General features: G+C 33.6%; 20 protein-coding genes and 3 long non-coding RNA genes across 24 annotated transcripts; 11 read left to right on the top strand and 12 right to left on the bottom strand.

Annotated features, from left to right (window-relative positions):
• Nucleotides 1-26,305: 26,305 nt before the first annotated feature.
• LOC114334178 (CDP-diacylglycerol--glycerol-3-phosphate 3-phosphatidyltransferase, mitochondrial) lies at nt 26,306-77,151 on the top strand. Its single transcript, XM_028284211.2, has 4 exons — nt 26,306-27,235; nt 51,624-51,826; nt 56,618-56,784; nt 76,819-77,151. The coding sequence occupies exons 1-4, from the start codon at nt 26,413-26,415 to the stop codon at nt 77,060-77,062; spliced, it is 1,437 nt and encodes a 478-aa protein (XP_028140012.1). The 5' UTR covers nt 26,306-26,412; the 3' UTR covers nt 77,063-77,151.
• A 12,528-nt stretch (nt 77,152-89,679) lies between these two features.
• Nucleotides 89,680-541,016, bottom strand: LOC114334179 (protein rhomboid-like). The gene is made up of 9 exons (XM_050648374.1): nt 540,859-541,016; nt 510,049-510,164; nt 493,603-493,748; nt 439,090-439,278; nt 131,407-131,519; nt 119,203-119,320; nt 99,988-100,130; nt 96,618-96,886; nt 89,680-92,846 (listed from the first exon to the last, which is right to left on the bottom strand). Exons 2-9 carry the CDS (start codon nt 510,140-510,142, stop codon nt 92,548-92,550), a joined length of 1,371 nt encoding a protein of 456 aa, XP_050504331.1. The 5' UTR covers nt 510,143-510,164; nt 540,859-541,016; the 3' UTR covers nt 89,680-92,547.
• Nucleotides 333,696-336,824, top strand: LOC126883128 (uncharacterized). The gene is made up of 2 exons (XM_050648375.1): nt 333,696-335,085; nt 336,137-336,824. The coding sequence occupies exons 1-2, from the start codon at nt 335,032-335,034 to the stop codon at nt 336,749-336,751; spliced, it is 669 nt and encodes a 222-aa protein (XP_050504332.1). The 5' UTR covers nt 333,696-335,031; the 3' UTR covers nt 336,752-336,824.
• Nucleotides 336,810-337,678, bottom strand: LOC126883130 (uncharacterized). Its single transcript, XM_050648377.1, has 2 exons — nt 337,366-337,678; nt 336,810-337,242 (listed from the first exon to the last, which is right to left on the bottom strand). The coding sequence occupies exons 1-2, from the start codon at nt 337,434-337,436 to the stop codon at nt 336,837-336,839; spliced, it is 477 nt and encodes a 158-aa protein (XP_050504334.1). The 5' UTR covers nt 337,437-337,678; the 3' UTR covers nt 336,810-336,836.
• On the top strand, nt 440,031-440,976 carry LOC114334180 (uncharacterized). The gene is made up of 2 exons (XM_028284214.2): nt 440,031-440,478; nt 440,541-440,976. The coding sequence occupies exons 1-2, from the start codon at nt 440,218-440,220 to the stop codon at nt 440,715-440,717; spliced, it is 438 nt and encodes a 145-aa protein (XP_028140015.2). The 5' UTR covers nt 440,031-440,217; the 3' UTR covers nt 440,718-440,976.
• LOC126883132 (uncharacterized) lies at nt 459,348-460,053 on the top strand. The gene is made up of 2 exons (XR_007697511.1): nt 459,348-459,704; nt 459,829-460,053. It is a non-coding gene; the product is annotated as an uncharacterized LOC126883132 (long non-coding RNA).
• On the bottom strand, nt 467,368-468,261 carry LOC126883131 (uncharacterized). Its single transcript, XR_007697510.1, has 2 exons — nt 467,867-468,261; nt 467,368-467,810 (listed from the first exon to the last, which is right to left on the bottom strand). It is a non-coding gene; the product is annotated as an uncharacterized LOC126883131 (long non-coding RNA).
• LOC126883129 (THAP domain-containing protein 1-like) lies at nt 468,826-471,473 on the top strand. Its single transcript, XM_050648376.1, has 2 exons — nt 468,826-469,723; nt 469,974-471,473. The coding sequence occupies exons 1-2, from the start codon at nt 469,432-469,434 to the stop codon at nt 470,297-470,299; spliced, it is 618 nt and encodes a 205-aa protein (XP_050504333.1). The 5' UTR covers nt 468,826-469,431; the 3' UTR covers nt 470,300-471,473.
• Nucleotides 541,017-544,734: 3,718 nt separating the features above from the next.
• LOC126883127 (uncharacterized) lies at nt 544,735-547,645 on the top strand. Its single transcript, XM_050648372.1, has 2 exons — nt 544,735-544,812; nt 544,865-547,645. The coding sequence occupies exon 2, from the start codon at nt 545,525-545,527 to the stop codon at nt 546,170-546,172; it is 648 nt and encodes a 215-aa protein (XP_050504329.1). The 5' UTR covers nt 544,735-544,812; nt 544,865-545,524; the 3' UTR covers nt 546,173-547,645.
• Nucleotides 547,646-563,839: 16,194 nt separating this feature from the next.
• Nucleotides 563,840-580,674, bottom strand: LOC126883125 (conserved oligomeric Golgi complex subunit 8). The gene is made up of 2 exons (XM_050648370.1): nt 579,899-580,674; nt 563,840-564,900 (listed from the first exon to the last, which is right to left on the bottom strand). Exons 1-2 carry the CDS (start codon nt 580,551-580,553, stop codon nt 563,858-563,860), a joined length of 1,698 nt encoding a protein of 565 aa, XP_050504327.1. The 5' UTR covers nt 580,554-580,674; the 3' UTR covers nt 563,840-563,857.
• Nucleotides 580,675-581,874: 1,200 nt separating this feature from the next.
• LOC126883126 (40S ribosomal protein S9) lies at nt 581,875-591,769 on the top strand. Of its 2 annotated transcripts, none has more exons than XR_007697509.1 (4): nt 581,875-582,008; nt 582,202-582,436; nt 582,525-582,834; nt 591,539-591,769. XR_007697509.1 is itself a non-coding variant. In XM_050648371.1 (4 exons), the coding sequence occupies exons 2-4, from the start codon at nt 582,214-582,216 to the stop codon at nt 591,711-591,713; spliced, it is 585 nt and encodes a 194-aa protein (XP_050504328.1). In that variant the 5' UTR covers nt 581,876-582,008; nt 582,202-582,213; the 3' UTR covers nt 591,714-591,769. The 2 variants fall into 2 exon arrangements, 1 of the variants encoding a protein (XP_050504328.1); XM_050648371.1 differs by having other exon boundaries at nt 581,876-582,008; nt 582,525-582,711.
• Nucleotides 591,770-651,120: 59,351 nt separating this feature from the next.
• LOC126883644 (probable serine/threonine-protein kinase cdc7) lies at nt 651,121-652,278 on the bottom strand. The gene is made up of 2 exons (XM_050649299.1): nt 651,508-652,278; nt 651,121-651,459 (listed from the first exon to the last, which is right to left on the bottom strand). The coding sequence occupies exons 1-2, from the start codon at nt 652,276-652,278 to the stop codon at nt 651,121-651,123; spliced, it is 1,110 nt and encodes a 369-aa protein (XP_050505256.1).
• Nucleotides 652,279-665,376: 13,098 nt separating this feature from the next.
• LOC126883643 (activity-regulated cytoskeleton associated protein 2-like) lies at nt 665,377-666,102 on the bottom strand. The gene has a single exon (XM_050649298.1). The coding sequence runs from the start codon at nt 666,100-666,102 to the stop codon at nt 665,377-665,379; it is 726 nt and encodes a 241-aa protein (XP_050505255.1).
• Nucleotides 666,103-681,862: 15,760 nt separating this feature from the next.
• On the top strand, nt 681,863-683,279 carry LOC114324815 (uncharacterized). The gene is made up of 3 exons (XR_003651605.2): nt 681,863-682,073; nt 682,173-682,423; nt 682,769-683,279. It is a non-coding gene; the product is annotated as an uncharacterized LOC114324815 (long non-coding RNA).
• Nucleotides 683,280-685,494: 2,215 nt separating this feature from the next.
• LOC126883124 (gastrula zinc finger protein XlCGF52.1-like) lies at nt 685,495-756,696 on the top strand. Its single transcript, XM_050648369.1, has 6 exons — nt 685,495-685,670; nt 686,814-687,081; nt 733,972-734,142; nt 735,866-736,052; nt 753,706-753,989; nt 756,403-756,696. Exons 1-6 carry the CDS (start codon nt 685,545-685,547, stop codon nt 756,627-756,629), a joined length of 1,263 nt encoding a protein of 420 aa, XP_050504326.1. The 5' UTR covers nt 685,495-685,544; the 3' UTR covers nt 756,630-756,696.
• LOC126883123 (periodic tryptophan protein 1 homolog) lies at nt 720,984-729,389 on the bottom strand. The gene is made up of 4 exons (XM_050648368.1): nt 728,937-729,389; nt 726,919-727,254; nt 725,314-725,508; nt 720,984-721,530 (listed from the first exon to the last, which is right to left on the bottom strand). The coding sequence occupies exons 1-4, from the start codon at nt 729,253-729,255 to the stop codon at nt 721,013-721,015; spliced, it is 1,368 nt and encodes a 455-aa protein (XP_050504325.1). The 5' UTR covers nt 729,256-729,389; the 3' UTR covers nt 720,984-721,012.
• Nucleotides 756,697-782,359: 25,663 nt separating the features above from the next.
• LOC126883641 (myb-like protein Z) lies at nt 782,360-783,211 on the top strand. Its single transcript, XM_050649297.1, has one exon. It carries the CDS (start codon nt 782,360-782,362, stop codon nt 783,209-783,211), a length of 852 nt encoding a protein of 283 aa, XP_050505254.1.
• Nucleotides 783,212-822,543: 39,332 nt separating this feature from the next.
• LOC126883121 (exosome RNA helicase MTR4) lies at nt 822,544-902,012 on the bottom strand. The gene is made up of 15 exons (XM_050648365.1): nt 901,818-902,012; nt 901,637-901,744; nt 900,361-900,603; nt 879,367-879,541; nt 876,698-877,012; nt 876,395-876,641; nt 872,498-872,790; nt 868,378-868,441; nt 868,113-868,325; nt 861,860-862,032; nt 861,540-861,734; nt 856,948-857,189; nt 852,176-852,412; nt 844,128-844,290; nt 822,544-822,899 (listed from the first exon to the last, which is right to left on the bottom strand). Exons 1-15 carry the CDS (start codon nt 901,883-901,885, stop codon nt 822,579-822,581), a joined length of 3,057 nt encoding a protein of 1,018 aa, XP_050504322.1. The 5' UTR covers nt 901,886-902,012; the 3' UTR covers nt 822,544-822,578.
• Nucleotides 885,403-894,387, top strand: LOC126883122 (uncharacterized). Its single transcript, XM_050648366.1, has 2 exons — nt 885,403-888,138; nt 893,145-894,387. The coding sequence occupies exon 1, from the start codon at nt 886,057-886,059 to the stop codon at nt 886,972-886,974; it is 918 nt and encodes a 305-aa protein (XP_050504323.1). The 5' UTR covers nt 885,403-886,056; the 3' UTR covers nt 886,975-888,138; nt 893,145-894,387.
• A 12,790-nt stretch (nt 902,013-914,802) lies between the features above and the next one.
• Nucleotides 914,803-930,888, bottom strand: LOC126883640 (uncharacterized; the record flags this gene model as incomplete). The annotated part of the gene is made up of 2 exons (XM_050649296.1): nt 914,803-915,046; nt 930,790-930,888. Coding segments are annotated over 2 exons (279 nt in total), but the record flags the coding sequence as incomplete, so codon positions are not given.
• Nucleotides 930,889-942,987: 12,099 nt separating this feature from the next.
• LOC126883120 (uncharacterized) lies at nt 942,988-954,165 on the bottom strand. Its single transcript, XM_050648364.1, has 2 exons — nt 953,892-954,165; nt 942,988-943,227 (listed from the first exon to the last, which is right to left on the bottom strand). The coding sequence occupies exons 1-2, from the start codon at nt 954,075-954,077 to the stop codon at nt 943,048-943,050; spliced, it is 366 nt and encodes a 121-aa protein (XP_050504321.1). The 5' UTR covers nt 954,078-954,165; the 3' UTR covers nt 942,988-943,047.
• Nucleotides 954,166-967,028: 12,863 nt separating this feature from the next.
• LOC126883639 (uncharacterized) lies at nt 967,029-967,721 on the bottom strand. Its single transcript, XM_050649295.1, has one exon. It carries the CDS (start codon nt 967,719-967,721, stop codon nt 967,029-967,031), a length of 693 nt encoding a protein of 230 aa, XP_050505252.1.
• A 1,272-nt stretch (nt 967,722-968,993) lies between these two features.
• Nucleotides 968,994-998,988, bottom strand: LOC126883119 (probable salivary secreted peptide). Its single transcript, XM_050648363.1, has 3 exons — nt 998,956-998,988; nt 988,148-988,323; nt 968,994-969,237 (listed from the first exon to the last, which is right to left on the bottom strand). Exons 1-3 carry the CDS (start codon nt 998,971-998,973, stop codon nt 969,201-969,203), a joined length of 231 nt encoding a protein of 76 aa, XP_050504320.1. The 5' UTR covers nt 998,974-998,988; the 3' UTR covers nt 968,994-969,200.
• Nucleotides 998,989-1,015,600: the final 16,612 nt, after the last annotated feature.

Here is a 1,015,600-nt window from a genome sequence, read left to right as displayed (position 1 = left end):
TATTTATGTCTTTTATGTACTTAGTTTGGTTGGTGTTTCATTGGAAGTTTCAAAAATTGTATAAAATATAATTCTCTTTATTTTTGTTTATGTACAATTATGTCGTAAAGTTATATAATGAGACAATTCAATAATTATGCTTCCCCTCCGCTTCCACTATTTTCCCCCTTAACTCAGAGAATATTGATCGCATAAAAAAATTGTGGAAAAGAAATTGTAGGAAATTGCGTTTCCAACAATTTTAGTTCCTACCGTTCTTGTCGAGAAGTTGAAAATGGCGGAGATATTAAGCAACAACGGTTCTCCTTTAAAATCAATATGGCGGCTAATGCAACCGCGGAATTCAGTCGAGATTTAAAATTTACACTACTATTGATCTCCCCTAAAGGATAGAATTATAAAATTTGGGGCAGCTGGGAAACAAGATTCAATTCAGTAATTATGCTCCCCCCACCACTTTTTACAATTTTCCCACTTAACTCGGAAAATATCAACGGCATGAAAAAAATTGTTAAAAAGAAATTGTAGGAAATCATATTTGGAACAATTTTAGTTGAAAATGGCGTAGATATTGAACAAAAACAATTGCTACAAAATCAAGCAGGTCTTACGCTCGCGCCATTGTCGCATCCGTACTACCTTAAACATTAACTTTAGCAAAAAATGAAAGAGATTAAAATTGTGTAGAATTTAATTCTCTCTATTTTTGTATGGGGACATTTTTGTCGTAGAACTAATAATAAACCAGATAATTCAATAATTATGCTCTAACTGTTACTATTTTCCGCCATAACTCGGAAAATATCGATGGCACGAAAAATTGTAGGAATAGAAATGATATAAAATCACATTTTCAACAATTTTGGTTGTTATACTTCTTATCGAAAAGTTGAAAATGGCGGAGATATTGAGCAAAAGCGGTTCTCGTTTAAAATCAAGATGGCGGCTAAATCAACGGCGTAATTCAGTCGAGATTTTAAATTTACACTACTATTAACCCACCCTAAAGATTAGAAAAATAAAATTTGGGACAGCTCCTAATGCAAGGTTAGGCCTGTTATTCGTCTAACCCGACTGGACTAAAAGATCTGCCCAAAATAAGATTTTATTTGCTCTATTATGATGTTACTAAAACTTTTTTGATGTTCAATTGTTTAATAATAATCATCGATGTAATAATAATATAGGACATTCCAAGACTTTGACGTTTATGAAACCGCTGGGAGTCAAACTGTCAAACATTATATTTGTTTATATGTGTACCACATTGTTTCTTAAGTTTTCTACCGTTAACAGGTTTTTAGTTGTATTTTCCGAACATTTTGTTGTAAATTTTGTGTGGTTTTTAGTTGTAGAAGTACTTGAAGTACTACTACAAGTACCTACTTTTGCTAGTACAAGCAAAATATTGTAACAACAGATTGTACAAAAGTACAAGCAAAAGATTGACAAAATAAATAATATAGGTCCACTTTCCCTCAAGGGGTCTGAGTTAACCTACGGTTGAGACAGTTTTCCAAGCGTAAGTGACATGGACATGGTTAGTTATTTAGAATTTTTATAGGATGTTTTATAGCATTTAACCATTGTTTTTTCTCTCAGATAATAACTTATTTAGTTGTTTTATGCTTAAAATGTAGCACTGACGGTAACCGATAAAACTGAACTTTATCATGATTACTTCGCATTCCACACTTCAAAACACAGCAGAAATAAGCCATATTATTTGTTTAAATTAATTTCTCCGGTGAAAATGTTAAATTAATCCTTGTACAAAACAAAATTACAAAGAAACGCAACTAAAAATGATCTAAAACGCATTAAGAACTGATAGAATAACATTTATGTTTGCCTCCCAGCCGCCATGTTGATTTAATTTTGACAGCATGTTGGAATGCCCTATTGTGTTTTTACTTATACGAGTGTATTTTTAAATCATAATTAGATAAGACATATTTTTGGTAATATATTTTTTTAGTTAATCTTGGTTTGTGTTTTAGAATAATTGTATAAAAATGGTTCTTTCGTGCATTGGATTGAATTGTACTACAAGAAATTTCAATAGAGAACATGTATTGCCATGAGTATTAAGTATTAATTTAAACTATGCGTACTATATTCAATAATATAAAATAAAATGACATTCTCTCTCTCTCTCTCTCTCTCTCTCTCTCTCTCTCTCTCTCTCTCTCTCTCTCTCTCTCTTCTCTCTCTCTCTCTCTCTCTACGACCTGTAGCTTCTATGTGGAGCAAAGGGCTCTTTGCGCGTTTCTTAGCCGGTATAGATGATACTAGGTCAACGCACGAAATGACATCCTATCACCCACTAAAAGATGAGGCCGTAGCGCAGTGAATATGTTACTGCCATAAGAAGCTAGAGGATTAAGAAGAAATAACATATTGTTTGAAGATAATGAAATAGAAACTGACATAGATCTGCTTCCAGAAGAATTGAACATTGTGGCGGTAGGAGAGAAGAAATCTAAATTAAAGGATTGAATCCTTTTTTATATCCGTGGATTTATTATTAGGAAAACTGTTCCCAAACTGAAGTGTTTAGATTGTATTCAATGATAATTGATTGTATTAGATTGTATTCAGTCGTATTGTCGTTTTGTTTGTATACGTAATTTTCATTACCATATTTTATTATAATATTTAACCCCCAAAATATTTGTTTATAAAAGTAACTACTTCGCTTATATATTGATAAAAGGCAACCACGTTTAAAAATAGCTCCTGACATCCGAGTACCAAGACCGAGTACCTTAATAAAATAGCGACCGCTTAATAAAATAACATAACCGAAATCTTACTATGTATCTATATTTATCTATCAGCCTTGCAACATCCAATATTGGACATAGGCTTCCCCTTCGCTCCTCCATGTTTCTCTATCCTGAGCCATGTGCATCCATTTTGAGCCGGCTTGGTATTTTAGGTCATTTACCCATCTCATGCTGTGGTCTCCCTCTCTTTCGTTTGTATGTCCATGGTCTCTACTCTGTAATAATTTTATTCCATCTTTCGTCTTTTTGTCTAATAGTATGACCGGCGAATTTCCATTTTAGTTTAGCTGTTTGGCGAGTAACATCCTTAACTTTTGTGATATTTAATTCTTACCCAGGAATTCCTTTTTTTATCTGACAGTCTTATGTTGATTATTTGTCTTTCCATTGCTCTTTGTGTTTTCGCAATTCTGTCCATATTCGCTTTTGTGAATGTCCATGTTTGACATTCATATGTGAGGACCTGAGGAATACATTGGTCGTAGAGTTTCGTTTTTAGATATTGAGGATATTTTTTATTCTTCAATATGAAGCTGAGCTTACCAAACGAGGCCCACGCTAACTTCGTTCGTGTCTTTATTTCTGCCGTTTGGTTGTCTCTATTCAATTTTACTATTTGTCCCAAGTATATGTATTCATTCACTTCTTCTATTTGGTTTTGTTTAACTAAGATTCTTAACTCATCTTCTTGATTTGTTATCATCACTTTTGTTTTGTTGTAATTCATATTTAATCCAACTTTACTGGCTGGCTTCTTGGTCTATTTGTTGTATCATTATTTGTAGTTGTTCCTTGTCTGTAAAGATAAGGACGATATCGTCAGCGTATCTTAGATGATTTCATGATTTAAGTATTGGCCGTTAATGATGATTCCATATTTTTCCCATTGTAATCTCTTGAAAATATCTTTTAGTGCTTGGTTGAAGAGTTTCGGTGAAATCGTATCTCCGTGTCTAACGCCCCTTTTGTTAGGTTTTCTTTAATGTTTTATATTCAATCAAGTTTAATTTTCAAATTCTTGCCCCCTTATTTCCGCCGAAAAATAGCGTCCTCTAGCCGGCTTCAATTATGTCTTATACGTTCATAGAGAGTTCGACCTCTAGGTTATTTAATATAGTTGTTTCATTTTATCTTTGTCCAAACGTCATGATTCATTTTCAGACAAGTTAAATCAAAACATTTAATGGGATGGGTACGAACTTTCGGCTTTAATGCTATTCAAATGGGATTCATTTTTTTCGAATCCTGAGAAAACTAATAAGTATTTTTGAAAAATTTAAACGTATTTAAATTAAAACTTCTATAATGTTTATTTTAATAAGTTACAGGGGTGAAAAACTAAGAGAAAATTTAGTGTGATTTTTAATTTCAAATATCTCATTCAAAAGAAACTTTTTATTCATTCTAATGGACTTTCGGCCCTCGGTAATAAAGTAATCTTTCATTCTGCGTTTAAATTTTTCAAAAATACTTATTAGTTTTCTCGGGATTCGAAAAAAAATGATTACATTTAAAATACATTGAAAATTTTGACAAGCGTCAAAATTTTGCATTTTGTTCCTTTCCCCTTAAGTGAAACGACGTCGATGAGTAATATCATTGATACGTACTGTCGCTGGAATAATTAGGAAATAGCTATTATCCCGGTGGACTTCTTTTATAAAGTTATTCTATTGAAGTGTTTAATCTGTTTTCACTATTGAGGAGATTGATGGACTCAACATTAAACAGCTTGAACATCGTACCGACTATTACTAGTATAAAGATAAATATAGAACAGTAATACCGGGTGTCCACTTATATTTTCCCCCATTTTAACTCCCTATAACTTCTAAACGGCTCAAGAGATAAATATGCGGTTTTCACTGAAATGTTTTATTTTAGTAAAAGTTTTGTCTGAATGGATTGAATTTTTTTTATCGCTTTCAAATACGAAAAAAAAATGGTGGATTTTGAAAAAAACGTTGTTGACTTTTTTTTAATAAAACACCCAGTATATTTTTTGTAAAATGAAAGAAAGGTCATTCACCTATCCAGCGATATAAAGTTTTTCAAAATCGGTTGTCAAATCACTGAGTAATTAATTTTTAAAATGACGGGTGCAACGTGGATATCACATACCTAAATAACATAACTGAGCAAAATGATATTATTATGTTATGTAATTTCCACATTGCATCTCTCATTTGAAAAATTAATTGCTCAGTCATTTGGCAACCGATTTTAAAAAAATTTATATTGCTAGATAGGTAAATGACCGTTTTTCAAGATACAAAAAAATATACTGGGTGTTTTAATAAAAAAAGTCAACAACGTTTTTTTTTCAAAAATCCGCCATTTTTTATTTAAAAGCAATATAAAAAATGGTCACTTACCTAAAAACTTGAAAAAACGGTCATTTATCTATCCAGCGATATAAAATTTTTTAAAATCGGTTGTTAAATGACTGAGCAATTAATTTTTAAAATGAGAGATGCAATGTGGAAATCACATAACTTGGTTAGTTACATATGTTATTTAGGTATGTGATATCCACGTTGCACCTCTCATTTTAAAAATTAATTACTCAGTGATTTGACAACCGATTTTGAAAAACTTTATATCGCTAGATAGGTGAATGACCTTTCTTTCAATTTACAAAAAAATATACTGGGTGTTCCATTAAAAAAAACTCAACAACGTTTTTTTCAAAAAGCCGCCATATTTTATTTCGTATTTGAAAGCGATATAAAAATTCAATCCATTCAGACAAAACTTTTACTAAAATAAAACATGTCAGTGAAAACCGCATATTTTTATCTTGAGCCGTTTAGAAGTTATAGGCAGTTAAAATGGGGGAAAATATAAGTGGACACCCGGTATATAAATTTTAAAAAAAGTTAAACATTAATCTCAAAAATAAACAGATAAGTTTCCCTTTGACAGAACTATAGCCACACTCAAGTAGTATTCGCGAGCTCAAGCGAGGGTGCTGCCGCTTATTTGGAACTAGAGGAAATGGGATCAAAATATAAACCAATCATTCGTTAACCTATGTATGGACGTCGTTTGAAAGCTTGTCGGATGTGTTCATTTAATAAATAATTTATTTATATTAATTAATTACATCAATAACAATATTAATTATAGAAAAATACGATATCCCAATTACATCGGCCATTTTCATGCAACTGCACTGCCACCTATAGTCGATTGAGTTCGCGAATAATGACAATTTGTAGGTTAAAAAATATTACTTGTCACATTTGCGTAAAAAAGTAAATAGGTACTTACCATAGAGGTATATATTAACATAGAGTGAGCCTACTTTCCGCGCTTCCTGACGACAAGATCTCATGGACTGGTTTGCGGCATCTCTTTCTAACACATTGTATCGAGAATCTGTGATGACATTCAGTGTAAGTATAGGCACGGAAGGGGAGGACAACTGTAGCAGCTTTACTATGCGTAAGAGTGAAACAGCACTAATCCAAATAAAAAAGATGGTGTCGTCACTTCGCTCTGAATGACACTCTCTCTATGCTAATATATAACTCTATGGTACTTACCGGAAGTAATCACAATAGGGCTTTTCATCGACTGTCATTTGTTTCGAGCTTCTGTCATGTGTCACATAATATTAATATATCTACGCCATACGTATTTGGTTTGTATCATTGGTATATATCAATTTTGTAAAAATAAAGTTGTTTATCAACATATTCGAATTTTGTTAATTATTTGTTAATACAATGGATGTTAAGTTATTAATTAATTTAATAAAAATATATCATAGAGTCATTTCAATATTTCAGATAAATATGAGTTGTTTATTAGCCTAATTCGGGGTTATATACACATATTATACGATAGGTAAATCCAATAAACATTTTAAAGACCAGGAAATGAAACAAAATAGTTGGAAATCCCACGGCATGCGGGACCAAGGAGCATATCTTCGTTTATTTCCTAATCCATGTAACACACAAAACAGATAAATATTATAATAAATAGTACTATAAGTATAAATAAATAAACACAAAGTTTGTTTATTACTGTTCGCATAATTTATAGGCTATGTTGTTGAATTAGAATTAAGTCATTGTTTACTCTTTCTACTCATGCGCAAAAATTCTTCTACGTCGATCTATAAATTGACATAATATTTTCTTACGTTTCCAGTCAGTAGTTAGTTTTTTTTTAGTAAGTAGTAAGTAGTATTTTTAGTAAAAAAAACAATAAATGCTGTATAAAAGGTATATTTAAAAAAACCCTCAAAAGGGCCACATCAATTCACATAACTAGTTTTCGACTGGTTTACCAGTCATCATCAGTGCTTACCTAAAATGAATATAACCTGATAAAAAGGGCAAAGATGTTGAAATTTTGACTAGGGTTAAAAAATTTTTAGGTTATACTCACGTGCAATGTACATGTTAGCCACCAAAATGCTATTTTACAAAAATATGTGGGTCAAAGCCCATTTCAAGTAGTCCGTTAAGGAAACATAAGTATAAAAAGCTACCTTAAGCCTTGATGTTTAAAATATAATTTAATTTGCCCTAGGTAACATCTGAAATTTGGGTGTGACTTGTTCACAAGTGAACAAGTCACACCCAAATTTCAGATGTTACCTAGGGCAAATTAAATTATATTTTAAACATCAAGGCTTAAGGTAGCTTTTTATACTTATGTTTCCTTAACGGACTACTTGAAATGGGCTTTGACCCACATATTTTTGTAAAATAGCATTTTGGTGGCTAACATGTACATTGCACGTGAGTATAACCTAAAAATTTTTTAACCCTAGTCAAAATTTCAACATCTTTGCCCTTTTTATCAGGTTATATTCATTTTAGGTAAGCACTGATGATGACTGGTAAACCAGTCGAAAACTAGTTATGTGAATTGATGTGGCCCTTTTGAGGGTTTTTTTAAATATACCTTTTATACAGCATTTATTGTTTTTGTATCACATGGTATACAGCCAACTACAGGAAAACTTTTTTCCTTGTGGATTTTTATTTTTAGTAAGTTCGGTGCCGACCACCGAACTAGCAACACGCGTGCGAGCGAAGCGGAGCAGCAGAAGAGAAGAGAAGCCAACGAGAAGTGGGGATAGTTCGGCTGTGGACTTTTCAGTCCTGCCTTGAATGTAAGCAAGGCAGCAGTTGAGCGTTTTCACTCTCCGAGGCGTGAAAACGACGAGCCAACGGTGGAAGAAGTTGTACGGCTAGCAGGAATTTTCATTCCAATCACGAATGTAAGCGTGATAGCGAAGTCGTGCACTTCAAAGCCTTAGGCGAGAAGGAGATGCAAAGGCCGATCGGCTGGATGTGGTGAAACTGAGGGAATTTGATTTTATTGGATTCTCTGAGACGCCACAGCTAGAGATCGGCTAGCGGAAAAAGAATTAGCGGGCTCGACGTGAGCCCGCTACGGGATATCTACTGTGCCTCCGTAAGGGATGGGTGCAATTTAAAACATTGTACCTCGACACTGCAAGGTGTAGTTTTCTAGGATCCTACATCGTGCAGCCCCGGCCCCTAGGTCAGTAGATTGAGAAACGCAAGAGGAACCCGTACCTAGTTCTGTCTGGGTACGTGATCTACCGCGCTTGGTGCAGGGAGCCAACCCTGAAGTCGGGCCAGTCGGCAGAAAAAAAGGCTTCGTCAATATTAGGACCGTTCGCCCCCAACCCCAGACGATTGATCGAGCTAGGTCTCGATCACGGCCCCGATCCATGGCGCAATCCCCGCCAATCTATGAGGACTCACGCAAAGTGGGCCCAAACCTGTTTCAGGGATTAAGCTCCGACACAGACGACTGCTCATCCGTGGATCAAAATGGTTTCAAAAAACCTAGGAGCGAGAGGAAAAAGGAGAAATCCAAAAAGAAGAAAGAGCAGAATACGAAGAGCGACGTAGAAGCGAAGAAGGATGGGGAAAATCCAAAAGCAGAGCCCATGGACGACGAAGCAGAGCAGGCAGTCAGAGGCACCACCAAAAGAGAGTGAAGCAAACGAAGACAAGAAAGAGAAGTTATTAAAGACGAATGAACAAGAAGAGATGAGAAAGATGCTAGAGGCGATGACTGCAGAGAGAGACCAACAAAGAGCCGAAAACGAGAGACTGAGGATCGTAATCCATGAACAAAAAGAAGACATGAAGAAAATGTCAGCCCGATTGGATAATCTGCTAGCAGAACAAATAGCAACGAGAAAACTCATAGAGAAGTCCCAACAGAATTTCCAACAGATGCCAGTCTCTGAAGTCGAAAAATCGCAGCCACCCCCTGAAGCTAAAAAGTCACCCGCAGAGGAAAGACTTAAAAAAATTCGAGAAGATTTCCCAAAATTGAAGACTCCAATCTCAAAAGACGAGACGACGGCATGGGAACTCCAAGCTGACAACGCCATGAGAGCTGCTTCACCCCCAGCAGAAGAATCTTTCAATCTGCCCCGAGGGAAAGCCCCACCAATCCATCCATCTACGAGCACGGGTGGAGATACGCCTGCCGCACGGCATCCCAATGATTCAGAGTCGGACCGAATGGTGACGAATCAAGAAGAAGAAGCTGCCGCGTTACCTGAACAACAGGTAACCCGTCAACGAAAGCCGCCTGTAATTAAATTACAGAGCGTGAGCGACACAGGGGCTATCCTCAGTATAGCCCAGAAACAAAACGTGATCACGATAAACAAGATCTCCAGAAGCGGAAGGGAAACCCTCATCCAGGCGAAAAGCCCGGAAGATTATCGTAAGATGACCCACATTATCGAGAATTATGCAAAGAATATGACCCTAAAAGATCCCAAGAAGAGACTACAATGGATAGCCTTCCCATTCGAGGAAGAAGTAAAGCCTAAAATGGTAATAAGAGGGCTACCAACGAACACCAAAGAGGAAGACATCAAGAATGACATGGCAGAACAATATAACATTGACTGCCAAGCAGCCAAAAACATGTCAACAAGAGCCGGCCCAAGAAGACAGCTACCTATGTTCGTCATTACTCTGGATCAGGGGGACGGCGAGGCGCATAACCAACCTGTGCCACATGAAGGTCGTGGTAGAGGATCTTCGAAAAGCGACAGGACTAACGCAGTGTTTCAACTGCCAGGTCTACCACCACGCCCAGAACGCGTGCCACAAGGATCCCAAGTGTGTCAAATGCGGTGAGGATCACCCCACTAAGATGTGCAAACGGGGCAGAGAAGTCTAAGCTACATGTGCCAACTGTAAAGGCAGCCATCCAGCCAGCTACAGAGGATGCCCTAGATGCCCTACATGGGGAAGACCCCCACCAAGGAGGCCACAACAACAACCACAAGCACAAGCAAGACGACCACAAGCTACCGGCACCACCTACGCCCAGGCCACGCAGAATAAACAACACCAAGCAGCGATCCCTGATGAAGACTACATAGTCAGAATAGTGACTAGGGTAGTCAAAGAAGTTATACTAGGCACCAGGGAGACACAGAAGTAATGCTGACAGATAGGGGATATTTGAGGATAGGCTCCTGGAATCCGGGCGGTATATCAACAAACCAAAGCATCATGGATGAAATCGCCAATAGATATGAGATGGACATCGTAGCAATCCAGGAGACCAAGCTAACAAACAACTTCAACCTAAAGTTTCCTGGGTACGATGTATATAGGAACGACCTCACTAGAAGATCAGGAGGAACGGCCATCCTAGTTAAGAAGGGAATCACTCACACCAGATTCACGACTCCACCACTAGTTAACATGGAGGCAACAACAGTAGAAGTGAAAATGAGGCAAGGCGCAGTCAGAATAACATCAGCCTACGTAAGCCGCAACACCCATTAATGGACGATGACCTAGATGCGTTCCTTAACATCGCTGAAACATCCATCATAATAGGAGACCTGAATGCAAGATCCCCCAACTGGAACGATAGAGCTACGAACAGAAATGGAAGACTACTAAATAGCTACATAGAAAATAACGAAGATACAGTGGCAATGGGCCCAGAAGAACCAACACACTTCCCAGGAAATGGACTTCCCACCCATATCGACATAGTTGTGGCCAAAAACCTAGGACTACAATCAGAACTAATCACGCTGGATGAAGGATCAACAGACCACAACCCCATTCTACTAGAAATAGGAACATGGGAAGAGACAAACCCACCGAAAAGAACAAAAAAGAAAACAAAGTGGACGAACTATAAAAGATTAGTGAGTGAAAGAATAAATATAGTGCCAGTTATAAATAAACCTGAAGAAATAGAAGTAAAAGTCCTAGAGCTCGAAAACATCATCCAAGAGGCAATCAGAAACAGCACAACAGAGGAAGAAGTCGAGATCCGTACGGGAAGGTTCAAAGACATACCACAAGAAACTCAAGAGTTGATAAGGGAAAAAAATAGAGCGAAACAAATATCCAGAAGAACAAGAAATCGAGTAGACAAAACCTGGGCAAATACATTAAACAGAGAGGTTAAAACGGCCCTACAACTCCACCGTAGCAAAAAATGGGACAACTTCGTACAAGAGATGGAAGAACTAGACTCAAACATGAAAAACGTTTGGAAGCTCCAAAAAATGTTGAGAAGCGACAGAAAACCCATCCCCCCATTACATGGAAGATATGGCATGGTATACACCATAGAGGAAAAACTAGAGGCGATGAGGTCTACACTCGAAAGAGAATGCGACCTAAACTTCCATCAAGACGAAGACGACGACTTCCTGGAAGAAGTCGAACAACAAGAAGAAGGACCAGAAGACCCAGAGGACATCATTCCACCAACATCACCGGAAGAAATCATCAACGTTCACATCAGAAACAAATCACCTAGAAAAGCGCCTGGTCCAGACGAAATAACAAATAGAGCTCTAAAGTATTTGCCCAGAAAAGCTATAGTGTACTTCACAAACATAGTGAACGCGATATTAAGATATAAGATATTCCCGAACAGATGGAAAGTGGCCCATGTCATTATGATCCCAAAACCTGGTAAGAACCACACATTCCCGCAGAACTACAGGCCAATCAGCTTACTTCCAGCGATCAGCAAGATAGTGGAAAGAATCATTCTTAGCAGACTGCAAGCGGAAACAAATAGATTAAACATTATCCCAGAAGCTCAATTCGGATTCAGAGCAGAGCACTCCAGCGAGCTACAAGTACTCAGACTAACCGAGTACATAGCAGCTGGATTCAACGACAAGCAGTACACTGGAGCAGCGTTCCTGGACGTAAGCAAAGCGTTCGACAGAGTATGGCATAAGGGGCTTTTATACAAAATGCGGGGTTACGGGTACAGCGGAGCGATGACGAGGCTAATCTCATCGTACTTGGGCGGCCGGAGTTTCAGGGTTCGGATAGGACAAGTCCTGTCCGAGCTCGGGAACCCGGAGGCTGGAGTACCCCAGGGAGCGGTCCTGTCACCTCTGCTGTACACGATATACACCGCTGATGTACCTAGAACACCGGGTACCCTTATGAGCCTCTACGCCGACGACACAGCGATAGCGGCCAAACATAGAAACGTAGATATAGCAGTGACCAACCTGCAAACAGCGCTACAAGAAATAAAGGAATGGAGTATAAAATGGAAGATAGCCATCAACTCGGAAAAGACACAAGCGGTTCTATACAAGAAAGGAAGACAACAGCCAGAGGAACAGCTGACGGTACAGAACAGCCCCATCGAGTGGAAAAACGAAGCTAAATACCTAGGAGTCATCATGGACAAAGGACTAACCTTCCAAAAACACGTAGAAGCCACAGTCCAGAAGGCCAACATAGCGAAAGCAACACTAAGAGGACTTACAGGCAGAAAAAGCAAATTAAGACTAAAAACAAGGTTAAGATTGATAAACAGCAGTATACTACCGGTATTAACATACGCATCTCTCGCATGGGGACAAGTATGTAACACCCACAAAAAGAAGATTCAAGCGGTCCACAACAGCAGCTTGAGGGAAGCCGCCAGAGTCCCAAGATACGTAGCAGAAAGATTCCTGTTCAGAGAACTCCAACAGGTGAGAGTCACCGAAATCATGACAGACAAGGCAAGGGTCAAATTCGCGGAACTGGAGCACCACCCAAGTCACATACTGCGAGAGATGCTAAGGTATGATGAGTTCCACCGATGGAAGCACAAAAGACCGAAACAGCAAATAGTGGAATAAAGTGAACAAAAGTGAAAAGTGATAGTAGTCAGTTCGTAGCTCGAAAACAAGTGCCGAAGATAGCGTTACACACGAAGATCCAACACCACGATCACCCTCAACGTAAGACAATTATAGAAAATTATAGAAGGGCGCAAGCCCCCAAAAAAATATATATAAAAAATAAAAAGGCGTAAGCCCCCAAAAAAATATAATAAAACAAAAAAACACATAAAAAACTCGAGCAACAAGTCATTGGGCAGAGCCCAATAGGGCTCAGCACAATGACTTGGGGCCCAAGCAAGCAATTTTTAGTACCGCGGTTAAGTAAGTAAAACGATAAAGGCATAGAGCGCATCCCGCTGAGCCTAAGATTTTTGCATTCGATTAGGGTACCACATGGAATCTTATTACCCAGGATTCCATTGTGAAGAGCATTTGGCTACGATAGTTGTGCCCTCATCGCGCATCAGCGTGCTATGGGGGGGGGGGAAGGGATGGCCTGGGGCATTGGAGCGAGGTGGTGTGATCCCTGTTTACACTCGGGTCAAAATACCTCGCCCCAATGAATTGTTACACCCGAATGTACTCTTTCGAGAGGGTGGACATTCCCAGAGGTCGGGTTGAATCAAATTGCTTGCTTGCGTGCTACGTTTCCAGTCCGTTTCTTACGTCTCCGTTGCGTCTACGTCTACGCTACGTCAAACTATAAATCCAACTAAAGACTAAAAGTTAAATAATTTGAAAAACCAAATAAACAATAAATTCAAATAAACTTATAAACAGAACAAATGCGCTACTGTCACTCTCATTGAAATTCATAGTAAACAAGGTATTGTTTACCTTTGTTTAAGTTATTGTGGTTTCTATGGACAAGCGGCTTAATTTTGCGATACTAGTTTTTGTGAGTTAAGAAGGGACCTAGTATAAAAAGTAATTTGTGAATAATTTCATGCATAGGAAAAGATAAAGTGGAAGAACTATAAAATGGGCTGTCCAAAGAATTTTCAGCATATGTCTCCAGTAAATCATTCGAGCGCTTCTATGTTCCTTTTGTTGATTTCGGCTAAGTATAGGGCTTTTCATCGATTGTCATTTGTTTCGATCTTCTGTCACATGTTGTATAATCTGTGTATAATTACCAGAAAACGGCAGTTCTCGCCAGTGGCGCACACCTACACCCCCCTACACGCGACACTATATTATACAGGGTGAGTCATGAGGAACTGTACATACTCCTACCTCGTATAGAGGCTCCTATGGGGAATAACAAATGACCATTAAAAAGTGTCTGCTCCCCTTGTTTAATAATATACAGGGCGAGTTTCGCATTTTGACAGAAATTTATATTCGTCATAATTTTTGAACGGTCAGATCGATGTGTCTCTTATTTTGGTCAAACGTTACACTATTACCACCCAATCAACTGATTTATTCAAACTAAAAAAAAATCAGGTCCGGCTTTAAAAAAGTAGTTCGTTTGGGTCTTAGAAAAAATTTCACCCTGTATACGCTTTTTGAAAACTCTAATATGAATTTTACAAATTAGACAAATAGTCAATTAAAATGGCATATTTATTTTTTTCCCCACACGATTACTTAATTTTTTATAAAAAAATCAAATTTGACTATGAGTTAAAAGTTTGGTAAAGTGAACCATAGGTTTAAAAAAAATTATTTTTATTGCAAAAATTAATTTTTTTTAAACAAATATTTAATTTGTGCTACCACTCAATCAACTGATTTATTCAAACTAGAAAAAATCAGGCCCGGACTTAAAAAATATTTCGTTTTGGTCTTAAAAAAAATTTCACCCTGTATACGCTTTTTGAAAACTCTAATCTGAATTTTACAAATTAGACAAATAGTTAATTAAAATGGCATATTTATTTTTTTCCCCACATGATTACTTAACTTTTTATAAAAAAATCAATTTTGACTATGAATAATAATTAAAAGTTTGGTAAAGTGAACCATAGATTTAAAAAAAAATTACTTTTATTACAAAAATTAATTTTTTTTAAACAAATATTTAATTTATGTTACAACCCAATCAACTGATTTATTCAAACTAGAAAAGAATCAGGCCCGGATTTAAAAAATTATTTCGTTTTGGTCTTAGAAAAAATTTCACCCTGTACAGGCGCAGATTTAGAAATTCATAATAGGGGGGTCAGACGTACCGCAAATATTTTATTGTCCAGATTTAGCCATACGACTCACACTTGCTCTAAGGATAAAATTCAGTTATCTCAGATACCTACGGTATCAAAAGAATTGAGCTCTGGTTGACAGAAAAAAATAATAAATAATAAAAAAAATACTTATAGACTAAATACAATAGGGGGTCCATGGACCCGTTGACCCCCCTCTGTATCCGCGCCTGACCCTGTATACGCTTTTTGAAAACTCTAATATGAATTTTACAAATTAGACAAATAGGCAATTAAAATGGCATATTTATTTTTCCCCACACGATTACTTAACTTTTTATTAAAAAATCAAATTTGTCAAAATCGGAATTTTAACCTAAAAATGAAAAAAAAAAGATGAAATCACGGTTTAACTCGCTACAACGTGCCATTAAAAAAATTTTTTCTGAAGTTTTTACAGCACATATCTCTTACCATTGTGAAGACTATGACAATTGTTGTAGACTTTTAATCTTCTTCTCGTAAACGTTATGAATTTTTAAAAATAAAAGGTGCAGATTCGTGAATTGCAAAGTTAAATCGCAAAAATTAAGTGAAAATTTTTAAAATTGATCTATTTGATCACGTCTATGTTAAACTATAGAGTCCAAAGAGAAGTGTTATGGGGAGTTTTAGATCTAGACGTGTTATAAAAAAATGGTGAAACTTTTAATTTTAAGAAAAACGTTTAATTTTTTTTATTTTTATGGTAAAATTGCGATTTTGACAAATTTGATTTTTTAATAAAAAATTAAGTAATCGTGTGGGGAAAAAAATAAATATGGCATTTTAATTGCCTATTTGTCTAATTTGTAAAATTAATATTAGAGTTTTCAAAAAGCGTATACAGGGTGAAATTTTTTCTAAGACCCAAACGAACTAATTTTTTAAAGCCGGACCTGATTTTTTTCCAGTTTGAATAAATCAGTTGATTGGGTGGTAACATATATCAAATATTTGTTTAAAAAAATTAATTTTTGTAATAAAAGTTAATTTTTTTTAAATCTATGGTTCACTTTACCAAATTTTTAATTCATAGTCAAATTTGATTTTTTTATAAAAAATTAAGTAATCGTGTGGGGAAAAAATAAATATGTCATTTTAATTGCCTATTTGTCTAATTTGTAAAATTAATATTAGAGTTTTCAAAAAGCTTATACAGGGTGAAATTTTTTCTAAGACCCAAACGAACTAATTTTTTAAAGCCGGACCTGATTTTTTTCTAGTTTGATTAAATCAGTTGATTAGATGGTAATAGTGTAACGATTGACCAAAATAAGAGACACTTCGATCTGACCGTTCAAAAATGATGACGAATATAAATTTCTGTCAAAATGCGAAACTCGCCCTGTATATTATTAAACAATGGGAGCAGACACTTTTAATGGTCATTTGTTATTCCCCATAGGGGCCTCTATACGAGGTAGGAGTATGTACAGTTCCTCATGACTCACCCTGTATACACGAAATTTTCGATTTTCTAAATCTGACTGAATTGAAAATTGGACCAACTCCCATCTTAAAGTTCAGGAAATGACTCACCCATTCATATGTCAACCATCCATTTTGGTCCAAGGGTGTGGATTTTACGGCCCTTCCTATTTAGGGTCTGTTTGTCGTTCTCGTCCCCAAAACTCCCAAAAATATCTACTCGTAATTTTGAAAATCGGTTATAGTCTAGTAAAATAAAATTACACTACATGTAAATCAAAATGTAAATTCGTACAGGTTAAAACAAATTTTATATCAAAGTTTAGGTGGGTACAAAAGATATTTTCAAGAAAGTATCCAAATCATACAAGGGGATCATTGTTTAAATAATTAAAAAGGGGTCATTTTTGCAAATAAATTACTTTTTTAACTGCTCAGGTCATTCAGTTACCAATGAAGCTCTATAGAATTTTTTTCTGCAAAGTTGAATGGTAAATCTTTCACATAAGACTTACTAAATTAAATTTGATCCCCTATTTATTTAAATAATTATATATTAATCTTTAAAAACGAATTTGCAAAAAATTATTTTTAGAATTTTAAATAAGAACTATAAAATATCTTATTTTACAGAAGAAGTTGCGCTACATTATCAGTATTAATTAAAAAAAAATTGGTCCAAAAATATTTAATCTTTTTTGAGATATTGAATTTATTTATTAAATGTTACTATATTTTCAATTGCAAAAATGCGGTTGTTGCCAAAGAAATATTCATCTGTATTAGATCCCACTATTTTTATTTTTATGTATATTTTCGATAAATGTATTGATAAATTCAAATTTCAGTTAAACTTCCCCCAAAAATGGTATTTGAAAATTATTCAAATTTGTTTATAATTTGTTTTTTTTTAATAACGTCGCGGGGATTAAATATTTTGAAATGCCGTTTCGATAATTGGATTCCTGGGAATTTTTCACTAATTAACAAATTTTTTTGTCTTTGTTTCTTCTTCTTTTGTTTTCTTGGGGTTATATGACTACGGGCCCTTTTAGGGTTAAGTTTCATTAAGAATATCGAATCTCTAAGTTGTAGATTCTAGACCTAAAAATATTAAGACTGGTCTAAAATCACTTAAATAAAATGTGGCTACTTACTGAGTTACAAGGCGTTTTATTTAAAAATTGAAAAATTATTTTTACCAAGTACTTTCAAACTATTTGACGTATCCTTATCATTCTTGGCAGAAAGTGTGGCTACTATACAGTCTACTAAATTGTGATAAATAAAAGTTTCTAGCTACTACCAGAGGCGTACGACAGGGGATAGTGAATACCCTTCCCAAATTCTACGTCACTGTGGAATTACTATTTTAGCAAAATTTTTCGATTCTCCAATACTTTCTATGTAAATAATATACGGTTTATTGGTAACGCTTAAGTCATTAGTTTTCGAGATATTGGACGTTAAAATGAAACGGCATAGTTATATTGATTCATTCATTCATTCATTTTAAACTTCCAATATCTCGCAAACTGATGAATTTATTGATACCAATAAAGTTATTTACATACAAAGTATTGGAGAATCGAAAAATTTCGCTAAAATAGTAATTCACTCAGTGGCGTACAATTTGGGAAGGGTCAATCATTCACTATCCCCTGTCGTACGCCTCTGACAGTAGCTAGAAACGTTTATTAATCACAATTTTGTAGGGTGTATAATAGCCACACTTTCTGTCAAGTATGATAAGTATACGTCAAATAGTTTTAAAGTACAGTGGAACCTCGATAACCCGGATTAATCGGGACCGCGGCCGATCCGGGTTATCGAAAATCCGGGTTAGCCGGAGAATATAGTAAAAATTAATAAATAACCTCCATTATAATTACAAAAACATGAAACACATATGCACAGTACACATCTAAATTACGTATAGTTGTATAGAGTGTAGAGTTTTGTTCATTTCTTGGTAAAAAACTCAGTCATACTGTAGAGATGTACCGACCCATAATATGGTAGGTCTGGATCCCGCGTACGAAAAAAAAGTTGATAAATAGCAAGCTGAAAATTTGTTATTAGCTTAAGGGTGTCTAGTCGGACAAACATTAATATATGGGAACACTGGAACAGGGGAAGTTTTAACTGTGGAACAGGCTAAAAATTTGGAACGGTCAGACCACGAAAACGGCACATGTATTTTGTCCGACAGAACAGACTTAAACTCTCCGAACAGAGATTAAACTCTCATGCAAAAATCAGACTGCTATTTATCACCAAATTGGCGTTTTAATGAGTGGAACATGTAGAATATGTCAAATGACAGGAATTATGACAGGTGATAAATAGCAGTCTGATTTTTGCATGAGAGTTTAATCTCTGTTCGGAGAGTTTATGTCTGTTCTGTCGGACAAAACAAATGTGCCATTTTCGTGTTCTGACCGTTCCAGATTTTTTACCTGTTCCACAATTAAAACTGCCCCTGTTCCAGTGTTCTCATATATCAAAGTTTATCCGACTAGACACCCTTAAGCTATTAACAAATTTTTAGCTTGCTATTAATCAACTTTTTTTTCATACGCGGGATCCAGATCTATGGTATCATAATATCATATTATGATGCTGCAATAAATTTATTTTAAAGATTCGCCTTTATCAATCCTACCTAATGTTTCTAGTTTCTTTTCCATTGTCACAACATTTTTACGTTTTGTTAACATTACAGTTTTGTTACCATTACGTAGACAAAAATCAGGCAAACACAATCTGAAGCACGATTACAGAACGGAAGTGATTAAAACAATGTTGTTATTTAAGAACAGACTAAGGCCATTGTTTTAAAAAAGAATTTTTAAATAGTCACGTCTATTTTAAACAATGCTAAGACAGTTTGACATAAATAACGGAAAAGGAATACAGATAGGTGCCTGTTCTTTCCGATAAGCTGAGACGGTCGCTCTGCCTGCCGCCGTGTGCATGAATCATTTTTACTGTTGTACATACTTATATGTGTTCAAATTACACAAATACACATTATCTCTCAAATATTATTTGACCTACATACATTTTTATTTGATAAAATTGTTAAATTGTTTATTTGTTAAATTTTTGTCTGATGAAAATCGGTCCGGGTTAGCCGGACTTCCGGGTTATCGGGGGCCGACTTATCGGGGTTCCACTGTACTTGGTAACAATAATTTTTAAATTTTTAAATAAAACACCATGTAACTCAGTAAGTAGCCACATTTTATTTAGGAGATTTTAGTTAAATCTTAATATTTTTAGGTCTAGGATCTACAATTCAGAGATTCGACATTCTTAATGAAATTTAACCCTAAAAGGGCCCGTAGAAATATAACTCCAAGAAAAAAAGAAGAAGAAAAAACTACAAAAAAATTTGTTAATTAGTAAAAAATTCCCAGGAACCCAATTATCGAAACGGCATTTCAAAATACTTAATCCCCGCGACGTTATTAAAAAAACAAATTATAAATAAATTTGAATAATTTTCAAATGCCGTTTTAGAGAGGAGTTTAACTGAAATTTGAATTTATCAATAGATTTTTCGAAAATATACATAAAAATAAAAATAATGAGATTTTACGCAAGTGAATATTTCTTTGGCAACAACCGCGTTTTTGCAATTGAAAATATAGTAACATTTAATAAACAAATTCAATATCTCAATAAATATTAAATATTTTTCGACCATTTTTTTTACTTAATACTGGTACTATAGCGCAACTTCTCCTGTAAAATAATATATTTTATAGTGCTTATTTAAAACGCTAAAAATAATTTTTTGCAAATTTGTTTTTAAAGTTTTGTATACAATTATTTAAATAAATAGGGGGTCAAATTTAATTTAGTAAGTCTTATGTGAAAGACTTACCCTTCAACTTTGCAGAAAAAATCATATAGACCTTCATTAATAATTGAATGACCTCAGCAGTTAAAAAAGTAATTTTTTTTGCAAAAATGACCCCTTTTTAATTATTTAAACAATGATCCCCTTGTATGATTTGGATACTTTCTTGAAAATTTTTTGTACCCACCCAAACTTTGATATAAAATTTTTTTCAACCTGTACGAATTTACATTTTAACTTTTTTTTATTTTATTAGGCTATTATACCATTCAGTAGTTACCGAGCTCAGAAATATGACTCAATTTATATTTAAAAAAGGGAAAATGTTTGTGGATATGTATGTATGTATGTATGTGTGTGGAAAAGTTAAACCGATCTAAATTTTTTTTCTATGTTTGAAGAGGGAGTCAGGGCCGATTCAGAACCGGTGTAGTTTGTGACTTTTGACCACCCATAAGCCAGCTATAGAACTTGGTAGGTACAAAAAACGGCATATTTTTTGGGGGTATAACGCCCGGTTTCATAATGAACTTAAAGTGAACATTAACTAAAGTTCACTTTAACGTTGACATTTATCCATATGAATTGCATTGATAAAGGTACCAACTTAAAATTTAAAGTCCACATTAACTGATTATGAAACCGGGCATAAATCTTCGGATCAAGAAGAGACAGGAGAACCTCAAATACACCAAATCAATAGTGTTGAGTTAAGCTTTCAAATGGTGTGTAAGCCGTCAGGATCAGACATATACTCGGCTCAGTGTAGCCGAAAAACTGAAAAACTAAACTTTGAAAATTTTGGTTTTTCGACAATTACTCAAAATTTCAACCTACGAATTGCGCCAATAACTGAGCATTTGTAGAAGGACTCCAGATAAATCTAACGGTGTATACCTCATATTCGGGAAAATTCGAATGTTTAAGTAATAGGCTTCATAAGTATGATCAAATCTATTATCTATGGGAAAAACGGTTTTTCAAGCTCAATAATTCCTGTAATAGCTTCAGTTATCTTACTTGAGCATCGATGCATCAGATATTACTTGTCAATATGTTTCAAACTCATGTTTAGAGATCAAAATCGGTTAAGCCGTTTAGAAGTTATTAAGCTACAAAAGTATAATCCAATTAACGATTATTCCGCTGTAGTTGCAGTGGTTACGACGCTAAATTTGATCTGGCAACGGGCAATCCTAGTTTATTTACCGGCCATCCCAATATCTTTTTTAATCTATTTCGAATAGAAAAAAACATCTAGTGTACATTCGATGGACACTAGATCATTTGGGAGGTAATGCGACAAAGGCGACCATTTATAAAACTTAACGTGTAATCGAGAAACATTGCATTCAACTTCATACATTTAATTTATAAATATCTTTGAAAAACTCCTGATACAAGAATAAAAAAACCGCTAAACGCCGTAAACATGAGTGGCGCATACAATATTCCAGCTACAAATGATCTGATATGAATATTACGTGGCGCGAAAATGTATTTTCATTTTGATGCAAAACAAAATTCTAGTTTTAATTTAAAATATTTTTCCATAATATTTGCTAAATTTGAAATAAACGCGCCACAAGAGAGTTTCAAAATTCAAACTGTATCAAAGTTACTCTTGTGTGGCACGTTTACTTCAAATTTAGCAAATAGTATGGAAAAATCTTTTAAATTAAAACTAGAATTTTGTTTTGCATCAAAATGAAAATACATTTTCGCGCCACGTAATATTCATATCAGATCTTTTGTAGCTGGAATATTGTATGCGCCACTCATTTTTACGGCGTTTAGCGGTTTTCAACGAAAACTTTTCGTTTATAAATTTGCAAAAGTCTGTGTGTTATTGCGTTGCCGCTCCTGCAATACATAGAGCAGGTGTATCGATGGATTCTTATGTAGTTTTGCCTTCTGAATCCAAATCTGAAAACGGCATTTCGATATATCTAACCGTCTTCGAGATAATCGACCTCAAAGTCTAAAATGTGACGTCACAATCCGGTTATCTCCTACAGACGCACTAAACATCAGCTCAAATGGTTGATTAGGAAGTAGGCTACTTTTTTTTAAATCTCGATTTGCCAAGCATAGGTTATTTACATTTGAGTTTGACACTTCGTGAATGTCAAACTAAATTTTAAATTAAGTATTAATAAAACATCAATGACATTTGATAGTGAATTTAATTATTATATAAAATAAATAAGATGTTCAAAAATACAATTTGAGCATAAATATTTTAAAAGCAATAATTTATTAACAGTTTTAAAAAGGTTTATACCAGTATAAATACGGCCTCCCCTTTATGATAAATGGACTGTTCCATTTGCTATAAAATTAAAATATTATGTATACCTAGTCGTTCCCTAAACTCGACACAACTGGATAGTGATTGTAGAAGGTAATTTTTGGTTTTTTGAGAATTTTGCCGAAATTGGCAAAATTACTAATTATTTAGTAATAATTATTAACTATTTAGAACTTATTTTTTTGTCGAATTGGCAAAATTATTGACTAAAATCACTAGCCAGTATTGTGTCTGTGTACATCCTTCTAATGGAAAAAAATATTTGAAGATTTTTCTCAAATTATGGATACCAAGAACATTTTCATTTATAACTCTTTTATTTTTAATTTGACAAATAAAAATTATTCTTCATAAAAAGCTCTTCTTGTTCTAAGATTTATGATGCAACCGTGTCCCAAAAGTAGGGGAACGGTCGAATATTTCGCGAACTAAACATCGGATGGAAAACTGAAAAATACGTGTTCAATCATTTTCAAAAATCTATCCAATGACACCAAACACCAACTCCCACTACACCCCCTGGAGGTGGGGTGGGGGGTAACTTTAAAATCTTAAATAGAAACCCCTAGTTTTTCTTGCAGATTTGCATTCGTTACGTAAAAGTAAGCAACTTTTATGCAAGACATTTTTTCAAACTGTGGATAGATGGCGCTATAATTGGGAAAAACGATTTATCCTGATACCATAGGTAAATTATAGAAACGGTCTAATATCTCGAGAAATACACTTCCAAATAAGAAACCAAAAAACAGGTTTTTAATATTTTTCGAAAACCTATCGATAAACACTAAACATGACCCTCCAACCCACCCCCTGGAGGTGGGGTGGGGGGTAACTTTAAAATCTTAAATAGCAACCCCCACTTTTTATTGCAGATTCGAATTCGTCATGAAAAATTAAGCAATATTTATTCGAAACATTGTTTAAAAATGCTGATAGATGGCGCTAATAAATTGTATTTTTCCAATTAAAGCGCCATCTACATATCAACAATTCTAAAAAATGTTTCGAAAAAATGTTGCTTAGTTTATCATGACAAATCCGAATCTGTAATAAAAAGTGGGGGTTGCTATTTAATATTTTAAAGTTACCCCCCACCCCACCTCCAGGGGTGTAGTGGAGGTTGGTGTTTGGTGTCATTGGATAGATTTTTGAAAATGATTGAACACGTATTTTTCAGTTTTTCGATCCGATGTTCAGTTCGCGAAATATTCGACCGTTCCACTACTTTTGGGACACCTTGTATAAAATGTTATTAATTTTATACGAGGTATATAAAAAATATGAATTTCCATCAAGAGTAAACTATCTTTATAGTTCATATTATTTAAATTAGAATGATATAATTGCACATTAAAACATAATTATTAATTCTAAACTACTTTTCATAATAGAAATTTTCCATATTATGAATTAAAATACGTAAATATACAAAGTTTTCGTTATGACAATGCTCGCATTTTCAGCTTGTTTATTCTTGTATTAATATACACGAATTATACGACATATGACAGAAGCTTGAAACAAATGACTGTGAATGAAAAGCCCTATAGGCTGGCCCGAAAAAGGTGGAGTCACAATCAGAACTTTGATGTAGGGGGATGAATAAACTTTAGGCGATTCGCCTAAAATACAGAAGGAAGAAGAAGTAGGAATTATTAGGAAGCATTCAATTTAATTGGTTAGTCGTTCTTATAGGTGAATTTGTATTGATAACGAAATTATTTCAATTTACCTTGAAAAGACATCAAAAAACAACCTAATTAGACAAGTCCGTGCAATAAAAATAACGCGGGTTGAAACTTAAACCGTTTGCTTAGACTGACATATAGATAACTTATTCTTTACCAACCTACCACTATTTTCAACGAAAACATTTCGTTTATAAATTCGCAAAAGTGTGTGTGTTATTGCGTTGCCGCTCCTGCAATACTCAGATCAGATTTATCGATGGATTCTTATGTAGTTTTTTCTTCTGAATCCAAATCTGAAAACGGCATTTCGATATTTCTAACCGTCTTCGAGATAATCGACCTCAAAGTCTAAAATGTGACGTCACAATCGTTTTATTTTCTTCCGACACACTACACGTCCAGCTGAAATCGTTGCTATTAAGTAGGCTAGTTTTTTAATCTCGATTTGTTAAGCAAAGCATAGGTTATTTACATTTGAGTTTGACACTTCGTGAATGTCAAACTAAATTTTAAATTAAGTATTAATAAAACATCAATGACATTTGATAGTGAATTTAATTATTACATAAAATAAATAAAATGTTCAAAAATACAATTTGAGTATATTTTAAAAGCAATAATTTGTTAACAGCTTTAAAAAGGTTTATATGAGTATACGGCCTCCCCTTTATGATAAATGGACTGTTCCATTTGCTATGAAATTAAAATATAGTCGGTTCGCTAAACTCGACACAACTGGCTAGTGATTTTAGTAGGTATTTTTTGTTTCTTGCGAATTTTGCCAAAATTGGCAAAATTACTAATTATTTAGTAATTATTAACTAATTAGTAATCATTTTTTGCCCAATTGGCAAAATTATTGACTAAAATCACTAGCCAGTTGTGTCTGAGTTTAGCGAAACGACAGTATATGAAATAATATTGTTTGGTATAAAAAGTTATGGTCTGATATGTGCAATTACATCCTTCTAATGGAAAAAAATATTTGAAGATTCTTCTCAAATTATGGATACCAACAACATTTTCATTTATAACTCTTTTATTTTTAATTTGACGAAGAAAAGTTATTCTTCATAAAAAGCTCTTCATGTTCTAAGATTTATGATGCAACCATCATATATAAAATTTTATTAATTTTATACGAGGTATATAAAAAATATGAATGTCGATCAAGAGTAAACTACCTTTATAGTTCATAACATTTAAATTCGGAGGGACCGCTGACGTTCGGATACAATAGGGCTATTCATCGATTGTCATTTGTTTCGAGCTTCTGTCATGTGTCACATAATATTAATATATCTACGCCATACGTCTTTGGTTTGTATCATTGTTATATGCCAATAACGTATGACGTAGATATATTAATATTATGTGACACATGACAGAAGCTCGAAACAAATGACTGTGAATGAAAAGCCCTATTAGCGTCTCCTTGCAAAGACAATGACGTCGACTTTGCAAAGTAACAAGACACTTACTCAACACACACACTACACATTACACCTGAGTTAGTGATAAGTTATACAATTACGTGGCTAAAGGTTCTAGTTCCAAACCAAGGCCAGAATCAGAGAAAAAAAGCATTTAAATTAGAATGATATAATTGCACATTAAAACATAATTATTAATTCTAAACTACTTTTCATAATAGCAATTTTCCATATTATGAATTAAAATACGTAAATACACAAAGTTTTCGTTATGATAATGCTCGCATTTTCAGCTTGTTTAAGTGTAAAATCAACAAGATACTTTTTATAATCATTAATGTGCTTTTTCGATGAGTCGTTATTTTTATTATTTGTAGCCCATCTCTTTATTTACGATATTAACCGATAACCCCGCCATCTGTTACAACATTACGAATTACGAAACTACGTATACTTCTTTCTTGTAAGTAAACAGAGATTCTGTTAAGGAACAAAATGAGGTTATGTTTTGGTGTTATTATTATTTTATTATTATTTTATTAATAACTTTAAAAAGAAAATGATTAGACGTGTATTTGGTGTCATAGAAACCACATTAACCTCTGAGCAAGCCTCGTATCCGAAATGTTTCTTCAAATCGGAGAATGCTTCATTTGGATGGCTCCCCACAGCTGCACCATGTTTTCCTATAAACGCTAAAAACATCAAAATATTAACAGAACCAAAGGAATTTTATGATACGCTTTTAAGCAATTGCTGCAATGCTAAAGAACGAATAACTTTAGCTAGTCTTTATTTAGGATATGGAACCTTAGAAAAGAAGTTGCTTGAATCCATAAGAAGTAATGGGAACTACAAGAATAACAGCTTAAATATTAATATATTGTTAGATTATACTAGAGGTAGTAGAGGGGTAGCGAATTCTAGAACAATGTTGCTTCCTTTATTGCAAGAAAATAGTAAAAATTTAAGAGTGTCGTTATATCACACACCTGAACTTCGAGGAGTATTAAAACAGTATATACCTGACAGATACAATGAACTGTTAGGGCTACAACATATGAAACTATACATATTCGACAACACGCTTATTATTAGTGGAGCAAACTTATCTAATGATTATTTCACTAATCGCCAAGATAGGTATGTTGTTATTAAAGATAAAAGCCTTAGTGACTTTTACTGCAGTTTGGTAAACAAAGTTCAAGATTTTAGCCTTAATATAGACCAACATGACAAGGCTGGTTTATCCAAAAATTGGGAAATGCTGCCTTATGAGAGTAGTAAAGCTCAATTTGTTCAAAAGGCTTCACGTAAGATAAAAAATTTCATTCTGGATTCTATGAATCAACAACAACAGTATTGTGCACAAGAACAAAATGGTAAGTATTTAATAATTAAAGATTATTCTTTTTCTTTATTTGGGTTTATATGACTGTGGACACTAAATCCATTCTCCAAAAGATTATTCTTATTAGCAATCTTTACTGGAATCAAACATCCTCTATCCATACAGAGACAGGAAAAACCTATGATATCAAAATCAAATGTGGGGTTTGATACTAAGGGAACTCGTAGTATATTATACTTTTGCTGTTCAACCTAATACTCTGAAAAAATCTTTCAAGAAGCAGTAGAGGATGTTGAAGCCAGAATTAAAATGTGGAGTGTATCAATAACATCAGATATGGGGACTACATGTTGGAATTCGTGGATAGTAAGTTATGAAGCCCTCCAGGAATTAATGGATAGGATCAAAGAAATGGACTTTCACTAAACGTTAAGGGCATTGGCCCAAACTGTTGCCTGTCAAAATGTTCAATGTGATTTAAACATATTATTTTTTTTTCGAATCCTGAGAAAACTAATAAGTATTTTTGAAAAATTTAAATGCAGAATGAAAGACTACATTATTACGGGTAGAAAATTCCTTAGAATAAACAAAAAGTTTCTTTTGAATGAGATATTTAAAATTAAAATCACACTAAATTTTCTCTTTTTTTTACCCCTGTGACTTATTGAAACAAACATTATTTTTCAAAAATACTTATTAGTTTTCTCAGAATTCGAAAAAAATGAATACATTATTTAAAACACATTAAACATTTTGACAGGCAACATTTTGCGCCTATGCCCTTAAGAAAACAAAATGCATGATGATCTCTAAGAAGGAACAGCAATTTGGATGAATCAGTGTGAATGGTGAACTAATTATTTCCCACTTCACAGATTGTCTCTCGAGACAACAGAGAGAAGTCCTTTGTATGCGTGTGTTAAATTTTATAATAGTCTACCATCTGACATTCAATGGGAAACAAACTATAAAGCTTTTAAAAGAATGGTTTTTCAACACCTGGTTAACATTGAGCCCTATACTGTGGTGGAGTACCTGGCCTATCAGCCTTGATCAGCATATTATGTAATTTGTACTGTTTATATATTTTAATCTGTGATGTTAATATGTTTTTTAATATGTGATTAATAATGTGATGTTATTTGCTCAAATATGTTTAAAAATTAATGCAGATAAAAATTTACTCTACTCTACTCTAATTAGAGACCGACCGATTAATCAGTTTTAGCCACCTTCGGCCAATATTTAAATCTTTGTCCAAAATTCGAAGGTGAAATAATTAAACGATGAAATATAAAACGAGTTTGCCGCCGAATCCACATGCAGTTGTAATTCCCTTAAAACCTCGAGATACTAGGCTAGATTAAGATGTTTGATTTTAAATATCAACTACCAGATCCAGCAATCAGAAATTTCATATGGTCCTTTTCATGGGCATTCTTCAGTGCGTCACAAATGATAGAAAAAAAGGTAAGTCCGTGATAATATACATTTATAACATTTATTCTAACATGACATTTTTGTTAAATCTGACAGTTGTCACATTTTATTTGCAATTTGGCATAAAAACAAATCAATTGTGTTTATTGCATTTATAAAATGGTATTTTCTTTGATTTGTATAGTCTTATAAATTGTACAGATTATATTCGTAGATATATTATATATTCGTAAATAATTTTTTTCGGTTATAGCCCCATCTATCAACAACTAGAATAAATGTTATAAATGTCTGTAATCACAGACGTGCCTTTTTTTCTATCAGTCACATACAATTTAATTCGTTAGAAAGAAATCGAAAAACTGTGACGCACTGAAAGATGCCTATGAGAAAAAGAATACTTCTTATTTTAGTGTTTCTTTAATGTTATTTATTTTTGGAATTGCTTTTATTTCCAAAGAATATGTAAATGCTTGACTTTTTTTATCTTATAATTTTATATTTTTTGTTTATCACATATCAGTTATAAAAATATAAGGCACATGATTTAAATTTTTATCATTTAATATATTTTTAGCCACCTTCAGCTTCGGTCGAACTTCGGCATCAGCTTTGGCAAAAAAAAAACACATTCAGTCAGTCTCTAGAACTAATAGAAACAGTAAATACATAGTAGTAGGGTAGTAGTAGTAATCTTTATTTCGAAAATGGTACATACATATATACAAAGAAATACACATATACGCAGAGCGAAATACACGTCAAAAAAGAAAAAAATTACAGAAATCCTGGTACATATTTGAATTCATAAAATCTATTACCTTATATGGTTCTATTTTCAATAGTATCTAATGACACTCTAATGTCATGGGGCAATTTATTGAAGAATCTCATACAAGAATATTTGGTATCTTTTTCTGTCACAGTCAATCTGTGAATGGGGTAGATATACTTAGTCTCCCTATTGTTATAACAGTGTATAGGTAGATTCATTTCAAATAGATGTTTATTTCTGAAGAGGAATAGTAGGCATTCCTCAATATACAGGGTGTTTCATTAAGAATTGTCCATATAGTAACTGGAGAAACCTTAGCACAAAATATGAAGTTTTAACCTAAAACACTTAATAAAATATTTTTGCTTACCGAGATACAGAGTGTTTTATTACACATGTATTCTAAAATGATGTTAGCCCATTGTTTTAACACCTTCCAATATTTTTTATTCAAACTTGACAATGAGTTTACACGCGTTAGAATATGTTAATTAGTGTTAAAAAGTAGTTTTCCACTGTTACCAGAGGCGTGCTGTAGGGATATATACTTCCTTTTCGCCCCTTTTCCCCCCTCACAATCTACGTCATTGTCGTAATAAGCATTTTAGCATGTTTTTTTGATTCTTCGTTACTTTCTACGTAAATATCATCCCTTTGTCTCAATGCGATAGAGTAAGTAGTTTTCAAGTTATTTGCATTTAAATGTAATGGATTCAACAAGATTATGTATTTTAAACAACATTCAATTTGATTATGTGTTTAAAATACATAATCTTATTGAATCCATTATCTTGAACACAAATAACTTGAAAACTACTTACTCTATCGCAAGGAGACACAAGGACGATATTAAGGTAAAAAGTAACAAAGAATCAAAAAAACATGCTGAAATGATTATTACGACAGTGGCGTAGATTGTTAGAGGACAAAGGGGGGAAATGAAGTATATATCCCTACAGCACGCTTCTGGTAACAGCGAAAAACTATCTTTTAACACTAGTTAAAGTATCCTAACATACGTAAACTCTGTCAAGTTTGAACAAAAAATATGGGATGGTGTTAAAACAATGGGCTAAAGTAATTTTAAAATATTTGTAATAAAACACTGTATCTTGGTAACGAGGAATATTTTATTTAAGTGTTTTGGGTTAAATCTTCGTATTTTGTGCTAAGGTTTCTCCAGTTACTATATGAACAATTCTTAATGAGACACGGAACATCCTGTATATTGCAGGTACTGTTAACATATTGTTAGTTTTGAAGATTCCTCTACAAGATGCTCAAAATCTCATTTTTTAATAATTCTGAGCGCTCGTTTCTAACATAAAAATATTTTATTAACAGGAAACAGTAGCGATCAACAGGTAGCCAAAACGCGTTCCAAGATTGCGGCTGTAATTTTGAATATTTTTTCGAGATATTTGGCACACGTATTCGTAATATAATAAAGAATGGCGGTACAGAGCCCAATTTGAAAATATATTAATATGTGGAAATTACTCTGTAATTAAATACAATATTAAAAAAACGAGCCTGTACCGCCATTAAGAAAAACAAAAAAATACACTTTCTTCAAATAAACTTTTTTATCCGATGCATAGATTTTGTGTCATTTTGGAACTACTAAAATTTTTTATTTCATTAGTAGTTCCAAAATGACACAAAATCTAGGCATCGGATAAAAAAGTTTATTTGAAGAAAGTGTATTTTTTTGTTCTTCTTAATAGCGGTACAGGCTCGTTTTTTCAATATTGTATTTAATTACAGAGTAATTTCCACATATTAATATATTTTCAAATTGGGCTCTGTACCGCCATTCTTTATTATATTACGAATACGTGTGCCAAATATCTCGAAAAAATATTCAAAATTACAGCCGCAATCTTGGAACGCGTTTGGGCTACCTGTTGATCGCTACTGTATCACCCCATAACGCACCAAAGATTCAAAGTTTGAAAAATAAACGTTGATTATACCGTCTCTATACTATTTTACAGAATTGAGTCATATAAAGTAATTCGTTAGATATACGCTGTCAATATTTTCGCTTACAAAATTTTATATACTTCACTATCAATACCTTATTTCATCAATTATTTAATTGATAGAATAAAAAATTATTATGAATTGATCAAATAATACAAATGAAGAATCAAAATTAGAATAGAATAGAAATATGCTTTATTGTCACTGAAAATTTTACTATTTTATGGACAAAGCTTACATATAGTCAAAAAATATCAGTAACAAATAACAAATACAATTTACTAGAATTACTCCGGTCAACTTACGCATCCGAGGCTACAAAAATTACCATCAAGCTGAAAATTGGCAGGATTGTTCAAAATACCATCATAAATGAAATCTAAAAAGTCCTCATAAATCCGACCGGTGCTAAAAATTTTACGCGGGGTCAAAGGTCACCAAATATGGTTTTTAGCGATTTTAAACGAAACGGTAAGATTTATCGTAAAATTAGTTCCAACAAAAAATGTAGATTAGATAATTATCTATAAAAAATGTCTTATTACTTTTTTCCTGAGAGCCACCGTTTTTGAGATATAACGATTCAAAAAGTGGTAATCGTCATAATACGCGCACACGTTTCCACACCACCTTTGAGGTAGTGTACTTAGCGCGTTTTTTAACGTGGTTTTCCCAGTAGGCCTATTCCACGGATCTGTTATGATTCTGCTTAATTTAAAGCTATTTAATAATTGATATTGGCAAGGGTTAAAAATGATAAAAGTTATTAAATTATCTAGGTTTGATCTTTTATTTTTTTAAATCAGTCGTTCCAAAAAATGTGTCAGCGACTCTGGGATTTCATTGTTTAAATCTTCAAACATGCGACCTGGTGGAGGGTAGTTAGAATTATCGAACACTGCGGATTGAATGTCTTCACGAATGATTGCCACAGCAGCTTCTACAATTCTGAATCGTTCTTCTTTTTTTATTTATGTTTTTTTCGTAATAAGCTTGATTCAAAATATCATGATGATTGTCTACTAGGCATATGAATGTTGACGTTCCACGTTCCCGATTTTTCAGTGATAATAATTTTATTACCGTACTTCATTCTTAATCGTAACTTTAGCGTCCTGTAATCTACAGTTGTAGTTTGGCAAATATTGTTCAATTCATTCAAAGTGAACTGACAGTCATCGCTATTTTCAATGTACGTGAATATTTCCTCCATTGCCAGATTCGTACTTTCATCTTGAGGACGACTGATTTTCACTTCAGTGTTCGGTTTCAAGAAGAAGACAAAGCAATCACTATAATACTTAGCTTCAGCAGCAACTAAATCGTATTCGAATTCAACTCGAGCAAGGACAGCTTTGGCCATAGGATCAGAACGAGTCCGAGCTGTTCCCAGAATGGAATCTTTAAATGTAAGGGTACTTACTTGTTTAATCATACGTCGAGAATCCAATGACTTTTTTTTTCATGCTCTTCATTACATTCCTGTCCGCAAAATAAGCATTGTTTTTTAGAACAAAAAGCTGGTTCACTAAAGGCCGCACATCAAAGAAACATGAAACGTAAATTACGTTTCATGGAAATAAAACACTGCTAAACAAATATACGTCCGGCCATTTCTAAAACTCTTCGAAAATAAAAATGTGTCATGAGCATGAATCACACTCGTTTCATTGGTAGGCGGACTTTGAGATTTGTTTAGCAGTGTTTTATTTTCATGAAACATGTTTTACGTTTCATGTTTTTCGTTTCATGTTTCTTTGGTGTGCGGCTTGCCTTACACGTGCTCTAGTAAGAGGAGGACTTTTGGTCGATGTACTGGCTTCTTGTTTTTCATAATGTCTTTTAATAGCTGCAGCAATAGAACACTTTCGAGTATAACTTTTACGACACTCCACATGTATGGTCACAGATTTCTGCTCTTTAAGAAATTCTAAAAATTCATCAGCTCTTTCAGTACTTGCATTGATTAATGTTTTATACCACGTTCAACGGTAACAATTTCACCTTCAGTTAAAATTTTAGCGCAAATAAAACAATATTCTGACATTTTTGCTATAACAATGAAAATAACACGAAATAGGTTAAAAATATAGGTTTAACACGTATTTTCACTCCGGAGTAGTACTCAAGACTAATTAGTACCTCGAGGGTGTCATCTACCTGAAGGATTTCGCCACCCAGGAAGATTACGGTGTAATTTGCATAAGTATTTATTAGTACTTAGCAATAAACATTTTGCCTAGAAAGCTGTGTTTCATTATTATGTTCAAACCCTTCTAAGAAAATAATTGGTAGGGTGATTAGATTAGCCGACGAATGTGTTTATTCCGACAAAACCCATATTTACAAATTGAACTAAGGCGCATAAATAAAAAGAATTATTATAAGTTAATACTTTGTCATATCAATTTACTATTTTTGTTGGGATTAAGCCGTAAAATTCAAATAAATCTTATTATTTTCGCGTTACATTCACTTTGTAAAGATTTTTTTGTTGGCACTGTAATATAATACAGCTTATACATTGCATCCCTCGGTAGACCGCAAGCTGTACAGTAGAAACATTATCATATTTATAATCTTATATTATTATGTGTAATATAAGTTGACCGTTAGAATATTATGTTTACTTGTATTACAGCTTCAGTGATGTATATACCTGGTGTACTAATACATACATAATATTGTAGCGTGATTAGTGTAATTACTTCTAATTACAATAAAACTAGCGGTTCGTAATTTATATACGACTTTATTTATATAAGTTACAGACGAATTTATCTTATACACTAAACTTATTCACAAAATATGCCCGTATTTATACCCAGTTGTTATTCTGGAACAATCGACTCCCATCTCGAGCTATCGGCTTGTTCCGCCTACGTGACGTACCTTCCAGAATTCTCCGGCGAGGCCTAGCACATCCGATTACGTCATTCTCGAGGTGTTTACTGTTATACGGGGATCGGCCAAGATTTCTCTTCCGCTACACTGCTCCCCTCTTAAGATCTGAGCGTCTCGATCAGCAACTCTAAATGAAGGCCCAGGATGGCGGAATCTACACGACTCTCCAGCTCTGCATACACCCTTCAAGAAGAAATAACAGTCTACTGTCTTTGAAGGGTACGACATCTTCGGGTTCATGCAACACACAGTGATTTGTACACCAGTTCCTCTGAAGACCACTTCAAGCATGCTTCTCACAATCTTCCAATCCAGATTTTCTACTGCATGGCCTATTTTTGGTAAAGCCAAATTTTTGATGTCATAATTACACACGATTTTCTTCAAATTAGTTAGAGCACGCCATATGTTCTCGTAGCTTGGCGTGTCCGTATAAGACTTTCTGGTCACCATATACAGCAAAGATCGAGGACCATCTTCCAATCGCAGTACTCTTCCAATTTTAGGCTGCTGATTTCTTAACTCGTCCAGGCGGCCGAACTTTCTATTGAATACGGACGATATTCCTTTAGTCATCTCGAGGTCTTGGGCAACACAGTGGGCCAGAGAGACGTTTTCTGGAACACCAAACAGATCTTGCTGAACTTCTGTGGTCACGCCGAATCTAGCACTCTTTCTCGCTGCGTAATTTGACATAAATTGATTAAAACTTGGCTGTGCGACATCTTTCATCTCCTGTTGGAGGACTCGTGCTTCTTCTGTTTCATTTGAGCCAGCATATGGTGCAAGACGATTTATGTGAATAACTTTTGGTTTACCGTTTGGCAACTTCTTAATTCTATATATTACGTCATTTATTTTCTTCTTAACTTCATACGGACCTTCCCATTGTCTTTGCAGTTTAGGACACAAGCCTCGACGACGTTGCGGATTATAAAGCCAGACAAGATCACCTACTTCGAAGCTTTCATTCTTGCATCGAGAATCATATTGATCTTTCATTCTGTCACTGGCTATCTGGATGTGTTGTGGGGCAAGTTCATGAATGTTGTTCATTCGTAATTTCAGGCGGTCAACGTAGTCTTCGCCTGCAACATGTTCCTCGGAAGGTCCGCAGCCAAACTCTAGGTCGCAGGGCAACCGAACTTCACGACCCAACATCAGGCAGGTTGGTGTTTGACCTGTAGTTTCATTTACGGCCGAGCGGTAGGCCATCAGGAATAAATGAATGTGTTGGTCCCAATCTCGCTGATGTTCAGATACAACTTTGGACAAGTGTTTACCCATCGTTCGGTTCATCCTCTCGACCATCCCATCTGATTGAGGATGCAGGGGTGTTGTTCTGGTCTTATTGGCACCAATCAATTTACAAACGTTTTGGAAAAGAGCTGACTCAAAGTTTCGCCCTTGGTCGGAGTGGATCTCCAAGGGAACACCAAATCGGCTAAAGAATTCTTTAACAAGTACCTCTGCAACGGTAGCAGCTTCTTGATTTGGTAATGCATAGGCCTCAGTCCATTTTGTAAAATAATCCATGGCTACCAGGATGTATTTATTTCCAGCATCGGTTTCTGGAAATGGACCTGCAATGTCGATAGCTACTCTTTCCATAGGACTTCCAACATTGTACTGTCTCATGGGTGCTCTCTTTTTACCAACCGGACCATTACCGGATGCACACGGTTCACATTTTCGGCACCATCTTCTTACATCATCTTTACAGTTCACCCAATAGAACCGTTCTCGAACCTTTTGCAGAGTCTTCGTAATACCAAAGTGTCCACCTGATGTACCGTCATGCAACTGACGCAATACTTCTGACACTTTACTTTTAGGTACAATTAACTGAAGCTTAGATTCTGTACCATCATCGTTCTCAAAGGTTCTGTACAGAAGATCATCTTTTAGTACCAGGCAATTCCATTGGCTCCAGTAGGCCTTGACTTCTGGACTACATGCACTAATGTTCTGCCAACTAGGTCTCTCACCTTGCCGCATCCAATCCAATACTCTTTTTATACATGGATCATCTTCTTGGGCGTCTTGTAACTGTTGGGGCTGCCATTGCTCATTAATTCCGGTGGTTCGTCTCACGGGGCAAAATCGTTCCTCTAATTTGGCACAGTGATTACAATTCGCACTGCATGGTCGTCTCGAAAGGGCATCAGCATTTGAGTGAACTCTTCCGGCCCTGTGTTCTATCTCGTAATCATATTCTTGTAATCGTTCTAACCATCTTGCCATCTGGCCCTCTGGATTACGGAATTGTATGAGCCATTTTAGAGCAGCGTGATCGGTGCGAAGAAGGAACTTTCTGCCATACAAGTATTTATGGAAATGTTCGCAAGCCTTCACTACACCCAGCAGTTCTCTTCTGGTAACGCAATAGTTTCTTTCCGGTTTCGACAGGACTTTGCTGAAATAAGCGATGACTTTTTCCTGTCCGTCCTGGATTTGGGAGAGAACAGCTCCTATAGCACTGTTGCTAGCATCGGTATCCAAAACAAATTTTCCTGCCTGTCCCGGGTAGCTTAATATCGGTGCACTGATCAGAGCCATTTGTAGTTGTTCGAAAGCTTTTTGGCACTCTTCACTCCATGTATATTCTTTGCCCTCCTCCGTCAACTTTGTTAGGGGCTTGGAGATATTGGCAAATCCTTTGACAAATCGTCGGTAATATGTACATAGGCCAAGGAAACTTCTAATTTCATGTTTATCTTTTGGTACTGGCCAATCTTTAATTGCTTCAATCTTTTCAGGATCAGCTGTTACACCATTACTCGATACAATATGTCCCAAATACTTAACTTCTCGTCGAAACATGTGACATTTCTTCGGACTTAACTTCAAGTTCGCTGCCCTCAATCGTTGAAAGACTTCTATTAGATTCTTGGCATGTTCATCAAAGGACCTTCCAACCACAATTACATCATCCAAGTAAACCAGGCATGTTTTCCATGTTAGACCTCTTAAAACTGCCTCCATTAATCTTTCAAATGTGGCAGGGGCATTACATAAACCAAACGGCATAGCCGTAAACTGCCAAAGCCCTGATCCTATCGAAAATGCGGTTTTCTCCCGATCGGCTGGCTCCATGTCTACTTGCCAATATCCACTTTTTAAATCGAGTGTGGAAAACCAACGAGAACCGGAGAGAGTATCCAATGTATCGTCTATTCTGGGCAAAGGATAACTATCTTTTTTTGTTACCGCATTGAGCTGGCGGTAGTCGATACAAAAACGCGTTGAACCATCTTTCTTCTTTACCAGAACTACTGGTGATGTCCATGGACTGTTCGATGGTTCAATTACCCCTTGTTTGTCCATGTCCTTGATAATCTCTTCGGCTTCATCTCTTTTCGCAAATGGAAGTCGTCTAGGCCGTTGTCTGATTGGCTGAGCGTCTCCGGTATTTATTTTATGCGTTACTATGCTTGTTTTGCCCTTATCCTTCTTATCAATAGCAAAAACATCTTGATACTCTATCAGCATAGACCTTACTTTTTCCGTTCGTTCATAGTCAAGGTCTTGGCATCTTTCAATGATCATCTCGACAAGGTCTTTTGGATATTTTGACTTTGATGATTTCTCATTGGTATTCATAGAGCAAATTGAAGCCACGGGAACACACTGTCCGATCAAAGCTCCTCTACTTAACTTAATAGCAGTTTCCCTTAAATTCATAACTCTTACAGGGATGACATCTCGAACTTTTACCAAAGTTTTCGCCGTTAGGAACTCGACATTTTCTACATCTTCGACCATCCTTAAACTTCCCTCTCGGCAGTGTCCATCAAGCATGGTCATCAGAATTTTCTCACTATTACCGGGTATGGTTACGTCGCATGTAGTTAGTAAGCGGATGACATCTTCTTTGTCGTCGTGAAAGGGCAACTCTTCACCGTTGATCCTGAGAACTCCATTTTGAACATCCAATATTGCCCCCACTTTTCGTAGTACGTCCATCCCCAATATGAACTCGTCGGAGATCTCGGCAATTAATACTTGATGTTCAACTGTGGTCTGGCCAATGGATACTGACATATTAGCCTCGCCATATGTATTAATTAGCTCACCAGTCGCTGTTCTAAGCTTTACTGTTGCAGGTGATAATTTATTATGGTCTCGTACTACATCTGGACGTGCGATAGTTCTCGTTGCACCTGTATCCACCAAAAATGATCTACATCTATTACTGATACGACCTTCGATGTATAAGTTGTGGATTCCACCGGAGGACGTAAGGTTGACAGTTACTATGGGGGCTCTAGTTCTCGAGGTCGGCAGTTGCCCCTTGGTGTCGACCCGCTCTAGTTTTCCGACGGCTGTACGATCTTCTTACAATTACGACGAATGTGGCCTACGTCTCCACAATTCCAACATCTAGGCTCGCGTCTCTTTGGCATCTGATTACTTAATACTCTCCGTATCATTTCCTCCAGACGTTCATCGTTGTGTTCGTCACTTTCTTCAGTGGTTCTTACTCTATGGCCTCGTGAAGTTTGACTAGCCGTTTCGTGTTCCAATGCAATAGCAAGTGCTTCATCTAAAACTTTCGGTCTTGCTAGTCGTAAAGCTTTCTGTAGTTCATTATCTTTCAGCCCATTGACGAAGGTATCTACTGCAATTTCTTCTAAAACGCTGTCTGGCACCTCTGGATAAGCCAACCGCACCACACGAGCCACATCTGCTTCAAATTCTTGCAGATTCTCACTTGCTCGTTGACTTCTACTTCGCAGTTGTGCTTTGTATACTTGTTGTAGATGGGCATCTCCATAGCGTTTTTCTAGACGAGTGAACAAGGTCTGGTAACAATTTTCTTGACCCTTGGGAATTGACCTTAATATATCTGCAGCATCACCTCGTAAAGCAGCAGTCAAGGAAACAGCCTTTTCTTGTTCGGTCCAATGATTGGCGGTCGCAATAGCTTCAAACTGTCTAAGATATATGGACCAAGAGGACTTTCCATCAAATGGTGGTAATTTGAATCTCATATTATGCGACGTTTCGTCTCTCGGTAGTTCATCTTTCACTAAAGGATCTAACGCTGCTGCATTAACTGATGGTTGTACTTTTGTATCGGTTATCCTGCTCTCTAGCTGTTTGATCTTTTCTTCTACGGTCTCTACACTTTTCTGCATCTTATCGAATGTTCTAGAAACTTCTTCAAATTTCTCATTGTTCTGTTTACAAACTTCTTCTAGTTTTTCGTTGTTTTGCCTACAGACCTCTTTAATTATTTGAGAAGTCTCATCGAATCTTTTAGCAACATTTTCGAATTTCTCGTCGCTTTTTCTACTAACTTCTTCAAGTTTCTCGTTGTTCTGTCTAGAAGTTTCATCGATCTTTTGAGAAACACTTTCAAATTTCTCGTTGCTTATCTTAGAAGTATCATCAATCGTTTCAGAAACAGTTTTTAATTTCGATAAGATTGCTTGTTCTGCTGACTGGAAGTGGAACGTCTCTGGATCATCTCCGTTCTTCGTTAGGACTTCCTCGAGTCGTTCTTGTAGGACTATCTTGAGCCCACTGCTGTCCAGATCCCGTTCCTCTAGCTGTTCACGGAGCTGTTTTACTGTAAGTTCTCGTAGCAACATCTTTGGTCGGCACACACGTACTTTCCAAAATGTCTTTTAAAAGTCTTTCCGAATACCGAACAATCAACGCACTTTAACTATTCCCGACGAATAAAGTCCAAAAGTCTTTTAAAGTCTTTCCGAATACCGAACAATTAACGCACTCCGGTTATTCCCGACGAATAAAGTTCAAAAGTCTTTTAAAGTCTCTCTGTAATTCACTTATTTATATCGCACTAAGTTTACCGAACACCGACACCAACTGTAGCGTGATTAGTGTAATTACTTCTAATTACAATAAAACTAGCGGTTCGTAATTTATATACGACTTTATTTATATAAGTTACAGACGAATTTATCTTATACACTAAACTTATTCACAAAATATGCCCGTATTTATACCCAGTTGTTATTCTGGAACAATCGACTCCCATCTCGAGCTATCGGCTTGTTCCGCCTACGTGACGTACCTTCCAGAATTCTCCGGCGAGGCCTAGCACATCCGATTACGTCATTCTCGAGGTGTTTACTGTTATACGGGGATCGGCCAAGATTTCTCTTCCGCTACAATATATTAGGACGATTAGAAGTCTTTCAACTCTTTGAATCGTTCTATCTCAAAAACAGTGGCTCTGAGGAAAAAAACTATTAAGATATTTTTTATAGATAATTATCTAACCTACATTTTTTGTTAGATCTAATTTTACGATAAAACTTACCGTTTCGCTGAAAATCGCTAAAAACCATATTTGGTGACCTTTGGCCCCGCGTAAATTTTTTAGCACGGGTCGGATTTATGAGGACTTTTTAGATTTCATTTATGATGGTATTTTGAACAATCCTGCCAATTTTCAGCTTGATGGTAATTATTGTAGCCTCACTCCTATTTTTGAGTCTAAAGGCTGATTCTCATTAGACGTGCAAGGAACCGGCAAGGCACATGCTCGGCAAAGATTGTTTCGAAAAGAACGTCGCATGCCTGGCACGCATAGTGTGAATTACATCCCGTGTAGTGCATAAGATTTTATGTAAAATGTATCTTGCCGAGTCGATGCCTTGCCCATGCCGAGCACTTGCCTTGCGTTATAATGAGAATCAGCCTTAACTAGACCGGTCTAAATTAGATAAATCGTCAATATCAGTATATAGTATAGTATAGTTGATCCAAAAGATGGCATAACCCAGACATCCAAAGTGAAAGTTATCCTCCAACAGCAAATTGTTCTACATGGTCCACACAATGTCCAGAAAAAAGTCACACCATTTTGAGCGTCGGGTTTGGGGAGGAGAGGGGGGAGAAATCGGTAAATTCGTAGTTTTTTAAGTTTTTCGCCAATATTTCTAAAACTATGTGGTTTAGCATGAACAACCCCCTATACAAAAATTGTTCTACATTAAATTTGAAATAAAAAAGGCCCTATGCATAATCTTTCTAAAATGAATGGTTCCAAAGTTACGGAGGTAGTATAGTATAACTGGTCCAAAAAAAGGCCTAACCCAAACATCCAAAGTAAAAGTTTTTCTCCAACACCAAAATATTCTATATGGTCCACATACTGTTCACTAAAAAGTTAGACCATTTTGAGCGTCCGGTTTGGGAGGGAGATAGGAGAGAAGCCGGTAAATTAGTAGTTTTTTTACGTTTTTCGTCAATATTTCTAAAACTATGCTTTAGCGTAAAAAACGTTATATACAAGAATGTTCTACATGAAATTTAAAACAAAAAATGTTCTATACATAATTGTTATAAAATCAACGGTTCCAGAGTTACGGAGGGTGAAAAGTCGAGGTTTTCGATACTTTTTATATTTTTTGGGCAATATTTATGATATAACTATACCAAAAACCCAGACATCCAAAGTGAAAGTTATCCTCCAACACCAAATTGTTCTATATGGTCCACATAATGTTCAGAAAAAAGTCACACCATTTTGAGCGTCGGGTTTGGGGGGGAGAGGGGGGAGAAATCGGTAAATATAAAAAGTATCAAAAACCTCCACATTTCACCCTGCATAACTCTGGAACCGTTGATTTTATAACAATTATGTATCGAACCTTTTTTGTTTTAAATTTTATGTAGAACATTTTTCTATAGAACATTCCTTATGCTAAAGCATAGTTTTAGGAATATTGACGAAAAACTTAAAAAAAACTACTAATTTACCGACTTCTCCCCCCATCTCCCCCCCCAAACCGGACGCTCAAAATGGTGTAACTTTTTACTGAACAATATGTGGACCATATAGAACAATTTGGTGTTGAAGGAAAACTTTTACTTTGGATGTCTGGGTTAGGCCTTTTTTTGGACCAATTATACTATACTACCTCCGTAACTTTGGAACCGTTCATTTTAGAAGGGTTATGCATAGGGCCTTTTTTATTTCAAATTTAACGTAGAACAATTTTGTGTAGAAGGTTGTTCATGCTAAACCGCTTAGTTTTAGAAATATTGACGAAAAACGTAAAAAACTACGAATTTGCAGATTTCTCCCCCCTCTCCCCCCCAAACCCGACGCTCAAAATGGTGTTACTTTTTTCTGAACATTATGTGGACCATATAGAACAATTTGGTGTTGGAGGGTAACTTTCACTTTGGATGTCTGGGTTTGGGTCTAATTATACCATACTAATATACGAGTACTAAAGTAAAGCAAAAACAAAATATTGCAAAATTTATATAAATTGCAAATTCAACATCAACAAATAAAATCAACATTAGGAACTAATAAGTTCCTTCTCTTCTTTGAGTGCCTCTCCTATCGGAGATTGGATATCATTAGGGCGATTCTAATTTTATTTACTGCTGTTTTGAACAATTCGTTAGTGGTACAGCCAAACCACTCTCTCAAATTTTTCATCCAGGACATTCTTCTACGGCCTTGATTTCTTCGTCCTTGGATTTTTCCTTGCATTATATTTTGTAGGAATGTGTACTTTTGTCCCCTCATCAGGTGGCCTAAGTATTCAAGTTTTCTCTTTTTTATATTCAGTAGAACTTCTGGCTCGTTATTTATTCTGCGTATTACTTCTTCATTTGTAATTTTATCCACCCAACTTATTCTTAGTATACGGCGGTAGCACCACATCTCAAAGCTTTCAAGATTTTTCATATTCCTCTGTTTAAGAGTCCATGACTCAACACCGTAGAGCAAAGTACTGAATACTTAGCATTTTAACATTTAGTTCGTAGATGAATACTAATATCACGATTACAAAATAATTTTTTCATTTTTATAAAAGTAGACCTGGCAATTTCAATACGTCTTTTTATCTCGTGATTTTGGTCACCTGTTTCATTGATAAGGGTTCCCAAGTATTTGTATTCGTTTACTTTTTCAAGTTGGGTACCGTTTATTGTGATACTAGTGTCATTTATTGGATTCTTACTGAAGGTCATATATTTGGTTTTTTTGACGTTCATCCCAGTGGCGGCTCGTGACATCTGCTATAGGGTGTGCTGCATGAACCACGGCCAATATAAAATAATAGAAATAGAATAACATACGAAAACAAAAAGAATAAAATTAGCTTTAATACTAATTAATAGTAACTAATAACGACATGCTATAAAAATCTGATTAACTTACATTTATTGCATTTTTCTAAATTGGAAATTAATACGCCGGTCCTTTTTTGTCGCAAACTTTTCGATTACTTTATCGTTAAAGTTCGGTATTGAAGCGATGAACTTTTTTTCTATCGAGAGTGTGGAAAGGGCTGTTAATCTGTCTTCGCGCATTGAATTTCTTAAAAATGTTTTGATCCGTTTTAAAGTTGAAAAACTACGTTCAGCTTCTGCTGTGGTCACAGGCGTAGTCACCAGAATTTGTATCAACTTTTTGGTTTCTGTTAATGTGTCCTCTAAATTATTAGAAATTATAAATTTTAGTAAAGGCACTGCACCTTTTAATGTTCTACACTCGATATTGGAATACAAAACTGACAGTTCTGTTCGCAAACGGTTTTTATCAAAGAAGTTATAAGCTGTACAAGTTAAATCCAATTCATTTTCAGGAAACTTATTATTATATTTTTCGAAATGTTCTGAAGATAAAAGTGTTGCGGCAACTAGATGATTTGTATATGCAAACCGTTCTTTTGCATTGTTTATAATAACATCACAAACTTCTAGACAGGCAATACGGTGATCCTGTTGGCTGTTATTTGGGCGTTTCCTTTTTTGGACACTAGGCGCCGCATTTAAATTTGAAGCTTGATGTATGATAGGGTCTATTTTATTTCGGACATTGTTAATACTTTGCTCAAAAACATGTATAGCTTTCTGTGCTTCGGTTGGGTCCATGTTCTTTTTTTGAAGATTATTGTACAAAACGTCAACATGTGGCATAATATAATGAAAAACAGTCAGCCAGAAAGTAAAATTTTGATCTTCCAGAATACGTCTAAGTCCTCTTGCTTCCTTGGAAGTAATAGCATTTGACTCTTCTTCTAGTTGCTCCATACACTCAATAATAAAGTCTCTATATTCGTAAACGACATTTACTGTACGAATATTGAAATTCCAGCGTGTAGGGATTGAACGAGGAATATTTTTTCCAACTATTTGATTTAAGACAGCTATTCTTTGAGGTGAATGACTAAAAAATCCAGGTATATCATGTAAATCTCCAAAAAATACGCGTACTTGGGAATTAATAGAACATGCTCTTGACATTATTAGATTCAATTGATGGGCGTAACAGTGCACAAAATGAGCAGTTTCATATTTTCTCTTAATTATTGTTTGCACTCCGCCATGTATCCCACTCATAACAGCTGCTCCGTCATAACTTTGTGCAATGAGCTTATTTTTGTTATTCTTTAATATTGGGTCTAAAACATTCAAAATTGTGTTAGCTAAGGTTTCAGCATCATGTTTTTCTGGAAGCAAAAAAGTCCAAAACCTTTCAACTGGAGCACCGTTTTTTACATAACGAAAAACAATGACCATTTGAAATTTCATAGAAACATCCGTTGTCTCATCAGCTATCACTGCTAAAAATGGGGCTTCATTGATTTCGTTTAAAATCTCCTCAGCGTATACTTCTAGCATGCAATCCAAAATATCATTTTGTATTGTTTTTGAGGTACCTTTGAAAATTGTCGCATTTGTAAGGTGTTCACTAAGTGTTTTATCAAGTTCAGCAGAAAAATTCACTAAACCACGAAAAATTCCAGGGTTATCTGATGTTTCAGATTCATCGTGTCCTCGTAAGGCGAGCTCAAAAGCCCCACAGAATTTTATACAGTCAATTATTTTTGACAAAACATACCTGTTTTTCGTCACCTCTTCATTGTGTTTTTGTATATTTATCCAATAAGCAGAGTCAAGTTGGGCCTGCATATTAAGTTTCCCAAATAATGCAAATCGCATTTCATTGTTCATATGAGTTTGCGTGTTTTCATGCTTCTTTATTTTTTCACTTAAATGCACTAGATCCCGCACTCCTGTCTCGCGCCACAATTTTTCCTCTTTATCTGCGCCGAATAATGCACACGGAAAACAGAAAAAAGCATTTTTTTCGGAACATCCACAAATCCACTGATTTCGTAGATACATGTCTTTATTAAATTTACGCGTATATGTTTTTCCACGGCTTTTACCGGACACTTCAATATTAAGATCAGGCATAGGACGGCCACGTTCTTTTATAATCAACTGTTGTTGATAGTGAAGTTTTTGAAATTTATTTACACCTAATTTAAATTGAAACTCCATTGTTTTAAACACGCTCGAACAAAACAAATTAAACAAAATTGTAACCTAAGAATTTCTAAACACGGCACAGATGCAACGGTCACGAATAACTGTCGTGAATTGCAGCTCGCAAACACATTTCCGAGGCCGTTAATCAGCCGATTGCCGAAGCACATCGGCTAAGATCGCCGTTTGCCTAATAAATGCATTTTACCGCTGCCAGTGTTTCGGTTGTTATCGACGCGGCTTCACTGGAGCAACAAATACGTAAAAAGATTGCTTCACTGGAGCACCAAATACGTAAAAAAATTATACGGTTTCACTAGAGGAGTAAATACGTAAAAAAAATAATATTAATCATCGTTGTTGGTGAATTATTATTAACAGTTGATGTTTAATATGATAATATGGCAGATTTGAAATAAAACTATATTAATTATTCTTTAATAATTAAGATTTGCTATGGTTGTTTGGTAGTTCTGCAGCTCAGCAGCACATAAAGAAAAGCCGCCACTGGTTCATCCTTATGCCGTAGTTATTACATATCTCATTCATACTTTCAACTAGATGTTGTAGATCTTGCGCTGTTCTTGCCATTATCACAGTATCGTCAGCATATCGAATGTTATTGATAACTTCTCCATTGACTATTATCCCTTCGTTTGCATATGAGAGAGCTTCTTGGCATATTTGTTCGCTGTAGATATTAAACAAGAGCGGTGACAATATACAACCCTGTCGTACCTCTCTATGTATTTCTATTTCGTCCGATGTTTGGTCTTCTATTTTTATATTAGCTCGCTGATTCCAGTACAGATTTAATATTATTTGTATGTCTCTGGTGTCAATGTTCTTACTATCCAGGATTTCTTTGAGTTTACTGTGACGAAATTTGTCAAAGGCCTTTTCAAAGTCTATAAAGCAGGCGTGTACCTCTTGGTTAACATCTAGGCATCTCTGTGTTAGAACGTTCAAGGCAAAGAGAGCATCCCTTGTACCTAATCCTTTTCTGAATCCCATCTGTGTATCGTTAATATCGATGTCTAGTTTTTGATAGATTCGGTTGTGGATGACTCTAGAAATATTTTAAGCAGGTGACTCATCAAGGAGATTGTTCGATGATCTGAACATTGCATTGCCTTAGTTTTCTTTGGTATGGTGACAAACGTAGACAGCAACCATTCTTGCGGTATTATACCAGTACTGTATATTGTATTGAATATATGCAATATTATGGTTACGGATTTATCATTCAAAAGCTTCAGCAGTTCTGTAGGGATTTCATCAGGTCCGTTTGCTTTTCCATTTTTAGCGTTTCTTATTGCGTATTCTACTTCTTCTTTCAATATGTCTGGCCCAGTTGCATTGATTATCTGAGTTAAGTTGTTTCTATCGTCTTCAAATAATTCATTCAGGTATTATGTCCATCTTTTTATTTTATTCTCTAGATCTACAATAAGATTTCCATCTTTGTCTTTAAGTTTACCTATTTGGCATTTCTTTATGCTTCCTGTTATCTCTTTTACTTTTTTGTGCATATTGAACGCATCGTAGTTTTTCTCATAGGTTTCCATTTCTTCACACTGTTCTTTAATCCACGCCTCTTTGGCTTCTTTTATTCTCTTTTTTATGTGTTTGTTTATTTCTTTGTATTTGTCTAGGTAATTCTTCATCTTTCTTCTTTGTTTCATCAAGTCTAGTATGTCCTGTGTCATCCACCCCTTGTTCTTTGTTGTCGTTTTTGTCAGATGTTTCTTTCCTGCTGTTTGTATAGCTGTATTTATGTACTTTAATTTTTGGTTAACGTTATCTGTATCGTTAATTTGTTGTTGCACTGAACTGAGGTTTTCATTTATTTCTTCTCCTGTTTCTTGTCGTATATTTTTGTTTCTAAGTTTATCTAAATCTAGTGTCTTTCTGTGTGGTCTGCTAATCTTTTTTGGTCTCGCCTCTATCACAGTAACTACCGGGTTATGATCTGAGCCTATATCAGCTCCTGGGTACGTCTTAGTACATTTAACAGCATTACGATACCTCCTTGCTATCAGAATGTAGTCTATTTGATTTCTCGCTATTTTTTCTTTGGTATGTTGTGGAGATGTCCATGTATATAATCGCCGAGGAGGTAATTTGAAAAGGGTGTTTGTTATTACGAAGTCTTCGCTCTGGCAAAATTGAATCAATCGATTTCCTCTGTCGTTTCTGTTTCCAAGTCCATAGTTTCCTGCATGTTCTCCTACCTTACCTTGACCGACCTTGGCATTAAGATCGCCCATTATTATGTTAATGTGTTGCTTTTTTATTGCTTTCAGCATTTCTTCTAAGTCGTTGTAGAATTGTTCTATTTCATCGTCATCTTTATCTGCTGTTGGTGCATAGACTTGAATAAGATTTATTAAGTTATGTCTTTCTTTAATTTGTATTAATATTAAGCGTTCTGAGTAAGGAGTACAGGTAATCAGAGAATTTTTCCATTTCTTTGAAATGATGATTCCAACTCCGTACCGATGGGTGATGTCGATTCCGGAGTAACAAAATACGCCATCATTTCGTGTTGAACATTTCCCAGATCCTGGCCATTGTGTATCGCTGATTCCTAAAACATCGATGTTTAGTCTATTCTAACTAATAAGTTTGAGCTGCTGCATATGAAATCCAATTTTCTTAGTTATTTATTAAGAAATTCTTCTATTGAATAATATGTTCTTATATAGTAGTATGAGTATGGTATAACTAGACCCAAACCCAGACATCCAAAGTGAAAGTTATCCTCCAACACCAAATTGTTCTATATGGTCCACATACCTAATGTTCAGAAAAAAGTCACACCATTTTGAGCGTCGGGTTTGGGGGGAGAGTGGGGAGAAATCGGTAAATTCGTAGTTTTAAGTTTTTCGTCAATATTTCTAAAACTATGCGGTTTAGCATGAATAACCTTCTATACAAAAATGTTCTACATTAAATTTGAAATAAAAAAGGTCCTATGCATAATCCTTCTAAAATGAACGGTTCAAAAGTTACGGAGGTAGTATAGTATAATTGGTCCAAAAAAAGGCCTAACCCAGACATCCAAAGTAAAAGTTTTCCTTCAACACCAAATTGTTCTATATGGTCAGCATATTGTTCAGTAAAAAGTTACACCATTTTGAGCGTCCGGTTTGGGGTGGAGATGGGGGAAAAGTCGGTAAATTAGTAGTTTTTTTACGTTTTTCATCAATATTTCTAAAACTATGCTTTAGCAAAAACAATGTTCTATACAAAAATGTTCTACGTGAAATTTAAAACAAAAAAGGTCCTATACATAATTGTTATAAAATCAACGGTTCCAGAGTTACGGAGGGTAAAAAGTAGAGGTTTTCGATACTTTTTATATTCTTTGGGCAATTTATAGAAATTTTCTTTAATAGGATTTAGTCCTGTCGCCAGGGGGGGTACAACGGCCTCCTTAATTCAGATGGACTTACCCAAGTTTTTTTTTTATATATTTTGACCCGTAGAATACGAATTTTTTGGGTAACAGTTGATCCGGATGTCGATAAGATTGTTATAGACAAAGAACTTGAGGAATTACATAGCAGCGATTTCTCGCAAAACAAAACATCTTTTTGTATTTTTTGGGTCATTTTAAGCAAAAAATATTCCTACAAGTTTTTTCGTCGAATGCATAGTTTTCGAGATAACCGCGGTTGAACTTTCAAAAAATCGAAAAATTGCAATTTTTGAACCCGAATAACTTTTGATTAAAAAATAAAGTAGTAATTCTGCTTACCGCATTTGAAAGTTTAAGTCAAATTATATCGGTTTTGATTATTTGAATTGCTAAAAATTAATTTTTTTATTGTTAAACAAATCTATAAACACATAGTGTTTCCCGTACCTAATACATGCGTTTTAACGCATGCTACGTAGAAATTGCCTCGCTTGCACTTGTATCTACTCTACCTACTCGTTCGATTTTAAATGAGAAATCATTGAAAACATCACTCACATACTAGGTGTTTATAACTGTGTTTAACAATAAAATAATAAATTTTTAGCAATGCAAATAATCAAAACCGATATAATTTGACTTAAATTTTCAAATGCGGTAAGCAGAATTGCTACTTTATTTTTTAATCGAAAGTTATTCGGGTTCAAAAATTACAATTTTTCGATTTTTTGAAAGTTCAACCGCGGTTATCTCGAAAACTATGCATTTTACGAAAAAACTTGTAGGAATATTTTTTGCTTAAAATGACCCAAAAAATACAAAAAGATATTTCGTTTTGCGAGAAATCGCTGTTATGTAATTCCTCAAGTTCTTTGTCTATAACAATCTTATCGACATCCGGATCAACTGTTACCCAAAAAATTCGTATTCTGCGGGTCAAAATATATAAAAAAACTTGGGTAAGTCCATCTGAATTAAGGAGGCCGTTGTAACCCCCCCCCCCCTGGCGACAGGACTAATTGTGTTTTGTAAATAAAATTTGCTATTTCAGTGGCCGATGATATGTTAGTGATAAGCCCTTGAAGAAACGTCAACCTCATCACCCAAGATCATCATCAATTGCCCAGATAATATAAAAAGTATCGAAAACCTCCACTTTTCACCCTCCGTAACTCTGGAACCGTTGATTTTATAACAATTATGCCGTGCAAGTTCGGCAAAGCGACCTCTATTTCTACGCTCTGTACTTTTCTTCGCACTTTTAATTATATTGGCCAATTATATTAGTCCTGGTTGCTGGACTATTGTCAAGGTCATAGTCCAAAAAAATAATAAGAAGAAAAAATAAGATGCAGGTTATGTTATGCAAACGTAAATAATTGTATGTAGTAAATAAAATTAGTTATTAAAATGCAGTACTGCAAGCAAAATACAATTAATTAAATTTACCTTTATATAATAATTGCATATCATATCAATATTGTGGAGCAATATATAATTTTTCTGCTTCAATGACAGAAGGTATGAAATATACGTCAATTTGACAATTTCAATTGACAATATGAATTATTTAAGATAGTTGCAATATTTCTCCGCGACTCGCGCACGGTCGTTTCTCGTTTCCCTTCCAAGTACTTGCACACCGCGAATAGGACCTTTTTTGTTTTAAATTTTATGTAGAACGTTTTTGTATAGAACATTGTTTACGTTGTTTACGCTTAAACATAGTTTTAGAAATATTGACGAAAAACGTAAAAAAAACTGATTTACCGACTTCTCCCCCATCTCCCCCCCCATCTCCCCCCCCCCCCCCAAACCGGACGCTCAAAATGGTGTAACTTTTTACTGAACAATATATGTGGACCATATAGAACAATTTGGTGTTGAAGGAAAACTTTTACTTTGGATGTCTGGGTTAGGCCTTTTTTTGGACCAATTATACTATACATACTACGTCCGTAACTTTTGAACCGTTCATTTTAGAAGGATTATGCATAGGACCTTTTTTATTTCAAATTTAATGTAGAACATTTTTGTATAAAAATTTGTTCATGCTAAACCGCATAGTTTTAGAAATATTGACGAAAAACCTAAAAAACTACGAATTCACCGATTTCTCCACCCCAAACCCGACGCTCAAAATGGTGTGACTTTTTTCTGAACATTATGTGGACCATATAGAACAATTTGGTGTTGGAGGATAACTTTCACTTTGGATGTCTGGGTTATGCCACTATTTGGATCAATTATATCATACTAATAGATAAGCTTTTGTCATTTTATGGAATTTTGGGAGATGTGTTGCAGATTTAAGTTGTAATTGGAGATGATTGTATAGTTTTTTGCTGAATATAATATATAATTACTGCTTCATAGTAAGTACCATAACTATGGATTCAGCTGGGCATGTGGTTTTGACAGAGAAATGAGGGTGTAAACGTTTAGTCTACCTTTCTTCTGTTTCTCACCTCTATAAACGATCCCGCCCACAATCTACCAGGACTGAACAACTGTGCATTCGAGTCACATAGTGTATCAATGCTCAAGTTTACTTCTTAGTATTTTAGTTCACTATGTATGGTACATGTGTATATTTTTTGCTTTCAGACACATGGATATTCCCTTTAGTACAGATGGGACAACTCAATGTGAATCATGACGCTCCAATTACTAATAGAATATTAGCAGATTCTCCTCCAAGAAGCACATTACGAATTGCCACTGGTTATTTTAATCTTACCAAAGAGTATATGAACACTTTAATAGATAGTTGCCAAGCCAATTGTGAGATCCTAATGGCACATCCAGAGGTAAGTAAATTTCGCTGTAGTATTTAAAGGATTGGAATTTTATCAGCCCATAGAACAGGCGGGTTTTAAAAAAGGCTAAGGAACAAACGATCACCTACTGGTAATAAAAACCCTTATAGAAAAATGTACTGAACATAATAAACCACTAGCTTTAATATTTGTGGACTATGAAAAGGCCTTTGACACCATAAATCAACAAGAAATGTTGGAAGCATTGACAGAATGCCGAATTGACTATCGGTAATTATACACATATACCAAAACGCAACAGCCAGTGTTAGAGTGGGTGATTGTCAAACCCAGAAATTTTCGATACAACGTGGAGTACGTCAGGGCGATACCATATCGCCGAAACTGTTCACTACGCTTTTGGAATATATAATATACACATGTTATTATATTGGAATATATAATATAATTATGTAAAAGGGCAAAACTGACCGACAAGGGCATAAACATAAACGGAGGAAAGCTTAGCCATCTGATGTTTGCAGATGATATTGTACTAATAGCTAATAGCTGATAGGATCTTCTTTAAGTGCCATCTCCGCGGCGGAGGTCGGCAATCATCATAGCTATTCGTATTTTAGAGACGGCTGCTCTGAAAAGTTCATTTGATGTACATCCGTACCACTCTCTCAGGTTGCGCAGCCACGATATTCTGCGTCTACCTATGCTTCTATTTCCTTGAATCTTTCCCTGCATAATCAATTGGAGCAAGCTGTATCTCTCTCCACGTGTAATATGTCCGAGATATTTCAATTTTCTTGTTTTGATGGTATTTAGGATTTCTATTTCTTTATTCATCTTTCTCATCGTTATAGGGCCGGCGTAGCTAAGTGGTAGTGTGCTTGGCTCGCGTGCCGGTGGTCCTGGTTCAAATCCTACCGCCGGCAAGAACAACTAGACATTTTTAAAATGTTTATAGGCCCCAGGTCGACTCAGCCTGAATAAAATGAGTACCTTGGGTAAAACCAGGGGTAATAATAGGCGGTTGAAGCGTAGCACTGGCTCTGTTACCTTCCTTGTATACCGTAGGTCCTAGATATAGCAGACTACCCTGCTATACTCCCAAAGCCACAGCGGTATAAAACGGGAGACTATTATTATTATCTTTCTCAGAACCTCTTTGTTTGTTACGTGTTCTGTCCACGATATTTTCAAAATTCTTCTGTACACCCACAGCTCGAATGATTCTAGTTTTTTCATTGATGCAGCATTCAAGGTCCAAGCTTCCATTCCATAAAACAAAGTCGAGAAAACGTAGCACCTAGCCAACCTAACTCTTAGCACCAACTTCAAATCTCTTGTGCAGAGCACTTTTCTCATTTTGTTAAAATTTGCTCTAGCCTTTTCTATTCTGATTTTTATTTCCTGTAAGTAATCTCCTGTGGAGTTGATCATTGTTCCAAGGTATGCATATTGGTCGACTCGTTCGATATGGATCCGTTTATGAAGAGATTTTCGTTATTTCTTTGAGTTTTCGATATTCTCATAAACTTTGTCTTCTTGACATTCATTGTTAGCCTGTATTCTTGTCCATGTCCAAGCTCTGCTATTCTGGTCACCAGCCTCTGAAGATCGCCAATATTTTCAGCTAAGATGACAGTGTCATCCGCATATCTAATGTTGTTAACCCGCGAGTAGTCGCGCGGTGAGATAGAATTTAAATTTTTATCCTTTTTCGCGATAACTTGATGAAAAATTTTGCAATTTTGAAAAAATTTCGTAAGTGCCTCGAGGAAGGGTGTAGTAATGCGTAGGAATTTTTTTTCTTCTTCTTCTTTTTGTGGAATTTATGGCTTTGGGGAGAGCCAATTAGCTTTAACCCGCGAGTAGTCGCGCCGTTAGATATAATCTCACATTTCATCCTTTTTCGTAATACAGTAAAACCTGTCAGTAACGGCCACTAAAAATGAAAGAACTATTGGCCGATATAGAAAGGTGGCCGCTATTGCCAGTTTTTGTAGTCTACATATAATTGGTTTGGGAAATTTTTAAACTGGCCGTTAGGACAGGTGGCCGACGTTGGCAGGTGGCCGTTAACACAGGTTTTTTTAATAAAATTGTTGGAAATATATATTTTCAATATAAAAAGTAGATAAAAATAGTACAAAATAAAAATTTGTTTTAAATTCGTATTTTGAGATAGAATCTCACACGCGACTATCGACGTTACAGAAGTGAGCGCGACTACTCCCGGGTTAATGGGAACTCCATTTACCTTTATTCCATCTGTTTCACCCTCAAGACCTTTTTTCAAGATCTCTTCCGAGTAGGCATTAAAAAGAATTAGCGACAACACGCATCCCTGTCTCATTCCACGTCTGATTTCAATTTCCTCTGACAGCTGGTCGTTAACACGTACTTTAGCTCGTTGCTTATAGTATAAATTCGATATAATCCTGAGGTCATTGTAGTCCAGCTTCTTTGATTCCAGGGCATGCATTAATTGTTCATGTCGTACTTTGTCGAATGCTTTATTATAGTCAATAAAACACGCATATATATCTTGATTGACGTCCAGGCGTCCAGCTGATGAGGCTAAAAAACTTTTAAATAAGCTCTACCTTTCCTCGCTAGAAGGGGGATTCTCATGAGATTCGCATAGGAAAAGATAACCAAACCGTTGAGCTTCTCCGTCGTATAAGACTGATTTGGGCAACCTTCGGCAAGCTGAACCATATTTTCAAATCGTCTGACATATCAAGATCATCATCATCATCCAACCAATTTACGTCCTCTGCTGGATATAGGCCTCCCTCAATTGTTTCGACACTTCACGGTTTTGTGCTGATTGTTGCCAGTGTTGACTTACGGAGCGGAAACGTTGACCATGACAAGGAGAACAGTGCAAAAGATCCGTGTGTCTCAAAGGGCAATGGAGCGTGCTATGTTGGGCGTTTCACTACGAGACAAGATCCCAAACCGCCAGCTACGACAAAGATCAGGAGTGGCTGAAGCAGTAGAGAAAATAGCAACACTGAAATGGAACTGGGCAAGTAACGTGGCTCGAATGACAGATAACAGATGGACACAGCGGATACTGAAATGGAGACCAAGAGGTGATGCCTTCTGAAGTAGAGGTCGTCCACTAACACATTGGACTATTGATATAAAACGTTGTCATAGGAATTGGATGCAAGAGGCACAAGATCAAAATAGATGGAAAATTATGGGGTCGACCAAAAATCGCAACTGTCATCAACACGCCTAACTTCACGCGCAACTTGGATACGAGAATTATTTTATTACACCTTCAATTTACCGTGTACGTCTCGTAAACTATTACCGATAAGGTAGAGTTGTCGCTATTTTGGGCCGTGCCGTAAATTATGCGGTAGATCTATGTCCAGCAGTGGACAAGCGAAGATTGAATGATGCTTTAAAGGCTTGTTTGCCAATGCTCGCTGTACAATTGTACAGAAATATTTTAAATCGCGAAGGTTTCTCAGGTAGCACATCAAGGAGAGGACACTTAGCACTTCAGTTGAATGAATTGGTGCAAAGAGTACACATCCATTTAAAATGAATTGTGCACGAAATCAGTAGTTTTGGGACCTTGCCGGATAAAATGGTCAAATAGTTGTTTATTTAAAATACATTTAATATTTTATTAATAAACATGAATATTATAAGTGCAGTTAAATAACACTAAGGCCCGTATTCATAGTCGGTACTCAAGTCAGCGTCGATGCTTGAACCGATACTTGAAGTCCGACCTTGAACAAATTTGTATACAAATTTTTTCAAGGTCGACCTTAAGCATCGACTCTGACTTGAGTCTCGACTATGAATACGGGGCTAAGTGCACAATCCAGTAAAATTATACACAATGTTTTAAAATTTACGCAGGAGGAAACAGTAGGAAAGACTGTACAGGTAACAAATAAAAAAAACCGGAAAACCTTTGAAGCCCGATTGCTCTGACAACGTCGCGTAACCAAAGTTTTTGACTCTGAACTTCGCGGCTTGAGATATTTCTTTCGACTAAAGGCTGATTCTCACTAGCATGCAAGGTAAGTGCTCGGCATGGGCAATGCATCGGCTCGGCAAGATACATTTTACATAAAATCTTATGGACTTCACGGGATGTAATTCACACTATGCGTGCCAGGCACCGGCAAGCGACGGGCTTTGCATGCGACGTTCTTTTCGAAACAATCTCTGCCGAGCATGTGCCTTGCCGTTGCCGGTCCGGTTCCTTGCACGTCTAATGAGAATCGGGCTTTATTCGCTGTGAGCCGATGAGTAGAGGGGATTTGACAGTTTTCGCCAGCGCTGTTAGTGGCAGTTTTGTACATTGAATTTGAACAATTTTACAAGAAAAGTATAAGATTCAAACCGCGAGAGAGCGCTACCGACGAAACTCACAGCCAATAAAAACAGAGGTAACCTCTAAATTTCACATTAACTTCTTTTTTTCTCAATGGCCTCTTGCGTAAGCAGTTATCCAGTCGCACGAACTTATATATTAAATATTATAATTATTATAATGAATAAAATAAAAAAACATAATTACTTTTACTATTAATTCTGTGTATTCGTTCAGTAATCAGATTACAATATTTCAGTTCATAATTTGTGTTTTTCTAGATAAATATCTATTTTCTCGTTTTGTATATTTCACATACTCCAATTTTATCAGAAAAGTACAAGTTTCAAACCGCGATAGAGCGCTACCGTCGAAACTCACAGCCAATACACAATTACTAGCGATAACATGTTGCGGGCCATTGTGTATTGGGGCTTTTAAGAAAGAAAGCAAAACAGGTACCTATTTATTTTTAGGCAAACGGATTTTTAGGTGCGAAAGGCCTAGCAGGCGGTATTCCTTACGCCTATTCGCAAATAGCTAGGAAGTTTAGGCAATTATATGAAGAAAGAAAGCAGCAGCACAGATTTAAGTTGTACGAATACCTGAGAGAAGATTGGACCTATCATGCCAAAGGTTTATGGTAAGATATCATTTAAAAATTAAAAAACATGTACTTTGTATTATGATTAAATTATTTATATATATATATATATATATATATATATATATATATATATATATATGGGTGATTCCATTTCAAATCACTCAATTTTGGATAAAAAAACTTTTGGATCTCTGATTTGTCTGAAAATTGGTATATAGCATCTGTGGAATGTAGAAATAAAACATTTAAGGTCGAATTGTCTTCTTATTCTGCTTCTTCTTTTTTTAAATGTTATTTTATGCGATTTTACAGTGATTTGGTATTTATTTAAACAAATTTGCATTTTCTATCGTAAAGTATCAATGGAAAACATGATATTTTAATAGAAGGGACTCAAAAATGTCATTATTATGACATTATAACAAGTTATTTTGATTCAAAACAACTTTTTGATCAAATTTTCTAGTGTAGAAAACGTTAAAATACCGTTTTTTTACATTTACCTCCATTCCCAACATACATCATAATCGATTTGGCTAAAATTTGCCCACAGATAGGCAAAACATAGGACATAAGTTAAGGATTTGAATTATATTACAATACCAAAAAAGTTACATGCAATATCATAGTCAAAAATATAGGCGGCTACTCAGGGCCGGACTGGCTCATGAAAAAGGCGCCAACCCAAATTTTAAAAAAGGCGCCAACCTAATATCTAAACAAAGGCGCCAGACCCCCCTCCCAAAATTTTACATCAAACTTTTTATGCAAAGTAAATCAATATTACTCGTGAATTTTTTTAAGTTTAATTTTAATTTAACTCCATGAAGCAATTTACTATTTTTATTGGGAATAGTAAATTATATTAAGATGCCACAAAAATATAGCTTCAGTTTCCCAGTATCCCTTTTAGTCCAGAGACATTGGAGTGAGTCATCAGTGGTGGTGCAGCTCAAACAAACTATGAATGAATGAAATGATATGAAACATCATCAACTACAGCAACATCAGTAGTGAAGGGAAAAAAAGGCAAGTACTTAGCAAAGAGGAAAAGAAGAAGGAGGAAACTATAATCTTCGGAAGAAAAGGGTCTTCGGTTAGAAGATATCCGGTCAGGGGTAGGGACCTGACCAAAACGGATATTCCAGGGGAGGCAACCTTGCAAAGGAGCTCCTCACTTGGGGAAAAAGATCTAGAGAGAAGGAGGAGAACTCCGACATAAGACTATGGTAAGAGCAATGGAGAACCGAGAGTTACAAATAATTTAGTGAAACTAATGTCTGACCATACAAACACGAAGGTCGAGATCAAGAATGATGTATAAACCTTAAGAGTGTCACCGAAGACATGGAGAGCACTTTCAGACAAGTCACCCTCGGCAGCATTGAGAAACGAGATAAAAAGTGGAGAAAACCGACGAGGAAGGAAGGACTAAGGAGACGGCAAGCGTGTCCGCACCGATGGACTTCGAAAGTTCTTCCCCGAAAAACTTGAGTGAAAGAGAAATAGAAATGATCGCAACGGTCCCGAACTCAGGTGAAAGAGGCTTTGAAAAAATAAACGACATTATAAAGTCCAATGGGAAGAAAATATCTATATGCGGTCGCCAAACCGGGAAGAGGGAATAAATCTGCAGGCGACTTAGTAGTGGTCATGGAACAAGGACTTTCCGGTGAGGGTAAAAGGTACCACGACCTGATAAGGGAAAAACCGGTAGTATTTGCAGGAGATACATATAGCCCAGGAGAGGTGAAGTACCTTTAACTTAATACTATGACCACAATTACAAGAAAGGGTCAGGAGGAAGAGAACAGGGGAAATCGTCAGACTATTTTCAAGGTTCCTGTAGAGAAATGGATGACAAGGATAAGAGACTACTGGCAATTCTTTTGAAATTGAGGGAAGACATGGAGACAGTGGAGATCAGAGTAATTATATTATCATAGCTCCCCATTACTTTTAATAATGGGGGGCATGATAATAAAAGTAGGAACATCAGGCAAATCCTGAAAGTAATCTTCATGGGTATGCACAACCACCTCTCACTGAGAAGTACGAACGCGGGGACGCAGAAGTTGATTGTGAAGGGAGGTGGAAAATCCTACGCCGAGTTGCTAATCAAGGGTAGCGTAGACACAAGGAAGGAGAGGATTAGCGTCAGAAGCGCTAAGAAGACTAGGGGCGGGGACCTCAACCTCGAAGTGGCAGAAAAAGAACAAGCCGAGCACCTGAAGAAGACTATCGTGGCCCGCACGTATGGAAACACAGTAGAAGATGTCCGAAGCTATCAAGACCAGGTGAAAATATTTGATATAGACGGAGATGTCACAAAGGAAGAAATCCTGAAGATGGTTCGGAGGTATACCGGCAGCAGGAAGCCTAACGACGTCAAACTCGTCTCTGTGAGAAAATGGAGAAGGCAATACAACCGTTACAGTCGGAATTGCAATAGTAAAAGCGACTGCAAGTGAAAAAACAAATCGGACTCCTGTTACCGATAAGGCAAGGGGGCACTAGACACGAGATTAAAGTAGTGAGGCGACTTTCTGCCTTACGTGTAAAGTCCGGTCACAGAGCCGACAGTTTACAGTTCTCGGAGTATAAAAAACTGATCCTGGAAAAGCGGGGCCTTAAGAGAGACCCTGCCACAAGGGACGAAAAAGGGTGGATGAAAGCACCTAGGACCAGAAATCAGACAAAAACCATCTAATACGAAGTTTCTTCAAATAAATGTGGGAAGGGCGAGGACCGCTCACGATGTTGCAGAAACACTTGCATGATGAGAAAGTTGTGACGTGATTATCTTTCAGGAGTCTAATGTAAAGTTGGTCTCTCGACAAAGAATCATTAAACACAAGAGATCTGATGGGAAAAGGAAAAACCTATCAGAATGGATCCACGCCACAGGGATTACTTTGCTAAATGACGGTAAAGCACCTACGTTTGTGAGAGATAATAATGAATCATTTCTGAACATCTCAACGTCACTTCTAAACAGGGTCATAAGTCATAAGCTAGACTGTTTTGGAAGAAGAATCGCTCAGCTTACATAAATATGTGAGTTTTGAAATAACGAGCAAAAGGAAGAAACAGGAAGATAGAGATATTGATCCAAAGAGACTTTTAAATGAGGAGGTTTTTATGGATGCTTTTGGCTTGATTGGTCCGAGATGCGAGGATGTAAGTAAGTTGATCGAGGGTCTAAGTGCGACATCACAGTTGGCTTATGTGAAGTCAAATGGGAGGTATGAAAGGAAACAACCATACAGGTGGAATGAGCGGCATGAATATCTGAGGACAAATTGTATTAGAGTAATAAGGGTACAACAAAGTTCAACTCGTATCAGGTATCAGATTAGCTTTAAATGTAGCAGATTAGATAAAGAAAGCCTGATATGAGTTGAACGAAATGAATTTTGTTGTACCCACTGGCCTTATTATGTAGCACTCTAGGGCGCAACAATCTTATACGTATAATGTAGAAGTAAAAATTGTCTTCGAGGGCGCCGCTCGTTGCATCTAAGCTATTTATTAAAATAGAATCAACGGGGATTGATATCTACGAAAGGCGCCTGAATCGAAAAAATGTTCTTCGAGGGCGGCGCGCATCGCATCTAAGCTATTTGATTATCTGATACCTGATACATGTTGACAAGTTGTATTTTGTTCAATGTCTGGCTTCATTATTTAGAATTCTGGGGCACAACAATCCAGTATGTAAACCGTAGTTATGGAGCACAGAAAAATACACCTGTATAATTTAGGCCAATTGTGGGATGTAACATGTAACACTCTTTATATCAGATATCAGATAATCAAATAGCTTAGGTGCGAGGCGCAGTGCCCTCGAAAACCATTTTTTACAATTTGGGCGCTTTTCGTAGGTATAAATATCCGCTATTTCTATTATATTAGAAACAGCGGAAATTGATACCTATACAGGGTGATCAACTTCTGTGACAAAGTCCAATATATCTGTTATTATACAATATATGAAAAAACGTTGTTAATAAAAGTTATAGACACCTTTAATGTACACATTTTAAAATTAGTGAGAAATATACAGGGTCCTCCATAACACGGTGGCAAACCAAAGTTATGTTTTTTTAAATGAAACACCCTGTATTTTATTCAAAATCTGGTTTCTTTACATTTTTCTAATTCTAGAAATATAGCACTTGTCTAGGATTATACTGAGTGTTTTAAAGTTACGAGCACTTTTATTAAAAAATCATACTGATTTGATCGCCCTGTATGTTTCTAACGGTGTAATATAAACTTATTTTTTTAATGCTTTTGACTGTCAATATTAAAGTAGTTTTGCAACAATGTACAATTTTTTTATAACTACACAAATTGTATACAGGGTAAGTCAAAATTTAAATACAAGATTTTCTTCATAATTTTAAATGGAACACCCTGTATTTTATATTATTATCGAAAAGTTCTATCACTATACTTACATATCTTTTGAATATTCCCTATACCTAAAGTTATTAGTTTTTGAGATATTTTAGTTTTATTGTTGATAGCAACATGTATTACTTAGTTATTAATAACAATACTTTAATTTATCAAAATTTATTAAAAAAACTAAATTAAATAAAAAAAAATGTTCATCGTACCTCTTATGTTATAAAATGTGTTCAAAATGACCTCCCATAACGTCTACACAAGCCTGGAGACGAGTTTAAAAAGACCTACAGATGTTTGTAAGCATTTGTTGTGTGACACTTTGAAAGGCGTTTTGAATCCTTACTCTCATATCATCAACTATTGTTGGAGGTGCCCTATAGACTACGTCTTTAATATAACCCCAAAAAAAGAAGTCACCTTCGTTTAATTCTGGTGATCTGGGTGGCCAGTGAACTGGCCCATCTCTTCCTATCCATCTTTCAGGAAATAGATCATCGTTGAGAAGTGCGTTGTGGTGAGTAGGGGCTCATATGTTGGCGGATGTTTAATGGTACATTTTCAAGTAGAATAGGTAAATGATTCACTAGAAAATTTAAATAAACCTCACCATTTACCGATTCCTCATAGAGAGAAGAACCTATAACGTAATTGCCTCTGATTCCACCCCAAACATTTAAGGACCATCTTGTTTGACTATGTGTCTGAGCACAGTACGGATTGGTTGTGGAATAATAATGAAAATTGTGTCTGTTTACACTACCATTTTTGTGGAATGTTGCCTCGTCCCCCCAAAAAAAAGGACAAACTCAAAAAAATCTCAGTATAACTATTTGTTTTTGTGACCATTGACAAAATTGTACTCTTTTGTATATGATATGGGTGCATGTTGTTTTTCTTGACTATGTTCTGGATAGATCCATAACTTATATCTTGCTCTCTTGTAATATTTTGAATACTTGTATGAGGATTTTCTGTAACAGGCAGTAAAACATTTAATTAATTTTCATTCGCAATAATGAATTTTGTTTTTTTCTTTGCTTCATAAACAGAGCCAGTACGATTAAACCTGTCTAATAAGTTGTCAAATGCTATCTTATTTGGTTGCTGATGCTATGGACACCATTCCTTATAAATTCTTGTGGCAACTAATGAGTTTTTGAAACACTCCTAAAAACCCTATCATGTCTGTCATTTCTTCACGACTAAAATTCATTGTTGGGTAACAATTATAACAATATGGCAAACAATTATAATCAATAACAAAAGTAAAAACGTACAGATATTTAAAATCTTACATCTGACAGTTCTTGTGTCAATTATTTCAAAGCCACCTTAAACAAAAACTTCCAGCAATTTATAGTTTCCATTTCTTCGCGGAAAATTAATATCATTTTGTTAGTAAATATAAAATTGTCGTTATTGTATATAATTTACCATAAAATTGGAGAAAAAATGAAATGCAGTCTAATTTTAATTATCATTACCAAAGTCATTGGAGGTTTCTCATATTATGGGTAATTAATTTACTGTAATAAACGTATCTATGAGTTATCGACAATAAAACTAAAATATCTCGAAAACTAATAACTTTAGGTATAGGGAATATTTAAAAGATATGCAAGTATAATGAAAGAACTTTTCGATGGTAATATAAAATACAGGGTGTTCCATTTAAAAATATGAAGAAAATCTTTTATTTGCATTTTGACTTACCCTGTATACAATTTGTGTAGTGATAAAAAAATTGCACGTTGTTGCAAAACTACTTTAATATGGACAGTCAACAGCAGCAAAAAAATAAGTTTATATTATACTGTTAGAGTCATACAGGGCGATCAAATCAGTATGATTTTTTGATAAAAGTGCTCATAACTTTGAAACACTCAGTATAACCCTAGACAAGTGCTATATCTTTTTAATCAGAAAAATGTAGAGAAACCAGATTTTGAATAAAATACAGGATGTTCCATTTAAAAAAACATAACTTTAGTTTGGCACCGTGTTATGGAGGACCCTGTATATTTCTTACTAATTTTAAAATGTGTACATTAAAGGTATCTATAACTTTCATTAACAACTTTTTTTAATATATTTTATAATAACAGATATATTGGACTTTGTCACAGAAGTTGATCACCCTGTATGTCTTCGAGGGCATCGATAAAAATTTTCTTCGAGGGCGCCGCTCATTACATCTAAGCTATTTATTAAAATAGAATCAGCGGAGATTGATACCTACCAAAGGCGCCTGAATCGACAAAATTGTCTTCGAGGGCGCCTCGTTTAAGATTTTTATTATGATGGAAACAGCGGAAATTGATATCTACGAAAGGCGCCCGAATCGTAAAAATTGTCTTCGAGGGCGCCGCTCGTTGCATCCAAGCTATTTATTATAAAAAAAAACAGCGGATATTGATACCTACAAAAGGTGCCCGAATCGTAAAAATCGTCTTCGAGGGCGCCGCGTATAAGGTATTTATTATAATACACACAGCGGAAATTACCTACGAAAGGCGCCGGAATGGTAAAAATTGTCTTCGAGGGCGCCGCTAGTTGCATCCAAGCTATTATAAAAGATACAGCGGATATTGATACATATGAAAGGCGCCCGAATCGTAAAAATGGTCTTCGAGGGCGCCGTCCGTCGTAGTTAAGCTATTTGATTATCTGATTCCTGATACAAGTTGTCTTTTGTTGTACCGACTGGCTTCATTATGTAGGATTCTGATTACTGAGGCATGTAAAAACATTTTTTTAGGGGAATGGTAGCTGTATCATCTTTGTGTAAAGGTTAAAAAAAAATTTTTTTCCAGTTTAATTTTTTTTATGGATAGATAGGTACTAACGAAGGCAAAAGGCGCACCGGCCCCAGGGCCGGTGGGCCGGCGGGCCAGTCCGGGCCTGCGGCTACTGTAAGTACAATTAACTCGGAAAATATCGACGTCACGACAAAAATTGTTAAAAAAATTTGTAATAATTGTAAATACGATTTATTTGGAAAAATTTCAGTTCCTACCATTTTTGTCGAAAAGTTAAAAATGGCGGAGATATTGAGCAAAAACGGTTCTCCTTTAAAATAAAGATGGCGGCTAACGTAACGGAGGAATTCATTCGCGATTTTAAATTTAGGCTACTATTGACCCCCCTAAAGATTAGAAAAATAAAACTTTGGGCAGCTCGGCATGTAAGGTCAAATGCTATCCCGACTGGACTAATATACCTTTCAGTCTGATATTATTGCATGTAACTTTTTTGGTATAAATTCAAAAATATTAAAATATGATAAAAAGTAGATTAAAAATGCTAATGCTAATTTAATTGCTAATTAACATGCTAATTTAAGAAATACTTTTATAAAATAGAAGTTAACCTTTTATTTGTTTTATATTAGGTCCAAATATTTAATAATTTATATTAGAATACTGGATTATAATGAAATATTGCCAAAATTCAGCAAAATTGTGAATTTTCTATGTTGTCCTTTGCTATATCGACTGTAAGCGGCAGCGCAGTTGTATAAAAACGGCGGATGTAATTGGGATAACGTATTTTGATGTATGTAATTAACACGTTGGCGGACAGAACGTCTATAGACGTCTAATTTCCATTGGTGTAACGTGACATGACGTCTATAGACGACATTTTTAAAATAACGAGTTGTGACCAAAAATCGCTGTCAGAAAATGTCACATTACATCTACAGATACATATGTCCATGGTCATCGTTCACATGTTTACAAAAATGTTAAAACTCATTGTTTTCATAAACTATAAACGGTAAACGAAATTCAGTAATTTTCCTATTCTACTTTTCAAAATATGTACGTCACAGCACTTGCTTATACATTTGACGCACTGTCCGTCAACGTGTTAATATTGTTATTAATGTAATTAATTAATATAAATAAATCATTCAATAAATTAACACACCCGACAAGCCGACAAGCATTCAACCGACGTTGATACAAAGGTTAACGAATGATTTGTTTACATTTTTATCCCAATTCCTGTAGTTCCAAATAAACGGCAGCACTCTCGCTTGAGTTTGCGAATTGTTTACGAAATATGACAGAGGCTGTGCGAGATTGCCAATTTTTGTTGTAGGTTTCTCTACATGTACCGATGCATAATATGTATTTACGTTTTTGGGGAATATGATACAGTTTTAAAAAGGGGTGACCGAACGTTTGGGAAAACCTCATGTTGTAGCTTTACTTTTTTTAATTTCTGGTATTATTTTAAGTATTAAAATTAGTTTAGTATTTAATAAAAATACAATTAAACGGTTTAAAATATATTTATTTCCTTGAAGTCATAATAATAGAAGTATAACTTCTTACGTGCGTACAAACTAGTGCCGTTATCCATCTGGGCGTGATGATGATTTATTTAAATGAGAATAGGGGTCGTGAGCTAACTCATTTGAAAGATCATTCAATTCTCTATTCAGTAATAAAACATCAAAGTATTTATGCAGGGCGATAAAAAATATTTAATTTTCAAACTATGTACCCATGTAATTTGTTTATTACAAAATACAGTTTGCTGATAGAAAACGGAAACAAATGTTTATTTGACTAATTTGTTTTTGGCTTGAATTAAATGTTTAAATTGTCTCCCTTAAAAGTAATGAGTACTTTGTAACGAATATATACTTTTTCAACATCTCTAATTCTTCGCAGTGGCAGTTCTAGCCTGGGGCAGGGGGGGCACGCGCCCCCCCCCCCCAGTTTTTACAGGATTTTTGTACTATAATCTTTGTTAAAAAGGCACGTTATTTTGTTTATTCACCGGTTGTGTTCCCTTGTCTCCCCAGTTTTTTTGGTCTAGAACCTCCACTGATTCTTCGTCTCCCACATTTCGCTTTCCTCGAATAACTTGCCTTGCATAATAAGTTGTAATAATGAGTATTGTTACCCACTCATCACATGTCCTAAGTACTCAATTTTTTGTGTTTTGATAGTTAATATTATTTCCGCTTCATTTCCTATCCTTCTAGTTACTTCCACGTTTGACATTCTTTGAATCCATGAAATAGGATTCTTCTGTAACACCAAAAGTCAAAGGCAGCCAACTTATTCAGATGCACTTGTTTTAGTGCCCATGCTTCCAAGTCATAAAAAAAGTAGAGGACACGTAACACCGAAGCATGCTTAGGCGTAGTTCTAACGTTATATCCCGACAACAAAGAAACTTTTTAAGTTTCTGCTGATTTAGTCATTATCATGAATTTAATTTTCTTCAAATTCATCTTCAGTTCATATTTATTACAGCATTCAGTAAGGTGTTGCATTACATTCTGTAAATCATTGTTGTTATCTGCCATTATTACCGTATCGTCTGCAAAACGTAAGTTATTTAAAACTTCTCCATTGATAGATATGCCTTTTATTTAATTTGAGAGTGATTCTTGGAATACGTCTTCACTGTAGACATTGAAGAGTAGTGGGGACAGCACGCAATCCTGGCGGACTCCTCTCTGTATTTTGATATCTCGAGTGTTTGATATCTTACCTTGGCAGTTTGATTCCACAAGCTTTTTATGTTGAACCTTATCAAATGCTTTTTCAAAATCTACAAAACATTGTTTACTGCTATCTGCTTAATGATATTCGATTCTAAGCAAATAGCAGTAAAAAATGGGTATGGTACGTTTAGCACCCGTGTTGAGCGACCCCCCCCCCTCCATCACTTGCAAAAATTAAAAAACAAATAGCGCTGATTTATGAGCTATTTATGAGCTTTCATATTCCGCAAATTAAAAATTTTGAGCTCGTTACCCAGGGCAGGAATTTAATATTTTAAGGGGCTCAGTCAGCCCTCCCCCCCCCCCCACTACTTAAAAATAGGAATATTGAATCGATCTTTGCGGCAGAATTACGAGCTATTTATGAGCTCTCGAAGTGACAGTTTCGATTTTTGAGCTCATCCCCTTTACCCCCAAACAACCCTTTAAATTGATTTAACTTAAGAGAAAGATGCTGGGAAAAATTAAAATACATCGTATCGCGGATATAATTCGTATAGCTTATATATTCTAACAATAAACCTTTAAATCACGCGCAATCCGATTATTGAGCTACAACCCCTTCGCAAGAAAACCACCCCATCTTCCCGGCTTAAGAGAGAGAGTTGTACTTAAAATTATTTAAATGCATTGTCTGGCGACTACATATCGTTTAATAATTTATGAGCACCCAAAATACGCGCATTTAGATCATCAAATTGTAATTTCTTTTATATAGTGCAGTCACTGAAGGTAAAAATCAACTATTACCTTCAATTTCGGTGAACCTTCATCAATTTTCACGAAAATTGGTGAGTGGTTAGAGGATACCTCAAGAAATAAAGGTGACATGGTGCCACCTTGCGCTTTTACCCCGAGAGTGGATACCACCCCTTCTCGGGGGTGAAAATTATTTTATTAAAAATAACTTCACAAATCGATCGAAAGACAAATTATAAGCAAAATTTGTTATATAAAGTTATTAAAATAAATCAATACTTTTGAGTTACCTATTAAAGAAAAGGCAAAAAGGCGTGGCAATTGAGGCGAACAGTTGCGGCGCCTTCGCCTTCAGCTTTTAGTTTACCTTTCCAACTTCCCTACGGCTACTCCAAATCACCCTAATCTCAGTCGCCAAGCTCCAAAACCAAGCCGCCGGGAGCGGCGGTGGGGTCCCGCGCATTGGCCGCATCTGTCAGTGCGCGGGCCCCCGCCCTCGCCCCCGACACACTTTTTCGAGTCTTTCTCGACGCACTATCTAGGAGTAGCCGACATGCCTCACCCAACCCAACTTCACCCCCACCCCCCACCCCCCATACCCCACAGGAAGCTCGTAGCTCGGAAATTGTCGGCGGGGCACTGGTGGGATCACTGACGCCAAATAAGGGACTCCGACAAATACCAGTAGAAGAGAAGACCAGCCCAACTGCATATCAGCATGCATCACCGACTAGTCCTTACCCTCAGGGGGGATGAATGGCGAATTCTCGGCGCCACAAAACGGGGACCTTTTGGCTATGGAATGGTAACCCAGACAGAAGAGTCCAGATGGAGAAAATCAGCTTTAAAAAAATCCGCAATCTAAGCTGGAAGATATCGCGGCGAAGGATGAATGGCCATGCGTAGTTGGTCGAGAGCGATTCCTGCGAGGAACCAGGCGACACCTCACAGTAATTAGCCTTACTCCGGCATGCGGGGCTCTGGTGGAGTGGACTGCAATTCCCTAGCTACTCGTGGGAACAATATGGACAAAAATATGGAAACCAATATTCACGAACAACCCGTAGTAGAAAGCCCCGAAGGCACTACTACGCAGATAGCGAAACCGACCACAAGGAAGGCAGTCAGAGTCACCTCCTTAGAGGAGGTGGATCTGATGACAGACGAGGAGGTCATTCAGGCCAGGCTGGCTGGGGCCTCCAAGAAGAAGGTAAAAGATCTGGTGGGAAAAGGCCAGGATTACATTGAAGCCAAACGCTCGGTGATCAAGGCCAATTTTACCAAGGTCTTTGGACGACAGGAGGGCAGTGCCGCTAAGTCTAAAGAGAAGGCGGAGCAAAAGCTGGAAATGGAAATGGCTACGCAAAAGCCTACAAAGAAACGGCAAAGGTCGGACCACAGCACGCCGCCAGCGGAAGTCAAAAAGAGGCCGAGAAAGTCAGAAATGACTTTTACACAAGCCCTTTGCTCGGCAAAGGTGGCGGTAGTATGTGATGGCTTCCCCGAAGTCAAGATGGAACCCACAAAGCTTAAGGCAGTGCAAACATCCATCTTGGAGGCTTTGGAGAGAACGCCAGAAGGAGGGCCGCAAATCAGGCTGCTAAAGAGCACGTTCAAACCCGGTTACCTGGTAATGACGTGCGCGGATAGTGCAAGCGCACAATGGCTCATCGACACTGCTCCCGCTCTAAAGCCTTGGGAAGGTGCAAACCTCCAGGCTAAGGACGAGAGTGAAGTCGAGAGGCCGTGTTCTTGCACTGTCTACATCCCAGACGAGGACGGAAAGAGGTTGGAGGCGGAAAGTGTGCTGACTCGATTAAGGGTCAGCAACCGAAAGCTCAACACTCTTTTATGGACCGTTTTGGGCAAAACACCTGCAGGAAAAGGGCAGGTATGGGTCCTCTCAATGGACAAAGAGTCCTTTGAGGAACTCAAAAAACTTCAAATGTGTCCTTACTTTGGCATAGGAAGAATTAAATTTCGTGTCAAGGATGATGGGCACATTGAGAAGGTTGCAGAGGCCGGACCAAGGGGGTTGCAAGGCGTAACTGCCACAACCTCGGCAGTTAAGTCTAAGCAAAAAAGAAAAGAAGTCAAACCTTCAGAGGCGCAAAGCTCTAAAGTAGCGTCAAAGAAGGTTAAGACTTCGAGCAAAAGCAAGGCTCCCCCTAAGGATGATAAGTCAAGGGAAGGAGCAAAAGAAGGAAAAATCCCGGAAGAAGTCCGCACCGACTTGCAGGGGAGTGCTACAGACCCGCCCAGAAGGCTAGAAGCCACTGAGCGTGTGGTCTCTCCCATGGAAGGGGTAGAGGACACGGGAAAACCCGAAAGATAGCCTTCAATTTAGAGGAAGGCAGAATAAAGATCCTGCAGGTCAACCTACATCATGCCAAATCTGCGTCGGCGGTTTTGTGCAGAAGGTTTGATATGGAAGGCCTGGACTTGGCCCTACTGCAGGAACCATGGCTCCACGGAGGGAGAGTTGCAGGCTTAAAGCCGCAACAAGGTAAGTTACTATACGATGCGAAAGGAGAGACACCTCGAGCATGCATTGTATATGGCAACGAAGTAAACTGTACACTGATTCCGGATCTTTGCTGCGGAGACTTTGTTACAGGTATTCTAACCGCTTCCACCGAGGAAGGTAGTAAAAGATGGTTGGTCTGTTCTGCCTACTTCGCTGGAGAGAAGGTCTTCCGCCCAGGCATAGTAGAGGACGTTATAACCTACAGTCGAAGGGAGAACCTTCATCTAATACTGGGATGTGATGCCAATGCCCACCATCTGGCATGGGGGAGTACGAACATCAATAGTCGAGGTGAGTCTTTACTACAGTTCATCTTAAGCATGGGTTTAGAAATAGCCAATATAGGAAATAAACCTACCTTCGTTACGGCCACGCGCAGAGAAGTCTTAGATGTAACACTTTGCAGTGAAAAAACGTATGATACTATAAAGAATTGGCATGTGTCAGAGGAACCTTCATGTTCCGATCATAGGCACATTCGATTCGATTTAGCTACTTCGATTCGAATGGTGGCAAGATTCAGGAACCCGAGAGAGACGGATTGGGAAGGCTATAGAGGCTCACTCGAGAAGTCTCTCGAGGGAGGAATCGGCACCATAAGAGATAGGGAAGATCTCGAGCTGGCAATTGAAACGGTGAGCGGAGCTGTTCTGGCCTCTTACCAGGAGAATTGTCCAGAGAGAGAAAAGAAAGGAAAGAAAAACACACCCTGGTGGAATGAACACTTACAAAAGCTTAGGGCAGATGTAAGAAGGCTATTCAATAAAGCCAAATTCAACCAGGAGTGGTCCATATATAGAGAAAAACTGACGCAATACAATAAGGAGATCCGAAAAGCCAAAAGAGACTCGTGGCGAAAGTTCTGCGAGGAAGTCGAACAGGCTCCCGCATGCTCCAGAATCCACAAGGTCCTGGCTAAGGATGGTATTGTGAATCAGGTCGGCCTCTTGAAGAAAGAGGACGAAACGTATGTGGAAACCCTGGAGGAAAGCTTAATAATGCTCACCAAGGCACATTTCCCCGGCTCATCTATTGACAATAATCCTCCGGTAGAGCTAGCTTATCCCAGAAGGCCTACTAAGGCGGACTGGAAATTAGCTACCGACATCACGAGACCGGAAAAAGTCAGGTGGGCGATCAATAAATTCCAGCCATATAAATCACCTGGAATGGACGGGATCTATCCAGCCTTCCTACAGAAGGGACAGGATGTGATTATCCCGCATCTAACAAAGATCTTTAAAGCTAGTTTGGCATGGAGATATATTCCAACTGCATGGCGAAGGGTGAAAGTCACATATATCCCCAAGGTTGGTAGGGTAATGGACCAGACCCCCAAGTCATACAGACCAATAAGTCTATCCTCTTTCCTAGCAAAAACGCTGGAAAGATTGATAGACAGGTATATTAGGGACGATGTGCTGATGGAAAAACCACTTAGCGATCGTCAATATGCATACCAGCCAGGAAAGTCAACTGACTTGGCACTGGATGATCTTAACAGACTGCTCTCAAAGTCGCTAGATGACACAGAGATAGCGGTGGCGACGTTTCTGGACGTGGAGGGAGCATTTAATAACGTCTCCTTCGAGTCTGTAACGGAAGCGCTTAAAAGGAGAGGAGTTCCTGCCTTCATATGCGAGTGGACAAAGACGACCTTAGCAAATAGGATCATGGTGTCCTCGTTAGGTGAAGCCACCATTGAAGCGAAGGCAGTAAGCGGCTGCCCACAAGGAGGAGTTCTATCCCCATTACTGTGGGCAACGCTTATGGACGACCTACTTAACACGCTGTCCAGGGAGGGTTTTTACTGTCTGGGATATGCGGACGACTTGGTAATTGTAGTTCGAGGACGCTTTACCAAAGTAATTTCAGAGAGACTTCAAGTCGCTCTGAGGATGGTGGACAGCTGGTGTGAGAAAGAAGGCCTGAAGGTTAACCCTCAAAAAACATCCGTTGTTCCCTTCACCAGGAAAAGAGCACTGCAAGGCTTACAGCCACTAGCGCTCAAGGGAGTAGAAATCCCATTCACAAGTCAGGCCAAGTACTTAGGTGTAATATTCGACCAGAGGCTGACATGGAATGCACACATTCAAAAAGTCACACAGAAGGCCATTATGGCCCTGAACAGATGTAGACGAATGTGTGGCAAGAATTGGGGGTTAAATCCTAAAATGAACCTCTGGCTATACACAAGGGTTATAAGGCCCATGCTAACTTACGGTTCAGTGGCGTGGTGGAACAAAACGCAACAGTCCGGGGCGATTCGATTGCTCAGTAGCACACAAAGACTTGCATGCTTGAGTGTTACGGGAGCCATGAGAACAGTCCCAACGGACGCGCTAGAAGTTATACTAAACCTACCACCTCTACATATATACATACAGAGTGAAGCCAGATCAACAGTACATCGGTTGATCCAGGGCCAAGCTCCAATAAGTATGATGCAGGGAACTGATAACTTAAGGCTATACCAGGACATAAAGGCAGACCCCGTTCTAGGAATGCCTGTAGACCGAATGGTTACGAGGTATAGCTTTAACAAAAATTTTCAAGTCACAATACCAAAAAGAGAGGACTGGGAAGCTGGTCCGCCGATAACGGCAAACTCAATATGGTATACGGACGGCTCCAAAACCGATATAGGTACAGGGGCTGGAATATATGGCTTAAAACCAAGGACGGAAGTCCGGGTATGTCTAGGGACATATGCGACCGTATTTCAAGCCGAAGTAGCTGCTATACAAAGGTGCGCTATGGAACTAATCAGTCGGAATCTAGATAACGACTCCATCGTTATCTATTCGGATAGTCAAGCGGCTCTGAAGGCTCTCAGTTCGGTACAGGTCGATTCATGGCTGGTATGGAACTGTTTGAGTGTCCTCTCTCAGGTGGGAAGTCGAAACAGATTGACACTTGCCTGGGTGCCGGGACATAAGGGTTATCGTGGCAACGAGAAGGCCGATGAGTTGGCCCGAGAAGGCGCATCTACGCCACTGGTTGGTCCGGAACCCGTCTTTGGAATCGCAAATACGATAAAAAGAGCAGCTATACAAAAATGGGCGCAACAGAGGTCTCTTGAATGGTGGAACAACTCCCCAGGACAGAGGCAGGCCAAACAGTTCATCAAAGGACATTCGGCTAAATTTACAACAGACTTACTTTCGCGCAGTCGAAGCACTGTCAGAATGATAGTGGGTCTGCTGACTGGACACTGTAGACTCAATAGACACTTGAGTCTCATAGGCCTGACAGAAGAGGACACCTGTCGGTTCTGTCTGGAAGAAGAGGAAACCGCTCTACACGTTCTGTGTCATTGCGAAGGTCTCGCACGAGTGCGGTTTCTAGAACTCGGTGAGGAAAAACCGGAAGCACCAGGCTACATGAAAAGGCCACTATCAAGGCTGTTAAGTCTCATTAAGAGGACTAAGCTAGATGAAGTGCTTTAAAAGAAAGGGGAAACACAATAGATCTACTAAGGTCGCAGTGTATCAGGCTCTATTGGCCGCCCCATTTTCTACATTCTTCTTCTACCTATTAAAGATCAAAGATTTTAATTTTTTGTAAAAAAATGCCTGTTTTAAAGCGGTTTTTCGTAAATCACTCAAAAACTGTAAGATTTTTACGAAAAAACATTGAATAAACTCCTTACTTGAAAAGCCTTTTAATATTAATAATTCAAAGTGAGTTACACATTATAGGCAATTAAATGTATATTTTTTATGTAAGCGAGTACTCAAATCTAAGTAGGTATTCAAGCTCAAATAACAGGGAAACCAATATATATTATAAAATGTACTTAATGTACCTACATTTGTCAAAGTACTCAGACGTACCTAACAAATAAGCTACGAAAGAAGTTGACAGCATCAAAATTAAGTACCCAAGTGAACATGAAAATAATAGGAACCTTTCGAATTTTTTAGGAAAAAGTGAAAAATAAAACGTTCGTCATTTCCACAAAAAATAAAATCTTTAGTAATCCCTATAAGACTTTCTTTACTTTAGCATAAGTAATAGACCTTAAACATTTTGACCGATTAAGAATGCATATTTTTAAAAGTAGTCCTGTCGCCAGGGGGGGTACAACGGCCTCGTTAATTCAGATGGACTTACCCAAATTTTTTTTATGTATTTTGACCCGTAGAACACGAATTTTTTGGGTAACAGTTGATCCGGATGTCGATAAGATTGTTATAGACCAAGAACTTGAGGAATCAAATAACAGCGATTTTTGGCAAAACAAAACAATATTTTGTATTTTTTGGGTCATTTTAAGCAAAAAATATTTCTACAAGTTTTTTAGTAGGATGCACAGTTTTCGAGATAAACGCGGTTGAACTTTCAAAAAATCGAAAAACTGCAATTTTTAAACCCGAATAACTTTTGATTAAAAAATAAAATAGCAATTCTGCTTAGCGCCTTTGAAAGTTCAAGTCAAATTATGTCGGTTTTGATTATTTGCATTGCTAAAAATTTATTGTGTTATTGCTAAACAAAGCTACAAACAACTAGTGCGTGAGTGATGTTTCTATGATTTCTCATTTAAAATCGAACGAGTAGGTAGAATAGGTACTAGTGCAATCAAGACTATTTCTACGTTACATGCGTTAAAACGCATGTAAAAGCACGGGAAACCCTACGTGTTTATAGCTTTGTTAAACAATAAAAAAATAAATTTTTACCAATGCAAATAATCAAAACCGATATAATTTGACTTAAACTTTCAAATGCGGTAAGCAGACTTGCTATTTTATTTTTTAATCAAAAGTTATTCGGGTTCAAAAATTGCAATTTTTCGATTTTTTTAAAGTTCAACCGCGTTTATCTCGAAAACTGTGCATCCTACGAAAAAACTTGTAGAAATATTTTTTACTTAAAATGGCCCAAAAAATACAAAATATTGTTTTGTTTTGCCAAAAATCGCTGTTATTTGATTCCTCAAGTTCTTGGTCTATAACAATCTTATCGACATCCGGATCAACTGTTACCCAAAAAATTCGTGTTCTACGGGTCAAAATACATAAAAAAAACTTGAGTAAGTCCATCTGAATTAACGAGGCCGTTGTACCCCCCCTGGCGACAGGACTAAAGATATAAAAATCAAAATTTTTCAAATTTTCGTAAATTATTTTCTTTTGATAATAACTCCAACAATATTCGATACACGTAAAAATGATAGAGAACGAAATTTGAGTTTTTTTATTGTCTTGTGTTTTTATTTCTGTATGAAACAAAATTTATCAAGATAGAAACTTTAAGCCTAAATTTTACTGCGAAAACAATGTAACTGGAGCCCTTTAACCTATTATCCAAAAAAAAAAGTATGTATTTGAAAGACTACATGTAATACAGTTTTATATCTCTTCAAAGTACCTTTCAAATAGTTGGATGTGCCTGATATCACAAAAATTAACAGAGTTGTTCCAAAAAAAAACAACATTTTTTGGAAAAATTTTTGGAGTATAAGTTTTGATGCTATCAACTTCTTCTGGAGCTCATTTGATAGTTATTTCTAAGTACTTTGTGAAAACTTTTTTGGGAAAACTTACAGTTTTTGAGTTATTTATGAAAAATCGCTTTAAAACATGCATTTTTTTACGAAATTTAAAATATTTGATCTTTAATAACTCAAAAAGTATTGATTTATTTTAATAACTTTATATAACAAATTTTGCTTATATTTTGTCCTTCGATCGATTTTTGAAGTTATTTTTAATAAAATAATTTTCACCCCCGAGAAGGGGTGGTATCCACCCTCAGGGTAAAAGCGCAAGGTGGCACCATGTCACCTTTATTTCTTGAGGTATCACCGAAATTAAAGGAAATGGTTGATTTTTACCTTCAGTGACTGCACTATACAAAAGAAATTGCAATTCATTGATCTAAATGCCCGTATTTTGGGGGCTCATAAATTATTAAACGATATGTAGTCGCCAGATAATGAATTTAAATCATTTTAAGTACAACTCTCTCTTAAGTCGGGAAGATGGGGTGGTTTTCTTGCGAAGGGGTTGTAGCTCAATAATCGAAATGCGCGAATTTAAAAGTTTATTCTTATAATATATAAGCTATACGAATTATATCCGCGATACGATGTATTTTAATTTTTCCCAGCATCTTTCTCTTAAGTTAAATCATTAAAGGGTTGTTTGGGGGGTGAAGGGGATGAGCTCAAAAATCGAAACTGTCACTTCGAGAGCTCATAAATAGCTCGTAATTCAATATCCCTATTTTTAAGCAGTGGGGGGGGCTGACTCAGCCCCCCGCTAAAATAATAAATTCCTGCCCAGGGTAACGAGCTCAAAATTTTTAATTTGTGGAATATGAGAGCTCATAAATAGCTCATAAATCAGCGCTATTTGTTTTTTAATTTTTGCAAGTGGGGGGGCGGCTGCTCAACACGGGTACGTTTAGCAGTAAATGGTTGACTTCAATGGTCAATACTTGTACTGGTACTTCAACAGTATAAAAGGCCCGGTTTCAGATAAAATTTAAATATGTTTGAATGTTTGTTTTTCTATAATCTTAGCAATTAAAATATATTTAATTTATTTTAAAACTCATTTGAAAACATTAATTTCGGGTATATAAGGCAAAGCAAAATATTTTACATTCGTTTTTTTGTTTTTGTCGTCGTAATTATTGTAAATTTTGTGGATTCTTTGCTTTATTATAGGAGTACCGTCTAGTCAGTGTTAATTGTCAAAAGACCAACTCTGGCTACCTCGGTTGCTTATAGCTCCGGGTGGGTCTTAACAATGGGCCAGGTCGGATTTTAATAATATTTACTACCGCACTAATTGAAGTCAACCATTTACTGCTAAACAAACCATACAACGTAATCTCACAGCGCTCGAAGGGGTTATTGTATTATATTATAGAGTGTATTTTTCGACAGGTACTATCCACCAGATAAGAACGTCCCATCCATGACTCTGATCGGCTCGCCGAATTTTGGAGAGCGATCAGTGAAACGAGACTTAGAAACCCAAGTGGCCATCGTTACTGAAAATCCAGAGCTGGCTAAAAGCCTGGACAATGAATGTAGAAGACTCTACAAACTAGGAGTAGAAGCAGAAACCGATAGGAAAGTTCCTGTTTGGGTCAATACGTTTGTAGTTTTCTTTAGAAGTTATTTTTAATATATTTTTGTTTATTTATAGTATTGTTATGTTTTAAATATAATTTATTGATGTTTTATTTATAAAGTACATGGATTTTATCAACTAAATGGTTGTTCTTTCTTTTATTGTTCTGTGAGGTCAGAGATTAAGCAAAACAAGACGTGGTTCAACCAACTTTATTTAACTCAAAAACTCACTTAATTACAAAGATCATAGTTACTTAAGAGGCAACATCAGCGTGCGGAAAACGCGTTCCAAGATTGCAGCTAAGCTAATAATTATTATTAGCTTGGCTATTCGTTTTGCATTGCATTGGAATCTAGGAGGAAGAGGACTAATGGATATAGGTGAGCAATTAGATAAACAAATTGCTAATTTAAGAACTTATTTTCAGATGCAAGCTGAGACATCTAATCTACATCGCGCTATTTGCGCAGTAGATGTGCGCAGTAGATGACACAACACCGATCAAACTGAAGGAACCAGAAATGCGCATAAACCACCTCACTAAAGACGAAAAAATGCGCACCTGGATGGGTAAACCTCTGCACGGGCGACATCCCAATGAGATCAGCCAAGACTATGTCGACAATACAGCGTCGAACTATTGGTTGACATCAGGAAAGATGTTCCCTGAAACGGAGGGTTCATTACTGGCCATTCAGGATCAGGTTATACCAACCCGAAATTACCTGAAATATATCGTCAAAGACCCTCAAGTTCAAAACGACAGATGCCGATATGGATGTCAAGCCCAAGAAACCATCCAACATCTTACAGGGGGCAGCCAGGCATTTGTTGCAACTGAATACAAGGAACGGCATGACGCAGTTGGAAAAATCCTTCATCAAGAGATAGCTGGGACTTCTCCAAACGGACCATTTCCCATATTATCAATACGTCCCTGAGAGTATGCTTGAGGATGGCAACTACAAGCTATACTGGGACCGCACTGTGCTCACAGACCAAACAGTGGCACATAATAGACCAGATCTCCTGCTAGTTAATAAATTAACAATACAAAAAACACTAATTGATGTGGCGCTACCTAACAACAATAATCTACGTAGTAAATTTACTGAAAAGATCGCCAAGTACAGAGATCTGGAAATTCAAATACGAAGACAACGGAGAATGCAAAGTACCCAGACGATACCTATTATTATGTCTACTACTGGAGTCATTCCGAAGAACCTCCTCGAAAGCATAATAAGGCTGGGTCTAAATGAACATCTTTACAAGACCATGCAGAAAGCTGTACTACTCGCAACGGCCAGATGTGTACGAAAATTTTTGGGAGATGCACCTGCATACCAAGTCACCTAGGGCTCGATAACACGGAAAGAGTCCCAACAGAGCTCAATCCTTTTGATACCGTAGGTATCTGGGATGAGTCAATTTTCCCCTTAGAGGGAGCGTGAGCCATATGGCTAAGTCTGGATAATAATACTATTTGGCACAATATAGTAAAGAATGGCGCTACAGAGCCCAATTTGAGAAATATGTTAGTATGTGAAAATTAGTCCTGTCGCCAGGGGGGGTACAACGGCCTCCTTTATTCAGATGGACTTACCCAAGTTTTTTTCATGTATTTTGACCCGTAGAATACGAATTTTTTGGGTAACAGTTGATCCGGATGTCGATAAGATTGTTATTGACCAAGACCTTGAGGAATTACATAACAGCGATTTCTCGCCAAACAAAACATTTTTTTGTATTTTTTGGGTCATTCTAAGCAAAAAATGTTCTAACAAGTTTTCTCGTAGGATGCACAGTTTTCGAGATAAACGCGGTTGAACTTTCAAAAAATCAAAAAACTGCAATTTTTAAACCCGAATAACTTTTGATTAAAAAATAAAATAGCAATTCTGCTTACCGCCTTTGAAAGTTCAAGTCAAATTATATCGGTTTTGATTATTTACACTGCTAAAAATTTATTTTGTTATTGTTAAACAAAGCTACAAACACCTAGTGCGTGAGTGATGTTTTCAATGATTTCTCATTTAAAATCGAACGAGTAGGTAGAATAGGTACTAGTGCAATCCAGGCTATTTCTACGTAGCATGCGTTAAAACGCATGTAAAGGCACGGGAAACCCTATGTGTTTATAGCTTTGTTAAACAATAAAAAAATAAATTTTTAGCAATGCAAATAATCAAAACCGATATAATTTGACTTAAACTTTCAGATGCGGTAAGCAGACTTGCTATTTTATTTTTTAATCAAAAGTTATTCGGGTTCAAAAATTGCAATTTTTCGATTTTTTGAAAGTTCAACTGCGGTTATCTCGAAACCTAGGCATCCTACGAAAAAAATTGTAGAAACATGTTTTGCTTAGAATGACCCAAAAAATACCAAAAAATGTTTTGTTTTGCGAGAGATCGCGGTTATGTAATTCCTCAAGTTCTTGGTCAATAACAATCTTATCGACATCCGGATCAACTGTTACCCAAAATATTCGTATTCTACGGTTCAAAATACATGAAAAAAACTTGGGTAAGTCCATCTGAATAAAGGAGGCCGTTGTACCCCCCCTGGCGACAGGACTAAAATTAGTCGATAATTAAATAAAATATTACAAAAACGAGTCTTAACTCCATTATGAAGAACAAAAAAATACACTTTGTTCAAATAAACTGTTTTTAAACATGCTTAGATTTTGTGTCACATTGGAATTACTAAAAATCGATTATATCTATACGCTCTGAGCTTCGCTGGTGTCGCTCCTAGCGGTTACTAATTCAATTTTCACCGGTAATTTTTAAATTTATTATTTAATTGTTGTTGCTTAATGTTTACATTGTGACGTAATGTTTACATGTCTTCATTGTGACAATGTTTCATTTTGACGTTCTATTGATAAAATATGAATTTCTTACTTCGAATACTTTCACAATTATCGTGTAGATGGCGCTAAGATTGTTAGATTAATTTATAATTACATATTACGGAACATTAAAAAAACTTAAATTCAGTATTTAAAACGTAAGTATATTTAAGTTAAAAATATATACCACAGCTTTGACCCACTAATATTTTTTATAATTAATGTTTTTAATTTTAAATTAATCACTTTGACATTTATGTCAAATTTCCGGTAAAGGTTTACAGACTTGTCACTACTAGCACTCGAGAATTTGTAAATATCCCCTCTACGTACGAGCTCACAGCGTATAACAAGAAATCGAACTTGACTGACTTGGCAACATTTAGCACTCCTATGAGTATAATAATTATTGTTATTGTGTGCCTTCGTTTTTGAACGGTTTTTTATAGTATAGTATAGTGATAGTGCATAGAGATTACAAGAATAAACAAGGTATACTGAGCAAAATAGCGTTACGCCTGGTTGCACAGAGCGGCCCATACCCTACCTAGTCTATTCTTATTATGTCTATGGTATAGTGTCACTGTCGTACTCCAGACGCACTGTTGAAAGTTCGCAGAAAAAATAAATAATAAGTTCGAAAAAAATAAATATTGATGACTCTTACTTATACAGTACATATACTTATACAGTACGCGCCACGCTAATAGACACACGTATACTATTTTCTGGGCTTGTGCTAATCATAGACATATTAACCATAGACCAGGCTAGGTATATGCTGCCCAATGCATCGGGGTGTAACGCCAGTATCAAGTACGGTGGTCATCTTTGTCTGTCGTACGAGTGTAAGCGTATCTACGAAGAGGTGGGAGTAATGGAACGCTGGAACAGCGTCAGCGGCCATCATATGCTAGAGAGAGAAAGCTACCCGCCGGCCGGTAGAGAGATAGATAGACCACCGACCCGAACTGCTCCGCGTTACGCTCTATTTTTCGTACCTTGCCTAATCTATGTATTATTACATCTATGGTGCTAATCCGGTCCGTTATTGTTTTTCCATACAAAAAATACATTAATTAATACTATTGTTACTCTATTAATTATTACTATTATATACTATATAAATTTTGTTCAGACTATAAATCTACCTCTATATTTTAAACGTTCTTATACAATCTTATTCTTGTACATTATACCATTGATTGAAATTATACAAGAAATAAACAAATAAAGTATGGCAACACTGCAGATGCCAAATAAATGAAGGTTATTAGATCCATTCCTGAACTGGTCTGAATTCGTAATTCCTAGGGACCTCCGTAATCGTACTTCCTGGGGACCGGACGTCTGGATTTGTAATTTCTGGGCACGTCCGATTGAGGTCCCCGTACATTAGGACTTAAGTGGGACCTGAAACGGACGTCCTGTGCTATCTGGCAATCGCTGTTTTTGAATATTGTTTATTACAATTTGTTTAAATGTACCTAAACTTGAGGATATTATGGTGTTTGAATGGTGTGCAGAAAATGGTCCAGATCTGTTAATAGTTTTTGCGAAATTGAATTTGTTTATAAATTTTTTTTAAAAACGAGCTAATTTCTGAGGCTGGTCCAGTTATTTTGGCTGAATGGATCTCAATAATCCGGAGCTTATTTCCTTTGTTAAGATGTTTACTAATAGCCTACGAAAAAAAGTAAAAAAAATACATTTATGTACACAAAATGCTTTGTTAATAAGTAGCACTTTTTAAGCTTATAAACAATTACAATAACTCCTTAGATATTAGATCAAATTAAATGGCAATAAAAAATACGGAAAGTTGGTTAAAATACACAACTTTCAAAAAAATAATAAAGGTTCTACGACCCTTGGGGGCTGAGATGGCCCCTTTTTTAATCACTGTTACGTTAATTCACATTAAGAGCTGAAATTAACCAATCTTTTATAAGAAAAGTTTTTAACAAAATTTTTAGCAAGAAAAAATATTACAAATTGTTTAAACAGGAGTGTTATAAACAAAGAGTATTTTGCGTTCCGACTAGAGTAAAAAATAGTGAGCGTAGCCGAATGAGAATGAATTCGCGCGCTACTACACTAACAGCCGGTATAGATGAAATTTGCTAATCATTTTAGGCACGATAAAAGTCTATAACTTATGTAAATAGTAGAACCTAAAAGAAAACGTATGAACACCTGTGCCGTCACTTTTTATTGGCACATGCGTCGACAGTGGCGCATCAAACTTTCCACTTATGGACGGAATAAATAAAAGGGATTCTTCCTCACTAACGGAATTCAATTTTTTCATTTTTTGAAGTTCCATGTGATTAACAAATAAGACTCAGCGTAATTTTAACCCCCACCTCCTTCTCCCTTTCCTCACCATCAAAAACTGCATTTTTCGTTTTTATTTTTTTTTAGGTGGGATGCAATCAATTTTAAAATTTCAAATAATTCACGCATAATTGAGGCTTTTACAAAATATGTCTATTGTTATGTACCCGTAAGTGTACATAACCTCAAAAAAATGTTTTTTCGGAAAAAAGCGTATAACTTTTTTGGTGGATGGCTTGTGTATTTTATCAAATACTATATTTCTAATTTTTATCAGATTTCTCCGTAAGGTTCGCCACCTTCAAAAATCCGAAAAACTGTTTTTAGGGGGTTTTACGAAAATTGAAGTAACGTGAGTCCCTTAAAATATTTAAAAATGGGAGAAACACGTTCAAACCACCGAAAACTCCCTAAACAAACAATTTTTTTTTATTTTTGAGTGTGGCGAACCTTACGGAAAAATCTGAAAAAAAAATTAGAATTTTTTTGTTTGATAAAACACATAAGATTAAAAAAATAAATCCTTTCAAAAAATTTTTTGAGGTTATGAACACTTAACCTACGAATTCATAAAAAATAGACATGTTTTGTAAAAGCTTCAAATACGCGTGGGAATTTTTTGAAATTTAAAAATTGATTGCCTGCGATCTAAAAAAAAGAAAAGCGAAGTTTTTTTGGTGGGGGAAGGGGGTGGTGGGTTAAAATTACGTTGAGTCTTATTTGTTAATCACATAGGACTTAAAAAAATAAAAAAAAAATTAAAAAATGAATAACCATTTTCAATTTCATTCATTTTTTATTTACATTTACTCTATGTGGAGTATGAAGGGAACCAGTCTCGTTGGAACTTTACCGCGCTGAGCAGATGGGACGTGAATTGTAAATTGTAGAATTCCCTCATCTTCCTTAGTCTCAGCATCCGTATGGCTTGCAAATTGTAGAAGCCTCGGAGGTGTTACCAGAGAAGGTTCCCATTGTTTTCATTCTGGTGGGATATGCTATATGCCATTAGAGTGAAAACTTAGTCTTTTTTTTAAAAAAAAATTAATTCTCTTAAAGCAGCTTTACATCAAGGCTATGCAAGTCCGTCTTGCATGGCATATCTCTTGTCTAGCCTGACCTTTTTGCATTTTGCAGAGCTATTTCTGTGCAATTTTTGATACGACTTTCATTATTGCCAACAAAAGAAATATACCAAAACATTAACGTTATATATTTCACTTGGAAATTTTAGTCCAACATTAAATATATTCAAGTATAAATCACAAATTATTATTACTTTCAATAAATAACATTTAAATTTACACAATAAGGTTAAGTTTTATTGTAAATGTAAATTTTGTTATATTGGCAACATGAAATTTGACAACTTGCATCATAATGGCTTGAAAAATAGAACATGTTTTAATTTTTCATCTAGCACAGGAATTGCATGGAAATAGCGCGTGGGCATGCGCAGTTGCATGATTTGTCTTGCATGGCTCTTGCCTAGTATGAAAATAGCTTACTGTAAAATTGTCTTTAGTGAGGGACCTTATCTTTTACTTTATTTATCCCATAAGTGGAAAGATTATATGCGCCACTGTCGACGCATGTGCCACTAAAAAGTGACGCACAGTGTTCATACGTTTTCTTTTAGGTTCTACTATTTAAGTTATATACTCTTATCGTGCCTAAAATGATTAGCAAATTTCACCTCGCTGTGTGCAAGTACTTGGAGGGGATACGAGAAACGATCGTGCGCGTATAGCGGACAAATCGTGCAACTTTCTTAACTTATATTTTTTAAATAATTCATATTGTTAATTGAAATTGTCAAATTGACGTATATTTTATACCTGTCATTAAAGAAAATGGGATTTCGCAAATGATGTGTAATAAATTGTAAAAATTATATGTTGCTCCACAATATTGATATTATATGCAATTATTAATAGTAGATTATACCACGAGTCAATAATGATGGCTATTATTCCCGAGGAATATTTACGAACCGAGCCGCGTTAGCGGCGAGGGAGTAACATTCCGAGGGAATGAGAGCCATTATTGCGAGTAGTATACTCTACTTTATCTACGACAAATTAATTAATTTAAAATTTTTAATGAACAACTTTATTTGTTAAATTTTCGCAAATTATTTGTTAGATTTCGCGTTGTTTCGAACACGCCATTCGTTGAAGGTTGCGTACGTTTTATTATAAATGGATTTCGATGTTTCAGGTATTAAGGTAGATGCTGTTGCTGTAGCTAGTTCTACAATTTCTGGTGGTGTACAATTAAAAGATTCTTCATTTTCGTCCATCTCAACACAAACTGTCAAATATACTATTCGTTTGACAGTGACACTTTTTGAGGTTGATTATTTTGTTTCCGTGGTGAATTTTGTGATTGTTGTGCCAGAGGGATTAATAGCTATTAATCCCTAAGGGATTATTATATGGCATTATATTGCAAACACCACAAGTATAATACATATATTATGTATCAGTCGTAGATAAAGTGAATTTAATCAATGGTATCTTGCTTGTAGTACAATGTTTACCTTTTAATAGCATAACCTCGATCTTACTTTTTCTTCCAATTCTTTTTTGAGCTATGTTCTTGACAATTATCCAGTAACCAGGACTAATATAATTGGCCAATATAATTAAAAGTGCTAAAAATGTTACTGAGCTATGAAACCAGGTGTCGCTCTTCTGAACTTGCACGGTCCCAATACCGGTTTTTAGTGTAGTAGCGCGCGAATTCATTCTCATTCGGCTACACCCACTATTTTTTACTCTAGTCGGAACGAAAAATACTCTTTGTTTATAACACTCCTGTTTAAACAATTTGTAATATTTTTTCTTGCGCAAGAAAAATCTTGTAAGACATTATTACAAATCATTACAAACTTTGACTTTTCTTATAAAAGATTAGTTAGTTTCAGCTCTTAATGTTGTTGATTAACGAAACAGTGATTTGAAAAAAGGGGGTCCATCTCAGCCCCAATAATCGTAGTACCTTTATTTTTTTTAAAGTTGTGTATTCGAACCAGCTTTCCGTAGTTTTTATTTTCATTTAATTTGATTTAATTTCTACGGAGTTATTGTAATTATTGTTTATAAGCTTTAAAAGTGCTATTTATTAACAAATAATTTGGTGTACATAAGTGTAATTTTTTTTACTTTTTTTTTCATAGGCTATTAGTATACATCTTAACGAAGGAAACAAGCCCCGGATTATTGAGATCCATTCAGCCAAATTAACTGGACCAGCTTCAGAAATTAGCTCGTTTTTCCAAAAAAATTATAAACAAATTCAATTTCGCAAAAACTATGTAACATATCTGGACCATTTTTGCACACCATTCAAACACCATAATACTCACAAGTTTAGGTACATTTAAACAAATTTTAATAAACAATAAAATTGTTAAGGTGATACAGTAGCGATCAACAGGTAGCCAAAACGCGTTCCAAGATTGGGGCTGTAATTTTTAATTTTTTTTCGAGATATTTGGCACACGTATTCGTAATATAATAAAGAATGGCGGTACAGAGCCCAATTTAAAAAATATATTAATATGTGGAAATTACTCTGTAATTAAATACAATATTAAAAAAAACGAGCCTGTACCGCCATTAAGAAGAACAAAAAAATACACTTTCTTCAAATAAACTTTTTTATCCGATTCCTAGATTTTGTGTCATTTTGGAACTACTAATGAAATAAAAAATTTTAGTAGTTCCAAAATGACATAAAATCTAGGCATCGGATAAAAAAGTTTATTTGAAGAAAGTGTATTTTTTTGTTCTTCTTAATGGCGGTACGGGCTCTTTTTTTTATATTGTATTTAATTATAGAGTGATTTCCACATATTAATATATTTTTCAAATTGGGATCTGTACCGCCATTCTTTATTATATTACGATTACGTGTGCCAAATATCTCGAAAAAATGTTCAAAATTACAGCCGCAATTTTGGAACGCGTTTTCGCTACCTGTTGATCGCTACTGGAGGTAACAATATTCAAAAACAGCGATTTTGTCGTCCGTTCTGCGATAACTTTTTTGTTTATTAACCGATTTTCATTTAGCGTATCTCATTCGATGTATCTTTTTTCCTGAAAAAGCTACCTGTGGACGTCAAATCTCTAAAGAAACAAGTTTTTAAGTTATGAGCAAAAAACTAAGTTTGACGTTTTGATTGTTTATTTAAAAATTGTTCCACTAAAAAATTGATGAATCCCGAGTCTTTTTGTAATATCTCCTAGTACACATTTCAACTGTCACCTCTTCCTTTCAGTTATGTCGAAAAAAGGCTTATTTTTTACTAACTTGATTGATCTAATGTCTGTCTTTTCCAAAATGTGATTTGCATTCATGCAGCATAGCGACGGTTAAACTGCAAAACCTCGTAAGTCAGTTTTATGTAACTTTAGAGGAGAGACAAAAAACATTTTTCCACCTACCTCTACCGAAAGTATACTTTTCCGGACCTGATTGTAGGGAGCAAAGTTGTACTTTTCCTCCCTAGGGAGGGAAAGTAAAAGTGACGTCATGGTATTTCATTCATGAAATATAACTTATTGACGCCCTATACAATAGCTATTTTCTATTACGTAAGTATCTATACATTTTAACGTTTATTTAAAAACACTCTGTATTTTGCAGAATGGTAAAAACAGTAAATTGTTATTTTGATTTAACAATGTTTACATTAATAATTTGACTTATATTTGACAGTTGACAGTTATATTGTACCTACTTGTTAGTTTTAGTTCTAATAAATTTTGTTGGTTAGTTACATAAATAAAGTAAAAATGAAAAAATGACTTGTTATTTGAGGAAGGTGGAAAAACCATATGTCTAACATGGGAGTAAAGTGCCTTTTCCTCCCTTGAATGATTACGAATGAAACTTCATTCTCGAGAGGAAAAGTAGCACTTTCCTCCCTTGTTATACAAATAGCTATTGGCTTCTTTATGTAAGATTCAATTTATTCGTTTTGTGTGTGTAGGGTTTTTTTAGGTAACGATTCCATTACCATTAAGTACAATTCAGTAATATTGTTTTTTGTCAAAGAGCGACTTACGAGGTTTTGTCTCATAAAAATGCAACTTACGAGGTTTTTTAACTTAAAATCTTATTTGAGGTTTTTATAGATGTCGCTAGTACCAATAAATTTAAATATTGACTTGCAAGCTTTTGTAGTTTAAAAGATATGTAAAAGTATAAACCAACAAAGTATAAAAGTAATAATGGACCAAAAATCGACTTACGAGGTTTCGCAGTTTAACCGTCAATAGACTATTATAGTAGTAGAGGAGGAAAGTATGCTAAATCTGCAGTTACTCGAGCATTATGGAAACCTATTGGGTTGTGAAGAGTAGGTACTAAAACCAAAAAAAGTTAAGATTTTCATAAAGTGGGGGACTTTCCATTTCCAGCAATCTATAATCCAAAAAAATGTCTCGAATAAAAGTGACTTATTTTTACGTAAGGAATCCAAATCTGCAATAAAAAAATGGGGCTCCTTTTTAAGTAGGAGATTTTAAAGTAACCCCCCACCTCACCTCCGTCGGGGGTTGTGTTTGGTGCCATTCAATATTGAATACCTGTATTTTTAAGTTTTTCGATTTGATGTTCCTTTTAAATGATGTTAAATTTACCCCCACCCCTCTCTGTGGCGGGTCGTGCTTGGTATCATTCGATAGACTTTTGAAAAATATTTTAGTTTTTCGATCTGACGTTCATTTCGCAAAATATTCTCTTTTTTTTAACTTTGTGACTCACCCATTTCCTTACGCCCCGCTCAAATCGTCAGATTTTTTAAATATACACTGTTTTGCATGTACAGTGGACATCCAATTTTTGCTTATGTAGTCAATACAACTAATGTACGGACCCTGACGGTTAATGGAGAGACGAATAATCGAGGTTCCACTGTACTTAATTTACCTTATCTTAATCTGATCATTTAGAGTTTTTCTAAGGATAGATGTTTTTTCGGACCCCCTTAACCAACTCCCCTGTATCAAGAGCCAATATAATATGGTAGAGGTACATTTACAGGGTTAATAACATGTGATAATCTGACGCGCTCGAGTAACTGCAAAAATTCTGCTTGGGCTCCCCTACCATATAGCAATAGAGGTATGTGCAGTACTGGTAGTCTAACAATCAGTTATTGTCTTGCCTTATATTATGCAAGTATTAATCATAGACATAATAAGAATAGAAAAGGTCTGAGCAAAATAGCGTAACGCACGGGCAGCAGTCGATCGGTGGTCTATCTATCTCTTTTTACCGAGCGATCCAGCGCATGTGACAGACAGATGGCTATAGTATAGATAGACCACTCAAAGGGAATATTGACCAATGACGTCCTTGTTTACACCTCGATGCACAGAGCGGCCCATACCTTACCTTGTCTATCCTTAGTATGTCTATGGTATTAATACAGGACATGCATTAGTGGTTGCATAACTATCAGTTCAATGGTTTAGTATAAAACACCTAACCATACAGAAGCGAAACTCGGGCCGGAAAGGGTAACATAAATTTCATGCTCATGAGTCACGTAATTGGTGCAACCTCACTTTTGCGACTGACAGTGACAGTTGTTTATAGTTAAATTTTATAATGTTTTATTTTATAGTTTATTTATTTTTATCGCTTGTTCACAATGGACGTAACCATAAGATGAACGTAAGCCGTTATCATTTCGTAAACCGTAATTTCTACATAATTTTATGCAGCGGTCACAATAGACTTAAATTTTACGTAAAGACAACCTGTCTTTACGTAAAATTTAAGTCTATTGTGAACGCTGCATAAAATTATGTACAAATTACGGCTACGTTCATCTTATGATTACGTCCATTGTGAACAAGCGCTTATAGTTAAATTTTATATTTCTTATTTAATTAATAACTACTTGTCAAAAATATCACATCATTTGGAATGGTCTATTCCTTAGAACAGGGGTTCTCAATCTGTGGTACCACTGGTGGTACATTTCATTAGGTGCGGTGGTACACAAAACGCGAAACCACAGCCAAAATCCAGCATATTTGTAGTTAATTAAATTACCTACCTCCATAGATACTTCAGTTAGGTGGTACCAAAAATAATTATAAGCATTTTGGTGGTACATGGCTCTAAAAACATTGAAAACCACTGCCTTAGAACATCAAGTTCTATTCTGTAACTGGTGCACAAGGTCAAATATTTCGGTCACCACAAAATCAATGGAAACGACAGTAAGATTCGCTTCTGTGTAATTAGTTATTCTGTGGTATAAAAAAAAATTTTTCTTTTGGTTTCTAAACTTCATTTTAGCACTTTTAGCTTTAGCAGACGATGGGAACTACGATACTAATGATGAAATTAATGATAAAGATACAGATTAAAACCAGGTATACCAACTGTGGCGATATTTCCTGTAATGCCAACTTTAAATAAGGATAAATAAATAAAAACCGTGTTAAATTTTAAATAGTTTTAATTCTTTCTGCTTTTTTACAAAACAGTTGCTTAAGCACAACAGCAACGGTGTTAAAAAACAAAAATCGAACATCTGAAGACATTTGAACAGTTATCAAAACTATGTCTAATAACACTGTTTCTACCTGAGTATAAAAATACAATATTTTCTTTGTGATAGTGGTATTCTACCTTAGTAAGGCATTTTTTGTAGTTTCGAGTGTGTGTGTATGTGTATATATTATGTAACTAGCACTTTCTTTGGTAAGCTTTGCTTATTATTTTAAATTATGACTAGTTATTGTATCACTGAGAACAGTGGTTTAACTTACACGACGTTTGGGATAATCGCTGAAACAAAGGATTTAAACTATTTAAGTCCAAAATTGGTACAGTCAATGAGTTGGAATGCACTGATATGTTCTGGAATGTGTTTTTAACCACTCTCCCTGTTTGTCCTATATAATCTTTGCTATTAATTTATTTTTCAGACTATTATTATTTAACGTATGGTAAAATGAACTTTAGCAAACTTTATTTTAGCGATCATCCCATTCAACAACTGGTGCAAGTAAAAATTACTTTGATCCAAACTTTGGAGGTGTGTGGTTACACCGTAATCTCTGTAGCATCACCTAATAAAGAACAGTCTTCAGTTAATTGTTTTCGTACAAGTACCCACCTCCAGTTTGGAATCATTATTGTGAACTTATTCTAAATAATTCAATAGAAGTTACTGTTGAATATTTTTTGTGTCTCAAATACATACTATATAAAATGATACAAAGGACGGCGAGAATGATGAGACATGCGACAATGTTGAGATACTGAGAATTATGTTGCAGATAATTATAATGATAAGGTTTGATAATAATAATAAAAGATGATAAATGTGATAATAATGATGATGATGACAGAAGACAATTAGGATAACAATAGGACTGCTAAAGATTATGAGAATTGACGAGATAACGAGCATAAAATTGATGAAAATGATGATATTTATCTTCAATATGATGATAATGATGTTGTAGATGACTGGATTGCTTTTAAGATGACAGAAATGTTGAGAATGATGTAGAAGTTAGTGATATAGACCACAAGAATGTTCTGAAGTGGCAAGTATCACTCTCAAAACGATGTTGAAGATTATTAAAATAATGTTAAAGGTTTTATAATAATATAAAAGATAATATAGGTAAAAATACTGATAATATAAGACAATTGGGATAACAGTAGGGCTACTGTAGATCATGAAAATTGACGAGAATAAAGTTTAAGATGATGAAAATGATGATCTTCCTCATGATCATGATAATAACGATACCGAAGATGATTGGACTGCTTTTAAGATAATAGAAATATTGAGAATGATGTAGAAGTTGATGATACAGACCACAAAAATGTTATGAGGTGAGAGTATCTCTCAAAATGATGTTGAAAATAAGTAATATTAATAATTATAATATTGGCAACAATAATTAAGATGACGAGGGTAATAATTAATAAATATGATGAACACCGTATTGAACATAAGGCAAAGGACAAGAATAAAGTTTAAGCTGAAGACATTGATTTTCAAAAATGTGATAATAATGTTGAAGATAACTGGACTGCTTTTAAGATGACAAAAATATTGAGAATGATGTAGCAGTTAAAGATATAGACTATAAAAAAGTTCTGATGTGACAGTATCACTCTAAGGATGATGAAAATTGTGTTAATAATGTTGAAGATAATTAAAATGATGTTGATAATTATAATATTGGCAATAATGATGATTTAGATGACGAGAATCATTAACAAACATGATAAACATCATAATGAAGATGACAAAGGATAAATTAGGAAACAAAGAGGTCTGAAGATGATCAGAATCATGATGAAAATAACATTACAACTATGACTTTAAATGTAATACAAAATGACGTTAGAAATTATAGTAATGACATTTTAGAAAATGAGTATGATAATTATAATGATGATGATAATAAGCATGATGAAAATCATACTTATATCTGATCATAATATCATAAAGAAAAAATCTTCTCTCTATTTAGGAGAATATAAGGAACTAAGCGTTTCACATATTGTATATACAATGTTACCAACTGTTAAAGAGCAGTACCTATATTGTATATTTTATTCGCTACGGCTACATCATGCTTTACTAGGCCAGCTTGAGTAGCAGCTGTACAAAATTACCTAAAGTGCTCGTCAAGGTCAACAGTAACTTCTATTTCCTATACTATATTCTACAAAACTTTTATCCAACTCAGTCTTTGGTTTGATATTAGAAATAAATAAAATATATACATAAATATAGTGTACAAAACATACTCATTCACGAATTTTTTAACAAACTTTTAAATATAAGAAACCTATCTATTAGGTGAGGATGATGAGAGTAGACGGAAAAATCAGTACAAAAAAAATCTGCGTGCAACATGGAGACTTGCACCAAAATGGATATCGAACACTATCCAAGTATTAAATGGATTTTCACAAATAGATTCATGTATTATCTATGAAATCACATTTGTTAGAATACTTCCTTCCAAAAGAATCTTTACAAAAATAGTTTTTGGTTTCATACTTTATATATTTATATATTTATGAATAATATATAATATAGTAGACATATAATGAGAAATTGGAAAGATTCTTGTAAAGGAAGTTTACATTGAACACAAAACGTTATCGACTGAGATTTTTAAGTCTGTTCATTTATTTTCTTCAATCGATTTGTACCACTTAACGTACCACCCTCAGAAAATCTTCAATAAATACTATAATATAAATCTACATAAAAAATCTTATAAATAAATGAACAGCCTCTGGAAACTAGTAAGAACTAGACAAACAACAGTTATACCCCCCATCGACTAAACATTACATAGTGGCTGTTGACGCCGTCTCCTAGATTTTCTCCGCCATCTTCCGTTCTGTTCATGACGTTGAAGAGAACGGCGAAGATGGTGCAGGCGGCGTACACGCCTAGAGCTACCCACCACAGAAGCTGCTCGTGCAACTTCTGCTCGAAGTTCTTCAGCACTAGAAGACCTATCGTCAGGCCGGCTAAAGCTCCGGTGAGATGGGCTACGTAGGAAACTGGCAGGCCCACGGCATCGTACCTGGAGTAGATGGCGTAGCCGACATCACAAGAAGCTGAAAACAAAAACCAGGTTTTAAAAATGTGTCGAAGTTCAGTAACTAAAAATTAAGTGGTAACAAAAAAAATACTGAAAAATATTCTCTACTAAAAAAGATTCAACAATTTAATCATCATCATCACTGACGTTACAACTTTTCATGAGTCTTTGCCGCGTTTACGATTGCCTTCCATGTTTGTCGGTCCTGTGCCACTATTTCCCATTGTCTCACTCCCACTTTCTCCAGATCCTCTCTAAATGCAGCTTTCCATTTTTCTAGGTCGTCCTATAAACCTCCCATCTGATTTTTCCCAAAACACATTGTTTATAAGGCAATTGTCGTTACTGCGAATCACATGTCCTACCCATCTTAGTGTACTGGCCTTTATATATCTCATAAATTCTCCTTTCCGTAGAGATACTCTAAAAGCTGGTTGTTGGTTCTGCGTCTCCATTAGTTATGCGTCTCCATATATCACTCGAAGGATTTTACGTTCCCACACCAGCAATTTATTTTCTTCTCTTTTTGTTAGGGTCCATGTTTCGCTTCCATACGCGACTGCTGGTCATATTATGGTCTTATACATATATCTGAATTTTTGCACCTCGTGAGAGAAGATTTGATTTCATTAGATGTTGCATTGCAAAGAAAGATCGGTTTCCCATCATTATTCGTGTTTCAACTTCTCGTTCTACTTTGTTGTAATTGATATTTAAATTCTTTAATTACCAAACTTCCAAAAACTTGGGGGGTGGAAACTTCCAAACACCAATCAAAAGTAATAAATAAGATAAACTTCTTCTTCTTCTTCTTCTTTTTATATAGACATTAATCTGTCTGTTTTTCAATGTGCCTCCAGTAAGTTGTCATTCCATCTTTTTCGTGGTCTTCCCACTGATCGTCTTCCTATTGGGGAACCGTCTCTCGCCGTCCTTACTTCTCTATTTGTTGTCATTCGGCTTATGTGGTTGTTCCATTCTACTCTTCTGCTTTTCACCCAGTTATTAATGTTGTCCACCTTGCATCTCCTTCGTATATCTGCACTTCTATCTCTATCCCACATCGTCTTACCATCGATTTTTCGCAATGTTTTCATCTCTGCTGTTTCTAGCATTCTTTTTGTCCTTTCTGTATCGGGTCGTGTTTCTGCCGCGTATGTCATTATTGGTCTGATGACTGTTTTGTAAATTCTGCCTTTCACTTCTTTTTCGATGTTTTTATTCCTCCATATTGTTTCATTCAGGCAACCTGCGGCTCTGTTTGCTTTATTCACCTGATCTTCCACTTCTGTTTCGAGCTTTCCGTAGCTGCATAGTGTGATGCCTAGATATTTAAACTCCATGACTTGTTCTATTATTTGACCCTCCAGCTCTAATTTATACCTTATTAGATCTGCTGTTATAACCATGCATTTAGTCTTTTTTGGGGAAATTAACATGTTAAATTTTCTAGCGGTTATATTAAATTCGTGCAGCATACGTTGTAAATCATCTTCACTTTGAGAGATTAGTATTGCGTCGTCTGCATAGCAGATTATTTTAAGTTGTTTTTCTCCCATTTGGTATCCTTTTTTTGTTCTTACTTTTTTTATTATTTCGTCCATGATCAGGTTGAACAACAGAGGACTCAGGGAATCTCCCTGTCTTATCCCGTTGCCAGCTTCAATAAGATAAACTTAACTACATAAAAGACATAAATAATAACTTATGCAATAAGTTTCCTCTTAGTTTTCTTAACTAGCATGTTTATTGGGTTGAATTTGTCTGTCTGCAGTTTAACTTTCATATCAGCCAACATATTTTTATATTTCAACAACTTTTTTCTTTTGGACCTTGTTGGCTGTCATCATGTTTACAAGTTCCTGAAACCTATCTCTACCGGCTGCTGCGCGAAATAATTCTTCTACCGTGGAACCACACCATTGTCTAATATCGTTCTAATATTACGCAACCATGAAAGTTTCTTTCGACCAATCCATCTCTTTCCCTCCACTTTTCCTTGCGAAGTAGATGGTATTTAGGCTCTCTAATTATATGGCCGAAGTATTCTGTTTTTAGTTAAATCCGGCACTGATATTTAATGTATTCTTTGTAACTTGATGGCAAGTGATGCTGTATTAAAAGTTATCATTACATTCAATCTTCGCTTATATACTGCTGGACAATTCCTACGGCAACATTTTAGATCATCAGTCCAACGTGTTGGTGGACTACTTCTACTTCGGTAGTCATCATCTCTTGGTCTCCATTTCAGTATCCGCTTTGTCCATCTGTTAGACCAACTCTGTCTTACTCGTCCAAATTAGTCTTGCACGATGGAGAAGCTCAACGGTTTGGTTATCTTTTCCTATGCGAATCTCGTGACCTATGTATTTATTGGCCATTACCTGGTCTATGGGTTTTGTTCTTAGGCATAAATCTTCGCTGACTACAACATTTGTCATTTGTCATCATCGGCATTTTAGATATATTTATTTTCAATCACCTTCTAGCGAGGAAGGGTAGAGCTGATTTAAAAATTCTTTGTCCCCATCTATCCTATCAGTGATTAGCACAATATCATCTGCAAACCTCTGCAAACATTTCTCCGTTTATATTTATGCTCTTGTGGGTCAGTTTTACCCTTTTACATATATATTCCAAAAGCGTAGTAAGCAGTTTCGGTGATATGGTGTCAATGTACTTCACGTTGTCTCGGGAATTTCTGAGTTTGACGATTAACCACTCAGTTGCGTTTTGGTATAGGTATGTGTTTAATTATATTTATATACCGATAGTCAAGTCGATAAACTAACACAGTAGCACAGTACTCAGTAGGTACTGTGACATGATTGGTCTCCGGATAAATGCAGAGAAGACAAAAATCTTAAAAAACGATAACCCGCAAATTAATAAAATAAAAATAAAAGACAAAGAAATTGAAGAAGTAGAGAAAGACACTTATTTGGGATCAATCATGGAAAGAAAAGGAGGATGCATGAAAGACATACAAGCAAGAATAACGAAGGCACAATAATTCGCCTTCAATGCGTTAAATAAAATCTGGCAAATAAGTGAAATATCAGTGTCAACAAAAATCAATATATTCAATACTTGTGTAAAAAGCATATTACTCTACGGAGCAGAAACTTGGAAGCACGACGAAAGCATAACAAAGAGGCTGCAGAAGTTTGTAAATAGGTCCTTAAGAAAGATCCTAAAAATTTACTGGCCTAATAAAATAACGAATGAAGAACTATGGAAACGAACGAAACAAACCAGTATAATAACAACAATTAGACAGAAGAAATGGAAATGGATCGGCCATACGTTAAGGAAAGATCTTAGTAACATCACAAGACAAGCACTCGAATATCAACCTGAGGGGACGACCAGATAATACCTGGAAGAAAACAGTAACCAGAGAACACAACAGAATCGGCTTAAGTTGGGGGAAGTGAAAAACAAAGCAAGAAACAGAGGAGAATGGAAGGAACTGGTACGCAGATTAACCTAACCAGAGAATAAATACAAGAAGATGCGCTGAGCTGGCCACCAGCCTTCTTACACCATCAGCCAAGAAACGCAGATGCGCCCAATACTCCACTAGGAGTGATGGTCCAAGAGAGAGAGAGAGAGAGAGAGAGAGAGAGTCAATTTGGCATTCTGTCAAGGCTTCCAACATTTTTTGTTGATTTATAGAGTCTGAGAGCCTTTTCATATTCCACAAATATTAAAGCTAGTTATTAGAAGTAATTTAAGTAAATTCAAACGTCGAGTGAAATATCGAAAAACAGTAGGTACTTACCAATGGCAAAAATTCCAAATAGCCTCAAGATCCCACACTGCATATTATTGTAATTGAGCAATACATTAGCTAAATGGGCGGCTAGTAGCGCATAGACGCCGCCCGAGGCCCCCACTAGATAGACATCGTTATCGAAAACTGATGTCCCTAGCGAACCTGCCGCCACTCCGGACATATAGATTAACGCTACCCTTCCCGAACCGTGGACCATCTCCAAGGGGAGGCCCACCAACAATTGAACTACTAGGTTGAAGCTTAGATGGAGCCATCTGGAATAGAAGAATCAATATTTTAATAGAGAATAATGTTGTTTTTTTTTTGTGAATTCTTAGTTTTATATTCTTTAAATGTTTTATTAACAACATAGGTACTATAGGAAACGAATCCATATGCTAAATTATATAATCAATAATATATTGCAACCACTATTCCCCTTGAAACCCTCAAAATGTTAAACCCAGCAATGGACAAGCAAAATTGGTTATATAAAGGAAGAAGAAGAAGAAGATCCACCATCATTATCCACTAGACGCCGTAATATTCTGATTTTATAGATTCCTGTAACTTCTTTGACCTTTTTATGAATATTTGTTCCAATATTTCAATTTCTTCACATTGTTGAGTCATCCATTTATTTTTGGTTTTTCTAATGTTCCATCTTTCATCCTCCTTTCACTTTCCATCACGTCCAGTATTTCTTCATCCAGTTTCTTTTTCGTTCTTTTTGTCTCAAATACTTGCTTTTATTCCCCGATTCATGTGGATGATAATAATATATAAAAAATAGAATTATGATGATTGATTCTAAGACAAGTTTAATAATGACTACAGAATGGATGTAACAACGTTTTTGAAATTTTTGATATACGCTCTGAGCTTCGCTGGTGTCGCTCCTAGCGGATGACTAATTCAACTTTCACCGGTAATTTTTAAATTTATTATTTAATTGTTATCGCTTAATATTTACAACGCAAAAAATTAATTAAATTGTAATCGATTTTTTTAAGATTTTGCTAATCATTTTGACGTTCTATTGATGAAATATTAATTTCTTACTTCGGATACTTTCACAATTATCGTGTAGATGGCGCCAAGATTAATAGATTAATTTATAATTACATATTACGGAACATTAAAAAACTTAAATTCAGTATTTAAAGTATATTTAAGGTAAAAATATATACCACAGCTTTGATAAACTAATATTTTTTATAATTAATGTTTTTAATTTTAATTTTAAATTAATCACTTTGACATTTATGTCAAATTTCCAGTAAACGTTTACAGACTTGTCACTACTAGCGCTCGCAAATTTTTAAATATCGCCTCTACGTACGAGCTCACAGCGTATAAACCTTCAAAAAATTGACTGTTATAATATTGGCTTTGGTTTTGTTCGAATGACAACTTATACTTAAGTATGTACTACATATTCATATTAAGAAATTTGAGAATAGCCCCGGTATAATTTATATACAGTAGGAAAAATGAAAGAATACTCATGAACGAACATATAAAACACGTTGTATTTTCCTGTCACCGTGTCACACAAAAAATTGGCCAGCGCAAGTACATGTAATAATTATTGTTGCATGTACTTGCACTGGACAATTTTCTTTGTGACACGGTGACAGGAAAATACAGCTTGTTTTATATGTTCGTTCATGGGTATTCTTTCATTTTTCCGACTGTAGGTATAGTAGTGGAAGTACGTAGACTGTCCCAATTTTTTAATGATCTTGACTAATTTTACACAGTTTTATAAAATTTCTTATGGAGGGCAATTGCCGGTGTTGTAAATTGCATCAATGACTTACATCCTGTTTTATAACGACTTCCTTTTTTACATTCTGAAGTTAAATTTCTTTTATTAAATAAAATCGTCTTAGATTAATCAGATTAAATAAAACGACATTGTAAAAGACGACACAAGGTGATTGTTAAAATGGTCGCTTATAAATAATAAGTTGGAACGATAATAATATACGAGGAGAGATCATTACATTTTTTGAAGCGAAGCTTTTATACAGGCGCTGTATTACTTTTCTCTCTATAGTAAAATGCTGAGACGAGCATTTATAATAAAAAATTTATAATAACTTGACATATATCGCCGGTCGGGAATAAGAATGACGTAACTGCAAATTTTGTCAATTCCTGTTTATTGCGTAAATAACTTCTAAAATACAGTGTAAAGATGATACAAAAGCGACAGAACTTCAACTATATGATGAGCCACTACAGGGTAGTTGCGTCGTTATTAAAATTCCATTTTAGACTTTGTTTCAAATGAATAATGACGTAAATGCAAATAGGGTTGAAGATAGGGGGACTAAATTAAGATAATGAAATTCGGACCAATAGGGATGAAAATAAAAGCTATCGCTGTGAGAATAAACGGCATACTAAATATTCAAAAATAGTTTTTTTGTATATAAAAATTTTAAAATCAAGAATGACGCAACTGTAGATAGGGTTGAAAATGGGGGGATACAATTAAGATAATGAAATTCGAACCAATAGAGATGAAACTAAAAGCCATCATTGTAAGAAGAAACGCCATGCTGATGCTCCAAACGGTTACTCTTTATTTAATCACTATTTTAAATATTTAAAAAATTTTAGATGAAGAATGACGTAACTGTAAAAAGGTTTAAAATGGGGGATTAAATTAAGATAACGAAATTCGAACCAATAATGATAAAAATAAAAGCCATAATGGACGATTAATAAACGTGGACGAGAAATTTGGCTTTTTGCAGTTACGTCATTCTTATTTCGTACCGGCGATATGATAACTTGAATGAAAAAAATTTTGTAAATATTGTTAATTTTTGCCTAAAAAATGCTAAAAAAATAAATAAATAAACTTTATAAATCGATGATTGTAAAAAAATAATGTGAATATAGCAAACAGGGCTACAGGATGCCTTAAATGAAACATAATATTATTATGGAGAAATAAAAATATCGGGAAAGAAAGGTGGAGTACTGGTATCAAGAACTGGGTAAGAAACAGAAGAGTAGTATGGGAGGATTGTATAAGTCAAATGATAACAAATATTATTACTTAAATTAATGATTTGTCAAATAATGCAATGAAAAAATTACTGACTTAACCTGTTAAACTAAATGTTTATCACTTGGTGCTGATGAGTGATGAATGGTATATAACAGGAATCAAATCGTAGATAAATTAGGATGAATACCTATATGAATTATGCATTGGTTAGTTGACCAGATTTCTATAGTTAAAATGCAGATACAGTTGTTAAGGAGAAAAAAATTAGAGCAAAACCAGCAAAAGAAAATTACTGCATCAAATAACAAATAATCGAAAAAGTTAAATAATATTTAGTTAGTTACTTACCCAGCATGTAATAACATGTACAACAGGAACCTCCATATTTCGATTCGTTTATCTGGTCTATATATAAATATTGAGTCTACTAGTACTGGCCCACTTGGATTGAGTTCTCCTGTGGTAATGTAGTAATATAAATAGAACCCCAACTGTAACAAAAAGGATCAATATTAAAATAACATAAAAACCATTCATCTGAAAGAATAAAACTATGTACAGCTCCCGGAACGAACCATGGCTAGTGTGACCAACTAGCCCGAAAAATCCGGGACATGGCCCGAATTACGAAGTCGTGTCCCGGCGTCCCGGACAAGGCTTCCCGGCCATCCGAATTTTCAACGTTTTCATAAAATTCTATTTTGAAATTTTGAATACGATATTTTTCTGAGAAATTGGTGGGACGAAAAAAAGTTGACAATTTTTAGAGTGTGATACTAATACCACATTCAAAACGCATGCATTTTATATCGTGGTATTATAGTTCTACGAAAACTCAAACTGCGGACTTTTTTCTTTTCTGTATTTTAAATGTCGTCCTGAAAAGACAATTCAAACACAGTATAAATTTATGTATAGGTGTACACATGAATCAGCTGTCCGAGGCATGCCGCATGCAACGATGTAATGATGGCTGATAAATGTTTTTTTTTTCGGGTTTTGGAAAATGGACCGTTTTTCACTGAAAAGTCCCGAATTTCAGGTTTTTTTTCAGCCTTATCCCGAATTCGACTGAATTGGAGTTGGTCACACTAACCATGGCCGATGACAAACGCTGTCGTCGCTCGTACACCCACCTAAACTTTATGCAGACAGGATTTCTCTCACCGGCCATGGTTCGGTACGGGAGCTATCAAATATTAGAAATTATTCAACAGATTCATATATAAAGTACCTACACCTACACAATATCTAGTGATGAATCGATTGCGCATGAGATTGCAATGCTAAGAGGGTTACTAGAAAGAACAAGAAAATACGTGGCTATCTTCACGTCTATTTACCTTTTTTTACGTTGCACGTGGAGAATCGGCGTTCAATTCTCCGCCGGAGAGAATTTTTTTGTTTTTTTTTAATTCATGAACTTTTTACATTTTAAGCTAGGAAGATAGCTTAGACCAGGGGTTCTCAATCTGTTGTACATGTACCACTGGTGGTACATATCATTATTTGGGGTGGTACACAAAACACAAAAGCACAGCCAAAATTCAGCATATTTATAGTTAGTTAGATTACCTAGCTCGACAGATATTTAGTCTAGGGCGCATCTGTTTTGAGACGGACGTTGAGAGGTGACTCAATTTTTTTGCAGAAATTGCTTGAAAATAACTCAAATAATATTTGAGTTATCCTCCCACTCAAAATGGTCCGGAACATTGTTTAAATAATCAAAATGTCAAAATATGAAGGAAAAATTCGATTTTTTTATTGGTTTTTTGATTATCTAACTTAACTTTAAAACTACATATTCATTTCTGAGAACAGTTGTACTGACATAAAAGTTGCGTAAGAAGAAGACGCATCTCCTGGTTAAACAATTTGAGAGCTTGGTTTAATGGCACTTCTGCTGATCTCTTTAGAGCAGCGGTATCGAAAGTGCGAATTGCCGTGATGGTTGCCAACCTTCTTAGAGGAGATGGTACATGAAGAAGAAGACCTTTCATTTGCAATTTGGAAAATTAAAATCGATTAATTACCACGGCGTCAGGAAATTTTTTAAATAAACATTAATTTTTTTTGCTACGCGCAGGACAGCGGTGTTCGATTCACACAAGTTGATTTCCACCAAAATTTCTTCCAATCTTTATCTAATATATTATTTTCTTACTCTATATTTTGTTGTATTTTAATATTTTAATTCCACAAAAATCAAACTAATTTCATTATTGTTCGTGAAATATTGTTTAAACAATTGCATATGTTTAAAAATAATAAACTTGTATTCTCAAGTTAAAATATATGAACAAAGAAAGTTTTTGCTAAAAAAGTGTTATTTCAAAGGATAGAGTATGTGTTTTTATTTTGCAATAAACAAATTTATTATTTATATCGAAATGTAATAAAAATTGAAATGTATCAATCATTATCAAAGGTCATTGGAATGCCCAATCAGAGCAAACTATCCGCTGTGCTGCGCGTAGCACCAATAATTAATTTTTTTTTTTAAAGAATTCCTGACGCCGTGGTAGTTAATCGATTTTAATTTTGTAAATTGCAAATGAGAGGTACAGTACACTTCTATACGCAAAATTTCAACTTGCTATCTGCTTTATTTTCAGTCCTGCAACATTTTGAAAAAATGATTTTTTTTGCTAAAGCTGGATTGCAAAATCTTAATGAAATTTACAGTATTGTTTTACTGTATCATATAGTTTTTCTGGGTGAAATATGAAGGTCCTAAGTGTAGCATAAATGTTTGAAAAACGTAAAACGCGAATACTTGTTTTTGTATGGTTTTTTCGCAATAATTGCTATTTTGCAACAAGGGTGACTATTTTTTAAATTTTTAACCAATTCTATATTGTAGGAAATTTAATTACGCAACTTTTATGCCAATACAACTTTTCTAGGAAAGGAATACTTTTAAAGTTATAATAAAAAAACGAAGAAAAAAATCGAATTTGTCCTTCATTTTTTGACATTTCAATTATTTAAACAATGTTCCGGACCTTTTTGAGAGGGAGGATAACTCAAATACTATAATTTGAGTTATTTTCAAGCAATTTCTGCAAAAAAATTTGAGTCACCTCTCAACTTCCAAATGTACTAATATTTTTACAGATGCGCCCTAGTCTAATTTCGATTAGATGGTACCAAGAACAATTTTAAAAGGATTTGGTGGTACATGGCTCAAAAACATTGAAAACCACTGGCTTAGACTAAGGAATATTATAATATGTTCATACGCCTCAAAAAAAATTGGAAAAGGACACTACTGGACGAAAGGAAAGAAATGGAAAAATGCTGGCTTGAAATCAAAGCACTAGTCAGAAATAGAGTCCGCTGGAGCCATTTCGTGGAAGCCCTATATTGACGCAAAATAGGGGATATTATACATCCCTGCGAAACTCCAGAAATCAAAGTTTTTTGAATTTTTTCGAAACCAGATTTATAAATATAAAATATATATAAAATATATATAAAATATAATATAAAAACTCTTATATTAGTGGTATTATTTATGTACAGTTCTTTTAATAAATATATGAGACGTTCTGGCGTAGGTACCCATTTCCCTAAGTATATGGCACATTTCATCTCATTTTAACTTATCGAAGGCCTTAGAGTAATCAACAAAGCACAAAAATGTTTCTATATTCAACTCTCGAGAATTTTCTTTAAGTGTACGAATATTAAGAATGTGTTCTTTTGTTCCTCTACTTGAGCCGAATCCGCATTGTTCTTGGGTATTTGTAGTAATACTTTGCTCGCATGGATGTTAATGTTAGTGAACTTAATGCTATGAACCTTTTTTATATAAATATGGGAATAAAAGTGAGCTTTATTACCACAGTCATTGGGCCACTTTCCGGTATTTTATATTTTATTACAGGTTCTAAAACGTGTTAGTAGGAAATAGTGAAAGAGACTTAGAACAAAAACTGGAACAGTGGAGACAAGCTCTGGAGGAAAAAGGTTTAAAACTTAGTAGGACAAAGACAGAGTATTTGCAATGTTCATTTAAAGATGGAGTTACTACAAATAACATGGTATCTTTTGATGGTGAACTGATTGTAAAAAGCAATAGTTTTAAGTACCTGGGATCGGTATTACAGAGTAATGGAGAAATAGATGGAGATGCATGCAGTAGAATTAGGGCTGGATGGATGAAGTGGAAGGAAGCGAATGGTGTACTGTGTGACAGGAAAATTCCAATGAAGTTGAAGGGAAAATTCTATAAAACAGCCATAAGACCGGCTATGATGTACGGAACTGAATGTTGGGCAGTGAAAGAGAAAGAGGAGCAATGTGGCGGAAATCAGAATGCTTAGATGGATGAGTGGAGTGACAAAAAAAGATAAAATTAAAAATGAGTATATTAGGGGAAGTCTAGGTGTGGCACCAATTGATGCCAAAACGAGAGAGCATAGGTTGAGATGGTTTGGTCATGTTCAACGTCAAGGTGCTAATCACCCAATACGAAGAATTTCTGAAGTGCAGATTCCTGTAAGGAGTAGGAGAGGAAGACCAAAGAAGACGTGGGGGGAGACGATTAGGCAGGACATGTTGGTAAAGGGGATTAATATTGATATGACTCAAGATAGAATTGTATGGAGAAATGCAATTAGGGAAGCCGAACCCGCATAGGGATAAGGCAAAGAGAATGATGATGATGATTACAGGTTCTAAGCATTAGGTACTTCAACCCCTATGGGCCGTCCATTAATCACGTGATGTTTTTTTTGCATTTTTAACCCTTCTTCCCCTTGGTGATACATTCTGAGGTTTAACACCCTCTATATCACGTGTTTTGTGACATTTCGTGATTTTTTCTAGACCCCTCCCCCCCTTACGAGCCTCACGTGATTAATGGACGGCTCCTTGCTTCCCCTCAGCCTATATTCCATCTTCTTCTTCTTCATATTCTACGCCTCCATATTCCGTTTTCACAGACCGCTCCGAATATCTTGCGTACTTGATTCGTCTGTTTTAGTTAGGGTCCATGCCTCGATCCATATGTGAGAACGGGAACTATTAGTGCTCTATTATAGTATTATACGAGTTTTTTGAGACAGACGTTTGTTAGCGAAGTACTTTGATAGACCTTGATAACACCTATTTGCAATTATGATCCGCCTTTTTATTTCCCCTGTCCCCTGATGTGATATTATTGTATTTAACAGATGTCCCTAGATATATGAGTTTTGCCTTCTGCTTTTCTGAATTTTAGCTTTTTTATGGTAGCCTCAATTTCGCATTTTAGTATATTATATGTGGTTCTTTTGAATGAAGAGAAATGTACCAATTTTCAATTTTTATAACCTCAATAGCAGACGAAGTGACGACACAATACATCGTACCCTTAAAATTTTTTCTGCCTTTACCAATGACTATGGATTCCATTCCACTCATTTCACCTTGAAGGTGTTCTTAAATATCCTCTATTTAAGTTTATTTCTGTCAATGATCACCAGAAACAAAGAGCATCTGCAAGGAAGCAATCAATTTCCTTCAAACCGGTGTTTTGAAACGTTTTCTACAAAATACGAAAACATGTGTTGGATGGGGCACGCGTGCTTTTTGTAAGTGGGGAATTTCAAATGGAATTAAAGTTGAATTAGGAACGCATACGTACAGGGTAATACGAAAGATACGTGATAGTCCGAGCAAAGAACACACAATTTTCCGAAAACCTTAAAAAAAATAAAAGAAGGATGAAAATTATTTGGGAATAGGTAGGTACTTGAAATTGTCTATTATTATATATGTAAGAAAAAGTTTACACTTCTACATCCCCTCCATTTTCCAAAAATTGGAAAATACGTAGTTATTTTCCTAACAAGTGCAGAAAGTATTCTTTTCCGCACGCGACTGCAGTTTGCCGAACGACGCGAAGCGGGAGTTCGGCAAGCAGTCGAGTGCGGAAAAGAGACTTTCTGCAAGAGTTAGGAACAATATTTTTTCTAAGAGTCTTTAAAAAATTACCAAATCTTAATCAATTAATTTAATTAATATGATTATTTCATTCATAGGAGATTCTGACCAATAGAAAGCTACAGAAATCTGAATTAAATCGATAATTTTTGATAATCTCCCGTCGTTAAGTATATTACGTCAGATGCCCTTCGTTGCTACGAAAAAATACATTCAGTGACATTAATGACAATTAATGTTTTAAAAATTATAAAAGTGATGACTTTCAATCGTCAAATATTTATAAAAACTGTGTGTTTAATGGTACTTACATAAATAAATTACAATAAAATTTTGGTTTTGAACAGTTTTATTCATGAAATAATCGCAACAAATTGCACTCGACCTCTGAAATTAATATAGAATTTCAGAGCTATTGTGCAATTACTACTGAAAATACATACACAAATTAATTCTTTGACAAGGTTGTCAAAACCAAACTTTCAATATAATTAGTTAGCATGACGACGATCTTGGTTTCCATGACGATGATTCAAAACGACTGTTATTGTCTACCGATTTGACTTTCGAATATTATGTCAAAATAATTTTATTTCATCGAATTTTCGCGTTAATTTCATTAAAACAGGAACACAATAAGATATATTTGAAATAAATTAGTAAATAATATCTAAATATTAGTTTATTGCATGTATTATAATTACTTTAAGGCCATATTACCATATCTAAATTACCACGCGTGCGGAAAAGTAAAAACCGCGTGCGGAAAAGTAACACGCGTGCGGAAAAGTGAAACTTTCTAAACTAAAATGCGTGCGCGAAAGCAGACATTTTTGCACGCTCGTAGAAAAAATATTTTATCTACTCTATGTCATATTATATGTAAGTTTTTAGTTTGTGAAAACTGTCATTATAGATAGCAGTGCGTGAAGTGTTTAAAGTGTGCGTGAAGTAAAAATGTATTTTAAATGGGACTTACTTTTTCGCACGGTTTGTAGCACACTTTCATATAATCAAATATCTTTAACTTTCGCGTCATGATGATGACATAATGAGCAATAAATTACGACAAAAGTTTTGACAGTTTTGTGGTTTGAAAGAAGTTAGAATTTTTAAATGTCAAAGTTCTAAAAATTGTAGAATATAAATGAATTCAAGTGACGAAGAGTTACAGTTTTTTTATTTGTTTATGGTGGAGTAGATAAAATATTGTATGAAACTGTGCGTGAAGTACTTTTTGCGAACTTACGCGATATATAGCACTCGCCCCGCTGTCGCTCGTGCTCTAAATATCGCGTGCGTTCGCAAACAGCATACTTCACGAACTGTTTCATAAATAACTATTCTCGGGTGTGAAAAAATATACATTCAAAATAAGTCCGCAATTGGATAAAATGACTAAAGAGTTTTTTTCTAAATCAATACTTTTCGAGTTATGTACTTGCGAGTGAGTATGTTCATTTTTAACAAAAAAAAACATGTTTTTGGACGGTTTTTCGCAAATAACTCAAAAACTTAAGTATTTTATCGAAAAAAATATTCCTAGCAAAAATATAGCTTATAAGTAAGTGAAAAAAGTGGTGTATGCATGAAGACTGCAGACCCAGTACAAACAGAGTTGTAGCTAATGAAAAGTAGGTTCTTATTCGTCAAATTTCAAATCAAATATTTCAACGTGAAATAACCAAAAAACGGAGCACTTTTCGGGGAAAACTCATTATAACTTTTTTAAAGTGTTTAAAAAAGGTTTCATTCTGTTTTTCAAAAAAAACTTAAAAGGAAGTGAGTTACGCTCAAAATATTGTTGGTCCCTTTTATTCTTTGGTAAAGAAATCGCGAAAATTACCCCCTAATCAGCATCCTAAATAAAATTAATCGGTACCGCTTCACAAGTTACTTTACTTATGTATTTTTTATAGACTGTATAAGTTCATTGGTTCAATGTGCACATTTAAAAAAAATGGTTTTAAAATCAACACTTTTTTTATTTTGAAAAAATTCATTTTTTTTCAAAATAACTTAAAAATTATTAGTAACACCAAAAAAATCAAAGAGTATTTAAAAAGTTTGCTTTTCTGAATATTTTGGATTTTTTGTTTGCTTGTTAGACAAAAGTTGGTTATGCTATGGTTGTTCAAAATTGGCATAACCTCGTGATTAGTTATTCGTTCAAGCCATTTTAATTTTATTTTAATAAAGCCTTTTCAAAAATAAGCACTTTGAACCGATGAAACTTACAGGTTATATAAAAAGAATAAATAAGAAGTAACTTGTGAAGCGGTAACGATTAAATTTATTTGGGGTGCTAATTAGGTGGAGATTTCGCGATCCTTTTTACCAAAAAATAAAAGGGGTCAACAATATTTTGAGCGTAACTCACTTACTTTTAATGTTAGAAGTTATTTTAAAAATCAAAAATAAACCTTTTTTAAGCACTTTAAAAAAGTTGTAACGAGTTTTCCCCGAAAAGTGCTCCGTTTTTTGGTTATTTTGCGTTGAAATATTCGATTTGGAATTTGACGAAGAAGAACCTACTTTTCATTAGTTACAAATTTGCTTCTACTTGGTCGGTAGACTTTATGCATGCACCATTTTTTCCACTTTTTTATAAGCTATATTTTTACTAAGAATATTTTTTCGAAATTTTTAAATAAAATTTATATCGACTCGACGGTAAAAATTCGATGTCTTTTGATCAGACTGTCCTATCGACAAAAATTAAAATGCATTTTTATGCGAAGAGAGCAGCATTCATATGCAATTTTTGCATTTTGTCGCAAATGCAGTTAGATTTTATAAAGCTGTTAAATAAATAAACGTTGTGAGATTTTTACTATTCTTTACGATTCTTATGAGATCAATAAAATTTATCACTGCCACTGACCGGTCGCTGTAGAATTTTCATTGTTAGAGCCTAATCTTCAAAACTTATAACATGAAATTCCACGAAACAACATAAAATGGATAACTGCAGAGGGCAATAGAAATATGACGAAAAATGGAAACCAGTGAAAGTACAGAAATAAAAAAAAATATTGGACTTATTACTAATTTGAGTTTATACATCAGAAAATGAAGAAATATCAGAAATGTGGAGCTTAAAAAGTGGAATAAAAATTTTCAATGAAATTATGAGCCGTAACAGTTTTACAAGTACACTTCGTGTTCGATTTGATAATGACGTAGTTAAAAACAGGTCAAATGATAAATTAAAACTTATAAAAGAATGCTTTGAATTGTGGACTTTACAAGATGCCTATAATAATATGTATTCCCAATTCCCAACTGGTCTATGGGCATGGCATGATGAACAACTCGTTCCATGTCCTTTTCCCGTGAAATCCATGCTTTTGGCACTTTGTTTGATCTAAATATGGTACCTACTTATTTTAGAATTGTTCATTAAATTTATAATTATTAAAATGTATTGCATGAATGCACAAACTTGAATTTTCAACTTTATCGCAGGAAAAATGTTGAAAAATAGTTATTATTGTAAGTAAACAATGTTTTAAAATTATTTTTTATAAACTTATTTTCTGTATACATATTAATTTTCGATATTGTCAAAAATATAGATAATATGCTTGTGCAAGGAGCACATTTTTTACTCACTTCCTACACAATATATTGGAAAAAAATCGATTTTCATTTTGTAACTTCAAAGGGCTGTAACTTTTTTATGTGCACATTTGTACTAAGGTAAGTTAGGTTCAATCGAACTATTTTTGGTTCCAGAATATGTGATTTAATTTATGACCTGAATTTTTGTTACACCCTGTATAGTTATTGATATTATATAGTTACATATTAATTATTTTTCACAGTATTGGTTTTAGAATTAAATATGTTTTATTTTATATCAAATGCTTTAGATAAGTTTATTTGACAAAAAATTAGTTTATTTATTCGTTCATTTAACCCACTAGTCACTAGTCCAATGGATCCGGATGGTAAGTAATGGACGTATTTTTTTCGGTAGATGAAAGTTTAAGTTGATTTTTTATTCCCAGTTCACACAGTGCGCCTGCGCACAGCAAATTGTTCAAAACTAGAACAATAAGCTGTTCAATTCCTAGAATGACTCTATTCCAAGGAAAACTATTCTTTCTTTTATCTCCGTTTTCTTTTATTGTACACATAATTTATTTTCGTAGTTAATCAAATATCAGAGGCGTAGCTACCGACGTATCAATTATACGGGGTCCCCGACATTCAGGGGCCCCAGAGCGGCATGTCGAAACAAAACTCCATTCAAAAAATTGAACAACATATTATACAATCATTATTTCACTACTAAAACGCTTTGAAACAGTGTATATTATTTGGGTATCGGCATTTTCGTGTAATGGATTATATTATCTATATAATATAAACTATGTACAGATACCTATCTATTTTCTGCCTTTCGCCGTTCTATAACAACAGAGCTTATTGTTTTCAAGCTACTTTTTATTGTCTATTCACCGTTGGCTGTGTGTGAGGCATTGTATAATGTATTATACCAAAGTGTAATATTTGTAATCGCTTTACCTTTGAATATTTGAAACACTGTATTTTTTGCGCATATTTTCGTGTAATCTGTTCTTTATCTATAAATTGTATTTAGGTATATCTATTTGCCGGTTGCTCGCTGTTAAAGAACAGAGCTTCTTTGTTTACGCTCATTTTCAATGTCCATTCACCCTTGGCTTGAAAAATTGAATTTGTTTTCAAACAATGAGTCTCAACAATTCAAAAATCTATTTTTCGACTTTGGTGTATTAGAGTTTATTAGGTTTATTATTATTATCTATATTTGGGTGTGATACGCAGAACTTATTATTTTATAATATATTAGTTCCTAAGGTTGTATTATGCAATTTGAAATTTATTTAAATTTTGCAATATACAGGGTCTTTCATTAATAATTGGAAATACTTTAACTGTAGATTCCTGGGCTCAAAATATTAAGATTTAATCCAAATCACCTAGTCCGAAAAAATGCTTCCTAAAGGAGCTAGAGCTCTTTGAAGAAGGCGTCTTGTAATTAGTTTTTTTAAATATCCCCAGAACGCTTTTATTTAGAGAAATGAAAACTGGTATGCCTATTTATTTTCCAGCGATAAATCGATTCCATAAATTGCGAATTTCTAGTACCGGTCATGGGCGTCCGTTTTGGGTAGGGCAACGGTTATTGTAACTTTTAAGCCTTTTTGACACTGGATTATTAAATAATTGTGAGGTATTCTAGTAATAAAAGCTAATACTCTTATTTTAGGTCGGTAGGATACACCGTTTTCTAGAAAGGTCGATTTGAAAATTTTGTGTTTTTTAATTTGAGAAAAATTTAAAAAAAAACTGTGTAAACAAAAAACGAAAACTGGTACATGAATCGATTTTATCAATTGCGAATTTCTAGTACCGGTCACATGCGTCCGTTTCGGGTAGGTCAACGGTTATTTTACCGCATTACTTTTTTTGTCTTTAATTTTAAAACATTTTTGACACTAGATTATTAAATTATGACATATTCTGGTACTAAAAGTTAGTCTTGCTTTAAGTCGGTAAAATACACTGTTTTGTTTTAATTGTTTTCCAATTTTAATTCAAAAAACGAAAAATTTTCAAATCGATTTTTCTAGAAAACGGTGTATGCTACCGACTTAAAGTAAGACTAACTTTTAGTACTAGAATACCTCACAGTTTATTAATCCAGTGTCAAAAATGCTTAAAAGTTGAAGACAAAAAAGTAATGCGATAAAATAACCGTTGCCTTACCCAAAGGGGACGCATATGACTGATACTAAAAATTCGCAAATGATGAAATCGATGTATCTCTGGAAGATAAACAGACGTATCAGTTTTCGTTTTTCTAAATAGAGGTGTTCTAGAGGTATTTAAAAAAAAACTAATTAAAAGACACCATCTTTTTGTTTTATTTCTTTATCTTTTATTTTGTAATAATATTGAGGATTTATGTAATTTCAGTAAACTGTATTTGTTATTGTTTTTTTCCTACTCTTTGTAAACTTTGTCCATAAACTTGTAAAATTTTCAGTGACAATAAAGCATATTTGTATTCTATTCTATACAAGCATTTTTGTTCTTTTGTTGAACATTTTTTTAGCGCTATACCATATCAGTGGTGGAAAAGGGTCCCGCGACAAACTTTGATATGGAGCCCCTGTGGGGCTAGCTACGCTACTGTCAAATATGATCGTATTCCGCTTCCACCCTTAGGTGTACCGCCTATGTATGGCACGTGTGTTTTGTCTGGCTGCCGATTCGAAAAAGAAAGATATTTCCTTATTCCAAAAATAAATGAACATATTTTTCGACACATTTACCCTAATTTAATGGGAAACAGCACCGGGGGAGAGAAATGATGTCGCTTCGCATCTGACGCAGGTTTCCAAATTAAAGTGATGTAGGTAACGAAAATTGCTTAGACGTTTTTTACCCCTCGGGTTATTAATGTTGCTGCTATCGATAGCCCCTGTCAAATTATAAGCCTTAAGCAGGTATATAGATAGGAACTTCTAATAGTGTGGTCACAAAAAATATGGAGGTGTTTTTTTAGTAGTTTGCGCAAATTGGTGGCCGTCAGTAGTTTGCCGGGGTCTAACGGTATATTAGTAATATAGAGATTTAAGAAGTGGGTAGTTGTTTGGAATAATTCATTAAATACGGAAATAACTCTATTGAATTATATGATTAAATATACTAATGAGTTTTTAGTGTGAAATTGGTCGATATTTCCATTATGGTAGAGAATATTCAAAAAAGTTATTTAGAAAAAATGTAAGGCAATCTTAGGCAATGATATTTAGGCTATTGATTATGTATTTTAGAAACAACGTTAATAGGGTTTTATTATTTCATATAGTCAATGGACCTCTAAATATGAAAAAACCGTGGAGTGCTACCTTTTAAAGGGGTGCGTTTTTGAGAAAGGGGTGAATTAGTCCCTAGGCACAGGGCGAATTAGGGTGAGTTCTATGCACTTTTGGTATAAACACGTCTACAGGAAAATTGTTCCAGGTTAAATTTACTATCGAAACATCACATTTTAAAGTCAAAAATATTTTTTTTACAAAAATATATTCAAAAGAAAAGCAAGAAAAAAATCACGAAAGATAGCAATTTTGTTGTTTCCCATAACTTTTTTTCACGGGGATATAGGTGTAGGCATTGCTTCACGAAAAAAAAACTTCCATCCTTCCTCTTTAAAATGATGTTTGGTAGAAGTCTCGATGATTTACAGTTTCCAAAATATGATTTTTCAAAGTTCGCCACTCACAGTGATTTTGGCCCATTTTCCTTGTTACTTCTCAAACATTTGTCTGTAACTTTTTTCTACGTAGCTTTAGGCATATGCAATGTCACATTATATAGGAAGAAAAGTCAATTACCTTTAAAATAGTCTATTGTCCCACTAAGTTGGAACCATATGGAAAACTTCTTTATTATTAACTTTTTGAAAAAAAATTTTCTTTATAAAATGATCTGCATAGTGTAAAACCAATCATCAGATATAAAATTTTATCAATAGTGTACGAGGTATTTTAAAAAATATGAATTTCGCTCAACAGTAAAGTACCTTTATATTTCACAATATCCAAAAGTGTTATTAAGAAAAGTTATTTGGAATTAAAAATTATGTTATAATATGCAATTATATTCTCCTAATTGAAAAAAAATTAAAAAAAATAAAATAAATTTAAAATTTTTCTCAACTGACGGATACTCTTGGATATCCTACGAATTACTTGTTTAAAAACAGTCCTAGAATTTTTTGCGATACACCATTTTAAAGGAAAGAAGAAAATAAGCTTTTTTTCATTCCACAATGTATATACCAAATGTAGGTACAAGAAAACAGTCATAATGAGAAATTTAAAAAATAATCATTAAAATTATCAAAAATTACTAAAAGTATAAAACCACGAAAAAGCATAACTTGCTTAAAACAGCCGTACAACCTTATACAGTAGACCATTTTAAAGGTAATTGACTTCTCTCTTTCTACTTAATGTACCATTGTATATACCTAGAAATGCGTAAAAAAAAGTTACAGAATAATGTTTGCGAAATAATGGGGAAAATGGTCCAAAAATGCTGTGACCGGCGAACTTTGGTAAATCCTATTTCGGAAACCATAAATCCCAGAGACTTTTATTAAACTTAATTTTAAAGAGGAAGGATGGAAGTTATTTTTCGCTGAAGCAATGCCTATACCTATATCCCTGTGGAAAAAAGTTATGAGGCAAAAAACAAAATTGCTTTATTTCGTGTTTTTTTATTGATTGTCTTTTGAACATATTTTTGTAAAAAAAATATTTTTGACTTTAAAATAAGATATTTCGATAGCAAATTTAACTTAGAACAATTTTCCTGTAGACGTGTTTGTATCAAAATTGCATAGAACTTACCCTAATTCACCCTGTGCCTAGAGACTAATAATTCACCCCTTTCTCAAAAAGGCACGCCTTTAAATGGTAGCACTCCGCGGTTTTTTCAAATATAGAAGAGATCCATTGACCATATGAAGCAATAAAATCCCGTTAACGTTGTAGTTCCATTTAGCTCTCTTATTTTGAACATAATCAATAGCCTAATTCTCCAGGCTTGGATAATGTGTCCAATTCTACAGGGTTATTAATAACTACGTGAAAACGCAAACATACACTTTTTAAAAAGGACATTCTGAATATTTTTTTCATATTCCTCTCACAATCCCTGTTCATTCCGATGCGATGGCCATTACTTGTCGAGGCATTAAGCTCTAAATTTTATAAATGTTTGGTGTGGTATTGTCGGGGATTATGTGATCGGACCACATATTTTGAAGGCCGAGTGAATGGTACTATGTATATATCTGGATTTCCTAAATAATCATTTGTCATTAACATTCTTCTTCTTTTTTGGGCATCTTAACCCTGTATTGGACTTTGTCTGTCTGGCTATGTCCTTCCATTCAGATCTCTCTTGTGCCCTTCTTCTCCATTGTTTTATGTTCATGGCTTTCAGGTCGTCTTCCACGTCATCCAACCATCTCGTTCTGAGCCTTTCGTTTTTCGCCTTCCTGTCGGCTTCCATTGTATCATTTGTCATTACTAGTGCAAAATGTTCCACTTAATTTTCGACAAGAATGTGGTTTTTACACGAAGGTGCTCTAGTTCAGCACACTGATCTTATTCACAATGATATAAATATGTAGTAACTTTTCCGCAAGGTGGATAGTGAGAAAGGACCTACTGTTTGGCCACTGTGATCACTGGAATTGTCAAGAACTGATTTTTTCATATGGGGTTATACAAAAACCTTGTGTACCAGAAGCCTCCAACAACGACATATTTGATATGAAAAATATAATAAAAGAAGATTGACTTACAAATGTATGTGACTCGGTCATTTGAATATAGGTTGCAAGCCTGCATAGACGTTGAAGAAAGGAAACAACAAAATAACACAAGCAATACCAAGAAGGGACTCAAAGATGACAACAATACCATATATAAATGGCTTACCAGAAAAAATTAAAAGGATATAGAACAAGTACAACATCACAACAACATTCAAAACAACCAACAAACAGATCTATCCTGTCCAAATCTAAACCCAACAACACACAAGAAAGATAAAAAAAATGCATCTATAAAATACCCTGTGAATGCAACAATTTCTACCAGGGAAAAATTACAAAACCACTAAGTGTCAGGATAAACCAGCATGATGCATGAAACATATATAGATATCATGAACAGACTTCGAGAAATCCCAGAAATGCAAACATGTTTAATAAAGGAGAAATCCCAATAATGGACGAAATAATAGAAGCAATACGTAAAGGTCATGGTTACAGAATGGGGAACAAAGAAATCCAAATATTATGTTATGCAGGCGACGCCGCAAGGGTGAAGCAACGGAGTTGGAACAAGCAGATATATTATAATTGGGTCAACAGAAAGCGAAAAAGTTAACGCACAACTTAGAGGAGCCTATAGTTTTCTAACTTCGCTTGTGGTGAAGCAACGGAGTTTGAACAAGCAGATATATTATAATTTTGTCACCGGAAAGCGAAAAAGGTAACGCACAACTTGGAAGAGCCTATAGTTTTCTAACTTCGCTTGTGGTGAAGCAACGGAGTTTGAACAAGCAGATATATTATAATTGTGTCATCGGAAAGAGAAAAAGGTAACGCACAACTTGGAAGAGCCTATAGTTCTCTAACTTCACTTGTGGTGAAGCAACTGAGTTGGAACAAGCAAATATATTATAATTGGGTCACCGGAAAGCGAAAAAGATAACGCACAACTTGGAAAAAGCTATAGTTTTCTAACTTCGTTTCTGGTGAAGCAACGCAGTTTAAACAAGCAGATATATTGTAATTGTGTCAGCGGGAAGCAAGAAAGGTAACGCACAACTTGGAAGAGCCTATAGTTTTCTAACTTCGCTTCTGATGAAGCAACGGAGTTGCAACAAGCAGATATATTATAATTGTGTCACCGGGAAGCAAAAAAGGTAACGCACAACTTGGAAGAACCTATAGTTTTCTAACTTCGTTTCTGGTGAAGCAATGGAGTTGGAACAAGCAGATATATTATAATTATTGTGTCACCAGAAAGCGAAAAAGGTAACGCACAACTTGGAAGAACCTATAGTTCTCTAACTTTGTTTCTAGTGAAGCGACGCAGTTGGAACAAGCAGACATATTATAATTGTGTCACCGGAAAGCGAAGAAGGTAGTCCCTGAAATGTTCAGGACTATATATCCCAGGATGTATCAACGAATGGACACTAAATAGAAGAAAAAAGAATGGAACAACCACATAGCAGAATAGAGAGACACGTGTGGTCAAAATAGCAAGAAAATCACCAATCGATAGAAGTATCGGTCGAACAAGCAAAAAATGGAGTCACAATATTCCGCAGAGGTTATTAATCCGCCGATGAACCAGCGGAATTGCTTAAGAAGATATTGGATGAAGAAAATATTTTAATTCCTTGGCAACAGCCGCCCAAAATATTGCCGTCTTTAAATGTATTATCACTGTATTTTTTATTTTCAAAATTAAAAAGTCATGTCAGACAAGTTCTATAAATTTTTTATTGTCCAAATTTTTCTCACCATGTATTCCCCTTATCCATAACCGCTTTGTATTCCCCCATTCCATACTCTACCCGACAAGTCACACCTTGTCGTAGAAAAAAATACGTGACTGAACCGCGAGGTAATAGCAATATTCACATTATCCATAGGGTATCCGAGACGTCGCCGAAAAATACGTGGCCGATATTGAACGCAAAGCTTCGGGAATGGTAGGTAAACGTAACGGAAAGTGGGCATATACTATATGATTTGTATTTAATATTTTATGGAAACGGAATGCCATGCGTATTGAAAGTAAATGGGAGGTATAGTGAGAATCGACCCTTAATCGCCGAGGCAGAAGACGATCTCCAAAGATTAACACACATCTTTAATACAACAGCCAAGAAATACAATATGATAATATAAGCAAAGAAAACCAAATGTCATCATCATCATCATCATCATGGTGCTACAGCCCTTAGAGGGCCTCGACCTTCTCAAGCGTTCTACGCCATTCTGTTCTGTCCCTTGCCTGCACTTTCCAGTTGCCGACTCCGATCTTCTCGGCATCTTGTGTTACCCCGTCCATCCACCTCAACTTTGGTCTACCCCGTCTTCTCATTCCCACAGGTTGAGCTGTTAGAATCCTTTTTATCATGTTCGATTCAGGGGCTCGGGCTACATGTCCTGCCCACTGCAGGCGATTTCGCTTAATTATAGTGATAATATCTTTTCCATCAAACGTTTTCTTGTAGAAAACCAAATGTATGACATCTAAATACCCACTATGATGTAAAATCGAAATTGATGGGAAAGTAATAAAGCACGAAGCAAGGTTTAGATATCTGGGAATAGATATAACCAGTTACGTAGATGTTGAAGAGGAAGTACGACAACAAAGCTTAAAAGCAAGTTAAGCGGCGGGATCTCTTAATGACACAATCTGGAAGAACAAACACCTACTAAAACAATACACAAAAGCAAGAATCTATAAAGCAGCAATTAGACCTATATTGACATACACGGCGGAGACAAGACCTGACACATCTAAAACGAGACGACTAGAAACAACAGAGATGAAAATACTTCGATGAATATCAGGGAAAAGTCTGTTGGATAGGGAGAGAGGCGAAAACATAAGATCATGCAATGTAGAAGACATTAATGGATAGGTGACAAAACGGCAACAGGAGTGGAACAAACACATTAGTAGAATGTCAGAGGCTTAGGATAGTACGAATAGCACGAGATAAGTCACCAAATGGACGGAGAAGTATTGGCAGACCAAGAAAAAGATGGAGCGATAATTTAAACAATTTAGGAGGCTAATATTGAAGAAGAAATAGGCTTTAAAGCCTACATACAAAAAGGGAGAAGAAGAAGAATAAGCAAACATGTCTCGGACAATGAATACAAAGTACAAGGAAAAGATACATTAATAATCATGAAAGAGATAGACATGAAAAAGAGAAAAGTCAAAGAATGAGCCCTCATCCTACTAAATGAAGAAAAATAAGTAGCAAATCCATCGGCAGAATGTAGTAGGCTTTGGTTATCAATACTAAAACAAGAAGTCAATAGCAAGAACATACCAACAATAGCGAAGTAACACATCATCTACAATTTTATGCACAATACATATCCAACACACAATACACAAACACAAAATGTTACAAAATCAAAATTACGATACAACACAAACATATATAACAAAAAAACACATACAACAGTCAGAATTTGCTACTCCTGGGGTCAACCACCACCTTCAAATTATTTTCAACCACACGCATGCTGTTTCCTACAAGATCGAGGCCAAGTGTATCAATAATATTGTTCTTTTTTTTTGAGAATGATTTTCGGAGTGGAAGTCGAAACGTCAAATAATATTTATTTAAAATGTAATTTTCATTATATTCAATAATTGTGGCTAGACCCATGTAAACTTATTTTTATTAACTGATACAGTGTACACTATAATCGATTGTTATCCGGAATTTCAGATTTAAAAAACTTATTTTCACATTCGAAGTTTATTTTGATTTTCGTTTTTATTTTGTTGAGGTTATTTACCTCTTTAATCTAACAAATAACTTTTTCCGGACGGTATTTATAAAATATAATGGTCAATTATTTATAAACGCCAGGAACGTATCTAGATCAGTTTGAATATTTCGGGATATTTATTATTTCTCTATAGTTTTTATGCTTACAGTATATTTATATATCAACGGCATAGTTATAGCAGAAGTTCTCATTATATGTATAGACAAAAGTGTAGACGAAATCAGTAAAAATCGTTTGGTAATCTTTAAATTTTGTCTTTTGTGTAATATGTCAAGTAAATGTACAAAAAAATCCCAAAGAAGCTTCTAACAAATGCCTTAAAGAAACACAAACGAACTATAGCACAGGGGAAAAGGAGCAAAAACATTTGCAAAATCTGTTTCTGTAGATCAACCCCGATGCAACAGGTTCCCATATAATCTACACAGTGACGATATCTTTAAAATAAAATTATAACAATAATTATTACAATAAATCTACGTACTCACCTCGGCTAAGGTAACGGTTAGTATAAAAATAGGAGGAGGACAACACGTGTAGTGGTCGGCATAGTATTTTCTATCTCTGTCATCAGTCAAAAACTCATTCGCCACTATGGTAACCATCCTGAAAAAAATATATTATAATTATATTTAAAATCTAGTTCAAATCTAAATGAAAAGCAGCTAGAGGCAGAAACCCGTAGAAGAAAATATGTGACAAAAAATATTTTAAATAGAGTCTATAATATAATATGTTACGGACAATAACGTGAATCCGGTCAACAACGTTATTAACCGGTCAATATCGACAATGGCCAGTTGAATTAGTCATTGTCGACAATGGTTGGATATTAACGTTATTGTCCATAGAAACTTGATAACATTTCTATCAATGTCCGGCCAATGTCAACAATGCCCGTTGTTGATCGGTCAATGTTAAAATTTTGACTAAAAGCTAGGTTATGTTTATTGTTTGTTTCACTTCTGTTCTCGTGCTGAAATGACGTACTCGTAGTATATTTATGTAAAAAGTGTTACAGCATGCCATGGTTCACTATCTTGTCAATATAAAAATGCTTAGCCTCCAAAAAAATGTATAATTTTATTATTTATCCACATTGGCCATTTGCTTCTGGCCACTGTCGTTATTGACCGGTTATTGATGAAAACTTTTACAACATTGGCCAATAGCTAATGATATTGTCGTTAAAGGCCGGGCATTGTCGCTAATAACCAAGGAAAATGGACATTTACGGCAATGCCAATGTCTTTAACGTCAATGTCCAATTTACATCATTGTCCGTAACATAGCATAGGCTTACCACTACACTGTTGAGTTGACACCAACAATGGTAGGGAAAAGCCAGGCACATCTTCCCCTCTGATGGGCATATCTCAGGTCTGCCGCAGCGTCGGTTTTTGGTCTTCTTCGTTTTTTTTTTGCTCAGATGGCTGCCAATCCACGATGAGGGGCTGCTTCCAAGAACGGGGATGTCGTTCTCTGTACATGTCTGTACCAAATAAGCTGTTTTTGCAGTATTTCTTTATATGAACGTGGTTGTTCTGCCCATGATATGTCTAATTCTTTCTTTCATTTGTTACGTGCATCATTCTGGATATATCTTCTGCTGATCAGCGCCAAAAATCCATTTCCATAACAAAGAGTTTTTGTTCTCTTCATTTTTGCCCCCAAATGGATATATTCGGAACATGACGAAATTATATCTCCATCTTCTACGTTTAGTTCATCGTTCTCAACTCCTCCTACGCACATGTATTTCGTTTTTGTTCAGTTAACATGTAGACCCTGACCCTATCGCTCGTATTCTTGTATTAATCGCTTTGTCATGAATAATTGCAGATCCTCCTGGTCCTATGCGATGACTACTTGATTGACGCGTCCGCGTCATGAAGCATATTATATGCGGGTTGTGTCGTCATTTAATGGTATACCCATTACAGAGCATGATCTCCTCCATTTCTTCAGTGTCTCATTCTGATAGATTTTGAATAGTGTTGGAGATAAGACTGCAGACCTTCCCTAGTCTCTTATTTACCCTAAAATTCTCGAAGAACTGGTTGTAAATCTTTATTCTTGAGTAAATCTTTATTCTTGATCGAAGATTGTACTAGAATCTTTCTATCGTTCTAATCGTTCTAAACCAACTGAGAGGACAAGAATTTTATATTAAGGTTTATTCCCTAGCTGATCTGATGTACTTAATGTTGGTCAGTTAAAAGAGAGAATAACAAAGAATTGTCGAAGTTGATGCGTCTTTTGGTCTTCAGTCTGTGATACGGTTGCTCTAATCGTAGTGTAGAGTTAAAAAAAAATTTATGTGAAGATGATAGAGATGAGAGAGTTATATGCGCAGAATTGGAGAACATCTTCAATTCTGTAAATTTGGACAACACTATAAACGTTTCCGAAAAATGATCACGGCGTTTCATCATTTATTTCAGTGTAGGAATTCACCTATCACACCTACGAAGCGTTTAGCCTTGAAGTTTCAATTTGTGATTTGTAAAAAAAATAAATAAAGAACAAAATGAAGACACGCGGACGGAAATAGAATAACGGGCATTCTAAGTGAGAGCATAATGCTCGATACATTCAAGTCCAGACTTGTTTTCGTATACAAATAAAAGGAGAGTTGGTGAAAAGCCACCGACGGGAGCGTTCTCGCCAGAATTTAGAATATAAATAGGCCGGTACTTTTTTAAATAAACAAATCAATAAACGAGTCAATGAAATTTTCCAGTACACAAAATCGATTTATAAATAAACTGCGGCTCGGTCTCGGTGCATAGTGAGAAAGTAAAAAACAATAGAAGACGGTAATAGATTACCAGTAAGAAATTTTAGGAAGACAACACTTTTGTTGACAAAATAATATAACAATAATGAAAAGTAAGATGATACCGCCCACTTCGATGTATATTTATATAAAGAGTTATCTATAGCTAGCGCAGTTTCCTTCCGTCAACCAGGACTTCGATTTTTACGATCTTCTCAGTCTCCGTCTTCCAATCCTTTCTTTGACATGGCTTCGTCGACTTCATTTTTCCATGATTTTCTCGGTCGTCCTCTCCTTCTTGTTTCTCTTGGGTTCCATTCTGTCACCTTGTTTATCCATATATTTTCTGCAGAGATATTTTTTCCACTTTCATTCTTCTCCTTATCTCTTCATTTGGTATTCTGTTTCTTCTGGTCAGACTACAGCATCTTCTCCAGTATTCCATTTCGGTCGCCAGAATGCTCCTTTGTTTTTTTTGTTTATTATCCAAATTCCTGTTGCATATGACATGATCTTAGTAGTACTGTTGCTAGTACACTATGGAGTTGTCTTATACAAGATCTTGTTTGTCCCAATCTATTTTTTATCTCTTCTTCTGTTTTTCCGTTTTTCGACATTATAAAATTCAAATACTTAAAATTCTTCGTTCCTTTTATTTCTACGTGTTCTTCTAGTTCTTAATTTTTTACGTCTTATTCCGATACTGCTAAGTATTCCGTTTTCTTCATATTTATTTCCAGACCCACCTTTCTGTATTCCTCTTTTAGTTTTCTTACCATATAACTGATATCTTCCTTATCACCATCAGAGCATTCCTGAGCCATCACCACTTGGTCGTCTGCGAAACACAATGTATAGAGATAATCGTTCCTTATGGGCATTCCCACACCTCTATATTTTGACTTGTCAGTTTGACCTAAGTTGTTAGTGCTTGTTCTAAAAATATTTTAAAAGTAGAGTTGGTGACGTTTGGCATCCCTGTAACTTTTGTTGTTTTAAAGTTAAGAAACAAATGACATAAGTGATGACAAGAACAAATAGGTATGTACTTGCAAAGTTCGACGAAGAGTTCAAATATCGACTTAGGGTCACGTTGGATGAAAACCTAGCACTAAAGCGGGGCACTCACGGTACTGCGGTGCCGTTCGACAAAATCAACTGCAGCAGACAGGCCAGTCTCTGTGGTAAAATCGTTACGATTTTGTTGGATGCACGATCACATCGTGAGTGGCTTAAAACGGCCTACACACGTAAGGATTTATTTATCGTACTGCATGTAGTAGAACATTAGTCCAAACTGCTGGAGTAACGATAAATCGTGACGTGCTTAGGCATATTGGATGCTTCGCAGTACACAGTAGTTAAATCGTTCGCAGTACAGACCTTCTTAGTCCAGGGCGGATCTGTTTTGAGATGGACGTTGAGAGGCGACTCTCAATTTTTTTGCAGAAATGGCTTGGAATTAACCTATATAATAATAATTGAGTTATCCTCCCACTCAAAAAGGTCCGGAACATTGTTTAAATAATCAAAATGTCAAAATGAAGGAAAAATTCGATTTTTTCTTCGTTTTTGATTATAACTTTAAAAGTATTCAGTTCCGAGAAAAGTTGCACAAAAATAAAAGTTGCGTAATTAAATTTCCTACAATATAAGATCGGTTAAATTTTTTTAAAATTGTTACCCTTGTTGCAAAATAGCAATAATTGCGAAAAAAACATAAAAACACGAGTATTTGCATTTTACGTTTTTCAACCATTTCTACTAACACTTAGGACCTTCATATTTCACCAAAACTTTATGATATGATAAAATAATACTGTAAATTTAGTAAGATCGGTTCAATAGGTTTTGCAAAATAAATTTTGCAATCCAGCTTTCGCAAAAAAATATTTTTTAAATATATATTTTAAAAAGTATTTTTTCAAAATGTTGCAGGGCTGAAAATAAAACAGATAGCAAGTTCATTTCTTTTTACAAATAGAAGAATACTGTACCTTTCATTTGCAATTTGCAAAATCAAAATCGGTTAACTACCACGGCGTCAGGAATTTTTTTAAATAAACATTAATTTTTGGTGCTACGCGCAGGACAGCGGTGTTCGATTCACACAAGTTGATTTCCACCAAAATTTCTTCCAATCTTTATCTAATATATTATTTTCTTACTCTATATTTTGTTGTATGTTCATATTTTAATTCCACAAAAATCAAACTAATTTGATTATTGTTTGTGAAAAATTGTTAAACAATTGCATATGTTTAAAAATAATACACTTTTATTTTCTAAGTTAAAATATATGAACAAGTTTTTGCTAAAAAAAGTGTTATTTCAAAGGACAGAGTAAGTGTTTTTATTTTGCAATAAACAAATTTATTTATTTATTTCGAAATGTACTAAATATTAAAATTTATTAATCATTATCAAAAGTCATTGGAATGCCCAATCAGAGCGAACGTATCCGCTGTCCTGCGCGTAGCACCAAAAATTGACGTTTATTTAAAAAAATTCCTGACGCCGTGGTAGTTAACCGATTTTAATTTTGCAAATTGCGAATGAAAGGTACAGTATTCTTTTATAATTAAAAAAAAATCAACTTGCTGTCTGCTTTCTTTTCAGTGCTGCAACATTTTGAAAAAATGAATATTTTTTGCGAAAGCTGGATTGCAAAATTTATTTTGCAAAATCTATTAATCCGATCTTAATGAAATTTACAGTATTGTTTTATCATATCATAAAGTTTTTCTGGGTGAAATATAAAGGTCCTAAGTGTAGCATAAATGGTTGAAAAACGTAAAATGCGAATACTTGTTTTTGTTATGGTTTTTTCGAAATTATTGCTATTTTGCAACAAGGGTGACAATTTTTAAAATTTTCAGTTAATCCTGTAAGGTAGGAAATTTAATTACGCAACTTTTATGTCGGTGCAACTTTTCTCGAAAATGAATACTTTTAAAGTTATAATCAAATAAACAAGAAAAAATCGAATTTTTCCTTCATTTTTTGACATTTTGATTATTTAAACAATGTTCCGGACCTTTTTGAGTGGGAGGATAACTCAAATATTATTATATGAATTATTTTCAAGCAATTTATGGAAAAAATGAGTCACCTCTCAACATCCAAATGTACTAATATTTTTACAGATGCGCCCTGGTCTATCTATAAAATATCCTATCAGCTTTTGTGTTTGAACTACATACTGCTGGAACGCAAGTTGGAACGTGTGTGGGGTAGCGAATACTGGAGTTACGATTTTTTTAAGTCTTCTACTTTTGTTGTTCATTAAAAGGCATAATAATATTGTTATTTAATCGTGAATCGAGTCGAAGGGCTCTTTTTCTTCAAGTTCTTTCAACAGCCTCATGTAGGAATATTTGTTTCTGTCCAACAACCACTGTTTACACACACCATTTTTTCTTTTTGGCTGGTTTCCATCATCTTCTTCAATCAATAAAATCGCAACTATAAAGGCTGGAGCTTTTCTTATGCGATTTCAATTCGACCTGCTGCAGCACGATACATTGCATTCTTGCATTGTGTGTAGACAATATTGCAGTACTGCAAGCAGTACGATTTTTGATACGACCTAAGGTTCAATAAGCAGTACGATAAATCCTTACGTGTGTAGGCCGTTAAGTCCAATTGCTTAGTCCTAACTCTTAATAATATACCTAAGTTGATCCTGGTTCGTAACAGGAAAATTTTCGTTCCAAATTTCAAATGGATTTTTTGATCCTTTAGTGTATTAAGGCCTTTCATCTCCTTTAAAAATGGACCGATGACAAAAAAATTTATCATACTTATTTAAATGTAGATATAAATCACCGATCAACTATTCAACGTAAAAGATATGTATATGACTAATAAAGATTGGTCAATATTGACACAATTTACGAGTTTTAGAAACTGTATTAATAATCTAGATCCGTTTTGTCTGACGTAAAAACTGATATAGTTTTGCGAGATTATACTTGTTTAGGAATAACTTACTGTACGCGAAAAGTTATTACATACTCTGCAACAATAAATTGTAAAATTCTGAAAATTTACTTCTTTTTGGTTTCAGACAGTTTTTTAAGAAGTGACAGTCATTGGAAACATAAGCTATATTTAAAAAGAAAATTCTTATATTTAGGCCAGCAAAAATGTGAAAACAATTATTTTCATAAATATGAGTTATTTCGTAACCCTCATGTATCTGCTCCTGCTGCCTGCTGTATCTCTCCCGAAGATCTGACTTATCGAAGATCAAATCTGTTAATACATAGTAGTTTTCAGATCGTCTTTCACGTCATCCTACCATCTTGTTCTTGGTCTTTCTTTCTGTCTTCTTCCTGTATCCTGTCGGCTTCCATTGTATGATTTTCTTTGTTGCAAGATGTGATCTTTGTCTTCTTGTTCTTGAATTGCTTATGTCCTATAAGAGCATCGGATGAAAATTTATTCAACAAGTTAATTAGGAGATACCGCGAATTAAAATCGATGGCAGATTTTTAAAATCGGATTTAAAATTGAAATCAAAAGTGTCGAAAAGTATATATGTTACAGTTCAAGTTGATTATCCAGTTGGAGTTGACTTTTCCTAGTTCGAGTCGACTCAAACGGCTGGTTTTAGTAAAAGTTGATTATAAATATAAAATGAAGATTTTTATTCAACATTTACTAGTAAAAGTAGACTCCCAACTAGTTAAAGTATACTCTTCCCAATGCCATTTAGTAAAAGCTGATTCACACAAACAACCGATTCTAGAAATTAAATGTTACATCATGTTCAAATCGTGCTATTTATAGTCCAGGCTGTATCGTCGCCCCCGTTAGGTAAATTATTCCAGTTCGATTTTTTTGCACAAACTTACTCAAAAAGAGGTCCTTATAACGAATCCACAGGGTGTCAGGTGGTACCGTAATCGAAAAATTGTTTAAACAATTTTTTTAAACAAGTTCACAAAAAAAATGCAATTCGGACATTTTTTTTACATCATTAATTTGGGTCATTCGGAGCAAAAGAGGTCTTTTGTGATTTTTCTGTAAAATTTATTGTTCTCGAGTTATACGCGATTTAAAATTTGAAAAATGCGAAAAATTACCATTTTCAAGGCTTAATAACTCAGTTAAAAATTATTATATGAAAGTCATAAAGTCACCAAATCAAACTTTAACGACCCCCCTACAAGGTACTGAAGAAATATTTGTCATTATTGTATTACTAAGCTGTTATTTTTAATTATTAACAATGAGCGCTCGGACGGCTCGGAGCATATTGAGGCGACTGTCAATGTGAGTGCGACTGAGATGCACCATTGGACGGTCGGAATGGAGGATCGTACTCGCACTCACATTGACGGCCGCCTCAATACGCTTTTAGCGCTCATTGTTGATAATTAAAAATAACAGCTTAGTAATAAAATAATGACAAAAATTTCTTCAGGATCTTGTAGGGGGGGGGGGGGACTTTAAACTTTGATTAGGTGACTTTCTGACTTTCATAATAATAGTTTTTAATCGAGTTATTAAGACTTAAAAATGGTCATTTCGCATTTTTCAAATTTTAAATCGCGTATAACTCGAAAATTATCAATTTTAGAGAAAAATCACAAGAGACCTTTTTTGCTCCGAATGACCAAAATAATCTAAAATAATTTGTCCGGAGTGAAATACTTAGTTATTTATAAAACAGTTCGTGAAGTATGCTTTTTCGCACGCACGTGATGTTTAGAGCACGAGCGGGCCGAGTGCTATACATCGCCTAAGTGCGCAAAAAGTACTTCACGCACAGTTTCATACAATATTTTATCTACCAAAAAACAAATAAAAGAACTGCAACTCTTCGTCACTGGAATAGATTCCTATTTTACAATTTTTTAGAACTTTGACATTTAAAAATTCAAACTTCTGTCAAACCACACAACTGTCAAAACTTTTTTTGTAATTTATTGCTCACATGTCATCACCATGACAAGGCGAAAGTTAAGGATATTTGATTATATGAAAGTGTGCTAAAAAACAGTGCGAAAAATAAATCCCATTTAAAATACATTATTACTTCAGGTACACTTTAAACCCTTCATGTACTGCTATCTATATTTACAATTTTCACACAATAAAAACTTATTAATGTGAGGTAGAGTAGATAAGAATTATTTTTGTGAATTTGGTTAACAAAAATTGGTTAAACAATTTTTCGACCGCGGTACCGCCTGAGACTGTGTATTTGTTATAAGGATGTATTTGTTTGAGTAAGTTTGTGCAAAAAAATCGAATCAGAATAATTTACCTAACGGGGGCGACGTTACAGCCTGGACTAATAAGTAGTTAACGTAGTTAATAATAACGGTCAAAACAAAGAGACGCACACTCATCAAAAATGCACGTGAGATTATACTCGTATAAATTGTATAATCTACTTTAACTAACAAGAGTTAGGAAGAGTCAACTTCAACTAGTAAAAGTTGATTTAAATTTTTCAAATCAACTTTTACTCCTCGTTTCAGTTGGAGTTGACTCGAACCTCGAACTAGGAAAAGTCGACTCTAACTGAGAATCAACTTGAACTGTAACATATTATGTATATGTTACAGTTCAAGTTGATTATCCAGTTGGAGTTGACTCCAACTAGTTGGAGTCAACTCTAACGGCTGGTTTCAGTAAAAGTTGATTATAAATATAAAATGAAGATTTATATTCAACATTTACTAGTAAAAGTAGACTCCAACTAGGAAAAGTATACTCTTCCCAATGCCATTTAGTAAAAGTTGATTCTGATTCACACAAACAGCCGATTCTAGAAATTAAATGTTACTGAATATGTTCAAATTAGTCTAGGCTGTATCGTCGCCCCCGTTAGGTAAATTACTCCGATTCGAATTTTTTGCACAAACTTACTAAAAAAGAGGTCCTTATAACAAATCTACTGGGTGCCAGGCAGTACCTTGATCGATAAATTGTTTAAACAATTTTTTTAGACAAATTCACAAAAATAATTTTTTCACTTCGAGTAATTTTTTAGTTTATTTGGGTTTTTCTGAGCAAAAAAAGGCATTTTGTGATTTTTCATCTATTTCAGGCATTTCTAAAATTGATTGTTGTCGAGTTATACGCGATTTAAAATTTGAAAAATACGAAAATAGCCATTTTCAAGGCTTAATAACTCGGTTAAAATCCATTATTATGAAAGTCAGAAAGTGACCAAATCAAAGTTTATAGCCCCATCTACAAGATCCAGCAGAAATTTTTTGTCACTATTTTATTACTAAGCTTTATCTATAATTATTAACAATGAGCGCTAAGTGCGTATTAGGCGGCCGTCAATGGTGAGTGCTAAAGAGATGCACCATTCCGGCCGTCCAATGGTGAATCTCACTCGCACTCACATTGACGGCCGACTCAATACACGCTTAGCGCTTATTGTTGATAATTAAACATAATATCTTATTAATGAAATAATGACAAAAATTTCTTCAGGATCTTATAGAGGTAGCTTTAATCTTTGATTTTTTTTAGTTTCTGACTTCACTAAAATCATTCATTATTGTACTCATTTGCCCTCATTTTCGGCAGTAAAGTAACACTTTGTTGTATTGAAAGAAGAATGTTACTTTACCTGCCGCGATTATTAATCAAATTAACCGAGATTGAATGTAAGTGGTCAATGGCAGCAATCGATTATTTATTTCAGTGAAATTAAAATTTATTTACTTTAATTATTAAAAATATTGAACAAAATTTATCTTATTATTAATAAAATTTATGTCAAAAAGTAAAATTCTGTAGTGTTTCGCAATTATATTCATACAAAATAGATTGTTACTTCAGACACACTTTAAACCCTTCATGTACTGCTAAATCTATATATCTTATATCTATATTTACAATTTTCACACAATAAAACCTTTACATCAGCGGTTCTCAATCTTTTTGAGTCATGTACCATCTAAAGTTTCTTTTATTATATTTCTATATTTTTAGATTGTATAATCAAGACTTACTATGTACTACTATTTTAAGTTTTTGTGTGTTTTGTGTACCACCGCAAATAATGATATGTACCACCGGTGGTAGATGTACCACAGATTGAGAACCGCTGCTTTACATAATATGAGATAGAGTACTAGATAAAAATTATTTTTGTGAATTTGGTTAACAAAAATTGGTTAAACAATTTTTCGACCGCGGTACCGCGTGACACCCTGGGTATTTGTTATAAGGATTGTTATACGGATGTATTTCTTTGAGTAAGTTTGTGCAAAAAATCGAATCAGAATAATTTACCTAACGGGGGCGACGTTACAGACTATACTAATAAGTAGTTGAAACGGTCAAAACAAAGAAACGCACACATATCAAAAATGCACTTGAGATTCTCGTATAATCAACATTTACTGAATCGATCCAGGAAGAGTCAACTCCAACTAGTAAAAGTTGATTTAAATTTTTAAAATCAACTTTTACTGCTCGTTTTAGTTGGAATTGACTCCAACTAGTTGGAGTCAACTCTAACTGAGAATCAACTTGAACTGTAACTGGGTGGAACATGTGGTAGGACAGGACAACAAAAGATAGGCGAGAAACATTTTACATTTACATACGAGAATACAGTCGTAGTAGAGGAGGCCCACAAAAAAGGTGGCTAGATGACATCAAAGCAAAAGTGGGATAACTTGACATCACACAGCACAAAACAGAGAAGAGTGGGAGCCCTTATACAGAAATGGGTGCAACCAGGCTGAACAAGAAAAAACGATATAATCATCAACAGTTATTCCATCCATCGTCCTTAGATGTGTCCATCCGTTTCTGTTCGTTGTTTTTTGCATCCATTCGTAACCAGCCGTTCGCTTGATGTTATCAGTCCATCTGGTTTGAGGTATGCGGTATGCCTCTAGTTCTCTTATTTGACGGCTCCTGGGAAGGGTCGCCAACCAAAATGATCTTCTACCGACAGTTCTTCACTTGGGTTTCATTTGTTACATTATTCTGTTTAAGAAATTATGAGTTATTTAGTAATTTAGTCATTTAGTAATTCTGTTAGTAAATCATAACTAACAACTTATCTCTTCAAACAATTTGGAAAAAAACATGTTTTAATAATATGGCCAATTTTCTGGTACCTATGTATGTAGAACAGGGTTTCTCAATCTGTGGTACATGTACCACTGGTGGTACATATCATTATTTGGGGTGGTACACAAAACACAAAAACACAGCCAAAATCCAGCATATTTGCAATAAGATTACTAAGCTCCATAGGTATTTCAGTTAGGTGGTACCAAGAATAATTTTAAAATAGTTTGGTGGTACATGACTCAAAAACATTGAAAACTACTGATGTAGAAGATAAAATATTATCACATCGGGCGCAAACCTTACGGAGATTTACATTGAAAAATCTTCTTTACGAGCCATCTCCGCGACGAAGGTTGGCAATCATCATTGGTATTCTTACTTTTGACACTAAAGCCCGAAAGAGTTCAGTTGAGCTGCATCCAAGCCATTCTCTGAGATCTCTCAGCCAGGACATTTTTCTCCTACCTATGTTGTGTCTTCCTAGAATCTTTCCCTGCATTGAAAAATGCCATGGTCCAAAATAGCAAATTGGTCGAAAACTCGTACAATTCGGAATAACGAGACGTCAAATCAAAGGGGAGGGGATAATAAATATGTTGAGACAAAAACAAAGATGGAGGCATTGACAAACGGGCACTATATGGCATCTTCGATATTATTGGGCCGATTGCTATGTTTGAGGCGTTAAATGAAAGGGTAGGTGATATCAAATACGTAGAGACAAAAAACAAACACAATGACATTGCCAAAAGGGCACTATAGCGTATTTTCGTTGTTATTGATATAAAATATATCGATTCTAATAAAAATTGACGATAAACAGTGTCGTACAAATATGTTTAATTACCTGCGGAACAATGGCGGCTCCACTAGTAGCAGATGGAAGTCGTTTTCTGACGAAACTTCGCGATCTCGATGATGAACGGCACATTTAAAGCTTCTCGAGCGCTTTCCGGTCATCTGCAACAAATATTAACATCAATATTACGTCTCATTTGAATAACAACTATAAGTCATTCTATTGAATATTTAAAGTCGTAAAACGAAGAAAATACTATTTTGGTACTATTTGGTGGGGTGCTTAAAAGCTAATTATGTTCGTACTACTAAATTTGGGATAAATTGGTATTTAATTATATTTCACGCGAAAAATAGAGAGTAAGTACTATTAATAAGTAGGTACTGCAATTAATAAAATATAGTAGTGAAGTGAAAATGAAATGTCTAAGTCTAAATTAATATGCGTCTATACGTCTTCTTTGTTAATAAAATTTTAAAATAATTTTGTTGTTGGAACTTTTGATAGATGGAAGGCTTCAGTGGCGAAATATTTTTTTAGGGGAGTCTTATGATTTTTATATGGGGCACGCTAGTAATATATTTTTGACATTTTTCGTTTACATTTTCAATTTTGCTTTTAGTTGATATGACATACTATATGTAGAGCACAACTTCAGGATGCGTTCACTACGGAGACCAAAGGATGGTATCCTAGCCTAGAGCATGGTATCGTGCTGTTCATATTCGTGAATTCTCACATTTAAAATAATGCATTTATTTTACATAGCGATCGATAATAAATAGTTTCGATCGCCAGGTAAAATAAATACATTATTTTAAATGCGAGAATTCACGAATATGAAGAGTACGATACCATGGTCTAGCTAGAGTCTAGGCTAAGATACCATCCTTTGGTCTCCGTAGTGAACGCACCTTTTTAGGGTATAAGGAAAAAACAAGGGATGGTACAAAGGCATGACGCCCCAGTGCCAGAGACTAACAAGTCTTGTCAGATTTTAGAAAGAAGAGTCCCCGTTTTGTTGTACGAATTTCTATGGTATTATCATTTGTCTGTATACTTCTCATTTTGGAGAGTATTATAAAAATCTTTCAGTTTGCTTATATTTGGAGAGTAAACTGTTATATTTTGTCGTACATCAAAATCTATTAAAAAATACAGTTCGACAAGCAAAGAAAATAAGTATGTAATTACTTATCACCGAGATGCAATTTGTAAAGATGCCCATGTAACCGTCGAAAAGAAAAAAAAGAAGAAGAGTGGGGAATGCGAGGATCGCAAGGCGTCGCGTCGTCGCTCGGTCCATATTTAATTAGTCGTCTGTCGGCCGATCGTACCTATAACTTTAAATCTGTGGGGATTTAATTTAGTTAGGTTAGGAAGAAGAAGAAGGCGTGCATCTTAATCATGCCGCATTCCGATCTAATCGAAATAAATTATGAGCCAAGTGGTGGGCCTTTCAGTGGACCTGATGGGCCGCCAAGTAGTTAGCTGCTGCTGCTGCTTCTTCTCTTCGCCTTCGAGACCCTCCAGACCGCTCGCCGAGTACTATCTCTCTCGCTGTTTATAGTTCGAGAGCTATCATATCTCACTAGGTAAGAAGACAAAATAAAGTAAAATAGAAATTTATCATTGTGACAACAAATTTATGAAGACGTACAGCTGATTTTGCTTTGTTCTTTTTAGAACAATCGTAAGTAAAAAAATCATTTTTTTCCTAAAATAAAAAGTTTCGTAAACATTTTAAAGAAAAATTGTTCAAATAAAAGTTGTAGGTATATCTTCAAAAGTTCTTTAATTTGCCAGTTTCTAAATTAAAATACATAAACATTATACAGTGCTAGTCAAAAGTCCGTTCCCCCCTCCTATTTTTTTAACGGTTATACTTATAAAAAAATTACAGGATCCTTTGTAAAAGGTATATTTAAAAGACCCCAATAAGGGTTACATCACAAAACAAAACGTTTTCGGATTAACAAGTAATCCATCATTTTTAAAAAAATTTATTAAGAACACTGGAACTGAATTTTTGAATGCGATCTTTAATTAAATTTATAATATAACTACTAACATAATATATTTGTTATGCGTTATGTATTGTTAATTTTTAATATTTGTTATGCGTTTTGTATTGTTAATGTTTAATATTTGAATAATGTAATCCCTGAGCACAACCTCTGGTTCTTCAGGGAAATTCTTCTTTTAGTTTATTTACTATTTATTTTTATGTGAAAATATTTAACTTAAAATTAATTTGTAATTATGTTATAGTATTGAATTATTCTATTATAATATTGTTATATATGAGAGCATAAGGAGAAGTAAATAAACATTATTATTATTATTATTATTATCATCAGTGTTAAGCCCTAAAATGATAGGTATTCTTTTTCTCATGATCATCTTTCAGTGCGTCACAGTTTTTCGATTTCTTTCTAAAGCATTAAATTGTATGTGACAGAAAAAAAGGCACGTCGGTGATTACATTTCGTCGGTGACATTTTTATAACATTTGTTCTAGTTATTCTAGTTGTCGATAGATGGAGCCATAATAAAAAAATAATTTTTTTTTAATTAGATAATAATATTACAAATATAATCTGTATAATTTATAAGACTATACAAATCAAAGAAAATACCATTTTATAAATGCAAGAAACACATTTAATTTGTTTTTATTCCAAATTGAAAATAAAATGTGACAACTGTCAGATTTAACTAAAATGTCATGTTAAAATAAATGTCATATAGTATTTTTACTACAAAAACGTTATTACGTAGGTCAAAATTTTTGACGTAAGAGAACTGTCAAAACATTAGAATGTGACTTTTCATTATTGCTATGTTTATTATAAATACGGCAATAATGAAAAGTCACATTCTAATGTTTTGACAGTTCTCTTACGTCAAAAATTTTGACCTACGTAATAACGTTTTTGTAGTAAAAATACTATATATGTGTATTATCACGGACTTACCCTTTTTCCTATCATTTGTTACGCACTGAAAAATGATCATGAAAAGGACAATATAACCTAATTAATAAAAGACAATGTTGTAAAAGTTGACTAAGGTTAAGAACAGTGACGTAACGAATGTCATTTTTTGAACATTCGCGAATACGAATGCGAATATCTGCTACCGACATTCGCGAATGCGGATGCGAATACGAATATTCAGTTTTTTTTTAATTTGTTTCTATTTTTGTAATGTTTCCTAAATTTATAATGAAAAGTTAATTGATATTTAGTGTAACTCAATCTGAATCTTAAGCTTTATTACATAATACCAAATAATAAAAAAAGTGAAGGCTGATAATGTGATTATACAAGGTTAAGATCTATTGCCCTTCATTTGTCTAAAGTTGAACGTAGGCCTCCCCCTTATTTTTCCACTCTTCTCGGTTCAGTGCTAATGCTGTCCATCTGGTCCCTGCATATCTTTTTAAGTCATTCGACCATCTCGTCTGTGGTCTGCCCCTTCCTCTTTTGTAGTCCCAATGTCTCCAGTGAGTTATCGCTTCATTCCATCTTCCGTCTCTTTGTCTGCTGTTGTGTCCTGCATATTTCCATTTGAGATTAGCTGCATGTTTGAGGTTAAGTTACCTTTTCTTAATAAATAAAGATGAGAAGTGAATAGATTTTGATTTTATTAAAATATTATCTTAAAATTATTTTTTTTTCTGGTTTTCATATTCGCAAAACATTCGCACAAATTTCGCGAATGCGGATGCGAATGCGAATATGCAAAAACATACGAATATTCGCGAATGCGAATACGAATATTCGTTACATCACTAGTTAAGAATTGACAGAGGCCATACTTATTACTTACAATAGCATGCATGCGTGAGCCACCAAAAGGTTATGGGTAAAAACCCTTTAAAAGTTGCAAGATCTTAAATGATACTACATATTATGAATAAAATCGATGGATGTTGCAAATATTCCTGGATATTACCCAGGGCAACACAGGACTCTAACCCACGTGGATGTGATGTGAAAGGAATGAATCTCACATATTGAGAATAGGGCTTTTCATCGATTGCCATTTGTTTTGAGCTTCTGTCATGTGTCACATAATATTAATATATCTACGTAATACGTCTTTGGTTTGTATTATTGTATATACCAATAACGTATGTCGTAGATATATTAATATTATGTGACACATGAGAGAAGCTCGAAACAAATGACTGTGAATGAAAGCCCTATTGAGTGTCAACTGAACTAAAGGTGAAAGAACTTTAGAAGTATGTCAGAGACAGACTGTCAATGCGACGTTATGAACTGTTTTGTTACTTCAGCCAACGAATTTAAAGTTTATGTTGATGTTGAAAATAAAACATTATCAAATGTCCATATATTGGTGTTACAAATATTCGATCCTAAATATAAAAATTGTGAAATACGTGATGATTAAATATATGAATATGACAAAACGATAAATAGGTACTAGGAGTTATGCAGTCAGCAATACATTGGATATTACAAATGTGAAAATAGACTTAGAATTATTAAAAAGGCCTTTTACGTAATATGTACTTCTAAGATATCAGAATTTGTTTAATGTGTACATAAATGTACAATTCTAAGTTATTGATGAATGTGTGAGTGTTTTGATGACTGATTATATGGTTATACTTATAATGGTGAAATTTGGAAGGAGGAAATAAACAGACGGAGGTTTCTTAACTAGTCATAACAGGTGACGTAATAGTGACAGATGACGTTACAGCGCCACTGTGACAGATAATTTAAAATGAGACCTTATGGCAAGTGATACCTCGTTTGAAAGGTATGGAAAATACCTATTCAATAATACTAATTTTATTTGAGCTTAAAACCATATTGATGATTTAATTAAATAAATACTAAAATTGTACTTTCGCATTTAATTAATGAATATTCAAAGGTCCGCCTCTGGTTAGTTGGCAAAAAGTTGACGTTTTTCAATTTTCTAATTGTCAATTTTTTTGACAAATAACCAGAGGCGTACGTTTGAATATTTATTAATTACATATATGCAAAACTACAATTTTAATATACCTATTACATCATACGAATTTTATTTTGATGAATAAATCATTTTTATTGATCATTTTGATGAAGAAACTAAATAGATACCTACTAAAATTATAGTTACGCATTTAATTAATAATAATTCAAACGTCCGCCTATGGTTACTTGTCAAAAAAGTTGAAGTTTCTCTAGTTGTTTTTACGTCAAAGTCAACTTTTCTGAGAAGTAACCATAGGCGGACGTTTGGATTTTTATTAATTAAATGCGAAACTACAATTTTATATTTATTTAATTTATTCATCAAAATGAGCTTAAACAAAATTAGTATGAATAAATAGGTATTTTCAATACCTTTCAAATGAGGTATTACTTGCCATAAGGTCCCATTTAAAATTATCTGTTACAGTAGCGCTGTAACGTCATCTGTCACTATTACGTCACCTGTTATGACTAGTTAAGAAGTTTACGTCCGTTTATTTCCTCCCTCCAAATTTCACTATTATAAGTATAACCGTTCAAAAGATACGAGGGGGGAACGAACTTTTGATTAGCACTGTATAATATGTAAAACACAAGCAAGTATTATAACTTCTCTACCCTCGTCCTGTAAATTGGTTCGGTTACTTCTACTTTAAGAAACGAAATAAACTTGATTGCAATAATTATCGTCCAATCAACCTAGTTCTTATGGTCAGCAATGTCATGGAATCCATTATTTCGGAAGCTATTCCTGAGTCTCTCCTTCAAGAAAAATGTCAGCCTTCACCAATAGCATGGTGAAAACTACCACAAACTTACATCATTGTGCAAACGTTTTGTCGTCATATTTACACAATCGACATCCTGTTGGTGTAGTCTACATAGACTTCTCCAAAGCTTTAGATCGTGTTCCCAAACGTCGATTACTAAATTGTATCACTTTGGTATCCGCGGAAAGTTAAACATTTGGATGTTGAATGGGTTGCATGTGAGAGTTCATTTTGAATGAAGCAAAAAAAAATGATTGAGAGTACGTCTGTTTTTTACTTCATTTTAAACATTTGGATTCAAATTTTTTCTATCCGACAGATACTTCCGGTTTGGTGTTGGGGAAGCATATCCACTAGATAAAGCAGTCAAGAGTGGAGTCCCACAACGATCAGTACTTGGACCACTACTCTTTTATAACGTTTCCATTTATGCTAGTGATACAAAATTATTATATGTGAATCCAATTATTAACCCACATGTTTTTCAACACGATTTTTTACACGAAGGTTTAAACCTTTTTCTGTAAGGTTTTATCTCCACTGTTACAGGGTTTGCTCTAAATGCTTTTCACTATTTCCTACTAACACTGCATTACACACCAAGAAATGTTACTGAGAAATCACTTAAGGAAAACGCAGGTAAAAGGAAATAAATACATTAAATTAATATGAACCTATTTGGAAACATAAAGAGCAAGGAAATAAATATGTTATCTATATAGTGATATAATTTATACCAGAACAAGGTAATTCATAACTACATATATAACATTCAGTTACTTCCTGTTTTTAATTAAGAGGCAATGACATCTAATAATGAATTAGGAATTCATTAGGTATATCCAGCGGGTAGATTTTTGGCAAGTCAAGGCTACAAAAACAATGAACTATGATTAGCAACATTTTATGAAACATAATTTTAGCCTTCAAAGATATTTTATGTACTTTTTACAAAGTTTTATTTTACAATAACTGCAATATGTACATAAGTAAAACATAAACACAACAAAAATGAGATCTTAAGAGGAAACAGTAGCGATCAACAGATAGCAAAAACGCGTTCCAAGATTGCGGCTGTAATTTTGAATATTTTTTCGAGATATTTGGCACACGTATTCGTAATATAATAAAGAATGGCGGTACAGAGCCTAATTTGAAAAATATATTAATATGTGGAAATTACTCTGTAATTAAATACAATATTAAAAAAACGCGCCTGTACGGCCATTAAGAAGAACAAAAAAAATACACTTTCTTCAAATAAACTTTTTTATCCGATGCCTAGATTTTGTGTCATTTTGGAACTACTAAAATTTTTTATTTCATTAGTAGTTCCAAAATGACACAAAATCTAGGCATCGGATAAAAAAGTTTATTTGAAGAAAGTGTATTTTTTGTTCTTCTTAATGGCGGTATAGGCTCGTTTTTGTAAGTTTGCATTTAATTACAGAGTAATTTCCACATATTAATATATTTTTCAAATTGGGCTCTGTACCGCCATTCTTTATTATATTACGAATACGTGTGCCAAATATCTCGAAATATTCAAAATTACAGCCGCAATCTTGGAACGCGTTTTCGCTACCTGTTGATCGCTACTGTTTCCTCTTAAACAGAGCTTTTTTAGTGAGTTGCTATGCTACAATCTTCGCATATCCTTGTTCTCTTTAGAGATTTTAGTCTCGTGCCCATTATACTTTCCTCATGCTTTACGATTCTATGCCAAACGTGTAATTTTTTTTGAAAATCTCTTGCTTTTTGTTCCCAATTTTTTTATTCTGTTCAAACTTCTTGCTGTTCCGTAATATTTTAGCATCTACCACTTTTCTCCAGAAGAAATAAAAATGAGAATCGGACAAGCTAGAGCTAGAGAACATTTAACAAGATGAGAAAAGTATTATGCAGTAGAAACCTTAGTTTGCAACTCAAAATAAGAATATTACGTTCATATAGGTATGTTTTCGGTGCTGCTGTATGGGGTGGAGGCATGGACCTTAAAGAAAGAAATAAGCGATCGACTTGAAGCATTCGAGATATGGAGTTACCGAATTATATTAAAAATAAGTTGGGTAGAGAGAATAACAAATGTTAGAAAGATGAAAAAGGAAAAGGAAATCATGAATACGATTATGATAAGAAAGTTACAGTATCTCGACCACGTTATGAGAGGGGATAAATATGTGTTGCTACAAACTATAATGCAGGAAAATACAGGGAAAACGAAGTATTGGAAGAAGACGCATCTCCTGGCACAACAATCTTAGAAAGTGGTATAATTTCAGTCCTTAGAGGAGACGGTACCTAACGAAGAAGAAGGAGACTTTCTTCGGTAACTTAGATCAGTCCTTACGGTATGAAACCCTGATTAAAACAAGCATTTATTATGAAGGATACAGGGGTGGGTAAACTGACTCCATAGATTCTGTACGTTGTTTAAGAAAGTAGGTTCATCATCATCATTCTCTTTGCCTTATCCCTATGCGGGGTCGGCTTCCCTAATTGCATTTCTCCACACAATTCTATCTTGGGCCATATCAATGTTAATCCCCTTTACCAACATGTCCTGCCTTATCGTCTCCCCCCAGGTCTTCTTTGGTCTTCCTCTCCTACTCCTTCCAGGAATCTGCACTTCAGCTATTCTTCGTATTGGGTGGTTAACGTCTCGACGTTGAACATGACCAAACCATCTTAACCTATGCTCTCTCATTTTGGCATCAATTGGTGCCACACCTAGACTTCCCCTAATATACTCATTTCTAATTTTATCCTTCTTTGTCACTCCACTCATCCATCTAAGCATTCTCATTTCCGCCACATGCATTCGCTGTTCCTCTTTCTTTTTCACTGCCCAACATTCAGTTCCGTACATCATAGCTGGTCTTATGGCTGTTTTATAGAATTTTCCCTTCAGCTTCATTGGAATTTTTCTGTCACACAACACACCACTCGCTTCTTTCCACTTCATCCATCCAGCCCTAATTCTACTGCATGCATCTCCATCTATTTCTCCATTACTCTGTAATACCGATCCTAGGTACTTAAAACTATTGCTTTTTACAATCATTTCACCATCCAAAGATACCATTTTATTTGTAGTAGCTCCATCTTTAAATGAACATTCCAAATACTCTGTTTTTGTCCTACTAAGTTTTAAACCTTTTTCCTCCAGAGCTTGTCTCCACTGTTCCAGTTTTTGTTCTAAGTCTCTTTCACTATTTCCTACTAACACATCATCAGCATACATTAAGCACCATGGAATGTTACCCTGTATTTTCGCTGTTATCTGGTCCAAAACTAATGAGAATAAATACGGACTAAGCACAGAACCTTGATGCAATCCTACTTTCACATGAAATTTATCAGTCTCTCCCACACCTGTCCTAACACTAGTCGTTACTCCCTCATACATATCCCTCACAATCTTTACATATTCACCAGGGACTCCTTTCTTATTGAGTGCCCACCACAGAATCTCTCGAGGAACTCTATCATATGCTTTCTCAAGATCAATGAATACCATATGAGCGTTTGTTTCTTTACTCCTGTATTTTTCCATCAACTGCCTTATAGTGAAAATTGCATCTGTTGTTGATCTACCCTGCATAAAGCCAAATTGATTCTCGGATATTTCGGTCTCTTCACGTATCCGTCTATCAATTACTCTTTCCCATATTTTCATGGTGTGGCTAAGCAGTTTTATAGCCCTGTAGTTTGTACATTGTTGTATATCTCCCTTGTTTTTGTAAACAGGTACCAGTATACTGCTTCTCCATTCGTCTGGCATTTGTCCAACTTCCATAATTCTATTAAATAGACCTGCTAGCCACCTTGTTCCTGTCTCTCCCAATGCTCTCCATACTTCCCCAGGAATATCATCTGGTCCTACCGCTTTTCCTTTCTTTATTTTTTGAAGCGCTTGAGCCACTTCCTCATTGGTTATTTTGGTGACCATTGCTGCTACTGTCTCCGTTGACTCTACAGGCTGTCTGTCAAATTCTTCATTTAATAAGCTGTCAAAGTACTTTCTCCATCTCTTTTTGACATCCCTTTCGTGAACTAGTATTTTATTATTTTCATCTCGGATACATCTAATCTGATTAAAATCTTTTGCTTTCTTTGCTCTCTGTTTGGCTATTTTATATATCTTCGTTTCGCCTTCCCTGGTATCAAGTTGATCGTATAGGTTTGAATACGCTTCTGCTTTAGCTTTTGCTACTGCTACTTTCGCTTCCTTTTTGGCGACCATATAGTTTTGAAGATCTATGTCCGATCTGGTTTCTTGCCACTTTTTATATAATTTTCTCTTTTCTTTTATTTTTCCTTGTACTTCATTTGACCACCACCAAGTCTCTTTATCTTCAAACTTCTTTCCTGACGTTTTCCCAAGTATTTCAATAGCCGTCTCTCTAATAATATTGGCCATTTTTCTCCAAATTGTGTTAGGGCTTCCTTTCATGTTCCAACATATTTTTTCTACTATTCTTTCCCTGAATAGACCTTCCTTCTCATCTTTTAGCATCCACCACTTGATTTTTTGTGGTCCTCTCCGATATTTTTGTTTAGTTTCGCTTTTTACTTCGATGTCCAGAACAAGCAGCTTATGTTGTTGGCTTACTGTCTCACTAACTATTACCTTGCAGTCCTTGCATTCACGTATGTCTTCTTTCCTTATCATGAAGTAGTCTATTTGGGATTGATGTTGTCCACTTTTGTAGGTAATAAGTTGAGTTTCTCTCTTTTTAAAGAATGTGTTAACAATCGCCATATCCAATGTTTAAGAAAGTAGGTTAGTTCGTCTAATCCAGGTGATGAATTACTGCGCAGTTTCCATATATGATGTTTAATTGCATCTGGTGTGAAAGAGATATTATCAAGAGTTGTAAGGAGGCGTGGACACATTATTTGAGGAATGGTATCGTTAGGCTCATCTGGAAAAACTTAAGACAAAAATAACGATAAACATTCCGAAGATTCATTAGCAAAAGCTTTGGCGAACATAAAGACCCGTCGGCTTTTTGAAGTAATGGTAAGGAGACTTTAGAAGATAAACATGTGGGAATGTACCGATAAATTTTTTACTGTTATCACTCGCAATGATAGTGAAAATCCTCGAAGGTACCAGTGAGTTTATATGTTCGCCAAAGCTTTTGCTTATGTCGAATTAAGCGGGTAGTTGAGAGGTTAATCCAAGGTTTTAATCAATTTCTGTATAGTTGCCGTTTGGTTGTTTGATCAGAAATAGTTGTAATGGCAGTGTGTAGAAAAGAGTCCCACATTGATGATGGATCTGAATGATAATAAAAAATAGTTTGTCAGTATATCTGGGATAAAACAGAATTAATATTAAAGAAATCATTAGTGGCATACGTTACGAAATTATTTTTGCAACGCGGTGTTAAACTAAAATACAGGTCAGAAATATAAGTTTTTAAACAAGTTTTGGGAATTAATAGGTTTGTTCGTAGAACGATCAGCAACGGTTGCCAACCATCAGACGCATGCGCGTTCGTAGTCTACGAACGCTAACTACTGCTAACTGCGCATCGCTAACTGTTAACTGCGCATGCGTCTGATGGTTGGCAACGGTTTCTGATCGTTGGTTGATAATTCCTCAAGGTTGTCAATAAGCTCCTGAGTAAATACTGTATCGGGAAGTCGATATACGCAAACTATAGTAAATGTAAAAGAGTTATTGATAAGAAGTGGATAATTTCTATATCTGTTAAGTCTATTGTTTTATTACTGACGGAAAAAGTATTAGTCATTACATTTGCTAAATAGATAAATACTCCTGCCCTTTGACCAGTACCTCTGTCTCTAGGGTATCTATGAAATTATGTTTACAATAGCATCGTCATCGAGGATAGAAGAATTAGAATACTTTCTTGTTAGGAGAATAATATGAGGTTTTGAAAGCTTAACAGTACATACTTACAAATTAATTAAATTTGAAAAAAAAACAAGCTTAGATTCTTATACATAAGAAACCAATCCGTAAATTTTGTTGCAAGAGAATTACGAACGAAATGTCATTATCTTTGGAGAAACATTTTGTTTCCCTTAGTTATTTGTAAAAAAATTGTACATAGAGATATTCAGCGAGCTCTCGGACTATCGCTCTAAGGTGGTAATCAACTTTGGCGACCAGCGTCGGCACTTTTCTGACGAAAGAAGGAATCGGTCAAACTCGAAGAATCCTATAATTTCCGCCACCCGCAGCTAATGTATCTCAAAATAATTATTGATGAAAGTTGTTAACGAGAGGCAAACACTTTTCCGAAAAAAAAATCACGGGCGTCTGAATGATTGAGGTGGTGACCGACAGCGTTTGGGGGTGGGTTTGTTATTGACAGGCCTGTGTGGTTCCCGCTGATGTATTAACCGACAAAAATAAATACATATCTCTGAAGATAGAGAGCTTGATTTAGAATGGATTTTGGTGAAGATTTGACCGATTTTTATTGTTGGTGGTCTTGACACTTACTTGGACTTCATTAAGAGTGTTGGCTTTTTGTTTATTTTCTTTGGGTTTGTGGATTTTATTTCGGTGAAAAAGACATTAGAAGACAATAGTTGTTGGCGATACATTTATAAGACAATACTACTCACACTAATATTTCTTACTTCAACAAGACACGTACGAGCTTCAGGAGCGGTGTAAAGGCGATTTCTCAACACGTTGCTGACAATAATTAGTACTGTTTCACATTACATAATATAAGAATTTTGAACGTGCAAGGGATTTCTCGTGCCGTAGTTTTGTCGCACTTGTCCTTTTCACACCAAGGGCGGATCCAGGGAGGGGGCCATGGGAGCCATGGCCCCCTCCGAGAATTTAGAATAATATAAATTTAAATATTTGCACTTCAAATGTTTTTAATTCCAAACACATATATGTACCAAACAGGGGATAAATACGTTTTCTGGACTAGAATTGAAAAAAAGAAGTAAAGGAGAAGCTTCAAGAATGACTTTTGGGTTTTTTATAAATTAAAATGTTGATAATTTTACAGAGTGCCAATTGTTAGAACGATCTTGACAGCCATCAAAATCGTATAAATTTCCATATTCTATACACACAAAGAATAAAAAAAGAAGTGAAGCGTTACTTGGGTCACTAGCACTTAGAACAAAGGAGTTGGTTGGTATTTTCGCACAGTCAAAAGAAATTGTTTTACAAATATTGCGTTTCATTTTTCTAATGAAAATATGTTCACAATAACGAGATGACAGCCCAAAGCCTTGTCACGAAACCTTTAACATCTTTCGCCAAACTCATGAGCACAGACGGAGTCATATAAACCCATGAAAAAACATCATACCACAAGGAGTGCGTTCAGGTTGAGCTGGATTTTCTAAAAAGTTATTGCAACCCACAAAAGTCAGTCATTAACCAGATAGACTCTCAGAGGTCTAAACAGAAACAAAAAATAAAGAAAGACTACGACCAATAGTAGGGTCTATAGTGTTCTTAGGTCGCCAAAATATTCCTCTAAGAGACCATCGTGATGATGGTCTTATGCTTCTGCACGACGATGCTGGACCTAGGAATGAGGGGAATTGCTGTGGTACTAAGGCAAAACCCGATATGTCAAAAATTATCGATTTTTCGTTTTTAATGCCAATATGTACATTGAGCGATGAAGAATGTGGTGACAAAACCCTACATGGCTAAACGCATCCATGTAACCAGTAGATAATAAAATTGTTTCCGATATGTCCACTATTACAACAACACCGCGAACTTTTAAACTCATCTGCTGCAAAATCACGTTTTTTGACATATCGGGTTTTGGCTTAGCACCACAGTGTTAAGGTTTAAAATCGCATCAGGAGATAAGATTCTTAAATAACACCTATCCATAGCATCTTCCTGCGCAACATGCATTAGTATCAGCAGTCAAAATCAATTAATAACATGTTGTGGTGAAGAAATAATTGAATAAATAATACTTGACGAAACGACTGACGTATCCCACGTGGAACAGCTTTCTCTAAATTTGGGATGCATACACAATAACAACATTCGTGAAGACTTTGTCAAATTCATTGACGCTTATGAGAACCTAAAAATAATTAGTGAAAATCAAGAAAGAGGGAAAGAACAAGGCCTGGCAGGAGAAGCATTGGAAAAAATAGTATTAAACTTGTTTAAAGAACTGCACTTGGATCCAAAGAAATGTGTAGAAATCGGTACTATGGCAGGAATGGTGAGTTTTAAGGCACTTCTCAAAGTGTGTGAAAAGTGACTTAAAACTCACCATTGTAACCCTAATTTTTAAAAATTACCCCCCATACTGCTGGTACTCTTCCCCAAAAAAAGTTTATGGCCCCTCCCGAAAATCGGTCCTGAATCCTCCCTTGTTTCACACAATAAGAATTGAGTCGCACGAAGATATTTTGCTGTGTTGTTTGGTATATTATTTTTATTTACACTGTGTGGCTGATGTAGGTACATGATACGATGTCGGATATGTATCATTACGATGTATCATTACAAATGGGTATTTTTTGACCATACTTTTGTCCTAATGTACTGTAATGCGTATTTAATTAATTTGCAATTTCTATTTTGTCAATTATTATTTCTTATGTTTTTAATTAAAAGCCTTAATTTGTTTTTATAATCGTTGTTCTACTAAGTTATTTGTGGGGTCTTAGATTAGCTCATCTAATTAGCTCATACAAACGATGTAATAAACTATTCTAAATGGGAAATAAGCCACAATTGAAAATTTAACTAAAAAAAATGATTTTATTAATATTTCGACATCCGATTTGGGAGTCGAAACGTTAATAAAATAATTTTTTTTAGTTAAATTGTGGCTTATTTTCCATTTAGACTAGTTAAATTTCACAAGGAAACAGCTTCAGAACAACATTATGATCTATGTTTTTCATGTACACAATTTAAAAGACACCCGTGTTGAGCTGGCCCCCCCCCACTTGCAAAAATCAAAAAACAAATAGCCCTGATTTATGAGCTATTTATGAGCTCTCATATTCCGCAAACTAAAAATTTTGAGCTCGTTCCACTGAGCAGGAATTTGATACCTTAGTGGGGGGGGCTGAGTCAGCCCCCCCCACTACTTAAAAATAGGAATATTGAATCGGTGTTGGCGGCAGAATTACGAGCTATTTATGAGCTCTTGAAATTATATAGTTTCGATTTTTGAGCTCATCCCCTTCACCCCCAAACAACCCTTTAATTGATTTAACTTAAGAGAAAAATGCTGAGAAAACTTAAAATATATCGTATTGCGGATATAATTTCTATAGCTTATATACTCTAAGAATAAACTATTAAATCACATGCATTTCGATTATTGAGCTACAACCCCTTCGCAAGAAAACCACCCTATCTTTCCGGCTTAAGAGAAAGTTGTACTTAAAATGCATTAAACTATTATTTGGCGACTACATATCAATGAATAATTTATAAGCTTCCAAATTACGCGCATCAGTAAATTGCAATTTATTGTGTATAGTGCAGTCACTGAAGGTAAAAATCAACGATTATCTTCAATTTCGGTGAACCTTCATCGATTTTCACAAAAATTGGTCAGTGGTTAGAGGATACGTCAAGAAACAAAGGTGACATGGTAACACATTGCGCCTTTACCCTGAGGGTGGATACCGCCCCTTCTCGTGGGTGAAAATTATTTTATTAAAAATAACTGCACAAATCAATAAAAGAACAAATTAAAAGCAAAATTTATTATATAAAGTTAATAAAATAAGTCAATACTTTTTAAGTTATTAAAAATAAAAGATTTTAATTATTCGTGAAAAAAAAATGCATGTTATGAAGCGGTTTTTCGTAAATCACTGAAAAACTGTAAGTTTTTACAAAAAAGATAGTAGTTTAATTCGTATAGCTTATATTCTAAGAATAAACTCTTAAATCACGCGCCTTTCGATTATAGAGCTACAACCCCTTCGCAAGAAAACCATCCCATATTCCCGGCTTAAGAGAGAGTTGTACTTAAAATAATTTAAATTAATTATTTGGCGACTACATCTCATTTAATAATTTATGAGCTTGCAAAATTACGCATCTCAATTATTGAATTGCCATTTTCTTTCTATAGTGCAGTCACTGAAGGTAAAAATCAACTATGACCTTCGATTTCGGTAAATCTTTATTCATTTTCACGATTAACAATAACAACTTGGGGTTTTAACCTGGGGTATATGTCACCCCTTCTCGGGGGTGAAAATTACTTTATTAAAAATAACCCCACAAATCGAGAGAGGGACAAATTGTAAGCAAAATTTGTTATATAATGCGATTAAAATAAATCAATACTTTTTGAGTTATTAAAGATCAAATATTTAAATTTTTGTGAAAGAAATTGCATGCTTTAAAGCGATTTTTCATAAATAACTCAAAAACTGTAAGTTTTTACAAAAAAGTGTTCATCACTAAAATTGAAGCTAATAAAAAATATAATAAATTGCTTACTTGAAAAACCCTTTAATGTTAATTTAAAGTAAGTTATTGGTAATTAAATGTATATTTTTTTTGCGACTGTTCAAATCTAATGATTCAAGCTTAAATAACGCGAAAGAGATGCATTTTATAACACTTAGGTACTAAATACTTGTCAAAGTACTTAGAAGTACCTATCAAAAATTAGCTCCAGAAAAAGTTGATAACATCAAAATCCGGTCACCAATTTTCGTGAAAATTAATGGAGATTTACCGAAATCGAAGGTCATAGTTGATTTTTACCTTCAGTGACTGCACTATAGAAAGAAAATGGCAATTCAATAATTGAGATGCCTATATTTTGCGAGCTCATAAGTTATTAAACGATATCTAGTCGCCAAATAATTTATTTAAATTATTTTAAGTACAACTCTCTCTTAAGCGGGAATATGGGATGGTTTTCTTGCAAAGGGGTTGTAGTTCAATAATCAAAAGGCGCGTGATTTAAGAGTTTATTCTTAGAATATAAGCTAAATGAATAAAACTACTATTAACTTTTTTGTAAAAACTTACAGTTTTTCAGTGATTTACGAAAAACCGCTTCAAAACATTTTTGATCTTTAATAATTTAAAAAGTATTGACTTATTTTAATAACTTTATATGATAAATTTTGCTTATAATTTGTTCTTTTATAGATTTGTGCAGTTATTTTTTATAAAATAATTTTCACCCCCGAGAAGGGGCGGTGTCCACCCTCAGGGTAAGGGTGCAAGGTCGTACCATGTCACCTTTGTTTCTTGAGGTATCCTCTAACCACTGACCAATTTTCGTGAAAATCGATGAAGGTTCACCGAAATTGAAGGTAATCGTTGATTTTTACTTTCAGTGACTGCACTATATAAAATAAATTGCAATTTACTGATTTAAATGCGCGTAATTTGGAAGCTTATAAATTATTAAATGATATGTCGTCGCCAAATAATTAATTTAATGCATTTTAAGTACAACTTTCTCTTAAGCCGGGAAGATAGGGTGGTTTTCTTGCGAAAGGGCTGTAGCTCAATAATCGAAATGCACGTGATTTAATAGTTTATTCTTAGAGTATATAAGCTATAGAAATTATATCCGCAATACGATATATTTTAAGTTTTCTCAGCATTTTTCTCTTAAGTTAAATCAATTAAAGGGTTGTTTGGGGGTGAAGGGGATGAGCTCAAAAATCGAAACTATATAATTTCAAGAGCTCATAAATAGCTCGTAATTCTGCCGCAAACACCGATTCAATATTCCTATTTTTAAGTAGTGGGGGGGGCTGACTCAGCCCCCCCCCCACTAAGGTATCAAATTCCTGCTCAGTGGAACGAGCTCAAAATTTTTAGTTTGCGGAATATGAGAGCTCATAAATAGCTCATAAATCAGGGCTATTTGTTTTTTGATTTTTGCAAGTGGGGGGGGCCAGCTCAACACGGGTTTAAAAGACTCTCTGTCATCCATTCATTTTTAAATGTTGTTCCCCTCGTTTTAAATGTTGTTTTTAGATACTTTCACACAAAACCTGACCGCCGCCCTACTCCAGTTTTCACCGAGTTGTTTACTCTATAAAACTAAATATAATTTCGTAGAATAAAAAGTATATTTTATATGGAGCGAAATCAAATTATAGCGTTGTGTTTACTTTATCGTCGAAGAAAGAGAAATAAGAGGAACCGAATTCATTGTGTCCATCCTATTAACGCAAAATGATACGATTTATATATTTTTATATTCACACATATTGATGGAACACCCTCTATACTCAACGTTAATTGCAACTATGTAAAATAAAGTTTATTATAATATACTTAGCAGTTTTAATTACTGTTGTAATCAGTAACATATAATTAATTTTGCTGCACTTATAAAATGTGTTTTTTTCTTTATCACCTAATTCGTCAAATTAATTAATTCAAATTAATTCGTGCACTGTTAAGTGCACGGCATACCCCATTCCAAGCATTTCTCGTCAAGTTTCTATCTTTACATATTTCTATTGTTTTGTCCCAATGAACAGGTCTCGCTTCAATTAATGTTATTAATATTTTACTATCAATCTGAGACATCATAATATAAAATATATGCACCTACTTGCAAAAATAAAATTATAGAAAATGGAAAATGTCCAACAGAATTTAAAGACGCAATTATCAAACCTGTATATAAATCAGGAAATAAGGATTTAAGCCAAAATTACCGCCCAATTTCACTAATCTCAAGCCTTGCAAAAATTATGGAAAAAGCGATTAAAACTCGGATGCTAAAATTTTTAGACCTACATAAAATCATATCTAATAATCAATTTGGCTTTGTTGAAGGCAGAGGTACAGATGATGCAATTGCTTCACTAATGGGTTGCATTTATGATTCAGTTGATAGAGGTAAGCCCACATTATGTGTATTTTTAGACTTGGCTAAAGCTTTCGACACAGTAAGCCATAAGCAACTCTTGGAAACTTTGGCTGATGTAGGTTTCAGAGGCAACCTATTAAGATTTTTTGAAAGTTATCTAGATAATAGGGTACAAAGGGTAAAAATAAATGAAAGTATGAGTGAGAGAAATGTGGTGAAGTACGGTGTTCCGCAAGGAACGATTCTTGGTCCATTGTTGTTTATAATTTATGTTAATAATTTATTGTCAATGAAATTAAAAGGTAAAATTATTAGTTATGCAGATGACACAGCTGTACTGTATACTGCAGATAATTGGGAGAATCTAAAATTATTGGCTGAAGAAGATTTAAAAAATTGTTTTGATTGGTTTGCACACAAACAACTAACTGTTAACTTCACAAAAACTTTCTTTTTGCCTTTTGGATCTTACAAAACAAGTCTGCCTAACTACGAAACACTAATAATATCCAATGAAGGATATAAGGATCAACATATTCTGTCTGCTCATTCTGTAAAGTATTTGGGAATTACAATTGATAGTCATTTAAAATGGAACCTACATATTGCGAATGTGACTAAAAACCTTCGAAGTTTACTCTATAAATTTAAATACTTAAGCAATATTTTAGAACAGCGCCTTTTAAAAACTATGTACTTTACCTTAGTAGAATCTAGATTATGCTATGGGATTCTTGGGTGGGGCGGGGCGTATGACAATCATTTGGAACAACTAAATGTCGTCCAAAGAAAAATTTTAAAATCAATTTATCGCAAGCCCAAGCTTTACTCCACTGATTTATTATACAAGGAAACTAATATTTTTGATATTAGGCAGCTTTATTTTAAAGCGGTTACTGTATATCAATATAAAAATAAACAAACACTACAGTTTCCCTTGCATGAATACTCCACCAGAAACAGGAATAAAGCGATAGCCCCTAAAAGTGAAAAATCAATTGGACAGCGTTGTTTCACTTACCTAGGACCTAGGTCCTTTAACGTTTTACCCATAAATGTTCAGAATGTCAAGAACATAAAACAATTTAAAAATAAATTAAAGAAATATATTATAGACACGCCTCTTTCAGTAATACATGAATTAATTGAAGTTAGAAAATAAAACAAGTGTTTGAATATTGGACTCATAGTTGTTGTACTTAATTGTGTTTTTTTCTTCTCATTTGTTGCTGTTATTTTTTGATAAATACATCGTAGGGATGCTGTATTTTTAAATTTTTTCCAGATTTTGAAATATAATTATTTTCTTTAATTATTTAATTATTCAAAAAACAATGTAATGCTCTTTGCTTTTTCTTTGTTCTCTTATTATTAAGTAATAGATATTATATTATTGTATTGCCTGTGAAAAGACAGTGTGTACCTACTCAGGATATTTTTGTTACATAATGAACCAAATTGACCACTGCACAAGCATTCTGCTTCAAGTGGTATTTTTGTGTTTATTTATAGGGAATTATAGTGATTTTAATGTATTACCATTGTATGTATTGTATCTTTTCTCTGAATAAACATTATTTATTATATATTATTTATTATTTATTTATTACTTTAAACAGCCACAAAGTATAAATGAAAATAATGTACCAAACAACCAAAGAAACTACCTTCGTGCGACTGAATGACAGTATCATATGAAAGGATGCATTAAGTCCCCTATGCTACTGGGTGCGTAAAGACGGTATGTTGTTGTAAGCGACGGACGACCTAAACACGGCAACTTCACCGAACGTTCCAACACCGTCTAGTGAGAAAGGCTCCATATGATCGATCACATGCGCCACCATTGGAATGTCGTCGTGCGTTCTAACCCTCGCCCGTTTAAATTCTTATAATGTGAAACAGCACTTAAGCGTTCATCTCGAATTGCAGTGCAGGCCGGCACGCAGTCCCGATCTTAACCTAATTGAACACTTTTGGGACAACGTCAAAAAACGGATAAGAGCAAGAGTAACAGCCCCTACATCCATCGGATAGCTCAAGACGGCTGCAGTAGAGAAGTGGCACAATAGGCCCCAATCGGATATCCAGGATATCATGAATGGATTGCCGACCCGGTCCCAATAAGTCCTAAGGGTCAGAAGCGGCAATCTCCTTCGAAAATTTTTAATTGATGTTTGCTAACCATCTCTTGATACACGACTTTTTTCAATAATTTTATTGTTTTCTTTCCTTCAAGGGTAGTTTTCACCGTATTTTTCATAAAATGTGGTCCAAGATTGACAAACTCTGCAAATTGAAAGAAATGTAAAGTGGGCGGTTAATTGTGCCGATGAGTGTTTTTCAGAATATAGAAGAAGATAGAGAGCTCGATTTAGAATATATTTTGGTGGAGAAGACCTATTTTTATTGTTGGTGGTCTTGACACTTAAGTATTTGGATTTCATTAACAGTGTTATCGTTTTTTTTGTTTTCTTTTGGGGTTGTGGAGTTTATTTCGGTGAAAAAGACGCCAAGACAAAAAAGAATTGGCGAGAAATGGTATGTGGAAGATCCGAGATGTACATGTTAAAAAGACAAGAACTAAGTCCATTAGTTAGTTTTATTTTTTTACTTATTTTATTATGTACCAACAAAAACTTGGAATCTTCTGTTACGCAACCTCCGGTCTCAGGTTGATTAATTGAGCTCTTGTTTTATAAGGAATGATTTGAATATTTGAAAGTACTTGTATATTATGTGTCCTTCTCTGCATGTTGTGTCATAAGCTGTCTGTAAGGACAGAAGGTTTTGAAGCAATTCTGAAAGCTAGTTTCGATATAAGTCGTTAGTCCGTTTGGATATAAAATCGCCTTGCTCCGCAAATAATTTCTAACATTTTGTTAGCGATTCCGTTATAAATAAGTTTTTTCAAGCGTTTATAAATGAATCAATCTTTAAAGAAGCATTACTATCTGAAAGTGAAGGAATAACGGAAGAACTATTAACAATATAAGAAATGCAGATGACACTATGATTATGGCAAGTCTGCTGAACAACTGCAACTACTACTAAATAAAACAGGCAGTTTCTGTGAAAAATATAAAAATATAGACGAAAACTGAATATAAAAAAGACTAAATGTATGATAATAACAAAAGAAACAAATGTACAAACAAATATACATTTGGGAGATATGCAAATAGAAAGGGTAGATAAATATAAATACCTGGGAATCTGGATTTCAGAAAATAATGATCAAACAGAAATATGGATCACGATATAAATAGCAAGAAAGGCGTTTGTAAAAATGAAAAAAAAAAACTTTAGATTAGAACTGAGAGCAGGGCCCCCGCTACCATATGTGCAAAGTGTGCAATGCACATGGGCGCCATCCTTTAGGGGCGCCAAAACCCAGGGTCAAAAATTGAAAAATAATTTGCAAAAAAAATAAAAATTAATTTTAAAACAAAAGTTGAGAAATTAAATAGGATTAGATATAAATACACACAAAACATATTTAAATTAAGTGACAGCGATATTTTAAAACGTTGTTTTGTTCTTGAAGAATGACTGACAGATAAGGATAATAAGGATAGGTATAAACTCCAATGATTTGTTTAATGCAATTAAAAAGTTATTATCATTACCTGATGATACTGACCCCTTATGTATTTTACAATATATATTTGAAAACAACTTAATCTTCAACCTTCCAAACGTAGAAAGCATTTCACTAAGAATTCTTTTGACATTACCTGTATCTTTAGATGCTGACGAGAGATATTTTTCAAAGTTAAAAATCATTTGGACAATGCTTTAAGAACGATTGCCTGGGCTAACAATATTAGCAATTGAACAAGAAATTTTTGATGGTATAAACGTTAAGAGATGTAATTGACGAATTTGCAACAGCAAAGTCTAAGAAGATATTATCGCTACTACAATAGCTATTTTTTTATTTTTCTATTGTACCTATAGCCCAGTAAATGGACGTGAAATACGGCGATACCGTGTAATTTTCACGAATTGCACGAAAATTTGGATATAGGTTCTACCCTTACCCTCCACTTCAAAGTTGGACTTTGTCGTTAGTTGCTTTTGCTTGGGAGGTGAATAAAACCCCTTCTCGGTGGTGAAAAAATATAGGTTTAAAAGTTATTTGGTGAGTTATTTGCGAGTAAAAATGTTTATTTCTCAACAAAAAAACATGTTTTTAGACGGTTTTTCGTAAATAACTCAAAAACTAAGTATTTTATAGAAACATATTGTTATCAAAAATGTAGCTTATAAAAAAAACGAAAAGAATGGTGTATTCGTGAAGTCTATAGACCTAGTGAAAGCAAAATTGGAGCCGATGAGAAAAACTTTCTTATTCGTCAAATTCCAAATCGAATATTTCAACGTGAAATAACCAAAAAAATGAAGCACTTTCGAGAAAAACTCATTATGACTTCTAAACTTGTTTTTTGCTTTATTTCAAGCACCTATTGACCTACCTTCTAAAAAATAAATAAACATGAACTAAAATGCCTAAGGAGCGCCAAAATCCTTTTTTGCACACACGCGCCATCAACCCTTACGGGAGCCCTGACTGAGAGTAACAGCTCTGAGATGTTACGTGTTTCGATACTGCAATATGGACTTGAAAGCTGGACATTATTTTAAGTAAGAACACATAAATAAACTGCAGTCGTTTAAAATGTGGTGTTTTAAAGGAGTGCTTAAAATAGCATGGACACAGATCAAAAAGAACACGGAAGTATTGCGAGAAATGAGCAAAGAATAGGAAATAATAAACACAATAAAAATAAGAAAGTTATAAGGAAACACATCAGAAAAGTTAACTTAGCAATTTCCCCAAAAAAAGACACAATGTATGGTTAAAACAACAAATCTACAAAGATGAAAATTGAAGCTAGGGGGTCAGCAGATAGATAATAGAGCATGTGATGGAATTTAAATATCTAGACATCACATTAGGGTCTAGGACGTTTCATCGCCGCCGTTTCGATGCCGCCGTTTCGATGCCGCCAGTTCGATGCCGATGCCGGCCGATTCATCGCCAGTCAATTAATCGCTATCTGATATATTTCCGAATTTTCGACAGTTACAATTATTAGTTATTTTTAGTATTAATAAGGAATTCTAGGAAATGCGAGATATGACGGCGATGAAATGGACTGGCGATGAACCGGCGGCATCGAAACGTCCCATTCCGTCACATTATTAGGCCAGGGTAATAAGACAAAAATAACCCTGTTGTGACACTTCAGCAACCAGAGTACTGAAGCGTTGTATCGACAGGTAATACCTATAGGAACAAATTGTAACTATTTCCTGCGTAGGATCTGGCGGCCATTTTTATTTATAAAAAATTAACTGTCAAAAAATGGCATTTTCCCCTTTTTCTTCAAATCAACGGAAAACAGTGAAACTTATGATTTTTTTAGTACAAATATCTTCGAGATTATGTAAAAAGCTTTAAAATGACGTATTACAAAGTTTGATATACTCATTTATTGTTAATATAATTGCGAAAAAAGGTCGCAATTGCAAAAAAAATATTTTCGCAATAACTGTTGTAAAAATTAGTGTACAGCTCTTTCATTTGACACCTGTGGAATGGTTCTAACGTCATTTTTTTCTGACTTATGTTATTGCAAAAAAAAATGCTCTCTGAGATAAACAATTTGAATAAAATTTAAACAATTGAATGAATCGCTTTGAAATTTTTATCACATATTAAGCACCAAAGAACCCTTATTTGACAAACATTTCAAAGCTGTACAGTAATTTTAACAACAGTTATTGCGAAAATAATTTTTTTTGCAATTTCGACCTTTTTTCGCAATTATATTAACAATAATGAGTATATCAAACTTTGTAATACGCCATTTTAAAGCTTTTTCCATAATCTCGAAGATATTTGTCCTAAAAAACCATGAGTTTCTCTGTTTTCCATTGATTTGAAAAAAAAAAGTGAAAAATGTCATTTTTTTGACACTTAATTGTTTATAAATAAAAATGGCCGCCAGATCCTACGCAGGAAATAGTTACAATTTGCTCTTATATGTATTACCTGTCGAAAAAACGCTTCAGTACCCTGGACTATATCTAGCTATGGAAAACTCGAAACATAAGTGAACAGTGAACATCAAGTGAATAGAGCAATCAGCCGCAGGATACCTGTATGGAGAAATAAAAATATCGGGAAAGATCAAATATGAAAGAAATGAAAGACATAATTTACAAAACAGTCATTAGACCAATAATAACATAAGCGGAAACACGACCTGATACAGAGAGGACAAGACAAAAAGAATGTTAGAAATATCAGCGATGAAAACCCTTAGAAAAATCGATGGCAAGATTCTATGGGACAGAGCTAGACGTACAGAGATAAACGACGAAGATGCAAGGTGGAGAACATTAAGGACTGGGTAAGAAACATAAAAGCAGAGAATGGAACGACGATATAAGCCAAATGACAATTATTATAGAGTAGTAAAGATGGTGAGAGACGATTATCCAATAAGAAGACGATCACTGGAAAGACCACGAAAATGATGGAATGAAAACTTACTTGGGGCACATTGAAAAACAGACAGTCATGTCTACACAAAAAGAAGAAGTTTTTAGCTAAAATCAATAGTTTTTCAAATTAAAGAGGAATTGTAAAGAAAACGGAGTGTTCAGTCCTTTAAAAAGGGTAGCAAAAAAGAAGTAGTGGACTGTAAGCTGGATGATGTCCTATAAAAATACCGCTATTACCAATAACTTTGGTATGGACCATTCCACGAACATACGCCTGTTTTGGATTACTTCGACAACGAATATTTTACTGTGCAACATAAGAAGTACGAAAGTAAATGGCGCTAATAATTATTCCAATAAACAACAATGTAATTTGCAATTGAAGGGTGAAGAAAAAAAACAGGGAATGTCACACTTTATAAGAAATTGAGATAGTGACACTATCTAACAGATATTTTATGTATTTATTATTTACAGTAGACTAGTAGATAATAACTTGGACCCTCCGATAAATATGCCTATTTAAAATAGTACTGCGAAGGATAAAAACTGGAAATGTCCACGCGTAAAAGGTAAAAACAAGGAGAGTCCACTTGAACAGAAACAAATTAGCTACGTTGTTATTTAGAGTTTAATCGTTTAGTTTCCTTTGTTTATGTTTGTTAGAAACATCTTCATAACGTGCCTGTCCGTTCCGAACGTTGACGATCATTCTGGCGATGATGACTTTGTTGCTATACGAAATAGTTGTGTTGAGATTGAGATCTTTCTATACCTCAGGTCTCAGAGGTTCTCAGAGATCTCAGGTTAGCAAGGCAGGATATTCTTCGCCCTGGGGCCCTTTTTCCTTCAATGTTACCTTGTAAACTGCATTGGAGTAGCTCGTATCTGCCTTGATTTCTCATTATATGTCCCAAGTACTGCAGCTTACTGATCTTCACGATGTTGACCAAATCTGCAGTTGTGTTCATCATCAGTAGCCGTAGTATTTCTTCATTGGTGACTTTGTCTGTGCATGGTATCTTCAGGATTCTTCTGTATAACCATAGCTCCAAAGCCTGAAGTGTTGAACACGGCCAATGAAGTTAGAGTTAAGCGTAAAGGGGTTTCCCAAGAAATTAATGTGTGTTTTAAAGCATTCATGTCATCACATGGCGTAACTAAGGGCAAAATTGAACACCTACAAAAAAATTTAAAAGCTGCAGGAACTTCTGGATAAGACAAACGTGGTAAGCATAGTTCCCAGCATAAAAAGTTGCATCCAGAATCGCGTGAAGCAATATATTATAACCACAAAGTTTTTTAAAATTAGATTATCCCATTACAGTTTACACGAATCTAAGAAAAAGTATTTACCAGAGAGTTTGAATATTATAAAAATCTTCAACTTGTTTAAAGAAAAACATCCGACCAATAAAGTTTCTTACGTTACATATCGGCAAATTTTTAACACAAAATTTAATTTGTCCTTTGGTTACCCAAGATCAGACAAATGTTCAGCATGTGATGAATTCCAGGCGAAATTAAAATCATTAAAATTATGACAAGGTTGCTACAGAGATCCGTAAATTAACAATTCAAAATGAGTTACACAAACGTAAGGCACAGACATTCTATAATTTTAAAAAGGCTGCTGGCAAAAAGTCAAAAAAATCAGGCGACCATTGCATTAGACTACCAAAAAATATTGCATTGCCCTTTGTTATAATTTTTATTGCAACTTTTGTTGCCATAATTTTGTTTTCAGCCTTTCTATCAGCTGGTGCAACTAATGTTTGTAAGGTAAAGTAATATTGTAATGTAAAATACAACGTGACATTTGGACAGTCCTTGTTTTTTTCAGTTTTTATTTGTAGTTAGGTACTTTTTTAATTTTTTTATCTCTGTTCTTTGAAAATTTGATTAAATTGTGTTTGTGTATTAAATACAATGTATTTTAAGTTTACTAAATAAAAATAAATACTATTTCTTCAGTGCAATGGTTTAAAAATATGTAGTCACAAACATTAAATTTCCCATTTTCTCAAAACAAAGATAACATGACATTCCTTGTTTTTCCCTTAACCCTTCAATTTACTTTCGTTCTTCTTATTTTGCACAGTAAAATATTCGTTGTCGAAGTAATCCAAAACAGGCGTATGTTCGTGGAATAGGGTATACCTGAGTTAAAAACCAAAAACCTCAGTTAATATACTATTAATCTGATGCAAAGATTCATCATAGGAGGTTCAATGAAGTATTTGAGTAAAGAAATAATTGTGGAGGGTATTATTGGATTGTAGTGCCCTCTTAATAATTCACATAATAATATTAACTCTACTTACTGGTATTATCACAAAAGTAAACATGTTGAAAATATGACATTCAAAAGTAGCTGAATGGTATAATTTAGTCTAGTGTCTAGTCTATACTTTTATGACAAAATCTCACGCTCTCAAAAGTATTTTTTAAAGAGTCAAGTGGTTTATTTAATGTGAATTTGTAGACTAAACAACAAAGTACCGACAAAAGTATCAAATAGACTTAGTGAGAAATTATTATTTGAATGTCAACATCAATTAAAAAACAAGAAAAATGAGAAGTAACCGCATTTATAGCAAAACAGAATCGCACGAAATTTATCGTAATCAGGCGCCACAAAACAATAAAGATAACGAAAACAAGCTGCCTAAAGAATTTCTAATAAGTTAATTAAGATATCGTTATCGTTTGACATTTGAAGAGGAAGCGACGCAGCTTTGATTGAAGCAAACGATCCTCAAAGCTCTCAGCAGAATGCGAAATCAATTACGACGGTGTGGCCCCGATAAACGAGTTTTGAAGAATTTTTCGCTGCGCGTACTTAATAAAGATAATAATTGGACATGCGATGGGTTTCTGCTTAAATATACGTGTTTCCAGTTCCAGTCCGGCACCTGGCACTTTGATGATTAAAACTAAACGCTAGTGAGGCATCTGTACGGATCTCGGATCTTCTCTACCTAAGCGGCAGGGCCGGGTGCTACTAAAACAAAGGCACGTGCCTCAAATAGGAATTACTTACCGTGAAAGGGATAGGTACATAAAGAGCTCTTTTATGTTCTAACGCGGTCGTATCATGTTCCCTTGTCCCTTGTCTGAATTAACACTTACCGTTTGGTGTGGACATTGGTGACATTTGCATTTTAAAAATTATAATATGACTTGAATATGAATGTCACGTTAGGGTACACTCACATCTTTGGAAACTAAGGACCACGTAATGTTGTAGCTTTTGGATGGACAGAAAGTATTTTACTTTCAGTATTTAAGTATTATAGTACAGTTACAAAATAAAAATGTAGTAAAAGTAGTTAAGAAGTAAAAATTAACAGTCGTCATTCAACAACTAAAACATGTTTTCGAGAGTGGTCTATAATCATTATCTTTGACATGAATGAGGCATTTGGTCGCCTTCTTCTTCTTCTTGTAGTGCCTATCCGTTTCGAATGTTGGCGACCATCATGGCAATCTGTACTTTGCATACTGCTGCTCTGGAAAGGTTTGTAGTTGTGTTGAACCGCGTACGTACTACGTAGATTGTTCAGCCAGGAAATCCTTCGCCTTCCTGGTAATCGTTTTCCTTCTACTTTTCCCTGTAAAATTAGTTGCAGCAGTCCATATCTCTCGCTGTTCCTCATGATGTGACCGAATTATTCGATTTTGGCTCTTTTTATTGTGATTAATAGTTATTTCTCTTTTTGTTTTCACACAGACTGGGACGTCTGTAGACCGTAATTAAGGCCATGAGAGCCAGAGGTTCTACTAGTACTACAGACCGTAATTAAGGCCTTATGGGCCGGCTACACACAACGTCTTGCGTGTGCAGTCCAAAACTGTGCAGGCATGACGGAACAAAAAGACGGTGGACAACCGTACGTTGTCCACACGTGCAGACTACGTAAAAACTGGTCTGTGCAAACTTCAGTCTTTCGAGAACTCAACACGATGAGCAGCACGGAAGAGGCTTTTTTAATGGAAGCGTTATTGTATTGTTTTGCATTGTTTATTAATAAATTTATTGTTTATTCATTATTGTATTGTATTGTTTATTATATTGTTTATTGTATTGTATTGTTTATTAATAAAAAAGCAACAAAAAAAAAACAAGCAACGACGCTGTAGAAGTAAGTGGAGTAAAAAGTGGCCCCTTCGGAGAATTTCTTAATTAACTACTGTTTGACGTGTCGATTTGCACTCTGGAAATCGTCTGCAGAAAAAATTAAAAGGAAATTAGGTTTGAAAATTCTACGAAAATTTCACATATTTAATTTTCTTTTAATTTTTCTGAGGACGATTTCCAGAGTGGAAATCGAAACGTCAAACAGTAGTTAATTAAGAAATGTAATTTTCATTACACCTACAATTATTATGGCTCAATCCCATACAAACATAATACCATTGTATAACTAATAACTAGACAGTTAAACAATGATAATACTACATTAAACATGCTACAAGAAAACAGTTTCAGTATATTATATTTATAAGTATATACACTTTTTCCAATGGTGGTATACCAATATTGGAAAAAATAATAGTTAATCTTTAACCCTGGAAGCTCACATTTGGGTGTGAGATACCCATCGCGACACTTAACTGCATGTAGCTTGCGCAGCTGCATTTCAATGGTAATGCTGCTTTATGTAAATTCAGTCTCTAGTCTGCCAAGGACGGGTGTGTAGTTGCGGTCTCATTTGAGCAATACATATTTCCAATCACGATTTATTGAATACAGGCTAGAGTATGTAGCAACCGTGTGTGAGGTTTGCGATGCGATCAACTGGGCGTTCAAGTTAATGGCCTAACAACACAACATCCCACAAATTTAGTAAAGCAAACTAGGTGTTATTTCTGCAAAGGCAAAGATGGAATAGCAAAGCTTGCATGTTCGGCTTGCTATAAAGCATAATGCATGGAGCATAGAGCCACACTGTCTTATGAATGTAGTCACTAAAATGAGTGAAACTGAAATACCTGGCTAAGAATGAATATGAGTTCTATAATCGAAAGGTATTATATTTTAATTAGAAAGACCATTTTGTTGTTAAATTAAATTAAAATATTTTGAATTATGTTTCCGGTTTTTTAGAAAATGTTTGTTAATTATTTTTAGGTAATTTTAATATTTTTTTCTTTTGTGTTACTACAATTAATAAGAGAGAGAAAATAAAATGATTGATTTAATTATTCTTATGTATTCAATAGTGATTAGGAGTATCTGGAAATCATAAAATATTTACTTTTTCTTTATTTCTTCACAAAAAATCATTGGGTATCTGATACCCATGTGTGCGGTTTATTTAAAAAAAAATAGGTGTGATCTTCCAGGGTTAAAAAACAGTAAAAAAATTATATGATTTTAAAGAATTCCCTATTTTAAAATCAATTAAAAATAAAAAAAATTACGTATTAAATAAAAGCGTATGCTTCATTTTTCTTATTCCTGTCGGAATATTCTCTACTCTTCACCTTCCATAATGCCGGCAAAGGTTTGTATAAGTCTATAAATTCAGTTAAGAATTGTTTTGAAACACTTCTTACGCCGCTCATTTCGTCTGGTCTTGGTCTATCCACCTCGAAAACTTTTGCGGAACTGAAGACTGAAGAACGGACTGAGACTGAACTGCCGGCCGCACGTTCAAGTAAAACTGTAGAACCTAAAACTGCACAGGTAAAATCTTCAGCATGTCGACAAGAGTACAGTCCGCGCTTAGAGGTCTGCGCGCGATACAGTCTTGCCGTCTATACACACGCTCTTACCTGCACAAACGAGTCTCTTCAGGCATGCTCTCAGGCAAGACGTTGTGTGTAGGCGGCCTATAACTGATTTGAACATTACTTTACATAATTAAAGAAAATGATCAGAAGCTAACAATGTCCGATTGTTTTAGTAATTGTATGTTGACCAAGAATCATGATTGGTCAATATACAACTACTAAAACAATCGAACATTGATAGCTTCTGATCATTTTCTTTGATTATGTAAAGTAATAAGAATAGGAAGACTAAGATGGGCAGGACATCTAGCAAGATCACAGCAGAACAACCCTCCTACCTAGAAGAATCCTTATGTCACAACCTGTGGGAAGTAGAAATAGGGGTAGGTAAAAAATCAGATGGAAGGATGGTGTGGATGAGAATGGGAGAAAAATAGGCGCAGCAAACTGGCAACGGTTGGCAATGGATATGACTGACTGGCGTAATAGACTTGGGAAGGTCGAGGCTCTTTCATAGTGCTGTAGCACCATTGATGATGATGATGTAAAATAATGTTCAAATCAGTTAGGCCACTCTGGCTTTCATGGCCTCAATTATGCTACAACTACAGCAAGTAACTAATTCAGAGAGTCGGTTTAAAGAGGCGAATCTCGTCCTCAATGAGCTAATAGAAATCGAGAAGTCGCCCATAGAACTTGTGGAAAGATATTATTTGTATTTGAGGACAAGGGCGCCCATATAAAAATTTTTAGGGGGGGGCCAAACGTGAAGATGTTGCACATTACATTTTGTATATTTCGGATGATAATATATACAGTAGACGCTCTCTATAACGAACACGGATATAACGAGGTTTCGCTTAGAACGAGGTACATTAGGTGTCCCATGAAATTCCTATTGAACTATAACGCTCTATAACGAGGCATATTTGGTTATAACAAGGAAAATTTAAATCGAAGAATACTTGTTTTTACCTGTTTTTAGCGTTGTAATGGTCATAAATAAATAAATGCCACAACTACCTGTACATAGAAATGCCCAACATATTATGTCTTATTATCGAGGCCAGTGCCGTAATAAACTCGGCCACCTGTAATAAACATCTGCCTGTTTATCGACCGATATTGAATACTACAGGAAATTTACAATATATGGCGGCGAAGTCTCATATTGTTCACTGTTCAGGTTGACCATCGACATCTAATAAACTACGTAAGAGGCATCAAAACATTTCAATATTATTATTGTTTGATATAACGAGATCCGCTTATAACGAGATAATTAATCCACCATTTCAGTTCTCGTTATAGAGGGAGTCTACTGTAGTTTAAACCACCTAAAAAACCTAGTTTGAACCCTGTTGTGAGAAATTATTCATACATTTAAACACTAGACCAAGTTTTTAAATGGAAATGTCATGGGTACCTCAAAAGTTGCACCTCTCTTTAAAAGCCTTTGAAAAGAATACAATGCTTGCAAAGCCTTCCCTTCAACTTTGGCGAGCAGACTAACCATGAGTATGTGTCGAACCAAGTTTTTACTTTAAAATCTTAAAAAAGAGCCCCCTTTATTTTTGCAGATTTAGAATCCTTATGAAAAATAAGGCACACATATTCCAAACATTTTTAGAATCGTTGATAGATGGCGCAAATAAATCGCATTTTCCGAATATAGCGCCATCCGTCAACAATTTTAAAAAAGTTCGAATAAATGTTACTTATTTTTTGAGGAGGAAACTCAATCTGCAAGAAAAAACGGGGGTTCCTATTTAAGATTTTAAAGTTAACTCTCACCCCACCTCCAGAGTGTGGAATGAAAAATCCTGTTTGGTGTCATTCTATAGATTTTTGAAAAATATTAAACACGTGTTTTTTAGTTTTTATTTGGAAGTATATTTCTCGAGATATTAGACCGTTTCTATAATTTTGCTATGGTATCACGATATACCGTTCTTTCCGATTATAGCGCTATGTATCCACAATTCTCAAAATGGCTCGAATAAAATTTGCTTATTTTTACAAGGAAAATCCAAATCTGCAACAAAAATTAGGGGTTCCATTTAAGATTTTAAAGTTACCCCCGCTCCACACCCAGGGGTTGAAGTGGTGGACTTGTTTAGTGTCATCGCATAGATTTTTGAAAATTATTGAACACGTATTTTTCAGTTTTTCGATCCGATGTTCATTTCGCGAATTATTCGACCTTTCCGCTACTTTTGGGACACCCTGTATATAACACTCATTCATCATGAAATATCACCTGTTTTTCATTTAAATAAAATTGTTCTGTTCATCATAATGCACACTTTAAAAATAATCTACTTACTAAAAAAATACTTATGCAAACTAAAATTTGACTATGTTCAATAAATTTAAAAAATTATTTTTCAGTATGAATTTATTTCGAAATATAAAATATAATTAGTACTTTATACCAGTTCTCAAAGATTATCGGTCAGAGATCTGATTTCTTGCTGATATGGTTTTTTTGCAGTATTATAAATGATTCATTTAATTGATAATTTTGGGTGTCGATTACAGTGTATATATGTTTCCCACGCCTCTAATCTCTTTCAATGTTTTCGTTAATAGCATACCGTGATCGTGGGAAATGTGTATTATGCACGTTCTATATTCTATATAGACCACTGTCGCAGACACAAAGATTTTCTTAAACTATTAATAACTACCCAATATGTGAATTTCTTTTATTAATAAATATGTTGTTTCCAATTTATCTCTCAAAATTATCCAATAATTTTTTGACAAAAATACGTTTATGTAATATAAATTTAATTTTTGTTCTTTCCCGAAAAGCTAGGGGGTGGGCCACGGCCCCCCCTGCCCGTGTGTATGGGCGCCTATGTTTGAGGAGTCAATTTAGCTTGGGCTGCACTCGGGAAAATGAGAGACGTGTCAAAATATCCAAAAAACAAAGGTCCCACTAATTTTACAAAGGAAAGCTGTAACCAGCGTGCTCTTCTACAAGTCCTCACTTCCTCACATACGGAACAGAAACCTTCTCTCACAAAAACATCAGCGAGAAAATTGAGAACACAACGTAAAATAATGGGGAGATCAAGGCTTGGAATAAACTTGAGAAATAGACTAAGAAACGAGGAAGTTCGTAGACGAACCGGAGTTGAAGACATTATCGAACTTATAACAAGGCAAAAATGGAAATGGGCTGGACATATTGCAATAATGAAAGATGACAGGTGGAAAAAATTGCATGAGCTAAGACCACGGGCAAGGTGTTCATAATTTAGTAAAATATCGTATAAAAGTTGATAATTTTGATGAGAACGTTTCTAATTTAGTTAAAATCGTGCAACACTTTATTTTTCAGGTTTTATTTTAACTTGTGTTTTTTAAATGTGTTTTAAATTAAAATTGTAGTTAATTCTCATTAAAAATAGCACAAACGTGAAAATGTCAGAAGAAAATGATTTCAGAGCTTTTATAATCTTCCGCAAAGCTTTATTAAGCCGGTCCTGTATCTTATAGCGATCGCCTACCTACTGCTGGCAAACGCGTGCTGCCGACAAAACATCCCAAAGGCACTAACCCTGCGATTATATATTTTCCTTTTATTTTTAAAAGATCACATAACGTGCCCGAAATAATCAAGGGAGAATTTGTACCTTGAACATGTTTTTTTTATCGGTGGTTCACGCATGCACACCTCAATAAGCCCGACGGAGCTTTTTTACTCGCAAGCAAATTTTGTTTTTTGTTGACTTGAATTATATTTTGGAGGTATACAAGTGAAAAAAACCTCGTCTGGCGTCAGTGGAATTGACTCAAAAAGAAAAAGAATTAACATATAATGAAAGTGAGGGTATCACTTATAGGTACACGATGCTAAAAATTTGTGATTTTTGGTGAAATCAAGAATCAAACGTTGAAAAGATAAAGATTGAAAAAAACAACACCACGACAAAAACATAATTGAATGATTCAGAGATCTTTATATAGATAGCAGCATCTATATTGATACTTCGTATGAATAATTCTTTTTTCTTCCTACGTCTATCATCATTATTTTGGACTTTATCTCTATACTTCTGTCATTATATTACTCAATATATCAATATATCAAGTTTCTATCTTGAGTGATACCATTATCATGTCCTGCGTCAGCGTATAAAACAAAGTCTTGTTTGGCTTTCTTTTCCTACTGCTTCCAGTAACTTTCCTGGACATTTTTGTCTTTTGTCGCACTTTCATGATCCTTTTAAAAACCTGTAGGGAAATCATCTGCTTTAACTTTTAAATAAGTGATTTTAGAACACACTAAATTTTCACCTAAATTTACCGTAAAGAATACAATAAGTAGAACTAGTTAACGAAATACAACATCTTCAATTACCCAATAACTCCAAATAAATTTCGTTTGAGTAAAAAATATTTTTCCTAGAATTCTTCCTACAGAAACTTTTGTTCTAGTAAAAAAAATCATAATACAATATTACAAATTCTGTCATTAAATCTGAAATTTACATCTTGAAATTTAATAATCAAATATATACAAATAACATCGCAAGACTTATAGTGCGTAATCCACTAAGCCCATTGCTATTATGAAATATTTTTAGGGATCATCTAGAAACAAAGATTTCAAAACATACCGTATTCAAACAGTCTCTATAGGTATTGGTGGAAATACGTGAACGATATACTGGTATGCTTTACAGGAACTAACAGACAACTTGACCAATTCTTATCTACTTATCTTACATTAATTCACTCCATAGTCATATTGAATTTACAATAGAAACAAAACAAAATCAATCCATCAATTTTGTAGATTTAAAAGTACCAGACTTGAAAACAAAAATGAGTTCTCCGTACACAAGTATTCATCATCCCATTCTACACAACATAAATTGGCAGCCCACAGTAGCATGTTACATAGATTAACAGAAATTTCTATGTCAAAAAATAACTTCGATAAAGAATTGAATAAATAACAGTAAACAGTGGGTACAAAGAACAAATAAACAAAATTTTAAACCGAAAACTGCCTAACAAAATTAGTATCAATAAAAAAAGCCAAACACATAAAGAGAAAGGAATAGCACCAGCTTTCAGAACAAACAATAACTTAGCTTAACTTTGTTCTGAAGCTATTTTCTTGTGGCATTTTTATAATCAAGTATATTCAAATGGGAAATAAGCCACAATTTTACCTAAAAATGATTTTATTAACGTTTCGACGCCCAAGTCGAACTTTTTATTAACTTAATAAAAACATTAATAAGAATAAGAGCCAAAAGAAAAAGCATTTATACAGTGGTGTATAATACATGTGGCCCAAAAACTTACATCGGTCAAACTAGTAGAATCTTTAACAAACGTATAGCAGAACACAAACGGGCTTTCAGTATTAGAAAAACAGATTCTACATACTTACTGCATCTTCTAGGTCATAATCATTCTTTTAATTACCAATTTCAAATTCTACATATTCAAAGTGAAGGCTTTCAGCTATCTTTATTAGAATCTATGGAAATTAATAGATTAAAAAATACAGATATACCTAATTCTGAATGAGCCAAGAAGAAATTCATGAGTTTTGGGGAAATCAACTTTCCACACCAGCTGCTTTTAACAACAATGCTGGCTGGATAGAAGATACGACGCACAACTGTCACCACTACGTTACTGTTAACTACGAACCACTCACGACTGAAGAGGTCTCAAATGTCATCAAAGAGCTTCATAACTGGAAATCTCCTGGACCAGACGGAGTTCAGAACTTCTGGCTTAAAAAGTTTTGGAGTATTCATGAGTGCTTATCAACATTAATTAGTCATGTTATTTCTAATTAGCAGGAAATACCATCATTTCTAACTCAGGGAACCACTTATTTAATACCAAAGGATCAAAATAACACCCAAGATCCAGCCAAGTACCGCCTAATTTCTTGTCTTCCGACTTTGTATAAATTGGTCACATCCTGTGTAACCCGACGTATCTACCAACACTGTGCTCTAAACAATATCATAGAGCCTCAACAGAAAGGATGTGCTAAGGGTTCCATGGGTTGCAAAGAGCAACTTATCATCGATTCAGTCATTTCTAACTAGGCATTCACCAAAAAAAGGAACCTCTTTACTGCCTTTACTGCCTTTATTGGCTACAAAAAGGCCTTTGATTCAGTGCCGCATGAATGGCTTATAGATATATTGAGAATATACAAAGTCGATGATAACATAGTGACCTTTTTAAGGCATATAATGACCGATTGGAAGACTAAAATTCACCTCCAAATACCTGGTGAAAACAATATCGAAACGGAAAATATCGCAATCAACCGGGGTCTGTTTCAAGGAGACTCATTGAGTCCATTGTGGTTCTGTTTAACTTTAAACCCCCTTTCTCAGCTATTAAACTCCACTGACTCAGGTTTTAGCATTAAAAACAATAATACTGTAGTAGCGAAGCTCAATCATCTGTTGTATATGGATGATTTGAAATTAATGGCTTCCACTCGAGAACACCTACAACAGATGCTAAAAACTGTAGAAATATTCTCTAATGATATTAGTATGCAGTTCGGCCTAGACAAGTGCCGTGTTTTGAATATAGTCAGAGGAAAGGTACAGCCCGGTGGATTCGATATGCAAAATGGCCAGAACATCGAGGCCATGGGCGAAAACGATATGTACAAATATCTTGGAGTAAAGCAGGCGCGGAAAATTGACCATAAGCAAATGAAAACTGAGATAACTACTGAGTTTATACGAAGGGTAAAACAGCTGCTTCGTTCACAGCTTAATAGTAAAGAATTGTTTAAGTCACTAAACACCTACGCTTGTCCGCGCTAAGCTATTCATTTGGTATTGTTAAGTGGACAAAAACGGATATAGAAAATCTTCAGCGAAAAGTACACACCTCACAAAAGCACAAAAACACCACCCTAAAAGTGCATTAGAACGAACGACATTACAGCGGTATTTAGGAGGAAGAGGACTTATGGATATAGGTGAGCAATTAGATAAACGAATTGCTAATTTAAGAACTTATTTTCAGAGGCAAGCTGAAACATCTACTCTACACCGCGCTATCTGCGCAGTAGATTACACAACACCGATCAAACTGAGGGAACCAGAAATGTGCATAAACCACCTCACTAAGGACGAAAAAATGCGCAACTGGATGGGCAAACCTCTGCACGAACGACATCCCAATGAGGTCAGCCAGACTATGTCGACAATACAGCGTCGAACTATTGGTTGACATCAGGAAAGATGTTCCCTGAAACGGAGGGTTCATTACTGGCCATTCAGGATCAGGTTATACCAACCAGAAATTACCTGAAATATATCGTCAAAGACCCTCAGGTTCAAAACGACAGATGCCGATATGGATGTCAAGCCCAAGAAACCATCCAACATCTTACAGGAGGCTGCTAGGCATTTGCTGCAACTGAATAGAAGGAACGGCATGACGCAGTGGGAAAAATCCTTCATCAAGAGATAGCGATACAGCTGGGACTTTTTCAAACGGACCATCTCCCATATTATCAATACGTCCCTGAGAGTATGCTTGAGGATGGCAACTACAAGCTATACTGGGACCGCACTGTGCTCATAGACCAAACAGTGGCACATAATAGACTAGATCTCGTACTAGTTAATAAATTAACAAGACAAACAACACTAATTGATGTGGCGATATCTAACAACAATAATCTACGTAGTAAATTTACTGAAAAGATCGCCAAGTACAGAGGTCTGGAAATTCAAATACGAAGACAATGGAGAATGCAAAGTGTCCGGACGATACCGTCGATACCTATTATCATGTCTACTACTGGAGTCATTCCGAAGAACCTCCTCGAAAGCATAAAAAAGCTGGGTGTAAATGAACATCTTTACAAGACCATGCAGAAAGCTGTACTATTCGCAACGGCCAGATGTGTACGAAAATTTTTGGGAGATACACCTGCATACCAAGTCACATAGGGATCGATAACACGGAAAGAGTCCTACCAGAGCTCAATCCTTTTGATACCGTAGGTATCTGGGATGAGTCAATTTTCCCCTTAGAGGGAGTGTGAGCCGTATGGCTAAATCTGGATTCTGAATGACCAAATTGAGAAAAACAACACTCTCCTCCACACATTACTCAGTTAAAGGCTATACGCGTAGATGCGTAGTAAAAATACATGACTTGAGAAATGCACTCTGCCGAAACAGCTGTAGTGATAATAAATTTTGAGGAAGTGTTCAAACCACAAGTTTTCAGTGTTTTGTTGCTGAAATTTTCTTTGTCTGTTACCCTGCAGTCCATACATATTACGTATTTCTTCTTTTCTTGCCATGTAAATCTATTTGAGAATGATTTTGTCCACTTTTGTATCCCGCTTTTTGCCTTCGTTTATTATGTAGCCAAAAATACATATTATTATGTGATTCTTCTAAGAAACCCTTTTATCTGTCTTTTCATGACGTTTTATAGCTAATTCTTTTTACGTTTATGTCAGTTAGTAACATCTGATTCCAATATTGTGAAAGCCGAAACTTATCAGAGCACGACAGAAAGAATAGTGGATATTAGACACAAATATATACATATAATAATATAGCTGAATTTAATTGATAATTTGCGAACACTTTTTCATTCGCAATTTCCTTTTTCTATAAAATAGGACTGTGACCTTCTGAAAATGTAGTTCAAGTCTGCCTTTTCTATTCTGGCGCCACTATGAGAGATCGATATCGGCGCTAGTGCCACCATGAGCCGTATACATCCTCACTGACTGCTCCAAAAATAGAGTTAGTCCATAATTCAAGTTTTTCTAATCATGAAAGTTTGCAGAAGAAAATATATAGTCATTGTGCAAATACACGCACTGTCTACGAATAATTACATATTAGAAACAGTATAAAGAAAATTATTTACTCTTTGCAAAAATTTTAAGTTTGTGTAGTATTATTGGTGTTTGTAATATTTGCTGGCTATTTATATTATGTAAAAAGTATCTACTCAAATAAAAGTGATAAACACTTGTTATTGAAAATTGGATTTTTCAAAAGTGTTATTGAAAAAAAAATACTTCGACAATTCTATAAATTATTGTAAAAAGTCATCTTAAGTGATCCCGTACATGCTCAATTGGTTTCAGCTTTGGAGATTTTGCTGGCCAATGGAGAACAACACCTTGTTCTTCAGTTATAAAATTACTAATCGTCCGGGATGCATGAGAACAAGGAAAGCAGTAGAAGAAATTTTGGCCAAGAGTTCCTGCAAATGAAATCACAACAGGTTCAAGAATATCTATTCACTAAACAGAGTCTGTAATGGGACTTTTAAACTAAAATAAAACAAACTGTATGTGAACTGATAGGATCATGGTCTTCGGAAGGCAAGATCCGGCAGAGGAGGACATACAATATCGGACTATGGGAATCGAGAAGGAATAACCTTCTCAATGGAACAATGCAGTCATTACGCAAGAAAGGAGATATAACAATCTAAAAAACTACCATCCTATCAGTTTCCTGTTACACCTATGTATATAACCTTTTCACAAAAATTATCAAAAAAAGGAGGTTAAATTTTCTAAGACTTCTATCAGCCCAGAGAACAAGCACTAACGACCACTTACCAGTGATAACGAACCTGATTGAGGAGTCTGCCAAATATAACAAACGATTGGCACTGATATTCGTGGCCTACGAGAAATAATTTGATACTATAAACCAGCAAAAAATTAAGTTAAGGCATTGATATAATGCCGAAAAGACCATCGCTACACTAAAATAATCAACTAATAAGCAAATAAAGACGAATCTGGTGCTCAATCGTTATTGCTGTTGATGGAAAAGTTATTGAGCAGACTGCATCGTATAACTACTTAAGACAAGACATTCGGTTGGACAGAGTGACAAAGATAATCAGACATGTAAGCTCGTACATCGCATAGTATTAGGCTAAGGCTCCACGGACGACAAATTTACGCTAGCATTAGCCGTAAAACGAACTTAAGGTTCCGCGGAACGGAATAGGAATAGCCGAACTGTACCGACTACAGGACTTGTGCGTAGTCAGTCGGTTCAGTTCGGTTATTCCTATTCCGTTCCGCGGAACCTTAAGTTCGTTTTACGGCTACTGCTAGCGTAAATTTGTCGCCCGTGGAGCCTTAGCCTTAGCCTGGACAGCGTTTGGTAAATTAACATAAATAGGACCTACCCATATGCCTCAAAAGGGAAATCTTTGACCAGTATGTATACCTGTACTCACTTATGGAGCGGAAATATCAACACTCTCAAAAACGTGAGTGACTTAGAGCGCCAGATGTTGGGTGTCTCTCTGAGAGATCGAATCCCAAACGAAGAAATACGTCGTAGATCAAAAACAACAGAGCTATCGAAATAATCCCGTCGCTAAAATGGAATTGGACAGGACACGTCGCCAAATTATCAAAACACCGATGGACAAAACGTATTGTCGAATGGAGACCAAGCCAAGAAGCACTAGGGAGCAAAGGATGCCTACCAACCAGATGTCTTGACGACTTGTTAACAGTAACTGAATGCAAGCTGCACAATACAGATGGAAAGAGCTGAAGAAGGACTATGTCCAGCAATAAACGCCTACAGGTTGATGATAATGATGAATCACGGAATCTCAGTTAACCATCTGAGATTTGCAGACGCTACTGTGCTCATTAGCTAGAACACTTCAAGAACTGCAGGCTTATAACTTACATAAATTAAAAAGACATGTACTAAATTATGCAGGTATAGGCCAGGATAATAAGACAAAAATATACCCTGTTCGTGACACTTCAACAGCCAGGGCACTGAAGCGTTTTTTCGACAGGTAATACCTATAAGAACAAATTATAACATTTCCTGCGTAGGATCTGGCGGCCATTTTTACTTATAAACAATTTAATGTCAAAAAACGGCCTTGTTCCCTTTTTTTTTCACTTATGGTTTTTCACTCAATTTATGGTTTTTTTAGTACAGACATCTTCGAGAGAATGGAAAAAGCTTTAAAATGGCGTATTACAAAGTTTAATACACTCATTTATTGTTAATATAAATGCCAAAAAAGGTCGAAATTTCAAAAAAATTAATTTCGCAATAATAGTTCTGTCACCAGGGGGGTACAACAGCCTCCTTAATTCAGATGGACTTACCCAAGTTTTTTTATGTATTTTGACCCGTAGAACACGAATTTTTTGGGTAACAGTTGATCCGGATGTCGATAAGATTTTTATAAACAGAGGAATTACAGGGAGAACTTGAGGAATTACATAACAGCGATTTTTCGCAAAACAAAACATTTTTTTGTATTTTTTGGGTGACTCTCAGCAAAATATGGTCTTACAAGTTTATTCGTAGGATGCATAGTTTTCGAGATAAACGTGGTTGAACTTTCAAAAAATCGAACAAGTGCAATTTTTGAACCCTAATAACTTTTGACTAAAAAATAAAATAGCAATTCTGCTTACTGCATTTGAAAGCTCAAGTCAAATTCTATCGGTTTTGATTATTTCCATTGCTAAAAATTAAGTTTTTATTTATTAAGCAAAGCCATAAACACATAGTATTTCCCGTGCCCAATGCATGCGTTTTAATGTACGTAATCTACGTAGAAATTGTCTGTATGCGCGCCTACTCGTTCGATTTCAAATGAGAAATGCATGGAAAACATCATTCAATCACTATGTGTTTATAGCTTTGTTTAACAATAAAAAAATTAAGTTTTAGCAATGAAAGTAATCAAAACCGATAGAATTTGTCTTGAACTTTTAAATGCGGTAAGCAGAATTGCTATTTTATTTTTCAATCAAAAGTTATTCGGGTTCAAAAATTGCAATTTTTCAATTTTTTGAAAGTTCAACCGCGTTTATGTCGAAAACTATGCATCCTACGAAAAAACTTAGAATGACCCAAAAAATACAAAAAATGGTTGTTTTGCGAAAAATCGCTGTTATGTGATTCCTCAAGTTCTTTGTTTATAACAATCTTATCCACATCCGGATCGACTGTTACCCAAAAAATTCGTGTTCTACGGGTCAAAATACATAAAAAACTTGGGTAAGTCCGTCTGAATTAAGGAGGCCGTTGTACCCCCCCTGGCGACAGGACTAGAACTATCGTAAAAATAAGTATAGAGCTTTGAAATTTTTGTCAAATGAGGGTTCCTTAGTGCTTAAAATGTGACAAAAATTTCTAAGCGATTCATTCAAATATTTAAATTTTATTCAAATTGTTTATCCCAGAGAGCTTTTTTTGCAATAACATAAGCCAGAAAAAAATTATGTTAGAACCATTCTACAGGTGTCAAGTGATAGAGCAAAAACTAAACTTTCAAATTGGTTTAAAAAAAGTGAATCAAAAATGCATATATTAGTAATAAATAACTATGAAAAATTATCGTCAATTTTTCTTTTTGTGAATCCTTTAAACTTTTTGAATAACTTTTTTCAAAAAAATCTATTTTTTACCGTTTTTTGGGTGCATAACTACCAAGTACTGTTATTTATATGATAATTGATGAAAAATTGTAATAAATATATTGTTATGATCTGCTTCTTATTAATTTTATATTAATTATTATTTATTTGATTAATTATTTAATTGTCGCAAATCATACATAAAAATCAATAAAAAATCTCATGGTGCCTTTTTATAATATCACAAAAAGTCTAAATTATCTTACGTTATACTTATTTTCTCTCGTGGGCTTAGTATCTCTTAGTTGATCCTAATCGGGATAAAATAGGAAAAAGAAATAAAGCAAAATATAAAATAAACATACAGAATTGTCTTTTACTTATCAAAATCAATACTCTAAAAATCTATCAAATCTAAAACCTGTGGACACAGATGTCCGAATGAAATTTTTACCACTTATAATTTATTCTAGTTAAAAAAAAAACAATTTATCGGTTTGTTCCCGATGACTTTGGTAAAACAAACTAAACAAAACAAATTTATGTATTCACCAGATTACCTATATTTCCTATTTACTTTTTGAAATATTGGAATTTTAATTCATATGCTTTTTATTCAAAATTTTAGTTTCCGAACATAAAAATATCTTTCACATAAATTGACTGACCTTTTTCTTCACTCACTCTGATGTCTTCTCGTGACCCAAAACAGCTCTCCCTCGTTGACTATGTTAAAGGCTACTCATTAAAGCCCTCTCCGTTCTCCAGCTTCAAAACTATCAGCATACCAGCACCAATTCTCCAACGAGCCAAAGCCTCTTTTGACCAATACTCGATTCACACAAACTCCAAAAATTCTCTGCTCTCCTTCTCACAATAATACAGAACCAAAGAGGTATTTCGTCTCAATTTGATCTGTCTCTCGTTCCACTTTTCAGCACTATTCTCCACTATCAAACAACCACTGGTACTTGCTAACTACTTATCCACGAAAACGTCGAACTGCTCCTCAGTGATGCCAATAACATACTGCCTTCTTTTTCCAATTCACTCAACATTCAAACCACTTTTCCCCTTCCAAATTGCCAAAAACCAGAAACATTTCTCTTTTCCATTCGACAAACAAACAGTCATTTTCAAAATTATTCCGACCATCCTAATTACTTTCGGGGAACCCTACAACATTTACTCGGGTTGAAACAAAGATATTAAAATTCCAAACTTTCTTTTAAACCATTTTTCTAGAAAATGATAATTACCTCTACCTGTAGATTCTATAGTTCCCGTAATAAACAAACTTTTTCCATTTTAAAACTAAATACATCGTCCTTTTCACTTTAATTATTCACAAAAGTCTTTAATGGTTCATCGGAAAGCTCATTAAAAGAGAAATCTACTTACATCCAAACTAAATTCTAATAAATATTTACAGATCAATATACAGGGTGTATCAAATTTATGTGCCCGCGTTATTTAAAAAAAATTAATTTAATTTTCATTTTGCCTTTGATTGATAAATTGAAAACACAATAATATATAATTTATTACATAAAAAATATAAAGCTTATAAGGAAAGATTTAACATACTTTTGCGTAATTATTTATTACTAATAAATGCATTTTTTATTAACTTTTTTTAAACCAATTTGAAAGTTTAGCTTATGCTCTTTCATTTGACACCTGTAGAATGGTTCTAACATTACATTTTTCTGACTTATGTTATTGCAAAATAAAGCTCTCTGGGATAAACAATTTGAATAAAATTTAAACAATTTAATGAATCGCTTTGAAATTTTTGTCTCATATTAAGAACCAAAGAACCCTCATTTGACAAATATTTCAAAGCTATATACTAATTTTTACAATAGTTATTGCGAAATTTATTTTTTTTTGAAATTTCGACCTTTTTTCGCAATTATATTAACAATAAATGAGTGTATTAAACTTTGTAATACGCCATTTTAAAGCTTTTTCCATCCTCTCGAAGATGTTTGTACTAAGAAAACCATAAGTCTTACCGTTTTCCATTAATTAGCAAAAAAAGGAAAAATACCGTTTTTAGCACTAAATTGTTTATAAATAAAAATGGCAGCCAGATCCTACGCAGGAAATAGTTACAATCTGTTCTTATAGGTATTAGCTATCGAAAAAACGCTTCAGTACCCTGGCTGTTGAAGTGTCATGGAAAAAACCTTATTACCCTGGACTAGTAATGAAGCTTCATTAAACGATTAAACCTTATTACCCTGGACTAGTAATGAAGCTTCATTAAACGATTAAACGCTTTCAAGTAGTATTTAACAATATTAAAGCCTCACGAATCCGATTGGTCTTCTTTTCTTAGTCGATAGTTTTTTTTTCAATTAAAAAATTCGATTTAAAAAATGATATACTTAACAAATCACGTGTTATTCGATTTGATCCACATAGCAATTATGTAATTGTCGGAATCCAAGCGAAGTCATAAGCCGAGGTGTAAATTGTTCTAATATAATTATATCGTTGAAATAGCGACTGGTCTGCTTTATTGGGTCTGCTGCGCTGTGTTTGTTCTAACGTTAACATAATATTGTCGCGTTTATTGTGACAATAAATCATTGAATAAGGTGAACGTGGTTTCAATTAAAAAAGGTATTAGGTTGCAGCGGACTGTCTAATGGGAATGAATCAAAGAATGTCTTTGTATTAGGTCAATGCTAAGTATTATTATGGATACAAGCTGTTTACGAATAATTTCTTTAGATTATCATTTCAAAATAAGCAGTCTGATTCTTTGGATCCGCAAGTTATACCTATAGACCGGAATACATAATACACTGCGGTGCAAAAAAATCGATCCACTAAAAATTTGGTCATTTTTGATGTTTTGAATTTCCTAAATCTGTTGTCAGATTTAAGTGATTTTTTATCACGTTATAGCCTTATCCATTCACAATATCGACGTAATAATATTGTTGCTAAACAGTTAAACTGTCATTGTATACCGGGTGTACGAATCAACCTGTGTTTTTTTCTCAAAGTTCGCATCACCTTGAGGAATATTCTAGCATTCATAAAAAATACTGAAATTAAAACCCAACTATGCCTCAGGTTTTCTTAATTTGACATTTTCGATTTATTCACTTATGTTGAATAATAAAAAAGTTAGGTACTTTAACAACTGGCCATGTTCGTCATCAGTACAGGGTGTTTCTAAATAAGTGCGACAAACTTTAAGGGATGATTTTACATGACGACACCCCCATCGAACAAGGTTGTAACTCATTTTTAGCGATTTTACAGGAGAGGCAAAAAACGAAAATATGAATTTTTAAAAATTTGTAGCGAAATTATTAGACTCTTTTACACTAATGTGATATGATATTTATAACATAATAAGGGATTACTGTGAGGTGTATGTTTTGTAATTTTATTAACTATTGAAAATCTTGAGTTTGAGTGAGATACAACCTTGAGATTAAACATGAGTATTCGTAGAAAAAGGTTGTAACTCGCCTAACAACCATTTTACACTCTCCGTGTTAATTATTTTCCCCGTTTAACTATTAAAAGGTTGTATGTTTTGAGTTATTTGCAATATAGCTAGGAGAAGATTAGTTTTTATGGTATATTTAAACAAAATATCAACTGACAGTTTACACAATTTTAATTGGAAATTATAAATTTTACAATAACATCAATATTCTATCACTATAAAAAAAATGGTATAAAATATCTCAGATTTTTCGCATTCTTATTGCGTATCTGTAAATATTTAATTTTAAACCATTTTACTTTATTACTTTACTCTTTTACTATTAATATCTACTTCAAAATTAACATGTGTGTCCTTAAATAGATTAAATTTTAGAATCTGCTTCTGATTTATTTCAGTTACGGATTTAGGCTTGCCTGATGCTTTGGCATATTGTATCATGGTTATCCCTAGGTGTGGAGCATATACGACTTAATATTTTTCGGTTTTTCTATAAGGGCATACATTGAATCACCCTCGTTTTGTATATGTGCTATTTCAAAAAATACATGTGTAATGCTAATATTAAACTTTTTCACTACATAGAAGTACGTCGCAAACACTATTCTATACTTATTTTGTCCACCGAAACTATCAAAAAGGAAAAAAAGTCCGTAGATCCTTTTTTTCTTTTATTTCGATAAATTGACTTATGAGATGCATCATATGTTTGAATACTTTATAAATTAAACATACGTGCAACAAAGTTGTAACTCATTTAAAAACCTTGTTAATTGTCAACTATAAAGTAAGTAAATATTTAACATAGGGAGTATCCAGTGTTACTGCCTTTTTCACGCTAGAATGGCACACGTAAGTTAAAATACAACTTTTTTCAATGGAGTATTAGCCAAACTATTGAGAATTAAACTATGTCGTTTATATTAACGTGTGCGCAATTTTTTGCTGAATTCGCCTGTTGAAATCTGAAAAAAGATGTAACTTGAGTTACAACCTTGTTCGATGGGAGTGTCGATGAGAAAATAATGACAATTTGTTTTATAAGCATATGTCCGTAAACGCTTCGTTTCCGAAATACGGGATGTTCCATTTTTTTTACAAACTGACGATTTATTTATTGCTTTAAAACCAGTTGAGATATGCAGATCAAATTCGGTGGGTTTTAAAATGTAGTTATTGCACATTTTTTGACATACAATTAAGAATTTTATATTCACCATTGGCGTGCGTACGGGTAATATTATCGGTCATAATACCCGTTTGCGCGCCACTGGTGAATATTAAATTCCTAATTGTTTGTCAAAAAATGTGCAATAAGTACGTCTTAAAACCCACCAAATTTGATTTGCACATCTCAACTGGTTTTAAAGCAATAAGTAAATCACCAGTTTGTAAAAAAAAATTGACCATCCCGTATCTTGGAAACGAAGCGTTTGCGGACATATGATTATAAAGCAAATTTTCATTATTTTCTCATGTACAATAACCCCTTAAAGTTTTGTGCAAATATTTTAGAAACACCCTGTACTGATGACGAAGATGGACAGTTGTTAAAGTACCTAACTTTTTTATTATCCAACATAAGCGAATGAATCGAAAGACAAAATGTTAAGAAAACCTGGGGCTACAGTTGGGTTTTAATTTCAGTATTTTATAAATGCCAGAATAGTCCACAGGGTGATGCGAACTTTGAGAAAAAAACACAGTTTGATTCGTACACCCGGTATACAATGATAGTTTGACTGTCTAGCAACAATATTATTACAGAGATATTGTCAATGAATAAGGCTATAACGTGGTAAAAAATCACTTAAATCGGACAACAGGTTTATGAAATTCGAAACATAAAAAATTACCAAATTTTTAGTGGATCGATTTTTTTGCACCGCAGTGTATATATACAAAATGCATTTTTTGCATATCTGGCATATTTTGCACAAATTTCATATTAGTTCAAGAAAAAATGTATGATGTCAATATTTTCGAACTTTTCTCGAAATTGGTCATTTGAATTCACCGAGTAATAAAACCTGTTTCTTTGAATCATTTTGTTCTTCTCCTTCATACTTCATACTATGCCATCTCCTCTAGAAGGTCGGCAACCATCATGGCAATTCGAACTTTCGATACCGCTGCTCTAAACAGATCAGTAGAAGTGCAGTTAAACCAAGCTCTCAAATTGTTTATCCAGGAGGTCTTCTTCCACGAATTCTTCTACCCTGTATTATTCCTTGTATTATTAATTGCAACAAGTTATAACGCTCGCCCCTCATGACATGCCCCAGATATTATAGTTGTCTAACATTAATTGTATTTAAAATCATTTTGTGCATACCTGCTATTGTAATAGAATAAAAGGTTTAAAGTAAACTAGTAAACAATTAACAACCCTAATATACATACTAGTCATCCTAACAAGAACAAATGAACATCTCCAAAAAATATTCCAAAAGTTCGAAGCGGAAGCAAAAAGGTATGGATTAAGAATCAACCAAGGAAAAACACAATACATGGTAATGAAAGGAGATATAAATAAAGAGGATAACTATATAAAAATGAAAGGAGAAGGAGATGAATATTAATTTAAAGAAGTATCAGAATTCGAATAGGCTGGGAGTGACTGTAACCAATACTGGAAGGGAAGAAAAAGAAATAGATAAAAGAATATTGAAAGGAAGTCGAGTTGTGGGTGCCTTAAACACGATATTAAAAGCAAAAAATCAATAAACGCGAAAATCAGAATGTACGAAACGAAAATACGGCCCACAGTGTTGTATGCGAGCGAAACATGGGTAATGAATCAACAAGAGGAGAAGAAGATACAGATATGGGAAAGGAAGGTCCTGAGAAAGATTTTTGGAGGTATACAGATAGCGGAGAAAACCTGGAGGAGACGAACAAATGAAGAAGTAATGAGGATGTATGGGAGACCAAAAATAACGACAAAAATACGAGCCCAAAGAGTTAGATGGCTGGGACATATTACTCGAATGCCAGAAAGTAGAAACGTCAAACGAATATTGAATGACAGAGCATTGGGAAAAAGGAGACGAGGTCGCCCAAGGAAGAGATGGTTAGAGGCTGCAGAGAGGGATTTAGAAGAAATCGGGGTGAAGGACTGGAGGGGACCGAAAAGAATGGAGAAATATTATCCAGAATTTAGAAGCTGTAGGCCTATAAGGCCTGTTAGCGCTGTTATATATATAATATACATACAAAATGAAACATGATAAAGATGGACTCGAGAAAAAAATTCTTCAAAAAGCGTTAAAAAGGCCTATTTTTGGGCCTTTAAAGGCTCACAGAAGCGGCTCGGCTCAAGGAAATCTTAAAAAAAATTCCGAGGGTCATTTTTATTGTAGTACAACAACATACTAAAATTTGGGGAAAATCGGTAGACCTCCCCACAAAAGTATAGAAAAAGTAAAAATATTACTCATTTGCATATTTGCTCTGTTTTCTGTTGCATAATAATATATTCCGGTCTCTAATAATAAAGATAATGATATGTACTATCAATCCGAACAGGATGGCATAGCTATTTTGGTGTGTATGTGCCTATTGACATGTTTCTATTTCTTCTTCTTATGCAATCCACTAATGGATGTTCGCGATCACGTTTGACCATTTTTCTCTATCCCTTGCAGTATGTATTAGGTCTCCTATGTTTCTTAGCCCTGTCGATTGTTTGACATTGCAGAGCCATGGTATTTTCTTCCTGCCCACTCCCCTTCTTCCTTCGATCTTTTCTTCAATTAATGTTTGCAGAAACTGGTATCTTTCGTTTCTAATTAGGTGCCCCAGGTATGTCGTTTTTCTCTGTTTAATTGTGCATAGCAGTTGTCGGTCTGTACCAATTCTTCTCAGGATTTCTTCATTTGATATTTGTGCGGTCCAGGGAACTTTAAGGATTCGTCGATAAATCCACATCTCAAATGCCTCTAGCTTATTCTTTGTGTGTTTATTTTTATAGTCCATCCTTCCATGACATATAGGAGCACAGACCATATATGGCATTTCGTGAATCTTAGTCTTAGGTTCAGGTCAAAGTCAGAGTTCGTAAACACGTTTCTGAATTTCATGAATGCATTTCTGGCCCTTTCTATCCGACATCCAGTCTTCACATAGCCAGGTTCCCAGGTACTTACTTAATTTTCTTACGCGTTTCTATTTCTCTTTGTTTATATTGTCGTCTAAATTTAATTTACTTTTATAGATTATCGTAATTTTTTAGCAAACATAGTGTTCGTAAGTTTTTATGCAATATTCTATATTTTACCATGAAACTGGAATGAAATTACACGAAAATTACTTAGTAATGGCCGATATTAAATCAACCGCACAAGTTTCGTCACCGTACAATATTAATTTTCCCATAAACTGCTCGTATTATTTAATGCACCAGCTTGTTTAAATAGTTATGCTAGCAGGTACAAGAAAGTAGGTCCTGGGAACTTTATAGCGAACGAAAACATTGAGGTTAACAATTGTTGTACGGTAAATCAAAGTGATACTAGAACAAATCGCCATCGTTTGTTTCTCTTTTAATATTAAATACCTTCATAATTTCTTGTTTAACTTGGTACTTGATAATGTATTTATTTCCCACAGGCAGGTTTCTGTCGACGAGATATGGGCACCTAACCAGTTTGTATATATTTTTTAATACAATCTTTCAAAGTATGTATTATTATTTGTTACATGAATGCAGTACCATTATTTAATTTACACTTTCACTTTCAAATTGGTTCCAGGGTGTGTTTAAATTTTAGTTGTGTATATATACATTTTAGTAGTATACTATGATACCAGCTGTACTCGTTAATATAGCTAGCCTATAGTATTAATAGCTAGACTCGTTAATATTCAGCTCAGTGGAGTGCTATTGTCCGCGGTGTGGAATTTCATAAACAAGGGATCTACCTGTTTTATTAAATACTCCCTTGTTTACGTAATTTCACACCTCTAACAATAGCACCCCGCTGAGCTGAATATTAACGAGTCTCTTAGATAGCTGGTACTACTATAAACTAGGCTTCAAGTGTTCATCAGATGTGTTCATATTTAGTTACCACGAACATCACTAATAAATGACAAGAGGAATAAACAGTGAGGGGCAACATTATGGAATAAATTTATTTTTTCGAGAATAAGCGACTTTGGGGCAAATCCTGAAAGAGCTCATGAACAGGATAATTTAAAGAACGATTTAATTACAACAAAACCACCACAAAACGATTTAAAATCTAATTTAGAAAGACAAATAGCTGAGTTAGGAAGAAAAATTGGTACCCAATCTTCAGTATCTAATATATTTTAAAACCACCCACATTCGATGGTCAACCTGATTGGAAAACTTATCGTTTTCAATTCGGAGCTACAGCTAGAGCAAATGGCTGGACTGAGAAAAAAGTGGGAAGTCTTGCAATTTTTTTCAAGTCTTGCAAGATGCATCCATTTATATATCTCTACTTCAAGCAGCATCTAAAGTAGATTTTCCAAAGTCAGCTGAAAGTTCGATATCAAAAACATAAAGAAAGATTGCAAGAATTTGAAGCCGATATTAAAAGATTGTTGCATTTGGAGTAACCTCAGGCACCTAAAGGATGTTGAAGTTGAACAATCTCTCCGATTACGTCACCAAAGTCTAAATGAAGCACTAATCTCGGTAGTGTAGTCGCAACATAAGGGCTCTCGTGGGAAATTCTAGCTCGCCGTGATTTGATGATGGTATTATGGGATTTTTGGGTCGCTGAATCCAATGGAAGTGGTCTGGAAGCCCAAATATTGCCCGTTTAATTGTTATTAACAAATTATGGTAAAATTAGGTATTTTCAGGTATTATTAGAAACCCTGTAAAGAAATTCATAGTGTTAAGGTCTTCTCTGGTGTATTCTTGGTCGCTGAATCGAATGCGACTAGTCGCGATTATTAAAAATATGTTCTTATTTTGTTAATAACAAAATAATTGTTTATTCGCCGAAAAAGCTCGAAATAATGCGCCATCTACAGCAAGTTTATAGTCTTTTTCATAGCATTTTTATACGCTTAATCGATTGCCACTAGTCGTGATAGCTTAAACCAATTTCCGACTTTGTTATCAATAAATTATTGCGAAACTAACTGTTTATAGTACACATTCGATCTGGAATAAGTACATACAAATGCCAAACATTGGTGAAGGAAGAGAATACAAGAGTTCCAAAATGCTTTAATCAAATTACAGATTCTAAGCCAGTGTCAGATTGAAGAAAAACATAATGTAACCGAAGAAGTAGGTAGTATCCAGATAACCACAGTTAAACAGGAAGAAGATAATGACTTCCCTAGAAAGCCTCAAAAAGAGTCAAAAGAAAGATAATGACTTAAACAGTCATACGACAATGGCTTAAAAATGGAGTAAGACCTATTTAGCAGGAAATAACCAAATATAGCGGAGCTATAAAATCGTACTGGGCTCAATGGGAATTTTTGTATTTTTCCTATGGTCTATTAAGTATATTGAAAGTGAAAAGTCCCTATTAGTCCAGAAAGCCACTGCGCATCCGCTAGGAAAAATATTCTAATTCGGATTTTTTGCACAATCTTACTAAAAAAGGACCCCTTTTAACAAATTTGCATGTTGCTAGGATCAAAAGTTGGTCAAAAATTGTTTAAACGTTTTTGTTTGCTTTTTTACTAAAATTATTTTTTTTTGCATGGAACAAAATTTTTTTAGGTTTTTTGGATCATTTCAAACAGAAAAGGTCTTTAGTGACTTTTCTCTAAAGTTGATAGTTTTTGACATATAAGCGATTAAAAATTTAAAAATTGCGAAATCGGCCATTTTTAACCCTGAAAAACTATATGAAAAACTGAAAATTTGAATGTTGCCAAGGTAGGTAGATATTCTTTAAACATCGATTGATGAAATCCCGAAGAGTTTTGTGCAATACAATATTCAAAACTCCTTTGTTTTTTAACTGATAATAAGCGTGCGCGACACTATTTTCCACCGTTGCATGTGAATGCAGTATGGTGCAAATGAAAGGAATAAATTCATTATTTCGTAAACCGGCGACTTTAAGGAAAAATCCCGAAAAAGGTCGATTTTTATTTTTAAGTTATGATATTGTTACATATATGGTATACTAGTGACGTAATCCATCTGGGCGTGATGACGTAATCGATGATTTTTTTAAATGAGAATAGGGGTCGAGTGCTAGCTCATTTGAAAGGTTCTTCAATTATCTATTCAGTAATATAAACATTTACATAATTATTTATAGAGGGTGTCCAATAGTTTAATTTTTTTGTCAATTTGCCAAATTATTTAATTTAATAAAAATTTTTTGGACACCCTGTATAAATAATTATCTACATGTTTATATTACTGAATAGAGAATTTAAGAACCTTTCAAATGAGCCAGCACACGACCCGTATTCTCATTAAAAAAATCATCGATTACGTCATCACGCCCAGATAGATAACGTCACTAGTATACTATATATGCCATAATATCATAACTTAAAAATAAAAACCGACCTGTTTTGGGATTTTTCCTTAAAGTCGCCGGTTTACGAAATAACGAATTTATTCCTTTCATTTGCACCATACTGTATGTATACACATGCAACGGTGGAAAATAGTGTCGCGCACGCTTGATTGGCAATTAAAAAACAAAGGGGTTCTTGATATTGTATTGAAAAAATCTCTTCGGGATTTCATCAATCGATGTTTAAAGAATATGTACCTACCTTGGCAACATTCAAATTTACAGTTTTTCACATAGTTTTTGAGGGTTAAAAATGGCCGATTTCGCAATCTTTCAATTTCTAATCGCTTATATGTCAAAAACTATCAACTTTAGAGAAAAGTCACTAAAAACCTTCTTTAGTTCTTTGCAAAAAAAAAATAGTTTTAGGAAAAAAACAAAAAAAAAACGTTTAAAAAATATTTGACCAACTTTTGGTCCTGGCAACATGCAAATTTGTTAAAAGCGGTCCTTTTTGAGTAAGATTGTGCAAAAAATTTGAATTAGAATATTTTTCCTAGCGGATGCGCAGTGGCTTTCTGGACTAGATGGAATACGTACAGTGCAACAATTGATACTGCCAAAATCATAGATCAAAGTAAAGTGTGTTATAAAAATATAGCAGCCTTTCTGTAGGATATTTTGGAGTCAAAAGAACACTTGTCAGTACGACTTGTCAGTACACTTCCTAATACGATTTATATAACGGGAGAAAAGCAATATTAGGGTGAACAAGTTACTTTACTTCACTGACCAGATTACGGTTGTCCATTAAGGACTTAATCCATCTAAATTATTCTTTCTGGCAAATCTCAAAATGTTACACTTCCGAGGATTTATAGTAAACCTTGCATTTGAAGTCCATATGAAACAGTGGTCTCTATCGGAATTCTTAGTATAATATTATACTAAAGAGAATTAGCAATGTTTCTTAATGAAGTCCAGAATGAAGTAATTATTTTGATATTAATTTTTTGGTATTATACAGCCGGAGCTGTCATCATACTGCCAGAGATAGGACCTGTAGGTATCAGTCAGAGATAACATATGTATATAACCATACAGTTGTCTGTGTATTTGCTGTAGTTCCGTAGTATACAGTGAATTTGCAAAGTGTGTATGCAGAGTAATAAAATGTAGATATAGAAGTTTTTGTAGAAGATTACGAATATAAAAATAAAACTTACTGTTTTGTAAGGCCAAAAACAAATGCATTCTATATATCTAGGTTTCTCTATGACAGAAGAGGTTAACAAACATGAATTCCATTATCGTTTCTTCGGTTTGTAGAAGAACAATACGGTGAGCAGCTTAATGCGTTTTGCGGAAATGCCGCCGAAAACAATGGGAAGAGAAAGAAATGACGTTAGCTAGTAATTACTTAACAAAAAACTGCGTTCTGGAACAATGCCTCAAAATAATTATCAGCGCTGTGAAAGTATAAGATGAAAATGCGGGTATATCGAACAATGGTGTCTGAAATGTTTTTTTCTACAGGTGGTTCTAGTTAATACTTCTTTCACAGGTGTTCACGATTAACAAATTACTGTGATTTTTGAAGTTATACTTCTTTAGGCGCAATTGGGAAAAATGTTGGGATTGGGGGTGAATGTAAATGCCACCGAATTCATCACAAATATTTATCTCTACGCGCAGATAAATGACAGCGGATACGTTATACGTTTGCTCTGATTGGGTATTAATTCCAATGACCTGTCAAAAATGATTCTATATGGCGGCTGTGGATAAACAAATGTGTAGTTGTTAATTGTTAAGCTGGTGTTTTAGTTTTTATTGTTGTGAGAACAGAGACAGGAGTAACTTTATAGTTGTAGTGACTTTTTAAAAGCATCAGGTACTTAACTGTAAATGTTTTCGTATTGTAATAAAAAATGATATACCTATCTATTTAAAAAATGTAAAATGTAAAATGTAGTAGTGCTTCGATGTACACAATTTCATTTCCAACAAAAATTTCTACCAATCTTCATCTAATATATTGTTTTCTTACTCTACATTTTGTTGTATTTTAATATTTTAATTCCACAAAAATTAAACTAATTTAAATAATTCATATATGACCGACTGCTTGAGAAAACCTCATGTTATAGCCTTACTTTTTTTTTTAATTTTTGGTATTATTTTAGGTACCTAAATATTAAAATTAGTTTAATGTTTTATGTAGTAATAAAATTTGTTTTATGTAGTAATGTAGTAGTAAAAAGAAATACAATTAAACTGTTTAAAATATATTTATTTAATTAAAATCTTAATAGTAGAAGTATAACTTCTTACGTGAGTACAAAGTAAACACACTCTTTTTTTATTTATGATAAAAGTCTGATGGTAACAGTGTTTTTTGAACTCTTTTATCAATGGTATATTAAAGACTGCACTGCTACATGATGAACATGGTAAAGTAATATTTGAAGTAGACGATAAACTTTAGAAGAGGATTAATTCATCTCCGGATATATGACTAACTGCGATGTACTCCTAATAACACGCTCTGAGGTAATACAAGCCATACAATTATCAAAAAATGGCAAACCGACAGGCTCTGATGAAATTACAAGTGAAATATAGTATATTATAATATATAGTATATATTATATAGGGTGTCCCAAAAGTAGTGGAACGGTCGAATATTTCGCGAACTAAACATCGGATCGAAAAACTGAAAAATACGTTTTCAATCATTTTCAAAAATCTATCCAATGACACCAAACACCAACCCCCACTACACCCCCTGTAGGTGGGGTGGGGGGTAACTTTAAAATCTCAAATGGAAACCCCTAGTTTTTCTTGCAGATTTGGATTCGTTACGTAAAAGTAAGCAACTTTTATTCAAGACATTTTTTCGAACTGTGGATAGATGGCGTTATAATTGGGAAAAACGATTTATCCTGATACCATAGGTAAATTATAGAAACGGTCTAATATCTCGAGAAATACACTTCCAAATGAGAAACCAAAAAACAGGTTTTTAATATTTTTCGAAAACCTATCGATAAACACCAAAAATGACCCTCCAACCCACCCCCTGGAGACGGGGTGGGGGGTAAATTTAAAATATTAAGTAGCAACCCCCACTTTTTATTGCAGATTCGAATTCGTCATGAAAAATTAAGCAACATTTATTCGAAACATTTTTTAAAATTGCTGATAGATGGCGCTAATAAATCGTATTTTTCCAATTAAAGCGCCATCTATCAACAATTCTAAAAAATGTTTCGAATAAATGTTGCTTAATTTTTCATGACGAATCCGAATCTGTAATAAAAAGTGAAGGTTGCTATTTAAGATTTTAAAGTTACCCTCCACCCCACCTCCAGGGGGTGGGTTGGAGGGTCATGTTTAGTGTTATTCGATAGGTTTTCGAAAAGTATTAAAAACCTTTTTTTGGTTTCTCATTTGGAAGTTTATTTCTCGAGATATTAGACCGTTTCTATAATTTACCTATGGTATCAGCATAAATCGTTTTTCTCAATTATAGCGCCATCTTCACAGTTCGAAAAAATGTCTTGAATAAAAGTTGCTTACTTTTACGTAACGAATCCAAATCTGCAAGAAAAACTAGGGGTTTCCATTTGAGATTTTAAAGTTACCCTCCACCCCACCTCCAGGGGGTGTAGTGGGGATTGGTGTTTGGTGTCATTGGATAGATTTTTGAAAATTATTGAACACGTATTTTTAAGTTTTTCGAGCCGATGTTTAGTTCGCGAAATATTCGACCGTTCCACTACTTTTGGGACACCCTGTATAATAAGCTTGTAAATTGCAGCAATGTTTTAGAGGCTATAACTTTGTTTTTCATTAGGTTCCATTTATACCAGCGGACACCTACCTAACGGTTAGTGCAATTCATTTTTATAGCTCTACCTAAGAAGACAATAGCAAAAACCTGTACTGATTATAGAACCATCAGTTTGTTAAGTCATTTATTGAAAATTTATCTATACGCCAGGGCAGATAAATAAAAATGAGCGATTTCAGGGTAAAAATCAATACAGGTATTTGAAGGTGCTAAATCGTAGGGGGGACATAGTTAATTAAAAATACATACAGAGGTACTCGCAAATCAACCTCAGTTTTTTATAAACAAAGGCTAAAGTCAGAAAATATGGTTTTTTGCCTGTAGCATTTTTTGTATCATGTTTACAGCAAAAGTTGTATTATGAAAGTTGTGTATCATGAAAAAAACAATTAATTTTAATTTTGATTAGTTAAAATTGATAAATAATTAACCGAGATAATTGCAAAAAACCACATTTTTTGCACTATTTTGTAAATGTTAATAACTTTTACTAAATATGACCTAAGGAACATATTGTACCTTAATTATGAGGATATTATGTGCCCTTACTAGAGTGCAAAGTATCAAGAAGATCGTTTTGTTAGTTTACGAGTTACGTTATTTGTTTATCCAAAACATTGAATGTTTAAACATCTATTGTTGCCCAAGGGGTATTTTCAGAGCTTTTTAGCCAAGTGGAATGAGTTTCTAAAGACTCAAACTACTAAGAAATTAAAAAAAAAATGATACATTTATTATTTAAATGCTCTTAAACAAGTCGTTTAATAAATAGCGAGTTTTTTCCTTATAAACATTTAGAATAACTTTGTTATTTTTCACGACAAATAATTATAATTAGTTGTATCAGAAAAGTGGTAAAAAACACACATTAAAAACTAAAAATAAACTTTCTATGACCAATAATACCCAACTTATACTTTTTTTTTTGAAAAATCATATCTGTATTGTTTATAAATATTAAGAGTCGAAATTTGCAAAAAATCATAATAGACATCTATATTTTACATTGCAATTAATAACTACAGTATATCTTGTATTTAAAATGAGTAATAACCCTTTAAAATGAAGGTACTCGAGCTGACTTAACTGGGACCGTGTGATGGGGGAAGGATCTCTGAGTCCGCTTTCGCGCTTCGAGATTTTGGTATTGAAAGTTCAAATTGGAGCACTTGAAAATTTTTACAATAACTCCGCTTCCAGAGAACGTAGAGCCTTCATTTTTTTTAAATTGGGGTAACTGGACGAAATAATAACGACTAGCTAATTTCCATTCACCGGAAAAATCGGGAAATTCTGGAAAATGGACTTTTTTATTCAACATTCATTTACAACGTTAACACTAATATATTTCAATAAATATTTTCATATAAATTTGTAAATAAATAATAAATGTACAGTATATATATCTTTATATATATATACAGGGTGGTTCATCGTATTTGCCTCGGTCTCTGTACGGAAAACGACTTGATATTTAAAAAAATATTCTTGACAGCAATTTACAGGGCAATTAACACTACAATCTAAAACTAATGAAAATTATACAGGGTGCTTCAAAAAAGAGGGGTATATTAAAGTTATATTTTCTCTTATGGAACACCCTACTCGTGAGCCATTTTTGAATTTTCCTTAAAAAAATAAGCTATATTTTTATAAGGGTTTCCTACACGTAAGTACATGGTGTTTTGATTTATTTCAATTTTTATAAGAATGTAGGGTTTAAGAAAAAAAAATTAATATCTACGAATCTAAGAATCCGTGACAAATTTTTTCTTGGATCTTTATAATAGACTATTCAGCATATTGGAACAGATATTTATTGTAATAATATTTATAATTATTTAATCGTACATTTTTAGATCTAAAAATTAATTAAAAACAAAAACATTCAACAAAACTGAAAACATAAACAAAAACATACCTCATTATAGGGTCAAAACTAGTTTTAATGTGTATCTACAAAAACACATATTAAGTATGTGTTTTTGTGTTTTGTGTTTCTCCACAATACACCAGGGTAGAAAAATAAATATGAGCGATTTCAGGGTAAAAATCAATACAGGTATTTGAAGGTGCTAAATCGTAGGGGGATATAGTTTATTAATAATACATACAGAGGTACTCGTAAATCGACCTCATTTTTTTATAAACAAAGACCAAAGTCAGAAAATATTAGTTTAGCATAGTTTACAAAATCTCAAGAAGATCTGTTTGTTAGTTTACAAGTTATATTAAATGTTTATCCCAGACATCGAATATTTAAACAATCATTGTTGCCCAAGGAGTGTTTTCAGAGCTTTTTGGCAAAGTGCAATGACTACTTAAAAACTCAAAGTACTAAGTTAAAAAAAATAATATATTTATTTTTTAAATGTTGTTAAACAAGTCGATAAAAAAATGGTAAGTTTTTTCCTTATAAACAATTAGAATATCTTTGTCATTTTTTCTGATAAATAATTATAATTGGATGTGTCAAAAAGCTGGTAAAAAAATGTACATTAAAATGAAAAAAAACTTTCTAGGACCTATAATAGCCAAGTTATACTTTTTTTTTGAAAAATCACATCTCTATTGTTTATAAATATTAAGAGTTGAAATTTTTAGAGCATGGTAATAAATATCTATATTTTATGACAATTGATAAGTACCAAATATCTTCTATTTAAAACGAGTAATAACCCTGTAAAATCAAGTTACTCACGCTTACTGAGCTGGGACCGTGTGATATGGAAGAATGTCGGAGTTCAGTTTCTCTAGTCGAGATTTTGCTATAGAAAGTTCAATTTGGAGCGCTTGAAAAATTTTATAATATCTCAGCTTCCAGAGAACGTAGAGCCTTCAATTTTTTTTTAAATTGGGGTAACTCGACGAAAGAATAACAACTAGCTAATTTTCATTGGCCGAAAAAATCGGAAAATTCTGGAAAATGTATTTTTTATTCAACATTCATTTACAACGTTAGCACTAATACATTTTGATAAATATTTTCATAAAAAATTATAAATTTGTGAATAAATATTAAAATATAATTATAGTATGTATACAGGGTTGTTCATTTTATTCGCCTCGGTGTCTGTACGGAAAACGAATTGATTAAAAAAAAAATTCTTCATAGAAATATACAGGGCCATTAACACTACAATTTAAAAATAATATGAATTATACAGGGTGCTTTAAAAAAGAGTGGTATATCAAAGACATATTTTCTATGGAACACCCTACACCTGATGAAATTTTTGAATTTGCCATTAAACAATAAGCTAGACTATACCTAAATGCAGGGTGTTTTGATTTATTTCAATTTAAAAAAAAAATGTAATGTTTTAGAAAAAAAAATAAACAGGTATTTACAAATCTAAAAATCGGTGACAAATTTTTTTTGGACCTTCATAATAGACTGTTTAGCATATTTAAGCAGATTTTTATTGTAACAAAATTTATAATTACATGATCGTACAATTTCAGGTTTAAAAATTAATTGAAAACAAAAACGTTCTCAAATTGAAAAAAAAAATGTATAGATTATAATTATTGATCTTCGTTAATTCTACACAGTTTTTGTACAGGTTCATCAATTTCTTCCACATTATCCATAATTTCTTAAAATAAATCAATTGTACCGAGCTTTGTATAAATTGCAAATATGATACTGATGAAAAAAGATGCTACAACCTCTTGACAGTAATTATAGATGACAAAAGTGAAGTTGAAGAAGATTTGTTTAAAAAAATTAGGGATAATGTTTAAGAAATTAATAAATCTGTACATAAACTGTGTATAATTAACGAAGATCAATAATTATAATCTATACATATACATTTTTTCTTAATTTGAGAATGTTTTTGTTTCCAATTAGTTTTTAAATCTTAAAATGTACGATCAATGGCCGGTTTCACCAACGACGAATAGTAGTTTATTTTATGATTAAAGTTATTCGACCAATAAACTGACATATCTCCATTTTACTAACGTCAAATAAGACTTATTTTATTTATTTATCAAAAAAATACTTACTCTTTGACTAAATTGGCAAGTTAATCTGACTGTAAATATTTAGAAGAAAGTAAATTCGCCAGTTTCACTTTAAATTATTAAAATTATATTGAAACAAAATATAAACTTAAACATCTAATACATTTTATTGGACGAATAGCATTCATTGATTTATTTGTTGTTGGTGAAATTGGACCTAAGTAATTATAAATTTTGTTACAATAAACATCTGTTTAAATATGCGAAATAGTCTATTATGAAGATCCAAGAAATAATTGTCAACGATTCTTAGATTCGTAAATATTTATTTTTTTCTAAAATTTTACATTTTTCTAAAAATTTAAATGAATTAAAACACCCTGTACTTAGGTATAGTCTAGCTAGCAGCTGGCATATTGTTTCAATTTGAGCAATTCAAAAATTTCATCAGGTGTAGGGTGTTCCATAAAAAATATATCTTTGACATACCACTCTTTTTTGAAGCACCCTGTATAATTCATATTATTTTTAGATTGTAGTGTTAATGGCTTTGTATATTTCTATGAAGAATTTTTTTTAAATCAAGTCGTTTTCCGTGCAAACACTGAGGCGAATAAAATGAACAACCCTGTATATAAATAAATATATAGGTACATACCATAATTATATTTTAATATTTATTCACAAATTTATAATATTTTATGAAAATGTTTATCAAAATATATTACTGTTAACGTTGTAAATAGAATGTTGAATAAAAAAATCCATTTTCCAGAATTTTCCGATTTTTCCGGTCAATGAAAATTAGCTAGTTGTTATTCTTTCGTCGAGTTACCCCAATTTAAAAAAAAATTGAAGGCTCTACGTTCTCTGGAAGCTGAGATATTATAAAATTTTTCAAGCGCTCCAAATTGAACTTTCTATAGCAAAATCTCGACTAGAGAAACTGAACTCCGACATTCTTCCATATCACACGGTCCCAGCTCAGTAAGCGTGAGTAACTTGATTTTACAGGGTTATTACTCGTTTTAAATAGAAGATATTTGGTACTTATCAATTGTCATATAAAATATAGATATTTATTACCATGCTGTAAAAATTTCAACTCTTAATATTTATAAACAATAGAGATGTGATTTTTCAAAAAAAAAAGTATAACTTGGCTATTATTGGTCCTAGAAAGTTATTTTTTTCATTTTAATGTGCATTTTTTTACCAGATTTTTGACACAATCAATTATAATTATTTATCAGAAAAAATGGCAAAGATATTCTAATTGTTTATTAAGAAAAAACTTACCATTTTTTTATCGACTTGTTTAACAACATTTAAAAAACAAATATATTATTTTTTTTAATTTTCTTATTACTTTGAGTCTTTAAGTAGTCATTGCACTTTGCCAAAAAGCTCTGAAAACACTCCTTGGGCAACAATGATTGTTTAAACATTCGATGTCTGGGATAAACATTTAACATAACTTGTAAACTAACAAACAGATCTTCTTGAGATTTTGTAAACTAATAAAGGCACTTAATTACCTTATGATCAAGGTACAATAAGTTCCTTACAACCTATTTAGTAAAAGTTATTAACATTTCCAAAATAGTGCAAAAAACGTGGTTTTTTGCAATTATCTCGGTTAATTCTTGATGGATTTTAACTTGTAAAAATTTAAATTAATCGTTTTTTTGTGATACACAACTTTCATAATACAACTTTTGCTGTAAATATGATACTAAAAATGCTATAGGCAAAAAACAATATTTTCTGACTTTGGCATTTTTTTATAAAAAAATGAGGTCGATTTACGAGTACCTCTGTATGTATTTTTAATTAACTATATACTCCCTACGATTTAGCACCTTCAAATACCTGTATTGATTTTTTTCCCGTTTTTATTTTTCTACCCTGGTCTACTATACCTAATACATACATGGCTGCATCATCATAATCTATAATAAATGCGAGGAATACCTAAGTGACACACATTATGGTTTCCGTAACGGGTTTGGAACAAAAGATGCATTGTTTGGGACGAACGTACATGCTCAAAGATGTCGTGACATATCTGTAGAGATGTATTCTTGTTTATTGGCTTCCAAAAGGCATTTGGTCGTGTTAAGCACTCTATATTGATCGAAATTCTAAGAGATGTTGGCTTGGATGACACGAGTCGTTCGCATAATTGCAAATTTGTATTGGAATCAAACAACATCAGTTTTAGTAGACTATTTGAAATCACAGGCTCTTAATATTAAAACAGGAGTACGGCAGCGATGCATTTTGTCGCCCCTATTTTTCAACGTTTACTCCGAAAGAATTTTCAGAATCAGAAATGTACTTTCTGAAAAAATAGAGAAATAGAAAAATACAGAACATTCAAAATAATTTGAATGGACAGAGAAACAAAATCCAAGGTGTGAAGAACGAAGAAGAAGAAAAAAAGAAATAAATACAATTTGAAATAAATGGGTCATGTGATGAGAGGGGATAAGCATTTGTTGTTGAACATGATAATACAAGGCAACAAGGCAAAATAAATACAAGGAAAAGATGCTTATCCTCCGAGTATGTTGGCAATTGAGCATTGATCAATATAACTGTATTAACAACTAAACTAAACAATAATTCTTGTTGAGCATCTATATCTTCCACTCAAAACACATTAAAAGAAATAAAGATAATTTTCTCACGATTAAAAATTACAGTAAAACCTCGATATAACGGACTAATTGAGGGGAAAGCCGAAAGTCCGTTATATAAAAATAGGTTTAAAATAAATCAAAAAACTTTTTTTTTAAATATGTGCAATGTATTTAAGTAGGTAGGTATAGATAAAAAATACAAAACACAAATAAAATTGTATTTAATTGTCTTACTCCTGAAGTGACGTTGCTGTTTGATATCGACGCGCTTACTTTCGGTGATCCTGTTTGAAACAGGAATCAAGTTTTGTTTGCACTTTTGAAGTTTGCTGTTTTTTTATAATCAACTCTCTAAAATTATGCTACCCTCTTGTATTCCCTGCGTTATCTTTATAATGCAATACAACATTACTTCATCTTAAAATTTTCAGCATTATATTTATTTGGTTGCCAAAATTACTTCCTGATCCATAAGTTGAATAAGCGATGTTGTATTTTTTAATGATCATCTCCTAAACGTAGAATATTTTCAGAGGGATGAGCAGGAGCGTTGTCTAAAATCAATAAACATTTCACCTTTTCCGGCGGTATTCCCAGATTCTTCTCTTAAAATGTTCTCACTGTAGGTACAAATTCTTAAAAAAACCCAATTTTTGATCCTGTCCTTGCTAATTTTCCTTCCAGAATTTGATTTTTTTTATTTTTTTACATTCATTTTTTTTATTTTTTTACATTCATTTTTTTAGATTTAAGGGATTTTTTGTCAGTTATATCCGAAGTCCGTTAAATAGAGGTCCGTTCTATCGAGGTTTTACTGTACTAGCATCGGGCACAAGAAATGCAAAGAATAGGAGATAAAACAGCGCAGTGCAATTAAACCAAGAATATCACAATTTTCACAATTACTGGAAACTAAACAAAACATTTGCCTCTTCTACCACAGTGACCACGCCAATGACAGTTAAATAACTGTTATAGTATTCATGAATTATTAAATAGGTTATTTATTTATTAAGGTTCAAAATAAGGAACACTTTATTTTATTTGATGAAATTCTCACAGAAGAGTTGATGAGTTTATTTTACGTAAGCTCAAGTACAAATATAAATAATGAATTTAGGAAGTCTTTAATTCTTTCGACATTGAAACTGATACACACTTAAAATATCTCTCTATTTTATTATCTGTTTACGAGTGCACTTTCAAATCTTTTAGTTTCGGATTCCTGATATTATCTAACAAAATAAAGAACAAAAAAAGTAATTTAGGAATTTTCAGGGAACAATACTGGTATTCATATCTGACAAGTTAACACAGCTCTATAAACAAAAAAGGCTTATTTGGATCTAGGTTCTACTTACCCTCCACTTCAAAGTTGAACTTCTCGGGCCTCGGAGGTGAAAAATCGGGCATTTAAAATAAGTCCGGAAACGGATAAACTGACTAATTCTAAGCAACTTTCGTTCTATAGTTTTTTAAGTAAGTCAATATTGTTCGAGTCATTTCGTCATTTGCGATTTAAAATGTTTAATTCCCGACAAAAAAAAAACAAGTTTCCAGTCGGTTTTTCGCAAATAATTCAAAAAGTAAATATTTTATCGAAAAAAATATTGTTAGCAAAAATGTAGCTTGTAAAAAAACGAAAGAAATGGTATATTAGCGAAGTCTATAAACCTAGTAAAAGCAAAGTTGTAGGCTCATGAAAAGTACGTTATTATTCGTCAAATTCCAAATCGAATATTTCAACGTGAAATAACCAAAACAACTAAGCAATTTTCGGGAAACACTTCTTAAAAGTGTTTAAGAAAAGCTTTATTTTTAGTTTTTATAAAAGTTTCTAGCATCAAAACAAAACGAGTTACGCACAAAATAAAATCGTGAAAGTCATCAAAATACGATCTGTACGTTTGACCGGTTCAAAGTGCTTATTTTTGAAAAAAAATGTGGTTTTATAGTACAAAAAACTTTTTTCTAAAAATTTTGGAAAAATGTCCTTTTTTCAAAATAACTCAAAAAGTATTAGTGATACAGTGATACAAGGAATCTCAAAGAGTACAAAAATTGATGTTTTGCTTTTAAAAATATGCTAGTTTTATTTTGTTTTTCTGTAAGAGAAAAATTGGTTAAAATATGGCCGTTTAAAGTTTGCATACTTCGTGATTAGTGACTCGTTCAAGCCCTTTCAACTATAACACTTTCAAAAATAAGCACTTTAAACCGGTGAAATTTACAGATCATATAAAAAATACATAATTAAAGTAAATTTTTTGTAAAGCGATAACGATTAATTTCATTTGGGGTGCTAAATAAAGGGAGATTTTCACGATCTTTTTTTACGAAAAAAAAAAATGTGGCCAACTTTATTTTGAGCCTTACTCGCTTAATATTAACGCTAGAAACTTTTATAAAAATAAAGTTTTTTAAACACTTTAAAAAGTTTTAACAGGTTGATTGCCGAAAGAGAAAACGGCCTCCTTCGGTAACGCCGGCTACTCCGTAAGTCTTACTTCGATTATGACAGTGTGATCTATACACCGATCGGCATCATCGAAGTAGGCGAGCACCGGCACACTCCGATCGTAGTAGTCGGCAATCAACTTGTTTTAATGGGTTTGTCCCGAAAAGTGCTTCATTTTTTGGTTATTTCACGTTGAAATATTCGAATTGGAATTTGACGAATAAGAACTTTTTATCATGAGCTACAACTTTGCTTTTGTTGGGTCTATTTTTTATTATTTGATCCATGATCAGGTTGAACAATAGAGAACTATGAGTTACTTACAATTTCTAAACCCGTTTCCATTCAATAAATGTATTATTGGTGTTTAATTCATAGCTATATAATAGTTAGCCTCTGCGAAAAAACCCCTAATCAATGAAGTTCATTCGTTGAAATCATTACGTTGGCTTAAATAGATAGTTTTACGTTTGAAATTATGACTCCACAAACCATATTGTTTTTACCTAACGCCAACATTAAAGTGTAGACGAAATTATGTTGGGGTGGTCAGTGAGCGTAACAGCTCTCTTGTGTCTGCATGCGATCTGTGTTTCTTTTTTAACACGCTCAGAGAGAATTCATTCTACAGTTCGTTAAGGTTAATTATTTTTTAAGTTTTTTCTATAAGTACAATACAAATATATAGAAAAAATGGTGAATTTCGCAATTAGAAATATTATTCTTTTTTTTTCAGGAACTAGTACTAGTGCGCTCCGGTGGTCAGCTCAGAGAAGGATCACAGATAAGTTTGCTCCATCCTCCATCGACATATTGTATTTCTCATAAAATGTCTTACGAGAGATAACAAGAGAAGAAAAGAAAACTTCTAAGGAGGAAATCATTGTGTAAACAGCTGATATAGACAAAGCGTATCTACTCTTTCTTAGACTTACATGTGAGAACGTTTAACATATTTTATATATCTATCTATAAGCGAGGTTCCTACAGCCTCTGCCGCTTCTCGCATTTCGACCGCCATCTTTTTCTGTCCATCCATTCGTCTTCTTTGATGGCTCGATCTCTCATGATGTGCCGTACATTTTCTTCCCAGGCAACTGAAGGCATTTCCCTTTTTCTTCTTTGTTGTGGTATGTAATTTAAAGTTTTCTTTGGCCATCTATCTTCATTCGTTTCACCTGACGATACCACGCTAGTTGTCTCGTTTCAATTCTATCTATACTGGAATATACAGTATTGTCCTCCTTCTGATATCTTCATTCCTTGATGTGATCTTTTTTGGATATACCACACGCTCTCCTTAGATAATCCATTTCTACTACTTCTATTCTTTTTCGATCTTTCTTCGTGATCTGCCAAACTTCTGCCCCATAAGTCATAATAGGCTCTACCAAGGTACGATATATTGTCAATTTCGTTTTTTGTCTTATATCTTTAGACCATAGTAGAGAGTTTAGAATGTTTACCTCTTTTTTGCCCTGCTGGCGTTCTGTTTTCGATGTCTCTTTTGGTAGTGCCTTCTTTAGATTTCCTGTATTTCTTCTCAGTAGGTACTCTCATCTGCCGTAGTATTTCCTGTAATTCTACTCAGTAGGTACGCTCATCTGCCGTTTCCAGTAGTCTTTGTGTTGTGACTGTATCGGGTCTTGTTTCTGATGCATAATAATATGTCATTATTGGTCATACACTGGCTTTATAAATTCTCGACTTCATATCAGTGTTAATATGTCACTTTCGCCATACAGTGCTAAGAAATAAAGAAGAAAACTTAAATCCAACATTGGTTACAACAACTTTCAAGCAGTACAGCGTTTACTCTACGTAGATGATATTGTATTGGTAGCGATAGCGAACAATAAAAATAAAATGCAAAGAATGGTGAATTTGTGGACTGAAGAAATATGAAATGGAGTGAATATAAATAAATAAAAAACGATGATAGTTTTAATCAAAACGAAGACCAGAACAATATGGAGATTAAATGTAATGAAACAATATTAGAAAAAATAACAACGTACTAATATCTGGACAGCATTGTGACTGATGATGGCAAAATAGGCGCGGAAATAACAAATAGAGGAAATAAGTCTACACGATTAGGTACTATTACACAATTAATACAACAATACTAAGACACAAAGATGTAAAAATGGAATTCAAAAGAAAAATTCTCAATACGATAACAGTGCCATAGTGCCAATAATAACATACGCAAGCGAAAACTGGACAATTCGAAAAAAAACATGAATCAAAAATCAACGCAATCGAAATGAAACATTTGAGAAAAATTTGTGGAAAACAAAATGCGACAGGATAAGAAATGAAGATCTCTGCGGTGATATCACGAATTAGATAAAAGGGAGAATTCAGAAAACAGATGTTGGTATGTATAGCCTCCACAACACTATTAAATCTCAGAGCCGAACACGAACATCAAAATTAGGATATATAAAACAGTAATTAGACCGGTGCTCATGTATGGGTGTGAGACGTGGACGCTGACAAACGCAATGGAAAGAAGACTCAGATGTTTTGAGAGAAAAATCCCGAGAAGGATTTTTGGTACCTAGCCCGACCCGACTACTAACCAGTGCCGAATAAACACAAATGCCGAGGTCAAATAAATGTATAGAGCTAAAGACGTAATTCAGGAGATTAAATCCCAATGTCTAAGATAGACTGGACATGTCCATAGATTCCCTAATAAGGGAGTCATGGACATCCTATCCAAGGGCTTCTCGCCAGGGAGCCCACACCAAACAAGTTGATACTGCGTTGAATGAAACATGCAGGATAGTGGCGGGGTGCATGAAACCAACGCCACTCTCAAATCTATATAAAGCAGCGGGTTTTGCAGAACCCTCAACACGCAGAGGCGTTGCAGAGCGCATAGAGAAAATTCAACAGAGCGCGGACGAGCGGTATGCCCTATACAAAGCTCGAACACCACGAAAGCGACTAAAATCCAGGAAAAGCTTCCTTGCAAGAGTGCAGGATGAACCGCCTGAGTATTTTCCTCTTCCCCACGTTCAATGGACCGGTCAGTCTCTAGACTTTAAAACGTGGAAAACTATGAATAGGATAAGAACGGGGGCCGCTCCAGTAAAATCAAACATGGTAAAATGAGGGAAAATAGCCCAAGATGATGTGGACTGTGACTGTGTCTCACAAACAGAACATGCAAATGAAAGGTTAATGATAGAGCAAACCCAAATAGAAAAAGTTAAGACATACAAATATCTGGGAACCTGGGTTGGTGAGAAAAATGACCAAAGCAAAGAAATTAACGTCCGAATTGAAACCGCAAGGCAAGCATTTATAAAAATGAAGACACTGCTTACAAACAAAGACCTTCAGTTGCCTCTCAGATTGAGGGCTCTAAGATGCTACTCGTAGATATTTTTTATATTGCTGTACGGAATGGAAGCTTGGACATCGAAGAGACAACACATAAGAAGAATAGAAGCGTTCGAAATGTGGTGTTACAGAAGAATATTGAAAATTCAGTTTGTTCAAAGGATTACCAATGTTGAAGTGATACGACGTTTAAATAAGGAGTTAGAAATTATGAAAAGTATAAAAACTAGAAAACTGGAATATTTGGGTCACATTGCCAGAGGAGAAAAATATGAGTTGCTGAGAATTATTATGCAAGGAAGGATCCAACGAAAGAAGCATAGGAAGAAGACGCATCTCCTGGCTGAGAAATCTTAGAGAATGGTTTAACTGTAGTTCATTACAACTGTTCAGAGCAGCAGCCAACAAAGTGACCATAGCCATTATGATATCCAACCTCCGATAGGAGAGGGAACTTTAAGAAGAAGAATAAAGATGGAATCGACGTAGCAGGATACTGGGCTGAACTTCTATAAATGACATGTCCCGGCACGATAAAGTAAAGTAAGTATTGACAAATCAAGTCATTATTTGTTAAATTTTATAAATTTTAAGTCCGCAAGGTTAAGATGTAATAGTCTGGGCTGATTATCGGAGAATAGGCCATTTTTGGGAAAAGTTAATTACCAGCAATTTTATTGCTGGAATCGAATCTTATGATTGTATATATTAATAATATAGGTATGCAAAGTCCGCAGATAGTGTGCTAGTTTTTTTATAAACAAAATGGCGCCCGAAAATCGGGTTTTTTCAATTTTTGCTCTATAACTCCAAAGATTTCAATTTTACACCAAAAACACTCAAATAAAAATTCACCGCAATTAAATTCTGCATAGAAACGTGTTTTTTCTGATTTACTTCGACAAAAACTCTCCCCGGAAAAAGCGGGTTTTTCCAACAAAATCTATAATTTTCAACTAAACTTTCAGATAAGTAATTGTTAATCAATAATTAAATAACTTGGTAGTGTAAAAGCCCTTTTTGTATAGATTATAATTCCAGAAGCCGATGGAAATTGAAGGAAAAGTTTAGCAACAATTGAATTGTTAATTATAAATTTACGGTCGCTATAATAACGACAATAATTATGATGCATAAGAATAATTATGATTTTTTCATAAAAAGATACTATACCTATCTAATGTACTTTTACAGAATTGAAATTGGAGTGTTTAAGCGGCCTCAGGAATATTTTAAAATTATAAAGAATTTTTTGCCTTATAAACAAATAGAATATCTCGGGAAATGTTAAACTAAATTAAATTGTAAAAACGGTATTCGAAACAGAGTGGCAGGACGCTTCTTTTAAAAGAAAAAACGTTTAATTATGATCCTGGGATCCTGAGGTAAAACCGGTCAAAGTTGACCGGAATTTACGGCAAATATATAAACAATAGGATCATAATTTTTAAACCATCACCTTTTTATTTTTGTCCTCTTTCTCCACACCAATTTTCATATCCTTAAAATACTCATAACATATATTATTATAATAAAAACTATCGATAATAGGTACGTGTGAAAATTGCCAAAAATAGCAAAATTCCAATCAAAAATTAGGTTGGAGAAAATGTAACCTTCAAAGTTCAAAATCGGTATACGTTAAAAAAACGCATTTTCTCGGCTTCCCATGGAGCAATTTCCTTCATTCTTTTTTTGCTCCCAAGTATCTCGAGTAGAGCCATCGAACTAACGCATTATTAAATGTCAGACTTGTTTTTGTTTTGTTATAATAAATAATTTATTTATTATAACACAAAATTTTAATTTGTTTAAATAAAAATTGTTTAAACAATTATACAGCTTTCAAATGAGAATATTTATGTTTTTAACTTTAAAAGGTACACTTGTAGTAAGTTTATCTAAAAAAGCCTACAACTGGAAAAAATATGTAGTTTTCTGTTCTTATAAATAAATTAATCTATTATAACAAAACAAAAGCAAGTTTGACATTTAATAATGAGTCAGTTCGATGGCTCTACTCGAGTTATTAGGGAACAAAAAAAGAATGAAGGAAATTGTTCCATGGGAAGCTGAGAAAATGCATTTTTTTAACGTATACCGATTTTGAACTTTGATGGTTACATTTTCTCCAACCTAATTTTTGATTGGAATTTTGCTATTTTTGGCAATTTTCACACGTATTATCGATAGTTTTTATTATAATAATATATGTTATGAGTATTTTAAAGATATGAAAATTGGTGTGGAGAAAGAGGACAAAAATAAACAGGTGATGGTTTAAAAATTATGATCGTATTGTTTATATATTTGCCGTAAATTCCGGTCAAATTTCACCGGTTGTATCTCAGGAACCACTCGTCGTAATTAAACGTTTTATCTTTTAAAAGAAGCGTCCTGCTGCTGTGTTTCGAATACCGTTTTCACTAGTTAATTTAGTTTAATATTTCCTGCGATATTCTATTTGTTTATAAGCCAAAAAATTGTTTATAATTTTAAAATATTCCTGAGGACCCTTAGATAGTCCAATTTCAATTCTGTAAAGTACATTAGATAGGCATAGTGTCTTTTTATGAAAAAATCATAGTTATTCTTATGCATCATAATTATTGTCGTTATTATAGCGACTGTAAATTTTTAATTAACAATTCAATTATTGCTAAACTGTTCATTCAATTTTCATCGGCTTCTGGAATTATAATCTACACAAAAAGGGCTTTTACATTACCAAGTTATTTAATTATTGATTAACAATTACTTATCTAAAATTTTACTTGAAAATTAAAGATTTTGTTGGAGAAACCCGCTTTTTCCGGGGAAAGTTTTCGTAGAAGTGAATCGGGAAAAACACGTCTCTATGCAGAATTTAATTGCGGTGAATTTTTATTTGAGTGTTTTTGGTGTAAAGTTAACATTTTTGGAGTTATAGAGCAAAAATTGAAAAAACACGATTTTCGGGCGCCATTTTGTTTATAAAAAAAAGTAGCACACTATCTGCGGACTTTGCATACCTATATTATTAATACATACAATAATAAGATTCGATTCCAGCAATAAAATTGCTGGTAAATAACTTTTCCTTGTATTTTGCTAATTAGCCCAGAGTATAAGTTAGGTTACGTTTTGCACTAAAAAAACTCTAACTCTATTCGATCTCGTTCTCGTGGCCGTCCTGTTGTCCTCGCGTAAGGATTTTTAGGGATCGCCGCGTCGGTCTGGTTCCGTAGGAGGACTTACCCGACCCGTAGACTTATTTTAATATTTATTATATATAGGTATAGAGACTTGAGAGTTTACAATTCTGTCTGAGATCTGGAAAGCGGCACCGTGGGTCGCGCGCGTGGGACGGGGCAACAAGGCCCACGCCGGTCCTAGCCCCCGTCCCCGATCTACTCTTAGTTATTTTCTAATAGGTACGAAGCTAGACGTTTCTACGTTTTTTTATATTTCTATGACATTTTAATTAATTTATCAATCAGAGATAAACTGTGTAGGTTTGTGATCGTGACATCTCCTTATTGTAAGTTTATCTTGTCAAATGCAAAATGACAATTAACTTTAGGGTAAAAATAACATTTCTGAAACTGTTTTCCTGTGGCATGTCTAAGTTGAATATTGTGTTTATATGGGATTAGCCACAGTTAGGTTGTAATGACGATTACAGTTTTACTTAAAAATATTTGAAGTTTCAATTTCCATTCTGGAAATCGTTTTCTTCTTCTTCCTTCTTGTATGTAGGCTTTAAAGCCTGTTTCTTCTTCAATAATAGCCTCCTAAATTGTTTAAATTATCGCACCATCTTTTTCTTGGTCTGCCAATACTTCTTCATCCATTTGGTGACTTATCTCTTGCTATTCATACTATCTTATCCTTTGCCATTCTACTAATGTGTTCGTTCCACTATTGTTTCCGTTTTGTCACCCATTCATTTATGTCTTCTACATTGCATGATCTTCTTATGTTTTCGCTTCGCTCCCTATCCAACAGACTTTTCCCTGATAATAATAAAGCAGGAATTATTATTTTCCCATCAATTTCGATTTAACATCGTAGTGGGTATTTAGATCTTGTCATACATTTGGTTATTTCTGCTGATATTATCATATTGTATTTCTTAGCTGTTGTATTGAATATGTGTGTTAATCTTTGGAGATTGTCTTCTGTCTCGGCGATTAATGCGGCGTCGTCTGCATAACATAATACTTGGATTTCTTTGTTCCCCATTCTGTAACAATGACCTTTACGTACTGCTTCTATTATTTCGTCCATTATTCTATTAAAGAGCAGTGGGCTTAACGAGACACCTTGTCTGACTCCGCTATGTACTGGTATAAACTGTGTCAGTTTTCCATTTATCTTTGCCTGTATTCGATTATGGAAGTAGATGCTTTTGATGGTTTGTATAATATTGATTGGTATGTTTCTTCTATAGAGTAAGTGTAAGACTTCTTCGACTTGGATGCGATCGAAATCCTTTGTAAGGTCTATAAAACATATATATGCTGGTTTATTGTACTCGATGGCCTTTTCTGTGATTTGTCTCAGTACAAATACGGCGTCTACGCAGGATCTTCCGGATCGGAATCCTTGTTGTTCATCTGATAAAGTTGTTAGTTTATTGATTTTATTGGTTAGGACTTTTTTGGTTATCTTAAGTGCGGTGTTGAGAAAGAAAGAAATCAATAAACTTTTAGTATGAGAACGCAAAATCCTGCAAATTATATATGGTCCTTGCAAGGACAGTATGACAAATGAATGGAGGGGCAGATGAATTAGAGACTCTCTTCGGACAGGGAAACATCGTGAGATACATAAAAGCCAATAGACTAAGATGGGCAGGCCACGTGGTACGGAGTGATGACGACAGACTGATTAGCAATGTGTTTTGGGAAAGACCAGACGGTAGAAAAGAGGCAGGTCGGCCTAGAAAAAGGTGAAAAGATGCAGTCAGAGAAGACCTGGAGAAGATGGAAGTGAGACCATGGGGAATAGTAGCACTAGCATAGGACCGGAACCAATGGAAGACAATAATAAACGCGGCAAATACTCACGAAGAGTTGTAAAAGCCAAAGATGATGATAATGATGAATTCATATTGTCATCAGAATCTTGGTTCCAATTCTTCTTCTTTTGGTGCCTGTTTGTTTCGAATATTGACGATCATTCTGGCTATAATTATTTTATTAACTGAGGCTTTAAAGAGATTAGTTGTTGTGGAGAACCGTTTACTCAGGTTCTTTAACCATGATATTCTTCTTCTCCCAATTCGCCTTTCGAATACTTTGCCTTGAAGGATTACCTTCACTAATCTGTATTTGTAAGCTAGAGGCATTTGAGATTTGAGATGTGGATTTATCGACGAATCCTTAAAGTTCCCTGGACCGCACTAATAACAAATGAAGAAATACTGAGAAGAATTGGTACAGAAAAAACGGCATAACATGCGGCACCTAATTAGAAACGAAAGATACCAGTTTCTGCAAACCTTAAGTGAAGGAAAGATCGAAGGAAGAAGAGGAGTGGGCAAGAAGAAAATGTCATGGCTCCGTAATGTCAAACAATGGACAGGACTAAGAAACATAGGAGACCTAATACATACTGCAAGGGATAGAGAAAAATGGTCAAACGTGATAGCGAACATCCATTAGTGGATTACATAAGAAGGAGAAGAATCTGTATTTAGTGCCGATTCCCAATATGTGTCCGAGATATTCTAACTTTCTCCTTTTAATGGTATACATCAGACATCACCTCTCTTTCTTTCCCCAATCTTCGTATTACGGTGTCGTTGGTTATCTTGTCCGTCCGTGATGGTTGGTTCCAATAGTAGAAGTTTTATATTTTCGGGTATAAGACTCGGGTGTGTTGTTTCGTTGGTTGGCTCCTCGACTATCGGCGACACAGTCAGTGAGAGGTTCCCACGATTGCTGCCGCCGCGCCGCGAGCCGCGAGACTTGTCTCTCTAATTTTATTTGCACCACAACTTGAGGTTAATGTCATTACACGCGTCTAAACTACAAGTCCGACGACCGACTACCGACGCAGCCAAATCAATGCATTTCCGCAATTTTTTTCAATTTCGGCAACTGCGAACATAATAGACTCATTTAAAACGAATTAACGAACGGGACAATTACTGAACGACACTTTTTTGTACTCATTTACAATAAACATGTGTTGGAGATGGATCACAATATTGAGGAAAGGTTCATATTTTAGGCATTACATTATACGAGGTGTAGTCAAAAACTGGATGACTTTAAAAAAATGTTTCTCTACAATAAATATTTTATTTTTGAAATAGGTTTATGAAATACATTATAAATTAGCAATTCGATAAAACACAGCACCTGCCCGAAATTGCTATTTTTACCAAGGATATTTCAAAAGTACCTTTACGAAAATTGAAGAGCTTATTTCCAAAATGACTTTTCATGAAATGGTGAGACTCGGAAATCATAGATTTTTATTAAAAAAAAAGTAATTATGATATAACTTGACGAAGAGGTCTAATGTTTTTTAATCCCTTCTCCTTAATACTTCCTCATTTCTGACTCTATCCTTCTAAGATATTCTAAGCATTCGGCGCAGGCACATTTCAAACTTTAAGTTGAATTTAACCGTTAACGTACATGCCTCTATTCCGTACAAGAGAACAGGCCAAACGTAACACTTTAGCATCTTGTATCTCAAGTTAAAATCCAACTTCCGATCGGTCAGTTTACGAAGTTTCAAAAAAGTATATTTCTACGGCCGTGCTAAAAGAGCCACTTTCACGCACGCATTTCGTTTCCGAAAGTTGCACTTTCCCGCACGCACGGCGTGCGTGAAAGTAAATTTTCCCGCACGCCGTGCGGGAAAGTAAAATACCTTGTAATATGCATTATAATATATTAAAATACATGCAATAAACTAATATTTAGATATTATTTACTAATTTATTTCAAATTTATCTTATTGTGTTCATGTTTTAATGAAATTAGCGCGATTATTTCATTCATAGGAGATTCTGACCAATAGAAAGCTACAGAAATGCAAATTAAGGTGATAATTTTTGATAATATCCCGTCGTCAAGTATATTACGTCAGATGCCCTTCGTTGCTACGAAAAAATACATTCAGTGACATTAATGACAATTAATGTTTTTTTTTTCTCTGATTCTGGCCTTGGTTTAGAACAAGAACCTTTAGCCACGTAATTGTATAACTTATCACTAACTCAGGTGTAATGTGTAGTGTGTGTGTTGAGTAAGTGTCTTGTTAAATTAATGTTTTAAAAGTTATAAAAGTGATGACTTTCAACCGTAAAATATTTTATATCAACTGCGTTTTTAACAGTACTAATTTGTACTTACATAAATAAATTACAATAAAATTTTGGTTCTGAACAGTTTTATTCATGAAATAATAGCAACAAATTGCACTCGATCTCTAAAATGAATTTTAGAATGAAATTTTATAGCTCTTGTGCAATTACTACTGATAATTCGATGAAATAAAATTATTTTGACATAATATTTAAAAGTCAGATCAGTAGACAATTACAATGGTTTTGAATCGTCGTCATGGAAACCAATATCGTTGTCGTGGTAACCCATTATATTGAAAGTTTGGTTTTGACAACCTTGTCAAATAATTAATTTGTGTATTTTCACTTCTAAATATAAATTGATATAACTCTATTTTTGTGGCTTTTTTCCAAACGTACGGTTCTAAAAAAATATTGTTCCTAACTCATGCGGAAAGTGTCTTCCCCGCACTCGACTGCTTGCCCGAACTCCGCTATCGCGTCGTTCGGGTCAACGGCAGTCCCGTGCGTGAAAGTATCACTTTCCGCACTAGTTAGGAAAATAACTATTCTGGCTTGTTCTACTCTAGGTACTTTTTATTTCAGTCTCAGAATCTGCTAAACTACCTTTTAGCAGACAACTTCTTCTTCTTGTAGTTCCTTCTCCTATCGGAGGTTGGCTATCATCACAGCTATCCGTACCTTATTGGCGGCTGCTCTGAAAAGATCTACTGAGCTGCAACTATATCACTCTCTTAAGTTTCTCAGCCAGGAAATTCTTCTTCTACCTATGGATCTTTTCCCCTTAATTTTGCCCTGCATTGTAAGCCTTAATATCTTATATTTCGCACCTCTAGTACTGTGGCCCAACCCAAGTATGTAAAGTGTCTGACCTGCATGATTTTTTCTCTAGCTATATCAGTGTGAGCCAAAGAAAACAGCCCACCTCGATATTTGGCAGTATTTATTGGATTTTAAGGAAATGACGAAACAGGTCGATTTTTGATATAAGGGGGACACATTTTTACGGTATATACATCTGTCATTTGTCAACCCCCTCCCTTCCACTTCCCCCACCCCTTATTTTTAAATGGGGAATGTTTATTTACCGAATAAACATTTTTCTCTGTTTTCTGTCAGCAGTAGAATGTATTTTGAGTTAAATAAATTACATACATTCTCAAATTTGTGTCAATTAATTTAATTCAAAATAATTTTTCTTGGATAACATGTATAAATAATTATGTCAATGTTAATATTACTGAATTAATAATTGAATAACCTTTCAAATGAGCTAGCACACTACCCCTATTCCCTATTTAAAAACAATAGGTAGGGGAAGTGGAAGGGAGGCGGTTGACAAATGACAGATGTATGTACCGTAAAAATGTGGCCCTTTAGATAAAAATCGACCTGTTTCTTCATTTCCTTAAAATCTAATAAATACTGCCAAATATCGAGGTGGACTGTTTTCTTTGGCCCACTCTGTATTATATCTTTGTATTTGGATAATTATTTCTACCTATAATGATTGATTTTGTCTCACAAGAGTTAGATCATTTAAAAAATTGAAAATCTTTTTTTTTAATCTACGCATTTTAAGCTGGTTAAAATTTTAGGGCACGTTGTTGATACAGAATTATAATTAAAGCCGTCTAATAAGATTAATTTTCATGTTTGTGAAAAATTCATTAATTAAATTTCTTCTTTTTTATGCGATAATCGTTTTATTTTTTAATAACTCGTTGACTCTTTATCTGACCTCATTTTAAGGGCGTAGGCGCAAAATTTCGCACCAATGTGTTTTAAATGCATACAATGTTTTCGAATCCTGAGAAAACTATTATGTATTTTTGAAAAATTTAAACGCAGAATGAAAGATTGCATTATTACCGAGGGCCGAAAGTCCCTGCAAACTTCTATAATGTTTATTTTAATAAGTAACAGGGGTGAGAAAAAGAGAAAATTTAGTGTGATTTTTAATTTCAAATATCTCATTCAAAAGAAACTTTTTAGATATTCTAAGAGGCTTTCGGCCCTCGGTAATAATGTAATCTTTCATTCTGCGTTTAAATTTTTCAAAAATACTTAGTTTTCTCAGCATTCGAAAAAAAATGAATGCATTTAAAACACATTGGCGCAAAATTTTGCGCCTGTGCCCTTAAGGCTCTCATTAGGTATTTTTAAAAGCATTGTGAGCATTTTTTAAAACCTTTTCTTTTTATGTTATGTTATTTTGAAAGGCTTTTTTATCCGTATGACTTTTTGATTAAAATGTATTCTTTTCGAGTTGTAAACATGCATTTTTTAGATAGTAAATCAACAATTTCAAGCTTGAATAACATGGAAAATATTAACTTCCCGATAAAACTAAAACATTTTTTGTTATAAATTGAATTCTCTGTCGATTTCCGGAGTTATTTAAAGATTAAATATTTTCACCGATCATCGAAGCGGTTCTTTAAAATCCAGGGAAAAACCGTGAAAGAATGAACTATCTAGTATCTAATCATATGCTGTAACTGATGACGTACGGACAAACTCTATTGCAGCTATTGTTTTACCTAAATAGAAAGAGAACGAATGATTGACGAATTAATATTCAATTAATGAACGCAACCCCTTTTTAATGAATGACCGATTGCACAACGCCAAATGTATACCAAGGATGACTTCAAATAAAGAACGGAAAAAGAAAAATGTATGCAAGGATGGCTATTGCATTCGTAAGTGAAACTTGAGTTTATCGAGAAGGATCTACCACGAAATACTAATTAGGTACTTAATTACAGTGTTACCAAATGTTTCACAATCGTACGCCAAAATTTGATATCATAATTGGATTATGAAAACGGGTCAATGTAATTCCAGTCATATTAGTCCTATATTTGTAGCATCTATTAGAGCGTTGTATTGAGGAAGTTGCGATATTCTTTTTATTGTTTACTCACAATAATGTGGGTATTCCTGTACTTAAAGTGTTATTTAACAGTGCATTTGAAGACTGTATATTATACTTTGTGTTTTACATGTACCTGATGGTTGTGATAAGTGACCTCATTCGCCGGTTAGGGCAATACAATCTCAAAAAAATAACATTATTTCTAGAAAGTCTAACCTTTTTTAGACATACATATTGTGATCAACTCCAGTTCAGTCGAATCCGGGACAAGGCTGAAAAGAAACACCTGAAATCCGGGACTTTTCTATGAAAATGGGGCCATTTTTTTTCAGAAGACGGTAATTAAAATACGGAAACGAAAAAAAGTCAGCCGTTTTAGTTTTCATAGAGCTATAATACCACGATATAAAATGCATGCGTTTTGGTTGCGGTATTAGTATTTCAATCAACGGTATTACACTCTACAGATAGATTGTCGACTTTTTTTCGTCCCACTAATTTAATTTGATATTCTTAGAAGAATAACGTATTCAAAATTTCAAAAAAGAATTTTACCAAAACGTTGAAAATTCGGATGGCCCGGAAGCCTTGTCCGGGACACGACTTCGTAAGTCGGGCCATGTCCCGGATTTTTCGGACTAGTTGGTCACACTAGGCATACATGATAAAAATGACGCATATTAAGATAAACGATTTTCGATCTCTCATTAAACTATTATTTAAGAAATAAAACGGCGAAGGAAACAAAAGAAATGCTGGCTGTATATGGTAGGTACTCATGCTTCTTCAGATTAACTTGGTCAAATTTTTGTTTGGTGAATTTCGTAATGACCGTATATCTACATTGGATGAACCACGTACTGGACGGCCCACCGCGACCGATGCAGTTATATCGAAAAATGTGAAGAAAGTCCACGAAATGGTTCTAGCTTTCTAGCTAGTGCGTGAATTGGCAGAGGCCACAAGAATTAGCAAAGAGCGCACTAGTCATAATTTGAATCAAGTTTTGAATACGAAAAAATGATCCTGCTGATGTGTGCCGCGTTTGCTGATCATTGACCAAAGACATTATCGTGTGACTGCTTCTCAGCAGTGTTTGGACCTTATAAAGCGCAATCCGTCGGACTTCTAGCATCGATTGATAACCGTTGATGAAACCTGGATCCATTACTACACACCTAAAAAAAGGAACGCACGGCAGTGGACTGAACTCTTCTGGACTGAAGACTATCTTGAAAAAAGTAAAACTACCAATAGCCAATATTATTGTGTATTATTGGACAAACTGAAGCAGGGACTCAGTAAAAAACGGCCCCATATGCTGTTGTTTCTCTAAGACAATGCACCGACCCATAAAAGCGTTGTGACAATGGAAACAATCATGAGTTGGGCTTCTAATTGCTTTCTCATCCAGCTTGTTCTCCTGATTTGGTCCCTTCCGATTATTATGCAAACACCTATTTTGCACAGCTTCCAGAATCGTATTATTCGGACAGCATAAAGAAATTGGAAAATCGCTAGAATCATTGTATTGAGCTAAAAGGAGACTATATCGAATAAAATAAAAGAATTGTCTGAAAAACATGTTTTTCATTTCAAAGGAGGTTACTTATGAGACTATCTAGCATTATCTGGTTTGGAATGAAAAGGGAAACCAGAAAATTGGTTGAAACACATGCAGAGCGTATTTTAAAAAACAACACATTAATAGGTATTGTATCAAATCCAAAAAAACAACGTCCGAAAAACGGTAGCGATTATAGAATGATAAGCCTTATGAGCCACACTTTGAAAATCTGTCTACGTATCATCGACAGTAGAATCAGAGATAAATGTGAAGAAGACCAGGATGAAACACAATTTGGCTTCAGAAATGGACTGGGAACCCGGGACGCACTCTTTGCACTAAATGTGTTATTGCAGAAATGCCGAGATCAAAGGAAATACGTCTTTGCTGTATTTATTGACTATTAGAAGGCCTTTGATCGAGTACAAAATCACAAATTAATTAAAATATTAAAGGATAAAGGAGTTGATAGTCAAGATGTACGAATCATAGAAAAATTATACTGGCGTCAAACAGCGACAGCTTGCATAAATGGAAAATCAACAGAAATATGCAAAATACAAAGAGGTGTCAGACAGGGTTGTATACTGTCCCCACTGTTATTCAATTTATATTCAGATAGAATATTTAAGGAAGCGCTGCATAATTTGGAATGGGGTGTGAAAGTTAATGGAAATCTGATAAATACAATCAGATATGCAGACGATACAGTTGTTTTAAGTGATGATATGAATGGATTACAACACCTTTTAAATGCCATTGACACAGTGGGAAGAGAGTTTGGCCTAAATATAAACTGTTCAAAAATAAAATACATGGTATTTAGCCGTTTGACCCATCAAGATTCACGGTTAATATTATGTTGATAGTCATATTATAATTCAAAAAGTATTTAAATATCTTGGTTGCCATATTACTGAACAACTAGATCCAGATAAAGAGATAAAATGTAGAATCGAGATAGCCCGCACGACATTTTTAAAAATGAGGTCATTCTTCTGTAATGATAACTTGCAACTTCCTACTTCGAAAGCGCATGATTAAATGCTACATTTGGGCAGTCCTCTTGTATGGTGTCGAAGCATGGACATTAAAAATATCCACCATTAACCGTTTGGAGGCCTTTGAAATGTGGCTGCACAGATGTATACTGAAAATACCATGGACGGCTATGCTGACAAATGTGGAATTCCTTAAGAGAGCAAATGCTACCCGCGAGCTGCTTGATAACGTCAAATATAGAAAGATGGCCTATTTTGGACACGTAGTAAGGGAAGACTTAAAAATTATACTGGCGTCAAACAGCGACAGCTTGCATAAATGGAAAATCAACAGAAATATGCAAAATACAAAGAGAGGTGTCAGACAGGGTTGTATACTGTCCCCACTGTTATTCAATTTATATTCAGATAGAATATTTAAGGAAGCGCTGCATAATTTGGAATGGGGTGTGAAAGTTAATGGAAATCTGATAAATACAATCAGATATGCAGACGATACAGTTGTTTTAAGTGATGATATGAATGGATTACAACACCTTTTAAATGCCATTGACACAGTGGGAAGAGAGTTTGGCCTAAATATAAACTGTTCAAAAATAAAATACATGGTATTTAGCCGTTTGACCCATCAAGATTCACGGTTAATATTATGTTGATAGTCATATTATAATTCAAAAAGTATTTAAATATCTTGGTTGCCATATTACTGAACAACTAGATCCAGATAAAGAGATAAAATGTAGAATCGAGATAGCCCGCACGACATTTTTAAAAATGAGGTCATTCTTCTGTAATGATAACTTGCAACTTCCTACTTCGAAAGCGCATGATTAAATGCTACATTTGGGCAGTCCTCTTGTATGGTGTCGAAGCATGGACATTAAAAATATCCACCATTAACCGTTTGGAGGCCTTTGAAATGTGGCTGCACAGATGTATACTGAAAATACCATGGACGGCTATGCTGACAAATGTGGAATTCCTTAAGAGAGCAAATGCTACCCGCGAGCTGCTTGATAACGTCAAATATAGAAAGATGGCCTATTTTGGACACGTAGTAAGGGAAGACCGGTATAATATTCTTCAACTTATTATGATGGGTAAAATCGAAGGACACAGAGGAATTGGTAGAAAGCAGGCCTCTTGGTTGAAGAATATCCGGGAGTAGACAGGAATAAAGAAAGCAGAACACCTATTTAGAATAGCTCGAGACAGAGACAGTTTCGCCATGTTAATCGCCAACGTCAAGGGGACTTGATAGGGCACGTTAAGAAGAAGATCAAATCTTGAGCAGTACCATAATTGGACAGAAGAATCACGAAAGCCAGTTATAAATATCATATAGAATTAAAGCAATATTTTTCTAGTACACAATCTTATTACTGTTTCTGGATTATTCTCCTATAATACCAAACTTAACAACACCATATTAGTACTCAATATCTTTACAAGTCTAATACACGAGTACCTAGCCACTTTAACGACTTATATAGACTTATTGATCACAAACCGGACATACCGTTTCACTTTCCGTAAAATGCCTCGGGTTCAAACAGTCTGACAGTTATTCAATGAGATCTGCTTAATAAACGGCATAGCACACTCAATGAACGATGTGATTAGATCTGTTACAAAACAAAGTCATTTGCATCATGGGAGGATTGAAAAAAACGTGAACCGGAGTTGGAGGTAGTGACCGGATATACTAGAAATAGTTTGTATTGTTACAACACCAGACAAGATTATAAAAATAAGTCAAGGGTATCTAGAGTATATAAATATAATATAGGGTGAGTTTTTAGTGCGATTTTGGTTGATAATTCGATTTGGGTACAGGATATCTGTATGTTAAACAATTATTTTTGTTAATTAACAAGACTGATATGTCTATTCATACACACTTTGACAACTGAATGAATGGAAAAAACTATTTGAAGTGATTCCTGATAGTGATAAAATTTTAATTTCCTAGCTTAGCGCTTTCGGCTTACAAAGCCATCTTAAGAGCTATGGTCAAAGGTAAAGTACCACTAAAAAGAGGGATCACATTTTTTGAATTGAAAGAAATTTGTTATGCAGTTTTAAAACTTGGTCGAAAGTTGAAATTTTTATATGTAAAAATTGTAAAACACTTAAAAAACATCTCGAACGGCATCTAGAAACATCTATAAAGTCCCATGTGCCGTTCTACATGGTTTTTAAGTTTTTTACGTATAAAAATTTCAACCCCCGACCAAGATTTAAAACTGCATATTTTTTAATTCAAAAATGGGATCTTTCTTTTTAGTGATACTTTACCTCTGACCATAGCTCTGTATATGGCTTTGTAAGCAGAAATTAAAATTTTACACACTTAAAAAATACTTTTCGTTTCCCATAATAACAGTTGAATGTTTTTCAATGAATAACGACATTTGTTATATAAGCCAATGGTCATTGGATAAATGAAAATTAGCTCTGTTCTTATAATAGAAGCTAATATTCTTGACTATGAGCTCTGTGTTCAAGAGCCATGACATCACTCTAAAAACAAAAATAAGGCTCCTTAAATGTTACGTGTACTCAGTGCTTTTATACGGAGTAGAAACGTGGACATTGAAGGCGGAAACTCTATTGAAACTTCAAGCTTTTGAGCTATGGGTGTACAGAAGGATCCTGAAGATACCATGGACAGACAAAGTCACCAATGAAGAAGTACTACGGAGGATGAACACAACCGCAGATTTAGTCAACATCGTGAAGGGCCGTATGCTGCAGTACTTGGGGCATATAATGAGAAATCAAGGCAGATACGAGCTACTCCAGTGCATTTTACAAGGTAAAATTGAAGGAAAAAGGGCCCCAGGACGAAGAAGAATATCCTGGCTTGCTAACCTGAGGGCATGGTATAGAAAGACCTCAACACAACTATTCCGTATAGCAACTAACAAAGTCATCATAGCCAGAATGATCGCCAACGTTCGGAACGGACAGGCACCCTAAGAAGAAGATATCAGTTGAATGTTTTTCAATGAATAACGACATTTGTTATACCTACAAGCCAATGGTCATTGGACAAATGAAAATTAGCTCTGTTCTTATACACACTGTTTCAATATACACTGTTTCAAATTAATATTCAAAAGTAAAGCGATTACAAAAATTGCAATTTGGCATTATACAGTGTCTCACACACAACATACAATAATATCAATAAATCTAAATAGTATGAATGTACAATGCATTTAAACAATATAAAAAAAATTGAAAAAACTAGTCAATTCTACAGAGTGATTAATAACTACGTGGTAGAGCAAACATACAGCCTGTATATTTTCTCATATAGGTATAGATTCCTCTCAGGATGTCTTTTCTTACAATAGGCCTTTTCATCGACTCTCGTTTGTTTCGAGCTTCCGTCATATGTTGTATAATATGTGTATAATATTCATATATACAGATTATACAATATATGACAGAAGCTCGAAACAATTGAGAGTCGATGAAAAGCCCTATTATACAGGGTGTCCCGAAAAGATTAGTCATAAATTATGCCACAGATTCTGGGGTTAAAAATAGGTTGATTGAACCTCATTTACCTAATACAATAGTGCACACAAAAAAAGTTACAGCCCTTTGAAGTTACAAAATGAAAATCGATTTTTTCTTCATATATCGAAAACTCTTAGAGATTTTTTATTGAAAATGGACATGTGGCATTCTTATGGCAGCAATATCTTAAAAAAAATTAATCAAAGTGAAATTTGTGCACCCCATAAAAATTTTATGGGGGTTTTGTTCCTTTAAATCCCCCCAAACTTTTGTGTACGTTGCAATTAAATTATTATTGTGACACCATTAGTTAAACACAATGTTTTTAAAACTTTTTTGCTCTTGTCACTTGTTAAAAAAAGACTAAGAGGCAAAAAGTTTTAAAAACACTGTGTTTAACTAATGGTTCCACAATAATAGTTTAATTGGAACGTACACAAACATTTGGGGGGTTTAAAGGAACAAAACCCCCATAACATTTTTATGTAAATATATTAAAAATGAAGCCGCATCTCTGTAAAAACTGGCTTATCGAAAAAATATTAAGAGGCAAAAAAGTTTTAAAAACGTTGTGCTTAACTAATGGTACCACAATAATGAATTAATTGGGACGTACACAAAAGGTTGGGGGGTTAAAGGGAACAAAACCCCCATAAAATTTTGATGGGGTGGTCAAACTTCACTATAATTTTGTTTTAAGATGTTCCTGCCATAAGAATGATACATGTTTATTTTCAATAAAAAAATCTGTAATAGTTTTCGATATATTGAAAAAAATCGATTTTCATTTTGTAACTTCAAAGGGCTGTAACTTTTTTTATGAGTACATTTGTACTAAGGTAAGTTAGGTTCAATCGAACTATTTTTGACCCCAGAATGTGTGTTATAATTTATGACCAATCTTTTCGGGATACCCTGTATAGGAAGTTTTACACTACTATAGAAGGTATTTAATGAGTTATCAGTATTTTTATGTCGTTATCGCTATGAAATAAGCGCGAGAAGCCCTATATATCAAGAAATCATTGACAAGAAATCATTGACGAATATTCGTATACAGGGTGAACTACACATGTGATTGAACAGGTAACGGGAGTAAAATACCTTGGAATTACATTGTCAAGTTACGAAGACCTGGACAAAGAAGTGAGAAATCAAATAGAAAAAGCAAATAGACTGGCAGGATGCCTTAATAACACTATATGGCGAAACCGACATATTAACACTGAGATGAAGTCAAGAATTTATAAAGCCAGTGTAAGACCAATAATGACATAAATATGCATCTGACCCGATACAGCTACAACACAAAGAGTACTGGAAACGGCAGAGATGAAAGTACCGAGAAGAATTACAAGAAATACGCCGAGAGATCGAAAGAGGAGTGAAGACATTAGAAGACAATGTAACGTACAGTGTATAAACGAATGGACACTAAATAGAAAAAAGGGATGGAATAACCACATAACCAGAATGGGGGAGACATGTGTAGTCAAAATAGCAAGAAATCACCAATCGGTAGAAAAAGTATCGGCCGACTGCGCAAAAGATGGAGTGACAAACTTCCATGGAGGTATCAATCAATATTTCCCATTTTCATAAAGCATTCGCCATTTTAAGAAAATTTCCCTACACATACGTAAAAAAACCCTAGATCAAACAAAAAATTTTAACCTTCATCACAGTCATTCACTCAAAGTTTTATAAATACTTGTTCCTGAATTCCTCCAATTTATTCTGTATTTGAATGACTCTGTTCTGTCACTTACTTAATTTTCAAAACTAATTTCATGAACAGTAGAATAAACAACAAAGAGTTCATTCTATTATATTGTATGTTAGATATAACTACTATTTGTATTTTTGTGCGGCTGATTCTTGTCCAAACTTCTCTTAACATTGATGTTGTGGTTTTTTATAATGGTTAATTTTGATAATGAGGGTACATAATTGTGCCGGTACCTATTTGAAGGATAAGATAATTATTTGTTATTCGTGATTAAATATAGGTACTGTATTTTTTATGTTCTTCAATAACAAACTTTATGTATCGGCGGCATGTTTAAAGGGAGTAAGGATTAGTAGTAAATCCATCTTATTATTGCGAACTGAACCTCCATTCCATTGAACTAATATGGTCTCAAATGAAGAAATATTTATCGTACATAAGTAATAATATAGGTACAGTGAGGACGTTTGAGTTTGCATAAATTAATTATCTCGAGAATGAGCCAATTTGAAGAGAAATCCTCTGACAGATCGATTTTTAAAGGTAAGGTAAAGTTTTCAATCCTAATAGCAACATTAATAATATTGAAAAATATTAAAAATATTACTAAAAGATTTTTAAATGAAAACCTTTTTGGTCCATTTCCCTGGTAACACCCCCATGGCTTCTAAAATTTGCATGCTTCTAAGATTAACGGTTAAACCTAGGATTACCCGGGTAAAGTGCGTAGTATTTATGATTTTTCTCATGAGCATCTTTCAGTGCGTCACAGTTTTTCGATTTCATTCTAACGCATTAAATTGTATGTGACAGAAAAAAACGCACGTCGGTGACTACATTTCATCGGTGACATTTATAACATTTATTCTAGTTGTCAATAGATGGCGCTATAATCGAAAAAAATTATTTACGAATTATATAATATATCTACGAATATAATCTGTACAATTTATAAAACCATACAAATCAAAGAAAATACCATTTTATAAATGCAATATACTCAATTGATTTGTTCAATCACTTATTTTGTATATCACTTTTGCTTAATCACTTATTTTGTATTTGCTATCTTTTTCTATAACAAACGTTTCTTATTTATGGAAAAAGACAGCAAATACAAAGTAAGTGATTGATGTGATCGTTCATGGGTATTCTTTCATTTTTCCGACTGTACCTACGTATACAGTGATGAGCGTGCTAATAGCCGGCAAAATAGCGCAAAAGATGGAAAACGTATTAAGTTGTGAGATAAAAAGAAATGAAACTAGTCGAGCTGCTAAATTTAGCGATATTAAGATATAACATTATATTGATTGTTTTCCACCTTTACACGTATCAGAGGAGTATGTCAACTAAAACTGTCACTTTTTATCTCACAACTTAATACGTTTTCCATCTTTTTTCCATAGCGCAAAAGATGGAAAACATAATACATTGCAAAACAAAAAGAGATGAAACTAGTGGAGGTGGATCATTAAGTTATAAATGTATAAATTAACATTACATTACATAGTTTTCCACCTTTAGACGTCTGTGACAGGAGTATTTTATGAAATTCTACTGTCACAGTGACAGTTGTCATACTCCTCTGATACGTCTAAAAAAGGTGGGAATCTATTTAATTTAGTGTTAATTTATACGTGTATAACGATCATTTCCATCTCCACTAGTTTCATCTCTTTTTGCTTTTTGTTTCGCAATGTATTAATATGTTTTCCATCTTTTGAGCTATTTTGCCGGTTATTAGCGCGCTCATCACTGTATTCCCATGCCATGATGTTTCTAAATATGTAGCATATTTAAAAATTGTAAATTAAAACAATATTGTGTGTGTGTGAAAATGTAAAAAACCGGCGACAGCCTCACTGGGTGTGTCTTTGTGTACGTATTCCGTTACTGATTGGAAAAAAGGTGTGTGAAAATCCGTAGATAATGAACTAAGTCTAAGTAGGTAAATACGACCTGGGACACTTAGTCTCAAAAGCTATTAAATAGGTAGGATAACAGAACAATCAACTTTATAACTATAAATATCACTAAAAGTTCTGTTTTCGAAACGTTTTATTGTTTTAGAAATGAGTAATTGTGGATTTAAGCAGGTAATGAGGTAAATGACATTTTTGATTGTCTCTTTTCACGCCGATTGTAATACGGTGTTATAAAGAAATATTTTCTCACGGTGTCGACACAGGACTGGACTCTGAAACGCACAGGAGTAATTGTTAAATGAAAATGTGATAAACCAGACCTGAAAAAATATTACTCAACAACACTTCTTAATTACTGCTCGTTATTACTAAATAGACCAGGGCATTTAGCACTAAAAAAACCGGAATAAATCGATTTTAAATACAGCACCTGGAGGAAATCACCAAATGGTAGAAGAAGTAAAGAGGTATCGGCGGACCGTGCAAGAGATGGAGTCACACTCTTCCATAGAGCCAAGAAACCGCATATGAACAAGCAAAATTGCTTAAGTAGGTATATAAAGAACGTCGAAGAATATGACTCAAAATATCACTGAGAAACACTGCTGTCCATTTAGTGACCACTTTCCTAGTGGTATTGGGCAAGGCAGAACAAAACATAGTGGAAATATGCGTTAATAAGATACATAGAATTACCACAAAATCATTATTTTCAGCTACAGATAAAATAAAGTCCCAATGCAAATAGAATATTGGAACATTCTAGAATTTCACATACATTATAGATGCTAACCTGATAAGATGGGCAGGTCATGTGGTAAGATCAGAGGAAGACAGAGTGTTAAAGACAGTGTTTTTGAGAGACCAGACGATAGAAGATCAGTAGGTCGTTCCAGAAAACGATGGAATGATGATGTTGAAGCCGATTTATATAGGATTGGGGTACAACAAAGACTCAGCCCGAGTTGTAAAGCCAGTCAAGAAGAAGAAAAAAGGCAGACACTCAATTTAAATGAGAACTGGAACTGGGAACACTTTGTGGAAATCCATATTCATTTGTAAGAACTTCAAGAATTAGACTTGCAGCTTGTTCCGTCTTATTTCTAGCGATTTTCTTCTGGGTCTATAGTGGAGTCACTGAAGGTTTTCACCTCCGATTTCGTTGAACCTTCATCGATTTTCATGAAAATTGGTGAGTAATTAGAAGATACTTCAAGTAACAAAGGTGACATGATGCCAACTTGAGCTTTTACCCTGGGGGTGGATGCCACCCCTTCTCGGGGGTGAAATTTTTTTATTAAAAATAATACCAGAAATCGATAGAGGGGCAACTTCTAAGCAAAATTTGTTATATAAAGTTATTAACATAAATCAATACTTTTTGAGTTATTAAATATCAAAGATTTTATTTTTCTTAAAAAAAATGCATGTTTTAAAGCTGTTTTTCACGTACCTATTAATCAAAAACTATAAGCTTATGTAAAAAAGCTATTATTACCAAAATTAAATATAATAAAAAATTTAATACACTTCCCACTTAAAAAACTAAACTAATGTGATTTCAAAGTGAGTTATGGGTAATTGAATGTATATTTTTTTCGACGAGTACTCAAATCTAAGTATTCAAGCTTACATAACGGGAAACGATGCATTTTATAGAATATACTTGTTAAAAACTTGTCAAAGTACTTTGGAATACCTATCAAATGAGCTCCAGTAGAAGTTAATAGCATCAAAAAATAGCAAGTTATGATGAAAATAGGAGAACCCTTTCGATTTTTTTAAGAAATACTGAAAAATAAAACATACGCCATTTCCACAAAAATTAAAATTTGTAGTAATCCTCACAAGAATTTCTTTAGGTTAACATAGTTAATGATTTCAACAATTTTGACCGGTTTAGAATGCACATTTTTGAAAAAAAAAAGATATAATTTAAAAAAATCAGAATTGTTAAAATTATCGTGCTTTTCATTTCTTTTGATAATACATAACTCCAAAAATACTCAATATACGTAAAAAATGATATATAACTAAATTTTAGTTTTTTCAGTTCCAAATAGTTTACCCATTTTACTATTTCCGCAGAATAAAAAATAACCGAGAAAGAAACGCTTAAAATTTCAATTTTGCTGCGAGAACCATGTAACCGGGGCCATTTAACCTTTTATTTTTAAAAAAGTAAGAGGTTTATAACACTAATTTTGACGTTTTTTAATAGCTCTTGGAATCATCTTTTAATTAGATTTTAGGTGAAATTGATATCTTAAAAATTAACGGAGTTATTTACAAAAAAACAATAACAGTTTTTGGAAACATTTTTAAAAGATACATTTTGAAACATTTTTGGTGCATAAATTTTAATGCTATCAACTTGTTCGAGGGCTTATTTAATAGATATTTCTATGAACTTTGACAAATGTTTAATAAATTTATGTTATAAAATGCATCATCTTCCCGGTATTTAAGCTTGAATACTTAGATTTGGGTACTCGGCGAGAGAAATATACATTCAATTACCTTTTACATCAGTTCAATTACACTTTTAGTTAACATTGAAAGGTTTTTCTAGTAAGGAGTTTATTTGATTTTTTATGAGCCTCAATTTTGATAATAATAACTTTTTTGTAAAAACTTATAGTTTTTGAGTTATTTATGAAAAATCGGTTAAAAACATGCATTTTTCTCACGAAAAATTAAAATCTTTGATCTTTAATAACTCAAAAAGTTTTGATTTATTTTAATAACCTTATATAATAAATTTTGCTTAGGTATAATTTGTCCCTCTATCGAATTGTGGAGTTATTTTTAATAAAATAATTTTCACCCCCGAGGAGGTGTGGCATCCACCCCCAGGGTAAAAGCGCAAGTTGGCACCATGTCACCTTTGTTCCTTGAGATATCCTCTAACCACTCACCAATTTTCATGGAAATCGATGGAGGTTCAACGAAATCGGAGGTAATAGCTCATATCCACCTTCAGTGACTGCACTACTACACATGTCTCTTCTTCCTCGTGGACTGTAGTTAGCGACTTGTTTGACTAATATGTCTTCGTTCATTCTTTTTATTTATATTGTCGTTCATAGAGAAGATGTTCAAATGGGATATAGAAATCCGCACTTGAATTGAAAAGGCCAAAAACTGTTCTTCGCAATTGTACATCTTTAGCCTTATAAATGTGGTGTTAAGTATCGCACGAAGATGCGTATCTAGCGGAGTCTTCGAATTACACGATTGTGTGTTTTGTCAATCATTGATAAAGACCAAAAGCTACTTTGGACAATTAAATGTACAAAAATTGCATATTTTGGTGAAACATCTGCAAAACATCGCAGAATATAATACCTACCATTTTGATTTGATTGAAAATTTGAGAATAAGTAGTGGATAGTTCAAGGATCAAAATCTATATGATGCCGAAAGGTGCTTTTACCATGGGGTCGGTTGCCACCCCATCTTAGGGGTGGAAATTTTTTATTATATTTTGACAGCAAAAGTTGATAAAAACATTCATTCTAAGCAAAAAATGTTCTATACATTTTTTTGATAAAATTAATACTTTTCGATTTATTCGCTATCGAAAGTGTTAGTTTTATATAGAAAAAATCAATGTTTCTCGATATATACTCATTTACCATTCACTCAATTTTTGCCGTAGAAAAAATTTTTCAAACCAAGTTCTTGGGAATTAAATAACCTACAATTTCATATCCAAAACATTTTTTCGTAGGTATATCTGATGCTAATCTTTCTATTTTGAAGAAAATGGCATTTTTTACCAAACTACAAAAAGTCGTTATTCGCTTTTAACTCTAGTTTTTTAAAAAATTCTAATTAAAAAATTCTAATTCTAAGCCAGTCAAACTTTTAAAATCTATTAATAATATATAAATAAAGAAGAATTAATAAGGCCAATGACTAAAAGCAAAGCTAACTTACATCATTATGCTTCCAATTGGATTTCTTTTTTTTTTTTGAAAAAAATATATTGATTTTTTAACCGTAACCTTTTTCATTTTCATCATAGAAAGTTTGTTAAAAATAATTTTGTAGGTTTTTACAAGATCTATAAGACTATTAATACCAAATACTTTTAAAATCCTCAGTCGCAAAAAGTGGTGACTTTGAAAGGGTTGGTAAAGGTGATTTTTGCATGTTATTACAAGTTTTAATTGTCAATAGCTCACTCAATTTTTACCCTAGAGAAAATTTTTGCAAGCCAGTTTCCTGGGAATTAAATAAGCTACAATTTTATATTTAAATATTTTTTGTATCTCTGATGATAATCATTGTATTCTGAAGAAAAGGGAATTTTTTACCTAACTTCAAAAATTCGATATTTGCTTTTGACTCCATTTTTTTAAAAACTAATCATTCTAAACCAGTTAAACTTCTAGAACCTATTAATCATACATAAGTAAAGAAGACGAAATAAGGTCAATGACTAATTTTAATCAGGGTGGTGATTAGGGGTTTGCTTTCGATCACTTTTTCGCTGAAAATATAGGGTCTGACATTCTTTTCATTATAAGCCACCTAATTTTTGAGCTAAAGACTTTTTTTTTATTTCTGAAGATAGATATTTTTAAATACTTCAAATTAGTTTAAACAAGTGATCCTCGAAAAATGCATAGTTTTCCCGTCTTTTGACTTTGAAACTACAATATTTATTTAGCATTTGCCGAAGAAGACATAACATACAAGAAAGTACCTATAGCTTGATTACTATTGGTCTTAAAGAAAATTTAAAAAAACGTTTTTGTTGATTTTTTCAAAAGGTACATTTTTGTTAAGTAAAGTTGTTTTGATAAAACAAAAACTTTTGATAGCGAATAAATAGAAAACTATTAATTTTATCAAAAAAATGTATAGAACATTTTTTGCTTAGAATGAATGTTTTTACCAACTTTTGCGGTCAAAATATAATAAAAAATTTTCACCCTAGACATGGGGTGGCAACCACCCCCATGGTAAAAGCGACTTTTGGCATCATATAGATTTTGATCCTTGGACTATCCACTACTTATTCTCAAATTTTCAAGCAAATCGATCCATTCTGTAAAAATTGCGAGGTTTTGTCATATTTTAAGCTTCATTACTTGGACTATACCATACCCTAACTGGACTGCAGAACGACGGGTAACTTCCAATGCCTATATGTTAAAAGAAAAACTACTAAATCACAATAAATGACTTTCAGTCACACCAAAAACAACCACAAGCGAAGAAGTTACTATACTATACTATAAATATTATTAAATACAGGAAGTTCAAAAAACACTTTTCAAAAGCTGCCGGTAAAGATGGGATGTTAAATAAGCTTCTAAAATATTGTGGAGTAGCAATAGCGGGAATACGGGAATATTAACAAGTTAAGTACCTATAAAACACAATAAAATACCGGAGAGATGGAGAACTAGCAAAATAATCCTACCATGTAAAATCTGTTCTAGGACGAAGTGACACACAAGTTTTAGCAGCTTTTGCTTTTACATATTCCAAAAAATCAACTCCAACAACAAAATTTATTTGTATAAACATTGTTCTGTTAGACCTGGATCCCGCGTACCAAAAAAAAGTTGATTAATAGCAAGCTGAAAATTTGTTAATAGTTTAACGGTGTCTAGTCGGACAAACTTTGATGTATGGGAACACTGGAACAGGGGAAGTTTTAATTGTGGAACAGGTTAAAAATTTGGAACGTCAGACTACGAAAACGTTCCATGTATTTTGTCGGACAGAACTTCAAATTGATTTGTTACCATTTAATTAAGCTCTCATGCAAAAATCCGACTTTGGTTTATCACCAACTGGGCATATTAATGAGTGAAACACGAAGAACATGTCAAATGACAGGAATCATGTTGGTTAGTAATAGCAGTCTGATTTTTGCATGAGAGTTTAATGAAAGGGTAAAAAATCAATTGGATGTTTTGTCCGACAAAATACATGGGACGTTTTCGTAATCTGACGTTCCAAATTTTTAAACTGTTCCACAATTAAAACTTCCCCTGTTCCAGTGTTCCCGTACATCAAAGTTTGTCCGACTAAGACACCGTTAAGCTATTAACAAATTTTCAGCTTGCTATTAATCAACTTTTTTTTGGTACGCGGGATCCAGGCCTAGTTCTACATCGCGTCCTTCATACAGGAAAAAACTTGTCGAAGCTGATGAACTGTGTTTTCCAAGCAATCAAAATATATTTTCAATATAAGTTAGATTCTTCGCTCAATAAAAAAGTTATCTCTATTTTAAAATTCTGTACAAATTTACTAACGCCCCGCTGCACATTATTCATCCCCAAATCACATTATTCAAAAAGGGTGCAGCCCAAAATCCCTATATTCAACAAAATGAGCTTAAAGTACCGCAACAATCCAAATTTCGTTAAATCCTGTGTACAGTCTCACCCCAATTAAACCAAAATTTTCCAGCTGGTTAGCAGACGCACAAACGTCAAAATAGGTAATTGTCAAAGTGAATACCTTAAAATTAGCCAGCTATTTCTATTGACAATTCTGCACAGGTTCTTTGTAGTTAAGCCGAATCTTTGGAAGAATGTAGATCGTACCTACACTCGAATAGTTTGATAATAGAAGAAAATAAACCAGGTAAAACCACACACAAGTTTTATAAAGACATGTAGATTGGGTCAATACAGCATGACAGGTAGTCAGAAGCAATTTTCTACGATTAAATATTACTCTAGTTAACAGATAAATTATTTCGATTAATTACATATTGATTAAAATGTATCAACCCTATTACAACTTTTTGCACAAGTGTTTAACCTATTTAATAAAATATTTTCAAACATATTTGATAAAATGTCAATAAATCACTTACCCATTTTTGACGTTTAAATCAATTTGAGGTTAACACAAGAGAGTAACTAGCACCTAAAAAATGTAAACACGAATCGCAGACACTTCAAATCGCTGAACAGTTTCAACCACACCGACCAAAGCAAACATACAAGAATAACTGAGACGAACTGAGTCACTGAGCCGGAGAATACAACTACACGACAGCGTTGTCGATAGCTCTATAAATACGAGTAACTTCCCTTTTCCGTTTATGCAATTTGCGAAATATCACGTAATATGAGTTAATAGGACAGAAAGAGTTGAATGGATTAAAATAATTTTTTGTCGAAAATTACATTATTGCCTATATCATCATCATCAATGGTGCTACAGCCCTATAAAAGAGCCTCGACCTTACCAAGTCTATTACGCCAGTCAGTTCTATCCATTGGCAACTGTTGCGAGTTTGTTGCGCCTATTTTTCTAGCATCCTCATCTACACCATCCTTCCATCTGAGTTTTGGCCCACCCCTATTTCTACTTCTCACAGGTTGTGACATAAGCATTCTTATAGGAGAGTTTTATGCTGTGATCTTGCTAAATGTCCTGTCCATCGTAGTTTTCCTATTTTATAAGAGATACTACTTACGTCTTTAACACCAAATATGTGTTTATACCTGTGGTATACCTCGTAGTTGTACCTCTTCCTCCAAACACCATTTTCACAGATGCCACAGAATATTCCTCTCAGGATCCTTCGTTCAAATATAAGCAGAAGATTTTTATCTGCCTTGGGGATGGTCCATGTCTCCGATCCATATGTCAACACTGGCTGAATAAGGACTTTGTATATGGTTATGCGTTTTTTGGCGTAAGTTTCTGCTTCTCGTATGTCTACTCAGGTCAAAATAGCATTTGTTTACTGCTACTATCACTGCTACTACTTTTTGCGTAAAATGAACAATTCTCTCAAAAACCACGCTTGAAGCCATCGGCGATTTTGAATGTCAGTTACGCGCGCGAATCAATTGTTTAATAAATAAAATTTGTATCAACTTGTCGGTAAAAATTCGATATATTTTGATCAGACTCTGATTCAGAGTGTCTTATCGACAAAAATAAAAATGCGTTTTAAAGGTAAATAGTGCAACTTTGGTATGCAATGTTTTCATTTTGTTGCAAATGAAGTCAGTTTCTATAAAGCTGTTAAATAAATAAATAATGTACGATTTTTGCCATTTTTACGATTTTCATGAGATTATTAAAATTTATCAATTCCACTGACCGGTCACTGAAGAATATTCACTTTTAGAATCTAATCTCAAAAGCCTATATGAAATTTGGATTTTGATTTTTAGCAACAAATATGAAGCATTTGAAACATACCTAACAAACGTTGAATTTAAACTTTCACATTACAAACGATCTTATGTCACGTAAAATGCTTCCACAAAGATGGCTGTTTTGTATTTGATGATACAAAGTGTTTTATTTCTGCTTATGTTGGTTTTGATACTGATAAATAATGATACCTAAACTGCTGGAACTGATATCAGTCCATGTGGTGAGACCGCTCCCGTCTGAAAAACATTTCTAATTCGGTTTCTCTGCTGATTCATATTCAAAAATGTCTCCTTTAAACAAATCTGAAGGGTGCCGGACGGAATTTTTGCTCAGAAATTGTTTAAACAATTTTTTTAAACAAATACATAAGATTACCTTTTATTGCCCTGTAGCGTATATTTGTAGGTTTTTGGGTCATTATAAACAAGAAAGGTATTTTGTGATTTTTCTCAAAAATTGACAGTTTTCGAGTTATAGGCGATTTAAAATCTAAAAAATTCGAAAATATGCATTTTCGAGGCTTAAAAACTCATATTTAGATTAGTATTTTTAAGGGTGCCAATAACTTGGATTGAAGTTTAAACATTCCTTTTCAGGATTCCGAAGAGTGATCGGGTCTAACTTCAATTTTGACCGTAGTTTTTAATTGTTAATTATGCGTGTCCATCCGGTTTTCTCCTATTTTCCTCCGAAAAATATTTTTTCTAGATTCTTTGGGATATTCTAAATAAAATAAGTTTCTTAACATTTTTCTCAAAAGTTGATAGTTTTAAAGTTATAAGCGATTTAAAATCCGAAAAATGACAAAAAAACTAGTAACTTTTGAGAAAAATGTCAAAAAACTTATTTTATTTAAAGTGTTCCAAAGAATCTAGAAAAAATATTTTTCGGAGGAAAATAAGAGATTTTTGAAAATAGTGCGCGCCGCACAGGCAAAAACCGGATGGACACCCATAATTAACAATTAAAAAACTACGGTCTAAATTGAAGTTAGACCCGATCACTCTTCGGAATCTTGAAAAGGAATATTTAAACTTTAATCCTAGTTATTGTCACCCTTAAAAATACTAATTTAAATATAAGTTTTTAAGCCACGAAAATGGGTATTTTCGCATTTTTTAGATTTTAAATCGCCTATAACTCGAAAACTGTTAATTTTTGAGAAAAATCACAAGATACCTTTCTTATTTATAATGACCCAAAAAATATAAAAATATATGCTCCAGAGCAAAAAAACGCGATCTTATGTATTTGTTTAAAAAAATTGTTTAAACAATTTCTGCCCAAAAATTCCGTCCGGCACCCTTCAGATTTGTTTAAAGGGCACATTTTTAAATATGAATCCGCAGATAAACCGAATTAGAAATGTTTTTCAGACGGGAGCGGTCTCACCACATGGAGTATAATATAATTGGTTTTATTTAATGAGTACACTGTTTATACGTACTAACTGTTCGTCCATGAAATCTGTCAGATTTGGTCTTGTCATGCGCGCTGCCACAGTTAGAAGTGATACCAGCGCATTCTGCTAACAATTCTGTTATCTAAATTTATTTGTGCAACAACGGCATTGACTGGAATTTGTAGCTGAAGTTGTGTACTTTTAACAAACGTGCTTGTTATTGTTGTTTATTTGGGTTTATATGCCTGCGGAAACAAACGTACTTGTGCAATCGAAAAGGAGCAGTTTTAAACCTTTTATTTGAAGTATTAGGCCGATGCGAGAATTGTAACCCGCCGGCAGTACTTGAGCGGAGTGCATGGTTACCAGTCAAAGGTATCCCTTAAATTTCTAAGACTCGATTGCATAAAGCAACTATGTATATGCAATTAATAGTAGAAACATTCATCTCCCATTTCCCCTTTCGAACTTCTCAAAATATGGTCAGAATCGAAAGTTACATATATATTTCTGTGAAAAATGACGAAATCTTTAGATTTGGCCTTATATGTACTTCAAATAAATCGTTTAAAACTGCTTCTTTTTGATTGCACAAGTACGTTTTTCGACACTACTCAACTATCTATAAATTCCATTCCAACTTTATAAATGTCATCAGAATGCCATCTTGGTGGAACCATCCAAAGCTGGGGAAAACTCAAAGATAATTAACGCAGCAACATAATCACTTGGAGAGAGGAAAGTATCAAAAAAGAAAACCCCATGGTTTAGAGAGGAAGAACAGATAAAATGTGAAGAAAAGAGAAATCCTTTTTACAATACAGAACAAAACAAACACAACGGAAATACCACCACTATAAACGAATCTGAAACGAAACGAATACTTTAATCAGACAAATATAAAGGGAACACTGGCAAAGCTTCTCAAAACAAATGGAAAGTATCAATAAAATACAAGTGGCGACGAGAGCAATGGAATGAAACAATATGGAGAAATAAAAATATCGGAAAAGAAATAAAGGCAGAATTTTCAAAACAGTTATCAGACCAATAATGGCATACGCGACAGAAACACGACCTGGGGCCTGATTCTAATTCATTTCGACAGTCGCAATTTCATTTCGACACCGCCATGACAGCCGGAGAGTATAGCGATTCTTGGGGATATTAACCTTATCATGTTGAGACTGCTCAGAATTTGGGTTGGCGCTTCGGTTTCTTGGATTTTGTTGATAGTCTGGGAAAATTATCGAAAAAATACCATTTTTGGGAAAAATTATTTACCAGCTATTTTATTGCTAAAATCGAATCTTAAGATTGCATATATTAGTAATATGGGGTATGACAAGTCCGCAGAAAGTGTGTTATTTTATTTATAAACAAATTAGCACTCCTAAATCTTCTTTTTTTTTCAATTAGTGGTCTGTAACTCCTATAATTTTTCCTTTGAGCCAAAAACACTCAAATAAAAATTCACCGTAATTTAGTTCTGCACAAAGTTATTTTTTTTCCGATTTCCTTCAACAAAAATTTTACTCAGAAAATCCGAGTTTTCCCAAAAAATCTGCCATTTTCAATTAAAATTTTAGAGAAGTACCTAATTATTTATCAATAATTAAATAATTGAAGACATGAAAGATTTATTATAGTAGATTATACAGAGGGGCTAAATTATGGAATAAATTCATTTCTTTAAAAAGGACGATTTTGGAGCAAAATCCCGAAAGAGGTCGATTTTTATTTTTAAATTACAATTTTTTGGCATATATTTCATACTAGTGACGTCATCCATCTGAGCGTGATGACGTAATCGATAATTTTGTTAATGGGAATAGGGGTCGTGTGGTAGGTCATTTGAAAGGGCGTTTAATTCTCTATTCAGTAATATAAACATTAATATCATTAGGTATTTATACAGGGTTGCCAAAAAAAATTTTGAATTAAATTAATTGGCCCAAAAAGAAGAATGTATGTAATTTATTTAACTCAAAATACATTGTACTGCTGTCAGAAAATAGAAAAAAAGGTTTATTTCACAAATAAACATTTCTTTTCGCTTAAATTAAATCACAAACAGCCTCCCTCCTACCTATTGGCAGTTTGAACTTTTAATTTAAGCTAAAAGCAATGTTTATTTGCAAAATAAACATTTTTTTCTATTTTCTGACAGCAATAGAATGTATTTTGAGTTAAATAAATTACATGCATTCTTCTTCTTGCGTCAATTAATTTAATTCAAAATTTTTTTTGGCCTCCCTGTATAAATAATGATATTAATGTTTATAATACTGAATAGAGCATTGAACGCCTTTGTAAATGAGCTACAACACGAACCCATATTCCTATTTAAAAAAATAATTACGTCATCACGCTCGGATGGATGACGTCACTAGTTTGAAATATATGCCAAGAAATTTAATTTAAAAATAAAAATCGACCTGTTTCGGGATTTTTCTCTAAAATCGTCCATTTTAGAGAAAATGAATTTATTCCATAATTTAGCCCCTCTCTGTATATCAGGAGACCGGCGACAATCTAACCAATAGTTTAGCAATAATTAAAATGTTAATTAAAAAATTTCGGTCGAAATAATAACCAGAAAGATTATGATACACCAGAATAACTATGATTTTCATATAAAAAAGCACTATACCTATTCAACGTACCTTACAGGATTGAAATTGGACCATTTGAGCGGTCTCAGGAATGTTATAAAGAAACAATTTTTTGGCTTATAAACAAATAGAACCCCTCAGAAAATATTAGATTAAATTAAATTAAGTTAACGCTGTTGAAAAGAGCACGGCTTCTGTGTCCTTTTCGAAGAAAAACAAATTGAATTGCGAGGAGTGATTCCAGGTATAACCGGTCAAATTTGACCGGCATTTGCGACAGAGTTATAAACAACAGGATTTTAATCTTTGAACCATTAGATACCTTTTAATTCCGGTCCTCTTTGTACATACAAATTTTCATATCTTCAAGACACTCATAACAAAAAAGATTTATGTCACTGTCACCAAATTATTTAATTATTGATAAATAATTACTTCCCTCAAATTTTAGTTGAAAATTAAAGATTTTGTTTGGAAAACCCGAATTTTCCGAAGAAAATTTCCGTCGAAGGAAATTGGAATAAATTATCAATGTGCAGAATTAAATTACTGTCAATTTTTATGTGAGTGTTTTGGTTTAAAGTTAAAATTTTCGGAGTTATAGAGCAATAATAAAAAAAAGATTTCGGAGTGCTAATTTGTTTATAAACAAAATAGCACACTTTCTGTGGACTTTGCACAGCTATATTACTAATATAGGAAATCTTAAGATTTGATTTCAGCATGTCCAGCAATAAAATAGCTGGTAATTAATTTTCCTTGTTTTTTACTAATTTTCCCAGATTATTACCTCACATCTTTCATTGAGTTGATGATTCATGTTGTGGACATTCTCAATTATTATATTTCTAATTTAATACTATTCTATCTAATTCCTCAAAACAAGCAAATTTCAATTAAACCCAGCTATATTATAATACCTTTTGATTTAGTTTTCCTTGCAAGAAATAAACAAAACACATCTAAACTAAACCTAACCTCGCTTTTGGCCATTCATTCATCTCCGTGTCAAATAATTTCGACAGTCGCCATATTGAAAGCGACTTGTTTTTGGTCGAAATTTGATTTAGAATCAGGGCCCTGATACAGAGAGGATAAAAAGAATGCTAGAAATAGCAAAGATGAAAATCCTTCGGAAAATCGATTGTAAGACACTATGGGACAGAGCTAGAAGCGCAGATATGCAAGGTGGAGAACATTGATAACTGGGTAAGAAACAGAAGAGTAGAATGGAACGATCACCTAAGCCGAATGAGAACAAATAGAGTAATAAGGACAGCGAGGGACGGTTCCCCAATATGAAGATGATCAGTGGGAAGACCACGAAAACGATGGAACTACAACTTACTGGACGGACATTGAAAAACCAGACTGAGTCATGTCTACACAAAGCTAATAAAACAACTTATTCGCTTTTTTTTTTTCTTTTTGCAAATTCTTGCAAAGAATTAAAACCCGTAGATGAAACTTGGCAACGTCGCTTTTATAAGCGCCGGTCGCCGGTAAGCCAAATGGTTTGGATTATCGGATTCCGCATGGTCACAGAACGTGCATTTATCCCCCACCATCGCTATAGTTTGCTAGAGAGCGTAAATTCGTATACAGCGGTAATCTCAATTGAGACTATAATCACATTTTACGTACTTTGGGAGCCTTTGCCGCTCGCATAGAATGCGGCGCTGCACAATTGGGCCAATAGTAAGACTGACAAATTGCATAGTGGGAAGGAGGGCGGGACAATCGTTTGATTTGTCCTGGAGAATATCTTTTTGCTTAATCTTTTAAGTAATTTTACCTTAATAATCATATAATGCACCATATTTTTCATTAATTAACTAACAATAATTTCACCATGAAAATAAGAACAGGTCCGTTAGGAAAATAATAATTTTGGTTTAGAACAAGAACAACATTCATGCACGGTTTATTAAACTGGAAATTACAGTTTTTTATTATTAAAAAAAAAGAATGGATAGGTATTTCGTGGTAATTAGAAATTTCTAACCTAGATAGAAGATCATCATCGTATCCCGAAATAACCAAAGTACGTGCCTCCTAGCGGCGGGATACGGGCAACAATACATTGGCTTATAGGGCAGTCCTTACAGTAGGGATCCTGGCCTATACAGAAAAATGCAGGCGGGTGTGGGGTAATACTGCACTTTGGTTGCATTGGTGGTGTATTGGCTAAACGTGCAGGGCAGGGTATGGTGCTGATAGAAAAGGCATTCAGGCATCAAATATCCAAAAATCTTTTCAGGCCATAATAATGAAAAGACCTTCTCCAAACGCAGTAAAAACTTATACTGAAATGATGGCATCTCCTGAGGTAAAATGTTCCGGAAGTAAAATGAGCCTCCGTTCGGATCTCCGGGTGAGGACTATCTCAGGGGGAACACCATTGCAGGTTAGAAAAATCAGGATAGGGTCTTGGAATCTTGGTAGTCTTACAGGTAAGAGTCTGGAGTTAGTGGATGCGCTCAAACGAAGAAGAGTTCAAATTGCTTGTATTCAAGAAACTAGGTGGAAAGGACAAAAGGCGAAAGAACTAGGTGAAGGATACAAATTGTGGTATGTAGGGAGTAGTAACACTAGAAATGGAGTTGGTATAATTGCTGATAGTGAAATGAAAGGTAACGTAGTAGAAGTTGTAAGAACGAGTGATAGAATGATGTCAGTGAAATTTGTAATTGATAAAGAGGTATTGAATGTTGTTTGTGTGTATGCTCCCCAAACAGGTCTAGGTGAGAATGAAAGAAGAGCTTTCTATGATCAATTAGGAGACGTACTGAGTGATATTCCAGCAGAGGAGAAAGTTATAATAGGAGGTGATTTCAATGCACATGTGGGCCAAACCAAGACAGGATATGAAACAATACATGGGGGATTAGGCTTTGGAACTAGAAATGAAGCTGGAGATGACATGCTTGAATTAGCAACAGCATTGGATATGGCGATTGTTAACACATTCTTTAAAAAGAGAGAAACTCAACTTATTACCTACAAAAGTGGACAACATCAATCCCAAATAGACTACTTCATGATAAGGAAAGAAGACATACGTGAATGCAAGGACTGCAAGGTAATAGTGAGTGAGACAGTAAGCCAACAACATAAGCTGCTTGTTCTGGACATCGAAGTAAAAAGCGAAACTAAACAAAAATATCGGAGAGGACCACAAAAAATCAAATGGTGGCTGCTGAAAGATGAGAAAGAAGGTCTATTCAGGAGAAGAATAGTAGAAAAAATATGTTGGAACATGAAAGGAAGCCCTAATACAATTTGGAGAAAAATGGCCAGTAGTATTAGAGAGACTGCTATTGAAATACTTGGGAAAACGTCAGGAAAAAAGTTTGAGGATAAAGAGACTTGGTGGTGGTCAAACGAAGTACAAGGAAAAATAAAAGAGAAGAGAAAATTATATAAAAAAGTGGCAAGAAACCAGATCCGACACAGATCTTCAAAACTATATGGTGGCGAAAAAGGAAGCGAAAGTAGCAGTAGCAAAAGCCAAAGCAGAAGCGTATTCAAACCTATATGATCAACTTGATACCAGGGAAGGCGAAACGAAGATATATAAAATAGCCAAACAGAGAGCAAGGAAAGCAAAAGATTTTAATCAGATTAGATGTATCCGAGATGAAAATAATAAAATACTAGTTCGCGAAAGGGAAGTCAAAAAGAGATGGAGAAAGTACTTTGACAGCTTATTAAATGAAGAATTTGACAGACAGCCTGTAGAGTCAACGGAGACAGTAGCAGCAATGGTCACCAAAATAACCAACGAGGAAGTGGCTCAAGCGCTTCAAAAAATAAAGAAAGGAAAAGCGGTAGGACCAGATGATATTCCTGGGGAAGTATGGAGAGCATTGGGAGAGACAGGAACAAGGTGGCTAGCAGGTCTATTTAATAGAATTATGGAAGTCGGACAAATGCCAGACGAATGGAGAAGCAGTATACTGGTACCTGTTTACAAAAACAAGGGAGATATACAACAATGTACAAACTACAGGGCTATAAAACTGCTTAGCCACACCATGAAAATATGGGAAAGAGTAATTGACAGACGGATACGTGAAGAGACCGAAATATCCGAGAATCAATTTGGCTTTATGCAGGGTAGATCAACAACAGATGCAATTTTCATTATAAGGCAGTTGATGGAAAAATACAGGAGTAAAGAAACAAACGCTCATATGGTATTCATTGATCTTGAGAAAGCATATGATAGAGTTCCTCGAGAGATTCTGTGGTGGGCACTCAATAAGAAAGGAGTCCCTGGTGAATATGTAAAGATTGTGAGGGATATGTATGAGGGAGTAACGACTAGTGTTAGGACAGGTGTGGGAGAGACTGATAAATTTCATGTGAAAGTAGGATTGCACCAAGGCTCTGTGCTTAGTCCGTATTTATTCTCATTAGTTTTGGACCAGATAACAGCGAAACTACAGGGTAACATTCCATGGTGCTTAATGTATGCTGATGATGTCGTGTTAGTAGGAAATAGTGAAAGAGACTTAGAACAAAAACTGGAACAGTGGAGACAAGCTCTGGAGGAAAAAGGTTTAAAACTTAGTAGGACAAAAACAGAGTATTTGGAATGTTCATTTAAAGATGGAGCTACTACAAATAAAATGGTATCTTTGGATGGTGAAATGATTGTGAAAAGCAATAGTTTTAAGTACCTAGGATCGGTATTACAGAGTAATGGAGAAATAGATGGAGATGCATGCAGTAGAATTAGGGCTGGATGGATGAAGTGGAAAGAAGCGAGTGGTGTGTTGTGTGACAGAAAAATTCCAATGAAGCTGAAGGGAAAGTTCTATAAAACAGCCATAAGACCGGCTATGATGTACGGAACTGAATGTTGGGCAGTGAAAAAGAAAGAGGAACAACGAATGCATGTGGCGGAAATGAGAATGCTTAGATGGATGAGTGGAGTGACAAAGAAGGATAAAATTAGAAATGAGTATATTAGGGGAAGTCTAGGTGTGGCACCAATTGATGCCAAAATGAGAGAGCATAGGTTAAGGTGGTTCGGTCATGTTCAACGTCGAGACGTTAATCACCCAATACGAAGAATAGCTGAAGTGCAGATTCCTGGAAGGAGTAGGAGAGGAAGACCAAAGAAGACCTGGGGGGAGGCGATAAGGCAGGACATGTTGGTAAAGGGGATTAACATTGATATGACCCAAGACAGAATTGTGTGGAGAAATGCAATTAGGGAAGCCGACCCCGCATAGGGATAAGGCAAAGAGAATGATGATGATGATAGAAGATCATCATCATGGCATCTACACTCCCTCACTCTCAGCTGAGTGATTGCCTCCCTCTTTGGGCTCTTCCAGTGCCGCATTAACCATTAGGCAAAGTAGGCAATTGCCTAGGGGCCTCGGCCTCAAAGAGGGCCTCGCAGGGCCCAAAACGAAAAAATAATAATTAGAATTAAATAATCATAATTATGTTGAAAAATTCAAATATCGCGCAATACCATGAAGGTGATGGTGGACGTATAAAACTACATTACAATGCATACTTTTGTTCACATAGAAAGTCTATGTTGTAAGAATAAATCGTTAATGAATGTCCTTTGGTAGAAGGAAAGTACTACGGATGAAAATAAGAAAAAACGATTCGAGAATGGAGCGGAAAAATGCAAGAAAAAGTAGGAGAAAGAAAAGATCCTTAACCCTCCGTTAGGCGCGGCGCGTGGTCTACAGTCGTAGTCTCCTTTAAGTGGTCGCCAATTGCATAAAACTGCACATACGCCCCCATCCCGCTTAGTAGCTGTCACTAATACTTCCAACTTACTCTTCAGTTTGCTAAACGCCGCCGATCTGTTTGCATTATTTTTTTACCATTATTCAAAGAGCACTGGTCTACAACCGTAGACCACGCGACTAAGCGCGTTCCAGTTTTTAGTTGTATATATAAAGCTAATATGTAGCCTGCTGTGTATATAAAGCTAATAACAAAAATGAAAATGTTTCAAGAAGCGACTTCATTGAAAACTTGGGAACTTGAAAGCATGGGAACTAATCAAACAGCAAATTGAATATGGATCAAATATGCCTTCCCTGCTAGAGAACTTAGACGACGAGCTCGCGTACTGCTCGGAGTTCAAGAAGTCGTACCCGCTTCCTCTAATATTCCAACAAATTACGTGGGACGAAGTTGTATTTGTGCATGAATTTGCAATATGTCAACAAGAAGGGCATGCCAAAGATGTGACACATTTGCATTTAAGGATCATTTTGGGGATATTTGCACTTAATGTTTGACGGACTAAAATTGTGCCACTTTGACCATTTAATATGGTCCAAGAGCTGTGAGACATTTTTGAGTAGGTATTTTAGGCAACCTGAAAATTTTTCAGGTGACTCTTCCATGATAGCCTAATACAAAAATGCCGGTCTGGCTGGAGGGTAGCGGTTATTTTCCCCAAAAATCCCCCCAAAGTTAAAAAAAGGGTAAAAATTGTTATTACAAAAAATATCATTGACGTGACTTCAAAGTAAATTTAAATATTCAAATATAAAGAAAATAAACAGGCCATGCGATTTGAGGGCGATTTTAACTCTGCAAGATACTTGCATGGGCGCCTAAGCATTATTTTCAGGGGATGCATCTGAACTTCAGAAGATTTCATCTGAATCTGTACATACTATTAACGAGTATAAAATATACAACTATACATGCAAAGCTATGCACATTCCTTCCGGACAGGGAAGTACAATTATTATTTTGACAGGGTATTTTTTAATATCAAAAATAAATATTCTAAAAAAGACAGAATTTTGTTTTGGTGAAATTTTCCAACTGTCATGTGATCAAACAAATTACGCGTACATATAAGTGAAAAGCGCTATAGGTAAGCAGCAGTGTGAGAAAGAGCGTATACCGATAGCTGTTTGCGTTCTCTGTTGTACCTGAGCGAGTCCGTTCGCTCTAGAAAAATCACGTGACCTGGCGATCCCATGTTGTTGTGCCTCGAAACGTTAGAGTAATTATTATATATTATAGTTTTTTAAGTAACTTTTTCTTAATTAAAGGAAAATAATACGTACTATACAATAGATTTTGCAAATATGATAGAAAAAGACAGATTTATTATTATAAATATATAGGTAGAAAAATATAAAAGTATAAACTAAATTAATTCTGTGTCCGAATCTTGTACTTCTTCTTCAAACTCCTCATCTGAGCTTAAATATTCACTGTCTTCTTCGTCAGACTCCCCTCGAGACTCAGATTCCTCTTCTACATGATCTGTAAATAGTTGTAATATGTATTTAGAATTAATTAAAAATTAATTAGCGATAATTTAATTGAATTACTACGTATTCTCTGTCCTTTTATACGGAGTCGAAGCCTGGACAATCACGGGCGCATCTGAAGAAAGACTTGCCATTGTTGAGATGTGCTGTTATTGAATAATGTAAAAAATATCATGAACACAACACGTAACAAACACGGAAACATTAAGAAAGATGAAAAGGCAAAAGAAATACTCAACACTATAAAGGAAAGAAAAATGAGCCAAAATAAATAGTCATTCTCTTCTTCTTCGTCAGACTCCCCTCGAGACTCAGATTCCTCTTCTACCTGATCTGTAAATAGTTGTAAATATTTATTTAGAATTAATTAAAAATTAATGTATAACTAATACTTAATACTTTTCCTTATATTATAAATTACATCACGTTTTTTATTTCTTAGTATATGACCAAAGTAGCTCATTTTTCTTTCCTTCATGGTGTTGAGTATTTTTTTGACTTTTTATCTTTATTAATATTTCCGTGTTTGTTACGTGTTGCGTCCATGATATTTTTTACATTATTCGATAACACATGTCAATGAATCTCAACAATGGCAACTCAATGAATTAATCACTAATTAATTTTTAATTATTTCTAAATACATATTACAACTATTTACAGATCATGTAGAAGAGGAATCTGAATCTCAAGGGGAGTCTGACGAAGAAGAAGACAGTGAATATTTAAGCTCAGATGAGGAGTTTGAAGAAGAAGTACAAGATTCGGACACATAATCAATTTAGTTTATACTTTTATACTTTTCTACCTATATCTTTATAATAATAAATCTGTCTTTTTCTATCATAGTTGCAAAATCTATTGTATAGTACGTATTATTTTCCTTTAATTAAGAAAAAGTTACTTAAAAAACTATAATATATAATAATTACTCTGACGTTTCGAGGCACAACAACATGGGATCGCCAGGTCACGTGATTTTTCTCGAGCGAACGGACTCGCTCAGGTACAACAGAGGACGCAAACAGCTATCGGTATACGCTCTTTCTCACACTCCTGTTTACCTATAGCGCTTTTCATTTATATGCACGCGTAATTTGTTCGATCACATGACAGTTGGAAAATTTCACAAAAAAAACCTGTCTTTTTAGAATATTTATTTTTAATATTAAAAAATACCCTGTCAAAATAATAATTGTACTTCCCTGTCCTGAAGGAATGTACATAGCTTTGCATGTATAGTTGTATATTTTATACTCGTTAATAGTATGTACAGATTCAGATGAAATCTTCTGAAGTTAAGATGCATCCCCTTAAAATAATCCTGGGGTGCCCATGCAAGTATCAAAGGCAAATCGCCTGGCCTGTTTATTTTCTTTATATTTGAATATTTAAATTTACTTTTAAGTCACGTCAATGATATTTTTTGTAATAACAATTTTTACCCTTTTTTTAACTTTGGGGGGATTTTTGGGGAAAATAACCGCTACCCTCCAGCCAGACCGGCATTTTGGTATTAGGCTATCATGGAAGAGTTACCTGAAAAATTTTCAGGTTGCCTAAAATACCTACTCAAAAATGTCTCACAGCTCTTATACTAATAGTTTTGTTCTTTTTTTACTTTTTAGTTCTATTCTTTATTATTTATCCCTATTGGTCATTCTATAAGTTCAAAGATAAAAAATATTTTGTGTTTTTTACTAAATTGAGCTTATTTTTGTGACAATTTTCATTTACTTGCGAATAAAGACCCAAAAAATCATGAATTGGTTTTTAATTTTACCACTGTCAAAATGAAAAAAGCCAAGGAACAAAACATATCTAATATCAAAGTGCGAACATAATTAAACATGTTATCAACCGCTAATTTGTTAATTTTGCCGAAATCCGGTATTATACGACAAAAAACTATTGGTCTACGATCGTAGACCACGCGCCACAGCAATAACGACGCGCCTAACGTAGGGTTAAGAAAGATCTAAAACAGAACCAAAACTTATTTAAACTCAGACTCAGTTTCACACGGAAATCCATAGCTAGTGAACTGCAACCAATGAAAATGCATGTGATGAAATAGAAATAACTGAGGGAAATATAGCTTCCGTAAAAACGACATAGGTATAACGACAGTTCTATTCCAGTTCAAGAAGTTAAAGAACCAGGAACCGAAACTAAGTTAGAAATTGAAGTTAAAGATGAATTGGGTCCTAAATTCGGAAAACGACGGAAACGAAGAAGTACGGAAATTTTGGATTGTAAAAGGTCTTTGGGATGTAAAAACTGATGGAAATTTTTCAGCATCAAAAAGAAATTTTGAAGGTACTTATTACAAGATTTTTCGGTCTCAAAAGTAAAAATCGCTCTGATGATTGCCAACCCTCGAAGCGGAGACGGCACCTAGAGAAGAAGAAACAAGATTTTTACACAATCTTTGTTTTTTTCGAAAACATATCAGTGGAACGAAAATTAAAAGAGATTATCTAACGTATTCTCTTTCAAATGGAATATCGTATTTTAGGTTTGTTCAGTCCGTGGTGCGTACAACTTTTTTTCATCCTCTACACACCGTTGGAAAGTTATGATCAAATGCTTAAATAAAACCATCTCAAATAAGCCATCTCATTTGCCACAATGTGCTCGTAGTCCTTAAAAGAACAAGCAGCACAAGATGGACTGCAAGGGCACATGCAACAAGACCTTTGTCTAGACGCTTTCAAATCTGGTCTTCATACTCTTGCTGAAGACAATAAACAGAAAGCTGAATCAGTTCACGAGGCTAACTGTTTGTTGAAAGAAATGTCAAAAAGAGAAACATTCATAATAAATGAGTTTTGGGTAACAATTTTAGAACGTATCAACGCTGTTGTTAAATCATTACAAAGAGAAGAGATTGAACTGCAAACTTCAGTTCAGCTTCTAACTTCACTTTTGGAGTTCTTAAAATCACAAAGAGATAATTTTGATTACTACGAGCGGAAGACCTGCGATCTGCAATACTCTGAATTCTGAATATTCCGACGCGAGCAAACCAAAGCGAGCAAAAAAACTACATTTTGAGGATGCAATGAAGTTTTTCTACAGGGTGGACAAAAGTTAAAGGTTGAAACTTATCTACCAATGTTCGATAAATTAATTACTTAGCTAAGTCGTCGATTTACAGTGTACGGGTCAGTGAACTCAGTATTTTGGTCTTTTGTGTGTTTTTCCAAAATTGAGTGATGCTCAATAAAGGAATGTGCCTCAAAACTACATGAAAACTATGCTGATGATATTGAATCTGAACTTGAAGATGAACTAGAACAGTTCAAATCTTTATAGCCCACCTTCAAGACTTGCAGGGAAAACAATGTATTTCTGTTTCACAATCATTTTGGGTTATTTCGCAACACGCGAACGGACATTTTCAAAAATGAAAATTATTAAAAACGGAGAAAGCCTAGGTTTCTTAAGGGGCCTCATAGCTTGGGTTGCCTAGGGTAGGAGCCTCAATATTTTTAATCCAGGACTGGCTCTTCCGATTCGTTTGTCGCAGGGAGTCAGTCCCAGTCCGCATTAACATATTGCTTTTCGGTCTTCCTCATAGTTTGCCTGATACTGGTTTCCATTTAGTGATTTTCTTGATAACTGCTTCTGGATTTCTACTTTGTATATGTATGTCTCATCCATCTCATCTGAGTTTCTGTGATAAATCTGACGATATCTTCGCCTGTCAAAAGTTCTGTTACTTCGTAGTTCATCAGTTTTCTAAATTCATTATTAAATAAGTTTAGTGGGCCTGCTATCATCAGAATGATTTTTCTCTCTAGGATCCTCAATCTTTCTTCATCTTTCTATGTCACGCACATTAGGTACTTCAGCACCATATGTGATTAGGTACAGGTAGGTACTGGCAGTGGCGGCTCGTCAGAGAAGGCAAGGGAGGCTCAGCCTCCCCATAAATTTTTTACACACTCTACACTGTTTTGTTTATCATGAATCGCGAAAACAATAAGCACTCTCACTATTATACAACGTGTAAATTCCATATTATCGCTAATTATCCATACGTACGGAGCATTAGCATTAGAACGTATGATCGCGTCTCAGTTTTATTAAATATTATTGTAGGCAGGACTGCAGGACCCTGGGTTATCCCGAGATGCATGAACGGAGCCGAGAAGCCCAGCAGTCTTCGTTGCTAATGCTCCGTGCAGCGCAGCAGGCGTTTAAGGAGACCCGGTCTCCTAAAGGGTCGTTTAAACACAGCGATAAATCAAACAACTTATCAAGGTCAATCGAGTTGTTGCAACTTATCATTGTGTGTAAACGGTGCATCGCACAACTTATCAAAGTTGGAGTTGGGTTGAAGGTGGTATCGCATTGAATCGCAGCGTCTAAACAGCGTTTCAACTTGTCATCACAACTAGTTGCTGTGACTTATCGTTGTGTTTAAACTTTTAACAGTGGCATCTACGGCGCCATCACACGCTGCCCGGAGATATACCAAGGGAGGCAGAGTAGCTTCTCGGCTCCGTTGCGTGGTTGCGTGCGTGACAACGAATTTTAGGGTCCTGACTAAAAATAATGAAAAATCTAAAAGTGCGAATTTTTTTATGAAATTTGGTATGTGTGGTTATAATAATATTTGGAACAACTTGATCAAATAACTTTTTCCGATATCTCTAACGCAAAGCAAAATATCGGTAATTTATCGTGTTTTTGAATTTGCAGTAGGCCGCGTTTAGAATTAAAAAAATTCAGTTGAGTATCTTAAAAAATTTGAAGCTTCATTATGTATAGACTGCAAAACTTCAAATCTGTATTTATTTTGATATGCATAGGTATCTATTTACAAATAGATAGAATTGTTAACAAATAAACGACACAAACTTTGGTATTAAACTTTTACAATTAGACTAACTATTTTTAAAATGATATGATATCATGAAATTATGAATTAGGATGATATTATGAAATGTAAATAAAAAATGGTCAAAAAATGGAGCCTTAAATTACATTTTTTGGCGCATTTTTTTGCTAGTGCAAATTTGTCTAGATATTTTACAGTTAGGTATAGCCTCCCCTATTGTAAAAATTACGAGCCGGCACTGGGTACTGGTCTAATAGGGCTTTTCATCGATTGTCATTTGTTTCGAGCTTCTGTCATATGTCACATAATGTTAATATATCTACGTCATACGTCTTCGGTTTGTATCATGGTGGATACCAATAACGTATGACGTAGATATATTAATTTTATGTGACACATGACAGAAGCTCGAAACAAATGACTGTGAATGAAAAACCCTATTGCTGCTCTGTAAATTTTCAGTTTAGTATTCTGAGTAAGCTTCTTATCGTTGAGGAAGTTGTTGTATTTCCCGTAGGTTCTGTTTCCTGCCAGGCGTGTGACAGTCACACCTTCTCGAGGGTGAAAAAACGCGCGTTTAAAATAAGTCCGGAAATGGATAAATTGAATAATTCTAAGCAGCTTTCGTTCTATAGAGTTTTTTACATAATTCACTTCTTTTTGAGTTATTTGCGATTGAAAATGTTTATTTTTCGACAACAAAAGACACGTTTTCAAGTAACTCAAAAACTATGTTTTTTATCGAAAAAAATATTCTTACCAAAAATGTAGGATAGAAAAAAACGAAAAAGTTTGTGTATTCGTTAAGTAAGACCCAGCAAAAGCAAAGTTGTGCTCATGAAAAATACGATTTTATTCGTCAAATTCCACATCAAATATTTCAACGGGAAATAATTAAAAAATGAAGCACTCTTCGGGAAAAATCCATTAAAACTTTTTTAAAGTGTTCAAAAAATCTTTATGTTTATTTTTCATAACAGTTTCTACCAAAAACTAAACGAGTTACGCTCAAAATAAAGTTGGCCTATTTTTTTTTTGTAAAAAAAGTCGTGAAAATCTCGCTCTGTTTAGCACCCCAAATAAAATTAATCGTTACCTCTTTACAAATAATATACTTTACTTATGTATTTTTTATATGATCTGTAAGTTTCACCGGTTAATGCTTATTTTTGAAAGGGTCATAGTTGAATGAGTCACTAATCGCGACACGAACGAGTGTATGCAAACTTTGAACAGCCATATCTTAACAAATTTTTGTCTTACATCTTACAGAAAAGCAAAATAAAACTATCATATTTATAAAAGCGAAACCTACATTGTTTTAATCTTTAGGATTATTCGTATCACTAATACTTTTTAAGTTATTTTGAAAAAACAGCGTTTTTCTAAAATTTTTAGAAACATATTTTTTTACTTTAAAACCAAATTTTTTCAAAAATAAGCACTTGTAAAAGCACTTGTTAATAAGCACTTGTTTTTCAAAAATAAGCACATATTATAAAGTAAAAGCGTTAATTGATAAATATAGGGGATATATAAATCTGTATTATATTTATCAATCAACGGTAAAAGGTGAAGCGGTAACGATTAATTTTATTTAGGGTGCTAAATGGGGAGAGATTTTCACAATTTTTTTAACTAACAAAAAGGGGCCAACTTTATTTTGAGCGTAACTCGTTTAGTTTTTTAGCTAGAAACTTTTGTAAAAAATAAAAATAAAGCTTTTTAAACACTTTTTTTTATAAAATTTCAATAAGTTTTTCCCGAAAATTGCTTAATTTTTTGGTTATTTCACGTTGAAATTATCGATTTGGAATTTGATTAATAAGAATGTATTTTTCATGAGCTATAACTTTGCTTTTACTGGGTTTATATACTTCATTAATACATTATTTTTTTCATTTTTTTATAAGCTTCAGTTTTGCTGGAAATATTTTTTTGACTAAAATATTTACTTTTTGATTTATTTGTAAAAAACCGCCTTAAAAGGTTGTTTTTTTGTCGAAAAATAAACGTTTTTAATCGCAAATAACTGGAAAAGTATTGAATTATGTAAAGAACTCTATAGAACGAAAGCTGCTTAGAATTAGTCAATTTATACATTTCCGGACTTATTTTAAACACGCGTTTTTTCACCCCCGAGAAAGGGTGACTTTTATCCCCTAAGTAAAAGCAACCAACGGCACAAGTTCAATTTTGAAGTGGAGAGTAAGTAAGTGGAGGACATCGCACACATCTTATGGAAAATATAATGTCACTCAAATTCAATAAAATTTATACGATTAGATTCGTTTTAATATAACGATCAATTCTTATCATTGCGCCAACTCTTAATTATGATTAATTACGGCGCAAATTGCAATTAAAGTTTATCGAAATCACATTTTTGGAGTCCATAAAATGTTAGTTTACAATCATTATTGCTCTGAGTGCTATTCATAACAGCTTAAATCCCGCTTGGCCTAAGCGGATTAGTGAAACTAATAGAAAGAGTACCGAAAATCTGGGTATTTTAAAATATTTTTTCTCTCTCTAACTTATGTACCTACCCATTTGATTTCAGATTTATTAATATCAATTTCTGCTCTTATATTTGAAAATAGAGAGTTGGCGCAATGATAAGATTTGATCGTTAATTTAAAACGAATCTATTGGTATAAATTTTATTGAATTTGAGTGACATTATATTTTTCATAAGATTTTTTTTTTTTTTGTAAGCATTTATTAGCAATCAGAATTACATATTGTAACAAAATAATTATTGACCTACCCTCGTATACCAGCTCCCGTCTCCGGACAGACAGAACACTATCGATGTTTCGAGATACGCCGATGCAGCGACGATGACGTGCAAGCGGTCACATGGACATAGCTGGAGATATATAGATATTTCTGGAATATCTGTATCGCATATATAAATAGGACATATTTGTAAATAGAGTTTAGTGTATAAGATAAATTCGTCTGTAACTTATATAAATAAAGTCGTATATAAATTACGAACCGCTAGTTTTATTGTAATTAGAAGTAATTACACTGATAACCGCTACAGTTGGTTTTAACGGTGTGGAGTGTAAATAAATGAAAAGTGAAAAAAAAAGACTTTTGAACTTTATTCGTCGGAAATAATCGGAGTGCGTTAATTGTTCGGTATTCGGAAAGACTTTTGAACTTTATTCGTCGGGAATAATTGAAGTGCGTTGATTGTTCGGTATTCGGAAAGACTTAGACATTTTGAAAAGTACGTGTGTGCCGACCAAAGATGTTGCTACAAGAACTGACCATAAAACAGCTCCGTGAACAATTAGAAGAGTACGAATTAGACAGCAGTGGGTGCAAGATAGTCCTACAAGCACGACTCAAGGATGTCCTCACGAAGAACGGAGATGACCCAGAGACGTTCCACTTCCAGTCAGCAGAACAAGTAATCTTATCGAAATTAAAAACTGTTTCTGAAACGATCGATGAAACTAGTAGACAGAACAACGAGAAACTTGAAGAAGTTAGTAGACAGAACAACGAGAAATTTGAAAGTGTTTCTCAAAAGATCGATGAAACTTCTAGAAAAAGCGACGATAAATTCGAAAATGTTGCTAAAAGATTTGACGAGACTTCTCAAGTAATTAAAGAAGTTTGTAGACAGAGCAACGAGAAATTTGAAAGTGTTTCTCAAGTAATTAAAGACGTTTGTAGACAGAACGACGAGAAATTTGAAGAGGTTTCTAGAACATTCGATAAGATACAGAAAAGCGTAGACGACAGTAAAGAAATGTTAGAAGATAAGATCAAACAACTAGAGACTATGGTAACCAATACGAAAGTGCTACCTTCAGTTAATGCAGTAGTTTTGGCCGTAGAAGAGAAGATCAAAGAATTAGAGAGCATGATAACCGATACAAAAGTGCAACCGTCAGTTCATGCAGTAGCTTTAGATCCTGTAGTGAAAGATGAACTACCGAGAGAAGAAATGTCGCATAATATGAGATTCAAATTACCACCATTTGATGGAAAGTCCTCTTGGTCCATATATCTTAGACAGTTTGAAGCTATTGCGACCGCCAATCATTGGACCGAACAAGAAAAGGCTGTTTCCTTGACTGCTGCTTTACGAGGTGATGCTGCAGATATATTAAGGTCAATTCCCAAGGGTCAAGAAAATTGTTACCAGACCTTGTTCACTCGTCTAGAAAAACGCTATGGAGATGCCCATCTACAACAAGTATACAAAGTACAACTGCGAAGTAGAAGTCAACGAGCAAGTGAGAATCTGCAAGAATTTGAAGCAGATGTGGCTCGTGTGGTGCGGTTGGCTTATCCAGAGGTGCCAGACAGCGTTTTAGAAGAAATTGCAGTAGATACCTTCGTCAATGGGCTGAAAGATAATGAACTACAGAAAGCTTTACGACTAGCAAGACCGAAAGTTTTAGATGAAGCACTTGCTATTGCATTGGAACACGAAACGGCTAGTCAAACTTCACGAGGCCATAGAGTAAGAACCATTGAAGAAAGTGACGAACACAACGATGAACGTCTGGAGGAAATGATACGGAGAGTATTAAGTAATCAGATGCCAAAGAGACGCGAGCCTAGATGTTGGAATTGTGGAGACGTAGGCCACATTCGTCGTAATTGTAAGAAGATCGTACAGCCGTCGGAAAACTAGAGCGGGTCGACACCAAGGGGCAACTGCCGACCTCGAGAACTAGAGCCCCCATAGTAACTGTCAACCTTACGTCCTCCGGTGAAATCCACAACTTATACATCGAAGGTCGTATCAGTAATAGATGTAGATCATTTTTGGTGGATACAGGTGCAACGAGAACTATCGCACGTCCAGATGTAGTACGAGACCATAATAAATTATCACCTGCAACAGTAAAGCTTAGAACAGCGACTGGTGAGCTAATTAATACATATGGCGAGGCTAATATGTCAGTATCCATTGGCCAGACCACAGTTGAACATCAAGTATTAATTGCCGAGATCTCCGACGAGTTCATATTGGGGATGGACGTACTACGAAAAGTGGGGGCAATATTGGATGTTCAAAATGGAGTTCTCAGGATCAACGGTGAAGAGTTGCCCTTTCACGACGACAAAGAAGATGTCATCCGCTTACTAACTACATGCGACGTAACCATACCCGGTAATAGTGAGAAAATTCTGATGACCATGCTTGATGGACACTGCCGAGAGGGAAGTTTAAGGATGGTCGAAGATGTAGAAAATGTCGAGTTCCTAACGGCGAAAACTTTAGTAAAAGTTCGAGATGTCATCCCTGTAAGAGTTATGAATTTAAGGGAAACTGCTATTAAGTTAAGTAGAGGAGCTTTGATCGGACAGTGTGTTCCCGTGGCTTCAATTTGCTCTATGAATACCAATGAGAAATCATCAAAGTCAAAGTATCCAAAAGACCTTGTCGAGATGATCATTGAAAGATGCCAAGACCTTGACTATGAACGAACGGAAAAAGTAAGGTCTATGCTGATAGAGTATCAAGATGTTTTTGCTATTGATAAGAAGGATAAGGGCAAAACAAGCATAGTAACGCATAAAATAAATACCGGAGACGCTCAGCCAATCAGACAACGGCCTAGACGACTTCCATTTGCGAAAAGAGATGAAGCCGAAGAGATTATCAAGGATATGGACAAACAAGGGGTAATTGAACCATCGAACAGTCCATGGACATCACCAGTAGTTCTGGTAAAGAAGAAAGATGGTTCAACGCGTTTTTGTATCGACTACCGCCAGCTCAATGCGGTAACAAAAAAAGATAGTTATCCTTTGCCCAGAATAGACGATACATTGGATACTCTCTCCGGTTCTCGTTGGTTTTCCACACTCGATTTAAAAAGTGGATATTGGCAAGTAGACATGGAGCCAGCCGATCGGGAGAAAACCGCATTTTCGATAGGATCAGGGCTTTGGCAGTTTACGGCTATGCCGTTTGGTTTATGTAATGCCCCTGCCACATTTGAAAGATTAATGGAGGCAGTTTTAAGAGGTCTAACATGGAAAACATGCCTGGTTTACTTGGATGATGTAATTGTGGTTGGAAGGTCCTTTGATGAACATGCCAAGAATCTAATAGAAGTCTTTCAACGATTGAGGGCAGCGAACTTGAAGTTAAGTCCGAAGAAATGTCACATGTTTCGACGAGAAGTTAAGTATTTGGGACATATTGTATCGAGTAATGGTGTAACAGCTGATCCCGAAAAGATTGAAGCAATTAAAGATTGGCCAGTACCAAAAGATAAACATGAAATTAGAAGTTTCCTTGGCCTATGTACATATTACCGACGATTTGTCAAAGGATTTGCCAATATCTCCAAGCCCCTAACAAAGTTGACGGAGGAGGGCAAAGAATATACATGGAGTGAAGAGTGCCAAAAAGCTTTCGAACAACTACAAATGGCTCTGATCAGTGCACCGATATTAAGCTACCCGGGACAGGCAGGAAAATTTGTTTTGGATACCGATGCTAGCAACAGTGCTATAGGAGCTGTTCTCTCCCAAATCCAGGACGGACAGGAAAAAGTCATCGCTTATTTCAGCAAAGTCCTGTCGAAACCGGAAAGAAACTATTGCGTTACCAGAAGAGAACTGCTGGGTGTAGTGAAGGCTTGCGAACATTTCCATAAATACTTGTATGGCAGAAAGTTCCTTCTTCGCACCGATCACGCTGCTCTAAAATGGCTCATACAATTCCGTAATCCAGAGGGCCAGATGGCAAGATGGTTAGAACGATTACAAGAATATGATTACGAGATAGAACACAGGGCCGGAAGAGTTCACTCAAATGCTGATGCCCTTTCGAGACGACCATGCAGTGCGAATTGTAATCACTGTGCCAAATTAGAGGAACGATTTTGCCCCGTGAGACGAACCACCGTAATTAATGAGCAATGGCAGCCCCAACAGTTACAAGAAGCCCAAGAAGACGATCCATGTATAAAAAGAGTATTGGATTGGATGCGTCGAGGTGAGAGACCTAGTTGGCAAAACATTAGTGCATGTAGTCCGGAAGTCAAGGCCTACTGGAGCCAATGGAATTGCCTGATACTAAAAGATGATCTTCTGTACAGAACCTTTGAGAACGATGATGGTACAGAATCTAAGCTTCAGTTGATTGTACCTAAAAGTAAAGTGTCAGAAGTATTGCGTCAGTTGCATGACGGTACATCAGGTGGACACTTTGGTATTACGAAGACTCTGCAAAAGGTTCGAGAACGGTTCTATTGGGTGAACTGTAAAGATGATGTAAGAAGATGGTGCCGAAAATGTGAACTGTGTGCATCCGGTAATGGTCCGGTTGGTAAAAAGAGAGCACCCATGAGACAGTACAATGTTGGAAGTCCTATGGAAAGAGTAGCTATCGACATTGCAGGTCCATTTCCAGAAACCGATGCTGGAAATAAATACATCCTGGTAGCCATGGATTATTTTACAAAATGGACTGAGGCCTATGCATTACCAAATCAAGAAGCTGCTACCGTTGCAGAGGTACTTGTTAAAGAATTCTTTAGCCGATTTGGTGTTCCCTTGGAGATCCACTCCGACCAAGGGCGAAACTTTGAGTCAGCTCTTTTCCAAAACGTTTGTAAATTGATTGGTGCCAATAAGACCAGAACAACACCCCTGCATCCTCAATCAGATGGGATGGTCGAGAGGATGAACCGAACGATGGGTAAACACTTGTCCAAAGTTGTATCTGAACATCAGCGAGATTGGGACCAACACATTCATTTATTCCTGATGGCCTACCGCTCGGCCGTAAATGAAACTACAGGTCAAACACCAACCTGCCTGATGTTGGGTCGTGAAGTTCGGTTGCCCTGCGACCTAGAGTTTGGCTGCGGACCTTCCGAGGAACATGTTGCAGGCGAAGACTACGTTGACCGCCTGAAATTACGAATGAACAACATTCATGAACTTGCCCGACAACACATTCAGATAGCCAGTGACAGAATGAAAGATCAATATGATTCTCGATGCAAGAATGAAAGCTTCGAAGTAGGTGATCTTGTCTGGCTTTATAATCCGCAACGTCGTCGAGGCTTGTGTCCTAAACTGCAAAGACAATGGGAAGGTCCGTATGAAGTTAAGAAGAAAATAAATGACGTAATATATAGAATTAAGAAGTTGCCAAACGGTAAACCAAAAGTTATCCACATAAATCGTCTTGCACCATATGCTGGCTCAAATGAAACAGAAGAAGCACGAGTCCTCCAACAGGAGATGAAAGATGTCGCACAGCCAAGTTTTAATCAATTTATGTCAAATTACGCAGAAAGAAAGAGTGCTAGATTCGGCGTGACCACAGAAGTTCAGCAAGATCTGTTTGGTGTTCCAGAAAACGTCTCTCTAGCCCACTGTGTTGCACAAGACCTCGAGATGACTAAAGGAATCTCGTCCGTATTCAATAGAAAGTTCGGCCGCCTGGACGAGTTAAGGAATCAACAACCTAAAATTGGAAGAGTATTGCGATTGGAAGATGGTCCTCGATCTTTGCTGTATATAGTGACCAGGAAGTCTTATACGGACACGCCAAGCTACGAGAACATATGGCGTGCTCTAACTAATTTGAAGAAAATGGTCTGTAATTATGACATCAAAGATTTGGCTTTACCAAAAATTGGCCATGCAGTAGAAAATCTGGATTGGAAGATTGTGAGAAGCATGCTGGAAGTGATCTTCAGAGAAACTGGCGTACGGATTACTGTGTGTTGCATGAACCCGAAGATGTCATACCCTTCAAAGACAGTAGACTGTTACTTCTTTTCTAGGGGTGTATGCAGAGCCGGAGAATCCTGTAGATTCCGCCATCCTGGGCCATCTAGAGTTGCTGATCGGGACGCTCAGGTCTTAAGAGGGGAGCAGTGTAACAAAATAATTATTGACCTACCCTCGTATACCAGCTCCCGTCTCCGGACAGACAGAACACTATCGATGTTTCGAGATACGCCGATGCAGCGACGATGACGTGCAAGCGGTCACATGGACATAGCTGGAGATATATAGATATTTCTGGAATATCTGTATCGCATATATAAATAGGACATATTTGTAAATAGAGTTTAGTGTATAAGATAAATTCGTCTGTAACTTATATAAATAAAGTCGTATATAAATTACGAACCGCTAGTTTTATTGTAATTAGAAGTAATTACACTAATCACGCTACAATATTCTTTAAGCTAATTTGATAACAAGTACAATAACATATATCAATTTATTATTGTACACTAAAATGGCGTTATGAGGTACATCACCCAGCGGTTTCACCTCAGTTTCAGCGAAGATCTATGGGCCATAATCTTCGCAATCTTCTGTTGTTTAGTGGCTGCAGTAATGGTAATATTAATCGGTTGGGGTGGTCTTCCAATTTCTCGTGATGTCTGTTGGCTCTTTCTTGAATTACTGTGCTGACTAACGGGATGTTTAGGTCTGTATGAAGGGTTTGGTTGGAAACGTACCACGGGGCATTTGCGATGGTGCGTAGAATTTTTGATTGAGTTCTTTGGATAATTTTTGTGTTTGATTTGCTGGCACAACTCCATAGTTCTATACCGTACGTCCATATAGGTTTGATGACTGTTTTATAAATCAGCAGTTTGTTCTCAATTGAGAGTCGAGATTTTCTACCTATAAGCCAATTTATTTCTTTCACTCTCAACTCAATTGGTTTCTTCTTCTTTAAAATGTATTTTTTCCAGTTTAATTTAGAATCAAGATGAAGCCCAGGTATTTGACGATGTTCTGTTGTGGTATGTTGACTTGATTAAGGCTAATATTTGGGCATTGGTCTTTCCTTAGTGTGAAAGTTATATGTGTTGACTTAGTTTCGTTAGCTTTTATCTTCCATTTCTTTAACCACTGTCCAATTTGGTCTAGGTGTTCTTGAAGTTTTAATACTGCAGCTCTTGGATCCTCTTCAGTTGCAAATATTGCTGTGTCATCAGCGAAAGTTCCAATGGTGGTTTGTGGAGAGGTTGGTAAATCGGATGTGTACAGTACATAAAGAAGTGGATGTGTGCGATGAATTTATAATTTATAATTATGAATTTCATAAGATGTGTGCGATGTCCTTTTCCTGCAATTCGGAGTTGACCCTGAAAATTACACTCCAAAACGGTCATTTACTAGGCTATAAATCTATTGTTTATAGTTTATATTTATATGAGCTGTAAGTTTCATCGTATCAAAATGCTTATTTTTGAATGGCTGTAGTTGAAAGGACTTGAACGAGTCAGCGAGTCACTAATCACGAGTGTGCAAATTTCGAACAGTCATATCTTAACCAATTTTTGTCTTACATAAAAACAAAAACTCCACAATATTCAGAAAAACAAAACTTACATTTTTTTACTGTTTGAGATTTTTGGTATCACTTATAATTTTTAAAAAAACATTTTTTCAAAATTAAAAAAAAATTACTTTAAAACCAAATTTTTTCAAAAATACTTACAGATCATATAGGAAAAGTAAATAAAACATAAGTAAAGCAACTTGTGAAGCGACAACGATTAATTTCATTTAAGATACTAATTAGGGGATGCCTTTCCCGATTTTTTTTTACCAAAAAGTGACAACTTTTTTTTGAGCGTAACTTGCATACTTTTGACGCTAGAAACATACTTAAAAAAAACAGAAAGCCTTTTTTAAACACTTTAAAAAAGTTTTAATGAATGCTACCCAAGAAGTGCTTCATTTTTTGATTATTTCACGTTGAAATACTCGATTTGGAATTTGACGAATATTAACCTATTTTTCATTTGCTACAACTCTGCTTCTACTGGGTCTAGAGACCTCATATATACATCACTTTTTTCAATTTTTAAACTATCTTATAAGCTATATTTTTGCAAGAATGTTTTTTTCGATAAAATACTTATGTCCAGTTGCATCAACAAATAAAGAGAATCGTTAAAATTTCTGTTTTTAATTTGACAGTTTTTTGACAATTATATTTTAAAATAAACGGACAATCCAAATAAATCGTTTATTTGTTGGTGCAACTGGACATTACTTTTTGAGTTTTTTTTTGAAAAATTAACATATTCACTCGCCAACAACTCGAAAAGTATTGACTTGGTGAAAAACCTATAGAACAAAAGTTGCTGAGAATTAGTCATTTTAGCGACTTCCGGACTTATTTTGAACGTATATTATTTCACCCCCGAGAAGAGGTGAAACTCACCCCCAGGGCAAACGCACATATGGGCACAATAACACTTTTTTTCTTTGATATGTTAGCTATGTGTTGGCCAAATTTCATATCAATCCAAGCGGTTCTTTAACACTTGGAGCAAAAACCGTGAGTAAATGGTACTTGTATGATCATCTTAGTTGATTCCAGTTTTTTTAATCGGTCCATCCAGTGCTATGATAAAAAGTGTTGTAGACAGGTTGTCACCTTGTCGAACTCCTACTAGCATATTGATAGTTTCTGTATAGATATGCCTAGTCTGTTATAGCTTCTGCTAAAGAGTTGTCCATTGTCATTTTCGCTAATCTAATCAGTTTTGCTGGTATATTAATGTTTTTCATTTCTAGATGTAGTTGGTGTCTATTTACAGAGTCGAACGCTTGTTGGAAGTCTATAAATAGTAGGTGTAAATTCATGTCATGTTCGTAGCACTTTCCAATCAGTTGTGTTAGTACAGTGGTCGGCAAGAGCATTAGAAACGAAGATATCGCCAAAAAAGCGAAAAAACACATTTTCATTTTTTGGGGGGTTATGGACGGGGTTTGAACATTTTTTTGGTCGAATACTTTTTGATGTAGAACATGGTGGTTCTTTTATTTTTGGAATATCGCTGGGAGCATTCATTTCATGGGTAATAAAAGTTTGCTGAACAAGCAGATTTGGCTCCCAATATTTAAATTGTTGTAATATTCATATTTGGCTCTTTGGCTAAAACGTTTGCCGACCACGGTGTTAGTAGGTGAATGGTGTCTACCTATAGCCGATTTTCCTTTTCTAAAGTCTTGTTGGTATTGTCCTAGTGTATTTTCGGTTTATTTATCTATTCTGTTTCTCAAGATGGTTGTCAGTATTTTGTAGGTATGTGGTGTTCCGTAGCATGATTCCTCTATAGTTACTGGTATCCGGTATCCCTTACCCTTGGGACTCTTTTTTTATTTATCGTTATTATATGACAATTTTTCGACTACATTGGAATATTTTCTGAGTTCCGCATATTATATGTTTTATTAGTTAATGAATCCGGTGCATCAGTTCTTCTCCACCATTTTTTATTAATTCATTGTTAATTTCATCCGATCCTGCTGCTTTTCCTGATTTCAACATTTTCATTATTTCAATAAATTTCTTATATTAGATATGTTAATTATCTAGATATTCCTTAATATTACTGAATTGTTTGATTGTGTAGAAGTTAGATAAATATTATTCCAAGTTTCCTATACGAATTTTAAGTCTTAGTGTTGTTTTATTGTTGTTACTTGTTACATTGTTTTTTAGCATATTCGTAAAGTTTTTTGATTTCGTTGTTATTTGCTTCTATTTCTTCCATTTAAAAAACCTACCAATAGAAAGGTCAAAGTGGGAAGATACAAATTTGAAGAAGTAAGTAAATATAATTACCTAGGAGTCATGCTGTCAAATAATGGAACAAGAGAAAACGAAATAAAAGAGAAAGCATTGGCAATAAATAGAGCATTCCGAGCCAACAAAAAAATGATAAAAAGTTAAATATTAATGTATGGAGCAGAAGTAATGACAATGACCAAGACAGACGAAGAAAATTTGAGAAGAACTGAGAGAAAAATAATTTGCGGGCAATATTAGGACCAATAAAAACAGCAGAAGGTGAATGCAGGAGTCGAAGAAATAACGAAATAAATGAGGAATTGAAGGGGCAAGATATAGTCAGGAGAATAAAGAGACAAAGATTGAGATGGCTTGGGCATGTATGGAGAGCAGGGGAAGATAAACATAGTAACAAAGTGGTCTCCGGCCGGAAGGAGACGAAGAAGAAGACCGAGGTCCAAATGGCTGGAAGAGGTGAAGCGAGATCTAGAGGACATGGGAATTAGAAATGCAGAAGAAAGAGCAAGAGACAGAAGGAGCTGGAACCGGATATGTAATGCAGTTTAAGAAAAAGAAGAATGGAGGACTGATCCACCTCGAAAACATGGATCTAGAGAGCCTGTAAAGGCGGCGCTACCCCCACGGGGGTGTTTTAGCCACTATATTATTTCTTCCATTTGTTAGTTAATCCATTCTGATTTTTTGTTTTTATATAGTTTAGCGGCTTTCCGTTTTTTCTGTTTGTACTCATTTAGTTTTTCATCTGTTGTGATTTTTATCCATGTCAAACATGCTTGTTTCTTCTCTATGTTTTTGGCTTTACATTCTTCTTCAAACCATTTTTTTGATTCACTCTTTTGCCTTTGTCCTATTGTTTCCTCTGCTATCTCTATTACGCTTGTTTTGATGTTGTCTCAGAGTCTCAGTCAGTTTCCATATCTTCAGTTTCGACCGTTTGTAGTTTCTTTGTTATGTCTTCCGCGTATTTATTGTTTACTTTTTCTGTTTTTAGCTTGTCAAAATTCCATTTTTATTCTTATTTCGTCGAGCTTGCATTTTTACTATTTTTATTTTTAATTTTCCTATTACTAGTATGTGGTCTACATCAGCGTTTGCTCTCCTGTATGATCTGAGATCTTTTGATAGTCTTAGCCATTTCTTGACATATATACATGATCTATCTCAGGGATGGGCAAAGTGTGGCCCGCGGGCCGCATGCGGCCTCTTAGACATTTTTTTGCGGCCCTCGGAAAAAGTGAATTATTTTCATTTAAAGATTTTTTTTTAATTATTGCTAATATTAATAATTATATAGATAATGCAGCTATTAATTAACACTTTCGCAGCGAGTGATATTTCCGCAAATTTTTCCGTAATTAACCCGTAACTACCTAGTAAGTGTAACAATTGACGGAGCACCAAATTTAAGAGGAGCAAATATTGTAATGTTTAGAAAACTTAAAGATTACGTTTATGAACAATTTCCAGAACATGATTTATTACTTTTTCATTGCATAATCCATCAACAGGTATTGTTCAAAAATGTTTTGCAAGTAGACAACGTCATTTCAATTACAACTAATATTGTTAATTTTATTCGTTCAATAGGATTAAAACATCGTGCATTCATAGCATATTTGGAAGAGTTAGAGACAAAACATACTGATGTTTTATAGATACCACAGACATATTAAGTATAGAAAAGGCTCTTAAAAGATGCTGTGAGTTAGGGGAGGAAATTATTATATTTTCAGATATGAAAAAATGCGACAAATTTGCTAAATTTATAAGTTTTAAACGCAAAATGAAATTTTTAAAATGAAACAAACTATTCAAAACTATTCATTGATCATATAAAAAAGACAGAATTAGTTCAATAATTTCCCTCATATCAATAATGTACCAGAAAATAAGTTTATCGCCAACCGTCACTAAAGTCATTTATTATTGTACTAATTTGCCCTCATTTGCGGTAGTAAAGTAACACTTTATTGTACTGAAAGAAGAATTTTACTTTACCTGCCGCGATTAATCGAGATTCGATGTAAGTGGTCGATGGCAGTAATCAATTATGTATTTGAGTTAAGTTGCAATTTATATACTTTAATTAGTAAAAATATTGTACAAAATTTACGACATTGTTAATTAAATTTATGTCAAAAAGTGAAATTCCGTAGTATTTTGTAATTATATTCCTACGAAATAAATAAAATTTTTACCGATTTAGTAAATTATTCAATATCGATGACTATCGATTAAAAATCGAAACCGGCCATCATGCAAAAGTCATCTGTCATTACTGTCATGCAATTTTTATTACGTCTAAAATTTAAAAACGTTCTTAAATTGTAAATTGTAAGTAAGTGTTAAAACCAATATCAAATTGTTAGCGATAAAAATTTGTATGCACCACGTCAGTAAAGACTCTTCATCGAACTAGTCTGTTATTGTTAACTTTACTGACTTGGTACATAAAAAACTATTAAAATTTATAAAGAAAAGCTTTGTAATTTGCTGACAGAATTTGAAAATCGTTTCAAAGATTTTGAAGATATATAATTTTCCTTATCACTTCTAGGAAATCATTTTTTGGTTCAAATTGATTCCGTACCAGTCTACATTGAACTAGAAATTATAGATTAATTTGTATATTTTTGCAATAACGGGTACCGCCACGACACCCTTTTCGTGTTATTTTGTTGTGAATCGATATTAGCAGTCGTATTTGTTTTAGTTCATTCAGATAGTCATTTATAAGTTCTCTGATGATAGCTGACGAGCTTGAAACCGGGCACTAAGGGTATTTATGACACTCTCTGATTGAATTGAAATATAAGACGTTTCTAGCTTTCGTTTTACAACAAAACTATTATTTTTGAAAGTACATAACTTCAAGGCTACTGTCTAAAAATTTCAGTTTGACCGGAGTAAAATTACCGGAGATGCTTTCCGTTATTCCGTAAATACCGGAAATTACTGCATTGTTTATATCCCCACCTTCGACTAGCTTTGCAGCAGCTTGAGCGTTGTGAGAAACATTCAACAGTCGTTCCTTTCTCATTTGTAAATTATTCCGCGGTTCAAAAACATTTTCCGGTGTGCATCACTTTACGATTTGACAGACACAAAAGTTCCAGTTTTTCTCAAAACTGCTTTCCACACTAAAACCAAAACAACTAAAAATCTAGCTGAAAAGCTACTTGACAGATCCACCTGAAATTTATCACATATTTTCTTTAGACGTTTCGTGAGGTAAAGCTGTCGAGATATTTTTTGTTTTATGCGTATTTTTTGTTTAACAATACTAAATATGTTGATTTGCACACCTTTTTACAAAAAAAAATTGTTATGTTGGCTTCTGAGTGATATCAAAAACTTAAAAATCGTCATAAAAAAACACCAATAATAATTTTCTGTGTATAAAATTCACAAAAATATGCTTAAAATGTTGATTTCAAACCATAACCCCCCCTAAACAAAATTAATAAAAAGTTGAAAATTCGAACATGTTCAGGTAACAAAAATTGCGGCCCTCGGTAATAGACCAAAAACATTTTGTGGCCCTTACTAAAAAAAGTTTGCCCACCCCTGATCTATCTGGTTACCTTCTCTTCGGTCTGGAAATAGCCATATTATTTTACGTTGCCTTTTATGCCAGAATTGTGTACTGTACTGGTAAAGTAAGTGTGTTTGCCGCTGAAGCTAAGTTGCATAGTTTTGTTACATTATCATTCGTTTCTTCGTGAATTGTTTCTTTCCCTGCAACCCTATTATTCTTCTCTTTTTCAACCTTAGTTTCCTGTTAGCATCAGAATGTCGTCTCTGGATATGTTTTCACAAGCCTCTTCTAGTTGCTCGTAGAGGTTTAACTTGTCTTCATGACTTGCCTCTTCTGTTATATAGAGCATAAACGTGTATTAGTGACATATTGGCTTGTGTGTTCTTTGATTTTGATGTATGTAATTCTTCCACTAATGAATTGCACTGAAATCCAAGATTCTGCTTCATAGTTTTTTACTGACCATAGTTTTTAATCTTTCTAGTGTTGAGGTTTCTTTGCGTCATTTCCAAACTTCTCATTCAATAATAATTGTCAGTTTGGCAAAGCCTATTTTTCCTTTTTTTCCATTTTGTCTTTCTTAGTATGCTCTCTATCTAATACTTTTTGCATTTTCCATATTTGGCACATATACAGGGTGTCTCGAAAATATTGGTCATAAATTATACCACAGATTTTGGGGTCAAAAATAGGTTGATTGAACCGCACTTACCTATGTACAATAGTGCAGACAAAAAAAGTTACAGCCCTTTGAAGTTACAAACTGGAAATCGATTTATTTTTCATATATCGAAAACTCTTAGAGATTTTTTTATTGAAAATGGACATGTGGCATTTTTATAGTAGCAACATCTTAAAAAAAATTAAAGTGAAATTTGTACACCCCATAAAATGTTATGGGGGTTTTGTTCCCTTAAATCCCCCCAAAATTTTGTGTACGTTTCAATTAAATTATTAAAATAAAATAGAAATATGCTTTATTGTCATGAAAAATTGTACAATTTTATCGACAAAGCTTATAAAAAGTCAAGAAAACAAAACAGTAACAATCCAATTTACTAAAATTACATAAATCGTCAATATATTTATAGACCTGGATCCCGCGTAAGAAATAAAAGTTGATTAATAGCAAGCTGAAAATTTGTTAATAGCTTAACGGTGTCTAGTCGGACAAACTTTGATGCACGGGAACACTGGAACAGGGGAAGTTTTAACTGTGGAGCATGATAAACGTGTCGTCCTCACAAGTTTATGATTGTGAAAAATAACAAGTTGTTTTTAAGTTTATTCGATAGCCAACGTTATATAATATATGAGAAAATGTTTGTCCGACAAAAATGTTGGGCATTTTAACGAGTCCGACACGTAGAACATGTCACATCACCGGAATTATGTTGGTGATGAATAGCAGTCTGATTTTTGGATGAGAGTTTAATGAAAGGTTAAAAAAGCAATTGGAAGTTATGTCCGACAAAATTAATGGGAAGTTTTCGTAGTCGGACATTCTAAACAGGTAAGATATACACAAAAATGCTGGTGATAAATAGCTTTCCGACAAAGATGAAATTTAATTAAGTAAATTATTCCTTACCAAGAATGACTGTTGTCGGAAAAAAATAAGGGGTAGATTTTGTAGTCAGACAATTTAAAAAAATAATTTTTGAAATTTCAATAAGGGGTGATCATTCTATGTCAAAAGTACCTGCAGTCAATTACAATCGATATCTTTCGATTTATCTCAACATCATTTAGATACCTCACTGTAATACATTTATAGTAGATCAGGCAAAGTATATTATGGATTGAATGGTCTAGCTATCTTTGTCTGCCACATGCGCGGGATCGCTTGGTTAAAAGAGATAGATAGACCACCTATCGACGTTTTGCACTGTATTCCCTGTCTACCCTTATGTCTATGAATACATTTCCATTTAAGAAAACTGTCACTTTTGACAATAATTCATAATAAATTGCAATCGTAACTTCAAATTTAAACTAATCGATTTATTTTGGCAGCAAATTATTTCTAGCCATGTGACATATTACATTAATATATTTCATTTGTAGAAAGTTGAGAAAAATTACGTTATACAATTTTAATAATAATTTATTTAGGTACCCTTTTTCAATCAAGCAAAGCATTACAGCACGAAGAATGATATTCAATAGAATTTTCACAATTATCTGGCAACTGAACCTCATTGAATTGATGACCAAGCATTTTACGAACTTTGTAAAATGTTCGAAAATTACTCAAAAATGTTCCGTTGAATGGTTTCACTTTTGATTTGGCGACTTAAAATTTAAACTGTTGACATTCAAAAATAGACACAAAAACACTCCATAGTTAATATAAATTTTAATTTCCAACACACGTGGCAAACAGAAACTCAGAGACCATGTACTTTCAAATACTACTTTGTATAGCACAAAGTGTCACACTGACAAATGCAGCCTTCTATTATAATACATACTTCTAAGCAAAATGTGTCATATTTACGTATATTCTTATAAGCACCGGAGTTTTACACTCTTCACATTTTTCAATGTCGTTTACAGGGTTAAGATTTAAGTATGGAAAAAAGTGTATACAACGTTTTTTGTAGGAAATTTTCCGTACTTTCTGATGCGCCTAATTAGAAAACCCTAAGAGATTGCTTTCACATGTTCTTTGACATTTTTTATTATCATTTTGAGAATATCTAGAACAAACTCCACCCAAAAAAATAATTGTTTTGCTATATATACATGCATTGATACTTACCTCACTGTTTTTGGAGTGTGCATGTATATATATGCACATGAAAATATGTGAATATAAATAATAATATACAGCTAAAATAACTTTATCAATATGTGACTAAGTCATTCTGAAAAAATGTTTTTTATTTATTTCCTTCGATTTGCCCAAACTTTTTGTCCGACATATAACTTTTTGCGTTACAAAATATAATTTTTACATAAACAAATCAAAACTAGCTTGCTATTTATCACCAACATTTTTGTCTATATCTTACATGTTTAGAATGTCCGACTAGGAAAATTTCCCATTAATTTTGTCCGACAGAACTTCCAATTGCTTTTTTAACCTTTCATTAAACTCTCATGCAAAAATCAGACTGCTATTCATCACCAACATAATTCCTGTGATGTGACATGTTCTACGTGTCGGACTCGTTAAAATGCCCAACCTTTTTGTCGGACAAACATTTTTTCATATATTATATAACGTTGGCTATTGAATAAAAACAACTTGCTATTTTTCACCATCATAAACTTGTCAGGACGACACGTTTATCATGGTCCACCGTTAAAACTTCCCCTGTTCCAGTATTCCCATGCATCAATGTTTGTCCGACTAGACACCGTTAATCTATTAACAAATTTTCAGCTTGCTATTAATCAACTTTTTTTTCTTACGCGGGATCCAGGTCTATTACAATAATAACAATAATAATGAAGTTAAACAGAAGTAATCAATTGCAAAATTTAAGTAAATTGCAAATGCATAGTCTACCTAGTAATTAATAAGTTTAAAAGTTAAGCTGCTGCATATGACACCCAAATATAGACAAAAAAATGATAATAAAAATACTACTTGTGCAAAGGGTACTGTAATTTCTTAGTTATTGATTAAGAATAGATATTTGTATAACAAGGGAGGAAAGTGCTACTTTTCCTCCCGACGCGTAGCGGAGGGCAGTAATCATTCAAGGGAGGAAAAGGCACTTTACTCCCATGTTATACATATGGCTTTTCCACCTTCCTCAATTAACAAGTCATTTTTTCATTTTTACTTAATTTGTTTATGTAACTAACCAACAAAATTTATTAAAACTAAAACTAACAAGTAGGTAGAATATAACTGTCAACTGTCAAATATAAGTCAAATTATTAATGTAAACATTGTTAAATCAAAATAACAATTTACTGTTTTTTACCATTCTGCAAAATACAGAGTGTTTTATAAATAAACGTTAAAATGTATAGATACTTGCGTAAAAATGTAAGATATTGTACAGGGCGTCAATAAGTTATATTTCATGAATGAAATACCATGACGTCACTTTTACTTTTCCTCCCTAGGGAGGAAAAATATTTTCCTCCCTAGGGAGGAAAAGTACAACTTTGCTCCCTACAATCTGGTCCGGAAAAGTATACTTTCGGTAGAGGTAGGTGGAAAAATCTTTTACTGAATAATATGGTCTTTCAGATAGGTAGGCTTTTGTCAGTTTACGGAATTTGGGGAAAGATGCTGCAGATTTAAGTTGTAGAGGGAGATGGTTGTAAAGTTTTTTTGCGGAATATAATATAGATTTCTTATTATATATAATAATATAGATTATTGTTGCACTATTAGGTAAACACAATATTTTTAAAACTTTTTTGCCTCTTAGTACTTTTTCGAGAAGCCAGTGTTTATCGAGATATTTTGAATATTTGTCGAATCCACCACATATTTGTATATGGTTAAGTACGATTATTCGCGGTGTGCAAGTACTTGGAAGGGAATTGAGAAACGATCGTGCGCGAATAGCGGAGAAATATTGCAACTTTCTTAAATAATTCATATTGTCAATTGAAATTGTCAAATTGACGTACATTTCATATCTACTGTCATTGAAGAAGAAAAATTATATGTTGCTCCACAATATTGATACGATATGCAATTATTATATAGAGAGGATCTAAATTATGGAATAAATTCATTTTCTCTACAATGGACGACTTCAGAGAAAAATCCCGAAACAGGTCGATTTGTATTTTCAAATTATAATTTGTTGGCATATATTTCATACTAGTGACGTCATCCATCTGAGCGTGGTGACGTAATCGATGATTTTTTTTAATGGGAATAGGGGTCGTGTGGCACCTCATTTGAAAGGGTGTTCAATTCTTTATACAGTAATATAAACATTATTATCATTATTTATACAGCCTGGCCAAAATAATAATTTTTGAATTAAATTAATTGTCGAAAAAAGAAGAATGCATGCAATTTATTTAACTCAAAATACATTCTATCGCCGTCAGAAAATAGAAAAAAAATGTTTATTTGGCAAATAAACATTGCTTTTCGCTTAAATTAAATGTTCAAACTGCCAAGAGGTAGGTGGGAGGCTGTTTGTGATTTAATTTAAGCGAAAAGAAATGTTTATTTGTGAAATAAACATTTTTTTCTATTTACTGACAGCCGTACAATGTATTTTGAGTTAAATAAATTACATACATTCTTCTTTTTGCGTCAATTAATTTAATTCAAAAATTATTTTTTGGTCACCCTGTATAAATAATGATATTATCGTTTATATAACTGTATAGAGAATTGAACACCCTTTCAAATGAGGTGCCACACGACACCTATTCCTATTAAAAAAAATTATTGATTACGTCATCACGCTCAGATGGATAGCGTCACTAGTATGAAATATATGCCAAACAATTGTAATTTAAAAATAGAAATCGACCTGTTTCAGGATTTTTCTCAAAAGTCGTCCATTTTAGAGAAAATTAATTTATTTCATAATTTAGATCCTCTCTGTATAAAGGTAAATTTAATTAATTGTATTTTGCTTGCAGTACTGCATTTTAATAATAGTCTGGGCTGATTATCGGAGAATAGGCCATTTTTGGGAAAAGCTATTTACCGGCAATTTTATTGCTGGAATCGAATTATAAGATCCTATATATTAATAATATAGGTATGCAAAGTCCTCAGATAGTGTGCTACTTTTTTATAAAAAAAATGGCGCCCGAAAATCGTGTTTTTTTCAATTATTGCTCTATAACTCCGAAGATTTTAACTTTACAACAAAAGCACTCAAATAAAAATTCACCGTGATTAAATTCTGCATAGAGACGTGTTTTTTCCGATCTGCTCCGACGAAAATTTTCCTCGGAAAATGCGGGTTTTCCCAACAAAATCTTTAATTTTCAAATAAAGTTTTAGATACGTAATTATTTACCAATAATTAAATAATTTGGTGACTTAAAAGCCTTCTTGGTTTAGATTATAGTTCCAGAAGCTGGTGAAAATTAAACGAATATTTTAGCAACAATTCAATTGTTAATTAATAATTTACGGTCGCAATAATAACCAAAATAATTATGATACACTAATCAAACTTTGAAATCTTATAAAGATGAGATGCCTATTTAACATTTTGTCAACAAAATATAAATTTTTTATTTTTTTGCATAATCTTTAAATGTTAAACAAAAAATAGTTATAAACAAATTAACGTTTCTCAGAAAGTTTTTATTATATTTTAATTTTAAAAAATAGCTAAAATGCGTATTTTAAATATCTTGAAAATGAATGCTTTAAAACTTTTTTGCAACCATTTGCAAAAAAGTTATGAAATAGCAAAGTAAACATACGATTACTACGGTGTTTATATATTTTTTTAATTCTTTCAAAGCGTAGAAGTGAGTTAAAAGTACAAGCTAATTATTTTTAAAAAATATTGATTATCAGTTTAATGGTTATATTTTAATTAAAGATTATAAATATATTTTTTTGTAATTTACACGCGCGAAAGTAGAATAATACAGTACCGTAGCTACCCGCCCACATACACAACTCGCGCGAGTTTAAGCGTGTCAGTCGCGTCGAGTGAACATTTTATCTCCGGCTCTGTATCAAGCCTACTTTCGCGCTAAAAATTACAAAAAAAAGTATTTTTAATCTTTGATTAAAATATAACCATTGCACTAATTTTTGACATTCTTTGTGAGTAATTAGATTGTACCATAGACTCACTTTTAAGCTTTGAAACAATTAAAACAAATTATAAACAATGGAGAAATCGTATATTTATTTTGCTGTTTCATAACTTTTTTGCAAATGGTTGGAAAAAATTTTTAAAGCATTCATTTTCAAGACCTATGAAATACGCATTTTAAGTATTTTTTAAAATTAGAATATAATAAACAATTTCTAAGAAATGTTAATTTGTTTATAAAATTTTTTTTAAACATTTAAAGATTATGCAAAAAAATGAAAAATTTATATTTTGTCGACAAAATATTAAATAGGCATCACACCTTTATAATCTTTCTAAGTTTGATCAATGTCTCATGATTATTTTGGTTGTTATACGACTGTAAATTGTTAATTAACAATTGAATTGTTGCTAAAATATTCGTTTCATTTTCACCGGCTTCTGAATTTATAATCTATACCAAGAAAGCTTTTATTTCACCAAACTATATAATTATTGATAAATAATTACTGGCCCAAAAAATTTATTTGAAAATTCGAGATTTTGTTGGGAAAACCCACATTTTCCGAGAAAAATTTTCGTCGGAGCAAATCGGGAAAAACATGCCTCTATGTAGAATTAAATTGGGGTGAATTTTTATTTGAGTGTTTTTGGTGTAAAGTTAAAATCTTCGGAGTTATAGAGCAATAATTGAAAAAAATACGATTTGTCGGCGCCATTTTGTTTATAAAGAAAGTAGCACACTATCTGTGGACTTTGCATACCTATATTAATAATATATAGGATCTTATAATTCTTTCTAATCTTTAAAACTAAATCTTCTGTAACCATTGTTCAGTTATCACCCCACTTTGTTTATAAAATATTCATAGTTTCCAGAAAACCAACATTTCTATACTAATAACCAGAAACGTTTTTCCAAACATCCCGTATATGACTAGTTATTGAGTAAAATGTATTTCAAGAATCAATGAAAAGTAAACATAGGATTGGGCCGACTGACTGGAATTCCACAGATTCATCTCGGTCTTTTATAATCATAATGTATTTATCGTCATACCGTTGTACTCGTTTTCAAAACGTGTCAAATTGTATTCCCTTCTAGAGCTGGACTAAATCGTTACTTTTAATCATTCCATTATTTGGTATTGATTCTTCGATCGGAATCGAAACCACTAATTCGTTGTTTGTTCTAAAATACGCATTAAAAAGTAATTAATGGACACCATTTTGCAGTTATTTTGATAAATGGCGGTTTCTTCTTCTTCATGTGCTTCTTCCTTTAAAGACATTGACGATCATATGCAGAGCCGGATTTAAGGCAGTGGGGGCCCCTGGGCAGAATTAGTGTGGGGCCCTACCTCCTACCACTATAAAATTGTTGTTATAACTATGGTATACAACAACTACAGGGTTTTCCCTTTTAAAAATTAAAAAAAATTTAATCTACATACTTTCATATATCGTCCTATTAGAGGTAAAACTCTCTAGCTACACTTTTCAGAAAGTGGAGAAAAATCGATTTAAAGGTACAAATTCACCTGACTTGAATATTGGAATTTTTTTAATGCAACTTTAAAGAATAAATAAAAACAGATATTTTAAGCCATATTTCGTTACAGGAACTGTGATACAATTAATATTAGATTAATTTTTGTACTTAATGAGTTTTTCCATGAACACAATTATTGGATATTGATATCCTACTAGAGGTAAAATTCACTAACTACACTTTGTACTTGATGAGTTTTTCCTTGGACACAATTATTAAATATCGATAAGTTAATGAATTTGTCTCCATAAAATTTCGCTGACTCACAACAACGAACTATCAAAAATAACAATCTATTACATATTACAAAAATGAACAATAAGATTCGTTCTTCGAAAATAAATGCAATTCTTTCGGCATTTATGATAGCCACAAAAGTCTCCTGCTTAATCGCAAAATAGATTATGTTATTTAATGCATTGTTTGAAAGATCACTAAGTACCGATTCGGCATTCCAGATTGCAAGGAAAAATTCACTAAGTGCAATAATAAGTTTTAATGAGTTTTACCCTGAAAGCGAAATTCACAATATTGCACTCCATATTGGAAGGAAAAATTCACTAAGTGCAATAATACGTTTTAATGAGTTTTACCCTGAAACCGAAATTCACAATAATTCACTTAGTGAATTGTACCATAAATTATCAGTAGTAATTAGTGCACAAGAGCTCTAAAATTATTGAATTTTTCCCGAGTGACACTTTGACAGTTTTAATTTCACGAGCCGAAGGCGAGTGAAATTATGTCTAAAGTGTCACGAGGGCAAAAATTCTATATTAATTTTAGAGATCGAGTGCAGTTTGTTGCGATTATTTCATGAATAATACTGTTCAAAACCAAAATTTTATTGTAATTTATTTATGTAAGTACAAATTAGTATAATTAAACAAACAGTTGTTATAAATATTAATTTGACGGTTGAAAGTCATCACTTTTATAATTTTTAAAACATAAATTGTCATTAATGTCACTGAATGTATTTTTTCGTAGCAACGAAGGGCATCTGACGTAATATACTTGACGACGGAAAATTATCAAAAATTATCGATTTAATTTGGGTTTCTGTACTTTCTATTGGTCAGAATCTCCTATGAATGAAATAATCTCAGCAATTAGAAGGGTTAGAGCCCCAGGTGACTTCCCCAGAGTTCCCGTATTGAGTTCAAATTGATGGAAATGTCAAAATCTCCAAAAGTGCACTTTATGAGTGAGTTTTACCTCTAATAGGACGATATATTTTTAAATAATAAAAAATACAAGAATTGTATCTTGTGACAGTAAAATATTAAAAATAAACATAATAATATGTGTGGTTCAAGTCCGGCACTTTTCGAGATTTTTTAATTAAAAATTTTTTAATTATGTCGGGCATGTCTAGTTGCAAAGACATCGTGTTCAATGCTCGTTATAGAGAGAAGATTCAAACGCTCCTAGCCCATGATAAACGGAAGTCGATTTCTAATTGACTTAAATTTTGAGATGATCTCTCTCCAATGCAATTAGTTAGCATCAAAACTAAAATATGGTGTATTCCACGAATATACGTCTGTTTTGGATTATCGCGACAACGAATATTTTAGCGTGCAACATAAGAAGTACGAAAGTATTTTGCTCTAATAATTACTCTAATAAACAACAATATAATTTGCAATTTACTTTCGTTCTTCATATTTTGCACAGTAAAATATTCGTTGTCGCGATAATCCAAAACAGACGTATATTCGTGGAATGGGGTTATATAAACGAAGTGTCACCTCAACGTTTGGAAACGCATCTTTCACATTTTTTTCTTTTAGCAGTCGGTACATTTGAAAATCTTTACTTATATTTGATGAGCCGATTTCCTCTTTACATGAATTGAAAATTTTTACAAATTACCAGTTCGACACCTTGGTTTTCATCTAAATCATTGCTGTAAATGTCGGTAAGCTTCAGTGAGTGAGTTTCAACTTCATTGGGAGTTAAATTTTCCAAATGATGTAAAAACCCAAAATTGAAATGCAGAAAGATTTATATGCAGAAAGCCTCTGACTTAAAGAGGAACTGAACTGATCTATAATAGTAACATTTTGAGTCTTAAATTTCTCCCATGTTGTCATAGTCTCTAGAAATGTTTCATAATTCAGTGGAGTCAGTGGAATATTCCTTAAAAGAATATAAATTGATGAAGTGATCTAAGTGCCGCCACTTCTGAATTAAGATTAATATTTGGATCTTGGAGAATACCACTTGTGCTGTTTGTCCTCTCTGAGATTTCAAAATATTGCAAATATTCCTGTTTCCAGTAAACACATTCGATTATGTAAACCAGTTGCATCGCTACGAGTTTTAAATTGTTGCTCATCGTCTTCTGAAATTTTGGATAATGCTTCTTTAATTTGATTATAACCTTTAACTAGTGCTTTTGTTGCATCACTTCTAGATGACCATATAGTCATTTACTTTTAGGAAAAATAATATTTCTGCCACGATCGGCGTTGCTGTCTCTTCTTTTGCTGTCTTTTAAAAGACGCTACTTTTAAACATTCGATTAACAAGTTGTATCTATAAGTAGAGGAAGTGAAAATACATATAGCGTTGATTGATAAATACTGACCCCCTATATTTATCAGTCAACGCATATAGTTCATATAGTTCTTCTAAGAAATCGAGGAATGCTGTGGCAGGAGGATAACACTAAGCTGCAGCTTCTGCAAATAAATTTAGAGGGTGGGCGGCACACGGAATCCACAACGCATAGATATTATGTTCTCTAATTTTAGCCTGAACAAAATTGTATTTTCTACTCATAATTGACGCGTTATCGTAGGACTCTCCTTTGCAGTTTTTCAACTCAATATCATGTGTTTGCAAGAATGTCATTAGAGAATTAAATATATCTTCTGCTTTATATTTGACAAAAATATGAGAAACCTTTCAACAGGAGTGAAACCTTCCATGTAACGAAATATCACAGTTAATTGATTGACAAAAATTATTCTATGTGAATAATATGCTGTTTTTCTACGTTTGGAGCTTTGTGGGGCCCCGGGCAGCTGCCCAGCCTGCCCCCCTTAAATCCGGCCCTGATCATATGGCCCATTTTACTCTGCAGCGGTTCTGAAGAGTTCTATTGTTGTTTTAAATACTACACTGTTTTAAATTTTTCAACTATGACGTGCGTAGTCTCCCCGGTCCTCTTGTTCTTTCCACGTTATCTTGTACAACCAATCGCATCAACTCATATTTTTCATTTCTTAGTATGTGACCAGAGTAGCTCATTTTTCTTTCTTTCATAGTGTTAAGTATTTCTTTTTCTTTCTTTTTATCTTTCTTAATGTTTCCGTGTTTGTTACGTGTTGTGTCTATCACTGGCAAGTCTTTTTTCAGTTGCTTTCGTAATTGTCCAGACTTTAACTCCATATAAAAGGACACATGTCATAATTCGTAACATCTCAATACTCTAGTTCAAATTTCTATTCCGTTTTCCATTGCATAATACTATTTTCATCTTATTGGAAGCGCTTCTGGCATTTCAATGCGTCGTTTTATTTCAAGGCTGCGGCCCCATTGTTCATTAAGCTCACATCCCAAATAATTGTATCTGTGTACTTTCTCTAAGGCTTTTCCTTTAACGTAGATTAATGACAGTTTAAGTTAATATTTGAGAAAAGATGAAAGATCCAAATGCAAAATTTATTAAAATAATAAATAATAAATTAAATCTGAACCTTTCGTGGAACTACTTTCTGAAAACATTCTAAATCTCTGAGTTTTACAATTTATAAGACAAGAGACGACGAATAAAGAAGATCAAAAGGACTCTACAATATGCAGTCACATTTCGCTTCATCCGTCTAGGAAAATATCTAAAATAGTTCAGAGAAATAAGGAAAAAAAATATCCTGTTGGTGACACAGCCCCCTCCAGGCCAAAACCAAATTTTTTTAGTAGTATGGACATCTATATTAATAACCTTTATGTTTCCTGCAGTCGATTTTGATGATATACATAGTTATAAACAAATGAAGATCAAAAACAATAAATTTTCGCTTTTTTCGTCTATAAACAAAAAGTTAAGCATTTTAAACAAATTTGAGAGTAAAAAACTCATAAATCGTCTAAAAAATTTCAATACGGCGTTCGCTGAATATGTCTATTTTTATTGGTTGCTTAGAAAATTGCAAAACAAATCATAAATTTTGAGTTTTTATAAATATTCATAACTTATGTTAAAATTAAGTTAGAACCTTCTTATTACACGAATTGCTGAGATTTCTGGTGCTTAAAATATATTTTAAATTTCAAAGCAATGAGTCAAATAGTTTAAAAGTTATTTAATTTGTTTATCCCAAATTAATATTTTTTGCAACGCTGTAAGTCAGAAAATGGTGAAGTTACACTAATACTTTGGATAGTTTATGAAAGAAGAAAATTTATACTATTAATTTAATTAAAAAAAATGACAAAGAATAATTCTAAATACTGCAAAATTATTTTGACAAAACATGTGAAATAAAAAAAGGGGGGATAACTTCGTCCCTAATTGTCCCACGACAATTGTTTTTCTTTCTAAATCTGTATAAAAATTCAGTCTTTCCAAATATGAAAAAATAATTTTTTTACGGGTAACGGTTAAAAAGTTATTCTAATTGTTTATAAGTAAGCAAAAAATCGACGTGTTTTTGCAAAATAATTTTACACTGTTTAAAATTACTTTCTGTATTTTTTTTTAATTAAGTCAATAGTATAAATGTTCTTCTTCCATAAACTGTCAGAAGTCTTACTGTAACCTCGTACTTTTCTGACTCACAGTGTTGCAAAAAATGAATTTGGGATAAACAAATTAAATAACTTTTAAACTATTTGACCAATTGCTTTGAAATTTAAAATATAATTTAAGCACCAGAAGTCTCAGAAATTTGTGTCATAAGAAGGTTTTAATTTTTGCATGAGTTTGCAAGTTATGAATATTTATAAAAACTCAAAATTTATGATTTATTTTGCAATTTTCTAAGCAACCAATAAGGATAGACATATTCAGCGAACGCCATATTAAAATTTTTTAAACGATTTATGAGTTTCTTACTGTCAAATTTGTTTAAAATGCTTAACTTTTTGGTTATAGACGAAAAAAGCGAAAATTTACCGTTTTTTGATCTTCACTTGTTTATGTATATCATCAAAATTGGCTGCAGGAAATATAAAGGTTATTAATATAGATGTCCATACTACTCAAAAAATTTGGTTTCGGCCTGGAGGGGGATGTGTCACGAGAAAAATCTTATTTCTCTGGACTAAAAGTTAGTTCCTAGTACTCAAAAATCTGAGTAAAGATAAAAGTGAACTTAGGATGTTACCAGAAAGTAGTTCCATGAAAGGTTCAGATTTAAATTATTATTTATTAATGTTGTTCTGAAGCTATTTCTTTGTGGCATTTTTATAATTAAGTATTTTCTATGGCCTATGGGAAATAAGCCACAATTTTACTAAAAAATTAATTTATTAACGTTTCGAAGCCCAAATCGGGTTTCGTTGTCAAAATACAAAATACTATTAAAATAAACAAAAATGTTGTTGCTAAGTAAAAAAAATTCTTCTAATAATTTATTTAATCTGACTCATTTATATTGGCAATTGAGACGTATATTATACATTTTAAAGTAGAAGATTTTATATTTTATACATTTAACGCAACTCATAAATATTGGCGATATCATTTTAAAGTCTTCTACTTTAAAATGTATAATATACAGTATTTCTCATGATCATCTTTCAGTGCGTCACAGTTTTTCGATTTCTTTCTAACGCATTAAATTGTATGTGACAGAAAAAAAGGCACGTCGGTGATTACATTTCGTCGGTGACATTTTTATAACATTTATTCTAGTTATTCTAGTTGTCGATAGATGGCGCCATAATAAAAAATAATTTTTTTTAATTAGATAATAATATTACAAATATAATCTGTATAATTTATAAGACTATACAAATCAAAGAAAATACCATTTTATAAATGCAAGAAACACTTTTGATTTGTTTTTATTCCAAATTGAAAATAAAATGTGACAACTGTCAGATTTAACTAAAATGTCATGTTAGAATAAATGTGATAAATGTGTATTATCACGGACTTACCCTTTTTCCTATCATTTGTTACGCACTGAAAAATTATCATGAGAAATACTTTACGTCTCAATTGCCAATATAAATGAGTCAGATTAAATAAATTATTAGAAGAATTTTTTTTACTTAGCAACAACATTTTTGTTTATTTTAATAGTATTTTGTATTTTGACAACGAAACCCGATTTGGGCTTCGAAACGTTATTATTTATTATTTTAATAAATTTTTTCATTTGGCTCTTTCATCTTTTCTTTAAGAGATGTCGCTACAGCGTCCTAAACGTTCTTCTTCTTCTTTTTATATAGACATTACTCTTGTCTGTTTTTTTCAATGTGCCTCCAGTAAGTTGTCATTCCATCTTTTTCGTGGTCTTCCCACTGATCGTCTTCCTATTGGGGAACCGTCTCTCGCCGTCCTTACTACTCTATTTGTTGTCATTCGGCTTATGTGGTCGTTCCATTCTACTCTTCTGCTTTTCACCCAGTTATTAATGTTGTCCACCTTGCATCTCCTTCGTATATCTGCACTTCTAGCTCTATCCCACAGCGTCTTACCATCGATTTTTCGCAATGTTTTCATCTCTGCTTTTTCTAGCATTCTTTTTGTCCTTTCTGTATCAGATCGTGTTTCTGCCGCGTATGTCATTATTGGTCTGATGACTGTTTTGTAAATTCTGATTTTCACTTCTTTTCCGATATTTTTATTTCTCCATATTGTTTCATTCAGGCAACCTGCGACTCTGTTTGCTTTATGCAAAGCCTTGCGGCTCTGTCCTAAAAGTTGATTATAAATATTATTTTTATAATTCTGCTTATATACAGTTTGGTTTCTCTTCGATTCAGAGGTGTTCAGGTAGCCCCACTGAAGAAGTCTAGAGACAGAAACAGCATCTAGGGATGCTGAACTGCCTCTGAAACGAAAGGAAACAAAAACTGTCTTTCATAAATATTTGAAAACATTAGCGATTCACCGGACTTAAGCTGCAAACCTTAAAACGCTATACTGAGTCTTTAACATTAATTAATAAAGAATTAGATGATACAAGCTAAACACGAAGACATCTGGAGACCAACGAAATGAAGATCTTAAGAAGGATTGCTGGAAAAGGACTACAGGATAGGGTAAGAAGTGAGGAAATCTGACGCATATGTGGGGTAGACAATAAAAATACCTGGGTAAAGAACAGAAAAGAAGAGTGGAATGAGCACATAAGCAGCATGTCTGAATCAAGGATAGTAAGAATAGCCAGGGACAAGTCACCGTTAGGCAGGAGAAGTATAGGACGCCCAAGGAAAAGATGGAATGACAATTTAGGGGCAGAATGAAAGTCACCGTTGAAGAAAAACAAGCAGTACTGCCTATAAAAAGAAGAAGAAGAATTAGATGATCGATTAATATAGAATTAGATGGCTCCTCTAATAGTCATGTTGAAACTATTCCTCCCAAATTATTGTGACTCTCTCAACGCTAGTCAAATCAATACAGGAATCTCAAAATAAGCTGTGATCAAATCGCCGGTCCGGAATAAGAATGACGTAACTGCAAAAAGTCAAATTTCTCAGGAGAGCAAAAAAACCGATTTTTAAATATTGAAAATATGGATTAAATGAGGAGTAATCGTTCAGGAGCATCGGTATGGGGTTTATTCTTACAGGCTTTTATTTTTATCCCTATTGGTTCGAATTTCATTATCTTAATTTAATCCCCCCATTTCAACCCTTTTTACAGTTGCGTCATTCTTCATCTAAATATTTTTAAATATTTAAAATAGTGATTAAATAAAGAGTAACCGTCTGGAGCATCGGTATGGCGATTCTTCTTGCAATGATGGCTTTTAGTTTCATCCCTATTGGTTCGAATTTTATTATCTTAATTTAATCGCCCCATTTTCAACCCTATCTACAGTTGCATCATTCTTGATCTTAAAAATTTTCTGTACAAAACCCATTTTTAAATATTTAGTATGCCGTTTATTCTTACAGCGATGTCATTTATTTTTATCCCTATTGGTCCGAATTTCATTATCTTAATTTAGTCCTCCAATTTTCAACCCTGTTCGCAGTTGCCTCATTATTCATCTGAAACAAGGTCTAAAATGGTGCGTATTTCAATAACGACGCAACTACCCTGTAGTGGCTCAGCACATAGTTACAGTTCTGTCGCTTTTGTATCATCTGTACACAGTATTTTAGAAGTTAAATACGCAATAAATAGGAATTGACAAAATTTGCAGTTACATCATTCTTATTCCCGACAGGCAAAATAAAAAAAAAAAGAAAAATGAAACAAAATCTATAGTCCATTCTTTCACGGTTTTTGCTCTAAATTTTAAAGAACCGCTTGGATTGACATGAAATTTGGCATGCGTATAGCTTACATGTCAAAGAAAAAAAGTGATATTGTGCCGATGTGTGTTTTTGCCCTGGGGGTGACTTTCACCCCCTCTTGGTGGTGAAAAAATATATGTCCAAAATAAGTCCGGAAATGGGTAAAGTAACTAATTTTAAGTAACTTTTGTTCTATAGAGCTTTTTCGCCAAGTCAACACTTTCCGAGTTATTTGCTAGTGAATATGTTCATTTTTCAACAAAATAACCACATTTTTAGACGGTTTTTCGCAAATAACTTAAAAAGTAAGTATTTTGTCGAAAAAAAGGTTCTTAGCAAAAATATAACCTATAAAAAAGTAAAAAAAATGGTGTACGCGTTAGGTCTCTGGATCTCGTAGAACTAGAGTTATAGCCAATGAAAAATAGATTCATATTCACCAAATTTCAAAAAGAATATTTCGACGTGAAATATCGAAAAAATTAAGCACTTTTGGGGGAAAACTCATTATAACTTTTTTAAAGTGTTTAAAAAAAGTTTAATTTGTGTTTTTACAAAAAGTATCTAGCGTTAAAAAGCAAGTTACGCTCAAAATAAAGTTGGTCCCTTTTATTTTTGCAAAAAAAAATCGGGAAGACCAACCCCTAATTAGCAACTTAAATGAAATTAATCATTACCGCTCCACAAATTATTTTACTTATGTTGTGTTTATATGATGTGTAAGTCTCATCGATTCAAAGTGATTATTTTTGAAAAAATTTGGTTTCGAAATAAAATTTTGAAAAATTTTAATTTTGAAAAATATGCTTTTTTTCAAAATAACTTAAAAATTGTTAGAGATACCAAAAATCTCGAAAAACAAAAAAAGTCAGATTTGCTTTTCTAAATATCATGCATTTTTTGTTTTTCTGTTAGACAAAATTGATTAAGATTTGGTGTTTCTAAATTTGCATACATTCGTGATCAGTGACTCGTTCAACCCATTTTAACTACACCCCTTTCAATAGTAAGGACTTTGAACCGATGAAACTTACAGATCATATAAACAATATATACACCAGTCAAGAAACTTGTGAAGTCGTAACGATTAAGTTCATTTAAGATACTAATTAAGGGGTGATTTTCTCGATTTTTTTACCAAAACCAAAAGGGACTAACTTTATTTTGAGCGTAACTTGTTTAATTTTAATGCTAGAAATTTTTTTTATAAAACAAAAATAAAGGTTTTTTTAAACACTTTAAATAAGTTGTAATGAGTTTTCCCCGAAATGTGCTTCATTTTTGGTTATTTCACGTTAAAGTATTCCATTTGGAATTTGACGAATATGAACCATTTTTCATTAGCTATAACTCTGCTTCTGCTAGGTGTAGAGACGTGATATATACACCATTTTTTTAAATTATTTACAGGCTATATTTTTTCTAAGAATGTTTTTTCGACAAAATACTTACTATTTGAGTTATCTGCGAAAAACCGTCTAAAAGCGTGGTTATTTTGTTGAAAAAATGAACATATTCACTGCCAAATAACTCGAAAAGTATTGACTTAGTGGAAAAACTCTATAGAACAAAAGTTACTTAAAATTAGCCAGTTTATCCATTTCCTGACTTTCTGTGGACGAATATTTTTTCACCCCCAAGAGGGGGTGAAAACCACCCCCAGGGCAAAAGCACATATCGGCACAATATCACTTTTTTTCTTTGACTTGTCAGCTATGTGTATTCCAAATTTCATGTCAATCCAGCGGTTCTTTAAAATTTAGAGATTTTGCAATATTTTACCGTTAAAGAACGGACTACTAATACTAATAGAGAACAGAAACCGAAATGAAACAAATAGCCCAGTAAATGAACGGGAAATTCGGCGAAACCGTGTAATTTTCAGCGGCAACTCCGAATTGCATGAAAATTTGGATTTAGGTTCTACTTACCCTCCACTTCAAAGTTGAAATTGTGCCGTTGGTTGCTTTTACTTGGGGGGTGACAGTCACCCCTTCTCGGGGGTGAAAAAACATAAGTTCAATATAAGACCGGAAATGGATAAATTTACTGATTTTAAGCAACTTTTGTTCTATATAGTTTTTTACTTAAGTCAATACTTCTTGAGTTATTTGCCATTGAAAATGTTGATTATTCGACAAAAAAACTACGTTTTCAGACGGTTTTTCGCAAATAACTCAAAAAATGAATATTTTATCGAAAAAAATATTCTTAGCAAAAGCGTAGCTTATAAAAAACCCAAAAAAATGGTGTATCAGTAAAGTCTACCAATCAAATAAAAACAAAGTTGTAGCTCATGAAAAATACATTCTTATTCGTCTAATTCCAAATCGAATATTTCAAGGTGAAATCACCGAAAAATTAAGCACTTTTCAGGAAACACCTATTTAAACTTTTTTAAAGTGTTTATAATGGTAGGGGAGCAAAGTATGCTAAATGTGCAGTCACTCGAGCGCTTTGGGGACCTATTGGGTTGTGATTATTAGGTCCTAAAACCAAAAAAATTTAAGTAAAATTTTCCATTTTAGCGGGCGCTTGCCATTTTTTAATTTAATTTTCCATTTCCATTAATCGTTTTTTCCGAATATAGCGCCATCTATCCATAATTTGAAAAAATGTTTCAAATAAAAGTTGCTTATTTTTATGCAGAGAATTCAAATCTGCAATAAAAAATGGGGGCTCCCATTTAAGATTTTAAAGTAACCCCCCACCCCACCTCCGTGGGGGGTCGCGTTTGATACCATTCGATATATTTTTCAAAAATATTAAATAAGTGTATTTTGCAGTTTTTCGATCTGATGTTTATTTTACTAAATATCGCGGGATTTGTATTTAAAATTTAAAATTTACCCCCCACCCCTCTCTGCGAGGGGTCGTGTTTGGTATCTATCGATAGATTTTTGAAAAATATTGAACGTGTAGTTTTAAGTTTTTCGATCTGACTTTCATTTCGCGAAATATTCGCCTTTTCCTTGTGAAACTTTGTGACTCACCAATTCCCTTACGCCTCGCTCAAATCGTCAGATTTTTTAAATATACACTGTTTTGCATGTACTTAACTTACCTTATCTTAATCTGACAATTTCGAGTATTTTTAAGGATAGATTTTTTTTTCGGGCCCCCCTAAACGAACTCCCCTGTGTTAAGAGCCAATATATGGCAGAGGTACATCTGCAGGGTACCACGTTTCTCCCCATATGATAATCTGACGCGCTCGAGTAACTGCAAAAATCCCCGCTTGGGCTCCCCTACCAAATTAACAAAAGTTTTAGCATTAAAAATAAGCGAATCGCTCAAAATAAAGTTGGCCCTCTTTTTTTTTGTAAAAAATCATGAAAATCTCGCCGTGTTTAGCTCTCCAAATGAAATTAATCGCTACTGCTTTGTAAAAAATTTACTTACCTTTCTATTTTTTATATGATCTGTCAGTCTCACCGGTTTAAAGTGTTTATTTTTGAAAGGGTTATAATTGAGAAAGCTTGAATGGGTCACTAATCACGAGTGTATGTATGCAAATTTTGAACAGCCATATCTTAACCAATTTTTGTCTTACGGAAAAACAAAATGAAACTAGGATATTTATAATAGCAAAACCTACATTTTTTTACTCTTTAAGATTTTTCTTATCACTAATACTTTTTAAGTTATTTTGAAAAAATTAATTTTTCAAAAATTTTTAGAAAATTTTTTTTTTCTATAAAATCAAATGTTTTCAAAAATAAGCACTTCAAACCAATAAAACTTACAGATCATATAAACAATATACATACAGTTAAAATAGATGGTAAAGCCAAATGATTAATTTCATTTAGGGTGCTAAATAGAGGGAGGTTTTCACGATTTTTTTTTTACAAAAAAAAGGGGCCAACTTTTTTTTTAGTGTAACTCGTTTATTTTTGATGCTGTAAACTTTTGTAAAAAACAAATAATAAGATTTTTTTCGATACTTTAAAAATGTTGATATGGTTTTCCCGAAAAACGCTTCTTTCTTCGGTGATTTCGCGTTGAATTATTCGATTTGGAATTAGACGAATAAGAACGTATTTTTCATGAGCTACAACTTTGCTTTTGCTCAATTTGTAGACTTTACTGGTACACCATTTTTTTCGTTTTTTTATAGGCTACACTTTTACTAAATATATTTTTTTCGATAAAATATTTACTTTTTGAGTTATTTGGGAAAAACGGTCTAAAAACGTAGTTTTTTTGTCGAAAAATCAACATTTTAAATCGCGAATAACTCGAAAAGTATTGACTTACGTAAAAAACTTTATAGAACAAAAGGTGCTTAAAATAAGTTAATTTATCCATTTCCGGCCTTATTTTAAACACGCGTTTTTCACCCACCGAGAAGGGGTAAATGTCACTCCCCAAGTAAAAGCAATTAACGGCACAAATTCAGCTTTGAAGTGGAGGGTAAGTAGAACCTAAATCCAAATTTTCATGCAATTCGGAGTTTCCCCTGGAAATTACACTCCAAAACGGTCATTTGTTGGGCTAAAAGGAAATATATTTGAACAAAATGGGACGACTTACCAAGGAACTATCAAAAATCATAAAACGAAACTTATAGTCCAGTCGTCAGATCAACAAGCTGAATTTTGTTGAAAACTGATACAAAAAAAGTTTGCCACTGGGGCTTCCCACTAAAATCCCCTTATTAGAGGGTAAAGGAGAAAATACCGATTTACCAAAAACCTTTAGAAAAAAAAATGTTTCAAATAAGAAATGTAGCTGAAATAATTTTGAACAAAAATATTTATAAGCACTTTTTGTCTAGAATGAACCTTTCTCTCAGAAACAACGCTTGAAACGACCGGCAATTTTCAATATCAGTTAAGCGCGAAATCAATATTTGTATCAATTCGACTTTAAAAATTCCATATCTTTTGATCAGAGTGTCCTATCGACAAAAACCAAAATGTGTTCTAACAGTGAAGAGTACATACTTCGTAGGCAATTTTTGCATTATGCCGTAAATGAAGCCAGTTTTTATAAAGCTGTTAAACGTTGTGCGATTTTTGCCATTTTTTACGATTCTCATGAGATCAATAAAATTTATCGCTTCCATTGACCATTGACCGACCGCTGTGGAATTTCCATTTCTAGAACCTATTCTTCAAAACCTATAACGAGTTCCATTATCAATTAGCCCTTACCACATGTGAAAAAAGATACCTCACTCACTTCGTCTGGAAGGCTCGTGAAAACGACATATCTATATTTCTAAGCTAAATTGCTTTATACAGTGCGGTGGAATAAGTGTTGCCCCCCCTGTTAACTTGTTTATTTTAAGAATATAAGCAAAACGCTCGGACAGGTCGATTTTTAAACTAACCATAGTATATTATAGCATCAACGTTTCGAACTTTACGCGATACCTCTTCAGGTGACAGCCATAACTTTGATTTTTTTAATTGGGAAAGTACATCATGTGACACCTCATTTAAAAGCTCTTAAAATACTGAGTTCAAAAATTTATAATACTTTAATCCTGTTTGAGAGCGTAGGCGAAAAATTTCGGTCGAATTCTTTCTAAATGCAATCATTTTTTTCGAATTCTGAAAAAACCAATAAATAGAAAAATTTATACGCAGAATGAAATATTACAGTATTCTCGATGGTCCAAAGTCCCTGAGAACTCCTATAATATTTATTTTAATAAGTCACAGTGGTGGAAAAAAGAGAAAATTTAGTGTGATTTTTAATTTCAAATATATCATTCAAAAGAAACTTTTTGTTTATTCTAAGGGACTGTCAGCCCTCGGTAATAATCTAATCTTTCAATCTGCATTTAAATTTTTCAAAAATACTTATTAGTTTTCTCAGAATTCGAAAAAAATAAATGCGTTTAAAAAGAGTTCGACCGAAATTTTGGCCCTGCAATCTCAAAAAGGATTAAAGTATTATACATTTTTGAAATCAGTATTTTAAAAGCTGTTAAATGAGGTGTCGCATGATGTACTTTACCATTTAAAAAAATCAAACTTATGCCTGTCACCTGAAGAGGAATCGCGTAAAGTTCGAAACGTTGATGCTATAATATACTATGGTTAGTTTAAAAATCGACCTGTCCGAGCGTTTTGCTTATATTCTTAAAATAAACAAGTTAACAGGGGGGGCAACACTTATTCCACCGCACTGTATAACATACAGCATTTCGTAATGTATGTTATTGTAATATTATGTTTTTATCTAATTGTTAGTTAATTCTGTAGTTTGTTCCTGATAAAGACAAAGATGAAAAAATAAATATTCATGGAAATATCGACTTCAACAGAAATAAATAATGTAGTTTTAATCTAAGCCACAGACCGCAATCCCGATAAATTTAACACTACAGTCCGTCCAATATAGATACCGTTGCACGTCATTATCTACGTCAGTGATCTAAGTTGACATTGTTGCCCAATTACAAAAAATTCTTGAATTCATTTTAAATCAAATATATCACAGAATTATTGCGAAAGTGTGCATACAACGAAACAAATTAATATTCAATGTAAATAAATAAAAACGTTAGAAATAGAAAACAAGAATTAAGTTATAATCTTATACGTTAAAGTAAATAATAAAAACATTAAATATAATAAAACAAATACTTATAGTAAAGAATAAAAACAAATCTGAAGTGTCAATACCGCAACTGTCAAATAAATGTCACCAATTTATGCCAAAATGTCACCTTTGTTCCAACGCAGCGCAGTTGGGCAGATTGCAATTGCGCGCAGCGGTCTGAAAGGAGGTAGACCTAACCCTTCGGTCCAAACCTAACTTTCGGGTATTAGAGTGAAGGGTCGTTTAAACACAGCGATAAATCAAACAACTTATCAAGGTCAATCGAGTTGTTGCAACTTATCATTGTGTGTAAACGGTGCATCTCACAACTTATCAAAGTTGGAGTTGGGTTGAAGGTGGTATCGCATTGAATCGCAGCGTCTAAACAGCGTTTCAACTTGTCATCACAACTAGTTGCTGTGACTTATCGTTGTGTTTAAACGACGCTTCAAGCGTCGTTTAAACACAACGATAAGTCACAGCAACTAGTTGTGATGACAAGTTGAAACGCTGTTTAGACGCTGCGATTCAATGCGATACCACCTTCAACCCAACTCCAACTTTGATAAGTTGTGAGATGCACCGTTTACACACAATGATAAGTTGCAACAACTCGATTGACCTTGATAAGTTGTTTGATTTATCGCTGTGTTTAAACGACCGCAGGAGGTATTTGACCGCTGCGCGCAATCACGACCCATCCGCGCAGTTAGATTGCAATTCGAACAAGTGTGCTTTAGCTTTACAAAAACGCTTTATAGTCTAAGAGCTACTGAACCCTCCGACTAACGGTCGTCCTGTAAGGCTAGAAATTTGTCTAGTGCTGAACCATGACCTTGCAGGCATCAGTGGTGCACGTGTATCTACCAGGTGAATCGAAAAGTGCATAGTTTAGGGGTAAAATAAACTTTCTCCTGTAAGGTTTAAATAATTTAAGTATGTGTTTGAGTAAGTCATTTAGAAGAAATGTGTACAATGACTGGCGATTCAAAAGAGCATAAGACCTTGCCAGGCGAGGGAAAAGATTAGGGGTTTTTCCTAAAATTATTTTTTTTGCATCGAACAAATTTTTTTTAGGTTTTTTGAATCATTCCAAACAGAAAAGGTCTTTAGAGTGATTTTTCTCTTAAGTTAATAGTTTTTGTTATATAAGCGATTGAAAATTTTGAAAATTGCGAAATCGACCATTTTTAACCCTAAATCGGACATTTGTCTAAAAATTTCAAAGTTGTCAAGGTAGGTAGATATTCTTTAAACATTTATTGATGAAATCCCAAAGAGTTTTTTGCAATACAATATCGGAAACCCCTTTGTTTTTTAATTGATAACCAAGCGGGCGCGACACTGTAGTATAAGTGAGGACGTTTGAGTTGGCATAAATTCATTATCTCGAGAATGGGCAAATTTCAAAAGAAATCCTTAGACAGGTCGATTTTTATTTTTAAATTAGGACTTTTTGGCATATATATAATACTAGTGACGTCATCGATCTGAGCGTGATGACGTAATCGATGATTTTTTTAAATGAGAGTAGGAGTTGTGTGATAGCTCATTTGAAAGGTTATTCTCTATTCACTAATATAAACATTAATATAATTATTTATACAGGGTGTACAAAAAATTTTTTTTTACTAAATTAACTTTAATTAAATTTGAAAAATAGAAGAAACATTTTTTGTGTACACCCTGTATAAATAATTATGTTAATGTTTATGCCCATTCTCGAGATAATGAATTTATGCCAACTCAAACGTCCTCACTTATACTACAGTGTCGCATCCGCTTGATTAGCAATTAAAAACCAAAGGGGTTTCCGATATTGCATTGCAAAAAACTCTTTGGGATTTCATCAATCAATGTTTAAAGAATATCTGCCTACCTTGGTAACTTTGAAATTTTTAGATAAATATCCGATTTAGGGTTAAAAATGGCCGATTTCGCAATTTTCAAAATTTTCAATCGCTTATATAAGAAAAACTATTAACTTAAGATAAAAATCACTAAAGACCTTTTCTGTTTGGAATGATTCAAAAAACCTAAAAAAAAATTGTTCGATGCAAAAAAAATAATTTTAGGAAAAACCCCTAATCTTTCCCCTCGCCTGGCAAGGTCTTATGCTCTTCAGAATCGCCTGTCATTGTACACATTTCTTCTAAATGACTTAAACACATACTTAAATTTAAACCTTAGAGGAGAAAGTTTATTTTGTCCCTAAACTATGCACTTTTCGATTCACCTGCTAGATACACGTATGCACGTGCACCACTGATGCCTGCCAGGTTATGGTTTTTAGCCTTGGTGTGCTATGAATTATCACTAGACAAATTTCTAGCCTTACAGGACGACCGTTAGTCGGAGGGTTCACTAGCTCTTAGGTCTTAGACTATTATATTTCACTTATGTATACAAATTAAATGAAACAAGTTAGGGTATGTTTCTTTATTAATATTAATGGAAATGTTTCAATATTATTTCTACGCGTATATAATAGGTTTGTTCTAGCATCAGTTTCAAACGGTTTGAAACCATCAGCGAATAGTGGACCAGCGCAGCGCGAGTAGATGGGATAGCACTGGCGACTGTATTATGTTCTCTCACTGACCAACTGTTTGCTGACGGTTTCTGACTAGTTTGACTGTTTGATAGAACAAACCTAATAAAATATGTCTAGTGGCTGTAATTCCAGTGTACTCAGCTAAACGATTCTAAAAAGGAACACACCTACGACTTACATATTTCGTGTTGGTATTATGTGACGTCACGTGCTATGATGCAGATGACGTGCAACGGTATCTAAATTGTACGGACTGTATTTTATAATGTTATACAACATACTTGCACGGTCGATAAACACATATAACTTCGAATCGAGTTTCATATTATATATGTACTATCTGAAATTAGAACTGTTGCATCTTGAAAGGTAATATATAAATTTTAAGGTGACAAACCGAATCTCATTTTCAATTCTCTTCGCACCATCGTTATTTTTGGGACAGTTCATTGATGAATGCCTTACCTCTACCGTACCTATTATTGTGAAAACGTGTCAAATCTTACTCAACGAGATTAACAAATTTAAAGAAGCCGAAATTCCATAAATAGTAGAAAAAGAAATAGGTCCCGTCATTTTACCTGTCACGAACTGGGTAGTTTACAAATAAAGGGTGGCCCCTTTAAAAGGACTTGGGAATTTCTCACGCCTCAAAGTAGTTTTTAAGCTCGTGCTCTTGTGACATCTTAAAGGATTAAAAACATCACAGGAATTAATTAGAAAGGTACCGACCGAACTTTGACAGATTTATAGTAGTAGATAAGGGTATTATGGCCGTAATATTGGCCCAATAATATAGGTGTCAAGATGTTAAAGATGTGGGTACCTGTGAAAATATTTAAATTTTATTACTCGGACAAAAAAGTCCTAGAATTCCTTTCTTATTAGAAAAATATTATTTTTATTTTCGTATTTCTTCTTCTCAAGGTGCCGTGGATTTCTGCGTAGGCTTTCACCGTACATTGTCTTGTCAGGTGAGATGTTAGATACATAGTTAGAATTAAATTATTCTGTTTTTAGCAGCATTGTGAAGCATTTCATAACTGTGGATTCCTGTCCATTGATAAACATTATGCAGTCATGACATCTTTTTACGTACTAGACTAGACCCTTCTTACCCTCTATCTTATTTCCTTCGAGTAGTAGTTGCTGAAAAGTGTATCGTTCTCCTCGTAATATGTGTCCTAAATATGCACATTCTTACTTTCTTCTTACTTTTTACATAATCAAAAAGTTCTCTATTCTGGAAGTCCGATCTTCTTAATACTTTTTTATTTCTGACTCTGTCCTTCAAAAACCACATTTCAAAAACTTCAAGTTTGTTCTATAACGTCCATGCTTCCAATCCTTACAAGAGAATAGACCAAACGTAATCTTTTAGTCTCTTGTAACTAGCCTCTCTAGCTACATATTATATCTTTGCGTTTGGGTAATCATTTCTACCTATAATCATTGTTTTTGTCTTCTTGATATTTATTTTCAAACCCAAAGCTTTACTTGCAAGAGTTAGATCATTTGAAAAATATTGAACATATTCGGTATTATCTGCCACTACCATTGTGTCATCGGCATACCTAATGTTAATAAAAATAAATATGCCGTTTACTTTAATATCCTTGTTAAAATCTGCCACTGCTTCTGCGAAGACTTTTTCTACATACAATATTGGAGAAAGTATACAACCTTACCTTACTCCCTTTTTTATCGAGAAATGTTCCATTTCGTTGAAATTGGGAGGACGTATTGATGCTGTCTGGTTCCAATATAGATTGGCGATAACTCGTATACCCTTGGCATCTTATAATATCTAATCCGAACTCTTGTACTGGGTGTCCCAATAAGAATGGCTCTCGGCCATATCTCAGGAACCGTTTATAGTACAGCTTTGAAAAAAAAATATTTATAACAAAAGTTGCCTCGGGAAAACCCTGGAAATTATTTTCATAATTGTAGGTCCACCGCTAGAGGGCGTAATTGAATATCAAAAATTAAAAAATCACAATTTTACAAAATTTACCTAATGAAAGGGCACTGGAAATCCGATCATCGTATTCTTCATAAAATTCTGCGCATATTTGATTTCACAAGTTTAGGTCTACCTTTGCAAATAAGAGGTGGGGGTGAGTGGGAACCTTCTTATGAAAAAATGGCTGTAAGTCCGGTTCTGCTAAATCGAATTTTGCATACTTGGTCTTGTTGAAAACAGCCCTTTTTCGTCAATGTTAAGTGTCTTATTTTCGAAATAGCCTAATAAGTAATATGCCAGCTAGGAGGCGTTATTTAATTATTTTCAGAAATCTAGTTTTCTTTGGAAAATATTAAGTACAAGTATGCATTTTTAATCCTGTATTACAAATTTAGACCAAATTAGCAACAGAAAACCGAAAACCGCATGTCGATACCTTTTTTCTATCTCGAGATATCTTAAGAAATGTGTTAATTCTAAACATAACTGTTACTGTCACCGGTAAACGAAGTTAAGGAAAAGTAGTGTGCTATGGAAAAAACAAATAAACATTTTCCAGATGTAAACGTATATAATTAATTAAAACAACAATAAGATAAACAACACTATAAAAATAACAAATAAATAAAAGCAACTACTTAGTTAGTGACGGCCTAAATGTTCAAATTGTTGAACATCATTTTCGATGCAAGCAGTTACTCTTTATAGTAATAGCAAGAGTATATTGAACAGCAACAGATTTAACTATTTTAGACTTTTATTTATGGGGACGGATTAAAGACCTTGTTTTTGCCGCTAGACCCACTGCTCGAGAAAACATGATCTAGAGTTCTAAAGAATACGAAACGCCGTTCAAAGCATTGCAAGTGCAGAAATTGAGACTGCTGTTCAAGTGTTCAATCTACTCATGAAAGTGTAAATGATGGCATCGAAAATGATGGGCAACAATTTGAACATTTAGGTCGTCACTAAGTAAGTAGATACTTTTATTTATTTGTTATATTTTATAGTGTTGTTTGCCTTATTGTTGTTTTAATATTAATTATATACGTTAACATCTGGCAAATGTTTCTTTGTTTTTTCCATAGCACACTACTTTTTCTAAACTTCGTTTAACGGTGGCATTCACAGTTGTTTAAAATTTACACGTTTCTTAAGATATCTCGAGATAGAAAAAGGTATCGACATGCGGTTTTCGGTATTATGTTGCTAATTTGGTCTAATAATGTAATATAGGATTAAAAATGCATACTTGTATTTAATATTCTCCAAAGAAAACTAGATTTCCGAAAATAAATCAATAACGCCTACTAGCTGGCATATTACTTATTAGGCTATTTCGAAAATAAAACTCTTACATTAACGCAAAAGAGCTGTTTTCAACAAGACCAAGTATGCAAAAATCGATTAAGCAGAACCGGACTTACAGCCATTTTTTCATAAGAAGGTTCCCACTCACCCCCCACCTCTTATTTGCAAAGGTAGACTTAAACTGGTGAAATCAAATATGCGCAGAATTGTATGAAGAATACGATGATCGGATTTCCAGTGCCCTTTCATTAGGTAAATTTTGTAAAATTTTGATTTTTCAATTTTTTATATTCAATTACGTCCTCTAGCGATGGACTTACAATTATGAAAATAATTTCCAGGGTTTTCCCGAGGCAACTTTTGTTACAAATATTTTTTTCTCAAAGCTGTACTATAAACGGTTCCTGAGATATGGCCGAGAGCCATTCTTATTGGGACACCCGGTACATATTTTATCGTTAGTTCGTGTAGGTATTCGTTATCGAAGGCTTTCTCATAATCGATAAAACAGAGAAAAACAATCTTTTCTTTGATTTAAATGATTCTGTATTAATGTTTGCATATTTACTAAACATCGCCTCTCTCGTGCCAAGTTCATTTTTGAAACCAATCTGACTCCAGCCACTGACCTCTTCACATTTTTTAAAATAATCTTGTTTGTAATATGTATTCTCAAGAAATATTTTAAAAAGTGGCTCATTACGCTTATTAGCCGGTAATCCTTGCAGAATTTTGCCCGTGGTGTTTTGGGTATGGCGATAAATGTAGTGCAAAGCCAATCTTTTGGAACCTGGGACCTGTTTCATAAAAGTGACAAGTTTACAAGTTACAAGTTGACAAGTTTACAAGTTACAAGTGTTGGCTGACAAGTATTTAAAAATTTTGTTTCATAAAATAATTGTGGACTCTACGTCAACAAATTTTTTGGATAATAGGGAACTTGCATAAAATTTTAAATTAGAAAAAAATGTTATAAATCAGAACAGAACATAATTAAACATATATGTATATCAAAGAAAAATAAGTTCGTTGTTGTTTTTTTTTTGGTCCCTAAAGACGATTCTAAATTCAAATTATAGCAGCCAGCCCAACACGCGTCGTGACGTCATATGATTATAATGTTTAGACTCCGCACCATTAATTCATTATGTTTGATATTCATTTACTTGTTGTAATCATTTTATGGTGTATTTCAGTTTTATAAATCTTTGGATAGTTGCTGTGAACTATATGTTTTATAATATTTGAGTATTTTTGTTAAGAAATAAGGAATCGTGCAGTGGAGAAGCTGGACAATGCCAGAAAAACAGACACAGGAGGAGGCGCGATTGCCAAAAAACGGAGATAAAGTCGTTTTCATGAGCATTTTTCATTGAGTCACAAATTATAGAAAAAAAGGTAAATCCGTGATAATACACATTTATAACATTTATTCTAACATGACATTTTAGTTAAATCTGACAGTTGTCACATTTTATTTGCAGTTTGGCATAAAAACAAATCAATTGTGTTTATTGCATTTATAAAATGGTATTTTCTTTGATTTGTATAGTCTTATAAATTGTACAGATTATATTCGTAGATATATTATATAATTCGTAAATAATTTTTTTTCGATTATAGCGCCATCTATCGACAACTAGAATAAATGTTATAAATGTCTTTAATCACAGACGTTCCTATTTTTCTGTCACATACAATTTAATGCGTTAGAAACACTCAACGAAAAAGGTACGTAATATCAATAAAAATGTTAATTCAGACAACAAACGCAATACTTAAAATTTGTCCGATTCTTGGTTTTATTGGAACAACAAAGCGATGTTCATCAATTCATTATTTTCGTTAGTTGAGCCAATGTATTACGTTTATTGAATGGATGAACATTCATTATGTATACCATAATGTCACTTTATTGGTATTACGAACTATGTTCACTGAGTCAACGAACACTATCTATTGAAACAACAACGTCGTTAATAATTGACCGACGAAGACCATTCGTTGTGTCAATAACAGTGTTATTTCTCCTGACGTATTTCGTTTATTTCTACAATTATTTCCGTTTATTGTTACAATTAATTCCGTCCATTCCCACAATAAATACGGTTTTTCTTACAAGCAATTCTATTCAATCTTACAATCAGTTTCGTTCATTCGTACTATGAACGATATTAATAATTACTGAATGCATTAGCCCAATGTATGATATTAATTGATTAATAATAATTTTTTAAATTCCCCTTTTTTGTCCTTAACCTAATGGACTTTACACTGTGTGATTTCTCATATGATTTCACTTATACAGTGCACTGGAATAAGTGTTACACTCCCCCCATCCCCTTATTAACTTATTTACTTTTAGCACATAAGCAAAACGCTCGGGCAGGTCGATTTTTAAAATAATCAAAGTATATTATAACATCAAGTTTCGAACTTTACACAATCCCTCTTCAGGTGACAGGCGCAACTTTGATTTTTTTAAATGAGAAAGTACGTCATGTGACAGCTCATTTAAAAGTGTTTGAAATAGTGATTCCAAAAATGTATAACACTTTAATCCTTTTTGAGAGCGCAGGTGCCAAATTTCGATCGAATTATTTTTAAACGCATTCATTTTTTTTGGAATCCTGAGAAAACTAATAAGTATTTTTGAAAAATTTAAACGCAGAATAAAAGATTACATTATTACCGAGGGCAAAAAGTTCCTTAGAATAAACAAAAAGTTTCTTTTGAATGGTGTATTTGAAATTAAAAATCATACTAAATTTTCTCTATTTCAACCCTGTGACTTATTAAAATAATCATTATAGAAGTTCTCAGGGACTTCAGACCCTCGATAATACTGTAATATTTTATTCTGCGTTTAAATTTTCAAAAATACTAATTAGTTTTCTCACGATAAGAGACACACGAAAACTTCCTTCTACTACGGACTACACTTGGAAACGAAATGAAATTATTATTCGGCACTTCGGTAGAGGTAACATTGATAATAATAATAACAGCATTGTTTAACAAATAATTCTTTCTTAAACAATGGTAACACAGAGAAGCTAGGGGTATCACGATAAGGAAAAGCCGTTACATTTCAAATGGTCAAGCAAAACATTTATTGTCTCAACAACTACGATTATTGTCACAATGACCGCATTGATTGTGGGTATTAAACGCAGTAGTAGATTGATTAATGCATTCGTTGTCACAACAATCAGCTTACATCTATACAATAATCATATATTAGTCTATATTAACAACATTTGTACATTGTTTTAATGAAATCTGTACGTTGTCACGATAAACCAAGGTAATTACTTGTCATGTACGAAATCAAGAGAGTGAGTTGCTGCCACAATTAACATTATTTATACGAAACTAAGTTATTGGCTGATTAAATTGAGTGTTATTGATTAATGTACTCTAGTTATTTTCACAATTATTATTCAATCATTGTGACAATAACCAAATACATTCGTCAATGTCTAAAAGTTCGTTGAAACAACAAAGTAAATTGTTGTTACAACGAAATACTATTCAATAATCACTGTTAATCAATATTACGAACTAAATTTTTTTGAGTGAAGAAATCGAAAAACTGTGACGCACTGAAAGATGCTCATGAGAAAAAGAATAGATCTGTTAGTGTACGAGATTTTGGGAAAAGATTCAGCTGTTTTAAATGAAATTAAAGAAACAGCGGCAGAAATGAAACCAATTCCAAAATTTTTGATAATGTATCCACCAACAGCCCGGATCGAAACGAAAATCTACACATAATTTTTAACAATGGAGCTTCAACCGCCAATAGTCCGGAGCCAATAACTGTGATAAAAATAATGGAGGTTCATCCTCATCCACATTAATCATGTCCAATACAAGAAAAAGAGAGTATCTAGTAAAGAAGATGACAACAAGAGTATTTTAGAAGATTTAAGGGGAAAAAAATTAAAGCTACAAGTTAAAAAAATTAAAGCTATTTCTAAGACTTTTTTCTCATTTAAAAAATTATTTGCAGGTTACGTATTTAGAAAAGCAAACTCACAAAACCGCATTAGAAATTTTTGCTCTAGAAAAAGAGCACGGACTTGAAACATCCACATTTACACAAAAATTTTATTAAAAAAACGTGCCTCTTGTTGAATATTCAAGCGAAGAAGAATTTTAGTTATGTTTTTTTATACGTTTGATAGTAAATAAAATTTAGTACTTCTATAGTATTAACTTTTATTGAAACAATTAGATTAATTTCATAACATTTCTTTGATTATTTCATTCATCTGGAGATTCTGACCAATAGAAAGCTACAGAAATAAAAATTAAAGTGATTATTTTTTAACGATTTTAACTTCCAATCGTAGAGTAAGGTTTTTGATCGCGTGTTTAATTCTGTCCAATCAGATTATTGTTACATTGGTAATTTTCTACTGTAGAAAATTACAGTGAGAATTTTTTTAAGTATATTTCGGATCTTTATTTTGGTAAGATTATTTCATGAATAAAACTGTATTTAGAAATAAATTAACTAATATTTTATTAATATCTTCATCTAAATATTTGCTAAATTGTGCTTTTCACTTAGACAAGTTGAAAAATGTGTGTCACATTAATTGGGATCAATGTCACTGCACTGACTGTGAATTAAATATAAAGACTTGAATTTTATATACAGGGTGATTCATTAATAATTGTCCATATAGTAACTGGATAAATCTTAGCACAAAATACAAAGATTTAACCTAAAACACTTAAATAAAATGTGGTTCCTTACTGAGTTACAGGGTGTTTTATCTAAAAATTTAAAAACTATTTTTGCTCAGCATTTTAAAACTTTGCGACGTATTCTTTTTATACTTGGCAGGAAGTATAGGTACTGTAAAAGCTACTAAATTATGTTAAACAAACGTTTCTGGCTATTACCAGAGGCGTACGACGGGGGAAAGTGGATGGTTGACCCTTTCCAAATTCTACGCCACTGGCGAAATTGCTATTTAGGTTCAATTTTTGGATTCTCCAATACTTTCTATGAAAATAATATACTCTACATTCGTAAAGATAAAGTCATTCGTTTTTGAGATCTTTGAAGTTAAAAATGAAACGACACGGTTATTTTGATAAATGTATTGTGTCGCTTCATTTTTAATTTCAAATATCTAGAAAACTAATCATTTTATCGTTACGAATGAAGAGTATATTATTTACACAAAAAGTATTGCAAAATCAAAAAATTACCCTAAAATAGAAATTTCGTCAGTGGCGTAGAATTTGGGAAGGGTCAACCAGCCACTATCCCCTGTCGTACGCCTCTGGTAGTAGCTAGAAACGTTTATTTATCTTAAATTAGTAGGGTGTACAGTACCTACACTTACTGCCAAGTATGATAAGGATATGCCAAATAGTTTTAAAGTACTGAGTACATACAAATAATTTTTAAATTTTAATCATATGAATCATATCATAAATTAATCAAAATAACTATGCCGTTTCATATTTAACTTCAAATATATCGAAAACTAATGACTTTATCGTTACCAATGAAAAGTATATTATTTACGAAGAAAGTATTGGAAAATCTAAAAATGGCACTAAAATAGTAATTCCTCCAGTGGCGTCGAATTTGAGAAGGGTCAACCATTCAACATCCCCTGTCGTACGCCTCTGGTAGTAGCTGGGAACGTTTGTTTATCATAATTTAGTAGGGTGTCTAGTAGTCGCACTTTTTGCCAAGTATGAAAAGAATACGTTGAATAGTTTTAAAATGCTGAGCAAAAATAGTTTTTAAATTTTTAGATAAAACACCTTAGTAAGGAACCACATTTTAGTGAAGTGTTTTAGGTTAAATCTTCGTATTTTGTGCTAAGGTTTCTCCAGTTACTATATGGACAATTATTAATGAAACACCCTGTATAAGTAGTAAAAAATAATCTTACGAATATCACACGACAGTAAGAATAAATAAGAAAATAATGCTTCACTTCTTCTCAAATTTGTTGTCATGGGCAACAGCCACTCGAGCCCTGTGGGCTCTCGTGTCTATTGCCAGACAACAAATTTTCGAAAAACTGTCACATTATTGTCAATTTATTCTCACTTTCCTGTGATATTATACCCGATAATTTTTGATTATTTAATTTATAGGAGATTCTGACCAATAGAAAGCTACAGAAATAAAAATTAAACTGATTATTTCATTCATAGGAGATTCTGACCAATAGAAAGCTAAAGAAATCTAAATTAGACTGATAATTTTTGATAATTTCCCGTCGTCAAGTAACGTCAGATGCCCTTCGTTGATATGAAAAAATACATTCAGTGACATTAATGACAATTAATGTTTTAAAAATTATAAAAGTGATGACTTTCAACCGTAAAATATTTTTTCTACAACCGTGTTAAAAATGCAATTTTTAGCACTCCATACGAGAGTTAAAAATGCTACTTTAAGGCACTAGTGCTTTAAAATATTTTTAAGGCACTGCAGTTCGTATTGACCGTATAGGCAATTTTGATGTAATGTCAAAAAAATATAAAAATGGAATGTCAGAAGTAAAAGTTTTTGTAGATATTGTCCTGTAATTACGTTTGTAGAAAAATATTATATGATATGCGTGTTAAAAAGTACATTTTTAAGGCAATCATGTGAATTGCAGAACTCGCTATCGCTCATTCTGCAAACTTTCACATGCGTGCCTTAAACGTGTACTTTTAACACTTACATCATAAATAACTATATAACAACTGTGTGTTTAATTGTACTAATTTGTACTTACATAAATAAATTACAATAAAATTTTGGTTTTGAACAGTTTTATTCATGAAATAATCGCAACAAATTGCACTCGATCTCTAAAATTAATATAGAAATTTTGCCCTCGTGACACTTTGACATAATTTGACATAAATCAAAACTGTCAAAGTGTCACTCGGGAAAAATTCAATAATTTTAGAGCTCTTGTGCAATTACTACTAATAATTTTTAATAATATCCCGTCGTCAAGTATATTACGTCAGATGCCCTTCGTTGCTACGAAAAAATACATTCAGTGACATTAATGACAATTAATGTTTTAAAAATTATAAAAGTGATGACTTTCAACCGTCAAATATTTATAACAACTGTGTGTTTAATTGTACTAATTTGTGCTTACATAAATAAAATACAATAAAATTTTGGTTTTGAACAGTTTTATTAATGAAATAATCGCAGCAGATTGCACTCGATCTCTAAAATTATTATCGAATTTTTGCCCTCGTGACACTTTGACATAATTTCACTCCCCTTCGGGTCATGAAATTAAAACTGTCAAAGTGTCACTCGGGAAAAATTCGATAATTTTAGAGCTCTTGTGCAATTACTACTAAACATTTAATCGAAAATGATTTATAATTTGGATTAATCGTCCTTCATTAAATATTGGTCCATTATACGGTTGGACAATATTCTTATCCTTTCTAATTTCAAAATTTGGTAGCCAGTTTTGATCGTCAAAACTTCTGGAAATATTGCAGAGATCAACACAGCATTTATGTAGTACCTAATTCTTGATGCAAATAATCGGTGTACACGTAAATAATTTATGGAAAAAATTTTTTTTTTCGGGATTCCGAAGCTTTGTTCAATAAATCGGCGAGTTTGCTTATGTCGTTGAACAAAGACTACATCTGCCGAATCGGCGAATCTCTTAAAATTGGAGGAAATTAACCAGTCTCTAAGCGGGTACGCACTGTCACCCAAAATGATAAATCACTATCATCCAAAAGGAATTATTGGTCTCCATCCTAAAAATAGTTCATGGGAATTTATTGCATATACAGATTTTTTTCGACATTAATAAGTAACTTGTTCAAATTTTTGAAATATTTGAGCATTTCGAAGAACTCTTGAATCATGATGGACACTTCCGGGCCAGTTGGAGTTAACATAATAAAACATGATGTAGTCAGAGCCACAAATTCCCATAGAGTGATTTCCATTCCTATTCAATTCAAATAGAGTGATTTCCATTCCTATCAACAAAGGTTTCTTCATTATGTGTGGATGATCTATCTTTATTAAGGTTCCATCTACGCAGCCTACAACCATAGCATTCCGGCAATTTCGTTGAAACGATGAACAATGTTTATAATATTTTGAGGAAAACGTACTAACCTTGGAAATAATATATCATGTATGGTATTCAATTCACTACAGCTTTTACACATCTGCAAATAGTGATAAGCGAGACTGGCCTTGGTCTTGCGGTCTTGGTCTTGGTCAAGCTTGCAAGAACAAGACCAAGACCAAGACCGAACCTTGCAAGACCACGCAAGACCAAGACCAACCTGCAAGACTCTTGCACTTTTTTGAGAAAAATTGGTTTTTATTATTTAACTTTATTTTTTTAGTTCAATAATATATACTGACATTGTAAGAAACCTTAAACAATATCGAATTTTTAAAATACATAATATTTTGGTTATATTTTTACGTCGTTTTGAAGTCAAACGGTTTGCATTTTCTCAACTTTCAAAGTGTCCAGAAGGCAAGTTTTCAAACGGCGACAGTTCAAGGACAATTGAAATTACTTGTAAGACAAAAAAATGTAATTATAGATAGGGTAATCCATTAAAAAAAATGCAATTAAAAACGGTTCTTATGTACCTACCAGTAGTTTTCGCTTTTTTGTCTAATAAAAATACTGACACTTATTTCAATCCTTTTCGCATAATCGAGGAAAAATGTAGGTCGTTAAATTTAAAATTAATACAAAAAATATCATAATAGATTTTGAAAAGGGCCACAATGCTGTGAAAGCATTGTGGCCTGAATAAAAAATAACTGGTTGTCGATTGTAATGTGTCAAGCTTGGTATCGCAAAATCCAAAGCTTAGGTTCAGTTTCTGAATATAATGACAAAAATTCCGATACTGGGAAATTTTTAAAATTATTTTTTGGATTAATTTTTTACAATCAACGAAAGTTGGAAGTTGAATTATTTGTGAAAATCCCGGATGACAAACGCGTAAAGAATTTTACTGATTTCATAGTTGAAAACTATTTGGAAGAATCTAGGTTTTCCCCAGAAAGGGCCAGTACTACAAATAGTATGTGCCGCACTTGAAATGCATGCGCATCATTTCAGTGTGTTTTAAATTCTAGTTTTTACTACCCACATCCGAATATTTTCAACTTTTTAAATGTCAATGTGTATTCAATCCAAAAATATGTGAAAATAAAAAGTGCGAATAACTCGTGTTACGAGAGCAATGTAGTTTAAATAAAATTAAAGAACTGCAAGATAACAAATTACAGAATTAAGCGTTTATAACTCCCCATTAGGTTTAGTTATTATGTTATAGTATTAGGTCTATAAATAGGTATGGTAAATATGTAAGTATTTACTAAAAAGTATGTTTTAGTTAGTTTATAAAAAAAGTTAATTATATTAAATAATTATTAAATAGAGTAAAAAACAATTGATTTTTGTGTTCTCTTAAAAAAATTTAATTTATGTTCTTAAATTTGACCCTCGTAGGATAAATACTACAGTGTTCGAGTGAAAGGAGCAGATCATTATCTGTTAACAACTATAAACCGTTTATCCCTTTTCGTAAAATCCGTGAATTGAAGGTCCCCGACCATTTGTGGCACCTTTAAGAAGCTCTTTTTCTTTAACATTTTATTAAAATACAGGGGCAATAAACAGTAATCCAGACTCAAGACGTGGTCTGAAGGCAGGCGGCAGGTATCGACAGCATGCAAAACACAACGTGACACAACCGAAGGCCGGCAATTGCAACAAGGGTTGTAAATGCAGGTTTTTCCTACTGATAAACATTACCATTATAAAAATATACTCTAATCTCTTTATATAGAGAGAAATAATTAGGTCATTAGGTGAATGTATAATGTTAAAGTTGGTATCCGTTTGAAACTACATTCTACATTCTGTTAAAATTTTAAAGCAAAAAATATAGTTTCATTCTTCACATCTTTATTTATTTCAATGTACATTTTATTCGAAATTGTTTGGTTCAAATTATTACTACCAAAAAAGCAAGACCAGCAAGACTCTTGCAGCAAGACCAAGACCAAGAACAAGACCGGCTAGTGCAAGACCAAGACCAAGACCATGACTGCCTTTTAGCTGCAAGACCAAGACCAAGACCAAGACCAAGCTTGCAAGAACAAGACCAAGACCAAGACTAGCCTGGTCTTGGTCTTGTTCTTGTTTTGCTCATCACTATCTGCAAACAATGGCTTTGGATATGCCATCCATGTCTCCTATTCCATGGTATTGTCCACGATTTCCAAACCAATGCATGGCAATTTGTAATTGTTGCGAAGAAGACAAGGCACAATTTCTGTTCGTTGGATGCATTAAGCGGGGACCAATTGCTGTTATTATTTCCTCCATTTTTATAGAATTCATTCGAAATCTTTCATTGAACTCCACCAATGCATTAAAATTAAAATTAAAATTTACTCTTTTGACGAAATATACGTCTTCGTCGTCGATGCTGTACTAACGCGTTGACTTCGTCCTCACTGTCGCTGGACCACATTTTTTATGAGAAAATTGGACGGTGACAGGATATTAAGTTCCTGTCACTTTACACTAATAAATTCTAGGAAAAAGTGACAACTTTTCATTGATTTATTTTTTATGAAACAGAACCTTACCCACAATAATTGTAAAACAAACTTGTAAGAATAAGACTTATTACTTGTCACTGATAATCTACTTTTGTCACTTTATGAAACACAAACTTGTCACAAGTCTTGTTTGGCACTTGTCCGACAGGAATTGTCACTTTTATGAAACAGGCCCTAGGAGAAAATGACAACTTTTCATTGATTTATTTTTTATGAAACAAAAACCTACTTACAAATAATATTGTAAACAAACCTACTGTAAAACAAACTTGTATATTATTTATTTATTTATTTATCGTATGGCAATTACAACACATTTAGAAACAAACTTGTAAAAATAGGCTATTGGTGGACACATTATCAAAATATTTTGCAATTGGTTCCATAGTTCCATTTCTGCCGGTGTTTCTTGAATTCCATTCAAAACCAGTGAACCTTTTCCCAAAATCTCATACACTAACAGATCTATCTCCGTTTTTTTTGGCAATCGAACCTCTTTCTGTGACTGTTTTTCTGGCATTTTCCAGCTTCTCCACTGCACGCTTCGGTAAATTTTGCCAAAGTTCATCACGGCAATAGGAATATTGCTTGGTTTCATTGATGAGACCCATTGCAAGTGATATTTTTCTTACTTTACCCCAATGTTCACTTTTCAACGTCTTTATTAAAGTGGGACTGAATTTTCCAAATAAAATATCTTTCCTCGCTCTAATCTCAGGCAATAACTCTACATTTTCTAACTCGCGAGACATGACGTTTTGATATAGTTTTGACGTGAGTTTGATGTTAAATAATTATTACACTTGGCGAAAACAAATGTCAAAAATATTTTTTGACTAGTATCAACAATCATTTTATGAAACAAAATTTTTAAATACTTATCAGCCAACACGTGTAACTTGTAAGCTTGTAACTTGTAAACTTGTCACTTTTATGAAACAGGCCCCAGGTTTTTTTTTCTGAAATGCCTTTTAATTAGAGCAGTTTTTTTGTGCTCTATCATATAATGATTCGATAATTCCTTTTTTGATAATTACGTTGTAATAAATTGGTGTGGGTTGGTTTTCTGTAAACATTGCTTGCATTTCTTGTATCCTCTTTTGTGAGTAGCAACTTCCATAAAAGGAAGTGAATTGTTGTTTCCTTTTTGCATGGTGAATTTGATTGATGCCAAATGGAGTAGGTACACATCATCTACATATCTTCACCATACTATGGGTTGTTTGTCTTGTTTGTGTAAAATATTTTGTTCGAAATCCTTCATGAATATATCTGTTAATAATGGAGATAAGGTTGAGCTCATGGCTAATTAGAAATTTTGCTTATAGAGAAGTGTTTGTGCAAAGTGTTAGTAGCTCCATGCTCCACGATAGCAGATACATTTAGTTTGTTTTTTGTTGTAAATATCGTCCGCCTCTAATTTAACTCTTATTATTTTTTCTTCAATGGCACATTGGTGAAAAGGCTGGTGATATCAAAACTAACAAGCATATTGTTGTAATTATTGTAATGTATTTCTGCTAGTTTTTGCAGGAATTTTTGAGATTTAACGTATGTTGTATTGTGTGCTAGAGGTTGTGTTATGCCTAGGAGGAACTTAGACAGTCTGCTAGAAGAATCCATGCTGCTTCAAATTGGTCTGAGGAGTACCTACATTTTCTTTGTGTATTTCCGCATGTATTGGTGTACTACTGTAAGTGTGGTGTTAATGTTCTTCTTTGGTAGTCTTTCAGGTGTTTCTGATGAATATCCGGATATGATATTGGCCTAGGGATGAAACTGAATCGAAATTGCGAACCGGCATGGAGTGTTCAGAGATTCTGTTTTTGATTCTTCAGTTAGTTTGGCCTATGTAAGATCGTGCACAGCCTGCACCAAGAATTTTATAAAATCCGTGTTGTTCATGGGGGACGTTTGGGTTGGCTTTGACGACCCAGCCGAACAGAATATAATAATAAAATAAATGATTTCGGAATGGTTACATTCCCTAATGGTCATAGAAGAATAATTTCTTCGTAAATAGTTTTCTATATTTGTTTTTGTTTGTTTCTGATAAGACTAACTTTATGAGAATTTTAGTATTTTTTCTTTGCGTCTATGTGAGAAGATTCTTAACCTTAAAAAATAAAATAAAGATGTAGGTACTTAAGAAGTTGTTGCAGACATTCAGTCGCTTAATATTCATAGCTCACCGCGCGTAAGGAGTGCTTGTGCTTCACCATTGACTTTCTGTATTTTTAGAAATGGATCAAAGTGGCTTTAGGTAACCGAATTCATTCAAGCGGAGTATTTTTGTTTTACCGAGCTGAGCTGAATGGTTAGTATTCCCGACGCGTTGCTTAAACAAAGCGCATTCTTTATAATCAATTCCATCTAGTTTACGCGTATTGAATGTTTAAAATTTCGAATAAAACGGACCTGCAGTGAGTAGATCAGTTCTTTGAAGTGTCTATTCAAAAATAAACAATGAATACCAGAGATCTTACCATAAATATTTAAATTCATAATGACGATTTGAGGAAAGTATAATATAATACAGTGGACTCCCTCTATAGCGAGAACTGAAATGGAAATGGCAGACTAATTACCTCGTTATAAGCCGATCTCGTTATGTCAGACAACAATAATATTCTGCATACATATGAATATGTTGTAAAATATGTCTTAAATCGAATAAGCATAGGAATCAAGACTAATTGTACTTTATTAAATCTATCATTATAAAGTTACAACCGTTACTACAAGCTATTCATATCTGTCGTCAATGAAGTCTATGTCAAGTCAAGGTAACGTCGAGTGGCTAACAGCATTCTGGTGACAGCCATGCGGACTTGTCACTGTCATGGCTATCACTATTCAGCACTCCAGCCACCTTAACAGTACGCAGTTATGCATAACATATTACATCTCCCCCTTTTTACAAATTTAGTTTTAAAGGAGGTTTAACAACTCTACCTGATTTAGTTCTGCAAATATCAGATTGCTCAGTTACATTATTTTGTATGTCAAGAGAGGTAGGTGATTCAGCCCTTGTCAGCTGTGTTGAGGTTGAAGGTCCTTGATCTAAACCTGCATCCTCAGTATCTGTAAGTGTTACAGCTGGCTGTGACTCAAATTTATTCAGAGATTCTCCTATATCTACTCTATTGCGACGGACAATATTATCATGCTCATCTCTCAAGATATAAGATCTTGGGGCTTCATTCTGTGATAATATTTGTGCTGGTTCCCACCTCTTTTGACATCGATTGTATATCACCACATCTGTGTCAGGTTCCAAAGACTTTAAATCCTTAACACCCTGGTTATAGTCCTTCACATATATTTCTCCTTTTACTCAATTTTTCGTTTACATTTAGACAAACTGCTGGTTTTAGCATCTCTTTAACAACCGGCAACTTAGTTCTACAGTGTCTACTCATTAAAAGCTGTGAAGGAGTGTAACCAATATGCTTAAGGGGTGCATTCCTATACTGTAAGAGTGCTGATTCAATGTCAGAACTGTCATCAACGGACTTCTTAACAATACTCTTGGCAATGGCTACACCTTTCTCAGCCAGTCCATTTGATCGCGGATAATTGGGGCTTCTAAACTTAATTTGAAAATTCCATTCGCTGGCAAAATTTTTAAATTGAAAGCTATTAAACGGAACATTATCACAACATACATAGACTGGTGAGCCATGTGTAGCAAACATTGACCTTAAAACTTGAATGACAGAACTGACATATTTGTCGCTTATTGGGTGAAGCTCTATCCAGTTTGAAAAAGAATCATAAGATACTAGATAACTTGTACCATAACATGTAAAAATGTCAATGCCAATTCTTTCGCATGGATTTTCTGGTAAAGGGTATGGACATAACACATAACGTTTCCCTTTGCTGCTTTGGTCTAAATTTTTCACAAGTTTTACATTTCTTTATATAAGCCTCTATATCACAGCTCATTCCTGGCCAGTAAAAAATTTGCCTGGCTCTAGCTTTTGACTTCTCAATGCCAATATGACCTTCATGCACCAGCCCTAACATTTCAGATCTCAAGCTTTTGGGAGTAACAATCTTGTTGCCATAAAATAACAAGTCGTCACAGACACATAAGTTGTCTCGGAGTTTAAAAAACTTATTAACTGTCTGTGGAACATCACGCTGGTGTTCTGGCCATCCCTGTATGCATAAGTTTATGACAGTCTGCAACTGTTCATCTTTTTGGGTTTCTCTTATAAATTCTGATTTTCTAGCATCAGACATAGCTACATTATTTACTACCGCATGAACTACAAACTGAAATTCAGCATCTGATTTCAGACCACATTCTTGTAAAAATGCCCGTGACAATGTATCAGCAATGTACAGATACTTTCCAGGTTTGTATATTACATTTAAGTCATAATTTAACAACCGTATACGCATTCTTTGTAAGCTTGGAGATATTGAGCATAAATCTTTACGAACTATTGATTCTAGGGGTTTGTGATCACAACTAACAAGCACTTTGTGACCATACACAAAATAGTGGAATTTTTGAAATGCAAACACTATTCCTAACATTTCTTTCTCAATTTGAGCATATTTCTGCTCAATTGTACTTAGGCTCCTTGACGCAAATGCTACTGGATGACCATCTTGCAGCAAACAGGCACCTAGGCCATCTTTACTGGCATCAGTTTCAATTTCTATCTCCTCAGATGGGTCAAAAAATGTTAAACCTGGTGATGCTGTCAGCAAATGTTTTAATTGAGACAAAGATTTAACATGAATATCATTCCAGTGCCAAGGCACATCTATTTTTGTTAGTTCTCTTAATGGGGCTGTGACTTTTGACATGTTAGGTACGAATTTGCCCAAAAACTTTGCCATTCCCAATAGTCTCATCATATCAGATTTATTATCTGGTGTTGGCATTTCTAGAATAGGTTTTACATATGCTTTATTTAATTCAACACCTTGTTTGGAATAAATCTGACCTAAAAACTTAACACTGTTTAACTTAAATTAAATTTTTCTTTATTGAATCTAAGATTGTGCCTTACGGCCCTTTCCAGTACAAGGTGAAGGTTTTGGTCATGTTCTGCTTCATTAGCACCTGTAATAATCAAATCGTCAAAATACAGACCAACACCCTCAAGGTCACCAAATATTTCATAATTTTTTCTTTGAAAGACTTCTGGAGCCGAGCAAATTCCAAAAGGTAAACGACAAAATTGATATCTACCAAAGGGAGTGCCAAATGTACAATAATCTGCACTCTGATCATCAATTTTAATTTGAAAGTACCCATCTTTCATATCCAGAACTGAAAAATACTCTTTGTTACATAATTTTACAGCAATTTCATCTGCTGTTGGTATCAAAAAGTATTCTCTTTTAATAGCTTTATTTAGGTACTTAGGGTCTAAGCACAATCTTAAATCCTTGTTTTTCTTTTCAACAATTACTAGAGGGTTCAACCATGCCGTAGGTTTATCTACTTTTCTAATAATGCACTGATTTTCTAGTTGTTTTAATTTTTCTTTTAATTTCTTATGTAAAGCTTGAGGAACCCTACGAACTGGTTGAACATGAGGAACTGCATTTTCTTTCAATGAAATGTGATAATCATTAGGAGACTGACCAAGTCCTTCAAAAACTGTGGGAAATGCTTCTACAACATTAGCCAAAGTGTTAAATTTCACATCTATACTTCCAACTCGGTTAATGAGATTGAGACTAATACAAGCATCCATCCGCAACAAGGGTACTTGGTTCTGAACATCAACAACAAAAAATTTAATATCTGAAGATGCAGTCCCTACCTTGCAATGCATTTTAATCTCTCCCACAGGTTTTATTCTAAAATCATCATTTCCATAAGATATTATTGTAACATTGGTTTTATTTAATTTTTTTATGCCAAGATTTTTTATATAATCAAGTGGCAAAACATTTACTTCTGCACCAGTATCTAACTTAAATTCTACTATACAATTGTTTACCTGAATTTTTTGTTTCCAGACATTCTGAGAGCTTCCAGATTTCAATAAACCCACAGTTTTGATAAAACCGACATATAGCTCACTACCTTCACTTTCACTATCACTCACTTGGTTTCTTACTTCATGTACTCCCTTTCTGCTCACTAGCTTTCTCTGCTCCATGTTTGTGTTCTTCTTGCTGCACACTCCAGCAAAATGGTTCCTACCCTGGCAATGGGCACACGTTTTATCATATGCAGGACACTTTCTTCCTCGATGCTTAAACCCACAATATCTGCATACTTTTTGTGGAATAACTCTCTCTGATCTACCTGCATCCACTGTTGATTCGGATGTAAAGGCTTGTGCTTGAATTTTACTGCTTTCACTTAATCTGCATGTTATAATAGCCTTTTGCAATGTGAGTTTCGATTCTCTTAAAAGACTTTCGTGTGTTTGCTTGTCTTTTATTCCAATAACAATTCGGTCTCTAACCATGTCGTCCTGATCTTTATATTCTGTCATTTTCACTGCTTTTTTAACTCAGTCACAAAACTATCAAAATTTTGTCCTTCTTTTTGGGCAATGCTGTTGAACTTAAACCGTTCATAAATAATATTCGACTTATGAGCGCAGTACTCTTCAAATTGATCCCAGACCGGTTGCAACTTTTTTTCGTCACCTTCACTAAATGTAAAAGTGTTAAACCAATTCTAATCCATCATCTCCAAGTAAACTCAAGAATGTTGCAAGTTTCTTTTTCTCAGGCTTATCTTCCAACTCGGTGGCATCCATATATAGTTAAAAGGGCCTAGCCGGGTAAGATGATGAAAAGTGCCCCCAACTCGATTCGAATTGCATATAGGTCAACGTTTAGCACATATAGAGAAACTCACTTTCTGAAATTTTTAGCCCCCTAGGTGGTCACCTGACCCACCTAGAGCCTAATTACGCTTTTTATGTTTTTATTTTTTTTATCTCAGCCGCATCGAGAGCTAGTGAAAAACTTTAAATAAAAAAGTTGTAAGTGTCAAAAAGTTCTGTCCGAAAAAACATTTTTTAAAATTTTTGGCGGGATATTCAAATTTTAGGACGATTTTAAAATTTTAAATAAGTATAAAAAAATAACTAAGACATTCGTTCTCACGAAAAAAATTTTTAACGTGTATTTTTGCATAATATTTCACCCTGAATTTTTTCAGATTTTTAAAATTGGTGAAACGTACTTTTAAAAATAAAAAACCGCATTTTTTCACTTTTTTTTCGCTTTTTGATAGTTTTATACAGGGTGTTTAAAAAAGGTCACACAGTCACTAGTACAGATAAAGAACTAAAAATTAATTGGGGTTTGCCTAATAAAAAATTTTTGTAATGTCATCCATTTTCAAGATACAGGGCGTTGAAGAAATCAAAATTTTACACATTTTTCACGATTTTGCCTAAACTACTGGCAACATTGAAATAAAATGTGGCAGGTTTTAAGAGGTAGTTATTGTTCATTTTTTCACATACCATTAAGAATTTTATATTCATCTTTGGCGCACATACGGGCAATGGTCTGAACTTTTTAAAGAAAAAAAGATAGTACGCCACTGTCATATTTCAAATTAACAATCATTTTTGAATTCCTCGTTCAATTTGTGACAAAAAATCTATGTTTCGATTTTTTCATACGACGCGCCATTTTTATGCAAGAAATAAAATATTTTAATCCTTACAAAGTATTTGAATTTCTATGTAAGTTTCTATTCATCTACTACACATTATACTCATATGTACTTAGTACATAGAAAAACTTAATTCCAATACTTTGGAAGCGTTAAGATATTTTATTGTTTGCATGAAAACGGCGCGTCGTATGAAAAAAAGGGTAGAAAGATTTTTTGTGTGAAATTGGACGAGGAATTCAAAAATTATTATTATTTTGAAATATGTCAGTGGCGTACTATCTTTTTTTTCTTTAAAAAGTTCAGACCATTACCCGTATGCGCGCCAATGATGAATATAAAATTCTTAATTGTATGTCAAAAAATGAACAATAAATACCTCTTAAAACCTGCCAAATTGTATTACAATGTTGCCAGTGGTTTCAGCAAAATCGTAAAAAATGTGTAAAATTCTGTGTTCTTCAACGCCCTGTATCCTGAAAATGGATGACATTACAAGAATTTTTTATTAGACAAACCCCAATTATTTTTCAGTTTTTTACCTATCCTAGTGACGGTGTTGCCGTTTTTTAAACACCCTGTATAAAATTGTATCAAAAAGCGAAAAAAGCGAAAAGATGCGGTTTTTTAGTTTTAAAAGTACGTTTCACCAATTTTAAAAATCTGAAAAATTCAGGGTGAAACATTATGCAAAAATAACGTTATAAATTTTTTTCGTGAGATCGAATATCTTAGTTATTTTTTTATATTTAAAATTATAAATCGTCCTAAAATTTTAATTTCTTGCCAAAAAATAAAAGAAAAATTTTTTTCGGACGGAACTTTTTTCAACTTACAACTTTTTTATTTAAAGTTTTTTGCTAGCTCGCGATGCAGCTGAGATAAAAAATAAAAACATAAAAAGGCTAATTAGACTCTAGGTGGGTCACGTGACCACCTAGGGGGCTAAAAATTTCAGAAAGTGAGTTTATCTATATGTACTAAACGTTGACCTATATGCAATTCGAATCGAGTTGGGGGCACTTTTCATCATCTTACCCGGCTAGGCCCTTTTTGAGAGAACCTTCTCCAGTTTGCCGCCAAATTTCCATCATCTAGCACAAGGGGTTCTGGAGGTTTAAATTGATTTTCCATTTTTCTACACACAAATCACTACTAGAGATTAAACCTCGGCCCGACCTGACACCATGTAAAATATGTCTTAAATCGAATAAGCATAGGAATCAAAACTAATAGTACTTTATTAAATCTATCATTATAAAGTTACAACCGTTACTACAAGCTATTCATACATCTGTCGTCAATGAAGTCTCTGTCAAGGTCGAGCGGCTAACAGCATCCTGGTGACAGCCATGCTGACTTGTCACTGTCATGGCTATCACTATTCAGCACTCCAGCCACCATAACAGTACGCAGTTATGCGTAACATATTACATATGTATTTTTCTAAAACATTAACTTCCTGTATTGAAGCCATTCCGAGCAATATAAGATGCTAAATATTGTTTGAATGGCGTTTTTGAAAAAGAGTCGGAGGATAAACATGTTGAGAAGCTGACAGGCGCTGGAGTTTATTACATTACTGACCTCGATAAGCACATAGATTTTAGTCATTTCTGTATACAGGAAGCTGGGGTATTTATAGCCATCTTTTTCTTCTTCTTTTGGCATCATAACCCTGAATGGGTCTTTGCCTGTCTGGCTATGTCCTTCCATTCAGATTTTTCTTGTGTCCGTCTTCTCCATTGTCTTATGTTGATGGTTTCCAGGTCGTCCTCCACTTCATCCAACCATCTCGTTCTGGGCTTTCCTTTTTTTCGCCTTCCTATCGGCTTCCATTGTAATATTTTCTTTGTTGTTTTTGCATCGTCTTGTCTCTGCACATGTTCCAGCCGTGACAGTCTTTGACTCTTCACAAATCGTACAACCTTCATCATCATCAATCATAGCCTTAATTTAATTCATTAATCTCGTTGTTTTTCTTGATTCTCCATGTGCCGTCTTCCTCTTGCACCGGGCCGTATACTTTTCTCAGTATTTTTCTCTCGAATGTCCTCAGTTGGGCTTCATCCCTTTTCGTCATTACCCAGGTTTCACAACCATAGGTTACTACAGGTCTAATTAATGTTCTGTAGATAGTCATTTTGGTTCCGTTGTCTAATAATTTCGATGTCATCAATCTTTTATTAGCATAGTATGTACGATTCTCGCTGGAAATACGTAGATACATTAATTTTGCTACTTACGAGAGTCTTCTGATTGATTTCTCTGCCCAGATATGTGAAGACATCCACACGTTCAATATTTTTTGCTTCGTTAATTTTAAGCCCCCTTTTCCGTGCTTCAGAATCAATTTATTTGAACGCTTTCATTAGTCGTGGCTTGTTTCTACTAATGATAGCTACATCGTCTGTATATGCAGTAATTTGCACTGTCTTAGGGTTTATAAATATGGCCGGTTATATTGGTTTTTCTGTTGACTGCCTCAAGAACTAGGTTGAGCAACGTGGTTGATAGAGTTTCCCTGTCTCACTCCCATGTTGATGTCAAACAGAAGGGGCAGTTCTCCACAGGAGATATTTATTATTTATAGCCATCACCGCGCCAAAAACAGGTAAAGAAACATGTTCTTCGATCCCATTTTTCCTCGTTATAACCAAAGCCACGTTATTGAGGGTTTATAGTTCAATAGGAATTTTGTGGGACACCTAATGCACCTCGTAATGCCCGTGTTCGTAGAGAGAGTATACTGTATACATAGAAGTACTTAATCAAGAAAAATAAATGAATGACAGGCGACATCGACATCTTGAAATTGATTGAACAACGTCGACTTACAAAATCTTCTTCTTCTTGATGTGCCTATCCGTGATGAATGTTAGCGAACATCATGGCAATCTATCTTATCTGCAGCAACGCGAAAAACTTATACAGATGTTGTGTTAAACCACGTTCTAACACTCAAAAAAATTTAGTTCGTAATATTGATTAACAGTGATTATTGAATAGTATTTCGTTGTAACAACAATTTAATTTTTTGTTTCAACGAACTTTTAGACATTGACGAATGTATTTGGTTATTGTCACAATGATTGAATAATAATTGTGAAAATAACTAGAGTACATTAATCAATAACACTGAATTTATTCAGCCAATAACTTAGTTTCGTATATTTAATAAATAATGTTAATTCTGGCAGCAACTCACTTTCTTGATTTCGTAGATGACAAGCAATTACCTTGGTTTATCGTGACAACGTACAGATTTCATTAAAACAATTTACAAATGTTGTTAATATACAGTGAGCACGTAAAGGTTGGAATAAATTCATTTTCTCGAGAATGGACCATTTTGAAAAAAAATCCCGAAACAGGTCAATTTTTATTTTTAAATTGCGACTTTTTGACATATGTGTCATACTAGTGACGTCAACCATCTGGGCGTGATGACGTCATCTATAATTTTTTTAAATGAGAATAGGGGTCGTGTGATAGCTTATTTGAAAGGTAATTTAATTCTCTATTCAGTAATATAAACATTAATATAATTATTTATACAGCGTGTCCAAAAAAAATTTTTTAAATTAAATTTATTGACATAAAAAGAAGAATGTGTGTAATTTATTTAACTCAAAATACATTTTACTGCTATCAGAAAACAGGAAATAAAGTTTATTTAACAAATAAATATCGTTTTAGCATTTTAGCCGCCCACTCGCCTTCCTCTTTTTGAACATTTAATTTTTTTACATTTTTGAACATTTGATTTAAGGGAAAAGCAATGATTATTTTTCAAATAAACATTTTTTTCTGTGTTCTAAGAACCTTAAAATGTATTTCGGACTAAATAAAAATTACATGCATTCTTCTTTTTATGTCAATAAAATTAATTTAAAAAAATTTTTTTAGACACCCTGTGTAAATAGTTATGTAAATGTTTATATTATTGAATAGAGAATTAAATTACCTTTCAAATGAACTATCACACGACCCCTATTCCTATTTAAAAAAATCATCGATGACGTCATCACGCCCAGATGGTTGACGTCACTAGTATGACATATATGCCAAAAAGTCGTAATTTAAAAATAAAAATTGACCTGTTTCAGGATTTTTTCCCCAAATCGTCCATTCTCGAGAAAATGAATTTATTCCAACCTTTACGTGCTCACTGTAGAGTAATATATGATTATTGTATAAAGTTTCCAATCTCCTAAAATTTTGACAAACGCTAGGCCCATACCGGTTTCTTAATGTTGTTCTGAAGCTATTTTCTTGTGGCATTTTTATAATCAAGTATATTCAAATGGGAAATAAGCCACAATTTTACCTAAAAATGATTTTATTAACGTTTCGACGCCCAAGTCGGGTGTCGTTGTCAAAATACAAAATAATACTAAATAAATAAAAATGTTGTTGCTTAGTAAAAAATTCTTCTAATAATTTATTTAATCTGACTCATTTATATCGGCAATTCAGACACGTAGTATACATTTTAAAGTAGACGACTTTAAAATGATATTGCCAATATTGATGAGTTGCGTTCCTGGGACGACTTTACTAAAAGATTATTGTATAGATGTAAACTGATTGTTGTACAACGAATGCATTAATCAATCTACTACTGCTTTTAATAACCACAATCAATGCCTTCATGGTGACAATGAATGTAATTGTTGAGACAAGAAATGTTTTGCTTGACCTTCTGAAATGTAACGGCTTTTCCTTATCGTGATACCCCTAGCTTCTCTGTGTTACCATTGTTTAAAAAAGAATTCTTTGTTAAACAATGCTGTTACCTCTGCCGAAGTGCCGAATAATAATTTCATTTCGTTTCCAAGTTTAGTCCGTAGTAGAAGGAAGTTTTCGTGTATCTATTATCGTGAAATTTCGGTCGAATTCTTTTTAAATTTTGTTCGAATTCTGAGAAAACTAATTAGTATTTTTGAAAATTTAAACGCAGAATAAAATATTACAGTACTATCGAGGGTCTGAAGTCCCTGAGAACTTATATAATGATTGTTTAATTAAGTTACAGGGATGAAAAAGAAAAAAATTTAGTATGATTTTTAATTTCAAATATACCATTCAAAAGACATTTTTTGTTTATTCTAAGCAACTTTCAGCCCTCGGTAATAATGTAATATTTTATTCTGCGTTTAAAATTTTCAAAAATACTTATTAGTTTTCTCAGGATTCCAAAAAAAATGAATGCGTTTAAAAAGAATTCGATCAAAATTTTGCACCTGCGCTCTCAAAAAGGATTAAAGTGGTATACATTTTTGGAATCACTATTTCAAACGCTTCTAAATGGGCTGTTACATGATGTACTTTCCCATTAAAAAAAATCAAAGTTATGCCTATCACCTGAAGAGGGATCGTGTAAAGTTCGAAACATTGAAGTTATAATATACTTTGATTATTTTAAAAATCGACCTGTCCGAGCGTTTTGCTTATGTACTAAAAATAAATAAGTTAATAAGAGGGGTGGGGGGTGTAACACTTATTCCAGCGCATTGTATAAGTCATATCATAATATGATTTCTCACATTATGCGAAATTACACAGTGTAAAGTCCATTAGGGTTAGGACAAAAAAGGGGGATTTAAAAAATTATTATTAATCAATATCATACATTGGGCTAATGCATTCAGTAATTATTAATATAAAATACGTTCATAGTAGGAATGAACGAAACTGATTGTAAGAATGAATAGAATTGCTTGTAAGAATAATCGTATTTATTGTGGGAATAAACAGAATTAATTGTAAGAATAAACGGAAATAATTGTAGAAATAAACGAAATACGTTAGGAGAAATAACACTGTTATTGACACAACGAATAGTCTTCGTCGGTCAATTAACAACGTTGTTGTTTCAATGAATAGTGTTCGTTGACTCAATGAACAGAGTTCGTAATATCAATAAAGTGATATTATGGTATACATAATGAATGTTCATCCATTCAGTAAACGTAATACATTGACTCAACTAACGAAAATAATGAATTGATGAACATCGCTTTGTTGTTCCAATAAAACCAAGAATTGGACAAATTTTAAGTATTGCGTTTGTTGTCTGAATTAACATTTTTATTGATATTACGTACCTTTTTCGTTGAGTGAAGGTTCTTTATCCAGGATGTTCTTCTTCTTTCTGGACCTCGCTTTCCAAATATTTTTCCTTACAGGATGGCTCGTAGGCTCTGTATTCATTTGTCCGAAATATTCGAGATTTGATGGTGATCAATACCTCTCGGTTCTGCGTTATTCTTCTGAGGATCTCCTCATTTGTGACTCGGTCAGTCCACGGGATTTTAAGTATCCTCCGATAGACACATCTCAAATGCTTCTAATCTTCTGCAAATATCTTCGTTCAAGGTCCACGATTCAACATCATAAAAAGGACAGAGAAGACGTAGCATCGCAGGATTCTTATTTTTATAACAAGAGAGAGATTGTGGCTCTTGAAGAAGGCCTCCTGCCGGTTGAAGGTGGATCTAGCTTTTTCGATGGAGCTCTTATCTCCTGGTTGTAGGTCCATTCTTCATTTATTATGGTGCCGAGGTAGTTGTAGTGCATTAAATCTTTATACTGGAGTTTGGCTAACATATAGTTGACCTTCTCATATCTTTTTCTTGCGAATTAGAGAAAGGCGACACGAGCGATAATTTACGGCGCCATAAGAGCAGTAAACCTGACGAGGCATTGGTTGACTAACTCCTATTTCATCTACAACAATGCCTCGTCAGGCTTACTGCTCTTACGGGGCCGTAAATTATTGCCCATGTGACCTTTCGCTTTTAATGAAATTTGTCTTCTTTACGTTTATATTTGCTCATAGTTGTCCACATTTATCAAAGATACTTTCTGAAAGTTATTTGTAGACACAACTAGTGATTCCCTTCATTTTTTGTGTTTTGTTGTTTATTTTTCTACTTCTTCGTCTGTTTCTCTATAATTTTTATAATCTTCTTCTTCGTTTTTTGAGTGAAATAATTTTTCCCGTCTTAAATAAGATGTACATAGAGATCCACGTATACGATGGATCTTTCTCTATCGGAAGTGTATACTTCCAGACTGACTTATTTTTTATCTTGTAATCGTGGTGTAATTTACGATTAATCTTTTCACGGTTTTCTCCCTTTATAACTACGGTTAAATAGTGGCAAAGTAAGTCAAGCAAATACCACTCTATATAATTCCAGCCAGCACCTGCTCACTTCCACCAAAGACAAAACGTGTACTAACACACCGGTGCAATGTCTCGAATCGATCGAAACAATGCGGACAATACAAGGCCCTGTAATTTCCTTACCAAAAGTTAAATATCGTCAACGGAGCCACGGAGCGGCAAGCGGCAAGCAAACGAAAGCGTTTCCGCCACGAGCCAACGTCGAGTTCCGTTATCAGAGTATCTAGTACCTACGCCATTGGCACTGGCTTCAATCCGAATGGAAAACAGAAAACACCTGCTTTAGGGGAACAATTTTCGGTTTAATAAATTATTCAGGTGCAACCAACAAACAACTAAGATTGCGTTTGGCTTAGTACAATAGATTATTATATACTTAGAGCAATTATTTTGCTTCTGATGGTTATACAGTGTGTCCACAGATGGGGTGCCCAAGAGGAAAAACTTTTTTGAAGTTATTCTTCTTTAGGCGCCATTGTGAGTAAAATTTTTCACAAATCTACGCGCATGCGCACACAGACAGTATGTAGTTCATTTCTAATTTTTCAAGATAGTATCTGTATCAGCGCAAATAAGTCATTAAAAGAATATATTAGTGTTTTTAGTAAATGTATTATTTATTATAATTTTTGTGTCTTTGAATTTCTCGTCTTCTGTAGTAAGATAATAAAATATGTAGGTATAACATTTTTATCACGATACCACTCAATCTATTTGTCACCGTGTTGTGTAATTAGATCCGAAACTTACGTGTCAGTCACAGGAGACCCGGTGGTCTAGTTGTTGAGCGTTCGGTCAGAGATCGAAAGGTCCCAGGTTCCAATCCTGGACGATCCATTTTTTTATTTTTGGTTGTTTTAATAAAAAATTTTTTAAAGTGGTAGATAAGAAAGTTAGTTTAATATTTAAATAGAATACAATTACTTCGTTAAAATTATATAATAGAAGAATAACTTCTTACGTGCGTACAAAGTACACACACATTCTTTTTATTTTCAATTTTAGCGAAAAATGTCATTCTTCATAAAAAGTTTTGCTTGTTTTAAAACGCCGCAAAACGAAATAAAATTCAAGATTTTCAAAACCTGCTTAATTTTGTTGCCAATTTTATGTAAATCCCTATAAATTTTTGCACTAAGTTCGAAATCATAACAATACTCTAGTGTTGCCAAGCTACAATGTAGGATAGTAATTGTCAACTCCGATAAATAAAGCGAATTGTCATTTTTTTCGACAATTTTGTGTCGTGAAGTGTCATTCTTGATCAATATTTTGCTTAACATTGTCGAAAAAAAAAAAAAATAACAATTCGCAAATTATTTATCGGAGTTGTCAGTTACTAAGCTACATTGTAGCTTAGCAACACTAGATTATTATTATGACTTCGAACTTGTGCAAAAATTTATAGAGATTTACATAAAATTGGCTACAAAATTAAGCAGGTTTTGAAAAACTTGAATTTTATTTCGGTTTATGGGGTTTTAGAACAAGCAAAATTTTTTATCAGAAATGACATTTTTCGCTAAAATTGAAAATAAAAAAGTTTTTCCTCTTGAGCACCCCATCCGTGGACACACTGTATTTATAGCTACTGCTATAAACGTTTATGAGCTTTAAAATTATAGATATATTAGGAATTGTCATTGATAACACACGACAATGAAACACTCTGTTTTAAAGTAAACAGTTGGATTTCATTAGTATATTAATATTGTTCTTTTATCTCTACCGTGATAATTTGCTCATAAACTCAGTGGCGGCTCGTGATTTTTACAATAGGGGAGGCTATACCTAACTGTAAAATATCTAGACAAATTTGCACTAGCAAAAAAAAAATCTAATTTAAGGCCCCATTTTTTTGACCATTTTTTATTTACATTTTATAATATCATCATAATTCACAATTTCATAATATCATATCATTTTAAAAATAGTTAGTCTAATTGTAAAAGTCTATTACCAAGTTTGTGTCGTTTATTTGTTAACAATTATATCTCTGTAAGTAGATATACATATCAAAATAAATACAGATTTGAAGTTTTGCAGTCTATTCAGGTTGAAGGTTCACATTTTTTAAGATACTCAACTGAATTTTTTTAAAAAATAAAAAATAAAAAATGAATAACCATTTTCAATTTCGTTGCAAAACGAAAATACAGCCGAACCATATTCCAGTCCAATCAGAGAGTGCTGCAAGCACCTCTACGGTTTCGAAACTTATTAGTCTCTCATCAGGAGGCACATATGCTGCTCTCCCTGATCCAACCAAAACAAACCCCAGCGTGCAGTCCTGAATTGCAACGAACGAAATGGCATAGATGCCCTAGCGGCAACTGCTAGCAAAAGACTAAGTTTTCACTCTAATGGCATATAACATATCCCACCAGAATGAAAACAATGGGAAATATGGTTCGGCTGTATTTTCGTTTTGCAACGAAATTGAAAATGGTTATTCATTTTTTATTTACATTTACTCTGTGTGGAGTATGAAGGGAACCAGTCTCGTTGGAACTTTACCGCGCTGAGCAGATGTGACGTGAATTGTAAATTGTGGAATTCCCTCATCTTCCTTAGTCTCAGCATCCGTATGGCTTGCAAATTGTAGAAGCCTCGGAGGTGTAACCAGAGAAGGTTCCCATTGTTTTCATTCTGGTGGGATATGTTATATGCCATTAGAGTGAAAACTTAGTCTTTTGCTAGCAGTTGCCGCTAGGGCATCTATGCCATTTCGTTCGTTGCAATTCAGGACTGCACGCTGGGGTTTGTTTTGGTTGGATCAGGGAGAGCAGCATATGTGCCTCCTGATGAGAGACTAATAAGTTTCGAAACCGGTAGAGGTGCTTGCAGCACTCTCTGATTGGACTGGAATATGGTTCGGCTGTATTTTCGTTTTGCAACGAAATTGAAAATGGTTATTCATTTTTTATTTACATTTACTCTGTGTGGAGTATGAAGGGAACCAGTCTCGTTGGAACTTTACCGCGCTGAGCAGATGTGACGTGAATTGTAAATTGTGGAATTCCCTCATCTTCCTTAGTCTCAGCATCCGTATGGCTTGCAAATTGTAGAAGCCTCGGAGGTGTAACCAGAGAAGGTTCCCATTGTTTTCATTCTGGTGGGATATGTTATATGCCATTAGAGTGAAAACTTAGTCTTTTGCTAGCAGTTGCCGCTAGGGCATCTATGCCATTTCGTTCGTTGCAATTCAGGACTGCACGCTGGGGTTTGTTTTGGTTGGATCAGGGAGAGCAGCATATGTGCCTCCTGATGAGAGACTAATAAGTTTCGAAACCGGTAGAGGTGCTTGCAGCACTCTCTGATTGGACTGGAATATGGTTCGGCTGTATTTTCGTTTTGCAACGAAATTGAAAATGGTTATTCATTTTTTATTTACATTTACTCTGTGTGGAGTATGAAGGGAACCAGTCTCGTTGGAACTTTACCGCGCTGAGCAGATGTGACGTGAATTGTAAATTGTGGAATTCCCTCATCTTCCTTAGTCTCAGCATCCGTATGGCTTGCAAATTGTAGAAGCCTCGGAGGTGTAACCAGAGAAGGTTCCCATTGTTTTCATTCTGGTGGGATATGTTATATGCCATTAGAGTGAAAACTTAGTCTTTTGAATTTTTTTAATTCTAAAAGCGGCCTACTGCGAATCCAAAAACACGGTAAATTACGATATTTTGCTTTGCATTACAGATATCGGAAAAAGTTATTTGAACAAGTTGTTCCAAATATTATTCTAATCCCACATACCGAATTTCATCACAAAATTCGCACTTTTAGTTTTTTCATTATTTGTAGTCAGGATCCTAAAATCGCAGAGAAGGCTGCTGGCCGATTAGCCGCCCTTGCCCAATCTCCGGGCAGCGTGTGCGTTAAGCGATAATGCAACTCAAGGCTAAGGCTACGGCTCCACGGACGACAAATTTACACTAGCAGTAGCAGTAGCCGTAAAACAAACTTAAGGTTTCGCGGAACGGAATAGGAATAGCCGAACTGTACCGACTACAGGATTGTGCATAATTTTTTTTAATTGTAAAAATACATTTTGTATTTAAAACTGCTTCGCAAAATATTATCTCTAATGCTGGGGCTACAGTAACGTTGACGTCTAACGTCCATTATCGTATTAATTAACACACCAAAAATAATGGAATAAACTGCGCGTTAAAGTGACTGGCCACACTTATTTTAGCGCGTAGTCAGCAGAAAACGCGTTTTTAAGCCAATAATTACAAGATGGAAGTCGAAGCTGCTTACGCTGTTATATTTTATGAGTGCTAATTATTATTTTATGAATTTATTATTTTATAAACGGATCAAGCAAAAACTTCTTTTTCAAATCTTCTACCGTCGCTGGAAAAGATAATGATTGCACAATTCGACGCCAAGCGTCACCGTGAACACCACGATTTTTATGTGATTTTTGTCGGGGATCCCATAAACAAGTTTCTGTTTCAAACACTGTTAAAAATTCAATTATTTTCTCATTACTCCACTCCATTTTCGTAGAAGAGTATGTACCTATTTCACAAAACAAATTACTCTGCTGCGCTGCAAGCTAGAACTTGTGGAAACAGTGCAAGTGTAGCCACAACAACGCGATAAGTAACGGAGTAACTCCTTCGACGTGTCGAAAGAAACCGCCACCCGATCTATCGCCTAACGTTTAACGGCATTAATAATAGCAATAACAAATTCGCGCGCTAAGTCGTGGCTACAGGCTACACCTCTCTTCAATGTCAAATAACGCGTTAATTAACGGCATTAGACGTTACTGTGGCCCCAGCATTTAGCTCTAACCGTTAATAGAAGATGGAATATTTACTTTAAAGCAGGGCCCCCGCAAGGCTGATTGGCGCCCGCGTGCGGGACATATTTTAACGCCCTTTAAATCTACTATACAGGATGTTGTCTCATGTTGTTATTCGATTTTTATTTGTTTCCGAGATACGGGGTGCTAAAACTTTTCTTACAAACTGACGATTTATTTATTGCTCTAAAACCGGTTGAGGTGTGCAAATAAAATTTGGTGGGTTTTAAGACATAGTTGGTGCACATGTTTTGACACACAATTAAGAATTTTATATTCACCATTGGAGCGCGTACGGGTAATAGTCTAAAATTTTTGAAACAAAAAAAATAGTAACCCACCGAGATATTTCAAATTAAAAATTATTTTTGAATTCCCTGTTCAATTTCTGACAAACAATATATCTTCATGTTTGTTCATACGACGCTTCGTTTTCATGCAAAAAATAAAATATCTTAACGCTTACAAAGTAAATTTCTACACATTCATATAGAAACTTCGTCGAATACTTTGTAAGCGTTAAGATGTTTTATTATTTTTTACATGAAAACAAAGCGTCGCATGAAAAAAAGTCAAGATAGATTTTTTGTCACAAATTGAACGAGGAATTCAAGAAATATTTTTAATTTGAAATATTTCAGTGGCCTACCATTTTTATCTTTAAAAAATTTCGGACTATTACCCGTACGCGCGCCAATGGTGAATATAAAATTCTTAATTGTATGTCAAAACATGCACAATAACTACGTCTTAAAACCAACCAAATTTCATTTGCACACCTCAACCGGTTTTAGAGCAATAAATAAATCGTCAGTTTGTAAGAAAAATTTTAGCACCCCGTATCTCGGAAACAAATAAAAATCGAATAACAACATGAGACAACACCCTGTATAGTAGATTTAAAGGGCGTTAAAATATGTCCCGCACGCGGGCGCCAATCAGCCTTGCGGGGGCCCTGCTTTAAAGTAAATATTCCATCTTCTATTAACGGTTAGAGCTAAATGCTGGGGCCACAGTAACGTCTAATGCCGTTAATTAACGCGTTATTTGACATTGAAGAGAGGTGTAGCCTGTAGCCACGACTTAGCGCGCGAATTTGTTATTGCTATTATTAATGCCGTTAAACATTAGGCGATAGATCGGGTGGCGGTTTCTTTCGACACGTCGAAGGAGTTACTCCGTTACTTATCGCGTTGTTGTGGCTACACTTGTATCTCGGAAACAAATGAAAATCTAATAAAAACATATGAGTTATTTTTGATTATTTTTATGTATACTATACAGTCTTAAAGTTTGGTGCGTTCCTCCCCACTGACCCTGTATAAAACTAATAAATATTTTTGAAAAATTTAAACCCAGAATGAAAGACTACATTATTACTGAGGCCGAAAGTCCCTGAAAACTTCTATAATGTTTATTTTAATAAGTTACAGGGGTGAAAATAAAAGAGAAAATTTGGTGTGAGTTTTAATAATTGCAAATATTTAATTCAAAAGAAACTTTTTATTTATTTTAAGGGACTGTCGGCCCTCGGCAATAGCGTTCTCTTTCATTCTGCGTTTAAATTTTTAAAAAATACTTATTAGTTTTCTCAGGATTCGAAAAAAATGAATACATTTAAAACACATTGAAATTTTTGACAGGCGACATTTTGCGCCTTTCCGCTTAAATTTTTTGCAACATTAACGAAGCACCCTGCATATTAAATTAAAAATATACATTTAAGTAAATAAACAATATTTTGTCATTTCAAAGTTTTCAAACAAATTTTATACATGGTGTCTACATAACTAGGAACCATATGGGAAACTGTTTTATTATTAATTTTACTTAGAGAATAAGTTATTCTTCATAAAAGGTTCTGCATTGTCTTCAACTCAGAATGCAACGATCAAATATCAAATTTTATGAATCTTATACGAGGTATGTCAAAAAATATGAATTTCGGTCAAGAGCAAAGTACGTTTAGTTTCGACAATATTGAAAAGTTATTATGAAAAGTTGTTCAGCATTAAGAACTATGCAATTACATCCTTCTAATTGAAATATATTGTGATATATGGTAGGGGAGCCCAAGCGGGGATTTTTGCAGTTACTCGAGCGCGTCAGATTATCATATGGGGAGAAACCTGGTACCCTGCAGATGTACCTCTACCATATATTTGCTCTTAACACAGGGGAGCTCGTTAAGGGGGGCCCGAAAAAAAATCTATCCTTAAAAAAACTCGAAATTATCAGATTAAGATAAGGTAAGTTAAGTACATGCAAAAGAGTGTATATTTCAAAAATCTGACGATTTGAGCCGGGCGTAAGGAAATGGGCGAGTCCCAAAGTTTCACAAGAAAAAAGCGAATATTTCGCGAAATGAATGACAGATCAAAAAACTAAAAAATAAGTGCTCAATATTTTTTAAAAATCTATCGAATGATACCAAACAGGACTTCCCACGGAGAGGGGTGGGGGGTAAATTTAATATTTTAAATACGAATCCCGCGATATTTCGCGAAATGAACATCAGATCGAAAAACTGTAAAATACACTTATTTAATATTTTTAAAAAATCTATCGAATGGCACCAAACACGACCCCCCACGGAAGTGGGGTGGGGGGTTACTTTAAAATCTTAAATAGGAGCCCCCATTTTTTATTGCAGATTTGGATTCCTTACGAAAAAATAAGTAACTTTTATTCGAAATATTTTTTCGAATTATGCATAGATGGCGTTATAATCGGAAAAAACGATTGTTGGAAATGGAAAATTAAATTAAAAAATGGTAAGCGCCCACTAAAATGGAAAATGTTACTTAACTTTTTTTGGTTTTAGGACCTACTCTTCACAACCCAATAGGTCTCCAAAGCGCTCGAGTGACTGCACATTTAGCATACTTTGCTCCCCTACCAATAGAAAGGCACTTTACTTTTGATCAAAACTCATATTTTTTTACATATATCTCATATAAAATAGAAAAAAATTTGATAGGATTTGATGGTTGCATCTTAGATTTTAGACCATGCAAAGCTTTTTAGAAAGAACTTTTTATCGTACATTAATTATTGTACCGGGTGTCCCAATAAGAATGGCTCTCGGCTATATCTCAGGAACCGTTTATAGTAGAGCTTTGAAATAAAAATTTTTATAACAAAAGTTGCCTCAGGAAAAGCCTGGAAATTATTTTCATAATTGTGGGACTACCGCTAGAGGGCGTAATTGAATATCAAAAATTAAAAAATCTAAATTTTACAAAATTTTCCTAATGAAGGGGCACTGGAAATCCGATCGTCGTATTCTTCATAAAATTCTACGCATATTTGATTTGACAAGTTTAGGTCTACCTTTGGAAATAAGAGGTGGGGGTGAGTGGGAACCTTGTTATGAAAAACTGGCTGTGAGTCCGGTTCTGCTTAATCAAATTTTGCAAACTTGGTCTTGTTGAAGATAGATCTTTTTCATCAATGTAAAAGTTATGATTTCGAACCAACTTACTGAGTAATATCCCAGCTAGAAGGCGTTATTTAATTTTTTTCAGAAATCTAGTGTTCCTTGGAAAATATTAAATACAAACATGCATTTTTAATACCATATTACAAAATTAGACAAAATTAGCAACAGGATAGCGAAAACCGCATGTTAATACCTTTTTTCTATCTCGAGATATCTTACAAAACGTGTAAATTTAAAAACATAACTGTTACTGTCACCGGTAAACAAAATAATTCATTAAAAGTAGTGTGCTATGGAAACAACAAAGAAACATTTTCCAGCTGTCAACGTATATTAGGTCTTTTCAACCAGTGGCGTAGCTAGAATGGGTGACACCCGGGGCGGTAATGGATGGTGTCACCCCAAATACTAAAAATAAAGATTGTTAAAATCGACGAAAATTCGATAAACGTATGTTTTGAATAATGAAAAAATTAAGAATTATAGTTAATGAAATTGTAGTAAAGAGTCTTGAAAAATGTTTCTGTCCGCTATCCGAGGCTTGGTAATCGGTTCTATGAGCATTGGCTATAACGATAACGAGGATAACCTACAGCGAATGGCACAAACTTTCAATACAGTGGCGAAGAACTACAATATGAAAATATCGACAGCTAAGACAACCTCCCTGGTAGTGTCAAGGGAATCTATAAGATGCAAATTAGTAATTAACGACGAACTAATTGAACAAGTCTCGAGATTCCAATATCTGGGAGTCGAAATATGTAGTTATGGAGATGTTAAAGAGAGCGTCCGAAAGCAAGCAAATAAAGCCAATTACGTGTCAGGATGTCTAAGGGATGTCATCTGGAGAAACAAAGATATTAGGCTGGAAGGGAAAGTACGCATACATATACAAATCATGTGTAAGACCGACCATGACGTACGCGATAGAAACAAGATGTGACACAGCAGAGAACGTTGAGGTCAATAACTGGGAAAACACTGAGAGACAGAATACCGAACGACAGAATAAGAGATCTCTGTAACATACAAGATATATTACGTAGTACGATGGGGAAGACATTCAAATATTTTTTTTCTAGCTTTACTAGCGGCAAAATCTGAAATCACGTTTTCTGTAAATATTATTTATGTTTTGTGTTGCTTCATGTTCGATAGTAAGTTAATAAACCGAGGTTATTTAGCCTTGTTGGTGCCATTGTTGCTCGCTTCTTGATTAATTTTAGCTTACTAAAACTTCTCTAATATGAAACAACCGATACACAAATGGTCATAAACAATTTTAATGCGACCATTAAGTTTGAGAGGGATTCCATGAAATCCCATTCCACAATGAATTTTATAAAGTCTACAGCTAACCATTTTGAGGCTGTAATATTGGCCGCTTGTCTTCTGAGCCTTGGTATTTATAGCAGGAGGTCTGCTTCTGATACTTCTTCATGGTAAAAGTCACAAAATGTTGAAAAAGCTAAATTCAACTGTTCGTGAAAAGCAAAGCAAGACACAAGATCAAAGTCCATGAATGGAAATTGAACATTGAATAGGTCAAAACATTCTAGCATATCCTTTTGAAGTTAGGCTCCAAATGTGACTCCTGTATCGGTAGTTAACTCACGATCCATTCCTTGTTTACGTCGAATTAGTTTTTCGTGGGAATGTCGTCGTCCTCATATGTTTTCGTGGCAAAATCTATTACTTTATAAAGACGAAGTGCCCCTATTCTGGTCGCTGATTGATCAAAGGTTATGTCTTTACTTTGCAATTCAATCTGACAAAAGTGTATTTCTCTTAGTACATTATTCCAAAAGAAATGATGACATAATTTCTCATTTGAAGCAAAAACACAATCAAAATGTTCTGTCAATACTTTAACTGCAGCATAGTGAGCACTCCAACGCGTTGTGGAAAGTTGTTTAACAGATTCTTTGCTGTGTTTAATAAGCACTTCCCAGGAGCTCGTGGAAGCGGAAAAAGAAATTAAAAATTGCCTCTACGGTTCCGAAAAATGTTACCCTAGATGAATTTTGTGCAAAAGAGTGCTGGCAGCATAAATTAATTAAATGATCAATACATCCAACGAAAATAGCGTTTTTTTTTTGCTTTAATAATAGTTTGTAGTCCCCCATGTACCTACGCCGCTCATAATAGCTGCGTTATCGTATCTCTGTGAATGGCACTTCATAATATCTAAACCATCAATTTCAAGCTTCTTGAGAATTTCGTTACTTAGATCAACTGCTTTTTTCCTTTTAACGTAAAAAATCCAAGAAATGCCTATTTGACCTCGACTTTTCTCGATTTCGTGTGTTCATAAAATAATATCCAATTGTATTTTCATTGTAAAGTGAGTAAACTTACAAATTAACGATTCGTTCTTTTGTGATCGGGTCTCTTGGGTGTCACCCCCGAAAGGGTGACACCCGGGGCGGAGCGCCCCCTCCGCCCCACCCTAGCTACGCCACTGTTTTCAACGCTTCTCATTTGTTTCGAGCCTCGTTCATATCTCGTATATTAATATTATACACGGAGTATACGGCATATGACAGAGGCTCGAAACAAATGAGAAGCGTTGAAAAGCCCTATTACAAAGAAATAAAAACAACTATTTAGTGATGACATAAACGTTCAAATTTTTGCCCATCATTTTCGTTGCAAACATTTACTCTTTCAAGAGTAGATTGAACAGCAGTCTCAATTTCTGCTCTCGATATGCTTTGAATGGCGTTTAGTATTCTCTGGATAATGTATTTTAGAGTAGTGTATGATGGGCAACAATTTGAATATTTAGGTCGTCACTAAGTAGTTCTTTTTGTTCTGTGTTATATTTAATTTTAATAGTATTGTTTCTCTTTATATTGTTGTTTTAATTAATTATATTTTTATACGTTGACATCTGGAAAATGTTATTTTGTTTTTTTTCACAGCACACTACTTTTCATTAACTTAGTTTACCGGTGATAGTATCAGTTATGTATAAAATTTACACGTTTCTCGAGATATCTTGAGATAGAAAAAAGGTATCGACATGCGGTTTTCGCTATTCTATTGCTAATTTAATCTAATTTTATAAAGTATGATTAAAAATGCATACTTGTATTTAATATTTCCAAAGAAAACTAGATTTCTCAAAAAAATTAAATAACGCCTCCCAGCTGGCTTATTACTTATTAGGATGGTTCAAAATTATCACGCTTACATTGAAGAAAAAAATCTGTCTTCAACAAGACCCAGTTTTCAAAATTTGATTTAGCAGAACCGGACTTACATCCATTTTTTCATAACAAGGTTCCCACTCACCCCCACCTCTTATTTGCAAAGGTAGAGTTAAACTTGTTAAATCAAGTATGCGCAGAATTTGATGAAGAATACAATAATCGGATTTCCAGTGTCCCTTCATTAGGAAAATTTTGTAAAATTTAGATTTTTTTATTTTTTATATTCAATTACGCTCTCTAGCGGTGGACCCACAATTATGAAAATAATTTCCAGGCTTTTCCTGAGGCAACTTTTGTTATAAAAATTTTTATTTCAAAGCTCTACTGTAAACGGTTCCTGAGATATAGCCGAGAGCCATTATTATTGGGACACCCGGTACTTTTCAATAACGCCCTTTTCATTTATTAGAAATAATGTGATAAGTCTTTTATTATTAATAATTAGCCCTTGGCTATGTCACTAAATAATGTGATAACTCTTTTATTATTTAAATACATAATCATAATTCATAGAGTACCTATACAGTGCTAGTCAAAAGTCCGTACCCCCCCTCGTATCTTTTGAACGGTTATACCTATAATAGTGAAATTTGGAGGGAGGAAATAAACGGACGTAAGCTTCTTAACTAGTCATGACAGGTGACGTAATAGTGACAGATGACGTTACAGAGCCACTGTGACCGATAATTTTAAATGGGACTTTATGGCAAGTGATATCTCGTTTGAAATGTATTGAAAATACCTATTCAGTCATACTAATTTTGTTTGAGTTTAAGCTAATTTTGATGTACAAATGAAATAAATATAAAATTGTAGTTTCGCATTTAATTAATAAAAATTCAAAATTCCGCCTATGATTACTTGTCAAACAGGTTGACGTTGACGTAAAAACTACTAGACAATTAAAAAACGTCAACTTTTTTGACAAAAAATCCATAGGCGGACATTTGAATTTTTATTAATTAAATTCGAACCTACAATATTATATTTATTTAAAATAAAAATGTGTACCATTTTTATTCGGTTGCAATGCGAAGGCAAACCAATCTTACTTTTTAATTAGAATACGGAGTGCAGTCCAGTTCCTTTAACCGCGATTTTCTGCTCTTATTGGAGCTTCATCAGAAGGAACGTAGGCACTGTTCTCCATACTCCAACTAAATTGCATCGAGAGGTTTTCCCACACATCGCAACCAAAGTGATGATAATAGGTGGCAAGCGCCATCTGGCAATTGAAAGACGAAGCAAGTTTTCAATCCTAATAGTAAATTAATAATATTGAAAAATATTAAAAATCACTAAAACATTTTTAAATTGAAAACTTATTGGTACATTTTCATGGTAACACCTCCAAGACTTCTATAATTTGCAAGTCATATGGATGCTGCAGTGAAGACGAAAGGGAAGGAATTCTACACCTTGCAATTCACATCCCCGTCTGCAGCCGGCAAAGTTCCAACTGAAATTTTTCTTTTATTTTATTTTTCGTATTACTCCGTAGAGTAACCAGGTGCATTTTTCAGTTGGAACTTTGCCGGCTGCAGACGGGAGATGTGAATTGCAAGGTGTAGAATTCCTTCCCTTTCGTCTTCACTGCAGCATCCATATGACTTGCAAATTATAGAAGTCTTGGAGGTGTTACCATGAAAATGTACCAATAAGTTTTCAATTTAAAAATCTTTTAGTGATTTTTAATATTTTTCAATATTATTAATTTACTATTAGGATTGAAAACTTGCTTCGTCTTTCAATTGCCAGATGGCGCTTGCCACCTATTATCATCACTTTGGTTGCGATGTGTGGGAAAACCTCTCGATGCAATTTAGTTGGAGTATGGAGAACAGTGCCTACGTTCCTTCTGATGAAGCTCCAATAAGAGCAGAAAATCGCGGTTAAAGGAACTGGACTGCACTCCGTATTCTAATTAAAAAGTAAGATTGGTTTGCCTTCGCATTGCAACCGAATAAAAATGGTACACATTTTTATTTTATTTTTCGTATTACTCCGTAGAGTAACCAGGTGCATTTTTCAGTTGGAACTTTGCCGGCTGCAGACGGGGGATGTGAATTGCAAGGTGTAGAATTCCTTCCCTTTCGTCTTCACTGCAGCATCCATATGACTTGCAAATTATAGAAGTCTTGGAGGTGTTACCATGAAAATGTACCAATAAGTTTTCAATTTAAAAATCTTTTAGTGATTTTTAATATTTTTCAATATTATTAATTTACTATTAGGATTGAAAACTTGCTTCGTCTATATTTATTTAATTTATTCACCAAAATCAAAATCAACTTAAACCCAAAAAAATTAGTATGACTGAATAGGTATTTTAAATACCGTTCAAACGAGGTATCACTTGCCATAAGGTCCCATTTAAAATTATCGGTCACAGTGGCTCTGTAACGTCACCTGTCACTATTAAGTCACTTGTCATAACTAGTTAAGAAGCTTACGTCCGTTTATTTCCTCCCTCCAAATTTCACTATTATAGATGTAACCGTTCAAAAGATACGAGGGGGGTACGGACTTTTGACTAGCACTGTAGGTATGTTTACTTAAGGATAATTATCATAAATTCGATTAAAAGTTTCACTTTATACCAGTAAAACTGCTTGATCCAGCAAGTTGTGTTTTTGTTGGAGTAAAACCGTTAAGTTGCGTTTTAATGCCGGTTTTCCACTGAACGGACAAAACAAAAACAAAACACAAACTCGTGTCGAATAAAACAAAACTGCAACTTTTTGGAAACTTTTTGAAGACTGGCGTGTTTTGCGACAGTTGCAGTTTTGTTTATCGTGTCCCGTTCGGTAGCGGTAAACATCAAAAGGTTTCGACATGTTTTGAAACTGTAGCCTGTTTTAGTCTGTTTAGTGGAAACAGTCGTGTTTTGTTCTCTTGTTTTTATACTTGTAGCCAACAAGGTTAATAATATAATAATAATATAATATTAATATAACCAGCCAGGTTATCAATATTTGTTGAATTGAACCAAATTGTAGGTAAGTAAATAATGTATTTTTTTATATAAATACTATTTACATAAAATAAATGTATATGAATACAGCTGATGTTTCTTATCAAAGAAATAAAGGTAAAATGAATATTTACTTCATCTTATCAGAACCATCCTATAGATTATTGTAACAAGTTAATTTTATTTTATAGCAAAATTAGTTTTAAGTGAAATCTATTTACCATTTATGTAGCCTGTTGTTTTTGTAAGATATTTTTATAAATTATAAATTGTTTTGATCTCATGTACAAAATGTTCAAAAAAGCAAGATGGGTAAATATTGAATTTTGTACATGATATAGTGACCCATATGATCAGATGTAAACAAACTTTTTCCTTTTTTTAGATAGTAATTAATTGAATAGTTCGTTAATAATATTACCATGGTTATTAAATAAATAATATACATTATTCATTGGTTATTTCAGATCATGTCTGAAGGTGGTAAAAAGGAGTGGACTACTGAAGAAATTTGTACCCTCATAGATGCCTTGAGGGAACATAGAAATTTGTGGTACCCAAGGGATGCCAACTATAAAAATAGGATTGCAAAAGTGGATTCACATAAACAAATTGCCCAATTGTTTGACACCAATTACCTGGAAATAGCCATCATCATCATTCTCTTTGCCTTATCCCTATGCGGGGTCGGCTTCCCTAATTGCATTTCTCCACACAATTCTATCTTGGGTCATATCAATGTTAATACCCTTTAACAAAAAGTCCTGCCTTATCGCCTCCCCCCAGGTCTTCTTTGGTCTTCCTCTCCTACTCCTTCCAGGAATCTGCACTTCAGCTATTCTTCGTATTGGGTGATTAACGTCTCGACGTTGAACATGACCAAACCATCTTAACCTATGCTCTCTCATTTTGGCATCAATTGGTGCCACACCTAGACTTCCCCTAATATACTCATTTCTAATTTTATCCTTCTTTGTCACTCCACTCATCCATCTAAGCATTCTCATTTCCGCCACATGCATTCGTTGTTCCTCTTTCTTTTTCACTGCCCAACATTCAGTTCCGTACATCATAGCCGGTCTTATGGCTGTTTTATAGAATTTTCCCTTCAGCTTCATTGGAATTTTTCTGTCACACAACACACCACTCGCTTCTTTCCACTTCATCCATCCAGCCCTAATTCTACTGCATGCATCTCCATCTATTTCTCCATTACTCTGTAATACCGATCCTAGGTACTTAAAACTATTGCTTTTCACAATCATTTCACCATCCAAAGATACCATTTTATTTGTAGTAGCTCCATCTTTAAATGAACATTCCAAATACTCTGTTTTTGTCCTACTAAGTTTTAAACCTTTTTCCTCCAGAGCTTGTCTCCACTGTTCCAGTTTTTGTTCTAAGTCTCTTTCACTATTTCCTACTAACACGACATCATCAGCATACATTAAGCACCATGGAATGTTACCCTGTAGTTTCGCTGTTATCTGGTCCATAACTAATGAGAATAAATACGGACTAAGCACAGAGCCTTGGTGCAATCCTACTTTCACATGAAATTTATCAGTCTCTCCCACACCTGTCCTAACACTAGTTGTTGCTTCCTCATACATATCCCTCACAATCTTTACATATTCACCAGGGACTCCTTTCTTATTGAGTGCCCACCACAGAATCTCTCGAGGAACTCTATCATATGCTTTCTCAAGATCAATGAATACCATATGAGCGTTTGTTTCTTTACTCCTGTATTTTTCCATCAACTGCCTTATAATGAAAATTGCATCTGTTGTTGATCTACCCTGCATAAAGCCAAATTGATTCTCGGATATTTCGGTCTCTTCACGTATCCGTCTGTCAATTACTCTTTCCCATATTTTCATGGTGTGGCTAAGCAGTTTTATAGCCCTGTAGTTTGTACATTGTTGTATATCTCCCTTGTTTTTGTAAACAGGTACCAGTATACTGCTTCTCCATTCGTCTGGCATTTGTCCGACTTCCATAATTCTATTAAATAGACCTGCTAGCCACCTTGTTCCTGTCTCTCCCAATGCTCTCCATACTTCTCCAGGAATATCATCTGGTCCTACCGCTTTTCCTTTCTTTATTTTTTGAAGCGCTTGAGCCACTTCCTCGTTGGTTATTTTGGTGACCATTGCTGCTACTGTCTCCGTTGACTCTACAGGCTGTCTGTCAAATTCTTCATTTAATAAGCTGTCGAAGTACTTTCTCCATCTCTTTTTGACATCCCTTTCGTGAACTAGTATTTTATTATTTTCATCTCGGATACATCTAATCTGATTAAAATCTTTTGTTTTCTTTGCTCTCTGTTTGGCGATTTTATATATCTTCGTTTCGCCTTCCCTGGTATCAAGTTGATCGTATAGGTTTGAATACGCTTCTGCTTTGGCTTTTGCTACTGCTACTTTCGCTTCCTTTTTCGCCACCATATAGTTTTGAAGAACTGTGTCGGATCTGGTTTCTTGCCACTTTTTATATAATTTTCTCTTCTCTTTTATTTTTCCTTGTACTTCGTTTGACCACCACCAAGTCTCTTTATCCTCAAACTTTTTTCCAGACGTTTTCCCAAGTATTTCAATAGCAGTCTCTCTAATACTACTGGCCATTTTTCTCCAAATTGTATTAGGGCTTCCTTTCATGTTCCAACATATTTTTTCTACTATTCTTCTCCTGAATAGACCTTCTTTCTCATCTTTCAGCAGCCACCACTTGATTTTTTTGTGGTCCTCTCCGATATTTTGGTTTAGTTTCGCTTTTTACTTCGATGTCCAGAACAAGCAGCTTATGTTGTTGGCTTACTGTCTCACTAACTATTACCTTGCAGTCCTTGCATTCACGTATGTCTTCTTTCCTTATCATGAAGTAGTCTATTTGGGATTGATGTTGTCCACTTTTGTAGGTAATAAGTTGAGTTTCTCTCTTTTTAAAGAATGTGTTAACAATCGCCATATCCAATGCTGTTGCTAATTCTAGCATGTCATCTCCAGCTTCATTTCTAGTTCCAAAGCCTAATCCCCCATGTATTGTTTCATATCCTATCTTGGCTTGGCCCACATGTGCATTGAAATCACCTCCTATTATAACTTTCTCCTCTGCTGGAATATCACTCAGTACGTCTCCTAATTGGTCGTAGAAAGCTCTTCTTTCATTCTCACCCAGACCTGTTTGAGGAGCATACACACACACAACATTCAATACCTCTTTATCAATTACAAATTTCACTGACATCATTCTATCACTCGTTCTTACAACTTCTACTACGTTATCTTTCATTTCACTATCAGCAATTATACCAACTCCATTTCTAGTGTTACTACTCCCTACATACCACAATTTATATCCATCACCTAGTTCTTTCGCCCTTTGTCCATTCCACCTAGTTTCTTGAATACAAGCAATTTGAACTCTTCTTCGTTTGAGCGCATCCACTAACTCCAGACTCTTACCTGTAAGACTCCCAAGATTCCAAGACCCTATCCTGATTTTTCTAACCTGCAATGGTGTTCCCCCTGAGATAGTCCTCACCCGGAGATCCGAATGGAGGCTCATTTTACTTCCGGAACATTTTACCTCAGGAGATGCCATCATTTCAGTATAAGTTTTTATTGCGTTTGGAGAAGGTCTTTTCATTATTATGGCCTGAAAAGATTTTGTTTGGATAAAAAGCCAGAAAAATAAAAAACATAACGTCACAATACCTACGTGAAAGAAGAAACTATAAAAAAATAAAAAAATCTGGCGCGGGTCAGAATTTTATACCCAGGTGGTTTGGTTATAACGCAATCAGTTTTATGCATGATAAAAATAAACCAAGAAAAGGCGTTCAAATCGGTGGAGAATATGAGGTAAGCTTTTTGTTTATTGTTTACTTACATTTTAAGGGATTTAGGTATTCACAAAAAAAAAGAAAATAAATAAATAATTACAAATTGCTAACATAATCCCCTTTATTTACGCATATTTTAATTGCCAGGGTACTTGTCCTTGGTCTGAAATAAAATATTCACAATATTCATTTCTTATATTTTGTGCTTCTTGCAAATATTTCCTAGCCACAGGTTTTAGAGGTAACATTGATGCAGTTGGTTGTGATTCATTCCTCCACGATCCATTTCTAATAGTTCCCGAATCTATATCTTCTACGTCAAATGACCCCGGTGGTGTATAAGTATTTTTTGATTCGGTATTTCGGCGCAGGTAATTATGTAATAAAACACAAGTTTGCACAATTTTTTCTACTTTTGGTGGTTCTAGTAGTATAGGTTTTCTGAAAATACGGAACACAGAGGCCAATATACCAAACACATTTTCGACCACTCTTCTTGCTCGGCTCAGACGGTAGTTAAATATGCGTTGCATAGATCCGCGATCCTGGTGTCCGGAGAACGGTTTCAACATATTTGGTGATAAGGGAAAAGCATCGTCGGCTACAAAAACATACGGTACACGTTTCTCTCTTTCTGGAAGGGATGCGTTTTCGGGTAAGTTAAGCATTTCTTTGCTCAAAGATTTGGCAAAGCCGGTATTTTTAAAAACTCCCCCATCTGATATACGCCCTTGGCAACCAATGTACACGTAGGTGAAATTGTAGTTTGCATCGACTACAGCAAAGAGAACTATGCTAAATGTGCCTTTATAATTAAAAAATTCACTTCCACTATATTTGGGTGATTGCATGACAACGTGCTTCCCATCCATGCTTCCCACGCACATTGGGAAGTTCCATCTAGTGTTATAATCATTCGCCAACTTTTGCCACTGTGCTGAGTTGGTAGTTGGTGGGCACCTAAAATAAAAAGAATAATTTGTTTATAATTTTGGCATTAACATAACGAACATAATTTGAGCAATGTTTATACAGATTAGCATAAAATTATACAAGTTTTTTGTTTTCAGGAAAGTGAATCTTCAGATGACGACCCTCAAACGGAGACCCAAAATTCTGTTGACATCCATGACCTCGAGGATGAACCTGAAAGATCTAAAGTTGAAAACTCTGCTACACCATTGGAAACTGACAAGTTTTGTATGCAAAATGCTTCAACCTCAAATGCACCTGAAAATGAGTTTACATCAAAAAACCAACCCAAAAAGAAAACCAATAGAAATGTGGAGAAAGACAATGAAAGTGAAAGCACACAAGTATTTAATATGATGAAATCAGTATATGAAAAAAAAGAGCGTGATGAATATGACGTATTTGGAGAGATGGTAGCTAATAATATTAGAAGCTTAAAAACTGAATACTCAAGGATTACTGTGCAACAGCAGATTACAAATATATTGTTTGATGCTCGCAGGTCCCACCTTCCACAAAGCAGTTGCACCCCAATGCCTTCACCTTCCACACCGTCATGGGCTGTCATATCTGACAATTCATCAGCAAGTGCAATGTCAGGACAGAAAGTTCAAGTAATTACTTTAAGCGAGACAAATGATTTCAACCCAATACAAGGAGAGACAAGTATTTTAAAAGAAGCTTTTTCATCACTTTTTCAGGACATTAATTAAAAAAATATGTATTAAAAGTAAGTTAAAATGTATTAATTTCGTTTTTCTTCTTAATAATCAGAAATAAATAAAATATATAGTATTTTTAATTGCTTACCTTTATGTAATCATTAAGAACTTCATTTAGGGCATCACACACTTCTGGTATAATTCGTGATATGGAGGGAACAGATATTTTACATAAGTACATTAAGCTTTGATAACTGTCCCCACTTGCAAGGAACCTCAGTGTTACTGCTAATCGATCTTTAATAGAAATTGAATCTCTGAAGTTTGTATTTAACTTGGCAATTTTTCCTCCAATTAATGTAATTAGTTCTTCAAAATCAGAGGAAGACATTCTCACAAAATTATGAAAAGATGAGCGCAGTTCCCCATGCAACCCAAAGTCATCATTTTGGATGTCGTTCATCAATTGTGCAGCACCATCGTTCACTCTTCTAGATAAAAGTGATCGAACCCAATATCTGTGTTTGCGTTTTCTTCTTCTCCTAAAAAACAATACTGTTTTATCATTTATGAATTATATTTACTAAAAAATATATATGTACCGTTTAAAGTGATTATTTGGCTAGTAAACAGCTAGTACACCGAACATAATTATATTTACTTACTTTTTTTCCAATGACTTCAATATTAACCATCCACAACTAAGAATAAAAAAATCTTCTTGAGAAAAAAACATTGTTTTAATTAAAGAAAAACTGCTTTGACTTCCTCGCGACAACAAATGTTGTTGTCGACACGAGTTTGTGTTTTGTTTTTGTTTTCCGGTGGAAAAGGACCGAAAACAAAAACAAAACTCGAACAAAATGAAGTCCGCTAAATGGAAACAAGAGTTTTGGGATTGTTTCAGTTTTGTTTTTGTTTTTTTTCGTTCAAAAAGTTTCTGTTTGTGTTTCTAAAAACTGTCTCTCTGGTGGAAAACCGGCATTATGGGTGTTAATTTATGTTTCTACTCGTCAAGTAGTGTGATTTAATGTTTGTTTCACTATTTTGACTGTCGCTTTAGTTTACAACATAAAATCGATTGGATGGTATGCCAAGCGTAATTCAATCTACTTCAAAGAAAAAAAATTAGGAAGGAACAGCAAAATGTAATATATGTAAGTAATAATAATATCGTATGGCATTTTTGCCGGGGAGATCCTTTTGGATAGTTCCAGCGCCAATTACATCTTTAACCCTGTTTCAAGTAACTAGTGTCGATGTACACTAGCCCAGGAGGACCGACGGCTTAACGTACTCTCCGAGGCACGGTGAGACGGCTCGTGTCATTATTGGAAATGAAAATGGTTTGTCTTTGGCAGGGATCGAACCCACGTACACTGGCGTATGAGGCCAGCGATTATGCCCAGGCCCGCCGTAAGCGGGCGTGCAAGGCGTGCACCGCACAAGGGCGCCATGTCCTGGGGGGCGCCAAATCAGAAATCAAACAAATATGTATAACAATTAACGACAGAGAGCAAAATTACCACTTTTCCTTTTACATCAAATCTTGTATATTTCTTTTATATACTAAATATAGAGTCAGAGGAATTACTAACTGGAAATATAATCCCTTATTTACAAAAGTCTGTCGATGTAAGTTATTAGTCCGATTTCATTCCAGCTGAATATGCACGTTTGAACATATGTATTCAGAACCAGCGATATAAACAAAAGAGCAAGCACTTAACTTTATCTTAATGTATACCTACTCATATTTGTTTAGGTAATAAATTTCGAGAACTTTGGGAATATTATATTTCATTTACTATGAAACACTTTTTTATCGCTTTATTAATTGATGCTGAGCTTGTCTTTTTGTCCCTAAACTGTTTTTCTGTTAGGTCATTCATTTTCATTATTTGAGTGGCTTCGTGATTACTATTACTTCCACCAAGTAAGCATTAAGTTAATGTATTACGATTACGATACGAATACGGAATGAGAGTGTAAATTATAAATTTCTTAAAAAGACAAAATTCTTTGTGATTGTGAATTGAGTGATTGTGTTAAAGCAGCTGAAGCTTCATTCATCGATCAAAGATCAAACTGAAGGATCTTACAGTGGTCAGTGGTAAGGTAAGTGTTTTATAAAATCACTAATGTAGTTTTAAAATTTTTTATTAGGTCAAAAATGTAATACTTTACACCCCTCAATTACATTAACCGAAATAAAATCCATTTTGATAAAGCAAATTATTCGCGAAGTTAAAACTAAAGCAAATTTATTAAATTTTAAAGCTGTTTTTCTTTTTATCGTTTAAATCGTTTTGATCAAAAACATTTTTTAATTATAAAATTATTGAGTTATTTTATTTTTCAAATTTTAATTATAAAAAAATTGGCACTTTTTTCAATGTACATATTTTCAAGACAAGCAAACATTTAAATAATTTTATAACAATTTGTACTATTTAAGAATATAATATTAGACAAGGCGAAAACGGCGGGTTCGAAGGGAAAAATATTCCCATGAGATTTTTTTGCATAATCACATTCGTGAGACATCCCAGAATAAGGTTCAAGAAGTCGCCCATGTGAAAAGTGGGCCAATTTTTTTTAACAATTTTTTTTTTATCAAATTGCAAGAATCAATATTTTTGGCCTGAACAATTTTTTCTTTAATTTTTTGGACCATTCTGGACAAAAAAGTCTCTTATAATTTTTTCTCTAAAGTTGATCGTTTTCGACTTATAAGCAATTTAAAATTGAAAAAAAACGAAAAATGGCGATTTTCAAGGCTTAATAACTCGCTTAAAAGTTATTATTATGAAAGTCAATATATGACTAAATCAAAGTTTAAAGCCCCCCCCCCCCCCCTACAAGATCCTGAAGAAATTTTTGTCATTATTTTATTACTAAGCTGTTATTTTTAAGAAATAATAATAAGCGCCAGGCACGTGTGCGGGGCTGTAAATGCTGAGTGCGAGAGAGAAGCCATTCCAGCAGTCCAATTGTGCATCTTACTCGCACTCACATTTACAGCAGCGTCAATACGATCTAACCACTCATTGTTATTAATTAAAAATAACAGCTTATAGTAAATTAATGACACAGATTTCTTCAGGATCATGTAGCGGCGACTTTAAACTTTGATTTAGTCACTTTCTGACTTTCAAAATAATAATTTTTGACCGAGTTATTAAGTCTTAAAAATGGCCATTTTCGCGTTTTTCAAATTTTAACTTGCTTATAACTCGAAAAAGATCAACTTTAGAGAAAAATTATAAGAGACCTTTTTTGGCCAGAATGGTCCAAAAAACCTAAAAAAAAATTAGTCCGGGCCAAAAATATTGATTTTTTGCAATTTGATTAAAAAAAATTGTTAAAAAAAAATTGGCCCACTTTTCTCGTGGGCGACTTGTTGAACCTTATTCTGGGACGTCTCACGAATGTGATTATGCAAAAATATCTCATGGGAATATTTTTCCCAACGAACCCGCCGTTTCCGCCTTGTCTAATAGTCCAGACAAATAAGATTTTTCTCGTGACACATCCCCTTCCAGGCCGAAACCAAATTTTTTGAGTAGTATGGACATCAACATTATTAACCTATATGTTTCCTGCAGCTGATTTTGATGATATACATAGTTATAAACAAATGAAGATCAAAAAACGCTAAATTCTCGCTTTTTCGTCTATTACCAAAAATTTAAGCACTTTAAACAAATTTGAGAGTAAGAAACTCATAAATCGTATAAAAAACTTCAATATGGCGTTCGCTGAATATGTCTATCCTTATTGGTTGCTTAGAAAATTGCAAAATAAATCATAAATTTTCAGTTTTTATAAATATTCATAATTTATGTAAAAATTAACTTAGAACCATCTTATTACACGGAATGCTGATACTTCTTGTCTCTTGTTATTTAAAGTTATTTAATTTGTTTTTCCCAAATTCATTTTTTTGCAACACTACAAGTCAGAAAATTATGAGGCTACAATAATACTTCGGATAGTTTATGAAAGAAGAACATTTACCTATACTATTACCTTGATTTAAAATAAATGACAAAATAATTTTAAACAGTGTTAAATTATTTTGCAAAAACATGTCGATTTTTTGCTTACTTATAAACAATTAGAATAACTTTTTAACCGCTACCCGTAGAAAAATTATTTTTTCATATTTAGAAAGACTGAATTTTTATACACATTTAGAAAGAAAAACAACTGTCTTAGGACAATTAGGGACAAAGTTAGCCCCCCCATTTTTTTAATTTACATGTTTTTGCAAAATAATTTTGGCATATTTATAAATATTTTTTGTATCTTTTTTTAATTAAATTAATACTGTAAATTTTCTTCTTTCATAAACTATCCAAAGTATAACTGTAATTTCATTATTTTCTGACTTCAGTGTTGCAAAAAAAAATAATTTGGGATAAACAAATTAAATAACTTTTAAACTATTTGACCAATTGCTTTGAAATTTAGGGTATAAATTAAGCACCATAAGTCTCAGCATTCGGTGTAATAAGAAGGTTCTAAGTTAATTTTTTACATAAGTTATGAATATTTATAAAAACTCAAAATTTATGATTTATTTTGCAATTTTCTAAGCAACCAATAGGTAAGGATAGACATATTAAGCGAACGCCATATTGAACTTTTTTATACGGTTTATGAGTTTCTTACTCTCAAACTCGTCCAAAATGCCTATTTTTTTAGTAATAGACGAAAAAAGCGAAAATTTACCGTTTTTTGATCTTCATTTGTTTATAACTATGTATATCATCAAAATCGGCTGCAGGAAACATATAGGTTATTATTATACATGTCAATACTACTCAAAAAATTTAGTTTCGGCCTGGAGGGGGTTGTGTCACCAACAGGATATTTTTTTCCTTATTTCTCTGAACTAATATTATGGTCCATTTACTCGGTTTTTGCTCCAAATTTTGAAGAACCACTGGGATTGACATGAAATTTGGCATATTGGCATACACATAGCTAACATGTGATATTGTGCCGATGCGTGATTTTTTTTCTGAAAGTGAGTTTCACGGTTTCACACCTTCTAGAGGGTGAAAAAACATACCTTCAAAATAAGTCCGTAATTGGATAAAATGGACAATTCTAAAGAACTTTTGTTTTATGGGCTTTTTTTACAAAACAATACTCTTCGAGTTATTTGCGAGTGAATATGCTCATGTTTCAACAAACAAAAATGCGTTTCTATTCAACAGTTCATGGTAAATAACTCAAAAAGTAAGTATATTATCCAAAAAAATATTCTTAGCAAAAATAAAGCTTATAAAAAACTTAAAAAAATGGTGTACCTATATATGAAGCCTGTAGTGTAGACCTACCAGAAGCAGAGTTGTTGTAGCTAATGAAAAGTAATATCTTATTCGTCAAATTTGTCAAAAAATAAACCACAACTCATTGAAATATTTAATTTGAAATTTGACTGATAACAACCTACTTTTCATTAGCTGTAACTCTGCTTCTACTGGGTCTACAGACTCAGTATATACACCATTTTTTTTCACATTTTTCTAAGCTATATTTTTGGTATGAATATTTTTTCGAAAAAATAATTACTTTTTGAGTTATTTGTGTAAATCCGTCGAAGAACATGTTTTTCTTGTTGAAAAATGAACATTCACTCGCAAATAACTGGAAAAGCTTTTACTTAGAACAAAAGTTGCTTAGAATTAATCAGTTTACCCAATGGCGGACTTATTTTGAACTGATGTTTTTTCACCTCCGAGAAGGGCTGAAAACCCACCTCCAGGGCAAAAGCAACATCGGCACTATATCCCTTTTTTCTTTGACATATTAGCATTGTTAGCTATGTGTGTACCAAATTTCATGTCAATTCAAGCGGCTCTTTAAAACCCACAGCAAAAAGCATAATATGTATGTATGTAAGAAAACTAAGGGTCTTTGTGAAAGTCCAGTCCATATAGTTATAGTTGAAGAGGGGGCGGCATAATTGGAATTGCACGCGGGCGATCAAACTGTTAGCGGCGGCTCTGATTATGCCGTTACTCCACGGCCGCTCACATATATGTAAGTATTTTTGACGGAGTAAGTTTAACATTTCAGGACGGAAATAATTATTTTTTCAGTAATAACACAATATTTGAGTTTTGAGATTTCTCTAGCTGTTCATGAAATAATTAAAATTGTATATAAAAAAATGATTATCTCATTTAAAATAAATATTTCTTATTTATCAAACCTTCGGTTTGGCGCCCCTTTGAGGTTACGCTCGCGTGCGCCGCACGCGTTGCACGCCCGGTTACGGGGGCCCTGCTTTAAAGACTCTTAAACATATCGATCGCATCTCGACCTTGGCGAGATGAATGGTGAGCAGTGCGCCGAGAGTCCTGGTAAGCAACGTGTCGAGATGACTGGCGAGCAGAAAGTTTTCACTATATCCTTGCGCTTATGTCTTAATTTTTCTGGGATTTCAAGATGCTCTAGCTGTCTCGCTCTTCCATTATTTTTGTCCGATTAATTTTATTAAAAGCGCTTTTGAAATCTATAAACTGTGAATACTAAGAGCATTTCTCTGTATATAGATTTATATTGTTACACTTCTTTTTAAATCAACTTACTCAATTCAAACCAACACAATATTAAAATACTTTAACAACTTTAACAAATTGACAACTATAATCTTCAAATACTGGAATACAACTGTTCTAAAATGTCAAACACATAATATACCATATTATTTTTATATAGATTTTCTGACGTTCTGGACGTCACCAGACATTTCTGGGTTATTGCATAACATCTAGAACATTCTCGTACGTGACTAGTCCCCGTCAAGGGACTTTTTCTATGTAGGATCAATCTACGGAACTGCCGTAACACTGCTCCCTCCTTTATAGTTATTCGCTTCGGATAACTGGTCTATCATGGTCTGGTTGAAGCCAACGGGGTGGATCAGTTCCATGATATGGGGCTACTCTCTCGATATGAACTACCTTGGGTTTACTTCTAGCTGAAAACTGGATGCGGTAGACTAGATCGTTTATTTTCTTCAAGCCGGTGTACGGGCCTTCCCAGTTTCGTTGAAGTTTCGGACAAAGTCCTTTCCTGCGTGTGGGATTGTAGAACCATACTGGGTCACCTCTTTCGAAAATTGTCCCAGTAGCATTCATATCGAGCCTGGACTTAGCTTGATCACTTTGGAGCTTCAAACTTTTACGAGCAAATTCAGTACACTTTTTCCAATGTTTCTATTAAGTTTTCAAGGTATGTCAGAAATGAAGGTCCTTCTTCTTAGGGAAGCAATCTTGGGGAAGCTTCATTTCTCTTCCAGTGATGGAATATTCTTCAATGGAGAATAACCGGTTCCTTCATGTTCGGAACTTCTGTAGGTTAACAGGAATTAAAGTTTTCCAATCTTTTTGATTATCAGCAACAAACATTGAAAGGTGTTGACAAATAGTTATATTATGTCTTTCGATCATTCCGTCTGATTGTGGATGGAGAGGTATAGTTCGAGTTTTCTTAATACCCAAGATTTTCATTAATTCTTGCCATAATTCTGATCCAAATTCCCTGATTTCGTCCCTGATCATAATGCAACTCTAAAGGAACTCCATGTCTTGATACGACATGTGTTATGAATGCTTCTGGTACAGTACTCGCTTCTTGATTAGGAAGGGGTGCAGTTTCAGGCCATTTTGAAAAATAGTCCATTGCGACCATTAAGTACTTGTTCCCTCTCTCTGTCATCGGAAGTGGACCGAGAATATCTACTGCAAGTCGCTCAAAAGGCTCTCCGGAAAGATATTGTGCCACCTTACGACTTCTTGTTCTAGGGCCTTTTCTACCGTTACATAAACCGCATTTCTTACACCAATCTTCTACATCTCGGCGACAATTTATCCAGTAAAATCTGTCTCGAACTCTGGTCAGTGTTCTTTTTACTCCAAAGTGTCCTCCAGACAGGCTGCTATGAAGTTCTTGCAACACACTTTTAATGTGTGATTTTGGCAGTATCACTTGTTGAACTGTACGTATACTTGGAATCAAGTTATTTTAGAAAATCTTAATCTTAATCCTATTACAAAGTCATTTGTATTTGAATGATGTGGTTAAGTTTAGGCACAGGTATCAATTAATAAATTTTAATCTATTGTCCTTTAATTATTATACCTGCTGTTCAGTATGTTAAATCTCAAAACTGAAGGACACCATTCAAATACAAAGGACTTTGTAATAGGATTAAGATTAAGGTTTACTAAAATAACCTGATGTCAAGTATACCCCATAGGGACTTTCCCACTTCCGATATAATAGACCATTCGAAAGATATAGACATCCCCATTGAGCCCAGTACGCTTTTACAGTTCTAGTATATTTGGATATTTCCTGCCAAATAGGTCTTACTTCATTTTTAAACCAATTTCGTATAACTCTTAAGTCGTTATCTTTCTTCTGGCTCTTTTTAATGTTTTCCAATTAAGTTTTCCTGTTTAACTGTGGTCATCCGGAGACTTATTTCTTCGGTCAGATTATCTTTTTCTTCTATCTGACACTGGCTTTGAAACTTTGAACCTGTTTGAAGCATCTTGGGATTCTTGTAATTGTTTATTTAACACATTCTTCTCTTTAATCAATTTCTGACATTTGTATTCCAGATTTGACTGTGTAGTGTTTGCATTATTCGAGTTACCTTACACTCCTCTTGCAAAATTGACACCTGTTCTCTTAACTTTTCTATTTCATTTTTACTAACCGCTAGTTGTTCCTTAAAATGGGCAACCTCAGATTCCACAGTATCTCTTTCCTTTCTGTGGTCAGTTGTAAGAAATCGATTTCTTAGAGACCATATACCATTATTTCTAGTAGGACGTTGTGACAGGCTTCTGGATGTCGATCTAGGCGACTTTCTGACCTCATTGCTTGATTCTTCTTTCATTGCCTGGGATCGACTTCTGCAATTATTTTGTCAATGTCCCATTCTTCCGCAGTTAAAACGTCTTCTGTTGTGATTTTAAGATTTTGGTTGAATATTTTGCAGTAAGCTTAATATCTGGGATAAAATTAGTTGTTCATTATATGTGGTAGTGACTTGCTCATTTTCTGTAAATTCTATTTCTTTTAACTTTGGGAGTGATCTGGGAATACTTTTCCCCCTTCGTACTCCTGAGATGAGATTGGTGCTTCGTCTAGCGTTTGGTGGTGTTTTAATCTGAGAGCTATTTGCATTTCAATATCCTGTAGCCGAGTGTAGCCCATTTACGAATGATCCCAATTTGTTCTAGAAAATCTTTAGGTGCCTGAGGATATGAAAAATGCAATAATCTCTTAATTTCCGCTTCAAATTCTTGAAGCCTTTCGTTATATTTTTGATATCTAACTTTCAGTTGACTTTGGAAAACCTGCTTTAGATGCTGCTAGCTATATCTTGTCTCTAAAGCTTGTACGAGCGACATATAACTAACTACATCCTGGGGAAGAAATTGTAAAATGGTTGCTGCTTGTCCTCGAAGTGACACTACCAAGGAAGCTGCCATTTCTTTCTCAGTCCATCCATTTGCTCTGGCTGCAGCTTCAAATTGGAAACAATAAGTTTCCCACGCTGTTAGGTCATCGAACGTGGGTCGTTTTAAAAATTTCTTCTTCTTCTTCTTCTTCTTTTATATAGGCAGTACTGCCTGTTTTTCTTCAACGGTGCCTTTCATTCTGCCCCTAAGTTGTCATTCCATCTTTTCCTTGGGCGTCCTATACTTCTCCTGCCTAACGGTGACTTGTCCGTGACTTGTCCCTGGCTATTCTTACTATCCTTGATTCAGACATCCTGCTTATGTGCTCATTCCACTCTTCTTTTCTGTTCTTTACCGAGGTATTTATATTGTCTACCCCACATATGCGTCTGATTTCCTCACTTCTTACCCTATCCTGTAGTCCTTTTCCAGCAATCCTTCTTAAGATCTTCATTTCGGTGGTTTCCAGATGTCTTCGTGTTTTGCTTGTATCTGGTTTTGTTTCGGCCGTGTAAGTCATAACTGGCCTAATAAGTGACTTATATATTCTAGCCTTTGTTTCCAATCTTAGGTGTTTGTTTTTCCAAATTGTGTCGTTTAGGCATCCGGCCGTTCTACTGGCTTTAATTATTTGGTCTTTTACCTCTTCTTCGATATTGTTGTCGGCTGATAGATTAATTCCCAGATTTTGAAAGTCATTACTTGTATAATTTGATTGTCTAACTCCAATTTGCATCTTATTGGTTCTTTGGCAATTACTAAGCTTTTTGTTTTTTGGGCTGATATTTTCATATTCATTTATTTTGCGTTAATGTTGAACTCGTGCAATAATCTTTGTAGGTCGTCTTCGCACTCTGCAACTAACACGGTGTCATCAGCGTAACAGAGTATTTTATCTCTCTATTGCCCATTTTTTACCCTCTTTTTTTCTTCACTTGTTTTATTATTACATCCAATATTATGTTAAACAGTAGAGGGCTTAGTGAATGTCCTTGCCTGATTCCTGTGTTTGTTTCTATGGGTTCTGTTATTATTCCATTGACTTTCATTTCTATTTTATTTCTTACATATATGTTTTCTATCAGTTTTATGATATCCAGTGGTAAATTTTTCTCATATAGTAGGTGTATCACATCTTTTACTTGGATTGTATTAAACGCTTTCTCTAGGTCTATGAAACAGAAAACGGCTGGTTTGTTATATTCTAATGATTTCTCCGCTATTTGCCTTATCACAAAAACTGCATCGTTACATGATCTTCCACTTCTAAATCCTTGTTGTTCATCCGATATATTTATGCACGCCATTATTTTCTCCATAAGTATTTTTGTTGTGAGTTTCAGTATAGTGCTCAGTAAATTTATCCCTCTATATACTATAGTTACTGGGGTCTGCCCTATCACCTTTCTTAAATAACGCTACCATTTGAGTGGTTCTCCATTCTTCTGGAATTCTTCCTGTATTTATTATTTTACTTATAAGGATATTCAGTTCGTTGTGAAGTCTATCTCCTCCGTATTTTAAAAGTTCATTAGCTATTCCATCTTTCCCAGGAGCTTTTCGATATTTCATCTTTTTTAAGGCGTTCTTTATATCTTCCTCTTTAATTTCTGTTTTCTCATCCGATTCTAATCCTGGTGTTTCCAGTTCTTTGTGATTAGCTATTTGATAGAGGTTTTTTAGGTAAGTTGTCCATGTATTTGTATCAATATGTTTTACTTCTATCAATTACTTCATCTCTGCTCTGTGACCTCTTATAATTTTTCACATTTCCTTTTGCATCCCATAAAAGTCGTGCTCCATCTCTTTTGAAAATGCTTCAAAATGTCCTGTTTTCTTCCTTCTTACTATTGAGTTCCAAAACTTTTTACCTTAGCATTGGAAAATGTATTCAAACAGCTTGACTGGGAGGAAAAAGGTCTAAACATTGATGGTGTACATTTGAGTGATTTGAGGTTTGCGGACGACATAGTATTATTCAGTACAGATATCAAGGAACTGGAGCAAATGATGACGGAACTAAACCAGCAGTCAAATAAAATAGGTCTCAAAATAAATCTTCAGAAAACAAAAATAATGAGTAATGTACAAACGAATCTTGTTATTGACAACGTCAATCTTGAAAATGTAGACCACTATATATATATATATATATATATATATATATATATATATATATATATATATATATATATATATATATATATATATATTTAAAAACATGAGATGTAGATCCTTGAAACACACTCAGTGATCAAAGGATCCAAGGTTAATGGTTTGACGACCACTCGTACGAAATCAAACAGATGAAATAGAGAATGTGGAAAAATCCCCTTACGAACAATTCACACATCCACCATTTCGGGTTGGGAAAATTTTTTTCGAATAGAATCAAAGATCCAAACACCAGTTCTTAGAAATGTGTTTCGCCCTCTTCAACCTCTCTGGGCTTATCAATAAAGATGAGAGGTTGAATATCTTTAGACACATTCCAATCAAAAAACAACATTCGAGACCTAGACATAGAAGGTGCGTAAATCTACGGTAAGTCCGACAATGACAGTCTCAAGTTTTAATTCCCTAATTACTTAAAGTAAGTAAAATCTATGTTTAAAAACATGAGATGTAGATCCTTGAAACACACTCAGTGATCAAAGGATCCAAGGTTAATGGTTTGACGACCACTCTGTCATTGTCGGACTTGCCGTAGATTTACGCACCTTCTATGTCTAGGTCTCGAATGTTGTTTTTTGATTGGAATGTGTCTAAAGATATTCAACCTCTCATCTTTATTGATAAGCCCAGAGAGGTTGAAGAGGGCGAAACACATTTCTAAGAACTGGTGTTTGGATCTTTGATTCTATTCGAAAAAATTTTCCCAACCCGAAATGGTGGATGTGTGAATTGTTCGTAAGGGGATTTTTCCACATTCTCTATTTCATCTGTTTGATATATATATATATATATATATATATATATATATATATATATATATATATATATATATATATATATATATATATCTTGGACATACCAATAAAATCGGCAAAGAAAACCAAATAGCCGAAATAAAAAGACGCATGCAATTGTCTTGGGTAGCTTTCGGCAAGTTAAGCTTTATCTTGAAGAATAGAGATATACCAATGTGTCTAAAACGTAGAGTTTATGACAAATGTATCTTGCCTGTAACTACATATGGACTGGAGACCATGGCCTTTACAAAGAAAACCTTAGAGCAGCTCAGTACAACTCAAAGAGCGATGGAGAGGGCCATGCTAGGGATTAGTTTGAGAGACAAAATTCGAAATATCGACATTCGTGAAAGAACAAAGATTACTGATGTCGCGGAACGTATAGCAAGGCTCAAGTGGCAATGGGTCGGACATGTTGCCCGATATAATCCCGAAAAATGGACACAGAGACTAACAAACTGGAGACCAAGAGAGAACAGGCGGTTAGTAGGCAGACCGCAGAAGAGGTGGGCAGATGATATCAAACAAGTCGCGGGCAAGCAGTGGATGAGAATTGCCAAGAGTAGAAATCGATGGAAGCAAATGGAAGAGGCCTATGTCCAGCAGTGGACGAACACAGGCTGAAGAAGAAGACTATTGAGTTTAATTCATTTCGTACTCTTTTATATTTTTCATATGTTTGTCTCGTTCTTTTGGACTTGTATTCTAGGTAGATTTTCTTTTTTTCTTGGCATTTTATTTTTATTTCTTCACAGAACCATGGAGTTCTCCTTTTCTCTAGTATATGTTTACTTATCTTACGTTCTCCAAGTGCTTCCGTTGCTGCCATTTTGATATTATTTCTGATCTTCTTCCAACTTTTTTCTATGTCTTCATCCGGTGTAATGCAGTTTTCATTCAGTACTTTTTGCAGTCTTCTCTGGTATAGATCTCGTGTTTTAAAAATTTACTAGTTCTAATTCGGCCTTGCACAAGAAATGAAACATAATGAGATAAAGAAGCTTGGGAACTAATTTTTCTTTCTAACTCAACTATTTGTCTTTCTAAATTGGATTTTAAATCGTTTTGTTGTTGCTTTAAATCGTTTTGTTGCTGTTCTATTTTATTGTCTAAATAATTTTGTTTTTCTTCTAATGTGTCTATTCTAGAATTAATTTGACTTACCTCCATACTCCAAAGTAAAGTTTTCATTAAGTCGAGATAAAATACTTATGATTTCTACCTCTACTTTTCTACGCCTCTCCTCCTTTTCTTGTCTAAGCTTTATTTTCCTTTTTCTCTTTTTACCTACGTTTCTCTTCATTTTCTTTCTCTTGCCTACGTTTCCCTTCATTTTCTTTCTTTTCTTGCCTACGCTCTCTTCATTTTCTTTCTCTTCTTGTCTACGTTTCTCTTCATTTTCTTTCTCTTCTTGCCTACGTTTCTCTTTCAACTCTTCCATTTTTAAAAACCATGCTGGAGGTCCGGATGTATCCATTTCCTTCTCAAATTTTGTAGATCTTGTATTGACCATAAACAATTATTTAATGTCTTCAAATCCCACCGCTGTTGCCAATGTTACACTTCTTATTAAATCAAGTTTATTCAAACCAACACAATACACAATATTACAATAGTTTAACAACTTTGACAAAATACCCTCTGTGGCGCAGTGGTAAGAGCGCCTACCTTTGAAACGAAAGGTCGGGAGTTCGAATCCTACCAGGGTCAGAAATTTTTCATTTATTATAAATTAATAAATGAAAAATAGTTTCTGTCCTTGTGGGATCGGTACTCACCGGAGGGACCGCAGACGTTCGGAAACAATTAGCGTCTCTTTGCAAAGACAATGACGTCGACTTTGCAAAGTAACAAGACACTTACTCAACACACACACTACACATTACTCCCCTGACTTAGTGATAAGTTATACAATTACGTGGCTAAAGGTTCTAGTTCTAAACCAAAGCCAGAATCAGAGAAAAAAAAACTTTGACAAACTGACAACTATAATCTTCAAATACTGGAATACAACTGTTCTTAAAATGTCAAATACATATGTTTATATAGATTTTCTGACGTTCTGGACGTCACCAGACATTTCTGGGTTATTCTTCTTCTTCTTCTTCTTCAGTTTATTGGCCTCCACCTACTTGGGTATTTGGCCAGCTCATCGTCGCGGAATATGGGAAAAATCCCTTAATTCACTTACAATTTGGAGTTAGTATGTTAGTACATTGTACAATTTGCTTCTTCTTCTTCTTCTTCTTCTTTAGTTAACTGGCAATTTTGGTTGGTGTGGGACAAACATGACAAGATAAAAAAATTTCTGGGTTATTACATGACATCTAGAACATTCTCATACGTGACGACTTCTTCTGTCACGTCAAGGTACTTTTTCTATGTAGGATCAATCTACGGAACTGTCGTAACAATATCTACAGTAAATTCTATTATTAGTTATTTTAAATACTGCCCTACTATAGATCTAAATATTTCCGAGAGAAACGGTTCCCACAGAGTAAAATAAATTCGTGAAATACGACCACAAATATTTCAATTGGTGTCACTAAAACACCGACTCCCAATGTATTTTCGTAGCCACAAAGGTTATATAAAGGTATTAATCCGTATGGGGAGTAGTCGTTGAAACTGATGGTGATGGTTTTTGTTGGGCTTGGTCAAAGGAACACACACACGGCCGCCCACTCACAATTTTATATATTCATTGTCTCTCTGATTGTGTTTTGTGAGTCATATAGAGTCTCGGCCTCGACATCGACCAAGACCCTGATTCGTGAGAAAAACATCTCAAGTCAACGGTCTGGGGTGCTATTTTCGAACCTGCTTTCGACACCTAGTACGAGAAAAGTGCATTTTATTAGTTGTACATAGTGAAATATTGAGTAACTGACAACATTTTCAAAATAAAGCAATACGACCGTGATTTCTTAAATATACGGGGGTCCACAAAATCTTTTTTCGTTCGTAAATAATTTTAATCAATTTTTCAGTCAAAAATTATTATTGATAGTATACTTTATAATAAAGCTCATTTGCCTTTTACATGGACCTATAAACACAGATGGCTGTGTTTATACGTCCATGGCCTTTTACAATATATTTCACGAATTTGCGTCTATTAGTTATTATAAGTTATTACCAAATTCTCCCAATATTTGAAGCACTAACAAAGACCAACAAAAATACGGTTTTAAGATCGTAGGCGCAAAATTGGGGCCCAATGCTTTTTAAATGCATTCATTTTTTTCGAATCCTGAAAAAACTAATACGTATTTTTGAAAAATTTAAACGCACAATGAAAGATTATATTATTGCCAAGGGACGAAAATCCCTTGAATAATACATGAATAGACAAAAGAATAAACAAAAAGTTTCTTTTGAATGAGATATTTGGCATTAAAAATCACAATCAATTTTCTCTTCTTTTTCACCCCTGTAACTTATTGAAATAAACATTATAGAAGTTTTCAGGAGACTTTCGGCCCTCGATAATAATGTAATCTTTCATTCTGCGTTTAAAATTTTCAAAAATACTTATTAGTTTTCTCAGGATTCGAAAAAAATGAATGCATTTAAAAAGCATTGGCCCGAAGCTTTGCACCTACGCTCTTAACGGATAATGTATTTTACAGTATTTATTTAGAGAAATATACAATTACCTATTATTCCAAAAATATAAGAAAGTTTGAAATTTTGTTGTTTCTACATTGTAATGATAAGTATTTACTGATAAAATAATAATGACACTCAAAATTTTTCTTAATGAGAAAATAAATAGCTATTTGTATAACAAGGGAGGAAAGTGCTACTTTTCCTCCCGAGAATGAAGTTTACTGCCCGACGCGTAGCGGAGGGCAGTAATCATTCAAGGGAGGAAAAGGCACTTTACTCCCATGTTATACATATGGTTTTTCCACCTTCCTCAAATAACAAGTCATTTTTTCATTTTTATTTAATTTATTTATGTAACTAACCAACAAAATTTATTAGAACTAAAATTAACAAATAGGTACAATATAACTGTCAACTGTCAAATATAAGTCAAATTATTAATGTAAACATTGTTAAATCAGAATATCAATTTACTGTTTTTTACCATTCTACAAAATACAGAGTGTTTTTAAATAAACGTTAAAATGTATAGATACTTACGTAATAGAAAATAGATATTGTACAGGGCGTCAATAAGTTATATTTCATGAATGAAATACCATGACGTCACTTTTACTTTTCCTCCCTAGGGAGGAAAAATATTTTCCTCCCTAGGGAGGAAAAGTACAACTTTGCTCCCTACAATCAGGTCCGGAAAAGTATACTTTCGGTAGAGGTAGGTGGAAAAATATATTACCTTACAGTGTAATCAAGAATTACATCCATACTCATAGTCACTGTCGTCGGAAACTTCATCTGGATTGTAAATGATACTACGTTAAACCCCTGTTGAGCTGCCCCCCACTTGCAAAAATTAAAAACCAAATAGCCCTGATTTATGAGCTATTTATGAGCTTTCGATTTTTGAGTAAGTAATATAGTTTCGATTTTTGAGCTCATCCCCTTTACTCCCAAACAACCCTTTAATTGATTCAACTTAAGAGAAAAATGCTGAGAAAAATTAAAATATATCGTATTGCGGATATAATTCGTACATATAACCTATACACTTTAAGAATAAACTCTTAAATCACGCGCATTTTGATTATTGAGCTACAACCGCTTCGCACGAAAACCACCCCATCTTCCCGGCTTCAGAGAGAATTGTACTTAAAATGAAATAAATTGACTATTTGACGACTAATAAGTAATTTATGAGCTTGCAAAATACGCGCATTTAGTTCATTGAATTGCAATTTCTTTTGTATATTATGTACTAAGGTATAAATCAACTATTACCTTCGATTTCGGTGAACCTCCATCGATTTTCACGAAAATTGGTGAGTGGTTAGAGGATACCTCAAGAAATAAAAGTAACATGGTGCCACCTTGCGCGTTTACCCTGAGGGTGGATACCACCCCTTCTCGGGGTTGAAAATTATTTTATTAAAAATATTTATATATATCCCGTTCACAGCGTAATACGCCTTTGGGTTCCCGTTCGCCAAGCGTGTCTATTCTGCCAGTCTTCTTCAGATAGATTTCTTGCTGACATTGCTTTTGAGATTCCTTGGATCCATGTTGTTGGTGGTCGTCCTCGTTTTCTTTTCTCTGGTGGTACCCATTCTAATATCTTTTTGGGTAGTCTTTCTTCCCCCATACGTCTAACATGTCCGTGCCATATTAGTTGTTGTTTTTCGATGTGTTCTATAATTGATCTTTGTACTTTCATTTGTTTCCTGATATCAAAAATCCATTTCAACTGCCAATAGGTTACCTTTAAGTTTTTGTGATAACTGCCACACTTCTGAGCCATAGACGATTGTTTTAATATGGTATTATATATTCTTTTTTTCGTTTCCGGTCTTATATTTTTTTGCCATAATACTGAATTCAACGCACCTATAACTTGTTTTCCTTTGGTTATTCTGTATTTTATGGCTTCATCACTTCTTCCTGTCTTTGTCAGTTTTACCCCCAAATATGTACATTGGTCACATTTCTGAATAGTTTCATCTTCTAAGTCGAGGACATCTGCAGTATTTTCTCCTCCTACGCAAAGATATTGTGTTTTTTGGACATTTATTTCGAAGCCCCATTTTTTGTACTCTTCCATTAGTTTTCTAGTAATATACTCCAGGTCTTCTTTGTCTTGGGCAATAACTACCTGGTCATCTGCATAGTGCAATGTATACAACGTTTCATCCCCAATAGATAGCCCCATCCCTCTACACTTCTTCCAGTGCCTCAGTGCTTCATCGATATATATGTTGAACAGTATGGGAGATAAACAACAACCTTGCTTCAGTCCTTTTGTTACTTGAAAACCATTAGATACCTCTTTTCCTATTTTAACTTTTGCTATTGGTGAGTATATATTTATTAAAAATAACTCAACAAATCGATAGAGGGACAAATTCTAAGCAAAATTTGTTATATAAAGTTATTAAAATAAATCAATACTTTTTAAGTTATTAAAAATAAAATATTTTAATTTTCGTGAAAAAAGTGCATGTAAAGGGGTTTTTCATAAATAACAACTATAAGTCTTTACAAAAAAGTTTTCATTACCAAAATTGAAGCTAATAAAAAATAGACTAAACTACTTGAAAAATCTTTAAATATTAATGTGTGTTAAATGAATGTATTTTTTTTTCGGCTGGTAGGTACCGAAAATCACAATTCACATAATATAAGTATTCAAGCTTAAATAACGGAAAACGATGCATTCTATAACATATACTTACTTGGCACTACTATACTACTAAATACTTGTCAAAGAACTTAGAAATACCTATCAAATGAGCTCCAGAAGATGTTGATAACATAGTATTTGCTTCAGAAATGTTTCCAAGAAAATGATATTTTTTTTAGAATATTCATTAAAGTTTATACGTTTTATACGAATTATATCCGCAATACGATATATTTTAATTTTTCTCAGCATTTTTCTCTTACGTTGAATCAATTAAAGAGTTGTTTGGGGGGTGAAGGGGATGAGCTCAATTTTGCTGAAGGGTAATTATGCCGAAAAGATCGATTCAATATCCCCATGTTAAGCCCCCCCATAAAATATTAAATTCCTGCCCCGTGTAACGAGCTCAAAATTTTTAATTTGCTGAATATGTAAGCTCGCAAATAACTCATAAATCAACGCTATTTGTTATTTAATGTTTGCAAGTGGGGGGGGGGGGGCAGCTCAACAAATGGTCTACGTTAATTGCTTCGATGCGATTTTCACGCATCCACTATTCTTCTATTTACTTTTCACACTTCCGCATACTTTTTACCCAAATTGCAGAAATAGCAGCATTCCATGATTCTTGCCATGTTTCAAAAACTGCTGCGTCATTGTTACCGTTACGTCCAATATAATATAGTTATCGTAGTAAGGTCTGCATATTCCTCAAATATGTTCAGTGGGATTTAATTCACAATGGTAAGGGGGCAGTCTTAAAACAGTATGTCCAAAATTATGTATAATCTTGTCTACTATAAATATTTTTGATTTTTCATTCCTTTTGGCTAACTGCAATAATTTTGGCTTGAAAAAGTCCTGGGAAAATAAAATATTTTTATTCGTTAACCTTTCTTTTATTTTATGTACTTTCCAGGAATTTGTTGGTTGCTTATTTAAAATTACCGAATGATTTGGAAATAATTTTTCTTTTAACCATTTCACAAACCTCTCCGTATATTAACATGAAACATAAAACATATCAATAAAACCATGTTTTCCACCCGCATGTAATATATTTATACCCCTTTCCCTTAGTGTCGGTGTATTTTATGGATTTTATAGAATACTCTTGTGCTGCCAAATCCGTTTTATTTTACCTTTAGCAAAAATTCCGCGTTCCAGCTAAATAAACAAATCAAGCGTTATCAAAAAAATCAAATTTTTTAAAATTTATTATAGTTTCTTGAAAACTCAATTCCTTTGCGAACGACACTAGCTCAGGGAGCGTTTAAGTATTACGTAACGCAATTTTTGAAGCTTTTTGACCCCCCCCCCCTACATAACGCACTGTAATAGGCGTTTAACTATTGCGTAACGCAATTTTTGAAGATTTTGACCCCCCCCCCCCCAATCTGCGTTACGTAATACTTGCTAGAGTATTAATAGAGTAGTAATATGTAATATCACAGAATAGCCCAACCAACCAAGTTGGTTAGGGTATTCTGTGGTAATATCATTATTAAGTTATCCCATTTTTACCTGTCGCGACTAAAACAAAAAAACTGCCATTTTTGGTCCTAATTATTAATATATATTATTAGTCCAAGTAATGAAACTTAAAATAGGACAAAACCTCGCAATTTTTACAGAATGGATCGATTTGTTTGAAAATTTGAGAATAAATAGTGGATAGTCCAAGGATCAAAATCTATATGATGCCGAAAGGCGCTTTTACCATGGGGGTGGTTGCCCCCCATCTCGGGGGTGGAAATTTTTTATTATATTTTGACCGCAAAAGTTGGTAAAAACATTAATTCTAAGCAAAAAACGTTCTATTCATTTTTTTGATAAAATATAGTTTTCGATTTATTCGCTATCGAAAGTGTTAGTTAATAAGTTTTCTGCTAATAACTCCAAAAGTTTTCGTTTTATCAAAACAACTGTACTTAATAAAAATGTACCTTTAAAAAAAATAAACAAAACCGTCTTCTTTAATTTTCTTTGAGACCAATAGTAATCGAGCTATACTTTATTATATGTTAGCTCTTCTTCGTCAAATGCTAAATATTGTAGTTTCAAAGTCAAAAGACGGGAAAACTATGCATTTTTCGAGGGTAATTTGTTCAAACTAATTTAAAGATTTTAACAATATCTATCTCCAGAAATAAAAAAAAGTCTCTAGCTCAAAAATTAAGTGACTTATAATGAAAATAATGTCAGTCCCTATTTTTTTCAGCGAAAAAGTGATCGGAAGCAAGCTCCTAATCACCACCCTAATTAAAATGAGTCATTAACCTTATTTGGTCGTCTTTATTTATGAATTATTAATAGGTTTTACAAGTTTGACCGACTTGGAATGATTAGTTTTTAAAAAAATTGAGTTAAAAGCGAATGACGAATTTTTGTAGTTTGGAAAAAAATGGCCTTATCGGTCCCTCATTCACACAAGGCTTTTCTATTGTCTTCCACCTTGAACCTAAACCCAATCTGTTTGAAAGATACTTACTTACTTATGTCTACAGAAATAAGTTTAATCTTTTTCCGTGTTTTATATTCAACTATTTTTAATGGGAATTAGCCTTAATTTTACCAAAAAATGATTTTATTAACGTTTCGAAGTCCAAATCGGGTTTCGTTGTCAAAATACAAAATACTACTAAAATAAACAAAAATGTTGTTGCTAAGTAAAAAAATTCTTCTAATAATTTATTTAATCTGACTCATTTATATTGGCAATTCAGACGTATATTATACATTTTAAAGTAGAAGACTTATGATGATATCGCCAATATTTATGAGTTGCGTTCCTGGGACAACTTTACTAAAAGATAGTTCATTCGATTACATGAAATCAATCCCAACTCAAGAATATCCGTCACAAAAAATCATAGCATGTGATCTGTCTTTAAAAAGACCACCAAATGCAACGATGACAGTAAAATTCTCGCGTTAGAGATTCCATAGTAAATCACGAGGGAAAACCAGGAAAAACCCTCGTGATACTATCCCGACATGGTAAGTATTTGGTTTTACATTTAATTTACTTTCAAAAATGTAATACCAAATTCTGACTTTAATATGTTTAAATTATAAATAATATTAATAATACATAGATATACAATAAGTAATACTAAAATATAAAATTTGTGCTAACTCCATATGTTATTGACTTAATAATCGTGGTATTTTCTTTCTATTGACTTCCTCTTTCAGTATGGGTAACCACATCCTACTGCATTCTACCGAGGAATTTGCGACACAATTGGTTTCATTTAGCATAATTAGAGCCGCTTCTTTGATTTATCTCTTTTTACTATCTGATTCTTTTAGGACTATACTTGAATCTCTCCACTGAACTCTATGTTCATTATCCCATGCGTGTTGACATATTTGAGATTTATCAAATTCTCTATTTTTAATATAAGACTGACGTTCACTTATTCTAACGTTTAATGGTCTTGATGTTTCACCTAAATAAAATTGTTCGCATTCACAAGGTATTTTATAAATGCAATTCTTTGTTCTTTCTTGTTCGTTGTTAGGTTTAGTTTTAGATAGAATAGATCTCAATGTGTTTATTGTTTTGAATGTTGTTGAAATGTTGAATTTATTTCCAATTGTTTTAAGTTTCTCGGATTGTCCTTTTATATATGGTATTGATATTTTCCTCATATTATTTCTTGTGAATGTTGTAGGATCCCGTTCTAAGTTGTTCTGTTCCATTCGATCCAATCTTGACAATTCCTTGTTTATAAACGATAAAGGATAATCATTTTTTAATAAAACAGATGTTAACAATTGTTTTTCTTCTAAAAACGAATTTTCGTTAGAACAAGTAATTTTGGCTCTATCATCTTCTTCTTCTTTAAGTACCGTGCCCAAATTTTTAGGCGTGGGTAGCTTCCATAACAATTTGCCGATATCGTTCTCGATCTTGTGCGGCATGTAACAATTGATCTGCTGATAAGCCAGTCCATTGACGAAGGTTTCGGAGCCATGAATATTTCTTTCGACCAATTCCTCTTTTTCCGTCGATCTTTCCATTGAGTATTAACTGCAGCATTCTGTATCTGCTACCTCTCATTATATGCCCCAGATATTCAAGTTTTCTCTTTTTTATCATCTTCATTAAGTCACCTTCGCCTTGACCTACTCTGTTTAAGACTTCTCTGTTTGAAATGCGTTGAACCCAAGATATTCTGAGCATTGTACGATACGACCACATCTCAAAGGCTTAGTACCACTAGTAATACAGGATACACATAACATTTTAGGAACTTGATTCTTAGTTGTAAGTTCAGCTGAGAGTTGCTCAGAATAGATCTAAGTTTCATAAATGCTCCTCTTGCAATTTCCATACGAGTTTTAATTTCTTCATCCAGATTTAGTGTCTCGTTTATCCAACATCCTAGCTATTTAAAATGGTTAAAACTTTTGTTATTGATTCATCACTGACAATTAGTTGCATAGGGCCGACGTCTTGTTTACTAACCACAAGTAACTTTGTCTTTGTTGCATTTATGTTAAGTCCGTTATTGGAGCATTCTCTAGTGACTCGATCAATAAGGAATTGAAGATCTTCGATATTTTCAGCCATGATCGCGGTGTCGTCTGAATATCTGATGTTGTTAATAGTTTCTCCCCCGATTCGAACTCCACATTGTCCTTCCAAGGCTTCATTAAAAATTATTTCTGAGTATACGTTAAACAAAGTTGGGGATAACACACAACCCTGTCTGACACCTCTTTGAATGCAAATTTTGTCTGTTTCTTTGCCGTCTACCAGAATAGAAGCTTCTTGATTCCAATATAGATGTTGTAAAAGTCTCAGATCTTTATCATCTATTTCATTTCTAGATATTCAAACAACCTATCATGTTGAACTCTATCAAACGCCTTCTCAAAATCTATAAAGCAGACGTAAATTGGTTTCTGTACTTCCCATGATCGTTGAAGTAATGTTAACATTGAGAACAAAGCTTCCCTTGTTCCCAATCCTTCTCTGAAACCGAATTGTTTGTTTCCCATTGTCTCTTCACATTTCTGCTTGATTCTATTAAGAATTATCGTAAGAAGTAGCTTGAGAGAGTGGCTCATGAGACTAATTAGTCTAAAGTCTTTACATGATGGTGTATTAGGTTTTTTTGGGAGTGGAATAAATGTAGACTCTAACCATATCTGTGGCATCATTCCAGTCTCGTATATATAGTTATAAATGTTTGTTAGTTGTGAGACATTGTCGTCATCCAGAAGTTTGAGCCAGTCTGATGGTATTTGGTCAGGGCCTGGGGATTTCCCATTTTTGCTCTGTTTGATGGCTTTCTCTACTTCCGCTTTTAAAATACTATAGGACCAGTATTCGTATACTTTGTGGTGTTAAGTGGTGGCCTCGTATCCAGGAAGAGCTCTTTTATATAGTTAGTCCATTCTTCCTTTTTTTCATCCAAGTCGGGAATTATGTTACCTTTGGAGTTTCTCATAAAGTGAGGAGTTCTTTTTCTGTGAGTGTAGGTAATTTCTTTAAGCTTTTTATGTATATTAAACTCGTCATGTTTTCTTTGTAGTTCTTCCATTTCACGACATCTTTGTTCCATCCAGTCCTCTTTTGCTCGCTTAACCTCGTATCTTATTTGTCGATATATCTCTCTATACCGAATCTCGTCTTTGTTTTTCCAATTTCTTCTTTGTTGAATAAGGTCTAGTATTTTGTTGGTCATCCAATCCTTTTTCTTTATTGGGTCTTTTTCTGGTTTCAAAACTTCGTTTGCTATGGTGACCATGGCGGAATTAATGATATATATATTTTGACCGATATTTTCTTGTTCAGATCTTTCTAACTGTTTTTTAATCTCACGATTTATCTTATTTCCGAACTTATCTGCTATTACGGCTCTATAATATAAGGATTTAATGATTCCCTTTTTAACGTTGATGTTGTGATTTGATTTGTAATTGAGATATAGTCGGTTCGCTAAACTCAGACGCAACTTGCTAGATATTTTAGTCGATAATTTTTTTGTTTTTTGCCAATTTTGCAAAAATTGGCAAAATTACTAACTATTTAGTGATTATTAACTATTTAGTAATTATTTTTTGCCAATTTTACTAAAATTGGGAAAATTACCGATTAAAATATCTAGAAAGTTGCATCTGAGTTTAGCGAACAGACTATATCTGTTGGTGTGTGTTGGTTTTCTATACACTTAAGTCTCATATCCAGTATCCTTCTTTGAGACTAAAACATCGAGGAAAGGTAAAGTGTTATTGTATTCCTTTTCAATTGTAAATTTTATTGTCTCTTCTTGATCGTTTATAATATTCAGGAATATATCCAACAATTCTGATCTATGAGGCCATATTGAAAACACATCATCTACATATCTCCACCATACTGTGGGTTTTAAATTTTGTTTAGCAATGATATTATTTTCGAAATCCTCCATAAATATATTAGCCAATAATGGAGATAAAGAAGAGCCCATTGCTAGACCAAAATTTTGTTTATAGAATTCATTATTTAGTTGAAAATAGGTATTATTGGTACATAATGTCAATAACTCAATTATAGCTGATACATTTAGTCTTGTCCTAGTTGTCAATGTATTATCATTTTATAATTTCGTTTTAATTATGTTTAAAAAGTTTTATCTAATGCTACATTTGTAAATAAACTCATTTAGGAACGCAACTCATAAATATTGGCGATATCATTTTAAAGTCTTCTACTTTAAAATGTATAATATACTTCTGAATTGCCAATATAAATGAGTCAGATTAAATAAATTATTAGAAGAATTTTTTTACTTAGCAACAACATTTTTGTTTATTTTAGTAGTATTTTGTATTTTGACAACGAAACCCGATTTGGGCTTCGAAACGTTAATAAAATCATTTTTTTGGTAAAATTGTGGCTAATTCCCATTAAAAATAGTTGATTATAAAAATGCCAAAAGTGTTTTATATTATACCTAATAGTCTAAGATCCGAATATAGGTCGATATGTACCCATCTGCTTGCCGGATGCAACATTTTTTTATTAAATTTCATACATAGATAAATAATTCTAGCAGGGGTTGCCTATAAAAATCGTGTCATAGCTACCCTTAAGGGGGGGCGCAATAAGTACAATTCATAGACTATTCAAGAAAAAATTCAAGGAAAAATAAGCAAGCAAGAATAAGGTGGAAAATTGTTGAGGTGACACCTCAAAATATAATGAATTTTGCGGTGGACATCAGAACTCATCATTGGATCATAGTAAACAAAAAATTCAAAAAGATTTTATTAACTTATGAGTTTTTCCGGGTAACGCTATCCACTTTTATTAGTTTTATCGACTTTTGACTTTTTGATATCACTCAGAAGTCAAAACAACGATTTATTTTGCAAAAAAGGGTGTAAATCAACATATTTATTATTGTTATTATTGTTAAACAAGAAATAAGCATAAAATATCTCGACGTTAGCGTTACCTCAAGGAATGTCTAAAGAAAATATATACAAAATTCGAGGTGGGTCGGTCAAGTAGTTTTTGAGTTACAATGTCTACAGCCTTTGAAAAAAACAGTTTTGAGAAAAACGCGTTTAAAGTATTGCCAAGTTCTATTTTCAATTTATTTTTTGACTGTCAAATCGTAGATGGATGCACAGCGGAATATGTTTTTTCTCTCGGAGTAATTGACAAAAGAAAATGAGAACAGCGGTTGACCGTTTCTCACTCATTGACATATTAAGCCTAGACTCGGCATACTCACCAAAAAAGCGAAACGCGGAAACAGCATGGAAACAGTCGATCGGTGGTCTATCTATCTCTTTTAACCGAACGAGCCCGCGCATGTGACTGACAAGGATGGCTAGACCACTCAATCCTATGTCGACGTTACACCCCGATGCATTGAGTGGCATATCCCTAGCCAAGTCTATTCTCTTACATGTCTCTATTCTCACTACGCTCAAGCACGCTGGCGCTCACTTGCTGCAAAGCGAGTCGAAGGTAGGGAGGTAGGGAGATAGTGTTGAATATCCCTACCTTTGACTCGCTTTGCAGCAGGTTCGCGCCAGCACGCTTGAACGTAGTGAACAACGGTCAACAGCTGTTCTCATTTTTTTTTGTAAATTACTCCGCTGTTCAAAATGATATTCCGGTGTGCATCATTTTACGATTTGACAGACAAAAATGAAATTGAAAATAAAAGTTGACAATACTTTAAATGCTTTTTACCTCAAAACTGCTTTTTGCTAAAAGGCTGTAGACATTGTAACTCAAAAACTACTTGACCGACCCACCTGGAATTTAATATATATTTTTTTAGATATCCCTTGAGGTAACGCTTTCTAGATATTATTGTTTTATGCTTATTTATTATTTATCAAAAATAAATATGTTGATTTTCACCCTTTTTAGCAAAAACAAATTCGTTGTTTTGACTTCTGAGTGATATCAAAAAGTCAAAAGTCGATAAAACTAAAAGCGTTACCTGGAAAAACTCATAAGTTAATAAAATCTTTTTGAGTTTTTTGTTTACTATGATCCAATGATGAGTTCTGATGTCCACCGCAAAATTCATTATATTTTGAGGTGCCACTTCAAAAATTTGACACCGTTGGCTTATTTTTCCTTTAATTTTTTCTTGAATAATCTATGAATGGTACTTAATATGCCTATTTAATTTAAAAATAAAGTAATCCTACCATACTGTCAAAAAAATGTGCTTGAAATATTGATTTTAACCCCTACGGCCCCCCTTAAGGATATCTATGACACGATTTTGATAGGCAACCCATGCTAGAAATATTTGTCTATGTATGAAATTTAATAAAAACAATGTTTCACCCGGCAAGCAGATGGGTACAGATCGACTATATTCGGATCCCGTACGCCCGTACTATAAGGTCTCCAATTTCAAACTTACAATTATTACATATATTCAAACTTAATTTCTAATAAAACGTAACAGTTTTGCAACAATATTTTACACCAAATTAACAAACATTTCTTCTATGAGCAAAGTTTTCCAACACCCCGTAGATTATAAAATATGATCAACGGGCACACCTAACCTAACCGATATATAACATTTACATATTTTAACAAAAGCTGATAAAAGATAGATAGAATGAAAGGATGGGTTGGCTACAGGGGTTATTCTTATCTACATTATCAACTGTTGAGAAAAACAGTTATTAACAACCCCCGAAAAATAAAAATATAGCTATAATGTAAAAATTATAATCGCGCCACCCGCCAAACAGAAAAAAGTATAATATATAGGTAGGATTTTTTATTGTTTTAAATTTTATTCAAAAGTGGTTTAGACATTTTAACCCTTAACCTTATTAGACAGGGGGATTTGCGAATCGAGAATCAAAACTATTGTTGACTTTTGCTGCGGATCTAGATGCAATTGCTCAGTCTACAAGAGACGTGAGAGAAGTGTTTTCACAAATCGAGCAGAAAACAGATAGTCTGGGTCTTCGAATAAATGAAGCGAAGACGAAATGTATGCTAGTAACCAAAAATTCAAGACCAAGAGTTAGGCAGAACGTAGCTATTAATCACCACAACTTCGACGTAGTACCGAAAAGGGGTTTAGAACATAAGGTCTTAACAAGGATAGCTTCGGGGAATAAAGCATTGTACTCCCTTGATAGAAATAGACCTTGGAAAAATAGAAAAAGCCTCGATAGAAATAGACCTTGGGAAAGAGAGATACCGCATGACCAAAAAGAAGTCCACAATTACCTGGACCGAGCCTAACAATATAAATTCATTTGAAGAACGTATCAACAGCATTCTCGAAAGCGATAGGAACACAGACCTAAATGTTAACACCCTTAATGACATTATAATAGAAGCTATAAAAGAGAGCCAGAAGATACACTGCCAAAAGACATCACACAACAAAATAATAAGCCCCCAATCACAAGCATTAATGGAGGAGCGCAGAAGAATGCAAAGTAATAGAAATAAAGTACACCATGAACTTAGAGAGATAAGTAAAAGAATACAAAAATCTATTAGGACGGACAACCGAAAATATAAAAACGAACAAACTCAACAATTGAAGATAACAAGGGCCTCAAAGTTCTAAGAAGACAATTAACAAATGGCAAAAAAGAAATAACGAAATTAAAGGATAGAGATGGAAATATCATCACCAACAAAGATGAATTATTAAGGGTAGTAGAAGACTTTTATACAGAACTATACAACAGCCGACAAAATCATGATGAGCCACTAGAAGATTCAGGAAAAAGATTAGTCAACCAAGGATCGGAATTGATGCCTGATATATCAACAGATGAAATCAGGAACGCATTGACAAAAATGAAAAGAAATAAAGCTCCGGGAGAAGACAATATCGTTATAGAAGTCGTAAAGATTGGAGGAGACAGACTTTTAAACAACATAAAGGAACTATTCAACTTATGTCTGCACTAAAGTGAAACACCTACAAGATGGCACAGTGCACTTACCATCTTATTACACAAAAAGGGCGATCCAACAGACCTCGAGAATTACCGGCCCATAAGCATATTAGACCACCTCTACAAGTTATTCACAAGAATAATAACAAATAGACTGGAAACAAAATTAGATTTTTACCAGCCTAGAGAACAGGCAGGTTTTAGGAAAAAGCTTTGGCACTAACGACCACCTACACTGCATAAAATGAATTTATTATAGATAAATCTATCGAATACAACCGACCATTGGTCCAGGCTTTCGTAGACTTTCGCAAAGCATTCGATACGATAGAAATTAACAGCATAATGAGAGCGTTGGAGGAAAGTCGTATAGATTATCGGTACTCCAAACTGATAGCGAACATATACAACAATGCAACCATGACCGTCCGATTACACAAAGATACCAAATCTATAAAAATCAAAAGAGGAATTAGACAGGGAGACACGTCATCTCCCAAACTCTTTACTGCAGTACTTGAACATGCTTTCTAACAATTGGAGTGGGACGCCCAAGGAATAAATGTCGACGGCGAAAGGCTCTCCCTCCTACGATTAGCAGACGACATATTTCTTATAACAGACAACTTAGAAGGGATTAGAACTATGCTTTATGAGTTAGATGCCGCCTGTAATAATGTTGGTTTAACCATAAAATTTGGAAAGACACAATACATGACAAACCTGGTACCAAGCAAAAATCCAAAAGTCGACGTCAACGAAATAGCTTTGGTCCATAAATATAAATACTTAGGGCATGAAATCCAAATTGCCAGGGACAATCAAACTGCCGAATTACATAGAAGGATCACCTTAACATGGGCCGCATATGGAGCTCTATCAGACATCTTCAAGAGCAACTTACCAAATTATTTGAAAAAGAAGACTTTTGACCAATGTGTGCTTCCAGTCATGACTTACGGCGCCGAAACATTATCATTAACCCAGGCCACAGCAACCAAACTTAGAGTGGCCCAAAGAAGAATGGAACGGTCACTACTTGGACTGACTCTCACAGACAGGGTCAGAAACGAAGAAATCAAAGAAGAAGGACAGGCGTCGCAGATGTCATCCATAGAGCGAGTAGCATGGCTGAAGTGAAATTGGGCGGGCCATGTAGCCAGAATGAAGGACGGAAGGTGGACCCAAAAAATTACAGTGTGGAGACAAAGAGAAGACAAAAGAAGTAGAGATAGACCACCTACACGATGGACAGACGACGTCAAAAGGATTGCTGGGAATTGGTTACAAGAAGTCCAAGATCGACAAAACTGGAAAAAATTAGGGGAGGCCTATGTTCAACTTTGGATACAGAAGGCTGGATGATGATGATGAATCAGCTGTAATAACTCGTACTTATCATTTCTAAGTATGTGCCCCAAATATGCTCCAAATATTATACTCCCTATTATCATCATTAAGATCTAAGCTGCTAAAAGGACAATCTAAATTAAGAGTGTACATGTCAATAGTTATTTGACCAGTTGTTACACGTGGAAGTGAAACATGGACTGTACATCAGCGGGAAATAAATAAGCAGCTGGTATTTGAAAGGAAGGTTCTCAAAATGATATTTGGCCCTCAAAGAGATGAAATTGGCAGGAGAGTGGAGAAGACGCCGTAATGCTGAACTGGTGACTGTGTATGGTACTGCAAATATCGTCAGACATATAAAAGCTAACCGGATAAGATGGGCAGGTCATGTGGTAAGATCAGAGGAAGACAGAGTGTTAAAAACAGTGTTTTTTGAGAGACCAGACGGTAGAAGATCAGTAGGTCATCCCAGAAAAAGTAGAAAGGATGATGTTAAAGCCGATTTATCTAGAATTGGGGTACAACAATGGGAAACGGAAGCATAAGATCGTAGAAAATGGAGGGCCATAATGGATGCGGCGAATACTCACTTAAGTTGTAAAGCCAATCAAAAGCAAGAAGAAGACCCTTATTGATACTAGAGCTTAGGTAACAGAGCACTGATTTCCTTCTTTCTTCTATCTATCTATCTATCTAATCAGCCCTAAAGATCCATCCTTGGATATAGGCCTCCTCTTCCTTCTTCCATGCCTCTCTATCTTGGGCAATTTGCATCCATTTTGACCCAGTGTGCTTCTTCAGGTCATCTGACCATAACATTTGTGGCCTTCCCCTTTTTCGTTTGTGGTTCCATGGTCTCCAATGTATAATCGTCTTAGTCCATCTTTCATTTTTCTGCCGTAGGGTGTGTCCGGCAAACTTCCATTTAAGCTTTGCTACTTGGCTTGAGACATCTTTCACTTTTGTTTTGTTACGGATCCATTCGTTTCTTTTCCTGTCTGATAGCTTAATGTTCAGCATTTGTCTTTCCATGGATCTTTCTGTCTTTGTTATTTTTTCCATATTTGCTTTTGTAAATGTCCATGTCTGAGAGCCATATATTAGAACAGGGACTATACGTTGATTGAAGACTCTTGTTTTTAGATATTGCGGGTATTTTCTGTTCTTTAGAATATAAAACAGTTTTCCGAATGATGCCCAGACCAATCTTATTCTTCTCTATATTTCTTCGGTCTGATTTTCTTTATTTAATCTAGTGATTTGTCCTAGATATATATACTCTTTTACTTGTTCTATTCTTGTTTGTGCCACTGTAATTATAAGTTCTTCTTGTTGATTGGTCATGGTTTTTTAATGTTGTTCTGAAGCTATTTCCTTGTGGCATTTTTTATGATTAATTATTTATATGGGAAATAAGCCACAATTAAAATGAAAAAAATAATTTTATTATTAAAAATATATTTATAATAAAATTATTTTTTTCATTTTAATTGTGGCTTATTTCCCATATAAATAATTAGTCATGGTTTTTGTTTTACTGTAATTCATCTTCAGTCCTATCTTTGTCGATTCTCTATCTAGTTCTTCCATCATTCTTTGTAGTTCGTCACTTCTTTCTGTTATTAATACAATATCATCAGCATATCGTAAGTGATTCAGATATTGCCCGTTTATGTTTATACCCAAACCATCCCAGTGTAGTTGTTTGAACACATCTTCTAGCGCTTGGTTGAATAGCTTGGGCGAGATGGTATCTCCTTGTCTCACTCCTCGGTTTATTTTAATAAGCTCCGTTTGTTTCATTAGTTTAATAGTTGTTGTTGCCTTATTATATATATTTGTAATTAAGTCGGTATATTTGTAATCTATGGGAATTCTTTACTGCCCAGTGTTCCACACTATCAAATGCTTTTTCGAAGTCAATAAATGCCATGTATAGTGGGATTTGATATTCGTTAGCTTTTTCGATTAATATCTTCATCGTTAAAAGGTGTTCACTTGTACTGAAGTTTTTTCTAAATCCGGCTTGTTCTCTTGCCTGGTATCCATCTAATTTAGTTGTTAATATGTTTGTTAATATCTTGGTTAATAGTTTGTACATCACATTTAGTGAAGTTATGGGTCTGTAATTCTTTAGATCCTTTTTATCTCCTTTCTTAAATAGTAACAGTGTTACTGCTTCGTTCCAAGTGTTGGGTATTTGTTTTGTCATTAAAAATTTTCACAAGGAAAAAGTTTTCCTGTAGTTGGCTGTATACCATGTGATACAAAAAATAATAAATCCTGTATAAAAGGTATATTTAAAAAACCCTCAAAAGGGCCACATCAAATTCACATAACTAGTTTTCGACTGGTTTACCAGTCATCATCAGTGCTTACCTAAAATGAATATAACCTGATAAAAAAGGCAAAGATGTTGAAATTTTGACTAGGGTTAAAAAAATATTAGGTTATACTCACGTGCAATGTACATGCTTAACCACCAAGATAGTATTTGTGTAATTACCTTTTATGTTTAATAACCTTCTTTGTGTAATACTATCTTGGTGGTTAAGCATGTACATTGCACGTGAGTATAACCTAATATTTTTTTAACCCTAGTCAAAATTACAACATCTTTGCCTTTTTTATCAGGTTATATTCATTTTAGGTAAGCACTGATGATGACTGGTAAACCAGTCGAAAACTAGTTATGTGAATTTGATGTGGCCCTTTTGAGGGTTTTTTAAATATACCTTTTATACAGGATTTATTGTTTTTTTTTAATTAAAATTTTATTCATAAGTATGTATGTACAAAACGTCTCTAGTTGTTTTGCCACCATTTTTTTAGCATTTCTACAGTTATCCCGTCTTTTCCTGGCGATTTATTATTCTTCATCTCCTTGAGTGATCTTTTTATCTCATTCTTACTGATTTCTGGTTGTAAGTCGGAATTGACATTTTTTATTTTTATTTGTAGTTGCTTAAGGATTTCTTGTGTTGGTTTTTGTTGTGTATTGTACAGGTTTTTATAATATTCTTGTGTTATCTGTATAATTTCTTCTATATTATTGGTCTCTATGCCTTCTTTGTTCTTTATACTATTAATCTGTATGCTTCCAAGCTGTGGTTTTAAGCATAGGCGTAACCAGGGGGGGTTTTGGGGGTTGTAACCCCCCCATTGGCATGTACTTTGAGCTCTATACGCTTAACACCATAGCCCTCAGAGACCTTCCAGTAGTTGTAACCCCCCCCTTTCAGGTAGTTGTAACCCCCCCCCTTAGGATCATCCTGGTTACGCCTATGGTTTTAAGCACTTCATATTTTTATTTTGTTCAATGGTTTTTTCTATTTTTTCTTCCTGTACTCTCCTTTGACTTTCCTTAATGTTCCTTCTGATAGCTTTGTTTACCTCTTTGTAATCTGCTTTGTTTCTCTTATCTTGGTCTATTAATGTTTTTCTTTTGCTCATGGGGTTTTTTGTTTCCTGGGAAATATAGTTTTCCTTTTTATCCTCGTTTGTGCTACCTCTTTTCCCGCTTTTGCTAATGTATCGGGTATCGGTTAATAGCTGATTTATTTCATCGATATTTTTGTTTTCCAAATCTCTAGTGACCGGTATGCTTTCCCTTATTTTTTGTTTATATTCCTCTTTTGCTTTCTTAAGTTTTCCCATATCTAGTTTAGATCTATTTTCTAATAATGTTTTTTTCTAATAATGTGTAAAGTTTTAATGTCAAACAACCCTCTTCTTTCTTCTACTTCTTATTCTTTATTCTAGAGATTAGCCATTTGTTGTCTGCTCCGATATCAAATTTTAAGCTTCATATTTTCAAGGAAAGTCCTAATAGTCCAGGCTGTATCGTCGCCCCCGTTAGGTAAATGATTCCGATTCGACTTTTTTTCACAAACTTACTCAAAAAGACGCCCTTTCCAAAAGGGTGCCAGGCGGTACCGTGGTCGAAAAATTGTTTAAACAATTTTCTTTTAAACAAATTCACAAAAATAATTTTTTCACTTCGGAAAGTGACCAAATCAAAGTTTAAAGTCCCCCCTACAAGATCCTGAAGAAATTATGTCATCATTGTATTACTAAGCGGTTATTTTTAATTATTAACAATGAGCGCTGTGCGCGTATTAGGCGGCCGTCAATGGTGAGTGCGAAAGATATTCACCATTCCGGTCGTCCAATGGTGAATCTCACTCGCAATCACATTGACGGCCTCCTCAATACGCTCTTAGCGCTCATTATTAATAATTAAAATAACAGCTTAGTAATAAAATAATAACAAAAACTTCTTCAGGATCTTGAAGGAGGGATTTTAAACTTTGATTTGGTCACTTCCTGACTTTCATAATAATAATTTTTAACCGAGATATTAAACCTTGAAAATGGCAATTTCGCGGTTTTCAAATTTTAAATCGCGTATAACTCGACAACAATTAATTTTAGAGAAAAATCACAAGAGACCTTTTTTGCTCAGACTGACCCAACTGATCTAAAAAAAAGAAGGTGTGTGTACTTTGTACGCACGTAAGAAGTTATACTTCTATTATATGATTTCAACGAAATCAATACACTTTAAACAGTTTATTTATATTTTATTTAAATATTAAACTAATTTTAATACTTACTACTTTCCAAAAATTTTTATTAAAACTATACCAAAAATTAAAATAATAAAAGAATAAAACACACGCCAACACATTGAAAAATGAAACAAAGAAATGATTTCTGAACAATAATTGTTGAGAAAATTTTTAACTAAATACGTATTTTCTGAAAAAAAATATAATAAATATACCTACAATCATAAAATGTATAAAAAAAAAATAAAAATTTGCATTGGGAATTGAACCTGCGTCTATCAGGTTGTTAGATTATTTTGAACTCACCCCACGCAGAATTTAACTAGCGAGACATGTGAATGAACTGGGAAGATATAGTAATTAAACGTTTTAAAATTTTTTTGACAGTTGCTTATTCTCTTAGTTTAATCAAATAAGTTTGTTTCTTGTGGAATTAAAATACGACAAAATATCAAATTATGTAAATCAAAGCATTAATACCTACTAGCTAGGTAGGTACATTTTCCAAATAGGTACGTAATTTGTAATTTTTTATTACAATACTGAAACATTTACAATATGGTACGTACCTGTTGCTTTTAAAAACTATTTAAAAATTCAGTACAATTATAAACTTCTTCAACAAACAATTATAAGCTTCTTGCTTTTTGTCTCTGTCCTCACAACAATAAAAACTAATATACACAACATTTGTTTATCCATAATCTCCATATTATTGAACAATTTTGACAGATGATTTTAACACCCAATCAGATCCCGTATAACGTTTGAGCGACTAATACCATACGTGACCATACTGTCGGTGGGCGCATGCGCTCGGCAAAATAAAAATTCACCCTCGTGCCTAAAGAAGTATAACTTCAAAATTATTTTTGTGAATTTGTTTAAAAAAAATTGTTTAAACAATTTTTCGACCACGGTACCGCCTGGCCCCCTGTGGATTTGTTACAAGGATCTCTCTTTTTGAGTAAGTTTGTGCAAATCAATCGAATCTGAATAATTTACCTAACGGGGGCGACGATACAGCCTGGACTATAAGCCATATTATACCTTTCGGTTTATTTCTTTAGTTAGTTCATTTTCTATTAAACTCCGCCTTAGCCTGCCTTAAGTCCGGTTAAGAAAGGAGGAGGGTTAGCTTTCCTACACCTGAAAACATTGGAATAATCAGCTAATAGCTTAGTGATATCACGATATCTGCATCTGGTTGACGACTAAGAAGAAGATCTCTAATGAAGCGTCTAAAAGCTAAGGGGTATAAGTGCAATTTTGGTCAAGTTGGAGATAATTACAGTAATAGATAGTCAATACCCATTTTAATGTTGTGGACAAAGGATACAAGTGAATTTAAAAACCAGTAGTGACATCTATTAGTGGAGTCAATGAAGGTGGATATGAGTTATTACCTCAGATTTCGTTGAACCTCCATCGATTTTCATAAAAATTGGTGAGTGGTTAAAGGATACCTCAAGGAACAAAGGTGACATAGTGCCAACTTGCGCTTTTTGCATTTTAGGGGTGAAATACACCCCTTTTTTAAAAATTATTTTTTAGATTTCTGAAAGTGCAGTCACTGTAAGTTTTCACTTCCTATTTCATTGAACCTTCATCGATTTTCATGAAAATCGGTAAGTAGTTAGAGGATACCTCAAGCAATAAAAGTAATATAGCATCAACTTGCGCTTTTGCATTTTAGGGGTGCAATACACCCCTACTTTTTAAATTATAAAAAATGCAGATTTCCGCATTATGGCGCAAGTAATCTTTAATTAAGAAAAATAAATATTTGTTTTATAATTATGTGCATGAATTACATTTTTTTTTAATTTGTCAAACCTTATAGTAACCAAAAATCCGAAAATTAACAAGTCGAAAATCACGAAAACCTTATTCTTCTATATTTCTGAAAGTGTAGTCACTGAATGTTTTCACCCACGATTTCTTAGAACCTTCATCGATTTTCATGAAAATTGTTGATTAGTTAGAGGATACCTCAAAAAACAAAAGTGATATGGCACCAAGTTGCGCTTTCTGCATTTTAGGGGTGAAATCCACCTTTTTTTTAATGATAAAAATGCAGATTTCAGCATTCTGGCTCAAGCAATCTCGTTTAATTAAGTAAAATCAATATTTTTTTTACATTTATGTGCATGATTTATAATTTTTATTAATTTTTCAAACCTTATAGCAACCAAAAATCAGAAAATTAGCAAATCGACAATCACGAAAAAAATTATTCTTTTATATTTCCAAAAAGGCAGTCACTGAAGGTTTTCACCCCTGATTTCGTTGAACCTCCATCAATTTTCATGAAAATTGATAAGTAGTTAGAGGATACCTCAAGAAACAAAAATGATGTGGTACCAACTTGCGCTTTTATCCTGGGGGTGTTACCCCTTCTCATGGGTGAACACTATTTTATTAAAAATAACCCCATAATTAGATAGAGGAGTAAATTCTAAGCAAACTTTCTTTTATCAAGTTTATAAATTTTTTATTTAAATAATATTTCATAATTTCATAAAATATTATTGGTACAGTAAAACCTGCCAATAACGGCCACTAAAAATAGAAAACAATTGACCGTTATAGAAATGTGGCCGCTAATGCTAGGTTTCCTTTTCCACAAATAGATAAAATATAATTGAAAATTTATTTATTTTAGTAATTAAAGCAAATCTAATTAAATATAATTCTACAAACAAACGGAACATACTAAAACTAAATTCAATTTACTACAAAATAAAACAATATCTATACGAAAAAACAACTACAAGAAAAACAGAATTTTTGTTTGTTTTACTTTTTTTAGATAAACGAAACATACTAAAACTAATTTAATATAGGTAATACATAATATAAAACAACATACTATAGCTACTACGAAAAATACGCTTATCACTAAAGTATCGCCGTGCTTTCATACTATATTCAACAAAACCAACTTGGTACGGCCTTTAATTAGATATCGCAAATCATTTTGGCTGATTTTGTCTGCATATATATTATGTTTGAAGAATCCCTTTTTTTTGTGAGACTGGATATAGGACATTTCTCAAGTATGAATTCACATTCATGGTATATCGTTGCTATACAGGGATAATAATCTGTGCAATGTTATGGTACAGGCTACGTTAAATATGAAGTAAATGTGGAAGATATACACTGGTTATTCATTTCAATTTAATTTGATTGTTCTTTAATTGTTTACAATATTTAAAATAATTAAAGACATAAAGTTGGGGATTTCAAAAATAAATTCAGTTCTCACTGGCAGGGTGGGAAATAATAAAGTGCCATACAATAGCATTTCATTATAATGCTCATTACAGGCATTACAGGCTGCTCCGTTTGAGAAAACTCATACTCTCAAACTTTGAGAAAACACTCATTCAGTTTCGACCACCCCTGTATTAGCTAAAATTAAACGTTTTGCTAGATTAATAATTTTTAACAATAATAGACTATATTAAAAATCACTTGAACATAAATTGATTTTCTGATGTCAAATCACTACAATTATACAGGGGGTGAATATTGCTATGAAATTTGAAAAAAAAACGTAATTATCTTTTAAACTACTTCGTATAACATCACAAAACCTGATATTTTAAGAAATAAAACATAGAGGAGAATCCAAAAATGTAAAAATATACAGGGTGTTCCATTAAACAAAAGATAATTTTGTTTCACCCTGTCAATATGGGTGACCCTGTATATTTGGAAATGTATTTAAATTCTGATATTATCTATGCCCCAATCTCACCTAAATAAACTTTTTTCGTATCTCCTACAACAAACGACTAATTGGACTTCCCACAACCTGTATACATACAAAATCTCCGCTATAAAATTTTTTCAAAGAAAATGTTATTTGTTTTTTTAAAATAACTCAGTTAATTTTTGAAATATGAGATTTATCCAAAAACTATTACAGAGCTAAGTAAACGGTCTATAACACTGTATTAAACATAATTTTCTAAATCATTTATTTTTTTTAAATACAAGGTGAAATGGCCCCGGTTACATGGTTCTCGCAGTAAAATTTTGGTTTTAAATGTTTCTATCTCGGTTATTTTTTGTCTTAAAAAAACATTAAAAAAAGAAAAAGCTTAAATAAAGTTGAAACTAAAATTTTGTTCTCTACCATTTGTTAAGTATATCGAGTATTTTTGGAGTTATTATCAAAAGAAAATGAAATTCACGAAAATTTGAAAAATCCTAATTTTTTTAATCGTATTTTTTTTTCAAAAATATGCATTCTAAACCGGTCAAAATTGTTGAAGTTATTACTCATGTTAAAATAAATAAAGTTTTAAATGGGTTACTATAAATTTTAATTTTTGTGGAAATGACGTATGTTTCATCCCTAAAAAATCTGAAAGGGTCCTCTTATTTCCATCATAACTTGCTTAATTTTGATGCTATCGACTTCTTATATAGCTTTTTGATAGTTACCTTTAAGTACTTTATTAAAATGTTTAGTATCTATATTTAACAAAGTGCATCGTTTTCCTGTTATTTAAGCTTGAATACTAAGATTTGAGTACTCGCGGAAAAAAAATATACATTCAATTGCATATAACTCACTTTGTATATGTAATAAAGGATTTTTCGAATAAGGAGCTTATTTATTTTTATCTTTATTATCTTCGATTTTGGTAATAACAACTTTTTTAAAGAAACTTATGGATTTTGAGCTATTTATGAAAAACTGCTTTAAAACATGGATTTTTTTCAGGAAAAATCAAAACTTTTGATCTTTAATAACTCAAAAACTATTGATTTATTGGAATAACTTTATATAACAAATTTTACTTATAATTTGTCCCTCTATCGATTAGTGGTATTATTTTTAATAAAATAATTTCCACCCCCGAGAAGGGGTGGCATCCCCCCCCCCCCCAGGGTAAAAGCGCAAGTTGGCACCATGTCACCTTTGATTCTTGAGGTATCCTCTACATACTTACCAATTTTCATGAAAATCGATGGAGGTTCAACGAAATCGGAGGTGAAAACCTTCATTGACTCCACTATATGGATATTACACTTATATCCTGAAAATAGTTTGTTTATCATTTGGCAGCCATTGGATATGAGTACGCTTATATCCCTTGGCCTCCAAGCAAGTGTTAGTTATATCGTTTGGCAGCCAACTCGTTAATACTTGTTAGTAATTTTCTAAATTTGTCATTGGTAAATTTTTCGTGCGTATTGAGCTAATCGTTCGTCGCAAGAATTTGCGTCGCAAGCATTTGCGTCGCAAATTTTTACCAGTGAGGACGCGGTGCTCAAATCATTTGATCTTCGTTCGAAAACGATAACCGATGGAGCGTGTGCGTTGTGTGCGTCAAAAATTCTTGCGTCTGATTTATGCGACAAACACGTCCACATTAGCCCAATTTACTTCGATCACGCAAATATTTGCGACGAACAGCTGGTACGCACGAAAAATTTACCAATGCGGACGCAGCATTAGACCTGGCTGGAAATTACTGTACAACCAAGCACACTTGTTCATAACCAATGTTAAGAGTAAACAAACATAAATAACAAAAATCTTACGTTGATTCATAATGTAATATATAAAGATCATCCTGATACATTGTTTTTCAAGAACAGTGTAGGAACTGAATCTCTTTTCGAAAATTTGGGCATGAAACCGAATCGTCGGAGAAAGCTTCAAATATTACAAAATAATCTACCACGTGAAACTAGAAAGCCATTATTAAAACAGGCAACATATGGTAATCTTATGGAATTAGTGTAGTTTGTGCCTCCCATCCATCACAACTTCCACAGAAATTTGCCTTACCAACAACGGGAAAGACAACAAATCCCAGGTCAAGGTACTCAGGATAATATTCAGGAAGAACCCGACGAATCAGATAACTGCTATGAAAGCGATGATGACTAGTTACGTGTATTTCTAGTGTGTTCCCTACTTTTTACATTATATATGGCAATTGTTCACTTTTTTTACAAAAATTCGGTGTTTAGTTAATTAAATTGTATTTAAAAGAATGAAGGTACAAGTACAGTCCAAGTATTTAATTGAAAGACAATGGGTATAATTGCTGTTTCTTATTCTAAAATATCTTATAAAATGCTAAGTTTTTTTTTCAATCTGATATAAATATACTATTACATTAAAGTTTTTAAAGTTAAAAAGACCAGCCAATCACTAACTATTTTGAAAAACAAGCGGTAGAATTTAGGAAAGGTGTTAAACTTCAAACTTGATTTTCTCAAAAGTACCAAAAATACACTTGTATCCCTTGGCTTCTACACGCTTTAGATACTGGCCATCTTCCTCCAAATTGAATTCTTTTCATGTTCCAGCACATTTTTTTTTTACTATTTTTACCTCGCTTAGACCTTTTTTCTCAGCTTTTAACATCCACCACTTGATTTTTATAGTCTTTTTGGACATGTAGATTTAGTATTATGCATTGTCACGGTTCGTCATCTAGGTTCCGTCGGGTTCCGAGGCTTTATATCGGTTCTTTGAGCCTTGTTTTCTTTTACAATGGGTAGGATGCTAACCTGGCCCACGGCACAAAAACAAATATGGAGATTCATAAGAAACTAACGGAAAGAAATGGTAGAATTGAAGGAATACAATAACATACTAGCAAACGAATGGGAAAGATACTTGACGGAACTGCTTAAGGAAAAGGAAAATAATAATCAACACAATAACATACCTGAATTAAGACACGAAATAGAAATCAGTTTCAGGAAGTAGAGATAGCCATAAACTTATTCAAAAATAGAAAGTCACCATGACCAGACGGAATAACCAACGAGCTTCTAAAATACGGAGGAGAAAGTATAACCCTAGCGATGACAAAACTTACACACAAAAATTAATATTGCACTGCAAGATACCAGACGCATGGAGAAACAGCATAATGATACCAATGTTCAAGAAAGGAGACAAAGAAGACCCAAACAATTATAGAGGTATAAATCTACTGAACACCCACTTAAGCTAACCACAAAAGTCCTAACCAACAAAATCAATAAACTAACAACTTTATCAGATGAACAACAAGGATTCAGATCCGGAAGATCCTGCGTAGACACCGTATTTGTACTGAGACAAATCACAGAAAAGGCCATCGAGTACAATAAACCAGCATATCTATGTTTTATAGATCTGACAAAGACTTTCGATCGCATCCAAGTCGAAGACGTCTTACACTTACTCTATAGAAGAAACATACCAATCAATATTATACAAACCATCGAAAATATCTACTTCCATAATCGAATACAGGCAAAGATAAATGGAAAACTAACACAGTTTATACCAGTACAAAGCGGAGTCAGACAAGGTGACTCGTTAAGCCCACTTCTCTTTAATATAATAATGGACAAAATAATAGAAGCAGTACGTAAAGGTCATGGTTACAGAATGGGGAACAAAGAAATCCAAATATTATGTTATGCAGACGACGACGCAGCCGCAATAATCACCGACACAGAAGACGATCTCCAAAGATTAACACACGTATTCAATACAACAGCTAAGAAATACAATATGATAATATCAGCAGAAAAAACCAAATGTATGACAATATCTAAATACACACTACGATGTAAAATCGAAATTGATGGGAAAATAATAAAGCAGGAAGCAAGGTTTAGATATCTGGGAATAGATATAACCAGTTACGCAGATGTTGAAGAGGAAGTACGACAACAGAGCTTAAAAGCAAGTAAAGCGGCGGGATCTGTTAATGACACAATCTGGAAGAACAAACACCTAAGACAAGACACAAAAGCAAGAATCTATAAAGCAGCAATTACACCTATATTGACATACACGGCGAAGACAAGACATGACACATCTAAAACGAGACGACTACTAGAAACAACAGAGATGAAAATACTTCGACGAATATCAGCGAAAAGTCTGTTGGATAGGGAGAGAAGCGAAAATATAAGAAGATCATGCAATGTAGAAGACATAAATGGATGGGTAACAAAACGGAAACAGGAGTGGAACGAACACATTAGTAGAATGGCAAGAAGTATTGGCAGACCAAGAAAAAGATGGTGCGATAATTTAAACAATTTAGGAGGCTAATAATGAAGAAGAAACAGGCTTTAAAGCCTACATACAAGAAGGAAGAAGAAGAAGAAGCATTGTCACGGTATAATATAGGAATACTAATAATATATAAGTAATTCATTCGAAATCTCGAAAACCTTTTCATACAATAAAATCGTTTCCCATGTAGGTATATGTCCTGACAATACGTTTCGGATCTTTCAAGTTAAGCAGACAATACTGGTCGTGGTACCTAATTATATGTAAAAGATGAGAAGAAGAGTGTCAGTCAGTCGACAAAATGAGTTAAGACATTAATTTGAAAAGCTCTAGGGACGAGGGACGGCAATTTGGATTCCTTTAAAGCCGACGAAGACGATGGTGTAGGTGGTCTGTTTGTAAAGTTCGATTCGAGTCGGTCTGTAGCCGTTTTTTTGTGTTTCTATTCACTTTCGTGAGATGTGGATATTTTTAAAATACACAATTAACGCCACGACCACGGTGGCATGAAGTTGTTAGCCAAGAAGCAAATAATGTGACTTTAACGGACGATATTTAAGATGAATTTGCGGAATTTTTCTTTGATTGATCAACCAAGCATAAGAAAAGCATTTTATTTACGGGATGTCCCCGTTATGAAATATAATTATGACGATTATTGCAATAGAATAGAATAGAATGGAAATATGCTTTATTGTCATGAAAAATTTAACAATTTTATAGACAAAGCAAGTATCATAAATAAAAACAATAAATAGAATTTACTAAAATTATACAAATCGTCAATATAAATAAAACATAATAAAGTGAAATAAAAATCAGTAACAATCTATTGCAAAATTTAAAAAAATTTGCAAATTGCGTAATCTACCTTAAGAAATTAATAAGTTATGCTGCTGCATATGACACTCAAATATAGATTAAGATTCTACTTATACATAAGAATACTGTAATTTCTTAGTTATTGGTTAAGAAACTCTGCTATTGAATAATATGGTCTTTCAGATAAATAGGCTTTTGTCCTTTTAGGGAACTTGAGGAAAGATGTTGCAGATTTAAGTTATAGAGGTAGATGGTTGTATAGTTTTTTTGCAGAATATAATATGTAAAATCAATGGGAAAGTCCCCGTAGCTGGCTGTATACCATAGTTAAAAAACCATACTGAAGTAAAAACTTCTTTTGTATATTGGTATAAAAAGTTTTATTAAAAAACATAAAAGTCCTCCAAAAGGATTTGCAAAACGTTTTCAATCTGAATCAGATCATCCTCAGTGCGTTCTGCTTCACAAAAGAAACTAGCAACTTATTTAGAAAGGTTACATCGATATAAATTGTTTACATAACAATTAAGTGATATTTGTAGCGACTCCAAGTCGATGTTACAAGATGAAATGTGCTAGGAGTGCTCAAAGGGCAACATGGTTCCCTGCTCGTTAAGAACTCGTGGTTCTTGCCAGTTCAATGGACTTGGACAATGGAGTTGGTCTGTGTCCATTGAACTGGCAAGAACCACGAGTTCTTAACGAGCAGGGAACCATGTTGCCCTTTGAGCACTCCTAGCACATTTCATCTTGTAACATCGACTTGGAGTCGCTACAAATATCACTTAATTGTTATGTAAACCATTTATATCGATGTAACCTTTCTAAATAAGTTGCTAGTTTCTTTTGTGAAGCAGAACGCACTGAGGATGATCTGATTCAGATTGAAAACGTTTTGCAAATCCTTTTGGAGGACTTTTATGTTTTTTAATAAAACTTTTTATACCAATATACAAAAGAAGTTTTTACTTCAGTATGGTTTAATATAATATGTATTTCTTTACTAACTCACTGGACGGGATCGGTAAGTAGTTGTCAAAGGTAGAATTTCTGGTGGAATAGTCATGTCTAGGTCTTGCTGGAAAGACATGTAGATGTTTACGAATTAAGCAGACAGTTTCTAAAATATATAAAGAAGGTAGTGTTAGAATCCTGTGATCTTTGAAGTAGCTTCTGCAATGTGTTGTTCTTCTGAGGCCAAACAGATATATTATGTATGCTTTTTTTTGTAATTTAAAAATAACATCGGATTAGGCAGCTGTACCAGAACCCCAAAAAGGCAGACCATATCGAAGATGGGACTCGAACAATGAAAAGTATGTTATTTTGGAAGAGGCTAAATTCATTTCCTTCGAAACAGATCTTATTGCAAAGCAAGCTGAGGATAGTTTCTTGCTTAACACATCGATATGAAGGGACCATTTAAGGTTGCTATCTAAAAAAATACCAAGAAACTTTACAGAATCAACGATACTGATCTGGCTGTTATGAAAAGGTAAGGATTGAAGAGTTCCTTTATAGGATAATGCTACTATTTTATCTACGTTAAAAGAGAGTAAATTAGAATCGGACCAGGATTTTATTGTGAGTAGATCAGAAGTTATAGTAGCATGCAGAGTTGCGATATTTGAGTTGCTCCAAGTGATACTGGTATCGTCAGTAAAAAGAAAAACTTTTCCATCGATTTTTAAACTAGTGATGTTATTAATAAGATACGGAAAAGTAAAGGACAAAATACTGAACCTTGTGGTACCTCACATACAACATTTTTGAGACTAGAGTCTGTATCATTTGCTCTAACCAGTTGTTTCCTATTATCCAAGTAAGATTAAAACCAGTTCAACGAAATTCCTCGAATTCCCAATCATACCTAACAACAAAAATATATACAGTATGTAGCAGTCAAATGGAATAAATTATATTACTAATAATTGGGGGCAGGTTCAATAAAACCATTAAAAGATGCGTTTTTTTTCTACAAAAACTTTTTGTATAGTGTGTCATGTAATAGTAGCCTCTATATCAACTTTTTGATTGTTTTACAACATTAAACTACGAAAACCTTGAATTATCCATGTCTGTCTTATTCTTTAAGTACCGTCTCTCAATCGGAGCTGGATATCATCATCACTACCCTAACTTTATCTACTGCTGCTCTGAAGACTTCTAGGAAACTGCATTTAAACCAGTTCCTTAGTCCCCTAAATTTTTCAACCATGACACTCCTTCCTCCTATACTCCTTCCTCCACTTATCTTTCCCTGTATTATCAGTCTCAGCATTTTATAATGATCTCCCCTCATTACGTGTTCCAGATATTGTAACTTTTATATTTTTATTGTGTTTATTGTTGCGTATTCTTTGCCATTTCCCGCTATACTTTCGTGTTCGTTTTCTTCTGTGTCCATGCTATTCTAAGCATCCTTCTGTAACAACATATTTCGAATTCGAATGACTGTAGCTTTGCTGTAGCTTATTTATGTGTTCTTGCTTCAATATCCAGCTTTCAAGAAAATACGTACAGTCCTTGGCCATATTATTATGACCACCTATGAATTTTTACAAAAATCAACTATTCCACTAAGTACGTTTTGTTTAAAATATGATATTTAAATTTAATTTTGTTATGCAATGTTAATGTTATTCATTAACTATAATATATTTATTAATAAACAGCAATAAAATATTTGAAAATATTACATATTTATATTTTTTTAATATTTTGTTCAACTTCTGACCTTAATCAGATGGAAAATATTTGGGAGCTTTTAAAACGAGAAGTTTCCGATGAAAAGGTCACTAGCGAAATTGTTTTGATTAAAGAACTAGTATATCGTTGAAACCACAATGACAAATTGAAGTAAAAAAAATTAACTGCATTCAAAATATGGCAAGACGGGTACTAGCGGTAATCAAAGTTAGAGGGGGCTCAGCAAAATATTTAAAAAAATACAAATATGTGATATTTTCACATGGTTTATTGCTGTTAATTATTAAATGTATTATGTTTAATAATTAACACCAATAAAACATTTAAAAATATCATATATTTTTATTTTTTCAATATTTTGCTGAGCCCCCTCTACCTTTGATTACCGCTAGTTTCCGTTTTATCATACTTTGAATGCATTTAATTTTTTTTGCTTTAATTTGTCATTGTGGTTTCAACGATATATTAGTCCTTTAATCAAAACAATTTCGTTGGTGACCTTTTCATCAGAAATTTCTCGTTTTAAAAGTTCTCAAATATTTTCCGCCTGATAAAGGTCAGAAGTTGAACAAAATATTAAAAAAATATAAATATGTAATATTTTCAAATATTGCTGTTTATTATTAAATATTATTATAGTTAATGCATAACATTAACATTGCATAACAAAATTAAATTTAAAAATCATATTTTAAACAAAACGTACCTAGTGGAATAGTTGATTTTTGTAAAAATTCATAGGTAGTCATAATAATATGGTCAGGGACTGTATATAGCATCTCAGAGCTCTTACTCTCAGTTCTAATCTAAGGTCTTCATTGCAGATAATTGATTTCATTTTTACAAACGCATTTCTTCCTATTTCTATCCTGGCCCTTATTTCTATTGTTTGATCATTATTTTCTGATATCCAGATTTATCAACCCTTTCTTTCGGTACATTTCCCAAATACAGTATACGGCAAAATAAACAGTACTGAAATGATAATTGACATGTTTATGATTATTTATATATCTATAATACATGATATAGCCTTGCAAACCTCATTCACGACGACGCACGTTCCCGATAAAACAGATGTTAAAGATGCTCTCTGGTCAGTGGCGGATCTACGGGGAGTGAAAATGAGGAAATTTTCATCCGAACAAGGTACAAAATTAAAGAAAAAAATTGTTCAAACATAAAAATATAACAGCTCACATGAAACCGAAACCACAGAAAGACAAATTCAACCCAATAAACACTCCAGTTAGGAAAATTAAGGGAACTTTATAGCCTATAAGTTATTATTTATGTCTTTTATGTAATCTGAGTTTATCTTTTTTATGTGTTTTGGTTGGTTTTTCGTTGGAAGTTTCCCCCTAAGACAAATTTCCTTTCCCAAGGCAAATATCTAGATCCGCCACTGCCTCTGGCACGAAAAAAATCTTTAATTCTAGTCCTCAATTCCGAAATGGCAGACGGCGACCCCTTCAGCATTACCATGTGTACGTCATTGACGTCATTGACAGACTAAACGTAGTTCAATGTAGACCTATTCACATAAAAATCTCTTAATTTAATGCAGTAGAGCATCATGTTGCTGGTAGTAATCCGTTGGCATCCAATTTAGGCCAAATTATTTTACAAATTTCACTATGTAGTTAGAACATACACCAGTGTTTGGCAATGTGGCTATTTAGCAAGGACAGAGAGTTCACTGATGATGGACTGATAAGTCCGAAAACGTTATGAACGTAATCCTTTTGGATTTTTAAAATTTTTATTAAATATACCAACTACACTAGGGAGTTTTACTTCATGTTAATTTTATTTAGGTGACAGTAAATTTCTCGTGTTAGTGATTCCGTAGTAAATTACGAGGAAAAAACCTCATGATACTGTCGCGACATTGTAAGTAATTGGTCTTACATTCAGTTTACTCTCAAAACTAACACCAAACTTCGATTTTATATTATGTATGTTATTTTAAATTATAAATAATACTAATAATACATAGATATATAAATAATACTAAAATATAAATTATGTACTATCCTCCATATGTTATTGACTTACTAATTGTGGTATTTTCTTTCTATTGACTTCCTATTTTAGTATGGGTAACCACATCCTACTGCATTCTACCGAGGAATTTGCGACACAATTGGTTTCATTTAGCATAAGGGAGCGTTCAAGTATTACGTAACGCGATTTTTGAAGATTTTTGACCCCTTCCCCCCTACGTAACGCACTCTAATGGGCGTTTAACTATTGCGTAACGCAATTTTTGAAGATTTTTGACCCCCCCCCCCACCTGCATTACGTAATACTTGAACGGTCCCTAATTAGAGCCGCTTCTTTGATTTTTCTCTTTTTACTATCTGTTTTTTTCAGGACTATACTTGAATCTTTCCACTGAACTCTATATTTGTTCATTGTCCCATGCGTGTTGACATATTTGAGATCTATCAAATTCTCTATTTTTAATATAAGACTGATGTTCACTAACGTTTAATGGTCTTGATGTTTCACCTAAATAAAACTGTTCGCATTCACAAAGTATTTTATAAATACAATTCTTTGTTCTTATTAATAATTTTAATTTAATAATTTTTTAATATTTTTTTACTAAGCAACAACATTTTTGTTTAATTTAGTAATATTTTGTCTTTTGATAAGGAATTTTTACGCAATTTTTAAAGATTTTGGACCCCCCCCCCCCCCCAACCTGCGTTACGTAAAACTTGAACGGCCCCTTGGCTGTTTCCATCAATTCCGCTTTGCTCCTACATAGTCAATATTACCAGGTCGTCGGCAAATGCTAAACATTGGTGCTTCTTATGATATAATATAAGACTTGTTCTATTAATATTTGCTTTCTGTAGAACCTTTTTTTAATATTATGCTAAACATTAAAGATGATAATGGATCACCTTGCCGTACTCCTTCTGTGAAATTAAAGCTTTCTGTTAAACTATCGCCTATCTTAACTTTATTCGCTGTTCTCTGTAGAGTTAATTTTATCATCGTAAAAGGTTTTGGACAAACACCCATAACTTGCAATGCTGTGAATAGTTCTTTTCTTCTGACTCGATCGAAAACCTGTTTAAAATCAATGAAAAGAACCATCGTGGGTTTATTGTATTCATGGCTTTCGGCTTGTATTTCTTTCAGCGTGAAAATTTGATCTACCTACGGTGCTTCTACCTTTCCTGAACCCACATTGATATGGTAGGGGAGCAAAGTATGCTAAATGTGCAGTTACTCGAGCGCTTTGGGGACCTATTGGGCTGTGATTATTAGGTCCTAAAACCAAAAAAAATTAAGTAAAATTTTCCACTTTAGCCATTTTTTAATTTAATTTTCCATTTCCAACAATCGTTTTTTCCGATTATAGCGCCATCTATCCATAATTAGACAAAATTTTCTCGAATAAAAGTTGCTTATTTTTATACACCGTCCAGAAATTTGTTGGTTGCATATTTAAAATTTCCGAATGGTATGGTGCATTATCCAGAACTATAACAGATGATTAGGGGCCGTTCAAGTATTACGTAACGCAGGTTGGGGGAAGGGAGGTCAAAAAACTTCAAAAATTGCGTTACGTACTACTTGAACGCCCCATTATGCTGCGTTACAAAGGGGGGAGCGGGGGGTCAAAAATCTTAAAAAATCGCGTTAGGTAATACTTAAACATGCGGTGAATTACTGCGGTAAACCACTGGTGAATTACCAATTGTGGACTGCCGGTATTACTTCCTGAGATCAAAGCGCCGACAGAAGACTGATTTTACTGTGGAACCTCTATATACTGTGGCCATGCCATACATATTAAAAATAGATTAACAGCAACGACTGATAATAGCATAGGAGAATATTGGTAGGGGAGCCCAAGAGGGTATTTTTGCAGTTACTCGAGCGCGTCAGATTATCATTTGGGGAGAAACGTGGTACCCTGCAAGTGTACCTCTACCATATATTAGCTCTTAACACAGGGGAGTTCGTTCAGGGGGGCCCGAAAAAAAAATCTATCCTTAAAAATACTCGAAATTGTCAGATTAAGATAAGGTAAGTTAAGTACATGCAAAAGAGTGTATATTTCAAAAATCTGACGATTTGAGAAGGGCGTACGGAAATGGGCGAGTCAAAAAGTTTCACAAAAAACAACGAATATTTCGCGAAATGAACGTCAGATCGAAAAACTAAAAACTACATGTTCAATATTTTTCAAAAATCTATCGAAAGATACCAAACATGACCCCCACGGAGAGGGGTGGGGGTAAATTTAAAATTTTAAATACAAATGCCGCGATATTTCGCAAAATAAACATCAGATCGAAAAACTGCAAAATACACTTATTCAAATTCAATATTTTTGAAAAATCTATCGAATGGTATAAAACACGACCCCCCCACGGAGGTGGGGTGGGGAGTTACTTTAAAATCTTAAATGGGAGCCCCCATTTTTATTGCAGATTTGCATTCTTTGCATAAAAATAAGCAACTTTTATTCGAGAAAATTTTGTCTAATTATGGATAGATGGCGCTATAATCGGAAAAAACGATTGTTGGAAATGGAAAATTAAATTAAAAAATGGGAAGTCCCCACTAAAGTGGAAAATTTTACTTAATTTTTTTGGTTTTAGGACCTAATAATCACAGCCCATTAGGTCCCCAAAGCGCTCGAGTGACTGCACATTTAGCATACTTTGCTCCCCTACCATATCAGTCTGAGTTCAGGAAAGGTAGAAGCACCGTAGGTAGATCAAATTTTCACGCTGAGAGAAATACAAGCCGAAAGCCATGAATACAATAAACCCACGATGGTTCTTTTCATTGATTTTAAACAGGTTTTCGATCGAGTCAGAAGAAAAGAACTATTCACAGCATTGCAAGTTATGGGTGTTTGTCCAAAACCTTTTACGATGATAAAATTAACTCTACAGAGAACAGCGAATAAAGTTAAGATAGGCGATAATTTAACAGAAAGCTTTAATTTCACAGAAGGAGTACGGCAAGGTGATCCATTATCATCTTTAATGTTTAGTATAATATTAAAAAAAGGTTCTACAGAAAGCAAATATTAATAGAACAAGTCTTATAGTATATCATAAGAAGCACCAATGTTTAGCATTTGCCGACGACCTGGTAATATTGACTATGTAGGAGCAAAGCGGCATTGATGGAAACAGCCAAGGGGCCGTTCAAGTTTTACTTAACGCAGGTTGGGGGGGGGGTCAAAAATCTTTAAAAATTGCGTTACGCAATAGTGACACGCCCATTAGAGTGCGTTACGTAGGGGGGGAGGGGTCAAAAATCTTCAAACGTCGCGTTAGGGAGCGTTCAAGTATTACGTAACGCGGTTTTTGAAGATATTTGACCCCCCTTCCCCCTGCGTAACGCACCTTAATGGGGCGTTCACTTAGTACGTAACGCAATTTTTGAAGATTTTTACCCCCTCCCCCACCTGCGTTACGTAATACTTGAACGGTCCCTTAGGTAATACTTGAACGCTCCCCAAGAAGCTCGAGGAGAAAGCGGTGACCAAAGGATTACATATCAACGAAGAAAAAACAAAATATATGGAATGGTCAAACAAACAATTTACTCAAGTTCAATACATAACGATGAAAACAATAAAGTGAATCCAATTTAAATTCGAAGAAGTGGAAAGGTTTGAATACTTGGGAAATATTTTCACAAGAGACTCTAATATCCAAGAAGAAATACGTAGAAAAATTATGTCAGGTAACCGTGCCATATATGCTCTCAACAGGCTGTTGAGTAGCAAAAATATATCCCGAGGAGCAAAGTTAAGAAACTACAAAACCGTAATAAGGCCAATCGTAACTTATGCATCTCAGACATTGACTATAATATCAACAAAACAGCAAGAAATGCTATTATAGTTTGGGAGCGAAAATTGTTGTGCAAAGTCTTTGGTGGGAGAACGTAAACGGTCAATGGATGCGAAGAACGAACAAGGAGATATCAGAGCTTTATCAAGAACCTAATATACTAGCAGTAACAAGAGCTCAAAGAATTAGATGGCTGGGTCACGTCCAGAGAATAAGTTCAGCGATAGTCCCAAAAATGATAATATCTAGTCCGTTGGCAGGAAGAAGGAGAAGGGGAAGACCGAAGTCAAGATGGAGCAATGAGGTCAAAGAAGACATGACTTAACATAACCAACTGAAAAAAAAGCTAACGATAAACGAGAATGGAAGAGAATAGTACACCAAGCTATGGGTCTGCTAGGCCTGTAGTGCTCATATATTATTATTACATAAAATAAAAGAACAGTTAATGAATAACAATATTCCATTTCATAATATCATGGATTCTTTCAAACTGGAATTACTATATGTACTAAATTTACAATCAAGATGCGGTAGAAATAAACAAACCAATACACGTTAAATGCTACTAGGAGCACTCCCGAATCATAATTTACAATGTATAAACTTTGGAAATCATGATTTGGGATTTACAATGTATATGCATTGTAAATTATGATTCGGAAGTGCTTCTGGTAGCATTTAACGTGTCTTGGTTTGTTTATTTCTACTGCATCTTGATTACGAATTTAGTATAGTTAGCCAAAAGGAATAAAAAACCAAACATATTTTTAGTAGACGAGATTATTCGCGGTGTGCAAGTACTTGGAAGGGAGACGAGAAACTTTTGTGCGCGAATAACGGAGAAATATTGCAACTTTCTTAAATAATTCATATTGTCAATTGAAACTATCAAATTGACGTACATTTCATACCTACTGTCGTTGAAGAAGAAAAATTATATATTGCTCCACAATATTGATATGATATGCAATTATTATATAAAGGTAAATTTAATTAATTGTATTTTGCTTGCAGTACTGCATTTTAATAACTAATTTTATTTACTACATACAATTGTTTACGTTTTAATAACATAACCTGAATCTTATTTTTTCTTCTTATTATTTTTTTGGACTATGGCCTTGACAATTATCCAGTAACCAGGACTAATATAATTGGCCAATATAATTAAAAGTGCGAATAAAGTTGCAGAGCGTAGAAACCAGGTGTCGCTTTGCCGAACTTGCACGGTCCCAATACATAATTTTGGATATAATGTATTAAGGCTACCACTACAATTGAGAAACAATAGAATTTGTAATTTTCTTCTATTTTTGTACTAATAATTATATATTTCTCTCTTAATGAATCTAAAATTCATTATCAGTAGTAATAACCCAAGGACATTGATAATTGTTCGAAAAAATTTTATAACAGATTTCGAAAGCTTGTTGCTTGGAAACAGACCGACGCCGTAGGCGGAGGTCTGTTGCCTGTAAGCAACAAGCTTGAGAAAGTTGTTAAAAAATGTTTGAGCATTTATCAATGTTCGAGGGTTATTCGGATAGAAAATTTTTTGCTGGTTATGAAAAAAAAATACAGAGCAGAAACAATTTATTTAAATGTGCAATTAACAAAGGAACAATTAGAAAAATTTAATGAAGATCCAGACATGTTAGTTAATTTCATAATTTCATTAATATTCTCATCAGTATTACAACCAAATCGTGACATTTTGAAATATTGAATATTTGAAATGTCAAAATCGAAATGAAACGAAATGTAGGTATCCATAGCTACACGATTGAGTGAAAACAGCCCATGGGATCTGTTTTCAGTATAATGTTGGTTTTATTGGTTGTATTCAATCAGATGACCACAAATTAATTGATTTCATTGGATTTCTAATTGAGCAAAAAATTTTCAGTTAAACTGTATTTTTTCATGTCTTCGACACTGCTTCAAATGTATTAAAAATTTGCTATTTATTTATTTCAACACAGCGGACCATTTAAGTCAAAGCGTTCATCCCTTATCCAAAATAGTCACAAATTCTTGAAATATACTATAATATGTTCTGTTTAATCTTATACTTTCTTTAAAGTTTCTCCATCCAGCTTCCAGTGAATAATTATTGTAGTAGGTACCTATTCTACGGAATTTATCGGAACTCTCTAACCATCGTATTCAAATACTAATTCAGAATTTCAGATTGTAATAGAATATGCTCATTCGTCATTTATATCGTCGACAGCTTTCGTATTGCTTTTTATTGCCATTTTTTTCTTCTTTTACAATTTGAACAATATTAAATTGCTTTATTACTCCCAGACTGATAAACTAAGTAATATATTATATTCCTTAAGGTAAACAAACAAACAACAGGTGTAGAATTGCTCCATATACGATACGAAACAAAGTGCTGGTTACTGGCTGTTCGACAATATGGTTCATATCGCGTCGGGGGTGTAAAGATGAAACAGGGCACGCGTTCTAAGAGGCAGATGGCATCTGACAATGCACCGGGCAATATCAAATATCCTCTGCTTGCCGAAACACCTGGATTACCCGTCTGCACTTTTCTGCTTTCCTACCGCACGCCCATGCATGGGCGTCAATATTGTAAGGATTTTAGGGGGTGGATAAGAACATTTGTATAGAAACTTGCTGACAGATTGCTTTAGCGTTGCAAATAGGAAAGATATTGTTATGTACGGGGGGTGGTAATAATACGAAAACCGTAATTTGTCATTTAAAATGGCTCTATTGTGTTTACAATAATTTAGACGAGCGGCTAGATGACACACGATACCGATTCAGCAAGAAAGACATTATAGTTCTGAAACTGTTTCCTTGTGGCATGTGGCATGTCCAATTTAACCCTTAACTACTGACGTGGATGTTGCAGGACGATGTCTCTCATGCCGTATGTCATACCGTTGCATATTCTCCTTTGTTTTCAATATTAATTTGTCTTATATCACTGTATTTGTTTTTTAACATCAACTACTGAATCCTTCACACCGCTGTAGAATAAAATACTGCTCCAAATAAAATAAACTTTATTTTTTTAATAAAATTACAAAATTACAAAAAAACTTGAGTATCGGTACCTAAAAAATAGTAAAATATTGTTGACAGCAGTTAGATAGAACAGGGAGCGTTCAAGTATTTACGTAACGCAGCTTGGGGGGAGGGGGTCTTGTAAAATGTTACGGCGGAATAAAAATTATAACATTTATTTATGTAACGTTAAAATTTATGTAACAAAGTTATTTTATCGACTTTCCGGTACTTTTCGCAACATAATTGAAGAGGTGGATTCCAAAAGGTCTTAAGTCAAAAAAGTAAATTTTTCAGGAATGAATTTTTTCTATATTTAAGAATACAATTAAATGTTACTTTGGAATAGAATTAGTCATCAAGACAATTTAAAGTAAGATTTGAACACAAAATCATGGCTTTTAAGAAGTTAAACATATGTTTTTTTTTTCAAAACGACCTTAAGTCAGTGACTTAAGCACTTTTGGAAAATTCATGTGGGAGACAACTGCATAGAACAAGGCATGACTAATGACTAAAGCACTTTTGGAAAACATTACTGATTTGTAATCTGTATACTGTATAGTATACTTGACTTAGGCTGTTATGGCATGAATTGTTTTTCTAATGTTAGAAATGATGCTCTAGAATCAGATACAACTAAAACCTCAAAATTGAAAAAAATTACTTAAGCCCTTTTGGAATCCACCTCTTCAATTGTTCCATTTACATAGGTTCAAATGGCCACTTGTGTGTTACGTAACGTTTAGCTAGAGGGAAGGGGTACAGAAAAACGTTACGGTGCGTTACATAGGGGGAGGGGGGGTCAAAAATCTTTAAAAATTGCCTTACGTAATACTTGAACGCCTCCACAACAGAATGAACTTGCTGCCATACTAATAACGAAAGAATACACTGACCTACTTTTAAGTAGAGAAACGTAAACACTGACATGCGGTACGTGATACCGCAAGATAACTTTACGTCAACGTAGCTAGAAGACTAAACCATACTAAAAACTACAGAAGTTGGGAGCAGGTACAATTACAATTACACACCTGTTGAAGGTACACCGATGGTGTTCTAGAAATCTTTTATAAAACACGTTTTACAACAAAATATCTTTCCGGTGCGGTATGGCATAGCGCATGTCAGTGGTTAAGGGTTAAGTATTATGTTTATATGGGATCGAGCCACAATTATTGGTGTAATGAAAATTACATTTCTTAATTAACTACTGTTTAAAGCCCGATCAGGGAACACAAAATTTTACGAAAACCTCCAAAAAAATAAAGGAAGGATGAAAATTTGGGAATAGGTAGTTGAAATTGTCTATTTAAGAAAAAGTTTACAATTCTACATCCCCTCCATTTTACAAAAATTGGGAAATACGGGTTGAAAAATATTTTCTCGGGAGTGAAAAAATATACGTTCAAAATAGGCCGGGAATTGGATAAAATGACTAATTCTAAGGAACTTTTGTTCTATAGAGTTTTTTTTACTAAATGAATACTTTTCGAGTTATTTGCGAGTGAATATGTTCATTTTTAACAAAAATAGTTATTTTCCTAACAAGTGCAGAAAGTAATTCTTTTCCGCACGCGACGCGCGACGCGAAGCGGGAGTTCGGCAAGCAGTCGAGTGCGGAAAAGAGACTTTCTGCAAGAGTTAGGAACAATATTTTTTCTAAGAGCCTTTAAAAAATTACCAAATCTTAATCAATTAATTTAATTAGGTAATATGAAAATAAATACACAAATTAATTCTTTGACAAGGTTGTCAAAACCAAACTTTCAATATAATTAGTTAGCATGACAACGATCTTGGTTTCCATGACGATGATTCAAAACGACTGTTATTGTCTATTGATTTGATTTTCGAATATTATGTCAAAATAATTTTATTTCATCGAATTGTCGCGTTAATTTCATTAAAACAGGAACACAATAAGATATATTTGAAATAAATTAGTAAATAATATCTAAATATTAGTTTATTGCATGTATTATAATTACTTTAAGGCAATATTAACATATTTAAATTAACACGCGTGCGGAAAAGTAACACGCGTGCGGAAAAGTGAAACTTTCTAAACTAAAATGCGTGCGCGAAAGTAGACATTTTTGCACGCTCGTAGAAAAAAACATGTTTTTGGACGGTTTTTCGCAGATAACTTAAAAAGTAAGTACTCTAGCGAAAAAAATATTCTTAGTGAAAATATAGCTTATTAAAAATTGAAAACAATGGTGTACGCGTAAGGTCTGCAGACCCAGCAGAATCAGAGTTGTAGCTAATGAAAAGTAGGTTCTTCTTCGTCAAATTCCAAATCGAATATTTCAATGTGAAATAACCAAAAAACAGAGCACTTTTCGGGGAAAATTAATTTCAACTTTTTTAAAGTGTTTAAAAAACGGTTTATTTTTGTTTTAAAAAAACTTCTAATGTTAAAAATAAGTGAGTTACGCTCAAAATATTGTTGGTCCCTTTTATTTTTTGGTACAGAAATCGCGAAAATCACCCCCTAATTAGCTTCCTAAATAAAATTAATCGTTACAGCTTCACAAGTTACTTTACTTATGTATTATTTATATTATCTATAAGTTTCATTGGTTCAAAGTGCTCATTTTTGAAAAAAATTGGGTTTAAAATAAAACATTTTTTTTATTTTGAAAAAATGGAATTGTTCATGGAATTAACTTAAAAATTATTAGTAATACCAAAAATCTTAAAGAGTAATAAAATGTACGTTTTGCTTTTCTGAATATTTTTCCTTTTTTGTTTTTTTTGTTAGACAAAAATTGGTTATGCTATGGCTGTTCAAAATTTGCTTAAACTCGTGATTAGTTACTCGTTCAAGCAATTTTAATTACAGCTTTTTCAAAAATAAACACTTTGAACCGATGAAACTTACAGATCATATAAATATTACATACGCAAAGTAACTTGTGAAGTGGTAATGATAAAATTTATTTGTGATGCTAATTAGGGAGTGATTTTCGCGATTTTTTTACCAAAAAATAAAAGGGACCAACAATATTTTGAGCGTAACTCACTTACTTTTAATGTTACAAGTTTTTTTTAAACAAAAATAAACCTTTTTTTAAACACTTTAAAAAAGTTAAAATGAATTTTCCCCGAAAAGTGCTCCGTTTTTGAAATATTCGATTTGGAATTTGATGAAGAAGAACCTACTTTTATTAGCTACAACTCTGCTTCTACTGGGTATACAGACCTCTAAGCATACACCATTTTGTTCAGTTTTTTATAAGCTATATTTTTGCTAAGAATATTTTTTTCGCTGAAATACCTATTTTTTGACCGAAAAACCGTCCAAAAACATGTTTTTTTCTGTTAAAAATGAACATGTTCACTTGCAAATAACTCGAAAAGTATTGATTTAGGGAAAAAACTCTATAGAACAAAAGTTACTTAGAATTAGTCATTTTATCGAATTCCGGACTTACTTTGAATGTATATTTTTCACCTTCGAGAGGGCGGTATTCCCCCCATTTTTGAAAAATGGAGGGGATGTAGAATTGTAAACTTTTTCTTATATAATAATAGACAATTTCAACTACCTATTCCCAAATTTTCATCCTTCCTTTATTTTTTTGGGGTCAGATTGTTCTTTGATCGGGCTAAAAGTTTCGATTTTCACTCCGGAAATCGTTCTAAAAAAGAATTATTTTGAAAAATTCTGGTAAGATTTTATAACCTATTCTTTTTAGGTTATGTATTTCTTTTCAAGGCAAGGATGCTGTATCTCGCCAACATTATTCAAAATATACCTCGAAGCAGCATTCAACAAATGGAAGAAAAAATGTACGAATATGGGCATACCACTAACGGACTCCACTCCCCAAGTGGGGTTTAGAAGTGAATATGGAAAAAACTGAGTAGATGAGTATCGGAGAAGATCAACGTAGCCTCCTAGTAGAGGAAAATCAAGAAATACAATTATGTGAAGACTACAAATACCTGGGAGTAAAGATCACTCAGGACGGAAAATTAGATGCAGCCATAAGGAACGAAATATACAGGGAAGGAAAGGCATATCCTTTACTGAACAGTGTACTGTGTGATAAAAACATCTCTAAGAAAAATAAAAGAAGAATATACAACACTATAATAAAAAGCATTACAACATATGGATGCGAAGTTTGGCCCCTAAAAGACAGAACAGAGAAAATGCTTAGGGCAACAGAAATGGACTTCTAGCGCCGTTCAGCGGGAATATCTAGACGCGACAGAATAACAAACGAGAGAGTCCGAGAAATCATGGGGGTTACACATACTATTGTTGACCATAGCAGGAGGAAACAGCTCAGCTGGTACGGACACGTATTAAGGAGAATGTCGGAGAATAGAATACCAAGACAGATTCTCGAATGGCAACCAAGAGGTAGGCGCAGACCAGGAAGGCCTAGCCTAGAAGAAGTTGGAGAGAAGGAGTTGATAGAGAAATCATTGACAGAGAACTAGAGGACGATCTATACAATGACAGAACGAGATGGAGATTGGAAATCGGAAGACATCGAAGAACGTTGTGAACCGACATTATATATTATATTTCTTTTCAAACAATAAAACATTTGGCCTAGATCTTCTGGACCATAGTAACGGGTGGTTGAAAAAAAAATGTTTAAAATGATGTTATTGCCCTAGGGGTATTAAAGTCTGTCTGTTATTTTGTGTTAATTTGTTTGTGTAATCTGTAACGTAGATCGTAGATGTGTTTGTTGAAAATTAAATTAATTTTGTCCATGGATGTGTTGTGTGTTGCATATGTATTGTGTATAGTGTATGAGATTTTCGGTTATTTGTTCTTCTGAGATGCATTTTCATTGGAGCAGGTGTAAACACAATAAAAATAAAAAATAAGAAAATAGGAAAGTTACAATATCTGGGACACGTAATGAGTGGGCGGTATGAACTGCTAAGACTGATAATACAGGGAAAGATAACAGGAGGAAGGAGTATAGGAAGAAATAGAGTGTCCTGGTTGAAGAATTTAAGGGACTGGTTTAAATGCAGTTGTATAGAACTCTTCCGAGTAGCAGTAGATACAGTACAGGTAGTGATGATATCCAACCTCCGATTTGGAGACAACAACACACAAGAAAGATCTAAAAACTGCATCGATAAAATATCCTGTGAATGCAACAGTTTCTACGTGGGAGAAACTGCAAGACCAGTGAATAGGGTAAATGAACATGAAACAGGTACATCAAGACAGAGACTTCGTGAAATCCCAGATATGCAAACATGCCTGGGACAAGGAACACAGATAATACATAAGTACAATAAGACATACAATGGAAAGATGCATCAATAATCATGAAATAAACCGACATGAAAAACAGAAAAGTTAAAGAAGCAGCCCACATTCTACTTAACGAAGAACAAAGTGCAGCAAACCCATCAGTAGAGTGCAGTAGGCTTTGGTTACCAATATTAAAATAATAACAACAACAAGAACATACCAACAATGGCGGAATAAAAAAAGTCCCCCCCCTGCCCATGGGTATGGGCGCCTATGATGATACCTACTGATTTCACAAACAAATAACACAAAATCACACACACAAAAAACAGTCAGAATTTGATATCCCTAGTGTAATGACATCAACCCTTAAACAATGTTTCCGCCACATAATGTAGGTATGTTTATTTAATGTTGTTCTAAAGCTATTTTCTTGTGGCATTTTTACAATTTTAACTATTTATAATGGGATAATATATATAATGTTTATTTAAAGACATACATAACCTAATAAATCTAGGTTATACAATCTTTCTAGGTTCTTTTGAGAACGATTTCCGGAGTAAAAATCGAAACGTCAAACATTAATTAATAAATAAAAATGTAATTTTCATTGTACCAATAATAAATTGTGGGTTGTGGGTTAATACCATATAAAAATAATACTTAATAGTTTCAGAACTTTGTTAAAATGTCAGATATTCCAATGCAAGTCAATTAAGATAAAAGTTTGGTAGGAAATCCTAAATTACCTTATAGGTCAATTATTATCATTACTTTTGTTTTTAAAATCTCTCAAAGTGAAGACGATTTACAACGTATGCTGCACTAATTTAATATAACCGCCAGAAAATGTAATATGCTAATTTCCCCAAAAAAGACAAAATGCATGGTTATAACAGCAGATCCAATAAGATGTAAATTGGAGCTGGAGGGTCAGATAATAGAACAAGTGATAGAGTTTAAATATCTAGGCATCACACTGTCTAGCTACGGAAAAACAGAAGTGTAAGATCAAGTGAATAGAGCAAACAGAGCCGCAGGTTGCCTGAATGACACAATATGGAGAAATAAAAATATTGGAAAAGAAATGAAAGGCAGAATTTACAAAACAGTCATCAGACCAATAATGACATACGCGACAGAAACACAGAAGACAGGCACGTAGCCAAGGGAGGGGTCCATGGGGTCCGGACCCCTCCCAAAACTACCTCGGCTTTGCTACCAAGGCAGCAAGTTTATCCCCAAGTTATTATTAAAATTTTTGAAAAAGTGAACGTAATTATTATTATTTTTTACTAGGATTATTTCTGTTTTTATTCAGTGTACGGATCAACTTACATCCAATTTAAAAATCAGATTTAGCAAAAACGAAAATATTCTATCAGCATTTTAAATTCTTTTGCCTGCATTTGCCTCTACAGAAAAAGCAAAATTACTAGAAAATTTGGCTGCCTATTACTCCGGAAAAACAGAAGTGGAAGATCAAGTGAATAGAGCGAACAGAGCCGCCGGTTAACTGAATGACACAATATGGAGAAATAAAAATATTGGAAAAGAAATAAAAGGCAGAATTTACAAAACAGTCATCAGACCAATAATGACATACGCGACAGAAACACAGAGAAGATACAGAGAGGTCAAAAAGATTGCTTGAAACAGCGGAGATGAAACCCTTCGAAAAATCGATGGTAAGACTCTATGGGACAGAGCTAGAAGTACAGATATACGACGGAGATGCAAGGTGGATAACATTAATAACTGGGTAAGAAACAGAAGAATAGAATGGAATGACCACATAAGCCGAATGACAACAAATAGGGTAGTAAGGACAGCGAGAGACGGTTCCCCAATAGGAAGACGATCAGTGGGAAGACAACGAAAAAGATGGAACAACTTACTGGAGGCACATTGATTGATAAAACAGACAGAGTCATGTCTATACAAAAAGAAGAAGAAGTTTTTAAAATGATAGCTTAAAAATAAATAACATTTCGTCAATGAAAAAGAATCAAGAAAAAAAAAATTAAATTTCACAGATTACTTCAATATTATGATCTTTCTCGATGACATGATATATTATGTATGTATGTAGGTATATCCTGCATTAACATTTATTTATTCAGAATAAATACACCCTTCGAGGCTATTTCTTACTTCAGATATTTTTATTACGACCGCGGTCATAAAACAACGGTATTTATTACTAAATTGATGAATCATGAATAAAAATCACCCCTCTACCAACATTACAATTTGAATATGATCGTGTATAGAAATACCAAAGAAGTATGATCGAGGACGTGTGCTGTAATTTAATAGCCCGTTTCCTCTAGTGCGGTATGAAACAAGGAAATATTTCCGGCCGAAGTTCTTTTGGTAGGATTCATTGTTGCCTGGATTTGGGTTTTAAGGTATCAGTGGCGGATAAAAAAAGGAAAAAGAACATTTAAGTTATGTTTATATGGGATTTAGCCACTAGCCACAATTATTGATGTAATAATCAATCGTTCTCAAAAAGAAAAAAGAAAATTATTCTGAACTATAGGGTATTCCAAGACTTTTACGTTTATCACACCGCTGGGATGCTGTTTGTTTTGTGAAACACTGTACCTGTGAAACATTTATGTTTGCCTCCCGGCTGCCATATTGATTTACTTTTGACAGTATGTTGGAATGCCCTATTCTGGGAAGATTTCATGACAGGTTGTGTAGGTATATCTTTTCAAACAAATAAAATATTGGTCATGATCTCATGGACTACCTGTGGTTGAAAAAAATTGTTTGAACGTGATGTTATTGCCCTAAGAGTATTGTTTGACCCACGATTAGTTTACCGTGCGTATATGTTGCTATAAAATATTACTTTGGCAAATTAAAATAATATGCGACGACACTTTTCGATAGAACTCTTTATTAATTGCTATACGTGTTTACAGGTCTAAGTTTTGCTCGCTACTGAATACTACTAAAATTACAAAACGGCTCTCAACCAGAAATCCCCTGGTAGTGGGGAAAACAAAAAATGTCTATATCTGTCTTACAAAATTTCACTTTGGAAAAAACGTAATTAACTAAAATCGTCATCACTGTCCTTCTCAGAAGCTGACAATATCGCTTCACTCGCATAACTTTCCAAATACCTACTTTCTAAAGAGGATTATGATAAATGTTACCCAGAAATATGGGTAAGAATGAATGTATTTTAATTTTTTAAGAGATTTCTGGAAAATAATTTACCCAAACTTTAAGAATGGTCTGATATGAATTTAAGTCGTAAAATAAAATCGAAAAAACTAAAATTAACTAAACTATAAGGAGACGGAACTTGCCGGCCGCCTTGAACTAATAAAGTTCAAATGAGGTTGTCGGTTGACGTTGATAATCTAGCTGATCGGAAGTGGACACAATTTCTTCACGCAGCGTTTGTACTCTCCAGTTTTGGTTTTCAAAGTTACCACTCTGACAATGCCGTCCTCTCCAGGGTGCACCGAAGTGATGCGTCCAACGGCCCATTGCAACGGTGGCAAATTGTCTTCAAGAATTAACACCAAAGCATCCACCATTATTCCATTTTCAGTAGCATTAACGTTATTGCTGCTGATCAATTGATGAAGATATTCTTTATACCATCGTTTCCAGAAGTGCTGCTTCAATTGCTGGGCATTCTGCCACGCTGATAATTTATTCGATGACATATCCAAAGAGTCAGTCTCAGGATAGCTTGTCATAGGACCAATTAAAAATTGTCCAGGGTAAGGGGAAGAAGGTCATTTGGGTTAGACGACATAGGAGAAATAGGACGAGAATTTAATATTGCCTCTATTTCAATAAGATAGGTTTCTAATTGCTCGTATGTTAACAAAGTATCCCCTACACAGGGCCTATTTTACCACTAGGCTCGTGAGGCACCTGCCTCGGGCCCGCATTTTAATGGGGCCCGGAAATATCACCAAATTTTAATTTTTTAAATATAAATTTTATTTATTGTTAATATAAATTTAAATTTCTGTTGCAACTACAGTGCGTCCATAAAGTAACGCATAAATTCATTATTTCGTAAACCGGCGACTTTAAAGAAAAATCCCAAAACAAGTCGATTTTTATTTTTAATTTCTGATTTTTTGGCATATATATCATAGTAATGACGTCATCCATCTGGGCGTGATGACGTAATCGATGATTTTTTAAATGAGAATAGGGGTCATGTTATAGCTCATTTGAAAGGGGAATTCAATTCTCTATTCACTAATGTAAACGTTAACATAATTATTTATACAGGGTGTCCAAAAAAATATTTTTTTAATTAAAATAATTTAGACAAAAAGAAGAATGTATGTAATTTATTTAATTCAATATGCGTTTTCCCGCTGTCAGTAAGCAGAAAAAAATTATTTGACAAATAAACATTGATTTCCGCTTGAACGAAATGTTCAAACTGGCAAGAGGCAGGAGGGTGGCGGCTTTAACATTGAATTTAAGCGAAAAACAATAATTATTTGTCAAATAAATATTTTTTTCCTGTTTTCTGACAACATTAAAACGTATTTTGAATTAGATAAATTACATACAGTCTTCTTTTTGTTTCAATTATTTAAAATTAAAAAAATGTTTTTTTGAACACCTTGTATAAATAATTGTGTTAATGTTTATATTAGGGAATAGAGAATTGAATACCCTTTCAAATGAGCTAGCACATGACCCCTATTCTCATTTAAAAAAATCAACTATTACGTCATCACGCCCAGATGGATGACGTCACTAGTATGATGTATATGCCAAAAAATCGGAAATTAAAAATAAAAATCGACCTGTTTCGGGATTTTTCTTTAAAGTTGCCGGTTTACGAAATAATGAATGTATGCGTTACTTTATAGACGCACTGTATATTTCTATGAAATAACTAATACATTTAAAAAGTTATTATTATTGTTATTAAATTATATTTAGGACCCCGAAAATTGTGTAGTGCCTCGAAGCCTTTGAAGTTAAAATAGGCTCTGCCCCTATAGTGCGAATTAAATGATTATTGAAGGACTTAACCGCGGCTTCCCAAATTCCTCCAAAGTGGGGAGATTTGGGCGGAATAAAATGCCAAGCGAACCTTCCAACATCCGAATATCTTTTAATGGCATTTTGATAATCTGACGAGTTAAATAATTCGTGCAGCTCGCGACTTGCCCCCACGAAATTGGTAGCGTTATCGGAATATATTTCTGCATATTTTCCTCGTCTAGAACAAAAACGGCGAAAGCTGGCTAAAAAGGCTTCGGTAGTCAAGTCGCTTACTAGTTCTAAATGAACGGCTCGGGTAGACATGCATACATACACGACGACGTATACCTTTAATCGTCTACGATTGCGGAACCTTTTCTCCTTGATAAACAAAGGACCGCAACAATCAACTCCAGTTTTAAGAAAAGGTCGAGAAGGAGTTACCCGGTATTCGGGAAGGATACCCATTTTATCCCATTTTATGATTAGCCAGACGAGGTTTTACGCGAATGTACTTAAATGTTATTCGATTTCAATTTTTATACACAAATATTTTTTGTACAGTATTTTTGCCGCCCTCACTCAACGAAAAAGGTACGTAATATCAATAAAAATGTTAATTCCGACAACGAACGCAATCCTTAAAATTTGTCAAATTCTTGGTTTTATTGGGACAACAAAACGATGTTCATCAATTCATTATTTTCATTCGTTGAGCCAATGTATTACGTTTATTGAATGGATGAACATTCATTATGTATACCATAATATCACTTTATTGGTATTACGAACTCTGTTCACTGAGTCAACGAACACTATTTATTGATATTACGAACTCTGTTCACTGAGTCAACGAACACTATTTATTGAAACAACAACGTCGTTAATTGACCGACGAAGACTATTCGTTGTGTCAATAACAGTGTTATTTCTCCTAACGGATTTCGTTTATTTCTACAATTATTTCCGTTTATTGTTACAATTAATTCCGTTCATTCCTACTATGAACGTATTTTATATTAATAATTACTGAATGCAATAGCCCAATGTATGATATTAATTGATTAATAATAATTTTTTAAATCCCCCTTTTTTGTCCTTAACCTAAAGGACTTTACACTGTGTGATTGTTCATATGATTTCACTTATACAGTGTACTGGAATAAGTGTTACACTCCCCCACCCCCTTATTAACTTATTTATTTTTAGCACATAAGCAAAACGCTCGGACAAGTCGATTTTTAAAATAATCAAAGTATATTGTAACATCAATGTTTCGAACTTTACACGATCCCTCTTCAGGTGACAGGCGCGGCGTAACTTTGATTTTTTTAATGGGAAAGTACGTCATGTGACAGCTTATTTAAAAGCGTTTGAAATAGTGATTCCAAAAATGTATAACACTTTAATCCTTTTTGAGAGTGCAGGTGCAAAATTTCGATCGAATTCTTTTTAAGTGCATTCATTTTTTTTTGGAATTCTGAGAAAACTAGTAAGTATTTTTGAAAAATTTAAACGCGGAATAAAATATTACATTATTACCGAGGACAGAAAGTTCCTTAAAATAAACAAAAAGTTTCTGTTGAATGGTATGCCTAATTGAAATTAAAAATTATACTAAATTTTCTCTTTTTCACCCCTGTGACTTATTAAAATAATCATTATAGAGGTTCTCAGGGACTTCAGACCCTCGATAATACTGAAATATTTTATTTTGCTTTTAAATTTTCAAAAATAATAATTAGTTTTCTCAGGATTTGAAAAAAATGAATACATTTAAAAAGAATTCGACCGAAATTTCACGATAATAGACACACAAAAACTTCCTTCTACGACGGACTACACTTGAAAACGAAATGCAATTATTATTCGGCACTTCGGTGACACAGAGAAGCTAGAGGTATCACGATAAGGAAAAGCCGTTAACTTTCAAATGGTCAAGCAAAACATTTGTTGTCTCAACAACTACGATTATTGTCACAATAAACGCATTGATTGTGGGAATTAAGTGCAGTAGTAGATTGATTAATGCATTCGTTGTCACAACAATCAATTTACATCTATTCAATAATCATATATTACTCTATATTAACAACATTTGTACATTGGTTTAATGAAATCTGTACGTTGTCACAATAAACCAAGGTAATTGCTTGTCATCTACGAAATCAGGAACGTGAGTTGCTGCCAGAATTAACAGTATTTATTAAATATACGAAACTAAGTTATTGGCTGAATAAATTGAGTGTTATTGATTAATGTACTCTAGTTATTCTCACAATTATTATTCAATCATTGTGACAATAACCAAATACATTCGTCAATGTCTAAAAGTTCGTTGAAACAACAAATTAAATTGTTGTTACAACGAAATACTATTCACTAACCACTGTTAATCAATATTACGAACTAAATTTTTTTGAGTGCTCTCATAATTTTCCGCCCTAGGCAATTGCCTATATTGCCTAATGGATAAAGCAGCCCTGAATAGGCTTATAGTTATGCTTGTGAAAAGTCCAAAATATGTAAAGTATATTTCACAAAATTGTGATTGTTTTGATGATTGATTGCGACTGATACCTCAACCTGATACTCCTGAAATGTGGAAAATAAAAGTGTGTCGATGTGTGAAAAGTTAATAGAAGAATGTTGGATGCATGAAAATCGCATTGGAGCAATTAACCCAGTCACCATTTACAATCCAAATGAAGATTTGTGACAGTGACTATGAGTATGGATCTAATTCTTGAATTATACTGTGAAACAATATAAGAACACAATAATAAAAGGCAACAAACCGTTTGTAGGCTAAATGTTTATTACTTATGAATAAATATTTTTTTCTTCAAACGTCAAATAATGATGACATTACTTATCTAACTTGATCCTGTCAAAGTTTGATGTCTCCGCCGGCAGCAGTTTTTTTTCCCATTTCTTTACGGCGGAGGGAAAAATGTTGTCATGGCAACAATATGAAACATGTCACAAAGCAACAATACAAATGTCATTAACAACAATTAAACATCATTTTTATTTATAGTAATATTAAAAGTACAATTAGTTAATGAGGCATTTTCAAAATTGAAACCGTGCAAAAATGTTCCCGACTCTTGATACGCATTGGTAATTGTTGATGATACTGATGGTCGAGCACAACTTTCAGCAATCATTCCCGATGTTGGCGAATCATGAGGGTTTAAAATTTTTTGAGCATTATCGTTCTTATTTCTTATTGAATCCTCTATATATCCTTCGGCAACCGTGCTTGATTTCCAGCCCCCATGTCGTTTGAGGCATTCTAGATTTCCGCCTCCATCAATTAAAAGTGTTGCTGAAGTTCGTCGTAAAGAGTGACCCGTGTATGCGCTTGCATCGTTTAAATTTAAATAACTAGCTACTTTTTGGGCTACTGCGCTGGTCGAATGTATTCCCATGACGCTTCGGTAACACTTTCCATTTTGGTACTTGATAAAAAATCGGTTTTCTGTGAAATTTTCAGGCCGCAGTGATGCATACTTTTTATACAGTTTAATGTAGTTTTGACCAATTATCGTAAAAGATCTAATTTGTCGTGTTTTACTGTCTGGGATTTTGATAATTATTACATTTTCTTTATCCTCAATGTCCACAGTCTTCATTTTTACCATTTCGTCGCATCGACAGGCGCCGTTAACCCCAATTAACAAAACAATCTGAAATATTTTTATAATTTAGTAGAGTATACTACATGCTTTGCAACATAATTTTTTTTACCTTCAATCCTAAATACAACTTATCTGGCGCTTCAAACAAACATTTATCAAACTCGTCTTTAGTGAAAACTTTAGACTTCTTTGCAGTATATCCTTCGATTGTCTTTTTCAGAAAGGCACGTAACTTTAAAAATTTGCTTATATCCACATTTTTTCTAATAACTAACTCGGATTTTATCATAGAGTATCGTGACCACATTGTAGAAGATTTCCATTTATTCTCATTTTCCATTATATTAAAATATGCCAGTAAAACGTCTTCGGTAACTTGCCGTACTCCTCTTGTATCGCACCACTCTTGGAAGTGCTTGTACGCTAACCGATACTTTATTCCGGACTTGGAGGGCCCCAAACGTGCTACTGCATCATTAGCCGCGGACTCAATTTCGTTTAGGTTTTCCATTTTCGCACTAAATTTGCGCTTGCGGTTGCAACAACAATAAGCTGTCTTTAATAATTGCAAACAACTGTCAAACAACTGTAACCAGGGAGACGCAAATCCCACCGACGACTTAATTATTTTAATTTCTAACATCTAGACGACTTTGATAGTTGTCACAGTTAATTTCGAGTAAAAATAGCATATGAATTGTACTATTTATGGTTGAAAATTGCTACGTTTGAAGAAAAAATAGTATACTTTATTCGGCAAAGAAGCGACTTTTCTTGAGTTGCCCTCTATTACGCGCCTCACTTCGTTCGGCGCGTAATATCGGGCTCGTCAAGAAAAGTCATGCTTCTCCGCCTCATAAAGTAATATACTATTTTCTACAAGAGTTCTCTTGCATTTTATTATTTTGCGCAAATCCTTCAGGAAGTTTCATATTGCGATCGGTACATCGCACACTATAATAGAGCTATATGCACAGGTAGACCGCATCCTCGGGGTAGATCGCATACAATAGCAGCACATAATTTTTAATTTCTAGACTAGTTCTTATTTACCTTAACACTGTACACTTTATGTTTTGTTTTCTTCTTAACTCGAACATTTCCATCGACTTTTTCTAAGGGTAAGAACAAAAGTCCATTAGCCATCGTCGAGTACAATGGTGATTTCGTTTAAAAAAATTTTAAGAGCTGTTCTGACAGCGACAATTGTTGAATTAAAATACCTACAAGCGGTATACATAATGCCTCCGCAGCGAACAATCGGCATAGTAATTTCACTTCCGACGGAAGTACGCATGTGTTTTATTCATTTGTGCACTTTGTCTTAGAGAGTTCCTGTTGTCTAAACAGCCAACGCAAAATATTCCACCACAACAACAAAACAGATACGAGAACTACCTGGACGAAATTCACGCATCCCAACTTTTTTTACCTTCGTAATTATTTAATATGTCTTTTAATTTTGCTTTAAAACAAAATTAATTCCAAAACACCAATTTGGTTTTCGTAGCAAACATGGAACAATAGAACAAACACACCGTATAGTCAAACACATCAGTAATGATCTAGAATCAAGAAAACAAGAGGTACTACTGTAGTGCAGCTTTCCTAGACATCAGACAAGCGATCGAAGAAGTGTGGCATACAGGACTACTCCATAAGCTAAATAAAAATCTTCCAAATCAATACTATTTAATTATAAAGTCGTAACTAACAGATCGCTTTTTATTAGTGAAACAACAAAATGCTCGCTCAGAACAACTGTTTAAAATAGAATCCGATGTCCCACAAGGTAGTGTACTCGGTCCCTTATTATACCTGTTATTTATTGCTGACCTACCCACAACCTACACCTACAACTAGACTAACAACAGTCGCATCAATCGCAGATGACACAGGTATTATCGTATCTCACATAGACCCCCAAATAAAATAGAAAAATGGTTAAAAAAATGAAAGCTAAAAGCTAATGAAACAAAATCGACCCACATTACATTTACCATGCGAAGAGTATACATACATAAGTCCACCAGTATTGGGACCATGCATGTTCGGCAATGCGACAACTGGTTTCTACGGTCAGCAACATTATTCGCACTTTTAATTATATTGGCCAATTATATTAGTCCAGGTTACTGGATAATTGTCAAGGCCATAGTCCAAAAAAATAATAAGAAGAAAAAATAAAATTCAGGTTATGTTATTAAAACGTAAACAATTGTATGTAGTAAATAAAATTAGTTATTAAAATGCAGTACTGCAAGCAAAATACAATTAATTAAATTTACCTTTATATAATAATTGCACATCATATCAATATTGTGGAGCAATATATAATTTTACTTCTTCATTGACAGTAGATATGAAATATACGTCAATTTAACAATTTCAATTGACAATGACTTATTTAAGAAAGTTACAATATTTCTCCGCTATTCTCGCACGATCGTTTCTCGTATGGGAGGCTTAGCCTCCCCATAAATTTTTTACACACGCTACACTGTTTTGTTTATCTTGAATCGGGAAAAACAACAAGCACTCTCACTATTATACAAACTTGTAAATTCCATATTATCACTAAATATCCATACGCACGGAGCATTAGCGTTAGAACGCATGATTGCGTCTCAGTTTTTTTTATTATTATTGTAGGCAGGACCCTGGGTTACCCCGAGATGCATGAAAGGAGCCGAGAAGCCGGCCAGCCTCCGTTGCTAATGCTCCGCGCAGCGCAGCAGGCGTTTAAGGAGACCCGGTCTCCTAACAGTGGCATCTACGGTGCTATCACGCGCTGACCGGAGATTTACCAACGGAGGCTAACTAGCTTCTCGGCTCCGTTGCCGTTGCGTGCATCTCGGAACAACGAATTTTAGGGTACTGACTAAAAATAATGTAAAAACTAAAAGTGCGAATTTTGTTATAAAATTTGGTATTTGGGGTTAGAATAATATTTGGAACAACTTGTTCAAATAACTTTTTCCGATATTTGTAACGCAAAGCGAAATATCGGTAATTTTTCATGTTTTTGGATTCGCTGTAGGCCGCGTTTAGAATTAAATGTAATAATGTAATAATTAAAAAATGTGAACCTTCAACCTGTATGGACTGCAAAACTTCAAATCTGTATTTATTTTGATATGCATATCTACTTACAAAGATGGAATTGTTGAACAAATAAACGACACAAATTTTGGTATTAAACTTTTACAATTAGACTAATTATTTTTAAAATGATACGATATTATGAAATTATGAATTATGATGATATAATGAAATGTAAATAGAAAATGGTCAAAAAATGGGGAATTAAATTACATTTTTTAGGTAATTAGGTCCCAGTGGATTTCGTTCATAGTTCATTTCGATTAGCATAGACACAGGAGCACCTGGTGCCTAAGACAGGTTATCTTCTGGAGTTTCGAAGGATTCAAATGGAGGAATCAAATGGATTACTCTTAGATTTTTAACTGCAGAAGATAACCTGTCTTAGGCACCAGGTGCTCCTGTGTCTGTGCTGATCACATATTCGTGTTCAGCAACCCCACAAACCTATAACTAATCCGTTTGCATTAATGTAGTATCAAAGACCCTCGAAACTCCAGGAGCGCCTTTTATTGACCTTGGAAACCAGGTGCTCCGGGAGTCGGTTCTGGTGGCATATTCGTGTTTAGCGACCTCAAAAAACCCTCCAGTAATTCATTTGCATCAATTAACTGCCGAAAGCTGGGGCTCAGCCGAAGTCGGTCTTGACGGTCCAGTTAGCTGGGGCTCAGTCGATCGACAAGTTTAGTGGATTTGCGATTTGCGGTCGCTGGTTCGAGCCTCAGCTAGGTCATGAAATTTATAAAAGGCCAACGCCGTAGTATAAAACTCAATAGAGTCTACGGCTTGGTCTGGAATAAACTGGCGTCTGATCGGCCTATGGAGGAGCGGTACGGGAAGGGATAAGGGCTTCCGGCTTGGTGATACTCCTCCATAGATCCCTACCGAAGGGCGTTGACGCCTAAGAACGGTGTATACAGAACTGCCGAAAACCATCGAAACTCTAGAAGATGACGTCCCTTGCAGTGGTCTTGGCCACCACGTCCTCCGGAGGTGAATTCTGATGGCATATTCGTCATTTAGCGATCCCAAAAACCCATAAGTAGTCTGTTTATATCAATTTAATGCCGAAAACCCTCGAAACTCTAGAAGATGACGTCCGTTGAAGGTCAAGGTCAAAGTAAAGGTCGCCATTGGATGGCCAGGAAAAAATCCTAGACTACCAGTACTTTTCCTTGATCCAAACTTCTACATGTTGTCAGATAACCAGTAACTCAGGGAATTGGAATACCCAGTAAATCTTATAATTTTCCGAGTTTGTGCCTCTATATCTTGAAAATCCTTCATACGATTGAGTTGTGTCCATGAGAACTTTTTATCAGGATGCTTTAAAGAGTATTTTCCCAAAGTATAAACGAAATCCACTGGGACCTAATTTCCATAAGGTTTGTGCGGGGTATTTGTCTAGATATTTTAGAGTTAGGTATAGCCTCGCCTATTGTAAAAATCACGAGCTGCCACTGCTCGTATCCCCTCCAAGTACTTGCACACCCATAGAGTTATATATTAGCATAGAGAGAGTGTCATTCAGAGCGAAGTGACGACACCATCTTTTTTATTTGGATTAGTGCTGTTTCACTCTTACGCATAGTAAAGCTGCTACAGTTGTCCTCCTCTTCCGTGCGTATATTCACACTGAATGTCATCATAGATTTTCGATACAATGTGTTAGAAAGAGATGCAGCAAACCAGTCCATGAGATCTTGTCGTCAGGAAGCGCGGAAGGTAGGCTCCCTCTATGTCAATATATACCTCTATGTGAACACCGCGAATACATAAACAACAAACAATTGTACAAGTAGATACAATCAAATATCTGGACATACATACATCTAGAGAAAAGGCTAACATGGAGGAAACACATCTTCACCAAAAGAAAGCAACTTGGACTCAAACTTCAACAAATGTACTCGATCTTGGGTAAACATTCAAGACTGTCAATTGAAAATAAATTAGTGGTATAAAAAGCCATAATTAAACCCATATACAGGGTGTAACGAAAATACAGGTCATAAATTTAATCACATATTCTGGGACCAAAAATAGTTGGATTTAACCTAACTTACCTTAGTAAAAATATGCATATAAAAAAGTTACAAGCCTTTGAAGTTACAAAATGAAAATCGATTTTTTCCAATATATCGAAAACTATTAAAGATTTTTTATTGAAAATGGACATATGGCATTCTTATGACAGTAGCATCTTAAGAAAAAATTATAGTGAACTTTGGACACCCTATAAAATTTTTATGGGGGTTTAGTTCCTTTAAACCCCCCAAACTTTTGTGTACGTTCCAATTAAATTATTATTGTAGTACCATTACTTAAACACAATATTTTTAAAACTTTTTTGGCTCTTAGTACTTTTGCTAAAAGTCAGTTTTTATTGAGATATTTTGAATATTTGTCAAATCCACCACATATTTGTATATGGTTAAGTATGATTATGAATCATAGGCTTACCATAATTACGAAGAGCCAAACCGGGACGCAGAAGATGAAGAGGCTCATTTTCGTTTTGCTTTTCGTTTAGTTTGTGTAAAAAATGTGAATATATTTTTTATGAGAAAAAGAGATAAAGTACAATACAAACAACACTAAAAATTTGACCAGTTATATTATTTATTTATTTATTTTTATAAAATTATATTTGCCATAAAATTCAGTACATGACATGTTCAAGTTGAGTTTGCACGTAAACAAGGCATATTCTTCCTCCCGATCGTCAGACCACATTTTTTTCATCCGTGAAAAAATTCTCTCCAGTGGCGCTGAAGTACCGGGTAGACACATAGCAAACTCCATAATTTTTTTAATTCAGCACCTCAATACGCTACTTGTGAAAATGGGTGAATAGCTGGACCCATTTCTCGGAATAACTAGTTTCATTAGAATTTTGGAAGAAGCCTTTTACCACAGTATAAAGAGGGGCAGTAGAACCACTCTCCGAAAAATTGGCAGGAAAATCTGTAGTCGCGCATGGCGACCGCGCAATGTTGGCAGTCGCTTTTGCCCCACTCTCGCATTGCTAGTCGTATAGAAACGTACGGGTTTTAACAGGGAAAACCCGCATCCACCACTGGTGAATTATCAAGTGCGTACTGCCGGTATTACTTCTTGAGATCAAAGTGCCGACAGAGAAGTGGTTTTACTGTCCCTTTTTATACTGTGCCTTTTACCATTAACACCTCATCAAATAACTCATCAATCTTTATTTGGGTTTTCGATTGAGGTTTTTGCATTTTATTTATATTTTTTGCTGCTTTTTCGATGTCACTCCAGTTAAGCTCATTTTTCAAGCAGAACTACTCAAAATCTTCGGCTCCGCCGAAGATCTTTTCCCACAATTCTAAATAAGAAATGCAGCGCTCATAGAAAGCGTGAACGTCACTAATGAAGTTTTCGACATTTATCAACATTTATCGACATTTCAACATTATCATTCAATTTATTTAAGAGTTGTTTAGCTGCTTGTGGAAGAAATTTGTTTTTCATCCTGTTTTGAAGATTGTTTTTTAACTTTTGTGAACTCCATACCTACATCTGTCACAGTTGAGTTAGTCTTTTCCATAGACTAAACGGTTTTGTTGAATACATTTAACTGTCCGAGCACAAACCAAAAGTAAAGTGCTCCCAGTTCTGTTGTGAAGAAATTTAGCAATGCGAGAGGGCAGTTTACTTGAGCAAGAAAATAAGATTTCAAGCATTAGTGTAGCGGCAGTATCCTTTCCACAGCTGGTAATAAAGACAGCAATCTTGTATTTCCATGTTTCACTAATTTTTTGAACTCGATGACAGCTGTCTCACAAAACTCTTTTAAGTTTGTAACGCGTACTATACGGTATATATACAAAAATATTTGTATATTTTTACAATGATTGCTTGTATTTCGACAGGAAGACCATTAACTGCATGTTGAATTATTTTGTAAACGATGTGTGCGCTGGAACAAATGCCTTTTATGGTAACGCCGATAACTTCCTTGAACCTGGAATAGACGTTGTTGTTGTCTCGCCAGTTTTCCCTCCGAAATTCGTATTACAGTTATCACCACAGAAAGCTGCCATCTTGTTTTCTATTTAGTGTTTTTTTATTATCGACATTATGTGATTTGCCAAGATTTCAGACGTTTCTCCGGCGACAAATTAAAAATCGAGTAACTTGACAGACAGATATTCTGTCTCAGGTACCAAGTACCTAACAACTTTAGTACCTAACATTATTAAGGTCAAGGTTAAACGTTTCAATTTTCGTAAGTTTTAAGATTGTGTTTATATCATTTTAAGAAGTACTTTTATAAAAATACTGTGCAGTTTGTATTGTTCGGATTCTATATTATCTTTTCCGATAATAAGAACGACGAAAAATCTGTGGATTGAAGATATATTTGAAGATTTCGTTTTGAGGTTAGGATGGATAACAACATGTGTAGTGCTTGCTCCCTTGATTTGGGCAATGATGAAAAGCAGATTATTGCCTGCGACAGCTGTAGATCTAAATTACATCTGGCTGAAAAATGCTCTGGTTTATCTACATCTGAGACAAGAGCAGTGGTTCTTCAGAAGCGACTTCTAATGTACTTTTGTAGTGACTGTCGAGATGCTTTTAAAAATGTGCCCATTTTTGTGAGGAGGTTTATGATGCTGGAAGAAGAAATAACCAGCTTAAAGAATAAAATTAATCAGCTGGAAAATAATAGTTCTCAGACTTCTGCCAACTCAATCTATTATGAGGTTCAGCAGCGCATTGAACGAGCTAACAACCTAATAATCTATAAGATGCCTGAATGTAATTCTAATATCCTGTCAGAACGTATTAATCATGATAAAGGTAAGGTTAATGAGATTTTTCGTTTACTCGGTATACAACAACTAGAGTCCAGCATTGAGCATGTAGTTCGCATTGGCAAATCATCAGATTCTAATCGAATTAGACCAGTCAAGGTAGTATGTAACTCTAATACTGTGAAACTAGCCCTTAAATCAGGCAATAAACTTAGGGGGTCAATCTACAGCATCTCTAGAGATCAAACCAGAATGGAAATAGATGCTTACAAGGCAGCAAAAAGAGAACTGGAAGAAAGAAAATCTGCTGGTGAAGTAAATCTGGGCATTATATATCAAAATGGGGCCCCAGTAGTTAAAGAAACTAAGCAAAAAAACTAGTTTCATCCCCATTAGCAGTATTTTATCAAAATGTTGGTGGCCTGCGAACCAAATTATTTGATGTGATAAAGAGTATTTCATGTTGTTCGTATGACATTATAATATTTGCTGAAAGTAACCTTAATGATAATATAACCGATTGTGAGATTACATGTGTTGGCTTTAATATCTACAGATTTGACAGATCTTTAAGGACGAGTCCCAAACAAAGCGGTGGTGGTGTTCTGGTTTTTGTGAGCAAGAAGATACAATCTCAACGTATCTCTATTAATGAAGACAGAGTTGAGCAAATCTATATCCTATGCCAATATAAAACAACAAGGTTTGTGGTGGGTGGAGTATACATTCCTCCACAATCTTCACGAGATACTTACAGTTTGCATTGTCAATCTATAGAAGATATTACCATACGTTACACTTCACTTAACATATACATATTTGGTGATTACAACCTACCCAATGCAACTTGGCTGAATGACGAGTATGGATTAATGGTTCAGTGTCCTGGAGGGGATCCTGCAATAGATGTTGCTCAAGAGTTAGGGTTTTTAAAATTCTTTCAACACATTAATGTTCCTAATAATCGCAATGTATTTTTAGATTTGGTTTTTTCAAATGTTAGGGAATTAAATGTCTTGAAAGCAAAATATCCTTTGGTAGACCCTAGCCAACACCATGTGGGTTATGAGTGTTTTTTAAACTTAGATTTAACTGATTCAAAAAATTTAAAATATGATGAATTTTTTTATGATTTTGTAAATGGAAACTACGCTGAACTCAATAACTTCCTTGCATCCATAGATTGGCAGAACTGTCTGGTTGAGGGTGTTGATAATTCTGTGGGTTTGTTCTATGATGTTCTGTTGACGGGGATAGCACTGTTTGTACCATTAAAAAGATTCAGAACATCTACCTTCCCTAAATGGTTTTCCCACGAACTCAGGAATTTAACGCAGGAGAAAAAACGTGCCCACTCTATGTACATGAGAAGTCAGTCTGATGCTGAATATGTTAGGTTTTCTCGCCTTAGGGCTGAGTGTAAGCGTTTGTCTGATACATGCTTTAGTGGCTATATGGGTGGAGTAGACATTAGCTTAAAAAATAACCCTAAATCATTTTGGAAGTTCATTAATGACAAGCGATCTACTCATAGCTTACCGAGCTCTTTATTTTATTTAGACCAATCAGCATCTAACGGTCAAGATATAGCAAATTTATTTAAGAAGTTCTTTCAAACTGTTTACTTGCCTAATAATGGTCAGCTCCGGGTGCCCTGCTACCCTGAGGGTAGCAATGTAAGTACATGTATTAGACCTGCTGCGATATCCATAATTGAAATTTTTGACAGTATAAGTGATCTTCCCAATAAGCTGTCAGCTGGTCCTGATGGTGTGCCTAATTATCTTTTGAAAAAGTGTGTCTGTACTCTAGTCATACCTTTGCATTTACTGTTTAACAGGTCTTTAGCGACATCTATGTTTCCGGCTGCTTGGAAGGAGAGCTACGTTATACCTGTATATAAAAATGGGCAAAAGGATAACATTGAAAATTATCGCAGCATATGCATTCAGTCTGCAATACCCAAGCTTTTTGACAGCCTGGTGGCCAAGCAGCTTTCTTGGTTGTGTAACGGATTAATTTCCGATTCGCAGCATGGCTTTCGCATAAAAAGGTCTGCTGCGACGAACTTGGTCGAGTATCAGTCTGACTTATTGTGTCAAATGGAGGATCGTAAACAGATAGATGCCATATACACGGATTTTTCGAAAGCGTTTGATCGTGTTGATCACCAGATACTCTTGGAAAAGCTGGTGTCTGTGGGTTTTGATGTTAACTTTGTCGAGTGGATTAAGAACTCCTCATCGGGGCGTACTCAACGAGTGAAGATTGGTAGCTATTTATCTGACATTATTACAGTAAGCTCCGGAGTTGCTCAGGGTGGCCATACTTCTCCGCTTCTATTTATCATCTTTGTTAATGATATAAATAATTGCTTTTTGAATAGTAAATGCTTAATGCTAGCTGATGATCTGAAATTCTGGAGACCAGTGGATGGTTTGTTGGACCAGGCGTTGTTGCAGGAGGATCTTGATAGACTGCAGGAGTGGTGTGTTCGAAACAAACTTTTCTTGAATGCCAGGAAATGCTGTTTTATAAGCTTCTTTCGGAAAGTCAGTAGAATTGAAACAGATTACATCATTAATAATCAGCCACTTGAATATGTATCTTCCGTTAGGGATTTGGGTGTTGTTTTGGATGAGAAGCTTTCTTTTGTGGAGCATATAAATGCTGTATCTGTGAAGGCAGCTAAACTTTTGGGATTTGTTACAAGAAATTGCAAATTCTTCTCTATTGAATCTACTAGGCTTGTTTACTGTAGCTTAGTAAGGTCCCTCTTGGAGTACAGTTCTGTGGTTTGGTCACCCTATTTCCAGACTCATATTGATACTATCGAGAGAATACAACATAGATTCTTGAGATCATGTGCTTACTATACACAAACTATAATTGTCAATCACGATTATTCTTTTCTTGAACAACAGTTGTCCCTACCTCCACTTAAGGTACGCCGTGACATAGCAGGTGCTGTTTTCATTTTTAGGATCATAAATGGACTTATAGATTCTCCCAATCTTTTAAGTCAGATTAATTTTAATGTTCCTTATCAAGCTCTCCGTTACCATAATATGTTTAAAATACCTTTCCATAGAACATTGTATGGCGTTCACAACCCACTTGATAGGTATATGGGATTGTTAAATAATTACGAACTTGATTTATTTAATATAACTCTAAATCAATTAAAAAGATCTCTTGCTCTGTGATGTTATTTTTATACTCTTAAGTGTTATGTTTGTATGTTGTATATTTTTTTGTAGTCAATATTTATGTTATATATTAATTTTTGTGACATATGAAATTTTTCAGTGTTTTTATACTTTTCTAATTCTCTATTTTTTAGATTAATTAAGTCATATTTAACACATTGAATTTATTATTACCTTTTGGAAATGTATTAATATTTAACTGTAATTTTTCTGTTAATGGGGTTATCCCGTATAATAAATAAATAAATAAATAAATAAATAAATAAATAAATAAATAAATAAATAAACTTTTGGTGCCTGTAAATTGAACATCATGTATGTTTGATGTATCTGTTGAAATGCCCGAAAATTTGCATTCTTTTAGCTCGTTGTGTAGTTCATCTCTTGCCATCGGTGCGAGGTTCAAACACTCCCGTGATGATCGCTTAGCACTTGGTGCGTGTAGACCCCAATTTGGGCTCAAACAGCTTCGATATTTATTTTGAGGAGCAATCAGATGTCTTAAATTTATGTATTATTGTGGATGCAAAAGTAGCTATAGTATTGCTATATGGAATGCAAAAGTAGCTTCTTTAGCAGCAATGGAAAGTTCATTTTCTACGGGTTCAGCATTTTTGAAAAACGATGTTATGGTAGATGAGTTTGCAATGGTACTTGCGCTGGACTTGTGTTTTGAGCACTTTAGACGATCCTTGATCAATGGCTTGGGTGTCGGTGTTGTTCAAGTTTGACCGGGACACTAATGCAAACCGGCCGGGACGCCGGGACAGGGATCTCAAACCGGGACCGTCCCGGTCAAACCGGGACGTATGGTAAGCCTAATTATGAAGACTTGGTAATAATATGAAAATTTATGTATGGTTTACATTTTTAGATATATTTTGAACCGTATTAAAAAAGAAGCCATATCTCGATAAAAGTTGCCTTCTCGAAAAAATACAAAGAGGCAAAAAAGTTTAAAAAACACTTTGTTTAACTAATGGTATCGCAGTAATAGTTTAACTGGAGCGTACACAAACATTTGGGGGGTTTAAAAGAACAAAACCCCCATAAAATTTTTATGTAAACATATTAAAAAAGAAGCCGCAACTCGATAAAAACTGCCTTATCGGAAAAATACTAAGAGCCAAAAAAGTTTTAAAAATATTGGATTTAACTAATGGTATCACAATAATAATTTAATTGGAACGTACAGAAAAGTTTGGGGGGGTTTAAGGGAACAAAACCCCCATAAAATTTTTATGGGGAGCACAAATTTCACTATAATTTTTATTTAAGATGCTCCTGCCATATGAATGCCACATATCCATTTTCAATAAAAAATCTCTAATAGTTTTCGATATATTCGAAAAAATCGATTTTCATTTTGTAACTTCAAACGGCTATAACTTTTTTTATGTGCATATTTGTACTAAGATAAGTTAGGTTCATTCGAACTATTTTTGGTCCCAGAATATGTGATTTAATTTATGACCTGTATTTTTGTTACACCCTGTATATGGCCTACAGATATGGGGTTCAGCCAGCAACTCTAACGTGGAAATCATACACATTTTCAAAATAAGGCATTGGGAACTATAGTCCTGCCGCCAGTGGAGGTACAACGGTCTCCTTAATTCAGATGGACTTACCCAAGTTTTTTCATGTATTTTGACCCGTAGAAAACGAATTTTTTGGGTAACAGTCGATCCGGATGTCGATAAGATTGTTATAAACAAAGAACTTGAGGAATCACATAACAGCGATTTTTCGCAAAACAAAACATTTTTTTGTATTTTTTTGGTCATTCTAAGCAAAAAATGTTTTTACAAGTTTTTTCGTAGGATGCATAGTTTTCGACATAAACGCGGTTGAACTTTCAAAAAATCGAAAAGTTGCAATTTTTGAACCCGAATAACTTTTGATTTAAAAATAAAATAGCAATTCTGCTTACCGCATTTGAAAGTTCAAGTCAAATTCTATCGGTTTTGATTACTTTCATTGCTAAAAATTAATTTTTTTATTGTTAAACAAAGATATAAACACATAGTGATTGAATGATGTTTTCAATGCATTTCCCATTGAAGTCGAACGAGTAGGCGCGCATACAGATAGTGATGAGCAAAACAAGAACAAGACCAAGACCAGGCTAGTCTTGGTCTTGGTCTTGTTCTTGCAAGCTTGGTCTTGGTCTTGGTCTTGCAGCTAAAAGGCAGTCTTGGTCTTGGTCTTGGTCTTGCACTAGCCAATCTTGTTCTTGGTCTTGGTGTTGCTGCAAGAGTCTTGCTGGTCTTGCTTTTTTGGTAGTAATAATTTGAACCAAACAATTTCGAATAAAATGTACATTGAAATAAATAAAGATGTGAAGAATGAAACTATATTTTTTGCTTTAAAATTTTAACAGAATGTAGAATGTAGTTTCAAACGGATACCAATTTTAACATTATACATTCACCTAATGACCTAATTATTTCCCCCTATATAAAGAGATTAGAGTATATTTTTATAATAGTAATGTTTATCAGTAGGAAAAACCTGCATTTACAACCCTTGTTGCAATTGCCGGCCTTCGGTTGTGTCACGTTGTGTTTTGCGTGCTGTCGATACCTGCCACCTGCCTTCAGACCACGTCTTGAGTCTGGATTATTGTGTATTGCCCCTGTATTTTAATAAAATGTTAAAGAAAAAGAGCTTCTTAAAGGTGCCACAAATGGTCGGGGACCATCAATTTACAGAGTTTATTTAACAGTTTATAGTTGTTAACAGATAATGATCTGCTCCTTTCACTCGAACACTGTAGTATTTATCCTACGAGGGTCAAATTTAAGAACATAAATTAAATTTTTTTAAGAGAACACAAAAATCACATATTTTTTACTCTATTTAATCATTATTTAATATAATTAACTTTTTTTATAAACTAACTAAAACATACTTTTTAGTAAATACGTACATATTTACCATACCTATTTATAGACCTAATACTATAACATAATAACTAAACCTAATGGGGAGTTATAAACGCTTAATTCTGTAATTTGTTATCTTGCAGTTCTTTAATTTTATTTAAACTACATTGCTCTCGTAACACGAGTTATTCGCACTTTTTATTTTCACATATTTTTGGATTGAATACCCATTATGACATTTAAAAAGTTGAAAATATTCGGATGTGGGTAGTAAAAACTAGAATTTAAAACACACTGAAATGATGCGCATGCATTTCAAGTGCGGCACATACTATTTGTACTACTGGCCCTTTCTGGGGAAAACCTAGATTCTTCCAAATAGTTTTCAACTATGAAATCAGTAAAATTCTTTACGCGTTTGCCATCCGGGATTTTCACAAATAATTCAACTTCCAACTTTCGTTGATTGTAAAAAATTAATCCAAAAAATAATTTTAAAAATTTCCCAGTATCGGAATTTTTGTCATTATATTCAGAAACTGAACCTAAGCTTTGGATTTTGCGATACCAAGCTTGACACATTACAATCGACAACCAATTATTTTTTATTCAGGCCACAATGCTTTTACAGCATTGTGAATCCCGAATCCCTTTTCAAAATCTATTATGATATTTTTTGTATTCATTTTAAATTTAACGACCTACATTTTTCCTCGATTATGCGAAAAGAATTGAAATAAGTGTCAGTATTTTTATTAGACAAAAAAGCGAAAACTACTAGTACATAAAAACCGTTTTTAATTGCATTTTTTTAAATGGATTACCCTATCTATAATTACATTTTTTTGTCTTACAAGTAATTTCAATTGTCCTTGAACTGTCGCCGTTTGAAAACTTGCCTTCTGGACACTTTGAAGGTTGAGAAAATGCAAACCGTTTGACTTAATCAAAACGACTTAAAAATATAACCAAAATATTATGTATTTTATAAATTCGATATTGTTTAAGGTTTCTTACAATGTCAGTATATATTATTGAACTAAAAAAATAAAGTTAAATAATAAAAACCAATTTTTCTCAAAAAAGTGCAAGAGTCTTGCAAGTTGGTCTTGTTCTTGCGTGGTCTTGCAAGGTTCGGTCTTGGTCTTGGTCTTGTTCATGCAAGCTTGGTCTTGGTCTTGGTCTTGCAACCAAAAGGCGGTCTTGGTCTAGCAAGACCAAGACCAAGACCGCAAGACCAAGACCAGTCTCGCTCATCACTGCATACAGACCATTTCTACGTAGATTACGTACATTAAAACACATGCATTGCGCACGGGAAACACTATGTGTTTATGGCTTTGTTTAACAAATAAAAACTTATTTTTTAGCAATGCAAATAATCAAAACCGATATAATTTGACTTGAACTTTCAAATGCGGTAAGCAGAATTGCTATTTTATTTTTTAATCAAAAGTTATTCGGGTTCAAAAATTGCACTTTTTCGATTTTTTGAAAGTTCAACCGCGTTTTTCTCTAAAACTATGGATCCTACGAAAAAACTTGTAAAACCATTTTTTGCTGAGAATCGCCCAAAAAATACAAAAAAATGTTTTGTTTTGCGAAAAATCGCTGTTATGTAATTCCTCAAGTTCTTTGTTTATAACAAACTTATTGACATCCGGATCAACTGTTACCCAAAAAATTCGTGTTTTACGGGTCAAAATACATAAAAAAACTTGGGTAAGTCCATCTGAATTAAGGAGGCCGTTGTACCCCCCCTGGCGACAGGACTACTATAATAACGCTCCATGGTATGTCCCCGACGAAATAATAAAGAGAGACCTGAAAGTTCCCAGCATCAAAGAAGAGATCAGCAAAGACAGTAAAAAGTATGAAGACAGACTAAAGCTTAGTACAAATGCAGGCGGTTACGCCGCGATTTAACAGTTTAAACGCTGGAAAACTCGCGGTTGCATGTATGTATACGATATTGAGCGGTTGTATTTGTTTCTATGTTAACTTGAACAGCGACGATTGGGTTTTTCAGGTAAAACCGCGATGTCGACGTTGGCAAACCGCCCACATATGGACAAGCCCTTAGTGCGCATACAAATGATTTCGCAAGTGAATTGTTAAACACGGAGGGTGAAGTTCGTAGATTGAAAAGTTATAAACCAACTGACCTATTAAGTAGATTTTAGAAAAATTATAGGTATTATAAATGTTAATTTATTTTATTAGTAGTACTATCTATACATTAATTGGTAATTTAGAAAGGAAAGTTTTCATTGGTATTCTTACCTACATGTCATAACTTAAGAAAGGCATAACTTTAACTAATTGTTCCTAACGGTACAGATTGTTAAATAAAATGGAGTAATAAAAAATTTAATATGTCAATTATAATTTCAGTAATTACTTTAATATTCATATAAAGTAACTGCTTCGCATGTCGTCACATCGAGTATGTATATTACTGCATACAAGATAAAAAGCAAGTAGATTATAGTAAGCTATTCAAAACAAGTAAAATAAAACAGAAAATAGCATACATTCATTTAATTCTAAATCATTAATACCTACACATTTATACTCCGTCTAATTTACTTACCGTTGCACGTCATCCGCGTCATAGCCCGGGACGTCACATGATACCAACACGAAATATTTAGGCGGTAGGTGTGTTCTTTTTTAGAATCATTTTGCCGAATAAATTGGAATTACAGCCACTAGACATATTTTATTATATACGCGTAGAAATAATATTTGAAGATTTCTATTAATGTTAACTTAAAGAAATACACAATAATATGTTTCATTTAATTTGTATAAATTGATTATAAAGCGTTTTTATGAATCACATTTGTTCGGACTTCGGAACGCACTGTAACTGTAATCGAACGAAGGTGGTGATATTTTGGATAAATTGGTAACATTTATTTGACAGTTGCAGTGATGACACTTCATATTTGTTTTTATTCTTTACTATAAGTATTTGTTTTATTATATTTATTGTTTTTATTATTTACTTTAACGTAAGATTATAACTTAATTCTTCTTTTCTATTTCTAAAGCTTATATTTATTTACATTGAATATTAATTTGTTTTGTTTTATAATCCACTTCCGCAAAAATTATGTGATATATTTGATTTAAGTGAATTCAAGAATTTTTTGTAATTGGGCAACAATGTCAACTTAGATCTCTGATGTAGATAATGACGTGCAACGGTAAGTATATTAGACGGACTGTAAATATGGCGTAACAAACGAGACAAAAACTATTTATTTCTAGTTGACTATTTCACTAGACTATTTTTGACTGATAAAACGTCATATCAACGCCACGTTTCCTACTGACAAAACTGCTTCCTGTCCGTGATTTCTCAGCGACAAAATTATGACGGATCCGTCACGAAGGTGTTTGGTAATTCTATTGTTGTCAGTTTGACAAACGTCATTGAGGCGTAATCAATTTTGGACAGATATAAATAATGAATCCAGACGAAAAATCAATTTGGATGCCATGATTTCAGGCGAAGAAATAAAAAAATTGGTTTCGGAATGTGTTCCGTTGAACATGCAAAGGTCCAGAAGCTCTATTTGGACCCAATTTTCGGAGTTTCTACGGGCGAGAAATTTTACGCTTGAAAGATGTACTACCATAACGGAACTAGCAAAAATTCTCGAGGATTATGCCTTTCACATGAAAAAAGGTAATGGCGAAGACTATAAAGAGTCGTCTGTAAAGTCAATGAGGAATACGAGTACTAAAGCAAAAACGGTACAAGAAAAATATTTTAAGGAGTACGGCATAAAAATCGACCCTTGTTTCAGTTTTAGGATTGTAAAGTTTTAGGATTGTAAAGATTTGAAAGAAAACTTAATCAAATGGAAACCATACATTGCTTATTTAACAGATTTGTTTACTAAATTTAACACTTTGACTCCTATGTGTATCATACATAATACACAACAGGTACTCTCCCAGAGCATAGGTGTATGAATATGATACACAAGAGTCAAGAGTAGAACTTATTAATGAAGTTAACTTGCAGTTACAAGGCAACCATCCAAATTTAGTGGTACAAAATGTGTACTGCTGCACACTGAAGTTATTTTTTTTTGTGGTGTGTATTGAGAGTACCGAGTACCATTGCTACAGAAAGAGTCAATAATGAAATAGAATTTACCATCCGTTGTAGCTGATTATTGTTTGTAATCAATTTATTGAAACGAAGCACATTGAGCGAATGAGCGCACTAATAACCGGCAAAATAACGCAAAAGATGGAAAACATATTAAGTTGTGAGATAAAAAGAGATGAACCTAGTGGAGGTGTTAAATTTAGCGATAGTAACTTATAGATTGACATTATATTGATTGTTTCCCACCTTTAGACGTACCGGACGAATTTGAGAAATGCCACTGTCACAGTGACAGTTTTAATTGATATACTACTCTGATACGTCTAAAGGTGGGAAACAATCAATATTATTATTATTATTATTATTAACATTCAATAAGAATAGAGGATTAGAATCCTATTATACTCTAAAAGCTAAACAAATTTTGGTACTTAGCTGTTTTACACTTAAATACGCTGATTTACATATAATTAAATTAAAAATACAATCAATTATTATCGAGTCTATTCTTAAAACTATTTGTACTAGGAGCCATAGCGACATAAGCCGGTAATGAATTCCAAGCATAAACAACCCTATTTGATAAAAAGTTTAACCTGATGTTGGTTCTGCAGAGTTCTCTTCTTAGCTTTCTGGGATGGCCTCTTAACCGCTCATCTGTATTTATTGTAAAGAAATTTCTGAGTGAAGAAGTTTCGTAATGAAATGAATTGAATGTTGTAATTAAGTCGCCTCTAAGTCTTCGGGCGGATAATGGAACTAAATCCATGATCCTTAAACGATCTTCATATGAGGGACGCACCAATGAATACGGGATCCGTGTTACTCGTCGCTGTACATTTTCCAGCATATTTACATCACGCTGAAGAACCGGACACCACACTGAATTAGCAAATTCTAATATAGGTCTCACATAAGTTTTATACAATTTTGCTAAGGTTCGACTGTCACAGGACGAAAAAACTTTACTAATAAGATATACCATGCGATTGGCTTTATTACACTGTTGCAACGTTTGAGGAGTCCAGGACAATTGTGAGTCTATTAACACGCCGAGATCAGAGTGACAATCGGTCTTTTTTAAAACGGTGCCGTTAATAAAATAATTTAACCGAGGGTTATTCTTGCCGAGATGAAGAACGACACATTTTTCTATATTAAGCGGTAGCAACCAGTCAGTACACCATCGAGAAATGCTGTCCAAGTCTTTTTGCAAACACTGAGAGTTTATTTTAGGATTGTTGTACAGCTTTGTGTCATCCGCATAAACCGAAAACTTTGATGAAATGATGTATTTTAGCTCCGATGTAAATATATTAAACAGTAGTGGCCCTAAAACAGATCCTTGGGGGACTCCACTTATCACGTCATATAGGGGGCTACTTGAAGACTGTATTCTTACTGAAAATTTTCTTTCACTTAAGAAGGCTGAAATCCAGTTTAACAGTTGCCCGCGAATTCCAATCCTGTTTAATTTTTTCAAAAGCCTTTCCCTTGGAACTTTATCGAAAGCCTTGCTAAAATCTAAGTAGATAATATCAATATCCTGTCCCATATCTACTTCGGCAGTCCAGTCATTTAGGCAACATAACAAGTTGGTAACAACCGATCTTCCACTGGTAAAGCCATGTTGTTCGTTCGGGATTATTTGATGCTGGTTCAAAAATATGTGTAAATTATCCACAATAATTGATTCCATAACTTTGGATATAACTGGAGTGAGACTAACAGGCCTATAATTTTTGGGGTCGAGTTTATCTCCTTTCTTAAAGATTGGTTTCACCCGTGCTTCTTTCCAAATAAGTGGCAGAGTAGCAGAGTGGAATGATTGTTCCATAAGCAAATGGAGTGGATATTTAAGAGCATTTGCACATGATTTCAAGAAAGTAGGAGAAAGATTATCTGGTCCTGGAGATTTGTTGGTGTCAAGTTCTTTAAGTTTTTTAAAAATATCATCAGGAGAAAATTCTACTGAGGTAATAGAACTATGATTTACGGGTTCATAATGTAAGTCTGGGAGCGGGCCATCAGGTTCTAAAGTAAAAGATCCGTAAAAGCTCCTAGCAAAAGTTGTAGCCACTTTCAAATCATCATTTGTAATATCACCTGAGTCTGTTTTTAATTGAGGAACAGAAACTTTTGTGTTTATGGAAGTTCTAATATACTTATAAAACTTCTTTGGATTATTGCTGTCTATAATATTTTTTTCATAGTTTCTCCTAGCATTGCAAATTTTTGTTTTCAATAGATTGGCAACTTTCCTATGCGTAACAAAATCATTCTCCAAACGTGATCTTTGATACTTTTGCCAAAGAGCTTTCTTTCTCTTAATCAGTCTTTGAATATCCCAATTAATCCAGGGTTTAGAAGGAAATGTAGTTATAAGTCTTGAGCTTGTATTCTTTTTTATGATGTTGCTACATTGTTCATGAAAAATATTCCAGTTTTCCTGTACATTTGGTAACGACAGGGCGGAAGCCCAGTCAACCAGTGACACATCATGATTAATACCTCTATAATCAATAAAATATCTTGATGAGTATAGTTTTTTTGGATCAGTAACAAGAATTAACTGCATTTGGAACTGAAGAATTGCATGATCGGATTTAGCAAAAGGGGGATAGTATTCTAGATTGTTTATTAAATCATTATCAGAAGTAATAATTAAATCCAAGATGGAGGGTTGCTGCCCAGAACGGAAACGAGTTGGTTCAGTAACGATTTGTTGGAGATGTGAATCTTGTACAAAATCAAGAAGAAGTCTAGATGAAGCATTTTGAGGTACAGGATGTGGCCATTTTAAATCTCTATGATTGAAGTCACCGGCAATAATTAGGTTTTTGTAAGTTGAAGCTAGAACGGATAAAAAATTAATAAGTTGAACATAATTATTATAAGCAGTATCAGGCGGTCTGTAAACACAGCAAATCGTAAAAGATAAGTGTTTATTATGAAAGAGAAGACATATTGCCTCGAAGCCAGGAATATTGGAAGGTAAAACAGTTACTGTAAATTGAGAAAAAACAGAATCTAACACATAAATGCATACTCCACCTCCAGTCGAAAGCCGGTCGTTGCGGAATATAGTATAACCTTGTACATCTATGATAGAATTAGGTATATGTGGTTTAAGCCAGGATTCTGTTATAAGCATAATAGCAGGCTTCTCTAAATCCATATAAGGAACAAATTCATTGAGTTTTGCCATTAAAGAATCAATATTAGTATAAGATATAGAGAAATTAAGAAAATTTGACTGTTTCAGTTTTTTGATGGTACAATAGAGGGGGTTCCTCTGATGAACTTTATAGTAATATCAGTCTCGCCTTTAGCCTTTCGATCATTTAGCTCCTTTCTCAACTGATCCAAATACTCCATTTGCTTAGGTGTTTTATCATCTCTAATAATAAATTTATCAAAACGGGTTCCCGTTAATGAGTTCTTGCGTTTAAGAATATCCTTTGCAATTGATGCATTGTTAAATGAAAGTTTCATTAATTTTGGTCTATTGGGTGAAGGTTTGCCAATTCTGGTTATGCTAACAGGAATATGTGGGGTTGAATTCCCACACACTACCCCCAAAATATCGGATGCTAATTCTTCATCATGCTTTTTACGTTGATCGATACTGCCTGTACTTTCTGGAGCACCAACAATAATTATATTCTGAGCTCGCACCATCCTCTCAGTTGCCTCCGAAACAACTTCTTCAAAAGTTTGTGGTGACATCTTTTGGTTTGTAATTTGTGTGCTTAGATCATCAAACTTTTTATTTAATTCTGACATTTTAGTTTCAAACTCATTTTTAAAGCCTTCAAAAAAAGATTTTAATTGATCAAGATTACCAATATTTCCTGAACAATTATTACAAAGAATCTTAACGCTTCGTGATTTATTTCTAGTCATTCTAACATCTTCGGCGGATTGCATTCCAACACACTTCAAATGAACAGTAGATCCAGTGTTGCCAATCAGCGGATAATTATCCGATTTGCGTACCTTTTTGAGAGTTGTCGTACCTTCTGCGTACCTTTAAATAAATCGGATATTTGCGGATATTTTTCAGTGTATCTACTATCATCGACTAAAACTTTCTCATCCATATATTCCCAGCACCAACAACACATTAATTTTGTTTGCTTCCACCAAAATTTTTATAAATAGCCTATACTGGATGAATGTTAGTGACATCCGATACTTTTCATCTTTTGACAAAAGGGACATGTGCCGATTCTTTTGTTTAGAATTTAAATGCACAAGTGCATCCACTTAAGGCGTACTAATCCAATTCAAATTTCAAAATCTGTCTGCCCTCGGATGTTATTTATGAGTTTTTCGATTTTAGTCTGTAAACTTATGAAAGCTAATTCACGCACGATTTAGTTTTATTTTCATTGTATGTAGTGCAGTGCTTAAGTAAACGTCTCGTCTGTTGAAATAAGTTTTGGTTTGTGAAAATACTTTTTTATAATGGATAAATGGTTAATAAAAAGTGTTAAGGTGGGTAAAAAAGTTTACTAACGTGTGGATATTGAAATATAATAATGAATTTGTTTTAGACCAAATCAAATAATGAAAAAAATATTGCTGAAAAGCAGCCGTCAACTTCATGTCATGCTTCTGAACAACAGGTAATTAGTAAAATAATTAAGACTTCACTATATAATATACGGATGTTTTATTACTAATTGGACATGTTTTAACTATATTATAATGATGAGCTTATACAGTGCGAAAGGCACTTATGGAATAAAATTATTTGTGTCCTTGTTTTAAAGAATTATAAAAAGCGCTGGGACCCGTCGATTTTAATATATAAATGTGCACTTTTTAAATATAAATTTAAATCTACAGGGTGATTGACGCAAGCCTGGCAGAGCCCATATGTTTTATTTTTATTGGAACACCCTATATATTTTTATATTTTTAAAAGCTGCTTAACAACCAATTTTAACGAAATATAATTAACAATAATACAGGGTGAAATTTTGAAATTAGAAAGTATGGAAAATACTTATGGAATAAAATTGTTTGTGTACTTATTTTAGAAAATTATTAAAAAATGCTGTGGCCCGTTAACTTTTAAATTCAAATGGGCGCTTTATAAACATAGATTTAAACATACAGGGTGCGTCACGAAAGTCTAGTATAGTCCATGATCTTTAGTTTTAATGAATCATTCAGTATATTTTTGTGTAATTAGAAGCTACATAGTAACATCAACTCAAAAAAGTGTATTATGTAGGTTCTATTTTGAATAATACAAGGTGAATTTTGCAATTTTTTAAAAAGTTCGGCAAGACATTAAATACAAAACCCAATATATATTAGTAGTTTCTAAATAAAGTAGTTTCTAAGAACATCAAATTTCTAAAAAATACAGGGTGTTTCACTAAAATGGACAAGATAATGGATTATGCTAGACTTGCGTGAATCACCCTGTATATTCAAATTTATATTTAAACAGTGCATATTTAAATTTTAAAGTTGGGGTAGGTATCCTAGGGTATTTATAATTTTTTTAAATAAGGACACAAACTACATTATTTCATAAGTGGTTCCATACATTATAATTTCAAAAATATCACCCTGTATTATTAATAATCATCATACATTATATAATTCATTGAAATCAGGTTGCTAAGCAGTTTTTAAAAATATACAGGATGTTCCATTGAAAATAAAGTTTATGGACTATGCTAGGCTTGCGTGAATCACCTTGTACATTTAAATTTGTGTTTAAAAAGCGCACAATTACATCTAAAAATCGACTGGTCTCGGCGATTTTAAAAATTTTTCTAAAAAGGGCAAAAATAATTTTATTCCATAAGTGCCTTCCTCCCTATATATTTAACTCAACTAAATAAAAGTACGACAGTCAATATAGATCGAAAACTTACGTTGTTTCGGAAAAAATCAAAAAACTTATATTTTTCTAAAATATATGTTAATTTTTGTTAATTTAAGTTAACTAATTGTTTAAAAACGACAAAAGCTGTTTTGTAGAAACGATTTTAACAATATCGGTGAATTAATATTTCTACCTTGATCAAAAATGTTTTTATTTTGTTTTTAATTATGCTGAATCCGATTCTGACGCAACAAATGGAAGATTAAAAAAGCTCAATATAACAAAATATAACAATCAACCATCATAATATATCAAATTGTATCAATGTTATACGAGATATGTTAAAAAATATGAATTTCGCTCAAAAGTAAAGTAGGTACTTTTCTAGTTCACAATATTTCAAGCAGAATGATATAATTATTGTATATTAAAACATAGTTCTTATTTAAGAACAACTAAAAATTATAGCATTATAACAATTTTCGATATTGTGAAATATTAAGGTACTTTATTCTTGAACAAAATTCATATTTTTGACGTACCTTGTAGAAAATTGATAATATTGGAAATCTGATGGTTGCATCTTAGATTTTATACCTTACAGAGTATTGTATGAAGAATAACATTTTTTCATAAAATTGATAACAAAAAAGTTTCCGATAGGTTCCAATCCAAGTTACGCAGACAGAGGTACTGTATCAGAGCTAAAAATTTTTTTTTGACATTTATTATATTTACGCTTGTGATTAAATGTATTTTGGGTAAAAACGTTCTGATGACTTTGTATAAACATTTTTTTAACTGATATTTTTCGGTGGTTTCATTACATTTTTTATCTTTCTTAATTTTCTCAAAAAGAAGTTGTTTATTTTATTTTTAAAGTAAAATAATTTAGTGCATTTTAAAAATTACATTGGATAAGCTTTAAAAAACACCTATAAAATTGTAATATATCCGTTTACACTTAGTAATATCCCAGTGGTATTTATTCTGTAAAACTACAAAGTATTCCAAATTACATTTCTTAAGACGTCGTAATGTTTCATTTAGTACGATGTTTGAAAAGTATGTTGTGCAAATTTAAGAGTTTTATAGGTAAAATCGTAATAGTACCATATATTTCTAAATCAATTTTTAAACAAAACTCTTGTAAGTCCCACTTTCCGCCCACATTGTACTTATGCCAATGTTTGTGAGAGGGATGACTTAGCGTTATAAATAAAAAGTTATAGAAGCTGTAGATTTAATTTTCGAAAAATCTTTATATAAGTTTTTTTTGTGTAAAATTTTCTAATTTTTCAATGGTCAAGTCAGTTTTTTCCAAAATTTATATTTTCGTAGGTATTTAAAAAACAACTAATTTCGCAGGTAATTTGTTTAATGAAAAATTAAGCACCCACTTTTGAAATAGAACTTTTTAATATGTTGTTTATTATACATTTCTTAATGAATCTATAAAAAGTTCTATCTTGTCTAATTTTTTCCGTAAGTAAAAACTCCTATGACTCCACTAACGGTGGAGTTTATCGGAAAAATAAAGTGGGACACATTTTTTAAGGTAAAATTAGATATTTATGTAGTTTCAGAATTTTCTATTGTTGACTGGGTCCGGGGTAGTATTAACCATATAAGTGTTGATTAAATTTAATTAAAATTAAATAAATCTGAATAAAATTAAACAAAATTAAATAAAATCAAATAAAAAATATATAATTAAAGAAAATTAAATAAAATCATTAAAATTAAATAAAATTTACATAGAATTATATAAAATGAAGTAAAATTAAATAAATTTCAATAAAATTAAATATTAAAATCAATTTTAAATGTTAAATCTTCATAATGTATTAAGCTAAGGATTATTTAGTTAAAATATGTCCAATTGTCCAATTATTGATCAAACACCCAGTATATCGAGAAATTATTTTAGCCTGAATCTAGTAATCAGCAAAATGTTACTGAAGAGCAGCCATCTACTTCTCATACTCCTAAGGGAGGAGTAATTATTAGTCAAAATGTTGACGTTGGCCGTGTTAGTAAAAAGATTAACACTTCTCAGAGTAATATTATTGTTGACACTAATGATGCCGAGCCCAATGATGCCGAGCCCAATGATGCCGAGTCCGCACCAATTGTTGACAAATTTCTATTGAGTTTGAAAAGGAAAGCTGATTTTGTAGATACACCTTCAAAAAGAATATGCAAGTTTATTCCAGCGTGGCTAACCGATAACGAGTTTCGCGGGTGGCTTAATAAATCAAATAAGCCAGATGATAAACACGGCAATGAATACGCATTTTGTAAAGTTTGTAAATCAAATTTGGTGGCTCATAAGGCTGTGTTACTTAGACATATGAGAACGGAAAAACACAAAGAGAATTTTAGTGCGGTATCCAGTAATATAAAAATAAAGGACATGTGTGTAAAACAAACCTGTGAAAATAATTTAGTTAAAAGAGCAGAACTAAAATTATGTAGTCTTTTGGCTACAAAGGACTTACCGTTCTTATTAATGGACACTGTATGTCCACTACTTAAAGATATTTTTCCAGATTCTAAGATAGCTCAACAATTAACCGTTAAAAGGACTAAAGCAACTCAAATAGTCGTTGAATGTTTGGGTGACAATTTTCTGAAAGAATTATATGAAAAGTTAAGAGTACCTGGAATGTTTTTTTCATTGATTATGGATGAAACTACAGATATATCGGTAAAAAAACAGTGTGCATTTACTGCAATATTTTTTGATGAAAATTCCAACTCATTACAAACAACATTTTTTGACATTTTAGAAAATACTGGGGGCACTGCAGTTGAATTATATTCAACTTTAAAAGACATAATATTTTCCAAAGGTATTCCTATATCTAATTTTGTTGGATTTTCGTCGGACACACCTAATGTAATGGTAGGGCCACACAATTCAGTTTTTTCCCATCTAAAACAAGAATTTCCTGATATAGTTTGTGTTAAATGCTCTTGTCACATGGCACATTTAGCAACTTCAAAGGCATGCTTGAAACTTCCCAAGCACATTGAGGACTTACTAAGAAATATAGGAAGCCATTTCAATAGAAGTGCTTGTCGAAGAGCCAAATTTCGGGAATTTCAGGAATTTTTTAAGGTTGACATTCACAAAATTCTATCACCTGCTAAGACCAGGTGGCTTTCACTAAAAGCAGTTGTGGACAGGGTTCTAGAGCAGTACGAACCATTACGTGCATATTTCAAGGAGAGTGTTTCTGAAGATCCTTCACATGTAACGGAAACTATGTTGGAAACTCTTAATCACCCTCTTACTGAAGTGTATTTAAAGTTTATGTCTTATGTTCTAGAGCTCATGACGGATTTCAATATTTTATTCCAATCCGAAAAACCACTTTTATATAGGGTTAAGCCCGAAACTGAAAATTTATTGAAGATTTTATGTTCCAATTATATGAATATTGTTCATATAAAAAAATGTGCAGAAATCCTGAGAATTGTTCACGACAATCCAGACAATTTTCTTCCATTAGAGCAAATTTATATAGGAATTTCTGCTTTCGACAGTTTGCAACATTTGCGATCGGATAAAGACACAAATTTAGAACAAGCAGACTTTGATAATTTTTTTAAATCAATATTATCCTTTTATATTGAACTAGTTGCTAATATCAAAGATCGGTTTAAATTTGAGGACCCGGTTTTTACTACCTTAGAGCTGTTAGATCCGAAGGTGGCCCAATCATTCCAAACAAAATCTTTAAAAAACATATTAGATAGGTTTCCAGTTCTAAATAACTTTGTCAATGCACAATCTTTGGATAACGAGTGGAGAAAACATGCACTCTTAGATTTTGATAGTTTAGACATTAATTCCAATACCGAGTGTGATATATACTGGTCTCAGATTTTTAAATTAAAAAATGAAGCCAACATATCTTTGTTTCCAAATTTAAAAAAAGTATTTTCATTGTTATTCGTTCTACCATTTTCAAACGCTGCGGTAGAAAGGGTTTTTAGTAATTTATTCAATATAAAAACAGATAAGAGAAATCTTTTAGATACATCTACAATTAGGGCTTTATTGGCGACAAAAGATGGTATCGGTAATACAGGCTGTGTAAAATTTACACCTTCAAAAAAAATGTTAGGATGTAACATATGGCAAAATAGTAAATGAGAATTTTGTACTTTATTAAATTATGTTTTTTGTATGTGTTGGATTACGTACTTACATGTTTAGGTTTTTAATGTTTTAATGTCCCACTGGCATATTATTTGATAAATAATGAAATGATTTAAAAGTCAGTTAAATATGATATATTTCTGTTATTAGTTAGTAACAACCAAAAAAGTTAAGTTTTCCATAAAGTGGGGGACTTTTTATTTTTTACTTTAATTTTCCATTTCCAACAATTGTTTTTTCCGATTATAGTGCTAGCTGACAACTCTGCCATGTAAGGTCATACCTACAAATTTTCCAACCAATATGGTTGATGTCATGTAATGCCAGGGGTTAATCTGGAAATATTTTTAACATCCTTTAAAATCGCATAATATAATGTAACCTTAACTGTTTAAAAACAACTCAAGGGTTTTTACCCGTATATTTTTGTGGCTTAAAGCATGTTAATCTGTGAATACACTGATGATGGAATATTGATTCCGAAAACGTTTTGTTGTGATATACCCCTTTTTAGGGATTTTAAATATACCTCTGATTTTTTAATCAACTTAAATTCCCCAAACCTAAACTAATTACCTACACAGAAATCAGTTAAAAAATTAATGCACTGCCTTAATTGTAGTTATAGTAGTTATATATATATTTTTAAACAATTTTGAATAAAAATTCTAGGAGAGTTGGTCACGGATTTCCACCATACTTCATTCGACGTATCTTGATGAGATTGCTAAATCCTTATTGGTTAATTGATGTTTATTAAGAATAAAATTGTAAAATAAAACAATTAATAATTTAATAAATAATAAATAATTTAATTTCTATTCGATAGATAATTAAGAATAATATCACCTGTCTTACAGGTTATATATGTGTCTACACTTTAACCACAGATGTACACAAAATATATGTATAACGTTACTCAGAATAAGGTAATCATTTGTAGAATACCAAATGTAAAGTTCAAAAGATTTTCCAGATTTCTCGGACATGAGATGTAGTTAAATCGGTTCTTTTTTTGTAAAGTTCTATCAAATCTAATATCTTAAACAAAACCATTTCATCAAAACATGTTATACCTAATTATATTTATGATTTTTTTGAGGAATGTAATGGTATGTACTATGCATAAAAGAACTTTCCGGCACAGAAACGTCACTTTTCTGCACACTACTGTCAGTTATTCTGTGAGAAAATGTTAAGTTTGTTTACATAAAATTGTGCAGAAAAATGCATTTGGAATATTGGTTGTAGAAAAATCTACTTACTTGAAACTAGTAATATCTAGATATCTACTAATTAACTCAAAAATCCTTCAAATTTTTTGCCTATAACAATTATATAGTCGGGCATTAACGTTGAACGCACCACGTGTATTATGGATAATAACTTTGATACCTTAATAACTACAAGACTGTCAAATACATTTCTATTGTTTTAGTTGTAATAAATCTTTAGTTGTTAAAAGAGCGTAAGCGCAAAATTTCGGACCAATAATCTTTAAACGTATTCATTTTTTTAGAATCCTGAGAAAACTAATAAGTATTTTTGAAAAATTTGAACGCAGAATTAAAGATTACATTATTACCGAGGGCTTAGAGTCCCTTAGAATAAACAAAATGTTTCTTTTGAATGAGATATTTGAAATTAAAAATCACACTCAATATTCTCTTTTCCTTTTACCCATGTAACATATTAGAATAAAAATTATAGAAGTCTTCAGGGACTTTAGGCCCTCGGTAATAATGTAATCTTTCATTCTGCGTTTAAATTTTTAAATAATACTTATTAGCTTTCTCAGGACTCGAAAAAAATAATGCATTTTAAAAGCATTGACCAGAAATTTTGCGCCTATGCTATTAATGTAGCTGTAGTTTATTTTGTATTGATTTATTTATTATTTATTTTTCCAGTACCTAGTTTTAGGTAGTTATTACGTTTTAATAAAATAATATTTAAAAGTGTTTTTTTTTAATTAAATAATTATAATAAATTAATATAACGATCCAAATAATGAAATATTTAGATTTATTTATTAATTTAGAATTTAACACTTACGATAATGCAAAGTACGAATAATATAATAATAGTAAGTAAATAATATTTACATACATGAATTAGGTAATAATCAGCTAGGATACGAGATTTTCATCTATAAACGAAAATTTTTAAACGGTGAAATAGAGAATTCAGTAGATTAAAGGGCCGGTTGTTCGAACGCTAATCAGAAATGGAATCAACTGATCATTATCAAATATTTAATTACTGTCAATGTCAACTTTGATTGGGTTGCTGAAAACATAATTGATTACAATTATGAGATTAATTGATTAATCAATCAATTATGTTAATAATTGTTACGTTAATTGATAATTAATAATTAATTAATATATTAATTATGTTAATTATCATAATGATAACTGATTGGCGTACGAACAACGGATTTTTTTATTTGATGGTTGTTAAGGCTACTAAAAGAATAACATTGGCAACATTGATTTTAATAACAGAATAATTTTTGACCTTGTGTACCTTTTCGTGACAAATCGGATGTTTTTCGAGCGATCATCGGATAATCTAGAGAAATGCGATTGGCAACACTGAGTAGATCGACATCCGTCACACATTGTTGTTGGCGTAGACCCTAAAGCTGATCGACAATTCTGGCAATCACTCATATTTAAAGCTGTTTGACCTTGGTAACGATAAACAATTATTGACTAACCTGTTTTATACGGCAGAACAGCTTCCAGATATCTTCTAATTACTCGCTTAATTTATGTTGCACAGTTTTTAATTTTTCACTAATATTACCACTATAATTAGACGATTAAATTGATGCCAATTAAACAATACAAAAATAACTATTTCCTTGCAAAAATAGCAAATAACTACGAGCGATTTTAAAAACGTTCTACACAGTACCGTGTTTGGTTATAATGTCAATTTATATGTTACTATCGCTAAATTTAACAACTCTACTAGTTTTATTTCTTTTTATTTCACAATTTGATATGTTTTCCATTTTTTGCGCTATTTTGCCGGTTATTAGCACGCTCATCACTGTATACTGGCGTTGTATTACTTTTCCTCTATAGTAAAATGCTGAGGCGATCGTCACGAAATTAGCGTCACGAAATAGTTGAAAAAGTCCATTTACGCGACGAGGGGAGTCCTTTATACAACATGTAACATTTTTCAGTTTTATTGAAATTTCTAACAACGATATTAACTAGCAGCAGCGGTTCTATGTACTTTCGAATGTATAAAAAAATGTTAAAATAAAATAAACTTTGTAAATCAATGATTGTAAAAAAATTCTACATTAAGAAAAATAATTTAACATTTAAAAATACAGAAAACAAAGTATGATGCTTCGCGCTGGTCTATAGTACCACTTTTTTAGTACTAACCAGCGTTTAAGTTTTTGTCCTAAAGTATGTACTTTCTAAAGCTTTTATTTTCAGTAGTAATATACAGATGGATCCAAATTCGCAGAGTCTACTGGATTCGCCTTTTACCATTCAAATGAAAATATACCCAAAAAATTTAAACTTTCAAATCAAAGGTCTATTATTTATACTGTTGAGCTCATCGCAATTCTTCAAGCTTTGAGGTATATTAATATCAGCAAAATATTAATAGCAAAAGTTCGGTAGACACAATAGTACAAACTAAATTTTCAAGCTCTTCATCAGTAGTGATTATAAAAAAATTTAGAAACGGTCCAGTTACTTACGATTAAAAGTAAACAAATTTCTTTGGTTTGAATTAAGGCTCATTATGGAGTTAACGGAAATGAAATAGTGGATAGACTTGCAAAGGATGCTACTACTACAGGGGAAACGATAGAAGAACCATTAATGCCAGTCACTGATCTATTACAATGGTTTAAGAAGAAACAAATGGAGCAATGGCAACAGGAATATGACACCTCTCTTATGAGGTTTCATGATTTCATGATTTTCATGATATCCAACCAAAAATTTATAGAAAACCGTGGTTTAACGATATTACAAATCGGCACTTCATTAAAACCTTAAATAGAGCAAGAAACAAACATGGTTTATATCCAGGCCACAAAAATAAACTAGGGTTGGCCACTTCTCAAAACTGCACTTGCGGGGAGTTGGGTACATTAGAGCATGTGATTTTCGATTGCGCAAACTTCCAGATGCTGAATCAACAGTTATACAAGAATCTACAAACAGTAGGAGTTACTCTCCCCACCAATTTAAATTCCATTCTATGTATACGTAATATAAATTTCTATAAAATTGTTTATGACCACTTAAAAAATATGAAAATTGATATTTAAAAAAAAATAAAAAAGAATCCATTTTTTTTTAAATATAAGAAAAAACCAAAAAATAATAATAAAAAATAAAGAAAAAAAAAGAAACAAATATTAAAAAACAATAAAAAAAGAAAGAAAAAACACAAACAAAAAAAATAACAAAGAAAGCCTAAACCTCTGAGGTATTGAATCGGGTTTAGGTCTTAGCGCTGGAAAAAATATATGTATAATATTTTAATATGCATTAGTGGTTTAATATAAGTATTTAGTAGGTAATAGTCTTTAATATAAGTATGTATTTTTAATGTAATGTATGTAATATGTATGTATATGCATTTATTAAAATATAATGTATCTCAGTTAAAATTATCAAATTGCGTCTATGAAAAAGATAATTAAAAAAAATTTGAGCTGGCCAATTGGATCAAGCCAAGATCATACATCTAAACACACACAAGTCATATAAATATGTTTTTCATTTTTAAAATGTGATAGTTGTCAAGTACTCACCACATTCACGAATTCTTGAAAAGTGATGGCATGCGTACTGGACGTCCTGAATTTTTCCAGAAGGATCTGTCTTTTCCCGGCATTAACTCGCTGACAGAACTCAGTATGTGACATCGCGTTCAAAAAGTCTGACCATGGAATCTCGCCAAAACCTTCCGGATCGTATTTGTCGAAAAATTGCCTCCATTGCTAGAACAAAGGCAATTTATAATATAAGAAGAAGAAGACGAAAACTCTCAGATACAAAGTTTACTGCAATAAAACAATTAAAAATAATTCAAATAAAATAATAAACAATATTTTAAAGCTAAGACTTTTCGTTAAAAGAAACTGCTTTCTGGTTACATCCTGAATCTACGGCTAGTGATGTAAAAAAACGTGTTTTTTTTTAATTCTAAAAAAACGAAAAAAAAAACAATAAAAAACGTGTTTTTTTTGTTTTTAATTGTTTTTTATTAGTTTCTCAACGTAATATTAACAATATCAATATTAGGAGTTGTTTGTAAGCCTAAAAATCACCCAATATTTCAATATTATATCCAAAACATCTAGAAACTCAGTGTTTGACGTTCCTTTTTAAAAAATATTGAAACATTAAACCCTTACTGCCTTTATCTATTATTTTTTTACGTCGTTGCTTTTGGGGAATCACCGAAATTTAGCAGGACGCTCGTATTCGTTGGCGCTGAGAAAACCAGGGAATTACCGATTAGCTTTTGCAGGTGTTCTGTTGTTATTTTGTGATTTACTTGCCTTGTGCCGGAAATATTTGTGTTTAGTGCTTATTTAAATAACTATATATATAATAATATTTAGTGCTAAATTTAACAAGTCTGAAATCGTTTACTGCCGAGGCTGTTGCCCTTACAAAGGCCATCCGACAAAGCCACATATTATCTGCGTGGGTAAAGGAAAAAAAAACGAATTGAAAATAAGTTGCAGTCTTAAACTCCCAGTGCCTACCAGATGGGGATCATTAGTTCTTTGTCTACAATCATTGCTTGCTAACAAACAAATAATAAAAAGGATGGCTATCAATGAAGAAGTTGAAAAGACAGTAAGCAAACACCCATCTTTAAAAAAAATGCTCTAAGCGATATATTTTGGGACCGGGTACAAGGATACATTATGCTTCTGGAACCAATTGCTAACACAATTACCTCTGTAGAAGGTGACACACCAACGATTTCAAAATGTCTGCATTTATTTAAAAAAATGGTTAACACCTCATTAGAAAATGTCACTAAAAGTCCATTGTTATCCAAAGAGGAAGCAGATACAAGGGCAATTTTTGAAAATCGGAAGAAGTTTGCTATTTATAGTGTTCATTTTGTAGCTAACCTTTTGGATCCAAAATATCGTGGCTGCGAACTTAGCTCAGATGAGATGGTAATTTTTTAGGTTATAGTGGGTTTTAGTTATATTTCTATTAATTTTTTTATTTAATGTAGACTGATGCGACAGAAGTCATATACAAGGTAGCACAGAAGATGCCAGATGTCGATGAAGCAGCCGTCTTAGCTGACGTTGTCAATTTTATTGCAAAAGAAGGACTATTCAAAAAGGCTTTTCTATGGAATGAGGACACAATTGCAGCTATCCTAGCTTCACAGTCAATCCTGCATTAGAATCTGAACCGGAACCAATGATAATATCCAATTCAGATCAGTCGGAGTCTGTCTTTGAAAGTGATGAAGAGGAAGCTTCAGAGTCTGAAGAAAATGCAGATAGCGACGGGACGGATCAGTGTTCATTTAAGGGATTCGGTTAATTAATTGAACCTTTTCAATCATTAAGACGTTGTTTTTTTTATTTGATAAATTTTTATTACTTATTTTTGCTTTGATTTTGCAAGTTAACGAATAAACTCTTCTTATTTTGTTTATACCCATGGTCTTTTTATTTAAAGGATTTATACGAAATTAATTATGAAACGAAATAATACTTATTTTGTTATAAAATTATACAGAATATTATATTTATTATATGTTTTTGTCATTAAATAAACTGTACCCACTTAAAAAATCAAAATAAAAAAAAAACGAAAAAAAACAAAAAAAACGAAGGCTTCGTTTTTTTTGCAATAAAAAACGGTTTTTTTAAAAAAAAACGGTACCGTTTTTTATTGGTTACATCACTATCTACGGCTTTAACAATTTAGCTCGGAGACGACGAATATAGAGGAAAGCAGAAAGGACAACGGTCACGTATCTAAAAGGGCCGAAAGACAGTTTCAAGTACCTGAGTAAAGATGAAAAAGGAAGAAAGGCAGTTTTTATTTTTATTTTATTCAGAGTTGGACCACCATCTCCAGATAGCTATTTCTGCCTCTCAGGCGTTATCAATGAAGCTATGCTGTCACAACTCTGAACCAAATATCAACAGACTACCTTATTTAAGGGAAATTACCGCGAATGCAATAATTCCACCTATGAGACGCAAATAAGCGACATCTCTCGTAAAACGAAGAAGACGAAAAGTCTCAGATACAAAATTTACTGCAATAAAACAATTAAAAATAATTGAAATAAAATACTTTGTGACTGCATAGCTTTATTGATAATGTCTGAGAGGCAGAAATAGCTATCTGGACAGGGCTGATTTATCCATTAGGCAATATAGGCAGTTGCCTAGGGCGGCAAATTAAGAGAGGGCGGCAAAAATTTAAGTACATCGTACATCCATCAATGGAATATAAGTGGGCATTCATTTCTAGAAAACAAATTGCATTTATATATATTATCGGTTTACAACGTTCTCCGTCTTCCGATACCCGTTCGCCATTTCTCTCTGTCCGCACATTGATCTACTTGCAGACCTCTTTCATCCATGGCTTTGCTTATTCTTGCCTGCCAACTTTTCCTCGGTTTACCTCTTCTTCTTCTAGCTTGCGGTTTCCAGTTTTGTATTTGTTTTGGGATTCTGTCTTCGTGCATTATTTGTACGTGACCAAACCATCGTAGTTGTATTTCATTGATTTCATCATTTTTTATTGTATGTGTGACCTTTATTATTTCTCGTATTCGTTCATTGGTGACATGTTCTCTTCTTGAACTTCCTGAAGCTCTTCTCCAGAAATCTATTTCGGTGACCTCTAACATTCGTTTTGCTTTTTCCTTCATAGGCCATACTTCGCAGCTGTATGTTATGATGCTTTTCACTACGGCGTTACGGCGTTTTTCAACACAAATTGCATTTTCTTAACACTATTCATTCAAAAAGGGCAGAAGTCGTAGATTTAGGAATTATTGGGCCGTCGGCAGTACCGCAAAGGCGGCGGGCGCACTGTTTTATATTTTTTTTTTGGGTTATTCCTGGTTGAAAATTTGCCAATTTCATTGAAAAATGTCGCCTTTTCGGACAGTTTTTTGCGAATACCTTAAAAATTATGCATCTAACGAAAAAAACTATATAAAACATTTTTGTAGCTTATGAAAAATCAAAGAGATTCGTTTCTTCACAAGTCTTCTAGTGATAACATAAAAAGAGATATGGTATGCGAAAAGAAATTTTTTTGTGCATGCTCAAATGGGTGTGTTCAACTTAATAACAGAGAAATGGTCGATTTTAAGAGTATAATGCTATCAATATTTTTTGTAAGTACTGCCTAAAAGACCTTTCAAACAACCGCACTGTTAAATTTCGATTACATTCAAACTAAGCGAGATATGGTGCAACAAAAAATAATGACTAATTTATTTTAAGATAAAATGCGAAGTATGTATATTTTAACCCCTCATCCACCAGATTTAAATGCATCTTTTGCTTCTACTATACCTTTTACTATAGTGTTATTTCTATAGTGTTATGAAGAAAAAGGAAGATTTTTAAGAAAATTTAAAAATTTAAAAATTTTAAATTTTAAAATTTAATTTGATCTTATTCTTTTCAAAAACCATTCATTTTAAACCCGTCCAACTTATTGAATATAGAAATAACAATATAGGAGAAGGTATTCTAGAAGAAAAACGATGCATTTAAATTCTGGTGGATGAGGGGTTAAATATACTTCTCATTTTTCCTTAAAATACATTAGTCATAAGTTTTTTTGCACCATATCTCGCTTAGTTTTAATGTAACCGACATTTAACAGTTCATGTTCGTAGCATTATACCCCTAAAATCGACAATTTTTCTGTTATTTTAAGTTGAATACACCGATTTGAGCATGCACAAAAAAATCTTTTTTCACCTACCATCTCGTTTTTTTATTAAAACTACAAGATTTATGAAAAAATGAATCTCTCTGATTTTTCATAAACTACAAAAATGTTTTATATAGTTTTTTTCGTTAGATGCACAATTTTTATGGTATTCCCAAAAAAACAGTCTCCGAAAAGTGTCATTTTTCAATGAAAATGGCAAATTTTTAACCACGAACAAATCAAAAAGTATTGAGTTTTCAAAAAAATTTATAAAACAGTTATTGCTTAGAATTAGGTTCTCTGGCCACTTCCAGTGTTAGTTTGATAAAAAAAATTCCACCCCCGAGAACGGGTGGGAACCACCCCTAAGTTAAAACCGTCATAGGATATACCGTAGACTTTGTTTCTTGAGCTATTCCCTACTTACAGTGAAAATATCAAGTAAATTGATGCAGTAGGATGGAATTCAAGAGCCAAATACCCTCCCTGACTGCACTAATAGATACCTACACTAACTACATCATTCATACATTAATGCATTCACTTAAAGGTTCATTTGGATACCACAATAAAATCACCAATAATTGACATATCTAAATATTTAAAGAAGAGTGGATTGAAAGAAATTATTAAAAATTAAGTAAACATGAAACTAATGAAATCTGACGACAAAATGTTTAAAAATTAACAACTCCCCTTTTGATTTGTATAAACATTTTGTATAAAGCTCGTTGTTAGATATTTAAAATTTTCTACGGTCGTGCTAAATTAGCCACTTTCCCGCACACACTTCGTTTCCGAAAGTTGCACTTTTCCGCACGGCTTGCGGGAAAGTAAATTTTCCCGCACGGCGTGCGGGAAAGTAGAAAAGCTTGTAATATGGCATTATAATATATCATAATAAATGCAATAAACTAATATTTAGATATTATTTAGTAATTTGTTTCAAATGTATCTTATTGTGTTCATGTTCATGTAGACTTGTAGACAATTAAGTACAATGGTTTTGAATCGTCGTCATGGAAACCAATATCGTCGTCGTGGTAACCCATTATATTGAAAGTTTGGTTTTGACAACCTTGTCAAAGAATTAATTGGTGTATTTTCACTCCTAGATAAAAATTGATATTATGACTATTTTTTGTGGCTTTTTTCCAAACGTACGGCCCTAGAAAAAATATTGTTACTAACTCATGCGGAAAGTGTCTTCCCCGCACTCGACTGCTTTCCCGAACTCCGCTATCGCGTCGTTCGGGTAAACGGCAATCTAGTGCGTGAAAGTATCACTTTTCACACTAGTTAGGAAAATAACTACTCCCTAATTTTGATATTGCTTTGCGCATTTATTTGTGCCTCCCAGTTGCCAACCAACGTGTCCGCTGAAAGGTCATTTTCGAAAATGTCAAGAATTTAAAATAGTCATGAAAATAATTTCTGATCAAGTATGACGCAAGAACGTCTTAACAATTCGTCGATTTTGTCCATAAAAAGTGACGTAACAAAGGCGATAAATTATGACGACATTATAGATGATTTTTCCAAAAAAAAATCAAGAAAGAAATCTGATGTAATCGAACTAGAATGACAATTTTTATGTATTCTTATTTAAATAAAACAATCTGCTTCTTGCAATTGGTTTTTCGCAAAAATGGTACATGCTTGAAGGGCGGCTACTAGAGAATTGCCTAGGGCGTCAATTGACATAAACGCGGCCCTGTATCTGGAGATGGTGGTCCAACTCTAAATCAAATAAAAAAACTGCCTTTCCTTCTTTTTCACCTTTACTCAGATTTTTGAGTACTTGAAACTGTCTTTGGGCCCTTTTCCTAGACGAAAAGAAAGTAGATACGTGACCGTTGTCCTTTCTGCTTTCTTCTATATTCGTCTCTGTGCTTATAAATGGTTAAAGCCGGAGATTCAGGATGTAACCAGAAAGCAGTTTCTTTTAACGGAAAAGTCTTAGATTTAAAATCTTGTTTATTATTTTATTTGAATTATTTTTAATTGTTTTATTGCAGTAAACTTTGTAGCTGAGACTTTTCGTCTTCTTCGTTTTACGAGAGCTCTCGCTGATTTGCGTCTCAAAGGTGGAATTATTGCATTCGCGGTAATTTCCCTTAAATAAGGCAGTTTGTTGATATTTGGTTCAGAGTTGTGACTGAATAGCTCCATTGATAACGCCTGAGAGGCAGAAATAGCTATCTGGAGATGGTGGTCCAACTCTGAATCAAATTAAAACCAAAACTGCCTTCCCTCTTTTTTCAATTTATAAGAACTAAACAAAGTAAATTATGTTTAATAGGGCTTTTCATCGATTGTCACTTGTTTCGAGCTTCTGTCATGTGTCACATATTAATATATCTACGTCATACGTCTTTGGTTTGTATCATTGGTATATGTGACACATGATAGAAGCTCGAAACAAAACAAATGACTGTGAATGAAAAGCCCTATAGGTTTACATTAAGAAGAAAGCGATAAAACGCAAAAGGGGTACCCCTACCCCAGTTAAGATAGGCAAAATGCCCACACTAAACCTAACCTATAAATACATTTTTTTTTTCGAAAAAGTGTACCTATACCTTTTTTTGGAGATGGCTACAGGTCTATTTTTTTATTTTGTGTATTTACGCATTTTAGGTAAAACGCTTCGCCGCGTTTTACCTGATAAACCCAAACGCCCCGTTTCAAGTTACCAAGGAACAAATTGTATCGTATGGTATGTTAAACAGTAAATGGATAAGTTCAATTAGTTACCACTATAAACAGCCCGGATTAACCGATAATAGTATAAAAGGCCCGATTTCAGGTAAAATTTATTTTAGGCTTTATTATGAGAGTACCGTCTAGTCAGTGTTAATTGCAAAAGACCAACTCTGACTACCTCGGTGGCTTATCGCTCCGGGTGGGTCTTAACAATGGGCCAGGTCAGATAAATTTAATAATATTTACGACCGCACTAATTGAACTCAAACCATTTACTGTTGAACAAACCATACATATGCAAGCGCGCGTTTAACAGCTAAACCGCAGCGAAAGCGCTGGCAAAGCGCCCCCATGTGTACAAAGCCTTAGACTGCGTGCTGCAATGCAATCTAAAACTGTTCCCTTAGTGCGACAGAGAAAATGACTGTAAACAGGGTATTCACCTCTTTCTAATCGACGGGGTTTATCGACCACGTGACTTTCCCACTGCCGCCGATTAGAAAGAGATGTATACCCTGTTTACAGTAATTTTTTTTCTCTCTGTCGTACCGGGGGAACCTTTTTAACATTTGCATATTTGCATAGTACAGTTAAAATCAGTGGCGTAGCTAGGGACCGACCCCTCCCCCCACCCGTGCTACGCCACTGGTTAAAATAATTATGACCATAAATATTAAACAAGAGAAATTAAACGTATTTTCTATTTTTAATGACAAAAAATCAAGTTCATTAACGATTAGCGGAACCGAATTCAAAATTATTTTGCCCATCATATTTGAAGGGGTCAGAAGCAAAACCGCCTAAGTAGCAAAATACACATTTTGAGAAATAAAGCATCAAAGTTTTTGCTCCTTTAAAAATGCTGGACGTTTAAAATTAAAAATTTTAAAGTATTAAACAATTCAAAATAAGTATAAAATTTTAAACATACTTCTGGAGAGAAAAATTTTTTATTTTTTTTTACTTCTTTTGACAAAAAAATGCACATAGGTTGTTTTACCTATAAGCAAAAATGACTGTATAACACATAAAAGGAACTATACAAAAGCTTAATTTTCAATTAATATTTATTTTTTCTTAAAAAAAAACACAAATTTTACTTTTTTTGTAACACTAAAGTTACTCAGAATCTGACAAAAAATCTATGTACTCGTCTATGGGGGATATGAAATCTAGCAGCTGTTGTAAATTATCACATTTTTGATACCGAACTTTTAATTTTGCTTGATCCCCAAGAGGCTCCAAAGTAACATTATTCACCGGTCGTCCAACATTCTTATTGCATTTTTCTTCGTCTTCGTCTAAAGTATTGTTTAAAGAAAATTGGTATGTTTCGTTTTTATTATATTTAAACCACTTAATGTCTCTCCATTTGATCACATGATTTTCGCTATCCTTTTTTGGATCTTTAATGAAATTGTTTAAATTTGAATGAGATACAAAATCTGTCATTTTATGAGAAACCATTTTTTTGAACACTTTTTTATTAAGTCACACCAGTGATCAGGTAGAGGAAAGGATGCAAATATGGGCTACCCATTTTATTTTTCTTTGTAAAAAAAGAATAAAAATTCTATTTTATTTCCAAAGGTATGCAAGAATACCTACATTTAGTTACTTATAACCTGCCCAAAGTGCAAATTGATTAAAAAATATACAACTGTTTTAAATGTATAAATAATGAAAAATTGTACTTTTGCGCCGTTTGAATAATGATCCTAAATATGGGTTACCCCGAAAAATGTGTCTTAAATTTGTGTGAAATGAGATAAATGCGTGACAAATATATTTTAATATCTAAAATACAAAAAATACATTCAATAACTCATAGGCTAAAACTATTTGCAAAAGTCACACACATATTCTTCTTTTTCGGGCCCAGCGCACTCGTTATGTGCCCACAAATGGAACAGAAGCACTTGACCCATATTTCACCAAGATTATCCTCTGAAAAAAGTACTTCGCAAAACATACACGTTACGTCAGCTGCGTCTTGTGGAGGCTGTGTGGAAGGAAACTCATTGTAATCGCTTTCATCATCTGCAGGCACATATTCCCCCTCATCCTCGCTACTAGAAACCGATTTCTTTTTTTGGTTCTTTGTGACTTTGGTAAGCTGCTTACGTTTTTCTTTTTTTTATTTCTTTTCCATTTCTTTTTTCTTTGCCTTTTCCTACTTCGTTTTGCTTTGCCTACATTGCTACATTATTCTAAATATGGGCCACTAGCCCATAATGAAAACAGAGGCATAGCCCATATTGTAAACACGCTTGCTTTGCACACCAAAAGAAGTTATGTCTAAAAGCAGACAATTTGAAGAAAACTCAATAGCATAATATATCAAAGACTAATAATAGAGCTTCAACGTGACACAGACTTTTTTTTTAAATTCGTGTTTATTTTTAAATACTGGAATTTATTAACTTACCCGAAAAAGTTTTGACACTCGCACCAACCGACAAACAATTATTATAAACTGGGAAATATCTACCACAGTGGTGCCATCGCTACGGTGATAGTTTAACTTCGTCAAATACCATTTGAAATAGTCAAAATGTAGAGATCTGCAACGAATAGCTATGAAACCCACCTAGCCCATATTACAAGACCAGCCCATATTTACAGCCTTTCCTCTACAAATATCTCAGGAGTTTTACTTTTCAGTTTTTCTATTAGAGCGAAACTCCGATCACACTCCATATAGGTGAGACTAGGTTTCGAAAAATTTGTGGTCAATATTTACAATATGTGTAGTGCGAAATATGTGCGTGAATAATTTGCTTTATTTTTATTCTTATTCTGACCGCCGCATGAGGCACTGTAAGCAGTCACATTTACTTGATCATTTCTTAACTAATAGATTCTTATTTTCTCTTTTTCCAAAAATCATTGTAACTTACCTGACTCAAAAACATCATCCAAATATTGTAATGACAAAATATATAATTTCTGCAAACAATAGTATCACTTAAAACACTGCTATTAGTCTACTAGTGTAGTATAACATACACTCCATAAACAAATCCAAACCGTTGAGTGAAACCCAAACAACATAAGTAATAAAAATATATTTATTTCCAGTCGCTTGTTTGGAAGTAAAACAGCCTAGGTGCACTAAGGCGATTTCTGCTCTTAACGATTGGTGAATTTCATTTTGGTTGTTTTTTCTATTTATCGAAAGATGGCGATAAAGTAGGATTAGAGCGTAGTCGATTTTACTACCTACCAAACAATATAAGATATTCAGAACGTGAAACAGCAATAAAGTCATTTTCGTGAAAATTGCACTTGGGCGGTTTTACTTCTAACCCCTTCATTTGAAACATTGTTTGTTAAAACATCTCATTTTTGTTGGTAAAAAAAGTATATTAATTCGTCTGGACTAAATTACGGTTCTGTTGATATCTTAGAAAACTTGGTATTCACACAAAGTTGCCAAACTGAATTTTGTTATATTCGGTTTAAATTTTCTAGTCTCGGAGCCTACTATCCTACTTTAGAACACTCAAACTTAAAAGCGTTACATACTAGTTAGGCAACACATATAACAACCGTGCATTGGATGGATTTTATTATATTTTGTTATAGGTAGTACGACTAATAACTCAAAATCAAATTTGACGTGTCTGAGGAGATTTTATGATTTGAAGTACATTTTATTATTCAACGTAGTTTTAATGAGCTTGTATTCTATGTACCTAAAGCATATACATTAGTATAAAGAATTAAAGAGAAAATCAGGACTCAGGAATCAATGGACAGTGGAAAGGGCAATACAAGGTAATGATACAGCGAAATACCAACAAAATAAGTTGCTTGTGCTGGGCGTCGAAGTAATAAAAAAGCGAATTAAAAGAGGATCCTCAAAAATGAAATGGTGGATGTTGAAAAAATGAGAAAGAAGATCTACTCACAGTGGCGTAACAAACTCCGTCGGGGCCCTTCCGCAGAATTGGAAATGGGGCCCCCTTAAAAAATTACTAAATGTGACTTGTGTAACACAAACTTATATTATGTGTTATAGTCCAATAAATGAACGTGAAATACGGCGATACCGTGTAATTTTCAATGTCACCACCGAAGTGGTCAAGTCAATACTTTTCGAGTTATTTGCAAGTGAAAATGTTTATTGTTCAATAAACAAAACACCTTTACAGACGGTCTTTCGTAAATAGCATTCGTAAATAACTCAAAAAGTAAGTATTTGCTCGAAAAAAAAATATACTTACTTATAGTCGATTCGCTAATCTGAGACAACTGTCTACACTACCACTAACAAAAATATGGCTTATAAAAAATGAAAAAATTGAAGTTTATCGACCAGTAAAAGTAAAGTTGTAGGTCATCAAAAATTGTTCTTATTCTTCAAATTCCAATTCGAATATTTCAACGTGAAATAACCAAAAATTGAAGCACTTTTCGGGGAAAACTCATGAAAATTTTTTAAAGTGTTTACAAAAAGCTTTATTTTAATTTTTGATAAAAGTTTCTAGCATCAAAACTAAGCAAGTTACGCTCCAAATAAAGTTAACCCCTTTTTTTTTGGTAAAAAAAATCGTGAAAATCTCCCCCTATTTAGCACCCCAAATGAAACTAATCATTACCGCTTTACAAATTACTTAGCTTTGTTTTTATAATAACATGCAAGTTTTACCGATTCAAAGTATTTATTTTGGAAAGGGTTCTAGTTGAAAGGGCTTGAACGAATCACTAATCACAAGTACATATATATGCAAATTTTGAACAGCCATATCTTAACCAATTTTTGTCTTACAGAAAAATAAAATATATCCAAAATATTTATAAAAGCACAACGTATATTTCTTTACTCTTTGAGATTTTTCGTATCACTAATACTTTTTAAGTTATTTGAAAAAAGGACATTTGCCCAAAATAAAAAACTGTTTTTACTATAAAACCAATTTTTTTCAAAAATAAGAACTTTGAACCTCTCAAACTTACAGATGATTTTAAACAATACATACCTATATAAAGTAAATGGTAAATCGCTAACGAGTGCTTTTTAGGGTGCTAAAAATGGGAGATTTTCACAATTTTTTACCAAAAAAAGGGGCCAACTTTATTTTGAGAGTAACTCACTTAAGATGCTAGAAACTTTTATTAAAAATTAAAATAAAACTTTTTTTAAACATTTAAAAATAGTTTTAATGAGTTTTTCCCGAAAAGTGCTTCATTTTTTGGTTATTTCACGTTGACATATTCGATTTGGAATTGGACGAATAAGAACAATTTTTCATGAGCTACAACTTTGCTTTTACTTCGTCGATAGACTTCATGAGTACACCATTTTTTTTTGTTTTTTTATAAGCTACAATTTTACTAAATATATTTTCTTGATAATGTTTCGATAATATTTAATTAGATAAAATACTTATTTTTTGAGTTATTTCCGAAAAAGCGCCCGAAAACGTGTTTTTTTTTTTTGTTGAAAAATAAACAATTTCACTCGCAAATAACTCGAAAAGTATTGACTTAGATAAGGAAACTCGATAGAACAAAAGTTGCTTATAATCAGTCAATTTATCCATTTCCGGACTTATTTTAAACGTATGTTTTTCACCCACGAGAAGGGGTGACTTTCACCAACCAAGTAAAAGCAACCAGCGGCAAAAGTCCAACTTTGAAGTGGAGGGTAAGTAGAACCTAAATCCAAATTGACCAGCAAATCCGTCGTGACGCTGATAATTACACTCAAAAACGGTCATTTACTGGGCTATTAGTGTATTAATGCACTGTTTATGATTACTTACATTTTTCATCTTTAGTGGTATATAGTAAAATAGAACAATATGAGATGAATAACTTAGTGCACTACTATCAGCGAATATAAATAAATCTACAATTTTATTAATACATAACATTTATATCTATCTGATGGGCAGTATTTTCAATACTACACTGCTTAAACAATGATGCGTATGAATGCGTAAAATAATATAACAATAACAAATTTTTCCATATATTAGACGACAAGATGGGGCCCCTGACGTATTGGGGCCCCCCCGCAAGCTTCATGCTGCGGGGGCTTCTGTTACGCCTCTGTCTACTCAGGACAAAAATAGTAGAACCAAGCTGAAAATGCTAGAGTTATCCTAACGAAAACTTTGTTTATTTACGTATACGCCAGTCAATGAGACCAAGAACAGGATATTACCTCCGAATTCTATCCTACTGCATGGATTTTAATGAAATCTTGGAAATACCCTCTACTTATCTCTTAATTAAAAGTCTACCCTATATGTCATGGCGCTTTTATCTTGGGGGCGGTTACCACCCCTTCTCGTGGGTGGAAATATTTTTGATTAAAATTGACAACCTAATTCTAAGCAAAAACTGTTCTGTAATTTCTTTTTGAAAACTCAATACTTTTTGAGTTATTCGTGGTTGAAAATTGGCCATTTTCATTGAAACATAACACCTTTTCAACCGGTTTTTTGCGACTACTTTAAAAACTATGTATCTAACTAAAAAAGACGATATACAATCATTGTTGTAGCTTATAAAAAACAAAGAGGTTCGTTCCTTCATAAGTCTTCTAGTTATAATACAAAAGAGATATGGTAGGTGAAAAAATCTGTTTTTTTGGTGCATGCTCAAATCGGTGTATTCAACTTGAAATAACAGAGAAACGGTCGATTTTAGGTGTATACACTAAGCGAGATATGTGTATGACTATGTGCGAGACTAATGTATTTTTAAGAAAAAATGAGATGTATATTTAACCCCTCATCAACCAGAATTTAAATGCATCGTTTTCCTTCTACAATACCTTTTATTATAGTGTTATTTCTATGTCCAAAAAATGGGACAGGTTTAAAATGAATGGTTTTTGAAAAAAAAATAAGATCAAAATTATAGGGCGTATTTTTAAATTTTCTTAAAAATCTTCCTTTTTCTCCATGTAACTTGAAAATGATAAGAGATACAGTAATGAAAAATAAAAGTTAAATTTTTATCCAAAAAAAACCTTACATTTTTGTATGGTATTTTTTTAATATTTCTTATCATTTTCGAGTTACATAGAGAAAAATTAAGATTTTTAAGAAAATTTAAAAATGCACTCTACAATTTGATCTTATTTTTTTCAAAAACCATTCATTTTAAACCTGTCTAACTTTTTGAACATAGAAATACCACTATAATAAAAGGTATTGTAGAAAGAAAACGATGAATTTAAATTCTGGTGGATGAGGGGTTAAATATACTTCTCATTTTTTCTTAAAATGCATCAGCCATCAATTTTTTTTGCAACATATCTCGCTTAGTTTAGCCGTAACCAGGATAATCCTAAGGGGAAGAGGGGTTACAACTACTGGAAGGTCTCCGAGGGGTATGGTGTTAAGCGTATAGAGCAGGGGTGGGCAAACTTTTTTTAGTAAGGGCCACAAAATGTTTTTGGTCTATTACCGAGGGCCGGAATATTTTTTGTTACCTTAGCATGTTCGAATTTTTAACTCTTTACTAATTTTGTTTAAAGGGGGAGGGGATATAGTTTGAAATCAACATTTCAAGCACATTTTTGTGAATTTTGTTTGAAACTATGGTAGAATTATTTTATTTTTAAGTTAAATAAACATATTCGGTACAATTCAAAGAATATTCAAAAAAATCTTAGACTAAATATTGAAAAATAAGTTAACGGTGACACATTTTTACAGACATCTCAAAAAAAAAGAATTTTGCAGTAGACATCAACAAAAAATTCAAAAATATTTTATTAGCTTATGAGTTTGTCGAGGTAACGCTGTCAAGTTTTTTTTTTAGTTTTAATGATTGTTGAGTTTTTGATATCACTCAGAAGTCAAAATAAGAAAATTTTTTGTAAAACAAACTTATTTATTATTCTTAAAGAAAAAATATCTCGACAGCATTACCTCACGAAATGTCTAAAAAAATCTATAAAAAATTTCAGGTGGATTTATCAAGTATCTTTTGAGTTACAACCCGTGAACCGCCTTTGAAAAAAGCAGTTTTGAGAAAAACGCGTTTAAAGTTTTGACATTTTTTATTTTCAATTTCTTTTTTGTCTGTCAAATCGTAAAGTGATGAACATCTAAATATGTTTTTGAATCGTTTTGTATGTTTTTATTCGTGGAAATCGAAACTCAAATAAATTTTTAATTTCAAACTTAAATTGTGGTTTATTTTCTGGTTGAATGTAAACTGGTACCGAATCAATTTGAATTGCAAAAAGGTTTTTTGGAGGTGGTAATGAAAAATATATCTTTAAAATCTTTGAAACAATTTTCAAATTCCAAAGTTTATCTTCATAAGTTTTAAACTTATTTTATGGTACATTATTTAATGATTTTAATGAGGGAAATAATTGAACGAATTCTTCCTTTTTTGTATGATCAATTAATAGTTTGAGTTTCATTTTAAAAGTTTCATTTGAGTTGAAAACTTATAAATAAATTTAGCAAATTGGTCGCAGTTTTATATTTCTAAAAATAAAGTAACTTTTTCCCCTAATTCACAGCATATTTTAAGAACCTTTTTCAGTGGCGTAGCGTGAGTGTCGGCCGCCCGGGGCGGAAGACAATTTTGCCGCCCTCTTATTAGGTATTTTAATTTATTGTATACTATACATTACATACATTAATTATAGAGAACTTTTCGGCGAGAACAGTTATCATTATTTTGCATTATACAGGTTGGATTTTAAATAAAAAAGTTTATCTAAGTTTTACAATCACGTTTATTAATACAAAAATTCTTTTACTTTAACTAATTAGATACATTGATATAACTTAGGTATTACCGGTACCTGTCACTTAAGATTAGGTACACCTTGACGATCGACAAAATTAAATAAAATCAATTTTTAATACTGGAACGATACTAGTCCTGTCGCCAGGGGGGTACAACGGCCTCGTTAATTCAGATGGACTTACCCAAGTTTTTTTTATGTATTTTGACCCATAGAACACGAATTTTTTGGGTAACAGTTGATCCGGATGTCGATAAGATTGTTATAGACCAAGAACTTGAGGAATCAAATAACAGCGATTTTTGGCAAAACAAAACAATATTTTGTATTTTTTGGGTCATTTTAAGCAAAAAATATTTCTACAAGTTTTTTAGTAGGATGCACAGTTTTCGAGATAAACGCGGTTGAACTTTCAAAAAATCGAAAAACTGCAATTTTTAAACCCGAATAACTTTTGATTAAAAAATAAAATAGCAATTCTGCTTAGCGCCTTTGAAAGTTCAAGTCAAATTATGTCGGTTTTGATTATTTGCATTGCTAAAAATTTATTGTGTTATTGTTAAACAAAGCTACAAACAACTAGTGCGTGAGTGATGTTTCTATGATTTCTCATTTAAAATCGAACGAGTAGGTAGAATAGGTACTAGTGCAATCAAGACTATTTCTACGTTACATGCGTTAAAACGCATGTAAAAGCACGGGAAACCCTACGTGTTTATAGCTTTGTTAAACAATAAAAAAATAAATTTTTACCAATGCAAATAATCAAAACCGATATAATTTGACTTAAACTTTCAAATGCGGTAAGCAGACTTGCTATTTTATTTTTTAATCAAAAGTTATTCGGGTTCAAAAATTGCAATTTTTCGATTTTTTTAAAGTTCAACCGTGTTTATCTCGAAAACTGTGCATCCTACGAAAAAACTTGTAGAAATATTTTTTACTTAAAATTGCCCAAAAAATACAAAATATTGTTTTGTTTTGCCAAAAATCGCTGTTATTTGATTCCTCAAGTTCTTGGTCTATAACAATCTTATCGACATCCGGATCAACTGTTACCCAAAAAATTCGTGTTCTACGGGTCAAAATACATAAAAAAAACTTGAGTAAGTCCATCTGAATTAACGAGGCCGTTGTACCCCCCCTGGCGACAGGACTATACTATAATGTTATATTTTTATTTTTATTGAAAAGTAATATGAGTATTTGTTAGAATTAAAAACAAAACTTGCTTCTTCAATGAACAATTTATACGTCTACTTTTTTTTAAGAGCAAAGTCTTTTATTGCACCGTCAATGTCTATCCCATCACACACCTCTTGCTCAATAGACAAAATAGCCAAATTAGTTAGTCTGAGCGTGTGCTCACTACGGAGACCAAAGGACTGTATCCTCGCTCCGACCCTCGCTCCCCGGTATTTATATTCGTGAATTCTCGCATTTAAAATAATGTATTTATTTTACATAGCGATCGATAACATAGTTTTGATCGCTATGTAAAATAAATACATTATTTTAAATGCGAGAATTCACGAATATAAATACCAGGGAGCAAGGGTCGGAGCGATAATACAATCCATTGCTCTCCGTAGGTAGTGAGCAAACCCTTAGAGTACTCATTGTCGATCTTAAATAATTTTTAATCAATTTCAATTTTGAAAAACTCCTCTCACAGCTGGCATTGCTTATAGCAACTGTGAAAAATATTCGGAACATTATTAAAATATTCGGCAGAGTATCTTCCAGCTTGGATTTAACAATAAATTTAAATAATTCAAGCGAGTCTGCATTAATCAATTTCGTTGCCTATAGCAGCAACGAAAGCCCGCAGTCGAAGTTGTTCAAGCTTGAAACCCTGCTCGTCAATTTCTTCAGATGCGTAGTCTAGATTACATTCAGTGTTGTCTGGATCTAATAATATAGCCGGCCGGCGTTAGATGAACAAACTTATCCGTTAAATTATGTTGCTGTTAAAAAGGCTCACGAATTTCTAAAATAACTCTATCTCTATCTAACGAAGAAAACAGCTTTCGTCTCAACTCATTTTCACAAGACAAGTTAGCACCTCTAGTTCTGTCATCAAAAATATTCTTTCTTGTTATGCGCCTCCGAGGTTTTATGGAAACTCCAAGTTCTTCACACATATTTTTGCATAACCTACCTACAGCGCCATTTGCTCATTCCTCTCTTTTCTCTGTCAATATCATCTGCAATGTATTTACTTTCTGAGCGCACAATCTTATGTCAAGTCCCCTTGTTTGTAAATATTTTTGTGCATCATTCACTTTATGTAGCATCGGTTGCCACAGGCCCAAAAAACAAAGAAAGGAAAATGACTGCATCGAAACTAGTGAAGCACCTGCATCTCTCCTAGTGTTTAAGCTTTCACCTGCCTCTGTCAGTTTTTCCAAAGTGACGAGAATGTCTTTGTCATAATACCATGTCACATTTACGGCATCGCCTCTTGCACTCCACCGCGTGTCTTGAATCCTTCTTTTGCCTTTAGCTGCTATCAGAACTTCCCACGATGTGTCGATGAGGAAAAAAAGAATAGCAAAGTTCTAAAGCGCCGAAAAAAGTTGTGGTGATTGTTAGTCATAAACGGGGAATTTCGACAAGTCAGTATAGACGTTCTTGCCAGTCTCTACAAAATATCATTCAAAGAAAAGGAATTCATCGAATTCGTCACAAAATAAGTAATAATGAAAAATTCCGTGCTCCTTTCGATCGGTCCGAATTTGTAGTTGCGATAAAAATATAAAATGGTTCAAATATTTACAAAATATTTTTATTATTTATTGTTAAATTTTGCCGCCCCTAAAAAGTGCCGCCCGGGGCGGCTCGCCCCTGCCGCCCCCACTACGCTACGCCACTGACCTTTTTTAAACTTAACCATTGAATATGATTATGGTATAAAACATCAGTATGTTCTGTTTCTATAACTCTTCCAAAAATGCTATGAATGCACGATGATTTATTCCTCTTGAACGAATAAAACCAAAAATATTAGTTATAATTGAAATGACGATGTTTACTTGCAAAACATTTTTGCACAATACCTGCTGATGGATTATGCAGTGACAAAATAATAAATCATGTTGTGGAGACTCTTCATGAACGTAATCTTTAAGTTTACAATATTTGCTCCTCTTTTTGGAGCTCCATCAGGTGTTTACTAGGTGATTACGAGTTAGTTTAAAAATTTCCAAACAGTTTCTGACTAGGTACTACAAAAATATCATTTCCATCTGTTGAAATTTCATGGATTTCATTGAGAGAGCCGACAAAACTGTGCCGGAAACTCAAATAATTGCCCGCGTTATTTTGAAAATTTGCGCAAAAATCACCCGCTGCGAAATAGCTGTATTATCTATATTTATTTATTATGTATTAGCAATAATTACAAAAATGTTTAAATGAAAATAATTTACTTTTTTTCGCGGGCCGCAAAAAAATGTCTAAAGGGCCGCACTTTGCCCACCCCTGGTATAGAGGTCAAAGAACATCCCAATAATCGGGGGGGGGGTTATAACCCCCAAACCCCCCCTGGTTACGCCTATGCAGGGACGGCAACGCACGAACGAACGAACAGACTTTGCGAATTTATAAACGAAAATAAAAATTTTCGTTGAAAACGTCTGAACACGTCTCAAATGGACATAATTTGCACAATAACGTAAAAACAATAGCAGAAACAAGGCTACAGGTGACGTAATTTACAAAAGCGACCGAATTCGGTAACAGCAGGTGCTCCCTCCAACTCGTTCCTTCAGTAATTAGTGTAATGGAATTTCCGAGAGCAATAAATTATCAAATTCTATTTTTTAGCACAAGTTCATTGACATATTTCCTTAAATAAAACACCACCGGAAGTGAAGTTACAAGACGATCAATGCCTTTGCGTGACAGACACAAGAAGGGCTTTCACCTGCCGCGAATGAGTCCCCGATTTTAAGTAAATAATTTACTAGTGGTGGAAGAAGTAGGATAAATAGCTTTTGTACCCGGTGAAGTTAAATCAACTTATACGAGGATAGATTGCTATAAAAATAGCCTTTGATAGATGGCGTTACTTGATATCGAATTGCTCTCGGTTTTGACATTTGCCATTCATGACATGACGTCTGTCAAAATTTTAAGCCAAAAAACTATTAGCATTGTATAACTAGACCAATAAAATGCTATTAGTTAAACAATGTAGATAAACAATTAGTAGATAAACAATTAGTAGATAAACAATGCTATTAGTTTGGTTTTTACAGCCGTCAAAAGCAAACAACTTTTTAAATGGAAAAAATAAAGTATCGTTCGGTGATTAAGTTCCTCCTCAAAAAGGGGAAAACGAATGTGCAAACCAAAGCCGACCTGGACCAAGGGTGGATCCAGAGAGGGGACCATGTCTCACCTCCCGAGAACTTAAAAAAATATAAATTTAATTAAGTATTTGCTATTTGCAGTTCAAATGTTCAGTTCAAATATACACTCACCGGCACAAAATTCCGCCACCCAAAATTTTTTATTAAGTTTGACAATCTATAACTTTATTATTTGTACTCCAATTTTAAAGATTCTTGCATCAGTTTGTAGGTACATGTATTGATATCGTTTTTTATTATTCCGGTAACAAAAAATGTTTGCTTAGATGGCATTATGCGGGGGTGAATGGAAGCGCCCATACAGCACAGGTCATCTTTAAGATATCTTATTTACAACCAAATATGGTCTTAATGTCTTAGGTCTCAATTAAGACTTTTAAAAGATATCTTTAAAACGCCAAATTTAAGATATCTTTAAAACGCCAAATTTAAGATATCTTTTAGACATCATATTTAAGACATTTTTTCTTAAAATACGTTATGTTATAATTACGAATTTAAAAGTTAGGTTAGGTTAGTAAAATATTTAAGACAAGAGCTGGTAGCAAAAAGACAAACTCCAAACAAAAGCTTTTTCACATCAATGACTTCAGTGGTATTTCCCATATTATGGTTTTATTTGAGGGATATTTAGAAGACTACAGATTTTAATAATGCAGTAAGTTCAGATTTAGATTGTTATATTATTAAAGTTAAAGTTAACGTTGTCATCAAGAGTAAATGCATGTCTCCTAATTCAACAGCTTACCTTAACAATATGCTCTTAAAAATATATTTTTTAGGTAGGTATCGGAGCTTGTTAAAGTAGGAGGAGCAAAAGCCTATGATTTTGTATAAATAGTTGGAAAATTAATTATTAGCAATGAGCAAGCTTTAAGTACAGTTGGCTGGGACAAAAAGGCAAACACAAAAGTTTTGTGATACTAGAATTGCAAATCTGATAATTGGTAAAGCTTATTCTACATGTACATGTAAAATTTTAATAGCAATAAACGTATTTTTAGAAACTAATTATTTTTATTAAAAGTTCATTTAAAATATTTCATAAAAAATTAAAAAGAAAGATATCCTAAACACCTTAATAATATACAAAAAAAGACATCTTTAAGATGTAAGGATTTGTAACATCCGTACATCTTTAAGACGTCGTAAAGATATCTTTCCGGAAATACCAGACATCTTTAAGACGTCTAAAACGTCTTTAGTGAGTTATCTTTTAGATTTCTTTAAGATGTCTTTGTGCTATCTGGGCGTTGTATTTTCTCTTAACTTTAAAAAATTCTGTGGAAAAATTTTGAGGGCTGATTTTGTTTTATACTCCTTTGTATTATCCTGGAAGTATCACTAAGGTTTTCTTTTTTGAATTATCCAAATATCTCTTTTCTTGTAAGAGCTGTAAATAAAAACACTGCTTTGAAGGTTTTTTTAATTAAAAATATCAAACTCACTAAAATTAACAAAACAAAATTAACAACAAAACCAAACAATTCAATAGCGGGTATGTCCACCTCTTGCAGCAACGACTGCTCGCAATCTGTTTGGCATCGAATAAAGATGTGTTATCCTTGCCTCGGGAATAGCCCGATATTCCTCTACCAGGGCCATAACTGGACCAAATTTTCTGGAGGCCTATAATGACGGCGAATAGCTTTTTTAATTCATCCCATAAATACTCAATAGGATTGAGATCTGGGCTGCATGCGGGCCATTCTAATCTTATCAATCCAACCTCTATTTTATGAGTCAATCAGTGTTTTTATTTACAAAAAAATGGTACAGCTCTTACAAGAAAAGAGATATACGGATAATTCAAAAAAAAATTTAGTGATGCCTCCGGGATAATATGACAGGACTATAAAACAAAACCAGCACTTCCATTTTTCCACAGAATGTTTTAAAGTTATGAGGAAATACAACACTTCCATTCACCCCGTATAATGCAATGCAAGCAAAATTTTTGTGTTAACGAAATAATACCAAACGATACCAATACATGTACCTACAAACTGGTACAAGAATCTTAAAAATCGGAGTACAAATAATAAAGTTATAAATTATCAAACTTAATCAAAAATTTTGGGTGGCGGAATTTTGTGCCGGTGAGTGTAGTTTCAAACACATATCCCGCTTGCCACATTCATAATGAATCAGGTTCAAAGTGCAAAATATTGCGACGACATTGATTTATCTTATTCTATTCACAGCAGCTTGAAATATATCAGTTGACGTTAAACCAGAGTCCACTTCCAGACAGAATATACGTCTAAGTCCAGGGCCTCTCTTGTTCTCAATTTTGCCTTGTAGAATCAACTGTAGAAGTCGGTATTTACTATTACGCATAATGTGGTCTAAGTAAGTCAATTTTGTGTTCTTTACAGTTTTAATAATTTTTTGTCTTTTCTTAGCCTCTGGAGAATAGTTATGTTGTATGGTGTATACATACAGGGTGATTGATTAGTAGGGTAAAGCTCAATAGCTCCGCTATTGTAATAGATAGCAATAAAAGTTAATAACAAAAATTTTAGCCACCTTTGAGCTTCACATTACAAAATTAGTTAGAATGTTACAGGGTGTTCGATAACACAGTGGCAGACCTAACTTATGTTTTTTAAATGGAACACCCTATATTTTATTTTATATGCGAAATCCTGTTAACTTCTCCATCACAAAAATATAAAGGTTTGTAATGTTATACAGGGTATTAAATTCAACGACTTGGTCAACATATCAGCCACCATTTCATTCGTCGACATATATTTTAATTTAATATCATTGTTAGCTACTTTTTCACGAATAAAATGATACTTGACATGAATATGTTTATAGTTCTCTTATGGTATACTTGATTTTCCGATAACTTTATGGCACTTTGATTATCATTAAATATAACCATCGGAAAACCTTCAAACAAAAACTTACAATTCACATTGTTTTCAAATATTTCTCTACATAAATACGTTAAATATAACGATTCTTTTGCTGCCTCAGTTATGCCAATATATTCAGCTTCAGTTGAACTTAAAGCCACGATTCTTTGCTTTTGACATTCCCATGAAGTAGGACCACTAGCCAATGAAAAAATAAATCCATAAAACGACTTTCTATCTGAATTGTTATTGGCTCAATCTGAGTCAACAAAGCCACTTAAAGAAACATTCGACTTTCTGTAATTAATTCCTACAGTTCTTGTACCTTTTAGGTATCTTAAACCACGCTCTGCTACCATGAATTTAAAATAATGTTTGTTTTGTTACGGTCTAATGTTTAGCTTATCTACTTTTCATATTGAGGGAGAGTGTTAGAATATACAATATTGAAAGTGGATATTGCTCTATAGTTGCCACTTTATGTATTTGACAGTATTGACAATTGAAGTAATGTAATGTCAATGTCAAGAAAATATAATGCCAGTTATACAAGTTATGTTCAAGTAAAATGTTTTTAATTTAATCGTTGATGGTCATTTAGTTAGCTAGTTAGCTCACCTAACTCATTTTATAACAGTTAGATTAGGAAAACGTCCCATGTATTTCGTCGGACAGAACATCCAACTGATTTGATATCCTTTCATTAAACTCTCATGCAAAAATCAGACTGCCATTACTAGCCAACATGATTCCTGTCATTTGACATGATCTGGTGTTCCACTCAGTAAAATGCCCAGTTGGTGATAAACACCAGTCTGATTTTTGCATGAGAGTTTAATGAAATGGTAACAAATCCATTGGAAGTAACGTCCGACAAAATACAAGGAACGTTTTCGTAGTCTGACCTTCAAAATTGTTAACCTTTTCCACAATTAAAACTTCCCCTGTTTCAGTGTTCCCATAAATCAAAGTTTGTCAGACTAGACACCGTTAAGCTATTAACAAATTTTCAGCTTGCTAATAATCTACTTTTTTTTGGTACGCGGGATCCAGGTCTAAAAGTAACGTCGAATTCAGAGCAATTTTTATTCATATACGCGTTACGGTTACAATGTATCTCCTGCACATTTCTTTAAATACTAGTACCTATGTTGAAACAACTAAAGTGTTAAAAGGGGGGGCGGCAAATATTAAGTTGCACACGGGCGGCCAACACTTTAGCGGCGACCCTGATCTTAAGAATGTGTTTTTTGACCCTAACCCGAGAAACAAATAAAACAAAAATTATAAAAAAAAATTATAATGAATAAAAAACAAATACATAAATACATATTTTTATTTTTATTTATTTATAAGTACAGATATAATTACCCGTATACAGTGCGTCCATAAAGTAACGCATAAATTCATTATTAGCTAAATAAACAACATTATTAGAAATTACCGAAACAGGTCGATTTTGATTTTAATTTATGAGTTTTTGGCATATATATCATACTAGTGACGTCATCCATCTTGATGTAATGACGTAATCGATAATTTTTTCAATTAGAATAAGGGTTGTGTGATAGCTCATGTATAAGGCAATTCAATTCTTTATTCAGTAATATAAACCTTAACATAATTATTTATACAGGGTATCCAAAATAAATTTTTTAATTAAATTAATTGACACAAAAAGAAAACTGTGCGTAGTTTATTTAATTCAAAATACATTTTAGTGCTGTCAGAAAACAGAAATAAAATGTTTATTTCAAATATAAACATTACTTTTTGGTTAAATTCAATGTTTAAGCTGCCACCCACCTTGCCTCTCGACATTTTGAACATTTAATTTAAGCAAAAAGCAATGTTTTTTGCGAAATAAACATTTTATTTCTGTTTTATGACAGCAGTAAAATGTATTTTGAATTAAATAAATTACGCACATTCGTCTTTTTGTGTCAATTAATTTAATATAAAAAAAATTTGGCACCCTGTATAAATAATTATGTTAATGTTTCTATTATTGAATAGAGAATTAAATTGCCTTTCAAATGAGCTAGCACACGACCCCTGAGACGGATGACGTCACTAGTATGATATATATGCCAAAAAATCATAAATTAAAATCAAAAATCGACCTATTTCAATAATTTCTAATAATGTTGTTTATTTAGCTAATATTGAATTTATGCGATACTTTATGGACGCACTGTATACTAGTAATTATATCTGTACTTATAAATAAATAAAAATAAAATATATTTATTTCTTTTTTATTCATTGGCGTTTTTTTTATAATTTTCGTTTTATTTGTTTCTCGGGTTAGGGTCAAAAAACACATTCCTAAGTATGCTAGGAAATATTTCTATAGGAATTTCTATAAAAAAATAAAAGTAAAGCAACAAAATGTATAGTCGGTTCGCTAAACTCAGACACAAACTGGCTAATGATTTTAGTAGGTAGTTTTTTCGTTTTTTGCCAATTTTGCCAAAATTGGCCAAATTACTAACTATTTAGTAATTATTAACTATTTAGTAATTATTTTTTTGCCAATTTTAACAAATTGGCAAAATTACTTGCTTAAATCACTAGCCAGTTGTGTCTGAGTTTAGCGAACAGACTATACCTATGTATCTATAAAAATAATATTGTAGGACTTATGTTGTAAAATAAGAAATTTATGACTATGAATCTGCAATCAATCACAAACAAGTCTGGCTAATTGGCTATGCCAAAGACATTTTTCAGAAAAATAAGGCATGTCTATTTCTCTTTTTCAAGCAATTAATTAAAATATAAATATACAATACTTACAATAATATTAATTGCAATAAAAACTTAGACACCATAATTTAATAGATGTCTTATAATTTAATACGTACCGAAATCAATTAGGGTTTGTAGCGACTGTAAATAGATATCAAAAGCTAACCGATTTCAGCACTCTGGTGCCGTAGTATAGTATATGTAAATATGCGAACGGGTATGGGAAGTAAACGGAACGTATAGTGAGAATTGAATTTTAATGGGAGGTGTATGGAACGGATATGGAAATTAAACAGAATCATTGGTTGCGTTCATCAAACAGAGAGCTTGGAATCGGATTGCAATCGGATTGGAAGCTCTTTTACTAGTGAACGGTGCGCTGAATTAATCGGATTGGAAGCGCTCGCCATTTTATTCAGCCTTAAATTTGTTATTGTGCTGTGATAGCTGAATCCCGCCAACTTTAAAATTAAGTTCAAAGTAAAATGGACAATTTAATTAAAATTGAATATAAATACAATATTTATTGTATGTAATTTATTGTAAATATTTGTAGTTCTTATTTATATGTATCCTATATATAGTTAATATCTAAATTAAGTTAGAACTATTTGTGTTTTTTTATTTATATAGTTACTAGAAATATTAACACAATATGTGTATAGTAGGTACCTAACCCATTTATTTTCCAACAATCCAGTTTTTGATTGATTCACAAATCTTATAAAAATTGGTATTGATTGCATACCAACTATTTGTAATTAATATTTATCTACAATAAAATTAAATTTAATATAGGTAGGTAGGTACCTATACAATAATACTCCATATTAGTTATTTTCAATAATATTTCCAATTTTTTATTCTTCTTCACCCACCGTTATATTATTAATTTCTTTATTTAGCATACCTACTCAATATTGCATTTATCCAGAACATTATTGCCTTCTATATTATAAAATTGTGTAAAACACAATGTTCGTTAATCGAATATTTTCTGTATCAAATTTTAATCCTCTAAATTTGCATTTTATTAGTTCAAACCTTTCTACAGCTGACCGAATCTTTAATTTATTATCAAAATTTTCTTGTTCTTGTAGTAAACGTTTATTATTCTGGTAAGATTTCATTAAGTTAAGTATCTAGATATGCCGAATTTTGAATGAGATATATATTCGCTGGTAAAATGGAATCTGCTCGAGTTAAATAGTTAATAGGCCTGGATCCTGCATACCAAAAGAAAGTTTATTAATAGCAAGCTGAAAATTTATTATTAGCTTAACGGTGTCTAGTCGGACAAACTTTGATGTTTTAATTTAAAACAAACACTGGAACGGGAAGTTTTAATTGTTGAACAGGTTACAGGTTTCGAACGCCAGACTACAAAAACGTCTCATGTATTGTGTCGGACAGAACTTCCAATTGATTTGCTACTCTTTCATTAGCATGCAAAATCAGACTGCTATTTATCACCAATATAATTCCTATCCTCTGACATGTTCTACGTGTCGGAATTATTAAAATGCCCAACATAGAGAGAGAGAGACATACTTTATTGATACAATGTACTAAAAGGCCATCGACCAAAGTCTTTCAGCCAACTGCCCAACATATTTTTCGGACAAAAATTTTTTCATATATTATAATATACAAAGTTTGCTATTGAATAAACTTAAAAACAACCTGCTAGTTTTCACAATCATAAACTTGTCAGGATGGCACGTTCCACAATTAAGGCTTCCCCTGTTCCAGTGTTTCTATACATCAAAGTGTGTCCAACTAGACACCGTTAAGCTATTAACAAATTTGAGCTTGCTATTAATCAACTTTTTTTTGGTATGCGGGATCCAGGCCTAGGTACGAAATTTTTAAAAGTAGACGTTTCAAAAAAAATTTAATTATACAGTTTAAACAGCTTTTTCAAAACTATTTACAATCATATTATTTGTTGTCATTTCATGGAATTAGGCATAATCCAAATTTAATATAAGTACTATGAAAAAAGAACTAGAGGGAGATATAATCTATTTTTTAATAAGATTCTTTGATCACAACCAACTAACTCTTGAGATAAACTGGGAATGCAGTAGACATCCCTTTATGATGCTCATACAGAAGCACATTTCCAAGCAATCTTACATTACAAAGTTGTTGCTGGCATCCTATAAAGGGAAAAAATAATTATTTTGCATGGTTACGTTATCTTGAAGCTGTATTCGATAAAAAATTCTGAAACGAGAAAGCTCACTTTAATACTTATCCGGGCAAGACATTTTACTTCCATATAAAAGACATGGCGTTTCGGGCCTATTGAGCCCCACTTGCCCGGATAAGGGTTAAAACAGTAAAAGAAAACGCAGCAGCATAAGGTACTGTTAGTTGGGAGCACTCTGAAGACCACCATGTGTTCGTTGTTCTCTGATAATACCATCAATACAGATAGAATTATTTCTACGAGTATGGCTATGTCAAACGAAATAAGGATTGAGAGACCTTTTAGACGCTCTCAGTGAAACAAATGCAATTTTAGAGCCACAACCAAATACTAGGAACGCTAAGGAAGAAATTCCTCTTATTAAAAAAAGAATGGAGGGACAATTCTTGTTAACAAATTCTGCTTAACAATGGAGGAGGAAGATATATGAAAGGTTGTGTTACAATACATTTAGTTTTTATCTAAGCATGAAAATAAATATTATAACCACATTTGTACTACATTTATTTTCAAACAAACCAGTTTTTTATTGATTCACAAAAAATTTTTATTGGTTACGATTTACAATTAACCCATTCGCAGATACGACTATATATGCATGTACTTACAAAGGGAAATTACTGTCTGCCTATGAAAATGTGTCCACAAATGTGTTAATATAATATTTACAATAAAATTATGTTATAGAATATTTACAATAAAATTAAACTCAATATACACATTGATATTCAAGATTAGTTATTTTCAATTTTTTGTAATTATATATTATTTGGGTGAAAATCTTATGTCCAGAGCTCTTTGGCAAACCAAACGTATCCCCAGCAACAAATTATCTGGTTTACTTAGCATCCACATCATAAACATTAATTTTTTCCAATAGAATTATTCTGTTTTCAAATTGGTGGATATGACCAATACAATTAAATAGTTCCTGGAAATATAACAATATAATATACATGATGTTATTAATTTGTTATACAATTTTACCTGGAAAGTAGTTCTGGACATACGAAAATGTTCTCTAAATTGGATATTGAATTATGGTTTATATATATTTAATTTCATCTCATCCTTCTGGAATAATTTGAGGTAGGTACATCTGCTAAATGTATAACGGCATTTGCTAATTTCGTCCCCAAACAAAAGTTCTTCAAGAATATTATCCATTTTAGTTTTATTTAAAATAAAAACAAAACTGTCTAAATAGGTTTAGGTTATAAATTATATAAACAAAGAATAAAAACATAAACAAATGGAACACAGAACAATCTCAATCGAATGTCAAACGTCAGTCGTTCACTAGTAAAAAAACTGTCAGCGTTTCAGCGCAAATTAATCGGATTGCACTCGGATTATTCTGGTGAACGCGACCATTGATTAAAAACAGCCAAGGTTGCCAGGTCTGGTGAAAATTCACCAGATTTGGTGATTTTCTAACCCATTTGGTGATATGGTGAAAACTTTTTTAAAAAGCTTAATATCTGGTGATTTTTTGACCTTATCTATATTATATTTTTTTATTTAAAAAGTACGATTATATGTTTTTTATTCGTTATTAAGAATTGCCTAATATTCATATAATACAAAAAGTCTAATTTTGTAATATAAAATGATCCGCCTCTGTGGTGCTCAACTGGTGATCCACCGAAATTTACGCTACTCTTACAAGTGTTCATGCACTTCGAATAATTTATGTCTTGGTTTTATAAACAAACCAGTTCAGTTAATATCAACATATCAATTTTCAATTTATCAGTTTTATCTTTCTTGTGTCAGCTGTAGAGTTTTAAGTGATTACTGTTCTTTATATTTTGTAGTTTTGTCACGTTTTGTGTTGGTTTGGTCATCTAAACTAAAATCTCAAAGGTTCTTAGGAACTATTTTTTCAATTTTAATTTGTATTAAAAATTTATTAGCATGAGCAAAATTACTAGGTTTCCACAAAACAATTTTGTATAACACCCCGCTCGACGAGGGTCGTCTGTCAGGCCAAGTTTAAGACATAAAACGTTAAGTTTTAAATAATCTACATTGTCGGGATTATCAGTACCTTTTATAAAAATGAACACCTACATTTTACATTATATTTTACAAAAAAAAAATCGTTTCATTTGTATTTTAATTATTGTTTTATTAGGTTTGTTCCAACCCTTCACATTACCGTTCTCGAATGGTTACGGGTATGCGCATGCGCAAAATTCTGCGCAGCAACACATTTTTCGTTACTGCGCATACTCATAACAATCTGGTGATTTTGAGCAAAATCTGGCAACTTTTTAAGCAATTGTCTGGTGATTTTTAGTTTTTTGACCTGGCAACTATGAAAAACACCATAGATAGCTCACCTCTTGGTAACCGAAAGACGTATCAAAAACTAGATGGCGCTACTCGAAAACCGTATCGAGATTTCTCATTCTCTCTCTGACTTGCGAGGAGGTAGGAGTAGTGTCAGGGCCGAACTTACCCTATAGGTGTATTATCTGTGACAGGCAGGTGTTGTGACAAATTAGAGCGGAATGTTATAAAAAAAAAGGACTCATATTTTAGACAAAATGGCCTCTGTAACTCATAAGTGTGTTTACGCGGGATGTTTTGAAAGAAACGATGGAACAAATAATAATATATCTTTCTTTAAATTTCCACTGAAAGACGTAGAGCGTACAAAAATTTGGCAAAAAAACTGCGGGAACATTGATATTTTATTGATGGATATCACTGACCTTAAACAGAGGGTAATTTGCCAGCATCATTTTGCAGTGGAATATATTTACCAAAGTGGCCAAAGAAAGTTATTAAGGAAAAATGCTGTTCCTCTAAAATTTACACAGTTAACAACTGATTTAGGTGAGTACTCAATTTTATAAATATTTTTATGTTTGCCTAATGCGCTTTGTCAATGAGAATACTACTATTAAAATATATTTTATATAAAATCAGTGGATATTGAATGATTTAAATATTTTTATACAATTAAATCAAAAGAGATTTTTTTTAAATATGAATGCGTTGTTACTATCACTCCAGAAATAATGATGATGCTTGTTTTGCTTTAATTAAAATTACACATACATTTCAATGATTACACCTATTTTAGGTGATATCCCACCAGTATGCTCTACATACGTTTATTGCGGTACGAAACGTAAAAGATCTACAAGTGACGATTGTATGGTCAGGTCAACTCCATCGCCTAAGAGATCAAGTAGTAGTCTCAGTGATATTTCCAGTTTTGAAATTAATTTGCCCACAAAACTTGAAACTGAATTGACGGAGAAGGTAAAAAAATTGGAGTATCAAGTAAGTGCTTTAAAGAAGAAGTGCCGTCAGAAGAACAGTCGGCGTTGTAGAAGAACAACAAAAAACAAAAAATCGGCAACCAAATTCATGTTACAGGTACTGCTAGAAAATAAAAGCAAATAGGTGCACACATTTGTTAATATGCAGTTTTCACACAAAACTCGTTCACAATGGAGTCACAATGAAAAGGATTTAGCTCTGGCCATTTATTATAAGTCTCCTAGTTGTTACAAATTTTTAATTAGATCTCTTAACTTTATATTACCTTCAGTAAAAACAATTCAAACTTGGTTGCGTGTCATAAAATTAAGAACTGGTTTAAACACTTCCTTAATTGACAAGTTGAAGAAAAAAGCAGAGACAATGGATGAGTTGGAAAAAATTTGTGTGTTAATGTTTGATGAAATTTCTTTGAAAAAAAAATTGGAGTACAATAAATTAGATGACATTATAGAAGGGTTTCAAGATTTAGGTGCTTTAGGAAGAACAAACAAACTTGCCAACACAGGTCTGGTTTTCATGATGCGCGGCTTGCTACATAACTGGAAGATTCCGATTTGCTATTTTGTTACAGGTGGTCCAATACATAGCGACAACTTAAAAAACATTGTAGTTGAAGTTGTTTCAAAATTACAAAATATTGGGTATATACCAAAAGTGTTAGTGTGTGATCAAGCATCTAATAATAGAGCTTTATTTAAGCTGTTAGGCGCATGTAAGGATCAGCCTGCAATAGAAATAGGAAATCAAAGGATTTTCACTGTTTTTGATACACCCCACTTATTAAAAAGTCTAAGAAATAATTTTCTTAACAAAAAGTTGACGTTTTTTGCCGATTCTAACCAGATATCGTGGCAAGATATTGAATACACATACAACATCGATAGAACCAATGTGAGAGCACGATGCATGGTGAAAATAACAGACGTTCACATAAACCCTAATAATTTCCAAAAAATGCGTGTAAAATTAGCAGCCCAAATTTTTTCCAACTCAGTTGCCTCAGCAATATCAACAGCAAAATCTGTAGGCCAGTTACACACCAAAACGGCTCCTCATACTGCCGAATTTTTAAAAATTATAAATAATATTTTTGATGGTCTTAACAGCAAATATTGTAGTGATAGTAACCCAAACAGAAAGCCAATGTCAACTTTAAGCAAGTCAACTGAAAACTTAAAAGCAGGTTTAGAATATTTTAAAAAAATTAAAGTTTTTGAAAATCAGAAAGAGAGAAATAATATTCACTGTCTACACGGCTTTCAGTGGACAATTTTGTCAGTTTTATGTTTGTGGGAGGAACTTCAAAATATAATGTGTCATATCTTTTAACATCTTTTCTGAACCAAGATCCTCTAGAAAATTTTTTCTCTATTGTGCGCAATCGGGGTGGTTACAATCCAACACCTAGTGTTAGTCAGTTAAGAATTGCCATTAAGCATAACACAAATATTAAACTAAAAATTGCTTTAGACAATGGAAATTGTGAAATAGCACAAACTGATAATTTAGATTTAACCCACGAAGTAACCAGCGTCGAAATATCTGACGAGTCCATTGAAACCCAAACAGTTCATGTAGAACAATCTTTAGACATGCAAAAGGAAAATAATGACAACCAAATTTTAAGCACGGCACATTCCAGCAAATGTAGCATAACAAATTTAGAAACGTGTGCTGTTACATATGTCGCTGGTTATATTTACTATAAGATTATAAAGAACTTGAATTGTAGTAAATGCCAGGAAGACTTGCTAAAAGACAACAAAATTCTATTACAGAAACACGAATTAATGTTACTTTTCAGAGATTATGGCGCAAATGAAGAAATAAAGTTTGTTCAGAGACCATCAGATTTGTTTGTTACTATTACTACAATATTGTTAGAAAAGTTTCACGAGGCTTTTAATTTATTTAAAGTAGATAATGCAGTTTTCGAAAAAATTGAAACCTATGTGACTAACCATATTTTATTAACTACTAATTGGCTTAAAAGCTGCGAAGACCATAAAAGGAAAATTATAAAATTTTTGGTAAAAATCAAACTTTTTAAAACTTGTCAGTGGTATAACGTTAATGAAAGCAAACAGAAAACTAAAAGGGAAAAGATTCACAGAAAATTACTTATTTTCGATAAAAGTAAAGGTAAACAAACATCAAAATGCAAAAATTCGACAAGTAAACAGCAAAAAATTCAACAGACTGACAGCCACAAAAGTAAACAAACCAGAAACGTCACAAATTGTATTTAAAATATGAAAACGTCTTTTTTTCTACCTAGATCTTTTCAATGTACTGAGTTTAGTGCGTTCATAAAAATAACATGTGTTTTTACTTAATAACAGGCGGTAGCTGGTTTGTCTTTAGTTTCATGCGTGGAAGAGAATGATGCTAGATAAAAAGTACTTATATGTTTTATCTCGCCGGGTATGAATGACGCACGGGTAAATAACCGTGGACTTAACTGTATGTTAAACTACACTATTAGCTTTAGTCTCTATATACAGTAGATATTAACAAGTATTTTATAATATCAGGAAAACAATATCAGTATGTCTTAAAACCTTGGAATCATATAGAAAACTTTTTTATTAAGTTTAGGGAAAAATGTATTATTGATAAAAACTTGCATGTCTCAAAACTAAAAATAAAAGGATCAAATGTCAGATATTATGAGTCGTATACCAAGTTTGTTAAAAAATATTAATTCTTCTCAAGAGTCATATACCTTCATTTTTAAAGCACTTTCATATAAATATTAACGTGGTTTTTAATTATTCTCGACTTTTAATAATAATAAAATGTTTCAATATTGTCAACAATGAAAGTACTTCTTCAGAAAAAGAAATACTAAAATAAATATATATCTTTTTTTCCCAATATTTTAATTTTACAATCTTATCACAGTATATAGATGTTCCCTCTTTATACTGTGATCTTAGTTTGAAAAGAATTAACATTCAAATATACTTATTTATTTTGTTTTTAAATATGATCTCATTAGTGATGTTTTAAACTTTCTAATCCTGTCTGTTTAATCCAGCTTTTACCTATTGTTCCTAGGCAAATGGCCTTCAACTATTTATATGTTGGAAATTCCCTGTCACTTTATCAAGATATGTATGTACTTACATTATTCATTTTGAACGTTGGGAATTTGTGGTATTTTTTCAAAGAAAGATAATAATCTATTGTATTTGGTACTCACCACTACTTTTTTTTAAAACATCGATGTCTTAATTCTAGAAAGTCCTTAGATAATTTTTAAATGTAAAAAGTATGCGATCGAACAGTAAATCATATTGATTTTAGTTCACCTCAGTACAATTTCTTATTTTGCACAGACTTCTATATTGCCTTTTCTAGATAAATTGTCAATTTTTTGTAGTACAATGTTACTATCAGAACAACATTTATATCCTCTTCTTCTTGTCGAAGTTCCTTCTCATATCGAAGGTTGGCCATCACTACAGCTATCCGTACCTTATTGGCGCCTGCTTTGAAAATATCTATTGAGCTGCAACTATACCACTCTCTTAAGTCTCTCAGTCAGGAAATTTATCTTCTACCTATGGATCTTTTACCCTTAATTTTACCTTGCATTATGAGCCTAATATCTCATATTTCGCTCCTCTGGTAATTTGACCTAAATCCAGCTTTCTTGTATTGATGTTCTTTATCACCTCGCAATCCTTTTGTAACATTGTAACCTTCTTAATACTTTTGCATTTGTAACTCGTTAGATCTAGGTATTTTCAAAATCCCTCTATAGCACTACATCTCAAATGCTTCCAACTTATTTATATTGTCTACTTTTAGTGTCTAGCTTTCCATTCCATGTAACAAAGTCGAGAACACGTAGCATCTTAAGGCTCTTATCCTCAGCTACAGAGGAAGATCTCGATTAACAAACATTTTTTTCATTTTTATAAATGCTTATCTTGCAATTTCAATGCGTGTCCTGATTTCTCTAATAGATACATTGGTCATCGTTTTTATTTAACCAGGTTCCTAGATATTTGCAGTTATTTTGTAAAAATTTATAGCTATATATTAGGTTTTATTTTCGGTAAATTAATAATGTAGATATTTGAATACTTCAACTATTGCGATTAATTTAGCTGTAGTTATAGTAGTATTATTGTCTAGTTTTATAACATTTTTATTTATTTATTTAATTGGCATTGGTAAATGCCATACTGCCAGTCACAACATGATACAATTTTCTAAATATAATCTTAACTATTATAAAACTATAGCTAAAACTATTTTATAAAACTACAGTAGAAAACTATAATAGAAACCAATAATACCATTGAATCACGGTTTTTACTCCAAATTTTAAATAACCGCTTGGGTTGACACGAAATTTTGGAATACATATAGGAAAGAAGAAAAGTAATTCTAAGCAAGTTAATACTTTTCGAGGTATTTGCGAGTAAATATGTTCATTTTTCAACAAAAAGAAACACTTTTTAGGTGGGTTTTTGCAAATAACTCAAAAAGTAAATATGTATTTTACCGAAAAAAAGGTTTCCAGTAAAAATATAGCTTCTAAAAAGAGAAAAAAATGGTGTATGTATGAACTCTCTAGACCCAGTAGAAGCAAAGTTGTAACTAATGAAAAATAGTTTCATATCTGTCAAATTTCAAAGCAAATATTTCAACGTGAAATAACCAAAAAAGTTTACACTTTTTGGGGAAAACTCAGTACGACTTTTTTTGAAGTGTTCAAAAAAATATTCATTTTTGTTTTTTAATAAGTTTCTAGCATAAAAAGTAAGTTACGCTCAAAATAAAGTTGGTCAAAAAAACTCGGGAAAATCAGCCCCCACTTAGCATTTTAAATCAAATTAATCGTTACCGCTTCCCAAGTTACTTTACTTATGTATTATTTATACTGATCTGTAAGTTTCATTTGTTCAAAGGGCTTATTTTTTAACAATTTTTTTTTATTTTGAAAAAAATGTTTTTTTCAAAATAACTTAAAATTTATTAGTGACACCAAAAATCACAAAGAGTAAAAAAAATGTAGGTTTTGCTTTTCTGAATATTTTGGATTTTTTGTTTTTCTGTAAGGCAAAAATTGGTTAAGATGTGGCTGTTCAAAATTTGCATACACTCGTAATTTTTGACTAGTTCAAGCCCTTTCAACTAGAGCTCCTTCAAAAATTTCCACTTTGAACCGATGAAACAATACATACACGAGTAAAGCAAGTTGTGATCTTGTGAAGTTGTAACGATTAATTTCATTTAGGATGCTAATTAGGGGGTGATTTTCACGATTTTTTAACAAAAAAATAGGAACCAAATATATTTTGATCATAACTTGCTTACTTTTGACGCTAGAAACTTAACAAAAATAATATAAATAAACCTTTTTTAAACACTTTAAAAAAAGTTGTAATGAGTTTTCGTCGAAAAGTGCTTCATTTTTTTATTATTTCACGTTGAAATATTCAACATGGAATTTGACGAAAAAGAACTTATTTTTCAATAACTCGAAATAAGTATTGACGTAGTGAAAAAACTCTATAGAACAAAAGTTGCTTAGAATTAGTGATTTTAGGCACTTCTGAACTTATCTTGAACATATATTTTTTCACTCCCGAGAAGGGGTGATACTGAACCATAGGGCCAAAGCACACATCGGTACATCATTTGTTTTTCTTTGACATCTTAGCTAGGCGTAAGCCAAATTTCATGTCAATCCAAGCGATTCTTTAAAATTAGGAGGTTTTTTGCAATATTTTACCGTGAGTGAATGGACTAAATCTGGAAATAAATTATGTATCTTAGCTTGAAATATTTTAGTTTGCATCAATTCTGGAAATTAATTTGTTTGAAAAGTTACAAAAAAGTAATTTACATGACATGTAATTTATCACTGCTAATTTTATTATGTATTTTATATTTTGTTATTCCTTTGTAGTGTATTGATAAATAAATAATTTTTAAAAATCCTCTACTGTTTTCATTAATCAATTTTTAGCGTTTTTTCTGAAGTAAAATCGGAATTCCATAATATAGATTACAAGCACGTTAAAATTATTTGTGAAAATGCTGAATGCCACCCTTATATTGTCGTCTATTGCACTGGACAATGGCTGGAGCAGGTAACTCAAATTTATTTTTCAATCTTGGCAAAGATTTCAATTAATGTCGCCACCATACAGTCAGGTAGTACTTAGGCTTGAGGGGTAAAGAGGTGTAAGTAGGCGGAGTTTAACACTGAATTCGTTTTTACCTTAGAGTGAGGTATCTATGTGTGTGTTTATAATCAATGACAGAATGTATATAGTCCAGAAAGCCACTGCGCATCCGCTAGGAAAAATATTCTAATTCGGATTTTTTGCACAATCTTACTCAAAAAGGACCCCTTTTAACAAATTTGCATGTTGCCAGGACCAAAAGTTGGTCAAAAATTTTTTAAACGTTTTTTTTTGTTTTTTTCCTAAAATTATTTTTTTTGCATGGAACAAAATTTTTTTAGTTTTTTTGTATCATTCCAAACAGAAAAGGTCTTTAGTGACTTTTCTCTAAAGTTGATAGTTTTTGACATATAAGCGATTAAAAATTGAAAAATTGCGAAATCGGCCATTTTTAACCCTCAAAAACTATGTGAAAAACTGAAAATTTGAATGTTGCCAAGGTAGGTAGATATTCTTTGAACATCGATTGATGAAATCCCGAAGAGTTTTTTGCAATATATTATCAAAAACCCCTTTTTTTTTAATTGCTAATCAAGCATGCGCGACACTATTTTCCACCGTTGCATGTGTATACATTATGGTGCAAATGAAAGGAATAAATTCGTTATTTCGTAAACCGGTGACTTTGAGGAAAATTCCTATAACAGGTCGGTTTTTATTTTTAAGTTATGATATTGTGGCATATATAGTATACTAGTGACGTCATCCATCTGGGCGTGATGACGTAATCGATGATTTTTTTAAATGAGAATACGGGTCGTGTGCTGGCTCATTTGAAAGTTTCTTTAATTCTCTATTCAGTAATATAAACATGTACATAATTATTTATACAGGGTGTCCAAAAATTTTTTATTAAATTAAATCATTTGGCAAATTAAAAAAAAATTAAATTAATGGACACCCTGTATAAATAATTATGTAAGTGTTTATATTACTGAATAGAGAATTGAAGAACCTTTCAAATGAGCTAGCACACGACCCCTATTCTCATTTAAAAAAATAATCGATTACGTCACCACCCCAGATGGATGACGTCACTAGTATACCATATATGTCACAATATCATAACTTAAAAATAAAAATCGACCTGTTTCGGGATTTTTCCTTAAAGTCGCCGGTTTACAAAATAACGAATTTATTCCTTTCATTTGCACCATACTGCATACACATGTAACGGTGGAAAATAGTGTCGCGCACGCTTGATTGGCAATTAAAAAACAAAGGGGTTTTTTGATATTGTATTGCAAAAAACTCTTCGGGATTTCATCAATCGATGTTTAAAGAATATCCACCTATCTTGGCAACATTCAAATTTTCAGTTTTTCACATAGTTTTTGAGGGTTAAAAATGGCCGATTTCGCAATTTTTCAATTTTTAATCGCTTCTATGTCAAAAACTATCAACTTTAGAGAAAAGTCACTAAAGACCTTTTCTGTTTGGGATGATCCAAAAAAACTAACAAAATTTTGTTCCATGCAAAAAAAATAATTTTAGGAAAAAAACAAAAAAAAAAAACGTTTAAAAAATTTTTGACCAACTTTTGGTCCTGGCAACATGCAAATTTGTTAAAAGGGGTCCTTTTTGAGTAAGATTGTGCAAAAAATCCGAATTAGAATATTTTTCCTAGCGGATGCGCAGTGGCTTTCTGGACTAATAGTAAGAATCGACCTTTATAACGAAAATTTATTTCCGTTATCGGTTGTTGAAACAAAATTTTATTTTTGAAATTGTATAGTCGTTTATGGATTATACACCACTATATGTATAATATTTTTTAAAGAAAGAAGACTGCAACAGTAAGTAAGTATTTGGGCTATTAATAGTAGGAGTTTTTGTGTTGGATGTTTCCTATAATGAATCTGTCAAAATATTCCCAAGCTGAGCGAATGGAGTATCTTTATGCAACACGTTAAATAAGATATAAAAATGTTCCAATCCATTCCAATTAACTATATTCTGGTATATTCGAGATTTTAAAATAGATTAAAAGGATTTAAGAAAATAAAAAGGAAAGAATTCCTCTCATTGGCTGTATACCATAATAAAAAATTACTAAGGAAGTAAAAATCTTCTCTTGTAGGTAGATGGTATATAATTTATTAAAAGTTTCTAGAAAGATCCAAGTTGGACTTAAAGTGGGTACATCATTAGTACAAAACAAACGTTTTCAGACTAATCACTCCATCATCAGGTTAAAAACTTCAGATCCAAAGTAATTGGAACTAGCTACATAGGTAGGTCGAATGACCTTACCAGTATAAAAATTAAGCCATTTCGGCTACATCGATAGCGACAATAAGGTCGATGTTATAAGAATACAATGTAATTAGACTATAATGGAGTCTTCATCTTGGCTTCAAACGTTTTGTTTGTCAAAGTTTGAAGCCAAGATGAAGACTCCATTATAGTCTAATTGCATTGTATTCTTATAACATCGACTTATTGTCGCCATCGATGTAGTCGAAATGGCTTAATTTTTATACTGGTAAGGTCATTCGACCTACCTATGTAGCTAGTTCCAACTACTTTGGTTCTGAAGTTTTTAACTTGATGATGGACTGATTAGTCCGAAAACGTTTGTTTTGTACTAGTGATGTACCCACTTTAAGTCCAACTTGGATCTTTTTAGAAAATTTTAATAAATTATATTCCATCTACCTACAAGAGAAGATTTTTACTTCCTTAGTAATGATTTTAGAAAAGTATTAAGAGCATGAAAAATTGACATCAGAAATCTTAATAATATGGATCTCCTTGTTCTTAAAGTACCCTCACCCTCTCGTCAATGGAGGTTGGCTACTACCATTGCAAACTCCTTTCTATCTTCCGCTGTTCTTGTTCTTGGTTATTCAAAATAGCTATCCATTGTCGGATGTTTCTTAGCCACGATAGTCTTTTCCTTCCTAGTCGTATCTTTCCCTCAATTTTATTTTCAAATCGAGCATACGTGTATTTAAATAAAAAAAATTAATTAAAATTAAATTAAAATGGCCATAGAAAGAGGGTAATGATCTCTGAATTAAAAATAAAAATAATGCCTTTATCTACCTACGTTCTTACTCACGTATTGAGTACAAGGAGACAGTTTCGTTGATCTTTGCCTCGATGAAAAGATGTGTTGTGGAGTGCAACTATATAGACCCCCACGTCTCTGCATTCATCACCCTTTATTCCTTGCAAATTTTAGAAGGATGGGGAATAGGTATAAGAGAGAATCTGTTTCCGAACTAAGAAATCCAAAGATTTTATTATTTTTAAACATTTATTTGTTTGAAAATGGAGTCTTTTGGTTTCGACAAGTTGTTAAATTAAAATCCTTTATAATATAAAAGGTATATAATTTATTAAAATTCCCGGGAGTAGTCGCGCTCACTTCTGTAACGTGAATAGTATAGTCGCCTGTTAGATTTCATCTTACAATACGAATTTAAATACGAATTTACGACAAATTTTTATTTTATAGTATTTTTATTTACTTGCTATGTTATTAAGCGCAACAGGCCTTGTAGGCCTAGGGCTAAAATGTTTACATTTCTGATTACATAAATAATATAATAAATAACTTAATATAACTTACATAACTTATAAAACTTATAAATTTTATTTAAATACACTTCAGTCTTTTTATACACTCCTTCACCACCTCTCTCCATCTCCTTCTGTCCAATGCTAGTTCTTTCCATCTCTCAATGTTACTTTTCTTCAAGTCTTCATATACACTGTCCTTCCATCTTTTCCTTGGCCTGCCTTTCCTCCTCTTTTGTATTGGTCTTCGTGAGAGTACCATTTTTGGCATTCGTTTACTTCCCATTCTCTCTATGTGCCCCAAGTATCGTATTCTCTGTGCTTTGATCGTCGTCGTAATCGTTGGCTCTTGATATAATTCTTCCAATTCTTTATTGGTTCTTCTTCTCCACTGACCTTCTATTTTCACACCTCCATATATTGCTCTTTGCATTTTCTCTCCCATATTTCTAAAAGGTCTGTTTCTGACTTTTTGAGCACCCATGTTTCGCTTGCGTATGTTACTGTAGGTCTGATAACAGTCTTATAAATTCTTATTTTTGTTTTTCTTGATACGCATTTGGATTTCAATAATGTGCGTAATGCTCCATATTTTTTATTTCCTTTTATTTCCCTTTATTTACTTGCTATGTTAGAAATATTATTTCTAACAATTATTAAAGCTAATTGGCTCTCCCCAAAGCCATAAATTCCACAAACAGAAGAAGAAGAAAAAAAATACCTACGCATTACCACACCCTTCCTAGAGGCACTTACGAAATTTTTCATCAACTTATCGCGAAAAAGGATAAAATGTGAGATTATATCTAACGGCGCGACTACTCGCGGGTTAAAGGGCTACATCACATATGCAGAACGTTTTCGGTCTTAATATAGATTATCATCAGTGCTGAACCTTGAAGACAAGTATAACCTATGAATTTTAACTATTTAGAATGGGAAATAAGCCACAATATTATTAAAAAATGATTTTTATTAACGTTTCGACGCCCAAATCGGGTGCCGTTGTCAAAATACAAAATACTATATATATATATCAATAGTATTTTGTATTTTGACAACGGCACCCGATTTGGGCGTCGAAACGTTAATAAAAATCATTTTTTAATAATATTGTGGCTTATTTCCCATTCTAAATAGTTAAAATTGTAAAAATGCCACAAGAAAATAGCTTCAGAACAACATATAACCTATGAAGTTAAAGCAACAATTTTAAATGTTGACTAAGGTTGAAAAAACAAGTTTAGGTTTTACTTACAGGATGTTCACAAGCCAGAAAAATTGAAATTGCATATATGGGTAAAGACCCTTTAAAATGTTACAGTCATAGAAACATTGACATAAATTGTTTTAAATAACATGGATGTTTTAAATAATCATAGATTCAGCACAGTGGCGGCTCGTGGCTTTAGGGACAGGTTCGGCAAGGTTTTGTCTCCTCAGATAGGTATGCCATCTAATTAAAAGGCTTCAATTTCATAGAAGATTTTTGGTTTTTGTTTACCTGTTTATAAATTAACTCTAGTCTATGTTGTTTCGAAGTAGCAAAATGGGTTATAAGGTCATTGTAAAATTTATTATAGTTTTGGAGAGGTTTTAAAAGTTTTTTTCTATTGACATTTGAGACAAGTTTGACATTCTCTCTTGTTTCATGGTGTGTCGACAATACGTTTTGACTTTTTTGAGACAAGAGAAATCCCGTTCATTTGAGTCAGAATTTGCCCACATTTGAGCACAATAATTTATTAAATTCGGGAACAGTTTGTTGTACCTAATGAATTACAGTATATAAAATTAAACATATTTTGTAACTTATCCCACCTTATTTAGATTAATATATTAATATTAATATTTAGATCAGCATATAAAACTGTTAATCCATTTTCTTATTTTATTTGAATAAAGAATGATGGATAATTTTTAATGAACTTGTCTAATAGATATTTTGAAAATTCCGTGTAAATAATAATTGAGTTATCCTTCCGCTCAAAAAGGTCCGGAACATTGTTTAAATAATCAAAATGTCAAAAAATTAAGAAAAACTTCGATTTTTTTCTTCGTCTTTTGATTTTAACTTTCAAAGTATTCACTTCTGAGAAAAGTTACAGTGACATAAAAGTTGGGTAACTAAATTTTCTACAATATAGGATTGGTTAAAAATTTTAAAAATTGTCATCCTTGTTGCAATACAGCAATAATTGCGAAAAAAACATAAAAAATAAGTATTCGCATTTTACGTTTTTCAACCATTTATGCCAACACTTAAATACTGTAAAAAACACAATACTGTAAATTTCATTAAGATCGATTCAAAACATTTTGCAAAATAAATTTTGCAATTTGCAAACTTTTGCAAAAAAAATTAATTTTTTCAAAATGTTGCAGTACTGACAATAAAGCAGATAGAGTAGAATTTTTTTACATATAGAAGAAAGGTACGGTATTCTTCTATTCGACAAAATAAATTCAACTTGCTGTCTGCTTTATTTTCAGTTCTGCAACATTTTGAAAAAATTAATTTTTTTGCGAAAGCTGGATTCAGTGGCGTGCTGGAACTTTTCAAGCGGCCCGGTGATTTTATAGAAAAGCGGCCTCCCATCCTCATTTTACCTTCTATTATCAGGATGTTTTATTCGTTATTTAAAAAAACAAAAATATAAATTATTTTTAAATCAAACATAAAACTTCGAATTCAATGATTTTTTTAATTTGCTATATTTTTCATTTAAGAATAACAATCTTACAAATAATAAATGACATGTATGACAATATTGTATGCAGTAACGCAGAAACCATAATTTCCTGAATAAATATAATATGAATTTGATGACATTAAGATAAAAGTAAAATAAAATCTTGAGAATTTTTCAATTATGTATTAAGCTCAATCTTAGTAAATTAATTATACAAGAGAGTACAAATGCAAGTAGAGTGCAAATACTTTAATTTGAAAATATTTTTCTACAACCGTGTTAAAAATGCAATTTTTAGCACTCCATACGTGCGTTAAAAATGCTACTTTAAGGCACTAGTGCTTTAAAATTTTTATGGCACTGCAATTCGTATTGATCGTATAGGCAATTTGGATGTAATGTCAAAAAAATATAAAAATGGAATGTCAGTCAAGTTCAAGTAAAAGTTTTTGTAGATATTGTCCTGTAATTACGTTTGTAGAAAAAATATTGTATGATATGTGTGTTAAAAAGTACATTTTTAAGGCACTCATGTGAATTGCAGAACTCGCTATCGCTCATTCTGCAAATTTTCACATGCGTGCCTTAAACGTGTACTTGTAACACATCATAAATAACTATTAAAATGTTAATACAACGCAATAATCTAAATATTCTTTTGCGATTATTTTATAAAATAATTACTTAACTCTTGATCAATAATTTCCGCATTAAAGTAGATTTTTGAGCAAATACGTCGATTATTCCATCATTTTTAAGCTCATACAAAGCTTTTTTTTCTATAGCCATTAGCATAAAAGTGATCTTGTGTTAAAGTACTTCTTAACCGATTTTTTTTATGTATTTCAATGTTGAAAAGCTTTTTTTGCAAGATACTGGTGTCATTGAAAGAGTTAATAAATGCTTTATATTATACTATTTAAATTTGGATAAGCACACAGCACACTGATATAAGTTGTACTTATGCAAAACAGCGTAACAGCAAGCTATACAATCTTTACACTTTTTAGTACCACACGGAGGTGAAGTTTTCACGATATCAACATTGTCATTTGTTACTTCATGTTCATTATCACTTAGATTAATAATATTATATTATCATCATTCATATTTTCTGTAGACTGAACATATTCATCATTAACTCGAACTTCTATAATCTCAGTATGTATTTTGCAAAATCCTATTTTTAATACAATCCATTTATCAGAAAAATTCACGAGTTCTTCTCTAATTGCAGTCGCAGATATGGTAGGATAAAAATTTCTTAATTTTTCAGTATACCATTTTTTATTGTATCAAAATTAGGATTTAGAGTGAGATCATCATAAAACGATTTGGTTTGTCGTGATCAAATCGTTTTTCGATACTTCCAATAATTCGGTCAAAAATGTGTAAGACGTATTTCCATTTTTTATTCTGCAGAGTACATACTTACATGTTTGAAGAAAATTGGAAAACCATAAATATACTTGTATGTATGAAAATAAATAATATTGTCTGTAGCAATCTATTTATGTATATAGACTATAGAGAGTCTTATTCATTTACTTTAGCTGTATTTCACAATTAAAAAAAATAAAATTGTTTTTAAATGTTTTATTAATATTATTAGCAAAATTAACATCCGATTAGAAATTAAAAAAAAAATTTTTATTACATCTAAAAATTTTTGTGAAAACCTATTTGACCGGCCTCAAGAGGCCGCGGCCTCTCGGTGATTGCAACGATTCATTTATATGACCAGCACGCCACTGGCTGGATTGCAAAATTTATCTTGCAAAATCTATTGAATCGATCTTAATGAAATTCACAGTATTTTTGTATTATATGATATAGTTTTTCTGGGTAAAATTATGAAGGTCTTAAGTGTCGCATAAACGTTTGAAAAACGTAAAATGCGAATACTTGTTTTTTATGATTTTTTCGCATTTATTGCTATTTTGCAACAAGGGTGACTATTTTTAAAATTTTTAGCTAATCCTTTATTGTAGAAAATTTAATTACGCAACTTTTATGTCAGTGCAACTTTTCTCGAAAATGAATACTTTTAAAGTTATAATCAAAAAATGAAGAAAAAAATCGAATTTTTCCTTTATTTTTTGACATTTTGATTATTTAAACAATGTTCCTGGATCTTTTTGAGTGGGAGGATAACTCAAATATTATTATATGAGATATTTTCAAGCAATTTCTGCAAACAAATATGAGTCACCTCTCAACGTCCAAATTAAATCTCAACGTCCAAGTACGTGTTTTGTTGCCGTTTGCAGATCACCGCTGTGCTCGGCAGATTGTTTTTCTGCCGTACTTGTCATTCGAATAAATACGGGGAATGTATAATTGGTTGCCTATCGGCTAATATTCCATAGCGTCTCATTACAAGCAAATGCTCAACTGGGTACGGCTAGCCGAAGCGGGCCATGAATTCACACAATCGCAGTCGGGTGTATGGCTGGCTAGGATCCTTAATTTGAAAAGTCTCTTACGCACAGCGCACAGGGATCACTTAACGTATCAGATCGTTCGAATTCTTTTAAAAACAATGAATAAAATTTAGTCTGTATTATCTCACAGATATCTTTTTTATTTCACAGAAACGAATATCATCAACTCTAAACTCTGATTAACTTATATATTTAAAAAAATCTATAATGTGTGGGTCGACACTGCCGACCCTGACCAGCCGCCACTGATCAGCACCGGGCACCATGTCACCTTCACATAAGTTGGACACGTCCTGAGGTTCAGCTACCTCACATCTTGAACGGTCGATGGCAACTAAATGGTAACGGAAATCTTGAAAGATATCAGAACTAAACCACAATTACTAGTTTTGATGGGAAATAAGCCATAATTTTACTAAAAAAATGATTTTATTAACGTTTCGACGTCGAAATCGGATGCCGTTGTCAAAATACAAAAAATATTAATGATTTAAACAAAAATGTTGTTGCTCAGTAAAAAATTCTTCTAATAATTTATTTAATCTGACTCATTTATATCGGCAATTCAGACATATATTATACATTTTAAAGTAGAATTTATTATGGAATCTCTAACGCGAGAATTTTACTATCACCGTTGAATGTGGTTGTCTTTTTAATGACAGATCACATGTTATGATTTTTTTGTGATGGATATTCTTGAGTTGGGGTTGATTTCATGTAATCGAATGAACTATCTTTCAGTAAAGCCGTCCCAGGAACGCAACTCATAAAGCAATATCATTTTAAAGTCTTCTACTTTAAAATGTATAATATATGTCTGATTTGCATATATAAATCAGTCAGATTAAATAAATTATTAGAAGAATTTTTTACTAAGCAACAACATTTTTGTTTAATTCATTAATATTTTTTGTATTTTGACAACGGCATCCGATTTGGACGTCGAAACCTTAATAAAATAATTTTTTAGTAAAATTGTGGCTTATTTGCCATCAAAACTAGTAATTATAAAAATGCCACAAGAAAATGGCTTCAGAACAACAGAACTAAACTGTCAGAGCAACCAGAAGTACCAATGTATTTAAATAAAGTTTTGTTTCTTGCACGAACATACAGAAAAAACTATTTTAAAACAGATCTGAAAGCCAACATGAAAAAAGATTTTTCTCTATGGATGCTACACAATGTGCAACTTCTCTCACTACTTACATACATTATACATTCAAAACGAACAATTTCTCATGCAGTGAGAAAAGTCTGCCATTGCAGTGAGAAATATTTTTTCTCACGGGTTCTCCTACGATTTCCATATATGATTGCCGTTTCCATGGTAACGTGCACAACACAAACACAATTAATGTTATCAAATAAAATGTGTTTGAAGCAAAACTTACCAAGAATTACCTTTCAAAACTGTTATAAAATAACTGTTAATTAGAATTTTAAATAAATAACGTAAGTATATAAATTTTAAGAATATTAAATACATACCTGCATTTATATGGAGAGCCTATTTTACTTCAAATCAGGCGCGAGGCACTACACAATTTTCGGGCCCCTAAATATGAGTTAATAATAATAAGAATAACTTTTTTAAATAAATAAATTATTTAATAGAAATATAGCTGCACCAGAAATTTAACTTTTTATTTACAATAAATAAAATTTATATTTAAACAATTAAACATTGTTTAAATACAGTGTGTCGCATTTAAGATGAAGCCAGGTCTATATTTCCGCTATCAAAATAAATACAATTTTTAAGAAACCTCAACTGAAATTTTAATTTTAATCACGGTCTGTAGGCACACGCGGCACAACAGGGTAAATTTTCTATATTTTGCTCTAAGTTAGAGATATCGGAAAAAGTTATTTAAAAAAGTACTTCCAAATCTTATTCTAACCCCACATACCGAATTGCATGACAAAATTCGCACTTTTAGCTTTTTTTAGTATTTGTAATCAGTACCCTAAAATTCATCCCAGCTGTCCCGAGATGCATCTCGGGCCAGCCAGTGGCGTGCTGGCCATATAAATGAAACGGTGCAATCACCGAGAGGCTGCGGCCTCTTGAGGCCGGTCAAATAAGTTTTTGTCGCAAAAAATTTTAGAATGAACACATTCATTAAATTCAAAGTTTTATGTTTGATTTAAAAATAATTTATATTTTTGTTTTATAAGTAACGAATAAAAGATCGTGATAATAAAAGGTAAAATGAGAATGGGAGGCCGCTATTTTATAAAATCACCGGGCCGCTTGAAAAGTTCCAGCACGCCACTGGAGCCAGCCAATTTTAAGTTTTAGGATCCTGACTACAAATAATGAAAAAATTAAAAGTGCGAATTTAGTAATGAAATTTGGTATGTGGGGTTGGAATAATATTTGGAACCACTTTTTCAAATAACTTTCTTTGATATCTCCCAACGCCAAGCAAAATATTAAAAGTTTACTCTTACTGTTTGTATATTTGTAGTAGGCTACGTTTAAAATTTAAATTTCAGCTGAGTATCTTAAAAAATGTGAACCATCAACCTGTATGACTGTGCAAAACTTCAAATCTGTATTTATTTTGATAACCAAAACATCGAGCTGATGTGACACTCTATGTAATATTTAAATTTCCTTTCGTTTCTCCAATGTTTCTCTTCTTCTAAATAACTTTTTTCCATTATTGTTACAATTTGTCCTGCTGTATACCCCAATCCACAAATATACGACCCTCTTGGATTATCGTGACAACGAATATTTTACTGTGCAAAATATGAAGAACGAAAGTAAATTGCAAATTATATTGTTGTTTATTGGAGTAATTAATAATAATATGTAAGCACTACGAGCCTAGTAGGCCCATGGCTTGATGTACTATTCTTTGACACTCCCTTTTGTCAGTCGCTTTTCTTTCCCAGATCCTTACGTTAATTCTTCTCATATCTTCTCTAACTCCATTACTCCATCGTGACCTCGGTCTTCCTCTTCGTCTTTTCCCTGCCAATGCACTAGATAGTACCATTCTGGGAATTCTAGATGGAATCATCCTCTGCACATGGCCCAACCATCTAAGTCTTTGCGCCTTAATTACTGCTAGTATGTTAGGATCTTGATAGAGCTCAGTTAGTTCCTTATTTGTTCTTCTTACCCATTGTCCATTTAAGTTTTTCCCACCGAAGATTTTGCGCAGTATTTTCCTCTCCCAAACTAATAACAACTCTTGATGTTTTTTTGTTGTGACCCATGTTTCAGAAGCATACGTTACTATCGGCCTTATTACGGTCTTGTAAGTTCTTAGTTTTGCTCTTCGTGATATATTTTTACTTCTTAACAACCCATTAAGAGCAAATATAGCGCGGTTGCCCGACATAATTCTCTTTTGTATTTCTTCTTCACAGTTAGGATCTCTTGTGAAGACAGTTCCTAAGTACTCAAATATCTCAACTTCTTCGAATTTATACTGTGTTCCCTTCGCTGTTGTCATTGTTATGTATTGCCCCCGAACGAATTGCTTATTTGTCCATTCCATATACTTTGTTTTTGCTTCATTGATGTACAATCCTTTGGTTGCTGCCCTCTCCTCGAGTTTCATGACTGTTTCTATAAGTTCTATTTTGCTCCTAGCCAAGATTACCAAATCGTCTGCGAATGCCAAGCACTGATGTTTTTTGTGGTAGATCAGACCTGTTCTATTAATGTTTGCTTCCTGTATAACCTTTTCTAGTAATATGCTAAACATTATAGACGATAATGGATCACCCTGCCGCACTCCTTGTTTGACCTCAAAGCTTTCTGTTATAGTATTGTTTATCTTGACTTTATTCATTGTTCTTTGGAGAGTTAATTTTATAATTCTAATAAGCTTTGGAGAAACGTCCATGTCTTGCAATGCTGTGAATAACTCGCTTCTTTTCACTCGATCGAAAGCCTGTTTAAAGTCAATGAAAAGAACCATGGTGTCTTTATTATATTCGTAACTTTCAGCCTGTATTTCTCGTAGTGTGAAGACCTGATCCACAGTACTTCTGCCTTTTCTGAACCCACTTTGATATTCTCCTATGCTTTTATCAACCTTCGTTGTTAATCTGTTTTTAATATGCAACTAAAATAAAATAATAGGATTGGCAACGTGGCATTGAAAGTGTTAAAGTGTTTGATTTTTCGCCAACGATAAACCCGAAAATTTCGAGAATTGTTGCGAAAATTAAATGTTAACTGACAGTACCAGGTGATTCTAAAGTGAAGAACAATAAAATAAGTGTAAATCCACTGCGAAAAAGTGATATTCGGCGTTAAAAACAATACTGACAATAAAAAAACAAGTAAGGTTATATTGATAAGATAAATAAAACAGCTAGTTTTACAGCTGAAGTCCGGTTCGAATATAAAGCGGTGTTGCCAAACCTCAATTAAAGCGAATAATAATTGGAAAGCGTAACTTAATAAAGTTTAGAGAGAAGCTGATTGCACTGAGAGGGGTGGATATTTCTGAAGGGTTGAACTGGATATCATCCCCTATCGCGGTGCAAAGAATATTCTCGCGAAACTAGAGCAACATCAAGAAAAGTGAAATCTTATAAATATGACAGACTCAGATGATACGTATTCGGAGGGAGGAAAAAGAAAAGCAGGAACTTGGGATGATGTATTCAAAAATTCCAAAAAAACCTATAGATCACCAAAAAAACGGGATGATTCAAACCCAGAAATGCTAGCCAAATGATGAATTTGCTAAAAGGACTGGCTGAGGATACAAAGGAAATAAAAAATCAACAGAAAAAGCAGGCGCAAACCATGAATATGCTAACTGAAGAACTAAAAGAGCTCAAAGAAGAACAAAAGGAGTATAGAAGAGGAGTATATAATGAAAAAGCGATTAAAGAGATAAATCAGCTGCAAAACCAATTAAGTAATACGAATATAAGATTACAAAAATTAGAAGGAGAAAAACGAAAAAGAAACATTGTGATTCAAGGACTTCTAATTGACACGGACAATCCCAATATACTAAAGAATAAAGTAGAAAGTTTCATAGACAAAGAAATGGGAGTTAAAGTAAGGGTAAACGATGCAAGAAAGCTGGGAGACACAACATGTCTAGTAGAGTTGGATAATAAATACGAAAACTCAAAAGTAATGCAAAATAAAATGAAGCTTAACCAGCTAAGGGACAAAATATATGTAAATGATGATCTAACAAAAGACGAAAGGGAAATACAAGCCAAAATTAGAATAATGACTAGAGAGCAGCGAAACAAAGGAAAAATCACAAAAATAGGGTACCAGAGATTAATATTAAACAATGAACTATGGAAATGGAACAAAGAAAGCGGGCAATTGGAAAAAATAAAAGAAGACATCTCAAAAAACTAGAATCAGATGCCGACGAAGATGAATCAACAAAGACGACACCGCAGGGAACACGGACATAAAAAAGGAAATCAAAAAACAAATTAATAAAATAACAGAAGAAATGGTAAAAGCAGCAACTTGGAATATAAGAGGATCCTATCAGGAAGGAAAGCTGAAGCATTTAATAAACGAAGTTAAGAAATGTAAGTTTGATCTAGTAGCTCTACAAGAGACAAAACAATTGGGGCAGGGTAGCCAGGAAATAGACGACTATATATTTTTCAATAGCGGAGGCACTAACAGACTGCTGGGTACAGGTTTTATAATAAGTAAAATATTGAAAGAATTTGTTTCAGACTTTAAAGCAATTTCGGACAGGATGTGCACTCTCAGATTAAAAGGTAAATACCAAAAAATAACATTTGTTAATATACATGCACCCTTGGAGGAAAAAGGAATGGATCTGAAAGAGCAATTTTATAGCAAATTAGATGAAATATATGAGGCTATACCCAGGTATGATATGAAGATCATTCTAGGAGACGCTAATGCCAAAATAGGCAGAGAAGAAATATTAATGCCCACTATAGGCAAGCACAGTTTACATCCAGAGACTAACGAAAATGGATATTTCCTGGTAGATTTTGCCAAAGAAAAGGGACTTATAATAAAAAGTACGTACCACCAACGAAAGGACATTTATAAGGGAACATGGAAATCTCCAGACGGCCGTACAGTCAACCAGATCGACCATGTTTTAATTGAGAAGAACAAAGAACACTGCATAACAAAGGTGAGAACATATAGAGGACCTGATATGGACTCAGACCACTATTTGGTCGGAATATGGATGAAACAATTAGTACCAACTCTTCGAAACAAAAAGAGATTAAAATACGAAAGAAACAAACCAATCAGATTACAGACAGAATGTGAGCAAATGTTGTATGGACAAATTATTAACAACAAATTAGAGAGCATATTGGATGAAAGGAATGTAGAATGCATGTGGGGAACATTAAAAGATGTAATTAAAGAAGCAGCAAATATTTCCAGCACCAATGACAACACAAAGAAAAAACAAAAAGAATGGTTTGATGAAGAATGTGAACAATCATTGGAAGAACAGGCCAAGCTACGATTAAAAATGATAACTCAAGGAACAAGAGAAGCGCAGGAAAATTACACTAAACAAAGAAATAGAACCAAAAAAATACTACGAGAAAAAAAAGGAAACATTATGAAGCTAAACTGAAAAATATAGAGGAAAGCTACAAAAATAATCAAATTAGGAACCTGTACCAAGGGACCAAAAATGAGAAACGAGGGCACCAATCGAAAACTGTACATTATAAAGACAAAAATGGAGAAATGATTATGGGTGAACCAGAGATATTAGAACGCTGGAAGCAGTACTTTGATGAGCTTCTAAATGGACCTGAAAAGACAGACGATAATAACGAGGAAACAGAGGATCTAGTAAATGAAATACAAAGTCAACAGGGTGAAGAGCAGGCTCCGACTATAAGCGAAATTCAGAATATCATCGATAAATTAAAAATGAACAAAAGCCCAGGAAGCGACGGCATAACAGCTGAAATGATTAAATTTGGAGGAAATCAGTTAGTAGAGAAAATCCATAAACTAATTAATAATATATTGGAACAAGAAATACTACCTGAGGAATGGACAGAAGCAATTCTTCTTAACGTGCCCTATCAAGTCCCCTTGACGTTGGCGATTAACATGGCGAAACTGTCTCTGTCTCGAGCTATTCTAAATAGGTGTTCTGCTTTCTTTATTCCTGTCCACTCCCGGATATTCTTCAACCAAGAGGCCTGCTTTCTACCAATTCCTCTGCGTCCTTCGATTTTACCCATCATAATAAGTTGAAGAATATTATACCGGTCTCCCCTTACTACGTGTCCAAAATAGGCCATCTTTCTATATTTGATGTTATCAAGCAGCTCACGGGTAGCATTTGCTCTCTTAAGGACTGCCACATTTGTCAGCATAGCCGTCCATGGTATTTTTAGAATACGTCTGTGCAGAAGCAATACTATGTCCTATTTACAAAAAAGGAAATATGGCTGATTGACAGAATTATCGAGGCATAGCGCTGCTAAACATAACGTATAAAATATTGGCTATGCATATTGGAGTAATTATTAGAGCAAAATACTTTCGTACTTCTTATGTTGCACACTAAAATATTCGTTGTCGCGATAATCCAAAACAGTCGTATACTCGTGGAATACACCATATTACTTCTCTTGACTAACGTACCAATTGACGAAAATATGTTCAGGATATCGCTCATGTTAAATAACTGTTCTATTGATATTTTTCCAGTCATTATACGCATCGAAAGTTAGAACAATAATTTTTATGGAAATCAGTTTACAAACGTAACAATAAATACGGCTACATTTAGGACTGTACACTAACCACTCGCGAAGAATTTTTCCCCATTAGCTTTCCTTTAACAAAAATCGCACTTTGCAAATAACTGGTATCCAGTTCTGTAACGCATTCACTAATTTTATCAATATATTGATTCGGCCGATTATTTATAAAATATTGTTGAATTTCCTGATATAAATGTTTTGGCCAATCCCCTATATGGCTTGGAAAAGAGTTATTGACATTGTCGTTTTCTATAGATGACGGAGATGTATTTGTGACAGGTGAAGTCGCTTGGAAATCAACAGTGGAGTCATGATTAATCATTTTCTGTTGGTAAAATGAAAGAATATTGAAAATTTATTTTGTTATTACAATAAAAAATTGTTTTGGTGATCTTTCCGGGCCCTATTAAAATGCGGGCCCGAGGCAGGTGCCTCACGGGCTCAGTGGTAAAATAGGCCCTGTTTATATGTATTTTATTTCAATTTATGGATATAATATACCTAAAAGCATCTACTTAAATTATTTAATTTTGAAGTTTGAACTCTTGAGAAAACCGCATCCATAGAAAAAGTACGGTGTACAACACATGAGAAAATGACATAATTCTCCCTCGCTTGATTTGCGACCCTCGCCTCGTGCCTCGGCTCGTGCCAACAAACTTCTGCGCTCGTGAGAAATGTCTTTTTTCTCACTTATTGTACAATATAACTATATTTTACATAATTTCCTAACGACATATTTGATAAAAACTAAGTTTGACTGCATAAATGACTATTATAAAACAGTAAATAGAACTTACATCTCTTAGAAGGCCCTTTCTGTTCTCCTCTTCGTCGACTTCACTTCCCAGATCCGTATGATCGGTATCATACTGATCTAACTCAGGGTTACCAGGAAGCGAAGCGAATGATCCAGTGATGGTTGCAATTTGTCCAGGTTCAATTCCTAAAAATGCAATAAAACTAATCATTTACGCTAACTAAACTAATCATTCACTAAAACTAGTAAAAAATTTCATGAAACGGAATCAGTAGCTGATAAAAAACAAAGTTTCAAAAACGTGTTAGTACAAAAGAGATTAGAAAAGTAGCAATTTTGATCATGTTATAGACACGAAAAAGGGGTTAAAAGAAGTGAAACAAAAACCAAGTACATGATCGTCGAAAGAACACCTGGTGTGTAATTACGTAGGATGTAAAAGACGTGAGTAGCGATAAATACGTTTATTGATATAGACGAACACAAGGATATATTTCAATCCCGGGAGAACCGCCGAACACTGTAACTGATAAATGATACGCGATTAGCTGAAGACTGAATGAGAACTCTCTTTCTAGGCCCAAGAGCCTAGTTTTATAGAAGCTTAAATTGGGTCATAGGTGACGCTAGTCCCCCGTGCTTTGTATATCTAATTAAGGTAAATAATTCTACTTTTGTCAGCAGTTTCGTGACATTTCCAAACTATATTGTTGATAATTGACCAATTTGTATCTAAACTAATTAATCTACGTGCGTGAATATAAAATAAATAAATTCGTGCGGTCTACTGGGTGATAAAATAATTCTGTTCAATATCGAATATGAATTCTGAATATTTATTATTGGACATACTGCCCGCCGGAAGCTGTCCCAAGTATCAGTGTTCGAGGTTTACAAGTATAACATAAATATAAAATATAACAACCATATCTCCAATATGACAACATACATAATTTATTAATAAGTAGTTTAAGAATAATCAATATTTTTCCAACTGTTAACTTAGCTTTCACCGTCCGACTCTATATTTAGATCAAAATTGGGACTACTAGATGAAAAAGTGTTGAGGGGGATGTCGGCTTTGGAAGTCGACGGGGAGGCGTCTTTCCGGTTACGAGCTAAAGAAGTTACCTCGTGGTCGGGTGTCTGCCTAAGTGCTTTGCCTGAGCGACATTTTCGTATACCAGGACAGTATCTCCACAATATGAGCAGACCAATCACCACAATCGAAGTAATGACCCCGGTGGCCGTTAAATAAGTCCAATGTGACTCATGTATCTTTCGCCAGGGCGTATGCGCTACTTCTTGCTCCAGACTTTCTTCGTCCAATAGTATAGTACGGAAATTATCGCCTTGTGTGTTAATGTGTGTGGGTTGAATCGTATTTAACAGATGTCTTGGCATCGTCAGCAACTGCGCTACAGGAGTGATCGGAGTCTTCAGGTAGCTGGTTATCGCTGTCTCCACCCCGCTGCTAGTGGGGAGTAATGTAATGTTTTTCGTTTGGGCGATGCATCGGGGCGAGAGTTTCAGAAATGAGACTCGCTCCAGAACTCTTTCGTTCCGATTTCCATCACAGATAATGGACAGGTGTATCGGAATCGGTGTGATTATTAACCAAAGGTTGGGTGTACCCATCTTACTCCACTGAGCTTGATGTATTGCCCGGGTAACCACTGGACATGTGCTATTCTTAGATCGCTCATAAATTTCTTCCAGTATACAGTTTGGTTTGGTATCCATGTTCATTACGGCCGTTGGAGAGCACGCTATCTGTGCCCGTGCCAGCTGTAAGCATCTTGCTTTATCTTCTGCGGTCAATTCGAAGTAGTGGAGAGTGTTATAATCTACAATCAGTAGATTTCTTGGGGCGACAAACGAATGCAACACTGACCCCTCGACCTTAAGTGGTATCGCGGTGATCTTGAGCATGCTGTAATTATTTCTCCCTGTCACTATGAAGTAGCCGATGACCTTTATATACTTGTCGTCATGGCTGACCTCTGTTTCTATAATGGGTTGTCGTCGTATTTCCACTCCTTGTGGTAGTATCTTTCCCGCTCTTTCTATTAACTTGGTTATTTGACCCGGCTTTATTATATCAACGAAATGGCCGTGGTTGTAGTGCAGGTTTAATATTCCCTCGTAAAATTGAATATATTCGTTTATGAACTCCGTAACTTGTAATGCTATGGTTTGTATTCGTAACGTGCTATATTCGGTTTCTAGTCTTAATGCTTTGTCTTCTACTTCATTGAGTCCTTTTGATATTTCTTGTAGGCCTGTGAATAGTGCTTTGTTAAACTTGTTCATCTGTTCATTTATCCTCATCTCCGTGTGGTTTATTGACGTTATTGTCTCTAACATTATCTTTGCCTGATGCTGTGACCCCTTTATTAATTCTCTCTGGTTTTTGTCTAGTGTCTCAATGTCACTATAGGCTTCGTCGTTCACTCCAAATATGGAGGTTAATATTGTGCCTAATATTCCTCTTTTTTCTCTTCCTTTTATTTCTACTGTCAACGCTTCACTTATTGACTCCGCCTTACTTTGTCCTTCCTCTAACTTCCCTATTATCTCCTTACAATTTACGATTTTTGTCTCTTGGCACAGATCCCGTATGCCTTGTATCATACTTCCTATCAGCTGATGCTCCTTTTGAACTCTTCCTTTTTCGATTAGCACTTTTATTCGGAATGTTCCTCGATCTATGTAAACCTCTCCAAGGTCTTCAGTAAATAACCCTGGTTCCGGATTATATATTTTATACAGTTCTGCATTCATGGGTTTCAATAGTGTTAAAAACATTATTGCGATTAATATTTTCTTCCATCTTGATCCTGATGAATTCTTTGGTTTTTCCTGTTTCTCTTCTTCTAATTTTATCAGCTTATGTATAGGTCTTTTTGCTATTTTCCCGTTTGCCTTTCTCACTGACACTACTCTGGTTAATCCCTCCGCTCCAGGGTGTGTTTCTATTACCCTTGCTAGTGGCCATCTACCTGGAGGTGTATCCTCTTCCTTAATTATGACTATTTCTTCTTTTTTTATGTTTGGGTGTGTTTTATGCCATTTATTCCTTTGTTGTAACTGTTGCAGGTACTCTTGCCTCCAAATCTTCCAGAAATCCCTTTTTATTTTTTCCAATATTCGCCACCTTGCTGGCATCTTCAAGTACGTCGTGAGCTCTTCTTCCCGATTCGGTGATACAATTTCTTTCCCTATAAGGAGGTGAGCTGGTGTGATTGCTATTTTTCCTTCTGGGTCTTCTGATGATTCACATAATGGTCTCGAATTCATACAGGCTTCTATTTGTGTTAGCACCGTACTCAGTTCTTCATATGTCAGTACTGTTTCCCCTATGATTCTTTTCAGATGATATTTCATTATTCGCACGGCGCTTTCCCATCCTCCGAAGTGTGGCGCATATGCAGGTATGACGTGCCACTGGGTGCCTAGTGCAATTAATCCTTGTTTTATCTCGTCCTCTAGGTTTTGATTTTCTTTTTTTAGTAAGTTTGCCGTTCCTACGAATGTGGTTCCGTTATCACTGTAAATGTTGACGCACTGTCCTCTGCGTGCCGTAAATCTTTTGAACGCCGCAATACATGCATCTGTAGACATATCACTTACTACCTCAAGATGTACTGCCTTTGTTGACAGACACACAAATACTGCAATGTATCCTTTATAACTCCTTTGTCCTCTGCCTTTCGTAGTACTTATTTTTATCGGCCCGGCGTAATCTATCCCTGTATTCGTGAAAGGATGACTCGGGTTCACTCTGTCCTCCGGCAGGTCTCCCATTAACTGTTGTGCTACTTGTCCTTTATACCTCCTACACTTTATACATTTAGTTAACTGACTTTTCACGGTTCTTCTTCCGTTTATTATCCAATATTTCCTCTTTATGTATTGTAATGTCTGTTGTAGTCCGCTATGTAGATTTTTTGTATGACTGTCCGATATAATTAACTTTGTTAATGCGCTGTCCTTAGGTAAAATTATAGGATGTTTTTCCGCGTACTGTAGCTCCGTGTGCCTTAGCCTTCCGGTGACTCTTAGAATCCCTTGTTTATCCAGGAACGGTACCAATGATGCTAATTTGTTTTTCCTGTCTAGTTGCTGTTTCTTTTCCAGTTTATTTATTTCTAGCTTGAAGTTGTTAATTTGTGTGAGTTTTACCACTTTTAACAATGTTTCCTCTAATTCTCGGACTGTAAGTTGTCCTTGAGTTTTGTCCTTCTTTCTGCAGTTGTTTGCAAATCTCATACAATATGATACCACTCTTCTCATTTTTTCTAAATTCGAGAATCTCTCGCATATGTCTTCCTTTATCGTTACCATGTGCGTCGTTACTTTCGTTTTGACTTCCTCCTCATTTGTTTCAGGTATATCCTCTGCCGGTAACCTCAGTGCTTTTTTACTCGTTAGCCAAGTTGGTCCCTTCCACCATAACTCTGCTTCTAATAACTCTGAAGCGGTACTTCCACGTGAGAGGATGTCCGCTGGGTTTTCTTTCGTATCCACTTTATGCCAATTTTCTGGCGCTATAACTCCTTTTATCTCCTCTACTCTGTTGGCGACGAACATTTTCCATCTTTTTGATGATCCCTTTATCCAAGCCAGGGTTATTGTTGAGTCCGACCATGCATATATTGCCATGTTCTCCCTGTTCAATGCTTGTAGGGTTTTCTTCATTAAATTTGCTAATAGTACCGCGGCACACAATTCCAATCTTGGTAATGTCGTTTTCCCTTTCAATGGTGCGACTTTAGATTTTGCTATCAATAGATTTGTTTTAATTTCCGGGTCTAATACCCTAGAATAAATAACCGCTCCATATCATTTCAGAGACGCATCTGCGAATCCATGTAGTTCTACTCTGTTTGTTTTATTTAAATTGTTCCACCTGGATAATGTTATTCTCTCAAGATTTATTAATTGTGCCTGATATGCTTTCCACTGGCTTTGTTGCGCGCTAGTTAATTCTTTGTCCCAACTGGTCTTTTGCTCCCAAAGTTCTTGTATGAACATTTTCGCCTGAATTACTACTGGGCTATCCATCCTAATGGGTCATATAGTTTTGCTACTTCTGACAGTATCTGTCTTTTCGTTATTTTCTTTGTCGTCGTTATTTCTATCTTGAATCTGATTGTATCTTCTTTGGGTGACCAATGTATTCCTAACGTCTTTCGTATTTCTTCTTGCTTGAATGCTTTTGAGTCTACATTCCTCATTTCTTCCGGTACGTTCTCCATTATTTTTTCTTCGTTGCTCAACCATTTTCTAAGTGTAAATCCACCTTTCTTAAAAATTTGTATTAGTTCCTTTTGGGCTGTTTCTGCCTCTTTTAACGTCTCCGCTCCTCCTAATATATCGTCTACATACATATTTTCTTTTATTATTTTCGCTGCTGTAGGGAAATTCCCTCCTTCATCCTCTTGTAACTGTTGTATTGTTCTTAATGCTAAAAATGGTGCTGCGGCCGTGCCGTATGTCACCGTCTTCAATTTATATTCTTGCACTGGATCCTTTGTGTTCTTTCTCCAGAGTATTTTTTGATACATTTGGTCTTCTTCTGCCATTCTGATCTGTCTAAACATTTTCTCCAGATCCGCTGAGTATGCTACCTTATGGGATCTCCATCTCAATAGTATATCTGTCAAATCCTGTTGTAATTTTGGCCCCGTGTGCATAATATCATTTAGGCTTACTGTTGATGAGCTTTTACTTGATGCATCAAACACGGCTCTTATTTTTGTCGTAGTGCTGTCCTCCTTTCTCACTGGATGATGAGGTAGGTAGTAACCTCCTCCCTGGACTTCCGCTATTGCCATATGACCTTGGTTTTCATAATCTTCCATGAATTGTCTGTAATTCGTTTCTAACTGTTTGTCTTTTGTGAACGTCCTTTCAAGTTGCATCAATCTGGCGAATGCCTGCTGCTTAGATTCTCCTAACTTTGTGACGTCTTCCTTAAACGGAATTCTCACTTCGTATCTACCTTCTTCATTTCTTTTTACTGTCTGACGATACATTTCTTCACATTCTTGCTCTTCTACTGATAAACTTGTTTCTTGATTCACTTCTTCTAATTCCCAGAATTTCTTTATTTGTATGTCCATTTCTTGTCTGGATATCATACAGCATACTTCTGCTTTAGTAGTCTCCCTTTCTTTCGCTATCCCCGAAATTATCCATCCTAGTTTGGTGTTTTGACTTAGTAGTCCATTACTTCTTCTGTGCATCCCTTCTGTCAATATGTAACTATATTCTTTTACTCCTAGCAATAAGTCTATTTTTCCTACCCTGTAGTATCTTGGGTCTGCCAGTAGCAGATTCTTCTCGTTGTAATCCTGTAGGACTATGTCCTGTTCCGGTAAATCCCTTGTTATTTTCGGTAGTACCAGTGCCTCTATTTCCATCTCGAAGTCACTTTGGTAATGATTTCCGATCAATAGTTTCATACTCCAGTTGGCTGTCTTTTCCCCTGACGAGCCTATTCCGGATATGGTCGCCTGTATTGGCTGCCTTTTTGTTCCTAGCGCCGTCGCCGCTTGTTCCGTTATAAATGCACATTGTGACCCTTGGTCGATCAATGCTCTCATTATGTGAGGCTCTCCATTCGCATCCCTTACGCGTACCACTGCTGTGGCTAGTACTGCTTCACCTTCCTTATGGCTTGCACAGTTAACTGAGTTCTGTCCTCTTTGCTGTGTGTTGTTGTTTCTTTGCCCATTGTTCCCTTGCGTATTGTCTCGTCTTCCGTTATTTTGTTCTCTGGCGTTGTTGGAATAATTATTTCCTCCTCTGTACCTGTCCGATTGGTACCCTTTTCTTCTACTGTTTGATTCTCTTCCATTTCTTTCCTGTATTTGTTCTCCTCTTGTTTCATTTGTGTTTCTTCTGTTGCCTGTGTTTCCTGTTTCATAATGCAACGTTTGGTGGTGGTCTCCGCCACAGTGTTTGCACCTAACCTGTGAAAAGCATTGTTTCTCCTTCTTATGTGCTAGACAATTCGCACACCATTCTTTTTCTCGTATTATCCTGTTCCGGTCTTTTACCTTGAGTTCCAGAAATTCTCTGCAGTATGGTACTCCGTGATCTCCGTTGCATATCACGCAACCCATTCTTGTTTTCTTACCCGTTCCTCCTTGTTTCTCTTGTCTCTTTTCTGACTCCAGCAGTTCCAGTGTTTGGAATCGTCGCTGTAGAAACGTTTGTGTTGACTTGAACGTCGGTATCTCTCTACTGTCTCCGCTGTGGTTTTCGTATAGTCTCCTTGTCTCATTGTCCCATTTTGTTATGCTAATTCGCGCTATCAATGGGCTCCACGCTTCCGTGTCTGTTCCCAACCCTCCTATGGCTTCCAGGCACTCATGGAAGGTGTCATGTAGTGATTTCAGTGCTCTAGCGGAAGAATCCTTTACTTCCTGTGCTAGTAACATCCTGTCTATTAGTTTAAATAGTATCATCCTCGGATTCTCATATCTTTCCTTTAACATGTTCCATGCCACTTCGTAGTTGGCTTCGGATATGTGCAAGTGTTGTATCATCCTGTGGGCTTCCCCTCTTACTTGTGTTTTGAGGTACTGCATCTTCTCTGCTCTCGACAACTGTTCGTTTTCATGTATTACCTTTGTAAACAGATCGTGGAAAGTTCTCCACGTTTCATATCTTCCTTCATACACAGGGATTTTTACCTGCGGTAATGTTACTCCCTCTCTTCTCTGTGTGCTGTCTGGTCGTTGCATTGCAGGCCGCATTTTCTTTATCGTTTCCCTGACCTTCCTCCTTAGCTGATCTATCCTCTCTACTTCGTCACTGTCTATAACGTCTAGCTCATCATTTACTGTTGCTTCTATGATGAGTGTGTTTATTTTCTCCATGTGTTCTTTCAATTCTGCTTGCAGTTCTTCATCGTACTGCAACTCCTGTTCATATTCTTGTAATAATTCCTCGATTTTTTGTTTTCTTATTTGTATCTCCTTTCCTTTTGTTGTCTTTCCTCTTTTCAATATTCTTCCATATTCTTCCAATAGAGTTTTTCCCTCAATATATGTCTTAAAAACCTGCTCGTAGTATTTTGTTTCGAAGTACTTGTCTTTCGTTACTCCGCTATCTACTAATTTCTCGTGGTTATGCCCAAACCTTGTCCAATAATCCTCTAATCTATCCTGACGCTCTTTAATGTATTGTTGATTCTTGCGAGATCCAGGGTCTCTCTTAAGAGACGACACCTGTTTAGAAATCTCTCCTCCAAGCTCAGCTTGCTTGTTCTGTAACGCTTCCATGTTTAAATCCACGTACTTTCTATTTTATGCAGTAATAAATGTTTTTACCGTATTTTTTCGTAACTATTTATATTTTCAATTTACTGTGATTCACCTTTTGCTGAATCGTAAATAGTAATTCTGTAGACCTTGCTGAGGTTTGCTTATTTATCTGTAGGTCAGTGTTATATGTGGGTTAATGTCAAGCAAAGTATTATGTTGCACAGTTATAAATAGAATAATAAGAATAGAAGCTCTGTATTACGATGAGTATTTAAAATAATGCGATCTAAAATTATGTAAATGAAATACCAAGCACTATGAAATTATTAGGGTATAATGTTTTTTCTTTATCAACTTGTAACATAAAGAAATAGGTAGGTAGTAAATATTTGTAGGGCTAACCGTTTATTATTATTATATAGTCAAAGTATAGTTAATATATAAGGCAAATATAGTTAGAATCAATAAATAAATATAGGCAAATATAGTTAACAAAAATAAAAGAGTAAATAGTTAGTAAATATTTAAATTTATTTGAATGGCAACTATTGTATAGAATGCACTAAAATTTTTGTAAATATGTATAGGTCGAATAATTCGGTTTAAAATTGGAAAGAATATTGCGTTATACGATACGAAATAGTTGGAAAAATGTTAATTTGTTCAAAAACTTACGGTTTTTTTTTCTTTTTTATGTTTCTGGACTGGCTCTGCATGCGCACCTGGATATGCCCTCTGACCTGCAGTTTTCTTTCTGGATCTGCAGTAACTCTTCTGGGTACGGCTTCTGGCCTGTAGTTTTCTGGATACGGCTTCTGACCTGTATTTTTCTGGGTACGGCTTCTGACCTGTATTTTTCTGGATACGGCTTCTGACCTGTAGTTTTCTGGATACGGCTTCTGACCTGTATTTTTCTGGTTACGGCTTCTGACCGTTATTTTTCTGGATACGGCTTCTGACCTGTATTTTTCTGGTTACGGCTTCTGACCGTTATTTTTCTGGATACGGCTTCTGACCTGTAGTTTTCTGGATACGGCTTCTGACCTGTATTTTTCTGGTTACGGCTTCTGACCGTTATTTTTCTGGATACGGCTTCTGACCTGTATTTTTCTGGTTACGGCTTCTGACCGTTATTTTTCTGGATACGGCTTCTGACCTGTATTTTTCTGGTTACGGCTTCTGACCTGTAGTTTTCTGGTTACGGCTTCTGACCGTTATTTTTCTGGATACGGCTTCTGACCTGTATTTTTCTGGTTACGGCTTCTGACCGTTATTTTTCTGGATACGGCTTCTGACCTGTATTTTTCTGGTTACGGCTTCTGACCTGTAGTTTTCTGGATACGGCTTCTGACCTGTATTTTTCTGGTTCCGGCTTCTGCTTCGCTCTGGTTCTGTTCTCCCGGGCCTAGTGTCGTCTATTTGCTACTGATTTCGATTGGTGTGGACTGTACTTGTAGGCCTCCTTTTTTTCTCGATAAGGACCATGTGTACAAATGTAGGATGTAAAAGACGTGAGTAGCGATAAATACGTTTATTGATATAGACGAACACAAGGATATATTTCAATCCCGGGAGAACCGCCGAACACTGTAACTGATAAATGATACGCGATTAGCTGAAGACTGAATGAGAACTCTCTTTCTAGGCCCAACAGCCTAGTTTTATAGAAGCTTAAATTGGGTCATAGGTGACGCTAGTCCCCCGTGCTTTGTATATCTAATTAAGGTAAATAATTCTACTTTTGTCAGCAGTTTCGTGACATTTCCAAATTATATTGTTGATAATTGACCAATTTGTATCTAAACTAATTAATCTACGTGCGTGAATATAAAATAAATAAATTCGTGCGGTCTACTGGGTGATAAAATAATTCTGTTCAATATCGAATATGAATTCTGAATATTTATTATTGGACACCTGGCAATGAAATAATATCGCAATATACAACTATACCATCGAACGTGTAGTGTAGATACGCCAGGGAAATAAGGCAAAAATATACCATGTTCGGGACACTTGAGCACCCAGGTTGCAAATAGGTTTTTTGGGTACTATATACCTAATACATTATAAATACAAAAATGCCCGTCACAGTTCGGACGAGAATTTTAGTTATTAACAAATAGCCCAATAAATGACCGTTTTGGAGTGTAATTTCCAGGGGCAACTCCGAATTGCATGAAAATTTGGATTTAGGTTCTACTTACCCCTCACTTCAAAGTTGAATTTGTGCCGTTGGTTGCTTTTACTTGGGGGGTGACATTTACCCCTTCCCGGGGGGTGAAAAATGCGTGTTTAACATAAGGCCGGAAATGGATAAATTGACTTATTTTAAGCACCTTTTGTTCTATAAAGTTTTTTACGTAAGTCAATACTTTTCGAGTTATTCGCGATTTAAAATGTTGATTTTTCGACAAAAAAACTACGTTTTCAGACCGTTTTTCCCAAATAACTCAAAAAGTAAATATTTTATCGAAAAATATATTTTTAGTAAAAGTTTAGCCTATAAAAAAACGAAAAAAATGGTGTACCAGTAAAGTCTACAAATTGAGTAGAAGCAAAGTTGTAGCTCATGAAAAATACGTTCTTATTCGTCTAATTCCAAATCGAATAATTCAACGCGAAATCACCGAAGAAAGAAGCGTTTTTCGGGAAAACCTTATTAACATTTTTAAAGTATCGAAAAAAAGCTTATTATTTGTTTTTTAAAAAAGCTTACAGCATCAAAAATAAACGAGTTACACTGAAAAAAAAGTTGGCCCCTTTTTTTGGTAAAAAAAATCGTGAAAACCTCCCTCTATTAAGCACCCTAAATGAAATTAATCGTTTGGATTTACCATCGATTTTAACTGTATGTGTATTGTTTATATAATCTGTAAGTTTGATTGGTTTGAAGTGCTTATTTTTAAAAACATTTGGTTTTATAGTAAAAAAAAATTTCTAAAAATTTTTGAAAAATTTAATTTTTTGAAAATAACTTAAAAAGTATTAGTGATAAGAAAAATCTTAAAGAGTAAAGAAATGTAGGTTTTGCTATTATAAATATGCTAGTTTCATTTTGTTTCTCCGTAAGAAAAAAATTGGTTAAGATATGGCTGTTCAAAATTTGCATACACTCGTGATTAGTGACCCATTCAAGCTTTCTCAGTTATAACCCTTTCAAAAATAAACACTTTAAACCGGTGAGACTGACAAATCATATAAAAAATAGATAGGTAAGTAAATTGTTTGTAAAGCGGTAGCGACTAATTTCATTTGGGGAGCTAAACACGACGAGATTTTCATGACTTTTTACAAAAAAAAGAGGGCTAACTTTATTTTGAGCCTAACTCGCTTATTTTTAATGCTAAAACTTTTGTTAACAATTAAAACAAAGGTTTTTATAAACACATTAAAAAAGTTTAAATGGGTTTTTCCCGAAAAGTGCTTAATTTTTCGGTGATTTCACCTTGAAATATTCGATTTGGAATTAGACGAATAAGAACGTATTTTTGATGAGCTACAACTTTGTTTTTATTTGATTGATAAACTTTACTGATACACCATTTGTTTGGGTTTTTTATAAGCTACACTTTTGCTAAGAATATTTTATTCGATAAAATATTTACTTTTTGAGTTATTTGCGAAAAACCGTCTGAAAACGTAGTTTTTTTTTGTCGAAAAATCAACATTTTCAATGGCAAATAACTCGAAAAGTATTGACTTACGTAAAAAACTCTATAGAGCAAAAGTTGCTTAAAATCAGTCAATTTATCCATTTCCGGTCTTATCTTGAACGTATGTTTTTTCACCCCCGAGAAGGGGTGACTGTTCCCCCCACCCAAGGAAAAGCAACCAACGGCACAATTTGGACTTTGAAGTGGAGGGTAAGTAGAACCTAAATACAAATGTTCATGTAATTCGGAGTTGCCCCTGAAAAATACACGGTATCGCCGAATTTCCCGTTCATTTACTGGGCTAAAATAAGTGTCAAAAATGGCAATTTTTTCGTTTAAATCGCTACAGGTAAAAATAGTGTAATAAATAGCTTACTTATAGTATTCTTCTTTTAGTAGATGAGCAAAGGTTTAAAATGGCAGTTTCTGAATTTTGGTCCGATCATTTGTTGCTTCGGAAATTGCAAAATAAAACTAAAATTTCGAAAATAAAACATTTGCTATAACTTTTGCGAAAAGGCTTTCATATTGCATGGAAAGTTGAGTGAAACAGTCCGTATAATGCACAAAAAATTTCAAGATGATTCGTCAATTAAGTAGTTTAAATTGTATTCAATTTGTTTATCCCATTTTTGCAATGTTATTGTTCAGAAAATAATAATGATATAGCAATTCTGTAAAAACCACATGAACGAAGAATAGTCATTTTTTCAAAGTATTTAAAAAAATAAATAAAAAGTTATTTTTATCATTCCTAAAACATTTTGTAATGTAGAGTAATTTTTGGCTTATAAACAATTTGAATAACTCTGTAGACCAGGGCTGATTTGTGAAAAAACGTCTATTATACAGGGTGTCCCGAAAAGATTGGTCATAAATTATACCACAGATTCTGGGGTCAAAAATAGGTTGATTGAACCTCACTTACCTATATACAATAGTGCACACAAAAAAAGTTACAGTCCTTTGAAGTTACAAAATGAAAATTGATTTTTTTTCATATATCGAAAACTACAGGTTTTTTATTGAAAATGGACATGAGGAATTTTTATTACAGCAACATCTTAAAAAAAAATTATAGTGAAATTTGTGCACCCAATAAAAATTTTATGGGGGTTTTGTTCCCTTAAACCCCCCCAAACTTTTATGTACGTTCCAATTAAATTATTATTGTGGCACCATTAGTTAAACACAATATTTTTAAAACTTTTTTGCCTCTTAGTATTTTTTGATAAGCCAGTGTTTATCGAGATATTTTGAATATTTGTCGAATCCACCACCTATTTGTATATGGTTCAGTATGATTATAGACACCTGTTAATAATCTGAAAATTTATTTATAACTTAAATTTTTTGGTACATTTTGAAAAAGAAGCCACATCTCGATAAAAGTTGACTTATCAAAAAAAGACTTAGAGGCAAAAAAGTTTTAAAAACACTGCGTTTAACTAATGGTACCACAATAATAGTTTAATTGGAACGTACACAAACATTTGGGGGGTTTAAAGGAAAAAAAACCCCATAAATTTTTTATGTAAATATAGTAAAAAGGAAGCCGCATCTCGATAAAAACTGGCTTATCGAAAAAATACTAAGAGGCAAAAAAATTTTAAAAACGTTGTGTTCAACTAATGGTACCACAATAATGAATTAATTGGAACGTACAAAAAAGTTTGGGGGGGTTTAAGGGAACAAAATCCCCATAAATTTTTTATGGGGTGGACAAATTTCACTATAATTTTGTTTTAAGATGGTCCTGCCATTAGAATGATAAATGCCCGTTTTCAATAAAAAATCTCTGAGAGTTTTCGATATATTGAAAAAAATCGATTTTCATTTTGTAACTTCAAAGGGCTGTAACTTTTTTCATGAGCACATTTGTACTAAGGTAAGTTAGGTTCAACCGAACTATTTTTGACCCCAGAATGTGTGGTATAATTTTAGACCATTCTTTTCGGGACCCCCTGCATATTGGATATGAGAGGTTTCATTCGCATTTTTGTAGATAAAGTTAGGTGACAACTTCAATGTTCTCAAATATGCCCGGAACATTAATAAAAAAATTAAAATATTTAAAAATTTCGAAAAACATCGATTGTTTTCTACTTTCTTTGCTTATAACTTTAAAACGATTCTTTTTGGAACAAAGTCGTACAGAAATAAAATAAATATAATTGAATTTTGTATAATATACGACTAGTTAAAAATGTCTTTAAGTATTACCCTCTCTGCAATATAGCAATAAATAAAAAATAAGGGGGCAAAATGAGCCTGTTGTTATTCAATGTTTTTAACCACTTTGGTGGCACTTAGAACCTTAGTAATTTATATTTAAATCAAATAGGCTTATTCAGTACAATTCATAGATTACTCAAGAAAAAAATCAAGGAAAAATACTGAAAAATAAGCTAAGGGTGGCAAATTTTTAAAAGACACCTCAAAATATAATGAATTTTGCTGTGGACATCAGAACTCATCATTGAATCATAGTAAACTAAAAATTCAAAAAAAATTATTAGCTTATGAGTTTTTTGAGGTACACTGTCAAGTTTTTTTTTGTTTTGTCTAATTTTGACTTTTTGATATCACTCAGAAATCTAAACATTCAAACACAAACTAGAAAAAAGGGTGAAAATCAAAATATTTATTATTGTTAAACAAAAAATAATCATAAAACAAAAATATCTTGACAGCGTTACCTCAAAGAATGTCTAAAAAAATATATACAAAATTCCAGGTGAGTTGGTCAAGTAGTTTTTGAGTTACAATGTCTACAGCCTGAAAAAAGCAGTTTTGAGAAAAACGCATTTAAAGTATTGTCAACTTTTATTTTCAATTTCTTTTTTTCTGTCAAATGGTAAAGTGATGCACACCGAAATACGTTTTTAAATTGCGGAGTAATTTACAAAAGAAAATAAGAACATCTGTTGACCGTTTCTCACTACGCTCAAGCGCGTTGGCACGAACTTGCTATAAAACGAGTCGAAGGTAGGGAGGTAGGGAGATAGTGTTAAATAGCCCTAGCTTCGACTCGATTTGCAGCATGTTCGCGCCAGCACGCTTAAACGTAATGAACAACGGTCAGCAGCTGTTTTTATTTTCTTTTGTAAATTACTTCGCGATTCAAAAAGATATTCCGGTGTGCATCATTTTACGATTTGAAAGACAAAAAAGAAATTTAAAATAAAAGTTGACAATACTTTAAACGCGCTCTCCTCAAAACTTCTTTTTTCAAAGGCTGTAGACATTGTAACTCAAAATCTACTTGACCAACCAATCTGGAATTTTGTATATATTTTCTTTAGACATTCCGTGAAGTAAAGCTGCCGAGATATTTTTTGTTTGTATGCTTATTTTTTGTTTAACAATAATAAATATATTAATTTTCATCCTTTTTACAAAAAAAAATTCGTTGTTTTGACTTCTGAGTGGTATCAAAAAGTCAAAATTAGATAAAACTAAAAAAACTTGACAGCTTTACCTCGAGAAACTCATAGGCTAATAAAATCTTTTTGAATGTTTTGTTTACCATGATTCAATGATGAGTTCTGATGTCAACCGCAAAATTCATTATATTTTGAGGTGTCTTTTAAAAATTTGCCACCGTTGGCTTATTTTTCAGTATTTTTCCTTGAATTTTTTCTTGAGTAATCTATGAATTGTACTGAATATGCCTATTTAATTTAAAAATAAAATAATTCTACCATACTTTAAAAAAATGTGTTTGGAATATTGATTTCAACCCCTTCGGCCCCCCTTAAGGATAGCTATGACACGATTTTGATAGGCAACCCATGCTAGAAATATTTGTCTATGTACGAAATTTAATAAAAAAATTTTTTATCCGGCAAGCAGATGGGTACATTTTGACCTCCTATTCGGATCTTAGACTATTGGGAATAAAACTGTCAAGCTAAGGAAAAGTGGAAGAAGAAGTACAAAAACAAGTGAACATGGCGAACAGAGCACCAGGATGTCTCAACAACACAATGTGGAGAAACAAATACCTCACAATGGAAACGAAAAGCAGGATATATAAATCAACAATAAGACCGATAATGACGTACACAGCGGAAACAAGAGCAGATACGGCGAAACACAAAGACTGCTGGAAACAGCAGAAATGAAAGTCTTACGAAAAATAACAAACCAAACTCTAAGTGACAGAGTAAGAAGTGAGGAAATACGAGCGAGATGTGGTATAGAAGAAATAAACATGTGGACCAAAAGAAGAAAAATAGAATGGAATCAGTACATAGAAAGAATGACAGAAAATAGAGTAGTACGAATAGCAAGAGACAAATCGCCAAATGGAAGATCATTGGGACGACCGAGGAAAAGATGGTCAGACAATGTCAATTGAGGCTAAAAACCGAAGTAAAACAGGTATTGAACCTATTTATAAAGTAGGAAGAAGAAGAAATTAAACGTATGATCCGAAATACGGATCTTCTTGAATACAATCATCAGCGGATCTGCATCATTTAAAAGACCCGGATCAGTAATCGGGATCTTGGATCACTTGGATCTTTATGATCTTTTTAAACTTACCTGATTCTTCTGACTGGGCATGGACTAATGTCGCTGTGATACGCTGAAGAGTATAGGGTGACAAACGATGTGGCCATGCTGAATGTGAAAGCATATTCTAAGATTCTTCGAAGAACCTGGAAAGAGGTACATAAATTACTTTCTTTGTTCTGCAGTTCGAGTCAGTGGGTGCGTTCGGACGACCACAGCGGCTGGAAAGCTGAGCCAGCAGTAGCTGTCAGACGTCACCGCTGGAAGCCAGCCGCTGAGAGATTTACTAAGCTTTCCCTATCACGGCTGGATACAACCACTCAGCCGATTTCTGCTGACCGCCAGCCGCTATGGTCGTCCGAACGCACCCACTGAAGAGGTAATGTACATAAATAATTTTAAAAAACTGGCACTCGGGGGAATGCCGACAGAAGTAAAAACCATTATTATAAATTAATTGTAATATTTTTAATACACTTTAATTATGATACTAACAAATTGTCATATTATGAATTAAACTTTTGATTCAGTCAATTTGTACTCTACGAGCTCCCTAGTGGGAAAGTTTTGGGGTAGTTCTGATTTCTTTCATTATATATGGATTTTCGGCTGCTGAATCCGAATATGAGGTTTGCGGACAAAATTTCTTGAAGGAACATTGAAAACATCGTAAGAAAATCGAAAAATTTCAGCTTTTTTCCGCTTTTTTGCTCAAATCTCGAAAACTATTAACTTTTAGTAAATGGTCTGTTAACAGAAATTAAAGTACTTAAAATTATTTACAAATATCACTATTTACTTTTTTTTTTCAGACGAACCATTCGGTCTAAAGTGCAAGTTGAAAATTGCCAATTTTTAACGGTCTTGGCAAAACCCACTTTTTACATTCCAAAACTTTAGTTTTTATTAGAATACTGTCATTTGATAAATTTCTCCTAGTTTTCTGTACAAATAATAAATGTTAGTTCATAATATGAATATGGTATGTCTCTTCTCACAGCTTCCATGAATCCATTTCATCCTAAAATACCGAGAATGTCTCTGCTTTTCCGTTAGAGCCACAGAAGATCAGGCACAGATCGAGTCACAGTTTCAGTTGGTGTGAACATTTCTTTCGGATCTTGATTTCTGATAAACCTTGAGGTTTTGTCCTTTCAAAATGTATTAGTTTAACAGCTCTCTGACTTCCATAAACCTCAGGTGCGGGCAGGGCCGTCTTTAACATACACGGCGCCGGGGTGCAAGACTCATCTTTGCGCCCCCTTTTGTCAGAAGATTATATAGGTTATAGGTACGCTAAAATTAAAACTAATTATGTTTGCTTTCTTTATTTATACAGAGTGGGCCAAAGAAATCAGTCCACCTCGATATTTGGCAGTAGTTATTAGATTTTAAGGAAATGCCGAAACAGGTCGATTTTTATTTTTAAATTACAGTTGTTTGATATAAATTTCATACTAGTGACGTCATCCATCTGGGCGTGATGACGTAATCGATGATTTGTTTAAATGAGAATAGGGGTCGTGTGTGGTAGCTCATTTGAAATGATGTTCAATTCTCTATTCAGCAATATAAACATTAATATCATTAAAAAAACCAATAAAATCCTTTATAAAAGGTATATATGTATTTAAAATCTTGCTACCATAACTTGCTACCATACTGTCATCATGTGAACAAGTCGAATCAGAGCTCAGATGGTACCTAGAGCGTATTTCATGGAATATTTTAAACATCCATGCTTAAGTTCGTATTTTTCATCGATGTTTCCTTGACGGATTACTTTTAAAGAGTTTTTACCCACATATTTTTGTAATATTGTATTTTGGTGGTTAGCATGTTAGATCACGTAAGCACTGATGATGATTGGTCAACCAATCGAAAACTAGTTCTGTGATTTAGCCCTTTTTAGGGATTTTAAATATATACCTTTTATAAAGGATTTTATTGGTTTTTTGTATTATAATATGGTATACAGCCACCCACAGGAAAACTTTTTCCTTGTGGATTATTGTTAATATCATTATTTATACAGGGTGTACAAAAAAATAATTTTTATATTAAATTAATTGGCAGAAAAAGAAGAATACATGTAATTTAATTTAACTTAAAATACATTCTATCGCTGTCAGAAAATAGAAAAAACATGTTTATTTGGTAAATAAGCATTGCTTTTCGCTTAAATTATATGTTCAAACTGCCAAGAGGTATGTGGGAAGCTGTTTGTGATTTCATTTAAGCGAAAAGAAATTTTTATTTGTGAAATAAACATTTTTTCTATTTTCTGACAGCAGTACAATGTATTTTGAGTTAAATAAATTACATACATTCTTCTTTTTGCGTCAATTAATTTAATTCAAAAATTATTTTTTGGCCACCCTGTATAAATAATGATATTAATGTTTATATTACTGAATAGGGAATTGAATAACCTTTCAAATGAGCTACGCACGACCCTTATTCCCATTAAAAAAATGATCGATTACGTCATCACGCTCAAATGGATGACGTCACCAGTATGAAATATATGCCAAAAAATTGAAATATAAATATAAAAATCGAAATGTTTCTGCATTTCCTTAAAATCTAATAACTACTGCCAAATATCTAGAGTGGACTGTTTTCTTTGGCCCACCTTGTATATTAAAAAACATGGTTTCAGTATTCAAAAGAGATTAATCTTATAACACTATACCATACTTTTTAAAGTTTATCAAAGTCAACTTTTCTAGCTTTTAAGTTGGCAAAAGTTTTTATTGCTCCGGTGATATCTATTTTTACTTGCTTTTCTATACTTATTAAAACCTTTCTTCTTCAGCTATTGTTACTGGAAGGTGGAAGTGTTAAATATATCCTTAAACATGTAGAAATATTTGGGAAAACGGAGAGTAAATTATTTTAGAATACATATAACTTAAAATATCGAGTGGAGTTGTGTGTATATTTTAAAAAAATATTTGTAACAATTCTAACTCATGGAATAGATCTACACCATCTATATCAGATCTATTTCCAAGCGCTAGTTTTTTTTTTGTAAATTTAAACATTGTGTGGTTTTTTAAGTTTCCTTCGGAGTTTCTCCAACTCAATATACTTTCCATGAAAGAAAAATTATAATTATGTTCCCTCAACATTTCAAATCTTATAAGATAGTGATTCATTGTCACTCGACATTCAATATTGGTCAAAATAGTGTACGGGTGAGTCCATTTCATCACTCAATTTTGGATCAAAAAAACTATTGGATCTCCGATTTGTCTGAAAATTGGTATATAGAATCTGCGGGATGTAGAAATAAAACATTTAATTGTCTTCTTTTTTTTCTCTCAAAATGTTATTTTAAGCGATTTTACCTACAGTGATTTGGTATTCATTTAAACAAATTTGCATTTTCTATCGTAAAGTATCAATGGAAAACATAATATTTTAATAGAAGGGACTCAAAAATGTCATTGTATGGCATTATAACAAGTTATTTTGATTCAAAACAAGTTTTTGATCAAATTGTATAGTGTAGAAAACGTTAAAATACTGTTTTTAACATTTTCCTCTATTCCCAAAATACATAATAATCGATTTGGTTAAAAATTTGCCCACACATAGCCAAAACATAGGAATTTAAGTGGTTAGAAGGATTTGAATTATATTACAATATCAAAAAAGTTACATGCAATATCATAGTCAAAAATATAGGCGTCTACTGCAAGTAAGTACAATTAACTCGGAAAATATTGACCTCACGAAAACAAGAATTGTTAAATAATAATTGTAATAATTGTAAATACGATTTATTTGGAACAATTTCAGTTCCTACCATTTTTGTCGAAAAGTCAAAAATGGCGGAGATACTGAGCAAAAACCGTTCTCCTTTAAAATCAAGATGGCGGCTAACGTAACGGAGGAATTCATTCGCGATTTTAAATTTAGCCTACTATTGATCCCCCTAAAGATTAGAAAAATAAAATTTTGGGCAGCTCGGCATGCAAGGTTAAATGCTATCCCGACTGGACTAATATAATTTTGAGTCTGATATTATTACATGTAACTTTTTTGGTATTGTAATATAATTCAAATCCTTCTAACCACTTTAAGTCCTATGTTTTGGCTATCTGTGGACAAATTTTCAGCCAAATCGATTATGATGTATTTTGGGAATGGAGGAAAATGTAATTTAACGTTTTCTACACTATAAAATTTGATCAAAAACTTGTTTTGAATCAAAATAACTTGTTATAATGCCATATAATGACATTTTTGAGTCCCTTTTATTAAAATATTCTTTTTTTCCATTGATACTTTACGATATAAAATGCAAATTTGTTTTAAATAAACACCAAATCACTGTAAAATCGCATAAAATATCATTTTGAGAAAAAAGGAAAACTTTTTGACCTTAAATGTCTTATTTTTACGTCCCGCTGAAGCTATACACCAAGTTTCAGAAAAATCGGAGATCAAAAAGTTTTTGCCTGAGTGATTTGACATGGAATGTGTACACGTCACCTTTTTGAAATCATTGTCGGAATAATCTAAATGGGTTTCATATTTCATTTCCATATCGTAGGTGTTCCATTAATAGCCTTTGTATAAAATACCGAAAGTGCACTTGTATGTTTTTGATATTTAGCTATAGTTTTTTTAAGGACAAAATGCGCAAGTTTGAGCTTAGCAAGTGTTCGGCTTGCGCCCACTGCACTTGGCGCCCGGGTGCCTCGCACCCCTTGCACCCCCGGGTTAAGACGGCCCTGGGTGCGGGTTTAGTTTTTAGCCGAGGAATGGATTGGTTAGGAGCTATTGCATGTTTTGGTGCAATACAAGAAATGCTACCCATGACGTAAAAAGTGTGGTATCCGTCGATTGTATGTACGTTAACCGTTTCTGTCCCAACGCTGCATATATATGTTTTTGAAAAAGTGGGTCTGTATTCCTAGCTGCCGTATATATACGTTCAAGGTGTTATGATCTCAATTTAAAAAAGCCGAAACGATGCGTTGCTTATAAAATTTTAGACTCATTGGTGTCCCAATGCCGTAGAAATATGTCTGAAAATGTTAGATTATTGTTCCCAAAGCCTCAAAATGTTGGCACCAAAGACAGGTCATGCGGACCCATTGCCGTATATATTTGTTCACATATTTTAGATATATGCTATATTGTAGCACCGGTGGCAACGCTTATAGGTAGCTGCTAGAAGGTGAAGCGGTTGTAGCCACAGAAAAGACAAAAAAAAAGAAGCAAATCGAGATACATGTGTGCAAGATGCGGAGTCGGCCTTTGCGTAGTGTCATGTTTTGAGGAGTACCACACAAAAGAAAACTGTTAATGTTAATGTACATTACATTATTTTTTAAGTTAGTTACATTTTTTCAAGTTGGTTTTGCTCTCTGATGAGTTCTTTTGAAAAGAAAACGTTTAAGTTGGTTAAAAAAAAACTCATTAAAAACATGTTTTGGTCATTTATTTGTTTATTTATATGCGACGTATATACAAGGTGTCCCAAAAGTAGTAGAACGGTCGAATATTTCGCGAACTAAACATCGGATCGAAAAACTGTAAAATACGTGTTCAATAATTTTCAAAAATCTAACCAATGATACCAAACACCAATCCCTTACTGCACCCCCAGGGGGTGGGGTGGGGGTAACTTTAAAATCTTAAATGGAAACCCCCAGTTTTTCTTGCAGATTTTAATTCGTTACGTAAAAGTAAGCAACTTTTATTGAAGACATTTTTTCGAACTGTGGATAGATGGTGCTATAATTGGGAAAAACGATTTATCCTGATACCATAGGTAAATTATAGAAACGGTCTAGTATCTCACGAAATGCACTTCCAAATAAGAAAATAAAAAACAGATTTTTAATATTTTTCGAAAACCTTTCGAATAACACCAAACGTGACCCTCCAACCCACCCCCTGGAGGTGGGGTGGGGGGTAACTTTAAAATCTTAAATAGCAACCCCCACTTTTTATTACAGATTCGAATCCGTCATGAAAAATTAAGCAACATTTATTCGAAACATTTTTTAGAATTGTTAATAGATGGCGCTTTAATTGGAAAAATACTATTTATTAGCGCCATCTATCAAAAATTTTAAAAAATGTTTCGAATAAATGTTGCTTAATTTTTTATGACGAATCCGAATCTGAAATACACAGTGGGGGTTGATATTTAAGATTTTAAAGTTACCCCCCACCCCACCTCCAGCAGGTGGGTTGGAGGGTCATGTTTGATGTTATTCGATAGGTTTTCGAAAAAGATTAAAAATCTGTTTTTTGGTTTCTCATTTGGAAGTGTATTTCATGAGATATTAGACCGTTTCTATAATTTACCTATGGTATCAGGATAAATCGTTTTTCCCAATTATGGCGCCATCTATCCACAGTTCGAAAAAATATCTTGGATAAAAGTTGCCTACTTTTACGTAACGAATCCAAAGCAAGAAAAACTGGGGATTTCTATTTGAGATTTTAAAGTTACCCCTCACCCCACCTCCAGAGGGTGTAGTGGGGATTGGTGTTTGGTGTCATTTTTGAAAATTATTGAACACGTATTTTTCATTTTTTCGATCCGATGTTTAGTTCGCGAAATATTCGACCGTTCCACTACTTTTGGGACACCCTATATAAGGCAATGGGACTCTAAGCATGAAAAAACCTTTGGGATTGAGGGACCAACATGCAAATTAAGGCCTGGCATAGAAAGGGATAAAATCAGCATTTTCGTACACCTGCTGTGTAAAGAACGGCTGGTCAATTTTCTGCGGATCGTCTGCTGACACTTCCAGATAAGCAACGCGCTTGCTCAAAGTCTTGTAGCGGCAGTCAGGCCCAGATAGTTGGTCTCACCATTCCTTGCAGGGTTGACCGTTTTCTCTACAAAAAGTACGGCTCAAGAAAATAGGTTGATGTAGTTTCCTCTTTGGGGTTTTATTCATCCTATACAGAAGCTGTTCGCCTGGAAGTGTCAGCATTCGCAGGCGATCCGCAGAAAATTGACCTGCCGTGCTTTACACAGCAGGTGTACGATAACGCTGATTTTAAGGTACATACAATCGACGAATACCACACTTTTCACGTCATATGTGGCATTTCTTGTATTGCATCAAGACATGCAGTAGCTCCTAAGCAATTCATTCCTCGGATAAAAAAGAAACCCGCGCCTGAGGTTTATGGAAGTCAGGGAGCTGTTCAACTAATTCATTTTAAAAGGACAAATCCTCAAGGTATATCAGAAATCAAGATAACAGATCCGAAGGAAATGTTCACACCAACTTAAACTGTGACTTCATCTGTGCCTGATCTTCTGTGGCTCTAAGGGAAAAGCAGAGACATTCCCGGCCTCTTAGGACGGAATGGACTCATGGAAGCTGTCACAAGAGACATACCATACCTATGAACTAACATTTATTATTTGTACAGAAAACTAGGAGAAATTTATCAAATGACAGCATTCTAATAAAAATAAAATTTTGGAATGTAAAAAGTGGGTTTTGCCGACACCGTTAAAAATTGGCAATTTTCAACTTGTACTTTAGACCGAACGGTTCGTCTGAAAAAAAAGTAAATAGTGATGTTTGTAGATAATTTTAAGTACTTTAATTCTGTTAACAGACCATTTACTAAAAGTTAATAGTTTTCGAGATTTGAGCAAAAAAGTGGAAAAAAGCTGAAATTTTTTGCTTTTATCGCGATTTTATCAATGTTCCGGCAAGAAATTTTGTCCGCAAACCTCATATTCGGATTCAGCAGCCCACAATCCATATATAATGAAAGAAATCAGAACTACCCCAAAACTTTCCTAGTCAAAACACAATTTTATTGAATCATTTATAAAAAATAACAATCTTTCATAAACCATGTACTCCGTAAGTATAACATGTTACTACTGATTGAAAGTATGCTCAAGAAATTATGATTGAAAGTGTACTTCAGGTGCATACTCTATCCCTCTTCCAACCTTTATAACTTCGGTTGAACTTATACGCAATTCAACCTATAATATCGCACCCTCAGTAATAAAGAGGCACAATTCAAAACAGTAGATTTTTGGGAAATCGCGTTTAAAGATTTTGGTTTCCAAAATTACAGCTATTTTTCCAAATAACATGCTTATTATTTAAGTTATAAATGTGAAATTTGGCAGATTTGTTATTTAATAATTGTACTATAAATAGCGACGAGAAAAAAAATAATATAAATAAATTCCATTAATTACATGTAATTGAAAAAAATACTTTCAAGTTAGTCCCATATAGTACAAAAAAACATAACAGAAATAAGGAACTGTTTAAGTTTATATTATTGCTGTTTATATTATTAATGCCGTGTCACTGTTTATGCAAAATAACGATCTATTATGAATTAGACCAATTTATTTATTATATTTTGCATAATATAACGGCCCAACTAAAAACTATTCTACAGGGTGATTGATTAGTGGGGTAAAGCTCAATAGATCCGCTATAGTTATATAAAGCAATAAAAGTGAATAACAAAAATTATAGCCAACTTTGAGCTTCACATTACAAAATTAGTTAAAATGTTACAGGGTGTTCGATAACACAGTGGCAGACCAAACTTATGTTTTTTTTAAATAGACACCTTGTATTTTATTTTATATTCGAAATCTTCTTAACTTCTCCATTACAAAAATATAAAGGTTTGTTATGTTATACAGGGTATTTACAAGGTTATAACCAATTTTGTATGAAAATCGTAACAAGTTCAACTCCCTGTATAAATAAAAATAGGTAAAACAGCAATGGTTAATTAATGCCTTTTTTTATTTATTGTCAAAATTTGCAAGAATTATTGACATTGCTAATTTTCTTTATATCAAATACAGGGTGAGTCAAAACGCAAGTACATTATTTTCTCAGTAATGTTAAATGAAACACCCTGTATTTTATATCATTATTGAAAAGTAACATTACAGCACTTTAAATTTTATGTAACATTCCCTATGTCCAAATTTATTAGTTTTCGAGATATTTTTAATTTTCAGAGCAAATTATTTTACAATATAAAGGAAAAGATTCCTCTCATTGGCTGTATACCATAATAAAAAACTTACTAAGGAAGTAAAACTTCACTTGTAGGTAGATGGTACATAAATTTATTAAAATTTTTATCTAAAATGATCCAAATTGGATTGAAGTGGGTACCTCTTTAGTACAAAAAACACACAAACGTTTTCGGACCGATCAGTCCATCATCAGGTAGAAACTTTAGATTACTGATTATCAATCCGGTAATCAATGTAACAGTGTAGCAAATAAAGAAATAAAAATAATTTATTAGTAATATATTTTACAAAAAAAACACAACCATTACTACAATTAAAAACTACTTTTTTATGTAAATGTAACAAATAAAGAAAAAAAATAGTAATAAATTTTACAAAAAAACACACAAACACAAAATACAATATTTTGTGAAGATAATTAAACACTACTCTTGTATGTAAATGTAACAATGTAACAAATAAAGAACGAAAAATAAATTATCAGTAATACATTTTGCAAAAAAACATGTTTGAAAAAATTAGAAGCTACTTTTAATAAAATATTTTTAATATTTAATTACATAAGGTGTTCAAAATTACCTCCTAACACATTTATGCATGCCTAAAAATGATCATTGAATGAGCTACTTACTCTACGAAGCATTTGTAATATCGAAATACACTTTGTATTCTATTTTTCATCTCATCCCTTGTTGGAGGTATTTTACAAACTTCATTAATAACGTAACCAAAAAAATCGGTCCAGTATATTAAATTCTGGTGATTTGGGTGGTCACGCTACTGGTCCATTGAAAAATGAAAATATCTCGAAAACTAATAAATAAAAATGGTATACATTTTTATTTTATAGTCGTATTACTCCGTAGAGTAACCAGGTGCATTTTCCGTTGGAACTTTACCAAGCTGCAGGCGGGGCATGTGAATTGCATAGTGTAGAATTCCTTCCCTTTGTTTTCACTGCAGCATCCATGTGCTTGCATATTGTAGAAGCCTTGGAGGTGTCACCAGGAAAGTGTACCAATAAGTTTTCAATTTAAAAATCTTTTAGTGCTAATTTGCTTATAACACCTTTTTAATTTTATTTTTTAACTTTTATAATATATTAGCAACACATTATTTTGTTTATAAACAAGTAGATCACAGACAATTTTTAAGGGGTGCTGTGAGCACCCCACGTGTCAGTTGATGCCTTGCAAAGCCACGTGGCAGGTGCCGGGTTAAATAATCACTTTGCATTGTGGTAAAGTTTATAAAGTTCACAAAAACAGGAAACGAAATCCAAATGAATCCAAAAGAGACAAAATACGACGATAAACAATGAAAAATCATTGAAAAATAGATACAAACATAACCTCTTTGTTAGTTTGTGTGCCAACCAGAGGTCACGTGGTTTGGATTGCCTAATATCAAACTTTGTAATACGTCATTTTAAAGCCATTTCCATAATCTCGAAGATATTTGTACTAAAAAATTCAAAGTTTCACTGTTTTTCGTTGATTTGAAAAAACAAAGGGGAAAATGCCATTTTTGACAGTTAATTGTTTATAAATAAAAATGGCCGCCAGATCCTACGCAGGAAATAGTTAAATTTGTTCCTATAGGTATTACCTGTCGAAAAAACGCTTCAGTACCCTGGCTGCTGAAGTGTCACGAACAGGGTATATTTTTGTCTTATTACCCTGCCCTAATAGGGCTTTTCATCGATTGTCATTTGTTTCGCGCTTCTGTCATATGTTGTATAATTCGTCTATAATATTAATATACACAGATTATATGAAATATGACAGAAGCTCGAAACAAATGATTGTGAATGAAAAGCCCTATATAGTTATTTTCCTAACTAGTGCGGAAAGTGATACTTTCACGCACTAGACTGCCGTTGTTTCGAACGACGCGATAGCGGAGTTCGGGCAAGCAGTAGAGTGCGGGGAAGACTTTAGTCTTCCAGAACAATACAAATGAACGACTAAGTAAAATATTACTCAGAGTTAATACAAGAAACAGATATCTCTTGAAATCGTCTTCGTAGTTGAAACTGGCGGATCTAGACATTTGCCTTGGGATGGGAAATTTGCCTTACGGGGAAACTTCCAATGAAACACCAACCAAAAGACATAAAAAAGATAAACCCAAACTACATAAAAGACATAAATACTTAATAACTTATGTATATGCATTAAGTTCCTTTAATTTTCCTAACTAGCGTGTTTATTGGGTTAAATGTGTCTGTCTGTTTCATGTCAGCTAATATATTTTTATGTTTCAACAATATTTTTCTTTAATTTTGGACCTTATTGTTAGGAGGTAAATTTCCCCTTTTTTTCTCCCCGTAGATCCGCCACTGAGTGGAAATCGAAAAGTCAAGCAATAGATAATTAGGAATGTAATTTTCATTACACCAACAATTGTGGCTCAATCCCATAAAAACATAATTATAAATTAAACATGCCACAAGAAAACAGTTTCAGAATCTACCTTTCAAAACATTTTAGAAAATCTTAATCTTAAGCTTATTACAGAGTCATTTGTATTTGAATGGTGAGGTTAAGTTTTTGGTCCAGGCAGAAATTAATAAATTTTAATTTATTGTATTTTTAATCATTATATCTGCTATTCAGTATGTTAAGTACTCGAAATTTAACGATAGGTACTAATAGTATCGTATAGTTGATCCAAAAGATGGCATAACCCAGACATCCAAAGTGAAAGTTATCCTTCAACACCAAATTGTTCTATATGGTCCACACAATGTCCAGAAAAAAGTCACACCGTTTTGAGCGTCGGGTGTGGGGGGGAGAGGGGGGAGAAATCTGTAAATTCGTAGTTTTTTTAAGTTTTTCGTTAATATTTCTAATACTATGCGGTTTAGCATGAACAACCTTCTATACAAAATTGTTCTACATTAAGTTTGAAATAAAAAAGGCCCTATGCATAATCTTTCTAAAATGAATGGTTCCAAAGTTACGGAGGTAGTATAGTATAACTGGTCCAAAAAAAGGCCTAACACAAACATACAAAGTAAAAGTTTTCCTCCAACACCAAAATGCTCTACATGGTCCACATATTGTTCAGTAAAAAGTTACACCATTTTGAGCGTCCGGTTTGGGAGGGAGATGGGAGAGAAGCCGGTAAATTAGTATTTTTTTTTACGTTTTCTGTCAATATTTCTAAAACTATGCTTTAGCGTAAACAATGTTATATACAAAAATGTTCTACATGAAATTTAAAACAAAAAATGTTCTATACATAATTGTTATAAAATCAACGGTTCCAGAGTTACGGAGGGTGAGAAGTTGAGGTTTTCGATACTTTTTATATTATTTGGGCAATATTTATGATATATCTATACCAAAAACCCAGACATCCAAAGTGAAAGTTATCCTCCAACACCAAATTGTTCTATATGGTCCACATAATGTTCAGAAAGAAAGTCACACCATTTTGAGCGTCGGGTTGGGGGGGGGGGGGGAAGAGGGGGGGAGAAATCGGTAAATATAAAAAGTATCGAAAACCTCCACTTTTCACCCTCCGTAAGTCTGGAACCGTTGATTTTATAATAATTATGTATAGAACCTTTTTTGTTTTAAATTTTATGCAGAACATTTTTCTATAGAACATTCCTTACGCTAAAGCATAGTTTTATAAATATTAACGAAAAACGTAAAAAAAGTACTAATTTACCGACTTCTCCTCCATCTCCCCCCAAACCGGACGCTCAAAATGGTGTAACTTTTTACTGAACAATATGTGGACCATATAGAACAATTTGGTGTTGAAGGAAAACTTTTACTTTGGATGTCTGGGTTAGGCCTTTCTTTGGACCAATTATACTATACTACCTCCGTAACTTTGGAACCGTTCATTTTAGAAGGGTTATGCATAGGGCCTTTTTTATTTCAAATTTAATGTAGAACAATTTTGTGTAGAGGGTTGTTCATGCTAAACCGCTTAGTTTTAGAAATATTGACGAAAAACTTAAAAAACTACGAATCTGCAGATTTCTCCCTCCTCTCCCCCCCAAACTCGACGCTCAAAATGGTGTGACTTTTTTCTGAACATTATGTGGACCAAATAGAACAATTTGGTGTTGGAGGATAACTTTCACTTTGGATGTCTGGGTTTGGGTCTAACTATACCATACTATAATAGAAACTCAAATACAAATGACTTGGTAATAGGATTAAGATACTTCTTCTTCTTCTTCTTCTTCTTTATGTACCTTGTCCGTTGCGGACGTTGGCTATCTTCATAGCAATTTTAATTTTGTTAGAGGCGTTTCTGAATAACTCGATCGATGCTAGTCCAAACCATTGGCGTAAGTTTTGAAGCCATGAGTGTCTTCTTCTTCCGGGTCCGCGTTTGCTTTCTATTTTACCCTGTATTATCAGTTGGAGTATATGATATTTATCATGTCTCATAATATGACCGAGGTATTCAAGTTTCCGTTTCTTAATTGTGAAATAGATTTCTTTTTGTTTTCCCATTCGGCGCAGTACCTCTACGTTGGTGGTGTGAGTCGTCCAGGATATTTTGAGGATACGTCGATATACCCAAATTTCGAATGCCTCCAGCTTTTTCATTAATGTTTCCGGCAGTGTTCACGCCTCTGACCCATACAGCAAGACTGGAAATACATAACACTTTAGCAGAAGTTTTTTGGTGGGAGAGATATGTCGGAATGGGTGAATATATTTCTCATGTTGTTAAATGTTGCTCTGGCCTTTTCAATTCTACATCGTATTTCGGTTGTTTGATCCCATTTCGAGTTGACGACTGTTCCAAGATTAAGATACGATTTTCTAAAATATTTTGAAATGTACTATATATACTCCCCAACTTGCGAAATAAGAGACCGACAAACATAAGTTGCAGAATATATATCTGAAAACGAGATAAAAATGCGCTAGAAGGGATGAAAAATAACAGAGCAACTGGCCATGGAGATATACCTGCAAAACTGCTAAAATACTCCCCTTCGCCCTTAATACAAGAATAACAAATGCTTATTTGATGGAAAAATACCAAATGAATGGAAAATCCTGGCAGGATCGCCATGTGAAGTTGGGGGTTGCTAGACGAAGACACTACCCCGAACAAACAAACTTAAACTTTTTTCATAAAAAAAACTAAGTTTTCAATCTAATAGCACGTAAAACAACATCCAAAAATGATATTCTACATCCTACCAGACTGAAAACAATGGGAAACTTCTCTGGTATCACCTCCGAGGCTTCTACAATTTGCAAGCCACAACGGATGCTGAGACTAAGGGAATTTTACAATTTATAATTCACGTCCCATCTGCTCAGCGCGGTAAAGTTCCAACGAGAACGGTTCCCTTCGTACTCCAATCGTAGTAAACATGTAAATCAAAAATGAATAACCATTTTCAATTTCGTTGCAACACGAAACTACAGCCGCATCATTATTCCAGTTCAATCAGAGAGTGCAGCAAGCACCTCTACCGGTTTCGAAACTTATTAGCGAACGGCTCCACGGGCGAGAAATTGACGCTAGCAGTAGCCGTAAAACGAACTTAAGGTTCCGCGGAACGGAATAGGAATAGCCGAACTGTACCGACTACAGGACTTGTGCGTTCTCATCAGGAGTCACATATGCTGCTCTCTCTGACCCAACTAGGACAAACCCCGGCGTGCAGATGCACGGCGATATTATCTTAAAATAAATTATTTTAACCCAAAATTACATTTACTTATAAAAATGATTTTTAAAGTGTAGTGGAGATCTATTTTTCGTTACGAATGTGATTTATTGTGTCGGTTGCCCTTAGCGACGGTTCATCATCATCATCATCATACAACCTCTTCTGTCCACTGCTGGACATAGGTCTCTCCCATTCTTCGCCACTCTTCACGGTTCTGTGCTTCTTGTTGCCATTTCTTGGATATTCGTTTAATGTCGTCCATCCAGCGTGTTGGTGGTCGTCCTCTGCTGCGTTTGTCTTCTCTTGGGCGCCAGTCAATTAGTTTTCTGGTCCATCGTGAGTCTTTCAGTCGCGCTATGTGACCTGCCCAATTCCATTTCAGCTTGGCTATACGTTCAACGACATCAGTGATACCTGTTCTTTTCCTTAAGTCTTGGTTCCTTATTTTGTCTTTTTTTGTCACGCCGAGAATCGATCTTTCCATGCGCCTTTGTGCCACTCGCATTTTTAGTGCTGTTGTTTTTGTGAGCGTGAGAGTTTCTGCTCCGTATGTCATAATAGGAAGAACGCATTGGTCAAATGTCTTCCGTTTCATAGCTGTCGGGATGTTGCTCTTAAAGATGTCTCTTAGTGATCCATACGCCGCCCAAGCAAGTGTTATTCGTCGTTGAAATTCGCAGGTCTGATTGTCCTTGCCTATTCTGACTTCATGACCGAGATATATGTACTTTTCTGTCAATTCTACCACTTGATTTTGGATGGTTAGGTGTTCGCTGGGAACTAAATTTGTCATAAATTTGGTCTTACTGATGTTCATTTTTAGACCTATTGTTGAAGACACGTTTTCTAATTCTAGTAGCATTTGTTGTGCTTCACCCAGATCTTCGGTAATAAGTACTATATCGTCGGCAAAACGCAGATGATTGAGCATTTCTCCATCTATCTTTATTCCTCTATTTTCCCACTTTAGCATTTTAAAGGCGTATTCGAGGACCGCTATAAATAATTTAGGTGAGAGAGTGTCGCCCTGTCTCACACCTCGCTTGATATGAATTTCTCTGGTAGTATCATGTAGTTTTACACGCATTGTGGCGTTTTGGTATAATGTTTGCACTAACTTTGTAAACCGGTAATCTATTCTACTATTGTTCAGAGCAGTTATAATGCTGTCTAATTCCACAGTGTCGAAGGCTTTGTGAAAGTCTACGAAGATAAGTACCAGTGGTTTGTTATATTCTATCGACTTTTCTATTAAGGTTTTTACTGTTTGTAGGTGATCGTTCGTTCCGAATTTTGAGCGGAATCCAGCTTGTTCTCGGGGTTGGTAGAAATCTAACTTTTTTTCTAGTCTTGTCGTAATTATTCGGGTAAACATTTTATAGATGTGGTTCAATAAGCTGATTGGTCTATAGTTTTCTAGGTGCGCCTTGTCTCCTTTCTTGTGTAGTAAAATTGTTACTGCATTGTTCCATGTTTCCGGTATGCAACAATCTGTTAGACAAAGGTTAAACAAAATTTTTATTTGGTTGAGAAGGACACGTCCACCCATCTTTATAGCTTCTATTACGACTCCATCTTCTCCTGGCGCTTTGTTGTTTTTCATCCTTTTCATTGCGTCCTGGATTTCGCTTAGTGTGATCTCTGGCATGAGCTCTGAACCCTGGTTGATAACTTTGCGTGATGCAGCGGCTTCTAAATTCTTTTGGTCTTCTCTTTGGCTTGTATATAGTTCTTGATAGAAGTCTTCAACTATGTGTAGTAGTTCTTCTCTATTTGATGTGGGGACTCCTTCTTTGTTCTTTAGTTTGTGTATTTCGCATTTTCCATTGTTTAGCCGCCTTCTCAGGACTTTCAGACTTTTATTCTCTTCTATAGTCCGCTGGACTTTTTCATTCTTAAATTTCCTTAAATCTTTCCTTATAGCTTTTGATACTTCTTTGTTTATTTTTCGCAGTTCTTCTTCGTCAGTGCTTTCGTTTTCTTTGATTTTTCTTCTAGTTTCCATTAGTTGCTTTGTTTCAATGGTTATTTTTTCGTCTTGGCTTCTTTTAGGACAGCATTTTACTTGAGCCTCTCGAATAGCTTCTACGATATTTTCGTTTAGGGCATCTACATTATTCATGCATTCATTTTGTTGTAGGATTTTATTGATATTGCCTTGGTATTCATTTAAATTCGTTGGGTCAATCCATATTGGGTTGGCTTTCTTCCTAATCATTTTGGATCTTTCTGTTATTAAGTCTAATTTTAGTTTGGCTCTTACCATTCTATGATCGCTGCCTGTGGTAAAGCTATTAAGGACTGTGACATCGTTGAATATATATTTTTTGTCACTGATTATGTAGTCTATCTCGTTTCTGGTCTTACCATCTGGGCTTTTCCACGTCCATCTTCTGTGATCTTTTTTAGAGAAGAAACTATTCATCTGGTAAAGATTTTGTTGTAATAGAAATTCTAGTAGTGTTTGGCCACGCTCGTTTCTGCCTTTGGATCCAAATTTACCTAGTGCTGTTTCCTGTTCATCCTGCTTTAGACCGATCTTTGCGTTAAAGTCGCCGCATATAATCGTGTAATGTGTTGGTGTTTCTTTCAGTGCCGTTGAGATGTCATCGTAGAAGTCTTCAATCTCCTCATCCGGATGGTTCGTTGTTGGTGCGTATACCTGAATAATCTTTATTTTATACCTTCGGTTTAGCTTTACGATTAAACAGGCTACTCTTGTGGATATACTTCTTGTAATCACTATGTCATTTGCAAGTCTTTTGTGTATAAAGAATCCAACTCCCCCGACTGATTCGGTTTCACTACCTATACTATAAAATATATGCCCTGATTTTAGTGTTGTCAGGTTTTCTCCATGTCGTCTTACTTCACTGACTCCAATGATATCCCATTTTACTTTTGACATCTCGATTTCCATTTCAGTGACTTTTTCTTCAGATAATAATGTTCTGGCATTGTAGGTACAGATAAAGAGTGTTAGAGGTTTTTTCGTCTTTCGCGTCGTCAGTTTTTTGTCCCCCCCAGAATCCTTGGGACAGACTGATAAATCAGTGTGAGAGTTTCGATTTCTCGCTATACTCACCTGGGGTACATCCGCTTCTGTTTTAAAATCTGACATTTTGTTGGGAGGTATTTGCCTTAAAACACCACGCTGGCAAGGCGGGTTGGTGAGTTTTTAATTCAGCCGCTCATTGTGAGTACCGACGCTGTTTGAAGCCGCCCGCTCCGGGTCAGACGCTTCTAGGTTTGTGATCTTATACTACCCCTAAAATCGAGGGTTGCCAGCTCCGCCATCTTCGCCGTACCGGAAGTATTCTTCGTCGCCTTGGATGCCGTTCTGGACTTCATCCGTGACCCTGGACAAGGGACCCTTAGCAGGTACTAGCTTCCCGGGTCAAGAAGCTCCTGGAATCTGCGGGGGGCAGGGATTGATTCACTTTCCCTGATAGGACTATCCAAGAGAGTCCAAAGGACTTCAAAGAGTTCCTACCCGCTACCGTTAGCGACGGTTAGCAACTTATAATACATTGAATCACGGTTTTTGCTTTAAATTTTAAAGCACCGCTTGGACTGACATGAAATTTGGCAAACACATAGATAACATGTCAAAGAATAAAAATGATATTAGGCCTCTGTGCGCTTTTGTCTTGGGGGTGAGTTTCACCCCTTATAAGGGATAAAAAAATATATTATGTTCAAAATAAGTTCGGAAATGGATAAAACGTCTAATTCTAAGCAACTTTTGTTCTATAGCATTTTTTTACCAAGTTAATACTTTTCGAGTTATTTTCGAGTAAATACCTTCATTTTTCAACAAAAAAAACACGTTTTTAAGCGGTTTTTGACAAATAACTCAAAAAGTAAGTATTTTATTGAAAAAAACATTTTTAACAAAAATACAGCAAATTAAATATTGAAAAAAATAATGTATGCATGAACTCTCTAGACCCATCAGAAACAAAGTTCTAGCTAATGAAAAATAGGTTCATAACCGTCAAATTTCAAAGTGAATTATTTCAACGTGAAATAACCAAAAAATCATTCACTTTTTGGAGAAAAATCATTACAATTTTTTTAAAGTGTTTAAAAAATATGTATATCTGTTTCTTAAAAAAGTTTATAGCATCAAAAGTAAGCAAGTTACGCCGAAAATAAAGTTGATTTTTGTTGGTAAAAAAAACTCGGAAAAGTCAGCCCCTAATTACCATCTTAACTCAAATTAATTGTTACCGCTTCACAAGTTACTTTGCCCATGTATTATTTATATGATCTGTAAGTATCATCGGTTCAAAGGCCTTATTAAAAAAAAATGGTTTTAAAGTAAATCTGTTTTAATTTTTAATTTTGAAAAAATTGTTTTATTCAAAATAACTTAAAATTTATAAGTGTGGCCACAAAATAAGTGTGACAAAGTGTGTGTTTTTGCTTTTCTGAATATTTTGGATTTTTTGCTTTTTTTTGGAAGGCAAAAATTGGTTAAGATATGGCTGTTCTAAATTTGCGTACATTCGTGTTTATTGACTAGTTCTAGTCCTTTTAACTACAGCCTACAGCCCCTTCAAAAATAAGCACTTTGAACCGATGAAACTTACAGACATAAACGACACTTACACGAGTAAAACAACATTGAAGTAAATGGATTAATTTCATTTTTGATGCTAATTAGGGGGAGACATTCCGGAGTTTTTTTGACCAAAAAAAAAGAGATCAACTTTATTTACAGCGTAACTTGCTTACTTTTGATGCTATAAACTTTTTTAAAAAACAGATATACATATTTTTTAAACATTTTAAAAAAGTTGTAATGATTTTTCTCCAAAAAGTGCATGATTTTTTGGTTATTTCACGTTAAAATAATTCACTTTGAAATTTGACGGATATGAACCTATTTTCCATTAGCTATAGAATTTTGTTCCTACTGGGTCTAGAGAGTTCATGCATACATCATTTTTTTCAATATTTAATTTGCCATATTTTTGTTAAAAATATTTTTTCAATAAAATACTTACTGTTTGAGTTATTTGTCAACAACCGCCTAAAAACGTGTTTTTTTTTGTTGAAAAGTGAAGGTGTTTACTCGAAAATAACTCGAACAGTATTAGCTTGGTAAAAAAATGCTATAGAACAAAAGGTGCTTAGAATTAGACGTTTTATCCATTTCCGAACTTATTTTGAACATATATTTTTTCACCCCTTATAAGGGGTGAAACTCATCCCCAGGACAAAAGCACACAGAGGCCCAATATCATTTTTATTCTTTGACATGTTATCTATGTGTGTGCCAAATTTCATGTCAATCCAAGCGGTGCTTTAAAATTTAAAGCAAAAACCGTGATTCAATATATTATAAGTTGCTAACGGTTGCCAAGGGCAACCGACACAATAAATCACATTCGTAACGAAAAATAAATCTCCACTACACTTTAAAAATAAATTTTAATAATTAAATGTAATTTTCGGTTAAAATAATTTTTATTTTAAGATAATAGAAGTCTTTCTTTAGTCAATGATTGTGAAATAATTTCTTAATTGTTATAAATACAGTCACTACGATTTATTATATCACGTTTCTGAATTCCTGAATTATATCACGTTTTTTCACCCACAGCCTGGCATACTATGTCTGACGAACTTCTTATAGAAAGTGTGCGGGTGCGGGAATATGTAATTTGTAATATTATTGTTAATAGACGGAGAGCTAGAGCCGAAAAATCATTGTCATAAGTAATCTGGAGTTTTTCCTGTGAAATGTGCCCATTGTATATTGACAATTATGACCCCTTTCAGGCTGACACCTCAGTGGATACAGGAAGTAGCAATAAGGGATGAAAGGGGAAAGTTAGTGCAGTCATTAAAGGTTTTCACCTCCTATTTTGTTAAACCTCCATCGATTTGCATGAAAATTGGTGACTAGTTAGAGCCTACCTCAAGAAATAAAACTGATTTGGTGCCAACTTGCACTTTTACCCTGGTGGTGAATACCAACCCCAAAAATCGATAGAGGGACACATTTTAAGTAAAATTTGTTTTATCATGTTATTAAAATAAATCAATACTTTTTGAGTTATTAAAGATCAAAGATTTGTCTATTTAAGAGCACATGCGTGAAGTTACGGATGATAAAAAGAACATATTAACAGGGCCGCGCCAAGGCTTTCAGGCGCCCCGGGGCAAGTCATTTCAGGCGCCCCTTTTCTCTTTCCTTTGTAAGTAGCTTTTGTAGTTTAGTGTTAGTGAATCGTTACACGGTATACCTACAAACTATTTTTTATGTGTTAGGAAAGTATCATCATCATCATCATAATTTAGCCGTTATTGTCCACTGTTGAGCATATACCTCCTTCACTGCTGAGCATATGCCATGCTATGCCTGAGCATATACCACCAACGCCAGCGCGTTGGTGGTCGATATCTGCTTCGTTTATCCGATCGTCCCCCGCGGTCGCTATTCCAAATCTTCTAGTCTAGCTGTTGTTCGGTGTTCTTGCCACGTGACCTGCACATCTCCATTTCTTTTTTGCTACATGTTCTATTATGTCTTTGATTTTTGTTTGGTATTCTGTCTCCTTGTGATTCCTAACATGGCCCTCTGGGTAACCTTTATTTTTTGCTCTTATATTTTCAGCAGCAGGAAAGTAATATACTGATAAGTTATTATGAATACTATACCTAAATATTTACAAAAAACAACCATTACATTATCAGAGAAGAAATAAATATATCGATACATTTTTAGCATAGTAACGTAAGTCAACAAAAACAATTTTGTAGGTTTTTTCTTTTCATGCGTTTCTTTTGAGGGTATAATTAAAACAATTCTGGACACACGTTTTTAAAGTTAAAAAAAGGCTTTAAGTAATTCTAGACTTACTACACTTTGGAATTACCTTCTAAACAATAATAGCGATAGTTTAATGGAAAAACATGATTTTCGCCAAAAATGTCACTTACATTACTTTGCCAAAAATGTATCGATATACCTAATTATTATTATATTCCATTTCCTAATGGCTTTTGCTCCGTATTTTAAAGAACCGCTTGGATTGACATAAAAAAAACTTACGTTAAAAATAAGTCCGGAAGTGGATAAACTGACTAATTATAAGCAACTTTTGTTCTGTATACATACAGTTTTTTTCACTAAGTCAATATTTTTGGAGTTATTTGCGAGTAAATATGTTCATTTTTCAACATAAAAACCACGGATTTAGACAGTTCTTCGCAAATAACACAAAAAGCGTGTATTTTATTGAAAAGTGAAGTCGGTAGACCTACTAGAGGAAGAGTTATAGCTCGAGAAATTCGGGTTCTTATTCGTCAAATTCCAAATCGAACATTTTAACGTGAAATAACCAAAAAATGAAGAACTTTTTGAGCAAAACTCATAACTTTTTTAAAGTCTTTAGAAATAGCTTTATTTCTGTTTTTAAAAAGTTTCTAGCAGCAATAGTATGCCAGTAACGCTGAAAATAAAGTTGGTCCCATTTTTTGGTAAAAAACATCGTAAAAATATCCGCATAATTAGCATCCCAAATTACAGCATCCCGTTACAGCTTTACAATTTACTTATGTATATTTATATGATCTGTAAGTTTCACCATTCCATAGTGTTTATTTTTGAAAAAAATTGGTTTTAAATTAAAAAAAATAATTTGAAATTTTGAAGGAAATGCTTTTTTTTCAAAATTTTTTCTAAGAGTATATTTTTGATAAAATACTTTTTGAGTTATTTGTGAAAAACCGTCTTTAAAAGTGTGTTTTTTTTTATTGAAAATGAACATATTCACTCTCAAATAACTCGAATAGTAGATATTGACTTAAGTAATACAAAAACTTATAGAACAACAACTTTATAACTTATAGTTACTTACAATTCGTCAGTTTATCCACTTCCGGACATATTTTGAACGTATATTTTTCACCCCTGTGAAGGGGTAGTACTTCCCTATGGCAAAAGCACACGTCGAGACAATATAAATTTTCTTCTTTGATATGTTAAAGATTTTTGCTATGTGTAGGTAGGTATGCCAAATTTCATGTTAATCCAAGCTATTCTTGAAAATTCAAGTTTTGAAACATTTTACCGTGAGTGAATGGATTAATAATTCAGTTTAATGAGAGAAATAATGGTTCGTACACTTAGGGCCGGCTGTTCGAACGCTAATCAACATTGATCACTATCAAATACTTAATTACTGTCACAACTGTCAATGTCAACTTTGGTTGGGTTGCCGAAAACATAATTATTGATGACAATTATGAAATTAGTTAATCAATTATGTTAATAATTGTTATGTTAATTGACTAACTAATCTCATAATTATAATTAACTATGTTTTCAGCAACCCAACCAAAGTTGACATTGACAGTTGTGACAGTAATTAATTATTTGATAGTGATCAATGTTGATTAGCGTTCGAACAACCGGCCCTTAGTATATAGTATAGGTATATAGTATAGTACCTATATAGTATATAGTAGGTATAGGTGATCAAAGTAATATTAACTGCTATTTTTATATCTACCTACGATTGGTAAATTTTTAATTTTACAAGGTAATAAAATATTACTAATATTTCTAGTAATTTAGGTATTGTCAAATTTTTTTTTCGGCATCTGCCGGCGCCTTTTTGGTTTGTCGCCGGGGTGCACCGCCCCTCTTCGCCCTTATGGACGGCGCGGCCTTGGATATTAATTATTAATTGTATGTTAGTAAAATATTATTTTTATATTATTTCGATATTTAATTGAATTTTTTCTATCAATATAAACTGAATATGTCCAGAAACTGGTGGGTGTCCAATAATGGGTACATTTGACATATTCGAATACACTTTTGCTTTTATAATATCGAAATAATATAAAATAGTTATTTATGAAACAGTTCGTGAAGTATGCTTTTTGCGAACGCACGCGATTTTTAGAGCACGAGCGGAAACGGAGCGAGTGCTCTAAATCGCGTAAGTTCGCAAAAAGTACTTCACGCACAGTTTCATACAATATTTTATCTACGATAAACAAATAAAAAAAGCTGTAACTCTTCGTCACTGGAATTCATTTCTATTCTACAATTTTTAGAACTTTGACATTTAAAAATTCTAACTACTTTCAAACCACAAAACTGTCAAAACTTTTGTTGTAATTCATTGCTCACATTGTCATCACCATGACAACGCGAAAGTTAAGGATTGTCACCATGACAACGCGAAGGTTAAAACAGTGCGAAAAAGTAAATCCCATTTAAAATACATTGTTACTTCACGCACACTTTAAATCCTTCACGCACTGCTATCTATGACAGTTTTCACAAACTAAAAACTTATACATAATATGACATAGAGTAGATAAATAATATTTTAGTAACATACAATTAATTAATATACCTATTATGTTTATGATCCGTAACTTCACGCATGTGCTCTTAAACAGACAAATCTTTGATCTTTAATAACTCAAAAAGTATTGATTTATTTTAATAACATGATATAAGAAATTTTACTTATAATTTGTCCCTCTATCGATTTGTGGGGTTATTTTTAATAAGATAGTTTTCACCCCCGAGAAGGGGTGGTATCCACCCCCAGGGCAAAAGTGCAAGTTGGCACCAAATCATTTTTATTTCTTGGGGTATGCTCTAACTAGTCATACATTTTCATGCAAATCGATGGAGGTTTAACAAAATAGGAGGTGAAAACCTTTAACCCTTTCACCCCCAGCTACTAATTTTTTTGAGGTAAATAATCCCAGCGATTTTAAGTTTGGACACACGGCGTAAGTTTTCATGCTTATATACCAACGGCCGTACGTTGTACGTCATAGGAACGAACCTACACTGAAAAATGTAATAACTTGTACAAAAAAAGATATTTTCTATTAAAATGCATGATACCGTATACCGTTGAGTGAAAAGTATAAAGGGACGCAACCAAATGTACTACTTTGTGCCAAATTTTTCTCACGGATAGATGGCACCTGTACATAATACTCCAGGATTTCCCACACTTTTTACTTATTTGGATTAGAGATTCAGTGGCGTATTGTTTTATAATAGTATGATACAATTGATTCAAAAGATGGCATAACCCAGACATCCAAAGTCAAAGTTATCCTCCAACATCAAATGTTCTATATGGTCCATATAATGTTCAGGAAAAAGTCACACCATTTTGAGCGTCGGGTTTGGGTGGGAGACGGGGGAGAAATGGGTAAATTCGTAGTTTTTTACGTTTTTCGTCAATATTTCTATAACTATGCGGTTTAGCATGAACAACCTTCTATACAAAAATGTTCTACATTAAATTTGAAATAAAAAAGGCCCCATGCATAATCCTTCTAAAATGAACAGTTCCAAAGTTACGGAGGTAGTATAATATAATTGGTCCAAAAAGAGGCCAGACCCAGACATCCAAAGTAAAATTTTTCCTCCAACACCAAATTGTTCTATATGGTCCACGTATTGTTTAGTAAAAAGTTGCACCATTTTGAGCGTACAGTTTAGGGGGGAGATGGGGGAGAAGTCGGTAAATTAGAAGTTTTTTTACGTTTTTCGTCAATATTTCTAAAACTACGCTTTAGCGTAAACAATGTTCTATACAAAAATGTTCTACATAAAATTTAAAACAAAAAGATCCTATGCATAATTGTTATAAAATCAACGGTTCCAGAGTTACGGAGGGTGAAAGGTGGAGGTTTTCAATACTTTTTATATATATTTTTTCAATTGATGATGATTTTGGGTGGTGAGGTTGACGTTTCTTCAAGGGCTTATCACCATCGGCCACTGAAATAGCAAATTATATTTACAAAACAAAATCCTGTTAAAGAAAATTTCTTTCATCAGTAATAATATTATAAATTGCCCAAAAAATGTATAAAGTTTCGAAAACCTCCACTTTACACCCTCCGTAACACTGGAACCGTTGATTTTATAACAATTATGTATAGATCCTTTTTTGTTTTAAATTTTATGTAGAATATTTTTATATAGAACATTGTTAACGCTAAAGCACAGTTTTAGAAATATTGACGAAAAACGTAAAAAAACTACTAATTTACCGACTTCTCCCCCATCTCACCCCACACACTGACTTTTTACTGAACAATATCAGAGGTGTAAAAATAACACAGAAAGAGAAATACAATTAAGTTTTTTTATTGATATGATACATAATTTATACTTTTGTGATACAACAAAAAATCGGGGTCTGAATCACTGTCACTCATGATAAGAAATAGTTTTCGAGATAATATAAAATAATTTCATAGAAGACTGCACTTCGAACTACAGTTTAAAATTAAATCGAAAACTAATATCTTTTCGATTTTATTTATTTATTTTAACCATAAGTAGCCTATCAGCAGGGACACATAAACTTTTCTCCGGATTATTAATTTAATCCTCCAGAAACTCTGTACCTGCAAAATATACATTATTATCTGGATCTAATTCAGTCATTCAGTGTTTACCTGATTGTATTCAAATTTTGGGTAAATATACCTGAAGTCTAATGAAACCCTTTTAAAACAGTATTTGTCAATCATAAAATAGGTTTTCCCAAAATGTACTTAATAATTCTGATTACTTAACTATTACCATTGATTATAAACACACACAATGGGTGTTTTTAATCAATGCTAGTACTAAATATTTTTCTACCTGTCTTTGGACAAAATTGTTTGTATGAAAAGGGGTCGACCCACGATATACTAAACTGTGACTAAACTAAATAATTGAAGACAGATACTAATTTTCAATATTTATTTACAGTGGAACCCCGATAAGTCGGCCTCCGATAACCCGGATCGATTTTCATCAGATAAAATAAAAATGTTTTCACTTTGACTGAGTTTCTTTTACCAAGAAATAAACAATAATGTATACAACTGTACGTAATTTAGATGTACTGGACATAAGTATTTAATTTTTTTGGCAATTATAATTACCTTTATCTGTAAGAGTACCGTATTTTATTAACTTTTACCATATTCTCCGGCTAACCCGGATCGGCCGCGGTCCCGATTAATCCAACTTACCGAGGTTCCACTGTATTTATTTATTTTGAAACGTTTTTTTTAGTGTAAGCAAAAAATCCAAATAAAAACAGTTGAAACGTAATAAAATAAATTTGACGTACGTCGTACGTCCTGAAGTATAGTAAGTGGACGTACGTCGTACGTCCACTGGTGCTGAAAGGGAGACTTACACTAACTTTCCCCTTTCATCCTTATTGCTACCTCCTGTATCCACTGAGGTGTCAGCCTGAAAGGGGTCATAATTAACAATATACAATAGACACATTTCACATGCCTCCATATTACTTATGACGATGATTTTTCGGGTCTAGCTCTTAGACTATAATAATTATACAAATTAATAGTGCAAAGTAAATATGTATGTCATGGTAACAACTGTAGGTACATAACTGCCGTTTGCAGTTGCCGTCTGCCGCCTGCCGTCGATGTCGGAATCGTACCTTAGAGCTCTAGAGTACGTGTAATTACTACTGATAATTTTCGGCTTTTGTATTACATTTTTTTTCTTTCTTAATTTTCTCAAAAAGCTTATTTCATATATAAAGTTTAATTTAGTGCATTTTAAAGACTACTATAAGCACCTTAAATACCTATAAAATTGTAATATATGTCCGTTTAAACTTGAGTAATGTCCTCTTAAAGTGGTAGTAATTCTGTAAAACTACGAAATTTTTTAAAAAATTACATTTTTTGAGACGTATCATTTGAATTAAATTTTTGAGATTTTTTTGAATAAAACATGGTTTAGTGAGATAGATGTTTGAAAAGTAAGTTATGCAAATTTTAGAGTTTTATAGGTAAAATTGTATTAGTTAATAGTAATATGCAACGAGCATTTAATGATGGTCATTATGAAGCGAGTATGAGGGTTACGAAACGAGCCGTATGCGGCGAGTTTCGTATAGAGTACGAGCTTCATAATGATAATTAAATGCAAGTTGTATACACTATTTTTTCTATGATCATTCACAACAAAAAATATATTCAAATTTATTAATTTTGTAACACAAATAAATTCAGTAGTTTGTCAGTTTGACGGTTTGTTTACATATTGAGACCTGTCAAAACTGTATGTATTTGACTCGCCATTGGTCACTGCGCGTGTACCACCTTTATCGCAAATACCATATCGCGATTCTATTGGTTAAAAATCTGTATCTTAATGAAAATCTGTATCATAATGAAGTTCATTATGATATAGTATTTTTACTACAAAAGCAAGATTACGTAGGTCAAAATTTCTGACGTAAAAGCACTGTCAAAACATTAGAATGTGACTTTTCATCATGGCCACGTTAATGTCATTACTTGTCAGATATTTTTCTTTGTTTTTGTTTACTATAAAAATAATATCTATAATTCTTTATTCTAATTCATGATGCCAATCGGATTTCATCAATTGCCGAAATATATTAATTATATGCCAAAATATTTGTTAATGTTAACGAAAATAATGATATTCCATAACATCAACTCTAGAATTGAAATTTGTGTAGCACAGCTAAAATACGACACCAACACGGAACTGCCCGATCTTGTATGTGTCATAAGCGTCCACATGGTATTTTAATAAAAAAACGTAATCGCGATTATTGAGAATTTTAGAAATTATATTAATTAAATATTAAATATCCAAAAACATTTTTTATTATTATTATCAATAATATAAATTTTCTAAAACAATTATTTAAGTTCAATATTCCAAAAAATAATAATTTTAGTTAAATATTTTAGACATTCGTACACTACTCATACATTCAAACGTAAATGACAGTTAAGTGTAGCTGGTTGCGGTCAATTATGCTGTGAGCTGTGAAATAATCAATTTTAATGATTATAGGTACCTACACTATGATAATATTGTTGCTAATTAATATATTTCGGCAAGTAATGAAAACCAATTGACATCATTAATTAGAATAAATAATTACAGATATTATTTTTATAGTAAACAAAAACAAAGAAAAATATCTCTGACAATTAATGACATAAACGTGGCCATGATGAAAAGTCACATTATAATGTTTTGACAGTGCTCATACGTCAAAAATTTTGACCTACGTAATCTTGCTTTTGTAGTAAAAATACTATACAGGTAGTGACATCATAATTGACATAATAGGTGCGTTCGCGGGTACAGTTGACAAATTGTCGCCGACAATTTCTAACCTCACTTAATATAAATAATACCGTTAATAGATAAATAAACAAGGTATATTTACTTTTAATTAATATTAATAACTAATTATTAAATTATACTAGGTAAATATATCTTGTATATTTATCTATTAACGATATTATTTATATCATTTTAAAGTGCGCATGCGTTTTGCTGCTAATTTGTCGCCGACTAGTCGCCGACAGGCACCCGCGAACGCACTTATTATACGCTGTGAGCTCGTACGTAGAGGGGATATTTAAAAATTCGCGAGCGCCAGTAGTGACAAGTCTGTAAACGTTTACTGGAAATTTGACATAAATGTCAAAGTGATTAATTTAAAATTAAAAATAAAAACCTTAATTATAAAAAATATTAGTTGGTCAAAGCTGTGGTACCTATATATTTTTACCTTAAATATACTTACGTTTTAAATACTGAATTTAAGTTTTTTTAATGTTCCGTAATATGTAATTATAAATTAATCTATTAATCTTAGCGCCATCTACACGATAATTGTGAAAGTATCCGAAGTAAGAAATTAATATTTCAATCGAATATATCAATAGAACGTCAAAATGATTAGCAAAACCTTAAAAAAAATCGATTACAATTTAATTACTTTTTTGCGTTGTAAATATTAAGCGATAACAATTAAATAATAAATTTAAAAATTACCGGTGAAACTTGCATTACTAATCCGCTAGGAGCGACACCAGTTAAGCTCAGAGCGTATAGTATGAGAATAGAAAAACATTTTTAAATCATTCAAACAAAATTCATGTAATAAGTCTCATTTTCCGCCCACACCGTAAGTATTTTGCCCATATTTTTTTCTTTGTATTACAACCATAAGATAACTTTAATGTTCTGCTTTCATTTCCAATTTGTAAAATTTAATTTGATCAATTAGTTAAAAAATTATAATAAATGAACTCGCGCTTCGCCTAACGCTACTATACAGTGAGCCAATGTTTGTTAAGAGGGGTCACTTGAGCGTTATAAATAAAAACTTATAGAAGTTGTAGATTTAATTTTAGAAAAATCTTTATATAAGGTTCTTTGTATAAAATTTTATGACTTTTTCAATGGTCAAGTCAATTTTTCTCTATAATTTATATTTTCGTAGGTACACAAAACAACTAATTTTGCAGTTCATTTGTTTAATAAAAAGTGAAGCACCCACTTTTGGAGTAGAACTTTTTAATATGTTGTTTATTAAACATTTCTTAATAAAATTACAAAAAGTTATACATATCTTGTTTGACTTTTTCCGTAAGCAAAATCTCCATTGACTCCCTAATGCCAGTTAAAAATGCAGCAAAATTAATTTAAAATAATTAAATTTTAAAAATACATAAAACATAGGTATAGTCGGTTCGCTAAACTCAGACACAATTGGCTAGTTATTTTAGTAAGTAATTTTGCCAATTTGGTAAAATTGACAAAAAAATTATTACTAATTAGTTAATAATTACTAAATAGTTAGTAATTTTGCCAATTTTGGCAAAAAACAAAAAAAATACCTACTAAAATCACTAGCCAGTTGTGTCCGAGTTTAGCGAACCGACTATAGTATAACCGACTTCACGCTAGTCTGCAGTACCGCATACTGTACCACGTTTTTTGTTTTTTTTTCTATAAATTTATAATCTTATAAACATATAAGTTCTTCTGCCATAAAGACTGTGATATTATACACCTCCAAATCGATTATTAATGTATAACTTAATCATTTATTTAAGGCATTTTTAATTATTTAAGTAAATAATACATTCTTGAAATTTCTACTCCCTTTATCGTTTTATAACAATACTATTTTCTGATTTATTATAATATATATTATGTATTGACAAAATTTGAACGTTTAATAGCCAGTGTAACTTTATAAATAATAAATAACATTACCTACTAGTAAACGTTATTAATAATTCAAAGCCGGTTTTTACTCACCCGAAATGATTTCAAACAATTACTACACACCAATATTAAAAACCTTCTTCTTCAATTACCCGGCCTATCATTTTTCACGCGAAACTAAAAAATAAACAAGAAAATAGGGAAAATAACAACAAAAACAGTGAAAACTGTCCTGTCAAACGTCAACTGATCAACTGACGGAATTTTCATTTCCCTGCTTTAGATTTTCTCCCCAAAGATATGACCCCAAATTTTACCAGAAGCAGAAAGGGAATGGTAAATGTCCCTAGCACATAAATGTAGAGATGCGCGAATGTATTTTAAAGGAACATGTTATTTTTTAATAATTGAAATGTGATATTGAGATATGACGCGTAAAATAAAAATAAAATAGTAATACAAAATACGGGAAACAAATACATTATTTTAATAACAAAGTGGAGAATACGGGAAACAAAATAAATATAAAAAAACTAATTAATTTTGGTTATTAAAAAAACACCTACGCTGTGCATTGGTTATTTGCAACTAGTCACAAAAGATTAGACAAACGAGCAAATTTCCTCTATTAACAATATTAAAACTAATGTTTGTAGAGTTCTCCCCAAATGGTATTCCTCAATTTTTTTATATATACAGTATGTCCCTGTAAGTTGTATCCATATGGAAAACTTTTTTATTATTAATTTTACGAAAAAAAGTTATTCTTCATAAAAAGCTCTGCATGGTCCAAAACCTAAGATTCAACCATCAGATATCAAATTTTATGAACATTATACGAGGTATGTCAAAAAGTTTGAATTTCACTCAAGAGTAAAGTAGCTTTACTTTTCACAATATTGAAAATTGTTATAATGAAAAGTTGTTTGGAATTAAAAACTATATTCTAAAATGCAATTACATCCTTCTAATTGAAAATTTTTTTTTTTGCAAAATTATGGATAACAACATTATTTTCAGTAATTTTAATTCTAATAACTCTTTTATTATTAATTTTACGAAAAAAGTGATTCGTAATAAAACGTTCTGCATGGTCTAAAACACTCTAAAACCTAAAATACAACCATCTTATGTCAATTTTATACGAGGTGTGTCAAAAAATATAAATTTAGATCAAAAGTAAAGTACCTTTATAGTTCAAAATATTTCAATAAGAAAGATGTAATTACATACTGAAACATGGTTTTTAATTCTTAATAACTTTTCATAATAACAATTTTCGTTATTGTGAAAAATAAAGGTATTTTCCTCTTGAGCCAAATTCATATTTTTTGACATACCTTGTATAAAATTGATAAAATTTGACATAGGATGGTTTTATTTTAGGTTTCAGACCATGAAGAACTTTTTATTAAGAATCACTTTTTTTCGTAAAATTAATAATAAAAGAGTTATCAGAATTGAAATAACTGAAAATAATGTTAGTTATCCATAATTTTTCAAAAAAAAAAAAAAAAAATTCAATTAGAAGGATGTAATTGCATATTAGAATATAGTTTTTAATTCCAAACAACTTTTAATAATAGCAATTTTCAATATTGTGAAAAATAAAGCTACTTTACTCTTTAGTGAAATTCAAACTTTTTGACATATCTCGTAGAATATTCATAAAATTTTATATCTCATGGTTGAATCTTAGGTTTCGGACCATGCAGAGCTTTTTATGAAGAATGACTTTTTTCCTAAAATTAATAATAAAAAAGTTTTCCATATGGATACAACTTACAGGGACATACTGCATATATATATATATGTGCATTTGCTACCCATACACCTCCGATTGCTACATCCTTAGTTCGAGTGTGCCTCCGATTTTACGAGTTCGCCTCCGAAATCGGAGGCGAACACGTACAGTCATGTTTCTTGTGCATTTATTTGCTAACTCGTCTGTATAAGGCGTTTGCCAATTTTTTAAGTAGAGGTAAAATCGAGTCATTAACGTCTATCGATATACATTTTAGTTCGCCGTATCTGGCGTCAGAGGCGCAGCTTGTTACACGCGTATATTCTGTCGTTAGCCGAAGGTAGTGGGCGCCTCCGATATATACGCTATGTCCACCGGTTCACTGCGCCTCTTAGTAGTGGCAACATCGCAATCATTTAATCGCATAATGTAGTCGGAACCTGATACACAATGATTATGAATAGCTAGATATAAGACACTGCAACGCTAATATTTGTATTTTCTCACCGTAATAGAAAATTTTATGCAAGTTTGCATTTGACTAAATTCGTATAATTTCGGGGTAATCTTAAATTTATCAGATCCTAAGTAGGTATCTATCTTTATCTATTTATAAAATAGGGCCCGTGATTTAAATTAGAAAGTCTAAAAGGACAAAATTTAACTTTCTTTTTGCGTACATGGCTTTCAATAGTAATAGCACTTAATAGTGATGTAATTAATATGAGTCTTACTTTTCTTGTACTAAACGTACCATACAATTGTTTTATGTTTTATTAACACTGTCCTTATTCTTATTCCTTTATTTTGATGTTAATCAAACTCGATACTGAAACACAGCTTTTAATGTAAATAATATGAAAAGGAATTAAGGCCGTTCCTCGCGATTCTGGGCATAGGAAATTCCAATGTTAAAGTTTAAACAAAATGACGCAAAAACTATGGCAGATATTGAGATAATTCTTTTTTTTATATGAAAGGTCCTAAAAAATTCTAGCGCACTATTTGTGTATGAATTATGAAATTGTTTAAACAATACACTTTTTAAAAATATTTTTGTTTAAAATTAACATAAAAAATAGTAAAATAAATATGGCGCTATAGAATTTTTCGCACTTTCCGAATCTGTTTTTATTTTTTAAATAAAGTGTAACACAAAATAGCTATTTTGTTTAAACTTTTTAAAAAATCCAAAGTGCTGGTAAAAATTGTCTCTGTCGATCCGGCACAGGCTCTCCTTGTCGATATCTAGCCGACAGGTAGATATCGACAACGATATAGGTACGCCCTCTCGCTTTGGGGTAGTCATAAATATTTTGAAAAGGCTTATTCAGACTTTTGACAAACCAGTGTGATAGTTTTTACAATGGGTAGTTCTCGAAGACGTTTCTGTGCGCCACGCAAAAGTCGACGTCGATTGAGGAAATTTTATGCAAGCCATCAGTAAGTACCGATTATTTAATTTAATTTTGTTTGAATAGAAGTATTTTCTGTTGATTTTTGGCATTTTCCTTCTAAATTTTTATACTAACTGTTTTTATAACAACACTATGGTTCCGTTTTACTTATATAATAATAATAATTGTAGATTGCAGCCAGTATATTTTTTTGTATTTCAATCAAAATTCTTTTCTTTTCTTCTTTACATGAGCTTAGAGCATATATTTTGCAGTAAAATCAATGTAAGATCAGATCCTGGAGTTTTCTTGGGATTTATGTTTTCTCGTATTTCTTTTTTAATGTAACGGGAGTAATTTCTGAGCTAACTTGAATTGTTTCCATCCCTGCTAGGTCTACTATATTTTGTTCATTTGTTCAAAATTTTGTGCTAAGTAATTTGAAACCTCTCTGAATTTGCCTGACTATTTCTTGCCCAATTTCCATTTTCTAATCTAATTGAAGGGGTGGTTGAGTGACTGGTCATTTATTGGAAAAAATTTCATCTTTATTTATAATCTACATTTAAAAAACTCGTAAAAAATTGGATTTCGGAGCATCATTTTATTTTCTGTATATACATGAATATGAAAATATAGTTAAAAAAATCATCAGAAAGTAATAGAACTTTAATTTTTTAGGAAAGCAAAGCTTACTGTGTGGATGAAATTCCGAATACGGCACTTGAAAATGAAGTTCGTCCTTCAACGAGTGCGTAAGTGAACCATTTTTTCTCATTATCTAGTAATAATTTGCAATAACAAAATTGCGTTTTTTAGATATGGCCAAGTAGATACTGGAATTCGAACAGAGGGCGTTTCTAAAGAGTTTCAGATTCTTGAAAAATCAGGGCAAATGGAAACTTTGTAAGTAAAATATATTTCTCAGAGAGTTGGACCATAAACACTTTATTTTCAGGTCACCTTCCAAAATTTGTGGAAGAACAATTGTAGACGTCATTTTTCCAAAGCTCTGCTAAGTTTTCCACACTGTGGTCTATTTTCTTGTGATGGTAGCACAGTAGAGTTGTTGAAAGAAACTAGGAAGGGATTGGAATCGACTTTTCTATTCCAGTGTAACACCTGTAAGTCAACTGTGGAAGTTTCCACTGATGATCCATATTCGAAACAGACTCCAGTCAATACTGCTGCTGTAACTGGAGTGATATCGATTGGATTGGGATATGCCAATTTAAAAGAATGGTGTTCTACCCTAAATATGCCAGTGATGTCAAAGATCTACAAGAAAATAGAAGGAAAGCTGTGGACAATTTCTATAATACAGCCACGGAATTGATGCTAGCTGCTGGAAAAGAGGAAGAAAGTCTAGCACAAGAATGGGGTGAAGTTGATCCAGAAGATGACAAAGCTGTCATTAGTGTAATAGCTGATGGTGCATGGGCAAGAAGATCTAATAAATCTATATTTTCGGCCAATTCGGGTGTGGCTTCTATCATAGGAAAAAGAACTGGCAAACTATTGTATTTAGGTGTAAAAAACAAGTATTGTTGTGTGTGCGTCAAAAAATTCTATCACTCCATACGTATGTTACAAAAATTATAACGGTACTTCGACTGCAATGGAAAGTGCAATTGTTGTAGAAGGTTTTAAACAGAGCATACAAATGCACAACTTGAAATATAAATATTTTATTGCTGATGGCGACAGCAGCACGTACAAAAAAATGTGTGAAGCCAAACCGTACGGCAATAACTTTTTTATTGAGAAAATCGAGTGTAAAAACCAAGAAAGGTGGCTATCAGTTAAGGTGTTTGGCGGCAGCAGTGTCATATATTCCCGTGGAAATTATTTAAATAATATATTGCAAAATATAAGCAAAAATGCAACTGGTCATTACCAAAATTTATTTTCTCAAAGAAAAATTAAAAAATGGATACAAGAAAAAAAAAACCAAAAAAAATATTTTAAAAAACAAAGTAATAATAAACCTGATAAAGACTATGGTCTAAATGCAGAAGAGTCAGTTCAGTTGTCGGATGAAGAATTCGAAGCAAAAAAACAGGAATTTTTAAAAAATCTGGTAAAAAATATCTCAGAAAGAACAGAGATTTTTAATAATACCACTGCTCAAGGTAATAGTGCTGCTTGGTATGTAGAACGTCAACAACGGTTAACGTCCAGCAATTTCGGAAAAATATGCAAATTGCGAGAGAAAACAGACAGAACTAAAACTATTGAAGCAATATTGAATCGAACGTTTTGTTGAAATAGATTTACGGAATATGGAATTGCGAATGAACCGAAAGCAAAAGAAATGTTAGAAACAATTTTAAATATAAATATTGAACTATCAGGACTTTTCATACATGATGAATATCCCTTTCTTGCAGCTAGTCCTGATGGCTTAATAGGTGACTCAGGCGTAGTCGAAATGAAATGTCCATATAAAGCTAGATAACTTACGTCTGAAGAAGCTATTGAACAAAACAAACTTCAATTTTGCCAATTAATTGACGGTCAATTGCATTTGAAAAGAACTGATTCCTATTACTACCAAGTACAAGGACAGTTATTTATTTCGAACAGCGAATACTGTTACTTTGCAGTATGGACCCCAAAAGGAATTTTATACGAAAAGATTTATAAAGATATAGAACTGTGGGAAAATATGCTACCAAAATTGCAAGATTTTTATTATAATTTTTATTTGAAACAACTTATAAAGAAGTTTAGTTTTCCATCGTAGCTATATCGTTTTGTTGATAAACTTTTAAAATTGTACTTACAATACTTTCTTAGAAGATGGTTACGACATACAATTTTTCTCAACAAAATTATTCACATACGTATTTTCTAACATTTTTGATGAACACTACTATCTCCATCGGCTATTAAAAGTTTGTACGTAATGCCATGCGTGTACTACATTTTAATCCATCTAGAATTATTTGACTTTCCATTGCAGTCGAAGCTTTTGTCCAATTTTTGTAACATACGTGTTCATTCTTACCTTCTCCGTATAATTTACAGTAGGAACAGTATTTGTTCCTAAAACTTAATCTTTTGTATTCTGTAACCAATAATGGCTACAGCTCCAGAATTGGGGTTATACTTTGTTTTATATCATACACTTTATTCAAAATAACCACATTATGAATTTTCGTGATCCAAAAATATTAACACAGAAAAAAAAAACAACCCTAACCTGCTTTCCTTGAGATCGTTCTGAAATTGATAATCACACACTTTTTAAGTTTGCATTAAATTTTGAACATAATTAAATATGTATCACTAATATTCCAGACTCACTAGTTTGCTTTTTTTAAGAAAAACAACTTACTTATTTTTTGTTACCATTGATTTTCTCAATTTCTTATATACCCATATACGCTATACCCATAGTTACATTTAGTCTGTGTCAGCCATTTATTTATGATTTAAAACTTTTTAATAATAATCAATCAAAGTACAGCTCCCGGAACGAACCATGGCCGATGTGAAACGCTGTCGACGATCGTACGCCCACTTAAACTCTACAAGTCTACACAGACAGGATTTCTCTCAACGACCATGGTTCGCTCCGGGAGCTGTATTGTCATTTAGATCATTACTTGAAAATTAACTAATCTTCTTTTAATTTTTTTATATGATGTTTTTTGAAGAAGGATGATTGGATACCTCTATGTACCTTTGATTAGTTGTAAATAAATTATTAAAGTTAAATAAATTTTACTTCTAAGGTCTGTTATTCTAATTACCCCATGAAGATCGTCCACTTAATTGCTAAAGACAACATCACTGCTAAATTGTCCGTAAAAAGTGACAAAAAACAAAAGAAAATATACATTACAAAAAAAAGGAATTCAGTAATACCGTGACCTCAAAATATCTCTCTATATTTACATTAGTTTGTTAATTTTGTTCTATTTAAAAATTTTAAATCTTAATTATTATTGTTCTCGAAAACATCACTTTGCATGATTCTAAATACTATAATTTACAATTTTATGAAAGTCTGTTATTTTAAGTAACCATAATCTTATTGAAGAGAAGAATGACAACAAGTTTATCATTGTATTGTTACTCCAGGGGTCTGTCGCTTCACTAATCGCCTCTAGTAGCATTTTTGACCTGAGATTTTAACAGATTTGGTTTATGTGCAGAAAGAAATTTTTGAAATAGGGATAGGCAACTCATTTTTACCGTTACGTTTTAAATGGTTGGGCCTTAAACAAAAAGTAATTCCAGGGGGTAACACTTATTCCAGCGCACTGTATATAATAATGTAATATTTTTTGCAATAAACATATTTCAAACGAATGACCATATTTACCGTGAGCCACTGTATAAGTTGAACAATAACATATAAGTTAAAAAATAAAAAAATATTAAAAGAAAATTTTTTAAGTAACGCTTTTCTTTAGTTACGAGTGACTAAAATTAAAAATCCTATAAAAAAATCAACTAAAAAGCAAAAAATAAACAAAAATTGAAAAAAAATCTAACACATTCGTCAAAGAAAAGCGTGGAGCGTGTTCATCGAATAAACAGTTTTCGCCCAACGCTTATCTTTAAGGAATGTGTTAAGATTTTTTCAATTTTTGTTTATTTTTTGCTTTTAGTTGATTTTTTTTATAAGATTTTTAATTATAGTTACTCCATTAGCTTGCTAATCACCGAAAAAAGGTCGTACAACTCGGGAAACCACCGGGCGAAAGCAATTACGCATTAATAATCTTTATCAATACCAATACCATATAAAAATAACAGAGAAGGTACAATACAACAAAAAGTTGCGAAGATTATAAAGAGAAACCGAAGAACTGTACAGTACCTAATAAAAAGGCGGAAAGACTAAAAGAGAGTGTGCAAATAAATTCCAAACTAGAAATACGAAAAAGTTAAGTATAAGTATGAATCATATGTAGCAATCACGATAATTAAACGATAAATTTGGCAACATCTACAGAGGTGGACCCGCACTTGCAACATCATATAAAATATGCAAATGAGGCCATAGAGTACGTTCAGTGTATGGAGGCAAACACGAACTACACAAATAAAATAACTGTATAAAATTAGGTTAATAAATGTTTACCCCTCTTTCTTTGCCTTTATATTATACATCAAAATAAGGTTAATGATGCATTATATGTGCACATACTACCTTTAGTTTTGGTGGAGCGATGGACGTCTGTTGTATGTGCGGAGGCAAAAAGGATACAAATGCACATATATATATATATATATATATATATATATATATATATATATATATATATATATATATATATATATATATATATAAATATATGTATCGGTTTTAAAACGTCTTTCGACGTTGTCCGATGCCTAACATCATCCCAATGGCCATCTCAAAGTCTCTAAGATCCCTTGTACTCATTGCTTTGGATACCCCTTCTTTCCATGTCTTTTTGAGTCTTCCTCGTTTTTTGCAGTTTGGTGCTACCCACTGTATAATATTTTTGGGCAATCTTGTGTCTTCCATTCTTTGAACATGACCATACCAAATAAACTGTTTCTTCTCAATGTCTGTTGTTAAGTCACCATCTATTCCAATTCGTCGTCTTACTTCCTCATTTCGAACTCTTTCCCTACGGGATATACCTAACAATCTTCTAAACACATCCATTTCTACAGCTTCTAATTTTTTCCTGTTGTTCTCGGTTACTGTCCAAGTTTCTGCTCCGTAAAGTAGGCTGCTTTTAATAAGTGTTTCATAGATATTATATTTTCGCTGTATTCCTATTTCGGAGCTCCAAAATATTCCATTTAGGCAGCCAATAGGGATGTTCACTAATTTTTAAATATAGTTAAATTCAATAAATTACAAGGTATATAAAAACGTAACAATCATAAAACTGTTTAAAAATGTATATTTTTTAAGATAAATGAGTTCATAATGTTGATTTTCTTGGAGGCTAGAAAAACGGTACCCTGCAGCGAGGCTACGGTCTGCGACGTCAGCAGTCGTAACGTCTTTGATCGACGACTAGTTTTTTTATACTTATTTACTCAGTGTATTTGAATGTGCGCAGTTTTTTACGTATTTAATTATTAAAAATAAAGCCAAATAAGTGGTGTTTTGTTCCTGGGTGTGTAAATACATCAAAAATCAGTTCTGACAAGATTTTTATTACCGTTCCAGCCAATTTAAAACAGAAAAAGAAATGGTTTGTTGCAGCTAGAACTTAAAATACTTAACTTAAAGAACTAACTTAATGAAATAAACATTATAGAAGTTTTCGAGAGACTTTCGGCCCTTGGTAATAATGTAATTGTTCTTTCTGCATTTACATTTTTCAAAAATACTTATTAGTTTTCTCAGGATTCGAAAAAAATGAATGAATTTAAATAGCATTGGACCAAGATTTTGCACCTACCCCCTTAAAGAGTAAATGAAAAAGTTTCGGGACCTCAAATTTGTATTCCTTAAACTGGGATATTCCTAAAAACGGGATTATAATAATACATACAGTAAAAGTAAACCTTGAAATAACTACATGTGGATGTAGGTATGACTTTATATTATATTAAAATCATTAATAATTTAGTGAAAAGATTGGTTGAAATGAAAATGTATAATACCCAAGTTCAAAAATATTTTTTACCTTGGAACAGTTGTCAACTCGAAATACGAAACAACCGAAATAAGATCTAGAGTTGAAAAGGACATAGCAACAGTTAACAACATGCATGAGAAATATTTTCACCCATTGCGACATAATATCTCTCCCACTAAAAATGCGGCTGCTAAAATGTTATTATTTCCGGTCTTGCTATATGGCGCAGAGGCCTGGACAATAATGGAAACATTAATGAAAAAGCTAGAGGCATTCGAGATGTGGGTGTACCCACGTATCCTCAAAATATCCTGGGCGACCCACACCAACGTACAGGTATTGCGTCGAATGGGAAAACAAAAAGAAATCTCTTTTACAGTTAAGAAACGAAATCTTAAATATTTCGGTCATATCATGGATATGACCGCAAACGCGGACCCGGAAGAAAAGACAGTCATGACTTAAAAACTTACGCCAATGATTTGGACAAAAATCGATCGAGTTATTCAGAAACGCCTCAAATGAAATTAAAATTGCCATGATGATAGCCAACGTCCACAACGGACAAGGCACATGAAGAAGAATAAAAATATTTTTAATACACCTAACCAAGGTAAAGTAATAACCAGCCAATGTATGTATACAATATGCATGCGTACAATGCAATAAACCATTGTTACATCTACACTACAGTCGGTAGTTTATACGAATCGGCTTTCTGAAAACCTTCTTCCATTTTATTTGTTTATTTTTGTAAAACCCAAAATATGTCCTTACAAACAGTCTATCCATTTAAACTAAACAAATTCACTATAAAACTCCACTTTAACCCTGATAAAACAAGAAGAGAACAAAATAAAATGACCTGAAACGTCAAACAGGTAAACAGTAACACTATGAGTATGGCGCGCGCTTGGGGTATGCAACTAGTGACGTCAGGCCAATAGAGAAGCGTTCTTGAAATTTAAAATAATGCTAGATTTCTAATAAAGATTTTTTATAGAAAGGCTTTTTCAATTTTGTTGAAATTTTGGACAATTATTCCTAGGGTGTTTCTTAATCGTTTTACATGTTTGAAATGACTTTTTAATTTTTTGTGAACATCCCTATTGTTCTTCTAGCTTGTGTTACCCTTTTCTTTATTTCCTCATCGTCTTTTCCCGTTCTATCGAAGATTACTCCCAGGTACGTGTATTCACTACAGGATGTGACTTCTTCATTATCCTCTAGTTCGATATTGGATAACTCAGCTCCTATGGGTAGGTATTTAGTATTTTCCACATTAATTTCCAAGCACCACTGTTCATATTCCTCCGTTAGTTTTCTTGTCATATACTGTAGATTAGTGTAGATCGTCTTTATCATTAGCTATGATCACTTGGTCATCAGCAAATTGTAAGGTATATAAACAAACCTCTCCGAGGTCTATACCCATACCGTGGCATTTACGTTTCCACTGGTTTAGTGCATTTGCAACATATATCTTGAACAAAGTTGGTGAAATACAGCAGCCCTGGCGCAGACCATTGTTAACGATGAACTTTTTAGATAGTGTGTTGCCAATTTTTACTTGTGATGTAGAATTTTCATATAGATTTTTTAAGGCTTTGATTAGAGTGTAGCTGATGTTAATTTCTTGTAGTGATTTCCACAATTTAGTCACAGGAACGCTGTCGTATGCTTTACGGAGGTCAACTTTTTTAACTGACTTAAATATAGCATTTAACATGCGCAGTACTTTTAGATATAAACTAGTGGCATTAACTCAAAAGGTTTTATACTAACTCGATAGGTTTAGTTCTTACTCTTACTAACTAGTTTCTTTAGTTATGAAGTCTGTTTTCATCTTCTTCTTAAAGTGCCCTCTCAGCATGCAAAGTCTGCAGCTGTTCTTATTAGCTGTTCAAAATTTAGCCCTGTCCATTTTTGGATGTTTCTTAGCCACGATAGTCTTTTCCTTCCTAGTCCTCTCTTTCCCTCGATCTTTCCTTTCGCTATAAGATGATCATATTGCTACTTATTATTTCTCAGTACCTATGTGGCCTAGGTATGATGTTTTTCTAACTTTCACTGTGTTGAAAAGTTCTCTTTCCTGGCCTATTCTATGCAGCACTTCTTCGTATGAGGTATGCGATGTCCATGCAATTTTGAGGATTCCCCGGTAGATCCACATATCAAAGGCCGCCAATTTATTTACGGTTGATGTTTTAAGGCTCCATGTCTCAACTGCATAGAGGAGAGTCGATCAAACGTAACATTTTGATAAACGTAGTCGAATTTCGAGTTTTATTCGAGAATCTCAAAGCAGTTTTTTGATTTCTTCGAAAGATTTTCTGGCCTGTTCTTTTCTCGATCTTATTTCTAGATCAGGATTTAGCCTGCTATCGATCCAATATCCCAGGTACTTAAATCTGTCGTGCTTCTTTGCAAATACTTTAATCACATTTGCGAAAATTTCCATATCTATTTTTTATAGGTCTCTATCTAAAACCTTTAATCATTTTGATGTTACTCGCGCTGCCACAAATGCAAGACCAAGACGAGACTTAAACAGTCTTGGTCTTGCGCCAGTACACTAAGTCTTGGTCTTGGTATTGCGCTCCCGGTCTTGGTCTTGGTCTTGCAGCAAGAGTCTTGCAAGTCTCGCAGTTGCCTATTAGCCTATTGCATATCTTTGAACAACGTAACAGACAGGTACATTTTAAGCTGGAATATCATAGCCATAGTGAAGACCAGCCAAATTAATAAATATCTAGACCAGCGGTTCTCAAATCTGTGGTGCATGTACCACTGGTGGTACATATCATTATTTGCGGTGGTACACAAAAAGCAAAAACAGCCAAAATCAGCCACAATTATTATAGTTAATTAGATTACCTGGCTATTTCAATTAGGTGGTAAAAAAAATAATAAAAAGTATTTAAGTATTTTGTGGTACATGACTCAAAAAGATTGAGAATTACTAATCTAGACAATTGACACTGGGTGGGTTTTGAACCCACGATCTAAGTGATCAGTGCCTATGTTCTAACTAACTAAAGTTTATTAGAAACTTATGTATTCTATTATCCAATATACGCGAATGAATAAAAAAACATAATGTTAAGAAAATATGAGGCTATCGTTTAAATTTCAGTATTTTATAAATGCTAGAATATTCCACAGAGTGATGCTAGCTCTGAGAAAAAACACAGTTTGATTGGTACTTACACCCGGTGTACAATGACAATAATTGATATGTCTAGCAACAATATTATTATAGCGATATTTATAAAAATAAGACAACATTATATTAAAAAATCACTTAAATCGGACAACAGGTTTAGGAAATTCGAAATATTAACAATGACCCGTTTATAAGGTGGTGCGTAAATTTTTTGGAGAAGTGTATATCGTTATTAAATAATATTTCGGTATTTTGTTAGGGTATCTGGCATTATCTGTTCTTTTGTCTCGGTATCATACCTACTTTTAAATATTATACGCGCTGTTTCGGCAAATTTTGTTTAACCGAGTGACCTCATAGCACATTAAGCAAAAACAGTACATAATAGTCTTACTATTCTATATACCGATAAGATTTGTGTGTTTAGATTCCTGGAAAACTAATATTGAAAAAAATTAATTGCTTATTAGGTATATTTTTTATCAGCTTATTTTAAAAAGTTTGGATACTATAATCGATATTACTATCGGCATCGCAAAGCAAGAATGTTATGTTATGATTAGATAGAAGACGACTATTCTCATTACTCGGACAATTAATTTCAGAGAAGTCGTCTGCTGGGAGGGAATGTACAAAATATTTTATTTTTACATTATAATAATGACCTCTGATTACGTGTCAAATGTGTGAAATTCTTTAAAAGAATATTTTGATTCGCTATGTATGTTTATGGTATTGTTCGTAATGAGCATAAGTCCAATTTTTAAATTTTTTATTGCAATTTTTTTTGTTTCTCATAGAGTATCTAAGAATATAGTCGAACTAATATACTTCCTAAAACGACCCTCAGTTCTAACTGCAAGACGCAAGAGTCTCGCAGGCTTAGTCTTGTTCTTGCTCAAGTCTTGCACGGTAAGTTTTGGTCTTGGTCTTGCTCAAATTAGGCGGTCTTAATCTTGGACTTGCGAAAACGCAAGAACAAGACCAAGATTGCAAGAGCAAGACCGATTTTGGGCAACACTAGCTGTATGTCATATGCCCAGACCGGCTTCAATACTTGTTTATTTATCATCAACTTATGTATTGACAGCTTCGATTTTCTTCCAAGGAGCCAGTACAAGTCTATGATAATATCATAGTAATAGTAAATAGACAAAAACTAAAAACTATGTGAAGACTTGTCATTTTTGCAGAAAGTCTGCAGATGCTTGTCTCCAGAGTAGCAAAAGTAAGTAGCAGGTTTGAGCTTGAGTTTAACGCAAAAAAAAACAAAATACATGGTAATAAGCAAAAAGAGGATAATACTGGGACAATTATTAGTTAATCAACAAGCTATATCACAAATCCCCCACTTTAGCTATTTGGGCGCAAAAAACGAACAGTGGGAACAATTGACGCAAATCAAGATAAGCATCAAGCAAGCAAGATCAACTTTAACAAATCTTTAATATGGAAAAAGAGGTCCAGGAGAAGAATATCCTGGCTTCATAACCTACGAAAACGGTTTAACTTGGTCACTACCGGGCATTTGAGGGCACCAGACAACAAAGTTAAAATAGCCATATTAGTGTCCAACATTCGTAACGTGTATGGGGATCATAAGAAGAAGAATATGAAGTAATGAAAAAATTTACTACGGAGTACTTTGTATATAATGCTAAATGACCTTGCTTGGAAAGATCTGATATCAAAATAAAAAAAAAATAGAACAAAAATAGGACTGTATCAGAGTGATCCATATGAACAGTGTTTTTGAAACTGATGCTGGAGGCAATAATCAGAAAAACCAAGGTACAAAAGCAGGAACCGATATTTAAAAATGGCGTCAGTGTATAGTCCTTACTATACTACTTAAACCTTGTTTCAGTCCTTGGTTTGCTTTTTTCTTTTCGTTTTTACGTTTAACTACATTTTAGGCTTTGGCCACAGAGCCGTAAAAATAAGCGCGAAAATGGGTCCCACGGTGAGAATAGTAGATGGCCAGACTGAGCTGTAAAATATCGCGCAGCAACATCGAACCGGCCCATCTTTGGCGCCGTAAGAGCCGTAAAAATAAGCGCGAAAATGGGTCCCACGCTGAGAATATTAGATGGCCAGCAGACTGAGCTGTAAAATATTGTGCAGCAACATCGAACCGGCCCATCTTTGGCGTCGTGTCACAAACGAAGGGACGAATTCATTTTATTGGCCGACGGCGCAGTGCCAATATAACGATTGTTAAATCAATAATGTCCATGATTAAAAAAAGATAAATGCACGAAACAAAAAATAAACACCAAGATACCTTAGATACCTAGTATGCAGCGTACTGAACGAAATTTCTAGCAGCTCATCTAGCCAAAACAACAACCCAAAACCTGTATTTTCATCTCGCGACACGCCGTAATTTACATCCACGTGTGGCCATGCTTTTTACAGCGCCCACTGCCGCGTAATTTTACGGCGCTTACTGCTCTGACGGCGCCGTAAAAAATCGCCCGTGTGGCCAAGGCCTTAATCTTAATATTGGACCTGTGTTTTTGAAAATCGTGTTAGTTGATAAACCCCATAAGTACCTACATTATTAAATAATATTTGATATCCAAAGCGGATTTATGTAATTATACATAAATTCAGGTAATTTTTAGTTTTCCAATGTATTTAAAAATAAATTTTAAAATTATCATACAGGTAAAAGTCGAGTATCGATTTTAATGTCGCAGTGTTATATAGAGTTAGAACTGTTATATCGAAAATGCTATTTTATAACATTTTTGTACTTTACAATATATTGCTGAAGAATAAATCGATTCAAGGTTCCCGACAGTGATTTAATCAAAGGTTAACTAAAAAGGGATAGTTCTCTGGGTTGGCTGTATACCATATATAGTTAAATAGCCTCTAACATCGAAGTAAAACAACTTCTACGTTAATAGGTATAATTTAATAAAATCCTAAAAGATCCCAATGGATTGTATAAAATATGTTCAGAACGAACGTTTTCGGACCTATCAGTCCATCATCAGTGAACTCATATACTTGCTAACTAGTCCCAGAACCAAACAATGGTTGTAATTATAATTTAATCTACATTCTAAGGTAGTGAAATTGAAAAGGCTTAACGCTGCTGTTAGAAGATGGTTGGTTAAAGTTTTCGCTTAGGGTTTCACCATGTTCCCAGAGCTTATCTACAATACTGTAGATTTTATGTAGCCAGGAACATCTTAAAAAGATAAAACAAACGCCTAATCGTCTCAATAAATATTTTAAACTAATTTGGAACGTAATACAGTAGAACCCCTCTAATCCGCCCTCGGATGGTCCGACGCTCCGGGTAATCCGACCTGCCCGCATGCCCCGGCAAATTCCTTCAGTGCCTGCTCGCAATTCTTTCAGTGTTATTTCGAACCTTGTGGTGTGTACATATGTTTTCAAAATGTCCGCGAAACGTAAACACATTACTCTTTCGTTAAGTGGAAAACTTGAAGTGCTTCAAAGGCTGGATAAAGGTGAATCACTACAAAAAATTGCCAAGGAACTGAACGTAGGCGTGACAACATTGGAGAAAAAATCGGAAAGACATTGAATCACATACAATGACGATAGATGGAGAAAACGCTCTTAAGAATCGAAAAACATTGAAAAAGCCTAAACTTGAACTGCTTGATAGTGCATTATGGATGTGGTTCAGCCAAGAAAGAAGGAAGGGAACTCCGATATCTGGCCCAATCATAAAAGAAAAGGCAATAATTTTGCACAAAAAACTAGAAGTCGGAAGTGAGTTTAAAGCTAGTGAAGGCTGGATTGATCGCTGGAAAACCCGTCATGGTATCCGGTTTATCTCAATTTGTGGTGAAAAATTATCTGCTGATGCTGAGGCGGCTAACGAGTTTTCGGTGAAGTTTCAAGAAATCGTAAAAGAAAATGAACTGTTACCTTGCCAAGTCTATAACATAGACGAGACAGGCCTAAATTACAAAATGCTTCCCAGTAAAACCTTAAGTGCGCCAAATGAAACCGTAGCGGGAACGAAATTCTTAAATGATAGGTTAACTGTTGCTCCTTGTAGCAATGCCGATGGTACACACAAGATGTCCCTGTTTGTTATAGGCAAATCTAAGAAGCCCAGGGCTTTCAAAAACATCAATTTATCATCATTGCCGGTTTATTACCGCAATCAAAAATCTGCTTGGATGGACTGCAATCTTTTCAAATCGTGGTTTTTCGACGAGTTTGTGCCATGTGTTGAGAAGGATTTGAAAAAGAAAAATCTTCCAGTTCGAGCTCTACTGCTATTGGACAATGCACCATCGCATCCCTCTGAAGAGGATTTAGTAAAAGGAGATATAAAAGCTATCTTCCTCCCACCAAATGTCACATCACTTATCCAGCCAATGGACCAGGGAGTAATAGAATGTTTTAAGAGGCGTTATCGCCGAAAATACATAAGTTCTATCTTAGAAAAATCCGAAGAAGGATATGAAATTTTTCAAGCCATGAAATCCTTCAACATTAAAGATGCTATCTATACAATGGCTGAGTCATGGGCAGAACTGAATCCTGACACGCTAAGAAAATCTTGGCGTAAGCTTTGGCCAGAAGTTATGACCGAAATTGACCAGATCGAAGATGAGCAAAACGACGTTAAAGTTTTCGCTTAGGGTTACACCATGTTCCCAGAGGTTATCTATAATACTGTCGATTTTATGTAGCCAGGAACATCTTAAAAAGATAAAACAAACGCCTAATCGTCTCAATAAATATTTTAAACTAATTTGGAACGTAATATGTAATTAAAAGTTTATTACATTGCTAAATTAATGTCTACCTAATCAAGTGTTCAAAATGTCCTCCGTTGTTAGTTTGACAGCATCCTAATCGATGGTAGAATGCGTCTATTACATTTCTCCATGTTTAAGAAATTAATCTGAATTCATCGATCATTCTTTGCCTTAGTTCTACAACTCTTGCTGGTTTAGTTTTATAAATATTTCAAGTATCCCAATAAAAATAATCTTTAGGATTCAAATCGGGTGAATGAGGAGGCCATTCAATACTACCTAATCTATCCACTACTCCATCGCTCGGGAAATGTATGATCTAAACAACGCCGAACATTTACACCAAAACGAGATGGAGCTTCGTCTTGCTGAAACCATATCTCATTAAAATTGGCTCCAAACTTGTTTTTCAGGGTAGGTACAAATTCATTTCTAAGTGTAGCATTTCATTATTATCGCTTGTTAAATTTCCTTCTATAAAATTAATGAAAAATAATAATAAATAAATAACAACATTACTTAATTCAAATTGAAAAATATTTAAATTTTAAAAATACAGGAAACATGGTATGAAGCTTAACGCTAGGCTACATAGTAAACACTTTTTCAGTAGGTATATACAGTGCTAGTCAAAAGTCCGTATCCCCCTCGTATCTTTTGAACGGTTATACCTATAATAGTGAAATTTGGAGGGAGGAAATAAACGGACATAAGCTTCTTAACTAGTCATGACAGGTGACGTAATTATGACAGATGACTTTACAGCGCCACTGTGACAGATAGTTTTAAATGGGACCTTATGGAAAGTGATATTTGAAAGGTATTGAAAATACCTATTCAGTCATACTAATTCTGTTTGAGTTTAAGCTAATTTTGATGAATAAATGAAATAAATATAAAATTGTAGTTTCGCATTTTTAATTAATAAAAATTCAAAATTCCGCACACGATTACTTGTCAAAAAGGTTGACGTTGACGTAAAAACTACTAGAGAATTGAAAAACGTCAACTTTTTTGACATACGAGCAACAGAGCAGTACATACGAACAACAGTTAAAGTTAAACCTCCTCTTTATAGATTTCAAACAAGCTTACGATTCTGTGATAAGAAGGCGTTTGTACCAGGCCCTAAGAGTACTTGGAATTCCGGAAAAGATGATCAGACTCGTAAAAATGACCTTAGTGAAGACCGACAACAGAGTAAGGATAGAAGGAAGCCTATCAGGAAAATTTGAAGTTAAAAGGGGATTAAAGCAGGGAGATCCGCTGTCCACAGTACTTTTCAATTTCTTGTTGGAAGCGATATTGAGAGAGAGTGGAATACGAACGAAAGGTATGATCTTTGATAACAGAAACCAGGTTCTGGCCTTTGCGGACGATGTAGTGCTAATGGCAAGAACGGAAAGGGAACTGCTGAGGATTTTCAAACTCTTTGAGGTAAAGGCTAAGCAGTATGGATTGAGAATTAATGAGCAAAAAACAAAGTATATGGAAATGGGACAGACCTCAGATGAAGACACACAACTGAAAACTACCACAAACAACGAGAATAAAGAGTATTGCTTCAGAAAGGTGACGGAGTTTCAGTATCTTGGAGTAATGCTAACAAGTAAAGGGGAAGAAAGCCAGGAAATTGAAAAAAGAATCTCGAGAGGAAGAAAGACAGTCGGAGCCCTACACAAACTACTAAGAGCCAAAATTAAGACTCTATAGAACAGTGATCCAGCCCACAGTTCTTTACGGGAGCGAAACATGGGTCATGAACAAAAACCAAGAAAATATGCTGAACATCTGGGAGCGGAGTGTCCTAAGGAAGATATTCGGGGGAGTAAAAAACGATGAAGACGTTTGGAGGAGACGAACAAATGCAGAGATCAGAGAGCTGTACCGGAAACCAGAAATAAGCCAGATGGTCAGAACAAAGAGACTAAGTTGGTTAGGTCATCTTGCGAGAATGGCTGACGGAAGGTGGCCAAAGGACTCGCTGCTGAGAGGGGAAGGAAACAGGAGAAGGGGACGACCCAGGAAAAAGTGGCTAGAAGCATGTAAGGAAGACCTGCAAACAATCGGGATATCAAATTGGAGAACTGCGGCCATGGACAGAAGAAAATGGAGAAAAACCGTAGAGAAATTCCAAGCCATGGGCCTTTAAGGCCTGTTGAGCTATATTATATATATAAGCTTCTTAACTAGTCATGACAGGTGAAGTAATTATGACAGATGACTTTACGCAGCGCCACTGTGACAGATAATTTTAAATGGGACCTTATGGCAAGTGATATTTGATAGGTATTGAAAATACCTATTCAGTCATACTAATTCTGTTTGAGTTTAAGCTAATTTTGATGAATAAATGAAATAAATATAAAATTGTAGTTTCGCATTTTTAATTAATAAAAATTCAAAATTCCGCACACGATTACTGGTCAAAAAGGTTGACGTTGACGTAAAAACTACTAGAGAATTGAAAAACGTCAACTTTTTTGACAAAAAAATCATAGGCGGGCATTTTAATTTTTATTAATTAAATGCGAAACTACAATATTATATTTATTTAATTTATTCACCAAAATAAAAAAATCCAAAAAAATTAGTATAACTGAATAGGTATTTTGAATACCTTTCAAATGATGTATCGCTTGCCATAAGGTCCCATTTAAAATTATCGGTCACAGTGGCTCTGTAAAGTCCTCTGTCACTATTACGTCACCAGTCATGACTAGTTAAGAAGCTTACGTCCGTTTATTTCCTCCCCCCAAATTTCACTATTCCGTTCAAAAGATACGAGGGGGGCACGGACTTTTGACTAGCACTATATATAGTGTTTCAGTAGATTGAAGTAGAAATTAGTAGATTTACTCATGGATTTACTGAAAAATAGTAGACCTAATTAGTAACCCTGAGTGGAAATACCAATTTGACAGTTAACTTATTTGGCCTCAAACTTTATAGGCACTAGTAGCCATATTTCGAGTTGAAATTCTGTGAGGTGTTGTTCTCTGAGTTTGTATTAGTAGGTAAAATATTGCAAAACCTCTTAATTTTAAAGAACCGCTTGGATTGACATGAAACTTGGAACACACATAGCTAACAAGTCAAAGAAAAAAAGTGATATTGTGCCGATGTGTGCTTTTGCCCTGGGGAGTGTGTTTCACCCCTTCTCTGGGGTGAAAAAATATACGCCCAAAATAAGTCCGGAAATGGATTAACTGACTAATTCTAAGCAACTTTTATTCTATAGTGTTTTTTCATATTAAGTTAAAAGTTTTCTTGTTATTTGCGAGTGAATATGTTCATTTTTCAACAAAATAACCACGTTATTAGACGGTTTTAGCAAATAACTCAAAAAGTAAGTATTCTGTCAAAAAAAAACATTCTTAGCAAAAATATAGCAGGTAAAAAAGTGAAAAGAATGGTGTGCATATTAGGTCTCCGGACCTAGCAGAAGTAGAGTTATAGCTAATGAAATATAGGTTCATATTCGTCAAATTCCAAATCGAATATTTTAACGTGAAATAACCAAAAATTTAAGCACTTTTTGGGGAAAACTCATTACAACTTTTTCAAAGTGTTTAAAAAAAGCTTTATTTTTGTTTTATAAAAAAATTCCAGCATCAAAAGTAAACAAGTTACGCTTAAAATAAGGTTGGTTCCTTTTTTTTTGGTAAAAAAGTCGGGAAAATCACACCCTAATTAGCATATCAAATTAACTTAATCGTTACCACTTCACAAGTTGCTTTACTCCTGTATGTATTGTTTACATGATTTGTAAGTTTCTTCGGTTTGAAGTCCTTATTTTTGAAAGGACTGTAGTTGAAAGGGCATTGAACGAATCACTAATCAACTTTTCAGCAGCCATATCTTAACAAATTTTTGTCTTACAGAAAAACACAAAAATAAAAATATTCAGAAAAGCAAATCCGTTTTTTCTGCTGTTTGAGATTTTTGGGGTTTCGAATAATTTTAACCTATTTTGAAAAAAAAAGCATTCTTTCAAAATTAGAAATTTTAAAAATTTTACTTAAAAACTATTTTTTTTTTCAAATGAAACTTACACTTTGAATCGATGAAACTTACAGACCATATAAACACAACATAAGTGAAGCAATTTGTGAAGCGGTAACGATTAATTTCATTTAAGTTGCTAATTAGGGGGCGATTTTCCCTATTTTTTTTTGCAAAACAAATGGGACCAACTTTATATTGAGCGTAATTTGCTTACATTTGATGCTAGAAACATTTTTATAAAAACATAAAAAAATAAAGCTTTTTTTAAACACTTAAATTTCACGTTGAAATATTCTATTTTTTCTCTGCTTCTTCTAGGTCTAGATACCTCATGTATGCACCATTTTTTTCACATTTTTACAGGCTATATTTTCTCTAAGAATGTTTTTTTCGATAACATACTGACTTTTTGAGTTATTTGCGAAAAACCGTCTAAAAACGTGGTTATTTTGTTGAAAAATTAACAAAGTTGCTTAAAATTAGTCAGTTTATCCATTTCCGGACTTATTTTGAACGTATATTTTGCCCCCCAGGACGAAAACACACATCGGCACAATATCTCTTTTTTTCTTTGACGTGTTAGCTATGCGTATGCCAAATTTCATGTCAATCCAAGCGGTTCTTTAAAATTTACAGCAAAAATAGTGAAAGAACGTACTATATTAGATAAGGGAATCAAACAAACAAATTGTTTTTTTTTGCTTGGACTATTTACTGTTATAGAACTCGTAGATAGATATAAATACCTGCTGGGACATGAAATTACGATTGGCAGGGATAACCAGACTCATGAACTGAAGAGAAGAATCGGTCTTGGGTGGGCAGCATTTGGAAAACTGAGAGAAACTTTTAAAAGTGAGTTGCCCACATGCCTAAAGAGAAAGGTATTTGATCAGTGCGTCCTCCCAGTCTTGACGTACGGATCAGAAACACTTACCTTAACTAAATCCTCGGCTACCAAACTAAGAGTCACGCAGAGAAGAATGGAGCGGTTAATGTTAGGAATAACTTTGCGAGACAAAATCAAAAACGAAGAAATCAGGAGAAGAACAAAGGTGACTGACGTCATCGAAAGGATAGACAGGTTGAAGTGGAAATGGGCAGGACACATAGCCAGAATGACATATGGGCGATGGAGAAAGAGGCTATTAGAATGGAGGCCAAGAGAAGACAACATAAGCGTCGGTCGACCGCCTACAAGATGGACTGACGACTTAAGAAAGCTAAATAAAAACTGGATGAGAGCGGCGCAGGATAGATGGAGTTGGAAACGAGGGGAGGAGTCCTATGTTCAGCAGTGGACTTTTGAGGCTGGATGATGATTTAATGTTATTACTATTTGTACCAAAGCTTTCCAATGGCTTGTTCAAAAATACAGACCAACTGGTTAAGGAGTAAAAATAAAAAAAAACGAATATCATATAAATACTTATTTATTCTTCACCTATATCTACCTTACTTTCTACTTCATCTGAGACGACGAGCACCTCGGGATCTGTTGCAGCTGGTACCTCGGTTTCAACAACAGGCACCACAGGTTCTATCTTAACTGGTAACAAATGACTAATGGGGGAAATGATTTCTTGCTTATCTAAGAACGTTGTGCCGGTGTCTTGCAGATTTTTTAAGCTAATACCCAGTTTGGAAGCGATATGACTCGGAGGATAGATGATATGAATGCATTTTTGAACAAACGGAACAAGATCGTCTGAAAAACACATACATAACCTCGTAAAAGCGTCTTTGGAGTTAACAGAGAATGCCTGCTGTTCTTGACTGTACAGTTTCTGTAAACATTTCGCTATGAGAAGCATGGACGCTTGGAGAGTATCTACAACTTCGTCTATAAGCGCTATCGGGGGACATAGTCGTAGCTGATTCAAAGCTGCCAGAATATTGTTAAGATATTCCGCCAACGGGTAGAATTCCAGTAAACTTTCTGGTGGTCTAACTGTATCGTCTTTGTTGAACTTCCACGACTTGGATGGATTATTTTTATCAATTAGAGTAAATTTCTCGATATTCTTCATAAAATTTCTATCTGCCTTCGCCACATTATTAACGAATCGTTTTTGGATGTGTTTTGTGAATATCGGGATAAGAAGATGCCTGAAGTCACATCCTACTTTACTAAACGAATGTCCAAAATACATGCACTGATCCAAAATCATCTCAAACGAAGTTACGTTGTCCAAACAACTATCTAATGTTTTTACAAATATCCCGATCTGATACTGGACCCAACCTTTGAATATAAGAGGCTGATTGATTGTTTTATCAGATGCCACAGTCAATGGGCTTCGTTCATCGTCATTAAAAATTGCAGAGTACTGTGTCAAAATGTTAAATAAATTGATTCTGGTCACTTCTATAGTTTTCGTCAAGTGAACTGTGGGGTCTTCTTTGCCTAGTGAGTTTAACTGTTGCTCCAACCAATATGTTCTTGTTTGTAGGAATTTTAATCGGAGCTCTGGCTCTGAAACAATGTAAAAATCAACTTTAAATTGTTGAAATCGTAATATACAGGGTGTTAGTAAATAAGTATGAAAAACTTTAAGGGATAATTCTGCATGAAAAAATAATGGCAGTTTGGTCTATAAACGTATGTCCGCAAATGCTTTGTTTCCGAGATACGGGATGTTGAAATTCTTATTTCAAACTGCCAATTTTTGTATTGCTCTAAGACCGTTTGAGCTATGGAAATTAGATTTGGTGGGTTTTAAGAGGTAGTTTTTGCGCTTTTTTTGACATATAAATAACAATTTAGCATTCATCATTGGCGCACCTACGGGTAATGGTCTGAATTTTTTTAAAGAAAACAATGATACGCCACTGAGATATTTCAAATTAAAAATTATATTTGGTTTCCACGTTTAATTTATGATAAAGAACCTTTCCTGTGTTTTTTTCATATGGTGCATCGTTTTTATGCAAAAAAATAAAACATCTTCGCGCGTATTTTTCATTTCTTAATACATTATCAAGAACTCTCCAATATAGTAATATCAAACTAGAACAATAAAAGAAAATGTTCAACAAATGTACAACAAATGTTCAAAATTACTTACTTTAAAAGTGACAGAGTAATTTTATATTCACCATTGGCGCGCGTACGGGTAATGGTCTGAATTTTTTAATGAAAATAATAGTACGCCACTGAGATGTCAAATTATAAATAATTTTTTAATTCCTCGTTCAATTTACGACAAAAAATATTTTTTGCCTTTTTTCATATGAGGCCTTTTTTCATTATACAAAAAAATAACACATCTTAACGCTTATAACGGTGGGGGGGGGGGGGGCGGAGAAGTAGAGTAGAAAATAAAAGAATAGAAAGGTAGGAAGTAAAATTCAGTTGTAAGTAATTGATTGCAAATTGAGACTATGTTTTAATACCAGCAGTGAACAAATATCAATAAACTATTGAATTAGATAAAAGAAATAGTAATAAATTGTATTTTGTGAGTATACCTACATTGTATTTTAAAAATTCGTCAATAAATAGGTGAGTGAATTCACATCACATTAAATTAAAACAAACACATAGGACACAAGACGAAACAACAAATAATGTGGGAAGTTTAAGTTAGGATCACTGCATTTAATTTATTTTAACTGTCTTTTTTTCTACTCTACTTCTCCACCCCTCCCCCTTTAACTTATATCTCAGTTTGAGGTACCTATGGTAGGGGAGCCCAAGCGGGGATTTTTGCAGTTACTCGAGCGCGTCAGATTATCATATGGGGAGAAACGTGGTACCCTGCAAATGTACCTCTGCCATATATTGGCTCTTAACACAGGGGAGTTCGTTTAGGGGGGACCGAAAAAAAAATCTACCCTTAAAAATACTCGAAATTGTCAGATTAAGATAAGGTAAGTTAAGTACATGCAAAACAGTGTATATTTAAAAAATCTGACGATTTGAGCGGGGAGGTAAGGGAATTGGTGAGTCACAAAATTTCACAAGAAAAGGCGAATATTTCGCGAAATGAACGTCAGATCGAAAAACTAAAAACTACACGTTCAATATTTTTCAAAAATCTATCGATAGATACCAAATACGACCCCTCGCAGAGAGGGGTGGGGGGTAAATTTTAAATTTTAAATACAAATCCCGCGATATTTAGCAAAATAAACATCAGATCGAAAAACTGCAAAATACACTTATTTAATATTTTTGAAAAATATATCGAATGGTACCAAACGCGACCCCCCACGGAGGTGGGGTGGGGGGTTACTTTAAAATCTTAAATGGGAGCCCCCATTTTTTATTGCAGATTTGAATTCTCTGCATAAAAATAAGCAACTTTTATTCGAAACATTTTTTCGAATTATGGATAGATGGCGCTATATTCTGAAAAAACGATTAATGGAAATGGAAAATTAAATTAAAAAATGGCAAGCGCCCGCTAAAATGGAAAATTTTACTTAACTTTTTTTGGTTTTAGGACCTAATAATCACAACCCAATAGGTCCCCAAAGCGCTCGAGTGACTGCACATTTAGCATACTTTGCTCCCCTACCATTGTTTATGTATTTTAATACACTACATTGTTTTCTATTAATTAACATTTATTACTGTTTTAATATATATGACTGCTAATTTATATTTTAGCTACAACTTTTTAAGTTTTTAGCTTTCTGATTGGTCTTCCCTTACACGACCACTACTCCTTTCATTAGAACATCAAGTAGTACTAGCCTTAACAATTTAGGTTACAGCTGCACATCCACATCTAACATACATAATACTCATTCTACCCGTCTGTATCCAAACGTTGTGAATCTTGCACTAACACACACATTAATAAATAGAATTATGTTAATAAATATAAATAAAATAATAAAAACAAATTCTTTAATAAGTAAAAATATAAATCTTTAAAACCAATAAAACCTCCAAAAAATTTTTGTAAACAGTAAACATTTTAAAAAATTGTATATATGACATACACTACTTTACTTCACAAACACAAGAATTAGACACAGATTTGTTGGTTGTCTCTCAACAACTATCTCTTCACCCTCAAGAAATCCCAAATACTATAAACTTGTTTACCTTTGTAACATTCTCCGTCTTTTCCACCATATCCCGTTAGCATAATTTAAGCAGAAACATCATGTTATGGAATAATGAGGTTATAGCTCCTTGTATCCGAATCATTTAGTGACTTGTAACCGTTGACCTGATGATGCTCTGCAACCTATAGAGAGCGAAACCGGTCGTCGGAAGTACACAATTAAATGATTGAGAGTACGTCTGTCTTTTTCTTCATTTAAAATGAACTCTCACATGCAACCCATTCAACAAATATAATTTTTAATTTGAAATATCTCAGTGGCGTACTATTTTTTTCTTTAAAAAATTCATGAATTATGAATACAAAATTGTTATTATTATATCAAAAAGTGCGCAATAACTATCTCTCAAAACCCACCAAATTTAATTTCCACAGCTCAAACGGTCTTAGAAGCAATAAACAAATTGGCAGTTTGAGATAAAAATTTTAACACCCCATATTTCTAAAAATAAATAAATATGAAAAGGACGTGGTAGCCAGGATCATTGCAGGAAACAGGGCATATTACTCATTAATGACCTACTTAATTCAAAAATACTCTTAAGACCAGCAAAAATAAGAATATTTATATAAGACAATTATTCGTCCCACAATAACGTATGGAAGCGAAACGTGGACTCTGAATCAGCGGGAAACGACAAAATTACTGGTACTTGAAAGAAAGATACTGCGGACTATCTATGGGCCTTGCAGAGACGAGACAACAGGAGAATGGAGAAGAAGACACAATGATAAACTCTAGACAATATATGGAGATGAAAACATAGTACGCTACATTAAAGCAAACAGAATACGATGGGCGGGTCACGTGCTAAGATCAAGTGACGAAAGACTTCTGAACGCCACATTCTGGGAAAGGCCCGATGGAAAAAGGTCAGTTGGTCGCCCAAGAAAGAGATGGAAGGATGCAGTAGCCAGTGATCTACGCAAAATGGGAGTACAGCAATGGGAAATAGCTGCTCAGGACCGACAACAATGGAGGGAAATAGTAAACGCGGCCAAGACTCACATAGAGTTGTAGAGCCAAATGATGATGATGATGATGATATCTCGGAAACGAAGCATTTACGGACACACATTTATCGAGCAAAGTGTCATTATTTTTTCATGTAGAATTACCCCTTAACATTTGTCATACTTATTTACTAACACCCTGTATAGTGTATGAGTAACTACAGTCCGTACAATATAGATACCGTTGCACGTCATCCGCGTCATAGCACGTGACGTCACATAATACCAACACGAAATATTTAAATCGTACACCGAGAGAAAAAATTCTTGGCATAAAGAAACTTTACTTATATTTAAGAAAGATCGTCTTGGCATATTGCCTAAGAAATATATCTTTGTATATAATATATAATTTTCTAAAATATTTTTTATATAAAATATATTTTTATTTATATAAACACAGTTACTACAGAGGGTATTTCTGAAGAATTATTTCTTGCGGTTTAAAATATTTATTTGATTGCAAGAAAATTTCTTGTTCACAAATATAAATATGGATTAACTTAACATTATATTTCTTATACTGCAAAATATTTGTAGTTTTCAATTTAAGAAACAAAAACTTTAGGATAAGAAAATTAAAATGTAACCATCAATGCATTTCTTAGTATTGAAGAAATTTATCTGTAAGAAATTATTGAGTTGTGTTTAAAAAACTCGTTTCTTTATATGTGAACCGGTATGTTTAAGTTAATAGGATATGTCAACTTTTAAGAAATATTGCTCAAAGAAATCGGTGTTTTAGGAGAAAAGAAATTGTTCTCTCGGTGTAGGTGTGTTCCTTTTTAGAATCGTTTAAATGAGTACACTGGAATTACAGCCACTAGACATATTTTATTATATACGCGTAGAAATAATATTGAAAGATTACTATTAATGTAAATTTAAAGAGACCTACCCTAACTTGTTTCATTTAATTTGTATAAGTGGAATATAAAGCGCTTTTATAAAGCACAGTTGTTCGGATTACGCTCTAACTGCGATCGAACAAAGATGACATTTTGGCATAAATTGGTAACATTTATTTGACAGTTGCGGTATTGACACTTCAGATTTGTTTTTATTCTTTACTATACGCTCTGAGCTTCGCTGGTGTCGCTCCTGGCGGATTACTAATTCAACTTTCACCGGTAATTTTTAAATTTATTATTTAATTGTTATCGCTTTTTATTTACAACGCAAAAAAGTAATTAAATTGTAATCGATTTTTTTAAGATTTTGCTAATCATTTTGACGTTCTATTGATAAAATATGAATATCTTACTTCGGATACTTTCACAATTATCGTGTAGATGGCGCAGATTAATTTATAATTACATATTACGGAACATTAAAAAAACTTAAATTCAGCATTTAAAACGTAAGTATATTTAAGGTAAAAATATATACCACAGCTTTGACCAACTAATATTTTTTATAATTAATGTTTTTAATTTTAATTTTAACTTAATCACTTTGACATTTATGTCAAATTTCCGGTAAACGTTTGCAGACTTGCCACTACTGGCGCTCGTGAATTTGTAAATATCCCCTCTACGTACGAGCTCACAGCGTATACGCTCTGAGCTTCGCTGGTGTCGCTCCTAACGGATTACTATTCAACTTTCACCGGTAATTTTTAAATTTATTATTTAATTGTTATCGCTTAATATTTACAACGCTAAAAAGTAATTAAATTGTAATAGATTTTTTTAAGATTTTGCTAATCATTTTGACGTTTTATTGATGAAATATTAATTTCTTACTTCGGATACTTTCACAATTATCGTGTAGATGGCGCTAAGATTAATATTACGGAACATTAAAAAAACGTAATTTCAGTATTTAAAACGTAAGTATATTTAAGGTAAAAATATATACCACAGCTTTGACCAACTAATATTTTTTATAATAAATGTTTTTAATTTTAATTTTAAATTAATCACTTTGACATTTATGTCAAATTTCCGGTAAACGTTTACAGACTTGTCACTACTGGCGCTCGCGAATTTATAAATACCCCCTCTACGTACGAGCTCACAGCGTATAAGTATTTGTTTGGTTATATTTATTGTTTTTATTATTTACTTTTTAACGTAAGATTATAACTTAATTCTTGTTTTCTATTTCTAATATTTTTATTTATTTACATTGAATATTAATTTGTTTTGTTCTATAATCCACTTCGTAATAATTATGTGATATATTTGATTTAAAATGAATTCAAGATTTTTTTGTACTTGGGCAACAATGTCAACTTAGATCTCTGAAGTAGATAATGACGTGCAATGGTATCTATATTGTACGGACTGTATACTATCCGAAGATAGTGAAGTTCTTTACACTAGTCGTAATGTGATATAAATATGAAAAATGTGTGAAAACGACAAGTTCTAAACCATCAAAGGCAAAAAGTAATTGATTTAACATTTGAAAATTTACAAAAAATGAAGCGGAAAATAAATAATTGTTAATACCACAGGAAAAGAAGCTAAAAAATCACTTATTAAAAATGGAAAAATTATTGCCTGCTATTTTTCAACTGCAAATTCTGGGGGAACTAAACAGAAAAATCATAGGATCTCGTGGATATCGAAATTTTTACTGCGGCATGATTTTCTATTAACATTTAAGCAAAAAAGCGACTTTCTTTATACATTTCCATATCGTAAAAAAACTATGCATTGTAGATGAAAACATTCAAATTACGAGTTTATTGAAAATACTTGTTCTTTAAAATGAGATTTTCTAAATTAAAAAATGTTTATAAAATAGTTAATTATGTATTAAGAGCGAAAAGTGATACATTATTGCTTGAGAGTAAGAGTTGTCGCTTGACGCGTGGCGGAGAGCGGTAATTATTACTCGAAAGCAATAATGTCACTTTGCGCTTGTAATACATACAGCATTTTTTCTACAATCATTTAATAAAATGAAACTATTTTTAAATCATTAACTTTATTGTAACTATTTTATATCTGTCATTATCTTTTTATCAACTTTTATATCTTTTAGTTTAAATGTTCAATGTGTTTGTATTGTATGGTTGTACGGTTGCTACGGACGACGAGCGTAAAATCAAACTTTATGCGCTAGAGGCTAGAGCGATAAAGTGACGGTACCTACTCAGTAAACGTCAACTTTCCGTTGCCATTGACAAGCGAAAAAGTCTTCTTTATCAAGTGATTGTACAAAAAAAATTAATTGCAAATTAAACCTTAAAGTAAGCATTTTTTTCAATTATTTCTAATTAAACAAAGCAATAAAACTATTTAAAACATATTTTACAATGTCAGTTTTTATGTAGTTACTACGTATGCAAAAAGATGATCCCGATCCGTGGAGTAGATTTTAGACATTTGACAAAAAAAAGTCAATTTCATATGAATGTAGAGGTGATATTTAGAAGGGCTTTTTTGTCTCATTATCTTCGTAAGGTCTCAAATTTTCATTATTTTTTAAGTACATATATTCATTTACTTACAAATAATTGATGCAGAATAAAGTAGGTACAGTAGAGCGTCGATTATCCGAACTAATTGGGGATAACGGTGTTCGGTAAATCGATTTTTTCGGATAATCGAACTGTATTGATATAATAGCAATGCATTCTATTTATCCTTATCCATATGCGAATGAAAGCCTTATTTGCATACATCTTTACATATTTACAGACATACATGTATATCTTTAGTGACAAATAGGATAGAAATTAAACAAACAAGTACTGTTTGTATTTGCAACAAAATGAAGATATTTCCTACCCGTTCACTAGCAGCTGGGTTACGTGTCTTTTAATCGTGTGTCTGGCAAAGTATTTCAGAATGGATTAAAAAATATGAAATTTGATTTTCGGTGTTAGTTTGGCATCAAAAAATATAGATAACAAAGCTAAAAGTCCCTGGAATCTAGGGAGGAGAAATAGGTTCTCCCCGGGATCTTTTTTGAGTAAACCTCTTATACAGGGTGATTGATTAGTAGGGTAAAGCTCAATAACTCCGCTATAGTAATAGATAGCAATAAAAGTTAATAACAAAAATTTTAGCCACCTTTGAGCTTCACATTACAAAATTAGTTAGAATGTTACAGGGTGTTCGATAACACAGTGGCAGACCTAACTTATGTTTTTTTTAAATGGAACACCCTATATTTTATTTTATATTCGAAATCCTGTTAACGTCTCCATCACAAAAATATAAAAGTTTGTAATGTTATACAGGCTATTTACAAAGTTATAACCAATTTTGTATGAAAATCGTAACAAGTTTAACTCCCTGTATAAATAAAAATAAGCACAACAGCAATGGTTTATTAATGCCATATTTTTTTATTTATTGTCAAAATTTTTAAGAATTATTGACATTGCTAATTTTCTTTATATCAAATACACGGTGACTCAAAACGCAAGTACATTATTTTCTCAGTAATGTTAAATGGAACACCCTGTATTTTATATCATTATTGAAAAGTAACATTAACGTACTTTAATTTTTATGGGCCATTCCACGAACTACGCCTGTTTTGGATTATTTCGACAACGAATATTTTACTGTGCAACATAAGTAGTACGAAAGTAAATGGCGCTAATAATTATTCCAATAAACAACAATGTAATTTGCAATTTACTTTCGTTCTTCTTATTTTGCACAGTAAAATATTCGTTGTCGAAGTAATCCAAAACAGGCGTATGTTCGTGGAATAGGGTATATATAACATTCCTTATGCCCAAATTTATTAGTTTTCGAGATATTTTCATTTTTCAGAGCAAATTATTTTAGGTGTTTAAATTTATCTAAATTTTAAGTAAGCCATGACTGAATTGACAATTGAAGATTACCGATGATCAATCCGGTAATCTAACACTGTAGCAAATGAAGAAATAAAAATAATTTATTAGTAATACATTTTACAAACAAAAACACAACCACTACATGCAACATTTTTGAAACAATTAAAAACTATCTTTTTATGTAAATGCAACAAATAAACAAAGAAAATTAGTAATAAATTTTACAAAAAAACACACAAACAGAAAATACAATATTTTGTGAAGACAATTAAACACTAGGTACTTTTGTATGTAAATGTAACAATGTAACAAATAAAGAACGAAACATAATTTATCAGTAATACATTTTGCAAAAAAACATGTTTGAAAAAATTAGAAGCTACTTTTAATAAAATATTTTTAATATTTAATTACATAAGGTGTTCAAAATTATCTCCTAACACATTTATGTACGCCTAAAAACGATCATTGAATGAGCTACTTACTCTACGGAGCATTTGTAAATTAACACATCGAAATACACTTTGTATTCTATTTTTAGTCTCATCCCTTGTTGTTGGAGGTATTTTATAAACTTCATTATTAACGTAACCCCAAAAAATCAGTCCAGTTTATTAAATTCTGGTGATTTGGGTGGCCACGCTACTGGTCCATTGAAAAATGAAAATATCTCGAAAACTAATAAATTTAGACACAGGGAATGTTATCTAAAAATTAAAGTACGGTAATGGTACTTTTCAATAGTGATATAAAATACAGGGTGTTCCATTAAAAATGACTGAGTAAATAATGTACTTGCGTTTTGACTCACCCTGTATTTGATATAAAGAAAATTAGCAATATCGACCATTCTTGAAAATTTTGACAATACGTTAAAAAATATGGCATTAATAAACCATTGTTGTTTTGCTTATTTTTATTTATACAGGGAGTTGAACTTGTTACGATTTTCATATAAAATTGGTTATAACTTTGTAAATACCCTGTATAACATAACAAACCTTTATATTTTTGTGATGGAGAAGTTAACAGGATTTCGAATTTAAAATAAAATATAGGGTGTTCCATTAAAAAAAAACATAAAAGTTTGGTCTGCCACTGTGTTATCGAACACCCTGTAACATTCTAACTAATTTTGTAATGTGAAGCTTAAAGGTGGCTAAAATTTTTGTTATCAACTTTTATTGCTATCTATTACTATAGCGGAGCTATTGAGCTTTACCCTACTAATCAATCACCCTGTATATAGCATCATCTAAATCTGTGTTTAAGGCAAGTTTTATCGCATTACGGATTTGTTACCAAGTATCAGAAGGTGGGTCGCCAGACATAAAAGGTTGGGAACCACTGCTGTATACAACTGTACGTAATTTAGATGTATAGTATTTTTACTACAAAAGCGATATTACGTAGGTCAAAATTTTTGGCGTAAGAGAACTGTCAAAACATTAGAATGTGACTTTTCATTATTGCCATGTTATAATAAACATGGCAATAATGAAAAGTCACATTCTAATGTTTTGACAGTTCTCTTACGTCAAAAATTTTGACCTACGTAATATCGCTTTTGTAGTAAAAATACTATACCTACTGTGCATATGTATTTCGTGTTTTTGCAATTATAATGGAGTTTATCTGTAAATATACCGTGTCTTATTAATTTTGTACCATATTCTCCGGCTAACCCGGATTTTCGATAACCCGGATCGGCCGTCGTCCCGATTAATCCGACTTATCGAGATTCCACTATACTTTATTCTGCATCAATCATTTGTAAGTAAACAATTAAAAATGAATATACTTTTTAAAAACATGAACATTTAGACCATAACTTTTTTGTTTATATTTCTTTTCAATTTAGAAAATCTCATTTTAAAGAACAAGTATTTTCAAGAAATTTGTCTGTTGAATGTTTTCATCTACAATACGTAGTTTTTTCACAATATTGAAATGAATAAAGAAATATTAAGTATGTTAATAATAAAAGCATCACGCAGTAAAAATTTCGATACCACTGGATGGTACACCTTTTCAGACAACATTGAGTTTGAGGGTTCGTGAAGATAGCTGTAAATGATAACCACAGAACAAAATATTTGAGTTTGGCAGTGTTGCCATGTCCTTATAATGTGTATGTTTTATGCTTCAAATATACCGTAGAACCCCGATTATCCATGCTCCTTGGGACAGGATGTGGCACGGATAATTGAAAAGCACAGATAATCCGAACATTTATTTCTTAACTATAATACATATGTACGTATATACATACATATTGTACCTACCGTAAAAAGATAACAAAAAATATATCTTTCATTATGAGGCTCACTCTCGGGGTATAGAGCAGTGGCGGCTGGTCAGGGTCGGCAGGGTCGGCAGTGCCGACCCACACATTTATGGACACATTATAGATTTTTTTAAATAAATAAGTTAATCAGAGTTGATGACATTCGTTTCTGTGAAATAAAAAAAAATATCTGTGAGATAATACAGACTAAATTTTATTCATTGTTTTTAAAATAATTCGAACGATCTGATACGTTAAGTGATCCCTGTGCGTAAGAGACTTTTCAAATTAAGGATCCTAGCCAGCCATACACCCGACTGCGATTGTGTGAATTCATGGCCCGCTTCGGCTAGCCGTACCCGATCATTTGCTTGTAATAATACGCTATGGAATATTACGATAATAATACGATAGGCAACCAATTATACATTCCCCGTATTTATTTGAATGACAAGTACGGCAGAAAAACAATCTGCCGAGCAGAGCAGCGGTGATCTGCAAACGGCAAGACACGTAAAACTTTTTAAAACTTTTTACTTGGACGTTGAGATTTCATTTGGACGTTGAGAGGTGACTCATATTTGTTTGCAGAAATTGCTTGAAAATAACTCATATAATAATATCTGAGTTATCCTCCCACTCAAAAAGGTCCGGAACATTGTTTAAATAATCAAAATGTCAAAAAATAAAGGAAAAATTCGATTTTTTTCTTCATTTTTTGATTATAACTTTTAAGATCCGTTCAATAGATTTTGCAAGATAAATTTTGCAATCCAGCTTTCGCAAAAAAATTTATTTTTTCAAAATGTTGCAGAACTGAAAATAAAGCAGACAGCAAGTTGAATTTATTTTTACGTATAGAAGAATACTGCACCTTTATTCTATATGTAAAAAAATTCAACTTGCTATCTGCTTTATTGTCAGTACTGCAACATTTTGAAAAAATATTTTTTTTGCAAAAGCTGGATTGCAAAATTTATTTTGCAAAATGTATTGAATCGATCTTAATGAAATTTACAGTATTGTTTTATTATATTATAAAGGTTTTCTGGTTAAAATATGAAGGTCGTAAGTGTTAGCATAAATGGTTGAAAAACGTAAAATGCGAATACTTATTTTTTTATGTTTCTTTCGCAATTATTGCTGTACTGCAACAAGGATGACACTTTTTAAAATTTTTAACCAATCCTATATTGTAGGAAATTTAGTTACCCAACTTTTATGTCAGTGTAACTTTTCTCAGAAGTGAATATGTACTTTGAAAGTTAAAATCAAAAAACGAAGAAAAAAATCGAAGTTTTTCTTAATTTTTTGACATTTTGATTATTTAAACAATGTTCCGGACCTTTTTGAGCGGAAGGATAACTCAATTATTATTTACAAGGAATTTTCAAAATATCTATTAGACAAGTTCATTAAAAATTATCCATCATTCTTTATTCAAATAAAATAAGAAAATGGATTAACAGTTTTATATGCTGATCTAAATATTTTCGGAAGGTGGGATAAGTTACAAAATATGTTTAATTTTATATACTGCAATTCATTAGGTACAACAAACTGTTCCCGAATTTAATAAATTATTGTGCTCAAATGTGGGCAAATTCTGCCTCAAATGAACGGGATTTTTCTTGTCTCAAAAAAGTCAAAACGTATTGTCGAAACACCATGAAACAAGAGAGAATGTCAAACTTGTCTTAAATGTCAATAGAAAAAAACTTTTAAAACCTCTCCAAAACAATAATAAATACAATGACATTATAACCCATTTTGCTACTTCGAAAAAACATAGACTAGAGTTAATTTATAAACAGGTTTACAAAAAAAAAAATAAAAAAAAATAAAAAAAAAACAAAAACCAAAAATCTTCTATAAAATTGAAGCCTTTTAATTAGATGGCATACCTATCTAAGCAGACAAAACCTTGCCGACCCTGTCCCTAAAGCCACGAGCCGCCACTGGTATAGAGTTTCTGTCGAGTGATTTATTTACGGTGAGGTTATTTTGATAAAACCTCAAAAATACAATTTTAGTAATAGAAAATCATAGCACAGATAATCCGCAACCCGGATAATCTGCACACAGATAATCGGGGTTCTACTGTACAGAGAAAGCTTTGAAAAGTACATTTGTATTATATTATTTTATAGATTCTCCTATTTTTTAATTTATATAAAACATAAACGAATAAACATTTGTTGTTTGTTTTGATATTAATTATTAAAGTTAATTATTAGAATTTTTTTAACAATTTCTCTGATAGATTAGGGGATAGATTTGGCAATAGAGCTAGAAGATTGAATTTGCGGTTGAGTTGTCAGATTGCCACAACTGTTCAGCAGATATCAATTTTATGACCATTTATTATTTTGGAATTAATGTACTTGAATAATGATTACTGTTAGTTAAAAGTTTTAACGTTAAAAATTTTTCTCATTATTTTACCTAGTTTACGTTTTCCATGTTAATAAATATATCACATGCACTTTCCCGATTTATTCTAAGAACATGGCAATACTGCCAAATACTAAATTTCATTAGATTTATAGCTATCTTCATGGATCCTCAAACTAAATGTCCACATTTTCTATTGACTTGGGTACATCTCAATCTCTAATGCTTCGTTTTCTGGGTATATAGAAATTTGAGCATAGAATGCATAAATCACATAGGTACAGTTGAGTCCACGAATCTTTACCCGTGCGTCATCATTTAAAGCATATGAAAAAGTCGATGATAAGTCGGAAATTGAAATTTACTAAATGCAACAGCAAGTCACGACTTATCATCAACTTATTTCGTATGCTTTTGATGACGCACGGGTAAAGATTTGCGGACTCAACTGTAAGTCTGTTTGTCCAACTGGTTTCTATCAAACACAATTAATGCTTGAAAATAGTTACCTATTTATGAAACAGTTTGTGAAGTATTCTTTTTGCGGAGCAGTGTGCAGCGGAGCGTGTGCTATATATCGTGTAAGTTTGCAAAAATTACTTTACGCACAGTTTCATACAATATTTTATCTACGATAAACAAATAAAAAAACTGTGACTCTTCGTCACTGGAATTCAGTTCTATTCTACAATTTTTAGAACTTTGACATTTAAAAGTTCTAACTTCTTTCAAACCACAAAACTGTCAAAACTTTTGTTGTAATTTATTGCTCATATGTCATCACTATGACAACGCAAAAGTTAAGGATATTTGATTATATGAAAGTGTGCCAAAAAACAGTGCGAAAAAGTAAATCCCATTTAAAATACATTGTTACTTCACGCACACTTTAAATCCTTCATGCACTGCTATCTATAATGACAGTTTTCACAAACTAAAAACTTATGAGATAGAGTAGATAAAATATATTACAATATAAGTGAAATTTATAATTCTATACTGACGGTACCGAAACCGATGGTAAATATTCAATTAAAATGTTTTGGAAAAACTATACCTACCTAACATCAAGAATGCTTCTGACTGTATCAGTGAATCATGGAAGGAATTAAAATTATCAACAATGAACCATGTCTGAAAAAAAATATGTGCAGAATATGTAAGAAATACTGATGCAGAAGTTAATTTCCTTCACGAAATTAGGCAAAGCATTTTAGATCTAGCATATGATTTCGGCTTTGAGGTTTGAACAAACATGATGTACTTTATCTATTTGAAGCTGATAGGGAACTCCTTTCATATGAGGAACTCATTCAGTTGCAAGCAGAACTGGGATTTGATGTGTAGACAGAGTCTGTTGTATCCAAACAGCTAACATCAAAAAAATTATCGAAAGATTTTTCCCATTTTAAACAAGAAATAAACATCCTCCTTGAAAACGATCCTGACAAACGTCACATTTAAGTTTCTCAGGGAATTAACTCGGCCATTAGCTGTTATAAATCACTGAAGAACGAAATAGACAAGAAGGCAAGACAAACAACGTTGGACAAATATTTTAAGCCAGGTCCATCCGTATCAGCGAAATATGATGACAGTGATCTGCAGGTTACCATTTCTTCATCGTATTCTTATTAAAACCGTTAAAAAATATGTATGCATGCCTACATACAGATATTTTATGTAACACAAGTTATTTATATGTACTTTATGTATGTATTTTTGATTTACATTAAATAAAATGCCTTTTGAATGATAAATCATGTTAAATATTTAAAAAATTTGGAACCGATCCCATTGAATTTGTATGAGTTTGTATTAGAATACTTGATTCCTTATACGGCTTTTCGCTTTATGGCCAAGTTTTGTGGAACATATGTAGGACGTACAACGAGGTATGGGTGTAATTAACTAAGGTAGAAAAACATACCAGAAAATATATCCATCCTTCTTAAATGTCCAACAATTTGTAGACACTTCGGAAGTGAAATATCTTGCCTAAGTTGTGACAGTAACTGATGCAGCATAAGAATCCAGGCCTTGTTCACATCATCATTAATATTCTTGAATATTGCAACATCAGAATGCTTAAAGGACAACTTCCTTACATAATTGAACAGTTCTAAAGCATCTTCATACAGGCCATCCCTAATAAACGAAGTCATCAACTGGGGTATTTCTAGTATTTCTAATATTTGAGCGCTTTTTGCTAAAGTTATGGAATCTATCCTTCGTAGGGCGTTTATTTTGCTGGATACCTCCCCAAATGTTTCGCATTTTTCCTCGAATACTGGAACACCTCCAAGAAGATCATTAACTTTGTCTTCTATAACACTAAATTTTGTAAATAAATCTTTGGAACACAATGCAGTTTCTATAAATGTTTTGTAGTTTGTAATTGCTAATTCCTGAATTTGTTCTTGTAAAACCAACGCCTCTTGCTTCAATTTGTCGGGTTCGGTATTTAAATCTTTAATTTTGTAAGTGCCTAGTTTGGTTAAATAATCCTGAATTGGTGGATTATAAACCAATTCATCTGTTGGCTCGTTAGGAAAAAGGGTAGAAAGAAGAGAATTTCTCGACATGTTACTTAAACAAACTAAAACTTTAAATTTGAAAGAACTTATTAACACTTTTTAGCAAATATTTGACATTTTGATTATTATTATGTCTTGTTGACATTATATCACACGTGGCTAGTCACTTCTGTACAACGTTGTCATATTTGCATTACGTCAAAGACTTACATGATTCTAAATCCTGACCCACTACTTTGTGCCGTGTAATTTGGGTTGCCTATATGAACTTGAATCGGCGAAATGGGCATATAAATAATAAAGTTTTGCTGTATTAACCACTTTAAAAATTCACATTGTACGACATGAATGAATCAAAATTTGATTATTTAATATATGTAGTATTTGATTATTGTTTAATGATATATGTAGTACCTTTTTTGTAGATGTATTTAAAAATGCAAGTGATCTGTAGCGGTAACTTTAATAAAATAATTTTATCAGAGACATTTACTTTACAAGTATGTACGTTGTAGTCCATAGTCCATATGATCTTCCATATTTTTGGTTCTTTATTTAGGTACTATGTACTTGGTTAAAAACTTTATAATATTATAATCTAATACATTTAAAATGTAGGCAAATCTATGTCAAAGTCAAACTATGTATGTATTGTGTAATCATATTATATAATCTAATATAATATTATATAATCTAATACATTTAAAATGTAGGCAAATCTATGTCAAAGTCAAACTATGTATGTATTGTGTATAACATAACTTAAAACGTAAACAAATTTGTAATAAATAAATACCATACGATATTCTTTGTTCTATAAGAAAGGAGAATCACAGAAAAAAGTTTTAAAAAACTGTAACTAAATTATTATATCTAAATTTACATCTTAAGGCCCCGTCTCACCATCAAATAATTGACAGTTAATTTGATCAAACTTGACAGTTAGTGACACAAAGTGACAGTTAGTATGTATAGTTTGTGTCACTAGTCAAGTTTGACTGTCAAGTTTGATCAAATTAACTGTCAATTATTTGATGGTGAGACGGGGCCTTTACTTTATAAAAATGTAAATGATCTTCCATATTTTTGGTTCTTTATTTAGGTACTACTTGGTTAAAAACTTTATATGTAAATAATTTCAAATGTAGGCAAATCTATGCCAAACTATGTATTGTGTATAAGATAACTTAAAAGGTAAGCAAATTTGTAATAAATATCATACGATATTTTTTGTTCTATAAGAAAGGAGAATCACAAAAAAAGTTTTAAAAACTATAAATAAAGTATTACATCTAAATTTACGTCTTCATTTATAAAAATGTAAATTTTAGTTAATAAACAACAGATGTGTTAAAACAGTAGGAAAAATTTTCACGATTTAATTGGCAACGCCGCCTTTTCTTTGAAACGTACCTGTTTTCTGTCAAACTGTCATTTGTCAATGTTTCTCTTTGACTTTTCTTTAATCTAGAAATCAGTCTTTTTATGTTCAGAGGTTGAAAAGTAAGTATCGTTAAAGTAATTTGTTAATTTTTACATGGAATGTACTAAATTAGATCTCAGATATTTCAATTAAACATTAATATTCACTTTTAACTTACGGATTACTTCGATATTTTTAGATTTAAATATTTTAGGTTAAGTTTTTATTTTACACATGCAACATCTTAAATATTCACTTTAAATATTTTTCTAGTAAAACCTCAAAATGGTAAACGGTAGGATACCGTCGGTTCATTCTAAAACCTATGTAACGCCTAGGCGTCCATATGAGAAGGCCCGTTTAGATCAAGAATTGAAAATCATCGGAGCCTTTGGTCTCCGAAACAAACGTGAAGTATGGAGAGTAAAATACACTCTAGCCAAAATCCGTAAGGCCGCCAGAGAACTGCTTACTCTAGAAGAGAAAGAACCCAAAAGGTTGTTTGAAGGTAAGGTTTTACTACAAATTGTACAATGTGTGTTAGTGTGTTGTGTTCTAGTGGTTGAATCGGAATCAAAAGACCAATATTTTTTTAGGTAATGCACTCCTACGTCGTTTGGTTCGTATTGGAGTACTAGACGAGAACAGAATGAAGCTCGATTACGTATTGGGTCTCAAGATTGAAGATTTCTTGGAAAGACGTCTGCAAACACAAGTCTTCAAATCTGGTCTAGCTAAGTCAATCCATCATGCTAGGGTATTGATCAGACAACGACACATTCGGTAATATTTATTTTGGTGACCATTTTTATAAGAAAAAAAATTCGTGTTTGATACACGTTTCTGAAAGGCCACTTAGTCAAATGACTAACGCCTCTATTTGTAACAATGAATAGAAGGTTTCAGGTAATTTATAATATTTATATCAAATGTGCATAAACTTGCAAAATATATTGACACAGAGCCTTTAATTTTACACCTCTACTATTTTTATGCTTAACACATTCATGGACATGTCTTATGCAGATGTAAGTGTCTGTATAAGTATGAAGATGTGTCCGTGAATGTGTTAAGATCATAGGGTTAAATTCTATTGTATGGAAGTGGAGCCCAGGGATGTAGTAAAAATTGTAGATGGGCTATTCAAAAAATAAAATAATTTTTTATGAAGAAAAGAGAAAAGTCCCAGATACAAAATTCACTATTAAAATAATAGTAAATAATTATTTAAATCTGAAACTTTTCTTATTGGAACCCTTTTCTAGTAACATCCTTAATCTCTGACTTATAATTTATAAGACAAGAGACGACAGTCTGTTTTGCTGTCTTTCATTTTCACTTTTATGTTTACTCAGATTTTGAGTATTAGGAACTTTCTTTCAGATCTTTTTTCCTAGACGAATGAAAGCGGAACGTGACTGCATATTGTAGAGTCCTTTTTGCTTTATTCATTGTCTCTGGTCTTATAAATTATAAAAGTCTGAGATAAAGGGGTTCCAATAAGAAAAGTGTCAGATTTAAATAATAATTTACTATTATTTTAATAATGAATTTTGTATCTGGGACTTTTCTTTGAGAGATGTTGCTATAGCATCCTAAAAGTGGATTTTAAACTATTTTTGAAATTCCACTTAAATAGACAGTTTGGTTTCATTTTGATTCGGAGGTGTGCATGCTGCTCCACTGAGGATGTCATTAGACATAAACAGCTGTCTGGAGATTGTGTATCGCATCTGAATTGAAAGGAAACATAGACTGTCTTTCATTTTCAATTTTTTATGAATAAACCAGTACCGTTGTTTATAAAAGGAGATAGTTGGTCATCCCAATAGGTAAATATGTTTGATTCAAATTGAGACAGTCACCAGATGTCCTCACAATTTCTGTCAGGGTCGCAACGTCAAAATGCATAGACACCAAGTTGGATATGATCCTATTCATAACACCCCAACTTGCATACATATTAAGAAAAATAAATATATATGGGAGAATATATTTAGAAATTGAATTAATGATGTCATGCTATTATATATAATATAATGTATAGTAGCATGACATCATTAATTCGATTTCTAAATATACTCTTCTATATATTTATTTTTCTTAATATGTATGCGAGTTGGGGTGTTATGAATAGGGTCGTATCCAACTTGGTGTCAATGCATTTTGACGTTGCGACCCTGACAGAAATTGTGAGGACATCTGGTGACTGTCTCAATTTGAATCAAACATATTTACCTATTGGGCTATTACTATTACCAACTATCCCTATATAAAAAATGCCAGTGCCAACCAAAATTAATTAACTATTGGTTTTTGACTAAAACAATAAAATGCTAGTGCTAGAACTAAAATACTCGATTATTCAAAAAAAGCCATAAAAAATCAGTATTTTAATACAGTAGGATTTAACCTATTCTACACATTCAGGAATACTGGTTTACCGTTTTGTTCCTAATTTATTCTTTATCCTTTGTTTTCTTCATCCATATAAAGTAGTTTCATGTTTCTAATCATATCTTCATAATATGTAGATTTTCTCATGTAATGCATAATCATTTTCTTTATTCTCTTTATGTAAACATGACTTCATGTGCAGACATGACATGACATTCATTTTTCAATGTTGTGCTTCCAGTAAGTTGTTATTCCATTGTTTTTAGGGCCTTCTTACTGTTAGTCATTCTACACTCACTGGCACAAAATTCCGCCACCCAAAATTTTTGATTGAGTTTAAGAAACTATAACTTTTTTATTTGTACTCCAATTTTCAAGATTCTTGCATCAATTTGTAGGTACATGTATTGATGTGGTTTGTTATTATTCCGATAACAAAAAACTGTTTGCTTAGGTGGCATTATACGGGGGTAAATAAAAGTGTTGTATTTTCTCCTAACTTTAAAAAATTCTGTGGAAAAATTGGAGGCCTGATTTCGTTTCATACTCTTTTCGTGTGTCGTAGAGGTATCACTGAGGTTCTGTTTTTTGAATTATCTGAATATCTCTTTTCTTGTAAGAGCTGTAAATAAAACAATGCTTTGAAGGTTTATTTAATTAAAAATATCAAGGGCACTAAAATTAACAACAAAACAATTCAATAGCCGGTATGTCCACCTCTTGTAGCAACAACTTCTCGCAATCTGTTTGGCATTGAATAAAGATGTGTTATACCTGCCTTGGGAATAGCCCGATATTCCTCTACCAGGGCCATAACTACCTAATTTTCTGGAGGATTAGGATGCCTGCGAATAGCTTTTTTTTAAATGTTCTGAAGCTATTTCCTTGTGGCATTTTTATAATTAACTATGTAGATGAAAAATAAGCCACAACTAAATTGAAAAAAATTATTTTATTCATTTCGTACACCCAAATCAGGTGTCGTTGTCAACATACAAAATACTACTAAATGAAACAAAAATATTATACATTTTAAAGTAGAAGACTTTAAAATGATATTGCCAATATTTATGAGTTGCGTTCTTGGGACGACTTTACTGAAAGATAGTTCATTCGATTACATGAAATCAATCCCAACGCAAGAATATCCGCCACAAAAAAATTATAGAATGTGATCTGTCCATAAAAAGACAACCAAATGTAACGGTGACAGTAAAATTCTCACGTTAGAGATTTCATAGTAAATCACGAGGGAAAACCAGGAAAAACCTCTTGATACTATCCCGACATCATAAGTATTTGGTCTTACATTTAGTTTACTCTCAAAACTAATACCAAATTCTGACTTTAATATATATGTTGTTTAAATTATAAATAATATTAATAATACATAGATTTATAAGTAATACTAAAATATAAAATATGTACTAACTATTAAAATATTTTTTTAATCCCATACATGCTCAACAGGATTGAGATCTGGGCTGCATGTGGGCCATTCTAATCTTATCAATCTGACCTCTATTTTATGAGTCAATCAGTGTTTTTATTTACAAAAAATGGTCATCGGATAATTCGAAAAACAAAATTTTAGTGATGCCTCCGGGATAATAAGACAGGACTATGAAACAAAATCAGCTCTTCCATTTTTCCACAGAATTTTTTAAAGTTAGGAGAAAATACAACTCTTCCATTCACCCCTGTATAATGCCATGCAAGCAAAATTTTTTGTTACCGGAATAATATCGATACATGTACCTACAAATTGGTGCAAGAATCTTGAAACCGAGTACAAATAATAAAGTTATAAATTATTAAAATAATCAAAAAATTTTGGGTGGTGGAATTTTGTGCCAGTGAGTGTATTAGCTATCTTTACTACTCTATTTGTTGTCATTCAGCTTCTATGACCATTCTATTCTACCCTTCTCTTTCTTACCCAGTCCGTGATGTTCACTTTGTATCTTCGTTATATTGATGGGCTTTTGACAAAACATCGTAAGCACCAATTTTGCCAAAATGGGATATTTAAATTAAATTATTGCTTACAATAGTTTACTGCCGATTCAAAATTATTTTTCCTATAAAACATCCTGAGTATCTAAAATTGTATTTAATTGTTATAGTAAGCACCACATTTTAACCTCATGTTGCGCTTTTTATATCGTAAACAACAAGCTAGTACCAGCAAATGATCGTAAACGCCATAATGTCAGTTACGTTGGCATGTTTTGTTGCTTACTATAAGATTAAATGACCGTTAGATGACTCAGTGTTTTAATGTTGCTCTGAAGCTATTTCCTTGTGGCATTTTTATAATCAACTATTTTTAATGGGAAATTAGCCACAATTTTACCAAAAAAATGATTTTATTAACGTTTTGAAGCCCAAATCGGGTTTCGTTGTCAAAATACTACTAAAATAAACAAAAATGTTGTTGCTAAGTAAAAAAATTCTTCTAATTTATTTAATCTGACTCATTTATATTGGCAATTCAGACGCATATTATATATTTTAAAGTAGAAGACTTTAAAATGATATCACCAATATTTTTTATGAGTTGCGTTCCTGGGACGACTTTACTAAAAGATAGTTCATTCGATTACATGAAATCAATCCCAACTCAAGAATATCCATCACAAAAAAATCATAGCATATGATCTGTCTTTAAAAAGACAACCAAATGTAACGATGACAGTAAAGTTCTCGCGTTAGAGATTCCATAGTAAATCACGAGGGAAAACCAGGAAAAAACCTCGTGTTACTATCCCAACATCGTAAGTATTTGGTCTTACATTTAATTTACTTTCAAAAAACTAATACCAAATTCTGACTTTAATATGTTTAAATTATAAATAATATTAATAATACATAGATATACAATAAGTAATACTAAAATATAAAATTTGTACTAACTCAATATGTTATTGACTTAATAATCGTGGTATTTTCTTTCTATTGACTTCCTCTTTCAGTATGGGTAACCACATCCTACCGCATTCTACCTAGGACATTCTACCTTTTTACTATCTGATTCTTTCATGACTATACTTGAATCTCTCCACTGAACTCGATGTTCATTATTCAACACGCATAGGAATAAAATAAACGAAAATAAATAAAATACTTAAATTATACAAATTAATTGAAATTAAATAAAAGTTTATAATTTGCTGCTTGTTCTTTTCGTGTGCTTAGAAATTTTCTCTTGCTTGCCATTTGTCAGAAAAGTTCGGTTTAGAGATATTTTTTGAAAATTTCGAAAAATTAAAAAATTCATATTTTGCCTGATTTAAGTCGAAAAACAGTTGAACTTTTCTTCGATGAAATTTGTTGATCGTTCTTCTGTCCTCAGAATATTTCTACGGCTTAAGATATTGTATTTCGCACACCGATTGCGCTAGAGGAAAAAATTTAGTACATACGGTTCTGCTCGGATTTCAGCAAGGAGTACACCTACTTAAATTCGTATTTTTCACGTCATTATTGTGAGAGTTATGACGTCATACGCACCCCTTATGACGTACGGGTATGAAATAAAAACTAGTTTGTCAAAGAAAATAAAAAATAATTATTTTTATTAATAATTATTTTTAATTATTAATTAGGGGGGGGGGCAAGTCCCAATTTTTACTTAGTTTGGTCATACCAACTCAGAAACCTTCCCAGGTTCATGTACAACAACTTTCATTAAGGTCATCATATAATCAAATGCATAGTTTGCGAGTATAAGGTACATACATACATACATATATACAGTGGAACCTCGATTATCCGTCTCTCTATTAACCGTCACCTCTGTTAACCGTCAGGGTCCATACATAAGTTATATTGACTACATAAGTAAAAATTTAGTCATCAATTTATTTTGTTTAAGCATTGCGATAAACCAAACGAAATTCATTGAAATGTACACGTGCAGTTATGTCACCACCGCATTTTTTATGTAAATAATTTTTGTTCTTATTCAGGGCTCTGGATTAAATTTCAATTGAAATAGGTAATGATAAAATAATACCGTGCTTTAAGAGTTCTATTTTTAGAATCACAAGCCCAAAATAAAAAGGCAGGGCACAATAATTATTAGATTTGATGATTTTACGTCAATTAAGAAATTCAGCCGTTGCAAAATGTGAACTAACAATAAAACAAAGATTTCGGAATATTTTATATCAAATTGATTCGACTGTACTAACATAAATACCTCTTCCTATTTTCAAATAAAACATACAAATACAATTTGAGAGTTATATGTACTATCAATTTTTATTTTTTTTATGTTCTGTTAACTGTCTTTTCGATTATCCGTCGTACCCTTGGTCCGGTGCCCTGGCGGATAATCGAGGTTCCACTGTACATTCATTTTTATTTATATAGAAGAGGTAATATTAAGATGGCTGTTAAAAAATAACGGTTGGTGATACATCATATAAAATTAAAAAAGATCAGTTTGTCCAAAAAAATAAAAAATAATTATGGGAGGCAACACCCCCCCCTTTTTACTTAGTTTGAAAACCCAACTCAGAAACCTTCCCAGGTTCATGTACAACAACTTTCATTAAGGTCATCATATGATCAAATGCATAGTTTGTGAGTATAAGGTACAGCTGGTTCCAAAAAAAAAACTGATACGACTCTTGAAGCGTATTTTGTAGAAAATTGAGCAGTGTATTTTGAAGGATAAATACTTTTATTAACATTCTGTTACTGTCACTGCCAAATCTTAAAATTTGTCAGATAACTTATTCTGTTTAACTTGGTAACCTCAAAAAATGGCTTCACATGCTAGCAAAGAACTAAAAATCAAGCAAGAATTGTAACGAAATTAGAAGATGGTTGGTTACTATCTGCTTTAGCGAACCATTTTTACGTAAGCAGAACAACAGTTTTTAATATTAATAAAAGATGGAAAAAACAAGAAACTCTCGAAAGAAGGCAAGGTTCTGGAAGACCAAAAATATCTACCGCTCATGAAGATCGTACGCTTTTGGAGAGATTAGAAGAGAATCCTTTTGAAGATGCGAAAACTGCAAGAATTATGTCACAGTTTCCGGGAAGAAAGACAACTTGGCGCATAATTAGTTTAAAACAACCCTATTTTATTTAAAAACTATTATTTATATACTCTTTATAAAATGCAGGAATTCCAAATAATACCAGAATTTAGACCTAAATAAATAATTATTACAATTTATGAATTAACATAATATGTATAGTAATCAGTTGTTTGTTTGTTTATTTTATTATTTGTCTGTCATAATAAATATAATATAATGTCAAACCAATCAAATACACTGCTCAACATGATCAAATCTTACTAAGAGTCGTATCAGTTTTTTTAGGAACCAGCTGTACGTATATACAAACATTCATTTTTATTTATATAGGTGAGGTAATATTTAGATGGCTGTTAAAAAATAACGGTTGGTGATAGAACAGTGAAAATTTAGGGTTGAATGTATCTTCTACATCATATAAAATTAAAAAAGATCAGTTTGTCCAAAAAAATAAAAAATAATTATGGGGGGGGGGGGGGCAAGCCCCCCTTTTACATAGTTTGGTCGTACCAACTCAGAAACCTTCCCAGGTTCATGTACAACAACTTTCAACTTTCATTAAGGTCATCATATGATCAAATGCATAGTTTGCGAGTCTATAAGGTACATACATACATACAAACATTCATTTTTATTTATATAGATTTATCATAGTTTAAAAACTAAGTATATTAGCCAAAAAGTTGGTAGAAGAAAAAGCCATCTCTTGAAAAATGTGTTTTGTTGCTTACGATGTTTTGTCAAAAACCTATTGATATATTCTGACCTCGGAGGTAAACTACGCTGTCATTTCGAGCAACTGTGTCTAGCGTGTGTTTGCAACAAAGTTTAGAGCAGTTAGGATGTTAATACAAATCTGATATATCCCATAATTGGTTGAAAGACAATATGACCATACTTTAATGATAATATATAACCAATTTGTATAATCCAACTAATAAAATAAGTGGATTAAAGGAACTTATTCAAAACACCATGTCGACATAGTGTAGTTTACCTGTGAGGTCCAGATTTGTAGTTCTGGCTATATCCCATAGTGTCTTACCAACGATGTTTCAAAAGTTTGCATCTGTTGTTTCTATCATTCTTTTTGTTCTCTGTCTATTGTCCTTTTCATGAGCATTTTTCAGTGCGTAACAAATGATAGGAAAAAGGGTAAGTCCGTAATAATACACATTTATGACATTTATTCTAACATGACATTTTAGTTAAATCTGACAGTTGTCACATTTTATTTTCAATTTGGAATAAAAACAAATCAAATGTGTTTCTTGCATTTATAAAATGGTATTTTCTTTGATTTGTAGTCTTATAAATTATACAGATTATATTTGTAATATCTAGAGTGCTATGTATTAAGAGTATAAGTCAAAAATGAAAATTTTTTATTAGGACTTTTCAAAGTCTTTTTTACCACTGATAAATAACCGTTACAACTAAATATGAAAATGGTGACGAAATATGATTAATAAATTATTAATTAACTATTTTACTTTCTACTTTGGTAATACCTTATTAATTATATCATTCAAAATATAGAAGAATCCCGAAAAATCTTTTTTGACTTTACTCTTAGTACATAGCAAGTTAGATATTATCTAATTAAAAAAAAAATATTTTTTTTATTATGGCGCCATCTATCGACAACTACAATAACTAGAATAAATGTTGTAAATGTCTGTAATCACGGACGTGCCTTTTTTCTGTCACATACAATTTAATGCGTTAGAAAGAAATCGAAACACTGACGCATTGAAAGATGATCATGAGAAAAAGAATAGTTGTGTTTCTGCTGCATCTGCATGTCATTTATCTGATGACTGTTCTGTCAATTATTCTGCCTTTCATTTCTTTCCTGATATTTTTGTTTCTCCATGTTGTTTCATTCAGACATCCTGTGACTCTGTTTGCTCTATTCACTTGATCTTTCGCTTTTGTTTTGATCCTTCCATATCTACATAGTATAGTATGATGCCTAGATCACTTGTTCAATTATTATCAGACCCTCCAGCTCCAATTTACATCTTAATGCCATTTACTATTTTAGCTGGGAATAATACACAACTTTAGTTTGAAATTTTTAATTTATTGTTTATTTTCAAATTTATCATTTAGATATTTACAAGGTATTTATCTCATTTAAATTCATATTACAGGGTCCGCAAACAAGTTGTGAACATTCCCTCCTTCATCGTCCGTTTGGATTCACAAAAACACATCGACTTCTCTCTGAAATCACCTTTGGGAGGCGGTCGTCCAGGACGTGTTAAGAGGAAGAACCTCACCAAGAAGAGCGGTGGTGGAGGTGCAGCTGAAGAAGAGGAAGACTAAGCTGTATGTCGTGCTAGTTGTACTAGTACTTACATATTAATATACTTATGTATTAAGTTTGTAGTTTATTTTTTTATTCCTCTTTCCAGGATTAGAGTCTGATTGCAATATCAAGTCTGAAGTCAATAGCAAATTGCATATGAAGGTACATTATGAAAGTAATACAGCTGAGAATATCGATTACTATTAATTAGACACCACTAGTTCATAAAGCTCCTACAACAAATGCCTACTAAGAAGTGGAATTATTTTACCGGGATATCGAAGAGGGACTGAAAACCAGACATCGCGATAGTGCTAGGTGATCCCAATGTAAAAATTGGAAGCGGGCAAAGTGGAAAGTATGATCTGGGAAATCAATATGAGGGGACTTTCTTACAATTGCTGCAAAAGCAAGCGTAATTATTACAAATACATTTTTCAAGTTCAAAACAAACGGCTGTATACATGGCGATTGTCCGCAGATACATCAAGAAAGTACTTAGGAACCAGATAATTTCAGACATTTTTTTATATTATAAAAAGGCACCCTAAGATTTTTTCTTAATTTTTTTTGTATGATTTGCGACAATTGGATAATTGATTAAATAATTAATCAAATAATAATATCAAAGTAATAGAAAGCAGATCATATAACATTATATTAACAATAATGAGTTCAGAATTATTAAGAATTGTACACTTAACAGACCGAAAACTAAGCTTGGGCTGTGTCCGGAGTGAAAAGTATACCAGTGTTGAGCTGCCCCCCCACTTGCAAAAATTAAAAAACAAATAGCCCTGATTTATGAGCTTTCATATTCCGCAAACTAAAAATTTTTAAGCTCGTTCCACTGAGCAGGAATTTAATACTTTAGTGGGGGGGGGGGGGCTGAGTCAGCCCCCACTACTTTAAAATAGGAATATTGAATCGGTTTTTGCGGCAGAATTATGAGCTCTTGAAATTATATAGTTTAGATTTTTGAGCTCACCCCCAAACAACCCTTTAATTGATTTAACTTAAGAGAAAAATGCTGAGAAAACTTAAAATATATTGTATTGCGGATATAATTCGTAAAGCTTATATACTCGAAGAATAAACTATTAAATCACGTGCATTTCGATTATTGAGCTACAACCCCTTCGCAAGAAAACCACCCTATCTTCCCAGCTTAAGAGAACGTTGTACTTGAAATGCATTAAATTAATTATTTGGCGACTACATATCATTTAATAATTTATAAGCTCCCAAATTACGCGCATTTAGATAAGTAAATTGCAATTTATTTTGTATAGTGCAGTCACTGAAGGTAATAATCAACGATTACCTTCAATTTCGGTGAACCTTCATCGATTTTCACGAAAATGGTCAGTGGTTAGAGGATACCTCAAGAAACAAAGGTGACATGGTACCACCTTGCGCCTTTACCCTGAGGGTGGATACCGCCCCTTCTCGGGGGTGAAAATTATTTTATAAAAAATAACGGCACAAATCTATAAAAGAACAACAAATTATAGGCAAAATTTATTATATAAAGTTATTAAAATAAGTCAATACTTTTTAAGTTATTCAAGATCAAAGATTTTAATTATTCGTGAAAAAAATGCATGTTTTGAAGCGGTTTTTCGTAAATCACTGAAAAACCGTAAGTTTTTACAAAAACGTTAATAGTAGATTATTTCTTATAGCTTATATTCTAAGAATAAACTCTTAAATCACGCGCCTTTCGATTATTGAGCTACAACCCCTTCGCAAGAAAACCATCCCATATTCCCGGCTTAAGAGAGAGTTGTACTTAAAATAATTTAAATTCATTATTTGGCGACTACATATCGTTTAATAATTTATGAGCTCGCAAAATATACGCATCTCAATTATTGAATTGCCATTTTCTTTCTATAGTGCAGTCACTGAAGGTAAAAATCAACTAGGTATGACCTTCGATTTCGGTAAATCTCCATTCATTTCACGAATTGACAATAACAACTTGCAGTTTTAGCCTGGGGTATATGCCACCCCTTCTCGGGGGGTTAAAATTACTTTATTAAAAATAACCCCACAAATCGAGGGAGGGACAAATTTTAAGCAAAATTTGTTATATAATGTTATTAAAATAAATCAATACTTTTTGAGTTATTAAAGATCAAATATTTTAATTTTTGTGAAAGAAAATGCATGCTTTAAAGCGATTTTTCATAAATAACTCAAAAACTGTAAGTTTTACGAAAAAGTTTTAATCACTAAAATTGAAGCTAATAAAAAATATAATAAATTGCTTACTTGAAAAACCCTTTAATGTTAATTTATAGTAAGTTATTGGTAATTAAATGAATATTTTTTTCTGCGACTGTTCAAATCTAAGGATTCAAGCTTAAATAACGGGAAAGAGATGCATTTTATAACACTTAGGTACTAAATGCTTGTCAAAGTACTTAGAAATACCTATCAAAAATGAGCTCCAGAGAAAGTTGATAGCATCAAAATTTATACTTATAAAGTATACAGCTTTAAATCTACATTACATTTAGGGCCGGTACTTTATGTCTCCGTTAACAGCCGGTTATAAGTTAACCGGGGTTTAATCGGGACAGAAATATATGCATAACATAGACATAAACGCAATTATACTTATTATTATATTCATAAATAATTATAATGATAATTATAATTGCTTTTATTACAACGCAAGAGGCTCTATGAGGTACTTTTCTGTCCCGATTAAACCCCGGTTAGCTAACCGAGGTTTAACCGGGACATAAAGTACCGGCCCTTAATCTTTCAAATACTTTATTTTTTTAGATCATATTTAAAATAATAACTCCAAAAATACCCGATTGACGTAAAAAATGATAGATAACGAAATTTGAGTTTTATTTATTACCAAGATTTTACATACTTGTCTTCTGATTTATGTATGAATCAAAATAACGAAGATAGAAACGTTTAAGCCTAAATTTTACTACGAGAACAATGTAACTGGAGCCCTTTAACCTATTATCCTAAAAAATAAAGTATTTGAAAGATTAAGCCGGTACTTTATGTCTCGGTTGACAGTCGGTTAGTCAACCGGAGTTTAATCGGGACCTCTTTAGGGTCTCTTGCGTTGTAATAAATGCAATTACAAGTATTATTATGATTATAAATAAGAATAATAATAATACTTATAATTGCATTTATTACAACGCAAGAGACCCTAATGAGGTCATGATTAAACCCCGGTGAACTAACCGGCTGTTAATCGAGACATAAAGTATCGGGCCCGGGCCTAAATGTAATACAGTTTTATAGCTCCTGTAATTACCTTTCAAATAGGTGGATGTGCCTGATATCATAAAAATTAACAGTGATTAAAAAAAAAATTCATTTTTTTTTTGCAAAAATTCTTGGAGTGTAAATTTTGATGCTATCAACTTTTTCTGGAGCTCATTTGATAGGTATTTCTAAATACTTTGACAAGTATTTAGCTAGCAAGTAAAACATATTTTCACCGAAAGGTCCTGTAACTGTATTGTTTTGTTTGCTGCCCGTTCTGGCGTTATAAGGTCTCCCAAAATCACAATTTCTCGAGTAATGCCTATTTGTGCGATTGTTTCATCTAGAGACTCATAGTACTTTTCCTTTTCCTCTACTCTAGCGTCTTCGTTAGGTCAATACGTACCAATAACTGAGATTCTATGTGATTTTAGGGTTATGTTCATCTTTATTGTTCGTTCATTGATTATTTCCCAGCTTGTGATTTTTTTTTATATTTCTTTTTTACTAGTATTAATACTCCTCCTTTCGCATGTTCTTCCTTCTTTACTCCACCATATATGTGTATAGCATATACCATATAAGCAGTTACTTTTTTAACAATAAAACAAGACTATGGAACTTTATCTTTCGTATAAAAACAATTTGTGAAATAGTACTTTCGATCCGAAACTGTACAGTGTTATAGTGAAGTTTCGCTCTACCAGAGTTCCAGGCGAGCTACACAAAGCTCCAGTCAAGAGTACAACCGCAGATCATCAGGTATATGTAACAAACTGTTTAATTCTTTTTCTTCGAACTCTTGAAAACGTGAATTACTTAATATGTTCTTGCCAATTCAGTTTCGCATTTTAACAATTTTTTTTTCTATAAATAAACAATGAATATGTTTTAAACTTATATGTCTTTTTATTTTGCACAATCTATCTCTGATCCTTATTGTCATAAAACATACAGACTACCGCAGACCGCAATGGTAAGTACCGATTTCTATTCAATGGAATGCTATTGCAAGTAGTTTTTTTGTATTCGCGGTGTGCAAGTACTTGGAAAGGGAAACGAGAAACGACCGTGCGCGAGTCGCGGAGAAATATTGCAACTATCTTAAATAATTCATATTGTCAAATTGACCTATATTTCATACTTTCTGTCATTGACTCAAAAAAATTATATATTGCTCCACAATATTGAAATGATATGCAATTATTATATAAAGGTAAATTTAATTAATTGTTTTGCTTGCAGTATTGCATTTTAATAACTGATTTTATTTACTACATACAATTGTTTACGTTTGCTAAACATAACCTGCATCTTATTTTTTCTTCTTATTATTTTTTTGGACTATGGTCTTGACAATTATCCAGCAACCAGGACTAATATAATTGGCCAATATAATTAAAAGTGCGAATAAAAGTACAGAGCGTAGAAATAGAGGTCGCTTTGCCGAACTTGCACGGTCGGCATATGGCAGTATATTTTGATTTGTTAATGGCGCCCAATAATTAATAGTTTCTTTTTCATAATAAATATTATTTCAAAAACTCACTCCCTTAATTCTCTGAGACTGTTAGCTTACCGGGGTATTACGAAAAGTTATGTAGCACAAAGTTTATCAAGCCTATGACCTAACACCTAACAATATTATCAAAGGTAATACCACGAGTCCTCTAAATTTTATCGATAATTTTTTTTGTTTTCACGAAAACTTCTTTATTTGGTAAAATTACGAAAACAAACCGAATGATAAAATCACGAGTCCGAAGGACGAGTGATTTTATCCATTTCGGTTTGTTTGAGTGATTTTACCCTAAATAAAGAAGTTAAGTATGAAAACGAAAAAATTTATCAAGCAAAATTTAGAGGACGAGTGGTATTTGAAAAGATTATTTTGTGAACCAATATGTATTATTAGTAAATACGGGCATCTGTGAAATATTTTTAAGACAACTAGGATCAATGTCTTAAGTAGGTTATAGATAAATTATTTTATGATTTAAAAATGAACCAATTTATTTATTATATTGTTAATACATAAAAAACTGTTTAAATCGAAAATGAACAATTATTAAAAACACAATTTTTATAACTAATATGAGATTTTCCAATGTCGTTCGTAACGCCTAATCTGTCGTCACTTTCAGTATCATTAATTACAGTCGCAGTTGATGTACTGGCAATGCACTCAGTTGTAGTAGTTGTTCTAAGTTTATTAATAATTTTTTTATGATGTTCTTCATCAACTTGTAAATAAGGTTTTAACGAAGAAGCTGTGGCATGTCCAGTAATTTTTATTGCCTCCTGTTCTTGAATTCCTGCCTTAACAAGATGAGATACTACACTGGATCGGCTTGAATGATTTGTTATTTTTCGGTTTTGTGTGTCCCATCCGCATTTTTTTTGCAGAGTTCTTCAACCATTTAGCCATTTCATTTGGTCCAATGGGAGTATTTTTATACCATATTCCATTACCTGTTTGCCGTATGAATTTGGGGTAAGGAAAAATCTATCGCTGGTAATATTTTTACCACGCTTCTCCATGATTTTTTTATATAGTCTTATTGGGACCTTTCTGGATCTTTAATGTTTGCATGGTGTCAGCCATTTTGAATCCGAACACTTTTTTGACCACCTTGGCATATTTTGGTAAACATTGGATTATATTCAGTCCGTCCTGTTTCTTTGCCGGCATTATTTTTATTTCATATTTGAAATAATCAATTCTACAATGAACACCCTCACCACCGCGCCATGCTAACTCGTAAGAGACAACATGAAAAAATTTCATCTCTAATCCTAGCGGATTATTTTCATCGCACGAGTCTATAACACTCAAATACTCTTTTTCATCCAGCGCTATAGCACTTTGTTTTCTTTTTTCGGGACGACTTTGTAACTCTTTCCTTTTTGCATTTCTCACGTCTCTTTATTGCCTTCTTAAATTCAATGTCGATAAACGGGTTAAAACTTATATTAAACTCTGAAAAATATTTTTCTTGAATCATTTTGGCTGTTACATTCCAAATGGTTTTAACAGAGTATTCCTTGTAATCTTCACCATTCATTTTCTTCATATTCATTCCCCAATCTTCAGGAACTTTTGCAATTTCTTGAATACTTGTATTATCATTCAACTGATAGTTCCTTATTACTGTGCAAAATTGTTCAAATTGTGTCCAAACAAACCTTTTTGTCTTAATTGTATTTTGAGGCGTATTATTTTTTAACAACTCTTTAATTTGTTCATGATTATTGTCACCAAATCTAACGCTAACGTCCATTTTGTTTAAATTAAATTATGACGATGTTAAATCGCGAAAATTTAAATCGGTCAAAATTGCGCGGCCTACTTGCTTCGTGGTCTTACCCAGCTACGCTGGGTGAGTTCACCACAGTGCAGGTGGTGTAATTGGTTTTGCCTAACCCCCAGGTGAATGCATTTTATTTAATTATTATTCACCCGTGTTTTTGTAATAATACAATAGGAGAATGTAATTTTAGAACTATTTTACTAATTCTACTAATATAATGTGTAGGTATTTTAAAAGTAACTATTGTTCCAAAATATTACGTTGTAAATATTCGAATCCTTTTATGTGATAACATGGTGATAACACTGGTTTGTTGAAATCGGCAACAAAATAGAAGAATTAGTTCTGTGTTCTGTGTACGGTTTACATAGGTTCTGTTTGACGTTTAGGAAAAGTTTAGAAATATTTATTTTGAAAATAAAAACTGTAGAAAATCTGAGTATATCGTGGTTAGTGTTTTTAAAATATCTATATACCAGGGCCGTTCATAAATTAAGTTAGTAAACACAGGTATGTACGTATTATGTGAAATTTAGGGTACAGTTTTATCAGGGAAGAGACTGTTTTATCAAGGAAGAGGCTGTTTTCACGGTTCTTACACATTACTAATAAAGTCTAATAACCGTGGGCTGTTTTATCAGTATTACACTCAATGATTGGCTAGAACGACGCGTGGTGATTGGCTGAAAAAGCAACAACGTCAGAATTTGACAGGTGAAAAAAATAATCAGTATAATTTTTATATTTATTTAATTTGTCGTGCGTAAGTTGGGGGTTGCTAGACGAAGACACTACCTCGAACAAACAAACTTAAACTTTTTACAGAAACTTTATTCTTATTCAGTGTATCTGCGTAACTTGGAACCATATGGGAAACTTTTTTAATATCAATTTTACGAAAAAAAAAGTCACTGGGTGCATTCAGCAGACTCAATCGATGACTAATCGCTTAGTGATTTTCTGCTGAATGCCACATAAATTGTCGATTAGTTATCATTAGTTACAATGGCGACTTATCGGTCGCCATTTTAAACATCGGTTTTGAAATATGCATAGGGATTACGAACACTCGATACGAATCGTATCCGCCATGTTTTCCCGTAAGGCGCTATGGGAAAACATGGCGGATACGATGCGTATCGAGTGTACGTAATCCGGGCCATGATTTCTTAGCAAATCAAAATAAGATTGACGTATGACGTGTGTCTAACACGTATATTTTAAGTTATGTATCTTAAAAAAACATGAATTGAAGGCAAGGAAGGCTGAAAGGCATATAAATCAAGCTGATAAATATCTGAGCTGCTTTGTTGGATTATTCGTATGTACCTATTAGGTTTACCTATGTCGCAAGAAATTCAAGAATTTGAAACTATGTATGAATTAAATGGGGTTATTTATAAATTACCATTTCATAATAATTTTTATTTCTGTTCTTGGGGTGTCTTTCACGTATTTGCAAATCATTTTGAAAAATGTGACAGTTGTCATAACCTATTTCGTATGTACATGAAAGTATACCATTCAGAAGAATCGTTAGCGATTATACATCGCTAAGTAATCGATTAGTCATCGCAGTTTTCTGCTGAATGCAGCCATTCTTTATAAAGTGCTCTGCATAGGGCTTTTCATCGATTGTCATTTGTTTCGAGCTTCTGTCATGTGTCATCAAATATTAATATATCTACGTCATACGTTATTGGAATATACAAATGATAAAAACCAGAGACGTATGACGTAGATATATTAATATTATACGACAAGTGACAGAAGCTCGAAACAAATGACTGTGAATGAAAAGCCCTATAGTCTAAAACCTAAGATGCAATCATCAGATATCAAATTATCTCAACAGTATACGAGGTATGTCAAAAAATATGAATTTCGCTCAAGAGCAAACTACCTTTATATTTCAAAATATCAAAATTTTATTATGAAAAGTTATTTGTAATTAAAAACCATATTCAAATATGCAATAACAGCCTTCTACTTGAAAAAAAAAATTTTCTGAAATTTTCCTAAATTACCGATTTCGAACATCACTTTTATTTATTAGACATGTAATAACTCTTTTATTAATAATTTTAGGAAAAAAAGTTATTCTTCATAAAAATCTGAGCATGGTCCATACCTCAAGATGCAACCATCAGTTATCCAAATTTGTTAATTTTATACGAGGTGTGTCAAATAATATGAATTTAGAAAGAATTTCTAAATTCATTTGACACACCTCGTATAAAATTAAAAAACTGGGATAACTGATGGTTGCATCTTGAGGTTTAGACCATGCTCAGATTTTTATGAAGAATAACTTTTTTTCCTAAAATTATTAGTAAAAGAGTTATTACATGTCTAATAAATATAAATGATGTTCGGAATCGGTAATTTAGGAAAATTTCAGAAATTTTTTTTTCAAGTAGAAGGCTGTTATTGCATATTTGAATATGGTTTTTAATTACAAATAACTTTTCACAATAAAATTTTTTGATATTTTGAAATATATAGGTAGTTTGATCTTGAGCGAAATTCATATTTTTTGACATACCTCGTATACTGTTCTCGTCGACCTTACTCATATCTCCCCTCCGGCACTCCTAGCGTGCATTCCATGAATCAGTTGGCCCCCGGGCCGACCCACCGCCCACGCCCCGCACCAGACCAGTCAGCGAAGCGACCGTCTGGCGCAACCCGTGCGCAGGTAGGGCGACAAGGAGGCCCCCAATCCCGGATGAAAATAGCTAGAAGATGTCAGTTGGCAGTTACGAGCAACTCCAGTCGTTCATACTTTCATCTATGCACTCTTTCTCGTCCGCTCCTTCATACTTTCTCTCATTCAACTCCAATCATTCATACTTTCATCTATGTACTTATGCTTATTCATCCACCCATTCAATTCGGAAATTAAAATGGGACAGTCTGTGTAGGTCGGATGTAAAAGGTCCTTCCACACTGACTGTCTCAGAAAACGATACAAGACATAACACAAAGGGGGAAACGAGAGTGAAAAAGAGGAGAAAAGGGCAGAGATACAATGAGAGAAGAGAAAAGAAAGAGAAAAGACATAACGAAAAAGGAAAGAAAAAAGAAAGGACAGTGAAGAAAGAAAGATAGAACACATAGACAGGAAAAACCGAAAATAAAAAATTGTTCGAAAGAAATCTTAACTTATGTAAATAAAATTAAAGAGGTAAATAAATAAAATACGATAAAATAAATAACTAAAAATATGAAAAAGTAAAATAAGTAAATAAAAAAAAATAAAAATAAAAAGTAAAAATGGGCAGTCAGTGTGGTTTGGATGTAAAGGGTCCGCCCCCGCTGGCTGCCCGATCACAACACAAACATATTTTAAGAAAATAAATATAAAGCGGTCATCCCGCTTGCAGCCGCCTCTCTTTTTCTTCTTTGTGCTTTATTGTCTTTGTGACGAAGGCAATGATCAGCTCAAAGTCTCGTTTGCTGTCGATAGCTCTATCGATCAGCTCATGAGGCTCGCCTAGTGGAGATCCCAGGCCCAGCTGCAGTTCGGTACGCCCCGCGCGATAGGCAGGGCATACGAACACGACATGCCGCGCGTCATCCACCACACCACTCTCGGGACATAGATCGTCCCTAGTTTTCCCAATACGGTGGGTATATTGTCGAAACGATCCATGCCCCGTCAGAAACTGTGTAAAGTAGTAGTTGACGCGCCGATGCCGACATCTGTACCACCTCACTACATCCGGGATCAGGGATCTCGTCCATGCGGCCCTTCCGACTTCGGCTGCCCATTCCGTCTGCCGCCACGTCTCTAAACTTCTAGCTCTCTCCAGTGGCCCTGAACCTATCGGCCCGTTGCCCCTTCGGTACATTTGGACTCTCTCCCTGGCCAGGATGTGCACCGGCAGAGAACCAGCCACTACCTGTAAGGCAATGGTTGATACAGTCCTGTACGCGCTGCACACCCTGATCAGGGGTTTCCTTTGAGCCCTCAGAAGCATGTCTTTATACTTTTTCATCCGGAGGACCTCATGCCACACTGGAGCCCCGTATAATATTATGGATAATATTGATTGTAACATCATTAGCCGCTTCTGGGATCCGGGCCCCCTATATTTGGCATTAGTTTATTCAGCGTTGAGGTCCTCTCCACCGCCTTTCGACATGCTTCTATCACATGTCCAAATGTCAATCTCTCGTCCAAAGTTATGCCTAAATACCTTACTGTCCATTGGGGTCTTATTTCGGAGCCTTGATATCTGAAAACTGTATCATCTCTTTTTCTTGGTCCCCTCAAGATTATTATTTCTGTCTTGTCTACTGCTAACTTTAAATCGTTTTTCTCTATCCACGCAGCGGTCTTCTCTATCGCTTTATTTACTTTTTCCGTTATACCCCGACTCATATCATCTTCCACCAGTAAGGCTAGATCGTCCGCGTATGCTATCGCTCTAACTCCTGTTCTCTTGTGAATTTCTAGTACCCCGTTATATAATATATTCCAAAGTAAGGGTCCCAGGACTGACCCCCGGGGTACTCCCGCGGTCATTTGTTTCTTTTTCTTCTTCGATATGCATACGGCTCTCTCAGATAGATAGTCCTTAATTATGTTGGACAAATATTCCGGAGCCCCACATTCGCCTATTCGGTTCACTATGAGGCCCCAGTTTGCTGAATTAAAAGCGTTTTTTATGTCCAACAGAACAAGGACCACCCATCTTTTCTTGCTTGTCTTAGCCGCATCTCTTATCCAGGTAGCGGCATCGACTGTCGATCTACCTTTTCTAAACCCATATTGTTGACTAGATAAAACTCTCTCATCTTCCCAGGGCCGGACTGGCTCATAAAAAAGGCGCCAACCCAAATCCTAAAAAAGGCGCCAGACCCCCCCCCACCTTCTTTACATGAAACTTTTTTCAAATCCTAACGCGTGTAAAGTAAATAAATATTACTTGTGATTTTCTTAAGTTTATTTTAATTTAAATCCATAAAGTAATTTACTATTTTTATTGGAAATGGTAAATTATATTAAGATGCCATAAAAATATAGCTTCAGTTTCCCAGTATCCCTTTTACTCCATTACATTTTTTGGTGCTCTCTGGAGACTTAAAACAAATTTTTGAAAAGTTTGAGTAATTTTGTAACTGCTTCTACAGAGGAATCTACTGGTTCAAAAACACTTAACAAAAATCATGATTGGTGTTCCATATAAGCCACTTTTTGAATTTTTTCAAATTTTTAGAGCGCTCTAACACTCCATATAATAGAAGAGTAAATCTAGATAAAATATCCGCAACCACACGGTGTCAGGCGATCCGTGCCTGAGTGGTGAATGACCTAGATCAGACGGCCGCAAACGAAGCCCTCGGAGAACTGACGAAACCCTTTAAAATTCAAGCCTTAGCGTGGGTAAGGACGCACTACCTCGCCGGACAGCATAATTCGCCCCTACTTATGAGAGAACTATATGGATAAGTATTTAATCACGCAGGAAAAAATAAAACAAAACGAAGGGACAATGGAGCGAGTCGCCGGTGGTGATGCAAGCTGGACAAGCTATGAATGAGATGATAATATGGTATTCATCAGTAGTGAAGGGAACAAAGGGAAAGTACTCAGCGAAGAAGAAAAGAGGAAGGAGACTTCGGAAAAAGGGGATCTGTTGGAAGAATTCCGGTCAGGGGTAGGGACCTGAACAAAACGGATCTTCCAACGGAGGCAACCTTGCAAAGGAGCTCCTCACTTGGGGAGAAAAGATCTAGAGAGAAGGAGTAGAGCTTCGACATAACGGCTATGGTAAGAGGAATGAATAAACTTACCAGAGTTACAAATAATTTAGTGAAACTAATGTCCGACCATAAGAACACGAAAGTCGAAATCAAGAATGAGGTAAAAAACTTTAAAAGAGTCACCAAAGACATCTTCTTCTTTTTGTATAGACATGCCTGTCTGATTTTTCAATGTGCCCCTAGTAAGTTGTCGTTCCATCGTTTTCTTGGTCTTCCCTATGATCGTCTTCCTATTGGGGAACCGTCTCTCGCTGTCCTTAAACTAACGAAGACCACTGTCCACCGAAGACACGGAGGGCACTTTCAGAGAAGTCGCCCTCGGCAGCATTGAGAACCGAAATAGAATAGTGAGAAAAGCGGTGAGGAAGGAACGACTAAGAGGCGGCAAGCGTATACACACAAATGGACTTTCCCAGACACACAAGGAGTTCTTTCCCGAATAACTTAGTAAAAGAAAAATACAAATGATCGCAACGGTGCTGAACTCAAGGGAAAGAGGCTTTGAAAAAATTAACATTATAAATTCGAATGGGAATAAGATCACTTTACTTTACGGTCGTCAAACCGAGAAGAGGAAATAAACCTCCAGGCGACTTTGTAATAGTCTTGGAACATGGACTTCTATGTGAGGGTGTCTAGGAAAGGTCCCACGACCTGATCAGGAAAAACCGAAACTGGTAGTATGTGCAGTAGGTACATACAGATCAAGAGAGATACCTCCAGTTTAATTCTATGATTACAATTACAAGGTAGAGTCAGGAAAAAGAGAACCGGGAAATCGTCAGACTATTTTCATGATCCCTGCAGAGAAAGGGGTGACGGAAATGGAAGGGTGCAAGAGACTACTGGCAATTATTTCTAAATTATTGAGGGAAGACATGGAGACACTGGCGACCAGAGAGGCGTCCCTAAGAGTATAGGAGGGGCTACAGAGGTAGGAACCTCAGGAAGCTCCCCTAAGTCACCTTTATGGGTATGGACCTCTACCTCGCACTGGAGGAGTATGAACGTGGTGACGCAAAAGATGATAGTGAAGGGAGGTGGAAACTCCTACGCCGAGTTGCTAAAGCTAAATAAAGGCAGTGCAGACACCAGGAAGTGCCAAATTGGTATCAAAAGCGCTAAGAAGATTAGGTACAGGGACCTAAACCTCGAAGTGGGACGGAAAGAACAGCCCGAGCACCTGAAGAAGATAAGCGTGGCCCGCATGGAGGAAAACGTATTAGAGAACGTCCGGGGCTATCAGGACCAGGTGGACATATTTAATATAGACAGTGATGTCAAAAAGGAAGAAATCCTGAGACAGGTGCGGAGGTATACCGGCAGTAGAAAATCTAACATATCAAACTCGTCTCTATAAGGGAAAATAGAGAAGGCAACACAAACGTCACAGTTAGACTGACGCGCATCGCAGCCAAGAAAGAAAGCACTGAAAAAAGAACAAATTGGCTTATAACTGGTGCAAAATACGAAAGTGAGACTGCATGTCCAGTGATGCTTCAGATGCCTACAGTTCGGTCATGGTAAAACCGACTGCAAGGGAGAAAACAGAGCGGACAGCTACAGATCCTGCTACAGATGTGGCAAGGGAGGCCATCAGGCATGAGAGTCTCATTTTGCCTCACTTCAGTGCCCGGAGTACCTATAGATGGAATGTAAATGATTAATGGGATGTTACAATATCGGCAAGCTCTTATTTTTAAAGGAGGCATATCGAATTTCTTAAACATTTATACTAAACATTAAAATGGCCACTTTTGCGCATTCTGACAAAGTTGCGTTTCTACTACGCCCACAGGCTTCATTATGTAGGATTCTAGGGCGCTACAATCCTATCTGTATAATGTAGTTATGGAGCGCAGAAGACTGCACTCATATATTTTAAGCCAATTGTGAGATGTAACAATCGTATATTATAATAGAAAGAGCAGATATTGATACCTACGAAAGGCGCCTGGATCGTAAAATTGGTCTTCGAGGGCACCGCGCGTCGCATTTAAGCTATTTGATTAGGTATCTAATACCTGATATAAGTTGACAAACTGTATTTTGTTGTACCCAATGGCTTCATTATTTAGGATTCTGGGGCGCAACAATCTAATACCTGATACATGTTGACAAGTTGTATTTTGTTGTACCCAATGGCGTCATTTTTTAGGGTTCTGGGGCGCAACAATCCTATATGTATAATGTAGTTATGGAACGCAGAAAACTACACCTGTCTATTATAGGCCAATTGTGGGATGTAACACTGTTTGTATCAAGTATCAGATAAGTAAATGGCTTAGATGCGACGCGCAGCTCCCTCGAAGACCATTTTTATAATAGAAACAGCGGAAATTCATACATACCTACGAAAGGCGCCCGAATCGTAAAAATTATCTTCGAGGGCGCCGCGCGTCGAATCTAAGCTATGTATTATAATAGAGACACAGCTAGAATTTAAAACTTCGAAAGGCGCCCGAATCGTAAAAATTATCTTAGAGGGCGCCGCGCGTGTCGTATCTAAGCTATTTACCTATTATACTAGAAACAGCGGATATTGATTCTTACAAAAGGCGCCAGAATCTAAAAATGATCTTCGAGGGCGCCACGCGTCATATCTAAGCTATTTATTATAATATAAACAGCGAATATTGATACCTACAAAAGGCGCCAGAATCTAAAAACGGTCTTCGAGAGCGCCGCACGTCGTATCTAAGCTATTTATTATAATAGAGACAGCGACAGCGGATATTCATACCTACAAAATGCAAAGGAATATAAAAATGGTCTTCAAGGGCGCCGTGAGTCGTATATAAGCTATTTATTATAACAAAAACAGCGGAAATTATTGATTCCCACGATAGGCGCCCGAATCGTAAAAATTGTTTTCGAGGGCGCCGCGCGTCGAACCTAAGCTATGTATTATAATATAAACAGCTAATATTGATTGAATATTGAATATTATATTATAATTATAATGGAGGGTAAACTAGCTCGCGTCCGCAGAAGAATTCTGCACGTGCCCTCTGGTTGACACTAAATGAGCTAGAACGAACAGGCGGCCAAACTATCTAACGATCTCCTGGCCAATACACAACTGCAAACATGAACGCCCAACCAAGAAATGGTTCTTATGAGAACCAAGCGACTAGAACTCTGGGACCCATTGTCCGGATTTGTCAGATAAATATTGAAGGCATTAGTCGATCCAAAAGCGAAATGCTGTCAAACATACTACTTTCTAACGACATAGACCTGGTAGTCATACAGGAAACCCATGCTGCGAACGAACAACAACTCGCAAGTAGAGGCAAAATTCCAGGCTATGATCTTCTGGGAGCAACCTATCACCATGCTTATGGTACCGCCAACTACGTAAAAAACTCCGTAGAAAACGCTCACCTCATATCTTCCACCATGCAAGATAATATACATTTGACCGTTACCAAAATAGGTGAAATGGAAGTGACAAATGTTTATAAACCCCCAAGTATTACATGGCCAAGCCACGTCATAGACATAAGGCCCCATCCCGCCATCTATTTAGGTGATTTTAACAGCCATCATCAAGAATGGAAATACAGAAATAACGATGAAAACGGGGAGACACTGCTAGACTGGGCAGAGAGTAACCACCTGCATCACGTCTTCGATGCCAAAGACCGGGGCACTTTTAAATCGGCGGCATGGAAACAAGAGTACAATCCAGATTTATGTTTTGTGACCAAAAACCAGAAAAGCTACCCCTTACCAACCAAGAGAAGAGTACTTCATGACTTCCCGCATAGCCAGCACAGGCCGATCATTATTGAGATTGGTATCCAAATCCCACTAGTCACAACCATTCCACGACCACGCTGGAACTTTAACAAAGGTAACTGGCCCGCCTTTACCAACGAACTCGATAAAATCCTACGATGGATTCCACCAACATACAAAAATTATGAAAGGTTTAGAGGGGCAATAATTGCTACAGCAAAGAAACACATTCCCAGGGGCCATCGTAAGCAATACATACCAGGATGGAGTGAGGAAAGCCAAAACCTCTACGAAGAATATCTTGAAACCGGTGAAAGTGACATTGCGGACGAACTTCTCCTGAGCCTTGATGTAGCAAGAAGGAAGAAATGGACAAATGAAGTCGAATCGTTAGATTTCAAAAAGTCTAGCCGTAAAGCGTGGTCGCTCCTAAGAAAACTCGGAAGTGACAAACTGGCAACACGACAAATCCACGACTTCAACCCTAATAAAATTGCATCACATGTAGTTGCCACCTCCAGAGGAGCATGTGATAAAAAGTTTACCACTACTATAAAAAGGGAGCTTAAACATCTAAAAGCTGCCTGTCCATCAGATACAGAGTACTCCGCACCGTTCACTCCAGAAGAAGTCTCAAACGCCATCAAAGACATTAAACCTAACAAAGCTCCTGGTACAGATGGTATACCTCCCGAATTCCTGATCCATTGTGGGAAATTTGCAAAAACCTGGTTGTCTAAATTCTATACAGATATACTCAAAACAGGTAACCTACCAAACATCTTTAAACAAACAAAAATCATAGCTATTCTAAAACCTGGAAAACCAACAGACAACCCAGCGAGTTACCGCCCCATCGCTTTACTCAGTTCAGCTTACAAGCTCCTCGAAAGACTGGTCCTGAACAGAATCGGCCCAAAGCTACTTAAAAAAATACCAATTGAACAAGCAGGATTCAGGCCTCAACGAAGCACCACTGACCAAGTGCTCTCTATAACTACCTACATAGAGGCAGGTTACCAAAGAAAACTGAAGACGTCTGTGGCATTCATCGATTTATCGGCTGCATATGACACAGTTTGGAAATATGGCCTCATCTATAAGCTCCTGAAAATAATCCCCTGCAAAGCAACCGCCCGACTCATAAATACTATGCTGAGCAGTAGAAACTTTCGTGTAACCATGGGAACTACAGTGAACAAACAGAGAACGCTTAACAACGGCCTCCCCCAGGGCTCCGTACTTGCACCGCTGCTATTTAGTATGTATATAGCTGATATGCCCCCTACCAGATCTAAAAAATTTGGATATGCAGACGACTGGGCACTTGCAACTCAAAACTCCTTAATACAAAACTCCGAGGCAATCCTAACGGAAGATCTGGAACGCCTGGTTAAGTACTTTAAACAATGGAGACTTAAACCTAACCCCAAAAAAACCGAGGTTAGCTGTTTTCACCTGAACAACAATATGGCCCACACAAAACTTAAAGTGTACATTGATAACCAACTGCTCACGCACAACTATAATCCCAAGTACCTCGGCGTCACCCTGGACACAACACTCTCCTTTAAGAAACATCTTGAGAACACCGCACCAAAGCTGAGAACCCGTAACAACATCATACAGAAGCTTTGCGGGACTACATGGGGCTCAACAGCAAGTACACTTCGGTGTTCAGCCCTTGGACTCGTATACTCCGCAGCTGAATACTGCTCCCCTGTTTGGCTGAACAGCGTTCACACAAAAATTATAGATACTCAGCTCAATGTCGCCATGCGTCTCATATCTGGAACGATCAAATCTACACCTGTGGAGTGGCTTCCACTACTGAGCCACATACCTCCACCTAACCTTCGTCGTCAGCATGCTCTGTTTAGAGAATTCCAAAAGCTGCTTAACAACCCGCAGTTACCTATACACACATATGTCGCCGACGCTAACTCACATCGATTGCGCTCCAGAAAACCTCCGACTAGAGATGCAATAAACTTGAGTTCCAACAATTTCCAAATGAACTCCCAGTGGAAGAACATGCAGAGCGACAGACCGAACCTAATAATGAGAAACACACCATGCATCACAGAAACTCCACCAGGTTTTGACCTCCCCCGAAAATCATGGTCAACTCTTAACAGGATAAGAACGGGTCATGGAGTCTGCGCAGATTCCCTTTATAAATGGAAAATGAGAACCTCTGCTGAGTGCGACTGCGGCGCCGAGAAACAGACCATCCAGCATATGATTGCCGAATGCCCTCGGAGAAAGTATGATGGAGATCCTCTGGATTTCGCCTCTGCAACACCAGCGTCGATTGAATATATTAATACATTAGATGTTAGACTATAACATATGTGTGATAATGTTGTGTATCAAATTGCCATACGCTAAATAAAAAATAAATATGTATTATAATAGAAACAGCGGATATTGATACCTACGAAAGGCGCCCGTATCGTAAAAATGGTCTTCGAGTGCGCCGCACGTCGTATATGTGCTATTTGATTATCTGATACTTGGTACAAGTTATACTTTGTTGTCCCCACTGGCTTCATTATTTAAGTTTCTCTAGCAGTTTCTGTTTCTTCATTAAGTAAAAACAGTTTTTAGGGGAATGGTAGCCACCTAATCTTTATGTAAAGGTTAAAAAAAATGTTCAGCGTTTAATTTTTTTAATGGATAGACACTAACGAAGGCAAAGTCTGGGCCTGCATCTTCCAACATGCCTTCCAATCTCCTCTTGACAAGTCCTTCATAGAATTTACCAAGGCAGTCCAGGAGGCATATTGGCCGATAAGAAGTTGGTGAATCAGGGGGTTTCCCAGGCTTTAGGAGTAGAACCAAGTTCGCTTCCTTTAAGTCCCTGGGAAACTCTTGTTTCTGCAGTAGCTCATTACATATTTTTCTGATCAAACCTGGTTTCTCTGTTGCTATAATCTTTATTGCCTCTGGTGGCAGCCGGTGGTCAGGGCCGGGAGCTTTCCCTGTCTTCATTTCCTGACCAGCGGTTTTTATTTCCTCTTCCGTGAACTCCTCGACCATGGTAGGAAATACCTTAATAAAATTCTGTGGTTCCTTAGTGGGGAAGAGGAGCTCAGCTGATTTCATCCGCTGGTCTTCGTCGAGTCTATATGGGGCCATTATCTTCAAGGTTTTCATTGTAATCCTGTATGCGTCGCCCCATATATCCTCGTCCAGTGCTTTTATCAGGGTCTGCCACTTTTCCTTTTTCTCTCGTTTTATTTTATTATTTAATGTTTTCTTTAAGTCTTTATATATTTCTTTGAGCTCGAGGTTGCCCTGGCTTCTCGTGTAATTCCTTCGAGCTCTGAGGCATCTCTCCCGTAAACCTTCTATCTTATCCGTCCACCAGTAGGGGGATTTTTTATCATTTTTCTTCTTAACGGTGGCCAACTTTGCTGCATTTTGTAAAGCTCTTCTCAGTTGGTCAAGGTCAGAAATCTCTTCGTCGTTTATTTTTCTGACCTCCGATAGGTACTTGCTTTTATTGAAGTATGATTCTGTGTGACCTATCGTCCGTTTTAATCCCCCTTTAACCTTTATCTCATATTGTATGTAACGGTGGTAGGTAAATAATTGATCGTCGAGGACGTCCCATCCGTGCACCTTTCTGGATAGCCCTTCGCTTGCGAACGTGACGTCAATATGAGATTGGCTGGCCCCCCTTACGAATGTAGGTTTGTCGTTGTTTAATACTTGGAGGCCAGCCTGGGCTATCCATTCATTCCATAGTTCCCCCTTTTTGTCGTTTATGGGGGAACCCCATAATCTGGACTTCGCATTAATGTCCCCGGCGATCAATATTTCTTTTTCGCTTATGGCGGTGCTCATTATTTCATCAACGATGGCTTCGTATCTCATCATAGGGATGTTCGGAGATATGTAGCATGCCAGGAGGCTGAAACCCTTCAACCTGATGAGGATATGATTTCCCCCCCCTGACAATGCTCTGCACTCCCACATCCCTATTTCTAATGAACACCGCCACGTTCTTTCCATTGTCTTGAACCCAACCACCGCCCGACGTAATCTTTATGTTTGGTTCTGGGACGATGAGCAGGTCTATGTCTAGCTTGCAGGCTTTTGCGAGGACAAGGTCGTGCGCTCGACGCGCCCTGCCCACGTTTACCTGCAAAATCCGTATACGAGGTTGATCCTTGAGGTCCACTTTGGTTCAGTTTCCTGAGGTCGTTTCTGCAACGGATTCGCGTCTTTCTACTGAATTAAAATTCCTACACACTAAAATAAATAAATAAATATATATAAAAAATTAAAAATGAATAACCATTTTCAATTTCGTTGCAAAACGAAAAGACAGCCGAACCATATTCCAGTCCAATCAGAGAGTGCTGCAAGCACCTCTACCGGTTTCGAAACTTATTAGTCTCTCATCAGGAGGCACATATGATGCTCTCCCTGATCCAACCAAAACAAACCCCAGCGTGCAGTACCGAATTGCAACGAACGAAATGGCATAGATGCCCTAGCGGCAACTGCTAGCAAAAGACTAAGTTTTCACTCTAATGGCATACAGCATATCCCACCAGAATGAAAACAATGGGAACCTTCTCTGGTTACACCTCCGAGGCTTCTACAATTTGCAAGCCATACGGATGCTGAGACTAAGGAAGATGAGGGAATTCTACAATTTACAATTCACGTCCCATCTGCTCAGCGCGGTGATGAGAGACTAATAAGTTTCGAAACCGGTAGAGGTGCTTGCAGCACTCTCTGATTGGACTGGAATATGGTTCGGCTGTCTTTTCGTTTTGCAACGAAATTGAAAATGGTTATTCATTTTTTATTTACATTTACTCTGTGTGGAGTATGAAGGGAACCAGTCTCGTTGGAACTTTACCGCGCTGAGCAGATGGGACGTGAATTGTAAATTGTAGAATTCCCTCATCTTCCTTAGTCTCAGCATCCGTATGGCTTGCAAATTGTAGAAGCCTCGGAGGTGTAACCAGAGAAGGTTCCCATTGTTTTCATTCTGGTGGGATATGCTATATGCCATTAGAGTGAAAACTTAGTCTTTTGCTAGCAGTTGCCGCTAGGGCATCTATGCCATTTCGTTCGTTGCAATTCGGGACTGCACGCTGGGGTTTGTTTTGGTTGGATCAGGGAGAGCAGCATATGTGCCTCCTGATGAGAGACTAATAAGTTTCGAAACCGGTAGAGGTGCTTGCAGCACTCTCTGATTGGACTGGAATATGGTTCGACTGTCTTTTCGTTTTGCAACGAAATTGAAAATGGTTATTCATTTTTTATTTACATTTACTCTGTGTGGAGTATGAAGGGAACCAGTCTCGTTGGAACTTTACCGCGCTGAGCAGATGGGACGTGAATTGTAAATTGTAGAATTCCCTCATCTTCCTTAGTCTCAGCATCCGTATGGCTTGCAAATTGTAGAAGCCTCGGAGGTGTAACCAGAGAAGGTTTCCATTGTTTTCATTCTGGTGGGATATGCTATATGCCATTAGAGTGAAAACTTAGTCTTTTTTTTTAAATATATATAAATAAAATAAATAAGTTGGTAAAATAGTTAAAATGTGTATAAATAAAATTATTCAATAAATAAATTATATAAATAGGTAAATAGAATAAATAAAATGAAATAAATAAAATAAATAAATGAAATATATAAACAAAATTTGTATAGATAAAATAATGGGGTGTTTGATTTTCAATACAGTCTATTCTTCGCGAAACTCTGTGAGAGGTGGCTTCCTGTTTCACTGGTGGACTGTATAGGGGCCCACTCCCGTTCTCCAGAAAGCAACCTCTTACCTTTTCACTGTTCTTTCTATTTTTCTTTTTATTACTCACCCTTCTGGAGTTCCCCATTTCTTCCCCTGCCGTACACCCACGCCCTATAGGCAGGGCATTGCATACGGTCCATCCTGTGTCCCTCTTCTTTACAGGTTAGACAGTATGCCGCACTGCTACACTGTACCGCAGTATGTCCCGTTTTAAAGCAGTTGTAGCAGCACGCTACCCTGCTCTCCCCCACCCGTGTTGAGCTGGCCCCCCCCACTTGCAAAAATCAAAAAACAAATAGCCCTGATTTATGAGCTATTTATAAGCTCTCATATTCCGCAAACTAAAAATTTTGAGCTCGTTCCACTGAGCAGGAATTTGATACTTTAGTGGGGGGGGGGCTGAGTCAGCCCCCCCCACTACTTAAAAATAGGAATATTGAATCAGTTTTTGCGGCAGAATTACGAGCTATTTATGAGCTCTTGAAATTATATAGTCTCGATTTTTGAGCTCATCCCCTTCACCCCCAAACAACCCTTTAATTGATTTAACTTAAGAGAAAAATGCTGAGAAAACTTAAAATATATCGTATTGCGGATATAATTCCTATAACTTATACACTCTAAGAAAAAACTATTAAATCACGTGCATTTCGATTATTGAGCTATAACCCCTTCGCAAGAAAACCACCCTATCTTCCCGGCTTAAGAAAAAGTTGTACTTAAAATGCATTAAACTAATTATTTGGCGACTACATATCATTGAATAATTTATAAGCTTCCAAATTACGCGCATTTAGATCAGTAAATTGCAATTTATTTTGTATAGTGCAGTCACTGAAGGTAAAAATCAACGATTACCTTTAATTTCGGTGAACCTTCATCGATTTTCACGAAAATTGGTGAGTGGTTAGAGGATACGTCAAGAAACAAAGGTGACATGGTACCACCTTGCGCCTTTACTCTGAGCTTGGATAGCGCCCCTTCTCGGGGGTGAAAATTATTTTATTAAAAATAACTGCACAAATCAATAAAAGAACAAATTAAAAGCAAAATTTATTATATAAAGTTAATAAAATAAGTCAATACTTTTTAAGTTATTTAAGATCAAAGATTTTAATTATTCGTGAAAAAAATGCATGTTATGAAGCGGTTTTTCGTAAATCACTGAAAAACTGTAAGTTTTTACAAAAGTTAATAGTAGTTTAATTCGTATAGCTTATATTCTAAGAATAAACTCTTAAATCACGCGCCTTTCGATTATAGAGTTACAACCCCTTCGCAAAATAACCATCCCATATTCCCGGCTTAAGAGAGAGTTGTACTTAAAATAATTTAAATTAATTATTTGGCGACTACATATCGTTTAATAATTTATGAGCTTGCAAAATATACGCATGTCAATTATTGAATTGCAATTTTCTTTCTATAGTGCAGTCACTGAAGGTAAAAATCAACTATGACCTTCGATTTCGGTAAATGTCCATTCATTTTCACGAATTAACAATAACAACTTGGGGTATTAACCTGGGGTATATGTCACCCCTTCTCGGGGGTGAAAATTACTTTATTAAAAATAACCCCACAAATCGAGAGAGGGACAAATTGTGAGCAAAATTTGTTATATAATGTGATTAAAATAAATTAATACTTTTTGAGTTATTAAAGATCAAATATTTTAATTTTTGTGAAAGAAAATGCATGCTTTAAAGCGATTTTTCATAAATAACTCAAAAACTGTAAGTTTCTGCAAAAAAGTGTTCATCACTAAAATTGAAGCTAATAAAAAATATAATAAATTGCTTACTTGAAAAACCCTTTAATGTTAATTTAAAGTAAGTTATTGGTAATTTAATGTATATTTTTTCTGCGACTGTTCAAATCTAAGGATTCAAGCTTAAATAACGGGAAAGAGATGCATTTTATGACACTTAGGTACTAGATACTTATCAAAGTACTTAGAAATACCTATCCAAAATGAGCTCCAGAAAAAGTTGATAGCATCAAAATCCGCTCACCAATTTTCGTGAAAATGAATGCAGATTTACCGAAATCGAAGGTCATAGTTGATTTTTACCTTCAGTGACTGCACTATAGAAAGAAAATGGCAATTCAATAATTGAGATGCGTATATTTTGCGAGCTCATAAATTATTAAACGATATCTAGTCGACAAATAATTAATTTAAATTATTTTAAGTTCAACTCCCTCTTAAGCCAGGAATATGGTATGGTTTTCTTGCGAAGGGGTTGTATCTCAATAATCGAAAGGCGCGTGATCTAAGAGTTTATTCTTAGAATATAAGCTATACGAATAAAACTACTATTAACTTTTTTATAAAAACTTAGTTTTTCAGTGATTTACGAAAAACCGCTTCAAAAAATGCATTTTTTTCACGAATAATTAAAATGTTTGATCTTTAATAACTTAAAAAGTATTGACTTATTTTAATAACTTTATATAATACATTTTGCTTATAATTTGTTCTTTTATAGATTTGTGCAGTTATTTTTGATTAAATAATTTTTCACCCCCGAGAAGGGGTAGTATCCACCCTCAGGGTAAAGGCGCAAGTTGGTACCATGTCACCTTTGTTTCTTGAGGTATCCTCTAACCACTGACCAATTTTCGTGAAAATCGATGAAGGTTCACCGAAATTGAAGGTAATTGAAGGTCAGTGACTGCACTATATAAAATAAATTGCAATTTACTGATTTAAATGCGCGTAATTTGAAAGCTTATAAATTATTGAATGATATGTAGTCGCCAAATAATTAATTTAATGCATTTCAAGTAAAACTTTCTCTTAAGCCGGGAAGATAGGGTGCGAAGGGGTTGTAGCTCAATAATCGAAATGCACGTGATTTAATAGTTTATTCTTAGAGTATATACGCTATAGGAATTATATCCTCAATACGATATATTTTAAGCTTTCTCAGCATTTCTCTCTTAAGTTAAATCAATTAAACGGTTGTTTGGGGGTGAAGGGGATGAGCTCAAAAATCGAAACTATATAATTTCAAAAGCTCATAAATAGCTCGTAATTCTGCCGCAAAAACCGATTCAATATTCCTATTTTTAAGTAGTGGGGGGGCTGACTCAGCCCCCCCACTAAAGTATTAAATTCCTGCTCAGTGGAACGAGCTCAAAATTTTTAGTTTGCGGAATATGAGAGCTCATAAATAGCTCATAAATCAGGGCTATTCGTTTTTTAATTTTTGCAAGTGGGGGGGGGGCAGCTCAACACGGGTCTCTCCCCCTTACATTCGTAGGTGTTGTGTCCATAGTGAAGACACTTGTAACACCTTGTGGGGGTGTATCTTTCCATTATAGGGCATAACACCCAGCCTATCACTATCGCATTATATTTGCGTAGTTCCTCCGCTTTTGTAGGGCGCACGGCTATGGTGGCAACCTGCTCCCCTTGTCCATTTGTTCTTAGCATTTTTATACTTACCTCTTCTTTGGGTATTCCCGTATAGACCTTAATGGCATCGTGCAATATTTCTTCTGTAACCCCTGGGTGCAGTTTAGTACTCGTGAAATTATGCTCCTTTCTCCTAATTGCCATATTCATGCCGGACATCCTAGTATCCATTTCCTTTCTTAGCTTTTCAGCAGCTCCCTTCCCCTTTAATTTTACCAGGATATCTCCCCCGTCTGTCTTCTTCATCCTGTCTACTTTAATTCCAATTTTTCCTATATCGATCTTTTGGTTCATTTCCTTCAAGACGTCGGTATATTTCTTCCCTCCAGTTTTGATTAGAAGGGCCTCTTCATGTTCTTGTCTAGCCCCTTTATCCATTTCTTTCCCTCTAATCACAATTTCCCACGTTATATTTTCTCCCCGACCCACGAATTCTAAGGCCTTCCGCACGTTTTCTTTATTTATTTCATTATTTCTGATTACACGAATTGTTTCCGGCGGTTCTTCCCTCTCTTTGATTTTCTTCATGGCCCTCTCGGCCATTTCATACACACCTTGCTTCCTAGTTTTTGCTACGTACGTGTACCACAGCCTTTTTCCGGTGGCCATGGAACTTTTCTTCACATTTTCTATATATTCAATGCTTCCCTCTTTACAACCCTCAATAATTTCATAAACATCTTCCCTGATTGTGCGTATGACGCTTTCTACCCCTCCCTCTTTTATATCGTTATTCGTTACTATCAAACACTCCTTCTTGTCTATCGTGTCTTGTAGGCCCCCCTGTTCCCATTTTGTTTTTTCGTATACTTTTTCTTCCCATTTCTTTTTGTATATTTGACTAAAATGATTAATGTCCCCCCCTTCGTTTAGGACTCTTATTATTTTTTCCGTTTCTTTTTTCTGTCTTTCCTGTTTTATTTTGATTTTACATTGTTCGCATTTCATGTCTTCCTCCTCCCTTTGTGTCGTTTGGTTTTGGGTTTGGCTAGTCTTGTTTTGTATGGTTGTTATTTCCCCTATTAACTTTCTCGCTTTCGCCCTTTTTCTCCTTCTATGGATCCATTAGCATTTAGGATTTCTAGTACCTCCTTTAGCTTTCTTTGGATCCTCTCATTTTCGGTTTCCTCGGAATATGTTAGGCTTTCTTCTCGCTTCTCTTTCTTGAATTTTTCATTTATTTCGAGGCTATCCCCTTTCCTTTTTTTATTTTGTTTTATTTCTTCTTTATCCGCCTCATCGAACAGAAGAGCCGACAAGACGCTCTCTTCTGTGTCTTGCCACTGTACATTCCTTTGCCCTTCTTTTTCCCTTTCGGCTTCTGTTTCTTCCTCTTCTTCTATTTGCACTGAAGAATCATTCTCCCCTGTATCTTCTTCTTCTTTCTCTTCTTCTTTGTTGATTTCCTTTACCATTTCATCCCCTACCAGTGTCGAGTGTTTTGGGGTACACGACCTGTTCATCTTTGGCTGCCTATTATGCCACTCCAACATTTCTTCTTCGAATCTTCTTTGTTCCTCTTCTTCTGATCGGCCGTCTTGCGGCCGTTCTTCCCTATTCTCATGTTTCTTGGTTAATTCATCGTCCTTTTTCACTTGCCTGTAGTCATCTTCCTGTTTTTCTATTTCTTTTTTTGTTTTTGTAGTGTCCATATAAGTCCCACGAGTCGGGACGGGTTACATGTCCGGCGCGGCAGTGCGCCCTTACCGCGCTAAGACTGTATTACTTCGGGAGGTCGCCAGGTATCCCGAAGGGATCGTTTGCCATGCTCTAACCCTCGCATCTCTCATATCTTTGGCACGATGCCTTCCACCGTGATAGTGGGGATTATAAGGCATAAGGTATATAAGGCAAAGCAAAATATTGTACATCCGTTTTTTTTGTATTCGTAATTATTGTAAATTTTGTGGATTCTTTGCTTTATTATAGGAGTACCGTCTAGTCAGTGTTAATTGTCAAAAGACCAACTCTGTCTACCTCGGTTGCTTATCGCTCCGGGTGGGTCTTAACAATGGGCCAGGTCAGATAAATTTAATAATATTTACGACCGCACTAATTGAAGTCAACCATTTACTGCTAAACAAACCATACTTGACCTTCCTATTTATATCTGTTATAGTTAAAAACAGTGCCAATATGTATGACCATATATATGGTGAAGTACTATACGTACATTAAGAATGACGTATGCATTCTTTGCAGTCTTTCAAATGACTTCAATACTTTGAACTTTGCTACTATTGTAATAAATTATACAAATTGCAATTATAATATGACCTTATTTTTATAACAAATAAATTAGGAAAATTCCGTGAGGGTTGTCGTGTACCATCACACATTAAGAACAAAAAATACAGGAATATTTCCCACATTTCGGGGGCCCCCACAAAGTCCCAAACATAAGAGATTCATTTAAACAGATATTGGCAGGAGATACAGGAACAATGTATGACAAGTATAAAATGAAGGAGCGAAGGAGTGATAATATTGCATTGTTCATGGTTATGTTTTTGACCTTCCACCGGGTAGGTATATTGCTTCGTTTGTAAATTCTTATGAAGTGATGAGAAGAGAATTTTGTGATAGGAAACATGTAGATGCAGATAGTAGGCTTATGGATCACGAAATGTCTAAAGCACACGAAAGAATTGGGCGTATTGATACTGAAGTCGCAAAACAGACCGAAGAAATAAGGAATTATTGGAAAATGGTAACTCAAAGACTAATTTTAGAGTTATAAAGTTTATTTGTGAACGAGATTTAGCATTTCGCAGCGAAATGGAGTTGTCGAGTTCATCACAAAATGAAAATTATTTGAAAATACTCCAGTTATTAGCTGAATTTGATCAATTTTTGAAGCACCATATTTTAATAAATATTCAAATCCTGGAAGCGGACATGTCAACTATCTTTCATCAACCATATGTGAGGAAATTGTACATCTGATGGGTCAAAACGTATTAAATGAAGTAGTTTCAAGGATTAAGAAGTCAAAATATTATTCAGTTCCTACAAATCAATTAACTGTGACATTTCGTTACATAGATGGTTTCACTCCTGTTGAAAGGTTTACCATATTTTTGCCAAATCGCCGTCATAAAGCAGAAGATATATTTAATTATCTAATCACATTTTTGCAAGAACATGATATCGATCTGAAAAACTGCAGGAGACCGTTCTACGTTAATGCGTCAGATATCAATGGAAAATACAATGGTGTTCAGGCTGAAATTATAGAACAAAAAGGTACATATCCATACGTGGGTGCTCCGTGCTCGGTGTAGCTGCTTAAATGGATACGGCATGCGCTCCCCTACATATAAACAGCCAACCGGTTAAATCACTGGTTGGCGATCACCAACGTATCTACTATGTGGAGCTGCTACACCGAGCACAGAACACCCACGTATGGATACGTACCTTAACATCTTGGAGTTGTGGATCCCTTGTGTCGCCTACTCTCTAAATTTAGTTTCAAAAGTTGCAACTGAGTGTTATCATGCATTAGCATAGCACCGCATTCTTTAATTTCTTAGAAGAACTAGCTTATACATATTTTTCACTTCCTCTACATATAGATACAACTTAACAGAATGTTTTAAAGCTGCGTCTTAAAGCGACAGCAATACAGACCGTGCCAAAAATATTATTGTTCGTAAAAGAGCAAATACTACTAGATGGTCATCGAGGTAATGCCGCAAAAGAACTAGTTAAAGGTTATATTCAGATTAAAGGAGCAATATCCAAAATTTCGGAAGACTATGAGCAACAATCTAAAACTCATTGCAAATGGTTTGTTGTACCTATAATCGAATGTGTTTACTGGAAACAGAGAGGATATCAGGGAGGACAAACAGCACAAGTCGTATTCTTCAAGATCCAAATATTGACCTTAATTCAGGAGTGGCAGCACTTAGATCACTTATACAAATTTTACAGTCAAGACGTGACAATTTCGAAAGATATGAGAACATCGGGGAAGTTTAGAACTCAAAATTTTATCGGTATTATAGATTACGTCCAAGTCAGAGGCTTTCTGCATAGGATTCCATCCATTCCAATTTTGGATTTTTACATCATTTTGGAAAATTGGAAAATTTAACTCTGAATGAAATTGAAGCTCACTCACTAAAGCTTACCAACATTTATAGCAATGATTTAGATGAAAACTTATGTGTCCATCTGGTACAGTTTGTAAGATTCTTTAATTCATTTAAAGAGGAAATCAGCTCATCAAATATAAGCAAAGAATTTCAAATGTACCAACTGCTAAAAAAAAAAAAGAATATGAATGATGCTTTTCCAAATGTTGAGGTGACACTTTGTTAATATTTAGGTCTGATGCTAACTAACTGCAGTGGTTAGAGATCATTCTTAAAATTTAAGTTAATTAAAAATCGACTTCGGTTTATGATGGGCCAAGAGTGTTAGACTCATCTCTCTACAATGAGCATTGACCACGATGTCTAAATGCAACTTATGTCCCACATAATCAAGAAATTTTTAATTAAAATATCTCGAAAAGTTCCCGGACTTTAACCATACATCTTACTATTATTTTTAGTATTTTACTGTAACAAGTTACAGCTCTTGTACTTTTTATTATTTAAAATTATATTTATAAAAGTAGATCAATATTTTTTTAATGGTAGGAGGTAGGGCCCCCACACCAATTCTGCCCAGGGGCCCCCACAGGCCTAAATCCGGTTTTGATTAAAAACAATGAATAGTGGAAAAAGCCATAGACGTGACATGCTTCCTATCGAAATAAAAATCATAATTGGGCAGCAGATTGAGTTAAACTTAATTATTACACTGCTGAGCCAATTTTCCCACATAACAATTTCATGTTATTAGTATATTCATAGAACATACTTTTCAGAAAAAGTATATTACGCCAGGGAAATAAGGCAAAAATATACCATGTTCGGGACACTTGAGCAGCCAGGTTGCAAATGGGTTTTTGGGTACTATATACCCAATACATTATAAATACAAAAATGCCCGTCACAGTTCGGACGAGAAACTTAGTTATTAACAAATAAGGGTCAAAAATGGCAGTTTTTTCGTTTAAATCGCTACAGGTAAGAATAGAGTAATTAAGTATCTTATTTATAACGTTTTTCTTTTAGTAGATGAGCCAAGGTTTAAAACGGCACTTTTTGAATTTTGGTCCGATCATTGTTGCTTCGGAAATTGCAAAATAAGACTAAAATGACCGGACTATGACCGGTACTAGAGATTTGCAATAAATAGAATTTATTTATTTCTGGAAGATAATATGCATACCTATTTTTGTTTTTCCAAATAGAAGCGTTCCGGAGGCATTTAAGAAAAACTAATTTCCAGACGCCATCTTCACATAGCTCTAGCTCCCTTAGGAAGCATTTTCGGACTAGGTGGATTGGGTTAAATTGTTTTAAAATTGTCTGAGGAATCTCTTGTATTCGTCTGTCGGTAGAGTTTCTGAACATCCTGTATATGTAGCTACTACATTGCAGTAGGTACTAAAACGTTCTATTTATATACTTATAATGTACTACCCCACTTCTTTTCAGTATATACCAAGAATATACTTTTTTTTAGAATATTCTAAGTTCTAAGGAAGTGCTATATAAACCTTCTATTTAAATGCTTAGAATGTACAACCCACATCTTGTTAGTATATGGGAACATCAGTTCTAAAAAAATGATTGTGGAGTTAACATAAAGATGTAAAAAACAATGTCATTACAATGGTTTTTGATGTTACAAACTTAGTAGCTAAAAAATACATTAAAATTTCTTATGCTTTAGTAAAAAGCCAAAAAAGTCACAAAACTAACAGTTTTTAAGTTACAATTATATAAAATTCGTTGAACCATGAGGCCAGGAGAAGAAAAAATTGTTTCCCATTTGATAGAGTAAAAAGAATTAATTTAACCCAATTATTTGTTGTAATCTGAAAAACATAAAAAAACACCAAAAAAGTTTTAGGTAAAAAACAACCGTTATTTCGCAGATAATGATAGATAGGGATGTGCCTCAAACAAAATACTGAATGTGGTTAAAATCAAAATTCTCATCTAAAACCCTTCGGTGACCTACTAAACAAAAAATAAAAATAAAATGAAAAGCAGAGAGCTAATAGTATTACTCCGGTCCAATCTCGATGCTCTACTTGCTCTTCTTAGGGCGTCCATCTCAGTAGCTTTTATTTTTCTTTTTTGGTGTTCCTTTATTCTCCATGTTTCGGATCCGCATACCAATGTGCTCTTAATCATGGTGTTGTATATTCTCATTTTTCTTTGTTTCCCTATCTCTGATTAGGTTAAGTTGTTCAAACACTAGAGGAACTTAAAAAGAGCTACGTGGAACATTCAAGGTTTTTTTGTGTTTTTGAAGTCCTACAGAGCGTTTACTCCATCTGAGACCATTACTGAGGGTAAAGTCTAAGCATGCATGAATGATCTACGATCTGAGTTCTCAGAAAAAAAGAAGTTTTAGCAAACTCCAAATCATCGACAGCTACATGAGAAGTACACTGGGAGAGTACATAATCTCTAATCTAAGTATAACATCTACTGAACAAAAAGGAGCATCCCTTATCAGTACCTTTATGTCAGGAACAAATGTATTTGCTAGATTTTTGGCCAAAAATACTCATTTTTCAACTTTAACTTCAAACGAAGACAGCTATTCCTGGAAAATTCCCAAAATAGACAAATATCGAGCTTTACTGAGTGAAATTTTTCTATTTCAACCTTCCCAAGTCCCAAATCCCTTAAATGATAATAATTTGAATTTAAACACCAAAAGAAAAGGATGAGTATGAAATGGTTCTTTGACATATTTAGGGATCAATAATAGTAATAATCGAGAAAGATATAAATCAGGAATCAATAATTACTTTATGGAATCCTTAAGTTCTGATACAAATAACCCTTATAAATTCAAGTGGATTCTCTAACAACTGATTTCTCAAACTAAAATTTTCCGTGTTACAACAATATTCAATTTTCATTGAAAACATCTGAATATACATCGTGTATTTTGAGAAAACTTATTATACTATCTTTGAGATCAGAGGCGGCTTTACCTATTGTGCAGGGTGTGCGGTGCACACGGGCACCGGGATGTTGGGGGCGCTGAGCGCCAAAGAGCGGGTCCTGTACTTTGTTTTAACATAAAATATGCTTTAAAACGATTAATAAAAAATTACATTGGCACTTAAACACGATTTATAGATTGCCGCCCGCCCGGCTAAGCGTCCATCGGACGGGCGGCAATCTTTTGATTCGTTCGAAGACATACCGACAATGATTCCTAAATCAGTTGTGGAACCTATAAAGGTCAAATTGCTTGGGACTAAAAACTGAAGTAAACGATATTATTCAAGATTTTACTAATGGAAAAGCACGGAAAGTATCTTTTTTATATAAGTATATGTTGTAACGTTAAAAAACGTTACATCTTTGCTATTTTATTTTTAAATAATTAATTTATTTTATTTTAAATTAAGTAAAAGACAGACGTACTCTCTTTTACTTCATTTAAAATGAACTCTCACATGCAACCCATTCAACATTTTTTATATTTTTTTTAATATTCCATTAATAATTATCTTCTCTATTTGTTTTACCTGTTTTCCCTGTTAAAAGCTTGTTTGGCGCCCTCTTTTGTTATCTTCTATTTCGTATCTCTCTTTTCATCTAACATCTAAGTCATACTGAACATACTTCATATTCTCTTACTCTCTAATGTATCTCTAATGTATCTCAATGATATTTCAATTATCGTGACAATGTTGTAGTATGTGCGTCCTCTAATAATTCGTTAAAATTTAATATTTTTTTAAATAATCACAAATCACAAAGTTGTTCTTTTTTATTCATCTAACCAATTCCTTCCTATAAGTACTATTTACTCGTGTACTCAAACCTCCTCAACCTCGTTTCCTCAACCAATTTTCAACCTTACCTCTGGTTGTTCTGATGCCGTGAATACCTATTGGCTCCCAACATCATTTAATATTGCACTATTTGCATCCGGATTTTTGTTTACATTATAAGCGTACCTTATACCTTCTGTTCCAACGGTTCGCTAACTCAAACACAACTGGCTAGTTAATTTAGTAACTAATTTTGTCAATTAGGTAAAATTGGCAAAAAAATAATTACTAAAAATAGTTAATAATTACTAAATAGTTAGCAATTTTGCCATTTTTGGCAAAATTGGCCAAAAACAAAAAAAATACCGACTAAAATCACTAGCCAGTTATGTCTGAGTTTAGCGAACCGACTATACTAGTACTAGGTAGGTACCTATTCAACTATGTATTCCATTTTGACTGTGGGCGCCAGGGCATCGACTGCACACGGGCGCTACATGGGCTAAAGCCGCCTCTGTTTGAGATGTTTCTTATCTCGTCCATACACAAGCAATATCCATATAAATAGTAGTATTGAACGTTAAAGTAGGTACTATAACATTGATCAATAAAATCAGAGTAATAACAAAATAGTTGTAGACTATTTATTGACAAAATGAATTCAAGTATTTTGGTAGTTTTAATGTGTTTATGCGCTGCACACTTTGCTTTCGGCTCACAGCATGAGATTACAGATGGAAAATGTTCCAACGCATCTCTACAGGATCTAGTATATTGGAATGAAATTAAAAAAGATTCAATTCCTTACATTAAAACAGATGAGGAGGTAAATATAATAACTTTGCATTATAAATCTTTCCTAAAGGTTTAAATATTGATTGTATATATATATAGGGACCTATATGTGCTTTCTGTTGTTTCCCGGGTTGAATAATTTTGGTTTTGAGAAAAACCATTATTTTGACGACGTTTTGGCAAGATCTCACTTGCCATTGTCAAGTCAGGTAGTTCAGCTTCTCGCTGCTGCTGGTCAGGCCACAGCATCTTCTCCAGTATTTCATTTCAAATTTCTGCTGCATATGTCATGATAGTTCGTACTATTGTTTGATATATGTATAATTTTTTTTATGTTTTTATTCCACATTATACTATGAAGTTGTCTTATACAAGATCTTGATTGTCCCAATCTATTTTTCATCTCTTTTTTTGTTGTTGCGTTTTTGTAAATCCCAAATATTTAAAATTCTTCATTCCTTTTATTTCTACGTGTTCTTCTATTTCCAAATTTTTGACGTGTTCTTCCGATATTGCTAAGTATTCCGTTTTCTTCATATTTATTTACAGGCCCACTTTTCTGTATTCCTCTTTTAGCTTTCTTATCGTGTAACTAATATCTTCCTCATCTTGAGCCATCACCACCTGGTCGTCTGTGTAACACAACCGTCTCTTATTAATATTCGCATGCGCATACCCCTACATTTTGACTTCCATGCTGTTAGTGCGTGTTCTAAAAATATTTTAAATAGTGTTGGTGACATTGGGCATCCCTGCAGTAGTCATTTTGTTGTTTTAAAGTTGGCAACTATCTTGTTTCCGATTTGTATAATATACTTCATTTCCTCTGCATATGTTCTTGATTGCTTGTGTTAGGGTAGCTGGTATCCCTATTTTTGTCATTGCTTTGAATAGTTCTTTCCATGGCACGGTATCGCAAGATTTCCTAAGGTCTACAAACGTCATGTGTTATTCTCTGTTCTTAGCTTTTTTCTTCCCTATTGTCTGTTGTATTTTATCGATATGATCTAGGCATGATTTCCCTGCTGCGAATCCTGCTTGATCTGCACCGATTTTACATTCTATACTTTTCTCTATTTTTTTTTTTTCAGAGGATCCTGCGTTACAGTCTTCCCATTGTAGCGATGACGCTTATTCCCCTGTAGTTTTCACATTCTTTTATATTTTGTTTATATTGATTATAAGTCATTGTTTTTGATTTACACATAGAATTAAACTGTTTTTGTGAAAATAACATCTAACTCTGGTAAAATATTTATATTTCACGTTCGATTTTTAGGAGAGACAACCATTTACTGCCTACAGGTCATCACCGATCAAGATGAATCAAAAGGTGCTACAGCTACTGTAAAGGAAGGAGGCGTTGGTTATTCTTATGTGACCGTCAAAGTAGAGTCTGGTAGAGGACATAGTTTGGATTATCACGTAAAAGTTTATGCTAAGTAATAAATGTATTATTTTTTAAAAGACTAAGTTTTTCAACCTAATAAAAATATTTGTAAATTAAATATTTTTAAAAGATTTTTAATTGAAAAACTTTATTGGCCCATTTCCTGGTGACAACCTCCAAGGCTTCTACAATATGCAAGCCAAATGGATGCTGCAGTGAAGACTAAAGGGAAGGAATTCTACACTATGCAATTCACAACCCCCGTCTGCAGCGTGGTAAAGTTCCAACGGAAAATGGACCTAGTTACTCTATAGGAGTAATACTAATATAAAAATAAAAATGTATACCATTTTTATTCATTCAGTTGCGGTGCGAAACCAAAACTGTCTTAATTTTTACTCAGATCAGAGAGTGCAGCCTTTAGTCTTCACTGCAGCATCCATTTGGCTTGCATATTGTAGAAGCCTTGGAGGTTGTCACCAGGAAATGGGCCAATAAAGTTTTTCAATTAAAAAGCTTTTAAAAATATTTAATTTACAAATATTTTTATTAGGTTGAAAAACTTAGTCTTTTATTTAGCAGATGCCGCTAGGCACCTACTACCATCTCGTCAGTTGCGGTGGGAGATGGATATGTCGAAAATTTTTACCTGGGCCAGAGAAAAGCAGCCTATGCAGTCTCTGATGAACCTCTAACAAGAGGTGAAATCGTCGATAAGAGTGCTGGCTGCACTCTCTGATCTGAGTAAAAATTAAGACAGTTTTGGTTTCGCACCGCAAATGAATGAATAAAAATGGTATACATTTTTATTTTTATATTAGTATTACTCCTATAGAGTAACTAGGTCCATTTTCCGTTGGAACTTTACCACGCTGCAGACTGGGGTTGTGAATTGCATAGTGTAGAATTCCTTCCCTTTAGTCTTCACTGCAGCATCCATTTGGCTTGCATATTGTAGAAGCCTTGGAGGTTGTCACCAGGAAATGGGCCAATAAAGTTTTTCAATTAAAAATCTTTTAAAAATATTTAATTTACAAATATTTTTATTAGGTTGAAAAACAGTCTTTTATTTAGCAGATGCCGCTAGGCACCTACTACCATCTCGTCAGTTGCGGTGGGAGATGGATATGTCGAAAATTTTTACCTGGGCCAGAGAAAAGCAGCCTATGCAGTCTCTGATGAACCTCTAACAAGAGGTGAAATCGTCGATAAGAGTGCTGGCTGCACTCTCTGATCTGAGTAAAAATTAAGACAGTTTTGGTTTCGCACCGCAACTGAATGAATAAAAATGGTATACATTTTTATTTTTATATTAGTATTACTCCTATAGAGCAACTAGGTCCATTTTCCGTTGGAACTTTACCACGCTGCAGACGGGGGTTGTGAATTGCATAGTGTAGAATTCCTTCCCTTTAGTCTTCACAGCAGCATCCATTTGGCTTGCATATTGTAGAAGCCTTGGAGGTTGTCACCAGGAAATGGGCCAATAAAGTTTTTCAATTAAAAATCTTTTAAAAATTTTTAATTTACAAATATTTTTATTAGGTTGAAAAACTTAGTCTTTTATTTAGCAGATGCCGCTAGGCACCTACTACCATCCCGTCAGTTGCGGTGGGAGATGGATATGTCGAAAATTTTTACCTGGGCCAGAGAAAAGCAGCCTATGCAGTCTCTGATGAACCTCTAACAAGAGGTGAAATCGTCGATAAGAGTGCTGGCTGCACTCTCTGATCTGAGTAAAAATTAAGACAGTTTTGGTTTCGCACCGCAACTGAATGAATAAAAATGGTATACATTTTTATTTTTATTATTTGTATTATTTTTTATATTATAAAATAAAATACATGAACATCAGTGTAGTTTTTCTGTTACATCTATTAAAACAATACACAATTACCAATTATTTTTAATATACAGAGTGTCCCGAAAAGATTGGTCATAAATTCTACCACACATTCTGGGGTCAAAAATAGTTCGATTGAACCTTGTTAGAATATACAATATTTAAAGTAGATATTATTCTATAGTTGTACATACTCTATGTATTGAAAGTATAGGAATTGTAATAAAATGTCAGAAAATTATAAAATACAATGTCAGTCAAGCTTCCTATTGTCCTGGAATAGCCCAATAAATGACCGATTTGGAGTGTAATTTCCAGGGGCAACTCCGAATTGCATGAAAATTTGGCTTTAGGTTCTACTTACTCTCCACTTCAAAGTTGAATTTGTGCCGTTGGTTGCTTTTACTGGGGGGTAACATTTACCCCTTCTCGGGGGGTGAAAAACGGGTCTTTAAAATAAGGCCGGAAATGGATAAAATGACTTATTTTAAGCACCTTTTGTTCTATAAAGTTTTTTACGTAAGTCAATACTTTTCGAGTTATTCGCGATTTAAAATGTTGATTTTTCGACAAAAAAACTACGTTTTCAGACTGTTTTTTCCCAAATAACTCAAAAAGCAAATATTTTAGCGAAAAAAATATTTTTAGCAAAATTGTAGCCTATAAAAAAACGAAAAAAATGGTGTACCAGTGAAGTCTACAAATTGAGCAGAAGCAAAGTTGTAGCTCATTAAAAATACGTTCTTATTCGTCTAATTCCAAATCGAATAATTCAACGCGAAATCACCGAAGAAAGAAGAGTTTTTCGGGAAAACCTTATTAACATTTTTAAAGTATCGAAAAAAAGCTTAATATTTGTTTTTTACAAAAGTTTACAGCATCAAAAATAAACGAGTGAAAACCTCCCCCTATTTAGCACCCTAAATGAAATTAATCGTTTGGCTTTACCATCTGTTTTAACTGTATGTGTATTGTTTATATGTGATTGGTTTGAAGTGCTTATTTTTGAAAACATTTGGTTTTATAGTAAAAAAAATTTTCTAAAAATTTTTGAAAAATTTCATTTTTTCAAAATAACTTAAAAAGTATTAGTGATAAGAAAAATCTTAAGGAGTAAAAAAATGTGGGTTTTGCTATTATAAATATGCTAGTTTCATTTTATTTCTCCGTAAGACAAAAATTTGTTAAGATATGGCTGTACAAAATTTGCATACACTCGTGATTAGTGACCCATTCAAGCTTTCTCAATTATAACCCTTTCAAAAATAAACACTTTAAACCGGTGAGACTGACAGATCATATAAAAAATAGATAGGTAAGTAAATTGTTTGTAAAGCGGTAGCGATTAATTTCATTTGGGGAGCTAAACACGGCGAGATTTTCATGATTTTTTACAAAAAAAAAGAGGGCCAACTTTATTTTGAGCGTAACTCGCTTATTTTTAATGCTAAAACTTTTGTTAACAATTAAAACAAAGCTTTTTATAAACACTTTAAAAAAAGTTTAAATGGGTTTTTCCCGAAAAGTGCTTAATTTTTCAGTGATTTTACCTTGAAATATTCGATTTGGAATTAGACGAATAAGAACGTATTTTTCATGACCTACAACTTTATTTTTATTTGATTGATAGACTTTAATGATACACCATTTTTTTGGGTTTTTTATAAGCTACACTTTTGCTAACGCTATTTTTCTCGATAAAATATTTACTTTTTGAGTTATTTGCGAAAAACCGTCTGAAAACGTAGTTCTTTTGTCGAAAAATCAACATTTTCAATGGCAAATAACTCGAAAAGTATTGACTTAGGTAAAAAACTTTATAGAACAAAAGTTGCTTAAAATCAGTCAATTTATCAATTTCCGGTCTTATCTTGAACGTATGTTTTTTCACCCCCGAGAAGGGGTGACTGTCACCCCCCAAGTAAAAGCAACCAACGGCAAAATTTCAACTTTGAAGTGGAGGGTAAGTAGCACCTAAATCCAAATTTTCATGCAATTCGGAGTTGCCCCTGAAAATTACACGGTATCGCCGAATTTTCCGTTCATTTACTGGGCTATAAGTAAGAATAAATAAGTAATAATCGTTGATGGTCATTTAGTTAGCTCACATAACTTAATTTATAACAGGTGACGGGTCCAACTTACGTGTGAACTGTGAACATGTAAAAAAATATGGCGACCAGCAATAACGATTATAAAATTCAAGTCAACATACTTGAGGGTCCTGAAGACTGGGCAAAATGGAAATGGCACGTTTCGATGTTATTACGAGCGTATGCACTTGAAGACATTGTGAACGGTATTCACATTCACGGATAGGGATGAATCGATACCACTCGGCATTCGATACCAAGTACTCAGGTCGGTATCGAATCAAAGTATCGATACCGCATTCGATACCGGCTTCTGGTATCGATACTTGTGAGTACTCGATACTCATAAGTGACGTGACCTTGATGTGACGTCACATAACCACAGAATATAACTTTTGCACAGTATATTCAATGGTGTGGTATGACGTCAGAGAACTGACAGCCACAGGCAACCATAGAGATAATAAGAATGTCTATGCAGGTTACAGGACAGGGTGTTATGACAATGACATATGACGCTATGACGGAAAAATAAACAAAGGCGACCTCACAGCGCACGTGTTCAACCCACGTGGGGATTCAGATGGTCCATAGAAAGTGCTGAATCTAGAAAAATTTTAAACATCCATGCTATTTAAAATCAACAATGTAAATTTTCTTACTATTGTAACATTTTAACGGATTTTTACCCTCATATTTTTAATTTTGGTGGCCTAGCATGTGAAATGTGAATGTGAACGAAAACGTTCTGCATTTGTGATGTATCCCTTTATTAATAAATTAATATACCTTTTATAAAGGATTTTAATAAATATAATTTTTTGTGTTGTGTTGTATACAGTCAGCTACAGGAAATAATTTTCCTTGTGGATTTATTTTATGTTCAGTTTGATTTATTAAAAAGAACTCATAAATAAAAGTTAATCTCGATATAAATTAATGTTTTGACCCAAAGAAATATGTAAATTTAAATACATATAAAAAACATTTTATTGAAGCTCTAGTTATTGCAAAAGTTTGTAAAAAGAAATTATACTTAAGATGTAATTCCAATAAATTTGAATGCACAAATATCATGCTTTAGACTTAGACAAAAGTTTATAAGATTTGTTAAAATTCTAAAAGTAGAGGTCAATTCAACAGATATAACATAACTGGTATTAACAACGAATAATGTAGAATCTTATGTCTATATTTGTTGATATTAACAATATAAACAGATTAACACAATAAAACAAAGCTTTAAGTATTAATTTTTGAAATTTGACTCCTTTATAAGTACATTAAGAATCCTATCAAGTTCTTAATCAAAGGTATTACACTTTCATTTTCCTGCCATCATCATTATTTGTTTATTTAAACATACTATCAAAAAAACGAATAAAAAAAACACCATAAAGTCTATTATCATTTTTGTCATTTAAAACAATTATTTGTCAATACATTTTTGCTAGTTGTGGAACTCCTTTTAATGGAATGTGATGTAACATATTTTAAAGGATAGGTAGAAATCAAACACAAAAATTTATTTAAAAAACTGCTATAATAATAAAATAAATTTGTTAACTAACTGCAGTCAAATGAAAATAAAATTATCAAAATTAACCATTTAAGCTTGCCTTAAATGGAGAATAATATTTTAAAACAAACACATATTATACAAAATTTAGTTGCAATAGCTTTACTCCTGGTTGAAAATGTACTGCCACAGCTTCTATATCAACAGCATCCTCATTTGCCAGTATTTCAATGTTTTCTCTATTAACTACTACAATATTATGTAAAACTGAACAAGCTGATAATAATAATGATATCACTCTACTAGTACTCAGTATTGAATATGGTTTGATTCAATACCAAGTACTCAGTATCGAATAAAGGTACTGATACCATATGAGTACTTAGTAGCATCGAATAACTACTGCAATATTATGTAAAACTGAACAAGCTGATAATAATAATGATATCACTCTACTAGTACTCAGTATATCGTTTGATTCAATACCAAGTACTCAGTATCGAATAAAGGTATTGATACCATATGAGTACTTAGTAGCATCGAATAACTACTGCAATATTATGTAAAACTGAACAAGCTGATATTAATGATATTACTCTACTAGTACTAGGTATTGAATATGGTTTGATTCGATACTGAGTACTCAGTATCGAATAAAGGTATTGATACCATAATATGAGTAAAATGAAATGAATGAATAATATGAGTACTTAGTAGCATCGAATAACTATTGCAATATTATGTAAAACTGAATAAGCTGATATTAATATCACACTACTAGTACTTGGTATTGAATATGGTTTGTTTCGATACCGAGTACTTAGTATTGAATGAAGGTATTGATACCATATGAGTAATTACTAGCATTGAATAACTACAGCAGTATTATGTAAAGCTGAACAAGCTAATATTAATGATATCACTCTACTAGTACTCGGTATTGAATATGGCTTAATTTGATACTCAGTATTGAATTAATGTATTGATACTATATGAGTACTTAGTAGCATCGAATAACTGCTGTAATGTTATGTAAAACTGAACAAAATGATGTCAATAATATCACCCTACTAGTTCTCGGTATAAAAAACAGTTTGTTTCAATACTGAGTACTCGCAGTATCGAATGAAGGTATTAATACCATATGAGTACTAGGTAGCATCGAATAACTACTACAATATTATGTAAAACTGAACAAGATGATATCAATAATATCACTCTACTAGTACTGGGTATTGAATATGGTTTGTTTCGATAGCGAGTACTCAGTATCGAATAAAGGTATTGATACCATAAATGAGTCCTTACTAGCATCGAATAACTACAGCAGTATTATGTAAAGCTGAACAAGCTGATATTAATGATATCACTCTACTAGTACTAGGTATTGAATATGGTTTGATTCGATACTGAGTACTCAGTATCGAATGAAGGTATTGATACCATAATATGAGTAAAATAAATGAATAATATGAGTACTTAGTAGCATCGAATAACTACTGCAATATTATGTAAAACTGAATAAGCTGATATTAATATCACACTACTAGTACTTGGTATTGAATATGGTTTGTTTCGATACCGAGTACTCAGTATCGAATGAAGGTATTGATACCATATGAGTAATTACTAGCATTGAATAACTACAGCAGTATTATGTAAAGCTGAACAAGCTAATATTAATGATATCACTCTACTAGTACTCGGTATTGAATATGGTTTGATTTGATACTCAGTATTGAATTAAGGTATTGATACCATATGAGTACTTAGTAGCATCGAATAACTGCTGTAATGTTATGTAAAACTGAACAAAATGATGTCAATAATATCACCCTACTAGTTCTCGGTTTAAAAAACAGTTTGTTTCAATACTGAGTACTCGCAGTATCGAATGAAGGTATTGATACCATATGAGTACTAGGTAGCATCGAATAACTACTACAATATTATGTAAAACTGAACAAGATGATATCAATAATATCACTCTACTAGTACTGGGTATTGAATATGGTTTGTTTCAATAGCGAGTACTCAGTATCGAATAAAGGTATTGATACCATAAATGAGTACTTACTAGCATCGAATAACTACAGCAGTATTATGTAAAGCTGAACAAGCTAATATTAATGATATCATTCTACCAGTACTCGGTATTGAATATGGCTTGATTTGATACTCAGTATCAAATGAAGGTATTGATACCATATAAGTACTTAATAGCATCGAATAACTGCTGTAATATTATGTAAAACTGAACAAAATGGTATCAATAATATCACTGTACTACTTCTTGGTATCAAAAACAGTTTGCTTCGATACCAAGTACTCAGTATCGAATGAAGGTATTGATACCATAATATGAGTACTTAGTAGCATCGAATAACTACTGCAACATTATGTAAAACTGAACAAGCTGATATCATTCTACTAGTACTAGGTATCTAATATGGCTTGATTTGATACCGAGTACTCAGTATCGAATGAAGGTATTGATACCATATGAGTAGTTACCAGCAGTGAACAACTAATGCAATATTTTCTAAAACTGAACAAGCTGATAATACCACTCAACTAGTACTGGGTATCAAATACAGTTTAAATTGATACCTAGATATCAGTATCGAATGGAGGTATTGATACCATATGAGCATTTGCTAGCATCAAATAACCACTGCAATATTATGTAAAACTGAACAAGCTGATATTAATGATATCACTCTACTAGTACTCGGCATTGAATATGACTTGTTTCTATACCAAGTACTCTATCAAATTTATACAATATGAGTACATACTTAATAGTATCAAATAATTACTGCAATGTTATGTAAAACTGAACATGCTGATATTGATAATATCACTCTACTATATAGTACTAGGCATGAAATATGGTTTGATTTGATATAAAGTAGGTACTCAGTATTGAATGAAGGTATTGATACCATATGAGTACTTACTAGCATTGAATAATTACTCCAATATTATGTAAAACTGAACAATCTGAGGTTAATGATATAACTCTACTAGCACTCGGTATTGAATATCGTTTGATTCGATAATGAGTACTCAGTATCGAATGAAGGTAATGATACCAAATGAGTACTTATTAGCGTCAGATCATCCCTATATGTATATATTTATAAATTTATTAAAAAAACTGCTAATAATAATAATAGAATACTTCAAATCAGTCACCAATATATTTATTTATAAATTTGTTAACAAACTGCAGTCCAATCAAAATAAAATTATCAACATTAACCATTTAAGCTTGCCTTAAATGGAGAATAATATTTTAAAACAAACACACACACACTAAATATAGTTGCACTAGATTTGCTCATGGTTGAAAATGTACTTGCACCCTCATTTGCCAGTATTTCAATGAATATGGTTTGATTTGATACCGAGTACTCAGTATCGAATAAAGGTATTGATACCATATGCGTACTTAGTAGCATCGAACCATCCCTATGATATTATTCTTTGAACAAAAAGTAATATGCACCTCATTACACAAATTAAAATGGGAAATCTCTTCAAAATACCAATGTTCTTTCAATAACAATTCTTGAAATGATTGTGATTGATTATACAGCATTTCAACTACTGTCTGAAAATTCTGCAACAGTGTTCATTAGGTAGATGAGAACTGGATATCCACTATTTCCTAATAATACATTGTCCATAAGTTCCCCATTTTATCCTACCCATAATATGTAAAAGTAATTAACAACTACTAAAATAGTATATCTAATTGCACTTGCAAATTGTATGATGAGTGTTATGGGTTATGGTATTCTTTAAATGACAAAATAATTACATTCAACGTTTTCCTCTTTTCCAATGATCTTATATCTTATTTCAATTTTTATTTATGATTTCATTACTTTATTACAGGACAGGTAACTACTACTACATTGTTTGATTTGCTTGTCTTGATAATGTTAAGAAGAAATGCGTACAATGTGATTCCCCGTTTAGGATTTTGTCCTCTTCAGGGTTTGTGGTGAATGTTTAGTGTTGGCAGCAAAAGCAAACAGTCCGAAAAACACACTGGGGCAAGCGCCGTGTCCTGGTGTTCTTGGATCCTTGGTTATGCCGGACGGTGGTGTCCAGAAGGCTAAGAAGTCAACAGAGAAGAAAGTTTGATGGATTGTTGTTGGTTCCATAGACATTTACGTGTACTGTCCGTGCTTTGCTCTCGACCAATCTCCCTAGAAACCATTGTACAACGACAGGCGAACCTGCGTCCCTCGTCGGCGGTCAGGAGGTGGCTTTGAGCGCAGCGTGGACAGTGAGCGTTCGAGTGGAGAAAATAGTTGCGGCTATTTTCTTGGGACGAACAGGTATAATTGTGCAATGAAGTTGGGAAACCGCAAAAAACCAACTTCTCCCTGTTCGGGGTAGGGAAGAGGAAATGTTAGAGGTGGGTACGGTAGGCTAACGGGGTAGCCTCAAGGATGTTTTCGTACTCCAACGGGAGTTCGTCAATGCATGTTTGCATTAGAGCGGACGGTACGTGAATCTTTTTGCGTTTGGGCTTTCGGTGGAGTACGTGGCCGGAAGATGAACAGGAACATTTGAGAGATTCTTGGGTGTCGGAAGGGGGGCCGTTGATTACTTTGGTTGTGAAGTTCCTGTTCAGAGAGTTTATTCTCTCGGTGATTTTGGGGGTGTTCGAGATGTTATGGATTTCGTTTGAGGGATATCGCCAGTGCTCATAGTTACATCTACGCAAGACTCTACGCTCTGTCCTCAACAACCTCTCTTGTTTTTGTCTAGAGCAAAGAGAGTAGATACATGACTTGTACTCCATGACGGGTCGAATAAAGGTCTTGTAAGTGTGAATGAGAGTCTTCTTGTGTGTCTTAGGACAGGTAAAAAATAAACTTTATTTTATAGGTTATTTTTATATTTACAAAAATATTCAAATGTCATTTGTCAAAATAAAAGATTCAGTAAAATCATCGCGAATTGTTTCGATACTAGTATTTTCATTCGATACCAGTACTCGGTATCGAATACGGTTTCATTCGATACTGAGTACTCAGTATCGAATCAAAGTATCGATACCATATGAGTACTTGGTAGTATCGAATCATCCCTATTCACGGATATCATTATCGAGTGATGTGTGATAGCGAGTAGACGTGCTTTGCCCGTGCTCCCAACAATTTAACAGTGAAATCAGTTGAAGTCATATTAGTATTACAGTTTGGTCATTTGTAAATCATCGAATTTAATTTCTATATAAAATGGTTGTAACTAGAGAAATGAAAGAAGAAATTGAAAAAGCAGTTCAAGCAGCAGTAATTAGTGCTTTCAAATCTGAATCATTTTTAAAAATTATTACTACAAATGTGACCGAGGCAACCATAAAAACGATAAATGAGCTTGAAAAAACTGTAAACAGCTTAAGTGATAAGATAAAAATAATAGAAAGTGAACATCAAAATTCTATAAAGCAGGTTAACCAAGAGTTATCGGATATGATAACGGATAATCATAATTTGAAAGGAAAAATTAATATATTGGATCAAGCAAATAGAAAATTTAATCTCAGAATCTTTAATTTAAAAGAAAAATCAAATGAGAAGGTAGAAGACGAAATTATTAAGCTTTTAAAATCAAAAATAAATATCGATATAACTAATTATATTGAAGTATGCTACAGGGTTGGACAAAAACAACAGAATAAGGATAGAGGAATTTTCCTCAAGTTAACAACGTATGAAATGAAAAAGAGAATTTATGCAGGAAAAAAATTATTTAAGGGTACCGGCATCGTTGTTAGAGAAGATCTAAGTGCTACGAACATGCAATTATTAAACCAGGCAATAAATAAAGTGGGCGCAAAAAACGTTTGGACTATGGATGGAAAAATATACATACAAAAAGATAATAAAATTATTAGTTTAAAAGACTGTACTCATCTGGAAAAAATATTTACGTAGTAATTGTTGTTGAGTTTGTTATGATGGTTCACTAGAAGTTATTTAATTTATGTTAAAGAGTAATATTTGTTTTAGGTTTTTAGTTACAATATAATATATTATGAATAATTAAGGCTTCTTGTCTAAATTCATTATAGGTTGGCCGAGCTGGAGGTAATTAAGCATGCCATCAAAACAAATTCTATGATTGAATTCCTTAATCTACTAGATAACAATTTAACAATTGATACAAATATTATTAGTAATATGGAACAGTTTGTTGGTGAGAGAGACACGGACAATCTATCAGGTATGGGTATTGTTCATTTTAATATTCGTGGGCTCAGAAAACATCTTGATGAATTAACCATATATGTAGCTACTATGGAAAAATATTTTGATTTAATTGTTCTCTCTGAAACGAGAAATCTTTTTGAGGTAAGCAATTACAATATTCCTGGATATAATCTGTTTTATAATGATTCTAAAAAAATATATGTGATGGTGTTGCCATCTACATAAAAAATTCAATTAATGCAGACGTTAAAGTAATATCAATAAATGATAACAAATTTCTTAGAGTTACATATTTATTAAATTCTACTTATTCTAAGTATTCATTTGGTGTAACAGCTTCATACCGATCACCTCCTAGTAAAATTGATACTTATATTAATGATTTAGAATCATATTTCTCGCAAATTCAAATGATGGATATTGAAATACATCTAGGTGATATCAATATTGACTTACAAAATCAAAACTCTCCCGAAACAGTTATATATTTAAATATGCTAAATATGTTTGGCTATACTTCTTATATTAATAAACCTACAAGAGTAACTAAAAAATCAAGTACTACGTTAGACCATATATTTATTAGACAGAATAGCGCAATACAAAATTCGTTTAGAATTGATCCTGTAATTTTTACTACTGATATGACAGATCATTATACACCGTTTGTATATTTTAATACTGAAAATGATAAACCGCTGTCCAATTTAAACGATACCGCCCAGATAATAGATTATAAACAATTAAACGTAAAATTGTCCGGTGAATCATGGAATGACTTATATTCAAGTAATACAACGCAAATTGTTTATGATGAGTTTATAAATAAGTTAAATAATTTCATCATAAACTCAACAAAAACTATAAAAAGAAAAAATAAAGAACAATGTAAAAAAATTAAACCCTGGATTAGTTCTGGTTTAACCCACATAACAATGATGTTCGCATCATGTTCTAAGTATATACTACCAACATTCGTCGGAGTATATTCTTTTTAGTATATGTGTAGTACAAGCATAGCATCTACCTTACAAAACATTCTAAATTTCATGTTCTTTGCATATACTTCAAAGTATATTCTCGTACCGAATATACTAAGTATATTCGTGTACGTAGGATCTCGGAATATTCGTAAAAGTTTATTCTTAGAATATACCTTTATCGAATATTCTTAACACATACTTATAAGTACATTCTTAACACATACTTATAAGTAGATACTTTTAAAATATCTTAAAAATAATTTGTATGTATAGGAAGTATAATATTAGCCTTATAGATTATAGAATAGAATAGAATAGAAATATGCTTTATTGTCACTGAAAATTATACAATTTTATGGACAAAGCTTAACATAGATTCACGAAAAAGATATACATAACAATAACAAATACAATTTTATAAAATTAGATAAATCGTCAATAAAAAAAATATATAAACAAGTTAAAAAAAAGTGAAGTAAAAAAACAAAAACCAATATATTGCAAAATTACTATAAATTGCAAAATTGAACCTACAACATAATATAATAAAACACAAACAAACGAACTAATAAGTTTAAGCTGCTGTATGTGACACCCAAATATAGATAAATACACTTTAGTTACTTGTACATTACTGTGATTTCTTAGTTAGTCATTAAGAAACTCTTCTACTGAATAATATGGTCTTTTAGATAAATGAGCTTTTGTCATTTTACGGAACTTGAGAAAGGATGTTGCAGATTTAAGTTGTAAAGGGAGATGGTTGTATAGTTTTTTTGCGGAATATAGTATAGATTTCTTTACTAACTCAGAAGACGGGATCGGTAAATAGACATCAAAAGTTGAATTTCTGGTGGAGTAGTCATGATGAGGCCTTGCTGGAAAGACATGCATGTGTTTACAAATTAAGCAAACAGTTTCTAAAATATACAAAGATGGAAGGGTTAAAATTTCGTGATCTTTAAAGTAACTTCTGCAATGGGTTGTTCTTCTGAGGCCAAACAGATATCTTATTGCTCTTTTTTGTAATTTGAAAATAACATCAAATTGGGCAGCTGTACTAGACCCCCAAAAAGGAAGACCATATCGAAGATGAGACTCGAATAAAGAAAAATATGTTATTTTAGAAGATGCTAAATTGAGTTCCTTCGAAACAGATCTTATGGCATAGCAGGTCGAGGCGAGTTTCTTACTTAACAAATCGATATGAAGGGACCATTTGAGGTTGCTGTCTAAAAGAATACCAAGAAATTTTACAGAATCAACGGTAGAGATCTGGCTGCTATTCACAAGCAGGGGTTGAAGAGCACCTTTATATGATAATGCTACCGTTTTATCCACGTTAAAGGAGAGTAAATTAGAGTCAGACCAGGTTTTTATCGTAAGAAGATCAGAAGTTATAGTTGCATGAAGAGTTGCAATAGTTGAGTTGCTCCAAGTGATACTGGTATCATCAGCAAAAAGAAAAATTTTTCCATCGATTTTTAAATTAGTGATGTCATTTATAAAGATCAGGAAAAGTAGAGGACCCAATACTGAACCTTGTGGTACTCCACATATAATGTTTTTGAGACTAGAGTCAGTATCATTTGCTCTAACCAATTGTTTCCTATTATCTAAGTAAGATTTAAACCAATTCAAAGAAATACCTCGAATTCCATAGTAATTAAGTTTTTTAATCAAAATGTTGTGATTTACACAATCAAAAGCTTTGGAATAGTCACAGAAAACAGTGGCAGTATAAAGATTATTGTTTAGTGCTTGGTAAACCTCGTGAAGTACAGAAAACATGGCATCAGTTGTACATTTATTAGTTAAGAAGCCGAACTGATTTTGTGATAAAATATTGTTATCAAAGAGAAAGGACATAAGTCGGGTTTTTATGAGCCTCTCAATAATTTTGGAGAGTACCGGTAGTAGGGCAATAGGTCTATAGTTGCAGGCATTAGATTTTTCGCCACCTTTATGAAGAGGAATAATAATGGCTGTCTTTAGGCACTCTGGAAATTTACCGTTTTCAAAGGAATCATTAATTAGTGACACGAGGAGTTCTAACACATTATCTGTGAGATTTGAGAAGATTTTTATAGATAGTCCATCAGTACTACAAGATGATTTGCTTTTGATACTATTGATCGTTTGGATCAATTCAGATTTATAGATTGGTCTTATAAAGAATGAATTCGAGACAATTTCTGAATTAGGGAGATAGGAAATGGGATCTTGTTGAGACTGAATAGTGGATGTTATATTTTTACTCACGTTAATGAAGTATTCGTTTAGATTTTCAGGGTTTGGAAGGGCAAATGTTTGAGCTGCGTGGGTTTTGTTTCGAAGATCGTTTATTATGGACCAAGTTTCTTTTGCAACACTTTTGGAGCTTCCCAGACGATTTTGATAGTAGGCTTTTTTAGCTGATTTGATGAGTTTTAAGTATGTGACTCTGTAATTGGTGATATATTGAGTGACAGAGACGTTGGTAGTAAATTTCTTGATATAAAGTAGTGAACGCATATTTTTTGCTGATATGCGGATACCTTTGGTAGTCCAGGGTTTGCGACGTTTTGGCTTAATCGTAATTAAAGGAAATGCCTTATTGAAGATACAGACAAGCTTCTCCAAAAAATCACTGAAATTATAGTCCACGTCCGTAGAAGGAAAATGCCAGTCAGAAGTTAAACATAAATTTTGAAATTTATGAAAATTCCGAGCGGAAAAAATCCTACCTAAACGTCGGGTTTTCGAGGAGGGTTTGCTGAAGATGTTAAATTTCGTATATACTGCTTCATGATCCGATAGTTCCGCATTAATAACTGTAGAGCAAACATCAAGGGGTGAGAAATCGGAGACAATATAATCAATTATGGTAGATGTAGTTTTTGTAATCCTTGTAGGAGAATTAACGTGCATGGAGAGACCATATGATTCAAATATGTTGACCAAGAACATTTGGGTAGCACAAGCAGCAGCATAATTTATGTTGAAGTCTCCGCATATAATTTTTCTGCTTTTGTGAGGCAAGTCATCTAACAAATTTAGCAGGTTCTGAAAAAATAGTTCCACGGAAGAGTCAGGTGATCTATAGATGCAAATAATGTAAAGATTAAGATTTTTATTAAAAACTAAGGAAAATTCAAAGAAGGCTTCATTCAACAAAAAGTCATATTTTGTTATCAGAGAAAAATCATTGTTTGCAGAAAGAATTAGGGTGCCTCCATGAGCTGAGTTTGGACGATCATACCTAGCAATTGTGGTATAATTCTCTACAAAAAAAGGCTCGTTGACTGCAAGCCAGTGTTCTGTAACAGCAACTATCTGGGGAAATCCTAATTCCTCTAGAAACAAAAACAATTCGTCAGTTTTATTTCTTATAGAACGAATATTAATCAGAACCATACTAAAGTTGTCATCACTAAAATTATTCGAGGTTTCTAGTTCCTCAGAACACGTCGTATTATTTAAAAATTTCGTCTTGGAGAGCTAGTGGAATAATAATTTCGGTGACATTCCCTTGATTTTTGCAGGTGAATAATTCTTTCCGAAGTGAGAAAAGACCTAAAAGCAGCAAGATCAGCGTCTACTTCATCTGCACCGATTCCATAAGCATCGTTGAATTCTAGAAGAATTTTTCTTAGATCTTCATTCTTAGTCGGAAGTCCTTCGGAAGCCAGAAAGAGTTTAACACTTGTGTTGGTATACCCATCATAAAATACTGATGCAGGTTGGTCGTGTAGAAAAGCAAGATGAATTTTAATGGCCTTCAAGATATCCGGTTCCCTTAATCTGGCTAAAAGATATCGACTATTCGAGTTATTGGTCAATCTAACTCTTGGTGGGGTCAAAGGATCCAGATTTATCGATGGTTCTAAAGTATCCTTCTTAATGAAATTAATATGAGAACGGAAAGGATCTTTAGATTTGCACATTGCAATGGCCTGCTTGTCTGTCAGTATATTTGTGGTATCAACTTCATTCTTGTTGTTACTTGGAATGGTAATTGGATTTTCCAAGTTAACCGTGCTTCTGATGTTCTTCTGATTTATATCTGTCTCAGATGAAGTCGTTGGTTCGGAGTATAAGGATTCTGTAGACCACTTAACGTTTACACCCGGTGGCCAAATTTCTTTATTAAATAATAAGTCAATAGATGTTTTAGACTTAATACCTATTTTGAATGAGGAGCCAGTATCTGAGTTGGCATCTTTAAGGAGGGCGTAACATCTTATAAATTCCTTGATACCTAGCTTCTCTTTAATGTAATGAACTACTTGTATAGGTGTGTATATTGGGGCTAAGTTGCTAATGACGACAAAGTGACATTTATCTTGTGCAATTTTTGTTTTTTTGACTGTACTGGTTTCAAAATGCTGGGTGTCTTCAGTTTGGGTACTTGAAGTGGCATATACTATGTTTTTCTTCGATACCTCTTTCGATATTATCAACTTCGTTATTTTTTAGAATACATAATTAATAAAATTTATGTATGTAGGTAGTATTGGACGAATTTCATTTCAAAATTGTTGTAGGGTAAAAAAGTTTAAACATTAATTGTATTAACGTTTACATAGATACTATTAAAAATTCGTTTTCATAATTGAAATGACTTTACCATTTCGAGTTTATCATGAATCATTAGTATTTTTACATCCTTGGAATTTGAATTTAGGTACATTCAATTCAATAGGCCATTTCGCAGAACCAAAACGTGCCAAACTGCACAACCAAAGCAACCAAAGGCTTTGGCGTTGCCAACCGTCGAGTAAGCTTTTTCCGTCAACTTACCTTAAAAATTCCCACTTTTATAAAAAAAAACTTCCCTCCTGTTTACAAAATCTGAGAAGATATGTTGAATTATTTTCAAATATTTTGATTTTTTCTTAATATTTTACAATTTGGACTGGAACAATAATTCCCTTCTGAGTTAACTTTTTCCCTTTATCACCTTTTATGTTGAAAATTCCCGCAAAAAGGGAAATTTCTCTCCGTTTGGCAACACTGACCACCGATTTTGTTATTCCACAATACATTCATAACCCCCCCCCCCCCCCATCATATTCTGACCATTTCTATTCTTACCTGAATGGATCAGGGATAGGAAAAAACCGTAAAATATGAAAAAGAAAACAGGCATTATTTCATTATTTGTATCATCTATGGATCTATACAGTGTTAAGGATGAAGGCGAATGATGTAGTACTAGGACTAAAGAACATACATAATCTGTTTATTTTGTTTGCGGTGCTTCAAAATACATATAATCTATTTTGATAACTCAATATTACTTAAATAGGTAAGTACATATGTATAAGTATTATATAAATTTTAATTACTTATTATGCATAGTTTAGTTTAGCTAAATATTATATAATGATTTATATAAATAACTAAAATTTATATATATATGTACTTACTTTTTAAGTAATATTGTAGAATGTAGGTACTAACTACATTCTCATTTGCAATTAAAATATGTAAATAGATATTTGGTAGAACCAGTAGAACCTAAGATGAGATTAGGTGATGCTGAAAACATACTTCTAAGCAATATAGCACTTGATAGCACTTTCTTAGAATATTCTTAAAAATATAATATTCTTCCCATACAAAGATGTGCGGTAGTACGTCTAGGAATGCGTGATGGAAATAGTCTGCTTATAGATGGAAATAGTTAATCAAATAATACGATGACAAAATAAACGTTTTTATTTTAAGATAAATTCCTGGTTACATTGCAAAGTTCTTGTTGACATTGACACTTGTCACTTGTGTCACTCACAGGTGTTGCCAACACATAAAAGTCTACAATAGAGAATTGTAATACCAACACCCTTCTGCAATTCTATATTAATTATACAAAACTTGACAAAACTATTTAAAACTATAACTCAACAACATTTAGAAGTTCCCTAAAATATGTAAATTTAGTCTTTGGCAGTGACTTTGTAAAAATGTCAGCTTGTTGCTGATCAGATGGTACATACTTTAAATTAATTAGTTCCTTTTCTAAACAATCTCTAATAAAATGATGTCTAACATCAATATGTTTGGTTCTTTTTGATTCCAATGTAGAAGCCATCTTAATACATGATTGGTTATCTTCATACACATGTATATTATAAATAGTTTTAAAAATCTCTTCTAACATCTGACTGAAAAACAAACTTTCTGTAACACATGAAGATAATGCCATATACTCGGCTTCTGCACTAGATAGTGACACTACATTTTGCTTTTTAGTTTTCCAACAAATAACATTATTGTTAAGCTTTATAGCATAACCACTAATACTCTTTCTGTCATTCTGATTGTTTGCAAAATCTGCATCAACATAGGATATTATCTCTATTTCTTTATTTCTACTTTTAACAAACTTTAAAACATAATTTTCTGTAGATTTTAAGTACCTCAAAACATTTTTTAAATTTTTCCAATGTTCTTCAGTATAATTATTCTGAAATTGGCTAAAATATGACATACAAAAACTTAAGTCTGGCCTAGAGCCTAACATTACATACATAAGACAACCAATCAATTCCTTATAAGGTAGCTTAAGATTTTCTACCAAATCTTTATCTTTACAGATTGACAGATTAAGTTTAGGTTGCATTGGAATATCTGACATTTTACAATCACTCATATTAAATCTTTGCAAAATTTTCTTAATTAATTCTTTTTGTGAGATACAAATTTCATTTCCAATTTTACTTATATGTAAACCTAAAAATACTAATTTTTCATTATCAAACTCTTTTAATTTAAATTTTTTCTTTAATTCAGATTTTATAAAAATAATATTATCTTCAATTTTTGAAAATATTATCAAATCATCAACATATATAAGTAAAAATGTAAAATCCTTAAAATACAAACAAGGATCCTTCCTAGATCGTTGAAAACCAAGATCAGTTAGACAGTAATGAAAAAGTGTATTCCAACATTTAGGAGCTTCTTTTAAACCATACAATGATTTGCTTAACTTACAAATTAAATTTTTATCATATCCTTCAAGCCCTTCTGGTTGATACATATATACTGGTTCTTTCAACGTTCCATAAAGGAAAGCGGACTTAATATCTAGCTGTTTTACAAAAAGATCATATTCTACATACAATGACAATAATACCCTAATTGTAGCCATTCTTGCTACTGGCGCATACACATTTTCACTAATATTACTCTGTTGGAAGCCTCGAGCTACCAATCTAGCCTTTTTCACTACATTTCCGTTCACTTCTTTTTCACGAAAAACCCACTTTGAATCTATTACACTCACATTTTGTGGTTGTTTCACTAAAGTCCACGTATTGTTTTCTTCCAATGACTGAAGTTCATCGCTGATTGCTTGATTCCATTCCACGTCCTTTACTGCTTCAGAGAAAGTTTCAGGAATATCAAGAAATTGTCCTACTGACAAAGCTGCTAGTAGATTCATCTCTGTAGTGTATTCACAATCATAATCTTCAAGATATGTTGGTCTCTTTTTGTTTCGTGTACTTCTTCTGTTTTCATTAATTCTTTCAACTACTTCTTCTTCTTCTTCGTGTATATTTTCTTGTTCAGTGATTCTTTCAGGAATATTTTCCACTCTCTTTTCGGTTCGAATTTGAGCAATTTGTTCATTCTCAGTAAATCTAATTTTATCATTTTCAATTGAATTCTCATCAAAAATTACATTCCGTGCATGGATTATTTTTCTTTCTTTTGGATTCCATAGTCTGTAACCGTTATCTGAATAGCCTACCATAACCAGCTTTTCACTACGAGGATCAAACTTAGATTTCCTATTTTCTTTAGGAATTAGATTATAAGCATTACAACCAAATAATTTTATCTTTTCCGTATTTGGCTTTTCGCCATACCAAATTTCAGCAGGTGTTTTGTTATCAGGTAAAGTTCGAGTTTCAGTTCTATTAATTAAGTATGCTGCTACTCTCACAGCTTCACCCCACATGCTTTTATCTAAATTTGAATCAAAAATTAAACATCTTGCTTTTTCCATAATGGTTCTGTTAAAACGTTCAGAAACACCATTTTGTTCTGGATTCCTAGGTACTGTATACTGAATTTTGATTCCATTATTTGAACATAATCTTTTAAAAGCTTTTGAGGAGTATTGACCTCCGTTATCGCATCTTATACGTTCAATTTTTACATTAAATTTAGCAGTAACCATATCAATATATTCTTTAAATTTATCTATTACCTCTGATTTCCTCTCAATCAAATAACATATACAAAAATGTGAATAATGATCTATAAATGTTACAAAATAAGTTTTATTATCATGAGTTATTGGATCTATAGGACCACACAAATCTGTTGATACAACTTCTAAAATTCTTTTTGCTTTTCTTTCAGCATCAATGCTATGAAACGGTAATCGTGATTGTTTGCCTTTTAAACAAATTTCACATATACCAGATACTGGACACTTTGCAGAATGACCCATTTTCCTATGCATTAGCACATTACGTTCAACAGCTGTAATTTGTGCTTCTGGTGAAGGTCTATATCTTAATTTAACAATATAATGATGTTTTCTTGATCACAAAGCACTTTTTAAAAAATTACTTTTATTTATTAATACAAAATAAAACTTTTACAACAAAATATTAACTTTGATACAATGAAAAGTAAATGATGACTAAAACATGAATGCCTGTTTACTAACTAAAATGTCTTTTTATAAGTTTACATTATCTTAATGACCGTGGTCCAAGTCCTCTTGATAAAGGGTTCAGTAGCGTGGTTATGGTAATATCTCTCCTTCCTCCATAAGCGAATCCTTAGTTTGTGAGGATTCAAGAAGTTCTTGTAGAGCTAGAGCTTGCTGGGCTGGAATTTTCGGGCTGAACAGCAATTTGTAGAGTCGTCGTCTTTTTCTTGCTATTATGTACATAATAATCGTTATGGCAAGGACTATTAAGAATGTAGAAAATGAACTAAGTCCTAGCGATACTAATGGTTGAAGGTTAAGTCTCTCGATTGGTTGTATTTGTCCGTGCGTTTTTGGGACTTCTAATTTTTCCAACAATATGGAATGTTGTGGCTTTAGTTTGATTGGTACTATACTGGGTATTTGAATCTCTTGGGTTGTTTTCGGTTGTATTTTCTGACCAAGTATGTATAATGTTTCATTGGTTATGACAATGCTGGAGCGGGAAATTCTTCGTTGATTTATTGTTAATGGTTGAACTATTCCCAATAGGGTGGCATCTTTTGTTTCTTGGATAAAGTTTTCGGAGACGTCGACTATCGTGCATGTTTCGACATTTGGTATCTGGCATTTGGATTTTACTTCGTTTTGGCATACAATATGGCTGGATTTCTGCATACAATCTTCGTACCAGGTATTGTTAGAGTAGTATCTCGCAGGTGGAATAATCATCTGATGTTCGTCATTAGGTATTGGATAAATTTTAAAAGTAGGGTAGTATGAAGGATATAGGATAGGTATTTTTAATATTATGAGCATATTATTTTGAGTAATACATACAAAGGCATGTGAAGATTCTAATAATTCGTAAGGATGTTCTTCGTCAATAAGTAATGCATCGTGAAAATAAAGAGGAATTAGCATGTTTTGTAAAGTTTTTAATTCTTCAAGAGTAAATAATTCTACATTTGGTATATTTAGTTGAGAAAGAGTGATTGTTCTAATTAATTTTTGAATGTATCCGTTTATTGATTGGATTTCAAATATTTCATTGATAACGGCTAATTGTTGAGATAGGTGATCTAATGCATTCGAAAGAATTTTATTATTGTCGTTTATTTTTCTTAAAAGGTTATCTATTCTAGTATTAAAAGTATCTCCAAAAGATATTTGTTTATTATATTTTGAGATTAATTCGTCTTGTTTTGCTTCAATTGCGTTGATATGTAAATTTAATAATTCCATATCATTATTGTCTGGATTACCAGTGATAAATTTAATTGTTGTCCCTAAAATGTTAAGTAAACCTCTTTTTAATCTTGGTTTACGGGTTGTCTTATTTAAATTGTCTTCTGTTTCCGTTAAAAGATGTTTGTATTGATTACTTAGTAAGTTAATGCCTGTGACTTTAGGCAATAAATTTGAAAAGGTTAACGAGCTATTTGTTAATATCTGTTCTATGTTTGATAGATTAATTTGAATAATGTGTTTGTGATAATGGGATATTGTCTTAGAAGGTCCAATTAATTCTTCGTAATAACCATTATTTGGAATTTCTTGTATTAGGGTCGTTGCCTGAAGATGTCGAAGCATTGACCTGCAAAGGGAATTTTTTATAAGTTTTTCGTAATCGTTTAGCGTTTTTAAGATGAGCGGTAGTTGTGTTATTCTTATCTGTTAGACCGATAACTTTAGTTTTAACTTGTTTCGTTGGCTTAATAATTTGATAAGGGGCTTTTAACTTTGCTTTATTTTTAGTTTTTCTTACGTAAATATTTTCGTTAATATCTTGGATTGTTTCTGCTGATTTATTTATTTTTGTTAGGGCGTCGTTTCGTTTTTTCTTTTGTCTTCCGTATAAATCGTTTATGAAGGGAAGTAATTCGTCTTTGTGTCTTTGATTATAAGTATCGTATATTGGAAGGTCGAAATCAAAATTAATTTCTTCTGCATAGGGGCCATAAAGTATAGAAAAAGGTGAATAATTTGTTGCTGAATGGATGGATTGATTGTAAATTAAAATGGCATGAGTGAAAGTATCATCGAGTGAGTAATTTGGGTTTTGCGCTTTAAGAGTGCGAAGTTTTTCTAATATTTATGACAAAGATTTAGAATTTTTTGCTTTTCTTCTTCGTTTAAATGTTGGGTGCGAATTTTATTTGGGTCAAAGTTCGACGGTAGGTTAGAATGCAAATCGTAATCATTGATGGGTTCTACTTGTATAGGATCAATTTGAATCGGTTCATCTAACGAAACGTTATTTAAAAATCCGTTTGTTACCGAATGAATTGACTCAGGTATTACTAAATTATTTAATTTCGTTTCAGGTAGTAATATTTCTCCGTTTAAAATACTTACTGGGATCTTATTAAATAGAGTTTGAAATGGTATACTTATTCTAAATAAATTAAATGTTAAATTTTTTGATTTATAATTTAATATCGCTTGAAATTTTTCTAAATCGTGATTTCCTAATAATATGTCAAAATCATGGCTCCAATCTGCAATACGTGCATCGATGAAGTCATTAATTTTAATTTCCTTAAGTAAATTTGTTTTTATGTTTAACAAGTGTTTAGTTGTCTGTTTCATGGAAGTTAAAGTGAAATCTTTTTTATAAACATGTTGTGGATTAAAATATTTTGCGGCATTGGGCGTAATAATTGTATCCGATCCTCCAGTGTCGATTAATACTTTAAGTCGACTTTTTGGTAGGATGAAAAATGGAAGTTTTGGATAACTTCGTAGATTATTTAATACTACAGAGGAGGGGGGTGTTCGTCTAAGGAGAGGTCGTGAAAATTTTGCTCGACGTATTTTGAAGGTTCATCAGACACTGAATTGTCTGTAAATTCTTCGTCTACATTATTATGTTGTGTATGCGGCTCGTTATAATAATCTGTTTCTACATTAAAATTTTGTGTTGAAATTGTCATAGGTCTCGTTTCCGTATTTATAGATTGCACACCACTCATAGGCGTAGGGGTATTAACTTGTTGGTGTCTTAGCATAGGGCTTCTATAAGGGGTTCTATTATTAGCGAAATTATTCCTATAATTATTAGAATTATTCGAAGTAAAAGCAGGTCTTGAATTATTCTGAGTGAAGACGGGTCTTGAATTGTTTTGATTAAAGACAGGTCTTACATTATGAAAATTTGGATTTTGTGGAATAAATTGATTTCTTTGGTTACTAAAATTAGAAATATTTTGTGCATAAGGTCTAAATTGATTATTACTAAAATTATTTGGGGCTCTAGCGTTAAAATTTGATTTGAACGCGGTTGGAAAAGAATTATTTGTTTTTGGTTTTTCCGTTTTTTGTTGGGATTTTAAGAAATTCATATAAGATACTTGATTTTTATGATTGTCTAAAGCTATACATTTTTGTAGGGCCTCGTCTAACGAATCTAACTGAAAGTGCGACAGGTGTTCGCAGTAAGGATTGTTAAGACCAGTACAAAAGGTTTTTAGTGCTAATTTTCTAAAGTAAGGGGTTTTAAAATTTAAATTTTCTGGAGTATTATGTAGCGATATATGCTGTAATAAATCGTTTAAATTATCTATGATTCTATGGTGATAGTCGTCATAACTTTCAGAAGCTTTTTGTACCGTTGTTGTTAATTGGGTAACAAGGATCTCTTCAGATCTCCTGTCGCCGTATTTCGTAAGTAAAGCTGGACGTACATCTGTCCAGTTAGTTTTATTGGAGTAATTTAGATAATCTCGTGGTTCACCTTTAATACGTGATAAAATGTGAGCGTTAATAATAAATTCTTGCGGTGCAGTAGTATTCTGTTGTTGCAAAAATATTAATAGATTATCTACGGATTTAATAAAAGTAGAAAGATTTTGTCCAGCAGTAAATTCTGGAAGCGTAGCACAGAGGCTAGAAATGTCGGCATTGGTAATGGGCATTGTTCTTTCAGATCTACTAATAGGACTTCTGTCGCGAAAATTATTTGAAGGTGGCTGAGAGAGAATTGCGTTAATTTCTTCGACCGTATCAAAATATGTGCTCATAAGTGATAAGGAAAATGTAAAAAAGGAAAGACTTACAGTATGATGATCGCAGTTGATAACATCTGTTGTTCTTCTCTAACAGGTGGATACTCTGCTAAACAATTGAGATTGACCAGGAATTGCGGAAGATTCTGTGCAGACTATCCTGTTCGCAGCGCCAATGATGTTTTCTTGATCACAAAGCACTTTTTAAAAAATTACTTTTATTTATTAATACAAAATAAAACTTTTACAACAAAATATTAACTTTGATACAATGAAAAGTAAATGATGACTAAAACATGAATGCCTGTTTACTAACTAAAATGTATTTTTATAAGTTTACATTATCTTAATGACCGTGGTCCAAGTCCTCTTGATAAAGGGTTCAGTAGCGTGGTTATGGTAATATCTCTATATATAAGTTATTTCTTAACTCACCTGTTATCACAGCATTATTTCCTTTCATTATGTTGACCTTTTTATCTTTGAATACAATTTGAAGACCTGCTTCTTCCATTTTCTTCACAGACATTACATTATATAAAAGTTGATTACATACCCATACATTTTTCATCTCAATTTGGTTACCATTTACTGCTTGTAGATTCAAATCACCTTGTTTTGTTGCCTCCAATGATTGACCCTTCTTTGCTACATTTATGTTATACATTACTTCCTGGATATTACCTAAAAACCTTTCAACATCCTTTGTAACTAAATGATTTGTAGCACCACTGTCTATTATGAAACTTATTTCACCAGATTCTGAGTTACTAATTAAGGTGGTTTCATCTGCAGTCAAAAATGTTACCTTCTCATCGGTTTCTGCTGGGAATGCCCTATTTCCATTCTTATTTTTCCAACACTGATAGCGCTTGTGACCAATTTTTCCACACAAGTGACATTTGAATTGAAATTTTTGATTATTTCTTTCATTACCATTACTCGTTCCAGCTTTATTCTTCCATTTATTCCATGGCTGTTTCTTTGCTACAAATGCAACATCAGGATTTGTTTCAGGATCAGTTTTATTGTGCCTTGCCTCTTCCATTAGTAGCTTGTTTTTAACAAAGTCTAATGTAACTTTAGTTTCATCTTGACAAAACATAATATCAATTGCTGTAGTAACTGCTTGATATGATTCAGGCATTGCCGATAGTAACTGTGATACAACTTCACTATCTTGTATTTGACCTCCTGCACTTTTAAGTTCCCACACGGTTTGACTGAATTCTGTTAAAAATATATTTAAAGACCCTGTTGTGTATTTCAATGACCTTAGTTTCTGCTGCAGTTGAACCTGTGTCGAAATCCCCTTCTTTCGGTAAGTATTTTCCAGTGTACCAATAATCTGTTTTGCTGAGGTATTTGACTTGATCATTTCCAGTACATTGTCATGCAAACATTGCACAATTAGATTCCGGGCTTTGACATCGTTTTTCTTGTATAGTTCTCGAGCGGCATCATCTGCTGTGGCTGCGGGTTCATCTTGGGATAGTACAGCTAAGACACCAGCTTGTTCCAATAACAATTTCACTCTAAATAACCAGTTGGAGAAATTATTTCCATCAAAGGGTTTGATGTTAACAAAATGTGCTTCCGCCATTTTTGTCGTTGACTTCCTTACCACGTTTCGTGAACACTTTTGATTTCTAATTTACCACTATAGCGTCTTAAATTTCCACAACTTCTGGGCCCATAACCTCTAGGAATGCGTGATGGAAATAGTCTGCTTATAGATGGAAATAGTTAATCAAATAATACGATGACAAAATAAACGTTTTTATTTTAAGATAAATTCCTGGTTACATTGCAAAGTTCTTGTTGACATTGACACTTGTCACTTGTGTCACTCACAGGTGTTGCCAACACATAAAAGTCTACAATAGAGAATTGTAATACCAACAGTACGTTCTTAGTATATAAATAGAAGGTTTATAGCACTTCCTTGGAATATTCTAAAAAGTACCTTCTTGGTATAAACTAAAAAGATGTGCGGTAGTATGTTCTAAGTATACACATAGAGGTTTATAGCACGTCCTTGGAATGTTCTAAAAAGAACATTCTTGGTATATACTGAAAAGAAGTGCGGTAGTACATTCTAAGTATATACATAGAACGTTTAAGTACTGTAATGTAGTATATACTCAGTATCTGCTCTGCACATTCGCAATGGTAATTACGCCCATTCTCAGTATATACTTTTTCTGAAAAGTATGTTCTATGAATCTACTAAGAACATGAAATTGTTATGTGGGAATAGTGTCTATTAAAACTAGAGACAATCTAAAGCGAAAACTATTAAAAAACTACTCTATTGAACTAGACAAAGAATATAAAACTTATCGAAACCACTTAAGTAATCTAATTAAAAAGACAAAAAATGATTTTTATAAAGCTAAAATTAATGAAACAAACGGTGACTATAAAAAAATGTGGTCTATTATAAATGAAATTTCAGGTTGCAAAAGTAAATAAAACAATCAACTTGAAAATATTCCGTTGATTAATACACAAGGAACTCAAATAACTAATAATATTGAGAAATCAAATATGTTTAACAATTATTTTACAAGTATTGGGCAAAAAATGGCTGATAGTATTACAAAAACTACATTACCACCGGGTTTTGAAAGAGACTTAGAATTACAATCATCAATTTTTTTGGAACCTGTAAATATAAATGAAATTATTTTACTAATATCTAATTTAAAAAATAATAGTGCGCCAGGACCAGACGGAATTACTTCGAAATTAGTTAAAAATATTCATGTGCACATTGCTTCTCCATTAGTTCATATCATTAATCTCTGTTATACAACAGGAAAAATCCCAACACAATGGAAAGAATCACTTGTAACACCTGTTTTCAAAGCCGTAATCAAAAACAAGTCGACAATTACCGTCCTATATCAGTCATTAATAGTTTTTCGAAAATTTTTGAACAATCTCTCAAAAAGAGACTAATTACATTCTTTGATAAATATAAAATTATAACCGAAAGGCAATTAGGATTTGTGAAAAAAGCTAACACAGAGAAAGCTATAATCGATCTTGTTGATCAAACAGTACAATGTCTAGAAGAATCAAATAAATGTCTAGCAATTTTTCTAGATCTCGCTAAAGCTTTTGATACTATATCACATGAGATTCTTCTAAACAAATTATATAAAAATGGGGTAAGAGGTATAGCTTTAAATCTTATTAGTAATTATTTATCTCAAAGAACACAAAAAGTTAAAATAGGTAATTGTATTAGCTCAACTAAAGAGATTACTGTTGGGGTACCCCAAGGAACAGTACTAGGTCCGATTCTATTTATATTGTACATTAATAGTATAACCGAAATTCATGGGTTTTCAGGGCGAATTTTATGCTATGCTGATGACACAGTCTTAGTATTTAAAGATTCAACATGGGACCGAGTATGTAAAACAGCTGAATCTGGCATAAGTAAGATACAGTTATGGCTTAACCACAATCTGCTCAGTCTGAATATAAAAAAAACTAAATTTATTACTTTCTCTCCCACTATGTCTGATCAGCCAACTAATATTAGTTTAAAAATTCATAGTTCATATTGCAACAGTGTGCAGGCATGTCCATGTCCCTCTTTAGAAAAAACTAAATCTATTAAATATTTAGGAGTTATAATTGATTAGCATCTGAGATGGCGTGAGCATGTGGCACACGTTGCAAAAACAATTAGATCCTTAATGCCTAAATTTTACTTATTAAGAGACATTCTCTCAAAAAAAACCTTGAGTATCCTATATGACTCTTGGATTGAATCTATAATACGATATTGTATTGTTGTTTGGGGTGGTACATTTAGTAATACCTTACATATTTTACAGACAGCTCAAAATACACTTCTTAAAATAATATTTAAAAAAAGTAAACTTTTTTCCACATCACTTTTATATAAAGAGCTAAAACAAATGAGTGTCCGATCTATTTATATACAGCAATCATTAATTTGGTTATTTTCCAATTCAAGTAAGTTAAAAATAAATCAACATCAAAAGTATACAAGGACAACTCAACAACTTTTGGTTAAAGTACCTACCATTTTTCAGCAAGACAATTACAAAACGATCACTATTTTATTATGGTCCAACTCTATTTAATTTATTGCCAAAAAATATAAAAACAATAATAAATTATAAACAGTTTAAAAGAACCATAAAAAATATGATATTAACTAAAACAATTGAATTCAACATTTTCTAAAAATTAATTTTCTAGCCAAACTGTCTTCTAGTAAATATAGTTGCGCCATGCCGATTAGGTCTTCTCTCCTCTCACTTTCAATTGTATTTTGTCAATCATAGAGTATGTAAATTATACCAGCCACAAGTACTTACTGTTAAAATTGTACAATTGGATTGTACACCTTCAGGGATTAAGGTTACAATACAGGTATTAAGTTGCCTAGTGTGCTTTTTCCCTGAAGTGGGTGCATTATATTAAATATAATATTATTGTTAATTACAATGTACAAAATTCTTTTTTGGAAATAAAATTGAATTGAATTGAATTGAATTGAAACGGTATAAGTAAGTGTCCCGAACTTATGGTTTATTTTTTAACCAAGAGGAGTAAACTAAAAAGACATATTCACACCCAAGAAAGTCACTAAAAAAATCACCAAATATATCTTCTTTTTTGGTTGATCATGTCGGCTCTCAACGGTAATATATTATATTAATACGTCGCTAAAGAGTTCTAAAAACAACTGCTTTTTATATAAAGGCAGACTAAAAATCTAAAAATTAAAGGAATAACGCAGAAAACACAAAAATCGCCGATATAACTTATTTAACCTATGAAATTCCAAAAGTGTCAAAATTTGATAAATGTCATTAGTGTAAAAATTTTATAACAGTGAAGTAGGTAATCTTGCCTGCGGTTGGACCAATTACAAACAAGAATTACAGCGCTGTGAATTTGAAGCACTCCTCTTGGTTTAAAAAAAACCATAGTGAAAATTCAACTTCATTGGAAGTAGAGAAGCATCAACAATAGGGCTTTTCATTCAGTCATTAGTTTTGAGCTTCTGTCATGTGTCACATAATATTAATATATCTACGTCATACGTTATTGATATATACCAATGATACAAACCAAAGACGTATGGCGTAGATATATTAATATTATGTGACACATGACAGAAGCTCGAAACAAATGACAGTCGATGAAAAGCCCTATTGTTAAAAGACGATGCAAAAGCAGCAAGTTTGTTAGCAGGTACGCTATGAAAAACTGTTGCCGAGCTGGTGTTGACATGTACTCACACTAGTGAAACATGGGACACATTATGTGCGCGATTTGTACGTAGCAGTACACAACGGTTAAACATGTTAATTGAAGCCTTTTTTACAGTCCAGCGTGAGAAAAAGAAGATATTAGTACACATGTTGCTAAGTTGCAGAAACTGTTTGTAGATTTGAATGATGAACTGCAGAAGCATGATGAAAATGTTTTATCCGAAAGAATGTTAAATGGTCGGATCTTATCAACTTTGGGTAAAGATTTTAATAATTTCAAAGATTTGTGGGACACACTACCATGAAAAAATCAAACTTTGAATTTATTGATTGAGAAATTGTGTGCCATTGAATTACGTGACCAAAGTACCACAGAATCTTTTGCGTTTGTTTCACGCAATAGCCCGACAGAAAAATACAAACAGAGCCAAAGTACAACTACTACCAAGTCAAAGAAAAATGTACATCGTGCAAAAGAGAAATTTTAATGTCACAAATGCAAGAAATTAGGCCACTGGACGAGAGAGTGTCCATTAAAAAAATCTGCTGAGAATTTAGATGAGAATAAAAGCAATGATACTGTTTTTTTGTCTGTTGTTTTAAGTGCCTCATGTAACAATTGTGTTGAAGCTGGGAAATGGTATTGTGACAGTGGAGCCACAAATCATATCACTACAGATAAGCAATATTTCTCATCTTATACAGAGTTTGCTGAACCTGAAAAAATATCACTTGGTAAGAAATATGTATGTATGTTAGCCCAAGGAAAAGGAACGGTCAAAATTCAAACGCGTCTGAATAGTAAATAGAAAGATGCTGAATTGAAGAATGTTTTTTATCAAGAATGTTTTTTTTTTCATCACGCTCAGATGAGTGGCGTCACTAGTATGAAATATATGCCAAACAATTGTAATTTAAAAATAAAAATCGACCTGTTTTGGGATTTTTTTCCTAAGTCGTCCATTTTAGAGAAAATGAATTCATTGAATAATTTAGCCCCTCTCTGTATAATCTTACTCTACAAGCACTCTTTAGGAACGCCTTGGATGACAGACAAGAGGGAATAGGGCTGGGTAGAGAAATAATTAACAATATCAGATACGTTGCCGATACAGCCGTTCTTGCAGAGAATTTACAAGATCTCCAGATATTAGTAAACCTAGTCAGCGAAGCAAGTTATCGCAGAGGCCTTAAAATTAAGATTTCAAACACAAAGTGGATGGAAAGTTGGGAAGATTAATGTAGATAAAGGTCTGATTTTTTTTAATGGAGAGGAGATAGAACGTGTAAACTATTTTAAAAACCTTGGTAGCTGGTTAAATGTAAGTTGTGACTGGTGAAGAGACAATTACTAGGATCAAAATATTACGTATGGATTTTATGAACTGGAATCCAGTTTTATGTAACAGAAACCTGTCGATACATATTCGCAAGAGTGTCCTGAAATTTTATGTGTGGCCTATCCTATTATATGGTTGTGAGATGGTTTTGAGACATGGATATTAAAAACTACAATGCTTAACAAATTAGAAGCATTCGAATTGTGGTTATATCGACGGATCCTAAAAATATCGTGGGTTTCGCCCACACTTCCAATGAAGATGCTCTTAAAATGATGAATTCAGAACGTCTACTTATAAACATCATCAAGAGGAGAACTACAGAATACTTCGTCCATATAATTAGAGGACCTAAATTTAAATACCATCTACTTCGCCTTTTAATACAAGGAAAAGTGGAGGGAAAGAGATGGATTGGTCGAAAGAAACTTCCATGGCAGCGTAATAGTAGACAATGGTGTGATCCAAAGTAGAAGCATTATTTCGCGGAACAGCCGATAGAGAAATGTTTTAGAAAATTGTAATCATGATGACGGAAACAGCGTCTAAAGAAGTAGATTTCTCTTTATATTAGTTTTTTTCTTGGATTCAATTTTTCCTAAAATTTTTTAAACAGATGTGTTTCTCAGAATCCAATTTACAGAATAAATACCATTAAAAAACTCTTGAAACCCCTTTGAAAAGATTAACAAGAATTGTCTCTTATCGCAGTTATCTCAAATTAATTCTACAACTTTATCTACCTGTTCAAGTGTTATAAATCTTATAGCACTTGGACAGGTAGATAAAGTTGTAGAATTAATTTGAGATAACAGCGAAAAGAGACAATTCTGGTTAATCTTTTCAATAGGATTTCAAGATCAAGAGATTAACCAGAATTGTCTCTTATCGCTGTTATCTCAAATTAATTCTACAACTTTATCTACCTGTTCAAGTGCTATAAATTTTATAGCACTTGAACAGGTAGATAAAATTGTAGAATTAATTTGAGATAACAGCGATAAGAGACAATTCTGGTTAATATTTTCAATGGGATTTCAAGAGATTTTTAATGGTGTTCTGTAAATTGGATTCTGACAAACACATCTTTTAAAAGTTTTAGAAAAAATTGAATTTAAGAAAAAAACTAATATAAAGAGAAATCTACTTCTTTAGATGCTGTTTCCATCATCATGATTACAATTTTCTAAAACCTTTCTCTATCGGCTGTTCCGCGAAATAATTCTTCTACTGTGGATCACACCATTGTCTAGTATTACGCTGCCATGAAAGTTTCTTTCGACCAATCCATCTCTTTCCCTAAACTTTTCCTTCTATTAAAAGGCGTAGTGGATGGTATTTACATTTAGGTCTTCTAATTATATGGACGAAGTATTTCTGTAGCTCTCCTCTTAATGATGTTTATAAGTAGACGTTCTGAATTCATCATTTTTAGAATATCTTCTTTGGAAGTGTGCGAAACCCACGATATTTTTAAGATCCGTCGATATAACCACAATTCGAATGCTTCTAATTTGTTAAGCATTGTAGTTTTTAAAATCCATGTCTCACAAACATTGAGATTTTTATTTTTAAATTACAATAATTGTTTGGCAAATATTTCATACTAGTGACGTCATCAATTTGAGCGTGATGGCGTAATCAATGATTTTTTTAAATGGCAATAGGGGTCGTGTGGCACCTCATCTGAAAGGGTGTTCAATTCTCCATTTAGTAATATAAACATTGATATCATTATTTACACAGGTTGGCCAAAACATAATTTTTTAATTAAATTAATTGACGAAAAAAGAAGAATGTATGCAATTTATTTAACTCAAAATACTTTCTATTGCTGTCACAGAATAGAAAAAAATGTTTATTTGGCAAATAAACATTGCTTATAGCTTAAATTTAATGTTCAAACTACTAAGAGGTAGATGGGAGGCTGTTTGTGATTTAATTTAGGGTGACACTTTGACATAATTTCACTCGCGAAATTAAAACTGTCAAAGTGTCACTCGGAAAAAATTCAATAATTTTAGATTTCTTGTGCAATTACTACTGATTATTTCATTCATAGGAGATTCTGACCAATAGAAAGCTACAGAAATACAAATTAAACTGATAATTTTTGATAATTTCCCATCATCAAGTATATTACGTTAGATGCCCTTCGTTGCTATGAAAAAATATATTCAGTGACAATAATGACAATTAATGTTTTAAAAATTATAAAAGTGATGACTTTCAACCGTCAAATATTTATAATAACTGTGTGTTTAATTGTACTAATTTGTACTTACATAAATAAATTACAATAAAATTTTGGTTTTGAACAGTTTTATTCATGAAATAATCGCAACAAATTGCACTCGATCTCTAAAATTAATATAGAATTTTTGCCCTCGTGACACCTTGACATAGTTTCACTTGCATTCGGCTCGTGAAATTAAAACTGTCAAAGTGTCACTCGGGAAAAATTCAATAATTTTAGAGCTCTTGTGCAATTACTACTGATGATTTCATTCATAGGAGATTCTGACCAATAGAAAGCTACATAAATCTAAATTAAATCTGTAAGGGGTTAGGGGGTTCTCGTGATATATTATGGCCACGCGGGGTGATATGAAGCAATATGCAAATGGCGGGAGGGAAAGGATAAGGGTGAATTGCACTAACTCTACAGTTCACAACACATTTATTCCGTTATTAACAAAACGTGAACAAAGAACAAACAGTACAGGTAGTTATTACAGCAGTACTACATAGAAATATTACAATAATTTAACGTCTCTTTCCACCGTCCCGCTTTGTGTCGGCATCTTGTGTCTTCTCGTTCTGGCGCGCAGTCTCTTCGATTCTGGATCGAATGAATATTCGATTCTTCGAGGTCATCATTTCATAACTCGGCCGGAGTGGCACAAGGCCGGCTCGTTACATCCTCCCCCTTTGGATCGCCGCTACGTCTCGTGTGGCGGTCCAAGATCAGATTGAACTCTTCCTCGTCTCTAAAACGGCGAGGCGGACGTCTTCGACGAGTTGGCCTGGACGAAGGCACGAGTTGGTGCTTGCTAGCACTTTCTAGGGCATCGGAAGATGCCAAAATCGGCAACGGATTAGTATTTTCGTCGCTCGTGGGTTGCACATCACCTATGTGCGATTCAGGTTCAACGGTATCTGGAACTACACCGTTGTCAGTCGATGGGGCAGAAATTGCTGCCAAAGTCGGACGTCCTCGCGGAGGCAAATCGACGTGGGGCAAACTTAAAGTGTAACCGGCATTTGCTTTGCTTAGAAAGTGAGTCTGTACAAGCACTTTATCGCCTTTCTCGTAATGTTCTGTCTCGCAGAGACGCATATCAGCAAACCGTTTACCGTCTTTCGCCAGTTCGTTTGTTTCTCTCGCACGTAGTAATGCATCAACATGTCGTCGTAAGTACGGAGTTATCTCGGACACTACCGTTTCACAATTTACCACGGCACGCAAGTCCTTATGTACGTCCATAGGGGTTCTGAGTTCACACGCAAAGCACAGGTACGCGGGTGAATATCCGGTAGCCTAACTCGGGACACTATTCATAGAAAACCGAATACATGACAACTTATCGTCCCAGCGAGTATGGTCATCTTGAACTAGTATAGAAAGTTGAACCTTAAGGTCTCTATTTTTCCTTTCTTCCGGATTGGACGACGGGTGATACACAGGAGGCAGAGTCTGATGGATGCCTAAACAATAAGCCACTTGTTGCATGACTCTACCTACGAATTGCGATCCGTTATCACTTACTACTCGTTTCGGAGTACCGTAGCGAAAAAATATTTCATTAATAAGTGTCTTAGCACATTCTTCGGCTGTTGCACTTCTTAACGCGAACAGTTCCATCCACTTGGTAGCGGTATCTTCTACTGCGAAGATCCAGTTGTTACCTCGTTCCGTTTCAGGTAATGGGCCTACCAAGTCCATGGCTAAACATTCGAAACGTTGGGCTAGTACTGGGGTTTGCACTAGTCCTGCTGGTTTTAGATTACTGGGTTTGAATTTTTGACACTCGACACATTTTCTTATGTGGTTTGTTACATCTTTTCGGATAGTGGTCCAGTGATAACGGCCAGTAATTCTCTGTATGGTTCTTTCAATACCATAATGACCAGCTAAGGGGTCGTCGTGACACTCCCTTAGAATCGTGCTAATATTAGATTGAGGAATCACAAGCTGCGCTTCGTCAGAATCAACATCTTGATTAAAGCGGTACAGAACGCCTTGGTTCATGATGTAACCTCGATCAGTAAATCTGTTCAGATCGACTATCTCTGAATCATCGGCTTCGAAGCAATCGATGATCTTCTTTAGGTCTGGGTCCCTAAGTTGCTCGTCTCGGAGTTGTTGATTACCTGCTGTTGGTACATCAATAGCTATAGTACATAAATCACATACACTAGGGTCCTCGCATGGGGTGCGGAATAGCATGTCTGCAATACTATTTGTTCTCCCAGGGATGTACTCTATCCTGAGGTCATTACTCTGCAATTCCAGCGCCCATCTTGCCAATCGTCCTGTTGGAGATTGTAATGTCAAAAGCCAACGCAAAGGTTGATGATAAGTTTTGATTACTACAGGTGAATTTTCAATATACCCTCTGAATTTGTTTACCGCATAAATTATAGCAAGAGCCTCTCTTTCTGTGGTGCTATAATTTCTTTCAGCAGAGGTCAGTAGCCTACTAGCATATTCTACAGGCCTTTCGTCTATCCCCTCCCCCTGAAGTAGACATGCTTCTCCTAAGGCATAAGAGCTGGCATCTGTTTTAAGGATGAATGGGATTGTGAAATCCGCTTGTCGCAAGATTGGAGCACTTACCAGGAGATTCTTTAAATCATTATAAGCCTGCATTTGAGCTTGTTTCCAAATAAACTTTGCGTTTTTCTTCATTAAATCAGACAATGGCTTGGAAACTTCCGCAAAATTGGGAATGAATCTTCGGAACCAACTGCAAGTTTGAAGAAAAGATTGAACGTGTTTCACGTTACGTGGAGCCCGCATCGCAACTACAGCTTCTACCTTGCTTGGGTCTGTAGCGATACCTGATGGGGTTATCAGATGTCCTAAATATCGTACACATGGTCGGACAAAAGTACACTTATCGCGATTGACGCATAAGTTAAAGGTTCGGAGTCTTTCTAAAACACAACCAAGTTCCTGAAGATGTTTTTCAAAAGTGTCTGATATTACAATCATATCATCTAAGTACGCTAATATTAGTATACCCTGTAAACCACGCTGGTAACGGTCAATCAACCGCTGAAAAGTTGCCGGTGCATTGCGTAATCCAAATGCCATACGTTTGAAACGGTATATACCAAATGGAGTGATAAATGCGGTCTTGTCTCTATCAGCTTCTCGCACAGATACCTGATGGTAACCACTCTTCAGATCCAGAGTAGACATGTACAACGTTCTACTCGCAGCATGCATTAAATCGTCCATCCTTGGAAGAGGGTATCTATCCGGTATAGTGATACTGTTAAGCCGACGGTAATCAACGCACATTCTATAGCTACCATCCTTCTTAGCAACCAATACAGTGGGTGCGGCATAGGCGGAATCACATTCCTCTATTATGCCCTTATCTAGCAGGGAGTCAACTTCGGATCGTAGGATCTGTGACTTTTGAGGTGTCACCCGGTATGGTGGCACAGCTATAGGCGTATCGCTTGTTAAATTTATACAATGCTCTGCATAAGGAGTGGGCTCATTCTTCTCTTCGAAAACATCCCTATTTTCGTCAATAACTGTTTGTAACTGCTTTCGTTCCGCATCACTCAGTTGTGTGCCCTCATCTTCGCGCAAAGACACTTCGAGTAAATTCACACAAGTAGTCAAAGAGACAGCTTCTTTCACAAGGTCGTACTGGACATGAGGAGAAGAAGTGAAAGCAAACTTCATCTGAGGAACATTTATAATCAGATTTGCATTGGTGATAAAATCTACACCAAGAAGGGTTTTGGCAGACGAATGTTCTGGAATAGCAACAAAAGTTGTTGGAACAACCCTGTCCAGAAGAATGACAGGACATTCAAATACATGAGCACACACGATGCGCGACTCACCATCCGCAAGGACCATAGTTGTATTCTTGATACTATAAGGAACATTAGCATCGATTAGATGATTATATAACCTTGAACCAGCGATGCTACATTTAGCACCGGTATCGACATATGCACATCCTTGTAAGCCAAGGATCGATATAGGAAGAAGGGGTCTCAGATTATTAGAATCTGTATCTGCCATAAGAAGTTCTAAGGAGGCAACATTTTGTGTTGAAGTTGACGCAAGTGCGGTATTTTTTAAAAGTAGGACAGTTAGAACGGATGAAACCTGACGTATTACAGCCATAACAATAAATTGTCGGAGTCCGTTAATCTGCAGAAGAAGGTTTGGATGCCACATTTGCTTTGTTTTCTTTGGATTGGCTAGCAAGATGTTTCTCATATTTTCGGCAATCGGCCTGAAGGTGGCCGAAATTTTTGCAGAACGTGCACTTGGGTCTAACCTCAGATTTTACTTGATTCGGTTCTTGCATCCTCACGGGATGCGACTTCGTTTGTTCGTTATCGCTACTTAACTTAGATTCTAACAACGAAGCTTCAATATCTCTTGTTTCTTTTAACAAATGTTGAAATGTTTGAAATCTATTACGCGGAAGTCTTTTTCTTATCTTCCGTTGCAGTAATCCGTACACCATATCTAATTCAGCTTCTTCTGACAGCGTGTACGGTAACTGTGCAAGTAATGCTCGTACCTTGCAAACGAACAATTCGGTCTGTTCATCCGTGTTTTGTTCACGCGCGAATATCTCTCGAAAAATTAAATAGGGCGGTAGCTTTTTGGAGAAAGAATCCTTTAATGCTTGCACTGCATTGGTCCAGTTTAAAGTCGAGGCTTTTATTCCCTGCCACCAAGTTGCGGCAGTACCATTAAGTAACATGGACATTATGGACAATCCACGTAGTGCATTGTCGTCGCTCACATATGTACATTCCTTGAACGTAAGAATATTATCCAGAAACGCTTCTACATTGGCATGCTCACTACCGTCGAAACGAGCTGTGCACTTTACGAAATTTCCCGTCATTGGTGACATTGTAGGAGTAGCCGAACTCTCACGTAGTCGGGTCAAAAGTTCTTCGTTAGTTCCCAATGTCGAACTTCGCAACTCTTGAATTAAGGTAGTAGGTAAATTGAGTATTTGACATTGCAATCATATTTTCAGAGACTGAGCTGACCTGTGTATCACTAGTACGTCTACGTGGCATGTTGTAAAAATAAATAATAACTTTCAAAATCCAAAAGTATAAATTCAAATACAAAATGTAGGTATTTTATTAAATAAATGCCAAAACTACCATGCAATTTCTCAAAGAAAAAATGAATTAAAAACAGAATATTTTAAAATTATTGAAAGCTTTTTTTCTTTGAATTGAAATTGAAATTAGAAACCCAAAACTAGTTAATTTCAAACAACTCTCTGGCAACGATAAGAAATCAGTAAAATTCTCTACGAAAAATATCGTTGAATTATTAGGCAACCAATACTACCGTTTGAAGTTATAATCGATTAACGATCGCAATCGGTTTTGGTTGATTGATAATCGGTATTGAAAATCGAAAAGATCCTACCTTTGGCGTCTGCGATTTTCGTTCGAAACACAATGCACTTACTTTGGAGGTTATGTCCTTAAAACCGGACCGAATAAACAAAATGTTATTAATTGCACCAAATTACGCACACCGAAAAATGTCCAATTATATCACGGCCATCGAGTTGGGGGCCAATTTGTAAGGGGTTAGGGGGTTCTCGTGATATATTATGGCCACGCGGGGTGATATGAAGCAATATGCAAATGGCGGGAGGGAAAGGATAGGGTGAATTGCACTAACTCTACCGTTCACAACACATTTATTCCGTTATTAACAAAACGTGAACAAAGAACAAACAGTACAGGTAGTTATTACAGCAGTACTACAAAGAAATATTACAATAATTTAACGTCTCTTTCCACCGTCCGCGTCCCGCTTTGTGTCGGCATCTTGTGTCTTCTCGTTCTGGCGCGCAGTCTCTTCGATTCTGGATCGAATGACTATTCGATTCTTCGAGGTTATCATTTCATAACTCGGCCGGAGTGGCACAGGGCCGGCTCGTTACAAATCGATAGTTTTTAATTATTTCATTCATAGGAGATTCTGACCAATAGAAAGCTACAGAAATGCAAATTAAGGTGATAATTTTTGATAATATCCCGTCGTCAAGTATATTACGTCAGATGCCCTTCGTTGCTACGAAAAAATACATTCAGTGACATTAATGACAATTAATGTTTTAAAAGTTATAAAAGTGATGACTTTCAACCGTAAAATATTTTATATTAACTGTGTGTTTAACAGTATTAATTTGTACTTACATAAATAAATTACTATAAAATTTTGGTTTTGAACAGTTTTATTCATGAAATAATCGCAACAAATTGCACTCGATCTCTAAAATTAATATAGAATTTTAGAGCTCTTGTGCAATTACTACTGATTAGGAGATTCTGACCAATAGAAAACTACAGAAATCTGAATTAAATCGATAATTTTTGATAATCTCCCGTCGTTAAGTATATTACGTCAGATGCCCTTCGTTGCTAAGAAAAAATACATTCAGTGACATTAATGACAATTAATGTTTTAAAAATTATAAAAGTGATGGGAGAACGGTCCTGGTAGGCAAATTGTGAGGTTGATTAACGTCTGTTCCGTGAATAATCCAATTTCCATTGGAATTACGAATAGATAAATCGCCAAGTTAACACAGTGTGTAAATAAAAGTACAAGTGCACTAGTGAGTGAAAATAAATCGTCCAAAGCATCGAAAAAGTAAGATCTCTCCATTATTTACTGTAAACAGGTATTTTAGATGCCAATAATTATTCGAACAATATAAATAAAATAAAACCACTGATAAGAAATTCAAGTTTTGATGGGTCAAGCAGACTTGATTTATTTTCGCAGTGCAGAGTCGGACTTATAAAATAAATCTAAAATAGTGCGAGAATTAAAAATCAATAATTTTAATTTTTACGGTGATTACGAACTGGCTTAAAGTTAATTTCTAAATTAAGTTTATAGATTGTGTCTAATATAGGTTTATTTTTTAAACTAACCTTATATTTTATATTGTATTCTATACAGATTTTTCTAATTGTAACATTTAGCGGGGCACTTTTAGAAAATGGAAAGAAAGGATAATGACACAGGAAGTGAAACCGATGACGAAACGAAACGCAAAAGAGAAAACTTGGATGATTGTTTTAATAGAAGTAAAATTACAAAACGGTCACCAAGCAAAGCAGGCAACGAAAAAAATGAAGACATGGAAAATGTTATGATTACGATGATGAGAGAGCTCATGAATAAAAATGATGAAATGCTTCAGGAAATAAAACAAATAAGAAAAGAACAACAACAAACCAATAAAGAGTTAATGGATGTAAAAGTAGAGAATCAAAAACTAAAAAAAGAAGTAAAATTGCTACATGAAAGAATGGAGCAACTGGAGAAATTTAGCAAAAAGAAAAGCTTGATCGTAACTGGGTTGAAAGTACAAACAAATGATGATAAGAAATTAAAAGAAGAAATGGAAAATTTCATAGCCCAAGAGTTGCAAACACAAATAAAACTAAGAAGTGCAACAAAAATAGGAGAAACAGTATGCGCGATAGAGACAGAAACTTTCACGGATAAAATGGAAATCCTAAACAAGAAAAGTAAACTAAAACAGCATAAAGACCGTATCTATATAAACAACGATTTGACATCGAAAGAAAAAGAAATACAAAAGGAAATAACTAAAATAGCAAAGGAAGAAAGAAGCAAAGGTAAGCAAACGAAAATCGGCTACAAGAAATTAATAGTAAATGGCAAAATCTGGATATGGGACGAGGAGAGAGAACAGCTGATAGAAAATTCAAAAAACTAATAAACGAAGAACAGCGGCTGAAATATGGTATTGACATGGCAAAAAAAGGAATAACGACTTTGGAAAATGAGGGAAAAAACGATACAAATAAAGAAAAACATGAGGAAATAATAAAAATTGGAACCTGGAATGTACGAAGTACGTACGAAGAGGGTGCCTTAAAAAATTTAGATAATATTATGGAGAATTACAAAGTAGACATCCTGGCCTTACAAGAAACAAAACAGTTGGGAACTGAAATAGTCAAAATAGGAAAAAGAACCTTTTTTAAGAGTGGCGGGACAAACAGATATTTTGGAGTTGGATTTATGGTGACAGAAAAAATAAGTAAATTAGTTATAGACTTCCAAGCAATATCAGATAGAATATGTTATTTAAGAATAAGAGGAAAGTACAGAAAAATTAGCATCATTAATGCACATGCCCCCACTGAAGAAAAAGACCTAGAAACCAAGACAGAGTTCTATGAGAAGCTAAGTAATTTGATGGATAAAATTCAGAAATATGACATAAAGATAATCGTAGGAGATATGAATGCCAAAATAGGAAGAGAAGAGATTTACAGAAGTATAACGGGTGGAAAAAGTTTGCATAAGGAATCAAATGAAAATGGGAAAAAATTAATTGAATTTGCAACAGAAAATAAAATGAAAATTGTAAGCACAAGATTTGACCATAAGGATATTCATAAGATAACTTGGATATCTCCAGATGGAAGGACAAAAAACCAGATAGACCACGTATTAATAGAAAGTAAACATATCAGAGCAATTACCGATTCCAGAAGCTACAGAGGGGCAGATACCAATAGCGATCATATTCTAACGATAGCCAAACTTAAACAAGAGCTGCCAAGAAACCCAAGAACAGCAAAAGAAAGATTAACATACAAGATAGAATTACTTAAAGAAGAAAAAACGGCAAACAAATTTGTGGCAGAGATAAATAAAAGACTTCGTTACCCCACCGCAGAAGATATTGATGAAGAATGGAGGAATATACAGATAGCGATGACAGAAGCAACGGAACTATGTCTAGGAAAAGCACAAGCAGAGAAACGAAGAGACTGGTTTGACGAGGATTGTAAAATAGCATTGATACGTAGAAATAAAGCAAAAATAGAAAAAGACAAAAATAATACACAGGATACTACAGAAAAATATAAAATGGCAAGAAGAGAAGTAAAACAAATCTGCAGAAAAAAGAAAAGAGAACATCTTGACAAACAGTTGAAAACAATAGAAGAATCATACGTAAACAAGGAAATAAGAAATTTCTACCAAGAAGTAAAAAAATCTCGAGGAACTGCAAAGAGTAAAACAAGTTATTGTAGAGGTAAAGACGGTGTGCTTTTAGGAGAAACAACAGAAAAATTGAACAGATGGGCGGAGTATTTTGAAGAACTATTAAATGAAAATAAACAAGCAGAACCCCAGGAAATAAAACAACATGAACAGGATAACACAGAACAACAACGTGAAGAAGAACCTACACTACAAGAAGTAAAAGAAGCAATATTGAAGCAAAAAAATAACAAAAGCGCAGGAGAAAGCGGAATTCCGGCAGAGATTTTTAAAGTAGGAGGAGAAAAGCTGCAAGAAAAAATTTTCCGACTAATATTAACAGTCTGGCAAAAAGAGGAAATGCCGCAACAATGGAACAATGCACTCATCTGTCCAATCTACAAAAAAGGTGATGAAACAAGTTGCGAAAATTATAGAGGAATATCGCTATTAGAAGTGGCCTATAAAATACTTGCAAAAATCATCCGAAATAGATTGCAAAAGGAGGTAAATAAGATCATTGGAGAATACCAAGGAGGTTTTAGACCAGGAAGATCAACAACAGATCAAATATGTTTATTAAAACTAATACAGAACAACAGCTACGAACAAAATTTGGGACTACACATGTTGTTCATTGACTTTAAACAGGCTTACGACTCAGTAGACCGAGATATGCTATATGAAGCAATGAGATCCTTGGGTATTTCAGGAAAGCTGGTTAAATTAGTGAGAATGACGCTCAACAATACAAAAAACAGGATAACACTGGAAGGAAATTTTTCAAAACAATTCACAGTGAATAAAGGACTGAAACAGGGTGACCCTCTATCTACAGACTTATTTAACTTGGTACTAGAACACATAGTAAGAAGGATAAAAATTAATACAAGCGGTACCATATTTAACAACAGACAGCAGTTTATAGCTTACGCTGATGATCTAGTCATCCTAACAAGAACAAAGGAACATCTCCAAAAAATATTCCAAAAGTTCGAAGCGGAAGCAAAAAGGTATGGATTAAGAATCAACCAAGGAAAAACACAATACATGGTAATGAAAGGAGATATAAATAAAGAGGATAACTATATAAAAATGAAAGGAGAAGGAGATGAATATAAATTTAAGGAAGTAGCAGAATTCGAATACCTGGGAGTGACTGTAACCAGTACTGGAAGGGAAGAAAAAGAAATAGATAAAAGATTATTGAAGGGAAGTCGAGTTGTGGGTGCCTTAAACACGATATTAAAAGCAAAAAATGTATCAATAAACGCGAAAATCAGAATGTATGAAACGATAATACGGCCCACAGTGTTGTATGCGAGCGAAACGTGGGTAATGAATCAACAAGAGGAGAAGAAGATACAGATATGGGAAAGGAAGATCCTGAGAAAAATTTTTGGAGGTATACAGATAGCGGAGAAAACCTGGAGGAGACGAACAAATGAAGAAGTAATGAGGATGTATGGGAGACCAAAAATAACGACAAAAATACGAGCCCAAAGAGTTAGATGGCTGGGACATATTACTCGAATGCCAGAAACTAGAAACGTCAAACGAATATTGAATGACAGAGCATTGGGAAAAAGGAGACGAGGTCGACCAAGGAAGAGATGGTTAGAGGCTGCAGAGAGGGATTTGGAAGAAATCGGGGTGAAGGACTGGAGAAAGAGTGCAGAGGACCGAACAGAATGGAGAAATATTATCCAGAATTTAGAAGCCGTAGGCCTATAAGGCCTGTTAGCGCTGTTATATATATATATAAAAGTGATGACTTTCAATCCTTAAATATTTATAAAAACTTTGTGTTTAATTGTACTAATTTGTACTTACATAAACAAATTACAATAAGATTTTGGTTTTGAACAGTTTTATTCATGAAATAATTGCAACAAATTGCACTAGAACTCTAAAATAATATAGAATTTTAGAGCTCTTGTGCAATTACTACTGATTATTTCATTCATAGGAGATTCTGATCTGACCAATAGAAAAAGCTACAGAAATCTGAATTAAATCGATAATTTTTGATAATCTCCCGTCGTTAAGTATATTACGTCAGATGCCCTTCGTTGCTACGAAAAAATACATTCAGTGACATTAATGACAATTAATGTTTTAAAAATTATAAAAGTGATGACTTTCAATCGTCAAATATTTATAAAAACTGTGTGTTTAATGGTACTTACATAAATAAATTACAATAAAATTTTGGTTTTGAACAGTTTTATTCATGAAATAATCGCAACAAATTGCACTCGACCTCTGAAATTAATATAGAATTTTTGCTCTCGTGACACTTTGACATAATTTCACTCGCCTTCGGCTCGTGAAATTAAAACTGTCAAAATGTCACTCGGGAAAAATTCAATAATTTCAGAGCTCTTGTGCAATTACTACTGATAATTTCCCGTCGTCAAGTATATTACGTCAGATGCCCTTCATTGCTACGAAAAAATACATTCGGTGACATTAATGACAATTAATGTTTTAAAAATTATAAAAGTGATGACTTTCAACCGTCAAATTAATATTTATAACAACTGTGTGTTTAATTGTACTAATTTGTACTTACATAAATAAATTACAATAAAATTTTGGTGTTGAACAGTTTTATTCATGAAATAATCGCAACAAATTGCACTCGATCTCTAAAATTAATATAGAATTTTAGAGCTCTTGTGCAATTACTACTGATTATTTCATTCATAGAAATGACCAATAGAAAGCTACAAAAATAAAAATTAAACTGATAATTTTGATAATTTCCCGTCGTCAAGTATATTACGTCAGATGCCCTTCGTTGCTATGAAAAAATACATTCAGTGACATTAATGACAATTAATGTTTTAAAAATTATAAAAGTGATGACTTTCAACCGTCAGATATAACAACTGTGTGTTTAATTTTACTAATTTGTACTTACATAAATAATTTACAATAAAATTCTGGTTTTGAACAGTTTTATTCATGAATAGGTCTGGATCCAGCGTATGAAAAAAAAGTTGATTAATAGCAAGCTGAAAATTTGTTAATGGCTTAAGGGTGTCTAGTCGGACAAACTTTGATATATGGGAACACTGGAACAGGGGAAGTTTTAATTGTGGAACAGGTTAAAAATTTGAAACTGTCAGACCACGAAAACGGCACATGTATTTTGTCCGACAGAACAGACTTAAATATTTCGAACAGAGATTAAACTCTCATGCAAAAATCAGACTGCTATTTTATTACCAAATGGGCGTTTTAATGAGTGGAACATGTAGAATATGTCAAATGACAGGAATTATGACAGGTGATAAATAGCAGTCTGATTTTTGCATGAGAGTTTAGCAAAATAAATGTGCCGTTTTCGTGGTGTGACCGTTCCAAATTTTTAACCTGTTCCACAATTAAAACTGCCCCTGTTCCAGTGTTCCCATATATCAAAGTTTATCCGACTAGACACCCTTAAGCTATTAACAAATTTTCAGCTTACTATTAATCAACGTCTTTTCATACGCGGGATCCAGACCTAGAAGTAGTCGCAACAAATTGCACTCTATACTGCAATTACTATACTGATAATTTGATGAAATAAAATTATTTTGACATACCTAATATTTAAAAGTCAGATCAGTAGACAATTAGAATGGTTTTGAATCGTCTTCATGGAAACCAATATCGTCGTCGTGGTAACCCATTATTCGCGGTGTGCAAGTACTTGGAGACGAGGAGACGATACGAGAAACGATCGTGCGAGAATAGCGGAGAAATGTTGTAACTTTCTTAAATAATTCATTGTCAATTGAAATTGTCAAATTGACGTATATATCATATCTACTTTCAATGAAGAAAAATTATATATTGCTCCACAATATTGATATGATATGCAATTATTATATAAAGGTAAATGTAATTATGTAATTGTATTTACTGCATTTTAATAACTAATTTTATTTACTACATACAATTGTTTACGTTTTAATAACATAACCTGAATCTTATTTTTTCTTCTTATTATTTTTTTGGACTATGGCCTTGACAATTGTCCAGCAACCAGGACCATATGATTGGCCAATATAATTAAAAGTGCGAATAAAAATGCAGAGCGAAGAAACCAGGTGTCGCTTTTCCGAACTTGCACGGTCCCAATACTGAAAGTGTGGTTTTGACAACTTTGTCAAAGAATTTATTTGTGTATTTTCACTTCTAAATAAAAATTGATATAACTCTATTTTTTGTGGTTTTTTTTTCAAACGTACGGCGCTAGAAAAAATATTGTTCCTAACTCATGCGGAAACTGTCTTCCCCGCACCCGACTGCTTGCCCGAACTCCGCTATCGCGTCGTTCGGGTCAACGGCAGTCTCGTGCGTGAAAGTATGACTAGTTAGGAAAATAACTATTATCTTTTCAATCTCACTCTTAAAGGTTTTTTCCTTTTTATATCATATATTTCATGTAGTGCAATAAAGCCTACCCACTGGTGATTATAATTTATACAAAAAAGAAAAGATTTAAAAATAATTGAGTAAAATAACTAACCACAGTTATTGGTTTTATGTCTATAATTTAAAATTTGGTCGGATACAGGCTACAAATGGTATGTTTGGGTTTAAATTTTAAATAAATTAACGTAGATGTATTAGGTTTTCTTAATATTATCCTAACTGGCGAGTTTATTGGGTTTTATTTGTCTGTCTGTGGTTTAAATATAATGGCTAATACATTTCTATGTTTATTGAAATTTATCAAAAAAAAATTTTTGGGCCTTGTTGGGAGGAATTCCCCTATTTCCACCCCCACCCCCGTAGATCCGCCACTGATTCAAACAGGTCTGTAAACAGAGAAGGGTTCAAACCGTCCGCTCTTAAAGTGTTTCTATTACATTGATTGCTTACACTCAGGCGGTAGGGTATAAGGTGCCCGCCTGCCAAACTTGCATAGACGCCCTTCGTTTTTTTAAATTAGGATTTTGTATAACACCAGCAGAAAAAAGCTCATTTTGGCGCCCCCTAAACAGCGGCGCCCGCCTGCAGTGCATCCCTTACAGGCTCGTTATCGCCGGCCCTGTGGGCACTGAATACGATTTATTAAAGCAACCAGACATGTCCGACATTATCAAGAAATTTTCAATTAAAAAATCTCGAAAAGTACCCGGGCTTAACCATACATTTTACTATGTTTATTTTTAATTTTTTACTGTAACCAAATACAGCTCTTGTAGGTATTTTTTATTACATATTTAAAAATATATTTATCAAAAAGTAGATCAACATTTTTTTTTAATTTCTAAACGGGAAAACCCTGTAGTTGGCTGCATACCATAGTTACAACAAAAATTTTTTAATGGTGGAAGGTAGGGCCCCACTCCAATTCTGCCCAGGGGTCCCCACTGCCTTAAATCCGGCTCCGGCAGAGGTACATTTACAGGATACAAGATTTCTCCTCATGTGATAATCTGACGCGCTCGAGTAACTGCAAAGATCCCCGCTTGGGCTCCCCTACACTACACCATACGCCCTTACCATTATTCATTTATTTTAATAAATTTTCTGTGTTCTCTGTTCTCTCTTCTTCTTCTTCTTCCTTTATTGGGTTATATCCCTCGGGATAATTCGCCCAGCTTATACCAGGGAAATACTCTTGTCTTGCTCTGGGCAGTCGAATATTTCCAAATATATATGTTAAAGCCTCAATTTTTTAAATATATATTAGCAGGAACATCTTCGTATAGGGCCAGACAGTCCCTACAGGAAAGGCAATATTATACCATAAGGGTTAAGACTTTTATCATTTGGAGGTCCAATATCTATTTATATCTTTATCTTCTTAATTTTTTTAATTCAAATTTGGGAATTGATTAATTTATAAATTAAGTTTGGCTAAGTTAAGGAATTTAAGGATCAGGTTAATCCTACGTGGATTAAGGTTGGACATAAGTAGGCAAATTTCAATGGGAGTAGGGATATTTGTCTTGGCTAATTCTTTATATAGGTCAAAATTGGGTGACATATTTATAGGGCACTCAAAAATCAGATGATTTAAGGACCCAACTCGGCCACAGTCACAATATGGGTCATCTTTTACTCCTATCCTGAATAGGTGAACTGGAGTAGCACAATGACCTGTCCTCATTCTAATAATGGTGGTTATATGTCTTCTGTCTTGGTATGCAAAATTGTGGTACCAGGGGAGTTTATCTATCTGACCTACAATTTTAGAGTAAAATGAATTATTTCGATTTTTCCCCTGCCATTCTTGCTTCCACCGATTCCAGATGGAATGCTTGATGTCTGGTAGAAAGTTGGAATAGTGAAGAGTGATACCAGCAGCTACATTTAAGGTTCTACCTATATTAGCTAGTTTATCAGCCACCATGTTCCCTTTAATATTCGAGTGTCCTGGAATCCATGCCAGACTAATATTAACGTTATTTTCTTTCGCTTCAATGATGCCTCTCTTGGTCATGAACGATGAATGTTCTGTTTCCATAGAATAGGTTGATCTGCCTATTTTCTGTAAGGCACTTTTAGAGTCCGAGCAGATGATTGCTTGTTTAATCCCATTTTTCAAAATAATTTGGAGGGCATGATTAATTGCGACAATCTCAGCCGTACATATTTGGGTATACTTAGGTAGTTTACTGGTATAAGAATAGTTGATCTCTCGGCTAAAGACACCAAAGCCTGCTGATCCTTCATCATCAACCGAGCCGTCCGTGAAGAATTTGGTGTGACTAGGTTTATTTAGAATTATTTTTTGGAGTTGAACTGAGGCAAGTTCATCTGAACGATTAGATTGGATATTTATGATTGGAATTGTTGATAATTGATGGTCTAGTTCAAAGTTATGGCATGGGTATAAGTCACTTAAATATAAGTTGGGATAAGTACTTTTAAATTTGTTTTTTAAAAGCACTAGAAATGGAATACTTCTGTTTTTCCAATGATTTTGGTTCCTTTGAATTGCCAAGTCTAACAGGTCGAGAGCGGAAATAATTGGGTTGCCAATTAACATTAAATTTTTTAATATAAATTTAGAGCTAAGCCATTCCCATCTAGATTTAAGCGAGATCTGACCACTTTCACTTAAGAGAGCATGAATTGGGGTAGATTTCATGCATCCAGTTATAATTCGGATACTTTTGTATTTTAGTTTCTCCAATCTTTTAATTAAGGAAGTTGGACAATCGAAAATTACCTGGCAGCCATAGTCCAGATGGCTCTGAATCAGACCATTGTGTACAATTTGTAAGGTTTTTGGATCACTTCCCCAATAAGTCCCACAAAGAGCTCTCATCACATTCAGGCCACGATTTACTTTTAGTTCTATTGAGTTTACATATGAATTCCACTTTAAGTTTTTTTGAATATTTACCCCCAGGTATTTGACTGAATCCACCCAACCAATATTCTGGTTACAAAATATTACGTTAGGGGGAGAGATTTTCGTGTTTCCTTTTGTAAATAATATTGCAGAAGATTTGTTCTCAGACAGATTTAAATTGTGGTCTAGCAACCATGATTCCATCTGAATCAATAATTTATTTACATTAATTACCAATTCATTAATATCACTCCCTCTAATCAGAAGAACCAAATCGTCTGCATACTGAATTAGTTTGCATGAAGAGGGGATTAAATCATACAGGGAAAGACAATATAGGTTGAAGAGGATAGGGCTTAATGGGGAACCTTGGGGTAGTCCCAGACTTGATTTTCTTGGGCCATGAGTTTGTCCCAGTTTGTCTTTGACAAATAGCTCTCTATCATTTAGAAGGCAGAAAATCAAATTAGCCAGTTGGGTTGGAATGTTATACTTAAATAATTTGGAATACAAGAGTGATATATTGACATTATCATAAGCAGAAGAGATATCTAGAAATATGCCAATAGTGTATTGATTTTGAGCGAAGCCTATTTGAATTGTTGAGGTGAGGTATGTAAGGCATTCCGTACAACCTCTACCCCTTCTAAATCCTAGTTGTAGTGGATTAAAAATCTTATTATGTTCCACAATCCACTCTATTCTATTCTTTATAAGAGTTTCGAGCATTTTGCCTACACATGAAGAAAGAGCTATTGGTCTAAAGTTTAACGGATTATTACAATCTTTATCTTTTTTGATTATAGGTAAAATTACTGATTGTTTCCACTGAACAGGAACTATACCCGTTCTAAGACTTTCATTGAAAAGTTGAATTAATAACAAAGATCCAATAACGGGAAGATTTTTTAACATTGAGTAGGAAATCTGATCCAAACCAGGAGCCGAGTCAGATTTAATTGAGAGGGAGTTCTGATACTCTTCGAGAGCAAATGGCGGTTCTAGGGCTTGAGGAGATCTAACCAATACTTTATTGACAGCGGAAAGGGGGGTTAAGCAACATAGAATTTCCTGGGATATAGGAGTAGAGGGCAATTGTGTATATATTGAAGGTTTCGAAGCCGATACCTTATTAATTTTCTCCCACACAACTTTTAGAGGAGTGTTTCTATTTAATTTACTGCAAAATAGTCTGAAACTATTTTTACGTTTTGATTTTAGGAATTTTCTTGATTTGGCTATATTCTTTTTAGCCTCGATATAGTTTTCCATTGAGGGGATATTTTTAAATTTTTTTAAGGCAGACACTCTCGCAGAGACGACTTCAGCACATGAGTCATCCCACCATGGAATGTGGTATTTGGAATTATTAGGAGGGTGAAGCCAAGGTATTGTTTCATCAGCTACCGATGATATGGAGTTAGTAAAAAATTCGTAATCTTCCCTGGGAGAAGCTAAGAAAATGCTGTTTAAATTGTTATGATAAGTAGACCAATCAGCTTTCTTTAGATTTCTTCTTTTAGATGAATGCGGGGGAGATTGAGGACATACACCTATCTGACATATTATGGGGAAGTGGTCACTAGTTCCAGTATCTGAAATAGTGGACCACTTGCCCACACTGGCTGCCACATCGACTGATGCCATTGTTAGATCTACTACCGACTTACTGCCTTCTGGGGCCACCAGTCTAGTTGGGGACCCATCATTGAGAAATACTAGCTCAAGTTCCTCCAAAGAATCAAAAATAATCCTACCATTGTGACTGTCTCTAGAACTACCCCATGCCTTATGATTACAATTTAGATCACCCATGATTAAAAATGGCTTATTAAGTAATTTAACAAGGGAAAACCAGTTGGATTTGGAGATAGAGTTGTCTTGTGGACAGTATATATTAAGAATATTCAAATTAAAGTTAGGGAGAAATATGAGTTGGAATTGGACATCATGATTGAAGCCTGGATTGGCAATTTGAATTTCCCTATAATCAATATTGTTTTTGATAAGAGTAATTAATCCGCCATAGCCATCCTCTAGATCTTTTCTGATTATTTGATACCCTCTACATCTTATAACATGTTGGTTTGAGAGCCAAGATTCGCTAATAAGGATTATATCTGGGTTAAGGTTTTTTATAAGGATTTTTAGATTGTCAGAATTAGTGTTATACGAACGTATATTCCACTGAATAATAGTTATCGGAGTGTTAGGATTCATTATAAAGAGTATGTTTGCTAGACCAAGGAGTCAAAAGATCTCGAATCCTCAGGCTCGAGATCCTCTATTCCCCTCCGACCCTGGTTTACATTTGTATTGAAAGGTGATACACTTTTGTTTATGCTAGTCTTTAGATCTGCCATATTGTAAGGAATGGAGTATGATTTTGAGTTTATTAAGTCCCCAATGAAGGTCATGACGAGCTCCCTGTGAGATTGGTTCAGCATAGACATGGCCTGATTGAAATCCAAATGAAGTTGGGATAAAGATTGTGAGTTAGTGATTTGAGAATCAGAGTGAGCAGGATTGAATTTTGAAGTCGAGGGCTCATTTATTCTTCTACCTGATGGATTAATAAGTAGTCTTTGGTGGGAGATTTTATCATAACCTGTATTTTCTTGTATTGAAGGTCTTCTTCTTTTTGGTGGAGATTGAGTGACTTGACTAAAAGGTTTTGAATATTGAGCTGAGGCTGCAGACCTCCTCTCCTGTGGTAAGATGCCATTAGAATTATTCTGATCACTATGTAAGGGGGGGAAATCGTTTATGTTTAAAGATAAAATATTATGGATCCTAGGAACCTGCTGACTTGCCTCATAGAAAGATAGATTAGAAAAGGACATTAGATCCTTAATATCTTTTTGTCTGACTCTCTCTCTACAATTACGACTACTTGATTCATGGTCAGAAGATTTGCAGAAAATGCAATATTTTGTACACGTATTAGATGAAGAATCCTCATGAGAATTTCCGCATCTAGCACATTTCTTTTTTCCTCTACATTGGTTCGTAGAATGGCCATAAAGTAAGCAATTTCCACATTGAAGAACAGGGCTGATGAATGGTGTGACCCTCATTGGTAGTTGATATATGGAAATTTCTTTAGGAATAGTTTTTCCTGAAAAAGTTATGCTAATAGTTCCCGTGGAGACAAATTCAACATTTGAATCCACTTGTACTCTCCGGTTCATTCGCTTTACACTTAATATCTTACATAAAGCCAAGTTGGTTTCTGATGCCTCCTTTATTTCTTCCTGTGTGAATCTTTTATTAACTCCCCTTACTAAACCCCTACAAGAAATCTGATGAAATGGAATGAACACGTCATACCCTAGGGCTTCCCAATCTTTCCTCACAACGAAATCGTTGGCTGCTTTTCTAGTGGCAAATAATACCCCTATCCTGTTTTTACCTTTTCTACTGATTTTCGTGATGTCTTTAATTTTTAAAACAGAAATAGATTTAGCTATAGTATTTTTACTACAAAAACGTTATTACGTAGGTCAAAATTTTTGACGTAAGAGAACTGTCAAAACATTAGAATGTGACTTTTCATTATTGCCGTATTTATAATAAACATAGCAATAATGAAAAGTCACATTCTAATGTTTTGACAGTTCTCTTACGTCAAAAATTTTGACCTACGTAATAACGTTTTTGTAGTAAAAATACTATATACTTAACACGTGGTAATCTCCAATTTTTATCCTGACCCTGGACAAATACTTCATAAGGACCTATGTCGGTCTCCGAATATAGTATTTGTTTTTTTCCTTTAAGACTTTTCTGAATAATTGGAGGTTGAGATTGACATTCATGTTGGTTGATTTTATTAGGAGGGTCAGGTGGTGGAGGAGGATCGGGAGGAACTTCTTCCTCCATCTTATGCGGCAGATTGACGAATTTAAAATCTATGCCAGTCGATGCAAATTAGAAATTAACAGGGAAATATAGATAGTTTTGGCCCTTACCCTTTGGATGAGTTTCAAAAGTCGTCCGTTCACCTCGAACGATAATCACAGATTTGTCTATTTTAAGTTTTCTTCCAAAAAATCAAATGTCAAACACAACAAAATTCACAACAGATATTCACTGCGAAAAGAAGCCGAGGCTGTTCATCCCAGCGGACCTCGACTTCTTATCAACGATAAATAAAAAATTAACAAGAATTAACAACTGTTTTCAAACTAAATTAGGTTTGATGAGGTTTTTTTAGCAAAAATTAAAAACTGTCAACTGTGACGTTTTCGAACTCATAAATCCTCTGTTCTCTGTTCTCTCCCTGATTAGGCAATCCAAACCACGTGACCTCTGGTTGGCACACAAACTAACAAAGAGGTTATGTTTGCATCTATTTTTCAATGATTTTTCATTGTTTATCGTCGTATTTTGGATTCATTTGGATTTCGTTTCCTGTTTTTGTGAACTTTATAAACTTTACCACAATGCAAACTGATTATTTAATGAAATTATTATTGGAAACTCCAGATGTTGCGAGAAAGGTAGGCGAAACAATTTTTTTTACTGTTCATTTTGCCCCGATATTTATCAATAATGATGAATTTTGCAAGCAAATAACATTATTTCTTTTATTGTTCTAGATATTTATTGAAGCTGAAAATAATTGGGGATTTAGATCCATACGCAATTCAGTCAGAATTGGATTTTACAGTCCATCAAGTTACTATTATAGATATTTATACATATCTGGTGGAGTCTGATATGTCACAGTTGCTACTCTAAGCAGCAGATGAAAGCATACAAAAGCCTTCAGGCACATAAATATTTTACAGCTGGATTTGTTTTGAATGTAGTAAAAATTGTTAATGATTTCCATATTATTGTTGGAAAGGTATGCCTTTATTTTATTTATTCACCATTAAGAAATATATGGATAACAGTATTAGTGTCTTTTGGATAAATTGGTTTTAAATATTAGATTTATTTACGTTTATATATCTGTATGAAACCAGACATATCATCGTCCTAATCTGTAAACTGCGAACTCCATAATTCTCTGAAAATGATTTATTACTGCCATATATTTGAATTACTGTCATGATTGTTCTAAAATTATATTATATGAATATCTGATTTTAAATAAAATATTCTCAATCATTGTAAAGAACGCAAATACTCTAATAAAAATAAATTTTTGTAGTTGAAGAATTTCCAAAAAAATAAAATGTTTTTTTAGGTGAAGCATTTCCAAAAATCTAATGCTAAACGACTAAATGCTTGGGTGGGGTGATAGCCAGTTCTGATGACATAGCAAATTCACATTGTATGCGTATGGCCGGTAATAGTGAAGTCTGCAGCCATATTGCAGCAATCCTATTTTTAGCTTAGTATGCTCAGGGCAAGACAGACGAAGAAGAACCCAATGTATGTACATATGTTACAGCTACATGGTTTGGAGATAGCAACATATGCATTCTCTGATGAAAAACTAATGAGTTTTGAAACTGTTCAGTCAGAGTGCTTGTTGTGCTCACTAAACGAATTGAAATATAAGATGGCTTTGGCATTGTGTTGCAGCGATATGAAAATGGTTATTCATTTTTAATTATAATGTACTTCATCATGAGTAATTATGTATTGGTCTTTTAAATGTGTATTTATTTTTGTAATTAGTATCAACTTGTAATGATAATATACATTTATCGTTTAAGGTATGACTATGTTTTGACTCTAAAATAAATGTTTTAAAAATCGAATCCTGCCTCTTTCTGTTAGTAACTACCCATGGATATCACAAATTGTGCTTACTGATAGGTTTGTTCGTAGAACGATCAGCAACTCTTGCCAACCATCAGACACATGTGCATTCGTAGTCTATGAATGCTAACTATTAACTGCACAACGCTAACTGTTAACTGCTCATGCATCTGATGGTTGGCAGCAGTTGCTAATCGTTTGTGTCATACTATGAACAAACCTATTAGGTCTGGATCCCGTGTACCAAAAAAATTGATTAATAGCAAGCTGAAAATTTGTTAATAGCTTAACGGTGTCCAGTTGGACAAACTTTGATGTATTGTGACACTGGAACAGGGGTAGTTTTAATTGTGAAACAGTTTGGAAACTCAGATTTGGAACATCAGATTACAAAAACATCCCATATATTTTGTCGGACAGAACATCCAATTGATCTGTTATCCTTTCATTAAATTCTCATGCAAAAATCAGACTGCTATTACTAACCAACATGATTCCTGTAGTTTGACATGGTCTTCGTGTTCTACTCATTAAAATGCCCAGTTGGTGATTTTTTCACCAGTCTGGTTTTTGCATGAGAGTTTAATGAATTGGTAGCAAATCAATTGGAAGTTTTATCTGACAAATTACATAAACATTTTCGTAGTTTGACGTTCCAAATTTTTAACCTGTTCCACAGTTAAAACTTCCAGTGTTCCCGTACATCAAAGTTTGTCGGACTAGACACCATTAAGCTATTAATAAATTTTCAGCTTGCTATTAATCAACTTTTTTTTGGTACGCGGGATCCAGGTCTATATGGAATAAATAAATAACAAAACAAATTCCCTGTCAAAACTGCATTTATTTTGAATAGAATGAAAAACAAAATAATATTGTTTTAACAAAATAGGGGATAAATGTTAAAATTTAGTACTATTAATAAAGTTTGTCACATTGGCCTAAAAATGAATGTCACTAGTTACGTTAGTGTCACATATAGATAATTGTAATAATATTAATAAAATCCATAATTCCTAGCATGAGTGCGTCCTGTTATTTGACAATTTAGTTAGGTGAGGAAACATAAATGAGTTTCTAATACGGCTTTTCATCGATTGTCATTTGTTTCGAGCTTCTGTCAGATGTTGTATAATCCGTGTATAATATTACTATAGGGCTTTTCATTCACAGTCATTTGTTTCGAGCTTCTGTCATGTGTCACATAATATTAATATATCTACGTCATACGTTATTGATATATACCAATGATACAAACCAAAAACGTATGACGTAGATATATTAATATTATGTGAAACATGACAGAAGCTCGAAACAAATGACAATCGATGAAAAGCCTTATACACGGATTATATGACAGAAGCTCAAAACAAATGACTGTGAATGAAAAGCCCTATAGAGGGAACACGAAAAAAACCGATCAGCTCGACTTCCACAGTTCACTACTATACAGATTACAGGCATGTTTTCAGCACTTAAAATCACCACAAACGAAAAGTTTATAAAATAATCAATCTAATGAATGTCTTTAAATACTATATTAAGCTCAAAATCACGACAAAAAACAAATTAAAATTAACATTATTCTGATCAGTTGGACTTCCACAGTTCACTACTATACAAGTCACAGGCATGTTGTTAGCACTCAAAATCACCAAAAACGTAAAGTTTATAAAATAATTAATCTAATGAATGTCTTTAAATACTATATTAAGCTCAAAATCACGACAAAAAACAAATTAAAATTAACATTATTCTGATCAGTTGGACTTGCACAGTTCACTATTATACAAGTGACAGGCATGTTGTCAGCACTCAAAACCACCAAGAACGTAAAGTTTATAAAATAATTAATCTAATGAATGTCTTTAAATACTATATTAGCTCAAAATCAGGACAAAAAACAAATTAAAATTAACATTATCCCGATCAGTTGGACTTCCACAGTTCACTAATATACAAGTCACAGGCATGTTGTCAGCACTCAAAATCACCAAAAACGTAAAGTTTATAAAATAATTAATCTAATGAATGTCTTTAAATACTATACTACCTCAAAATCACGACAAAAAACAAATAAGAAAAATCAATAATTACATTGAGTTTAGGTTAAGAACAGTTTTGTGTGCCAACCAAAGATCACGTGATTTAACTTTGACAGGTTGATGGTGAAAGTTTTGAAGTCATTTGACATTGACATTTCACAAGTGAGGTTAAGTTTTTTGTTTTGGTCTCCCAGATTAATAAACAATAATATGAACTCCCTAGAAAATAGTTGTTGTGTTTGTATGAACAATTTTCTAGGTTTAAATAAATTATCAAAACAAGATGAAAATCAAATAAGCCTACTCTCGAAACTGATTCTCAGTATTCCAGAAATTGTAAGTACTTAACTCAGGCCACCTTACATATTTCCAATCCTATATTTTTTCCATTTAAGGATGTAGTGGTGTCATGTAATTTGTTTGACCATTCCTGTCCATATATCTCTCTCCTGTGCGTGTTATTTTGCTCCTAAAAATGAGTAACCAGTCATGTCCTTTATTTGGTCCTACCATCCCACTGGAGATCTTCTTCGGGATCTTCTGCCCTCTACGTTGCCTTCAACTATCATTCGTTCCATGCCTTCTCTTCTTCTAGTTATATGTCCAAAATATCTCAGTATATTTTGGTTTATAGTTATGGTGAGTCTAGTTTTTATGTTAAGTTCTGTTAGAATTGAATTATTTGTGTGACGTGCGGAAGACCGAACAAATTGGAAGAAAGTTGTACAGCCAGCCAGGACCCACCCAGGGTTGTAGCGCTATGTGATGATGATGATGTGCAGTGCATGATATACGCAACATTCTACAGTAGACCTACATTTCAAATGCCATTATAAGCTTTGAATCAGCTCTTTTGATCGTAAAAGTTTCTGAAGCATAGGTTGCGATAAGAAGTATTAAAGCTTGAATAAGGCTTAATTTGGTGTTTTTGTAATGTCAGTGTTCTTCCATGTTTTTGTGAGTTTGGATGTTGCTGATCTGGCCATTGTGATGCATCAGCAGATTTCTTCTCATTCTCCACTGTTAGTAATAATGGAGCCTGAGTAATTAAATGGTCTGACCCCTTCGTAACCTGCAAAGTTTCTTATCTCTGCTTGGTTGTTTCTGATTTTATCAATAATCATTACTCTGGTTTGCTGTATATTAATTTTCAAACCATATGCCATACTCACAATGCCTAGTTTATTCATAATTTGTTCCAGTTCTTCTGGTGAAGACGCCAATAGAACAGTTTCATCAGCATAACATAGGTTTTTGATTTTTTTACTCCTATCTTTACTCCACCTTGTCATTCCTCAAAAACTTATCACATAATGTGTTCACTAAATATATATTGAACAGAATGGGGGACATTACACATCCCTGTTGAACTCCAGATTTTATTTGAAGTTTTGCGAAACCACATTATTAACTCTTACATTAGCAGTATTACTTACATACAGTTATTTTCAATATATATACAGCCAAATTTCATTTTAGCAATGGACTAATAACTTTAAAATATGCGAGCCTTGTACCAATTTATTGAGTATTGTGTACAACTTCCGTGAAACGTGTTTAAAATCAGAGACAGTTAGAAACCAACAACTTGAGCAGCTGAAACAAGAGGTGTCACAGGTGAACTCATCTCAGGTCTATAATGTTCAAGAGACTAATGAAGAATCTGCTGGTGAAGATAAATTTGATAATGATGATAATTCAAATAATACAAGCGATGAAGAGTTGCTTGATGTAGATGAAGTTAAAGGTATGTACTTTATATTCAATATGTTCTTCATATACAGATACAGAAAAAATTTATAGTTAATATTACAAAATTAGTGAGGTAATTAACGTTATGTTTCCACTTAATAGAAAAAGATCAAAATCATATTTCCCCTTAGTCTCCCTTCCACATTGTGTATTAACGCCCACAATAAAGTGTTGTACAGTGTACAGTTATAAAACGTAATACCTCAACTTACGCTACCCCGACTTACGTGATTTTCAAATGTTGTCAATTAGGCTACGGCTCCACGGGCTGGAAATTGACGCTAGCAATAGCCGCAAAACGAACTTAAGGTTCCGCAGAACGGAATAGGAATAGCCGAACTGTACCGACTACAGGACTTGTGCGTAGTCGGTTCAGTTCGGCTATTCCTATTCCGTTCCGTGGAACCTTAAGTTCGTTTTGCGGCTACTGCTAGCGTCAATTTCCAGCCCGTGGAGCCGTAGCCTTAGGCATTTGAGCGCCACACAATCGCTCGATTATCAATGAAATAGAATTACCGCCCACATATTATTGCTCATCCAATGTAGATATTTGGACTTTTCGCACGAAATCAGCACATCACTAGAATTTATTTTGTACATATTAGGTATTTCTTATCTACAGTTTTGTCTGCGAGTGGGTGTTTGTTATTTTTATGAAATTAGTAATGCGATTAAAGAAGTTGTTAATAGGGATGACGTTGAAGAACTGTTGAATTCCCACGATCAGGAGCTAACTATTGATGACCTCATAGAAATGCATGAGGAAGAACAATACATTGAAGAGCTTGATTGTCTGGATCCAGTTTAAACTGAAGATCAAATAACGGTTGGAAACTTGACTGAAGGTATCAGTTTAATTGAAAAGGGCTTACAAATTTTAGAAAATATAAACTATAACAAAGATCGCATTTCTTCTACCAAACAAGGGATAAAAAAATTATTAGCCTGCTATGAAGAAATTTTTGGGGGAGAAAACAAATCTTCGAGTTGTCTCTTTGTTAGATTTTATGCAGCTGTCTACATCAAAATAAATTAAATTGACAATTTTCTATTTGTATACATAGGCGTAACTAGGGGCGGTTTTGGGGGTTATAACCCCCCCCCATTTGGATGTACTTTGAGCTCTATACATTTAACACCATTACTATTCCATGCCCCCAGAGACCATCAAGTAGGTGTAACCCCCCCCTTAGGATCATGCTGGTTACACATCTGTTTGTATATGCTATTTTTCTTAGCTTCCGGTCCCAATTAAAACTAATTTATTTATATACATACATATGCGAAATTCAACCCTGACTTACGCGAATTTGACTTATCCGGTTATTGCTTGGTCCCACCTATCGCGTAAGTGCGGGGTATTACTGTACCAAGTAATTAACCCGATTGTTTCGATTGAATTCAACACTGTTTAAAATAAGATCTATTTGTTTGAGAAGTAGCTACTAGGTATGACAATAAAAATTCAATATGCTGAATGTTTATGGTACATTTCATGTCAAATCACTCAGACAAAAACTTTTGGATCTCTGATTTGTCTGAAACTTGATTTATAGCGGCGCTGCTTTAAACGTCGCTCACCAGTCGGCGCCATCTTGTTTCAACTGGTGAGTAGCGTTTAAATGTGCTCGCTCTAGTTAGTGACGAAAATTTCCTAGAGAAACAGTTTAAGTGCTGTCAAAGTAAAGCTACTAAAATCTGTTTGTGTAACGTGTGCAAATGTTTTTCATTTGTCATGTGCAACCAGAAGTAAGCTTCAGTGCATCAAAATTTGTGACACACGAATAATTTGCTGTGAAACAAACGAGAAACCTAATGACGTTGAGGAGAATTTCCAAGGTAAACCCGATCTGTGACGATAATATAATTTTATCGTCTGGAGTACGCCAATGAATTAAGTAAAACGTGTTTTTGTACCGTCTTGGACGATATAAAAGTCGGATCGAAAAGCCTAGTTGATTATTCTTGGAGCGTTGATCGAAGAATAATAAACAACAGCGAGGTATAAGAGGTGAGTTTATGTAGGTAGTAGTTCCCGACCATTTTCCTCTGTCGTTTTGGCGAGCTGAGCGAATCCGACAGTTTTCCTCTTACCTATCCTTATACGAGCGGTGATCGTATATCCCTAATGGCTTGATTACACGTAACGAGTACAATGGCGAGACAGCAAATTGTTACTAGACCGAGACAGTGGCGAGGGCGAGAGATGGTTTATACGTATTTGGCAATTTTTGAATTTGGAGGCGAGTCAGTTCAGTTTCGATTCACAAAAACAAGGAGTGGTGTACTTATGGATCATAAAGCTAACACTAAAAATATATCAAACGGCTTATACCACTTCTTATACAAGAATTGGCGGATATATTATGAGAAGGAGATAAGCGTCTTTGGACTATAGACAATGGATTAGACATTAGACCAAATCTCGCTGCTCCCGATGTCTTCGATTCATTGATTGTTTTATTTCTTGTCTATATGTCGAATTTAATTTTTTTTATTTGACTTCTTGAGTTTTAAAGCCAACAATATTTATTTCTTCTACAATCGATACATATGCTGCATCACGTTTTTATTTATTTTTATACTCCAAAGATTTTAAATTTCATAAGCACGGGCGTAACTTATCTATACAATTGAACTAAACTTTTTTGTCCTATCTAAGTTCCATTTGTTAGCTATTTTTGAGAATCACAAATTACATTGATTAACACAAGTCGTCTCTGATGAAGTGGTAATATGCACAGTTACACAGCGAGTGTTGTTTACACATACCGAGTGGATTGGCCAGTATACGATTGAAGGGTGGGAGGTCGAAGACTCGGCCTAGTAAATAGAATAAGATCCGAGTGACTGTCTCGCCATATGACTGGTTCTAGTGCTTGGCCAAGTACTCGTTAGTATGTTTATACCAAACGAACACTCGGCCGAGAACACTGTCTCGCTACAATACTCGTTACGTGTAATCAAGGTTTAAGGGTAAGAACAGAACACGTGGGTCGAGGTGGAGGTGTAGGTCGCGGTGGATGCCCTAGATAAGTCGCGGTCGATGTCGACAGCACATAGCAAGGAGGTCACCTGGCTGTCAGTCGAGCTAGAACCACTATCAAGTGAAGTAGTTTAATGAAATTTGAATGACAAAAAGACTGCTTTTGCGATGTTGTGTCAGTCAAGTGATAATAGTGATGAAATATCACTTATAAATAATCAGATCCTCCTTCATATTTCAAAAATTTACTGAATTTAATTACTTTAGAAATTCAAAAATAAACTGAATAAAAAAAAGGGATTATATAAAAAGTATCAACTCAGATAGCGCAGGTAATGACAACTTGGCTTCGAACGGACCAATCACAGGTAAGCATTCTTGTAGGCCGCGCAGTAGACATCCATGTAAAACAAACTTATTTTATTTTCAAAAGCATCGATGTAAACCTTCTGGATGGCATCGCGCTAAACCTCCACCGCGACTTACTTGCTATGTTCTCTTCCATTCACTACAATGTGTTTGTTTTACGTGGATGTCGACATCGACCGCGACCTACTTGTTCTGTTCTTACCCTAATATGTCTTTTCATCTGGCGAGCTGAGCGAGATTCCCTTTCTTCCCTTTCCTTATAAATTCGTATTAATAAAAGCAATTCCTATTTCACGCGATCGTCAAAATCATTCATTCATGTACAAAATATCGTCACATCGGCCCGAACAGAAAGCTCGATGCGTAGATTATAAATATATTTTATTAACGAAATTAACGAGTAATTAAGGCTAATTATCTTATCTTTTGTATGTTTTGATTCCAAATAAAAATGTCTTAAAAAGCAAACTCTTTTCTTCGACTGATTCAGTTACCTGCAGCCCTGCAGCAACAACGCAACGACCTCGTTACATTGGCGCCCGAGTATTTATTTTAACAGGGTTTAAGACATTTAAACAAATATATTATAAATATGGCGGAATCAGAAGGTACGTTACGCTTAGAAATAGCGGATGAGACGGTAGGCTGGGTATATAAATTAAAGAAAGAGGAATTAAGCAATGTTATGGCAGAATTTAACTTAGATACGACAAGTAAATTAGACGACCTTCGATCAAGAATAGTCTTACACTTACGCTCAAAAAAGACCGGCACCGTTACCAATATCGAAACTGAGGATCCCAAAACAGACGATACACAAACGGAAAATGAACACAGTCAAATAATGGACACAGTTAGAAAATGGGGCTTACATTTTGACGGGTCCAAAGACCTCACAGAATTTTTGGAAAGGCTACACGAACTAAAAACCTGTTACCGGATTCGAGACGATGCATTATTGAAAGCGCTACCAGAAGTATTTAGGGGAAAAGCGATACTATGGTTCCGAAACAACGTCGACTCCTGGGAAAACTGGAACAATTTTACGGAGGATTTTAACTAGGCTTTTAAATCAGCAAACTGGTTAGACGATTTGGAAGACCAAATCAGAACGAGAACGCAGAAAACAAACGAACGGTTTAAAGATTTTCTATTAGAGGGGGGAAAGGCAGTTTTGTTTTAATTTGATTCAGAGTTGGACCACCATCTACAAATAGCTATTTCTGCATCTTATGCTTCATCAGTGTAGCTATGCAGTCCCAACTCTGAATCAAAAATCAAACAAGCCTGCCTTTTAAGGGAAATCACCGCGATGCAGTAATTCCACCTTTGAGACGCAAAACAGCGACATCTCTATGTAGTAAAACTAGGAAGACGACGAAAAGACCCAGATGCAAAGTTTACTGTAATAAAACAATTAAAATAATTGAAATAAAACAATAAACTATATTTTAAATCCAAGACTTTTCGTCGAAAGAAACTGCTTTCTGGTTACATTCTGAATCTTCGGCTTTATAAGCACGGAGACGACGAAAATAGAAGAAAGTAGAAAGGACAATGGTCACGTATCTACTCCCTTTTCGTCTAGGAAAAAGTGCCGTTTCTATTAGAGTTTCAAACGCTAATCAGAAGGTACGGCAAAATGTACAAAACACAAGAATTAAAAAGAATTTACAAAAACGTGTACCCAAATTACAAATTATACATCAAGGAAAAAGATGTCACGTCCGTCAAAGACCTTATACGCCAGACTGAAGAATACGAAACGATTCAAAGCAACATAAGAAAAATAGAGGTAGACAACACTTCCCAAAGAAGAAGCTCCCGTTTAATAGAATGTCCCAGGAAACATCAAGAAACAAACTATTCAACTTCGATAGACGATCATGCTGCTGGAAATGTGGAAAGAGGGGCCACAATCGTGATACATGCCGTTCAACGCCGATACTTTTCAGGATCAATTGTGATACAGTTGTGATACAATTGTTGATACAGGATCAATTGTGTCACATGAATAGATTAAGAAAACAACTCAATAACCCACAGTATTCGGAATGATACAAGAAATTTAAACAAGAATATCAAAAAATTGTTAAAAAAACATGAAAAGGAACACTATGATAATCAATTTACAAATAGAAATAATGTAATGAAGGAAAGTTGGAAAATAATTAATAAAAATAGAGGTAAAAACTGTCAATCAAATCAAAATTTAATATCTTTTAGTAACAACGGTGAGTTACAAAATTATCATAAAGCTGATCAAATCAACAATTATTTTATTATTGCTGTAAAACATAATATATCAGTAGTTGTTAACCGTACTGTACAAATTGACCAATTCAATTCAAGATTCTTTTTATCATTAACTACCGAAAAAGAAGTTATATCTATTGTATTAAAAACTGCTTCTAAAACAGCTGCAGGTGTAGACGAAATTGATGGAAAAGCTTTGAAACATGTTGCCACTTATATAGCTTTACCAATATCTTATCTCATAAATGAATCATTTACATGCGGAATATTTCCAGATGTAAAGGAATCGAAAGGAATTCCTATTTATAAAAATAAAGGATCTGCAACGGATATTCCAAACTATAGGCGGATTTGTGTGTCAAGTCAGTTCTCTAAAATATTTGAAGCAGCCTATGCAAATAGATTAACAGAATATTTAGAACATTTTAAAATTCTTCTTATTATTCAAAACGGGCTTTGGGTCTTTTTTATGACCTTAGTCGTGCATTTGATACGGTTGATCGTGAACTCTTATTACAAAAAGTGCAGGGTATTGGAGTACGTGGTATACCGTACAATTGGGCCCTATCTTATCTAAGTAATAGAACCCAAGTAGTCACAGTGGATAATGTAACGTCGAGGCCACTTCAATGTACGATGGGTGTACCTCAAGGCTCAATATTGGGGCCTTTATTTTTCATTATATTTGTAAGTGAGCTAAACACGTTTTGTTCAATGCCAGATAAGGTTGTTCAGTATGCTGATGATACCAATATTCTCATGCCTCACAGTGAACCCATACAACTGGTGGAAAATACCAATGTTGCGTCTGCTGAATTTAGCACATATTGTAAAAATAATGGACTCAAGCTCAACGTAACAAAAACACATTTTATGCGTTTCTTACCAAAAAACTTAACTCCAAATTCTGACTTTTATTTACATGTGGATGGCAAATCAGTAGAAAGTTATACTACAACGAAATTTTTGGGGGTAACCCTAGATCATAAACTAACACATGATACTAGAGGTAAATCAAATTTTCGACAACCTTTCTCTAGATTAGGTGTATCCCAACATGAACATGAATATGTCGGAATAAAATGTTACAATAAAATAGTCAATATATTAACTCTCAGTAATTCTTCACATAAAGGTTTTCGCCAAACTGCGTATTCATTTTTAATGGACAACACATTCTACAGTATTGATGCATTTTTAAATTTTTAACATTTTTGCAACAATAGTCCTAAATTTTTATTTGTCTTTAAAACAAGTCTTTAAAACAAGCCCGCATCCAAAACGGTTACCGCGAAAATCACATCGATAGGAGCATCCATAAACTTCAATCTCCCGCTCAATCACAACCCAAAGAGTCAGATCCTGATCATACGAAAGCTTTTCTTCCCTATATCAAAGGTGTTACTGACAAAATCGACAGAATTCTTAAACCACGAGGAAAAAAAACAGTATTTACCCCCCAACAAAAACTTTCATCTCTTGTCCGATCCGTCAAAGACAACATTCTAAATGAACAACACGGAGTTTATGAAATTCCTTGTGCAGACTGCCCCCGATCTTACATAGGACAAACCAATCGTAGAATCCAAAATAGGACTTATGAACATTCCATATCTGTTCGCAATTCCGATTCAGTTTCAGCCCTAGGCCAACACCATCTTCATACAGGTCACAAAATTGACTTTGAACACTCCAGAACCATAGCCCCCATCCGCTTCTATAAACAAAGGATTATCCGAGAAGCCATAGAAATCGAAAAACGGCCAAATTGTCTCAATAAAAGAGATGACGGCATCCGTTTACCTTCGACTTGGAGACCCCTCCTAAAGAAAACATCGTCCGCTCCATCTACAAATACAATTCCCGCGGTCAAAAATCTTCGCGCCACTCCAAATAGTCTTCGCGCTAATTCCCACTCCTCCACGTCATCAACAGCCACGTCAGTCACATCAGTCCACGGTATAAATGACCGCCCCAGCGTCAGCAACAACAGTATTGTAGTGAGTAGTGAAGTAGTGAGTGTAGTGTCTGGAGCCTCAGGAGACTGAGACCCCGGAAGCCCTGAAGATGACGTCAGAGAGGACGTCGAAAGCTCGGCCTAGAAACCAACGACGCGGTTCAACCCGGAAGCCGGTGAGTTTAATTTTAATATTAATTCTTTTGTTGATATTGATTTTAGCTTTAAGTTTCATATATATATATATATATATATATATATTTTTTAATTTGGGTTTCTTGGGCTTAGGTTCACAAAGAAAAAGAGATGGCTATGATGTTATGTCATATCATTTAATCGACGTTTCGACAGGAATATCCTTGCCTTTTTCAAGATCATTACGTGACTAAAAAACATTTCGTCAAAAATACAATACCAAAATTTAAGAAAACATTTTGACTTACCCTGCATGTAAAGTTGGCAGTGAACAATAACAATAATAGACGTCACAAAATAAAACAATGTTAAAAACATAGGGACAGACCCACTAGTAGATACATTTAAAATTTAGGTACTGTGTGTTAAAATATATTAAGGTTCAAGAATCATATTCAAACAATATATATATATATATATATATATATATATATATATATATATATATATATATATATATATATATATATATATATATAGCAGGTCTATTTAATAGAATTATGGAAGTTGGACAAATTCCAGACGAATGGAGAAGCAGTATACTGGTACCTGTTTACAAAAACAAGGGAGATATACAACAATGTACAAACTACAGGGCTATAAAACTGCTTAGCCACACCATGAAAATATGGGAAAGAGTAATTGATAGACGGATACGTGAAGAGACCGAAATATCCGAGAATCAATTTGGCTTTATGCAGGGTAGATCAACAACAGATGCAATTTTCATTATAAGGCAGTTGATGGAAAAATACAGGAGTAAAGAAACAAACGCTCATACGGTATTCATTGATCTTGAGAAAGCATATGAGAGTTCCTCGAGAGATTCTGTGGTGGGCACTCAATAAGAAAGGAGTCCCTGGTGAATATGTAAAGATTGTGAAGGATATGTATTAGGGAGTAACGACTAGTGTTAGGACAGGTGTGGGAGAGACTGATAAATTTCATGTGAAAGTAGGATTGCACCAAGGCTCTGTGCTTAGTCCGTATTTATTCTCATTAGTTTTGGACCAGATAACAGCGAAACTACAGGGTAACATTCCATGGTGCTTAATGTATGCTGATGTCGTGTTAGTAGGAAATAGTGAAAGAGACTTGGAACAAAAACTGGAACAGTGGAGACAAGCTCTGGAGGAAAAAGGTTTAAAACTTAGTAGGACAAAAACAGAGTATTTGGAATGTTCATTTAAAGATGTAGCTACTACAAATAAAATGGTATCTTTGGATGGTGAAATGATTGTGAAAAGCAATAGTTTTAAGTACCTAGGATCGGTATTACAGAGTGATGGAGAAATAGATGGAGATGCATGCAGTAGAATTAGGGCTGGATGGATGAAGTGGAAAGAAGCGAGTGGTGTGTTGTGTGACAGAAAAATTCCAATGAAGCTGAAGGGAAAATTCTATAAAACAGCCATAAGACCGGCTATGATGTACGGAACTGAATGTTGGGCAGTGAAAAAAAAAAGAGGAACAACGAATGCATGTGGCGGAAATGACAATGCTTAGATGGATGAGCGGAGTGACAAAGAAGGATAAAATTAGAAATGAGTATATTAGGGGAAGTCTAGGTGTGGCACCAATTCACTCTCTCTGAAAACTCTCAGAGATTCTTTATTGAAAATTTACATGTGGCATTTTTACGACAGTAATATCTTAAAAAAAAAATTAAGTAAAATTTGTGCACCCCATACAAATTTTATGGGGGTTTTGTTCCCTTAAACCCCCCCTAAACTTTTGTGTACGTTCCAATTAAATTATTATTGTGGCACTATTAGTTAAACACATTATTTTTAAAACTTTTTTGCCTCTTAGTACTTTTTCGATAAGCCCGTGTTTATCGAGATATTTTGAATATTTGTCGAATCCACCACATATTTGTATATGGTTAAGTACGGTTATAGAGACCTGTTAATAATCTGAAAATTTATTTATAATTTACATTTTTAGGTATATTTTGAAAAAGAAGCTACATCTCGATAAAAGGTGACTTATGAACAAAAGACTAAGAGACAAAAGTTTTAAAAACACTGTGTTTAACTAATGGTACCACAATAATAGTTTAATTGGAACGTATACAAACATTAGGGGGGTTTAAAGGAACAAAACCCCCATAAAATTTTTACGTAAATATATTGAAAAAGAAGCCGCATCTCAATAAAAACTGGCTTATCGAAAAAATACTGAGAGGCAAAAAAGTTTTAAAAACGTTGTGTTTAACTAATGGTACCACAATAATGAATTAATTGGAACGTACACAAAAGTTTGGGGGGGTTTAAGGGAACAAAATCCCCATAAATTTTTTATGGGGTGGACAAATTTCACTATAATTTTGTTTTAAGATGTTCCTGACATAAGAATTATACATGTCCATTTTCAATAAAAAATCTCTAATAGTTTTCGATATATTGAAAAAAATCGATTTTCATTTTGTAACTTCAAAGGGCTGTAACTTTTTTTGTGAGCACATTTGTACTAAGGTAAGTTAGGTTCAATCGAACTATTTTTGACCCCAGAATGTGTGGTATAATTTATGACCATTCTTTTCGGGACACCCTGTATATATATATATATATATATATATATATATATATATATATATATATATATATATATATATATATATATATATATATATATATATATATATAATGGTGGATATACCAGTCAGGATAGCATTTGACTTTGCATGCCGAGCTGCCCAAAATTTTATTTTTCTAATCTTTAGGGAGGTCAATATCGCGAATGAATCCCGCCGTTACGCTAGCCGCCATCTTGGTTTTAAAGGAGAACCGTTTTTGCTCAATATCTCTGCCATTTTCAACTTTTCGACACAAAGTGTAAGGACTGAAATTGTTGAAAATGCGATTTTCTATAATTTCTTCTATTACAAATGTTTTTGTGCGGTCGATATTTTACGAGTTAAGGGGGAAAATATTGACAGGCTAGATGCACATTTGCGTGTTTTCAAGCTGCGAGCAAGCTACGTGCGATCGCTATCGGTTCGACAATATGTGAGCTGAATGCTGAATTTATTCACTGCACACTCGAGCTGACCCGCGGCGTGCACTAAGTGAGAGGCATGATACTACGACAACCAGAGATAAAGCCACGCGCATGAATAAGCCTGTCTCTCTCTCTTCTACGCCTACGTCACTGACCGACAAACGCCCGGCCAAATGTTCGATTTTTAACTTGGGTTTGTTATTTTTATACAGTTTGCGAAAGTTTTCGGAAAGCATAAAGCTGTATTTTCGGGATAAAATTTTTAAATATAATTAGAAATAGTCATTACTGCCCTTTCAGCATGGTGGTATTATTGTTAGTATTAAATCTTTGCGACTACTCTTTCTAGATTTAAAAAAAGATTTCAACATCAATTATATAACAACATATAATTTAAATCAAGATTGCTTAGAAGGACTATTCTCAGTAATACGTACGATTGGAGGTTTATATGATCATCCGTTTCCTTTGCAATTTAAATACCGTCTTCATAATTTTATTATGGGTCGGAACGATGAAGTTATTTCACTCTCAGCTAATGTAAGTAACCTACCAGAAACAACAAACATGTCGCTTCAAAACATGAAAGAAGTAATCTCTTTGAATCTTGATTGATACAACAATGACGTAGTAGATTCAGTGATGATAACCGAACCACTCTTTAGTCAATTAAATCTTCCAGTAACTTCAGAAAATGAAAACCATCAAACAGATTTTGAAATGGAAGAGTTATATCATGGTGGACTAGAAAATTTAGCTGGTTTCATAATTTTCAAGCTACGACATGAAGAGAGTTTGGGCAGTTCTACAAATAGTAACACTTCTTCCTCGTGGGAAAATCATCTCTCAGAAGGGGGTTTGATGAAGCCTTCAGAAATATTACTTACGAACTATCGTGAACTAGAAAATATTTTTTGCCAATTCAATGGAGACACTATTAAAGTTGGCATCAAAAATCTTTATTGGAAAGATCAGTTCATGTTAAAATATCTAGTGATGTAAAAAAACTATTTTTTAGATGTCGGATGTATTTTCGAATGCTAGTTTTGAACCAAAAGTTGAAAGAAAAGTCTAAAATATAAAAAAAATTGCAAAAATCGTTAAGTAAAATGAATAAAATGTAATATTGTTTTTTGTTTTTGTTTTGTTTTTTTGTTGTTTTTTTTTGGGCCGAGGGATATGCTCTTTTTCTAGTCGGCGTAAAGCTGAGCGGGAAAAGAACTAATCTAAGGGGATGAGTTTTGCTTGGAAAGTCTTAGGACTTTGCACCTCCTTAAACTATCCCAAGACCGCTGGGTACTCTCAACATTGATTGGGGGTGTTTAATCTTTGATTGCACCCTTCTCGTGGTGGCTCTGTTGAAACTAAACTTAGCGGATCTAGACTACATAGATAGTCGATAAACAATCATTGCAGTAATATGCAGATAGATAAGGTTATAGGTACCTGGAGAATATGATAGTAATATCAACTAAAGTTAAAGCAACTATCAAAGCAAGAGTAGGTGGAGGCTGTCCACAAGGAGTTCTGTCACCTCTACTTTGAGCAACCTTGGTAGATGATCTCAAAAATCTCTCCACAGAAGACTTTTTTGTCTAGGATACCCTGACGATATATCAATCGTCATCAGGGGCAGGTTTGCCCGGCTGGTGTCTGGGAGAATGTAAGCAGCCCCAAATATAGTTGACGACCGGTGTAAATAAGAGAGGCTGATAGTCAATGCTCAGAAAACAAATCGCCAACGGCACCAAAAGGGTAGCACTAGAAGGCTTAAAACTACCGGTGCTGGGAGGAACAGAGATTTCATTTGAAAAAAAAAAAAACAAAATACCTTGGGGTTTATACTGATCATAGGCTGAAATGGAATATTCACATCCTGAAAACCACACAGAAAGCTACTATGTCCTTGGGCAAATGTAGAAGAATGTGCGGTGAGAATTGGGGCTATTGGACCTTTTAAAAAGGGCCAGACTAAAGAATGTAATCTAGAATTAGAGGACCACAATAGATCTGAAAAGGTAGCAGTGAAATAGGCTAAACGGCCACCTCTTTAAATCCATCTAAATCTATCTAGTTAATTTTGTTTTTGTAATTTTAATACTTTTTGAAACTTTAGTTTTTTTATTATTTGTTAATAAACCATCTTTTATTTGACGCGGTTTATTTAAAGTTTTCTGCATTTCAAGAAACCTCTTAAATTTTTGCAGTGAAAAAACTATTACGTTTTTTAGTAATACAGTATCTACATAATATATTGTATTATTTTACTGGTATGATTATAATAATTCATCAAAGTATAAATTAAACAGTGTAACAGAACATACGAACGGCAATTTCAGTTATTTAATAACACGAGAATGTATAAAAACCGTATAAAACTCTATGCTTTCCCATAGGTCTCCGTACAAGTTTGTCGGGCGCTGACGTCATGCGCGCACCGGTTAAAAGTTGTTCTCGAAGTGGCTTTATCTCTGGTTGTCGTAGTATCATGGTGAGAGGTGAGAGTACGCCAGTTTCTTCTACGCCGCCACGTGCACTAGATTTGAAAACAAGTCAGGAGAGTTGGCAGTCTGTACCGCTGGGAAATCATCATAGATGAGGGGAAATCATTCATAAACACGCTGACGCCCGATCGATTTCAACGTAGATACAGATCTGTTTATTTCTGGCATGTATTGGCGCAGAGAAACCACTCAAATGTGTATTGACGGGAAACTTGGCTTGAAAACAAGTAGCTTGCTTGCAGCATGAACGCAGCTTGAAAACACGCAAATGTGCATCGAGGCTTAGAGCGTAATAATTATTGAACCGCCTCGTTTATTATTAGTTTTACAATAAAAATGTACCTATACAAAAATAGAGAGAATTAAATTTTATACAATTTTGATCTTCTATCAATTTTTTTGCCAAAATCAATGTTTAAGATATAGTCCAGAAAGCCACTGCGCATCCGCTAGGAAAAATATTCTAATTCGGATTTTATGCACAATCTTACTCAAAAAGGACTCCTTTTAACAAATTTGCATGTTGCCAGGACCAAAAGGTGGTCAAAAATTTTTTAAACGTTTTTTTTTTGTTTTTTTCCTAAAATTATTATTTTTGCATGGAAAAAAGTTTTTTTAGGTTTTTTGGATGATTCCAAACAGAAAAGGTCTTTAGTGACTTTTCTCTAAAAATGATAGTTTTTGACATATAAGCGATTAAAAATTGAAAAATTGCGAAATCGGTCATTTTTAACCGTCAAAAACTATGTGAAAAACTGAAAATTTGAATGTTGCCAAGGTAGGTAGATATTCTTTAAACATCGATTGATGAAATCCCGAAGAATTTTTTGCAATACAATATTCAAAACTCCTTTGTTTTTTAATTGCTAATCAAGCGTGCGCGACAATATTTTCCACCGACAGTATGGTGCAAATGAAAGGAATAAATTCGTTATTTCGTAAACTGGCGACTTAAAGGAAAAATCCCGAAACAGGTCGATTTTTATTTTTAAGTTATGATATTGTGGCATATATGGTATACTAGTGACGTCATCCGTCTGGGCGTGATGACGTAATCGATGGTTTTTTTAAATGAGAATAGGGGTCATGTGCTAGTTCATTTGAAAGGTTCTTCAATTCTCTATTAAGTAATATAAACATTTACATAATTATTTATACAGGGTGTCCAAAAAAATTTTATTAAATTAAATTATTTGACAAAAAAGAAGTAGAAGGACACCCTGTATAAATAATTATGTAAATGTTTACATTACTGAATAGAGAATTGAAGAACCTTTCAAATGAGCTACCACACGACCCCTATTCTCATTTAAAAAAAATCATCGATTACGTCATCACGCCCAGACGGATGACGTCACTAGTATACCATATATGCCACAATATCATAACTTAAAAATAAAAATCGACCTGTTTCGGTATTTTTCCTTAAAGTCGCCAGTTTACGAAATAACGAATTTATTCCTTACATTTGCACCATACTGTCGGTGGAAAATAGTGTCGCGCACGCTTGATTAGCAATTAAAAAACAAAGGAGTTTTGAATATTGTATTGCAAAAAACTCTTCGGGATTTCATCAATCGATGTTTAAAGAACATCTACCTACCTTGGCAACATTCAAATTTTCAGTTTTTCACATAGTTTTTGACGGTTAAAAATGGCCGATTTCGCAATTTTTCAATTTTTAATCGCTTATATGTCAAAAACTATCATTTTTAGAGAAAAGTCACTAAAGACCTTTTCTGTTTGGAATGATCCAAAAACCTAAAAAAACTTTTTTCCATGCAAAAATAATAATTTTAGGAAAAAAACAAAAAAAAAAAACGTTTAAAAAATTTTCGACCACCTTTTGGTCCTGGCAACATGCAAATTTGTTAAAATGAGTCCTTTTTGAGTAAGATTGTGCAAAAAATCCGAATTAGAATATTTTTCCTAGCGGATGCGCAGTGGCTTTCTGGACTAATAGTATGTATGCGGTAAAGGCGCGATCGTAAGACCTGATTGGTTTTATATTATAGCAGTTATTTTTGTTCAATATCTCCGCCATTTTCAACTTTTCTACAAAAATGGTAGGAACTGAAATTGTTCCAAATAATTTGCATTTACAATTATCTACAATTTATTTTAAAAACAATTTTTGTTGTGACGTCGATATTTTCCGAGTTAATTGTACTTACGGTAGACGCCTATATTTTTGGCTCCGATATTATTGCATATAACTTTTTTGTATTGTAAAACTATAAAAATCGTTTTAACCACTTAAAGTCCTGTGTTTTGACTATTATGTGGGCAAATTTTTAGCCAAATCGAAGATCATGTATTTTGGGAATTGAGGAAAATGTAATAAACGGTATTTTAACGTTTTCTACACCAAAATTTGATCAAAAACTTGTTTTAAAATCAAGACAACTTATTATAACTCCTTATGTCATTTTTGAGTCCCTTCAATTAAAACATTGTTTTTTCCACTGATACTTTATGATAAAATATACAAATTTATTTAAGGTACTAGTACACTTTAGAAGACCAAAAATAATCATTTTTTTCTCATAACCTTTATTAAAAATGAACATGAAATTTTTTACATATTAATATCTATCTCTTAGAGAGTACAAAAAATATGTCTTTTTTCATTTATGCACGTACACTAATATTGTAGAGGGCGCAAAAGTCGAGGCCTCGAAAAATGATGGCGGACAGTTAATCTCAGGATTGGGATATCTGAAACAAAAGAATCGTACTGCATTTGAAAGAGGAGGGTTTCTTCCGTGACAATTTACCACAATTTGACCAAAAAATAAATATTTTTTAACCAAGAAAAACTGAAGAAACACGGGTGATTTTTTCACAAAAAATTTTCAAATTTCAGTAAAATCTTTTTTTTGCAGAATTTTTCACTAACGGTGGTAAATTGTCACGTAAGAAACCTTCCTTTTTCAAATGACTTACAATTTTTTTGTTTCAGAGCTCCCAATCCTGAGATTAACTGTCCGCCATTGGAACTACTTTTTTTCGAGGCCTTGACTTTGGCGCCCTCTACAATATTAGTGTACATGCATAAATGAAGAAAGATATATTTTTTGTATTCTCTAAGAGTTAGATATTAATATGTAAAAAGTTTTATATTCATTTTTAATAAGGTTTCTGAGAAAAACATCTTGAAAAAATGCTTATTTTTGGTCTTCTACCAGATCAATGTAAAATTGCTAAAAATGATATTTTGAAGAAGACTGTTCGGGCTTAAATGCTTCAGCTCGAGCTTATTTTTACGTTCCGCATATGCTATACACCAAGTTTCAGACAAATCAAAGACCCAAAAGTTTTTTGGGTCCAAAATTGAGTGGTTTGAAATGGAATCACTCTTAAATTTACACCACTGCAGGAAGAGTACAAATAATAAAATTGTACCTACTTTGTGGGACATTCTGCACAAAAAGCTATTACTTTATTGATTAACCCGGGAACAGTCACACTCTTTTCTGTCACAAGACCAGTCACGCGTTAGATTTTATCTAACAATTCGTATTTAAAACAAATTTTTATTTTATAATATTTTTATTTACTTGTTATGTTAAAAATATCTATTTTTAACACGAGGGATACACGAAAACGGAACAAACGCTAAAATAAAAGATAACAGATTCAAAGAAACGGAACAAACACTAAAATATAACCACAGTATATAATTCCCCTGGTATGTCAGGCTATTTTTTGCGCAAAGTGCCTGTATGTTTACTAGCAGGTATTGAACGAAACAAGTAATAAAATCAAAAACAAACAATAAACTAATTACAACACCTGCTATGAATCTTTTTATCCCTTCTGATAGCATATGGAAAGAAAATGGACTTTCTCAATAGGCGCAATAAATACACATATTCAAATCAATCTGATTGGTAAACATTTCAAAACGAAAACAAAGGAAATATAATAAAGGAAAAATAATATAGATAACACTGGTCAACAAAAAAAATTGAAAAAAAATGAACAGACACTCTGATGGGTGTTCTTTACTAATTTTGGGTCGCTGAACTCGAATATGACCTCCGTTTTTTTCCATCACCCTCCATTTTTCCGCTCCCCCCTATTCTTGCCAAAATAGTGGTGAAATAGGTAAATTTCGTTTAATTTGCTCATTTCGCCGCGATAAATGCCAACTTATAGATTAAAATTACAGTAAAATAATGATTAAGATTATGCCCAACAATAAACATAATTGGGGATCCGACGGGGCGAAAAAAGGGGAAGAAAGGGGTATTTTTCTGAAAAAAACGTAAAAAATCAGCATTTTTCAGTATTTTTTTTGGAAAAAAAGCGACATTACAGGCCTTTTGCCATTTTTTACACCTTCCCAATACCCCCCTTGAACCGTCTTGCATCATCATATCTCTCTTTTTCACCCTCCCCCCCTTAAAGCCCCCTCGTTCTTCAACAAGAAAAAAAAACATAAATATGGATGTACAAAAAAAAAAGAAGTTACCTATTTATTTGAAACAAACTCTTATGTGGTTTTGATTGTATCTGAGAATTATGACAAAAATATGATTAGACAAGGTGGAGGGGGAGAAAAAGTATTGAAATTAATCATAAGGCTAAGCAATCAAAAAGTCTGAAAAAAAAACATACCTGCATCTACTTGGAAATTTTTCTCCTTTTGTAAGCGTCCTCCGGTGTTTCTCGAATTTGAGTCCAACAGTAGTCCGCCAACATACTAGGGTTCCATTTTCCAGCGTATCTCTTCTCCATTTGGGCAATCTGCTGATGAAATCTTTCACCATGCTCGTCCGAAACGGCTCCACAATTTTCCGGGAAAAAACTCAGGTGGGAGTGGAGAAAATGGACTGTCAATGACATATTGCAACCTAAAGCCTTGTAAGATTTAAGTAGCTCATCAATTCGTTGTTGATAGTCATCTGACCTTTTGTTTCCAAGAAAATTGCGACAAACAAAAACAAAAGATTCCCAGGCTTTTTTCTCTTTTCTTGACAAACTGTTGGAGAAAGCATCGTCATCAAATAACTGTTTAATCTGGGGTCCCACAAATACGCCTTCTTTGATTTTGGCATCACTTACGTGCGGAAATTTTTGCTTCAGGTATAAGAATCCTTTACCATCCCTATTTAGAGCCTTAACGAACTGTTTAAAAAGGCCCAGCTTAATGTGAAGTGGAGGTATAATGATTTTTTTTTTGTCTACTAATGTTGATCTTTAGCACAGCTGTCCCATTCACAAAGAAAGCAACAAAATTTAGTGTATTCAGCTTGCAATCCAGTTAATATTGCCACTACTTTGAGGTCAGCACAAACATTCCATTGATGTTGATCGTAACTAATTTTTTCCAAAATTTTTCTTAGATTGTCATATGTTTCCTTCATACTGGTTGCATAGGCCACAGGGACCGATGGTAGATCATTTCCATTATTAAGTAAAACCGCTTTTAAACTAGTTTTTGAGGAATCAATGAAAAGTCTCCAGTTTTCAGATACGTATGGTATTTTTAGCTCAGTCATTAGTCCTGCAATGTTGTTACAGCTAATTAAATCTTCATCATCATCATCTCGCGAGAAAAAAGAAATGAAGGCGGAATTTCTTTTTCTGAAAAACGTAATATTGACATCTTTCTGCAGGAGATTTTTCTGCAGAAGTCATGAACCAAGAAGCTCAGCTTTTATTTTAGGCAGGTCTAAATCGCGAACTAAGTCGTTCAATTCCTCCTGAGTAAAAAGTTGTGGTTCGTTCGAACCGTTAGGCGTGTAGTCTCCATCTTGGCTCCCATGTGAGGTCTCCTCTTCCAGTGGTGACGCATTCTGTTCAGTTGCTGATTCTTCATCATCTAGGGTGTAGTTTACGGGTGGTATGGGAACAGGCAGCATATTACTATGTTCCACGGGTCTAATTGCCGAAGAGATATTCGGATAAGTGATGGTACGTTTCGATTTTCGCGAAAATCCAGATATTTTCGTCATACAAAAATAACAGTCCTCGGCATGAGAAGTGGGCTCACGCCAGACCATTGGTACAGCGAAGGACATTGGACGTGATTTCCCACGTAACCACGAACTTAAATTAGTGCAACAACTATTGCAACATAATTTTGGGGCCCATGGCTTGTCTTGATCCCCGACTTTGCAACCGAAATAATGCTCATAAGCTTTTCGAACCATCTTATTTAAAGGTCTCCTTTGATTCTTAAAAGTTACTTCTCCACAAATATAACAGAAAGAATTCACATCATTCTTACAAAAACGCGGCATTGTAACTCCAAAAACTTTACAAAGAAATGTACTTGAAGCACAGAAAAAAAAAAACACGTGTGCTAAACGCAAACACCTCACTTTTAAAAACTTCGAGACAGTCTGTCTCGAACAACACGCTCACTGCAACTGACAGGTGCTTGCTTGCTAATTCAAGTAGTGTAAAAGAGAGAAGGGGGGGGGTGAAAAAGAGAGATAGGAAGGTGCAAAGGGGTAGTGGGAAGGTGTAAAAAATGGCAAAAGGCCTGTAATGTCGCTTTTTTTCCAAAAAAAATACTGAAAAATGCTGATTTTTTACGTTTTTTTCAGAAAAATACCCCTTTCTTCCCCTTTTTTCGCCCCCTCGGATCCCCAATTATGTTTATCGTTGGGCATAATCTTAATCATTATTTTACTGTAATTTTAATCTATAAGTTGGCATTTATCGCGGCGAAATGAGCAAATTAAACGAAATTTACCTATTTCACCACTATTTTGGCAAGAATAGGGGGGAGCGGAAAAATGGAGGGTGATGGAAAAAAACGGAGGTCATATTCGAGTTCAGCGACCCAAAATTAGTTAAGAACACCCATCAGAGTGTCTGTTCATTTTTCCATGTTGACCAGTGTAATTAAAACCACTTACCGATAAAACTTGTCGAATGCGAAACACTAGGGAAAGAACGAAAAACGATGTGTGCACACTTACGGTCTCGATGCATCTCATCTGTTTTTCTTATGCCATAGGGGTAGAATCTTGCATTTCAAGTGTTGTACCCGCTGGACCCGCCTCACATTCCTTAACTGCGATATCGATAAGAGGAACACATGGATAGCAAGGAACACGGGCCTCGAGAAGCAGGCACATAGCCAAAGGGGGGGTCCATGGGGTCCGGACCCCTCCCAAAACTGTCTCGGCTTTGGTACCAAAGCAGCAAGTATATCCCCAAGTTATTATTATTATTTTTGAAAAAGTAAACGAAATTATTATTATTTTTTACTAGGATTATTTGTTTTTATTCAGTGTACGTTTCGACATATATCCAGTTTAAAAATCAGATTTACCACAAGGAAAAGTATTCTATCTACATTTTAAATTCTTTTACCTGGATTTGCCTCCACAGAAAAAGCAAAATTGCTAGAAAATTTGTCTGCCTATTACTCCCACGACCCTTCTCTTACAGCAATAAAAGCTGAATATATGTTATGGTATAACTGTAATACAATATCATCTTTGGAACCAAATACCGAAATTTTCCGCGTAATGAACATTGTAATAAAGATTTTTTCCAAAAATTTACAAATTCCTTACAATTTTGGCAACGATCCCTCTCACAACGGCCAGTGTAAAACGTTTGTTCTCAACAATGAATCGAGTAAAAACTTCACCCGGAAACAAGATGGGAAACGACGAAAGACTCATTTTATTGGCTCTTTGGTCCGTTCATTGGAATGTTGAGTTAAAGCCAAGTAAGTACATTTTTTTATCAAATAACCAAAAATTACTGGGTCGGCAACTGAATAGAAGACCAGATGTACTCTTTTCTATGGAATCCTATATTTCGTTATAGTAGTCTCTAACATCATCATCTTCTTCTTTAGCCCATTTCTATCCAGCTTTGGACATAGGAAATCTTTCCATATAATCTGTCATTGGCTGCGCTTTTCCAGTGAGTTCCTGTAGCTTATACAATATCGAAAACTTTCATCGCATCTAAGGTCTTCCTCTTCTTCCTATCACGGTCTCCAGTTTTGTATTGTAGCATTCCATCTTTTATTATCTTCCCGTCTCGCATTGTCACCCGCAAATCTCCACTTTAACCCTGTTATACAGTCGGAAAATGAAAGAATACCCATGAACGATCACGTCAATCACATATTATTCAGATTATTAATAATCTTTCTCGAAGTAGAGGACGACCACGAAGAAGATGGATTGATGATGTGGAAGAAGACCTAAAGATTCTAGGGGTCAGAAGATGGAGGGAAGTTGCCAGGAATCGACAGGAGTGACGACTTCTTTGTGAGCAGGCCAAGATCCACAACGGATTGCCGAGCCACCTATGATGATGAATAATCTATCTGTCTCGTTTGTTATTTATGAAAAAAAAACAGCAAATATAAAATATGTGATTGATGTGATCGTTCATGGGTATTCTTTCATTTTTCCGACTATATGTGATGAGTAACATTATCAGAGACGCTAAAATGATATTAACCCTTTCGATGCGGCTCTCTCTCCGGCGATACTCATGCCCCAGTGCGGCTATTTCTGACGTCAAAACGGTCGGCCGCTTTCGCGCTAAATAATGCGACTAAATGATTCTTTATAACGTTGTTTTATATAAACAAAATAATTGGGTAATTATTTATAATTTTTTTTATTTTTTTTTGAAACAAAATAAATTTTACAAAAAAATACAAAAACGCTATTGTTTAGAAAAACTTAGGATAGAAAGATAGATAAAACAAATTAAAAAATTATTGCACATATTTTTGCATTCAAATTCAATGTAAACAAATGTTAACAAAACAAATAAAAACAAAAAAATTATCCATAACAAAAAAACAACAAAATTATCCATAACAAAAGAAAAACAAAATTATCCAAAACAAAAAATAAAACCAAATAGTCATTTGTTATGTAGAACTTACTTTCTAAAAATGTTTGATGGTGTGAAATCTTTCAAAACAATTCACAACACATAAAGGCACATTGCACTCACGGCACATAAAACTTGTTTCTTTTCTTTTTTTGTTTTTGGCACACACAACACATTTTCTTAGTCCAACTTTCCTACTTGTTGTGGGAGGTACATGCGACGGAAAATGCCTACAAGTAAGCCGCAATGGATTGTCGTCGACTGATCTTCGACCTGCTGACGTGCGCATTTTCCCCTTGTGATTTTCTTCCACTATCTGTTGGATGAGTGTCAGTTGAAATTCTGCCAACGAAGTTTTAGTTTTTGCTACTATATTATTCAAAACGTTTGCATTGAGCAGAACCATATCCATAAGGTGAAGGAAAACTTTTTTGTACCATTTCGCAGTTTTTCGGACGCACTCTACTGAACTCAGTAGCATGTCCGTCTTGCCTACTGCACCCATAAACTTATTGTATGCAACAATACACTGGGGTTTTACAATTGTCCTCCCAGTGAGGCGATCTTTTTTACCAGTTTCCATACCGGTGTTGTTATGTAAGCTCGTAAGCATGTATACTTCTCGTTTATCACAATATTTTAGCGACAACAATTTGTCATCACTTCGGAAACTCCATTCTCCTCTCTGAAGCTTTTCTGCCATTTGCGGCATATATTTTCTATTTTTCCGCACAGTTCCACACGCATTTGTAGCTCTATTATACAGCCATACAAACAGACTGGGGCTTGTATACCAATTGTCACAATACAAAGTATGACCTTTATCCAAATAGCGTGCCAAAAGCGTTAGCACCACATCGCCAGATTTACCCAAATTACAATTATTCGTTTGTAAGTCAGTTGTTGCTCCAGTATAGACAACAAAATCGAGAATGTACCCAGTCACTGCGTCGCATAAAACAAAAAACTTTACACCAAATCGATGTCTCTTCGAGGGTATGTACTGTTTGAAAAAGAGTCGGCCTTTGAAAAGCAAAAGGCTTTCATCTATGCACAATTCTTTATGCGGCTTGACAGCGTTTCGGAAAGCATCACGTACGTGGTCTATTACTGCTCTAATCTTGACCAAACTGTCGCCGTTTTTTGGCAGATTGTTGTCCGAGAAATGCAACATTCGCAAAATCAGAAAAAACCTGTCACGCGACATAAGCTCAGAAAATGCTGGAGTAGATAATAGTGTGTTTGTTGACCAGTATTCACTGAGGCGCAATTTTTTTACACGAGGCATCAGATATGTAATCCCAAAAAATAACCACATCTCATTGAAATCTGTATCTTTCCATTTCTTCAAACGTGACTTAGCGGATACTTCCACATGTTCACAAACGTAAATATAAAATTTGTTTGTTTCCGTAACTATATGATTTACTATATTGTCCGTAAAAAATACTTTACAAAAATCCAAAGGTTTATTTTCAGCAGTCAGCCCATCAATTGTGCAACCAACCTCTGACGAGTCAAATGCAAATGTTTTTGGTAGAAGGTCTTTTTTTTTTCCAGAGAAAATCGTAGGTATTATTCGATGTTTGGTCTTCGGGCTCTTGAGCAACGTCCATTTCTTCATCGGAATCTAAAGCATTTTGCGTATTTTCTATGTATTCGTCTTCACTGTCGCTTCGAGTAAGAATTTCAAGTAACTCTTTTTCAGTATAAAACTGCCCCTTCTTAGGTCTTGGTAACGCTTTTGAAGGCCCCGGTTGCTGCTCGTCCATTATTTATAAAAACTAATAGGACGATACTGATGTAAAAATGATGCAATACTAAAGTAAAACTGATAGAAATCGCAATGTTTTCGTGTTGGGACAAGCATCGGCAATGAGTGAATAACAACATCTAAACGCAGACGTAAAGAGACCGCCCACTACTCAGCAAGCGCTAGCCCCGCCTTGAATTACCCACAAATGAACACGTGCGCAGGAAACTGCAATTGTCGGCCACAGCACTTCACGGCAAATCAAAATAACTAAATGACGTCCATAGCACTGTAGGCACGGCAAATCAAAGACGTCAAATGACGTCCGCAGCATTCAAAGGGTTAAATATACAATAATGAAATTACGTAAAATTTGAAAAATGTTACCGTCTAATCTAACAAAAAATTTGAGTTGTAATAAATAATCATTTCGTTGTGAATCGAAACAAGAACAGTCTTATTTTAGTTAGCTCAGAGAGCGCCAAAAGTGCTCTAAATAATTTCGACCCTTGTTAGAATCTCTTCAGAGAGCACATATTTGATTCTCTCTGAACCACTAAAATTCTGGCTGTCAGCCTCTACCCACAAACGAAAGATTATGATGAAATGGATGCTGTGGTGGCATCTGCTAAAGACGAACGAAAGTTGTACTTTTAATATTAACAATATTAAAAATAAAACTTTATCAGAACTAATCTCCTGATTACACCATTCGTGGCTTCTAAAATTTGCAAGCCAACGAATCTAGAGGATCTATCAAGTTGCATCTCACTACCCTTTTTTTCCAGCACGGCAAAATTCTAATCAAGATTAGTTCCCAATACTCAGAATAGGAGTAGAACTAAGTAATAAAAAGAATGTGTGTGTACTTTGTACGCACGTAAGAAGTTATACTTCTATTATATGATTTAATCGAAATTAATATACTTTTTATTTATATTTTGTTTAAATATTAAACTAATTTATACTTACTACTTCTCAAACATTTTTATTAGAACAGTGCCAAAAATTAAAATAATAAAAGAATAAAACACACACAAACACATTAAACATGAAAATTAATGAACATTAATTGTCGAAAATTTTTTTAACTTAATACGTATTTTCTGAAAATACAATTATATAATAAATATACTTACAATCATAAAATGTATTAAAAAAAACAAAAAAGAAAGTTTCTATTGGGACTCGAACCAGCGCTGATAAGAGCGGTTGGTATTGGAATTCATTTGCCTTCTCCGCTTAGCCACGGACACTATGTGTCATTATTTACGAAGATCGACTAACTAAACGGATTAAACTTGTGATATTTTGATATTTTGAAAATTGATCAAATTATTTTAATTTTGAATTGAAATGATTTAGAATTGAAAAAATACAACAAAACATAGAGTAAAAAAACAATATATTAGGTGAATATTGATAGAAATTTTGATGGTAATTAAATTATATAAATAAAAGTATTACATACTATGTATTTTGGCAGATCAAATAGGTAGGTTTATACCCATGATACATTAACAATTATTACGTACCTGTTGTTTTTAAAAACTATTTAAAAGTCACTACAATATTATAAACTTTTTTGTTTCTGTCCTCACAACAATAAAACTAATATATTATACATTTTTTTACCTTTACCTTTACCTCCAAACCACAGCTGCCATATCGGATAATTTTTGACATGTCATTTGAACATCCAATCAGAACAAAGTTATAATGCGCATGCGCCGGGCTGATAGGTTTTAACATATAAAAAAATCACTCTCTATCGCCGGTAAAGAAGTATAACTTCAAAAATAATAAATACGTAATCATTTCGTTGTGAATCGAAACAAGAGCTGTCTTATTTTAGTTAGTTCAGAGAGCGCCAAAATTTGAGTTGTGTTTGGACCCCCCTCAAGCACATTTCCTGTCTACGTGCCTGTCGAGAAGGGTAAAAATGGAATATGCTTTGGAACTATTTACACAACCAAACCAGTTTATCGGAATTCCAACAGTGCCTATAACTGTTAATTTATGGTTAGGATAGAGATCGTTTAGATATGTATAGATATCTGAGTACAAATAGACTCTTACGACATAATATTGGAAAATTATACTTAAAAATTTTGACCTACGTTTTCAGTCCAGTTACTTGGACATGTGCATTACTACATTCTTCCTCGAGGCACTTACGAGTGGAAAGCTATATTGGCAAATTATTCATCAAATTATCACAGAAAAGGATAAAATGTTAGATTTTTTTATAACACTGCGACCGATCCCGGATTAAAGGTTTTTTTTTAAATAGCCCAATATCCGTAGAAAAGTTGCGTTAATAACGGAGACCATCGGATGGTATCATCGCCTAGAGCCTAGTATCGTACTCTTCATTTTCGTGAACGCTCGCATTTAACATAATGCATTTTATTTTACCTGGCGATCGATAATATGGTACGAGCAATACTAGGGAGCGAGGGTCGGCGCCTCGTTGTGAGTGCTCACTAAGAATCAAGTTCCTAAAATGTTATCTGTATCCTGTATTACTACAGTTGGATTATACATAGTTGGATATACACTAAAGTTGGATTTATAGTTTGACGTAGCGTAGACATAGACGCAACGGAGACGGAAGAAAGTAATATGTCAATTTATAATTCGACGTAGCGGAATTTTTGCGCATGAGTAGAAACTGACTTAATTCAACAACATAGCCTATAAATTATACGAACCGTAAACAAACTTTATGTTTATTTATTTATACTATTATTTATTATAATATCCGTTTTGTGTGTTACATGGATTAGGAAATACTTACTTACTTACTAGCCAACGCCCACCCTTAGCCATTTGGCGGCGCGCTGACCAGTATAGACGAGCCGTTTCTCGTAGGCGATCTTCATCCTCCTCGGGTGGGTCTGTTATCAGGGCTGGGCACTCTGGGAGGTGAGCAGCATCCATCTGGGGCTGATTACATAGTGGACAGTTGTCATTTTCACGGACGCCGATGCGATGTAGATGGGAGGCCAGGTAGTCATGCCCCGTAGTTGTTCTGAACGCGGCTACACTGATGGGTCTCGGCAAGTTGTGAGGGATTGGTGACTCTATTAGGTGGGCCCAAGATTTTCCAGCACCGGCTTGTATTTGCTGGTCTTTTATCTTCGCTTTGATTCCTCTTTTAATGGTGGACTTTGCTGATGTGTACGATTGGAAGCTAGGGGGCTGTGGAAGAGTAGTGCCTTCTTTTGCAAGTTCATCCGCCGCTTCATTCCCTTCAACACCGACATGACTAGGGATCCATTGTAAAGTAATCAGCCACCCTTTTTCCAGCAAGTTCGATAGTTGGACGCGGCAAGATATTGTTTGGGCACAGTCGGTATATCGATTTGTCGACAGGGCGAGGATTGCGGCTTGGCAGTCGATGAAGAAGGCAACTTTTTGGGGGTGTTGGAGATTCTCGATACTTTTAGCGGCTTCGTGTATAGCAGCAATTTCGCCATCATAGTTGGTGAGAGGGGCACCCACAGCTATGGAGCCTTTGGAGAACGTTGAGACATATCCTGCTCCTGTTCTTCCCGAGTCCGGCATCGAGGAGCCATCGCAGTAGATGTGGAGCCACTCATGCGCTGGGTAATTGGTGTGTATCGTCTCTAGGGCGGCTTTCCTTAGGACAATGTCTGACGATAAGTGCTTCGGGTCGTTATGGTTTTCAAGACGCAATTCTGTGTTTGGTAGACAGCGGGCGAGTGTAGTTTGCGCTGGGAAGGGGGCGGCTTTCGACAGGTCAGTGTGGTATTTTTCCATGATTTGATTTGCTACTGTAAGCGGAGTGGTTTGTGTTTTAAGACGTGAGGCTGCTTGTCTATATTCGTCCCATTTTTGTGGAAGTATTCGTCTTTGCCTTTCCCAGAAGGTTAACGCGTGTTGCTCTCTGCGGCATTGTATTGGTTCAATACCGGTCTGGGCTTCCATTGATGTAATCGGTGTTGATTTTGGAGCACCGGTGATGACGCGAAGGGCAGTGTTCTGGGCGACTTCAAGCTTGGAGGTGGTGTTTGTACTCGCAGTTATTGTAGCTTCACTCCCATATTCTAGTATCGGCCGGACATAGGTTTTGTATGTTGCTACCAAGACATCTTGCGTGGCGCCCCATTTTGTTGCTGTGAGACGTTTGAGCAGTCGACATCTCTTTGTGGCTTTCTCTGCAATGTCGTCGATTTGAGGTTTCCACTTCATTTTCTTATCTATGTACACCCCCAGGTATTTTGTTACATCCTCTCTTTCCAGGTCGACTCCTTTGTATGTCAGCTTGACAGCAGTCTGCTTTGTTGAAAGGGTAAGTACTTGATATACGGTTTTGGTTGTACTGACAGTTAGGCAGTTTTTATCCGCCCATTTTTCTAGATTTTTGAGAGCCTGGTTCATTACTCCCTCGAGCGCTTTCAGACTGCTACTTGATGCCCATATTAGGAGGTCATCGGCATACAGGAGGGCATCAACACCAGGTGTCTTTCTAATCATTGCGAGCACATCGTTTATCATTAGGTTGAACAATTGACAGCTGATGACAGCTCCTTGTGGCAGCCCTTGTCTTTGTAGTCTGAATTTGGAACAATGGTTGTGAAATTTGACTCTCTGATACCTTTCACCGAGAAAAGATTTTATCCAATTGAACAGTTTACCGTCAATTCCAGACTTCGCTATCTTGTGTAACAGCAAACCTCTCCATACTGTGTCGTATGCAGCTTTGAGGTCTACTAGCACTGCAACTGTTGACATCTTACGGTGGAAAGCATCCTTGACTTTTTGAGCAAACTCGACTACATGGTCCATGGTGTTCCTGTATTTCCTGAAGCCAGCTTGTGCGTCGTCAATCAGTTCAAGATGGGTTATGGCTCGGTTCAGTCTGTCCAGAACCATTTTTTCGGCTACTTTGCATAAGGAGCTTGTGAGGGATATTGGCCGGTAGCTATCAGTCAGGCTCGGGTCTTTTTGTTTCTTTAGGGTGGGTATGACCTCGCTCTTCCTCCATTGACTTGGGACTCTTGAATTCCATGTTAGGTTAATCAAGCTCAGAATAGTGTTTTTGGCTGCGGCTCCCAGATATTTAAGCATTTCCGGGTACAACTCGTCAATCCCTGCTGCCTTTTTCGTTTTTGTGTCAGAGAGAGCCGCTTCCAGCTCCGATATCGAGAAATCTTCTGTACATATGTCCTTTATACTTTTGCTCATCCGCCGGGGAGGGGGATAGCGCAACAGTCTTGCTCTCTCCCTCTTATTTATCTTAATATTACTCACTTTTGTGTAGTGTTTACAGAGTTCGTTTGCTATATCGGCATGTGTGGTGAGTTCTCTAGCCATGCCTCTCATTGGCATTTGCTGTTGCTTGTTTCCATCATTGTTTAGCGTAGTAACGAACCTGTGCGCTTTGACGCCGTCTTTTCGGAAGTCGAGCTTAGCAAGGAAGGATTTGAAAGCTTCTCTTTTCCCTGACTTAATGGCTTGAGTTAGGGTCGCTTGTCTCTTTCGAAGCTCTACACAATCGTTCATTTGCCTGGATTTTTCAGCTTTGCCCTGGCTTTATTTCTGGCAGCTTTCAATTTGGATAGCGTTGGGGACCAGAAAGTCTTATATCCCTTAATTTGACCTCGCGGTATGCACTCTTTTGCACATCTAAGTATGGCCTCGGTTACTTTCTTTGCTGCTTCTTCTGGTTCTTGTAGTGTTAGTTGAGTAAGGACTTCATCTGTGCATTCCCTGTACTTTTTCCAATTCGCCTTTTTAAAATTCCAGCGCGGGGCGCGATTTTGGGCTTTTTTGTCCTTTGCCAGTTTGCATGTCACTAGCAGAGCGCGGTGACCACAGCCTGCTGCGTCGTCCAGGAGGGTTACACTGGTCTTCCCTGTAATGTGTGGGTGTGTTACGACAAGATCGGGCCTTGATTGACTTCCTCTAAACGATAAGAACGTAGGTGGGGTGTTCACTACATCAAGATAGTTGTTATCCAAAAAGTCCTCGAGGTGTTTCCCAACGTTGGTGGTTCTAGAGTAGCCCCATCTCGTGGATGGACTATTGAAATCTCCAATTATGATGGTACTTGGCTGGATTTGTTGCTCTACCAATTCCAATGCAGGTATATTATCTGGCGGATTGTATAGTAAGAAAAGGGTGACATGTTTCGAGTTTTTCCAGACTTCGACCTGGAACATTTCCAGTTTATCTCTATCCTGCCTTTCGTGAATTATGTTAGTCTTGCATACTAGAGGGGTTTTGATTCCGATGATAATTCCTGACGCTACTTGTCGACTCCTCTTCAGCACATGGGTTGAATAGCCAACTGTAGGGTAGAGGTGAGGTGTGTCTGTAGCGGCTCCTGCCTCTACAATGACATATATATCAACGTTCTTTTCGAGAACGCTTCGTTTGAGTTCTAAAAACTTGCTGTTGCTTAGACCTCCAGCGTTCCAGAAGATGACTTTGAGGTCTGCGTCGCTGCCCTGAGAAGGGCCGTTTCGAGTAGGGATTCGTACACTCATGGATCAGCGCGCGTAACGACAAATCGCTGCTGCTCATTTAGCGTTACCCAGGGGACACGTGTGATCGTACCTTACGATAGACCACGGACGCGAGCAACTCTGTCCCCCGGATTAGGTAATACACGAAGGTATGCTCCTTGGTGCCGTGGCATTTCCAACTATTTTGTTTCATTTCCTAGTCGTTAAAATGTTTAATGTTTATTGGATTTACCTATCGTATATGTGTGGATAACCCCGAATTAGTTTAATAAACAACTCATATTTATCTGAAATATTGAAACTACACTATGATATATTTTTATTAAATTAATAAATTATTGTAACAAATAATTAACAAAATTCGAATATGCTGACAAACAAATTTTTACAAAAGGGATGAGGGGTTTGGGCGGGTCCACTTTGAGTAACAGAACAAAATTCTTCGTTATGATTGGCCAGACGTAAGAAATGCACTGTAGAAGATGAAACTTGGCCAACTCTTCCGTTCCGTTACGTTTCTCTTACGTTCCGTCAGGCTCTTGCGTTCATTTTATATGTCTCGTATTTCCTAAACCGATTGTCCGATTTTAGTGATTTTTTTAATATGTTATAGCTTTATTCTTCAAGAATATGGATGTAATAAGATTGTTGCTTAGCAGATAAGTGTCATTGTATACCGGGTGTAACAATGATAGTGTGTTTTTTCCTCAAAATTTGGAATACCTTGTGGAATATTCTAGCGTAGGGGTCACCAATTAGCGGTCCGCATCCGAACCGTATGCTAGTTTTGTGCGGACCGTGATTAAATTCAGAATATAGTGTTTTCCAATTTTTGAAAATGTTTGGCCATGAAATTGTGTACTATGTTTGGCTCAACTTATATGTGCGAAGCCTCTGTTTCAAGAATAAACTTTATTAAAAATCGGTGCAAATCTCAGCTAACAGATAAATCTCAACTCCCTAATGAAAATCAGTTGTACTGTTGTACTAAACTCATTCTGGATTTGAGACAGGTTGTACATTTTTTTTACATAGGAAACAACTTTTTTAAATAAATTTAAAATTATCTTTTTGCCCCGAAAATGTATTTATTGGTTATTTGGGTGATTTTAAACAAAAACGGCCTCTTGTCATTTTTATAAAAAGTTGATAGTTTTCGAGTTATAAGCTATTTAAAATGTGAAAAATACGAAAATCGCATAGATGCGCATTTTCGAGGCTTGAAACGCATGTGTAAATTATTAGTGCTCCGGTTGACAAGTGCCTAAAGTTAAGCTTATACATTAAATTTCAAGATTCACGGCTTATTTCAATATAGACCGTTGTTTTTTAATTATTGTTAATTGTCGGACGTCGCACTTTATGATGCGTCTCTGTCGCATGTATACATATATGTACTTATGCGAAAAATTCCCAACTAATATTTGACATTTATCAAAATTTTATGATATATTATTAACATAGTTTTTTTTAATAATTTATTTATTTATTCAATTAATTATTGCCAATGTGCTAATTAAATACGCCAATCATGTAGTGCGATACGCACCACATAGTGCGACGCGCCACCGCGGTAGATTAAGGGTCAAGGACGCGCATTATTAACAATTAAAACAACGGTCTAAATTGAAATATACCCCGATTACTCAGCAGAATCTTGAAATTGGATGTGTAAGCTTCAATTTAGGCACGTGACAACCTGAAAAATAATAATTTACACATGAGTTTTCAAGCTTCGAAAATGCTTATTTTCGCATTTTATAGATTTTAAGTAAATCGGTTAAACTCAAAATCTATCAACTTTTGAGAAAAAAGATCTTTTTTGTTTAAGATGGCCTAAAAATGCTAAAAACATAATATTTTCGGGGGCAAAAAACGTGATATTTTGAATTTGTTAAAAAAGAATGTTAAATAGTTTCTGCCTAAAAATTTCGCCCGGCACCCTTTTGATTTGTTATTAATCCGCAAAGAAACCGAATCAGCACAACCGGACACATATAGCATTAAGTCCGGACCCCGGAAGTGTCATATGTCTTCGAAACGGACCCTCAGGGAATATAATTGGTGACCCCTGATTCTAGCGTATAGAAAATATTGAAATTAAAACTCAATTGTAGCCTTAGACTTTCTTAACATTTTGCTTTTTGATTCATTCGCTTATGTTGGATAATAAAAAAGTTAGCTACTTTAACAACTAGCAACGTTCTTCATCAATACTGAGTGTTTCTAAATAAGTGCGACAAACTTTTAAGGGGTAATTCTGCATGAAAAAATAATGACAGTTTGCTTTATAAACGTATGCTTGCAAATGCTTCGTTTCCGAGATACGGGATGTTGAATTTTTTCTTACAAACTGACGATTTATTTATTGCTCTAAAACCGGTTGAGATATGCAAATGAAATTTGCTAAGTTTTAAGAGGTAGTTATTGCGCATTTTTTGGCATACAATTAAGAATTTTATATTCACCACTGGCGTGCATACGGGTAATATGACCGGGTAATATAACCCGTAATGGTGAATATAAAATTCTTAATTGTATGCCAAAAATGTGCAATAAACCCTACCAAATCTCATTTGCATATCTCAACTGGTTTTAGAGCAATAAATAGATCGTCAGTTTGTAAGAAAAAATTCAACATCCCGTATCTCGGAAACGAAGCATTTGCAAGCATACGTTTATAAAGCAAACTGTCATTATTTTTTCATGCAGAATTACCCCTTAAAAGTTTGTCGCACTTATTTAGAAACACTCAGTATTGATGAAGAACGTTGCTAGTTGTTAAAGTAGCTAACTTTTTTATTATCCAACATAAGCGAATGAATCAAAAAGCAAGATGTTAATAAAGCCTAAGGCTATAGTTGAGTTTTAATTTCAATATTTTATATATGCTAGAATATTCCACAGGGTGTTCCAAACTTTGAGGGAAAAACACACTATCATTTTTACACCCGGTATACAATGATACTTATCTGTTTAGCAACAATATTATTACATCGATATTCTTGAAGAATAAAGCTATAACATATATAAAAAATCACTAAAATCGGACAACAAGTTCAGGAAATAGAAGACATCAAAAATGTCCCATTTTTAACGTGGTGCGTTAATTTTGATGCTTAGTGTAGATGTGAAACCTGGATTATGAAGGTTAATGTTATGAACAAATTAGAAGCCTTCGAGATGTGGTCATATTGTAGAATGCTTAAAATCTCATGGATTCAGCCCATTTCAAACATAGAAGTCTTAAAAAGAATAGGTCAAAGCGAATGTAAAAAAGAGAAAACTTGAATATATGGGGCATATAATGAAAGGTCGCAGATAATGGATACAGCAGTTAGTACTCAACGGAAAAATTTAGGGAAAAGGAAGAATTGATAGAAAGAAATATTCATGACTCCGAAACCTTTGTCAATGGACTGGCTCATCAGAAGATGAATTGTTCAGTAATCGAAAACAGTATCGGCAAATTGTCAAGGAATCTACCAATGACTAATATTTGGGCACGGTACTTAAAGAAGAAGCATGAAATTATTACAAATAAATAAAATAAAAACTTTATTAAACAATAAAATTACGTATTAGTATTTTCTTCTGTATCTGGAACTAGCTGTACCAATCCTCTTGGCCCAAATGTGTGTTTAACAACATCAATATTCTGTACATCAAAAACAGTAAAATTATTTGACTTCTTATCTCCACCTACAGATATAACAAACGGCAAGTCTGGACATAAATCCAAACAGTGAATATTCCCCATATTAAACTCCTTTTCATTAACAAGCTTAGGTTCAGCTTCCAGTGTAGCCAAGTCCCAAATTTTAACTGTTTCATCTGTAGAAGAAGTAATCAACAATCCTTGGCATTGTTTGCTAAGGACTAACCCTGTTACTTCCTTGCTGTGTGCTTTAACTGACCATAGCTGTCCTTTTCTACAGTCGAAACACTGTACAGACCCACTGCTGGTACCTGCTAAAAATGTGAAAGGTTCTAATGGGTTCCAGCATAGCCTTTCAGCTTCTCCATCAAGTAGCCAAGTTTGGTGGGTTTCAGGGGTCCTGCCATCAAATACTCTTGCAGATTTGTCACAACCTGAAACCAAACATTTTACTTATTTCTAAAGCATTCTAGTATTTTACATAGGAATCTATTTTTTTGTGCTTGAATCACTCCAGGATGTGCCTTATATCAATAATTACGATATGAGCCAGTCTCAAATCTTGTGCTTAAGTTTTTATTTAACAGAATTTAAAAAAAAATCGTTAATTTTTGCTTTTTGCTCATGTGTTTTCGCCTATAACTCGAGAAATATTGTTCCTACAAAAAGAATTATAGATAATAAAAGTTTCGTTTGTCAATTTTACGTTTGATATTATTTGACTACCTAGAAATTGAAATTTTAATGTTTATTGTTTAAAAAATAGCAATAATTCGGAAAACAGGACTTTTTCCTTTAAATTTTTTCAACCCCTTAAACATAACTTACAGCCTTCATATTCCTCCTAGAAAAACTTTATAATACAACCGATACATGTGCTAAATTTTGCTACATTTTGTTAGGATCGGTTTAATAGATTTGCATGATAATTTTGCAATCCAGGGTCCAAAAAAATTGCAAATTTGCAAAATTATGCTGGGCTTAAAATAAGCACTTTAAAAAATTGCAAAATGCATTTGACAGCGTGAGCCTTTCTTTGATCTATGAGCCTATTTTGCTTATAGGTGAAAATATTGGTGCAAAAAGCAAAATTTTCGATTTTTTCAGATTTTGTTAACTCTCCGTTAGTCGCTATCATCGATAACATCGACAACAGATATTTTATCAACAACAGAATTTTTCATTCGGGGTTTTCAAATAACCTCTCAAACAATATATTGTTATATTAATGCACTAATTGTGCATTAATATGCACAGTTGAGACATGGTACAGATCCTTTGTCATATCTGAAGAAAACAGAAGTTATGTGTCCCTTCATAATTTATGATACTAATGTTGAGGAATTGAAAGAGATATTTAAATCAATCAGAAACAAAAACTCTTCGGGTTATGATGACATCTCTATAAGAGTTTTCAATAATCTACCAAACTCTGCTTTGGATGTTTTATCTATTTTAATTAATGATAGTTTTAATGCTGGCACATTTCCCGATTTCCTGAAGATAAATGTTGTAATTCCATTGCACAAGGGTGGAGATCACATAAACCCTTCCAATTACAGGCCAATTTCTCTGATACCTACGTTGGCAAAAATAATAGAGAAAATTGTTAAAGCAAGATTAATACAATTTTTAGAGGTTAACCAACTACTAAGTCCGAAACAGTTTGGTTTCCGTGGTAACACTGGCACGACCGACGCGATTTTCAGTTTTTTAGAGATAGCTTACAATAATATTAATTTAGGCGAGATGGTTGCGGCAGTGTTCTGTGATTTGACGAAGGCTTTTGACTGTGTCAATCATGGTTTGCTGCTGCAGAAGCTTAAACACTACGGAATTAAAGATAAGTCACTGAGTTGGATGGAGTCATATTTGTCGGGTAGGAGTCAGTTTGTTAGAACAGACTGTGACTCTGACTTGATGAATGTAACTTGGGGAGTGCCCCAAGGCTCGGTATTGGGACCAGTTCTGTTTTTGGTATATATAAACGATTTAGCCTACCTTGATGTATCTGCTCATTTCACCCTTTATGCAGATGATACCACTCTTATATGGCATGCTAAAGATTTGAATGTCTTACGCCAATCTGTAGGTAGGGAACTCTTAATGATTGGAAATTGGTGCACGGCGAACTTTTTGACATTAAACACTTCTAAAACCAAGCTTCTGTGTTTTAAACATGTTATGCCTGAATTACATCTGGAACTTGAACCTCAGCTGTCCGTCAGGTTTCTTGGCCTGAATATTGATCCTGACCTTAAATTTAAATCGCATATCGAAGCCTTGAATTCAAAACTTGCATCTGGATGCTATGCAATACGGTCGACTAGAAGGGAGCTTGGTTTTGCCCAAGCAAGAACTGTGTACTTTGCACTAGTAGAGTCACATCTTAGATTCGCAATTCAGTTTTGGGGAGCGTGTAGTCAGGAGCTTTTCAGTAGTGTGTTTTTGCTTCAAAAAAAGGCAGTACGCCTGTTGTGCCAGGTAAATTCTAGAGAAACGTGTAAACCTTTATTTATTAAACACAGTATCCTTACACTTGTATCTCTTTTCATTTTGGAAACGGCAAGCATTATTTTTAAGAATAAACATCTATATGAAAATAATAATCGATCTGGACGATTTGCTAGCAATTTAGCTTTGATTACACCTAGAAGCACACTAGTCAAAGACTCATTTATTTTTAACGGCATCAAAATTTTTAATAAACTACCTAGTGAAATAAAAAATTTGGAAACTATTAGAAAGTTTAGAAATTCATTAGATAGACTGCTCGCTAAGAGGGCCTATTATGATCTGACAGAATTTTTTGAGGACCATTGGAGCTGATGTATTTGTGATCTTGTGTATATTTTTTTTTTGTCAATTTGTTTGTCATTATTGTTTGTGATTTAGTTTTACAGCTTGTAGTTTGTTTGTTTTTTATTTTTGACAATACTACATATTTTGTAGTTGTTATATAATGTAAATGTGTTATGTGTTATATTTTATATTTAGTCATATTTTAATTTAATTTATTTATTTAAAACCCTTAAACAGTGTTTGTCAACAAGATTTTTTCTTAGACAATAAACATATTCTCTCTCTCTCTCTCTCTCTATTAGTATTTTTCATTTTGTATCCGTTGTTATTCAATAAAACATTTTCAAAAATATAAAAATATTTTTTAGTCATTCTTAAACATAATATAAAATGAATATGAAAATGAATTTTACGGCAATAATTATTTTTTTTTTAATTGTCGGTCTCTGACATATGCCCTGAATGGACAAAAAACACATATTAAAAATGTGTATATTCAGTGGCATACATGCGCCCCTTTCTCACATTGGTGAAGGCATCATCTGGCTGACATGTATGCCATCCAGACGGAACTTATTAATGCCTTGACAACTAATAGCCATTGGCATGGTACAGTTGATTTCGCAATCAGGAAGTGTAGTGTGTATGTTTAGTTAATGGTTACTTACAGTAGGAATAATGAAAGAATACCCATGAACGAACATATAAAACACGCTGTATTTTCCTGTCACCGTGTCACAAAGAAAATTGCCCAGCGCAAGTACATGTAATAATAATTATTACCATGAATGAACATATAAAACACACTGTATTTTCCTGTCACCGTGTCACACAAAAAATTGCCCAGCGCAAGTACATGTAATAATAATTATTACATGTACTTGCGCTCACCACCTGTCACTTACGGTGACAGGAAAATACAGCGTGTTTTGTATGTTCGTTCATGGGTATTCTTTCATTTTTCCTACTGTAGTAAAGTTGACTTCATTGTCTTTAGAAAGAGATGCTAATTGTATCCGAACGTCTGTGGTCCCTCCTGTGAGTAGCGATCCCACATCTATAGAAACAATTTTCACTTATTAATTTTTAAATAAGTAAATGAAAATTTTTCTACCCAGCTGAGATTTGAACTCACAACCCTTGGATCCTAAGGTAGGCTCTCTTATCACTGAACTACAGAGGGGGTAAAATAAAAGTTAAAAGCATGATTTACATGACAAGTACGAAATTTGATGTTTCGATTTCCACTTAATAAATTGATCTTAGAATACAAATTAAAAATATTTTTTTACTTGATAATACAAAAAATTGTCCTAATTTAATTTGATCTGTGTGTGATTTTTCTGCCATGTGCAAACAAAAAAAGATGCTGGAATAGTGTATTAACTAAAAAAAATACTAACACCAATACTAACCTCCACCTAAAAGTGTTTGTGCCTCTAAAGGATGCCATTCGAGACATTGAACTTTTTCTTGGAAGGATTTAATGGTTGTACTTGGTTTTTTGATTTCCATATCCCACAAGTGTATTGTTTGATCTACAGATCCACTAGCCAACACATGTTCAAAGGTTTTGTTCCAAGCTAATGAAAGCACTGCATCCGTATGGCCTGAAATATAAGCAATACTGTAGTAAAACTGTACAAAATAGTATTTATTATACAGTGCTAGCTTAATGTCACCTCCTCCTCGTATCTTTAGAAAGGTTATACTTAATAGTGAAATTTGTAGGGAAAATATAAATGGATGTAGACTTCTTAAATAGTGAGAGGTTATGTAATAGTGATAAATGATGTTACAGAGCCACTTTGACCGCTAATATTAAATGGGACTTTATGGCAAGTGATATCTTGTTTGAAAGGTATGGAAAATACCTATTTTATCATACTAATTTTGTTTAAGAAGTTGATTTTGATGAATAAATTAAATAAATACTAAAATTGTAGTTTTGCATTTAATTTATAAATATTCAAGCATCTGCCTATGGTTATTTGTCAAAAATGTTGTTGATGTAAAACAACTAGAGAAATGAAATCAACTTTTTTGACAAATAACCATAGGTGGGGTTACAATTTTAGTATTTATTTAATAATCAACCTAATCCCCAATAAAATTAGTATGATGGAATAGGTATTTCAAACGAGATATCACTTGCCATAATATCCCATTTAAAGTTATCGGTCAAAGTCATTTAACGTCATCTGTCACTATTACGTCACATGTTATGAATATTTGAGGAGTCTAAGTCCGTTTATTTCCTTCCTCAAAATTTGACAAAGTATAACCGTTTAAAAGATATGAGATAGGAGGGGACTTTTGGCTGGCACTGTATATAATATCCTTTACTACCTTACGATATAATCAAAAATATTGTGAAAAATAATATTACATCTTTCACAAAGGACTCTGCACACATCTTATGGAAAATATAATGTCACTCAAATGAAAAAAAATTTACGTGAATAGATTCGTCTCTAAATTATCATAATTTTATACCATTGCGCCAACTCTGAATTTTGCATAATTAGGGCGTAAATTAATATAAATAAATCTAAAGTCAAATAGGAGTGTATGTGAGTCAAAGAGAAAAAATATGTTGTAAATCGCAAGTTCGTAAATATTTCTTCAAAAGACTTAATTTTATCTTATCGATAATAGAGTAAGTAGGTATAATTTGACCAGGCTTACAAAAGTATATAGTTCCTGTAATCCGCTTAGCTCGCTGGGTAAACCCTTGTGAATAGCCATTAGAGTAATAGCATTTATGAATTACACTTTTATGAACTTCAAAAATGTGATTTCGATAAACTTTACGATTTACGCCCTTGTTAATTAAAATTCAGAGTTGACGCAATGATACAAAACCATTGTAATTTTGAGACAAATCTATTAATGTAAATTTTATTGTATTTGAGTGACATTATTTTTTCCATAAGATGTGTGCAGTGCAGTCCTTTTTACTTATGAAACAGATTACAATGATAGCCCATTTTCTATACAGCCTACATTATAAAATATACCTATATGTTCCTTGTTCTTCTTTTTACTAGCAGGTCTCCCTAAAGTAAATGAAGGTTCAATAACATTCATAATATCTACATCCCAGACCTCTATAACAGGTGACATTGATCCCACTGCACAATAATTTCCTTTGGGCATCTTCGGTTCATAGTTTAGCGGTTCTAAACACAGAGGAAAGGATGATAACATAATATCATGATGAACATACAATGACTCTTCTTGTTCATTGTATATGTAGACTTCCAATAGACTTGCATCCCCTTCTACATGTCCTACTAGTATGAGATTGTCAGATGGTTTGATTTTATCATCTTCTTTTTCAGAATCGTCTGACTCTACAACAAAATATATAATTATTAATACATACAGTATCTTTATTCAGATTTGAGTACTAGAAACTTTCTTTCGGACCTTTTCATGGACGAATGAAAGCGGAATGTGACTGCATATTGTAAAGTCCTTTTCGCTTTCTGTATTCGTCGTCTCTTGTTCTTATACAGAGATTAAGGATGTACCAGAAAGAAGTTCCAACAAGAAAAGTTTTCAGATTTACATAATTATTTGCTATTTTAATTTTTATTTTAATAGTGAATTTTTTATCTGAGACTTAGCTTTTCTATAAGAGATGTCACTGCAGCATCCCAAAAGTGGATTGTAAACTATTTTTTAAAATTCCACTTAAATAGACAGTTTGGTTGTTCGTTTTGCTTCGAGAGGTGTGCACGTAGCTCTACTGAAGAAGTCTGTAAGACAGAAACAGCTGTCTAGAGATTATGCATCGCCTCTGAATCGAAAGAAAACATAAATTGTCTTTTTCAATTATAATACTTATAGTTTGTTTTTTAACCAAGAGGAGTGATTCAAATTTACCGTGCCGTAATGCTTGTTTCTAATTGGTCCAACTGCGGGCAAGTTTACTGTTATTAAATTTTGACACTAATGACATTAAATTTATGAAATTTTGGCACTTCTGTCATTTTATAGGTTAATTAAGTAAATCGACGATTTTTTGTGTTTTCTGCATTATTCCTTTAATTTTTAGTCTACTTTTATATAAAAACACTTGTTTTTAGAACTCTTTAGCGATGTGTTATTTAGTATAATTTAATATGTATGGATTATCAGTGAAAGCTGATATGATCAACGAAAAAAGAAGATGAATTTGGTGACTTTTCTAGTAACTTTCTTGGGTGTGAATCTGTCTTTTTAGTTTACTCCTCTTGGTTAAAAAATCAATAACAAATCAAGTAACTTTCAAGTAAAAAGCAACTTTTAACAACTTTTCTAACTCAATTTCTTAACAATAATTTAAACTGTTAATGACGTTATCCCCTGTATTAACATGTTCGGTACCAAGGGGGTACTTAAGTTTCATCCTCGTAGATCATAGCTATTTACATTTCCAGTATGTGCAGTGTGAATCCCGGCTCACAGGTGAGACACTGGTCAATGCAAAAAATCAGTGTGGCTCATATATGAGTCGCTTAGTAGAAAACATGTTAGATAAAAGAAAAATAAAAAGATTTCAACAAAATGAGAGGAGTGTTCTGCACATGAGATTTAAAGTTGGGGCTAACAGTTAGGTTGGCAAGGTGCTACATTTTCTTGAATTTGTTTTATGGAATGAAAGCTTGGACCTTGATTGCAACATCAATTTCTGAAAATATCGTGGACAGAATATGTTACAAACAAATCTTAAATACAATCAAAACAGCAAAATTCAAATATCTTGGATATATTACATGTGGAGAGAGACAGCTTGCTCCAACTGATTATGCAGGGAAATGTCAAAGGAAAAAGAAGCTTAGGGAGACGTATAACGTCATTGCTGCACAACCCGAGAGAATGCTATGGATATACATCAAAAATGATCTTTTTAGAGCATCCGAAATAATGTAAATAGGTATGTTATTGTTGGTAACAATGTAGTATTAGTAAACAATCTTCGATGACTTTCATTTTGCATTCATAATCAATATATTTTTGTTAATATATCAACTAATTTAACTACATATACCAGAAAAATTGTCTGCAGCATCATTATCGAGTTCTGCCAATGATCCAATTCCTAAAGCATTTGCAGTGTCCTCATTTTCGTCTTCTTTATCGTAATCCTCTAAGGCAAACTCATCTGTTTGAGACGTTTCACCTTCTTCCATAGGCTCATCTTCATTTTCATTGGATTCTTGTAATTTAATCTTGGTGTCATTAATAATTTGAGCCAGCTCGTTTTTCGACAGTTGCAATTTTACTGGGCTTGAATTGGCCACTCCTCGTTTAACCCATCTTACACACGGTACGAAGTTTATATTTTGTTGTGTATTTTCGTACTCCATTTTCGAATATTAATTCACGTGTTGATGTGGTGAAATGTTTTCATATTCGTATTTGAAAATGTTAGGTTAGGTTAGATTGACACAGAACAGAACATGTTGCATGAAGAAGTGTCAAATGTTGGAGCCTTTTACTAGGTGAGATATGCAGCTACCGTATCATTTGACAAGGGTAAAAGTTTTTTTGATTCGTAAAAGTTCGCTGCCAGACTTATTTTTTAACATTTGTCCACTCAATAAATAATATATAGTATGGTGCAAATGAAAGGAATAAATTAATTATTACGTAAGCCGGTGACTTTGGAAAAATTCCGAAAGATGTCCATTTTTATCTTTAAATTATGATTTGTTGGCAGATATATCATACTATACTAAATTCACAATAAAGATGCAATAGAAATAAACAAACCAAGACACGTTAAATGCTACGAGGAGCACTCTTGGATCATAATTTACAATGTATATAATATGCTCCTCCTCGTAGTGCTCCTCGTAGCATTTGAGGTGTCTTGGTTTGTTTATTTCTAGTGCATCTTGATTGTGATTTTAGTATAGTGACGTCATCCATCTGACCGTGATGACGTAATCGATGATTCATTTAAATGAGAATAGGGGTCGTGTGCTAGCTTATTTAAAAGATCATTCAATTCTCTACTTAGTAATATAAACATTAAGATAACATAATTAATGTGGATAATTATTTTTATATAGGGTCTCCAAAAATTTTTTTTGACTTAAATTAATCGACACAAAAGGAAGAGTGTATGTAATTTATTTAATTCAAAATACATTTTACTGCTGTCAGAAAACAGAAAAAATGTTTATTTGATAAATAAACATTTCTTTTCGCTTGAATTCAATGTTCAAGCTGCCACCCACCTGCCTCTTGGCAATTTGAACCTCTTGGTCAACACATTAACCCATGGGGTCAATGTGTTGACTCCATGGGACCAATATAGGACAGACAATACAGACCAACGGCTGTATACTATTAATCACAAAAATTTTTTATTGAAAAAATCCTTTATGAAAGATATATTTATTAAAAAATCCTCAAAGAGCCACATCTAAATCATAGAACATTTTCGATCTACATAGATCATCATCAGTGCTGATACAGGCAAATCACATGCTGAGCCACCAAAAATACATGGGTAAAAACCATTTAAATGTTAACCAAATATGTTGGCCTTTGGCCTTGACACTTTGGCATCCTATGAGGGACATGAAAGGAGCCTCCACGTAGATTGTGATCACTTGCGAATACAATTGGGCGTCCCCTGGAAACGAGTAATGTCGGCTAATCCTTTCAACACCGGTGCACCAACAACACAGATGCAATCATAATCAAAACGGTCTTTATCAAGGCCATTTTTGTCTAATATGTGCAGAGAACATGGTGTCGATGTTCTACTGGTTCAAGAAACCCATAGAGGTACTGCAAGCCGCAGACCAAGGATTCAGGGTATGAAGCTTATACTGGAGAGACCACACGACCAATATGGTAGCGCAGTCTTCGTCAGACCAGATATCGACGTAGCTTCCACATCTCTAACAGATCAAAATGACATCGAGATCCTCACAGTGGAGATAAACTCCTGTACAGTAACGACAATCTACAAACCACCAAACGCTGTCTTTGCTTTTGAGGAACCGAGTAACTTTCAATCACAGCAAATCAAATTCGTACTGGGTGACTTCAACTATCACAGTGTTGCGTGGGGTTATAACGAAACAGATTCCAATGACGAAGAACTAGAAAAATGGGCTGAAAGCATGAACCTAAAACTTATTCACGATCCAAAGCAGCCTGCGTCATTTAACAGCGTAAGATGGCGTAGAGGTTACAACCCAGACAATATATTTGTCAGCGACAGAATTGGAGAACAGCTGACAAAAATCGTTGGAAGCGCCCTCCCAAAGACACAGCACAGACCAATAATTTGTCTTTCCAACGCGGCAATCAGATACGAAATTGTTCCTTTCAAGAGAAGGTTTAACTTTACTAAAGCAAAATGGGAAAAATTCTCTGAAGCATTGGATCAAGAAGTTTCCCAGCTAGAACCTTGCCCTGATTCATACGATAAATTTGTAGAAATTGTAAAGCAAGTATCACTAAAATTTATCCCTAGAGGTTGTCGAACTGAGTACATAGCGGGGCTCAATGAAGAATCTAAACCCCTACTTAAAAGATACGAACAGCTATATGAACAGGACCCTTTCTCGGAAGCAACAATACAGGCTGGGGAGGAAATGTTACATGCGACATCCGCCAACAGAACGGAAAGATGGTGCAAGCTGGTCACGAGTCTGGACATGAAACAAAACAGCAGACGTGCCTGGAAGCTGATTCGGAATCTTGGCAACGATACCGCTGCTCCGGCAGTCAACATGACAGGAGTCACACCCGATCAGATAGCCCATCATCTTCTAATGAACGGTAAGACGACATCAAGAAAGAACAAAATGAGAGCTCAAATCTAGAGATGAGACGCGCGATCCACCAAATGAAAGATAATAAATCGGCTGGCCTGGACGACATACGAACAGAACAAATAAAGAACTTTGGACTAAAAACCGTAGAGTCGCTCGTAAAATGATGAATTGCTGCATCCGTACATTACAAATCCCCAAAATCTGGAGGAAAGCTAGAGTGGTAGCCCTCTTAAAACCAGGGAAGGATCCGGGGGATACAAAGAGTTTTAGACCTGTCTCTCTTTTGTGCCACTTTTTCAAGGCATTTGAAAGAATGATACTGAACCGGATCGCTGAATATGTGGAGACTAAAATTATTCCAGAACAAGCAGGATTCAGACCCGGAAAGTACTGCTGCAGCTGCAGTCAAATTCCTAATCTCACCCAACATATTGAAGATGGTTTTGAACGGAAAGAAATAACAGGAGTAGCGTTCATAGACCTAACTGCCGCCTATGACACAGTTAACCATCAACGGCTACTTGCAAAACTCTATGAAACTACAAAGGATTTCCGACTAACAAGGTTAGTGAAATGTCTCCTCCAGAATAGACGCTTCTACGTAACGTTCCAGTTCAAAAACAGTCGGTGGAGGGACAAAAAAATGGGCTACCACAGGGAAGTGTCCTTGCGCCGATTCTATACAACATATACACCAACGACCAACCCATACACCAACAAACAAGGCAATTTATTTACGCTGATGATACAGCTGTGGCAGCTCAGGGAAGAACCTTCAATGAAGTCGAAGTGAAACTGACAGATGCCCTGGGAGACTTAGTTCTATACTACGATAAAAACCATCTGAAACTAAATCCCACAAAAACCCAGGTATGTGCTTTCCACCTTTAGAAACAAGCATGCCCGAAGGCCGCTAGAGGTGGAATGGCGTGGTCAGATGCTGGAACACAACGAGACGCCAAAATACCTTGGCGTTCGTCTGGATAGAACTCTGTGTTACCGATACCACTGTCAAGATGTCAAGAAGAAAGTAAGTGCCAGAAATAATATCATCCGCAAGCTAACTAATACAAAATGGGGAGCACAACCACACACTCTCCGCACGTCTGCCTTAGCATTATGTTTTTCAGCCGCGGAGTTTGGAGCACCAGTATGGGCAAACTCTGCTCACGCTAAGAACGTCGACGTGGCTCTAAATGAACGATTCGTATAATATCAGGTTGCCTGAAACCGACACCTATCGAAGAGGTATACCCCGTAGCTGGGATTGCTCCACCACCTATCAGGAGGAGGGTCACGTCAGAGGTAGAACGAAAAAAAGCAGGCACCCGAAGACACCCCTTATATGACCACCAAACTCAGCCAAGCAGACTAAGATCTCGGAAAAGCTTCCTGAAAAGATGGTTTTGAACGGAAAGAAATACATCAAGAAAACATCAAGATCCATCTCCGAAGGCGTCAAGCAAGCGTCAGCTTTCGCGACACATTTTGCTGCCTCAGAGGAAATGACTGCTGGACACAATTTACCGTATCCGACTTGGAAAGCGCTAAACAGACTAAGAACCGGCGTTTCACGTTGTGCTAGTAGGTAACCTGAAAAAATGGGGATGCCAGGAGGACGATACCTGCGACTGTGGCGCGGTTCAGACCAGCCAGCATCTACTATCATGCACAGAGATGGGAGAGACCTGCACAGAAGAAGACTTAATTATAGCAAATGACAGGGTCATCTATGTAGCCAACCATTGGAAATACAGAATTTAAAGTTGTTGGTGTTCCGGACACGGAAAGTAAGTAAGTATCCTATGACTTCCCACAAGGCACGTGCGTTGCTTGATTGAAAGTATGTCTTTACATTAAGGACGGTGAGTAGAATCATATCCATACGGGTTTTTATCCATAACTTGGATTTCTTAATAATAATGTAACTGTAAATATATTTGGTTAACATTTAAAGGGTTGTTACCCATGTATTTTTGGTGGCTCAGCATGTGATTTGCCTGTATCAGCATTGATGATGATCTATGTAGATCGAAAACGTTCTGTGATTTAGATGCCTTTTGAGGGTATTTTAATAAATATACCTTTCATAAAGAATTTTTTCAATATTTTTTTTACAAAATGTATGTTGGTCCCATCGGACCAATGTCGCCCGTTGAAGCAACATCAGTGTTCAACGTGGCAATGAACGTGTTAAGAATTAAAATAGTAATACTAGGCATATTAAAAATTCCTAAAACTTTAATAGTAAAAACTTTACTTACATACCAAATATCGTTTTAGAAAAGCGAGCTTCCTCATCACGACGGAAACGAACGTTTGATTTTGACTGTGAGAAATGTTCGGAAAAATTTCACTTCAGCACTGAACTTATAAAACATTGTGGAGAAGTACATAACATTCCTCAAAAAGACGTCAGGCCTTTTGGTTGTACGATATGTAAGAGTCGATTTGGTAAGTAGATACATTTTGTTAAGAGTGTAGGCGGAAACATTCTACGGCTATCCCTACTTATTCCTTCTTTACACGGCAAATTTCTCGTAAATGTAGTAAACTTCTCACTGATATGGATATGTAAACATTACTTGACAATGACATTGTCACCATTAACTTAGAGATGACTTTTGAATGTTCTTGGATAACTGTTGCTTGTATAATCGCTTACATTAATTTCAGTTAATATTAATATGATCAGTTTTTCACTAACTATGTATTCAGTGATTATAATAATTTATATACTATTTAATAAAAACTAATACTTAATCGAGAAAAGAGGAACAGTGATTTTTTTTAATAATATATTATTACTCTGGAACGCTTACATAAATTTTTAACATATTTAACAACAAAATACTTGCATCACAGAATATATCCTGGTGTATTCTTTGCTTGGGATCTTCCATAAATAAAAAACAATAAATACCTTTTATTAATGTCACGTCTTAAATCAATTATTTATCAAATACACTATCAATATTATTTAATAAACAACTCAAAACATTCCTGAAGCCGTGTCAAATATCCAAAATTGTCACTGTCTTGTCACTCTTGTCAGCATATTCTGCTCGACTGAGTGCGTTGTATGCCAAAGATAGTGAATGTTCGATTTGGAAAATATTACCACGGACATGCTGTTCATTTTTTCGAATCCTGAAAAAACTAATAAATATTTTTGAAAAATTTAAACGTAGAATGAAAGACTGATGTTGCATCAACAAATAAACGATTGATTTGAATTGCCCGTTTATTTTAAAATATAATTGTCAAAAAACTGTCAAATTAAAAACAGAAATTTTAACGATTCTCCCAAAAATATTAAATTTTAACCTTTTTCGAAAGAAAAGAAAAGTGTTCTGTTGTATATTTGATGGTAAAAAAATTAATATTTTTCGGGAGAATCGTCAAAATTTCCGTATTTAATTGACAGTTTTTTGACAATAATTATTATATTCTAAAATAAACGGGCAATCCAAATCAAAAAATCAACCGTTTATTTGTTGGTGCAACTGAACATAAATTATTACCGAGGGCCAAAAGTCCCGTAGAGTAAATAAAAAGTTTCTTTTGAATGAGATATTTGAAATTAAAAATCACAATAAATTTTCTCTTAGTTTTTCACCTCTGTAACTTATTAAAATAAACATTATAGAAGTTTTCAGGGACTTTCGGCCCTCGCTAATAACGTAATCTTTCATTCTGCGTTTAAATTTTTCAAAAATACTTCAGGATTCGAAAAAAATGAATCCCATTTAAATAGCATTGGAGCCGAAAATATGCACCGATCGCCTTAAGGGGGTGGGTATGGTTTGAAATCAACATTTCAAGCACTGCTTTGTGAATTTTTTTGAAACTATGGTAGAACTATCTTATTTTTAAATTAAATTTCTTTTAAATAACTTTTACTTTTAATTTCCTTTTGTCTGTCAAATCGTAAAGTGATGCACATCGAAGTACGTTTTTGAATCGCGGAGTAATTTTGAAAAGTGAAGGGGAACAGCTATTGAACGTTTCTCACTACGTATATTCAACATGCTGTATTTCCGGTAATTCTGCCCCGGTTATTCTTGAAGGTATGCACTTTCATTTGAATTATTTAAAAAAAATCGAAAATTTCAAAATTTTTAAACCATATTCACCTCCCCCCTTAAAGAAAGAAATCAATTTATTGTCGTTGCAGGAACCTCTTCAAATTTGATGCAACACATTAAGTACCACGAAGCAGTACGGTCAAATGTATGCAGTTATTGCGGAAAAGGGTTTATTACGAAGACTGATTTGACAATCCATGAAAAGCAACATCTCAATATGAGAGAATATGGATGTAATACGTGCAATAAAGGTTTTAATACTCACAAAGATCTTAGGTAAGTACAATAGTTAATCTTCTTCTTCTTCCTCAGCTTTTTCCTTTTCAGGGGTCGCGTTCCTTACTCTTGTTCGCCACTCATTTCTGTTCACCGTGTTTTGTTCACCTAAATCTGTCTCTGGTAAGTCCTCTACCACACATTCCCTCCATCTTTTGCTCGGTTTTCCTTTACCTCTGTTTCAATCAAACTCTAACAGCTCTTAGTCCAGAGAAATAAGAGTTTTCTCGTGACACATCCCCCTCCAGGCCGAAACCAAATTTTTTGAGTAGTATGGACATCTATATTAATAACCTATATGTTTCCTGCAGCCGATTTTGATGATATACATAGTTATAAACAAATGAAGATCAAAAAACGCTAAATTTTCGCTTTTTTCGTCTATTACTAAAAAGTGAAGCATTTTAAACAAATGTGAGAGTAAGAAACTGATAAACCATGTAAAAAAATTCAATATGGCGTTCGCTGCATATGTCTATCCTTATTTGTTGCTTAGAAAATTGCAAAATAAGTCATAAATTTTGAGATTTTATAAATGTTCATAACTTATGCAAAAATTAAGTTAGAACTTTCTTATTCCACAGCATGCTGAGACTTCTGGTGCTTAAATTATATTCTAAATTTCAAAGCAATTGGTCAAAAAGTTATTTAATTTGCTTATCCCAAATTAATGTTTTTTGCAACACTATTAGTCAGAAAACGATGAGGTTATAGTAATAATTCGGACAGTTTATTAAAGAAGAAGATTTATGCTATTAACTTAATTAAAAAAAAATGACAAAAAATAATTTTAAATAGTGTAAAATTATTTTGCAAAAACATGTCGATTTCTTGCTTATAAACAAGTAGAATAACTTTTTAACCGTTACGCGTAGAAAAATTATTTTTCCATATTTAGAAAGACTGAAGTTTTATACACATTTATAAAGAAAAACAATTGTCCTAGAACAATTAGGGACGAAGTTAGCACCCTTCTTTTTTTAATTCACAGCAGCTTTGTTTATAACGATTAAGAAATAAAATTAGCTGCTCTTGAAAGATCATACTTCAAAGTTTTAAATTACTAAGTACACAAAAGATTTCCTTTTAAGGAAATTGTCCACAAAGCTTAAAAATGTGGCCTTAAAATCGGCCGGCGTTGAAACTTAAGTTAGCGATGAGAGGGGGCAGGAGCTCTCAACTATATCTCTGGTTCTCGATCATTTATTTCGTTGTTTCTTTTTTTAATTTGTTTGTACTTTTTACGTACATTACGAATAGGCGTTATTTAAATTAACTTATTGTTACATACACCATCAAATTTGTTTAAACAATTTTTTTCAATTTTTTAAATAATATTTGATGTAACTTATTGTAAAACGTACATATTACCTGAACTGGGACCAAAAATAGATCGATTGGACCTAACTTACCTTAATACAAATGTGCACATAAAAAAAGTTATAGCCCTTTGAAGTTACAAAATGAAAATCGATTTTTTCCAATATATCGAAAACTATTAGAGATTTTTTATTGAAAATGGACATGTATCATTCTTATGGCAGGAACATCTTAAAGAAAAATTATAGTGAAATTTGTGCATCCCATAAAAATTTTATGGGGGTTTTGTTCCCTTAAACCCCCCAAACTTTTGTGTACGTTCCAATTAAATTATTATTGTGGTACCATTAGTTAAATTCACTGTTTTAAAACTTTTTGCTTTTTAGTATTTTTTCGATAAGGCAGTTTTTATCGAGTTGCGGCTTCTTTTTTAATATGTTTACATACTAATTTTATGGGGGTTTTGTTCCTTTACACCCCCAAATGTTTATTTACGTTCCAATTAAACTATTACTGCGGTACCATTAGTTAAACACAATGTTTCTAAAACTTTTTTGTCTCTTAGTATTTTTTCGATAAGGCACCTTTTATCAAGATGAGGCTTCTTTTTTAATATGGTTCAAAATATGCCTAAAAATGTAAATTATTATATATAAATTTTCATACGATTATCAAGTCTCCATAATCGTACTTAACCATATTTACAAATATGTGGTGGATTTGACTAATATTCAAAATATCTCAATAAAAACTGACTTTTCGAAAAAGTACTGAGAGGCAAAAAAGTGTCATAAACATTGTGTTTAACTAATGGTACCCAAATAATAATTTAATTGGAACGTACACAAAAGTTTGGGGGGGTTTAAAGGAACAAAACCCCCATAAAATTTTATGGGGTGTCAAAATTTTACTGTAATTTTTTGTAAGATGCTCCTGCCATAAAAATACCACATGTCTATTTTCAATAAAAAATCTCTCGGAATTTTCGATATATTGGACAAAATCCATTTTCATTTTGTAACTTCAAAGGGCTGTAACTTTTTTATGTGCATATTTATACTAAGGTAAGTTAGGTTCAATCGAACTATTTTTGGTCCCAGAATATGCGATTAAATTTATGACCTGCATTTTTGTTACATCCTGTAATTATTATATACTAATCCTATTCAATTATTCCTAAATCTAACATTGGCTTATAATATTGAATTGAAAATAAAAAATCTCAAATAAACTAGGTTTTATTTCTTGATAAACATGCTACTAGATAAACGAAAATGAAATGTAACAAAATTAGAGAGAGGATAAAAAGAACAAAATTATTTTCAGAAATTTTCTACAATATTGTAATAATTGTATCTTACAACGTTGAAAGTTATAATTTTAAGATTGCAAAAAAACAAAAATTAAGATATTTCGTACATTTTGGTATTATAACAAGACTATTAAAATAAAATAAAAGGAGATTTATCTAGGAATACTTGTATTTTTATGAAAAACACAACAATTATCAGTTACCTATTTATTATAAGTTATTGTAAAGTCAAGTGCATATGATCCACTCCTATGATTGCCAACAAAGTCATCCTAAAAATATCATAAAAGAATTTCCAAAAATTGTTTACACAATTTACATAGTTATTTAAATAACAACTTTATTAACAAAAAACATATCCGTAACGTACGCAAAGAGTACATACAGATTAAAAAAAGAAACTCCAAAATATATAATAGAGAAAGATATAGGTTTTGGTTATCGAAGTCCATAAACTATTTATATCTCTGTACTAACAAGCACTCGGTGCAACCAGTTTTGCAAGAGCAGATAGTTTATTTTAATAAAATATCTGGTATAAAGAAGATCTGTTGATCGGATCGGTACTAACGGTTTTTAGCTTAATTTCCAACCCCAATCAATTACGTTTATCTCTTGTTTGGTGGTTCTGTAACTTCAGTTTTTCATTCATCTAATAGTATGTTTACCAAAAAAATAAAACAGTTCATTTGAGATTTTCTGATTTTCATAGACCAATACTATTTTTAGAAACAATTGAATGGGATAATTTGTTTTTTCTTACTTTAAATTATTACTAAGTTTAATAAAAAACTATGTTTTTGAACTATGATTTGCGATAATTAGAATTATTTTTTGTCATTTTTTTTAAATTAAGTTATTAGTATAAATCTTCTTCTTTCATAAACTGTCCGAAGTATTACTATAACCTCATCGTTTTCTGACTTATAGTGTTTAAAAAAATGAATTTGGGATAAACAAATTAAATAACTTCTAAACTATTTGACCAATTGTTATGAAATTTAGTGTGTAACTTAAGCACCAGAAGTCCCAGCATTCAGTGTAATAAGAAGGTTCTGAGTTAATTTTTACATAAGTTATGAATATTTATAAAAACTCAAAATTTACGAATTATTTTGCAATTTTCTAAGCAACCAGTAAGGATAGACATATTCAGCGGATGCCATATTAAAGTTATTTATATGATTTATGAGTTTCTTACTTCCAAATTTGTTTAAAATGCTTAACCTTTTGGCAATAGACGAAAAAAGCGAAAATTTAGCGTGTTTTGATCTTCATTTGTTTATAACTATGTATATCATTAAAATCGGCTGCAGGAAACATATAGGATATTATTGTAGATGTCCACACTACTTAAAAAATTTGGTTTTGGCCTGGAGGGGGTTGTGTCACCAACATGATATTTTTTCCTTATTTCTCTGAACTATCTATCCTTCGTCCCACTTAGTTTTCATTTCTACGTCTGACGTCGTCCCTAATTAAGTCGTTCCTGATTCTGTCCCTTCTAGTCTTACTCAGTATCGACCGTAACATTTTCATTTCAACTATCTCTTTTCTAGTTCGTCCTACAGACATTCTCCCATCTGGTCTTTCCCAAAACACATTGTTTATAAGGCTGCACATTGTTTATAAGCTGCAGTCCGTACAATATAGATACCGTTGCACGTCATCCGCGTCATAGCAGGTGACGTCACATGATAGCAACACGAAATATTTAAGTGGTAGGTATGTTCCTTTTTAGAATAGTTTTGCCGAGTACACTGGAATTACAGCCACTAGACATATTTTATTGTATACGCGTAGAAATAATATTGGACGATTTCGATTAATGTAAATTTAAAGAAAAATACCCTAACTTCATTTAATTTGTATAAGTGAAATATAAAGCGTTTTTGTAAAGCACACTTGTTCGGATTACACTCTAACGGCGATCGAACAAAGATGACATTTTGGCATAAATTGGTAACATTTATTTGACAGTTGCGGTGATGTCACTTCAGATTTGTTTTTATTCTTTACTGTATTTGTTTTATTATATTTATTGTTTTTATTATTTACTTTAACGTAATAACTTAACTCTTGTTTTCTATTTCTAATGTTTTTACTTATTTACATTGAATATTAATTTGTTTTGTTGTATAATCCACTTATGTGTTGTATAATCCAGCAATAACTATGGGATATATTTGATTTAAAATGAATTCAAGAATTTTTTGTAATTGGGCAACAATGTCATCTTAGATTGAAACATTAACACGTCAAATGCCAGTGAAACATTGATAGAAAATAAAATTTTGACAAGATGTTGATATGTAAGATGTGACGTGCTAACACAATTTGGAGAACAAGTCATCGATTGCTTAGAATCGGAAGAGATATGGGATGGTTCTTTAAGGGATGTTTCTTTAAGGGATGTTATTAATATACTCTTATTAGCTTAGAAATAAAAATAATAGGAAAATCAAAGTAAGGATGTCAAATAAAAAGAAATAAAATATTGGGCGCCACTGGTTACCTTATGGGAACAAAAAATATACAAAAAATAGAAATATTAAAAGAAAGATAGATAAATCAAAATAAAACAAAAACATTGTCAAATAAAAAATATATAAAATACTTTTATATGAAAACAGATATGGTGTGAAAACAAATATAGCGTGAAAACAAATATACAGGGTGTAACAAAAATACAGGTCATAAATTTAATCACATATTCTGGGACCAAAAATAGTTTGATTGAACCTAACTTGCCTTAGTACAAATATGCACATTAAAAAAGTTACAGCCCTTTGAAGTTACAAAATGAAAATCGATTTTTTCCAATATATCAAAAACTATTAGAGATCTTTTATTGAAAATACACATGTGGCATTCTTATGGTAGTAGTATCTTAAGAAAAAATTATAGTGAAATTTGGGCACCCCATAAAAATTTTATGGGGGTTTTGTTCGTTTAAACCCCCCCAAACTTTTGTGTACGTTCCAATTTAATTATTATTGTAGTACCATTAGTTAAACACATTATTTTAAAAACTTTTTTGCCTCCTAGTACTTTTTCGAAAAGTCAGTTTTTATCGAGATATTTGTGAATATTTGTCAAATCCACCACATATTTGTATATGGCTAAGTACGATTATGGAGACTAGGAAATAATATGAAAATTTATTTATGATTTACATTTTTAGATATATTTTGAACCATATTAAAAAAGAAGTAATATCTCGATAAAAAGTGCCTTCTCGAAAAAATACAAAGAGACAAAAAAGTTTTAAAAACACTGTGTTTAACTAACGGCACCACAGTAAAAGTTTAATTGGAACGTACACAAACATTTAGGGGGTTTAAAGGAACAAAACCCACATAAATTTTTTATGTAAACATATTAAAAAAGAAGCTGCAACTCGATAAAAACATCCTTATCAAAAAAATAATAAGAGGCAAAGAAGTTTTAGAAATATTGAATTTAACTAATGGTACGTACCACAATAATAATTTAATTGGAACGTACACAAAAGTTTGGGGGGGTTTAAAGGAACAAAACCCCCATAAAATTTTTATGGGGCGCACAAATTTCACTATAATTCTTTTTTAAGATGTTCCTGCCATAAGTATGCCACATGTCCATTTTCAATAAAAAATCTCTAATAGTTTTCGATATATTCGAAAAAATCGATTTTCGTTTTGTAGCTTCAAAGGGCTGTAACTTTTTTTATGTGCATATTTGTACTAAGGTAAATTAGGTTCATTCGAACTATTTTTGGTCTCAGAATATGTGATTTAATTTATGACCTGTATTTTCGTTACACCCTGTATAGCGTGACTTACCTTGTTGTACTTTGCTCAGCCAAATCTTTATTGTTCTTACGATACAAGAGAGAAGGAAAAGAGAAATAATAAGATTGTATGTAGCAAATAAAACATTATTTATTAAGACAAAGAGAAATTAAATTTGTGATCTCTTACGGTGTACAAATAGAGATCGTGATTAATTATTTATATGGGAAATAAGCCACAATTAAAATGAAAAAAATAATTTTATTAACGTTTCGACGCCCAAATCAGGTGCCGTTGTCAAAATACAAAATATTACTAAAATAAACAAAAGTGTTGTTGCTAAGCAAAAAAATTCTTCTAATAATTTATTTAATCTCACTCATTTATATTGGCAATTCAGACATATATTATACATTTTAAAGTAGAAGACTTTAAAATGATATTGCCAATATTTATGAGTTGCGTTCCTGGGACGACTTACTGAAAGATAGTTCATTCGATTACATGAAATTAACCCCAACTCAAGAATATCCGTCATAAAAAATTATAGCATGTGATATGTCTCTAAAAAGACAACCAAATGCAACGACAGTAAAATTCTCGAGTTAGAGACTTCATAGTAAATCACAAGGGAAAACCAGGAAAAACCCTGTGATACTATCCCGACATCGTAAGTATTTGGTCTTACATTAATTTACTCTCAAAAAATAATACCAAATTCTAACTTGTAACATGTTTAAATTATAAATAATATTAATAATACTAGATATAAATAAGTAATACTAAAATATAAAATATGTACTAGCTCGATATTATTGACTTACTAATCTTGGTATTTTCTTTCTATTGACTTCCTCTTTCAGTATGGGTAACCACATCCTACTGCATTCTACCGAGGAATTTGCGACACAATTGGTTTCATTTAGCATAATTAGAGCCGCTTCTTTGATTTTTCTCTTTTTACTATCTGATTCTTTCAGGACTATACTTGAATCTCTCCACTGAACTCTATGTTCATTATCCCATGCGTGTTGACATATTTGAGATCTCTCAAATTCTCTATTTTTAATATAAGATTGATGTTCACTTATTCTAACGTCTAATGGTCTTGATGTCTCACCTAAATAAAATTGTTCGCATTCACAAGGTATTTTATAAATGCAGTTCTTTGTTCTTTCTTGATCATTGTTAGGTTTAGTTTTAGATAGAATAGATCTCAATGTGTTTGTTGTTTTGAATGTTGTTGAAATGTTGAATTTATTTCCTATTGTTTTAAGTTTCTCGGATAGTCCTTTTATATATGGTATTGATATTTTCCTCGTATTATTTCTGGTGAATGTTGTAGGATCCCGTTCTAAGTTGTTCTGTTCCATTCGATCCAATCTTGACAATTCCTTATTTATAAACGATAAAGGATAATCATTTTTTAATAAAATAGATGTTAACAATTGTTTTTCTGCTAAAAAGGAATTTTCGTTAGAACAAGTAATTTTGGCTCTATCATATAAGGATTTAATGATTCCCTTTTTAACGTTGATGTTGTGATTTGACTTGTAATTGAGATATCTGTTGGTGTGTGTTGGTTTTCTATACACTTGAGTCTCATATCCAGTATCCTTCTTTGATATCAAAACATCGAGGAAAGGTAGGCTGTTATTGTATTCCTTTTCCATTGTAAATTTTATTGTCTCTTCTTGATCGTTTATAATATTCAGGAACGTATCCAACAATTCTGATCTATGATGCCATATTGAAAACACATCATCTACATATCTCCACCATACTGTGGGTTTTAAATTTTGTTTAGAAATAATATTAGTTTCGAAATCCTCCATAAATATATTAGCCAATAATGGAGATAAAGAAGAGCCCATTGCTAGACCAAAATTTTGTTTATAGAATTCATTGTTTAGTTGAAAATAGGTATTATGGGTACATAATGTCAATAACTCCATTATAGCTGATACATTTAGTCTTGTCCTAGTTGCCAATGTATTATCATTCTCTAATTTCGTTTTGATTATGTTTAAAGTTTTATCTAATGGTACATTTGTAAATAAACTGTTTATGTCAAAACTTACTAAAATATTATTTGGATTAAATTCAATAGTTGATAATTTGTTTAAAAAATGTTTTGTATTTTTTATAAAAGTGTCATCATTATTAGCAAATGGTTTTAGAATGTTTAATAAGAATTTTGATAGTTCACTATAAGGAGAATTGATGGTACTACAAATGGGTCTAAGTGGTATGTTCGCTTTATGAATTTTCGGCACTCCATAAAAATGTGGTGTCTTACTGTAGTGAGGTGTCATTAATTTTCTTTGATAGTATGTTAGATCATTTTTAAATTTGAATAAAGTTCTATATATTTTGTTTTCCAGTGTCTTCGTTGGATCCTTCGTTAATTTGCTATAAGGTCCATTTGTAATTAGATCTGTAATTTTGTCCTCATATTGTATTTTATTCATTATTACAGTTGCATTGCCTTTATCCGCTGGTAGGATTGTTATGGAGTCATCATTTCTTAAAGTTTTTAAAGCTTTCATTTCCTCTTTGCTGATGTTCTGTTCAATTTGATTAGACTTTTCCAATTCAAGTTTACATAGTACCCTATATTGTTCTTTTTCATGAGTTGGTAGACACTGGGATATTTTCTCCACTGAGCTGATTATGTCTAATTTTGGAATAGATGGATGAGTAACAGCATAGTTTAAACCTTTTGACAATACCAAATTTTCCGTTGCATTTAAATGTCTATTTGATAGATTGACAACTGTCGCTAATATGTCATTATTTCTATTTAGGTTATCAAAAGTATGTAAACTATTTTGTTCTAAAAGATTATTAAATTTATTTAAATGTATATTTCTTTGTTTCTGATATGAATTTTCATAAATTATGTGTAAACTAAAAATAATTCGATCAAAATCAGAATTTGATATCATTCCGAAAAGTAAATCTTCAATACTTACGATGTCTTGTTCGATAAAAAATAAATTTGACCTGTGAAATTGCAACCTTTCCCGGATCATCGACAAACTGGCTCTATGTAGAATATTTTGGAGTCTTCTGCTTGAGTATGCTGGCCGTAACCTCAAGCCCTTTGGTATTATGTTGTTATTTCTACATCTTCTTAAAAATTTTATTGAATTTTGACAATGTGCCATTTAATAATCTTTTAGAACAAAATAGTTTACATACTTTTGATAACCTAAATAGAAATAATGACATATTAGCGTCAGTTGTCAATCTATCAAATATACTCAGACCAAAAATTGAAGACGGTGACTCATTTTCACTCCCCCTTCGATAATCGTCAAAATAGTATACCAGGTGAAGTTTATATATTGTGGTTTACAAGACTTAGGGCCGGTAGTTTCTGTCCCGATTAAACCTTGGTTAGAGGAATTTTATCATGCAAAATTTCGCTAAACGGGGTTTAATCGAGACAGAAAGTACCGGCCCTTAAAACCGACTTTAACCGCTTGAAAATCTTTTAATTGCTCCTCTTATCAAAGGTAAAGTTATCCAACTGTAGTGTCAACTACAGAACGCGTGTTATTTTTAAGTAAATAATTTGTTGCATATCGGGTAACCCAAAAATTCAGGTAAATCCTGAAATTTCAGTAGACACCCTTTAATCAGTGGCGTATCCGCATAGACATATTTAGTATGTCTACCCTTAGAATAATTTATCATGTTGTAGATATTGTGTAACTCTTAAAAAATGAATTTGTGTGGTCAATAAAGAGTACAGTTGTCACTTTCATAGAACAATAGTCACTTATCTAATTTAGATCTACTGACTACTTATAGAGCGCGGTTGCAATTTTTAAAATACTAATTTTTATAAATATTATTTCAAAAGTCAACTGAAACACGTAACAAACTAATTACTTTAAGATAAAATGGCTCCAGCTTAGAGGCAACCGAATTTGTGATTTTTTTCATTATAAAAGCCTTATAAGGGTATAGGCGCAAAATATCGCCTATCAAAATATTTAATGTGTTTTAAAAGTATTCATTTTTTTTTCGAATCCTGAGAAAACTAATAAGTATTTTTGAAAAATTTAAACACATAATGAAAGATTACGTTATTACCGAGGGCCGAAAGTCCCTGAAAACTTCTATAATGTTAAATAATAAGTTACAGGGGTGAAAAAAAAAAAGAAAATTTAGTGTGACTTTTAATTTCAAAAGTCTCATTTCAATATCTCATTCAAAAGAAACTTTTGGGTTATTCTAAGAGACTTTCAGCCCTCGGTAACAAAGCATTCTTTCATTCTGCGTTTAAATTTTTCAAAAATACTTATTAGTTTTCTCAAGAATCGACAAAAATGAATACATTTAAAACACATTGAACATTTTGACATGCGAGATTTTGCGCTTATGCCTTTAAGATGTTTTAACTTTCAGGTATTTTATTTTGTTTTATGAATTTACTCAATAAAATCTTCAGGTTTCTAGAACTAATCAATTTATGATAAGAGATATACGCTTATTATACAATTAATTAATCACAACTGAACAAACTTTTTAATAATCTCAAGACGTGGAGTTAAAACCTCTCCAATTAACTTGTTTTCACATCACCCATGAGGTAAAGTTATTGGTGCTTTTTTTGTATGTGGTATCCCCAATAGGCCTAATCCACAATGTAATATTCAATCAGAGTCATGAATCTAAAAGATATTGTATTACTATAAGAGTAATAAGTTTTTTTACAACACTGGTAAATGCGACTAGGTTAATTAATTTTAACAGCACATATGTATCTCATCTATCTAGCTATAGAAAGCTCTATGGATGCTATAGAAAGCAGTATGGATGATAAAGGCAAAATTTACAAAACAGTCATCAGACCAATAATTACATACGCGGAAAAAACACGACCTGATACGGACAGGACAAAAAGAATGCTAGAAACAGCAGACATAAAAACCCTTCGAAAAATTGATGGTAAGACACTATGAGTTAGAGCTAAAAGAGCTACAGAGGGTTAGTGGAGATATACGACGGAGATGCAAGGTGGATAACAATAACAACTGGGTAAAAATCAGGTAAAATGGAACGACCACATAAGCCGAATCACAACAAATAGAGTAGTAAGGACGGCGAGAGACGGTTCACTAATAGGAAGATGATCAGTGTGAAGACCACGAGAATAATGGAATGACAACTTACTGGGGGCATATTGAAAAACAGACAAAGAAGAAGAAGAATAAGATATGTACCTCATAATTTTGCAAATCATCTTACTCCATTGATTCTGCAGAACTGTCTGTTGAACTGTCTTAATCATTTGATCCTAATTGTATTAACACAGGCTCAATAACATTATCCACCATGCCGTCCAACCTCCACATATCGTCTTCTACTTTAATAACATGGCTTATCGCATTCTTCCAATCAGCAGAATTAATACTGTCCAAACTGGCTTGCAAGAGGCGCTGGACATCATTAATTTTAAATGTGACATTTTCCCGAGCGGCATATGCTTTCATTTGTGCCCAAATTAATTCTATTGGGTTCAGTTCACAAGGCGGTAGTCGTAAGATGGTAATGCCATGAAGTCTAGCCATTGTATCTACAGCACTGACGATATGTACCACGATGTTGTCTAATAATACCAATAAGCTGTCCTTTAACCATATCCTCGCCGTATAGAATGGATTTTTCCCTCAACCAATGTTGCAAAACTGATTTTTTGTCACTCATAGTAGGAATTCGTTCAACAAGTCGACTATGGTAGGATGCATTGTCTAATACTACCACTGAGTTAGGTTCGAGATGCTGAAGAACATTTTCGAACCATCTTTCAAAGCATATGGCGCGCGGCGTCCATGTCCTCGTGATAGTCGCCAGTTTTCTTTGATATAAAAACGAGAGCACTATTTTCCAGAAAGCCTGTATCGCTACCGATATGAGCTACAATAAGACGTTGACCTTTGCCTGATGGTGCTCGTAAGCCTGTAGATAAGCCTTCTATAAATGCTTGACGAGGAGTTCTTATAGTTGTATCGTGCCAAATTTTGAAGCCTGGCATTAATCCAAGTTTCATCAAGGTAGTATATTTTTCTTTTGGAAACACGACAATTCCTAACAGAGCGCAGATATCTTCGTCGCCATGATACACCTAGAAATAACGAAATATCTGTATAATAATAATAATAGAGTTCTATAACTACGCTTTCCAGTGGAAAATTTCCACTATTCACTAAATGTATTTAACAAAAAGTCAAACGCTCACAGTGCACTACAGTACGCGTACGCTACTGACACTTCTCAAATTTTCCACTTTGAAATCCCTCCAGATGTATTAGTCACCGTCTTCAATTTTCGGTCCGAGTTTTAGACATTTAAATGCAACGGAAAATTTGGTATTGTCAAAAGGTTTAAACTATGCTGTTACTCATCCATCTATTCCAAAATTAGACATAATCAGCTCAGTGGAGAAAATATCCCAGTGTCTACCAACTCATGAAAAAGAACAATATAGGGTACTATGTAAACTTGAATTGGAAAAGTCTAATCAAATTGAACAGAACATCAGCAAAGAGGAAATGAAAGCTTTAAAAACTTTAAGAAATGATGACTCCATAACAATCCTACCAGCGGATAAAGGCAATGCAACTGTAATAATGAATAAAATACAATATGAGGACAAAATTACAGATCTAATTACAAATGGACCTTATAGCAAATTAACGAAGGATCCAACGAAGACACTGGAAAACAAAATATATAGAACTTTATTCAAATTTAAAAATGATCTAACATACTATCAAAGAAAATTAATGACACCTCACTACAGTAAGACACCACATTTTTATGGAGTGCCGAAAATTCATAAAGCGAACATACCACTTAGACCCATTTGTAGTACCATCAATTCTCCTTATAGTGAACTATCAAAATTCTTATTAAACATTCTAAAACCATTTGCTAATAATGATGACACTTTTATAAAAAATACAAAACATTTTTTAAACAAATTATCAACTATTGAATTTAATCCAAATAATATTTTAGTAAGTTTTGACATAAACAGTTTATTTACAAATGTACCATTAGATAAAACTTTAAACATAATCAAAACGAAATTAGAGAATGATAATACATTGGCAACTAGGACAAGACTAAATGTATCAGCTATAATGGAGTTATTGACATTATGTACCCATAATACCTATTTTCAACTAAACAATGAATTCTATAAACAAAATTTTGGTCTAGCAATGGGCTCTTCTTTATCTCCATTATTGGCTAATATATTTATGGAGGATTTCGAAACTAATATTATTTCTAAACAAAATTTAAAACCCACAGTATGGTGGAGATATGTAGATGATGTGTTTTCAATATGGCATCATAGATCAGAATTGTTGGATACGTTCCTGAATATTATAAACGATCAAGAAGAGACAATAAAATTTACAATGAAAAAGGAATACAATAACAGCCTACCTTTCCTCGATGTTTTGATATCAAAGAAGGATATTGGATATGAGACTCAAGTGTATAGAAAACCAACACACACCAACAGATATCTCAATTACAAGTCAAATCACAACATCAACGTTAAAAAGGGAATCATTAAATCCTTATATGATAGAGCCAAAATTACTTGTTCTAACGAAAATTCCTTTTTAGCAGAAAAACAATTGTTAACATCTATTTTATTAAAAAATGATTATCCTTTATCGTTTATAAATAAGGAATTGTCAAGATTGGATCGAATGGAACAGAACAACTTAGAACGGGATCCTACAACATTCACCAGAAATAATACGAGGAAAATATCAATACCATATATAAAAGGACTATCCGAGAAACTTAAAACAATAGGAAATAAATTCAACATTTCAACAACATTCAAAACAACAAACACATTGAGATCTATTCTATCTAAAACTAAACCTAACAATGATCAAGAAAGAACAAAGAATTGCATTTATAAAATACCTTGTGAATGCGAACAATTTTATTTAGGTGAGATATCAAGACCATTAGACGTTAGAATAAGTGAACATCAATCTTATATTAAAAATAGAGAATTTGAGAGATCTCAAATATGTCAACACGCATGGGATAATGAACATAGAGTTCAGTGGAGAGATTCAAGTATAGTCCTGAAAGAATCAGATAGTAAAAAGAGAAAAATCAAAGAAGCGGCTCTAATTATGCTAAATGAAACCAATTGTGTCGCAAATTCCTCGGTAGAATGCAGTAGGATGTGGTTACCCATACTGAAAGAGGAAGTCAATAGAAAGAAAATACCAAGATAGTAAGTCATAATATCGAGCTAGTACATATTTTATATTTTAGTATTACTTATTTATATCTAGTATTATTAATATTATTTATAATTTAAACATGTTACAAGTCAGAATTTGGTATTATTTTTTGAGAGTAAATTAATGTAAGACCAAATACTTACGATGTCGGGATAGTATCACAGGGTTTTTCCTGGTTTTCCCTTGTGATTTACTATGAAGTCTCTAACTCGAGAATTTTACTGTCGTTGCATTTGGTTGTCTTTTTAGAGACATATCACATGCTATAATTTTTTATGACGGATATTCTTGAGTTGGGGTTAATTTCATGTAATCGAATGAACTATCTTTCAGTAAGTCGTCCCAGGAACGCAACTCATAAATATTGGCAATATCATTTTAAAGTCTTCTACTTTAAAATGTATAATATATGTCGGAATTGCCAATATAATTGAGTGAGATTAAATAAATTATTAGAAGAATTTTTTTGCTTAGCAACAACACTTTTGTTTATTTTAGTAATATTTTGTATTTTCGAAACGGGCGTCGAAACGTTAATAAAATTATTTTTTTCATTTTAATTGTGGCTTATTTCCCATATAAATAATTAATCATAAAAATGCCACAAGGAAATAGCTTCAGAACAACATAGAGATCGTGATTACCAAAAAAAGAAAAGAAAACAATAAAAAGTTTACAAAAAAATACTTTGTACATAGTCCTGAATCTTCTTATGGTTGATTTTCAAAGTCCATGGCACTATTTACTCACAAAAGTCACTATACAAATGAATTGATATATGGAAAGTACATCTGCTATCCATAGTTTTTTTTATGAAACTTTCAGCAATTATTTTCATTAAAACAAATTGACACTGCTCGAACAAAATATTGAAGGTTTTTTCTTCAGTATATTAAACTGGATCAAAAGAGGCAAAACTGTTTCAGGCTTTTACGGCTATGTTAGAAACTGCTAACAAAAAAACCTCTAAATAACTTCTGACTGGGTGCGAAGAAATTAGGTATACCGACTGGTATTAAATATCGCGTCTGCCTAAAAGCAGCGAAAACGCGGTGGTCCACGACTTGATTAGACCCTGATGGTCTAGTATTCAAACCGTTGAAGCACACTTAACTCGACTACTAACACAAAGACTTCTGCATTCAAAATTGAACAAGAACTTCACTATACTTAAACTCAATGGGATCCGCTTTCAGCGGCCCTCCGAGGCTCTAGCAACTTCAACTCTTGACTTGTCGACAGATCTAACCAAAACTGAATGTCACGATCTCCCCAAAACTCCAATCTTCTAAAATTCAACGCCCTTTCTAAAGATCATGCAATCTTCCTACCAACAATTCAACGACCAATTACCAGGCAGACTTGTCACTCGATCAATCTAAATCTTGTGCAATAGAAAATTACAAATTACGCTCTAGGATAATCCCTCTGGCGTATACCAAAACAGCTCGACCAATCACCAAAAAAACAAACAAGCAGATCTCAATACTTCGTACCACCTACTTTTCCTATGAAAACAGCTGAATCGGCTCAAAACTATATCTGGCCTCGCTGGACACTCTCAAAGCTCTTATCTCTGAACCACTTATCCTTTAGATAAACATACAGCGACATTCCAACTCAAGTGGACAGAATTCCGTCTCAAAAAAACATTAAATTCTTTTGATAACTCGCCGAAGATAAACAAAAATGATCCAATTCCACGCCAAAACTCTGAGAACGTACGATCGACAAAATACACAATATTTAACATTGTGAGAAAACGAATTACGTAATACTCTGAAACACAACACATGATTAACGGACTGAGTATACAGGGTGGAGCAAAATTAATACTAGGGATTCGAAAACGTTAATGACTTTCGTACCCGTTACAAAATTTCTGACGTAGATAATGACGTGCAACGGTAGCTATATTGTACCGACTGTATATACAATTGTTCAAACGGATCTTTGCACAAACGTAATAGGGCTTTTCATCGACTGTCATTTATTTCTAGCTTCTGTCATATGTTATATAATCTGTGTATAATATTAATATAAGTACACGGATTATACAACATATGACAGAAGCTCGAAACAAATGACTGTGAAAAGAAACATCTCGAAAATAAACAAATACGTTTCCGTTTGACAGAACTGTAGCCAGACTCATGTAGTGTTTTACTTTATTGTTGGTGGATATTATAAAAACAACTATTTTGAATAACTTTATTTTATTTTGTGAAATATAAATAACTTTTTACAGAATCTAACTAGCGGCCAGCATTGTTCTCTGTCGGCTGATGTCTGCTTAAGCTGGCTACACACTAAAGCTCATGGTCTTAAGCTACATACAGACTAACACGAACAGTAATGTCTAAAAGGCAACTTAGATTCCACTAAACATAAATCTTAATTCTTAACTATACAACATGTAGTATAATGACAATTTGTAGATTAAAAAATATTACTTGTCACATTATCTTAAAAATAAATAATTACCGGAAGTATTCAAATAAGAGAGCAACAGTGAGTCGTTCTAAAAATTATGTTTGAAAATAAAAATTGCAATGTTTAGGTACAAACAAAGACCAAAAGTTTAAATAATATGGAAAACCATTTTTGTCTAATGTCACGGAAAATAAAGAACGTCAAAATTCTTAGTAAATAATGTATCAAAGGCATGCCGTATCGCTTATCATTGTTTAACTTATTGTGGTTTCTATGGACAAGCGGCTTAATTTTGCGATACTAGTTTATGTGAGTAAAAAGAGACCTAGTGTAAAAAGTAATTCGTGAATAATTTCATATATGTGGAACAACTGTCCATATACCTTTAACAAATACATTTGCTGATTTACACAATGGGGAAATTATCTCTCATTCACGAAAATATATTTTGTTGTCATTCAACCATATAACAGTAAAAACAATTCCTTTTTATCGTTTTTTATTTTTCCCTGTAGATCCCACAAACTTGTAGTCCACACCGATCCGATACTCTGGAAATACTTGTGCGACTATTGCAACAAGAGGTTCCCCATCAAATCCAACTACGATTGCCACATGCGACGCCACACGGGAGAAAAGAAATTCGAATGTGAATTGTGCAATAGAAAGTTTGCTGACAAATGTGTGTTGCAACGGCACATGAGGTCACATTCTAACGTAAGGGAGTTTCAATGTAGCGAGTGTGATAAAGAGTACAAAGATAAGAGGGTGATGCAGATACATATGGCAAGGCAACATGGTATGTATTGTTTTGTATTTTTGATTGTATAATTCCTGACACGTCTCTATTATTTGGTGGACTTTTATTGAAGAAATTATTGCTGGAAGGCATTAATATACAGATCGTTTTGCAGGAACATTAATTTCTTTTCAGTAACATTAATGTTACTAAAGCATTTGAACCAGGGGCGGAATTTACGGGGAGAACATCCCCCAACAAGGTGCAAAATTAAAGAAAAATATTGTTGTCTAAGACAAAACACAAATTACAAAACGCAAAGTAATGAACCAAGGAAACAATTTTTAGAATCCGTAAATTTAATTCTTAATCTATTTCTGCCAATTGTATCGATACTAATTATTTTATTATCCAATTCTGGGAATTTTGTAAGAATAATGTCACCAATTTTTAATGCGTTAAGTTTACCTTTAAAATCGCTATCCTTATTTTCAACATATATATATATATATATATACATATATATATGAAACGACCCACGGTCATTTATGGTATACTTAAAAATTTCTTTTTGTTTCTCATCGTTAGATTTAATAGGATTGGAAGTACTTACAGTTTGGTTGAGGTTAGCCTTACTAAAACCTTTAAAATTGCTAGGGGATTCCATTTCAACATCTGGACTACTAAGGGTGGTATTGGGAGGTCCATCAGGTTCAGGGGGCGGTTTACCGCCCGTGTCCGCACTCATTTAATTAAAAAATAGAAACAAAAACGCGAGTTATTAGTCTATGTATTATTTGAATAATTATCGATACTTATTATTCGTATTAATAAAGCGTTTATATTACTCGTCAGCACCGGCTATTGACACGTCCGACTCGCACGAGAACTAAAAAGCCACTGATTTCAACAATACACCCATGTATTTTTTGGCTTTAAACATGTATACTTAGTAACAACACTGAAGATGGAATATTTATTCCGAAAACGTTCTGTCATTTAGCCCGAAAGGGTTCTTTTAAATATACAGTGGAACCCCGATAAGTCGGCCCCGATAACCCGGAAGTCCGGCTAACCCGGACCGATTTTCATCAGATAAACATTTTGATTTTCAATATTTTGTATTTTTCAATTTAATTGTGGCTTATTTCCAATCAAAATAGTTAATTATCAGACAAACCTTTCAACAATAAAAATGTATGTAATATAATATTTGAGAGATAATGTGTACCTATGTGTGTAATTTGAACTACAATATGTATACGATATTAAAAATGACTCATAGCACACGCCGCAGAAACAACAGCCACCTGTCTGTAGTATCTATTCCTTTTTATTTCAAACTGTCAGCATTGTTTAGGAAAGACTATTTAAAAAATTCTTTTATAAACAATGGTCTTTAGTATTGTGTGTCTTCTATTGTTCGCTTCCATTTGCTTACGTTTGGGTTTGGTCTTTTTTTAGTAATTTTAATGAGTAGGTACTGTGCATATTTATAAATATATTTCATGTTATTTCAATTCCAACGGAGTTTATCTGTAAGTATACCGTATTTTATTAATTTTTACCATATTCTCCGGCTATCTCGGATTTTCGATAACCCGGATCGGTCGCGGTCCCGATTAATCCGAGTTATCGAGGTTCCACTGTATATGTTTTATAAAGCATTTTTGTATAAAAAATTTTGGCTATAATATTCTCTGCGCGCTGCACAGTGGATCTTGGGCATTTCTTTTTTCTGCAAACAACGTTCAACATACTTTTTTATAATTGAAGAAATATCATTTCAAATATACATATACTCCGTCTAATATACTTACCGTTGCACGTCATTCGCGTCATAGCCCGTGACGTCACATGATACCAACACGAAATATTTAGGCGGTAGGTGTGTTATTTTTTAGAATCATTTTGCCAAATACACTGGAATTACAGCCACTAGACATATTTTATTATATACGCATAGAAATAATATTTGAAGATTTCTATTAATGTTAACTCAAAGAAATACATAATAATATGTTTCATTTAATTTGTATAAATGGATTATAAAGCGTTTTTATGAAGCACATTTGTTCGGAACACACTGTAACTGTAATCGAACGAAGGTGATATTTTGGCATAACTTGGTAACATTTATTTGACAGTTGCGGTGATGACACTTCATATTTGTTTTTATTCTTCACTATAAGTAGTATTTGTTTTATTATATTTACTGTTTTTATTATTTACTTTAACGTAAGATTATAACTTAATTCTTGTTTTCTATTTCGAAAGTTTTTATTTATTTACATTGAATATTAATTTGTTTTGTTGTATAATCCACTTCCTCAAAAATTATGTGATATATTTGATTTAAAATGAATTCAAGAATTTTTGTAATTGGGCAACAATGTCAACTTAGATCTCTGAATTAAATAATGACGTGCAACGGTAAGTATATTAGACGAACTGTATTTGTGTATGTTTTCAGGCATTGGAGTTGGACAAATCAAGCTACCATCGAAAGAACGAAAGTACATCTGTCATATGTGCCCGAAGGCATATTATGCCAAAAACAAATTGACTAGACATTTGTACACACATACGGGAGAAAAACCTTTCTTCTGTACTATTTGTGATAAGAAGTTCAATGACAAGTCGTATGTGAAGCAGCATATAAAGAAAGCTCACAGTATGAAAATCGAAAACGCTTTATAGAGATTTTAATTTGATATTACGGATTTTATATATTTACTTTTATAATAAAAATAGTTTTTATTTAAAATGTGCTGTTTTATTTGTCATCCTGTTTAATTTTTAAATATTTACGAGGTGCGGCGGAAATTTGCCTTAATTTCTTTTGAACCGCGGTCTGGGTTGATACCCAGACGATGCAATTCGCTGTGTGCAAGTACTTGGAGGGGATACGAGAAAAGATCGTGCGCAAATATCGGATAAATCTTGAAACTTTCTGAAATAATTCATATTGTCCACTGGCGAAGCGTCCATGTACCACTGTTACCATTGGTAACAGTTAAAAATCTTGCAAATAAATATTTTATGACTACTATGAAATAATTCCATTTATATTCTTTACTAACAGAAATATTTATTAATAGTACCTAATTCAGTAAATAGCCAACTAGACGCACGAAAATATTGGCGAGATTATGTGAATCCGTAGAACGTTATTATATGCCGTTACTACTTTTGGGTGTGGTAACGCAGGAGAATGCTCGCTTTTGCTCGGGACTAGCTCGTTTCTGAAAATTTTGAAGGAGCAACGGCTCTAGAGAGGGCGCTTTGGCACGCTGTGTATATCAGCATTGCAACCATATTTTGGTTGGTAACGTTGGTTTAGTACCTATTACAGATTACAGTGTGCGTGCATTTAAACATGGAAGAGTGTTGCTGCGTATTGCGTAATCGATCAACTACTTGAAAAGTCATTATCCTTGTATATTTTTTATATATAATTTTGAAGAAAAAAAAATGGGATTATTGAAAATGGAAGACTTAAAATATAAGCAATAGTTTTCAAAATATGTTCTTTTTCCTACTTGTTCATTTTTTATGTTAATTTTATGGTAGAATAACTGTTTAATTTGCTTATTATTTATTGTTATAATTATTACATATACATAATTACATACGTATAATTTGGGAATAGTGACTTGTTTAATTTTATCACACAGGATTAAAAACAAAAACTTATATTTGGGAGGTTCAAAATATTTTTTTAAATAAGATTTTTTTACATCTGCTTTTGGTAACACTTTCGAAAAAGTCACGCGTCGCCACTGATATTGTCAATTTAAATTGTCAAATTTACGTATATTTCATACCTACTGTCATTGAAGAAGAAGAATTATATGTTGCTCCACAATATTGATCATCATCATTCTCTTTGCCTTATCCCTATGCGGGGTCGGCTTCCCTAATTGCATTTCTCCACACAATTCTATCTTGGGTCATATCAATGTTAATCCCCTTTACCAACATGTCCTGCCTTATCGTCTCCCCCAGGTCTTCTTTGGTCTTCCTCTCCTACTCCTTCCAGGAATCTGCACTTGAGCTATTCTTCGTATTGGGTGATTAACGTCTCGACGTTAATCCACAATATTGATATGATATGCAAATATTATATAAAATTAAATTTAATTAATTGTATTTTGCTTGCAGTCCTGCATTAAGAATTAATTTTATTTACTACATACAATTGTTTACCTTTTAATAACATAACCTCTGTCTTAATTTTTCTTCTTATAACTTTTTTGGGCTGTGGCCTTGAAAATTATCCAGCAACCAGGCCAATACAATTAAAAGTGCGAAAAAAATTGCTGAGCTGTGAAACCAGGTGTCGCTTTTCCGAACTTGCACGGTCCCAATACTAATAGCCCAAGATAAAGGTAGCCTGCAAAGATTAGTCCACAGTTTTAACATATGAGCAAAATAATTCAATATGACAGTGGCAAAACCGACATATTAATACTGAGATGAAGTCAAGAATTTATAAAGCCACTGTAAGACCAATAATGACATATGCATCAGAAACAAGACCCGGTACAGCCACAATACATACACTACTAGAAACTGAAGAAATGAGAGTACTAAGAAGAATTACAGAAAATACGCTGAGAGATCGAAAGAGGAGTGAAGACATTAGAAGAAAATGTAACTTAAGTTGGATTTATAGTTTGACGTAGCGTAGACGTAGACGCAACGGAGACGTAAGAAACGGACTGGAGACGTAAGAAAATAATATGTCAATTTATAAATCGACGTAACGGAATTTTTGCGCATGAGTAGAAAGAGTAAACAATGACTTAATTCTAATTCAACAACATAGCCTATAAATTATACGAATAGTAAACAAACTTTCTGTTTATTTATTTATACTTATACTATTATTTATTATAATATGTACTTATCTGTTTTGTGTGTTACATGGATTAGGAAATAAACGAAGGATTGCTCTTTGGTGCCGCATGCCGTGGGATTTCCAATTATTGGGTTTCATTTCCTGGTCTTTAAAATGTTTATTGGATTTACCTGTCGTATATTATGTGTGGATAACCCCGAATCTTTCTAATAAACAACTCGTATTTATCTGAAATACTGAAATGACTCTATGATATATTTTTTATTAAATTAATAACTTAACATCCATTGTATTAACAAATAATTAACAAAATTGGAATATTTTGATAAACAATTTTACCTTTACAAAATTGATGAGGGCGTGTCCACTTTGGGTGACAGAACAAATTCTTCCTTTGGATTGGCCAGACGTAAGAAACGCACTGTAAAAGATGAAAGTTTGTGAACTCTTCCGTTCCGTTACGTTTCTCTTACGTTCCGTCAGGCGCTTGCGTTCATTTATAAACACGAGTACACAAAATTCGGTGTTGATCTTTTCCAGTGCGTCTCCGTTGCGTCTACGTCAAACTATAAATCCAAATTTACAGTGTATAAGCGAATGGACACTAAATAGAAAAAATAATGGAATAATCACATAATGGGGAAGACACGTGTGGTCAAAATAGCAAGAGATAAATCGCCAAATCGGTAGTAGAACTAGAAGAAGTATCGGCCGACTGCGCAAAAGATGGAGTGACAACTTTCCATAGAGGTATCAACCGCCAATGAACAAGCAGAATGGCTTATAAATAGGAATAAGAAGTCTTCGAGAAAATTTTGTTTTTTTTTTAATATAAAGTTTTCTATAATAATATTATTTTAAAACAGCTTTGCTTACCTTTTTGAATATAAAAATATTTTTTATTGGTACCCCATTTTGCTTATTTAAAGTACGCCTTAGCGTGTTAAAATTCAACTTTCAAAAACTCGCATGTTTTAATGTTACCATGGAAACATTAACAGTTTTAAATATTAATCTGACCTGACAGGAGTACATACTTTGTAACGTCAAATAAATAAAATATTACTAACAAATTAAATATTTGAAAAGATTTATTCAAATATTTGAAAATCTTATTCTTTTAACCTTTAACTACACGCGCTGGCGTATTGTGTACGCCAGATATAAGAATTCTACTGCAAATATATTTAAAAATTTAATTTTTCACCTTGTTTATCTTTCTAACCTATTACTGGAATGTGCTTTACAATTGGTTTTAGTTTCGTTATAATCGGCGTTCTGGGAAGATCGTAAGTTACAGTTTATTATTTGTTGTTTCCGGTGGTGGACAATATACGCCACGAGTATAGTAATATAAGTAGTAATATAAGTACATCTCTTATTTGTTTTTTGGTCATTATGGCACAAAATATATTTTTTTATAAACACTACTTTTTCTCATGTAAAAAAACAGATTCAAAAAATTTTTTATTAGTAATTTTATTTATCATGGAATCAGATTCCAGTTATAAATCCCAATTGGCTTACTGAGAAGGAACTCCAAGTATTCGCTGATGTCGAATAAGGTTTATAACAAACAACTAAGTATTAAAAAAAAATAAACAAATCCGCTGTTTTTAAGTGTATTTTCTTGTGGCGTATAAAGTACACCACGCGTGTATTTATGTTATAACTTGATGCTCGGGTAGTTAAAGGTTAAATGAATGTGAAAAGTACAGTTGGTATTGTTTGAAATATTTATACTTCCGTTTTTAAATCAGAGGAAATGCTGTTCAAATTAATACTACCGACAAATTCTCGGAAGCCAATGAGGTTGTACCATTAATGGCACTCCCAATAATGTCTGAAATATTCTTATACTCTCTTCAACGTAACCAGTCGCCACAGCTGCCGATTTCCATCCTATTTGTCGTTGGACTTGATCTATTGTCATGCCACTGTTGGCCATAAGTGTAGATTGTAGCGGACGTACGTCAAAACGCATGTCCCGTGTATTTTTCAGGCTCGTCCAATTTTAGATAACGTGCCATTTGCAAGGGACATGATCCAAATGTATTAATACCAACAACCAACTACTTGATTAGTGCACTTTCCTTTACCATACTGTAAGAAAGCTCGATCTTTACTTACACATTTTTGGGGCGCAATAATAAATACTTCTTTACCGGACACATAATTGATTGCGTCGCTATCACCAACTCAACTGTAAAACGTCGAACCATCACAGTCTTAGATGGTCGTATAGTAATAAGCAGAGTCAGGGAAATATGCAAGAGTGCATAAGCATTTGCATATTTTTATATTTTCTTTTGAATTTTGCATGTAGTGGTATATTTAAAAATAAGGTGCATATAATAGGTTTTCAAAACGAATTGCGCATGTTTCTTGGAATAAAATACTACAAATGGAATATCCCAAATGAAAGAAGCTTAAGAAGAAACGAGGTCGATTCTGTATATTCTGCGGTACTGTACTAGGAGACAATTATTTTTATGTATGTGTGGATGAAACAATTGACACTTTTGGACGTTGCATCGCACATTTATTAATCGACTCTTAAAAATGAGCAAACTTGTAAATTGCATTTAATTGCTTGCAAGCAGTTGGATAAAACCAACGCACTAACAGTTTCAAGGTTTTTGCAATACAATTTAGCAAATTTTTTTCTTCTTTTAGTTGTTCAGAACGAAAATGTTTTGCTTTTACTTTCAGATGCTACACCTTACATAGTTGAAGTAGGAAACAATTTGAAATTTTTTTATCCACGTTTAGTACATACAACTTGCCTAGCACATGGTTTAAATATGGTCGCAGAAGAAATTGGAATTAAATTTCTTCTTTTTAATAATTTAATTTCAAATATGAAAAAAATATTTCTTAAGGCACCTATAAGAACTCAGTTGTATAAAGAACATTTGCCGAATCTTCCTCTTCCACCAAAACCTATTGTTAATGGGGAACTTGGTTAGAGGCTGCAATGTTTTCTGCAGAAAATTTTGCTGAATTGAAGCCAGTAATAAGGGAATTAGCTGACGATTCTTCCGAACCACTTATACTTTCCAAAGAATTGCTGAAAAATAAAATAGTACCACAAAAACTTTCATACACAAAATCAAACTATGATTATGTGCCAAGTTGCATCCTTCAGCTACAGGATGCAAGTTTATCTTTAATTGAAGCAGTTAAACTAATAAAAAAAATTGAACTATCTTACAAAATTGTTGTGGGCCAGACTGGCAAAGACATTTAAAAAAAATTAATTCCGGTCATTGATAAAAATACTGGTTTTAAGTGGGGTGTTTGATGAAACACTAAATATACTGGCTGAAGTTTTAAATAATTTTAAATACGCTCCTATAACTTCGGTGGATGTAGAACAGAGCTTTTCTATATACAAACATAATATTGTATACAGATATGCGACATAACTTTTTGTTAGAAAATTTTTAAAAACATATCATGACATGTTGTTTTTTAAATAAATAGTCATGTATATTTATCTAGTTAAAATAATTGCTTAAGTTTTGTTTTATTTTATAATATCAAGATTACAACTAATATTTTATAAAGTTATTATATTTAAACGGTTTATGAAGTGCACATTTTGTTTAAAGAAATGCATATACATGCATATTTGACACAAATAATATATGCATATATTTGCATACTTGACATAAATGAATGCATATGCATGCATATTTGCCTGACTTTGGTAATAAGCAATACGCTTCCTTTTTCCTTGATGTCATGTAAGCGTAAATCGTACAATTCACATCTTCCGCAAGAGCCAAAGATACCGCAAATGGCTACCACCTTAAAAAATAAATACGTAATGTCTGGTGCATCTGTGAAAAACTTCCGCAAATCGTCTTCCTTGAATACATACACCTTCTTGGCCACCACGTCATTCTTGCTAATTGTCTTCATGAATGATGCAAACTTTCACAAATGATTTTAAATCGACCTCTTTGTTTATCCTCAACATACTTTACAATTTCGAATGGATAGCCCACATAGTCGACGGCTTGTTCTGTTCTTACATTTTCTGAAGGTTGGCAAGCATAACTCGTTCATCTGTATCTGTTACCTTTTGCTCTTCCATCCATTTAGTTATCTTTTCGTATTCTTTTTTTATTATAAGAGTCTTCCGATTTTTGCGGTATTAACCGCAATTCTGCTTTACTATTTAAGTAATTAATGTTAGAACTAATTTTTAAGCAATATACAACCAGTAATAACAATTAATCTTATGTGACAGATTGCAAATTAATTTTTGTTCCTCGCATTTCCATAACAACGAAAAGTATACTGATGTACATCACAAATTCAACCCGTTTACATTACTCTTATTTCATTTTTTTTTTTGTAATAATAATACATGATTTCAAAGTGTACCAATAAAACAAATAGAGTAATCCGGCTACACACATGCCAGTAAATTAGGAAAGTAGCTAGCATGCCAGTAGCTGGCATAAGCCAGTGACTGGCATGCACAAAACACATTTGCGAGTAATTAGCATGCCAGTAGCTCGCATGCCTTTACTGGCAAGGCGAAAAAGCAGGGTAGATTTTTACACATGCCAGTGCTAGTAAGCAATCGAGTGGTTTTCATTTGAAATTGTAAAACTAAGCTCGGTTTATAAATAATATCTTTCGTCCCGGATCCTGTAGTTTTAATTTTTTTTATTTTATTTAGTTCCTGATGGTAAGTAGATCTCAATTTTTCTATTTTCCCCTTTATCTCCTTTATAGTAAAACCTTCACCCATTTCCACTTGAATTTTGGTGTAAGCATTATCACGGGCTATTTTATTTTGGATCATTTCCAAAGACACTCTAATTCTCTATAAATTGAAATAAATTTAATGGTTTTTTCATCACCCCAACGAAACAATTTTTAAATTAATAAGTTTAAAAAGACAACGATTAATTTTTATAGCCAAAACAACAAAAATTCAAATTGACAATTCTCTGCTAGCTACTAGCATGGTCGTAGGCAAATTCACACATGCCAGTGACATTCCCGACGCATGGGCCTTGCATCTCACAGCATGCTACTAGCAAGGAAAATCAAATTCTCTGCGAGTAGCTGGCATGCCAGTTAACGTACACACATACCAGTTTGTATTAATTAGTATTATTAGTATCTTATAATACTACTGTGCGCAGCAGAAGTTAAATAAAGTTCAGGATCTTGATTTTAAAATGTATTTTAAGAATTTATAAACTAGACAATCTAATGACAATTATTGAAGTTATTTACAATTTCAAAGCATACTAATTAACAACATGAACTAGTATATAGTAGACACTTAGGATATTGCCTTTTTAACATTCTCCCTCAATACCTAAAGTGTGATAAGCATAAACACAAACATAAAACCATTTCTAATACTAAGCTCACCTATACTTTTAAACTAAGTTTATTTATTTTTTATTTTATTTATTTATTTATTTAGTACCCAAATAACAGTACTGGACCAATTACAATCTGGGTTAGTGTATTAAGCGTATTAGTAAATTTACCGTTTACAGATCATAAACATAACAACAAAACAGTATAAAATACATAGACTACATAAACGCCGTTTATATGTAAGTGTGTGAAAAAACTCAAAATGAGAAAAACACACTCACATACGAACAACGACGAACAAAAACTTATAAAGTAATTAAAGAAAAACAGAAAATACATAGTATGTAAAACAATTAAATACAAAAATACAGAATAAATATATAATATAACAGCAAGATGTTAAAAAGTGACTGGTTGCAACCTAATATCGTTAGCAGTATTCTTAATGATGCGTAAATTAGAATTGAAGATGTCAAAGAGATCAGAGTTCGCATTGTAGTGAGCTTGCATTTGTATTAGAGGTGACTGCACCAAAATATTTGATCTGGCTCTGTTAACATAAAACGTTTGTGAAGTACGAGAAGCAACACGTGGTACGTGGAGATTAAGAAGTTGCAATAACTCAGGAGTATTTACTTGATTGTTAATAATTTTAAATAAAAAGCATAAAGATTGAGTTATTCTACGACGCTGAAGACTTTGCATCTTAAATTTATCGAGAAGTAGCTCTTCAGAAAATCCCCTAGCAGGATAAATGCCAGTGGATTTAAAGTGCATACTTTTTAAAAACCGCCTCTGTACTGATTCCAAAACAGTTGTGTGATTTTGATAAATTGGAGACCAAACTATCGATGCATAATCGAGTTTGGGGAGAACAAGAGATGAATATAAAAATTTGCAAGTGTCAATATCGGTAAGTTCTTTCGCATTTCGTAAAATGAAACCTAGAGTACTAAACGCACCCGCAAAGATATTAGTGATGTGTGGAACAAATGATAGTCTGCAGTCAAATATGACCCCCAGGTCCTTAACAGAGCAGGGGCGACAAATGGAAGTATGTTGTTGTTTGTTTGGGTTTATATGACTGCGGACACTAAATCCATTCGCCAATTTTACTATTTTTTATTTTATTAGTCATTTTTTCGTATCTTATCCTAAAACTAATACTAAAATAACAAACAATTCTACTAATAAATAATTATTTTTGTATTTTTTTTTTAATAATTTTTTATATATATATATATATTTTTATTAATTTTTTTCCAAATGATGTTCTCAGAGTTCCACAGCAAAAACTGCAACATTCTTCTTTAGCCCTCTACTTCATTCGAAAGCTATTTTACTATGGACTGTCCAAGTTCGTCATTCATTTTTATCTACATATTTTTTTTTTATATTTTTTTTAATTATTATATTTTTTTTCTATTTTTTTTTATATATCTTTTTTATATTTTTTCTTTCTTTTTTTTTTATTATTTTTTTTTTATTTTTTTATTTTTTTTTTATTTTATTTTATTATTTTTTTTTATATTTCTTTTCTTTTTTTTTCTTTTCTTTTCTTTTTTTTTTCTTTTAACATATAACAATTTACAAGAAATACTTACTCTATATTTTACAATTACAATTTAAGCTTAATATCTAAAATATGTTTATACAATAGTCGGTATACCAACTCATTATTTTCTAATGTTAATAAATAATTTAAATTAATGGGATGGTGGACATCAGTCAAAGAATACAGTGAATTTAAAAACATATTAACTTTATTAGAGATAAGAGAACAGGTCAAAATTTTGTGTTGTAGATTGCCCAACTGTCCACAAATACATTGTGGACTATCAGCTATATTAATTTTAAATAAATATGATGGAGTAAGACAGTGGTCAAATCTAATTCTGCATATGGTTCTTATCATATCTTTTGTCGACTCCATTTTAGAAAACCAAGGTTTATCCGTTATATAGTTTCTGATTGATCTGTAGTGGTTTCCTGTATTTACGTTTTCATCAATATACCTTTCTTTCCATTCTTTCTTAATCTCTTTGAATAAATTTGATTCAATATCTTTTGGCGTAAAAAGATAATGGGTTAATACTCCTTGTGTCACCGCGTTTTTAGCCAATTCATCTACCATTTCATTTCCAGTTATTCCACAGTGGCTTTTAACCCATGCCAACTTAACAGACTTTCCTTGTTGCTGAAGTTCTTTAATTTTATTTATGATATATAATTCAATGTAGTTCACTTTTGATTTAGGATTTATAGCACTAATTTTACTAAGAGAACTTTTACTGTCACTAAAAATTATAAACTTTGAATGATTTATATTAGATAAATATTTTAGTGCTTCCATTATCGCTATTAATTCAGCTGTGTATATACTCATAATAGAATTTAGTTTAAACATTTTACTAATTTTATTACTGCTATCCCAATAGGCACATCCCACACCTTCAATATTTTTTGATGCATCTGTATATAGCATACAATAATCTTTGAACATTTGTGAACTGTCGGAGATAAACACTAATTTTCTTAAAGATATAGGCAACTTGCTATAGTCCCTTAAAAAGTATACCTGAACTTGTTCCATACTATTAAAGTCAATATTATAATTTGGGTTTATGTCATATTTATAAAGTTGTTTATCATATATTGTCATTTTTGAATATAAATCTACCATATTTAGAGTTTTCTTTTTTATCCAATATTTTTCTGTCAAGTCTGCTAAAAACAGTTGATGTATTTTGGAAATTAAACTTGCCTTTTTTTCATACAATCTAACTAAAAGGTTGATGCCAAGTTTTTTTCGTCTTATATCCATCGGCATTTCACAGCATTCAACTTGTAGATTATTTATCGGTGTACTTCTTAGGGCTCCTATACACAATCTAAGGGATTTATTAATGATTTTGTCTATTTTATTTAAATGACACTGTGATGCGTCACTGTATAATATTGATCCGTAGTCGAATATAGCTCTTATATTATTTTTAAATAACAACAAAGAAATATTTGGATCTGCTCCCCAACGTAAGTGTGATACGAATCGAAGAAGGTTTATTCCTTTTTCTGTTTTTTTAACTATATTGTCTATATGTTCTTTCCAGAGAAGCTGTCTATCCAGAGTAATACCCAAATATTTAACATAACTTTGTACAGGATAGGATATATTGTTTATTAAGATGTGATTGGGTATTTCTTTTCGTTTTCTTGTAAAAATACATAATTTGGTTTTGGAATCAGATATATTTAGTCCATGTAATTCACTCCATATTTTAATATGTTTGTCTCCTTCTTCAATGGATTTGACTGCATTTTCTATTTTAATGTTTTCTTAATAAATAACTATATCATCTGCAAATTGTAAAATTTTTGTTGAGTTTAAATTTTTTTCTATATCAGAAATGTAAATTAAATATAACAAAGGGCTTAATATTCCTCCTTGAGGTAAACCACCCATCGCTACTCTTGGACCAAATGTGTTATTATTTACCGATATATAAATTTTTCTACAGTCATACAATTTTATTATTTTTTGACAGAAGCATTCTGGCAGACCTATTTGTATCATTTTGTTATATAGTATATTTAAATTAACGTTGTCGTATGCTGCTTCAACATCTAATAAAAGAGCGATTACTGAAGAATTTTTCGTAAACGCTAAATTTATATCTGTTACCAAATGACTCACAGCTTCCACAGTAGAATGATTTTTTCGAAATCCAAATTGTGTTTGTGATAATTTATTGTTTTTTTCTAGCCAACTTTCGAGCCTAAGTTTTATCATTCTTTCCAGTGTTTTTGTTATGCAGGAGCTCAATGAAATACCTCTATAAGATTCTGCTGAATCAGGATTCCGATTTGTTTTGAGAATAGGAATCACCCGGTACTCTCTCCAGTTATCTGGAATATCTTCTGATAACCATATTTGATTAAAAAAATTTAATAGTGTTTCTTTCCCTTTTTGATGTAAATTGGCCAACATAATATAATGTACATTATCTATACCTGGAGAAGTATTTTTCTTATTCTTAAGGCTTATTTCTAATTCACAGAAACTAAATGGAATTGAAAGTGGATGCATAGAGTTTTTTCTTTCCATTACATTAATTTTTGAAAATATATTATCTGGACATAATTTTCTTAAAAACTCCTCAACCCATTCTCCTTCAGTCACTGGATTTACTTGTGGTTTAAAAATGTTTTGTAATCGTTTGGCTTGATTCCACATATCTTTAATTGGTGTATTTTTGTTTAAAGTTTTACAAAAATTTCTCCATGCATTACGCTTACTCTCTAATACAACTTTTTTGGTTTTCGCTACACATTTATTATAATTTATATAATTTTGTATATTAGACTGTAGTTTAAACTTGCGTAAAGCTAGTTTTTGTTCTTCTATTACCTTTTTACAATTGTCATTCCACCAAGTTTTTCTAAATCGTGGATTAGTCCCTGTTCTCTTCTCCGGTATACATATCTTACAATATTCGTTTAATTTATTTAAAAATTGTTGGTAATTTAAATTATTATCTATTTCCATGAAATTATCAGTGATAGAAGAGAAAAGAGACCAATCCGCTTTATTTATGTTCCATTGGAATTTTGTATTTACACATTCCGCTTTATTAACATTAATATTTGACTTAATAATAATAGCAAAATGATTTGATCCTAATGTCTCGTCCACAACATCCCAATCGAAAAAATGACTAATATTTGCTGAGCATATTGTAAGATCTATTGCAGATTTATTATTGCTATTCGGTCTACGCATCAAAGTTTCTTTACCATTATTTAAAATTACAAGATTACAGTCCTCAATAGCTTCTAACAGATTTTTTCCTATAGTATCTACAGTACTACAACCCCAAACATAATTGTGGCTATTAAAATCACCACCAATTATAAAAGGCTTCTCTAGACTATTAAAAAACTTTTTCCATTCATTTAGAGTGATTTTAAGATTTGGTTTTACGTATATTGAATAAATGTTTAACTTTTTTCCGGATTGAATTTTAATTGATATGCTATTGCACATTATGTCATTAATTTGGTGAAAAGTAGGACTGTTGTAAAATTTTATTAATTTTTTCAAAAGGATGGCTACTCCACCATATCCATCATATCTATCATTCCTAAAGACATTATAACCAGTAAAGTTAATAAAATTACTTTTTTTTAACCAAGTTTCTGATATTAATCCTATATCTATTTTATTGTCATACAAGAATTTTTCTAAATAACCCTTATTTGTTTTAATTGATCTCGCATTCCATTGAAGAAATGAAACGTTAGCCATCACGAGGTAATAATAATTGTGAAATATTGTTTTTTAATAATTCCAACGTTTTTTTATCTAAATTGTGATTAATTTGATTTAATGTTGCTGAAATAAAGTTTACTATTATTTCTCCTATATTATTTTGATTATCGTTTTGTGTTTGTGTTGTGTTAGAATAAATGGGATTATTAAAATTATAACAAGGCTGACTTTGTATTCTTGGTGTTTGCAAAATTTTTCTGCGTGCTTCCATTGTTTCTTTATCTACACTACTAGAATCAATACTACTTGATCTTTTTCGTTTAGATATTGTATATTTATTTGAAGTATTTTCTTGGTCTTTACTTACTGTTGAATAACATTTTTTATATTTATTATTAGCTTCATAATATGTTATATTTTCATTATTCATAATTTTTTTAATATATTCCTGTTTTTGTCTTTCTGTACAATCTGCTCCCTTGTCAGTAGCGCTGTGTTTTCCTTTGCACAATACACAAAGTAAATTATTCGGATTGGAACAATTAGATTTGTTGTGTTCTTCGCCACATCTTTCACACCTATCTTTTCCTCTACATTGGGCACTTATATGCCCAAATCTCAAACACTTTAAACATTGGATTATTCTGGGTGTATAATTTTCCACCTCGTATATCATTTTTTCTATTATTACATTTTTTGGTATAGACTGACCTTTAAAAGTGACAATTACGGTTCCTGTTTTTACATAATTAGTATTACCATTATCTTGAATCACTTTCCGCATAATTCTTTTTACATGTAATACTTCGAATTTAATTCCAAATCTAGGTTTAATTAATGATAATAAATCATTATCTTCTATCTCTTTATCTACCAATTTTATAACACCTTTCTTTTGAGTAAAAAACGTTGGAATATATGCCTCATACTCTTTGCTTTTAAGAATTTGAGAATCAATTAATTTATTAGCACTAGCAAAATTATTTAGTTCTACCTTGATTTTATTTCTACCAACTACTGTAATTTGTGTGATATTATTTTCAATTTCAGGTACTGCACTTAAAATCAAACGGGCCGTGCCGATCCTGTGTAATCGACCAATGTTACCGTTTTTATTTTCTATGTGTACTATATAAGGTGCATTATCTCCAAATTGATATCTATGTTTTAATCTTAAATTTATTACTTTATTTAAATTTTGCTTACCTGACTTATCTGTTTGATTTAAATTTGTCAAATTTTCATCGTTATTGCAACTAAATTTGTTACTTACCTCAATAGTACTACTTGTTTGGTTTTGTTTGTTTTTTACCTTATTATTTACTCTATTGTTATTTTTATTTAATTCCTCATATTCCATCATCCCATCTCCTTCCATTTCTACATAAAATTTACCTTTATCTGGAGGTTCGGGTGGTATACCTTCCATATTATTTGTTTTCTGAAATTTAACTTCTAGGCGCTAAATTTCACACTTTCTTACAGATCACTGGTTTAGTACTTCTTTATACTACTCGTAATACTCAAAAAGTTAAGAAAAAACCTTAAAAATTAATAATTTTTAGGAGAACTTCTAAATAAACTGCAAATGGAAGTATTATGTATATGATAATCATAGTGTGTTGGAGAAGGGCTTCTAGAAAAAGACATAACATTACATTTAGACGCATTTAGCTGCAAACAATTAGTGTCACACCATATACTGATTTTATTTAAATTTACTTGAAGTCTAATGCAATCGGAGGGTGACTTAATTTCAAAAAATAATTTTAAATCGTCCGCATAAATTAGTGAATGAACATCTAGGTCATCAACAATATCATTAACGAATATCACAAACAATAGCGGCCCTACAATTGAACCTTGAGGTACTCCGGATAACTGAGGAAAAGGGGTTGATTTAAAACCTCTAATTTGTGTATATTGCCATCGATCTGTAAAATAAGAGTTAAATAATTGCAACAGCGTAGGTGTGATTGAAATAGAACTGAGCTTATTCAGTAGAATTTTATGACTTAAGCGGTCAAAAGCTTTGGAAAAGTCAGTGTATATGACGTCGACTTGAGCATTTCTGTCTAATGCTTCACACAGGAATTGAGTGATATTAACAAGATTTGTTAAAGTAGATTTACCACTGATAAATCCGTGCTGTTGGGGAACTATGAATGGTGAAATGTGGGTGTAAAGGTGTTTATTTATACATATCTCGAAAATTTTACTAAAGTTGGATATGATAGCAATAGGCCTATAGTTTTGGATAGAAGTTCGATTTTCCTTCTTAAACACAGGGACAATTTTAGAAACTTTCCATTGTGTGGGAAAGACCGAACTGGATAATATGCAGTTAAATAAAGTACACAGAGGAGTTGAAAATACGTGGGCACAATCTCTTATGAGAAATGCAGGAATATTATCTGGTCCCATCGTCATGTTCGGCTTAATCTTCCTTATGGCCTGTTCAATTTCAGATTTTGTAAAAGCGGGAATGTGCAATTGTTCGGCAATATATGTATTTAATTTGGGAGTGATATGGTCGGGAGGAGAAATATCGGTGTATGACTTTGAGAAGAAATTGGCAAATGATGAGGCAATATCCTGTGAAGTCTCTAGCTTTATATTATTATACGACATAGTTTCAGGAATAGAACAATTTGTTTTCTTGGAGTTTATGAACGACCAAAAGCTACGAGGATCTTGTTTAAGATTGAGTTCTAGTTGAGACACATAACGCTTGTATATTATTTGATTAAAGTATTTGAATTCTGAACGAATTCTCTTGAATTCAGTGTAATTTTGAATATTACGAGATTTTTTGTACGCGTTCCAAGCTCTATTTTTAGTATTCAGAAGATTAATCAGATCACCATTGAACCAAATCGGATAACGTTTAGTTTGCTTCTTTTTAAGAGGAATATGTTTAGAATAGATGCTGTGAATATACTGATAAAAGGCATTTAGGTTGCTGTTGATATCAAGATCAGTGGAAAGAAAAGACCAGTCACATAAATAGAGTTCATTATAAAGTTCTATAAAGTTGGCTCTCTTAAAGTTAAAATTCTGCTTACTGTCGATTTTGATTTCATTAAATTCTTTTTTAATACTAAAATCAATGATGAGCGCTGGATGATGGTTATCCATGGGAACAACATAGTCAATTGCCTGATATACGTTACAAAATATATTAGAAAATACCAAATCTAGGATTCGTTCATTATGATTAACTACATGATTATATTGCGATAGATTAAAGAAATTTGCAACATTCTGCACGGCCACTGATTTACCGGTAGTAATGCCATGAGTATATTCCGGTATATTAAAATCACCCAAGACTAATACTGTTTCGTTAAAAAGACATTCAACTGTTTCTAAACACTCTAGGAATAATTCTAGTTCAGCTAGAGGTGTTTGCGGAGGTATATATACTAACACGAGATAAAAAACTATTTTCTTTGATACAACTTTGCTTATGACTACATCAATTAATTTGACTTCAGCAATAGCAGCACATATAGAGTAGACATCAATAGGAATAACATTTAATGCTTTATTAACTGCTAATAGTACACCTCCACCTCTAGTTGTCCCATTGGCTAAAAAATCCCGATCTGAACGAATCACAGTAAACAATTCAGGATCAAAAAGTTCCGAATCATACACACTAGAATTTAACCAAGTTTCAGTGAACGCAAAAATTTTATGGGTACCAGGAACGGAGCCGTGGTTAGTGTAAACCAATTGAGTCCGACCTAGCAAACTGCGACAGTTTTGGTAATATACTTCAATATTTAGTTTTAGGCTTCCATTATTCTTCACCTGGGGCTTAATAAATTGTTTCTGTGGTTGCTATTTAATGTCAAGTATATTAGCCTTAAATGAGTCCAGCGTATGCTTGAATACATGACATGAGGATTTATCCCATGTTGCATGGTCAGTATTAATCGTCTGAACTCCATCACGTTTGTTATAATTAACACAGTTTATACATTTTAAAGCAGTAGACTTACATTCAGAGACTTGATGACTTAAAGAACATTTTGGACAGACTACTTGATTTGCTTGACAATTATTTGCGAAGTGATGAAAACCGCAGCATTTGAAACATCGCCTAACCTCCACAGCATCATACACTCTACAATAATCATAACCCACAACAACATGCTCATAATTTAAAAGACGATGATAGGTAGCCAGATCTACTTGAAGTATAGCTTGAAATACATTTTGATTTTTCTTTAAGGGACTGACCGATATTACATCACAAACGCAGTCACTTGATAGCACGCTATGATTTTGCTCTTTAAGCATACTTAACAGGATAACTTTATCTAAATTTTCAGAAATACCGACAATACGTACACGAGGATTAAGAGGAGAAATTACTTTAATATTATATTTATTGTTCATTGTAGAGTTCATTAAATCTTGAAATTTCGAATCGTTACCACAACGGATCGCTATACCGCCTTTGTTGGTTTCCCTTACTTGTGTAACCTGGATATTTTCTTTAATAGGATCAATTTTACGGATTAACTCGGATTTGGTAGAAGAAGAAGATTGTTTTGGATCTTTGGGTGTAATTAGCACATTAGGAGCTTTCTGGACTACTTTCGCAAATGACAATTCAGGCGAGCTGCACGAAGGTCTTGGGACATCAGGAATTTGATCTTTTAACATTTTTAGCATCTCGTCTTTGAATGATTTAAACATCACATCGATCTTCTTTGCCATTAGATCTGGAAAACTGTTTAATTGCGTCATAACAGCAGCGACTGACTTCTCAACTACTTCACAATTACCATTGCAGAAATCACACAAGAAAAAGACATTGTCTTTCTTGGAGAGAAATCGGAATTCAGAATCCGATAAATTAGCACAAGGTCCATGAAACCAGCGACCACAGGGTCCTTCACAGCCAATTAAATGAGCGTCTTTTTTATACGTTTTACACTTGGCACAATCCGACATTCTGATCAGACTTGCTTATATGCAGGACACAAATTAGGAATAAACTGTTTTAAGATCCTGGCCTAACATCAAATTTGTTATTATTTTTTGCTGGACACTACTCGATAAGATATATATATATATATATATATATATATATATATATATATATATATATATATATATATATATATATATATATATATATATATATATATATATATATATATATATATATATATATATATATATATAATGTTGATGTGATCTTGATTATTGATATGAGATAATATTTTTATATGTCATTTAATTTAATCAATGCATTAATAATAATCTAATTAATTTACCAGATCACATATCAATATGTTTTCAATCTCAGGGCTTTTTATAAAATTAATTACTTACTTACGTGGCTTCTAAGTATTTCTCAATGGTTCCTAATCGGGATAGGAAAGAAAAGAGTAAAATAATAACACATATGGGTTACAATTGTAATCAAAATATTGTTTATTTTATTTAAATGGCAATCACTGCTTAATATTTGCTATATCTTATTATTCTTAAACATAACATTTACACATGGGAATCTTATTTCCTTTTGGTTTCCAATTGAAAGTTTTTATTAACATTTAACTATTATGATTTATTAGCAACAATTCTATTTAAGTTTGATGAAGCTTTTCTGATATTATTGATTATGTTTCTTCAATTTTAAATGTGGTATTTAATACGAAAAACCCATACATTCATGTCCAAACAAATGAGACTGACCTTTTTCTGGTGAACTGAGAATGTCTTCACACAAGACCCGTTTCCTGCTATCCTTGGCTGCAATCAAAACCTCGTCCTGGCTTCCAGTAATGTTCTCCTTTGAAACTAGCTCGTATAGGTCTCGTTTCCTGCTTCTGTCGTGATGCTGTGTTCTACCTTTTTCGAAACTGCAATCAGCTACCGGGAACTCTTGGCTCAAGGAGGTTCTTTTAGTCTCAACCTGGCCTACCTCTCGTTCCACGATAGATACTCCACACTCACGGAACTACACCGGCTTTCTCACTCTCCGTACACTACCGTCTACTACTGGACTTCACTTCTCGACAGCTCAAAACATTCTGATCTCTATTTGTCATTCATTCCCCTACTTTCTAAATATCCCTTCCAGATTCACAAATCAAACTTCCACCACCAACTCTCATTCGCAGTATTCCTCAAAACCAATTTTTAATCTTTCTAAATATGCTTAATGGATTTCAAAAGAAAAATAGTTAATTCCCATTCTAAAATTACTTTCTACTAATTACAAAATTTAATGATCTATTATCTACTTCCACTAAGTCTTATTTAGCATCGGCTAATGATCGAACCTTCCGCGAACAACGATAATGACCTATTATCGATTTCACTTGAGTCATTCTAAGCGCATTGTCCCGAGTTTCGTTTAATCACTTCTTAAAATTAAATATAACAATTTGTTGTATACAGGTTGTTCTAAATTTATATGCCCGTGGTTGAGAAAATTGAAAATATTTTATATTAAATTGAATTCTGTTTATAATTATCAAAATTTAATTTTCATATCAAATAGAAATATAACAAATCCCCGCCTTGTATTCGATAAAATTTATCTGCATTTTTAAATAAATTTTCTCGAGGCAAAACCAACTCCCTGTATATTTCCTTACTTTAATCTACGTCTTATACCCCTTCTTCTTGTATTACTCTAATTAGTCCCACCTGTAGAGTAATTGTTTCCTTATTTTCAGTGTCCTCATCCTGTGTTAGAGTGTCGGCTATTATGTTGTCTTTCCCTTTTTCCCATATCAATCTTCTGTCTTTTTCCTCAGATTTTTCACATACTTTTACCGTGTATTCTGCATCCTCGTTTTCATATGCCTCCTCTTCAAATGCCACTGTTTCGATCATATCTTTTTCGCTTTCATTTGTTAGCTTTATTTCTTCTTCTCCTGAGCTCATCTCTTCTTTTGAGGAATCCCAGTTTTCTTTTGCTTTTGATACTCTCAATTTTTCTTCTTCTGGGCTCAACTCTTCTTTTGAGGAGCCACAGGTTTCATTTTCTTTTGTCTTTTTCTGACTTTTTCTCCCTTTTCTTCTTTGTCCTTGCTTCGTTGCCAAATTCATTTCCACTGTTTGTTCTTTACCTGATTCGTCCGTATTTTGTTTCTCCTGTTCCTTGTCCTGTTCTTCTTCTTTTTCTTCTGTTATATTCATCGTATTATTTTTAAAATCTATCACTACATGTTTTTCTGCCAATTCGTCAACTCCTACTATCATGTCATGTGACATGTTTGGCATTATTACACATTGTAGTGCATACCTCTTCTTACCCAGTCGTACCATTACTCGTATGCCTTCATTTATAGTTGCCAATGTCCGTTTGTTTGCGCCCACTAAATTTACCCTAGGTATTTTGTAAATTAAATTTGTTAAGTTAACTTCTTCTATTAGTTTTCTGTTGACCAATGTTATTTCAGATCCAGTGTCTATCATAATTTTAATTGGTTTCTCGTTGATAAATCCATCCACAAATTTTAAATTAACTCCATTTTTCTTTTCGTTGTTTCTTGCCAATTTAATAAACTCCTTGGGGTTACAAAAGATTCCTGTTTGATTTTTGGTTTTTAGTGAGCGCCGTCGTGAAAAGACGCCGGTTGCTCATCGTTGTTTATATTTTCGTCATAATGTCTCTCTCCGTCATATTCATCTGTCTGGGTATTATTTACTTCTCTTCTATTTTCTCTTGGTCTGTCGGATCTGTTTCGGTTTTCTCGATATCCCTGTTCATTTTGTCTACCATTATTTCTGTTTTCTTGATTTGCGAGTGTGGTGTTTCTATTCTGGTATTCTCGATTTCTGTCCTCATTCCATTGCCTATTTCTTTGTTCATAATTTCCTCTTCCGTTGTCTTTATTTTCGTTTTCCCTTCTGGGATTAAAATCTCGTCTTGTATAGTCCCTCCTATTTTGATTTCTATCTCTGTAATCCTGTGTTTCTCGGGACCTGTAATCTTCTCGCGACCTTCTTGATTTTCTTTCTCTTAAACGTGATTCTCTTATTTGTAGGAATTGGCATAAACTATCTATGTCTTTGTAGTTTTGCAATGTGATATGGTCTTCCAGCGTTTCTTCGAAATGTCTTGCAATCAGTTCGACTAATTGTTCCGATGAGTAATTATATTGTAAATGTTTTGCGTTATAGTAAATTTGTAATGCATATGTCCTTTCTGATATACCCATCCTATCATTGTATTTCCCATTATGCAATTCCTTGTTAATTTCCAATTGTTGGACTTTTCCCCAGAAATAATTCAAAAATTTTTGTTCAAATTGTTGCCAACTGTCAAATTCTTCTTCTTTGCAATCGAACCATAGGCTTGCTTCATATTTTAGATGGTTTCTGATAGTTTCTTTTGCCGTTTCGAAATTTCCGATGTGCTGTATTTTCTTTTTCAGGCTATTTATGAACGGCACTGGGTGTAATCTTCTTACATCCCCGCCAAACCTTATCTTCACGTCATCTGTGCTATGTATAACCATTTCTCTTCTTTCTCCGACATTTTGTTGAGTATTGATTTCCGCACTCTTTCTTTCCATTTCTTCTCTGATTGCTTGAATAGCGTTTTCAAACTTGTTTTCCAAATTTTCTATTTCCTTTTTCTGGACATTCGTTAACTCCTTCATTTTTATTTCTTGTTCTTGCATGTGATCTTTAATTTTCATTTCTTGCTGTTCTATCTCGTTTTTCATTGTTGTCAAACATCCTTTTATTTCCTTTTCATACTTTTCTATGCGTTCCTCTATTTACTTATTGTTCTCTTCTATTGCTTGTTTTGTTTCCTTTTGATTGTCATCCATTTTTTGCTGTGTTTCATCCATTTTTTGATCCACTTTATCCATTTTCTTTGATGTTTCTTCCATGGCTTGTTTCGTTTCACGTTGATTTTCATCCATCGTCCTTTTTGCTTCATCCATTGCTTGTTTTGTTTCTCTTTGATTGTCATCCAGTTTTTGTTGTGTTTCATCCATTTTCTGTTCCATTCTTTGTGACTGGAGTTGCATCATTTGTAATAATTTATCTATTCCTGATAATTCTTGCTGTTCTGATGCCATGATTGTCGTGTCTAAAATATCTTCTTGGTCTGAATTATTCTCTTGATTTGAATGTTCTTTTTGTTTTTTGTTGTCTTTGCTTTGGCTTCTTGTCACAGACATTTGTTTTCAAGAAGTACTGTCCCCGCCAAATATGAAATTTTACTAGTATGTTACCAAGACGACTTTTTCTCACCCAAATATTATAAATTTTCAATAAATATATCAAATGTAAATATCGTAAAAATAAAATATTAAATCAGTTATGTAAAATTTGTACCTAAAGAGATCTAAAATTTTATGTTATCAAATGTAAGTATCTCACTTTTTACCACAGGCATATAAATTTTCAAATACCGGCTTTACTCTTTCTATCCTTCAAATTTGCCACTAGAAATACTTTTCCATGCTTTCCACGTTGGACGACAGTTGATGTGATCTTGATTATTGATATGAGATAATATTTTTATATGTCATTTAATTTAATCAATGCATTAATAATAATCTAATTAATTTACCAGATCACATATCAATATGTTTTCAATCTCAGGGCTTTTTATAAAATTAATTACTTACTTACGTGGCTTCTAAGTATTTCTCAATGGTTCCTAATCGGGATAGGAAAGAAAAGAGTAAAATAATAACACATATGGGTTACAATTGTAATCAAAATATTGTTTATTTTATTTAAATGGCAATCACTGCTTAATATTTGCTATATCTTATTATTCTTAAACATAACATTTACACATGGGAATCTTATTTCCTTTTGGTTTCCAATTGAAAGTTTTTATTAACATTTAACTATTATGATTTATTAGCAACAATTCTATTTAAGTTTGATGAAGCTTTTCTGATATTATTGATTATGTTTCTTCAATTTTAAATGTGGTATTTAATACGAAAAACCCATACATTCATGTCCAAACAAATGAGACTGACCTTTTTCTGGTGAACTGAGAATGTCTTCACACAAGACCCGGTTCCTGCTATCCTTGGCTGCAATCAAAACCTCGTCCTGGCTTCCAGTAATGTTCTCCTTTGAAACTAGCTCGTATAGCTCTCGTTTCCTGCTTCTGTCGTGATGCTGTGTTCTACCTTTTTCGAAACTGCAATCAGCTACCGGGAACTCTTGGCTCAAGGAGGTTCTTTTACTCTCAACCTGGCCTACCTCTCGTTCCACGATAGATACTCCACACTCACGGAACTACACCGGCTTTCTCACTCTCCGTACACTACCGTCTACTACTGGACTTCACTTCTCGACAGCTCAAAACATTCTGATCTCTATTTGTCATTCATTCCCCTACTTTCTAAATATCCCTTCCAGATTCACAAATCAAACTTCCACCACCAACTCTCATTCGCAGTATTCCTCAAAACCAATTTTTAATCTTTCTAAATATGCTTAATGGATTTCAAAAGAAAAATAGTTAATTCCCATTCTAAAATTACTTTCTACTAATTACAAAATTTAATGATCTATTATCTACTTCCACTAAGTCTTATTTAGCATCGGCTAATGATCGAACCTTCCGCGAACAACGATAATGACCTATTATCGATTTCACTTGAGTCATTCTAAGCGCATTGTCCCGAGTTTCGTTTAATCACTTCTTAAAATTAAATATAACAATTTGTTGTATACAGGTTGTTCTAAATTTATATGCCCGTGGTTGAGAAAATTGAAAATATTTTATATTAAATTGAATTCTGTTTATAATTATCAAAATTTAATTTTCATATCAAATAGAAATATAACAATATATATATATATTAAAATATATGTTAAAATAAAATGATCACTGAGTGTGTTTCAAAGATCTACATCTTTTGTTTTTTATATATATATATATATATATATATATATATATATATATATATATATATATATATATATATATATATATATATATATATATATATATTGTCATAGATAAAGAAAAGCAGAGAGGAAAAAGAAGAAAATCTAATTATCTAATTGTATGATAATTTGTAGTACGTTAAAATAATTTTTTTAATATTTAAATTTTTAATTCACCCTGTAAATTAGATAACGATTTCAATTACCCAGTATTGTATTGTAAGGTATAAGTTTTTCTTTTTCATAATGTTAAAATATTCTATGAATTTTGGACAAATGCGTTTATCATGTTAACAGTGCGGTTACATTCAATAGACAGTGTTTCTACGAACAATTAGCGGCAAAAGCGTTTGGAGGCGTTGAAATATGACGTAGTAAGGATATTTGTTTGGACCAATGGAACGGAAGGGAGGATATAGTTTGAAGGATGTCAGAAATTTTAATTTTTTGATGACAAGAAAAGAACGAGAGTCAGGGTGTGTTTTAGAGAGAGCTGAGATAGAAGGTATTGTTAAAGAATAAGTAGCAGTAGTGTCGGGCTTCGTTAATAAAAAAGCCTTATAGGCACCCGTACATAAAAAGTACAAAGTAAAATGTTATTTTAAAAGTCAAAGGAAGATTCAATGTCAAGTGAACACAGCTGTACCGAGGTATCCAAACATATACATTATACTCTCCGTAAATAGTCTCTGTTTGCCACGCTTTTGGTTTCATTTGGTTGCATCGACCTATACGTAAAGGATCCAGTGAAATAGGACGTAAACTTTCACATAAACTTTTTCGTGATTTTCAAATTGACTTTTGTTTTACTAAGTAGTTATAATTCATTTTGTATTCATACTGGGTAATTTCAATTTCAAAATAATTTGCGTTATTTTTCAGATTTATTTTCAGTATTTTGCACAAGCATTTCATAGATTGTCTGTTTTTTTTTTACAGTTTATTCTATTATTAAAAATTTGTGTTTTAATTCTTTGGTATAATTGATTTTTCTTTAATATACGGTTATATTTTATTCTTTTGATTTTTATTTTTCCATGAGATTTTTTTTGAGTATTGGTTTTGCATTTCTGCGATTGGATAATGTAAAACCCTGAGAAAAATTTATTAATTTGAGCTAGCCCAATCAAAGTAGATATCAATAAGAAGAATCAAAACAATATTGTCGCCCAAGCGTGTGATGCAAAAGCAGAAACACCAATACCCAGACAAAGTGTACTGGAAAATATATAAATTCTTACAGGATTTTTCTAATTTTTTTTCTCTCTGCCAAATTTCGACAAAGTATTTTTGATTTTTATTATTCAAACCTTTTTCGCTTTGAATAATCTTCAACATTCTTGTGGAATAGGTAAAGATAATAGTTCGGTTGGTTTGTACGTTCACATTGTTAAGTCCAGAAAAAGGAAAGAAAATGGAGACAAGACTCAACAAAAAACAAAAGGAAACAGAAGAACGTTATAGCGAGGAAGGAATAGAAAATGTAGACGAAGAAATTAGTATTACAGAAACAACAATCAAGGAGAGTAGCACAGAAATGTCAACAATGGATAGGATATTACAAATGCTACAGATACAGACAGAAGAAATCAATAAAAAATTAAATGATAACAGTCAAAGACAGGAAGAAAACAGTAGAAGACAAGCAGAAAAAATTAAAAAAAGTATAGACGAAAACAGTAAACGACAAGATCTAGGTTTTAAACAAATGGAGCAGAGACTAGAACAGCATAAAGAGGATGTACAAATGTATTTAAAACAGATGAAATATGAAATAGAGCAGAAAACAAAGGAAATTAGCCAAAATTTAGAAAAACATACCAAGAAACAACAGAATTTGGAAAACATGTAGGAGATAGAGACGAGGAAATACAGGATAGATTTAAAAAAATAGATAAGAAACTATTGGAAGTAAAAACACAACATAATACTGGAGAAAGAAGACAAGTAATTATATACAATGGAGCAGAAAATAAGGTCCAATTTGGCGGGGATATAAAGAAACAGCACCCAGTCCCGTTTATTAGGATGCTTAAAAATAAAAAACAAGGATATGAAGAGTTTGAAGAGGCTAAGGATATGATAAGGAATCATTTTAAGGATGGAGCAGCATTATGGTTCGAGAGTAAGCAAAATGAGTTGCAAGATTGGGAAGAATTTGAAAGAAAATTTTTGAGATATTATTGGGGAAAAGAGAAACAGATGGTCGTGAATAGTGAACTACAAAATGGAAAATATGATGAGAAACTAGGAATATCCGAAGAGAAATATGCATTGCAAGTATACGCCAGTGGGCAATATTTAAATTATAATTATTCGGAAGAACAGCTAGTTGAATTGATAGCAAGACATTTTGACAATACAATGGAAGACTATGTCACCTTGCAAGGATATAGGGACATGGACAGTTTATGCCAGTTCTTAGTTGTAAGAGAGGCTCGAAGAAAAGAAAGAAGGACCGGTAGACAAACGGAAAACAATGGGAACAACCAAACAAACCGCACAAACAACTACAGACAGTCTCGTAATGAAAATCCTTACCGATACAATGGACATAGGGATAATGAGGGACAAAGATATACAAACAATTTTAATCAAAATAGATATGAACAGAATAGAAATGGATATCATCAAAATAGATTTCAAAACAATGGGAGAAAGTATAACAATCAACCATATCAGCCAAATGCAGGTCGGGAAAATTTTAATAGAGGAAACCAATATAACAACAACAATGGACAAGGAAGAGAACAGAACAGAGAAATAAACAGCCTAAGTTTCATTAAAGAAGGAGAAAATGAACAAGGACACCAAGAAATGGACAATATGGAAGTAGAAATCAATAGAGCAGGGTCGTCTTTTCAGGAGGGCACTCACTAAAAACAGGGATAAAATTTAATTCAGGAATATATACTCACCCTAGGGAATTTATCACTTTAGCGGAAAAAAAGATTGAATACGTGCGCAATAATTTGGTTATGGTACAGGCGGGTATATTAAAAATAAAAAGGTTGATATCCTTTTGGACACTGGTTCAGAGGTATCATTAGTTAATAAACAATTGATAAAGGACTAAGTTTTCACTCTAATGGCATATAACATATCCCACCAGAATGAAAACAATGGGAACCTTCTCTGGTTACACCTCCGAGGCTTCTACAATTTGCAAGCCATACGGATGCTGAGACTAAGGAAGATGACGGAATTCTACAATTTACAATTCACGTCACATCTGCTCAGCGCGGTAAAGTTCCAACGAGACTGGTTCCCTTCATACTCCACACAGAGTAAATGTAAATCAAAAATGAATAACCATTTTCAATTTCGTTGCAAAACGAAAATACAGCCGAACCATATTCCAGTCCAATCAGAGAGTGCTGCAAGCACCTCTACCGGTTTCGAAACTTATTAGTCTCTCATCAGGAGGCACATATGCTGCTCTCCCCGATCCAACCAAAACAAACCCCAGCGTGCAGTCCCGAATTGCAACGAACGAAATGGCATAGATGCCCTAGCGGCAACTGCTAGCAAAAGACTAAGTTTTCACTCTAATGGCATATAACATATCCCACCAGAATGAAAACAATGGGAACCTTCTCTGGTTACACCTCCGAGGCTTCTACAATTTGCAAGCCATACGGATGCTGAGACTAAGGAAGATGAGGGAATTCTACAATTTACAATTCACGTCACATCTGCTCAGCGCGGTAAAGTTCCAACGAGACTGGTTCCCTTCATACTCCACACAGAGTAAATGTAAATCAAAAATGAATAACCATTTTCAATTTTGTTGCAAAACGAAAATACAGCCGAACCATATTCCAGTCCAATCAGAGAGTGCTGCAAGCACCTCTACCGGTTTCGAAACTTATTAGTCTCTCATCAGGAGGCACATATGCTGCTCTCCCCGATCCAACCAAAACAAACCCCAGCGTGCAGTCCCGAATTGAGTCATTTTTGATTTACATTTACTCTGTGTGGAGTATGAAGGGAACCAGTCTCGTTGGAACTTTACCGCGCTGAGCAGATGTGACGTGAATTGTAAATTGTAGAATTCCCTCATCTTCCTTAGTCTCAGCATCCGTATGGCTTGCAAATTGTAGAAGCCTCGGAGGTGTAACCAGAGAAGGTTCCCATTGTTTTCATTCTGGTGGGATATGTTATATGCCATTAGAGTGAAAACTTAGTCTTTTGCTAGCAGTTGCCGTTAGGGCATCTATGCCATTTCGTTCGTTGCAATTCGGGACTGCACGCTGGGGTTTGTTTTGGTTGGATCGGGGAGAGCAGCATATGTGCCTCCTGATGAGAGACTAATAAGTTTCGAAACCGGTAGAGGTGCTTGCAGCACTCTCTGATTGGACTGGAATATGGTTCGGCTGTATTTTCGTTTTGCAACGAAATTGAACAGCGAACTCCAGAAATTTTGCAGCGAACTCCAGAAAACATTACATCTCACAGCATCTAGAGACATAACAGTGATCATGGGTGATTTCAACGCAAAAATTGGCGAAGGAAAATGCTACCCTAATGTAGGATCATATGGGCTTGGCGAACGAAACGACAGAGGAGATCGCCTAATAGAATTTTGCCAGGAGCATAATGTTATAGCCGCAAATACATTCTTTAAATTACCTAAGCGACGCCTGTATACATGGAAATCACCAGCTGACAAAGAGCACAAAATTGTCAGAAATCAAATTGACTACATCCTAATAAAGCACAGATATCGAAACTCAATTCAGGCAGTAAAGGCATATCCAGGAGCAGACGTATCCTCTGATCACAGTCTTCTTATTGCTAGGTTTCAACTTCAACTAAAAAAGACGCAAAAAAGCCGCAACAACAATAAACTTAACATACAGAAACTAAAGTCAGAAGAAACAAAAGAAAATCTGAAACACGAAATCAACACAAATCTAGACAGAAACCCAGGAAATAATTGCAACGTAGAACAGCAGTGGCAATTCTTCAAAACCTCTATATTAGAACCAAGTAAGAAAGTACTTACTACAACCAAATGTAAGAAAGAAGAATGGATGACGGAGGAAATTCTAGACTTGATGAATGAAAGAAGAAAAACAAAACCATTAATAAGACCCGCTATAAACAGCTTCAAAACCAAATAAGAAGAAAAATTAGGGAGGCTAAAGAAACCTACTTCTCTGAAAAATGTAAAGAAATAGAAGAACTGCAAAACACATATGACAACTTCAACCTACATAAAAAAGTCAAAGAACTAGCCGGAATAGGAAATAGAAGAACCTCAAATATATTGCTCGACAAAAATGGAAATATTATAATGGAGACAAAACGAAAACTACGACGATGGAAAGAGTATATCGAGGAACTATTTCATGACCAGAGAGAAGCTAGTACATCCGTAGATAGCCAAACGGGAGATGTAGGCCCAGAGATAACCAAATCAGAGGTTAGTCAGGCAATAAACTCTATGAAAACCAATAAATCTGCTGGTCCAGATGAATTGCCTAGCGAGCTGATAAAGTTGGTCAACGAGAAAAACCTGGACATAATAGTAGAACTGTTCAACGCTATCTATACTACTGGAATCATCCCTAGAGAAATGTTGACATCAGCCTTTGTGTGTTTGCCAAAGAAGGTGAATGCAAAAGAATGCAGTGACTACCGAACCATAAGCTTAATGTCACATACCTTGAAAATTCTATTGAAAATTATCCACGCCAGAATACACTCTAAACTGGAGCTGGATATTAGTGACACTCAATATGGGTTCCGCAATGGTATGGGTACCAGAGAGGCATTATTCTCCTTCAACGTGCTGACACAGAGATGTTTGGATGTTAACCATCCTCTTTACGTCTGTTTTATAGACTACAATAAGGCGTTTGATAAAGTAAAACATGATCGACTCATGGAAATCCTAAAAAATAAAAACCTAGATAAAAGAGATTTAAGACTAATAACACACCTCTATTACAATCAGCGAGCAATAGTAAGAATTGAAAAAGAAACATCTGAAGAAATGGAAATAAAGAGAGGAGTCAGGCAAGGCTGCATACTATCACCTCTATTATTTAACGCTTATTCTGAAGAGGTAATGCGAGAAACTCTGGAAGATGAAACAGTCGGCATAAGAGTAAATGGAGTCTTAGTTAACAACATCAGATATGCAGATGATACAGTAATAATAGCCGATAGTTTACAAGACCTGCAAAGACTCATGAGTAAAATAGTAAGGTGTAGTAGGGAGTACGGACTCTCTCTCAATATCAAAAAGACGAAGTTTATGAAAATTAGTAAAAACAACCATAATACTAACGAAATCTTGATAGTAGAGGGCCAGCAGATCGAAAGAGTAAAAAAGTACACTTACCTAGGAACACTTATAACAGAAAATAATGACTACACTGCAGAAATAAAAGTCAGAATCGAAAAAGCACGTTCTAATTTTATAAAAATGAAAAAGGTCCTATGTAGCAAAGATTTAACATTAGCTCTTAAAGTACGCCTAACAAAATGTTACGTCTACAGTGTTCTATACTATGGAGTGGAATCATGGACGTTAAATGTAGAGACAATGAGACGACTTAACGCCTTTGAAATGTGGACCTATAGAAAAATTATGAGGGTTTCCTGGGTAGATAGAGTTACAAACAATGAAGTACTGAGAAGAATAGGTAAAGAAAAGGAAGTTGAACTTACAATTAAAGAAAAGAAGCTACAGTATCTCGGACATGTGATGCGGGGCGACAAGTATGGTATCCTACGACTCATAATGCAGGGAAAGATAGATGGCAGAAGAAGCATCGGAAGAAGACGAATTTCATGGTTGAAGAACCTGCGAGAGTGGTTTGGATGCAGCTCGAAACAACTATTTAGAGCTACTGCCTCAAAAATTAAAATAGCTATGATGATTGCCAACCTCCGTAGCGGAGATGGCACCTGAAGAAGAAGAACGAAATTGAAAATGGTTATTCATTTTTGATTTACATTTACTCTGTGTGGAGTATGAAGGGAACCAGTCTCGTTGGAACTTTACCGCGCTGAGCAGATGTGACGTGAATTGTAAATTGTAGAATTTCCTCATCTTCCTTAGTCTCAGCATCCGTATGGCTTGCAAATTGTAGAAGCCTCGGAGGTGTAACCAGAGAAGGTTCCCATTGTTTTCATTCTGGTGGGATATGTTATATGCCATTAGAGTGAAAACTTAGTCTTTTGCTAGCAGTTGCCGCTAGGGCATCTATGCCATTTCGTTCGTTGCAATTCGGGACTGCACGCTGGGGTTTGTTTTGGTTGGATCGGGGAGAGCAGCATATGTGCCTCCTGATGAGAGACTAATAAGTTTCGAAACCGGTAGAGGTGCTTGCAGCACTCTCTGATTGGACTGGAATATGGTTCGGCTGTATTTTCGTTTTGCAACGAAATTGAAAATGGTTATTCATTTTTAATTGATAAAGGATTTAGGACTAAATTCTCAAAAGTATAATATTTCTCGAATAAGGTTAGTGAGTGCTAATTCAAAAAAGATTTCGACTACGAATGAGGCTATTGGTTTGACATTGAGATTTAAAAATAGAGAATATTTGATAAATTGTTTTATAATTGAGGACACGGAATGTCCTTATATTGTCATTGGAATGGATGAATTGGATAAGTATGGAACGGAAATTAATTTTGCAAACAACTATATAAAATTTGGAGAGGACATACTGGAAGAAGGTTTAAAGGAAAAAGAACATGAACAGGAAGATAGTACAGCGCCGAATAAGGTGTGTACATCAATGACTAACAAGCAAGATGAAAATAAAGAGGAGAAGGAAGAAGATGACACAGGAAATGAAGTAAATGTTTTAACAACAAATTTTAAATCTAATAAAATGAGAAGTGTGGCATCGCAAACGATGTACACCGATGAAAGAGAAGAGAGAAAGAATGGGAGGAGAAGAAATAGGAAGAAAAGAAGTGTAACGCCGACACAGGTGGACACAATTGAAGGACCTGAAGAGAAAGAAGAGGAAGAAGAAAATTTAAATGTCAGTACTGTAGTTTTTGGAGAAGAAGAATCGGAGGAGAATGAGAACGAAGTTGAGTTCAATATGTGTATAAAATCAAGGAATTGCGAAAAGAAAGAAGAGACATCAATAATAGTCTGTGGAGAAGAAATGACGCATGACTTAAAAAAATTATTGGCAGAACATGCGGGAGAAATCAAAACTGAAAATAGAGTAGCGACAAAAGACGAACACACAATCAAAAGGAAAAACTTATCTAATTTCCACTCGAAGATATACTCTAATCCGTGTAAATATAGAAAATATGTAGGTCAAGAAATAGATAACAGGTTGAGAAATAAAATAATAGAAAGATGTCATTCACAACACATAAATCTAGTAGTCATTATTAAACAAAGTAATGGGGGCATAAGTATTTATCTAGGAGCCCGTAATTGGAATTTATGTATAGTTTACTTGAGTAATTTGGGTCTGAAAAAAATTCTTCTCTTTTCAATCTCGATTTTTGTTCATACCCAAGGTCGGGAAAGTTGTCATAGATAAAGAAAAGCAGAGAGGAAAAAGAAGAAAATCTAATTATCTAATTGTATGATAATTTGTAGTACGTTAAAATAATTTTTTTAATATTTAAATTTTTAATTCACCCTGTAAATTAGATAACGATTTCAATTACCCAGTATTGTATTGTAAGGTATAAGTTTTTCTTTTTCATAATGTTAAAATATTCTATGAATTTTGGACAAATGCGTTTATCATGTTAACAGTGCGGTTACATTCAATAGACAGTGTTTCTACGAACAATTAGCGGCAAAAGCGTTTGGAGGCGTTGAAATATGACGTAGTAAGGATATTTGTTTGGACCAATGGAACGGAAGGGAGGATATAGTTTGAAGGATGTCAGAAATTTTAATTTTTTGATGACAAGAAAAGAACGAGAGTCAGGGTGTGTTTTAGAGAGAGCTGAGATAGAAGGTATTGTTAAAGAATAAGTAGCAGTAGTGTCGGGCTTCGTTAATAAAAAAGCCTTATAGGCACCCGTACATAAAAAGTACAAAGTAAAATGTTATTTTAAAAGTCAAAGGAAGATTCAATGTCAAGTGAACACAGCTGTACCGAGGTATCCAAACATATACATTATACTCTCCGTAAATAGTCTCTGTTTGCCACGCTTTTGGTTTCATTTGGTTGCATCGACCTATACGTAAAGGATCCAGTGAAATAGGACGTAAACTTTCACATAAACTTTTTCTTGATTTTCAAATTGACTTTTGTTTTACTAAGTAGTTATAATTCATTTTGTATTCATACTGGGTAATTTCAATTTCAAAATAATTTGCGTTATTTTTCACATTTATTTTCAGTATTTTGCACAAGCATTTCATAGATTGTCTGTTTTTTTTTACAGTTTATTCTATTATTAAAAATTTGTGTTTTAATTCTTTGGTATAATTGATTTTTCTTTAATATACGGTTATATTTTATTTTTTTGATTTTTATTTTTCCATGAGATTTTTTTTGAGTACTGGTTTTGCATTTCTGCGATTGGATGATGTAAAACCCTGAGAAAAATTTATTAATTTGAGCTAGCCCAATCAAAGTAGATATCAATAAGTAGAATCAAAACAATATATATATATATATATATATATATATATATATATATATATATATATATATATATATATATATATATATATATATATATATGACATATAAACTTGTGCTTTTGAGCACCTAAAGCTTTTGTTAAAATATCTGCAACCATTTCGTTAGTAGACATATATGCAAGCTTAATATTACCACTCTGAACATGCTCACGTATAAAGTGATACTTTAAATCAATATGTTTAGTTCTTTTATGAAACATTTGATTTTCTGCTAATTTAATAGCACTTTGGTTATCGTTATAGATAGTCATTGGTTCTGAAGTGCTAAGAAATGTATAAACTTCACTATTTTCAAAAAGTTCAGAAATCAAAGATTTTAAGTACAAAGATTCCTTAGCTGCTTCATAAATGCCAATATACTCTGCTTCAGTGGAACTTAATGCAGTCGTCTTTTGTTTATGACATTCCCAAGAAATGGGAGCACCTGATAAAATAAAAATATAGCCATAATATGACTTTCTATCAAGAATGTCATTACCCCAATCAGAGTCCACAAAGCCAGTTATTGCATCACCTGACTTTCTATAAATCAGGCCTACATCTTTAGTGGCCTTTAAATACCTCAAGACTCTTTTAGCAGCCAACCAATGCTCTTTGCTGTGTTTAGTATTAAACTGACTTAAATAAGATACTGAAAATCCAATATCAGGTCTTGTACAAACAGCAAGATACATTATAGAACCAATTAACTGCTGAAAAGGTATTTCATGATATTCTCCCTCAAACGAAAGTTTTTGATTTTGTCCAAGGGGTGTACTAACAGTCTTACAATCAGTCATTTGAAATTTTTCAAGCAATTTCACAACATACTGATCTTGACTAAGTTTCAACTCGTTTTGCTTTCTATTTCGCTCAACTTTCATTCCCAAACAATATGAAATTGGCCCTAAGTCCTTCATACGAAAATGTATTTGTAATTCTGTTTTTGGAAATTTTACCTCACTCACATCATTGTAAAAAATGAAAAAATCATCAACATATAATGCTATGATAACTAGCATTTTATCAGAAATTTTTACAAAAATACAAGGTTCAATTTTAGATTGTTTGTAACCTAATTTTTGAAGAACTTGTGTTGCCTTTTCATACCAAAGCCTAGAAGATTGTTTTAACCCATATATTGCTTTATTTAATTTGCAAACTTTGTTTTCAAAACCGGGCACTTCAAAACCTTCAGGTTGAGACATATAAATTTCTTGATCAATGTTAACATTTAAGAAAGCTGTTTCTACATCCATGTGATCTGCTTCTAGATTTAGTTCAGCAGTCAATGCAAGTAAAAACCTTAAATTACTGTAACGAATAACAGGTGAAAAAGTCTCGTTATAATCTATGCCATGTTTTTGAGTAAAGCCTTTGGCTACTAAACGAGCTTTATAAGCTAAAATGTCACCATTCTGATCCCTTTTTATTTTAAAAACCCATTTGTTTTTTACAATGTTTTTGTTAGAAGGCTTATCTATACTAGTTCCCAAGTGTTGTTAATTTTGAACGCATTCATCTCTTTTTCGATAGCTTTAATCCATTCAAAACTTCTCGAACCTGATAACGCTTCTGAAACAGTTGTGGGTTCTAAATCATCAATAGGAAGGCAAGGCATTGCATAACTAACTCTCTCATTATCAACTGCAAAATCATCATACATTTTTGGCATTCGTCTATCTCTTTTCGGATATCGCGAACTACATGTATCATCTACCTTTTGCTCTGAAACGTACTTTCTAGTATTTACATCATTTTCGTTTATACTTTCATGCACACTTTCAGTCATATCTTTCTCAAAATCATTGAAACTCTCTACATTACTTACTTCCAAACAATCATTCACTTCATTCTCGCCACAATCATTCTCATTCACACTCTTACTAGTACTTGGACGAATTGAAACTTGATTGTTTTCTTGGACTGTAAGGCCACATCATAAGCACATCAAAGAAACATAAAACGTAAATTAGGTTTCATGGAAATAAACCACTGCTAAACAAATATACGTCCGACCATTTATGAGACTCTCCGAAAATAAAAATGTGTCATGAGCATGAATCACACTCGTTTCATTGGTAGGCGGACTTTGAGATTTGTTTAGCAGTGTTTTAGTTTCATGAAACATGTTTTTCGTTTCATGTTTCATGTTTTTCGTTTCATGTTTCTTTGGTGTGCGGCTTGGCTAACAGTTTCAGGATCAGCAGGTTCATCTGTTTCAACTTCTTGCAACTTCAATGTCAGTCTGCTCAAGAGGAAATGACATGCTTCTTTCTTCAAACGGTTTGTCATTCATTTTTTCTTCCAAAAATACAACATCTCGTGCAATTTCAATTTTGTGTGTAACAGGATCTAGCAGTCTGTATCCGGCAGATGTTTCTGAATACCCAACAAAGATTTTTTCTTTACTTTTCTGGTCGAGTTTCTTCCGCTTTATTTTTGGAACATGAGCATATGCATAACATCCAAAGATACGTAGAATTGTAAGGTCAACTTTGTTTCCAGACCATTTTTCTTCTGGAGTTTTACCTTTCAGTTTCTTGGTTGGTGATCTGTTTAATAAATATACTGCTGTGTTAGCAGCTCCGCCCACATTTGTTTTTCAGCATTTACCTCGAACAGCATCGAACGCACTTTTTCGAAAATAGTGCGGTTGAACCTTTCGGCAACACCATTCTGTTCAGGACAATATGGCACAGTAAGTTCATGTTTGATGCCTTTGCTTTTTAAAAACTTCTTCATATGAGCATTGCAGTACTCACCACCATTGTCGCTTCTTAAAACTTTAATTTTTCTTTCAGTTTCAGTTTCGACTTCTGCACAAAATTCTTGAAACTTCTCAGGAACTTCGTCCTTTGACTTCAAAAAATAACAAAATGCTTTTCTTGTATGGTCATCGATAAGGGTAAACAAATATTTTGAACCAGCATATGATGGAACCTCCATAGGTCCAGCTAGATCTGAATGAACCAAATCGAGTTTATTTTTAGCAACTTCTTTGTTTGGATTTTTAGGAAATGGTTTTCTGGCATGCTTTGCCTTAATACAGCTTTCACAAAGCTCAGGTGTTTCTTGTTTTTCATAGTGTATACCAGTTGCCATACCATTTTTTAATAGATCCATGCTAAAATGGTTTAAATGACCCAATCTTTTATGCCATAACATCTGTGAATTTTGAGGTTTAGCAATGTTAACTTTTTCTTTAGCCATTGTATTAAGTTTATACAATCCATCGAGATTTGTTGCTGTGGCTTCAGGTCTCTTCTTCACTGCTATCTTTTGATTGTGAAAAAGTCTGCATCCGTTGATGTCAAATATAACAGACCAACCATTGTTTACTAAGGAGTTCACTGATAAGAGATTTACCGATAGGTTTGGTACATACCTAACGTTTTGTATCAATTTTTCTTCTCGACTTTCTCTTAGTGTAACTGTAGCACTACCAGTTCCTTTTACTGTAAGCCTGGAGTCGTTTGCCACCACAATCTCTTGACCAGAATTTTTGTTGGTAATATCTGTTAAAATTTCGTATTTTCCGGTCATGTGTGAAGATGCACCGCTGTCAACGTACCATACATCTTCTTTCATGTTGATACCAAATGCAGCGAAACATGTTGTACCACCTTTTTTGTTACTTTTGCTTTGATATTTACTTCTTTCTGGCGATTTGTCCATTTTCTTCTTAGTACATTGATTTTTGTAATGTCCTTTGGAACCGCAACCCCAACAATGTGGTACTTTTTTAAATCTCTGCGCCGAGAGTGCATTGTCTTCTTCACATTTACCTTTTGCCATTTTTTGTCCTGCAAAAGTTTAGTTTTCACAAAATCAGCTGTAATGTCAACATTTGAATTTTCCAGAGCCATTACCATTGGGTCATATGCTTCTGTGAGACCCTGCAGCATAATTGCACCCAAAAATTCATCATCCATCGGTTTTCCAATAGAAGATAGTTGCTGAGATAAGTCCATCGCTTCGTTTACATAATCTTCCATTGTACTAAAATTGGATAGTTTAATTGAACATAAATTTCGTAGTAAACGAAGTCGACGATGAAGACCTTTATCCTCAAATACTTTTTCAAGTGCAAGCCATGTCTCTACAGCTGTTTTGCATTGCATTACATGAGGATATGTACTCTTATCCAGAGAAAGTATTATTTTTGAAAGTGCTTTCTCCTCGTGACGCTTTTTGGCTGGATTGTCTAAATTAACAACATTATTACCATCATTAGTATTATTAAAAGCTGGTTGAATCTCTGGCTGAACACAATACCATAAACCATCATACTTCAGGAGAGCAGTCATTTGGAATTTCCAGGTACTGTAATTTTCTCTGCCTCTGAGTTTTTCAACACTTCCAAGTCCCGAATGATCATTTTCAGCCATCGTACAAAAAACAAATCTTTAAGTTTTTTCTTGCTGCAAAATATTCTTCTAACTGGAGCGGCCCATAACCTATTAGTATTATTAGTATCTTATAATACTACTGTGCGCAGCAGAAGTTAAATAAAGTTCAGGATCTTGATTTTAAAATGTATTTTAAGAATTTATAAACTAGACAATCTAATGACAATTATTGAAGTTATTTACAATTTCAAAGCATACTAATTAACAACATGAACTAGTATATAGTAGACACTTAGGATATTGCCTTTTTAACAGTTTGGAGACAGTAGCTGGTGCTTGCTAGTTACTGGTATGCCAGTGTTCTAGTAACAGGCATGTGTGTAGGGATGGCAACGATGTATCGATAAATGAAATACCTATATCGATATATTTTAAAATTTTATTGATATTTTTATATCGATATTCAACTTTCGATATATTGGAAAATATATCGATATTTGAGAGTCAATGTATCGCCCACTCGCTGACACAGGAATAATATACCATATTGGCAAGATATAAAATTTTAATAAAATCTTATAATATAAATTAAATCCTTACTTTTTTGAGACGCTTAGTATACTATAGGTCAGCGTTTCCCAACCGGTGGGTCGCGGCGTAGGTCTTACAGTAGCTGAATAACGTACATATATATCATCATGGGTGAGGGATGGGTCGCGAATATGAAAAAACATCAGAGGGTGGGTCGCCAGACAAAAGGTTGGGAACCACTTATAGGTCATAGTTACTAAAGAAATATTCAATATTCTACTACTCTAAAGAGATATATATCATAATCACGATTTTCGAGTTAAAAGTTTCCCTTAACTTGTTTTTCAAGTTTCAGGTAGTACCATATATTTTTTAACTTTTAACAATGTTTTTCAAGAAGACACGCTATGTAAACCCTAATAAAATGATTTCAAATTTAACATTTGTCACGTTCACGTAGTACGTTCTAAGTATAAAGTTTTATAATACCCACCCAATACCTCAATCAACGCTAAAACCCTAAAACTCAAGATGTCAATGTTACTGGTGTTGGAATCCAACATTTCGTTTTTACCATCTACTATCGAGAATTCGTCCAAGTAGGTACCTATTGTTGAATTTGTGTGTAGTTAATATAATAATATAACGAGAAACGGCTCCACCCAAAAGCAATGTTTGGTTGCATTTTAAGAAAATTAATAAAGAACAATCTCGCTGCAATTTTTGCTCCAAAATTTTAAGAACATTTGGAAATACCTCCAATTTATACGCCCACTTAAAACAAAATTATAATTTACTTTTTTAGTAGTTTATTTTGGTAGTTCTTTTATTTTATTTTATTATATAAGAATATATCGATATATCGCATATATCGGTATATTTTCTCTGATATATATCGTATATCGATATCTTCATTCGATGTATCATATGATCCGATAGATCGATGTGTAATTTTTGTTTGCCATCGCTGCAATTTTTGCTCCAAAATTTTAAGAACATTTGGAAATACCTCCAATTTATACGCCCACTTAAAACAAAATTATAATTTACTTTGGTAGTTCTTTTATTTTATTTAATTATATAAGAATATATCGATATATCGCATATATCGGTATATTTTCTCTGAGATATATCGTATATCGATATCTTCATTCGATGTATCATATGATCCGATAGATCGATGTGTAATTTTTGTTTGCCATCCCTACATGTGTGTAGCCGGCTTAAAGTATTCGTGGATAACTGGTCTTTAAAACGCGTGCTCTTTATTTCGAGCAATCCGGCTGCGCCGTCGTGCTCGAAAAACCTCAATATCCACTTTTAATATATTAATTTATGCATTGAAAAAAAGTAAAATTATTATACTTTGTTATTCATAGCATATTTGCCAAAGTAGTTTTTCAATTGACAAATCCTTTTCGTACCGCCACTGATTTCAAAAACACATTACTTGACGGCCCGCAAAATAAATCACATCCCAGCATCAGCATGATCCCAGCCACGGGCTTCGATCATCGACAGATCCGTGTACCTGATCCGTTTTCGGAGAATTCTATCAATAACAAATCTTTTCTGCTTTTATTACCCCCTCATTACCGATGCACATACCCTTAAGTTCAAATTTTAGGGTCCTCTGCAGCTTTCACATCAGTCATCAGTCGCAAATCGCAACATTATTAGTATGTACTTTGGTTGCAAACAGTAGAAGAGGTTGTTCTTGCGAATTTTGCGTGTACTGCCAACGAAAAGTTTAATGTGATGAATATGCCACTGTTTTCCGTGAGATTTTACTGTACTTTCTTTGTATTTGAAAGCAGTACGGTGGAATCTCACGGTGATTATTTGTGTAAATGCACCAGGATGAAGATTTTCCTTAAAAATACTCAGCGCATTTTGGTGTGTATATTATTTGTTTTTTTTTAATCACTATAATCACTAATTATTTCGTTAATTATTGTAATGCATGCCATCCAAATGTAGAATAGTAAAATATTTTTAACAATTTATAATAATATTCAATTTGAAGATGGAAATGATAAACAAAGATATAACAATATCTGGAGCAAATGTTACATGAAAAATGTTCTTTTTGTTGATTTTCGCATATAATTTGATTTTAACTGCTGGTGTTGATGTATCGCAATTTTTCCTATCTCATTTCTTAATATCTCACCAGTGGCGGCAGGTGATAATTTTGATTAGGGGGCGCTGATTCGCGAATATAAAATATAAACAGGTACTTACCAAAAGGATATGAAAAAATATGGAAGAGGGTGGTCCAAGGGTTTTATATAAACTGCGAGGCATAAGTTACGGATGTAGAAAATTATGCACATTTTCATAGTCGATTTTTTTGTAAACAGATTAACGGATTCCGCTAAATGTTTTTTATTAATTTAGATCTTTATTTAGCATTTACACAGTTGTGAAAAGGTTTACTCAAACTTCTTTTTTGTATTTATATTGTTTTGGTCTTGTTTTCAGTCTGGTAGGATGTAGAGTAACATTTTTTGATGTGGTTTTATGTGTTATTAGATTGAAAACTTAGTCTTTTGCTAGCAGTTGCCGCTAGGGCATCCCCGCCATTTCGTTCGTTGCAATCCGTGACTGCACGCCGGGGTTTGTCGTAGTTGGGTCAGAGAGAGCAGGATATGTGCCTCCTGATGAGAGACTAATAAGTTTCGAAACCGGTAGAGGTGCTTGCTGCACTCTCTGATTGAACTGGAATAATGATGCGGGTTTCGTGTTGCAACGAAATTAAAAATGGTTATTCATTTTTATTTACATGTTTACTCTGATTGGAGTACGAAGGGAACCATTCTCGTTGGAACTTTACCGCGCTGAGCAGATGGGACGTGAATTATAAATTGTAAAATTCCCCCATCTTTCTTAGTCTCAGCATCCGTTATGGCTTGCAAATTGTAGAAGCCTCGGAGGTGTTACCAGAGAAGGTTCCCATTGTTTTCAGTCTGGTAGGATGTAGAGTAACATTTTTTATGTGTTTTAACTATTTAGAATGGGAAATAAGCCACAATATTATTAAAAAATGATTTTTATTAACGTTTCGACGCCCAAATCGGGTGCCGTTGTCAAAATACAAAATACTATTAATATAAACAAAAATGTTGTTGCTTAGTAAAAAAATTCTTCTAATAATTTATTTAATTTGACTCATTTATATCGGCAATTCAGATACATATGGTACATTTTAAAGTAGAAGACTTTAAAATGATATTGCCAATATTTATGAGTTGCGTTCCTGGGACGACTTTACTGAAAGATAGTTCATTCGATTACATGAAATCAACCCCAACTCAAGAATATCCGTCACAAAAAAAAAAATCGTAGCATGTGATCTGTCTTTAAAAAGACAACCACATGCAACGGTGACATTAAAATTCTCGCGTTAGAGATCTCATAGTAAATCACGAGGGAAAACCAGGAAAAACCTCGTGATACTATCCCGACATCGTAAGTATTTGGTCTTACATTTAATTTACTCTCAAAATTAATACCAAATTCTGACTTTACTATAATTTGTTTAAATTATAAATAATATCAATAATACATGGGTATATAAGTAATACTAAAATATAAAATATGTATTAACTCGACTATTGACTTACTAATTGTGGTATTTTCTTTCTATTGACTTCCTCTTTCAGTATGGGTATCCACATCCTACTGCATTCCACCGAGGAATTTGCGACACAATTGGTTTCGTTTAGCATAATTAGAGCCGCTTCTTTGATTTTTCTCTTTTTACTATCTGTTTCTTTCAGGACTATACTTGAATCTCTCCACTGAACTCTATTATTTAGTATTACTTATATACCCATGTATTATTGATATTATTTATAATTTAAACAAATTATAGTAAAGTCAGAATTTGGTATTAATTTTGAGAGTAAATTAAATGTAAGACCAAATACTTACGATGTCGGGATAGTATCACGAGGTTTTTCCTGGTTTTCCCTCGTGATTTACTATGAGATCTCTAACGCGAGAATTTTAATGTCACCGTTGCATGTGGTTGTCTTTTTAAAGACAGATCACATGCTACGATTTTTTTTTTTTTTTTTGTGACGGATATTCTTGAGTTGGGGTTGATTTCATGTAATCGAATGAACTATCTTTCAGTAAAGTCGTCCCAGGAACGCAACTCATAAATATTGGCAATATCATTTTAAAGTCTTCTACTTTAAAATGTATCATATGTATCTGAATTGCCGATATAAATGAGTCAAATTAAATAAATTATTAGAAGAATTTTTTTACTAAGCAACAACATTTTTGTTTATATTAATAGTATTTTGTATTTTGACAACGGCACCCGATTTGGGCGTCGAAACGTTAATAAAAATCATTTTTTAATAATATTGTGGCTTATTTCCCATTCTAAATAGTTAAAATTGTAAAAATGCCACAAGAAAATAGCTTCAGAACAACATTTTTTATGTGGTTTTATGTGCTGTTAGATTGAAAACTTAGTCTTTCTTTTTTGTACTTATACCGGGTGGAAAAGAAATGTTCTTCTTATGTTAAGTTGGAGACACCCTGTAGGGAGGACGAGGTACAAATGTGAGTATACATGTCTTATGTTTTGTGAACATTTTGTTTTTTGAATGTCCCTGATATCTTTATAAACAAAACTAAATTAACAACAAAAATAACAGTTACCAAAACTTTAAAAACAGAAAGGCACATCGTAAACAGTTCTCATAGACAGTCGACACCTATAAGTTATTTGTCGACCAGGTAATAAGAGGTATGCACAGCGTAACATAAGAGAGACGAGATTGTTTATTGGAGGCTCTATGATGTTTTGGGGTGGAATTTCCTTGAGAGTAAGTACGGATTCGGCATCCATGTGGAGGCTCTTTAAATAGCGAGAGGTACATTACACAGATTTTTTTTCTTTGAACACTCTTTTTCTTTCGCACTATATATTATAGGAAACACTTTCATCTTAGTGGTATGATAAGACATGGCATTTTCACGTATCGCATGTCGTCAGTTAAAACACATATTAAAGAGTAAAACCGTCTAGTTTCTGTGTTATTGAAGGTGTCAGAAAAATTAAAAAAAAATGTTCACAAAATATGAGATTACAACATAATATCGATGTATTTGTATCTTTTCCTCCCTACAGGGTGTCTCAAACTTTTGTTTCGGTTAAAACACATGTTACACTACAAAACTGTCTGTTTTCTTTGTTTCTAAAGATATCAGGGACATTCCAAAAACAAAATGTTGACAAACCATAACACTACAATAAGATTCCGATGTATACTCACATTTGCAGCTCGTCCTCCCTACAAGGTGTCTCAAACTTAAGAAAAACATTTCTTTTCTTCCACCCGGTATAAGTACAAAAAAAAAATTTGAGTAAACCTTTGCCCAACTGTTTTATATCCCTATCTTGTGAATAGTAGAATACTTTTCTATATCCCTAACTTGTGAATAGTACATTCTTACACGGTTTTTGCTCTAAATTTTAAAGAACCGCTTGGATTGACATGGAATTTGGCATACGTTTAGCTTACATGTCAAAGAAAAAAAGTGATATTGTGCCGATGTGTGCTTTTGCCCTAGGGGGTGACTTTCACCCCCTCCTGGGAGTGTAAAAATATATGTCCAAAATAAGTCCGGAAATGGGTAAACTGACTAATTTTAAGTAACTTTTGTGTTATAGAGCTTTTTCGCCAAATCAACACTCTTAGAGTTATTTTTGCGAGTGAATATGTTCATTTTTTCGCAAATAACTCAAAAAGTAAGTATTTTGTCGAAAAAAACTTTCTTAGCAAAACTATAGCCTATAAAAAACTAAAAAAAATGTTGTTTGCGTTAGGTCTCTGGATCTCGTAGAACCAGAGTTATAACCAATGAAAAATATATTCATATTCACCAAATTTCAAATAGAATATTTCGACGTGAAATATCCAAAAAATTAAGCACTTTTTGGGGAAACCCGTTATAACTTTTTTAAAGTGTTTAAAAAAAAGCTTTATTCCTGTTTTTACAAAAAGGTTCTAGCATTAAATTTAAGCAAGTTGCGCTCAAAATAAAGTTGGTCCCTTTTGTTTTAGCAAAAAAAATCGGGAAGACCACCCCCTAATTAGCAACTTAAATGAAATTAATCGTTACCGCTATACAAATTATTTTACTTATGTTGTGTTTATATGATTTGTAAGTTTCATTGATTCAAAGTGCTTATTTTTGAAAAAAATTGGTTTCAAAGTAAAATTTTTAAAAATTTTAATTTTGAAAAATATGCTTTTTTTCAAAATAACTTAAAATTGTTAGAGATACCAAAAATCTCAAAAAACAAAAAGTCAGCATTGCTTTTCGGAATATCACGTATTTTTTTATTTTCTGTTAGACAAAAATTGATTAAGATTTGGTGTTTCTAAATTTGCACACATTCGTGATCAGTGACTCGTTCAACCCCTTTTAACTACAGACTTTCAATAATAAGAACTTTGAACCGATGAAACTTACAGATCATATAAACAATACATACACGAGTCAAGAAACTTGTGAAGTCGTAACGATTTTATTTAAGATACTAATTAGGGGTGATTTTCTCGATTTTTTTACTAAAACGAAAAGGAAAAACTTTATTTTAAGTGTAACTTGTTTACTTTTGACGCTATAAATTTTTTTTATAAAACAAAAATGAAGTTTTTTTTAACACTTTTTTTTTTAGTTTTTAAAAGTTTTTTTAATAAACACTTTAAATAAGTTGTAATGAGTTTTCCCCGAAATGTGCTTCATTTTTGGTTATTTCACGTTAAAGTACTCCATTTGGAATTTGACGAATATGAACCTATTTTTCATTAGCTATAACTCTGCTTCTACTAGGTATAGAGACGTGATATATCCACCATTTTTTTTTAAATTTTTTACAGGCTATATTTTTGCTAAAGAATATTTTTTTGACAAAATACTTACTATTTGAGTTATTTGCGAAAAACCGTCTAAAAGCGTGGTTATTTTGTTGAAAAAATGAACATATTCACTGGCAAATAACTCGAAAAGTATTGACTTAGTGAAAAAACTCTATAGAACAAAAGTTACTTAAAATTAGTCAGTTTATCCATTTCCTGACTTACTTTGGACGAATATTTTTTCACCCCCAAAAGGGGGTGAAAACCACCCCCAGAGCAAAAGCACATATCGGCACAATATCACTTTTTTTCTTTGGCTTGTTAGCTATGTGTATGCCAAATTTCATGTCAATCCAAGCGGTTCTTTAAAATTTAGAGATTTTGCAATATTTTACCGTTAAAGAACGGACTAGAAACTATGGATTTGGATCAAGGAATATTAGGGGTGAAAGACTACTAGAATATTTAGAACAACAAAACCTTCATGCAATAAACACATACTTTAATAAGAAGCCAAACCGAAAATGGATATGGGTCTCCCCAAATATGGGCTGACAAAAAATGAAATAGAACACTTCCTCTGCCAAAATAAAAAATCTTCGAAGACGTAACTGTTCTTAATAAATTCCCAACTGGCAGCGATTACCGCATGTAGAAACCCAGAAAAAAACCAACGGCTATTGACCATAGCAGAATAAGATAAAACGCAGAAGAATATAGACAGACTTTAAGGGAAAACTATAAACAACAAGTAGGAAAGGAAGAGTCAGAAATTAATAAAATATAATAAAACAATGAAAGAATAACTCTTAGAAGTGGGAATGAAAACTGCCAAAAAACTAAGAACAAAAGAAAATAGATTAAGTAGCGAGACAATTAAATTAATGGAAAGTAGACGAAAACTAATAAGCGAAAACAAAAGAAACACAGTGGAATACGCAGAACTAAACAAATTTATTAGGAGAAAAACAAGAGAAGGTCTGAGAAAACACACTGAAAATGAAATCGAGAAAGTAATTGAGAGAAATAAAGGCCTAAAATGTTTACGACTGAATTTAGGGAAACCACTACTCATTTCAATAAAGGATGAAACAGGACGAGAAGAGAGGAGGAAAGATAAGATATTAGAAGAAGTAGAAGGGTTTTATAAAGACCTATACACCTCCAAAAAGACGCAAACCTCAACACTCAAGAATATATTAAGAAAACAATCACGAATTTAAACTCAGAAACACTACCAAAAATAGAAAATTATGAAATAGAAACAGCACTATCACAATTGAAGAACAATAAAGCACCGAGACAGATAAAATCCTTGCTGAAATGTTAAAGAAGGAAATCTATTTAATGAGTGTCTACATAAAGGAGAAATACCCGACGAATGGAACGAAAGTCTTACAATCCTGCTATTTAAAAAAGGCGACAGAAAATACATAAAAAATTACAGACCCATCTCACTGCTGTCGCAAACGTATAAACTATTCATGAGGATTAGATTCAGATTCAGAAATGTTTATTGCTTTTAACTACAGTAATGCTTAAAGTAACATAATAGCTCGCCTAATAAAACATTTTCCCCCATGACCATTGGTCGTCTGGGGGGTTGGCCAAAATATAAGTCAACATTTTTTTTCTATAACTATCATAGTTTCCAGTGAAATTCCCTTGCTGGGATAAGCTTACACCAGGCACCAGAATACATAATGAAATTTTATATAAGTATTATGTGCTAAAATAAACATATTTATAAACACAATTAAATTAAATATTAATTAAGATTTAATAAAGCATAAAAGGTCACTCATTATAGTCGACCACAAACCTCCGAGTAAGGCGGTCGCATTCAGTCCAGAATATTTTAAAACATTTTATATTGTAAACGTTAATTTCGATTTGTGTACAAAATGTGATTATTTAAATGTGATTTTAATTACCTACATGTTTTAATATCAGTAATTTGAACGTCTCCGTAAACTTGTTTAAATAAATAGATTCAGTTTTTATTTTTAATTACATTTTTACATTTTAAAAGTAAATAAGTGTTTTGGAATCGAGCTAGTTATCATAAGGCAATTAGTGATAATAACTGAAGAAAATATCCAACAATTTCATACCAGTGGAGTGGAGTTAAAAAGGGATATCAAATGAAATGGTGTGCCAACTCATCAATCCGGATATCAGGTGAATAACAATAATATGTCTTATCAACAATATTTTTTTCCTACGTCAATGTCACAGCCCCAAACGGGTTACCATGATCAAAATCAACAGGCCATATATCAGCAAATGCCAGGCTCATCTACTCAAATGCAACCAATTTTCCCACAATATCTTTCACAACCAAATCCTTTACCTCTCCCCCAACACTTAGTATATCAAAATCCACAAAATCCACAGGTAGTCCAACACATGAATGAACAAGCAGCTCCTAACTCTGAATCTGAAGATAAATGGGAGAAAGTAACAAATAAAAAAAGAATAAGAAGTCCCGAAGTGGAAATATCCAGGAAACAAACAAAATTAAGTGATTATTGGCTGCAAAAGCCACTAGAAACAAAAAACTCGTATAGTATGCTTACAGAAGAAAACGAAGAAAGCCAAGACGAAGCAAAAGATCAAGAAAACAATACAAAACATGTACCCAAGCCCCCACCGATAACCATATATAATGTAGGTGTTGTCCAACACATTCATGATCTACTGAAACAAACCACAGGAGATAAATACACTATTAAAACCATTAGTTATGAAACAGTAAAAGTTCAAGTCGTTGAGGCCGAACATTTTAAAAAATTGATCACTGAACTTGATAAAAGGAATACTCAATACCATACTTTTAGGCCAAAAAGCGAGAAAACATTCAGGTTTGTCATAAAAGGACTGCATCATGGTACAGATACTAATGACATAAAGACAAATCTAGCAGCACAAGGCCACGAAGCAGTGAACATTCACAATATAAAACATTATGTATCAAAAACCCCCTTGCCAATGTTTTTCATTGATATCGTATCGAAGGAAAACAACAAAGAGGTTTATAAAATAGAAAAATTAGGAAACAATATCATCAAATGCGAACCTCCTCGTACGAAAAGAACAATCCCCCAGTGTACAAGATGCCAAGACTACGGACACACCAAAACATACTGCCGCAAAGTACACAGATGCGTAAAATGTACAGGCAATCACGAAACAAAAGATTGTCCTCGGAAATCACGTGATGACAAAGTAAAATGTGTCAATTGTAACGGTGACCACCCGGCTAACTATAGAGGATGCCAAGTTCACATTCAACTACAGCAGAAGCTATATCCTACACTAAGAGAGAAAAGAATCATGCAACCGCATATCCAAACAAATAATACTCAACAAATACAACCTGATTTAACCTATGCTCAAATAGTCAACAAAAATCAACCACAGTGTAGCTATAACAACCAAACAATACCAGGACCTAACCAACCTAATAACAACTTAGCCAAGCTGGAAGAAATGATGCAAAAACTCATGGAGCAAATGGGCACAATGCTCAATTTACTTACTACTGTCATCAATAAGATTGCTTAATGGCTTCACAACTTAAATATAAAATAGTAGTCTGGAACGCAAATGGCCTTTATCAACGGGCTAAAGAACTCAAAACATTCATACTTAATCAAAATATTGATATATTATTAATTTCTGAGACACACTTTACAGAAAAACACTACATGCGGATTCCCAACTACAAGTTGTATTATACAAATCACCCAGACGGTAGAGCTCACGGTGGAAGCGCCATGATTATACGTGATTCTATTAAACACTCCGAAATGGAAAAATATAACAAAGACTACCTGCAAGCAACCAGCTTAACAATTGAGGAAGCACACGGCCCAATAACAATATCTGCCTTATACTGCCCACCTAAACATGTCGTTAAAAAAGAACATTTCCTAAAATATTTTAACACTCTAGGGAACAAATTCATTGCAGGTGGAGATTATAATTCAAAACATCCGATGTGGGGTTCTAGACTAACAACTCCAAGAGGCAGAGAATTAGCTAAAGCAATGGTAGAAAATAACCTGCAACAAATTTCTACTGGCGAACCAACTTATTGGCCGTCTGATTTAAACAAAATACCTGATGTCGTTGACTTCTGCATCACAAAAGGCATCGATACCAAAAAATGTAAAGCTGAATCATGCTTTGATTTATCATCAGACCACTCACCCTTTATAATAACAATCTCCGAAAAAATCTTAAACAAAGAACATCAAACAACTTTGCATAACACCAAGACTAACTGGTCCCAATTTAGAGAAAAACTAGACAGCCTGATCTCACTAAATCTGTCCTTGAAAAATGAACTCGAACTTGAATCAGCTGTAGATAAACTAACAGAAAGCATACAAATTGCTGCATGGTACGCGACTCCCAGCTACGAACCATCTCAAAACAGAAATAATGTGTCTCCCACAATTAAACAAAAAATTTTAGAAAAACGACAATTACGTAAAAATTGGCAACAGTCAAGAACGGCAGAAAATAAGAAAAAACTTAACAAAGCAACAAAGGAATTAAAGGAATTAATCCATGAAGAAGAAAACCATGGAATACAAGAATATTTAGAAAATTTAACACCAACTGAAGCTACAGATTATTCACTCTGGAAAGCCACGAAAAAGCTCAAACGGCCCCAACAGCATAACCCACCAATCAAAGATGAGGCAAACACCTGGGCTAGGAACGACAAAGAAAAAGCTGATCTTTTTGGCAAGCACCTTCAAAAAGTATTTACGCCATACCCTTCTACAGTATCTACAGAGGAAGAAACAGAACTAACCAGATTCCTAACAGCACCGTTTCAAATGGATCTGCCCCACACGAAATTTACAGTCAACCAAGTAAAACAAACAATAATAGATGAAATCAACATCAAAAAAGCCCCTGGATTTGACCTAATCTCTGGCAAGATTCTAAAAGAAGTCTCGGATAAGTGCATAAAACTAATCACCTTTATATTTAATGCAATTCTGCGTCTAAAGTACTTCCCTAGTTCATGGAAAGTGGCACAAATCCTAATGATCCTTAAACCAGGAAAAAGACCGGAAAATGCATCTTCATACCGGCCTATAAGCCTTTTGCCTATGATTAGCAAAGTCTTTGAAAAAATGTACGTAAAAAGGTTGAAAACGATAATAGACGAAAATAAAATAATTCCAGAACACCAATTCGGTTTCCGAGACAAACACGGAACCATAGAACAAGTGCATAGGCTAGTCAACCAAATAAACGAGGATTTTAACTCCAAAAGATACTGTTCTGCTGCTTTCCTTGACATATCTCAGGCTTTTGACAAGGTATGGCACATAGGGCTACAAATAAAATTAAAGAAGCTCCTACCCTATCCTCACTTCCAGCTCTTAAAATCCTACATAGAAAATAGACACTTCCTTGTGAAGCACGGTACCGAGCACACCAAGATATATCCCATTCACTCAGGCATCCCACAAGGCAGCGTTCTCGGCCCAATTCTGTATCTTTTATACACAGCGGACATTCCAACATCTAGTACAACTACAGTTGCAACGTATGCAGACGACACTGCTATCCTGGCATCCCACACAGATCCAACAACAGCATCAAGGAATCTTCAATCAAACCTAAATAGAATTCAGCAATGGATGAAAGTATGGCGCATCAAATCTAATGGAACTAAATCATTACATGTAACATTCACGCTACGCAGAGAAACATGCCCCCCTGTATATATTGATAATTGTCTAATTCCTCAATCCGAGGACGCCAAATATCTTGGCATGCACTTGGACCGCCGCCTTACTTGGAAAAAACATATTTTTACAAAACGAAAACAGCTTGGACTTAAATTGAGAAATATGTATTGGCTCATTGGACGCAATTCCAAACTATCTCTGGATAACAAAATTTTACTCTACAAGTCCATCCTCAAGCCCATATGGACTTATGGGATTCAGCTATGGGGCACTGCTAGCGTCTCCAATACAAACATCTTACAGAGATTTCAAAACAAGGTGCTGCGTTCCATAGTCAATGCGCCATACTATGTATCCAACGAGGTGATTCAACACGACATCCCCCTAGAATCCGTGAAAGAAGCCATACAACGTTTTAGTGTTAAATACTTTGAACGAGTGTTAGTGCATCCTAATGCGTTTGCCAGACAATTAAATGTGCGGGACGTCTTTGAAGTGCGTAGACTAAAACGGCAACTGCCGTCCGACTTAACCAACTGAACGTAATCAAAAGTGTATTCAGACTGATAAAATTTTAGTTTTAAAATTGTAAAGAGGTTACTCACTGGAGTAACTCTCTACATGTCTATATTTTTTACCATAACAAATGCTTAATGCCCAATGGGCAGATTGTTGTACTCAATGGAGTTAATAATAAAAAAAAAAACAAAAAAAAATTAATTGAGAAGTATAGATTAAATTTTACCTATTAGAATGTCGTGAATACAAGCTCAAAATCGGTTAAGAACTGGTGAAGAGGCACAATACATGAAGAAGAAGAATATAATGTCATGAGTCTAATAGTTATATTCCAACACTAGATTGTATCTATACTTCCATGCATCCCTTGCATATCCAACCAGTTCCCTCCAGCCCAAACCTCTCATAAGTTCCAACAATTCTTCCCTATCTAATCTAATTTTTTTGAACCACTTCATTCTGTATTCACGTAGTATCGGACATCGTCCCATAAAATGCAAAATATCTTCCACCTCCCTCTCATTACACAAAGCACACTTTTTCCTATCATCAGCCCTACCAGGTCTATCATTGGGATACAATACTCCACATCTAATCTTGAATATCCACCTTACATCATTAAAACTCACCTCATCCCTCATATAACCCATGTCAACGCCGAGTCCCATTAACTCTCTATAATGATTGCAGAAATTTGATCTAGTTGCTCTTTCCCTTATCCCATCACGAATGGCTCCTATCACCTGTTCCAACTTATCTCCCAAAAATTCCTATTTTCCCACTCTGTGTTAAATTCCACTCCCCATCTCTCTCCCAAGTTTTCCCAATCTCTTCTCCAACCACAGTTAGCTCTTATCATTTCCTGAAGCAGAAATTTAGACAGACGTCCTTCCTCATACTCTAACACTCTCTTGACATATTTTTTATGCCACTTTATCGTAGATACACATGCTCAATGTTGGTTTCTAAATCCAACATATAGTTTGGACAGTAACTCGGAATATTCAACATTTTTTTTTTATAAAAAACCTTACCTCCTCAACTTCCTTAAATTCCGCCAATCCCCAAACTTGAGCACCATAAGTCAGAATAGATCGGACTACCCCTTCATAAATACGCACCTTAGATGATAGTGGAAGATTCGACTTAGCTAAGACCTGTCGCCAAGCCATGTTTATAGCTGCTCTAGCCGCTCGTCGTTTTTCGATAAAGTGGGAACTAAAAGATAGCCGCGGTGCGGTGTTAGTTTCACTCCCAAATAGCCATAATTATTAACAACTTCCACCACTTCTCCATTTATTTTCCACTATTCTTTAATTTTTCCACCTCCTTGTCTAAACACCGTAATTTTTGAATTGTCCATGTTGATCTTCAAATTCCATAGTCTGCAATACTCCCCTAATTTATTGATCATAATTTGTAAAACTCTCGGGCTGCTTGCTAACACTACCGTATCATCAGCATACAGCAATATTCTAATGATAAATCCGTTTAAATCAACGCCTCCTCCTAGAAAATCATGTAAGTCATTAAGAAATAGTGCAAATAGCAGCGGACTAAGAATGCAGCCTTGTCTAACTCCCATCTCACAGTCAAACCAACGTGACGTACCATTCGTTCCCCATACTGCAGATTGTGTTCCTGTAAAAAAGCATTTGGTAATTTCCCGCATTTTGGAAGACAACCCCATACAACTAAGCTTGTAATACAGCGCTTGTCGATCAATTGTATCAAATGCGTTACTGAAATCTACAAACAAAGCATAGGTTCTCTTATAAACCCTTGCTCTTCGTATTTTAATTATGCTTGTCAAGTTAAACAGTTGGTCAACTGTAGAGTATCCCTCTCTATACCCTGCCTGGTATTCCAGTAAAATCCCTGACTCTGCCCACTTTTTTATTCTACCCAATAACAAAGACGAAAACATCTCTCTCCCAAGTTTTCCCAATCTCTTCTCCAACCACAGTTAGCTCTTATCATTTCCTGAAGCAGAAATTTAGGCAGACGTCCTTCCTCATACTCTAACACTCTCTTGACATATTTTTTATGCCACTTCATCGTAAATAGATACACATGCTCAATGTTGGTTTCTAAATCCAACATCTAGTTTGGACAGTAACTCGGAATATTCAACATTTTTTTTTTATAAAAAACCTTACCTCCTCAACTTCCTTAAATTCCGCCAATCCCCAAACTTGAGCACCATAAGTCAAGAATAGATCGGACTACCCCTTCATAAATACGCACCTTAGATGATAGTGGAAGATTCGCCTTAGCTAAGACCTGTCGCCAAGCCATGTTTATAGCTGCTCTAGCCGCTCGTCGTTTTTCGATAAAGTGGGAACTAAAAGATAGCCGCGGTGCGGTGTTAGTTTCACTCCCAAATAGCCATAATTATTAACAACTTCCACCACTTCTCCATTTATTTTCCACTATTCTTTAATTTTTCCACCTCCTTGTCTAAACACCGTAATTTTTGAATTGTCCATGTTGATCTTCAAATTCCATAGTCTGCAATACTCCCCTAATTTATTGATCATAATTTGTAAAACTCTCGGGCTGCTTGCTAACACTACCATATCAGCATACAGCAATATTCTAATGATAAATCCGTTTAAATCAACGCCTCCTCCTAGAAAATCATGTAAGTCATTAAGAAATAGTGCAAATAGCAGCGGATTAAGAATGCAGCCTTGTCTAACTCCCATCTCACAGTCAAACCAACGTGACGTACCATTCGTTCCCCATACTGCAGATTGTGTTCCTGTAAAAAAGCATTTGGTAATTTCCCGCATTTTCGAAGACAACCCCATACAACTAAGCTTGTAATACAGCGCTTGTCGATCAATTGTATCAAATGCGTTACTGAAATCTACAAACAAAGCATAGGTTCTCTTATAAACCCTTGCTCTTCGTATTTTAATTATGCTTGTCAAGTTAAACAGTTGGTCAACTGTAGAGTATCCCTCTCTATACCCTGCCTGGTATTCTAGTAAAATCCCTGACTGCCCACTTTTTTATTCTACCCAATAACAAAGACCAAAACAGCTTGGCTACTTTCCCCTGTAATTCATTACATCGTCTGTCGCACCTTTCTTATGTAAAGGAAAAATTATCGCATCCCGGAAAGAATCCGGAACCGAGGCTCGATTGAACATTGCATTAAAAGCAACCAATAACTTCACTTTGCTAGTAGCTGAAATATTTATTCATGAGGATTATCAACAACAGGCTAACACACAAATTGGACTCATATCAACCAGTAGAGCAGGCAGGATGCCGAAAAGGATATAGCACCACTGACCATCTTCTAACAATTAGAGCACTAATAGAGAAAGCTAACGAGTACCACATAGACCTACACTTAGCGTTCGTCGAATACGAAAAAGCTTTTGACAGCGTGGAAATGTGGGCATTAGAAAAAGCTATAAACAACTGTAGAACAGATTCCAGATACAGAATGCTAATACACAATACATATACTTATATAACAAAGCAACAATGACAGTACAATTGGAAGAAACCACAAAACCTATACCAATTAACAGAGGAGTGCGATAGGAAGAAGTTATTTCTCCTAATCTATTTACATTAGTACTGGAAGATGTTCAAAACAATGGAATGGACAAACACGGGAATAAACATAAATGGAAAGAAACTAAACCACCTAAGATATGCAGACGATGTAGTAATAATAGCATCAAGTTTTGAAGAACTACAAACCATGCTAACCTAAATAGAAAATGAATCCGAACAAATAGGTCTAAAAATGAATTTTACCAAAACAAAAATAATGACAAACACACAAGATACTAAACGCGATACTAAACGAAACCACAATAGAAGCGGTTAATGATTATACATATTTGGGACAGATAATAAAAATAAATAAGGAAAAGCAAACAGCGGAGGTAAAAAGAAGGGTCAGATTAGCCTGGGCAGGATTTTTGAAATTAAAGTGGGTCTTAAAGAATAAAAAAATACAACAATACTTAAAAACAAGAGTGTTTGACCAGTGCATACTCCCAATTCTCACATACGCATGCCAAACATGGACCTTGACCATAGCAAACATGGACAAAATAATGAAGACACAAAGAGCCATGGAGAGAGTAATGTTAGGAGTAAAATTAACAGACAAAAAACACAACATGGGTAAGAAATAAAACAAAAGTCAAAGACGCAGGACAACATATAGGCAGGCTAAAATGGAGCTTCGCAGGTCATAACGCCAGACAAACCGACAGTAGGTGGAATACCACGATACCAAAATGTAGACCATGGACAGGAAAGAGAGCAAGAGGACGACCCCAGATGAGATGACATTAGAAAGATCGGAGGCAGGGGCGTGCGGTGAAATTTGAAACAGGGAAAGCAATTTATAAAAAAATTGACACATATTTATAATGTTCTTCTACCTGAACGAAAGTCTCGGTCATCAAAATTCTTAAACCTATTTTCCATCCATTGGCATATTTGATCTAAAATCTGATAGTATTATAGGCTATAATAGTCGGCGGTAGCACTATTGGACATCTCCAACATTATCAGTGCGTATGCGTTTCCTTTTAGGCTCAAAACTTCTTGCCATTATATTATTCCAACATTTTTCAAAGTCATCTCTCTTTTTGTTAATAACATCTTTAAATTCGCTAATTTGTTTTACTCAGAAACCAATCTCGTTTATCTTGCATTGCAATACATTAAATAAATTATCTGAGAATGTAAATATTTCTGAAAAAAAGCTTAAGTTAAAAAACTCCAAAAATCCTCTCGAGCTATTTATGGTTTCTGTATCACACTTTTCACATTTTCGCCATTCTCCAAAACCCTAATACATATATTTGTATGAAAATTTAGTAATTCATAATTCCACAAAATCAGTCGACGAAGCCAGTCATTGTCAAATGCTGGTAAATCCCATTTAAATTCACGAAAACAGCTCCTTGTATGCAGTTGACAAAATTGCTTATAAGCGATAGATATGCCCGAAATTTGAACTCGCCACTCTGCGTGTAACCCCGGTGATTTTTACATAGGCTGAGGAGAAGCAAATTTGAAATCAGATTATCTGCCGACATGACTCCGAATACCAACGTAGAAATACGATCATGGCCTATGGGTCCGCGTACGGACCCATAGGCCATGCAGCTGCAGCATGTAGCGCTGCTTTTAGAGTATTTCATTGCTTTGTTATTTACTGTATGACAAAAATAGAGTAAAATACGTTTGTCTTTTCTTATTACTTACTGCTTGTATTACATAATTAAATATTCTCGTATGCAACTTAATATCCTGCTTCTGCTTATGTGTTTGTTCAATTTTTTTTAAATAATCTCAGTTAGGTACTCAGTTGGTACGGTATTACCTACGGAAACCAAGAGAAGCAATGCTTCCCTTGCTTCCATGGACCGCACGCCCCTGATCGAAGGAACACACTGGAAACAAAAAGCACTAAACAGATGCGAGTGGAGGAAACCGGGGGAAGCCTATGTTCAAAATTGGACGAATTAAAGGGCAAAAGAAGATGGCTTCTTACTACAGTATTTTAGATATATCGGTACTTTTAAGTAATTCGTTTCTGTACTGAATTTATATTCAAAAAAGGGCCAATACATATTTTTTTATTTTATTCATAATACATACAGTGTGTAAAACATAAGATGCATGCAAATAATGGTAAAAAAACAATAAGTTAAGGTATTATTGATTGAAATCAGGAAATAAAGTAGTAAATTTACTTTCCGTGTTTCGTTTTTTACAAATTTCATGCACTTATTTACTAAGCTTCCTTTTTAGTAGGTACGTTCTTTAACGGTAAAATATTGCAAAACCTGTAAATTTTAAACAACCACTTGGATTGACATGAAATTTGGCATACACATAGCTAACAGGTCAAAGAAAAAAGTGATATTGTGCCGATGTGTGCTTTTGTCCTCGGGTTGAGTTTCACCCGCTTTCGGGGGTGAAAAATATATGTCCGAAATAAGTCCGGAAATCGATAAACTGACTAATTCTAAGCAACTTTTGTTCTCTAGAGTTTTTTCACCAAGTCAATACTTTTAGAGTTATTTGCTAGTGAACTTGTTCATTTTTCAACAAAATGACCACGTTTTTAGACGGTTTTTCGCAAATAACTTAAAAAGTAAGTATTTTATCGAAAAAAATATAGCCTGCAATAAAGTGAAAAAAATAGTGTATACATTAGGTCTGTATACTTAGCAGAAGCAGAGTTATAGATAATGAAAAATAGGTTCATATTCGTCAAATTCCAAATCGAATATTTTAACTTGAAATAACCAAAAATGAAGCACCTTTTGGGGAAAACTCATTACAACTTTTTTAAAGTGTTTAAAAAAAGCTTTTTTTTTTGTTTTACAAAAAAATTTCTAGCATCAAAAATAAACAAGTTACGCTCCAAATAAAGTTGGTCCCTTTTCTTTTGGTAAAAAAATCAGGAAAATCACCCCCTAATTAGCATCTGAAATGAACGTAATCGTTACCACTTGACAAGTTTTTTTACTCCTGTATGTATTGTATATATGATCTGTAAGTTTCATTGGTTTCAAGTCCTTATTTTTGAGAGGGCTCTAGTTAAAAGGACTTGAAAGATTCACTATATAATCACAAGTGTATTCAAATTTAGATACAGCAAATCTTAACCAATTTTTGTCTTAGAGAAAAACAAAAAATACAAAATATTCAGAAAAGCAGACTTTTTTTATTGTTTCAGATTTTTGGGTATCTCTAACAATTTTTAAGTTATTTTGAGTAAAATGCTTTTTGTCCGAAATTAAAAATTTTTAAAATTTTACTTCAAAACCAATTTTTTTAAAAATGACCTCTTTGAACCGATGAAACTTACAGATCATATAAACACAACATAAGTAAAGTAACTTGGGAAACGATAATGATTAATATCGGTTTAAGTTGCTAATTTAGGAGTTGATCTTCCCGATTTTTTTTGGCAAAACAAAAGGGAGCAACTTTATTTTGACCGTAAATTGTTTACTTTTGATGCTAGAAATGTTTTTTATAAAACAAAAATAAAGCTTTTTTAAACACTTTAAAAAAGATGAAATCAGTTTTCCCCAAAAAGTGCTTTATTTTTTGGTTATTTCAAGTTAAAATATTCGATTTGGATTTTTTCACTTTTTTACAGGTTATATTTTTGCTAAGAATGATTTTTTCGACAAAATACTTACTTTTTAAGTTATTAAATATAAATATAAATCGTCTAAAAACGTGGTTATTTTATTGAAAAATAAACAAGTTCACTCGCAAATAACTCAAAAAGTATTGACTTGGTGAAAAAACTCTATAGAACAAAAGTTGCTTAAAATTAGTCAGTTAATCGATTTCCGGACATACATTTTTTCACCCCCGAAAGGGGGTGAAACTCACCCCAGGGCAAAAGCACACATCTGCACAATATCACTTTTTTTGTTAACATGTTAGCTATGCGTATGCCAAATTTCGTGTTAATCCAAGCTGTTCTTTAAAATTTACAGCAAAAACCGTGAGAGAATGTACTATTTTGAAAGTTTATTTTGTTGTTCCTCTAGGCATTTAATTCCGCGCTGTAGCGCTCCGTTCCGTTGAACAGCGATTCGATACGTCCCTCAAGTTAGCAGAACACAGTTATTATTATACCATAATTAAGTGTTAATTTAATGCTAATTTAGTGTTCCAAGAAAAAATGTATTGCTCTTCTTCTTTAAAAGTTATCGCATGTTCTGCTAACTTGAGACTCAAGTTAGCAGAACAAAGCCAGCAGAACACAGTTATTCTTATACCATAATTAAGTGTTAATTTAATGCTAATTTAATGTTCCAAGAAAAAATTTATTGCTCTTCTTCTTTAAAAATTATCGCATGTTCTGCTAACTTGAGACTCAAGCTAGCAGAACAAAGTCAGCAGAACACAGTTATTCTTATACGATAATTAAGTGTTAATTTAATGCTAATTTAATGTTCAAAGAAAAAATTTATTGCTCTTCTTCTTTAAAAGTTATCGCATGTTCTGCTAACTTGAGACTCAAGTTAGCAGAACAAAGTCAGCAGAACACAGTTATTCTTATACCATAATTAAGTGTTAATTTAATGCTAATTTAATGTTCCAAGAAAAAATTTATTGCTCTTCTTCTTTAAAAGTTATCGCATGTTCTGTTAACTTGAGACTCAAGTTAGCAGAACACTAGGTCAAAAATTTGATAAATCATTTATAATTGAATGCCAAAGTATTCTCTGAATTAAATGCTAATTTAATGTTCCAAGAAAAAATGTATTGCTCTTCTTATTTAAAAGTTATCGCATGTTCTGCTAACTTGAGACTCAAGCTAGCAGAACACTAGGTCAAAAATTTGATAAATCATTTATAATTGAATGCCAAAGTATTCTCTGAATTAAATGCTAATTTAATGTTCCAAGAAAAAATTTATTGCTCTTCTTCTTTAAAAGTTATCGCATGTTCTGCTAATTTGATAATCAAGCTAGCAGAACACTAGGTCAAAAATTTGATAAATGAAAGACTAAATTATTATCGAGGGCCGAAAATCCCTTAGAATAAATAAAAAGTTTCTTTTCAACGAGATAATTGGAACTAATAATCACACCACATTTTCTCTTAGTTTATCACCCCTGTAACTTATTAAAATAAACATTATAGAAGTTTTCAGGGAATTTCGGCCCTCGGTAAGACTGTAATCTTTCATTCTGTGTTTAAATTTTTCAAAAATACTTATTAGTTTTCTCAGGATTCGAAAAAAATGAATCCCCATTTGAATAGCATTGCAGCCGAAAATACGTACCCATCCCCTTAATGAAATTGATTTATCTCTGAAATATAAATAAACACCAGTTTTCGGATTTCTAAATATTTTTGGAAACTCGAAAAAGAAAAAATTTTAAATCGATTTTTCTAGAAAACGGTGTATTCTATCGACTTAAAACTAGAGTACCTTTTAGTTGTAGAATATCTCACAATTTAATAATCCAGAGTCAAACATGCTCCAAAATTAAAGATAAAAAAATTATGCGATAAAATATCTATTGCCCGCCCAAAACGGACGCCTATGACCGGTACTAGAAATTCGTAATGCATGGAATGGATTTATCTCTGGAAGATAAATATGTGTACCAATTTTTATTTTTGTCAATAAAAGCGTTCTGGAGTTATTTAAGGAAAACTAATTAAAGGTCGCCATTTTCAAAGAGCTCTAGCTCCCTTAGGAAGCATTTTCTGACTATTTAGGTGAATTGGGTTAAATTGTCTAAAATTATCTGAGGAATCTCCTGTCTTCTTTTGTGGGTAGAGTTATCGTTCAGAGAAATCATCGAATCAGAAAAGTTATCGTTTTTGTAAATAGTAGTGTTCTGGAGATATTTAAGAAAAACTAATTCCATACGCCATCTTCGAAGAATCTCCAGTCTTCGCTTGTCGGGAGAGTTTCTGGATACCCTGTATTCAGTGATGAGCGCACTAATAACCGGCAAAATAACGCAAAAGATGGAAAACATATTAAGTTGTGAGATAAAAAGAAATGAACCTAGTGGAGGTGTTAAATTAAGCGATAGTAACTTATAGACATTATATTAATACTCCAGGGAAATAAGGCAAAAATATACCATGTTCGGGACACTTAAGCAGCCAGGTTGCAAATGGGTTTTTTGGGTACTATATACCTAATACATTATACATACAAAAATGCCCGCCACAGTTCGGACGAGAAATTTGGTTATTAACAAATAAGTGTCAAAAATGGCAGTTTTTTGGTTTAAATCGCTACGGGTAAAAATAGGGTAATTAAATATCTTATTTATACTGTTATTCTCGTAGTAGATGAGCCAAGGTTTAAAATGGCAGTTTTTGAATTTCGGTTCGATCATTTGTTGCTTCAGAAATTGCAAAATAAGACTAAAATTTCGAAAATAAAAAAATTGCTATAACTTTTGTGAAAATGACCTTAACACTTTCATATTGCACGAAAAGTTGAGACAAACAGTCCATATAATGCACAAACAATTTTAAGACGATTCGTCAATTTAGTTTAAATTTTATTCAATTTGTTTATCCCAATGAGCTTTTTTTTCGCAATAATATTGTTCAGAAAATAATAATGTAATAGCAATTCTGTGAAAACCACATGAAAGAATAAAAGTCATGATTTCAAAGTATTTAAAAAAAATCATTAAAAAGTCATTTTTTACATTCCGAAAACATTTTACTAAAGTAGGGTCATTTTTAGTTCATAAACAATTTGAATAACTTTGTTAATATTGACTGTAGATTAAAACTACTTTGGGATTTGAAAAGCTGGTATTTTTATACGAACTTTCAAAAAAACACTTTTTGCCTAGGTTAATTACAGTTAAAGTTAGCCACTTTTTTTATTTAATTGACAGCTACTTTGTTTATAACAATTAAGCAACCCAACTAGCTCCATTTCGAAGTTGAAAGTATATAGTTTATGTGTAAAAGTTTGAGTAAACTTTAAACTTCAACAGAGTTGTTAATAAAGCAATAAAAATAACGTTCTAACGAAATCGATTTGTGGTCGGTGGAAATGAATTATTAAAAGCCGTGTACTCAAAAAATGAAACTGATTCTTCAAACATATGCTGCGATTAATATCTCCAGAGCTTGTTGATGGATTTTGATCATAACTTTTTTAAATTGTATGTACTCGTAGTCTTGTAGAGTACGTTATGTACGTAAATCCAAACCTAACATTTCAAAATGTTAGGGGGAGTTCCCCTTATCACTCAGGGATATGAAAAATAGATTACGACCGATTCTAAGACCTACCGAATATACATATATAATTTCATAAAAATCGGTCAAGCGGTCTCGGAGGAGCATGACAACTAACACTGTGACAGGAGAATTTTATAGATGTAAATATATAGATGGGTATTAACAAATAGGGGTTGGTGATGGAAAAGTGTAAATTAAGGGTTGTGTGTATTTTTTAATCCTACATCATATAAAATTAAGATAGACAATTTTGTCCAAAAAAATAAAAAAAAATGTCAGGGGGGCAACCCCCCTTATAACTAATGGATATGAAAAATAGATTAAAACCTATTCTCAGTCCCATAGGATACACTTGTAAAATTTCATAAAAATCGGCCAAGCCGTTTCGGAGTAGTATGGTAACTAGCACTGTTATACCCTATTCCACGAACATACGCCTTTTTTTTTATTATTTCGACAACGAATATTTTACTATGCAAAATAAGAAGAACGAAAGTAAATTGCAAATTACATTGTTGTTTATTGGAATAATTATTAGCGCCATTTACTTTCGTACTTCTTATGTTGCACAGTAAAATATTCGTTGTCGAAGTAATCCAAAACAGGCGTATGTTCGTGGAATGGCCCATACAGGAGAATTTTATGTATATTGAAGTAACTGTGAATTAAATAATAAAAGTGGCTAACTTTGACCGTAATTAACATAGTGGAAAAGTTTTTTTTTAAATTTGTGTAAAAATACCAGCTTTTGAAATTCCAAGGTAAATTTACTCTACAGTCAATATTAACAAAGCTATTCAATTTGTTTTCAAGCCAAAAATGACCCTACTTTAGTAAAATGTTTTCGTAGTGACAAAAATCACTTTTTAATGATTTTCTTCAATAATTTCAAAACAAGACTATTGTTCTATCATGTGGTTTACACAGAATTTCTATATAATTATTATTTTCTGAACAATAACATTACAAAAAAAAAGCTTTTTGGGATAAACAAATTGAATAAAATTTAAACTAATTGACGAATCGTCTTATAATTTTTTTTGCAGTATATGGACTCTTTGATTCAACTTTTTGTGAAATATAAAAGTCGTAAGATCACTTTCGCGAAAATTATAGCAAATTTTTTATTTTCGAAATTTTAGTTTTATTTTGCAATTTTCGAAGCAACAAATGATCGGACCAAAATTAAAAAACTGCCGATTTAAACATTGGCTCATCTACTAGAAGAATACTATAAATAAGATATTTAATTATCCTATTTTTACCTGTAGCGATTTAAACGAAAAAACTGCCATTTTTGACCCTTATTTGTTAATAACTAAAATTCTCGTCCGAACTGTGACGGGCATTTTTGTATGTATAATGTATTAGGTATATAGTACCCAAAAAACCCATTTGCAACTTGGCTGCTCAAGTGTCCTGACAAAAACCTTATTTCCCTGGAGTATAATTGTTTCCCACCTTTAGACGTATAGGACGAATTTGAAAAATGCCACTGTCACAGTGACAGTTTTAGTTGACATACTCCTCTGATACGTATAAAGGTGGGAAACAATCAACATAATGTCAATTTATATGTTACTATCGCTAAATATAACAATTCTACTAGTTTTATTTCTTTTTATCTCACCATTTAATATGTTTCCATCTTTTGCGCCATTTTTCCGGTTATTAGCAGGCTCATCACTGTATAGCCTGGTTAGGCTGGCAATGTGTTATATTTATTTTCTCGACTCTGCTTTACGGGATAGAAGCATGGACACTTAACGCGTCGACTACTAAAAATTTGGAAGCATTTGAACTGTGGGTGTCTAGAAGAATCCTGAAGACATCCTGGACCGAGCATGTAACAAATAACGAAGCCATGGGAAGAGTCAACAAAGGAATGGAAATATTGGAAACAACATACTTCCGTCGTGGATATGGCACGTAAAGAAGAAGACCACAGTATTCTCTGAATTAAATGCAAATTTAATGTTCCAAGAAAAAATGTATTGCTCTTTTTTAAAAGTTATCGCATATTCTGCTAACTTGAATTCAAGCTAGCAGTAGTTCAACTTTAACATTGAACAGTAGTTCAATAATTATGGATAAATCATCAAATAATTGAATACCACAGTATTCTCTAAACTAAATGCAGATGAAATGTTCCAACAATAAATTTAATTCTCTTTTTTTTTTCGGAAAACAAATTTAATTCCACTAGTGCTATCTAATACCTAGAGTTACGTTGTTATTCTTTAAAGGGGTCAAACCTTACTGGGGCTGTATTGTACAAATTCGTTTACAGCTTTGCTTAACTCTTTATGGCATGAGATTTTATAGAATTTCTAGACACTTGCTGCAAGGAAACAATCAATTGTATGTACAAAATGGATCTTACCCTCAGATTTCAAGAAACAGATGATAAACATTCGCGTTTGGTCGGACGAAGCCATGGGAATTTTACCAATATTTACCAAAAGCAGATGCGATTAGAAACTCTATAACAATTCTTCAATGCACAATTGAAGTTTTTTTACCATTATTATTCGTCAATATTGCTTCAATAATATTGACCGTGACCGCCTTTCTGACAATTCAACAAAATTAAAATCTTAGCGATTATGAACGGTTCGGACTGTCGATAATAATAAAAAAATATCATTTTACAATGACTTCCGACTGAGCAATAAAAAAAAGGATTTCGGTACCACTATTAATAGGTCTGGATCCCGCGTATGAAAAAAAAAATTGATTAATAGCAAGCTGAAAATTTGTTAAAAGCTTAAAGGTGACTAGTCGGACAAACTTTGATATGTGGGAACACTGTAACAGGGGAAGTTTTAATTGTGGAACAGGTTAAAAATTTGGAACGGTCAGACCACGAAAACGGCACATGTATTTTGTCCGACAGAACAGACTTAAACTCTCCGAACAGTGATTAAACTCTCATGCAAAAATCAGACTGTAATTTATCACCAAATGGGCATATTAATGAGTGGAACACGTAGAATATGTCAAATGACAGGAATTATGACAGAAATTTTTTCTTGGAACATTAAATTAGCATTTAATTCAGAGAATACTTTGGCATTCAATTATAAATGATTTATCAAATTTTTGACCTAGTGTTCTGCTAACTTGAGTCTCAAGTTAACAGAACATGCGATAACTTTTGAAGAAGAAGAGCAATAAATTTTTTCTTGGAACATTAAATTAGCATTAAATTAACACTTAATTATGGTATAAGAATAACTGTGTTCTGCTGACTTTGTTCTGCTAACTTGAGTCTCAAGTTAGCAGAACATGCGATAACTTTTAAAGAAGAAGAGCAATAAATTTTTTCTTGGAACATTAAATTAGCATTAAATTAACACTTAATTATGGTATAAGAATAACTGTGTTCTGCTAACTTGAGTCTCAAGTTAGCAGAACATGCGATAACTTTTAAAGAAGAAGAGCAATAAATTTTTTCTTGGAACATTAAATTAGCATTAAATTAACTATGGTAACTAAAATAATTATGGTATAAGAATAACTGTGTTCTGCTGACTTTGTTCTGCTAACTTGAGGGACGTCGATTCGATCTAATGGGCGCAGACCTTATGCGACTGTTGCTTGCGATTGACGAATTGAAAAAAAAAATAAAATTTTCAGTGATCTAGGAATAGGACGCTGGCCTTTAATGGGTTAACCATATACGGGGTATCCTAAAGTGTCTATAAAAATATATCAGAAATGAGTGAGAATTAGAAATAAGGATGAGGGAGTATACAGGCATGACAGGTACAAATTAATGAATCCAAAATCAAAACGTCCAAAAAAGTAATTTACAGTATTTTTATTAAAAAAAAATTAATTTTACAAGTACAAACTCGATGAAAACACTATATCTCTCTTTATAAGTTTTATGGCTGCGTTAAATTTGTCTTCCAGTTCTGAATTCCCTATAGTTTTCGAGGCTTGCACCATCTGCCTCAGGAGTTCTTCCAGTCTGCGCATGCACCGGACTATCGAGCCTTCGAAGATGTCCGTCTGTTCGCAGATCGTCTTGAAGCTGCTACCAGTGCACCAGTTGTAGCATACATCCATGAGGAACGGCTTGTATCGCTCGACGTAAGCGTCTTCGTCGAGGGGGAGTTTTGATTCGTTGCTAACTTTAGCTATCCGCCTTGCCAGGTCCTTAAATATATTAATGGTTATATTAACAAAAAACAAGGCATCAGTAACAATATATAAATGACGAAAGACACGCCAAAATATCAATCTTAACAAATAATCAATTCGGAGGATCTTTTTGACATGTGAGAGGGTGTCCCATTTTTTATGTTTTAGTGACGTAATCATTCAAAATGGTGGACGAGGATCATTTTGCAAAATAATTTTAAACGAAATCAAATGACCAGCAATTACTTATTTAAAATTGTTTGTGCAAATAATGCGTTGAAAGATAGTGAACATCTTTTCGGATAAATAAATAATAATTCAAACCTAACAAAAATAAGCATATACATTCGGATGATGGACTCGTATCGAGACAATAGAAGCAGGAGTAGAAACCATACTAAAATCAGTAATCGAACTGTTTAATAAATGATTACATGAGGGTATGGTCCTTTTCACAGGCATTTTTCAGTGCGTCACAAATGATAGAAAAAAAGGTAAGTCCGTGATAATACACATTTATAACATATAACAATCTGACAGTTGTCAAATTTTATTTGCAATTTGGCATAAAAACAAATCAATTGTGTTTATTGCATTTATAAAATGGTATTTTCCTTGATTTGTATAGTCTTATAAATTGTACAGATTATATTTGTAGATATATTATAAAATTCGTAAATAATTTTTTTTCGATTATAGCGCCATCTATCGACAACTAGAATAAATGTCTGTAATTACGGACGTGCCTTTTTTTCTGTCACATACAATTTAATGCGTTAGAAAGAAATCGAAAAACTGTGACACACTGAAAGATGCCTATGAGAAAAAGAATACGATTCTAAAACACTGGAACAATGCAGTGACAGTCTTGTTACACAAAAAAGATGATGTTAGTAAATTAAAAATTATATACTCATCAGCCTCTTGACGTAACATATGTACAAACTATTTATTTTATGAAAACGAAGTAAAAGAAAGATATACTCACAATCATTTAATTTCACTAAGACGACCGGTTTCGATCTCTACAATATACAGATCATCTTCAGGTCATCGTTACAAGTGATTAAATGCTACAATTAAAGAAAACCAGAGTTCGAACAGTGTCTGGATATACTAAAAGATGCTAATAGAAAGCCAAAATTTTTTTTGAAAAGTATGTAAATGTTGACATTTTAGAACAACAAATACATACGCATGCACACCCATGAGCAAACACGCATGCAAATGCATGAGGTTTATGACTATTTGTTGAAATTTGATCTACTTACATGCCGTTGTAAGGGATGATTTGTAAGGTCATCAGTAACATGATTTCAAGTCCAAATTATGCTAGCAGGATAACTACAGTTGAGTCCGGGAATCTTTACCCGTGCGTCATCATTTAAAGCGTACGAAATAAGTCGATGATAAGTCGGAAATTGAAATTTACTAAACGCAACAGCAAGTCACTTACTGTCACTTGCTGTTGCGTTTAGTAAATTTCAATTTCCGACTTATTTCGTATGCTTTAAATGATAACGCACGAGTAAAGATTCCCGGACTCAACTGTAGGTAAAGGACTGGGTAGGTGGACATGCTTCGTAGGTTAACACACAATCTAACAGGATAGTTCTTGAAGGTAGAGATGTTAAACAAAAGAAAGAAAGAAAGAAAACCAACAGTTCTTTGTAGGGTATTTTGTTTGTGATTTATAATCAGAGAAAATGTTAAATTGAAATTTTAGAGTGTAACGGAATTAAGTTTCAATTTATTTTAATTTTTAACGGAGAAACTTTTAATTTAATTTTAATGTTACGTATTATATTAGTTGTGAGAAAGACAACGTTCGGAGAGAACTGTTAATAAATGCGGCTAAAGTGTTATTAACTCTGTGTATGCACTTGTAAATTAATTGTAAAGGTCGCTGCTTTTAGACGTTTTGAGCTGAGGGCAAAGGTCGATCTACGGAAAAGACAAATAAAAAATAAGTGATTGATTGTTTGTTCCCAGTCAAAGGACTATTGACTATGGGATGTCAGTTAGCTTACCTCAATGTAGGTGCGTGACACTGAAACCTTTTTTAGGTAGAGAAGCACAGGAGAAATTAATTAGATCAGGAAAGGTCAGATTGTAAAAAATTGGTTAAAACGGGAAAAATAATAAGTTAAAAGAAAAGGAAAATGTAGTTAAAGTTAATAGAAATATAAATATAAAAGAAGTTGTTTAATTTATCCTGTGCTTCTCTACATAAAAAAGTTTCCAGTATCAGGCACCTACATTGAGGTAAGCTAACTGACATCCCATAGTCCTTTTCTTTACAATTAATTTACCAGTGCATACACAGAGTTAGTAATGACTACAAAGAACGGTTGGTTTTCTTTCTTTCTTTCTTTTGTTTAACATTACATCTCTACCTTGAAGAACTATCCCGTTAGATTGTATGTTAACCTACGAAGCATGTTCACCTACCCAGTCCTTTACCTACAGTTGAGTCCGGGAATCTTTACTCGTGCGTTATCATTTAAAGCATACGAAATAAGTCGGAAATTGAAATTTACTAAACGCAACAGCAAGTGACAGTAAGTGACTTGCTGTTGCGTTTAGTAAATTTCAATTTCCGACTTATCATCGACTTATTTCGTACGCTTTAAATGATGACGCACGGGTAAAGATTCCCGGACTCAACTGTAGTTATCCTGCTAGCATAATTTGGACTTGAAATCATGTTACTGATGACCTTACAAATGATCCCTTGCATCGGCATGTAAGTAGATCAAATTTTAACAAATATTCATAAACCTCATGCATTGACATGCGTGTGCAGGCTTATGAGTACTTGTTTGCTCATGGGTGTGCATGCGTATGTATTTGTTTGTTGTTCTAAAATGTCAACATTTACATAATTTTCAAAAATTTTGGCTTTCTATTAGCATCTTTTACTGTAACCGAACACTGTTCTAACTCTGGTTTTTCTTTAATTGTAGCATTTAATCACTTGTAACGATGACCTGTATATTGTAGAGATCGAAACCGGTCGTCTTAGTGAAATTAAATTATTGTGAGTCAGTGGCGGTTTCTCCATAAGTGCACATGTGCACTTGAACCCCCAAAATTATTTTCACACCAACATTCACATATGTAAAATTTATCATTCTATAAATAACATTTTAAGCTAACTATACAGTAATTGAAATTCGAAATAACAGATCCAAGGAGTTTATAAGTATCTAATAGGTAACATTTAATTATTTTTATTCTATTTCAAAGGAGAATCTTCACGGATGCGAGGCCTTAGGCAGAACCCCTCGTTCACCGCTCTTACGGTTGTTCCTATCCCAATGACTTTTCATAGGGCAAAATACAACACACCACCCGCCCCGCTTCCCGCTCTAGCCCACAAGTTTAGATGGCCACAAGAGCACAAGTTGGATGTGATCTTATGGTGTTTTTAACGTGCACGGCACACATACCTTTAAATTTTGCTTTCGTGAAGTTCGAATTTCGGAACAATATTAAGAATGGAAGGATTTGTGGATGTAAATGTTGACGTGGAATGTTAAAATCAATTAAATTTTCTTCATTATATTTAGAAGAAAAATCAAAAATGCCGAAACCAAATTTGTTAATTAAGAATGTACCAAAGTGCAAAGGTCGGGATTATAAATGATTATTTAAAATGGAGATTTGTGTAAAAACTTACAAATTGTGTAGGTGTGAAGCACACATTTGGAGAAGAGGAAGCATAATGAATAAAATAGAAGATACGATTTTAACTATCCGGCGCAGTACACTTAACTAAATTTTTGATTAAAAATAATTTAGAAGACGATTTTTCTGAAATAATTTGAATTCTTCAAATACTTGTTACGATGCCAGTGACAACTGCAGAAACAGAACGATGTCTCTCTGCATTAAAACATATCAAAACTTTCCTTAGAATAGCTATGGGCCAGGATCGATTAACAGCACTCGCAATGTTTTCAATTAAAAAAAATGATTCAAGAAATTCCAAATTTTACTGAACTTGTTACAAAAAAATTACGTAAAATTATGTCACGTGGCCGTGAAAATATTCAATCAAAAATAATGTTTCGAAAATAAATACATCATAATCTAGCCTGATCCTTAATTTATTAATATTGGATGAGATATCCAAATAAATTCGTAGTTAAGATTGTTGGTGCGCAAAATATTACTAAAAACATACAATATTCTACCTAGTCGGCTTTGACACTAAATTTGCTTAAAAATTTGACATTATACTATTTTTATAGTTCCAGTTGCTTTGTTACCATTACTAATATGAATTTTTCTAATGAGGGACTGATTAATAAGGTTTTTGTGTTAGTGGAGTATAACAAAACTGTGCTACTAGCAATAATAATTTTTCATCAGAAATTCCCTGATAGACGATAACCAAGAAGAGAAACGTTTAAAACTATACTAGAACGGTTTCAACGGACTGGATACTTAGATTATGATAAATCTGGTAAATGAAGAAAACAGGAATTCAATGTAATCCTTAGTGTCACCCAGGGATCTGCATATTAGTACAACCATTCTTACAATCTAAGTATCTAGTCTGTTGAAACTGTTTTAGTATACTTTTAAAAGTTTCTTTTCTTGCCTGTCCTCTATCAGGGAATTGCTGATGATAAATTTTTATTGCAAGTAGCTCATTTTTGTTACTCTCCTAGCACAAAGCCATTTTAATCAGTTCCTTATTAGAAAAATTCATATTAGTAATGGCATTGATTAATAACTACATAGATAACTCACCTTTAGGTAAAACCGAATTCAGTGTTAAACTCCGCCCACTTACATATCTTTGCCCCGCAAGTCTACGTACTAACTGGTTGGACGGTGGCGACATTTATTGAAATTTTTGCCAAGATTGAAAAATAAATTTGAGTTGCTTGGCTGGCGTAATAGACAACGATATAAGGGTAGTATTCAGCATTTTAACAAATAATTTTAACGCGATTGTAATCTCTATTTTGGAATTCCGATTTTACTTCAGATAAAACGCTAAAAATTGATTAATAAAAATAGTGAAGAGGTTTCTAAAAATTATTTAATTATTAATACACTACAAAAAAACAACAAAATAGAAAATGCATAATAAAATTAGCAGTGATAATTCACATGTAAATTATTTTTTGCAATTTGTAAAAGAATGATATTTTCAGAACTAATGCGAAATAAACTATTTGAAGTTGATATACAGAATTTCTTTCCAGTTCTAACCCATTCACCCCAGGTAAAATATTGCAAAACCTCCGAATTTTAAAGAATCCATTGGATTGGCATGAAATTTGGTATACATATATCTTGATAAAATGACAGGGAATTTCCAACATATAAATAGTTGATGGCCATCTGCCTAGGAACAATAGGTAAAAGCTGATAAACGGACAGGATTAGAAAGTTTAAAACATCACTAATTAGATCATATTTCAAAACAAAGTAAATAAGTATATTTGAATGTTAATTCTTTTCAAACTAAAATAGTAAAATTAAAATTTTAGGAAAAAAAGATATTTATTATTTCTTGTTCTCAAGAAGTACTTTCATTATTGACAATATCGAAACATTTTATTATTAAAAGTCGAGAACAATTAAAAACCACGTTCATGTTTATATGAAAGTACTTTAAAAATGAAGGTATATTACTCTTGAGAAGAATTAATATTTTTTAACAAACTTGGTATACGACTCATAATATTTGACATCTGATTCTTTCATTTTGAGTTTTAGGACGTGCAAGTTTTTATCAATAATACATTTTTCCCTAAACTGAATAAAAAAGTTTCCATATGATTCCAAGGTTTTAAGACATACTGATATTGTTTTCCTGATATTATAAAATACTTGTTAATATTTACTGTATATATAAACTAAAGCTAATAGTGTAGTTTAACATTCAGTTGAGTCCACGATTATTTACCCGTGCGTCATTAATACCTGACGAGATAAAACACATACTTTTGATCTAGCATCATTCCCTTCCACGCATGAAACTAAAAACAAACCAGCTACCGCCTGTTATTAAGTAAAAACACATGTTTTTTTATGAACGCACTAGACTAACTCTATTGCGCACAATAGAGAAAAAATTTTCTAGAGGATTTTGGTTCAGAAAAGATGTTAAAAGATATGACACATTATATTATTTTTGAAGTTCCTCCCGCAAACATAAAACTGACAAAATGGTCCACTGAAAGCCGTGTAGACAGTGAATATTATTTCTCTCTTTTTGATTTTCAAAAATTTTAATTTTTTTTAAATATTCTAAACCTGCTTTTAAGTTTTCAGTTGACTTGCTTAAAGTTGACATTGGCTTTCTGTTTGGATTACTATCACTACAATATTTGCTGTTAAGACCATCAAAAATATTATTTATAATTTTCAAAAATTCGGCAGTAAGAGAAGCCGTTTTGGTGTGTAACTGCCCTACAGATATTGCTGTTGATATTGCTGAGGCAATTGAGTTGGAAAAAATTTGTGCTGCTAATTTTACACGCATTTTTTGAAAATTATTAGGGTTTATATGAACGTTTGTTATTTTCACCATGCATCGTGCTCTCACACTGGTTCTACCGATGTTGTATGTGTATTCAATATCTTGCCACGATATTTGTTTAGAATCGGCAAAAAACGTCAACTTTTTGTTAAGAAAATTATTTCTTAGACTTTTTAATAAGTGGGGTGTATCGAACACAGTGAAAATCCTCTGATTTCCTATTTCTATTGCAGGCTGATCCTTACATGCGCCTAACAGCTTAAATAAAGCTCTATTATTAGATGCTTGATCACACAACACTTTTGGTATATACCCAATATTTTGTAATTTTGAAACAACTTCAACTACAATGTTTTTTAAGTTGTCGCTATGTATTGGACCACATGTAGCAAGCCGCGTAGCCTTATGTAGCAAGCTGCGCATCATGAAAACCAGACCTGTGTTGGCAAGTTTGTTTGTTCTTCCTAAAGCACCTAAATCTTGAAACCCTTCTATAATGTCATCTAATTTATTGTACTCCAATTGTTTTTTCAAAGAAATTTCATCAAAAATTAACACACAAATTTTTTCCCACTCATCCATTGTCTCTACTTTTTTCTCAACTTGTCAATTAAGGAAATGTTTAAACCAGTTCTTAATTTTATGACACGCAACCAAGTTTGAATTGTTTTTACTGAAGGTAGTCCTGTCGCCAGGGGGGTACAACGGCCTCCTGTATTCAGATGGACTTACCCAAGTTTTTTTTATGTATTTGGACCCGTAGAACACGAATTTTTTGGGTAACAGTTGATCCGAATGTCGATAAGATTGTTATAAACAAAGAAGTTGAGGAATTACATAACAGCGATTTATCGCAAAACAAAACACTTTTTTGTATTTTTTGGGCCATTCTAACCAAAAAATGTTCCTACAAATTTTTTCGTATGATGCATAGTTTTCGAGAAAAACGCGGTTGAACTTTCAAAATATCGAAAAATTGCAATTTTTGAACCAGAATAACTTTTGATTAAAAAATAAAATAGCAATTCTGCTTACCGCATTTGAAAGTTCAAGTCAAATTATATCGGTTTTAACTATTTGCATTGCTAAAAATTTATTATTTTATTGTTAAACAAAGCTATAAACACCTAGTGCTTGAAGGTTATTTTCAATGATTTCTCATTTAAAATCGAACGAGTAGGTAGAGTAGGGTACAAGTGCAAGTGAGGCGATTTCTGCGTGGCATGCATTAAAACGCATGTATTAGGCACGGGAAACACTATGTGTTTATAGCTTTTTTTTAACAATAAAAAAATACATTTTTAGTAATGCAAATATTCAAAACCGATATAATTTGACTTAAGTTTTCAAATGCGCTAAGCCGAATTGCTATTTTATTTTTTAATCAAAAGATATTCAGGTTTAAAAATTGCAATTTTTCGATTTTTTTAAAGTTCAACCGCGTTTATCTCGAAAATTATGCATCCTACGAAAAAACTTGTAGGAACATTTTTTGGTTAGAATGGCCCAAAAAATACAAAAAAATGTTTTGTTTTGCGATTACTGTTACCCAAAAAATTCGTGTTCTACGGGTCCAAATACATAAAAAAAACTTGGGTAAGTCCATCTGAATACAGGAGGCCGTTGTACCCCCCTGGCGACAGGACTAAGGTAATATAAAGTTAAGAGATCTAATTAAAAAATTTTAACAACTAGGAGACTTATAATAAATGGCCAGAGCTAAATCCTTTTCATTGTGACTCCATTGTGAACGAGTTTTGTGTGAAAACTGCATATTAACAAAAGTGTGCACGTATATGCTTTTATTTTCTAACAGTACCTCTATCATGAATTTGGTTGCCGATTTTCTGTTTTTTGTTGTTCTTCTACAACGCTGACTGTTCTTCTGACGGCACTTCTTCTTTAAAGCATTTACTTGATACTCCAATTTTTTTACCTTCTGCGTCAATTCAGTTTCAAGTTTTGTGGGCAAATTAATATCAAAACTGGAAATATCACTGAGACTACTACTTGATCTCTCAGGCGATGGAGTTGACCTAACCATACAATCGCCACTTGTAGATCTTTTACGTTTCGTACCGCAATAAACGTATGTAGAGCATAATACTGGTGGGGTATCACCTAAAGTAGGTAATCATTGAAATGTATGTGTAATAATTTTAATTAAAGCAAAACAAGCATCTCCGTTATTTCTGGAGTGATACTAACAACGCATTCATATTTAAAAAAATCTCTTTTGATTTAATTGTATAAAAAATATATAAATCACTCAATATCAACTGATTTTATATAAAATATATTTTAATAGTATTATTCTCATTGACAAAGCGCATTAGGCAAACATAAAAATATTTCCAAAGTTGAGTACTCACCTAAATCAGTTGCTAACTGTGCAAATTTTAGAGGAACAGCATTTTTCCTTAATAACTTTCTTTGGTCACTTTGGTAAATATGTTCCACTGCATAATGATGCTGGCAAATTACCCTCTGTTTCAGGTCATTATCCATCAATATAATATCAATATTTCCGCAGTTTTTTTGCCAAATTTTTGTGCGTTCTACTAGTCCGTTCTTTAACGGTAAAATATTGAAAAACCTCTAAATTTTAAAGAACCGCTTGGATTGACATGAAATTTGGCATACACATAGCTAACAAGTCAAAGAAAAAAAGTGATATTGTGCCGATATGTGCTTTTGCCCTGGGGGTGGTTTTCACCCCCTCTTAGGGGTGAAAAAATATTACTCCAAAGAAAGTCAGGAAATGGATAAACTGGCTAATTTTAAGTAACTTTTGTTCTATAGAGTTTTTTCACTAAGTCAATAGGTACTTTTCGAGTTATTTGGCAGTGAATATGTTCATTTTTTCAACAAAATAACCACGCTTTTAGACGGTTTTTCGCAAATAACTCAAATAGTAAGTATTTTGTCGAAAAAACATTCTTAGCAAAAATATACCCTGTAAAAACTAAAAAAAAATGGTGTATATATCACGTCTCTACACCTAGTAGAAGCAGAGTTATAGCTAATGAAAAATATGTTCATATTCGTCAAATTCCAAATGGAATATTATAACGTGAAATAACCAAAAATGAAGCACATTTCGGGGAAAACTCATTACAACTTATTTAAAGTGTTTAAAAAAAGCTTCATTTTTGTTTTATAAAAAAAAATTCTAGCATCAAAATTAAACAAGTTACGCTCAAAATAAAGTTAGTCCCTTTTGGTTTTGGTCAAAAATCGAGAAAATCGCCCCCTAATTAGCATCTTAAATGAACTTAATCGTTACGACTTCACAAGTTTCTTGACTTGTGTATATGATCTGTAAGTTTCATCGGTTCAAAGTCCTTATTATTGAAAGGGCTGTAGTTAAAAGGGGTTGAACGAGTCACTGATCACGAATGTATGCAAATTTAGAAACACCAAATCTTAATCAATTTTTGTCTAACAGAAAAACAAAAAAATACATGATATTCAGAAAAGCAAATCTGACTATTTTTGTTTTTCGAGATTTTTGGTATCTCTAACAATTTTTTTAAGTTATTTTGAAAAAAAAGCATATTTTTCAAAATTTAAATTTTAAAAAATTTTACTTTACAGATCATATAAACACAACATAAGTAAAATAATTTTTGGAGCGGTGACGATTAATTTCATTTAAGTTGCTAATTAGGGGGTGGTCTTCCCGATTTTTTTTTTGCAAAAACACAAGTGACCAACTTTATTTTGAGCGTAACTTGCTTAAATTTAATGTTAGAAACTTTTTGTAAAAACAAAAATAAAGCATTTTTAAACACTTTAAAAAAGTTATAATGGGTTTTCCCCAGAAAGTGCTTAATTTTTTGGATATTTCGCGTCGAAATATTCTATTTGAAATTTGGTGAATATGAATCTATTTTTCATTGGCTATAACTCTGGTTCTACGAGATCCAGAGACTTAACGCGTACAACATTTTTTTTACTTTTTTATAGGCTATATTTTTGCTAAGAACGTTTTTTTCGACAAAATACTTATAGGTCTGGATCCCGCGTATGAAAAAAAAGTTGATTAATAGCAAGCTGAAAATTTGTTAATAGCTTAAGGGTGTCTAGTCGGACAAACTTTGATATATGGGAACACTGGAACAGGGGCAGTTTTATTAATTGTGGAACAGCTTAAAAATTTGGAACGGTCAGACCACGAAAACGGCACATTTATTTTGTCCGACAGAACAGACTTAAACTCTCCGAACAGAGATTAAACTCTCATGCAAAAATCAGACTGCTATTTATCACCTGTCATAATTCCTGTCATTTGACATATTCTATATGTTCCACTCATTAAAACGCCCATTTGGTGATAAATAGCAGTCTGATTTTTGCATGAGAGTTTAATCTCTGTTCGGAGAGTTTAAGTCTGTTCTGTCGGACAAAATAAATGCGCCGTTTTCGTGGTCTGACCGTTCCAAATTTTTAACCTGTTCCACAATTGAAACTGCCCCTGTTCCAGTGTTCCCATATATCAAAGTTTATCCGACTAGACACCCTTAAGCTATTAACAAATTTTCAGCTTTTTATTAATCAACTTTTTTTTCATACGCGGGATCCAGACCTATTAATTTTTGAGTTATTTGCGAAAAACCGTCTAAAAATGTGGTTATTTTGTTGAAAAATGAACATATTCACTCGCAAATAACTCGAAAAGTGTTGACTTGGCGAAAAAGCTCTATAGAATAAAAGTTACTTAAAATTAGTCAGTTTACCCATTTCCGGACTTATTTTGGACATAATTTTTTCACCCAAAAGAGGGGGTGAAAGTCACCCCCAGGGCAAAAGCACACATCGGCACAATATCACTTTTTCTCTTTGACATGTAAGCTATACGTATGCCAAATTTCATGTCAATCCAAGCGGTTCTTTAAAATTTAGACCAAAAACCGTGAAAGAATGGACTTATACGTCTTTCAGGGGAAATTTAAAGAAAGATATATTATTATTTGTGCCATCGTTTCTTTCAAAACATCCCGCGTAAACACACTTATGCGTTACAGAGGCCATTTTATCTAAAATGAGTCCTTTTTTTTAAATTTCGCTATAACTTGTCACAACACTTGTCACAGATAATACACCTATAGGGTAAGTTCGGCCCTGACACTACTCCTACCTCCTCGCAAGTCAGAGAGGGTATGAGAAATCTCGATACGGTTTTCGAGTAGCGCCATCTAGTGGAATATTTATAATCAATGGTAATGGTAACAAATCAACCGGAACTATATAAATAGTATAATGTCAAATGTTTACGCAAATTTTGTGTCATAGCCAACTTGGGAGGATTTGATATTTGATATGATTAATATTTTACGCACCAACAAACTTACCTAGGAATGTATTTGGATATCTCATCAAATATTAATAAATTAAGGATCAGGCTAGATTATAATGTATTTTTATTTCGAAAAATTATTTTTGATTGGATATTTTCACGGCCACCTAATAAAATTTCATCTAATTCTTGTTACAATTAATGTTTGGCTTAAAGAATCACGAATAACTTACAAATTAAAGCACTTAGATATAGGGAATGCTTAACCTTTAACTACACGCGCTGGCGTATTTTGTGCGCCAGATATAAGAATTCTACTGCAAATATATTTAAACATTTAATTTTTGACCTTGTTTATCTCTCTAACCTATCACTGGAATGTGCTTTACAATTTGGTTCTAGTTTAGTTATAATCGGCGTTCTGGGAAGATCGTAATTTACAGTTTATTATTTGTTGTTTCCGGTGGTGGACAATATACGCCACGATTATATTAAGATAAGTAGTAATGTAAGTACATATTTCAATTGTATTTTAGTCATTATGGCACAAAATATATTTTTCTTTATAAACAATACTTTTTCTCCCGTAAAAAATCACATTTCAAAAAATTTTTTATTAATAATTTTATTTATCCTGGAATCCAGTTATTCCATGATTCCAGTTATAAATCGTAATTGGCTTACTGAGAAGGAACTCAAGGAAGTATTCACTAATGCCGAATAAGGTTTATAACAAACAACTAAGTGTATTTTTTCAAAAAAAAAATAAACAAATCAGCTGTTTTTAAGTGTGTTTTCTTGTGGCGTATAAAGTACGCCACGCGTGTAGTTATGTTATAACTTTATGCGCGGGTAGTTAAAGGTTAAGAAGTAAAAAAGTACCATAAAATATAATTTCATTACAATACTAAAATACAGGGTGTTCCATTTAAGAAAACTCAGAAAATACTCATTCCGAGTTTCGACCCACCCTGTATTCTAAAATTAAACATTTCGCTATACTTTTAATGTTTAACAATAGTAGACTATAATATAAATTGTTTTAATAATAATAAAAAATTTGACGTCAAATCACTACAACTCTACAGGGTGTACATGTTGCTACGAAATTAACAAAAAAACGTAATTATCTTTTAAACTACCTCGTATAATATTACAAAATCCTATATTTTAAGAAAGGAAATGTTGAGTATAATCCAAAAATGTAAAAATATACAGGGTGTTCCATTTAAAAAAACATAAGTTTTTGTCACCCTGTCAATACGGACGCCCCTGTATATTTGAAAATATTTTTAAATTATGGCTCTGTCTGTGCGCCAACTTTTACCTAAATAACTTTTTTTCGTATCTCTTACGACAACCGAGTAATTGGACTTTGTCACACTAATGCCCCACCCTGCATATGTCACTAATCAAAAACATATAAATTGTATATGTTACAGTTCAAGTTGATTCTCAGTTAGAGTTGACTCCAACTAGTTGGAGTCAACTCCAACTGAAACGAGCAGTAAAAGTTGATTTTAAAAATTTAAATCAAATTTTACTAGTTGGAGTTGACTCTTCCTGGATCGATTCAGTAAATGTTGATTATACGAGAATCTCAAGTGTATTTTTGATGAGTGGGCGTTTCTTTGTTTTGACCGTTTCAACTACTTATTAGTATAGTCTGTAACGTCGCCCCCGTTAGGTAAATTATTCTGATTCGATTTTTTGCACAAACTTACTCAAAGAAATACATCCGTATAACAATCCTTATAACAAATACACAGGATGTCACGCGGTACCGCGGTCGAAAAATTGTTTAACCAATTTTTGTTAACCAAATTCACAAAAATAATTTTTATCGACTCTATCTCATATTATGTAAAGCAGCGGTTCTCAATATATGGTACATGTACCACTGGTGGTACATATCATTATTTGCGGTGGTACACAAAACACAAAAACTTAAAATAGTAGTACATAGTAAGTCTTGATTATACAATCTAAAAATATAGAAATATAATAAAAGAAACTTTAGATGCTACATGACTCAAAAAGATTGAGAACCGCTGATGTAAAGGTTTTATTGTTTGAAAATTGTAAATATAGATAGCAGTACATGAAGGGTTTAAAGTGTGTCTGAAGTAATAATGTATTTAAATCGGTTTTACTTTTTCGCACTGTTTTTTAGCACATTTTTATATAATTAAACATCCGTAACTTTCGCATTCGGGAGAAAATCAGATACGCCCTTGCAACGGCAACTGAAATGCTCACAAAACAGTGACCACGGAAGCAAAGATGGATGCCAGAGGAAATATTGGATTTAATGGACGTCAACTAAAAAACAACAAATCTGTAGGAAAAGATGAAATACCAGCTGAGCTATTGAAGTTAATCAACGAGGAAAACTTAGAGCTTCTTCTTGGACTATTTAATAATGTTTACAATACAGGGACTATCTCTAAAATATGGCTTGAATCAGTCTTCATACCACTGCCTAAAAAGAAGAACGCCAAATTATGCCAGGACTTCCGCCTTATAAGTCTATTAGATAACATTCTGAAGCTTTTCTTGCGTATCATACAGAACAGAATATATTATAAAAAATGTGATGAGGTCACCGGTCAAGAACAATTTGGCTTCAGGAAAGTATGGGGACACGAGAAGCAATATTCTGTCTTCAAACTCTGGCACAAAGATACAAAGATCAGCAAGCAGACCTTTTTATCTGTTTCATAGATTTTGAGAAAGCGTTCGATAGGGTGAAGCACAAGACCTTGATAGAAAGATTGAACGACATCGGAGTCGACAAAAGAAATTCTAAAATTATAGAGGTTATTTATTGGAATCAGACAGCAATCATAAAGACCAACGGTAATACGTCAAGGCCAATTGAAATACAACGAGGTGTTAGACAGGGTTGTGTGCTATCACCCATACTTTTAACGTCTACTCTGATGTAATATTTGCGAACTCTATCGCACTCTTCAGAAGGAATCAGGATAAACGGGCAGAGAGTAAATAACATCCGGTATGCAGATGACACAGTATTAATGACTGATTCGGACCATAGTCTGCAGATACTGTTGGATAGGGTCACTGAGAGTTGCGAAAACATGGGGATGAAGATCAATACTGCGAAAATCAAAGTTATAAGAATATCAAGAAACAAAAATTTACCTCTTCCAATAAATATGTGAAACACCAACAGCTTGAATACGTGTAAGCCAGTACAAATATCTTGGTTGCTGGTTCAACAATAAACTTGATTATAAACAAGAAGTCAAGAGCGAGAATAGAGGTAGCCCGACAGGGGTTTATCAAAATGAAAAGCTTATTTTGTAACAGTAGCATTAATATCAGCCTTAGATGTCGTTTTCTGCATTGCTATGTGTGGTCAATACTTTTGTATGGAACGGAGGTCTGGACACAACACAACACTGATGAACAAGTTGGACGCCTTTGAACTCTGGCTTTATAGAAGAGACTTGAAAATACCAACCCACACCACCAACGAATATGTTCTGAGGAGAATAGGTACAGATAGGGAACTGCTAAAAATCATTAAAGTCAGAAAAGTTAGCTACCTGGGACACAAAATGAAAAACAAAAAGTACCGCCTCACGCAACTGATCATCTAGGGTAAGATTGAAGGAAAACGGAGTCCCGGTAGGCGCCAGATTTTATGGCTTAGAAATATCAGAGACTGGGCCGGCCTTGATTCAACATCTTTGTTTAGAGCCGCATTGGACAGAGACAGATTTGCCAGTGTAGTCGCTAACCTCCACTAAAGGAGAAAGCACCACAAGAAGAAGAACTTTCGCCTTGTCATGGTGATGACATGTGAGCAATAAATTACAAAAAAAGTTTTGACAGTTTTGTGGTTTGACAGAAGTTTGAATTTTTAAATGTCAAAATGGTGCAATGGTGCATCTCACTCGCACTCACATTGATAGCTGCGTCAATACGCTCCTAGCGCTCATTGTTAATAATTAAAAATAACCGCTTAGTAATAAAATAATAACAAAAATTTTTTCAGTATCTTGTAGGGGGGTAGTTAAAATTCGTATGACAGTAATGACAGATGACTTTTCTATATTGTATACCTACCTAATTACTAAATCTGTAAAGTTTTGATTTATTTTGTATGAATATAATTGCGAAACACTACAGAATTTTACTTTTTGACATAAATTTTATTAATAATAAGATAAATTTTGTATAATATTTTTAATAATTAAAGTAAATACATTTTAATTTCACTCAAATAAATAATCGATTGCTGCCATTGACCACTTACATTCAATCTCGGTTAATTTGATTAATAATCGCGGCAGGTAAAGTAACATTCTTCTTTCAATAGAACAAAGTGTTACTTTATTGCAGAAAATGAGGGCAAATGAGTACAATAATGGATGATTTTAGTGACGTTTGGCGATAAACAATGATTTTAAACAAATTCGCAAAAATAATTTCTTCACTTCGTACAAATTTTTTTTAGGTCCTTTGGGCCTTTTTTCTCTAAAATTGACTGTTGTCGAGTTATTAGCGACTTAAATTTTGAAAAACGCCAAAATAACCATTTTTAAGGTTTAATAACTCGGTTAAAGATAATAATTATTGTGAAAGTCGAGCGAGCGGCCGTGGAGTAACGGCATAATCGCTGGCCTCATACGCCAGTGCACGTGGGTTCGAACCCTGCCAAAGACAAACCATTTTCATTTCCAATAATGACACGAGCCGTCTCACCGTGCCTCGGAGAGCACGTTAAGCCGTCGGTCCCCCTGGGCTAGTGTACATCGACACTAGTTACTTGAAACAGGGTTAAAGATGTAATTGGCGCCGGAACTGTCCGAAAGGCTAAAATGCCATACGATATTATATATTATGAAAGTCAGAAACTAAAAAAAATCAAAGATTAAAGCTACCTCTATAAGATCCTGAAGAAATTTTTGTCATTATTTCATTAATAAGATATTATTTTTAATTATCAACAATGAGCGCTAAGCGTGTATTGAGGCGGCCGTCAATGTGAGTGCGAGTGAGATTCACCACGGCCGGAATGGTGCATCTCTTTAGCACTCACCATTGACGGCCGCCTAATACGCACTTAGCGCTCATTGTTAATAATTAAATATAAAGCTTAGTAATAAAATAGTGACAAAAATTTCTGCTGGATCTTGTAGAGGGGGCTATAAACTTTGATTTGGTCACTTTCTGACTTTCATAATAATGGATTTTAACCGAGTTATTAAGCCTTGAAAATGGCTATTTTCGCATTTTTCAAATTTTAAATCGCGTATAACTCGACAACAATCAATTTTAAAGAAAAATCACAAAATACCTTTTTTTGCTCAGAATAACCCAAATGATCTAAAAAAAATTGTTCGAAGTGAAAAAATTATTTTTGTGAATTTGTCTAAAAAAAATTGTTTAAACAATTTATCGATCAAGGTACTGCCTGGCACCCAGTAGATTTGTTATAAGGACCTCTTTTTGAGTAAGTGTGCAAAAAATTCGAATCAGAGTAATTTACCTAACAGGGGCGACGATACAGCCTAGACTAATTTGAACATATTCAGTAACATTTAATTTCTAAAATCGACTGTTTGTGTGAATCAGTATCAACTTTTACTAAATGGCATTGGGAAGAGTATACTTTTCCTAGTTGGAGTCTACTTTTACTAGTAAATGTTGAATATAAATCTTCATTTTATATTTATAATCAACTTTTACTGAAACCAGCCGTTAGAGTTGACTCCAACTAGTTGGAGTCAACTCCAACTGGATAATCAACTTGAACTGTAACATATACATCAAACAAAGAAAAAATTCAGCCTAGATCGAGGAGTAAGAGAAGGAGACAATATTTCACCAAAAATGTTCACGGCAGCTCTAGTGACAATAGTTAAGAAAACTCAATGGCAAGATATGGGCATCAATATAGATGGAGAAAGATTAAATGATCTGTGGTTTGCAGATGATGTTGTACTAACCGCAGACAACTTACAAGATACATTTTCTATGATACATTTGCTTAAAACTCGTGTCTGAGAGAGCAAGATTAAAAAATAAACTTTGAGAAAACTAAACTTATGACAAATCTCGTAATGAGCGGAAATCTAAATATTGGCAATAATACCATACAACAAACACTTACAAATATCTGGGACAGGAGATCAAAATAAGCAGAGACAATCACTCACATGAAATACAGAGGCGAGTAGCCCTGATAGTCTAATATCCGAATATAGGTCGACCTGTACCCATCTGCTTGCCAGATGAAACATTTTTTTTATTAAATTTCATACATAGACAAATATTTCTAGCATGGGTTGCCTATTAAAATCGTGTCATAGCTATCCTTAGGGGGGAGCCGAAGGGGTTGAAACCAATATTCCAAATACATTTTTTTTTGAAAGTATGGTAGAATTATTTTATTTTTTTAAATTAAATAGGCATATTTATACAGTTCATAGATTGCTCAAGAAAAAATTCAAGGAAAAATACTGAAAAATAAGCCAACTGTGACAAATTTTTAAAAGACACGTCAAAATATAATGAATTTTGCGGTGGACTTCGAATTCGGATTTTTGCAGATAAAGTTAGGTGACAACTTCAATAATTATAATTGACTTATGCTCCTTCTCAAATATGCCCGGAACATTAATAAAAAAATTTAAATATTTAAAAATTTCGAAAAATATCGATTTTTTTTTTACTTTCATTGCTTATAACTTTAAAACGATTCATTTTGGAACAGTGCATACAGAAAAAGTGCATACAGAGAGTGGATCATTGGACAAACTCTCTCTCGCGACATTGTACCAATCAAAATGTATGCTTATTGTTATTATATGATGTAACAAATTGCAAAATAAACATTAAACAAAAAAAAAAAAATTTGGAACAAAGTCGTAGGGAAAGAAAATAAAGATAATTGAATTTTGTATAATATACAACTGGTTTAAAATGTCTTAAATTATTACACTTTCTGCAAAATAGCAATAAATAGAAAATAAGGGAACAAAAAAGACTGTTTTTATTCAATGTTTTTCAACCACTGTGGTTGCATTTAGAAGCTTCATAATTTGCTTAGAAAATTCTTACGACATACTTAACGACGTTCTACACCTTCGGCAAAGAATTAAGGATTTGCATGAAATTTTAGTATTTTATAGTTTACTTCAAAAAGACTTGATTTAAAAAAAAATTTACCGTGCCGTTTAATTACTATTAAGGGTCAAAGTTAAGTTTTAACATGGGCTCTTATGGGAATTCTTAAAAAGTTAATAACTTTTGGCCCAAATTTACGATTTTTAATTATTTGTGCTTAAATTAAAGGTTTTTTTGTAAGGAATAACATATTAAAAAATGAGAATTGTTTACCGTACCATTTATTTTTAATTTATTTATTATAATTAATTCCGTAATTTCCGTAATTTATTATAATTTATTTTTATAAAGTATTCAATACTGAAACATATGATTTGAGTATTCTGCTATAAATGCATTGTTATCAACTTTCGCTTGCATATAAGTTTCCCCCCTTTCCTCTGAGAGACATACCCCGCAACGAAGGTGTAGAACGTCGTTAAACCGTCCACCAAATTTCATTAAAATCGACCTAATAGATTTTGCATAATAATTTTGCAATCTAAATTTTTTTAAAAAAGTTCAAGTTTTTAAATACTTTCTGAACAAAAAGTAGACCATTTAGAAGTTTGCTATTTTTTACATATAAAGAGATTCTCTACCTATCTAATACACTTTACAGAATTAAAATCGGATTATTTAAGCGGCCTCAGCACTGTTTTAAAGTTATAAACAATGTTTTGGCTTATAAACAAATACAGTGAGGACATTTGAGTTGGAATAAATTCATTTTCTTGACAATGGGCAACTCTGGAGATAAATCCCGAAACAAATCGATTTTTATTTTTAAATTATAATTTTTTGGCATAAATATTATACTAGTGACGTCATCCATCTGGGTGTGCTGACGTAATCTAAATATTGGAATTAATTTAATTCAATTTTTTTTAACTCAAACCATGTATAAATGATTATGTTAATGTTTATATTAGTGAATACAAAATTGAATAGCCTTTCGATTGAGCTATCACACGGCACCTATTCTCATTTAAAAAATCATCGATTACGTCATCACGCCCCGATGGATGACGTCACTAGTATGATGTATATACCAAAAAAATAGAAATTTAAAAATAAAAATCGACCTGTTTCGGGATTTGTCTCCAGAGACGCCTATTCTCGAGAAAATGAATTTATGCCAACTCAAACGTCCTCACTGTATTTGTTCATATGCCAAAAAATTGTTTATAACTTTAGAACAGTGCTGAGTCCGCTTAAATATTCCGATTTTAATTCTGTAAAGTGTATTAGATAGGTAGAGAACCTCTTTATATGTAAAAAAATTAGAAAACTTCTAAATGGTCTACTTTTTCTTCAGAAAGTTTATAAAAAATTTGAACTTTAAAAAATTAGATTGCAAAATTATTCTGCAAAATCTATCAGGTCGATTTTAATGAAATTTGATGAACGATTTAAGTATGCTGTCAGAATTTTCTAAGCGAATTACGAAAGTTCTAAGTGGTTGAAAAACGTTGAATAAAAACAAGCTTATTTTGCCCCCTAATTTTGTATTTATTGCTATTTTGCAGAAAGGGTAATAATTTAAGACATTTTTAACCAGTCGTTTATCATATAAAATTCAATTATCTTTATTTTATTTCCCTACGACTTTGTTCCAAAATGAATCGTTTTAAAGTTATGAGCAAAGAAAGTAGAAAAAAATCGAAGTGTTTCGAAATTTTTAAATATTTTAATTTTTTTATTAATGTTCCGGGCATATTTGAGAAGGAGCATAAGCCAATTATTATTGTTGAAGTTGTCACCTAAGTTTATCTGCAAAAATCCGAATACCACTTCGCACATCCAAAAATAGACGTTTTTTCACAGATCCGCCCTGGTCTATTTATTAGCTTATGAATTTTTCGAGGTAACGCTGTCGAATTTTTTAATTTTATTTAATTTTGACTATTTGACAACTCAGTCAAAACAACGAATTTTTTTTGCAAAAAATAAGCATACAACAAAAAATATCTCGACAGCGTTAGGGAGCGTTCAAGTATTACGTAACGCGATTTTTGAAGATTTTTGACCCCTCCCCCCCTACGTAACGCACTCTAATGGGAGTTTAACTATTGCGTAACGCAATTTTTGAAGAATTTTGACCCCCCCAACCTGCGTTACGTAATACTTGAACGGCTCCTTAACTCAAAGAATGTCGAAAGAAAATATATACAAAATTCCAGGTGGGTCGGTAAAGTAGTTTTTGATGACTGTATAAAAGTGGCACGTGAGGCAAATATCTGACATTGATCCGGAGCTGAAAGTATTAATTAAAATAAATTTTACATTAAACACTTACTTGCATAACCCTCAAAGGTCCCGACAGTTCTTCGGACAGTTTTGGAGTTTCTTGACTTTTTTCGTCGCACACAAAGCAGCTCAGCAAAGAACAACTTTGCGCCGGAGTTAGAGGATTAAAGACACCGTTAAATATCAGTTCAGTAATCAATAATTCGTCGGCACTAAAACATAAAAATAATTTAATATTTGCGCGATTTTGCAATTACAATTTTATTAATTACTGCTAAGACTTTTGATTTCATTATACAGTGTGTCCGCGTAACTTGGAACCATATGGGAAACTTTTTTATTATCTCTGCCCTGCTCTGCATAGTCTAAAACCTAAGATGCAATCATCAGATATAAAATTTTATCAACAGTATACGAGGTATGTCAAAAAATATTAATTTCGCTCAGGAGTAAAGTACTTTTCTATCTCACAATAACGAAATTTGTTATTAAGAAAAGTTGTTTAGAATTAAAAATTATGTTATAATATTACATTCTTCTAATTAAAAATAAACATTTTTTGAAAATTTTTCTCAAATTACGGATACTCAACATCATTTTTATTTATGATAACTCCGTTATTATTAATTTTACACAAAAAGTTATTGTCTAAATGGTCTAAAAACTAAGATGCAATCATACGATATCAGATTTTATCAATTTTATACGAGGTATGTAAAAAAATATGAATTTCGCTCAAGAGCGTATCTTCAGAGTTAACAATATTTCAATTAGAAGGATATAATTGCATATTGTAACATAGTTTTTAATTCCGAACAACTTTTTATAATAACAAATTTTCAATATTGTGAAAAACAAAGGTACTTTACTCTTCAGCAAAATTCTTATTTTTGACATACCTCCAACAAAATTTATAAAATTTAATATCTTATAATTGCATCTTAGTTGTTAGAATATGCAAAACTTCTTATAAGGAATACCTTTTTTTCGTAAAATTAATATTAACGGAGTTGTCATAAATAAACATGATGTTGGGTACCCGTAATTCGAAAAAAAAAAATTTTTTTTTCAATTAGAAAAGTGTAGTTGCATATTACAAGATAATTTTTCATTTCAAATACTTAACTATTTTTAATAAAAATTTTTCATATTGTGAAATATAGGCACGCTACTCTTGAGCAAAATTCATATTTTTTGACATACCTCGTATACTGTTGATAAAATTTGATATCTGATGATTGCATCTTAGGTTTTAGACTATACAGAGCAGTTTTTTTCCGTAAAATTGATATTAAAAAAGTTTCCCCTATGGTTCCAAGTTACGCAGACACACTGTATAACTGAGTAAAAGTACTGATTCTGTTGGATTAACCCTTAAACGCCCAAGGGTGGGTAAAAAATGTCCACCTAATGCGTATTCCCTTGTAACATATTTATTACGTGTTTAAAATTTTTTTAAATATTATTTATTGTTAAAAAGACCCCTTTATCGAATGTTAATTTGGTTCTATTGATATTTTTGAAAATAAAAGTAGCACTTTGAGTTAAATATGGGTGCGCATAAAAAATACACCCTTGGTAAAACTTTTCCCTAAAGGTTTCTATATAATTTCTCGTCGGTAGGAAGATAATCCATATAATTATCGACGTATAATTACATAATCTACATAATTATCGGCCAATGAGGAGGCTGAAAGGAAGAATGTGGAGAAAATCGACAAATCTGAATTACAGGCTTTTACTGGTATATTAATTTTGATGTACATTGTAATTTTGTTGTAAGGTTTGCAAATTGTTTATATTAATATTTTAAAAGATGCTGTGTATTAAGCATAAGATTCTTAAGTCTAATCCATTTCCAACAACTCTCAATAAATATATTAGCTATTTTCGAGGTGGACATTTTTTACCCACCCTTGGGCGTACATTAGGGTGGGTCGAATTTTTCAAATCGAACAAAATTAGTATGGGTATGAATCGGAAGTTGCATTAGACTATTAGAAACAGTATAAAGATAATAAAAAATATATCACATATATGTTTTAGCTCTCTACCGGGACTTGAAATTTCCCATAAATGGAAATTTTCCCCCTGACTTTCGAATTAGTTTTACAAAATAAAACAAAGTTGTATTCATCTAAATTTTTGGTTCTAAAGAAAATTAATGCGTGTTACTCTACTGATTGGCTGTTGTCGCTTGTTTAACGCATGCGCGAGCGAGATTACTAGACTGACCTTTCAGCTAATTTCGTAGAAATCGCAGTACAGTTTTGTCTGGACAGGTTGGCAGATCACTATTTTTTTTTGTATGATTTGTTGTCGGATTTTGTATAATTGAAACTGCTTCGTGTTGTGTACTGTATTATTGCCGTAATAACTTTTTATAACTAATTAGTTTATTAAACTAAAAAAGATATATGTGTGTTAGTAAAATGAGTTCAAAACTTTTAAAAATTCGAAGTAAAGTGCGTTGTCCTATATTTGGAATACCTTCTGAACCATCTTCAAGTGTTTTGCCTACTGTTAGTGACATTATAAGGTATATATTATATGTGCGGTATGATTTACAAGAAGTAAACTCCGGAAAACAGCCGCCTATAACCGAAGTTCACGCTGTTGTTTGTCAACGCATTGAAAAGATCTGGTCTTTGGCTTCAATTCCAACTGTAAGCTCAAAACGCATTAAGGACCTTCGTAAAAGGTATTATGATGAATATATTAAATTAATTCGATGTCCAAAAACAAAAAGATCTGATACATACACACAAAAAGTGGACGCTTTCCGAGAAACTTCCATGACAAGACTTTTTTAACATTGCATCGTGTAAATGCATGACTTTTGATTCTTGCAAATGCCCTAAGAATCTCAAAGTCCCTATTATCGAGCGTCCTTTCCTATTAGACCAGAGGAAAGAAAGAAAGAAAGAAAAATGATGATAACAGGTGTCGATAAAAATACTACCATTAAATTACAGCGCGCATTGGATCGACAAATGAAACATAAAGAAATCGAACTCAATGATATGGTCCAAGAGCTGTGAGACATTTTTGAGTAGGTATTTTAGGCAAGCTGAAAATTTTTCAGGTGACTCTTCCATAATAGCCTAATACAAAAATGCCGGTCTGGCTGGAGGGTAGCGGTTATTTTCCCCAAAAATCCCCCCCAAAGTTAAAAAAAGGGTAAAAATTGTTATTACAAAAAATATCATTGACGTGACTTTAAAGTAAATTTAAATATTCAAATATTAGGAAAATAAACAAGCCAGGCGATTTGAGGGCGATTTTAGCTCTGCAAGATACTTGCATGGGCGTCCCAGGATTATTTTCAGGGGATGCATATTAACTTCAGAAGATTTTATCTGAATCTGTACATACTATTAACAAGTATAAAATATACAACTATACATGCATAGCTATGAATATTCCTTCTGGACAGGGAGGTACAATTGTTATTTTGACAGGGTATTTTTTAATATTAAAAATAAATATTCTAAAAAAGGCAGCTTTTTGGTGAAATTTTCCAACTGCCATGTGATCAAACAAATTACGGGTTCATATAAATGAAAAGCGCTATAGGTAAGCAGCAGTGTGAGAAAGAGCGTATACCGATAGCTGTTTGCGTCCTCTGTTCTAGCGAAGTGAGTCCGTTCGCTCGAGAAAAATCACGTGACCTGGTGATACCCATGTTGTTGTGCCTCGAAACGTTAGAGTAATTGTTATATATTATAGTTTTTTAAGTAACTTTTCCTTAATTAAAGGAAAATAATACGTACTATACAATAGATTTTGCAAATATGATAGGAAATGACAAATTTATTATTATAAATATATAGGTAGAAAATTATAAAACTATAAACTAAATAAATTCTGTGTCCGAATCTTGTACTTCTTCTTCAAACTCCTCATCTGAGCTTAAATATTCATTCTTTTCTTCTTCGTCAGACTCCCCTCGAGACTCAGATTCTTCTTCTACATGAACTGTAGATAGTTGTAATATGCATTTAGAATTTATTAAAAATTAATTACTGATTAATTAATTGATTTGCTACGTATTCTCTGTCATTTTGTACGGAGTCGAAGCCTGCACAACCACGGGCGCATCTGAAGAAAGACTTGCCATTGTTGAGATGTGGTGTTATCGAATAATGTAAAAAAATAATGTACACAACACGTAACAAACGCGGAAACATTAAGAAAGATGAAAATTAGACAAGAAATACTCAACACTATGAAGGAAAAAAATGAGTTACTTTGGTCATATACTAAGAAATAAAAAACCTGATGTGATTGGTTATATAAGGAAAAGTATTAAGTATTGGTTTTAAAAGAAAGAATACGTAGCAACTCAATTAATTAATCACTAATAATCTTTTAATTAACTCTAAATACATATTATAACTATTTACAGATTAGGTAGAAGATGAATCTGAGTCTTGAGGGGAGTCTAACAAAGAAAAAGAGAATGAATATTTAAGCTCAGATGAGGAGTTTGAAGAAGAAGTACAAGACACAGAATTAATTTAGTCTATAGTTTAATACTTTTCTACCTATATATTTATAATAATACATTTGTTTTTTTTTCTATCATATTTGCAAAATCTACAGTGATGAGCGCGCTAATAACCGGCAAAACAGCTCAAAAGATGGAAAACATAATACATCTCGAAACAAAAAGAGATGAAACTCTTTTTGTTTCGCAATGTGTTATGTTTTCAACCTTTTGAGCTATTTTGCCGGTTATTAGCTTGCTCATCACTGTATTGTATAGTACGTATTATTTTCCTTTAATTAAGAAAAAGTTACAACAACATGGTTATCGCTAGGTCACGTGATTTTTCCCGAGCGAACGGACTCGCTCAGTTAGAACAGAGGACGCAAACAGCTATCGGTATACGCTCTTTCTCACACTGGTGCTTACCTATAGCGCTTTTCATTTATATGCACCCGTAATTTGTTTGATCACATGGCAGTTGGAAAATTTCACCAAAAAAAACCTGTCTTTTTTAGAATATTTATTTTTAATATTAAAAAATACCCTGTCAAAATAACAATTGCACCTCCCTGCCCGGAAGGAGTGTACATAGCTATGCATGTATAGTTGTATATTTTATACTCGTTAATAGTATGTACAGATTCAGATGAAATCTTGTGAAGTTCAGATGCATCCCCTGAAAATAATCCTGGGACGCCCATGCAAGTATCTTGCAGAGTTAAAATCGCCCTCAAATCGCCTGGTCTGTTTATTTTCTTTATATTTGAATATTTAAATTTACTTTAAAGTCACGTCAATGGTATTTTTTGTAATATCAATTTTTGCCCTTTTTTTAACTTTGGGGGGGGATTTTTGGGGAAAATAACCGCTACCCTCCAGCCAGACCGGCATTTTTGTATTAGGCTATCATAGAAAAGTCACCTGAAAAATTTTCAGGTTGCCTAAAATACCTACTCAAAAATGTCTCACAGCTCTTATGCAAAAAAAGAAAGATGTCTGAAATGAATAAGAATGTTTCAGAAGCACATGTTGATAATGATATTGTTGACGTTGATACGGAACCTATACCTTCAACATCAACTTCGGAGTCTAATAAAACCTATAATACATTACATCTTCCAAAACTCGCAAGAATCTGCGATAGATATGGAGTTTCAAAACGATCCGCGGCTGCTATTGCTACTGCAGTGTTACAAGATGTCGGCCTAGTGTCCTCCGAAGAGAACCGTTTGGTTATAGATAAGAGCAAGGTACGTCGAGCACGAAATAAAGCAAGGCAACATCTACAAATATAATGTACACCAAAGCTCTCTAGAAAGTATTTATTTCGATGGGAGAAAAGATAAAACCTTAACGATCGAAAAGAAAACTGGTCGTTCTTATCGAAAATTGGTATCAAGAGAACATATTTCTATCATAAGCCAACCAAACTCACAATATGTAGGTCATACGACACCAGTAATTGGAACTGGAAAAGCTATATGTGATTCTCTTCTTAGCTTTCTTTCAACCAATAATGTGAAGTTAGATTTTCTAAAATGTATAGGATGTGACGGAACTAATACGAATACTGGATGGAAGTCTGGAGCAATTCGATTTATGGAGTTACGTCTACAAAGGCCTCTTCAATGGTTTATTTGCCTACTACACGCAAACGAATTGCCTCTAAGACATTTATTTAGTGTATTGGATGGGCGAACCAGCGGGCCTCAGGGATTCACTGGACCTATCGGAAAGGCACTGGAAACCTGCGACCATCTCTGTGTTAAAGCGTTCAGCCCTGTCTCCGGTAACCTTATTTCTCAAAAAGAAGATGTGATAAAATCTTTAAGCACTGATCAAAAATACATGTACGAAATGTGTCAGGCTGTATCATTGGGTGTGTGTAGCGACCAACTCGCTAACAGGCAGCCTGGCAATATGTCACATTCTCGCTGGCTTACAACGGCCAACCGCATATTACGCCTTTACATTGGAACCATTGACCCATCTGAAGAACTACAGACACTAGTTGATTATATCAAGAAAGTCTACGCTCCCGTATGGTTCCACATCAAAGAACAACCTTCATGTGAAATGGGACCCAAACATCTTTTTAAATTAATTAAATACTCCAGATGTTTATCAGATAAAGTGAAAACCGTTGTTGATCCAGTAATACAACGTAATGCATTTTTTGCCCATCCGGAAAATCTTTTGCTTGCTATGATAACAGACAACAGAGGTTTCGTCAAAGAATTAGGTCTAAGACGTATCATAAAAGCAAGAAAGGAATCAGGTGATAAGGTAAGAGTGTTTAAAGTTCCGAAACTAAATTTCAATGCAACAGACTATATTGAAATGATACACTGGGCCGATTTACTAGTAACTTCACCTCCCTTACTAGGAGACATTACCGACTCAACTCTTGTGGATATGCTGTCAAACATATGTTCAATTAAAATAGAATTTTCAAAATTTCCCTGCCATACTCAAGCAGTTGAACGTTGCGTAAAACTGGTAACTGAGGCATCTATCACTGTAGTAGGTGAAAAGGCTCGTGATGGATTAATTCGTACCACACTCGAGTCTAGAGGTCTTATGCCATCTTTTGATTGTAAAGCTGAATTTAATTGTTAACATTGCAATTTTTCTCACAGTTTATTATATTTTTTTACTTAAAGTCTTATATTTAGTGTACCTATTTTTTTCTGGATTTGTCAAAAATGTATGTTTAATTAATAATAAATATTGTTTCTTTTTAAACAGCTTGTTTAAATTTTATTCTACTCTTTAAAAATAAAAGAAAAAAAAAATAGAAAAATCTGACATTTCAAACGCGGGTAGAGGGCTATAAACTATATTGAATTAAAAATCTAAAAGCATGATCTCAAACAATACAGTATTATGCAACTTTTGAAAACTACCCAACTATGAAATTTGAAAAAAAAATTTATTTTTACAAAATCGACCCACCCTAGCGTACATGGAACAAAAAGGTTGGGCGTTTAAGGGTTAATGGTAGATTATAGAGCGAAACAAGAATTATTGTTGCAGAACTAATAGAAAAGTACAGGTTATGCATATGATCGTTTATCTATAGATATAAAAGACGAAGATACTGATCTGTAGTTACAAAATGATGACATAAGTGTCTGAAATTCTTCCATTTATGCCACATCAATTGAAATTTCTACGAAATAAAACTAACCAGCATAATATGGATCCAGCCCTTTCGAAAAGTTTTAGGTAATTTGACAGGCACAAAAATGGCGAGAGCCGTCAAGACTCTTCCACAATGCTACTTGCTGCGCCAATTTTTGTTCCTTTTATATATAATATTTTCACATTTTAAACTCTAAAAAATTTTATTTAAATCACGAGAATTACAGCAAATAAAATAAATTTATAATGATTTATCTATTTGTTATAAATAAGGTTAGACTTAAATATCATTTTCAGCGTGAACTTTCATTCAAAGAAAACTTTGTGAAACTATTAATAAAGGTGGCAAGATTGACAGAATTTCTCATTCTGCCCAAACTACTTTTCTAATAATTCTTTTTCTGGGTAGCAAAATTTATGTAGAAACGTCAACACATTTCTAGACTAAAATACATACGTACCTGCTTAATTCACAAGCTACTCTGCCTTTTAACTGAATGACATCAGTACTGGAGCAATACTCCAGCCTTCGTAACACCCTTTTTCTAGATTTCAACTCGTCCAGTTGCAGTACGGATTTGGCTTCCATTAGTTTCGATCTAGCCGATTCCAGTTCCGTCTGTACGATAATTTTCTTTTCGAATTTTGGGTATTCGGTAGATAAAATCTCTGTTTTATGCAAGGGGTGACTATACATTCTGAAAGAAAAATTAAATACTTCGATAAAACACAAAAATCGTTACACAGTGTTTCTTACTGTACAAAAAGATTGTTATTGACTCGTTTATAGTGTTTTCGATGTATATAGTGTCAATAATATAAAATGTGCCAAGGATGGCCGCATATGAAATGCCTCCCGAAATAGGATTTCTTACCTGTCGCTAAAATGGTCACATACGAATTGCCTCCCAAGCTTTAAACAAATTACATGCTTCTAATCTTCATGTGAAGGTGAGACGTTGCCGCATCTTCGTCCCTTTGTAAATTTTTGGCAAAATTGGTGTCCAATAATAAATATTCAGAATTCATATTCGATATTGAACAGAATTATTTTATCACCCAGTAGACCGCACGAATTTATTTATTTTATATTCACGCACGTAGATTAATTAGTTTAGATAAAAATTGGTCAATTATCAACAATATAATTTGGAAATGTCACGAAACTGCTGACAAAAGTAGAATTATTTACCTTAATTAGATATACAAATCACGGGGGACTAGCGTCACCTATGACCCAATTTAAGCTTCTATAAAACTAGGCTCTTGGGCCTAGAAAGAGAGTTCTCATTCAGTCTTCAGCTAATCGCGTATCATTTATCAGTTACAGTGTTCGGCGGTTCTCCCGGGATTGAAATATATCCTTGTGTTCGTCTATATCAATAAACGTATTTATCGCTACTCACGTCTTTTACATCCTACGTAATTACACAATTGGTATTTTGTTATTTAATTTATTTTATTTTCAACCTTTATGTATTAAACATTATTGACACTAGGCGGTATTTATAAATTGTAACTAACTTATACATATATAATTAGTTTTAGAACCATTATAATATATATTAATAATTTAACAAAAAATACAAAAAAACTTACTTGGAAAATATTACAAAATGTGTATAGAAATATAAAATTGCAAAATATTTTTCCTAAATTTATATGATACTACTTTGACAAATTCTAATCTATTTCTTTTACAGTCTCTTAATTCTAAAATTTTTTCATTTAGAAAATTTATTTTTGCTGTACTTTCCGCAACAATTTTTTTTGGTGTCGAAACAGAATTCATTTTAATGTAGGTATTTATTTGAAATTGTAAAATTACATCAATAAAATTATTAATGTTAGGATGAGGGCAGTAGAAAGAAGAATTATACTTGGAATGAAAACTTTCGCATGGGTATGTGGTTCTTTGTAAGGATGAAGAGTGCTCAGCCCAAAGATGTGGAGGAAATGTCGAATTTTCAGATATGTAATTATCAACAAGATAATCACAAAACTGGGTGACTCTTTCATCGACTGGTTTAATTTCTGCCAAATCTATAGCAAAAAAATCGCTAACATCTTTAGGATGTAAGAATGAAAGACCAAAAATATAAATAATAAAATGCGTAATTTCGGTTAAGTCAATACCTTTTTTCTGGTATTCTGGAGCTAATCCCAGTGCTTGAACCTTTCTATACCATGCCTGACCCAAATGAAAACGACATCCATGAAGATTTGCTTCAGGAAATGCCCTACGAATACCATTATGAATGGAAATTTCAAAGTCTGAAGTTATTACTGTAGGGGATACAGGACAATTAATTTTAAACCATTCTTCTATGATATATTTAAAAGCGAGATAATATGAAGATGACTTTTTATCTTGAAGTAAACAAAAGACAAGAGGATTATAATGTCCATTTTTCAAACCATGTATACTAAACAATTGAGTGAAAAAACGAGGACAGTATTCAAAAGTTCCGTCAACATACCAATTGGAAACAGTCGAAAGAAAACGAAGATTTGAAAAACATGTTAATATAATAATATGATTATCTTTGTCATTTTTAATTATAACATTTTCATTTCTATTTGTAATAATAGAAAATGAATCGAGAGCTTTATGAAATTCAGATATATTTTTGGGAAGTTTAATTAATGAGTTTATGGTTCTAGGATAATATAAATTTTGTCTCACCCTATTGTAGTCACCATTGATAGCAAATGTCTCTATATTTGTCTTTTTAAGTTCTTTACAGATGAGCTTCATTGGTTTTTCGCTGAGATCTTCCACGGCTGCTCTTTTTATTGAATTGCTTACGACTTTTCTATTGTAAACTTCGGCAGACAACTTCTCGTGGTTATGATCTAATATTGATTCAATTATCGTATTTTCACATCCCTGTGTTTTCACAAATGCTTTGCAGGTTTTTTTAGTACATGTCCACCGTTTTACTGTATCTTTGGCCAACATTTTTTGAAAACCGAATGTAAAACCATCAATTATTGATAGTAAAGGTTTACCCTTTTGACTGACACTTATTGTTGATTCCATTATTTCGGATGTTATGACTTAAACACAATTTGATCTTGAAATCGACGAACTGACAAGCTTGAAATAGACAAACTAACTGATGCAGGAACTTTCAAGTATTTATACAACATTTAGCCCATTAGCACAATTTTAACAACTTTATTTTCTAAAAAGAAATATGTATGTCGTACTGCGAAATATTTATGTGAAACAAATTTTTTGTACACTGCATTAAGAATTAGAAAATTCAAAATAAATAGATACTACCTATTTAAATTATGATTTGGCAACATTGTGTCATTATACAGAGATTAAATAGACAAAATATCAGCCTAAATGATTAACGAAACGGAGGCATTTCGATTGTACCTGGGAGGCATTTCATGTATGAAAATATTTACCTGAAAAAGGGGGAGGCATTTCGATAACGCCGCCAAGGATACACCAAAAATATTTGGACAATTTACGTGTCAAACACTATCTTTTTCTCGACCTAGGTGGAAAAACAAACTGGGCGACTTTTACTGAGAGATTGGACAAATATCTGTGATGGATAAACAAAACACGAGAAAACTACATGAGACTTCACGACAGTGAATCAGCGGAATCGTAAAGAGTATGTAAGAATAGAATGAAAGCCAAGACCGAGAAATTGTGGACGAACTACTGCACAGTTTAAATGCATCCAGATGATAAAAATGGATGGAGACTGTGGAAGAACTAGATTTTAGTAAATCACGCAGAAAAGCGTGGTCCTTAATTAAAAAACTTTTTAGTTACTAGTTTTTAGGTAGTAGCAGAGATCCAACTAGAAACAAAGTACGAATAGTTCCCAACAAAGTAGTCTCCGTCCCAATCCGTCCAGAATTTTTAATTAACTGTGAGAAAATATGTTAAGAAAGGGCTGGCTGATTTCTGTACAGATACCTTAAAATCAGGAGAAATCCCCCACTCACTTAAAAAGGCTTCCATTGTAGCCATATTAAAATCAGGAAGGGCAAATGATCAGCCTTAAAGTTATCGACCGATTGCACTGCTGAGCAGGGATCAGTCCTATCTGTAGTTGCACAGATCAGATCCTATCCTTAACAACATAACACATTGAAACAGGTTTTCAAATAATGCTAAAAATGTCCGTTGCTTCATCTGAAGACAAGAGCTAATCTACAAATTACTCGTGCCATTCCGTGTCAAGAAATAGCTAAAAACATTGACAGCATGCTCACCGACAGATCCTTACAAGTCACAGTGGGCAATTTTAAAAGTGCTCAAATGAAGATCATTAATGGACTGCCGCAGGGATCTGTTTTGGTACCCTTACTATTTAATTTGTACATCACGGATCTGCCTAGGACAATTTCGCTGACGCTGACGACTGGACCATTGCCGCAAGATATAATAACTTGAATGTTACAGAAACAATACTAATGGATAACCTTGCCATTATGGCACTACGACATTGGGTACCTCAACCTCTATACTCAAATCATCCTCTCTCGGACTTATATACTCGGCAGCTGAAATGTTTCGCCGGTATGGCTCAATAGCAAACACTTGAAAATTGTTGACAACAAATTAAACCACAGAAGAATGACAACAAATAGGGTAGTCAGGACAGTGACAGACGGTTCCCCATTAGGAAGACGATCAGTGGGAAGACCACAAAAACGATGGAACGACAACTTACTAGAGGCACATTGAAAAAACAGACAGAGTCATGTCTATACAAGAAGAAGAAGAAGAAGAAATTAAACCAGACACTGCGAATGATCTCAGATACAATTAGACCAACACCGAACTATTGGCTTCCCATTCTAAGTCACATCCCACTGCCGAAACTAGGAATAAGTCATTCTTTTCTCAGAAAATATCGAAAAATCCAGGCTAACCATCAACTACCCATCCACCAGGACAAGCTTGATATCGAAATAAATAGACTGTGCTCCATATATCCTCCATTGTTAAAGGCCTTCTCCTTACATTGAACTGCCCCGCAATACATGAACAACGCTGAACAGAATAAAAACAAGCAGCGGTAGATGTGCTGACAGCTTATATAGGGGAAAAGTCCTTACTCCTGAGTGTGATTGTGATGCACAACGACAAACTGTCCGTCACATTGTTGAAGAATGCCAAGTCCAAGTTGTTGACTACTGAAAGGGTATATTTTTCCAAAAAAAAACTATCTAAAAGTCGTTAAATCATACTTACTTCTGTTCTAAAATCTCAATTTTCTCTACTATAGATAAAAATTCTTCTTCTTTAATCTTCATATCCGTCACGGGATTTAGTAGGGGCGGTCCTTCCGGAAAGCGTTTCTTCACTTCCTTAATAGCTTTGTACATTCCTTTTCGACTATCTTTCGACCTTAGATCGTTGGGACAGAACAGCCGCACGGACGATAAATGAGTTATCAGCGTCGAATCTACAGTCACTACCTCGATTTCGCCTTTCTGAAAATGTCAAATATGTCTCTTTTATCAAGCGGGTGTACAACATGTATTGGAGATTGTAACTCACAATGACGACCTCTCGTGGATTTTGGCGGAACTAAAATTGAGACCTTTTTCTTTTTATTGCCCTGCTATAATGGGGGTTTTTAATGTCAAATCGTTGTTAAAATCGTTGTCAGTATTTTCGAAAATCAATAAAGTGAAAAATTTAGTAGTCCCATCGATTAATCTACCAGCATCAGTAGAATCAAAAAGAACGTGTTCGTCCTAAATATACTCCAAATATTCTGCAACACAACATACAAATAAGAACACTTTTGATAAAAGGTTTGTAAGCTTTTAATTAAATCTTTTGTATTACAATTTGTTGATTATATTGATTTTCGAAAATACTGACAACGATTTTAACAACGATTTGACATTAAAAACCCCCATTACAGCTGGGCAATAAAAAGAAAAAGGCCTCAATTTTAGTTCCGCCGAAATCCACGAGAGGTCGTCATTGTGACTTAACATCTCCAATATAAATAAAATAATTCGCTAATACTTCGATATACAAAAAAAGTTTTTTCGAAAAAGAAATAGTTGTCATATAAGTCAGTAGAAATGATATCGGGAGAGCAATTCTATTTATGGTTTGTGCCTTGTTCTTCTTCTTCTTTAAGTGCCGTCTCCAAATGGGAGGTTGGATATCATCATCACTACCTTTACTCTATCTACCGCTGCTCTGAAAAGTTCTATAGAACTGCATTTAAACCAGTCCCTTAAATTCTTCAACCATGACACTCTCCTTCTTCCTATTCTCCTTCCTCCTCTTATTTTTCCCTGTCTTAGCATTTCATATCGCTGTCTCCTCATTGCGTGTCCCAGATAAAGTAACTTTATTATTGTTATTGTGTTTATTATTTTGTATTCTTTGCCCATTTTTCGCAATACTTCCGTGTTTGTTTTCTTCTGTGTCCTTCTAAGCATCCTCCTGTAACACCTCCTATATGTTCTTACTTCAATGTCCAGTTTTCAAGTCCATATTGCAGAATAGAAAACACGTAACATCTCAGAGCTATTATTCTTAGTTCTAATCTAAGATCTTTGTTGCAGATAATTGTTTTTATTTTTACAAACTCATTTCTTACTATTTCTATCCGGGCCCCTATTTATATTGTTTGATCAATTCGGCGCTACCATAAGTTTTCCTGGTTTGGGAATCATGACGGAGTTAGCTATTTTCCAAGCAATACGAAAATAGTCCAGCAAGAAGCACGCATTGATTATTATGATTAAAATAGTTATAAATAATGCAAGAGGATAATTTGGTAGGTGACCCCTACCAAATGACACCTACGACGGTTGATCGATATGGCAGAGGAAGCTTAGAACGAAAATGGGAACATGATTACGAAAAAAATAATACACTAAGCATCAAAATTAACGCACCACCTTAAAAATGGGAGATTTGCGATGACTCTTCCTAAACCTGTTGCCCGATTTTAGTGATTTCTTTAGTATTTTATAGCTTTATTCTTCAACAATATCAGTGTAATAATATTATTGCTAATCAGGTAAGTGCCATTGTATACCAAGTGTAACAATGATAGTGTGTTTTTTTTCTCAAAGTTTGGAACACCCTGTGGAATATTCTAACGCATATAAAATATTGAAATTAAAACTCGACTAGTCTTAGGCTTTCTTAACATTGCTTTTTGATTCATTCGCTTATGTGGGATATTAAAAAAAGTTAGGTACTTTAACAACTAACCATGTTATTCATCAATACAGGGTATTTCTAAATAAGTGCGACAAACTTTAAGGAGTAATTCTGCGTGAAAAAATAATGACTGTTTGCTTTATAAACATAAGTCCACAAATGCTTCGTTTCCGAGATACGAGATGTTGAATTTTTCCTTACAAGCTGACGATTTATTTATTGCTCTAAAACCGGTTGAGATATGCAAATGAAATTTGGAATGTTTTAAGAGGTAGTTATTGCATTTTTTGACATGCAATTAAGAATTTTATATTCACCATTGGCGTGCATACGGGATGTATCTAAAATGCTTATACCCGTATGCACGCCAATGGTGAATATAAAATTTCTAATTGTATGTCAAACAATGCGCAATAACTACCTCTTAAAATCTACCAAATTTCATTTGCATATCTCAACCAGTTTTAGAGCACTAAATAAATCGTCAGTTTGTAAGAAAAAATTCAACATCCCCTATTTCGTAAACAAAGCATTTGCAGACATATGTTTATAAAACAAACGGTCATTATCTTTTCATGCAGAATTACCCCTGAAAGTTTGTAGCACTTATTTAGAAACACCCTGTATTGATGAATAACATTGCTAATTGTTAAAGTACCTAACTTTTTTATTATCCGTCATATGCAAATGAATCAAATAACAAAATTTTGAGAGAGCCTAAGGCTACAGTTGAGTTTTAATTTCAATATTTTATATACGCTAGAATATTCCACAGGGTGTTCCAAACTTTGAGGAAAAAACACACTATGTTATCTATAGGTGTTCCATTATATGTATCTTTGCACAAACGTCATGATTCATTTGCAAAGAAGTTAAAATCAAAACATTAAGAGAAACGTATGTCGATATGTAATATCATCGATATGTACCTACCTACTGTCAATGTAATGATTAGGAAATAGCTATGGCTATTATCTGTGGATGTATTTTATAAAGTTATATTGTACATTTATATTTAACTATGTTATAATATACCTTTATAAAATAAACACAATATAAGTTATAAATTCCAATAAACACAACAAATGCGCTAATGTCACTGTCACTGAAAACGATAAACGTCAAAATTCATAGTAAACAAGGTATCAAAGACATGCCGCATTGTTTATCCTTGTTTAACTTATTGTGGTTTCTATGGACAAGCGGTTTAATTTTGCGATAGCAGTTTCTGTAAGTAAAATACGAGACCTAGTATAAAAACTAAATCGTAAATAATTTCATGCATGTGCAAAGATATAATGGAAGAACTATAAGATGGTAATTACGGTTTTGCGTAATTTTGCGTTTTTATTTTAGGGAGCGTTCAAGTATTACCTAACGTGATTTTTGAAGATTTTTGACACCCCCCCCCCAACCTGCGTTACGTAATACTTGAACGGTCCCTTAATGGGGTGAAAGTGAACATTCATTATGATTCGATAAAAAAAAGCAGACTATGACTAGCAATGCTAGAAACGGGAATATCAAGAAGATCAGTGGAGGTAACTCAATGCGTGACTCGTATGCACAGGTAAAGATAGGAAACAGAATATCGATGCCATTTAGTAAAACATCAGGACTTGAGACAAGGAGACCCCTTATCACCGTTGCTATTTGAGATAGGTGTTTTTACAACTCGAGGAGGAAACAGTAGTCTGAGTCCTCGAATAAATGAAGAGAAGACGAAGTTCATGCTAGTAACAAAAAATTCAAGACCAAGAGTTAGGCTTCTTAATGTTGTTCTGAAGCTATTTCCTTGTGGCATTTTTGGTAATCAACTATTCTAAATGGGAAATATGCCCCAATTTAACTAATAAAATCATTTTCTTGGCTTATTTCCCATTTAGAATAGTTGATTACAAGAGTTAGGCAGAACATAACTATTAATAATTACAACTTCGAAGTAGTGAGAGTTTAAATATCTAGAGCAATAAGCACAGATGACAACCATGTAGAAAAAGAGGTCTCAGCAAGGATAGCTGCAGGGAATAGAGCATTATACTCCCTATCATCATTATTAAGATCTAAGCTGCTAAAAAGACAATCTAAATTAAGACTGTACATGTCAATTATTCGCCCAGTTGTTACATATGAAAGTGAAACATGGACTCTACATCAGCGGGAAATAAATAAGCTGCTGATATTTGAAAGGAAGGTCGTCAGAATAATATTTGGCCTTTAAGAAGACGAATTTACAGGAGAATGAAGAAGGCGCCACAATGCTGAATTGGTGACTGTATGGTACTGAAAACATCGTCAGACATATAAAAGCTAACCGGATAAGACGGGCAGGTCATGCGGTAAGATCAGAAGAAGACAGCGTGTTAGAGACATTGTTTTTTAAAAGACTAGGCGGTAGAAGATCAGTTGGCCGGCCTAGCAAACGATGAAAGGATGATTTTAAAGCCGATTGAAATAGGATAAGGGTACAAAAATGGTAAATGGAAGCGCAAGATCGTAGAAGATATATGGCCATAGTGGATGAGGTGAAGAATCACCCCGAGTTGTAAAGCCAGTCAAGAAATAAAAAAGGAAAGAACATCCCCAATATTAAAAAGAAACTTATTTACTTTATGTTATGAGTTTTTGTATACAAAAAGACTTACCTGGTCTTCCAAACACGGTTTCGGTATCATCGTTTCATCGCTATTTTCTGGTAATACGTGTAACAAAATATCCACTTTGACTTTAGTTTGGGTTTTGCTTTGTCCTTGTTTATTTTTGCGCCCCGGAATAATCTCTTGGACCTTTTTGAAGTTAACCACAGCGCCCCAATCGTATTCATCTTCAGTCGATTTTATCTACGAGTTAACCATTATTTATTTATTTGGTGTATGACTGTTTGATACATCCTCCTAATTCCTTGAGCCCTTGTCAGGGCTAGGGGTGACATGCAAGTGACATGCAAGAATGTTGTTTCACTTACCTTTAAAAGTCTACCAGGTTGAAGAAACGGCAACAAATATTGCGAGCTTGTGAGATATGTCCTAAACTTGACACCCAACAGGTCTAACTCTGTTCTAATTACGTGATAAGACTGTATTCGCTCTTCATCTTTGATTTCAAGCGAATTGAAAAGTTCTAATTTTTCGTTATAATCTAAAAAAATAAACAACACATGAATCAATACTGCTTCCAGATTCTTCGACGGTAAAATGGACCGTCCACGACTAGAAGCATCGCTAGTGTGTAGTTAAAAGTTTACTAGTTAAGTGATCTGGGGGATCACTAGACTGGAACCCGGGAAACTCCTTTGATGAAGACTCCAGAGAGGAAGTCGAAAGCTCGACTTCGCAAAATTGGACATGGATCAATCCAAAGACTGAGTAATTTTGATATTGATGGTTCTAATACTATAGTATATTTGTTCTAATAGTATATAATATATATGTTAATAAAAAACTTCTACAGAAGTAAAAACTTCAAGTTGTATACTGATATAAAATCGTTTATTAAAAACTTCATAAAATGTCGCGCAAAACGTTTTCGTTCTAATTCAGAACATCTTCAGTGCCTAGAATGAAGTATTTCCACGTTAGATTAAGGCAAAATAGTTAAAATTGTGACTGTTAATGAGAAAGCATGTGGAGAATACTTACATTCTGCTAAGTAGTTGAAACTAGCACACTAATTAAAGTGGTGATATCATAATATATGGTTTACATGTTAAATTTAATAAAAATATGGTGAATACCAGTCGATGTTAAAAGATTAAAAAGTACATGCTTAAAGAGCAACATGCTTCCCTGCTCGAAAAACTAGGTACTTGCCAGTTCAATGGGCACAGACCAACTGATAAAATAGGAAATGCACTTTCAATATGACATGACAAGATAAGATAAAGTCAATTTTTGGTTAAGAACTTCAAAAAGTGTAGTTTTTAGTTCGGATTTTAATTAAAATGTAATGGTTGTTAATAACTGAAAATGTAATTAAAATTGTTTAAAAAATTAGAATCTATTGTAAAGTCTAAATTAGCAACTCTCTATTCCAAAAAAAAGCTTTTGGATTGTAGGATTTAAGGTTGGTATAATATATGGTTAAAAGTGTGACGTCATCGGTTGTAAAATAATAAGGTGAAAGTTTAATTTAGTATAATAAAATGAGATATATTATACTACATAGTAAACAATTAATGACCTGACGTGGAAGGATTGGATGGTAAACAAAGCAAACTTCTAATTTTATATGTTTTAAAGATATGTACTATTGGTTGCCTAAAAATATGGGAAGTGTTTAGATTTAGCTGCATACTGTTGTAATGATTAAGTCTGTCTGTAAATAATGGAGAGGATACAAATAAAAATATTGATACAAATCAGGAAGTGAATGAAAATGTTAAAGAAATAATTTTAAATAATAAAATGAATAAAATTATGTAATGGAATTAATAACGAAAAGGGGGAAATAAAATATGTGGCAGCAAAATCTAATTGAACTTTAGCTTGTTTTCGATGGAATAAAATAATTCAAGGAAATATACCATGATAGGCTTCTAAACGAAGTGGTTATTGTATGAATGAATAATAGTAAGAAAGTTAACTAATATAGGTCTAAGTGTGTGTTAATGTCAATATGTAATGGAGAATCTAAATTTACCGAGATATCGAGCTATGAGTTTGGATTTTGTAATTGGTAGTGAAGTAAACAAACTGAACCAAGTGTGTGTGAACCAACAATTTTAATTACATTTTCAAACAGTTATTAGCAACCATTACATTTTAATTAAAATCCGAACTAAAAACTACACTTTTTAAAGTTCTTAACCAAAAATTGACTTTATCTTATCTTGTCATGACACTCTCTGCCATCTCATATTGAAAGTACATTTCCTATTTTATCAGTTGGTCTGTGTCCATTGAACTGGCAAGTACCTAGTTTTTCGAGCAGGGAAGCATGTTGCCCTTTAAGCATGTACTGATTTTAATCTTTTAACATCGACTGGTATTCACCATATTTTTATTAAATCTAACATGTAAACCATATGTCCTGGAATAAGAGAGATAAAGATTTTCATAAGTATTACAATAGGTAGAAAATATCCAATATCGAACTGGGTCAAGATTGTGTAATATCGACTAACATTTACCTTGATTGTTTATTTAAATATTTAGTGTACGAATCTTTGAGCCACGGGTGCTGAATAAGCAACCCGTGTATTTGTAAAAATAACATAGTTCGATTGTCAAATAATACAATGAAAAGATTAGAATAAACTTGGTGTTCGTCGAGGTAAGATGTTTCATTCTCCCTTAACTACTTAACATTGAAAAGAACCTGAAGATTAGAACCACTTTAGTTACCAGGAGTCCACATATATTACATGGCGGTCCAGAAGGTCTTTGTTAAGTAGTTATTGTACTTAGTTAAGTGTAAATTTTAAGAAGAAGTTAATTAAGAAATAAGAAGATGGAAAATAAAAGAAAAATTAAAATAAGGGAAACTTAAGTTAGAAAAAGTTAAGTAAATCTAAACGAAAACAATGGGAGCGACGAGAAACTGGAAGAAAAAAAGAAAATTGGGGTAAAGTATCTATCCCCCATAGATATTATTAGCTGATAGATGGAATTTGCGATGCCCACCAGACTAGACATTGGAGACACGTCGACATGGACGAAAATTGGGAATTCTGGAACCATGGAACCAGCCGACGCGGCGTCAGGAGGACGCACATCCACGAAATGGACAGTGGTGGACAAGGACAAAAGTACGTGATGTGTGAGTAATTTGACTATATTGTATTTATTGCTTTAATATTTCTCATATATTGCATATAGCCTAACATAAGAATAATTTTTATTTTGGAATCCAATAATTATTATTAAATTAGGTCATCAATTAAATTTTCGAGTTTTTACTAAGTACATATATAAATATATTCAATAATTTAGATTTAGATGGTTTTTGATCAACTACATTGATACTTGATATTAAGTTTTATTGTTAACGAAAATAAAATGTTATTTTGCAATTCTTTTAATAGAAAGAATGCAACTATTTGATGATACTATGATACGTAAAAATAATGATTTAATTTTCAATTTTTTTTTTCTATCAAGCAAAATATGCCATTTAAAGATTTTTATTTGTGCGAAGGTATATTTATATTTACATATTTTCAAATGTTGACGTTATTTGACCGTGAAAACACGGATAAAGAAATACTATGATAAGGAATTTTGCTGACAGAAGATATATACACGATTTAAAACTATGAATTGTATTATTATACACTAGAAAAAGGTGTAGAAACAGTTTTATAATAAAACAAGATACCTATTGAGAGTATAATCGAAAGAATTATTATTTGGATTATTTATAAGAAAAGGAAAGAAAATATTTTTAAGAAGTTGGAACAAAATGGAAAATCCAATATAATGGACAAGAATAATTTCGACGGAATATTGAGTTCCCGAATAAACTCAAGGATTAAGAAGCAAGATTTAGAGATTTTTTATTTACCGATGATATGACAAAGAAATAAAACCTAGAAAGGAAAAATATAGCAAAGAAACTATGAAAAATTATGTAAGACTGAAATGATCGACAATTGAAATGATTTTAAATGAATCCATTTTATAATTACAAAGAATATTATCCCATACAGTGACTAACGAAGATTCAAACAGCATTCATAGATGCAATCGGAATAAACTATGAATATTTTGACAAAACGAAAATTTAAGGACAAGTTAGTAAGATGTTATAAAAAAAAAATGAAATACTGAATGACATAAAAGTTATTGATAAAATAATGAAGTACATATCTAAGGAGACATTATTTTGAGACATATGTATATTATATATAAATATACTTTAAGTTTTTATATTAGAAATATATTTAAATATTTGAATGAATAATATAATTTATGTAAGGCTTTATAACAGGTATAACTAGAGAAATAGAGAAAAGACTATTGTGTTGTGACGGTATAATATAAAGTGACTAATTGCGCGAATAAGAGAAAAAACTATTATTTAGTAGATAGCACCAACTCATATTATTTATTTAGCGTATATTTACAAGTTTTCGTTCCTAATCCTTTTTAAGTAAATATTTTATGGGTCCGCGGCCCAGACACAGAAACATTAGGATTAATTATATTTTTAGCCCAGAGACAGATTTAATAGTAGGATTTAAATTTTTTAGCCCAGAACCAGACTTAGGTATTAGGTAGAACCAGTATTAGGTATTCAGCGATGGTAGCTGAGCATTTCTGGTGAATTTTTTAACAGAATATAGTCTATTTTTATTACCACTTTCTTTCGAATTTTTTCATTAATGAATACTGAAGTTTTTAGATACCGATAACAATCCTTTTTGTTTTGATTTAGTTTCAAAAATTTTTAGATTTCGATTTTTTAATATCGGTCGAATTTTAGTACAAATATGATGTTTAATGTTTTATGATAAATTATTGAGATAACTGATTTTTTTTTTAATATATTAAAAGCATAATTAATTTAAGACAATCTAGACAAACCAAAAAAAAAAACACACTCTTGTCAAGAAAAAGGTACAAAATGAAGATCAGAAGATTTTAGCATACCCAGTTTTTGTTTTGAAGTAATCCTATTCTCAACTAAGGGGGAGCACTAGGTTCAGACAGGAATTTAGGGATGCGAGAAGTAGAAAAAGATTTTTTAAGCGCACAACTATCCATTTTGTCTTTTTGGAACTAACCTTCTCACGACTAAGGACGTGCAAAAGGACCGGAAGCAAAGTCAAGGGTATAAAGTTGCGGAAAAATACCCACCAAGTAGGTAAGGGTTAGAAAATGAAGAATTTTTAAAGTAAATGATATATAAATATATAATTATGAAAAATGATATGAATATGTATGAAGGAAGATATTATATGCAATATGAAGTAAATGATAACAAAGAAGAAATATGAATAAGAAGAAGATTTATGTTTAATAGTACACTATGAAGAAAGTACTAAGTATAAAGAAAATAAAGAAAAATATTATTAGTGTGAAGTAGGTACCTGACAAGAAGAAAAAGAAAAAGTAGAAGAAGAAGTAGAAGAAAAAAGAGAGAATTTTTAAAAGAAGAATATATAAAAATTTGAGAACATCAAAAGAATTGTCTTATAAAAGTCTAGTAACAGAATAAGAATTAGGAGAGTAAATTAAATTTTAAGAGTTTTAAGCTGTAATTTCTTTTTAAATTTTTGAGTCAAAGTATAGTATAAAATATAATTTCTGAGTGTAGAATTTCGCGAGTAATAAGAAAAGGAATTATGTAAGAATAGACAATATTTTACATTATCGAAGTTTGTGTTTGTAAATTATGTATATGTATTTATGTTTAGGTTTAATTTTTCAAGGTAATGTTTGTGTTTTATTGGCGTATAGGAGTGAAAGTGTAAAATAAGCAAACTTGTACATAGTTTCACTTTCATTTGGATAGGTCAGTATAATAATATGACACAATTTTGACGAAGTATAAAAAATATATTTGTTAGTAAACACACCGTAAAAGTTATCCTTATACCAATTAAGATTTTTTTTAATTTCGTAAATCAGATAATAAAAAAAATCTTAAAGAGAGGAAGGATGGTGTCCTGGAATAAGAGAGATAAAGATTTTCATAAGTATTACAATAGGTAGAAAATATCCAATATCGAACTGGGTCAAGATTGTGTAATATCGACTAACATTTACCTTGATTGTTTATTTAAATATTTAGTGTACGAATCTTTGAGCCACGGGTGCTGAATAAGCAACCCGTGTATTTGTAAAAATAACATAGTTCGATTGTCAAATAATACAATGAAAAGATTAGAATAAACTTGGTGTTCGTCGAGGTAAGATGTTTCATTCTCCCTTAACTACTTAACATTGAAAAGAACCTGAAGATTAGAACCACTTTAGTTACCAGGAGTTCCACGTATATTACACATATATTATGATGTCACCACTTTAATTAGTGTGCTAGTTTCCACTACTTAGCAGAATGTAAGTATTCTCCACATGTTTTCTCATCCACAGTCACAATTTTAACTTTTTTACCTTAATCTAACGTGGAAATACTTCATTCTATGCACTGAAGATGCTCTGAACTAGAACGAAAACGTTTTGCACGATATTTTATGAAGTTTTTTTACACAACTATTGGAATTTTTCCATTGACTTTATATATGTTAATCTTTGAATAATACAAATATTACATACCATCATAATATCCGGGTATTGCAGCTTGATTCTGAAACTGGAAGAACGATCGCTCCAACATATACTCAGGATTGATTTCTTCGACCCTTAGCAAGTTCAGTACCATATTGTAAGTCAAATGGAAGGCGGAGTTGATGGGGTCCGGCAAACCTTTAACTATGTTCCTACCGGCTGCCGGAGGCACTTTCTCGTCCACCATCAATATTACGATACCTTAAAGATTTTAAGAGTTACTATTATGTCATAAGTAACGTGATTTAGTCACCTTTATCGTCCAGGCCTCTTCTTCCTGCCCTTCCAGACATTTGGATGTATTCTCCAGAAGTAATCTAATGACAAGCGAAGGTAAATACAGGTGAAAGATATTTTCTAATTATGTACTGTGTTTATCTCAACTTGTCATTGGTTGGAAATAACCAATGACAAGCTGCGACAAATAAAGTATACGTAATAAAAACACGTTACAAACCGAACTATTACTATAAAAAACTTATATACACTCAGATGCAAAAAAACGCAACGGAGAAAATTTTGGTCAAATTCAAAGTATTTCAGTTTTTTTATTTTTAGCCCTATTTTGATGATTTTCTTAGCACGCTGTGTAAAACTTTATAAATTTTAATGTGGTCTAATGAGTGTTTTAATAAAATTTTGTAGCACACTGTGTAAAACTTTTTAAATTTTAATGTGGTCTAATGAGTGTTTTAATAAAATTTTCTAATTATACGGGGTTAATCGAAAGGTGGTTATTTATCCTAACTTTGAAACATCCTGTGGAATCATTCCGTTAGTGGATTTTCGTTAAACCTTGTTTTTCGGTTGCAACCACGTCTTATAAGTATTATGTTCTTTGTTTCATGTGAAAATATGGATTGGTTTCTTTTTAGGAGCGAAATGACTTTGCCACCCACAATTTACGACTTTTCTTTCCTATTATTACCAATATCTTTTATATTAATTTGTAATATTATGACGATGGGGCTTTGGTGACTGATATCGAAGGAATGTCATATCGACATCCCAGAAGCGCTGTATTTAAATAATGATTAAAAGCAAGGACATGATCTTGGTTTTAATGAACAAAGATAACAATAACAAAACATAAAAAAAACAACTTAAATGTCACTTAACCTAAGTACGAAAATAACAAATAAAAACTACTAAAAAATAACTTAATACTTTGTATTGCCTCCCCAAGCCTCTATAACTGCCTGTACACGTCAGCTCATGTTGTCTATGAGGTTGCGAATATCATCTTGCTGGATGTTTTGTCATTCCTCTTCTAGAGCCAAGCGAAGTTCGTTAATTGAGGCTGGTGCGACTTTGCGACCACTAATATTTCTAACAAGCATGTTCCAAACGTGCTCTATTGGGTTCAGATCTGGCGAACACGCTGGTCAGTTCATTTTATTAATACCAACTTCCTCTAAATATTGTGTGACACAGATTGCACAGTGGGGTCGCGCATTATCTTGCATTAATAGAAAATCATCGCCGATATATTGATAAAAGGGTACTACGGGATTCGCTAAAATTTCCTCAATATACCGGTGTGCAGTCAACGAACCCTCAATAAATACCAATTCAGTGTGCGCCTCTCGGGATATTCCTGCCCGTACCATCACCGAACCCCCTCCATGGCTAACGCGGGGACTGAAAGCGCACTCCGCAAATCTCTCTCCAGTTCGACGCCATACTCGTTCTCTCCCATCTGATGAGTGAAGACAGTATCTCGACTCATCCGTAAAAAGAACAATTTTGTACACACTTGAATGAATGAAGGAAGTGAAGAAAAGTATATTAAAGTGTGTAAATATATTTAATTTCCTTAGCTAAGCGCTTTCGACAAAAATGTCATCATCAGAGCTAATGGACAAAGTATAAAAAAGTACCAATACTTGGAGTTGTGTGTGTGTGCATCATATTTTGAAATTTTGTCTGCTGTGATTGAAAATAAAAACACCGGATGATGAAAATGGATTTAATCAAAATTGATTTTTATCAATATCCTTAAGGAAGGCGCAGACCAGGAAGGCCTAGAAGAAATTGGAGAGAAGGAGTTGATAGAGAAATCAGGGACAGAGAACTCGAGGACGATCTATGGAATGACAGAACGAAATGGCGATTGGAAGTCGGAAGACGTCGAAGAACGTTGTAAACCGATGTTATATATGATTTTTATCAATCATCACAGCAGACAAAATTTTAAAATATGATGCACACACACAACTCTAAGTAGTGGTACTTTTTTATACTTTGACCATTAGCTCTGAAGATGACATTTTTGTCGAAAGCGCTTAGCTAAGGAAATTAAATATATTTACACACTTTAATATACTTTTCTTCTTCCTTCAAAAAGAACATTGCTCCATTGTCCTAAATTCCAATGTAAATGTTCCCTGGAAAATTGTAGTCTAGCCACTCTGTACCGTGGAAGTAATTTGGGCCCAGTTGCTGGTCTGCAACTTTGCAAACCAAATTCATGTAATCGTCGACGAACTGTAAATACACTTACATTATTGCCTCGAACCTCTTGAAGCTGATTTCTTGTTGGCACCGCTGTTAAATGACGATCCCGCAAAGCGTTGACTCGTATAAAACGATCATCTAAAGCGGTAGTTTTGCGCTTTCTGCCACTTCCCGCTTGTTTGTTCCAGTTCGTATAAAACGTTCCACTACCCTTTGTATGGTAGAGCGATGAGTGTGTTTGTAGTGTTCTAGCCACATATGCATAATTTCGCCCATCTTTCACCAGAGCAACGGCTTTCGCACAATCTTAGACACTAAGAACCATGATCAATCACAGGTAAACAAAATGTAAGTGTCAATATGACATAACGATAACAGTCACCTCGTCGTATTACAAAATAACTCCAAAATAATCATAATTAAAAAAGTCCTAAATTGTGGGTGGCAAATTTATTTGGCTCTAAAAAATGAAGCAATGCACATTTTGACATGAAACAAAAAACACAATGCTTAGGAGACATGGTTGCAACCGAAAACTAACGTTTTGCGAAAATTTGAATTATTCCACAGGGTATTTCAAAGTTAGGATAAAAAAACCACGTTTTAATTAACCCCGTACCACAGCATAATAAAGTAGACCAGCAAGGACACTCCCCGATGCCGCCTTTGAAGTTGAAAAGTACAGAGTCGCCATTTTTCGCGTAGTACATCTCAGTGGGGATGTGATGTGTTCGTTCATCAATGTTGCCGATGTCACTATATGAAATTATATTAAGCCAAATCAGATTTTGCCAAAAATTATGTTAAAATTTTTGATCTTGGTAGTTTCTAAGGGTAATAAAAATACATTAAGAAAAAAGTTATTTTATTCAACTTGTTAATTCAAAAATACTTGTAACAAAATTATATGTAATATATTACTATAATAAAACTATATCTGGAACGCTTTCAAATAAAATTTCCTCATTCTCATCTTGTAAAAATAAAGACTTTATGTGATTAAAATAGTTTAACATTTTTTGTCTGTTTGAAAGAAGTAACATTCTTTTACTTCTTCACTTTTGCTAACACTAATTTAATATTTGCTCACAGATCGCTTTTAAACGTCGACAGACAACGATATCTAAGAAAACGTGATTTTTTTTATTTCTGCATTGCTGCAGTATCAGTTTTTGCACTAACTTTATTACCCGTAAGAGATTATTTTTGAATATTTTCTGGAATTTCTGCAAAAGATTAACAATATAATCGCCGTTCATCGTCAATATTTTGTGTTACGTCCCAATTATTGACATAATTTCCACAGGCATACGTATAAAATTATGTTAAAAAATATTTATTATCAGAATGTCATAAAAGTTAAGTAAATCTGAAAATTATGTACAAATCGGCAACACTATCGATTTTCTATACTGTCTGGTACTACGCGAAAAATGGCCGAAGATCTGCGCAGTAATGCGTTTACTGCTGTTGCGTTTTATATGCTGTGCCCGCACAATAACTCACAATATAAAATTTTATCAAAAAACTGACTACACCAAATTAAAATTTATAAATTTATACAGTGTGCTAAAAAAATGATCAAAATAGGGCTAAAAATAAAAAAATTGAAATACATACTTTGGATTTGACCAAAATGTTCTCCGTTGCGTCTTTTTGCATCTGATTGTAGTATACTACGAGGGCCATTCGTTACCTCTTCGTAAAAGGTTACCTATGCCACTGAGAAAGTGCGACGTGCTGGGATCAACTATCCCTCTCTCTCATCCCATCACTTTTGCCTCGGTGCATTGCTCAATGTCGGCCTAGCAGCCTTCGAAGGTGGAGGTCCCGGTCGTTGTTACTTTTTTTTATGGATGACTCTCGTATAATGAAAAATAGCGATATGAAAACAGTTCATCAACAAGAAAACTTACCCATCTGTACTCACTGCCATCAAATTTCCTCATTCCAGTAAACAACACAGTTCTTGCAGGCATATTTAAACCCATAGCGAACGTTTCTGTGGCAAATAGCGCTTTTATGAGCCCCTCGCCGAATAAAATCTCGATGGTTTCCTTCAAAATCGGCAACAAACCACCGTGATGGATGCCTATTCCTCTTCTTAACAACGGCAGAAGGTTCTCGACTTGTGGTAGTTGTTTATCGTCGTCTGATAATACGTCCATGGCATTGTTGAAGACTTCATCGACGAGTTGTTTTTCTGCAGCTGCAATTTTGTTTTATATATTACTATAATATATTGTTTTAAGCAACTAATTTTGATAAGCACAACCCCCAACCTGGAGGACCAGAATTTTCTGTCTGGGTTTATTCCCGTAGTCGAGCAGTTCCAGTTTTCAGGCGCCGGAGACTCGCCTCTCGTCTGCTACATAACGCACACCCATTGTACGCCATGTACCCTAACCATGTGCATTTCTCTAACTGGTACAAAATCAAACGATACAGGAATATTGAGGAAGTAGAGATAAGGGATGAAAGAGACGACGAAGAAAACGCTCACACGTACAAGGAACTTACTGAGGCACTGAATAGATTGACACTAGAAAAAGCGTAGGACCGAATGAAATTAATAATGAATTAATAAAAAATAGTGGAGAAGAACTGACACATCGGATTCACAAATATATGAAAGTCAGAAAATATGCCTATGGAGTAGAGAAAGGGTCCTATAATAACGATATACGAAAAAGTAGACCCAAGGGATACCAGTAACTACAGAGGAATCATGCTACTGAACACCACATACAAATAATGACAAGCATCTTGAGAAATAGAATAGATAAATACAGCGCGAGAGAGAGAGAGAGAGAGAGAGAGAGAGAGAGAGAGAGAGAGAAAGAAACATATAAAGAAAAAAAATTGAGAGGGATATTGAGAGGATGGATTGTGAAAAAGCAAACAACTGAAATAGATACTGAGAGATATACAAGGAAAAGGGAGAGATATAAGAAGAAAGATAAAGAAAATGAGGAATGGGAAGAGAAAATAATAGAGAGATAGCTAGGAACGAGAGACACATAAAGAGAAAGAAATTGAGAGGGAGGGATTGTGAAAAGATAGATATACAGAGAGAAAGTAAGGTGAATGAAGGAGAGGGAGAAATATTGACGGACAGAGAAAGGTCAGAGAGGAAAGAGAGATGGGATGGGGAGAGGTATAAGGGAAAAAGAGAGACAGAAAGAACTGGGGGTAGAGACATAAGGAGTGATCTTGAGACAGAGGTAAAGAGAAAAAGGAATGGAAAGAGGTGAAACTGTGAAAAGGCAAACAGGCAAAGAGAGAGAGAGAGACAGAGTAATGGTTATACAGAGAGAAAGGAGAGAGTGGGAGAGAAGGAGAGAGGGAAAAATATTGACGGAGACATAAGGGTGAGGAAGGAAAGAGAGATGGGATCGCGAGGGATATAAGGAGAAAGAGGGATGGAGAGAAAGAAAATAGTGAGATAAAGACACATAAAAGCTTGAAACAGAGACAGATATAAAGAAGAAAACACTAAGAGGAATGGAGATAAAATTGTGAAAAAGCAAACAAGCAAAGATAAAGTGACGGTTATACAGAGAAAGAAAGGACAGAATGATTAGTGAGTGGAAATTAAGGAGAGAAATGGGAGAAAGGAGAGATATGAGTAGAAACAAAGAGGGAGGAAGGAAGAGCAGTGGGAAGAGGAAATAAGATGGGAAAGGGACGAAGCTTGAACAAGAGACAGATATAAAGACAAAAAGAACTTGAGAGGGTGCAGAGAAGACAAATTGTGAAAAAGCAAAAAAGTGAAACAGAAGAATGACAGATACACAGAGAGAGCAAGTAAGAGAGCAGGAGAGAGAAGAGGTGAGGAAAAAGGCGAGATTGGAAGTGAAGGGATATAAGGAGAAAGATGGATGAAAAGAGAAAGGTATGGTGGAAAGAGAAAGAGGGAGGGAGCTTGAAAAAGAGATAGATATAATGAGAAAGAAACAGAGAGGGATGGAGGAGGAATTGTGAAAAAGCAAGTAAGCAAAGAGAGTGACAAATATACAGAGAAAAAGGAGGGAATGGAATGAGGGTGTGAGTGAAAGAGAGAGGGAGAAAGATTGACGAAGAGAGGTAGAGCATAAAAGAATAAACAAGTCATTAAAATTGCTTAGGCGATTTACCTGGATGTAAAGATAAAACATTTTAAATGAAGTATGTGTGTAAATGACTAATCAATTTATTTTACTATTTATATAATATACAGGGTGTAACAAAAATGCAGGTCATAAATTAAATCACATATTCTGGGACCAAAAATAGATCTATTGAACCTAAGTTTAGGACAAATGTGCACATAAAAAAGTTACAGCCCTTTAAAATTACAAAATGAAAATTGATTTTTTTCAATATGTATATCGAAAATTAGTAGATATTTTTTATTAAAAATGGACATGCGGCATTCTTTTGGCAGGAATATCTTACCCCCCTAAATTTTTGTGTACGTTCCAATTAAATTATTATTATGGTATTTTCTGGTACTAGTCTGATACTATTTCTAGTATTATTATGGTACTTCTTTTCATGAGCATTTTTCAGTGCGTCACAAATGATAGAAAAAAAAGGTAAGTCCGTGATAATATACATTTTAGTGACATGACATTTTAGTTAAATCTGACAGTTGTCACATTTTATTTGCAATTTGGCATAAAAACAAATCAATATTGTTTATGCATTTATAAAATTGTATTTTCTTTGATTTGTATAGTCTTATAAATTGTAGAGATTATATTCGTAGATATATTATATAATTCCTAAATATTTTTTTTTCGATTATAGCGCCATCTATTGACAACTAGAATAAATGTTATAAATGTCACCGATGAAATGTAATAACCGACGTGCGTTTTTTTCTGTCACATGCAATTTAGTGCGTTAGAAAGAAATCGAAAAACTGACTGTAGAGTCAGATGAGACGTCATGTTCAATGAGAAAAAGCATACCAGTAGTTAAACACAATGTTTTTAAAACTTTTTTGCCTCTTAGTATTTTTTCGATAAGCCACCTTTTATCGAGATGTGGCTTCTTTTTTAATATGTTTCATCAAAATGTACCTAAAAATGTAAATTATAAATAAATTTTCATATTATTACCAGGTCTCTATGTGGTAATCAGGATAAAAACTGGCTTATCGAAAAAGTACTAAGAGGCAAAAACGTTGTAACAACATTGTGTTTAACTAGTGGTACCACAATAATAATTTAATTGGAACGTACACAAAAGTTTGGGGGGTTTAAGGGAACAAAACCCCCATAAAATTTTTATGGGGTGAACAAATGTCAATACAATTTTTTTAAGATGTTCCTGCTATAAGAATGCCACATGTCCATTTTCAATAAAACATCTCTAATAGTTTTTGATATATTGGAAAAAATCGATTTTCATTTTGTAACCAAAGGACTGTAACTTTTTTTATATGCATATTTGTACTAAGGTAAGTTATGTTCAATCGAACTATTTTTAGTCCCAGAATATGTGATTTATGACCTGCACCCTGTATACTATACCTCGTTTTTTAAATAGGAGTAATTCAAATTTACCGCGCTGTAATGCTTGTTTGTAATTGGTTTAATTTTTAGATGTATAGTCTGCATTTTTATAAAAAAAAACAGTTGTTTTTAGAACTCTTTGGCGACGTATTAGTATAATATAATATTTATCGATTACTGTCGAAGACTGACATGATTAATCAAAAAAGAAGAAGAATCTGGTTATTTTTCTAGTGACATTATTGGATGTGAATTTGTCTTTTGAGTTTACTTCTCCTATTTAAAAAATGAATCATAGCAATATTTACTTACTTGTGTTAAAATCTAGCTTGGTCATCTGCATGGCATACAGCTCACAGTCCTTTTTGCTGAAACTGAACACAATAACTGGTGCAAAATTCCGTTCCATAATCATTTTGACCACTTTAAAAATATCAGTTTGAGTGGGGTCCTTGTTGGCGAACCCCCCTTTTTTTCCTTTCTGATCACCTTTGGCAGCATCGCCTGAGTTTTGAAGCACTGCCATGGCAGCGTTGTAGCTGTCATCCTTAAACGTGCCCTGAAACAGAATTGAAGGATTGAAGAAAGAGCATCTTAGAAGCAGGCGATACTTACAGTCTCATCTACCACCATGTGGATTCCATTTCCTCCAGCTGGATATATAAAATGCTGTAGGGGAGTGGGTCTGTAATCGGTATAAACGACGTGGCAAGGTTGCTGATGTAAATGAGACACCCATTCGATGAATTGTCTAGCGTTCGGAATCGTTGCTGACAAAAAGACAAAATGTACATTGTGTGGCAGTAAAATTAAAGTTTCTTCCCATACGACACCTCTTTCTTTATCACGCATGTAGTGTATTTCGTCGAATATCACCCAGCCCACTTCCCGCATGATTTCTGACCCTCTGTATAACATGTTACGTAAAATCTGAAAATTATAATTTCATCATCTACATAAGAAATACTCACAAAGAATCAGTGTCCTAGACCCTTCAATGATAGAAGACTTCCAAGAAACCTGGAAAGGTCTCTTTAAAAGTCTACAAAGCAAAATAATTTTGAGATCAAATTTGAATGTATGCCAACAGAAGAAACGAGAAATTCTGAAAATAGAGCCATCAGTAAATTAAAAAATAGAAATAACTTGTTGTTGAATCAGTGTCCTAGACCCTTCAATGATAGAAGACTTCCAAGAAACCTGGAAAGGTCTCTTTAAAAGTCTACAAAGCAAAATAATTTTGAGATCAAATTTGAATGTATGCCAACAGAAGACACGAGAAATTCTGAAAATAGAGCCATCAGTAAATTAAAAAATAGAAATAACTTTTCAATATTTTCTCTACAGTAACAACCAGATACATTAAAAAAGTTGTTGATAAAAAACCAAAAAAACCCTTATCTTAAAGTACAATACACTGAAAATCTCACCCAATTAATTCTTAATTCATTAGACTATACAGTATGGAGTATGGTGCAAATGAAAGGAATAAATTCGTTATTTCGTAAACCGGCGACTTTAAGGAAAAATCCCGAAACAGGTCAATTTTTATTTTTAAATTATGACATTTTGGCATATACAGTCCCTGGCTATATTATTATGACCACCTATGAATTTTTACAAAAATCAACTATTCCACTAAGAACGTTTTGTTTAAAATATGATTTTTAAATTTAATTTTGTTATGCAATGTTAATGTTATTTATTAATTATAATACATTTAATAATAAACAGCAATAAAATATTTGAAAATGTTTCATATTTATATTTTTTTAATATTATGTTAAACTTCTGACCTTAATCAGACAGAAAATATTTGGGAGCTTTTAAAACGATAAATTTCCGATGAAAAGATCACTAACGAAATTGTTTTGATTAAAGAATTAATATATCGTTGAAACCACATTGACAAATTGAAGCAAAAAAAATTTAACTGCATTCAAAGTATGCCAAGATGGGTACTAGCGGTAATCAAAGTTAGAGGGGACTCAGCAAAATATTAAAAAAATACAAATATGTGATATTTTCAAAGGTTTATTGCTGGTTATTATTAAATGTATTATATTTAATAATAAACACCAATAAAACATTTAAAAATATCACATATTTTTATTATTTCAATATTTTGCTGAGCCCCCTTTAACTTTGATGACCGCTAGTACCCATCTTGGCATACTTTGGATGCAGTTAAATTTTTTTTGCTTCAATTTGTCATTGTGGTTTCAACGATATATTAGTCCTTTAATCAAAACAATTTTGTTAGTGACCTTTTCATCGGAAATTTCTCGTTTTAAAAGCTTCCAAATATTTTCCATCTGATTAAGGTCAGAAGTTGAACAAAATATTAAAAAATATAAATATGTAATATTTTCAACTATTTTATTGCTGTTTATTATTAAATATATTATGGTTAATGCATAACATTAACATTTCATAACAACATTAAATTTAAAAATCATATTTAAAAAAAAACCGTACCTAGTGGAATAGTTGATTTTTGTAAAAATTCATAGGTGGTCATAATAATATGGCCAGGGACTGTATGTCATACTAGTGACGTCATCCATCTGGGCGTGATGACATAATCGATGATTTTTTTAAATGAGAAAAGGGGTCGTGTGCTAGCTCATTTGAAAGGTTATTCAATTCTCTATTCGGTAATGTAAACATTTACATAATTATTTATAAAGGGTGCCCAAAAAAAAATTTTTATTAAATTTTTTGAAAAAAAAAGAAGAACGTAATTTGCTTCATAAAAATACATTTTATTGCTGTCAGAAATCAGAAAAAAATGTTTATATCACAAATAAACATTGCTTTTCGCTTACATTAAATGTTCAAACTTCCAAGATGCAGATGGTTGGTGGGAGCTGGCATGAACATTGAATTTAATCGAAAAGCAATGTTTATTTGTGAAATAAACATTTTTTTTTGTTTTTGGGCAACAGAAAAATGTATTTTAAATTACACACATTCTTCTTTTTTTTGTAAAATAATTTAATTTAAAAAAAAATTTTGGACGCCCTGTACAAATAATTATATAAATGTTTATATTACTAAATAGAGAACTGAATGACATTTCAACTGAGCTAGCACATGACCGATATTCCCATTTAAAAAAATCATCGATTACGTCATCACACCTAGATGGATGACGTCACTAGTATGACATATATGCCAAAATATCATAATTTAAAAATAAAAATCGACCTGTTTCGGGATTTTTCTCTAAAATCGCTGGTTTACGAAATATCATATCATATATACAAAAACATATTACTTACTTCAGTTGTCATAATTAGACATGAAGCGCTAGGATTTATTGTGACGTCACCTGTGACCAATCCCACATCTTTAAACTCATCAAAAAATTCCCTATACTTCTGATTTGACAATGCTTTAATGGGTGTGGTATATATTACTCTCTGCTTGTTCTTCAAACTTGTTGCTATGGCATACCTAAGAAATATAATAAAATATGTACACTAGAATCTCCCATTATCTGAAATAAACAGAAAAGTATTGCATTTCCTCTATAACAGCAAGTTTTGGTTAAGATTATTGATAGTAATAACAACCTAGAACAAAAATGGCAAGCATTTAAAAATATATTATTGGAAGCAGAGAAAAAAGTATGTGGCTGTGGCATTTGTAAAAAGAATAGCAAGGTGAAACAAACACGCTGGTGGAATGCCGAAATAAAACAACAAGTGAAAATTAAGAAAAAACTTTGGAAGAAGAGGAACTTAGGAAACTAAACAGAAAACAACTAAAACAGATATAAAGAGGCAAGATATACAGTAAGAGATATGACAAAAACAGAAAAGGAAAAGAGTTCAGAAAAAGAAAACAGAAAACCTAGCAACTATATAAGAATTAAAAACAAAGACGGAAAAATAATCACAGAAGAAGAAGAAATTATTGAAAGATGGCGGCAACACTTCCAAGAATTATTAACTACCACAAAAGAGGATAGGAAAGAAGAAAACAGTAAAGAGGCAGGTAGTGAGGAACAGCGGATAAGCATCGAGATAACAATCGAAGATACAGTAGAAGCAATAGGCAAACTTAAAAACGGAAAGGCGCCCTGACACGACCACATACCACCGGAAATGCTGAAATACATGGGAATGAAAGGTATACAACAATTAGCCGAAATATTCAAAGAATCATATAAATAGGAAACAACACCGAAGGACTAGAAGGTAGGAGTAATATTGCTGATATATAAGAAAGGAGACCCCAAAGGTTGTAACAACTATTGAGGAATTACACTGTTATGCTCTTCACTCACAGTCTATGAAACAATACTAGAACAAAAGCTCAGAAACATTACAGAAACTACTTTAAATGAAGCACAGAGAGGCTGTATAAAGAGTTGAAAGAGACGTGGAGTACAAGATCATATTTTCACGGTAAAACAAATAATTGAAAAAACTTTACTGTCTAAAAACAAAGCATATATGGCCTTCATATACCTAGAACAGGCATTCGAAACGAAAAACTGTGTGGGACAGCTTGATAAGAAGAGGTGTTAACGAAAAGCTAGTTGAAATCATCAACAGTTTATAAAAGAGAAATAGGAAGTACATAATACATAAAAACATGAAATCAAGAGAATTCGAAACAACTGAAGGACTAAGGCAAGGAGGTGTCATGAGTCCAACCCTCTTCAACATCTTTATGGACGAAATCATGAAAGATTGTACACTGCAACTAAAGAAATTGCATGTAGCCATGTAGGGTACAGGAATCTTCAAAGTATAACCATTTCGGAATGTGCATTCACAGATGACGTAGTTGTGATTTCAGAAAAAGCAGTAGAGTTGCAAAATAACCTGCAGATGCGGAATAACGCATTGTGTAAACATGGTATGTTCACATGGTATGTGTGTAAACATGGTATGAAGATAAATACAGTGGAACCCCGATAAGTCGGCCCCCGATAACCCGGAACTCCGGCTAACCCGGACCGATTTTTATCAAACAAACATTTCAACAATAAAAATGTATTGCTGTTACAAAATCTCGTAAACCTAATTCATTCATTTGGTGACGTCAATATACGAACGAAACGATTGATGAATCCGACATTACTGAAAATATCAGGGCAATCAGGGTGCAGATGGGACCCTGCCGCGCAATTCGCAGCAAATAAAATAGTCGTATGTTTTTGGCTTCATTTTATTTCGTTTATACATACGCATTTTCAAGGTTCACGAGGTTTTGTACCAACTCTATGTAATATAATATTTGAGAGATAATGGAACCGGATTGAACTACATGTAACATAGTAAAAATGACTCATGGTACACCACATTCATTGTCGAAAACAACATGCACCTGTATTATCCTTTATTTTTTTGAAACTGTCTGTGTTAGCATTGTTTAGAAAAGACTATTAAAATTCTTTTTTTAACAATGGTCTTAGTCATCACTTTTATTAAATAACATAACATCAGAGACGGTATTATGTGTAGTAAAGTCATATTATTGTTCGCTTCCGTTTTGTAATCGTTCGTAAATTTATTCAGATTTTGTGTTTGTGTGTCTTTTGTCTATAAGGGCAACAAAACGTAAAAATGTTGTAGTGACAATGGAAAAGAAACTAGAAGCATTAAGTAGAATTGATAAAGGTGAATCTTGCAGCATTATATTATGGTGTCGGTACATCTACAGTATCGGATTGGAAGAAAAATAGAACTAAAATCGAAGAATTTTTTTTTTCAAAATGATAACAAAAGACAGTTTAATCGGTGCAAAGCTAATAAAGCTAAAAATGAGACTTTTGACGACGCTTTGTATGTGTGGTTTTGTGTGGAATGCGAACGTGGTTTACCAGTGTCTGTGTGACAATTATAACGGAGTTTATCTGTAAGCATACCATATTTTATTAATTTTTACCATTTTCTCCGGCTAACCCGGATTTTCGATAACCCGGATCGGCCGCGGTCCCAATTAATCCGAGTTAACGGGGTTCCACTGTACATATAAAACGAAGACTATGGTAACATCGCAAGAACCACTAGTAATAAATATGCAAATTAAAAGAGAGGAAATAGAACAAGTAAACCATTTCCAATACTTAGGCGTTACAATTGAAAATAATGGAAGACAGGACAAAGATATTGAAGAGAGAATTAGTAAAACGATTTTGTAGCGATACTGTCACAATTGGCTGTTATCCTTCAAAATTTCAATTATATTAACCTCTAAATCCAAACTTGTATCTCTAGATTCTAAAGGTGCATTCTCTCTTACGTACTGTCACTTTTGTTTGGAGCAAGAATTGAACGAGAGCATTTTAAAAATGAGGCTAGGTAATGTGACGAGAGTTGGAGATATAAAACAGTTTATTTATGATCTATAATATTTTATAATCGTATTTTTATTTTTGGTCTATATATTTACTTTTTATATTTATTTTTAATTTATTTACCGGCTGTTTTATTGTCTTCAAAGTTAGCTGCTATAATTTCTCACACGTTTTCCCTCTTATTTACATCGCTATAATCATTATGTTCTGCTTTTTAGAGCTCTGGCCTCTCAAAAAAATAGCTCTATGAGTCTAGCATCCTTGTTATCTTACATTTTTAAAAGAAAAAAATATAAATTATATAATCAAATATAAAAAATGTCCGAGATATCCATGTTCTGCAAGTTAAATAAATATTTTAAATTATTTCTTCCCTAAAAAAATCTTATTTTTATTGAATAATATGATTTATATCATTTATATATGTGTTATTTGACAATTTTTTCCCGGTATTTGTTAATTACAGTAATTAAAAACTAAAAAAAACTCTTAACAGCCCGTTAATCGGCGGATAGTCGCAGATTAGGTAACAGTCCATTTTTACCGCCGTTTGACAAGCGAAACTGGTTAATCGACCTTTCGGAGACTCAAAACACTCATGATCGGCTGTCAACTAACGATTAATCTTTTGTCAGGTGATCGACTGTTGTTAAAACTAGTTTGGTTGACGTTTCTGACGCATTTAATCTATTGTTAATCGTCGATTACATAATTTTTGAGATGATCATCTTTTCGGAAACCGGGCGTAACTGTTTTTAAAACCATATATAGTTCAGTACTTACTTATGGCTGTGAATCATGGATACTAACTAGAAAACTAAAGAGTAAGTTACAACACGCCCTAGAGATGAAGTATTTATGAAGAGTTAGAGGAGTGACAATGAGAGACAGAATAAGAAACACAGATATACGGACAGACTTTAAGACGAAGTCGGTAATTGAGTATATTGAAGAAAAACAACTAAGCTGGTGGGGACATAATATGAAAAGAATAGAAGACAACATATTGGTGAAGAAAATATGGGAAGCTAGGATATAAAAGAAAAGAAATAGAGGAAGACCTAGAGAAGATTGGGATACAGCAGTCGGAAAAATCATTCAAAGGAAGGGAAAAACAATAGCAGAAGCAAGCAGATTAGCATACACCAAGAAACAATGGTCAACATTTGTACACACATAAAGAGACGTGCCAGTCGCGACACTGAAATTGTTTAGATTGTCAGAGTTGCTATGTTGGCCAAACTTCGCAGTGGCTTAAACAGCGAATTACACAACATAAAAGTGACTGTACCAAAAAGAAAAACACATGTGCGGCAGTTGACCACCATTTAAAAACTGGGCACCAATTTGACTATCAAAATGTTAGGGTTCTATAAACAAGAAAACAATTACAAAAAGAGACTGTTTTTGGAAATGTGTCAGATTAACAAAGAATAATATGCAATAAATTATAAAGCAGATACGGGACAATATAGCAACATCATTCTGTATATTTTAAATGTGTAAGTTTATTGTGTGTTAAACGTTTTTAACTGTTTTGTGTTTTACTTTTTATATTTTTAATCAACTAATGATGTAGATATTTGTGACTGGTATTGTTAGTACTGTTTTGAACATAGCTAAATGAATATTTTGTATTTTGTAAAATGAACTTTTAACTCTAAATCTGTCATTAATTCCTATTTTTATCTTATTTAAATTAAATTCTAAAGTCTAATAAGTCAGGAAATAAAATTAGAAATTATTTATCCTCTGAGCTTTTTAAGTTGGAAAAATAAAGCATAACAGAGTGGCGAAATACTCAACAAGGGAAATCTAAATTGCATTTCACGTCCTGTCATTCACCGTGACAATAATTTTAGCGAACTATTTCCTTTAATATCCACCAAAGGTGAATAAAGTATAAACTAGACAGTTTGAGTATACTGCAAATGTAGTTCATTTCTTTTCTCAATTGTTTGTTTGCATTCTTCATCAAACCAAAGCTCTTTTTTTGATGTTTTTTAATTCCTATCACTCTTTTAGTGGTTTCACTTGTTATCCTCTTAATCTTATTTCATTCTTCTTGTATTGTTTTCTCTCCTTCTGTTCTATATAGGAGTTCTCTATTTAATTCTTCTCATAATTGCTTTTCTATTTCTGGATTTTTCAGGTTGTCCAGGTTTAATGTTTCTGTCTTTGTGTGATTGTTCTTCTCCTGTGGGACCGTTCAAGTATTACTACGCAGGTGGAGGGTGGTCAAAAATCTTCAAAAATTGCATTATGCAATAGTTAAACGCCCATTAGAGTGCGTTACGTAGGGGGAGGGGGGTCAAAAATTTTCAAAAATCGCGTTACGTAATACTTGAATGCTCCCTGTCTATTTATATGGCATCTAAATTTTATTTGTAATAGTGTCACAAAGGTTTTATCAAAGATACCGATGACGCATTATGAAGTGGGTGGGGGCAATATTTATACAGCGTGTCTACTTAAGTTGGAAACGTATTATGGGAAACTACTTTATTATTGAAAAAAATTGAAAAACCCTCTGAAAAAATACTAAATTTGAACTATTTTGGAAAGAAAGAAAAGTATCTGTTATGTAAAAATGGTTAATGAATTTGATAAACTAATCGAAGAAATATTAAAAATTAAAACTGAATTGAAAACACACAATACAGGCAAGTGAATTAAGGATATTACTAAACATAGAAAACTTGAACGAGAAGATAAAAAATTTAGAAAACGAAAATTCACAATTGAAAGATAAAGTTGAGTATTTAGAAAGAGGGCAAATTAAAAATAGTTTATTAATTTTTGGCATTGAAAACTCCGAAAACTTGGAAGTAAGCGAATTTTGTCATAAATTAAGTCAACTTTTAAAAATTACATTGAATGTTAATGATATAAATAATTTCTATTGTCTAAAAAACGTCCGACATAAACCAATTAAAATAAATTTATTATCAAACCTAAAAAAGAAAGAAATATTCAATAACTTATCAATTAAAAGGCACAAAAATTTACGTTATAAATGATCTAACATATAATCAGAGAGAGGAACAAAAAACGCTAAAAAAGCATTTAGGTTATTATCGAGAAAAAGGCACTACAGCCTACATTAAAGGAAATAGACTTTATGTTAATGGTACCAGCTATACCACTAATAACTTAAAACCACTTGACACAACTACACAGCAAACCATCAGTGAACCATCAACATCAAGTTCCACCAAGCACCAAGAACCATTAAAAGACCCAGACAATCAATATACCAACAAAGGAGAAGACGAAACTGATGAGAGCGAAGAGAAAGAACATATTATCTCTAATAAATATATAACTTCTTCTAGATCTTTACAAAACACTCCCAAAAACAACAAAGTTTCTGATAGACTACAAATTACTAATAAACAAACTAATGTTAACAAGTCTAAACAAAGAACGAGATTACGATATAACAAATAAATACTATAGTACCTAAAATAAAATATTTCTACTATAATAAAAGGTAAAAATCGTTTATCTTTCTTTTTGTTTTCACAAAATCTGTTAATATTTGTTTGTCAAATATTTATATTATTTATACTAACATTTTTTAACATTTTAATAGCTTTTAACTTTTTTTGTTATTTTTATTTAACTATTGAAATCAAATTCAATTTACTAAAAAAATATGGATGCATTTATTCAAGAATATGAAGTAGTTGATAAAAAATCATGCATACTAGAATCAATGACAAACTTTAATACTTTAATTAATAATTTAATACAACCTCTTAATATTATGCATCTGAATATAAGAAGTTGTCAAAAAAATTTTGATGCTTTTGTAATTTTTCTATCTGAATGTAAAACAGATTTCTATTTTATAATTTTAACGGAAACTTTTAAACAAAATGATTTGGATTTATTTCAAATTGAAGGTTATACATTAATATACAATTCAGGTACATTTAACAAAAACGATGGAGTAATAATTTATATAAAAAAGTATATTAACCATAAATACAAAATAGTAGATATAACAGTAACAAAACTAATTGAATTAGAAATTTTACTTAACAACAAGAAGATAATTTTATCAGCTCTATACAGGTCACCAAATACTTGTCCAATAACATTTAATAATAATTTAATGAATTACTTAAATAATATCAATAAATCCGATATTCATATTTTTGTAGGTGATATAAACATTAATCTTTTAGAGTATAATGAAGAATTCGTAGAAGACTATAAAAGTATCATGAGTGAGTATGGATTTATATCATACATAAACGAATATACACGTCCCGCAAGTAAAACTTATCTGGATCATTTATTTGTCAAATGTTCTTTAAATTTTGAGAATAATATTAAATCTTATATTTTTAGATACCATGATATTACTGATCATTCGCCTATAGCACTCAGTATTAATAATTTTAACAACACAAATTTAAATATCATGCAATCAAAAATGTTTAAATATTTTATCAATTACGAAAAACTAAAATTAGATTTAGAACAAGAAAATTGGTTTTTAGTTTACTCTGAAAGAGATGTCAATAAGAGCATGGAATGTTTCATTACAAACTACAAAATTATATAAACTTAAATACCAAGAAAATAAAAATTAAACACAAAGAAAGATATAAAAAACCATGGATAACACCATCGTTACTTAAATTAATAAATGAAAAAAATAATTTATACAAATCATTAAAAACTCATCCCGATGATAAAAATTTACAGAACAGGTACAAAGTAAGTAAAAATAATTTATCAAAACGTATTCAACAAGCAAAAAAAACCTATGCAGAAGTGTTAATAAATACTGACAAAAATATGTCTAAAAATTTATGGAGATGCGTAAATAAACTATGTGGAAAAACAGTTTCAAAAACAAACATAAAACTAATAAAAACACAAAATAATGAAGTACTAACTAACAAAACAGACATATCAAATGAATTTGTTGACTACTATAATACCGATTTAGGAAAACGATATGCAGAAATGATCTCTGAGCCAACTGAATTTCAAGCAAACATATTGGAAATAAATAATAGTATGTACCTGTCTCCGACAACTAAAAATGAAGTTGAAGAAATTATAAAATCTTTAAAAAATAAAAAGTCACCAGGGCACGATAATATTAGATCTGAAACTTTAAAAGAAATAACAAAACAGATTTTAAATCCCTTAACATACATAATAAATTCATGTCTTAATTTAGGCATTTTTCCAGATATATTAAAAATTGGAACTATTAAACCACTATTCAAATCTGGCGAAGAAACATATTGTCAAAATTATAGGCCTATAATCGTAATCTCAAATATAGGCAAAATATTCGAAAAAATAATTAAAATAAGACTCACACATTTTTTAAAAAAATTTAATATACTATCTGAATGTCAATATGGGTTTCAAGAGGGAAAATCAACCGAAGATGCAATCTGTGCTCTAACAGCTAACATCTACAAAGCTCTTGATAATGCAAAACCATCTCTTTGTATATTTGTAGATTTAGCAAAGGCATTTGATACAGTTTCACATAAAATACTGCTAAATAAACTTCAAAAATATGGTATAAGAGGACTTGCATATAACATCCTAGAAAGTTATCTGCTAAATAGACAACAACATGTTTCTATAGATGGAAAAATCAGTAAAGGAAGAATTATATCTTACGGAGTACCACAGGGAACAGTCTTGGGACCAATTCTCTTCAATATTTATATCAATGATCTATTCAGACTGAATGTAACAGGTTGTAACGTTACAAACGTCACATCTTTGATATTTTATTTTTAAATAATTATTTTACCTTATTTTCTTTAATATTTCATTAATAATTATCTTCTTCTATTTGGTTTACCCATTTCCCCCTTTAAAAATTGGTTGGCGCTCTTTTATTATCCTCTTTGATTATCATTTTATTATCCTTTTTTATTATCTTCTATTTACTATATCTCTTTTCATTTAAATCAACATACTGAACGTACCCTGTATACATTCTTACTCCGTAAGTATCTGTCTCAATTCGGAACATGCCCGCCACCTATGTCGCACTGTCATGAAAGTGTCACTTCATACTTCATCCCTACCAGAAGACACAAACTGGAAGGGAAAAATTAATCCTTAAAAAGGCATGTAATTCCAAAATTAAATCATTTTCGTTCCATCAAATCATCTCTTGGGGTAAGAATAACATTATATTATAATTATATTTCTCCATCTAACAGTTTTTATATTGTTTTTTTTTATCTAACCTTCAAATGTTCAACAATGTGTTTGATTTCTATATTTCTTTTCATCTATTAATATGCACGTTTAGTTATTAAAATTTTAACTATTCTACTCATCTTAATTCTATGTAATTTAACCTTGCCAATTACTATTTCTGAATACTATTTGGCAAAGGTACAATTTGGTTTTCTTCTTGATTGTTGATATGTGTTTTACTGTTACAGTTTTTGGAATAAAATCTACTTTCTCCTTTCGGGAGCATGAAGCCCATCGCCGGCGATGCACCAGATGGCTGACAACCTAACATCTTTAGACAGACAACAGCACCCAACATCATAGACATCACCAAGACCGTAGCTGCAGCGACCTAGGGCCATAACACCTGCCCAGGTCTACAAGTCGACAGCAGTACCATACGACATCAAGAAGATACCATCAGCTACCAAAAGCCATAAGTATAATCCAGAATTGTTAGTTTTTGGCAAGAATTTGAATACATTTGTTAATGCAATTTACTAAGTCATTTTATTTATTATATCTTTATGAACAATAAACATGATTAGTTAAAAATTGTTGTTTTGTTTGCTTCCATTCCAATTTTCATAGTTCTTATCTAAGGTTAGGACAAGACGAACACACACCTGAGTGACTGAGCTAAGCTAAGGGTGTAACGATGGCTATCTTAGTTGATTGGGGTAATATTTTCGAATATTGTTTCAATTAGCTGGGGTAGTCAATCGCTTATTTCGTTACACTGGCGCCCAACGTGGGGCCCAACGCGTACTCGTTTCACTGGCGCTGCAACGTTTCTCATGTGTTATTTCGTTACACTGGCTCACCAACGCACTTGTCTTATCTGAAGAATAGAACGTTGAATTTTGGTTTGGTGCAAGCATACAAGCATTAATAAATACTATTTTCACATATTTCATTTTATATTCAATTTTTGCAGTAAATCTATATATATATTACCTATTTTGGTACTTTTTGACTAATTTTTATATATTAAACGCTAATTTCAGATTATGGGTCAAAAAAGTATTACCAGTTACAATAATTTAATTATATATTTCAGCATAATTGATTTAAAATACATTTACAGTTGCAAATATTGGTATTTTAACATTTTGATACTTTTTACCTACTTTTTTTTTGGCTAATTTTTATGTTTAGGACCTTGATAGTAATGTCCACATGGCATTTTTTTGTTTTTTCAATTTAACCAGTTTTTTTTGTAGTTCTTCTTTAATTACTCTTATTTTGTCGTAACTTTCCAAAACCCAAGAGAATTTTTCCATTGTCATACTATTATACATTCTTTTTATACATACTATTTCTTCTATGTTCTTTTTATAGGTACTTCTGTGTACTCTAAAGTGCATTTAAATCTTGTTTTATTACTTATTTTCAGTTACTTTTTACTTATTCTTATATTTCCTAGTTGTTTTCATATATTTATTACCCATTTTGTACAACTACCAAAAATTTTGTTGTTTCCGTCGAACTTTTTGTTCGGATGGTATATACTACTTTACTTGTATAGTAAAGACTAGGACAATTTTCAAGTTCTTTTCTTTCATTGAGGTATTTTATTCTTATTCTTCTTCTTTACGTATTCAGAATATTAATTTAAATCATTCTTCTTCTTCTTGTGTTGAATCTCAAAAAAATTTTTTGTTCGTAAAGCATGATATTTTACATTTTTCAATTTTTTGCATTATTGCATTTATATTAATTATGATAAACATTATATTTAACATCTTTTTTATTTAACAATGCCCTATTATCTATAATATTATTGTTTTATTATTTTATTTTGGGTGTTGTACTGATTTTTGATACAGATTAGCACGAAAGCCTCATCTGGCACTTATAAGTTGTGTATGGCTTATATATAGCTGCATAGACACCTAGTGTTTTTTTTTTTCTCCTAGGGTACATATAAGTTATCCATAGGGTTGGGCCAGATCTATTGAGTCTGAGTTCCGTTTTTTTGGTCTTAATGACTGTTGATATACAGTTTAATGCTGTATATTATTTTTAGGATGATGTCTTTTATAAATTTTCTCTTTTGAAGTTAAAATAATTCTATGCATCTCTACTCTTCATGAGCCTCTGGTGTAGAATTATGGCGCTTTGAAGTATGATTGTAGTTTAGCTACTAGCATTTGTTATTTTCCATCTTTGCAAATCATATTTATGCATTTTTATACATATATTTTGTTCTTTAGTGTAGATCCCTGGTATGCATTTGATGGAAGTAGCATTTGCATTATGTATCATTATCTCTCTCTTTATTAACTTATTGGTTAAGTCTTTTATGACTAGTTTTATGCAGTTTTTTCAAACCCTTTGGTGTAGAACTTTGTCTTATTTGGCTTTCCATGTAGTTGGTACTTATTTTTTTTAATGGTTTATCTATAGTTGCACTTGCATTTCTTTTTATTATATTATATTTATATTATCTTTATCTACTTATATGCTTTTATTTACCTTGTCATATTGATTTATTATTTTTATTACCTTACTTTCCGTACTTGAGTTATCCAGGGTACTGGTGTTTTGTTATGAGATTCACTTCTTAGTAGCTCCATTAGCTATTTATTTTATTAAGGATGTAATATCCATTATATAATTACTTAGATTTGGTTATACATAATATGCCTTCTATATTATATAGATACCTGAATATTTGCATGATTTTTATAAATACCAATATTATTTGACTTTTGATTAAAAGTCATTTACATTATTTATCTTTCATTATTACTTGGACTTGGATTATTAGTTAAATTTGATTATTTCTTATACTTTATACTACATGTCTTTATAATTTTGAATTAATTTCATACTTTTTAAAGTACATTTATTTTTTTTATCCAGAGATAGATATTCTCTGATGTCATTTATTTATAATGAATAAATATTTTATAGTGTGACGAATACTACAATTCATTGGGTAATATTTTTATTTTCCCCAGAGTAACATCTGAAAATTATTTTGGTACTTTAAAATTTTTTATGATTAATAATTTAAATTAACTATATACATTGACTTAATGATTACTTTATTATGAGTATTTATTTTTGATTTGTTTTGAACGATTACTACTGCATATATTTATTTCTGGTTAGAACTTTGTTTTCTTGTTTTCCTTGAGAAAAATTTCTCACCTGTGTTCGAAATTTTTCTGATGAGTGGAGGGAGTGTGTAACATTCCTGTTTTCTTTGAGAAAAATTTCTCACGTGTGTTCAAAATTTTTCTGATGGGTGAGAGGAGTGTGTAACGTTACAAACGTCACATGTTTGATATTTTATTTTTAAATAATTATTTTACCTTATTTTCTTTAATATTTCATTAATAATTATCTTCTTCTATTTGGTTTACCCATTTCCCCCTTTAAAAATTGGTTGGCGCTCTTTTATTATCCTCTTTTATTATCCTCTGATTATCATTTTATTATCCTTTTTTATTATCTTCTATTTACTATATCTCTTTTCATTTAAATCAACATACTGAACGTACCCTGTATACATTCTTACTCCGTAAGTATCTGTCTCAATTCGGAACATGCCCGCCACCTATGTCGCACTGTCATGAAAGTGTCACTTCATACTTCATCCCTACCAGAAGACACAAACTGGAAGGGAAAAATTAATCCTTAAAAAGGCATGTAATTCCAAAATTAAATCATTTTCGTTCCATCAAATCATCTCTTGGGGTAAGAATAACATTATATTATAATTATATTTCTCCATCTAACAGTTTTTATATTGTTTTTTTTTATCTAACCTTCAAATGTTCAACAATGTGTTTGATTTCTATATTTCTTTTCATCTATTAATATGCACGTTTAGTTATTAAAATTTTAACTATTCTCCTCATCTTAATTCTATGAAATTTAACCTTGCCAATTACTATTTCTGAATACTATTTGGCAAAGGTACAATTTGGTTTTCTTCTTGATTGTTGATATGTGTTTTACTGTTACAGTTTTTGGAAGAAAATGTACTTTCTCCTTTCGGGAGCATGAAGCCCATCGCCGGCGATGCACCAGATGGCTGACAACCTAACATCTTTAGACAGACAACAGCACCCAACATCATAGACATCACCAAGACCGTAGCTGCAGCGACCTAGGGCCATAACACCTGCCCAGGTCTACAAGTCGACAGCAGTACCATGCGACATCAAGAAGATACCATCAGCTACCAAAAGCCATAAGTATAATCCAGAATTGTTAGTTTTTGGCAAGAATTTGAATACATTTGTTAATGCAATTTACTAAGTCATTTTATTTATTATATCTTTATGAACAATAAACATGATTAGTTAAAAATTGTTGTTTTGTTTGCTTCCATTCCAATTTTCATAGTTCTTATCTAAGGTTAGGACAAGACGAACACACACCTGAGTGACTGAGCTAAGCTAAGGGTGTAACGATGGCTATCTTAGTTGATTGGGGTAATATTTTCGAATATTGTTTCAATTAGCTGGGGTAGTCAATCGCTTATTTCGTTACAAGGTAAAATCATAAGTTTTGCAGATGACACAGCTATTTTCTATGATGCAAATACATGGAATAATTTAAAACAAAAAGCTGAAACAGATTTTGCTACAATTCAGAAATGGTTTCAGTTTAATAAACTTACCTTAAATATAGAAAAAACAAAATATATACCATTTACATCATATGTTAATAACCTCCCAAATCTTGGCTCATTAAAAATTGATGCAAAAAATGAAATTCCATATACATACGAGATTAAATATCTAGGTATAATAATTGATAAACATTTACGATGGAACAACCAAGCAAATAATATAGTAAATAAATTAAGAGGACTCTTATCAAGATCTAAATTTTTAAAACAATTTTTAGGAATAACTCATTTGCGAATTCTTTATTATGCACTTATACAATCTCAACTCACATATGGCCTTTTAGGATGGGGTGGAATACGCAATAATTACTTACATTCTATAAATATTATTCAGAAATGGCTAATTAGAATTTTATACGGAAAAAATTTAAGATATTCTAGTGAGCTGTTATATAACGAAAGTAAATTTTTAAATGTACGTAAATTATTCTGTTATAAAGCCCTTATACATATACATGAAAAAAAGATAATATTAAATTTTAACAGTCATGCCCACCAAACTAGATATATAGAACATAATACAATTCTACCAAAATGTAATAAATCCATCCTTCAAAGATATGTTGGTTACATAGGGCCCAAATTGTACAATTTGCTACCGGATAATTTAAAACAATTTAAAAATTATAAAAAACATAGATATAAATATGAAATTAAACAATGGATTGGGAACAAATCAACAAAATTCTGTGAAGAACTTATCAATGGACAATAATTGTAATAAATAAACTTCAATAAGAAATAAAAAATTATATCGAAAATAAAAATTGTATCTAAATAGATTTTTATTATCAACTGCGACATTTCTTGAATTATTGATGGCCACATTTATATCACAAATTATATTAAAATTATTATATTTTTTTTTCTTGATTAATGTTAGAGTTTTTAGTATTTTTATAAATTTTCATATAACTGTATACATTTATACATTTGTTAAATATTTTTTGTTTGTTTATATTTGTAAATTAGTATATTATATTTTTAAGTCTCACGCACAAGGGGTGCTACTTTTGTATGTATATTAGTAATATATATATACAGGGTAGCTCAACTTCAGTGAGTTATTTATGTTTATTTAGGTAGTACTCATTATGCTTTTTATTTTTTTTTGTAAATCTTTATTGTTATTCCTAAATAAACATCATTATTATTATTAATTTTACGAAAAAAAAGTTATTCTTTATAAAAAGTTCTGCATGTCCCAAAACCTAAGATTGAATCATCAGATATCAAATTTTCTCAATATTATACGAGGTATGTCAAAAAATATGAATTTCGGTCAAGGGTAAAGTACCTTTATTTCTCTCAATATCGAAAATTCTTATGATAAAAAGTTGTTTGGAATTAAAAACTAAGATCAAATATGCAATTACATGCTTCTAATTGAAAAAAAAAATTTCTCAAATTTATGGATACCCAACATTGTTTTTAATTATTACATTGTTTTTAATATATGCTATCGCTCACCCAGCTCAAATGTAGTCAATTTTTTATCAGACTTGAATCAATATCTTTCTCAAAAAAATTCAAAAGATATTGAGTTGTTTTTAGGAGATATAAACTTAAATATTCTGAATGACACAGATCACATAGTCAGTGAATATACTTCTATCCTTAATTCTCATGGCTTTTTTTCATTATATGAGGACGTAACAAGGCCAGAATCTCTGACATGTCTTGATCATATATTCCTCAAAACACGATTAAAGGAGAACTTTATAAAGGTAAGTCCAAATATAATTAATTATGACATAACAGATCATTTACCAGTCTTGTTGAATTTTTCATTTAATAAAAATATCAGTAGCAACTCTTTTAGTAACACAAAAATATATAAAAAATTAAACTATCAAAAACTTCTTAATCATGCAAAAAATGTAAACTGGAGAGAGATTTTGAACTATGCAGAACCAGAGATAGCTGCGGGACAACTTATAAAAAATATATCTGAATTAATTCAACTTTCTTATGATGACATAGTTCTTAAAAATAAGTTTAAAAAAATTAAACCTTGGATTACTCATGGCATTATTGTATCTATTAGAAAAAGAGATCAACTTAAACAAAATCTAAGAAGGGAATCCACTCCAGAAAAAATCATTGAATATAAAGATTACAGAAATAAACTAAATAAATTAATTACACAAACAAAAAATGATTATTATAAAAACAAAATAAATGAAAATAGCAAAAATATTAAAAAAATTTACAATTTTATAAATGAGGCTACAAACGAAAACACAAAAAATAAAAAAAATGAAATTAAGTACATCAAGGTTGAAAATGATAATAAAATTGAAAATAACATTGATATTGCAAACCATTTTAATAAGTTTTTTACTGAAATAGGATTAAAAATGACCAGTAAAATTAAAAAACCACATACTCCATTCCACATGAATTACTCCTCTCAGACATCAATGTATCTTAAACCAGTCACAAATAACGAAATAATAAAATATATAAATTCCCTTAAAAATAATTCAGCACCAGGTAAAGATGCCATCTCTTCTAAAATTATAAAAACTCTTCACATCTATCTCATTGATTCTCTTGTTCATATAATAAACCTTATTTTTAAAACTGGTGATATTCCAAGTCATTTTAAAGTTTCAGTAGTGAGCCCTGTTTATAAATCAGGTAATAAATTTAATATGGAAAATTATAGACCAATAAGTATCATATCAAATCTAGGTAAAATCTTTGAAAAATGCTTAAAAGATAGATTAGTGTCATATTTAACTGAAAACAAAATATTATCTCCTAATCAGTTTGGTTTTACTCCTGGTCTAAGTACAGTAGATGCTATGAATGAAGTTGTGCAAGATATAACTATGCATCTTGATAAAGGGCAAAAATGTATTGCAGTGTTCCTTGACTTGTCCAAGGCATTTGACACAGTTTCACACACTAAATTATTGGATATACTAGATAAATATGGCGTGAGGGGTATTGGGCAGAAAATTTTTACTAACTATCTTTATGAAAGAATACAATATACAAAAATAAATGATGCTATCAGCGAACCAAGAACTATTAAAATTGGAGTGCCACAGGGTACAGTTTTAGGCCCAATACTCTTTAATATATATATAAACTCAATATTTAATCTTAAGATCAGGGGTAAAATCGTGTCATATGCTGACGATACAGTCATAATTTTTTCTGCATCTACATGGGAAGAAGCAAAACAGAAACTTCAACAAGATCTAGTTTATATCAAAAATTTTCTTGATACATTTAAACTTCTTCTAAATGCTAAAAAAACTAATTATGTAGCCTTTTCTATAAATGATACAAATCGTCCAAACTTTGAAAACATTAACATACAAAACATTGAAGATCCCATTGAACAAGTAAATGTCATAAAATACTTAGGAGTATATTTAGATAAAAATCTTAAATGGGAACACCACATAACATACCTAACAAAAAAGATTAGGGCCCTTATGCATAAATTTTATCTGCTAAGGGAGTTTCTTGCAAAAAAACTGATCACTATGATTTATCAATCCTTAATTGAGCCTTTACTAAGGTATGGAATTTTGTTGTGGGGTGGAGCATATGAAAACAACATAAGAAATCTCAAAGTAGCTCAAAATTCAATTATTAAAATAATGTTAAAAAAACCTAAACTTTTCTCTACAACCGAATTATATAATAATAAAATCTGTGACTTGAAAACACTCTATATTTCAACATGTTGCACATATATTCATAAAAATTTCTCCAAACAGACACTAATAGAACATAATTATCAAACTAGAGGTAACATCAAAAGAAGCTTAGTTTTACCACAGTTAAGTCGAGGAATAAGCCAACATTCTGTGATTTTTAGGGCACCCAAGTATTATAATTTACTACCAAACAAAATAAAAGAAATCAAATCCATAAAAATGTTTAATAAAAAGGTAGTTGATTGTATTATTGGAAACAAAACACAATTTGAATTATAAATCCTGAAAAAAATGTTCTTTTTTTGATTTTGGAATTCTTAATACCTCTAAGTTGGATTTTTTACATATTATTATATTATATAGATATGCTGTTTACTTAGTTTTAAGTTTAAATTCCAAATAATTTTGATTTCTCGAATGTGTTTTTTTTTTGTTACGTTTGTTTATAAGTAATCTATATTTATTTAGGATTTTTCTATAGACACACACAGATGTTTTCACATCTAGGTGTCTTTCTGTATATTATATTATATGTACTTAAAAATGTAAATTTTGGCTAATAAATTGAAATTGAAATTGAAATTGAAAAAAAATTGAAATTACAAATATGATAGCTCATTTATTATTCATTTTATGAAAAAAAGTTATTCTTCATAAAAAGCTTTGCATGGTCTAAAATCTAAGACACAACCATGGTATATCAACTTGTATTAATTTTATAAGAGGTGTGTCAAAAAATATGAAATTCGCTCAAGATTATAGTACCTTTATATTTCACAATATTTCAATTAGATGTAATTGCATATTGAAACATAGTTTTTAATTCTAAACAACTTTTTAACCGTTTTCAATATTGTGAAAAATAAAGGTACTTTACTCTTGAGTGAAATTCATATTTTTTGACATACAGTAGACTCCCGTAAGTTCGGCCACCTCGGGACCGGACCCTAGGCCGAACTTAAAAGTGGCCGAACTAACCGATGCTTATCTAAAAAATGCCCATTTATTGTTTGTATGGATCTAGCAAAAACAAAACACTTATACATAAATAGAAGATCAGAGGAATACTCTGACATATATTTAACGTATTATATGAAAAGATAGACCGTTACAAAAATACTATAAAACAATACTTGCAGAACTCTAGGCCTAATAAAATTTAAAAATATTATTGCACATTGGTGGTTTGGCTTCTTAAACACTTAAAAAAAGTTAGTAATTTTTTTCTGAATTTTCTTTTCTAACGATTTTTGATGTGCAAAGTGTGTGACTAATGCTCAGAGAGCCGGTTGGACTAAGAGGAGACCGAACTAACCGAGGCCGAACTTACGGGAGTCTACTGTACCTCGTATAAAATTAATAAAATGTGATATCTGATGGTTGCATCTTCGGTCTTAGGACATACAGAGCTTTTTATAAAGAATACCTTTTTTTCGTAAAAGTAATAATAAAAGAGTTATCATATGTGTAATAAATAAAAACGAAGTTAGTATCAATAAATTTGAGAAAAATTTGGAAAATATTTTTTTCCAATTACACTCGGGTGCAAAATTAACTGGACACCTTAAAAATGGGTAATTTTTGATGTCTCGCAATTCCTAAACCTGTTGTCCGATTTAAGTGATTTTTTAATATGTTATAGCCTTATTCTTTAACAATACCGTTTTAATAATATTGTTTGCTAAACAGGTAAATTTTCATTGTATACGAGGTGTACCAATGAAACTGTGTTTTTTTCTTAAACTTCGCATCACCCTGTGGAATATTCTAGCATTTACAAAATACTGAAATTGAAATCTAACTACAGCCTCATGTTTTCCAAACATTTTGCTTTTTGGTTCATTCGCGTACATTGGACCATAAAAAAGTTAGGTACGTTAACAACTAGCCAGGTTTTTCATCAATACAGGGTCTTTTAAATAAGTATGGCAACCTTTAAAGGGTAATTCTGCATGCAAAAATAATGACAGTTTGCTTTATAAACGGTATGTCCGCAAATGCTTCGTTTCTGAGATAGGGGGTGTTGAAATTTTTCTTACAAACTGATGATTTATTTATTGCTTTAAAACTAGTTATGCAAATGAAATTTGGTGGGTTGTAAGACGTAAATATTGCACATTTTTTGAAATACAACTAAGAATTTAATATTCACCATTGGCGTGCATACGGGTAATATGACAGCTCATATTACCAGTATGCACGCCAATGGTGAATATTAAATTCTTAGTTGTATGTCAAAAGTTGTATAATAACTACGTCTTAAAACCCACCAAATTTCATTTGCATATCTCAACCGGTTTTAAAGCAATAAATAAATCGTCCGTTTATAACAAAAATTTCAACACCCTCTATCTTAGAAATTAAGCATTTGCGGACATAGGTTTATAAAGCAAACTGTCATTATTTTCTCATGTAGAGTAACTCCATAAAGTTTGCCATGCTTATTTAAAAACATACTGTTTTGATAAAAAACATGGCTAATTGTTAAAGTACCTAACTTTTTAACGGTCCAACATAAGCGAATGACTCAAAAAACAGAATGTTGAGAAAACATGAGGCTATATTTGGGTTTAAATTTGAGTATTTTGTAAATGTTAGAATACTCCACAAGGCGATGCGAAATTTTAGAAAAAAACACAGCTTCATTGGTACACCCAGTATACAATGAAAATTTACCTGTTCAGCAACAATATTATTGGAACGATATTGTTGAAGAATAAGGCTATAACATATTAAAAAATCACTCAAATCGGACAACAGGTTTAGGAATTGCAGGACATCAAAAATTACCCATTTTTAAGGTGTCCGGTTAATTTTGCACCCGAGTGTAGAAGCATGTAATTGCATATTTGATCTTAGTTTTTATTTCCAAACAACTTTTCATAATAAGAATTTTCGAGAGAAATAAAGGTACTTTACTCTGTTCATATTTTTTGACATACCTCGTATAATATTGACAAAATTTGATATCTGATGATTTAATCTTGGTTTTAGAGCATGCAGAACTTTTTATAAAGAATAACTTTTTTTCGTAAAATGAGTAACAAAAAAATTTCCCATATGTTTCCAACTTAAGTAGACAAGCTGTATATCTGGTTGGTTGTTTGACAATTTGGTGAGAGCAATGTGGCTGTATGGATATTTTGTTTAAGGAAAAAGGTTGAGCTTATGATCATTCCCTTGCTAGCAGCAAAGTCTATCGCTGCAAATCTGTAAAACAGTACCCAATCAAAAATGTTAAGCAAATGGTGAGGAAACACTGAGTTATTTAACTATACTGAAGAAATGTAAATCTTTTAAAAAATCAAATTTATTGCATTTTGTGAGTTCTGAAATAAAATAAATGCCACATATTACCATTAACATATTTATAAACCAAAACAAAGTAATAACTTACTCAGCGATCACAGTTTTTCCTGCAGAAGTATGAGCTGAAACCAAAACGGACTGATTATTTTCCACACACAAAATAGATTCCTTCTGAAAGGGATCAAGTTTGAAGGGATACTGTTTGACAGGCTCTCCTCTGGCAGGTTGTAGGGGAATGTAGTCATGGCCTGGAGGACAAGCCACTTCGTGGGTACAAGAATCAACTGTATCTATAGTGTGAACCACTATTCTATTTTTCAATTCTTCAAAACTAAAACAAATAGGTGTAAGAAGTTGATTAAAAATTAGAAAAATCAAATAAAATCCTTTATAAAAGGTATATATTTAAAAATCCCTAAAAAGGGCTACATCACAGAACTAGTTTTCGATTGGATGACCAATCATCATCAGTGTTTACGTGAACTAACATGCTAACCACCAAAATACAATATTATAAAAATATATGTGTAAAAACCCTTTAAAAGTAATCCGTCAAGGAAACAGTATGGTGGCAAGTTGCTACCATACTGTCATCATGTCAACATGCGAATTAGAGCTCAGATGGTACCTAGAGCATATTACATACATGGAATATTTTGAACATCCATGTTTAATTTCGCATATTCCATCTATGTTTCCTTGACGGATTACTTTTAAAGGGTTTGTACCCATATATTCTTATAATATTTATTTATTTATTTATATCTGAATAGGGCTTGCCCGTGAATAAATAAATAATATTGTATTTTGGTGGTTAGCATGTTAGATCACGTAATCATGTGATTGGTCATCCAATCGAAAACTAGTTCTGTGATGTAGCCCTTTTTAGAGATTTTTAAATATATACCTTTTATAAAGGATTTTATTCTTTTTTTGTATTATATGGTATACAGCCAACTAAAAACTTTTTCCTTGTGGATTTTTAAAAATTAGAAATTACAGGTTCAAACTCAAAATATCCACTACTACTTTGTGCAATGTAACATCAGCCAGCAATGCAGTGGCATAACCAGGGGGGTTTTGGAGGGTTATAACCCCCCATTGGGATAAACTTTGAGCTATATAGGCTTAACACCATACCCCCCAGAGACTCTCCAGAAGTTGTAACCCCCCCATTTGGAACATCCTGGTTAGTTGCAGCAATGTGATACGATTTTCAAAATAAACCTCACAATATTAACCAAATATTCAACAGAAACTTGGAGCATCTATATAATGGAGACTATATTGCTCAAAAGGTCCTGACAGAAGATAAAAATACATTATTGTGTTAAAGTTACCTCCATCAATATTATGAATCTTACTTTATGTCAATCACGATTTCATCGTTTTTAACTCGTTTCGGCGCTGGAGTACTCTCCTCCTCTTCATCGTCGTGTTGGTCACTTTTCCTTTTAAATGTATCGGAAGTCCTAAAAAATATATTTCATATAACGATACCAAACGTGCAATTTTGAGGTTATAATCTTAAAAACAGCTACTAACTTTATCGTTTCCTTGGAAGGAGTCTCGTCTTCGAAACAGTCAAAAAGGTCGTCTATTAAATCTGCCATTTTTATACTTTAATATGTTTAGTATTAATAGATGAGATCTTAATAATCATAACAATTATTCTTTTTCTTTAAAATGTTTAACTTTTCGACCGACAACGACAGACTCATTATGACAGGTGACAGATGTCAAACAAGAGATGTCAGAGCTCAGTGATGGACAGATGGCAAATCAGTATGAAGTTAGCCACGTCGCATCCACCAAAATTTCGACTGTCAAAATTTCTAATTCATGGTTGCAGATATTTGGTGTCCATCCACGCAAATACGTCCGAACTCGCGCATTGATGATGTAACTGGAGACCCGAAGTTGAATTTGAATTCTTGTTAAAGGTAAATGGGATTTGTATGCATTATGTGATGGAATTATTCAATTAGCAAAATAAAATTAAACTTCAATGTATTCGAAAAAAATTTAGTGTCGAGATTCCAGTCAAAATAACTGTCAAAGATAAAATATAAAATACAACCGCGAACAATTCAAAGTAATCGGACATTACGAATGATTACGAACCATTACGAACTTGCCGGTCTCCAGTTACGTCACGACATCCGGATGTGCAATATATTATCTTGTTATTTATAGTATCATGCTTAAGGCGAAATTACACGGTTCACTTTTGCCTTTCAATTTGAATGAAGCAACCAAATTGATCCATGTAAACATAAAAGTGATCATTCAATGCCATTGAATGTTATCTTTCAATCGCATTAAAATAATTGAACATGTTCAATATTTTCACTTCTGGCGTTCAATCTTCATCGCGGTTGAACGAGAAATGAACGTGTAAATACAAGAATTGAACATTGAATGATTTTCTTTTAAAGTCAGTCGTGCGTGCCACAGTTTCAAGAAAGAGCCGTATTTGAACGAAACGTATAATTTAAGATTTAAAATTTACCTACCTATAACTTTCATACATAATGGTTTTCAAATTTATGGAATTAGATAACAAGACGGGCGGATATAAAAACCGAGATTGTCGTGGAAATCACGTGGAAATGCTACTAAATCGCTAATAGATTTGAACATATATAGACCAGACATAAACCAATGCATACTCGTTATACTTGCGAGTTAACAAAGATGAAATGATCAACCAAAAGCGGCTCCTAGGCTTGTCTTCTTAATACCCATTATCGCACCCACGAATTGTCTGAGGGCGAGAGGAAATTTGTTTACGATCGGCGTATCTAGAATGCCATCGATGGACCATTTTTTATTGCTCTGTAAATAATGTTTACCTTTTCGATGTTTCTGGAAATCAGTAGACTAATTGGACCGCGTTATGCATAACTCGACTAAGCGCCAAATTCAAGTTTTTTGGAATAATTCTGCCATCTATCAAGTAATGACGTTACCTATTTGGGAAAAAATCACCAAAGCCTAGAAATCTGTATTTTGGAAAATATTTTACTTTTAGCTAAACGCCAAATCGACTAAATGTCTGTAAACATTTGACAATACCCGACTAAGTGACTTAGATTTAGTATTATAAGACTATGCGACATAATATTGGCGCTTGGTCGCCTTATGCAAAAACGGAAATCGGCGGGATTTTGGCAGCATTGTTTCCGTCTTGTTAATTTGTTAATTCAGTTCAGTCTGTTGAGCAATATAAAAAGTGTCGCGTTATATTTTTTATAAAAGTTGTGTTTAAAAGTGTAAAAAAGCGTGTAAATATGTTGCAGAGGACTGCTCTAATTTCAAACCGTGCTCGAGAAATAACAAACGAGGAGAAGGTAAGTTATTTTGTATTGTAAAAATTACCAGACATTATTTTTGATGTGTAAATTAAAAACTTAAATTTTTACAGTAGTTTTGTTTATCTTTATTTACTTTATTTATAGGAAGAAAGTATTCGGCAAGAAACAAGTTCGCTTCAGACTTATACCAACTTAGAACCGTTACAGGAAGTTGATTTTAACTCAGCAACAGATATTAGTGAGGTATGTTATTATAAGTTTTAATGTTTAACTAAGTTTTGTTAATTTTTACTTATTGTTATTTATAGAAAGAAAGTACTCATACAGCAGCTGTTTCCCCAAAGACTTACAGCGATTTACAAACGGTTCGGGAAGTGGAATTTAATCTAAAATTACCAGACATAATTTATGAGGTATAAAAAACCAAATAAATAGCAGATTTCTAAATTGTTATTTACTTTATTTGTAGGAAGGAAGTAATTCGGATGGATATTCAAACAAGGAAAATGAAATAGGTGACGTAAGAGTAATGGATGATAATCAAAATCAAGAAGAAGACCGACAGTCGGGTCGGAAAGAATATCGTCAAGATTTAAATTTTGTCAACAGAGATATTAATGAAGATAACAATATAGTAGAGATGGAGCAATCCGATAAAGGAGAAAATGATGGGGAAAAGAATGGCGTAAAATCGAAAGAAAAAAAATATCAGGGCCGTCCAAAAAAAGGGAGAAAGAGAAAGTTCCCTAGTCAGAATAGAGAAATCCGCAAAAAACACTGCATTCAAAATAAATCATACTTTACACAAACAGGAGAAATGAAACTAAAAAAAGAGTTTCGTCAGTATTTGTGCAAATGCGACTGTCTATCGAAAGTTGGCATTGAAAATGCTAAACAAGAATACGAAAAATTTTATGATGTAAGTTCGCATGATGCTCAACGTGCCTTAATTTGCGCCATGGTTCAAGAAGGTCCAATAAAAAGAAAAAGAAAACAAAATTCTACTAAAAAAATGCACTCCAGGGTGTACAATATTAATGGCCACGTAGTTTGCAAAACATTTCTGTTGCAAACCCTAAGAATTTCGAGTGCAAAAGTGGATAATGCCTTAAAATAAAAAAAAGGATAGAAGGAGTTAAAGACTTAAGAGGAAGAGCAGGCGGAAAAAATAAAATATCAGAAGAACGATTGCAAGAAATATTAGAACATATTGAACAATTTCCAAAATATAAGTCTCATTATGCAAGGGAAAAAACAAGTTCAATGTACTTACGAGCAGACACTACATTGCCCATTATGTACGATTTGTACAAGCAGCAAGTTAATAATTCACCTGTGTCGTTTTCGAAGTACAAAAACGTTTTTTTAACTCATTTTAATTTCAGAAGAAAACCACTGAAAAAAGACACTTGTAACCTTTGTGACAAATTAGAAATTCTAATAAACAACAGCGCCACAGAAGAACAAGTTAAATATAAAACTGAGAGAGATAACCACATCGATTCCGCTGAAGAAGCAAGACAAGCTTTAAATGCAGACAGAAAGCGTGCAAAATTTGACGAACAACTTGAAGTATTGTGTTTTGATATGGAAAAAACACTGCCTCTTCCCCGTATACCTACAAATGTAGTTTTTACAAACGCCAACTTTGGCTTTATAATCTAGGTATACATACAGCTAAACATAATAAAGGCCATTGTTATGTGTGGTTAGAAGGCGAAGCCGGCAGAGGGGCCCAAGAAGTTGGCTCTTGTTTATTTAGACATGTGTTGAAAGCTAGAGATATGGAGGCATGTAAACATTTAGTTTTGTGGTCGGACAGCTGTGGAGGGCAGAACCGAAACATTAAAATAGTTTTGATGTTAAATGCCATTTTTGATGTGCATCTTTTACTGGAAAGAATCACTTTACGTTTCCTTACATCTGGCCATAGTTTTTTGCCAAATGATACAGATTTTGGTGACATTGAATGCGCCTTAAAATTCCAACAAAGAATGTATTCACCGGTAGACTACATGAATGTAATGAGTTCGTGCCGAAAAAAAAAATCCTCTAATCGTTCACAAAATGAAGAAGGAACACTTTTTCGGTACTTGTAATTTGGAAAAAAGAGTCGTCAATAGAAAAGTGGATATCTTTAATAATAAAATTAATTGGCTTAAATTCAAAGAGATTGAACTCAGAAAAGAATGCCGCGAAAAACTTTTTGTTAAATATTCTTTCCACGAAGAAGCTCATGAGATAAGTCTACAAAAGAAACGAGGAAGACCATCATCAGAACTTTATCAAAATTTTAAAGAATCACTTGTGCTGCTATGGCCAGATGGGAAGCCAATACCAGATAAAAAACTTGAGGATCTAAAATTTTTGCTTAGCCTTATTCCAAAAGATACCAAAGAGTTTTACAAAAAATTGACTGGTGATCCAAATATGGAAGATGATATAGATGGGTTAAATGGACCTCTTGATTTTGATCTTGAAGATGATGAACTTTAGTAAGGTCTTATACCAATTTTGTTTTTATATCAGACTACAGTTTTATAAGATAGTAACTATCTTATGATACAACACTGTTGTTATGTTTAGTTTTACAATGTAGTTTTGTCATAAAACAATAAAAATATTCTATAAACCACATGTTTTAATTCGCATAAACCTCCCAAGCGACAGTTTTGTTTAGTAAACGACTTATGCAAATTATTAAAATGTTAATAACGAAAAAAGCAATACGCGACCAAACGCCATTTTTGTCTATATCAGCTAAAATATAATTTTAAAACTTTAAATAATAATACAACAAAATTCATTTTACCGTTTTTAAAAATATATCTAAAAATCAAATTTTTAAAATGTTAAATAGATTTTTCAGAACGCCATAAACTTAAATTCATTTTTCTCAAAAAGGTAAAAGTGGCGCTTGGTCGAGTTATGCATAACGCGGTCCAATTGTACGTAACTATATAGGGTGAGGCAGATAACTGGCCTATTAGAAATATTTAGAGAACTAAAGGCAACAGAAGCATGAAAATTGAAATGAGGGGGTTTTGAAGGGTGATCCATTTAATGAAAATATTTTCATCAATTTGCCACTTCCGGTTATACCGGAAGTTGCTTAAAACTTCGTTTTTTTAAATGGGACACCCTGTATATTTTTACATTTTTATATTCTACTCGATGTCTTCTTTCTTAAAATATGCGGTTTTGTAATGTTATACAGGGTAGTTTAAAAGCTAATTACGTTTTTTTATTATTGTCGTAGCAATTTTTACACCCTGTAGAATTGTAGTAGTTGGATATCAAAAACTCTATTTATGTTAAAATGATATTTAATATAGTCTACTATTATTAAAAATTATTAGTATAGCTAAATGTTCAATTTTAGTATACAGGGTTGGTTGAAACTCGGAATGAGGATTTTCTGAATTTTCTTAAATGGAACACCCTGTATTTTAGTATTGCAATGAAAAGCCATTTTATGGTACTTTTTTATTTCTTAAGCATTCCCTATACCTAAATGCTTTAATTTGTGCTTAAATGTTAATCGCGCCAAAAATGTTAACGACGTAGATATTTTGATAGCTCAACCATTATTGGCAATTTTAAAGATCAGTCTAGATTAATATGTATTTATTTCCGAAAAATTATTTGTGATTGAATATTTTCACGGCCAACCTAATAAAATTTCACGTATTATTTGTTGAAATTAATGTTTGGCTTGAATCACCAATAACTCACAAATTAAAGCAGTTAGGTATAGGGAATGCTTAAGAAATAAAAAAGTAGCATAAAATATCATTTCATTACAATAATAAAATATAGGGTGTTCTATTTAAGAAAACTCAGAAAATACTCTTTCCGAGTTTCGACCAACCCTGTATAGTACAATTCAACATTTAGCTATACTAACAATTTTTAACAATAGTAGACTATATTAAGAATCATTTGATCATAAATAGAGTTTTTGATGTCAAACTACTACAATTCTACAGGGTGTGAATGTTGCTAGGAAATTAAGAAAAAAAACGTAATTATCTTTTAAACTACCCTGTATAACATTACAAAACCTCATATTTTAAGAAAGCAGACATCCAGGAGAATCCAAAAATGTAAAAATATACAGGATGTTCCATTTAAAAAGACGAAGTTATAAGCCACTTCCGGTATAACCGGGAGTAGCAAATCGATGAAAATATTTTCATTAAAGAGATCACTCTTTAAAACCCCTTCATTCCAATTTTCATGATTCTGTTTCCTTTAGTTCTCGAGATATTTCTAATAGGACTCTTATCTGCCTCACCCTGTATAAACAGACATTTTTAGAATTTAGTGTTTAGTCATAAATTGGTAGCCGTCGCGTAATAGTAGTGAACTTGCACATTTTTTTTATTACATAATAATTTTCAGTTTTGTATAAAAATGAGATTTCCAAAATTTCACGCTTCAAAAACTCATAATAACTTAGAAGTACAAATTTAAAGTCTTCTTTATCTTAAAATAGTTCAAACGACCCGTGACGTCACAGAGTTTGACTATGTGATTCAGTTTATGGATATATTTACGTATATTCTTCTTCTTCTTGCATTAACAAATATATTCAAATTCTTGCCAAAAACTAACAATTCTGGATTATACTTATGGCTTTTGGTAGCTGATGGTAACTTCTTGACGTCGAATGGTACTGCTGCTGGTTCTGCAACAGGCTCTGGAGTTGTAGGTGTTGTATTCCACCAGGCCTACGGATGTTGGTCGTTGCAGTCTTGGTAATGTGATTGCAGCCCTGATGACATGGTCCTCGTTGTTCTATCGCCGGCGATTTGAGGGTTGTTGAAACTCCCGGAGGGAGAACGGTGATCTTATTCCCAAAAACTGTAACAGTAAAACACATATCAACAATCAAGAAGCTAATAACCAAACTGTACCTTCGCTAAATAATATCCAAAAATAGTAAATGGCAAGGTAAATTAAATGGAATTTAGATGAGGAGAATAGTTAAAATTTTTATTACTAAACGTGCATATATCATATATGTAAATTAAAAAGATAATATATTTAAAACTAAAACATCAGAACACATGGTTTGACATTGTGGTTAGGTTAGATATAAAAAATATTAGAAAAACTGTAAGATGTAGAAATGTAATTACAAAAAAAATAACAATGATTTCTTACCCCAAGAGAGTGAAAGTCTGAAGGTGCCAAATTTCGACGGAAAGTCATCATGGAACAATTACATGAAACAGTTCGAATCGGCGGCCAGAGCGAACGGATGGTCCGAAAAAGAAAAGGCTGTAAACCTCACTATTGCTCTTCGAGGCGACGCTTTGGATGTCCTCCAGACCATAGCCGTAGAGGAGACAGATGACTTCGAACAGCTTAAAAAGAGACTGAATATGCGATACGGGCACGAACATTTAGAGCATATCTATCAGTCGCAGTTTAAAAATCGAAGACAAAAGAAAGATCAAGCTCTTCAAGAATACGAGGTCAATATTGCCAGGTTAGTACGATATGCATATCCAACAGCTCCTGAAGACATGATGGAAAAGTTGGCTGTTCAAACATTCATTGATGGCCTTCGTGATCATGAAATGCAAAGAACACAGGCCTCTCAGGTTGCAACTGGAGACTGCCACAGGTGAAAATGCCAACACCCACGGAGAAATCCAGATACAATTAGGGATTGGAGCAGAAAAGTTCGTCCATACTCTCATAGTTGCAGACATCGAAGAAGATGTTATATTAGGAATGGACGTAATGAATTTGCATGGATTTCAATTGGATTTTAAGAATAGGGTAATCAAAGTTGGCAACGAGGAGGTATTTCTTCATCCACATGATGACAGCACTGTGCTAGCAGCTATTAAAGAAGATACAGTTGTGCCTGCGAGGAGTGAAACGATCATCGCAGCGCGGCTACAAGGAATTGTAGAAGAAGGAACACTTGTTATGATGGAGCCATGGAACCATGACAAGTGGGTTGGCCGAGGAATCATAATTGGAAAGGAATTGGTTACTTCTGCTAAAGAAATTCCCGTGAGATTGATTAATGTCAATGACTACCCAGTGACCATCAAGAAGGAGACAAAAGTAGGAACTTGTGTACCCGTGACGTCCATAATCCGTCAGACGACAACATCAGATAATTCCAACGACAAGTTCGACCAAATGGTTGCAGTTGCAGGCCAATCTCTAAATCAAATGGAGAAAAGGAAATTAAGGGAATTTCTTAGGCAATATCGTGACATATTCGTACCGAAAGGAGGAAAGACAGGAAGAACGACAGTTGTCAAACATAAAATTGACACTGGTACCGCTAGGCCAATTCGTCAAACAGCTCGACGATTACCACAGGCGAAGAGAGAGGAAGCTGAAAGGATTCTTCAAGAAATGAAGAAAGACGGGGTGATAGTACCTTATACGAGCCCATAGGTCTCCCCGGTGGTCCTTGTCAGGAAGAAAGATGGAACTACGAGGTTCTGTGTGGACTACCGTTTGTTGAACAATGTTACCAAGAAAGATAGTTATCCTCGGCCTCGGATCGACGACACGTTGGACACATTGGCTGGAAGTAAATTGTTTTCTACGTTGGACTTGAAGTCTGGATATTGGCAGGTAGAAATGGATCCACTGGACAAGGAGAAGACGGCCTTCACGACAGAATATGGATTATGGGAATTCAACGTTATGCCGTTTGGACTCTATAATGCTCCTGCGACCCCTTGAGAGGGTTATCTTGGAAAACGTGCCTGGTGTATTTAGACGACATAATCGTTTTGAGAGAGACATTTGAAGACCACCTGAAGAATTTAGAAGACGTTTTTAATCGACTTAAAGCTGCCCAGTTAATGTTAAACCCCAAGAAATGCCAGCTATTTCAAAGTAAAGTCAATTATTTAGGTCATATAGTCAGCAAAGAAGGAGTGGCCGTGGATAAAGGAAAAATCGATTCCATTAAGGAATGGCCTGAACCAACTGATAAACATCAAGTGAGAAGTTTTCTGGGACTATGTACTTACTACCGGAGGTTCATTAAGAAGTTTGCAAATATCGCTAAGCCATTAACGCGACTTACAGAGGAAGCAAGGGATTATTGCTGGGATGGAGACTGCCAAATGGCCTTTGAAACATTGAAGAGGCATTTAATTACAGCGCCAATACTAGGGTATCCACTGCCAGAAGGAGAATTCATCTTAGATACGGATGCAAGTAATGTGGGAATTGGAGGAGTGCTGTCTCAGATTCAAGGAGGACAGGAACAAGTTCTGGGATATTTTAGTAAAGTGCTTTCAAAACCTGAACGAAATTACTGCGTCACGAGAAGAGAACTTCTAGCAGTAGTAAAGTCAGTGGAACACTTCTATCGATACTTCTATGGCAGGAAGTTTCTAATCCGAACCGACCATGCCGCCCTTAAATGGTTAATGCAGTTTAAGAATCCAGAGGATCAGATAGCCAGATGGATTGAACGACTTCAAGAATATGATTTCAGGATCGAGCATCGAGCCGGAGTTAGCCACAGGAACGCTGATTCTCTATCTAGAAGACCGTGCCCAGCAGAGTGTTCCCATTGCAACAAAACGGAGTCAAAGGAAGCAGCAATACTAAGAACAACAGTGGTCAATGACGAGTGGACGCCTACCAAGATCAAGGAAGAACAAGAAAAAGATCCAGTTTTACAGAAGATTCGAAAATGGAAAGAAGAAAATCGTCGACCATCTTGGCAAGAAATATCAAGCCTAGGCTCAGTAGTTATGACGTATTGGGCCCAGTGGGACTCATTTATCTTGAAAGACAGCTTGCTTAAACGAGTAATGGAAAATGATGATGGTTCAGTGAGGAGAACACAGTTGGTGATTCCAAAGAGCAGAGTAGCCGAAGTACTTCGTCAGTTACACGACAGTCCATCAGGAGGGCATTTTGGTGTAAAGAAGACCCTTCAAAGAATTCGGGAACGATTTTATTGGATGAATAGTTCCGACGATGTGAAGGACTGGTGTAAGAAATGTACTACCTGTGCTACAAGTAACGGACCCTACCGGAAAAGAAAGGCTCCTATGAGACAGTACAATGTTGGAAGTCCGTTTGAAAGAATAGCTTTGGATATTGCCGGGCCATTTCCAGAAAGTGAAAATGGATGCAAATACATGTTGGTGGTAATGGATTACTTCACGAAATGGGTTGAGATCTACGCAATTCCAGACCAGAAGGCCGCCACTATTGCAGATGTGTTAATCAAAGACTGCATCAGCCGATTTGGAGTGCCTCTGGAGATTCATAGTGACCAAGGAAGGAACTTTGAGAGCGATCTATTTCAAGGATTTTGTGATAAACTAGGCATGAAGAAGACAAAAACCACGGCCTGAATAAGACAGTCGGCAAGTATTTGACAAAGATGGTGTCCAATCATCAGCGAGACTGGAACCAGTACCTTCCGTTCTTCGCAATAGCCTATAGATCTGCTGTTAGTGAATCAACGGGCCAAACACCAGCAAAAGTCCTATTTGGACGTGAGATGCGTCTACCCTGTGATCTAGAGTTTGGATGTCGACTTGGAGAAGATGTGGCTGGTGAGGATTATGAGAATGAATTGCGAAGAATGGACGATATACATGAGTTGGTCCGTTCCCATTTTCAGATTGCTAGCGACCGAATGAAGAAACGATAAGATACCCAATCCTAGAAGGGATTTTTCAAGGAGAACGACAAAGTCTGGCTTTATAATCCAAAGAAGCGAACAGGTTGTTCTCCCAAGTTGCAGCAGTTCTGCGAAGGCCAGTACCTCATTGTCAAGAAAATTAATGACGTTATCTACCGAATAAGCAAGATTCCTAGGGGAAAGCCGATGATAGTCCACCATAACCGGTTGGCGCGGTACGAGGGAGACCACGACGTAGATGAAGAAGTGGAAGTCAACCAAGTTCGAGAAATACCTGATCTCACGTTTGAAGAGTTCATGGGGGCCTACGGAGGTACCGGTAAAGCGAGACATGGTGTTACCACTGAAGAAAAGCGAGATCTACTCGCACTTTCCGATGACTATTCACTGGCCCATACACCATCCCGGCCAGTAACAAAGACGTATGAGGGTTGGCATCTGTCTTTTGAAGAAAGTTTGGTCGAGTTGCAGAACTTCAATGCCAACTGCCAGCTCCTGGCAAAGCATTGAAACTCCAAGATGCATCACGTTACCTATTCTATCTGGTAACAAAGTCACTGTCCATGACCAACCTACCCACCAATATGTATGGGATGCATTAATTCAATTGAGAGAGCACGTGTTGGAGTCCGACGTGCAAATGTTAGCCATGCCAAAGTTAGAATGCCGCCAATTAGACTGGAGAGTTATCCGAAATATGGCAGAAGAAATTTTTAAAGACACCGAGGTCCAGGTGTTAGTCTGTTGCAATCCGTATAGTTACTGGTGCAGAGCAAAGACCGTCCCCTGCCACTTTTATACAACTGGGAGTTGTAAAAGAGGGTCCAGTTGCAGATACCAGCATCCAGTTCGAGTCCCGACACGGTTCCAGGAGGAACCATCTTTTGAGGAGGGGGCAATGTCACGGTCCCAGGCCGGCCCTGTCAACGATAGGGGATATTCCAAGCATTTGCTTGGAATAATCTTAAAAGTATATACTTCTCACATACTAAAAAGATGTGCAGTAGTATATTCTAAGTATGTATATAAATAGAAGGTTTATAGCACTTCCTTGGAATATTCTAAAAAGTAGGTTCCTGGTATAAACTAAAAAGATGTGCGGTAGTACGTTCTAAGTATATAAATAGAAGGTTTATAGCACTTCCTTGGAATGTTCTAAAAAGTACATTCTTGGTATATACTGAAAAGAAGTGCGGTAGTACATTCTAAGTATATACATAGAACGTTTAAGTACTGTAATGTAGTATATACTTAGCATCTGCTCTGCGCATTCGTAATGGTGATTAAGCATATTCTCAGCATATACTTTTTCTGAAAAGTATGTTCTATGAATCTACTAAGAACATGAAATTGTTATGTGGGTTTATAGAGCTTTAAAAACCATTGTAACTTACTAAAATAGTTATTATTCTAATTTTAATAATAGAAGTGAATTCAATTCGGTGGAACCGTGTAATTTCGCCTTTACAGTTGTTACAACGGATCTTTGCGCGTGCATGAAATTATTCACGAATTACTTTTTATACACGGGGTGCAAAATTAACCGGACACCTTAAAAATGGGTAATTTTTGATGTCTCGAATTTTCTAAACCTGTTGTCCGATTTAAGTGATTTTTTAATATGTTATAACCTTATTCTTTAACAATATCGCTATAATAATATTGTTGCTAGACAGGCAAATTGTCATTGTATACCGGGTGTACCAATGAAACTGTGTTTGTTTCCCAAACTTCGCATCACCCTGTGGAATATTCTAGCATTTATAAAATACTCAAATTAAAACCCAGCTAGAGCCTCATGTTTTCTCAACAGTCTGTTTTTTATTCATTTGCTTATGTTGGACCGTAAAAAACTTAGGTACTTTAACAATTAGCCATGTTTTTTATCAATACATGGTGTTTTTAAATAAGTATGGCAAATTTCAATGGGTAATTCTACATGAAAAAACATGTTATACATGAAAAAACATGTTATAAACACGAGTATCGAGTATCGAGCCTATTGTATTGGAATTATTTTTATGACCCACCGTATAAAACTTGCATTGAATATCTCAGTGTCGGAATTTCTGCAACTTTGTAGTTTACCTACAACTTATTCATGGATCGTGCTGATATAAAAAAAATACAAGTGTTTGAGTTACCATGTGTAGGAACGCACCGGGGCGGTTAGTCTTTGAAACAAGGACTTCGGATTAAGCAGATAAAACGAGTAAGGAACCTTACAAAAGCATTCCCTGTTTCTCAATAAATTTTGTTTTCAAATTTTTTGATGAATGGGTATTCTTCGTTTTTATTTATAAGTACCTACACAACAATTAAAATTTATTAAGCAGTTACATTTCCTAGTGTGTACTTGTGTAGTTCAAAATGTCCATCAAATTAGAAACAAAATAAGCAAAAACCGCGTTAGAATGGGCCCCTGCGGGGCCCGGGCCCTGGTTCCGCGGAACCCGCGGCACCAAGCGCAGTACCCCACTGCCTGAAACCTAAGGTAGGCTCTCTTAATTTAATGTATAAAATATTTGAAATCTCAACTTAAACAAAACGCATTAAGTATTGTTTTATTTTATTTATTTCCTAACATTATAAAAACGGTTTTAAACTATTATATTAAATATTTATTTAGCATATATTAGAATATTGTATTCCAAACCGTGGCCTCGACCAGACTCCATTTTTATTGTTACAAAGCTGTGGTCGACTCCTCCTTCAGTAATTTCAGCTGTCGAACCTTTTTCCTCGCTCTTAGCACTAATAGCAGTTACACAGAAAATTTTTTGGTCCCCGTGCCACTCCGCCTAAAATTACAAGAAGGCCAATGGTTAACTAAAGATAATTATGTATTTATTACCTATGTATATTATATGGTTTTTTTTAACCAGGAGGAGTAAAGTAAAAAGACGTATTCACACCGAGGAAAGTTATTAGAAAAATAACCAAATACATCTTCTTTTTTGGTTGATCATGTCAGCCCTCAACGGTAATCCATAAATATTATATTATATTAATACGCCACTAAAGAGTTCTAAAAATAACTGCTTTTTATATAAAAGCAGACTAAGGCCCGGTACTTTATGTCTCCGTTAACAGCCGGTTAGTTAACCGGGGTTTAATCGGGACAGAAATATATGCATAACATAGACATAAACGCAATTATACTTATTATTATATTCATAAATAATTATAATAATAATTATAATTGCTTTTATTACAACGCAAGAGGCCCTATGAGGTACTTTTTTGTCCCGATTAAACCCCGGTTAGCTAACCGAGGTTTAACCGGGACATAAAGTACCGGCCCTAAGTCTGTTTTAGACTATACCATAAAATTATATAAGAAAATGGTATACTAAGTTTTGTCACAATGTAAAACAGGAATCAAAATCTGTTAACAGAAAATGTTATACAATTAGAACATGTCCTATTTGATAACAATTTTTAGTACACAGGCATGCGCAGTTAGGTTATTTTCGTTATACTGTCACATTGGTTCTTTTAAGGTTAACTTTTCTTTTAAGAAATGTTGCAAAGGAAGCAGCTGATAATAATAGTTTTCTTATCCATCATATAAAATATATCTTTGTAATATAAAATATCAAAGATAAAACTAACTAGTTAAATGTTGAGAAAAATGAAGTTAAAATATTGTTAAAAGAAAATAAGAAGAATAAAATTGAGGTTAACAGTACATGTACCATCACAAAAATATAAAAAAGTACTTTTTTAGGATGTAATGCGCAGAATCACATAACATATTTTGATACCAAAATGTGACAATATACACAAAACTTCTTGTATTAATATTGTACACAATCATTTCATGTAAGTTTTTGTTATACCATTTTCTTATATCATTTTATGTTATAGTCTAAAACAGATCTCAGAAAACACAAAAAATCGCCGATATAACTTAATTAACCTATGAAATGTCAATCGTGTGAAAAAATGATAAATGTCATTAGTGTCAAAATTTTATATCAGTGGAGTAAACTTGCCTGCGGTTGGACAAATTACAAACAAGCATTACAGCGCGGTAAATTTGAATAACCCCTCTTGGTTTAAAAACAAACCATAGGAACTTTAAGACTGCTATGTGATACTCGAATAAAACTCGAAATATAACTACGTTTATCAAAATGCTACGACTGGTCGGCTCTTTTCTATGCAGTTGAGACGTGGACCCTTAAAACATCAACTGCAAATAAATTGGACTAGAAATGAGGATCTACGAACGGCTTCTCAAAATTTTATGGACATCGCTTACCTCAAACGAAGAAGTGCTGCATCCAGTGCCGGATTAACCATTAGGCGGACTAGGCGGCCGCCTAGGGCCCAGGCACTTGATGGGGCCCGCATTCCACACAAATGCATTAATTAATATTTAATTATTTAAGCAGTTATTTAAAAAAAAATTAAATGTTAAAAAAATCAAATAGGTCTATGTGAGACAAAAAAAAAAAGAAAATGGTTAATTTATGATTTCCAATCAAACTCAGTTTTTTGCTTTGCCTTTTGTCAAATATCAGAAAAATACAACCGACTTCAAGACAAATTAAGCAGTTATCTTCAAAGGCATTTTTATATTCCATGTTCTAATCATCTCCTAAATTAATTTGATAATCAATTTTGCAAGCAAATTTTGATAAAAGCTGGTAATTATTTTGGTATGGTACGTTTTTTTTCAATTTCTACCCACCGATGGTCCTTATAGTCCATTCACTCACGGTAAAATATTGCAAAACCTCCGGATTTTAAAGAACCTTTGGATTTGAAACAAGAGCTTGGATTGACATGAAATTTGGTATAAGCGTAGCTAACATGTCAAATAAAGAAGTGATATTGTGCCATTGTGTGTTTTTGCTCTACCGTTGAGCCACCCCTTCTCGGGGGTGAAAAAATAAACCGTCAAAATACGTCCGGAAGTGGATAAACTGACTATTAATTCTAAGCAACTTTTGTTCAATAGAGTTTTTTCATCAAGTCAATACATTTCGAGTTATTTGCAACTGAATATCTTCATTTTTCAACAAAAAATAACACGTTTTGAGACGGTTTTTCGCAAATAACTCAAAAAGTAAGTATTTTATCGAAAAAATATTCTTAGCAAAAATATACCTTCTAAAATTTGAAAAAATTGGTGTATGTGTGCAGTCTGTAGTGTGTAGACCCAGTAGAAGCAGAGTTGTAGCTAATGAAAAGTAGGTTCTTATTCGTTAAATTCTAAATCGAATATTTCAACGTGAAATAATAAAGAAATGAAGCACTTTTCAAGTAAAACTCATCATAACTTGTTTAAATGTTTTAAGAAAGCATTATTCTTGTTTTTTTATTTCTATCATAAAAAGTAAGCAAGATACGCTCAGAATAAAGTTAATCCCATTTTTTGGGTAAAAAAAACTGGTGAAAATAACACCCTAATTAGCATCCCAAATGAAATTAATCCTTACCGCTTCACAAGCTACTTTACTTATGTATTGTTTATATGCTCTATAAGTTTTATCGGTATAAAGTGCTTATTTATAAAAGGGCTGCAGTAGAAAGGGCTTGAACAAGTCACTAATCACGAGTGTATGCAATTTTTTTTATTTAGCTTAATGCCTCGACAACCTAATGACCATTGGCATGGTACAGTGGATTTTTCCAATCAGGTACCTAGTGTAGTGGGTAGTGTATGTGTTGAGTAAATGTCTTGTTACTTAGCAAAGTCGTCATTGTTTTTGCAAAGAGACGCTAATTGTATCCGAACGTCTGCGGTCCCTCCGGTGAGTACCGATCCCACAAGGATAGAAACTATTTTCATTTATTAATTTTTAATAAATGAAAAATTCTCTGCCCAGGGTATGCAAATTTTGAACAGTCATATCTTAACCAATTTTTATCTTCCAAAAAAGCAAAAATCTGAAATATGCAGAAAATCAAAACCTATATTTTTTACTCTTTAAAATTTTTGGTACCACTAATAATTTTTAAGTTATTTTGAAAAAAAAAGACATTTTTTCAAAATTTTAAAAAAATTTGTTTTACTTTCAATCTCAATGTTTTGAAATATAAGCACTGTGAACCGATGAAACTTACAGATCATATAAATAATATACTTATAAATTTTTTCAAGGTTTTCATAAATTTTCAAGATTTTTGTGCCAAAAAAAGGAATCAACATTATTTTAAGCTTTACTTGCTTAATTTTGATACTTAAAACTTGTTTAAAACAAAACAAAAATAAAACTTTTTTAACACTTTAAAAAAGTTGGGATGATTTTTCACCGAAAAGTGCTGCATTTTTTGGTAATTTACGTTGAAATATTTGATTTGGAATTGGTCGAATGAGAATCTACTTTTCATTAGCTCCAGTTATGCTTATACTGGGTCTACATACTTCATACATACACCATTTTTTTTAAATTTTTTATACACTATATTTTTTCTAAGAATATTTTTGCGATAAAATATTTAATTTTGGAGTTATTTGCGAAAAAACGTCTAAAAAGGTGTTTTTTTTGTTGAAAAATGAACATATTCACCCGCAAATAACTCAAAAAGTATTGATTTAGTGAAAAAACTCGATAGAACAAAAGTTACTTAGAATTAACCAGTTATCCATTATTTTGAATGTATGTTTTTTCACCCCCAAAGAGGTGGCACTCATACCCAGGGAAAAATCACATATCGACACAATATCCCTTTTTTTCTTTGGCTTTTCCTTTGAGAAGTTGTTGCGAAATGTAAAAAAAAAGAAAAATGATCTTTTTTACATTGTCGTAATTTATTTTTGGAGTAACTACTGCCCAAAACAACATAAATATCTGTAAATTTGTTTTAGTAAATGGTCGATATAAAGGGGCCTACTTCTTATGGCCGCCTAGGGCCCCATGATGCCTTAAACCTTCACTGGCTGCATCTGCATAGAACAGGCAAGGAACGAGAACTTTTCAACACAGTGATAGTTATAAAAAACATATATATCTAGGCCATAGGTACTAAGAAATAATAAGTACCAATAAGCATGCTCAACTAATAGTGAAAGGACTAGGAAGGAAAAGACTATCGTGGCTAAGAAACTTCCAACAATGGGTAGGACTAAATTTCGAACAGCTAATAAGAACAGTTGAAGAAGAGAAGAGTTTGCAATAAATTGTAGTAGCCAACCTCCATTGAGGGGAGGGTACTTTAAGAAGACGGAGCTTTAAGATTTAAATTTCACACTTTCAGCTATATTTGGCAAACTGTACATCAATTGATTGTTTATTTACAGAAGCAGTAAATTACCACTCAAACTTTGTCGTAAAATGAAAAATAAATTCCAAAAAAAGTGACCTAATTCAAAAAATCAATTAGTCCAAGAGAGAATGTTTGCAGTTACTCGAGCGCGTCAGAAAATCACATGTGGAGAAACCTTGTACCCTATAAATGCACCCCTACAATATATTGACTCTAAATACAGGGGAGTTCGTTAAGGGGGGTCCGAAAAAAAATCTGTCCTTAGAAAAAGTCGAAATCGTCAGATTAAGATACGGTAATGCCGAACAGAACAGATAGCCCAGTAAATGAACGGGAAACACGGCGATACCGTGTAATTTTCAGGGGCAACTCCGAATTGCATGAAAATTTGGATTTAGGTTCTACTTACCCTCCACTTCAAAGTTGAAATGGACAAATTGACTGATTCTAAGCAATTTTCGTTCTACAGAGTTTTTTATGTAAGTCAATACTTTTCGAGTTACTTGCGATTGAATATGTTTATTTTTCGACAAAAAAAAACTAAGTATTCAGACGGTTTTTCGCAAATATCTTAAAAAGTAAATATTTTATCGAAAAAATATCTTTAGAACAAGTATAGCTTATGAAAAACCAAAAAAATGGTGTATCATTTAAGTCTGTAAATCGAGTAAAAAGAAAGTTGTAGCTCATGAAAAATAAGTTCTTATTCTTCTAATTCCAAATCGAATATTTCAAGGTGGAATCACCGAAAAATTAAGCACATTTCTGGAAAAACCCATTTTAACTTTTTTAAAGTGTTTAAGAAAAGCTTTATTTTAATTTTTTATAAAAGTTTCTAGCATTAAAAATAAGCTAGTTATGCTCAAAATAAAGTTGGCCCTCTTTTTTTGGAAAAAAATCATGACTCTCCGTGTTTAGCTTCTCAAAATGAAATTAATCGTTACCGGTTTACAAACAATTTACTTACTTATCTATTTTTTATATGATCTGTCAGTTTCACTGGTTTAAAGTGCTTATTTTTGAAAGGGGTATGGTTGAAAAAACTTGAACGGGTCACTAATCACGAGTGATGCAAATTTTAAACAGCCATATCTTAACCAATTTTTCTCTTACGGAACAACAAAATGAAACTAGCATATATTTATAATAGGAAAACCTATATCTTTTATTGTTTAAGATTTTTCTTATCACTAATACTTTTTAAGTTATTTTAAAAAAAGAAATTTTTCAAAAATTTAAAAAAATTTTTTTTTACTATAAAACCAATTTAAGTTCGTTAAGGGGGGTCCGAAAAAAAATCTGTTCTTAGAAAAACTCGAAATCGTCAGATTAAGATACGGTAATGCCGAACAGAACAGATAGCCCAGTAAATGAACGGGAAACACGGCGATACCGTGTAATTTTCAGGGGCAACTCCGAATTGCATGAAAATTTGGATTTAGGTTCTACTTACCCTCCACTTCAAAGTTGAATTTGTGCCGTTGGTTGCTTTTACTTGGGGGGTGACATTTACCCCTTCTCGGTGGGTGAAAAACGCGTGTTTAAAATAAGTATTAATATACTGTAGGTATCTCTAAAATGCCTAACTAGTTCCCATTTTTTTGTGAATGAAGGATCTCTGTATCTCTTCTAAATGCTAATTCGCTAGAAGATAGAAACTTAACCACAGAGACTACTCTTTTCAGAACTAGAATCCAGTAATCTCGTTCTTGATCAAATTAAATCTCCAAAGAGCTGTCAGTTCGACCATGAAGGCGCTGCCTGTCGATGAGTGTTCGCCAAATGTTAGCCATGTTCGCCAAAAAGTATACATGGAAAGTAGTGAACATTTCCATTTGAGGGAGCTTAAAATCCAGGGAGGGAGAGCCAATCTCTTTTAATTTTTGTTACACTGGTATATTTTCGAAAAACCATAGATTGCGTAAAAAGTCTTGTAATGCCCTCAAAATTTATTTTTGGTGCTGAAAAACTTCCATCAAGATTTTTATATTCTGAAGAACTTTTCCCAATCCAAAAATTCCATACTTCTTCAGTTATGGTATTCCATAATCCTATGTTGTTTCCGAATTCTGAGCCCAACTTACCTGTAACTTCAATTTCTAACTTAGTTTCGTTTTTGGTTCTTTTCTGGAACTGGAATATAACTGTCATTGTATTTTTTTTCATCTTCTTCCGTTACGGAAGCTATATTTCCCTCAGCTTTTTCTATTTCATCACGTGCATTTTCATTGGTTTCAGCTTCACTAGCTGTGGATTTCCTAGCTGTGAAACCGAGTTTATGGTATTGCGCGATATTTGAAATTTTCAAAATATGTGGTTTATAGTTTTTATTTAATTCTAATTATTATTTTTTCGGTTTGGGGCCTACGAGGGCCCCTTTGGAGCCGAAGGCAAGCGCCTTCTTTGCCTGATGGTTAATCCGCCACTGCTAATACCAACAAAAAAAATGGATATATCATTATAAAAATCTACTAACCCAAGAAAGAACAGAATACAAAGAACAAGCACAAAATGAAATAAATATAGAAGGAGAATAAGTACTAATTGATGTAGCAGTAGGCAGTAGTGACTAAAGCAGTAAAACAGCTTAAAAATGGAGACCCACAGCCCCGGCGGAATATCAGCAGAATTTATAAAAAAACGGAACGCAGGAATTGTTTAAATCTCTTGCATGCATATTCACAAAGTACGTCAATGGAGAAAGCATCCCAGAGGAATGGAAAACAGCTTTCACAACCTCGATACATAAAAAGGGTAACAAATTAGACTGCAATAACTACCGAGGGCTACCAGTAACGGGTACGGTGAGTAGGATATATGGAAGAATAATCAGAGATATGATCGAAGAAGAATACAAAAACCAAGAAGAAGAAGAGCAGAGCGGGCTTCGAGCTGGTAGATCTTGCACAGACAACGTGTTCTGCTTGAAACAAATTATAGAGAAGAAACTAGCACGGAATAGATCAACACACCTTATATTCATAGATTTAGAAAAAGCATGTGATAACATACCGAAACTATGGCAGGTACTCCAGGAAACTTCAGTCAATCATACACTCATAAAGGCTGTTCAGAATATACATATACAACAACATGGAAGCCCAGATGAAATTAGGCAACAGAATATCGGAACCATTCAGAGTTAATAAAGGCCTACGACAGGGGTGCTGCATATCACCGACACTTTTTAAAATCTATATTGGTAAAGCTCTCCACCAGTGGAAATCGAAATGCAAAGGAATGGGCACACCTGGTGGACGATGACACTTGCTTGTATACCCTCCAATTTGTCGATGATCAATACTCCGGTCAACTTACGCATCCGAGGCTACAAAAATTACCATCAAGCTGAAAATTGGTAGGATTGTTCAAAATACCATCATAAATTAAATCTAAAAAGTCCTCATAAATCCGACCCGTGCTAAAAATTTTACGCGGGGTCAAAGGTCACCAAATATGGTTTTTAGCGATTTTCAGCGAAACGGTAACTTTTGTCGTAAAATTAGTTCGAACAAAAAATGTAGATTAGACAATTATCTATAAAAAATGTATTATTACTTTTTTTTCTGAAAGCCACCGTTTTTGAGATATAACGATTCAAAAAGTGGTAATCGTCATAATATGCGCACACGTTGTCACACCACCTTTGAGGTAGTGTACTTAGCGCGTTTTTTAACGTGGTTTCCCCAGTAGGCCTATTCCACGGATCTGTTATGATTCTGTTTAATTTAAAGCTATTTAATAATTGATATTGGAAAGGGTTAAAAATGATAAAAGTTATATAAAGCGGTATAAATTAAAAAACGGGAAATTTATCAAACTGGTTCATAATTTTCTAATACTTCTACTTCCCTTGTTCTTCTTCTCATTGTTCTTCTTCCTCTTCTTCATCTTCTAGTTCTTCTTCTTCTTCTTCTTGTTCTTCTTCTTCTTCTTCTTCTTGTTCATCCTGGGTGCAAGTAAATTGTCCCAATGATGACACATCGCATGGCTCCTCGATAGAATCAAATGAATCCTCAATTGTTGGTGATTCAACATTGGAGCACGACCGGTTTTGACAATTAGTGCGTGCTACCGAACAAAACAGTCCAACTTTTTTGCAACCACATTTAGCGCTACATCCCTTTTTACAGTTGCAAAAAATTGTGTTCAGGAGTTTTTTCGGCGCAGGGGGGAGTAAAGTTTGAATTGGTTCTAATGAACTGTCGACTAATTTTCATCCCCAGTCTTTTGGATCTAGCTGATAACCAAGCCACACTTGAACTTGGTAATATACTCGAAAAAGATGTTGATAAGCAGCCGCTGAGGTTGGAGGAAGACAAGATAACTGCACTTGTTTTTTGTTTCGAGTACTTTTAAAAAACATGCATATCGAAACTTATCTAAGCATGTACTTTTCTTAGGCGCTCCATACATAGAAAGAAGAAAGCTAATTCCGTTGGAAATAACTTCTTGTGGAGTTGAATTAGTTTTTTTAAAAACAGTCGTTTTACCCCTCCTGAAAAATGCAGATGTCATATCACAGCCAGTTATTGCGTGTAAAAATAGTATATGATTTTGACATTTTGCAAAAGTTGATAAACTTTTCGATGAATATATTTCCGATTGGTGTTGAGCTTTTCCAGGTTTAAAAAAAAAAGATAGTTTTTTCGATTGGAGTTCTACCAGTGAGTAATACGAGCAAGTCTACATCTTCACCTACAACAATAGTTGTATTTGTTAAATTGAATTGCTCTATGGCTGTTTCAATTATCAGTACGTCAGCATCATCATTAGCTTGTTTTACCGATATATTTTCTGCAATAAACTTATCTTTCAGCATTGAAATGAACCGAAATTTGTTGTGAGTATTTGCAAGAAATTTCTGTTGAGTGGTAGATACTGTCATAGATTGATCAAATAAAATATTAGAAGATGAAGATGTTGCTGAAGTTCTACGACGTTGTTCTGTAGCTTTAATATTTCTCGTAGAATCATTATAGCCATCAAATAAAGTTGTCTTTCATTATTATGTTCAAACCTTTCTGAGAAAAGAATAGGTAGGGTGATTAGATTAGCCGACAAATGTGTTTATTCCGACAAAATCCATCTTTACAAATTGAACTAAGGCGCATAAATAAAAAGAATTATTATAAGTTAATACTTTTTCATATCAATTTACTATTTTTGTTGGGGTTAAGCCGTAAAATTCAAATAATTCTTATTATTTTCGCGTTAAATTCACTTTGTAAAGATTTTTTTGTTGGCACTGTAATATAATACAGCTTATAGGTTGCATCCCTCTGTAGACCGCAAGCTGTATAGTAGAAACATTATCATATTTATAATCTTATATTATGTGTAATATAAGTTAAGTTGACCGATATAATATTATGTTTACTTGTATTACAGCTTTAGTGATGTATGTATATATATACCTGATGTACTAATACATATGAATGACGATTATAAGTCTTTCAACTCTTTGAATCGTTGTATCTCAAAAACAGTGGCTCTTAGGAAAAAAACTATTAATATATTTTTTATAGATAATTATCTAATCTACATTTTTTGTTAGAGCTAATTTTACGATAAAACTTACCGTTTCGCTGAAAATCGCTAAAAACCATATTTGGTGACCTTTGACCCCGCGTAAATTTTTTAGCACGGGTCGGATTTATGAGGACTTTTTAGATTTAATTTATGATGGTATTTTGAACAATCCTGCCAATTTTCAGCTTGATGGTAATCATTGTAGCCTCACTCCTATTTTTGAGTCTAACTAGACCGGTCTACAAGTAATATGTGCAAATGACAAAGATGATCTTGAGTACATGACACGAAAATTGAATGAGAAATTTGAAAAATGGGGTCTGATAATGAACATGGAAAATACGTTGTACCTCTGCGTAGGAGAGGAAACTACTGATCTGCAACTGGAAAACAATAAAACGATGTGAAGACTGTAGATACCTGGGAATAAATTTTAACAAAGAAGAACGGATGACGCAGAGGTAAACAGTAGAATAAATAAAGCTAGAAAATTACTTAAATCTCTGAATGGAATATTATGGAGTACTGAAATAGGAAATCAAAGAAAATTGAGAATATATTATGACACAATGATAAAACGCCCACTGCTGTACGGATCTGAAACGTGACGTCTTGAAGAACACCAAATAAGGAAAATAAAAGCCACAGAAATGGATGTATTAAGAAGAGCAGCTAGAAAAACGAAACTTGATAGGGTCCGAAACAACACAATAAAGAAAGAAATGGGCCTAAAAGAAACTGTGACCGACTGGGTAGAGAGAAAACAGCTTACATGGAATGTACATGTTTAAAGAATGTCAGAAGAAAGACTACCAAAGAAAGTAGCAAAATGGATACCACCGGAACACAGGAAACGAGGAAGACCAAAAGAAATCGTGGATGAAAGGAGTTATAAGATCAATGAACGAACGAGGATTGAGAGAAAAAGATTGTAATGCAAGACGCGGTGGCAATTGGGCATCGGACAACGTCGCAGGACGTTCTAACCTGAATTTACATAGAATAGAATAGAAATATGCTTTATTGCCACTGAAAATTTTTACAATTTTATGGACAAAGCTTACATACAGTCAAAAGAAAAACATAATATAAATAACAAATAACAACTACAATTTACTAAAATTAGATAAATCGTCAACAATGTACAATATAAGATATAAAAGCCAAGACAAAAACAATTTATTGCAAAACATATATAAATTGCAAATTGAACATACAACAAATAAAATAAAATAGGTACAACATAAGGAACTGACAAGTTTATGCTACTGCGCATGGAACCCAATTTTCTTAGTTATTCATTAAGAAATTCTTCTATTGAATAATATGGTCTTTTGGATAGATAGGCTTTTGTCATTTTTCGGAAATTAGGGAAAGATGTTGCAGATTTAAGTTGTAACGGAAGATGATTGTACAGTTTCTTTGCGGAATATAATATAGATTTCTTTACTAACTCAGTGGATGGAATCGGTAAATAAATATCAAAGATTGAATTTCTGGTGGAGTAAAGATGATTGGGCCTTGATGGAAAGACATGAAGGTGTTTACGAATTAAACAAACCGTTTCTAGAATATATAAAGATGGAAGTGTTAAAATTTCGTGATCTCTGAAGTAACTTCTGCAATGTGTAGATCTTCTGAGGCCAAACAAATATCTTATTGCTCTTTTTTGCAATCTAAAAATGACATCAAATTGAGCAGCTGTACTAGAACCCCAAAAAGGAAGACCATATCGAAGATGAGACCCGAACAACGAAAAATATGTTATTTTAGAAGATGCTAAATTGAGTTCCCTTGAGACAGATCGTATTGCATAGCAAGCTGAGGCGAGTTTCTTACTTAACGAATCGATATGAAGGGACCATTTGAGGTTGCTGTCTAAAAAAATACCAAGAAATTTTACAGAATCAACGGTACTGATCTGGCTGTTATGAAGTGGCAAAGGTTGAAGAGCTCCTTTATAGGATAATGCTACTGTTTTATTTACGTTAAAAGAGAGTAAATTAGAGTCAGACCAGGTCTTTATCGTCAGTAGATCCGAAGTTATAGTTTCATGAAGAGATGCAATAGTTGAGTTGCTCCAAGTGATACTGGTATCATCAGCAAAAAGAAAAATTTTCCCATTGATTTTTAAATTAGTAATGTCATTTATAAAGATAAGGAACAGTATAGGACCCAATACTGAACCTTGTGGTACTCCACAGACGATGTTTTTGAGACTAGAGTCAGTATCATTTGCTCTAACTAGTTGTTTCCGATTATTCAAGTAGGATTGGAACCAATTCAAAGAAATACCTCGAATTCCATAGAAATTTAGTTTTGTAATCAAGATGTCGTGATTTACACAATCAGAAGCTTTGGCATAGTCGCAGAAAACAGTGGCAGTATAAAGATTATTGTTTAGTGCTTGGTAAACCTCATGTAGTACAGAAAGCATGGCATCAGTGGTACATTTATTTGTTAAAAAGCCGAACTGATTTTGTGATAAAATGTTGTTATCAACGATAAAGGACATAAGTCGAGTTTTAATGAGTCTCTCAATAATTTTGGAGAGTACCGGTAGTAAGGCAATAGGTCTATAGTTGCAGGCATCAGATTTTTCGCCACCCTTATGAAGAGGAATAATAATGGCTGTCTTTAGGCACTCTGGAAATTTACCTTTTTCGAAGGAATCATTAATTAGTGAGAGGAGGATTTCCAACACATTTTCTGTGAGATTAGAGAAAATTTTTATAGATAGTCCATCAGTACTACAGGATGATTTGCTTTTGATACAATTGATTGTTTGGATAAGTTCAGAGTTATCGACTGGTCGTAAAAAGAATGAATTCGAGACCTGTCTTGAATTAGGAAGATAGGAAATAGGATCTTGTTGCGGCAAAATTGTTGATGTTATATTTTTACTCACATTAACGAAGTAGTCGTTTAGACTTTCAGGATTTGGAAGGGAAAATGATTGAGCTGTGTGAGTTTTATTTCGAAGATCGTTTATTATAGACCAAGTCTCTTTTGCAACACTTTTAGAGCTTCCCAGACGATTTTCATAATAGGCTTTTTTAGCTGACCTGACAAGTTTTAGATATGTTGTCCTGTACTTCATGATATATTCAGTGACAGCAACATTGGTAGTAAATTTCTTGATGAGGAGTGAACGCATATTCTTAGCTGATATGCGAATACCTTTCGTAACCCAAGGTTTCCGATGTTTTGGCTTAATAGGAATTAAAGGAAATGCCTTATTGAAGATGTGGAGAAGCTTATCTAGAAAAACACTGAAATTATAGTCCACGTCTATAGAAGGAAATTGCCACTCAGAAGTTAAGCATAAATTTTGGAATTTACGAAAATTCCGGGCGGAAAAAATCCTACCTAAACGTCGGGTTTTTGAGGAAGGTTTGCTGAAGATGTTAAACTTCGTATACACTGCTTCATGATCAGATAGTCCCGCATTAATAACTGTAGAGCAGACATCAAGGGGTGAGAAATATGAGACAATATAATCGATTATGGTAGATGTAGTTTTTGTAATCCTTGTAGGAGAATCAACGTGCATTGAGAGACCATACGATTCAAATATGTTTGCCAGGGACACTTGGGTAGCACTAGCAGCAGCATAATTAATGTTAAAATCACCGCATAGAATTTTTCTGCTTTTATGAGGCAGGCCATCTAACAAATTTAGCAGGTTCTGAAAAAATAGTTCCACGGTGGAATCAGGTGATCTATAAATGCAAATAATGTAAAGATTAAGATTTTTATTATAAACTAAGAAAAACTCAAAGAAGGATTCACTTAACAAAAAGTCATATTTTGTTACCAGAGAAAAATCATTATTTCTAGAGAGAATCAGGGTGCCTCCATGAGCCGAACTTGGACGATCATACCTGGCAATTGTGGTATATTTTTCTACAAAAAAAAGGCTCGTTAACTTCAAGCCAGTGCTCTGTAACCGCAACTATCGGAGGAAATCCTAATTCCTCCAGAAACAAAAATAATTCATCAGTTTTATTTCTTATAGAACGAATATTAATCAGAACCATGCCAAAGTTGTCATCACTAAAATAATTTGAGGTTTCTAGTCCGTCAGAACACGTCGTGTTGTTTAAAAATTTCGCTTTGGAGAGCCAGTGGAATAATAACTTCGGTGACATTCCCTTGACTTTTGTAGGTGTATAATTCGTTCCGAAGTTAGATAGGACCTATAAGCGGCAAGATCAGCTTCCACTTCAGCTGGACCAATTCCATAGGCATGGTTAAATTCTAGAAGAACTTTTCGTAGTTCTTCAGTCTTAGTAGGTAATCCTTCGGAAGCCAAAAAGAGTTTCACGCTGGTGTTGGTATATCCGTCATAAAATACAGAAGCAGGCTGATCGTGAAGAAAAGCAAGATGTAGTTTAATTGCCTTTAAGATGTCTGGTTCCCTTAATCTTGCAAGAAGATATCGACTGTTCGAGTTAGTAGTTAGTCTAACTCTTGGTGGTGTTAAAGGATCCAAATTTATGGATGGTTCCAAAGTATCTTTCTTAACAAAATTGATATGGGAACGGAAAGGCTATTGAGATTTGCAAATTGTGATGGCCTGCTTGTCTGTAAATATATTGGTGTCTTCAACTTCATTTTTGTTGTTGCTTGGAATGGTAATTGGGTTTTCCAAGCTAACCTGGCTTCTGATGTACTTCGGATTCATATTTTCTTCAGATGAAGTCTTTGGTTCAGAGTGTGGTGATTCTATAGACCATTTAATGTTGACACCAGGTGGCCAAATTTCCTTATTAAATAATAAGTCGATAGATGGTTTTAATTTTATGCCTATTTTGAATGAGGAACCAGTTGCTGTGTTGGCGTCTTTAGGGAGAGCGTAACATCTAATATAATCCTTGATACCTAGCCTCTCTTTAATGTAGTGTACTATTTGTATAGGGGTGTATGCTGCGGTTAAGTTACTGATAACAACAAAATGACACTTATCTTCTGAAACTTTTGACTTTCTTTCTGGACAGGTTTGGAAATGTTGAGGGCCTTCAGTTTGGGTGCTTGAAGTGACATACACTATCTTTTTTTTAGGTACCTCTTTTTCAGTTTGTATAGCAGGTAGTTTGCTGGAAAGATTACTTATCTGATTAGATATTTCGCTGATGTTTTCAGATAGCCTTTGTAATCCCAATTTTATCTCGGATGAATTTGAGTCTTCAACTTGAACCTTAATAGTATCATCGGAACAGCCGAAAAAAACTGACGATATATTGAAGATATCTTGTTGCATTTGCCGTACCGATTTTAAAAGATGTTCAGGATTCATTAGGCTATTTAATTTATGGATCTCGTCAATTTTTTTTGTAAGGTAATCCAATTTGCCATCTTTTTTTGTTAATAAATCGTATGTCTCTATAAAAACGGGCAAATTATCAGTCAATTTTTTAGTTAGTTGAATTAAGGCATTAAAGTTCTCATGAGGTATCTGATTTTTTGATAGATTTGTTATTTTTTCATTTAAATATCTGAGGCTAGGCGAATCACATAGTTTACAGAAAAATCTTATATTTGAATTTTTTGGGTCCAGGAGAGTTTTGGTGATGGTCTTGTTGTATCCAGAACAGTGCATACAGAAATTTCGCTGACATTCCCCAAAACAACGAAGCTTATTATATTTGTCATTTTCGGGGAATTCATGTAAACAATTCTCACATTGGTAGTTTGCCATAGTTATGGTCAAGGTCAATTTGCAATATTTAACTGGGTCGTTGATAAACAAAACATAAAATAAATTAAACAAAGCTGGTGCAAAACTTACAGTTTCGTTCACTCCAATAACAATAACAAAATAACAATAACACACTCGTGTATGTCGACCGCTAAACAGAACAAAAACAAAACGTGTTAACACACCGACGATTCAAATACGAATGTATTATATTATATAGATAGAGAAATGCTTTTCCCAATTTTGTTTTTTATCGTATTCCTAGAGTTTTTTGTTGTCTTTTTTATTTGCTTTTATTGCTTCCATTAGCTTTTTAATCCATTCTGATTTTTTCTTTTTATATCGTTTTGCCGCTTCCTGCTTTTTCCTTTTATAGTCATTTCGTTTTTCATTTGTTCCGATTTTTATCCATGTTATTCACTCTTTTGCCATTTTGCACTCTGCTGCCTCTATTCCGCCTGTTTTGATGTTGTTCCAGTTAGTTTCTATATATCTTCAGTTTCTACCGTTTGTAGTTTTTGGTATGCCTTCTACGTAGTATTTAATGTTTACTGCCTGTTTTTAGCCTGTCAATGTTTCAGTTGTTTTCTTATTTCGTTGAACGTAGGTTATTATTTTAATTTTTAATTTTTGTAAATTTTTTTGAATAGAAATTACTGAAGAACAATTTCAATAACGGTAACCATTAATAGAATAGAATAGAATAGAATAGAATAGAATAGAATAGAATAGAATAGAATAGAATAGAATAGAATAGAATAGAATAGAATAGAATAGAATAGAATAGAATAGAATAGAATAGAATAGAATAGAATAGAATAGAATAGAATAGAATAGAATAGAATAGAATAGAATAGAATAGAATAGAATAGAATAGAATAGAATAAAATAGAATATAATAGAATAGAATAGAATAGAATAGAATAGAATAGAATAGAATAGAATAGAATAGAATAGAATAGAATAGACTAGAATAGAATAGAATAGAATAGAATAGAATAGAATAGAATAGAATAGAATAGAATAGAATAGAATAGAATAGAATAGAATAGAATAGAATAGAATAGAATAGAATAGAATAGAATAGAATAGAATAGAATAGAATAGAATAGAATAGAATAGAATAGAATAGAATAGAATAAAATAGAATATAATAGAATAGAATAGAATAGAATAGAATAGAATAGAATAGAATAGAATAGAATAGAATAGAATAGAATAGAATAGAATAGAATAGAATAGAATAGAATAGAATAGAATAGAATAGAATAGAATAGAATAGAATAGAATAGAATAGAATAGAATAGAATAGAATAGAATAGAATAGAATAGAATAGAATAGAATAGAATAGAATAGAATAGAATAGAATAGAATAGAATAGAATAGAATAGAATAGAATAGAATAGAATAGAATAGAATAGAATAGAATAGAATAGAATAGAATAGAATAGAATAGAATAGAATAGAATAGAATAGAATAGAATAGAAATATGCTTTATTGTTATGGAAAATTGTACAATTTTATCGACAAAGCTCTTAAAAAGTCATAAAAACAAAAAATAACAAAACAATTTACTAAAATTATATAAATCGTCAATATTATTAAAAAAATAATAATGAAATAAACAGAAACAATTAATGGCAACGTTTAAATAAATTTCACATTGCATAGTCTACCTTAGTAACCAATCATCATCATCCAACCTTCTGCATCCAAAGTTGAACATAGGCCTCCCCTAATTTCTTCCAGTTTTGTCGATCTTGGGCTTCCTGTAACTAATTCCCAGCAATCCTTTTGACATCGTCTGTTCATCGTGTAGGTGGTCTACCTCTACTTCTTCTGTCTTGTCTTGGTCTCCACACTGTAATTTTTTGGGTCCACCTCCCGTCCTTCATTCTGGCTACATGGCCCGCCAAATTCCACTTCAGCCATGCTACTCGCTTTATGACATCTGTGACGCCTGTCCTTCTTCTGATTTCTTCGTTTCTGACCCTGTCTCTGAGAGTCAGTCCAAGTAGTGACCGTTCCATTGGGTTAATGGGTTAATGATAATGTTTCGGCACCGTAAGTCATGACTGGAAGCACACATTGGTCGAAAGTCTTCTTTTTCAAATAATTTTGCAAGTTACTCTTGAACTCTTGAATGTAAATTAGAGTCGGGCCAGGTTTTTATTGTAAATAAATCAGAAGTTATAGTAGTATAAAGAGTTGCAATATTTGAGTTGCTCCAAGTGATACTGGTATCATTGCCAAAAAGACAGATTTTTCCTTCGATTTTTAAACTAGTGGTGGCATTAATAAAGATAAGGAAAAGTAGAGGACCCAATATTGAACCTTGAGATACCCCACATACAATGTTTTTGAGACTAGAGTCTGTATCATTTGCTCTAACCAGTTGTTTCCTATCATCCAAGTAAGATTGGAACCAATTCAAAGAAATACCTCGAATTCCGTTGAAATTTAGTTTTTTTATCAAAATATCGTGAATTACACAATGAAAAGCTTTGGCGTAGTCATAAAAAATGAAAACGGTGGCAGTGTGATTATTATGGTTCAGTGCTTGATAAACCTCAGGTGCTTCAGAAAACATGGCATCAGTAGTACCTACATTTATTATCTAAAAAGCCGAACTGATTTTGTGATAAAATGTTTTTTTAACGAGAAAGGACATAAGTCGGGCTTTTATGAGTCTCTCAATAATTTTGGAGAGTACCGGTAGTAGTGCAATAGGTCTATAATTTATTTCAGGTATTAGATTTTTCACCACCCTTATGAAGAGGAATAATGATGGCTGTTTTTAGGCACTCTGGAAATTTACCTTTCTCAAAAGAATCATTAATTAGTGAGATGAGGACTTCCAACACATTTTCTAGGAGATTTGAGAAAATTTTTATCGATAGACCATCAGTACTACAGGAAGATTTGCTTTTGATACTATTGATTGTTTGGATCAGTTCAGATTTATCAAATCAACTGGTTCTATAAAGAATGAATTCGGGACCTTTCTTGAATTAGGGAGACAGGAAATGGGATCTTGTTGTGGCAAAATAGTTGATGTAATATTTTTACTCACATTAACAAAGTATTCATTTAGATTTTCAGGATCTAGAAGGGAAAATGTTTGAGCTGTGTGGGTTTAATGGATTCAGCATCCCCGAATTAAGAGGAAACAGTAGCGATCAACCAGGTAGCAAAAACGCGTTCCAAGATTGCGGCTGTAATTTTGAATAATTTTTCGAGATATTTGGCACACGTATTCGTAATATAATAAAGAATGGCGGTACAGAGCCCAATTTTAAAAATATATTAATATGTGGAAATTACTCTGTAATTAAATACAATATTAAAAAAACGAGCCTGTACCGCCATTAAGAAAAACAAAAAAATACACTTTCTTCAAATAAACTTTTTTATCCGATGCCTATATTTTGTGTCATTTTGGCACTACTAATGAAATAAAAAATCATGGTCCGGTCCTGGTAGGCAAATTGTGAGGTTGATTAACGTCTGTTCCGTGAATAATCCAATTTCCATTGGAATTACGAATAGATAAATCACCAAGTTAACACAGTGTGTAAATAAAAGTACAAGTGCACTAGTGAGTGAAAATAAATCGTCCAAAGCACCGAAAAAGTAATAGTCTAGTAAAATAAAATTACACTACATGTAAATCAAAATGTAAATTCGTACAGGTTGAAACAAATTTTATATCAAAGTTTAGGTGGGTACAAAAGATATTTTCAAAAAAGTATCCAAATCATACAAGAGGATCATTGTTTAAATAATTAAAAAGGGGTCATTTTTGCAAAAAAATTACTTTTTTAACTGCTGAGGTCATTCAATTATTAATGAAGGTCTATAGGATTATTTTCTGTAAAGTTGAAGGGTAAATCTTTCACATAAGACTTACTAAATTAAATTTGACCCCCTATTTATTTAAATAATTATAAATAAAATTTTAAAAACAAATTTGCAAAAAACTATTTTTAGCTTTTTAAATAAGCACTATAAAATATCTTATTTTACAGGATAAGTTGCGCTATGTTGTCAGTATTATTAAAAAAAAATTGGTCCAAAAATATTTAATATTTTTTGAGATATTGAATTTGTTTATTAAATGTTACTCTATTTTCACTTGAAAAAACGCGGTTGTTACCAAAGAAATAATTACCTGTATTAAATCTTATTATTTTTATTTTTATGTATATTTTCGACAAATGTATTGATAAATTCAAATTTCAATTAAACTTCCCCTAAAATGGCATTTGAAACTAATTCAAATTTGTTTATAATTTATTTTTTTAATAACGTCGCGGGGATTAAATATTTTGAAATGCCGTTTCGATAATTGGGTTCCTGGGAATTTTTCACTAATTAACAAATTTTTTTGTCTTTTTTTCCTCTTCTTTTTTTTTTCTTGGCATTATATTACTACGGTCCCTTTTTGGGTTAAGTTTCATTAAGAATGTCGAATCTCTAAGTTGTAGATTCTAGACCTAAAAATATTAAGATTGGTCTAAAATCACTTAAATAAAATGTGGCTACTTACTGAGTTACAGGGTGTTTTATTTACAAATTTAAAAATTATTTTTACCAAGTACTTTCAAACTATTTGACATATCCTTATCATACTTGGCAGAAAGTGTGGGTACTATACAGTCTACTAAATTGTGATAAATAAAAGTTTCTAGCTACCACCAGAGGCGTACGACGGGGGCCAGTTAATGGTTGACCCTTCCCAAATTCTACGCCACTGAGGGAATTACTATTTTAGCGAAATTGTTCGATTCTCCAATACTTTCTATGTAAATAATATACTCTTTACTGGTAACGATTAAGTCATTAGTTTTCGAGATATTGGTCGTTAAAAATAAAACGGCATAGTTATTTTGATTCATTCATTCATTCATTTTAAATTTCCAATATCTCTCAAACTGATGACTTTATCGATACCAATAAAGTTATTTACATACAAAGTATTGGAGAATCGAAAAATTTCGCTACAATAGTAATTCACTCAGTGGCGTAGAATTTGGGAAGGGTCAATCATTCTCTATCCCCTGTCGTACGCCTCTGGCACTAGCTAGAAACGTTTATTAATCACAATTTAATAGGGTGTATAATAGCCACACTTTCTGCCAAGTATGATAAGGATACGTCAAATAGTTTTAAAGTATTTGGTAACAATAATTTTTAAATTTTTAAATAAAACACCCTGTAACTCAGTAAGTAGCCACATTTTATTTAAGAGATTTTAGTTAAATCTTAATATTTTTAGGTCTAGAATCTACAACTCAGAGATTCGACATTCTTAATAAAATTTAACCCAAAAAGGGCCCGTAGTAATATAACTCAAAGAAAAAAAAAGAAGAAGAAAAATGACAAAAAAATTTTGTTAATTAGTAAAAAATTCCCAGGAACCCAATTATGGAAACGGCATTTCAAAATACTTAATCCCCGCGACGTTATTAAAAAACAAATTATAAACAAATTTGAATAATTTTCAAATGCCATTTTAGTGGGGAGTTTAACTGAAATTTGAATTGATCAATACATTTATCGAAAATATACATAAAAATAAAAATAATGAGATCTTAAGCAGGTGAATATTTCTTTGGCAACAACCGCGTTTTTGCAATTGAAAATATAGTAACATTTAATAAACAAATTCAATATCTCAAAAAATATTAAATATTTTTCGACCAATTTTTTTTTCTTAATACTGGTAACATAGCGCAACTTATTCTGTAAAATAAGATATTTTATATTGCTTATTTAAAACGCTAAAAATAATTTTTTGCAAATTTGTTTTTAAAGTTTTATGTATAATTATTTAAATAAATAGGGGGTCAAATTTAATTTAGTAAGTCTTATGTGAAAAATTTACCCTTAAACTTTGCAGAAAAAAATCCTATAGACCTTCATTAGTAATTGAATGACCTCAGCAGTTAAAAAAGTAATTTTTTTGCAAAAATGACCCCTTTTTAATTATTTAAACAATGATCCCCTTGTATGATTTGGATACTTTCTTGAAAATATCTTTTGTACCCACCTAAACTTTGATATAAAATTTGTTTTAACCTGTACGAATTTACATATTGACTTTTTTTTATTTTATTATGCTATAAGATCTCTCCATTATTTACTGTAAACAGGTATTTTAGATGCCAATAATTATTCGAACAATATAAATAAAATAAAACCACTGATAAGAAATTCAAGTTTTGATGGGTCAAATAGACTTGATTTTTTTTGGCAGTGCAGAGTCGGACTTAATAAAATAAATCTAAAATAGTGCGAGAATTAAAAATCAATAATTTTAATTTTTACGGTGATTACGAACTGGCTTAAAGTTAATTTCTAAATTAAGTTTATAGATTGTGTCTAATATAGGTTTATTTTTAAACTAACCTTATATTTATATTGTATTCTATACAGATTTTTCTAATTGTAACATTTAGCGGGGCACTCTTAGAAAATGGAAAGAAAGGATAATGACACAGGAAGTGAAACCGATGACGAAACGAAACGCAAAAGAGAAAACTTGGATGATTGTTTTAATAGAAGTAAAATTACAAAACGGTCACCAAGCAAAGCAGGCAACGAAAAAAAGGAAGACATGGAAAATGTTATGATTACGATGATGAGAGAGCTCATGAATAAAAATGATGAAATGCTTCAGGAAATAAAACAAATAAGAAAAGAACAACAACAAACCAATAAAGAGTTAATGGATGTAAAAGTAGAGAATCAAAAACTAAAAAAGAAGTAAAATTGCTACATGAAAGAATGGAGCAACTGGAGAAATTTAGCAAAAAGAAAAGCTTGATCGTAACTGGGTTGAAAGTACAAACAAATGATGATAAGAAATTAAAAGAAGAAATGGAAAATTTCATAGCCCAAGAGTTGCAAACACAAATAAAACTAAGAAGTGCAACAAAAATAGGAGAAACAATATGCGCAATAGAGACAGAAACTTTCACGGATAAAATGGAAATCCTAAATAAGAAAAGTAAACTAAAACAGCATAAAGACCGTATCTATATAAACAACGATTTGACATCGAAAGAAAAAGAAATACAAAAGGAAATAACTAAAATAGCAAAGGAAGAAAGAAGCAAAGGTAAGCAAATGAAAATCGGCTACAATAAATTAATAGTAAATGGCAAAATCTGGATATGGGACGAGGAGAGAGAACAGCTGATAGAAAATTCAAAAAACTAATAAACGAAAAACAGCGGCTGAAATATGGTATTGACATGGCAAAAAAAGGAATAACGACTTTGGAAAATGAGGAAAAAAACGATACAAATAAGGAAAAACCTGAGGAAATAATAAAAATTGGAACCTGGAATGTACGAAGTACGTACGAAGAGGGTGCCTTAAAAAATTTAGATAATATTATGGAGAATTACAAAGTAGACATCCTGGCCTTACAAGAAACAAAACAGTTGGGAACTGAAATAGTCAAAATAGGAAAAAGAACCTTTTTTAAGAGTGGCGGGACAAACAGATATTTTGGAGTTGGATTTATGGTGACAGAAAAATAAGTAAATTAGTTATAGACTTCCAAGCAATATCAGATAGAATATGTTATTTAAGAATAAGAGGAAAGTACAGAAAAATTAGCATCATTAATGCACATGCCCCCACTGAAGAAAAAGACCTAGAAACCAAGACAGAGTTCTATGAGAAGCTAAGTAATTTGATGGATAAAATTCAGAAATATGACATAAAGATAATCGTAGGCAGGGGCGGATCCAGGGATTTCTTGAGGGGGGGGGCGTAACCTTGTCAACATGGGCCCAATACCGGGAGGTTTGGGGGGTATGGAATACCCTTTTTTGAGTTTTGAAAATTGACGTTTTAAAACACATTTTTTTACTCTGTTCACACTGCGTTTACAAAAAAATAACCTTGAAATTGACAAATAAACTCAGCTATTTTCAACTCTCTACTCTAGCAGATAGAAATGATTTAGGATGATACGTGTAGTGACTGGTAGTAGACACTGTAGTCCTGTGGTACATTTAGACTGGAAACTCATCCTACTTAAATACTTTAAGAGTGGCTTATAGTCATTCCATTTGAACTATTAAAAAATGTAACAAGCAAAAAACACTTTTTTTATGTTTCATTATTTAAAAATATTTTTCAAATATCAAGATTACGTTTTTATAAGACACAAGGTATTAATATACTGTATAAAAGAAGGTTGCAAAATGATTAACTAACATTATGTTTAGTATGATTTAATTACTGACATTAGAAGTAAATTATAAAACAAAACAAAAATACTTTGGCTTAACAAAAACTACGTTGTTTTCCCTTAAATTACAAAATCCAGTTTTCTATTCTTCTTGCTGGAATACCGATCGATAATTTTATTGATGTCCACTTCTATATCCCTGTGAACATTCATGAGAGCCAGTCCGGTCAGGCGGTCTTCGGTCATAATACCGAAGGGCTGGGGAGGGGATAGCAGTCTCCTGCTGTCAGGTAATAGGTGACAAAAATAATATAATACCGTCACCTATTACAGCTGAGTCACGGAACGCCGTCACCTAATACCAGAAAGTAGCGGTATTTTCCATCTCTACCCGCCAGTCCGTCACCGTCAGCGTCCAGACGGCTGGTTAACTCCCGTTTACACCGCTGCATCGCTCATCACATGACTATCCGTTACCTCTTACCGCGAGAAATATACATCATTGGTGGTTTTTAAAATCATCATACTATCAAAACATTATTAAACTTGTGTTGTTAACGACTTTTCCAAATCAAATTTTTCGTTTAAACTTAAAAATATGGTATAGGCTATAACTTTCTTTAACTGAGGGGGGGGGGGCGCGCGCCCCCCGCGCCCCCCTCTGGATCCGCCACTGATCGTAGGAGATATGAATGCCAAAATAGGAAGCGAAGAGATTTACAGAAGTATAACAGGTGGAAAAAGTTTGCATAAGGAATCAAATGAAAATGGGAAAAAATTAATTGAATTTGCAACAGCAAATAAAATGAAAATTGTAAGCACAAGATTTGACCATAAGGATATTCATAAGATAACTTGGATATCTCCAGATGGAAGGACAAAAAACCAGATAGACCACGTATTAATAGAAAGTAAACATATGAGAGCAATTACCGATTCCAGAAGCTACAGAGGGGCAGATACCAATAGCGATCATATTCTAACGATAGCCAAACTTAAACAAGAGCTGCCAAGAAACCCAAGAACAGCAAAAGAAAGATTAACATACAAGATAGAATTACTTAAAGAAGAAAAAGGCAAACAGATTTGTGGCAGAGATAAATAAAAGACTTCGTTACCCCACCGCAGAAGATATTGATGAAGAATGGAGGAATATACAGATAGCGATGACAGAAGCAACGGAACTATGTCTAGGAAAAGTACAAGCAGAGAAACGAAGAGACTGGTTTGACGAGGATTGTAAAATAGCATTGATACGTAGAAATAAAGCAAAAATAGAAAAAGACAAAAATAATACACAGGATACTACAGAAAAATATAAAATGGCAAGAAGAGAAGTAAAACAAATCTGCAGAAAAAAGAAAAGAGAACATCTTGACAAACAGTTGAAAATAATCGAAGAATCGTACATAAACAAGGAAATAAGAAATTTCTACCAAGAAGTAAAAAAATCCCGAGGAACTGCAAAGAGTAAAACAAGTTATTGTAGAGGTAATAAAGACGGTGTGCTTTTAGGAGAAACAACAGAAAAATTGAACAGATGGGCGGAGTATTTTGAAGAACTATTAAATACAAATAAACAAGCAGAACCCCAGGAAATAAAACAACATGAACAGGATAACACAGAACAACAACGTGAAGAAGAACCTACACTACAAGAAGTAAAAGAAGCAATATTGAAGCAAAAAAATAACAAAAGTGCAGGAGAAAGTGGAATTCCGGCAGAGATTTTTAAAGCAGGAGGAGAAAAGCTGCAAGAAAAAATTTTCCGACTAATATTAACAGTCTGGCAAAAAGAGGAAATGCCGCAACAATGGAACAATGCACTCATCTGTCCAATCTACAAAAAAGGTGATGAAACAAGTTGCGAAAATTATAGAGGAATATCGCTATTAGAAGTGGCCTATAAAATACTTGCAAAAATCATCCGAAATAGATTGCAAAAGGAGGTAAATAAGATCATTGGAGAATACCAAGGAGGTTTTAGACCAGGAAGATCAACAACAGATCAAATATGTTTATTAAAACTAATACAGAACAACAGCTACGAACAAAATTTGGGACTACACATGTTGTTCATTGACTTTAAACAGGCTTACGACTCAGTAGACCGAGATATGCTATATGAAGCAATGAGATCCTTGGGTATTTCAGAAAAGCTGGTTAAATTAGTGAGAATGACGCTCAACAATACAAAAAACAGGATAACACTGGAAGGAAATTTTTCAAAACAATTCACAGTGAATAAAGGACTGAAACAGGGTGACCCTCTATCTACAGACTTATTTAACTTGGTACTAGAGCACATAGTAAGAAGGATAAAAATTAGTACAAGCGGTACCATATTTAACAACAGACAGCAGTTTATAGCTTACGCTGATGATCTAGTCATCCTAACAAGAACAAAGGAACATCTCCAAAAAATATTCCAAAAGTTCGAAGCGGAAGCAAAAAGGTATGGATTAAGAATCAACCAAGGAAAAACACAATACATGGTAATGAAAGGAGATATAAATAAAGAGGATAACTATATAAAAATGAAAGGAGAAGGAGATGAATATAAATTTAAGGAAGTAGCAGAATTCGAATACCTGGGAGTGACTGTAACCAGTACTGGAAGGGAAGAAAAAGAAATAGATAAAAGATTATTGAAGGGAAGTCGAGTTGTGGGTGCCTTAAACACGATATTAAAAGCAAAAAATGTATCAATAAACGCGAAAATCAGAATGTATGAAACGATAATACGGCCCACAGTGTTGTATGCGAGCGAAACGTGGGTAATGAATCAACAAGAGGAGAAGAAGATACAGATATGGGAAAGGAAGGTCCTGAGAAAAATTGGAGGTATACAGATAGCGGAGAAAACCTGGAGGAGACGAACAAATGAAGAAGTAATGAGGAAGTAGGGGAGACCAAAAATAACGACAAAAATACGAGCCCAAAGAGTTAGATGGCTGGGACATATTACTCGAATGCCAGAAACTAGAAACGTCAAACGAATATTGAATGACAGAGCATTGGGAAAAAGGAGACGAGGTCGCCCAAGGAAGAGATGTTTAGAGGTTGCAGAGAGGGATTTGGAAGAAATCGGGGTGAAGGACTGGAGAAAGAGTGCAGAGGACCGAAAAGAATGGAGAAATATTATCCAGAATTTAGAAGCCGTAGGCCTATAAGGCCTGTTAGCTCGGTTATATATATTCGTAATATAATAAAGAATGGCGGTACAGAGCCCAATTTTAAAAATATATTAATATGTGGAAATTACTCTGTAATTAAGTACAATATTAAAAAAACGAGCCTGTACCGCCATTAAGAAGAACAAAAAAATACACTTTCTTCAAATAAACTTTTTTATCCGATGCCTATATTTTGTGTCATTTTGGCACTACTAATGAAATAAAAAATTTTAGTAGTTCCAAAATGACAAAAAATCTAGGCATCGGATAAAAAAGTTTATTTGAAGAAAGTGTATTTTTTTGTTCTTCTTATTGGAGGTACAGGCTCGTTTTTTAATATTGTATTTAATTACAGAGTAATTTCCACATATTAATATATTTTTAAAATTGGGCTCTGTACCGCCATTCTTTATTATATTACGAATACGTGTGCCAAATATCTCTAAAAAATATTCAAAATTACAGCCGCAATCTTGGAACACGTTTTTGCTACCTGTTGATCGCTACTGTTTCCTCTTAAATATACTCACGAGGTGCGGGAGCACGCCAAATAGAATTCTATTTTAGTAACGTCACGTTGCCTAGCAACCGTGGATTCTCCCATTATGAAATTCTATTTTGTGACGTCAGCAAAATAGAATTCTATTTGGCGTGCTCTGGACCCAGGTGCGGGAGCACGCCAAATAGAATTCTATTTTAGTGACGTCACGTTGCCTAGCAACCGTCGATTCTCCCATTATAAAATTGTATTTTGTGACTTCAGCAAAATAGAATTCTATTTGGCGCGCTCTGGGCCTAGAGGTCTACAGATTGGCGTATTTTACGATTAGCTCAGTGATAGGTAAACATTTTGTATACCTTTTTTTATGAAACTGTCAATCGAAAGTTATTTAAAAACAAATTATGGTTTTATTTCGTTTATTTTATAATCACACAAACTCTTTTAAACACCTCAATAACATTATTTAGCATAAATGGTAACGTTGTATTCCAAGCCATGCCCTCTACCAGATTCCAGTTCGATTGCGATGTAGGTGTGGTTAACTCCACCATCTGAGATCCAAGCAGTTGAACCTTTTTCGGCGCTCTTAAGACTGATGGCTGTTACGCAGTAAATTTTTTGATCACCGTGCCATTCAACCTAAAAAGAAAAATCAATTAGTTAGTGGTGAAACTAAGTATCCATAGTACGGAAAGGTAACGAACTCTCAGATTCGTTTAAAACAAGCAGACGCAGACGCCTTCAACAAGGATACCTCTCCTTTTTAATATAATCCTGAAGAAAGTAGTAAGAACAGCACAAATTAGAACAGAACTACTGACAGTAAATGGACCAAAAGTGCCCTCACTAATGTAAAGGTAACATTCAATAAATTAGAGATAGAGGCAAAAAAGGTCTACTAAGGGCAATGAAGAGAAAACCAAATACAGGGTGTTTGGTAATGAATGGGCTATAGCTGAACCTTAGATTTCTAAGCTTAAAATAGGTCGATTTAAGCTAATTTACCTTAGTACGAATAAAGTTGAGATCAAAACTTTTATTCCCCTATTATTTTTACTTTGCGTGTGGCTGGCCTCCACACCATGTAAAACTTTAGAGCCTAGAAACCCCAACGGGCGACCATGGCCCTCCATGGGCTGTCAGCGGTCACCGATGATGATGATTATTTTTACTTAAAAAAGTATACTACATTCATATCAATAAACTCAACAGATTTCGAGATAAACGCATTTTAAATCTACGATGCAAAATTCAATTTTTTTCATTTCATTGTAGCTACTAAAAACCATTTGACATATCCTTGTCATACTTGGCAGTAAGTGTAGGTTGGTGTAGGTACTGTACACCCTACTAAAATTATGTTAAACAAACATTTTGTGGCGTGCGACAGGGGAAAGTGAATGGTTGACCCTTCCCAAATTCTAAGCCACTGGCGGAATTGCTATTTTAGTAAAATTTTTGGATTCTCCAATACTTTTTATGTAAATTATATACTCTTTATCCGTAACGATAAAGAAGTCATTAGTTTTCGAGATATTTGAAGTTGAAAACGGGGCAAAATACAAATCAAAATAACTGTGCCGTTTCATTTCTAACTTCAGATATTTCGAAAACTAATGACTTTATCGTTACGAATGAAGAGTTAAATATTTACATATAAAGTATTGGAGAATCTAAAAATTATGATAAAATAGCAGTTCCGTCAGTGGCGTAGAATTTGGAAAGGGTCAACCATTCACTTTACCCTGTCGTACGCCTCTGGTAGTAGCCCGAAACGATTATTTAACATAATTTAGTAGGGTCTACACAGCACCCACACTTTATACTAAGTATGAGACGGATATGTCAAATAGTTGTAAAGTATTTTTTTTAATAATTTATTCTTTATTTAGAACTTTAAAAACTATTATATTTGTACCCGGTACTTTAAAATTATTTGACATATTATCCTTATCATACTTGGCAGAAAGTGTAGGTACTGTACACTAGGGTGGGCCGAAAATGGCAAATTTTTTAAAAGTCGCAAAAAATAAAGGGCGCTAGTTTGGAAAAGGTGCATATGGATATTACTCATGCAGGTAGAAAATTTGAATTTTTTAAAAAAATATTTAACCGAGCCCAGGGGCCACTTTAGGGGTCAAAATTTTTTTTCCAAAAAAATTAGGGGCGCTACCTTAAAATCTTTTTTATTTAATCAGTAATGTTACTAGAAAAAAATTAAAGAAAATAGAAAGCATTTTAACCGGCCCCATGAACCAAAACAAATTTTTAAAAATTCAATATATACCATAAATTAACATATTTGTATAAATGTGCAGTCTTTCGCTTGTTTAGTATAATTTTTTATATAAAAATATACTAATCAACCCAGAACCCACCACGCGGAGGTATCTGCACCTTTTTTTTTTTTTTTTTTTTCATCACTAGGTGGGGAATCTGCAAACAGACGTCGGAGGTAAACATTTCCAACAGTGCTGGGTTCCTGAGCTGAAACCTCATCAGTGTCACGTCGACCAGTTTGGCCCTAAATCGGACCTCCCTGCCCTCCGTAACTCCGATGTGGCCGGGACCAGCTAAACCCCACCCCTCTCATACTAGGGCATCAGGGTGGAATCGCCCGTTAGGGCATGACTTTTCCCCGATGTCCTTCTTTTGCCCGATTCTCAGTCGCTCGTCATCACGCATCAGCTTCCGTCTCTCCCAATCATCCGACCACCACGTCCCTTAATCCTATGCTATCTGCACCTGGAGTTCCCCCCAATTGGGGACCCTCCCACCCATATATTTTTAAATTTAGGTGACATTCCGTTTTTCAAAATATTGCGACTTGTTATCGAAAATGGGTAACATTTGTCGACCTTCTAACTTTAGTCGAACGTATCCGTCTCTGGACTCATCGCCACATACTTTAGTGGAGGCCTCAGTCACCAACTTCACACAGCGTTCCACTGCCTGAGTGTGACATGGGAATTTATCAAACACAAATGTGCCTTTTAAAAAATTATCTAAATCTTCATTTTTTAAAGAAACTGTCAAAGGTGGTTCTGAAATCACTGTTTTTTGCCAGTCTATTAAATCTATGTAATCCTCAGCGGCTAAGTTGATTAAAGGTACCCTAAAGACTCTCACTTCATTACTTGGGTGCATTCTGCATTTTTTATCCTCCTTACAGCCAATTCCTTTATATGAGGCCTTGGGTCGGTTAGCATAGCTAAGAGTAAGTTTTCAGGATGAGCAAAATATCCATTGTCGGCAAAGACTTTGTTCACTATTTTGGTAACTTTAGGTGGAAAAGTTCTGGAAAGACTAATGGCTTTCCATAAATGTCGTGCTCCATCATAGATCAGTGGTCGTGTTTTAACATTAAACCAAACAGGGGCATAAACTTTCATAATAAATTCAGATAAAATAACTAGGTTTGATATGGGTTTTTCGGTGGCTACATATAGTCGTAGTATCCTGTTGGCTGTAGTAAGCCAGCGAGCATGGGATAACTTTCCAGGATCTTTATTTGCCAAACTTTCAGAAAAATGTCCATTTTTAATAGCAGAACAAATGTTGTACAGATATTGTTGGTCAGTACTTAGAATATCTGCTGTTACTTCTGGAAGCTCCGTGTCTATAATTTTAAATTTTTTTACTGGCATTTGTTGGCAGTCTTTCAGTTGGGAACCCACTGGCCCTGAAAAACTATAAGGTCCCTTGGTTTCGCCATCTAAATGTTGAAGAAGATGACGTAAAGGCAATTCATTTGTATGGAGGAGACATATACTCCACTGAAGGGGTCTTCCGATATGAGTTTCCATAAGACGAATTATGCCTCCCTTCCATCCCGTATTTACATTTGTTCCATCGCAACCGATTAGAGACAAAAAACTTATATCCGTCTGATAATTATCTAAACATTTTAAAAGTTCATTTTTTATATTCACTGCAGTAGAAGCTCCTTTTGTAGATATATGTGCGAAATATATACTACCAGGTTCTTTTATAATTGAAATGTGTTCTTCTTGTTGAAGATTTTTTTTATTATTTACCATAGAAAGAGTTTGGTCCTTTCGCCCACCAAAATATAGACCTACAATAGTCTTGTTTTCCTGATTTTGTTGTAGTTTTTGTCGACTTTTACGTAATTCTCGTCTTATTTTATTTTTATCTATTACGTTCGTTTGTTCACTTGTTGAAATTAGATTAAAGTCTTCCAACACGGCATTAACAATTTTAGCTACAGCCCTGTTAGAAGTTCCAGTCTGATCTGCTATTCTGGCAGTGTTGGCTAAGCTAAGTCGCATCTGTTTGGGTTTCGACACTGATACTTGAGGATGGGATTCTTGTTTTGCTGAAACTGGACATTGGTATTCCTCCTCGCTTGAACTTTCATTAGAACTTTGGTTTATATTCATGATGTATTGCCTAGTAGTATTTACATTTGTAAGGCCACTTGTACTTGGAATTGGCTCTTCGGTTTCTTTCTTTCTTTTCAAGATGTTGTATTTTCTTTCTTCTTTTTTTTGTATCTGTTTTGTCACAAGTTGGTCAATCCCTCCAAATTGCATTTTTCTCTCAGATCTTTGGTCTTGTAAGAAGGGCCATTCTATTTTCGGAATCTTCCTATTTTTTTCGCAACAGCAAGTTTCCAAAACGAGACACTTACAAGTTGATATATCAAAAAGCTTTTTCGACTCTCCTAGAAACGTATCTAACTTAGCTTGCAAAAACTTTGAAATTTTTCCTTTTATGGGTTTAATAATGTTTTGATATTTTTTATTATAATTCAAAATTAGTTTAATTATTCTTTCATGAGTTATTATAGGTAGAGAAGCACGTTTCCACACATGCTCTACTTTATTCGCAACAATCTTGGCAACTGTAGCACTTGGCGGTTGCTTACTACCGTCGCCTTTTAACTCTAATCGAACCTCCAAATAACATTTCATCACATCCTCGTACGTCGGAAGCTGAGATGCATTTGGCAGAATGTCTTTTGAATTGCCAAATATTGGGCACGTGGCACTAGCACGAGTTTTTACTAAAGTGTTTGGCATTATAACTTTATGTCACGTTCTAATCACAATTAGAATTTATATGTCCACAAAAACACTAAAAACGTACAAAAAACAACTAAAAGTCCACAAAAACAGTCAAAACAACTACTTTTAAACGATTTGCACTCCGCAACAACAGTCCGCATTAGACAAAGACTCGCGGGGAACTAAATTAAACTTAAACCAAAGGCGTTGGTCCGACTACGCATAGTTCAACGACCTTAAAATAATAGGCAGATCATATTAGAGGGCGGACTGATATTATCAGCTTAGAAAATTCGTCATGGGCCCGGCTTAAAATATTTTTTTTTTGTATAATATTTTTTTTGGGTAATAAGGAGGTTAAAACAATGGTTTTTTTTCAGTAGCGCCCCTAAAAAAAATAATATTAAAAAAATAGCCCCTTGAAGGGCCCCTGGGCCCGGCTAAAAAGTTTTTTTTTACGTAAATTTTTTGTTAATTATTTTTTTTACATAAAAACGCACCTTTTTTGCTATAGCGTCTTTTAAAATAAAAAAAAAAGTTTTTTCGGCCCACCCTACTGTACACCCTACTAAATTATGTCTAATAATCGTTTCTGGCTACGACCAAAAACGTACGACGGGTGAAAGTGAATGGTTGACCCTTCCCAAATTCTACGCCACTGACGGAACTGCTAATTATTGGCATCATTTTTAGATTCGCCAATATTTTGTATGTAGATAATATACTCTTCATTCATAACGATAAAGTCATTAGTTTTCGAGATATTTGAAGTTAAAAATGAAACGAAATTTATTGAAAGAAATAACGTATTATGCCACTTCGTTTTTAATTTCAAATATCTCGAAAACTAATGACTTAATCGTTACAAAAATGAAGAGTACATTATTTGCACAGGAAAGTATTGGAGAATTCAAAAATTGCACTAAAATAGCAGTTCCACCAGTGGCGTAGACACACTAAACTACGAAACGCAGTAGAGATGGAAAAATTAAGAAAAATAACAAGAAAATTTGACGAAATCAATGTTGTCACAAAAATTAATTAGGAAACCAAATTGGTATGGTCCTAGAATGTAGAACAACGCAGCTGGTGAAAGCCAGGGGTATGGCAAAAGAAGGAAGGGAAAAGCGAGGAAGAATAGGTAGACCAAATCATAGTTAAAGCACAGTATAAAGAGGGAACCTCTATATACTGTGGTTAAAGGGTGAGAGGCAGGAGAAATATATCAACCGATGCAAGAATTGCCAAAAAACCGGAAAAGGTGAACAAAAAATAAATAAAAATCATATGCATTCAACACCTTTAAAAAATATAAGGAAGTTCTAACAAAAGAAGGAAAAGACACAACAGTACAATAATAACAAAAAAATTATCCTATTACTCCAAGAAAAGAAACCGAAAAAGGACTTGAAAAATCTAAAAATTACTGGGCGCTATTTTTCAACTGGAGTATTTGGGGGAGTGAATAGAAACGGCTTAGATAATTTAATTATTGTTTATCAGGCGAAAAATTGTACTTCATTCTGCATCAGTTATTTGTAAGTACATAAATAATTAAAAATGAATAACCTTTTTTAAAAAAATTAAAATTTGAGACCTTACGAAAAGACTAAGATGTGATAAACAAGTAGAATCGTTTAAAAACTACTCGACCGATCGGGCTCATCTTTTGCTCATATCTTCTTCTTTAGGTACCGTCTCCTCTAGGAGGTTGGTAATCATCACAGCTATTTTCACTTTTGAGATTGCAGCTCTAAACAAGTCGACATAACTGCAATTATACCACTTTCTCAGATTGTTGAGCCAGGAGATGCGTCTTCTTCCAATACTTCGTTTTCCCTGTATTTTCCCTGCATTGTCGTTTGTAGCAACACATATTTATCCCTCTCATAACGTGGCCGAGATATTGTAACTTTCTTATCTTAATCGTATTCATGATTTCATTTTCCTTTTTCATGTATCTGAGGACCTCAACATTTGTTATTCGGTCTACCCAACTTATTTTTAATATTCTTCGGTAGGTCCACATCTCGAATGCTTCAAGTCGATCGCTTATTTCTTTCTTTAAGATCCAGGCCTCCACCTCATACAGCAGCACCGAAAACATACCTATATGAACATAATATTCTTATTTTGAGTTGCAAACTAAGGTCTCTCTCTACTGCATAATACTTTTCTCATCTTGTTAAACGTTGTTTTAGCTTGTCCAATTCTCATTTTTATTTCTTCTGTATTCTCGTTATTTTCATTGATAATTGTACCAAGATATCTGTGTTTTTTAACTTTTTCTATTGGTACCCCTCTTATGTTTAAAATGTCTTGTTGTTGCGTTTTGGAAATTGTCATAAATTTTGTTTTATTAGCGTTAAGCGTTAGTCCGCTTTCCTCACTAGCATTTACTACATTATAGTCCGTCCGCTCTAACTTTTCCCATGCGTTACGACTTATTTTCAGTAGTAATAACCCAAGGACATTGATAATTGTTCGAAAAAATTTTATAACAGATTTCGAAAGCTTGTTGCTTGGAAAGCAACAGGCTTGTTGCCTGTAAGCAACAAGCTTGAGAAAGTTGTTAAAAAATTTTTGAGCATTTATCAATGTTCGAGGGTTATTCGGATAGAAAATTTTTTGCTGGTTATGAAAAAAAATACAGAGCAGAAACAATTATTTAAATGTGCAATTAACAAAGGAACAATTAGAAAAATTTAATGAAGATCCAGACATGTTAGTTTCTATAACTGATGAAGATGTGTATTTCCACTACGCATGCTGTTAATAATTTTATTATGATGTTCTTCGTCAATGTTCAAGTACGGTTTTATTGAGTTGGGATTGTTATGCCCCGTAATTTTTATAAGCTCTTGCTCTTGAACACCACTTTTGGCCAACCAACTGACCGCGGTCGATCTATTGGAGTGATTAGTAATTTTTTTTTTCCTTGGTTTTCAAGCCAATCGCTTCGGCAGACGTTTTTGTCCAATTTTGAATCATATTTTTTCCAATGGGCATATTATCATACCAATGATCATTTTCGGTTTTCCAGTAACGATTTGTTCTTAGGAATAATCTATCCGTTTTAATATTTGGGCCCCTTTTTGATAACAATTTTTTAAATAATCTGACAGGACATACGTTACTGTCGTTGTTTTCTATTAAAAATTTGCTGTCAGTACACCTTCTTGAACCACCTTGGCAAGTCTTGCTGAATACAGGGTTATATTGTACTCGATTTGTTACAGAACCATCGTTATTTGTTTCAATACGAAAAAAGTCAATCAAACAAGCAGCAGCTTCCCCACCTCGCCAAGCTAATTCTACGGCGGCTATGTGATAGAATTTCCGTTGTAGCCCTTCAGGGGTGTCTTCGTTCCACAAATTTATCATTTTTGTTATTTATATTGCACTCAATGCCTCTGAACTTTGTTTCCTTTTACAGGGATCCGATTGTAGTTTTCGTTGTATAGAATCGCGGGCAGCTCGCGCTTGTTGAAATACAACGCTTTTGAATGGGTCAATAATAACTTTCATTTCCTTATAATACTTTTCTTGTAAAAGCTTACTTGTTAGGTTCCACATGGTTTTGACAGTAGCTTCTTTAAACTCTGTACCATCTTTTCTTCTCATGTTCACAGCCCAATCCTTTAAAATCGACGCCAATTCTTCCGCCGTCCGATTTCCATCTAATTCATATTTTCTATCATTGCAAAAGTCCATAAACGCTTTCCATACAAATTTTTTACTGTAAACAGTATTCTTGGGTATATTTGATTCGATAATTTCATTAATATTCTCATCAGTATTACAACCAAATCGTGACATTTTGAAACATTGAATATTTGAAATGTCAAAATCGAAATGAAACGAAATGTAGGTATCCATAGCTACATGATTGAGTGAAAACAGCCCATGGGATCTGTTTTCAGTATAATGTTGGTTTTATTGGTTGTATTCAATCAGATGACCACAAATTAATTGATTTCATTGGATTTCTAATTGAGCAAAAAATTTTCAAACAAATTAAGTTAAAACCTAAAGTGAACCGACCGTCGATGTGTATATACATTTTGTATACTGTATACTATATACTACACACATCAGCGTACGTTTCACTTTAGGTTTTGACTTAATTTGTGTGAAAATAAGTCGTGACGCATGGGAAAAGTTAGAGCGGACGGACTATATCTAAGAGTGCCTGTAGGTCTTGTATATTCTCTGCAATTAGTATAGTATCATCGGCATATCTGATATTGTTGATGGTTCTGCCGTTGACTTTTATTCCAATTGTTATATATTCGAGTGATTTTTTAATTATTGCTTCCGAATATAGATTGAACAATAAGGGGGAGAGTATGCAACCTTGCCTTACGCCTCTTTTTATCTCTACTTCCTCCTAAAGTTCTTTACCTACTCTGACTTTTTGCACATATAGTAAACATAAAGATTCACATTGTGAAATGCGTTTTCAATATTTTTATTGTTTATTTTAATAATAATTCTAAACTCTTGAAAAAAAATGCTTACTGTCGAGTTACATTAGCAATAACTTTTTTGTTTATAAACATTTTTTAATTTAGAAAATCCCTTATTTAGTATGATACGATTGATCCAAAAGATGGCATAACCCAGACATCCAAAGTGAAAGTTTTTCTTCAACACCAAATTGTTCTATATGGTCCACATAATGTTCAGAAAAAAGTCACACCATTTTGAGCGTCGGGTTTCGGGGGCAGAGGGGGGAGAAATCGGTAAGTTCGCAGTTTTTTACGTTTTTCGTCAATATTTCTAAAACCATGCGGTTTAGCATGAAAAACCTTCTATACAAAAATGTTCTACATTAAATTATAAATAAAAAAGGTACTATTCATAATCCTTCTAAAATAAACCATTCCAAAGTTACGGAGGTAGTATAATATAATTGGTCCAAAAAAAGGCCTAGCCCAGACATCCAAAGTAAAAGTTTTCCTCCAACATCAAATTGTTCTATATGGTCCACATATTGTTCAGTAAAAAATTACATCATTTTGAGCGTCCGGTTTGGGGAAGGGGAGATGGGGGAGAAGTCGGTAAATTAGTAGTTTTTTACGTTTTTCGTCAATATTTCTAAAACTATGTTTTAGCGTAAACAATGTACTACATAAAATTTAAAACAATAAAGTCCTATACATAATTCAACAAATCAACGGTTCCAGAGTTACGGAGGGTGAAAAGTGGAGGTTTTTGATACTTTTTATATTTTTTTTGGCAATTGATGATGATTTTGGGTGGTGAGGTTGACGTTTATTCAAGGGCTTATCACTAACATACCATCGGCCACTGAAATAGCAAATTTTATTTACAAAACACAATCCTGTTAAAGAAAATTTCCTGTTAAAGAAAAATAAAAAAAAGTATCGAGAACCTCCACTTTTCTCCTCCGTAACTCTGGAACCGTTGACTTTATAACAATTATGTATTCGACCTTTTTTGTTTTAAATTTTATGTAGAACATTTTTGTATAGAACATTGTTTACGCTAAAGCAAAGTTTTAGAAATATTGACGAAAAACGTAAAAAACTACTAATTTACCGACTTCTCCTCCATATCCCCCCAAACCGGAAGCTCAAAGTGGTGTAACTTTTTACTGTACAATATGTGGAACATACAGAACAATTTGGTGTTGGAGGAAAACTTTTACTTTGGATGTTTGGGTTGGGCCTTTTTTTGTACCAATTATACAATACTACCTCCATAACTTTGGAACCGTTCATTTTAGAAGGATTATGCATAGGGCCTTTTTTATTTCAAATTTAATGTAGAACATTTTGTATAGAAGTTTGTTCCTGCTAAACCGCATAGTTTTAGAAATATTGAAGAACAACGTAAAAAACTACGAATTTAGCAATTTCTCCGCTCCCCTCCCCCCCCAAACCCGACGCTCAAAATGGTGTGACTTTTTTCTATAGAACAATTTGGTGTTGGAGCATAACTTTCATTTTGGATGTCTGGGTTTGGGTCTGTTTGGTATAGTTATACCATACTCATACTATATTAAACTACCAAGTATATTCAAGAAAGTCGTTTGTTGAACATGTTTGTCTAAAATGCGTTGTTTTTTCACAATATTGAAATGAATGAAAAAGCAATTGTTTTAGCTAAAATGCTAATAAAAAACCATGACGCACTAAAAATTTCGATACCCTCAGATATTCTAGTTGAAAAATAGTACCCAGAAATTTTTTTAAAAGCTTCGTATTCTGGGTTATCTAGATTTTTATTATATCATGTGGTACTTACTGTTTCGTCTCTTTTGACAAAAGGAATGCTAGTCTTGTGGACATAATCTTTCAATACTGCCTGTTTTGGATTTGGACTGGTGCAATTGCCCTCTATGATATCAAGTGTACCCTTTTGGAGACTAACGGAACTTACAAAATGGACTGCAAGTACGCACACAATTGAAAGAATAAGTATTTGCTTCATTTTTATACTTTGCAGTTACCTCTAGGTTTTCTGTAATTTGTAATACAATGTGGAATCATTTGGGAGCATTTATAGCACTTGCACAGGTAGATAAAGTTGTAGAATTAATTTGAGATAACAGCGATAAGAGACAATTCTGGTTAATCTTTTCAATGTGATTTCAAGAGTTTTTTAATGGTATTGATTCTGTAAATTGGATTCTGACAAACACATCTGTTTAAAAGTTTTAGGAAATATTGAATTTAAGAAAAAACAAATATATAGAGAAACCTATTTCTTTAGATGCTGTTTCCGTCATCATGATTACAATTTTCTAAAACATTTCTCTATCGGCTGTTCGGCGAAATAATTCTTCTACTGTGGACCACACCGGTGTCTACTATTACTCAGCCATGAAAGTTTCTTTAGACCAGTCCATCTCTTTCCTTCCCCTCTTCCTTGTATTAAAAGGCGAAGTAGATGGTATTTACATTTAGGTCCTCTAATTATATGGACGAAGTATTCTGTAGTTCTCCTCTTTATGATGTTTATAAGTGGACGATCTGAATTCATCATTTTAAGAACATCTTCATTGGAAGTGTGCGAAACCCACGATATTTTTAGGATCAGTCGATATAACCACAATTCGAATGCTTCTAATTTTTTAAGCATTGTAGTTTTTAATATCCATTATCCATGTCTCACAACCATCTCACTACCATAAATATAATAGTATAAACCACACATAAAATTTCACGACTCTCTTGCGAATATGTATCGACAGGTTTCTGTTACATAAAACTGGTTTCCAAGTCATAAAAGCCTTACGTAATATTTTGATCCTCGTAATTGTCTCTTCACCAGAGTCACAATTTACATTTAACCAGCTACCAAGGTATTTAAAATAGTTTAAACGTTCTATCTCTTCTCCATTAAGAAAAATCAGACCTTTATCTACATTAAGTAATCTTTCCAACTTTCCATCCACTTTGTCTTTGAAATCTTAATTTTAAGGCCTCTGCGATAACTTGCTTCGCTGACTAGATTTACTAATATCTGGAGATCTTGTAAATTTTCTGCAAGAACGGCTATATCGGCAACGTATCTGATATTGTTGATGATTTCTCTACCTAACCTTACTCCCTCTTGTCTGTCATCCAAGGCTTTCCTAAAGAGTGCTGTAGAGTAGGATTATATCTATCTATCTATTAGCCTTGCGACATCCAATATTGGACATAGGCCTCCCCTTCGCTCCTCCATCTTTCTCTATCCTGAGCCATGTGCATCCATTTTGAGCCTGCTTGGTGTTTTAGGTCATCTACCCATCTCATCTGTGGTCTTCCTCTCTTTCGTTTATATGTCCATGGTCTCCACTCTGTAATAATTTTATTCCATCTTTCGTCTTTTTGTCTAATCGTATGACTGGCGAATTTGAATTTTAGTTTAGCTGTTTGACGAGTAGCATCTTTAACTTTTGTGATATTTCTTACCCATGAATTCCTTTTTCTATCTAACAGTCTTACGTTGATCATTTGTCTTTCCATTGCTCTTTGTGTTTTCGCAATTCTGTCCATATTCGCTTTTGTGAACGTCCATGTTTGACATCCATATGTAAGGACCGGAAGAATACATTGGTCGTAGATTTTCGTTTTTAGATATTGAGGGTATTTTTATTCTTCAATATGAAGCTGAGCTTACCAAACGAGGCCCACGCTAACTTCGTTCGTCTCTTTATTTCTGCTGTTTGGTTGTCTCTATTCAATTTTATTATTTGTCCCAAGTATATGTATTCATTCACTTCCTCTATTTGGTTTTGTTTAACTACGATTCTTAACTCATCCTCTTGGTTTGTTATCACTCTTGTTTTGCTGTAATTCATATTTAATCCAACTTTACTGGCTTCGTGGTCTAGTTGTTGTATCATTATTTGTAGTTGTTCCTTGTCTGTAGTGATAATGACGATATCGTCAGCGTATCTTAGGTGATTTAAGTATTGGCCGTTAATGATGATTCCATATTCTTCCCATTGTAATCTCTTGAAAATTTCTTCTAGAGCTTGGTTGAAGAGCTTCGGCGAAATCGTATCTCCCTGTCTAACCCCCCTTTTGATAGGTATGGGGTGTGTATTCTGTTCAAGTTGGATCGCAGTTGTGGCCTTACTGTATATATTAGAGATTAGTTCTGTATACCTGTAATCTACTCTGCTATTGTGTAGTGATTGTTTCACTGCCCAGTGTTCTATGGAGTCGAATGCCTTTTCAAAATCTATAAATGCCATATATATGGGTATTTGTATTAAGTAACTTCATTGTCAGTAGGTGATCACATGTACTGTAGCCTTTTCTGAATCCTGCCTGTTCTTTGGTTTGATAATTGTCGAATTTAGGAGTTAGTCTGTTGGTTAATATTTTAGATAACAATTTATACATAACATTAAGATTAAGCAAGGTAATCGGTCTATAATTTTTCAGATCTTTTTTGTCTCCTTTTTTAAACAATAATAGGGTGATTGCTTCATTCCAATTACTGGGTATGTTTCGTGTACTTAGTATTTTGTTCAATAATATATATAAGACTTCCCTTGTATTTTTTCCGCCATTTTTAATCATCTCCACTGTAATGCCGTCTCTTCCTGGTGATTTATTATTTTTCATTTTTCTCAGGGTTTTCTTTATTTCTGATTTGCTAATCTCTGGTTGTAGGTCAGAGTTAGCATTTTTTATTTTAGGTTTCAATTTTTGAAGAGTTTCTTGTGTCGGTGGTTGCTTTTCTTGATATAAGTCTAAGTAATACTGTTGTGTTATTGCTAATATTTCATGTATATCTTGGGTCTCTTCTCCCTGAGTATTCTTGATGGCATTTATTTCTGTTTTCCCAGTTTTGGTCATAAGCACTTCATATTCTTGTTTTGTTGAATAACTTTTTCAACTTGTTCTTCTTGTTTCTTTCTTTTCTCTTCTTTTATCTTTTTCTTGATGCTTTTGTTTATCTTCTAATACTCTGCTGTTGATCTCTTGTTTTGTTGAGCTAGTGTTCTCCGTTTTTCCATTAATGTTTTTATTTCATGTGAGATCCATTCTTGTCTTTTCTTTCTCATGGGTGCCACTTCTTTCCCGGCTTTCAGTAATGTTTGCATTAGAATGTTATTGATTTCGTCGACTCCTTTATTTATGAGTTGATTTTTATCGGGCATGATGTTTTTATTTTCTCTTTATACTCTTGTTTATTTTCCCTTAATTTTTCCATATCTAAGTGTTGTGTTCTCTTTTTCATTTCAAGTTGCCCAGGAATGCCTAGGTTCGCTCTAACTAATCTATGGTCACTACCAGTTGTAAAATGGTTAAGAACGGTAACGTTTTGTACAACAGACTTTTCCGATGAAAGTATGTAGTCTATTTCATTTTTCACTTGACCATTAGGACTGTCCATTTTAGTTGCGGTTTCTTATTGAAGAACGAATTCATAGCATATAGTTTCCTCTCTTCCAGGTAGTTCATTAAGGTATCTCCTTTATTATTTCTCGACCCATATCCGAAATTTCCTATCCTTGTTTCTTCTTCACCCTGCTTTATTCCTAATTTTGCATTAAAATCTCCGATAATTAGTGTTATTCTCGTTTTACGTTCATTCATGGCCATTGTCACGTCTTCGTAAAATGCTTCAAAATCTTCTTCTGGATAGGTTGAGGTAGGTGCCAGTGGCGTGCGGTGACTTTTTCGAAAGGGGAAGCGATTCAATAAGGATATAAAAATATTTTCTTAAGGGTCGAGGGTCGAGCCACTTCCCACCTGATAATGATAACACTATGATGCGCAGGGGCTCTCTATCAGCAAAGTACTTATGTGAGACGTCCTGGGTACAAGGACTCACACACTAAATCCGTGACGCGTGAATACGTGAGGCACTCTATTCCCGCTATTTCTAGTGACTAGTGACCTATCATTGATCTGTATTGCTAGCTCGGGCCTTGAGTCCTCGCGCCGGGCTTGGTTTTCTAAAGAAGAATCCTATTTAAAAAAAATTTTATACTCCGAGGCATTTTCCATAACACACAACTTTCACTAAAATGACACTTATTTATACTCGAGGTCTATTCTCCTATCAACTTCTGATAATTGTTGAATGCAGTCTTTTTCAATGGATAATAGGGCTAATAACTTTCAAAGTCTGTCTTCGCTTGTTGAGTTTATTTTAAACTCTTAATTTGAAACTTTTAATGCATCTTAATACTGCAAAACTTCATTCAACTGATGCACTTGTGGCTGGGATAGTTAGTAGTACTAATTCACACAACTTGACCACTTCACACAGTGACTTGTTTTGTTTAAACCAATAGTTATAAAGAAATCCCAGATTTCTGGGTATTTCTTTATCATTAATGTCAGTTGTTTCATAAATGACTGAGAATTAAATGACTAAATTAACTGAGAATGCAAAGCTGGGATATCAAAAAATTTTCATTATTTAATCGTAGTGACATAAATTCCTCTGTGGGAAATTTTGATGAATTATAATTAGAAATATTAAGATTATATATAATTCTACAAATTTTAAATGGTTAAAAATTTGAAAGCTAGAATTCATTTGTTGTAGAATATTATCAAAAGGTCTCTTTGTTTCCTCTGTTTTCTCTGTCTCTCTGTCTCCGAAATTATCAATCTTCATTATTTTTCTTTCATGTTCAAACCCCATATGTTCAGTTTTATCCCATATATTTTTAAACTGCTCTCGTTTTTTTAATTATCGTATTAATAAAGTCATCAATTTGTCTTATAAAAAATGCAATACCATTTGATTTCTGTAAAATGTCAAATAAAAGATCAGTAAACGGAAAAATCTCTGCAAAAAATTTAAATCGAAATATTCTTTAAGCGAATGTATGTAATACCTAAGCACCCCTTATAGACCAGTAAGGATCTGCGAAAAAACGTCTATTTTTGGATGTGAGAGGTGGCATTCGGATTTTTGCAGATAAAGTTAGGTGACACCTTCAGTAATAATAATTGACTTATGCACCTTCTCAAATATGCCCGGAACATTAATAAAAAAATTAAAATATTTAAAAATTTCGAAAAACATCGATTTTTTTCTGCTTTCTTTGATTATAACTTTAAAACTATTCGTTTTGGAACAAATTCGTACAGAAATAAAATAAAAATAATTGAATTTTGTATGATATACGACTGGTCAAAAATGTCTTAAGATATTACCTTTTCTGCAATATAGTAATAAATACAAAATAAGGGGGCAAAATAAGTCTGTTGTTATTCAATATTTTTTAACCACTTTGGTGGCACTTAGAACCTTAGTAATTCACTTAGGAAATTATTTGTAACATACTTAAATCGTGTACCAAATTTCATTAAAATCGGCCTAATAAATTTTGCATAATAAATTTGCAATCTAAATGATTTTAAAAAAGTTCAAATTTTCTAAAATCTTTCTGAACAAAAAGTAGACCATTTAGAAGTTGGCTAATTTTTTTACATATAAAGAGGTGCTCTACCTATCTAATACACTTTACAGAATTAAAATCGGATTATTTAAGGGGCCCCAGCAATGTTTTAAATTTATAAACAATTTTTTGGCTTATAAACAAATAGCTTTGTTTAATAATAAAAAAATTAATTTTTAGCAATGCAAATAATTAAAACCGGTATAATTTGACTTAAACTTTCAAATGCTGTCAGCAGAATTGCTATTTTATTTTTTAATCAAACGTTATTCGCGTAAAAATTGCAATTTCTCGATTTTTTGAAAGTTCCACTGCGTTTATCTCGAAAACTATGCATCCTACGAAAAAACTTGTAAGAACATTTTTTGCTTAGAATGACCCAAGAAATACAAAAAAATATATTATTTTGCAAAAAATCGATGTTACGTAATTCCTCAAGTTCTTTGTTTATAACAATCTTATCGACATCCGGATCAACTGTTACCCAAAAAATTCGTGTTCTACTGGTCAAAATACATAAAAAACTTGGGTAAGTCCATCTAAATAAAGGAACCCGTAGCACGCCCTCCTGGCCACAGCACTAATTTGTTTATAAGCCAAAAAATTGTTTATAACTTTAAAGCATTGCTGAGGCTGCTTAAATAATCCGATTTCAATTCTGTAAAGTGCATTAGATAGGTGGAGTGCTTCTTTATAAGTTAAAAAATTGACAAATCTTTGTATGTTCTAGTTTTTGTTGTGCAAAAATTTTAATTTTTTAAAAAAAGTTTAGATTGCAAAATTATTATGCCAAATCTAGTAAGTCAATTTTAATGAAATTTGGTGTACGGTTTTAGCACATTACAAAAATTTTCTAAGCGAATTAGTAAGGTTCCAAGTGTAACCTAAGTGATGGAAAATCATTGAATAAGGACAGGCTTGTTTTGCCCCCTTATTTTATATTTATTGCTATTTTGAAGCAAGGGTGATAAATTAAGACATTTTTAACCAATCGCATCTGATAGAAAATTGAATTATCTTTGTTTTATTTCTATAGGACTTTGTTCTAAAATTAATAGTTTTTAAGTTATAAGCAAAAAAAGTAGAAAAAAAACGAAATTTTTTGAAATTTTTAAATATTTTATTTTTTTTATTAATGTTCCGGGCATATTTGAGAAGGAGCATAAATCAATTATTATTAACGAAGTTATCACCTAACTTTATCCGCAAAAATCTGAATGTTACCTCTCACATCCACCTAAAAACAGATCCTTACTGGTCTATTAGCAGCAGTAACAGTCGGAGCATCTCACTTTCGGGAAGGCGATAGGACGATCGCTTCCACAGGGTACCAAAATTCGCGCGACTAGTGGGTGCGGTCATTGAACCCTGACCAATTTTTAAACGGGACAACTGCATGACAAGCGGCGATTTTGAGATGCGCTTCTGTCAGGAGTGGACCGAATAGTTGAATTGTGTGCATATTGAGTTCGTTCGTACGCGATTAATTTTTAATATTTTTCAATGCCTATTGCCTAGGTAATATGTAGATTACTTGGGTTAGGGAAAAATTTTTGATTATTAAATATTAATTGATAATATATTTTCTTATATCGACCTATAAATAGGGAAGCGGTGCTTCCCCCGCTTCCATGGACCGCACGCCTCTGGTAGGTGCATATATGTATCTGTACTATCTTTAGTGACGTTCTTTTCATTTTCATTATCATGTATTATATATATCCTATTTAGGATTAGGTATATATATCCTACTATATTATCCTATAGATTATAAAAAGACTGGATGACAAAAGATATTATAATACATATATTCTATATCTCATGACTTATGTTTGTTTTTTCAATGTGCCTCCAGTAAGTTGTCGGACCATCGTTTTCGTGGTTTTCTCACTGATCGTCTTTCTATTGGGAAACCGTCTCTCGCCGTCTATACTACTCTATTTGTTGTCATTCACCTTATGTGGTGTTTCCATTCTACTCTTCTGTTTCTTACCCAGTTCTCAATGTTCTTCACCTTGTATGCAGGTCGCAGGTCCCATGTCCCATAGTATATTAGCATCGATTTTTCTAAGCGTTGTTATATCTGCTATTTCTGGCATTATTTCAATGTGTTTCGGGCCTACTAATTCCTTCATCTGCGCGCTGTGACCTCTTATAAAGCGCCATATTTCTTTTCCTTGCATTTTTCCACTTTCATCTTTGAACAGCTTTAAAATATATGATTTTTAACTCTTGCATCAGTTTTTCGTAGGTCATTATCATGGTGTTCCCGTTTTTAAACGCTTTTATTTAGTTCAATAGTTTGCATCAAATCTTTAGACGTTAATTTGACTGGCTTTCATTCAACGCAAATGAATGAAAATTTGCAGACATATGTATTCGCGGGAGCAATACACGAATAGTCAATAAAACTATTTTTTTATGTTTATTAATTGTTTAAATAAAAAAACGATTTTAATGGAAAATGCTTAAATTCTCTTGTTTTTTACAATGTAGAAACTTGAAACTTTTACCTTTTGTAGCTAATTATATGAACTATACATGATTTCACTTTTTACGTTAATTGTTTACGTTATGCTTTATAGATAAACGATAAATAATGAAGTTTCAAATTTTGAACACTCATATTTGTTTATATAAAAATCGGCGCTTATGGTAGGGAAGCCCAAGCGGGGATTTTTGCAGTTACTTGAGCGCGTCAGATTATCATATGGGGTGAAACCTGGTACTCTGCAGATGTACCTCTGCCATATATTGGCTCTTAACACAGGCCCGAAAAAAAATCTATCCTTAAAAATACTCGAAATTGTCAGATTAAGATAAGGTAAGTGAAGTACATGTAAAAGAGTGTATATTTCAAAAATCTGACGATTTGAGCGGGGCGTAAGGAAATGCGTGAATCAAAAAGTTTCACAAAAAAAGCGAATATATTTCGCGAAATGAACATCAGATCGGAAAACTAAAAAATACGTCTTCAATATTTTTAAAAAATCGATTGAATGGTACCAAACATGACCCCCACGGAGAGGGTTGGGGGGTAAATTTAAAATTTTAAATTCCAACCCGCGATATTTCGCGAAATAAACATCAGATCGAAAAAACTGCAAAATACAATTTCATTATGTTTTTGAAAAATCTATCGAATGGTATCAAACATGACCTCCCACGGAGGTGGGGTTGGAGGTTGCTTTAAAATCTTAAATGGAAGCCCCAAATTTTTATTGCAGATTTGGTTTCTTTACGTAAAAATAGGCAACTTTTATTCGAGACATTTTTTCGAGCTATGGATAGATGGCGCTATAATCGAAAAAAACGATTGTTGGAAATGGAAAATTAAGTTAAAAAGTGGAAAGTTCCCACTAAAATGGAAAATTTTACTGAGCTTTTGTTGGTTTTAGGACCTAATAATCACAACCCAATAGGTCCCCATAACGCTCCAGTGACTGCAAATTTAGCATACTTTGCTCCCCTATGATTCGTGTCAAATTTCAATATGATACGAAACAAACTTCACAATAGCTTAGTGTGAAAACCGCGTATCTCATTTCACAGAAAATTTTACAAAAGAGACTTTAAACTTAATTTCTGCATACCATAACTTAAAACAAAAAAACTATGTTTACATATTTTTGATTCTGAGTATGTTTAGATCATTACACATACAGTTTTCATATATATTTTGGGATAGAGTATGCAGAAATTCAGTTTAAAGTCACTCATGTAAAATTTTCTCTACAATGAGATACGAGGTTTTCACATTAAGCCATCGTTCAACCAAACCTCGAATAAAAAAAATCCTGTTTTTATCGTAGTCTTAGAAAAACCAGCGGTAGAGACGTTTTGTGCTACAATTAACATTAACGCATTCGTTTTGGCGTATTAATTAAACGCTGTTCTTTGGTTCAATCGTTTGGGTCAAATCTTTGGACGTTAATTTGACTGCCTTTTGCTCAATGCAAATGACTAAAAATTTGCAGACATATGCGTTCGCGGAAACAATACACGAATAGTCAATAAAAAAAATTGTTTATGTTTATTAATTGTCTAAATAAAAAAACGATTTTAACGAAAAATGATTAAAATCTCTTGTTTTTTACAATGAAGAAACTTGAAATTTTACAGATTGTAGCTAATAATATGAACTATACATAATTTCACTTTTTACGTTAATTGTTTACGTTATGCAAGAAAGTTTCAAATTTTTTGCCGATTCCGACTACTTTTCATGTTTGTACCTACATCATATTCAATTCAATTCAATTCAATTTATTAGCCAAAATTTACATTTTTAAGTACATATAATATAATATACAGAAAGACACCTAGATGTGAAAACATCTGTGTGTGTCTATAGAAAAATCCTAAATAAATATAGATTACTTATAAACAAACGTAACAAAAAAAAAACACATTCGAGAAATCAAAATTATTTGGAATTTAAACTTAAAACTAAGTAAACAGCATATCTATATAATATAATAATATGTAAAAAATCCAACTTATAGGTATTAAGAATTCCAAAATCAAAAAAAGAACATTTTTTTCAGGATTTATAATTCAAATTGTGTTTTGTTTCCAATAATACAATCAACTACCTTTTTATTAAACATTTTTATGGATTTGATTTCTTTTATTTTGTTTGGTAGTAAATTATAATACTTGGGTGCCCTAAAAATCACAGAATGTTGGCTTATTCCTCGACTTAACTGTGGTAAAACTAAGCTTCTTTTGATGTTACCTCTAGTTTGATAATTATGTTCTATTAGTGTCTGTTTGGAGAAATTTTTATGAATATATGTGCAACATGTTGAAATATAGAGTGTTTTCAAGTCACAGATTTTATTATTATATAATTCGGTTGTAGAGAAAAGTTTAGGTTTTTTTAACATTATTTTAATAATTGAATTTTGAGCTACTTTGAGATTTCTTATGTTGTTTTCATATGCTCCACCCCACAACAAAATTCCATACCTTAGTAAAGGCTCAATTAAGGATTGATAAATCATAGTGATCAGTTTTTTTGCAAGAAACTCCCTTAGCAGATAAAATTTATGCATAAGGGCCCTAATCTTTTTTGTTAGGTATGTTATGTGGTGTTCCCATTTAAGATTTTTATCTAAATATACTCCTAAGTATTTTATGACATTTACTTGTTCAATAGGATCTTCAATGTTTTGTATGTTAATGTTTTCAAAGTTTGGACGATTTGTATCATTTATAGAAAAGGCTACATAATTAGTTTTTTTAGCATTTAGAAGAAGTTTAAATGTATCAAGAAAATTTTTGATATAAACTAGATCTTGTTGAAGTTTCTGTTTTGCTTCTTCCCATGTAGATGCAGAAAAAATTATGACTGTATCGTCAGCATATGACACGATTTTACCCCTGATCTTAAGATTAAATATTGAGTTTATATATATATTAAAGAGTATTGGGCCTAAAACTGTACCCTGTGGCACTCCAATTTTAATAGTTCTTGGTTCGCTGATAGCATCATTTATTTTTGTATATTGTATTCTTTCATAAAGATAGTTAGTAAAAATTTTCTGCCCAATACCCCTCACGCCATATTTATCTAGTATATCCAATAATTTAGTGTGTGAAACTGTGTCAAATGCCTTGGACAAGTCAAGGAACACTGCAATACATTTTTGCCCTTTATCAAGATGCATAGTTATATCTTGCACAACTTTATTCATAGCATCTACTGTACTTAGACCAGGAGTAAAACCAAACTGATTAGGAGATAATATTTTGTTTTCAGTTAAATATGACACTAATCTATCTTTTAAGCATTTTTCAAAGATTTTACCTAGATTTGATATGATACTTATTGGTCTATAATTTTCCATATTAAATTTATTACCTGATTTATAAACAGGGCTCACTACTGAAACTTTAAAATGACTTGGAATATCACCAGTTTTAAAAATAAGGTTTATTATATGAACAAGAGAATCAATGAGATAGATGTGAAGAGTTTTTATAATTTTAGAAGAGATGGCATCTTTACCTGGTGCTGAATTATTTTTAAGGGAATTTATATATTTTATTATTTCGTTATTTGTGACTGGTTTAAGATACATTGATGTCTGAGAGGAGTAATTCATGTGGAATGGAGTATGTGGTTTTTTAATTTTACTGGTCATTTTTAATCCTATTTCAGTAAAAAACTTATTAAAATGGTTTGCAATATCAATGTTATTTTCAATTTTATTATCATTTTCAACCTTGATGTACTTAATTTCATTTTTTTTATTTTTTGTGTTTTCGTTTGTAGCCTCATTTATAAAATTGTAATTTTTTTTAATATTTTTGCTATTTTCATTTATTTTGTTTTTATAATAATCATTTTTTGTTTGTGTAATTAATTTATTTAGTTTATTTCTGTAATCTTTATATTCAATGATTTTTTCTGGAGTAGATTCCCTTCTTAGATTTTGTTTAAGTTGATCTCTTTTTCTAATAGATACAATAATGCCATGAGTAATCCAAGGTTTAATTTTTTTAAACTTATTTTTAAGAACTATGTCATCATAAGAAAGTTGAATTAATTCAGATATATTTTTTATAAGTTGTCCCGCAGCTATCTCTGGTTCTGCATAGTTCAAAATCTCTCTCCAGTTTACATTTTTTGCATGATTAAGAAGTTTTTGATAGTTTAGTTTTTTATATATTTTTGTGTTACTAAAAGAGTTGCTACTGATATTTTTATTAAATGAAAAATTCAACAAGACTGGTAAATGATCTGTTATGTCATAATTAATTATATTTGGACTTACCTTTATAAAGTTCTCCTTTAATCGTGTTTTGAGGAATATATGATCAAGACATGTCAGAGATTCTGGCCTTGTTACATCCTCATATAATGAAAAAAAGCCATGAGAATTAAGGATAGAAGTATATTCACTGACTATGTGATCTGTGTCATTCAGAATATTTAAGTTTATATCTCCTAAAAACAACTCAATATCTTTTGAATTTTTTTGAGAAAGATATTGATTCAAGTCTGATAAAAAATTAACTACATTTGAGCTGGGTGAGCGATAGCATATATTAAAAACAAAAGTTGTGTTTTCAAAAGTTAGTGTTAAGCTTGTTATACTTATTTTAGATGTAACTTGTTTGTTTGTATGTATAAGTGGATTTAAATTGAATTTAGTATATACTAAGATACCATCAAAGCTATTGAAATCTCCATCATCATAATAAATATTAAAACCTGGAATGTTACACTGAGAAGTTGAGTACAAGCTGTGGCATTCTGTTAAGATTATTAAATCACAACATTGTAAGTTATAAGCTTGAAGAAATACAAGAAGTTTATCATGATTTGTTTTTATACCCCTAATATTGAGTAACAAAGTATTTAGTTGAACCTGACCTATACTAATAACACTATTTATAGCACTTGGTTCAATAGTAACTTTTTTATTTTCAATAGAAATATTATCTAGAATATCAGCTTCCATAAAACGATTGTTTAGAACAAAAACTTGTTTATTTTACTACACCATTTACAGCTTCAAGTCCTGCTCACACAAAATCTTCACCGGAGCCTCAGTTCTAGTTTTTTTTAGTAATATTTTACCATTTCTGGTAAAAACTGAGTAGAAGTTTTTTTGTTTCTTTATCTCCATCGCTTTTTTAAAAAGCTTTTGAATATGTGGCGTCAGATCTTCATTTATGTAGATTTTGCTGTTTCCATTTAGACCACAAACATGAGTGTCAATTCCCTTCATTTGTTTCACTTTTTGAAAAAATTCGATTTTAGTTTTATGGCTACTTAGTTTTACTAGCACAGGTGCATTTTCGTGCTTACCTAAGCGGTATGTTTCACAGATTGAATCAGCTTTAATTTCAATCTGCATTGACCTTGCAACATGTTGCACAACTTCAGTTAGGCTTTTATTTTCTTGCTTCGGTATACCACCTATGATGATATTTTTCTCTATTTTCTGTTGTTCTATTTCATTTATCCTGTTTTCCAATTCTTGTATTTTCAGTGTCATAGCTGCTTTGTCTTCTGTTAGTTGCTTTGTTTCCGAAAACAGCTTCTCAATAGCCTTCTTCTGCTCATCGAATGAGTCAGAAATGTACTGGACCGATTTCTTCAATTCACCAAGTTCTTTATTAATTTCTTTCTTAAATGAGGATAGGTGCTCCTTAAGTAGATCCCCAAATATAGCTTTAATCTTCTTCTCATCCATTTCACTTGTACAGCAGCTTACAAACTCTTTCTGGTTCTTGTCTTTATACACAACTTTGGCCTGCCTTGCACAGCTTGGATGAAAATAAGAAGTGCAATTTTGTGCAATATGTTTTATACATATTATTTTAATAAACATGACGATATATTTAATGTTTGAAAAGTGTAAGACTAAAAAGTAAAAAATAAAAAAATATGAAAAAGAAAATTTTAGGTAACGCTTTTCTTTAGTTACGAGTGCCTAAAATTAAAAATATTATAAAAAATCAACTAAAAAGCAAAAAATTTAAAAAAAATTGAAAAAATCTAACACATTCGTTAAAGAAAAGCGTCGGGCGAAAACCGTTTATTCGATGAAGACGCGCCACGCTTTTCTTTAACCAATGTGTTAGATTTTTTCAATTTTTTTTTATTTTTTGCTTTTTAGTTGATTTTTTATAATTTTTTTAATTTTAGGCACTCGTAACTAAAGAAAAGCGTTACCTAAAATTTTCTTTTTCATATTTTTTTTGTTATCTAAAAGGGTTGTGTTGTGGTTTCTTTTTTGCAATCCTGCCATTTCTTTAAAGTCTTTGTATAGGTTGAATATTGATAATAGATCGTATTTTTTCTGGAGATCTATCTTTCTTTACATTTTAAATTAATTGAAAAGAAAATTATTTAAGTACTTTAAGAGTATATCTTCTTCTTTTTCTTTTTGTATAGACATGACTCTGTTTGTATTATCAATGTGCCTCCAGTAATTTGTCGTTCCATCATGTTCGTGGTCTTCTCACTGATCGTCTTTCTATTGGGGAACCGTCTCTCGCTGTCCTTACTACTTACTCTATTTGTTGTTATTCAGCTTATGTGGTCATTCCATTCTACTCTTCTGGTTCTTACCCAGTTATTAATGTTGTCCACCTTGCATCTCCGTCGTATATCTGTACTTCTAGCTCTCTCCCATAGTGTCTTACCATCGATTTTTCGAAAGGTTTAAGAGGGTTTAAGAAGAAAGAGTATGTAAACCATTTAATTTATAGTTGAGCGCTTTCGGATTACACAACCATCATCAGAGTTATGAGCAAAATTTAAAAAGTATCACTACTAAAGAGAGATGCCATTGTTAAAAAAGTGGAAAATTTTTTTTGAAGTTTCTAAAATACTCAGTAAAAGGACAGCACATGACTTGAGAAAACAAGACTGGGTTATGGCACTGGCACGGGTGCAAGCACCCATCCATATGGATAGAGTTGACAGAGTTGTAACTATTTGCACAAAAAAAATAAGACTATTTTGCATTATTTTTATAATTTATTTTCATAAAAATATAAAGGTAGATATAAAAAAGTATAGATTTATTCAGCATATATTTTAATATTGTAGTCCAAGGCGTTTCCACGGCCAGATTCTAGTTCAATTGTTATAAAGTGATGGTCCACTCCTCCTTCGGTGATGCGAGCAGTTGAACCTTTCGATTCGTCCTGTTCACTAATAACCATCACACAGAAAATATTGGCATCCCCACGCCATTCATTCTGAAATTAAAAAAAATTTGGTCAATTTCAAGTACATAGGTATATGTAATATTAACTTTGTGTATAGAGGGTTCACAAATATAGTGCCTTCATTATAAATATTTTATAGTTGAAAATTTGTAAGTTATCAGGACCGACTTAAATCCTAATAAAATAATCCTGCTAATTTTTAAGGTTCTAATTTCTAAGAATTTGAATTTGGTAAACTATTTAATGCAAAAGTTTGCAAAGAATAATGTCGCGCATATCAGATATAAGTAGAGAACATGAACTTGATCTCGATACAAAGAAAACAAAGTACATGGTAGTTAGTAAGCACGAAATATTAATAGTCCAGAGAAATAAGATTTTTCTCGTGACACATCCCCCTCCAGGCCGAAACCAAATTTTTTGAGTAGTATACGGTAGTATGGACATCTATAATAATAACCTATGTGTTTCCTGCAGCCGATTTTGATGATATACATAGTTGTAAACAAATGAAGATCAAAAAACGGTAAAATTTCGCTTTTTTCGTCTATTACTAACAAGTGAAGCATTCTAAACAAATTTGAGAATAAGAAACTCATAAATCATATAAAAAACTTTAATGTGGCGTTCGCTAAATATGTCTATGATCCTTATTTGTTGCTTAGAAAATTGCAAAATAAGTCATAAATTTTGAGATTTTATAAATGTTCATAACTTATGTTAAAATTAAGTTAGAACCTTCTTATTAAACGGAATACTGAGACTTCTTGTGCTTAAATTATATTTTAAATTTCAAAGCAATTGGTTAAATAGTTTAAGAGTTATTTAATTTGTTTATCCCAAATTCATTTCTTTTTCAACACTATAGAAAATTATGAGGTTACAGTCAGTGGCGGCTCGTCAGAGGAGGCAACGGAGGCTTAGCCTCCCCATAATTTTTTTACACATTTTGTGTCATATCTGGGACATAATATTTCTAGAATTATTGATGAAATGTCACTGTTTTGTTTATTTTGAATCACGAGAAACAACAAGCGCTCGTACTAATAGAAAGTGTAAATTATTGCACACTTTTGTAACTAAACGCATCTGGAATGCATCAGTATGCCCACCTGTATGCTGTGAGCAGCTCCTCATATCCCTACCAAGGGAGGTAGAAGCCAGACTCGACTCCGTTGTGTTCTAAGTTACGACAAACGTCTCGAAACCAGCGATATAGTTTCCTATGCGTACAATAATACTCGATAGAGAAACGTAATATTATATCGCTTCACGTCAAACTACCCAGAAATATATGCCAAGGGAGGCAAAACCAGAATTAGGCTCACTTGTGCTTTTACTTATATTCTATTCTATAAGGAAGTTAATAGTCAGGGTATTTCTTGGTGTGATTTTATCATTTTATTTCTTTTAATTAGTGTTTGGTGAATTTTTGAATTTCATATATTTTTATTTGTGTTATTGGCTTGGTAGGGTTATTTTTACAATTTACGTACCGTTGTTTGTTTATATAAAATGTATATAAATTAATAATTTTAATACTTTAAGTATATTATAATAAAGCTTATATTATTAAAACCTTAGAAAGACCACAGCCAAATTTAACTATTATTAAATCCTCAGGTAATCGTCAAAATCGTGCATTTAATATTAACTGGTATAATAAATGGGACTGGTTAACCGGGTCTATTAAGAGGAAAAAAGTTTTTTGTGTAAATTAAAACTTTTTGCTAAACAAAATATAGTAACTGCTTTAGATACAGCTCAAAAAGAGGCCATAATTACTTACAATAATCAGGTTTTGGAGAATAGGATGAATTTAAAAAGGCTTATCGATATAACACTATATTTGGCTTCGCAAGAATTAGCTTTTCGCAGACACGATGAAAGTGATGATTATTCCATTAATCGCGGCAATTACAAGGAACTTCTATCGTTGTGGGGTAATTATGACTCAAAATTCGAAAAATTTCGTTAATTTTAGATTTACTCCTGTTTTTATAAAGTTCTTTTAGTAACAATAATATTATTATTAGTTACAAAAGCTATTCTACATCTCAGTTATCAATGCAAGCATGCGGTAAAAGAGGGAGGGTCCCCGTAAGGTGAAATGTAAATACAAATGGTTAAAAACAAATGGAGCCTTAAATTACTTTTTTGGTGCATTTTTTTGCTAGTGCAAATTTGTCTAGATTTTTTATAGTTAGAGCCTCCCCTATTGTAAAACTCACGAGCCGCCACTGGTTACAGTAATACTTCGGACAGTTTATGAAAGAACATTTGTACTATTAACTTAATTAAAAAAAAATGACAAAAAGTAATTTTAAACAGTGTAAAATTATTTTGAAAAAACATGTCGATTTTGTGCTTACTTATAAACAATTAGAATAACTTTTTAACCGTTACCCGTAGAAAAATTATTTTTCATATTTAGAAAGACTGAATTTTTATACACATTTAGAAAGAAAACAATTGTCCTAGGACAATTAGGGACGAAGTTAGCCCCATGTTTTTTAATTCACACGTTCTTGCAAAATAATTTTGCAATATTTAAAATTATTTTTTGTCATTTTTTTAATTAAATTAATAGTGTAAATCTTCTTCTTTCATAAACTATCCAAAGTATTACTGTAACTTCATCATTTTCTGACTTAGAGTTTTGCAAAAAAAATAATTTGGGATAAAGAAATTAAATAACATTTAAACTATTTGACCAATTGCTTTGAAATTAAGGGTATGATTTAAGCACCAGAAGTCTCACCATTCCGTGTAATAAGAAGGTTCAAAGTTAATTTTTACATAAGTTATGAATATTTATAAAAACTCAAAATTTATGATTTATTTTGCAATTTTCTAAGCAACCAATACGGATAGACATATTCCACGAACGCCATATTGAAGTTTTTTATACGATTTATGAGTTTCTTACTCTCAAATTTGTTTAAAATGCTTAACTTTTTGGTAATAGACGAAAAACGCGAAAATTTACCGTTTTTTGATCTTCATTTGTTTATAATTATGTATATCATCGAAATCAGCTGCAGGAAACATATAGGTTATTATTTATAGATGTCCATACTACTCATAAAATTTGGTTTCGGCCTGGAGGGGGTTGTGTCACCAACAGGATATTTTTGTCCTTATTTCTCTGAACTATAAATACACGGCTTTAGTTAACCAACAACCAACTGACAGGGTGGAAAGCTACATATATCTTGGTATCAACATAAACAGCCAATGGAAAACAATTCTACTTACTGAAATAAAATAACGATAACGAATTGGAAAAGCGAGATTAGCGTTCGTAATGATGAAGTCTCTTGTAAGAAGAGAAACTACTTAAAGTGTACAATCTACACTATCTTGATATTAAGGTGCATTTTGGGGGTTTTCAGGGAGTTAGTGTTTAATGATCAACAAAAAAATTAATAAGTTGTTACAAGTTGTAATATTTAGCGAAATATGGTTATAATGTAGCGTTCGTGCAATTGTGAAAACGATAACACAGAAACAGCTTCTGTTGAACCCGCGGTTCAAAATTGTTATTTAGAAATAACAACGAGGCTACCCCATTCAAGGGCCAGAGCCCTGAGCACGCCAAATAGAATTCTATTTTTTGACGTCACAAAATCGAATTTCACAATGCAAGAATCGACCGCTGCTAGGCAACGTGATGTCACTAAAATAGAATTCTATTTTGCGTGCTCCCACTACAGAATCAGAAAGATGTCAAAGAACTCATCTGTCATTTAGTGCCAAAAAATACACTACGCGTCAGGGAAAACGGGCCACCCACAAAATGGGTAATTTTTGATGTCTCGAATTTCCTAAACCTGTTGTCCGATTTAAGTGACTTTTTTAATATGTGATTATTATGGTTGTGAGACGTGGACGTTAAAAACCAACAATGATAAATAAATTAGAAGCATTCGAATTGTGGTACTATCAACGAATCCTAAAGATATCGTGGTATCTTATATTATATATCCTAAAGATATATCTGATATAAAAAAAAACACAGTTTAATTGATACAACCGGTATACAATAACAATTTACCTGTCTAGCAGCAACAATATTATTACAGCGATATTGTTAAAGAATAAGACTATAACATATTAAAAAATCCCTACACCTCAGGGTAGAAGGGATAAAGATATATACATATTGAAAAATCACTTAAATTGGACAACAGGTTTAGGAAATTCGAGACATCAAAAATGATCATTTTGTGGATGTCCCGTTTTTTCTGACGTGTAGTGTAGTTAATAATGTTTTTTAACTTTAGCCGATAGGTATATGAGTAAAATTGCAGCTATAGAAAAAACTACTTCTCTGACTTCATTTCTACCTGACTAATTTCAACCCTTCTTCTAGGTCTGGATCCCGCGTATGAAAAAAAAGTTGATTAATAGCAAGCTAAAAATTTGTTAATAGCTTAAGGGTGTCTAGTCGGATAAACTTTGATATATGGAAACACTGGAACAGGGACAGTTTTAATTGTGGAACAAGTTAAAAATTTGGAACGGTCAGACCACGAAAACGGCACATTTATTTTGTCCGACAGAATAGACTTAAACTCTCCGAACAGAGATGAAACTCTCATGCAAAAATCAGACTGCTATTTATCACCTGTCATAATTCATGTCATTTGACATATCCTACATGTTCCACTCATTAAAACGCCCATTTGGTGATAAATAGCAGTCTGCTTTTTGCATGAGAGTTTAATCTCTGTTCGGAGAGTTTAAATCTGTTCTGTCGGACAAAATACATGTGCCGTTTTTGTGGTCTGACCGTTCCAAATTTTTAACCTGTTCCACAATTAAAACTTCCCCTGCTCCAGTGTTCCCATATATCAAAGTTTTTCCGACTAGACACCCTTAAGCTATTAACAAATTTTCAGCTTTCTATTAATCAACTTTTTTTTCATACGTGGGATCCAGACCTATTCGAAAAATTATTAATAATAATCCAATATGTAGGTTCATAAACTAAAATAAGTAAAAGTGGTATTTGTCGGAAAAGGAAGTAGAAGATATTCTAGGAACATGTAGTGTATGTCCAACGGTAGATATTATTGACTGATTAGATAGAGAGATAGTATGAGTAGGTACATGAGTACATACTTACAGTGTTGTCCCTTACTATAAAAGGTATGGCCATTTTTTCGACGTGATCTCTGTATACTATTTTTTCTGGGTCTGGATTGGCACAATTTCCTTCTATAATATCATGCTGGCCATCATTGGAAGACGTAGGTAAACAAGTAATAAGTTGAGTGGAAATTAAACAAACGATGAAAATTAGTAAATGTTTCATTTTGTAGTTAAACTCTGTTTTAAGGTAGATATTAGATACACTTCTGTAGAAAATATACTAAACTTTATAACTTGAATTGACTTGATATCATTTATAGATTTAGATAAATGACGCAAAATTGAAGACAATAATTATTATAAAGTTTGGCAATTTGTTAAGAATTTTTAAAAATTATTATCGTAAAAAGATTAAAAACGATGAGGATTAATTTATTTATTGTCCCAATTTTTCATTGTTAAAATCATCCAACCATAATCCAATTTTTATCTTAATCCAGTTATAGTACTCGGATTTTGAGCATTAATCTCAATTAAGTAGAGCTTCACGATATTCGATAAAAATATCGATTTTGTATTGATATCGTATCGAAAATCAATATGATACCGACATAATACATACCTTAGCAATATTAATGTCGATACAATACTTATTATCTGAAATCAATACAATACCTACTCTTGTATTGTCGATACGCTTGCTAGTCCAGAGAAATAAGGTTTTTGTCGGGACACTTGAGCAGCCAGGTTGGAAATGGATTTTTTGGGTACTACCATAGCCACCTTTACTTAACAAGCCATGAAGTTGAAACTTGGCAACATCTATTCGTAGACCGATTAATTCTGACAGTTCTCATTTGTTTTTAAATAATTTTCACTGTATTTACAGAGAAACTGAAATATTTTACAATGTTTCGTGCTCCAAATTATAAAGAACATTAAAAGGTATGTTATTAAGATTATTTTAGTTCAATATAATATATTTTTATATAAAATTGCGTGCATATAGAAATCCGTCCACTTAAAAATGTTGTCATTTTTAATGTCTTATATTTCCTAAACCTGTTGGCACATTTAAGTGATTTTTTTAATATGTTATAGCCTAATTCTTTAACAATACCGCTGTAATAATATTGTTGCTAACCAGTTAAATTTTTATGGTGTACAGGGCATTTATAAAATACTGAAATTAAAACCCAACTATAGACTCCGGTTTTCTTAACATTCTGTTTTTTTTATTAATTCGCTTATGTTGAACAACTAGATTTGTTCTTTATCAATTCAGGGTGTTTCTAAATAAGTGCGACAAACTTTAAGGGGAAAGGAACAAAATGCAAAATTTTGACTCCTGTATTTTAAATGTATTCTTTTATGTATCATTTTTTTAATTCTGAGAAAACTAATAAGTATTTTTGAAAAATTTAAACGCAGAATAAAAGATTACTTTATTACCGAGGGCCGAAAGTCCCTTAGAATGAATAAAAAGTTTTTTTTTTTAATGACATATTTGAAACTAAAAATCACACTAAATTTTCTTAGTTTTTCACCCCTGTAACTTAATAAAATAAATATAGAAGTTTTCAGGAACTTTGGGCCCTCAGTCCTAACGTAATCTTTCACTCTGCGTTTAAATTTTTAAAAAATACTTATTAGTTTTCTTAGGATTCGAAAAAAAAAATGAATCCCGTTCAAGGAATTACTTTTAATATTATTTTGTACAAACTTCTAATTAATAATATTTTCTTGTTCGACTCAAAAAATACTATAAATTTTACCAGAATTTGTACTTTAAAATCGTAGTTTCGAAAGCGGTAGTCCGAAAGTCAGACTACCGACGTCATGAATAGCGACGTTGCCTTTTTCTCTTCATGGCTTGTAAAGTAAAGGTGGCTATGGTACTACAGTATTTCTCATGATCATCTTTCAGTGCGTCACAGCTTTTCGATTTCTTTCTAACGCATTAAATTGTATGTGACAGAAAAAAGGCACGTCGGTGATTACATTTCGTCGGTGACATTTTTATAACATTTATTCTAGTTATTCTAGTTGTCGATAGATGGCGCCATAATAAAAAAATATTTTTTTTTAATTAGATAATAATATTACAAATATAATCTGTATAATTTATAAGACTATACAAATCAAAGAAAATACCATTTTATAAATGCAAGAAACACTTTTGATTAGTTTTTATTCCAAATTGAAAATAAAATGTGACAACTGTCAGATTTAACTAAAATGTCATGTTAGAATAAATGTCATAAATGTGTATTATCACGGACTTACCCTTTTTCCTATCATTTGTTACGCACTGAAAAATGATCATGAGAAATACTGTATATACATACATTTTAAATACAAAAATCCCCGTCACAGTTCGGACGAGAAACTTAGTTATTAACAAATAAGGATCAAAAATGGCAGTTTTTTCGTTTAAATCACTACAGGTAAAAATAGGGTAATTAAATATCTTATTTATAATATTCTTCTTTTTTTAGATGAGCCAAGGTTTAAAATGGCACTTTTTGAATTTTGGTCCAATCTGTTTTTGTTTCGGAAAGTGCAAAATAAGACTAAAATTTCAAAAATAAAAAATGTGCTATAACTTTTGCGAGAATGGCCTTAAGATTTTCATATTGCACAAAAAGTTGAGTCAAACATTCCATATAATGCACATAAAAATTTAAGACGATTCGTCAATTAGTTTAAATTTTATCAATTTGTTTATCGCAAAGAGCTTTTTTTTTCGCAATGTTATTGTTCAGAAAATAAAAATGACATAGAAATTCTGTGAAAACCACATGCAAGAATAATAGTTATATTTTTAAAGTATTGAAAAAAATCATTTAAAAGTCGTTTTTATCACTTCGAAAAAAGTTTAGTAAAATAGAGTTATTTTTTGGCTTCTAAACAATTTGAATAACTTTGTTAATATTGACTATAGAGTAAATCTACTTTAGGATTTCAAAAGCTGGTATTTTTATACGAATTTTCAGAAAAAAAACTTTTTGCCTAGGTTAATTAGGTTCAAAGTTAGCCACTTTTATTATTTAATTCGCAGTTACTTCTATATACATCAAATTCTCCTGTAACAGTGTTAGTTACCATACTACTCCGAAACGACTTGGCCGATTTTTATAAAATTTTACACGTTTATCCTGTAGGACAGCGATTCTCAAACTTTTTGAGTCATGTACCACCTACAGTTCTTTTTAAAAATTTTGCTATCACTTATATTTTTATATTGTATTAACAAGACTCACTATATACTACTATTTTGATTTTTTTTGTGTTTTGTGTACCACCGAAAATGATGAGATGTACCACCAGTGGTACATGTACCACAGATTGAGAAACGCTGCTGTAGGACATTGAAGAGGTTTTAATCTATTTTTTATACACATAAGTTATAAGGGGGTTGTTCCCCCTGACATTTTTTTCTATTTTTTTTTGACAAAATTATCTACCTTAATTTTATATGATGTAGAATTAAAAAATACATACAACCCTTAATTTTCACTTTTCTATCACCAACCCCTATTTGTTAATAGCCATCTATATATTTACATCTATAAAATTTTCCTGTCACAGTGTTAGTTTCCATACTCCTCCGAGACCGCTTGACCGATTTTTATGAAATTATATACGTATATTCGGTAGGTATTAGAATCGGTCGTAATCTATGTTTTATATCCCTGAGTGATAAGGGGAGTTCCCCCTAACATTTTGTAATGTTAGGTGGGATTGTGTGTACATAACGTACTCTATAAGACTACGAGTACATACAAATTAAAAAAATTATTATCAAAATCCATCAAGAAGTTCCAGCGATATTAATCGCAGCATATGTTTGCAGAATCAATTTCATTTTTTGAGTGCACGTATTTTAGTAATTCCCCTCCACCGACCACGAATTAATTCCGTTCGGACGCCATTTTAAAGCTTTATTAACCACTCTGTTGAGGTTCAAAGTTTACTTAAACTTTTACACATAACCTATATATCTTTAACCTCAAAATGGCTCTAGTTAGGTTGCTTAATTGTTATAAACAAAGTAGCCGTCAATTAAATAAAAAAAGTGGCTAACTTTGACCGTAATTAACCTAGGCGAAAAGTTTTTCTTGGAAAATTCGTATAAAAATACCAGTTTTTCAAATTCTATTGTAGTTTTAGCCTACAGTCAATATTAACAAAGTTATTCAAATTGTTTTTAAGGCAAAAATGACTCTATTTTAGTAAAATGTTTTCTGAGTAATAAAAATGACTTTTTTATGATTTTTTTAAATGCTTTGAAAACATGACTATTCTTCTTTCACTTTATTTTCACAGAATTGCTTTATCATTATTATTTTCTGAACAATAACATTGCGAAAAAAAGCTCTTTGGGATAAACAAATTGAATAAAATTTAAACTAATTGACGCATCATCTTAAAATTTTTTGTGCATTGTATGGACTGTTTGACTAAACATTATGAAATTCCTAAATTCATTTTCGCAAAAGTTATAGCAAATTTTTTATTTTCGAAATTTTAGTTTTATTTTGCAATATCCGAAGCAACAAATAATCGGACCAAAATTCAAAAAACGCTATTTTAAACCTTGGCTCATCTACTAAAAGAAAAATATTATAAATGAGATATTTAATTACCCTATTTTTACCTGTAGCGATTTAAACGAAAAAACTCTCATTTTTCACCCTTATTGGTTAATAACTAAATTTCTCGTCAAAGATGTGACGGGCATTTTTGTATTTATAATGTATTAGGTACATAGTACGCAAAAAACCCATTTGCAACCTGGCTGCTCAAGTGTCCCGAACATGTTATATTTTTGCCTTATTTCCCTGGTGTATGCCTCGATATTGATAATATCGATATCGAGAAAAAAACATAAAACGCCACGTGAGTGCTGTATAAGGCCTATTATACAGTTAAAGTATTATAAGAGTTATTAGACGCACAAACGCGTATGCTCTCCATTAGTGCGAGAGATAAGGACGATTAACCCAATACCTAACTCAATTTCGATATTTTATTGCAATCTCCAAGACCTGGACCAGACACAAATATTGTATTATGATGTAAATCATATAGTAGTGTTTTTCCCGTTTTATCTCGGTTAGCTAGGAATATTTTGTCTGTCCAAGCGACGTCCGTACCAGTCGAGCGGCTTTTTTCTGACGCAGCGCTGGTACTAACGAACAAAATATGCTTTTTAAAAAATAAAAGTATCAAAGAACTCATTTGTGCGAACAGATGGATGTAGAGCTCTTTAAAGGATAATATTTGTGAGGTTACAATGTAATAAGAAAGTATTGCCGATATCGATACACGATACGATACTTCATTAGCATGGCATAACCAATACAATACTCAATACTTAAAAAGTATCGATGTTGTATCGTATCCGTATCGAATTAAGTAACTATATTTAGTCTATTTTTCTATTTGTGACTTTCTTACGTCTTCACTTAAACCTGCGGGCAAAAGAAGGATATTTTGTATTCACATTACCTCAGATTGAACTGTAAAATTAATCGACTCGATGTTGACCTGGCTGTGTAATCAACTTCCATATTTATAATGAAGCAAGCAATACGGGTCTTAAATTGTAGAAGACAATAAAGATACCTTTAAAGCAAAATATTATATCGTATGTAATAAAATTAATTTTAACCACTTTTAAAGTTATTAGTGCAGTCACTGAAGGTGGATATGAGCTATTACCTGCGATTTCGTTGAACCTCCATCGATTTGCATGAAAATTGGTGAGTTGTTAGAAGATATCTCAAGGAACAAAGGTGACATGGTGCCAACTTCCGCTTTTACCCAGGGGGTGGAATGCCACCCCTCCTCGAGGGTGAAAATTATTTTATTAATAATAACCCCACAATGCGATAGAGGGGCAAATTATAAGCAAAATTTGTTATATAAAGTTATTACAATAAATCAAAACTTTTTGACTTATTAAAGATCAAAGATTTTAATTTTTCTTGAGAAAAATGCATGTTTTTAACCGATTTTTAATAAATAACTCAAAAACTATAAGTTTTTACAAAAAAGTTACTATTATCAAAATTGAGGCTAATAAAAAATTAAATAAACTCCTTACTGGAAAAACCTTTCAGTATTAACTAAAAGTGAGTTATAGGTAATTGAATGTATATTTCTTTCGTCGAGTACCCAAGTCTAAGTATTCAAGCTTAAATACCGGGAAAATGATTCATTTTATAACATAAACTTATTAAACATTTGTCAAAGTTCATAGAAATATCTATCAAATAAGCCTTCGAACAAGTTGAGAGCATTAAAATTTATGCACCAAAAATGTTTCAAAATGTATCTTTTAAAAATTTTTCCAAAAAATGTTATTGTTTTTTTGTCAATAACTCCGTTAATTTTTAAGATATTAAGTTTACCTAAAATTTAGTTAAAGTTGGTTTCAAGAGCTATTAAAAAACGTCGAAATTAGTCTTTTAGACCTCTTACTTTTTAAAAATAAAAGGTTAAATAGCCCTGGTTACATGGTTCTCGCAACAAAATTGAAATTTTAAACGTTTCTATCTCGGTTATTTTTTACTCTATGGAAATAGTAAAATGGGTAAAGTATTTTGAAAAGAAAAAACTAAAATTTAGTTTTATATCATTTTTTACGTATATTAAGTATTTTTGGAGTTATTATCAAAAGAAAATGAAAAGTACGATAATTTTAAAATTCTGATTTTTTTAAATTATATCTTTTTTTTCAAAAATATTCATTCTAAACCGGTAAAAATTGTTAAAATCATTAACTATGTTATCCTAAAGAAATTCTTTTAAGGAATACTACAAATTTTAATTTTTGTGGAAATGGCGTATGTTTTATTTTTCACTTTTTCCTAAAAAATTCAAAAGGGTTCTTTTATTTTCATCATAACTTGCTTAATTTTGATGCTATTACTTTCTACTGGAGCTCATTTGATAGGTATTCCAAAGTACTTTGACAAGTGCTTAACAAGTATATTCTATAAAATGTTTCGTTTTCCCGTTCATAAGTTCAAAAAATACACATTCAATTACCCATATCTCACTTTGAAATAACATTAGTTTAGTTCTTTAAGTAGGGAGTGTATTAAATTTTTTATTATCTTTAGTTTTGGTAATAACAGCTTTTTTACAAAAGCTTATAGTGTTTGAGTAATACGTGAAAAAGAGCTTTAAAACATGCATTTTTTTAAGAAAAAATAAAATCTTTGATATTTAATAACTCAAAAAGTATTGATTTATGATAACAACTTTATATAACAAATTTTGCTTAGAAGTTGCCCCTCTATCGATTTCTGGTATTATTTTTAATAAAAAAAATTTCACCCCCGAGAAGGAGTGGCATCCACCCCCAGGGTAAAAGCGCAAATTGGCATCATGTCACCTTTGTTCCTTGAAGCATCTTCTAACTACTCACCAATTTTCATGAAAATCGATGAAGGTTCAACGAAATCGGAGGTGAAAACCTTTAGTAACTCCACTAATACTTCTTTTGCCGCGATTGGAAAAAATGTTGAGAGTGAATTTTTACGATGCGCGCACATACCGACAGAAAAAAGCAACAGTCTGAAGTTAGTTGTTAAATATTTTATAAGTTACTTCTTCTTCTTCAGGTGCCATCTCCGCTACGGAGGTTGGCAATCATCATAGCTATTTTAATTTTTGAGGCAGTAGCTCTAAATAGTTGTTTTGAGCTGCATCCAAACCATTCTCTCAGGTTCTTCAGCCATGAAATTCGTCTTCTGCCGATGCTTCTTCTGCCATCTATCTTTCCCTGCATTATGAGTCGCAGGATGCCATACTTCTCGCCCCGCATCACATGTCCGAGGTACTGTAGTTTTCTTTCTTTAATTGTCAGTTCAACTTCCTTCTCTTTACCTATTCTTCTCAGTACTTCATTGTTCGTAACTCTATCTACCCAGGAAACCCTCATAATTCTTCTATACGTCCACATTTCAAAGGCGTTAAGTCGTCTCATTGTCTCTACATTTAACGTCCATGATTCCAGTCCATAGTATAGTACACTATATACGTAGCATTTTGTTAGGCGTACTTTAAGAGCTAATGTTAAATCTTTACTACATAGGACCTTTTTCATTTTCATAAAATTAGAACGTGCTTTCTCGATTCTGACTTTGATTTCTGCATTGTAGTCATTATTTTCGGTTATAAGTGTCCCTAGGTAAGTGTACTTTTTTACTCTTTCGATCTGCTGGCCCTCTACTATCAAGATTTCGTTAGTATTATGGTTGTTTTTACTAATTTTCATAAACTTTGTCTTTTTGATATTGAGAGAGAGTCCGTACTCCCTACTACACCTTACTATTTTACTCATGAGTATTTGCAGGTCTTGTAAATTATCGGCTATTATTACTGTATCATCTGCATATCTGATGTTGTTAACTAAGACTCCATTTACTCTTATGCCGACTGTTTCATCTTCCAGAGTTTCTCGCATTACCTCTTCAGAATAAGCGTTAAATAATAGAGGTGATAGTATGCAGCCTTGCCTGACTCCTCTTTTTATTTCCATTTCTTATAAGTTACGTATTAGTGCAAATAAACAGTGTGAATAAATAAAAATATATACAGTCGGATAAATGAAAGATTACCCATAAGCGATTTTATTTAACACATCTTTTCTAAGTTCCACAAATGAATGAATCAGTATTATTATTAAAAGAATAATTTATATAATTATTAGATAGGTACATGTTCTTACGCTGGCCAATTTCTTTTGTGACATGGTCACACTCGGTCACAGGAAAATACAGCGTGTTTTATACAGGGTGGTTCATCTTATTCGCCTCGGTCTCTGTACGGAAAACCACTTGATATTTTAAAAAAATTTCTTCAGAGAAATATACAGGGCCACTAATACTACAATCTAAAAATAATGTGAATTATACAGGGTGCTCCAAAAACGAGTGGTATATCAAAGTTATATTTTTTCTTATGGAATGCCCTATATCTGATGACATTACTGAATTGACCTTAAAAAATAAGCTATACTTTCATAAGGGTTCCCTATACCTAAATATTGGGTGTTTTGATTTATTTCGATTTTTATGAAAATGTAAGGTTTTAGAAAAAAAAATAAGTATCTACGAATCTAAGAATCAGTAACAAATTCTTTCTTAGATCTTAATAATAAACTATCTAGCATGCTTAAACAGATGCTTACTTTAACAATATTTCTTACAGGGTGGTCAAAATATGAGATCGTTCTATTAACAAATTTAAGCTGTAATAACTTACTTATTTTAAATGGAACACCCTGTATCTTACTAATCTATCACGTAGAAAATTTACTTAGCTTTAATTCTTATTAGAGTTTCCTATACCTATCTCCCTTCTTTTTTTTAATATTTAAAGATTTCCGAATTTGTAAGCTTTAAAAATTAGAATTAAGTAGATACCTATGTCGTGGTTATGTACAACACATCACCAACACCGACAATATACTTAAATATCTTAGTCAAGATACTTTTGTTAATAAAATTCACATTTTTGACATTTAATCACACAGAGTGTTCTTATTTTAAATGACATACTCGATATTCTATTCTTTATAATGGAAGATATTTAAAATCTCTTCAATTCTATGTAAACATTCTCAATACACATGTTATTCTGTAAATACCCATTTTTACATATTTTTGTACAATAGGCTCGTTTTCGTCATAGTAGCCATTGCATTTAATTGTTTGTAATTGCGATCCAAAGATTCAAACCAAAAGTGGTGTTCTTAAATTTACTTAATAACCGTTGGTTTAAGATATGGAAAATACGGCATCTAATATAGGGTATGCAGTTTAATATAAACATATTATTCAACGTCACATGTAGGCCAAAATCAACTAAAATAATACAACACTCTGTGTGATTACATGATAACAATCAAAATTTTATTAATGACAGTATCTTGTCTAAGATATTTAAGTATATTGCCGGTGTTGGTGATGTGTTGCACATAACCACGACATATTTACTTAATTCTAATTTTTAAAGCTTACAAATTAGGAAATCTTTAAATATTTAACAAATGAAGGGAGATAGGTATAGGAAACCCTAATAAGAATTGAAAGCTAAATAAATTTTCTACGCGAAAGACTAGTAAGATACAGAGTGTTCCATTAATAAGTAAGTTATTACAGCTTGAATTTGTTAATAGAACAATCTAATATTTAAATTTCTATTTGATAGATTGACAACTGTCGCTAATATGTCATTATTTCTATTTAGGTTATCAAAAGCATGTAAACAATTTTGTTCTAAAAGAATATTAAATTTATTTAAATGTATATTTCTTTGTTTTTGGTATGAATTTTGATAAATTATTTGTAAACTAAAAGTAATTCGATCAAAATCAGAATTTGATATCATTCCAAAAAAGCAAATCTTCAATACTTACGATGTCTTGTTCGATACAAAATAAATTTGATCTATGAAATTGTAACCTTTCCCGAATCATCGATAAACTGGCTCTATGTAGAATATTTTGAAGTCTTCTGCTTGAGTATGCTGGCCGTAACCTCAAGCCCTTTGGTATTAAATTGTTGTTTCTACATCTTCTTAAAAATTTAATTGAATTCTGACAGTGTGCCAGTTTCTCGTATAAGGTTTCCAATCTCCTAAAATTTTGACAAACGCTAGGCCCATACCGGTTTCTTAATGTTGTTCTGAAGCTATTTCCTTGTAGCATTTTTATAATTAAGTATTTTCTATGGGAAATAAGCCACAATTTTACTAAAAAATGAATTTATTAACGTTTCGAAGCCCAAATCGGGTTTCGTTGTCAAAATACAAAATACTATTGTTAATAAACAAAGAAATATACATTTAAATAAATTTAATATTCTTTTAGAACAAAATAGTTTACATGCTTTTGATAATCTAATATTTTGACCACCCTGTAAAAAGACAGGTATAGGAAACCCTAATATAAATTGAAAGCTAAGTATATTTTCTACGCGATAGACTAGTAAGATACAGGGTGTTCCATTTAAAATAAGTAAGTTATTACAGCTTGAATTTGTTAATTGAAAAATCTCATATTTTAACCACCCTGTAAGAAACTTTGTTGCAATAAGCATCTGCTTAAGTATTGTAAATAGTCAATTATTAAGATCCAAGATAGAATTTGTTACTGATTCTTAGATTCGTAGATATTTATTTTTTTCTAAAACCTTACATTTTAATAAAAATCGAAATAAATCAAAACATCCTGTATTTAGGTATAGGGAACCCTTATGAAAGTATAGCTTAGTTTTTAAGGTCAATTCAATAATGTCATCAGATATAGGGCATTCCATAAGAAAAAATATAACTTTGGTATACCAGTCTTTTTTGGAGCACCCTGTATAATTCACATTATTTTTAGATTGTAGTATTAGTGGCCCTGTATATTTCTCTGAAGAAATTTTTTTAAAATATCAAGTGGTTTTCCGTACAGACACCGAGGCGAATAAGATGAACCACCCTGTATGTTGGTTCGTGGGTAATCTTTCAATTTCCCTACTATATATTGGTGTTTTCGTTAGTTCAATTATATATACGACGGTGATAGATATTTACTGATAATTTATTATAGTCCACAGTTAGTACATCGTCCTTTTTGGAAGATGATTACAAAAGTTTTAAAAATGGTCTTAACTGCTTCGTTTGAGCGTGTCTACCACTTTCTGAAAAATTTTAGAGTGCAGGTTGGACGCGTTTCCGCGTCTCGCGTCATTAACATATTTACGTTGCCGGCCAAAACGTGCCAAAAAATCTTATGGCGAGATGATTAAAGAAGGTTAAAAAATTATATTTTTTACTTGTGTTTTTGAACCTTGAAAATCGTCATTATTCGATTTTTTCAGGTTTTAATTATTTATAACTCGAAAACGATTAACTTTAGAGAAAAAAATTATAAAAGACTTTTTTTGTTCCAATTGATTCAAAGAACTTAGAAAATATATAGAAAATACTTGGGACGAAAAAATTTATTTTTATAATTTGTTTAAAATTTGTTTTAAATAAATGTAGCAATAACTCCGAAATTATGGCATTTAGGTATAGTATAGGGAATATAACACAAGAAATAATCAGTATTTCTCAAGGACTTCAAGACGCAAAAAATATACAGGGTATTTCATTTGAAATAAGAAAGTTCATTAGATTTCCAGAAAAAACGAAACATCTGACAACAATGTAATTACCACTATAAAATCGGCCGCTTTAGAAAACCCTCACCCACCAAAATCTATAAAAATCGTGCAAGCCGATTCCGAGATAATTGAGGGTTTCCATACATAAAACTCACTCTGTAAATTGAATAAAAAGTTTCACTTAAAAAAAACTAACCACTAACCAGATTAGTACAGTCAAGATATAAAGAACTTAGGAATTACTAAACGGGAGTCTTACAACTTGTAATATGAAGAAATGAATGTACACGGATAGTTTGACTTTTGAACAGGAATAAAGCACTTGTTACTCCGAGTTATCGTTAATGGTTGCAATAAAAAAATAAACATTGGTTTATGTAAGTTAAGTTCATGCAAAACAGTGTATATTTAAAAAATCTGACGATTTGAGCGGGGCGTAAGGAAATGGGTGAGTCACAAAGTTTCACAGAAAAAAAAGCGAATATTGCGCGAAATGAATGTCAGATCGAAAAACTAAAAAATACGTGTTCAATATTTTTGAAAATCTGTCTGTGGAATGACACCAACACGACCCCCCACGGAGGTGGGGTAGGGGTTACTTTAAAATCTTAAATTGGAGCCCCCATTTTTTATTGCAGATTTGGATTCCTTTTGTAAAAATAAGTAACTTTTACTCGAGACATTTTTTCGAATTATGGATAGATGGCGCTATAATCGGAAAAAACGATTATTGGAAATGGAAAATTAAATTAAAAAATGGAAAGTCCCCCACTTTATAGAAAACTTAACTTAACTTTTTTTGGTTTTAGGACACACTCTTCACAACCCAATAGGTCCCCATAACGCTCGAGCCACTGCAAATTTAGCATACTTTCCTCCCCTACTATAGGGTTATTGGTTTTAAGTCTATAATTTAAAAAAATTTCGGATACAGGCTATAAATGTTATGTTTGGGTTTAAATTTTAAATAAATTAACGTACAGTCGGAAAAATTAAAGAATACCCGTGAACGAACAATACGAACATATAAAACACTCTGTATTTTCCTGTCACCGTGTCACAAAGAAAATTGTCCAGTGCAAGTACATGTAACAATAATTATTACATGTACTTGCACTGGCCAATTTTTTGTGTGACACGGTGACAGGAAAATACAGTGTGTTTTATATGTTTGTTCATGGGTATTCTTTCATTTTTCCTACTGTAGATGTATTGAGTGTTCTTAATAGGTCTGTTCCAACCAACAGTCAAACTAGTCAGAAATCGTCAGCAAACAGTTGGCCAGTGCGAGAACATAATGCTGTCATAAGTGCTATTCCCTCTACTCGTATTGGTCGACTATTCGCTGATAGTTTCTGACTGGTTTGACCGCTAGTTGGAATAAGCCTCATATTATCCTAACTAGCGGGTTTATTGGGTTTTATTTGTCTGTCTGTGGTTTAAATATCATGGGTAATACATTTCCATGTTTATTGAAATTTATCAAAAAAAAATTTTGGACCTTGTTGGGGGGAGGAATTTTCCCTATTTCCATCCTCCGTAGATCTGCCACTGATTCAAACCGGTCTGTATAAACAGAGAAGGGTTCAAACGGTCCGCTCTTAAAGTGTTTCTATTATACTGATTACTTACACTATAAATAATGCAGATACATATAATATACTTACTTTCCATAAATTTCAACATCATACTCCAAACCATGACCGGCGCCAGATTCCAACTTAATGGTTATAAAAGAATGCTTCAGTCCTCCTTCAGTGATTGTAGCTGTCGAACCTTTAGAGGCAGGTTTTGTACTGTTGGCCATTATACAGAAAATAATTTGATCGCCGTGCCAGTGGAGCTAAAAATGAATTTCCTATAAAAAATTTAATCTTGAATGTATTTGAAAAGGTTTTAAGTTGATGAGTATTTTCATCAACGTTGTTGGCAATATAGTGCATTGAAAAGTGATATTTTACATACAGTTATAGTTTTAACATAAGAGCAAAAGATTTCAATATAACAACTCCATCTCAGAAAACTAAAACAATAGTTAGCAGTAAAGAATCAATCAGACGTAAAATAGAAATTGATGATATCAGTATTGAACAAGTAATGAAAATAAAAAAAGAATGTGTGTACTTTGTAGGCACGTAAGAAGTTATACTTCTATTATATGATTTCAACGAAATCAATATACTTTAAACAGTTTCTCTACTACTTTCCAAAAATTTTTATGAAAACAATACCAAAAATTAAAAAATAAAAGAATAAAACACACACAAACACATTGAAAAATGCCACAAATGATTTCTGAACAATAATTGTTGCCAAAAATTTTAATTAAATACGTATTTTCTGAAAAACATTATATAATATTATACTTACAATCATAAAATCTATAAAAAAAATAAAAAAAATAACAACTTGCTTGGGGCTTGAACCCACTTCACGTCTATCGCGCCGTACGAAAGTCGAAGCGATTTCCCACTGCACCACATTCGCGTATACGTCATGTGGGAATATACACAAACTAAACGTTTACACCATAAACTTTTTGACATTTTGTTTATTTATATGAATTTAATCAAATTATTAGTTTGATTTTTGTCGAATTAAAATACAGTAAGAAAACGATATATTAGATGAAGATTTGTAGAAAGTTTGTTCGTAATCAGATTATGTAAATTAAAGCATTGCCTACTAATACTTAGGTAACTACATTATTTTTTTTACATTTTCCAAATAGATAGGTATGAAGATAATTTTTTATTGGAATACAACTGAAACATTTAGAATTACGTACCTGCGGCTTTTCAAAACTATTTAAAAAGTCACTATAATTATAAATTTGATTTTATTTCTGTCCTCACAACAATAAAAACTAATATATACAATATTTTTGTTTACCGATAACCTCCATATTGAACAATTATTGACACATCATTTCAACACCCAATCAGAGCCCGTATAACGACTAATACCATTGTTTATTTACACAGTCATGGTCTAGTTATACAATGCTAATACCATACTGTCGGTGTGCGCATGCGCGCAAATTAATAAAATTTCACCCTCAATGAAATCGCGCCTAAAGAAGTATAACTTCAAAAACCTTGGAATTACACTGTCCAGCTCCGGAGACCTAGACAAAGAAGTGAGAAATAAAGTACAAAAAGCAGAGAGACTGGCAGGATGCCTTAGTGCCTTAATAACACTATATGGGGAAACCGACATATTAACACTAAGATGAAGTCAAGAATTTATAAAGGCAGGGTAAGAGCAATAATGACATATGCATCAGAAACAAGATCCGATACAGCCACAATACAAAAAGACCACTAGAAACGGCATAGATGAGAGTACTGAGTAGAATTACAGGAAATATGCTGAGTGAAACAGTAACGTACAGTATATAAACGAATGCACACTTCTTCTTCTTCTTTCTCATTGCCCTTCAGGGCGTCGGATGTCGGGTTCCGCCTTTTATCCACTTCTTCCAATTGCTTCTATTGGTGGCCGACAGGTGGCAGGTGACAGGTGGCAGGTTCTTCATATCCCTCATACTAAACGTTTACGTGATGTGTCTCCTTTCACCTATATCTTGGATCTGGTCCATCCATGTCTTCCTCGGCCTTCCCTTTTTTCTTTTGTTTCCCATTTTAGCTTCATGTACCTTCTTTGTAAGTCTATTTTGCTCCATTCGTTGTATGTGTCCAAACCAGCTTAATTGTTTGTTTTCGATCTTCCTAATTATCGGTTCTTGTTCCAGCTCTCTTCTTATATCTTCATTTCTGAATCTGTCAAACTTCGTAACTCCGGCTATTCTTCTCATGTATTTCATCTCGGTCACGTTTATCATTGATTCATGTTTCTTTTGGACAATCCATGTTTCCGCCCCATATATGTCATTATCGGATTTACTATGCTGTTATATACTCTGAGTTTAGTTTTGTTGCTTATTTCTGACTTTCCAAAAATTGTATTATTTAAAGAGTAGTACACGCTAGTTGCCTTCTTCAATTTATTACTTATTGCCAAGTCCGTTTTCCCATCATCTGTTATTATATTTCCCAAATATTCAAAAGTAGATACATGTTCTATTACTTTTTCCTTTACTATTATATTAGTATTCCTTTCTCTTTTCTCATCTTCATTTATTATCATAAGTTTTGTTTTGTTGAGGTTCATTTCCATTTTTAATTTATGAATCTCTTTTTGCCAAATATCTATTAGTTTCTGCATTTTCTCTACTGTGTCTGTGATTAAAACTTTATCATCAGCGTATAGAAGGGAGTTGATCTTTATTGCATTTAAGTTTTTATATCCTACTATGTATTGAAGGTTTCTTGTTTGATCTTTGGTATTTTTGATTAAAGTATCCATGACTATTATAAACAAGAGGGGGCTTAGTCCATCTCCTTGTTTAGTTCCCTTATCCCATTTAAAAGTGCCTGATCTTTCTCCATTTATTTGTACTTGGCCTTCTACTTCCATATATATATATATATATATATATATATATATATATATATATATATATATATATATATATATATATATATATATAGATTTTATGACTTTTATCATCTTTTTTGGTATATTATAGCTCTCCAATATTTTCCACAATATTTCTCTGTTTATTGTATCAAATGCCGCCTTCAGATCGACGAACATGAGACATAGTTCATTCCCTTTAAGGCATTGTCTCTCTATTATATTTCTTATGATGTAGACGTTATCGTTTGTTTGACGGTTTGATCTAAATGCAGCCTGTTCGTCTTCCAATTTTTTCTCTATCACTTATCTTAGACGCTTCTCTATAATTCTCGTGTATACCTTGAAGGCAACCGATGACAAGCATAATAATATTGCTCTATAATTCTCGCATTCATTATGTTGTCCTTTTTTGTATATTGGTAGAACTATGTTCTTCTTCCAGTCATCTGGGATTTTCTCTGTACTCCATGCTTCCTTGCATATCTGTAATAGCCAGTCCTCTCCTTTTTCACCCATCCATTTTATCATTTCTGGATCTATTTGGTCCTCTCCTGCCGCTTTTCCAAGTTTAATATTGTTTATAGCTTCTTCCAGTTCTTCCTTCCTTATACTCTCTGGTTCCTCTTCCTCCTCCAGTTCTGGTCTATTTCTTCCTGCTTCATATCTTTCTACTTCTTCGTGTTTGAATTTATCTTCGTAGTATTGTTTCCATACTTCTACTATTTCTGTAGTCTCTATTTTCAATTGGTTATTTTTATCTTTGATTCCATACTGTTCCCTGCCTTTTTTCCCTCTTAAACCCTTTATACGGTTCCAGAATTTTCTGTTATCTGTTTTGTAATTTGCTTCCAATTCTTTTCCGAATTCTTCCCAGCTCAGATTTTTCGCTTCCTTTACTGCTATCTTTGCTCTATTACGTTTTACCTCCATATTGAATAATTATTGACAGATCATTTCAACACCCAATCAGAGCCCGTATAACGACTAATACCATTGTTTATTTACACAGTCATGGTCTAGTTATACAATGCTAATACCATACTGTCGGTGTGCGCATGCGCGCAGATTAATAAAATTTCACCCTCAATGAAATCGCGCCTAAAGAAGTATAACTTCAAAAACCTTGGAATTACACTGTCCAGCTTCGGAGACCTAGACAAAGAAGTGAGAAATAAAGTACAAAAAGCAGAGAGACTGGCAGGATGCCTTAGTGCCTTATTAACACTATATGGGGAAACCGACATATAAACACTAAGATGAAGTCAAGAATTTATAAAGGCAGGGTAAGAGCAATAATGACATATGCATCAGAAACAAGATCCGATACAGCCACAATACAAAAAGACCACTAGAAACGGCATAGATGAGAGTACTGAGTAGAATTACAGGAAATATGCTGAGTGAAACAGTAGCGTACAGTATATAAACGAATGGACACTAAATAGAAAAAAAAATGGAATAACCACATAACAAGATTGAGGGAGACACGTGTGATCAAAATAACAAGAGATAAATCACCAATCGGTAGAAGAAGTATCGGCCGACCGCGCAAAAGATGGAGTGACAATCTTCCATAGAGGTATCAATCCGTCAATGAACAAGCAGAATTGCTTACCTGCTTACCTATAAATAGGAGGAAGAAGAAGAAGAAAAGATACATTTAAAGTTGCATTTTATTAAAGTAGATACAAATTATATGGCTACGCAACAGGGCCCCCGCTACCATATGTGCAAAGTGTGCAATGTACACGGGGGCCATCCTTTAGGGGCGCCAAAGCCCGGGGTCAAAAATTGCAAAAAAAGCAAAGAAATAAAAAAACAAAAACTAATTTTAAAATAAAAGTTGAGAAATTAAATAGGATTCAGTTTAAACACACACTAAATTTGATTAGTATATCATCCAGTTACTGCCGATTCCCATTTACGAGAACATGTCAGAAGTCAGGCATTTTAATTTATTTTGTTATGCTTTTATTCTGTTTGTTTCATTTTGATATTTTAGCCTACTGTCCATTTACTCACGGTTTTTGCTGTATATTTAAAAAAACCGCTTGGATTGACATACAATTTGTCATACACATAGCTAACAAGAAAATAAGTGATACCTACTGTGCCGATGTGTGCTTTTACAATGGGAGTAAAAGGAGTATTCTCGGGGGTGAGAAAACATGCGTTCAAAATAAGTCCGGAATTGGATAAACAGTCTGCAAAACCCAGTAGAAAGCAGAGTTTTAGCTGATGAAAAGTAGGTTCTTGTTCGTCAAATTCCAAATGGAATATTTCAACGTAAAATAACCAAAAAATTACGCACTTTTCAGGGAAAACTCATTACAACTTCTTTAAAATATTTAAGAAAAGCTTTATTTATATGATCTGTAAGTTTCATCGCTTTAAACTGCTCATTTTAATTGGATTTTTAAAGTAATTTTTTTCAATCTTAAAAAAATTTCTTTTTCCAAATAACTTTAAAATTAATTAGCGATACCAAAAATCTCAAGCAGTAAAAAAATGTACTTAGATTTTGCTTTTCTGAATATTTTGGATGTTTTGTTTTCCTGTAAGACAAACATTGAAAGATATGGCTGTTCAAATTTTGCATACACTCATGATTAGTGACTCGTTCAGCCCTTTCGCCCTTTTAAATAGAGCCTTTTCAAAAATAAGCACTTTGAACCGATGAAACTTCAGATCATATAAGCAATTAATAAACAATACATAAGTAAAGTAACTTGTGGTGAAGCGGTAACGATTAATTTCATTTGGGATGCTAATTAGGGGGTGGTATTCATGATTTTTTTACCAAAAAAAGTGACCAACATTATTTTTAACTTACTTACTTTTGATGTTAAAAAATATAGCTTCTTTTAAACACTTTAACAAAGTTGTAATGAGTTTTCCCGGATAAGTGCTTGATTTTTTTGATATTTTACGTTGAAATATTTGATTTGAAATTTGACGAATAAGAACCTCCTTTTCATCAGCTACAACTCTGCTTCTACTGGGTCTGCAGACTTCATATATAGGTACTTACACAATTTTTTTTAACTTTTTTATAAGCTATATTTTTTTTTGATAAAACACTTGCTTTTTGAGTTAATTGCGAAAATACGTCTAAAAACTTGTTTTTTTTTTGTTGAAAAATGAACATAAATTTACTCGCAAATAACTATTGAAAACGAAACTAACGAAAACTATTGAAAAGTATTGACAGAGAAAAATCATTATAGAAGAAAAGTTATTTAAAATTATTCATTTTATCCAATTCCGGACTTTTTTGAACGTATGTTTTTTCACCCCCGAGAAGGGGTGAAACTCACATTCTAAAGTTCAGTTTTCTAGTTTATTTCAAGCACCTACCTACCTTCAAAAAATAAATAAAAAACATGATCCAAAATGCCTTAAGAGGTGCCAAAATCCTTTTTTGCACACAGGCGCCAGTACCCCTTACGGGGGCCCTGCTACGCAATATCAAAGAATGAGCAGGATTAGGAAAGAAGAGGATTCTTAACTTCGACACATTTAATATTACGATTATCTATAAAACTGAGTGTGTTGGGAACTCTTGGAATATAATGTGTCAAAATTAAGTGATTGATATCAAGAAAACAATAGAAAACTACTTCATATAAAGTTTATTTATCTTTACTTCCAACAAATTAATAACAATATATGTTTATTTTGTTGTATGTATATCTAAGTTCTCGTGACTGTTAACAATTGAACAAAGAAATGTAATCTGAAAATACGATGAAAACAAACTTTTAATAAAATAATTTATTGATAAATTAAAACAAATGTACCGGGTGCCCCAATAAGAATGGCTCTCGGCCATATCTCAGGAACCGTTTATACTACAGCTTTGGGAAAAAAAAATTTATAACAAAAGTTGCCTCGAGAAAAGCCTGGAAATTATTTTCATAATTTTAAGTCCACCGCTAGAGGGCGTAATTGAATATCAAAAATTAAAAAATCGAAATTTTACAAAATTTGCCTAATGAAAGGGCACTGGAAATCCAATCATCGTATTCTTCATACAATTCTGTGCATATTTTATTTTACAAGTTTAAGTTTACCTGTGCAAATAAGAGGTGGGGGTGAGTGGGAACCTTGGGAAAAATCGCTGTAAGTCCGGTTCTGCTTAATCGATTTTTACAAACTTGGTCTTGTTGAAAACAACTCTTTTTCGTCAATGTAATAGTTATAATTTGGAAACAGCCTATTACGTAATATGCCGGCTAGAAGGCGCTATTTATTTTTTTTTTTTTTTAGAAATCTAGTTTTTTTTGGAAAATATTAAATACAAGTATGTATTTTTTTCCTGTATTACAAGATTAGACCAAATTAGCAACAGAATACCGAAAACCGCATGTCGATACCTTTTTTCTATCTCGAGATATCTTAAGAAACGTGTAAATTTTAAACATAACTGTTGCTGTCATATAAGTGGAAATATATAGAAGCACGTAGTGTGCTATGGAAAAAACAAAGGAACATTGTCCAAATGTCACCGTATATAATGAATCAAAACAACAATAAGACAAATAACACTATAAAATAGTGTGTACTTTGTACGCGAGTAAGAAGTTATATTTCTATTATTATGATTTTAATGAAATAAATATATTTTAAACAGTTTAATTTTATTTTTATTTAAATATTACACTAATTTTAATACTTAAAATAATACCAAAAAAATAGCGTTAATTTGTAAATTTTTATGAATTGTTGCCTCCGCGCATTTGCTTTTCTCTCGATGAATCGTAGAAAATGTAAAAACGTCAGATTTGCTAAACAAATTTTTAATTTTTATTTCATTATATTTTAATATAAATTATCCTATTCCCAAAGAAGATAAATACATAAGTGTTATTGTCACCGGTAAACTAAGTTAAGGAAGTCAGTGGAAACAAGTAGTGTGCTTTGAAAAAAAAAATAGAACTATTAGAAGTATTAACTTCAAAAAGTCATCATGTGTCAAATTATGTGTCAAATCAGTAAAACATAAAAATTTGTTCACTGATGGTTTGTTGCGGTTTGTTTCTATTAAATTTTATATAAAATTTATACAGAGTAAAATTCAAGATGATTCTTACAAACGAAGAAGCATTTGACATGATAGCCACATTCTTTGAATGCATAAGAAATGCAACTGTTGTGGCTAGAATATATGCAATGAAATATCCCCAAAGACGTCACCCCTGTAGTAGAGTTTTTCATATTTTGTTTTGATTTATTATATACGGTGACATCTGGAAAATGTTTCTTTGTTTTTTTCCATAGCACACTACTTGCTTCTATATATTTCCACTTATATGACAGCAACAGTTATGTTTAAAATTTACACTTTTCTTAAGATATCTCGATATAGAAAAAAGTTATCGACGTGTGGTTTTCGGTATTCTATTGCTAATTTGGTCTAATTTTGTAATACAGGAAAAAAATACATACTTGTATTTAATATTTTTCAAAGAAAACTAGATTTCTAAAAAGAAAATAAATAGCGCCTCCTAGCCGGCATATTACGTAATAGGCTGTTTACAAATTAAACTATTACATTGACGAAAAAGAGCTGTTTTTAACAAGACCAAGTTTGCAAAAATCGATTAAGCAGAACCGGCCTTATAGATTTTTTCATAACAAGGTTCCCACTCACCCCCACCTCTTATTTGCACAGGTAGACCTGTGAAATAAAATATGCGCAGAATTTTATGAAGAATACGATAATCGCATTTCCAGTGCCCTTTCATTAGGAAAATTTTGTAAAATTTGGATTTTTTAATTTTTGATATTCAATTACGCCCTCTAGCGGTGGACTTACAAGTATGAAAATAATTTCCAGGCTTTTCTCGAGGCATCTTTTGTTATAAAAAATTTTTTCCCAAAGCTGTACTATAAACGGTTCCTGAGATATGGCCGAGCGCCATTCTTATTGGGACACCCGGTATAATTTCCTAGAAATTGCAGTTGATATCTTTCTGGTATTTCCCTGGTATTTCTTTGGTGGCTCAGCTTGTGATCAACCAGTTCGAAACACTGATGATGATATTTTAAATATCGAAAACGTTCTGTGATGTAGCCCTTAAGGGGATTTTCTTTTTCTTTAATCGTTAAACCTTCTACCCACTCGGGTGTAGGTAATAAATTATTACCTACACTTATCTACAAGGTGTGTTTAAATCGCTCCGTAGTTCTAACTCAATTTTTGGGCAAGTACGAGTGTCTTAAACGCGTATAAACGAATGGTGATTGTACTTAAAGGTATAGAAATTGGTGAGGAAGATAAATATAATTTTTTAAAACTGTAAGTATAAAATATATAATATTTAATAATCTGTACAGACAAACTTTTTGGATACCAAAGAGAAAAATAGTAAACAATAAGTAATTAAATAGTTAATATAGAGGTGGACGAACCTGTCCTCAAAGAGTTCCAAAATAAAGGGATTTTAATAAATTTTATACCTTTTATGAAGGATTTTCATTAAATTTTTTAAAATAAAATATGTCAAAGAAATAATATCCTACTTTTCCCAGAAGTATGAAGTACGCATAGAAAATCGCCCCAACGCATTGGCTCAACCGCTAATGAAACGTCCCCTCCTTCTTCCATGTGATCTAACTGTCAGATTTTCGAACCTTAATGCTGTCACGGTCCCAGGCCGGCCATGTCAATTCCGGAAGTTTCTGGCGGCGAACTGTCTGAGACCCTTTCTGTGGGCGAGACAAAAGAAACTTGTTTACAATCGGCGTATCTAGAAGACCATCGATAAACCTTTTTTTATTGTTCTGTAAATAATATTTACCTTTCGATTTTTCTGGAAATTAGTAGACTAATTATAGGTACATAACTATATAAATAGACATTTTTGGAATTAGAGTTGAGTTGTGAATTTGAAACCGTCGGTGTACTTTGATATGTAACGGGCGCAGTATATTTTTTTTGAATTTGTAATTAGATAAATTAGTAGATTTGGTGTAATAAATAAATTAGATATTCAGTGTTTTTCATTTGTTTAGAAGTAAGTTATTAAAAATAAATAAAGTCAACTAAAACTAAAAATTAGTGCCTAAAAGATCATAGAAAAGTCAAGTAAATTTTGTAATAATCCTGTTCTATAGTGTTGCGTACTAATTAAGTTTCTCAAACCCAACTTTAGATAAGTAAAAGGAAACTACCGCTAGACAGCTTCCTAAATGTTTTGTTATTATCATTAACATTTGTCTATTGTAAAATTAATCTCTCCTATGGCGCTACAGCCCAAGTCCGGCCCTGGCCTTCCCCAGCATCCGCCTCCAAGTATCTCTGTCCTTAGCTGCTCTCCTCTAGTTATCTATATTTCTATATGCTATATGCTATATAGTTCTGTTAATCTATATTTTAATGTCCCTCAGGGGCGTCGGAAGTCCTGAAAAAACTAGGAAATATTTTGGAAAAATTTAAACGCAGAATGGAAGACGAAATTATTACCGAGGGCAGAAAGTCCCTTAGAATTACTAAAAAGTTTCTTTTGCATGAGATATTTGAAATAAAAAACACACTAAATTTTCTCTTAGTTTTTCACCCCTGTTACTTATTAAAATAAACATTAAAGAAGTTTTCAGGGACTTTCGGCCCTCGGTAATAACGTAATCTTTTATTCTGCGTTTAAATTTTTCAAAAATACTTATTAATTTTCTCGGGATTCGAAAAAAATTAATCCCATTTAAATAACATTGGCGCCAAAAGTTTGCGCCTATTCCCTTAATATCTTTCTTTCAAAAGTATTAATAAGGTTTATTGTGTTTTCAGTCAGGATCCATGTTTCTACGCCATACGTTGATATTGGCCGTATGATGTTTTTATTTGTAAAATGTGTGTATTGTAAAATTCACAGATTGCAAATTATCATGGGATATTTATTTAAAAAAATTGTATTAAATATTTTTTATAATGTACTGGTTAGATACCTATACTTTTGTCAGTTATGCAAATAAATAAATATATTATTATTACCATTATCAAACCAGACATAGCTGCTCGGGGAGCAAAAATTTTACTCTCCTTTATCGATGATGTAGATGCAGTCGCACCAGGGGCGTCATTTGACAGGGCCAGGGGGAGCATTTGCCCCCCCCCTGACCATGAAAATGACTGAAATTTACAAAAACACTACACCAATTTTATTACTATAGTATTGTATCATGTAATTGTATATATAATGCTTGCCCCCCCCCCCTCCCCAATCAAAATTTCAAATGATGCCCCTGAGTCGCACAATCAACATTAGAAGTTAAGGATATTTTCTCGAGCTTTGAATAAGCTGCATTCATTGGTCTAAAAATAAATGAAGACAAAACAAAATACATGATCGTTTCAAAACAAAAACGACGGCGAATAAGGCAAAATATAACTACAAATTATCATAACGTCGAAATGGTTAAAGAGTTTAAATATCTGGGAGCAACAATCATAAATAACAACAAAATAGAACGAGAAGTTGAAATGCGAATAATGGGAGTAAAAACTTCGCTCACGAGGTGCAAAAATCCAGATATTAAGACCATAATACGCCCAGCCGTCTCGTATGGAAGCGAAACATGGACACTAACAAACAGAGAAGTAAATAAATTGCTGATGTGCGGGAACGTAAAATCTTTCGAGTGATATAATATGCAGATATAGCCTGACAAACGAATGGAGCCGCAGACAAAATAACGAGTCTCTCTTCGGAAAGAAAAATCTAGTTAGATATATAAAGGCCGATAGACTAAGATGGGAAGGACATGGGATTGATGGGGTACGCAGTAAAGACAATCGCCTGATAAACAATGTATTTTGGGAAAAACCAGATGGAAGAAGGTCTGTAAGACGGCCTAGAACAGGTGTGAGGATGCAGTGAGAGAAGATCTGAAGAAAATGGGAGTGAGACAATGGGAAATAGTGGCACAGAACCGACAAACATGAAAGGCAATAGTAAATGCGGCAAAGACTCACGAAGACTAACGCCATTGATGATGATGATTATTATTACTATATCCACTTACCTCCTCAGACCTTTTCATGAAAGGAATTCTACTTTTGTGAACATGTATATTGTACACCCTCGTATCTAAAGATGGCCGAGTACAATTGCCTTGCAAAATATTTAATTGTCCATTCACAATATTAGGCGCAGAACTAACATATTGGCACCCAAGTACAAAAATTACGGTAAACACAACAATATGTTTCATTTTTGAAAGTCGAATGGTTTCTCCTTATTTGCTTAACGAAACTAAAGGAAATATTTTAATGTTCTAAATCTATTCATAATATCTTTATAATTAGTTGATATCTTATTAGTTTTATATGTGTATATTAAGTGTTAATATATAAAATTTACTCAAGACCAGTATAAAGCAACTTTCAAAAATTAAAAGTTGCCAATCTAGCTCCTATAAGGCACTTTTTGTGTTTTTGGCAAAATGAAAGAAGATCCACGTGGAGGGCTTTTCACAATAGTGCGGCAGATTCGTACAAATATTATAAGAATTGTGCATTTAATGATAGAAGCATATAATTTGGACCACATATACTACACATATAAAGGTTCAAAATTAGATATGAGGCCATCTCAGATTTTACCTTTTACAAAAATGGCGGGCATTCAAAATGGCGACGATAAATATGTGACTAATAGCACGATAACTTTTAAACGAAAAGTCCGACTTAAACCAAATTTGGTATACGGGTTCTTTTTTTGATGTATAAGATCGAGCTCTTGAACCGGAAGAATCGGTTTGCCAGAAGTTGTGTTTTTCCTGATTTTTATGTAAAAATATGTTGTTTTTTTTTTCAATTCTTTCACCCTGTATATATTAATTTTTCAAAAAGGTAATATCGGCATTGAAGAGAGCTTAAAAATATTTTTTAGGAAATATTTTGAACTTTTTGGTTATGTTAATTACCATGTAATAAATGCATAACTTATCTTCACATGTACCTATGTGCGGCAGATTCGTGCAAATATTATAAGAATTATTGTGCATTTAATGGTAGAAGCATATAATTTGGACTGCATATACTACACATACAAAGGTTCAAATTTAGCTATGAGGCCATCTCAGATTTTGCCTTTTACAAAAAAGGCGGGCATTCAAAATGGCTACTATACACATGTGACTAATAGCACGATAATCTTTGAACGAAAAGTCCGATTTCAACCAAATTTGGTATATAGGTTCTTTTTTGATGTATAAGATTAAGCTCTTAAACCGGAAGAATCGATTTACCGGAAGTTGTGTTTTTCCTGATTTTTTTTGTAAAAATATGTTTATTTTTCAAGTTTTTCACCCTGTATATATTATTTTTTCAAAAAGGTAATACCGGCGTTGAAAAGAGCATAAAAATGTTTTTTTGGGAAATATTTTGAACTCTTTAGTTATATTAATTACCATTTAATAAATGCATAACCTATCTTCACATGTACGTACCTATGTGCGGTAGAATCGTGCAAATAATAATATAAGAAATATTGGGACCGTGCAAGTTCGGCAAAGCGACCTCTATTTCTACGCTCTGTACTTTTATTCGCACTTTTAATTATATTGGCCAATTATATTAGTCCTGGTTGCTGGATAATTGTCAAGACCATAGTCCAAAAAAATAATAAGAAGAAAAAATAAGATGCAGGTTATGTTTAGCAAACGTAAACAATTGTATGTAGTAAATAAAATCAGTTATTAAAATGCATTACTGCAAGCAAAATACAATTAATTAAATTTACCTTTATATAATAATTGCATATCATATCAATATTGTGGAGTAATATATAATTTTTCTGCGTCAATGACAGAAGGTATGAAATATACGTCAATTTGACAATTTCAATTGACAATATGAATTATTTGAGATAGTTGTAATATTTCTCCACGACTCGCGCACGGTCGTTTCTCGTTTCCCTTTCCAAGTACTTGCACACCGCGAATTGTGCATTTAACGGTAGAAGCATATAATTTAGACCACACATACTACACATACAAAGATTCAAATTTAGATATGAGGCCATCTCAGATTTTGTCTTTTACAAAAATGGCGGGCATTCAAAATGAATCGGCCGCCCATAGGTACATGTGAAGATACGTTATGCATTTATTAAATGGTAATTAACATAATTAAAAGTTCAAAATATTTCCTAAAAAATATATTTACACTCTTTTCAATGGCGGTATTATCTTTTTGAATATATATATATATATATATATATATATATATATATATATATATATATATATATAGGGTGAAAGAATTGAAAAAGGAACAACATATTTTTACATCAAAAAACAGGAAAAACACAACTTCTGGTAAACCGATTCTTCCGGTTCAAGACCTCGATCTTATTCATCAAAAAAACCTATATACCAAATTTGGTTGAAATCTGACGTCTCGTTTAAAAGTTATCGTGATATTAGTCACATATAGTCCGTCCGCTATAAGTTTTCCCATACGGTACGATTCATTTTCAATCAAATTAAGTCAAAACAGAAAGTGAAACGTACGCCGATGTGTGTAGTATATAGTATACAGTATACAAAATGTATATACATATCGACGTTCGTTTCAATGTATGTTTTGACTTAATTTGATTGAAAATGAATCGTACCGCATGGGAAAAGTTATAGCGGACGGACTATATGTATAGTCGCCATTTTGAATTCCCGCCACTTTTGTAAAAGGAACAAAAACTGAGATGGCATCATATCTAAATTTGAACCTTTATATGTGTAGTATATGTGGTTAAAATTATATGCTTCTACCGTTAAATGCACAATAATTATTATACTATTTGCACGAATCTGCCGCACATAGGTACATGTGAAGATACGTTATGCATTTATTAAATGGTAATTAACATAACTAAAAAGTTCAAAATATTTCCTAAAAAATATTTTTACGCTCTTTTCAATGGCGGTATTACCTTTTTGAAAAATTAATACATACAGGGTGAAAAAATTGAAAAAAAACAACATATTTTTACATAAAAACCAGGAAGAACACAATTTCTAGTAAACCGATTCTTGCGGTTCAAGACCTCGATCTTATACAATTAAAAAAAGAACCTATATACCAAATTTGGTTGAAATCTGACGTCTCGTTCAAAAGTTATCGTGCTGTTAGACACATATATATAGTCGCCATTTTGAATGCCCGCCATTTTTGGAAAAGGCAAAATCTGAGATGGCCTCATATCTAAATTTGAACCTTTATATGTGTAGTATATGTGGTCCAAATTATATACTTCTATCATTAAACGCACAATTGTTTCACATATCGGCTGCACTAAAACATCAATTGCCAAAAATAGTATAGTATAAAAAAGTTATCTGTTTAGTTTTTTGTTTTCTTTGTTAGGTACTATCATAGGTTTAGTCTTTTTTATATTCATTTTTAGTCCATATGTTTCACAGAAACTGTTTGTCTTGTTTAGCAATAGTTGGAGTTGTTTAGCAGAGCTTGCCATAATTACGGTGTCATATGCGTATCTTATATCGTTAATAGTTTTTCCAATTATTATCCCTTCACTTTCAGATAACAATGCTTTTTCAAAAATGGACTCATTATATAAACTAAATAGTAATGGAGACATAATACATCCCTGAATAACTCCTTTCCTGATTTCAATTTCTGAACTGGGTTCGTTCTCTATTACAGTGCTCTTAGATTCCAGTAGAGATTTGTTATTATTCTTAAGTTCCATTTGTATACATTTTGTCTTTAGAACTTGACCTATTTTTCATGTCTTACTTTGTCAAATGCTTTTTCTAAATCAACGCAACAAACATGCACATCCACATAATCTATATATCTTTGGCATATCACATTAAAAGCAAATAACGCCTTTCTGGTTCCTAGTCCGTTTCTGAACCCAAACTACCATCTATTCATTCTTCCAGTTTTTATTTATACGGCCATGTATTATTTTCAAGAATCATTTGAGAACTTATTAATTATAAATTAACTTGTTAATGATATTGTTCTGTATTCACTGCAGTCTTTAGCGCTTGTATTTTGAGGGCTAGCGCAAAAGGTGAAGAGTAACCATTGTTTCGGTATATGTCATGTTTTGTATATTGTGTTAAAAAAATCTACTATATTGTCTAAGGATTCATCATTTATGTATTTTAAGCTTTCTACTGGGATTTGATCTGGACCTACGGCTTTGCAATTTTTGCTGTTTTTTAATGCCCTTTTAATTTCCCCGTTTAATAACTTTAAAACTACACCATCTTCTACTTCCATCTGCTCTGTTCTGTTCTGTTCTGTTGAACAACTTATTGATGTATTTTGTCCAACTCTTTAATTTTCCGTTACTATTCAACATTCAACACTAGTTTCCCATTTGTATCTTCCAGTATTCCTGGTTTTCTTTTTCTATTGTTGTGCTGTGTGTTAAAACTATCATGTCTTTTCTGGTATTCTTTTATTTCTGTGCATTGTTCTTTTAACCATTCTTTCTCTTGCTTAATTCTGTATTTTATTTGTCTATCCAATTTTTTATACGTGTTATTATCTTTATTTTTATATTGTTGTTTTTATATTATTGTTTTTTCTTTCTTAAAAAATATTTCCTTGTTACCTTTGTACAATTAAATATTTATTATAGAGTAGTATACGGTTAGACGGATGCTGAAGATACCTTGGATACAGGCCCGACCAGAGGGGGGGCACAATCCCCGGGGCCCGGGGCCCCTTGGGCCCCGGGCCCGGCCGTTAGCAAATTTAAAAAAATTCCTTTTATTAAAATATTTTACAACAGATTGAATTTGCTTGCGGTTTTAATTATGAAATTATTATAAGGAATATTATGCATTTGGAAAAGGCAATATGCAAGAAATTATTTCTTTGCATAAGTTACAATTAATAAAAATATATCGGGAATACATTGCGCGTGGGAGCCCCTGAACGGAAGCTCGCTCTATCGGCCACTGCCACACGATTCGCAGAAGCGCTGACCTTGGCGCGACGTCTGTTTGTTTACGAGTTTACGTCCTGACTCACTACCATTCCCATATACCCCCTTCGTCACAGGTTGTCTGTTTTCTTTACACAGCCGAAAAATGTATCAAATGAAGAGAAAGAAACTAACATTGAAAATTATCCCTTAATCTTGCCGGGCACTTCAAATTCACAAACACCCTCCAACAGCTGAAATGTTGGTCGTGAGCTATCCTCACTTAGTAGTGACGAGTTTTTAACTCCATTACAGTTAGAAGAACGTGACGAACAGGATGAGGCAGTGTCAGCGTCTACGAACATTTTGAGCCAACCAGAAGTTTTTGATGTAGGCAATTTGAGTTTGTTACAACTTAGTACTAAAGAAGTTGAAGCTGTTGTCACAAAGGGGCCACAAGCTCATCCCAACATGTTTCCTGCAGACTCAACGAGACGGCAATTTCCTTTATCTCTGCTTAAATTTAAACTACCCAATAATGAAGTTGTTCCAAGGGATTGGCTTGTTTGGAGCAAAGTGAAACAGGCTTTGTTTTGCTTTCCTTGTCGGCTGTTTTGTACTCAGACAGGGGTGGTGCGATCCAAATTCGCCTCAGTTAGTGGGTATCCAAAAGAACATAAATGGAAAAAGTTGTACGAAAAGATTCCTGAGCACCAAAACAGCCTTAGCCATAAAGAATGTTACTTAAAATGGAAAGATCTGGAATTAAATCTTAACAAAGGAGGTACTATATTTGGTAGCATTGAAAAACAATTGCAGAATGAAATCACTACCTGGAAACAGATCTTACACAGACTCCTTCACGTAACTTTATTTTTAAGTGAGCGAGGTCTCTCTTTTAGAGGAGAAACTCAAAAGGTGGGTCATCCAAACAACGGCAATTTTTTGGGCGTGCTAGAACTTTTAGGTCATTATGACCCTATTTTATCGAAGCATCTAGATCAGGTTAAGCAATCTCAAGAATCGAATAAGAGAATGCAAGTGCATTATTTGTCTTGGAGAACTCAAAACGAGTTCATAGCAAGTTGTGCTGATTATGTAAGGAAAGTTATTGTGGACGAACTCAAGCGATCTAAATACTATTCTATTATGGTTGACGCTACACCAGACTCAAGCCATGTAGAACAGACCTCTTTTGTATTTAGATACATTATTTTCAAAGAAGACGTAAAAGAATATGAAATCCATGAACGATTTTTGGAGTTCTCCGACTGCAATGAAAAAACTGGAGAAGACATCGCAAATCTAATCAAAAAAGTTCTTAAAAAATATGACATATCCTTAGATGACTGTAGAGGACAGGGATTCGATAACGGCAGTAATATGAGTGGCAAGTATAAGGGTGTTCAGGCTCATATTTTAAAATCAAACCCTCACAGTGTACTCACCATGTGGATGCCACAGTTTGAACTTATGTGGAGTATGCGCTGCTGAGAGTTGTACTGAAGCACAGACTTTCTTTGGTGTTGTTCAGAATCTGTACAATTTATTCAGTTGCAGCCCGAAAAGATGGGAGCTTCTGAAAGAGATAGTAGGATCTTCACTGCACTCATTGTCTGATACGAGGTGGAGTGCTAGAGTAGAATGTGTGAAACCAATAGCGGCACACATAGGCAAAATCATTGAGGCAGTTTCATCATTGTTGAATCTTAACGTAACTGTTGAAACGAGAGCCACAATCAATGGGGTTTTAGAATATCTTAACACCTTCAAGTGCATCCTCATGGCGTCAATTTGGGTGAAAGTGTTGGTACCCATCAACTACAGAAGTCAACTACTTCAAACTATGGACGCTACTTTGGATGTTGAGAGTAGTAATATAGAGAGCCTAATTGATGATTTAAGTGCCTTAAGAAATAACTGGGACAAGATATTGTCTGAATGCAAACATGTTGCAAATGCTTATGGTATCGAACCGGAACTCTCCACTTCCCGTGCGAGAAAGAGGAAGACTTTTCACGATGAAACAGCTACAGAAGATGTAATGTTAAATTTATCCCCGGAAGAACACTTCAAAACAGAAGTTTTTTACACAATAATTGATGTTTTGGTGGCCAACCTGAAAACGAGGTTCACAGCACTGAGAGAAATCGAAATGAAATTTTCATTTTTATGGAAGTATAACGAAATGGACGAGAATACGATCTCAGAAAGTTGTGTAAGATTCGCCGAAGAGTACAATTCAGATGTAAGCAGGGATCTAGTTGATGAAATGATTTACTTGAAAACTGTTAGTATATCAAACATCTCAGATACGTCGCTGAAACCAGCAAAACTTTTGAACAAGCTCGTGTCCCTTAATGTGACAAATCTTTTCCCCAATGTGTGCATTGCTCTTCGCATATTCTGTTGCCTACCAGTATCCGTTGCTCAGGCCGAGAGATCATTTAGTGTTTTGAGCCGAATTAAGAATTGTTTAAGATCTACTATGGGACAACAACGATTATCTGATTTGGGACTGTTAAGCATAGAGTCGAAACTTGCAAAAACTCTTGATTTCGACCACGTGATCCAAAAATTTGCGGATATGAAAGAAAGAAAAGTTATGTTGTAACTAACAGTTCTATTGTAAATAATTAAAAACAAAGTTTAATTGTTAAAACTGTTTTAATTTTCTTCCTTCCTGTGTCAATAGCATGAGTGTTCACTATTACATATCCCAGTTTATGAGTTATCAGATTTTTGGGAATTTTCGTTCAACTGGGTTTGGGGGGGGGCGGCCGGGTCTCATCCCCGGGGCCCGGCCTGGCTCTGGGCGGCCCTGCTTGGATAGCAAGAAAAACTACAGTCGAACCCGCTTATTGGAATAGCCTTTGTACCAGGCAAAAATATTCTTATAACCGCGATATTCTAATAACCGATCATTGGTGGCTAGTCGAAATAAGTGTACCGAATATACGTAATAATATTATTTACATACTATGCCAATGTGTAGTTTTACATACTATGCCAATATGTATATCATATATGTACACCTACATAATCAGTATATGTAAATGGTTTTAGGTCTTTTTACGTCAATAATACAGTAGTGTAACTACTACTTATCTATGTATGTGTTAAATACCAAATTACATTATATTATATATGTGAATGAATACAGTAGCAGTAGGTAATTAATATAAAATGTATGCAATATGTAGATATGTAAATATTTTCTTAAGTCAAGCGTCCACAGACCCGCATCGTACGCATCGTACGCAACGGATTTTAGTTTGACAATCGATAATGCGATCCGTACGATGCGGATCAGTGGACGCGGTTACATAAGTTTATGTACAAGGCAAACTAAAATCCGTTGCGTACGATGCGTCCGATGCGTACGATGCGGGTCTGTGGACGCTTGCCTTTATTAAAATGCATATAACAAAATTACTTATTTTTTCTTGAGAAATTATCGGTAATTATAGCTTTTTGTTGTTAATCCGTGCGGTCATACTTAATCCATTGGTTGAATGGAACTTTTATTGGCAGCAAGAAATGGATGAATTGAATTTAACAAAGCCATAAGCCTCTCTGGGTGAATTCTAAATAAACTGCTTCTAACAATTTTATAGCAGGCAACAGTGCCTTTGTGTAGACAAATAAAAATTACTTTATGACCCATGCATTTGTGTCGGCTAAAAATCGAATTGGTACTCGTAACAAAGTAATAAATATTTATTACCCTAATAATATCTAATCCATAATCCTTGACGACTGACCATAATAACCAAACATAATTTAAATTTTTAGTAAAATTGTAAAAAAAAATAGTCGTTGACCTGCAAAATATGCTAATAAGCGGTATTATCTAATTAGAACCTATTCCAATAAAAGGATAAATTTATTAAGGAGTAAATGGAAACGTTTCGGGAACTCGAATTTATATTCCATAAACCGGGATATTCCTATAACAGGGATTCTAATAAGCGGGTTCGACTGTAATAACTAATGAAAAAGTACTAAGGAGGATCAACATATGTATTAGGTAGATATATAACTGCTAAAGGCTGTTAAACACCGGAATATTTCTTATCTGAGACATAGGCATACTCGTAGTGAGGGGAAATCGATATAGAATACTACAACTGATCTTTAAAGGCAAAATAGAGGGTCGTAGAAGTGTAGGAAGAAAACAAGTTTCTTGGTTAAAAAACATTCGTGAATGGACTTAGATATCAAATGCCGACAGTTCTATATTTCAGAAGATAGAGAAGCCTTCGCAATGGTGATCGCCAACGTCGGATAATTCTGATATGGCACGTGAAGAAGAAGAAGATTGAGTTACATAATTATAAGCTAAATTATATATAGATCAATACAGAAGATTTATCATTTGATCCAACGGCTGTCACATGCCACATGATATACTTAAGTGTATTCTAAATATTTACGGAAAAATAAAAACTTCAGTAGAAACTAATCACAAAAGGTATTAATATTTTAAAAATATAAACCCAGATGTTGTTAATTCCTCAAATTAGCGTTGTTGAGATAAACAGAGCACTTGAAACGTTTCTAGAATTGATCTTTACTTGACTTATTTATAGTATCATAAGCGTAATATTTTTAAACTCAAAATATATTAAAATTTTAATTAAAATTATTATATTTCTAAGATAGGTAAATATCAATTATGTGAAAGTTCAAGATTATACATATCTTATCTCTTTGAGTTTATGAATTTAATTTAAAAATCGGACAAAAACTACGCTTCAAAGATTCGAAGAATCATAATAGAAATTAAGAACAAATTAGATTACCAAGTCATCACTGATCAGAACAACACAACAACATTCAAAATAACCAACAACAGTCTGAGATCTATCCTGTCCAAAACCAAAACCAACAACACACAAGAAAGATCCAAAAGCTGCATCTATAAAATACACTGTGGACAGGCGCAGATCTAGAAATTCATAATAGGGGGGGGGGGGCTAGACTTTTCGAAAATATTATTGTCCAGATTTAGCCGTACGGCTCATGCTCCATCTAAGGCTCTGAGCCCAGTGCGGTCCCAGCATAGGTTGTAGTTGTCGTTTTTAATTATTCTGTTAGGGACGTATTGATACCAACGGAAATGGGGGGTTTGGAGAAATCCCAGTTTATTGCCTAATTTCTGGTGAATAATCTTTGCTACTGAAATAACGACTGGGAGCCCGCGGTAAGATGTTGGATAGTTTATTTTTGCTTGACATCCATATCGGCATTTGTCATTTGGGACTTAAAAGTGTTCAGACAATTTTTACTCGGAATAACCTGATCTTGAATGGCCAGTAGGAAATCATCTGTTTCCGCAAACATCCTTCCTTATGTCAACCAATAGTTCGACGCTATACAGTGATGAGCGCGCTAACAGCCGGCAAAATAGCACAAAAGATAGAAGACGTATTAAGTTGTGAGATAAAAAGAAATGAAACTAGTCGAGCTGGAAATTTAGCGATATTAATCTAAAAATTTACATTATATTGATTATTTCCCACCTTGAGACGGATCGGACGAGTTTGGCAACTACCACTGTCACAGTGACAGTTTTAGTTGACATACTCATCTGATACGTGTAAAGATGGGAAACAATCAATGTGAATTTAAATGTTAATATCGCTAAATTTCCCAGCTCGACTAGTTTCATTTCTTTTTATCCCACAACTTAATATGTTTTCCATCTTTTGCGCTATTTTGCCGGTTATTAGCACTCTCATCACTGTATATTGCCGACATGTTCGTGGCTGATCTCATCGAGATGTCGCCCATACAGAGCAACGGTGTAACCAGAATGATCCTAAGTAGGGGGGAGTTACAACTACTGGATGGTCTCTGGGGATGTAAGGGATTGTGATGCGCAATATATAGCCTCTCCAATCAAAATGTCAACCTCACCTGCCCGTGCGCCCAGATAACACAAAGACATCTTAAAGAAATCTAAAAGATAACTCATTAAAGATGTTTTAGACGTCTTAAAGATGTCTGGAATTTCCGGAAAGATATCTTTACGACGTCTTAAAGATGTACGGATGTTACAAATCCTTACATCTTAAAGATGTCTTTTTTGTCTATTATTAAGGTGTTTAGGATAGCTTTCTTTTTAATTTTTTTATAAAATATTTTAAATGAACTTTTAATAAAGATAATTAGGTTCTAAAATACGTTTATTGCTATTAAAATTTTACATGTACATGTAGAATATTGTAGAATAAGCTTTACCAATTATCAGATTTGCACAAAACTGGTATCATAAAACTTTTGTTTGCCTTTTTGTCCCAGCCAACTCTACTTAAAGCTTGCTCATTGCTAATAATTAATTTTCCAACTCTTGATACAAAATCATAGGCTTTTGATCCTCCTACTATAACAAGCTCCTATACCTACCTAAAAAATATATTTTTAAGAGCATATTGTTAAGGTAAGCTGTTGAATTAGGAGACATGCATTTACACTTGATAACAAAGTTAATTTTTTACTTTAATAATATAACAATCTAAATCTAAACTTACTGCATTATTAAAATCTGTAGAGTCTTCTAAATATCCCTCAAATAAAACCATATCTTCATCACAAGATATGGGACATACCACTGAAGTCACTGATGTGAAAAAGCTTTTAGCTACCAGCTCTTGTCTTAAATGTTTTACTAACCTAACCTAACTCTTAAATTCATAATTATAACCTATTTTTAAGAAAAAATGTCTTAAATATGATGTTTAAAAGATATCTTAAATTTGGCGTTTTAACGATATCTTTTAAAAGTCTCAAGACATTAAGACCATATTTGGTTGTAAATAAGATATCTTAAAGATGAGCTGTGCTATATGGGCGATGATCATGATTCTGATCATCCGGTGCATCGTGCTTGACAACAAACGAGGCTCTGGTACTCTGGCCTGGCGTCCGAGTGATTGCCGGTATAAGCAATCCCCCCACTTACTGACCAACGGCTTCGGGCGGACGAGTTGGTAAGTGGTAGGGCACTCTTTTGTCCTGGAATTGAGAAATTGATTCCGAAGGCGGAAGAACTATAAATTAGTCAACGGCATAAGGATGCAGAAAGCAAAGGAGAACTACTGCATTAAAGGTCTTTTGGTACTCCTAGTTTTAACTATCATGGCTGTAAATAATTGAAGTCAAAACATTAATGATCATGGATCTCGGAACCCAAGATTCGGCAAGAGAGGACAATCTCAAGACTGCAGGGCCTCTCAGGTCGTTAATATGCGAAATCCTTGCAAAATAGCCACATGGAACGTCAGAAGCATGTTTGAGTCAGGTAAAATGTATAATGCCATAAAAGAAATGAAAAGAATGCAAATCAGCATCCTCGGAATAAGTGAAATGCGGTGGCCGGGATCAGGAGTATGTGACGTAGATGGATATCAAGTGTACCATGCGGGAAATACCGATGCCAATCACTATAATGGAGTAGCAATCGTAGTAGCAAAACACTTAGCTCAATCAGTATTAACTTATATCCCCATATCTGACAGAGTAATGCTAGTAAAATTCAGTTCAAAGCCGTTCATTACCAATGTAATTAAGGTCTATGCCCCAACATCATCCAGTGATGAAGACAAATTAGAAGCATTTTACAAAGATCTTACTGATACTCTAGATCTTGTCAAAGCAGCAGAAAATACCATAGTCCTCGGAGATTTTAACGCTAAAGTCGGCAAAGGACGCTGTTTGAACATTGTGGGGATTATGGCTTGGGAAACAGAAACGAACGTGGAGATAGACTTGTTCAGTTCTGCCAAGAACACGATTTCATTATATCGAATACTCACTTTAAACTACCACCGAGAAGACTCTACACCTGGAAGTCAAATGCAGAATCAGAGGACAAAATTGTTAGGAACCAAATCGACTTCATTCTAATAAAAAATCGATTTAGAAACTGCATCAAATCAGTTAAAACTTATCCAGGTGCTGACATTGGGTCTGATCACAATCCCATAGTAGCTGTAACCCAATTAAAATTAAAAAAGGTGATCAAAAAGAACTCTCGCAAAAATATCGATACAGCCCAATTACAAGACGAGAAAGTTAAGGAATCAGTTCAAAGACAACTGAACGAAAATTTAATTTGGGAAAATATCGGTGAGAATGTCGATGAGGGCTTAAATAAAATCGTAACAACAGTAAAAGAAATCTGTGTGAGAAATTTACAAGGCAGGTCAAAGCTAAAAAAGCAGGCTTGGATGACAGAAGACATATTGGATTTGATGGAACAACGGCGATTAGCGAAAAACAACGAAACACTTTATAACAGCATACAAAAAGAAATTCGACGTAAGGTACGAGAAGCAAAGAGTCAACATCTAGCCAAACAGTGTCAAGACATTGAAGAACTTAAAAACAAATATGACACGTTTAACATGTATAAAAAAGTGAAAGAAGCGGCTGGTATCTTCAATAAGAAACAAACTGCATTGCTACAAGATTGTACGACTAGGGCTTCTAATCGTCCAAGTGTGGCTATACTTCTGAAGCCAGGGTACAGAAACAACCGTTGTAGCTGTTTCTCAGATGATGTGTGGTTCTTCGATAGTGGTGTATTTCCATAGGTAAAGGTTCAATTTTATTATGTATTGAGTAAAAAACGCTGCTAGTACTTCAATATGAATGTATTATATTACTACCAAAACATTATTCGAATGGTATGTCGATGTTAAAAATGGTTGAAATCATTTATTTGCTCTGAATCGTAATGAAAACGTACAACTTACAGTTTTGACATCGTGTGTGTGCTCTGGAATCGACCAGTTCGGTCGGCAGAGATCTCGTTTTGGGTGTGCAGGAAACTCGTAGGTTCAAAAGGTTGGCCAAAACAGGTCAAGATAGTGGCGCTACGAGGGGAAAGAGGTATGAGCGTTGTGTGTGTGTGAGAGATCCTGGCATCAGACAAAATCTATTTGCCACAAAACATGTAAATTCTTAATTACATTAAATGATTTCATATTGTCTATTTCTAAACTATACCTCTATTTTTGAATTTCTGATAAAATTAATGATGGAATCTAGTACCGCTTTATCTGGGGAAGAAAGGAGAGCTGTAATATTTAGTGGCAATGGACACTAGTGATGAATTAGTTCTTGATACAGAATTGAAGAAGATTGAGAGTTCAGAGAACATTCTAGAAATATATTATTTAGATCACCAATGGATACATTGTCACAACTACAGACAGGAGAGTTAAGTATTCCAATTTTATATAAGTGAGATGGAAAGCGAGCATGATTCAATTTTAAACGAGTCAATACTGACATTTGTGCTCTATTATAATTAAAGGTGAAATGAGGAATGTCTTTTGGAAGTGTAGGGTGAATTCTGAAATAAGGGTTTGTAGATTTATTTGCAATTCTTTTGTAATCAGTTTCCCATTTCCTTCTGATATTAGGTTGGAGAGCATTATTCAAATCTTTTAAATTAAATACTTTGTCCATATGGTGGCAACTGTGACTACTTTTTGCGGCTATATCCGCAATTTCATTACCTTCGACTCCGCAATGTCCTTTCGTCCAAATAAACGAAACAGTTACATTATTTTGTTTAAGATCCATAATTAATTTTTTAATGTTCAAAATTAAGGCATTTCGGAATTGGTTTATTGGGTGACCGCTAATAGCTTGTAATGCTGATTTTGAGTCTGAAATTATTGCCACATTCGTGCATGTTTGAGTTGCACACCATTTTAGTGCCTTTTCAATAGCAAAGGACTCGGCGGTAAAAATGGAACAATAATTTGAGATTCTGTACTTTTCAATATGATTTATGTTTGAAACAAAAAATGCCGAACCTGTGTTTAGCTCCGTTTTTGACCCATCTGTATATATTTTAGTTAAGTTCGACCCGAGACCATTTACAATGGATTTTATCATGGCTTGGTTTAAGATATTACAATCTGAATACCGAGGGAATAGGGTGATAGGTTTGTCAATTATAGAATCGAAACTGTGTGCATACAATGGTATTTTATTAAGTTTAACAATATCATTTTGAAATAAGTTTGTATCAATAAATGCATCTGCCAAAGGAGGAGAGTTTTTCTTTTTCCAATAATGATTTGTCAAATTCTCAATTACAAGAAAGTTAATTTTTGCGATCAAATCACTGTTGTAACATCTATATTTTAATAGACTTTTATTTGCTAAAAACTGTCTTCGAAAACTAAGAGGAAATTCTTGAGACTCTGCCAGAATGGCATGATTTGGTGAAGATGCCATTGCTCCCAAACATATTTTCAGAGCTCTATATTGTATTCGATCAAGGGTAAGTTGGTTCGTATTGGAGGTAGAACCATAGAGAGTACACCCATAATCCAAAATCGAGCGAATATAAGACTTGTAGAACATTAAGGAAATTTGTTGATCCGCGCCCCAGCTCTGTTTGGAGAGGAAGCGCAGAAGATTAATTCCCTTTTCACATCTTTGTTTGACATACTTAATGTGACTGGTCCATAGAAGTTTACTATCTATAATTATACCTAAATATTTATATTCTTTTACGATAGGAATAGTGTATTTACCTATAGAGAAATTATCGACTAACTGATATCTGTGCCTTGTGAAACACATCACAGCTGTCTTTTCTGGTGAAACACTAAAACCCATATCGTCGAACCAGTTTTGTAACCTGTCAAAAGTACGTCTTAAGTCTATCATGCAGCGATCGTAGGTATTATGGGTGACATA

This window comes from Diabrotica virgifera, chromosome 4, assembly GCF_917563875.1.
Source record: "Diabrotica virgifera virgifera chromosome 4, PGI_DIABVI_V3a".
Classification (NCBI taxonomy): domain Eukaryota; kingdom Metazoa; phylum Arthropoda; class Insecta; order Coleoptera; family Chrysomelidae; genus Diabrotica; species Diabrotica virgifera.
The sequence above is the reverse complement of the archived record's forward strand: the minus strand, read 5'-3'. Positions and strand labels throughout refer to the sequence as shown.

Coding starts and splice junctions, on each gene's coding strand:
- LOC114334178 (XM_028284211.2), top strand. CDS start 26,413: ATGATTAGACGTGTATTTGGTGTCATAGAAACCACATTAACCTCTGAG. Junction 27,236..51,623: donor TTGTGCACAAGAACAAAATG/GTAAGTATTTAA, acceptor TTTTGCTTTCAG/ACACATGGATATTCCCTTTA. Junction 56,785..76,818: donor TATCATGCCAAAGGTTTATG/GTAAGATATCAT, acceptor ATTTTTCGACAG/GTACTATCCACCAGATAAGA.
- LOC126883128 (XM_050648375.1), top strand. CDS start 335,032: ATGCATGATAAAAATAAACCAAGAAAAGGCGTTCAAATCGGTGGAGAA. Junction 335,086..336,136: donor AAATCGGTGGAGAATATGAG/GTAAGCTTTTTG, acceptor TTTTGTTTTCAG/GAAAGTGAATCTTCAGATGA.
- LOC126883130 (XM_050648377.1), bottom strand. CDS start 337,436: ATGTTTTTTTCTCAAGAAGATTTTTTTATTCTTAGTTGTGGATGGTTA. Junction 337,243..337,365: donor TTGAAGTCATTGGAAAAAAA/GTAAGTAAATAT, acceptor ATTGTTTTTTAG/GAGAAGAAGAAAACGCAAAC.
- LOC114334180 (XM_028284214.2), top strand. CDS start 440,218: ATGCTTCTGGAACCAATTGCTAACACAATTACCTCTGTAGAAGGTGAC. Junction 440,479..440,540: donor AACTTAGCTCAGATGAGATG/GTAATTTTTTAG, acceptor TATTTAATGTAG/ACTGATGCGACAGAAGTCAT.
- LOC126883129 (XM_050648376.1), top strand. CDS start 469,432: ATGGCCTCTGTAACTCATAAGTGTGTTTACGCGGGATGTTTTGAAAGA. Junction 469,724..469,973: donor ACAGTTAACAACTGATTTAG/GTGAGTACTCAA, acceptor CACCTATTTTAG/GTGATATCCCACCAGTATGC.
- LOC114334179 (XM_050648374.1), bottom strand. CDS start 510,142: ATGCTTTCACATTCAGCATGGCCACATCGTTTGTCACCCTATACTCTT. Junction 131,520..439,089: donor TTCAAGAATTCGTGAATGTG/GTGAGTACTTGA, acceptor TATTTGTTGCAG/ATGACCGGAAAGCGCTCGAG. Junction 119,321..131,406: donor GAGCCGCCATTGTTCCGCAG/GTAATTAAACAT, acceptor TATTTTTTTCAG/GATGGTTACCATAGTGGCGA.
- LOC126883127 (XM_050648372.1), top strand. CDS start 545,525: ATGGAAAGTGCAATTGTTGTAGAAGGTTTTAAACAGAGCATACAAATG.
- LOC126883125 (XM_050648370.1), bottom strand. CDS start 580,553: ATGTCGAGAAATTCTCTTCTTTCTACCCTTTTTCCTAACGAGCCAACA. Junction 564,901..579,898: donor AAGGATGGATATATTTTCTG/GTATGTTTTTCT, acceptor ACATTGTTTCAG/AGCCAGAGCTCCGATTAAAA.
- LOC126883126 (XM_050648371.1), top strand. CDS start 582,214: ATGGTAAACGGTAGGATACCGTCGGTTCATTCTAAAACCTATGTAACG. Junction 582,437..582,524: donor ACCCAAAAGGTTGTTTGAAG/GTAAGGTTTTAC, acceptor ATATTTTTTTAG/GTAATGCACTCCTACGTCGT. Junction 582,712..591,538: donor ATCAGACAACGACACATTCG/GTAATATTTATT, acceptor TTCATATTACAG/GGTCCGCAAACAAGTTGTGA.
- LOC126883644 (XM_050649299.1), bottom strand. CDS start 652,278: ATGCCCATTACCAATGCCGACATTTCTAGCCTCTGTGCTACGCTTCCA. Junction 651,460..651,507: donor AAAATCCAAATTTTCATAAT/GTAAGACCTGTC, acceptor GTCTTCACTCAG/AATAATTCAAGACCTGCTTT.
- LOC126883643 (XM_050649298.1), bottom strand. CDS start 666,102: ATGTCACCAATGACGGGAAATTTCGTAAAGTGCACAGCTCGTTTCGAC.
- LOC126883124 (XM_050648369.1), top strand. CDS start 685,545: ATGAACTCCCTAGAAAATAGTTGTTGTGTTTGTATGAACAATTTTCTA. Junction 734,143..735,865: donor GATATGTAAGAGTCGATTTG/GTAAGTAGATAC, acceptor TTGTCGTTGCAG/GAACCTCTTCAAATTTGATG. Junction 736,053..753,705: donor AATACTCACAAAGATCTTAG/GTAAGTACAATA, acceptor TTTTCCCTGTAG/ATCCCACAAACTTGTAGTCC.
- LOC126883123 (XM_050648368.1), bottom strand. CDS start 729,255: ATGGAGTACGAAAATACACAACAAAATATAAACTTCGTACCGTGTGTA. Junction 727,255..728,936: donor TGCTGCAGACAATTTTTCTG/GTATATGTAGTT, acceptor ATTTTGTTGTAG/AGTCAGACGATTCTGAAAAA. Junction 725,509..726,918: donor GAAGAACAAGGAACATATAG/GTATATTTTATA, acceptor CTTATATTTCAG/GCCATACGGATGCAGTGCTT.
- LOC126883641 (XM_050649297.1), top strand. CDS start 782,360: ATGCTTAAAAATAAAAAACAAGGATATGAAGAGTTTGAAGAGGCTAAG.
- LOC126883122 (XM_050648366.1), top strand. CDS start 886,057: ATGGATGCATTTATTCAAGAATATGAAGTAGTTGATAAAAAATCATGC.
- LOC126883121 (XM_050648365.1), bottom strand. CDS start 901,885: ATGGCAGATTTAATAGACGACCTTTTTGACTGTTTCGAAGACGAGACT. Junction 872,791..876,394: donor CAAGCTAGATTTTAACACAA/GTAAGTAAATAT, acceptor ACAAAATTGCAG/CTGCAGAAAAACAACTCGTC. Junction 868,442..872,497: donor ATGGCAGTGAGTACAGATGG/GTAAGTTTTCTT, acceptor GCTTGTCATTAG/ATTACTTCTGGAGAATACAT.
- LOC126883120 (XM_050648364.1), bottom strand. CDS start 954,077: ATGAAGCAAATACTTATTCTTTCAATTGTGTGCGTACTTGCAGTCCAT. Junction 943,228..953,891: donor TTGTCAAAAGAGACGAAACA/GTAAGTACCACA, acceptor TTTTCTTTTTAG/GTTGAATGGCACGGTGATCA.
- LOC126883639 (XM_050649295.1), bottom strand. CDS start 967,721: ATGGATGAGAAGAAGATTAAAGCTATATTTGGGGATCTACTTAAGGAG.
- LOC126883119 (XM_050648363.1), bottom strand. Junction 969,238..988,147: donor GATGTTGAAATTTATGGAAA/GTAAGTATATTA, acceptor TTTTAATTTCAG/AATGAATGGCGTGGGGATGC.